Here is a 1,153,433-nt window from a genome sequence, read left to right as displayed (position 1 = left end):
GGGTAAAAAATGAACAGTTTTTATAATACTGAGTCTTTTTTCCCCTGTGTCCACACCATTCTGGACATTTAAGCAACGTTAAAAGGCCTACTACTCACAATTTATATGAATGAGAGTGAAACAACAAGAGGGAGTTAACTCTCAGAGACTACACAGGGTAAATGAGGAACTTGAGCAAAAACAGATTAAATGGCAGTGCCACTCTCAAACAGCCATTTATAGTCCATCATCCCAATACAGCAAGGGAGGAAATAAAAGTTTTTACTGACTAGCCACAAGAGCCATTGCAATTTCCAAAACCAAGAGAGAAGGAAAAAAGAGACCCCAAGAATTTACATGAGACCAGTTGCACTTCAAATAAACCTAAACTAAACAAAAATAATCATAATCATGTACACAGTCCATAACATTTTGACTTGCATGTTGTTTCCTAAGCCGTGCAGCCTGTTAAACAAATTTAGACACAGCTGTTGTAACATATTCAAGATCATTATCGTGTTCGTGATCATCATCACGTAATAGATTATTTATCCAAGGACAAACAAAGCTGGTTAAACCATATCACCCTTTGTTTCTCAGATAACTTACAAAGCAGAATATAGCGGGTTAGATCCACTTGCCCTGACTTTCCCACACACCCACTACTCCTAACGAGTTTTATTAAGAGCGCAGTCCAAACCTGATATTGCAAACAGTCCTGCAGGAGTGTTGCAAACATGTTGTAAATCATTTTTGTTCCTCCACTAGAGCTGGCTAGAGCTAGATCTGTGCCAGGAATGGTTACATTTGCACTGACCCAGGCAGGCTGGGCACAGGGGATGGGAGAGAGCTTTCCAGGAGTGGGGAGGCATGTTTTGGGGCAGGAAGAGGGTGGAATGGGGGGCAGAGAATCCAGAATCCAGCCCAGGGGGTTGGACCGGCCACAGCAGTGCAGGCCAAATCCTAATCGGCACTCCATAGGAGTGGCTGGAGTTCTACATTGGGTAAGGGGAAAAATATCCCCTTATTCCAAGTTGCCGCCCTCCAGTTTCCTCCTAACCTGCGCTGGATGAAGCGCAGGCCACTCAGCCTGCCTGTTTCAGTGCAAGTTAGGATTGACCTGCCCTTCTTTCATATAGCACCATGGTGTTCAGAAACTGGAGTCTTAGGGCCCAACCCTATACAGTGCGCACTGGCTCACCACCGGCATGCACTGCTGCAAAAGTGCCATAAGGCACATTTGCAGGCCCTAGCACCGGTGGAGTGCTGGTGCTAGCCCGCTGGCCAGCACTGGGCAAGCACCGATGCTCCGCCACCTCGATGGACGTGCAGACTGCCGGGTAGCAGAGAGGTAGGTGGGGGAGTGGGGGGAGGTGGGAGGAGGTGTTCTGGGGTGGTGGGAGGTAGGCGGAGAATGGGGAGGATGCGTGCTGGGGGAGGGAGTGGGGCAGGAGGGAGGTGGGACTTTTGGAGCTTTGCTCCACCAGATCCTGAGACTCCGTTTTGGGCCACTGGCCTGACAGAGGCTCTAAATTCAACCAGAGGCCATTGGGTTGATGTAGAATTGAGTTGACCCATTGTGGGGCTACTCAGTTTATCCAAGGGAAGGGGATGAAAGTCCTCTTTTCCCAAGGAGTCGCTGGCACTGCCCGTGACATTTGCAAGATGCAGCGGCAGCCCTGGGTGCCAGGAGAGCAGAATTGGGATGCCTGATTACAAACCTATACATACTTACCTGAGAGCCAGGTCCATTAATGGGACTTACTTTTGAGTAAACATGCCTAGGATTGCACTGCCAGTGAGGTAAATGCATTCCCTAGCCTGTAACCAGGACGGGATACCAGAAAAGGGGGAAATTTGAGCTTACCTGTGAATTCCCCTTCTTGGTGGACTCCATGGTGGGTTCAGTCAGCCAAAGGTGGGTAGCTCCTCATCCCAGGCAGGCAGGTCAAGTGAAAACTTCCTGTGGCAAGCAGCGCCCCCTGGCTTCTCAGACTGACCTCGCCTGGCAAAAAGCAGGTCGAGTTTTTTGCTGCTCTGGGCAGCTTCCCTGCCTAGTGCCTCCTTTTGCCCTTCTGGCCATTTTTCTTTGGACCCTTTGGCACCCCTTTTTTGGGGAACATCTGCTCCCCACCTCTTCTGATGGCTGCTCAGCCTCCCTGTGTCCTCTTAGGCTCCTGGGGTCTGCGCCCCGTCGGAGCAGGTTGCAGTGACATTTTGGCTGCCTGGGGAGCGTGTGGCAGCTTGGCTGCACTCCTAACTGCTGCTTGTGGGGGCAGGAGAGGGGTTGCAGCCCTAGCCGGACAGCTTTAGGGCCTCCCACCAGAGAACTCTGGTTTTCACTTCCACTCTATGAAGTTCACAAATCACTGAACAATTTAAGTTGTTAACACTAATACTACAGGTCCAGCCTATTTATACACGGATTTTTTATACACGGATTTAACTCAACACGAATGGCCCCTGCAAATGAGAAAGAATGTGCTGATCCCTGGAGAAGGGGAAAAATGCATCCCTTTAAAATCAGCTTTAAAAACTGAACAGTCCTTTAACAATAGCCTCCTTAATAGGGGGGGGCAGCAGGCTGACAATCCATCAATCCTTCTCTCTCCTTCAGACCCCTCCCTTCCTCCCAGCACATGAAAGAAAGGTGATCATTTTGCATTGGTGAAGGGAGGGGTTGAGTGAAGAGCTGATGGATTGTCTTCTTAATGATGCTTATCTTACATCAGGAAGATCAGCAAGGCTGTTTTTAAATCACCTGAGCAAAGAAACTTTGTTTTTTCAATTGATTTGCTATAGTGAACCCACATGAATAATTAGTCTCAACCTGTAACTTGTTCTAGTTTTTTGGTCTCCACAATTCTCCGATTTATTCTACACAGTACTTCAGTTTGAATTCCATATGACCAAAATTCAAAAAGTCAAAGATTGTTTATTGTATTAGCTAATAGCCATCACAATAAGATAAAACATGTAAATCCAAAAATACATCAAAGATACAAACAATGATAAAATGATAAAATTAGGTCAAAATCAAGCACAAAAGGCACCCACACCCATCATATTAAGGAATCTCCTTTACAATCTACCGCTATTTCCCCCAGGTAGTTGGCACGAATAGTTCTGGCAGCTTTGGCAAACAGTGCCACGCTATTGGTGACCGATGGGTCATAATCGGAAAGTAACCAATACAATTCCGTAAGTGTGTTCTCCCCTTGAAGGGTAGCCAAAATAGGCTCCAAAAATCTTACCCTAGGATTTTGATAAAGCTGACAATGAAGCAGGTAATGTACAATATCTTCAATCTGTCCTGCTCCGCAAATACAAAGCCTCAAATGCCTGGGAATGGACATATATCTGCCATCTAGAACTGCAGTTGGCATGGTTTGAAAACGCAGTTCAGTGAACGCCTTTCTCAAGGAGGCAAAGGTAAGTGAATATAAATATTGCACTCTTGAGTGACTTGGTTTCAGGAAACAGTACAACTGGGAGAAATTTGAAGATCTTACTATATCTAAATCCTGATCATTATCCAGTTTAAACATCCATTCCCTTAGCATTTGTTTTATTTCAGAAAAGGCAAAAATGTCAGTAGAAAGAGCTTTAGATTTTAGGAGCATTTGCACCTGAGTGGCCCAGCCTCCTCTTCTCCACTGCTCAGCCAAACAGAGTTTAGGAAGACGATTTTCCGACATGTCCAGGACTCTCTTGTAATAAGAAATTATAGCTATGGCAGCCCTGGCCTTAATAGATACCATACCTGTCTCCATTCTAAGAAAAGCTGCCGGAGTAGATGGTGGAACAGCTAAAATGTGCCTCAAAAATTTATTTTGAGCAACTTTGGGAATATATATGTTGTTCTGTTTAATACCCCAGATCTCTATACCATATAACATTTGGGAAATTACTCTCCCCAAGAAAACCTTTAAAGCTGGAATTACCAAGTTGCCTCCTCTAGAATGGAAAAATTTTAATAAGGCATAACTTGATTTTTGTGCTAATGTTTTAACATTCTGAAGTTAGAATTTCCAGCTGTTTCTTTCGTCGAATAATACACCCAAATATTTAAAGGCAGGAACTTGTTCAATCTTGCGATCACCCAAAGTCCAACTAAATTTTGGAGAACGCTTGGCAAAAACCACTATTTTGGATTTGGCGTAATTCACCTTCAATTGCTCCGAATCACTGAAATCTTGCAGCTTATTTAGGATTCTCTTAAGCCCTTTCCTATTCAAAGATAATAAAACAATGTCATCTGCATAAATGAGGGTTGCAATCTTATGATTTCCAATTGAGGGGGGGAAATGATCTACATGAGTTTATAACCAAAATTTAAAACATTTAAAGTTATCATCTCCAATAAATATTTGTACATAAAGACTCAATTTTCTAAAACAGGCTGTCATTCTCAGCTACAACCAACAATTTAAAATATGTCACATTATTCTGCATTTGATCAATGGTACACCCATATAAACCATAGTTGCAGATGTAGATGTCACTGCTGACAGGGCTCTCAAAAACTTGCTTTAAATTGGTTCCAAAGACATCATCAAAAAGGACCACATATCTATGCGCAATAACATTTATGCACAAAAGTTCATGCATATTTGTGCAAAACTTCAAAAACTTTCTAGGCCAACAAATTGTTTCACAGCTTTAGATTTCTCAAATCTAAGAATAAAACCCAGCCGTCCCCAGAATACATTTCTTGTTTGGCATATCGCAAGCCCAACTCAATGCTTTACAATCTGTTAGGTATACAAGATGTTTTCCAGATTGTACAGTTAAACTGATTTACCACTGGAAAGTGAAGCAGTTAGCACCAATTTTAATTATCTTATATTGTTTCGTTTCTACTCTGTATCTCCCTAAAGTAGAAAACCATTTAAACATTCATTTTCACTGTACCTACTCTGGTGAATTAATGTGTTTCAGACTTGACAATACAGATAAAATGATAGTGCTCAGGATCTATTCTATTTATCCTGAGAGTAATGAAACCATTTAACAAGAAATTGAAAAAAAAAATCTCGACAGGCAGCATAAAACACTATTGTGTTTTCTTCATACCTATCTTCTATCAATTATACATTTTGGAGGTTTTCTACAATTTTTCTTCCTCTGGTTTTTCTTCCTCTAGGACCTCTGGTTTACTTCTTGTCAGGGAGGTCTTAGAAATTGTCCCTGAGCCGGAAGGCACTGGCAGCTCCTGTTTTGTTTACAACTACGTGTGGATTACAGTGGATTGTTATTTCAAATCTTGAAACGCAGAGGCCATGGGGAAAAAGAGGAGACAGAGAAACCATTCAGAACATGGTAACTCTCCCCGCAAGTCCTCAAAACAGAGACGCCTGGATGCAACATGTGAGTGAGCCTAATTTTATCTCCTCTAATAAGTTTGCTGTCCTTGATGTCCAAGACACTGCCATGGAGTCAGAAGGGGGAGACCAGCAGCTCCCCTCCTCCCAGCTGGGAGATATCTATGACTCACAGTCACCACATTTCCCCTCTCTACAGGACAAGCTCTTGCTACAGGAAGAGAGTGCTACTAGTAATCAGTGGCTCATTACAGCTTACAACACTCAGAAGCTGGGAAAGGAAAGCCTAAAAGGAAGAGCCTAGCATCTAGCAGCAGCTCCCAGGCTCAATCACCGGTTCCCAAGCCTCCACCCAAGGTACCAGTAAATTTACCATCACAGAAGACCACCTTCAGACCCCAAGATGACCTGCATGGGTCTCTGAACAGACAGATTAAAACTGGAACTGCTGTATCCTTGGAGCCAATTGCATCAGTAGACCAAAATGGCCTTCTCTGCAAAGCATGTGCACCTTTGGACATCAGCAGTGCACACACAGAAATAGACTGCCCAGTGGAGACAATGCCTGCCACTCCTAGGTGCCCTGTGAGGATTACAAACTCATCCACAGAGGTACAGGATGAGTTGCCTGCCTCAGACACTGTGTGTGTTAGGAATCATCTGCGGAATCCTGTGTTCAGCTCAGAAGAGATCTCAGACACTTGGTGGGCCGCTGTGAGATACAGGAAGCTGGACTAGATGGGCCTATGGCCTGATCCAGTGGGGCTGTTATTATGTTCTTATGTGATATCACTCAGTGTTTGCCTAAAGCTTCTTCACAAGCTACAATGCCTCCTCAGAATACTAGTCCTCACAGCGGTGATACAAGCTCCCAGGTCATGGACCTGCTGCTCCAGCTGGATATAGACGAGGACACGCTAACCAGGGAGGCTCTGGAGGCATACAGGGTTCTCCCTCGACAAAAGCAATTACAGATAGTCAAAAAAATTGAGATGGTTTGGCAGGAATTAACGGACATTATATTGACCCAATGTTCTTCTGCGTCTTTGAAGAGTTCATCTCTACGAGACCCTCAATCATCTCTAGAAGCAGACTCCCTTCAGAAGTTGCCCATTCAAACTGAGATCCACCAGGAGCCTCCAGGTGGAGGAAATTTGCCTCCCTCCCTTCTCAAGAAGATGAGACTGTGGAAGGAGCTATAAATGCCTTCAAGAGCTTTCCAAGGATGGAACAAGTAAACATATTAAAATGCCTGGATAAAGTTAGAGCAGAACTTATTAGTCCTAATGAGGAAGCTTGACTGGCAGAATGCATCCTTTGGTTCTTCCAGAGCAAGCTTTGGGTCATCAATCTGAATCAGAAACTACTTCACCAGGGAACATGTTATTAATTAAAGAGATTCTGTGCTATCCACGGAGGCAAACTTAGCCTCATCTAGCTATGTGTCTCATGCCCCCCTAGAAATTGAGAACCCACCCATGAATGAAGATTAACTGATCAACCCTTCTCCTGATTTGGTCTCTCCCTTTTTGAGAATCCTTTCCTGGAATATTGCAGGATGGAGGAGCAAGGAAAATGACTGATTTTTTAAGTTATCTTAGAACCGTTGATGTAATTAAGTTGCAAGAGACATGGGTCCAGGGCCAATTGCATCTTAACAGATATAAAGCTTTTTTGCTCCCTGCTATTAAACCTAATTCTAGTGGGCACCCATCAGCAGGCTTAGCCATACTGGTGGCAGAGCATCTTAAACCCTGCTCCCTAGCCACAACTTCAGGATGTTGTAAGGTGCAAGCTTTAATGAGGTGCAAGCTTATCCTGTGAAGCTATTGATTTATTATGTATTAATGTCTATATCCCCCCTTTACTTAACAGTTCTCAGAGATCCCAGCTCTGGAGTGAGCTCTTGACTGGTATAGATGACCTCAAGAGCAACCATCCTCTAGCTGAAGTTGTTTTGCTGGGTGACCTGAATTCTAGGGTTGGAAACTCTAATCAAATCTATTCTAGAGCATGGATGGTGGATGAAGAAGATTCTTTCCCCTCATTTTGTACGTTAGATAGATGGTCAAAGGATTCTCATTACAATGCTAATGACTTGGCCCTTGCAAGATTTTCCGTTATTTCTAATCTGCTCTGGCTTAATGGGTTAAAGGAGTATCCCAGTGCTGGTGAATTTACATACATGTCCCCTCGTGGCTCAAGCGTCGTAGACTATGCTCTCGTGTCCATGTCTTTGAAACCACACATGAAAGAGTTTGACATTGGGGATCTTACCATTAGTGATCACTTCCCTCTAACCCTGGTACTTGATCTACACTCAGGGAGAACACCAGCACACCCAAGGGTTGAAGTAAACACAGAGAGTAGTGGCAAAATCATGGTGAACAACACCCTTTCTTTAAATTTCCATCAGTTAATTAGGGAGTCAACAAGTATAGATTTATTATCAGCCATTTTGAAGGAGTGTGACCCCTTTGCCCAAATCCAGTCATTTGAAAGCCTAATTGATCACATCCTTAGGACCCTGGGTTCCAACCCTAAGCAGAGCACTATACATGGTGTGTCCGATAAAAAGGACTGGTTTGATAAAGAATGCAGAGACCTCAAGGCATTGATCAGAGCAACTTATTTGGCCTTCAGAAAGTCTAACGCTCCATGTGAGGCAGTTAAATATTTTTCCTACAAAAAATAATTTCATGCCTTACTGTTAGATAAAAAGCAGAAGTATACCCATGCTCAATGGATCAAGTTGTTGCAAGCGATACAGCAAAAAAAAAAACACAATTTTGGGCCGTGGTATCAGGCTCTCTTAGCTCCAAAATGTATGACCCAGTTGTAATCTCTTCTTCTATGTGGATTAAACATTTTTCAGAATTATTTTTTGATAAGAGCAAATCCCCAGATACCCGACCTGACTTTACTTCTTCTGATCTAACTATCTGGTCCCCTGTGATGCCCATGGAGATTATACAGATAATAGATCAATTGAAATCAGGGAAAGCTGCCGGACCAGATCAAATACCACCTGAACTCTTAAAATGTGATCCTGAGTGGTGGGCTCACTTGCTTGCACCCTTCTTCACAATGATCAATAGAACTGGATTAGTTCCCAAAGACTGGGTCTCAGCAACAATCATCCCAGTTTTTAAAAAGGGCGACCCTAACCTCCCTGTGAATTACTGGCCTATCAGCTTGCTCTCTGTAATAGGCAAAATTTATGCAAAATACCTAAGTAATAAGCTTTTTACCTGAATCAACTCTAAGGATATCCTAGGTCCTGAGCAATCAGGATTTTGTCAGGGCAAATCAACAATGGATAACTGTTTAATTTTATCTCACCTAGTCCATAAACAGATTAAGAAAGCCAAGGCAAGACTCTACGTGGCTTTTCTTGATCTAAGAGTTGTGTTTGATTCCATTGATAGAGATCTTCTTTGGTCTAAATTAGCCAGCATGGGGACTGATAAAATACTATTGATGTTAATTAAGATCTTATACTCCAACACATCATGTAAAGTCAGATATACCAGGAGTGGTAGCCTCACACACCCCATTGCTATAAACTAAGGAGTTAAGCAGGGATGCATTCTGGCTCCCATGCTATTTAACCTATTCCTGAATGATTTAGCCCCCACATCCATTGAAGACAGTGGATGGTCATTGCCCAATACTTGGGTCCTGTCTAGTGCTGCTATTAATATAATAATAATAATAATATACAGTATTTATATACCGCCTTTCTTGGTCTTTATTCAAGACTTTATTCAAGGCGGTTTACACAGGCAGGCTTATTAAATCCACGCAGGGATTTTTACAAATTGAAAGAAGGTTCTCTCTTTCAAGAACCACCACATTCAAGATGTTACACTCCGATCTGGTTTAACATTCTGGCCTCCATCCTCCCACGCTCCGAGCAGATGGAACAGCTCAGCTGCAGCTTGCCGGCTGCTTCAAGGTCGCACGGTGCCGGTGGCCTCGAACTGGCGACCTTGTGGATGTTAATCTTCAGGCAAATGGAGGCTCTACCCTCTAGACCAGACCTCCTGCCCTATTACTCCTATTACCCTATTACTCCTATTACCCTATTACTCCTATTACCTCCTGCTCCTATTACTGTATGCGGATGATGCGGCTCTTATTTCTCAAACAAGAATTGCTTAAAACGTCTACTTAATAAATCTATAGAGTATTTTACATACAACAAGTTACAGATTAACTACTCTAAATCTAAAATCATGGTTTGCCAACGATTGGAAACCATTTAAATGGTCATTTATGGGCAACAAAATGGAACAGGTAAAGACATTCAGATATTTAGGCATTAATTTCCACTACAAGCACTCGTGGGTTTTTCATTGTAATGCAGTCCTAAATGCATCAAAAATCTCATCCCTTGCAATTTCCTGGGTTTTTGTTAGCCAAGGTAACAGATATGTCCCAGCTGCTTTAGAGGTATTCAAGGCTAAGGTACTTTCGCAAGTTCTTTATGGCTGTCCAATCTGGCATAAGGCCTTGAACTCATTCAACTGAGAGCATACAGGCCTCTTCCTGTGGAGGATCTTGGATTTTCCCAGATGCGTTCCATACTCTGCTATGTGTCTTGAAGTGTGTTGAGGTCTGAACCTGGGAAATCACTCAAGTCCTGTGCACAGGAGGGAATGTAACAAACGCTGTGGTGAACAGTCAGTTTGTAGCAACAGGGAGCAGCTGTTCCTGATTGCTGACTCTGTGCAGCTGATTGTGGGTGTGCCTTGTGCCTATACCAAGGCCGAAGACAAACACTCCTCTTTTTGGGGGTGAGTGAGGGTGAGCGTGTAGGGTGGTGAGTGTTAAGGAATAGGAATCAGGATGCCGTATATGTGTGTTGCTGTATGACTGACCAGTGTTGCTGTAAATATCCTTGTATATAATATATCTTGGTGATGGAACCTAACTCTCGTGTCAAGTGCCTCTTTGCCTTCTGAGAGATTGCCTTGGACATCAGCCTCGAGTTTCTGTTGTGCTGCCGTTTGATTTTGCTCTGCTGGAGACTCCTACACACACCCAAACCTCCCTCAACAAAGTGGGTTTTATCAGACTCAAAACGTTGGCTTGGTTGAGATCAGTAAAATTTTGGCTTCCAATCCTCTTCAATGCTGCCCCGTATGGGCTAATGTACCAGCTTCTGGCTGATCCAGTACTACCTGTGGAGGTTGCAGATACACTCACCAACCTTAAATCAATAGGACTAGACACAGCAAGCCTGGGTATGATTGGTTTAAGCAAAGCCTACAGGACTATCAAGGAAAGGCTGCTTGATATTGAGCGTCAAAAGCTATTCTGTGTGGCTAACACCATTTGCTCCCCTCTCCATCTGCACATCCCAGTCAGTTTTGGGAAGCCAGCTTCTTTATCATCTGCAGTGCCCGCAGGCTTGCAGAGCATTCTCCCTTGCAAGATGCAATGCATTTCCATCAGCTCTGCTAGTAGGCAGGTTTAGTGGCATTCCCTACTCAGAAAGATGTACCTGTGACAGGAATTGTGTGGAGACATTGCAACATATTTTTTATTGCCCACTGCATGACACCATCCGTAAGAACTATCTGGGTCCACTGCTGAACAAAATGCAGGGTTGGGAGGATTCATTTAAATTACAAACTCTTCTTTCTATAGAGGAAACTGACTCTCTTGACAAGGTTGCCAACTTTGTTTCTGGGATACTGGCAGGATGGAATTCTGGGTCTTCTGCTATATTATGGTGAATGGGGGGAGGGGATATTGAATGATTATGATTGTTTTATTTTATTGTTTTTGTTTTTTTGGTTTTTGTGTTTGTGCATGTGTTCTGGATGTTTGTTGTTCTGTATTTCCTTTATCCATGCCAATTAAGGTCTTATGTATGTATGTAGATTTTGGAATTGGTTTATGAAATTAAAGGCAGCAATCCTCTACACCTGGGAATAAGTTCCATTGAACTCCAAAACACTGAGTAAACATGACTAGGATAAGATGCATGATATATAGAACAAAAGGCAGTTTCATTATCTATTTAGGGCCCAATCCCATCCAACTTTCCAGTGCCAATGCAGCCGCAATACAGCCCTGAGGTAAGGGAACAAATATTTCCTCACCTCAAGAAGGCCTCCATGACTGACCCCCACCTCGGGATGCAGCACACACCCTGTTGGCATGGCTTAATTGGTGCTGGAAAGTTGGATAGGATTAACCTATTGGTGTGGGGCAGGGAGACCTACATTAGCTAAGTTTTTGGATGCCAGTGATCTTAGAGAGTCCAACTAGAAAGTAGGATTTAGTTATTGAACCTTGAGTTAGAATGTTACTCACACAGACTCGCTAACCACTCAGAAATGTGAACAATCTATAAAGCAATTTGTCTCCACAATAGCTTTTTCCTATTAAAAAAAATTATCAACACAAAAAAATGCTTTACTGCAATGTGAAAACATCTCACCATGGCCTGCTACCATGCTCTAGATCAGCTATTTTAAGCTACAAGGTACACAGAGAGACAAGTCCATATTCCCAGCAACTTAATTCAGCATGCTTCACATAAATCAGAATCAGTTCATCAGCCTTTAAGAAAAATTAATACCAACATAAACTTACCTCCCTCCCTTACATATACATGAGAGATTCCCTTAACACCCATAAACACACCCTTCCTTATCATTCTAAAAACTATTCCATGACAGCATAAACTCAAACGAAGAAAATATAGTGAAACCACTGCAGAATTTTTTCTCCTTTTTTGGTGTGGAGACTATTCATGAGGATGCTCCAGGACAAATTGTTAAATCTATTATAAGTAGGTATTTATATAGCACCAAAGTGCCCCGAGGAACTTGCATAGTTCTCTGCACCCCCCACACCCATTACCTTCATTTCATTTGCGCAAAGCAATAACATGTCTTGCTTTAACTAAACCTATAAGCAGAAAGCATATAGCAAGACAAGCAGGCAGGCAAGCTGCAGGTTAGACTAAGAGCAAACATTAACTTCCTACTTCCTGTTAATGATCACTTAGTCTCCACTCTGTACCCTGTCCAGCAGACTGCCAAGATTGTCTTGGTCTTGGTGTGATGTTGAATGGGCAAAGTGCAGCTCAGGATTTCATGGCCACCAGAATACTCTCTCAGGTTATAGTAGCCCTAACCCACATGACAGTTTTAGACCTAGTTTTAGACCTAGTAACATATTAGACCTAGTTTTCACTGCTGGGCAGGAGGATGGTGATCTGGCTATGGAGGGGATGAACATCACTTCTTTGTCATGATCACTTCCTGATAGAGGATGCTCTAGTTGCTACTCCTTTCCTCTGCCGAAGCAGATAGAATGATATGGTTCACCCCCAAGGGCTGATGGATATTGAAGGTTTTTTGTGGGATGCCTCAGGGTTGCACTCTGTCGCCTATGCTATTCAACATTACATGAAACCACTAGGGGAGACCAAGAGATTTAGAGAAGGGTGTCATCGGCATGCTGATGATACTCAGCTCGATCTCTTCATCAGATGCCAGGGAGGCTGTTGAGGACCTGGAGCACTGCCTACAGGTAGTTGGGATCTGGATAAGGGCTAATAAACTGAAAATTAAATTCAGACAAGATGGAGGTCCTTGGTTCAGAAATCTACAATGCAGGTATTAGACTATTCACCTGTTCTGGATGGAGTTACACTCCCTCTGAAGGAACAGTGCACAGCCTGAAGGTCCTTCTAGATCCACAGCTCCTCTTGGATGTCCAGGGTGACAGCTGTGGCCAGGAGGGCCTTTGCCCAGCTTTGGCCTATGCACTGGCTGCAGTCATACCCGAGTCAGTCAGATCTGGCAGAGGCAAAATTCAAACCAGGGAAGTCTTAATTCACAGTTCAGTCCTGTAGCTGTTATGCTACACTGAGAATCCCACTGAAATGTGTGGTATGCCAAGAGATAGTGAACTAGGATCCAACCATTTGTCTGAAATCTGTCCTAACATTCCCATCAACTGGCAAAATGTCAGGGGAAAAAACCAAGAAAATCCCCATACCACTCTAAAAACTTCATCAAGAGCATTCTCTCACAAGAATATGGTAGTTGCCTAATAGACTATTTCACAGACTTTGGAAGTGCTGATAAACAAAATCTGTGTGATGTAGATTGACAAACATTTAAATATAGCAAACAAGAAAGGAGATTTTGCAAGTTGTTCTTGATAGTTTTCCTCTAGCAGCATTTTAAAATTGTTCAGACAATAAACAAGGAAGACAAGGCATCACCAAGGCGATGCCTGCATCACCTCTAAGTTCTGAACCACCAAGTCCAGTGATTTCTCCTCAAACAGCCATCACACAACTATTTATTTTCAAAGGTCCTTGGTTTACTCATAAGAGATGCTGGGACAACGGCAGCATCCCTCATGTGCTTCCACTGGAAACTGTTTCAAGAAGGAAAGTTGGACTAGCTCATTTCCAGTATTGGATTATATGAAGCCACCATATACTGAATCAGTCTATTGGTTCATCTAGTGCTGTATTGATTATCCACCCACAGAGGCAGCTCTTCTCTCAGGTCTCAAACTAGAGATCTTTTTCCAAATCTGCAACTTAAAACACACAAGGTTTTTGAAGCATGTGCTCTAATGCTGAGCTGTTACTTCTGAGTAAATTGGCTTAGATTGCAAGCACCTTCTCTTGTACTACACAACTATTCAACACATTTAGAAACCTCTGAGATTCAAGCTTACAATCACATTCCAGACTTGAGCTAAATGGGAGTATATTGTAAGGCACTGGAGTTTGCATTGGCATAAAAGCACATGTTTTTTTAAATCACATACCTGGATATTGGGCACTGCCCTGCTGCTCAAATAACTTTCTAAAATAAATGTGAGTTCTTATTTGCCAAAGCAATTACAGTACAGCTTTAAATGTCATGTGACTAAGTTTCAGTCTATTGAAACAACACTTAAAACTTTTATTGTCCAATACCATTATACACCTCTAACTTGCTGTTTGCACAGCTTCGAAGCAGAACCTGCCAGCATCAAACGCTATGTGGATTCTTAATACTACATATTAGAACATCATGTTTTCTAGTCCATCTTCCATAAACTTCTTGTAGAGGGCCATAAACTTTGCCACAAATGCCTCCAGGTGATAAATGGCCTTGCTGCCCAGCTGTAGTCGATGCTCATAGAAAGCTGCCATCTGTGCAACCTCCCCTTTCAGTTGCCCATCACAGTTGTTCAGAAGTTCAGAGAGGAGGCCCTAAAATTAGTAACATACAGCAGTATTTAACAATCAGAGATTTGTGTTTTTTTTCTTGAAATATCACCTTCTAGAATCCTACAGATAACAGATGCACCAGCCAACTCAACACCACAATCTGAAAATTTGTCAATTTAGATGATTATTAGTAATTAGCACTTGTAGATGTGTGTGCCAAGTACTTATCTTGATGCAGTCCTACTAAGAACCACATAATATAAGTATCATCCCATACTGCAGTTGGAGACGCAAGGCTGTGGTCAAGGTCATCTATTGAATTCATGTCACAGATGAGATTGAAAGTCCCAGTTTGCTACTCAATCTCTTATCCAGCAGCTCTGCTATAGTTGTCACATAGAAGCAACTGAATTTTAACAAGATATACAGTATATACTTAGACTTTTTTCAGATAAGATCACCACAATGCAGAATAATCAAGGCCTTCATTTTTATGAATTGCTTTAAGATCACAATGAGCCAAAGGGAACAAAGAAACCTAACAGGGCCATAAAATTTGGGATATTATGCAAATAAACAAGGAGACAGATTTTTGTCTTACAGGATAAGACAGGAAAAAAGGCAGCATTATTTAATCTTGTTAACAAATGCATACACACTGCTTAACATTTTTCTTAACTCCCCTAAACTCCTAGACATGTAAAAACTATAACATTCAGATAATCTCAGTTGTAGCTTCAGACTTCTTTCTAAGGGGATCACGTATTCAGCTGACAGGGCAAGCTTATGCTTGCCTTTTCCACATTTTCTCTTTAACTGCCCCCCTTTTCTGGGTCATAGGCAGTACAGCAGAGAATTATACACACACACACCCCCTCATCTATTGCACTGATCAATGTACTACAGCTGTCAGTGCAATTCAGTATCCTTTTGGTTGGTGTTTCTTTCCTAGGAGCCTTTCCTTGGTCATTTTAAAGCACATCATGCTCATCAATGGATGCATGGTGGAAGGAACATGGTGTGTGCTTTATGATCTCCATGGGATGGTTCCCAAGAAAGAAGAACACCTTCCAAAGAGATGCAAAACGTAGAATAGTTTAGACCTGTTTCTCTGCTCAGACCTTCATTCTTGTATCCACATAGCACTCTAGAGATGGAACAGTTTCTGGAAACGATTGTTTGCAAATGCAGATATGTCAAACACTAAGCATGGTTCACAAAACTCAGTTTAAACCACAGTTTTAGATTCTGGTCTGTGAACCAAGCACAAAAAATGGTTTGTTAATTCAGACACATTGGGGTCTAATTCAGTGTTTCAACCGGTGGTATGGGTACCACCAGTAGTACTTGAGGTGGTGTCTGGTGTTACTCGTAGGACCCTTGAACACCTGCTGCCCAGCAGCAAGACCAGGAATGCAACACAACGAACAGCAGTAGGAGGCTAAGCTCAGGGGTCTGAGCTCAGAAGCATGCTTTTCCGTGCTTGAAAAGCCCTCCCATCCACCCTGAGCCTCTTACTGGTGTTGGTCATGTCACATCTGGCCTCCCAACTCAAAAGTAACTGACAATGATATCACCAGTTACTTCTGGTGGTACTTCAAACAGATGGACCATTTGAAGTGGTATGGTGGAGCACAAATGTTGAGAAACACTGGTCTAAACCATAAAAATCCAAAATATCCTAAAAGAGTTTAGGATGCTTACTGGTGAAAAAGCACAAAAATGAACTTAAAACATATAAAATATGAAAATATAAAATGTGTAAAATATAACTCTTCCCCCCCAAGTCTCGTGCAATCTAATCTTAGCCACAGTCAGTAACCAGTGAAGAACCATGACATCAGTTACCTTTATTATAATCTCTGGAGGAATGCAATGAGTTAGGAGTTCATAAAGTCGCCCACGAACTTCAAGTAGCCTATTAAAATGAAATTCATTAAAGTGTCAGTGCACTGTAATATAAGTTTAAGATCCTTTTCATACAAAAGTTTTAACTTCAGTCACCAGAGTAGTGCTTTTAAAAAAATAGTAATCATTAACAGTGGGGTTTTTTATAATTGTAATTTTTATAAACAGATATTAATTAAAAAGTGGCAACAGTTATTCATTCTAGATGTGACCCTGAATGCAGGTTGTCCCTGCATTGCCAATTACTACAATAAAACAGAACCAGGAAGGACCAGAGCAAAATGCAGCACACTGTAGTGATAGAGAACATTCCCACAGCATTTCTGATCCCACACAATTCTTAACAGAAAACATAACTCGGTTGCAAGTCAAGGGAAGCATTTTTTTTTCCTATTAAAAATACTGTAGCAGGGCTGGAAGCCACCTCCAACTTTCCAAAGTTTGGGTCCATTTCATCATTCTTGCCCTACTTATTACAACAAACAACATCCAGGAGGACATTCACATCTACTTTGACTGTATGATAATTTCAACTAAACTGTGTCAGAGAATTCAAGTCCTGGAACACTAAGCTCAACTTGTACATGCTTTTCCCTATGTTTTCTTTCTTTCTTTCTTTCTTTCTCTTTTTAGTTATAAGGTTAAAGTGCTATTTTTTGAAAATGCTAACTTCCACAAAATTGTCAGAACTAGAGTGCCTCATGATGTTCAGCATCACTGAATCATTTTCAGGTATGCTTTTTAGATATATGCAGTAGAATCACCAGTGAATACATTCATCCTTAATATCTCTATTGTTCATTTTGCTCTTCCTTAACTAAACTGGTTTGTAAGATGCTAAGCATTTACATATCAACAATAATTATGTATTGGCAACCTTCAGTCTCGAAAGACTATGGTATCGCGCTCTGAAAGGTGGTTCTGGCACAGCGTCTAGTGTGACTGAAAAGGCCAATCCGGGAGTGACAATCCCTTCCACACTGGGAGCAAGTGCAGTCTGTCCCTGGTCTGTCTCCCTGGCTATGGGCCTTCCTTCTTTGCCTCTTTGCCTCAGACTGTTGGCAAAGTGTCTCTTCAAACTGGGAGAGGCCATGCTGCACAGCCTGCCTCCAAGCAGGTCGCTAAGAGGCCAGGGTTTCCCACTTGTTGAGGTCCATCCCTAAGGCCTTGAGATCCCTCTTGCAGATGTCCTTGTATCGCAGCTGTGGTCTACCTGTAGGGCGCTTTCCTACAAGCAAGCTGCCTCCGAGCAGCTCCTGCCTCCAAGCAGGCCGCTCAGAGGCCAGGGTTTTCCAACAATAATTAGGGAAAACAGAATGCAGCTACAGCATACTGGTGGAAGGAATACAAACAGGTAAGACAGATAATTAAGCTGCCTTCTACAAAATTAAACCTTTAACAGTGCAATCCAATGCATTTCAACTAAAAAGTAAGCTCCGCTGAGTTCAAAGGAACTTACTCTCAGGTGAGTGTATATAGAATTGCAGCCAGCCACGGACCTCTGCAGCCCAGGGCAAAGCTCTGCAATGATGGCCCTGTGGGCTATCGCCGCCCCCCCCATGCAGAAATCCGCCCCTCCCTACTCACCAGAGGCTCACAGAGCCTCACACGACCTCCTCCCACACTGGGAGCAAACCGGAAGCACAGTTTCCACCCCCATTGGGAGCCTCAGAGAGGCTTCCGTGGGGTCCTACTGGCCGGTGCCTGGGGCATTTGCCCAAGGAAGGTCTATGGCAGGCAAGCAACTGATTGCAGCCTAGGTTACAATAATCCATGCAGTTCTAAACTTGACAACTTAATTTCAACCAGTGCCAGAAACATGTTCTCTGCTTTCTAAATTATTTTCTGATTTTTATTATTATCATTATTAATAAACTTTATTTATATGCCACCCTTCTCCCCAAAGAGACCCAGGGTGGTTCACAACATATTAAAAACAGATTAAAAACATAATTTAACCACAAATAAAAACAGATTAAAAACACATTAACATATACCCATAAAAACCATAGTCAGATAAAAAGTCAGATAAAAAGAGCAAAACGTAGCAAATCAGAGGAATCAGGCCTGTAAAAATACTAAAAAGATACAGAAAAGATGTTTAAAAAGGCCATGCACTCAGAAGGCTTCTTTAAACAAAAATGTCTTCAGGCCTTGCCGAAAAGTCTCAAGAGGGAGCCATTCTTAAGTCAAGGGGAAGGGAGTTCCATAATGTTGGTGCCATTACTGAGAAGGCCCTATTTCTTGCAGCCGCCCCACGTACCTCCATAGGCGGCGGCACTTGTAAAAAGGCCTTCTCTGATGTCCTAAGAGGACGAGCCGGATTGTACGGAAGTAGGCGATCTCTGAGATACCCTGGCCCAGAGCAGTATAGGGCTTTAAAGGTCAAAACCAGCACCTTGAATTGGGCCCGGAAACGAATGGGCAGCCAATGCAGCCCCCGGAGAAGCGGGCTGACAGAGTCAAACCGCCTAGCTCCAGTGACCACACGGGCCGCCGCATTCTGCACTAATTGCAGTTTCTGAACCATCTTTAGGGGCAGCCCCACATAAAGCGCGTTACAATAATCTAACCTCGATGTCACCGTGGCCAGGTCTGCCCGATCCAAGTACGGCCGCAGGTGGCGCACCAGCCGAAGCTGAGCAAAGGCCCCCCTAGCCACAGCCGCTACCTGGGAATCCAGGAGCAGTTGCGAATCCAGGTGGACCCCCAAGCTGCGGACCTGCTCCTTCAGAGGGAGTGCAACCCCATTCAGAGCAAGCCGATAGTCCAGTACCTGCATTGAGGATTTCCGAACCAGGAGAGCCTCTGTCTTATCCGGATTTAATTTCAGCTTATTAGCCCCCATCCAGATCCTCACTGTTTCCAGACAGCGCTCCAGGCCCTCAACCGGCACCCTGAAGTCTGGAGGAAAGGAGAGATAGAGCTGGGTGTCATCAGCATATTGATGACACCCCACTCCAAACCCCCGGATGAACTCTCCCAGCGGTTTCATGTAGATATTAAATAGCATGGGGGACAGAATTGAACCCTGTGGCACCCCGCACCTCAAAGGCCAGGGTGTCGAACAGGCATCCCCCAGCACCACCATCTGGGACCGACCCTCCAAGTAGGAGTGGAACCACCGCAAAACAGTGCCTCCAACTCCCAACTCGGCCAATTGGCCCAGAAGGATACCATGGTCGATGGTATCGAACGCCGCTGAGAGGTCCAGCAGGACCAACAGGGACACACTCCCCCTGTCCAGTCCCCGGCGTAGGTCATCCACCAAGGCGACCAAGGCAGTTTCCGTCCCAAAGCCCGGCCTGAAACCAGATTGAAAAGGATCCAGATAATCCGTTTCATTCAAGACCCTCTGGAGTTGGGCCGCCACCACCCGCTCAATTACCTTGCCCAGAAACGGGATGTTGGAGACTGGCCGGTAGTTATCCAACACTGTGGAATCCAGGGAGGGCTTCTTCAGGAGGGGGCGAACCACCGCCCGTTTCAAAGCGAGTGGCAACGTCCCCTCCATCAAGGAAGAATTAACCACCCTCCCCGTCCACTCAGCCAGTCCACCCCGGGCAGCTCTTATTAGCCAAGCTGGGCAAGGGTCAAACAGGCAGGCAGACGTCCTCACACTCCAAAGGAGTCTGTCCACATCCTCAGGCTGTGCAAGCTGAAAAGAATCCCACAACACTGGACAAGCAGTTGCCAAGGGGACATCATCAGACATTGTCAATGTGGCATCCAAGTTGCGACGAATACGATCGATTTTATCTGCAAAGTGTTGCGCAAACCCGTCACAGCAGCTGACCGTGCATTCCTCCTGGTCCACTAGAGGGGCCTGATGAAGGAGGCCCCGCACCACAAGGAACAGCTCTGCTGGACGGTTGTCAGCAGACGCAATGGTAGCAGAGAAGAACGATCTCTTCGCTGCTACCACCGCCACGGAGTAGGCTCTATAATGAGCTCTACTCCGTGTCCGATCGGATTCATCGCGAGTTTTCTGCCACCGTCGCTCTAGACGTCTGCCCTGCCGCTTCATCATTCGCAGCTCCTCAGTAAACCAAGGAGCCGCTCCGAGTCTGCAACGTGGCAGAGGTCGCTCCGGAGCAATCTCATCCACTGCCCTGGTCATTTCCCCATTCCAGAGGTCAACCAGGGCCTCAGATGAGGCGCCAGTCTTGGCAGTGGGAAAATCCCCCAGAGCCCTCAGGAAACCTACAGGATCCATTAGCCTCTGGGGGCGGACCATAGAAAACGGCCCCCCGCCTCTGCGGAGGAAGGAAGTCGCAACAAGCCTAAACCTTACCAGGAAGTGATCTATTTTTAAAGATAGTAATTTTGTTTATTGTTTTCTATAGATATCCAGCTTCCAATCAGTTAACTGTATTAGACAGAGACACAACTAATTTATTTATATCATGAGTCTCTGAACTTTTCGGCTGAAGGGCTGCATCAAATATCTCTCAGTGTCGAGGGCCGGGGAAAAAAAATTAAATATAAAATTTAAATAAATACATTAGCTATGGAACTTAGATGCATGAACGATGGGCTCAAATGCCCAGGATTTCTCCAAGCACCAACACAGCCCAGAAGTGTAATCACACACTTAAAAAGACCCCCATTTCCCCACCCCATGAGCACAACTCTGATTGTGCTTGGTCAACTGGGCCAGAGGCTCTCAGGGAATCAGAGGCTGGCCATGGGCCAGACAGAGGCTCTTCATGGGCCGCATCTGGCCCCCGGGCTGGGGTTTGGAGAACCCTGATTTAAATTATCACATTCCACCTCATTCAATTCAGTACTTCAGAAATTTCCGGTAGTAAAACAAGATAAGGTTCATCCCTAAAATTTGCCAGCTGAGAAACATCTGGAATGCCATCTATCTCCTAGGGTGGCATCTTGAGGCACATGCTGAAATGAGCCCCCCCCCCCAAGAACGGAAGAAATTATTATATTATTAACAGTATTTATATACTGCTTTTCAACAGAAAGTTCACAGAGTGGTTTACAGAGAAAAATCAAATAACCAATGGCTCCCTGTCCCAAGAGGGCTCACAATCTAACAAGATCCAAAAGAGCACCAGCAGACAGCCACTAGAAAAGACATTGCTGGGGTGAAGAGGGCCAGTTACTCTCCCTCTGCTAAATAAAAGAGGAGCACCCACTCAAAAAAGTGCCTCTTACCCAGTTAGCAGGGGTCTACTTGTGTACACTCCATTCACGGAATGCACATTAGTGAACAGAAGCATTACTCAGGATGCTAGTTCTAAAATATGAGTTGTTTTAGAATGGCTCAGAACTAGTAGCCCCAATTGGCCGACCAAAGCTGATAGCACTGTGATTTGATTTCCCCCAATAACATTTTCCACTCTAACTAAAACAGTTGGTCAATAGTGGCATATGCAGTTTTCCAGACAAGGCTATAATGGTGCCAGGTTTCTCTAGCACATCTTGCTCAACTGCAAGAAGTCCTAGAATGCTTGTTGGACTGCTTTAAAACACAAGAAATCAACCACAAGCTGCAACAGCTTAACCCCTGCTAACTGGTTAAGAGGCACTTTTTCAAGTGGGTGCTTCTCTTTTATTTAGTAGGGGAAGAGTAACTGGCCCACCTCAGCCCAGCAATGTCTTTTCTAGTGGCTGTCTGCTGATGTTGCATCTTTTTAGATGGTGAGCCCTTTTGGGACAGGGAGCCATTAATTACATGATTTTTTTCTGTAAAACACTTTGTGAACTTTCTGTTGAAAAGCGGTATATAAATACTGTTAATAATAACAACAGTCAGTGGCAACTCTTAGCTAGCATGACTTATGTCTTGCTGGCAAAACAGGCATGCCCCTGTATCTGTGGGGGTTCTGTTCTGGAACCCCACATGGTTAAGTGAAAATGCAGATATGGGCAAAAGCACCCCCACACTCCAGAGGTGAGTGGAGTTCCCTTCGCCTCTGAAGGGGGCACACATTGAGGGCCCCGCAGACCCGATCTGCCAATACAGCCCCCCCCCCATATCTTTCAGGTCTTTCAGAGATTTCTTTATCTTGTATTCTGCACATCAATACAAGTATTTTCTCTAAATAAGCATAACTGATTCTGAGTGTCCTTTGAGATTACCTGATTGTGCAGGTGCCAGAACTCACTCCAGGTTATCACACTACATAGGGAAAATTTCTTATACTTTACTTACACCAACCAGTCGTCCACTGTGAGAGAAGGATCTGTGTTACTTAGGGCTCAGTCCTATCCAACTTTCCAGCAGTGATTTAGCCATGCCAATGTTATGATATATGCCCCAGGCCTATAGTGAATTTACAGGTTGGATAGGGCAAGGCTAGGCCCTGATGTCTTGGCCTGCATACATGCAGTGTAGCCCAGGTGCATCATGGGATTGGCTGATGCAACAGGGCACAGCAGGGATGATGCAATACCCTGCCATAAGACAATGAGTCATAGTCACCAGATCGTAGCCCGCCTCTCATTGGCCGGTGCCAATATATACTGCAGCTTGTGCAAGCTGCTGTGTGGGAGATGTTATGTGGAGTGTCTGCGGGAAGCTACGTCGGTGGAGTTGGTGATCTGAGAGTTGAGAAAAGTGCTATCTTTGCTGCTTGCTTGCTGAGCTGCCTTTGCACTGTACATATTGTATATATCTTCAAGTAAAGGACATCTGGTGGTGGAGCACTGCCGTGTCTGTGCCTCGTTATTTACTGGGAGTATCTGCCTGACCTTGAGTCTCTGGAGCTGTGGTGTCGACTGCGTACTTCAACAGGTGCACTGCATCCTCTGGTGGAGGGGGGCAGTCACTAAAGACTCCTCAAGGTAAGGGAATGTTTATTCCCATACCTCAGAGCAGCATCAGCACTGGAAAGTTGGATAGGATTGGGCCCTTAGTCTGTTACTTTAATTCTATGACTCTGGTCTGCAGCTCAGTTGTAACCATATGGATTTGAAAGGGAGTCCACTCATATGATTTTCTTCCAAGTAAAAATGCTTCATACTGAAGTAATCAGCAGTGCACAGAGCAACTCCTTTAGAAGACAGCATAGTTTTACCCCTTTGCTATCATGCTGCCTCAGTAATCAGTCAGTTTATTTTATTTAAAAGATTTTTACTCCCCTTTCCTTTGCTGAAGCAAATGCCCAAGTCGGAGGCTGTTCATGTTGTTCAAGCTGAAGTATTCAATTGACTCTTCCTATCCAGTTCCCTGAATACATTGCTCATTTTGCACTTACAGAAATTAGTCTGTGTGCCAGGCAACTGGAGAAGAAGTTGCTGCCAAATGTTTCCAAGGCTTGTCATTCAGCAACTTCTCTAGCACAAGAACAAGCCGAGGCCAGGTGACAAAGAAGCAGGGTGCCCTTCTAATGGGGCCACTTCAGGGCTGCTGCAAGTAGGACTGAGTTCTATCAAACAAACATGCCCACCTTTTGCTCTTCCTGGGTCCACTCAGGCTTGCGCCAATGAAGTAGCTGGCACATATCCAAGCTGACCCAGCAGGACAGGGAAGGCTTAGTTTCAGGCAAGGGAACAAATGTTCCCTTACCCAGAGGAGACTGCCAGAACAGCCCTCCCCACCCCCACAGGATGCAGTGCAGGTTCAAGTGGCATGGCTACATCAGCAGGTGGAATTTAGGTAAGATTGAGGATTGGGCTGTATTGGGTGGGGAATTTAGGTAAGATTGGACTAAGTCTGCAATTCAAACCTGGAATAAGCCCCACAGAAAACAGTGGGATTTTGGAGTAAACATGCACAGGATGATGCTATTACATAAATTATTCCTATGAACACTGAAAGATAATACAGAGATTCATCCTGTTCATCAGGAAGGCTGACCTGAGGGGTTGGCACAATACTGTGGCCATCTGGCAGCACTTTTTTCAGTCTGAGATTTTGATTAACTGGTATGCTTAAAAAATAGCAATTAATTTGTCTCAAAGCAGTTAGTGGCATTTTATCAACATAAATGTTTGCTAAAGTTCCCAAGTGCCTAAACACTGGAATTAAAATATGTTTTCCCAACTCTGGATGTTAATGGTTGCTATCTAAAGATATGTTGCTATCCAAAAATCTACAGTACTTTCAGTCATGACAGCGGCTTGCACTTGTCCAATGCTCTGTTCTTCCATCTCACAATATTTACCTTCCGAACTGGCAAGACCTGATCAAACCGGAACTCACAAGCTGATATGCAAACTCTGTTTTACAGGGATAGCGCTGCTACTGTACAAGGCAAACAGATGAGTACTTGCAGGAAGCCGATAGGCAAGAGGAAAAGTTTCCTTGCATCTCTTAGTTTTTCTGATATCATCCATGGAACTCATCCTAGGCAGTCACTTATTTTTCTTATGCTTATAGCCACATAATAAAATATACCTACAAAGTAGGGAGCCCATGTTTAAAATACCACATTTCCTCATCACTGGAGCTAGATTTTTTACAGTTGCAACTATAACAGAAATTTTAATGAGATTAGCAGCAGACTATGTGACCAACTATCATCTGTTCACAGCAGTAAGGATTAAATGCTACAAATTCACCATGACATGCTGTCATTTCAATTCTGCCAATGCATTGTATCTAAAGCCAGACCAATGTTTGGCAGCTGTAATGATATTAGGGGAATGAATTAGTGCCAACACCACTGCATTTTGTAGTAAAATGGGGAAAAAATATATACCACTGCATAAACAAACAAGCTGGCCTCATCAGTCGAGGTGGACATTTCTAATTGCACTGAGCTAGTAAGTTTGTTATACAATAGGTTGCGACAATGCCAAAAGCCTTAGGAATATCATAGTAACTACTAATGGGAGCTGTAAATATCCCAATGAGTCATTTTACCCACTACATTCCACACAAAATGTCCTTCTTACAAAACACCAAGAGCGTTACCTAGCTCCACTATATGGAAAGAATTTTAGCCCATCCTCTCAACAAAGTGGAAATGGGAGGAGGGGAGAGAATACACACAAATATTCCATATGGCCATAAAAATTATGAGTGATGTTGCTCCCTGGAGATGCTGCTCCCTGGAGAGTTTCATAAGCAGCCACCTCCACCCACCTCCAAAGTGCATAGGGGTATAGCAAAAATCATGGGAACAAAAATTTATTAAAAATATTCATATACTGCTTTTTTAAAAAAAAGGAGTTCACAAATACAGCAAAAATAAAAGAAACAGATCGCTCTGTATCCCCAAAGAGCTCCTAATCTAAAGAGACACACCAGCAATAGCCAGCCACTGGAGAAGATGCCATGCCAAGATGGGCAGTTGCTCTCCCTCACTAAATATAAAAGGACACTACTTTAAAGGTGCCTCTTTACCCAGTTAACAGAGATTCTGATCATACAGTGCAGAAATCTTGCAAAATAACTTCAGAAGAAACTATTCCGTTTTCTTGTGCCTGAAAAAGTTACAGCACTTGCCCTAGAAAATAAGATTTGTGCTTCCAAATTTAACAAAGTGAGTTTGTTAAATGTTACAGTCTGCAGTCTCTGTGTTTCTAGCTGCAATACTGTGGAATGGTGCAAGACTCCTGTGTGTAGTAAGCAGGTTCTTATTCTGCAAGTTTTGTTCTGTGTGCGTACACCTGCAGTATTCTTCTCCAGGAAACTTTAAAAAAATCTGGTCAGATACTTACAACATATTATTTCAAAAGAATTACACGTTAATAGGAAATCCAAGTTAGACCACATTTTCTACTTATCAAGAATAATTTCATTGTCTCAAATCTAATTCAACCATCTCCGAACAGGCCTGAAATCGAATTCCTGAAAACACAGTCTAGACACTCTGACCAACACAATATTTAAATCTGGTATTGCCTTTGTGACGTTAGAAAAATAAGTGCCATATTTTGGGTCTGTTTTATTTTTATCATTTTAGATGTGATTTTTTTAAATGTCATCGGCCACAACAGGAAAGGCAGAATATAAATGTTTTAAAATAAAATATTTTGCAACATAACATTTACCAGTTTTAGCCCAAACACAATCACCTACCTCTGAGGACTCTGCTGACTGACAATGGCATTTGCAGTCTCTCTCAGGTATACCTCCCAGTCAGTTTCAGAAATATCTTGATCAGGAGTAAATGGAAATCTGCAAGACAATCAGTATGTTCTCAGAAGTTGCCAAGAGCAAGTTGTTTAACAACACTATATCCTGTATCAATTTTGACTTCCTGACTTACTGCTGCACTCTGCAAGCCTCACACATGAGAAGGGCCTTCCGGAGGTTCCGACCAGACTTTTCAGCAATTCTCCTTGCCAGTTCTTGTGGAAGAGTCAGACCCTCCTTTCTGCAAACACTGGACAATACACTGCAGATCTAGATGTTCAACAGGACAATGAATAATTTGGCACAATGACAAGGCAAGCTTTTGACAGTTCCCTCCAAAGTGCGACAGTTTATTTTTCAAAGATTTGAAAATCTACACCAGTCAGAATCAGCTGTAGCGTTAGCTATGGGGTATATGTACTAAAGGACAGCAGTTGGAAAAGGCACACAAGGAGCTGATTTACAGGTAATAGCTGAAGAATTAGCTTCCAGTCACCTGCCCCCTCTCCTCTGCCTCCCACACCCCCATCTGCCTTGGACTACCAGCCCTGACTACCACGCATGAGGTAGCAGCAACATGATTTACCCCGGTGTGCTCTTTTGTTTAAAACATACAGAAGGAACTGACCATAGGGACTGGGAGGGTGCCACAGCTTAATGACAGAACATAATTTCTATGTATAAGATCACAAGTACAATCTCTGACATCTCAAATTAAACCAATCAGATGAGTTCTCTGTCTAAGACTCTGGAGCCAGTCAAAGAAGACAGTGGTGGACTAGATGGGGATGGTATGGTTCAGTAAAAGGCAGTAATATGTTCATTATATTTTGGTTTATTTCAGCTTTTTTTTCTCTTTTCCTGTCAAACCAAAGGGAGACAAGAAAAACCACCTAATATGCAGCTGACATGCCAGTGTTCTGTATTTCAGAATCCACTTTCACTTCTAACGAGCTAGGGAGTCCTGCAGATGCTTGTGCAGGGCTCCCCGCACCCCAGGACAGCTGCTGCAGGGACTGGTGAGTGCATTCCAGTCCCTGCAGCCCCGTTAGCAACATGATCCTAGGGATTGCGTCACTGCCTCCTCCCTGCCCCTGCTGCCCCCCCACCCCCGCAAGGACTTACAGTGGTGGAAACTCTCCAAGAGAGTTTGAAAACACTGGCCTAACTCCTTATCCCTCTTCTGCAGCTATTATTTCTTGCCACTGGTGCCCAGGTAACTTCTTATTACCATAAACTTCCCATCCCTTACTAGTCCTTGCTAAACAAATTCCCTAGAATTCACATGTCTGAAGAAAAACTGTACACAGTAAATGAGCACAAAGGAAAATGGTGAGTGCACAGAACATAAACAGTGATTATTTGAATATGCACAAAATAAACCAGGGAAAATACTGAACAAATGAACATGAAGATACTGATTGATCTTCAATCAAGGATTAAACTCACTGCAAGACAGCATTATGCATTTTATATAGTAAGACTGCGCACTGTTTAAGCTGTGCACTGGACCATTATTTTGCCTCTGCCTAAACTTACATCTTCAATACTGGGGGCAGGAATTCGCACTGCAAGGCACCTACTTCTGATAGGTGCAATGACTTTTGATGTGGAATTACAACACAGAATTAGTCTACAGGTGGCCATATACTTCTCCATGGTTCGACGCAATGCATGCTGTGCATCTTTTGTAAGCTTGTCCACCTCTGTCAACAGCACCACTAAAAACAAAACAAGCAGAAAGACAGTCACCATTTATGACATTATAATGTAGCTTTTGCTATAAGCTGAATATAGTAGAGTAGGATTAGTACTTCTGGCTCTTTCTCCAAAGGCCCTTTCACACACATACCCATTGGCACAAGAGTTGCTTCCTTACAATGTGATACTGCGCTGGTAACAATTAAATGTATCTTTCCCAAGTGACTGAGATTCCCCTGAGAGGGAAAGTACCAGCTGAATGGATAAAAACCGGTGTAGTTGGCCTTACCCATGCTGTTAGAATATATTCACATATATCTTCCCTAGCAGTATAGAACTGCAGGACAAGAAAATAGTTTCCACAGTGTGCTGGATATTTCAAATATTTGTTTCATATATAGTTCAGTTTCTTAAAACAGTAAAATAAATTCATGTTTGATAAGAAAGTCTTGCATATATTTCAATTTCTGCCTTCATTTCTGATTTCAAAGAGACAGGAAAAACTTATTTTCTCTAGACTGTTAGATTTTGCATTTCTAAACAGAAAAGAAAATGTTAGAGAATGTAAACGTGAAACAAAAAATAATCTCCATTCAAAATACTGAAACATTTTTCTCCAGGTTTATAATTCATGTACAGACCTTTAAAATCTCGCTGGGTGCTTGTTTCAAGTTGCTGTGATTGTGCTACTGTCTTCAGTAATTCTTGAATTACCACTCGGTCACTGTTTCCTGCATCACTTAGGGGGAAAAAAAAGTACAGAGAATTTATTATAAGACTTTTAGCCCAAATGCAGAAATACTAATTCAAGACAAGTCCTCATGAGTTCAGTGGGGTTTACTCCCATTCAAATGTATATAAGACTGCACCCTTGTTTACAAGTTTCTTTACAGGGCTATCCCAGTGAATAGGCATTGGTTCCAAAGGAGAACCAATGCATATGTGAAATTCCCACATAAGCGAGGGCTCCTTATTAATTTCTATGAATATTCATTCATTACAAGGAACTTTAATTTACAACGGAATATGCATACAACTAAACATAAGAGATAACACCTTAATGCACACATCAAAATTTCCTTCAATTACAAGCCTTGAGAATATTATCTATGTAAGATAACTTTTATACTTAAAGTGGGCCCTTATTATCCATGGGGGTTCTGTTCCCTAGTGGATAACAACAATCTTGATATACAGTGGGCCCTCGATATCCATGGGGGTCATGATCCATGACCCATTGCAGATACCAAATTCCATGTATAATGAAATCCACGGGGTGGGGGAGGTAGCAAACAGGAAGTGCCTTTTAGAAGCAGCTGCGAGGCCTTTTGCAGTGCTTCCATTCACATCTGGGAGGTCTTCTGAGGCCTTCCAGCCCAGGCTCAGCATTCGTAGATATTCAAATTCGTGAATGCCAAGGTCACAAATAAGGAGGGCCCACTGTTACATTTGCAAGATGTTTGTAAAGCACGTTTGTGCCTCTGTGGGAGGAAGCTGCATCTGCGCATCTAGATGCACCAATGCACAGAGGCTGACATAAGCTTCCGTGGCGGCTTCCCCGCAGCCGCTTGTGTTGCGCTGACACAAGTGGCAAAGGTAGGTGTGGGGGGAGGAGGGAAGGGGGTGTTTCTGGGCAGGGGGAGGGTGGGCGATAGGCGGCCCTGGGGGTGGGCACACAGGGAGCCGGAGGTGGGGCTGGGACCCAGCAGTTATGCCGGATCCCAACCCCTGTCCCCATGGAAAACAGAGCGGCTTTAAGCCGCTCCGCTCTCCTCAGACTTGCACTACCTCCAGAGGTGGTGCAGGTCCGAGGAGACCCATTGAGGCCAGCAGCCCTTACCTAGAGGTAAGAGGAAGAGTTTCCCCTTGCCTCTGGCTGAGCCACTGCCGCCAATGGAGCTGCATTGGATGCAGCGCAAGCCTCCTGACTTGCCTGCTCCAGCACAGGTTTGGATTGTGCCCTAAATTTGATTACTTCAGCAACTAAATTTGATCAGTTGCCCCAAAATTAGGACATTATAATGTTACAATATCATAATTTAATGTTTCATATAAATTAATTAGGGAACTTTAGATTACTAAGGGCACAATCCTAACCCAATTTCCAGCACCAACATAAAGGCAATGCAGTTCCAAGATAAGGGAACAAACATTTCCTTATTTTGAGGAGGCCTCCATGAGTGCTCTCTAACTGTAGGATGCAACACACGTCACACCGGCACCGCTATGCCAGGGTTAGAAAGTTGGTTAGGATTTGGGCCTAAAGCATGCATTTTTCAAATACAGTCTGCAAAAACTTGTTATAAAAACTTGCTATATTATTTTATCATTTCTATTTTTTCAAAAAGAGCTTCTTTGCTAGATGAAAGATTCCTCTGAGAAACATTTTGGTTTCTTAAAAAACAAAGATAGCATCCTAATTACTGCTGGAAGAACCTGACACTGGAAATGCTAAAGCTGAAGTTATGTACAGAATCACATAATTTTTGAGGTCTATATTTATACAAATAAGTCTTGTCATTAAGAAATTATTGCAAACGTACCTTGGATTAACTTCAAGATGATAGTTGCTTGCAATAGTGCTAATTTCAATCTTCTTTTTAGAAGGTGCCTAAAAATACAATACACAATAAAATTTCAGAAATAAATGCTACAGATAGTTATCTGACATCACTGGACACTCCTACAAGCAGAAGGACAAACTGTACATACTGCTGAGGGAGATGTAGTAATTAAATGACTTGATGGCGCTCAAGCTACTGTGCACCAGGCAAACAGTTATATAAAGAGAAGCAGCACAAATTTAGTACGTGTGTAGGAAAATAAGTATCAGAGGTTCAAAGTTACCAAATACAAGTAATGTACTTAGGATGTGATCCTGTACACACATACCTGGAAGTATGTCCTCTAAACTCAAACTCCGTGGTTCTCAAACTTTTTAGCACTGGGACCCACCTAAAAATTGTTCCACTTTATTAGCTGTTCAAACCTCTGTCTATAAAGGTGATTGGGCAGCAGTGTTCCCTCCCGGTAGGTTGTTTAACCCTTGATGTTATAGCCTAATCAGTTTTCCAAACCACCAAAAACTGTTTTATGACCCACTGGTGGGCTATGGACCAACAGTTTGGGAGCTGTTGAACTACCTGAAATAGAAGTCAGATTGGGGGAAGGTACATGAAGACTAAAAAAGGCTCTGTTTCAAACCCTGGAGAGCTGCTTTCAGTGTAGACAGTACTGACCTAGATTTTAAAAAATTTATTTTCATACATGTGCTTCCTGCCCTTTCCTATACTACAAAGGAAACTCAAAGGCGGCTCACAACTCATTCAAATTCAATAAAACATCAAGATCAAATCTAATACAGTACTTCAACAGATTAAACTAATCAGTCAAAAACAAAATAGATCAATGAATAAAAAATACTGCAGAGCCAGAAAAACAATCCATTAAAAAAATCAATGAAAAGCTAGGTCAAATAAAGCTGTCTTGACTCTTCCCCTCCCCTCAAAACATCAGAAACAAAGGGACAGATCTAACTGCCACTGAAAGGCAATTCCAGACACCAGGCATCACTATTTCTTATTAAGGGGACTTCCTTAACTGTCCCAGCAAATGCTCATACCACTGAACTGATCAATACAATAGTGCAGTGGTTCTCAAACTCGCAGGGAGTTTAAGGACCGCAGTAAGTCCTTGCAGAGGAGCAGGGAATACAGTGACGTGATCCCCAGGATCATGTCGCTAAGGGGGATGCAGGGACTGGCATGCACTTACCAGTCCCTGTTTCAGCCTCCCCCTTCCTTCGCACCATGGCATGCTCCTTTTCCTTGTGTGGATTTTCTCTTCTCATTTCTACTTAGAAATCGTATTATGAGTTTAGTTGGGTGAATGATAGCTGAATATATTGCATTTTATTATCAATTCCCATCCCAGTTAATGTATCATCATCTGTTCTTGCTTGTGCACCTTTACCCTCCCCTCCCTCCTTTACATCAGTCTAATGAGTTGTGCCTTCAGCCACTGCACTTGGTCCCTGTACACAACAGAATTCTCCTGTGTGCACATGTTCTATGCATCTGAAAAGCATGCCTAGTAACAGAAAGCTCCTTTTAAGTAGATTCAAGTGCATATTAACACTTCTATCAAGTTACATCTGGGAGATGAGAAAGCAGTAGTACTTGGTAAATGAGGCACACAAAGATAAATGAGGCTCATGACTAACTGCTGGCTTAAGCTTGAACCAGCAGAAAATTTGAAGTACCAGACTAAATTATGTTCAATCACATTGCTGAAAGGAGGTATGCCTTTTCTATTGATTTATGAAATAGATATCCTGCTGTGCAAATGTCTACAAACTAATCAAGTTGCTAATACTTGGTAGAAGTCAGCAACCAATTAAATGAATACATAAAGAGTGGCCACAAGATTCCTGTGCATGAGATTGTGCAGATTTGTAACTGAAGCCATTTAAGGCTGAAATCCTATGCACACTTTCCTAGGAGTAAGCCCCATTGAACACAATGGGACTTATTTCTGAGTAGTCATGCATAGGATTGTGCCCTAAGCCTGCACAGGGACTATGTGGCCACCCTGCAGATTAAAAATTATGCATCTGAAATGACACTGCTTTTACTGCATTATAGTGACATTAACAGTCATACTCAGAGTTATTTTCTAACTATCAAGTTTTTTTTTAGAGACAGATTTTTACCGTTATATTTTGATGTTCAATCCTCAGCTTCTCTACCCCAGAGCCATACAATTCTCTCAGCAGACACATTATTCTGGTCTTTTTTCCAGCTCCTGAAGGTCCATAAACTAACAGATGAGGAAAGTCACCACACTGAACCTGTGAACAGAACACAGCAAAGCTAAATTGAAACAATGGCTCCTTTGTGGTTATAATTCATATATACAAAAATACAGACAAATGGGAAAAAACATCCATCTTGGTAGATAGCTCTTCATAACCAATTACAATGCTGCAATTTCCTTCCTTTTGTATGAAATTGATATTTAAACAGACATAGACAAACAGTGGTTGTTTCAAAACAACAGCAAGGTTCTGAAGCAGTGATAGTAGCTTTGTTGAATTTGACTAAAGCTGATAAGTCATACGCTACAAGTGTGGTGACTTAGGCATCCTTTCTTCAAATAAAACTCACTCCTTAGCTTCCATTCACTACACATCATGGCGAAGACATTATCATGGCCACTGATCACCATTAGTCAACTGAAACTATCAGTCTCACAGGTTAACTGAAAAGGATGCTTCAGAATTAACTTATCTACCCTGACATAAACTGAACATGAATTTGCATCTCTCAGGCTTGGGCCACAGTGTCATGCTTAGTTTAATCTGAGGTTAATAGTGTTTGAATTTCAGAACCAGGTCTGTCTTGGATCTCAAGTACTTAGAGTTTGACATCTGTGTTAGATGAATTACTTTAAACCCACAGCTACATCATCTTGTGCATAATTTCACAACACAGCAGTCACGTATTTCACAGTACAAGTGCACAGATTGTTCCTATTTTATTTTAAGCCTGACAAACTGTTTTACACAGTGGCATGAAGTCAAGTGTAAACAGACATTACCCTGGGACATATCACCTTTTATAAACAAGACTTCAACTTGAGCAATACCATCTAGGGTCAGAGAAATAAGATCTGGGAGGAGGAAACAGATCACCAGTGGCTGTCTACATCAACAAAAGATGATGGGGCTTCAGCCTGCCTAACAGTCATGTCCTCTAAATAGATGGTTCATTTCAGAATCCCTAGTGGAAGAGGAGGGAGAGGTTAATCTTGAGAAGGAAAACATATTCCCTGTGTTTAGCCAAACCACTTTTTATTATTTAACATATCATCTGATAATCAAATCAAACAAACCAGGTCAGTATTTACCAGATATAGAGAGAATTATGCCGTTTGTTTTTAAAGGCCATGCCTTTGATGTTCTGTAATACAAAGTAAAGTACTGTACATTAAAACAAGTGACTTCCAAGTATGGATAATTGCTCACCTCTGTGCTCCTGATCTTCATTTACAGCCCAACCCTGTCTAAAATGTGCACTGGCGGAAAACATTCTGCCAGCACAGGCTGCCATAAAAGAAGCTTTAAAGTGCTATGTGGCAGCACAAGCTTCCTGCACCTTCTTGCACATGCTGGCAGATTGACAGAGACCCACCAGGTAACCCATGCAGGGGTTGGGATGGGACAGAGGTTGAACAGGGCAGGGAGGTGGGTAGATCAGGCCAGGGAGAAGGGCAGGATCAGCAGGGGCAGTGCATATTGAATCCCAACCCCCTTCCCAGGCTGGATCCACCAGCATGGATCAACTTGTATTTGCAATATCACTGGTACAGGTCCAAGTTGGCTCATAGCAGCTGAACTGGATCCCAAAAGAATGACATATCAAGGTTCAAACCAATCCCACAACCATGCAATGTGCCCTGGAACCTTGTGCTTTCACCAGTCATTGCTATTATAAATTATCACTGGACTTTTTATAACCTTTTTGGTCTCATACACAACAGGAGAATTTCAAACAGCACGTGCAGTTTTTATTTCATTTCAGTTATTTCCTATTTTTGTGAATTGCAATGAATGTATGACAAAAGTGAAACTTAAAAGAAAAATGTTAAATTTCTATCACAGGAAAAATGCTCACGTTTTTGAAATTTGAAAACTCTCTAAAAAGAGCAATGAGACAGTCAAACAATATCTATTGCACCCAATTAGAAAAAAATAGTATTGTTTTTATTGGCCCATTAGTAGCCAGGGCTAAACTCAAAAACTATAAAAGTGTTCTCATCTAATTATATAAACATGTAACAAGGCAAACATTTTTCTTAGTTCTGGGAGTATCTCACACTCCCTGGGCCTCCTTCACACTACACCCTAGAGCAGTGGTTCCCAAACTGTGGGTCGGGACCCACTGGTAGGCTGCAACATGATTTTTGGTGAGTCACCAAATGATAATGAAAGATCAGATAACTGCCTCAATCCCTGAGGCTACTCAAAAATCAGATACTGTAGCTGCTAACTACCCTACAAAAAGTTCAGCTCCTTCAGTTTGTAAGCATGTGTAAATATAGGGAGATACATGTTTAAGAGTCTTCTGCTTATTATTATGAACAAACATTTCTTTCTATATCTTTTTTAAAAGTTTGGCAAACCTAGGTATCTCCCAATAGTGTCATTTTAAAAAGTGGGTCTCAGTGCTAAAAAGTTTGGGAACCACTGCCCTAGAGTTGTTCCCAGAGGTTCCCAAACATTTTAGCATTCTGACCCACCTAAAAAATGGCTCACTTTACCAGCATCTCAACTCTCTGTGGCTATAAAGATGATTGGGCAGCAGTGGTCCTCCCAAGTAGATTGTTTATCCCTTTATGTTTGGAATTGTTTAACCCTTGATGCACACCCTGTCAGTTTCACAAACCACCAAAACTTGGGTTGTGACCCCACTGGTGGGGGCATGAACCCATAGTTTAAGAACCACTGCCCTAGAGGTGGAAGGCCCCAAGGCTAAGAACTCACTTCAGAAAGGTTCTCTCTGTGTAGCTCAAATTGTGTGAAATGGGTTCTTAGCCTACTTTTAAAACCAGGAGGTTGCATAAAAGCATCATGGCTTGTAATCCATGATGGACTTTTCCTCCATAAATCTGTCCAGTCCCCTTTCAAGGCATCCAGACCAGGTGCCATCACCACATACTGTGGCAAGGAATTCCACAGACCAATTACTCCTAGTGCAGAGAAGCTGGTGCCCCCCTAAACCCATTGCCACAAGATTCTTTTATGCTCACTCTTGTGTTGACAGGATTAAGTGCTGAGAAAGCGAAAGTGCTTGGGGAAAGGATGTGCACTCTGCACATGCTCTGAGGTCCTTAGAATATGCTTCAAAAAGGGACACGCACTCTGCACACACTCAGAAGGCCCTCAGAGGGCGCTTGGGAAAGGGACACACACTCTGCACACGCTCAGAGGCCCTTCGCCCCTTATCACTGCGAAGAGCCGAGGACTCGGCGCCCTCCCTCACCAGGTTGCGCAGCTGCGCGGCCTGCTCTCGGTGATAGTCCACTCTGCCGAGCGAGCAGGGCCGGTACTTGTCCACCCAGAGGCTCATGGCCGCGGCGGCAGCTCCGGCTCTGAGGGACCGAGGGCGGCGCAAGCTCGAAAACTCCCGCCCAGAACGAACAGGCTCGGCCAGTGAAAGGAGCCAACCGCGCATGCACTAACTCTTCGCGCTCGCCTGTGCCATTTCACTTCCACCAGGTGGAGTCGGCTTCAGCCCCCCCTAACTTCCGCTTGCTACGGTGGCCGCCTTGGGATCAACTTAACGGAAAACCGCGCCAACTAAAGAAGGAGGTGGATGATACAAAAGAAATCAATCTCCGCTGTACACGCTGGGTCGATGTATCGACGCGCCGCTGGGCTGCCTGTACTAGGTATTGTCTCTCTATGCAGCAGGTGGCAGCCACGAGTGATGCTGGAGCCGCCTGGGCGTGGCAGAGGCAACTTTCCTGGGGTCGGCTGGAGGCACCTGCAGCAGGTCTTAGTGCAACCCTTCCTCGTTAACCTAGGAGCAAGCCCCATTGGCTATGATGGGATTTGCTTCTGAGTAGGCTGCAGCCTTCTCCCCATTTACCTAGGAGCAAGCACCCTTGGCCGTAATGGGATTTACTTCTGAGTAGGCTGCAGCCCTCTCCCCATTTACCTAGGAGCAAGCCCCATTGGCCGTAATGGGATTCACTTCTCTGAGTAGGCTGCAGCCCTCTCTCCATTTACCTAGGCATAAGCCCCATTGGCCGTAATGGGATTTACTTCTGAGTACGCTTCAGCCTTTTCCACATTTACCTAGGAGTCAGCCCCATTGGCCGTAATGGGATTTACTTCTGAGTAGGCTGCAGCCATCTCCACATTTGCATAGGAGTAAGCCCCATTGGCCATAATGGGGTTTACTTCTGTCTAAGGTAGACATGTATAGGCTTGGGCTTTTATCAGATCTCTTTGCATGGTTGTAACAGTACAAGAGCATGTCCCTCCACCACAAAGGAAAAAATCCCACAACTCTGATAGGCTGCTGTATATCTGGGAATCTCTCATGTTATTACTGATTATAGAATGGGCGTAGAGGGTAGGAATAAAATGCCAGTTTCTCCATACAGCATCAACTGGGGACATCAACTGTAAGGGACATCAGCTGTAAGGTCTCCTCATTATGCTAAGAATTGAGGCTTTGTTTACATGTTGGCATCCTTCAGTCTCGGAAGACTATGGTATTGCGCTCTGAATGGTGGTTCTGGAACAGAGTGTCCTCTCCAGTGCACAAAGCCTGGGTAAAGTAGATATGGAGGATAGACTGTTTCCCATGCAGCAAATCCCCCCTCTCCACGTCGCTGAAATGGTTCAATGGAAAGGCAGAAGCCAATACGGTTGGTTCGAGCGGCATCACAGGAGTTGCCAGAACGTGACTGTGTTCAGCCATGAACTGCCTCAGGGACTCTGGCTCCAGATTTTGCCTCGAGGTTGACTCCTGAAGCTTTTTCCATAACTGGATGTAGCCACAAGGCAGTGGAGGTTTGGGATCAGAGGTTTCCTTCTCTCAGATGAGCTGCCTTCCCAGGCTAATGAGCCCCATCTACCCGGTGGCTGTTTAGTTACTGTCAAGGTAAATAGACACCCATAGAGGGAGGGTCCAGGATAGCAGTTTTCAACCTGTGAATCTGATGTACAGTAAGCTTTAAGGAGTGAGTGACCTCCTTGAGTGTAGCAGACTTGCCCAGTAAAGATACAAAAGACTGTGCTATCAGCAGCTTTCTGCTATAACAAATTTGTCAGTCTTTAAGGTACCACAAGACACTTGGTTAATGCTATTCTCCATGAATTTGTCTAATCTTTTTTAAAGCCATCTGTGGCAGTGGCGATTACACCAGCCTCCCTAGGCTGCAATTTCCATATAAGAACATAAGAAGAGCCCTGCTGGATCAGGCCAAAGGCCCATCTAGTCCAGCTTCCTGTGTCTCACAGTGGCCCACCAAATGCTTCAGGGAGCACACAAGTCAGCAGACACAACCTGCATCCTGGTGCCCTCCCCTGCATCTGGCAATCAGAGGCAACCTGCCTCTAAAACCAAGAGCTTGCACATACCTTCTATGACTTGTAACCTATGATGAACTTTATGGTGTGTGTGTGTGTGTGTGTGTGAGTGTGTGTGTGTGTGTGAGAGAGAGAGAGAGAGAGAGAGAGATAACTCCTTCTGTCTGTTGAGAACATACTGCTCATCAGTTTTGTTGAGTCATTTTCTTGGCTTTATCTTTCTGTATTTAATTAAAAAAATTAAATAACATTTAATTGATTCTAAATTCGAGTATGGCAGAGAGGGAAAAGTCAATCTTTGTTCACTTTGCCACACCATTTGTAATTTAATAAATCTCTTGTTGTATCTTCTCCCCCAGTCACCTTTTATTGTTACTAAAAACCCAGTCGCTACCATTTCCTCATAATGATGTTGTTCTTTTGGTGGCCCTTTTCTGGACTTTTCCAGTGCTGTGATAATTTTTTTGAACTGGGATGACCAGAACTATGCACTACATTCCACTTGCAGTGACATCATAGATTTATAATATACCTAGCTCTCAAACACTGTACTGTATTGTTCACAACAGGACAAACATAATGAATGGGATGTTTGTCACTAAACACAGTAAGTGAAATTCAAGAGAAATACATTACTATAGACAGCATGATTTACACAACTTTCCCTGCCCTACCCCACCCCCACAATTTACCTAACAGTCAGTTAAAAGGCAGACAACTGAGTAACTAAAAACTGTTTCATGAGTCGACAGTGCTAATATTAAATCCCTGTAGTAATTCATTCTATTCAATAATGTTATACATATTTATATATATTTATCTTGCTACATATTGATAACTTAGCAGAAGCTACTAAAGATTGTGGCAAACATGGGGTTATTTTGCCTCTAATCAGCACATTTAATATAGGTTTCTTTTTGAGGAAACTGAAGGTAGTTGAAACTAATGTACAAAACATTAACTAAAAAACCCTCCCCCCTCATTGTTAAAAGGCCATCTTTAATATTGTCATTGCCTTGGGCATGTCACTCTCTCTTAACCTAATCTATTTTCACAGGGCTATTGTGAGGATAAACTAATGCTCATTGGAGAAAAGGCATAAAGCAAACATAATAAGCAAACAATACCAGCTGGAGTATTGTCTTAAGGGAGTCAAACTATTCAATACCCACTACATGTCCTCTGCCAGATCCTCCATGAGTACACCTTGGTGTGTTTTACTTAGAAAATCTCTGTTGTCCAGGGATTTGGTTGAGCAAATATTGGTGTAGCAAAATTGGCAGTACTTGATGGTTTGCTGTGTCAGCTGTCACTCTGGTTTACATCATCTGGTTTCCCCTTATGATGGCTGTATAGCTGCAAGTGAATTTCTTTGTGCCCCACCAGAGGCCAGACTACTAATTACTAGGGAAAATAGACCATGTTAACCAACAGATGGTTCTAGTGTTGACAGGCTGATGTCACCCCAATGAAATGTGACAGTAAAAAGAGCAACATTGACTGCATGAGACAGACCCATATTCTGATATATCAGGCTCCGAAATCACAGCCAGTGAAGTTGAGACCTGCTCTTTCACTGTATTGGGACTACTTTTGGAACTACTTTGAGAAGCACCTTCTCTTGTTGATTTACAAAACTGCAGCGAAGACCAAGTCGGGGGTTAAGCCAATAAGAGAAGGAGCCACATATGTAGCATGAACCAACTGCCTAGAAGCACATACTTTAAACAAGATTGTATTTTTTGACCAAGAGGGCAGACTGGAATGGGAGTGTGAATCAAGTGAGAAGGCCTGAGGAAAGAAGGAAAATGTGACTCAAGTTTAAACTTGAGATTTGAATTCAAGATTTGGTCAAATGGGGAATACAGTATATGCTTGGCTGGCGAGAAGAGTAGATTAGTTACAAGCACACAGGGTGACCAGATACAATGGAGGACAGAGTGCCTAACCCTAACCCTAACCCTAACCCTAACCATTATACAGAAGAGGGAATTTTGGCAGGTGCAACTCAACATGGAAGGGTTTAAAAAGCTGCACCTGCCAAAATTCCCTCTTCTATAGAATGGTTAAAGGTATAGGCACTCTGTCCTCCATTGTATCTGGTCACCCCACAAGCATGTGAGAGGTAGGAAGGATGTAAGACAAAGCTGGATGTGGGGGACTAAGGGTCCAATCCTATCCAACTTTCCAACATCGGTGCAACCGCAATGCAGCCCTGACGTATCAGCACTGGAAAACTGGATAGGATTGGGCCCTAAAAGAGCTTGGCAGGAATAGGTGAAAAAGGTGAATGGCAGTATTCTGGGCCCTGGAACAGAGGGTTGCAAAACCAGAAACAAGACTAGAAAACTCTGATATAACATCAGCAACTGAGGGCACTGAGCTAATGGATAAAGGATCAAAGGAAACAGAAGATGGCCTCTGGTTGGCATGGGCTTATAGGGTCAGTCATTCCAAGCACAGCTTTTTGTGGAGCACAGCAGAGGGTGAGGAATTAAATCAAGGCAAGTTGGCTATGCCCTATTCAGTGTTCAGGAACTGCCTGCTTTCCTAACTCCAATGTTGTTGCCTTCAGCACAAATAAATCTAATAGAAAGAGGCACTGGCTGGAGAGGGGAGCCAAAGTGCAAGTGCTTGCTTTAGGGAAGTTGAGACTTGGGCAGATGGCCAAACTGAAAAGCAGAAGGAAACAAGAGATTCAAAACCTCCAAACAAGCTGACATCCTAAAAGTTGCACCCCATGAATACCACTTCAACAGGTAGACTGAGGAGGGTATAGGACAGGGGTGGCCAATCTTTCAACTTTAAGGCTCCTGGACCTTAAACAATTGCGTAGACCAACTCTTGCTGATCTACAGCCTGCAGGCCAGATCTGGTGTTTGGTGAGAGGCCCCCTCCCCACACCCCCGTGAGCAGCGCTTACCATTCTGTCACGATGCCACTTCGTTCTTCACCCAATCTGGGCACAGGGACATCTGGGCAGTAACATCTCACAGTGGCCACCAGATGTCCCAGAGCACACACAAAAGATATCTGTACCCAGTACTCCCTGCATATGGCATTCAGAGATAACATTTGTTCTCTTGCCCAGGGGTAAGCCTTTGCTGCCACAATCTGTCCACTAGGACCTGCACCAGCGATTTTGCTGGCGCAAGTCCAAGTGGACCCAGAAAGGGGGTTATTATTATTATTATTAACAGTATTTATATACTGCTCTTCAACTAAAAGTTCACAAAGCGGTTTACAGAGAAAAATCAAATAACTAAATGGCTCCCTGACCCAAAAGGGCTCACAATCTAAAAAGATGCAAATGAATACCAGCAGACAGCCACTAGAACAGAGTGCTGGGGTGAGGTGGGCCAGTTACTCTCCCCCTGCTAAAAAAAAGGAGCACCCACTTGAAAAAGTGCCCCTTACCCAATTAGCAGGGGTTTATCCTGCTAATTAGGATATCAGCAATGCTGTTGCAGCTGGACACTCTCCCCTTCTTGCCCTGGTTTCTGCCCCATTCCTCCTCCTCACCTCACTGTTCCTACTCCCCACACCCTGCTCTGATATGCCGGCATCAGGGCTTTGTGGGAAGCTCTGTAGTTACCACTTGCAACAGTAGCTCAGCTGCACAGAATATTGGGTTGCCTTTTGTAGCCTTTTGTGGCTGCTGTATGTGAGTTCCAGTGGCACAGCATGTCCATAGAATTGAGCCCTTTTTATATTACTTTATATTTCATCAGTATTAAACATTTGGTGAAGATGAACTGATATTTATTGATTCTAATAATTAGTAAAACCTAAAAGCTATATATACATTTTGTAAGACTACCAGAAGGCAAGGATTCATAGCTGTACAGTCATCATTGTATTAAATATTCTTTTTCGGCTGCATACTAATTATTTTAGCAGGCCTCTTCTTTTAAAGCCATAACATTTGCTTTTCATGTCTCTAACTTTTCCCTGGCGAAGTGATTACATTTTTGTTGGATCATCTGACATATAGAAGCTTTTGAATTTCTAAGGATTCTCTCAAGAGGCTTCTTCGTGAGAGATTCCATTTAAAACGGTAGTTTCATCTCAAGTTCAGCAGGAGTTTGAGAAAAGTTTGCTGTTTTTTTTCATGTAATAACACTTTCTTCTGCATGGGTGCTATTGGGGGTTTCATTCCTGCTTATATAAAAGATACAAGCAAATTTCATTTGACTTCAGTGGAACGGGGAGCTGGCCTTTGAAATCAAGATGCAATATTATGCAAATTGTGCTGCAATTTTGCTTTTAAGTTTAAAAACAGCAAAATTTTACACTTTCAAGGATGCATATTTTATACATTCAGCAATGAAATTATGATACATAAACATAAACTATTTTGCATATTTAATTTATATACAGGAGTTTGTTTATATTTTCTTTATTTTTACATTTCTAAAACTAGGATATAAGGCACGTCACTGCCAGTGCTCGAAACACAGCGCTACCGCTAAGGCCAGCATCAGTCGGCGCTGGGCTTCAGCACTGGGAGTACCCACTGCGCAAGCAGCCGGCAGTTTGGTGGGGGAAGGCAGGCCGCCGGAAGACGGGGTGGAGATAGCGGCATACTCTGGTGCCAAATCCTATGACTCTTCCCTGGCCGGAAAGCCCAACTATATATATATATCTCCAGCAGAGTCAATGCAACCCACCAGATTAAAACCAGCTAGTGAGCATGTGTGCTTGAAAGCATGAACAAATAAAAATGTCTTTGCCAGAACAATACCAGATGTAGCATTTTGCACAGCCTCCCTGGAGAGACATTCCAGAAGATGGGTGCCACAGCTGTTGCCAATGACCTCACTTTCCAAATGTGCAGGGTCTCTCTTAACCCCATCTTGGTTCTTTAGTTGACATTCTTGAGAAAACCAGGACTTTGCTCTAGAGAGGGGTTAAAGCACGGCACCCTCTAATCAAAACCATGCTAATGAAGTGCCGTTTTTCAGAAAGAAAACCTGTAGCACTACATGGAATTTGTGTGTCGCGTTCTTCGACTCGAGTCAAGCCGCACTGAATTTGTCCATCTCTGTTGAAGATACCATCCATTCACAAGAAAAAGTTCCACATATCTGAAAGGTTGCTTTATTTATTTATTTATTTATAAATTTATTTATAAATAAACTCCAAGAAGTTCAGGGTAGGGTACATGCTTCTTTCCCTCCTTTCATTCTCACAACAACCCTGTGAGGTCAGTGAGGTTGAGAGTGCATGGTCCAAGGACAAATCCAGCATGGTTTGAGTTGAGTCATGTGTCTCCACTCCCTTTAACTCAACTCAAAAATGAGGCCTAACAAGTGGACTTTCCAAGTCACCCCGAGCAATTGAGTCCTGAGCCTTTTGGTAAAAAAAGTCAACTGCAGCTCAGCAGGAAAAAAAAAAAAGAGCTGCTGGTGGTGCGTTTGTGTGTGTTGGAGATCTCTTTAAACACTATCTTGATGTCCCCGTACCATCTATAAACAAGGCAGGAGGGGGTGGGACAAACTGCATGAGAGTGGGGACAAAATGGCAAGAGGAAAGAGGGTCACGCGCAGCAGCTAAGAGGCTTACCCAATCCTTTGCTGCTCTGCTCAGAAGTTGTTCCATTGTGACAGGTCATTTAATGAGCCTGCTGGAGCCATGCTATTTCTCTTAGATGGCAAGGAACTGCCTCTCCCTCACCGCCTTCTCCCCTCACTTGTCTAGGGAAAGAAACCTTCAACCAAAGACCATCGGTTCCTTTAAAGATGGACAAGAGAGCCTACTGTCGCCTCCCCACCTCACCTCCTGCTCAATGCACAACCAAAACATTCACCCTCCTGCCTTCTGGCTGGAACTTCCCTGCTACTCGCTGGTCTGAATGATGAGGTCTTTCATGCTGCAAAAAAAAAGTAAGCAAGTACACCCAAACTTGAGTCTGCATGTGTGGGGGCTCATGGGCAGGAGGTCTGGCCTAGAGGGTAGAGCCTCCGTTAGCCCAAAGATAACATCAGAAGGTCGCCAGTTCGAGGACACCGGCAGCTCCCTGAATGGCTGAGAATGGCGAGACCTTGAAGCAGCTGACAAGCCCAGGTGAGTGATTCCACCTGCTCTTAGTGTGAGCAAGAAGCGTCTTGGTGCCCTCCACGTGAGAGATGGAGCTGCTTGTCAGCCTGCGTGGGAGAACTGGAGGCCAGAAGTAAGACCAAACCAGGAAGATCCATTCTGAAATGTTGTTGGTTCTTGAAAGAGAGAACCTCTGTGTTTGTAAAAATCCCCTTGAGGGATTTAGAAATGCCTGCCTATATAAACCGCCTTGAATAAAGTCAGAGGAGTAATCCGATGACCAGAAAGGCGGTATATAAATACCTAGCTGTTGTTGTTGTTGTTGTTTCCAAGTCAGTGGCCTCAGACTCAAGTTAGTGCCAGAATCATTGACACGGGTGACTCAAGTGTATGCAAGTCAGCAAAAACACGTGTTTTTGCAACTCTGACTGGAGTCACCTGACTCGAGTTCCCATCCCTGATCTTCAAATGCCTACAAGCCTTCACCAAACACACAGCTTGAAAAAGACTATTCATGTGGCACTTTGGACAGCTCTTCTGCCACAAAACTGAAACATGCAAGATTGATTCAGGATAGGGATAAGCAGACCTTCCTTGCCTGTCTTCCGTTTTGACCTTTTTGTGAGGTCATTTATGAATGCTCAAGTTCTTTTCTTTACGAGGACTTAGAGCCTTCTAGAGCAGGGGTCTCCAAACCCCAGCCCGGGGGCCAGATGCAGCCCGCAGCAAGCCTCTTTCCAGCCCACAGCCAACCACTCGTCCCCTGAAAGCCTCTGGCCCACTCAACTGAACATGGCCAGAAATGTGCTCTGATTGTGTCTGGAGGGTCTTCTGAGGGCCAGAGAGGTTGAATAAATGAGCCCATTCATTCTTTTATTCACTCATCTATGTTCCATCTCTAACTTATTTATTTAAATTTTATCTTTACATTTTTTTCCGGCCCTCCACACCACGCCAGATATTTGATGTGGCCCTCTGGCCAAAAAGTTTGGAAACCCCTGTTCTAGAGTACACACAAGAAGAATTTGAAAGAATGAACAAATTGGGGACAAACCCTACAGTCTCTTGTTAAGCACAAAAAACAAAAACAAAAAAAATCCACCCTTTGAGAAGAGGAAAGGATCACCAGTGATGGAATGGGACAGGAGAAGTGATTGCCGCCTCTTGCTAGGTACAGAAGAGGCTGTGCCTCTCCTTAACTGGAAATAATGCAATTTCCTGTTATGAAGTGTGGGATTGTAATTTCCTCTGCCTCAAAAAGGGTATCATCCAGAACATGGTAACAATCTATCCACCTACATCATATCAAGTTATGAAGTTGTAAATTAAAGGAAAAACAATGTTTGCATTAAGTGCAGCTTTTTGTGTTTGTTAAATTGGCCGGGCTGAGATAATTCACTTTGTCCTCTGTAGAGACATTTGCATTGCCAGAGCAAAGAAACTTCTTTCAGGTCTGATCTATGGCAGTTTAATACCGGAACCACAAACCAGACACCTTTTGCTCATCAACTTTCTGGAATCCTCAAATACATCCCCTGCTGTGTAGCTTTGGAACAGACACTGTTTCCCATTCCAGAGAAAGCTTCATAGTTCATTGGAGGAATATGGACTTCAGCTTCATTGCACACAATGAAGTAGCAATTTATAAAACAATGTGGGAACGGAGGGACATGCTGATATTGGCAATCCTAAAGCAAACTGAAACTCCAGAAGAAGTAGTAATACACAGTGTGAATAGATTGAAACTGACAAGGCTGTTTTCGTCGTACAACTGTTTTGATGGTCTCAGGAGGCTGTAGCAATGGATATTTAAGGAAAGGATTTTTGCAAGCCAGATGGACTCATGCTGCTGCAGAGCGCTTTGGGGAAAACAAAAAACAGGACTTTCAAAACCAAAAAAATAAACTGTACCAACCTTGGGAAACAAGTTGACTCTGTACTCTGCAGGGACATGCAGTGGCTGGGGAGGAAGGTGGGGCTGAGCTTCCCGCCGGAGTCCTTTGAAAAGCACTGTGTGTAGTGCCCAAGCACTCACAACCCATGGTGGCAGCACTTTTCGAAGAACTCCGGTGGGAGCCTCACCTGCCTCCCCACCCATCGCACATCCCTGGTACTCTGTCATCCAGGCCAAACACAATGGGAAGCCATGAGTTTCCCATTATACTGGAGCTGAGTTTTCCGCTTTCTGTTTCTCACTCACATTTTTGCATTTTCAAAAGTGTTCCAAAATGCATGTTAAAACAAATTTGGATAGAATGCTGGCAACGTGGTTACTATTTTCCTCACAGTATGTTTTATTGTAAGAACACTTCTGTTGAATCACCCACTTCCTTAAAAACAGCCTCCTTTTAAAGACCCATTACACAGAAATGACATGAATTCAAGGACAGAGTCAATTAACTGATATTAGTGGTCATGAGAATTAATTCAGAAATAGTGATGACACAAAATTCTTACAACTACCAGTAGCTTCCAATTTCTCTCTTCCCCCCTTGGTAAAAAATAATTTTTCTGCCTATTTGGCCATCCTCTGTTTTGACTCTTCCATTAATAAGTGTTGGGTATTCAAAACAGTGGCAGCTAGTGCCACCTAGGGCAGGCTTGGGGGATCTCTACTTCCTTCTGACTCTTGGTAGTAAGAGACTATCAATGTGCTCACAAGTCCAGCTACTTTTCTATATTGCCCTAGGAGGAATGCATGTGAGAAATGATCATACCTACTGAATCTAGTGGAGTATGAGGGTCAAGGGAGAAAGAGGGAACACGTAGTATTCAATTCACACACGTCACAGAATTTCCTCTGAACACTTGTCCCTGAGCAAATGCTCAACACCATAAAAGATTGTACACTCCTCTGAGGCCCTTCATACCCTTCAGAGGCTGACTCAAGTTGCGTGAAAACCTCCTAAATTCCATCTTTGGCTACTACAAGATACAGGCCATCAGAGAACATAAAACTTCCCTCTTATTTCTTCCTTTGCCTTCTTTAGCTTACCATGTGGCCTGCTGGAGAATCCTATAGAATTGAAAGCCTGTTGTTTGATACCTTGTTATCTTTTGGTTGGTCCTAAATAAAGGTATTGCTGTATTTTTGAATAGTGGATTTTTTATTTTTATTTTTACTAAGGTGCAGTCACTGTTCTTGCCTATGTAAGGTGCCAACACAGATAAGCCTCTGAAAGTTTACAATCTAAAACAGGCAATGGAGAAACAACAGAGAAATAGAGGAATAGGCAAGGATACAGTATATTAATACTATTAAATATACTTAACGCAAATTTAAAGTTTACAATTGCAGAGCTGTTGCTGGAGACAACATCATGATATCACTTCTGGGTTCTGCTTCTGAGGAGAAGGCACTGGTGGTGGCAGCCACCCTGCAATCTGGTTGTCCCCTACTCCTTCTCCTATGGAGGCTCAATGAGAACCTCCAAAGGAGAAGGAACGGGAACAGCGTTCCAAATTGCAGGACAGCTGAAACACAAGGAGGAGGCAGCCTTGTGATCTGGTACCCCCCTTCAAGTGGTGCCCAGGGCATGAGCTGTACTTGCATGTGATATGCCTCTGCATAATTGGGAATGAGAATCAGGAGGATAAGCCAAAGTCCAGGAGGAAAAAATGGCTTTTGAGGGAGAGACAGCACCACATGTATGTTCAGAGAGGCAGTGAATCCACCCATATGGGGCAACCAAGGGAATAGATAAATGATCCATTATTCAGGAATGGGTATTCATTCATTCATTTATCACCTGCTTTATCTCCCTAGTGGACATTCAAAGAGGCTGTTAATGAACTGAAATAACAAAAATACAGAGTTTATTGGGACTGCAGTGTTTACTGACATCCTAGTGGCACTGTTTTGGTCCTCTGAATATTAGTGCAACCATGTGGAGAGAACTTGTCTGTGCATAGGATTGGTTGAAGAGAAATGATGGAGCTGTCAGCATAAGATTTGACTTCAGCTGCACCAGTGTCCCTATGCAGCAGTTAGTGAGGAATGGGCTAACAGTGTCCTGCATTCATGTGAGCTATTTCCAGTACAACTGCAACCCAGCAGCAGCCAGTCCCCATCTCACCAATAGCAGGGGCCCCAAGACTCAATCAATGCCCCTGGCATGAGCAGTGCTGGGGAATTTTAGGACCGATCCAGAGTCACACCTCTGCTATTTTGTATTCCTGCTTGTTCCTCCTGAATAGTTTTTCCATTTGCTCCTGAAAGTTATTTTTTGGTTCTTGGGCTATCAAGGGACTATTCCAAACAGGAAATAGAAACAACAAGCCAGTAACAGTCTGATTTACCCTGTTTGCTGGTGTTGCAACATAACGCCGTAACAATATGAATAAATATTTTGTTTACTACAAAAACAGGTTTGAAGGGAAAATTAAAAACATCAGTGGTTTAAGATTTTGCCAGAAGGGTATGCAACTGAAATGCATTACAAACCAAGCCTCTTACAGAAAACCATGAAATGTACATACAAATGGGGCCTCTATCCGCAGATTTGGCAACCACAGATTTGTCACAGCGCAGGTACTGGACCCTTGCTGGAGAGCCTACCTGACCTCCAGGATATAGCCAGAAGGCACTTCCGGTCACATCTGGAAATCCTCTGATGGCCCACCTGTGGATTTCATTACTCACTGGTTTCGGGGGGAGGGGTGTTGGTCCAGGAATGGATCTCATGTGGATACTAAGGGCCAGCCTGTATTTAACTACATCCCTGTTCATAGATGGGGGAAGCAGAATATATCGCTCAATTGTTTCCCTTCTAAAAATCTGTTCTGCTTGTCCTTACTGGCTGTGTAATGTCCTGTTTCTTCATACTTTTTAACCCCCAACTTCCTCTTTAGGAAAATATTGGTAAAATTGAACCCAAGATACAGACATATATATCCTTGAGAGAGATGATCTTCATCACATTTGAACACAGGATGAACACCTTAATTTTCTTCTGCTTGGTTTTTCAAAGTAGGAAGGATCTGGGTTATCATGGAGAGGAAAGAGCATGTCATAATGTAAATTCGAATTTGACAAAGGGAGCCAAGGAACAAACATATACCAACCAGAGTTGTCCAAAACCAGGATAGTTCAGGATAGTGCTTGGACAGAAGAAGGAACCAAAGTTGGTAGCTGCATTAACACTTCTGGGATTTACTGTCAGTTGGGAACAATCTCCTAAAGTGGCTAATCCTCAAGGTAGGAAAACAGGAAGCAGCTAAAGCTGGAAGAATGAAGGAGCAGAACTCTAGGTGACTCCACTGATTTTTAATATGGAGAAAGTGAAAGTCAAATATCACAGCAAATTGGAAATGGGAGCTTGGCTAGAATTAACTTTTCATTTGAATGAGCCCTTCTTTTGCCTGTCCCCTTTTCACCTTGTTGGTCCCACAGGGAAGCAAGTTAAAAATGTTGCCTCAGATGGTGACTTTGTGGCTATTAAGGTTGGCAACAGAGTGGGAGGCAGAGATGGTGCAGATCTCACTAATTTTAATGGGTCACAAGCAGGAGACTTTCCCAGTAAATTGCACTCCATGTTAATTAGCAGGATAGAAGGTGCCAATTGGATTGTCTGCTTATGGGTCACCTCTGATTTTAGACTTTCAAGTTCAAATCTTGACCAAAGTGTTTCATCTTGACCAAGCCCAGTAGCATATGGGCAACCAGTGTAGACTGAGCTGTATGGCTGTAATGTGCTCCCTGCAAGCCATCCCTCTCAACGTTTGGGTAGCTGCACCTTGCACCAGTTAAACCTCATGAAATGTCAGATGCTTCAAATAGTGCAAAACGCAACTGCCCAAGTTGGATCCATTCATTGGAGAAAGAACAGCAGGAGGAATAAGATTATACAATTTCTTTTGCCTAGCAAATGGTCAGAAAACATAAAATGGCCAAGCCAGCCATTTTTGCCCATTCAGTTGCCAACCCGAGTTGCATGTGAATGATGCTGTCACTTGCATGGATCTCTCCATGCAATCTGCAAGCTCCAGAAGGATGCCAATTGCCAGGAAAGGACCCAAGCAATCTGGTTGCTTCATTGAAACATAATCCTCAGCCAAATTGGATGGAATCACAACAAAGTAGTGATACTTTAGAACACCCCAGGAACACCACAAAAACAACACATTTACTTAAAACTGTGATACTAGTCCAAACAGAATTTGCCAGCAGCTTAAAAAATTTGCTGACATCTGTCATATACTTTGCTCTGGTATTTTTTAAGTAATTGCCCTTTTCCCTTCTGTACAGGGTCTGACAAAAAGCAACTGACCACAAGGTGGCACAGTTCTCCTTGGACTGTGCTATTTCCCTTCAGTTCCTGCAAGCAAAAATTCTTGTCTGGTTACCTATTAATTTATAAAATGCACTTTCCTTCTTTGCACAGAAAGTATGATTTTGCTAATATGGTTCCATTTTTGCCTGAGGAGTGATGTGTTATACAGCATCAATTCTAGAACTCTTTATTCCAGTATGAATTCTGCAGAGCTAGAGTTTGATCTGACACTTATTAGTCCATAGTTGCAAACAATGATGCTTCAATCTCAAGCATATTTACCAGGAAAAAAATGGGTGAACTTCCTTCTGGGTAAAAGTGGTTAGGATCTAGATTTTCAATTATTAGACTTTTGGTACAGGTGTTTTTAAGAATTTAAGAACCCTCATTTTGTTACATTTCTCTTTTGTTCTGAATCATATCATGCTGAATACAAAAAAGATTCAAGTAAAACTTATTTATTCATTTAAATTTCATTCATTCATTTATTAAACAGGGGTTTTTTTGCCCGAAAAAATGTGTTAAATATACAATAGGCCCTCATACTGAAAAGTTTGGAGACCCCTGGCCTAGAGTACTGTAGTTATGCTAGGTTTGCTTAATTGACCTGACTGTGATAGCACTAGAACTGTGGGCACTTGGATTTCCAAAATCAAAGTCTGCTAGCTTTCTATGGGCTCAATCCTAACCAACTTTCCAGCACTGACATAACTGTGCCAATGTGGCCTACACTGCAACCTGCAGTGGGGAGGCAGTCAAGGGGGCCTCCTCAAGGCAGGGGCATGCTTGTTACCTTACCTTGGGGGTTGCATTGTGGCTAAGTCAGTTCTGGAAAGTTGGTTAGGATTGCACCCTATGTCAATTATGTTTGCATGCCACCTTTCCATCATGAAGGACAAGGCTTATTCTCATAATGCTGTGAGGGAAGTTAGACAAAAGCCCACAAACACTCCACACGTAGAGTCAAGGTCTGGCATAGACTAGGGATTGGACCAGCTAGTCTTACAAAGAAACTTGCATCTGTTGGCGCCACCTTCTGACCACCACATATTGGAACAAAGGTGGGAATCAGGTCTTTCTACATGCCTGTAAAAGTACATCAAAGTGTATGTTAACATGCACTCCCCATCTGGCATTCAGAAATAACCTACTCTAAAGCCTGGAGGCTGTGTATAGCCATTAGAACAATGGCTGCGTATAGCCATTAGAACATAAGAACAGCCCCACTGGATCAGGCCATAGGCCCATCTAGTCCAGCTTCCTGTATCTCACAGTGGCCCACCAAATGCCCCAGGGAACACACCAGATAACAAGAGACCTCATCCTGGTGCCCTCCCTTGCATTCGCATTCTGACATAGCCCATTTCTAAAATCAGGAGGTTGCACATACACATCATGGCTTGTAACCCGTAATGGTTTTTCCCTCCAGAAACTTGTCCAATCCTCTTTTAAAGGCATCCAGGCCAGATGCCGTCACTACATCCTGCGGCAAGGAGTTCCACAGACCAACCACACGCCGCCGAGTAAAGAAATATTTTCTTTTGTCTGTCCTAACTAATTATGGCTTGTAAAGTTTTGTGATTGAAAGGAAATAGTATTCATATTTATTTTCTCCCTTTATTTTCCCTTTATATCATTTACAGGTATACCCTCCATATTCAAGGGGAATCCCCTGCTCCCCTCATCCCTAGTGGGTCTTCTGAGTCCAGCAGAGGCCGTGTGCATCTGCCCGCAGCTTCTGCTGGGCTCAGAATGACTGTAAGAGGTGAAAAAAGTCAATTTTTTAATGGGGAAAATCCAGAAGTGACTTTTTATGCCTTTAAAAGGCATTATAAAGGCCAGGGAAACAGTTAACTGAAACCAAGGATACAAGATTCATGGATTTTGGACCCCCCTTTATCCATGGTTTCAGTTCCCATATTTGACAATAGCAGTGTTAAATAACATAAACATGCATAGCCTTTTTCCTGCTTTAAAGCTGCTATTTTCACAATGCATATATTAACAACTCAGGATCAGAAGAGTGGAAAGTGTAACTTCAGTCCACTCAGCAGCCCTTATGATGAAGCTGGCTACCCCCCCCCCCCATTGCCCTCCAACCTCAGCCCGCAAATCCACAGTTCCCTTTAATCCCTACAGGAGAGTACAGATAATCATCACAGATCCGTTTCCAGTTGTGGCTGAAAACAGGCAGATAATTAGTATAAATTGCTTAGAGAAGTATTAATTTTTAAAGAATGGTTGCTACTCAAACAAAATGTTTCTGAGTCAGGGAGAGAATGATGGAAGAGGGTTTTTTCTTTTCTTTTTTCAAGTGTTTAATTAAGTGGTCTCTAAACTCAATGAAGATCAATGTTTCTGAAACTTGGGATCAATTTTTCTTTTGAAACCACGATTCATCCTTAGTATAGAAGCTGGAGGAAACCATGACAATTTTCTCTAGGCTGCCTTTTAGGATCATTTCCTTTATTGCAATGTTTCTCAAACTGTGGGTTGGGACCCACTAGCTGAGTCACGAGCCAATTTCAGGTGGGTCCCCATTCATTTCAATATTTTATTTTTCATATATTCGACTTGATGCTCCCATGGCATGTGATTGCATTTGGGGAAATGTTACAGACCTGTACTTTTAACAAGCTACTATGTATATTCTTTTAACAATGATAGTCAATGGGACTTACTCCTGGGTAAGTGTGGGTAGGATTGCAGCCTAGCATTGTTAAAAAATTTTCCTGCTTGATGATGTGACTTCTGGTCATGACATCACTTCCAGTGGGTCCTGACAGATTCTCATTCTAAAAAGTGGGCACCAGTGCTAAATGCGTGAGAACCACTGCTTTATTGAATAGACAGAAAAACATTATGTCATGAGTTATCAGTCATGTGTCTTGTTTAAACCTGAGACTAGATACTTGGTAAAGAGTGGCCCCATATATAGGATGCTATTCAGTCAAGTTGCACACATATGAAACATGGACACAAATACCGTATAACTTTGTAACTGTTGGAGCCTGGGTAGATCTGAGTAGATCTGAAGAACCTCTAACTCTAGGGTCCTGGAATCAATGGTTTAAGGTAGACACTGATATACACAAGCAAAAGTTATTGCGCTATTCAACAGATAGGCAGAAGGCCTGACTCCTAGTATTCATACCAGACCTGGCCAATACTGAAGATTCAGACTGTCTGCTGTTTCTGGGGGCTGATGCTGTTTGTAGCCTGGGGAAAAGCAGAATAGAAATCTTTTTAAATAACTAAATAAAAATTTCTATCCCCTTATTGCCTGAAGTGGAGGTAGAGGCATACCAGGCTAGGGTTCAAAGTTGGGTCAAATGTACCTGGGAATATATTGTAAACAGGCATGCTTCCAATAGGAAGTGCCTCTTTTTCTTAAAATATATATAAAGGGAAGGGGATCCCTACTGGAATCACAGTGGTCAGTAACAGCACTTCCCCCAGGTGCTGTTTTCGCACCAAAAACTGTGCCCCAAAGTAGCTAGCCAATTTGGGGCAAATCACAACTTCAGAGGGAAAGATTTTCAACAGAAAAAAAAAAACAACAGCACAAAGGGAAAGAGGCACTTTTTCAAGTGGGTGCTCCTTTTTTAGCAGGGGGAGACTAATTGGCCCACCTCACCCCAGCACTGTCTGTTCTAGTGGCTGCCTGCTGGTATTCATTTCCATCTTTTTAGATTGTGAGCCCTTTTGGGACAGGGAGCCATTTACGTTATTTGATTTTTCTCTGTAAACCGCTTTGTGAACTTTTAGTTGAAAAGCGGTATATAATAATAATAATAATAATAATAATAATAATAATAATAATAATAATAATAATAATAATAGAGTTCACCTTCCTGTTGCCACATACTAGGGTCCCAGCAACAATCACTTCCCCAGTATGAGACTGTTGTTTAAGAAAAAGCGGTGGTTGGAAGCACACAACTTTATCATATATTCTCAAGAGCGTGCAATTCTATCTGAAGACTCAGAGGTTCTTGATTCAATATTTGGTGTCCCTGATAGGAACTGGCTTCTGGGATCCCAGAAGACTAAATGATGGTATTATAGTTTTTCTTTTGTTTTTTTGAATGACAAGTTTCAGTCATACATTCCCCTTTTAAAACTTACATGAGCCTTCTTTACTCCTCACTGCCAAAATCATTCCACCAACTTACCCTGCTTCTGTGATTGAAGAGCTGGTTTTACGAGTTGAACAACTCTTCAGTGTGGTGGAAACTGGCTTCATTTACAACATCTGTTCAGTCAACCAGACACACTCCATATTTCTACAGTCTGCAAAATCCTATTTTCCAGCTGTTTATTTGCCTGAATGTTGTATGCCATTCCCACTGTAAATCAAAGTCTGTCTGCCAGACTTATCAAAGCTTCCAGTCCCTGACTTCATCCTGTTAGTTAGGTAATGCAGACTCAGTTTCAGTGTCTTGTAAAATTCTTCAAGAGGAATTTCTTCCTGGCTGCCAGATCCTTCCATGAGGCTGCAGAGTGATTTGTGTCAACCCTTACCCAATTTTATGGTTCCAGAACTTAGTTTAATTTTCCTCCCTTGATCTACACAATAAGCAAGGCTAAGAATGAAGTCATCCTCTTCTATACTATGTACAAGCTTGGCCTGCCTCACTGTGGTCAACTCAGAATTGCCCAAGTCAAACTGTTTTTCTGTGAGACTACTTTGATTGGTAAAATGGTAAACCCAGGAATTTCAGAGACACTTTTTTCAACAAGAACATAAGAACAGCCCCACTGGATCAGGCCATAGGCCCATCTAGTCCAGCTTCCTGTATCTCACAGCGGCCCACCAAATGTCCCAGGGAGCACACCAGATAACAAGAGACCTGCATCCTGGTGCCCTCCCTTGCATTCGCATTCTGACATAGCCCATTTCTAAAATCAGGAGGTTGCACATACACATCATGGCTTGTAACCCATAATGGATTTTTCCTCCAGAAACTTGTTCAATCCCCTTTTAAAGGCGTCCAGGCCAGATGCCGTCACCACATCTTGTGGCAAGGAGTTCCACAGACCAACCACACGCTGAGTAAAGAAATATTTTCTTTTGTCTGTCCTGACTCTCCCAACACTCAATTTTAGTGAATGTCCCCTTATGTGAGAGTGTAAAGAGCATCTCTCCATCCACTTTATCCTTCCCATGCATAATTTTGTATGTCTCAATCATGTCCCCCCTCAGGCGTCTCTTTTCTATAATGAAGAGGCCCAAACGCCGTAGCCTTTCCTCATAAGGAATGTGCCCCAGCCCAGTAATCATCTTAGTCACTCTCATTGGCACCTTTTCCATTTCCACTATATCCTTTTTGAGATGTGGCGACCAGAACTGGACACAATACTCCAGGTGTGGCCTTACCATTGATTGGTATAACTGTTTCTCTCCAAACTGGCAGAATGGGCAGCAAAATGGCAGATGCACTTCAATGTCAGTAAGTGTAAGGTCATGCACATTGGGGCAAAAAATCAAAACTTCACATATAGGCTGATGGATTCTGAGCTGTCTGTGACAGATCAGATCTTGGGGTGGTGGTGGACAGGTCGATGAAAGTGTCGACCCAATGTGCGGCAGCAGTGAAGAAGGCCAATTCTATGCTTGGGATCATTAGAAAAGGTATTGAGAACAAAACGGCTAATATTATAATGTCGTACAAATCAATGGATGATGCAGCTGTCACCACCCATTCTGCCAAAGATCTTCAGCAGCTCATGAATTGTTTTAGCAAGGCCTGCCAAGACTTTGGACTGACAATCAGCCTGAAGAAAACACAGGTCATGGTTCAGGATGTGGACTCACCTCCCTGCATTACAATCTGCACATGAACTGGAGGTTGTCCGTGACTTTGTGTACCTTGGCTCAACGATCTCCGACACTCTTTCTCTCGATACCGAGCTAAACAAACGCATCAGTAAAGCAGCTACCACGTTTTCCAGACTCACAAAGAGAGTCTGGTCCAACAAGAAGCTGATGGAACGCTCCAAGATCCAGGTCTACATAGCTTGTATCTTGAGTACACTTCTGTACTGCAGTGAGTCATGGATTCTTTGCTGCCAACAGGAGAGGAAACTGAGCACTTTCTACATGCGCTGCCTCCGATGCATCCTCAGCATCACCTGGCAGGACAAAGTTCCGAACAACACAGTCCTGGAACGAGCTGGAATCCCTAGTATGTATGCACTGCTGAAACAGAGACGCCTGCGTTGGCTTGGTCATGTCGTGAGAATGGGCGATGGCCGGATCCCAAAGCGCCCTACAGGTAGACCACAGCTGTGATACAAAGATATCTGCAAGAAGGATCTGAAGGCCTTAGGAATGGACCTCAACAGGTGGGAAACCTTGACCTCTGAGCGTCCCACTTGGAGGCAGGCTGTGCAGCATGGCCTTTCCCAGTTTGAAGAGGCACTTGCCCAACAGACTGAGGCAAAGAGGCAAAGGAGGAAGGCCCATAGCCAGTGAGACACACCAGGGACAGACTACATTTGCTCCCAGTGTGGAAGGGATTATCACTCCCAAATTGGCCTTTTCAGCCACACTAGACGCTGTTCCAGAACCACCTTTCAGAGCACGATACCATAGTCTTCCGAGACTGAAGGATGCCAATGTAATGTGTGTTCCAGTATCACTGGACTTTTTGCTTCTCCTGGGGTCTTTGTTTTGTGAGAGGGTGTTCTTGATTCAGTTTTTAAGAGTGAACAAAGGAACATTATCTAAAGCAGTGTTTTTCAAACAGTGATACAGGTACCATCAGTGGTACTTGAAGTGGTGTCTGGTGGCACTTGCGGGACCCTGGACACCTGTCACCCAGCAGCCAGACCAGAAACACAACACAACAAACAGCAGTAGGAGACTTCAAAGCATGCTTTTCTGTGCTCAAAAAAAGCCCTCCCATCTACCCTGAGCCACTTAGACTGCAATCCAATGCACAGTCCCATTGAAGACAATGGGACTTACTTCTTAGTATACAAGCATTGGATTGCGCTCCTACTGGTATTTGTTGCATTGTATCTGGCCTCCCAACCCAGAAGTAATTTGCAATTATGTCATTGCCAGTTACTTCCAGTGGTACTTTGAATAGGTGAACCATGTGAAGTGGTATAGCGGAGGACAAATGTTGAAAAACACTGATCTAAAGTAAGTCTGAGACCGTCTTCACAAATCAGATCTAAGTTTACATTTTTAGACTTTACATGGACCTTTTTTTAGAAGTGTCATATCAATTATTTCCTTTAAATAAAATAATTTTTCTCCGTAATTACAATCCTGTGCCTGGGTTTCTTCCACCCTTGGCCTACCCACACTTGCTCTGCCTATATGATTCTAGAACTTTTGGCTGCCCCTTAGTTTTTCATAAGAGGGTCAGGAACTGATGTCTCTAGAGCCCAAACCCTAAGCGTGGGGAGGGAAGGATACACTTTACCTGGGCCCAGAGGTCTGAGGGGGGAGGAGACCAGGCTACAATCCCATTGCCAACTAAAAAAAAATTGAGCTTAAGTTGTAGACCAGGTGTGTCAAACATAAGGCACAGGGGCCGGATGCGCAAAAGCTTTTTATCTGGCCCTTGGTCTCTCCAAGCACCACCATCAGCTCCTGAGGTGTGCTAAGGTGTCACTGCTGAAAGGGCAGCCCACACGATAATTGGGCTCTCCCATATCATGAAATATGATCAAGATATTTCAACATATGGGTGATATTGCTTATTTTTTCTTCTGTCATTTGCAGCTAAAGATCTCATTAGTTGAGAAAAAAGTGCTTATTTCTGGTTTATGACCTGTTTAATGACATCACTTTCTGCCTAATGACATTACTTCCGGCCCTCAGGAGGCATCATGAATGTTATTTGGCCCGCCATGTGAAATGAGTTTGACATCCCTGTTGTAGTCAATTTATGGATATTTATGGAAGTATCTTTCCTTATTTATGTGCCTGTTGTCCAGATCTTACAAGCTTTGATAAAGCCAATCAAAAGCAGTGTGAAAAGAGAACAAGTAACATTCTGAACGGGAAATTGTTGGCCCAGAATATTGAGAGGCAGAGTGATTTATACTTCCTTGAGTGACATGCTCTATCAAGAAGTTACAGTCCCAGAGTTCCTTGTGGGGCAAGAACGGATAGAAGTCACATACCTATTTTATCTGTGAGGTGTGAGCTTGCAAGACCAGTGTTTCTGGTCTTGACTTGTCACCTGGGGGAAATAATTTGTGACTTTGCAATGAAAAAAGCCAGAACAAAAAAGTTATTTAAAAAACGTTTGCAACCACAATGGTCCATTAGAATAAAAAGTCAAAACATTGACATGATAAGACCCTTCTTGGGACCAGCAAAAAAGTTACAAAATAGCCAGTTTTGTAGGATTCTACTTCAGGCTGGGTATTATGTTAAACAAAAATAGCAAAAAAAAGGAAAAAAAAGAGCGTGAGGCATGAGTATGGTAGGAAAGCCCCAGTGGGATTTCAGAAATGTGGAAAACATAGTTTGAGAATTTTTTCTTTTTATTTTTTTAACACCTCATAAGACTGCATGTATGGGATGGGATTGTGATGTATGTGTGGCAGAGGGTCTGTGTTATATGTTTGCATTGGGCCCTGCCAAATTATGTTTGGGCCTTCCTGGAGCCTGGAATGTCCAGAGGGAGGTGACAACTCTACTGATGTTTTGTGTAGGTGTTTGGGATCCACTGAAGTCCAGAAAAGCACTGTGAAGTTGGGCAGGGGTTAATAAATAACTCTGCACCCCCATGTATATGTTGGCAACCTTCAGTCTCGAAAGACTATGGTATCGCGCTCTGAAAGGTGGTTCTGGCACAGCATCTAGTGCGGCTGAAAAGGCCAATTCGGGAAAAGGCCAATCCCTTCCACACTGGGAGCAAGTGCAGTCTGTCCCTGGTCTGTCTCCCTGGCTATGGGCCTTCCTTCTTTGCCTCTTTGCCTCAGACTGTTGGCCAAGTGCCTCTTCAAACTAGGAGAGGCCACGCTGCACAGCCTGCCTCCAAGCGGGCCGCTCAGAGGCCAGGGTTTCCCACTTGTTGAGGTCCACTCCTAAGGCCTTCAGATCCCTCTTGCAGATGTCCTTGTATCGCAGCTGTGGTCTACCTGTAGGGCGCTTTCCTTGCACGAGTTCTCCATAGAGGAGATCCTTGGGATCCGGCCATCATCCATTCTCACGACATGACCGAGCCAACGCAGGTGTCTGTTTCAGCTGTGACCAGACAGCAGTGTACACAAACCAGCAAGTTAGCAGACCTTGATTGTTGATTATTTATTGTTGAAACTGTTGATTACATTTCATAGTGTATCTCTAAAAACTAAGTGTGCACCTGTTTAAGAAGAAGACCCTTAACAAGGAGTTAGGAGAAATTCAGGGCTCATTAAAGCCAGATACATACACATTCCTCTTAAGGTATTTCAGACACAAGCCCCATTGATTAAAACAGCACTTATTTTTAAGAACCTTTGTTTAGGATTACAGGTTTAGACAAGGGCTTGACTGAGAACCTGAAGTTTTAAGAATAATCACAGAATCATTCATTGTAGTATCACCGCATATTGCTTTGCATTCTTAAGTGCCCACACAAAGAAAATCTATGAAACATTAACAAACAAAAGAATAATTAATACAAATCTTGTTTGCACTTTGCAGGACTACACTGACAGATCCAACTATACTTAGCAAAATGGAAAGTGTGGCACAAGCAACCTGCACATACTTGACTTGGATCAGCTGGCCTATTAAGGTCACCTACAGCCTAATCCAATGCTTCCCAGCACCTGGAGGAACAGTGGCGCCAGAATGGCAACTGCTGAAACCTGCGGGTACTGAAAGCCCCCTTCCCCTTTGTTTATCCCCTTCCCCGGAGTAAGGGCACAGGCCCCACAAGGGGCCTTTTCAAGTGTGAGCCGGCTATTTTGCCAGCGCAGACTTGAGAACCTCCATGTCAGACTTTTCGGCCGGTTCCCTTGCTGGTTCCTCCCCACACCTCAACTCCCCCCTCCCCTACCCCAGAACATTTCCCCCCTGCCCAGTGCTGGGCCCAGTGCCAGCACTTGTTATTCCAAGGATGCCATAAATGTACTTTATGGCATGTTTACCCTCTCCTGAAGCTCAGTGCCAGCGCTATGGGCCCAAAGGATTGGGCCCTTAATTTTTTAGTTGGTTTTAGATTTGAACTGGGTACTTTCCAGAATATATCTCATAGCCACTACCCTACACCAGTTCTCATATGCTTTCACATTTTCTCCATCTTATCCCACAAAGAACACAGCACCAATTAAATTTCTCCGACTCGGCTGTTACAAAACCATCAGAGTGTGGCTGGATTTGACTGTGTTCCTTTCTTCTGTTCTTCATATTTTATAGGCCTTGTGGGATGATGACTTACAGATCTGATTACAAATCTTTTCTAAATGAGAAGCAAGGAACATTTGCAGTTATTGTTGGAGTTCTTTATTTTGCACCACTATGCAGGTTTACAAAAGAAAATGGGGCAAGAAAGTAATTCCAGGAGATTAAACGATGTGCAATAAAGCTTCCAAAAGCTGTAATTGAAAGTGACAGAAACATTAGTTTTGAAACAAGTAGCATTTAATCACCCAGATTATACAGAAGCATTTTTTAAAATGTTTTCTTCAGTAGAATTTACATTTTAATCTGCTGAGGCAGCTAATCACTTTTGTTTGTCTTGTGCCAGGAGCCTGTCAGAATATGTGAAGGCAACAGCAGTGTGGGGAACCAGACTGATTTTCTGAAGACACCAAAGAGTGGCCTCCTTTGGCTCCTGCCTCTGCATTCACCACACTATAGGAATGAAAGTCACTTCATGCTGGCTAAGCTTGGCACAGAGTCATAAGATCATAAAAACTGCCCATTGCTGGATCAAGGCATGACCCGTCTCTAGCCATTGACTGTTTCCTCCAGGAGCCAACCATATACTTCTGAGAACCTAAGAGCACAATCCGAATGCTCCATTAGTGCTGGCCTACAAGGTCATGACCTTGCAGTAAAACACATTCACAACTACTTGTGAGCTGGCTAGGCTAGCACAAGAATGAGCACCAGCCTGCCGGTGCCAGATCCAGCACTTGGGAGCGTACACTTGCACCAGCCAAAGTAGGCCAGCACGGGGGAGAGGGTGGCAGGAGGGTGGAACAGGAGGGGCATTTTGAGACAGGGGAGGGTGTACCAGGAGGCGGATCAGGCTCAGGACAGGGGTGGGACCGGTCATGGCAGTGCAGGCTGTATCCTAACCCCTTTCCTAGGCCCAGCCTTACACATGCTGCCCAGATTTGCACCAGTGATTTTGCTGGTGCAGATCCAAATAGCCCCATAGGGGTGGCTGGGACGTTGCTTGGGGTAAGGGGTAAAATATCCCCTTATCCCAAGTTGCCATCCAGCCACCTCCTACCCTACACAGGATACAGTGCAGGCCACTCAGCCTGCTTGTTCCAGAGCAGGATAGGATCGGACTGCCCATGTGACAAGGCTTAATTTTTGTGACATAAAAATTCAATGCACAGGAAGCAAAAAGAGTGAAAGTTAAATTCAGAGGCAGTGGGCTCGGATCGAGGAAGCCTGTGTAGTGGAAGATCAGAAGATTATCAGGTGGATGATGTGGTGTTGACAGCGATTCCCATGTTTTGACAGCTGGTTGACAGCTCTGGGAAAGGCAGGGCTGGCTCCACAGCTGTAATCAATCAAGGCGAATGGAGACTCTGATGGACACCTGAGCTTCATTTGACCTTGACCGGACTTTGAATGGACATGGACTGAAGGGATGGCTCACCTGAGCCTAATATGGACTTAACAAGGGGACTGCAGGATAAAAGGCAGCTTCAGAAGGAGCAAAGCCCACAGTACCCTGACCCAGACCTACAGGACCCCAGACCTACGGAACAGGGACGGACCAGGACCTATGGGAGAAGAGGACTGCCAGGACCCTGCTGGAGGACTCTACCACAGAGGAAGGGACTCTGCTGCAGTGGACTGCTACAGGAAGGATTGGACTGCAGAAGACTGGACTGGACTGTGCTTTGGAGATTGGATTGGACTTGGACTTTGGACCTTTAGCCACTGAGTTAAGTGGAGTTTTGGGGAGAGAAAGCCTCTGGACAAGAGGGATTGCAGGGAACTGTTTGTAGCAATAAATTTGGTTAATTGCTATAGATAAGGAGTTCTGTGTTCATTCCTTTGCACACCAGAGCTGTTGTTTCTAGAGATAAGGACATGTTAATTAGCCAAAAAGTGGGCATTGGGAGATGGAACATTTTTTGGAACGGGACAGCTTGCTTGGTCCAAATCATGCCTTGACTGCCCAGTTCCCCTTTGTTAAGTCATTTTCTGTCAACCTAAGTTTTGTCACAAAGTTTATGCTGTGCTTTTGTACATGTTTATATTGACATGTTTCAAAAACCGGTACGTAAAAATAGAGAGAAGAAAACCAGAGCATGGAAGGAAAAATCATATGCTTGAGAAGAAAAAGCTGGAAACAAACTAAGGAAGGAGGAAATAAAACAGCATCCAAAGGTGAAATCTGATAAAAGAATAAAGGGGGGGGAGCAAAAGAAAAGAACCCTTCCCCAAATACAGTAGATTGTTCAAAAATGCATTTTTATTTAAATTATATTGCTATAGTACTTTGCATGTTTATTCCCCATTGCCTGGCTATGCAGTCAGGTTACACTGGCCACAGCGTTTGCACCAGTACGTGCTTTATAACCAAACGTCAAGGGTAATTCAGAATCTCGGTCACAAAGGACTTGTGCTGGCTGTGACAGATGTTCAGGGAAACCGTGTCCCATATGTGCTTCCCTAGTTTTCTTCTCATTGGTGTAATCGGGATGAAGAGGCTGCCTCTCTGGCAAACCAGCCTGTTATATGTGCCTGTGACAGGACGTATTATATGCAGGGAAATGAAACCTGCACGTCTGATGAGACCGTTTTGGTTTTAAGAAACAGCCTGGAGGTGTCGTCAGGTATGAAGTTTTCAAATGTTCTCACTGAATTTAATTAGCAGGCTTAGTTGTTGCTGACTCTTTGCTCTTTGGAGGATGTCTGCTTGTCAGATGAATGGAGATAAAAGTGCTTCAGCAAATAGCCTTTGCTACCTGTCTTGTTTGTGCTAATATTAATTGTATTAATGGACAAGAGGGGTGGTTCTCTCCTCTCTTTCCTTCCTTTGAATGAATGTAATTGGTCTGTATTGAAATGACTTCAGATTCTCCAGGCCATTGGAAAATATATGAAGAGCTGACAAGGCTGTGGGAGAATCCCAGAAGGAGGGGACAGGGAGTTCAACTTTTTAGCAAACGCCTGTCTGCTTTGCAGGCCTGTTTTTTTGTTGTAAGGGCAAATTTGGGTTGCAATCCTAACCACACTTTCCTGAGAGCAAGCCCCATTGAACAAAATAGGACTTACTTCTGAATAGACCTGGTTAGGCTTGTGCTCTTGGTCTCATTTGCTCCTGAATGAGGCAGGATTAGGGTAAATCCTGATTCTTTGACACTGAAGATGCGGAAGTATAGACCAATGTTTACTACCAGGTGTTGTTAAATATATACTATTTATATATTATCAAATAAATTTCTGTCCTGCCTCATCAAGGAACTTTTCAAGACACCTTACAAAACAGGCAAGTTAATAATGACTGGGGGAAATCAATGTGAGAAATTATACCTGAGCACAGTTAACGCTTGAGACAGGAAGTTCATAGGTTGTGGCAGGAAGAATTATCCATGTTGTTGAAAACATTTCAAAAGAATTCTGTGTTTGCTTCATTCCAACCTCACTTATATCTTTAGGTTCAGAGGTCAGAGTGCTTCTTGTTTTTGTGCAAGCTTTTAGATGGTAGTTTGAACCCTCATTCGTTTAGACCAGGGATGGGCAAACTTTCAACTTTAGGGAACCTGAACCTTTAACAGTTGTATAGAAAAGAGAATTTCAGCAGGTGCAGCTTGTCATCTCACAGATTTTCCTATTTTCCTCCTGGAGAAGGAAAATTCAGGCTGTTTCAGCCAGGAGTTTGACATAGTAGTCCATAATCAAGGTGACACTAGAGAGCAAAACAGGGGAGCTCCTCTAGTCACTCAGACCCTCTATTCTCCGTTCCACCTACTCCTCTGGGCCAATCTTCACAACTAAATTTGAGCCATATTTGCTACATTTTCTAGCTACATAGGAGCATAAAGACCTGCTGACTCACCTCAGTCTGGACAGCTTGTTTCTGGGGAGGCCATCTGCTCCATCCTTGCTGCCTTACGATTGTCCTTGGGTTCCCAGCTTGCCTGTGACATGTCATCCTTGCAGCCTGCCTTCCACCCATCTGCTTGCCCTCAGCCAGGATTCCTGATAATCAACAACAGATCTCATTTACAACTTGGATATCATTTGGCTAATCTTTCTATTTTGCAACTATAATCAAATTACAAAGATTATTTTTAATATACTATCTGCCTTTCATTCACGTGTTCCAAGGTGGCTGTGGAATGTGTTTCCCATGTTTGTTAATGGGCTATAGGCCCATTAGGCTATAGGCTATATTTTTGTACTAAGTTTCTCCCTAGATACTGTGGGAGAAATCATGTGGATAAAATGTGGCTTGTTTGGTTGTGCAAAATGACCTGGAGGTACACCAAAGAGTAGATGGGACCAGGAATTGAAGATCTGAGTGACCACGGGAGCACCCCTGCTTCCTAACTGACCCATACAACAAAATCAGGAGAAAGAGCCACCCTATCCCTTTACCTGCAACTGTTTTCACACACAGAACATGCAAGTGTCACACTGAAGGTTTAGTTTCTTTGGCTAGTACTATATGCTTCGAGGAAGGAAATAGGCTGATCATGCTTCTCACCTGGCCTGTGAATACGAAAGCTGATGGCATAGACAGAATCAATGAAGACATTGTTCAATCAATGGAGACATGGCTATTGGCCATGATGAGGTAGATGTAAACAATGAAGTTTAGCCTGGATGGTATAAAGACACGCAGAGCTTAGCCTTTAACTTGTTTCTAATATCATCTTGTGAAAGTAAGTGCCTCTGATCATTTGCAGAGTGATTTTCCGTTCTCACTGGGCAGATGAAAAACAGATGAGAGGCAAAATCCCTAGAGGTTATGAGGATGCCTTGTGAGGATCAAACTAGATGTGAGGCGCCCCTTCGTTTTGTTAAATGGCATCTTGGGGGGGGAGGGAAAAGGGACAGAACTGTGGTAAAGGTATGAAGAATTTTGGACTTTGCCTCTGCCACAGTTCTGATTCTACATACTACTGTACTTTAATTGAAAAAAAAATCCTTCTACAGTATTGGTGTTCAATGGAAAAATTTTCTCAATTAATGTAGCATGCTAGGGGTGCTCAGTCGAAATTGGAACTGTGGCCAAGTCACAGACTCTTACCCCACACTGTGATTTTGCCCCAGTTTGGCCCCAGCAGCATGCTATTTCTCAAAATGGAAGCACAAAACAAAGGGGCAGTTATGCATCCCAAATCATGTCTTGTTCGGCTCTTAATGAACCAGACTTGGAGGATACTTGGCAGAATGCTATGTCCTTCTATCATGACAAACCCAAACAGGAGCCCAAGAATAATGACTTCTATTTTGCAATCCACAACTTGTGCATGAGGGAACTCTAGGTCTACATATAGCTTACACTAGAATTCAAATTGCACTTCTCTGCATTTAACTGTTTATAAATAAGGCTGCAGCCATTAGAACAGTCATTCAAGCTACTCACCCATTGTTGTAACAGATTGAAAGAACAAGTTAAAACACGATGATGTATACTGCATCAGAGGAAGGTCAGAGACATCTCTTTTCAGATCTCATCAAGATGGTCCTGAATATAAAAAGAACATTGAAGTGGTTTAGTAGGGTGGTTGAAACGTTACTCCAATGTCATAATTACTTGCAATCTATTGCCATAACCCAAACTTGCTGGGGTTGTTTCACTGAAATGAGTGGCTCTATTCTGAAATAAATATATTTATGAGTTTCCACTCAGATCTGCTCTGAAGCAACTTCAGTTCTAATAGACAAGTACACAAGCAGAGAAGGATTTTCTGGAGGAAAAATCCATTACGGGGTACAAGCCATGATGTGTATGCGCAACCTCCTGATTTTAGAAATGGATTATGTCAGAATGCCAGATGCAAGGGAGGGCACCAGGATGCAGGTCTCTTGTTATCTGGTGTGCTCCTTGGGGCATTTGGTGGGCCGCTGTGAGATACAGGAAGCTGGACTAGATGGGCCTATGACCTGATCCAGTGGGGCTGTTCTTATGTTCTTATGTTAAGCCAGTTCTTAAACTGGCATCTAATTTTGGACTGCTGTCAGGATGTCAGGCCCCCTCGTATTAGAATCAGGTGGATAATGAGATCCGGATATCCAGCAGATAGACCTATATGCATTCTATATACATGGACCCTTGTGTGCAGAAATAGCACTTTTGAAGTTCAGAAGTCAGAGAGAGAGAGCGAGAGAGAGAGCGAGAGAGAGAGCGAGAGCTGTGCATTGGCTAAAGGCTGGAAGCAACTTAGGAGTGCAGAGCTCAAAGTGGAGATCTGATGTAAGGTATACAAGTTACAGAAGAACCAAAGGGGGCCTGCCCCCCTAGCTTTTCTGATTGCTCCAATACCGCTTTCAGAAGTGTATGATTTGGTGACAATTGGGCAGGTGGCATAGGATTTGTACATTTCATTAAGCCTCCCCCTACCTTTTCCTTTTTAATCTGACCACTGTGATAGCGGGCCTGTTGCCTTGATGGAGTACCTCTTTGCCATCATTTCAGCTCTTTGTTGCCCCTTGTAAATGAAGCAAATGCTGTACTACAAAAGTGCCACAAGTCTCAAGGGTTTTCTCATCCAGAAAAAACACCAAATGCTATCTCTGGAATGTCTCACCATGCAGGGAACTGAGCAGTGCAAACCAGTAATATCAAAAATGACAGCATTCATACAACCTGGTAGAGCTGGCTCCTTCCTTGCTGCTGACAGCTTTCACTGAGTCAACAGAAGCAGAAGGGAGGTTTTCTTTCAAATGTTGATACCCACAAGTTGGAATGTATACCCTATGGGATTCCAGCCCATTCTCAATATTGAGAAGCAAATCATATTTGATCTCCTGGATTTCCTTTACCTCCCTATCAATTATGTATCAGTATTTCAAAATTGAAACATTATTTCAGTAGTTTATCAAACATATGAAGTGCTACAGAAACTGACGCCAAGCAGTCTAGTTACAAAGCTAAGCTTTTAAGCAACCAAAATAATGTCATCTCCATTATAAGAGGGGGAGAAGGGAGTACAAGGGTGGTCTGTGAAACTTGTGCGGCCTATAGCATTTTTTATTCTTCTAAAATTCAACACTGAAATTGAGACTTTCATGCTAAATTGCTGTAGCCTACTATACCACTAATGAAACACAAAATGGCTTTCTGCCAGATGATGTGGTTTTTCAAATATTTGTCAGCTCACTCAATGTATTCCAAGTGGACAGAGCTGCTTTTTTTTGAACCAACAGCTCCTTACATCCCTGAGGCAATCTGTCTCCTGTTACGTTCTCAGTCTCCAAATCTCCTTGCCTCTGCAGGTGAGGGTGTTGAAAAATGCATAACACTATAGCCATGCTGACAGGTGCTGTAACCAAGGCTGTGCTTCCCCAACCACACATGAATTTCAGTCAGGAGAACATTAGGAAAGAATATATTGTTTGCCTAGACAGATGTGGTCCCAGAAGTGAAATCATCCTTCAGCACTGCAGAGATAAAGGCATAGCTATGGTATGGGAAGATGAATCTATGGAGTATGAGGGATGAACCCCTTTGAGAGGGAAGCAGGAAAGAGGAAAGCTCCCCAGTTGCTTAGGAAAATTGCTTTGTACATTGATATAGCGAAGAAAAATAAAACAGCACCTAACAGATCACACTTCTCAAGGAATCAGACATGCCTTTAGTTGCCCATTCCATTTTAGGTTAACAGCCAGGAACACTGGCCAAATCTGGAGTGCTCCATCCAAAGGCAATCATGCCTAGAATAAAACAAAGAGGGGAAATGTCAGTCATTAATATACTCCGAAGAACAATTCTTTTGTTTTTGTTTCAGAACTGGTTAATTCATGTACTTAGCAGAGGAATAAAATACACTGGGGGGAAGGAAGGGTTAAACTATCAAAACTTGAAGGCAATTGCTGTTTCCAGCCCTCAGTACATTGGGTTCCATTCTTATAATTCCCATTGGCTAAGAGTGGTGTTGGTGAATACCACAACACTACAAAATAATTATCTTATATAGGCACTTCAATGGCTCCCTCTGTTAGCCTGGACTGTGTGAAATCCTGTGGCCTACCAGACCCAGGCTTCATTCGTACTAATTCCTTAGAGTGTTGAACCTTTCCCCTCAGTGAAATCTGCAGGCAAGCAGTGCTGTGGTCAGGAATTATTTCTGTTTCTTCAAATATCAAGTAACTTTGGTTTAAGAGGTTTAGGGCAGTGTTTCTCAACTTGGTACTTGGGAGTGGTGTCCAATGGTACAAACAGGAACCCCCCCCCCAACCCTTGCCACCTGGCAGCAAGGCCAGCAACACAACCCATCAAGCAGTAGTAGGAGGCTTGGCTTGGCTCTGCGGGCAAGGATGCAGTGTGCACTTCTTGCACACTTGAAAAGCCCTCCCATCTGCCCTGAGCCTCTTACCAGTGCCTGTTGCATTGCATCTGGTCTCCCAATCTGGAAGAAACTGGCAATGACATCATTGCCAGTTACTTCCTAAGGTACTTCCAATAGGTGAACCATGCAAGGTGGTACAGCAGGGGACAAACTAAGAAACATTGGTGTAGGGCCCAATCCTATTAACCCTCTGTGCTTGCGCTGAGCTCCAGCACCAGCACTAGGTGTTGCAAATGTGCCAAAAGGCACATCCACGGCACCCAAAGAGGAGGAGCTGCCAGTGCTGGGCCAGTAGCAGTTGGCACTGAGCCTTAGAGTCACATGGAGGGCCAGCTGGTGCTCCTGCAGCACCGGCCGTCGGTATTTTGGGGGCAGGAGGAGGCAGGGAGTGGCAGAATGGGGTGGGGGAGGGTGGAGCAGGGGAGAACTGGCCCAGGAGGGGGATGGGACGGGCAGAGCTCTGCTCCCCAATATCTTATCCTCCATATCAGGCTGCAAAGCCTGATGCAGAGAGTCTCAAGTCTGTGCCAGCAAAATAGTTGGTGCAGACTTGAGAAGTCCAATTGCCAGGGACTTCCTGGGGGGAGAGATGAAAGTCAGAGAGCCACTGGAAATAGGATTGGGCTGTTACATCTCACCTTGGCAGCCTGGTACCTGTACAATTACAACCAACTAATAGGTTCGGTGCCCAGCTACCTGCCAAGCAGGATAACATGACTTGCTCTTTGTGCGGTTAGGTTCCTTCATAAAATGTCTCCTTCTGTACACTGTACATGTCAAACTGTTTTGCAGTCTCATTGACTAACCTATAACAAATGCATGCACTCAGGTTTTTGAGTTTCTAGACCACGTTCCATGCAAGCATGACCTCCCTGATGTTTTGCCCTCACCTGTGAAGGATGTTCTCAAAGGTAAAAAGAAAAAAAAATTAAAAGCTTGTAAAAGCTGCTAAAACTCACAGGACCTAAAATAAGCCCTAAAATAGAAGACTAAAACCCACAGAATGAAGGATACTAGGATCTAAAATAAACCCTAAGATAGAAGGCTAAAACCTACTAAATGAAGGTTAAAAGCATACTCCTACATCAGGGAGTCAAACTACCAGCCAGAGCTCCCAAGAAGGCAGAGATAATATAGGTGAATCCCTGCTCAGTTCATAGTACAGCCTTCAATCAAACACCTTAATCCTATGACAAACAGTTTGCAGATTGGAGCCTTAGAGAGTGCATGCATCTACTATGTACTAAACAGAAACATATTATATAAGGGCCAAACTACATGTTCCCTTAGACTTGGCAGTAATAGATGGGCTTAAAGCAATAAGGGCACAATCCTAACCCATTTTCCAACACTAAGGGCAATGCAGCTCCAAGGTAAGGGAACAAACATTCCCTTACTTTGAGGAGGCCTCCCTGAGTGCCACCCATCTACAGGATGCAGCACACGTCCCACTGGCACAGCTATGCCAGTGCTGGAAGGTGGGTTAGGATTTGGGCCTATGTGAACCAGAAGCAGTCCATTTACACCCCCCAAACAACTATGGGAAGAGTCAATTTAGTGCACAACGGGTAGGCAGAGCGGGGGTCATCATGTTTTCCTCCAACCCTTCCCAAAATAACTATTTGTCAAAACACAAGAAGCCAATCTAGCAATAGCATTTAAACAAAATGATGTTCCCTTATGTAAAAATCAAAGCACACATTGACACAAAGAGAAAAGTTATGATGGTTTTATGATTAGCAATATTAACAAATGTATCTTACAATGATGTCCTCTCAGAGTGAGGAGAAGATTCTTACATCTCTCAACCAGGTATTGTTATGCTCCATTCAGATGGGCATATAAGGGGACCCAACAGTACAACAACAGCAAAAAAGCCCACATTAAAAAAAAAAAAAACCTTACAAAATTCAGTATTTCTTAAAAATGGAAACAAAATATGCAGGATCGACTTGCGACAATTCTAAGCCATAAGCCTATCCTCATTGCTCACACACTGATATGGCTTTGTTCAGCATTCATCCCTGCTAAACAGAAAGCCTACTGTTGTTACAATATAGAAGATCAAACTTAATTGGGTATAAAACTGCACAATAATTAAATTGTCTGTAAATGTGGAGCATTCCAATTAAGCCTAACCAAATAATGCCTGGGACCTCAAGTAGCATAATACTGGTGCCATATGGTTGTCATTCTCTTTTTCTCATGACTGTCATTTTTCATCCTTGTCAGCTGCCCATGTGGACTTGCCAGATCATACTTCCACCCTAGTCAAACATTTCCAACAGCTGGTATAATGCTGTTACATTGACGTAGGGCTGGTTAAACACTTGATAACACTCCACATTTAGTATGCCCCTGTTCAAGGTAGAAAATGAGATATCATCAATGCGGCTTTTAGGCTTTGTATTTTGTAAATCAACATAAGAACATAAGAACATAAGAACAGCCCCACTGGATCAGGCCATAGGCCCATCTAGTCCAGCTTCCTGTATCTCACAGCGGCCCACCAAATGCCCCAGGGAGCACACCAGATAACAAGATACCTCATCCTGGTGCCCTCCCTTGCATTTGGCATTCTGACATAACCCATTTCTAAAATCAGGAGGTTGTGCATACACATCATGGCTTGTACCCCATAATGGATTTTTCCTCCAGAAACTTGTCCAATTCCCTTTTAAAGGCGTCTAGGCTAGACGCCAGCACCACATCCTGTGGCAAAGAGTTCCACAGACCGACCACACGCTGAGTAAAGAAATATTTTCTTTTGTCTCTCCTAACCCGCCCAACACTCAATTTTAGTGGATGTCCCCTGGTATTATGTGAGAGTGTAAAGAGCATCTCCCTATCCACTCTGTCCATCCCCTGCATAATTTTGTATGTCTCAATCATGTCCCCCCTCAGGCGTCTCTTTTCTAGGCTGAAGAGGCCCAAACGTCGCAGCCTTTCCTCATAAGGAAAGCGCCCCAGCCCCGTAATCATCTTAGTCGCTCTCTTTTGCACCTTTTCCATTTCCACTATGTCTTTTTTGAGATGCGGCGACCAGAACTGGACACAATACTCCAGGTGTGGCCTTACCATAGATTTGTACAACGGCATTATAATATCAGCCGTTTTGTTCTCAATACCCTTCCTAATGATCCCAAGCATAGAATTGGCCTTCTTCACTGCTGCCGCACACTGGGTCGACACTTTCATCGACCTGTCCACCACCATCCCAAGATCTCTCTCCTGATCTGTCACAGACAGCTCAGAACCCATCAGCCTATATCTAAAGTTTTGATTTTTTGCCCCAATGTGCATGACTTTACACTTACTGACATTGAAGCGCATCTGCCATTTTGCTGCCCATTCTGCCAGTCTGGAGAGATCTTTCTGGAGCTCCTCACAATCACTTCTGGTCTTCACCACTTGGAAAAGTTTGGTGTTGTCTGCAAACTTTGCCACTTCACTGCTCAACCCTGTCTCCAGGTCATTTATGAGGAGGTTGAAAAGCACTGGTCCCAGGACAGATCCTTGAGGCACACCGCTTTTCACCTCTCTCCATTGTGAAAATTGCCCATTGACACCCACTCTCTGCTTCCTGGCCTCCAACCAGTTCTCAATCCATGAGAGGACCTGTCCTCTAATTCCCTGACTGTGGAGTTTTTTCAATAGCCTTTGGTGAGGGACCGTGTCGAACGCCTTCTGAACGCCTTCTGAAACGCTAGCACTGATTCCTTGTCAGCTTTTTTAAATGTCCCATGTGACGATTCTGGAAGACCCAGAAGGGGGTCTTTAGAGCTATTTTTAGCCCAAGAGGCTTGGAAATGACACAGTTCCACACAAAGGTAGGAAACCTGATTTTCTTTCTTTTTTTTTAATTTAAAGACCTTTAAACTGGGACCTGGCATCTGTGTTGAGTCAAATCTGCAGATGCCAGCATTTGGTGTCCCACTTCTCTCTCTTTCCCTCCCTCCCTCCCTCAAGCACATTCTCAGTCTCACCTTCCTTGAAATACTCTCTCACTCACTCCCCGCCCCCTTCCCCTGGAAATAAATTTTAAAAACCTCACCTCTTTTTCACCCACTCAGAGCTAGAGAGAGCTCAGCAACATCTCAATAGCTGCCTCCCCTGGTGCTTCAGAGCAGGGGTCTCCAAACCCCGGCCCGGGGGCCAGATGTGGCCCACAGCGAGCCTCTATCCGCGGCCAGCCTCTTGAATGAAAGTCAGTCATGATTCCAGTGAATCAGCTGCTAGCTGCTTCCTTGTGTATTGTATTTTAATGTGTGTGCATGCACGCTTATCTCACTGAACATGCTGGAGAAGAAAGGAGCGGTGCAGAAAGGTTCACTTTTAACTTGTTAGGTCCTTGTTCTTTTTTTTTTTTTTAACTTGTTGGGTCTGGTGAGGCTCTGCCTCCCCTGACTGCATGTCCCTGATGCAATTGTATTTAGTATTTGACAGTATAGGGAGGTTATATGCAATGCTGCATATGTGGTGTGCAGACAGTTGTAACCACTGAGATTCTCTGTAGTTATAAATGCTTTTTGGAGCAGGCTGGCAAGCCTTGTCTCAATGTGCTGTACAGATAAATGTGGTAAGCATGGCAGGTGAGGCTAGGGCTATGGAGCATGTGTAGTGTTGCCAGGCATCCAGGATTAGCTGGGAATCTCCAGGAATCACCATCAGTTTCCAGGTGACTAGTGAAAACAATTTTTCTAGAAACGGTAAGGAACTGGAGTGATCTTGGAAGTGTCCACTTCTGAATGAACTTGGAATGAGTAGATAAAGTCAGAAATAGAAAGGAGTTTATTAACAGGCAGAAGAAAAAAAGCAATAAAAAGATCCGGTGTGCAACCAAAATGATTACTGGGCTGGGGCACCTTCCCTATGAGAAAAGGCTATAGTGTTTGGGCCTCTTCAGTCTCGAAAAGAGGCACCTGAGGGGGGACATGAATGATTGAGAAATACAAAATCATGCAGGGGATGGACAGAGTAGATAGAGAGATGCTCTTTTCCCTCTCACATAACACCAGAATCAGGGGACATCCACTAAAGTTGAGTGTTGGGAGAGTTAGGACAGACAGAAGAAAATATTTCTTTACCCAGCGTGTAATTAGTTTGTGGAACTCTTTGCCACAGGAAGAAGTGATGGCATCTTGCTTGGATGTCTTTAAGAGGGGATTGGACAAATTTCTGGAGGAAAAGTTCATGATGGGTTACAAGTCATAGTAGGTATGTGCAAGCTCTTAGTTTTTGAGGCAGGCTGCCTCTGATTGCCAGATGCAGGGGAGGGCACCAGGACGCAGATTGTGTCTGTTGTCTTGTGTGCTCCCTAGGGCATTTGGTGGGCCACTGTGAGATACAGGAAGCTGGACTAGATAGGCCTTTGGTCTGATCCAGCATGGCTCTTCTTATGTTCTTATATTAAAAGTGAACAAAGCAAGGCATGTCAAAAAATAAGCAAGTACAACAAAAAAAAGTGGGAGAGCGAGGGTATTAAAATGCAGATAACAAATAGAGCAAATTCTCCAGATGAATTAACTGAACACTATCCCTGTTCTAGTATATTCATACGGTTCCAAGGTCTGATCTATACACCCAGAGTGTAGCAAAAGGAATGGGTGTGCTTCTCCATAAAACTGTCACTGTTCTCCAACAAAGGGACAGTCAAAACACACAGACATCCTTGTGTGTCACCATAAAAAACAACAACTAAGGTTGGTGATGCCATGGTTGTAGCCAGTTGGAGGGTTTAGGATTACCCAGGCACCTTACAGTGTTTGTCTCTTGACCTGGCCAGCTGGGCTTGAATGCCAATCAACTGTTGCATGCCAATCCCAGCAGGAGGGCTGGCCAGAATCTGGGGAACCAGATGGGAAAAAAAGCAATCCACAAAATGACCTGTCTTCTCTGCCATGTGGCTCTGAATGTAATGGCACTGAATTCAAAATGGCTCTTGCAGCAGGATGTTTCAGCAACCTGATTTAGGAGGCTGAAGCCTCAGAGAAGCCTGAATGGTGGAGTAAGGGGTTTAGAAGGATCTAAAAATCAGAAAAAAATATGCAAAGGAAATGCGGAGATTTCACAACAAGGTTTGAGCCATTTGACAATTCAGCTAGATGTTGTGTGGAGGATGTAGATAAGATTATTTGCTCTGTACTAGAATAAAGTACATAAAAATTAGATAAAAGCCTGCACAATTATTCCTTGGTCCCCTCCCATAATGTGTTTTACTACATATGGAGATGCAGCGAGATGATGGAATATAAAAGACATCAGCAAAATAATGGGATGTACACATGACTGCAGATTTGTACATTTGTAGATTACTATGTTGCATTAACATTCCTCTCTTTTGTCAGAGCCTTGGAAATGGCTCCATGAGTGGATGAAATTAGATTTTAAAGTAGAACAAGATGCAATTAGTCACAGATGGCGCATTAGTCAAAGTTGACAAAATGGAGTCTGCATTGGGGGTGGGCAAATCTGACTTGCGTATGTGTGGAAGTTATGCAGGAATATTTTCTTTGCCATTAGCTAATAGGATTTACAGATTCCCTGTTTATTGTAATACTGCATTTTGCTTATTATAAACACGTTTTTCAGACTATTACAATTTATCATGTAACACCTATAATTGACAGTTATATCAAACTATGTTCCATGTTAAAGCATCTGGTTAAAAACCTGTGAGTCACTCCCTAAAGCGTTCTTCTCCTGTGTAAACCCTATATTTCACTGAGAATTGTGCAAGGCTAAGGGTCAACGGATAGCTACCAGGCTGTGCAACAATTCATTGCAATCCTAAACACATCTGCTTGGAATGAACACCTATTTATTTTATTCACTGGAAAGTCCCATAAAAATCATATACTTTAGCAAATGTGTCTAGTATTTAGGCATAATAATGCAGTTCTAATAAGGATGCTTTCTGAGTGATAGTAACCTGTAGTCTGTATATCAAAGCAAATGTGAATGGATTTAGGATGAGAGTGCCAGAAATTCTCTAATGGCCAAAAGATATATGATGTTAATCATTGGTCCTTGTGTGCTCATTTTTTTTTAAACTTCAGTGTGGGGGGAGGGAAGGGACTGCAGCAAGGATGGTTTTATTTAACCCTTTACCGTTGTGATCCTGATGAAGATTCTGATCCTTGTCTTGGGAGGAAATCTGCTTCCTTTGTAAGGCAAATCATAGCAGCAGGGAGGGAAGTATTTTGATTGGACTAGGCATGGTGGTGGTGGTGGGGGGGGTAAAGGGTTAAAAAAAGTGATGTCTTAATCCACATCTGGGTCTTCTGCAGTTACTATTTACTATTAAAGAAATGATTCACACAAGGCCAAAGGTATGATTAACATAATGTCTAAGTTAGCTCTTAAAAAAGCCATCTCATAGTTATTGATTTTTCAAATACACTCCAGTGGTAGATCATATCAACCAAGTGCGTGCAAATGATGGTAAGCAAAGACTTTAGGGCTAGGGTTCCCAACCCGTGGTCCGTGGACCACTGGTGGTCCACAGCGCCCTCCCAGGTGGTCCGCGACCTCTCTGGTGAAAAAAGAAAAAAAATGCCCTTCCAGAAAAAAAAGCCTCTGCAGCGCCGGCAGCCAATCAGAGTAGCTCAGAGCAGCTCAGAGCCAATCAGAGCATAGCCTTTCTCTGTCTCCTGCCTCCCTCCTCCACCTGCCTTCCCTCCTTGTCTGTGAGTGCCCAGACAAGCAAAAAAGTGAAGCGCAGGCACCTTTTAAGGTGCGCGTTTGTGCAGCCTCCTGGCTCAGCTGCATGCAGAGGAGAGGTGCCCTGCGGACACTGCCTCCAGCCTGCTGCCTCCATTCCTTGACCCTGTGCCTTAAGGTTTTTCACAACCTTAAGGCACAGCCTGGTTTTTCAGGAGTCAGATCAGGACTCCAGCCAACCTGGTAAGTCTGTTTGGCAGGCGGGGGCGGGGCGCAGGAGGAGGAGGAGGTGGGGGGGGCCTCCAACCAAAGTAGTCCACAGCTAGAGCATGACAGCAATTAGAACAGGAAGTGAAGAGAGGCTTTTTCCCCCCTAAAGACCTTGCAGTGCACACCAAAAGGATTTTTCTTCCTGAGACATGCAGCAGACATTCTGAGATGTCTCTCTGAGCTGGTGCTTCCTTCACACGTCTTTTCTCCTTCAGGACCGACCTGCCTAAATGGTTGAACACTTTCCTAAGGACCCTGGACTGACAAGTGGGGGGAGCAGGGCCAGGGCTGTGTAACAAAAGGAACTGTGGAAGGATGTGTATGCTTTTTGTTGGCTCATTTAACTACCTTGCATGACTTGCTATAATCCCCTTGTGCTTACCCTCTCCCTTTTTGAGGTGTTTTTCCACACTTAAAAGAGGCAAGGGCTGTGCATATTGTGGTCTGGTGTGGGGAAAAGAGACTGGATTGAATTGGGTGGGTGTGAAAACCTCTGAGTTGGGGGGGAATTATTATGTGTTCCGTGTATTCCGTGTAAACCCAAGACTTTCACAGCTAGTGAAACAAATGCAAGCACAACCATCACATTAATTATTAAATAATCTTCTTATGTATTACAAATTTAATTGTATTTTTTTGTGTGTGTGGGGGGGTTGCATGCGGTCCCCGCCATCTCAAAATTTTGCCTTAGTGGACCCTGAGCTCCTAAAGGTTGGGAACCACTGCTTTAGGGCTTTGTGTGCAAGCATGTATACCAGATACCCTATATTCTCTCTAACAGGAAATGGTAAAAGGAGGAGGGGAGTCATGTATCACTTATGCAGTACATTTTCTGCTTTGTAAAAATGTTGCAAACAACAGATAATGCAAACTAGTATATGAATTTGAAAAATAAATTTGTCTCATTTATATGCAACATTTCCAGGTTTGTATTTAATTTAGTTTAACTTTAATTTCTATCTATTAACTTATAAGGAATTAAAAATAATATAGGTAATATGAGGGATTTTTGAATGTCATGGGCAGAAAGTCCAGAGAGTTTGATGAAATGATGACTTCATGAAAGGAAAGTGAAGAATGAAAAATAGAGTGTCAACAACTTTTGGTCAGTAGAGTTTTCATTTGGCTGACACTTCTTGCCCCCACATTAATCTTGGGACACTTGTTGAAGAGAAAGAAGGAACACCCACTGATAACAATGTAAAACATTCCTGTGTATTTACTGAACATTTCCACTTGCTTGATCACTAGTTCATGCTTTAAGGATGAAGTCATTAATGTTGGGTAAGTGTAGAATTTATGGGGCGATTTGTACTATGGGGCAGTCCTGACATGCTTTTAGCAAATATTTTCAGATACCATAGACTGATACCACTTAGAATTTTAGCTTAGGGTTATAGTCAGGTTCTAGCTTGAATATACTGCATTAGAACTCCAACCTGATTGCCTGTGAGATTGCTGCAAGAAGGTTAACTAAACAAGTTGACTGCACAGTGCAAACATAAAAAGTAGGGATCATTTCATAGTGCTAGATTTTCAGGCTGCTAAGAATTTCTAGCAACATTTTTTCTCAGTTCAGCAGAGGCAAAGGTGTTAGGATGTGAGAGGATGCTTTCTGCCGCATCAAAGCAAAGCCCTGATACGGTTGTGTCCTTTAAAATTCTGTGTTCTGTGATGAGCAGACCAAAAGGTGATAGCTCAGGGCCAAACCAGGTGTGACAAGACAGAGGTACAAATGCATCTCTATCTCTTTCAACCTTTTGCAAACATCAGAAGGGTAATCCTGGATTGGAATTTGGCGAGACGGGGGGGGGGGCTTTTCACCCCAAGCCATTTTCCAAGTGAAAACGTCCTCCCTGAAGTTCTTATTTATCCCTTTAGAAAAGCATACATGTGCACCTAAGTTTTTCCTAATGTGGCACTTGTCATAATTGATGATGATGATGATGATGATGATGATGAACAACATTTGTATGGCTTTTCAACAGAAAAAAAGTTCACAAGGCACTTTACAGAGAAAACAAAATAAATAAATGGTCCCTTGTTGCGATACAAGGACATCTGCAAGAGGGATCTGAAGGCCTTAGGAGTGGACCTCAACAAGTGGGAAGCCCTGGCCTCTGAGCGGCCCGCTTGGAGGCAGGCTGTGCAGCATGGCCTTTCCCAGTTTGAAGAGACACTTGGCCAACAGTCTGAGGCTAAGAGGCAAAGAAGGAAGGCCCATAGCCAGGGAGACAGACCAGGGACAGACTGCACTTGCTCCCGTTGTGGAAGGGATTGTCACTCCCAAATTGGCCTTTTCAGCCACACTAGACGATGTTCCAAAACCACCTTTCAGAGCGCGATACCATAGTCTCTCGAGACTGAAGGTTGCCAACATAGGTGTCCCAAATGGACTCACAACCTAAAAACACACACAGAAAAAAGATGAAGTCCTAGCAAACATAAGATGAGCACCACTCGAAAAGGGCCTCTTTGCCCAGTTAGCCAGAGTATTAATAATATGTAATAATATTATAGTATAATCATATTAATAGTATTAATAATAAGATACTTCTCTCACACTGATAGAGGAATAACATAGTTTTAGAACTACATTGTGGACAATCGAAATACTGCAGTTTCTGGTCTGTAAGAAATTATTAGATAACTGGAATTCTAATATTTTGTGATTTCTTTTGAAAGTGGCAGCATTTCATTATTTATTTATTAGATCTGTATTCCGCCTTTCTCCCCGAAGGGCTCCCAAGGCGGCTAACAGTCAAGTTAAAATACAAGGAAACAAGGAAACAGATAAGCATTAAAAATACAAAACACTTAAAAACAATTAAAACAAGATAAAATACATAGCAGCAGATTAAAAGCACGCAGTAAAAGACATAATTTATAAATTTATAAAAACAGCCCTTATAGTGCCTCAAAGGCTTTCCTGAATAAAAAAGTCTTCAGGACCTGCCGGAACGTTAATAATGAGGAAGCTGCTGTCAATTCAAAGGGGAGGGAATTCTATAGTGCAGGTGCCACTGCCGAAAAGGCCCTGTTTCTGGCCGCCATTCCCTTCACCACTCTCAATGATGGCACAATCAACAGGGCCCCATCTGATGATCTTAGAGAACGGACCAGATTATACGGAAGAAGGTGGTCTCTCAAATACGCTGGTCCCAAGCCGTTTAGGGCTTTAAAGGTCATAACCAGTACCTTGAATTCAGCCCAGAAATGAATGGGCAGCCAGTGTAGCTGCCGGAGTAGTGGCGTGACAGAGTCAAACTGCCAACCCCCAGCAACTACCCGAGCCGCCGCATTGTGCACTAGTTGTAGCTTCTGGACCATCTTCAGGGGCAGCCCCACGTAGAGCGTGTTACAATAATCTAATCTTGATGTCACTGTGGCATGGACCACTGTGGCCAGATCCGCCCAAGACAGGTACGGCCGCAGCTGGTGCACTAGCTGAAGCTGGGCAAAGGCACCCCTGGCCACAGTCGACACCTGGACATCCAGGAGGAGCTGCAAGTCCAGGAGAACCCCCAAGCTGCGAACCTGCTCTTTCGGGGGGGGGGGGTGCAACGCCATTCAGAGCAGGGCGATAGTCCAGCACCCGCATCGTGGATTTCTGCACCAGGAGGACCTCTGTCTTGTCTGGATTTAATCTCAGCTTGTTCACCCTCATCCAGATCCCAACTGCCTCCAGGCAACACTCCAGGACAGAGACAGCCACCCTGGAGTCAGGTGGAAAGGAGAGATAGAGCTGAGTGTCATCTCTCAGCTGATAGCACCCAACTCCAAATCCCTGGATGACCACTCCCAGCGGTTTCATGTAGATGTTAAACAATATGGGGGACAATATAGAACCCTGTGGCACCTCATACCTCAAGAACCAGGGTGCTGAACAGGAGTCCCCCAATACCACCATCTGGGACCTGTCGGCCAAGAAGTACCGGAACCACTGCAAGTGCCCCCGCTCCCCACTTCACCAACCATCCCAGAAGGTCAGTGTGCAGTCAATGAATGGTCAATGGTGTTGAAAGCCGCTGAGAGGTCCAAAAGGACTAGCAAGGATGCACTCCCTCCATCCAGCCCTCGGCGTAGGTCATCCACCAAGGCGACCAAGGCCATCTCCATCCCGAAGCCAGGCCTGAAGCCAGATTGAAAGGGATCCAGCTAATCCGCTTCATCCAGGATCCTCTGGAGCTGAGACGCCACCACCTGCTCGATCACTTTGCCCAGAAATGGGAGGTTTGAGACTGGCTGATAATTATCCAACATAGAGGGGTCCAGAGAGGGCTTTTTCAGGAGGGGGTGAACCACTGCTTGCTTTAATGCCAGAGGCATCACCCCCTCCCTCAAAGATGAATTTACTATCCTTTCTGTCCACTTGGCCAGTCCCACCCGGGCAGATCTAACCAGCCATGCTGGGCACGGATCCAGCAGGCAGGTGGATGGCCTCACACTCCAAAGGATCCTGTCTACATCCTCAGGATCTACAAGCTGAAAAGAATCCCACAAAACAGGATTGACAGGTGCAACAGGGACATCACTAGACATTGTCAACATGAAGTCCAAGTCATGGCGAATCCGAGCGATTTTATCCACAGAGTGCCTGGCAAAGGTGTTACAGTGGACCTCCGTGTGGTCCTCCTGATCCACTGATGGGGTCTGATGGAGGAGACTCCGCACCACATGGAACAGTTCCGCTGGCCGGCTATGTGCGGACGCGATAGTGGCAGAGAAGAAGGAATGTTTCGCTGCCACTATCGCCACAGAGCAGGCCCTGTAGTGGGCCCTAGCCTGTGTCCAGTCGGATCTGTCACACGTCTTCCTCCACCATCACTCAAGATGCCTACTCTGCCGCTTCATCATTTGTAGCTCCTCAGTAAACCAAGGAGCCACTTTGACTCTGCTGGCTGGGAGGCACCGCTCAGGAGCAATCTCATCCACAGCCCTGGCCATCTCTGTGTTCCAGAGATCAACCAGAGCATCAGATGAGTCACTGGCCTTAGCAGCAGGAAAATCCCCTAGAGCCCTCAGGAAACCATTCGGATAGTCTATGGGGGCAAACCATACAATAAGGTCCTCCGCCTTTGCGGAGACAGGAGGCCGCAACAAGTCTAAACCTTACCAGGAAGTGATCTGTCCGTGCCAACAGAGTGATGTTGTCCTAAAACCCACTATAACAATGCACCTGCTCAGATTAAAAATTTGACACTAGAAAAGTCCATACGCACAGTTAAAAGCCAGAGATTTGGAGGGGGGGAGTGAGGAAAAGCCCTAGTCTGCAAGGTCCAGCAACCCACTCCCAAACCAATTCCCTTGTCCAATCCAGTCCTGATTGCAGTGCACCAAATCATTCCCCACCCCTCTCCCACAGAGATGCAATCATTAGCCTCTATTCAACCAGAATTAAATGAGGATTGGGTTTTGTTTGTTTGTTTGTTTGTTTTTGTTTTGCTTCATATTCTCAATACCAGTGATAAAGCAAATCTGGAACCTTTCAGTTGATATAGGTATTACAATGTTAGCCATAAGATCTCTTCTTAGTAGGTGCAGCAGCTCCATTAGAGATGAGACAAGCATACAGAGGCTAAGGGCACAAGTCTAACCAGGTCTACTCAGATGTATGTCCTATTTAGTTCAGTGGGGCTTACTCTCAGGAAAGTGTGGTTAGGATTGCAGCCTAAAGCAATGATCTAGATGTGATAGCCACCTACCATAGGCCAGTTTTTGTTCAGAAGAAGCTGCCTCATAGTGAGTCAACCCTTTGATCCACCTAGCCTTGTCTAATAACCCGATAATGTCTCTGAGGAAGAAGAGCTGTAGTTCAAAATGCATCCAGTATGGACATTCTCCTCGGAGCAAGTTGTAATAATACTCCTTGGATTTGGGAAGGGTGACAGACATCTTCGCTTCCATGGACAGTGCTCTTTTAGCTTATTTTCAAAAAGAAAAATCACCCTGATACACTAAGCAAGACTATTTAGCAGTAGTGGACCTGCCCTCATTGTGAGCTGCAGCAGGGCCCATGACATGCCAACCCCCCTCTCCAGCATGCCACCCCCTCTCCCCAGGATACTTCCACCTCCCCAGGTCCCTCACTGCTGTTTAGTTGTCAGTAGCAGGGGAGAAGCTGTAGTGTAACTCAAGAGCTGAGGGACCACTTTCCATGGAGAAGATTCTAAGTTCCGTGTCTGACATCAAGGCTCAGAACCATGATTTAAAGCTCCACTTCAAGTCAGCATATACACTACTGAGCTAGATGAACAAATGGTCAGGCTCCATAGAAGGCAGCCTCCATTTTGTGAACTCCCTCCTAAAAAAAGAAAAGTATGTTGCTTTGTGTTCTTCGTTATCCAACACTAGAACTAATATTTCCTGTTTGAATTCTTTTAAGCATTAAACAGATCATTCTCCCCACTATTTACCCTTGCTGCAAGACTCTTCCTTTATTGCTTGGAACAGGGTAGACACCCTTAGTACAGGTCCTGGGGGACAGTCCTGTGCTGGATGCCTCACTTTGCACTTTAGTCTCCATGGTACGTGTATATAAACATGCACATGCATGCCACACCCCCACAGGACTGGGAGCAGGGTGGGTGTGCTATACCCTCAGCACCGCTGAAGAAGCATTATATCCACTCTGCCCCTCTTTTCATTGCCTGAGAATGGTGAAAGATAGGGTGGTTGAGAACTCTCAGAATTCCCAACAGAGAGACAGTTCCTCCTAAGTTTGTCCAGAGTGCTTCCACCCCTTGCTCTTTGCATCTGCAAATGGGGTTTTCATCGCAGAGGTCTCTATTGGTAGTCCATGCACAGATGCAAAGGGCAGGAGAATACAGTGATGAACCACATTGCTCAGTCAATCATTTCACTTTGCTGCTGCCTTACATGAAAGCAATTATAGGGGGGACTTTAGGGGTCAGGTGGGCCTTTAGGGACTCATGGTCAGCACCTGACTTGGCCAACCTCTATGCTGCCTATAGCTTGTGGACAGAGTATTGTACTATTGAAACCATATTAGAACTACACCAGTGTTCTGATAAAAAATGTATACATTTGGAACTCACCTCCAAGGTTTATTTTAAATTAATATCCTTTTTCAAGTTATTAACTTTAACCTATTTAGGAAGACAATACTAACCACAAAGTAGGTCACTGGAAATAAATGCTCAGAGTTACAGATTATTCAGGTTATTCAACCAGACACATACAGTAAATGGTACAAAGATTAAATCTTGTGATTTCGTCTGAATAAGGATTTTAGAGTTTTGCGCACAGTATTATGACAAATGTGTTCTTCTGGGTACGTCAAGCTAATTCATTTAAATGGGAAGGTGCCTGCTCTTGAGTATTTGCTTTATGAAATGATGTGGTTTATAATGCAAAAGTTCTTGAATTGAAATTATGTGAAGTTTCATTTTAGGTATTTTCTTTTATTAGGCCTTCCAGATTTCTCATTTTCGGTAGGGTTGAAAAAGATCTTATACATCTTATAGTTCTGCTATTCAAATGGGTATTGTTTGCTTTTGGGAATATTATATACTGAAAATGAAGCTCCCAGATTTTCACAACCATTCCATTAAAAAGCCCCATTGAGGAAAGCCCCAGGTCCCTCAATGGGAGTTTTAAAGTCTGCGCCAGCTATTTTGCCAGTGCAGACTTGAGAGCATCCATGACGGACTTTGCAGCCTGACACAGAGGATAGGATATGGCGAAGCAGAACTCTGCCAGTCCCAACCCTCCTCCTGGGCCAGTTCCTCCTCCCTCCCCATTCTGCCCACTCCTGGCCTCCCAGAAAATACTCACCCCTGGCCTGTGCTGCAGGAGCACTGGCCAGCTGTCAACATGGCACTGAGACTCAGCACTGCCTGGTGCTGGCCCAGCACTGGTGGTCCTTCCTCGCCGGGTGCCCCAGACATGCCTTATGGCACATTTGCAACACCCAGCACCATTGCTAGAGCTCAGCACCTGTGCTAGGCCTAGTTAGGTTTAGGACCTGAATCTGAGAGAACTGAGTTTTGGTCCCATCTCTGCCATGGTGATAAGGAAGTACAAATGGAGCCTCAGTATCCACAAGGGATCTGTTCTTGAACCCCCAGCCACATCCACCTGTAGCCTCTGCGAGCTTCACAATGGACCTTACGGGTTTAAAAAAAAATGCTACTTCCGGTTTTCCTTAGGAAACCGGACGTGACATTTTTATGCTTTTTGAGGCATTCTGAGGTCGGAGAAGCCCCCAGGGGTCTTCAGAGGGTTTAGGTTGACCCACATCTGGCTCAATGCAGGTCCCCCGGACACATATTGAGCCAGATCTGCAGATATAAAATCTGCAAATAAACAGGCTCCATCTGTACGCATAGGGATGTAAATTTCTTTAACATCCTACCCAAAAGGATTGCTGTGAATACAAAGAGGTGCAAAGCATTTTGCCAATTAAAGAAGCTATATACACAGGTCTGCATTTATACATGGGCACTCATGTAGGTATGTCATGGGAGAATCCTGAAAAGTGGTGAAATCTGGTTGTGGTTGGGTAAAAACTAAAAACTTCCATTTGCTTCAGGCATCTAATTATCACCATTATCAGATGCTTCTGAATACTCAGAGCTGTACTTCACTTGCATTATCATGCCATTCTTACAATAACCCTGTAAGAGAGTTTGGAATTATTTTTATTCCCATACCATAAATGGGAGGGGGAATTAAATTGGGAGAAAGCAGTTTGCTTAAGGCTAGCACATGAATTCATGGCTGACGAAAGAATCTAGGTTCATAGGTCGACCTCCTTTGCATAGCATTACACCATCTCTTAACCAATGATTTTCTAGATGGGCTCAAAAGAAAAAAGGAATACATTCAACCAGGCAGTTCAAATTCAGAAATCCATCAGCCATTTTTGTCTTCTGCATCTGTTCAGATTTTGGTTGCTCCCACATCTGGGCACGGCACTTATGATTACCCCATTTCATACATACACAGATCAAAATACCTATTACAGAAATCTGTTTTGACTGACAAACGTGCAACAGGATTCTTGCCACTCGTCAGGTTGGGTCAGTACCTGAGATTACTCAGTCTCAAATCTCAAAGGAACACGTTTATTAATTTTGCCCCACTTCACTGTCAACACGGGATTAATGATTGTCAGATGTAAGTCTCTGATGTATGGAATATCCTTTCTGTGAATTCAGCATTGGGTATATGCATCAAAAAGGATGAAGGAGATCTTTCTTAGCAGTATGTTAAAACACACTTGGATAGTGTTACTAAACATGTTGCCAAGAGAAATGAAAGTATTGAAAGAGCTAGGCTGAGGTTTTGCAATAGGTATTTCTCTTTCCTCTATTGCTCTTCAGTCATGTTAATTGACAGAACATTTGATCATCACATTCAGCATAAACCAGATCATGTTTGGTGTTGAGCAGTTTTTCACCTACTAACAGTGCAAGCCTATGTTTGTTTACGCAAAAGTCCCATTGTGTTAGTGTGGCAAGATCCAGTGTTTAGAGTGTGAGTCCAGGACTAGTAAGACCTGGGTTCAAATATCCACTGAGTCATGAAACTTATTGCGTGACCTTGGGCCAGTCACTATCTCTTAGCATCACAAATCTCACACACTTGTGAGGATAAAAGGAGAGGGAGGAGCCCAGAACACTGTCCTGAACTTTTTGGAGGAAGAATAGGATAAAAATGAAATAAGAGTGCAATCCAAAACAGTTTTCTGATCAACTCAAAATGCTTCTATAGTTCACAAGTACACATCACACTGCTTAAAGCAAGCTACAATGAATGTACAATGAGACTCTGTACAGATCTGTGCACAAAGGATATGAGAGATGGAAGGAAAACTACAAAGGCAGCTAGAATAAAAGACCTTAAGAGCCCCATATTTATATTGGCAAGAGGATTTAAAGAATATACGTACATAGGAAGCAAATAGCTGGCCCAATGGCTGTATACAATGACTCTCTATTGCTCATAGCCTTGCAGTACTACCTTCCATCCACTCTCAATGCCACTATCAATCCACTATCAAAAAAGTGGGCTAGACCATCTGCAGGAAAATCTCTCTCTCTCTCTCTCTCTCTCTCTCTCCAGGCACGAGGCCAGCACTTGAAGGTTTCTAGCTTCCATAAAGAGGTGATATCATCATGTATGTGGCAAAACAAAAAGGACAGGCCTTATGACCAATTTTAGGTAAAATGTCTTGTTTTCCAACTATGAGGTCCAGCATGAAACCTCATTGGAGGTGAAAAGCATTTGGAGAAATCTGCCAACTCCTGATCATGTGGGAGAAGATTTTCATCACAGGAAAACATTTTTTTTAAAAAGACGCAACAATTCGTGAATACAGAGTATTCAATAAATACAGAGTGGCAATAAAAACTTCATTTGACAATAGCATGATTATTGAAATAGCATTTGTAATAATTAATTTTAAGACTAAATTGAATGACCTGGAGACAGGGTTGAGCAGTGAGGTGGCGAAGTTTGCAGACGACACCAAACTTTTCCGAGTGGTGAAGACCAGAAGTGATTGTGAGGAGCTCCAGAAGGATCTCTCCAGACTGGTAGAATGGGCAGCAAAATGGCAGATGCGCTTCAATGTCAGTAATTGTAAGGTCATGCACATTGGGGCAAAAAATCAAAACTTTACATATAGGCTGATGGGTTCTGAGCTATCTGTGACAGATCAGGAGAAAGATCTTGGGGTGGTGGTGGACAGGTCGATGAAAGTGTCGACCCAATGTGTGGCGGCAGAAAAGAAGGCCAATTCTGTGCTTGGGATCATTAGAAAAGGTATTGAGAACAAAACGGCTAATATTATAATGTCATAGTACAAATTAATGGTAAGGCCACACCTGGAGTATTGAGTCCAGTTCTGGTTGCTGCATCTCAAAAAAGACATAGCGGAAATGGAAAAGGTGCAAAAGAGAGTGACTAAGATAATTACTGGGCTGGGGCACCTTCCTTATGAGGAAAGGCTATGGTGTTTGGGGCCTCTTCAGCCTAGAAAAGTGGCGCCTGAGGGGGGACATGATTGAGACATACAAAATTATGCAGGGGATGGACAGAGTGGATAGAGAGATGCTCTTTACACTCTCACATAACACCAGAACCAGGGGACATCCACTAAAATTGGGAGAGTTAGAACAGACAAAAGAAAATATTTCTTTACTCAGTGTGTGGTTGGTCTGTGGAACTCCTTGCCACAGGATGTGGTGATGGCGTCTGGCCTGGACGCCTTTAAAAGGGGATTGGACAAGTTTCTGGAGGAAAAATCCATTACGGCTTACAAGCCATGATGTGCTTGTGCAACCTCCTGATTTTAGAAATGGGCTATGTCAGAATGCCAGGTGCAAGGGAGGGCACCAGAATGAGGTCTGGTGTGCTCCCTGGGGCATTTGGTGGGCCGCTGTGAGATACAGAAAGCTGGACTAGTTGGGCCTATGGCCTGATCCATAGGGTCCCTTTTAGGGAGAAGGGCGGGATACAAATAAAGTTTATTATTATAATTATTATTATCCAGTGGGGCTGTTCTTATGAATGACTCTAAATAATAAAATCAGTAAGGAAGGTTACATGAGCATTCCTCAACATGCATCCAACTCCCAACCTTCTATGGAACAGAACTCTTTCCCTACCAGAATATTCCTATTGCTTGCAATCTACTCAGATTGCTATCTTACATACATCACAGCAACATAAAAGACCTCTGTCTTCTTCCTATCAGCAAAAAGGAGTCCATGCCTAATAGATCAATCAGGCAGCAAGCACTATGGACTCCAGTCTATGGCTGCAATCCTATCCACACTTACCTGGTAGTAAGCCCCAATTACTAAAATAAGACTTATTTCTGAGTAGATAGTCATAGGAGTGGACTCTATGTCTCCTCCTTGAAATCTGGCTTGAGCCTTCATGTGGAATGCTAGCTTTCTAATGCAGAGAGCCTTACACACCCCAGAGTGTTTTCAAAAAGCCAAGGCTGTTCAGGAAGCTGCTGACATGTGGCAGCAGTTCAATTGCACAGAATGACAGGTAGCCTTTTGCAACCAGGGTAAAGCATGTTGCACCACTGAAACATGAGTTCTGACAGCACAATATGCCCGTAGGATTGGGGCCTAACTTTCTTAAATAGTACTTGGTTCAACATCAAACATATTAAATGGATTAAATATAAGCTAGAATCTCATGTTGCATGAAATTTTTCATTCTGTATGTTTTAGAACAGCTGTCAGAGGAGAACAGCTATTCCCCATTAGAAGGTTCTCATGATGACAAGCAGATTTTGCAGCATATTGAATTCATTTTCAATTAATGATAGACTGCACCTTGCTAAATTTCAAGGACAATGTAATTTCAGTAAACAGAATTATCTCCTCAGTCAAATCTGAAAGCAAGATTTTTCATCCCCTCATTCAGTGACACCCTAATGTCAGAACAAAGAGCTTCTGCTACACAGGTTCCATTTTTATCTGTCTATTGGCATGATGAGAGTTTTTTTTTTTTACTATTTTCCCCCTTTATATCACTAGGTACAAAAGAGCACTCTGAAAAGGCATGTTTTAGGCCATCCATCCAAAACCTGCATTAAATCTGAGGCAGATTCCAGGTGAAAATGCTGGCAAAGTGCATTGTAAGGTCCTGACACAGTGTGAAGAATCAGGTCACAACTGTATTTTTAGAAGTCCTTTATGTTTCTTTCAAACATATTTGTTCCATCTTTTGCTCTTCCCCTTTTTCTGCCTGCTCAGAATTATTTGGCCAGTGCTTGCAGAAGGCTGTTCTAGCCCGAGGGATTCTCACACATACTTCTGTTGACAGAGTTCCTGTGTAGCAAGCAAGTTGAAATGCCTTTTGTTAAAGATCTGTTCAGGGCTCTTTCTGTTCTGCCCCAGCACTTGGAAGATCTTTCAGCTGTTGAGTTCTTACTTACTGCATTCATGGAAAAATGGCATTTGGGGTTACAGAACAGGTAAAACTTTCTATAATAAATATATTTGTTCTATTAATATATATGTCTCTGCTCACGTTTATTTCATTAGTTGGTTTTTTTAAAGATTGTTTAAGTAATCAGAGGCCATGAAAGATACTACCTGTATAAAATAATGAATGGAAAGCTACTTGAAGGTAAAACATATTTGCTCAAAAATAATGTGAAATATAGTCTGTCCATTTTAACTTTTCACTTCAAGAACAGAGATTAAACAAATTTAACAAATTAAAATAATCCTTAATGCATGCAGTAATTAAAAATAAGTCCAGTGCAACTTAAATGTGCCAAATAATCAATATACATTGAGTCTGTTGTCAAAAATAACAATATCATTTTCTGTAATTTATTTTAAACATTTCTACTTACCATATTCGTGAAAAGAATTTATACTCCTCTCTTCTAAAGGAAAGTGTTTGAGGGTGGCTGTACTTGAAATGATACTTCTAACAGCAAATATTTGGCTTTTCTTTTAAAAAGAAATGAAGAACTTTAGAATCAGTGCTTTGCCAGAATTTCTCTTTAATTATTTATGACTAAATGTGCTGTTGACTTTAGATGTTTCAGAGCTTCATAGGCTATAACAGAAAGTTGACAAGTGCAAGGATATCAGGATATCCCCAACACATTTAATTTTTTTTTACGTTATATTACTTTATTAACATGAAGGCAGGCTGTAACTATTTCTTTTCACATTTTTTGTTCATTGCCTGTGTTAACTTTGGTGTGTGTTTTTACCTTTAAAGCTGCTTGAATTGCTCAGGAGGCATTCTCAGTTTGATAAGTCAGTCCAAAGTACACTGCTGAGAAAATCTAACTTTGGATGCCTTGCTGTCATCCAGATTGTGAAATAATATCCATTCTCTTATTTTCTTTCCTAGGCAGAATTCCCAGACATATGTTGCTCATGTTTATTTATTTTAAAAAAAATTAAAAGACACATATCCACACTAGTGTCTTCTGCAGTAAAAATTGTGCAGAACAATTGTGCTTGCAACATAATGTCCATTTTCCTCCTCTAAAATGATAGCTTCTATACATGACATTCTAAATGCCAGGGCCCCAGGGAGGGCCCATCCCTGCTGAATCTGTACATGCACTGGGCTCCTTTGCATTGATTCAAGCAGTCTCTGTTAACATGACTGGAGGCACCATTTTAATCCCCCATAACACTCTTGCCTTTGACATAGAGATGCTCTGGAGCAGTATTACATAAGGGGCAAGGCACTGTGGAGGAATTAAAATGGCACTGCTAGTTGGATCAGTGCTGCAAAGAGCATCACAGCCATTAATGCCATTGCCACCACCTGCCACCTTGTAACCCCACCAGGACCCAGTCTAAGACTTAATGAGGCACTGCCCATACACTTTCAATGATATCATCATTGGTATATGGGCTAGAAATGTGTTTTTTGAAAAAGTAGTCAAGAGATCCTCAAGAAACTGATTCAAATTTGCAGTATACATGCTGCCTTGTTTATCTTAAGAATGTTGTGTTTCTGGCAAAACAGATGGCACGATCCAGCTGCAAATTTGACATTTTAAATCTTAAGATTTTACCATTTTACCATTTCACTGGTTTAAGCATGGTAACTTTTCTAACACAGCAATTTGAATTTCAGGAACAACGAAATCCTGCAAATTGTTCATTCTTCCCCAGATATATAAATCCCAAGAAATAATGGAAGAATTCTCAAGAGAAGGAATTACGCTTTGCAAGACACTTAGAAATGAAATAGAGTGTAGCCTTATCTGATGGCTAAAATTTGCTGGAATGGAAGCTCAGGTTTTTTATAAGGGGGAGATATTACCTTATTCTACACATGTTAAAACTGAGGATTCATCTGAGACTTCAGAGAAGACAAACTATGAAACAAAAGAGGAAATCTTTTACCATTTTCATGGAAGTAGTTTTGGTTCTTCATTAATGTCTCACAGTGAGACATCCCTGGAATTTACCAAGGTTACTGGTAGGAATTCTGCTGATGAGCAGCTAGAAGAAAACCAGCTGGATGAAGAATTATTGTATTCCTCCAATTATTTTGCAATAGGCAATTCAACTCTGCTTCCTTCCCAAGTTCTTTGTAGACAAATCTCAGATAAGAAGCAATACAGAACTCAAGAATCTGTTCTCTTAAACCATAAAACAAACACTATCACTTATTCAGATTTAATTTTTTCGTCTTACCCAACTAAATTTGAGACTGGTGGGATGACAAACATAGAAGTGTCTTCATCAGAAGATCAAGAAGAGGACAATGAAAAAGACACTTTCACAGAGCTTCCAATGAGTGGGACAGTTTTGGAGAATCTACACAAAATGTACATTGCTCAAACAAAACAAGACAGATATGGCTACATCTCCCCTATCCTTAGTGGCAATGATCTGAATGAGAAGAAGCTGAAAGATGGCAACATGCACTTGCGGGTAAGATAAGATAGATGATTTCCTATCATAAATAGAAAAAAAATAATTAAATGGGATTTCATTTTGGGTATCGTGTATATGTGTCATATTTGTAAGTTGCCATAGACATGGAACAAAACAATAGGGAAGGTGTGTTGAGATAACATTTCAACATATTGCAGCTACTTAAGTGAAAACCAAGATCTCCATGCAGTCTGCTGAACTTTTTAACTAGTGTCCATGAGATGGGTGGGGGAAGGACCCTCATCTGAAAAACCCTGTCAGTGAGCTAAATGGAGCTAAAAGGTCTGACTCAATTTAAGAGACATTCATATGTTGTGACTGCAGTATCTACAGTGGTGTCTGGCCTAATGGCAGGTTTTAACATATAGTCCTTGTTATCCAGTTAGGTTTCTGGAAAACCTAGTGGATACTGAATTAGCAGATACTGAATCATTGAGCCTATGAGAAAAATGAAGTTAGGTTCCAGGGGACTCTTTTCATCATATACTATGTGAACTTTATGAACCTTAAGTTGAAGTCTATGGTGTTGGGTTATAGTGAGGGCTCATCTAGATCTCCAACATCTGAGGCTTCCTCCTTCATACTAGATATTCATCAGTGTGTTGAAGGTTGTGGATTTATCCAAACGGGCTATCCCTCAACTCATTGAAGGTTGCTGGTCCAACAATGAGGCTTCAGAGTTCAGTAGTGGGGAGGAGATTGCTTCACCTGTCTTTTTCCTCCACCTGTCTCTAGGCTCCTTCCCTGGGCTTGCCCCAGCCCCAGAGCAGCCCTCAGGTACCCTTCCAGGGACCTCTCATCATTGGCCTCTCATCATTGGCAGGGTTGTGAAGGGCACCCCAAGATGGTGCCCAAGGTGGGGCAAGTCTGGAACCGGACACAAATGTGTCCAACAATTCCCCATGGGCCAATACCAAAGCCCATTTGATGTGGCACCAGCACATTATTAGCGGATAACAAGAACAGAGTTGCAGATAATGAGAGGTAGGTGGCAATTCTGCCCCTCGCAGATAAGTGAATTCGCAGGTAGCAAATTTGCAGATATAGAGAACTGACTGTATATGGAATTGCTATAATTGCTGCAGAGAAGGAGAGCAAGAGGGTGAGCTTAAACTGTACCATTTTCCTGCGATGTTTTCCATTTAATTATGGCTTCAGTTTCTGTATTTCCATACAGTTTGTATGTATGGACAGCATGCCATACTATACCCCAGGTTACCATAATATACAAAACACTGTGTATCAGTGTTTCCCAAACTGTGAGCCGTGGCTCCCCGGGGCGCCATAGAAACGAGCCAAGGGAGCCATGGAAACCTCACAAAGAACCTGTTGCACTATACAATGTACAGTGGTGCCTCGCAAGACGAAATTAATTCGTTCCGCAAGTCGTTTCGTATTGCGAAAATTTCGTCTTGTGAAGCGCAGTTTCCCATAGGAATGCATTGAAATTTAATTAATGCGTTCCTATGGGCAAAAAAAGTCAGAACAAAGTCAAATTTGGTTTACAAAGTGTTTATTAAGTGCTCTTTAAAGGCATACATACTGTACAGAGGATTTCAAAAATTTCAAGCACAAAACTTCAACTTTTTAATTTTAAAAATTTGTCTTGCGAAGTACGGCCATAGAAAAATTCGTCTTGCGAAGCACGGCCATTGAAAATTCGTCTTGCGAGTCACCAGAAAAAATCACAAAAACGCTTTCATCTTGCGAGTTTTTCGGTGTGCGAGGCATTCGTCTTGCGAGGCACCACTGTATAGGATTGTAGCCATAATGGGAATCTGTGGTCAATGGCCCAGTAGGTTAAGGGAGCTGCCAGTCAAAAATGTTTGGGAACTACTGCTATAAATCCACCACATTCTTCTGAAAATTTTCCTTAACACTAGGCAAAGCACTATTTATTTACAGCGCAGTCCTGAGCTGCACTTGGGCTGGTGCAAGTCTCTTGCACCTCTTCATGAGTTGGCTAGGCCGGGAGGTGCACCACCCTGTGGAGGCTGGAATAAGCCTCTGCGCTGATGAAGACTCTGAGTCTTGTGTTGGCCGAGCTCAGCTGATGCAAGACTCTGGGTTGGGCGGGGAGGAGGCAGGATGGAGGTGTTCCAGGGTGGGGGGAGGGTGTGCGGCACCAGGGGCAGGGGAGTCGGGAGCGGGTGCTGGGACCCAGCAATTATGCTGGATCTCAACCCCTGTTCCTGGGGAGTTCGGAGCGGCTTCAAGCCACTCCACTCTCCTCGATCTTGTGCCACCTCAAGAGGTGGTGCAAGTCCAAAGAGACCCATAAGTGCAAGGGTGGCTTAACCAGAGGTAAGGGGAAAAGTTTCCTCTTACGTCTGGCTGAGCTGCTTTGGGCACCTATCCTGTGCTGGATACAGCGCAAGCTTCTTGGCTTGCCTGTTCCAGCGCAAGATAGGATTGTGCCCTTAAATATCCCAGCAGATAGTCACACATTATTTTCTGTATTAATAGAATACGTATTCATAGATTTATTTGTATTCATAGAAAATTTAAGATATAGGCATTTTCTTAAATGTAAGGCCAACTGTCATCTTGTCATATACAAGATGAGCAGGAGGTCTGGCCTAGAGGGTAGAGCCTCCGTTAGCCCGAAGATAACAACAGAAGGTCGCCAGTTCGAAGACACCGGCAGCTCCCTGAACGCTGAGAATGGCAAGACCTTGAAGCAACTGACAAGCCAAGCTGAGTGATTCCACCTGCTCTTGGTGTGAGCAAGAAGTGTCTTGGCTGCCCTCCATGTGAGAGATGGAGCTGCTTGTCAGCCTGCGTGGGAGAACTGGAGGCCAGAAGTGAGACCAAACCAGGAAGATCCATTCTGAAATGTTGTTGGTTCTTGAAAGAGAGAAGCTTTATGATTGTAAAAATCCCCTTGAAGGATTTAGAAATGCCTGCCTATGTAAACCGCCTTGAATAAAGTCAGAGGAGTAATCCGATGACCAGAAAGGCGGTATATAAATACCTAGTTATTAATTATTATTATTATTATATACCCTGTTAAACACCCAATAAAACTCTATTACAATGGCCACTTGCCAACCAGATTTTGTTTTAATGGCAACACATTCATAGGAGTTCATCTAAACAATAAACAAGAGTTATATTTATTGAATTTAATATATTGAAGGCCGTTGCTGTGGATAAAGCAAAAGGTCAGGAATGTTTTCATCCAACTCGTAGTTTAAAAAAAAATGCAATTTTTATAGACAAGCTTGTAGAATGACTTAATAAATCACTGACTATATCAGCGCATTACAGAATAGAGTGCAAAATATGGATGACAGCCAGCTTGGCTCTGATCCACAGCTCTGTGTGCTCCAACATCATCTTGATGTGTTACATCCACTATTATCATCTTACAATTTTAGTGAAGCAAAGTTCATATTTAATGGCTAAAGGGCTAAAAAGTGTGTTTGCATTTCAGATCAATAGGTCTTGCTTATGTATAACTGACTTTCAAGCCAAAGGCCACAACTCAGCCTTTGGCAGATGTGAAAGTCATAACCATGACTTTCACATCTGCCCTTTCATATAAATTCTTACTTTCAGGAACCCCTCCCCATGTCCCCAAACATATGTACTGTAGCAATTTTATCCTGAACAAAGGGCTCTTTGATTAAGTCTCCTAGTGTGAACCACAAGGAAGGCTCTGATGAGATTCACCTCTTAAGTGTCACTATCTCAGATTGTATATGGGAAATGGTGCATAATAGGAGAGTTCAACCAAAATCTCTGCTAACATTCAAATAAGGAGATTTGCCTGCAATGTAGCTCATGCAGAATTTTTGAAAGTGGATCCTGTGTTACTAACTCTTCAGTCACTGTGTTGAGGCTAGGAAATGCGTGGTATCAAAGCCACCAATATTCTATTCCCTATTCTGGCCCTGCATCACCTTCCTGGGTTCAGTTGGACTTGCACAGGTTAGGGTACAGCAGACCCATTCAGGCAGCAGAGGCTTACTCTGGGCTTACCCAAAAGAGGCTACCAGGACTGTCTCCCTGCAGAATTCAGTGCATGCTCCAGTGGTATGGCTACATTGGTGGTGGGGGTTTAAACAGGATTGGACTGTAAATCAGTGATTGTGCATTTAATCTAGGAAATACTATAATACTTTATTCAATTTATATCCTGGTTTTCTCCCAAATGAGCACCCAAAGAGGCTTACAAAATATTAAAATATAATTTAAAACATAGCATAAAATATACAAATTTGAAGTTTAAAAAGTATAAAAAATATAAGAACACTTAGAATGTATTTTAGAGTTCAAATGGACTTGGCAATTAACGCTTTCTGATGAGAAGTTCAACTGCGGTTACCGTTTGCAAATACTGTAACTAGGTTTATTTTCTCTTCTCAAGAGTTGGAAAAAAAGACTGCTGACTGAACAGCCCCAAAAGGCCAATGATACAGCATACAAAAGCACTGAGAATGAGAAATCCACATTAACTACATTGAAAATAAATTGAGTTGCTTTTCAACCTGGTTTGATTATTAGATAGTAAAAAATGACAGGAGGTAAGGATCATGGAAATAAATTATGTTGCACAATTTGTAGCCTCAAGGTGGAGTTAATAAGTAAAAACTCTATCCTTCGGAGAAATAGGCCTTAAACTATTCAACTGCTTTCTTCCTTTTACACCTTGAAATTAGAAAAAGCTTAAGCACATAAATGAAGTAGTTGAATAATTTCTTAGAATGCTTCCAATATGTAAAGCAGTTAAGTTTATTAGTTATTCAACAGAAAAGGATTTTTGCATTCAAATACTTAACCTAATGCAGGTCTGATGCTAAATAATGTTCTGTAGTTGAAGCCAATCCCGAATTGTCACTCCCGAATTGGCCATTTCAGCCACACTAGACACTGTTCCAGAACCACCATTCAGAGCGCGATACCATAGTCTTTCGAGACTGAAGGCTGCCAACAACTTGCGGCCACACAATAAGAGCCCAATCCTACCTAATTTCCCCTGTGCTGATAATAATAATAACTCAGTATTTATATACCGCTTTTCTGGTCATCGGTTTACTCCTCTGACTTTATTCAAGGCGGTTTACATAGGCAGGCATTTCTAAATACCTCAAAAAGATTTTACAATCATAAAGCTTCTCTCTTTCAAGAACCAACATTTCAGAATGGATCTTCCTGGTTTGGTCTCACTTCTGGCCTCCAGTTCTCCCACGCAGGCTGACAAGCAGCTCCATCTCTCACGTGGAGGGCACCAAGATGCTTCTTGCTCACACTAAGAGCAGGTGGAATCACTCAGCTGGGCTTGTCAGCTGCTTCAAGGTCTCGCCATTCTCAGCCGTTCAGGGAGCTGCCGGTGTCCTCGAACTGGCGACCTTCTGATGTTATCTTTGGGCTAATGGAGGCTCTAGACCAGACCTCCTGCCTGCATGGCTTGTGCTGCATCCCAAGGGAGAGTTTTGCAGCCTGGAAGTCTCTGCAAGGTAAGGGGACATTTGTCCTGGAGGAAGCCTCAGCTGCAGCAATTGGTAGATCCACACCAGCTTGGACCCATGCCAGCTAAATCCAAGTGCAAGTCCAAGTGAATCTATGTCAGAGGATTGGGCCCTGGAAGTACTGATCCCGCCAACTCCTGTCTTCCCTATAATTGTCTAATACAATTAATGGTATTATATGAAAATGAGTATTTGCAATAATAAAACTTTAATATTTTTTTTTTGTATCTGTAATGCCATAAGTAACACTGCTAGGGTACTGAAGTTTTTTCATCATATACAAAAATGAGGTTTTTTTCTCTCTGTTATTTTTACAGTTAAAATTGTGCAATGCTTTTTCAGAAGATGAAACAGTCTTGTTCAAAGGAACATGTCAAGTGTCTACCTTGATGTTTATTACTGACATACCAAGCATAAATTAGCACATTGAAAACAGGATGTCCCATGATATGGGGAACAAATAAATGCTCATTCATCAAATTCTATTGCACTAACACTCTTCTTGCTCCCTTTAATTAGCAAGCCAGCACATGTGGCCCAATATAGTGTTCCCAAAAGTTCATTAGCCGAGAACCACTTTTCATCTGAATAAAAACTGGAGGCAGGCTCATTAAAAGACAGCTTACTTTCAGAGTGTGTAAAGGTCCATACAGACATACATAGTTTTAGTGCTGAGCCTGTAGTGCAGGGCTTCTCAAACTGGGGTGTCATGACACCCCAGCCTGAGGGCCCTGGACTCTGCCCCCAGGATCATGTTGCTAAGGGGGCACAGGGACTGGCATGTATTCACCAGTCCCTGCAGTAGCCTCCCGGGGGTGGGGGGAGCCCTGCGTGAGCATCCGCAAAGCTCCCCAGCCTCCTAAAAGTAAAAATGCAGCGATCACGTTCCACTTCCAGTTTTGCGGAGGTGGAGTGTGATCGCTGAGCTTTCACTTCTAGAAGGCTGGGGAGCCCTGCGGACGCTCGCGCAGGTTCCCTGCACCCCCGGGAGGCTGCTGCAGGGACTGATGAGTACATCCTAGTCCCTGAAGCCCCCTTAGCAATGCAATCCTGGGGATTGCATCGCTGTCTCCCCTCACCCACGCAAGAACTTACTGTGGCTCAAATTCTGCTATAGAGTTTGAGAACCGCTGTTGTACTTCTCAGAGGAGTAACAAGGGCGGAGCCTGAAAAGGCATGTGCCCCAGGCACTATGCTAAAGGGGCACATTTTTTTTCCCTTTACCAGTGCCTTCTCCTCTGTGACTTCTGGGTTCACAGCAGCCACTTCACAATCTGGCCACTGCCCCTCTTCCTTTTAGTGTGGAAGCTCCCACTTGGAAGTGCCCCGTCAAGGGGGAGTCCCTGCAGGAGAAGGAACAGGGGCAGCAACCAGATTGCAAAGTGACTGCCACCAGTGCCTCCTTCTTCTCTAGGTGAACCTGGAAGTGACATCACAACATCATGATGACGTGACATTGTGATGCCACTGTCCTGGGACCATTAGATATGCCTCTGGTACCACTTGATAAACACACCTACCATGTTCCCCCCCCCCCAATGTAACTTGTAAGAAATGTTTACTTCCTGTTTTCAACTGAAGGGGCTGTGCACAGTGCTGGCTGGTCCTTCTGTCAATTAGGAATCCACCTCTTCCCTTTACTGGGCAGGTTTTAAAACACAAAAAAGTGGTTTTATGTTACACATACAAAAAAAGCACTGAACAAATGTGTAAGCTGGTAAGCAAAGGAACTTGAGTAACAGTACATATGAAGCAGGGTGCAGACAGGAGATGAGGAAGAGTATGTTCATGTTTAATGCATAGCATGTACATGAAGTGACCAAGGAGAAAAGGCAGGTCAATGCATGCCTTCCTAAATTATTCAAAGAGTCAGAATTACCACTACTACCAATGTACACTTCTGCATGTTACTGCTTATTATATAGCTCCAAAATGTAAAGGAGACAGGATCATAGGCAAAAATGCAGCAAACTGCACCTTCGGGCTTGGTACTTAGGATTCAAAAGTGCATTCTTATGTACTAAATTTATTTCTCATGGCACACTGACTTTTGGTACAGTAGTGTGCCTGGGTATGCAGGTTGATACAGACCAGTAGATACAGAACTTTGAGCTAGATTCTTGTGGTAGCTTGGTTAAGTACTTGCTTGGAGGCCTTCTGCTTTATGTCTCAAATACAAAGAGAAACACTTTACGAAGTACCATACAGATAAAAATCACAATATTAGCATTACAGATACTGTTTTAATCTTTACTGTGCAGATTCTGCAATAATCTCTTTTTTTTTTAGAAGGGTTATACAAACATACTCTTTGATTACATAATTCCCAAAGTGGCTTATATTAATTAATATCTCTCACTCACTCACAGCAGTCCTTAGTTCTGGGGCAGAGGCCATAGGTTCACTTACATTTGCTTCTCCAGGGCCCAGGAAACTGGCAGTTGGAACATAACAGAGTTCTTTCGGGCAGAAATTGGGAAAGCAAGCCACCTGCAGCAGGTCATCTTTCCCTGGCTCTAGCGAGGCTGGTTTTCTCCATGCCAAGCAATTTTTCAAGATGTTGCAGGGAGCAACCACTTGGATGACTTAGTCGCCTGGCTGACGGCAGAGGCCAGAGCCAGTTTTCCTTCTGTTCTGCAGTCCCTGACAACGGGCACTTTGCCAGACATTAATACAGTCAATGTAACACCATTTATCAAAACAAACACACTGTTAGATCAGTTGTTTTTATAAAACTGGGCACTTTGATAAATACCAAGTCAAGAGTTTACTGGATTTAAAAGGGAAATAGTGAGTCACTAAACAGGTCCTGATAGTTTCTGAATGAAACAGCACATGAAATCATCTGCTGAAAGTACTTTGAATCATTGAAAAAATCACATATTCAATGTTGCACAAAATATTTCATAATCCATGGCATGGATCAAACATTTACTCAGACTCCTAAGAAATTATTTTAGAAATTTTATGATAAAAAAACCCAAATAAAATCCAAAATGGGGCAAGACATTGTGGTGTAATTATTGAGTCACTTGCATCATCCCTACTGAACAGTTGTTGACATATTTAGATTTTCAGTTTTCAAACTTTCATCTCAGCACACTGATGAGGAGCTAAAATTGTCAAGACATACTGTCAGGGCTATTCCCCTGGTATTCCCAGGGCTATTCCCAGGGTATTCCCCTGGGGGCTGGGGATAAGAATAGGCCCTCAGTCTGGCTGTACTTGCCGTAAGAGGTGACTAAACAGCCACCGGGTAGATGGGACTCGTCAGCCTGGGAAGGCAGCTCATCTGAGAGAAGGAAAACTCTGATCCCAAACCTCCACTGCCTTGTGGCTACATCCAGTTATGGAAAAGGCTTCAGGAGTCAACCTCGAGGCAAAATCCGGAGCCGGAGTCCCTGAGGCAGTTCATGGCTGAACACAGTCACGTTCTGGCAACTCCTGCGACGCCGCTGGAACCAACCGTATTGGCCTCTGCCTTTCCATTGGACCATTTCAGCGACGTGGAGAGGGGGGGATTTGCTGCATGGGTAACAGCCTATCCTCCATACCTACTTTACCCAGGCTTCGCGCACTGGAGAGGACACTCTGTTCCAGAACCACCATTCAGAGCGTGACACCATAGTCTTCTGAAACTGAAGGATGCCAACAACTGTCAGGGCAGCAGGGGAGGATAGCCCTTGCTTTCCCTATAGCAGAATGGCACGGGAGCATAAGGAGACAGCACAAGAAGCAGGCGATCCCAAACAGAGCCAAAAAAAAAGCAGGTAAAAGGAGCAGGCAGAAGAGTAGTCAGTCAAATGGTCCAGAAGTCAGGGATACAGAGAGGCACAGTCACAATAAGCAGCCCAAGTCACAGAACAAACCAGCAGCACAACATGCAGAAACTCCACCACAGCAACCCACATTTGGTGTCTGTTCTTGCCCCCATAAATATCAGGAAGGTGCGGGAGGGGGAAGGGCATTGTGGGTACTTGGAAATTGGAAGAGTGATGTGTGAGTGAAACGGAAGGTGCGGGGGGAAGGGCATTGTGGGTACTTGGAAATTGGAAAGAGTGATGTGTGAGTGAAACGGAAGGTGTGGGGGGGAAGGGCATTGTGGGTACCTGGAAATTGGAAAGAGTGATGTGTGAGTGAAATGGAAGGTGCGGGGGGAAGGGCATTGTGGGTATCTGGAAATTGGAAAGAGTGATGTGTGAGTGATACGGAAGGTGCGGGAGGGGGAAGGGCATTGTGGGTACCTGGAAACTGGAAAGAGTGATGTGTGAGTGAAATGGAAGGTGCGGGGGGAAGGGCATTGTGGGTATCTGGAAATTGGAAAGAGTGATGTGTGAGTGATACGGAAGGTGCGGGAGGGGGAAGGGCATTGTGGGTACCTGGAAATTGGAAAGAGTGATGTGTGAGTGAAACGGAAGGTGCGGGAGGGGGAAGGGCATTGTGGGTACCTGGAAACTGGAAAGAGTGATGTGTGAGTGAAATGGAAGGTGCGGGGGGAAGGGCATTGTGGGTATCTGGAAATTGGAAAGAGTGATGTGTGAGTGATACGGAAGGTGCGGGGGGGAAGGGCATTGTGGGTACCTGGAAATTGGAAAGAGTGATGTGTGAGTGAAACGGAGGATCCGGGGCGGGAGGGGGGGAAGGCAGCTCGTCTAGGAGAAGAAAAACTCTGATCCCAAACCTCCACTGCCTTGTGGCTATATCCAGTTGTGGAAAAGGCTTCAGGAGTCAACCTCGAGGCAAAATCAGGAGCCGGAGTCCCTGAAGCAGTGGCTGAACACAGTCACATTCTGGCAACTCCTGCGACGCCGCTGGAACCAACCGTATTGGCTTCTGCCTTTCCATTGGACCATTCCAGCGACGTGGAGAGGGGGGATTTGCTACATGGGTAACAGCCTATCCTCCATGCCTTCTTTACCCAGGCTTCGCGCACTGGAGAGGACACTCCAACTTCGCCATACGGCGTTGGCACAACATGGGAAGCAGCAGTTTACCGGTTATAAGTCTTCGCTCAATTGGCGTAAAGCGTGACGCCAGGGGCTGCTTCCGACGGTGGGAGAGATCATTGCATCTCATTGGGCAGCTACCGCCCGCCTTAAGCTGGGCAGTCCCCAGTCAGTAAGGTGCTGCCTCGCCACGGTCCGTTAACCTCACGGGGTGCATGGGGTTTAGGGTGAAAACCGACAAGCGGATCGACAACTCTGCACCATGCAACAGAAAACAGAAAACTCCTGCCCTAAAGCTGAGCACCTGGAACATTAGGACAATGACACCTGGCTTCTCTGATGACCTGCAAGAAATAGACGACGCATGCAAAACAGCTGTCATCGACATGGAGCTGAGCAGACTGCAGATGGACATCGTCGCCCTTCAAGAGACTAGGCTGCCAGATTCCGGATCTGTCAAAGAGGGAAATTTCTCATTTTTCTGGCAGGGAAAACCACCAAACGAAACCAGGGAACATGGTGTTGGCTTTGCAGTCAGAAATTCCCTGCTGAAGTCCATCATCCCACCTACTGTGGGAAGTGAAAGAATTTTGTCCCTGCAGCTTCAGTCATCAGCAGGACCTGTCACTCTCATCAGTGCTTATGCACCGACTTTGTCATCTCCAGCAGAAGCCAAAGACAAATTCTATGATGACCTGGCCACCACTATCAAGAAGATCCCCGTAAAAGAGCCATTGTTCATCCTCGGCGATGTCAATGCTAGAGTTGGTGCTGATAACAGTTCGTGGCCCACTTGCTTAGGTCAGTTCGGCATTGGGAAGATGAACGAGAATGGCCAACACCTGCTAGAGTTTTGCCGTCATCATGGTCTCTGTGTCAGCAATACGTTCTTCAACACGAAGCCCCAACATAGAGTCTCTTGGAGACACCCAAGATCAAAGCACTGGCACCAGCTTGACCTGATTCTCACCAGACGCTCCAGCCTTCCCAGCACCAAGATCACACGCAGCTATCAGAGTGCTGCCTGTGACACTGACCACTCCCTGGTGTGCAGCAGAGTGAAACTGCAAACAAAGCAACTGTATCGAAGACCTCGCATTGATACCAGCAAGACCCGGGATCAGAGAAAAGTGGAGGAATTTGCACGAGCGCTTGAGGAATCTCTTCCAGGCCCGGTCGATGCAAACACATCCAACAGATGGGAACATTTCAAGAATGCCGTTTACAGCACCGCCTTGTCCATATTTGGCAAGAAGACCAACAAGACGGCAGACTGGTTTGAAGCCCACTCTGAGTTCACACCAGTCATTGAGGAAAAGAGGAGAGCTCAAGCAGCACACAAGGCCTGTCCCAGTGAGCACAACCTGCAGGTCCTCCGAGCTGCTCACAGCAAAGTCCAGCAGACTGCCAGGAGATGTGCTAACGACTACTGGCTTCAGCTCTGCTCCCAGATACAGGTAGCAGCTGACACAGGCAACATCAAGGGGATGTATGACGGTATCAAGCAGGCCCTAGGTCCAACACAGAAGAAAATTGCCCCTCTGAAGTCTGCCACAGGCGTGGTCATCCAGGATCGGGCGCAGCAGATGGAATGCTGGGTGCAGCACTACTCTGAGCTATATTCCAGAGAAAATGTAGTCACCGAAGAAGCGCTGAACAACATTGAGTGCCTGCCTTTGCTGGAGGAGCTTGATAGTGAACCAACCCTAGAAGAACTTCATGTGGCCCTGGATTCCCTTGCCTTTGGCAAGGCACCTGGAAAAGACAGCATCCCTGCTGAAGTCCTAAAGTGCTGCAAAGAGATCATTGCTACTGAGCTGCATGAAATCCTCTGTCTCTGCTGGAGAGAAGGTGGAGTACCTCAAGACATGAGGGATGCAAACATCATCACGCTGTACAAAAACAAAGGTGACAGGGGTGACTGCAACAACTACCGTGGCATCTCTCTCCTTAGCATTGTAGGAAAGTTGTTTGCCCGAGTTGCACTAAAGAGGCTCCAGGTACTTGCAGAGAGCATTTATCCAGAATCACAGTGCGGATTCCGAGCCAGCAGGTCCACCACTGATATGGTATTCTCCCTTAGACAACTGCAGGAGAAATGCAGGGAGCAACGACAGCCACTCTTTATAGCCTTTATAGATCTCACGAAGGCTTTCGACCTGGTCAGCAGGGACGGCCTCTTCAAGATTCTCCCCAAGATCGGATGTCCACCCAGGCTCCTCAGCATCATCAGATCCTTCCACAAGGACATGAAGGGCACTGTTGTCTTCGATGGCTCCACATCAGACCCCTTTGACATCCGAAGTGGCGTGAAGCAGGGCTGTGTTCTTGCATCAACCTTGTTTGGGATTTTCTTCGCTGTCCTGTTGAAGCAGGCCTTTGAAACTGCAACAGAAGGCATCTATCTCCGGACCAGATCAGATGGAAAGCTCTTCAACCTCTCCAGACTGAGAGCAAAGTCCAAAGTCCAGCTGAAATGTCTTCGTGACTTCCTCTTTGCCGACGATGCAGCTGTCACTACCCACTCTGCCAAAGATCTCCAGCAGCTCTTTTAACAAGGCCTGCCAAGATTTTGGACTGACGATCAGCCTAAAGAAAACACAGGTCATGGTTCAGCATGTGGACTCACCTCCCTGCATTACAATCTCTGCGCATGAACTGGAGGTTGTCCATGACTTTGTGTACCTTGGCTCAATGATCTCCGACACTCTTTCTCTCGATACTGAGCTAAACAAACTCATTGGTAAAGCAGCTACCACGTTTTCCAGACTCACAAAGAGAGTCTGGTCCAACAAGAAGCTGACAGAACATACCAAGATCCAGGTCTACAGAGCTTGCGTCCTGAGTACACTTCTGTACTGCAGCGAGTCATGGACTCTCCGCTCACAACAGGAGAGGAAACTGAACGCTTTCCAAATGCGCTGCCTCTGGCACATTCTTGGCATCACCTGGCAGGACAAAGTTCCTAACAACACAGTCCTGGAACGTGCTGGAATCCCTAGCATGTATGCACTGCTGAAACAGAGACGCCTGCGTTGGCTCGGTCATGTCGTGAGAATGGATGATGGCCGGATCCCAAAGGATCTCCTCTATGGAGAACTCGTGCAAGGAAAGCGCCCTACAGGTAGACCACAGCTGCGATACAAGGACATCTGCAAGAGGGATCTGAAGGCCTTAGGGATGGACCTCAACAAGTGGGAAACCCTGGCCTCTGAGCGGCCCGCTTGGAGGCAGGCTGTGCAGCATAGCCTTTCCCAGTTTGAAGAGACACTTTGCCAGCAGTCTGAGGCAAAGAGGCAAAGAAGAAAGGCCCATAGCCAGGGAGACAGACCAGGGACAGACTGCACTTGCTCCCGTTGTGGAAGGAATTGTCACTCCCGGATTGGCCTTTTCAGCCACATTAGACGCTGTGCCAGAACCACCTGTCAGAGCGCGATACCATAGTCCTCCTATGGCACACCTGCAGACCATTTGTGGCACACCAATGTACCAATGGTACGTTGGCTGAAAATCACTGCTTAGGTGATTTTCTCACTACTTATTATCTCAACCATGGCACAGAGCAGCCCCTTCCCACAAACCAAATAGCACATTCACTTCCACTGGGGTAGAATTCAACTAAGGAGAGTATATTATGTATAGGTTTGTCTTCTGTGTAGGTCAGTGAGCAGCATCCAGTTTGTTATTCCACCTGTTTACAGAGTAACACTGCAGCTCCAAGTGGCTTGTCCTATACTGTACTCTCATTGCTTAACGGTATTAGCAAATCTTAGAATAGACGCTGTGACTGCCACCTACTGGACAATTAACTCCATCACTATAAATCTTCCCTAGATATAAAAAGACATGCCTAGGATCATGTGGTTATCAGTGGTTCTCAAACTTTTAGCACTGGGACTCACTTCTTAGAATGAGAATCTTTCAGGACCCATTGGAAGTGATGTCATGACCGAAAGTGACATCATCAAGCAGGAAAATTTTTAACAATCGAAGGCTACAGTCCTACCCACACTTACCCAAGAGTAAGGGTAAGTCCAACTGAATCATTGTTAAAAGCATATACATAGTAGCCTGTTAAAAGTACAGATGTGTCACATTTCCCCAAAGCAGACACATATCAGTTTTCCTCCTGCTGAGTCTTAGTGAAGACATTTCCCTTGTGCACTAAGGACTATATAAAATAAGTCTCAAATACAGCACCTGAATATACTGCTTATGATGTAACTCCTCCTGCAGGCTGAGTTCTTTTCCCCCTCCCCACATGAGCATGGATCAATTTCACAGATAAACATAAACAAGTAGATTACCCATTATCCAGACATCTGAAATCTGGACTATTCCAAAATCCAGACTTTTTTGTCCAAGACTTGTTTTCTGTAGTGTGAACACTAGAAGGTCTTGTGCTCATTCCCACATACAGAGCAGATGCAGGCTGTAAGTTCTGTTCTCTACTCTGTGGTGTGCATCTGTATGGACACTGTTGAAAAATGACCAAGAGACCAGCAGCCCCCTCATGGGTAACAGTGAAAAGAGAAGAGAAAGCATTTCTCATTATATTTATGCATTTATTTCAAAATTCAGACAAATCCAAAATCCCATCCCAAGCAGTCTGGATAAGAGATACTGAATCTGTAATGCCTGCAACTTTCAAAAGGCAACACCTGAGTACTTCTGCTGGCAACACTGCTCCTGTTAAAGGAGAAAATACACCCCTGCATCAGGGAAAGTTTGCTGCCTTCATGCCTTTACATTTCCCAAAAACATCTGACTTGCTAGACTAAGGCTGCTATCCTATCCACAGTTACCTGGGAGTAAGCCCCATTTACCACACTTGGATTTACTTTTGAGTAGACATGCCTAGGATTAGGCTCTAAGGCTGCAATCCAATCCACAGCAGGGACATTTGGTGGGTGGGGAGGCTGGGGAGGCAGAGCCTACCCACTGGAGTCCTTCGAAAAGCACCATCATCCAAGCACCCACAACCCACATGCTCTCCTCCAACCCCCACACACCACTCCAATGTTTCATGTGTGGGTTGTGGGTGCTTGGGCACCTCACATGGTCATGGAAGTTTTCAAAGGACTCCAGTGGGGAGGCTCTGCCTCACCTGCCTCCCCACCCACTGCACATCCCTGATCCACAGTTACCTGGGAATAAGCCCCATTTATTACACTGGGACTTACTTCTGAGTAAGGACTGGGGTGTAAGGCAAGAATCCTATACACACTTACCAGGGAGTAAGCCCCATTGGACACATTGGGACTTACTTCTGAGTAGACATGCATAGAATTGGGCTCTAAGTGGGCATCTGATCTGATCCAGAAGGGGTGTTAGATTCTTAACTCCTGTTTTCAGCAATTCCCAACAAAAACTCTCACACAGCTCACAATTGTTTTACCTAACACTCCCACTGTTAGTTTATTTATTTATTGTTGGTATTATTATTATATTCCACCCCTTTCCACAAAATGACCGTGCTAGGGTGCAGCGGTGTGTGGTAGGTGGGGGGGGGGAGGTGAGGCAGAGCCACCCCACTGGAGCCCCTTTAAAAGCACTGCTTCTGTGCAAGGCACTAAAGCATCCACAACCCACATGTGGAGCATTAGCAGCGCTTGTAGGTTGGAGCAGAGTGCATGGATTGTGAGTGCTGGGGAACCTTACATAGTGGCAGTGCTTTTCCAAGGGCTCTGGTGAGGAGGCTCTGCCTCAAGAGTACATGGGTTGTGGGTGCTTGGGTGTCTCACACAGTGGCGGCGCTTTTCAAAGGACTCCGGTGGGTGGAGAGTCTCTGCCTCAAGAGCACATGGGTTGCGGGCGCTTGGGCACCTCACATGGCGGCAGTGGGGAGGCTCTGCCTCACCTGCCCCCCCCCCACCGCCATGTCTCTGCCAGGGTGGCTAATGAAACAGAGCAAAGAAATAGTATGTATTAAGTATACTAATTGTGTTCACTAGACTGAACTGCGCTTCATATACTGAACAGTACAGGAGGTCTCCTTCGACCTCCGAGCTCCTCCACACCTTGTTGGCAACCTTCAGTCTCGAAAGACTATGGTATCGCACTCTGAATGGTGGTTCTGGAACAGCGTCTAGTGTGGCTGAAAAGGCCAATTTGGGAGTGACAATCACTTCCACACTGAGAGCAAGTGTAGTGTGTCCCTGGTCTGTCTCCCTGGCTATGGGCCTTCCTTCTTTGCCTCTTTGCCTCACACTGTTGGCCAAGTGTCTCTTCAAACTGGGAAAGGCCATGCTGCACAGCCTGCCTCCAAGTGGGCCGCTCAGAGGCCAGGGTTTCCCACTTGTTGAGGTCCACTCCTAAGGCCTTCAAATCCCTCTTGCAGATGTTCTTGTATCGCAGCTGTGGTCTATCTGTAGGGTGCTTTCCTTGCACGAGTTCTCCATAGAAGAGATCCTTTGGGATCCGGCCATCATCCATTCTCACGACATGACCGAGCCAACGCAGGCGTCTGTTTCAGCAGTGCGTACATGCTAGGGATTCCAGCACGTTCCAGGACTGTGTTGTTTGGAACTTTGTCCTGCCAGGTGATGCCAAGAATGCGTCGGAGGCAGTGCATGTGAAAAGCGTTCAGTTTCCTCTCCTGTTGTGATCGAAGAGTCCAAGACTCGCTGTCACTACCCACTCTGCCAAAGATCTCCAGCAGCTCATGGATCGTTTTAACAAGGCCTGCCAAGATTTTGGACTGACCATCAGCCTGAAGAAAACACAGGTCATGGTTCAGGATGTGGACTCACCTCCCTGCATTGCAATCTCTGTGCATGAACTGGAGGTCGTCCATGACTTTGTGTACCTTGGCTCAACGATCTCCGACACTCTTTCTCTCGATACTGAGCTAAACAAACTCATTGGTAAAGCAGCTACCACGTTTTCCAGACTCACAAAGAGAGTCTGGTCCAACAAGAAGCTGACGGAACATACCAAGATCCAGGTCTACAGAGCTTGCGTCCTGAGTACACATTTGTACTAATCCTCCCCACTCCACATCAACAGCTCTAAGAGCCTTTCAGTCCACCCTGGAGAGTCACAGCCCCGTCTCCACCCCGTGTCCTTGACAAGAGCTCGCGCCTGTCCCGGCCCTTCTTTCGTTGGAAGCGCGCGCAGGCGGCAGAGGAGGAGGGAGGGCGTGATGCGGCCACGTCGGTCACCAGATGGCGCCGCAGCCTCATCAAGCTGGCAGAAACCTGGCGCGTACTACGTCAGAGAAATGCCCGCGAATTACTTGAATCCGTCCGCCCTGGGAGAACGAAGGAGGCGTGGTTAACGCCGAAGGGAGGGGGAAGAGCCGGCGGCGCAGGCGCAGAGCGAACGAAGCCCTGGATGAAAGGAGTTGCTCGTTCAGCGCTTTTCAAAGCACGCGGATCTCGTTTTCTGTGCGCGCGTCTCGCTGTCGCTCGTCCACGTGACCTGTGTTCAGCCCCTCCCCCTCCATTTTCTCATAGAGAAGGGCGCCTCGCTCGCTCTCCTCAGATGGCGGTGGGAGGGTCGAGCGGATGGATCTCATGCTTGCTCGCTCCTCCCGGCCTTGCGTGTTTTGTGGCACTAGAGGAAGTGCTCTTTCGAGTTGAAAACCTGAGAGGGAAGCCAGTGTTTACTCAGGAGTAAACCCTGCTGGCCTCACTGGGGTTTACTCCTGAGTAAATGTGTTCAGGGAAACCACCTCAGTGAACTGTAATGTTAATAAAATGGACGCTTCAGAGACTGTTTGCAAGTGATTAAAGGAGATCCAGGCCAACCCCCCTCACTTCACTGAGCCTGAAAAATATATTCCTGTCATGCTAATTTGTTCTATGTGTCAGGAGAGTCAGGACAGACAAAAGGAAACATATCTTTACCCAGCTTGTGATTAACCTGTGGAACTCCTTGCCACAGAATGTGGTGGTGATGGTATCTGGCCTGGATGCTATGGGATTGGGAGGCGGATGGAGGGGTGTTCCTGTCCCTCTCCCACAACACCAGAACCAAGTGACACCCACTAAAATGGAATAAAATTGAATACTAAAAAGTGAGGGTTAGGACAAAAGGAAATATTTCTTTATCCAGCATGTGTGGTTAATCTGTGGAACTCCTTGCTACAGCATATGGAGATAAGAGTGGATGCAGGGATGTTTCTCTTCCCTCTCACACACCAGAACCAGGATACAGACACTAAAATTGAGTGTCTGTGGAACTCCTCGCCACAGGATATGGCAATAGATAGAGCGGATAGAGGGATGTTCTCTTCCCTCTCACACAACACCAGAACCAGGACACAGACATTAAAATTGAGTGTCTGTGGAACTCCTTGCCACATGATATGGCAATAGATAGAGTGGATAGGGGGATGTTCTCTTCCCTCTCACACAACACCAGAACCAGGAGACATCTGCTAAATTGAGTGTCTGTGGACCTCCTTGGCACAGGATATGGTGATAGATTGAGTGGATAGAAGGATGTTCTTTTCTCTCTCACACAACACCAATACACCTAAGATTGAGTGTCTGTGAAACTCCTTGCCACAGGATGTGGTGATGGCATCTCGCCTGGGTGCCTTTAAAAGGGGATTAGACAGATTTCTGGAAGAAAAGTCCATCACGGCTTACAAGCAACCGTGCAACCTCCTTTTTTTTAGAAGTAGGCTACCTCAGAAGGCCAGGTGCAAGGGAGGACACCAGGATGCAGGTGTCTTGTTGTCTTGTGTGCTCCCTGAGGCATCTGGTGGGCCACTGTGAGATACAGGGTGTTGGACTAGATGGGCCTTTGGCCTGATCCTGCAGGGCTCTTATGTTCGCAAAGCAGGGGGAAAAAATCAGTATGGCCTGCTGTGATGCTGACCAGGAAAATTTCCCATTGATTCAGGTCCAGAGGTAGAGATAGGTAGTTGAAGTGTGTTTCTTCAGCCGTAAGAGGGTCCAAAACATGCTTTTCTGTACTCCAAAAAGCCCTCCTGTCTCCCCTGAGCCTTCTACTGGTATGTATTGTGTCACATCTGGCCTCCCACCCCAGAAGAAACTGACAATGATGTCATTGCCAGTTACTTCCAGTGATACTTGGGATAGGTGGACCATGGGAAGGGGTACAATGGAGGACAAACATTGAGAAACACTGCACTAGGGCTCACTGGCTTTTCTAGCCCCAGAAGTGTTTTGTTTTTTTTTAAATTTAAAAATATTTTGTCCTGCCTCCCTCCCAAAAGACCTTGGGCTGAAACAGTACAATTTAAAATATAATAGCCAAGCAATAAAAGGATTCAAATAATAATACAAGGAACACCATAAAACAGGCGAGAGAGCAGTAATCAATCAAAACACTTAACATACACTAATATACTTTGAAATAGCCAAACAAAATACATGGGTTTTCAGAAAGTGATGAAATAAAGGAAGAAAGCACAGAGAGCTTTTCTGAGGAGCAAGTTCCACAAGAAGGGGGCCACCACATCGAAAACTCTTCTGATTGTTTCCTCTGATCTTATGTCAGACACTTGCAGGATGCAGGAAAAGGTTTCCCCAGATGACAGGTGGATTCATATGGCAGAAGTAATTCCCTCATGTACCTAATTTAGAACTTTGAAGGCTATAACCATCACCTTGAATTGCACCTGGAAAATAAACTGGCAGCCAGAACCATAGGGTAACTGGAACACAATATTTTGCCTTGATTAACTATCTTGCAACTACATTCTGCACCAGCTGTAGGTTCTGGCTAGTCTTTATGGGCAACCCCATTTAGAGTGTGTTGTAGTAATCCAAATAAGAGATAAGGTGCAGACAGCCACAACAAGATCTAACTTGAGGAACAGACACAGCTGACATACCAATCAAAGCTGGGCAAAGGCCCCCTGGGCCATGGCCAGCATCTAGACATTGAAGCAGGGTTCAGGCATACTCCCAACCTGGGAGTGTGTTCTTTTAAGGCAGTGGTTCTCGAACTTTTCCAGCCCGGCTTCCCTGATCCTTGTGGCCATTGGCCACAGCTCCCCAGTACAACACCTCACCTCAGTTACCCCCAAAATGGGGATGAAGGTGTTATAATTATACACTAGAGACAAAAAAACAGCTGCCAGCACTCTGAGGCTGCAATCCTAGCAACACTTACCTGAGAGTAAGCCCCATTGAACAAAATGAGACTTACTTCTGACTAGGCCTGGTTAGGCTTGTGCCCTGAGTTTGTTAGCAGCACACCTGGAGGGTTTTGGAAAGGGAGGGGGGAAGTCATGAATTTGCTGGGGGACGGGAAGACTTTGTTTTGTGTGCATCTGCTAATTGCAAACTGATGCAAATAGAGACCCAGAGACTGTTTGGCTGCAATCCTAACCTCACTTTCCTGGGAGTAAGTCCCGTTGAGCACAATAGGACTTACTTTTGAGTAGACCTAGCTAGGATTGTGCCTTTTGTCTTACAACAGCAGCCAACATTTAGCAGCCAACAACAGTTAACCCCTGCTAACTGCTAAGAGGCACTTTTTAAAGTGGGTGCTCCTCTTTTATTTAGCAGGGGGAGAGTAACTGGCCTACCTCCCCCCAGCAGTGTCTTTTCTAGCAGCTATCTGCTGGTGTTGCATCTTTTTAGATTGTGAGCCCTTTTTGGACAGGGAGCCATTAGTTATTCAATTTTTCTCTGTAAACCACTTTGTGAACTTTTGTTGAAAAGTGGTATATAAATACTGTTAATAATAATAATAATAATAATAATAATAATAATAATAATAATAATAATAATAATAATAATAATAATAATAATATGGGAAGTACCCCCCCCCCCCCCAGGAGGCAGGAGGAAAAAGGGGAATGGCTGAAAAGGAATGAGGATTTTTATTTTTTAATCAGTTTTTGGAGACAAAGCCATCAGGAGTGGCTTTTTTTCTCTTTTTTAAAAGGGGAGGAAAAGGAGGAAGGTGAGGATCCTTGGTTAAGCTGACACAGACCCCAAGCCTATGTAGGTCTACATAGTAAGTTCCATTTGAGTCAATGGGGCTTACTCCCAGTGTGGACAGGATTGCAGCCACACAGAGCAAGATTCCAACTCACCTCCAAAGCAGATGGGGGCTGCTCACACACATACACCCCAACATGCAGATGCAACCCCTGTTCCCCCCAGGCAAGATGGAGTAATGCCAGCTGGGGCATTTGGACAACCCCCCAGAGCAGGCTGGGCTCCCTCCTTCCCAAGCAGAGGAAAGCACTGCTTGCCTCCCAGTTTGAAGCCTGCCAGGAGCTTGCCCTGTGCTTATGATATGCAGCATCTCCACTGCTGCCCAGCCAACCTTCTCTCCCATCTCCCCCCACCATGTTTCATACTGCCCCACCCAGCCAAAGAAAAGCAGCAAGTAGGGAGGCAGCAGGTGCAGCTGAGCAGAGAAGCACAGCTACTCTACTTGGTCCTGCAGCTATGGCCACCTTTCTCCTGGAGATGCCTCACGATGCCCCTGGCAGATAGCCATGTCTCCCCAGGAAGGTGGGACGCACAGATTGAATACCTCAGTTTTAAGGGGTATGTAACACTGCTAGAACAGCTGAACACACCATCTCTGAAGCAGCAGGTCTCCTAAGCAGGAAGGTTTTTATCTTGTCCAATCCTACAGCCCAGTCCTATGCATGTCTACTCAGAAATAAGTCCTATTGAGTTCAATAGGAAGTGTGTGTAGGATTGCAACCTTAATTTCACCTTATTTGCCACTAGTCCTTCTTTGACTCAGTCATGCTCAGCATGGTGTGTGTGCTGGATGCTTTATTGTTGAAAAAAGACATAAGAACACAATACATACAAAGTGTCTTTTGCCTCCTAAGAATACACACTAAGGGCACAATCCTAACCCACTTTCCAGCACTGATATAAGAGCATTAGAGCAATGCAACCTATGGTTAAGGGAACAAACATTGCCATACCTTGAGGAGGCCTCTGTGACTACCTCCCAATTGCAGGATATAGCACATACCCCACTTGCACAGATAAGCCAGTGCTGGAAAGTTGGTTAGGATTGTGCCCTAAAGATCACCTCTGCTTACGGTTGCCACTTTTCATCCTGACTAAAACCCTTTGCCTTTTTAACAGCTGCATAACAAGATGAACAGAACAGGTGCAACTCTGCATGCTTTCCTAAATTTGTGCTGGTCAAATGCCTGTTAAAGATCTAGACGAGGGATGTCAAACTTGTTTCATACAAAGGGCCAAAGTTGGCATTCATGGTGACATCATTAAGCAGATAATGGCCAGAAATAAGCATTTTGTTTTCATATAGAAACTCATTTGCTGCAAATGAGAGAAGAGAAAATGTGCAAATCTTGTTCATATTTTCAAGATATGAAAAAGCTCAATTATCACACTTGGGGGAACGCTATTATAATAGGGGGTGAATAAATTGCTTCTGTGGGGCACATTTGGCTCATGGGCCTTATGTCTGTCACCCCTGATCTATACTGAACCTCCATTAAAGTTTTAAGTATAATTCTAAATCAACTCCTTTACAGAATTAGACTGCTATATTTTGGGAACAAGAGCTATTTTAAGATCCCTGAAATATTAGTCCTTTGTTGCTCAATCCCTTGAATTGTGCAAAGCACCTTCAAAAGTGCTGTTCTGTTACGTTTAGCAGCATCAGAGCCCTCTCCCTATTCATCCCTACCAGCATAGCATCTTTTCTTGTGTCTTTTTATTTTGGAACAGGAAACTTTTTTCTTGTTTGTTTTGATAAGTGAATTGTTTTGTGAACTTCTTGCTGAAAAGTGTTATATAAATCATCTTGATACAGGTGGGACCTTGGAATCCACTGATATGACTCACCCCTGGTACCGAAGTCCACATTTAAATGCCTCATAACAAGGAAAAAAAGCACCAATTTCCTACCTTTGTGCTGTTAAACTTCACCAGTTGCAAGCGTCTCAGGATTAAAAATAGCTTTAAAGACCCAGGTTTCTTGCTCCTTCATTCTCACCCCAGAATGCATCAGTATTTATTCTGCATTCAGCCACTAGATGGAGTGAATAATGGAATCTAATGGAATGAAATTATTCCATTAGGAGCAATGGAGGAGCAAGAAAACTGGAAATGGGTCTTCAAAGCTATTTTTCCACTGATTTGGTATCCACTGATTTTTTTAAAATCCAGAACAGAATACCAGTGGATAACGAGGCACAACCTGTACCTTTTAAACCTGAGTAAAATAAAGGGGTAAAAAGACAATGGAAGGAAATCCCAAGCCAAGGTTCCACATCCATGCCCTCCAATAGTTCATAGATGAGTGTAGGGACATTGGTGTAATTGGAACATTTATTTTCATACCTTTCCACTGTTCCTTGTATGCATTTCCTCTACAATAAGTTGTTTGGTCTTCGCTTCTGAAGAAGATGTGTAAAGGTGAAACAAAAAGAGAGGATGGAAGATTCATGACAGGTTTCCTGCATTTAAAAAAAGTAAAAAGAAAGAAAGCAACTAGAGGAGATTGAAACAGAGCCAAAATGCATAAAAGAGCATTTTTCTTAATCCTGCCCTCCAGTGGTGTTTTCTCAATCTAAATTGTCCTGTCCATCCATTCCCCCCCCCATTTTTGTCTTGAGGGGAAAAATGTACAGATACCGTAACCCCTATCTCCACAAGCTGGTATGGCTGATCACAAAGCTCCCATCATTCAGATGCATCTTTAGTAGTGTGAATATATCCATTTCCTAAGAACGCTCAGCTGAATATTCAATCCCACAGTGAAGCTAATTCATATGGAATGGCTACGACTCAAACACATTCAGCAACATTTACTGTCTGGCTATGCACAGAGCATACATGTCAAAGGTAGTTTATTTTTATTTATATTCCAGTCTTACCATCAAATTTCTGAGTATACATGGTTTTCCCTTTATTCTCACAACAAGCTCAAGGCCACCCAGAAAGCTTCATGGCTGAGCAGGGATTTGAACCCAGGTCTTCCAACACTAACCACTAAACCACACCAGCTTCCAAATAAAGTAAGCAATGCATTGGCATTTTGTGTTCATACATGAGCATTTATATTAATGTGCACTAGATTCAAGATGCATTGCCTCACTCCTCTCTTATATATTTACTTTGTGGAGATTTAGCAGAAGAGACTGAAGCCCAAATCATTCTAGTGTATTTGGATGAATGTACACAACACAAGTTTTAAAAGGAATCTACATCTCAAACAACCAAACCTGAAATCAGGACAGAATTTTATTAGGGCTAAGAACCCGGAAACAGGAACCTTCTCTTGTAATTAAGGACTATTTAATAATATGTCTAGACTGATTTAGGAGTAAGTCCTACTAAATTCAGTGAGATTTATTTCTGAGTAAACATGCACTTGATGTGTGACTTGTGTGCTAAAAGTGAGTGACGGCCATCAAAAGGACATTTCAAAGTGGAACAGTGTAATATGAATATCCTAAATCCATTTGCTGTTCAAACCCTTTGAGAAGACAAGTTATTTCTGTCCCATTTGTAGTATTATATGAATACTGCCAAGGAACTTCTGGATTGAACAAGCTCAGACATCGGTTTAGTTGATGGAGATGTTTAGATGGCATATGAAATAAAAGCAATCAGTCATTTGAGGAGGGGTCAGAATTGGATAGATAGATGATGAGGTGGAATCAACAAATGAAGAAGATAAAGACGGGCAAACCCAAGATAATTCATGACCTCAAAGAGGAATAAGTGTCAAGACCGTTTTTCTGATTGTTTGGATGCCAACTTTGCAACATCTGTCAACAGCAGTGTCTTTGAAGACAACCTGATAATGAAATTCATTGTTGCCTGTCAGAATATTTGTTAGAGAAATGGCTCTTTGCTTCAGGCTATGTGAACAGAAGGAAATTAGAAGAAACTAAGCCTTGCAATATCCAGCATAATTTGGAAAACTTGCCTTAAAGTGATTTGCTTCCTTTAAAAAAAAAATTCCAAGACTGCAGAGTAAGTTGTGCCTATATAGATCTGTTTTGATTGTTCTCCTTGACAGCTTCCAAAGCCTTTCTGAGGGACAGTGATGGGAGGGGGAAGATGGGAAGATTTTCCTGGAAAGGAGGTTGTGTACCTTGACTATATTTATCTCTTCCAGCCATACTCTGTCTTTGCCTTTTCCTTTTTTTCTGTCATGATCAATAAATGCTCCCTTGTGCCTCTTTGTTGGACTAATATTTCTGATCTATTTCTGAATGTGTCTTTCCTTTTTGTCTCAAGAGACCTTTCCGTCTTCCCTTTGGAATCTCTTCTTTCTTTTCTGCCATCTGTCTGCTGTTTCTTTCCTAGTGCTGCCCCAATGTTTTGGATGATGCTCATGGTCATTTTCTAGTTTCCATATGTAGACACATCCAAGTGAATAGTGGTTGGCATAGCCATAATTCCTAACTCACCCAAGTCCCTCCCAACTTGGAACCAGAAGGAAAACCTAGTGCTTGATTTGGTGGCAGTCTCCAAGAGCAGCTGCCACACACAACTTAATAGTAACCAGGAGGAAAGATAGGGGCTTATTTGGGCAGCAAAGGGATTCTGATGCTATTTCACTTGCCACCAAGACAGCCACCCCAGACTTTTTCAGGCTGAAAGAAACTTCTGGGGCTCATTTGAGTGGCAAAGAGGCTATGAGCTCCACAGTTACTACTAAACAGTAATCTCTAGCCATTCTCTCAGCTTGGATCTGTGGGGGAGAGCTATATAGCCCATAGACAGTCCCCAGCCCCTTCCCACTTCCACTGGAGAGAGTGGGGTTCCTTTCTGGCATCATCTTTGCCATAAAGCAATGGGACGCTCACCCTGGTTTGGGTGGTGAGTGAGATTATGGATTTCATAATGGTGATAATGAACTAAGAGTGCAATCCAGAAGTGCCCATGGGCCTGCTCAAGTCCCTTAAAGCCGTAAAGTACGTTTATGCCTCCTTGGGAGTAAGCTATGTTGGCGCACAGAGGTTAGTCAGCACACGGAGGCTGAATCCAGCCTCTGTGGCAACTTACCCAGTGAGCCTTGCATTGGCCCAGCTGGGCTGACACAGGGCTCTGGGGTGGATGGGAGGGAGGCATTCCAGGGTGGGGGAGGGCGAGCAATGGGCGACCCTGGGGGCGGGCGGGTGCAGACTGGGAGGCAGAGCTGGGATCCGGCAGTTATGTCAGATCCTAACCCCTGTTCCTGGGGATATCGGAGCAGCTTCAAGCCACTCTGCTCTTCTCAAACTTGTGCCACCTCAGGAGGTGGCAAATGTCCGAGGAGACCCATGGGGCAAAGGCGACTTACCTGGAGGTAAGGGGGAAAGTTTCCCCTTGCTTCTGGCTGAGCCGCTTTGGGCCCCTATGCTGCACTGGAAACAGCACAAGCCTCTTGGCTTGCCTGTTCCAGCACAGGGTAGGATTGTGCCCTAAGTATGTTGCCTCCATGAAGTAAAGAGGTAGACCGATAATGAGGTTCAGTGGGAAAATGATCTGCACATACTTGCAATCAACAGAGCAAACATAAGGCTGGGTGGGATGAAGGAAGCTGGGCAACATAAAAGGCAGTCTGAGAAATAAAGAAGTTAGACAAACACCTGAGTAAGGCCTGTCATGAAACTCGATCCTGACAAGGTCACTGGTCCATGTGCCAATTACTGTACTGTATATAGACCTATGCTATAGACCTGACTCAGGTGTATCTGTTATTTTTTCCTACAACTTTTGCGATGCGACTGTAGCCAGGGATCAGACCTGAACTTCTTGTGTGTTGAAGCTCTATTGTTTCACTGAGCACTGAATACACATTCAGACTACATTACTGGGGTTTCTCTGTGCAAAGTGTGGGACAGAGGAGAGGAGGAAAGGGAGAATGTTATAGCTCGAGAGACTACAAAGACTGCATCTTAAGTCTAGGGTGGGAGACTCTAGTCCCTCTGCTTCCCCTTTTTTTCTGTCTAAGGTTGCTGCCACAGACTCAAAAAGTAGGCTTTACTTTACAGAAGTGTGACAACCACCACCCACCACAGCTCCATAATAATGCCAGGAAGCACTAACAGCCACCCACAGTGGCAGGGGCAATGGAACAATGACATAATTGCCCAGTGCCCGAGCCAGGGTAACACTGATGAGAGTGAGCCTGGTGACAGTTGAGAGGGAGATGCGTAAGCTAAGGCGCAACCAGCCTCAAAAAAGAGGGAGGAGAGGCAGAAGCTGGTGAGCTCCTCACTTCTTTACTCCGATACTTCCATCCCCTCCATGCTTGATGACACTTCATTTCAGGCTCCAGTGGTCATAGTCCATATTAGTGAGCCAGAAGTGACTTTATATAGGGCAGAAGGGGAAGCCTTTGGTGATGGGCTGCATGGATAAACAATCACACACCAAAACCTTGGGTCTTAGCAGTCATTTGTGATTGGGCCTCATAAGTTGGACTTTTCAGCCCTAATCTCATATCATAGCCTCTACAAGCTGGCACTACCCCCATGGGATGACCCCTGGGAAAAAGAGGAAGCCACAAGACACCACATCAACACCTCTGCAGTATGGGACTTCCCATTGAAATTCCCTTTCCTACTATGCTACTAGTCAGATCAGAGGGCAATGCCCTATGAGCATATTTTTGTAAAATTTTTGAATTTCTAATCCAAATATATTACCCTAGAATCAGAAACCACTGGTTATCCCAAAAAGGCTGAGCCATGAAACGGATATTGGAAGAATTTGCATTGTGAAATATGAAATGCATTGTGTCTGTGAAAAACAAAGTCATAGATCACTGACTGCAAACTTCTTAAACTTGTACTTTAAAACCTAACAGTATCCTATCTCAATCATACATACAAACAAAGCCTTGAGTGCTTGGGCTCCAGGAAGCTTAGTCCTACGAAGCCCAGGGAGTTGCCTTAAATTGTTTGTGACATGCACTGTCTTTCTTTATCTAGTTCACTCTTCCTAGTCATGTCTCAGTTAATTCAAGTCAAAGACAGTTTTGTATTGACTTGATAGATTGTCTTGTGTTCAGTATGCATATGAAGCTTGAATCTATCTATTCAAGCAAATGGGAATTTTGACTTGATTGATTTTCTTATATCTACTATACGACTAATCATAAATGCAATTGTTAAACTGAAGGTTTTTTACATTCTCCAGGAAGAGTCTTTTAATCTGATTCTCTGTTGAAGTTCCCAGTACCTCTGAATCTGAGAATAAAATTTCCCTCAGTTATGGTCAGAACTTGAGAGGACCAGAGGGAAAACTGCTGCAGGAGAGGAGGCTGCAGTACCAGGAGAGGGAAGGTAGAGGCTGCTGTGTGCAGAGACCTATAAAAGGGGCTGCACAAGCAAGGAGCGAAAGACCACCAGGGAAGAGCTGCTGTGAGGAGCCTTGGAGACCGAGCTCTACTGAGGAAGGGGACCACCAGGAAAGCTGACCAGAGAAGGAGCTGCAGGAAGGAGTGAGCTGGGAGAGACCAAGCTGCAGAGCGGAGCTAAAACCTGAGAGCTGAGGAGGGAGCTGCAGGAAGGAGCCCCTGGGAGAGCCTCTGAAGACCAGGGAACAAACATCCAGCTTTTGCCTCAAGTCCTGCTGCCTCCTGCCTGCCTAGTGCCTGCCTCAGGTCCTCACTCAATCGGGGAATTTGGAACAAGGCTGTTTTTATTTGGTTCAGGTTCCATTCCACATAACAAAAGCCTTAAACTTACGTTGGTTTCAGTGGTCTCTTTCGATCCTGCATAACACCTCCTACCCAAAAAGTAGTCAAATTCAATTACTTATGGAGCAAATACCAATCAAAACAAAATTTTAGTCCATGGTGGAGGAATGCTAGGACAGTGTGGGCGCAATCCTAACCCCTTATGTCAGTGCTTTCCAGCACTGGCATAGTGGTACCAATGGAACATGTGCTGTATCCTGCAGTTGGGTGTCACTCATGGACGCCTCCTCAAAGTAAGGATTGTTGATTGTTCCCTTACCTCAGAGCTGCATTGCCCTTATGTCAGTGCTGGAAAGCACTGGCATAAGGGGTTAGGATTGCACCCTCAATTGCATAAATGCCCAATGTAGAAGAAGCAAGATAACTCCAAGACTCGGGTATTGGATTATCTTCCTGCTCTGAATGGGGTTGTATTCCCTCTGAAGGAGCTTGGGGGTGATCATCAGTTTGGGGGTGATCCTGGCTCCACAGATCCTGGATCTGCAGATCCTGGATCCGCAGCTGGATTCCCAGGTAGCAGTGGTGGCCAGGGGAGCCTTTGCTCAGCTTTGCCTGATTCACCAGCTGCGACCATACCTGGCCACGGTGACCCATGCCCTAGTGACATCCAGATTAGATTACTGCAATGTGCTCTACTTGGGGCTGCCTCTGAAGATGGTCCGGAAACTAGAATTAGTGCAGAACGCGGCAGCCCGTGTGGTTGCTGGGGCTTGTCAGTTCGACTCAGTCACTGCGTCGACTCAGTCCACTCAGTCACTGCTCACTGCTTTGGTGGCTACACTGTCTGCCAGTTCGTTTCCGGGCTGAATTCAAAGTGCTAGTTTTGACTTTTAAAACCCCATACGGCTCGGGTCTAGGGTATTTGAGGGATCGCCTCCTTCCATACAATCCAACCCGTCCTCTCAGGTCATCAGAGGGGGCCTTTCTAACTGTGCCTCCACTAGCGGAGGTGAGGTGGATGGCGGCAATAAAGAGGGCCTTCTTGGTGGTGATTCCCCATCTGTGGAACTCCCTCCCCCTGGAATTGAGAGCAACTCCCTCTTTAGAGTCCTTTCAGCGGGGGCCTTAGACCTTTTTATTTAGGAAGGCCTTTTATGCTGACCAAAGGGCATGGCGCTTTTTGAATGTATTTTAATTTCGATTCAGGTTTTTATTGTGTTTTATTGTTTTTAATGTCTTTTATATATAATGTTTTTAATATGTTTTTAATTGTGAGCCGCCTTGAGTGTCCTTCATTGGATAGAAAGACAGGGTATAAATTTCTAAAATAAAGTAAAAATAAATAATCTAAACTGGGGCTAGACAGGAAGTTAAACAAAAATACCCTGTCCCCCAAAATTGCTTTTATATATGGCTGATCCAATCCCAAAGTATTTATTACAAATTGTCGTTGCAGTAGATGAGTGTACTGTCAGATGGCAAACCGTTCACCCCCCTTTCCTTATTCCATGTTATTCCTCACATCTAGCCCACACTTGCCTGTTTTGTGAAGCACTAAATCCTGTGCCAGCAATTGAAAAAGCTTCTTTCTGTATAGAATGTAATGCACTTTGGTTGCCCAGTACTGACTAAATTGAAGAAGTGGTGGGAGGATGTGACTGGAAGTGTTCTCTCATGCTCAGTCTGAGAACTAGTAAAATCAGAGCTCTCTCCTGATTCAAGAAATTTTAATTGAGTAATCATGTGCGTTTTAGGTGATAAAGAGATTAATTTAGCAATTTGCACAAAGTATTAGAATAAATGTAATCTAAGTTTGCATACTGGTAACAACAACAGTTCTGAAGAAGAAGCATTCTTGCTTCGGTTTTAGATGTTGCATGTACACATTTTGGCAAGCATCATTTTTAAAGAAGTATTGTATTTTATGTGAGAATGCCTTGGAAGATTATGCCAGCTATAGTGTTTATATGTGCTTTTGTTAAAAAGAGTTATTTAAAACTGCCCAGTTAATAGGGAATTTTTTTAATTAATTAAAAAAAACCATTGATCTAATAAATCATTAAATACTGCATCTATAATTAACAGCACAATCCTAACCAGGTCTACTCAGAAGTAAGTTCTATTTTGTTCAATGGGGCTTATTCTCAGGAAAGTGTGGTTAGGATTGCAGCCTAAAATGCTTAATACTGGTCCATAGGTTTGAGGTTCAGAAGAAACTGTGGTCTAGTACAGTGTTTCTCAAACTGCCAATTTCAGGTGGATCCCCATTCATTTCAATGTTTTAGTTTTAATATATTAGACTTGATGCTACCATGGTATGTGGCTGCATTTGGGGAAATGTGACAGACCTGTACTTTTAACAATCTACTATGTATATTCTTTTAACAATGATAGTCAATGGGACTTACTCCTGGGTGTGGATAGGATTGCAGCCTAGGATCATTAAAAATTTTCCTGATTGGTGATGTGACTTCCGGTCATGATATCACTTCCAGTGGGTCCTGACAGATTCTCATTCTGAAAAGTAGGTCCCGGTGCTAAACGTGTGAGAACCACTGGTCTAGTAAAAATAACCCTGTCATAATAACAAAATAACAGCCATTTAGGGGTTAGCCTAGGCAGTGTGGATTCTTGTAAACTTACTAAATCTTGAGTAGACAACAAATTGCTTCTATTTCCACCCAACCCTTAGGAATGAATCGCTGAATGCATGTGTGTTCATCTCATGCATGGATCTAACTGAGGGCAGATGGGAACACTTTCTATCTGCTACTCAATGATGAAGGTCTTCCAGTCTTGTTGGTCAGCTATAGTCAGAGTAGCCAAGCATGTGCCTCAAACATTCTGGAAGCACTTTCCTGAGAGAGTAGCTGGGAGGGGCACTAATAATGTTTTACAGTAAGAAGGAATGGAGCCCTCACGGCAGAGTATCAGGTTTTCTCCCCCCTCTCAACAACCCTTTAAAGTAAGGTAGACTGAAAAAGTGTGACAATTCCAGGGTTTCCATAAGCCTTGCTGTCTGTTTGAACCTGGGTCACCGCACTTCTTGTCCATCATTATAAACACTACATCACATGGCTTCTTTAGGGATATTGTCTTTCCTTCATGAATTCAGCTATTTCATTGAAGCTCATGGTGTTAGTCAGTGAATAGCAATTGCATGAGAAACAGGAGAGAATGAGGCATGGAACATTCTCAATAAACCTTTTAGTTCTGATCAGCTTCACAGATTGGGTAGCAGATTTTGGCCCTGATATCTGGCATGCATTGTTTTTTAAAGAATGGCACTAGTGCCTTTGATTTAGGGCACAGCAAATAGTTTCATGACTGGATGGTTAAGTATTTCTAAATAGCACTCACATTCCAACAATTATACTTGCTGAAGTCATTTGAACTGAAAAACAGAGAGCAATATTGACAAAACGCATGGATTGTGTGTCTCTTCCATAACCTCTGCCTCTATAGCTGAGATCACAAGGCTTTGAAATTCCAGCAGATTATGAGGCTGAGCAATAAAATCAACCCTGACTTCTTTGCATTTTATTATTATTTCACACATTTATACTCTATACCATTTTACATAGCTTCTCTCTCTCTTCTCACCCCCCCCCCCATAAGCTTCATGACTAAGTTGGGAGTTGAACCCAGGTTCAGCTTCGTGGTCCAAGTCGAACATGTGAATCACCACAGCACGCCAACTCTGTTATAAGGGTTTGTTCATTTCTGCCACATTCCTGCCATCGAAGTTTACATTTGTTAGCAGCTGTCATGCATATTGCAACATGATTTGCAGACTAAACATGGAAACAAATGGGTATTTTAAAGTATAGCTGTTGTGCTGCATAAGGTTATGCAAGTGAAATAAGAAACTTTTGAAAGGACGCAGAAAATTTTCTATCCCAGAGAAACAAATGTCATGCCTAGAATATATGTACTGTACATTTTGTGGGAAAGTGTGTGAGCCACTTAGCAGTTAGACTGTTGGAATTGGGGAAACCTTGGGCCAGCTACTATCTTCAAGCCTAACCTATAATATAGGGGGAAAGCTTTAACCCCTATACCACCAACCATGAGTGCAGTTCAGATCAGGCCTCTCACACATGTTAATGGCATAAGGAAAAGCAGTCATATCAAAACTGATGACATGACTTAGGACCCAATCCTGAGCTCCCTCTGTGCTGGCACTGGGTGCTGTAAATGTGCCATAAAGCATGTTTACGGCACCTGGGAAGTAGTGCGCACTGGTGCTAGGCCCACGGCAGGCCCAGTGCCAGCAGACGAAGGACATATCTCAAAATAACTGGCGCAGACTTGTGAAACCCCATTGCAGGGCTCAGGGCTTTCCCGAGGAAGGAGGAAGGGGAAGGAGAACCCCTGCTAATTGGGTAAGAGGCACTTTTTCAAGTGGGTGCTCCTTTTTTTAGCAGGGGGAGAGTAACTGGCCCACCTCCCCCCAGCAGTGTCTGTTCTAGTGGCTGTCTGCTGGTATTCATTTGCATCTTTTTAGATTGTGAGCCCTTTTGGGACAGGGAGCCATTTAGTTATTTGATTTTTCTCTGTAAACCGCTTTGTGAACTTTTAGTTGAAAAGCGGTATATAAATACTGTTAATAATAATAATAAAAGGAGACAAAAGCTTAGGGCTTTTCCCAGGAGACCTCTGGCAGCTGCTGCAGGACTGCAGGATGCAGTGCTAGCTGCTTTGGCTCTGTAGCACCAGGCAGCACTTCTGCCTTTAGGATTGGACTGTCAGCCCTTCTTCCACCTATGACATGTTCGCAAAGCCCAGGGTCAGCCCATCCATGAGGCCAACTGAAACTGCCAAATCAGGCAACAGATGAGTGGTGGGCACAGTTCTTTGTCCATCTCCTTGCCTCCACTCCTCCTCCTACGCCCTGGATTAGAACAGGACAGAGAGGAAGAGGAAATGTAGAGTGTTGAGCTAGAACATTGGTGAGTGGAAGGAGCAGAGTCTGGCATCTCATCAGGTAAGTGGGGCAGCAGTTGACATACCACCTCAGGCTGGACCACTCCTGGCCTCCCCATGGTCAGTTTTTTTTCTCTCTGCAGTGCTCCTAGATAGCAACCAGGGGATCTTTCCCGTGTTTTACATCTGTTGCTGCAGATAAGTGCACATAATGAGGTGCTTCCCTTCTGAACAGAGAGCAGATTATCTACTGCAGCAAAAATGGATACTCACAACTTCATGGTCATCATTGCAGGAATTATCATGAACTGGCTTTGTGCTTTTCCTGGTATAAGTTTTAGAACATGCAGCTGTTATCGGAGTAATTGGGAATGTGATCTTGTACAAGTTTCAGGGTATGTTCAGTTGTGTTGATGCCTGTCTAGTGCTTTTCATACTTTTTTTGTGCAATGAATGTGTCCTATCCTAATTTTCGAATCCTGCTGATTACGCCAATTTGTCCCGTCCAAATATCCCAACTCCCTTCTAATGCCCGCTTTTTGGCTAATTAGCACCCTCCTTTTCCAAGAAACAACAGCTGTGGTGTGCAAAGGAATGAACACAGAACTCCTTATCTATAGCAATTAACAAGAATTTATTGCTACAAACACAGACACTCCCTGCAAGTCCTCTTGTCCAGAGGCTTTCCCTCCCCAAAACTCCACTTAACTCAGTGGGTGAAGGTTTGACGCCTCCAGTCCAAGTCCACAGTTCAATCTCCAAAGCAGTCCAATCTTCCCAGTCCAATCTCCCCAGTAGCAGTCAAGTGCAGCAGAGTGTGTGTCCAGCAGAGTCTCAGCAGTCCCTTTATCTTCTCCAGAAGAGTGTCTCCTCCAGGAGGGTCCTGGCAGTCCTCTCCTCTGTGTGTCCTCCAGCAGAGTTCTGGCAGTCCCCTTCTCCCAGTGTGAGTCCATCCGGGTGTCCCTCTGGGTCAGAGTCGCGTTTCCCTCCGGGTCAGGGTCCTCCCTCTAGTCAGCGTCCCACTCTGGTCAGCCCTTTGCTCCTTCTGGAGCTGCCTTTTATCCTGCAGCCCCTTGTTAAGTCCAAATGCAGCTCAGCTGTGAGCTACCTCGTTAGCTCCGGTCCCATCAAGGTCAAATGAAGCTCAGGTGTCCAACCAGGTCTCCATTGGCCTTGATTAATTACAGCTGTGGAGCCAGCCCTGCCCTTCCCAGAGCTGTCAACCAGCTGTCAAAACGGAATCACTGTCAACACCACATCATCCACCTGATGATCTTCTGATCCTCCATTACAGAATGCACTTGGAAATAAGCTTCACCTGACCTGTGCCCATTCACTGTAAGGCCTGGAAAGACCATAACCAACTATATGCATGGAGAGCTCTCTCTGTGCAGTTGGGAATGCTGGAAAAGCAGGATTCTGAAACACAGAAGGATCTTCTACACATAATAGTTGTGTGGGGAGGCTTTTCAGAACTTATAATGAATACTTGTGCATTGGAGGTAGAACCCGCTATTGTGGTGATCCCAGTGCATGTTCACTATAAGTGTAAAGAACATGTGACAAAGACAATATGTGTTGGCTTGACATTATTGTTCCAATAACTTTCAGTACCATAAATAAGCAATATAAATGTATATGCTCCATGAGTTCATCCATCGAAATAATGCAGTTTGGGAGGCAGATCTGCCCAACCTAGTTTAGACTGTAAAAGAACTGTAGTCAATGTCAGAACCAACGTTAAAAGTGCTCCAGTTCTATTGGGAAAACTGTTATGCAATATGACTGGACAAATTCCTACCATGTGGTCACGTTATTCTCAAAGCGACTTCATAAGTGGTGTTTTTCCTCCAGGGAGATAATAACCACGTAGGAAAGGTGCCACGTATTAAACAGGCCTAAGTTTTATTGTTGCCCTGCATCACACACAATGCATTTTCTGTTACACGTCATATTGTGCAACCTCTACATTTATAAAATTTAGAGTTGTTGGCTTTTCTGCAGTTCAGCAGTAGTTTGCAGCAGCCCTTAAAAATATATGAGCTATTGAGGTTTATTCCAAATGCTGTTTTTGTGCCAAGTTTCCAATTAGCGACTGCCATTTTATTAACTAGACCCTATTCCGCTCCATCTTTTAGTATAATGAAAGCCATTTTTGCTCTCCTTACTTTAATACACAATTTAAAGCATTATTGAACTAGACAGGAACATCCTAATAGAGGGAATTGGTATGATTTTAAGTTCTGGTTTCTCTTTCATTAGCTTCTTGCTTAGGAATATCTACTTCATCTTCTTAAACAGAACATGGAGATAAAGCTATATATTGTAAAATACTTTGGAAGCAGTGTAGTTCCAAAGCTACAGTTTGACCGGGGGGGTTGTTCATGCATGGGGTTTAAATTGCTTCATGTTTAAATCTAACTGCCATGCTATTGTTATGCCTAGATTGCCTAGAATATATATTTGATATATATCCCACATTGACAACATTCATATATGTCCAAAGTAGTATGAGAGAAACTCAAAGTCTCCTTTTGGGGTCAAATCAGATATCCTGTTAATAGTGTGTCTGCTGCCAAAAGCAGCTACTGTGCCACTAGCTTGCCCTTCCTGTTTGCAGCATCTAGTAGAACTTATTTTTATATAGTGATTCACGATATTCCCATTTGTCTAGCACCACCCTGGTGGAGTTGGCCTTACATTTATTTATTTATATCCTGCCTTTCTCCCCAGGGACCCAAGGCAGCTTACAACAATAATTAAAAAGAAAACAAAAAAGAAAACACAATTAAAAACAAGATAAAAATACATTTGCACAGATCATCTTAAAAACAGCAATCAGACATGGCCACTGAGGAGGGTGAGAGGAGGGAAGTGTCCATCCCCCTGAACTAGGAGCAGGCATGTGGTGGTATCTTTATCTGTTGCCTTTCCTTTCTTCCCAAAGAGGAAAAGTCAGTCAAATATACAGAGTATCTAGATGTACAGTTTGTGTCAACAGAGCCATGATTATAGTTCAATCTTTAAAAATGGGTGAGCTCTCACTAAGATACATAGGCAATTGATCAACCAGAATATGATTTCTTGAAAAGGAATTTCACAAATCATAAAAAGTCTTTGAATTTATTCCAACTTTTTAACATGTATTTAATGGTGTGTGCCTGCTGTCATTTTATATACACAGGGTCCAATCCTATCCAACATTCCAGTGCCGGTGCAGCTCCAATGCAGCCCCGAGGCAAGGGAACAAATGTTCCCTTACCTTGTGAAGGCTTCCGTAACTACCCTGCCATCACAGGATGCAACGCACACCCCATTGGCACACCTACACCAGGACTGGAAAGTTGGATAGGATTTGGCCCACACTCAGTAAAGGAATATGAATGGTCAGGTTCTATGTTGTGTCTCACAAAGAAACTAGAACAACTGAATTTGGATATTGAAGAAGCTCTCAGTGTTGGCTCCTCTCCTTCTGGTACTCCTTATACAAAAAGGTGCAAAGAATTGGTAAGAGTGGTGTATATGCCTTTGTAGTATTCTGAAGAACAGTGGGAAGTATGAGACCAGTGTTTCTCAAACTGTGGATTGAGACCCACTCGGTGGGTCACAAGCCAATTTCAGGTGGGTCCCCATTCATTTCAGTATTTTATTTTTAATATATTAGACTTGATGCTACCATGCGATGTAACTGCATTTGGGGAAATGTGTCAGACCTGTACTTTTAACAAGCTACTATGTATAATCTTTTAACAATGATAGTAAATGGAATTTACTTGTAGATGGGATTGCAGCCTAGGAAAGTTAAAAATGTTCCTGCTTGATGATGTTACTTCTGATCATGACATCACTTTCAGTGGGTTCTGACAGACTCTCATTGTAAAAAGTGGGTCCTGGTGCTAAATGTGTGAGAACCACTGTCTTAGGCCGCAATCCTAACCAATTTTCCAGCACTGACATAAGGGCAATGCAGCTCTGAGGTAAGGGAATAAATACTGCCCTACCTTGAGGAGGCCTCTGTGACTGCCCCCCAACTGCATGATGCAGCACATGCCCCACTGGCACAGCTATGCCAGTGCTGGAAAGTTGGTTAGGATTGCGACCTTAGACAATTAGCAGAATCAAAAAGTCATTTTATCTCAAGCCATGTAAAAATGCATTTAAAAAGTCACTTCCACTCCACAACCAAGGTTGTGGTGGTGGTAGTGGTGGTGGGGGCAGAGGTGATGGCGGCACAATATGCTTGCATGGCCCTTTTCAAAGAATGATGAATCCCACAGCTTTCACAATCTAAAAATTGACACAAGAGAGATAGCAGAGAAGGGGAATGGAATGATGGCAGGGTAGACAGGATGAATATGTTATTGTTTCATGTACCCAGGGACTTAGCTGCTGTCTTATTATGAGGATAAGGCATTAGACAGAAAGCTTCCTAGAAAAAGTGTATTTGGGGGGGGAGGAACTGAAGGAAGTAAGGGCCCAATCCTAAATTCAGCCAGCGTCATAAACATGCCATAAGCTCAGGGTGCCATAAACATGCCATAAAACATGTTTATGGCACTGGGTGAGTAAGGAGCACTGGTGTTGGGCCCGCACCAGTCAGGTGCCTGGTTCAGTGCTGGCAGGAAGAGGACACGCTGCCACCAAGTGCAGCCTCTGGGGATGGGGGAGGGTGGAATGAGGAACCGGGGCAGGAACAGTGGGGCTCTGCTCTGCCTTATCCTGAAACCTGTATTGGGCCAGAAGGCCCAACACAGAGCCTCTCAAGTCTGCGCCAGCAAAATAACCAGCGCAGACTTGAGAAGCCCCATTGTGGGACTTGGGGTTTCCCCTGGGGTGAACAGGACAAAAGTCCCCTTCCCCCGAGGAGACCTCCAGCTGCTTCCCAGCATCCGTTGGTTTCAGTGGTAGCCACTTTGGTGGTGCTGCTCCAGTTGGCACTGGGAAGCTCAGGATTGGGCTGTAAGAGAGGAAGCATTGCAGATAGTCTCAGAACACAATTCTATGCATGTATACTCAGAAGTAAGTCCCACTGTGCTGCTCTTCCTCAGGTGTACATATGCACTTATGCCCTGTTGTCACCTCTCTTGCCATTTGTCCATCATCTCCATGGGCCCTTGGAATGCAAAAGCATTCTGGGAGGTAGTTCCAGGCAAAAGGGAGAGCAAAAGAAAAAAATCCTATACAGTATTTGAAACCCATCAAGACTGGTCTTTTGGATTCATGATAATCCAGAGAAACAGAGTAGGAATTTTTCATCCTTTGATTTATTTGCGTCAATTATGTACAACATATTATATCAATGTCTTCTCTTTGTAAGGGATTCAAATGGCTATAAGTCACTAACACAAAACAAAAAATGAAGCATTTTAAAAACCTTCTTGTTCAATGAATTAGGATTCCCATGCTTCTTATTTCATGTCTTGTTTAATTCCATTATTTGTCTCATTATTCAGGTGGGTCTCAGAAGAAACTGTAGTCCAAAATTGGGTTTGTAATAGAATTCAAAAGATGATGTTAAAATGTAACCTCATTTAATATATAAGGTCAAATTAAGAAAGCAAGCAAGAGGTTATTGCCTGTTTACCATTCAAATTTTTAGAATGTAAGTAGTTGGAATTTTAATTTGTTGCATGTGATTGTAAAGTAGGTATAAGAACAAACCATTCATGTCCAAAAGAGGTTTCAATTGTGTTTCTTTATGGCTTTATATATCTTTCTCCCTTCTATTGTTTCTTCCCTTTATTGTCTGTCTAAAATTAGATTGTGAACCTGATGGGAGGATCAGCATAAAGCCAGGGCCACTGGTGCTGCTCTGTTGTTCTGTGGTCCCCCTCCACATGGTTCAGCAGCTAGTGAGCCCTGTGCTGGCTGTGGCTGGCCATAGAACCTCCACCAGAGCTGATAGATGGGCAGATGGGGGGGGGGGGGTCTAAAGATGGTTGGAGACCAGCAGCCCAATCCCATGCATGTCTACTCAGAAGTAATTCTCATTAAAGTCAATGGGGCTTACTCCCAGGAAAGTATGGAAAGGATTGGGCTGCAGGTAGCCTACAGGGAGGTAAGAAAAAAAATGTTTTTTACCTCTCCTGGGCTGTCTGATCCCCTACCAACCTATAGCATGTAGCATGCACCCCGTTGCTGGTAATGCATGCCCTGGGCCCGGGGGGGGGGGGGGGATAGGATTTGTTTCCAGGGCTTCACTGAAAAAGTGAGCTTGAGAATTTGAATGAAGAGAGATAATCTGTTATCAATAGTTGTTATCAATTAAAACATTTATAGCCTTCCTTTCCGCTCCCTATCATGGTCAGTGTTATTGGTGTTATTCCTACTATCATGTTTCTGATTTTAAATTGTTGCAACAAGTCCTGGGTCTCCAAGACCGGGACCCATTTCTTTCCAAATAAAATTGCAGTAAGCCATGCAGTCCCTGGGAATGGTTGTGTGTGTTTGATTTTTTTTAAAAATGGCCATGGGTAGAGGTGTTTGAAAATGGTTTTATTTTTTCGCAGAGTTCCTGATTTGAAAGGCAGAAAGCGGTGTTGTTTATTTATATATTTATTTTATTTATACAGGTATTTATATACCGCCTTTCTTTGGTTGTCAGATTTCTCCTCAGACTTTTAATCCAAGGTGGTTTACATAGGCAGGCTGTTCTAAACCCCCATAGGGATTTTTACAATTGAATAGTTCTAGTCTTTCATAGAACTCCTCCTTCCAGCTGGAATCCTTCCCGGTCTGGCCTCTCTCTGGCCCTTGGCCTCCCACTTGACAGCAACTCCTCTCTGCCATCAAGGGTCAGCTCATCAGTATATCAGCGTGTCGTCAGTTCTCGGGTACTGCTGGTTGTTTCAAACTGGCAGCCTCAGATCTTCAGGCATACAAGGCGGCAGCTCTACCAACTGAGCCAGACCTCCTGGCTGTGTTTTAAAAACCTATGTGTTTTTATTGCAAGTTCTCATTTGAAGTTCTCATTTTTATTAATTTTAAACACTTTAAAAGTGTACTAGGTAGGTGGTATAGGTTATCTAGTGACAGCAGATGTAGCCACAGTAATATTTCTAACTGGAAAAGTAATCTATTTAGATTTCTGGAAAATATCTTAAACACCAAAATGAGGTATTTTGTGTTTTTATTTGGATATTTAAATCACAAAATGTAGTATTTGTGTTTTTAACGACAAATAAACAAAAAATACTCCTAACTGTGGGGCCAACTGACTTGGATTGGTTCTATGGTGCAAGGAAAGAGTTAAAGCCCCCTCTGCCTGCTGTGGTCCCAATCCAAATGTCCACACCTGGTAACTAGGTAAAAAGACAGCTTTAAAGTGATGATTCTGTTAAATTTAGCAGGGGAAGAACAGCTGCTAAATTCAACCCAGCATAGCATCTCTCACAGCAGCTGTTACCCTCCTTTCCAAACCCTCACAGGCAGCTTAAGATAACTAATAATAAAGAATAAAATAATAACTGATAACAGCAAACCAGTTACATAAAATGCAAATGAAGCAGTAACCTCTTTAATTTTTTTTTAAATTATATTAGACAAAAATCAAGCACACAGGCCCCAATCATACAGTAGGTGTATCATTTAGTTTAGCCCTACTTGCATTTCTTTTTATGCTGACTGCAAATGACAACATATTACAAGCTGGCCTTTTGTTCTTGCAGCATACTGATAAAGTGAAAACTGGTCTTCATAGAGATCATCAGCGAAAGGGTGTTGCTCAAAGTAAATGGGCAGCACTCTATGACTCGGATTGTTTGTTGAGTCCACAATCATCAACAGAACCGGAAACCAAAGTAAGTGCGCAAAATACAAATGTTTACTATTTCTTGCTGCAAATAGAGCCATCACCATCACACTGGAAAAAAGTGAATTAGAATGTCTTTGAATAGGCAAGAGAACCCCTACAAATTATTAAACATTAGGAATTTTCCAGGAGTAAGTTAGATACCTCTTAGATGCTGATTCTCTCATGCCAAGGAGCTAGACTAGCTGATCCTTGGGCTTACTTCCCTTTTATGTAGCAGGATCCAGTGTCGTCCAGTAAACAGTGACTGGAAGTAAATCTGGAAGCCTTAAGTCTGAATCTGATCTCAGACGTGTGGGAGGAGGAATGCAGATTGTAAATGACTTTTTACATATCCTTTTGTTTCCTTCTTTGAATATCTGTAAACAAGATTAACTCATTAGATTGAAAAAGAGTCTTTACAAATATAAACTTTATCTGAGAAAGCTTTCCAGATTGTATGATGCAACCTCAAGTGAAGACAAAACATCTGTTGCTCAGGATTACCATGACCCCAGATAACCTTAGTTTTCATTTGAAAAATGACATTGAAGCCTCTACCACAGTGTTTCTCAAACCATGGGTCGGGACCCATTAGGTGGGTTGTGAGCCAATTTCAGGTGGGTCCCCATTCATTTCAGTATTTTATTTTATATTAGATACTGCCATGGTATGTGACTGCATTTGGGGAAATGTTACAGACCTGTACTTTTAACAGGCTAATATGTATGTGCTTTTAACAATGATAGACAATGGAACTTACTCCTGGGTAAGTGTGGGTAGGATTACAACCTAGGATTGTTAAAAATTTCCTGCTTGATGATGTCACTTCCAGTCATGACATCACTTCTGGTGGGTCCTGACAGATTCTCATTCTAAAAAGTGTGTCCCGGTGCTAAAAATGTGAGAACCACTGCGAGTCTACCAGATGGAAAGGTTTCTTTTGAGATGAGATTGCCCATTTGGCCCCTTTTCTTCCAATCTTTGTACTTATTTTTGCCATATACCTTACTTTCTAGCCTTTTCCAGATGACAAATGTAGGGTATGTAGCAAGTCCTCATGAGCAAGGCAAAAGAGAATCATAGTGGCAAGGTTCACCCCTGCCCTCTGTATATTTCACTGGTTCCCAAACTGCGGGTCGGGACCCACCAGTGGGTCATGACAGGATTTTTGGTGGATTGCGAAACAGACAAGCTGATCACTGTCAAGGAAAATGAATTGAGCTCTATGGAAACCAAAAGGAGCAGCACATACATGTTTATTGGAAAGTAGGTGAACATACCTTGATCCATTTTGAAGGGTAGGCTGAGGGGGCAGTGGCGTCGCTAGGGGGTGCGGGGAGTGCGGGCCGCACCGGGTGACGCGCAAGAGGGGGGTGATGCGCACTGGGAGGGTGATGTGCTAAAATCGTGGTGGTTAGGAGTAATACCATCATGTTATATACTGTTAGATGTGGAATTTAGAGCGGAATGCAATGGAAAAAACAGGAGTGAAATATCTCCTTTCTATCAAAAGTTATTGGCAAAAAACTAGAAAACAAAAAATGCATGGAGCCCAATGGAAGAGAAACCAAGGGGTATCGTGCGTTCACTCGCGAGTAGGTGAACGTGCCTTAGTTCATCTGAAAGGGCAGGCTGACAGGAATCCAACAACACCAGAATGGTCCTGATCCAATGAATGTAGCCCCAAAAAAACACCCGAGAAGGAGGTCCCTCCCTCCAAGCTGGCGAATGTATTGAGCCCTATGGAAAAGCAAAACTAAGCCACATTTTCAGGTTTACTCACTAGTAAGCAAACGTGCCTTGGCTCCTGGGCAGGTCAGGCAAAGGGAAATGTGAGGCCCCCAGAATGGTCCGGATTTGATGCAACTGGAGCTCAACAAATGCTCCAGAAGGCAGCCCCCCCATAAAAAGAATGAAACAAGGCTTGACAATTTTTTTCTGTTTTAGGCCGCAGTCCTATCCACTTTCCTGGGAGTAAGCCCCACTGACTATAATGGGACTTACTTTTGAGTAGATAGGCATAGGATTGGGCTCTCAGACTTGCAAAGCTAGGGGGGTCCTAATAGTGATATGCTTGAAATATAAGAACTTAAATTGAACTGGGTACTGGGTAGGGGTGCAAATCTTACTGATTCTTTTTTTGGGGGGGGAAGGGGTGTTATTGCAGGCAGGCTACAGAGAAAATTCACTTGGTGGAACAGGGCTGGCTTTCCCTTATTGATTTTACTTTAATTTATTTATAATTATTTATTTTAATTTGCTTTATGATGGGTCCTAGATAAACTGTCATTCTAAGAAGTGGGTCCCAGTGCTAAAAGTCTGAGAACTGCTCCAATAAGGTGTTAGTAAGTTGACACTCTGGGGGGAGGTGACACCACTAGTGACCAAAATCACTAAAATCAGAGTTTGGAGGAATAATACCATCATGTTATTTATCAATCAATGTGTAATTTCATGCAGAATGCTATGAAACAAACTGCGTTGAAATATCTTTATTCTATCAAAAGGTACAGCCAAAAAACCAATGGGGGCGGGGCAATGGTAGATCACCTGCCCACCACCTAGAGTGTTGCCCCGCCCACTGCAGAGGGGTGACGCGCTGGCCTCCTGCACCGGGTGACGTGAACCCTAGTGACACCACTGCTGAGGGGAAAACCAGAATGGTCTTGATCCAATGAACGCAGGCCCCAACAAAATCTCCTGAAGGAAGTCTACCACCCCTCTCAAGCTGACAAGGAAAATGTATTAAGCCCTATGAAAAGTGAAACTGAGCCACACGTGCGTGTTTACTCATGAGTAGGTGAATGTACCTTGTCTCATTGAAGGCCAGGCAAAGGTAAGGCCGCCAGAATGGTCCCAACTGATGAATGTGGAGTTCAACAAACACTCTGGAAGGCAGCCCCTCCTACCATAGTCAAATGAATTAAAAAAGAAGCTTGAGTGGCTGGTAAAGTGAAACTTCTTTTTTTTGTTTTGTAAAGCTAGTTTTGTAAAGGGGCCAAATAGAGTGTCATTTCAGAAGTGCGTCCCAATGCTAAAATGTTTGGGACCACCGGTATTCAATTATAATTACATAACCCTACATGCATACAGTCTATGTGTACAGGGTTTGTCTGCAGTCAGAGAACCTACTTGTTGCAAGGTCCCTGATCTGTACAGTGTCTGTACAGTGCCTATGTACCTACAGTTTTTATGTACTATACTTAGGGTCTGTTCATGTGACCAACTGAATATGTATATGCTGAGTAATGAGTCTTGCCACCATGATCACAATTCTCTGGCACATTCCTCCCACACTTGTGCAATGTACCCAAACTGATTACATGAAACTTATCTCTGTGCCTTCTCCCATCAAGTATATACCTATATATCAATCTCCTTTCTTTTGTACGTACCGTATTTGTTTGCATTAGTTCTGCAGCTGTGTATATACAGCCTTTTAAAATTGTAATCATTTGAGTTACACCAGAGAGAGATGATGGACCTCTGATTTAAGGACTTCTAGTTCAAAGCACAAGGGCTTCTACTTCATAGGGCTAAGTCAGAATAGAAATACAACCCAGTGCTGGGGTAAAGCAAAATTCCCAGTCTAAAACCCATGTCAGAGAAGAGACTGTGAAAAATCTCTAACTTCTAGTATTATAAATAATAATTTATTTCAGCTATAAAGAAATCCTATAGAGAAAGAATGTATTACACATTTTTTTGAGAGTGAAGTGACACTAAATAATAAGTGGTTAAATTATTTTTCAGTCCTGAAAAGGCTCTAGAATATTACATTCCCAAGTTCTCCCTAGGGTCAGTTGTTGCACTAAAGCATTAATGATTAAATAAAAATGGTTTATTTAACTCTAGGAAGACTTAATGCCATCAAATGTTAACATAAATTTTCTAACCCTAGAGACCCATGAAATGTAATATGAAGGAAAAATTGAGCACCATATGGAAACCCTAAAATATTCAATATTTTGAAGAACTGTCAGAGAGAGAGAGAGAGAGAGAGAGAGAGAGAGAGAGAGAGAGAGAGAGAGAGAGAGATTGTACATCTTCCATATAATTAGAATGTCTTTGAAGTAGAGAAGGGAATTCAGATTCAGTTTTATTTTATGTAATCTCAGGCTTGCTTTGTGTACTGCAGAGGAAGACATTAGAGTGACAAGAAATTCTTGATTTCTGCAAAGTAGCCTCCATGCCAGAATATTGAAGTGCTTTGTTCAGATTGTCAGTGCCTGTTAATCACATTAACAATATTGGGCTATAGTCATCTGTGCATGAAAAGCAATATCACTTTCACTGAACCAGGCAAAACTTGCAGAGCTAAATGAGGACGCTACCTGCTCTCTAAAATGTCATGAGTGCTCTCAGATGAGAATGGGAATTAGAATACCAGTGATATAACTTCAACCTTAAACATACTTACGAAGCTGCCTTGTGCTTCTGACACCTGAGACAGCATACCAAATGCTGCCCCTCCTTACCTGATGATGTGCCAGCTTCTGCTCCTCCCACTCTCCAATGTCTTAGCTCAGCACTCTCCACATTTCCTTTGCTTCTCTGTCCCCCTCTCACTTTTGCAATCCAGGGAGTGCAAGGAAGAGGAGCAGTGCAGACACGAAGATAGACAGAGAAGAGCGCCCCCCAACTGCTGCCTGATGCAACAGCTTCAGTTGGCCTCATGGATGGGCTAACCCTGCTTCTGCTGAGTTAGTCCATTGGTCCATCTAGCTCAGTATTATTGACATTGACTGGCAGTTGCTGTCCAGGGTTTCAGACAGGAATTTTCAGTACCTCTCTAGTGGTACTGGGGATTGAACCTGGGACATTCTTCATGCACATGTACTCACTACTGAGCCAGGGAGCAATAAGACTACTTTTGAGTAAACAATGAAGAGAATTATGCTATAAGAATATGTTAGACACCATGGTAGCTGCTGCAGAGACATCGGGCAAAGTCCCGGGACTGTACCTGGGTACAAATCCTGACTTCGTCCATCGGTTGAACCAAGGTATCCCAGGCCGTTGAAGCGTGTAGGTAATGCCAAAAAGCCCACAAGTCCTGCACACTGATAGAATTTGCTGAGCATTAGGTAAACACCAAGTGCAATAGGTCCTTGTGATGTTCATTTTTGTTTAATGCCATCTTCTGTGAAGCAGCGTTTGCAGATCGTTCATCTAAAACAGGGGTGTCCAAAGTTTTTGGCAGGAGGGCCACATCATCTCTCTGACACTGTGTCAGGGTCCGGGCAAAAAAAAAAAAAAAGAATTAATTTACATTTCAAATTTGAATAAATTTACATAAGTTTACATAAATGAATATATTAAAGATGAATTTATATGACAAGGTCTTGCAATAGCTCAAGGCCTATAAAAGGCCTTGCAAAAAGCAAGGCTGGGCTTTCCTTTGCTGCCACTACTGCCTCACAGACGTGAAACAGTAAGTAGTGGAGGGAGCCCTCATCCCACAGCTCACGCAAGAGGTCAAACAGTCACCCTCATGCTGAGAGCAGTTGCGTCAGGCCAGTGTGGGCTCCAACAAATCCCCAGAGGGCCAGAGGCTCATTGGAGACTGGGGGCTCCCTGAGGGCCACATTGAGAGGCCTCAAGGGCCGCAAGTGGCCCCAGGGCCGGGGTTTGGGCACCCCTGATCTAAAATAATGTTTGTTTGTTTGTTTGTTTATGATGTTTATTTATTTATTTATTTATTTATTTATTTATTTGATCCTCCTGAAGAAGTGAGCACTCTGTGGGCTCTACCAGTAAATCATGAGTGATGCATCTGGGATACATGCAGTTGGTTATCCTGATTGCCCATCTGATGCAAGTTCAGTACATTCACTCTTCATTATATATTTAGCACGAGGATGCTTATTCAATCAATTGTTCTCCATTTTCTCCTCATGCGCTTTCAGGAGTATTATAAAAATGCTAAACTATTCTTGTGTATGTAGAGTTTGATATGTGATTCCAAGGTTATGTGACCTGCCTGAATAGCATCCTGTGAAATTAGGCTTTGGGTCTCATGAACCCTTCAGAAGATAGTGGTACTATTTCCAGAAGATAGATCATATTCTTCCAGTGAAGAAAGGATAAATGGCTTCAATTATCTTTGTGAAGTTCACCACCACTGGAGGCCTCAGAAGGCTTTCGGAGCACCTGTGGACAGAGTGCTGGGCTTCACCTGCCCCTGGAATGGCAGGAGCAACAAGGCAGGCGGCCGCAGTGATGCAGTGGGCTCAGTGGTGCAGCCCCCGCAGTATTCACAGGTGTGGCGCCTGGGGCTTTTGTCTCCCCAAGTCCCCCCAGGACTGCCACTTTTAAAAATCAATTGAAAATTAAATAACATGGAAGAAAAGTAAATGTTTATTATTGACATTACTATGCTGCCCTTCCTCCAAGGACCTAATGCCAGTGGTGTACATGTTTCCTTCTATCTTTTTGTCCTCACAACAACCCTGTGAGGTAGGCAAGGCTGAGAAAGAGTAACTGACCCAAAGTCACCCAGAAAGTTCTGTTTCTGAGTGGGGAATTGAATGCAAATCTTCCATTTCAAAGCCCAATGCCCAAATCACTACACCATCCTAACTCTCAATGAACACATTTTTGCTGAGACTTGGATCATGATATCATTGAAGATTATTTATATACGCACCTCTCAGTAAATAAAAGTCCAAACCTTTGATTCCTTGGTTTGCAGAAGTCCTTTAAAGGCCATGATTCCATCTAACCCTCAACTAACAATGGTCGTTTCATTAAACCCAAATTACTCTGAGATGTCTGCAGATACTGGAAGCTTTCTCGTATATTTTAGTGGTTGGGACAGAATTGCACAGGGCACTACTCTGACTGGATTTGCCAGATACCATTGCCCCAGGAAGCACACTTATTGTGGGAGGAAATTGTTGATTGCAGGTACTAATTTCACTACCTACAGTTGCTGGAGTGATTCTGGTAGTTAAAAACACAGGTAGATATCTATTGGTGATGGAAAACCAATGGAACCTCCATCTTCAGATGCTGTAAGCCACTGAGTGCCAGTTGCTGGGGGTGGTGCTGTTCCTTTCATGTCATGCTTGGTGGTCTTCTTAAGCATCTGGTTGGCTACTGTTGGAAACAGGAGGCTAGCGGGAATTTACTGGATCTCATAGCGGATCCAACAGTGATTTTCTTGCATTGTATTTTATGTATTAAGCAGTAATTTAGACCAGAAGCCATATAGGAAATCAGTAACATGTGCACAGGCCGTCTACTTCAATCATTACTGCAAGGCAGCACCAGCCGCTCCCAGGCACAAGTGTCGCAATCCAAACCGCAGTGTGCCACAGAGACCAAATGTGCCATGAAAAGATTACTGCACAGTAAATAGCTCCAATAACTCCAACTAGAAGTATCTGGGCAGCAAACAAAGTTCCCTTCTCTACAGCCAAAGAGCATCATTCAAGTATGCTATTTGTCATCTTTAGCTATGTAACTAGTCTGTTCCTTATATACACATTTGAGGAAGGCGTCTGCAAGTTGCTGCTGTATTAACAGCAGCAACTTGGATATGTCACTGGGCTCTTATCAAGTTGCCATGTCTGTTCTCTGGCAGTAACGGAGAAACCCTTACTTTACAAAGCAGTGCTGCCTGTTCAGATTCACCTTGTTAGGTAATCAAAGTGAAATGTCTCAGAATAAATATAAAGCATTCATCTGTTCTCTGCAAGAGGGTCAGTTTCAGAAGGTGGTGCTGGGGGGACTTCTGCTTGGTGCTATAATGTAGAGGCCCGCACAGTTCCATCTTGCCCTTCTATAGATGTTTAACATCTACATAAACACTGCTGCATGAGGTTATCTGGAGATTTGATATAAGGTGTCATTAATAGGTGGATGACACCCAACTTTATCTAACAGTCCCCAGCTGAGGAGACAGTACAGGTTCTGAACCAGTACTTTGAGTCGGTGAATGGCTGGGTGAAGGTTAACAAGCTAAAAGTAAATCTAGACAAGACAGATGTGCTGTTGGTTGGGGGACCTGTTGAGCTGGCATCAGCGTGTCAGCCTGTTCTTGGTGGAATTGCACTCCCCCTGAAGGATCAGGTGCATAGCACGAGAGTACTCTTGGACCTGACTTTGCTTCTAGATGTAAAGGTGGTGGCCATAGCCTGAAATGTCTTTCTCCAGCTTATTTAAAACCCTCTAATTCAGGGGTGCTCAATAGGTGGATCGCGATCTACCAGTAGATCGCGAGGCAAAATGAGTAGATCGCGGAGAGCTGACCCTCCCTTCAGGTGCCTCTGGGAGGAAACGCCAGGAGTAAGGCCCATTGTACTCAATGGGGCTTACTCCCAGGTAAGTGTGGCTAGGATTGCAGCCTCACAGCCTAATCCTAGGCATGTCTACTCAGGAGTAAGTCCTGTTATACTCAGTGGGGCTCAAGGTACATCAACATACATTGTACACCTAAATGTTATATGTTATGATGGCGCGAACATTGTAAAAAAAACTCTGGTAGATCTCCGGGCCTTGCTGGGTTTCAAAGTAGCTCTCGAGCCAAAAAAGTGTGAGCACCCCTGGTCTAATTCTTAGGATCAATGTGCCTCAAGGACTCTCTCCCTTCTCCTCCTCCTGTTAGTCTGTCCATCCTGTAAGATCTTCCAGGAAGACCCTCTTGTGGGTTCCACTACCTTCGGAATTATAGTTTACAGCAGTTCATGAGAGGTCATTCTCTGTGGTGGCCCCCACCTGTGCAACTTGCTGGAACTGGGATGGGTGCCTTTCTACTGTCATTTCCGTACCAGTGAAAGACCTGCCTGTTTCGGCAGGCATTGACTGATTTATGTTTCTTTTCTGGGGCTTTTTGTTTTCCTTTTTTCCTTTTGTTTCTAAGTTTTATACTGAATGTTTTAAATGATTGTTGTTATTGCTCCTGGTTGGTCTGTTTTAGTTCTTGGTTTGATGTGTGTTTTTTCAAAAGTCTGACTTAGTGTAAGCTGCCCTGAATCTTGTGAGAAGAGCAGAGCATAAATTTTTAAAATAAGATATAATTAGAATACACCATGTCAATTTGCAGGCTTGTGAACCTGTTGCATTGGATCCTGGCACACAGCCTGATACTGACACAAGTACGTGGCGCTTTGCATAGTTGTGAGTCCTTGTGTTGGCTCCCTTCCCCATTAGAATTTTCATGTCATGCATCTGGATGTAGAATTCAAGCGACACAGGACTGTGGTGTGGTATGATATACCCTGCAGTGCAACCTGGATAAGCTATTTGCATTTTGGTGCTTGTCATTTTGCCATTTCTTTGGCATCTCCCCACTGAGATATTTGCCAGAAGCTCTACTGTTAGCTTGGGAGGCTGCTACTGCTGTTTTTGCCTTACATGGAATAACAAAGGTCTTGCCAAAAAGAGGCTGCTGATGTTTCTCACTGGGTTGCAGGTTGAGAATTTACAGATGCTGTGCTCAGAAACTGGAAGAAGTCAGAGAAGGAATGGGTAGCGCTCACATCCCTTATACTTCATGTCCAAAACATGTTTTTGTCCAAATGGTGACAGTGTACGCCACGTGGATATTCAGCGCAACAAAATAACATGGGCATCATAATGGGCATTATCACAACATAATATGTTTGTGCCAGTGATGTGAAGACAGGGACAAGTAGAGATATTTGTAGAATAAATTGTGGGTGGGATGTTTAACCCTTCCTGTGCCTGATGGATCTCTATGCAAATACCACCTCCCAGGTTGTTTCACCACCACACCCAAAGGTTCCTTCTCCAATCTGAGAACCTAACTGGGAAACAGGGAAGCTAAGAATAAAAACACCCAGGGGAGAATTGAAGGGTTTAAGCATTCCTTCCTTCCTGCTAATTTCCCCCTTCAGTCTCCCCACACACCCCAACCCATGAGTGTGATGACACAAACACAAGTTTGAAAGCTCTGGGCTTGCTTCATACTGTGCAGTTCTGGCCTCTCGCTTTTTTTTGTATGCAGCAAATCTGCTGAGCTGTCAGAAGGGCAAGCTGGGGATCACTATAATTAAAAGGAGAAGCTAGCCACTAAGTAATTCATTATTCTTTTTTAAAAGGTTTAGGGCTCCATCTTATCCAACTTTTCAACTCATGCAACTGATGCAGGCTTGCCAAAGGGACATGTGCTGCATCCTGTGATGGGGGAACACTCACAGATGCCTCCTCAAGATAAGAGAACATTTGTTCCCTTACTTTGGGGCTTCATTGCAGCTGCAGTGATGTTGGAAATTTGGATCGGATTGGGGGGAATGTAGCAACTGTGGCAAGCACAGATTCAGCTGGAATTAATCCACACACTCACAGTGCAATCCTAATCTTGCTTTATGCCAACACAGTGGCATCAGCCTAGAGTGCCATAAAGCATGCTTGCAACAACTTGTGAGCAAACTGCGCTTGTGGAAGGCCTGCACCATCTCACCGATGCTGAATCCGAAGCTGTGGTTGCCAGAGCGGGAAAAAGCTGCTCCATTTATGGGCAGAGGGTTACTGGAAAGGGGACAGATCAGGCCCAGGAGAGGGTGGGACAGGCAAAGCAGGATTACACCAAATCTTATGCCCTCTTCCTAAACTTCTTCCCCGACACTTTTAGGACTTGTGCAAGCTATTTAGCTGGCGCAAATTTGAGTGGCCCCATTTGGCAGCCTGGGGCTTTACTTGGGGTAAGGGGACAAATGCCCCAACCAGCACTGGATATGGCATGGACCATGTGGCCCTTCTGTGCCGGCACTTTCTAGGATTGGCTGTCACTTCATCATAACATGGAAAACATAACACGATACATAATATAATGACATAGAGCACAATCCTATCCAACTTTCCAGCACTGGTGCAGCCACAATGCAGTCCCGAGGTAAGGGAACAAATGTTCCAATACCTCAAGGAGGCCTCTGTGACTGCCTCCCCACCACAGAATGTAGTGCACGCCCCATTGGCACAGCTGCACCGGCACTGGAAAATTGGATAGGATTGGGCCCATAATACCTAATATTGCTCAGCTTTTATGCAGCACTTTTTAGATGTCAAAAACTCTTCCCATATATTTAGAATCCTTAAAACATCCTTGTAAGGTAGGTCAATATTATATTGTAGATCAGTGGTTCCCAACATTTTTTCATTTGTGTACCCCTTGGCAGCCCATTTCCATAAGTTGTTCCCTTCATTAACCTCACAAGGCATTCTAATACAGACCTGCCTTTTCTGACATTATTCTTCAAGTACCCCAGACTTTGGACTGACAATCAGCCTGAAGAAAACACAGGTCATGGTTCAGGATGTGGACTCACCTCCCTGCATTGCAATCTCTGCACATGAGCTAGAGGTTGTCCATGACTTTGTGTACCTTGGCTCAGCAATCTCCAACACTCTTTCTCTGGATACTGAACTAAACAAACACATCGGTAAAGCAGCTACCACATTTTCCAGACTCATAAAGAGAGTCTGGTCCAACAAGAAGCTGACAGAACATACCAAGATCCAGGTCTACAGAGCTTGCGTCTTGAGTACACTTCAGTACTGCAGCGAGTCATGGACTCTTCGCTCACAACAGGAGAAGAAGCTGAACGCTTTCCACATGCGCTGCCTCCGACGCATCCTTGGTATCACCTGGCAGGACAAAGTTCCAAACAACACAGTCCTGGAACGAGCTGGAATCCTCAGCGTGTACGCACTGCTGAAACAGAGACGCCTGCGTTGGCTTGGCCATGTCGTGAGAATGGGCAATGGTCAGATCCCAAAGGATCTCCTCTATGGAGAACTTGTGCAGGGAAAGCGCTCTATGGTAGACCACAGCTGTGCTACAAGGACATCTGCAAGAGGGATCTGAAAGCCTTAGGAATGAACCTCAACAGATGGGAAACCTTGGCCTCTGAGCGTTCTGCTTGGAGGCAGGCTGTGCAGCATGGCCTCTCCCAGTTTGAAGAGACACTTGGCCAACAGACTGAGGCAAAGAGGCAAAGAAGGAAGGCCCATAGCCAGGGAGACAGACCAGGGACACACTATACTTGCTCCCAGTGTGGAAGGGATTGTCACTCCCGAATCAGCCTTTTCAGCCACACTAGATGCTGTGCTAGAACCACCATTCAGAGCGTGATACCATAGTCTTTCGAGACTGAAGGTTGCCAACAACCCCTGACAAGTACCTCTGGAGGTACACATACGCAGTGTGCGAATCACTGTTGTAGATGGTAGGAGAGAGCAAGACTGAGAGATAATTGGCTTGAGAGATAATGGCAATGGCAAAATAAAGCAAGGACATAAATAGATCTGGCTCTTTGCCACTGGGCTATACTCATAGCAGAAAAGCAGGCAAGAATTACAACTGTAGTGGTAAAGGAAACAGTTCACAACTCACTGAAATCAACAGCAAAACTCAGGAATTGATTCAGGCGAACTAGGTGGAACTTAAGCATTGTGTAAATCATAGTGTTTTCTTTGCACATAATAATACTGCTTATGATGGAATTTTATTTTTGACTAGGTGATGATAGGCACTCAAGTTCTTCAGAAAGATAAATGATGCAGCTCTTATTTGGTGTGGTCATTAAGTGAAAGCCAACATAACAGAGCACTAACAAGAAAGTTTACTGTCAGGTGAAACGAATGAAGACCATTGTCTCAGAGGATTTACAGTAAAGGCACTATTTATTTAAAATAGGTGGCATTTTTCTAAGTGCAGAAGCAGGATCAGTGTAAGAATTCAGCTTGTAATGCCACTTATGAATAGTGCAATAAACACTTCCCAGAGCCTCATTCTATTAGGGAAATTCTAAACCCTTATGCTAAGGGCCCAACCCTACCCCCATCAGTTCATAGCTGATGCAGGTCTGAGGCAACTTAGGACAGGGACAAGCCAGGAAGGGGGAATAGGATTTCAGCATGCACTGCTGCGTATGCACTTGACATTTTATTCCAATGCTCCTTTTACAGAGAGTGCCCCCATTGCAGCTAATTATACTCTGAACTCACTAAGGTGAGTGACCAACAGCCCAAACCTAACCAGCTTTTCAGCGCTGATACAGCTTTAACAAAGCTTTGCATGCTGCATTTGGGGAAGGGTGAAGTCAAAGTTCCCCTCAAGGTATGGGCACTGGAAATTTGATTAAGATTGGGCTGTTAGGCATATGAGATCTTAAGCTTCTGTTGGTGAGCTTCTTTTTTCCAGTTACAACAGGCACATGTGGCTGAGGGCATGGCCAACAACTTTTACTTGAACCTTGGAATTCAGGAGATGGCATCATTAGGAGCTGCCATCTTTAAGTCAGTGTATTGGATACATGTGATGCCTCTGGAGCATTCTCTCATTTCACCCTGGGAAAGATGCCAACCAGGTAATCAAGAATCCTGGTGCTTAATGTCCTGCTTTTGACCTGGCAATACTGCTCCGCAAATGTCTTCACTACAGGCACAACGCAAGGCAGAAATGTTTGGATGCATGCACCATTTAGCAGTCACTGCTATAGTCAAGAAATTACTCTGACAGCCAGGCAACCATTTGGAATAAGTGATTTTAGTAATGGCTACTAGTTTTACAGCCCAATCCTACCTTGCGTTGGAACAGGCAGGCTGGTGGGCCTGTGCTACATCTAGCACAAGTTTTGGTTTGTCTGAGACTCAGTCCAAGGCAAGGGAAAGTTGTCTCCTTAGCCTGGGGAGAGCCACAGCAGTCTCAATGGGCCTACTCAGATCTACCTAAATTGATGGTGCAAATCTGAACAGCCTGGGACTGCCCTGGGCCGCCCAGGAACGGGGCTAGGATTTGGTATATTGTGCAGAGGAAAGCAGAGGCATGTATTGTGCTGGCTGATGTGTTGTGCACAGTGATTGATTTGATCAGTTTGTTGCAGCAGTGAGACTCCAACTTCACTTAATTATTGGGAAACAATCTTGCAAGAAACCAGGGTTGGCGAATACATCCTATTAAAAAAGTGTTTCCTGTTAGAGGAATCCTGGTTCCTTGGTTAAAAAGCAGAGGTGCAAAACAGGGGGAAAACTCCCCTGTGAAAGCTGGGGAACCATATGAAATGAGCACACCAGTTAGTTTCCTGACCTGAGAGGGGCAAAGCCTCAGAGGAAAGTTCCCACACTGTTTGCTACAAGGGCTCCTGTGTTTCCTACAGTGTCAGAAAGTCTGCCAGAAGTTGAGTGGCAGTGCAGGAAAAGGGACTAGCATAGCTTCCAATATGACAAAAGCCCTGGATTGCAGAGAGTGTTCTTCTTTTGTTTGCTTCCTTGCCCTTGACAGGGTCTCCCTAGCTGGAAATGTGCTGGCCTGCCACAACCGAGGAAAATTGTGCATAGGTGTGACCAAGTTCAGTGCATTGGGACAACTAGCAGTGGCCTAGGGCGCAGACCTCAGGGGGCACAGTACTGACTGACCTTTGAGGAACACAGTCTTGAACTTGCATTCAGCCCAACTTTCCAATGGCATATTCAGTCAGTCCCATTTTATGGGCAAGTTTTTCTGTTGTCTCAGTCAGGGCCTTGGGTGCCACAGACTTTAGCATGAACCAAAGATGCATGACTTCATTATTAATTCCAGTTGAACAGGGACTTAGGTTCAGGAGCCAAAGGAAGTATGGTCAGGAAACAGAGCATTTGTGACTCATGGCATCTGAATGTGCATGGCGAGCCATTCTTGATAAGGTTCAGCCAAACCACACTGTTGACTTTGGAAGATTTGGATGGGAACTATAATCCTGATACCCCCCACCCCCCGTATTTTATTCACATCTTACTTTTGCAGTAACTTGGTTTTCTCATATAGTCATTTCTTTAAAATATTTAATCTGTCTTTGTTTATTTAAACAGTTGTTATTAGAACAAAGGGCTCTGTGGACTGCAGTGTTCCATAGAGAAGACAATTTGCATTTTCCAGAGATCATCTCCTGTTTTCTGCATGAAGGGGAAATTGCTGTTTTCTGCCAGGCAGACTTGCTTTGTAGTAATGTCTCCCTCTTGTTTGTGAGCTCAGATTTCTGTGTGTTGACCCTTGTGAGTCTTTGCAGTTCAGGACTCATGGCTCTGTTTCAAGCATCTGCTTTACAGGTTTAAAAATTACATTCATAAAATTAGCATGTCCCACTTTTGATTAATTTGGTATTCGTTTCTTCCTGTTCTTTCAACTTAAATACTCCCACTGATGCCACCCCTGATTATTCCCATGTTGCAGCTGAAGTGGAGAGGGAATGGCCACCTAGTGAGTAAATGGCAAAAGTGAGATTTGAACCAGGGAAGTCCCAATTCACAAATCAGCAGTGATGGGAACTCGAGTCACATGACTCGAGTCCGAATCGCAAAAACATGTGTGTTTCACTGACTCGTGTACACTCAAATCAGGCGTGTCACTCACTTGGGTACTAACTCGAGTTTGAGCCACTGACTCAGAAATAAGTCCCCAAGTGCACAGTCTGGACTCTGTGTCTGGGTGTGCTTGTTTACTTTTTCAGCACGTGAAACACCTCTTGGGGCCATAATTCAGAACGGGCAAGCAGCAGCAGGAAAGTTCCAGCCAGGAGGCAGGGAAGCATTAATGTTTTGCACTGAGTAGGATGCAGGGGAGGGAGAAAGGAGCAGGCTGTCTTGTCAATCTCTGAAGGAAAAGATTATCATTGGACGGAGGATGGATGGTCTTTTTTTTCTTCCTCTGGATGAGGGAGGGCAGAACGAGAAGCCGAAGGGATTCTTGCCTTCGGATTGACTGGAAAAGCTGAGGGATGGGGGAAAACGAGGAGGGAAAGCCAGGAAGCAGTTCCTCATGGCTCTGGCCATTGTTACCTGGGAGGAAGAAGCTGCTTCATTGAATGACAGGCAATGGAACTACTTCTGAGTAGAGCTGTAAAGGATTGGATTGTACTCTTAACGTAAGCTTCCCAGCTGCTGCTGTGTGACTCTTCTCCCGCTTGCCACTTCTGTCCCCTCCTGCTGTCCATCCCTTCCTCTCCTGCCTTGCTGAGCTCAGATACCTCCTAGTCCCTTTTGGTTCATGCCCTGGCATGCCTGACCCAAAAGACTCAAACTTGAGTCAAAATGACTCATGAATTTCAGAGGACGAGTCAGCAAATGGCATCCGCTAGAACTCATGCACAAGTCGAGATGTGGGGGACGGAGACTTGGGACTTGACTCAAATCATGCTGCAGTACCAAGTTCCCATCCCTGCAAATAAGTCTCTTAGCCTCTACACTAAACTTTAAAAACATTCCAATAAAGCTAGTTGTTTTTAACAGGCAGAAAATGGAAAGTCAACAGGCTTTCCATAGCACAGATCTTTAGGGCTATGATGGATTTTACAAAGGTTTTTATTTGTTGTGAAAACTGCTGTTTTGGGGGTTTCAAGTGTTCTCTAGATCACTACCCCCGCGAAAAAAATTTTTGTTCCAAAACAGATGCCTGCTATCTTTATTTATGCTACTTTTGAGAAACAAGAGTCTCACAAAAACAGTGACCAATAAATGGCATTCTTTGATACTCTATGTCCTATAGCAGTGTTTCTCAACCAGTGGTACAGGTGCCACCTGTGCTACTTGAGGTGGTATCAGGTGGTACACATGGGACCCCTGAACACCTACCACCAGGCAGCAAGACCAGCAATATGGCGTAACAAACAGCAGTCAGAGGCTTGGCTTGGCAGGCAGAGCTTCAAAGCATGATTTTCCACACTCAAAAAAGCCCTCCCATTTTGAGCCTCTTACTGGTGCTTGTCACACTGCATCTGGCCTCCCAACCCAGAAGTAACTGGCAATGACATCATCATCAGTTGGACCATGCAAAGTGATACAGTAGGGGACAAATATTGAGAAACGCTGTCCTATACTCCTCCAGCCTCTTCTTTGGTATCCTATTATCCCCAACAAATATTCTCTATGAGATTTTGCTGAAAGTGTATTTTTTCCTTTCTTGCCTCTTACACAATCTTGGAGTTGTGCCAGCTTGCAAACCATGCAGATAGCCATCATTCCTTTGGTCTGATCTCTTTTTTTAGTTTCCCTCAATTTTTGTGACCTTCTACCTTTAAAAGTCTTTAACTTCACCACAAACACATTCTTTATCTGCTATAAAAATTGATACGAGTTTTCTATGTTGACCTCTTATTACCTTATGCCACTTCTAATTTTCATCCTCAGGATACTTCAATGTATTTGCATAATTTATAGCCACATTTTTTAACAGAGTCCTTAATTAATTACCTAGTCTCAGCAATCATATAGTCACATCAAGTACCCACAGTCTTGTTAATTGTACATGGTTTTATTGTTCACCCTAATTGTCATTAATCACACAGTACCATATCATTTATCCACAACCTCCTTAATTACAGAGACCATCATTAATTGTACAAATTAGTAATAAATGCATAGACTGGTGTAATTCCACAAACCCTTGCAATTAGCTCATCATAAAAACTATCATAAAAAAATCATAAAAACATAACTAATCTTATGTGTATAATATGTCTTGATAAATGTAGATACCATTAACGTTAAAAATATAAAGAATAACTTAATTTTCCTGATTTTTGTTTGGTGCCTTTATCACAGCCCAGTCTATGCAGGGTTGGGCTGCCAGCCGTAGCAATTTATGACAGTGGGAAACACCCTCAGTCTTCTTTTTAAATACCATCTCTCCTACACCTAATTCCTCAGGCTCCATCTTTTTTTTAGGCAGCAGCACCATAAACATGGGGAAAAATAAAATTTGTTCACTCTATTTAGGGTGAATGATAGAATGATAGCAAGGAGGACCTGAAGTGCCAGTGAATCACCAGAAGCTTCAAACAGTCTCAGTTCAAGAAACTGCCACACTTGGGCCTTCTTGGGAAACAACAGCAACTTGTGGATGGATAAGCCTCTGCTTAAGTACTAGGAGGCCTACGAATCCTAGGCCACCCCTACCAATTTTTCTTGTTGCTCCTGTTCATTTCAGACATCTCCCTGAGAAGTACTGTTTCTCCAAACACAGCTGGAGCAGAAATGAACCCCCCTCCAACCTCTCAAAAGAAGCGTCTAGGTGTCTGATTATATTTTCTTATTCAATTGGTTTTGAACTGTTACCGTTTTGTGTATGTAAGGGTTCAGTTCCAATTCAGGTTCAAGGAATCCAAGATACTTAGTTTCAGTTGGGCTTTGGTTTCAGTTCACAGAAAGAAAAAAAATCTCTGGACCAGTTTTTGGGTTCAGATTCTGATCTAGTTTGACTCTCTGATTTGATGGAAGAAAGGGAGGAGGCACTATGCAGGTGTTCCAGGAAGTAGTTCCAAGTTTGTCGGTAAGGGAGAATGGACAAAATAATTTGAGGAAGCGGGAGGCTTTTGGGTGGCTCAGGGTAGCAGAGCTGAAGGAGTGAAGGACACAGGCAGGAAAATAACAGGAACTGAAAACTGAGAGGCATGCATAGTGCCATACCTGGCTGTAAGTACAATCGGATAGCCAAAAACCTAAGGAGATTACATAAAGGAAACTAGGCTAAATACCAATCACTTCCATTTTCAAATCAGACAAGGGTTTGGGTTCAGGTGAAGAGAAGTGTTGCTTGGACACTGAAGAGTGGTACAATTTTCAGGAAACAAACTGTAGAAGTAAACCAGCCATGAAAGTGACACAAAAGGTTGGCAGGAGAATAACAATAAGGGCACAATCCTAACCCCTTATGTCAGTGCTTTCCAGCACTGGCATAGCTGTGCCAATGGAACATGTGGTGCATTCTGCAGTTGGGTGTCACTCATGGAGGCCTCCTCAAAGTCAGGGAATGTTTGTTCCCTTACATCTGAGCTGCATTGCCCTTATGTCAGTGCTGGAAGGCACTGACATAAGGGGTTAGGATTGTGCCCTAAGTCTTTTTGCAAATCAAAGACATGTTCCCAACCCAAATCAGCCATTTTGGTTTGACTTTACAAACATCTACCTTTAACTCACCCTTGCACCGCATGACTAAATTCCACATTGAACAAATATAGAAAATCAATGTACAATATACAAAATCTGCTACAATATACATAGCAGAACGCGGATGGCACAGTGATGTTGGAGACTGTTAAAAGTGGAACACAGCAGGACAAGGAGAGGTGCAGGTTGCTTCTCTCATGCATCACTATCAGATTCCAACCTCAGGCTTGCATAAAGTCAATTGTCTTAATCAAAAAGAGAAGCCGGGAGCCAAATCCATGTACTGTAGCCAAGGTCATAATCTGGAGAAGCTGTCAAGGGAAATTAACTGAAGCAAAGCAAAGAGGAAGCTGTTGAGGACAGCAGACAGACAAGAACATGCAGGAGAAAAGAAGTGCATCAAGCCATATCTTTTCTCACCAGATAAATATCTGAAGCTAGAGAAACACGCAACAGTTTCAAGAAGTTGGGGACAATTTGTTAGCAGCATTGCTCCATGTAATTGGAATATTTGAGATTTTTTTTTTCCCCCAGTTCCACTGTAGGCATTTGTTGAACTGATTTATAGTTTCCAGCATAGTCCTTGCTGAATTAGGGGGCACCCAGTGGTTTTTCCCAGAAGTGATGCAAAGGGTAATTACAGACAATGAGCTCAGCCTGATGACTTGGAACATGCAGAGAATCCCTATTGGTAGCCCACCAATACGCTACGTATGAGAATGGCTTGCAGCAAAGATTTACAACACATGTGCTGTTATAGAGAAGACCAAACTACTGTATGGTAGAGTACCAATGAACTGGAAGGCTGTATTCAGACACAGTCTCATACTGAAAAATTATGTGTGGCTGCTGTAGGACCCTACTGGCTTGCATTCTGTGAAATCACTGCAACATACTTCCTCCCTGGATGGGGTGCTTACAAACACTTGTAAATACTTTAATAAGAATTTTCAGAAGAAAGTAATGTGGAGCATGAACAAATACACATATAAATGCTTTATGAGCAAAAATGAAATCGTATATATGGCTATCTTCACTCCTGCATAACAATATCTTTGGGAGCTACATGGCCCAATTGGAAACATTTTTTTACCCTGCACATGCCTGATCTTGTCTGATCTCAGAAGCTAAGCAGGGTCAGGCCTGGTTAGTACTTAGATGGGAGACTGCTTGGAAATACCAGATGCTGTAGGCTTATACCATAGTCTTTCGAGACTGAAGGTTGCCAACCAAGTTCACAGCTAAGGTCTGTAGAATCTTAGACATACTGTAGAAAGAAAATTTATTCTAAATTTTATATCTCTATAGTAGAATTGAAAGTAGTCCAGATGTGAGGTTAAAAAGTGCGTGTGAATTAATGGACCATATGGATCTATGCACATTTCATTTTAATATGAAATTGCATACATGCAAGCAATATAACTATAATTAATTAACATATTGTGTAATTCAAGTACAGTAAAAAATTTCAGAATACTGTATTGTATAAACAAATGCCACTGAATTTTTAAGAATTCAGTAAGAAAATTAAAATAGTAGCTGTTCTCTACAAAACTTGCAATGTGGTGTTAGATGTCCATCGCAATGTGTTATTGTGTGTATTTGACAAGACTAGATTACCCTAGCAGTTGGTCCAATTGCTAGGGGAGCAGTTGGGAACAGTTGGTCCAATTGGCTTAAAGCCAACCCTGTATCTAGTCACTCAGAATCATTTTCCTATTCTGAAAGATGATACTCCACTGACCATAATGAATTCCCTCTCTCCAGCACTGGAACTAACATGTACTGGCATTTAAAATGTTTTTTTTAAGGAAGCAGATTGCTTTTTCTTGCTGCATCAGTGTTATCCTACTTTACATTTGTCTGGCTATCCAGCTATCAAAGCTGGATTGGGGTGTTACAGCCCAATCCTATGCATGTCTACTCAGAAGTAAGTCTCATTAGCGTACATTGGGCTTACTCCCAGGAAAGTGTGCATAGGATTGGGCTGTCAGCCTCTTGAGAGTGAACTCTCCTACAATCAGATGCATCACTAGGGTTTTGTCACCCAGTGTGAGAGTCATTGTGTCACCCCCTTGGTGGACCTCCTCCCATACCAGACCATACAGAATAAATTACAGTATCATACGCACAACCTAAATGCAGTGGCATCACTAGGGTTGGTGTCACCCTATTATAGGGGGTGTCACCCCACTATTATATAACAGTACAGGTCACCCAACAAATCAGTAACCAACAAAAAAAAAACCAGTGGCCAACTTGATGGCACTCATACAACTGAATAAGAGTTCTAGTATTAGCTCCGATACATGGAAATGAGAGCTGACTTATATTAACATCTCATTTATTCCCTGCTGTGTCATAAAAACACCTCATTGGCTCTCAGAACAATCAGTCTTATTTGTCAGTTTTGAGTTTTAAAAATCCATTTTTAATTACATAAAGCAGTTGTGTTTTCCTTTTTTGGATATTGAGTCATAACTTTTGATGGAATAAAGATATTTAAACAAGGTTTGTTTCATTGCATTCTGCATGAAATTCCACATCAAATGATGTATAACATGATGGTATTATTCAAAAATATAAAAATGTCACAATTTTGGCTGGTAGTGTTGTCACCCCCCAAGTACGTTGGTGCGGCCCACACCCCCTGGGACCCTCTAGCAATGCCACTGCTTACAATGTTACACCTGTCTGCATTCCCTTGTTAGGTGACTGCTAAAGGACTGTGGCAGAGAGATTAAGCACTTTTTTCTGAAATATGGAAGAAAACAAAGATAACAGAATCCACACACAAGAGGACTGCCATTTTTCCCCACACTAGACCTTCTTCTATATATTGTACTGTTTCAACTGTTTCCTGTATTGCCAAAATTTAGGAAGTGAGGTATTTCTTAGCCTGTCAATGAAAAGATGGGGAAAAGCTTCACCTATTAAATTTCTCTAAGTTAAGAAGCTATATTGAAAATACAGGTGCCCTGTTTGGCAACTCAATCCACTGGTGACAGTCACAGTAGTGTTCAGTGCTTAATTGGTTTGCAGAAGGATACAGTGGGAAAATGTTTAGCATAGTAGCACAGTACATTTTGGGGCAGATTATGCTGGATGCTCATGACAGGTATCTTCATTTGGCACTGAGTGTGTGAGTCAAAGTGTAACAGAAACAACTGTTCTTGCATCTTAAGTGGGAAAGTGCCATCATCAGAAAGATAAAGGCTTGTTTACTTAAATAATCCCAAAAGTGCTCACCTGTCCATAATTTCTGTTTTCAGGTTTGTTCAGGTGGTGGGGGGTAGAAACCTGGTTGCGTATGTGTTTCAAACTATGCCTTACTGCCAGCCAGTCAATCTGCTGGTCTCTGACTATATTTAAGCATTGATTTAACCATTTATTAATGTATCTATTATTAATCTAACTCCTTATAAATGCTTTATCAAGGGCATTTTAGCAGCAAGTAAATCAGTAAATTAAGCAAGTTAATCAGTAAATTAAGCCCTTCTTACTAACTGCAGTGAAATGTGCCAGCTTTAGGAAGAACTTTTTTACAAGATGTCATTTTCTGATAGATGTCACCAAATGAAACTGAGGCCAAAATCCTAACCAACTTTTCAGCACTGGCATAACTGTGCCAATGGGACATGTGCTGCATCCTGCAGTTGGGTGGCATTCACAGAGGCCTCCTCAAAGTAAGGAAATGTTTGTTCTTTTACCTCTGAGCTTCATTGCCCTTATGTCGGTGCTGGAAAGTGGGTTGGGATTGCACCCTCAGTATAATAGTGACTTGGGTAAGCTTAAGACTTATACATTTCAGATGTAATGAATTCTCCAGATTTTATGGTTTTTAAAATGTATTTTCTACTAACTAAAATAAAACATTCTAAATTTTTCTTTTACAGATACAAACGTTATAAATTGTTATCGCTGCTAGACAACCATTCTTTTGTTAGACTTCTGGTTAATATGGTTGGTTGATGGTTCATCAGCAGGTTGGGAGATGACTTCCTGATAGATGTGAAATCTATGTGTTTTACAGAGCTTGGAGAATCACTCACTCGCAGCACAATCCTGACAGGCCCTTAGGCCGGCACAAGTCCCTTGCGCTGGCCCAGGAGGGTTGCAAACGTGTCGTGAGGCATGTTTGTGCATCCTCGTGAGTTGGCTAGGCCAGCGCGTGAAGGCGTGCCGGCCTGCAGAGGCTCACTTAAGCCTCTGCACTGACAGTCTCCGAGCCTTGCGTCAGCCAAGCTCTGCCGACAAAAGACTCTGGGGTGGACAGGGAGGAGGCAGGATGGAGGCGTTCCGGGGTGGGGTCAGGGTGGGCAGTGAGTGGCCCCAGGGGCGGGCAGGCGGGTGCAGAGTGGGAGATGGGGCTGGAACCCGTCAGTTATGCCAGATCCCAACCATATTTCCCGAGCAGCGCAGAGTGGCTTTGAGCCGCTTTGCTCTCCTTGGACTTGCGCCACCTCAGGTGGTGCAAGTCCGAGGAGACCCATTGGGACCACGGTGGCTTACCTGGAGACAAGGGGGAAAGTTTCCTCTTACCTCCAGCTGAGCCACTTCGGGCACCTATCCTGCACTGAATACAGTACAAGCCTCTCAGCTTGCCTATTCCAGAGCAAGACAGGATTGTGCTCTCACTTACACACATGCATATATGCAAGTACACAAAAGAAGATAAGGGAAATGGTGAACTGTCAGGTGTATGTGTGACCAAACAAGAGACAGAAAAAAGGCAGAGACAGTTGTGACTTGGCGGGTGATAACTTGACATTACTGTTTCTGGAGATCTGATCTGATGTGTTGTAGATCTGATGCCCTGTGCCTCTACTTATGCATTCCTATAGAGTTGGCCCATCCATGAGGCCAACTGAAGTGGTTGCCTCAGGCAGCACATTGGTGGGGGGCACTTATGTCTTTCCACCAATATCTGGACTGATAAAGGAAGACAGGGACAGAGAGGAAAATGTGGAGGGGAGGGGAATGCTAGGCTAGAACATTGGAAATGTCAGAGTTATGCAGATAAGGAAAGAATTCCAACCCTCCAGGTCACTGGTCCTCACAGTGAAGAAAAATGCAGACACAGTAGTTTCCACCACCAAGTCTATTTACATATATATACAGCAGTAAAAAAAATGTCCTCAGCAGTCTCTCAGCAATGCAGTTCAGATCAAATGGTACACAGCAGAGTGAAGAAGAAAAACCAGAAGCTATATTCTGGTCCTCCACCTTTACCTCTATACTTCATTAGCCAATCAGGTTTAATATTACATCATTGTATTGTATTTTATTGCATTAGCTTTTGATGACTCAGCATGACTTAGCACTTTCAGCTTGATTACAGACACCTGTTAGAAAGCAATTTATTCCCTGTTCTTGTTCAGGCCTGTAAATTCTGCTTCCATATCCTGACAGGAAAGTGGGAGGAGCAGAAACTGGCATCAAAAAAGAGGAGCAGCATTTCACATGCCGCATCCCTAGGCATCAGGAGGTCTTGGGCCAGCCCTGTTTTCCTGTACATTTGTAAAGAAAACTCATTTTACAAAGATGTCATAAGTCTCCTGTGCTCTCTCATCCAAAGGAAATAAGTCCCAGGTAGAATGATTGCCCCCGCAATGTCTACCCATTCCCACTGAAGAGTCTACCCATGTCTACCCACTGGAGAGTGCAGTGACAATGACACTGATTCAACAGCTCTCCCAGGAAGAAATCTAGCATTCTCCTGTTTATTCTACAGGCAGTCACCTGTTAAAGAAGACCATTAAAATATACTCCCAGTTGATCATGGCATTGCATACGCTAAATCATCCCACTTTTGTTACGCTGTTGGAAGCAATAAGGTTTTAAAATTCTGACACAAGCATCTGCTGTTGCCTTTGAGGCAGCTTTGACAGCCGACATATGTTTTAAAGTGAGATGCACTCCAATGGAATAAATCTTGGCATCAATTCCTCAGCCTCTTTCGATTAGCAGCGTTGCTAAAAATAGTACCAATATTTGAGGGCTGATGTTGTATGGTGTGCTACCACAATGTTTACAAAACTGTGTAATATTATGTATTCAAGAAGAGTTATACTTGAAGATAATGCTAGGCATCCAATTTGCATGTATTCTCAGTTGGCTTAATTCTGACCACTATTATTATTCAAATCATATCAGACCTTGTCTTTTATCGTTTTCCACCCCCCCCCGCCCCGTCTCATTTCCTTTTCCAAAGAAGTTCCTCTTCTCTTATAAAGAGGCTTGATGTTCAGTATTACTGAATATTAGCAGTCTGAAGTAGCTGCTTTGGTTAACTTTCTGTTATTGTAAGGGGCTGATTATAAACTTTGCATAGCTCTGCCTGGAATCTCTCTCAGACCTCCCCCTCATATATGCCTACCTGTCCACTAAGAATAGTAGATTTGACCCTATTTTGGTCCATTCAATAATAACAACAACAACAACAACAACAGGTATTTATATACCGCCTTTCTTGGTCTTTATTCAAGACTTTATTCAAGGCGGTTTACATAGGCAGGCTTTATTAAATCCCTATTAAATAGGGATTTTTACAATTTCAAAGAAGGTTCTTTCTTTCAAGAACAACTACATTCAAGGTGTTTCATTCCGATCTGGCTTCACATTCTGGCCTCCATCCTCCCAAGCTCAGAGCAGATGGAATTGCTCGGCTTCAGCTTGTCAGCTGCTCCAAGGTCACACGGTGCCGGTGGCCTCGAACTGGCGACCTTGTGGATGTTATCTTCAGGCAGACGGAGGCTCTACCCTCTAGACCAGACCTCCTGCCCACTACTTATACCACCTGAACCCCTTAGAGCAGTGGTTCTCAAACTTTGAGGGAGCTTTACTCCCTCAGTAAGTCTTTGTGGGGGAGGGGCTAGGGCAGCAACGCGATCCCCAGGATCGCGCTGCGAGGGGAGTGCTTGCGGCTTACTTTTAGAAGGCAGGGCTGCAGCAGGCTGCAGGAGGTGCGGGGAGCCCTGTGCAGCCCTGCACAGCGCTCCCCAAGGCTTGGAACTTTCACTGAAAACAGGTGCAAAGCACCTCCTGCAAAACAGAAGTGCTTTGCACCCACTTTCAGGAAAAGTTCCAAGCCTTGGGGAGTGCTGTGCAGGGCTGCAGAAGGGCTCCCCACACCTACTGCAGCCCTGCCTTCTAAAAGTAAGTCACAAGCACACACCCCTCACCTCCCCCAAATGGACACAATCCTACCTCTTCCCTTCCCCCGCCCCTTAAAGGGACAGGGGAACTTTTACACTAAAGGGTTGTGATCCACCAGTTTGAGAACCATTGCCTTAGAGGAAGGGGAGGATGATGTAATAAATAAATGCTGAAGGTTAGATTACTAATGTCCACTGTAGTGGTGAACCTTGTGCTTAACAAAACAGGCAATTTCAAAAAAAAAACAAAAAACAAAAAAGGCATTTCCCTTGCATATGTTATGCAGGCCTTTATTTGTCCATTTTTGGAATGTAATGGAAAGTTGAATAATAATGATCAGTTGTGTGTCTTGTTTTCCTTGTGTTCTCTTTTCATAATTTTTTTTTTCATAATTACTTTTGAAGAAATAAAAGCAGTATACTCAAAGAACACAGGCACAACATCAGAAATGCTCAGGATCACAGTTACAGAAGTGTGTGTTTTATGTTATCAGGTTATCCAAAGGTGACCATCTAGGAACTCCTTTTCTATTAACTTGCTTCAGATTTGTATTTGTATAGAACTTTTTTTGACCATATAAAGTGTTTCACATGTATTATCTTGATGTAATCCTTACAATGATGATGTAAGGTGAGTGCCCAATCCTATCCAACTTTCCAGTACCAATGCAGCCACAAATGCAGCTCTGAGGTATGGGAATCTTGGGAAACCTCAGTCCAAGGAGAGGGGCGTGTCCAAAACCAATCATTGAAATCCACACTGACCAGGCTATCTCTGTATACAGTGTACATTACATGCAATGCAAAACCTAAGATGCGGAATGGTTTTTCACAAAGTGCTTTCAGTCTGTTTCCTCTTTCGAAGCGATGCTATATCCATTTAGCTAAAATGAATGGTTCATGTTTTAAATTCACATAGAGCAGACCTGACTTGTAAAAGTGTGTGTGGGGAAGAGAAAATCTAATGTTCCCTCTGAAATTGTTTTTAAATTGCCTCTGTCACTTTTTAAATGCAAGGCTTGGCAAAATGAATAACCCTCAGAACCTTTGCTCCCTGGGGAAGAGTGAATGAATGGTTTTTATGGCCTTCTGCAATGCAGACAAACATATTTTTACCATTTATTTAAAATGAAGCCAAATGACCTTCCTGAGAAACATCCAATGACTCAACCATGGTATACATCAGTCTCCTCCTGCAGTGTTTCTATTCTAGGCTGGCACAGGGCTCCTCTGAATTGTTCAGTGAGATTATATGCTAAGAAGTGGTACATTTGAAAACAGACCGAAGACTTGCAAAACCCATTTGTCTCATCCTTATTACAAGGTTGATGATATTCACATGGGTGCTCGTTTTCATGACAAGATAACATGAAAGGAAGCAAAGAAAATTTATTACTGTGATTTTGCATCTTGTTTACCAAACTGTGAGGCAAATGTCTCCTCTTTACGGCCTTTATATGCTAATGCATCTAAATAGCAAATGTCAGCCTTTTTCTTGACATAACATAAACTTTGGATTATCTTCCTGTAGAAGAGGGAGAAGATTTTCAGTTATTTTTTTACCTCCACTCCTAGATATTTAATATTCATTTCCACAATGTTTTGTCCCATATTAAATACATTTTTTAAGGAAAGAGCTTTGTTGGGAAATTTACTTTGTCCTTGATTTTCAATATTCTACTAGTACATAATGAGGGTAATACTGACCACAGGCACCCGCAGAGTCTACTAATACACATGCAAACACACTTTCTTGGTTCAGGTTTATCTGGCCCAGGTTTAAGACCAAATTGGGAATTTAGGCACAGTAACCAGAGAGACCAATATACAAAGACACTGTGAATGGCTATTGTGGGACACTGACTGGGGAGCAGAGCGAACAGTCTCAGAGTGCAATGCTAGGATTGAGTGTTGGGAGAGTTAGAACAGACAAAAGAAAATATTTCTTTACTCAGCATGTGGTTGGTCTGTGGAACTCCTTGCCTGGACGCCTTTAAAAGGGGATTGGACAAGTTTCTGGAGGAAAAATCCATTACGGGGTACAAGCCATGATGTGTATGTGCAACCTCCTGATTTTAGAAATGGGCTATGTCAGAATGCCAGATGCAAGGGAGGGCACCAGAATGAGGTCTCTTGTTATCTGGTGTGCTCCCTGGGGCATTTGGTGGGCCGCTGTGAGATACAGGAAGCTGGACTAGATGGGCCTATGGCCTGATCCAGTGGGGCTGTTCTTATGTTCTTAGGATTGCAAATCCTTTGGCCTACCCGGTGTTGTCACAAACGTTTGCACCAACTTGAGAGGCCAGATGTGGTCTCCATGCTGACACGGAAAGGTGGGTTAGCACAGGCCTCCCTAGGCCAGCCTAGGGGTTTGGGGAGGGTGGCACAAAGGTGGAACTGGGGCATTCCAGGGTGGGGGAGGGTGGGCAGGCCAGTGGATGGATTGGGCCTGGGTGGGGGGTTGAATCCTAACCTGGCCTTACACCGGGCCGCACAGATCTGCACGACCAATTTAGGTGGCACAGATCTAAGTAGTATTATAGGAGCAGCTGCCGTGCAAAATGGGGTAAGGGGAATGAATTCCCCTTACTCTAAGTTGCGCTGCAATCCGGCCCAACCCTGCTCTGGATACAGTACAGCCCAGGCAGCCTGCCTGCTCCAGGGCAGGTTAGGATTGGGCTGTCCAAATGCCTCTAATTAGGCTTGCATAACCACAAGACTGAGTTTCCAAGTAATATGAGTTCTATGGAAAAGATACAAAAAACAAGGAAAAAGTCCATTTTACTTATAAGACCAGGTGTTTAGAGTTTTAATAGTTGTAGTTGGTAGATGATAATCTGTTGTTATCTGCACCACCTCAGACTAGTGATTCTTCCCAGATCTGAAAATAATAAGCTCAAATTACAAATTGTTTATAATGCCCAGATGTATTTTGAGGACAATTTCCTTGTCTTAAAATTCTTCCCCTGTTCATAATTTGATCCAAGAATGTTATAAATTTGTACGCTGGGCTTGAGTCTTCACAGTCACAACAGCCATTATTGGCACAAGCGTAGAGGAAGTTGATTGCTTTCCACCCATTATTCTTAATGAAATTTTGTTTTGTTTGATTGATCTTTAAAATATGGGAATGTAATTTATTAAACAATTTGTTGGCTTCAGTACAGTGTCTGATCTGGAAGTTTTTAAGTTTCAAAAATTTTTAAGTTTCAAAAAGATTTACGTTTGGTTGCTCAAGTGCAACCAAATCATGGCAGGAGTAGTTGGTCAGGTGGGCCAAGGTGAGTTTGCTCATCATAGCTTGCAGCAGGAGAGACCAGAAAGTACTGGGAGATGTTAGATTTGCTTATACTACTTAAAACATTAGCTACACAAGCCACTGTACTGCTGTCTTCCATGAAATCCATAATGCAATGCTGAACAAGTGATGATAAGATAGTATCCTTGGTCTGTATCTTGGATGAGTTGACTATCCCCTCCCAAGCAGTTATGCTTGCTGTTGTAGACTCCACTAGCTCAATCCAATGCATGTCTACTCAGAAGTGAGTTTTGTTTTCAACTGAACCCAGGTAAGGGTTGATAGGATTGCACCCCAAGACCCCTGGCAGACTGTTCGGCGTTTGTAGAAGCAAAGATAAGAATCATTTTGCTTTAAATGCCAACAAGGGAGATAAAATGGGATATCAATAAATAAACATTCCTATATTTTAACCTTTTATATTTAAATGAAATGTTATTGACAATGTCTATAGTTTAGACAATGTCCATAGTTCGGGCATAATTTATATATGCACATAACACACAATTCATAATATGTGCATAATGCTGCCTCATGGGGGGGGGTGGAGACTGTGGAGAAGCAGCCAGCCCACTTGCTGGCTCACAGTGGCTGGGGGGGGGAGGAGGACTGGTGGCAGGCAGGTGGGAGGAAGCCACGCCTGACTTACTGAGGCCCCAATCCTGTCCACAGTTCCCTGGGAGTAAGGCCCATTGACTCTAAAGGGACTTACTTCTGAGTAGACATGCCTAGCATGGAGCTCTCAGGCTCCCATCCCATCTACACTTCCCTGGAGTAAGGCCCATTGACTATAATGGAACTTACTCCAGAGTAAACATGCCTAGGATGGGGCTCTCAGGCTCACATCCTGTCCACACCTCCCTGGGAGTAAGCCCCACTGACTCTAAGGAGACATACTTCTGAGTAGACGTGCCTGGGATTGGCAGTCAGGGAGTTCATGCAGGAGGCGGCAGCAGCAGCAGCGACGCACCTCCTCCTCCTTCCCTCCCACTGCTGCAAGGGTGCAGCCCCACAGCCCGCGTTGCAGCCCCACAGAGGAAGCTCCCTCACCTTAGCGCTCACAAGCCTCGGTGGGGCGGTTGTTGGTTCTTGGTGGGGAGGCTGCGGCACCAGCACCAGCACTGAGGCAGCCCACCAAGATCTCCCCCAGCCCTGCCAAGGTCTGGGGCAAAGCAGAGCTGGCTCTTCTTGCGGGAACTTTCCCCACTCAGCTTCTGCATGCCATCACTGCCTCAACTGCCTTCCCAGCTCTGCCAAGGGCAGACGGCCTGCCCCACACCCCCTTTGCTTTCCCTTCCCCCCAAGTGAGGGCAGCCTAGGCGGGGCTTCCCCGACCCCCCTCCAAGGGGCTTCCCTGCTCGCTCCCAGCTGCTGGAGGCTGCTGGAGGGGGGCAGCAGTGTAGTCTGTTGCCGCATGCGCAACTTATACTTGGCTGCACGCGGCAATCACAGCGGATGTTGCCCCTCCAAGTCATGCGTGGGAGTTGTTGCCCCCCAGCCCCGGATGTTGCCCCTCCAGCAGCTGTAGCCCGGTGCATCTGCTACCCCCTGAACCCCCCAGCTACACTACTGCCTATATGTGTTAGTTTAAAAATTAGAATGTTTTGTCTGAACTGATTCAATTCTCTCCCCCCAAAAGGAATCTGCAAGGATTATTTTCTGCCCTTTAGAGGCATAAATGTTCACTCATGAGTAAACTGACAAATTTTGTCAAGGATGTGAGTGCATTAAGAATATTTGAAATATTTGCATCATAATTTTAAAATAGAAAATTGCAAGGCTAAAGGTAGTGGAGATTTTGACAAATGTCTGTTTTATATTTGTGAAAAAAACAAGGATTAAGTGAAGGAGTAGCTTACAATGCAGCTGTTGCACATTTCCAGAGGTGGCTGGAATGTCTGTTCCAGAGTCTTTTTCATTATGTGGAGCTAAAATTGAGGATTTGGTGGTAGAAGGGGTTTGAAATAAACATATATTAGAAAACATTTTATATGACAAGACCCTTACTGGAAGAAATTCAGTTGGAAGTTGGTAAACCTAGGAAGCAGAGTATAGGAAGAAATCTAAATGACAATAATAATTATTATGTATTCTGGCTTTTCTCCAAAGAGCCAAGTACATGAACAAGGTGTCCTACCCTGTTTCCCTCTTTGTCCTCACAGCAAAAGTATTGACTAACCCAAGATAATCCAGGGAGTTTCATGGCCAAGTAGAAAACTGGACCTGGAACTCTATAGAGCAGGGATGTCAAGCTTGTTTCATACAGAGGGCCAAAGTTAACATTCATGGTGGCTGTTGAGGGCCGGATGTGACATCATTAAGCCGAAAGTGACATCATTAAGCAGATGATGGCCAGAAATAAGCATGCTGTTCTCCCATAGAAACTCATTAGCTGCAAATTACAGAAGAGAAAATGTGCAAATTGTGTTTGTGTTTTCAATATATGAGAGAGTCCAATTATCAAGCTGTGGGAGCCAAATTATAACGAGGGTTGTATAAACTGCTTCCAGGGACCACATTTGGCCCACAGGCTTTATGTCTGACAGCTTTGCTACAGAGGAAACTTTTGGATTGTAAGATATGAGTATAAACCAAACTTTTGATAATGGCACTAGCCCAATCTTCTACCACTACACCACACTATTATGCTGCAGTCACAAAGCAAAAAGTTGCTACTGTTGTTCTCTCCTTAATCAGCTAAATTAGGAGTAATTAACCTGTTGTCAAAGGTGTCAACTTTCAGCAAGAAATAAAATTGAATTAACATATTCATGTTCATCTGGCTGCTGCTTGTTTTTAACAACAACTAGTAAAATTATGTATTGCGTATAACCCAGACTACTTCTTTCTGAGTATGGTTGGAAGCATCCACTTGTAAAATTCCTACAGCCGAGCTTTCAGCAAATGTTAAAAAACGTCATAGCTGCAGGTTATTGATCATATTTTTGTGGCTTGTGCCATGTTTCTGCTGATTCTGTTGGATATTTTTATAGAGGTAGGATACTAGTGCTTCCATGAATATATTTTGCTGCATTATTGATGCATTACCAAGCATTTTCATACATCACTTTTAATATTAGGTTTGTGTTGCTGTTTTTGAATGGCTGCAGCTGAGCTGCGCCTTTTGCTGTCCTGTCCTGTCCTGCAAAAATAATCTTAAACTATAATAGCCTGAGCAAGACAAGGCTGACACAACTGCCCTTACAATTGTACAGTAAATCTCCATTAGTATGGCAACTTTGGGACCTAGGCAGAACCTCATTATCAAGTATGCTGGACTATCAAGAAGTGCTATCTCTATTCACATGACTGCCTAGATCTAGCAATGCAATTGTTATGTACATGACTTCCAAGCCAGCAGAGTTCTAGGCTTGTCTACTCAGAAGTAAATCCTATTCAGTCAATAGACAGCCAATCCTAACTAAACCCTTTTACCAACACAGCTGTTCCAATGGAGAGAAAGTTGCATCCTGGGGGGCAGTTGAGGAGCTCTCCTTGAGGTAAGAGAACTTTAGTTCACTTTCCTTGGGGTAAGCCATCACTTCCCCAATGGGTCTTCTCAGATCTGTGCCAGCTATTTTGCTGGCATAGCACTGAGGAGGGGAAGGGGGAAGGAATGGGGACAGGGTCCTAGTGCAGGCCTGTGCAGGGACCCTCCCAAAAAATTAGTGTTTAGGAACTGCCAAGTTTTGGCAGAGTTTTTAGAACCTTGAACAAATTACACAAGATCACATCTACTACATTCTGTTACTGGAAGAACTACGTAACATAGCTAAACTCCATGCATGCAAGCTTTAGGGTGCAATCCTAACCCTTTATGTCAGTACTTTCCAGCACTGGTATAGCGGTGCCAATGGGACATGTGCTGCATCCTGCAGTTGGGTGTCACTCACGGAGGCCTCCTCAAAGTAAGGGAATGTTTGTTCCCTTACCTCACAGCTGCACTGCCCTTATGTCAGTGCTGGAAAGCATTGACATAAGGGGTTAGGATTGCACCCTTAGTCACTTCACCTGTGTTTGTCCACAGGATGAGAGTGGGCAGGAATCCTTTTACAACTGCACATCAAGTTCTTCATTAAAACTGTTTTCTTGTGGTGTGTTTATTATTGTCAATAAATCATCTCTAGGAGCTGCTGCTTTGTAGCCAAATATGAGCAATCCCAAAAATCTAAAATCTTTCTCTTGCTTTGAGCAACTCCATATTTTGAGAGGAAGCAAAACATTTTGCCAACTAAAAAGAAAATTCTTTCTTACAGATGCTATCTCAGAAGTTGAACCAAGAAAAAGCAGGTAGGACTATAGCATTTTTTTAAAATAGACATTCTAATGCTCACAAACTATTTTCATGGGTGCCTCTTGAGAAGGAATGTAAGAATGCATGAGATAAGAGTGTATAGTGGGCTTTTGAAATTGTGAGAATTGTGAGAATTATGATCCATGAGAATCTCTGATGTCAGTTGGAGTTCTACGTGAGGTCTTATTCTGGACATTTATGCTGGTTGTGGCTTCCCATCAACTACATGATCTTCAAATCATTCTATTTAGTTTTCCCCATTTTCCCCCCTCTAGTGTCTAGAAACTTGGTTGAGAACCTTATTCATTTCATTCGATTATGGGAAATTAACATTGCAATGTATATTTTTCTGATTATTCTTGGGTTATTGAAGTTAATTCTACAGACATGTCAATCAAATTAAGAATAAAAGTATGCATGGGAGAAGCTAACACTGTCAATGTGAAAAAGATACAAGACTGTAGCAGGAAACCAAGCAGAAAGCAAAGCCTGAGAAATGTCAAAGTGAGGGGAGGGGCCAGCCAGCAGCCGACTAGACATGTCTTTCTCGAGCTCTTGAAAGGCACTCTATTTTTCCCTAAAAACTGTGGATCCAAGCAGACCCGGGGATATTTGTCAGGAGAGACAAATTCCTCCATGTGATGACACGATTCCTGAGGAGATAAGCCCTGCCAGGGGGGCTTTCCCAGGAGATTTTGCTGTCTGGCAGCAATGGTGAAGAATTCATGCTGAATCAAGTTGAGGGCCCCAGCAGGGAAAGACGTTGAAAGACTTAAGTAAGTGTTATTCCATTTGTGTATGCCTGGCGTGGACTGAGTAATTGATTGCCTGATCTGGTTTTTTTTTGCCATGAGAAGAGGAGGGGGGAGGCTTCCCCCCCTCAGCTGTTTATCGGTGTGAGGAGAAATCATAGAAAAGATTTGCCAAGCTTGTTATGGATATATGAAAGTATAATTTCAGCATTATAACTTTGAATTTCAGTGGATTACAATTTAATTGTCCTTGGATAAAGTTTGTGCATTGGAGTGTTTATTGCCTTGGTTTGATACTATTGTTTGGGATTGCCAGAAAGAGCGATTGGATGTTTTGAGATTCTTGTGAACAGAGGAATGTGGTTGCCAAGCCTACAAATATAAATAAGATAAGAGAATGAAAACAAGAACACTGCATCAGTGACATCTAGAGACATCTAGTGGATTTAAAAAGACATTGGATTTCTGTCTATAAGTGGAGCAAGGAAGATAATATGCTGAGGCCATCTAGTGGTCTTAAAGAGCATTGCAAACAAAAGATATTTGAGTTTCAAAGGAAGGAAGAATGAAGATGCCAGGTAAGAAAGTCTGAAGTTTGCCAGCGTGGGAGATGGGATTTGAACAATTAGTACAAGAGGAAGCAGAAGGGAAAGACTGGAAACAGACTATGCAAGACAACATGGAAAAACTGTTGGCAATGGTACAGCAACAAATAAATCAATCTGCACAGACCCAACACAGCGTGGATGCTTTAACTAAATGATTAGATGAACTTAGTGGACACCTGATAGATGTGAAAATTACATCAGAAGATGACAAACAAGAGATGGAGAGATTGGGAAAAAAGATAAGAAAAGACCAAGCTAAAATATCAGAGATAGAAGAAAATCAGCATGACGCAGAGTATTGGCAAGGCAAGGTGTGGAGATGGGCGGGTGGACGCACCTATAATTAGATTCAAGATTTGGGGGAGACAAATAAGAAGATTTCTATATGGAACAGATGCCATTTGATAGACTATTGTTAGAAACAAAAGAAAAATATACTTTAAAAAATGTATATGTTTTTATTGGATTTTGAGATGCAAGAAGAAATAGTAAAACAATGCATGATAAAATGGGCACAAAATATAGGCCATAATATCATAATAAATCAATGGGAACAGATCTGGAAGCATAATATAAAACTTACTAGAGCAACACATTTTAAAAACCTGAATTATTTTGTTTAAAACTATTTTAGATGTTATAGATAAAGAAAAAGATGTGTATTTAGTTATTATGATTTTAATTGTAGTGAGGATTTTATATGTTAGATATTGGAAGGATTTTAAAATACCATTGAAAGATGAATTAATAGAGAAAATAATGAATGTGGTGGAAATGGATAGGTTTTTAGAAAATTTGGATCAACAACTAAAACCGACACAAATTGAGCAATGGAAATTATTTTATGATTGGTTGAAAATGAAGTTTTAGAAATATATGATAGGGCATTTAGTTGATTGTATTACATATATACTATGATATGATATAATAGATGAATGAAAAATGATATTAAGAGGTAAATTTAGAAGAGGAAATTGATTAAGTTATGTAATGATTTATTAGTTTTAGGGACATATGATAATGATATATTATTTCCTGCACCCCCTTTTTTGTGTAGTGAAGTTTGTTGTGTTTTTTTGTGTTATGTGTTATGTGTGTTAGTTTATTTTTGCTTTTGGAAAATGAAAAAAAAGAAATGTCAAAGTCATGTGCAACACAGGAGCATATGCTCCAACTGCCCCTATTTTCCATGGACAGTTTCAAAAAGGGCAAACTACACAATCCAATGCATGTCTACTCAGAAGTAAGCCCCACTGAATTCAGTGGGGCTTACTCCCAGGTAAGTGTGTATAGGTGTATTGCACCTTAACCTTATTTGTCCCTGTTTTTGGGGACTTATGGCTTATTAAGGTGCTATTAATTTGAGCTGATAGGGGTGGCATTCAGCAGGGTTCATCTTTCTCCATCCTTTCAGCTAACTCTAGCCTGTAGAGTGTGAGGAGGATTAAGTTAAACTAGACATACACACTATAGAATTTCCAACTTTTGTTTGCAAAATGACAGCTATGTATGAGGTGCCTCAAGTTGAGACTGGAGCAACAATTTGCCCCCCTTTGTGGCAATGTCCTCAAACTGCTGTTGTAAGAGCAAATCACTCTTTACACGGGCAGTTTTTCATGAGAAAACAGTACCAGTGATAGAAGGGTAAAATGGATCTCCCCAAATGTTCCAGAATCCCCTTGCCACATATCAGTCCTCTTGCCACACATAGTTCCCTTGCCACAGGTCAGAGTCCCCTTGCCACATAACTGATTTTTTTTTTTTTGGTGGCTAAAAAGCAGGCGCTTCTAGTTCCAAGCTTACCTCTGCAGCCTGCATTTGTGTGCATGTCTAGTTTGACTCTCAAGTGGTTCACAGCAGCCAGTTATGAGTGGAGCTTTGTGATTCTCAAAGCACTGCATATCCTTTATGTTCTGTGGTTCCTAGAAGTTGCATCCTTGAGGTTCATAACGGATGTGACACTAGAGGCACCATTAGTTCTGCAGCCGTTTCCTTTCTTTACAGCAACTATGCTTGGAATGCATTTTTTCAACCTCTTAACAAAAAAACTTTCTTATCTAAAAGGTGTAGAATATTGGCGAATATCCCAGGTGTGTTTCAAATTCCTGTCACAGATAGTCAATGGCATATCATCAGTGAAGAAAGATCACAAATTTTTTGATGTTGCAGTCAAAGAGAATTTTTACAGAACAACATAACTGGGATTGTCATAACTAACTCTTTTCAGCCTAGAAAAGAGACAATTGAGGGGGGACATGATTGAGACATACAAAATTATGCAGGGGATGGACAGAGTGGATAGGGAGATGCTCTTTACACTCTCACATAATACCAGAACCAGGGGACATCCACTAAAATTGAGTGTTGGGCGGGTTAGGACAGACAAAAGAAAATATTTCTTTACTCAGCGTGTGGTCGGTCTGTGGAACTCCTTGCCACAGGATGTGGTGATGGCGTCTAGCCTAGACACCTTTAAAAGGGGGTTGGACAAGTTTCTGGAGGAAAAATCCATTATGGGGTACAAGCCATGATGTGTATGCGCAACCTCCTGATTTTAGAAATGGGTTATGTCAGAATGCCAGATGCAAGGGAGGGCACCAGGATGAGGTCTCTTGTTATCTGGCGTGCTCCCTGGGGCATTTAGTGGGCCGCTGTGAGATACAGGAAGCTGGACTAGATGGGCCTATGGCCTGATCCAGTGGGGCTGTTCTTATGTTCTTATGTTCTTATGGGTTACATGCCAATAAGAACTTAGAGAATGTAGTGAACAGCTCAAGCCCAGTGTTGGAGACCTAAGAACCATGGGACAAAAGCTAAGCATATCTGTCTCGCGGGCATACTGCTAGACAAGATATTTCTAGAGTAAAATCTTAAAGGAGTATTACAGCCCAATCCTAAGCCAGGGCAGCTCCAGGAGCCAGCACACTGCCCTGGCAGCAGCTGTAGCAAATGTGCTATTAGACACATGGCCACTGTTGGTATGCTTGCAGAGCCAGCACAGCACTGGGCCTCAGCACCAGTCAGTGCTGGGACCTCAGTGCCAGGAAGACACACCACGCAGTTGGGTGTCACTCACAGAGGCCTTCTCAAACTAAGGGAATGTTTGTTCCCTTACCTCGGAGCTGCATTGTCCTTAGGTCAGTGCTGGAAAGTGGGTTAGGATTGCACCCTTAATTATTGAGTATAAGCCAGAAAAATGTCCAATAGTAACAGATATTATCCAGGGTGTTTGGCATTAATGTCAGGAAAAAAATTATGAGAAATATGATATTATCCATGTCAACTTTATAAAGAAAAGCTGTTCGGTATCAGAAAATACATCTGTAACAGGCATTTGCAGAAACCGCTGCAAAAGACATCACACAGCAGCAGAGAATCCAAGGCTTCAGCCCAGACTGACCAGGTCATTACAGCCACATGCCCCCATTTACAAAAAAAGCAGAGCTGTCTGTAAGCGATGAGATCATCTTCAGAGGCCAAAGCCTGAGAGTTCCCAAAGCACAGCAAAAGGACATGCCTTGGCGAGGACAGGAGGCACATCTGGACACTGAAACATGTAAAGGGAAAGCCAGAGATGCAATCTATGTGCCTTAGATGGATCTGCATAGTGAGCAGATGCTAAAAAGTGTAATATGTGCCAAAAATAACAGCCTGGGCACACACATGGATGAACAATGGCAAGTTAGAGGCATGATACAACATGGGGGTTGACATTGCTATATAGTCTGGCAAATGTTACCTGCTGGTCTTAGACGGTTATTCTCACAATCCTGAAATAGCCATGTTAGGGCCAAACAACACATTATGATAAATGTGTCATCTGTTCGCTGTGTGCTTTGGTTTTGGGATCACAGGGAGCAGCCTTATTTGAGTCAGAGCATTGGTCCATCTCAGGGACATGCAGTTGGTGGGGAGGCAAGTGAGGCAAAGCCTCCGAGTCCTTTGAAAAGCACCACTGCCATGTGAGGCATGTAAGCAAAGCGCATGGGTTGTGAGTGCTTGTGTGCCTCACGTGGCAGTGATGCTTTTCGAAGGACTCCAGTGGGGCAGCTCTGCCTCACCTGCCTCCCCACCCACCACACATCCCTGGTCCATCTCAGCCAGTTCTGTCAGCACAGACAGGCAGCAGCCCTCTAGGTTTGCAGACAGGAATTTTTCTCTGCCATACCTGGAGATGCCAGAGAGTGAACCTGGACTTTTTGCATGCAAAGCATGAGCTTTACCGCTGAACCAACAATTCTTGCTCACTTTCATTTTGGGGCTGGTGACAGAATAACATACAAGGCAAAACCATGCAGAAGAGATTGGGAGCTTTAATGGGGGAAAAGCTACAGCTGAAAACCCCTGACATAAAAAAACACCTTGCCATGGTATTATCCTTTCCTTGTGCCTGTTGGAGCCAGCAGTTGCCACTGGTCACAGTTGAGAGGGTGAATTTGGAGGAATGCTATTGGGTGAAAAGAAGAGGAGGAGGAAAACTGTGGAGTCCTTGGTTGTGGACAAAAATATGTCTGCTCTGTGCAACAGGGGATAGGAGGAAAGGGAAGAACTGGAGGGCAGGAAGATGGAGTGGTACCTAATCGCCCAGTCTCAGATACACAAAGAATATGGGCTTGGCCCGACCCCAGGGCTGAAGCTCCTGCAATGAGTCCCCACCTTGGTGCCCCAAATTACCCCTAAATGGTGCATTAGGCATTTTCAGTGGTACTGAGGTTTCAGGGTCAGGTGGGCACTCTGATGGGCCTGAACCTTGGCCAGTTCCCAACCAGGCCAACCTCTCACACCACCTCTGGCTGTACATAAAGGAACAGTTCATTCCTTTGGTTAATTCATTGTATCCAAGGACAACAAGGTTGATGTATGCCCGCATGATGCTCCCATTTCTCTGCAGAGGACCAGCTTTGAACTTGCTGGCTTAAACCTTGTGTTTTTTATGGCGCCTGGATTGTCATCTGCTAGCGTGTCTTCTGTTCCTAATTGCATTTTCCAGCCTTCCCAAGGGCAGCTATAACTAAGCTAAAAACAGATGAGAGAACCATTTTTGCAGCCAGTGTCAGAGTTGGTGTATGTGCTGGCAAAGATGCTGAACTAGCACCTTGGAGGATGCTGGGGCCTGGAAAATTGAGGTCTTAATTGGCAGTTCTGTGTTGCGCCACTTTTACTGTTCTGTCAACAAAATGTTACTGCTGTTAATCAAAAAGCACAGTCCTTGCCATAAACGTCCCAACTGTTATATTTTTTCCACATTAACTTTTATCTACTATATGTTATGGCCGTGTCTTTAGAATGCCAGCTCAATACTTACAAATGAAAAATATGCCTATATTTTTCTGAAGCAAGATTGCTTTCTCCGAATAATAATTTTTGATGTAGTCTTTAAATATTATCTTCAATTTTTTCTTAAATTATCTGTTGCATTGCAGCATTGGCTTCTTCTCTTATAGAATGCTCAAGAAAAAAGTATACATGAATTAACAACTTAAAAATAATACTTAAATACTGGCTATTTTTAGAAATTTCCAACATATAGGCTTCATTATTGTGATTTGATGATAACTGTCCAAACCTGTTTAAGAGCACAATCCTATCCTTCCCTGTCCCCCACTGGTGCAATCACATGTCAAAAAGAGGCACACTGTATCCAGCAGGGCGGGACGGATCAGGAGGCTTTGGAGGGAAAGGGGAATTATGTCCCTTTACCCCTCTGTAAGCTTCTCAATCCTCAATAGGTCTCCTTGGATCTGCCCCAGATCTGTAGCTGGCACAAGTCAAAGGGGTGGGGAGGTGTCACCTGGGCCCAGCCCTGGTGACCAGGGTTTCCTCAGGAGCAGGGGTCTCCTCATGGGTAGGGGCCTCCTTGGGGGTAAGGCACAAGTACTGCCAGGACTGGGCCCCCAGGCAGGGCATCTCCCCGGGAGTAGGGCACGGGGCCTCCTAGGAGCATCAAACAGCCCCGTGGCCAGAAAGGGTGGGGCCGGCTAAGCCAGGGACAGGGAGAGGGCACTCCTCCCCAGGCAGCAGCAGTGCTGGAGGGAAGGCCAGAGGGGGTAGCAACCCTGACCTTATTCGGATGGTCCAGGACCCGAAAGGGAATTTGACCGCCTCAGCCCTTGAGAGAGTGAGCTGGGACTGGGAGCTCCCAGATCCGGGACCTGCCTGGGCCCCTGGGGTGACCTCAGGAGAGGCTACAGACCCGATGACTCACAGCCAACTCTCCCCAACGGTGGCCTGAGGACATCTGGGCTGACCCTGGACACCAGTACTGCAGCTCCCGGGAACCCATATCCCAGGGTAGCAGGCACCAGCTGGAGAACTCTGCCTGGAACCTCAAGGGGGTCGGGAAGGGTCGGGGAACGATCTTATCGTACGCCGACGGCACGTGTCTATGTAAGCCAAAAGGGCCTGTGACGTAACAGGGCCCATGAATGTCAAATGGCTGACTCAAGTAAACCGTCTGTGCAAAACAGCCGTGTCTGTCTCCTGTCCTTCTCTTTGTCGACAACCGCCCATCATCAACAGGGTAAGCCCCCCACGTTCGGTCACACACCAGGGGGTGGGGCCTTCGCCCGCCATGGACATTACAGGAGGCTTACAAAAGTGGGGAAAGGATCCAGTGTGTGCCATTGCCCCTGGATCCACCCCCTCCTGCGACTGCCCCACCCCGCAGAACTTTAATGTATCTCTGTTGAAGTTCATTTTGATATGAACTGATTTATGGAGTGATTTATTCAGTGAGGCTGCTACAGGGTAAGCAGTTTGGGAATCCAGACCAGAATCTCCTTGTCCTCTTTTCTGAGGTTATCAGGATTAACAACCCAGTCCAGTCAGGTCACAAAGTTGGAAGCATAGTTCTCAAGGACCTCTACTACTTTCCTTTCCAAACCACCCACATTGTCTGTAAGGGGGAAATGCTTCCCTTTGTATACCTATTTTATTTGCATTTCATTGCGCTTTTAAAAATAAAGCAACATGTTGGCATGCTATTTCTGGCTGTCCAAAAGACCTTCCAGTATCAGAACACTTAAAATGTTTTATAAGAAAAGCTGCAGCTGTACAAAGCAATTCTGATTCCTCGGGGAAACCTATTATTGGTAAACTAGAATGGATGGAAATGTGATTGCGTGCTAGAAATGGATTTGCTTTCAATACATTGTTCCAAGAACATTGTCTGCTACTGATTTTATGCACGCATATGGTTTGTAAACAGTGCTCGGTGCATTTCAAGTCAAGAGTACTGCCAAGATGAGAAGGATCTACCCAGACTCCAAAGCCTTTTGGCCAGTGGGAGTGGTTGAATAACTCTATGGGTTTACTACGTAAGGGCTAATACTGGTATAACATAGTCGCAGAGCACAGTCTGAGGGCACACAATACAACAACCTTGCAGAGATTACACTGATTTCGGTCTGACCAGTACCTGGGTGGAAAACCGACTGGAAACTCCCTTTAAGCCTCCTTGAGTTCTATGATTAAGGAAAAGCAGGCTATAAATGTAGCTATAAAGGCTATAAAATGTAGCTATTTTATATAAAAGGCTATAAAATGCGTTGGCTCGGTCATGTCGTGAGAATGGATGATGGGCGGATCCCAAAGGATCTCCTCTATGGAGAACTTGTGCAAGGAAAGCCCCCTACAGGTAGACCACAGCTGCGATACAAGGACATCTGCAAGAGGGATCTGAAGGCCTTAGGAATGGACCTCAACAAGTGGGAAACCCTGGCCTCTGAGCGGCCCGCTTGGAGGCAGGCTGTGCAGCATGGCCTTTCCCAGTTTGAAGAGACACTTGGCCAACAGTTTGAGGCAAAGAGGCAAAGAAGGAAGGCCCATGGCCAGGGAGACAGACCAGGGACAGACTGCACTTGCTCCCAGTGTGGAAGGGATTGTCACTCCCGGATTGGCCTTTTCAGCCACACTAGACGCTGTGCCAGAACCACCTTTCAGAGCGCGATACCATAGTCTTTCGAGACTGAAGGTTGCCAATACAGCTGGAGTCACTCATCAATCATGACATTGTCCACTGATGATGCTCCACATTACCAGTGCAGGGAAAGCACCAATCAATGCTCAGTTGAATGTTGCCACCCAACTCAGGATATGAACTACAAAGTGTTAACCTTTGGTCTTGGATTAAGGAACTCAAGGAGAAGCTGGTGTCCTCTGTCTTGGTGAGAGAGGGACAGGGGAGAGGGTGGAAACCTCTGCCTCCATGAGAGGGGGACAAGGGAAAGGTGAGGACCTCTGGCTCTGGGGACAGGGGGCGAGAGTGTTCAATGAGAAGGGGTGTTGTATGTGGTAATAATTTAATAGTGAAGTGAGAGTGACTGAATGCCAAGTGGAGTGTGTGGTCAAGGTTGTGTGGTTTATGGGTCAACCCTGCCATATGTGTTTGACATCTCAAGGGAGTTGGGAGGTGTGAGTGCAGCCACTATTAAGAGTGAGTGGATTTTTTTTTAAATTTTGGGTTCCAAGTTTTATTGCATTTTATTGTTTTTTTAATTGTTTTATTTTTATACATATTTATATTTTTTATGATTTTTATGATTTCTTTTGTAAGCCACCATGAGTGCCCTTTACTGGGACAGAAAGGCGGGATATAAATACTATAAATAAATAAATATGTATCCTCCACACACAGTGCTCAACTACGCAGCCAAAAAGAGACCATAGCACCCTTCACACTGCAAAAGACAATGGCACAGGGGGCAAGAGGGCACCAATGAACACTTATAGCCATTAACTCTAGGACTCCCTGTAGATGGGAATTTGAAATCTCTGGATGTGTAAACTTAACCCATTTTTGCCCATCCTGCAGGTGTACACATTTGGTCCCTGTTGTGTATATGCAACGTTGGGCAGCCTGAAGTTTGCTACCTTCTTGCCAAGTGAACAGCCTGGGGACTGAATGGGACAGAGAAAGGAGGAGTGCCACCCCAGTCACAACACCCATCTCCATAACCCAGTTGGTAGGTCGAACCAAAAGCTAGGTTGAAATCCCAGTTGTAATCACTAGACCACACTGGCACTACACCTGAAGAAAAATGTCATTCTTTGGGACACTCCTCACCACCCAGTGTAGGGAGTTGCAACAGAACTAAAAGCCCAATCCTATGCATGTCTACTCAGAAGTAAGTCCCATTAGAGTCAATGGGGCTTGCTCCCAGGAAAGTGTGGATAGGATTGGGCTGTAAATGTCCAGTGACTGCTCTACCTTCTATACTCTGGATCTGATCCCACAAGGAAGAATGAGTATTTAGCCAGCAGGACCAATAGGTGGAGTAGCGTGTTTGATGTGCACCAGCAAGAGTAGCTCTGCTGCCAATTGCCTTCAGCAGTGTATGATGGGAGCCTGTTGCCACTGGACATCTGTGGCCATCTAGAACTCCTCCTTGCAACTTGCTACACTTTCTGCAACCCTGTGCCAGCAAGTACATGGTTTCCCCTTACTAGAGTGCAACGGGGTGGTTGAATACTCTGCACACCTGAAGGGTAGTCAGGGCAAGGATGGAGGTGATTTGGAAGTTTCCTTTTTTGGTATGAGCTCACCCTGCCTGGCTTGCTTGCATGATCTGCCTTGTTGTTGCCTTGTCTCAGTGGCATTAGTGAGCTCTCACTCTGCCGTCTCTGCCATGTACCAGGTGTTTTTAATGAGGAGTTGCCAACACCAATCTGCTGTTGGGAGGTGGGAGGGGAAAGGCGCTTAGTCTTGGATTTAGTCTTACTTGGCCCTTTTCCCCAGCTCCTAGCCTCCTGCCAAGTCCCCTATCTGGGGGGCCAGCTGTGAGATACTTCTGTTTCCACTCCAGTTCTCCTTCTGCAGCTTTCTGCTGTGCTGATTATTCCCCAAATTATATATATATATCATAATATATAGCACTGACTGAAAAGAGCCTGGAAACTGGCTATTAAAATAATATTGGAATTTGGGGAGGGAAATATGCACAGGCTGGAAAGTCACAGGAGAACTAGTGTTCTGGGTTGTGTGTTAATTCCAAAGCATCACAGCAGTTCATTTGCAAAAATTGTTCAAGGAAGCTGTAGCTCTCCACTGTTTACAGGATGCACTCTTTTCTTGCCAAGTGGTTGTTAAACAGCCCAAGATGTTTGTTAACATAGACATATTTATGTTTCTGGGAAAGGCAGTCAGGTTGCTTCTTACCTTACTGCAAAATCAAATGAAGTGCTAACAGCTTGCCAGTTTCAGCCATCCGGCTGAAATGCTAAACATAACTGCATGCAGCATATTTGCTGATGCACAGTAATGTGGTGTTTAGCAGAGCATCCAGAAGCTGGCAGAGGAGATGGTGCACTGCAGTTATACAACCAAGTCCCTAAGTGACCTTGTCCATTTCTAATATACACTCAGATGTGCCCTTGAAGGGCTACAGTGCACGAAATTGTGGTCTAACAAATCTCTGATTCTCCTTGATTTTCTTCCAGGCAAAACTGCAGTTAATCTGGGGAATAGCTTGAACAGACAAACTTGAGAAGCCTCTGCCCTATTAGTCCCCAACAACAGTGGTGTAGCTAGAGGGGGTGCAAAGCACCAAGTTTTGCAGGGAGCCTCACTGCAGCATGCAAGCAGCCCCTCCCCTCCCCTCCAAAGCCATTCTGGGTAAGGGGGGAGCAAAACAGAGATGAATGCCTCCATTCCCCAGTTCTGGGAGAAATAACTGCCCTTATTCTCAGCCAATACAATTTGAGCCTGGGGGAGCATAATCGATCTTCTCTCATTTCTGCAGCTATATCAATTCATGAATATTAGCTCCATCTACAGCAACATGCAGATGTTCCATGTCCAGTACAGTTACTCATGTTTATTAAGCACTTGGTGGGAAGCAGAGACTAATTAGCAATCAGGGCTGTCAAAGCACAACTGAGATGCAACATTAGAGAAGGGTTGGCTGTGCATACCAAATATACCATGTAGAAGCCAAGATCCTTTCTGATGCTGAAGGAACAGAGAAAGAAAAGCTTTCTGTATGAGAGTTGGCATGTGTATGTATCATATAGGCCTTATGTTATAGAAGAGGTTTTTTGAAATCATTGTTAGATGATCCATATTCTGTGAAAGTTAATAGAAGAAATAGGGCTGCTTCATGGTTGTAAACAATCACAGCAGCTAACCCAGCTGTTTCTGAATTCTCAAGGGTGTTCACATGGAAGGCTACAAAGTCTGAGGTTTCTATTTTAAAGCGCAAAAAAAAAAAAAGCAAGATGTTGCTGCTGCTTTGACAGCTGAGGCGATGCTAGAATTCACTGGCCGCAATTTTAATCCCAATTTAAAATGAAGTAATAAGTAACGTAGGCAGCCTTTTCAAGCCCACCTCCATAATGACCTTGGAATATCAGTGAAGATGTTGTAGGTGCAGGCTTCATTGGGTTACCAGGCCTGCACAACTTGTGACCCATCCAAAACACACAGAGAACGGTTGTGCCCTGCAGCACCTTTGTCTTTGTAATCCAAGGCAGGAGATAGCACAAACAGAAGGTGCTGATGAGCTCTGTTCCATTTACTGAGTCACACGGTAAGCACACCTGGATTAGGCAGAATAGGTAAACAGTTTAGTCTAGCATTTGATTGTCAAAATAACGTGGATGGCCTGAATCCAGGGAAAGTTAACAGGAATTCTGATTAGGCTTACAGCAGGTAGGAGACCAAAAGAAAGCACTGAGAGAGAAAGACAAAACAGCTGTATCAGTACATTTAAAGTAAGCATGAGTTGGAATCTCGTAACCAGGAGCCCAGCAGACCTATGGGGTCCAGTCAACTGGAAATGTTTTTGGAACCAATCCAGGATTCCCTGTTGTGTGGTGGGTTGGTGCCTGTTACCAAAAGCATGGGAGGTTGACATACCAAAGCCTAGGGTGGCCTTGGCTGTATTGTTCCTTTCCCCCATTCTTGTGGGAAGTGCACTGGAAGTGCAGTGATGTTGTCACTGCGCTTTGGCAAGAGAGAAGCTTCAGAAATAGGTGTTGCCTAGACTGTCCTGTAGACATCCTGGGTGTGAAGAGTTTCCTGTTTCAGTGAAATGGCCACCTATGCAAGCTGGATGGGTGAGTCCTTCTAATACTCTAATCCACTGGTTCCCACCCTGTGGTCTGTGAGACCCTGAAAAGTGGTCTGCGAGGTCTCAGGAAAAAAATAGCTTTTGATCACTTCCAGTGTCTCATCAGCAAACACTTGCTCACGAACTACCAAAGAGGGTGGAGAATGGACCACCCACAGGGCAGTCCATTCTTCATTCTCTCTGACAGTCCATGGAGGAGCACCTGGGTCACCAGAGAGCAGAGTGACCACTCACAGCCACATGTGGCCCACGATGATTGCAATTTTTGCCTCAGTGGTCCGCAGGGTTCTAAAGGTTTGGGAACCACTGTTCTAGTCGGCATAATGGAGGGTACAATCTACACAGTATTCACAACAGCGTGTATCTTCCCAGAGATTTTTCTGGTAAATGATCTCTATGCATGAGGTTGTAAGGGTGTAATAGTCAAATGTGGAACCCTGAGGAAGTTACAAAGTGTGATCATCAGCCTCGACTTCCCTCTGACTTTACACCTGCAGCTTGTTGAAGGCTGCACAGGCAATCAGCTCAGCCTTCAGGTAGTTACTTGAAAGAGCTTAATTTCTGTTTGTATATCCAGTACATTTTGATCTTCTATTGTAGAGGGGAATAAAGCGTTTTCTTTTCCATCAGCTTGGATTTTTCTTGCTCCCTCCGGAGCCAGTACTAAAACTCACATTGATTTTGATGGGGGAGCGTCACTCTGTTCTTCTGTGGGGATTTATACTGCATGGGTGTTCTGCTTTATAACCAAGATCCCTAGGCCCATCTTGAGGTTACTTGGTTTCTTAAATGATTCATCTTTTTGATGATGCCGAGAAACAGCTCCTGTTCTTTGGCAGAAAATAAACATACACTTTAGACACCCTCCTTCTTGCCTCCCTCCTGCCTTGTTCCTGAAAGTAATGCAAAAACAAACCCAAAAAAGTCAGTTGAGGATGTACATGTTTGGACTAGGAACTGAAGCAACTGATACTTCACAAGTTATTTTCATTGCTTCTGTGGAGGGGGTGGTGAGGGAGGAAGGGGAGAGAGGGGAGCAGATACTGTCGAGATTCCCAGATCTGTTTTTCCGTTAAGGGCTAGTCGGACTCTAGTGTGAGTCTTTCCTCTCTGCTTTTCCCACAGTTGGTAAGACTTAATCTGACAATGGAGGTAGTGTCAGCTCTCCAAAACTAATCAGGAGATATGTTCCTTTCGCCACTGCCATTGCTTATCGCCGACACCCTCTAACGTTTTCAACTGTGGTTAATTTACAGGCACAGAGAGCCAGAGGTTTTTCCCCTGCTATAACTCTACTGAGTTCAGTGGAATTGCACCAGGGTTGGACTCAGTTCAAGGAGACTGAGATGAGAAGCAGCAACATGCTACTTAAACAGTCAGGATCCATGTAGGTGTTGAATGAGAAAAGACCTCGAAGAGCTCAGGCGGGATTTACTTTGCAGATATCTGGATTGTGCTACAGCCCCAAGGCATTTGGGTTATTCTGCCTGTGCTGGGAATGGAGAGGTGTTGTCACCCTCCTGCTAGTTAGAACATCAATGCAAAATTCCGTGTGGCTAAGTTGCAGTGAACAAATGACACAACAATGATTTCTAGATTGACAGTTCAGGTGCCTTCATGACTTATGATTCAGGGTCACTCCACGTGGCACTTCACAGAGTACATAAGTTTAAAAAAAAAAAAAAGAGAGAGGTCTTTACTCCGAAGGAAAATGACAGAGAAAGGGAGAGGAATGGGCATATGTATTTATTAGTACTCCGATGCTGCTTCATTGGAAGGATGAGGATGGATCAAGAATACCTCTCAGTTTTAAATGCAGCACTTCAGATGATTGTTAATGTGATAAAGACAGTGGAAGAGAGCCAGTTCAATACTGAACACGCAGTCTGGACACTCTTTCATTCAATTTTACAGACACAGGAAACATAAATATTAGTTTTAAGGCTTATTATACAAAAGAACCTCCTAAGGCCCACCTAACCATATACTCGTATACTCCTTTGCACAGACATCCTACACTCATCAGCAATAAAAATATAGGTAGTGCCAAAAATGGGGTAGGGCATTTCTTAGTGCCCTACCTAGATAGTCTAGTACAGGGGTGTCAAACATAAGGCCCGGGAGCTGGATGCAGGCCACAGAAGCTTTTTATCTGGCCCTTAGGCTCTCAGCTGCTGAGCAGTGCTGAGGTCTTACTGCTGAAAGGGCAGCCCACATGAAAATCGGGCTCTCCCATATCTTGAAGGATTATCAAGATTTGTTTTCTCTTTTGTCATTTGCAATAAATGAATTCTTAAGTGAGAAAAAGTGGTGCATATTTTTGGTTACGACCAGTTAACTTCTTGCCTAATGACATCACTTCCGGCCCTCAGAAGGCATCATGAATGCTATTCTGTACATAAGAACAACCCCACTGGATCAGGCCATAGGCCCATCTAGTCCAGCTTCCTGTATCTCACAGCGACCCACCAAATGCCCCAGGGAGCACACCTGATAAACAAGAGACCTGCATCCTGGTGCCCTCCCTTGCATTTGCATTCTGACATAGCCCATTTCTAAAATCAGGAGGTTGTACATACACATCATGGCTTGTAACCCATAATGGATTTTTCCTCCAGAAACTTGTCCAATCCCCTTTTAAAGGCGTCCAGGCCAGATGCCATCACCACATCCTGTGGCAAGGAGTTCCACAGACTAACCACACACTGAGTAAAGAAATATTTTCTTTTGTCTGTTCTAACTCTCCCAACACTCAATTTTAGTGGATGTCCCCTGGTTCTGATGTTATGTGAGAGTTAAGTAAAGAGCATCTCTCTATCCACTCTGTCCATCCCCTGTATAATTTTGTATGTCTCAATCATGCCCCCCTCTCAGGCGCCTCTTTTCTAGGCTGAAGAGGCCCAAACGCCGTAGCCTTTCCACATAAGGAAGGTACCCCAGCCCAGTAATCATCTTAGTTGCTCTCTTTTGAACCTTTTCCATTTCCACTATGTCTTTTTTGAGATGCGGTGACCAGAACTGGACACAATACTCCAGGTGTGGCCTTACCATCAATTCGTACAACGGCATTATAATATTAGCCATTTTGTTCTCAATACCTTTTCTAATGATCCCAAGGCCAACAATTGGCCTTCTTCACTGCCGTCGCACATTGGGTCGACACTTTCATCGACCTGTCCACCACCACCCCAAGATTTCTCTCATAATCTGTCACAGGCAGCTCAGAACCCATCAGCCTACATGTAAATTTTTGATTTTTTGCCCCAATGTGCATGGCTTTACACTTACTGACATTGAAGCGCATCTGCCATTTTGCTGCCCATTCTGCCAGTCTGGAGAGATCCTTCTGGAGCTCCTCACAATCACTTCTGGTCTTCACCACTTGGAAAAGTTTGGTTTTGTCAACCCTGTCTCCAGGTCATTTATGAAGAGGTTGAAAATCACCGGTCCCAGGACAGATCCTTGGGGCACACCGCTTTTCACTTCTCTCCATTGTGAAAATTGCCCATTGACACCCACTCTGTTTCCTGGTCTTCAACCAGTTCTCAATCTATGAGAGGACCTGTCCTCTAATTCCCTGACTGTGGAGTTTTTTAGTAGCCTTTGGTGAGGGACCATGTCAAACGCCTTCTGAAAGTCCAGATATATAATGTCTATGGGTTCTCCCGCATCCACATGCCTGTTGACCTTTTCAAAGAATTCTATAAGGTTTGTGAGGCAAGACTTACCCTTACAGAAGCCATGCTGATTCTCCCTCAGCAAGGCCTGTTCATCTATGTGTTTTGAGATCCTATCTTTGATGAGGCATTCCACCATCTTACCCGGTATGGATGTTAGGCTGACCGGCCTATGGTTTCCTGGGTCCCCCCTCTTTCCCTTTTTAAAGGTAGGCGTGACATTTGCTATCCTCCAATTTTCTGGCACCGTGGCCGTTTTGAGGGACAAGTTGCATATTTTAGTCAAGAGATCAGCAACTTCATTCTTCAATTCCTTAATAACTCTTGGGTGGATGCCATCAGGGCCTGGTGACTTATTGATCTTTAATTTATCAATGAGGTCTGAAACATCTTCTCTTTTAACCTCTATCTGACTTAATTCCTTCGTCAGGAGGGGCCATTCGGGCAGCAGTATCTGCCCGAGGTTTTCTGCCGTGAAGACAGATGCAAAAAACTCATTTAATTTTTCTGCCATCTCTTAGTTTCCTTTTATCTCCCCTTTCCCTCCCTCACCATCCAGAGGGCATGTCCTCTGTATGAAATGAGTTTGACAGCCCTGGTCTAGTAGGTCATTGGGAGGCCAGGTCAGACTGTTTTGTGGTCGTCGTGGTCCCCGTTTTTTAAAGGGACTATATGCATTGCAGTTACCTTCTGTGGCCAAAACCCAAAATGACATCCCTGCTTGCCACTCACATCCAACTTGCTGACAGAACGTAATGCCCTCCGCCCCTCCAGAATTTTTCATCTGCGATTGAAAGAACATAGAATTGCATGCTCAGTGGCAATTGTACCATGATGCTAAGCATGCAGTGAGTCAGAGTGAAGTGTTCTCTGCTAACCCTTAAAAACTGAGACTGCATTTGTTATTGCTGACTTGTTAATATAACACAGACATTGACATTTCCTGGTTACTGTAAACAGTGAAATGCTTTTAAAGTTAATGGAATACAGGTGCTGTTGGACCTTACAAAACGTTCTCAGAGAAATAGGCTTTCCCCTCCCTCTCTCACTCTTTTAGTGAGAGAAAATTGCAGATCATCAAGGTTCACCCAGACCATCTGCTTTTCTCAGCAATGGCATGAAGAAGTGGTGCTGTCCATACTGTATCCTGTGTTCTCTTCCCATTTTCTCCCATTCATATTCCACTTCTGGAAAATGTATATTTATGAATAATATCATTGTGTTGTATATCACTGGAAAGGCAATATCATGCAGAATGTAATGAAACAAACCATGTTGAATTATCTATGTACTATCAAAGGTTATGGCCAGTTAACCAGAAAAAGAAAACACAACTGCCTTATGTTAAAATAAAGTGGATTTCCTTAACTCAAAACTGACCAATGATTGATTGTGGCTCTCGGAACTGATTGTTCCAAGAGCCAAAGAGGTGCTATGACACAGCAGGGAACCAATAAGGTGTTAGTTTGTGTCAGCTCTCATTCCCATGTATCAGAGCTAATATTAGAACTCTTATTCAGTTGTGTGTCATCGAGTTGGCCACTGGTTTTCTGTTGGTTAATGATTTGATGGGTGACCTGTACTGTTATATATTAAAACAAACAAAATTAATGGGGTGATGCTAGTGCATTTAGGCAGTGCCTATGATACTGTAATTTATTCTGTATAGTCTTGTACAGGAGGAGGTCCATCATGGGAGTGACACATTGAGTTTGGGTGATGCAAACCCTAGTGATGCCTCTATACTGTAGCCCAAGGAATAATGGGAGTATCAAGAACAGAATATGCAGAGACCAGAAGCAGAATCTCTGGATTTTGTTGGTGAGCCACCAAGCCTATTGCAGAGCATTGGTCATGTACAGTGGCTTACCAGGGGCTTGATAAACCACCATTTTTTATCTCCTGCTGTCTGGGACTGCAAGAATCAGGAATCCTACTGAAGGAATCAGTAAGTACTTATCAGGTCATAATACTGGGCTTATGGGCTGCATTCAGCTTTGTACGTCACAAACTGTGAAGGCTTGCTCTAGGGGTGTGCGGCACCCCATTCTCCAATGCCAGTCCTATTGCCCAGGATACCCACAGACAGAGAAATACATCAGACTTGCCGCAGTGACTTCATTTACGGGAAAGCTGTGTGTACCCAGATGAAGGGGAATGAATCTCCAAGTGGCCACTATGAGGAGGGGAATTTGGTTCTCGGCAAAACACACTGTCAGTTTGTACAATAGCAACTGCACACACAATAAAGTAATGAAAGCTGCAATTCAAAATTCTGACCCAGCCTCAGCTAAGTTATTGCAGTGTCTCCAATACAACGGATTTCACTCTTCCAGACAATTGCCTGATCACTGAAGGACATTTTGTCCACGCACTGCTGCCACCCTCAAGCTTTTATACACACTGTATGCAGCATACAAAACAGACACAGATAATTTTTTTTAACCAAGAGCATCATTTTTAAATCCCAGAAGGTTTAAAGGTACCTGTTTACTGCACTTACTGCTTTTTCTCATCCAGGAACTGTTCAGGATTGACAAGTGCAATCAGATTTCATAGATGACTTTGTTCCAAGAAGATTTCAATTTATCATGAAATGTCATGATTGTTTCCAATCTAGACCTGAACTCATTGAAAGTCATTGTGACTGTGAGGGAGACAGAGAGGCGCATATACCTTTGTACTGAACAAAGAGTTCCATACAATGCTATTGTTTCTTTTTTGAAAAAAGAATGGTTTAGGATCCAGGCAAAGAATTCTGGAAACAAACCAAGATAGCCGGTATTCTCCCAAAAGCATCAAGCTTAATTTCAAATTAATGATTTATATATTAAGATCTGTACTTCAAGTTCCATAAGATCTAATTACCTACTGATTAAGGGCCCAGTTCTAATGTGGGCCAGAACCGGTGATGGGTATTGCAAACGTGCTGTAAGGCATGTCCTTGACACCCAGAAAGGAATCTGTACTGGTGCCAGCCCAGGATCAGAGTGCTGAGCGTGGTAAGAACTCTGTGCAGTGGTGAGGGCCTTGGGGGCAGGGAGAGACGTTCCAAGGCAGTGGGAAGGAAGCCGGGGCAGGGAGAGGAACAAGTGCAGGAGGGGGTGGCTCTGCTGGGTCCTATCCTCCATGTCGGGCTCAAAGCCTGACCCGGAGGCTTTCGAGTCTGCACTGGCAAAATAGACAGCACAGACTTGAGAAGTCACATTGCAAGGCTTGGGGCTTCCCCAAGGAGACCTCTGGCAACCCCAGCAGTACTGCTGCATGCAACGGTAGCCATTTTGGATAGGGAATAGGATTGGTCTAACTGAACATTAATTTCATGTCCGTTTCACATTAAAGAAAAAAAATCAGAAGGCTCTTAACAAAGTGGGTTGCATCTTGAAACACTCTGCAAGATCCATACACTTAAAAAGTAATTTACAGGCACTTTAAGGACTAGTGTATTGTATAATTCAAATAATTCTATTTTGTGAAACCCCTCATTTGGTGTTACTTTCCATCAAATTGAATGGCAGTTTTGCTGCTGGCTAGAGTGGCAACCAATTCCAGGCTCCATAAGAGAAATGACAACATGACAAACCAATGCCTTTTTAATTGAGGCAAGAATACTACCCAGTGTCAATTAACCTAGCCATTAATTACAGTGGTGATGAAGGCACTAAAAAGCATGACATAATGAGAAGAACATGACATCTTTTGTGTCACTGTAGCAGCAAAACAGAGTTCACAGGGTTCTGTTCCCAAATGTTGCACAGATGGAGGGGTGACACAGGAAACATAGTCTTCGTTCCTGAATGTGCTTGATTAACAGCAAACAGAACCAATCCATTGAACTACCTGGTCCCTTTCAGGGGAAGTCTGATGTTTCTCTTTCTCTAGCATGCAAAATATTTTCGTTGCATTTGACACAAAGTAGAGCTACTACCACAAAATTCATTATGCAGGGGATGGAGAGAGTGGATAGAGAGATGCTCTTTACACTCTCACATAACACCAGAACCAGGGGACATCCACTAAAATTGAGTGCTGGGAGAGTTAGAACAGACAAAAGAAAATATTTCTTTACTCAGCTTGTGGTTGGTCTGTGAAACTCCTTGCCACAGGATGTGGTGATGGCATCTGGCCTGGATGCCTTTAAAAGGGGATTGGACAAGTTTCTGGAGGAAAAATCCATTATGGGTTACAAGCCATGATGTGCATGTGCAACCTCCTGATTTTAGAAATGGGCTATGTCAGAATGCCAGATGCAAGGGAGGGCACCAGGATGAGGTCTCTTGTTATCTGGTGTGCTCCTTGGGGCATTTGGTGGGCTGCTGTGAGATACAGGAATCTGGACTAGATGGGCCTATGGCCTGATCCAGTGGGGCTGTTCTTATGTTCTTATGCATACATTTGTGTAGTCTCTCGCCAGCAACTCCTACAATCCTGCGTCACTCTTTTAAACAAGCATAAGAAAGGATTTATTTCATCCATAAAGCAAAAAGGTTTTCTATTATTTTGTTTATTCCCCACCTTTCATAGTTGACTGTCCTGGCTTTAATGGTGAACAGATGCTAGAGAGAAAGTGAATGACAGCCCAGTCCTATTGTTTCCACCTCCACTTGTGCAGCTGCACAAAAAATGGGCGTGCTGTATCCAGCAAGGGGGGGGGAAGGATCGAGAAGCTTCAGCAGGGAAAAGGGATTTAAATTATTTAAATGCCGCCTTCCACTCTGCAATTGGTCTTCTTGGACCTACGCTAGCGATTTCACTCGTCAAATCTGAGGATAGAAAGGGGGCAGGAAGGCTGCAGAAAAGGGAAATAGGATCTGGCTTGTGCCATCACTGCTAGATCCACCCCCTCCCATAGCCTCCCCACCCCATATGCACTTCCTTAACCATCTTTGCCCCCTCCCTTACCCTTTCCCATCATCTTCCTTTTCCTCCCACCTTCCCCACCATCTTACTTGCCTCAGCTGGCCTCTACAGGTCTGGTGATGCACAATGGAAAGCTCAGGCCTTCCTGCCAGTGCACTGCTAGAAATGGCTTTATGGATGCTTTTCAGCAGCCTCTGCCAGTAGAATACACATCCTACTGGTGGCTGAAGCCCATAGGCTTGGGCTGTGAGTAGCCTAAAACAGGAGTGGCAAATGGGCAGTCTATGGGCAGTGTTTTCTTGAAATACTTCCCCCTTTTGGGAAATATTGCCAGAAATATGATCCCTGCTGACTGGGCAACAAGACACCTTTTTAAAGCGGCGGTTGTCTTATATTTAGAAAAGAGAGCAACTGTCCCTGTTTATCCCAGGATAGTGCCTTTTCCAGCAGATGCTTGCCGGTGTCTCTTTTCTCTCTTTTTTTAAATCTTTGACATTGTCTTTTCATTCCTTTTGATACATGAACAACTTTTAGACTTTTGTTGTTGTCAAAAAGCAATCTTGAAAGTACTCAATCATCAGTACTAATTTGACCAGATTCCCAAATCAATGACAGAACAGTGTGCCATGCATCCGTGCTTCTAGGTTTGTGTCTAGAGAGTGTGGAAGCCCTTACCATGTGACCTGCTCCAGTAACACTGGAAAATCAAGGTCAAATAGAAGGACTGCATACTAAAGGCTGAATGACGTGTTATGCGAAGCCTCTCGCTATGAGACGGGCTTTCTGCCTGCCTCTCTCTATGAGGCTGTTTTTTCTTTTCTTTTCACAAAAAGCAGCCATGCAGGGGCAGAGGAAGCGATGTGGACTGTGGTATATGAGAAGGGTTAACACATGTTCCCTGTTCCCTTTTCTTGCCAAACTCTCCCCTGAACTGGCTTTTTCCAGAAAGTGGTCACTTCACTTCCGCAGCACACCTGTAAACCTGTGGACCTGTGTACACCAATGTGCCACAGTACAGTGACTGAAAATCACTACTTCAGATGGTGGCTGGCAGGAAGGGGCAGGCTCCAGCAACCAACCACGCCCCCAGCCTAACGTGGCTCTTCCCAAGTAGGCTGCTGCTTCTGCTGGGCCAAGAACTAGCTGAAGCCATCACACCCTTGTCCTGCCCACTTCCCAGAGTATGGAAGGGGGTTACAGTGGCTGCAGCTTCTGTCAGGTCAAAAGCTGACTAACTCATGGCTTGGCTGCAGCAGCTGCCACAACCACGTCAGGTCCCTCTTGCTCTCTAGCTGTCACCCTTTCAGCTTCTTGCCTGCCACTCAGAGCCTGGAGAGCAAGTGTGACATGTATGTGCTAGCATATGCTGAAGTACCGGCCCCCTCCCCAAATGGGTTCCATGTGCTGGCTCAGGCACAGTGAGGGCCTGGGTCACTCCTGTCTTGTCAAATTGTCAGATTCAGGTAGACATCAAAACAGATTAACTTGGAATCTAAAACTCTATAAGAACTTCTCAAGCTGACACACATAACTTCCATGCTATGTGGATATCTTAGAGGGGAGGAAGGAGGTAGATTGAGACAAGAGGAGAACGAATGTCTCAGTCCTAATGCTTGTGGGTGCTATAGGTGGCATTTTATTGCTTTATTTTCCCCATAGGCTCCGTTTTCACTCAGTGATGGCTCCTGTTCTTACACACACCTTTGAAGTTCAATTCTTTGAAGTTCACCCACCTTCAGTCAACACTGTTCTTTGAGTCAGCTCTGCAGTCACAGGACACACGTTCCATGGGCTGGAAGGAGAAAATGCAGAACATTGTAGTATACATTGTGATGCTACGGTAAATGGACATAAAGCCATACTGAGCTTTTCTGGCACTTTCTGTGTGCATGGAATGATTGTCACTGGAAACAGCTTTATTTTTTAAATTTTAAAAATATTTATATTCCACTTTTCTCTTGATAAGACCCAAAGCAGCTGACATCTGCTGGAAAGTAGATATGCATTCTAGCCAAGGTAGGCTTTCCATTGTCACGACAGATGTGGGAATCCCAAAGGGGCTCTTGTAGAGAACAAGTAGAACAGCATCCTAGTGGCTGGTGGACTATTTCAGGGCTGGGGCAAGCAAGGAGCATTAATTTCAGTCTGGATATATTGAAACTTGATTGACAAGCAGAACATACTTGAGTGAGGGCACAATCCTGACCAACTTTCTAGCACGGGCGTAGCTGTGTAAGTGGGGCATATGCTACATCCTGCAATTGGGGGGCAGTCATGGAGGCCTCCTCAAGGTAAGGCAATGTTTATTCCCTTACCTCGGAGTTGCGTTGCCCTTATGTCAGTGCTGGAAAGTTGGTTAGGATTGCGGCCTGAGACTGCCAAGAGGTTGAAGATGGCCTCAGATCTGCCATATTGGCATAGACATCCTTGCAGGTTGACCAGACATCCTCTTTTTTCCAGAACACGTCCTCTTTTTTCCTTGTGTCCTGGAAAAGAAGTTATGTGTCCTCCTTTTCCCTGTGAGTGGGCAGCGCAGAGCCTTCTTGTATTTAATAAATTATATTAAATATATATTTAAATTTAATAATAAGTAATAGTGTTTAAATTAACCACATGAAATCAATATAGGAGTGTTTTTAGCTTCTAATTTGTCACGTGCTACATTTTTCTTGGATGTCCTACATTCTCAAGTGCCTTTTCCTCTTCTGAGGTTAGACACCTAGTCACTCTGCATCCATGCAGTTTATGCATGGCTTGGTCATAGGGTTGCCCTGTTGGCACTCTCTCTTTGTGCCCTTTCTGCTCTCTTGGCACTGCTGCTCTGAACTGCCAGTGCCTCCCAACTGCCATTCCTTCTTGTCCCTGCAATATTAAGGCAGGTTGATTTGGAAGTAGCAACCCAATCCTGTGCACACCTACTCAGAAGTCAGCCTCATTTTCAGTGGAGCTTACTTGCAGGAAAGCATGCACAGGACTGCAGCCTCAGGCTACAATCCTCTCCACACTTTCCTGGGAGTAAGTCCCATTGACTATAATGGAACTTACTTTTGGGTAGACATGCATAGGATGGAGCTCTCAAGCTACACTCCTATCCACACTTTCCTGGGAGTAAGATCCATTGACTATAGTGGGACTGACTTCTGTGTATACAGGGATAGGATTGGCCTCTCAGGCTACAATCCTATGCACACTTTCCTGGGAGTAAGCCCCAATGACTATAATGGGACTCACTTCGGAGTAGACGTGGATAGGAGTCCTGCCCAAAGTAGACCCACGGAGGTGAAGGGCCCTTGTTCCCAGGTACATGCCTGCAGCCCAATTCTAAGTGGTTGGCAACCTTCAGTCTCGAAAGACTATGGTATAAGCCTACAGCACCCAGTATTCCCACGCGGTCTCCCATCCAAGTACTAACCAGGCCTGACCCTGCTTAGCTTCCAAGATCAGACGAGATCGGGCATGTGCAGGGTAACAAGGAGCTTGGAAAGTAATAAGTGGGTCTACTCAAAAGTAAGCCCCATTACGTTCAATGGGTCTTGCTCCCAGGAAAGTGCATAGGACTGCAGCCTGGCACCCTTGCAGGGGAGGATGCTGGTGGCGCCCTCCCGGGCTGTCCCCAGCATCCCTCACCTGCCCGTGTCCGCCGCGCTGGAAGGAAGCCCCGGGCGGCGGGTGGTGCGCGGAGCCTTCCCGGGGGCGGAGAAGTGGCGGGGCGCGCCCGCCCACGGAGGGGACTCCGGCCGTGACCCTCTCCGGGGGGCGGCATCCACGAGGCGACCGGGGGCGGAGGGAGGAGGAGGGCCGGGGGAGGCCGCCCAGGAGCGCAGCGCCTCCGCACAGCTGCGCCTGGAGGCGGCGAGGCGGGCATGGAGGAGCCCCGCCACCCCCCAGGCGGCGGCTGCGGCTGCTGCCGGGCAGCGGCGGGGCTGCTCTAGACGCAGCGGCGAGAGCGGAGCCGGCGAGGATGAGCTGCCAGCGCCGCGCCGCCAAGCCCCAGCTCCTGCGGCGCTCCTTCAGCGAGCAGCTCCGGGACTCCACGGCCAAAGCCTGGGACCTGCTCTGGAAGAACGTCCGCGAGCGGCGGCTGGCAGGTCGGTCCCCGGGTGGGCGCCTGGGCAGTGGCGTAGCCGGAGGGGGGTAAGCACCCGGTTGGGCAGGGGGCCTCCCCGCGGCGTGCGAGCGAGAAGGGACCGGCAGGTCAGCCCCGGGGGGGGCGAGCTTAGGCAGCGGCGGAGCCAGAGGGGGGCAAAGCATCAAGTTGGGCAGGGGGTCTCCCCACGGGGTGCAAGCGGCCCCTCCCCTTCGGAGCCATTCCCGGCGGGAATGCCCCCTGCCCAACGATGCTTTGCCCCCCTCCGGCTACGCCACTGGCAGCAGGAACCCCGCAAGCTCGGCGGTGCCCGCCTGCTGCAGCGACGCCTTCTCCGCGTTTGCATTTCCCGCCTCTGGAGTTCGAACGGGAAACGTGCATTGGCTGCCTCGCGCCTGGCATCACCTGCAGGAGGGAGACCCCGCACTTCATGGGTTTGGGGCCCGCACGCCTGCCTGGGTTGCAGGGACCCGCATGTGGCATTGCCAGGGCAGGGTGGGGCGAAGCAGCTCCACTCAAGCAGCAGCGGATTTGTTTGATCTGCATAGGGGGGCACCGTGTGGGAGTTCGGCCACAGGCACCGACATCTGGCCAGTGTGGTCGCTAAAACTGCAGCGCTCTGTAGTGTGCATCAGGGACGTGTGGTGGGTGGGGAGGCAGGTGAGGCAGAGCCTCTCCACGGAGTCCTTCGAGAAGCGCTGCCACAACTGTGTGAAGCACCCACAACCTATGCACAGAGCTTTCCGGCTAGCGCTTTTTGAAGGACTCCAATGGGGAGGTTCTGCCTCACTTGCCTCCCCACCCACTGCACATCCCTAGTGTGCATTAGAGGCTCTAGCCACTTGGAAGGCAGTGCACTAGGAGCTTTGGGCAGTCAAGTGGATTGGGACACTGCCAAACTCATTGTGCACTAAAAGAGCTCTGTGTCAGCCCAATCCTAGGCATGTCTACTCAGAAGTAAGTCCCATTATAGTCAATGGGGCTTACTTCCAGGTAAGTGTGGATAGGACTGCAGCATTAATCTCAAGGGCAGGGTGCAGTTTTGTGCAGTTGTGCCAACTTACACTTGCCTGCATTGTTGTGTCTGTGGACCATGGCTAGAATTTCTGTGCGTCATATACATCTTCATCCCCAATTGCCTTTCCGTGAGTGTCTGTGTATTGAAATGAATGAACCCATTAAGCCTAATGTGCCTTAATGGGATTGTGTATTATAAGCAGGATGCCTATGTGCATTTTGATCCATTAATCCAAGTCTGGGAAGGTGTACAAGAAGAGTTTCTAAACGTTTTCCGAACCCCCCCCCTTTCTCTTAGAAGCTCTGGCTGAGTCATCACCTCCCCCATGGGTACAGAAACCAGTTTCGCTCTATGCACTCTGACTTCACAGCCATGCTCTTGTCAAGACCCCTGGCTGGCATCCATCTTTGTGTTGTCGCATAGTTTTACGAGCCAAGCTTCCTTGACCCTCAGTCTCCACTCTAGAAATCCAGCTGGGTATATACCCTGTGTACATTTAATATAGTGTGTGTTGCAGTTGCACAGTTGCACATCTAGCTTGAGCACACCATGGAGTTGTTTGCTTAGGAGCACTTTTGGGGCCACGACAATAGCATGGTGCAAATTCCTAAAAGAGTCTCTTTATGTCTGAAGCCTGCAGCCGGCCTCTTTCAATGTGTTTTTTGAAGCTATTTTTAAATACGTTGCTTCAGGTCATGGTCAGGCGTTGTGAACTTCCCACTATGCCAGCTCCTCAATTACTGACGTCTATTTTATCCTATTAGCAAAGCAGACTGTAGGAATAGAGGCAAATCCTGAAACGCAAGTCTTGTCCCCGCAGGGACAAAGCAGGCACAGCATGCTTCTTCCAGTTGTAGTGTTTGTCATGTAGCTGGTAACAGCTGGGCATGCCCCTGTTCACAGCACACTGTTCCTGCTTGGCACTTGGGCAAGTATACACTGCAGTTTCTTTCTGTACTAAACCAAAAGCAAGCCATAGGAAGACAATAAATGCCTTCTGTTTCTCATGCTCACTTGATTCATTGCTTTTTACTGCTAAGCAGGCTGTGCCAAATGCACAACTGTTGTCATACATGACCATTCCCTTTGATGATGTACTGTAGACCATGCCCTTAGATGATGTAGACCAAGAACTTGGTGGGAGGGGAAAGAGTCCAGTGCTGTACCAGAATTTTGGGACATGCAGACTTGACCTTCTAATCCTTTCCAGAAGCACAAGCAGAAGTGCTCTTTCCCATTAAAAGCACATGTTTTAGAGCTGTGATTTTCAACCACTGTGCCACGGCACATTTTCATACCACGAATAGTCCACAGGTGTGCCACAGAAGTTTGGAGGAATGTAATTTATTAGGACCATTGGAGGATGTGAGTCCCCCGCCGCCAGAATGGGTGTGCCTTGCCAATTGTAAAAAAAAAAACTGATGGTGTGCCTTGACAATTTTAACACCTTGTCAGTGTGACATGAGATGAAAAAGGTTGGAAATTGTTTCTCTAGAGAAACAGCAGCTGAAATCTTGTTCCCCTTGTGGCCAACGGAGCCATTGCCATAGATCTAAGATCTCACTGTTCCATTCATGTACTAAGATTATATCAGACAATAAGTGGCTGTGTTAGGGGGTTGTGGGCAGTCGCAAGAAGAGAAACAAACTTCTCCTTGTTTTCTCATTCCGCCCTGTGGTGGATGCTTCTAGTGGCCCTTTCTGTGTGTTGACTGGACTAGGGCACCGAATTAATAAAATACATTATCTGCATCCACATGTACACACTGAATCAAAAGAGAGACATATTGTCACCACTTGAGCTGACGATGTGTTAGAGTTGAGGAGAATGTGTCCCATGAGCTAACTAGATGACTGCACTCTTTGGGGCCAAACTACACAACAAATGTGTAATGTGGCTATGTGTATTTTGCTTTTGTGGGGTAAATATTATATAGGAGGACCACAAAATGAGGCAAAACTGCTGTGAAGGTTGGGGATTTTAGGTCATCATAATTCAAACCCTGATCACGCCCCCCCCCCCACAATTTTTAATGGGGAAAAGTTGAAAACCAGCACAAAACGGTACTGAACTGATCAGACAGTACAGAAGGATGCCGTAGTCAATGGTATCCAAACCTGACTGGCAGCCCAGTCCTATGCATGTCTACTCAGAAGTACATCTCATTAAAGTCAATGGGGCTTACTCCCAGGATAAGGTGGATAGGATTGGGCTGTAAAGGTCTGACAAGACTCACTACCTTATCCAGATCCCCATGCAGATCATATTCACTAGTCGAGTTCGAGAACCGTTATTGGCATTAAATGCAGATCATATTAAAAGAGTTTCTGTCTCAAAACTGGGCTCAACTCCATATGAAAACGGATCCAGATCTTCTAAGATCATGTGGAGTTGGATCACTACCACACCTTACCCCAAAAGGGGAGATCAGAAGCCTGATAGGTATCAAGATAGATGAATCCAAAGATAGATTTTTGACCTATAGTCAACCCACTCCTTCCATTAATCTTTATGGTACGCATTTTAATTTAAAACCACTTTCTGCATGGTTTTCAGTAACCCAGATTGAAACAATTGCTGATATCAATTGGCTGGCAATCTTCAGTCTTGAAAGACTATGGCATAAGCCTACAGCACCCAGTATTCCCAGGCGGTCTCCCATCCAAGTACTAACCAGGCCTGACCCTGCTTAGCTTCCCAGATCAGACAAGATCGCGCATGTGCAGGGTAACAGTTAGGCCTCAGGAAGTTTGCTTAGAAGTCCTGTATAGTTACAAGTTGAGTTGTAAGTCTACAGTATTTGCTAACCAGATCACCACCTTGGCTGTGGCTGATGCATATAAAAGGATGCCTGTGTAGTGGCCTGTGGAGGCTGCAGTGGTAGTGAAAAGCAAATACAGAAAAACATTTTAATTGTTTAGTATAATTGTATAAAGTATAATTGTTCTTATACTTGATTATTTGTTTATTCTTAGGGCCCAATCCTATCCAACGTTTCAGTGCTGATGCAACCATGCCAGTGGGGCACACACTGCATTGGGGGGGGGGGGAAGCAGTCACAGAGATCCCTTCAAGCTAAGGGAAAGCTTGTTTCTTTAGCTTCGGATGGAATTGCAGTTGCACTGGCACTGGAATGTTGGATAGGATTGGGCCCTTGATCATATAAGTGGAATCACTTTTGATATATAATGCAACAAGTTTTTATTAAATGCCAACAGGTCATTAATACTTTGCATAGTTGCCAACTCCTGCCCAATAAATTGCAATTCTTGACTGATCAATATTTGTTAAAATATGGTCAATTTCTTGAATTTTTAGATCAATAATAATGGAGTAAGAGCTATTGGCAAAAGTGATTGAAATACTGATGCCCACACCAAACATGGTGATCTAATTCAGTCAACTCTGTTGTAATAGACTGATGATCTTGTGAGAAGATGTTCTTTGATGATTTACAGCCCAATCCTGTGGTCGGCGGCACGGAGCCATGCCGCTGACCACAGTTGCAAACGTGCCGTAAGACGCATTTATGGAGCTCACTGCCGGGCTCCTGCCGGTGCTAGCCCAGCGCCAGCCGGTGCTCGGCTAGTGCGGGGCAGTTGCCCAACTTCTGCAGCTTGGCAGTCTCCTGGACCGCAGAGCTGCAGAACGGGAGGCGGGGGTGTGGATGGGGGCAGGGAGGAGGCATTCTGGTGAGGGGGGAGGCTGGCGGGGGGTGGAGAGAGGGTGGAGAGAGGTGTGCCAGGGGGAAGGCGGGAGGCGTGTCGGGGGAGGGAGGGAGGAGGATCCGCAGAGCTCTGCTCTGCAGGATTCAAGGCTTTCATGCAGGACTGCGCGCCCTACACAAGCGCCTTTTGTTGGTGGTACAGTGAGTAGCCCCATTGGGGGGTTGCTTACCTTATTCAGGGAAGGGGATGAATGTCCCTGTCTCCCGAGGTGCTTCCCGCGGTAGCACAGGAGGCGCAGAATTCGGTGGCAGCCGTTCTTGGTGCCGCCGCGCCTGGGCGCTCCAGGTAGCTCAGGATTGGACTGTTATTTGATAAAATTGGTTTAAAATCCGTAATTTTATATGATAGCATAACTGAAACCAGTGATAGAAGAAGAGGTACAAATACAAAAAAATGCTTTGTTGTACCTAAATAGCTTTCATCTGTTTGTGACTTGCATCCTTTTCACTCTTGTATTCTTTAATTTTTTTACAACAGTACTTAAATATGTTTTTATTGACTGGCATGCTATCAGCTGTTTATCCTTCATAAGAAAAGAGTCAAATTAGATGAACAGCTGCCTGCCATTTTTTTTTAAACTTGCTCTCTGCCACCCGAGATCCTTGAGTGACAGTGAAACCGCCAACACCCATTGTAAACCTTTCCTTAGCAGTATTTTTTTTTAATGGAATGACTTAAAGAAGCTGTTGTGTTTTTATGTTCTCCTTGTAAGCAGTCTTGTTTCGGCCTTGTGGAAGGCTTTTGTCCATTCTTTTACGGTTTGATATCTGCACATTTGTGTATAGGCATCTGTTCTGGAAAAATGTATAGCAGCTGTAATGTGAAGATATCATCAAGGGTATCAGCTGGCCCCAGTTATATTGGTTGTTGGAAACATGACTAATAATCTTTTGGCAAATGTACTGAAAAAGCGTGGTCTGTGGGACTGTTATAGCACAATCCTAGGCAGGTCTACTCAGCAGTAAGCCCCATTGAGGGCAAATGGGCTTACTCCTGACAAAGCATGTATAGGATTGTGGCCTTAGTGAAGCAAACATGGAAGTGGTATAAATGTGTTCATTAGATCATGTAAATTACAACTTTCAGTGATGGGAGACTAGTGGAGTTAATTAGAAAACAAAATGGCACCCTGTGATAAAGATGGCAATCCTATACACCAGTGTTTCTGAAACTGTGGGTTGGGACCCACTAGGTGAGTCGCGAGCCAATTTCAAGTGGGTCCCCATGCATTTCAATATTTTATTTTTAATTGGTTAGACTTGATGCTACCATGGCATGTGACTGCATTGGGGGAATGTTACAGATCTGTACTTTTAACATGCTACTCTGTATATGCTTTTTACAATGATAGTCAATGCGACTTATTCCTAGGTAAGTGTGGGTAGGATTGCAGGATTGTTAAAAATTTTTCCTGTGTGATGATGTCACTTCTGGTTATGACAACACTAGTCCTGACGGATTCTCATTCTAAGAAAAGGGTCCTGGAGCTAAAAGTGTGAGAACCACTCCCATACACTGTTACCTGGGAGTAAGTCCCATTGAACTCAGTGGGACTTACTTCTGGTAGACATGTATAGGACTGTGTAATAAGTTATGACATGTTTGATTTTGCCTAAGACATACCAAATATTGATTGTGTGGTATCAAATGAAAGGTACTGTTAGCACAAAGTGCAATATCATATCAGAAATTGATTTTGGTACAATAAATCTAAAAAAATATGTATTATTGCTTTCCAATCATACTGTATCCCACTGACCATTAGACTTCTTTTTCTTCAGTTGCTGACAAAGTTAAATTTTTTGGTTTTTTGTTGTTGTACAGAATGCTTCATAACTCAGTTTTAAAGTAATTCTACATGCATAACTGTCTTTCTCAATATTCTGCCATTATAAAATCTGAACATTCCATTCACCAAAATCAAAACAGTTTGGTCACTACAATATTAGGCATGGAGAATCTGCCTTGTGAGGAGTATACAGTGACAAAATTTCAGAAGAATCTGACATAATTATAGCAGTTTTTACATTTTGCCTTGAATCAGATACTGTTTGCATCAGATTTTTTTTTTTTCTTTCCCCCAAAACTCATTCATATATTTTATGTTTCTCCTTCTGGCAGTCATATGTCAAAAATCCTAAGTTACCACAAGACTGCCTCTCCATTGGTCTGGTGAAAACTTGCTGCACACTTTAAACCTGCTGCATACTTTGAACCTGCTATGTACTTTATGAGAAGTTAAGTTCCCATTTTAAATCACTTAACAGACCAATCCTATCCTGTGCTGGAACAGGCAGGCCAACTGCCTGCACTGTATCCAGTGCAGGGCAAGAGATGGCTACCATAGCAAGGAGATTTATTTCCCCTTATTCCATGTAGCTTGGCATTCACCCCAATGGGGATACTCAGATCTGTCCCAGGAATTTTGGTGCAGATCTAGGCAGTCTGGTGTAATGCTGGGCTGTTCAGGAGGGGGTTAGGATATGGCCTAGATCACCTAGGCCGGTCCTATCTGTCTCCCGGGCCTAGTTCGTCCACCAGTCCACCCTCATTCCCCCCACCCCTAAACACCCTGTTCCGCTCTCCAACCACCCTTTCCAACCCCCTCTGCTGGCCACCCTCAGCCAGCGCAAACTTATTCTTCACTGGTCTGGATCCAGTGCCAGGAAGCCGGTGTATGTCCCTGTGCTGGCCTCCCTGGCTCACAAAGAGGTGCAAACGTGCCTTATGGCACATTTGCAACACTCTTGGGCTGGCACAAGGGGCTTGCACCAGGCTTGGATTGTGCCCTAATTTAACTAACAGTGGAATCCTAACTTTGACTTGGGCCAGTGCAGGTCCCCTGTGCCGGTTCCCAAGTGTCACAAACGTGTCATAGAGCACGTTTGCCCAAAAGCAGGTCACGTCAGCATGAGGCCGTGTGCTGGGCTGCCACAGCCAGATCCCGGCCAAGCAAAGTAGGTTTGCACTGGGCGGTGCAGAGGATGGGAGAGTGACTGGAGGGCGTTCTAGGGATGGAGAGGAGACATTTTTGGGCAAGGGGAGGGCAGAATGGGGGAGGATCAGGTCTGGGAAGGGGGTGGAATCGGCGGTTGCAGCGCACACCATATCCTAACCCCCACTTCTGGGCCTGGCAGCCTTACACGGGCTGCTTAGATCTGAGTAGTCTTGTAGGACAGGCTGGTAATGGGGTAATGGGTAAAATATCCCCTTACCCTGAGGTGACCTCCAACAACTTCCCAACCTGTGTTGGATCCACCGCAGGCCTTGCAAGCTGGTTGTATCAGTGTACAGTGGCATCACTAGGGTTCGCGTCACCCAGTGTGGGATGCCAGCACATCACCCCTCCCATGCAGTGGGTGGGGCAACACCCCAGGTGGTAGGCGTGGTGATGTACCATCACTCCGTCCCCACTGGTTTTTTGGCTATACCTTTTGATAGAACAAAGATAGAACACATTCTGCATGAAATGACGCATTGATTGATATATAACATGATGGTATTATTGCTCCAAACTGTGATTTTAGTGATTTTGGTCACTAGTGGTGTCTCTCTCTCACACACACACACTCACACACACACCCCGGGTGTCAACTTACTAACACCTTATTGCAGCAGTTCTCAAACCTTTAGCACTGGGACCCAGTTTTTAGAATGACTGTCTGTCCAAGACCCACCAGAAGTGATGCCATGGTGGAAGTAACATCATCAGGCAAATTAAAATAAATAAGTATAAATAATTAAAGTAAAATAAATAATTAAATAAGCAAAGCCAGCCTTGTTCCACCAAGTGAATTTCCTCTGTAGCCTGCCTGCAATAGCACCCCCACTCCAAAACCAGAAAGGTTTTCAGCCCTAACCAGTGCCCAGTTCAATTGAAGAACTTCTGTTTAAACCAGATCACTGTCAGGATCCACCTGGCTTTGCAAGATTCAAAAAAGTTCACCTTATCAGTTGAAGCCTGTTTTGATCCTTTTGGGGGGGGGGGGGGAGAGTGCCTTCTGGAGCACTTGTTTAGCTGCAGGTGCATAGGATCAGGACCATTCTGGTAGCTTTGCACTCTCCTTCACCTGATCTTCCACACCAGCCAAGGCACAGCTGTTTACTCCCGAGTAAACGCGACCATGAGACTTAGTTTTGCTTCCCATAGGGCTCAATACATTCATCTGCTTGGAGGGAGGTACTTCCTTGTCAGGTGTTTTTGGGGGCTACATTCATTGGATCAGGACCATTCTGGTGTCATTGGATTCCTCTCAGCCTGCCCTTTCCGACAAACTAAGGCAGGTTTGTCTATTCGCGAGTAAACGTGTGATACGACTCACTTTTACTTTCCATAGGGATACATGCATTTTTTGTTCTCCAGTTTTTTGGCCATAACGTTTGATAGAAAGGAGATATTTCACTCTGGTTTTTTGCATTGCAATTTGCTCGAAATTCTGCATCCAACGATATATAATATGATGGGGTTACTCCTAACCACTGCTATTTTAGCGTGTCACCCCCCAAGTGCGCATCACCCCCCGTGCAAGTCACCTCATGCGACCTGCACCCTCTGCTCCCCCCTGGCAACGCCACTGTCAATGTAGGTTAGAATTGGGCTGTCCAGGTACTAATTTGCATCTTGGTCTGTTTGACAGATTGAGGTTGTCATGGTGAAATAGGCTTCCAAAACCAGCACTTCCCATTGCATCCTGGCACTGCCCCATATCAAAAAGTCTGGACCTTCTCATCTATTCATTCACAAATTGCTAATCCAAATTCCTTGCATGTTTCATAGATGTAGTTTTACCAATTACAGTACAATTTTGGCATACCATTTACAATTGCTCCTTTAACTAGGTCATCTGCTGCTCTGCTACACCTGATGAAACCAGCCACATCACTCTCTTCCATGAGAGTCTTGCTGGGCCATGCTTCAGAGATTCCCATCAGCTTACCCTTGGCCATATAGTGATGTGTGTGTTCACCTGAGCTTCTGTCTGGCAAGTGCTATAATTAATACGTTTTAAAACCAGTTGATGATAGATTCATAGCAACAATAAAACTGATAGTATATCACCTTCTGTCCTTCAGTCCAGAAGACTGAACAGAATAAGAAAGATGAAGAGTTAATATTGGACATGATGAGCTTCATGCACTTTTTTAATTTGACTAGAGAGAGAGAGAGAATTTTCTCCTATGTATTTGACAGGTCTAATGCTTTGGAGGGGCTGTAGAATACCTATAAATGCCATGCTAATAAGATGAAAAACTCAGAAATTACAAGCCTCAGAATAGCTGCTCCCAATTAAATTAAAACCTTATATTACTGTGCGCTTAATAAAAAGTTGTCTCTATATGGTAACCTTGTGTTTGGGGAAGATCCAAGAAAAGAACTTAGTGCCTTTTCTAAGCTTTGAAAACTGAACTTGATTTTTAATATTGCCTGGAATTCTGCTGTGATTCTGATTGCTTGATAAAGCATGAAAAGCCGAGGTGGTGAAAGCAAAGGAACACGAGCACAGGAATGAGCATTATGAATTTCTTTGGCTTCAAGATGCTCTGCAGTAAGTTGGGCTCTATTTAGTCGTAATAGGGTTAGGTTCCTAGAGTTCCTTGGACTCTGCATCTTGTCATCTCTATCTTCTCCTCCCACAATGGAAGCTTCACTTCCATGGGGTTGCAAAGCTTCTGGCCATAGCAGCTGAAATGAGGGAAATGCTTTCTTGGGCTTATTTTTCTCTCTTTGGTTGGCTCAAATGATGTATCAAATACCAAAAGAATGAAGGGGGGATTCTTCCAAGTAATAGAATTACTATGCAAGCCTATGCATATCTACCCAGAAGTAAGTCTTGTTGAATTCTATGAGACATGGCAACACCCAGCCAAGTGGCAGAATTCAGTGGGATTTACTTCCAAGTAAGCATGCATAGGATTCCACCCTTTAAAGAATACTCCTTTAGAGCACAGTCCTGTACATGTCAACTCAGAAGGAAGTCCCATTACATTCAGTGGGGCTAACTCCCAAGTAAGCGTACATAGGAGTGCAGCTTTAGTTTGATGCATTTGTGACTGACTGTTATTGTATTTCCTTTGGTTTCTGTCTAAATTAGTTATTGTTATGAAATCTGTATCTTCATGAAGACTTTGCTGTAAATGCAAACCAAACAGATGAACTCAAGTGAAATATTGGCAAAACCATTCAAATTTATGTTCAGTGAATATTTCACAGTAGAGCCCCCTTTCAAAAGGGAACGTGGGAGCTGTGTACCAAAACTTTGCTATTTCTCATCAAGAACTTTGTGTACATACCCTCCTACATACCATACTCAATTATATCCACATGTTTCCAGGAAGCAAACCAAAGATGTTATGAGCTGTTTTTCCCTTGTTACGCTGGGGAATTAGAACTACTCACTCTGATTAACTTCAATGGGAGTTTAATGTGTGAATTCCCCATCACACCAGTGCGAAAAAGAAACCCTCTTTGTCAAAGAGATCTTCTGAAAGAGTCTCATTATGCAGTCCTGGGTGTTTCTGGGAAGAAAATGATTCCTTGTGATTAGTCCTTTCATGAGGATAACTGGAGAATTTCTGTGGGAGGTTCAGTCCCATCAAAGTGGTCCCAATTGCCAAAAGGTCAGTGATTAATAACATGCCGCAGATACTTATGTACATGACGCGATGAGCTCTTTTTCTTAAATAATGCAGTGAAAGAAAAAATTTGTACTCATTTCTTGAATTTACATTCCAAGGAAGATAGCGAAAAAACGGAGGAGAGTTACAGGGGAGGCAAAGAAGACTGTAATGGTTTGAAATGGCATACGGTGAGGCAAAAACCTGGGCAATGCAGGGCAGAAGGGAGGTTTGAGGCTGCAGAGGGAAGGCTGCAGAGTTTCAGCTTCTCAATGGTTGCTGTACACACAACCTTGAACTTCTTGGGACCCAACATGTCCGGTGCAGCCACACAGCTGTGTAAGTGGTACCACAAAAAATCTCCTGTTTTTGCTGCTTACCTGGAATGATCAAGCACCTAGTAGGCCACAAGACATCACTGGTATAAATTGTGCAGGCCTTTGTTATTGCTTGGCATCAGTTGTTTTTAACAATTCAGTATTTCAAATTGAAAGATGAATTGTGATGTGTATCAAGAAAACAATTCTAGATGTCAGAGCTGATAGGTAGTAAGGCAAGTTGGTAAGGGTTGTTCTGGAATTCCCATATCACCAGATCATTGAGCTACAGCTTCTCCAATGGCATTTTTAACAAATGTTGTGACTGTTCTTTTAGAACTGTTTCTTAGTTTGAGTAAGTAAATTATCTTTTCCTCTCCTTTTGTTCATTACTTTTTAAATCTCGGGTTTGGGGGCTACCTCACATTTTTAGGAGTTTAGTCAAAATACGCTGTGATAGTAGATTAAAAAATACGGATGCCTGGAGTAAGTTCAGTTAGCGATCAGTCCTAACCAACTTTCCCACACTGACATAGCTGTGCCAATGGGGCTTGTGCTGCATCCTGCTGTTGGCGGACAGTTATGGAGGCTTCCTCAAGGTAAGGCAATGTTTGTTCCCTACCTTGGAGCTGTATTACCCTTACCTTGGTGCTAGAAAGTAGTTTGGGATTGCGCCACTAGACCCATAAGATACTTGACTGAATTTTCCTGTAAGGTTTGCCTGTAATTGCCTGCTTATACTTCAGTTGGGCTCTTCCATAGCCCAAGCTATTCATATATTCCTGCTTGGTATTTTTCTTTTCACCTTGCATTATTTTCTTGTTTTAACTCTTCACTTGCCAATGGTCAGTTGAGCTCAGGCAGAGCTTCATACCAGGACTCCTGAACCACTTACAATATGTGGTCAAGGCTTTTGAGGATTCTCCATGGATTTGGGAGGGAGTCTTCCAAATACAGCCACTCTCTGTTTGGCTTTTGTGCTTGTCATGGCAGTGCAATCTCCATTTTTGGCCCTGGGCTGGAACAGATCTGGAAGAAGAATCAGCTGCAATATGGAGAATGGTAATACATACATTCCAAAGTTGCTGTAAAATCAGTATAAGAATAACAAATGTGAAATGTTTTTTACTATACCGAAGCTAGCTATTATTTCATTCATATCGATATGACTATGTTAATTGTGTCTTAGTGCATAGATCAGGGTTTCTCAAACTGTGGTTGGGACCCACTAGGTGAGTCGTGAGTCAATTTCAGGTGGGTCCCCATTCATTTCAGTATTTTATTTTTAATATATTAGACTTGATGTTACCATGGCATGTGACTACACTGGGGAAAAATTATTGATCTGTACTTTTAACAGGCTACTCTGTATATGCTTTTAAACAGTTATAGTAAATGGGACTTACTCCTGGGTAAGTGTGGGTAGGATTGCAGCCTAGGATTCTTCAACAATTTTCCTACTTTACTTCCCATGGATCATAACAGATTCTCATTCTAAAAAGTGGGTCCCAGTGCTAAAAGTTTGAGAACTACTGGCATAGATATTTGCCTTGGGGTCCTGTCCTATGGATCGCTGGAGCCCTCCCCTCCTCCCCAGGGGGCAGGGGTTCCTCCCAGGTGTCCCCACCATGCTGAGGAAAAAGATGTTGAGTTTGGAAGAGAGGCTGAGATAGGTGGTTTAATTGTGGTCAAGGATCTTACATTCACAAGGACTGCCCACGCTCACAGTCCTTAGGTTGTATAATGGCAATGTCTCAGCAGAGGGGTGATGCCCTACCCCAGAGTTGCATGCATACCACCCCATGGCTGGAGGGTCTCAGTGGTTGGCCTGATGCTGATGGCAGCCTCTTTACCCAGCTGGGGGAGCTCCCAACCGAGGGGGCCAGGAGCTCTGATGACTTGATGAGGCTCCTGCTCCTTCCAAGAGTGCCAGGAATCTTCTCCTCCTGGACCTATGGGCTGGGTACCTAGTTGAGGTTTCTCTGACCCCTTCAGAACTGGGTAAGGGCAGCAGGACAGGTGAGGTACCACTATCTCCTCCCCAAGCCTCTTCCCTAAGTAGCAGCAACCTCTTTCTACACCTGCTGGGCTTCTTATGAAGCCAGCAGCTGGCCCAACCAGCCCCACCCTTTCCGGCCATATGACTGACCTGAGATTTCAATCTCTAGCCCTACTCCCTGGGAGATCGCCTGTCTGGGGGCCAGATCCAGGCCATACTTGCTCCACTCCCCTACTCCTGAGGATCCGCTTACTCTTGAGGAGCCCCACGTCACTGGGACCGGGGCTGTGCCAGGCAACAGGCCCCCAAGGGAGCACACCTGTAGTTGGTTCCTGCCAAGTCACCCTTTCGTCTGCCTCCCTCAGCACTTTGGCTGCACAGTCACCAGTTCCCACTGGAGCAGTCAAATGACATATACACAGAACTCCCATATTCCACTGGGAATTGGTGGTTTGTACAGCAAACTTAAATACATGTACTTGGAAGCCTATTGATGTTAATAGAAAATACTTCTAAGCAAGATCTCAGACAGTGTTTTAGGAGGAAAAATAAGAGCACTAAGGAAAAATATCTCAGATATGTTTTTTCTTGTCATCTGGAAGCTAAATATAAGTTGGTGGGAATGTGTAGTGCAAGGGGATTGTGGCTGTGTGGTGTTGAGCAATGCTCATGATGTTTTCCAAACCATATTATTCCTTATTCAAAATAGCTTCATTTGTCTTTGATTCATAATTATGAAACAATTGCTCTTCACCACATGCTCAGGAGACAATAAGAAGCTCACAATTTTTGATTATTTTATGTTTGTGACTCTTATCTTAAGTTCTCTGTCTATACAGAATATGCTGGTGGGTTTGCTGATAGGCCAATGTATTGGAATTGAGGAAGACCTGGCAAGGAGGTAGATGTGGTGTCAGCAGTGGCCCCTTTAAGGGTAAGGCCTGGGCATCCAGCAGAGTTTGCTGCACAGCTGCAGCCACTTGAAGGCAATAGGGCCCTTAGGGATATAAGGAGCACCTGAGGCAGGAAGGGTTGGTGGGTTGTAAAAGGAATGCAGGTTGGAGAGGAGACTGACTGGGCTTATTGAATTTGGAATCTGACTGTGGACTGGGACTTTGATTTGGATACCCTGACTGATTTGACTGACTTACCTGGAACCTGACCTTGGACTGTAACTTGGCATATTGGCTCTGGACTCTGATTTGGCAACTCTCATTGATTGGACTAGTTTCCTTGGAATCTGTGGACTGGAACTGGACTCTGACTTTTGCTTGCTGCACTGGTGAGTTTCACAAGGGAAACTAAAGTCATGCACATTGGGGCAAAAAATCAAAACTTTAGATATAGGCTGATGGGTTCTGAGCTGTCTGTGACAGATCAGGAGAGAGATCTTGGGGTGGTGGTGGACAGGTCGATGAAAGTGTCGACCCAATGTGCGGCGGCAGTGAAGAAGGCCAATTCTATGCTTGGGATCATTAGGAAGGGTATTGAGAACAAAACGGCTAGTATTATAATGCCGTTGTACAAATCGATGGTAAGGCCACACCTGGAGTATTGTGTCCAGTTCTGGTCGCCGCATCTCAAAAAAGACATAGTGGAAATGGAAAAGGTGCAAAAGAGAGCGACTAAGATGATTACGGGGCTGGGGCACCTTCCTTATGAGGAAAGGCTACGGCGTTTGGGCCTCTTCAGCCTAGAAAAGAGACGCTTGAGGGGGGACATGATTGAGACATACAAAATTATGCAGGGGATGGACAGAGTGGATAGGGAGATGCTCTTTACACTCTCACATAATACCAGAACCAGGGGACATCCACTAAAATTGAGTGTTGGGCGGGTTAGGACAGACAAAAGAAAATATTTCTTTACTCAGCGTGTGGTCGGTCTGTGGAACTCCTTGCCACAGGATGTGGTGCTGGCGTCTAGCCTAGACGCCTTTAAAAGGGGATTGGACGAGTTTCTGGAGGAAAAATCCATTATGGGGTACAAGCCATGATGTGTATGCGCAACCTCCTGATTTTAGGAATGGGTTAAGTCAGAATGCCAGATGTAGGGGAGAGCACCAGGACGAGGTCTCTTGTTATCTGGTGTGCTCCCTGGGGCATTTGGTGGGCCGCTGTGAGATACAGGAAGCTGGACTAGATGGGCCTATGGCCTGATCCAGTGGGGCTGTTCTTATGTTCTTATGTTCTTAATCAGCCATAATTGGGCATGAGGCCCAGTGGATTGGGATTTGGCAGGAGAGCCCAGGACTTCTTCTTACCCTCAGCTGCTTTCAATATCATTACATAGGCCTACAAAATTGAGGGTCAGAAAAGTTTTTCCAAAACTTTATGGTGATTTGATATGAATTTGGGGTGTTGATTCCAAAAATGGCATCCATTTTGCCCTATCATGTCTAGTTTTGGAGATATAGCCTTATTAGTGAATGGTTCAAGCAGCTTCCTCGTGATGAAGCCATGGTGTGGTTGTGCCTGAAGCATGGTGTGCTTCCCCATGAGGAAGCTGCTTGAACTATTCACTAAAGAAGCTATGCCTTGTCTCCAAAACTAGACATGATGAGGCAAAACAGATGGAATCAGCACCCCAAATATACCCAGGAATAGGTATAACTTTTAAGGAAGCAAAATGTGTGTTGGCCTGTGTTATAGTTCTCTGTGTTTATTATCTCTTTAATTTACTGTTAGCTTTCTTTTATTTACAGTATTAAATCTATCCCAATGTGGTCAGGCAGCTAATTTTAAGCTTAAAAGTGTGAAAGTTTCTGTGATATGTGATACATAGGAAAGTTTTGCCATATCTGATTAGGTTTTGTTTTTTGCTTCCTCAAACAAATGTGAATACTAAGCCCCCTGAAGTAAATGACCCTTCAGAGCTACTTTCTGTCTAGATATCTGAAATTATATCATTGCACTTCTAAAATAGTGTGCATCTGACAGGAATTAAGACATGTCAGTTCTAAGACCCAGGCAACAACTCTTCCCTGAGCTCAAATTCCACTGCTCTGCATTTGGATTGATCAATGAATACAAGCTAGGTCCCTCCATTTTAAAGAATGCCCAAATTTAACAGAAGTATCTGCAAGAATAGAGGTAGCATTAGCGTCTCTCTTATAAGGTCTATGTAGATATGGCAGTTAAACCATGGTTGATCTCTCTTTGTCATGGTTAAGCATTACAGTATATCTGAATAACTAAACCAGGGGTGTCACATATAAGGCCCGCGGCCTGGATGTGGCCCCTGGAAGAAATGTATCCAACCCTTGTTATAATTGGCCTCTCCTAACATAATTGGGCTCTCTCATACCTTGAAATTATGAACAAGATTTGCACATTTTCTCTTCTATCATTTGAAGCTAATGAGTTTCTAGATGAGAACCAAGTGCTTATTTCTGGCCATCATCTGCTACATGATGTCACTTTCTGCTTAATGTTATCACTTCTGGCCCTCAACAGGTGCCATGAGTACTATTTGGCCCTTTACATGGAATGACTTTGACACCGCTGATCTAAACCATTGTCAAAGACTGTTTGCATACCAGGATATGAAATCATTTTTTGTGTAGTTTGACATCATGAATAACTTTAATTATGGTTCAGTGTTATAAACTGCATTGAGCAAGTCATAGTTTACAGCCCACTCCTGAGCTGCCCGGTGTGCAGGGCTGCAGTGGCGCTGAAAATGGTCCAGCATGTCTCAGGCAGCTGCCGCTGCCTCCTTTGGAGAAAGGGACTTTTGTTCCCTTCCCTGGGTAAAGTGAGTAGCCCTGCAGTGGGGCTACTCGATTCTGTGATGACCCTAGGGCCCAACACAGAGGCTCAGAATCCAGTGGAGCAAAGTTCCACTGGTCCCGCCTCCCTCCTGCCCTGTTCCCTCCCCTTGGCATGCATCCTCCCTGCCCTCTTCCAACCCTCCCCGCACCTCCCCCTGCCCTGGAATGCCTCCTCCTCACCTCCCTCCACGCCACCTCCTACCTCTCTGCTTCCCGGCAGTCCACGCAACCACCGAGTGGCGGAGCTCCAGTGCTCCACCGGCACTATCCCAGTGTCGACCAGTGCTGGGCAAGCACTGGCACTCCACCGGTGCTAGGGCCAGCAAACATGCCTTATGGCAGATTTGCGACAGTGCACGCTGGCGGTAAGCCGGTGCACACTCTTTAGGATTGGGCCCTGAGACCATTTCTTCATCTTCTCAGCCTATCTGCACATCTGATGACAAACAGATGTTGCCTGTTTCTCTCTGATCTTTCACTCTGAGCACAGAGTTATTAACAGTATTTATATACCGCTTTTCAACTAAAAGTTCACAAAGCGGTTTACAGAGAAAAATCAAATAACTAAATGGCTCCCTGTCCCAAAAGGGCTCACAATCTAAAAAGATGCCAAGGAAAAGATGCCAGCAGACAGCCACTAGAACAGACAGTGCTGGGGTGAGGTGGGCCAGTTACTCTCCCCCTGCTAAAAAAAGGAGCACCCACTTGAAAAAGTGCCTCTTACCCAATTAGCAGGGGTTATTTTACCCCTCATTAGTTTACCTCATTAAGCTAAACCATGGTTTCACTGTACATCTGGTATCATAGGAATATGGCAACATACCATGGTTACCACTACATGTCAAGGATACACTGTGCTGTATTGAGTAGGGCACTCGAGTATTTTGTATATATTAAGTTCCTTTACTAAAAATTTAATCTGATGTAAGAATGGAATTCTCTACATGTTTCCCATTACATGAACCATTCAGTGTTATTCATTGTGATATCTAATTTATATGACTGTAAACAAGCTGGGAAGGCAGCTCATCTGAGAGGAGGATAACTCTGATCCCAAACCTCCACTACCTTGTGGCTAAATCCAGTTATGGAAAAGGCTTCTGGAGTCAACCTCGAGGCAGAATCCGGAGCCGGAGTCCCTGAGGCAGTTCATGGCTGAACACAGTCACGTTCTGGCAACTCCTGCGACGCCACTGGAACCAACCGTATTGGCCTCTGCCTTTCCATTGGACCATTTCAGCGATGTGGAGAGGGGGGATTTGCTGCATGGAAAACAGTCTATCCTCCATATCTACTTTACCCAGGCTTCACGCATTGGAGAGGACACTCTGTTATGGAACCACCATTCAGAGCACGATACCATAGTCTTCCGAGACTGAAGGATGCCAACAACAAAAACGAGCATGTGATCATTTTATTCAAAGCAATGTATAAACATATATAAGCAAGGAACTGAATAAATATTGCTAGTTTCCCCGCACAGTTTTCATTCTGCTTTTCTGTGAGGAACAGAAGAGTGTTGAGTTATGCTTCCCTTTAGTTTTATTTTCCCCTGAGCTATTCTAAAAACAAAGTGAAACCAATTCTAGATTTATCAGGTTTATAACAAGACAAAAACATTTCCCTATAGGCCTGACATTGGTAGGAACACAGCTGAGTTGATAGATTAAGGGCCCAATTCTATCCAATATTCTGGCACTGATGCAGCTATCCCAACAGGCCATGTGCTGCATCCTGCAGTGGGGGGACAGTCATAAAGGCTTCCTTACAGTGAGGAAACATTTAGGAGCATTGCAGCTGCTAAAGCAATGGAAAGTTGGATAGGATTGAGCCCTAAAACAGATAGATTGACAGTTACCACTTTCTTTCACAAACGTCTTGCTGCATTCATTTCCATAGTGAGCTTGCTTTCTCAGATTATCATTTGGAGTTGGCTAAAAATCAAATGAGAGAATACACTATTTCACAACTGTATCGTGAATGGTGGAAGTGTTTGCTCAAAGCATAGAAAGGAATGCCCTGAACACTCAGTACAATCAAAATCAAGTACTGTACAATTTCTGTTATCAGAACACACTGCTGCAAAAATGCATAGTAGAGGAGATTTAACAGTTGAAAGAAATTAGAAGTAGTATCCTCCAAGGATCTGTACTGGGTCCAGTGCTTTTTAACTTGTTCATAAATTAACTTGAGTTAGGGATAAACAGTGAGGTGACCAAGTTTGCAAAAGAGACCAAATTATTCAGGGTGGTAAAAACCAAAACAGACTGTGAAGGACCTGTGAAGACTCCATAAGGACCTCTCCAAATTAGGTGAATGGACAACCAAATGGCAAATGTAAGTCAGTGTCAATAAGTGAAAAGTGATGCACATTATGTCAAAAAAATCCCAACTTCTTTTATACGCTAATGCAGTCTGAGCTGTTAGTGATGAACCAGGGAAGAGACCTTGGGATCATGGTAGATAGCCAAAGGAAAACGTTGACCTAGTGTGCACCAGCTGTGAAGAAGGCCATTTCTACACTAAGGCCATTAGGAAAGGGATGGGCAATAACAGCCCCCTGTTAAAGGCGGCACTTCTGCCGGATGCAGCCCCACAGCAGCCACCAGAGGTCTCCTTGGGGAAAGGAGACTTTCATCCCCTTCTCTGGGGGAAAGCCCCAAGCCCTTCAGCTGGGCTTCTCAAGTCTGCACCAGCTATTTTGCCAGCATGAACTTGAGAGACTCCGTGTCAGCTCTGCCAGTCCCACCCCCCTCCCGCCCTGGTTCCTCCCTCTGCCCCATTTTCCCCCTGCCCCTGAATGCTTCTCCCACTCCTGAGGGCCTCCCCACCGCCCAGAGCTCTTACCTAGCTCTGGGTGGTATCTGGCTGCACTGATGCTGACTCAGCCCAGGGGGTCACGGGCATGCCTTATAGCATGTTTGCGACACCCAGCGCTGGCTGTACGCTCATACCGCCAGTGATGAAGAGCTCAGGATTGGGCTCTAAGACAGCTAATATGCCCCTATACAAATTCATGGTGCAGCCACATTTGGAATACTGTGTACTGTTCTGGTTGTTGCATCTCAAGAAGAATATTATAGAGCTGGAACAGCACAAAAGAGAGCAACCAAAACGATCAGAGGGCTGCAGTGCTTTCTTTACAGGGGCTTTTAGTTTGGGAGAAAAATGTGGAAAGCATGATTGAGACTGATAAAATTATTCATGATGTGGGGACTTCGGACAGAGAGAATTTTTTTCTCCCTCCCTCACAATACTAGAACTAGGGATCATCCAATAAAACTCATTGGCTGGAGCTTTAGAACAGACAAAAGGAGCTACTTCTTCACGCAGCTCATAATTAGTCTCTGTGGAAATAGTGGCCACAGAACTTGGTGATGGCTGCTTGCTGGAATGGCTTTAAAAGGGAATTGAACAAATCCATGGAGAACAATTCTATCAGTGTGTACTAGTCATGATGGCTATGAATTCCCTCTGGGTACAGTGGCAGTGGGGCTCTGAATACCAGTGGCAGGGGACTAGTGGCGGGATAGAAAAGTCTGCTTTTCTGTCCTGCTTGTGGGTTTCCCTCGGGCAGCTGTTCAGCCACTGTGGGAAACAGGATGCTGGGCTCGAGAGCCTTTGGCCTGATTCACTGGGAAGCTGCTCTTATGTCCTTATGATGAGTCTTTAGATGTAACGAAATGAGTCGCTTCAGCAGCTGTTTTCTCTCTTCCCCTTCCTCTCTAACATCTAAAACTCTTTCAAACAACGTCTCTCTGACTTCTCCATCTGTAGAAATCGCTGCCCGAGCAACAGAAACAATTGTCCCAAGAACAACTTTTTTTATTCATCCACAGTTATTCAAACAGAACAAGACAGTTCAAATAAACAGAAGATTGTTCCGTTTGGAGCATTTCTGAAAGAGCATGAACAAGTGATGACAAGAGAATTGTTTTTTGATGGTAGAATTCATGTGCTTTTGCTGTGTACTTTATCTTACAATGTAATTGGATGTGCACTTCCACGTTTGTGGGGCCCTTTAATAAAGTTGTTTTTGATTTTAGAAATGGGCTATGTCAGAATGCCAGATGCAAGGGAGGGCACCAGGATGAGGTCTCTTGTTATCTGGTGTGTTCCCTGGGGCATTTGGTGGGCTGCTGTGAGATACAGGAAGCTGGACTAGATGGGCCTATGGCCTGATCCAGTGGGGCTTTTCTTATGTTGTTTTGCTCTCAGTTTTGTTACGATGCTGCCTATGTATAAAAAAGGGATGAGTTACCAGCCCTTTCCAGGTGTTCACAAGCACTGTACCCAGGTGTAACATCCACAGATGTGTGCCTGGAAGATCCATATCTAATCCAGTTTTGTTTTTGGTATTGTGTCTTCTGGTTCTTCTGGTATTGTGTCTTTTGGTATTTGTGTCTTATGGCAAACTCTTTAACCATGATGGTTTAACCATGAGGGGAGGAATTTCTGCACGCATCACTGTGAGAATGGAGCTTCTGGGTTCATGGACACAGTATAGCATCCCCAAATTATGAACACCTGAAAGGGGCTACAGAACATAAGAGAAAGCTCAGTTTGAGGGCAGTTAAGCTATTTCTGCCCAACGTTGCATATATGTAACAGGGATCAAATGTGTACACCTGTGGGCTGGGTAGAAATGGATTAATATCCTACATGTGATACTGGCTCAGTGAGATGTGGAGATCTGGAGTATGGGTCAGAATACATATTTATGCATACGTTATATATCTGTCCTTGGTAGATAGACCAACAGAGCATCAAGTCATCTTCTGTTGCTTGCCCCTGCAAAAGTCCTCATGTTTTTTAACCTACCACCCCACAGAATCATATACCTAGACAGGAACCTATATTCCCTCTGCTGCCATACCTTCCCTTAATCTTCATCAGTCTCCACTCCCTGTATGACCTGTCATATACGTACAAAGGTATTTTCACAGTGCAGGTTTGTCTGCCATAGTTTCATGGAGCAACTAAATAGAATTGGGCACATGAAAAGTGTACCTAAATTATTCACCTATGGCCAGATCTTATGAGGGCCTTGCGCTGCTGGAATAAGTGTTCTGGCAAACTGCAACATACCATTCAGCGCAGACACAGCAACATGCCAGCAGCCTGGAAAGGAGCCCTGGTGCTGGTAAGTCAGCACAGGGGGTGAGCAGGGCAGGAAGAGGGAAGAATGGGACAGGGAGGAGGGCAGATTGAGGCCAGGAAGGAGTGATATCGGTGGCAGCAGCTCCTCTGATATCCTATGCCCCTTCCCAGCCTGGACCTGCCTACTTGAGTCTACTCAGGCTTCCACCAGTTGCGTACCTGCCATAGACTTCTGCAGGGCAAAAGCCCCAGGCGCCAGCTGCTAGGACCTCGTGGAAGCCTCTCTGAGGCTCCCGGCTGGGGTGGAAACTGTGCTTCCGATTTCCTGGAAGCACAGTTTATAGCGTTGTGGGGAACTTCAGAGAGGCTTCCCCAATGTGGGTGGAGGTTGCATGAGGCTCTGTGAGCTTCTGGGGGGGGCAGATTTCTGTGAGGGGGGCTGTCACGGACCTTTGTCCCAGGCACAGGGCTGCGGAGGTCCACGGCTGACTTCCACCAGCTAAAACGCTGGCACAAGTCCAAGTAGACTCATTTAGGCAGCAGAGGCTTACCCCCCCCCCCCCCGGCAAGGGAACAAATGTTCCCTTACCCAAAGGAGACCCCCCCCTTACCCAAAGAAGACCTCTTACACAGCTTCACCCCGCAGGATGCAGCGCGCACTCTGGTGGAGTGGCTGTATCTGGAGGGGGGGCGTTTGATAGGATTTGGCTGCTAATGTTGTATACCTACATAGATTGTCTAGCAGCCAGTGTAGAATTGTTTATTCTACAAATCATGATCTGCTACTGTTTATAATGCCTTATTTTTATGTAGTTTATTGCATAATTTGTTTCTAAATTTTTGTACCTATTTGGAATAGGATACCACTGGAATTTTTTTATTTGCAAGGGAGGAATGCAACTTATAAATGACATGAATATGAATAACAAAGTCTTGTGACACCTTATAAATGAGCCTGCTTGTTATAACATGTAGGTCTGTGGATTAGAGACTGTGTCATCAGATGCTTGAAGAGCTAGCACACACATACACAAATAGGAAAAGAATTGTGAATCATGGGAGGCAAAAGGCAAGAATGCAATAAGTATGTATAGTCTGTAACCAGGATTTGTCAAAATTGCCTCTGGCATCTCATGGCCACTTGGCCCCAATACTGGCAGGATTTTCCCCTCTCTGTAACCATGTATTCTTTGTGACATTCTGCTGAGTTTTATTGTTTATGATGTTTTTGATGGTTTTTGTCATATTGAGGTTTGTTATTTTTATTTTTTTATTGGTTATGTCTAATGTTATCTGCTAGTTACTTTGGATTGAGTTAGACCAGAAAAAGCACACACGTTTTTAAAATAAAGGAATGTGTGTGGGTATTCTGGGTTGCTAACCCAGCATCTCCTCAGTCACTGATAAGGAAGGGAATGGCATCTACCAGATGAGCATTAAGAGTTTGACTGATTTTGGTCAAGCATCAAGTAGAATTTTCAAAATAAGGTAGATGGTACACTTCCCTACCTCGTGTGCCTCAGTCTTTCTAAATTAGGATTGGGCAGCTAGAAGTTTGGACAGGTTTTTATTTGCTCTTGAATTACAATGTGTAGTGTGGTTTGGAGAAAAAAGTACTGATTTAAATAGAAAGCAAGGGAAATATTGGATCTGTGATTGCTGAAAGGCTTAAGCAAAGCTTGAACTGGAACAACAATTTTGCTTCACTCATGTACTGAAGTAAATAACTTCAGAGTGCTGCTGTAACAGCAGAGCAAATGTTATCAAGCTAAGTAGTATGCAGTAATCCACATGTTGTAGTGTTTCATGGAAGCTAACAAATTCAGAGGGATTATTAAATGACTGGAACAAATTCCCTGTTAGGATAGATTTAAACATCTACATTTAGATTCTAGGTCACTACAGTGACACTAATGAAGATCTCCCACTCAGCTATAGTTCATGTTGATTTCTACTTAACAGCTTCTTGTAAGGGCTTTGAGCAATTATTTCTTTTCTGCAGAAAGACTCTTTGAGAGCATTTTGCTAAATGCCGGGCTGCCCAATCCTATCCCCAGTGGCTCCGCTGGGTGTAGTGCCACCAAAATGGCTGCTGCTGCATCCAGTGGCACTGCCAAGGCTGCCGGAGGTCTCTTTGGGGGAAGCCGCAGGCCCCCCAATGGGGCTTCTCAAGTTTGTGCTGGCTATTTTGCTGGTGCAGACTTGAGAGCCTCTGTGTTGGGCTTTGCAGTCCAACATGAAGGATAGGATATGGCGGAGCTGAGCTCCGCCGGTTCAACCTCCTCCTGTGCTGGTTCCCCCGTCCCGCCCTCCCTTGCCCCGTTCCACCCACTCCTTGCCTCCCCCATCCCAAAATACAATCAGCTGGTGCTGCAGGAGTGCCGGCTGGCTCTCCAGCTGTTGCTGAGGCTGAGTTCCAACTGGCGCTGGCCCAGCACCGGTGGCCCCTCCTCTCTGGGTGTAGCGAACGTACCTTATGACATGTTTGCAACACCTGCACCAGTACTGGAGCTCAGTGCCAGTGCTGAGAGTGCATGGGATTGGGCCCTTAGTTACATTGTATTGGGATAGGTCAGTCTATATCTAGGGGGAAAGCGAGCCAAATCAGTCTATATCTGTATCATCGCATTCTCTCAATGCGCAATGAACTTCTGCCAAAGCATTTCATTGAAACTTTGGAAAATAAGGAACACTAAGCTTCTGGCAATGATGTGAAGATGGCTGCTAGATGTTCACATATATTCAGTTTATAGTTTACTATGCATACTTGAAACAAAGCTACCTTTATTTTCATCATATATCTTATTGCTTTGTATAATGTTGTCATTATGTCATATCTATTTATGTCATATCTATCCACCTCCAATATGCCCTTCTTCACCCTCTCATGGACTATTAATACCAGCATGTTGATAAAAAAGGCACAAAAGCGGTTATATTTTCTGAGGAAGCTTGGGAGGTCAAATTTGTCTCATCAGCTGCTTGTGTCTTACTATCGTTGCACCATTGAGAGTGTCCTAACCTATGATATCTTGGTGTGGTACGGAAATTGCTCTGCAGGCGACAAAAAAAGCTCTGCAGAGAATTATTAAGATCGCGCAGCACATCATCAACCTTCATCTACCAGCTTTGGAGGACATCTATACATCTCACTGTCTGCAGAAGTCACATATTCTGAGAGACCCCTTCCATCCGGCTCATAAGTTCTTTGAACTGTTGCCTTCGGGTAGACGATAAGGAACGATTCCTGAACAGTTTTTATCCCACAGCCATAACTACGTTGAATAAGGCGATATAGTTGTTACCATGCTCCTGGGCATTATGGTCTGTTATACTGTTTTTATGTTATGATGCATGTTGTATAGAATGTGTGGGTGAGTGTGTAGAGTGTGATTTTTGGAATTGTAGTATATATTTATGCTTGTATCTCAAAGGTGCATAAATTTTGTTGTGCTGTAGCACAATGACAATAAAGTTACTACTATTACTACTACTACTAGGATGGGGCCTTGTTTAAGGCACTGTTTCCCAACCTGTGGTCTGTTGACTGCAGGTGGTCCATGAGGCCCTGTGAAGTGGTCTACGAGGTCTCAGAAAAAATAAGAGATTACTTTCTATCACTTCCAGCATCTCCCAAATGAGTGCTTGCCCACAGACCACGAGAGAGGACAGAGAGCAGACTCTGCAGCTGCAGTTGGCACTGAAGTGTCAGCTGCAGCAGAGAAGGAGGTCCCTTCTCTGCTTTCTCTGGTTGTCTGTGGGCAAGCACTCATTTGGGAGATGCTGGAAGTGATAGAAGGTGATCTCTTTTTATAAAAAAATCTAATAAATAAATCTCAAATTATTACAAATTTAATTTTATTTTTTGTGTGCAGGAGGGTGGGGGGGTTGCACATGGTCCATGGCGATTCCAATTTTTGCCTCAGCGGTCCGCGGGCTCCTAAAGGTTGGGAACCTCTGCATTAAGGTCATTTTTCCCCATAAAGGTCTAAATGAAATATGAGACACTATACTAGATTTGTGTTCTGTTGAGTAAATCTGGATTGCTTTTTATGATAAGTCTGTAGGCTGTGTGATAGGAAGCCAATGTCACTGTGGTAATTTCTTCCTCCTTTGTGTATATACAGATTCTGTGATGCCATACGGGCATGTTAGTACAAATCCCTTTTTCCAAAACAAAGCCTCTATGCCTCGTGACTGGTCAGATCATTAATGCATTTAATATCAGGAGAAATATTTTATAGCATCATTATCCTCTAAACCTGCAGTTCTTAAAATGCAGGCAGATAATCCCCTGATGTTAGAAATTGGGGAGGGGGGGTAGTGGATGCCTGATTTTGAAGGCTCCTTTGCTGATCTGAGGATTGTGTGTGGGTGACTTTGAGCTTGACTCTCATATGAAAAAAAATCCCCTTGCATGGCACTATTCATTTCACAAGCTCCTTGTTAGGCAATTTACATAGCAGCCGTCTTGTCTCTAAAACACATCTGTATCTCTCTTGCTTTCAAACCTTTGTTGGCTTTTGGAGTGCTTTATTATGCTATTTTTTCCTCTTATCTCTCCACTGGATTGAAATCCTCTGTGAAATCCTCTCCCATAATAAAACCCAAAATTCAGGAGAATCAAGATAGAAAAAAATACGTACTTCCAAGGACAACCATGTGAACAAATGGAAGCCTGCATTCACAATTGTGATTCGTGCTTCTGCACATTTTCTCTAAAGATCTCCACGTTGCTGTTCTCTCAAGCTCTGCAGAATATGATACTTGTCCACACTGGGGTATTCCGAAGTATCACTCAGTTTGGTCTCAGGTGCAAGCGGATAAATCATGTGGCTCCCACGTTCTTCTCTTCCAACAAACAATTTTCTGTGCTCTTGTGGGACAGTTGGAAATACCTCAACCTTTCTGTCTCTCATGCTGCTTTTCACCGCAGCTTCCACCTGCAGCCTCCTTGTGTCTTTTATAAGACCTTGTGCTGGCTGTGCCCATCCACTATATTGTCTCTGATTCACCCCTTCCAACTTTCCTACTTCCATTTCTTTCGGAAATTTTACTGACCTAGATCTGAACCACAGGCAGCCATCAAGCTGGAGCCGAGAAATCAGGAAAAGTCCAGTCCAGGAAAGGCCTTCATTGCCCAGACAAAATCCCAGCCTCAGCAGGAAGCCTTTTTAGCCCTTCCCGTTGCCTGTATGTACCCCAATACCCAAGAACTTTTTATTGCTTAGGAATTTGCTTCATCCTGAAAATCCTGGTTTCAGGCCAAACAGATTCAGACATCTGTGGGTTCCCAGCTGTATCTCCAGCAGCAACTGACAAACATGAATATTTGAATTTGTCAATGATGGTGCTGGAGAAGAGTCACCTCCCAGTCTAATCGTACTCCCAAGCCTCTTGGTAGGCACTTGAGTGTCCTCACCAAACTGGCTGGTTGTATCTATGTTCACATTCTCAGGGTCGGCCCATCCATGAGTCAACTGGAACTATCTCCTCAGGGAGATTGGCAGAGGGTGTCCACCTCTGTCAGTCCACTTGCATCCACTGTTCCTTCTCCACTTATCACTCCCTGGATTAGAAAAGGAAGCAAAGAATGGTGTGGAAGACAAAGTGTGGGGGAGAGGAGAGGAATGGACTGGATTGTCAGCATGGCACTCCTTTTGCTCTGTTTCTCTCATCTGAATGCAGGTGAGATGCAGCAGACACCACCATGGTGCTGGAGAGTTAGGTAGGATTGGGCCGTTAGGCTGCAATCCTGTGCATATGTTTCTGGGAGTAACAGCCCAATTCTAACCCACTTTCCAGTGCTGGTGCAGCCACAGTTAACAAATATTCCCTTACCTTTAGGAGGACTCTGTGACTGTGCCCTCCCTCCCCCGCAGGATGCATCAGAACTAGAAAGGTAGTAAGGATTGGACTGGAAAGGTAGTAAGGATTTCATTGAATACAGTGGGACTTATGTCTGAGTAGACATGTATAGGATCACGCTGAAAAACAATTCTTTTAAGTGTAGCCCTCTGAAATGCATGGTCTTTCAATCCTATATAATCTGAACTCATTTTCTAAGAGCTGCAACAATAACAAACAACTGTGAAGTAGTATTAAGAGAGCCACAGTGTGAGTCCCATAAATTATAGTCTAACAATAGCTTCCATATAAAAGCCAATGTCAGAATCATTTATTGTGTTACTTTGAGCATCAGTTGTTGTTGTTTTTCTTTTTAAGCCTAAACATGCAGTAGGAATTCCTTTAGAGTTTAATTTAACAATATGCTCCAACAATGCTGGTTGTAATTTATTACATGGGAGAGAGGAGACAAACCTTCTATTTGAGTTGCCAAATGCACTTTCCTTCACAAGGGTTTGTTGTGTCTTTAGCAGAGCTGTTACACTTCACACCCTATGAATGAACATCACAAGGGAAACAGTGAGACATGTTGATCCCAAAAGTCTGCAATCATCCAACCAGTGGTCCAGTACCACTGTCAGAAATGAATGGGACGTCTACCAGCTATCACTGGACCCAGGAGCCTTCTTAACTGCACATTAAATAGAGGAGAAGTAAATATAAAGTTTCTGTGAAGCCTTTGCAAAGAATGTGGAAATGCTTTGATCCTACCAGTGTTTTTACAAAAGTTAAGCAAAAGCAGAAGCCCAACCACATTTAAAACGATAAAGCAGTCTATTTAATATGCTCTGGGGCACTAATTAACTTTGTAATATAATCATGACAACTTGAACTAATGTAACATCTTTCATGCAATGGATCTGTGGCCCAAGGTGCTTTTTTTAAAGCTGTAATGAGATGGCATGGAATGAAAAATCTCAAGCAGTTGCAGGTGACTCCTTGTATTTATATTGCTTAGTGTTAAGGGTTTAAAATTAGCAGTGCTTTGCTTGGGCCAGCCGCAGCTTTTATAACAAGGGACAAAACAGTATCGCGTGAACTGTGGAATTCAGCCTTTGAACGTGTCACTTACCTATGTGAAGGAAGGTCATGCTGGCCATGTACAGTTTCATATTAATGTGTCATAATTTCTTAGTTATTTAGAAATTTAGAAATCAGTCTGAGTTATACTTGTTTTTCTTCTGCTGGTAGTTGTGGCAGCCACAAGGTCTGAATTCTTACCGAATTTGTCACAATCTTCATCTAGTAATCTAGGAATCTACATAACACTACCTGGATGGTTATGTAGGGCTGGCCCAAGGCCTCCTGACACCCAAGGTGGGCTGCTGAATGCTGCCCTCCCCTTCCCGATAATGTGTCACTCTATGCATCCCATTCTCCAATGTTCTAGCTCAGCATTTTTCTCCCCTCCACATTTCTTCTTTTTGTCTGTCTCCCTCTTCTTTTTCCAATGAAGGGAGTGGAAGAAGAAGGAGGCTCAGTGGAGGCATGTAGACAGACAAAATGAGTTGACCTCATAGATGGGCCAGTCCAGCACTTACAAAAGCGGTGTGTCCTCCACCTGCAATGCAGCTGATCACAGATTATATGTGAAAGACTATCCATTTTAGTGTACCCTGTGAACGTAGAATATTGACCATATGTCTGTTTGGATTCAGTGCAGTTTTTATCTCCAAGCATAATGCCATTGGGGGGTAATGTTTAAATGTGCCCAGAAATGGTTTACACAGTCCTATCTATGATTTCTAAATTCAAATTTGACCCAGTGGGAGCTATATACTGGCAGCTTCATTCATATAAGCAAGCAACTGACTAGTCAGTGCTTCATTATTTTAGAGACAGCAGCATTGTGGTTTTCATTTTCTAAAATTGATCTTGTGGTGAGTCACATGCGCTAGTTTGAACATAGAAGACATACTGAGTTTTCTAACATACATAGAAAACAAAATATAAGTCATACTGAGTCAGACCTTTGGCCCATCTGGCTCAATGTTGTCTACCCTATTTGACAGTCACTCTTTGGGGTTCTTTCCCAACTGCATCTTTAGATGTCAACGAACCTGGAACCATCTTCAGGCAAAGGATATGCTCTGTTATTGAACTACATCCCCATTTTCAACTTGATATTTCATAGAAATGTTGGTATATTTTTGGATATTAGTTGATAGTAACATGGTGCTAAATTCTTTCTGTTTTGCTTTTGTTTTCACTTTTTCAGTACAGTTCAGACAGTTTTGTGAGGGTTTACGCCTATGAAATATTTTTCTTCAACCCAAACCTATTCCCTACTGACCCAGGACATGCAGCGCTGCTTCTGAAGCATGTGCTGCATGCCTTGAGCTGGGGGGGGGGGAGCCTAGCAGCAGTAACTTAAAATGTTTTTTAGTTTTCTTTCTGTAGGTCGCTAATGTCCAGTAGGTCTGTTTTGCTCTTTTTGCCAGCTCTTTTTGCTGTCATGAGGAAACCCCTGTGGGTGGGTGCGAACCAGGAAGGGGGATAAGAACTCAGCATGCGTGGCTGCTACCAAGATATTTCCATCCATGAACCACCCCTGACCTAGTCCACTCCCCACCCCTACCCACCCACCCCCAATTCACCCCTGCTGCTGACCTGTCTGCTCTGGTAGAGGTTCAGCAGGCTGCTGCTGCCCATGTACAGCCTCTGGAAGCTTGCAGTGGCAACCACAGCCTGCTGAATAGTGGCGTGGCTTTCATGTCATTGGCCTATGACAGGGGTCTCTAAACTTTTTGGCCAAAAGGCTGCATCAAATATCTGGCAAAGTGTCAAGGGCCAGGAAAAAAAATTAAATATGAAATTTAAATAAATACATTAGAGATCGAACTTGAATGAATGAATGAATGAATGAATGAATGAATGAATGAATGAATGGACTCAAATATACAGGATTTCTCCAAACACCAACACAGCCAAAGAAATAAAGCACACACTTAAATGGATCCCCATTTCCCCAAACTATAAGCACAACTCCGGTTGTGTTTGGTGATCCGGACCAGAGGCTCTCAGGGGTTTAGAGGTTGGCTGTGGGCTGGATAGAGGCTCTCCATGGGCCGCAACCGGCCCCCGGGCCAGGGTTTGGAGACCCCTGGCCTAGAACTTACAGTGGCAGATCACAAACCCAAATAGGATCGGGCTATTTGTGAGACTTTGTTTGCAGCACAAAAGAAGGAATCACTTTGTAACTTATTTAGCCTCAAAATGCAATGGAAATATCACAGAGTTCATTACTGAGCGTAGTATGATATTTTGTAAAACTGGATTGCTTGAATTGGATTGCTTAGTGTGGGCAATAAATATTGCCAGGCCAAGAATGGAAGTATGAATGCACGTTGTTCAGGCATTAAGAAATTTAAATGCTAGTTAACTTTTCTTGTGTTCTTTTTTCTCATTGTGAATTGATTTTTTTTTTCTTTATTGCCACCATCTAGCACCGAAAGCCTTAAGAAAGACTCCAGCACAGGAATGGTTCATGGGTGACATAGGGAAGGTCCAGACTGGTGGTAGCTGCATAGTAGCTGGGAGCTTAAATGATTGTAAGACATTTCACAAGACCAAGTCACAATGGATCGTCCTGCAATTGTTTGGAAAAAGACATCTTACTAGGAGAGAGCAGTCACATGAATCCATCCTTTGTTATGTTGCTTCAAGGGATTATTCACCTTCTGTTTCACTTCTCCTGCTACTGTCAGTGCTGCTGAAGTTTCATTTCCTCTGCCATGGAGTAGTCATTCTGAATAACAGTTCTGAATCTCTTTGTATAGCAGTTTAAAACGAGCTCCAGAGTGATGGGGAGGAAATTCTCGTCCTGTTTGAAGAGAGAGAAAGACATTCTTATACCTGAGTCTCTGGGGGAGAGAGGGGAGAGGTTTTCCAAGCTTCTGCTCTCATAAGATAGTTGCAGCATGAAATATGTATTACTCTTAGGCAGTGAGTGTTTTTTTTTCTTTCCTTCTGTTCTCCTATCACAGCTCACCAATGCTTAGTCAGCTCTGAGGCACGTCAGTTGTATTTGCTTTCAACTTCTGCAGGGCTTGAATAGCCTTCACTTGCCTCTGAAGGCACTCTGTGTACTTTCACATTCTTTACTTTGACTGATTGGCCCTTTCCGATCATGTGAGGGGAGCTGGAATCCTGAATTGTAGCTTTTGGCACTCCTCTTTTTTGCTCTTTTAAAGCACTTGCTCTTTTCAGCTCCTTTGAGCTTCTTTGCCTCTCTTCTCTCACTTTCTTGGATTAGAGTCTAGAATCAGGAACTTCCACCCACCGAAAGGGGCAGAGATGTTTAGGCAGGTGCCCAGCACTTCAGGGTCAGGCTGCTACTGTGTGAACACCATGTCAGCGGAAGGCCAAGAGATGTGTTGGCGATTTGATCAGACTACACGTCGCTCTCCGTACAGGATAAGTAGGATTCTAGCACGACATCAGCTCCTGACTAAAATTCAACAAGGTGAGTCACTGACTGCTTTAGGCTCTTAATTACCTGCTAGCAAAAAAGAATGCTTTCGGGTCACCTTTAAACCGTTTGGCTTTTATCTCAGATTGTGCTGGTTACCTGGAATTAGTAATAACCTTTAAAAAAAGAAATTGAGTGACAGCATGCCATTCATCTGCCCTGTAGATATCAGTTTGCAAACACACAGCAATCCCGCAGTTCAGACTGGAAAGGTACTTGGCTGCCTGCTCATTTAACATAAACCTTCAAATTCCATGCATGCCAAGTTCGTCTTCGTCAGACATTGCTTGCATTGCATTGCATTGCTCCATGCATTATCCTGCTACATTAAATCAAATCTTCATCTGCTTTTAAAAATGGGTTAGAACACTGTTAATGAGCTCTTGTGCTAGGTGCTTGCTGAGGGGAATGGGAAAGGATGTATATGACAGAACTTCTCCCATATGGCCACAGAGTAATAGGTGGCCTTTATTGTTAACATTCATTCTTGTTCATAGTTGGTTTCCCCTCCACAACGTAAAGACTTCAGAGCAGGTAACAAAAATAGATAGGATCTTTTCCCCAAAGAGGAAAATAGATACGTAGGTCATATGTGTTATTTTGTGCAAGTTTATAGGACTTTGCAAGCACTCTCTGTGGGTGCCTTGATTTCTTTATTGTTTTTCTATAAAGTATGACTGAATGGATACAGGAATACTCTCCAAGCATACAGTTTGGCCTCTAAGTGTACTTTAAAATGAAATGATCTTTGGAATTTCCATGCAGAAAGATGATGTGCGTACAAGAGAAACCAGCAATATGAATTGTTAAGTGAAAAATAAAAAGAGAATGCATTGTAGTGTGTAGGAAAAAGAGAATGCACTGGTTTGTAGGAATCAGAAGACAATATTTCTGAATAGGATTCTGCTTCATTTCATTTCACCTGTATCACCTGCATTGGTGTTATTTGTGCTAATGGTCGGGTAAACCAATAGAAAAGCAATGTCAGAATTCTAGTCATGAGAATATATATAGTGCATAGTTTAATATGAGTTTCTGCTTACCTAGATAAGCTCTACCATAACTTTTAGCTCTGACATATGGAGCTCAATCCTCTGAATATTTATTCAGCAGTAAGCCCCACTGAATTCTGTGGGACATATTCTCAAATTCAAGGCCATAGGATTGCAGATCTGTATGATAGTTTCTATGCCCTGACTACTGAGCTCTGGCTGAAGGATGCAGTGATAGGATTCTATCGCATTTATAAAGGAACAAAGCATATTTCAACAACAAGCATTTGATGGATGAGATTATTTCCTTGGTAGTTAGGCAAACTGTTGTTGGCAGCCTAGTTTCAGGAACCAGTGATGTTTGGAGGATGATTGGAGGATGTTTGGAGGCTGTGGCTCTGATTTCAGGAAGGATATTATGTCATGCCATATATTGTACCTTGTGTACAATCTTGATTAAATGAAAAAGGCAAAGCTTTCCCTTTGGGTTTATTTAAAGCAAAGTTTAAATAAAGCTGTTTCGGAAGCTGTTTAAGTTTCAGAAGCTGTTCAAGTACAAATTTGCAGGTGACGGTGTTTATGGAAAACTTGGCCTCTAAAACTTCAAGAATATCCCTGAGGACAACACGATGAAGTTACATGATAATACAACTGGGTAATTGGGCTTTGGGTTTAAAAAACAACAGCCAGCCGTTATTTCTGGAGTGAGATATACGTATACGTATATATATTTAGCATCCAGACTGAGATGATGAAAGGAAAGAATTTCATTCCTTTTTGACAACCCAGCACCTTTCTGAATGATTCAGGAACCAAATGCTTAAGGTAATGTATTTTCTAGTGCTAGAGGAAGATAAGGCAATTGGATGAACCATAAGGATGTCAAATTGCCTTGGAGTCTGCACAAATGTACTGTGCGTATCATTAGATATATCTAAATTTCCTTACATTGCATAAAATGGCTCAATTTGGAAAACATTATCATGAATTTAATGTAAAATTTCTTTTTGAAAATATGCAGCATTTTTAAAAACTGTGAAACCTGTTTCCAGGCAAGGACTGTGACTTCTACAGACTCTGATTGTAAGCACACTGACATATGAGCTTTAATTAAACCAGGGCTGGGGGCAGACTATGTGAAAAAGCCACCTGGTAGAGACCACTTTGCATTCCTACCCATGGCAGCTGCCTCGAGCATGGCAAGCCATTTGTGTACAGTGGCTTACTGCCCAGTTCAGGCAATTTTCTTTATGGCACTGCAAATGTGTTTTTCTTGGAAGGTATATAGTGGCCTGTAGAAAATCCCCTGGTGCATGTGGTGAGCTGTTGTACACTAACAACTTGCTGTGTGGAGACAGACTTCACCAGGAACCTTAAACTGATGTTCATGTAATTGTCCCATGTGTACAAGTTTCCATTTTCCAGCACCGTGTTTGAGATTGGGAAATTGTTCTAGTGCGTAGCTTGTACATGGAAAGTGCCAGAATAACTGTCATTAGCTGATGAGTAACTTCCATAAAACCCAAAATAACACAGTGTTGGGTCAGTCTGTATATTTTAAAATGGTTAGTTATTTTTTTCTGTGCTTATTTGTGTAATAATGGGCCCCTATAGCACCCCTACCCTACCTACAAATAGTGTGCGCTCCTACTCCACAAAGCTGCTCTGCAATAACCCAACCACAGGAAAAGGCAAGCAGTGTGCATCTCATCCACTGTTTTAACACCTTGCATCACTGCAAACAGGCACACCTGCCTGGGAGGCTGTATTACAGTTGATAGCAGAGACACATCTGATATTCCTGAAGGGTCAGAAAGGGGGGTAGAGATGTGAGACAAAGGTGCAGCATCTGTGGATTGTGGTTTGATATTCTTTCTTTACCTGTGTGGGCTAAGGTAATTGTCCTTTCCCTGTTGGGGTGGTGAGGCAAATGTTCCAGTTGAGTGTATGTATGTGGAGACCTTCTGGGGCAGAACACTCGCAGTAAGAATTCTGAGGAGACAAGAGTTAACACAATACCGTGCCTTATATATTGTGAGGGACAGGAGGGATTGTTTGTGCAGAATGCTTCCTTTGTGAGCCAAGTGTCCTCTCACCATGATTCCCATCACCAAAGTTCCCCTTGGAGAGATCAGAGATGTTGCACATCTAAAAACGTAAAAGGAGCCCCGCGGCATCAGGCCAGTCTAGTCCAGTTTTCTGTATCTTACAGTGGTCCGCAGCCACGGACATCCGCACCCGGGGCAAAGCTCCGCAATGGCGCCCCCCGCAGGCTATCACCATGGCCCCCCATGCAGAAATCCGCCCTCCCTCACTCACCAGAGGCTCACAGAGCCTCGCGCAACCTCCAACTGCGTCAGGAAAACCTCTGTGAGGTTCCCCGATGCTTTAAACTGTGCTTCCGGAAAACTGGAAGTACAGTTTCCGCCCCTGTCGGGAGCCTCAGAGAGGCTTCCATGGGGTCCTAGTGGCTGGCGCCTGGGGCTATTGCCCCAGAGAAGTCTATGGGAGGTACCCAACTGGTGGTTCTTCAAATGCCTCAGGGAGCACACAAGATAGCAAGGTATCTGCATCCTGTTGCCACTCCCTTGCATCTGGCATTCTGAGGTAGCCTACTTCTAAAACCAGGAGCCTTCTTCTGAAACTGCCCTCCCCCCACCCCAAAAAGCCTTCTAAAACCAGGAGGTTGCACATACCCCTCACAGTTTGTAAGCTGTGATGGACTTTTCTTCCAGAAATCTGTCCAATCCCCTTTTAAAGGCATCTTAGCCAGATGCTTACTTACTGGGTAAAGAAATATTTGCTTTCTATTTCTACATTTCAGTGTTTCTCAAACTGTGGGTTGGGACCCACTAGGAGGGTCACGAGACAATTTCAGGTTGGTCCCCATTCATTTCAGTATTTTATTTTGAATATATTAGACTTGATGCTAGCATGAAATTACTGCATTTGGGCAAATGTTACAGACCTGTACTTTTAACAAGCTACAATGTATGTTCTTTTAACAATGATAGTAAATGGAACTTACTCCTGGGTAAGTGCAAGTAGGATTGCAGCCTAGGATTGTTAAAAATTTTCCTGCTTGATGATGTCACTTCCAGTCATGACATTATGTCCAGTGGGTCCTGGCATATTCTCATTCTAAAAAGTGGGTCCTGGGTCTAAAAGTGTGAGAACCTCTGCTATATTTTCTTTCAAATACTTTCTAAGATGTAGTGTCCCTGGCAGGAGCTTTAGTACTGTGGTTGGGATGCTCTAGTTGGCTGGCAAAAGTAGGTTGTAGCCTATGCTCCATAGTAGAAAAGTGATTGGGACAAGGGGTGACAGGAGGTGCAATTTTATGCTGTTTTTCCCTTCCCTAATGTTCCTTATGGGGAGGGTTTCTCCTACGTAGGCCAACTCTGTTGTTGGCGTGGTGTTTTCACACCCTCAGGGGGGTGTTCATTGTCTGAAGAGTGGTTTTGGCATCCCTGTTTTGGCCTCTCCACTGGTGGAGTTGTGCCAGTGTTCAAGTGATGGCCAACCAATGTCAGTGAGGCTTTATCCCAGTGTTGCACCAATGTCCGTCAGTGGGTAGACTTCTATACTAGTTGGCTGTTGGTGCACCAGTGTATATGAAGATACGCCAACAAATCTCATTGATAGGTTTGGGCCTCTAGTGCAATTGCAGTAAAAGTGAATTTTATCCAACAATTTGAGAACAAAACAGCAGCTTTACATAACATAGCAATCTTTTAAAAAAAAAAAAAATTTTCATGACACTGACGTGAAAAGGAAATCACAGTGGGTTTACTATGACTTTAATTCAGTAAAGCACTAAGTATGTCCTTTCATTCAAGGGTTCTCATATTTTGGAATAACGAACCTGCTCTTTTTCTCTTAGTGTACCTGTTCAAAGAAAGATAAGAGAGCTCCTTGGCTATTTCAGGCCTGGGGGATAGTAGATCAAAAACCAAGATAGACTATCAGCTATGCAGGCCCATGATCTGCTTTCACAACCCTATAAATCCAAACCAAATCATACGTCTTATTATGTGGTTGGGGCCAGCGTGTCTAGTTTTTCTAACCTCACCTATTACCCGACTAGCTACTAAAAATGGCATCCACTAATTAATGCCCCCTCTCCACTTTAACATGTAATGCATTTTAACATCATCATGTTCAACAGTTCCCATTCCCTACTCCCACTAGTTGAGCAGAGGTGGGGGACACACAAACTACGTGGAATTGTCATGCCACTGGATAAGTTATGGGGCAGAGAAAGAGAAATCGAGACGGAAGTGTTCTTGTGGGCCTGGTTGGCAACCTTCAGTCTCGAAGACTATGGAATAAGCCTACAGCACCCAGTATTCCCAGGCGGTCTCCCATCCAAGTACTAACCAGGCCTTCTTGTGGGGCACATGGCACAATGAGATGTTCCAGCACCAGGTGAGAAATGGCAGTTAAAGGACAGGAACAACACAAAACCTCTGTTTCTGGCTAACATGAATTTGTGGTACCCAAAGATATTTATTGCAGTAGTTTGTGGAGGTCATGCTGATGTCACAAAGCATTTCTGAGTTTCTGAAGATTTTCTAACTGATGATTAATAGTAAAGAATTTATTTTTTTATTTATTAGAGACCTAAAATCAGTCAGTGAGTTCAAAATTTAATGAGGAGGAAACAATTGTTTGTCCGCAAACTAAGGAAAAGAGGAAGACGTGACTGTGATAGGTAGTTTTCTATCTTATGCTAGTTATTCACTTCTGAGTAGCAAGAGTTATTTGCCTTCTGGAAGGGTAAACTGCCAAAAATTGAATCTCTGTGGTTGTTTGTTTTAAAATGAATAATGATCCTGCATAACTCTTCACCTTCCTCCCAAATGCTGCAGATTTAAAGGGTCAATAGTGCATAGTGAAGCTAATGAAACCCATCAGAAACTAGTCATTTTTTATTTGCATTGACATCCTGTCCTTTTTCTTATTGTCCCAGGGTCACTCACAATATTAGTAAAAGATAATAAAACAATCACTTGAAAACAGAGCTGATCCATTCTCAAGGAGCCCCAGTTTTCAGTGCTAGTAACAGTCTATAAGCCGGGTGAAACTAGTGAGTTTTTTGGGAGAGTAGGGACTTCATGCATCTCTTGGTAAAGCATTTTAAGCATAGCGGGCATCACAGAGAAGCCCCTTTCCTGAATTCAGACTAAGTGTATCTTAAAATATCCAAATATCTTAATGAATGGGTAGCTTAATATGGCAGCAGTTTGTCCTTAAGTATAGCTGTATAAGGGCCCAATTCTATCCAATTTTCCAGTGCCAGTGCAGCTGTGCCAATGGACCGAGCACTGGGTACGGGAACATTTGTTCCCTTACCTCGGGGCTGCATTGTGGCTGCACCAGTGTTGGAAAGTTGGATAGGATTGGGCCCTCAGGCTTTAAAAGTAAAAACCAGCACCTTGAAAAGAAAGAACCAGCACCTAGAAACCAATGGATAGCCCTGGTAGCTCTTGCAGGATGGGTGTCATGCTCTCTTCCTGCATGGTTTCATTTCGCTGTCTGGCCACAGCATTCTGCACCAGTTGCATTTTCTGGGTGTTCTTCTGGGGCGGACCCATGTAGAATGCATTGCAGTGATATAAACAAGTGGTGACCAAGGCATGAATCATTGTTGTCAGGTCTGCTTTATCCAGGAAGTATTGTAGCTACCCCACCAGATAAAGATGGACAGAGGCACTCCTGGTTCCCTCTGCCACCTGCCCCCATAAGAACAGGGCCAAATCCAGAAGCACCCCAAGCTATGTACCTGCTGTTTCAGCGTCAGTGCTGCTCCATCATGAACAGCTTAATCTCCCTTCCGAGACCAGCTCTCCTACTGACCAACAGGTCCTCTGTCCTGTCTGGATTGAGCTTCAACTTGTTCTTCCTCATCCGGCCCAGCACAACCTCCAGACTCCAGTTCAGAATTTCCACTAATTTTCTGGGATCCGTTGGAGGCCACTTCAAGGCAGACACGAGCCCCACTCGGCTGGTGGGCTGGTAATGCTGCGCCAGCTGAAGCAGGCCGACATGGGGGGCTTGGGAAGGCCAGGGGGAGGGTGGGAAGAAGGTGTTGCATGAAGGGGGAAGGACTGGCGGCAGGCGGGCCGTGGTCAAGTGGGAAGTGAGGCCAGGATCTGGCACAAGTTCCGGATCCTAACCCCAGTTCTAGGTGACCCAATGCAACTCTCTGCTGCTCTGATCTGCACCACCTCAGAGTAGTCCCATTGGGGCTGCTGCGGCATTACCTGGGATAAGAGGAATGCATTCCCCTTGCCCTGGGCTGAGCTGCAGGCAGCCCCAACCCCATGTTGGATACAGGGCAGGCCAACTGGCCTCCCCATTCCAGCGTGGGTTAGGATTGGGCTGTTAGTTGCTCCTAAGTGCCCCCTCTGGTTCACTGAAGTGCTTATGACTGCTTGCATATCAGTCTTCAAGAATCTGGTGAGGAGCCCATAGAAGCCCACCCTGACCAATTTGCATGTTTCTCAGATAAACATGCCAAGAACGTATGAAGAGTCCCGCCGGATCAGGCCAAAGGCCCATCTAGTCCAACTTCCTGTATCTCACAGTGGCCCACCAGATGCCTCAGGGAGTGCACAAGACAACTAAAGACCTGCATCCTGGTGCCCTCCCTTGCATCTGGCATTCAGAGATAGTCAACTTCGAGGAGGTTGCATATACCCATCATAGCTTGTAAATTGTGATGGATTTTTCCTCCATAAATCTCTCCAATCTCCTTTTAAAGATATCTAGATCAGATATAAATATAGATATAAAATTTATATTTTATATAGGAAAAGGAATATGTGGGGGAAAAGGGCTCTCACCTTTATAGCTGCTCAACAGGAATCCCCTTTAGTATTGCTTCTTCTGGTGTCACCACCCACAACGAACCTGTAAGAATAGTTCAGTCATATCCAAAAGAGCAGCATCTAATGGTAAGGGCACTCTCCTTTGTCTTCTCCCTGATAGGTACTTAACTTGTTATGTATATACTTAGCTAGTTGTTATGTATATTTTTCTCTATGTGGTTACTTTTTTAATTATGCATTTGGGATCAGGCAACTAATAGAAAAAGTACGTAAAATAAAATTCTAGGTTATAATTTTCATTATTTATACTTTAGGCATTGTAAATACCTTGGTTTGCTTTCAGAACTGTTTTGTTCTGGAATGAAAATAAAGTATTTATCTGCTTAATATTAAATGTAATCTTTATTTTCCCAAAGTTAATCTTTCATTGATTATTGCTCTGCATTTTTCTTCTATTATCTTTCCATTATTTTGTATTTTGATGAGGTTTGGAATTAACAAACAAGGTGTAACGTGATCTAGTGTATTTATTCAAACTGTATTGCAGGAATTACAGAGTTTTATTAATGATTACTCATGAAAGTAAATAAGGTGGTAACCGTCAAAAATTCATATGAGGTGACTCAGAAAATTATTACGCCTTTCAGAGTTCATAGAAATTGTGACTGTATCATTTGGTCTGTATCATTCCTCTAGCTCTTAGTGATCATCTGGGTAATGAATGGCTCAATTCACATACGGCGAACAGTAATGTCATGCATTGATGTTGAACAACTCTGCTTATTATACAGGGAGACTATAATTAGTGCCCCTTCCTGCTTTTTTGAATTTGCTGCCCCTTTGCACTTTTAAAGATCAGCACAAGAATGGGGGCTTCTGGGATCAATCTTGTGGTGCTAGCATTTTTTTTAATAGCTTGGGAAGAAGAAGGAATAGTCAGCAGCCTCCATTTGACCTTCCATATGCCATGCAGGCAGATGGCTATGCGCTGCTCCTCTAGCTTTGTCGCATCGGTATCATGAATGTACCCAGATAGTGAACGTGGTGCAAAGGACTCCTGGTTTTTGTGTAGACCCCAAATTTCCTTGTTTCCCCTTTTCTTCAAACTGATTTTATATGCTGTGTGCTTTCTCTGCCGGATTGGACTGTTGCGTTGAAGCATTTGCAACAGTGAAACAGAGTTCTGTTGTCTCAAAATGGCTCCCAGCAGCATGTGGAGCGCATCATTGGCAGCCATTTTTGGAGTGCTGCCGCAAGCGGCAGCAGCTCCATGCCCACTACTGCTAGAGCAGGTAAGACAGTGGTGGGGTGGGTGGGGTGGGTGGGGAGGGGGTAAAACTGGATGGGGAAGAGGGAGGAAGAGGGGTAGGGAAGCTACGGAAGGAGTTGTGTCCAGTGGTGATGGCACACACCAGATCCCGTGACTCCTTGTCGTAGCCTCCCTGTTGCTTCTTGCACTTGTGCCAGCAACAGGGCTGGTGCAGGTCTGAGAAGACCACTGTGAAGCAAAAGCCTTATGGAGGCATAAGGGAAAATCATTCCCCTATCCCCTTCTAAAGCCTCCCAATCTGCACCCTTCCCCCCCCCCCCCCATGAATATAGTGTGTTCTTTTTTGGCATCAGCAGGGGGGAAGGGTAGGATTGGGCTCTGAGACTATAAGCAGCTTTCTTTTCTTTTGTCACACCTTGCAACACAGTTTTTTTCCCCTCTTTTTGTTATTTTGTGGTTCCTTCTTTTGGTGATGTTTTTAGCAATTAGCATCTCAAACTCCTTCCTCTGCCTTATTGGGCATTTAATTCAACAGTGTTTATATGATTTTCCCTTTATTAGAGCAAGGCTCTAACAGCTTTTAAAAGGAAGACTTTTAAAGATTTCATTGCCTTTTCTGACCCTGTTGCTTAGGCATACATTCAGTTTGAGGTACATTTTATGAACAGTATTTTTGCATTGGCTTCATGCTGCCTAGAGGGACTGATCCTCCAAGCTGTATTTTTTTTAGTTAACTTTTTAACATGCTGATTCTATGCATGCTAACTAGAAAGGGGTCTTTGCTGCATTTAGTGGGATTTCCTCTGCATATGGGGTTGGAGGGCAGAAAGACACATTGTGTGAACTGTTTCATCATACCTTCCATATGTGTTTTTAGTTTCCTTAAAAGCAACCAAGGAGGAGTCCAAATTGGCCATGATATGGAGAGGAGAGAGGAGGTTTAACCCTTTCGTTCTGCCATGGCCCTGATCCAGATCAACCAGTGCTGCCTTTCCACATCTGCTCTTTGCCTGAAGAGGCTAGCTGCCATTGGCACCCCTTGCAACTTCAAACCTTTCATTGGGTTTTCCTGTTACCAACAGTGGTTTTCATTTTTTTTCTTTTTTTTTTTTAATGGGAGGAAAAACCAAGTTTAACATGCCTACATGGGGGAAAGCAAATTCATATTCAGGGATCCTCTATAATGTCCAGTGGCTGCTGCCAAAGCTGTGTGATTCAGTCAGGGACAGAAGAGAGCGGCATGGATGGAAGGTGCAACAGAAGGATTTATTTTGGTGATTTACCCACATTTTTAAAAAGGGAGTTAAAATGATGCCGAACTAAACTTGCTCATTTACTCTCTATGGCTAGAGAGAGAAAAAGCTATTGCTGACCTTTAACTCACAGTAGAGCCCTTAGTGTAGGCCACCATTGGGAAGAAACAAAATAAATTCATTCTCATGCATCACAGAGAGAGAGAGAGAGAGAGAGAGAGAGAGAGAGAGAGAGAGAGTATACACTCATACACACATTGAGTATGTTGTCAGTTTGGAGAACTGATGGGTCTTTGGCGAGGTTGTGGCAAGGTCCAAGGTTACTGTTCCATTTTTGTGAGGCTTAAAGAAGGAAGGAAGAGGGAACAGGGTGTTACCAATGCTGGCTGGTCCAGTGGTTCTTGGATGGCAGCTGGAGTGGAGGAGAAGATGCAGCATGAGTGGCTTTTCCAACACAGGTGACAGCAAGGCAGGATGGGGTGAGGGAAGAGTGGAGAACACAAGGTTCACATGCTCAGGATTTTATAGAATCCCCCCCCCAAATCTTATGGGATCCTTTTGAGAGAGAACTAATCAAGGAATCCTCCTTTGCTGGTTGAGGACCCTTGCTAAGTTCTGCCTTTGTCTTCCACACCCAGTTGCCTTTGTTTCTCACACCCATTTGAGGGTTTGGTGGTGTGTTAGATTTTAACACGGTATTGTATTGGCAACCTTCAGTCTCGAAAGACTATGGTATCGCGCTCTGAAAGGTGGTTTTGGCACAGCGTCTAGTGTGGCTGAAAAGGCCAATCCGGGAGTGACAATCCCTTCCACACCGGGAGCAAGTGTAGTCTGTCCCTGGTCTGTCTCCCTGGCTATGGGCCTTTCTTCTTTGCCTCTTTGCCTCAGACTGTTGGCCAAGTGTCTCTTCAAACTGGGAAAGGCCATGCTGCACAGCCTGCCTCCAAGCGGGCCGCTCAGAGGCCAGGGTTTCCCACTTGTTGAGGTCCATTCCTAAGGCCTTCAGATCCCTCTTGCAGATGTCCTTGTATCGCAGCTGTGGTCTACCTGTAGGGCGCTTTCCTTGCACGAGTTCTCCATAGAGGAGATCCTTTGGGATCCGCCCATCATCCATTCTCACGACATGACCGAGCCAACGCAGGCGTCTCTGTTTCAGCAATGCATACATGCTAGGGATTCCAGCACGTTCCAGGACTGTGTTGTTAGGAACTTTGTCCTGCCGGGTGATGCCGAGAATGCGCCGGAGGCAGCGCATGTGGAAAGCGTTCAGTTTCCTCTCCTGTTGTGAGCGAAGAGTCCGTGACTCGCTGCAGTACAGAAGTGTACTCAAGACGCAAGCTCTGTAGACCTGGATCTTGGTATGTTCTGTCAGCTTCTTGTTGGACCAGACTCTCTTTGTGAGTCTGGAAAACTTGGTAGCTGCTTTACCGATGCGTTTGTTTAGCTCAGTATAGAGAGAAAGAGTGTCGGAGATCGTTGAGCCAAGGTACACAAAGTCATGGACAACCTCCAGTTCATGCGCAGAGATTGTAATGCAGGGAGGTGAGTCCACACCCTGAACCATGATCTGTGTTTTCTTTAAGCTGATCATCAGTCCAAAATCTTGGCAGGCCTTGCTAAACAAGGATTGACAAGGACATTTGGAGTCTTTTGTGTTGTTAGCATGCAAGAGTCAAGGCTGTGCTTAACATAATGTGTAGTTGGCCCTCTGAATGCACAAGATGCTAGGCTAGTGGTTCCCAATCTGTGGGTTGGGACCCACTGGTTGGTCATGACCTGATTTTTGGTTGGTCGCCAAAGGGTGATGGAAAAATCAGATAAATAATTGCCTCAAGTCCTGAGGTTATTCAAAAATCAGATACTGTAGCTGCTAATTACCCTGCAAAGTGCTCAGCTCCTTCAGTTTGCAAGCATGTGTAAATATAGGGAGATAAATGTTTGAGGGTCTTTTTTCTGGTTCTTATTACTTATAAATAAATAAAATATTTATCTCTAGATCTTCTCTTTTTAAAGTCTGGTAAACCTAGATGGATCCAGATAGACTAGAGTGTCATTTTAAAGAGTGTGTCCTGGTGCTAAAAGGTTTGGGAACCACTGTGCTAGGCTTTGATTCAAGTGATCTTAAGTACTTTTGTTGATAAAGAGGTTCTGCTGAAAATAGTGGATTGGGATATTATTGAATTTTAGCCAGTCAATCCTAATAGTGGTATATGATCATGAGAATGCCAGAATATATTTGTTACAGGAGATAAAAGTAAATCAAAAGTAATCTCTCTCTTGTTGATTCTGCAGCCTGCTCCTTAGAGATAGAATCATTTCTCATGTCTAGGCATATTTACAACAGAGGACACTGAATCAAGATTGCAGGCAAATACCCTTATACAGATTTGACAATATTCAGATTGTTACTTTTTTTCTCTTTCAAATAACTTTTAGCCAACAATGTTTTGAAATTAATGAAAAAGGGGGAAAGCATGACTCCAGGATAAACTTTATCACACTCTTGTAAAGAGTATGTGTGACTCATAGCCCAATCCTAACCAACTTTCCAGTGCCAATGAGACTGCAATGCAGCCCTGAGGTTTTCCTTACCTTGAAGAAGCCTCCATGACTGCCCCCACCACTGCATAATGCAACATGTGCCATATTGGCGTGGCTACGTCAGTGCTGGAAAGTGGGTTAGGATTGGGCTGGCAGTCCAAAAGTGTGTTATGCTTTTTAATTGGGATCTGTTTACAGAATTGGTCTAGCTAATTCAGGTGCCTGGAAAAAATATGGCATGACATTTTGTATATGGATTGCTTAGGCCAGGGGTCCCCAAACCTCAGCCCAGGGGCCAGATGCGGCCCGCGGCCAGCCTCTATCCGGCCCGTGGCCAGCCTCTTGTCCCCTGAAAGCCTCTGTCCCACTTGGCCAAACATGATTGGAGCTGTGCTCTGGTTGTGTCTGGAGGGTGTTCTAAGGACCAGACAGGTTGAATGAATGAGCCCTTTCATTCACTTATTCACTCATCTAAGTTCCATCTCTAATTTATTTATATTAATTTTATATTAAAAAAAATTTTCTGGCCCTCTACACCGTGCCAGATATATGATGCGGCCCTCTGACCAAAAAGTTTGGAGACCCTTGGCTTAGGCCTATGACTGAATCTTGCTAGTTTATCCAAATGAAAAATAGGTCACATCATTATTGGTGGGCCAGTAACGGATGAACGTAACACTGCAGGTTCTCTATGACCTTGCTCCTTCCTGCCTATCTCCCTCCATTCTCATTGTTGGTTGGTTTGTTCTTCAAATACTGGTCTTATTAAACCTTCATCCACTTGTCGCTCTTATGTGCAGAACTCTCTCTAAACCTTAAACATTTGGATGACCTCTTTTCTATCTCGCATTAAGAAATGCGTAAAAGTATGTTTTCTCTCTTAATGTACAACTTGGCTTTTTTGTTTCTTTTCTATTCCAAGGTCAATTCTTGTCTTTTCTAAAGGCCAGGCCTCATAGTACAAGAAACACATGTTTGGACCTGTTCATTTCTTAAAGTTTTATTTTACTTTTTAATGTTTTCCTTAAAACAGTTCACGGGGGGCGGGGGTTAGGGGGCTTAAATACGTTACACCTGCCATGGTTTTGTACCACTTCTTGTCATTTCCAAATTACTTCAGTGGAAGCTGCTTTTTTCTTACAATTCTCCTTTTCCTTGGCGTAAAATATTAACACCCCCTCCCTTGCTTCAGTTTCATTGCACCCCAAAGACTATTGTAAGCAAAACTTTATTAAAAAAAAAAAAGACTGACCAAAGTACACACTTCTTGTAATGTGGTGTTTGTCCCTAACCTTTTCCTTATTTCAGTCTCTCCCAAATTGTGCAAAGTTTCTCATTTCCATCCAGCTCCCCTCTCCTTTTCCCTCATTCTTTTTAAAATTAGATTAGCAGAGGTTTTGAATAACCTTCATACTGTGTCAAGGGCATTGATCATCCAACCTGTAATTTATAGTTAATATTTTTATGTCCTGATTCTTTACATCTTTGCTAGAAAATGGGTCTCCCTGAGTCCAGTGGGATTTCCTCTGTATGTGGGAGGAGACAAAATACACATTACAGGTGGGGCCTCGGTATCCACCGGGGATCTGCTCTTGGACCTCCTACGGATACAAAAATTTGCAGATAAAGAAATCCGTGATTTTCTGTCCCTTAAGCTGAAGCCTTCAGGCTTCTGAAACCGGAGGACTTCAGAAGCCAGAGGGCTTCAGAGTGGCACCAAAGCGCAAATGGCCCCATAGTTGTGCATCACATGCTGAATATGTTGTTGATGTTGATGGTGACAATGACAATGACAGCATTATGACATTATTAATTCAATGCATTTTGGACATGATCCTGCAAAAGTTGAGCACTTTTATTTATTTATACACTGTTAACCTCCTGTTGAAACCTTATTGGCAACCCTACTGACCAAAGGCATCTCTTTCTTTTCTGTCTACATCTCAGCTTGTTGGCCTGTATCAGAACTTTCAAAGCATCCTTAGAATGTGATGCAAAGGGGCATGAAAATTGGTGTCATCAGCATATTGGTGGCAACACACCAAAATCTCAACCTGCCCCAGTGGTATCATGTAGATATGTAAACAGCACCTTTGCATTGCATTGATTTCAATAGGGAAAAGTTAAGCATGTGCTTCAATCTTTTGAAATCAACTGGACCTAAATGTACATAGCTTTGATTGGGATGCATTACATTTGTGGGCTTCCTAACATTGCAGAATCAGTGCAGCTATAAAACTCTCAACTGGGCTGCATTGATGAATGAGAAAGTGTATCCTTGTATCCTTGACAATTTTGAGTCATTGGAATTCACACTGGCAGATGACAGTCAAGCTATAATCTTACTTCTCCCTTTCAAAGCAATGACAAGGTTCTCCTTTTTTATATGGGAAGCAGGAATGGAGCCCTATACCTCTTATTTGGTAGCTTTTCAAATACACAGAACGCTCACATTATAGAATGACAGGGATGTCAAATGATGGCCTTCACAGAATATTTCCATCTGTATTTTTCTTCCTGATTGGCTTCCACATTCAGATCAGCTGCAAGCAGCTCATTAAACATATTAGCTTCCTTCCAGTGGCAGCTGGTGAACTTTGCAGCTGAGAGTCTGAAGTGTTAAAAAAAAAACTTTTCTTCCTCCTTATTCCACTATGATCTGTCTACATTGTTGTTAAGTCTTAACAGCCTGAGGCCTTGCTGGAACATATGTGTGGGTTGGTGTAGCTTTCTAGTTAAGAGTCTGAGTGGTGAGTCCGGAAGGCTGAGGTTTTGTTGGGTGGGAAAGGTGCTGAAAGGGAAACTCGCATTAAAACTCAATGCTTTTTGTTATTGTGGCTAGTAATATAATAATAATAATAATACAGGTATTTATATACCGCCTTTCATGGTCGTCAGATTTCTCCTCAGACTTTATTTCAAGCTGGTTTACACAGGCAGGCTATACTAAATCCCTATAGGGATTTTTACAATTGAAGAAGGTTCTGTCTTTCAAGAACTACAACATTTCAGATGGAACCTTTTATGATCTGGTATCACATTCTGGCCTCTAGTTTCCTCCCATGCAAGCTGACAATCCTTCCTAACTTGAAGGGCAGCCAAAGAGCAGATGGAAAAACTCGGCTTGACTTGTCAGCTGCTTCAAGGTCTCGCCATTCACATTGTTGGTGGCCTCGAACATTCAACCTTCAGCTGTTATCTTCAGGCAAACAGAGGCTCTACCCTCTAGACCAGACCTCCTGCCCAAAATATTTTTGCTGCACTATCAATAAGGCCAAGCCAAAAGTTTTTAGCGTAGAACTTTCAGCTCAGAGATGTGTGTGTGTGTGGGGGGGGGGGGGTTCAGCCCTGACTCATCATTTTCCTCCCATCTCTTCCTCTTTCACACCCACTAGCTGGCAGCTGCTGCTTTTCTTTCTCATAACCCATCTGAGCCACACTATGCCATGACAGTAATTGCTACCAATACACTTTTCAGAGGTCCCATTTCCCCATTCCTGAAACAGTAACTGAAATAGCTGCCCACTCTTTCTCAGCCATTGACTGCACCTGTTGGAGGGTGTGAGGGAGCGCATTTTGGTCCGACCATAATTTCACACATAGCAGAAGAAACCACAAAAGGTGAGCAGAGGACTTCTCCCGAAGTTGGTAGCAGAAAGTGAGCAGCTTTGGCATAACTCAGAATGATAATCACCCCACCTTTTTCCTCTTTGAAACATGGTGTTTGTGTACTAGGAGGCAAGTCCCAGCAGCTCAACTTGTCAGCAATTGGCTAGGGCGGTCTCTCACCCATGGATGGCAGCAAGGTGGAAGGCCATTGAGTCAGGCATTGAGTCACTGCGAGGATCAAAGGCGAGTCGGCAAAGGGAATTTTGAGGAGCCTCCAGGCTCAGAGAGAATGGTACACTCTGCTCAGTGCACTGCCTGTAGAAAGAAGATGTTTTGTCATGTGTAGCTATCTGCAGCCCTCATTCCCCCCCATACCCTATGTGATAGGAGACAGCCACGTGATTAACATAGTACTAAATAATATTGTAGGATGTTTGCAGTTAGAGCTTCATCTCTAAAGATGCAAAACAAGCTGTGTCTGGACCCTGGTAAGGTTTGATACTCCTCTCAAGCTCAAAAGAAACAATGCCTGTTCAAAAGTAGGCTGCTTTTTATAAGGTATGTGGAAGGAGGGAAAGGCTTCTAAAAATCCCATTAAATAGTAGCTGTTCAACAACTACTCATTTGCAACTTCAAAGACACTGTTTTTGCTTCCTTCAACTTTGTCTAGAAGGTAATTGGAGAAAATTGAAAAGTCAGAGCCTGGCAACAGGTGAGAAGCAACTGTCTGGTTTTGAGCTTTCGATGGTTATTTTAATGCTTATGAAGCCTACCCTAGGGCTATGGATAATTTAGAAAACATTTGAGGATGTTACATGGCTGGGTTTATTCACACCAAAAGCATTTGTATTGGCAGAGAGATGACCATAAATGGATGTTAGCTGGCTATATATGGAGTTATGGCCCACATTCATGCTGTAGCGATAGACCAGATATGTAGTCAAAGTAACCTTAATTTAAATGCAAACCAAAATTGAGAGCTTGTATGGTTCAGTGGTGAGAGTTTTGGGTTTGGAAATCAGAGGAACTGAAATGCATTTAATTCCGGGCTAAACGGGATGTGATGTGGGAGTTCCATGATTGGAATTCCCCCTGACTCCGTTTCAAAAGGCACCTGGAGGGGGGGGGGCGTCTGATTCAAATTGAGAGCCCCAATCCAAATCAGACACATATTCAAAGTTGCTATAAACCAGGAAGGGGAAATCTGCAGGCACAGAACTGTGCTTGTAAGCTGTCTGTCCCATGCCACCCTGCAACTAAAAGCAGCTGCAGTGGGCACATACGTTTGATTTAAGTATTCCCAAGTACCTCTCACTAATGGTCTGTTGCTTCCCCTAAACAGTGGTGCTTCACATTTTGAAGTATGATGTACGCTGTGTGAGTGAGAGAGAGAGATGATGAGACACATAGCCGAATGTATCTCAACAATGACCATTTTAGTTGATTTTGGATAAGCTTTTGATATCTCTTTTCCGTGCCAGATAGGAGTGCCACTTGAGTAAGGCAAATGGAACACCTTCTTCCGTTTTTCAGACCACACAGGATCATGCTTCAGAGTACATGCACACTGATTCTGCATACCAAGTGCCACCTCAAGCTCAAATCTGAATTGGTGCCTTCAAGTCTTGAAACCTGTGAAATATTAAAATAAAAAGAGCAAGTTCAAACATGAATCATGGCAACCAACCACCATGTTCCTAGAATTAAGTGGTGGAGTTTCTAGGTCAAAAATACATAGTTTTCATGTCAGCTTGTTCACCAGAGCCTCCCACTTTAAAGGATTGTTTTTGGAAATGAAGGCTTTGTTAAGAGGATAGAACCAGAGCACATACAAATGACCGTTGTACCTCACATCTGCACCTGATATGTGGTGAAATTCTTCTTACTACTTGAGAAGATGAGACAGGTCTTGTTCTGACAGAACTGTTCCCTTAAATCATGGGGGGTTCCCTTAAATCATGCGAGGAGCATGAGCGTGCCCATCTCTCCCCCTCCTATCCAGTGCTCCAGTGTCTAGTTGTTTGCTCCTCTCTCTGTGTGTACTCCCAGATTGATCCCAAAACAAATGAAGTATGGCTTCATTTGGCTGGCTTCATTAATGACCAAATCCCAACCATCAGGCAAACTGTGTGGTGGTGGTGGGAGAAACAAGCCCAGTTAGTTCTTGTTCATGCAGTTCATGCAACACACAGTGTTCTGTCTGTTTCAGAAAGAACGAAGTACTGTATTCATAAGATGTCCCATTCTGAAGCAAAGAAATTTCCTGTGACATTTTAAGTCTCTTTGTACGCAACCATTTTTAGATATCTGCCTTCAGTCATCTCTCTCTCTCTCTCTCTCTCTCTCTTTGTCTGCCTGCAGTGGGTTTTTATTTATTTATTTTTGGCTGAATTGTGTATTATGAGCTCCATTTGCAGTTCAATAATGGTAAAGTTATTTACATAAAGTCTTTTTTTACTTCAGATTGTCTAATAATTTTATGGTCAAGTCATCAGTGTACTCCTCTGGGGTAAGACAGAAAGGATTCTAGATGCTGAACTTGTATATATAGTTGTGCTGCTTTTAAAATGAAAATGATAGCCAGAGGTATTAATTATTTTGTGAAATGATCTTCCTCTTGTAGGAATAATAAGAGAGATGCTTCAAATTTCAAGGTAGTAGTGTGGTTCTTGCCATAAGCTGTGTTTTTCACTTGATGAGGAAGCAAGATTATTGCTATTTAAAATTGGGAGTATATTCTTTTACTGGCATATCTTGACATTTATTTGCATTCAAAGAGACCTTTCAGGATATGATTCAACATGTTACATTTGACCTGTTAAATATAGTAAGTATTTAATAAAATTATAGTGACCAGATCACATAAGATAAGACCCAAGGCTGAGCAGACATCAGGCATCAAAAGTCTTCTTTCTGAGATCAGAGTCCCATCCAGCAGCCACCACTAGTTGCAAAATAGTGGCTTTGGGAAGGACAGACTTTAAAATGGTGGATCAGGTGGTAGAACCAGTTACCAAATGGATGATGCAGGGCAAAGCCTATTACAAAGTAGGGGCATAGGGATGAAACCACCCACAGTCACCTGCTAGACACCCCAAGACACGCAATGGACCAGGGATTTTATTATTATTATTATTAACAGTATTTATATACCACTTTTCAACTAAAAGTTCACAAAGCAGTTTACAAAGAAAAATCAAATAACTCATGGCTCCCTGTCCCAAAAGGGCTCACAATCTAAAAAGATGCAAATGAATACCAGCAGACAGCCACTAGAACAGACAGTGCTGGGGTGAGGTGGGCCAGTTACTCTCCCCCTGCTAAAAAAAGGAGCACCCACTTGAAAAAGTGCCTCTTACCCAATTAGCAGGGGTTTACACATGATACATGATACATCCACTTTGCTGAAGTTAAGTAGATTTGAATCACATCAGTGTCTGTGGAGGAGATCACCCAAAGCCCCATGTACACTGCTCTGAGTTCCATTAAAGAAAGGCCAGATATAAATGAAAGCACATGAGCTTGAGGAACAAGGATTGGAGGAGGATGTGACCCTGCTAGGACACCTTATCACCAGACCATGGTTTGGCAATTAGCTGTGTGACATCTCAACAGAGCCAGAGTATGAGAGAGTTGTAAGTTGGCTGACAATGAAGCACCTTGGGATGCAGCTGCTGTCCTTGGGAATCTGAGGCAGGGAGTTGTGCTGTCTGCTTTAGGAGTGTCTTTTTGCTCCCCAAATGATCTGTTTTTTAAAAAGACTGATATTACACCGTGTCAGGTAAACGATAGCATCCCTGAAGCTGCCTTAAAGGCCAAGCCAGACCATTAGTCTGTCTAGTCCAAGGATGTCAAACATAAGGCCTGGATAAAGAGCTTCCATAGGCCACATCCAGCCTATGTGGAACATAGGGCCAAACACAGCCTGCAGAAGCTCTTTAACCTGCCCTTGGGCTCTCCCATCACCATCACCAGCTGCTCTCAGCTGCTGAGCTGTGCTGAGGTGTCTGCTGAAAGAGCATCACACATGATAATTGGGCTGTCCTATATCTTGAAAATATGATCATGATTTGCATATTTTCTTTTCTGTCATTTGCAGATAATGGGTTCCTAAGTAAGGAAGAAGTTTTTATTTCCTATCATAACCTGCTTAATGGCATCATTTCCTGCTTAAAGACTAGTCCTAAGCAGGCATCATGAATGTTGTTTGGCCTGTTGTATCAAACTAGTTTGACATCCCTGGGCTAGTTGATATGGTCTGTTCTGACAGGTATCAAGACTGCAAGGATTGAGATCAGGCTCTTTCCAGCCCCACTTTCTGCAGTACTTTTAAATGGAGATTTGAACCTGGGCCCTTGTGGAAATGTGGAAAATGTATGGAAAATACATACATTTTGGAAAATGTATGGAAAATGTGTGCTGTACCACTGAGCTGTAGCCCCTCTGTATAACTGCAGCACTGCTCTGTACTAAAAGAATATGTGGATTTCCAAGAATATGTATTAGAGTATTAAGGGGAAAGGGTTCATTTGGGGATGAATATAAACGATTCTAAAATTAGATAATTATCATACATTGTCCCATTTATCTATTTATTGAAGTGCTGCAAAATACTACCAACATAAACTTTGTCTCTGGGACTGTAGCCCAGTGAAATCTATCATATGCCGGCTTCTCCAAGCACAGTTTATTTTTACCGAAGGAATAGTTTTAAAGACATATTTTCAACAAGTGAACATAAACCCTTTAAAATAAGTCAGCAAACACTGCATGCCAAGAAAGTTATTCCTTATTGCTTAAGAAGCAGCTGGAACATTTTAACGAGTTTGAATTACCTTCAGAAAACAAAGTGCTTTGCCACTACATACACAGTGGTTAATATCAAACAGCTGTTGTATGCTGGCATATATTTTCAGTTCATATGTGGCTCAGCTGTTTTAAACCTTTACTGGAAAATGTAACATGTATTTACAATGGTTTTTGTTTCTCATTAGATACTTCTGTGCTGATGTAACATGTGCTGAATTTGATTTCTTTTTCCTTTGCACTCATGGTACATGCAAGAACAAAGAATACACTTGTAATTAACTCATAGAATGTTGTGAGTAATGGTTCTTCAGTGCCACATACATACCCGCAAGCATAGTAGCTGTTCTGGGGAAATTTTCCTAAAGATTTGGAATACTTGCTTTCAGAATACTGAATACCCTTGGGCAAATTTGGACATTGTTTAAACCAGTGGTTTTCAAACTTCTGGAGAACACTGTGTTCCTTCAGAAGCTTCTCAGAGTATCCGCAGTGAGAAGGGCAGCAGAAAACAGTTGTTCCTACCATTGGTCTTTCTTGCAGTGCACAGCCACAAGTGAGTGTTAGATACTTTCCCAATCCATACAGGGGAACAGCGAAGTTGTAAAGACCTGGGCTGATATTCTTCTTGAATTTAGGCCAAAACATGTTAATAGTGAAAAAACCCATGTCCTGGTTCCTATCTACATGGGGAGGGGGGGTGCGTATGTGCTATTTACTGAAGAAAAAGCAAGCATGTAAGCCTCTAGTAAGTATCGAATTTTGTCTTCTCTAGTCCCCTTATATGTATCCATAGGACAAGATGTAGTAAGCCAGTAGTAAGATACATAAGAACATAAGAACAGCCCCACTGGATCAGGCCATAGGCCCATCTAGTCCAGCTTCCTGTATCTCACAGCGGCCCACCAAATGCCCCAGGGAGCACACCAGATAACAAGAGACCTCATCCTGGTGCCCTCCCCTGCATCTGGCATTCTGACATAACCCATTCCTAAAATCAGGAGGTTGCGCATACACATCATGGCTTGTATCCCATAATGGATTTTTCCTCCAGAAACTTGTCCAATTTCCTTTTTAAAGGCGTCTAGGCTAGACGCCAGCACCACATCCTGTGGCAAGGAGTTCCACAGACCGACCACACGCTGAGTAAAGAAATATTTTCTTTTGTCTGTCCTATCCCGCCCAACACTCAATTTTAGTGGATGTCCCCTGGTTCTGGTATTATGTGAGAGTGTAAAAAGCATCTCCCTATCCACTCTGTCCATCCCCTGCATAATTTTGTATGTCTCAATCATGTCCCCCCTCAGGCGCCTCTTTTCTAGGCTGAAGAGGCCCAAACGCAGTAGCCTTTCCTCATAAGGAAGGTGCCCCAGCCCAGTAATCATCTTAGTCGCTCTCTTTTGCACCTTTTCCATTTCCACTATGTCTTTTTTGAGATGCGGCGACCAGAACTGGACACAATACTCCAGGTGTGGCCTTACCATCGATTTGTACAACGGCATTATAATATTAGCCGTTTTGTTCTCAATACCCTTCCTAATGATCCCAAGCATAGAATTGGCCTATCAGAGTGCTGCCTGTGACAGATGAATGGAAATGGACCTTGTGGATTTCCTGTTCTGAAGGATGAATTTTTTTTTTAATTGCTACTGTGGTAAATGGCTTGTACATACTCAGTTCTGCTTGGTGAGGAAAATTTTACCTTTTCTGTTCCCTCACCCCAAAATTAAAATGCCCTGTTTGCAGTTCCCACTACTACCATTAGGAATCCTTTGAGAAACTTTTTGTTAGGCTCACCTAAGATGCAATCCTATGCATGTTTACCCAGAAGTAAGTCCTACTCATTTCAGTGGAATGTCCTCTCTTATAAGTGTGCATAGAATTGCAGATTTAGACAATGGGAGTAAATTCCGTTGAATTCAGTGGGGCTTAGTTCTGAGTAGACATGCTGTTGCCAAGATTATTTGTAGCTCAATGGCCCCTGGGACAACCTCTGGTTTTCTTTCCCAATTTCCCTGGAGCAGAGATCATGCTTTGAAAAAAAAATTTAAGAATCATCAAAGCCTGTATTTTTTTTTCCTCTGAGATACAATTTACCCAGATACAAATACTGTACTCTGAACAGTACAGTGAGAGGTTGATATCCCCACAGAAAAGTGCAGGACCTCATCATATAATGACAGCTCATTCTTCTTTTTAAGGATTTAACATAAATGAAATTCATATCATCTTTGGCTCATGGGTCAACAACTTCATCAAATTCTTTAGCAGTGATGATGAACCTGCTTTAGTTTCCATTTTCTGAGCAGCTGGAGAACCTTGGCATAGTCTGATTCCAAAACAGATGCTTGTAAAAAAAGAATCAGTAAAACACATGGAAAAACTGTGCCATACTTATTTAATCAGATTTGATGCACAGCTTGATAGGAGTAGAACACACAATAAAATGTGGTAGAAACACGTTGTGCCTATGTTGTGAGTGCACCAGAAGCAACACACTCTGGTTGTTTTAACTCTAACTTGTCAAAACAACAATAGAACTCAAACCAGATCAGTAACTTTCAAGCAGGTGTGTGACAATCCAATGAACTGTTAAAGACTCGTATTTATTCTGTATATATTTGTTTGATGCATTTGCATCCCACTTCTCCAAAATTTGTCAGAGGCAACTTGCAAACAAAATATAAAATATAGTATAGGCTGTATAATAAAACTACGTAAAAGTCAAAACATAACAGCCCCAGATAAAAATTCAAAGTAACAAATCCAGTGAGTTCAAAAATGGCAGCAATAAAACACACAATATATATGAGTTACATGCAGTTGGATGTAACTTTCCCTGACTTAAAAAAATAAATAAATCCCAAAGTAGACTTGGGAGGTTGAGAGTTCAACTGAAAACATGCAGGCACAGGAGGGGTTCCTTAATCCTTTTCCTTCTGCCCTTTTTCTGCCACTTTTCTCCCACAGATGAGTTGGGGGAGTTGTTGTTTTTTTTAACTGAAAAACTACCAGAAGGGAAAAGGTTAAGTAGCCACTCCACTTCTGTGGTTGTTTGGGGTTTTAAAAAAAGTAGGATAAATTTCATGCAACTGTGTTCGAGCTCTCATTTAACTCCTGGGCAGCCCAATCCACTATAACTCCCTGTGTAGCCGTGCAGTGGCACCATTGTAGGGGAGCTGAACTCTGGAGACCTCTTTGGGGCAAGGGAACACTGCCCTGGGGTAAGCTCCTTATGGCCCAGTGGGTCTACTGAGACCTACACCAGTGATATCACTGGTGCAAGGGTATGGGCCAGTGAAGACAGATTGAGCCCAGATCGGGCTTTTATTCTGCAGATGCCACAGATGAACCTGCTCCCTTCCAGGTATGCATCAGCCCTCCTAGCCACCCCATTCCGTTCCCTGCTGCCTCACAGCATCTACCATGGCAGATTCACCCACCCCTTGCACAATCTTACTTGGGGCAGCAGGCATCCCGAGTCTGCTGCTGCACAGAACCAGCCACTCATAAGAACTTAAGAACATAAGAACAGCCCCACTGGATCAGGCCATAGGCCCATCTAGTCCAGCTTCCTGTATCTCACAGCGGCCCACCAAATGCCCCAGGGAGCACACCAGATAACAAGACACCTCATCCTGGTGCTCACTCACCACTTCCAGCAGCGGCCAGTTCAAATGCTCTGGCGTGTCACCTTTTACGACAGCCTGAAAGTGCCTAGCGCCACCAAAACACTTATTCTGGCCATGCTAGATGCTGTTAGTATTGGGTCCTTAGACTGAAATGCTATACGCATTTGTCTGAAAGTAAGCCTTATTGAACTCAATGGGGCTTGCTTCTGAGTAGACATGCCTTTGGATTGTGTGATCAATCAGACAGAAACAAAGCCAGAAGTAACTCTCTTCAGGCAAGCATTACAAGGACATTGTCCTTGGGGGAGAGGCAAGAACATGCCCACCAATCCCATCCCTATCTCAACATGCCTGCGGAGTCCCACCCACACATATGGCATTGATCTGCAATGGTAGATGCTGTAACTGAGGAGCTTCTTTCCCTAGGATCACCAGCCAGTAGTTGAGAATGAAGTTTTAATGTGGCTTCTGTCTCCACCTTATGACACTATGGCTTGGATGGTGATGGTGGACAAACTCAGTCCAGGCAGAGTTCTTACTACAGGTCTGATTCCTTACAGGATTTAACTGATTCAGCCAGATGAGTGCAGAACAAGAACTTCAGATTAGTTGAACTGAAAGAGTATAGTAGATGTCTTGATTGTCAGTGGTGGGGAAAAAGGGAAAGAAAAGGTTCTTTTGCAAATTAAATTCAAACATCTGCCTAGTGGCAACATGAAACAAACTGGTTAATTCTGACACCTTCATTCAGTTTTTATCTAGTGATGCCTCAGATGTGATCCAAATGCCTCTTTTGTGTGGAGCCCACCCTACTGGTCTGTGAAAGGGATTCCAGTTGGCTGGCTGTTCATGTAAGGACTAGTGTGATACCTGTGCTTTGCTACCAGTATTTAACTACTTTAAATTCATTTTGACTCCAATAAAACTTTTATTTCAATGAACAATTGAAATTTAGCACAACTACAACTTGTCAGGATTGCTGTGTTCATATCAAGACTCTGCTGCCCTGTGAACCTTGGGGTAGTTTTGTTGGTACTTGGCCACTGCAGTACAGAGCACTGCAGGATTACTCTGCCCATATTTCCTTGTCGCATCCTCTCCTTTTAGCTTTGGTGTATCTAGCACAGTGTTTGCCAGGAGCCTTCTTGGGGACAGGAAGAGGTGATGGATGTGAGAGGTGTGAGGCGCTGTAGGGCTAAAGGAGGGGTGGTGTGGTGTTCACTTTTTCAAGTTCACATGGCAGGTACGCATCAGAGGGAGAGGTGGAGCCAGGATTACACAGTCTTGAGCCAGTGCCTCTTCCTAACTCTCACTGGAGCACGGGGATAAGCAGAGCAAGGGCTGATGATAGCACAAGTTCTCAGGAGAAAGGCTTGTCAAAATCGTGGGGTAGCAGAACTTCACACTGAACCGGAAATACACTTCATTTTACTGTTCAGAGTAAAAACTGAAATGACTGTTAATTTACTGTTACCCTTACCTTTGCCATACCGACTTAAAAAGGGTTAAGTTAAAAGGACTGGCTTGGCCTCAGTTGCCAAGTGAAATCCTTGATATATGGTGATATATGGTGAAATCCTGAATTATGTTTTTAAGCATTTGTATGTGTAACCTTTGTAAGCAAACACCAAGTTGGTATCTCATCATAAGAACAGCCGCACTGGATCAGGCCATAGGTCCATCTTGTCCAGCTTCCTGTATCTCACAGTGGCCCACCAAATACCCCAGGGAGCACACCAGATAACAAGAGACCTCATCCTGGTGCCCTCGCTTGCATCTGGCATTCTGACATAGCCCATTTCTAAAATCAGGAGGTTGCGCATACACATCATGGCTTGTAACCCGTAATGGATTTTCCTCCAGAAACTTGTCCAATCCCCTTTTAAAGGCGTCCAGGCCAGACGCCATCACCACATCCTTTTGCTAGGAGTTCCACAGACCAACCACACGCTGAGTAAAGAAATATTTTCTTTTGTCTATTCTAACTCTCCCAACACTCAATTTTAATGAATGTCCCCTGGTTCTGGTGTTATGTGAGAGTGTAAAGAACATCTCTCTATCCACTCTGTCCATCCCCTGCATAATTTTGTATGTCTCAATCATGTCCCCCCTCAGGTGCCTCTTTTCTAGGCTGAAGAGGCCCAAATGCCGTAGCCTTTCCTCATAAGGAAGGTGCCCCAGCCCCGTAATCATCTTAGTCGCTCTCTTTTGCACCTTTTCCATTTCCACTAAGTCTTTTTTGAGATGCGGCAACCAGAACTGGACACAATACTCCAGGTGTGTCCTTACCATCGATTTGTACAACAGCATTATAATATTAGCCGATTTGTTCTCAATACCTTTTCTAATGATCCCAAGCATAGAATTGGCCTTCACTGCTGCCACGCATTGGGTCAACACTTTCATCGACCTGTCCACCACCACCCCAAGATCTCTCTCCTGATCGGTCACAGACAGCTCAGAACCTATCAGCCTATATCTAAAGTTTTGATTTTTTGCTCCAATGTGCATGACCTTACACTTACTGACATTGAAGTGCATCTGCCATTTTGCTGTCCAGTCTGCCTGGAGAGATCCTTCTGGAGCTCCTCACAATCACTTCTGGTCTTCACCACTCGGAAAAGTTTGGTGTCGTCTGCAAACTTAGCCACCTCACTGCTCAACCCTGTCTCCAGGTCATTTGTAAAGAGGTTGAAAAGCACATTGAAAACACATTTTACCCCTTAGGGGGTGAATTTCTAAAAATTCCTTCTTAGTGGGTCCTTGCATCATAGAAGGAATGTACTCATCGAATTTCATGTTTCTAGTTCTAGGGGTTTGAGCTGGACTTTGATGAGTCAGTCAGGACATTCATAGATAGATAGGTATGAAAATGAAAAAGTTGACCTTTGAAGCCAAAGTATTCGTAATGATGTGGCTGTATCAGAGAAACTCATTTAACATTAAAGGAAAAGTAAGTATATGGATTAGGAGGATCCATTGATGCAATGGGCCAGTAGCCCGCTCACATTTAAAGAAAACAAGAGAGCAATTATTATTTTATATAGCTCCATAAATGAACATGGTGCTTTACACAGAGTCAAAAGGCAGGTCCCAGGGGCCAAGCTAGACCAAATATGGGAGCATCTTAGTGTCAGTTGCATGCAATGTGTTTTTAATTGCAATGCAATGAGTGAGATCAGGTATGAATATGCAACAAAGCTCATGTTGCAAAACAAAACAGGTGTGTACTAGGTTCACTCAAATGCTCTCCTGATGCATTTGCTGCAGTGCAGTTGAATGCAGTAAATTGCCCAGAGGGCCTCCACATTCAGTATTGTGGGGTTGCTTCTAGCCATGTCAAAAAGCAATTTCACCAGGCTTCTCCTTAAGTCGGATTCTTCCTACCTCTGCTTGAGATATTTGCTGACCTTATCACTTTCTCCCTGAAGAGAAAAGCAACACTGATTTGGGGCCTGCTGTTTCCATCTGTCTAGGAAGATAGCTAGCTATAAATGGCATTTTGATGGGATGAGATGCTTAAACCTTTGCTTATCACGTTACACTCATGTTACGATTAGCAAATCCATCTGCCTTTTAAATCACAAAACCTACTTACACAATAATCACATCTGAATTTTCATTTTTATTACTTTAGCTTCTAGTTTCCCTTTTTTGTGACTTAGTAGCTTGCTTGTGACTTGCTGTATAGGGAGGTTAAACACTGACTGTATTATGTAACTTTGAATGCATTTTGTTGTGAGACAGTCATGAGGAAGTTGTAGTGAGTGTCCTTGATGTATATTTGGCTGTAAGGAGATTTTCAAAGATAACACAGCAGTTGGAACTCTCTAGCATTCTTGTACCATAAATGAACATCATTTACATGTTATAGGGAAGTTTTTTAAACTGAATCCAGACATGAAGGTTTGACATTTTCATTATAAATAAACCGATTTAAAGGAAAAACAGCTTAAGTCCCAGAGTGTGAAAATGCTATAATTCTGTATCTAGTGGGTTGCTGAAATCTTTCTGACAAAATCTAGCTGAATCGCACCCAGAGCTGGATCGCATTATTCACTTCAAGTGCAAATCTGCTTTAAAATACATTCCTTCTTCCTAAAGGCTGTTACTGCCATATCACTGAGGAAATGTGACAGATCTGTTAGGACCCTGTGTTAATGCGTTGTGTTGATTTGGAAAAGCATCAATGGCATGCTATTGCCAAAACTGCCTGTGCCAATCATCTCATTCCAGGGCATTCTCTAATAATCTCTTTTGCTGTGTGGATATTCATGTGTGAATATCCATCACCCACCTAATCAAGGTGAATTTAGCAACTTTCCTACCCATCTGCCAAGTGTCAGATCTTTGTTTAATGTCTCATATTGATCATGAAGAAAAGATACTAGAAGTTATTATTGTCTTGTCATTTTTAATTATGCCAGAGATGCTGTTTAATAAACAGTGATGTACATAATCAGCAGAGGAAAAGGAAAAGAATAAATGATACCAAGTTGTTGACTTTCGCCTGATTTGGGTGAGTGGCACTAGCTTTCACCTATAATAAGCACTGTTCCCAGAATGCATAATGGATTCAGCTGCAAGCCTAACTGGATATGCTTCTCCTTGCACGTTCATAATAGTCCACATCACATTACTGATGTAAAGAAGCTGTTCAGTAGCTGTTGTAAAAAATTATTTAGAGAGGTCATTGATTTTGTTTTGCTTCTTTTTACTGTGCTAATGGCCACAATGAAATTCAAATGCATCTTTTCTGTGCATTGAAGGGAAATAATTATGTAATATTTTAAAATAAAAAACTGATAGCCAATTGATTATATCACGGCTGGCTGAGAATTATGGCCCCCTATACCAAAGACACAGTACATGTGTATTCTCATTGGAAAAATAGCCAATTACTAATCCTGGGGAATTCAACAGAATTATGCCTTGCAGAGTTTTTGTATTCTTGGAAGTCTACTGTTGCTAAACCTGCATGTTAGTCATGTCTAAATCGCTATTGTTGCTGTCTGCCACTAAGGAAAAGAATCAAGTTTCACTTTTCCTTCTCTGTTAAACTGGCTTAACAGTCATTCCCTGGTTTAACTGGTTTAGGGCACAATTCTAACCAGGTCTACTCAGAAGTAAGTCCTATTTTGTTCAATGAGGCTTACTCTCAGGAAAGTGTGGTTAGGATTGCAGCCTTAACTGAATAAGGGCGCAATCCTAACCAGCAGTTATGCTGGCATAGGTGGCCCTAGAGGGTCGCAAACGTGCCATAAAGCACGTTTGCGCCTCCGTGAGCGGGAGCCGCGTCAGCGCATTCAGATGCGCCAACGTGCGGACAGAGGTAGAAGCCTCTGCTGTGGCTCCCGCACTGCCGCTATGCACTGCACCTATGCGTGAGCGTGCCGACACAAGCAGCAAAGGTAGGCGTGAGGAGGGGGTGGGAGGGGGCGTTACTGGGTGGGGGGAGGGCAGGGGAGGGCTGGCCCGGGGTTGGGCGCAAGGGGAGCCGGGGGCGGGGCTGGGACCCGGTGGTTATGCCGGATCCCAACCCCCGTCCCCAGGGCAAGCGAAGCAGCTTCAAGCTGCTCCGCTCTCCTTGGACTTGCAGCACCTCCAGAGGTGGTGCAGGTCCAAGGAGACCCATAGGGGCACGCAGCCCTTACCCTTACTCCTGACTTGCCTGCTCCAGCACGGGTTTGGATTGCGCCCTAAGCTGAATAAGCACCATTAGGATTGCTCTCCAAGTTAATGGGCAGCACAGTTCTAACTTGCACTGGCACAGGGAGGCCAGTGGGCCTGCACTGTATCCAGCGCAAGTTTGGGGCTGGCTGTGACTCAGCCAGGGGCAAGGGGAAACTTCTTCCCTTACCCTGGGGAAAGCCGCAATGGCCCCAATTGGTCTATTCGGATCTGTGCAACCTGATGAGGTGGTGCAGATCCAAGCAGCCCTGAGCCACTCCACACTGCCTGGGAACTGGGGTTAGGGTCTGGCATAACTGCCAGGTCCTGGCCCCGCCTCCCACTCCCTACCCGGCTGCGGGCCTGCCGAGTGCTTCCCTGGCTTGGGACTGGGCTGTTAGTCTGATCTAGCTTGTTCCACTTGTGTTCTGACCTCTGATTACAACTTACAAGAAGAACCCCTGCTCCACAATTCTTCTCATTTTGTGAAAATAAGGATCTGGGCTGGGGAGTGGAAATCCTGGAACAAATAGCTCTAGATTTATATTGATGTAGCCAAGAGCAGAATTTATTCTAGGGAATCTCTCCTGGGCGGAATGATGTACTGAGTTGGATATACTGAGAAAATTGGATCAGTGCATAATTTTCTGGTAAAATCTAAATTCTGTTTTGCTGGCTCAACTTCAGAATCAATAATTTCTGCATCGGTGCTACCCCCTCTCATAGGCATAAAGCATAAACTATTTGTATGTTTCAATTAAATTACCCGAGAAAATCTATAGCTCGAGGGCACTGGTTTATTACTAGTATCTAGCTCTATTTTCATTTACTAAATGACATTCTGAGAACTTTTGTTCTAAACACAGTCACCTCAGGGTATCTGCCAAATGCAACTCTGCATGATTCAATTATTGCAGAATGTCATTCTCTTCCCAGAATGTAGTGCTGAGAACATTAGCAAAAAGTGTAATCTTTCCCAGAGGTTTTTTACTTCACACATCAGAGTTTTTTTTTCTAGGAACAGTAAAAAGTGAAAGACATTTCAACTACTTGAATCATTATGCCTCTTTGCCTGTTTTTTGCTCCCTGTGTGTAACCTAAAATATATACTGTTTACTATATTCTAAAGCTTTTGTTCTGTTGTCTAGCTGAAATAGCGTTACCATTGACCAACAACACATTAAAAAAATCAAATTCACCGCAAGGCCTTAAAACTAAGCATACAGTACAGATTAAAAAAAAAAATTTTTTTTAAACTGTTCTGCTTTTTGTAGACTTCTTGGCCTGTAGTAGTCTTATGGCCCAATCCTAATGAGAGCCTGTGCTGGCAGAGCACACATTCCATCAGTGCATGGTCGCAAAAGCGCTGTAAAGCACTTTGCAACTGTTCAAGACCCAGGCACACCAGTGGGAAGGCCAGAGCCTTCTCACTGGTGCTGGCAAAGCGACAGGTCCACTGGAACAGGTACCCCCAGCGTAGGGATGGGGAGAGGATTGGATGGGGTGGGGCAGTGTGGAATAAGGTGGTGATGGGGGCAGAGAGGGTGGATCGGGCCCAGGAGTGGGGCAGGATCTGCAGTGTCAGTGTTCACTATATCCAGTTCTCTTTCCCAGGCCTGATCCCCCTGCATATTGCTGGCACAGGTCCAAGCTGACCCATTGCGGCTGCTGGGGCTTATCCAGGGGCACAAGGACAAATGTCCCCCTACCCCACAGAGACCTCCATCAGCCAAAAATTCCCTGCAAGATGCAGCGTCACCCCCATCAGCGCTGCTGCATTACCACATGAGGATTTAGGTAGGGTTAGGCTGTTAAATGCACTGTATGGATTAAAATAAATATCTGATCACCTATTTATGGCAAAATTTCAAAAGAAGAAGAAAGAGTCCTAAAAAATGTTCAAGTGAGAAAAAAATGGTCAGTTAGAACAAAGAAATCATGAATGGGAAACAAGAAGGTGCTGGTGCTGTTTCCCAGAATTCTTATACAAGAGTCTACATGCAGTTTTGCCCAATGCTAGCATAGGATGAACCATATAGGGATGCTTTCTGACATACTTCCCCTTATGTAAGTGAAAAATTGTCTTTTGCTATAAGTTCATTTTTTTTTTTGTCATGCAGTACTCCAGAGCTACTATAGGTGTAAATAACTCCCTCCATCAGTGATTTTCAACCTTTTTCATCTCATGGCACACTGACAAGGCACTAAAATGGTCAAGGCACACCACCAGGTTTTTGACAATTGACAAGGCACACCGTGGAAGATAACATTCTCCAGTGTCTCAGTTCGCCCTCCCCCCCAGCCTCTCGCCCATGGATGATACAGTTATTTGTCACTTTTATATTTCAATATTATTTGACTTGTTTGGATTAGTCATTTGCAGGAGCTATTTGTAGTCATTAATGCTCAACCAACTTTTGTAAAGTATTACTGTTAGAGGGGCTTGTTTTAACCTTCAGGAAGTTTTGCTTAATTATTTTCAAAATAATTATGTTCAAAACATTAATAAATATGTTCAAAACATAAACATAAATATGTTTATTTATATAAATAAATATAATTAATAATAAACAAATAAATATGTTCAAAACATTCCTGGACCAATTAGAAGGAAGTTAACATTTCTCCTGGAGTTGGTAACGAACTGTAAAAATTGAATAGCCTGTTCCCAGTGAAAGTGAACACAACCATTCAGAAATATCTCCAATAACAAAGCCACCCAATTCTTCTGACATTAGAAGCAAGAAAAAAATTCTGGACATGCAGGAGGATGCCAGTCCCACAGTTTGGAAGGCAATGTATTATTTTTCTTAGTTACATGTATATCCTGCCTTCCTCCCATGGAATTCAAGGCACAGGGTTCCCAGGTGTTCTATCCAGGCACTGACCTGACCCAGACATGCTTAGTTTCACCAAGAGGACTGCATCATGTGCCTTGAGGCCATGCCCTGAAACTATAGAGGAATTGTTGACCTGTCTTCGTAATTCTTTTTCAAACCCTTCTTGTTGGCCCATTATATAGCAGGTCACCTTCCTGACAATTCTGGCTGCCCTCAGCATTGCTAGAATGTTATGAAATCTAACAGCTCTGTTATTACTGATGACTGCAGAAGCCAAGATGTTTAACTCAATCACTGTAAGTTTATCTCTGTTTTGTCAGCCACTTTTTAACCGTTAATTTCTGTGATTGACTGCATCCTGCTGAGGATCCAGAGCTTAATTGAATACAGCCTGGCTGAATTGTTTTTCAGATCATTTAATCCATTAGCATTTCACAAAGAACGGCTTTGTTTAAAAACCAAAATGTACTGTCCATTAACTGAATTACTTGATAAATTGTATCATTTCGTTGGCTGAGGCATTCAAAAGCAGTCATTAGAAGAGAGGGAGCAAGACAACACCTTTGTGAGACTAATCAGCTTCAATAACAAGAGCTGGTCCAATAAAGGTATTGCTTTGTTTTCTCTGTGCTTCATGTGCCATTTGGATCAAAATGGCTTCTTCAGCCTTACATAACAAAATAAGATGCGACCTGGAATCTACTCTAAGCAAACTGAGGAAGGCTCAGTTTGGTTACATCGGTTTAAAAAAAACCAGAACATTCTGTTGTAGAACATAGCTAGCAGCTCTGTAATCACTGCTAGGTTAAGGGAATCTTTTCAGACGGGCAACCCTATTCTCAGCTGCTTTGGCACATGCAGGCCACGTAGCCTGTGCTGCATCCTGTGCAGCTTAGGAGACAGCTGGAGGTCACCTTAGGGTAAGGGGATACTTTTCCCCTTACCCTGGGAAAAACCCCAGCCACCACTGTGGGGCTTCTTGGATCAGTGCCAGCTATTTAACTGGCGCCAACCAGGAAGCCCATGTAGTACTGCCCAGGCCGGTGATGGGGGTTAGGATGCAGTGTGCACCAAACCACTCATCCCACTCCCCTACTGGGCCTGATCAGTCTCCCATTCTGCTTTCACCCTGCCCGAAAATGCCCCCTCCTCACCTCCAAAACTCCCTCCCGCCATCCTCTGCCACCCCTTTGTCAGGTGTGCAAATGATTGTAGATTTCTGCATGGGCATCGGTGGGGGTGACGTTACCAAGTGTGGAGCTCGTCAACCCAGACATCTGGCAGTGACGTGATTACATCATCACACAATATGTCACTTCTGGGTTGCAGAGCTTTCGCTGCCAGAGGGGAGGGGAAGCTGGCCATGGCACACCAGGTACATGTGCACATTGACTCCAGCTGTGGTGAGTGCCACTGGCTCTCCTGCCCACAATTCTTCAGCAACAACTGAGCCTCCTGCTGGCTGTGCTATGGCATTCTGAGGCTGGCACAGTCGGGGTGGGAGCAACACTGGCATACTGTTAGCACCCTCTTATGACTGGTAACTGGGATGGACCACACCCCATTGCTACGCCACTAGATTCGTGAAATGTGTATTACCTTCTCTCGATGACAAATCTCCTATGTTGCATGCAGTGTAGCTTGCTCAATGGATTCTCCCATTCATCTAGCACAGCACTTTTCAACCTTTTTCATCCCATAGCACACTGACAAAGCACTAAAACTGTCAAGACACCATCAAGTTTTTGACAATTGACAAGGCACACCATGCTGCTAGTGGAGGGCTCACTTCCCCATTGGCCCTACTAATAAATCGGCTTCCCCCAAATTCCTGTGGCACACCTGTGGACCACTTACAGCACACCAGTGTGCCATGGCACAGTGATTGAAAATGGTTGATTCTAGCAAGTTTTCCTGTAGAAGTAGCTGTTGCTGAAGGTTTCATTAACTTGTGTGAAATCTTTTTCACACTAGTCCAAGCATTACATGTTAGATTAGAGGTTCTGACACTGGGGTATCATACTGCCTCAGCTTGAGAAGCCCTGCTTCTGGTTCCTTAAGGGGCAGGGGAAGGCAGCAATTAAATCCCCAGGATTGCACAGCTGCCAGGGGTGGGGTGGGGGTTACTTACCTCCAACCAGCACAGGAATCATGGAGGTTCAGGGTTGCCCTCCGCAGGGCTCCCCACACCTCCAAACATCTAAAAAAAGAAAAAAGGGCACATCTGGTTTTCATAGCAAAACCAGAAGTGCCAACTTGGTTGTTATTTTTAGATATTTGGAGGCACAGAGTACCCTGCGGAGGGCTCCCTTGACCCCTCGGATTCCCCAGGACTCCTGCACGGGCTGCAGGTAAGTAAAAAAAAACCTTCCTCCTGGGGATCGTGTTGCTGCCTTAGCCCCTCCCTCCCATAACACTTACCCCAGGTCTCAAACTCTCAAGGAGTTTGAGAACCAAGGCATTAGATATTAGAGGGAGACACAGAGAGTACTCACACTGAAATATTTCTCAAAATCGGTTTTGGACCTTCCATAGACATCTGTGGGGCAAATGCCCCAGGCGCAAGCCTCTTGGACCCTGCGGAAGCCTCTCTGAGGCTCCCAACCAGGTCGGAAACTGCACTTCCAGTTTTCCAGAAGCCAGTTTATAGCGTCAAGGAACCTCAGAGAGGCTTCCCCGACATGGGCTCAGGTCGCATGAGGCTCCACAAGCCTTAGGTGAGGGGGGGGGAGATTTGTGCATGGGGGGCGGTGACAGCCCAAGGGAGTGCCATCGCAGATCTTGCCCCAGGTGCGGGGCTGTGGGGGATCTGCCATTGGTCGAAATGATGTCTAGCAGTGGTTCTCCAATGTTTTAGCACTGGGACCCACTTTTTAGAATGACAGTGTGTTAGGACCCACCAGAAGTGATGTCATTAATCTGGAAGTGATGTCATGGTCAGAAGTGACATCATCAAGCAGGGAAATTTTTGACAATCCAAGGCTGCAATCTTATCCAGATTAACCCAGGAATAAGCCCCATTGACTATCATTGTTAAGAGCATATACACAGTAGTCTATTAAAAGTACAGATCTGTAACATTTCCCCAAATGCAATCACAAAACATGGTAGCATCAAGTTTAATGTATTAAAAATAAAATATTGAAATGAATGGGAACCTACTGCTAGTGGGTCCCAAGGCACAGTTTGAGAAACACTGATGTATAGTTCAGCATTTATATGCTTGACTTGTTGCTTACATTTAGTAGTTTGCATTTGTGTCTTGTCAGGGATTTGTACATTGAAAACCTGCAGAACAGTGATATGTCTTCCTTTTAAAAGAAACATTAAAGTACTACTTATGAATATGCAGACTGGATTCTTGCAGAAGAAATCACAGTTGTTTGAAAAGGCAGTGAGATGGTCAATCAAGTCTTTTTACCCTAGGAAGGAGAGAAAGCATCTGCAAAAGCCTTACTTCCAGTGATTTGGAATAAAGGAAGCTTAAAGCAGGCAACATCTGCTGAAAATCCTGCAGGATTTTCTGTGTATATCAAAGCCCAGCCTTTAATAAGAGACAACGTCAGATTAGGAAGGGACAAGAAAAAAGCGTATAAAATGTTAAGAGGCATCAGCAAGACTGAGGTCACCTGAATGTTTCCGGTGTCTGCAGTTGGTTACTACCAGGTGTTTTTTTTTTTTTAACTACTACATTTTTCTGAAAGAATGGACATTTTGTCTGACATTCTGCCTGTTTCATCTTCTATACTGTTATCCCAGTTTGAAAAGGATATGTGTCACTGCATAAAGTGATTCACAGTTTGAGGATAGGAGTGGGCTGTAAGATAATGGCCATATGTGCCAGGGTGATTGGTTTAGTGGTAGGAAGAACACAGGAGACTAAAAGCCTTTGGGAAGGATATTCACACTCCTCAGCATATTTATACATTTTTCTAGTTTCCTTATATCAATATCTAGAAAAATGTGGTTGGAAAGATACACTATATGTAATGAATCTTGAGCCTAAAACTTGTTGTTTCAAAATTACTAGGGCACTTTCCCAACAGATAAACATTTGAAATTTGGTGCATATATACAATTAGAACCAGTTTAAGTGTTGATTAGTGTGGTGTAGTGGTTAGAGTGTCAGACTAGGAGATGTTGCATTTAGGTCAGTCAGGAAGTTCTCTGACAGTCCCATCTATTCTTCCCTGCCTATGCAGTGATGCAAAAATGGCTACGCTGCATCCTGAGGGGGTTGGTTGCCGAGGGAACATTCATTCCATTACCTGGGGGTAAGCCTCTGAAGTATGGACGGGTCTACTTGGATCTACATTAGCAAATTCACTGGTGCAGGTCCACATGGACAAGTGCTATGCGATCAGGTCCAGGAAGGTGGCTAGGATTGTCAGCTTCCACTGCCACCAAATTCACTTCCTTCCCAGACCTGATCCACCCATCCCCGTTGCCTCCACGTTCCACCTTCCTCCTGCCACTGTTACCACCTCATTCCGCCCTCCCTCACCCCCTTTCCACATGCTGTCCGAGTGACTTCACAACTGCCATAAGGCAGTTAGTACTGGTGCAACACTCGTGCTGGGCTGCCTATGAACTTCATTCAGTTGACCCATTCAGTCATGATGTTCTCTGGGTGACCCTAGGCTAATTGCCATCCCCCAATCTGACATACCTCACAGGGTTGTTGTGGTCATAGGGAGGGAAAGAACCATGCACCCCAACCTGACCTTCTTGGATGAAGGGCAGGATAGAAATGAAACAATACATTGTTCAGAGCACCATGATTGCTACAAAAGCCTGAATGCTGGACATTTTTGTGTCTAATGATCAAAACACAATATGAAATCTCTTTCATGACAGCAGATTGCATTCAGTAGAACTGGAAGCCAAACCACACCTCCAACAACAAGCAGGGCTGTAAGATTCCCCCACCCTTGCATATTTTCCAGTACAGTGGAATGCAAGCTGTGTTTATTTGGGCTTGGAGAGGAGAATATCAAACGGTTTAAGCCACTTCAATGGATACAAAGCTGAAATTTATAGCACATGAAGTCTAAGGCACCCTTATTACTAGAACAATCCGAACATAGAGTTCATATCACAAAAGACATAAAAACCTTCAGTCTCATGATAGCAACTGGTACCCTAACACAGAGCAAGCCAATGTGGCAAGCTTTTTGAGTTAATTCAATTGAACCAGCCTCAGAGTTGAGCATAAGTGGATTTGTAATGACATCCAGAAATGCAACAGAATACCTGAACCAAACCACATATGCAAAAGAGTGGAAGAGAAGGGAGTTGTCCCTTCTCGTATATGACCCTTCCTCCTATTATAGCAAAGGGATTTCCAGTGGTAGGCAGAAACATATCTACACTTACGGAACACAAGCTGTGTTTAATTGTTCCATTATACTGTACTCACTAGGGATGATATAAGAGCATTCAAGTTTTTATACCTTAATGCTTTTGGAGAACAGGAAATTTATGCAGGCATAGGCTTTCAACCCTTCCCAGTATTGTGAGTATATCAGTTGAAACTCTTTGTAGTACAGTTAGTACTAGTAATTGACCCATTTCACACTTAGAAAGGACATCAAGAGTGTTGTGTTAGTTTTATTTGTAAGTGATTAGATCTCCCTTCCTTCCAGGCTGCAAGTTGTCTTTGCATTTTGATTCAGAAAATCACTGTAAAACCTTATTGCAGGGGTGCCCAAACCCCGGCCCGGGGGCCACTTGCGGCCCTCGAGGTCTCTCAATGCGGCCCTCAGGGAGCCCCCAGTCTCGAATGAGCCTCTGGCCCTCCGGAGATTTGTTGAAGCCCGCACTGGCCCAACGCAACTGCTCTCAGTGTGAGGGCGACTGTTTGACCTCTTGTGTGAGCTGTAGGATGAGAGCTCCCTCCACTGCTTGCTCTTTCACATCTGTGATGCAGCAGCGGCAGCAAAGGAAAGGCCAGCCTTGCTTGGTGCAAGGCCTTTTATAGGCATTGAGCTATTGCAAGACCTTCATTCATTCATATAAGTTCATCTTTAATATATTCATTTATGTAAACTTATGTAAAATTATTCAAATTTTAAATGTAAATTAATTCTTTTTTTTCCCCGCCCCCCCCCCCCCGACACAGTGTCAGAGAGCTGATGTGGCCCTCCTGCCAAAATCTTTGGACACCCCTTCCTTATTGTATTAACTTTACAGGTTAGACTGAGAAAAGAGCCCTTTCCATACAAAAGGAATCCCACTCCATGTATTTGGGGGGAGGTGGCAGCCTCCTCCCACGACATACCTGTATTTGAACAATGTCGCCACCCAATTGGGTTCCTTACTCTTTCAGGGTAATTGGGTAGAGCACTGCCTACTTGCATATCCTCGTAAGTGCTTAGGCACAGAAACATGGGAAGCAGCCTTATACCCAGTCAGACCATTGATCCATCCAACTCACTACAGTCCGTAGAGAACAGCATTGACTCTCCAGAATTTCAGGCAGGATCTCAGAAGGAACACCACAGCAACAGAAAGTTTAACCCTCTACAAGCCAAAAAAAATTGGGCAGTTGCAGCAAACTCCACTCATTTCCTCTCCCTGCCTAAAAAGAATTCTTTCATCTAGGAGTTACCCAGGGATGGGAGAAGATCATGGAAACACCCTATGACTCATTGGTCAGATGACTAAAGGATACCTGTGTTGTTTTGAATTTCATTGTAAGCTGCCCTGGGGTGATTTTGGTTGAAGGGTAGGGTGTAAATATTTTTTTTTTTTTACTTACTTACTATATTTCTATCCTGCCTTTCTCCCTGAAGGCACCCAAGGCAACTTAAATACAAATAAAATATAAATCACAACACAAAAATTAATACAAAAATGAAAACATTGAAAACAATCACATCGTTACATTAATTACATTTAAAACAATCACAATTAAAAACATCTTAAAAAACAGTCAGACATTATACAATAAAAAGAGCATAAGCAGCAATTTAATAAAAGCCCAAGCCTGTAAAAAACAAGATGTTTAGAAGGCTGAAAACTCAGAAGCCTTATCTAAAAAGAAGTTTTCAGGCCTCGCTGGAACATTTCCAGGGAGGGAGCAGTTTGTAGATCAAGGGGGAAGGGATTCCATAATGTTGGTGCTGCTACAGAGAAGGCCTGATTTCTTGCTGCCACCCCATGCACCTCCCTGGGTGGCAGCACTCGTAAGAGGGCCTTCTCTGATGACCTAACACAGGGATCAGCAACCTGCAGCTCTAGAGCTGCATGCGGCTTTTTCAGCTGTCTGCTGCGGCTCCTCCCGGTGAAAGTGACAAAGGGGGTGACAGGAGGCACCTGTGTTGGGAGGGCAGGCTGCTTCCCTCCACCCCCTGAGCTCACTGCCCTCCTCTCCCTTCACCCCACCTGCCCAGCATTGGTTTCCCTTTTCAATTTTGCCCACTCTGCAGGCTTAAGGTCCCTGTTTTTCCCTCCCCAACTCTCCAGCAGGACGCCCTCCTCCTCAGCCATTGCGAGCCCTTGCAGCCCGCCTTTCCCTGAGCAGGTCCCCACTCAGTGCAAGGAGAGGCTTTTCCTCCACAGCTGAGGAGACATCCTGTGTGTCTACTCAGTAGTAAGCCCCATTACAGCGGATGAAGCTTACTCCCAGGAAAGGGTGCCTGGGATGGCAGCCTTGGAGCCTGCTCAAGGCCAAGCACAAGGACGGGTGAGTGGGAGCCTGCGCAGGTCTGTTCGAGAGCAAGCCCCAATGTAGTCCCTGGCCTACTCCCAGGAAGGTGTGGAGGGCTGTAGCCTCAGCCCCCTCCTATGCAGGTCTACTCACAAGTAGTCAGTGAGGCTTCCTCCCAGGAAAGTGTGGAGAGGACTGCAACCTGAGAGCTCCAACCAACTTGTCTGCTCAGAAGTCCCATTGTAGTCAATGGGGCTTACTCCCAGGATAGTGTGGAGAGGGTTACAGCCTGAGTGAGGGAGGGCAGGCAGGCAGGCAGGCAGGGCAGAAGCTGGCCTGTGGCTCCCCCCACCTCCCCCCCCCAGCTCTGGCTTCTTCTGTTCCCCACCTCTGGAGTCTGTGTCCTTTTTTCCTTCCAGCAGGGTGCCTCTGGAAGGTGGGGGGAGTTCCTTAGTATCCATGTAAGATAAGCAGATGTCATAACTGCCATATGTATTGGAATCCTGGAAGATCCGGTGAGGAGGTAGATGTGGTGTCAGCAGTGGCCCCTTTAAGGGTAAGGCCTGGGCATCCAGCAGAGTGTGCTGCACAGCTGCAGCCACTTGAAGGCAATAGGGCCCTCAGGGATATAAGGCAGGAGGGGGGGGGGTGTCAGTTGGAGAAGGAGTGCAGGTTGGAGAGGAGACTGACTTGCCTTATTGACTTTGACATGGATACTCTGACTGATTTGACTGACTGACTTTGGAATCTGACCTTGGACTGTGACTTGGCTTATTGACTTTGGACTCTGCCCTGGATACTCTGACTGACTTTGTGACTAATGGACTGCTGAAGACACTGGAGTTTGGTGTGTGGCTGCTGTGCCCAAGACCTGCTGAGGACCCAGGGTCTGCTGTAGTAGTGGGAGGCTGCTGGCAGGAGAGAGGACCTCTGCAGGTTGAACAGGCGAGCTACCCTGGAGGTGGGGTCCAGCAGGACTGCAGGGCAGAACCAGGGTCATTTGTTGGGGGAAAGAAGGGGAGCTAATTTGCTTAAAGTGGGCCTAATTCTCCAGGCAGAGAATGGCCTTGGAATCAAGCAAAACACCATAGAGGACCAGGTGTCTGAAAACACAGGACAAGAATGTATGACAAAACTAACTAAAAGCTACAAGAGGGGGCTACATCATAAAAATGGGACCTATAAGAGCATAAAGGTTAAAAAAAAACCTATATATGCAGTGTTATCTTCATTTTAGATGTCAAAAGGGTTTTGTGGCTCCTGAGGTTTTTTTCCTCTGGAAAACGGGTCCTAATGGCTCTTTGAGTGTTTAAGGTTGCTGACCCCTGACCTAACGGGATGAGCTGGACTATATGGAAGCAGGCGGTATATTAGATACCCTGGCCCCAAGCCAGGGTAAATATGAAAGCCAGCTAAAGCCAGGTAAATTCCCAAGCTTGGCAAACATGAAAATAATAAATAAAAATTCAGTATTATTGTACATATAAATCACAAGTGCAAGAATCTGTGTAGGTAGTAGTACTTTTGAGATGAATTTTCTCCCTCAAAAGTATCTGAATCATTCTTTGATTAATAGATCATGAGCCTGATTTAAATAAGCTATGAAATGATGAATCTTCAGATACATTGTTCAGTGGTGCCTGCCAAAAATGTATAAATTCTAACAATGACATGACTTCCTACCAGAGGGAACACCACCCAAAAATGAGATTGCCTTGAATGCACCCTGGCCATTATTGGATTGGAAACACTGTATATGTGTAATGTTGAATAGTGTCGCAATGGGAGAAGACAAATACAGTAAAACTGTTGTGTGATCACAAGAATTCCAAGGAAATTTGGTTCCAGGAAAGGCTGTTCAATGTAGTAAGAAATGTCAGCAGCTGCAACTGTACAATGCTTCAACATGTAAAGTGGAGGCATGTGTAAAGTCACACCACAGTGAAGAATCTTGGATCAAGTGAGGCCACCCGAGCATTGCCTAGGAACTCTGTTTGGAAGGGCTAGTTCTGAGTTGTTCAGCCAACATACCATTTCCTTAATAATAATGTGGTTGGTTTTTATAGGACTCAGGAAGAATTACATTATTTCCACCTCTCAGTGTTAACAGAAGAGGAATTAGGGAAGAATAATGAATAATAGGTGCAAACTTATATAAACTATTTTTTACGTTTTTTTCTTTCATCAAAGTATAAGAAAATCATTGCACATAAAAGCCCTTTACCATTCCTTATGTTTCATACTGCGGTCATCTTTTTTGTGGGGGGGACGGGGGAGGACATTTTAAGTTGGATACTGTGATTTCCAAGTAACAGCCCAATCCTATCCACACTTTCCTGGGAATAAGTCCCATTGACTCTAATGGGACTTACTTCTGAGTAGACATGCATAGGATTGGGCTGTAATATGTTGAGTTAGGCTGTAGTCTTCAGACCACTTCTTTAATGGAATAACTGGTTTGAAGGCTGTGAGCCTGACCCTGAGGTCCGCAGCGCGGCTCCACGCCGTGCATCTCAGTCGCAAAAGTGCCGTAAGGCACATTTGCGGGGCTTATCCACTGGAGCTCCGGCCAGCGCTGGACAAGCGCACAGCGGTCGCCTGGGTTCCACAGCTCCGCGGTCTCCCAGACCGCCAGGCTGCGGAATGGGAGGCGGAGTCATGGCCGGGGGCATGGGGGAGGTGTTCTGGGGAGAGGGGATGCGTGGCTGGGGGTATGGGGGAAGCATGTCGGGGGGAGGGAGAGAGGCTGATCTGCAGAGCCGAGCTTCGCAGGATCCAAGGTGCTCGAACAGGGCTGCTCACCCTACACGAGCGCCTTTACTTTAGCGGCGACCCAAACTTTCAAAAATGTGGAAGTCTAAAAGAAGATTTTAATAAACAGCAGCACTCGTATATCCAGCTGGCTGGATTGTTTCTCTAATGTTAGATTGCCAAATAAGTCTATAGGAATAGGCATTGCTGGTGGTGGGTTGCTGGGGCAAAACTTTGAACTTTGAACTGAGCCCCCCACAGCTCTGGATCATGCACTGGACACTTGTGCTGTGTGCTGTGAGCTAAAGGTGAAAGGTGAACTCAGGTGAGTGGGCCCTCTGATGGGTGTGAGCCCTCAACCAGTGTCCTAACTACCAAACCTCTGATACTACCCCAGGAATTGATATTTTAGATTGGATTGGAGCAAACTGGAATGTTGGGAACATTTTTACAATATGCATTGAAAAAAGACATAGAAGACAATTAAGTTGTTGAGATTGCTTCTATTCCAGTAGGGGAGAGAAGTATCTTTTGTGAGAAGCAATAGTAAGGATTTTTTACCTAGGCATTCCAATCCTATCCAACGCTGGGGCAGTGAGGTCGTTGGGCCCGTTCTGTATTCAGCATTGGATTTGAGCTGGCTGGAGGTCTCCAATAATGGCCAGGGTGCATTCAACAAAAAACATTTGTTCCCTTACCCTTTGTAGTGCACTAGCAACTGAATGTTCTGGCAACAATTCTGTGCCAAAATGCATGAATGTATTGACCATTGGGGGAAGGGGGAAAATGAGGCTGTAATTGGCCTGAAAGAGTTCAGCATATGGTGGTCTATGCAACCAACAGTTGGACAAACTAGCTAGCATAGTTTATTGATAATGAATTTATTCATAGAATCAAAGAAGTTCAGGCATGGAAGAGTCTGATTCACTTTATAACATTACTAGTCTTCTTTTTCTTTTCTTTCCAAAGCCTGCCAATTGTACAGCTTTAGACATCCATTTAAAGCTGGATCTAAACTAAATAGTTTAGTTTAGATAGACTTGCATAGAAATATGTTTGTGTACATAAAGAGAAATTTGATTGGTCTACATCAATATGAATAAATTCGGGTTTTTCTAGCCCCGTTCAATTATAAAGCCTGAGCCCCTGTAGCTGGGGAAGCAGCAGCATTCCAAATAACTGCACAAACCCCATTTTTGATGCAGTCCATGGCCACATCCCCCACTGTCCCCACCTTCAGCAGATTTGTCTGCAAAGGGCAGCATTGAACGCAGGGCCGGTTTCTTTCCTTGTTTTAGAACCTTGCTGGCCAGAACTGTAGAACACAGGAAGAAACTCTGCACAGGTTCAGCTCTTGCTTCTACTGACAAGCATGGACTGAATGTGGAGACAGGTGTTGACTGAGCCATAGAGTGTGTCAGGACAGGGTCACGTGTAGCCGGCATGCTCTTTCCCTACTACCCAGGCACAGTCCGAATGCCTGAACGGAGCTGTTTTTATAGCTGTGATTACAGCCTTCACCTGGCAATTACATACATAAGAACATAAGAACAGCCCCACTGGATCAGGCCATAGGCCCATCTTGTCCAGCTTCCTGTATCTCACAGCGGCCCACCAAATGCCCCAGGGAGCACACCAGATAACAAGAGATCTCATCCTGGTGCCCTCCCTTGCATCTGGCATTCTGACATAACCCATTTCTAAAATCAGGAGGTTGCGCATACACATCATGGCTTGTACCCCATAATGGATTTTTCCTCCAGAAACTTGTCCAATCCCCTTTTAAAGGCGTCTAGGGTAGATGCCATCACCACAACCTGTGGCAAGGAGTTCCACAGACCGACCACACTCTGAGTAAAGAAATATTTTCTTTTGTCTGTCCTAACCCGCCCAACACTCAATTTTAGTGGATGTCCCCTGGTTCTGGTATTATGTGAGAGTGTAAAGAGCATCTCCCTATCCACTCTGTCCATTCCCTGCATAATTTTGTATGTCTCAATCATGTCCCCCCTCAAGCGTCTCTTTTCTAGGCTGAAGAGGCCCAAACGCCGTAGCCTTTCCTCATAAGGAAGGTGCCCCAGCCCAGTAATCATCTTAGTCGCTCTCTTTTGCACCTTTTCCATTTCCACCACGTCTTTTTTGAGATGCGGCGACCAGAACTGGACACAATACTCCAGGTGTGGCCTTACCATCGATTTGTACAACGGCATTATAATATTAGCCGTTTTGTTCTCAATACCCTTCCTAATGATCCCAAGCATAGAATTGGCCTTCTTCACTGCCGCCGCACATTGGGTCGACACTTTCATCGACCTGTCCACCACCACCCCAAGATCTCTCTCCTGATCTGTCACAGACAGCTCAGAACCCATCAGCCTATATCTAAAGTTTTGATTTTTTGCCCCAATGTGCATGACTTTACACTTACTGACATTGAAGCGCATCTGCCATTTTGCTGCCCATTCTGCCAGTCTGGAGAGATCCTTCTGAAGCTCCTCACAATCACTTCTGGTCTTTACATAATATATCTTGTCAAACTTGATACAAACCTGATATATCATGTAAGCATATACAACCCTATCCAAGCAGGTTATTGCACATGTGTTATTTGCTGAATGAGGAATCACATGGAATCTGTGTAGAAAACTGTGTAGAAAACTGCCCATCTGTACCCCCACTTAAGGCACAATTCTATTCTCATTTGGCACAGTGCAATACAGCAGAACTGAAACGGCCGGCGCTGTACCCTACGGGGCCAGAGAAGTAGCTGGAGATCTCTTTAGGTAGGGGAATATAGGTTCCCTTACCTTGTGTAGAGCTCCAGTGGCCCCAGTGGGTCTACTTGGAGCTGCACCAGCTATTTTGCTGGCACAGAACTGAGGAGACCCATGTTGGGCTCCACAGCTTGGGAGGAGGATAGGATTTGACAGCAGCCTCTGTCACCATCCTCGCCTCCCTCCTGGACCTAAACTGCTCTTTGGCCCATCCTGTTTCACCCTCTCTCCGCTTTCCCATTGTTTTGGAATTCTTCCCATGGATGGGCAAGGAAACTTACCACTGTACACTCCTCTATGTCTCTCACCAACATGGACGCCCAGTACCTAGTGGCGCTGGCCTCTCCACTGGTGCTGCTCATCTGGCAGCAGCCACTATGTGCCTTATGGTACATCTGTGATGGCAGTTGCAGGGGCAATGTGCACACCGCCACCACTGCATAGGATTGCTGCCCAATATTCTAAATAACATTTTGTTTAGTTCCCTACCCGGCTGAACAGCTAATTGGCAACATTCAGGTTATGCTATCAACACTGTGCATGTGTAGATTTGCATCAAAGTAATGGGGTGGAGGGTTCCATAGTCACTTTCTTGCCTTGATTCCTGTCTTTGGTTCTTTTATTCTTTTCCAGTCTCCTTTGACTTTGGTGTAAGGCTCATTCAGCATGTGGATTAACCATCTGCTTCCTATAACCGAAAATACATATCCAATACTAATGAACACTTTCTGTGTGCTTGCATGCCTCTGAAATGTTTGGGGCAACTGGTTGTTGTTTTTTTTCATCTTGAACCGAAAAAGTTGTAACAGCTGTGGGATGCACAAGGACGGCCGTGCTCCTCTCTTGCTACGTTTGTGGCAGCAAACTTCTAAGAGCAAAGTCACTTTCCAAGCTGCCTAATTACTCTAAGCCTGTTAAGTGTAACTTCTGTGGCAACAGAAAAATAGCTTCCTGTAAAGATTTTTAATTGGATTACACAGTACCTGAACACCTGTGCTCATTCTCAGGCCACAAACTCCTGCTGTCAAGTGATGTTACGAAGTAGTAAAAGAGTAACAACCCAATCCTATGCATGTCTACTCAGAAGTCCCACTGAGTTCAATAGGACCTACTCTCAGCCTTAGGCTGCAGTCCTATACACACTTACCTGGGAGTAAGTCCCATTGAACCCAATAAGGGCTTACTTGTGAGCAGATATATATAGAACTGCACTGGAAAACTGTTAGATCTTGATAAACTAGCATAGCATCTTGCAACCAAATTTGTACAGGTTTACTTTGAAGCAAGCACAATTACAGTTAATCAGACTTACTACCAAGTAAGAATGAATTGGACTGCAGCTTTAGGGCCCAATTCACTTTAGGGTCCTATCCAATTTTCTAGTGCTGGTGCAGCTGTGCCAGTGGGGCATGCACTACATCTTGCAGTGGGGCAACAGTCACAGAAGCCTCCTTAAGGTCTGGAAACATTTGTTCCCTTACTATGGGGTTGCACTGTGTCTGCACCAGTGCTGGAAAATTGGATAGAACTGGACTCTTAGTCCATGTATCTTTGGCCATTCACATCAGCTGAGAAAGAAGAAACCCAAAATTTCTAGACTCCTTCACTATAGAATATATCCTAGAATGTTAAACTCTGTTTAGAAGAACCATTTCTAGAAAAAGAAAAATTGACTTTTAGCATTTGTATATGCTTTCTGTTACATGCTGTATTCCACAAAGGTTGTTTCATTGTTCATTGCACATTTTCCAACACATGGTATTTTCCAAGAGCGTTTAAAGCAATGTTTCTTGCTGTGTGCCATCTTGAAAGTGCATCATGGGTATTGAGTTGGCATAACATTTGTGTGAAGAAAGCCGAGGCGATGCCATGGCTGGTAAGCATGTTGTACACCTTCTGTAATGCCTTTTGAGTAACAAATCTTTGTGCTGCGTGGTACTTCATTTTCTTGGCACAATGGGAGGTGTGATAAGCCTTCTCGCACCAGCATAGTATTCCATCTGGCATGATCAAAAGCTCTGGCGTTGTTAAACTCATGCATCTCATAAGAACATAAGAACAGCCCCACTGGATGAGGCCATAGGCCCATCTAGCCCAGCTTCCTGTATCTCACAGCGGCCCACCAAATGCCCCAGGGGGCACACCAGATAACAAGAGACCTGCATCCTGGTGCCCTCCCTTGCATCTGGCATTCTGACAACGCCCAGTTCTAGAACGTATGCCTGTTTCAAATGTATGAGATGCACTGACTGTCATAAACTTACTTATAGTGGTGGTCCGGCTGCATAAAATGGTGGGTTGCATTGCGTGACTGCTGTAAAGCATGCTTTACATTTTTCAGTGGCACAGTGGGTCCATAAGATTGGGCTGTTAGGGTGCAATCCTAATCAGCTTTCCAGCACCAAGGTAAGGGAACAAACCTTCCCTTACCTTGAAGAGGCCTCTGTGACATGCCCCATTGGCACAGCTATGTCAGTGCTGTAACGTTGATTAGGATGTGGGCTTTAGTGTGCCATCCAATTAGTGATTATTTAAACTTTGTAGCCAGTTGAGTCAGATAGAAAGGTTTATGACTGGAACGCTCTTTATGTCGCTGCACCTCATCACAGTTTATGTATTTATCTAAGCCATAAGTAACAGCAAGTATAACATCTATAAATATAAAATGAATTTAAGGGTCAATAAACTGTAAACTGGGACGTAATAAAAACAATAATTTGTTGCATGTAAATACGGGATGAAGCATTTTCACAAGTTGAACGAAACTTACTTTTTGCCTAACACTCTAGGGATTCTAACACTCAAGGAAATAGCAGATTTGTGTAAAATTCAGTCTGCTTGCCCCCTGTGCTCCTTTTCATCAATAGCACATAGTTGTTTTTGTGCATGACCGACCATGAAGTATCCTTTCAAGAATGTTCTGTGACAAAGCAGCTCAGCTAGTGACTATGAAAGAAGAACTCTACTCCCTGTCAGGGGAACATCAGGACTTGGACAAGGAATCTCATAACCTAAGGGCGCAATCCTAACCCCTTATGTCAGTGCTTTCCAGCCAATGGGACATGTGCTGCATCTTGCACTTGGGTGTCACTCAAGTGCTGAAAAGCACTGACATAAGGGGTTAGGTTTGCACGCTAGGACTCTTCAGTTTTGCTCACAGACTAGAGCTCTTTTCAACCTGCAGTCATGGATAGCATCCACGATTACAGCAGGGAGACGAATGCACTGACAAGCCCCACCCCTGGCACCTACACATACTCTATAGGACAATGTTTGCGCAAGCAAATGCTGTATTGGGGAAGAGGTCCTCCCCATGACACTAAGTACCTAGTATTCCTCTTTGTGATTTCTCCCTGAATTTAGTGTTTGTCTATGCATATAAATGCTACAAGCATGGTGGGTGATGGAGGGGCTAAACAGTGCATCAAGGCAGCGATGGAGTTTGCCAGTGCACTTATGCTGTCCCCACCACAGATTCCTTCAGGAACACTTGAAGAAGGCTTGTGTGTGGTTAGGCATCCGAAGCCTCTTCAAGCTCAGAGGAGAATAGGGTACATTTCCTGCACAGCATGCATAGCACAGGTGGATTAGCCATTCCTGGTATGGCTAAGTGCCCTGCCTTCTGCCTTTGTCCTGATGTTCTGCTGGATGCTCTTCAAGCAGGAACTTCTTATTCATTCGGGCTCCAGCTGATGATGTCATGATGTTGTAGAGATGTCCAACATATAATCCCTAAGGCTTATGTGATGGAGATTCCCATGTGTAAAACACTGAATAAAAATCCTTTCTCATCTAATCCTTATTTCTTTAAATGATGTTGGGTTTGCTGAAATCTAGATAAATCATCTGCCTGTTAATACATAAACTGTAGGATTATTTCTTCCTCTCGACAGTTTGCTTTAATATTAAAAGAAATACAGTAATTGTTCTTTTATGGTATTTTTTGTTTTGCAAATCTTGGTTGAGAATGAATACAAGCTCTATGTGGCCTCTAGTGGGCAACTTGTGGAACTGCAGACATCTTTGTTTCACCTGCAATAATTTTCCAAATTGGCCTTCTGCTGTGGTTACAGATACTTCCCGTAGTCTTTACCTGATATAATTCTTAAATGAAAATAGGATAATCGTTGTTCATGTTTGCCCCGCATAATGATAAACATGTGACTTCTGGACTTGGACTTTATCCATGATTTATTCTTCATGCTGCAGTGTAGACCAATTCTGGGCTGCACCAAAGGAAAATAACCATCACTTCCATCAGTGGCATAGCTAGAAGGGGTGCAAAGCACTGAGTTTTGCAAGGAGCCTCACTGCGGCGTGCAAGCAGCCCTCCCCCTCCCCTTTGGAGCCATTTCTGAAACAGAAGCAAAAGTTTTGCTCCCACCACTGGGAATGGCTCCAAAGGAGAGGGGGAAGGGCTGCTTTCACGCCACAGTGAGGCTCCCTGCAAAACTTGGTGCTTTACACCCCCTCTAGCTATGCCACTGACTTCCACCATCAGCATCAACTGCTGTCTGTGGCAGGTATTGCTCTCCTTTCTGAAACTGGGAAGGAGGGCACAGATCTATGCAAAGGATTTAAACAGTCCTGGGGAAAGCTTGAAATACCATAATGAATACCTGCAGGTCACCACAGAATATGATATCTCAGGATATTTTCTTCTGCTGTAAAGGGGAGAAAATTTATGATAAAGGCACATGGTTGTGATGGATCTCACAATGGGAGATCCAGGGAGTAACATACTATCTCCAGCTCTCCAATACAATCAGGAGGCATTGCCATTGCCAACCCGCTCTTAATGATGAAGAAATAAGTGTTATGGGGTTGCTTTGTTCCAGTTTTTCTGGAACCCCCACAATCCATAGGTTCCAATGACTGGAGTGTCCTTCTAAACCAGTCATTTTTTTTACAATGTTTGATTTTCCTTATGTAATGTTGCGATGGCTGATATTGAAAGTTGGTTTTGGTCTTCAGTCTTTGAAATGCGGCGCTCCACTGTATCTGTCCTTTCCCCCAGTTCGCCAGTCTTAGCTTGAAGTGTACAAAACAAGGTTTTAATCAAGGAGACATTCTCTGCAAGAATTCTTCACAACTTATACTTATTTTCATTGGCCCAGTGACAGGTGGAAAGCATGGGTAAAGAGACAGAAGCCTCTAGAGATTTTTGGCTGCCATTATTGCATAAAAACCATGGGTTAGAGCAACCATTTTCAACCAGTGTGCCGCAGCACATTGGTGTGGCACAAATGGTCCACAGATGTACCGTGGGAAATTGGGAGAGGATCATTTATTAATATCCTTTGGTGATGTGGTGATGTGCCTTTGGTGATGTGAGGCCCCCACTGGTAGCACAGTGTGCCTTGTCAAAAAACTGATGGTGTGCCTTGAGCATTTTCAAGCCTTGTCAGTGTGCCATGAGATGAAAAAGGTTGAGAATCACTAAGTTAGAGGCTTATCCTGCTTTTATTTTCTTTAAAGCACTGAGGGTTGGGACCCACTAGGTGGGTTGCGAATCAATTTCAGGTGGGTCCCCATTCATTTCAATATTTTATTTTTAATAAATTAGACTTGATGCTACCATGATATGTGACTGCATTTGGGGACATTTTACAGACCTGTGCTTTTAACAAGCTACTATGTATATAACAGGTATTTTTATAACAGGTATTTATATACCGCCTTTCTTGGTCTTTATTCAAGACTTTATTCAAGGCGGTTTACATAGGCAGGCTTATTTAAATCCCTTATTAAATAGGGATTTTTACAATTGAAAGAAGGTTCTTTCTTTCAAGAACCACTACATTCAGGAGTTTCATTCCGATCTGGCTTCACATTCTGGCCTCCATCCTCCCACGCTCAGAGCAGATGGAATCGCTCGGCTTCAGCTTGTCAGCTGCTTCAAGGTCGCACGGTGCCGGCGGCCTCGAACTGGTGACCTTGTGGATGTTATCTTCAGGCAGATGGAGGCTCTACCCTCTAGACCAGACCTCCTGCCCATGTATAATCTTTTAACAAGGACAGTAAATGGAACTTACTTCTGGGTGTGAGTAGGATTGCAGCCTAGGATAACAGCCACTGATGTCACTGTTATCAAAATTTTATTTAAGAATGCACAAGAATTATATTTATGAATGCAGGAGAGAGAGAATTGTGTCCCAAAGAGCCACTTTACTACGCAGCTATTAACATTGCAGTAGCTCTGTCCTTTATTGCATCTGTCCTCCATTTCTCATGTTATTTCTAGAATAGTGGCATTTGCAATTTTAAAATATCACAGCGATATTGGCATGTAAGGAAACAACTTACAGCCAGTTCATAAGTTACCAGCAGTGTCCTGATGGCTCCCATGCTGCTCCTGGAACTGTCAGATGAGGGCAAATGATCTATTTACTTCCTACACTGGCATTGTCCTAGCCTAGATCTGGCAACACAGGCATGGCAAGTAATCGCACCACTGGGTGTTAAAATCAATGCCAGCAAATTTCATCACCCCTTTCGTGAAATGTATCATTGAGGAAACGCTAGAAAGTCACTAAGGAAGGAATAATGTCAGCTGCTATGCGCTGTGTGTGTGCCTTTATTTGAGGAAGGAATGTTTTTAGGTCATCACAGGGATGGGGAAAGAAAAGCAAATATTAATTCCCTAGCTGGTAAAAGGTCAAAGAGAGACCTTAATGCCACAAAAGCACTGCGACCTTTGTCTTTCTATAGTAAAACACACAGAGGTCATGTGCATACTGAAACACGCTCTGAAAGAATAAAGAAGTATTCGGTAGTTGTAAAACAAATGTCCTTCCATTTCTCCCCTTTGTTGGTAGGGGTTCAGAAATCATGCCATCATATCATCACACATATCATTTACAAATGAAATGAAAATTGACCATGTGTGCATTCGAAAGCAGGGTTATTTGACACATGTGCAATTTTTCCCCTCAAACATTTTTGTACAGCTACTTTTTCTATTGACATATATCAGAACTGAGGCATTAATCCTATAGCATATATCCTATGTGTTAATATGTTTTTATTTGTTTTAAATTATGTTTTTAATCTGTTTTAACCTGTTGTAAACCGCCTTGAGTCCCTTCAGGGAGAAAGGCGGGGTAAAAATAAAGTTGTTGTTGTTGTTATTAGCAACAAATCCAGTGTAGTAAATAAGGATCCTGAGAAGTGCTTACAGAATCTACATGTCCACTGCATCAATTTGTATTGAGACATACAAAATCATGCAGGGGATGGACAGAGTGGATAGAGAGGTGCTCTTTTCCCTTTCACATAGCACCAGAACCAGGGGACATCCACGAAAGTTGAGTGTTGGGAGAGTTAGAACAGACAAAAGAAAATATTTCTTTACCCAGAATGTAATTAGTTTGTGGAACTCCTTGCCACAGGATGTAGTGATGGCATCTTGCCTGGATGTCTTTAAAAGGGGATTGGACAAATTTCTGGAGGAGAAGTTCATTACGGGTTACAAGTCATAGAAAGTATGTGTAAGCTCTTGTGTAAGTATGTGTAAGACAAGCTGCCTCTGATTGCCAGATGCAGGGGAGGGCACCAGGACGCAGGTTGTGTCTGTTGTCTTGTGTGCTCCCTTAGGCATTTGGTGAGTCACTGTGAGATACAGGAAGCTGGACTAGATGGGCCCTTGGCCTGATCCAGCGGGACTCTTTTTATGTTCTTATGTCCTGGGATCGTCCTGTTTCATCGGCTGAGTAGTGATGTACCAATCCCACGATTGCACTGATTTGACTCAGAAGCTAAATTGAGCAAACTTGCAAAAAAAAAAGGGGGGGGGGAATAGCTATACAAGTCCAGACTGATTATCCATCGATTTGGGACCCATGGTTTTATCTAATCACCAGTTCTGAATTCACAGGTTCAGCTGGACATGGTCCCTCTGAACATGACTGGAGTTGTGCTCTGGTCACATCTGTGCACGGTCTTATTTTAAGCTGGAGCCCATTCCAAGCTCAAAGTCTGGTCACATCGCTGATGATATCTTGAAGAACATAATGTGAGACCTGAAAGCTTCTACACTCTAACATTTGAGTGCTTGAACAACAGCATCCCAGGTGTCAGGATTATTGCCATGAGCTAAGTTCTTAATTTGCCCTAATTATTAGTAATTAATTCTACCTGGAACTAATTACTCCCTAGTTCTGAACCAACGCTACAAGATACAGTCAGGTCAAGATTTTACATTTTTGCTCACCCCACTCATCATAGCAAGGTGGCCAATACCCTCTAGCAAGCACTCCTTCCACTTTGCTCTCAGCCTTAGTGAAGTGGGTGGGGCTCATCCCACAGATATGCAGTGATCTATGCCTTTCCCCTACTTCTAAGGTCGGAGGGAAGGCCAGGAGTGGTGTGATCACTGCATTACTGAGGTTTGTGCCCCTGGCACTCCTTGCAACTTGGAAGTTGAAAGGGGTGCTTGAGGGGCTTCCACTGCTTGGCTGCAATCCTTTTCTCACAGAAGATGGAGAGAGGCTTCCACGCTTGGCTGACATGCCCAGAGTATTTCAGTCAAGCAGTGGCTAACCACCTTCCTTTTTTTATGAAAAAAAGAGTCATGGAACTTCCTTGGGGGAGGTGGAGGTGCTCAGAGCACAGAAAGAAACACACAGTTCAGCCTTCTTGGGACTGTATGCCTTGAAAATAAAAGTGGAGGTGTGATATGTGATTAAAAAGTCATGTCGGGGGAAAAGTCATGATTAATTCTTATCTACCGCACTGCATGTTTGTTTGGTTGCTTACAGGGGAAACCATTAAGGTATGTGGTCTCCAATGTGCGTTCTGAAATAGCACAGTCTCAGGAAGGCTCTGAGTATGTAAATATGTCCTTAATGTGTGAAGTGGCCCTGAGGGTCCCTTCAAGATGCTCATGTTCTTGAACAATGGCTATTCAGTGAAGAGAAATGTAAGGAGTATTGCTGTAGGTTTTAACCCACTTTGATATTCTAAAGAAACTACATTCGGGGAAGTAAAAAAAGGAACCTGCTGAAAAGCATACCTGGAAAGCCAGTAATCATTAAGTCTTGTAGGTTTTTGCAAAAATAGTAAGACGTAAAATGTTTTTGGTTTGCTTCTAAAATTGAAATTTGCCTAGAACTGTCCCCCTTAATAGGTATTGTGCTGTTTTTTCTCTGTCATCAACTATTGCTGTGGATCAGGCACCACACCCCCTGGAGAAACATTACAGCTGCTGCACTGAAAACCTGCAGCTTGGGCTGCTTGAATAAGTGCCGCAGCAGGAGAACTTGATGGAGCATTAGTTTCTCCGAATCGCACTGCTCTCCGTCCATAAAACTGCAAGCTGTGTAATAGACAGTGTTTTCCATTAGGCCTCCTGGAAGGCAAGAAAGATTTTTGGATTGCTGTTGGGTCATGGAAAGACAACTAATCCCACGGTGCTGGCTTTCCTCTGTTTTCAGCTGCTAAATCATATGCTGAGAAGCAGAAGAATAAATCTTTAACAAGTCCATCAAGTGCAATTACATCTGCCTTGAGAAGGAGTTGAGAACATTTACCACTGCCACACAGGCTTGAGACAGAAGAAAAACACTGAATAAAAGATCTAGACTTTATTGCTTTTTCACAGCATTTAGTCTTGGGTGTCAATATTTAAGGCATGTTCCTATCGGCTTGAAAGTGCTTTCTGTACATTTAAGGTGCAGATGGTCCTCAAGATATGTACCATTCTAGTGATTTGTCCAGAATACTGAACGGCCATAAATCAAAAGAGCTGGCTTTGCAGCCCAACACTTTCACTCCTGCACAAAACCGCCACAACAGTCAAACTGTGCCTGCACAAAAGTGCTGATGCGGCCATCCATAACTCAGACATCTATAACTCAGATGTTCGTAAGTTGGGGACCCTGGGTAGTTACTTAATAGAAGGAAGTGGTGAAGACAAATTACATAAGCAATTGGCTGTCTTAAGTCAGGTCAAATTCAGTTAAAAAAGAAAGAAAAGTGCAGCTCCACAAGTCAAGAAAAGTCTGTCCATAGTACATAGTACTATTACCAGCATGGCCACATTTGCAGAATGTACTCTAGCCAGTTGCCACACAAGCTCCTTCCTGGATGTCTCAACAGGCAGCACCAAAGGAAACATGGCTCAAACTCACTGAAGAAGATCTAAGGAACCAGCATTTGACCATCAATGAAGCAAGAAACATTGTCGTCAATTGCAAAGAGTGGAAGAGTGTCAAGAACGACACATGAATTCCAGTGGCAACTACAACAGTGTATTGGCTGAGAGGACAACCTGCTCACCAAGCCGCAGCTAAGGACTAAAGAAGAAGAAGAGCAGCTTACATTCACATGCATCGGTCACATTGCTCTTCTTCCCTATTAAAAACAACTATAGTTGTAACTCAAAGATTGCCAAAAGGAAAAGCTCTATCCTCGAACCTTTCCCATAAACTGTACCATAATTATTTTTTGCATGAGCAACACGAAGCATATCAGCAAATCCTTTGAAACGAGCACTATTCCCTGACTCTAAAATAAAATATCAGTTGGCCCCACGAGGTTATGTACTAGCAGAAGTAGTGACAAGAGAAAAGCACTACAGAAAAGTCACTACAGCTCCATGCCATCCCCCTGGGCCATCCTCCTGTCAGTTGCACTGATTGCAAGTCATTGTTAAGCAAGAAATGTATGTGGTGTGAGGAAGACAGCATCATAGTTGGACGAAGCGCTTTGTGTGCTACAAGCAATACATTGATGATTAATAAATTGTTAGTTGGCAACCTTCAGTCTCGAAAGACTATGGTATCGCGCTCTGAAAGGTGGTTCTGGAACAGCGTCTAGTGTGGCTGAAAAGGCCGATTCGGGAGTGACAATCCCTTCCACACTGGGAGCAAGTGCAGTCTGTCCCTGGTCTGTCTCCCTGGCTATGGGCCTTCCTTCTTTGCCTCTTAGCCTCAGACTGTTGGCCAAGTGTCTCTTCAAACTGGGAAAGGCCATGTTGCACAGCCTGCCTCCAAGCGGGCCGCTCAGAGGCCAGGGTTTCCCACTTGTTGAGGTCCACTCCTAAGGCCTTCAGATCCCTCTTGCAGATGTCCTTGTATCGCAGCTGTGGTCTACCTGTAGGGCGCTTTCCTTGCACAAGTTCTCCATAGAGGAGATCCTTTGGGATCCGGCCATCATCCATTCTCACGACATGACCAAGCCAATGCAGGCGTCTCTGTTTCAGTAGTGCATACATGCTAGGGATTCCAGCACATTCCAGGACTGTGTTGTTTGAAACTTTGTCCTGCCAGGTGATGCCGAGAATACGTCGGAGGCAGCGCATGTGAAAAGCATTCAGTTTCCTCTCCTGTTGTGAGTGAAGAGTCCATGACTCGCTGCAGTACAGAAGTGTACTCAGGACGAAAGCTCTGTAGACCTGGATCTTGGTATGTTCCGTCAGCTTCTTGTTGGACCAGACTCTCTTTGTGAGTCTGGAAAACGTGGTAGCTGCTTTACCGATGCATTTGTTTAGCTTGGTATCGAGAGAAAGAGTGTCGGAGATCGTTGAGCCAAGGTACACAAAGTCATGGACAACCTCCAGTTCATGCGCAGAGATTGTAATGCAGGGAGGTGACTCCACATCCTGAACCATGACCTGTTCTTTTCTTCAGGCTGATTGTCAGTCCAAAATCTTGGCAGGCCTTGCTAAAACGATCCATGAGCTGCTGGAGATCTTTGGCAGAGTGGGTAGTGATAGCTGCATCGTCGGCAAAGAGGAAGTCACGCAGACATTTCAGGTGGACTTTGGACTTTGCTCTCAGTCTGGAGAGGTTGAAGAGCTTTCCATCTGATCTGGTCCGGAGATAGATGCCTTCTGTTGTAGTTCCAAAGGCCTGCTTCAGCAGGACAGCGAAGAAGATCCCAAACAAGGTTGGTGCAAGAACACAGCCCTGCTTCACGCCGCTTAAATTATTCAAGCAGTATCTTGGAGCCAAGCAAAGCTCTGTCTGGAAACTCTTTTTTTTTTCTTGAAAGTAATGGATTATACCAGTGGTTCCCAAACTTTATTTATTTATTTTATTTATTTATACAGGTATTCGTATACCGCTTTTCTTTGGTCGTCAGATTTCTCCTCAGACTGTAATCCAAGGTGGTTTACATAGGCAGGCTGTTCTAAACCCCCGTAGGGATTTTTACAATTGAATAGTTCTAGTCTTTCATAGAACTTCTCGTTCCAGCTGGATTCCTTCCTGTTCTGGCCTCTCTCTGGCCCTTGGCCTCCCATGCTCCACTTGACGGCAACTCCTCTCTGCCACCAAGGGTCAGCTCATCAGTATATCAGCGTGCCGTCAGTTCTTGGGTACTTCCGGTTGTTTTGAACTGGCAGCGTCAGATCTTTAGGCATACAAGGTGGCAGCTCTACCAACTGAAGCCAGACCTCCTGCCTGCCTTTATAGCACCAAGATTCACTTTCTGAAATGACGCACTGTCAGGACCCCCGTAGCTTTGTGAAATCTAAAACAGTTTCACTTTAGCAGCCACTCAAGCCTCTGTTTTCATCCATTTTACTATTGGGGGGTACACATTCATCATTTCAGAACCATTGTGATGACCTTGCATTCCCCTTCACCTGGCCTTTGATAAGAGCTACTTAAGAGTAAATGCACCCATGTGGCTCAGTTTTGCATTCCATAGGGCTCAATACATTTTCCTTGTCAGCTGGGAGGGAACTCCTTCTTCAGAGTTTTTGGAGGCCTGGTTCATCAGATCAGGAGCATTCTTATGGTGTTGCATTCCTCTTGGCCTGCCCTTTGAAGTGAACCAAGGCATGTTTGCCTACTCATGAATAAACACACACTTGTGGCTCAGTTTCACTTTCCATAGGGCTCAATGCATTTTCCTTGTCTGTTTCACAACCCACCAACAATCGGATCGTGACCCACTGGTGGGTCCTGACCCACAGTTTGGAAAACACTGCCTCAGAGAATTCCTGTTAAAGTAGATGGCCCTGGGCGAAGTGTAGAGTTGCCAGATACAAAGTGGGACATAGTGCATGTACCTTTAACCATTGTACAGAAAAGGGAATTTTGGCAGGTGCAGCTTTACAACCTTTCCATGTTGAGCTACACCTGTCAAAATTCCCTCTTCTATACAATGGTTAAAGGTATAGGCACTCTGTCCCACTTTGCTTCTAGTAACCTAGCTATGTGGACCAATGGGCTGACTCAAACCAATCCTGAGAGGGCCTTACACTGCTGTGTAAGGTCCTTTATGACTGTCGCAAAGTGTGACATGCCATACTGTGCGGCTTGGCCACTGCAAGTGGAGAGCAGACAGTCCATGCTCTAGCAGACAGAGAAGGAGCCCTGGCACTGGCAAGTCAGCACTTGAGGCATGAGGGTGGAAGGAACGAGGCAGTGAGGAGGGCAGATCAAGGCTGGGAAGGGGGTGCTAAAGGCAACAGAGCCGCCGCCAATATCCTATTCTCCCTCCCAGCCTCGATTTGACTTGCCAGGTCCACTTGGATTTGTACCAGCTGTATAGCTGACACAGGTCTGAGTAGACCCAGTGGAACAGTGAGAACTTATCCTGGGGCAAGGGAACAAGTGTTCCAGAGGAGGCCCAAGACTCCCCTGTGGGTTGCAACATGAACCCCGTAAGAAGTATTGGGCTGCCCATGCAGCTAGCCTTCTTTTCCCATCAGGTTGTCATGCAGAGCAATTTGGAAAAGAATCTGACTTGCTATCATGACAGTTTATTCATGATTTCCAGCAGCTCCCCATATACATTTGTCCAAAGGACATCAAGAAAAATAACAATCTCATTTGTTAGAAGATCAAGAAAGTGCCAGTTCAGAACCCTAACAGTCAGTCACTTTGGCACTGAGGGTATAACTTTCTTTCAGGAGAGCTGGGTAGAAAATTGTGCCATGAGGGTTGCTGTGTGTCCACATTAGGATAGGGAAGTGGTGCATTACATTGACCAAGTTCCTTGAAGGTTGCCCTCTCATGTCATTTCTTTTCAGCACTGTTGATTTGACTACATGGTACATTTGACTTTCATGTGCACCTCATTAAGATGAGTCATTGTTTAGTGAGTTTCAAATGAAGTTGAACCTTGTCATGGCATAATTGTCAATTGCATGATTTTCCCGAGCTGTACAGCTGGTGGTCAGAGAAATGGTTTACAGAAGATCCAGCTGTGAGTTTTCATTTCTTCAAGAGCAGGAGGCGGGACTAGAAACCAACCCCAAACCAGGCAGGCATTGATCAGACCAGAAATGATGTAGAACACAGTCCACAAACAGCCTCATGGAAGTATTAGCTGGCAGAGATAACCAAGAGGAAATGCTCAGTGGCAGAATGAAACCATCTGTCAGATTCTGAGCAGTCCTTTTCAATAAGCAGAAAATGAAGCAAGGAAGCTCTCTGGTTTCAAGGAACCCTGGCGCCTTAGGATATTTGTACACAAAGTAAGTTTACTTCTGAGTTTACATCTTCTAGTAATGTGTTTATTAGTACAATAGCTTGTGCCATTTGACACACTCCTCCATTTTGAGAAAGAGGAAGCCTGTGCTTATCATCTTAGTCATTTCTTACTTTAGAGGTTTTAAGTATACGTGAGTCTTGAGACTAAGCTTATCTTGGGGTTGCTTATTCAAACTGTTTGCAAATAAGCTGTCAGACTGCTGGCAGTCCATGGTGCGGGGTGGTTTTGATTCTCTTATTTAAGGGCCACCTTCTCACATGGTAAAGAACTATTTTGGAACTGCTTGTATTGTATGGATCAGAAGCATGGGTAGTATGAATGCCAAACAGGACAATACTGTTGTGGAGAGGCGGCATTCCAAACTGCATGAATGTAAGCTAAAGGGCATTAAGCTCTCTTGAGTAAGCTAGAAATGGTGTTGAATGCTTTCTTCTTTTATCCTGAAATTAATAGGGGAAAAGTACATATAACAAAAAATGTTCTAGTACCATAGATATATTTTATATATTGCACACACTCTCTCTCACTCTCTCTCGTTCTCGCACTTCATTTAGTAACAAATCCAAAAAAGAGGCAATCATGCAAATAATAACATTGTAAACGATCTCAAAATTCTACCTGTGTGTGTGTGTGTTCCAAAAACTCATCACTAGTATATGAATAGGAAAATCATCAATCTAGAATAGTAGCCAAAGTGTTTTATCTCAGCTGATCTTGCATTTACACAGTGCCAGCGTAAACCGAAGCTATGAAGTGAAAATTATTGTTATTATTATTATTAACAGTATTTATATACCGCTTTTCAACTAAAAGTTCACAAAGCGGTTTACAGAGGAAAAATAAAATAACTAATGGCTCCCTGTCCCAAAAGGGCTCACAATCTAAAAAGATGCAAAAAGAACACCAGCAGACAGCCACTCGAATAGACACTGCTGGGGTGAGGTGGGCCAGTTACTCTCCCCCTGCTAAATAAAAGAGGAGCACCCACTTGAAAAAGTGCCTCTTACCCAATTAGCAGGGGGCTCTAATTGAACTGCGTTCCACTTTATTCAAACATTCTTAGGGTGTGCAATCTACCTTTTTCTGCCTAATGGCTTGGGTTGGAAGTGATGATAGCATATGGAAGATGTATGGAACTTTGTCACTTTGTGGAAGAATCTAGAAATTAAGCTTGGCATCAGACAGTTCTAGTATAGTTTGTGCAGCAATGCCACTTTTGTCGCTATAGTTTTAACTTGTGCTGCTGTCTGCTTTCAGCCAAGTGGAAACGATAGCTGTAAACTCTTTTTTTTTTTAAAGGCAAAAAACAAAAACCCACACATTCAACATTATGGCCCAATATGGATGACAGAACATTGTAGCATGTGTGGGAAAATGGCTGCAGTCCAACGTCTGGAATCATTTATCTTCTGGTAGAGTTTGGAAGATGACTGTTTTATGCATTTTACAGAACTCCCTGCTGATTGATGTCATTTACTTTGGGGGATGGTGCTCTGTTATTGATGATGAGCAGTAGGTGGGGGGAGGGAGAGTCCCACACCATTGGTACTCTTTAACTATCTGACAGTAGTAGCCACATCAGTGGGAGTTAGAACTTGCCCAGATTCCTTTACGCCTTGTTCTTTTTAAGCTTTTGGCACATTCATGCAATTTGCCTATCTGTCACAGAGCTTTGTCTGATTGCTTATTAGCCACAAAATATATAATTACCCTTCTTTTTCATCTTGGGGAGCTGGTGAGCCAAAGGTCTGAGATTTCTCTTTGTCGTCTTTTCCGCTGAAAGGGGTTCGCTACAATTAGTAGTGATTTTAATGTTGAGTTGAGAGAGAAAGGAAAATGAAGGAAATGGTTGTGTACATGCAAGGTATATCATGTGCTGTGTCTCATCACAAAGGGTTGCAGGTCAGGGCTTTTGGCCTCCAGATGCCTTATACAGGTGGGACCTCGGAATCCACTGATTTGGTATCCACTGATTTGACTCACCATTGATACTGAGGTCCACCTTTAAATGCCTTATTACAAGGGGGGAAAGCACCAAAATTCCATTTCCTACCTTCACAGTGTTAAATAATTCTAATTTCAGTCCTTTAGATTCCATTATTCACCCCCAGCTAGTGTCTGAATACAGTATAGTGTGTATTCTAGCCATTTTGAATGTTTTTCAACTCATGGCACACTGACAAGGCACTAAAATTGTCAAGGCACAATACTAGTTTGTAATTACATTAAACTATGTTACAATTAATTTTAATTAACATAACTAATACAATTAGATCATTACATGACAATTAATGAAATTCACAAGAAGCTTGGAGAGGGAAGTGTACGTGGTTTCTGGAAAGGAGGAATAATGTTTTGAAGTAGGGTGATCAAACTGTTATCAGAAGTGTCAGAAAGTGTTCGCAAAGAGAGATCAGATTGAGCACATACTGGAGAAATGTGGGGTGAGGGGCAGTGAGGAGATGTGACTGAGGGCGCAATCCCAACCCCTTATGTCAGCACTTTCCAGCACTGACATAAGGGCAATGCAGCTCTGAGGTAAGGGAACAAACATTCCCTTACTTTGAGGAGGCCTCCATGAGAGACACCCAACTGCAGGATGCAGCACACATCCCATTGGCACCGCTATGCCAGTGCTGGAAAGCACTGACATAAGGGGTTAAGATTGCACCCTGAGACAAGTGCAGGATTCAGCTGGGGTGGGGAGAAAGAGCGAGAGACAATGCAAGTCAACCGATTCTGGACTTTGGGAGGTGGAGGAGGGGAGGGGCAGTAAGAGAAATGTTAAATGTAGTTACGAGATGGGGCAATTGTGTGTGCGGGAACGGGAGGGGGTGGGGTGGGGGAGAAGAGAAAAGAGAAGTGTCAATTGCCTGCTCATGTAAAAGAGTGCGACCAAGAACCCAAACTTCTGTATGTCTGTGCAGAAGTAAGCCCTATTATAGTCAATGGGACCTACTCCTAGGTAAGTGTGGATAGAATTGTGACCCAACACCCTTACTGTAAAAGCCAAAAAGTGCCTTATCAGTGAAGGCAATGCAGGGAGGGTCACTTTGGGGCATTGCAGGCAAGGAAAAGGGTCTCTCGGGGATCCTTTTCAACCAGCTGCTTTGCTGGCTCACTTGCTCACTTGCTGCATACCTGCTTCCCACCTTCTGTCTCGCTTGCTCACTCCCTCCATGGCTCCCGTCCACCGGACGTTCTTCCAAGAGCTCCTCCAGGCTTCTCTGGCTGGTTGTGCTCCAGCAACAGCAGGAGCTTCAAAGCCCCTTTGCAGGCTTCTTCCTTTTTTTTCCTACTACGTGAGGCTCCAAGTGGCCACTTCTCCTGCACATGCAGCTGTTGCCTATTCCTCTGGCCCTGTGGCACACCTGAGGCAGTCTTGCGGCGCACCAGTTAAAAATTGCTGGTCTATACCAATGCATTCTTGGGCGACAACAGAGGAACAAGAAACCTGGAAGTGGGTCTTTAAAGCTATTTTTCCACTGATTTGGTATCCACCAGTTTTTTTCCCCCCACTGGGGGTTCCTAAATGGAACGGAACTTCCAGTGGATAATGAAGCACACCCTGTATTCAGAATTCCAGGATTTTGTGGAGAGGCTATATCATCATGTCGCTCCCAACGATATGAAGCTCACAACGTTTGGCTGTTCTGCACATCCTCTATGAAGGGCTTAAGATTGCTGCACTTCCGTTAAGGCTTTTAAAAATTTGCTCTGGCCTTTCAGCTTTTGACAATTTTAGAGGCACATTAGTTCTACCTTAAGGGAGATGAAGGAACAAGGCTAGTGCCATTTGCTCTGTGTCCCTGTCAGCCTGCCTTTGAAAGTGCATACATTGAAATAATGTGTTTCCTTTTCATAGGCCTCTCATTTGACTGCCCCTGTTATACACTGAAGGTGATATTTTCTGTGCACCAGCTTTTTTTCTTGGAACCTAACTTTGACGTCACCAGAATCAGATTGCAGTATTTTCCAGAGATGAAAGAATAGGCTCTATGTGATACATGCGTGTGTGTGTTTTGCTAATTAAACTAGTTCCTCCTGTACTCAAAGACAAAAGACAAAAGGTTGAACTTTTCGGTTTTAACTGGAAGCCATCACATCAGAAAGCCACAAGACACTGCAGGGCATAAATAAGTTAGGAAAGCAGAAATGTAGGGGCAAGTAGAATAATGGTGAATAGTCCCTCAATCTTCCCCAGGTTATAGTTGATCAACTTTCTATATAGTACTACTTCTGTACGGTCCTGAAATAAACCACCCACCATCATAGTTTTGTAAGGTAAGTCTTTAATATTTCATTTTGCTGATGAGGAAATTGAGGCTAAGTGACTTGGTCTCTGCTGCTCAGTGAATCTGTGATGATTTTGATCCCAGGTATTCAGATTCTAGCACAGCGATTTTCAACCACTGTGCCATGGCACATTAGTGTGCTGCAAATGATCCACAAGTGTGCTGCAGAAGTTTGGGGGAGGGTCATTTATTAGTAGGGCCATTGGGGGATGTGAGTCTCCCCACCCCCACCAACAGTTTGGTTTGTCTTGTCAATAGTCAAAAAACTGATGGTGCGCCTTGACAATTTTAGCACTTTGTCAGTGTGCCATGAGATTGAAAGAGGTTGAAAATCGCTGTTCTAACATTTGAGCCACTAGACCACTCAACCATTTTTGGAAATAGCAATGATAAGAGTTCAAAATATTCTTCTGTTTTCAGTGTCAGAAAATAAGTTTTCAAGCTGATGATCCTTCAAGAAAATACTCTTGATCATGGTATGTTGTTCGCCTTTCATACATACCTGCTCTTGAAAGAGAAGCTATCATGATCATTACAGTTAAAACTAGTCTTCACTTAGCTACAACAAGCTCATGGCTACAGTTTTTTAATTCTAGGTTGCCAAATGGAAGAGGGCCAGTTTCGTGTTCCCCTCATTCTTTCAGATGCTAATTTAATTAAGGAGAGGGGAGATTTTCGTTTTAAGTAACGGGAGTGCAGTACTTTGCAGTACTTTGGTTGATCTATGCTTGCAGCAGAATCTCATGGGGGTTCTGTTGCAGGCCCCCCCCCCCCATGGATACAGAAACTATGGATGTAGAGGGTTTCTGTATGTATAGTGGCCTCCGAGAACCCATTACTGTACCTTTGTTTTCTTGTAGGAGCACTGGCAGCATGAGTGTTGCTCGTTTAACAATCTTTCTTAACTGTGGAGCTGAACATGTAGGCAACTAGCCTGCATGCTACAGAGAGACAAATAGGCAGCAAGATGAGAGGAGGGCGCCAGTGATTTTGCTAACACAGGTCCAAGAAGACCTCTCCACACCGTGGAGACTTACCCCGGGTAAGGGAACAAACATTTCCTTACCCAGAGAAGACCCTGAGTACTACGTTTGGTAGCATTACAATCATTATACATTAATGTTGTGTGCTGAATTCTGTGGTGGTGGTGGGAAGTCATGGAAGCCTCCTCAAGGTAAGGGAACATTTGTTAATAATAATAATAATAATAATAATACAGGTATTTATATACCGCCTTTCTTGGTCGTCAGATTTCTCCTCAGACTTTATTCAAGGCGGTTTACATAGGCAGGCTGATTAAATCCCCGTAGGGATTTTTACAATTGAAAGAAGGTTCTATCTTTCAAGAACCACAACAGTCCAGATGTTTCACTCTGATCTGGTTTCACATTCTGGCCTCCATTCTCCCACGCTCAGAGCAGATGGAATAACTCGGCCTTATCTCATTTGTTATCTCATTTGTTGCCTTATCTCAAGGCTGCATCAGTGCTGGATAGTTGGTTAGGGTTTGGCTGTTAGATTCCCATGCAGAATGATTCTTTCAAAGCAACATTCTTCAAGGAGTCCCTATTTCAATTATTGCTTGTCATTACGCAGCTATGTGAGGCATCCTAATGTTCTATTAATGATGATGAGTGTTTTACAATATATATTTCGTATTTGCACTATTCTATGGACACATTTTAAATATAAAATTATGAAAGTTCCAGTGATATACTGCATTATAAGGACATTGTCTTTTGTTGCTTTTTAAAAACTGTCGTTACAAGCAAAACACATGAATCTGATTGGAAAAAAAATTCTCACGTGAGAATTATCTAAACGTTGAATCGCTTCAGGTATGAAATACAGAACTGTAGCAAAGCCATCTCGTAAAGTGTGTTTATACAGGTCTTGGAGCTAAAAGTGCACAACCGTTTTTATAGTACTTTATTGTTCCCTTTAAATTGTAAAATTATTCCGTGAACGGAATGACCATTTTGAGCCTTCTTTCCATGTGTGATGCCCAACCATATGTACCCTTGAGATCATTTTGGCCAGTTGGTTGATTGTTGCAGTTTATACATTGATGAGATCTTAAATTGAGTTGGTGCCTCTGAATAGACATACTGTACCTATAGAATAGATATCTATAAGTGAACTCCATGAGCACTTCCTTCCATCTGTTAAACCCAGATTTCCAGCTGTAATCTCTCATGGGAATTCCACCAGGACCCGTCCTGTGGATGTCACATATTAACCAACTCTTACAGAAAAGTTAAATATGGATGAAAATGAAGTCCAAGGAAATGTTCCACTGTGGAAAGTAGTCTTTTTTTTACAGCAGGTCTGGAGAACAGTTGTTTGGAGCATTGCCTTTGCCCTACTTGCTTCTTGGAGAAATAATAAATCAGTCTACCTTTTTTTTTTTTTTACACATTTCCAAAATATTATTTTAAAAACCCAGATCAGTACCTTGTGGAAATATTTTGGCAATCTCTTTCAGTTGTCTCAGCCAGCAGCTGTTCACTGTAGTGCTTCTTTAAAAATCTTGGCAAAACTGTCCCATAGCTTTAGGAGATTTGTAAGTTACAGGTGAGATCAGCGAGACTAGCCTGTAAAATGCAGAATAAGTTCCCCAGTCCAGCTCTTACTCTAATGGGCTCACAGTAGCTATCATCTCTTAACCAGTTATGCTAGGATGATTTCAGTAAAATCTATTAGATCCTTATTTAAGAATCAAAGCCTTACGGCTGCTATCCAGAATTCAGTGTATTACTTAAACGTAATCTGCACATAAACTTGTGGTACTCATTTCAACCAGATTAAAAACAACTCTGTCCTATACATGTCTACTCAGAATTAAGTACCACTGAGTTCAATGGGTTTTACTCTTAGGTAATGTATATAGGATTGCAGTGCTAAATGCTACACATACCTTCCTGGGAGTAAGTCCAACTGAATTCAGTGATACATTTTTCTGGGTAGACATGCAACAGGATTGCACTGTAAATCAGTGTCAGCACAGGTATTCTGCAGTCAGTGGTTTGTGATTCAACAAGTTCATACTACAATCAAACCTGAGTTTTTTGTTATAGAACCAGCTACCATTGTTGACCCAATCCACATCAAGTTAATCACCTCTAAGTTCCACTGAAAGCTAAGGGACCAGGAATTAGTCACAACTAGTCCGTTCTGTTTTCTTTGACAGACCAGGGGTTTTGTATTTGTTTGTCACTTCAAATTATCCTTTTCAGCTCTGTGCACTAAGGTAGAAACACTGGCACAGGAACCCTGTGCAAACATTCATTCTGTGTCAAAATGAACAGATGAAGTGGGATGGGGGTTGTTTGTGTTGACCATGCCCTCCATGTGCCTGTGTTTGAGCTATCATCTGCCCAGGAGCCAACCTGTGTACGCCCAAGCACAAAAGGCCTCCTTGCTCACAGTCATCATTTTTGCAGGATATGTGTTGGAGAGAAAGAGTAAGAATTCTTCTCCCAGCCTGGGATCCCAAAAGCAGCTCCACGTTCTTATTGACACCCAGCTGAATTTTTGCCATCCTTCTATTTGACCTGCCTTTACCTCCCCCTGCCATATTATAAAACTGATTTTGAACCTTGCCGTAGTTTTCAAAATCAGTTGCCAGGTGGTGGCAAGAGAGAGAGAGAGCTCATCAAGTAACGCAAGACTGGAATCATCTTGACTAGACTTGATTAGCTGTACTGCCCTTTAGATCTTGGCCCCCTGCTTTTCTTAAAAGTAACAATATTTAAGCACTGACGTGCTTACATTGCTGGTAAGTCACAACTTCCATTGTCTCACAAGTGAATATCATTTCAAAGCTCACTTGCTCTGCTGAAACCCCACTGAAAGACAAACATTAATATTTATGTAAAGAGTTATTAATAAAAAAAATTTAGTGATTTAGGCCATGCTTCTGAGTGCACTTAAGGCTGACAAGCCCCAAAGCCTTACAGATCTTCATTTCCAGTAAGAAAAGCTACAACAGACAACCAAACCAAATGAGTTTTGTCTACAGTCCTATTAAAAACTCTAATATATACAAGGATCATCTTGAGAAAGTATGTGTGCTTTTTCCAGTAACGTTTGTCCTTGAAGTCATGCTGTGTTGCAAAAGTTCTTGAAGCATATGGGTATGTTTGTACTTGCTATGGAGGACAGTGCTTTCACAGGCAGCACTGGAAAGGGAACCAATAGTTATTGATCAGTCGAAATTTAACCTGCTTCAGCATTCCTACTCCTTATGTCCTTGCCTTGAAGAAATGGTTCCTTCTATTTAAGACTCTGCTATTCATTATTTTAATCCAGTTTAAAAATATGCCTAGTCTGGCTCACATTGACATAGCTAAAGACACACCTGATCTTGAGTATCTTGCCACATGGTCTTTCACTTGTACTAATCTCATAGTGAATCTCATCTACCACATAGATGATCCCCATTTAGATAACTTTCCTGTTCTTTTCTATACGTTGTTAAGCAAAGTCCAGTAGGGGCCACTCCGCTGAGGTTTCTCTCCATGAAGCATAAGCATCCCTACTAGAACTCTTCTCTGCTGCGCTTAGAAAAATAACACAGAATACAAGCACTCCGTGCTTAGGTTTGATTCATGCTGTATTCCTCTTTCACTTTTTTCAAAGGGAAAGGATTGCATAAACAGGCCTGTGTATATATGGAGCACTTGGGTCACACGTCACTCTGTATGTGCAGTGGAGAAACATGCATGTTCAGTCCTCACCATGTGGAGAAAGTCCTCAATTATGAGTGTGTGAACTAGCCCTGGGTTTTGCCCAAGTCTTCTACATTGCTTTTCATTTTCCCTCCCTCCCTCCCTCCCTCCTTTTCTTGCTTGCATGTCAAATGCCTGTGGACCTTTTTTTCTCCTCTTTATGCTGCCCTACTTGGCTATCAGCTGACAACTCCTATTCTGTCAACACAATAGATTGCAGTCCTGCCAATTCTTATTAAGAGAGACTCCAGATATTAGGGCTGGCGCTACTTTTGATGTTCGGTTACTTTTGTGGTTTGCAGTTTCATGTTTATTTAGCTTTCTAAATAACGTTGCTGGCAATTAGGGCACTGGTTAGTGTCGCAAACTGGTTTGCTTTGATCTACAAACACAAAACCGGTATTTGCAAGTTCGAAGCAAGCTACTTAGCTACACAGCTCAAGTCTCATGCAAGCCCATCAGCACCTTGCAACATAGCTGAGCATATCATATTATAAAGTCTGTAAGCATGTGCAGAGTGCCTTTCCCTCTCTGCAGGTAGCCCACACATATCTGAAATTCAGGTTACTGAGCATAATCTTGACTACTCTTGTTTACTTTCTGTTAAGCACCATAATCCATTTCACACACTCCAAATGCTGTAAAATAATGTTTAGTAATTTGAAACATTCCTAATAAAGCACTGTAAATACAGTGCTTTACAATTTATTCAGGAATTTATCCCACAGAAGCAGCACCTGCTGATACCCTCTTCCCTGCTCATCTAAGTAGCGGTAGGGCCCTAGCAAGCAGCCAAGGAGCAAAAACCAAAGCCTTCCCTGTTATTTCCTGGGCAGTGGCCATTTAATCCATTTCTGCCCTACGTTGCATATACGTAACAGGGATCAAATGTGTACACCTGTGGGCTGGGCAGAAATGGGTTAAGGCCAGGAAGAGCAGTTGCCTCTGTTTCCCTGAATGTCACCACAGAACATATGGGTGTTTCGATCAGGGCTGGGAAGACTTGAGGCTTCTACAATCCACCCTGTATTTGTACCAGAACCTCCAAAGTCCACTGACCAGAGCCTGATGCAAAATACAGTCAATTTTCACGATCCGCACACTCCGTTCCCACGAATTCACTGATCTGTGGGGAAAAGTCTAAATCATGTGGTGCTGCCTGTTCTTGGCTGTACTCAGCTGCTTGCTTTATTCATGGCCATTCCAAATCAGCCATCCTGAATCTGGTTTACAGTGACTGTTTTGAAGCTCTCTGCAGCCATTCTAAAGATAATCTTTGCATCTGCGGCCATTCTGAAGCTCTCCGCAGCCATCCACACCATTCTGAAGCTATTCACTGCTGGCATTCCTGACCAGGTTACCTACCACTCCCTCTAACTCAATTGATCCCATAGGATCAGTGGTTCAGTATATACTGATTCAGTATCTTCCTGGTTTTCCAGGAACCTAACTCCAGCAGATAGCAAGAATTTACTATGATATCTTAAGGAAAAGTAGTCATACTGTTAGGGTTAAGGAATGGAATGCCTCTGAGCATATGCTCAGTTCATACCAGTAGTTCAGTACCAGTTCAGTACCAGTAGTTTCAATACCAGTAGTGAGCTCACAATCCTCCTGGTTTTCTCCCAAACTCTTTTGTCTCATGGGATGGTTGGGGGGCGGGGGGAGTGCAGCTTTTTGTTGTTCCTCTTGTTAAACAACTGGGTCTTAGAAACCTTGCAGAACTGCTACAAATCACCCAGAGATCTACCACTGAATCATGGTTTATCTTCCTTCCCATCCCCATATTAGAGGCCCAGGGCAGCACCTGCATTACCACCATGGTGGTGACACCAAGGGGAAGGAGGATATAATAGATGAGAGGAAGAAAGATGGAACTAAAGGACACAAGCAAGAACAGTGAAAGGGCTTTACAAGTGGCCACAAAATAATACATCGTTTAACTGAAAGTCTGTTACCACAAGACTCGAAATTCCTCAGCATATGTTTTAAAACATATCTTTCTTGGAAATAGATTTAATCTCCATGTTTTAAAAGCAAAACACCAAACTGAATCACAAGTATTTCTGTAAGGGGACAAAGCCCACAGTCATTCCAGTGTATGTCTTGGCCATGGAATTGTGAATGAGAAATGTTTGGTATTTGATATTTTTGTGTGTGTGGACAGCATTAGGGGGAAAGGTTGTCTAAAGCAACTGTGAGCACTGGCAAGTAAAGGCAAAGGCCCCGTGACAAGACTGGTTTTAGCAAACTGTTTGTTCAGAAAACATAGCACCACATTGTGCTACAAAGTGTTTGGATTGAAACAGATCAACAACAACAACAACAACAACCTAGCCATAAGGTTGTGCACAACATCACAGCTCGTTTTTCATGCAGGTGTATTTGGGTCTTACTGAAGCAAACACTGTAATAAAACTTTCCTGGACGTGTAAGGATTCTCTTCTGTACAGTCTCCAAAAACCCTCTGATGGAGCTGGAAATGCTCTGGACAGGCTGGCTGAACCCATCACCTCAGGCAGCAGGCTGGAAGAGCTCACCTACCACTTCCTGCAGCCTACTGCCTACCCATTAAGGGGAATAATAAAAGCTTCTTCAAATATGTTAGAAGCAGGAAACCCGCCAGAGAAGCGGTTGGCCCTCTGGGTGGTGAGGGAGGGAAAGGGGAGATAAAAGGAGACTTAGAGATGGCAGAGAAATTAAATGAGTTCTTTGCATCTGTCTTCACAGCAGAAGACCTCGGGCAGATACCGCTGCCCGAATGACCCCTCCTGACCAAGGAATTAAGTCAGATAGAGGTTAAAAGAGAATGTTTCAGACCTCATTGATAAATTAAAGATCAATAAGTCACCAGGCCCTGATGGCATCCACCCAAGAGTTATTAAGGAATTGAAGAATGAAGTTGCAGATCTCTTGACTAAGATATGCAACTTGTCCCTCAAAACGGCCATGGTGCCAGAAGATTGGAGGATAGCAAATGTCATGCCGATCTTTAAAAAGGGAAAGAGGGGGGACCCGGGAAACTATAGGCTGGTCACCCTAACATCTATACCGGGTAAGATGGTGGAATGCCTCATCAAAGATAGAATCTCAAAACACATAGACGAACAGGCCTTGCTGAGGGAGAATCAGCATGGCTTCAGTAAGGGTAAGTCTTGCCTCACGAACCTTATAGAATTCTTTGAAAAGGTCAACAGGCATGTGGATGCGGGAGAACCTGTAGACATATCTGGACTTTCAGAAGGCGTTCCACACGGTCCCTCACCAAGGCTACTGAAAAAACTCCACAGTCAGGAAATTAGAGGACAGCTCCTCTCATGGATTGAGAACTGGTTGAAGGCCAGGAAACAGAGAGTGGGTGTCAATGGGCAATTTTCACAATGGAGAGAAGTGAAAAGTGATGTGCCCCAAGGATCTGTCCTGGGACTGGTGCTTTTCAGCCTCTTCATAAATGACCTGGAGACAGGGTTGTGCAGCGAGGTGGCAAAGTTTGCAGACAACACCAAACTCTTCCGAGTGGTGAAGACCAGAAGTGATTGTGAGGAGCTCCAGAAGGATCTCTCCAGACCGGCAGAATGGGCAGCAAAATGGCAGATGCGCTTCAATGTCAGTAAGTGTAAAGACATGCACATTGGGGCAAAAAATCAAAACTTCACATACAGGCTGATGGGTTCTGAGCTGTCTGTGACACATCAGGAGAGAGATCTTGGGGTGGTGGTGGACAGGTCGATGAAAGTGTCGACTCAATGTGCAGCGGCAGTTAAGAAGGCCAATTCTATGCTTGGGATCATTAGAAAAGGTATTGAGAACAAAACGGCTAATATTATAATACTGTTGTACAAATCGATGGTAAGGCCACACCTGGTGTATTGTGTCCAGTTCTGGTCGCCGCATCTCAAAAAAGACATAGTGGAAATGGAAAAGCTGCAAAAGAGAGCAACTAAAATGATTACAGGGCTGGGGCACCTTCCTTATGAGGAAAGGCTGCGGCGTTTGGGCCTCTTCAGCCTAGAAAAGAGGCGCCTCAGGGGGGACATGATTGAAACATACAAAATTATGCAGGGGATGGACAGAGTGGATAGGGAGATGCTCTTTACACTCTCACATAACACCAGAACCAGGGGACATCCACTAAAATTGAGTGTTGGGAGAGTTAGAACAGACAAAAGAAAATATTTCTTTTATACGGCGTGTGGTTGGTCTGTGGAACTCCTTACCACAGGATGTGGTGATGGCGTCTGGCCTGGAAGCCTTTAAAAGGGGATTGGACAAGTTTCTGGAGGAAAAATCCATTACGGGTTACAAGCCATGATGTGCATGTACAACCTCCTGATTTTAGAAATGGGTTATGTCAGAATGCCAGATGCAAGGGAGGGCACCAGGATGAGGTCTCTTGTTATCTGGTGTGCTCCCTGGGGCATTTGGTGGGCCGCTGTGAGATACAGGAAGCTGGACTAGATGGGCCTATGGCCTGATCCAGTGGGGCTGTTCTTATGTTCAGTAGCTCCACCTCCCTCCCTGCCCTCCAACGAGGAACACTGTCCCCCTCCCCACACCATTCTGTCCCCACTGCCATCAGACTCGCCTTTGCCAGTTCAGCAGCATGCCTCCTGCACTGTTACCAGTTGCAGCAATATGTGCAAAATGTCTGCCAGGGGCACACTGTACACACCACCAGAAACCATTTTATAACAGCTGGACTCTGTTCCACTGTTGTAAACCCCTGCAAGCACCAGCCAAATCCTGGATAGGTCTGGATAGGGTTGGGCCATGTCCATGATAAATACAGGAATAATTAGAGCATTTCCTTCTGCTCCAAGTTGTGTTTTAGTCAGGCCTGCATTTCTGCTCCCTTCTCCTTCTAAATGCTGGGACGGACCCAGAGTTATTGTTGAGACCTGAGAAATATAGAGAGTTCTTTCTCCAACAATTGCTTTAGTTCTCACATCAACACCCCACTGGTACCAGTCCTTGCCTGAAGCTTTTCTTGCCAATGGATCTTGATTCTCGCTCTTGGTCTCTTTCTTGCTATTGGAGAATCCCAGCCCTCTATGTCACATGCCTTCTCCCTGACTTTGGAATGATCAGGGTGTGCTTCTAGTGGGAATGCGTCAAGCACATTCATGTTTATTTGTATAATGAGAAGTTAGACCTCTGGCAGCTATTTGTCATTAAATGAGAGTTTTATTGCTTTTATGCACTGCTGAGGCAAGCAATCCATAGAAGCCTGACCCCTGTCATGCTTTTCTTGCATATCTACAAAGTATACAATTCTGTGGTCTTCTTTAAGACTGCAGGCAACTGTTCTGCTCTCAGGTCCACCTACTAGAGAAGAACAATCAGCCAAGATTCAGATCTGGGCTTGGTCTCTTATGCTGTGGATCTTCTACCTCACAGATTCCTAACTAGGTCTACTCAGAAGTAAGCCCTATTTTGTTCAATGGGGCTTACTATCAGGAAAGTGTGGTTAGGATTGCAGCCACAGGGCCCAATCCTAGTCAACTTTCCAGTTCCAGTACAGCCGCAGTGCAGTCTTGAAGAATGGGAACAAACATTCCCTAACTAGAGGAGGCCTCCATAATTGCCCCCTCACCTCAGGATGCAGAGCATAGCCCATTTGCACTACTGCTGGGAAATTGGATTTGGCCCACAGTCATCTACTCTGGCATAGGAAATGCTGTTTTAGAAAATAGACTGATTCCAGTAAATTTTAAAGATATTTGACCTAACTAATATTCTGTGGTTGTTAACTATAGTTTTTATTGTCTGTTTTATTGCTTGACTGTTTTGCCTTATAAAACTTTTTTTTTTCAACTGAGAAGGGCTCTAGTTTACCAGTAAAGCACCTGCTTTGCACATAGAGGATCTAGGGTTTAATCCCTGGCATCTCACCCCAGGACTGGCAGAGGCTCCTGCCCAAAACCCTAGAGCAGGGGTCTCCAAACATTTAGGCGGGGCCACATTGTATATCTGACATAGTGTCGAGGGCAGGAAAATAAATAAATAATAGCTACATGATGAAAGGATGTGCTGAGAGTTTGATTGAATACAAGAAGTGAGTGGGGGAGGGGAGCAGAGGGCAAGATTGAAGAGGGGGAAATGGATTTTGAAAAAGCATCAGGCATCAAGGAAATAACTTTTTTCTCTGCTTTCTCTGCTGTTTTCTGCTCTGTATAAATTTAACATAGACATTAACTTTATATTTACATGTATATTTATATTCCAGGTCTCCATCGATATATATCTCATTCAGCCATTAGAGGTGCTGAATGTAATGCAATGTAATGGAATAATTTCTTTCTTTCATGGCCACAATGTCTTTCATTGGGGGGGGGGAGGATTTGCATGAAATGAGGTTTAGCAAATCCAGATTCTACAGAAAATGTTGCTGCCCAGTGACCAGACAGTGACCAGCTGCCAACAGGAGAAAATTCAGTTGATAGAATGAATGGAAAGGAGAGTTCGTGAGAGGAAGGAGAAGAAATGGAAATCTGAAGATACAAAAAAATCCATGCCTTGGAAAAGTGCAGAATGTCATTCAAGCAGCAGATACTGTGCTAGACATATAAGCAAAAGCACTAGTAAAAACAAATGTGGAGCCAAACTCTAAGTCATTCGTCTGCTGTCTTATTCATTTTAAAACAAAAATGTCCAGTTTAGTGCTAATTGATGCAACAGAAAATCAGCCCTTACCAAGCAGCAAGTTCAGCATGGAGCAAAGTATCATTTTGGATGGTCCGGTCAATTTTTAGCCTGTGATTAATATGACTTCTGTTAGTGTGCTTGATGTTATTAGCCTCCATTTTCAAAGGCAAAACTCATTTTGCCAGCCAGAAAAACAGCTTAAGATTTATATGTATTTCTTTATCTATCGCCATGACAACAAGCAATACACATAAATACATGTTCCCTTTCCCTTACCATTTGTGGTTCAATCAACCTTAAAATGCTGGTAAATCCTTTGAAAGGAACCAACCATACTGCTTGTCATTCCTTGGTCTGCAAAACTGACATGCTGATCAAATGCTGCCAGATGGTGTTATATACACCCTGCTCTGGTGGATGACATCATTTATGCCCTGTCTAGCTGTAATTGGCCCAGCGTTGTGATCTTGGGATGACACGCAGGATGGTTTTTCAGTGAGTTAAAGATTCTCCCTATTCTATTGGTTCTACATGGTAAAGAATACCTGACTTGGCTGGAGCTGTGCCTGAGTCCAGTGTTCATATGATTGGAGCAATCTTGGTCACTTTGGGCCTGAACAAGGACTATTAGAAACTTTTCACATGGACATACTGGTGAACATTTTGGTTCTTGATGACTCTTGCCAACTTCCAAATGGAACAAAGTTTTCAGTCTAAACTGCAGGACAGGAGAAAGGAAGCCTAGCAGTCAACAGCGGTAGTTTTGGTTCAGTGTACTAGGTAAGAGGAATGTGCTGTATTTGGTTCAGTTCCAATTCCCTAATTTAGAGACTATTTATGAGAAATTTCAACATCTTGTTCAAGAAATTATTCCAGGAATGCTGATGAACCAAGTTTTTCTGGAACGAAATTACCTGTATTTCCCAATTCCATTATTGCCTGCAAGGAAATATGCCTGTTACCTATACACTCTCCCATGTCCACTGGCTCTAACCACCTTATAATAACATTAATGATCTTGCCACAGATCATTTCCTGGGGATTAACGGCCATTTGTAGGTTAATGGCCTGAGGCTGTACTTCAGGCTGTCAGGTCCTCCAAGTTGCTCATTAATCCTTAGATACACACCCTGCAGCAGCCAGAAGGAAGAGGCTACCACATAATGTCACATCTTTAAAAGGACATTTTGCGGAGAAATTCATTTTGTGGGAGCTGGGTGACAAGAAGAATGGCATACCCTGCTGTTGCCGCTACTGAAAAATAGCACAAGAAAACAGCTGCCGGCCCTCCACAAAACAGCAGGCGCTCCACAAAAATTTTCAGCCTCCTGAAAGTCAGCATCATAAGCTCAAGGTGCTTCTAAATCAGTACTGGGGTATTTACGTCCTTGATTTTTGTGTCCTGGTCAAATATGTCCATGTTATATATATTAAGCCTCTTATCCCAGCCCTAACCCTACCTTTGTGTTTTAAAAATTAAAAAGTACATCTAATATATTGAGATATATATTGGAACACAAATGACCAGAACACAAAAAGAAGGGACACAAATGTTCAACATGGCATTCTGGGGCCCAGAGAAACCAGTGGACTGGGTCATGGGCCTGGCACAACGTGGAAGCAGTCTCCAGTGGCTCCCAGTAATATTTTGCAGTGCAATAGCGAGCAATGGGTCACAACCCAGCATGTATGATGAGGTGGGTCAAGGCAGCACAAAGTTTGGGAACCGATTATATAACTTGTAATTGTAGTTTGCAGTTCATGTAGCTGTGTGTTAAAAATACTACTGTACGTCAGAATCTGACTTTTCAGGTCGACTCCACCATTGGAAAACCAGCCTTGCAGTGTTGTACAGCTTCAGAGTACAGGTGGGGCCTTGGTATCTGTGGGGGATCCATTCTTAGATCTCCCCCCCCCCAGATGCTGTGAATTTCACAGCTCTGATCACGTCTGGAGAGCTTTCTGAAGCCTGTAGAGACAGCGCACCCTTGTCCGCATGCTGCCTCTGCAGGCTTCAGAATGGCCTTTTCAGCGGAAAAAAATGCCTGAGGGAAACTAGAAGTGATGTTTTTATACCAAATAAGGCATTCTGAGGCCCAGGGAAGCCCCTGGAGGATCCAAATGTGACTCCATAGATGTTTACCGTGAAGACAGGGAAGCCAAGCTTAACAGCAATAACTAGCCAAGAGAACATAAGAACAGCACCACTGGATCAGGCCATAGGCCCATCTAGCCTAGCTTCCTGTATCTCCCACCAAATGCCCCAGAGAACACACCCGATAACAAGAGACCTGCATCCTGGTGCCCTCCCTTGCATCTGACATAGCCCATTTCTAAAATCAGGAGGTTGCACATACACATCATGGCTTGTAACCCATAATGAATTTTTCCTCCAGAAACTTGTCCAATCCCCTTTTGAAGGCATCCAGGCCAGATGCCGTCACTACATCCTGCGGCAAGGAGTTCCACAGACCAACCACACGCTGAGTAAAGAAATATTTTCTTTTGTCTGTCCTAACTCCCAACACTCAATTTTAGTGGATGTCCCCTGGTTCTGGTGTTATGTGAGAGTGTAAAGAGCATCTCTCTATCCACTTTATCCTTCCCATGCATAATTTTTTATGTCTCAATCATGTCCTTCCCCCCTCAGGCATCTCTTTTCTAGGCTGAAGAGGCCCAAATGCCGTAGCCTTTCCTGATAAGGAAGGGTTTCTTTTTGTCTGCTTCTTGTATGCAGTAGTGTACGTAGAGTGGTGCAAAATCCTAATGCAGGTCGGGAATGTGAATGTAAGCAGCCCCTCCCACTGCCTTTGGAGCCATTCAGGCAGCAATAGAAATGCGCAACTGTTACTGCATAAATGGCTCTGAGGGCATGTGGGAGAGGATGCTTACACTTGTGTTTGGGAGCCTGTACTACTATTACAGTTTTTCACAGCTCTAGCTGCGCTACTTGCTGTGTGTAACTTGAAAGGCTACTTCTATGTCTATTAAGCAAAGGGCCAAATTACATATTGAAGTATGCATGTTATTGGCCTTTGCATGCTTCCCCCCCCCCCCCAATATAGCAGCCACAGACGGTCCGGTCTGTATCGGGGCCATGATGGAAGAAAGGGGAAGTTTAAATCCTTTGTCTCCACTGCAGTCTGAATTCAGTTCCCCCCTCCCTACCTGTGGCTGCTGTGTGCTCTGAAAAGAGAGCTACCATTGAGGCCAGTATGGTATAGTAACCTATGCCAACAAAAGAGAGAGAGAGAGAGAGAGAGAGGTTTTTCTTCTGTTCTGCTGCTTATGCAAATATTGTTTAGTGTTACTTGCCCATTAGTGTGCACTTTATGTACATTTGCCTTTCACTGTATGACACAAATTAGTTGTCTCAGAACTGCAACTGTAGTTGGGAAATCTGTTTAATGAGGATGTATCCAAGGGAACCAATTTAATCCTAAGGATGCTTTTAAGAGGAATGATTGCAGCTTGATTAGAATGGTAGCTTTTCTCCGATGGGAGACCTTCATTAGATTTACTCTTGCTCACAATGCTTGTGTCTCAGTTCTGTTCAGATTTTTTGTGATTTCTTTTTACATTGTTATTGTTTTGTGGAACAATGCACAAAGGTTTATCCTGACCAGAAAGCATTAACCACCTTTCTGTTGTTAGACCAGAGTCTATACAGATCTCTGGGTTAGCAACTCTTATAGGTTTAAAGGAATATTCAAAGAAGGGGTGCTAATGGGTCGAATACATTGTTTGCAACCTCTTCTCACTTAGTACTTATGCTGCATTCCTAGAATATTCTGTTAATGCACGAAGAGGGACAGCATAAAGGAGTTACTACAGTCTGTGCTCCTGTAACACTTCTCCTCTTCCTGCCAATCACTTCTACCCAACATAAGAAAAGTATAAATGGTACAAAGGACCACTTCTCCCCATGCAAAACTGCCCATCCGCTGACATCACCTGGTGAGGCCCTCTTGCATGTGGCAGGGATGTGAGAAAGGACCTTTTCTGTGGTGGAACCATGTGGAACTTCCTGCCCCAGGAGATTAGACTACCCTCTTTCATCATTTTGTTGTCTGTTATCAGTGATGTGCAAATCCACCATGCCTAGGCTTGGGTTGAGTTCCAAAACCCCACCCCCTTTGACTTGACTCGTGCATGAGTCTGAATGGGTGGCTGCGGAGACTCATCCAGAGCCTTTTTGTGACTCTGACTCAAGTTCTCATTCCTGCCTATTACAGTCTTCTCTTCTGCTAAGCTCTTGTAGTTTAGTTCTCTTTACTGATTTTGGTTTACTGTCCGGTTCTGGGTTCTCTGATTTTGGATGTGAAGAGTCGTTTGTTTTATAATGTTATTTGTTTTATGTTTGACTTGCTAATACCTTGGAGAGTCATTTTTAGGAAGGTAAAGGAGGGACAGAAATGTTTTAAAATAATAAAATACAATGAATTGCCTCCCATCCCCTATATGAAATACAGGGCACAATCCTAACTGAATCTTCATCCAATGCAAGTCCCTTGCGCCAGCTCAGGAGTATTGGCAACATGTTGTAAAGCACATTCATACATTCCTTTCAAGTTGGCTGGGCCAGTGCAAGGTCATGCGCTGGCCCACAGAGGCTAGATCTGGCCTTCATGGTGCTGAAAAAGATAACGTTGCGCTAGCCAAGGGTGGCTGGCATGGGGGGTTGGGGAATGTGGGGGGGGGAAGATGAACAGGGGCAGTTTGAGGCAGGAGGAGGATGGGGCGGGGCAGGGCAGACCATGCCTGGGAGGGGGGTGGGACCAGCCTGAGTAGCCTAGGCTCCCCTCCCTACCAGCCCAGCATTATTCTGGGCTGCTCGGATCTGTGCTAGTGAAATCGCTGGTACAGATTTGAGTTGCCTCATTGGGTGGCTGCTGCGTGACACGGGGTAAGGGGAAATAAATTCCCTTACTCTGAGTTACTCGGCAACCACCTCCTACCCTGCACTGTATACAGCGCAGGCCAGTTGGCCTCCCTATTCCAGCACAGGTTAGGATTGGTCTGCCCATTGCCCTATGACACCTAACATGGAGAATTTGTCTGCCTGTGAGTCCCAAGTACAGAGGCTTCCCCACCTGCTATTTTCAAACCAACAAAAATATACGCTGTTTGAAAGGGTAGTCATCGTGTCATTTCAATTTGCAATAACAGATGTTTAAAAACTGCCATTTTATTGGACTCTTGCTGCTACTATTATGTTCCACAAAAGGCCTAAGGGCAGAGAGGAAGGCTGCTTTGGACGTTTTATTTATTCTAATCATTGTTGAGCTTTAGCACTAATTGCCGCCCTAGCAGGATATGAAATCATTTTAATGCGTTCTGTATTTGAAAATCTCATTATCGAGATTCAACAGAGCACACTCCATGCAGCATATTGAAATGGTGTGTGTGTTTAAATGTAACCTTTGAGATGTTTAAAGTGTGATTTTAAAACAACAATGCAAGTTATCATCCCAGAAATGGTTGTTGAGGTATCTATGCATTGGTATTGGCGCACTCTTGGGAAAGTTCTAATGAAATGAATGTGAGTTATCTTTGGAATCCTATCTCCTATACTATACTTGTTTTTAACTTCTGTGGAATCAGCAATCTCTGGTTGCTCAACAGCAAAAGCATAATCCTGTAGCAAGATAAATGGGTCAGAACCCCTTTGTTCAGTTATATTGACTTGTTAAAGAAGTCCTATCACCTCTCCTATCTCCTTTCACCAGTGCAGCTGGTGGTGCTGGGGGGAAGGTTTGCCCTCTACAGACCTTAGATACAGTGTAAGGGATTATCAATAGCATCATTTCATCTCCACCCTCCCCTTGTGTGAAGAGTTTTCCCCAATAGAGTGACAGCACACAACACAGGGAGCTTTTACCCAGAGCTAATTTTCATGGGATGGGGTTCGATCACAATGGGTCATTCCTGGCTGTTTCAGTTAAAATAACTTCAGTCTCCATCACTACTCCTCTGGCCAGCCCATCCATGAGGCCTAATGAAGCAATTGCCGAAGATAGCAGATTGCTGGGGGAGCACTCCCTTCTCCTTCCACAAAGGATTAGAAAAGGAAGAAGGGAGACAGAGAGGAAGAGGAAGTCTGGAGGGGAGGGGAGTGTTGAACTGGAATATTGGAGAGTGGGAGGGACAGGGGCTGGCACATCATCAGGTAAGGTGGTGCAGTATTTGGTATGTCACCTCAGGCGTCAGGAGGTCTTGGGCTGATGCTGTCCACCTCATCCATGTTTATTAACTGTGCTAGCAATCAACAGGGCAGTGTCTTATTTTTTCCAGCTCAAAATAAAACAGATTCTTTTCATACAGTCACTGGTTATAGTATATTATATTGTCAGTGACTGTATGACAGGTATAAGAATAATTGGGGACAGGTATGAGGATGTCTTGGAACTAAAAAATATTTAGTCTGAGAAAAGTCATAAAAAGGTTTTCGCCTCCCTTAGCAACAATTCATCATTATTTATTACTTATAGCTTGCCTATAACTGTAAGAAAGCTAAATGACATGGCCCTGCCAAGAACTTACAGTCAAATAAATCTTACAGTCTTACCCATCTAGCAACTACTCACATGGGTAGGCTTTATACTAAAATCTATTTGTGAACCATGCCAGAGATGTGTTGAATAAATTGTAGATGTCTGGGCAACATTTCTGCCTGGATTAAAAGTAGAGACCATGTAACCCTTCCCAAAATCGCAAGAGTGCTCACAGTGTAGTTCCTTGACAAAAGTTGGAATGTGAAAATGTTCCATCATGGATCTAGGTGTTGGAAGTTAAAGCATTGTTCTGTTCATTTGAGCCTGTACTGGACAAGAGACGTAACACATCTTGTCTTTCTGCCAAATATATAATGAAAACATTGTGCTTCAGTGGAGGTTTAATAGAGCTATTACCCTTTTACCACGCCGGTGTGTTGCAGTTAAGAGCTGCGTTTTTGTTCGACTGTCATTTTGTCATGTACGTCAAAGAACTAAATGAACTCACTACTTGAGAGGGAGGGAGGGGGGCTGTCATTTCAACCAATGTTGGCTTAGATGACATTAAATGACCTGACAGAGAATCCATGCAAGCTCTTCTAGAGAGCAAAACATTGTTCAGCTGACACTGGTTTATCTTGGTGATCATAGCAGTAAGTGCGCTTTCAGCAAGCATGTTGTTTCTCACCCCCCCTTACTGAAATTCACAAAATCATTGACTTGACTATTTAGTGGCACAAACAATTTGAAAAAATGAGCAACACCTGCATATGAGTTTTTAAAAAACCAACCAATCAAATAGTAATTTACTACAAAACTATGGAGAGAGAGCAGACTTTATCATGAGACCAAAGCTTGTCACACTTGTGGCAGTCTTTTATTTTCCATGCAAGTGACCTGCATTGTAGACTGTAGTTACCTGCGTTTTTTGCAACAGTTAACTAAAAATGCCAAATGTAAAAGAACTTCACAGTAATTTCCTCTGCTTTCTCTTACCCTTCAGAAATTGAAGCAAAGGGGGCCTGTGACTGGCTGAGAGCCGCCGGATTTCCACAGTATGCACAACTTTATGAAGGTACAATATCCAGATAGTGTGATATATCCAGAACTCATTTAATGGACTGTCATGGTCACCTTCTTGGGGAGGGGAACAATGGCAATGTCATAATATTTGCACTGTATAAGGGCAGTCATATCTCTCAAAGTATGACGAACAAAAACTGAGAATCAAAAGGGAAACGGTTCAAGAAATTATGTTGCATTACTGTAAGGAAGAAATTGGGTAACTTTGCTAGTGTTCACCTCATCATTGTTGTGTTTTTTTTAAGAGCTGTGTTGTGCAACAGGGGAGCAGTCTGCCTCTAAAGAGTTTTTACAAATAGCATTACACTTTTTTCAGAAATACAGGTATCCTCCACTTTCTGATGGTTTGTTTTTGGATGATCCGCTCTTTTCAGTTATATCTGGAAGTAATTCATTCAGCACATGCTCCATTCTTTCAACCTCACTCTGCTGTTCTAAAGGCTAAAATTGCCCTCCCCATGTTGATTTGCATATGACATGGTGATTCAAACTGTTTTGGGGTGTGTGTGTATGTGTGTGTGAGTGAGTGAGAGAGAGAGAGAGAGAGAGAGAGAGAGAGAGAGAGAGAGCCAACTTTAGCCCAGGATCTATTCTCATTCCGGAAAGTGTTAATGAGAGTCTATTTGCAGAAGTCTTTGTGTGACAGCAGGAATTTGCAAGATAAAAAAGGCATTTGCAATTTGCTAGTTAAAAAACCATTGGAAGCAACATTTGCCATGTACATGTACACTGTATTTCTATATTTAGGGAGGTGGGGGGGCCTGAGGAATGGGAGTGAGGAGGAGGAGAAGGAGCAGGCTCCCAAAGGCATTGCTGGCTGGCTGGCTGGCTGGCTGGGGGAGTTCCCCTGGGAGTGGGTTTCTCTGGATGCGATTTCCCTGGGAGTGCAGACTCCAGTTGACCAGGGAACACAGAGGAAGGGAGTTGGAGGCAGTGTGGCAGCAGGAGAGGGGAGAAACAATATGCTCAACCCCCAGCACTGGTACCCCCTCCCCAGTTGGCAGGTTTGGGCCCCCTGGATGTGCTCTTCTAATGCCTAGGGGTGGAGCAAGGCATCCAAGCAACCAGGTTTTTGCACCCCTTTTGGAGAGGGAAACAGGCAGCACCTCTGCTATCTTACTGCAAGCTGCCCACCTGGGGAGAAGTAATTCGAGAAGTTGCAGAACAGGCACCACCACAGCCAAGTACAGCAGGTGTAAACCCTGACTTTTCCTCCTCAGAGAGCAACAGCAGCTTTGTCCATGGGGAGCCCTCCCCCACCCCACACTTGGCCAGTTCCCCTATCTCCTCAGATTGCAATCCTATGCATGCTTACATTGGAGTAAGCCCCATTGACTATAATGGGACTTACTTCTGAGTAGACATGTCTAGAATGGGGCTGTTAGTCACACTGTGGCTGTGATGGACTTATCCAGAAATTTCTCCAATCCCCTTTTAAAGGCATCTAGTCTAGACAACATCATCACATCTTGGGGCAAGGAGTTCCACAGACTAATGGCAGAGTAGGCAGCTGTTGTTTTGTGGCTGCAGCCTACCTATAGGCTTGCTCACACGCTCTTAGCTCCAACCAAAGTAGTCCACAGCTAGAGCATGACAGCAATTAGAACAGGAAGTGAAGAGAGGCTTTTTTCCCCCCTAAAGACCTTGCAGTGCACACCAAAAGAACTTTTCTTCCTGAGACAAGCAGCAGCCATTCTGAGATGTCGCTCTGAGCTGGTGCTTCTCCTTCAGGACCGACCTGCCTAAATTGTGTTGAACACTTTCCTAAGGACTCTGGACTCACAAGTGGGGGGAGCAGGGCCAGGGCTGTGTAACAAAAGGAACTGTGGAGGGATGTATGTGCTTTTTGTTGGTTCATTTAACTACCTTGCATGACTTGTCTATAATCCCCTTATGCTTACCCTCTCCCTTTTTGAGGTGTTTCTTCTCACTTAAAAGAGGCAAGGGCTGTGCCTAATGTGGTCTGATGTGGGGGAAAAGAGACTGGATTGAATTGGGTGGGTGTGAAAACCTCTGAGTTGGGGGGGAATTATTATGTGTTCCATGTATTCCGTGTAAACCCAAGACTATCACAGCTAGTGAAGCAAATGCAAGCACAACCATCACATTAATTATTAAATAATCTTCTTATGTATTACAAATTTAATTGTATTTTTTGTGTGCAAGGGGCGGGTTGCATGTGGTCCCGCCGTCTCCAAATTTTGCCTTAGTGGTCCCTGAGCTCCTAAAGGTTGGGAACCACTGCCCTAACCCATCAAATGAGTGGGGGGGCGCCTGTATAACAAAATGGCACAGGCAAGGGAGGAGGTGGAGAGTTGTGACACGAATAACGTTACATATACTGTCCACTAGTGCCCTGTTCTCATGAATGTGTATGTAATGGGGGAGGGGATCATGCTGATTGATCCCCCCCCCCAACCTTTGCAAACTGAAGCAAGGGAGAGAATTGAACTTCTACACATACATAGCAGTATGCATTTAAATACTTCAAACAGGTTTCCCAGTTGTCTGGAAGATCTACCCATGTACTGCTGCATGCAGATAGAAACCTGATTTTCACCTTTTTCTCGACATGTGAAGATTAGGAAAGAGGCCAGCTGGTGTGATCCCACTTCCTCTACACCTAGAGTGAAAGTGTGGCACATCTGTGAAAAGAGGGCTGAAGCGGCCATAAGTGCCTGCTAAGGACTAAACAAGACTGGGATAATTAATAGTGTCAGTGTTATACTGCTCAAATTGTATCTTTTAGTGATCCTTGGAAGATTGAAAAATGAACTGTCTGATGTCTTATTGTATGCAGAATCTGACATGTTGCCTTCTGTTTGGCTGTCAGTTTTTACAACTCCATTTGAATTAGAAAAGAAAGTGATGTTATCAGAAATGATATTATTGCGTAGAATTCTACAGGGTGGCCATAAAATCCCCGTGCAGGCTTGGATGTCTTCAATCTGAAACTGCTTCAAACCCAAATTCACACCATCTCATGTGGTCACCCTGTAGTTGCCCCTTGTGGTGGTGCGTGAAATCTCAAGGCACATTCAGTGTTTCTTGAAGCACAATAAATGTTTCCCACTCTGCTAACAAGAGATTCTTTTCTTATAGATTCCCTGTTTCCTATTGATATTGCCGCCGTAAAGAAAGATCATGATTTTCTTGACAAGGAACTTGTAGAACCTCTTTGTAGGTAAAGTGATGTTCTCTTTTTTTGACAATATTATTTCATTACTCTTTATTGTCTATAGCACTTCACAACAGACAGACAACTTTGCTATATTTTTTAATATTACTTTATTTGTCATCTGTCCTGACAATAACCCTGTAAAGTACTCAATGAGGTAAAGGCCAAAACTACAAGCTGGTGGAGACAGAGATCTGGTAACCAGCATCTCTGGAAAGAGAGCAAAGCAACAAGGGAGATTTGGGATATATGAGTATTGGATGGGAAGAGGGTGTCTAACCCTTACATACCCATTTCCTTTAACATGCAATCATTTGTCTTCCACTCCCCCACTTTACCTCCAGCCAAGATGCCAGGTGCATATCTCTAGAATTATTGGTGAAATCAACTGGGAAACAGAAATGCACCAGGAAAAATGGTATATGGAAGAATAATTTAGGACCTTCTCCTCCCTGTCACTTCCCTGCTGAAAATCATGCCATTTTTTCCACCAAGCTGTTCAGCTACAACCAGGGACCCAGTCCTGTGAAGTTCTGATCAAAGAGATAGTAACTTACCCAAGGCCACCTAACAAAACTCATAGTTGGCCAGGAATTGGAACTTGGGTCTCCACATCCAACCCCAAACAATGGTCTCTTGTGTGGGAACTATCTTTTTCATGCAGAATTGCAGTTACTTACCTTGAACCCTTTAGATAAAGCTAGCTAAATGTCTATTTTAAGGACATTTAATTATATAATTAATAATTAAATTATATATATTAATAATTAAATTAATAATGAAGCCTGCAAAACTATTTGAGGATAATCTCATACTCATTTGACCTTGTCAGCTGGAGAGTTGCATGTGTAAGCAAATACCCTTTGCTTGATGTGACTTGTTCCTGTTCTCCAGCACCATAAGTAGCAGATTCATTGGGGCCAAAGTGCTGTTTAATGGACCCAGGGGGTTGGAATACTGATTATACAAGCTTCTGCCCAACTAGAATAAGGTTTCATTGGGTTTTGGGTATAGGTTTTGAATCTTCCTGGTCAAGATTCTTCAATAGAGGATTAAAGCTGAGAATTCTAAGTCTGTCATGGCACCTTGGCACTGAGTACAGAAACTGAGTACATAGAACGGTCAGACAGTTTTTGTCACCTCACATTTAAAGTTCACCTTGTACTAAAATCACCATGTGGCCAAAGCCATACTGGATTTTGTGAAACAGTTCTTGCAGGGTGTCAGAACTCTCTGATACTTAGACCCAGTGAGACTGCCTCCAAAGAGGACGAGGAGCAGAGTCCTGTGGTGGACTCCAGCATTTATGGGCATCCTGAGATTAAGTTTGCCTCAAAAAACAGCTAAAGGATAGCCCCCTAGAGGATACCCTGTCTGAAGGGGCTCTAAAAGCAGAGAACCCAGAGCCCCCTTGACAGGCCCCTTGAAGGCCCCAGACACAGCCACTATCTCATCTCGCTCTCTACCTCTCACCCCTGGTTCCTCAAGAGTGATGGTGATGGTGGACTTGGGCTGAAGCTCAGGTCCAGTGATGCAGTGCACATCGGACAACCTGAGGCCTACCATCCATCTGGCCTGCTTGGGAGTAAAAGGCAAACCTCATGTGGGCTGTGGACTCCTGAGGACGTATAGGAAGAAGCAAGGCCTTCAAGTTCACGATGAAGTCCACATTCTGTGACTGTTCAGCACTGGTGCAGCAACCCCCTGAAGAAACTCCTTACTTGGTTTTGTGGGTCCAGCTCCAACCTCTTTGTTAGTCCCCACCTTGGGACTGTTTCTGTCAGCCCCACCCCTCAGGGTGGCAGAGATAGATACAAGGGGATGGATTTTATTATTTTCCTGTTAAACAGATCCATCACAGCAGTCAAATGGGCAAGAGAGCTTCTCGGGAATCGTCGGGTCTTGACAGAAAGTAAACTTTGTGGTTGTAGAAGAAGAAGGTCTCCAACTGCTGTTTCTTACCCTGGCTGTAATCACTGCATATACCGTCTCTGACTCCAACATGCCCTTGGCTGGATTCCTTTGCAGCTGTTTCAATAACAGCTGCAGGCTACAGTCATCAGGAGTGGGATTCTAAGTCATTTTAGTTGTCACAATATAGCAGGAAAACAGGGCAAAAGGATACCTGGAATGCAGTCAAGTCAAGGAACTTTTGCTCTGCGATATTATCACATTCAGTATGTGTCATTTAATGTTACATTGCAAAGTGGAGAAAGTGTTATGAAGTTTTTGCCCTTGAACTTGACAGTTAGCTCTCTCCAAGGGCTTGATGCAGTAGTCCTGACCAACATGTAGCATCTTCTGGGTCTTTTGGCCATTACGTTCTCCCAAATAAAAATACATATCTGCCAAGAAAATAATTTTCAAATCAGTATACACAGGTAAGAACTGTGGCTGCTGTTGGCAAAAAAGTTAAAGCCTAGTAAGGACCAGAGCCTCCGACTTGTGTTGCATTTTGTATAATACATGAATGAAGCTGTATGTGTGTATTTTATACTTGGGAAACAACTTCCTGAATTCAAAATGTAATACATACAGCAGCGCTTCCTTACATTGATCAAACTGTCATTGACTGTTGTTTCTAGTCTTGGAATTATTCTTTGACTCTCATTCCAGTGACAGATGTAAGCAGATGGAGAACTCTGTCTTCTGACATTGGCACGTCAAGAGGGTGTGAGAAATCCAGGCAGGCTGTGTTTAATTGGACACTCTGGAGACATAAAGACAACCATTAATCCCTCATTTCATTTGGTACAATCTGTTTTAAAATGTTGGAAGAGCCCCAGAAAATGTGTTGTCATCTTTTTTGTTTCAAATATGAAGTGCTAAATCAGTAAGCTGGGTTTTACTCACTGGCTTCTTTAAAAGGTAACCCTGGATCTTGAAGAAAGGGTTACGTTTTACTGTAGATATGTAGATACTGTAGCAAAATGGAGACAAGAGCTGCTGTCATTTTTAAAGTATTTGATCTTGATGAGATCTGTTCACTTTGGATATCGATACAGCATTCCTTCAAAGCAAGGAGTTCTTCCACCCAGGATTTAGAGAAGTGAAGTTAGATATAGATTATAGTCGGTTTCTTAGAACGTTGAAGGTGGTGTGATCACCTTCATCAAGGAAATAAGACATCAAGGAAATAAGTGCATACTCCATTATCAGAAGGAAGGGGAGAAGAAGAAAGAAAAAGATATTATTGATTTATACTTCCCACATATTTATATACTTTCACATTCATTTGTATACAGGTATGCACCACTTAACAACGGGGATATGTTCTCCAATCCCCGTTGTTATGCAATTAGGTTGTTAAGTGAACATTCAGCCCAATCTAATGCCTTTTTTGTGTAAACAGACACTCCCTGCCAGAAACTAGCTGGCTGCACAGGCTACTGGAGATTGCCTCTTCTCTGCATTAATAGCCTCTTTGTTGTGTAAACAGACACTCTGCTACAGGCTATGGGAGACCTGTAGTAGTAGTTGGCAACCTTCAGTCTCGAAAGACTATGGTATCGCGCTCTGAAAGGTGGTTCTGGAACAGCGTCTAGTGTGGCTGAAAAGGCCGATTCGGGAGTGACAATCCCTTCCACACTGGGAGCAAGTGCAGTCTGTCCCTGGTCTGTCTCCCTGGCTATGGGCCTTCCTTCTTTGCCTCTTAGCCTCAGACTGTTGGCCAAGTGTCTCTTCAAACTGGGAAAGGCCATGTTGCACAGCCTGCCTCCAAGCGGGCCGCTCAGAGGCCAGGGTTTCCCACTTGTTGAGGTCCACTCCTAAGGCCTTCAGATCCCTCTTGCAGATGTCCTTGTATCGCAGCTGTGGTCTACCTGTAGGGCGTTTTCCTTGCACGAGTTCTCCATAGAGGAGATCCTTTGGGATCCGGCCATCATCCATTCTCACGACATGACCGAGCCAACGCAGGCGTCTCTGTTTCAGTAGTGCATACATGCTAGGGATTCCAGCACGTTCCAGGACTGTGTTGTTTGGAACTTTGTCCTGCCAGGTGATGCCGAGAATACGTCAGAGGCAGCGCATGTGGAAAGCATTCAGTTTCCTCTCCTGTTGTGGGAGACCTGACTGCCTCATTAAGAGCCTGTTTGTTGTGCTTTAACCATCATTGTATATGTGGTCATTGTTAAGCAGAAGCTTTAAGCAGTATTGTTAAGCAGAAGGTTCTTAAACTGCGGACACCTGTACTTTAATTGATGTGACCTGCCTTGAGGGCTCTTTGTAGGCCAAAAAGCAGGATAAAAATCTCCTAAATCAATGACCACCTCCAATAAACAGGGTTTTCACGTTTTTGACGTGTTTCAAAAAAAACATGCAAAACTTCTTTGACCAAGAATGACAGTGGGATAAAAGAAATACGCATTTCCCAAATGCTTCTGTTATGCCGCTTTCAACCTACCTAAAGTAACTGCTCCAGCCTGAGTTTAGATTAAGAGTAAAAATTTAAGAGTAAAGTAAAAATTAAGAGTAAAAATTCTAGCTGCACCAGAAGAAATAAGATCCAGGTCCCCTATTTCTTCATTTTGGCCATTATCAGTGTGGGTGGGAGGGTCCAATACAGATCAAGACCCCAGTGCTGGGGGAGTGTGGTTAGCCCTTTTCATCTGCACTGTTTTCCTGAAAACCACACTATCCTGAAGCTGTTTTTTGCCTTGGAAACATGCATGTAGAAAGATGGCAATTTTCATCAGGCAAAGAGAAAGGTTAACCCCTCCCCTTCTTCACTGCTACAGTCCCAATCCAGACATTCCTCCCATTCAGGGATAGGGACTAGGATTGTCCTATAACCTGCTCTAGTAAGCTCATTGTCTTGTTATGGCAATGAGCATACACTTCTCAAGTCATCAAAATAAATGCTGAGTGATCTGCAATACGGGGGAGGGAGGAGGTTCCTGCAATGAACTTGGTATATGGAATTAGCCTTGCATTTCCCACTGTCAGTCTACCTTTATATCTTATTTACCATTCCGCCCATGCGAAGGGAAGAGGACAAAGTCTGAGTTTCTAAATAACCAATTCAGCTGATTAGGGAGATGGTAATCTTTGGGTCTTGTTTTGCTTTTAGACGACTGAATACACTGAATAAGTGTGCCTCAATGAAACTTGATGTGAACTTCCAAAGGAAAAAAGTAAGTAAATACTAATTCAGAAGTGTGTTATTTTGTACCCAGATCTCCAGAAATCAGAGCTAGAATTTGTCTTATTCTTAGAGCTTCAAATTGCCCATAAAAAGTAGCTGAGGTTCACTTGATCTTCATAACCAGTTTGTATTTTCTTGTATGAATATAAATACAGGTCCAACCTTTTTATACATGGATTTTTTATACATAAATTTGATGCAACGCAAATGGCCACTGCAAATGAGAAGGAATGTTTTGTTCCCTGGAGAAGGGGAAAAATGCATCCCTTTAAAATCAGTTTAAAAAACTGCTTTTCTTACTGTTGTAGAGAGATAGTCATGCAAGTGATTACAGGTATAACCTAATTATCCAAGAATTTTTCACCGCTGGAAAAATCCATGGATTTTTCTATCTCAATTCTATGAGAAGGGCCCTTTAAATTAAAGGAAAACAGTTGTTTAACAAAAGCCTGTTAATGCAAGAGAGGGCAGCCAGCTGACAATCCATCAATCACTCTCTCTCCAGGCTTCACTTCAAGGCAAGCGACCCCTCCCTTCCCCCTGAGATAATAAAATGAAATGAAAGATAATAACTTTGCTCTGGGTGAAGGGAGGGGTTGCTAACTCAGAGTGAAGCCTTTCTAAGCGCCTGGAGAGACTGATTGATGGATTGTCTGCCTAATGTCTCTATTTTACATCACAAAGGTCAGCAAGGCTGTTTTTAAATCACCTAGCAAAGGGACATTGTTTTTTTAAATGGATTTGCTTTAATGAGATTTTTGCCATCCAGGTGAGTTCTGGGAATGAAACCCTCAGGAATAATGAGACTCACAGCCCAATCCTATCCACACTTTCCTGGGAGTAAGCCCCATTGACTCTAATGGGATTTACTTCTGAGTAAACATGCATAGGATCAGGCTGTCAAGCTGTAGTTGTTTGATGCCAGACAGTAATTGGATAGGATAGTAAGTAGCCATTCTCTTGCATCAATGGAAAAGGTGATGGACAGTTTTCCAGAATATAGCACAGACTTTGCACATGCAACATAATAGCACTGTGGTCCGCATAAATCTTTGATTTGTCATGGGGGTCCACCACAAGAGATTACAACCAACATCAGAGTGTAGCTGCTATCTCTCCACCCGCTCCTTCCTACCTGCTGCAGTTTTCAGTCTGGAGCTCTGACACTCTTGTATAACAGGAAATGAAAAGAAAAAGAGCTGATGATAAGAGAAACATTCTCAGGAGGCTTTTCAATGTGCTGGGCTTGCGCATTGCCCAACTAAACAGTATCTTTTCTCAGAGTATGGTCCAAGGCCTTGTGATTGCAGGACATGTTCCTCTGTCACACTGATTTTCAACCTTTTTCGTTTCACGGCACACTGGCAAGGCACTAAAATGCTCAAGGCACACCATCAATTTTTTGACAAGTGACAAGGCACATTGTGCTGTCAGTGGGGGGCTCACATCCCCCAAAGGCCCTACTAATAAATGACCCTCTCCCAAATTCCCACAGCACACCTGAGGACCATTCATGGCACACCAATGTGCCACAGCACAGTGGTTGAAAATGGCTGCTCTATCAGATGAAAAACCAATAACTTATTTCATATTTTGTGTAGGACTTATTAAAATAAAGCTTACTGTGTTTACAGCCTCCTTGTGTAACACAGGAATTATTTGAGGCTTAAGGGGTTTCAACAAGGAATGCAGAAAATGCTTTTGATATGGAGAATTTTGTAACAGAGCCAACAACATTTTATTTGCAAGGCACTCCTGTCCCAGGGGCACTTTCTGTTCACTGGTATGTAGTGCAGCTCATTGCCTTAAGAAATATTGTGTCTATCTGGTTCTCTGTCAAAATACTTGTGTCATTATTTTTTCAGTGGTGCTGCAGAAGTCATTGTCAGGCTAAGGCTGCCCTCCTAAACATCTTCAGGTGACGAGAGACAAAATACAAGATGGGTCAGAATGAACACATGCAGCTGCCTTACAAAGAGACAAAGAGACAGGTGCTCAGTACTGTCTAGCCCAGGGGTGTCCAAACTTTTTGATAGGAGGGCCACATAATCTCTCTGACACTGTGTTAGGGGCAGGGGGAAAAAAAGAATTGATTTACATTTCAAATTTGAATACATTTACATAAATGAATATATTAGGGATGGAACTTGTATGAATGAATGAAGGTTTTGCAATAGCTCAAGGCCTGTAAAAGGCCTTGCAAAAAGCAAAGCCAGCCTTTCCTTCACTGCCACTGCTGCATCTCAGACATGGAACAGCAAGCAATGGAGGGAGCCCTCGTTTCATAGCTCATGTGAGAGGTGGAACAGTTGCCCTCATGTTGAGAGCAGTTGCATTGGGCCAGCACGGGCTCCAGCAAGTCACTGGAGGGCCAGAGGCTCATTGGAAACTGGGGGCTCCCCACGGGCCAGATTGGGAGTCCCCAAGGGCCGCAAGTGGCCCCTGGGCTAGGGTTTGGGCACCCCTGGTCTAGCCTGATGGCAATAGCTCTTTCAGGTTTCAGGCAGCGGACTTTCCCAGCTTTACCTAAAGATGCCAGGGATTGACTCTTCAGCCTTTTGCACGCAAGCATGTGCTCTACTACATGAACACATCAGCTAACCAAGTACTGATTCTAGCCTGTCATAATTTTTCCTCCCTGTTTGCACACTTCTGACTTACCCTCTGGTGCCGCCTTATCCTTCTCCTTGTCTTTGGGCTAGGAAAAGTTGACAATGGGCGCAATCCTAACCCCTTACGTCAGTGCTTTCCAGCACTGGCATAGTGGTGCCAATGGGACATATGCTGCATCCTGCAGTTGGGTGGCACCCATGGAGGTCTCCTCAAAGTAGGGTAATGTTGACTTCCGACGGGCGGACTTCCCTCAAATGAGGAGGCTGGTTAGAAGGAGGTTGAAAGGGAAGGTAAAAAGAGTCCAATCTCTCCAGAGTAGATGGAGGCTGCTTAAAACAACAGTAATAGAGGCCCAGCAGAGGTGTATACCACAAAGAAAGAAGGGCTCCACTAAATCTAGGAGGGTGCCTGCATGGCTAACGAGCCAGGTTAGAGAGGCTGCAAAGGGCAAGGAAGCTTGCTTCCGTAAATGGAAGTCTTGCCCTAATGAGGAGAATAAAAAGGAACATAAATTGTGGCAAAAGAAATGTAAGAAGGTGATACGGGAGGCCAAGCGAGACTATGAGGAACGCATGGCCAGCAACATTAAGGGGAATAATAAAAGCTTCTTCAAATATGTTAGAAGCAGGAAACCCGCCGGAGAAGCAGTTGACCCTCTGGATGGTGAGGGAGGGAAAGGGGAGATAAAAGGAGACTTAGAGATGGCAGAGAAATTAAATGAGTTCTTGCATCTGTCTTCATGGCAGAAGACCTCGGGCAGATACCGCTGCCCAAACAGCCCCACCTGACCGAGGAATTAAGTCAGATAGAAGTTAAAAGAGAAGATGTTTCAGACCTCATTGATAAATTAAAGATCAATAAGTCATCAGGCCCTGATGGCATCCACCCAAGAGTTATTAAGGAATTGAAAAATGAAGTTGCACATCTCTTGACTAAGATATGCAACTTGTCCCTCAAAACGGCCACGGTGCCAGAAGATTGGAGGATAGCAAATGTCACGCCTATCTTTAAAAAGGGAAAGAGGGGGGACCCGGGAAACTATAGGCCAGTCAGCCTAACATCTATACCAGGTAAGATGGTGGAATGCCTCATCAAAGATAGGATCTCAAAACACATTGACGAACAGGCCTTGCTGAGGGAGAATCAGCATGGCTTCTGTAAGGGTAAGTCTTGCCTCGTGAACCTTATAGAATTCTTTGAAAAGGTCAACAGGCATGTGGATACGGGAGAACCTGTAGACATTATATATCTGGACTTTCAGAAGGCGTTTGACACAGTCCCTCACCAAAGGCCACTGAAAAAACTCCACAGTCAGGGAATTAGAGGACAAGTCCTCTCATGGATTGAGAACTAGATGAAGGCCAGGAAACAGAGAGTGGGTGTCAATGGGCAATTTTCACAATGGAGAGGTCAAAAGCGGTGTGCCCCAAGGATCTGTCCTGGGACCGGTGCTTTTCAACCTCTTCATACATGACCTGGAGACAGGGTTGAGCAGTGAGGTGGCAAAGTTTGCAGACGACACCAAATTCTTCCTAGTGGTGAAGACCAGAAGTGATTGTGAGGAGCTCCAGAAGGATCTCTCCAGACCGGCAGAATGGGCAGCAAAATGGCAGATGCGCTTCAATGTCAGTAAATGTAAAGTCATGCACATTGGGGCAAAAAATTCAAAACTTCACATATAGGCTGATGGGTTCTGAGCTGTCTGTGACAGATCAGGAGAGAGATCTTGGGGTGGTGGTGGTCGATGAAAGTGTCGACCCAGTGTGCGGCAGCAGTGAAGAAGGCCAATTCTATGCTTGGGATCATTAGGAAAAGTATTGAGAACAAAACGGCTAATATTATAATGCCGTTGTACAAATCGATGGTAAGGCCACACCTGGAGTATTGTGTCCAGTTCTGGTCGCCGCATCTCAAAAAAGACATAGTGGAAATGGAAAAGGTGCAAAAGAGAGCAACTAAGATGATTACGGGGCTGGGGCACCTTCCTTATGAGGAAAGGCTACGGCGTTTGGGCCTCTTCAGCCTAGAAAAGAGACGCCTGAGGGGGGACATGATTGAGACATACAAAATTATGCAGGGGATGGACAGAGTGGATAGAGAGATGCTCTTTACACTCTCACATAACACCAGAACCAGGGGACATCCACTAAAATTGAGTGTTGGGAGAGTTAGGACAGACAAAAGAAAATATTTCTTTACTCAGTGTGTGGTTGGTCTGTAGAACTCCTTGCCACAGGATGTGGTGATGGCGTCTGGCCTGAACACCTTTAAAAGGGGATTGGACAAGTTTCTGGAGGAAAAATCCATTATGGGTTACAAGCCATGATGTGCATGTACAACCTCCTGATTTTAGAAATGAGCTATGTCAGAATGCCAGATGCAAGGGAGGGCACCAGAATGAGGTCTCTTGTTATCTGGTGTGCTCTCTGGGGCATTTGGTGGGCCACTGTGAGATACAGGAAGCTGGACTAGATGGGCCTATGGCCTGATCCATTGGGGCTGTTCTTGTGTTCTTATGTTTGTTCTCTTACCTCAGAGCCGCATTGCCCTAATGTCACTGCTGGAAAGCACTGACATAAGGGGTTAGGATGGTGCCCAAAGTGTCCCACGCCTGGGTGTCTGAGAAGAGACAAGGTTGTACCACTTCCATTTCATGCACCCAGCTCCGAAATACTTCGTTAATTTTCCCTAACTGGAGGTAACAAGCATTGGCACAAAGGGAAATGCAAGACAATTGGTTAATCAACCAACATTTGATTAACCAATATACTTGTCTGATCATTCTGGTGTGGAATTGAGCTTGCAGTCTGACTGAAAAAAAGCCCTGAGCAGTCTTTTTATTTTGCATCAGTTTTCATCCTGACAAGATAATAAGTACCAATGAACTGGTGGAATTTATTTCTCAGTAAACAAACCTCTGTTTCTCCTCTCTCTTTGTTGCCTCCTCCTATAAGATTTTAAATTGTAAGTTCCTTGGGGCAGCAAACTTGCCTTTATTATCATCAAACCTTTATTGCTTAACCATAGGTCATTACATTAGGAAAGAAAAATAAAAATATAAAGTATATAAATTCTTTAGTATAGTGCCTTACAATAAAAAAAATATTTTTTTTTGTAAATACAATATTGTATTGTAAGGCCTTTATTAGGACCCGATCCTGAACACTGCATGCCGGTTTATCGCCGGTGCACACTGTCACAATTGTGCTGTAAGGCACATTTGCGAGCCCTTAGTGTGGGCGGAGCACTGGACCTAGCCCAGTGCGAGCCCATGCTGGGTCCATGTTCTGCCATCCAGCGGTTGCCCAGGCTGCCGAACAGCAAAGAGGTGAGTGGGGGTGTGAGGGGTGGTAAGGAGGAGGCATTGTGGGGCGGAGGGAGATGGGGGAGGGCCGAGAGAGGGCGGAAGGGGGAGGGAACAGGACGAAGGAGGATGGATCCTGAGCCCCATGACGGGCCGTGTGGCCTGACGTGGGACTCTCCGATTCTGCACTGGCTCAAAAGCTGCCGCAGAATCGAGTAGCTCCATTGTGAGGCTACTTCCCTTACCCGGGGGAAGGGGGCAAAAGGGGCTACCCGGCTGCGCATTGGATGTCATGGTCGCTATTTTTGCACAGTGGCAGCCTCGCACCCCAGGCAGGTCAGGACTGTGCTGCCCCTCAGTAAAATGCCATGCACATTCATGGCACTGCATAATTAATAATGCTTCTTATCCCTTCTGGAAGTTGCCAAATATGTAACCCCAGCGAATCAGGGATCAAGTAGTGGATAAAATGATGTCATATTGATGCTTAGCCAATCAGATTTTATATAATTGAGGGCAAATTAAACCAACTGGAAGGGGCAAATGAAGACAGTGTAACTGAATAGACTGACATTTAGCAAGGTGCACTAAGATATCAAGGAAAGAAGGCATTTTTCAACAGTCAAAATAACTGTGAGAAAGAAACGTTTCAACTCAGTTTTATGGAAATATATTTTTCTCCTATTTTCTTCCTTTACAAAGCCATGTAGAAAATACTACAGTACTATTTCCAGGTTGTTTTTTTTGTGTTTTTTTTTTGCCTTCTGCTGATCTCTGATTTTTCCATGGATCATTACAGAGGGGAACTCAATATCATAATTTGCTTGTGAATAATACATAATGGTGTATAATTTGCAGTTTCCTCTGAGGAAGAATGCAGATGTTCAAAACACATTGGGAAGTCTTAAAACTCCTTTTCACAAAATCATTTTGTTGTACCTGTTGGTTTTGTCCTTTGGTTGTTTTTCCTCTTAACATGTAGCCAGATCCTAAGAGATTAGCAAAATCTTGCAGTTTGTCTCTTGCAAAGGGTTCAGGCATCCCTAAAACCATCTATCCTTGCTGCAGTAGTTTGCCTGCACAACATTGCACTGTGGCTGATGAGACTGATGAGACCTTTGAAAGCAGGAATGAGGAACAATAAGAGAACTGTCTTCATCTCTGTTAATAAGCAGTCCTACACATGGCGGCACTGGCACTTCTGCTGCTTTTGGTACATATATTTCTATATAATCAAATGCTAACAACCACCCCGCCATTAAACCTCAATTACACTATATATTTGCACACCCAGATTCTCTTGCATTGTGCAGTAAACTTACCATTAGGTCATTATTTCTCAAACAGTGGATTGGGACCCACTTGGTGGATCATGATCCGAATTCTGGTGGGTCCTGCAAAGTCTCCAGTGAGAGCACCAGTGATGGAAAGTTCAGATAACTAATTGCATCAAGTCCTGAGGCTATTAAAAAAAAATCAGATAGCTACTAACTACCCTGCAAAGAGCTAAGCTCCTACAGTTTGCAAGCGTGCATAAATATAGGAAGATAAATGTTGGAGTATTTTTTTCTAGTGAGTTTTTTCAGTCCATCAATGACAGGTAGTGGGGGCAGGTGAAGGCTGGGTCACTTAACTGAGGGCGCAATCCACAAAACGAGTCTCTTGCGCCAGCCCAGGAGGGTCGCAAACATGCCGTAAAGCACGTTTGTGCCTCCTCAGGAGTAAGCCAGGCCAGAGCATGGAGGTGCGCTGGCCTGCAGACAGAAGCCTCCGCGCCAGCTTCCTTGGTGAGCCTTGCGTTGGCCCAGTTGGGCCAACACAAGGCTCTGAGGTGGGTGGGTAGGAGGTGGGAGGGGGCTGTTCCTGAGCGGGGGAGCAGGCAGTGGGCGGCCCCAGGGGAGCGGGAGGCGAGGCTGGGATCCAGCACTTATGCTGGATCCCAACCCCCATTCCTTGGGAGCTCAGAGCTCTGCTTACCTCGGACTTGTGCCACCTCAGGACTCGTGCCACCTTCTTGCACAAGTCCAATGAGCCCCATGGGGCCAGCGTTCCTTACCTGGAGGTAAGGGAAAAAGTTTCTCCTTACCTCTGGCTGAACCACTTTGGGCCCCTATCCTGCGCTGGGTACAGCGCAAGCCTCTTGGCTTGCCTGTTGCAGCACAGGGTAGGATTGCGCCCTAAGCCCCTCAAGCCTTGAGGCTGTTCATTAGGGCTGCCTCATTATGAGAAATGAATTGAGTTGTTTTTTTTTTTGGCAAATAAATAAAATATTGCTTGTAAATAAATAAATAAAAATATTGTTTCTTTCTAGATCACCTTTTTTTTTAAAGTCTCATAAAGCTAGGTGGGTCCCAATATGTTCATTTTAAAATGTGGGCCCTGGTGTTTAAGAGTTTGAGAACCACTGCCATAGGTTATTTAGTTAGAGACAAAGCCGCTGCTGCAACAACTGACTTCTGCAGCTGCAGGGTCATATCCCTCATGAAGAAAAAAGTGAGGAAAATCCATTAAAATGAAACTGCATTTGAGTGTTCTATTGGCATTCACATCTGCCTGAAGAAACAATGTTTTCAAGTCAGGTTTTGTTCTATTTTTATCGACCCCTAAATAAGCTAAGTATAGAAAACTCTCTGAACCTTAGTCTTGGGCAAACACTATCAGCCACTCTAAGTAAATGTGTCTGCTCATTCATAATGGATTAGGGGAGTATCAAGTGTGCATACATTTTTTTACTACTGTTGAGATCTGGCACACTGCAGAGATTAAAACAAAGGAAAAGGGTTGAGAAGTTGAGTGAGGAAAGGTGAATACTTATTAATTACATCTTTACCCTTCCAAAGTTCTCAAGGGAGCCTAAGTTGTTATCCCCTCCCCCCACCCCATTTAATCCTCTCACCCCTCAGGACTGAACCATAAGTCAGAGGGGAGCTGGGAACCAGGAATCATGCCAGGAATTCAGAGCCAAGGGACACACCAGAACATGCCAGAGTCAGGGAAGTAAATGCTTCTAAAGCAAAATGCCAGGCTAAACAAGAAGCCCTTTTATAGCCCATCCTGTCAAGAAGGGCCCAAGGGGCTAATCCAGACCCAAAAATATTTCATTATCCTTGGATGCTCTGCTCCTCAGTTATAGTGGTTTACCAAATGGGGCAGGTGCACACGAAGTCAAAGGCTGACTGTAGCCCTGGTAGCTCCTGACAACGACGACCCTGTAATGTAGGTTAGGCTAAGAGACAGTGACTGACCTAAGGCTAGCTTATAAACATTGTAAATTTGAACTTGGATTTCTTAGGGCGCAATCCTATCCTGAGGTGGAACAGGCAAGCTAGGAGGCTTGCGCTGAAGTAGCCAGAGGCAGCTCAACAAGTGGTAAGGGGAAACATTTCCCCTTACCTCTGGGTAAGGGCTGCTGGCCCATATGGATCTCCTCAGACTTGCGCCACCTCAAGAGATGGTGCAAGTTCAAGGAGAGTGGAGCAGCTTGAAGCCGCTCCGTTCTCTCTGGGAACGGGAGTTGGGATCAGGCATAACTGCGGGATCCCAGCCCTGCCTGCCCCTGGGGCTGACCACCGCCTGCCCTCCGTCCGTCTAGGAATGCCTCCCTTCCACCCCTTCTCCGCCTCCCCCCCTCACCTACCTTTCTTCCTTGCATCGGCCCAACCGGGCCGATACAACAAGCAAGGAGGAAGCCGGCATGGAGGCTTGCATCAGCCTCCGCAGGCTGGTGCTTCTTTGAGTGCCGGCCTGGCTTCCTTCTGAGGAGGTGCAAACATGTCTTACGGTATGTTTGTGACCCTCCCAAGCCGGCTCAAGGGACTTGGGTCAGCATAGGGCACAGTTAGGATTGCGCCCTGAGTCTATCTAGCAAACACTATCTAGCGATGAAAACATTCAGTAGAGGACAGGCTTAAGTAGCAGTGCATAATTCAAGCTACTCTGAAGACAATACCATAGAGGTGACTGGGCCCACCACTTTGTTGGCTAAGAACTGGGAAGCATTGCATCTGTTTCTCTCGGCCACCCTATCATCTCTGATCTATAATGGGTGTGTGAGCAAGCCATGGCAAGCCACAAATTCAAGCTAACTGTATTATCACTGCATATCTTAGTTCAACAAGTAACCCTAGATTATACTGAGAGAGCTCCTGAAATGTGGAATGAATTTCCTGCCCCCTTTAGCCAATGTTGAACAGTATCTTAAATCTTCCTTTCCAAAATATGTTTTCCGTATGTTTTCTTGCACACATATTGCATGCGTCTCTCATTGTTCAAACTCTCTGTGCACTATCGTTTATTGTTTGTTGTACATTTAAGAAGGAAGCTTGTGTTCTTGATTCAGTTGTTAGATTTTTAAAGATGCTGTTCCAGCCTACAAAATGCAAGTTTCAAGTTTAAATTATTGCCCTATTGAAATCTGAGAGATTTGATTACGCACAATTGGCCATCAAGTTGTAGTCACTTGCAGTCATCCCAGTCCAGCAAGGAAAGTCCACATGCATAAACTTGTGGTGTTTAAGCATATCTGGGTGTGTTTCTCCATCTGACTTGCTGGAAGCCTCGTTTGATGCAAATGTCAATGTGCAGCTATCTCTGGATCCATCAAAACTAATTGTACATATATGGATTGGGGCAGTAGTTCCCTAATAATAATAATACTGGTATTTATATACCACCTTTCTAGTTATTGGATTACTCCTCTGACTTTATTCAAGGCGGTTCAAATAGGCAGGCTATCTCAAAACCCCCGAGGGGATTTTTACAATAACAGAAAGTTTCTATCTTTCAAGAACCGCACAACATTTCAGATGGATCTTTCACAGTCTGGTATCACTTCTGGCCCCCAGTTGCCTCCCATGCTGGCTGACAAGCAGCTCCTTCATCTCTCACTTGAAAGGCAGCCGCTTCTCGCCATTCACAGAGCTGCCAGTGGCCTTGAACTGGCAACCTTCAGATGTTATCTTCAGGCTAACGCTCAGCCCTCTATACCAGACCTCCTGCCCCCAGACCTTCTGCCCAGGGCCTAGGAGAGGGGGTTAAAGGGAGTAATTTGTACCCAGGCCCAGGTTCAGAAAGGGGGCCCAGGAGCCAAAGGAGGGGGCCCAGAAATTTCCTAGGATCTTCCATTTTCCTATCTCACCTAGACTCACTGCTCATGTGGGATGCTGGGGGCACTACTGTGGGCACATGGCAGTGACTACTGCCACAAGCCAAACACACCAGGCCCAGGAATGCATACATCCCTTAACTGTGTCACATGTGGGAAGAAACTGATCTGCTACAGTTGCTCTTTGGCTTGTGGATTTTCTTCCCGTGAAGGAGTGGATAGGAGCTCAGGGACACAGCTGCAGGAGTACAGATGCTGCTGAAGTCGGTTTTGGGTGTACACAGGACACTTTCCACTCTAGTGTGAGTCTAAATACAGTGATAATAACCTCCTGCAATGATTTTATATATTTAAAAGATTTTAGAGAGACTTAGGAGTGTGTTTGGTTTTCCATATTACTGTATCTAGCTGCCAGTGTCGCATGGATGGGTAGAGCCAGGCTCCAAAAACTTTCTATCTGTCTTCACCTTTCCCCCACCCTGTTTTGACCTTCCCCCCATTCTGCTTGTCCCATCACCACCCTCCCCTGCTCTGTTTCACCCCTCCCCCTTTGCGAAGGGGCCCAAAAGAAACTTTGCACCCCCCGATAAAATTTCTCTCAGAGGCCCTGCTTCTGCCCGTGTGCTGCAGCGCCCTCAGATGTTGCGGTTAACTCTCAGGGAACTCACAGGGGCAGGGTGTCCCCGGCATCCTCATCTTCCCGTCTCTTGCACAATCCAAGATGGCAGTGCCCAGGATAGCCGGGAAGAAGAGGGTGATGCAAAAGAAGGCTGACTTCACCACAGTAAGTTTGGGAACTGCTGAGATTGGGACAGGACTAAAGACACTACGGAAGTTACGTACCCTAAAGTCTCAATATAGGACTTTCAACTTTCTCTTTGGCACTAACAGAAATATTATTCTAGTTTTTATATGTTTCTAATCGAGGGGCACATCACTAGAACATTCTGTTGATTAATTTTGTAGTAGATTACATGACATCATGGGATGGTGTCATCCAATGAGTATTAGTAGAGTAACACATTATAGTTAATTGCTTCATTTGTTTCACTTTATCCCCTCAGTGATTTTGTTTGGTAAGTGTCCATGAGGCTTTTGCTTAGGAGCCTCTCAGGCAAAAGAGTGCATTTCAGGTGGATCTATTGAGTGAGCTATGTTGAAGGATATTGACTTTGCAGTGAGTCAGATCTATTTATTTGTGCCTTTCAAAGACTATTGGAATTTCTGAAAGTGAGGAAAGGAAAGCTGCTGTCCATTATATGAAATGAGAACATTACCAACCATCCCATTTAGCTTTTACTGCAGCACCATTTTTTTTAGTCTATAAAGCTAGGAGAAAGGCATTCTTTTTTATCCAAGTGCTGTGTGCTGTTTTTCAGAGTGAAGACTCTGATGAAGAAGACCTTTGTGCCATCAGTAACAAATGGACTTTCCAAAGAACAAGCCGAAGATGGTCAAGAGTGGATGACATTGATACCTTAATCCATCAATCTGACAGACATGGGTCCTCGGGGGATATTAAAATGAAAATCACAACAAGCAGTGAAAGTGTTCTTACTGACCTGAGTGAGCCTGAAATCTCATCTATTCACAGTGAGAGTAGCGGGGGAAGTGACCACAGGAGTCAGTCTGGAGTCAGCGGCCTTGCTAGGGAGACATTTGACTGTGCAGGACAATACTGTATAGAAAGCACCCTCGCTCATGACTCCACTCCCATTGGTTGCACCCCTTCCCAGCCTTCAGAAGACTCTCTTAATCTTGGGAATGAAAAAACAACACGGACCAGAGCTAAAAACTTTCTAAAGCGCATGGAGACACTAAAAGGCAAAGGTGTGCATGGAAGATCGAAAGGCTCTGGAAGGACTAGTGGCTTAATCATAAGCAAACCTGTTCTTCAGCATGAGCCGAAAGCTTTAAAGGATATGCAGTGTGTGCAAATAGAGAATGGAGACCTCCAGAACATAGCAGCACACGACACCGTCAGACAAAGCTTTTCCTTCTCAGCTAAATCCAGCAGTGAGAGCAGCCCTTCAGAAATTAGCAGTAGTAGCGGAATAAGCACTCCTTGCTTAAAGGAACGCAAATACCATGAAGCGAATAAGCGGGGTGGCATGTACTTGGAGGACCTGGATGTCCTTGCAGGGGCAGCCCTGAGGCAAGTGATAGATCAGAATCGCAGAAATGAATTTTATTCCCAGGAAAACCTCGTTGTTCATATTCCCAAAGACCACAAACCTGGAACGTTTCCTAAGGCACTTTCCATTGAAAGTCTCTCTCCTACAGACAATAGCAACAGTGTGAACTGGAGGACAGGAAGTATTTCATTAAGCAAACAGAAGTGCTCAACACCCAGAGAGACCAGCCCCCTTGCCTCCTGCCCAAAGGAGAGCCGAGTGAGTATTTATGACAATGTTCCAGGTTCTCACTTATATGCCAGCACTGGTGACCTTCTGGACTTGGAAAGAGAAAACCTTTTCCCTCAACTGGATGACATTTTGCAGCACGTTAATGGGCTTCAAGAGTCTGTAGATGACTGGTCCAAAAATATCTTGCCAGAACTGAAAAGCAAGGATTTGTCCATTGGTGAATGTGGGTCCTTATCATTCCAGTCACCAGCTAAGGTTGTGTTAGACTTTGAACAGAACTCGGTATTCGATGGCCGGACAACACCTAGTGATGTGGACAGAGATGGGACATCTCTCAGTGAATCAGAAATGACAGGTGTAAGGGATAGAAGGGACTCAGGTGTTGGAGCATCTCTCACCAGGCCAAACAGGTTTGTAATTATTATAGCTGTTTTAATGAGTATGAAAATGCTACTACATGGAGATTCAAAGTATATTTTGCAAAAAAAAATTAGACACACACATGTGCCATATTATTCTCCCATGTATATAGGCTGTTAGTGAAATACGTCTGCTTCTATCATTTCTGAGTATAAACATTGGGATTCCCCCACATTAGAGCAATAATATGTTTGGCAGTAATGGAAAAATTAACAAAACAAATTAATGCCTACAATATGTGAGATGATACAGACTGTTTCATGACTGTCTGGTTGTCTCATTTCGAAATAAAATAAATAATTACTTTATTAGTATTATGATTCTGATGGTTCCCCTATCCCCTAGCTCACGTTGGAGGAAAGCTCCACGCTGTACTCACAGAACCACCCCGGTTGGGTTTCAGAGTCATCCCTCTCCGTATATATACAACAGTCTGCTGACTTCACCTAGAGAGCCTTTTCACGTTGCCTCAGGGCCCAGTCCTATCCAATTTTCCAGCACCGGTGCAGCCCCAATGCAGCCTTGAGACAAGGAAATAAGTGTTCCCATATCTTAAGGAGGCCTCTGCGCCTGCCTCCACACCACAAGATGCACTGCATGCCCCATTGGCTCAGCTGCACTGGCCCCAGAAAATTGGATAGAATTGGGCCCTCAGGCTGGACTATTGCATGTTGCCTCAGGCTGGATTAAATATGCCCAAGGAGATCTTACCCCAAGGAGTCGCACAGCCGTTCCTTACCTACACTGGATACCAGTTGGGCCACTCAGCCCAACTGCTCCAGTGCAGGTTAGGATTGGGCTGCCCAATACTGGCACTATGCTTTATCAGTGGGTTTTTATTGTGTAGGGCACAATCCTAACCTGTGCTGGAACAGGCGGGCCTACTGGAACAGGTGGGTTTGGTGCAGGCTAGGGTGCAACTTGGAGGAAGGGGATTTCCTCCTCCTTACCCCAAGAAACACCCCAGACAGGACTATGGGGCTATTCGCAATTTCCCGAGTAAAGATGCTAGATCCAGGGATGGGGGATGGAATCTGGCCTGAGCCGCTGTGGCTGGCCCCACCCCCTCTCAGGCCCAATCCACCCTCCCCAGCTCAGAAACGCTCCTCCCTACCTCTGTTCCTCCCTCCTGCTGCGCTCTCCACCCCCTATGCTGGTCTGTCTGGGCCAGCACAAACCTGCTGCTTCCAGGCATAGGGCTGTCTCTGCAAGACCAGCACACGTCCGTGCACAAGGCCATCCTACTCCCAAGTCACCACGAACATATGTTATGGCACGTTTGCGACAACTGGGAGCCAGCACTTGTGCTGGTTTGGGGGAGGGGTGTTGGATTGCACTGCCCCTTGTTGACATTAGTCTCTCAAATTGATTTGGATTTATACCAGGATGAATAACAGCAGAAGAACATCTTGTGTGCATGCGCAAGTAAATTGCACAGAGGCAGTTTATGAGCATCAAACCTGTTAATATAATCAGGCATTATTCAATTTTATTTTGTTTTGCTTTCTCTGTCTAAAGGCGATTACGTTGGCATAGTTTCCAGATCTCTCATCAACTAAGCAATGCCATAGGATCACTACAGATCAGCAGTCAGTCAGCTGCTCAGTTAAATCTGCTGCAAAAATTTTCCCTCCTTCGTCTTACTGCCATCATGGAAAAATATTCCATGTCAAACAAGCATGGCTGGACATGGTAAGTAGTTTATATAGTGTGTATATATTGCGAAGCTGTGGGAGCAGCTCTGTAATTTAAGACATCTTGATTTTCCTCAGCATTTTATCACTATAAAGCCTGAAGACTGTATTCATTGTAAAGTGAACACATGTTATCCTACCAGTATGAAATTTAGAAAAGAAAATCTACATGGTGAAGGACATCACCTGGCCAAATTTTAGGGAGAAAATCTGATAACTGTACTGTTTTAAATGTTTGCAAGGAGGTCTGAGGTTCAACTTTCAGACTTCAGCCATATATGTTTATAATTGTGGCAATTTGGATTATGTTAAAACATTAATGTAATATGTAATGTTACAGGGGTCCTATTGCACCAGTGAAAATCCATCCTGTATTTCTAAAGTTACAAGGTTTTGGATTTCCTATTTCAATCGATGAGCTTAGGGCATATTAAGCAACAAAAGTCATCTATTGATTCTGAGGGCAGGATGGGAGGGGAAGTGCTGGCAAAGAGTGCCAGCGACTGGTTCCTGCATTCCAAATGGCCACTTTAACACTAGTATGAGAACACCGAGTGAGCCTGCTGCTCGGATTTAGGAGAGCTTTTAAGCTGTTGTGCAGAATCTAGACCATCCCTTTTAAAGTGGCAGCAGCCACTTCAAAAGAAAGCAGTCCAAAGGGAAGAGTCTGCCCCTATGAAAGCAGGTAAGCATTCTACAGCTAGAATGACACCAGGCTCCTAGTGTCCCAACTTCAGTTTCATAGTTGCTCCCACCCTGCAAAAGTAGAGAATTAGAATGAAAGGTCAAGGCCACATGTGTGTGCAAGGAACCTACATTGTAAGCAAACACCCTATATGATGTGTTTACTGCTTACATGGCATGGATTTTAAGGTGGACATTTCAACTTCTATGCTTTTATGAGTGACTGTGAAATAGCCTAATCTTGTCTCTTAAAACAAAGCAGAGAATAAACTGCTTCTTCTAGATCTGAACCAACATACATCTTCCAGCTGAATACTTTATGACATTAGCTGCAATCTTAGTAGCCCATGTGAGAATTCTAAAATTATTACTCTAATTTTATAGCCAAAGGCATCTGAAGCAAAGTTGTTATTTCTTGGCCTATATTCAGAAAATAGGGAGGATAATTCACAAAGAGTGACTGAATGCATCACCAGGTATGCTTTCTCCGGTAATAGCAGCATTCTATGTTTAATAAATACTGGCATATTGCTTCTTAAGCAACATGTCTTCCATTTATAATGACTTTGTAATTAGTAAGTTGCATCATGTATCATTTCTTCTGCTGGAAAAGAATACCCAGAGATTAGTGCTAGGTATTAACCATGCTGAAAATATATGCTATGCTGTGGAAAGAGAAATACTGATGCAGTTAAATTAAGAGGAAGGAAAAAGGAAGCACCAAGGATAGGAGCAATAACAGGAGTGATGATAGCCCTTCCATGTTCACAGCAGATTATGGGAGTTCGGATATCAAAAACCTATGCTCTCCATACATGTTCAGCTTTGAGTTGAGAGCATAGGGCCTCTTCTCTCCCTGGCTCTCAGTGACTGCTTTGTCACTCTCCTATACCGCAAAGCCTTGTAGATCATATAGACCCAATGCGGTGACCCTTCTGGTCCTTATTCTAGGGGTACCATTTGGATTTTGCAGTAAGATCTGAAGGTTCACTCATGGAAATACTCAAGATTGAACTACAAACAAAAAAATGTATTCATGGGCATTTGTCATGGTTACTTTCTAACAGTAAAATAATGTAGCAATGCTATCATGCAGATTAAAGACTCACACCTTTATAAAAAATAAAGAGATGTGTGCCTTTGGTATACATGCCTAGTAGAGACCCATTTAATTGTTCATAATAGTAGTTTATCAGAGTAATGAACTGACCACATGATGAATGGAATCTGAGACACAAAGGGACCTTTTACGTGTTGCTTCACTTATCTCTTCCATTCTGCTTAAGGTCACAGTGGAGCCTGCAAATCCTTACTGAATGTCCATTAGCGGTGTGCATTCTGAAACCCATTTTGGAACACCATTTGTTTTTGTAATCTGCACTTGCATTCATTTTTAGACCATCTGGGTTTGTGCTGTTTGTTTTGCAATCTATTTCATAGAATCATGGAGTTGGAAGTGACTTCTGAAGGTTATCTCATCCAACCCCCTGCCTTTAGCAGGAATTTGGAATATTCTGATTCATTTTAGAATATCTGCATTTTTCTAAAGTTTGACATCTTTTAAAACATGACTTTCCTTGTTTTGTGGCCTCCTTTGTCAGCAGTATCAGAATTGCAGCTGTCCCCTGGTGTGTGCCATTCTGAATATTCACATGGCAGTGAAATAAGAATAGCCCCACTGGATCAGGCCATAGGCCCATCTAGTCCAGCTTCCTGTATCTCACAGTGGCCCACCAAATGCCCCAGGGAGCACACCAGATAACAAGAGACCTCATCCTGGTGCCTTCCCTTGCATCTGGCATTCTGACAGCCCATTTCTAAAATCAGGAGGTTGCCCATGCACATCATGGCTTGTAACCCATAATGGATTTTTCCTCCAGAAACTTGTCCAATCCCCTTTTAAAGGCATCCAGACCAGATGCCGTCACCACATCCTGTGGCAAGGAGTTCCACAGACCAACCACATGCTCAGTAAAGAAATATTTTCTTTTGTGTGTCCTAACTCTCCCAACACTCAATTTTAGTGGATGTCCCCTGGTTCTGGTGTTATGTGAGAGTGTAAAGAGCATCTCTCTATCCACTCTGTCCATCCCCTGCATAATTTTGTATGTCTCAATCACGTTCCCCCTCAGGCGCCTCTTTTCTAGGCTGAAGAGGCCCAAACGCCGTAGCCTTTCCTCATAAGGAAGGTGCCCCAGTCCCGTAATCATCTTAGTCGCTCTCTTTTGCACCTTTTCCATTTCCACTATGTCTTTTTTGAGATGCGGCGACCAGAACTGGACACAATACTCCAGGTGTGGCCTTACCATCGATTTGTACAATGGCATTATAATATTATGCAGCTCCTTTAGCCGTTTTGTTCTCAATACCTTTCCTAATGATCCCAAGCATAGAATTGGTCTTCTTCAGTGCTGCCGCACACTGGGTCGACACTTTCATCGACCTGTCCACCACCACCCCAAGATCTCTCTCCTGATCTGCCACAGACAGCTCAGAACCCATCAGCCTATATGTAAAGTTTTGATTTTTTGCTCCAATGTGCATGACTTTACACTTACTAACATTGAAGCGCATCTGCCATTTTGCTGCCCATTCTGCCGGTCTGGAGAGATCCTTCTGGAGCTCCTCACAATCACTTCTGGTCTTCACCACTCGGAAGAGTTTGGTGTCATCTGCAAACTTTGCTACCTCACTGCTCAACCCTGTCTCCAGGTCATTTATGAAGAGGTTGAAAAGCACCGGTCCCAGGACAGATTCCTGGGGCACACCGCTTTTCACTTCTCTCCATTGTGAAAATTGCCCATTGACACCCACTCTCTGTTTCCTGGCCTTCAACCAGTTCTCAATCCATGAGAGGACTTGTCCTCTAAGTCCCTGACTGTGGAGTTTTTTCAGTAGCCTTTGGTGAGGGACCATGTCGAACGCCTTCTGAGAGTCCAGATATATAATGTCCATGGGTTCTCCCGCATCCACATGCCTGTTGACCTTTTCAAAGAATTCTAAAGAATCCAGTGTCATACTGGAGCTATGTGGGTATTCAATATGGAACCCACCAGTTACAAATTGCAGCTGCTTCCAGAACAGGTAATGAAAATTAGGTAAAAGTAAGATGTTTATATATTAAATATGTGAGAACAAACCCTATTTGTACCCAGTCATTGCATATCACATTCATTGCAGAAAGCGTGGAAAGTGAGTATAACAGGTTCCATTCATTCCACGAATAAATGCAGAGTAGCCATGTACCTCCCACCTGCCAGTATAATTTTCTAGATCAGCCATTTTCAACCACTGTGCCACGGCACACTGGTGCGCCATGAATGGTCTGCAGGTGTGCCGCGGGAGTTTGGGGGAGGGTCATTTATTAGTAGAGCAACTGGGAGATGTGAGCTCCCCACCAACAGCATGGTGTGCCCTGTCAATTTTCAATAAACTAATGGTGTGCCTTGACAATTTTAGTACCTTGTCAATGTGCCGTGAGACAAAAAAGGTTGAAAATAACTGTTCTGGATGGTGATTTTCTTTCCACTTGAGCAGTCCCATATGCCTATCCCTGTTTCAAGTTAACCTTTTCTACCTCCACATCTTATTAAGAACACAATTGTCTCTAGTCTCATGCAGACAAAATCCTTTTGTGCTTCAACTCTGTTTAAGTGACGCTTCTCACAAAGGCACATATGTACTCCTTCTTTGCCCACAGTGATTTGCCAAAGATATTAAATCTCTAAATCGGAGCAGAACCCAGAGAATTTCCCCATCATCCATCCTTTGAGTTTCACCCACTATGATTTGGCATGTAATCTTCTCTCACTGTAATTCCATAAATGAATGCTAATGATAAATCATGCAATTTGAGATCACAGACGTAATGAGCCAAACTGAGGAAATTAACTCTACGTGCTTTCAAGTTTAATCTTCTGCCGTTATTTATTGCACTTCAAGTTGTCAGGCATTTTTGAAGGAATTGTTTTGGGTGAGCTGCTTGAAAGCTATGCTGTGTTCCTTGTGGAACACAGTGTGAGTATACGTTGGCCAGTGGCAATATATTGGTGGGAGCATACAAGTGTATCTCATTTGAAGTCTCTTAGAAATGAAACCTCTCTCTGCTGCAAGTTAAACCTTGCATTTTCCCATTCCTGCAGCTCCTTTTGCCAAACCTACCTGACTTCAGTCCTTGTGACCCACCAACCAAATGCAGTCTACCAGCTACATAGGATGCCCTAGCAGGCTCCACTAAAACACCTCTTATTGCTCCCTGCCTGGGACTTCAGAAATCACCATATAAGGCTGATGAGTAGCATTCGGCTTGGTCGATCACATGTACAGTCCTAGACAGTAAACCTAGACAGTAAACTCTGTAGGTAAGAACTGTCTAACACCTGTGGTGTTTGGAACACCTAGAATTCCTAATAGAAATTAGATATGTGCTAAATTCGGCTCCAGGCACATACCTAATTTCTTGCACACTGTGTTTTCCCATTAATCGGTCCCATTAATTTCAGGTCTGTGCCAAAGTTCATGAAGAGGATAAAAGTTCCAGACTACAAGGATAAGAATATCTTTGGTGTGCCTTTAATAGTCCATGTGCAGAGAACAGGGCAGCCCCTTCCACAGAGCATACAGCAAGCACTACGCTATTTACGCAACCATTGTCTGGATCAGGTAGGTTTTTCATTGGTTTTGGTCATAAATGTGTAAAATATCCATGGCAGCTTCATTCATAACTAAAATTTAAGCAATGGGTTTTTTTATTGCTTTGAGTTTTATTGTCTTGTTTTGCAGTGTCTACTATAGCTGCAGCACATAAAATGTAACACAAAAGCTGGAAAGCCTTACTTTATGAGCATTCCACTTTGCCAGCCACAGAAGTATGTCACTGTCAAACACTAAGCAGGTAGCAACTCTGCCAGCACTGAGCAATGGCTAGTGTGCAGTCCTTGCTAGGATGACTTGACGGGTTTAGGGATGTAAAATGTAGTATATGTTAGTGCACTGATACAGTTGCAATTTATCACTTATATAGCACATCTTATTGTCAGCCTATCATGAATATTTACAACATAAAAAAATTATTTTAAAAAACTTCTTATGCTCATCCTCACAAAAATCCCTGTGTACTGTTGTTCCCATTTTATGGATAAAAACTGAGGCTGAGTCAAGACCACAACTGATTCCTTGGCAGGACCAGCCCATTGGTGAGGCCAACTGAGGCAGTCACTTCAGACAGCAGATTTCTAGAGGCTAGCAATGAGTTAACCACAGTAATGATAGATTACTGATTCAGTTAACACCTCTCACCTGCTCAAAGTCTTATGGTGATAATTACAATCAATATATTTACATGACCAAATACAACTCCTTCTGTTTAATTACAGATTTGTTTGTGATTATCTATCTGGAGCTGTAAGTTTAGCTTTTTCCAAAAACACAAAAGAAGATAAAAGGTCAGACAAAGATCACTAAATAATAATGGAGATTAGTGATATCAGGGTGTAATACAGCTGGAGGTTTAATTCTGTGTTCATGAAATCTGATGCTTCTGATTCAAGTGTAGACGGTATCAAGGACTGCTTATGCAGATAGATGTTTTCTCAGTAAGAATCAAGTGGACAAAAATGACCTTTTGTCCAGCATACCATAGCATTTGACAATGCTTGAAGCTAGTGTTTTTCCCTCTGTTATTGTTGTTGTCTATTGAGAAAAACATTAAAACAGAATAGAGAGAGAATTGGATTCTGGTTTGGAATAAAAAAGGGGTGAGGTCAGGTCTTGTGCCATATGCTTGTATGCTAGTCATAGTCAGTAGAAATGGAATTCACAGTGGATAAGCAACATAAAGTCCATGCAGTGGCATAGCTAGAGAGGGTGCAAAGCACTAAGTTTTGCAGGGAGCCTCTTTGCAGAGTGCAAGGGGCCCCTCCCACTCCTGTTTGGAACCATTCCAAGCAGTGGCACCGAAGGAGGGGAGAGCCCTTGCACACTGCAGTGAGGCTCTCTATAAAATTTAGTGCTTTGCACCCCCTCTAGCTACACCACTGAGTCCATGGGCTGCATCCACTGTTTTCAAGACTTTTCCCTTTAAAATATCCCCCCATCCCAGCTTTTTACCTGGAACCACAAGCTTACGAGTGAATCTCAACAAAGCAGTTTGAAGGGTATTCTATAGTAGTAGTAGTAGTAGTAGTAGTAGTAGTAGTAGTAGTAGTAGTAGTAGTAGTCATAAAATAATTTCTATCCACTCTTCCTAGCAAAAAGTTATCCAAGGTGGCTAACAACAATAAAACATACCTATTTTATCATACATACGATAATCTGATAATAAAGGTGTGGGGATTCCTGGCACTCCAACTCCATGAAGAGAGGGGAGGCTGGGTTATTTTATCCTGGCATTCTGAGAGATCCACTGATACTTCATCAAAACCCCTTTCTTCATTGGAAGAGTATGTGCTGGGGGGAAGGACCAGTTATCCTCGTTTTCAGGTATTTGTTGAGTCTGGAACCTACCCTGATGCCTCAGTGTTAAGAGAGAGGGAAGATGGTTACCTGCTGCTACTCAAAAGGCATTGGGCCTTTTATTTCATTTTCTACTATAACTCCGTCTTTTAAACTCAGTGCTTGTTAATCTTCTACTTGCCATTACTCCATGCAATCGTTGGACAGACTATAAATGTGTGCTTGTTGCACAAAACAATATACAGTGCTTTTTGATGGCTTTTGCTTGTTGCAACTTTCATGTACATAGGGGTGACATTTTAAAGTTTCCATGTAAAGTTCAAGTCACAATTCAGCTCAATTAAGAATTTGTATCTAATAGGGAACTGGGATTATTGTGATTCTTACAATAAGTCTTGCACTTTACAGTTTTTTAAAAACCCTACAAAGCACAAGTCTGTCAGTATCATTGTGAGAAATGGCAGCCCTGAGTCTTACTTACAACTTTATTATACCTTTAACAAGACAGCATACATGTGAGGCAAAGAGTCCTCTAAAAATGGAAATGTGCCTGCTCTGTTCTTTTCATAGTGTATTTTTTTTCCTCACTACTTCATCCCTTCCAGTGCAAAACCAAATAAATTCCAAGTGATATAACACAACTCTGCTTGGGAATAAAAATGAAGCGTGTGTGCAGGAAGTTGCCTCACCTGGATTCCATTTAAGAGAACTGCTGTGCAAAGATACTAGATGGCTCATGTAAACAGTTCCTTACAGAAAAAAGTACATGATAAAAATATGTCTTTGAAACACTATGCTAATAATCCCTTGGATACCTCTGCTATTTGTCTAGAGACAACAGGAGAGAAAAGATCAGGAGGAGGTAGAAAAATTAATTTGAAAATTATGTCTTTTAAATCCAGCTATGATATCAGTTCTTGGCAACTGATACACTACTTAGGTAAAAATACAGTGGTGCCTCGCAAGACGAAATTAATTCGTTCCGCAAGTCGTTTCGTATTGCGAAAATTTCGTCTTGCGAAGCGCGGTTTCCCATAGGAATGCATTGAAATTTAATTAATGCGTTCCTGTGGGCAAAAAAGTCAGAACAAAGTCAAATTTGGTTTACAAAGTGTTTATTAAGTGCTCTTTAAAGGCATACATACTGTACAGAGGATTTCAAAAATTTCAAGCACAAAACTTCAACTTTTTAATTTTAAAAATTCGTCTTGCGAAGCACCAGAAAAAATCGCAAAAATGCTTTCGTCTTGCGAGTTTTTCAGTGTACAAGGCATTCGTCTTGCGAGGCACCACTGTAGTATTTTCTTACTAATTCTCAGTAGCTGAGATATAAAAGAATTGTGGGTCATATCCCAAGTTGAGGCCACAAGCAGTCCATGCCTTCCTGCCACCTGACTGCCCCACCCACTGCTGCCTTTCCTCACTTGCACTCACGCACACCCCTCCCATGGAGGCCAGCAGATGAACAAGTAGGCACACTTCTGTCCCCCCCTTCCCTTTACTTACAAAGCATGCGCTCTCTGCCTCCTCAGTCCATGTATTTTCTGTTTGAAATGCATGTGCACAGGGAATGCTGGGAATCCAGCATCCACAGCTCATGATCTTCATCTGACTCGCTCCCAGGAATCTGGAGACAATCAGAGTGCCCTATAGAGCAGAAGGCTTGAAAGGGCAGTGGACATGCAGGAGGGGGCCTGTCTATTTGCCGCCCTTCCAAGGGTGCTGCTCCAGAAGAACATTTCAGGTGGCCTCAAGGTTGGGCCACCCCCTTTTGAGGATATCGTTGGGTGAAACAGTAAGGTATACATTGAAGAAATAAATAAAATCAATAAACCCAAGCTGCATATTTATCATGTGTTCTCTGTAGCATTTAGTAATTGGTTAGATTTGTCATGTTCTTCTTTCCTGCATTAATTACAAACGTCCGCATAACTGAGTATGGGACATGTTTCAGGTGGGCCTTTTTCGGAAGTCAGGCGTGAAATCCCGAATACAAACCTTACGTCATATGAATGAAAGCTCCCCTGAAAATGTGAACTATGAAGACCAGTCAGCATATGATGTGGCAGATATGGTCAAGCAGTTTTTCAGGGACCTGCCTGAGCCTCTTCTCACTAGCAAGCTAGGAGAAACTTTCCTCCACATCTATCAGTGTAAGTACTGCAATTGGTTCGACATGATGGATTCTGGCCCTGAATTGAGTCTGATGTAGTTACTGAGTCCATGGCAGCAACATCAACAAAAAAGCTAAGGAGCTTTTTCTCACACAGTGTAAAATCGTTTCAAACACATGAAATCACTGGCTTTGATCTAAGAGGAAAAAAATTGGTGGGGATGGAATTCTGCTTTCACTTATTCTCCTTCGAAAACCTAAACTAAGGCCACAGTTAGATCTTCAGTTATCTTCTGTTTGGGGGGATGAGGGTGGATTGCTTCAAGCAGTATCAGTGCCAAGTTACTGGAAGCTCTGGAACAAAGCCCTGCACTGGGTCCCATAATGCTCCCTACCCACTCTCTGATGGTGCAGTGGGCATTGACATTAGAATTGAGAGTTCCTTGGGGTGAACCTGCACCTGACCTGACCAACATTGCCAGCTTTTGTTCCCCCTTCTTGTTCTTCCAAACTGCATTTAACTCAATCTGCCCTAGTTACCTGCCCTTTCCTCCAGCCCCAACCCTTTTAATCAAATCAATATCTGCCCCCCCACACGCTCTTTAAACTCAAACATAGTTTTAACATGGTTGCCCCACCTTTCTCCCACTAAAGGGAGCGACCTCAACTACAGATATTTTAATAACATCTAGCAATCAAATTGCATCAGTTTGTTTAAAAATAATAATAAAATTTTGTTAAAAACAAAGAGAAAGAGGTGATTTAGGAGTAACAGCTGAAAACAGTACGGCTTTCTTTTGAGTAAACATGGGTAGGGCCTGATTGTCAGTCCAGAGTCCTGAGAATGTCTGGCTGTAATTCAGTGCTTTAGGTTAGTTTAGATTAGCTAGGCATTAGTTCAGGCGCTGATATTATAGTATTAGGGCGCAAGCCTGGGAGGGTTGCAAATGTGCCATAAAGCACTTCTGCACCTCCTCAGGAGAAAGCCAGGCCAGTGCTCCAAGAAGCGCTGACCTGCAGAGGCTGACAGAAGCCTCCGCACCAGCTTCCCCCCAGCTCCTTGCATCAGCTCAGATGAGCCGAGGCAAGGACGAAAGGTAGGCATGGGAGGTGGGGAGGAGGAGGGAGAGAGGCATTCCTGGGCAGGGGCAGGGAGGGCGATGGGTGGCCCCGGGGGCAGGGAGGGAGCAGGAGGTGGGGCTGGAATCAAGCAGTTATGCTGGATCCCAACCCCTGTCCCTGGGGAAAACGGAGTGGCTTGAAGCCGCTCCTCTCTCCTTGGACTTGTGCCACCTCAGGAGGTGGCACAAGTTCAAGGAGACCCATAGGCACCAGCAGCCCTTACCCAGGGGTAAGGGGAAAGTTTCCCCTTGCCTCTGGCTAAGCCGCTGCTGGCCACAATCCTGTACCGGATACAGTGCAAGCCTCCTGGCTTGTCTGTTCCAGCGCAAGTTAGGATTACGCCCTTAATATTATAAATGCAAAAACTGAACAAATTAAACAACAAAAGGAGACTTTGAACTTGCCTCCTGGTCATATTAATTAGTAGTATTCTTTAGTTACTGGGCGCTGGGTCTTTGGATAGTTCTGTTAGTCACAAAGGATGTTTAGGAACTGATTTTAAAATCACCAATCTGTAGGAATTCCAGTACATATTTGTATTTATATAGAATACCTAAGGCATATGGAATATAGCAAATAATTTGAATTGACTTTGCTCTCACTCAGCCATTTTGCTCGTGAACACCAAGACTCTGGTTAAAAATAGATCTTTCAAGCCTGATCTACCCACATATCCTGTCTACCACACTCAGCTGCCCCTCAGCCTATAAGTCAGAGCCATAATATATTCAGTTCACCCTCTTTTCATCTGAAAGCTTAATACAATGCTTGACTGAGCACTGAGAAATGAAGAAAAGTTAAAGGCTTGTGGTAGAATATACCATAAAGCTGTTTCTCTTGTTCTGTCACTGGTTTAGTGGCTGATTTACACAGGGGAGCCTTCAATATTGGTGGCTTATGAAGTAATTTCATCAAGCAAAATATTTAAGGATCCCCATTTGTGCATTCATTAAACCTTTCCTCGACTCTGTACATAAGGACAAATTTCTCAGGCTTCCCTAATATTCCCTAAGCATTTCCCTAACAGTAATATGGAAGCCTCGTAGGACAGAGTGTCTAAGGTTAGGGCAGTGGTACTCAAACTTTTCCGGCCAGTGGCTCCCTTGACCCCCGTGGCTGTTGGCCATGACTCCCCATCATGTTGCTGAGGGCTGGAAGTGACATCATTAAACAGGAAGTGGCCAGAAATATTAACTATATTAAATATATATTAACTATATTAATATTAATTATATTAATCATATCATTAATTAAATGCAGATCTTAAAAATATATTATTAATACACAGCAATATACATGCTTTATTAATGATCGACTGCTGATCACTGTTGGAGAGAGGATGCTGGAGTAGGTAGATTTGGTCTGGTCCAGGAGGACTCATTTTTTAAAAATTTGTGAGCATACCAATAGAATTGTTTTGTCAAATGAACTTTGTAAACAACCAGCCTGACCAACATTACACACACACACCCCTGTAGACCCCAATCCAACAAGTCATTTCTCCCATTCTCCTTGGATAGGATTGAACACTTTATTAATTTAATGAAATTAAATTTTTCCAGCAGCTGGTGGGGAAAACAAAAATAGACCATGAAAATATATCAGAGCTGATAAGGGTTTGGTTAGGAAGCTGATTGTCTCCTATACTAGGAGATGCACAGCTCAAGCCTATGCATATCTATTCAGAAGTAAATCCCATTAGAGTCAATGGGGCTTACTCCCAGGAAAGTGTGGATAGGATTGGGCTGGCAATCACTTCATCAATGGCTGATAAGTATTCCCTTCAAATAGCAAGATTCATCACTTTAAAAATACAGCCTCTCCTCTTCAGTCAAACAACAAGATTAATAAATCACTTTAAAAACAGTACCCTTTTTCTGCTCCTGGCCAAGTAAAGTGTGTGCTTCTCTCTCCCCCCCCCCTTTGCCAACTGCATGGAAACAACTTTAAGACCCCTAGTGACCAGTAAAATAGGAAGCGTTTTATTTGGGGAGGGGGAGGAAAGCGGGAAGGTTTGGAGATTGAAAGGGGGGAGTGGAAGAGGGAGGGGGTTGAAAAGAGAGATTTCACTTTGATGAGAAGCTGGGATGATCCCAGGCTGGAAACTAGGAACCAACCAGACAAGAATCAGCGAGGGTTAAGGACTGCAAGCTGAGCATGCTCAGTACTTGCCAGATGGGGGTTGGAGTTGAAGAGCTTTGGAAACAACATGCAGTGAACACAGAAGGCGGCAGCCTCAGAGTGGAGGGAGAAGAGGGCGGGGCGGCAGCAGCCACTCTCGCAGCTGAGCAATTCCCGTTTCTTCTGCTTTAAAAAAAAGCACAGACGATGGGCAGAAGACGGGCTCCTATTCTGCCCAGGGGTGTGACTGTATTGCTGCAAGAGGACATCCCCCGCCTCCCCTTTGAGTTCTTGGCGCCTCCCTAAAGAGCCTCGCTGCACAGTTTGAATAACACGGGGTTAGGGCATTACACTCACAAAGGACAATGAGATCCCTGTTCTTTGAACAATTCACCAGTTCCTAAAGATTTAACAGTTGCAGTAAAACCGTCTAGGTGAATTCTGCAGGGATTAAAAGGGCTTATAAAAACCTTCTTACTCAGCCAGGTCTTTAGAGTCTGATCTGGTAGTGAATTTTGGGTCCCAGCCACTGACTTTCTGTTGAGTTGTACCATGTTTTGTATGTATATTTGATTTGCACAAATCTATCAGTTATTTAGAACATAAGAACAGCCGCACTGGATCAGGCCATAGGCCCATTTAGTCCAGCTTCCTGTGTCTTACAGCAGCCCACCAAATACATGATATGGTTTTTGTATGGTGTTTGTATGGTGCTTTGTATGGTGCTATGTTGTGAACAGCCTTGATAGCCCTGGCAGGCAGAAAGGACTACAAAGGGGAAGTAATTAAATAATATGATGTGTATTTCTTATAGTTTTGTCCCATCCTTTCTCCAAAGGCTTCAGGGGAAGTGCACAAGATGATCTCCCTCTCCTTTTGTCCTCACAACAATCCTGACGGGAAAGTTACAATGAAAGTCAGTGAATTGGCCTAGGGTCACCCAGTGAACTTTGTGGCTGTAGAAGCTTAAGGATGTCACTTCAGTAGGCACCATGAATACTAACTTTGGCTCTCCATACGAAATGAGTTTCATACCCCTGCTCTAATCACTACACAATGTTGACCCTTCCATAAATATAAAAAAAAGAGCATAACTTTCAGGACCATTGAATGCCCCAAACCTAGATCAGGAGGTTGTGTTCCCCCAGCCCAACACCAATGGTTTAACTTAACAACTGGAACCGAAATGCAGCATGTAGATGCTAGGCACCTGGTTTATAACACACCTGGCCAGTCCAAGAGCTTTGTACAGCTTTCCAACTGCAGGGGTTAATGTTGCACAGCCCTTTCTGTTCCTTTCTACACCTGAAGAGGGCTCTGAGAGCTATGTACACACACACTCATACACAGCCCATGATCACTCACTAGGCTAGGACCCAATCCTATTCAACTTTCCAGTGCTGGTACAGCCATGCCAATGGGGTGTGTGCTGCATTCTGCAGCAGGGAGGCAATCACAGAGGCCTCCTCAAGGTGAGGGAATATTTGTTCCCTTACCTTGGGGCTGCATTGTGGCTGCACTGGCTCTGGAAAGTTGGATAGGATTCAGCCCCTAGTCAGGCCTCAGTGGTAAGCAGGTGTCAGTTTTCAAAAGTACATACACAGAATGAACAGCAGTGTACAGAAAGCTCACAAGATAGGATCAAGAAAACATGCTGTCGCTGTGTTTGAAGAGTACTGTTTTCTTTCAGAAATAATTTGGGTTTAGATTACATACCTACAGCCTACAGCATTCTCTTTGGCATTTGTGGTCATCTTTATAAAGTTGGCCTGTTTCTCTTCAGATGTCCCCAAAGAACAGCGGCTTCAAGCGGTCCAGGCAGCCATCATGTTGATGTCAGATGAAAACAGGGAGGTACTACAGACCTTGTTGTGTTTCCTGAATGATGTCACCTCAGTGGAAGAGAACCAAATGACTCCCATGAATATAGCTGTCTGCCTGGCCCCTTCGCTATTTCACCTCAATATCATAAAGAAGGAAAGCTCTCCACGGTGAGTATTTGCTCATTCATTCCTTTTGCTTTTCCTAATCTAGTCTGGAGTTTAACAGTAAACAGCTTGATAGTTGGCTCAATGTGAAATGGTTTTGTGTTGGTTTTAGCATTCATTTGGGTCTCAGCTAGCAAATTAGCTGCCTTTTATTGCTGCCTCAAAACATTGGCATAGCTAATATAAAATTAGAAGTTTAATAAAGGCATAAGAGTGAGGGCTGGTTTGTACAGAACTTCCCCCACTTTGGAGAAACTCCTGAGCTGCCCTGAGCAATACAGGCACATAATTATGAACTGTTTCAGCCAATGACAATTCTCACAATTGCAGCACTATGTTTTTTTTCCCATTTGCTACAACAGTGGAAATTGCCATAAGATCTATCCTTGATCCTGCACGCACATATTACCTTTCTGTCTGTATCTATGTTCCTGGGTCCCCATTCATTCAAGGACAGATGGATGGGTTCGTATACAGGAGAAAATATGTGTATGTGCTTGCCTTTTCTTTTACTACTATGGTGAGAAATTTTTGATACGGTTGCAAGTATTGTATTGCTCCCAATTCAGCTTCATCATTTTTATACAAGTTAAAGCCCATAACATTAAATTACATTTTGCTAGGAAATACATAAAAGACACAAGTAAACGGTCTCCAATTTTGAATCCGTAATGTCTGAGCTAATGTATCATTATCAAAGCCCACCTCACCCCAGCCCACCTCACCCCAGCACTGTCTGTTCTAGTGGCTGTCTGCTGGTATTCCTTGGCATCTTTTTAGATTGTGAGCCCTTTTGGGACAGGGAGCCATTTAGTTATTTGATTTTTCTCTGTAAACCGCTTTGTGAACTGTTAGTTGAAAAGCGGTATATAAACACTGTTGATAATAATAATAATAATAATAATAATAATAATAATAATAAAAGCCAGTGTATAGTGGTTAGAGCACTGGGTTTGGATCAGGGAGACCAGCTCAAACAACACTTGGGATTGGGCTGTTAGTTTCAGCCTTTGGGTTGATGTGACTCTCTGGAAAAGTAAGTATTTTCATGGACATGTTGCACCAGCCATCAAGAAGGCCTTGTATAATACATGGTGCACACTTATTCAGCTTTACCACATTCTGTTGCTTTGCCTCGAGAATATTCAAGGTACATTTTCGTATGTACGTCATACAGTACATTTTCCTCAACAACAATAAAGGTCATTCCTCAGTTCTATAATATGATAAAAGTAGAGTACAAAGGATTTCCTCCCATTTGGTATGGAAAAGTTATAAGACTCACAACTTTTACTTTCATCTGAAAAAAGATTATCTTCCTTTATCTTACTTGAGACACTGAATTCATTTACAGAGTAATACAGAAGAAATACGCAACAGGGAAGCCAGATCAGAAGGATCTCAATGAAAACCTGGCAGCTACTCAGGGACTTGCACACATGATAACAGAATGTGATAAACTTTTTGAGGTGAGTGAAAGATTCAAATAGCATTATTCATGAAGGTCATCTTCATAAGAGGCCATACTTTGAAGAATTTAGCCTGTGTAGTTCTTCTGACTTTGACCTAAGAATAATAGTTCTTGGATTTAGCTAATTATTGAGTTGTTCCAGTGGAAGCTTCCCTGCCCCATTTCCTCCTAGCTGTTCTGTAGTGTTAGTTTTATTTATGTATTTATGCTGACATAGTTCACCATATTTCAAGGACTCAGGTTGTCAAAGAACTACTGGAGGAGTCAGATTGCAGTAAAGTTAGAATTAGAGTTGAACTCACACCATCTGTTCATTTTGGGTTTCACTTTTATTCAAATCTCCCAAAGTCTGGTTTTTAAGGCTTTTTCCGAACTGTGATTAATGTGGGAGTTGAACAAAATATTGAGTGAAGTAGATTAGCCAGTTAACAAAAGATTCTTCCCTCATCACGCATGCAAATGTTAGCATGCAAAATAAAGCTTATTAGCGCACAGAACTTCAGTTCTTCCATAGTTACAACATGAGAGGACAGTCCAAAGTGCACCTTGTTTGATACAAGTGCCATCAAAACCGGTGGCTGTAGGGTCCAACATACTTTCACACGAATTATGCTGTCCACAGCTGCATGTGTACGTCCAGTTACATGGAGGACATATCTTCTAATGACCCACCATGTTACTAGATTTTAACATTGCCACCAAGAAACTATATGGCTAAATGTGCATGGCTGAAATATTTCCATGCACATACATTCATGCACATAAATTCATGGAAATTGCCATTGGGAAGCTGGCAAATGTATCCAAGTACAGCAGTTCACACATTATGAGCTTAATGTGATTGCCTCCCTATGTATCATATGAAAGCACTGTGGGAACATATATACTACTACTGAAGTCACATGAGGGGGCAAAAAGCAAAGACAGAACTCTTAGATGAGGTGTGTGTGTGTACTAAAAGTGGTTGTCAGTATCTTAATTTCCATACCAGTGTCACTATAATCTCGCCAATCTCCTGTGCCTGTAGTGTCACTATAATGTTCTCCATAATTAACTCTGTCTGCCTTCTTGTTCCTGTTCTCTGAGAGCTAAACCTGATCTTTCCTATCCTCCCTGAATGCATGCTATATCTGATCCCGCCAAAGCTAGAAGCAGTGACTATACAGATTCAATAAAAATGTAATACTCAATTTTAATAACTAGATACCAATCACCTTGTTAAAATCAGGCAAAAGATAGCAGATGGCATATTATTTCCTAGGACGTATTTCCATACAAAATTTATAGAACATAATTTTGCTCAAATACCATCTTCCAAAGTAATTCTCTAATGCTGTACTTTTCATGCTGCCTTGGACATTTGCTTCAGCATAGGAAAGGAGGGATATAAATCTTTTAAATAAATAAATAACAGCCCAATCCTGAGCTTTCCAGCACCTGCTGCAGCAGCAGCGCCAAAACAGCTACCACTGTATCCAGCAGGTGCCGGGAAGCAGCCAGAAGTCTCCTCGGGGGGACGGGGAAGCTTCTCAAGTGGGGCTTCTCAAGTCTGCATCGGCTATTTTGCCAGCGCAGAGTTGAGAGACTGCATGTCTGGTCAGAAGGCCCAATATGGAGGTCAGGATTGGCGGAGCAGAGCTCCTCAGATCCCGCCCCAGTTCCTCCCTTCTCCCTGCCCTCATTCCGCCCTGCCTGCTCTCCTAGGGGCCGCACCCCTACCCAGTGGCCTCACTTACCCCCAGTGGCAGTGCATCCTCTTCTGACCAGCACTAGGCCTGGTGCCTGACTGGCACAAGACCAGCACTCCTTCTTCACCAGGTGCTCTAAATGTGCTTTACTGCACCCAGCACCAGCACTAGGGCTCAGCCCCAGCACTGGAAATTGTTAGGATTGGGCCCTAAATCCAGTGGCACTAGTGGATTTAGAAGCTCCAATCGTGGAATTTCACAGTGTGGCAGGTGAGTCTTGGCTCCATTGCCATGGTGAATACATGCCTGGCCTAGCCCAACTCTTCTGGAAATGGAGATGGCCTGGGAACAATGCCCCAGTGGGCAAGCTGTGACTGTCCAGCTACCTCACCTTTCAAAAGAGGTGTAGTTTGGAGAAGGAGGGTGCCGGACAAAACCCCAACATCAGAGCAAGCCACTCACTCCCATATACACAGCTGCCAACTCTGGTAGCAGTGGTGGTACTTGCAAAAGTGCTACCCACAAAAGTTGGTACTTTCAAAAGTGGTACTTGGAAATAAATACATAAATAAAAGCTTGAAAAGTTCTGCTCTAATGCATATGTCTTTCCCACCCCATATTTGAAGCAGATCCCACATGAGATGTTCACCCAGTCTCGAAACTCCTATGTGGAAGCTGAAGCGCATTCTCCAACTCTGGAAGAACTGGGCAAGCAAATGGATGAAGAAGGTGGAAACTATCACACCTACTTGGAAAGTCTTATGCAAAATCTCTGTAAAGAAGCTAAGGAGAAATTCAAAGGGTGGATCACTTCTTCTAGCACAGAACATACAGTTCTCTGCTACAAAAAGGTAACTTCTACAGCCAAAAAGCATCTAACCACTTCTGCATGATGATATCCTGTGGGGATACAGTCTTAATCACCAGCTTCACAGGGTATCTTTAGCCAAGGTTCAAAGAGCCACACATCCACTGGAGTTTTGAGGGACTGTCTTCCCCGCTAGATCATTTGCATGCTCCAAGAAATTATTATTATTATTTATTATTAACAGTATTTATATACCGCTTTTCAACTAAAAGTTCACAAAGCGGTTTACAGAGAAAAATCAAATAACTAAATGGCTCCCTGTCCCAAAAGGGCTCACAGTCTAAAAAGATGCAAATGAATACCAGCAGACAGCCACTAGAACAGACAGTGCTGGGGTGAGGTGGGCCAGTTACTCTCCCCCTGCTAAAAAAAGGAGCACCCACTTGAAAAAGTGCCTCTTACCCAATTAGCAGGGGTTTTGGTTAAAAAAATTGGTTTTGAAGATTGGGATACTTTCCAAAGTGGCATCAAAACGGTAATTGGCATAGCTGTCTATATGCACACAGTAGCACTTTAGGTGCATACACAGGCCTTTTTAATTCCTACCTCATATTCTGTACATCTAACACAGCATTTCCTTCCCGCCTTCTCCTTAATTAAGGTTGGAGATGGAAATCCACTAAGACTATGGAAGGCATCTGTTGAAGTCGAGGCTCCTCCATCTGTGGTACTGAACCGGGTGCTAAGAGAACGACATCTTTGGGATGAAGATTTCTTGCAGTGGAAAGTAATTGAAACCTTGGATAAGCAGACTGAGATCTACCAGTATGTCTTGAATAGTATGGCTCCCCATCCTACCAGAGACTTTTTGATCCTGAGGTAAATTAATGTAGTGACAGATGCAACAAACACTTTGGCTATTCTTATCTAGCTATATTCATATTTATGCTTCATTTATTTATTTATGCTTCACCTTTTGGCTTCATTATTCAGTTCTTTTTCCAAATGATTTAAAATTATGAATCTTGTAATCTGAGCAGTATTTGTGAAATGCTAACATAAAACAAATAAATATTGCTCACTTTCTTAGAGCAAATATGTGTTGTTTATCCAGAATATCACTTTCACCTCCTCTGAAGAATGGTGGTTGTTTCATGTTGTTTACAGCTCAATCCTATACATGTTTACTCAGAAGTAAGTCCTATTTTATTAAATGGGCTTACTCTCAGGTAAGTGTGTATAGGACTGCAGCCTAGGGAATTAAATGTTTTATCATACATTTATATGTTCACGGGAATGTTGTAATTGATGGATTGCCCTGGAAACACCACCACTGCCTAATACAACACAAGACAGGGTTTATAGATTATAATTGGGCCATGTTTATTCAGTAAATGCCAATCAACAAAGTATCTGTCAAAAAACCCTGCAGCAGTCCTAACTAACTCCCAAACACTCCTTCCCTCTTTAGTGCAGATACCTACCACAGAGGAGACAGCATGAAACTATTGGTTCCCCTTTGAGCTTTCTTACCCTGACTCAGAGCTGGGGACCATCTATCAACAATCTTCTCAATGGCAACCCTTAATGGGGTCAAAATGCTGAATTGTACTACCTCCTCTGAGCCAGAAAGCCTTTGAGGTCGACTTTGCAATCCAACCCAGCCAGTATCTCCAAACCAGATAGCCTCTAAAGATCAGTACGGATTCCCTCAAGGACCTCGGGCTGCACACCAAAAATTCCTACTCTTACTCCCTATTCTGCACTATACCTCCAGTTGTAGCTGATCTGCAAAATCACCACACTTTGGAAGCGGTTCAGGATAGGCAAACTGAGCCAAATGGAAAGCCTTTTCAAGCTAACAGTTGCCTAAAACCCTCCCCTTTTACATGAAGCACCCAATAGAGTGCTCCCAACTGTCCGCCCCGCTTCATGCACAGGAACTATAGGACAAAAATGTTTACTATATGTCACACACACATATTATCCCGAGTCAACTCAGGATAGCATTTAATGTATCTGATGAAATAAGTTTTAGTACACAAAAGTTTATAGTACAATAAATGTATGCGTTTTTAAATACTACAAGACTTGTTAAGGGTACATGCATTCTTTTTAAGAAAGTTCATCTCTAAGTAACTTTCTTTTTAAAATCCACGTTAACAGGACATGGAGAACAGACTTGTCTAAGGGGATGTGTGTATTAGTGGCTATCTCTGTAGAACACGAAGAAGCCCCTCTGATGGGAGGTGTGCGAGCAGTTGTTATGGACTCTCAGTATTTAATCGAGCCCTGTGGCTCTGGAAAATCTCGTCTGACGCACATCTGCAGGGTTGACCTCAAGTAAGTATTATGGATGCCAAAATGCTAGTATGCAGCATTTTGAACATTACTGAGCAAGTTTAGTTACTTCTATTAGGAAACATCTATGTAGTGTAGGGCCTGATCCAAGAAAGGGAACTAAGGGGATGTGCCTATTAGCAGCTGTCTCCATAGAACATGAAGAAGCCTCTCTAATGGGAGGTATACAAGCAATACTGAACTCCCAGTATTTGATTGAGCTCTGTGGCTCTGGAAAAGCTCACCTTTGGTTAATATAGGGCCCAATCCAAGAAAGATCTGCAAGTCTGGTTCCTCTACACATGCATGAGCTGCATGGAGCATACTGCCTGGTATCTGTACGCATGATTGTTGCAAGTAAGACTATACTCCAGCATCACTTTTCACTGCTATCAAAATTACCTTGGATTGATTCCTAAAGCTGTGTGCACCTCCCAAATGATTTGCGATTTGTATCCCGTTTCTGAGTACAGGTGGGGCCTATTTATGCATGCGAGTTCCGTTCCATGACTAAGGAAAAACGTGTTGTGCTAAATTGCATAGAGTTAAGCAAATATGCTGCAGCCTGACATTTGGGGATGGAAAGAAACAGACAGCCCAATTCTATCCAATTTTCCAGTGCCGGTACTGCAGTGCCTATGGGGGAAGCACTGCTTCCTGTGTTGGGGGTGCAGTCACAGAGGCCTCCTTAAGGTTTGGGAACATGACCCTGGAGCTGCATTGCGGTGCTGGAAAGTTGAATTGGATTGGGCTGTAAGGCACCTGTTCTCAATCGCCTCTGCCTCCCCTCCTCCGCTCCGTACTCAGCCCTCCTCGTTGCCAGCTGTCCCCGCTTCTTTCGCAGGTGGGATGCTGAGTTTCCAGTCCTATGCATTTCTGCTCAGAAGTAAGCCCCATTGTAGTCAATGGGGCTTACTCCCAGGAAAGTGTGGATCGGATTGTAGCCTGAGAGCCCAGTCCTATGCCTGCCTACTCAGAAGTAAGTCCCATTCTAGTCAGTGGGGCTTACTCCCAGGAAAGTGTGGATCAGATTGTACCCTAAATCTCCTGCTTTGGCTTGCTGGGAAGACTTGCTTGCTGGGCTGTTTTGTTTCCATAGGCTGGAGCACAGAGAGCCTATACCATCTCAGTCTGAAGGGGGGAAAATTGGGAAATACTCCCAGGGTTTTTTTAAAGTAATCCCCTCTGTTACTACTGCACCTGCCCGTGTGTGTGAGTGAGTGAGAGAGAGAGAGAGCTCCACCTTGCTGCATGTGTTCTGGCTACAGAGGTTTTCTCCCCCCCCCCTTCCCCTCTTCAGCCTCTTTGCTGCCTCAGGGGCTCCAGGAGTCTTACTGTTCCTTCGCAAGGGGAACCTCTTCCATGGCAGGACTATTTCCCTGCCTGTTTGAGGCAGAGCCTTTTTGCAGTGTTTTGGGCTGCCTTGAAAAGGAGCAAGACACCAGACAGCGCAGGGCAAAGGAGGCAAAGGTGTGTTCGACTTTCAGTTCCCCCCACCCGATTCGAGTTGAGACAAATCTGAAGATAAAAAATCCGTGCATAAATAGGTTGCTCCTGTAGATGTGGTTGATGAAGTCAGTCCCACACAAGTTGGTTGGACAAACAAGTGGTACATGGTCCAGAAAGAGAAAGTGTGACTGGAAAATACTAAGTCAGTTTCATAACCCTTAAAACAGCCTTAAAAATGTTCTGAATTCAACAACAGAGACACGGCTACTATTTTATAGCATTAAAAAGTACAGAAAATTCAACTCCTCTTACAAGTCTGAAGAATTCACAACATTCTGAGAGACTTCCCTGGAGTAAGTAATTTCAACAGAACACTACATCCTAGTAATACATATAACTGTGGCAACACAACGTGTATCTTGCACAGACAGTGCTGCAGTGGTACCCTATGACTGACAAGTGGGACAATTGCCTGCCAACAGCAACCCTAGGACAAACAGTAACTACAAACATTAAGTGTGCAGGATAGTGTGACTCACATACTACTTGTGACACAAGCATAACACTACAAGTTATGACATTGCATTGATATGCCATTGTTTATGTCTCACTTTTATTTGTCATGTTAAATACATGCTTTCAGACATTTATTTATTTGTTTTCCACTTTATATATGTTGGTTCCTCAAAGGAGTTCAGGACAGTGTACATGGTTCTTCCACCCCCCTTTAATCCCCACAACAACCCTGAAAGGAAGGTTAGGGTGAGAGAGAGTGACTGGCCCAAGGCCACTCAGAGTGCAGTCCACAGTGCTTGTTATGCCAGCACAGGCACCTGCACTGGCCTAGGAGTGTCATGAATATGCCGTAAAGCATATCCATGCCTCTTTTAGAGCAGGCTGGGCCAGCACAAGGATGTGTGCTTGCTCCCAGAGGCTGCATCCAGCCTCAGAGGGCGCAAGTTCTTGCTGGCCCAGGCAGTGCAGTATGGAGGGGGAGGTGGGAAAGGGTAGCGGGATGGCAGGACAGAGGCAGGGAGGGTGTGTTTCTGGATGGAGGAGGGTGATTTGGGATGGGGCAGGATCAGCTACAGCAGTGCAGGCTGAATCTTAGCCCCCATGCCAGGCCAGATCAGCCTTACACAGGCTGCTCAAATTTGCACCCATTAAATTGCTGTCACAGATCCGTAGAGCTCCATAGAGCTCCATAGAGCTAACTGGGATGTTGCTCTGGGCAAGGAGAAAAATATCCCCTTACCCTGAGTTGCCCTCCAGCTGGCACCTGCCTTGCGCTGGATCCAGCACAGGCCACTCGGCTTGGCTGTTCCAGCACAAGTTAGGATCGGGTTGTTAATAAGCTTTGTGGCTGATCAGACATTACAGAAAACACAAAGCCAACAACAGTGTGGAAATGAAAGGCCTTGTCGTTTGAATTTGTGAGAAGAGCAATTTAAAGAATTCATTCCCAGATTGAAGCGCAATCATCTAAATATTGTTCTCTGTCGGCTTTATGCCTCTCAGGAGAGAAAACATCGTTTTAATTCTGTGCAGATTAATTTTCAGAACATGCTTTCTGATCACTGCTGTAGATGTATCTGTTGGCACTGTGGGATTTCTGTAATGCTGACAAATTAGAGCATGAGATTTCTATTGGTTAGCATTCATGACATACCATTTGTAGGAAGTGGGGGTTGGAAACACTTTTACAGTAACTTTTCTCTTTCATTCTCCTTCAGAGGTCATTCATTAGAGTGGTACAATAAAAGCTTTGGACATCTGTGTTCGGTTGAAGTTGCCAGTATCAGAAATTCATTTCAACCTCTGATTGCTGAGGGACCAGAAACAAATATCTAAGAGATGAAGGCCCTGCATGAGTGGAGGTCCATGCACACACTACAGCCACTGGATTTCAACTTTCGTTTGTGCAATAGACAAGCAAGGATTGCTTGGAAGGGTCTGGTGTCATCTGGAGACACCATCCACATACCCTCATCTCCCTTATCTCTTAATTTCCTTCATACAGGAACTCTTTTCCAAGATATTCTTCAGGCTTTAAAAGTACACTATAGCCATTTGCTTATGTGTTGCAAAATTCTAGTATTTAAAAAGCTTCTGAGAAGCGTATTTTAAAGTGTAAATAAGAGGTGTGAATTTTGTATATACTTTGCTATGTATAATATCACCTACATATGTGTATATATATATCTATTATATGTTTTGTACATAAGCTAGTGCTTTCTATGGGATATTTCCTGCTTCTGTTTGGAACTATTTTCACTGTGTTAGGGCTCAGTACCACCCAGCTTTTGTCAAAAGCAATTACTATTATTGTAAAAACAACCTGTGTAATAGTTAACAACATGTGGAGTATTTGAGTTCTTCTAATATTTGCATAGACTGAGGCCCAATCCTATCCAATTTTCCAGCACCGGTGCAACCACAATGCAACCCCAAGGTAACACATATTCCAATACCTTAAGGATGCCTCTGTGACTGCTGCCCCACCACAAAATGCAGTGCATGCCCATTGACGCAGTTGCACTGGCACTGGAAAATTGGATAGGATTTGGCCCTGAACTGGCTTCCTTCCATGGCAGCTTAGCATGGTGGGAACCAGCTTCTGAGAGCTGCAGACTCACATTGTCTCCTCTTGCCCTCCTTTACACAAGGATTTGGCCCTGAACTGGCTTCCTTCCATGGCAGCTTAGCATGGTGGGAACCAGCTTCTGAGAGCTGCAGACTCACATTGTCTCCTCTTGCCCTCCTTTACACAAGGATTTGGCCCTGAACTGGCTTCCTTCCATGGCAGCTTAGCATGGTGGGAACCAGCTTCTGAGAGCTGCAGACTCACATTGTCTCCTCTTGCCCTCCTTTACACATGGTTTATTATCCTGATTTGCTAACTACAGTTAGAACAAACTTCAATTTCTTGAGGTTGGTTGTTACCTTGTAGAGGTTTGATTTATTCAATGTAAGCAGATTTAGATCTCCTCCTCTTGCAAGGGTGGAGAAGTGACCCCACAGCTCACAGAGGCTCATTCTCATTTTGCTATAGTTTAACATTACAACTGAACAGGGCAGTTGTAAAGAGGGGTACAGAAATGGGAACAGAGAAGGAACTGTTAAGGATTGAGGATAGTGTGGTCAAAAGTAAGGAACATCCAAATACCAGACTGACTAGATAAAGTGTTGACCTAGGGCCAGGGGTCTCCAAACTTTTTGGCCAGAGGGCCACATCAAATATCTGGTGTGGTGGGGAGGGCCAGAAAAAAATTTAAATATAAAATTTAAATAAATAAATTAGAGATGGAACTTAGATGAGTGGATAAATGAATGAATGGGCTCATTCATTCAACCTCTCTGGCCCTCAGAACACCCTCCAGCCACAATCAGAGCACAGTTCTGGTCACGTTCAATTGAGTAGGCCAGAGGCTTTCAGGGGACAAGAAGTTGGCCGTGGGCTGGAAAGAGGCTTGCTGCGGGCCACATCTGGCCCCCGGGCCGGGGTTTGAAGACCTCTGACCTAGGCCATTGTTGGTGAGTCATCATTTAGAATGGAGTACAGCTTCAGGAAACTTGTGATAAGTAAATGGAATAGAAAAGTTGAATGATCAGCTGAAAGCCTGATATTTCTTACATTCAGAATATTCTTAGACAGGTGTTTCTCAATTAGTGGTATTCATGCCATCAGTGGTACTTGAGGTAGCTTCCAGTGGTATTCATGGAACCCCCAGACCCCTTTGGCCTGGCAGCGAGCCCAGCAATGCAACATGACAAGCAGCAGTGGGAGGCTCTGCTCAGTGAGTAAAGCTCTAGCATGCACTTTGTGCACACTCATAAAAGCCCTCCCATGAGCCTCTTAATCCTAGCTAACTTTCCAGCATCAAGATAAGGGAGTAAACTTTCCCTTACCTTGAGGAGGCATCTGTGACTATCACCCAGTTACAGGATGCAGCACGTGCCCTATTGACACAGCTAGGTCAGTGCTGGAAAGTTGGTTAGCATTGGGGGCTTTGTTATGTTACAACATCAGTTGTACTTCCACTGTACTTCCACCAGTTACTTCCACTGGTACTCCCAATAGGTGGGCCATGCAAAGTGGTACAGCAGGTGACAAATGTTGAGAAACTTGGCCAAGACCAGAGACTTGCCATGCTGACAATTAAGTGCTTCAAATGGGGTGAACCAGTTGCACAGCCTTTGTACCGTAACAAAATGCAGCATTAAAACATGTTATGCAATACTAGCATTGAAGCAACAGTAAATGGTACAGACCTGTAAGCTGGCACAAACTGGGCTACTTATCTAAGAACACTTTACAGAAATTGCAAACCAAATATTGTTGCTAGTAATATTATCCATTATAGAAATAACAATCACCTTATAACAATATTAGAGGCTGCAGTCCAAAATAATTTCCTTTAGAATCCTGCGCAAAGACAAGCAAATATCCCCTCTGACTCAACCCTTAAATTGAGCTCATTGTACCATATCCATATGGTAGGGACTATATGTCTTATGGCCCAATCCTACCCTCAGCTGGCAAATAGCATGAGCAGTGCTGGCGCAGGCTCCTCTGCATATTATGGGCCGGCTGGGGACCATGTCACAACAAAGAAGTAAATAAATAAAATTTTTCTTACCTACTGCACTGAGCCATGGTCCCCAGTGGGTCTATCTGGATATGCACCAGCTCTCTGGCTGGCACAAGTGGGCCCAAGGGGGTGTATCGAGGCTGGAAAAGGAGCATAGGACAAAGGGGGAGTCAATATCCACCTCCTGTCATCCCCACCGCATGTCTCCAATTGGCCCCAATCCCCACTCAATCCTCCCTCCCTACAGCTCCCCCCCCCCGCCACAAAGAACTAGCACTGGTGGTGGCTGGGTGGTCCAGTGTCACATGCACAGTCACCAACCATTCACACCAATGGCACCATTGCACACACTGTCACTGTGGCTGCAGTGCCAGTACCCCAGGCCCTCTGTTGCTAGAACACAGTGGAAGGCTGGCATTGTATGAGGTCACGAGGCTGTAATCCTGTACACACTTACCTGGGAGTAAGCTACATTGAACATAACTAGGCTTACTTCTGTGTAAACATGCATAGGCTTGCACCATTTTTCCTTCTAAAAAAAACCCACCGTAATATTTTTATGGTTCATAAATTGTAAAAGTCTAATAAAAAGTAATTGCTGGGAAGATAGTGTCATGTTAAGGTTTTCCATAATCTCCTCTATGCAGGCCTGACATCTTGATCCTGAACACTTAGCTTGGAAGTAAATCCTTCCAAAGTCAGTAGGACTAAACTTCCAGATAACTGTGCTAAATAGCAGCCTTTTTCCAGAGATTGTTTTGTTCCTCACTAATAAGAACAGAATCAGTGCTGGTACTGAGCAGTAACAGCATTAAAGTTCACTGTACAGTACATATTCAGGGACTAATTATTTTCATAAAGGAAAGAATGCTTAAATCAGTGATGGTTTTTGAAGTAATTTATGGAGACAGGGTTTTTTTAAATAAAAAGGTAGCATAGAACAAAAATGCAGTTTATTCCTATTTTAGTTTTAAATGTACAGTGATTTTTATACAGCTTAGATTAAAATCAGATGCACCATGACTTTCTATTTATTATTGTACAAGTTTGTTTATTTGTTGTTTCAGTCCATTTCTTTAATTCATTCAAGATGTGCCATTGTTTTTTATTCAGTAGAGCAGAGTATATTTTCCTACGAGAACAAACTTATCTACTTTTCCTGGCAGAGCTCCTATACCTTTAATACGAGCAAGACAAGCAGAAAATTCAGCAAATGAAGCTTTTTTTCCCCAAGAACAGAGATGCAGTAATGGGCAAAATAACTGGGTTTTTTGCTTGTCATGCGGCTAATTGTTAAAAAGATGGGAACCTTGCCCAATAAAAGGGTGATGCTACAAGGTTTTCAATGATAGTGCAGAAACAGCTTCATGTGGAAGCCTCCCAGTTACTAGGGTATCCCCAGAATACATTTGCTCTTCTTTGTGATATCAGTGCTGTATATGGGATTGTGCCTGCACTAGTTCTAGAAAGCACTAAGAAGTAAGAAGGTTCCCTTTGCTCATTTCTAGGAAACGTCATCCTGGGGCTCAAGTGTATCTGGAAATACCACCCTCTGATCCAAAACTTTGTTGTCCCAATCCTCATGATTTCAAAATGCATTTTGACCTGTTCAGAATATTTATTATCTGCTCTTACATGTTCTAGGTTTGAGTTCTGGTGTTCATTAGCTGCCAGAGTTCAGTCCTTGCTCTTCTTATGTGGACATATTGGAGGTTTTCATATTGGCTGGTTCTTTCCACCTGTCCATATTGAATAAATGCAAAATAAGCTGGTTATCTGAAGAGTTCACTAAGATCCTATATCACATTTGAAAGGGTTCCATGGACTCTTCAACAATCTGAAGTTAATGAAAGGCTATGCTTGCATTCAACAAAAGCAGGCTTGTTCTTTTGGTTCTGTGAATTGGCCCTCAGTTTATGTAAAGCACCTGTATATAACAAGACAAAAAACAAAAGTACATATATGATGTCAGTTTCTCTCTTCCAGTCACAGAAATCTCAATGGTATACTCAGAAATGACTATACAAAGGGGATAGACTAGTGGCTAATTTGGGCAAAGGATCTATATACCTGACCATAAATGCTAGCAAAAAAATTGCTAGACTGCATAGGGATAGAAAGAAAAGTCATAATTTAGACATAAAAAACCTGGGTTCATAAACTGGTAGCAATTTTAGCATCCTTCCCAAACACATAGATGGCCTTTGTATGCCAAGATTGCCAATTACGCCATCATACAACATTAATTCAATACCAAATTCATCACACAATCATTTTCTTTCCTATAACATAACTCAGGGTCAAATCCTATCCAATTTTCCAGTGCTGGTGCAGTTGTGCCAACAGGGCATGTGCTGCATCCTGCAGTAGGGGGGGCAGTCATGGAGCCATCCCCAAGGTAAAGGAATGTTGGTTCCCTTTCCTCGGGGTTGCATTGCAGCTCCACCGGCATTTGAGGGGCCTCAGACTGGAAAAGAATATCACTGAGGAAACAATGCATCATTTTTTGCACCACAAAGAAAATATTTATCTGTACAAGCAAATTAACAGCAGTCACCTTCTGTTCTGTATAATTAGCCCATTTTTATGATGAACAGTGAAGAGGCCAGAAATTACTCATGTCTTTTCAACTAGAGAGTTAGTTGAATGGTTCCTTCACAGAGCATTCTGGTTTTGCTGCTATTGTTATTAAGCCTGACAACCTGATTGCAGAAGTGAACCATCACATTGTAGATTTTTGACCTGCAGAGGGCCTAACAGAAGGGAAAGAACCACGGGTGAGGATGGGCAGTGATCAGGGCGTCTTTGGGGAGAATATATTCCCTCATACATCTTTTGTGAATATAGTCGAAGTGAACCCAATCAATGATGAGGGAAACATGGTGGACCAGGGTTCAATTGATGCAGTGAAGCTCAGAATTTGGAGCTTTCAGCTCTTCTGTTTGTTTTGGCATTCCGTAGAGAAAGGGTTTGACCCCAATCAGGAGGATTTGGAGAATTATGGCCAAGTCTCATTTTGTCCCCCCATTTCCATCTGAGGATGTCACACATTAACATTTAGACATAGCAAAAGTCTAGTAGATGTGATTGTGACATCTAGTAACATTTTTCAGTGAAGTACTATGTTTTCTTTTTAAAAAAAGTATTAAACATCAGAAGAACAGCACAGTGTTTTCTTTAAGTTTTGTATCGCCATCAGCTGTTTTTAATGTTGTACTCATTATTAATACCTCATTTTTTTTACCTCACGTCTTGTTATCCATCAAACAATACCTGTAAATGTATAATTGGAAGCTAAATAAAGTAATGCGCTGAAGAGTTATTTATTCCAGTAGTAAGCTTTCTGTTTTAGACTGATCGTTCCCTAACTAGCTACTGCATCAATAAAAAAGAATTTATGTTGATTTGATGCATCTCTCTACCGGTATTGTAATTATTTGTTATGCTTACATTGCCTGCCCAGGTACAGAGCTCTGCCCACCTCGCCTCATGCCACTGTTTTCAGCACTGCATCAGGTGCTCGCGTTCTGCACAACCCCTACATGTTCACCCCGCTGCCCCCAGAAGCCGAAGTTTGGGGATCACTGCTCTAAGATGGTAATACCTCTTGTAATGCAGGAGAACCATTCTGGAAAGTTGAGCACTGTGTGAAACAGTGTTATAAGAGTGCAACAGTCCTGTGAGTCAGGAAATTGGTGCTGATCGGCCTTGCATTTCCCAAAATACACTACTCCCTATGGCTACAACAGCTGTCAGTCACAAAGAGCACTGTAACAAATCAGCGCTAAAAGAAGCAGCATTATGGGAACTGTTACTATATTTCCCTGAAGCTGTCTTTAAACAGAAAAGTATTGTATTGTCTCCTAAAAACAAGGAGTCTTGCAGACTGATCACCATACTCCACAGAGCCCTGCTCCAGTCCCCCACCCATTTCACCAAGACTCTTATCAACTCTTTAGAGCAAGGGTGCCCAAACCCTGGCTCAGGGGCCACTTGCGGCCCTCAGAGGTTCCCAATCTGGGCCTTGGGGAGCTTCCAGTTTCCAATGAGCCTCTGGTCTTCCAGAGACTTGCTAGAGCCCATGCTGGCCGATGCAACTTTTCTCAGCATGATGACGACTGTTCAACCTCTCACCTGAGCTGTAGGATGAGAGCTCCCTTCACTGCTTGCTGCTTCACACCTGTGACACAGCAGCAGCAGTGAAGGAAAGGCTAGCCTTGCTTTGTGCAAGGCCTTTTATAGGCCTTGAGCTACTGTAAGACCTTCATTCAGTCATATAAGTTCCATCTCTAATAAATTCATTTATGTAAATTTATTCAAATTTTAAATGTAAATTAATTCATTTTTTTCCTGGCCCCCGACTCAGTGTCAGAGAGATGATGTGGCCCTCCCACCAAAATGTTTGGACACCCCTGCTTTAGAGTCTACATTGTCAATTTATACCAAATATTAAGTACATTATTGAAAACAATACAGACTTTTTATACCACTCAGCAGGCTAAATCTAGATTGTAGATTGTCCTACATCTACTTACAAAACCCATAGCCTCTATGTAGGACTCTGCTGCAGCTCTGCAGAGCATTAGATCTTGTCAGTAGTATCAGTTCATTACACCTTCCCCACCAATGGCTTCCAGGTACAGCTGGGATGTGTGTGCACCAGTGCCCTTTGTTACATATCATTTTATGTTCATAATTCCAATATAAATCTATATATATTTCATTCCACACTTCCTCCTCTACCCAGTTGCAGTCAGCCATGCATCCATCAACACACACATGCATTGCAAAATTCCCAGGAACTCTTAGAAATGATAAAAGACAAACAAGAATAGTTTTAACAAAATGCAGAGTGCATTACTGAGCTTCTTTCTCTGCAGCTGGCCACGGACTGCGGGTCATTTTTTTTTTTAATCCTCCCTGTCGGAAAGTAGGTACAATACCACTTGCAAGGCACTGGGGATGGTGTATTGTCCAATCACCTTGCCATTTTCTTCTGCAGAGTAATCTAGATTGGGCAGAGTGCAAGGGCTACCAAAAGGCCAGTGTGACAGTGACGAGGGATTCGTAAACTCAGGGTATCCTACTCCTTCCCCAGTCATCAACCAGACTAGACAATGCAGCCTAAAATAACTGCAACTCTTTTGATTCCGGACTCAATGAAACCACCACCAGAAAAGGAATTTCATGCCTGCATCTTTTACACTTGCTGAATGCTGGAAGACAGAAGCAAAACTGGGACAAGTCTATTCCAGGGGAAAACGCTGAGCTTTAAATGCATGGTTATGGAAATCCCTTTACTGCAGTCTGGAGTGCAGTATAAGGAACTCTAGCCTGCCAGGAACCAGAGTACAATGGCACAAGCAGTTCGAAAATAATGGCCCGTATCATGGCAGCAGCTCCTCAGAGTCTTCAAGGAAAAAACCGTGGCAGAACAAAATTACTGCGGTATATTAATTCCTCCTAAGGCAGCATTTCTCTCAGCTCATGGAGTGTGGAACACATCATTTATACATGCTTCTTATGTAAAATTATTGAGACTGCAAAGCTCCTAGCTACTTATCCAGAAAATGATGCAGAAATTCCTTCACGCTTTAATAACCAAATGCTGCCCAGTTTTATTAGAGACACTCAATGGGTGAGGCTGCAGAGAAAGCAGCACAAGAAACAACAGCGGCAGCAGTCAAAAGCTATGGCTGCTATGCTTTGTGTGTACAATGTGTGTACCACTGCCAGAATGACCATTTCAGCCACACATCCCCAGTGAAACATTAAGCTAGCACCTATCATCATAGAAAATAAGACTGTAAACGGGTGCCTGGAATTAATATTCAGTGTTGTTTAGCCACACCAAACTTGGCCTCTTACCTTCTCAGCCAGTCTCATAAGAAATGTCCTGAAATGACAGGCCAAAAACACTGGCAAACCATGTGCTGAGATATCCTGTTTTGCAGCTGGTACGGCAACACGTCTAATCAAAGAGTACAACTCACATCAGATTCTAGACCTCCCTTAACCACAGACAGGAAACTGAAGAAAACTTTCCCCGGGGATGAAACATGTCCAAAGAAAGCTCATCTTGATTCTGTGCTGGAGCTTTTCAAGCTGAGGCTGGATGGTCACTTGTCAGAGATGCTGTAGTAGCTGCTGGCACTGAGCAGGGAGTCCCTGCCCAAAGGATAACCTCTGAAGGTTACTTCTAACTCTAACCATTTCAGTTCCTCTGTATGTCATGGCAACCACACGATCACCCCTGAACAAACTGAATGAAAGCTACTGTACATAGAGATGGTTATGTGGACTGGCCTGTGATATTATTTTCTGCCATCACTAATAGGTGCCAGGCGCACGAGTCCTGATCTGTCTGTGCAGATACGAAGGTAGATATTTCTGTGCTATATGCAAACGAATGCCAGATGCAAGGGAGGGCACCAGGATGAGGTCTCTTGTTATCTGGTGTGCTCCCTGGGGCATTTGGTGGGCCACTGTGAGATATAGGAAGCTGGACTAGATGGGCCTATGGCCTGATCCAGTGTGGCTGTTCTTATGTTCTTATGAATGCATGCACAGCTTCATGGTGAGACAGTTTCATTCCTTTCCTCTGTGGAAAGAAATGGGAAACTTTCAGAGTGAATGGATTGCAAAGGATACATTGATCATTCTATGCCTGGAAAAGCTCATTGCATCAAACACTAGGCCAAGCTTCTGCCCTCACCATGGATTTTCCAAATAATTCAAGTCAAGCTATAACATTTCCATCTGCTACACTCACACTTCTTAATGGCTTAGGTATAACGTCCTAAAAGTAAATAGGTGTAACATCCTAAAAACATCCTAAATGGCTTAAGTGTAACATCCTAAATGAACTTTTAGGATGTTACACCTATCTCCCTTTCAAACAGCTTATGTAAGTTGAGAGCACCTTAACAATACTGTATTTCCAGCAAGGTTTAAAAAAAAAAAAAAAAAGATGTATGGAAAGAAACATTCTCTACAACTGCTCTGCAACCATGATCGAAGCTCACAAAAGCCCAAGTCTAAACATTTTTTGGAACTGCCAAAAGATGCTAATTCTCTTGGAATGATGCCTTGAAAAAAAATAAAAGCATTTTAGTGAGCTCCCTAGTTGACAACATTTACAACAGGGAATTTGCAACAGGGAACCAGTTATTTCAGATGGTCACGCCTCTTATTCTGTTCCTCCCTCTCCTTATTTCTCCGTCTTTCATACAGACCCATTTTCTTTTCTTCAAAGGAACAAAAACGAAAAGGATAAGAAAAGTTAAGAGTGCCACTGGTGTAAAATTGGGCTATATCCCATCAGTTGAAGACCAGTAAATTAGACCAGCATTAAATGCTGGTCTACACCCAAGACATATGTGTATATATAAGGTTCACATGTTATTTTGTCCCTAGACCCATGCATTTATGGGCATGGGTACTTATACTGTACACATGTCCTAGCTTCCCCCCTCCCCCCACCTTCCCAGTTACTTTCTATAATTGTGCAGGAAAAGGCTGGTTTGGACAAACCACCCCACCAAGCAGTTAGAGTAAGTAACAAAGGAGAGAGGAGAGGGGTCAGGACATACACACAGCATAAGCATACACTTCTGTAAGCACATGGGGCTGGTTTGGGACTATGAAGTATCAGCAGAACCAGTCCAAAATGTTTTACAGAGGAGTTGCATTATATGCACATTTAACTTACATGAATTCAACTATAACATACATGAATTCAACTATATGTGCTCAGCCAAACAAAAAGTGTGTGTTCCAGAGTATACATGAATACAATGAGCGTATGCTCTGGTGTAAAACATGAGATGGGAGACATGAATCTGTACTAACCACCATCGCTATAACTTATTGTCATTTACCAATGTCATAGCCATCATATTACCATTATCATTATTGTAGGCTAGCAAGATTTTCAAGGGTAATTTTTGCTATTTGCAATTTTCACCTTACATGCTGACTTTAGAACCTAACCCGCACCAAGAGGCGATTCCCCTGTACTTTCGAATCTTACAGCATTTGAGAGCACTTTTACAATACTGTCTTTTTCAGCAATTTAGGACATCAAGTGCATGAATGCCATGTGGGTCAAGCAATCTCCACCTTAGCTTTCTGTTTTTAAAGCAAGAAAGGTAATGTCAGGTCACATACCCTGCAGAAATGTTACTGATTAACACATTAACCACCAACTTATGTTAGGATGAAAAGGTGTAACTGATACACTGAAGGGCTACAGAGAGATGCCTGCAACAAATGAGAAGTCACATTATATGAATATTTTATTCTTTACCTTTGTTGAATAAGAATGATTATTTCTGATAACAAAAACATGCAGGCACTAAAGAGTTTTTGAAGAGAACTCTTTTTGAAGGAGTGACCATAGATAGTTCTTCATTCTTAACCTAACAATTCTCTTGACATTTCAGACAAATTGTTACTTATTAATCCTAATTATTCATTCATAGGAAAATTTAAGACAACCTTAAAGGCCACACTGGGTAAAGGAGTTTGTGCTGTGCTGACATTCAGAGTCCAATTCACCCACTAGTTACATTAAGAATAGTTCAGGATATTTTCCTTTTAGCCAATCATGATGCTATTCCATCTATGGGATTCTACCAAGAAGAAGTTCATAGCTTACTCATTGGTGGGGGAAAAGATTGCATTAGAGAGACTAATCTCTCTAATGTCTGCTGCTTTTGCTGCTGCTTCTGTGTGACATGAAAATTACATATCTCGATTTCATATTTTGTTTAATAATTTTTTAAAAAACAAATTTATAACTTGTGAAATAACCTTAATACATGCCCACCAGTGAGTCAAATCCAACTTGTTGAGTATATAATTTCCAAAATGCCAAAAATTAAGGTAATCTTTAAAAAAAAAAAGCATTTGTCTGAATATAGATTTCTCTCATTTCAGCATAAAAAATGATTTTCACAATAGCAAGACCCCAAATCATAATGAAAACAGATTTTTACATCTGGAAAGTTCTTTCCATACTTATGCTTAGAGGTGTTTGTTTCCTGTGAGTAACATAGGATTATATCCTAAGAGTCTAGTCTCATCCAGCTTTCCAGGGATAATGCAGCCTCAATGCAGCCCAAGGTAAGCGAACGAATGAACTGGCCTCTGTGACTGCCTCCCCACTGCAGGATTCAGTGCACAACCCACCAGCACAGCTACATCAGCACTGGAAATTTCAATAGGATTGGGCATTAAGTCTTACTGAACACAGCGGGCTTACTTCTGAGTAAAATAAACAACACCATTTTCAAACTCCTCTACTTGTACTGTACAGATCCTTGTAGTGGTCAATACATTACAGTTTTTGTTCTGGTGATTAGTGACCCACATGTCTTACCTACAGTGAGTTTCTTTGGTCCTCTACAGTTCACAGTTTCCACCCCAAGTCTCTGCTGTGCATGATACAGAGAAGAGGGGAAAGCAGACACACAGGTGACTCATGTGCTATATTATCACTCCACAATCTATGAATCAGCTCTGAATGACAGGGATATCTTCAGTTTTAAGGCTCCAAAGGGCTTTAAGGACAAATACGATTTTCCATTACCACCCACAGTGGGTACATTAGAACTTCAATTAGAACTTCATTACTGAAAACAAGTAAATAATTTTGTTATTAAAGTTATTTTTCATTATTGTTATTGTGAAAACAAGATTGTGTAAACCATCACTAATGAGTTTCTTACTATCTAATGTAGCTTTATGCTATTTCAATAAAAGACAGGGAAGAAAAGAACTTCATTAGGAACAAAACATCTTTGGGGTTCAAGAAGTCATATTTTTCAGATTCTACCATTTGCTTTCAGACTAGAGAAGTAATCATTCCTGGTAGTGATGATGATGGCGATGATGATAATGAAGTTGATCATTCTTGTCATGATAATTCATTCCAGGGAAAGAAAACACAGGACCCTCCACATGTCCAACTGTGCAGATCACTACAGAAGCCCCATGTTCTGCCCGGCAGCATTGACCAGTGTAAAGCCAGCTGTTCCCTTGTGGGGTTGCTAACGTTCTAGACAGACTCTCCACACTGCAAACTCCTGTTACGTGAAAATCCCCTTTCTCCTTAGTTGTGATATCTGGTTATGTTACTAAAACATCATGCAGGCCACACTTCTCCCAGCACACTTTTCAAAAAAAACTCTGGCCAAGCCACAAGCTCATGGATTACACAGCCTCCACTTTCCTGTGGTCACTGTATTCATTGTATTGTTTTAAGAACTGTACGCAAAAATGTCTCCTAATCCAATCACTGTTTATGAAAACACATTATAGGAAGAAGTCTGGCATAGTAAATCATTGTTTGAGTGTCTCCTATTCATTGTATTGTTTTAACTCAATCACTGTTTAAGTACACTATGCAAATTTGAACTGCCTTCCTGGGTTACTGTATTTACTGTATTGTGTAAGTTCCCCCAGCTAGGAAGACAGTCAATTGATTCTATTGAATTTTGCTGATAATCCTTTCAATGTTTTATATATTCCAAGTACCCCACTGTGTGGTAGTAAGCAAGCACATCCAGGTCAGCTCTATCGCAAAAACCCTTTTTAAGAGAGGGATGCCCCACATGCTCTCTCTCTGCTCCCCCCCAAGGACCAACACATCTGTGTTGTGTCAGAGGGTCCTCTTCCCCGGACTCTCCCCCCCCCCATCCAATTGCTCTACAAGACAGGTAACTATCTCGCGTCTGGAACTCTTTCCCTTCTTTCAACCCCCTTTTTCTCCCCTTCTCTCCCCATCTTTAGTCAGCAACTGGGTTTGGCAAACCAGGGACCCCTAAAATCCTTCCCTACAACCTTCCCTTTTTCTAATTTCCTTGGATGCACCAAATACTCTCCACATGCAACCACCATGAAAGCTAGGTACACTGGATTCAAGCCCTAGAACCAAGACACATTTACTTACCATTTTTCCATGTGCATTATGTTTACCTTTGTGCTTTTGTAATAAAACTATAATCTTTTATTAAAAGTTACCTTTCTCCCAGACTCCTATTAAGCTAAAGGGAATTTCTCTGCATTACGCCGTCTTGTAATTCAGCCTGCGATCCTGAGGTTCCAAAAAGAGTAGTGTAATAATTCCCCCTAAACAAAACAGCCCTTTTGGTAACACTCCATGGCAGGCAATGATATCGGTTGTGCAGCCAGACCTCACTGATACCTGCTACTCTGTTCTGCAGTCTGCATACAACTTGCCTCGATCAAATAAGATGACTGGCAAAGCCATAAGTGTGTTTCACTTTCAGATGCTACCCTATAACAGATCACTATCACTTGATCACAGTTGTTGTTTCTCATTTAAAAGAGAGGGATCCTTTCTAACCCCAGGGTCCCCAGGTAGGACCCTGCAGGAGGGAGCTCCCTGCCACTTGAGCTGCAGTCCTGCATCATCCTCATACTCTAACTCCTCGGGCTCCAGACTCACACCACTATCGTCACAACCCTCCTGTTTTACTGCTGCCATGATGTATGAGGTAGGCAGTTGGGAAGGACAGGAAGGCAGCACAATGATAGCTACACAAGTGGCTCAGGCCACAGTGCAGCAGGTGCCAGCAACTGTGGAACTAGCATGTGTCTAGGTGGGTGGGATGCTGCAATAGGAGCCCTATGTCACATGCAAGCTCAATGACTGGCGTCCCCCCCAATGGCTCCCTTTGATTGGTCCATGTTTACTGGCTCCCAGCCAACACCAACTTAAAGACCAATTTTTCCACAGTTGGCTTTCTACAACTCTACCTGTAGAGACAATTTCCACGTTGTCAATTATTACTTTAGCCTGGTTAAAAATGGTTCCTATTGATCCTCCTTGACATTAAAGGATAGGTTGGGTTATAACTTAAAAAAGCAAGATGAGTAAATCAGAGAAGATAAACAGAATGCCAAAAACAGAGAGAAAACAGAACTCTGAAAAATAGGCCATTTTAAAAGCACAGTAATTTTGGTTCAACTTATAAAATTAGGAATTTAACACAACATATCATTGATGCACTTTGCAGATATATTCTCTATTGGCATATTCCATAAGAACCACCAACTTTCACCAAAAGCATTCTGGATAAAAATACACTTTTACTTATACATTTTGAAAGTTGTGCAGACTTATTAGATTTGCAGTTTTCTTTTTTAAGCCATTTCTGCCCAACATTGCGTATACACAACAGGGATCAAATGTGTATATCTGTGGGCTGGGCAAAAATGGGTTAATAAGCAATCATGTACATTTGGGAGGACAATAAAAACACATAATATACATTCTTGTTACATTGCATGTAGATTTGTTATTGTTGAAATATAAATTACATATAATTTATACATCAGCATTTATTGTACCATACAGTGCCATTAAAAATAATACCTTTTGCACATATATCCAGTAATTTTTATGAGAGTATTCTTCACAGAAAAGTGCAAATTTACAAATAAATGTGGATGGGAGGGCAGGAGCGAGGGAGAGAGAATATGTTAGTTGCAATTAATGGGGAATTTTACCTATATTAACATTGCAATAAGCCTCAACGCAGGGCTGTTCATGTTTTTCATTTGAAACTAGCAGAGAGACTTTAGCTAACCAGATTGTGGTTTCCAAACATTACCTTAAGTGCTGAAATCAGCCTAAGTTGACTTTGAAAGGGGGGCTTGCAACAAGGTGACAGGCAGTTTGGATGCTGGGAACAAAACCCTCATGGATACTAAGACTCAACCTGTGCATCCAGATTTCAGGTAAATGCCAATTCATTGCAATTGTATTGCAAGACCCAATTAACATTCTGAATATGCATGGAAAATTTGTCTAACTTCAACATGCCGCCATATGGAGACTCGGTAAACAAAGAAACAAAAATGCAACAATTAAATTTATTCTCCAAAAATGTGATAGGTAGGTAACCTACCTCGGTAGGTAGCTAATCTATAGGTAGCAAACTTATTTTAATTATTGTAACCATCAGATGAGTATACAGATGTGTGCATATGGATTTGCTCAGTGTCTGGGTAAGTATTAAAATATAGTCCTTAGTTTGTAAATATATTAATTCTTTTCTACATATATGTACACTTTATTGGAAAACATATTTGCAAAGAAAAGCCTATTTCACACACTTTTTATGCATATTTCAAAGAAACTTCGGGCACAATCCAGAGGCTGACACAATGCTCTGCGCCAACGGAGGCAGTGGGTCTTGTGTCGACCAAGCTCGGCCGATGCAAGACTCTGGAGTGGGCAGGAAGGACGCAGGGAGGAGGCGTTTCGGGGCGGGGAAGGCGGGTAGTGAGCAGCCCCGGGGCAGGTGGGTGGGGAGTAGGAGGTGGGGCTGGGACCTGGTAGTTATGCAGGATCCCAAGCCCCGTTCCCGGGAAGTTTGGAGCGGCTTCAAGCCGCTCTGCTCTCCTCAGACTAGTGCCAGGAGCCAGGGTGCCTTACACGAAGGTAAGGGGCTGAGCCACTTTGGGTACCTATCCTGCGCTGGATACAGCGTAAGCCTCTTGGCTTGCCTTTTCTAGCGCAGGATATGATTGCATTCTTATACAGTTAAAGATTACCATTATTTCAAAATATTCGTAATTAGTCCACACGCTTAGCCTTTAAAGCCTGTATACAGATAAAAACCTTGAAATGACATCTCTGCAGAACCGAACACAACTATATTTTCATAGCAAAATCCACCTGAAATTTTTGTTCAAGTTCCATTAAAATGTTACAAAAGTTGCACAGGAGACATGACACAAAAAAAGGGAGGCAGGGAGAAAGACATGGTGAAAATGCACAAGGTATTTGTGAGATGGAGAAAGGGTTATGCACACTTGCATGTCCTATGCTCATTTATCCTGCAAGCAATCCCACTGTATTCCATGGGGCCTACTCCCTAGTGTTGGGCAGCCCCATCCTAAAGCCGGCGGCACCACTGCATCCAGTGGCACCACCAAGGCAGCCAGAATTCTCCTCAGGCGAAAGGGTCTTTCATCCACTTCCCCCAGAGAAAGTCCTAAGCCCTGCAATGGGACTTCCCAAGCCTGCACCACAGATTCAAAAGTCTCCATGTCGGGGCTTCCATGTCAGAACTGGGAGAGGTGGAGCTCTGTTCTGCCGTATCCTGAACTCTGTGTTTGGCCAGAAAGCGAAAGTTCCCTTCCCCTGAGGAGACCTCCAGCTGCTTTGTAGTGCCTAGTGCAGGGGTGTCCAAACTTTTTGGCAGGACAGCCACATCATCTCCCTGTGTGTTAGGGTCTGGGGGGAAAAAGAATTAATCTACATTTCAAATTTGTATAAATTTACATAAATTTACATATTAGAGATGGAACTTATATCAATGAATGACGGTCTTGTGGTAGCTCAAGGCCTCTAAAAAGCCTTGCACAAAGCAAGGCCAGCCTTTCCTTTGCTACCACTGCTGCATCACAGACATGAAACAGCAAGCAGTGGAGGAACCCTCATCCCACAGCCCACGTGAGAGGGCAAACAGTCGCCCTCCCACTGAGAGAAGTTGCATTGGGATAGCAAGGGCTCCACAAGTCTCCAGACGGCTGGAGGCTCATTGGAGACTGGAGGCTCCCTGTAAATTGGGAATCCCTGAGGGCCACAAGTGGCCCCCAGGATGGGGTTTGGGCACCCCTGACCCAGTGGATACAGTGGTAGCTGCTTTGGCACTGCTGCTTCAGTGGGCGCTGGGAAGCTCAGGATTGGGCTACCCATAAGATTAATGAGTGTTAGAAGAAAAAGATCTAAGGTTGTATCAAAGGTTACTGGGGGAAAAATAGAATATTTGTATTTGTATATGCTATCAGTTATTTGGACCTCTCCAGAAAATACACTTTTGCTTGCTGTAAAGTTGTTTGTTGCTTACTATTTTACTTACTTTAATAGAATTGTCCATTCAATAAACTTCACACTGTCCTTTCCTCACTGATTAAAATTGACAATCTTTTAAAATTTACCAGTTTATGTGTGAGCCCAGCTCCACTTATCCCAGAAGCTGCTCTTACTACTTTCCTACAAAAATATAATCCTTTCAGGTAAAATGGAGTCAGGTCACAATCTATTTACACAGCATTAACATCATGCAGATAAAAGAAGGAACATAGCACTGTGGTGTCAATTTACACAAACAACTCAACCTCAGATCACCAAAACAGAAAGAGCAGAAAGACAAAATCTCATTTTAGCAACAATTCGGCTGGCAAACCCACTGTTTCTATTGGAAAACACAGTTTTAATCAGAGACAGCTTGATCATGAAATAATGTGAAGCTATAAGCAGCATAGCCTCGAATTGAGTGCTGCCTGCCTCCAAAATTCATCTTCATATTTTTACAGCCCAATCCTAATCCCTGCTACTCCATAGCATGCAGCCACGCCAACAGAGTTTGCACTGCATGATATGATGGGGGAGGGAGGAAGAAACCAGAAGGCCAATGAGTGACTCCATTGCAGTGCCTGGACAGTTCTGATATGCATGGAGAGCCACTAGCCATTTCTGATAGCAGCGCCATCACAGGCAACAGAAGTGCAATCTTTGTACCCTCACTGGGCCTTTTACAGTAGCAGGTCGGAAAATCTTCTATCACGCATTGCCCATAGGGCCAAAATTGTTTTGATTCTTTTCAGTTCGGAATAAGGGTATCGTTCTAATGTTACGCTTATAGTGTGAAAATGTATTTTAAAAATCACTGATTTAATTGTTGGTATAAACCAGAGCTGGAGAATCCCAGAGTGGACAAAACTTCATGTAATCCTGAGCTTTTTGCATAATCTAAGTTTATACCAAAAAAAGCATGTCTCTAAAGGCATGTTACATTCAATGGCCACTCTTCTCTCAGGACAAAAAGCTGCTGTAGGGGCCCCAAACTGGATTAAGTAACGGCGGGGTGGAAAGTCCCCATGCCATGGTTCCAAATGGAATTGGACCCTCCCACAGCTGCTGGGGGCCCAATCCTATCCAACTTTCCAGCACTGATGCAGCCACAATGCAGCCCCAAGGAAGAGAACAAACAGTCATTTACCTTAAAGAGCCTCTGTGACTGCCCCCCCACACACCACAGCATGTAGCTCATGCCCCGTTGGCACAGCTGTATCAGTGCTAGAAACTTGGATAGGATTGGGCCCCCGACTATAAAACAAACACACCAGCCCCAACAATGGGCTAGAGCTAAAAACACAGTGAGTGAATAACTTTGTGTTCTCATCAGAGAACTGGACTAGTTTTAATACTTCTGATAAAAGAAGACGGGTTTCTGAGGAGTGACAGATACCAGTATTTTGGCTCTAGTCACATGAGTAAAGCAGATCCAACTCCCCATTTCTACCAAAAGATGCCTCCAATGAGGCCAAGACTAGTATCTTCATACAGATTTTGGTGCACAATCTGAGCACAGCTGAGCACAATCTGCAGCAGCTGAGCACACAGAAGTATTCTTCTGCCAACAGCTCTCCTATGGTGGTTGAGTGCAATTATCTGGGAGTGGGACTAAGGTGTTTGACACTGCCAGCAAGACAAGAGCTCCTCAAACCAAAAGCACAAGCACAGAGGAACTGTACAAGCTCAATACACATTTTCATCTTCAGTGCTTGCAGCATTAGGCAGCATAAATAGTTCCATAGTGCAAGGGTAATTGAAGTGTGGTCTATAATCCGTCCCAACTGGCTGAAGAAACGCAAGTGAAAGGACAGCAGGCAAAGAACTACTTAGACCTTCGATTAATCCTCCTGGAGTTGTTTGCAATCAGAAATACAGTAACAACAAAAGAGAATAATATGAAAGCTATAAATGCAAGCAAAGATCTTCGGGGCTGGCGAGTGCCACATTCAGGACACAGCACCAGCTCTTCAGGGCAAAGCGGGTCAGAAGCTTCTGGGCCAGGGAAAGTGTTGTTGTCAATTATCTGCCTGTAATGCAGCATGGAGGGCTTTGGCTCATACTGGTTTGCAACATAACGATAAAAGCCATATGATCGTGATTCACTCCTGTCAGTGAAGGAATAGACAAAATAGCCACGGAGGTTGATATTATCCAAGGCATAGGCTGCAAAATGGGACACACACAAATGAGAGAGAGAGAAAGAAAAACAAAATGAGTTATAGACATGTTCCCTTTAACATCAGTCCTATACCTCACTGCAATCCTATGCACACTAACCTGGGACAAAGCCCCGCTGAACTCAGTGGAATGTTCTACTGAGCAAAAGATTGCATTATAGGGAACATAAAGGCGACCCTCTGACACTACTAGCTACCGGATTCTGTTGGATGAAGTGTATACATGCAACCAATATTATGTTATATGTGTCCTGGATAATTGTGTCCTGATCAAATGTGCCCTAGTGATTAGTATCCCCAGACATTTGTGTCTAGGATTTTTTTGTTTTAGTTTTTACCTCAGTCAGATGCATCCCCCTATAACTGGACAATGAACTATACCCAGGCAACAAACCCCATGGTATATTTTCTAAGCCTCTTATGCTAGCCCTATTCCTAACTCTACCTTTGCATTTTAAAAATAAAAAAAGTACATCTAATATATACATATATTGGGACACAAATGTCTGGGACAAAAAAAAATGGATGCAAATGTCCATTACAAAGATGCATTTGATTAGGACACAGTTGTCCTGTACGATGGTCATGTCATTGCATGCAACCATGCTGGACTTTTTTTTATCTTTCTTTCTTTTTTTTTTTGCTGCTGCTGTAATACCACTGAAAGCCCTTTGAAGTCTTAAGAGTAGATGGCAATGGGTACCTGAAAAATGCCCACACTGGCAGCAGAAACTGAGCTAGACATTTTACTCCTTTTGACTTGCCATTGTAATGGCTTCTTCAGCTTCAACTATTTTTCTCATCAGCTGCATTGTGAACCACCAAAAGCTAAATAAGCAATTAGAATGACAGGTCAAAAGTAATTTTTAAATGTCTTGGTAAAAAAATCAAGAAGGTAGCTGCACAATGAAGCTCCACTTGGGAGCTTCTTTTTACAAATATGCATTTTTTAATGCTAAAAAAACCAAATACAAATAATGAAACAAAAATAATTAAACAAACGTAACACAATATGAATTAAAAATTAAAGTGTACGCTAGTGGGTATCTAGGGCAGCGGACTGCAGAGAGCACTGGTGTCATAGCAACTGAAGATGACAGGACATTGGGTGCCTTCGATTGCCTCTGAACAGCAAGAGGTGATAAAAGAACAGAGGGTATTGATGCTAGTCTAGGGAATCCGAGTGGCAACAAGCAGAATCAACATCCTGCCAGGAATGAAGGCTGAGAAATCAAGGAGGGAGCAACAACAGCAGAGGGAAGCTATTGCAGAGGAAGGATGATGGAATTAAAGGAGGTACTGTCAGGACTCAATAACTGATGGTGCCAGGCATCATGCGCAAGGAGAGGACACTAGACCTGGAGACTGTAGGTAAGAACATGTACTGTAAGTGTGCTCCATTTTGATATTTTGCCTAAAGTGTCAAAATGAATTAGTCTATCCCAGAGAGGAAGCAGTTGTTCCCACTGCTGCCTTTGTGAAAACTGGATCTCCAATTAATTCACTGCTTGAAAACCACAATTATTATGATAGATCATGCACATCCTTCCAGAAGACCCATTTTAAGCAAGCTGGATGTTGAGGTACATAGACCTTCACAATGAACCCTTACCTTTTAAAGCTTCATTGATATAATTCTCTAGGTAGTATATTCTCAACTTGTCTTCAACTGCATTTGGGTCATCATCAATTCCGCTGGCTATGATGTAAATTGGTGCATCGCCATATTTATTCTTAACCCAATTGAGGATCTTGCGCAAGCCCCAAGGCACGACTGGAGTTCTTCTGGGTGATCTCAGCCAGGTGATATCATTTAGCCTTTGGACTTGGAGGTGGTAATCGTATGCCTTTGGGTTGTCATTTTCTGAATTCACAAGCACAGTAGTGTAGTGACTTAAGGCAAAAAAGTCAAACGTACCACGTATTTGCTTCTTTTCCTGCTCTGAGAAATAAGGCAATTGGAGATCATGTGAAACTAAAGTGCTTCTTTGGTGAAGCTGCTGTCTCGTCACATCTGGATAGTCACTCTTTCCAAATATAGGCTCAGCAAGCCTGCCAATGTCAAATTCCAAAACTCGTGCAGCGGCATTTTCATCATTTTTTAAAAAGGGGAAGGCTGGCTCAACCCAGTCAGCATGGAAGGCAATTGATATTTTACCTTTCTGAGTTTTCCTGAACTTTTTATCATACAAATGCCATCCTTCAGCATGAGCCATCAGTAGATTGCGCACTGCTTTGCGTGTCAACTTCTCCACCTCAGGTTCATTCATTGTGATCCAAAATTTGATGTGCTGGCCAAGTTTTTTAAAGCAGAGCCTAGCATACGCAACAAAGGCCTGCACAATCTGTGGGTTCTCCCATCCTCCATGTTGGGCTAAAGAAAGAGGAAGCCCTTCATTCTCAACCTTTGGTTGCCATAAAGCAACAACAGGAGTTATATTAACTCTGTTTAGTTCACTGACAAAACACTGATAGTAAAACAGGACAGTGTGGTTAACAAATGTCTCATTACCCAGAGGGAGAATCCAAGGCCATATCAGTGAAAAATGGAAGTGTGTGATGTGCATTTCCTGAAGTAAAGAAATCTGGAGCCGGATAGCAGCAAAATCAACACAGTGAGGCTTGCGTTTGGGAGCACCAACTCCATCAACTTTAATCAGCTTCTTGGTTTTATGTACATCCCATACATAAACATTAGGGTCGAGGAATTGGGTTTGAGTTGTATCTATCTAGAAAAGAAAGAGGGAGAGAAGAAGATTCAGTTTGTCACAAATGGGAAAACTCAAGCAGGTAAGCTAAACTTAGCTGCTACAAGAAACCAGTCATTATTATTTGATAATACTATATCAGGATAATCAAAAAATGTTTTTCTTTCCAAACTCTTCTTGCATATCTTAGGAGCCATCTCTATGTCATACCTATTGGCAGCATCCAATGCTAGCGATGGGTTTCTGGGGGCAGTAGGGACAAATCCTGCACTGACCAAAACAGTGGTTTTGCAATTATGCAGGGGATGGACAGAGTGGATAGAGAGATGCTCTTTACACTCTCACATAACACCAGAACCAGGGGACATCAACTAAAATTGAGTGTTGGGAGGGTTAGGACAGACAAAAGAAAATATTTCTTTACTCAGCGTGTGGTTGGTCTGTGGAACTCCTTGCCACAGGATGTGGTGATGGCTTCTGGCCTGGACACCTTTAAAAGGATATTGGACAAGTTTCTGGTGGAAAAATCCATTACGGGTTATAAGCCATGATGTGCATGTGCAACCTCCTGATTTTACAAATGGGCTATGTCAGAATGCCAGATGCAAGGGAGGGCACCAGGATGAGGTCTCTTGTTATCTGGTGTGCTCCCTGGGGCATTTGGTGGGCCGCTGTGAGATACAGGAAGCTGGACTTGATGGGCTTGTGGCCTGATCCAGTGGGGCTGTTCTCATGTTCTTATGTTAGTGCACTGGATGCTGCCACTGATACGGAAGGTTCAGTACCCAGGCAGGTGAACAAGTGACCAACCTGGCCAACATCTTCTGCCAACATAGCAGATACATAACATGTCAATTTCATGTGGCACATTTATACATGAAAAGAAGAACTCTCCTCCCAGTTACATACTATGTGGAAAATAATGAACTGTTTAAAGACAAGAAATTGATGTTGTAATATAGGAGGTCTCTGTGTAGCAGGTGAACTTCTTCAGATGCGTGGAGAGATTCTTGTTATTTTCCTGCTTATGCTATGCACATTAACCCCCCGCTTTTTCATTGTTTGCACCTGAGATGCTCCCTTTTGCTTCGTTTTGCTTCAACGTTACATACAAAATATGCATGCCAGTGAAGTCTAAGACCCCTCAAAGTAGGTTCTCATCTTGAATATGAGCTCTTAAGCTGTGTGAATTTGTAATGGAGCTGCTGTATTCAGCTGCAGTTCTTTCCAGACAAGTCATTGGTCTGAGTGTATATGGAGAGGAGAATAATTTTTAAAAGCTTGTCAAAAGGAAATTGCTTTGCTGGAGAATTATCCCTTGCAGAACAGAAAAATATGCATTTGGTTTGGCATGGGTAAGGTGGGATACAAATGTTTCAAATAAATAAATAAAAATACTGCAAGTATACTATGAGAAATGTTTTTACACCATGATGTATCCACACATCTTGCTATTTCAGTACTGCAGCACAAAATGTTTGAACACCCCTTTGAAGTGAAAACATGCAGGGGACGATGGCAGTAGTTTTAAAAGTGTCTTATACCAACCAGATCATAAACTTTGGTATGGGTCCCAGTCAAGGAAACAGCTCTATTGGGGCCAGGAAGATAGGAACTGCAGACTAATCTTGAGATATCGGTGCATCAAGTAAGATACCAGGTAAGGAAGATACAATGTTTAATGCATTTCAGGCCCAAGAAAGTTTCTCTCTTTTGGAAAATTAAGCTACAAAAAATTCCATCCATATGATCCATAAAGTGAATTTTAAAACGTAGCATCTTCATTATAGTTGAAGATACACTGCAGAACCAACAAACCAGAATCATATTTTCAAAGAATCCACTAGCTATTTAACTTATATAGGATGATGTGATTTTTAAAAAGGACACAACTCTCAAAGTCCAGTATGAATCTTGGCTTGAGTGGCTGCACATCCCACTCTGTCGCCATCACAAAACACCACATTCATTATTTGTATTTATCGTATCTGCATCTGTATTTATCGCATCACACAGTAGCTTAAGAAAAGAGAATGCAAGGCATCAAGAGACTTGTGTTTGATGTTAAAGTGGGGAAGGAAAGAAGGAAAGAGGCAACCAGGTAGTTAACTAGGTAACAGCATAGTCATGATATTTTCCTGACCATTTCATCTGTCCCTAGAAAGAATGTGGTGATTTATTTTAATCTGGTGGACTAGGTGAAGACTTTCTTTACTGTTTATTGGTCTTCAAAGGTTTTAGTTTTTACCAGTCAATTTTAATTGCTTTGCAGATGGTTGTGTTTTTATGTATTTGTAACTGTTATTGTCGGTTTGTAACTGCCAAAGGAAATTTTTATTTGAACGGTGACATCAAACTCTGCTTGTGGTGTCCAGTCTGAGCTTACAGTCCACTGGACAGATATTCAAGGAAAGGGCGAGGCACAAAGCCTGTCAACCTGACCCTCCCATGCACCCCAGGCACACACACACACGCACGCACGCACACACAAACAGCATTGTTTCACTTTCACCAGAAAGGAGTTGTCCCCCTCTCCAAACCATGGTAAAATGGGTGCCCTTGCTCACCCCACCTTCTGAGAGCCCCAAAGATCAGGTGTCCCTCAACACAGAATCCAGTTCCTAAAGATGTGATCTGGGAAGTCAACCCCAACTGCTTAGGACCCACAGTTGTTGTGGGTAGTGCTAATCCTGAGAAGCTGTCAGGGACGATGAGTGAGATAGCACTTGGCTCTGGGCAGACTAGAAAAGCAAAAAAATGAAAAAAGACACTCAAAACATGCAAACAGAATTAGAGGCAAAATGAACACCAAGTCTGAGGCAACTAGCTAGACATGAGGACTGCCACAAAAGATATTCAGATGCAGTTTCCTCATTCACCTCCAGAAGGAGCCAGAGGGGTAGTCACTAGTGGACAGTAAAGCCTTTGTTCTGTGTTTGAATGAAAATTTGCCAAAATTCAAATGAGCCAACTCCTTCTAAGAACCAACTCCTGGCCCCAGGTTCTACTGCTCCGATTGGTCACCAGAGAGGGGAAATCCTAAGACAGTTCTTTGGTTGGCCCTCTCTGCCAAGGTCAGGTTCCTTTGCACAAAGATGGGCAGGTGTCAGCCATACTTGCGCTTTCAATCCATATCATCTGCAGACATACAAGTGAAAGAGGTCAGGGTGATGAAGGTGCACAATCCTAGCCAGCACCATGTCACACAGGGAAAAAATGGGGGGGGGGGCTTTTCTATTAAAGTAATGGATCCCTCATTCACCACATCCATCAAATAAGGGGAACAGATGTACACATACACCCAGGACTCATATTACACTGAGAACATTCTGCATGCCACATCTCATACTGCATACCTTTCTACTGCCCAGAACACAATTTTTGAACTAACCTGAAGAGCAGTGGTATAGCTAGCAAGGGACAGTGTGGTAGGTTGCCCCAGGTGCCATCCTTGGGAACGGGATGACACCACCAGTGACCAATATTGTGGAAATCATGGTTTTTACCAATAATACCATCATGCTGTATATCACTCAATGTGTAATTTAATGCAGAATGTAATGAAACAAACCACATTGAAATATCTGCGTTCTATAAAACATTATAGCCAAATAGCCAGATAAAGAAAACACAACCAACTTATGTAACAAAGTGGATTTCCTTAACTCAAAACTGATTAATGAGTCTGAGTGTTCTGAGAGCTAACAAGGTGTTATCGTGACACAGCATGAAACCAATAAGATGTTATTATGAGTCAGCCCCTTCTCCATGTATCAGAGCTAATACTCAAACTACTATTCAGCTGTGTGAGTGTCATCAAGCTGGCCAGTTTTTTTGGTTGGTTACTGATTGTTTGGGTGACCTGTACTGTTCTATAGTAAAATAAATAAATAAAGTTAATGGGGGTGATACCACAGGTGACACTAATCCTAGTGATGCCACTGGTGGGAAGGTCGGGTGTTGTTGGTCACTGGCTTAGATGACTTTTACAGTGGATTCTAACCATTCATGGTGGACTATAGTCTATCAGTGGTAATTAACCCTGATGGCTACATTGAGCCTCCAGATCCAGGGACAGTATGTCTAAGTACTATGTGCAGTACTATGTGCAGGGAAGCAATAGCATGAGGGGCACTGACGTTTATCCATTGCTTGTGGGGAAATATTCACTGCATATATTTTATGGCCATTATTATTATTCATTTCATGTCATGACTATTACTATCTCTCAGCCTCACCTACCTCACAGGACAAGTAGAGGAACCATGCACACCACCCAAGTGCCTTAAAGCAGGGGTGGGTAAATTTTCAATTTTAAGGATCCTGGACCTGTAATGATTGTGTAGGAGAGAGAATTTCAGCAGGTGCAGCTTCTAATCTGTGAGACAAAAAGCTGCACCTGCTGAAATTCCCTCTTCTATACAACTATTAAAGATCAGGGATCCCTAAAGTTGAAAGTATGTCCACCCCTGCCTGAGAGGAAGGTGGTATAAACATGTAAACATATAAATAAATAAAATAAGTTTGTTGTATGGGGGGGGGCAAAAATTTATGGGCCCCAGGTATCAAATGACCTAGCTATGCAGAGTGATGTTTTGTCAGAAGTGCCTCACTGAACAACTATAAAATTGACTTGGCAATGAAACAGAGACAAATATATTATTTGCCTGCACTAAAGAAGATTAGATCTGTCTTTTTCCTTACCTGAAGAGAAATGTCAGTAACTCCCCAAGCAAAATTGCAGGGGAAAGTCCCTCCTAAAGGTTCATTTTCTGGCACTGCAGGAAAGCCATTGTCCTTTATCACCTTCTGGTAGAACAATGCTGAGGACTTCGCCATCAGTTTTTTATCCTGGCTGTGAAAGTCAACATAAAACAAACCTCGACGAATACTGTAGCCTCTGAGCCATTCAAAGCCATCCATGAGAGACCAAGCTGTGTAACCAATTACAGTAACTCCATCATATCGGATAGCTGAGAAAAGAAAAGAAAAAATAGAATTGCCTCATTTTCCTCAGTATGATAAATGGTTCAATTATGTGCAGTTTATTTGTGTTCCAGAAAAACACCATGAATTCAACATCTTGTTGAATGGGTTTCAAAAATGTGGTGCCAGTAGATGCCAAAGGAGATAGGGAAGTCACCATAGCCTGCTTCAAGCATTCACTTTTTCACTTTCCTGTTAAGAACAAACGCATGAAGGACTTGCCAAGAACAAACATGCTAGACCTGGGGTTCCAGTATGACAATCAGAGGAAGAAGTTCTCCCCACATCTGGCATTTGTTTTGGCAGACAAATGTTGAACAGGAGCAGAGTGGGAGTATGACTAGCAAAAACACATTACTGACACTTGGATGGATGTAGCACATATATTCTAGAGGAGCCCTTCTTGTATTCATTCTTCATGCAACAGCAAACACCTATATTCCCAATTCCTTCTTAATTTCTTAATAGGTAACTTGACCTTTACTTACCTGTTCTATATACAGGTCAACCCTTATTATCTGCAGACTTGGCACCTGTGGATTTCATAATCCATGGGTTCTGAACCTGTGTGGGAGGGCCCACCTGGACCCTCCAAAAGTGACCGGAGTTGTTCTCTGGTTGCCTCTGGAGAGTGTTCTGAGGCCTGCAGAGGCCACCCGCATCTGCCCACAGCCTCTGCTGGCCTCAGCCCTCAGAATGTCTTTTAAAGGCATATAAACATCAGGAAACCAGAAGTGGCTTTTTTTTTCTTCTTTTTTTTTGCCCTGAACGGTCATTCTGAGGTCTGCAGAGGCTGTGGGTGGGCAGGCATAGCCTCTGCAGGCCTCAGAACAACCTTCGGAGGTTTTCAGGAGCCCAAAATCCGTGGATTCAATTAGCCCCAGATTTTGGCATCCACGGCAGTTCCAGGAAAGCTGCCTGTGGCTTCTGAAGGCCTCAGAAAGGCTCCTAGATGCAACCCCAGAACTCCACCAGTCGCATCCAGGAGCTCAGGTCTGACCTTCCACTGCGGATTCGGAACCTGCAGTAAGTTGAATCCATGGGTTCCAAATCCACAGATAGAAAGGCCGGATCTTTAACAACAATGCCCACGCTAACTAGATATAGTTAGTAACAGTAACAATCCATAGACAATGTTAGCTGAACTACTTATGAACTTGTATCATACTGAGACAAACCACTGGCCTTACTCAGTACTGTTGGCTAGCAGCAGGTCTCCAGGGTTTCAAGTCTGGGGTCTTTCGTAGACTGGCCTTAAAATACCAGGAAGTGAATCTGAGATTATCTATTTGCAAAGCAGGTATACTCCCGCTGAGGAGCAGCCCATTCCCTAATAAATATTATAACCTCATTTATATATCATGAGCCCCTTTGGGACAGAGAAGCATTTTCTCACTCCTTTTGCTGTGTAAACTGCTTTGATAACTTCTTTGTTGAAAAGTGAAATAATAAGAGTTTATTTATTCTATTCAAATAGTTTTAGAATAAAAAATGACACAGCTAGAAAGTAAACTTTTCCCTTAGGGGGGAAAAATGTGTGACTTGAAAAAAGCAAGTTGCATCTACCAAAGCTGGAGTCCTTTTTCATATTCACATAAACTGAGACATATGTGACTGAAAAACAGTTTTGTAAAACTGCACTGAGAGCAGAAAAAGCACCAGAAACAGTTGTCTCCATTTCTTCACAACTGAAAATTAATATTTGCAGCCTGATAGGGCATCCAATAAGATCCCTCCCAGAAAACATGCACACTTGTTATATATTGTTATCTAGCAAATATTTACTCAGTTATCTGAAGCATTAAAACTAATTATTGAATATCTACTTCCTGAAGCAATTCACTGCACACACACACATCAAATGCATAAACGTCACAGAATTACATTAAGCATCAAACTTTTGGCTAGCACCTTTAGACAGCAGCTTTAAACCTATGAGACCTATTATCCACACCTGTAAGAAACCCCTTAGCACAGTGATCCTCACACATTTAGCACCGGGACCCACTTTTTGAATGAGAATCTGTCAGGACCCACCGGAAGTGATGTCATGACTGGAAGTCAGGAAAATTTATAACAATCCTAGGCTGCAATCCTACCCACACTTACCCAGGATTAGGTCCCATTTACTAACATTGTTAAAAGAATATACATAGTAGCTTGTTAAAAGTACAGGTCTGTCACATTTCCCCAAATACAGTCACATACCATGGGAGCATCAAGTCTATGACATTAAAAATAAAATACTGAAATGAATGGTGACCCACCTGAAATTGGCTCATGACCCACCTAGTGGGTCCCAACTCACAGTTTGAGAAACACTGTGGACTTAGCAAATACATTCCATTATTTTGGAACCTCACTCTGTAGTGGATACTTATGTTGCAGTACTCTCTGGATTCAGCTTTTGCAAAATTTATTTCAATAACATGATAAAGTTTCCCTTCTGCTGCATCAAGTTCACAATAACATAGAAGATGACATCAACCATCCTACCTTTTAAAGTGTCCGTAATTAAATATTTGAGATAATTCACGTATGTGAAGTCATCCGTTTTGATGTTACCGGAAACAAACCAGCTGCTTTCCACAATAAAGATCTGAGGTTTATTATATTCCTGGCTTATCCAGTAAAGAAGCTGACGTAGGCTTAGCAATTCTGGCTGCTGGAATTTCATGTCAGAATCCACAAGATGGAAACTCAGTGTGGCTCCAAAAGAAAGAGCAAAGAAATCGGCTGTCCCCCTGATAAACTTCTTCTCTGCTTCAGTGAATTCTGGCAGCATGGAGGAAAGATTCGTCTTCATGCTCTGGGGGTAGTCTCCATCAATAAATATAGGTTTAGCAAACCAACCCAGCACAAAGTCAAGAGATTTCTGGCATTCCTTGATATCACTTTTAATCATTTGTTGAGGTTTTATCCAGTGCGAACTTAAGGCAATGGACACTTGACCTTTTTGAGTTGGACGGAATTCGTCATTGTACAGATGCCAAACTTTGGCATGGGCCTATGAGAGAAAGAAAGAACCTAGTGAATTTTGTTTATTTTGTTTCCACTATATATTTATGTAGCATAGCCAAAAATTAATATGCCACCAGTGACAGTTCGCACGCAGGTTAACACCCATCCCTAGGACTCTGGGTAAATTGCAACAGTTTTACAAACAAAACACCCCATTCTTATAGATCTGTGAATTGCTATGAGCCACAATAGCTAAACTGAGCATTTGAATTTGTAAAGTGGTCATCATTCAGTAGAAGAGTACATATAAAGGTGTATACAGGTCATCCTAAATAAATCTCTGGTGTCTTCTGGCAGGGTTAGAGGAAAAAATGTGTCATAACTATAAGTCAGTGTACACAATAGGGATCTGACTCAGTAAAAGGCAGTTTTACATTACTATTTTATAACTCTGCAACACTTATCTGACTAGAAGCAGCCAGGCTACTATAAGACCCACTGTTTCATTCAATCAAGTTTTGGAGACACAAGCCAGACTGGCCTTTCGTAATCAAGCTCTGAATTATTGCTGTTTCATTTGAGACCAACATGAATTACAGTAGTCATATTAGCTTCAGGGCTAATCAATGCATATCTTCTAATCTTGTTCCTCTTCTAGTTTAGCCTCTTAAAATCATTTATCTATCATATCATAACGAGGAGTTCTATGAAAGACTAGAACTATTCAATTGTAAAAATCCCTACAGGGGTTTAGAACAGCCTGCCTATGTAAACCGCCTTGGATTAAAGTCTGAGGAGAAATCTGACAACCAAAGAAAGGCGGTATATAAATATCTGTATAAATAAATAAATAAATATCATACCTTGTATAATATATCATGTATACAATATATTCATCTAAATGCCCTATCTTATACATCTACAACTTCATTTTCAACCAAGCATAAAATGGTCTCCATTGCTCTATCTGCGTCAGTTTGCGCTGTTGATCCAAAATCTCTAAGTCTATCCATTTCAACCACAATCATTATTTTCTCTATTAATTCATCTTTTGTTGGAATTTTAATATCTTTCCAGTATCTAGCATATAAAATCCTTGCAGCAGTTAATATAATAACTAAATACACATCATTTTCTTTATCTATAATATCTAAGGTAATATTAAGCAAAAATAACTCTGGTTTCAGCGGTATCGTAAATCCAACAATCTCTTGTATTAGATTCCTTACCATTTTCCAATATACTTGCATTTTTTTGCATGTCCACCACATATGATAAAACATCCCTTCTTCACATTTACACTTCCAACAATTTTTTTATATGTTCCGATTCATTTTTACCGGTTTTACTGGTGTCATGTACCATCTATAAAACATTTTATATACATTTTCTTTAAAATTTTTTGCTTTAGTAAATTTTAGATTATATTTCCAAATCTGTTCCCATTGTTCTAATGTAATATTATGGTCTATATTTTGCGCCCATTTTAGCATACATTCTTTTACTGTTTCTTCATGCATCTCAAAATCCAATAGGAACATATACATTCTTTTGATATATTTTTCTTTTGTTTCTAAGAGTATTCTATCAAATGGCATCTGTTCTGAATAGAATCCTTCTTGTTTATCTTTCCCAAATTTTGAATCAAGTTGCAAGCGAGTCCACCAATCCATCTCCATGCCCTGTCTTAACAGTTCTTCTTTTGTCTTAAATTGCCCATCTTTCTTCAATAAACTTTCATATCTAAGCATTTTTGTTGTCTCTAGTAAATTCGGCTGGGTACATGCTTCTAGCAGCGCCACCCATCGGGAGATTTTGGTATACATCTGTCTTTGTATTTTAGCCCTGATCCATAATTAAGATTTCCTTAGTATATGATTATTGAATCGCTCATAGTAGTTTGCTTTTCCATACCAAACAAATGCATGCCATCCCCATTCAAGATCATGTTCCTCCAGTTTTACTATTCTTTGATCTTCTAATATAATCCACTCTTTAATCCATAGTAGCGCTGCGGCCTTATAATATAAAAACCAACCAGGAAGCCCCATGCCTTCTCTTAGTTTCACATCTTGCAAGGCCCTCATTTTAATTCTTGGTTTCTTTCCCGGCCAGATGAATTTTGAGATAATTTGATTAATTTCTTTAAATATATCTTACTTCAAAATTACATTGATTGTTTGGAAAAGACAGTTTATTTTAGGCAAAGCATTCATTTTCACTGTAGCAACTCTTCCCATCAACGAAAGTTGCAGTTCTTTCCATTCTGTTAAATCTCTTTTTATTTCTTCAAACAATTTCAAATAATTATCTTTCACTAATGTGCTTGTTTTCTTCGTTAATTGAATCCCTAAATATTTTTTTTTCTTCTTTGAAATTTGTAAATTCCACTAATTCCTGTATTTTCTTTATTTGCATATTCTTTATTAAGATTTTCGTTTTCTTGACATTTAGTTTCAGTCCCCTCACTTCAGTATATTCTCACAACACATCTAACAAATTTTTGGCAAATTCTAATGGTTCTTCTATAATCGCCATAAGGTCATCCGCAAATGCCTGGATTTTAAATTCTTCACCTCTTATTTTTAATCATTTAACCTCTTCTGTCTTTCTCACTTGATTCAAAAGTATTTCCATAATCTCTATAAATAGTAATAGAGAAAGTGGACATCCCTGTCTTGTTCCTTTTTCAATTTTTATCTCCTCTGAAAGCTCTCCATTTATTCTAATTCTAGCAGTTTGATTCTTATATATAGCTTTAATCACAGCAATAAACGAAGTTCCTGCATCCATCATTTCAAATTGTAAAAATATCAAATCCAGTTCACATTATCAAATGCTTTTTGAAAATCTATAAAAAAACATCGCCATTTGCTTATCAGGGTGCATTTCATAATATTCTAAAAAGTTCAATATCTTTCTCATATTATTTCTAATTTGTCTTCTTGGTAAGAACCCTGCTTGGTCTTGACGAATAATATTTATCAAAACCCAAATGTTTGGGTTTATCAAAAAGCCCAAAGACTACTGGTGGAGAATGTCTATCTTACCCCACAACAAGCAAGAGTTCACATTAATAAGTCCTGGGTCGACTTGGAATGATATATTGAAGATCTAATCTCTGATAATTCAGTAGATATGGTTCTCTTGGGGGGGGGATTTTAATGCTCGCACTGCTGCAAATGGCTGTCCCTTTAATAGGATGGCCAAGGGTCAAATGGCAATCCAGGGCAATGAACACAATTATTTATATCTTCCATGTCTTTCTAAAGCTAGCAAGGTAAATTTTGCTGATACTCAACTGCTTGCTATGGCTCAAAATCTCAACCTTCATATCTTAAATGGAGCCATGATAGGAGACTATTCCGGGGAATTTACTTTTATGGCAGGAGCAAGTTACAGTACCACTGATTATTTTTTTGTCTGCAACAGTTTGCTTCCAGAAGTCTCCAAGTGCAATAACCAAGTTCTTTCGTGTTAAAGGTGGCCATTATATTCTGGCAGCAATTAGATTATATCTTGCAAAGGCCTTGCCCCAACTTTTGTATGGAACAAGTCTTGGTCCCTCCTCTTCATCCTTTGTCTCACTTGAACGTGTCCAATCCAAATTTTTAAGATCTATATTTCAAGTGTCCAGCTATGTGTCTAATGCAAGCTTACGTCTTGAATCCGGCCTGTTAAAGGTCAAGGCCAGGATTGCCTTAGCATTCATTTATTTGTGGCTCAATCTAAATTTTAGCACCCAAGGCCTAACATCATAGGTTTTAATTGATATTTTTCAGTCTACCTGGCTCAAGGCGGTACACACGAAGCTGAGACACTTGGGGTTTTCACCAGAGATTGTTCTGGCAATGGATTTGATTCAGGCAAGAGTGACTATAAAACTGAAGGACATCGAACGACAAGAAGTTGTCAGCAGATCTCCAGATTTTCTTGCCTCTGACGACACAAAGTATATAGCTGCCCCGGCCACTTATCTTTCATTATTAGAGCTTCCTGGGCAGAGGAGAGCTTTCTTCCTAGCTAGGTGGAGAGCTCTTCCTTCGGCATTTGCTGAGGGCTGTTTCAGAAAGATCCCCATTCTGAAAGACAGTGTCCCTGTGGTTCAGGGGAGGTTGAGACACTTGAACATGTCATGTTCTGTTGCCCATTTTATCAGGGGATCCGAGATAAGTTTATTATTCCCCTGAACAGAAAATTCTTGGGCTTGTCACAAACAGAAATGGCCAAGAAACTTCTTTCAGGTGCTAATTCTCAGCTTTTAAGACCAACTGCAAGTTTTTTTGGCTGCTGCTTACAAAACCCGGATGGGCATTATTAATAATGAGAGGAAATTTTAATTGCTACTCCCTCTTATTTGTTTGTAATACTATGATGGCTATTTTATTGTGTTTTAATGTTGCATTTTAATGTTGAATGTATTTTAATGTTGAAATCTTAAATTCCGCCTGTTGTAGGGCAGTATTGTGTGTTTGTTTTTGCTGGTCTTTGACCGTAACAATAAATACCTACCTACCACTAACAGTCCAAGTTACATACACCTGCACATTTGGCTTAGGTCACCTCAGCAAGCAATTCCTCCAGAACCGATCTGGTGTCCTTGTTCCAGGCATGCAACTGATGTGAGTACAGAGTTGAGCCTCAGCAAGTGCGGTAACATCATCTTGCTCCTTACCTCCACCCCTCTTCCTCCTGTCATCTTTCTATCTGGCATTTCAGCAATATTCAACCGGCTGCACACAACGTTCTGGTTGTCCTTTCTTTTCCCAGCTACACAGTGCTGGTAGCTGCAAGCTACAGCATTTTGAAATTCACAACCTACTAATGGCAATTGCGCTTTTTAAAACTCCTGGTTGTAAAACTAAAGCCTGACCCAGGAAACTTTCTGTTCCTAAAAAGACTATATATTCCACAAGGAAAAACCAACAGTACCCCAAGTAGGAAAGAGAGATGTTCTACTTGCTGTGTTTGCCTCTCATAACAGTTTATAACAGGGGTCTTCAAACCCTGGCCCGGGGGCCAGATGTGGCCCACAGCGAGCCTCACCTGGCCCTCAGACAGCCTCTGATCCCCTGAGAGCCTCTGGCCCAGCTGACTAAACACAACCAGAGTTGTGCTTATGGGGTGGGGGAATGGGAGTCCATTTAAGTGTGTGCTTTATCTTTTGGACTGTGTTGGTGCTTGGAGAAATCCTGGACATTTGAGCCTATTCATTCATCTAAATTCCATTCATTCATCTAAATTCCATCTCTAATGTATTTATATAAATTTTATATTTAATTTCTTTCCCTTACCCTTGACACTGTGCCAGATATCTGATGCAGCCTTTCGGCTGAAAAGTTTAGAGACCCCTGGTTTATATGAACAAAGATGAAAAACTGAAATATGAACCTGTATCTTTGCATGGTGGGATGTGTGGTACATTGAATTGATTTCAGCTACTGCAGAGAAGAAAATCATGTATCACAAAACATGCCCACTAAAAGTAAAGTTTGTATAATTGATTTGAACTGAGTAGGCACATAAAATAAGTAACATTTAGTAACAGAAGCTCAGAATTAAATCAATCATGCCAAGTTATACATAATTATCCCTGTGATCACCATCACCTCATTCCATGTGGATGATTAATAGCTTTCTCACAGTTTGGCAAACACTACTTTTTCTTTTGCTACATTATGTCTATATCTGATATGGAAAGCAAACATGACCTACTGCTGCTGTATAGCACACAGCATAGAAAGTGTTTGTGAAGACTTGCCTACATAAGGATGGCCAATACTTACATGTGTTAACCCATTTTTGCCCAGCCCACAGAAGTACACGTTTGATCTGTTGAGTATACGTAACATTGAGCAGATATGGCTTAAGCTGGAATCAAATGAATACAAACCCCAAAATGTTTAAATGTTAAGCAATGTATTGGGTAAACTTTGGACAGAGTTTTGTACTGAGTTAACCTATCACACTTGTTAAAATATTACATTGACAATACTTCTGGATCTCTGTACCCTTAAAGGGCCAATTCAACTTTCTAGCGCAGATGTGCGAATGGGTTGTGCGCTGCATCCTGTGGAGCGGGAAGGTCATGGAGTTCTCCTCAAGAAAAGGGAACATTTGTTCCCTTACCTTGGGTCTGCATTGCATCTGCTTTATTGCTGGAAAGTTGGATAGGATTGGGCCCGAAGTCTCCCACTGCTTCCATCCTATCCCTGCTTCTTCTATCACTTCCTTGCATGACAAAATACTTAGCTCAGTCCAAAATACCTTTGCACACAACAGGATCGCAGTTCGATCCCTGGCATCGCCAGGTAGGACTGGACTCACTACTGTCTGAAGCCCTGGTCTGGACAGATAATGAAAATCAGAAGAAACCAATGGTCTGAGTCAGTAGAAGGTAGCGACATGTTAAAGTGGCAGTCTTGCAGCAATTGCACCCAGAATGAAAACCGTACCAGTATTCCTTCTTGCATTCCTAGGAGAAGTTCAGCCACATATATGCCTCTCTCAGCACTGCTTAACAGCTCTCCTGGTTCTTTGTAACTAGTAAAGTAAAGGCAGACTTTCCTGTGCGGTTCAGTTCTGCACAGGACGGGGATGGAACTGAGCATGGAGCAAGAGGGTGAGGAATGGCACACAGAAGCAGAAAACAAAAGAAACACAGCTAATCTAATTCTAACAGCACAACAATATGATTTCCAGTAATGTACAAACTCTCCGTAATTCAATTTGGAATTAGTTTACTATTTATTAACTTTTCTGGAGAATTTCTGGAAAAAACAAATACGTTTCCTAAGAGTTCTCTTCCAACTCAGAATGTCTGTACACATGTGCTGTTGGAGCTGTGTATGCGTGTGCATTATTGCAACATCTGCACCAGGACTTGCCCATCCATAAGGTCAACTGAGTAATAGCCTCAGGTAGCTGACTGGTGGGGGCACCCATCTCTGTCCTCCTACATGCTTTAGAGCTCCCTCTCCCTGGACTGGAATAAGAAAAGAGGAGTGGGAGTGAAGGGGAGAAGAGTGCTGACTAGAACACTGGAGAGTGGGAGGAGCAGAAGCTGTCATATCATAGGCCTACACAGGTGTCAGGAGGTTTTGGACTGGTCCTGACTTGCACCTCAAGAACTGGAGTTTGGTTTTACCTGACCTGCACTCACCACACAGAGTCAACCATAGCGCACAGCTGGACTGGAAATTTAAGCATATTGGCCCCCACTCCACTAAAATAACTAATGAATTTTAGATCTGGATGGAGAACAGCCCCTACAGAAAACATTAGAAAGAAACAGTCAAGATAACTGATTAGCCCAAAGAGAAGAGATATCAAACAACAATTTGTCCAGCCAAGTTTTATCAGAAACCTGCACCTACACAGTGGTTGGATTTGAGATTTACAAACTTTTAACAGTGACTAATGGGAGCTTTAATAAGAGTAAGGTGTTAAAGAACCTGTAATGTGCCTATGCTCCAACTGGTCAGCTTAACTACCAACAGCACGCATGAACACCTTCTTTTATATTCCAAGCCATGGAAAAATACCAGGGAGTAAAATGAAGCTTGATTCAGAAAACACCTAATCCCTACAACCTTGAACACATTTGTGTGCTGAACAAGATCATGACAAACTTAAAAATCTCTATATCTAAAACAACTTGCTCTTCTGTATTTCTTCTCTTTGACCCTGAGAGAAATGAGGTGACTTGAGGCCCTGGACAGATTTTAAAAAAGCTTTCTGCACTAAATCCATATCTTAAACGTTTTAACAGGAACAGCATTGTACTTTTAAAAAATAACTGCGCACTTCTATCTCAATGATCCACCGTTGTAGTGGCTCCTGTGCCAGCAAAAGATGTTGCAAAAGTGCCACAGGGTACATCACAACACCCAGCAAGTAAGCAGCGCCAGCAGAGCAGGCTGAATTGCCCTGCCAGTGCTCTATTCAGACCCAGGGCCACCAGCAGAGGCAGGTTTCAGACAAGTAGCACAAGGACTGGGAGAGGGTGGCTAGAGGGCAGTACAGAGACAGGGAGGGGGTATTTCTGGGGAGGGGGAAGGTGGAAGGGGGCAAACCAGGCCTGGGAGGGGGGCAGGATTAGCAGAGGCTAGATTAGTGGAAGCTGCTATCATTCAATGCAATTGATTGGTTGGAGAAGTAGGTGGCACTTCACACAGTACATAATTAGTCTGTCGAATTCACTGCCACAAGATGTGATGCTGACTACTATCTTAGATGGCTTTAAAAGCAGATTGGACAAATTCATGGATGACTATCCTTGTCTATTAGTTATGATGGCCATATGTTACCTCCAGGTTCAGAGGCTCTGTATAACTGTTGCAGAGGAGCAACCATAGAAGAGAGAATTCATTTCATGTTTGTGGGCTCCCAAGAAGCAAATATAGACCACTGTGAGAAACAGAATAATGGACCGGGTGGGCTTTGGCCTGTTCTGGCACAATAGTTATGCTTTTAACCCAAAAATAAAATTTACCACTACATAAATTATCAAAGTGAAAAAAAAAAACCTGTCCAAATTCAAACCCCAGTAAATAAATGCAATACCACTAACTTATTTTCCTGAAACTTGAACTTGCTGGATTACTTATTCAGATAATATTTAACTTATTTCCAGAAAGAAGTCATCCACATCCAAATAATTCTACTTCTGGCTCAATATGCGCAAGATGAATACAACACACAATAAAGAAAGGTATAATCATACATCATCATAGAAATGACCTGCAAAATTACTACTTTGTAATCATACAGAAGGAAGAATGTTGGAAAATGTATACAGTCACAATTATTTCAAAAATAAAAGTGGTCCTGAATGATAGGACGCTAAAATTGATGTTTTGATTCATGACCAACCATGAGAACAGTTTCATATTTTACAGGTGCTTCATTTCATATTCAAATGGATACAGTCAGCCCACATCTTATGTGCACTTTACTTGTACTTAGGAGCTTAGCAAAAAGAGAGAGAGAGAGAGAGAGAGAGAGAAACATCCCACCATTCCACTTACTAAATACATGCCTTGGAGTAAGCCTGAGATCAGAAAAGGGAGCTTCCATTCCCACCTGCCTTATAGCTGTTAAGCAGCAGTCACAGCACACATTTTTCAGATGTAAGGGATCAAGGTGATTTTGAGTACAGTATATGTGATTTTATATGCACTGTCTCTGAAATGTAACCCTCATGTAAGATGCAGGCAAACAATATATGAGAAACCATCGTTTTTATTGTAGTTTCATATTTATAGGCACAGAGTGCAGAAGCAAGCAAACAGGCGAGAAGAACTCTCAATGCAATATCGGTTCTGTCCCCAAACCAGTTTTCTGCCAGCCATATTCACACCGCTCCTACCACTAAGCTCCCCTTGCATACGCTCCCCATGCTCAGACTGGAGAAACCATGTTCATCAGTCTATCACCTTGCAGGCAACATAGCTCATGGCTAAAACAGGTCTGATGTGAGAGATCTGTGATGACAGCTCCCAAGGTCGTCTTCTTAACTTCACAGCAGCCACAGGAAGTTGCTAATGGGAAGCAGCATTGTAGAACCAAATGTTTAATGCACTTTCTCATGCACTATTTCCCAGACCTCACACAAACCCCGAAGCTGCTATTGGGCCATTTTCCTTGCTGTAGAAAAATACAAATGAGTACCTCCATTTTCTTCCAGTGGTATTAACAGCACCTTCAAGATTGGGGTAACTTAGATTGAGGAAAAGGCACAAGTGGAGCTGTTTCCCACTCCCAAAACACTCCCTCTCCCAAAACCATTTTCCCCAATAAATTATCAATCAACAAGGGATTGAGCTATTACAAACTAAGTCAAATTACACAGGGAATAGATGGGCTCAGTTTATAATAGCTCTGAGATTTGCAAACTAGGTACAACTCATTTCCAAGGCCTAAATTCCAAAACTTGTCTCCATCTCCAGATAAGCTTAGGAAAGACCTCTCTCTGCATCTGCTTAACGAAACAGCATGAGTCAAGACGTTATACAACATTCTAGCCATCAGAAAGTTTACAACTTAATGCAGCCCATCGTGCCAATTTTGGTAGACCAAAAATAAAAATTACTCAGATCTGCTTCCAGGTGAATGCTGAATACAGAATCTATACGGTAGGTGTCGTTAATGATCCAATGTCTGTACTGCTTGGATTACAATCAGCCTTTTTCCTTCACATTCTGTTACCAAGAGAGCGATTAGGTTAAGTGCTCTTCACCCTTACCCCAGCTGGCTTCTAAATAGAACTAATGGCTGAATCCTGTGCATGTCTACTAAGAAGTAAGTCCCTTTATAACCAACCAGGCTTACTCCCAGGTAAGCGTGGATAGGATTGCAACCATAGATATGCTTACCTGTAAATATTGTGATGGGACTATTCTCAAAAAACAAATACTCACACTATATTCTTTTTCAGCTGTGAGATGCTAGTTCAGTATGCTAGTTCAGTCACTCAAAGAACTATTGGGATCAACTAGTGTTACAGCTGCATTCCTTCAGGCAGGTAGAATGCCCATCTTGCTAAAAACAGTTATTCAGGAGTTATGCTCCTGAAAAGACACCTATGACTAGATAGGGATTATTTTTCTATTGTTCCTTCCTGGGCAAGGTGTGAGTGGGGTGGTTCCATTACCATTTGAAGCAGTCCTTGATGATATTCTCTGATCCACGTCAGTTCAGGTTCTGGCCATGGCACACAACCAAGACTTTGTGATCCATGCAGAAGCAGAGTTAGTATAGCATGCTCCGCAATGCACCATTAAAGCAGCACCTTTCCCTTGGTGTCAGAGTCATTCAGAGCAGTGATGGTAAGTTGCCACCACTGCACCAAAAGGCTCCAATGCCAAGGGGAAGGGGCTGCTTACACAACACATTGTGAAGTGTGCTGTGTTTACTGCGCCACTCCCCCCCAGCTCTCCTTCTGACTCCATGTACAACCTTTGTTTAGCAATTAAAGGAAAATACTTCCCTGTTGAATCTTCTGGACTTCCGAGAGACTTTTGTTATGGTGGATCATCTTGCTCAGTCACCAACAGGATTCAGCAAGGGGGAGAATATCAGCCTCGAGTCAGTTCTGCTCCTTCAAGAGTTCCAAAAGAGTTTTGGGATAATACTACTCAGCTCCCTTGAATCACCACAACAATGTACATGAATTGACATGCTACATCTACTAGGAAGAGATTGTACAGAGATTTGAAGTGAGGCGTCATCGATGTTCTAATGCCATCTGGCTCTATTTTTCCTTTAGATGTGAACTTGGAATGGCAGCATAGTTAAAGCTAAATAAACATCTTCATCTCTGCACATGTATGCCGTTTACATGGGAATAAGCATAAAGTTTTTTATTTGCCTGGTTGACAAACAAGTGCTAGCCCATTTGCCAGGCTGTGACTTGTACAGATTTCATAATTATAAGTTTTTTTAAAAATAGGTAAAAGATGTGCCACAGTTCATCTTCAATCCAAAAGGGTTTTTTCCTGTGAGTGGTCCCTGTAGGCAGCGCATTGCCTTCTTATAATAAATAAATTATGGGTAATTTAGTTTTAAAAGTAGTAATAAATAATATAGTGTTTAAATTAACCACACAAAATCAATATACAAGTGTTTTTAGCTTTTATTTTGTTGTGTCCTACATTTTTCTTGGACATCCTACATTTTGGGGTGCCTTGTCCTCTTTGGTGGTTATGACATCTGGTCAACCTGATTCCAATGAACAACAATGAACAGCTTTGAACAGCCAATCCATATATCAGAGAAGCAGTCAGCATGAAAAGCAACTTCTTGATGATCTATTCTAATTATATAATTTAGTTTGCAGTATCATCAGGTTATGATTTTCTTGCTGTCCTTTGTAAAGAAATAAGAATGCTTTCTTTGTCACCACTCTCTCTCCTAAAGAATCACTGTCACAAGTATGTGAACCAGTTTCAAGGGATAAGTACATCTTAATAGGGAAAAGGGTAAGTTTTCATTAAACAATTAATCAAAAACAATGTGCAGTGGTAGCAGCAGGAGCATTCCAAATGTTCACTTCGTAAAGATACCCAGTGGTATCAGTCCAATAAATATTTTAGGTTATACAGACTGAGGATGCAATTCTGGGTGTACTTATCCTACCCAACTTTCCAGTGCTGATGCAGCCATGCCAATGGATTGCACACTGCATCCTGCAATGGGAGGAGAGTCACAGAGGCCTCCTCTAGGTAAGGAAACATTTGTTTCCTTGCCTCAGGGCTGCCTTGTGGCTGCATTGGTGCTGGAAAGTTGGATAGGATTGGGCCCTTAGTCTTAATGAACTCAGAAAGACATGCATAGGACTGGGGTGTTGGTAATCAAATATACACATCAGAAAATTGTTTCCTGACTGGTATTCCTCTTGAATACAAAATCTGCAACAGTTGAAGAACTGAACAACTAATCTGTACATTGCTCAGTGCTCTACCCTACTATTTGGCTGCTACCGCCTCTGAAGCAGCGCCTATGATTTCTCTTTTTAAGGGGGGGTGTTTTACTGCCCTTGATCCAATATTTTTGTAATGCATTCATATATTACTACTACGGTTTTTCCTTTTTGTGAAACAGACCTCAATAATCTACTTATGCAAGTGCATGTGAATATATATAGGGCTGCAGCCTTAAGCCATTTCTGCCCAACATTGCATATATGTAACAGGGATCAAATGTGTATATACACAGGGATCAAACCAGTGGGTTGGGCAGAAATGGGACCAACACCCATGCATTGTATCTGAATGTACATATCTGTCATTTAGTCTCCGCTTTTAAAATAGGACTTTTCCTAACATACCTTTCCCATGTGTATATTTATCCACAACAAACTTTGTCCGATATATCCATGGTAGGCAATGCTCTTGCCTACCAAAGCTCATTTTTATTTACATTGCCCCATCAATGTGCATGGCACTTTTAAGACAAGTCCCGGACTAGAGGGTCTCACAATCTAAAACTGACACAAGGGAGGGAGAAACTGCAAGGAAAAAGGGTAAGAAAATATGATACAATGAAATGTGTTAGTCTTCAAAGGGGTTAGTCTTAATCCTAACTCACTTTCCAGCACCAACATAAGGGCAATGCAACTTCAAAGTAAGGGAACAAACACTGCCATACCTTGAGGAGGCCTCCGTGACTGACCCCAAACTGCAGGCTGCCACAGCTATGTCAGTGCTAGAAAGATGGTTAGGATTGCGCCCAAAGTGTGCCATGTATGGACAAGAGACTTCGGGCACAATCCTAACCAATTTTACAGCGCTGAGGTAAGGACAATGCAACTTCGAGGTAAGGGAACAAACATTGCTTTACCTTGAGGAGGCCTCTGTGATTGCCCCCCCCCCCCGATTTCAAGATGCAGCACAAGCCCCACAGCTATACTAGTGCTGGAAAGTTGGTTAGGATTGCGTCCTTAGAGCCCAATCCTATGCATGTCAACTCAGAAGTAAGTCCCAGGGGTAAGTCAATAGGGCTTACTCCCAGGAAAGTGTAGATAGGATCCTAGCCTTATAGTAGTAGTAGTAGTAGTAGTAGTAGTAGTAGTAGTAGTAGTAGTAGTAGTAACTTTATTGTCATTGTGCTACAGCACAATGAAATTTATGCACCTTTGAGATACAAGCATAAATATATACTACAGTTCCAACAATCACACTCTGCACACTCACCCACACATTCTATACAACATGCATCATAATATTAAAACAGTATAACAGACCATAATGCCCAGGAGCATGGTAACAACTATATCGCCTTATTCAACGTAATTACGACTGTGGGATAAAAACTGTTCAGGAATTGTGTGGTGCTGCTCTAATAGTTCTGTATCGTCCACCCGAAGGCGACAGTTCAAAGAACTTATGAGCCGGATGGAAGGGGTCTCTCAGAATACTATGTGACTTCTGCACACAGTGAGATGTATAGATGTCCTCCAAAGCTGGTAGATGAAGGTTGATGATGTGCTGCGCAATCTTAATAATTCTCTGCAGAGCTTTTTTGTTCCCTGCAGAGCAATTTCTGTACCACACCAAGATATCATAGGTTAGGACACTCTCAATGGTGCAACGATAGTAAGACACAAGCAGCTGCTGTGACAAATTTAACCTCCCAAGCTTCCTCAGAAAATATAACCGCTTTTGTGCCTTTTTTATCAACATGCTGGTGTTAATAGTCCACGAGAGGTCCTCTGTGATGTAAATACCTAGGAATTTGAAACTAGCAACCTTCTCCACCTCCTCACCATTTATGTACTGGTGTAATAATTTATGTATAATAGCCCAATCCTATCCAATTTTCCAGCACCAATGCAGCTGCAATGCAGTGTTGATGTAAGGGAACAAATGTTCCCCCACCTTGAGGAGGCCTCGGTGACAGCCCTCCCACTCACTACAGGATGCAGCATTTGCCCCTTTGGCACAGCTGCATCAGTGCTGGAGAGTTGGATAGGACTGGGCCCTAACACAGCTATTCTTCTGCAGTTCAACACTTCTAAAATTGTGAGCATGGGGCTATACATCCCAATCTGAATTTGGACCACAGGGGGGGGGGGGGAGATTAGATTAAAGCCATAGTTCTGCTGCACGGTAAACCCCAATCTGGAAGCTTTTTAAGGTCAATTAAAAAGACACACACGTAATTTACAAAACATGAACTTAAAGCAACTGGTTTGACCGTGAGATTCCAATCTGACAACTTCAGTACATATGTAGTGCTTCCTTACCTTTTACCCTCACTACAAAGTGTCAACATTTCTGCTTGAAAAAGAAAGGTAACACTAAAATACCCAACATCAAACAACGACAGCAAGATCAACCTAATTCAACTTCTCAGACCAAATATGCAGCAGCAACAAGTCAGGACATGACTTCCATGAGTACATTAATCCAGATGGGGATTATTACTCCAGTTATACTTTGCAATAAACTGCAAGCAGGACTCGGGAACGGGCAAGGAAGATGCTTGCTGACAAGGGCTACATTTAAATAAACTTTGTTAAATAAACTTTGATAAGGTAAGCAAACAAGCCACACTACACTGCACATACTATAGGAGCTACCAAATCAATTTGTTATTTAAAGTGTGGCGGCCGCACAGTATGAAGGTGTTTGTTCTGTGAAAGGTTTTGCAGTATTCTGAAAGAAAACTAACTTCAAGTTATTGCCTATGAAACTATTACATTTGACAACAAACTCACAACATTGCAGGGCTGGCTGGAAGAGACTTGAAGGTCCTCTAGACCCTTACACTTTATCCCTTACAGCAGAGGTGCCCAAAACCCAGGCCTGGGGCCACTTGTGGAGACCCCAGCCTCCCATGAGCCTCTGGCTCTCCAGAAACTTGCAACTGCTCTCAGTGGGAGGGTGACTGTTTGACCTCTCAAACAGCTGTGGGATGAGGGCTCCCTCCCCTTCTTACTGTTTCACATCTGTGATGCAGCAGCAAAGAAAAGGCCAGCCTTGCTTTGTGTAAGGCCTTTTATAGGCCTTGAGCTACTGCAAGACCTTCATTCATTCATTCAAGTTCCACCTCTAGTATATGTAAACTTATGTAAATTTATTCAAATTTTAAATGTAAATTAATTCTTTTTTTCCCTGGCCCCTGACACAGTGTCAGAGAGATTATTTGGCCCTTCTGCCAAAAACTTTGGACACCCCTGCCTTACAGATTTATTTGATCCTAATACCTCCTAAACATAGGATTTATTTGCATAACTGGATGGCCTGAAGATAGGGGAATGACACTCTGCACATATTTACCCGGCAACTGTCCTTTTTCAATGAGTCCCCAGCATTCTTATCACTGGTGTATGGGGTGGGGAATCAAATGCAAAAGAATTTCTCATGCATCTTAAGAATACTTTGAGGAGAAGGAGAAGAAGTAGTAACAGCAGTAGTACTTCAGACTATGCTTCTTTCCCTATGGACCTCTCGGGCAGTGGCATAGCTAGAGGGGGTGCAAATCACTAAGTTTTACAGGCCCCTCCCCCTCCCCTTCAGAGCCCTTCTGGACAGTGGAGCAAAACAGAGGCATTGCTCCACTGTCTGGTATGGCTCTGAAAGGGAGGGGCCACTTGCATGCTGTGTTCAGGTGCCTGCAAAACTTAGTGCTTTGCACCCCTTCTAGCTACTCCACTGCTCTCAGACAAGCTGTGCAATGCTTAGGTGTGTTCCCTACAGGCAGCAAGTCTCACAACATACTATACAGACCTACGTACTGCATCCTATTCAGAAGTCGGCCCCAAAGAAGCAAGTACTGCACAAGGTTATAGACCACCGGATGATTAAAGGCAGGCAGTACATAGGTCTGCAAAGTATGTTACCTGCAAGGATGATCAGCCAGAGGCGCCTGGGAAAATGGCTGGCACTGCCCATCCTCAGGGTGTCCCTGTCTGTCAAGGAGGCACAGCCCTCCCTCGCTGCCCATTCTCTGCACATCCTGAGCTTTCGCCAGAGGCACAAGCCTATCCAAATTTCCAGCACTGGTGTAACCACAACACATCCCCGAGGTTAGGGAACAAGCATTTCCATAGCTGGAGAAGACTTCTGTGACTGACTCCCCACCACAGGATGCACTGCATGTCCCATTAACATAAGAACATGAGCCCCGCTGGATCAGGCCAAAGGCCCATCTGGTCCAGCTTCCTGTATCTTACAGTGGCCCACCTCAGGGAGCACACAAGACAACAAGAGACCTGCATCCTGGTGCCCTCCATTGTACCTGGCATGTCATAAGAACATAAGAGCCCTGCTGCATCAAGCCAAAGGCCCACCTAATCCAGCTTCCTGTATCTCACCAGATGCGTCAGGGAACACACAAGGCAATAAGACACAACCTGCGTCCTTGTGCCCTCCCCTGCATCTGGCACTCTGAGGTAGCCTCCTTCTAAAACCAGGAGGTTGCACATACCCATCAGGACTTGCAACCTGTGATGGACTTATCTTTCAGAAATTAGTGCTCTGCACCCCCTCTAGCTACGCCACTGCAGTCTCAGGCAGGACAGGCAACAGGTTTGTCCAGTCCGGACAGATGCCATCACCACATCCGGTGGCAGGGAGTTCCACAGGCCAATCGCGCGCTGGGGAAAAGCGCTTTGGAGACGGCGCTGCTGCGCGCGAGCAGGGTGCCCCCGCCTCACCTGGAGAAGGTGGTGCGCCACGCGGTAGCCGGCCCGGCGCCCGCCCCGCACCCCGGGGGCCAGCCTGCCGGTGGCGTAGCCGTGCCAGGCGACGAGGTAGGGGCTGTCCATGGTGAGCCAGTGGCGCACGTGGGCGCCGAAGAGGCCGAAGCAGAGGCGGGCGTAGTCGCGGAAGAGCTCGCCCAGCGCCGGGTGCTGCCAGCCGCCGTAGAGCTCCTGCAGGCGCTGGGGCAGGTCGCGGTGGTAGAGGGTGACCACGGGCCGCACGCCGCGCTGCCGCAGCCCGGACAGCAGGCGCGCGTAGTAGCGCACGGCGGCCGGGTTGGCGGGCGCGGTGCCGTTGGGCAGCAGGCGCGCCCAGGCCAGCGAGAAGCGGTAGTGCGAGAGCCCCAGCCGGCCCACGGCCTCCAGGTCGCGCTCCGGCCGGCCGTAGCTGTCGGCGGCGCCCCGGCGGGGCGAGAGGGCGTCCCACACCGAGGGCCCCCCGCCGTCCTGGCCCCAGGCGCCCTCCACCTGCGGCGCCGCGCTGCCCGCGCCCCACAGGAAGCCCTCCGGGAAGGTGTCGTGCAGGAAGAGCTGGTCGTCCGGGTAGGGCAGGTGCTGGAAGCGGGACCAGGTGCCCGCGCCCTCCCCGGGCTCCCCCAGCAGCGGGCGGCAGGAGAGCGCCAGCAGCAGCAGCAGCAGCCCCGACGGGGCGGGGGGAGGCATGCCGCAGGCTGGCACTGGGCAGCAGCAGCAGCAGCGGGCGAGGGACTGAGTGTCTCCCCCGCCGAGCCAGCCCCCTTTATCCCCTGCGCGCCCTCCCCGCGGGCCCACCTAATCATTAGCCAGGATGGGGCGGGGGGGCTCCTTCCTCCTCCTCCTCTAGTATGTGAAGGAGGGAGGTCACTTGGGGGGGGAGCGAGCTTTGGAGTGACTTGATGGGAAGGGGGGAGAGAGGAGAGGCAGCCTGCGCTCCCCACACCCACCTCCTCCACTCTCACTGGGGTGAAATTGAGCACCTCCCTCGGGTGCTGGAAGTGGGAGGTGGGCAAAGGACAAGGATTTGTCTCCCTGCAGCGACTTTGGCTGTGGCTCACTCTTGATGAGACTGAGAGCCCAATCCTAGGCATGTCTACTCAGAAGTAAGTTCTATCATATTCAATGGGGCTTACTCCCAAGAAAGCGTGGATAGGATTGTAGCCAAAGGCATGGAGACTAATTTGACCAGTGGCCACTGCCTTGGATGGCTCAATGGAACCTCCATATTCAGATGCAGTATACCAGTCCCTGGGGTGGGGCAAGTGTGTGGGAGAGGGCTATTCTCTTTGGTTGTTTGTAAGTTTCCCAAAGAGATCTGGGTTTCCATGGGGAGGGGGGGGTTTACAGGCTGCTGGATTCGATGATCTGGATATAGATCACCTTATGATCTTCTTCTGAACATGCAGTGCTACTCAGATTCTCGTTTTGCATTGCTCAGTCACAGCCCAAACCTATGGATGTCTACTCAGAAGTAAGTCCCATTAGAGTCAATGGGCTTACTTCCAGGAAAGTGGGAATAGGATTGGGCTGTCCAAAAGCTTCAGTGCCTAGGGGTAGCATCTATTCAGCTATTCAGAGAATAATATCCTCTATTCAGCTCTTTCTCTCTCTGCACCCACTTCTGGCATCAGCTCAGACTTCAAGGAACTGCTCTCTAACTTTGTGCTTAAGATCATTCAACTTGTTACCCCATTTGATACATTCTTCTTCAGTCGACCCTCAATTTAATTAATGCCAGAACTCTGTTAAACCTAAATGCATTTATGGCAGAATGTATATGCAAAACACATGTGACTTATTTTTCAGTGAAACAGACAAAATCTTCTATTTCTTAAATACATTAAATCAAAGTCTATTAAATAGAGAGGTCACTGTGCCATTTTGCTCTACCCACAGAATGTTTTAAAAAGACACTTGTGAGGGGTGAGATAGCCTGCCCTTTCTTGCATTTGTAGGGATAAACTGCAGATTTTGATCTGAGAGTGTTTTCAAGTATGGTCCGGGGTGGCCCATCCTTGAGGCTGGGTGATGAGGGGAGCATCAATGGCAGATTGCAGGGTGGCTGGTTTGGGCTGCCCTTCACCCTGAGGCTGCTGCTGATTCCACCTCCCTCCAATCTGCCACAGATGCAGTCTGCATTGATCCATTTTCCACCTGCTAAAAGCAACCAGAAAATGGATAATCTGCTTCCTTACCTTGCTCCTGGTGTGGTTGCTTCAAACACAGAAGTGTGCGACTTCCAGTTTGACTTGGGACCATGTAAATGAAAGTCTTTCTTTTGCGCAGTCCCTTTAAAACAAACTGGAAGTCTTCCATTTGGAGAAACTATACCAGAAGCAAGGTGTAGGGCTTTTTGTGTGCCCAGACATGGCAGTGGCAGACCCAGGCTGGCATCAGGCAGCATTCCGTGTTGCACTGCCCCTGAATATAATACTCATTATTCAGTATTAACCCAGTTCTGCCTGGCCCACAGGTGTACACATTTGATCCCTGTTGCATATATGCAACATTGGGCAAAAATGGCTTAAGCATGAAGTACAAGGATGTGATATTGAAGATGGAGTTGCTGGTTTTGTGTACAGGTTCTAGACACAGCTTTTATTCTTGGAGAGTCTCTACCTGTCAGCATATGGTAGTAAGCAAGATGCACTGATGGTCTGACTTTGTTAAAGGCATCTTCATATGTAGGTTGGTACCCACATGTGTGTATATGTTTGTAGGCAGGCACCTACAAGCAATTTTCCATTTTGTTCTCAGAAGGTAGATGACAGCATCTGCATCCAGGGAAGGAGGGACATATCATGATATACCTGTAGTTCAAAATGCATTGCAAATTTCAACCAGAAAAAGGATATCACGCTGCATATCCAACATTTACCCATTTCATCACTTCCATTATTTGCTTGAGTGGTGTCCTCTTGGACTCCTTCAAGAGGACCAGTTACTGACTCTTAGCTCATTTAAATCAAAAAGTCCTTCTGAAAGCAGATTTCAAAGTGTTTAAGGTTATCAGGGTGCATATTTAAAATTCAAATATGAGAACTTGTACAAGAGAATGTGTAATACAATTTGCATAGGCAGTGAGGCCAATGGCGTACACAGATGTTCTCAGGAGATAAAAGTTATTATTTAACTAACAAGTGAAAGGATTACAATAATTTAGATTTATTTTTAGACAACAAACAGTTGCAGATGGAAAAAATGCAAGCGGTTGCTAATATTCAGAATATATCACCCAGGTTCAGTTTATTCTCAGTTTTTTCCTAACATCTAATGATCATAATAATATGATTTTAACTTACGTAATTATTCTGTTACTTTTCTGTCACTTAATGCTGACTTTTAGTAGCTACAGGCACATGCATTTTGGATGTACTATACTAAGTTTTTGGTATAAATTGGTATACTTTAATTCGGATATTTTTTAATTTTGATCTCCTTTTCATGTTCAGACTGGACAAAGTATAAGGTAGATTGTAGAACAGTAGCCAAGTATGCTGATTAAGACTGTGTAAGAAATGAAGGTTGCCAACACACCCTGTAAGAAATGTCTTGTTATGAATTTGCTTTGCCCTGCTGATTACTGCAAGGATGGACGTTCTCCTTATAAGAACATAAGAACATAAGAAGAGCCCTGCTGGATCAGGCCAAAGGGCCATCTAGTCCAGCTTCCTGTATCTCACAGTGGCCCACCAAATGCCCCAGGGAGCACACCAGATAACAAGAGACCTCATCCTGGTGCCCTCCCTTGCATCTGGCATTCTGACATAGCCCATTTCTAAAATCAGGAGGTTGCACATACACATCATGGCTTGTACCCCATAATGGATTCTTCCTCCAGAAACCTGTCCATAAGAACATAAGAACATAAGAACAGCCCCACTGGATCAGGCCATAGGCCCATCTAGTCCAGCTTCCTGTATCTCACAGTGGCCCACCAAATGCCCCAGGGAGCACACAAGACAACAGGCACAACCTGCGTTCTGGTGCCCTCCCCTGCATCTGGCAATCAGAGGCAGCCTGCCTCTAAAACCAAGAGCTTGCATATACCTACTATGACTTATAACCCGTAGTGAACTTCTCCTCCAGAATTTTGTCCAATTCCTGAAACTGATGCCTACTTAAGCATTCAGAATTTGTACCAGAAAAAAAGAAGTTAATATTTCTTGAATGGGCAATTCATCTGTAGGGCTGGAGTGTGAAATGAGTGCTTGGCAGATATGTGCTTGGCCAATCAAAAATGAAAGCTGATAGTTTTGAATTGGGAGAAGTGGAAGCTATAAATTGACAACCCCACGTTACTTTAGTCATGTCCCTGATCTCAAGTGACAACCAGAATTCGGATCCAGAAGAAGAGGAGCCAAACAGAACTCCTGGTGACTCCCCATTTCAAATACTGGCTGCTGAGGTTTTGGACAACAGCAAATGAGGATGTGACAGCAAGTTACCCAGGCAGTGAGGATCTCCAGGAACCTGAATCCAGACCCCCAAACTTATTCTTTCCTAAGGGGAAGCACATCAGGTAAGAGGTGACAAAGAGGTGATGGAGTACTACATTTCAGTTCCAGGTGCTGCCCCCTTTAAGAATCCGCACTCTGCAGCAGCAGCCTAGGAGTGGTGGTTAAGGTCTGGAGCTAGGACAAATTGCTCTTTCAGGTTCCTTCTGAGGCACTCTTACCATAGCACTGCACGCCATGCTGCAATAGTGCATCATACTTCATGAGTCCCTGTCTGGGGCTTGAACAGGCCAGGAATGCAGGGTGATCTGATGTAGAGAATCTGCTGCTTTGTAGCAGTGCCTGTTTCCCTTCACACCATCCTGGTTTCAGTCTGGAGGTTTGTCCAGAAGTCAGCACCAATGTAATTCAGAACAGTGCTCTCACACCTGTGCAAAAGCACAAGGCTGGGCAGAACGTGCCTGTGAGAAACAGCTGACACAGCTGTCTATAAGTCAAGGACTACCAGTATTTGTAAATAAAGCAAATGAGGGCACCTTAAGTGTCCAGCCATCCAAAGGAAACTAAATGCCCTGGAACTTCTCACTGCCGAGAAGAGTGGAGTGTATAACACTTGTGTTAGAAGTGAGATGGTGTTCTTTGGAGAGACATCCAGAAGCTGCTTTATATTGAATTATATCATTGGTTCAGTATTGACTACACTGTTTGGCAGCAGAAATCCTGAAAGAAATTAGAGTTGCAGAATTGGTGCAGTGATTTGCAGAAGTGGTTGAAGCCTCCACTGGTGACAGAACATCTTTGGTCAGTAGCTGCAAGGGTTCAAAGGTGATCCAGAAACCCAACAATGGAATACCTAAGTCAGGGATGGCTAAGAAGGTCACTGAGGTTGATGAGCAGCTGATGGGCTTTTGACTGAGCTGACTGTATTGAGACAGTCACAGAAGAGGCCATGAGAAAATTTTGCAAAGGCATTTTGGGGGGGGAATTAATTTATTTTTTCACATTTTTATACCGCCCTTCCTCCAAAGAGCTCAGGGTGGTGTGCACAGCTGCTCCCCTCTTTTTGTCCTCACAACAACCCTGTGAGGTAGGTGAGGCTGAGAGAAAGTGACTGGCCCAAGGTCATCCAGGAAGCTTCAAGGCTGGGAAGATTCAAACCTGATCTTCCAGGTCTACATTCATCTCCCAAACAGATACACCACCCTGGCTCTTAATTCCAGGAATTAATGGCAGCCAGATGTTTCTTTATGAGAAAAGTACAGAGTCTGAAAATGTAGTTTGCCAAATTTTTTTATGGTTTGGCTTCTGTGTTGAAAAATGACAGCTGTTCCCTCTCCACCCCCACCTCCCAAATCTGGAGCTGTGAAGAAAAAAACCTTTACAGAGTCCTTTATCCAGTGTATGAAAGCCTTAGCTAGTGGTATCAACCACATACCCCCTTAGGCAGGTCCCAAGAGTGAGAGAAATCCAAGAGGCTGTGAATTATGGGTGGACATGACTGGGGCTGGGTTTTTCCACAACATGCAACAGATTCAAATAAATTTAGAGGCCCAAAAAATGCTTGCAGTGAAGTCAGAAGACCTAGCAAAGGACTTCACTGAGAGACAATTTGAATGTTTATTCGATCACCACAGAAATGTGCCAAGTAGCAGGAATCCCTACAGATATGGTATCCTAGGCAGCCCCAGTACAAAGAGCACAACTCACTTAGCAACAAGTGTGCTGTCAGTGTAGCTCTGGAATTGAGTAATTTTAATTGCCTCCTTAAAGTAGATTATAATGACTACAAATCTTACAAATGGTTTTGGCTTATGGAATTTTGTGTATTTGGGATGGCGGGGAGGGGGGATGCAAACTTGTCTAGGTTAACCCATTTCTGCCCAACCCACAGATGTACACATTTGATCCCTATTGCATATATGCAATGTTGGGCAGAAATGGCTTAAGGAGATTCTGTGTTGCATTCATGACAGCAAAGGAGCTGAGAACCTGATGGGATAGTTACCTTTGTGAAACAAAGTGTGTAATTGAGGGTGAGACAATGGTGGAAGGGCAGACATTGCCTTTTCTCTTGCTGAGGTCAGCGGTTTGAGTAGGGAAAGTTTTTAATCTAGAGACATAAATTGTTACTGAGAAATTCCTTTGTACACATGTAAATAACTATGAATTGCCTTGTATATTTATAATTTTTCCTGTTAACTTTTTTCCAAGAAGAGCTGTATGGCAGTTGGAACACGTCTGGGGACCAGATGTTTGAGAGGAGGTGATGTTAATAACTTTTGGCTCAATCCTATTAGGGCTTCACACTGCATGAGTTAGCATTCCAGCAGCTTAAGGTCCTTTACAGCTGTTGCAAAACTCAACATGCCATTCCACATGGCCTGGCCAATGCCGCAAACAGCTGGATCTGCATCACCACATAGGAAGTTACATAGGATTGGGCTACCCATCCTGTCGATGCTTTGAATGAGTATGGATTTGTCTACAAGGGATGCCTGCTTGGAATGCAGGCTTTGACATCAGAATGGTTAGATTTGCTATGGATGGTGCCATGAATCAACAGCTCATCTGCAGGAGTTTTATATGTACAGAGTAGCAGGTTGACAGTTTTTGAATTTGTGGATAACAGACTGCTGAAGAATTTGACTGCAGTGCAAGTCTCCTCTCTCTGTCTAGGAATCTGTTATGAGGTAGTGAAGCTATTGGTTTGCAGCAATGCCTGTTGCTTTCAGTGTACTCCACTTGCACATTTGTAAATAAAGGAAATACAGTGGACTCCTGCTTTACGGCACTAATCAGGACACCTATTGTGAAAATATAATATGAACCCATTAATACACTGATTTTTGATCATTCATTCCAAGACCTTGGAAGCCATTCCATCTCAAATGACCTCCCGTACATGAAGCTGCAAACTCCAGCCCACCCCCTACCCCAAAGAGTAGCACAAAATTTTCCTCCTTTCTCACATCCCTTTCTTGCAACAGATCCAGGCATTCTCATCTTGCCCAGCTGCTACTGTTGCTACTGCTGCTGTTTTACTGGAGAGAAAACTGCAGTAAGCTCTTTCAGGTTATATGCTGGTTCACCATGCCACAAAATGCACTGGAGAGGAAAATTAGAGGTGCCACCTCAGTCCCTTCTTCCCTCCCACCTCAACCTAGCTAGAAGGTAGAGACACCAGCTGCTGCCACTCACTCAACTCTTCCCTCCTCAGCTCTTTCAGATGTTCACCATGGCTCTGCTGTAGCCACCCCAGAAAGGAGGCTCTCCTCCACCTCCACATTTTGGAGCACTGTCAGGTGAACAAAGGTGCAAGTAGCTCCTTCTACTTACCTGCTTACTAGTACAGCTGACCACCATTACTTGTTCCATCTCTCTTCTTGGTCACAGTGGTACATACTTATTATCGAGTGCACAACTTATATAATGAACCTTATTTTATTATGCAGAATCCACCATAAAGTGATTTATCATATACTGAACCAATCGTAAAGTGAGGATCCCCTGTATTGCAAGGACTGAACTCCCTTCCAATGGGAATACAAATATTTTTTCAAAAAGAAATAAAAATAATACTTAGCATTTATATAGACATGCCATTTCAAAGCATTTTCCATGCATTACTTGTGTTCCTTATGTGAAAAGGGGGCTGACAAAGGGGAGAAGTATAGAGGATAAAACAGATGTAGCACCTGTTTTGCCAGATTCCAAGGCCAAGCTCTGCCTAGAGAATTATGCCCAGTTTCAGCTAATTAGCTCCCCTTCTTTCCCCATAAATGACCCTGGTTCTGCCTTACAGCACTGCTGAACACCACCACCAGGGTAGCTCATCTGTTCCACCTGCAGAGGTCCTCCCCCTTCCTGCCAGCAGCTCTTCCCAACACTACAGCAGCACGTTGGTCCTCCACAGGTCTTGCACATGGCAGCCAAACACCACTCTCAGTGTCTCCAGCAGCCTCCAAAGTCCACTCACACAACAGTCCATCAGCAGTTCCAATAGTCCATTAGCTCCTCAGTCCATTAATCCAGCCTCACACATTCCTCCTACTACTAGCTGCCCCAAATTTGTCCTTCATCAGGTGCTTTTATGCCTGAAGGCCCGATTGCCTTCAGGTGGCTGCAGCTGCACAGCACACTCTCTACTGAATGCCCAGGCCTTACCCTTAAAGGGGCCACTGCTGACACCACATAATACCTCCTTGCCAGATCTTCCGCGATTCCAGTGCAGCACCTAGCCGTTGGCAATGGCCTTTGCTCTCCGCTTCACTCTTTTTATAGCCTGATTGGGATTTACTGGGATTGGAGTGGTTGTCTCTTTGCTGCCATCACCCAAGCAAGGGGTATCCAGACAGAAAGCAGCTGCCCTGGAAAACCCTCTGTCCCAGAGTAATAAAGAGTTTCTAAGTCCAGCAGGTCAAAAGCAAGCAAGAACATGGCAATCTGAGGGGGGAGTGGCAAACCCAAACTCCCCCAAGTGAACTTGAGGTAAAACAGTAAAAATACAAGATTTTTATTACAAGGATGAAAGAACAAGACAAAAAACGAAAGAGCTTTGCAAAGGGATCAGACAAGAAATGTATCAAAAACCAAGTGGATATGTTCCAAAGGAGGGCTAGATGGCAAAGGATTGGCACAGAGACTAAAAGGCAAGTAGCAAAACAAGTGTCCTTGATATATTTAATTGAACTTTGTGCCTGCTGTAGTTTACTATACTGTTCTTGGGTCTGATCTATATACCCATTATCTATATATTTATACACCATGCTGTTTAATAAAAGATGCATGAAGCAAGGCAGGTGCATTAAGCAGCATCTGTTTTTCAGTGTTGCATTGGGCAACACACAGAAGTGTCCTGCGCATGACTTTATAAAACCTAGAATTAATAATGTCATAGGTCCATCTGAAACCTACCAGGTTTATGGTAACCTGGGTGTCCCTACTTGCTTCTTGGCCTTGGTCAGGTGGACTGAGATGTCTAACTGCCAATTCCAGCAGGATTTGTTTCTACTTACCTGTGGACGATCCACTAAAGACATGAGACAACTACATTGGGATGACTGGGCCACTTTAGCTTTTACAGACATGCAGCAGGGAAACTCAAACCCCCTGTCAGTGCAGGCTCTAACCTGGGGGAGAAAGACTGCCCTCCAACATTCCTCCAGTTAGGTTGGGCTTGAAACTATTTGACTCCTGTGGTCTGAAACCAAAGGCAACCCATCATAGCCACCCTTAAAGAATCAAGGCAGTGGGATGGCATAGACCTCCCCAGAGCATATATGCAACACCACTGCCGATCCTAGCCAAGGGCTACAAAACCAGGGAACAAGCCTAACAGTTCTGGGCAAGCATCATGTGAGCAGTAGTGGTTTGCCTCTTGGCATTGCTGTGTCACAGTGGACACCAAAACGTACTCCTTACCTGTCCAGCCCACATTAAACCTGCCTAGGGGAAAACCCATTTAACACATTTCTACCCAGCCCACAGATATACACATTTAGTCCCTGTTGTGTATATACAACATTGGGCAGAAATGGCTTAAATCACACCCAGTATCATCAGTCCGGGTAGGCAAAAACTGCTAGTCTTTAGCCATTTGGTTAGCAGCAAAAAATTTCTGTCCAGCCCCCACAATGAGTGATCAGCTAATCTCAGATGAATAATTGGGACAGGAGGATAGGGCTGTTTCACAGGACATGACTGGCTTTGGAGCTTGTGCACTGGAGCCAGTACAGGTTGGCTGTCTCCTTGCATCCCAGCCCAGCCACTCAGCTCATGCCTCTTTTGCAGTGATGACATCTGGTCACCCTGCCTTTGCTCTGGAGAGGCAGCTTGGGGCCCAATCCTAACCAATTTTCCAGTGCCAGTGTAACCGTGCCCATGGGGTGTGTGCACTGCATCCTGTGGTGGAAAGGCATTCATAGAGGCCTCCTCAAGGTACAGGAACATTTGTTCCTTGAGGAGTTCCTTGAGACTGCATTGCAGTTGCACCAGTGTTGGAAAGTTGGATAGGATTGGGCCCTTAGCCTTTAAAACAGGGGTGCTCAAACTTTCAACTTTAGGGATGCTGGACCTTTAACAAGTGTATAGAAGAGAGAATTTCAGCAGGTGCAGCTTGTCATCTGTGGGATTACAAGTTGCACCTGCTGCAATTCTCTCTTCTATACACTTGTTAAAGGTCCAGCATCCCTAAAGTTGAAAGTTTGAGCACCCCTGCTTTAAAAGAATTGGTTGCTCTGGGCAGAAGAGGTGTAGTTTGGATCCATTAGTAAAACTAGCCTTGGGCAATGGCCATTTTGTGCATTCTCTGAACTTGGTAGATGGAAGTTGCTTGATCTCCTGACTCTCTGCTAATGTTGCCTCTTTATGGTGCTGGTGAGGAGTTGTTAAATGTTTGTGTTTTTTTTTTTCTTAAATGCTTACCTTTCTTAAATGCTTCCCCAGCCCAATCCTATGCATGCCTACTCAGAAGTGAGTTCAGTGGGACTTACTCCCATGTAAGTGGATTTAGGATTGCAGCCTTAAGCAGAGGCTTAATCAGAACAAAGAGAACAATGTTCCCTTACCTCAGGGCTACATTGCACCTGCTCTGGTGATGGAAATTTGGATAGGATTGGGCCCTCAGTTAGATCATGGTAGAGCTAGATCATTGCTAGATCATGGTATTGTCACAGTTATCAAACCAGCAATTATGTTCCTCTATTTTTGAAATGTTCTTTGGTTCTGTTTTATCTACTCCATTTTTGAAATGTTCAGCTGGCTTTTGTTCTATCAGAGGAGATTCTTGTAAGTGTCTTCTTGAAGGCTCCCTTAACTTCTTTATTTCTTAGGGTGTATATGATGGGGTTTAGAACTGGAGTCACAACATAAGAGAAATCATTTTGTCACTTCCTGGAGTGTAGCTGGATTTGGGTCTTAGGTAGGTGGATCCATTCTTGTTTTCTCCTGTTCACATACCTCTACCTTTAGCTTTGTGTTGTGTTGATGAATTGTTTGCTGTTTAGTAGATTGCCATCCTAGTTATTACTTATTTGGGACACATCTCCTTTAAACTGTGACAGTATTTCCCATCATGCTTCATGGCATCATATGTAAAAGACTCGGAGCAGTACATTGGATGTTTTCTAATGGAGCATTGTTTTTCAAAATGAGATAGTATCGAGAAGAGCACTTTGACTTTCGTGAAGATAAAGTAGGCTTCTAGGTCTGGCAGATCCTGAAGTTTCACAGGTTACTTCCATGAGGTAATCTGTCAGAGTTCACCGGATGCTAATATCAAGACATCTAATTCCAGGCAAAAGACATATTCTGTTTTGCTTTTAAATAAAGAACTGTAAATAAATTTGAAAAATTAACAGCCCAATCCTATCCCCCACCACACCATAGCATGTAGCCACATCAATGAAGGCTGTGCTACGTGGTATGGGTGAGGGGGGAACCAGAAAACAAAGTAGAGGTAAGTAAAAACTTTTTTACTTTCTTTCACGTAGGCCTCCTGGCAACCTATGGATTTCCTTGGACTCACACCAGCTCTGAGGAGAGGCAGGGGGCATTCTGGGATGGGCTTACATGGATAGGATCTGGTGTGCACAACTGCTGCTGGATTCATCCCCTCCCTGCCCTGAATTCCCCCTCGTTCTTTCCCTGGAAGTCTCCAACCTTCCTTCTCCCCACTCACAGCCCAACCCTGCCTCCAACTTATCAGCACAATGATGGCTGGGTGTTCCAGTGGTGTGCAGGGTCATAAGCCTGAATACACTTATAACCGGATTCTATGCACTGTTGGTGTGGCTACTGCGCCAATGTCCCAGGCTTTCCGCAGATGGAGTGCAAGTTCTGTCAGCAGAAGGCCTGGATACAATTAGGCCATAACTTTGAATATTTACTTTGCGTTATACATTGGATAACAATAATTTTGGTAACACTCTAACAGTTTCAAAGGCAACATTCAGGTTTTTACAGTAATTTGGTTGAGAAAACCCACATCTCAATAGATCCTTAATTTAAAAAAAAAAAAATTCCAATGAATTTCCCTTTTTGTGACATTTTAAGAGAGTTTTGTTATTTTGAGAAATTCACCAAAATGTGCTTTTATGGTAAAATGTTGTTTCAGCACTTTTTTCAGATATCTCAGACCTGGAAAATAAAATGGTCTTGGCTTCTGCTTAGAAAACGATGGGTATGGCTGCACCAGTTGGTTTTCGTGCCAATTGTTCTAGCAAATATTGTAAGTAGCTTGTGCGGAGTACGCACCATCTGATGTTTCATCCCAGTTTTACCACTACTAGCTTTTTTAGAGTGCTAAAGTTAGTACCTCATAAAGCAGGTACTAACTAACTTTAAACAGTGTCCCCTAACACTACGAATGGTCGCTGGGGCAAATATTTTGCCTATGCCCTTCATCCCATCCATTATCACAGCCACCTTCTCCCAGACTTATCAGGTTTCTTTTTTCTTTTTTTTAATTATCATTGTGCTCATGTTGATCTATTCACTAATGTCCACTCAACACCTCACTTCCATTCTTTTTCCCTCCTCTTTACCTTGTACCACCTTGAGTTATTTCCCAGTGCCACAGAGAAATCTGATAGGCCTCTCTTTCCTCCCTTTTAATTTTATTTGGGATAGTTCAGCACATTTAGTGGTGTTTGCAGAGGGCAAAGTTGGTACACATTAAAAAAAAACAACTTTATAGTCCAGTCTCAAAATGCAAAGTATAGCCCATTAATTGTGAGGAGCAACTGCACTTACGGTATGTTTGATGTATGTTTGATGTAAACATGCAAAGCAGACAACAAGAGGAAAAAAAGGTGAGAAATAAAAAGCTAAGAGCTGCCACAGAGCAGTGATGGCACAGATATACCCTGAACAAAATGATAGATATCAATCTCATCTTATAACAGGGTCCGTCCCCCCCCCAAAGATCAATTTGTTGAAAAATGTTGACCACTTTCTATAACACAGGCCAACACACATTTTGCTTCCTTAAACGTTACACCAATTCCTGGGTATATTTGGGGTGCCGATTCTCCTCTCCTACGTCCGTATCATTTCCTCTATCTTTAAGCTTCCTTCAGCAGAAGGAAAGAAGAAGGCCTTCTCCACTTGCTCCTCACATCTCATGGTGGTGATGTTGTTCTATGGGACTGCCCTATTCATGGCAGGGCCATGATCTAGTTGGGCAGAGGGAAGCCAGACAAGCAGTCCACAAAAGGACTATCCGTCCAGCCATGTGACCTCACTTTAGGGCTCTGAATGCAAAATCTGGGGAGCATGGCAACCACAGCAGGATGTCTCAGCAGCTGTTTTGGAGGCTGACTAATCACAGGAGCCTCAGCTGGGGAGGGGTTAAGAAGAATCCAAAAATAGATTGAAATAGACCTTACAACAGCAGTGGAAAGTAAGTAAAATGCTTTATAGTCCCAGTATTGCTTTGAAGAGGAGGTAAGACTGAGAGGGAGTAGCTTGCCTAAGATCAGCTAAGTGAGTTCTCACAGACGCAAGATCTGAACTGAGGACTTCCTAATTCATAGCTACCCACTGTGCTACACAAGCTCTCCCAGAGGGGAATTTTGTTAGAAGGGGAGGCATGGTTGTGCGTGAGGTGGGTCAGGTATCATTGAAATGTCTCCAAATGCTGCATGGTGCAATTTAGTTGTGAATTGGGCCTGAGGCATTTAAACGGGACAATTTAATATTTCGTGTGTTGGAGAAGAGAAATGTGAGCTTTAAGCGGTAGCATTTATTAAATGTAAATCACTTCAAAATACACAAAAACACTTCTCATAGGGCCAATGTTTGCATAAGAAATTCAAACAATTCTGGGAAAAGCAGAGCAGGGATAGGTCTATCAGATAAACATACAAAGCAAATAAATAGACCTTCTATATTTTGTACCAGATGTTCATTGTGATAAGTTCTAATGCACACACCATTACCAACTGACAGGCCAACCAACTCACTAATAATATTTGGGCTTGAATGTTTGTCATAGCATTATTCTCCATTAGCAATTTGGTGACAGTCAGATTTAGTTAAAGCAGATAGAACAATTCATCTGTATATGACCCTTTACTACTATAGTGTTGGCAACCTTCAGTCTTGAAAGACTATGGTATCGTGCTCTGAGCGGTGGTTCTGGAACAGTGTCTAGTGTGGCTGAAAAGGCCAATTCGGGAGTGACAATCCCACACTGGGAGCAAGTGCAGTCTGTCTCTGGTCTGTCTCCCTGGCTATGGGCCTTCCTTCTTTGCCTCTTAGCCTCAGACTGTTGGCCAAGTGTCTCTTCAAACTGGGAAAGGCCATGCTGCACAGCCTGCCTCCAAGCAGGCCGCTCAGAGGCCAGGGTTTCCCACTTGTTGAGGTCCACTCCTAAGGCCTTCAGATCCCTCTTGCAGATGTCCTTGTATCGCAGCTGTGGTCTACCTGTAGGGCGCTTACCTTGCGCGATTCTCCATAGAGGAGATCCTTTGGGATCCGACCATCATCCATTCTCACAACATGACCAAGCCAACGCAGGCGTCTCTGTTTCAGTAGTGCATACATGCTAGGGATTCCAGCACGTTCCAGGACTGTGTTGTTTGGAACTTTGTCCTGCCAGGTGATGCTGAGAATGCGTCGGAGGCAGCACATGTGGAAAGCGTTCAGTTTCCTCTCCTGTTGTGAGTGAAGAGTCCATGACTCGCTGCAGTACAGAAGTGTACTCAGGACGCAAGCTCTGTAGACCTGGATCTTGGTATGTTCCATCAGCTCGATCCTCAAGGCAAAATCAGGAGCCAGAGTCCCTGAAGCAGTTCGTGGCTGTACACAGTCACGCTCTGGCAGCTCTGGAAACTACTATAGTACTATTATGTCATGTATATATAATTTTAAAGATAACCACTACTACTACTACTACGATATCTCTCTGAGTACACATCACTGTCTTCTGCCAAAACTGCCTATACCCAAATAAATAACTTCATCTGGATATGGCCAAAAGCAGATTGGATGATGAAGTCAGTGGCATTGGCCTAACAGACACAGAGAAAGAGACTACAGCAGATACGTAAATATTCTCCAACCTGACCACATTTAACAAGTAAGAAGCATCTCCAAGCAATCAGGCAGTGAAGTCTATTAAATTGGAAAAACTGGTTCTTTTTTGCTTGTCAAGTTGTTCATGTGCCAAAAATATATGGTGGTGGTAAAAAGGCAGGATTCAAAAAATAGAACTTACTAACATAGGGCGCAATCCAAACCTGTGCTGGAGCAGGCAAGCCAGAAAGCTTGTGCTGCATCCAATGCAGGTTCATTGGGTGCAGCTGCTCAGCCAGAGGCAAGGGGAAGCTCTTCCCCTTAGCCATGGGTAAGGGCTGCGCATCTCCTCGGACCTGCGCCACCTCTGTAGGTGGCGCAAGTCCAAGGAGAGCGGAGCAGCTAGAAGTCACTCCGTTCTCTCCAGGGACGGGGGTTCGGATCCGTCATAACAGCCGGGTTCCAGTCCCACCCCCGGTTCCCCATGCGCCCGCTCCCTGGGCAGCCCATCACCTGCCCTCCCCCTGCCCAGAAACGCCCCTCCCTGCCCCCCCACACCTACCTTTGCCGCTTGTGTCAGTGTGAGCGCCCATAGACAGACAGACAATGGGCTAATGAAAATTTTATTGGGCTCGTAACTTGGTCTAAGGGCCCAGTCCTATCCAACTTTCCAGTGCTGGTTCAGCCGCAATGCAGCCCTCAGGATAGGGAAAAAATGTTCCCTTATCTGAGGCCTCCTTGACTGCTTCCCTTGTTGGCATGGCTGCACCAGTGCTGGAAAATTAGATAGGATTTGGCCCTAATTTGCAAAGTTTGGTTAAAGACTGATGTACTGAAACTAGACAGCAAGAAAGACATGAGGGGAAGGACACTCTGGCAGAAAATCAGTGCACTGGGAGATTCTGCCCCCTCCTTTCCAGAATGACCGCCACAGGAAGGGGAAGACCATGCCTTCCAAGAGAGCATGCAGTTGTAGCATGCCTCCTTCTCCTGCCAGAAAATCCCTGCTGCAACTGCCAGTTTCCCCCGGACTGCAAAAGTGAAAGGAAGGTCAGTCTGGCCTCTGTCACTGGCCAGAGAACTTAAGCCCACTGGGTAGTTGCACCACCTCCAATGAAGCAAGAATCACAGCAATAGAAGGTCAACCTGGCCCCAACTGACAACTCACCAACTCAACTCTTAACAACTCATCACTTTGTTCTGAGAAAACGCATTCCTGTTAATAACAGTATTTGGATAACTGTCTATCATGCTAGCCATTCGCACAAATAAAAGCCATCAAGTCACATTTATAGGTGACTATTCCTGCCAAGTGTCCCACTCCCCAAGTATTTCTTGAGCAATTGATCCTAAGATACAAGATGAGGAGGGAGATGAGTACCTTCTTCCAAACTCACATAGAAATAAATAAGTCAAAATGTCCTGTGATCTGATCCAGAAGGATATATAAACATCAGGGAGGAATTACTGATTAAGTTATACTCCAAATTAATGGGAAGTTTGGTTATATATGAGAACAACAGAATTGATGGCAAAATCAAGATTATATGCATCAGAGGAGCTAACTGACACTTGTAGTATACCAATATCAATATCTCTAAAGTAAATGTTTCCTGAAAGTGATTTAGGATTCATCATAAACAGCTCAGTAAAAATGCCAGTTCAATGTGTCCAAAGAAGCAAATAAGACACAAGGCTATAAAGTGTCCATGAAGGATAGAGAGGGAAAAGATTAAAGCAGGTCTGCATAAATTATTGTCAAAGCAAGGGCTTAGTACGATTCAAAAAAGGTGAACATCTGCAGTTTACATCTGCAATTATTAACAACTGATAACATGTTAAGGTAAATACCATCCGTCCTGAAAGTTAAGGGGATGAGTGGCAATAACCAGACAGGGCCAGAAAGAAATTAATGGCCCAATTCCATGTGGACCAGCCACCAGCAAATTGTTTGTTTCACTGACAGCGGCTGCCTTCCAGCAGTTGTAAACAACTCTCCAGCAGCATTCAGAGTTGTGTGCTGCAGAAATACCAGTGGGAAGTTCAAAGCCTCCTGTACCAGCCACAGGATCATCTGGGATCCTCTGAGGCATGTAGGACAATGGGGCTGGTAGGATGGGGTGGGGGAAGAACAAGGCAGTAATGGGGGACGGGAAGGGCAGATTGGGTCTGTGAAGGGGGTGGGTTTAGTGGCAGGAGCCCCACAGTGAATTTGTGCCAGGAAATTTGCCATAGACTCCTCTGCACTGAGGAGCCTTACCCCCAGTAAAGGAACAAAGGTTCCCTTACCCAGAGGAGACCTCTGTAACTGCCCTCCCCTGCAGGATACAGTGGTAGCTATGTTGGCTTCACTGCATTGGTGGAGGGGAGAATAGGATTGGGCTGTAAGAGGCAAAAATTTATCTTCATTATATAGCGCAGACCAGTGTTTCTCAAACAGTAGGTCAGGACCCACTAGGTGGGTCACGAGTGAATTTCAGGTGGATCCCCATTCATTTCAATATTTTATTTTTAATATATTTGACCTTATGCTACCATGGTATGTGATTGCATTTGGGGAAATGCTACAGACCTGTACTTTTAACAGGCTTCTATGTATAACCTTTTGACAATGATAGTGAATGGTACTCCTGGGTAGGTGAATGAATGAATCTTTTATTATGGTCACAGACCAGTACATAAAATATAAAACTGTGCACTTAAAAATATCAGTACACAAGGATAAAATATTAGTAGTAGTAGTAGTTGGCAACCTTCAGTCTCGAAAGACTATGGTATCGCGCTCTGAAAGGTGGTTCTGGAACAGCGTCTAGTGTGGCTGAAAAGGCCGATTCGGGAGTGACAATCCCTTCCACACTGGGATCAAGTGCAGTCTGTCCCTGGTCTGTCTCCCTGGCTATGGGCCTTCCTTCTTTGCCTCTTAGCCTCAGACTGTTGGCCAAGTGTCTCTTCAAACTGGGAAAGGCCATGTTGCACAGCCTGCCTCCAAGCGGGCTGCTCAGAGGCCAGGGTTTCCCACTTGTTGAGGTCCACTCCTAAGGCCTTCAGATCCCTCTTGCAGATGTCTTTGTATCGCAGCTGTGGTCTACCTGTAGGGCGCTTTCCTTGCACGAGTTCTCCATAGAGGAGATCCTTTGGGATCCGGCCATCATCCATTCTCACGACATGACCGAGCCAAAGCAGGCGTCTCTGTTTCAGTAGTGCATACATGCTAGGGATTCCAGCACGTTCCAGGACTGTGTTGTTTGGAACTTTGTCCTGCCAGGTGATGCCGAGAATACGTCGGAGGCAGCGCATGTGGAAAGCATTCAGTTTCCTCTCCTGTTGTGAATGAAGAGTCCATGACTCGCTGCAGTACAGAAGTGTACTCAGGATGCAAGCTCTGTAGACCTGGATCTTGGTATGTTCCGTCAGCTTCTTGTTGGACCAGACTCTCTTTGTGAGTCTGGAAAACGTGGTAGCTGCTTTACCGATGCGTTTGTTTAGCTCGGTATCGAGAGAAAGAGTGTCGGAAATCGTTGAGCCAAGGTACACAAAGTCATGGACAACCTCTACAATTAAAACATTGAGCTAGAACATTGAGCTAAATAATCTCTGTCTTCAAAAAGACCCAAACCCAGCACCCATTCTCAGAGGCAACTACCCATCGTAGGCAGCAACTCTACTGAATTCAGTCCACTTTCATTATCACTGTCCTGATGCGTATCACTGAAGCAAAGAATCTCGCAACATTAAAAGTAATACCTGGATTTGTGCCAGAAAGCAACAAGTTCATATATTGTTGTTGTGTATATCCCATATACACAATATCCCCATATGAGGGATTGTCACTCCCGAATCGGCCTTTTCAGCCACACTAGACACTGTTCCAGAACCACCTTTCAGAGCGCGATACCATAGTCTTTCGAGACTGAAGGTTGCCAACATGGTATATCCCATAAAATGGATCAGCAATGGTGTAATAAGGGTAGCACGAATGTCCCTGTAAAAAGAACAGTGAAAGAGCACATGTTCGGTGGTTTCTATATCTTCTGATCCACAGGGACGTAAATGTTGGGTCCTGGGTAAGTGTGAGTAGGATTGCAACCTAGGATTGTTACAAATTTTCCTGCTTGATGATGTCAGTTCCGGTGGGTCCTGACTCACATTTTAAAAAGTGGGTCCTGGTGCTAAATGTGTGAGAACCACTGGCATAGACAACTTAAGTACAGCACTAATTCTGGCTGTTGCAGTTCATAATATTTACCATGTTGGTAGGCGTGCTGTATACAGGATGTAGTCAGGTTGCATCAAGATTCAAACAGACACCAGACCTCTGCTCTGAAATATGCTGTTTTACTACAGTGGTCCCCAGACTGGTGGGTCGTAAACCACCAGGGAAACTGGAAGCAGGGCATTCCCCCTTAAGGGGAGTGGACCTGATGGCACTGCTGCAGAGATCACAATACTGCTGTCTCCAAGGGGCTGTTTTACTTATCCGGGAGGGGGGCAGTGCTTGCCTCCTACAGTGTCCTGGAGGCTCATAACCCCCTCTATTCTACTCTGCAGTTTGTTTGCAAAGCTCTTATGTCTGATAAGAACATAAGAACAGCCCCACTGGATCAGGCCATAGGCCCATCTAGTCCAGCTTCCTGTATCTCACAGCGGCCCACCAAATGCCCCAGGGAGCACACCAGATAACAAGAAACCTCATCCTGGTGCCCTCCCTTGCATCTGGCCTTCTGACATAACCCATTTCTAAAATCAGGAGGTTGCGCATACACATCATGGCTTGTACCCCGTAATGAATTTTTCCTCCAGAAACTTGTCCAATCCCCTTTTAAAGGCGTCTAGGCTAGACGCCAGCACCACATCCTGTGGCAAGGAGTTCCACAGACCGACCACACGCTGAGTAAAGAAATATTTTCTTTTGTCTGTCCTAACCTGCCCAACACTCAATTTTAGTGGATGTCCCCTGGTTCTGGTGTTATGTGACAGTGTAAAGAGCATCTCTCTATCCACTCTGTCCATCCCCTGCATAATTTTATATGTCTCAATCATTTCCCCCCTCAGGTGTCTCTTTTCTAGGCTGAAGAGGCCCAAACGCCGTAGGCTTTCCTCATAAGGAAGGTGCCCCAGCCCCGTAATCATCTTAGTCGCTCTCTTTTGCACCTTTTCCATTTCCACTATGTCTTTTTTGAGATGTGGCGACCAGAACTGGACACAATACTCCAGATGTGGCCTTACCATAGATTTCTACAACGGCATTATAATATTAGCCGTTTTGTTCTCAATACCCTTCCTAATGATCCCAAGCATAGAATTGGCCTTCTTCACTGCCGCCGCACATTGGGTCGACACTTTCATCGACCTGTCCACCACCATCCCAAGATCTCTCTCCTGATCTGTCACAGACAGCTCAGAACCCATCAGCCTATATGTGAAGTTTTGATTTTTTGCCCCAATGTGCATGACTTTACACTTACTGACATTGAAGCGCATCTGCCATTTTGCTGCCCATTCTGCCAGTCTGGAGAGATCCTTCTGGAGCTCCTCACAATCACTTCTGGTCTTTACCACTCGGAAAAGTTTGGTGTCATCTGCAAACTTTGCAACCTCACTGCTCAACCCTGTCTCCAGGTCATTTATGAAGAGGTTGAAAAGCACCGGTCCCAGGACAGATCCTTGGGGCAAACCGCTTTTCACCTCTCTCCATTGTGAAAATTGCCCATTGACACCCACTCTCTGCTTCCTGGCCTCCAACCAGTTCTCAATCCATGAGAGGACCTGTCCTCTAATTCCCTGACTGTGGAGTTTTTTCAGTAGCCTTTGGTGAGGGACTGTGTTGAACGCCTTCTGAAAATCCAGATATATAATGTCCACGGGTTCTCCCACATCCACATGCCTGTTGACCTTTTCAAAGAATTCTATAAGGTTCGTGAGGCAAGACTTACCCTTGCAGAAGCCATGCTGATTCTCCCTCAGCAAGGCTTGTTCGTCTATGTGTTTTGAGATCCTATCTTTGATGAGGCATTCCACCATCTTACCCGGTATGGATGTTAGACTGACTGGCCTATAGTTTCCTGGGTCCTCCCTCTTTCCCTTTTTAAAGATAGGCGTGACATTTGCTATCCTCCAATCTTCTGGCACCGTGGCCGTTTTGAGGGACAAGTTGCATACCTTAGTCAAGAGATCAGCAACTTCATTCTTCAATTCCTTAATAACTCTTGGGTGGATGCCATCAGGGCCCGGTGACTTATAGATCTTTAATCTCTCTGATCTAAAGCTACTTCCTGTTTTCCTGGAAAACCGGCCAGCACTGCCCCCCAGGTAAGTAAAAAAGCCCTTTGGCAGCAGCAGCAGCACTGTCATCTCTGCAGCACTGTTGCTGGCCCCCTCCCCACCCATGCAAACCCTTACCTGGCTCCCAAATCCCCTGTAGGAGTTTGGGAACCACTGTATTACTATATTTGGATGGCTGCCTTCTGTCCATGAGGAAATACTGCCTAGTTTACAATTATATATACAGTATACTACAGATCAGGTACTGCCTGGCAGACTAAGATAACGTGTCCATAAGAGGCTGCCTTATTCTGAGTTAGGCCAGTGGTCCTACTACTTCAGTATTGGCAACACAAACTCTTAGCAGATCTCCAGGGTTTCAAACAGGAGTCTTTTTCAGACCTATCTGGAGATTGAACATGGGCAGGCCCAGCCCAAGCCCCTCTGGGGTCTGAGACCCTGATCAGTTGCCCCCCCCATAATGCACTTTACATGCTCTGCAAGTTTTCACCTCCTCCCAGTTGCCCCCCCCCACTGTCGTCATCCCTCCAGAGTTAACAACTGAAGATACTGTCACATATTTACAGTTTATTTTTAAAACAGTTTTAACTGTTTCATAGTTACACTGTATGTATCGAATAATTGTATTCTATTAAGACATTTTACCATTATACCTGACTCTTAATGTTAATGAAATAACTGTGATTCACATTGCTTGTACCTATTGCGCATAGAACCTCAACAGAATATCATTTCTTAGAATCTGCATGAAGTCAAGGGTGGGGAAAAGCAGTGGAAAACTTTGAAAAAAAAAGGCAAGGAAATTGTTTTGCATGCAAAAGTGATGGGAAAACAGGGTGAGGATTTGTCAGGTAGGCAATTCTAAGGTAGGCACAAAATTCCTCTTTAGAAGTATCACTGCAGGCGTCTAATTAGATTGGTATATAAAAATTGGAACAGACGCATTTGATATGGTAACTCAGATTTGACAGGCTTACGGAATTAATGATATTAAAGAGCCTTTAAGAGTCTTTCACTGAATTAAGTAATGTACTAGAATAGAAATGAGGGTGCAGATTACTAAAATTAGGAGATCATCAAGACATGAGAAATAAGGAAAAAGACAGAAGAACAGATCAAAAACTCCAAGCCTAGCATTCGACTACTAGAACAATTTAGGGCCCAATCCAACTTTCCAGCTCCGGTGTAGCCACAATGCAGCCCTGTGGTAAGGAAACACATGTTCCCATACCTTGAGAAGGGCCCAGGGATTGCCCCTCAACCACAGGATGCAGCACTCACCCCACTGGCGCAACTGCACCAGCACTGGAAAACTGGATAGGATTGGGCCCTCAGTCAGCAATAAACTGACTATTATGAGCAATAAACTAACTGCTTGGTCAGTTTGTTGCTGCACAAGATACAAAGAGGGGGGAGTTTTTCCAAACTCTGGATGTGGCCTATGGGTTTGGAGAGCTCTGATTTACAGACACTGTGCAAGGAGGGATCAAGGTGAGATGGTAGCAAGTGTTCCATCTGCTCATGGAGTATAAGGAGATACTTAAACTTTCAACTCTACACAAGGAAGAAGCACTTTGCTATCCTCTCACCTTCTTTATGAGGAGTGTAAAGGGATGTGATCTCTTTAAACTTTAAACTCTGTGTGAGTTAATGAAGAAGGTACAGAAGTGAATGATGCACTTCCTGCTCACTTTTAGCAAGCAGGAAGTGTAACAGTGTGGCTCTATCCACAGCATACTGCATGGAGTTGATGGCACAGTCAGTTTGAAGAGTGACTGCCGCTCCCCTGTCACCCATGCTTGATGTGAGCCATATCATCTACTTCATGGCTGGGCCAGCTCTGCTTCCTGGTATGCTTGAATCAAAACCACTGAGAAGTTGCAGTGGGAACTAAGCCTAAGAGAATTCTAAAGTGGCAAACACTTCTTGCTAATCTTGGTGTATTTTCAGGAAGCAGGTTATTTTCAGGAGGGGAGGGAGAAAGAATGCAGGAAACAATGACATTTTAAGCTACAGTCCTATACACACTTACCTGGGAGTAAGTTCCATTAAATTCAGTTGGCTCACTACTGAATAAACATGCATAGTCTGCCAGAGACTATGGTTGAAGGCACTTCAGTGATGCATCATTGAATTGCAAACAGAATACATTGTGATTTCATGTCTTAGCTAGAGCACTGTAATTAATGAAACAGCTGTTGTCCCCTTACATCTTTTCTGAATGGCTGATGACAAAGGATTGGGGATTTGTGCTTTTTCTTCTGACTATGATATTTTGAGGAAGCAACACCTCAAAACTGCTCAAATTGAATAAGAACCAGTTTAAAGTAAGCTATTCCATCTGCGATCTGTTTCTGGAAAGCCACTGGATTTACAAAATTAGAATTTCCTCTCAAAATGCTTGGATGTGGTTTGGCAGTGAAGGAAACAATACATGGCAGTTGCTGGAGAGAATAAGGGCTGCTCTGCATTGGTGGAGGGATGTTGGCTTCAGCATTCTTTGATGAATGCACCACTAGCTGAGTCCATGTGTCAAGAACCAGAAGGCACCAGATAACACATGGGTATATAGAGGCTGTCCATGGGAAGTATTTATACTTGAATCCAGTGTGGTATTAGGAAGCAGATTAAAAACACACACTTTATTGGAGAGCCAATGCAAAAACCCCAAGAAGAAAAAGAAACAAGATTTGGTTAGCACATGTACGTCCCACATTTAGATGAGCTTGCTAGGAGAAGGTTTTGGAGTAAGCTAGATGGTTAGTGTCACATCTATACACAGATAATGGCTAATTAAATTTTTATTTTTCTTCTTCCTCAGATATCCAAGTGATGTCCCTGAATGTGTGCCTTATGGCAATGAGGAATGATAGCCAACAAACAGAAGCTCAGGTCAGTTAATATTGAAATGTTGATGGTGGGTAACCATGCTGATCCAGTATTTGTTATCTGTCCTGTTTTGGATGGAATTGTGCTCCTACTGAAGGAACCAGTTTGCAAGTTGGGGGCACTGCTGAACCTGACTTTGCAGTCTGATGCTCAGGTGGTGGTTGTGGCCAAGCGTGTTTTCCCCTCCAGCTACACCTGGTGGACCAATGGCCATACCTTTCTGGAGAGAGCAAAGATATATGTGTGACAAACTCCAGCTTGGACCACTGTAATATATTTGGAAACTGAACAATACAAAAACAGCTAAAGGTTCCTGATAGGGTTTGCTTTCTGACACGGTTCTGTTTCCATTCTAACCTTTAAAACCCAAAATTATCTGGGGCCATACCTCCTCCTATATAGCCCTTCCCCCAGATGCGCTTAGGTCAAAGGCAGCACTGCCTAGAATTCCTTCATTTATGGGGGCAGGGATGGGGAGCAATAAGATCTCAGGCCTTTTAAATGGTGGCAGCCACACTTTGGAACTCTCACCCCAGAAAAAGGGTGCTTGGCAGTTGTAGTAGACTTCCTGTTTGCTTCCTCCAACTAGCAAAGACCTTTCTCCTTTAAACCTTTGGGTGGCTAAGTGCTCTGCCTTCTGCTTTTAAAAAGATTTAAAGCTTTTAAAGCTAATATTTTAGCTGAGTAGTTGCTTTAGATATTTTAATTCCTATCATGCTAATCCAAAGGACTGCCAGTGATGCAGCTGGGACTGAATGCAGAGAGTCTTTTTAAAAAATAGTACTCTGCTGTTTGTAGGGAGGAAGCACACATATATCTAGATTGTTTTAAGAACTGTATTAATTTTATTATTTGTATTTTTTTGTAAGCCATTAGAGGTGCTCCGTGTGTGCTGAGCACTGCAGGAAAGGTGAATACAGTATGTAAAAACAAATTAAGAGATTGGGAGATTGTGGAGATTGGGCCACAGAGATGTGTGGGAGTAAAGGGTGGACACACAAAAGAGTAACAAGGCTGTTAGAGATTGCAGGTACCTTATCAGGTCTTTCCCATGCCCTGTTTCAAAGATCCCACAGTGGTATCAGTCATGTGCTGGTATCTGCCCCATTGCTATTAGTTACCTTTCTGCTTAAACACCTCACTCTAATGTCCTTTTGCTCCCTGCACAAACTAAAATAGGAGCATCTTATTATCTCTTCTGGGGGAGGAAGGGTGTTCCCTGTGTATTCCACATCTTACCTACAGTTTACTTTTCATGAGCAGTGAAAATGACCAAATAAATAGAAAGCTGTATGCTAGATCTTGGTATCAAAAGCATTTCACAGTTGCCATAAGTCCTGCAAATCCCTTCCCCCACCCAGTGCCATGCTTTGATTTCTGGATTGTGTTCATCCTCTGCAATCATTTAGAATCATCTTGCTGTAGTAGGAAATAACAAACTGGAAAGAAAATTGCATCAACTGCCCTGACAAATCTATATATTTAAGAAGTTCATTATTTAGCAGCAAGTGCAATCATTATCTTCCAGGGATGCTGTCATATAAAAAAATCTATAGCAAATTAGCAGTATCAAAAGCTTAATAGGGTTGCTAGGCAACAGCTTTGCATCATTCCCAGGCTGGCCTGCTCAAGTTCATTCCAGTATGACTTTGATTATTGCAACCTCTCTCAATCTTTGATTGCCCATTAACATTAAAAGCTGTAATTTGAGGTTGCCACCTGTCTGTGCCTGTCTAAAAACAGTTGAATGTCTTCATTCTTGACTGCACCATTGTTACCAGAATGTAGAGAAAAGAGACCACAAAGACACATGGATGAACTGTCACAACTTCAAGATTGTAGCTTAAGTGCAAGATAAAGGTGGCAAGCACACTCTATCCTCTTCTGGTACAAAGGCAGACAGTGGAGTGTTCGGGACTTTAAAGAGCACTGCTACACAGGCCATATACGTATGCAACAATTGTGGTTCTTCTATAAAATAAATGAAATAACATCCTTTTTTGAGCCAATATATTCAGGTTACTCTGAATTACAGAGAGACAAAGGGGTGTCACCACCCATACCTGCCAGTTTATTCTAGCTAAGAGCAGCCTCTTTTTTTCCCCAGAGCTGCAAGCAAATTAAGGATTTGGTCACAAAAGAAGAGCCCCACTGGATCAGGCCAAGGGCCCATCTAGTCCAGCTTCCTGCATCCCACAGTGGCCTGCCTGATGGCTCAGGAAGCACACAAGACAATAAGATACCTGTATCCTGTTACCAATCCCTTGTGTCTTGTATTCAGAGATACGCTACCTCTAATTCCTGGAGGTTACATATAGTCATCATGGATTGTTACCTGTGATAGACTTTTCCTCCATGAATCTGTCCTCTCTTAAACTAGGCTAGATGCCAACACAGCATCCTGTGGCAAGGAGTCACATAGAATAATTACTCAGTGGGCAAACAAATATTTTCTTTTGTCTGTTCTAACTCACCTGCTATTCAATGTTAGTGAATGCCCCTGGTTCTGGTGTTGTGTGAGAAGAAAAAAAAACTTCATTCTATCCACCCCATGTCTCACTCAGGTGTCATTTTTCTAGACCAGTAGTTCCCAAACTGTGGGTTGGAATCAACTGGTGGGTCTCAACCTGATTTTTGGCGAGTCACCAAAGGGTAATGGAAAGATCAGATAACTAATTGCCTCGAGCCCTGAAGCTATTCAGAAATCAGATACCATAGCTGCTAATGGAGCTGAGCTCCTTCAGTTTGCAAGCATTTGTAAATATAGGGAGATAAATGTTTGAGGGTCTTTCTGGTTTTTACTACATTTAAATGAATATTGTTTCTTTCTAGATCTGCTTTTTTAAAAAGTCTGGTAAACGTAAGTGGGTGAATAGAGTGTTATTTTAAAAAGTGGGTCCTGGTGCTAAAAAGTTTGGGAACCACTGAAGAGCTCCAAATGCCCTGAATTACAGAGTGACAAAGGGGTGTCACCACCCATACCTGCTAGTTTATCCTAGCTAAGAGCAGCCTCTTTTTCCCCCAGAGTCTTTCCTCATAACTGAGGTGCCCCAGCCCATGGGAAGTCACTTCTTCCAGGTGGTTCCCAAGGAATTGTCCCCGAGTCAAATCAGATGTTCAAAAATAGTGGAAGGGCAGAAATATTAGTTATAATCACTCCATGTGGAGCAGGGTATTTTCTAATCACAGCTGTAACTGAGTGGCTACTCGTGAGTAAGAGCAGAGTCCTACTCGTGAGTAAGAGCAGAGTCCTACTCGTGAGTAAGAGCCCAAGGGTCAGGCATTTAAATCAAAGTTGAAAGTTAGCTGCACCTAAGGTAGCACTTAATCGAAGGAAGGGAGGAGGATAAAGTGGAAAGCAGGTTTTTCTACTTGTTTAAATTAAACCTATACTTAACCCAGGTTAAACCTAATCTAAGTTAGAACATAACCTAAATAGGTCAGTAAATTGGGACACAGGATCTAGAGAGCAATAAATAATTAAACAAACCCAAATAAAAACTAGCTTGCGGTTACAAAAACAGTCCAGCCTAAGAGAACAGAACTAGGAGGGAAAGGACCTAGGAAGGGCCAATTCCCAACCCATTAAGAGCCCCAGTAGGCTAATCCAAGCAGTCCATTCAGGAACCTGCAGAGTAGGTCACGCCCATCAGCAGCCATTTGCCTTCCTGAGCTTTTGTAAACTCACCTGGGAAGGCCAGCCCCCTTTCAATCAGGAAGGAAGGAGGGGGGAGGAGCCAGCCAGGAGTATAAAGCTAGGCGGGCCATCGCGCGAGGCTCTCTGCAGACGCGTGTGGCCTCTGGGAACCAAGTGCCTCTGGGAACTAAGTGCCAGGTAAGGCACAAGAGTTTAGCATCTGGGCGAGGAGAAGGCAAGGAGACCTCTGAGTTTTGGAGAAGGAGAGGAGGAGGAGCAGGAGGAGGAGGTAAGTGTACTCATTCTAACGCTTTGTCTTTCTAACTCCCTGTCTTCTAACCTTAATCTTACCTTTAAAGCAACCTTAAATCAAAATTGAAAGTTAGCACCTAAGGGAGGTACATAGGGCTACTCGTGAGTAAGAGCAGAGTCCTACTCGTGAGTAAGAGCAGAGTCCTACTCGTGAGTAAGAGCCCAAGGGTCAGGCATTTAAATCAAAGTTGAAAGTTAGCTGCACCTAAGGTAGCACTTAATCGAAGGAAGGGAGGAGGATAAAGTGGAAAGCAGGTTTTTCTACTTGTTTAAATTAAACCTATACTTAACCCAGGTTAAACCTAATCTAAGTTAGAACATAACCTAAATAGGTCAGTAAATTGGGACACAGGATCTAGAGAGCAATAAATAATTAAACAAACCCAAATAAAAACTAGCTTGCGGTTACAAAAACAGTCCAGCCTAAGAGAACAGAACTAGGAGGGAAAGGACCTAGGAAGGGCCAATTCCCAACCCATTAAGAGCCCCAGTAGGCTAATCCAAGCAGTCCATTCAGGAGCCTGCAGAGTAGGTCACGCCCATCAGCAGCCATTTGCCTTCCTGAGCTTTTGTAAACTCACCTGGGAAGGCCAGCCCCCTTTCAATCAGGAAGGAAGGAGGGGGGAGGAGCCAGCCAGGAGTATAAAGCTAGGCGGGCCATCGCGCGAGGCTCTCTGCAGACGCGTGTGGCCTCTGGGAACCAAGTGCCTCTGGGAACTAAGTGCCAGGTAAGGCACAAGAGTTTAGCATCTGGGCGAGGAGAAGGCAAGGAGACCTCTGAGTTTTGGAGAAGGAGAGGAGGAGGAGCAGGAGGAGGAGGTAAGTGTACTCATTCTAACGCTTTGTCTTTCTAACTCCCTGTCTTCTAACCTTAATCTTACCTTTAAAGCAACCTTAAATCAAAATTGAAAGTTAGCACCTAAGGGAGGTACATAGGGCTACTCGTGAGTAAGAGCAGAGTCCTACTCGTGAGTAAGAGCAGAGTCCTACTCGTGAGTAAGAGCCCAAGGGTCAGGCATTTAAATCAAAGTTGAAAGTTAGCTGCACCTAAGGTAGCACTTAATCGAAGGAAGGGAGGAGGATAAAGTGGAAAGCAGGTTTTTCTACTTGTTTAAATTAAACCTATACTTAACCCAGGTTAAACCTAATCTAAGTTAGAACATAACCTAAATAGGTCAGTAAATTGGGACACAGGATCTAGAGAGCAATAAATAATTAAACAAACCCAAATAAAAACTAGCTTGCGGTTACAAAAACAGTCCAGCCTAAGAGAACAGAACTAGGAGGGAAAGGACCTAGGAAGGGCCAATTCCCAACCCATTAAGAGCCCCAGTAGGCTAATCCAAGCAGTCCATTCAGGAGCCTGCAGAGTAGGTCACGCCCATCAGCAGCCATTTGCCTTCCTGAGCTTTTGTAAACTCACCTGGGAAGGCCAGCCCCCTTTCAATCAGGAAGGAAGGAGGGGGGAGGAGCCAGCCAGGAGTATAAAGCTAGGCGGGCCATCGCGCGAGGCTCTCTGCAGACGCGTGTGGCCTCTGGGAACCAAGTGCCTCTGGGAACTAAGTGCCAGGTAAGGCACAAGAGTTTAGCATCTGGGCGAGGAGAAGGCAAGGAGACCTCTGAGTTTTGGAGAAGGAGAGGAGGAGGAGCAGGAGGAGGAGGTAAGTGTACTCATTCTAACGCTTTGTCTTTCTAACTCCCTGTCTTCTAACCTTAATCTTACCTTTAAAGCAACCTTAAATCAAAATTGAAAGTTAGCACCTAAGGGAGGTACATAGGGCTACTCGTGAGTAAGAGCAGAGTCCTACTCGTGAGTAAGAGCAGAGTCCTACTCGTGAGTAAGAGCCCAAGGGTCAGGCATTTAAATCAAAGTTGAAAGTTAGCTGCACCTAAGGTAGCACTTAATCGAAGGAAGGGAGGAGGATAAAGTGGAAAGCAGGTTTTTCTACTTGTTTAAATTAAACCTATACTTAACCCAGGTTAAACCTAATCTAAGTTAGAACATAACCTAAATAGGTCAGTAAATTGGGACACAGGATCTAGAGAGCAATAAATAATTAAACAAACCCAAATAAAAACTAGCTTGCGGTTACAAAAACAGTCCAGCCTAAGAGAACAGAACTAGGAGGGAAAGGACCTAGGAAGGGCCAATTCCCAACCCATTAAGAGCCCCAGTAGGCTAATCCAAGCAGTCCATTCAGGAGCCTGCAGAGTAGGTCACGCCCATCAGCAGCCATTTGCCTTCCTGAGCTTTTGTAAACTCACCTGGGAAGGCCAGCCCCCTTTCAATCAGGAAGGAAGGAGGGGGGAGGAGCCAGCCAGGAGTATAAAGCTAGGCGGGCCATCGCGCGAGGCTCTCTGCAGACGCGTGTGGCCTCTGGGAACCAAGTGCCTCTGGGAACTAAGTGCCAGGTAAGGCACAAGAGTTTAGCATCTGGGCGAGGAGAAGGCAAGGAGACCTCTGAGTTTTGGAGAAGGAGAGGAGGAGGAGCAGGAGGAGGAGGTAAGTGTACTCATTCTAACGCTTTGTCTTTCTAACTCCCTGTCTTCTAACCTTAATCTTACCTTTAAAGCAACCTTAAATCAAAATTGAAAGTTAGCACCTAAGGGAGGTACATAGGGCTACTCGTGAGTAAGAGCAGAGTCCTACTCGTGAGTAAGAGCAGAGTCCTACTCGTGAGTAAGAGCCCAAGGGTCAGGCATTTAAATCAAAGTTGAAAGTTAGCTGCACCTAAGGTAGCACTTAATCGAAGGAAGGGAGGAGGATAAAGTGGAAAGCAGGTTTTTCTACTTGTTTAAATTAAACCTATACTTAACCCAGGTTAAACCTAATCTAAGTTAGAACATAACCTAAATAGGTCAGTAAATTGGGACACAGGATCTAGAGAGCAATAAATAATTAAACAAACCCAAATAAAAACTAGCTTGCGGTTACAAAAACAGTCCAGCCTAAGAGAACAGAACTAGGAGGGAAAGGACCTAGGAAGGGCCAATTCCCAACCCATTAAGAGCCCCAGTAGGCTAATCCAAGCAGTCCATTCAGGAGCCTGCAGAGTAGGTCACGCCCATCAGCAGCCATTTGCCTTCCTGAGCTTTTGTAAACTCACCTGGGAAGGCCAGCCCCCTTTCAATCAGGAAGGAAGGAGGGGGGAGGAGCCAGCCAGGAGTATAAAGCTAGGCGGGCCATCGCGCGAGGCTCTCTGCAGACGCGTGTGGCCTCTGGGAACCAAGTGCCTCTGGGAACTAAGTGCCAGGTAAGGCACAAGAGTTTAGCATCTGGGCGAGGAGAAGGCAAGGAGACCTCTGAGTTTTGGAGAAGGAGAGGAGGAGGAGCAGGAGGAGGAGGTAAGTGTACTCATTCTAACGCTTTGTCTTTCTAACTCCCTGTCTTCTAACCTTAATCTTACCTTTAAAGCAACCTTAAATCAAAATTGAAAGTTAGCACCTAAGGGAGGTACATAGGGCTACTCGTGAGTAAGAGCAGAGTCCTACTCGTGAGTAAGAGCAGAGTCCTACTCGTGAGTAAGAGCCCAAGGGTCAGGCATTTAAATCAAAGTTGAAAGTTAGCTGCACCTAAGGTAGCACTTAATCGAAGGAAGGGAGGAGGATAAAGTGGAAAGCAGGTTTTTCTACTTGTTTAAATTAAACCTATACTTAACCCAGGTTAAACCTAATCTAAGTTAGAACATAACCTAAATAGGTCAGTAAATTGGGACACAGGATCTAGAGAGCAATAAATAATTAAACAAACCCAAATAAAAACTAGCTTGCGGTTACAAAAACAGTCCAGCCTAAGAGAACAGAACTAGGAGGGAAAGGACCTAGGAAGGGCCAATTCCCAACCCATTAAGAGCCCCAGTAGGCTAATCCAAGCAGTCCATTCAGGAGCCTGCAGAGTAGGTCACGCCCATCAGCAGCCATTTGCCTTCCTGAGCTTTTGTAAACTCACCTGGGAAGGCCAGCCCCCTTTCAATCAGGAAGGAAGGAGGGGGGAGGAGCCAGCCAGGAGTATAAAGCTAGGCGGGCCATCGCGCGAGGCTCTCTGCAGACGCGTGTGGCCTCTGGGAACCAAGTGCCTCTGGGAACTAAGTGCCAGGTAAGGCACAAGAGTTTAGCATCTGGGCGAGTTCGGCAGCAGGGCGAGGAGGCCAGGGCCCCATACACTGCCCTTCCTCTTCCCTTGAGAAGAGGGCTGCTATCCAGTGTACGGTTTTTAAAAGGACCCATAAATAAAACAACAACAACAAAAAAGCTATGCAGTCAGACAGCCAGCAGCAGGGTGGGGGCTATCCAGTGTTCTGCATCGAGTGCCACATGTATGATTATATGCCTCTTGGGCATAAGTCATGGGTGTGTCCTCGGTGCAAGGAGCTCCAGGCTCTCAGGGAACGCGTCCGCTCCCTTGAAGCCTTGGTGGCCGACCTGGAGAAGCGCAGGCAGCCAGAGGAGGACCGTGGGGAGACTTCCGGGGACGATCAGGCTTCGTCCCAACCTCAGGCGTGCAGCTCCTCGGCTGCCCGGGTGGGAAGTCTCGGGACTGGAGGACGTCATCCTGGAGAGGAGGGAAACAATCCCCTAGGGGGGATCCCTTCTCCAGGGGATGGGCCCGTATCCGAGCGCACTCGGGATACTCCTCGGTGGGAGGGGGGTCAGGGGCTTCTTGTAGTGGGGGATTCGATTATTAGAAACATAGAGAGGGGGGTTTGCGACGGATGTGAGGACCGCATGGTGACTTGCCTGCCTGGTGCGAAGGTTGCGGACATCACTTCTCGTCTAGACAGGCTAGTAGACAGTGCTGGGGGAGAGGTAGCGGCTGTGGTGCATGTCGGCACCAACGACGTGGGCAAGTGTAGCTGGGAGGTCCTGGAGGCCAAATTTAGGCTTTTAGGCAGGAAGCTGAAAGCCAGGACCTCAAAGGTAGCGTTCTCTGAAGTGCTACCTGTTCCACGCGCAGGGCCAGCTAGGCAGGCGGAGATCAGGGGTCTCAATGCGTGGATGAGACGGTGGTGTAGGGAGGAGGGGTTTAGATTCGTTAGGCACTGGGGAACGTTTTGGGACAAGCGGGGCCTGTACAAGAGGGACGGGCTCCATTTGAACCAGAATGGAACCAGACTGCTGGCGCATAACATTAAAAAGGTGGCAGAGCAGCTTTTAAACTGATCCCTGGGGGAAGGCCGACAGGAGCCGAGGGGCATCCGGTTCGGGACTCCTCATCCCTATGGGATGAGGATGGGGAGGTTAGAGAACAACAAGACAAAGGCAGGGTAGGAGAAGAAATTGGGAAAGGTAGGGTGATGGGATGTGATAAACGGTTTGGCACAGTGAGAGGATGCGGGGACAAAGGAGCGAATAAGCAGCCCATCCTGGGGCATTCCGTGTATAAATGCTTTTATGCGAATGCCCGAAGTCTACGAGCAAAGGTGGGAGAACTGGAATGTCTGGTGACAAGGGAAAATATTGACATAGTGGGCATAACGGAAACCTGGTGGAATGCGGAGAATCAGTGGGATACCGCAATCCCGGGCTATAAACTCTACAGGAGGGACAGGCAGGGGCGTGTTGGAGGAGGGGTGGCCCTTTATGTTAAGGAAGGGATAGAATCCAGCAAAGTAGAGATTGAAGGTGGGTCCGACTCCACCGTAGAATCTCTGTGGGTTAAATTACCAGGCTTGTGCAGCGATGTAATACTGGGGGTGTGCTATCGTCCTCCAGACCAGAAATCTGATGGGGACCTTGAAATGAGGAAACAGATCAGGGAGGTGACAAGGAAGGACAGGGTTGTAATCATGGGGGACTTCAATTATCCTCATATTGACTGGGTCAATTTGTGTTCTGGTCACGATAAGGAAACCGGATTTCTTGACGTGCTAAATGACTGTGGCTTAGATCAGCTAGTCAAGGAGCCCACCAGAGGACAGGTGACTCTGGATTTAATTTTGTGCGGTACGCAGGACCTGGTTAGAGATGTAAACGTTACTGAGCCATTGGGGAACAGTGATCATGCTGCGATCCGTTTTGACGTGCACGTTGGGGGAAGAATACCAGGCAAATCTCTAACAAAAACCCTTGACTTCCGACGGGCGGACTTCCCTCAAATGAGGAGGCTGGTTAGAAGGAGGTTGAAAGGGAGGGTAAAAAGAGTCCAGTCTCTCCAGAGTGCATGGAGGCTGTTTAAAACAACAGTAATAGAGGCCCAGCAGAGGTGTATACCGCAAAGAAAGAAGGGTTCCACTAAATCCAGGAGAGTGCCCGCATGGCTAACCAGCCAAGTTAGAGAGGCTGTGAAGGGCAAGGAAGCTTCCTTCCGTAAATGGAAGTCTTGCCCTAATGAAGAGAATAAAAAGGAACATAAACTGTGGCAAAAGAAATGTAAGAAGGTGATAGGGGAGGCCAAGCGAGACTATGAGGAACGCATGGCCGGCAACATTAAGGGGAATAATAAAAGCTTCTTCAAATATGTTAGAAGCAGGAAACCCGCCAGAGAAGCGGTTGGCCCTCTGGATGGTGAGGGAGGGAAAGGGGAGATAAAAGGAGACTTAGAGATGGCAGAGAAATTAAATGAGTTCTTTGCATCAGTCTTCACGGCAGAAGACCTCGGGCAGATACCGCTGCCCGAACGGCCCCTCCTAACCGAGGAGTTAAGTCAGATAGAGGTTAAAAGAGAAGATGTTTCAGACCTCATTGATAAATTAAAGATCAATAAGTCACCGGGCCCTGATGGCATACACCCAAGGGTTATTAAGGAATTGAAGAATGAAGTTGCAGATCTCTTGACTAAGGTATGCAACTTGTCCCTCAAAACGGCCACAGTACCAGAAGATTGGAGGATAGCAAATGTCACGCCTATTTTTAAAAAGGGAAAGAGGGGGGACCCGGGAAACTATAGGCCGGTCAGCCTAACATCCATACCGGGTAAGATGGTGGAATGCCTCATCAAAGATAGGATCTCAAAACACATAGACGAACAGGCCTTGCTGAGGGAGAGTCAGCATGGCTTCTGTAAGGGTAAGTCTTGCCTCACAAACCTTATAGAATTCTTTGAAAAGGTCAACAGGCATGTGGATGCGGGAGAACCCGTGGACATTATATATCTGGACTTTCAGAAGGCGTTTGACACGGTCCCTCACCAAAGGCTACTGAAAAAACTCCACAGTCAGGGAATTAGAGGACAGGTCCTCTCGTGGATTGAGAACTGGTTGGAGGCCAGGAAGCAGAGAGTGGGTGTCAATGGGCAATTTTCACAATGGAGAGAGGTGAAAAGCGGTGTGCCCCAAGGATCTGTCCTGGGACCGGTGCTTTTCAACCTCTTCATAAATGACCTGGAGACAGGGTTGAGCAGTGAAGTGGCTAAGTTTGCAGACGACACCAAACTTTTTCGAGTGGTAAAGACCAGAAGTGATTGTGAGGAGCTCCAGAAGGATCTCTCCAGACTGGCAGAATGGGCAGCAAAATGGCAGATGCGCTTCAATGTCAGTAAGTGTAAAGTCATGCACATTGGGGCAAAAAATCAAAACTTTAGATATAGGCTGATGGGTTCTGAGCTGTCTGTGACAGATCAGGAGAGAGATCTTGGGGTGGTGGTGGACAGGTCGATGAAAGTGTCGACCCAATGTGCGGCAGCAGTGAAGAAGGCCAATTCTATGCTTGGGATCATTAGGAAGGGTATTGAGAACAAAACGGCTAATATTATAATGCCGTTGTACAAATCGATGGTAAGGCCACACCTGGAGTATTGTGTCCAGTTCTGGTCGCCGCATCTCAAAAAAGACATAGTGGAAATGGAAAAGGTGCAAAAGAGAGCGACTAAGATGATTACGGGGCTGGGGCACCTTCCTTATGAGGAAAGGCTACGGCGTTTGGGCCTCTTCAGCCTAGAAAAGAGACGCTTGAGGGGGGACATGATTGAGACATACAAAATTATGCAGGGGATGGACAGAGTGGATAGGGAGATGCTCTTTACACTCTCACATAATACCAGAACCAGGGGACATCCACTAAAATTGAGTGTTGGGCGGGTTAGGACAGACAAAAGAAAATATTTCTTTACTCAGCGCGTGGTCAGTCTGTGGAACTCCTTGCCACAGGATGTGGTGCTGGCGTCTAGCCTAGACGCCTTTAAAAGGGGATTGGACGAGTTTCTGGAGGAAAAATCCATTATGGGGTACAAGCCATGATGTGTATGCGCAACCTCCTGATTTTAGGAATGGGTTAAGTCAGAATGCCAGATGTAGGGGAGAGCACCAGGACGAGGTCTCTTGTTATCTGGTGTGCTCCCTGGGGCATTTGGTGGGCCGCTGTGAGATACAGGAAGCTGGACTAGATGGGCCTATGGCCTGATCCAGTGGGGCTGTTCTTATGTTCTTATGTTCTTATGAGTGGAAATGCGCAGCAGATCTTCAGAAATTCTCCTTCAGCACAAGTGGTGATGTCGTTAGCAGGAGCACCCATGTGCTGCCTTTGAAACTTAGCCTAAGGAGCATAAGGTTTAACAGGAAGTAAACTGAGAAAATTGCCTAGGGGCATATGTTAATATTTAGACCATCATCTTTCCCACAAGCTACCTGAGACACACCATGCTTTTCATATAATATTAATGCTACAATTCTTTGTAAATACACCTGGGAGTAAGTCTTACTGAAAGCAGTGGGATTTACTTCTGCATAAATATTCTTAATGGGGCATGGCTATGGGGGGTGTCATTTAGAGATAGTCAAAATTTTCCACTACACCACTGATTCACAGAGAGCTCCATGATTCCCAGCTTCTAGAATTCACCCAGTCCCACAGCTGGCAGGATCTGTGCACCCTCACTTCATATGGCATGAGAACAGAGATGTTTGTAATTTACAGTTTGCCTCCTCCTCCTTAACAGCTGCTTGGTACTCTTGATGCTGTGTTCTATTTTTCTTCTTGTCCATGACAGCTTATGCTGAAATATGCCCAGCTAACTGAGCTAAGAGGCACCTTTTAAAGTAGTCATTCTCTTATATTTAACAGGGAAAGAGCAACTGTCCCTCTTTCTCCAAGCACAGTGTCCTTCCTGTGGCTGTTGCTAGTTTCTCACTTGTGACTTTTAAAAAATTTGTGAGTCCCTTTGTGGCAAGGAAACATTTTTATTATTTTCTTTTGCTACACAAACTGCTTTGCAAACTATTTTGTTGAAAATTGCTATATATTTTTAATAATTAAAAATGTGCTTCTTTAAGGCACCACAAAACTGTTATTTTTGCTGCTGCAGACTGACATGGACACGGCTACCCCTCTGGAAGTTACTGTATAAGCATCAGGGCTTAAGTTACGTCAGCAATAATTAGGTCTCTGCCACAAAATATGTTTTTAACAGCAGTTCATGAACATGTAAACTGTTAAGCTGATTAACACACCTGTGACCATGATTGGACCACTCTTCCTCACCATTTAGTAATTATATCCCCACACAGTCATACCTATGATATTTTATTCATATATTTTTAGAGGATCAAAATAAAGCATATAGCTGTTTTATTTTATTTACAAATTTATATCCCACTTTAGCTTCAAAGCAGTTTTATATAAATTTCTTATGTTTGTTGGTAGCTACAAGAATGGTGGTAGTAAAGGTATGGAATTCAGCCTTTGTGGCCAAAACTACAAAAGAAACTGTTGCTGTTTGGTGCTGCAAGAAAGGGAGGGCGTGCGCCACATGGGTCTGAATGAAAACCATTGGTGGTCCATTGGGGAGAAAGACCACAATACACTTAACCTTTCTGTATTATAATGAGAAGGTCTAGATAACATTTTAAAAGCAGATTCCAGGAACTGGAATTCCAGGCCAAACACCAGGCTTCAAGGCATCCAGCAGCATTTCTTAAGCATTTAAGTACCAGGGAGGATAGAGGACCCCTTGGACCTCTAGAGTAAATATAAATGTAAAGAGAGTAAATGACTGGCCCCCTCCTCTCTGTACCTCAATATCCTGGCATCCAGGGCAGTTATTCCAACCTGATCAAGGGCAGCAGAAATTTTGTTGACCCTAAATTTTCCCACAATGGGATTTCTACAAGCTGAGCTGCCCATGAGGCAAAATTGGCCTTTCTACTTCTCACCTTACATCAGAGGCCTCTTCAGCCTAGAAAAGAGACACCTGAGGGGGACATGATTGAGACATACAAAATTATGCACGGGAAGGATAAAGTGGATAGAGAGGTGCTCTTTACACTCTCGCATAACACAAGAACCAGGGGACATCCGCTAAAATTGAGTGTTGGGAGAGTTAGGACAGACAAAAGAAAATATTTCTTTACTCAGCATGTGGTTGGTCTGTGGAACTCCTTGCCGCAGGATGTGGTGACAGCATCTGGGCTGGATGCCTTTAAAAGGGGATTGGACAAGTTTCTGGAGGAAAACAAGCCATGATGTGTATGTGCAACCTCCTGATTTTAGAAATGGGCTATGTCAGATGCAAGAGAGGGCACCAGGATGCAGGTCTCTTGTTATCAGGTGTGCTGCTTGGGGCATTTGGTGGGCCGCTATGAGATACAGGAAGCTGGACTAGATGGGCCTATGGCCTGATCCAGTGGGGCTGTTCTTATGTTCTTAACAATACAACAAACAGTAGCAGAAGCAGCTGCCAAGATAGTACCTGGATATAAAACAAGACTGGTGCTCTTAATTGCTCTGAAATCCTATGAATAAAGGGTGCGTTTCAAAGCTTAGTAACATTTTAAGTAACCAATTGGCCCAATAAAAATATTTCATCTGTCCTATGTTTCTATATTAGCTTTAGACGTGCTTCAGACTGCATAGTTACTCTTCCTTGCAAGTGGTTCCTGATTTATGTAACTGCCAAGCAATGTGCTGGAGCAGAGTATCTATGGGAAAAATATGTGGAAATACATTATGTGTTTCAAATCTTGTTGAATTTTTAGTTCAAAATGAGGAAGATCGGCCTTGCCGCAACCTTTATAGCAGGCTATGTTATAAATCTACGATGTGTTTCCAACACTTGACTTCAATAGGTCAACTATGAAACTCTACTGGGGGTGTTTTATTTCAAGTCACTGTTTGCAATGGAGAAGTGAAGTTAAATGTTAATATAGGGGGAAGGGATGCAGGATTCCAGTAACCACTGAAGTTCAGTGAGGCCTGTGCATCACACATGTGACTTGTTTTCCTCCATATCGCTTTGGTTCACTGCCCATTACGTATGTGGAAGTTTACAAGTATGTAGTCTTCAAGTCAGTCGCTAGGAGTACTTTCCATAGTATTTCCCTTTAAAATCTTTCAGAACTTTTATTTTTAGCTTCCTTGCCCTTGTCACATGTTTGGAAGTGAGCATTTAGGAGTGGAGTCTGCTACTACCTATCACCCCACTTCAGGTAGGCAGGTCCTTGGACTTCTGAAGAGGGCTCCATTTCATCTGGATTCCCTTCAAACAACTGAAGCTAGATGAATGCAAAACTGCCATCTGAAAATAAACACAGTTACACTTCTTGTTATGCCCATTTACTATAATCATGCTTCTTAATTTTGGTAGGGTGTTCTCAGGTATTGAAAGCATTTTACAATATGCTTTTTGTAATGCCTACAACTTTGCTGTCTACAATGCTGTCTTTTTGTAATGCCTACAACAGCCCTGTAAGGTAGGTAGGTAGGTCAGTATTTTTATCCCTGTATTACACAGGGCTTCAGAAGAGGGGCTTGCATAAGGCCACCTGCTCATGGCAGAGGACAGAGTTTGAACCAGGTACTTCTTGGCTCTTAAGGGCAAAGCACACAATACTTTTAACCAGTGCTTTTTTTGTAAAAGAAAAGGTGCAGGAACTCACAACTTGTTAAGCTTTTTATTTATTTATTTATTTATTTATTAGCCATTTTTAATTGGAGAAATAAAATATTTTTTATGTGCTTCCCCCCTAAAGATGAACTTACTTCTGAGTAGACATGCATAGGATTGGGCTGTCAATCTCCACATCCCCTTCCCCTTAGCTACTTCTTCTACACACGGGGAAAAATACTGTACAGGTGCACTTGTAGCGTGTAGTATGTAGTGTGGCACTACTTCGAGGAGAGGAAACAGTGAATGGATTCCAAAAAATGGCTTACATGAGTTCCATGTAGTAAAATTACTCTAACCAACTGTAGGAGTAAGAATAAAAAAGGAATTCTTACATGAGAGAGGTCCTTAGGTACACATAGAAACAGCTACGTTTGCAATCAAGCGATTAAATATGGTCTAATTTAGGTATCAGAATACTCAGTGTCTTTGGGAAGGCGCTTGGCATGCAATTGTATGTTCTCTGCTGCCCTGAGCAGCTGCTGTGCATTCCTGGAGAGGAGCTAGCTGCAAACACTGGCTGGCAGAGGGCATGCTTGTGGGGGAAGGATGAGGAGGATCTCTGGCAAGGCTGGACAGCACATTGTACACACGTAGAATCCCTTTTCACCTGCCCTTAGCATGTGAAAACGGGTGCAGATATATATCTCTGCCAGGATTAAGAGCCCAATCCTAGGTATGTCTACTCTGAAGTAAGTCTCATTCTAGTCAATAGAACTTACTCCCAGGAAAGTGCCTAGGATTGCAGCCTAAGAGCCCAATCCTATGCATGTCTGCTCAGAAGTCCACTTTAGTGAATGGGGCTTACTGTGGATAGGATGGCAGCCTCAGGGCCCAATCCTGTGCCTGTCTCCTCAGTCCCATTAGAGGCAGTGGGGCTTCCTCCCAGGAAGGTGTGGAGAGGACTGCAGCCTCAGAGCCCCTCCTCTGCCTGTCTACTCAGGCTGCAAGGCTATGCACTCTTTCCCAGGAGCAAGCCCCATTGAGCACAATGAGACTTCTGAGTAGATACGTCTAGGCTCATACTGCAGATTGGCATGGGGCTGCACCAGCCAGCTTCCTTCCCCTCCTCCTCCGCCAAGCCAGTAACTGGGCGTTCCGTGGGTGCCGCAGCCTGTCTCCCTGGCTGGCTGTCTGTCCTCCTCCTTGGTGTCGGTGCATGTCCCCCGCGCCCTTCACCGGCTTGGAAGCTGCGCGGGGAAGCAGAGTGCGGGGGGGGAAGGGAGGCAGGCTGGGCTCAGGCGAGAGCTTGAAGATGGGGGCAGGAGGGGGTCGTTGTGCGGTCAGGTAAGGGCCAGGCGCCCACCCACCCTGCACCCCCCAGCACCCGCCCAGCGAATGCGTCTGTTTTGCTCCCCCCCTCCGAAGGGGAGGGGCCCCTGCAAAAAGGTGCCAGAACTCCGTCCCCCCGCGTTCCATTAGAAAAAAAAGCCCTGCTTTTAACTGCATGTGCTGGTTTGAGTTTGCTTTTTTCTGTAAAAGAAAAGATAGTACCAGGGGTCACCCAAATGGGGCAGAGTCACAATAAGGGGGCTTTACCAGTACCCTAGACAAATTCATGATAGGGAGGGTAATCTGATAAGATAACAGAACACTCACATTCAAAAGTATTGTGCCCTCTGAGCAGCAGATAGTGGGGACAATACTATCTGAGCAGATAAGCTGAATCAATAATTTCAGTCCATTTTTCCCTCAGGGTGTTTTGTTATTATTTTTTGTGTGTGTGCTTTTATACAAGCTGTAACAAGGTCTGACATGAAATTTGCTCAGGAACCTGTTTTCTGGACAACTAAGCAGACTTAATGCACAGGCCATGCAAGGTGTGAACCAAATATGTAATAGGGCTGTTTGACAGTTCTCTTGAAAGAAAAACAACAGCTGCTGGGTATCAGAACACAACTGAGGTTTGTTGGAAATAAAAGGAAGAGAACTGATGGCCAGAAGCACAGCACACCTTCCTGAAACACAACCCTGATGGTAAAAAGAGCACACACTTAGTACTGTAGTGGTCTGTTGGAGTAAGACCCTGATTGGTGATGGAGAGTCTGACCCTCATGCTTGAGCCCCAATGGCAAATGAGCAGATGGAGGGAGACCCCCAACAGCAGGGGGGGCTCTCCTTTTATTCTCGGTAGAATTTTTTAGCTGTATGACCATCCATTTGGCCAGATGTTTGGCTAGCCCTGTCACAATGGTCACTCTGTATTTTAGCAGAAAACACTGTTGTCTCAGGACAAGGCTTCACTCATTATACAATGAGAAACTCTTTCCTTATACAATTTAAAGATTTAAATATTTCACGATGCAAACAGATTGTAATGTTTTTGTGTCTTTTTCCCCATTGTTGTAATATTGTTCTTTATGTGGGGCAACTCTGAATCATCTGCTTTCAAAGGAATTTCAGATAAATGGGGCTCATTCATGCAGTTTGCAATATGCCCTTGGAATAATATGCTTTTTCTGCAGCTCTAGTTTGATGGATGTAGTTATCATTTTTCATAAGAAGAAACTCCGGTGTGTTTCATCTATATTCTTCTATAGAGGACTTTCTTTAGTCTTATGAATGAGTGTTACAAAATGAAGTCATGAGCCAATACAGTGTGTGTATATACAAAAACCTCAACAAGTACTGCAGTGTAAAAGGCTTTGGTTCCGTATAAAGTCTGCCTCCATACTGGGCCCATTGATTTTCAGCTGCTCAGGCCTACTCCTGTGCCTCAGTGATCCTCAGGAGGAGCTGCTCCCTAGTGGTCACAGGGAAGACCAAGGACAAGGCATTATGAGGCCTTGTACCATGTGGACATCATGCTGTTTTTGGTACTAGCCTTAGTATAATTTTATTGGGATAATCTTTTGTAAACTATTCTGAGATCCTCTGATGACTATAAAATGCAAAATAAAGGTTTTAAATGAATAAATACTAAACACACACATTTCCCCCCATTGGCTGGATCTAATGAAATTAGTGAAATCTAATGTACATAGGAAGGGAGGAGATCTATACTGTATTACTTTCAACAGGATGTACATCAAAATTGTGTATAGTTTTGGGCACCATATTTTGAGGACATTTATAAGATGGAGCAGGTTCCACTAAGATGATGAAACTTCTCAGCTGAAAACAAACTCCTATTGGGAATGGTTATAAGAGTTTGATATGTTTACCCTGGGGAAGAGAAAACTGACAGGAGATATTAGAAGGGCTGTCACACAGGAGAAGAATTTCTCTGGTTTCTGAGGGCAGAACCAATTGGTGGAAACGGTAGGGAAGAAGGTCTAGACATGAAGAAGGATTTAACTGTGAGAGCTGTCTCAACACTGGAACACTCTGCCTTATGCAGCAGCAGGCTCTCTCTCCTTGGAAGCCAAGGCCGGATAAACCTTGTTGCTGCAGATAAGGTCAATGTTGCTGTGGGCACCTGCAATGAAGTTGAACTAGATAACCTCCAAGATAATAATAATAATAATACAGGTATTTATATACTGGCTTTCTTGGTCATCAGATTTCTCCTCAGACTTTAATTCAAGGTGGTTTACATAGGCAGGCAATACTAAATCCCAATAGGGATTTTTACAATTGAAGAAGGTTCTGTCTTTCAAGAACCACAACATTTCAGATGGATCTTTTTATGATCTGGTATCGCATTCTGGCCTCCATTTTCCTCCCACACAGACTGACAGCAGCCAAAGAGCAGGTGGAATAACTCAGCATAACTCGGCTAGGCTTGTCAGCTGCTTCAAGGTCTCACCACTTAAGGTGCCAGTGGCCTCGAACTGGCGACCTTTGGATGTTATCTTCAGGCAAACGGAGGCTCTACCCTCTAGACCAGATGTCCTGCCCTCAGATTCCTTCCAACTTGTAACATTCTATGATTCCTATGTACATTCTGGTACAAGCATTAGGCATAAGTGCCTTTAGAAACCATGACTAGTTTTCAACCTCATTGATTTGGTAAAGTGAAGGCTTGAACAAAACACAAGGAATTGGTGAGGGTCTGTGCATTCCTAACTATAAAGCTTTAACAATCCTTGAATGTGAGTTGGCAACATTCATCTCTCACAGCAGAGTAATGAAAGGATGTCAATAAATGGTGAAAAGAGGAGACTGAACATTTGTGCAGGAGGTTGAAACAGGTGGGAGTGGGGCAGTAAAATATAAGGGGCTGGTGGAAAAGGTGCTAACATCTTACTTAGGAGTCCCACTAAAGTTTGTGAAAGGGGAGCAAACAATTGTTTTGAAGTAAATAATCTGAGAACTGTGTGCTAAGCATGCTGGATCAGGAAAGATTAAATGATTGCTAGAACAAGCTAAACAAACACTTTAAGAGCCAAAACATTAAAAACTGAATTTAATAAAAAAAAAGAAGAAAACAGAGCAAGCTCCAGAAAGAAAAAAATTTGGACTGGATACAGAAACAGGTAGAAAAATGAGGATTAATATTTAAAAGCTAATACTTTCAACCTCAAACAAACCTCACATTAATCATACCTCTGATTTGTGTGTTCTATCCCTTGCTCGCTCCACCCCCCCCTTTCCAACAGTTCTCTGGAGGGGCTCATTTTGTTAACTTCACAAAAGGCTTTGAAGAAATATGCCAACAGTTGCCAAGGAGAATTTTTAATTATTCTTGGTTTTAATATTTCAGATGTTTCAGCAATATATTTTCTGGAAACCACAGGGGAGGTTCTTTCCTGTTTTTTTAATTACTCAGATTTTGTGCTTGTAGGCTGCTGCTGTAGAACATACATAGAAAAAAATTGCATGTAGATTGCTTATGACCCTGATTTTGTTTTACTTTCATAGTGTTGAGGGACCTACCCAAAAGAGCCTAACTCTACAGCATAGGTAGTGCCTGCTGTGGTTGCTAGCCTGATTGGATGCACAGACATACACTCTGCTCATTAATTATAGTTTTTAAAAGGCTTCTGTTGAAAGCTGATGAAGAAACTTGGGAAAGTGTTTGCAGGATCAACAACTGTGGGCAAGTCTTAGAAACAATACACATCAATCTGGAGTGGTCTTGATTAGCCAAGTCAGAAATCAAGAACAAAAGAATTGAGGTCACAAGAGCATCAGACCAAAATAGATGGAACTATCCCAAGCAGAGGCTCGTGGCCAAGGACCGCAGGAAGAGCTGAAAAACATGTAGTAAAAAGGCACTAAATGTCCTGACTAACAGATACTTTGGAAGTACAGAAAATCAAGGACTTCTTGAGCCACAGAAGATGCTAAACTTGACTGCATGGCAAGCTACTGATCTGCTAGGAAGTTGTCGCCCCTCTCCCGCAAAATGAAAATATCATGTAGGGGCATATGTCGCAGTCAGGATGAGAATTGTAGCAGGGACAAAGTGCTGAAGTTCCCCTACTCTGGAAGCTATTTTGCACCATTTCAAGCCACCCCATGCAGTATTTACAAAATAAAACCAGAATTTCTCATATATCACATTCAGTGTAACATATAGTCTGGCCCAAAGAGTACACTGATTTTAGATTTCAGAAATATGGAATAAATGTCCTTTGGACTTAATGCTGCAACTGATGGAAAGAATAAGAAAATAATTCTTTAAAGAGGAGCTTCAGAGATTAATTTGACTGATAATATGGAAGCAGAAAAAAAATGCCTGTATTGGAGAAGAAATTGAGAAACCAGTATAGAGATTTAAAAGCATTTAAAATCTAATAATGTAGGAGAAATGAGGATTATTTAAATCATCAAATATATCCTTGGTTAATATAGAAAGATTGTGATATTTAGGAATTCAATTAGTGTCTATGGATACTGATCTCTGTGAGACTGATGAAGATTTAGATGGCCCCTCAGCCAGAGGATAGTTTTTAAACAACAGATATGCATTATTTAGATACACATGAGGATGAAACAGGAAAATATTGTATGTGAAAGGAAGAAGAGCAACATGGAGATCTTTGCTGTAGACAAGGGACATACTTTTGTTCCTAAAACTTACTTTTTTTTTTTTTAAAGTAAGGATAGATATTTACAGAACATGTAATCAACTATGGCCCAATCCTATCCAACCCCCTCTCTGCCACTGGTTGCACACCAAAAAGGTGTGCACTGGATCCTGGGGTGGGGCTGTTTTATTGGACAGCCTGCAGAAGGCTGCATGATAAGGTGCCTGAGCACCAATAGGTCTCCTTGGACGTACACCACCTATTTTGGTGGCATCTGAAGAGAGGAAAGGGGTGGGGAAGTTTGAAAAGGAGGGAATAAGAGTCAGCAAGTGCCATTGCTGCTGGATTTACCCCCTCCCATCTCCTCCCCATTCATGGTTCCTCCCCCCTCCCCATCCAGAAATGCCCCCAATCCTCTTACTACCTCCCTGCTTACTCCCATCACCAACTCACCTTGCTCTAGTGGCTGGCCTTGACGCTGATTGGCGTTGTGTTTGTTGTGTTTGCCAGCAATGTCAGCAAGCACACCATGTAATACACACCAGCATCCAGGCACTTCCACCTAAATCCTGGTGTTTCCATCAGTGGAACATGTGTTCTGTGAGCGGAAGCCAGCAAATAGGATTTGGTTCTTAAATTAAGAAGAAGTATAATGTGTTTATGGTAGAAATTCTAAGCTGGATTTCAAATAACAATCTACATCTACAAATACAGCAATACCTTGCACTTTTGTCTGGTTAGGGGCCAGAGCATGGATGAAATGTCAAAGCATAGTCTTTTATAGCTTGCAAATTAATTTTGGCCAGCAAAAAAGGTAAATAACTATATAACATGCAAATTCATGTGAAACAGAAATTTAAGAATATTGACAGGTGTTGTGGAAGGTTGGATGAAATCAGATGAACGAGGAAAGCATATGGATGAAATTTGAAATGTGGTTATAACTGAAAACAGCTGAAAGAGCAAAGCGAGGAAAGGCAAACAAATGAAAGTCAAGGTACAACTCTATGCCTCTTGGATACTAACTCTAAATGTCAGGTTCTTTGAAATATCATTGCTAGGGGATATAAATAAATTAGAACAGGGCTCCAATGAGCAGTGGCGTAACTGGGGGGGCTTCGGGGGCAAATGCACCACCAGCCTTGCTCCCCGCTGCCTGTTTATCTTTTTTTTTTTAAAAGAGAAAGAAGCTGGCAACCCCACCAGCTTCTTTCAGTTTATAAAAACCCTCCCCCTGTTGAAGGAGGGGCAGCAGGCAATTGCGCCTGGAGTGGCTGTGAGTTGCGGCCACCCTGGCCACAATTCAGCACTGTTCGGGGCCACCCACCCTCCTCTCCTTTATAGGAGGAGAGGAAAGGGGCAGCCTAGAGCAGCAGTGCGCTGAGAGTTGCAAGTCCTGGCACACTGCAACTCAAGGTCGCCCCCCTCCTCCTCTCCCATAAAGGTGGGGGAATGGCCCAGAACTGCAGTTAATTGTGGCTGAAGTGGCTGTAAGTTGTGATTCTGGGCTTCATCTTTCATCTCCAGGGGAGACAAGACGCAGCCCATAGTGGCATCTTACTAGGAGTGGCAGCCACTCCCAGTGTGATGTCACGCCTTTCAGGGCTGCATCCTTCCTCCCCCTTGGAAGAGAGGAAGCAGGCAGCCCAGGTTTAACCCAGTGCAATTCTGGAAGCAATTGACGTCACCACAATTACTTCTGGGTCAGGGGGCAGCAAACTGGGAAGTGGCCCCAGGTGGAGAAAAGACAAGGACTACCTCCATAAGAACAGGCCTACAAAATTGAGGGTCAGAAAAGTTTTTCCCAAACTTTATGGTGGTTTGATATGAATTTGGGGTACTGATTCCAAAAATGGCATCCATTTTGCCCTGTCACGTCTAGTTTTGGAGACATGGCATAGCCTCTTTAGTGAATGGTTCAAGCAGCTTCCTCATGAGGAAGTCTACACCATGGCTTCCTTATGAGGAAGCTGCTTGAACCATTCACTAATGAGGTTATTCTATATCTCCATAACTAGACATAATAGGGCAAAATGGATGCCATTTTTGGAATCAGCACCCCAAATATACCCAGGAATTGGTGTAATGTTTAAGGAAGCAAAATGTGTGTTGACCTGTGTAATCAGCCAAGAACATAAGAACAGCCCCACTGGATCAGGCCATAGGCCCATCTAGTCCAGCTTCCTGTATCTCACAGCGGCCCACCAAATGCCCCAAGGAGCACACCAGAAAACAAGAGACCTCATCCTGGTGCCCTCCCTTGCATCTGACATAGCCCATTTCTAAAATCAGGAGGTTTCACATACACATCATGGCTTGTAACCCGTAATGGATTTTTCCTCCAGAAACTTGTCCAATCCCCCTTTAAAGGCGTCCAGGCCAGATGCCATCACCACATTCTGTGGCAAGGAGTTCCACAGACCAACCACACGCTGAGTAAAGCAATATTTTCTTTTGTCTGCCCTAACTCTCCCAACACTCAATTTTAGTGGATGTCCCCCGGTTCAAGTTTTAGCTGATGCAATTTATGCCTATTTTGGAATTTGTATTCCACTTTTCATTCTTTGTGAGCTCCCTCAAGGTAGTTTACAACATAAAGCAACAATCAAAAATGTTAAAATACAATAAGAACCTTTGTCTCAGTACTTTGACTCATGCTGAATGTCAGGGTCCTGCAAGCCTTGGTAGCACCCCATACAGTCACAGCCTGATTAGACTTAGACTGTGAGCAGCACAGGTCTTCTTGAAGCCTGGGCAGCCAGCCAAATACTGCCTCCCTTATGCAATGATGTGTCAGCCTCCGATCCTCCCACTCTCCAATGTTCTAGCTCAGCACTCCCCTTCACATTTCTTCTTCTTCTCTGCCCTCTCCCTTTTTTCAGTCCAGGGAATGGAAGGAGAACAATGGAGGCAAGTACGTGGCCTCAAGGATGGGCCAGTTTGCCCTCTTTACCCCCATGGTGCAAAGGGGCTTTTGTTTGGCATAGTGGCATTAGAACAAAGAGCCAGGATTTCCCCTTGTTTCAATGCTGAGAATCTAATAACAGAGTTTAGGATTGGGCCATGATGCAGTGTTTTGCAAAGGAAGCTGACATCAGAATACCCGGAAAATTAATATACACCTTCTCCAGGGGTACGTTTCAATATGAAAAGCAATTCAGTGTAGCTCTGAGTGGAAGGCAGCCAGTGCAAACACACTTATAACTATCTCATCTCTCTCTGATGAAAGTCTACAATTGATTAGAACCTCAAAACCATAGCACAGGAAGATAATCTAGGTTAACCTTGATTTTAAAACAATATCTTAATTTGAGCTCAATAGACTCATTTAAGAGAAGGGTGTATAAAAAGGGGGGAGTGTTCAAAACTGGTCTTCTTAATTGGAACTCTAGTTACAAGTCTAATCGTGATGCTGCCTCTTCGCTTTCATTTATGTTATTGTATATTCCATTCTTAAGTTAAATGGTAAAGGAGAATTCTCCTTTTACCATCCCTACCTATATCACTACTACATTAATAAAACTATATATTCCTTAAATACAAAGGTTAGTACTGCTGGTTGAACTGCACCTGTAACATGGTTAGATGAGCTATATCTGAAGTTGTGTCCTAGTGCTGGTTACAGATGGGCACTATCAGTCCTGTTTTGCATGTAAGAACCTGGAACATTCCCTGAGCACCACATATGATGCAGGGGACCTGTAATGGGACCTACCAACTTTGCTTTTTTTTTTAGCCAATGAGTCAGCTCCAATTTTCATCAGTGCTGCAGTGCCAAGGAACAGGTGTTTAACCCTTTTACCCCATGCTATTTTCCGAATCTCAATCCCTCTGCCCTATTGAGCTGTTCAGTTTTGGGTAAGCAATTTAGGCTGCACTATTACACACTTTTTCCTGGGAATAAGCCCCACTGAACACAATAGGTCTTACTTCTGCATAGACATGCCTTGGATTGAGCTGTTAAGATGGGGGAAATTGCACAAAGAAAGGGTTAAACAGCTCCACTCCAGGCCACTTTCTGTTCAGAACTGGAGCACATTCCTCCCTCAGCTTTTAAAAAATGAAATGTAAATGTCTGGAGCTCCAGTTGCAGACCTCCAGCATCACAAGTGGTTTGGCCATAAGAAACATCCAAGGCTTTGGCTCAAGGCATTCTGCCAAGCACTAGTTAAGTGGCAAGGAATAGCAGAGCCACAGAATAGGCACAGATGGAAGTAGTAAAAAAAAAAAGTGTGCTAGAGCAATGTATTGTGTAAACTGAGTTCTTTTAGAAAGGAAACTGCTGCAACAAAGGTGATAGTACAAATTCTGGTACAAACATCTGTGTATGGGTGGTAGGGTTTATAAAAATTGATTCTGCTTTTCTCAGCACTATAAACTGTGTTTAAAGAACTTTTCCTTCTTGTCGAATGGGAGTTGTATCTCTGCACTCAGTCTCAAATCACAGGCTAGTACACTCTTATTTTGCAAAACCTTTAGAAAAATGTGACCCTAATTAAGTAGCTATATTTATATTTATATTATAAATATATTTATATTTATATATTTATATTTATATTTATAAGCTATATTTCTATTCCCCTGAGTGCTGGGGATAAGAATAGGCCCTCAGTTTGGCTGTACTTGTCGTAAGAGGCGACTGAACAGCCACCGGGTAGATGGGACTCGTTAGCCTGGGAAGGCAGCTCATCTGAGAGAAGGAAAGCTCTGAACCCAAACCTCCACTGCTTTGTGGCTACATCCAGTTATGGAAAAGGCTTCAGGAGTCAACCTCGAGGCAAAATCCAGAGCCGGAGTCCCTGAGGCAGTTCATGGCTGAACACAGTCACGTTCTGGCAACTCCTGCGATGTTGCTGGAACCAACCGTATTGGCTTCTGCCTTTCCATTGGACCATTTCAGCGACATGGAGAGGGGGGATTTGCTGCATGGGCAACAGTCTATCCTCCATATCTACTTTACCCAGGCTTCGCGCACTGGAGAGGACACTCTGTTCCAGAACACTATTCAGAGCACGATACCATAGTCTTCCGAGACTGAAGGATGCCAACAAGATTTACCACTGCATGACAAATAATTTCTCTGTCATCACTTTCCATTGAAATCCAGGTGTTGGTGATCAGCCAACTAGCCCCTTCAGAATGAAAAGTGCAAAAGGGGCATCAGTTTCAGATGGTGTTGATTCACACCTCTGGAAACTCAGTTTTGCCATCTGCAGTCTTGTAGAAGGGCAGTTAAGATTGGAACAGTAAGTCGGGCCAGACAATGATGAGCTATGAAAAACAGTCAAAAAGGATGACCATAAGAAAGCAGTGGTAGGTTTCAAGGCAGTTTGCCACCTTTTGTGGCTGGGCTACATGATCTAAGATGTGTGCCCCAAGACATTTTGCAGAGGATGCTGGATTATTTAAGGTTCTTTGAGATTCAAGAGTGAAGTCACAGTACTCTGCAACTTTGACTTGGATTCTGGGTCTGCCTCTCAGATCACAAACTATTTCCTCAGCACTTCTGACAAATATTGTTGTCCCCGAGCAACCTTGCAAAAACGGCAGTAGGATCCAAAGTATTTAAGGTATACAGCCTAAGTTTGATCACAGGTTTCTCATGCTTACAGTGGACATGCTGCCTCTTGACACTGTGATGGCTTGATCTAACGTCATCCAGATGCAATTACTCCTGTTAATTTAGGTAGCACTTTAAATTTCAGATGTGTTTGAGCCCTGAGTTTTTCTGTGATGTGAACCATTGCATTAGAAAATCATCGCTGCTGTGAATTTATTGTGAAATTTAACCTTAGAAAAAATGAAAAATAGCAGGAAGGTGAAAAAGAGAATACTCCTATTGAAGACAATGGCAATTTGTAGTAAATATTCTGAAATATCCTAAGCAGCCCTTCCCCACCTGCACTCATTGAGGTTTCAAAAGGGAAAGACGTATCTTTCTCCCTTTCTGTTCTCCAGTAATCTCTGGTTCTGCTGCATATTATAGCACTGGTTTGCAACCTTCAGTCTCAAAAGACTATGGTATATAAGCCTACAGCACCCGGTATTCCCAGGCGGTCTCCTATCCAAGTACTAACCAGGCCTGACCCTGCTTAGCTTCGGAGATCAGACAAGATTAGGCATGTGCAGGGTAACAGCTGAACCTGAGCATTAAAAAACCTCAATTAGAGGTGTGGCTGCCAGCCACATTATATTATTGCTATATATGCAGGGGGCGTTCCCATGAGCTCCAAACAGTGCAATTGTGGATGTTCAGTGGTAGAGCACCTGTTGTGCACACAAGGTTCCAGATTCAATCTAGAGCATCTACAGGTAGGATGGGGAAAGAACCCATTAGAAACCCTGGAGAACTGCTGCCAGTCATCATTAGCAATACTGACCCAGATAGGCTGCTGCTCTGACCAGCAGATTCATATACACAAAAGTACCTGTTCCAGACTGGTTGGAACACTCCAAATAGGGGTGAGATACCCTGCAATATACTATTGCGGGTCACCACTTGCCTGAAGAGCTGGCATCCCTACAGAGAAGTGTACATTCCTTTTTTGTTTTTATTTGCACATTTGTAACCCATTCTTCAACCCAATATGGTTTCCAATGTCATAATTAAACAATTTGTACATTAAAACATTGTAAAAAATTAAACAAGAGCTATGCCAAAGCAAATAAAAAAATATATCCTCACCTTGCCATGAAAGAGCATTAAGGTTGGCACTAAGTGAGTTTCTGGAGGAGAACATTCCAAAGAATGTACACTGCTACTGAAAAGGACATCTTGGGTCATCACTGGCCTTTCTTCTGAAGACAGAGACCCAAAGAAGGGACATGTTTCATATTGTTGGATCAGGGATCTTAAATTTGGAATAGGAGCAGAATCCAACGGATGAGCTGCCACATTAGCTGCCACTTTTAGTGGTGGCTGAAAAAAAATCACTCATTTGGGAGAAGGCTACAATCACTCCCTCCCCTTTGTTACTAGAGCAGGGGAAGCCTGGATTCAAGTTCCCTGAACCTTCAGACAAGTAACCAGCTTTAACAAAACTGATAGCAATTGCTGTGTACTGAGGAATGAGGACCTGGAAAATATATGCATGCACAGCAAACAGGCAACAATTGTGAGCATGTAATTCTAGATCAAGGCTATTGTGTGTATTATTATAAGCCATTCTGGGTGTTCTTTGGGAGGAGGAGGCTATATAGAAATACTAAACAAATTAACATGCACATTATGGAAAGCATTTGACATTCATGCAGAGATATAGTTAAAAAAAATAAGGAACGACCAGTCTTTGACAAAGAAACTGTGAAGGTGAAAGCCAGAACTATGTTCAATTTATCAAAAGTAATTTAAAGCATCAGCACTGAATATAAAATTAATGTTGCAATGATCTTAGAAAGATATTTGCAATTTGTTCTACCATCTGGGAAATAGAAACACGAGCAAGAAAACTGCTAAGTACTTTTCTTGGACTTGTAATTTTCACTTAAGTTCAAAGTATTTAATTACCATCCCTTTCATAGCATTGCAGCATTTGGTTTAAATTTTAAGTGCCAGCTTGAGTGTCTTACACCACTGAGTCCAGGCTTAACAGAAATGCGTTACCATAAACGAGAGAATAAATATAGCATGTTACATCTCCAGTTTAAAACTTATAAACATTTGCAAGCTGTTAGTCTTCCATTTGCCTGCTTTCTGAACTCGCAGTATGTGGATAATCTATTTAAGGGCAAACTGACAAAGAGCGATAGTGAAGGAGGCAAACTTAATAACCAAATTCTTGCCAGATGATAAATCCAAAAGGATTTTTTCAGGCTATGCACACCATGGCCTACACTCAAGCTTGCACTTCATAAGATAGGAGGGGGTGGGAGAGAATTAAGGATGAAGAGACAAGCACAGATAGGTGGTTTTCTTTTATATCTTTCAAAAATTGCCTCCGTGCAGTAGCATAAAGAGCATATAATTTGAAAGCTGAAATAAATTAATACACACCACATTTTTCAGCCACAGGAAATCAATGAACTACATTTATAATTTTTCCACTAGCTGTAATTTCTTCTCACCTTTACCATTAAGGCAGGCTTCAGTTGTGCATACAGTGCTGTATGTGTGTGAGAGTATCCAAAGATTATATTAAAGATGGGAAGAAATAGCAGCATGAATAGAGGCACACAGAATCTATTTCTACAGTGTGGATGTATCTGCCTGTCCCCCTCCCACCAAATGTAGTGTTCAAATTTAATTTTTGGCAGAATTTGGCATTATACTGACAAAAACTGGACTAATGGGATCTCTGAAGTAGCTGTCATTTAAAACTCCTCAGTTCAGTCTGTAAAAATGTCCTTGCCTGCTTCCATCAGCAGGGATGCTTAAATGGAAAAAGGCAATGAATCGACAATCACACATTTGTGATGAGTGCACGCAAACCAAGATTGAAAGAGGGTCTGCCAGTCTGCTTGTTAAACACATACCTGCTGCACACAGGCAAATTTGGATCCACAGAGCAGATTGTAACGCCCAGGGAGTTCTCTCAGGTCCAAGAGAAACTATTAGGCAAACTGGATTGAGCCAGCATAGGATGCTGTACCACTGACAGCTACAGCTCACCATTTAGTCTGGCTGGTGAGGTCAGTGTGATTCTGTACTTTGGTGCCTGCAAACCTAAATCCTGGGACTATTTACCTGTATCGAACTTGAGGCAGCTTCTTGACCACCAAATGGGTGCTTTATCAGACCTGGCCTTTTTTCCTCTCTGCTCATTAAATTTTTTCCTCAGCTCTCAGTGCAAAAGTTAATGCCACTACTATGTGGCAGAAATCCTGAGTGGAGCACAGGAACCAAAGGATCTTGTTCATGATGGGGCACATATGCAGGGAAGCAAGTGACTCTACAGAAATGCCCTTTCCAGCATTCTCATTGGAGGCTCCTTCCTCATTGCAGTCTCTCAGGTAACAAAGTTTCAGATTTATTCATTGAGAAACTAAGTGGTTACTTACCTTGACTCATGCCCAGAATGAATAGTTGCCTGTGGCAACTGACAAGGAAGATGGGGGGTCCTTCCATAAGTTCAGACAGGTGCATTTCAATTGCCCACTCAACAGGATGACTCAACAGCTTTTGCTGGCAGTAAAAATCATCTTGTTTTAGAGCTTTCAATCTACATTCGTGATACGGTCACTGAATAAGCCAAAGATCATTGTTTTAAAACTAAGCCTAAATGAATTTGCACATCTGATTCCTGTTGCCCTACCTGTCTCTCCTCTCTGTCAAAACTTAACTTGCAAGTTCCTTGGGTCAAAGACAGAAACACAGAAAGCTGCTTTCTACTGAAGCAGACTTTTTGCCCAGATAGAGCATGTGCAAAGCTCTAGGTTTTGCAGTGAACTTCACTGCAGCTTGCACATTGAAGCCATTCCAGGCTTCCCCTCCACATTGAAGCCATTCCAGGTAAGGGGGGAGCAAAACAGAGGCATACAAATGGCTCCGAAGGGGAGGGGGAGGGGAGGAACCCTTCACACACTGCAGTGTGGGTGCCTGAAAAATTTAGTGCTTTGCACCCCCTTTAGCTACGCCACAGCTTTTGTCCATCTTCCTCAGTATTGCTGAAGCAGACTCCAGGCAGTTCTCCAGGGACTGAATTTGGGCCTTCTGTATGCAAGCAGGTGCTGTTCCCCTGAGCTACAGTCCCCTCTCCCAAGATCTGTCTGTTACATACCATGTATGCTGATCATGCCTTGAGGAAACCATTAGATCATATGTATTATGATGATCGGCATCATAATTATACACCATTAAGAGATTTCACATAGGCCAAAGCAGTCAATGAATTTTATCCTATTGTCCAATTATTACAGTTAAAATATTTACTGCTTTTCAACAGAAATGTTCACAGAGCAATTCACATAATTTTTTTTTTTTTACATAAAATGTTAAAAAACGTAAAAAAAAGTTCCAAAGAAGGCCACCATCTTAAAAAGTTAAATAAAGTCATTGCCACATTAGGACAGATTTCCAAAAAAAGTTTCTGAAGGTCCGAAAGGACTTTTCACTGATGTACTAGAATGGTCCAAACTACAGCCAACACAGGAAATGAACCACTGTGGTTATAGATTAACAATGTAATTCTATATGTACAAGTAAATTCCATTGTATTCAATGGGACTTACATCCAAGAAAGTGTGTAGAGGATTGCACCCCAAGTTTTACTCATGGAGTAGGAGCTGCGTGGGGCTGTGATTTGAATTGGGAACACAGCACAGAGGTAGAGAGTATTTCACTCTTTCACTCCTCAGTTTCCCACTGAAAATACCCACCTCAAAGCAGCAACTTAAGCCAGACATGCCATTTGTATTTGCAAACTACACATGATCCACAGTTCTGAGCATTTTCCCCTATTGTGGGCTATTTTTTCTTACTAAAGGCAGTCTGGGAAGCTGCAATTTTGTATGAAAGACTAGTGGGGTGGGGGAAGGGCTTCTTACTCCTTCCCCCTTCTGCTGTTTTTGCCTTCAAAGGTATCCTGAGGCTGTTTCTCTCTCTGCAAGGGAAATATGGGTTATTGTATCCTATCCCGTTAGGAAAACATCTTGAGAGAATGGTGAATTGAGCAGAAAGTGAGCTGTTGTGGTGCAGTGGCCAAGAGAGTAAGCTACAAATCAGACCATACCATCACAATGTGACTTTACACAATCCACTCACTCAGCCTCAGTCCCCTAGCTGCAATAAGAAGGTAATAATTCTTCCTTTACAGATTTTCTGCAAGATAATACTGAAAAGTGCTTTGTGCACTATACAAGTGCCAAGTATTATTCCAAGGAAAACAGGTTAAGTATCCCATTCTCACCTCACAAACCTCAATCCTCTGCTCAAAGACTGTAACTTCTATAAAGTGCTCTGAATTTAAAAAAAAATCAAGGTAAGGATACACACAACTGCATGCCGCTTGTTTCAGCCCGTCTTCATTCTTCTTCTTCTCTCTCTCTCTCTCTCTCTCTCACACACACAATAGCTTCTTTTGTTTTACTAGTTGAAACAGATGATGCTTTGCTGATGTATCATCGCTGGAGAAAATCAATAACAACATCTTTACTTATCTGGCGTCCTTCACTGCAATATCTCAAGGCACAGCACAATGTTGAGCACAAACCTAATTAAATCATCGCTAGTGGGGAACAATTAAAATCTATTATCTGAAGCATTTTGTCTGGCATGGCTTAGTCACAATCATCACCTTGAAGACTGTAGGCAGCAGCGTGGCCAATACAATTAGCATACGTGATTGTGAAGCAGGAGAACAATTCTGCAAAGTTGCCATGACAGTGGCAGAGGGAAAGACAGAAGGTCAAAATGGTTGCCGTAAGATGATGTAGGTGCAGCAAGCACAAAAGGAAAGCCTCTGTAAATCTGGACAATGTACCTGCACAACAACCCCAGTGTTGAGCCCAAGTTCCTCATTTAGTATAATTTATAAAAACTGACATTTTAATGGAAAGTTTTTATTACATAAACCATAATTTGTACAATTATTAAACACCACAATTCTTCTATATGTCACTATACCCATCATTCGTAGTTTACAAAAAGTAAACCACTTAAGTAAAATAATCTGTTGACTGACAACTTTCTCCAACCCACACAATTTCTTTTATCATTTCTCCAATTTGTCATATTCCCCTGCAGCTATTTTGAAACTCTAGAGTTTGGGCACTCCTCAAAATTTACAACTACCTTCATCCTAGCTACACAAAATAAAATGACCATAAATTTAAAGTCACATGGCCTTGCCCAACAGAATAGTGTGGTTGTAACTGTACACTTGGGGGAAATTTAGGGACTGATTTTTAACAATGAAGGCAGGCATATCAACAGCCACTCTAGAGTATGCCCTCATTCCTGAGCCGTTCCCACGACAGCCCAGCAATGTTGTCTCATGAGGACGATATGAAGAATAGCTAGGCAAATGAAAAGTCTAACTGTTCAAAGGGATAATAAAGGAGAATTAGGTAACTTTAAACATTTTTTGTGTTCCAAAGAGAACACAGAAGATTGAGACTTGCTAAGATTTCAAAACATCCCATATACCTCTGGAAGTGTCAGGTTGCACAGGACCTATTTTATTTATAAGGCTATACATCTTATTGCTCTGGGACCATGCGAACCTGGCACAAAGCCCATTGGGAAGAAAACCAGTAATTTTTCCACTGAAGTCAGTGAATTTTACATCCAGGCTCCACATGAATGTCGCAATGCAAGAAAACAGCTGAGAAGAGTAGAAATTACTTTACAATCAAGTTTGCAATTAAATATTCAAACCAATTTAGGCAACCTTCAGTCTCGAAAGACTATGGTATCGCACTCTGAATGGTGGTTCTGGAAAATATTCAATATTCAAACACTTTTATTAAATTGAGTGTAACAATGTGAAGGGGCATTTTTTAATTTTCTGGTAATATAAAAATCAAACTTCATCATGACTGAAAATCCAGTTATTTGTTATCTTGCTGTGCGGTACACAGGACCTGGTTAGAGATGTAAATGTTACTGAGCCATTGGGGAACAGTGATCATGCTGCGATCCGTTTTGACATGCACGTTGGGGGAAGAATACCAGGCAAATCTCTAACAAAAACCCTTGACTTCCAACGGACAGACTTCCCTCAAATGAGGTGGCTGGTTAGAAGGAGGTTGAAAGGGAGGGTAAAAAGAGTCCAATCTCTCCAGAGTGCATGGAGGCTGCTTAAAACAACAGTAATAGAGGCCCAGCAGAGGTGTATACCGCAAAGAAAGAAGGGTTCCACTAAATCCAGGAGGGTGCCCGCATGGCTAACGAGCCAAGTTAGAGAGGCTGTGAAGGGCAAGGAAGCTTCCTTCCGTAAATGGAAGTCTTGCCCTAATGAGGAGAATAAAAAGGAACATAAACTGTGGCAAAAGAAATGTAAGAAGGTGATACGGGAGGCCAAGCGAGACTATGAGGAACGCATGGCCAGCAGCAAGGAGAATAATAAAAGCTTCTTCAATTATGTTAGAAGCAGGAAACCTGCCAGAGAAGCTGTTGGCCCTCTGGATGGTGAGGGAGGGAAAGGGGAGATAAAAGGAGACTTAGAGATGGCAGAGAAATTAAATGAGTTCTTTGCATCTGTCTTCACGGCAGAAGACCTCGGGCAGACACCGCTGCCCGAACGGCCCCTCCTGACCGAGGAGTTAAGTCAGATAGAGGTTAAAAGAGAAGATGTTTCAGACCTCATTGATAAATTAAAGATCAATAAGTCACCAGGCCCTGATGGTATCCACCCAAGAGTTATTAAGGAATTGAAGAATGAAGTTGCTGATCTCTTGACTAAGATATGCAACTTGTCCCTCAAAACGGCCACGGTGCCAGAAGATTGGAGGATAGCAAATGTCACGCCTATCTTTAAAAAGGGAAAGAGGGGGGACCTGGGAAACTATAGGCCAGTCAGCCTAACATCTATACCGGGTAAGATGGTGGAATGCCTCATCAAAGATAGGATCTCAAAACACATAGATGAACAGGCCTTGCTGAGGGAGAATCAGCATGGCTTCTGTAAGGGTAAGTCTTGCCTCACAAACCTTATAGAATTCTTTGAAAAGGTCAACAGGCATGTGGATGCGGGAGAACCTGTGGACATTATATACCTGGACTTTCAGAAGGCGTTTGACACGGTCCCTCACCAAAGGCTACTGAAAAAACTCCAGTCAGGGAATTAGAGGACAGGTCCTCTCATGGATTGAGAACTGGTTGGAGGCCAGGAAGCAGAGTGGGTGTCAATGGACAATTTTCACAATGGAGAGAGGTGAAAAGCGGTGTGCCCCAAGGATCTGTCCTGGGACCGGTGCTTTTCAACCTCTTCATAAATGACCTGGAGGCAGGGGTGAGCAGTGAGTTTGCAAAGTTTGCAGATGACACCAAACTTTTCCGAGTGGTGAAGACCAGAAGTGATTGTGAGGAGCTCCAGAAGGATCTCTCCAGACTGGCAGAATGGGCAGCAAAATGGCAGATGCGCTTCAATGTCAGTAAGTGTAAGGTCATGCACTTTGGGGCAAAAAATCAAAACTTTACATATAGGCTGATGGGTTCTGAGCTGTCTGTGACAGCTTGCAGGACCCTGACATTCAGCATGAGTCATCTAGTTACTACCAAAGTACTGAGACAAAGGTTCTTATTGTATTTTAACATTTTTGATTGTTGCTTTATGTTGTAAACTACCTTGAGGGAGCTCACAAAGAATGAAAAGTGGAATACAAATTCCAAAATAGGCATAAATTGCATCAGCTAAAACTTGAACCGGGGGACATCCACTAAAATTGAGTGTTGGGAGAGTTAGGGCAGACAAAAGAAAATATTGCTTTACTCAGCATGTGGTTGGTCTGTGGAACTCCTTGCCACAGGATGTGGTGATGGCATCTGGCCTGGATGCCTTTAAAAGGGGATTGGACAAGTTTCTGGAGGAAAAATCCATTACGGGGTACAAGCCATGATGTGTATGCGCAACCTCCTGATTTTAGAAATGGGCTATGTCAGAAGGCCAGATGCAAGGGAGGACACCAGGATGAGGTCTCTTGTTATCTGGTGTGCTCCCTGGGGCATTTGGTGGGCCGCCGTGAGATACAGGAAGCTGGACTAGATGGGCCTATGGCCTTATCCAGTGGGGCTGTTCTTATGTTCTTATGTAACACATGCAATTAGTGCCTTAAAATTTATGTTCACCCTTTGGAGCTAAACTGAAATGTTTTCAGATAGGATATTAACAAATACACATTTACTATGCACTTGCACATTTATGCAGGAAGAAAACAACAGCATTCACACACTTTAATATAATTGAAAACATAGAATCACAATTAGAATTTGATACCCATCAAAATCTCAGATGCTAACAATAAAACTTATTATGTTAGCACTCAAGATTACATCTGTGGTGAACAGGATCCTTTCATCCAAATTGGGAAGCCCCCATTTGTTGATAACACGGCTGAAACTTGCCTTAGCTTGTACAACCCTATTATGACCTCTGTAACAGGTTGCATGTTGACATTGATCCAATCCCTCTTTATAACTGTACAACTCTCCCTCTCTCCCTTAAGACTGGCATCTGAACAAAAAAGTCCTCCCTGCTCATGGAGCTAAATATGCTCATCTGCTAATTGCACACATCAAAACGGCTATTCAGGGGCCACCTGAAGATTGCTGGCAACCTTTTCCACCCTTCAGTGTTAGAACCATGCCTTCATTGCGTGCTATACATAGATATATTCTAGCATTCCCTGCATCACTTTAAAAAAAGAAAGTTCAGAGAGAGAAAAAATCTGGGGCTTGCAAGGTAGATTAGATGCTTACGCAGTTTTATTCAACAATGTTGTGTTTTGGAAGCTTCTAAGAGTGTCTCAAGAGTTCTTCATGAGAAACTTGTTTTTCAAGTGGTAACTTGAAATTCTTTCCTTACAAGTGTGCCCTGGTTCATTGCAAACCAGATTTATATACAAAGTTAAGGTTAAGGAATGCAATTCATTCTGCACACCCTTAACTGTGGAAGCAGCACAGTTGATATCAAGGGTACTTTTGCACTTCACCTGCCCCTTCTTTAAAAAGCAATGTGATTTCAGAGCTAAGATGATCCTCTCACTGTATATGAAAAGAAACTTTTAGCAATGCTCAAATAGTACTTTCAGTCACAAAAGACTCCTTTTCACAGTTCTAATTGCTGCACCTGCAGAAGTATAGAGTTGGAAAAGGTGCATACATCTCATTTCATTCCGTGCTGGAAAGTCTGTGGATATCTTAAAGAGGTGTCTTCGAATCAGTGAAGGGTTGGTTGTGGACAAATAAACTGAAATTAAATCCAGCAAGATAGAGGCCTTTTCTATTCGGGTTCAGCTGGGTCGGAGTTGGGAGTTGACCTGTTCTTTGCTTGTGTGAAGCATGAGCACCAGGAGTGACTGAAAGTCTCAGCTGCTTCACAAGGTATGTTCAGCAACTTCAGAGATTAGGGAAGTTACCGCTGTTGTAGCACAGATCAATTTTTAAATTTAATTGAAGAAACATTCTTGTTTCATAGATATATGACATGTACTTTCCCAACAGAGAGGAAAGTGCAGGGACTGTCACTGCAGGACCTGTTTTCTTGAGAGGAAAATATACAGGGCATCTATAGAGTTTTGTGATATTGCTTTCTTACACATATTGAGCATAGGGGAAAGGCAATCTCCCAGACAGATCGATAACACTATTGGTAGCTTTTCTGCTGTTTAAATACACACTCAAAGCAGCATGCACATTTTAAAGTACTAGCAAAAAAAAATTAATACATCACTAAAAACAACACACACGCACAATCAGCAATATGAAGGCCAATCCTATTAGCTGAAGGCCTCATCCAAGGTCCTAGGCCCAACAAAGGAGGGCTTTGCCAATCCCCTGAAGATTGTCCATCTGTAAAGCAGCATCAGTTCCTCCAAAAGCAGCCACTTGGAACTACACAAGGTTCCTTCTTCCTAACACAGACACAAACCCATTCTCTTTCACTGATTCTAATGCAACTTTCAACTGTTTCTTGAGCTTGTTCCGATTGGCCAGCACAAGCACTCCTTCTAATTTGGCTGATATCTTGCAAATTACCCAGCCAGTCAACTCTATTTTATCCAGTTTTGGGGAGATTTCATGGGTGTCAAATTATGCTGGGAGATTATCACACAGGCTGCCCTTTCAGCAGCGACATTTCTACAAAGGCATCAATTTGCAGCTTAGCAGCTGAGAGGTGCTTGGCAAAGTGACACCTTGGCAAAAGTGAACCTGTTGGGAAGCCTGCATGACAACTGAGCTCTCCTCGTGTCTCTGCAGCATCTCCCTCTCTCCCCCCCAACTTGGTCTGCCCCTTCCCTTGTAACATTCCTTGCCTTCTGAGGCCTCCTTCTGTTTCTCCCTCCCAAAAGGTCAGCAGAAGTGGAGCTGCTGAAGAGCTGGCGCAGGTTGAGCCCAGTTATAACGTGGGCTGAATAGGGAGCTTCTGGGGGACGTACCTGGCCCCCTGGTCTTGTGCTTGACACTCCTGCCCTAACCCAACACCATCTCAAAAAAACTTTCCTGATCCAAAATTTAAACAAGTTACCAAACACTAGTAAAGGTGGTGGCTTGCTGGTGGCCATGTATGAAGGGATTTCATAATCTGAGTATGTGCTGCAGGTCTATACACCCTTACTCAGGAGTGAGCTCACTGAACATAGTGGAACTCCCAAATTATAGGATTGTACTTCTTGTCCATGTCAAAGCTTCACTGCAGTTTGAAATAAGCAGAAACTTTACTCTCAGATTATGTTTTGGGGTTATTGGCTGTTGAAATTATATTCACTGCACAGGGTCCTCCCACCCCCCACATCTCCTCAACCTTTCTCTCTCTGAATAAACAAACTCAACCAAAATGAATTAGACAAGTACAGATGAGAGATAAATCGATGAAGCGTTTTGCTTTCAAAATCATCTTCTTGATTAGAAGTACTTCAGCCTGTACATGCTTGCTGTGCTCCTTCTGTTTTTGATTATAGTTCTGATAAGGTCTTTGTTTTTCTGCTTCCACAGCTCAGCAAAATATGTGCGTAGGTCATTGGCAATTTTGAAGAACACTAAAAGTGAAACTATATCCAATTTCCAAGTACATGCTTTTTCTGCTGTAGCAGCACTTCACAGTTGCTCAGGTTTTCCACCAAGTTTGGGGGATTCTTGGAGTTTAACAACATTACAGACTTAATGGGCGTAGTGAGATTTTCATGCTTTTAAACTGCTTTTAACCAGTGATGGGAACTCGAGTCAGGTGACTCGACTCCAAGTTGCAAAAACATGTGTTTTGCAGGCGTGCAAAAACACGCAAGGTTACACAACAGTATAAAAGCACATCCTTCTCATTCAGTTCCAGATGGAAATATGCACATAAAATTCAGGTAACTCATCTTCCCTTCACTCCCCTTATTGAAAACCTCTTTCAGGAGCCTCTCTTCTCACTTGTTTGCTCCTAGCCCTGGCAAGAATAATAAGAAAGCAAATCCTTCATCTTCAACTCATCTTCCCTTCAACCCCCGCCCCCCCAAACATGCAGGAGTGTGTTCTCACATGCTTGCTCAGTTTCCCAAATGCAAGGAAATTTAAGTGTTTAGGAATTTAAATGCAAGGAAATGAAAGTGTCAACCCAATGGGCGGCGGAAGTGAAGAGGGCTAATTCCATGCTTGGGATCATTAGGAAAGGCATTGAGAATAAAACAGCTAATATTGTAATGCCGCTGTACAAATTGATGGTAAGGTCACACCTGGAGTATTGCGTCCAGTTCTGGTTGCCACATCTCAAAAAGGATATAGTGGAGATGGAAAAGCTGCAAAAGAGAGCAACGAAAATGATTAATGGACTGGGGCACCTTCCCTATGAGGAAAGGCTACAGCGTTTGGGCCTGTTCAGTCTAGAAAAGAGGCGCCTGAGGGGGGACATGCTTGAGACAAACAAATCGTGCAGGGGATAGACAGAGTAGATAAAAAAGACGCTCTTTCCCCTTTCACATAATACTAGAACCAGGGGACTTCCACGAAAGTTGAGTGTTGGGAGGGTTAGGACAGAAGAAAATATTTCTTTACCCAGCATGTAATTAGTTTGTGGAACTCTTTGCCACAGATGCCTTTAAGAGGGAATTGGACAAATTTCTTGAGGAAAAGTTCATTACGGGTTGTAAGTCATAACAGGTATGTGCAAGCTCTTGGTTTTAGAGGCAGGCTGCCTCTGATTGTCAGATGCAGGGGAGGGCACCGGGATGCAGATTGTGTCTGTTGTCTTGTGTGCTCCCTTGGGCATTTGGTGGGCCACCGTGAGATACAGGAAGCTGGACTAGATGGGCCTTTGGCCTGATCCAGTGGAGCTCTTCTTATGTTCTTATTTGTTTTTGAAGAAAATCACAACCTGCACAACTTGGAGGAGGCTGCCTGATGCAGGGACATACTCAGCTCCCAGGCAAAAAGCTGGAGGGCACTCAAGCACACATGGTTCTCACTGCCTTCATTTCTTCTCCTGCGCCTGGCTGTGTGTCATGTGACTATCAGAGGATTCCTACATGTTGGGACCTAAGCTGGGTTGCTGGCAATAGCTCCTTGTAGGAGCTCATTGGAGGAGGCTGCCTGCAGGGAGGGGATGAGCTCTCAGGGGAAAAATGCAAAAACTGAGGACAGAAAAGGACTTTTTCTGGACTGCCGGACAGAAGGCTGAAATACCGGACATGTCTGGGAAAATACAGACGACTGAACACCAAACAGCAGCTCAAGTACCATTGGTTGAGAAACATGGTTCTAAACTCAAAGTATATTTTCTTCCCTTCAGAACCTTTGTATTATTCACAAGAGCATTGATATTTAAATTAATTAAAATTCATACAATCAACTAAGGCAACCATTCATTGTACATTTACAAAGGAGAGAATCTCATGAAATTTTAGTGGGATGCTTTCCTTTGTAAACATGCACAGGACTGGACTAGACTGTTCAACTTTATTTTCAGGTGACTGCCCTAACATCAACAAAATTTACATGCTACAGCAATGAAATACACATTGCTTTTTAAATAATTTAAAATGCTCTCAAGTGGTAAAAGCTAAGATTATGAAATGATTGCTTAAGGGAATGTGATCAATAAACATGCTGAAATGCACACACAGGGCAAAAAGTACCAAAGAAAAGGAATGCAATGCAAAAAGTGTTTTTCAATTGTTTAAACCAGATTTAACTAGGTAATAAAATGTATGTACATGAAGTGTTTATCATTTGACCAGCAATTTAAGCATCTAAAGTCCATGCTCCTAAAATAAATTACGCTTAAATCTAATTTATTTCAGTGAGACTCCACTTAAGAATGCATTTATGCTCACTAGTCTTAGCTGCTCAGATTATTCGCCAAGTTTAAAATCTTAAAATCAGAGAACATATTCATCAGTCCATTTATGTGCTATAGAAAGAATGCATGTGGGACAGCTAGGATCAAAGAGACACATAGCCTTAAATTCACTTGGACACTCATTGCCAAATCATTTTTTTCCCAACCTAAACTGCCTTGCAGGGTTGCTGCAAGGATACAGTGGGATAACCCTATAATTTGCACTCCTTGGTGAGAGTGGGAAACAGATATAAAAAATACCTTCCACGTAATGGCTTAATACAAATCAGAAAAGTCCAATCCCTATGAGTCAAGTACAAGTATTTCTCCATATCCCCGTAGATACAGGAAACTGTGGATACCAAGGAACCCCATCTGCATGGCCCTGCACCCCCCCTGCGTCCCCATACCCATTCACTTTGTTTATGTTTACAGGCGTGCGAACAATAATGTATCTTGCCTTACCCAGATGCTCTAAGCAGAAAGCGTATAGCAGTGACAATCAGGCAGGAAGCCTGCATGCTAGAAAGATGACTCAGTGAACAGGAAGCAGGAAGCCTGTAGTCTTTTGTGAAACGGGAGTAAAAGCACATTTGTAGTACAGTTGCTTCTAGGAGTGCATCCAAAATTTAGTTCATCTACATTTTTTTCCTTGCTTTTGCCGTTCTAAATTACCTGGTATTATCTCATGAAACTCATGAAAAATCTCATGAAAAATCTCATGAAAAATCGAGCAATTCCGACTCGTTATTTCAAATTTTGTTCAGAGCACTGGCCATGCACAATTTTCACTTTCTTCATGTCTTCCCTTCCCCATATTACCAATGTGCATTTGCCCATTGCTTCATTGTAGTGTTCTATCAATTTTTTTGTGTTTGGTTAACACTGAGATTTTATTTGTGGGCACTGATTAAAACATCAAACACAAGCACACTTAATGTTAACTGTATAACACATTTAGCACCAGGGCCCACTTTTTAGAATGAGAATCTGTCAGGAACCAATGGAAGTGATGTCATGACCAGAAGTCACATCATCAAGCAGGAAAATTTTTGACAATCCTAGGGTGCAATCCTGCTCACTTACCCAGGAGTAAGCCCCATTGTCTATCATTGTTAAAAGAATATATATAGTGGTTTCTTAAAAGTACAAGTCTGCAATATTTCCCCGAATGCAGTCACATAGTATGGTAGCATCAAATCTATTAAAAACAAAATATTGAAATGAATGGGGACCCACCTGAAATTGGCTCGCGACCCATCTAGTGAGTCTTGAACCACAGTTTGAGAAACACTGTTTGCATCCTGGCCATTAAACATAGTAGGAAACAATAACCGAGGAAGCACTCTAACAGGAAGTCCTTAGATCATTTACAGACATTATTTCTGCTGTCCCTGTTGAAGATGACCATGTTTATCCTACGTAGTCAAAATCATGCTCTCGCTCTCGCTCTCTCACTGTAAAATAGTGCATAAAATTAACTATTCAATATGATAAATGACTGAACACTACAAACAAGCACACCTTATTTTACAGAGAACTCCTTGACAGCATATTAGTGTACTATGTGTATGCCCTCAATATGATGCATAGCTAATTTGTCATGTAGTGCTAGCACATTAAAATGAAATATACTGTACACACAGAAGGAATCACTCAATTACCAGATTGTCTCAACTTGCTGTTCTGTCCCTGTGCCACACGTTTTGTATTGTGTAAGCTGAATTTGCTTTCCCCCCCAAATAGTCTCCTGAAGGAATGGGACACAGTGTTAAACAAGATCACAAAGACTATAAAACAATCTGAGCAGCTGCAAAGGAAACTTATTGAATTATTTAATTTCAAAACACCCAACTGTACACAAAAAAGAGCACTTTCTAGTTTCACTGCTCCCTCCATAGGAACTTTACCATTTGTTTTCTGTTTAAAAAAACAAACATTTTTTGTTTCAAACCATTACAAAATATTGTAACAAGCTGAATCAGCTAATCAGTCAAAATAGAAAGATTTTAACTACGTTTTACCTCCTGAAACTATATAGAAGTAGATAGTGTAGGTTCTTTCAGACATTAATTTATACCTACATTTTTCATCTGCAAATTCAAAGTGAACTAAAATAGTTAAATGGAACCTTCCAATTCAGCGACACTAAACTTCTACTGGACTCAGAGCACAAACTAATAGTGCGAGTCCAACTGTGTTCATGCCCTGCTTGTAAGCTTTCCAGAAGCAACTGGCTGATCAGTATTGCAACAGGTTCTAGACTATATGTTCCTTTGGTCTGACCAAAGCTCTTATTATGTTTTTAAACTTTCAGTCACTGAAGCACTCCTAGCACTGCAAGTAGGTCAAGAACTGCAATAAAAAAGGCTAGAGACTTCACAGAACCCAAGAAGCAGAGGGGTAAGAGACTTTTGGAGTATGGAAACTGACCCATACTGAAGATGGTAGGAAAGTACTAAAAGACATGAAAGGGGAAGTATCAAAGGAAGAATATAATCAAATTCCAAGGCTACAGGGTTTCTAGTCCATGTTTCAAACAACAGTGAGGATTTGGGCAAATAGTGTGCTATTTGGGCAAGTAGATTTGCTGTGCTTGCTAAGTAGTGTGGTTCCCACATTGGTTATACCAGGATGGTCCAACTTTGGACCATCAAGGGGCTGCATGACGCTTGTGTGAGCCCTGCCTGGGGTGCCACAGGCCAACCTAGAATTAGCAATGGCATGATGACATCACCGCCAATTACTTCTGCATTCTGAGCCTGCTGAGTGACTTCGGCAGTCTCAAAGCCGAGGCGGGTATGGTGGGACTTTTCAATTTCCCTGCCGCATCCTTCTTCTCCAAAGAAGAAGCCGCAACAGACTCGCAGGACCAAAATGCCTCCAGCACATCCCACTTCAATCCAGTTGGCAAAGCTGCTGCCTTCATGCTCATCAGCTGGAATAAAGTGGGACATCCTTCTCACAAGCCCCATTGTTCATCATCTGCTTGAGGGTGGGGAATGCTGGGCAAGGGAGCTCTAGCAAGGCTGAGTCATTGTCTGCTAGAGCAAGAGGCAATGCAGCAGTCCAGGAGGGAATGGGGGGCTGCACACTATCTGGGGGCCACCAACCCACACCTCGCAGGCCACATGTGGCTCACAGATCACGTGTTGGGTCATCCTGGGTTAGATACATGCATATCTGAATTGAAGAACATGAGCAAGGGAGAGGTAGAGGAGATGAAAATGTAGCAAATGGTTGATACCAAAAAGTCAGTGGGGAAATGCTGTAGATTTAGCGGATTCTGTTTGGAATCTTACTATAAAAATAGTGCAGACGTAGGCATGGTTTGCAACTGTGAACAAGTGCTACTTGTATTATAGGTGGATGACAACAGTCTCATCCATTTCCCAAAATCCAACAGCCCCATCACTGCAACTCTACAGTAGTCAGGGATCACACTTTTATTGACAATGCAATTCAGAATAGGTCACAGTAATATGTGACATTTTAATCCAGGGGTGTCCAAAGTTTTTGGCAGGAGGGCCACATTATCTCTCTGACACTGTGTCAGGGAGATAGGGAAAAAAAGAATTAATTTACATTTAAAATTTGAATAAATTTACATAACTTTACATAAATGAATATATTAAAGATGAACTTATATGAATGAATGAAGGTCTTGCAATAGCTCAAAGCCTATAAAAGGCCTTGCACAAATCAAGGCCGGCCTTTCCTTTGCTGCCACTACTACATCATAGATGTGAAACAGCAAGGAGTGGAGGGAGCCCTCATCCTACAGCTCACGAGAGGTCAAACAGTCACCCTCACGCTGAGAGCAGTTGTGTCAGGCCAGTGTGGGCTCCAGCAAGTGTCTGGAGGGCCAGAGGTTCATTGGAGACTGGGGGCTGCTTGAGGGCCGCATTGGGAATCCTCGAGGGCCACAAGTGGCCCCAGGGCCGGGGTTTGGGCACCCCTGTTTTCATCAATGTTTTTCTAGTATTCCCATCAGGACATGAAGTAACTTAAGCCTGCTCTCATATCAGTTTGATATCAAACATACAAGGACAAAATCACCATCGCAAATTAAAAGTTGCCAACTAAAATATTTTACTGACTTACAGTAAGAGACTTACCTATTCATATGCAGTAGGAAATCTGCATGGCAGTATTTGGAAGAGTGCTGCAGCCTCCACTGAAAGCAGCAAAGATGAAACAAAGTTTATAGCAATGATTTTCAACTCATGGCACACTGACAAGATGCTAAAATTTTCAAGGCACCCCATCAGTGTTTTGACAATGACAAGGCACACCATGCTGCTGGTGGGGGGATCACATCCCCCAATGTAACTATTAAGAAATGATATTCCCCCAAACTCTTATGGCACACTTGTGAACCATTTGTGGTACACCAATGTGCCATGGGACACTGGTTGAAAATAACTGGTTTATGGCCAACACGTTTTCATGATTAAACTGTGTTAAACTACAATTAAGAATTAAATGATAAGCATTTAAATAACTAAAAATTCCTGAATCATTTGAACACTCTTAACGCTTAGTGACAAATATGGGGGACCCCCATACCCACAGATCCCAATATCTGCAGACTGGATCCACCCCTGCCCCCTCCTGAAGCAAGGGGAGCAGAACTCCCCTCTCCTCCAGAGGGAGTCTTTCAGCAGAGGCCGAGGACATCAATCCCCGGCCTCTGCCAGGTTCAGCTGTATAGCTCAAATAATGTGACTTCTGGTTTCTCTGTGAAACCGGAAGTAACGTGTTTTGAGTTATACAGCTCAGTCTGAGACCGGCAGAGGCCTGGAATAGACGTCCTCACCCTCTGCTGAACTGTGACTCCTCTCTGGAAGCAAGGGGAGCAGAGCTTTCCTTGCCTCCAAAGGCGGGGGGCAGCTCCCAGGGATGGGTGTTCACCTGTACCTGCAGTTTCAGGTACCTGAGGGTGTTTCTAGAACAGAACCCCCGTGGATAAGGTGGCACGCTTTTACCGTATTGTAGTTTGCTACTTCATATTTGATTACAACACTCCTTACCCAGACTAAAAATTTCAACAGTATTGGACTGAAACGGGAAATTTGATTTTAAAAAAATCTAAAATTCTAGTTGTGCATAATACTGTACTATACAGTATCAGGACCAAGTTTTACAACTGAATTTACAGTATGAAAGAAGGTTTCTCTGTATACATGAAACCAGGATCATGTGCTAAACAATGGCCCAATGAAAAATGGTCTTTTTGTTTGCTGGCACAGGAAGTTTATGACTGGCAGAGCAGCAACATTAAACAGTCAACTAGGAGACAGGAAGATTTGATAATTGAATCATGGACTGACTGATCCCATCATCTGATCTCTGTAGATTCTCCCTTTTCTGAAACAGCTCAACTATATAAAGCTAACTTTATAGCTATGAAAAGCAACTTTTATGTTGTCTTCCTATGTCCTGGCTTTTATGAAGCTAATTTTGGAGACCTATTTAAGGATCACACTGGACAAGCCCCGTGCATCAAGTGATCCTTAAATTTCCTTGTTTCTGCTCATTCCCTTTAAACCACTGGTTCCAAAGCTGTGGTCCACAGGTGGACCAGACTCTGAGAATTGGTTAACAAGGTCTCAGGGAAAATAATCACCTTTGATCACTTCCAATATCTTGCCAAGCAAGCATTTCCTGATGGACCACCTGAGAGGGTAAAGAACGGACTGCCTGCAGCCTGCACTGAAGTGCCAGCTGCAGGCACTCCATTCTCCACCCTCTCTAGTAGTCTTTGGCGGAGTGCTCACTTGGGAGATTTTTCCATGGGCCACTAGAGGGTACAGACACTGAAGTCTGTGCCTATGGGCAGTTCACTCTCCATCCTCCCTGGTGGTCCATGGGGGAGTCCTCACTTGGGAGATGCTTTTCCAGAGACCGCCAGACAGGGCAGAGACTGCCGGTAGCTGGCATTGCTTATGGTCCACAACTACTCCAATTTTTGCCTCAATGATCCATGGGAACCACTGCTTTAAACACTGCTAACTCAATCTGAGCTAGTTTTGCAACCTGCACAAAGGTTCAGCAGGCCAATTCTGAATCTCAACTCTTGCATGATTGTAAATGCCCTAATCCTCAAATAATTCTTGTGGCAGCTCTGCACTATCTCTGAATTTTAGCATATTCTAACCTTGTCCTAGATGAACAGTTTTATACACTGCAAATAAAACCTCTTCTGTAACTAAGTGTACCTACTACTTTATAAGCCCAGATTTAATAGCCAAAAATAGATTTGTAACTACTTTCCTGTTGTCTTGCCAATTGGCATTTAAACTATTGCCAGGATACAATAACTATTTCTGTAAACCTTTAATATTCATCATCAGGTTTGTGTGGCTGTTGTTCAGTCATACAAGTAGTGAAGAGAAAGTATTATTCTAACATCAAAATGCATTTCTCTACGCTGATGCCTATTTAAGGAGTCTGTACCCTAATATAAAACAATGCCGAATGTATACACACGGGATACCAGAGTTTCTCTTCTCCTAGAACAGGGGTCTCTAAACTTTTCGGCCAAAGGGCCGCATCAAATATCTGGCACAGTGTAGAGGGCTGGAAAAGAAATTAAATATAAAATTTAAATTTAAATAAATACATTAGAGATGAAACTTAAATGAATGAATAAAGGAATGTCAAATGCCCAGGACTTCTCCAAGCACGAACACAGCCCAAGAAATAAAGCACACACTTAAATGGACCCCCATTCCCCCACCCCACAAGTACAACTCTGGTTGTGTTTGGTCAACTGGGCCAAAGGCTCTCAGGGGATCAGAGGCTGGCTGCGGGCTGCATTTGGCCCCCCGGGCTGGTGTTTGGAGACCCTTGTTCTAGAACAAGCAATGCTGGATGCCATCCATAGATTATAGCAGCACAGACCCACTGTAGAATGAAAAGCTCCCATAATTCTCAAACCATAATATGTATCTGACAAAAAACAAGTTTTTTCCTGCATTAAACTGCTTTGTTTCTACAGAGTCAACTTTAAGAACAAAAAAAGGCAGAAGGAGTCAGTTGTAAGAAGGCACTGAAACACTGTTCACATACTAAAGTGGGTTTGACAACACTCAGTGATGGGACTAGGGCTGGTAAGCTGCAACTATTAACATTCAGACAAATAATGGACATTGACAGAAAAATAGTAGAATACAGTATGGAGACAGCTACCTGGTGGTTCAAGCAACTCTGGGAATATTATGAATTTAGGCCAAAATAAGAGAACAGAAGGTTGAGCTAGAAATCTGCAACAAGTTCAGCACAGATGCCAAACATTAGTTTTAAGTGTTCTCTACAGTGTTCCAAGGTTGAGAGCTCACTGATTACATTTCCTTGCTTGCTGGAAGTCTGCTCTGATCACAACATTCCACTTATTGCAAAGCACTTTTTCAAAGATTAAGAAAAGCATATGAAATTATAGGTATGCATAGGGTTACCAGATACAATGGGAGACAGGGTGCCTATATCTTTAACCATTGTAGGGAGAGAATGGTTAATGTAGGGAGGGAAAAGGGAATTTTGGCAAGTGCAGCTCAACATGGAAGGGTTTTAAAAGCGGCACCTGCCAAAATTCTACACAGTGGTTAGAGGTATATACACTCTCCCACTTTGTAACCCTAAGTATGCACATCACTTGAACTTTCAAAAATGAAGAAAATATTAAATCACTGTAGAGTCTCCTAGTTGGATACAAATTATTCGGGCACGTGGCTGTATCTTCCAGGGCACCAAACAAATTTGAAATGGCAACAAAGCAAGGCAGACACAACCCAGAATTATGAATTCCAGAGGGTGAATGCAAGCAAACCAATCATGTAGCAAACACACGCCTCGATGAGCCACAATCACCCCCCCAATACATGATCTAGATCAGGGGTGCCCAAACCCTGGCCCTGGGGCCACATGCGGCCCTCGAGGCCTCTCAATGCGGCCCTCAGGGAGCCCCCAGTCTCCAATGAGTCTCTGGCCCTCTGGAGATTTGTTGGAGCCCTCACTGGCCCGATGCAACTGCTCTCAGCATGAGGACGACTGTTTGACCTCCAGCGTGAGCTGTGGGATTAGGGCTTCCTCCACTCCTTGCTGTTTCAGGTCTGTGATGCAGTAGCGGCAGCAAAGGAAAGGCCAGCCTTGCGTTGTGCAAAGCCTTTATAGGCCTTGAGCTATTTCAAGTCCTTAATTCATTCATATAAGTCAATTGTTAATATATTCATTTATGTAAAGTTATGTAAATTTATTCAAATTTAAATTTAAATTAATTCCTTTTTTCCCTGGCCCCCGACACAGTGTCAGAGAGATGATGTGGCCCTCCTGCCAAAAACTTTGGACACTCCTGATCTAGATCAGTGGTTCCCAAACTGGTGAATTATGACCCACCAGCCTGGGAAGCACTGGCCAATGCTCCATCAAGGGACAGGAAGGCGGAAGGGGAGCAACTTGATCCCCAGTATCTCACTACTGCTGGAACAGAAGGGGGAGTTTTACTTACCAGCAGGTTGCACTGGCCTCTGAGGAAGTGTGGGAACCCTGTGGAGCCCACTGCAGTGCTCCCAAGCCTTTCCAATCGCTATTTTTAGTATCGCTAAAATACCGGTATTAAAATACAGATACTAAATACCAGTGCCAAAATAGTTTGTATCCAACTAGGAGACATCAGTGATTGAATCGCTCCTGCAGCCCCACTCCCGCAAAGACTCAAGAAGTTCCCTCCTCCCATGGAGGACTTTGAGAATCACTGCTCTAGATAATTAGAAACCTAATTTCCATGGTTTAGTGCACCGTTTAGTGAGAGTTTCAGTATAGGAAATAACAAAGCCAACTAAGGAAGTAATAGTCACTAATAGTCCACAAGGTTGGGCTAGCATGGCTACCTACAGACCAGAGTCACCACCAAGAATCTGACAGCTTGTATGTTCCTTTCCAAGATCTTTGCCCAGTGTGGCTGTACTGGCCTTGTGAAGCTTTCCCACTGCACAAACTCAGCTGTTGCACAGATGTGTGTCCTGATATCTTAAGTGAGATCAGGCACGACAATTAAAATCAGAAATTAAGACATAGCAAGTCCAAGATAAACACTAGATGAGTCTTGCTGAGGGAAAAAGGGGGGAAAAGTGTTTGCTCTGCAGTGATGTCAGTTCTTTTCTAGGCCCCTTGATACGTTATTGCTGGACTCCTCTGTCCTCAGAATCTTCACTGGATTTGATGAATTCCGCATTCACATCTTTTATTATTTTCTGTTGCATCTGCAGCTGAACCCCCCTATCCTGATGCCAAATAAGATTGATTGTAAGAGAAAACAGGGGCAATACAGTCAGTGGGCATGCCAACAAACCACAATGACAACCCAGCCCAATCTCCAATGGTCCATATAGTCCTGTCATGGTCCTCTTTTCCACCAACTGTGAGGATGATGAAGCCTCTCGTTAATAAGCCTACCATTGACGGAAAATGTACATTCATTTTCCCTCCTTTCCTAACAATTTAGCATTTGGAATACAAAATTATTAAGAACTTTAGGAACTAAGTGAGACTCAAAACAGCTATAAACAATTTTGCTTTTTAAATACATATACACACACACACATAGGTCACAGTAAGTTTCTTGTTGCATTGCAGATAAAAAATATAAGTGGATTAGTAGGAGTGGCTAAGAACTGCAGCAAAGTAACTATAATCTCTTAAAAATTTCATGTGAACTTGTAACAGTGAGTTCAATTTGACTGTTTAATGTTATACAGTACATACTATAAACTGAACATAATTGAAGAGTACACTAACTGAATCTTAGCGTATGGTCTTTTTATACATTATTACTGTAGCTAGAGTATGCAGATCTCAAAGTGTTAGTACATAAGATATTCAATGTATGAGGAGAATAAATCTAAAAAGTTTGAACATCATTATGTCATCTGCACTTGTCTGCCCAATTACATTATAATTCAAGAAATAAAATAAGCATTAAACTGCAAAACTATAGATTAAATTTAAACATTAACATTTTGATTAACTGACGTGCACCAATATTAAGGGAAATATGATCAAACTACCTTCATGCAAATAAATCTTCAATACTCTCTGCAAGCAGTTTCAATCTCTGTTTCATACTTTGTATAAAATGGTTTTAAGATACATAGTCCATAAACGTTTTCAGTGCATTTTTGTCAGTGAAGGAAATTTGATACTAACTTTCTATTTTTCTCTTCTAAGATATAAAAACTTCAAATCCGCACTGCTAAACTTCAAAGTGAACCACTTTGGTTACTTGTGCGAGGGAAAAGCTTCTGGGTAAAGTCATCTGAGCCAACTTTAGATAATGTAGGCAGCTGTTGCCCCAAACAAGGGGCATAAAAATATAGAACAGCTGAGGAATAACAATTACTAGGTAAGAGTTACTAGAAAAGCACTTAAGCAGAACAGCTTGATCATCACAAAGTGTCTGACTTATCTATTGCCGCTGCTGAATAAGTAAAAAACAATACAAATTATATAATAAAAAGCTTAGAAAAAAGTTGAATTTCTTCTGAAAAATATACTTACAATCATGTTTTGAAACTATAATTCTGTCTCAAGCCCCTTCCAAGTATATATCCTCTCAAAATTATAACTTAAAAAGATGCCTTTGTTAATTTTATGACAATGTTCCATTCATTATTCAATGAGATAAAATAGTAATAAGTTAAAATTTGCTTCTCTTGCATTAACTGCCAGCAAGCAGGAGGAACAGAGAATGTCAAACTACAAAGTGTGCTTTGCTAGGCATAAACACTAACCTATACATTTTGGTTCAAAGACAGTTTGTAAAACTGCACACAGAACAATGCCTTAAGCAGTTTGTCTCTAGTTTTCATAATTATGCTCCAGAAACAAAGTTCAACAACTTTAAGTTAGCACATAAAGTGAAGCTCCATACAGATTCTGAATAACCTGACTGAAGTATTTTGCAGCCGATCCACGCAAATGAAAACATGTTACCTGTAAGTTGTCCCCACCCCCACCCGACCCAACCCCACCCAATACACTTTCTCTCTCACACACACACACACACACTCTCACACTCAGATCGGTTAACAAAAAAGAAAAAAGTACAATAAGCTCTTGGTAGAAGGTTCTTCTCATGAGGCAATGTAGCATATCCTACAGCCAGATAAGACTTCAAAAAAAATTACATCGCAATTTCATTACATTTTTTCATAAACATGCAGCTCACTGTGAAATACAAAACACTTGGCTCTGAAGAAAGAACAGCTTTATAAAGACAGACTGCATCAATAAAATTTTTTTTCTGATTAACTTTACATGGTAATAAAACCTGTTTTTTCACTAAAGTTCAGATATCAGGTTTCATATTATATTGTAATAATTTTCTCTCTGTGAACATAATGTTCAGGAGGGAATGTACACATTGACATACTAGACTATTAAAAATTCAGTTGCAGAATTTTATTGATACAGTAGATTAACAAAAATTTAGAAGGAAAATAAGAGAAAAGGATTTCATTACATTATTTAATAACACGTTTTAAAAATTAAAATATTAAATCTTTTTTAAATCCTCAATGCCACAAGAGGTCCAGGAGCCTGATAACAATACTGAGGTGTGTAAAATGAATCTTGTTCCACAAATCTGCATCTGGCTGTATTATCTTATCCCACATCATTCAAAAGTAATTTGGCACCTCTGAAAACAGGCGGGTGCCAATAGGTAAACACTGGATTAGATAAACAAAACAGACCACATCTCTTCTTTACTCTCTAACAAATAGTGTCAGAAGGAAGTGTCACTATTGTGTCAAGCTGATTATTTTTTTTCACAGTTAAATGCCAAGAGAAATAAAAATACAGACACTGACAGATATTGCTTGATATCCATTCTAAATTTTTTTTTTTGCCTTTTTCTGAAATCAACAAATCTAACAAACAGTCTGGCACTGTAAGGTTTAAAGCCGGAGTAAAAGCTATACAAGCACTTTAGAAGTCAGAAACATTAAAAAAGGATTATTTACAGGTTTCTTTAGTTCATGTGTCTATATAGCCAACGCACATTACACTTCACAAAAACCCACAGTTAATGATATTAACATGTGTGTGGCTTATACTTGTGACCTAGGAACTCCAAATGAAGGGCTGCAGATAACGACTGGTCTAACTTTCTTCAGCATCCCTGCTGTGAGCACCAATCACCTTCTTCTGCCTCAACGTTATATATAATAAAATAGTATTCTTCAAAGCTTTCACTTAAAAGCCTGAAAACATGGCTTATTCATCGCCTTTCCCTTTTGGAAGTCCTCCGGCGTACCTGTGAAAGGCATAAAAAAGTTACATTTAAGGGGATCCATATGCATTTCACTTACTGGATCAAGACCTGCTTTGAACATCACTAACTTGATGTGGATGAACATCACGAGCATCTTCTTGTCTTGGATTGCTTTCAATAGGTGATCCCAAGCACTTTTATATGAATAAATTCAACTACCCTCAAAAAGATAATAAGTAAAATGCAAAAAACCATGTGCCATTGATTTCAAAGGAGTTTAATGCTTAAGCAGAGCTCATTTTAACAGGACAAGTGCAAACTGGAATAAGATCAGCAGCTGAATGCTGATGTGGCTTTCATTGGTACAGGTGCCTGCATGGATATAAGATTGAGAATTGGTTCTCACATTAAACCCAGGTAACTTACACTTCCCCTCTCCTTGCTGCTGCAAAAATGAGGAATGGAACTGACTGATCTAACCCACAGAAACTCCACTAGTCTCATCTCACAGCAGAAGCAGGGACAAAGAAATGAGAGTGCTCTTTGCTTCTTTGCAATGAGTGAGGTGGCTCTTTGTTAGCTACTGAGCTCTAGGCCAGACAACAATGGAAAAAAAGCCCAAACATTTGGATTGTAACCCTTCAGGGGACAACCACTCTTTTCATTCTGTGTCCTGCACCATGTATATTAATGGAACAATTATCATTATCATGCAGCAAAATATATCATACACAAACATTTACTTACTCTGACAGTAGAAACTTCCTCTTCTTCCATTGCTACTTCTTGTGCAATATCCTGTACAGGGGAACTACTTTGAAATGCATCTATCTCTTCACTCGATTCATTTTCTTTACTGGCTGTTTGTTTTGACCGTCCAGGTCTTCTAAAAATCAAACACCACAAATGAAATGTTGACAAAGCAATTGTTTAAGCCAGTGTTTCTCAAACTGTGGGTTGGGACCCACTAGGTGCGTTGCGAGCCAATTTCAGGTGGGTCCCCATTCATTTCAATATTTTATTTTTAATATATTACACTTGACTACCATGGTATGTAACTGCATCTGGGGAAATGTTACAGCTCTATACTTTTAACTGGCTACTTATGTGCATGCTTTTAACAATGACAGTAAATGGAACTTACTCCTGGATAAGTGTGGGCAGAATTGCAGTCTAGGATTATTAAAAATTTTCCTGCTTGATGATGTCACTTCCAGCCATGACATCACTTCTGGTGGGTCCTGACAGATAAAAAAAGTGGGTCACGGTGCTAAATGCGTGAGAACCACTGGTTTAAGCAATTAGGATGGGGTCAGCTTGAAGAAACAAATGGGAGTAATTCTTTTTTGTGACCCTCAATGTCACAAATTCTAATTGGTCATGCCTTTTGCTGTGGTGAGGGGCTAACCCATCTGCATGGAATGCCCCTCCCCCACCAGGGAATAATCTTTTCCCATCAGGTCTTATATATCACTGTTGACATAAGTATTGCCAAGCAGCTTACAGTTTTGGTTCGATTTTCTGAGCAATATTGCATGTCCAAACAAATCTTTTTACTGCATTTAATGCACATAACATTTTACCCTTTTTTCTGCTGTATAGGTGGCGTTTTGGGTGGCCTTCCTCGTCTTTTCTGTGGTGTCGACTGGTTGGATTCAGGTGCACTTATTTCAGATGATTCAGACCTGTTTGAAAAAGCACCCAAGTTACACAGCAAATTTAAATCATTCTAGATGAAAGTTAGAAAGCCGTTCACAAAACAAGGAACCTACCTCTGTTGTGCTTTTCTTGGTGTCTTGTACTGTCGGCCTTTTGGCTTCTGTTCTATGTTTCCTGTTTGCCTTTCTTCTTCCTCTTCTTCTTCCTCTTCTTCCTCCTCCTCCTCTTCTTCCACCTCCTCCTCCTCTTCTTCCACAGGTTTAACTGGTACAGCTTTTTTCCTACCTCTTTTAGTAGTCTTTCCTGTTGGTTCTTCCTTTTGTGTGCTGCCAATGGCTGACTTTGGAGGCCGCCCTCTTCTCCCCTTCTTTGGTGGGCTATTTTGTTCATCCTCACTTTCTAATACATCTTCCTTTAGTCTCTTTTCCTCTGGCCACTGAGGTTCTTCAGACTCTGAAACAGCTGCCGCTCTCTTCCTCCCCCGCTGACTCCTAAGTTTTGGTTCTTGTCCCAGTTTGCTAAGGTCATCCATCCCCAACTTTTCTTCTGGGTCCGTAATAATTTTCTTCCGACTTCTGGGCTTTTCCAGATCTGACTAAGGAAGACAGAGAAGATTACTCCCTTCAAATATATCGAGACATTACTTATGAAAGACTCACTCCTAGTCAAAATGGACTGAGTCTCCCCCCCCCCTTTTTTAACCTTCAAAACTAGTGTTTTCAAGTTTTCCCAATGGTTAAATTACACAATGACTGTGCAGCAAACTAGGAAAAAGCAAATAAGTGGCCCTTTTAAACTCAAATGCATAACTCGCCCTGTTAAGATATTCATCTGAGAAAATGTGAAAGTCTCTTCACAATAACAATATTATAAGAATGCTTTATTTAATTCTTTAGAGGCAATAAAAAAGAAACATGGTAAAACCCCTCTAATACTTTCTAATACTTAACAAGACATAAGGAAGAAACAGAAGGGAGTTTCCCATCAAACTTGGGGTTTTTTATTTTAAAAAGATAGAAGATGTATGAAAAATAAAATGAGCAGAACATCTTGAAGCTCCATTCAAATAGCAGTAATGAGCTTGACTTACTTTCATACATGAACTAGTTTTTCCGGACGATTAATGCAATGAAAATTAGCCTGTTGTAGACCTAATTAGTAGAAATTTTTTCTATTTGAATTAATATTTATTAAGGTGCATTCAATTAATTACAATAAAAACATAAGAACAGCCCCACTGGATCAGGCCATAGGCCCATCTAGTCCAGCTTCCTGTATCTCACAGCGGCCCACCAAATGCCCCAGGGAGCACACCAGATAACAAGATAAATAATAAAACTCATCCTTACAATTTCAGAGTCATTCTTCTTTCCTGGCAAAGGAGAAGCCAGTGTATACTCTTCATTTTCACTGTGATCCATTTCAGTACTGTCAAGTCTATTGCAAGATAGAGATTTATCATTATAAACAGAAATCAACTACGTTGTTTCTAACTCTAGTTTCAATTTGTTCCAGGATAAGGTCTGAAGCAACAGTGTATGAAAAAAAATCAGTCTTGAAAACAAATCAATCTTAAACACACTTCATTAGTTCCCTTCATCATTACTTGCTATCATCAAAGACTAGCAGAATTACCATCAATTTGACAGGGAGTCCGTATATTTCAGGGACTAGGTAGGGGAGAAGGGGGGGACGGCATAGTGCACAGAAACAGATTGTACACTCCCAAGTTCCTAGAAACTGGCCAGCCACTGCCAGAGTAGTGGGCAGGTTGTGCTTCAATGCTATATTATCTTGCACTGGTTCACTTTATTTCTGCAGGAAGAAATGGAAGCCATTAACTTGAACGTAACTCTTTCTCTCACTCTTTACTTTCTCTCAAACCATTGATATAGGAGCTAAACGTGGCCCTGATGGTCCCTGATGATCCACATCTAGGATGAATGGAGAACTGCTATGCTTTAGCTTTCTATTTATTTTGTACCACAGAACTCAATGCGGAACACTGAGAATTGAGCCATATCCATGCCATAACTTCTGTTTCTTAGAGTTCATTTGCACCTACCTTTTAAAATTGACATTCATTTACTCCAGCAATAAAGTACTTCACTTCTGCACTGTACACACTGTCACTTGTGTAAGCAGTGTACACACTGTCAGCAACACGTAAGCTACTACTGCAGTTCTCTGCTTTGCTTTCCATCAATTGTACCCATCAATTTCTTCCCAGAAGTTGCTCTATTCCTTCTGAACTATTCTCCCCCTCTTTCAGTCATCCTAGGGGAAAACATGCAGGAAACACCTAACCACTGCTGGCCAGATGGAAATGACAGTGTGTGACAAATCCTCTGGTGCATACACAGTGTCTCTAAGAACCAACCATTCTTTACATCCTCAGCAGAAGTGCTGGTATAAAGCTATACCTCACGAGAAAGTGATCATGACCATGACGAGACAGTCACAGAAAAATTCCCCAGTCCCAGATTATCATCCTTCTACTCAGTCAAAAACACCAAGTCAACAGTGCTGGGCCAATGACATTTTGGCATAATCCCAAGGGTTTCACAAAAAGCATAAAGTTCTCAGTCACACCAGCCAAGATGGGCTTGTTGAAGACCACAAACCAATACAAAAGAATAAGTGTTTAATTGTTGATGTGATTAATTTTTTTGTTCTACACCCACCTCCCTTTGATTCGTCCAGGGGAGCTTGGATTTGAATTGCTGCTAGCATTACTTATAGTTTCCATTCGTGAAGATTTGGATTGAGATTGCTTGCCTGCTGATGAAAGTGGCTTATTAACTGCTCCAAGAACATTGGCTGCTTTGGGCTGGAAAAAAAAAGTTATCCATTGTAACATATTTAGAGTGATCAATATCTACAGTCTGAAGTAATAAATCGGTCTTTAAGCAAGATAAGCAACACACAGCATTCCTAAGACAGTTAGACAAAAGCTGCATTTTCTTCTCCGAAGGTCTCCGATATGATTTTTTTCCACTATCAATATCAGTCCAAAGTTTCATCCTTCCATTCAGTAGTTTAAGACCAAACTGGTGGGAATTTGAATCAATTACCAACATATAAAAACCATTTGTAGCAGAACGTAAAAAACTACTGATCTGTCAGATATTATAAAATGTTTACTAATGTTAATACAGATGTAGAATAGATATGCAGCTGAGTCTTACTTGTCCCAAAAGAAAGTACAGAGCATGCAAGCCATCATTGAAGGTTCTGACAATATTTTTTCTTGTTAACTAGAAGGGTTATCTAGAAATCCTCATCTTCACCAAGCGACTCCTTTTTCACATCTACACATGCAGATCACAACGGGATTGCTCCAAACATAAACACACTTGAAGAGTATGCCTCATTCAAAAGCTTGATAAAACCCTGCTGTGAACCATGGATGTTCCAAGTGGCTCTCATCTCATTTAAATGTGTTTACCATGTGCACTAGACCAGATGCATGTAGCACTAGCACACCAGTGGACAATCACCCAGCAAGACTCTGTTGGACTCAACTGAAGTACCATGTACGTTTAGTCATCCTTAGTAAGGATAGAAGGAAAGTATGTGAATGTGCCTGGATGAAAGGAGCGTGCAAATGCATGGCTGGTGAGAGTATAAGTGAAAGGGAAATATGTGCAGCCTTAAGCATACCTACTCAAAAGTAAGACCCAGAGAGAGGACTTACTTCCAGGTAAATGTGCACAAATTGTGGCTGTCCCTACTACTCACAGTGGACAGGTAGCTTGCCCTGCCCCTAACTCCTTCAACAGCAATTTTGCAAACAGTGCCCACCACCCCTTCTTAGAATTCCTAATATGTCCACAGGCTGCACAACATTGGGCAATCCTGACACAGAATAACGGATCAGGGCATTGACAGAGTGGAGAATAGCAACTGCACTGGGCAATAAGCTTTAGGGGGCAACAACCTTAGTTTGACACTAGTGGCCAAAATGGTGAAAATCTTGGTCTTTCTGAATAATACCATCATGTTATACCATTCGATGCAGACTTTAATGCAGAATACAATGAAACAAACTGCATCAAAATATCTCTATTCTATGAAAAGTTATAGCCAACTACCCAGAAAATAAAAGCACAGCTGCATTATGTTACAGAAACTGGATTTTCTTAACTCAGTAAGGTGTTAATATGAGACAGCTCTCATTTCCATGCATCATAAATACAGTTACCCCTGCTAACTCAGTAAAAAGGCATTTTTTCAAATGATGCTCTTCTTATACAGGGTGACCCCCCCCCCAAAAAAAAAACAGAACCCACAAATCTTTGAATAAAACTGTTAATTTTAATTTTTCTTCTTTTTTCTTTCAGAGTATACAAGTCGACTTTGTGCATGAAATATTGGAACAATAATCTTTCCCAATATGTCTTGGTCAACCAAGGAAGAGACATTTTGAAATTTACTGGACCTTTGTAGGATTTAATAAAATTTTTATGGGTTCTGTTTTTTTGGGGGGGTCACCCTGTATTTAGCAGAGAGAGAATAACTGTCACCCTTCACCCCAGTACAATGTCTCTAACCAATATGGGGCACACTTTTATTTACTTAAATTTGATTTTGTCATAGAGGGGGGCTACAAAATTTTCTTTGACCCTCGGTAGCATATGCCTTAGTTACATCACTGGCTGGGGGGGAGGCAGCATAAAAGTAGCAGTGAGTTGCTGGGGAAAGGAGGCAGATTTTCCCCCATTTTCACTTTTTTAAAAGTCCGAGCATGACGTCACTTCCGGGGCATCATTCTGAGTTTGGCACTGGGCTACACAATCATTAGCTACACCACTGAGAGTAGCCAAAGCCAGGGACTTCTGGAAGTCAGCCTGCTCTATGAAATTCAATTTGCCTACCATCTCAGTGAGTTCACAGAATAGTAGGGATCTGTACCTTTGGAATTTAATTAAAACAGTTTCCATGTGTAACACTGCAAATACCACTTCTAGGCTAGCGCAAAACATCTTGTTTAACTCCTGCCATGTGTTCTAGATCAATTATCATCTGAGATAGACTTGTAATCGTCATGAATCACAGGATACCCTGCTCCATCTTTAACAAATTATGACATCTTCCCAAAGAATCATTTTTTTCCTGAACACAAGCTCCAACTCAGTATGCTCAGTCAGTAAATCTGTTGGGGATCGAATGACCAATAAATTGTTCAGACTGTGAACTCATTAGGGAAGTACATTTGGCTGGATTCTGGTTCTTGTACATTTGGTACAAACTGGATTCTGTATGTTTTCTACAGGCCAAGATGAATTTATAGTGATTCAAACTAGATTTGATCTGTAACATTTTCATACAAAATGAAAACAGGGACAGCAATAGGTTGGGAGAAGGAGAAACATTCCCTTTAAGGAGAGAAGAAAGGAACATAAACATAAGTAGATCACCGAGCTGAACTTTTCTCTGTTCAATCTACCACTCCCACTGCAAAGAGAAAGCAACATCATCTAGAATGGGAAATTCTGCATTAATTTGAATGTAGGATTTCCCCAACTTTGTAAACACATAACTTGCTACAGTTGTGCATTTGTTATTTTATATGCATAGTAACAGGGCAGGAAGAGAGTGAAACCCTACTTTTGATCATACTGTATGTAGAGACTAAGGGGGAGATATAGAATCTGAACAGGACCTGAGCACCCTCACATTCTCCTACATATACAATCTATTTAAACTCAGTGTCACACATTGAAATATATATGCCTGCAAACCACATGCAGGTCTCTTTTTCTTCATTTTGATTTGTACTTTTTTTTTTTAAATAAAGCAAAACATTTTCTGAGGGCAAGGACATTGGCTATCACTTTCTCGAGCAAAATAAAAAAAAAGCCCACCTTTCCAGGAGTGAAAAATGACTTCATTTCTGGAGGGAGATAGTTTTTGGTATTACTGAAATTCTACAGTGGAAAAAAAAGAAACCAGTTAGAAGTTCCAAAAAACTTATACGGCAATATATTTTAAAGTCTAGATTTTTATTGTATTTTATTAATTGTATGGTTTTTTATTATTTTAGCCACCTTGGGACACTTAAAATTGAGAAAAGCAGGGTATAATTTTTTTGAAAAACTATGTCAGAACAATATTTGATAGCCAGATCATCATAATACAATAGTAAAATTGCTCCCATTTCCTTTCAATGAAAGGTTTTTTTATAACTATATATAGCTCACATAATGGGTAATTGCATTAGAACAATGGTGAGGGCAAGGTATTAACCAATTTTTGCGCAGCCCACAGGTGTACATATTTGGTCCCCGTTACATATATGCAATGGTGGGCAGAAATGGCTTAAAGACCCCTGCCCACTACAGTTTCCCTCTGGATTGGATATCTCTGCCACTTATCTAAAACAAAACATTTAGAGGGTCAGCACACAGTTATCGTAACGAATAGTTTGATCCTTATAAAGCTTATAGTAGTTTGTTACAATAAACTTGTTAATCTTAAAATGCCATACTCTATTTTTGCTACCATAAACTACACATTTTACTATTTTTGTTTTAAAATGTTCCTATTAAAAGTCCAATTCCAACACAATTTAATGAACAAAACCCTGAATACCTTATCAGGTTGAGTGAAGTATCGAGCAGGAAGCACAGGGTCTTTGGGGGATTCCAAACTATATGTTGTGCTCTTTGACATTATGATGTTCATTGCTATATCACACACTGTGTAAAGTTTCTGAAAGAGCAATTTTGTGCAGTGACAGAAGACATCCTAAATCACCACATAGCAACACTAGACAAAAATAGGGTTCCATATTCTCAGGTTAGAAATACATTCTGTGATACTAGCAATAGATACTAGAGATGGATATTCCAAAGCAGAGCAAAGACTTTCACTTGGTCAGTTATTCCAGAAATTATTTTTAAAAGAACATCTCCAATTAAATTAACAAAAGAACAAACACATCTGACTGCTCTACTTGTCTCGACAGTAATTCACAGTTCCATCTCAGAGATGCAATAAAGATCTCCACTAGACTGTCAATGCTGAATGCTTTATATATTTTATCTTTAGTCATGCTGTCCTTGCACATCTTCTCTACAACAACCTGGTTAACAAATGCTTTGAGATTAAAGGTTTGATATAAGAATCAGAGTACAAGGGTGCTACCATGTCTTCCTCTCCCTCACTTCTCTCAATCAACATGCAACTACCTCCAGCTAAGGTGCAAGCTGGTTAGTCTCTACTAACAGAGATGGAGGACGACAGATTGTTTATTCATAGCAACTGTTCAAATGCTCATCTGTGCAGATACACGACCTATTTCAACCATCTCCCTCTGGAGGTCTGGCTCTAACTGTTCCAATGCTACAATTTTAATTTGAGGGGAGTGGTCCTCAATGAAGACATTGGACATTCTACCGTGCAGTTTCCTCCCACTTGAGAGTTGGAGTAGTAAGCTCAAAACAGCTCCAGAAGTTGCCAAGATCAGCTCTGGTCAGGTGTAGAACATAATGGTGTTCTCAAAGAACTGCAAGTTTTAGATGAGCATCTTGTCCATCTGATTCCTCAACAAGCTACCAAAAATTCAACTGAGCTTATATGCTGCTGGCTGGTAATAGCACAAGCAGTAAAGAGAGGACAGTTGTCAACAAAATAATTCTTCAAGGTAATGAATTAGACTCAAAGATCTTAGGAGTCAAATATTTTATTAAGATCTAGCTCAGAGGAGTCAGGGGAGATTTTGGCAGGAGGGCCACATCATCTCTCTGACACTGTGTTGGGGGCTGGGGGGAAAATGAATTAATTTACATTTAAAATTTAAAATTTACATAAGAGTTTATTACAGATGGAACTTGTATGAATGACTGAAGGTCTTGCAATAGCTCAAGGTCTATATAAAAGGTCTTGCACAAAGCAAGGCCAGCCTTTCTTTTGCTGTCACTGCTGTATTGCAGATGTGAAACAGCAAGTAGTGAAGGAAGCCCTCATCCCACAGCTCAGGTGAGAGGTTGAACAGTCATCCTCACGCTGAGAACAGTTGCGTTGGGCCAGCACAGGCTCCAGCAAGTCTCCAGAGGGCCAAAGGCTCATTGGAGACTGGGGACTCTCTGAGGGTCGGATTGGGAGCCCCTGAGGGCTGCAAGTGGCCCCAGGCCAGGGTTTGAGCACCCCTGATCTAGCTGAAAAGGTTACCATGAAGTTATTCTGTCTCAGATGGAAGTTCAAATTATTTTCTTTGTGAAATAAACAGGTCCCAATAGTTGTTTGAGCAGTCAGAATGTTTGAAAAATTCTATAATCTCATAGCAGCTCAGTAACTTTATGCCAAAAACAAAAACAATCACAAAAATCTTTCCTATATTGGAAAAACCTAATGACTCCCTTTCTGGGCTTTACAACATTTATTTCGAGAGTTTAGGATAGGAAACCATTTTAACAATATAATTTAAGTGGACCCTCATTATCAATGGAGTTTCCAATCCTGGAATCCCCACAGATACTGAAATCTGCAGATTATCAAACCAGCTAATTAGAGCACTAAAACCCTCTGAACACAACTGGAGTTGTGCTCCAGTTGTGCCTGGAGGGTGTTCTTAGGGCCAAGGAGGTTGTGTGTAGTCTTCCTGATCCTCAGAATGCCTTCTACAGGCGTTTTAACACAACTTCTGGTTTCTTGGAAGAAACTGGAAGTGATGTTTTTATGCTCTTATAAGGCCCAGGGAAGCTGCGCAGGGCTTCCACGGGCCTCAGAATGCCATATAAGAGCATGAACATCATCTGCTTTCCTCCAAGAAACTTGAAGTCGCATTAAAACGCCTGTAGAAGGAATTTGAGGGCTTTGGAGGCCAAATGCAGCTTCCCTGGCCCCTCAGAACCCATGCATTCAGAACCTGTGGATAATCAAATCCGCGGGTACCAAATTCACAAATAAAAAGGGCTGACTTGTATTTTTTCTCATCCTAAACATTGAAGATAGCCTCCTAAAAGTCAAGAAATCTATTGTTTTATACATATTTCTAAATTTGAAATATTTTAATTTGACTTACTTCATTCATTTTTGGATCTTCCGGTCCTTGAGCATCTTTTGTTTGCTTAATGTTTTCCACCATTTTTCTGATAAATGCATGACTATTATTTTCATTTTTAGCCATCAATATTTCCAATATGAACCAAAGACATCTAAAAGAAAATGTCTTTCTTAAATATGTGCTTGTCAAGAAATCAGACAATATTCTCTGCAAAAGCATCTTACTTAACAATGGTTAAAAATAATTATGAACTATTTTTTTCAATTAATAGTCTGAAAATGGAGGCTTGAAGAAGTAATTTCTTTGCAGTTGTAATCCTATGCATGTTTATTACTAAAAAGTTCAGTCCATTAAGTTCAGTTTGATTTATTTCTTATGAAATATGCACAAGGTTGTAGCCTTAAGCAAAATATTTAAAACAATATAATCTACAAATCAGCATGTTAATGCAGTACATGTGAATTGTACAGTGTATTGATACATTTTTACAAGTCTTACTCTTTAATGTCCTTCAGTTGCTCAATATCTTGGACTTTGACATAATCTGGATCATGTGCCAAAAGATGGATAGTATATGGAACTACGTATTCTGGTAGAAGTGACAAAAGTTTCTCTGAAAGTGAAAAATTACAAAAGTAAATGGAAGCAGCAACATATAGATGTATTTTTATATTAGGAACAATGTGCTTTTTTTAAATAGAAAATGTACACTAGAATATGTAGAAATTTATATAAGAGTAGCCTGTTCGATCAGGCCAAAGGTCAATCTAAAGAATTTCTCTTTCCCACTAGCTACCTTGCCTCTGAGAAGCCCACAAGCAAGAAGGAAAGGCATACTGGTATTCAGAGGCATATTGCTGCTGAACCTGAGCGGTAATAGCTATCATGAATTTAAATTAAATGAAAAATAGGTCCACACTCTAAAACATATAATTCTGGCATTTTAAGGTACACTGATTTGATGGATAACTTCAGTAACTTCTATGGCACGGCAAGGTAGCAAAGACTTGAGCTACGAAAAAAGTTGTCCCCGGTCTGACTCTCACATTTGTCAAACACACAAACTGCTCCCTCTCAACCTCATCCCTTAACCTGCAATACAGGAGCAAAACTGATTTACCATAGAGCAAAGGTTCCCAAACTGGGACTTTGTGACACCCCAGCCAGGGAAGCTCTGCAGCTGCCCCCTTAAGGGCAGGGTGACAACAACTGCAGCAATGCGATTGGGATGACTGTGCTGCTGCTGGGGAAAGAATGGATTTTTCCAACTTACCTGAGGTCACTATGGCTCTCTGGAGAGTCTGCGAAGCCTGCACCCTGTTCTGCAGTTCTCACAACAGCTTCAAAGTACAGTAAAAAGGAAAAAAAGACACTTCCTGTTTTTGTTACAAAACTGGAAGTGGTTTACCCCCCCTTTTTTTACTACACTTTGAAGCTGCTGAGAAAATTGTAGAGGGAGTTGCAGGCTCCTCACATCCTCCAGAGAGCCATAGCAATCCCCAGGTAAGTTGTAAAAACATCTTCCCTCCCCAGCAGCAGCATGATCATCCTGATTGTGTTGCCACCCCCTCCCCTTCCTCTTCCTCTTCTCCCCCACAAACACGTACAGGTTCCCAAACTCTTCCTGAGAAGTTTGGGAACCTCTTCCATACAGACTTTTTACACGGATCAGAAGATACAAGATTAAATCTTAAGGAGTGCCTGCAGAAATAAGGTGGCATTTTGCACTGATCTGTATGCAGCTGTGCATGCAGAAAAATTGCACAGAAATGAATTTGTGTATGACATCTTGTACAACATATTGTACAAGCAAAAAGCCAAATCAGGATTGCATTTGGCTTTCTGTGTGCAAGAACCTTGTGCTATCCCCGTACATGAGCAGAAAAATAACTAAGGGCAAACTCCTAACCAACTTTCCAGCACCAAGGTAAGGGCAATGCAGCTCCAAGGTAAGGGAACAAACATTCCCTTACCTTGAGGAGGCCTCCATGACTACCACTCACTTGCAGGAAGCAGCACATGCCCCATTGGCACAGCTATGTCAGTGATGGAAAGTTGGTTAAGATTTGGGCCCAAGGATAAAATGAAAGGTATATGAAGTACTTCAAACCTGCAACAGCACTAGACACACTAAGACTTTTTCTATAATACAGGGGAGCGTCACTTAGCGATGTTCCAACCAGCGACAGCTCGCATATGGGATGGCTGCTACTGGTCCAAGTTCACCCCCACTCCCAGCCTCTGAAGCAAGGCTTGACATTATGAGAAGCCTCTGAAGGCAAGGGGAACTGTGCTCTCTTCACCTCCGGAGGATTTTCTGAGCCTCACAGAGGCAGCATGCACCAGCATGCTGTCTTTACGAGTCTCAAAATGCCCATTTTGGTCAAAAGCATGTGACTTAGTCACATGTTTTTGCCCAAAACAGGCATTCTGAGCCTCTGTGAGGCTTAGAAAAGCCTCTGGAGGCAAAGGGAGAACGACTTCCTTCACCTTCAGAAGCTTTGTATAACGTTAAGCCTTGCTTGGCGACTGGGGTGTTGGACCACATCCCTATCGATAAGCAATGCACTACTGTATATCACTTCTAACAGTTACTTAAAGTGTATATTATGAACACATCTTACAGAAAGGAAAGGCTGGGTACAAATATTGAAATTAAAATTCACTGTAGAGCCACAACTGTTTATTTTCTCTACAGACACAGTAACAGTGCATTGCTAAGCAATCTTACTCAAAGTTAGCCACATCTTACTCAAAGTTAACCACATTCAACGGCACATGTCCTAGCTAGCATGCTGAAGACTACAGCCTAAATTAGCTAGCACAACTACTTTCCAGAAGGAAATGTTAAGAAACATATAGAGGTTAAATGGGAAGAGAGAATTTTTTCTAAGCGGCGAAGTTCTATACTTAAAAAGTGACAAGAGGAGGTAGTCATCACATCTGATGACATTGTCTGAGCTAAAAATAGGTCAAGTGTTGCTCACATACCAAGGGGACAGACAGTTGGCTGGGAGAGAGAAAAGGAAAAGAGAAACATCCTGTAACCTGTGAGACAAGTTTACTTCAGATGTAAAGAAAATGGACATGCCTCAACACCCTTTTGTTCTTATTGACTGACAAAGTCTCAGTTCCTTAAAATCTACAGGCAAGAACAAGTCACCAAAAACACTCTTTCAGCATTAGGTCTTTTAGTAGCATACAGAAGCCCTAGCGGAACTCAAATCTCACCAGATAAACCCCTTTTAAGGTTCTCTTCTTAGGATCTGTGAAAGTTCTCTTCACAGGACCTGTGCAAGTAGTTGAAGGGTTAATAACAGCTCCTTCCTTTTAGAATAGGTATTTGAAGATACATTTTGGGGGGGGGGAGATTCCTCCCTCCAACTTGGTTATAATAGTCATGGCTGACATTTAGCAATCTGATGCAGCGCTTCTGAAGTGGCTGCTTCTGTATGCAGCCACTGCTGTCAAAGGCTTCCCAACCTGTAGGTTCTCTCTCCACTATAGCTTCCCTTTTAACCACCCTCCCTAGCAGATGTTTGCAGGGTAGATGTTTGCTTGTACACTGTTTAACCTCAGCTTAGTTCAGCTGACTGCCAATGCATAAACTCTACTCTAGTCAGCGACAGAACTGCTGCAATGTTATAAAGAAGAAGAGAAGCAAGAAATTGGGATGAGAAGCTGTAATAGAGACTAAAAGCAAAGCTTTACCAGGCTCAGTCCTAAAATGTGCTTTTAGCATTAGGGTCCAGTTCTGAACAATGAAATGAAGAAAAGTGTATTTCTGAACCTGGACAGAAAACATCCCTCACTGTTAACTCGCACAGTGGTTCTCAAAATTTTAGCAACGGGACCCAATTTTTAAGAATGACAATCTATCTGGGACCCACCGGGAGTGAGGTCATGTTCAGAAGTGATATCATCAAGCAAGTTAAAATAATTATAAATAATTGAATTAAAGTAAAACAAATAATTAAATAAAGGGGAATGAGATGGGGAAGCCAGCTCTGTTCCACCAAACGAACTTTCTCTGTAGCCAGCCTGCGATAACCCTCCCACAAAAAAAAAAATCAGTAGGATTTTCATCCCTACTGAACCCCAGCCCAATTCACCGCAGATACTCGCCTATAAGTCGACCCCACAGATAAGTTGAGGGCAGGCTTTGAGCCAACAATCATGGAATTTTCTATGACCCTTGGATAAGTTGGGGGTTAAACTTAAGGGGGTGTCTGACTATAGTTTTGTCTGATTTTACCTGAGGCCAGATCCTGAAAAATAACCTACCACTAATTGTTACCTAAGAACTGTAGTCTCTAATTTATTAAAAACATAATAAAAGATCATAAGATACATTTTTATTCTTTTTAAATTCTGGTCTTCACCACCTTTTTGTAAACACTATCAGAGTAAGTGCACTGTAAACAACATACCAGTAAAACAGTGGTTCCCAACCTGGTATTCATGTACTCCCAGGGACGCTCAACAGGACCTGTAGGAGTACGTGAAAAAAATGGAATGATGGCAAAAAAAGGCAGGTCCTGCTCCAGAATGCTTTGCAGGGCCAGCAAGGCAGGAAGGAAGGTAGCTAGTTGACTGTGAAAGCCCCACCAATAGCTAGTTTTTGGTCATCAATTCATGTATGCAACAGTGATTGAAAACCAGCACAGTAAAAAAGCTGAAACATAATACGGAAAGTCTGCACCTCGCTTTCAGATGGTCATCTCCCCGCACAAGTGGTGCCGCTATTTCTCCGCCTTATACTGCCAAAAGGGTGAAAGTGGCTTAACATCTTTTACTTTAAAGCCTTTAGCAACCACCCCATGGCCTCCTGCAGCCCCTGAAGAAATTATAGAGCTAGTCTCTCAAAGTAAACAAGGGAAAGCTCCTGGGTCAGACTTGGTATTGTTGGAGATCCTGAAAGTGGACCCGGAATGGTGGGCCCCTATTCTATCATTATTTACAGTGGTGGACCAAAAAGGTATAATACCAGCTGAATGGACAAATGCAACTATAGTGCCTATTTACAAAAAAGGCGACCATCGTGATCCCTCCAATTTTAGACCTATAAGCCTTTTACCAGTGGGGGGAAAACTTTATGCAAAACATCTTTTAAACAAGCTGCTATCCTGGATAGATTCCCCTGGGGGCTGGGGATAAGAATAGGCCCTCAGTTTGGCTGTACTTGTCATAAGAGGCGACTAAACAGCCACCGGGTAGATGGGACTCGTCAGCCTGGGAAGGCAGCTCATCTGAGAGAAGGAAAACTCTGATCCCAAACCTCCACTGCCTTGTGGCTACATCCAGTTATGGAAAAGGCTTCAGGAGTCAACCTCGAGGCAAAATCCGGAGCCGGAGTCCCTGAGGCAGTTCATGGCTGAACACAGTCACATTCTGGCAACTCCTGCGATGTTGCTGGAACCAACCGTATTGGCCTCTGCCTTTCCATTGGACCATTTCAGCGACGTGGAGAGGGGGGATTTGCTGCATGGGTAACAGCCTATCCTCCATGCCTACTTTATCCAGGCTTTGTGCACTGGAGAGGACACTCTGTTCCAGAACCACCATTCAGAGCGTGACACCATAGTCTTCCGAGACTGAAGGATGCCAACAACAATCCTGGATGGAAGATCTGGGCCTTCCAGGGTGGGATCAGATAGGATTTCGAAAAGGATCTTCACCAGTTGATCACTGTGCTGTTTTAGCTCATTTGACTGACAAGTACACAAGGCTAAAAAATCAAAAATTATATATTGCTTTTCTGGATCTTAAAGGAGCCTTTGTTCCATAACAGCGATCTATTAACAGAGTCAAACTAGTTAAACTGAATATAGACCCTAGACTTCTAACGCTTATTCAGAAACTTTATACAGGCACCACCTGCCAAATTAAATTTACACCTTCGGGGAAATTGACCCCCAAAATTCAGGTCGAAAGGGGAGTGAAACAGGGGTGCATTTTAGCACCCACTCTTTTAAATCCTTTTCTATAAGATTTTAGCCCCTTTTTGCTTTAGATAGATGGACATATTCCTAAACTTGGTTCAATGCATATTCCAGCATTGCTCTATGCGGATGATGCAGTGCTAGTTTCCTGTACGCCTATTGGACTTAAGCGACTTTTAAATAGAACATCTGACTATCTGAAATGTAACAAACTCAAATTAAACTCTCAGAAAATCAAAGTTGTGGTCTTTTCAAAATCATGGAGCCCAGGCACTTGGTCTATTGGAGGGGAGAAACTAGAACAGGTCAAAAGCTTTAAATATCTTGGAATTCACTTCCACTACAATCTTTGCTGGGGTACTCATCAAAAATTGGTTACAAACTTGGCCCGTGTCACTTTGCAGAGCACCAATCGATTCTTTTTAGTCAGGGCAATCGTTATATACCATCTGCTCTCAAGGTATTTAATGCCAAAGTATCGGCATAGCTCCTGTACGGGTGCCCAATCTGGATTAGCGCTATAAATCACACCCTTGAGAGTATCCAAGCTAAATTTTTGAGGGCTATTCTGGGTTTGCCTAAATCTGTACCATACTCTGCATTATGTTTGGAGACCCGACAATTGCTCTTAATATCAAGAGCATGGCTTTTAACCATACGCTATTGGCTCCAGTTACATTATAACGTGAAACCAGGCAGTCTCCTATCCAGAATGTTATCCGAGTCTGGTTCTTCTAAATGGTATAGCCAAATTAAATCGAAAATTGAATCAATTGGCTTTTCATTGGATTTTTTAAGTTTCTATCCATTCCCTGGAGTTTATCAAAGGGTAAAGCAAAGAATGCTAGACATTGAGGCACAAAACCTCTTTGAACTTGCTTCTAGAATTTGCTCCCTTAATTTCTCTTAATTTCTCTATCCTGCTTAAGTATGGGCAAATGGCTCCTTATCCGAGTATTCTGATCAACACTTCTGAACGTCGTGCAATCTCCTTGGCAAGATTCAATGTGTTTCCATCCAAGGTCACAGAAGGCAGATATAGGCAAATACCATATAAAGAACACCTCTGCCCTTGTAATTTGGGAAATGTTGAATCATACACATTCTTTTTTATTGTCCTCGGCACACTAGATCCCGCCACACTTACATGACTCCACATCTCGGCAAAATTAATGGACTTTTGGATGAGGCAAAACTGAAGTGTCTCTTAAATGACTGCTCACCAGATGTGCTAGAGGGAGTTTCTAAATTTTTACTTTTAGCTATTTCTAAGCCTTTTTAATGTAATTTGTCAAAAATATTGATATTTTATGTTGAACTGTAAATGTATTATTAGTAATTTAGTATCTTAACTCCGTTTTTGATAAACGGGATTAGGACTGATTATGTTTGCTTTTATGATTTCTTTATCTATGCCTAATAAAGGTTTATTCATTCATTCATTCATTCAATATGGAAAGTGATCAATCACCCAGAATTTCTCAGCACTTCTGGTGCAAAACAGTGCAAACGCAGAGTCTTCTGTTCTTCAAACAGATGAAAAGAGAAAACACTGTGATAAATACATGAAGTCTGGGCTTTCATAGAGAGGAGATGAGGGCTTGTATTATTAATTACAAACATTTTGCTAATATGAAGGGTACAATTTATGGAAATGGGCTGCCAAGAGATATGCCAGTGAAAAAGGCTGAACCATGAATCAAATCCACCTATAAGGTATCTGGTGTGTTAAGCGAGAAGCTCTACATACAACATACAACCTATAACACATAACTGGGAGTGTGCAATTCAATTCACAGCAGAGAGATACAGCTGCATATATTTGCAACCCTTTTTACTCAGAAGTAGACCCACTGCTTTCCATGGGTGTTATTCTTAAGTAATGGTGCACTGAATTGTAGCCTGGGAAGGAGGGTCCCATCCTGGTGTTTCAAAAAAACAGACCTGCTTTGCAAGCATTTGCCAAGCAGAACCAGGCTGCAGAAGGAAGGAGATTAAAAGGTTAACTTTGGCTGGAATTTCCCAGTTGCCATAGAAACTGTCTCTGCACTGCCTGCTGCCTGCCTGCCCCTTGAGAAATGAAACTGTTCAGAGTTGAAAGGCTCAGCCCTCTGATTGACCCAGAGATAAGGTGAAGTGAGAATTGGAGCTTGATTACTTGGCAAAAATTTCACCTACTATGCATGAGTATCTACAGTAAGTTCTTACATTTAAACCATATCACTATCAGGACTCACCTATCTTTAAAGGTGTAAAAAAGAAAAAAATCATCTTACCAGCTCAAGTCTCTGTTTTATTCTTTTTATGGGGGGGGGGGGCTGCCTTCTGAAGCATTTGTTGTACACCACTTTCATTAGATCGAGACCATTCTGGTGGCCTTGCATTCCTCTTTGCCTGACCAGCCCGCAAGCCAAAGCACTTGTGAGGAAATGCAAATCTGTGGTTTAGTTTCATTTTCCACAGAGCGCAATACATTTGTAAACTTGGAGGGAGGGAATTCCTTCTTGGGTGCTTTTGGGGGCTGCGTTCATCAGATTGGGACCATTCTGTTCTCAGATTCCTCTCAGCTTGCCCTTTCCAGTTGACTAAGGCAAGTTTGCCTGCTTGCAAAGAAACTCATGATGTGGCTCAGTTTCACTTTCCACAGGGCTCCTCCGTGCCTTTGCCTTCTCTGCTATCAGCTAAAGCTTCATGACCTACCAACCATCAGGTTGTGACCCACCAAGTGGGTCATGACCCACAGTTTAAGAAACGCTGATCTAGCACAAATAGCTCATGCACATCTGAAATTGAGAAGTGCAGTTTCCGGATAGACCCCTGGATGTTATAATTTCACAAAATTAAATGTTTTAAATTGCACAGAATATTTTGAGAGTAAAATGTCACAGAGAACCAAGAGACAGGATGGTTATGTGCTGTTTGTGAAGGAAGGTAAGGGAAGTTTAAAGCTCCTGTGTGCTTCTTTGGGGGTATTCATGACTTTGCATCATGATCATGAGAGGGGATTCAGTCAAAGAATGCCTCAGCACACATGCTGGTGGAGGACAAAAGGTTCATAAAATGGGGCAAATAAAACACTTCAAATAAACTGTACAAGCTTCTGATTATGGTCGTTGATTTCTTACCACTAACTGCTGCATGCTGCTTTAGATATTCCCTTCTCACATTTATGTTTTTCACTAAGCATTGTCGTGCATGTGCTCTTCTCTCTTTTACTGGGTCTTTTGCACACAATGCACAAATGGCCATATACTCCAGCGGTAGCCGTAGCCTTGATAGACCTTTGTGAAGTTTCTGAGCAAATGCTTGTCTAACCTGATAACATTCATCCTGGAAGAAAGAAAAGGCATTTTTTACAATCAGTACTTGCTCAGTAAATATCTAAGAAAAAAAATACATCCAGGGTATTTCAAAACATACATCACATTTGTAAAACGATGCATGTGTGTTGGGAAGATCACATCAGGCTTTAAGTTAATTGGCGCATGTAAGTGTATCTCAATGCCCAACTCCTTCCCCAAATGCCCTCCCCATTCCTATTTTCTTACATTAATTGCTAATGCACACAGCTGGTACTGTTCTAAAGTGATGATTTCATGATAGCAAGGCTCCTGTGCCAACTTCACAATAGCACTAGCAGCAGCTAGTCTCAGACGAGACATATCAGGTTTGCTGAAAAATAAGCAAAAGACGGGCCAATTAGTGTGAAATCATTAGACTGATTTGTGCAAGTCATATATGCCCTTTCCCACTGAATGTTTGTATCTAGCACTTTGCATCTACATGTGAGGTTTACAACACTGGATTAGGAAATATACGTGCACTGTGAAACAATGGAGTTAGCTGTTGGCTTTCTTAATATCAGCATCTGATTGGAGAGGTCTGTAAAATCCATACTCCTTATTGACCAAGCATGCACTGCTGGACACAATCAGCATTCTGTTCTGGATGCTATCACTGGATGAGCTAGAATGTGTTTTTTTCCCCCCCCAAAAGAGTCCTAGTTAAATACCTAATTTTTCCCTGTTCTGTCAGGTCACCATCACTGTGTAATATTGTTGTCAACAACCTCAGGGTAGATGTTCCTGATTTACTGTGGTTATTCTTCATTCCCAACAACCACCGAACCATCATCTTGATGGCCTGGATCTGAAATAATGTTCACAAATAAAAATAAATTATGTCTTTTATCATAGATTGATACAATATCTTTAGTATCTAGTCATGTAGCAGAAAAACTGGAAAAACCTTTATCAGAAAATGCAGAACCTCCTAATGGACCTGACTGAACCTTGTACTAAATTCCAAAATGTACACTTGCTATTCACTCTTTAAGGGAAGCTGGAAGTGGGCTCACAAGAAGATGTAGTTCTACCACTTTATAAAATAGTCCTCCCCACAGTTGTTCCACCAACACGTGGAGGAAACAGAGCAGAGTAGAAAGGTGCCGTTTCTGGTTCTTATCTTACAATTTCTAAGACCATGGCCATGTTATCCTACATGGACACACATCTGAAACAAGAATATATATCAATTAAGGACAACTAGGTAGCAGTGGCTTGTCTTTAACAGAGTAACAGGTGCCTTCCTCTTTCAACCCAGAGTCAGCATTAGCAAACAGCAATCACAACAGCGGGAGAGAAATCACTACAGGTGGAGCCTATTTATCCGCGTTAGTTCTGTTCCGTGACTCGGCGCGATTAACAAAAGACGCATTGTGCTAAATTCCATAGAGTTACGCAAATACACTGCAGCCTGACACTTCCAGATGGAAGGAAACTAAGGCAGCTGTTATCAATCCTCTCCCCTCCATACTCAGCCCACCCCGTTGCCAGCTGCTTCTTTCACATGGGATGCTGATCTTTAAAGAGTCCAGCCCTATGCGTTTCTACTCAGGAGTAAGCCCCATTGTAGTCAATGGGGCTTACTCCCAGGAAAGTGTGGAGAGGATTGTAGTCTAAATCTCATGCTTTGCTTAGTGGGAAGGCTTGCTTGTGTCCGTGATAGCCTGCACCATGGGGGGGGGGGGGAGTGTTGCTTGTGTCGGTGATTGCCTGCACCATCTCAATGGGGAGGGGGAATTTGGCAAACACTCCCTGGGTTTTTTAAAGCAATCCCCTCTGTTGCTACCACACCTGCCCATGAGTGAGTGAGTGCTCCACCTTGCTGCACGTGTTCTGGCTACAGAGATTTTCGGCCCCCCCTTCCTCTCTTCAGTCTCTTTGCTGGCTCAGGGGCTCCAGGAGTTCCTTTGCAAGGGGAACCTCTTCCAGGGCTCCAAGGCTATTTCCCTGCCTGGGCAAGGCAGAGCCTTTTTGCAGTGTTTAGGGCTGCCTAGAAATGGATCAAGATGCCAGCGCAGGGCAAAGGAGGCAAAGGTGTGTGTGACTTTCGGTTCCCCCACCCCATTCACATTGAGACAAATCCGCAGATTAAAAAAAAATCCGTGGATAAATAGGCTGCACCTGTATACAGAATGTTGTTTGGTAGCTATGCGCTAGCTTTGAAGAGAAGTTATATTGTCATATACAGCTGTCTTTTATTGAATCGGATCATTGGTCTATCTAGGTTAATATTGTCTACACCAGGGCTTTTCAGACTGGGGTGTCACGAAACCCCAGCCTGCGGGCCCTGGCCTCTGCCCCCTTAAGGGGCAGGGGCAGGGAGGAGGCAGTGGCGCGATCCCAAGGATCCCACTTCTGAAGCTGCGGGGAGCCCTGCAGAAGGTCACGCAGGGCTCCCCACACCCCCAGGAGGTTGCAGGAGCATTGGGTAAGTGCACTCAAGCCCCTGCAGCCCCCTGAGTGGTGCGATCCTAGGGAATGCGCCGCTGCCTTCCCCTACCCCCGCAAGAACTTAGAGCTGTTTTCAAACTTCCGGAGAGTTTGAAAACTGCTGATCTACACTGACTGCTGGCAAACCTCTAGGCTTTCAAGGCAGGGATCTTTCCAATTCTATATGAAGATGCTGAGGACTGAACCTGAAATCTGCATGCAAAGCAAATGCTCTTTGACTGAACTATGGGTGTTACCATCAGAACATCAAGGGCAACTACTATGTGGATAAAACTGACATCCTCAATTTATAACAACTGGAGGGGTCTGTTACCTTTAAATTTTGCTGCTGACTTCCCAGGGTTTGATCCCTGTCGATAAGTGACGCACAACTGTATATCATTTCTAACAGTCACATAAAGCATATGTAATGAAAACATTTTACGCTTATCGACAAGCATCTAACTTGCCAACAAGTAGCAGATATATTATTATTATTATTATTATTATTAAAAAATGCTAGAATAGATGGACCTTTGAGGGCTCTCATGTTTTTAGCACTTGCTTTAATGAGTATTTATTATTATTATTATTATTAACAATATTTATATACCGCTTTTCAACTAAAGTTCACAAAGTGGTTTACAGAGAAAAAAATCAAATAAGTAATGGCTCCCTGACCCAAAAGGGCTCACAATCTAAAAAGACGCAAAAGAACACCAGCAGACAGCCACTAGAAAAGATGCTGCTGGGGTGAGGGGGGCTAGTTACTCTCCCCCTGCTAAGAAGAGCACCCACTTGAAAGAGTGCCTCTTACCCAGTTAGCAGGGGTTAAAACTGTTCTTTACTCATCAATGGTTGCTAATAACCCAGAATAGCACTTACATATAACATCATCCCCTTTATCTTTATGTAGACTGACACCAAGGACAATTATCAATGGAAGATAAAGGTATCTTAGATACTTTCTGAGGTATTCGTCTTTTCCAACTCTTTCATATACTGGTTTCTACCCGCCAGTTTCCTATAGAGAAGCGGTTCCCAAACTGGTGGCTTGTGACCCACCAGGGGAAATGAAAGTGGGCCATTCCCCCTTAAGGGGAGTGGCCCCGAGCTCACTGCTGCAGTGGGAAGGCTTGCAGAAGGGCTGCAAGCCTCCAGGACCCTTCGGGGGACTTCACAACCCACCAGGTATGTTTAAATGTCCCCAGCTGGGACATTTAAACATTTACTACAAATTTTACCAGCTGTGCTTTCAGAAATAGACCCCCTCCTACAGAGAACTACCATCTGCCTGGGGAGAAGGAAAAGAGGAAAGAACTGTTTTTTAAACCAAATGTGAGCCACATTGAAGGACTCTTTGGAAGCTGAAAGGCAACATACAAATGTCTAAATAAACATTTAGATCAGCCAAGCAGAACTTAGGAAGCATCTCAAAAAGTTTCACAAATGGGTGAGACAGGGTCCATTATATAAGCAGCCATATAAAGACTGCTGATAGATCTTAATCACCCACCACAGAACACTCCTGTATACGACCAGGTCTCTCTCTCTCTCTCTCTCTCTCTCTCTCTCTCTCTCACTCACTCACACAGATATTTAGATATATCTTCTTCAGAAGCTGAAAATTAGATCCAAAAAAATGTTTGCAGAATCCACTGCCTTCAGTAATATTCCATTAATACAAATGTTTTCAGAACAAACAGATCAACCTGTAACCCTTGTATAATTCAAAACAAAAAGGTCAAGGCTGTTACAGAAGTATGTACACACTATGGCAAAATCACATTTATCACCTGTTTGAAGATTTAATGCCTTAGATGTCTGACTGTAAAATGTGTAATGCGTACAACTGGTCTCTTTAATATAGAAATCTGCCTTGCAAAGCAATTGTGAAGACAAATTAGAGAGAAGTTTGTCAGGTGCCACAAAAATTAATTATACTAAAAACGTATGCCAGTAACAGATTACTGTTGAGAACAGGAATTGAAAAGTAGTCATAAACTGATTACATATGATATTCATTACAACTATTTCAAACCTAAGTTCTGTCTACTGTATCAAACATTTCAAGAATGTGACTGCACAGTATACTGAGGTCAGAGATCAGACACAGAAATAAATGAGTCTGAAAATAAAAGGTAGTAGTTTAGTTCGGCAGAAATATTATTATTATTATTATTATTATTATTAACAGTATTTATATACCGCTTTTCAACTAACAGTTCACAAAGCGGTTTACAGAGAAAAATCAAATAACTAAATGGCTCCCTGTTCCAAAAGGGCTCACAATCTAAAAAGATGCAAATGAATACCAGCAGACAGCCACTAGAACAGACAGTGCTGGGGTGAGGTGGGCCAATTACTCTCCCCCTGCTAAAAAAAGGAGCACCCACTTGAAAAAGTGCCTCTTACCCAATATGCTACAGTCAAAATAACTACGTAAAATACTTTTTTTAAAAAAAAGCAATTCACCTTGACAAGTGTCTCAGGAGAAACTTCTTCATCTGGCACCCAAAGCTTAGTGGTCTTCTTTCCTGGCATCTAGATAAAATTTTATATTTTGTTAGTTCACAACTTTGACCACCCTGTGCCCTGAAATGCCTCTCTCCTGCCACCTCCCTGCACTCCCCATGTTCCTCCCAGACCCCTGCGCCAGTCGAGTTCAGCCAACGCAAACTTACCTTTCCCTAGGACTCATACTGGTGCATGGAGGCCGGTGCACGTCCTTGCGCTGGCCTCCCTCCTCTCCTGGTGGTGGGAAAATGCTTAACAGCACTTTCATAACACTGGTGGGCCGGCACAAGGGGCTGTGGAGCCTGATATCCTTTTTAGGATTGTGCCCTTAATCTGTTATCAGATTTAAAATTTGTTTTGCCTCATTTAATTTTAGGGAGCTGTGTGTAATATTCTTTCTGACTCTGGAAGGCCTATTTTGACAGAACCTGAACTGCAAAGCTACACTCACTTCATATAATGATATGAATATGAATATGAATATTTTAATATTATTATTATTATTATTATTATTTTATTTACCCTGTCACTGTCTTACTGCCAAAAAAGGTAAAAATTCTTACCCTGTCACTCATTAACAAATCTTTAACAATAAAGGTAGCCACCAAAGACTTCAACGGGGCGGCAAACTGATCAGGTGCCAACAAGGCTATGTGACCAATGGAAACCAGAGGTGTAATCAGATGTTCAAGGTTGCCTGGATCAAGACTCTTATGGAGTGGCTAAAATATAAAATACAGATCATGACTATAAATGAAAGTAAATGTTGAGTTCCATATACCTATACTAGCAGCCTACTACAGTAAATTAAAATTTCTTTCAGTTGTCCACAATAACTAAGAGATTTACTATTACAGTTCAAATATCTTGAGGAAACACATCTTAAGCAATTTAATACAATTCAGTTACGATATATGCTGGTTCCTTTCACTGAGCAATTCAGAATTATAACAACATCCTTGAAAAATACGACTGCATTGTAAGATAACAGTATCTTTTTTTTAAAAAAAAAAAGGTTTACCTCAAATATCTGTGCAAATTGTGTTTCTTTGCTGGAAAATATTGCATGAATACAGTGAATGGCGTACTTGGCCTGACGAGGTGGTCCTTTTTTAGCTTTGTGATGCAAAACTGGAAGCAAAGCTCTAAAAGTTTTTTAAAAATTAAAAACTTATTAATGTTTGCTATGAATATGTAACCATCATAAAACTAACAGTTTAAAAGGAAGAGAAAAATAAAGACAGTCTACAAATACACCATTTTATCCGCAGTACAAAAACCATAGCATTTCACTGAATGAAGATGGTGGCAATTATTACAACAACCCAGCAAGCCAAACGGTCCTCAACATGCAATTGCAGTTCTGAAGACAATGGGGGGGTCTCAATATTACAGGGTGGATCTCAATATGACAGACAGGCAAAGCACAAGTAACTTCAAATAAGATACCTCATCTCCTGCTACGCCTGGGCAATTAAAAACCAAGCATATGCACACACATAGAAGCATGTAATGGATGATTCCCATGGATATTCTCTCTAGTCACCATATGATAGAACAGGTATTGATTAGAAGCCTACTATGAAACAATATTGTTCCCTGATCATTCTCCTAAACATAGTGAATGAAATCATGTTTCATTGTCCTGCCAAACTTCTTTGCACAAATATTAGGTTTGAATAATATGTGGGCTCATAAAATTCAACATGCATCTGCCTCAACAGTGAGATCAATATTACAGATGAAATGTGGGAACCCATATATACAACCTATTCAAATATTACATCTAAAGTGGACTTAAAGGCAGGTCAGACACATCAGGTGGACATGGAGTGATGCAGTCTCTTTCTAAATGTTAAGCTGACAGCAGGCAAGGGCAGGACAGGATGGTATATACCAGTAGTTCTCAAACTTTTTGCACTGGTACCCACTTTTCAAAATGATAATTTGTCCAGGACCCACTGGAAGGGATGTCATTAACCTGGAAGTGGTGTCATGGCTGGAAGTGATATCAGACAGGAAGTGCTTTCTTGAGAATGCAGCAAGCAATGAAACTGCGCTATTTTCCCCTAGATAAGGGGATTATAAATAAATTAAAATTATATATATTAAATTGAAATAAAACAAATATGGGGAGATGACATGGGGAAGCCAGCCCTGTTCTACCAATTAAATTCTCTCTGTAGCCTACCTGCAATAACCTTAAATCCCCCCCCCCCAAAAGGAATTTGTAAGATTTTCAGCCCTACCCAATGTCCAGTTCAATTTAAGTTATTATATTTAAATCAGTTCACTGTGATTTGGGACAAGATCGATTTTAAATCCAACATGTTTTTTGTTTAGGTTAGATTGAGATTCAAAGCTTCCCTCTAAACACCACTAAAACCCCAAATTTTTGAGAAGAGAAAATGAGACTCAGCGGTGGGGGGGGGGGGGGAAGAGTCTAGAAAAGACAGAACCCTTTCCAATAACGTAGTGGTTTCCAAACCACCAGAATCCACTTTTTAAAATGGAAAACTATTAGGACCCACCCAGCTTTGAAAGAGAAAAAAAAAAAAGTTTCATTTTACCAGCTCTGTTTTTATCCTTTTTATGGGAGGGCAGAGCTGCCATCTGAAGCATTCTTTGAGTTCCACATTCATCCAATTCATTCAGCTTCAAGACCCATCAACAATCAGGTTGCAACCCATGGTTTGAGGAACCCTGCTATATACTATTCCTTGTAATCACTCTCTACACAGGACCACACACACAATGTTATAATACATCATGATCATGCTACTCACACCTATCTGCATGGCAAGGGAGCAAAAATGTTCCTTAGCTCAGTTTCACAATTGCCTGAACTTTCAAGTTTGTCCAATATTTCTAAAGTATGCTTTACGATGGAACTGCATAGCACACCAAAAATACAGATTTGCTTTGACTCACGATCTTATGTGTGTAAAATCCTCCTCAATTTTGCCTCCTGTGTTCTTGAAAATTTGCAGGGCAGCTTCAGCCACCTTTTCATCATCCATTTTCAGACATGCTAGGAGGGATTCAAATGTTTCAGCTGAATGGAATGAGATGGGGTGTGTAAACGAAAGCACCTGCAAGAGTGATAAGATACTTTTAAGATTACCGTATTTTTCGCTCCATAAGACGCACCTGACCATAAGACGCACCTAGTTTTTAGAGGAGGAAAACAGGAAAAAATATTCTGAACCAAATAGTGTAATAAAATATTTAATAAACTATAACAGAACAACATTTGAACCATGTAAAGTGAACAGCAGTCAACAGTGGCATTAAGAACCATTATCACTGTCATTAACAAATGGAGAGACTTAAAGGTTTGAGTACTCTAGTTTTCTGGAAACCCCAAGAACTCATCATCGCTAGAGTCAGAATTTATGAAGCTCACAAAAGCAGGTGCACACAAATAGGGGATCACATTATCTTTCTGCTACAATGATGTTCTGCCAAATTCCAATCTACTGGGCCTCGTGCCCGCTTAAGGCTGATCAGTCCCCCTTGTGCAACTCACCAGTGCAGCAAGCAAAAGTGAGTCCAGTTCCAGTCCACAGATGCCAAGTAAATCAGTCCCATCAATCAGAGTTGCCAAATCAGAGTCCAGAGCCAATAAGCCAAATTACAGTCCAAGGTCAGATTCCAGGTAGGTCAGTCAAATCCGTCAGGGTATCCAAGTCCAGTCACAATCCACAGTCAGATTCCAAATTCAATAAACCCAGTCAGTCTCCTCTCCTACCTCCAACCTGCACTCCTTCAAGACCCACAAACCCTTTCTGCCTCAGGTACTCCTTATATCCCTGAGGGCCCTATTGCCTTCCAGTGGCTGCAGCTGTGCAGCACACTCTGCTGGATGCCCAGGCCTTACCTTTAAAGGGCACACTGCTGACACCACATCTACCTCCTCACCAGTTCTTCCGTGATTCCAATACAAATGAACAAGTGGAAAGTCCAACCACAACTTGAATTCTCAAGACACAACAAACCTCTGGATTTATGGTGAGAACCGAGCCTTACCTGGGGCTTGTGCAATAAGCAAACACTGGCATTCTGACCAAGGAGACAGTTTTTTCTTTGTGATGGGGGGGGCTTACATTCAGATGCTGGATGAGGTGAGTGAAAGTGCCCCTCCCCTGCTGTGTGAGTGTGTGGGGGGGGGCAGAGCATCTGTGTGTGTAAGAGAAGGGGGCAGCCTGTGTGTGAGAGAGGGGGGGAAGTGTTTGTGTTGCAGAGAAGTTGTGATGCTCCAGGCTTGGGGGGGGGGGAGAGAGGCTGTGATGCTCCAGGCTTTGGGGGCGGGGGAGAGAGAGAGAGGCTGTGATGCTCCAGGCTTTGGGGGCGGGGGAGAGAGAGAGAGGCTGTGATGCTCCAGGCTGGGGGGGGGAGAGAGAAGCTGTGATGCTCCAGGCTTGGGGGGAGAGAGGATGTGATGCTCCAGGCTTGGGGGGGGCAGGGAGAGAGAGGCTTTCCTGGGAGTAAGCCCCCCTGACTCTAATGGGACTTACTTCAGAGTAGGCATGCACAGGATTGGGCAGTGAGACTGCAACCCAACCCATGCTTTCCTGGGAGTGAGCCCCAGTGACTCTGAGACTTACTTCTGAGTAGACACCCGGGCTTGGGCAGTGAGACTGCCACCCCACCCACGCTTTCCTGGGAGTGAGCCCCAGTGACTCTGAGACTTACTTCTGAGTAGACTCCCGGGCTTGGGCAGTGAGACTGCACCCCAACCCACGCTTTCCTGGGAGTGAGCCCCAGTGACTCTGAGACTTACTTCTGAGTAGACACGCGGGCTTGCGCAGCGAGACTGCCGCCCCACCCACGCAGAGCAGAGCGAGCGGGCAGGGGGCGGGGGCGGGCGGAGAAGTTTGTTGTTGTTTTTTATTTTTTTATTTTTATTTTTGCAGTATTTGCTCCATAAGACGCACACACTTTTCTCCCCACTTTTTGGGGGGGGAAAAGTGCGTCTTATGGAGCGAGAAATACGGTAGTTTTGTTCTAAACTCTTCTATTTTTCCATCCAAGTTATTATACTTTGCTGAGGGAAGTTCTTCAATAATCATTTTAGATACCATGACAGAGTGATAACAGAAATCCCCAGGAAGAAAAAATATCCACTACAAACCAAACTGTATTCAGTGGCAACACTCCAAATCATAACAGGAGCTCTCAACTGCTCAATTAAATGCACAGAATGCATGGCAAGAAACCTGAATGCAGGCCAGCAACTCTCAGTTATCAAGAATATCATTAGGCTATGCAGCACCTGCAACCTAAACACAGGCCCATAGGTAATATTTACATTTTTCTCTTGCTTTAGTACAAGTTGGCCAAAATAACAGCACAGGTTCTATTTTTCCTTGTGTCAGGATTGCAGCAGATAAGCTGATAGGCATGGTTTAGCTGATCACAGGATTAGAGTATTTCTAAATCATTCAAGCACAGGGAAAACTACTAGAAAACAAGTTACCTATTTGCTGTCCATTATTTTACAAACTGAAATAGATTACCATTAACACAAATGGCACGAAAAACACAACTGAACATGTATTCTGAGTCAGGAATGTTTATGCTGTTCTTATTGACATAGCTAAATATCACACTTTCTGTTGTGTTGCTCAAAACAATCTCTGTCTAGGCTGACAACATAATCTTTGTTTCATTCTGTTATTGTGTTCTTAAAATGTAACCAAATGCTCTGATCTTACATGGCTATCTATTTGAAATAACTTAATATGAACATTTACCAGCAATGAAGTCCTTCTATCAATGTAGCTGTCTTTATATTTTCTCTGCCTGAGCACTACAGGTCTGACTTCTTTCTCCACAGGTTGGAAACCTATGGATTTAACTCACCGCGGGTTCTGAACCCAAGGTGCAGGGCTGGACCTGAGCTCCCAGACACAATTGGAGGTGTTCTCAGGTGGCATCCACAAGGCTTTCTGAAGTCTGCAGAGGCCATATAAGGCCTCTATGGGCCTCAGAAAGGCCTCTGGAGGTGCCAGAAAGGTACATCCGGTTTTTATGTGCAAAGTCTCTCCAGACCTCAGAACACCCCCGCAGATTCGCTTATCCACGTGGGGTCCGGAAATGGATCAGCTGTAGATACCAAGGTGCAATATAACAATACAAAAGCGGAGTGCCCCAAGGATCTGTCCTGGGACTGGTGCTTTTCAACTTCTTCATAAATGACCTGGAGACAGGGTTGAGCAGTGAGGTGGCTAAGTTTGCAGACTACACCAAACTTTTCCAAGTGGTGAAGACCAGAAGTGATTGTGAGGAGCTCGAGAAGGATCTCTCCAAACTGGCAGAATGGGCAGCAAAATGGCAGATGAGTTTCAATGTAAGTAAGTGTAAAGTCATGCACATTGGGGCAAAAAATCAAAACTTCACATATAGGCTAATGGGTTTTGAGCTGTTTGTGACAGATTAGGAGAGAGATCTTGGGGGGGTGGACAGCTCGATGAAAGTGTCAGCCTAATGTGCGGTGGCAGTGAAGAAGGCCAATTCTATGCTTGGGATCATTAGAAAAGGTATTGAGAACAAAACGGCTAATATTATAATGCCGTTGTACAAATCTATTGTAAGGCCACCAGTGGAGTATTGTGTCCAGTACTGGTCGCCACATCTCAAAAAGGATATAGTGGAAATGGAAAAGGTGCAAAATAGAGTGACTAAGATGATTACGGGGCTGGGGCACCTTCCTTATGAGGAAAGGCTACGGCGTTTGGGCCTCTTCAGCCTAGAAAAGAGGCGCCTGAGGGGGGACATGATTGAGACATACAAAATTATGTATGGGAGGGATAAAGTGGATATAGAGATGCTCTTTACACTCTCACATAACACCAGAACCAGGGGGAAAATCACTAAAATTGAGTGTTGGGAGAATCAGAACAGACAAAAAGAAAATATTTCTTTACTCAGCGTGTGGTTGGTCTGTGGAACTCCTTGACACAGGATGTAGTGAAGGCATCTGGCTTGAATGACTTTAAAAGGGAATTGGACAAGTTTCTGGAGGAAAAATCCATTACAAGTTACAAGCCATGATGCGTATGTGCAACTTCCTGATTTTAGAAATGGGCTATGGCAGAATGCCAGAATGCAAGGGAGGGCACGAGGATGCAGGTCTCTTGTTATCTGGTGTGCTCCCTGGGGCATTTGGTGGGCCGCTGTGAGATACAGGAAGCTGGACTAGATGGGCCTATGGCCTGATCCAGTGGGGCTGTTCTTAGCGGTATTAAAAAACATTGCGAGCAAAAGGTTTTATTTGACTTTATAATTTTGTTATTGTTGATGAGTGATTAGAGGATTGATTGTTGATGTGATGTATAGATAACTGAAAGTGAAAGTGATTTGTTTGATAACAGATATTTGAGCTTTACAGGGAGGAACCATGAAGTAAAACAGTGAAAGTGTGAAGCTCGTCAGTGTCGGAGACGGGACGTGGAAAATTAATACAAGAGGAATCGAAAGGGAAAGACTGGAAACAGACTATGCAAGTTAATATGGAAAAACTTGGCATTGGTACAGCAACAAATAAACCAATCTGTACAGACCCAATCCAGCGTAGATACTTTAACTAAACAATTCGATCAACTTATACAGAGACAACGTTAATGGAAATTCAGATGGATAGTGCAGCTTGAGTGGTGAGGATGCAAAATATACCAGAAGAGAAAGGAGAAGATATGTCACGACGGATTGTCAGATAAATATCAGAATGGATTGATACACCAATGGAGGAAATATCTAAAGAACTGGATTCAGTGAGAAGAGTGGGCACTTTTTAACTGAGAAAACATGAATTACCAAGAGAAATTTATGTGAAATTCATCAGAACCTTTTACAGAGATAAATTACTGAAGGCCTCACAGGAAAAGGATAGGTTAGTGGATGATAATAAAGTCAAAATTTTGAGACATGTTCCATGGAGAGTGAGGAAAAAGAGAGAAAATAATGAATGTGGCGGAAATGGACAAACTTTCAGAAATTTTGGATCACCAATGAAAACCGACACAAATTGAACAATGGAAACCTTTTTATGCTTGGTTGAAAATGAAGTTTTAGAAATATACGATAGGGCATTTAGATGATTGTACTACATATATAACTTGATATATGATAGATGAATGATGAATGAAAAATGATATTAAGAGGTAAATTTAGAAGAGGAAATTGATTAAGATATGTAATGATTTATTAGTTTCAGTGATATATGCTATATGATTTCCTGCACCCCTTTTGTGTAGTGGTGTGTTGTTTTTTGTGTTGCGTAGTGTGTTTGTTTATATTTGTTTTTGAAAAATATTTAAAAAATTAAAAAAGCTACTGTACCTATTTTTTTCTTTTTTTGAAATTTATGAGAATAAGATTCTCATTAATTATTCTTCTTTATTATATCATGATGTTTATTGCTTTTGTCAAATCTAACAAATTTAAAATTGTATCACTGGTGCAAAGAGACAGCTGTTCAAAGTTGCAATAATGAGCTCATTACAGCATGTCAATGACAGGTAGCAGCAAATGAAAGAATTCATAACAGCTTCTAAAGACTGAATCACAGGAGTAGCAGTATGTAGCTTAAAAATGCAGCCATCTTTTTTTCAGGTGATTCACAAGTTTTCTCTTGATATGTGAACCTGCATATATACTCCCATAACGAGATTTAAATTGAAATAAGTTAATGGTTTTCATGGTACTTTTCATCTCAGCTGAAGTAATTTGTTATGCTTGACTAATTCCAGAATGATAAAGGGTTTGCAGTGTCAAATTTCTTTCAGTGTCAAATTATCTAGAATCTGAAGCATCTTAATACATCTTTTTCTTAATATCAGAAAAAAACAGAATCTGTCTTCACTAAATGCCAGGAGATGTTTACCTTAAGCAATTCAAGACCTGCCCTGATTGCCTGATCAGTAGGGACACCTTCATCTTCATCATCAGCAGTTCCATCTATAGATTTGTTCACTTGTTTAATAAGAGCACTAAAAAAAAAAGAAGAAGAAGAGCTCAGGTTAATGAGTGATCAGTAATTTCTTAAGCAATTCGTGGTCACTAGTTCTATGCACACTGTTGTCACCAACACATAATTAATCCATTTTTGCCCACTGGTCCCTGTTGCATATATGCAACATTGGGCAGAAACGGCTCAAACAAACACTGCACTAGAATCTGAACTGTCAGTTTCTGATCTCACCACATTAAGCTGCTATACATTACTATTTGTACATTTTTCACAGACTACTCACAAGTGAACATCCCAAACGGAAAATCAATGCACAGAACTATTTCTAGGTAAAATACTAAGTAAAATAAATTACTGCTTTAAATTATTTTAGGTTATGCTGATTCTAAGTTAATATTAATAGATTAAAGTACAACTGCATGTGAAAGATTGTATTTTTTAAAGTTTGTATAAATTAAGAATTTGTATATTTTTCAAGTGGGTGCTTCTCTTTTTAGCAGGGGTAGAGTAACTGGCCTGCCTCACCTCAGCAGTGTCTTTTCTAATGACTGTCTGCTGGTGTTCTTTTGCATCTTTTGGAATGTGAGCCCTTTTGGGACAGGCAGACATTAGTTATTTGATTTTTCTCTGCAAACCACTTTGTGAACTTTCTGTTGAAAAACAGTATATAAATGTTAATAATAATAATAATAATAATAATACCACTTTTTAAAAAAGTTAACAATGTGGTTTACAATGTGAAATAAATGTTCTCTGTCCCAAACATGCCAACAATCTAAAAAGATGCAAAAGAAACTCCAGCAAACAGCCACTAGAAAAGATGCTATTAGAACAGCTGGATACTTGCTCTTCCTCAGCTAAATATAAGCAGAGTATAAAAAGTGCCTTTTTGCCCTGTTAGCAGCAGCTTCATTAGCTCAATATTAAACATTGTGATCAATAAACTAAACATATGACTGCCTCAGCTGTCAGAGCTTTTTTAACCAGTTGCATCAACTTATAACATAAGCTACAGGAGAAGAGTGTGAACCCTTACCATGATTTCAACACGTTCTTAGAATAATATCTGCTCTTACTATTTTAGAAATGTTTACCTTAAATTAATTAAAAAGATATACCTGATGGATTCTGTATCAATGTGCACAGGGGCTATCCTTTCCAGAAGGAACTTTATCATTTCCAGGAATGGATTTGTAGGTTGCTTGGGATTGCCCAACTTCTTTGTAATTTCTCGCTGCAACATTGATTGCAAAAAAGTTAGAAGACAGACAATTCCATGATCAAAACCAGATATTTTAGTATCTTCCCTTACCACACATCCTTCAGCCTGTTTGCATGAACATGTTGGGCTAACAAGCATTTCCAACTGATGCCTTATTTTGTTATCATCTTCAAGAACTTGAGTGAATTTCTTCATGAAATCCTGAGCTTTGCCAGGATCTGGCAAATTTCCTTTAAAAAGTAAAATGATAAATTACATGGAACTCAGTATTTTATTTTATTTTTAATAACTACTGTATAATTTTTGTAAGGTTTAGCTTTAATAGCCAGCTTTCACTATTGCTAGCATTTTTCACACATACATCCCATCGAAGCTCAAGGGGAATCCCCATGCTGATGCTTAACAGTACAGATGCCACTACCAGGTATGGAAATGAATAGAGCACCCTTATGCTTTCAGAACTTCATCTGCCATCAACAACTAAAAGGAGATTCATGCACTGATGATAATAATTTCAGAATTGGTACATGAATAGTTGCCATGCCTTTCATTCTCTTCTACCAATGTCCTTTTCTCACTCCTATGCCCCATCATACAATGATTCCGTTTTGCATGTGGTTTTATGTATGTGCATCATTGATCATGCCCCATCAGTCACAGAGAGGGGGAGAAAGGAGACATAAAAGGAAATGAAAGCTGTAACAGACTTGCATAGCAGTCCGTACAAAGTCAGGAAATCAAAATACAGAAAACTAGCTAAACATACTGCCACTCTACAAACAAGACCAGATTATTCAAAACCCCTAAATCCAGGAAAAAATCTGGATAGGCAGAATTTATCCCCACTTCAAAATCTAGGGGTAAAACAAAAATCTAGGGGTAAAACAAACCAGCAGACAAAATAGTTAGTCATATAATCAATATGAAAAAAGATATTTGAAACCACTGTAATACTCCATAATAATTTGATAGGAAATCTTAGGCAATTTGAGCAAACAGTGATGTTTCCAAGCGTTCAGTACGAAGGGACTGCATAAATTGCATAACACGTTATGCAGATTTTTAAATAACCCCTGAAGCTCTTCTAAGCAGGCGATACCATATGAATCAGTCAAAATACAATATCAAACGTTAAAGCCCTCATCTGCATATGTGTTACGAAATGGCACTCTGCATGAAGAAAACATGTTTCTGCCTATATTAAAAAATATCACTCTATATCAAACTGATTGTATAATACAATGTTTCCTAGGCTCCCAGGGGAGAAAGTGTCACAGGTAGAAGCATCACTCCTAGCACTTACATATGGATCAAACTGTACAGAATTCATATTAGACATGATTATTTAACAATGCAATTCACAAATAGGATTACTTTTTAATGGAGTCTAAACCTTAAACATCCCCACTTTCAAACAATCACTATCTCTAAATTGATGCTTGGATTTCTAACATAGGTGGTCCAACACAAGGCCTACAGACAACACGTAGCCTGTGAGGCCCTATGGCCCTGAAAATCCAGCCACAGCCCCCTCCACCTGTTCCATCTTAAAACTCTTCAATCTCCCTGCTGCACCATTCCGGCTTCTGGAGAAGCCTGAACGGTGTGGCAAGGTGATTGAAAAGCCCTGCTGCACCCACCTCCATGTCCTCTCCTAACATTCTGAGTCTCCCAAATGGTTTCAGCAGGCTCAGAATGCAGAAGTAATTGGCAATGACATTGTCATGTTACTGTCAATTACTTCTGGGTTAGCACAGCCGGGGGTCATGCACAGCCGGGGGTCGGGTGACTTCTTTATATAACTTACTTTAGTTCAGTGGTTCCCAAACCTTTTAGAACTGGGACCCACCTGAAAAAAAAGCTTTACCAACCACTCAGGACTCTGTGGTTATAACGGTTATTTGGCTATGGCACTTCCCCCACCCCAAGTAGCAGAATGTTTAACCTTGATGCACATAATCTAATCTAATTGTCTAGTCTAGTCATAGGCTAACTGTTAGTTTCGTGACCCACCAAACGGGACCCACTGGTTGGCAACAATTTGGGAACCACTGCTCTAGTTTGTTTCAAAAAGCCATTACCTTAAAATTAGGAAGTCTTTATTACCCATAGTTCAATGCTAAACTATTAACCAGGAACCAAGTTAATGTTAAGATAGTAAATTTAAAAATATTAAAACTTACTTGTTATTACCATCACTTTTGAAAATATAGATTTGCTACTGGCATCTGTCTGAAAATTAAGAAAAAACACTTTTCAAGGCGAAGACCAGATGATATAAATTCACAGGCCTGGTCCAGGCATCACAACATAGAATTGTGATTTAATCATGGTAATTCACTAACCTCAAGTTCCTACACAAGAGTGCATTTTAAACTTTTGATCTTGGCTTAGCACAAACTAGGATTTGTCATGGCAGCCAAACCCAGCAAATCAGATTGTCCTAACTATGAACATGAATGATGCTTAAAACAAGCCAGAATTTGCCAACATCATGTCACAGCCAAACCCAGTTTGTTTTAAACCAAAAATCAAAATTTTAAAATGTTCTCTACTTTTGCGAAAGCCTGAGGGTCACAAATACTGTGAGGAACCATGATTACTTCTTATTACATACAATAGCTGAACTAGACAAATGTCAAATACACTGATTTATAATACACATATCTTTTCAATAATATAACATATCTTTTCAATAATAGACAAGACTGTTATAGAAGTAGACAAGAATATAGAAGGAGGATTGTCAGAGTACACAGGTTCTCTTTAAACATTTATTTAGTTTATATCACACCTTTCTCCCCAAAGGGTATCCAAGGCAGATTACAAGAGTATGGAATACATATTAAAAAACCATAAAGTACACAGTAATAAATACAAAAGTGTAGGTACACACGCGTGCACACACAATATTAAAACTGACCAGTGGCAACGTAGCAACTATAAAACCATCAGTTGATTATTAATAAAAAACACACAATGAAAACACCCATAGAACCAGCAGACATTCACCTCAAAACACCTTGCTGAGGTCAAAAGCCCTTTCGGAACAGAAAGGTTGTTAGGTCTCACTGGAAATGTTCTAGAGAAGGAGCAGTTCTTATAATTATTATATTATAATAATAATATATTATTATATTATATTATTATTATCAACAACAACAACAACAACAACAACAACAACTATTTTTACCCCGCCTTTCTCCCCGAAGGGACTTACAACATATTAAAAACATAATTTAAAAACAAATAAAAACATCATAAAAAACAGCAGTCAGAATAAAAACTAGGTAAAAAGAGCATAGAGCAGCAGCAAGTCATAAAAGAATCAGGCCTGTAAAAATATTAAAAGATGTTAAAAAGATGTTAAAAGGCCGAGAACTCAGAAGGCTTGTTTAAACAGAAGGGTCTTCAGGCCTCGCCAAAAGGTCTCAAGAGAGGGAGCCATTCTTAAGTCAAGGGGAAGGGTTTTCCATAGCGTTGGTGCCACTACTGAGAAGGCCCAATCCAAAGGGGAGGGACTTCCATAAAGTGACACTACTGAGAAGGTTGTATTTCCTAGCCGCTGCCACCCTAACTACTCTCAGATACTCTCAGGAGCATCCTCTCAGATGACCAGAAAGAATGGGCTGGATTATATGGGAGAAGGTGGTCTCTAAAATATGATGGTGCCAAGTTTACAAGTCTACCTATATCCTGAATTGAGTCCAGAACCGAACTGCCAGCCAGTGCAGCTGCAAAAGCAGCAGTATGAGAGTCAAACCACCAAGTTCCAGCAGCCACACAAGCTGCCACATTCTCCACTAATTACAGCTTCTGAACCATCTTCAAGGGCAGCCACGTGTAAAACGCATTACAATAGTCTAATCTTGATGTCACCATGGCATGGACCACCACAGTCAGATCTGACTGATGCAGGTATGGCTGCTGCTAGCACACCAACCAAAGCTGGATAAAAGCACCCCTGATCACAGCCAATACCTGGCCATCCTGGAGCAGCTGTGAATACAGGAGTATTCCAAGTTGCAGACCTGCTCCTTCAGAGGGAGTACAACTCTATTCAAAGTAGGGCAATAGTCCAGTACCTGCTGCATACTTTAGATTGCTGCATACTTGCTGCAATCTTAAATACATTTACTCACAAGAAGTCTCACTTTTGTACAAATAGAGGATAGAATTGAGCCCCCAGACATTATCTTTCAAGAACCAACAACATTTCAGAATGGATCTTCCTGGTTTGGTCTCACTTTGGCCTCCAGTTCTCCCACACAGGCTGACAAGCAGCTCCATCTCTCACATGGAGGGCAACCAAGACGCTTCTAGCTCACACCAAGAGCAGGTGGAATCACTCAGCTCGGCTTGTCAGCTGCTTCAAGGTCTCACCATTCTCAGCCATTTAGAGAGCTACTGGTGTCCTCGAACTGGCGACCTTCTGATGTTATCTTCGGGCTAAGGGAGGCTCTACCCTCTAGACCAGACCTCCTGCCCCTAATGAGTAATCTTTTGCTAAAGTCCTTTCATTTTATTGTGTTAAGTGAATAGGCTAAATGTTTCTTGAAACAATACGCATGTTGTTCTGTTTTATAACACACATTTTATTACTGCTTTATCATAAATTGAGTAGTAATACTGCACTATTAACAATAGGAAACAATTACAAAAAAGAAGAATGAAAACAATATACAAAGAAGGCCAGGAATCACCCCTCTGAGTAATGTCATTCAGTAACATCATGCTTTCCAATTTTAATTTAAAATAAGAATTTGTAGAATTAATATTTGCAAAATCACAATTTCATTTGGTTTAGTTCTATTTCAGTACACAATTAACAGGTGCCATCCCTCCAATATTATGCTATTTTCATTCTTCCATTTTCCTTCTTCTCTATAAACTGCTGTGATTTTAAACAAATTATTCTTTATATAAATATAAAGACAAGCTATCAATACAAACTCCTCATACAATATTAACCTCTATCTATTAGCAGGAAAAAATATCGACAGCATGTCAGAAAGGGGTAGAGTACTTCGTGCAATGTAAACAAAATTGAGAACACACAAAAATTAAATTTTGGTGATGCAACTAATATGAGACAGCTGCCAGGAATAATTTCATTTTTCAATTTCCCTATTTTCATATCTCAAAATGTAAAATCTGGTCAAACAGCCAGTGAGATACTCATTTATTCACTGTCCTGTGCCAACTGCAAAGATGTGGAGGTTAATGTTTGCAACCTCAGTTGTCAACAGTTCCGGATCACAGTCTAGCTAACCTACAATACATCTCAAACAATTCAGCAAGAATGAGTTCCCATCCTACATTTTGAATCTGTCAGTTTTCTGTGTAAAGTCTTCTGGAGGATTAAGCATAAATGAGGCAATTTTAATAAAAAAATTAAGCTCTCCTATTCCTCATTGGTAAAACCAGGCAGCGTAAGGTGCTGGTTACCTGTCAGAATTCTGCATAATCTATTTTAATAGGTATGACAAGGAATTGTGATCTGTGCATCTCATACTCCTCCATACTGCCCTTAATACAAATGACCATTTTGATACCATTAAGAGACTGAAGAATATCAAACATCCCTTGACATTTCTAGAATGCTCCAATAGTCCACTATTCAGTCACTCTATGGTATAGAGCAGGGGTGCCCAAACTCCGGCCCTGGGGCCACTTGCGGCCCTTCAGGACTCCCAATCCGGCCCCAAGGGGGCCCCCAGTCTCCAATGAGCCTCTGGAGACTTGCTGGAGCCCACACTGGCCTGATGCAACTGCTCTCAGCGTGGCGGCCAACTGTTCGACCTCTCATGTGAGCTGTGGGACGAGGGCTCCATCCATGCTTGCTGTTTCACGTCTGTGATGCAGCAGCAGCAGCAAAGGAAAGGCTGGTCTTGCTTTGTGCAAGGCCTTTTATAGGCCTTGAGCTATTGCAAGACCTTTATTCATTCATATAAGTTCCATCTCTAATATATTCATTTATGTAAATTTATTCAAATTTGAAAAGTAAATTAATTCTTTTCTTCCTGGCCCCTGACACAGTGTCAGATGGATGATGTGGCCCTCCTGCCAGAAAGTTTGGACACCCCTAGTATAGAGTAACTTTGTAAGAAGAAATTATTCCACATTCTCAGTTTTATTGGCCAAGAAAGTGTCCCAGAAGAAGTAGAACAATGGAACTAAAGCAACTCTTAACTCTAAAGCAGTAATTGTCAACCTTTTTCATCTCACTGCATACTGACAAGGCATTAATGTTGTCAAGGCACACTGCACTGCCGGTGGGTGGCTCACATCACATTTCCCTGCTAATTTATTAATAATAAAAAAATTATTACTACTACTACTACTGTATTTATATACAGGTTTTCAACAAAAGTTTACAAAGCAGTTTACAGAGAAAAATCAAATAACTAATAGCTCCCTGTCCCAAAATGACTCACAATCTAAAAGACACAAAATACCAGCAGACAGCCACTAGAAAAGACACTGATGAAGTGAAAAGGGTCAGTTACTCTTCCCCTGCTAAATAAAAGAGGAGCACCCACTTGAAAAAGTGCCTCTTACCCAATTACCATCTCCCAAACTCCTGTGCACACCTGTGGACCATTTGCAGCACACCAATGTGCAACAGCACACTGGTTGAAAGTCACTGTTCCAAAGACAAGGAGTGTTTTCCAACATGTTTAGTACAATCAGACATCATAACTCAATCCTCTGCTTGCATATAAAGGACCTGAAATGGGTCTCTTACCTCCACTGGAGTTATAGACATTTTTCTAAACCAAGAAAACCCAGAGCCACAAGAGGAAGCTTTGACAAGAAAAAAAAATGTGAAGAATTTCTGGAAAGTACTTCCAAGAAGATGCATGTTTACTTATGATCCAAGTTTGATCTGGAGGGTAGGGGAACAGACCCTGTGAAAGACACAGTCTAAATTTTTCCCCTAACTGGCCATATTCAGCCACCATGTAAGTCAATTTTGTTAACCTTTTCATTTGAAACCAAATTAATTTTATTTACGTGTTTCCAACTCTGATTTCAGAATTCCCTAGGTTACTAAACCTTCATACGAATATAAAAATTTGTTTATAAGGAAGATGCCTTTACAACAGATTAAAGAAAATTGTATAGTTTATTCTTTAGTTACAGATTATATAGATATTCTGTACCTTTTCAAAGGGGAGAATTTGTTTGGAGTGCTCAAATCAGTGTTTCTGCTTTCTGATTTCATGGGAAACTCTGCTTTAAGGAACAAGGATACTTTAAATTTACTGCCCAATCCTAAAGGTGGCACTGCCGCTGGGTGCAGCAGTGCTGAAATGGCTACTGCTGCACCAAGCAGCCCTGCAGCAGCTACTGGAGCTCTCCTTGGGGAAAGACCCAAGCTCTGCAATGGGGCTTCTCAAGTCTGCACCGGCTACTTTGCCAGTGCAGACTTGAGAGACTCCTTCTTCGGCCCAACACATAGTTCAGGATCCCTCCCGTCCAAATTTAACATTCTGTTTTCTATTAAGAACATAAGAACATAAGAACAGCCCCACTGGATCAGGCCATAGGCCCATCTAGTCCAGCTTCCTGTATCTCACAGCGGCCCACCAAATGCCCCAGGGAGCACACCAGATAACAAGAGACCTCATCCTGGTGCCCTCCCCTAACATTTTCAGTGTTAATGTTAGATAAATGTTTCAGAGAAAAGAACTGCTTCATCTCTATTGTTTTCCAGTTTTCCCAAAACTCATATTGCTGACACTAAAAACAATAAAACTTGACTGCAGCAGGTTGAAAATCTAAACTAACAAAATTTAAACAAAGAAATAAGCTTACTTTGGGCTGCTTGATTAAGTCAACCAAATCCTTTACTTGGTGGCGCAGCAGATTTTGACATTTCCACATTTCATTCAATGCCCTGAAATAAAATAGTAATAAATACTAGACAAAGAGCATTCATTGCAACTTGCTGAACTGTGTTGTGTGTTAAGAAACTCCTAGGAAATACTTAGCCTTAGATAAGTATCCAAATTAAATAAATCACTGGCAACCAGTAAGAACACTTGCCTAAGTATTAAAAAAACTAATCTCTAACTAGAAAAAAAAATCAGGAAGTTGTACAGTCAACAAGAACATTAGGTTGTTTCCTAAATTTAAATAGTTATGTCTAAGGAAAGTTGTCAAGGGTAACTAAATTTAGGATACAACACAACAGTTGTATAGAACTACTTCTCAAGATGACCAGTCATATCATTCCTTCATTTTAGAAAAAATGGTCTGGAACGAATGGCATCCAGCTCTGAAACACAATCATGGTTAATCTGAGTAAAACTACTTCAAAACTCAGAATTTGAAACCATGTTTTGAAGCAAACTATGCAAAATATGGTTACAAAGGAACCCAAGTTGAGTTACTTATTTAAATTATATGGCTGTTACATCCCAAATCTATCTTTAAAAGACCTCAAGGCGGATAACAAATCTGGATAAATACACAACAACAAACTGAATTTTTATTTCAATTATTTACATCTTGCCTCTCTCTCACGACATAAATGGATCACTCAAATGTTTCAAGAATTGCTGATGATTAACGTCAGCACACATGTAACTCTAAACCACAATAAACATCAAGGGAAGGGATAAGATTCACTCTGGAAAAGGGAAAAAGGACTGCAATTCAGGTGTGCTTCTTGATTTACAAACCACTGTTAACAGGGAGCCCACTTCCCATCCACTGTTCCTTCTAATGCAGTGGTTTTCAAACTGGGGCGTCGCAATGCCCCAGCCTGAAGGCCCTGGCCTCTGCCACCTTAAGGGCAGGGAGGAGGCAGCAACATGATCTCCAGAATCGCATCACTAACGGAGGGCGGAGGGACTCCGCCAGTCCCTGCAGCAGCTGTCCTTGGGTGCAGGGAGCCCTGCCCAAGTGTCTGCAGGGCTCCCCAGGCTTCTAAAAGTGAAAGTGGAGCGATCACACTCCACTTCTGATTTTGCGGAGGTGGAGCACGATTGCTCCACTTTCACTTTTGACAAACTGAGGAGCCCTGCAGAGGCTCACGCAGGACTCCCCGCACCCCAGGACAGCTGCTGCAGGGACTGATGAGTACATCCCAGTCCCTGAAGCTTCCTCCCCCCCCCCCGCCCCCACCAAGACTTACTGCGGTTCAAACTCTCCCTGAGTGTTTGAAAACCACTGGTCTAATGAGTCCATGCCAGTACATGGACCCCCTCAGTAGTTACATAGTGTCGTGACCTTGTTGCAATGTTACCTCTGGATATTTGGCAATGATGTCATCACCAAATGTCCGAGTTACAGAGCTCCATGCTGCTCATCTAGCAAGTGCGTGGCCACTCAGCTGTGTCCCCTCTAAGACCTGGTGTTTCAATGTGCGCAAAATGCACTTTTCTTCAACAGGAAGTACAATTAAAACAAAAATGGCTCTCTTCTGCATTTTTTGCCATTTCAGAAGCAGCAGTATGTGTCCCTAAAGCAGCGGGTACCGAACCCTGACCCACGGGCCAGATCTGGCGCCTGCTGCAATCCTTCCATGGTGTTTACCGTTCCACCAGGGAGCCTCCGCAAAACGAGAAGACTGTTTGCCCCTATTCTTCTCACCAGTCTGCCGCTTCTGGGTTCCGTCGCCCCAGCAGGTTTTTAATCCAGATTTCTGGGCAGACACAACTAGCTGGTACAAACATTGGAGGCAAATGGAAGAGCTTTGACGAGGCTCCCAGGTAGAACAGTAAGCACCACCCGCACCAGGGAAGCCTTTGCCGGTGCACAGTGGTTTCCACTTTGGAAACTACTGCCCTAAAGCATGGGTAAGTAGGTAACAGCCCACTCAGGAAATTCTCAGATCACCTGGTATGAGCCTGAAGCTTTATGCTTAGTGTTCATGAAACAGTCTGCTCAGAGATATTAAATAACTTCATGACAGGAATTATTAATTAAAATCTAATTAACGCTCAAGTATATGGTAGCAGCATGTCACCTACTGAATTCAACTATCGAATATGGTCAAATTTTGAGTCTCTCATGTGTATCAGAACTGAAAATACACAACAATAGTTAGTTGAGCAGGCATTTTAGATGCACTGTCAACCAGTTTGCAACCACAAAGAAAACAACTAAGTTTTCAGTTAGTTCCAGCCTGAACATATCTGTAATGTTTTTGAAAAAGCCCTAGAAAATTGTAGCAAACAATAAAAATATATATTTTTATATATAAAAAGGAAGAGGAAGAGAATGTTATGTAAAATATCCAAAGCATCATCCAATTTTTCTTCTTTTTATTTTATATTTTTGTAAAACTAACCACATAAAAAAGGGAGAAGAAATAACACTCGGAAGCATTCCATTAGTGATGCAGCTAAAAAATGGGGGCTGAAAAGAAACTGAGTGAAGGGACATTCTTACTGCCTTCAAGGCACCCAGTGTGCAAGGGGTTTTGCCACTCACAGGCAGGAATACAACACTCTACAAAATTCTAGAAGCAACCAAAGCACAAAACTCCACTATGTAAGGTTGTACAGAAACCACAAAAAAATTACAGGTCATGCCTCATTATCCACTGGGATTCTGTTCTGGAACCCCTAGTGGATACCAAATCAGTGGAAAAATAGCTTTAAAGAACTACTTCCAGGTTTCTTGCTCCTCTGTTGTCATCCCTGAATGCATTGGTATTAACACTATACCGCATTCAGCCACTAGATGGGGTGAATAATGGAATGAAATTATAATTACTGAGTTTAACAGTGCAAAGGTAGGAAATTGGACTTCGGTGCTTTTTTCCTTGTTACAAGGCATTTAAAGGTAGACCTGAGTATCAGTGGTGTGTCAAATCAGTGGATACCAAGGTCCCACCTGCACAACATAAGCAACTGCAGTCTTGTAGCCTTTTCTCAAGACATTGTCTTGAGATCTTGCTATGCTATAATACACCTGTTTCTCATGTTTGTTTGTTTTTGTTGTTGTTGTGGCTTAAGCTTATGATTAACATATTGACTTCAGATTCTCAAGTTGCCAAAAATCAGGAAAGCCAACCACAGTTTTAGCTGGAATTTATACAGTTAGACTTATAAAGTTCTGACATAAAGAGTGCATATGCGTGCGTTTCTAAGGATAAGAGATTTCATCATGGGTTGTATTCTAAGTTACAATTCCGTTTGCATGCACACAAGTGGTAGCACAAAGTTCTTGTGCACAGAAATCAGAATGGAATCCTGACTTTGCATTTGTGTTCTGCAATGTGTTATCTTGTGCAATGTACAACACACATAAAACTGTCAGCACCTCACTGTTGTGCAATTTCTTTTACATGCAGAAGAACACAAAATGCCACCTTATTTCTGCATCCATTGATCTAATATAAAGATGCAGATTACGCAAGTGTAAATTCTCCAACATTAAGAACTATATTAGCATTGAAAAATTTATATTCGCGTTACATTTATCAAATGAAACGTACTTAACAGCATTTGAATCCAGGGTTGCATAAAGGTAGTATAAGCATTTCATTCTCTCGTTTGTTTCCAAATTGTGTGGCACCATGTACTGAGCAAAGATCCGTTCAACCAGCAGCCTAAATAGAGGAAAATCAATAATAAGCTTCAGTTTTAAAACTAGCACAATTAACAAACTGAATACAAATTTATTGAAATGAGGTCATGATTAGATGCATACAAAACAGATTTACTAATTTTATCCTATACTGATTAAAAAGCATTAAACACGTTTATAAACAAAGGTAGCAAAACTAATCAGAAAAAGTTTAGAAAACTGAAAATGAATTACATTCCACTAACCCTATAAAAATAATAGTTATAAGTAGCTTAATGTTCCCCATCTTTTATGACAAACATTTACAGAATCTATCTTAAAACACAAAGTATTTTTAGGTATTCATTTGATTAAACAAACTATGTAGATTTAGAATAGGGGTATGATTATGGAAGACAATGCAGAGAGATCTCTCAGTCACGGCCAAGGATACGTGAATGTAAGTAGTTCTGTATTTTGAGGGCTCCTAGTCAAGATGTACAACTACAACACCCTCCTGGGCACATTACTGTATAACAGGGGTGTCAAACTCATTTCATACAGTGGACCGAATAGCATTCATGATGCCTGCTGAGGGCTGAAAGCGAGGTTAAAGAAGTGATGTCATGTAGCAAGTCATAACCAAGCACTTTTTTCTCACTTAGGAACTCATTACCTGCAAATGATGGAAGAGAAAATACACTAATCTTGATCATATTTTAAGATATAGGAAAGCCAATTATCATGTGACCTGCCCTTTCAACAATGACACCTCAGCACAGCTCAGCGACTGGTGCTTGGAGAGCCTAAGTTCCATGGGCCACATCCAGCTCCCAGCTCCCTTATGTTTGACACCCCTGGCATAACACGTTGTGTATTTTTCCCGGATTGCTGCCTGAGCCTTTTCTTCCTTCATTGTTATCAGGTACTTGGTGGTACTCAGGGCAAAAGCTAACCTACCGATCATCAATACTGTTTTGATAATATATATGCAGCAGCTTGTCCTTGATCCAAGCAATCTGTTTTGCAGCTTCTTTCCCAGCTTCTGATTGCAATGAATATTTCTTGTATATCTGTGCAAGTCCCATCATTGCTTCTTTTCTCACTCTCCACTAAAAACATACAAGTATTAAGTCTTAAAGAGATGTAATTTTTTTAAATATGCTGCTACAACATTCCAAATTATACCAGTGGTTCCCAAACTTTTCAGAGGCCCTAGAGGCCACTGCCTGATTTATAAATGTCAAGGAGAGTGGCTACAATGATAATTGGGCAGCAGTGCTCCCCCCACAGCAGCTTGTTTAACCCTTGATGCGCATAGCCTAATTGCCTTGTCAGTTTCGGGACAGAGTCACAACCAACTGGTGGATCCCAGACCCACAGTTTGAGAATCGCTGAAAGACACCATATTCAAGAGTTTGCTACCATAGGAATTCAAATATATAAAATAATTATCCAAAGAATGCAATAGTGTACTGAACTTTTTTTAAAAAACAGCTACATTTGACATTAATTATCTTGTCAAAAATAAAGATACAGAGACAAATCAATAAGTAACAACATACAATTTGATAAAGAATGCCTTCTCTACTTTTGCTACCGATGTGCTAAGGTTAGCTAGAAGGCTGCGGTCATTTTGGTAACAGACTGCAGGCATCAAAATCATAGTTCAGATTACCACAAACAACCCATGGTGAGCCTCAGACTCATACATTTTCCCTTGCCTTTTCTGCTTTTCCACATGCGAGAGAAAGTGAGTAAAATCTTTGATTTCGAGCCTAATCCTATCCAACTATGCAGTACCGATGCAACTGCAAAGCTGCTGCCTTTCCTTGAGGAGGCCTCCATGACTTCCTCCCTCCACCACAGGTGCAACATACACCCTACTGGCACAGCTGCATCAGCATTAGAAAGTTGGATAGGATTGGATCCGAAGTCAGGTTCTTACTACATATGAACACACAAAACTGTTTTTACTCTGATTTTAGTCAGAAAACGGCTTGTATTAACTAGAGAAAGACTAAAACCAGTCCCCTGAATTCATATGTAAAAACTGGTTTAGTCAAAAGTTAATGTAGAAGCTTTCCCTCTCCTCCTCCTAAGTGTTGAGGAGGAAGCATTTGGGCCCAAGGCTTACTGAAACACGTCATAGTACTAAAATCATGGTTTAGCATTATGTTGCAACTCAGAAAACATAGTTTGCAAGAGGTTCTCAAACGACATTTGGAAGCCAGTCTGCAAATATATTTGTGCTAACTGTAGCTTTCCATTACATAATTTTCCAGTCTCTGAATACCTGCTGCAGGGAAGCAACAGTGGAAGAGACATTTGTTTTCTTCTTCTGCCTGCGAACATCCCAGAGGCATCTGGTTAGCCTTTGCGGGAATCAGGATGCTAACTTGATAGCCTTTTGGACTGATACAGCAGGATTCTACTTATGTATGTCTAAATTCACAAACGACATTTATGACCCTTCCTCAGCCTCAGGTGTTGCTGCATCATGGAACTGGAATGAACTTCTGAAGCTGACTGCCAAGTAAACTGGAACAAAAAAAGCAGACAGCTTTAAACTATGGTTTGCCTGCTTTAACGGCACATTTGCAACCCTCCCAGGTTGTCGCAAGGGACTTGCACAGACCCAGGGTGCACTTAGGATTATGCCCTAAAACAGCCTTGTGTGAGAAAGAAGGCAGGACACAATACATATCTAAAACTTAGTAATATGTGAAGCAGCCCTAAGTTTTAGATATGTATTATTCTGCAAAATCTAGGATGCATGCATTCTTTGTAGCAATGATTTTGCAGAAAATTCATGTGTTGTGAATAAGTTTTTTGCTATATTCAAAAGAGGTCTGCAGATTTTTCGTGCTCTTTCATGATTATGTAATCCCATAATTTAGGAAATGCAGAAGGGGGTAGGTGTGGATATGGCTTGTGCTAAGCAGATAGTCACTGTGGATACATTGTGACTATTCTTGTGAGAGATTTTAACAGATAAATTTTTCACATGCTGAATAAGTTCCCCAGTCTCAGATTCATGATCAAGTAACATGCACAATTACTTACCCGTTTGTCGAGTGTTCGCTCTCTAACAAAGTTAAGTAGATGATCATTAACAAGCAAGAGATCTTTCTTGGCAGCTGTAACTATCGATACAATAACATCATGCCTAATGGCTTCTTCAGGGTCATGAGACCGCACTTTAAGATATTCTGTACAGAAAAGACACTGTAATTAAAAACTCATACAGGGAGCAATCCTAACCCTTTATGTCAGTGCTTTCCAGCACTGACATAAGGGCAATGCAGCTCTGAGGTAAGGGAACAAACATTCCCTTACTTTGAGGAGGCCTCCATGAGTGACACCCAACTGCAGGATGCAGCACAAGTCCCACTGGCACTGCTATGCCAGTGCTGAAAAGCACTGACATAAGAGGTTAGGATTGCGCCCACAGTTAGATTTAATATCCATCACCTAAACTGATACAGACTGCTGTTGGCACAATGGTCCTAGAAAATATGATACAGAAGCTTGTATAACAAAAATATATCACTCTATCAATTTCATACTTCATCTTAATATGCTAGTAGTTTGTTATAATCAAATATATTATGCACAAAACATTTCCAGTCATGAAAAAAGCCAATTTAATCATTCTGCAGGCAGTGTTCTTGTCCAACAGCAGTTGAGGGCCTGACACCTGATAAAGAGCTTTTCTGTCCTAATGACACTCCCCAGCACACAGAAAAGAAATAAAGCAAAGCACATTTTCACACTTTCCATCTCCATCAATCTTTTTGTTTATAGCACATAGTCTATAGTTTGTCACAGGCAGCCAATTGCCCTCAAGGGCCATGAGCCAGAAGATAGCGCACCCCAATATATGATGGAAAGCACCACATGAGAAAACAACATTTGGCTCGTGGTTTTTTATACATACATCCAAATCTGTTTTGAATTAATAATATGGTCAAAATCACAATGAAGTCAGTCTTAATCTAGCTTTGCAAAGTTAAGGACCACTCTTATCATTTTTTTTTAAGAGAGAGGTAAGTACTAGAATTAGCTTTAAAAACTCTTCCACCAACAAGACACAGTTTCAAATTGTTTTAAGCTGGAAGTAAACAGAAAATTATTTTGACGTTGATGCTCAAGCATCAACACATGCAAGCTCTTAAGAAATATCACTAAAATATCAAATCACACCTTTTAGTGGCAGAATGGGAAAGTTAAAGTTTTCAAACATGCACAAAGAACAGTGAAGAACATTCTTTTATTATATAATAGTAACCTGGCTTAAATATACTTTTTCATGCCTAACGTTCAATAAGTGAGCTACAAGTAACCCAGAAATATTTTTAATTACATATGTAAACAGATTAAAACATCTGTGATTTTGGAAAATATAAAATTATTGGGCTTGATCTCAAAGAATCCTTGGGATTAGTGTGCAATACTGTGTGGAGTGTGGGTGCAATGGAAAATCCCTGGAAAACAGGACACAAGCATCCTCTGTAAGTGGGACATCCTGCACCCGTGTTAATTGTAATAGAGTATAATACACTGGATGTCACTCACACTCTTATTTAAACATTATGGTCACATTACAACACGTGCCTTGGGGCTTCTGAGGCAGAACCAGGTAACAGGAAGCCATGCCACTCTATCACATGTAGAAGAGAGTACTAGGTTCTTTGTCAATGCACTGTTCCAACCATATGAAAACACACTATAACTTTTTGAAACCTCAACGGAGTAGCTTCATTCTAAAAAACAGAATGGGAACAATAGCTCTTCTGTAGATTTACTTATACCTGTTAAATCTTTTGCTAGATCTGGATGGTTCATAAGGCAATGACTTGCAAATTTCACACATTCAAGACGAATAGGTACATGGATGTCATTAAACCTGTTTTAAAACAAAAAACAGCACATTTACAACAACCATATTATCCCTAATTTCAATTATCATCAAGAGATTGTGTCTGTCTTTTAAAGATAAAAGGCCCAATAACATTATTAATAATGAGTTTATAATGAAGCTTACCAGCTCATTTTCTATTGATTTCATAGAATCTTTACACTTCCCTTAATAAGAAGTTCCTCTACTTAAAGACAGGTTAGGTTTCAAGGGTCTACCTGTGAGCTATTTTGCTCAAGTCCAATGCCCACTTGAATATTTACTTAATTATAGAACTCTGCATACAAAGTTACAGCAGGAGTCAAGGACACAGTTTCCCTTTATGAGTTTCTCAGGGCCCACTTCTTCTAGTTCAATTTCCCATGTTCCTTGAAAAGCTACTATGAAGAAAAAATTGCCCCCGAGATGTCATCCAATGCAGTACAGAAAGCTGTAGACTGAAGCAGAAATTCAGAGCACCATTGCTTCTGAGAACCATTTGGCATAGTCTCTGGGTACCTGCCCTCAAATACAAAGTGCTTATGAACAATGACTAACAGCCCAATCTTGAGCTGCTGGTGCGCGGGTTTGCAACGGCGTTGAAAACGGCTGCTGTAATGGAAGATCAGAAAATCATCAGGTGGATGATGTGATGTTGACAGCAATTCCCATGTTTTGACAGCTGGTTGACAGCTCTGGGAAGGGCAGGGCTGTAATCCACAGCTGTAATCAATCAAGGCCAATGGAGACCTGAGCTTCACTTGACCTTGATGGGACTTTGAATGGACATGGACTGAAAAGATGGCTCACCTGAGCCTAATTTGGACTTAACAAGGGGCTAACACAGTAGCTCACAGCTGAGCTGCATTTTGGATAATGGGACATCCAAGGAATAAAAGGCAGCTTCAGAAGGAACCCAAAGCTGCCTGACCCAGAACTACGGCATCAAGACCTATGGAACGGACATACCAGGAGAAGGGGACTGCCAGGACCCTGCTGGAGGTCTCTGACACAGAGGAAGTGACTCTGCTGCAGTGGGCTGCTACAGGAAGGATTGGACTGCAAAAGACTGGGCTGGACTGTGCTTTGGACACTGGACTGGAGGCTTTGGACCTTTACCCACTAAGTTAAGTTGAGTTTTGGGAAGGGAAAGCCTCTGGACAAGAGGACTTGCAGGGAATAAGTGTTTGTAGCAGGCTGTGTAGCATGGCCTTTCCCAGTTTGAAGAGACACTTTGCCAACAGTCTGAGGCTAAGAGGCAAAGAAGGAAGGCCCATAGCCAGGGAGACAGACCAGGGACAGACTGCACTTGCTCCCGGTGTGGAAGGGATTGTCACTCCCGGATTGGCCTTTTCAGCCACACTAGATGCTGTGCCAGAACCACCTTTCAGAGCGCGATACCATAGTCTTTCGAGACTGAAGGTTGCTAATACAGCAATAAATTTGGTTAATTGCTATAGATAAGAAGTTCTGTGTTCATTCCTTTGCACACCACAGCTGTTGTTTCTAGAGATAAGGATGTGTTAATTAGCCAAAAAGTGGGCATTAGAAGGAAGACGGGATATTTTGGACAGGATACATGCTCCAGGCAGCCTCCATCTCATCCTAGGGAGAAGGGGACTTTCGTCCCTTCCACTGAGTAAATCGAATAGCCCCGCAATGGGGCAACTCGATTCTACAATGACCCGAAGGCCGGTGTAGAATGAAGAGCTTCAGGTGGCCAGCCTGACATGGAGGCTCTGGATCCGGTGGAGTGAAGCTCCACCATTCCGCCTCGCTCTCTCCTCCAGCATGCCTCCTCCCTGCCTTCCCTCCTCCACCTCCTTTCCGCCTCCCCCCATGCCCCCACCTACCTCTCCTCTGCCCAGTGGTCCAGGTGACCGCTGAGCAGCAGAGTTTTAGCGTTCCACTGGTGCTAGCCAAACAGCAGCACTAGGGCCTGCAAATGTGCTTTACGACACGTGCACAGCAGAGGTGAGCCGGAGTGCGTTGAACAGCATTGGGCCTTAATTTACTGAGTATAAAAGTACACATCCGCAAACTTATGACACAGGAAAACAAGAAGTATAATTATTTTAACTAATTATTCCTCTAATAATTTCCAGCTATCTGGTCACTCATACTCCCCCAAATCATCATCATTTTATAATCAAGTATTTTGTGTTACACCATACAACAAATAAACTTTAAATGTTTAGCATTTTGCATGCAGTTTAATTTTAGTACATTGTAAATCATACAATACTAAATATGTTATAGCATGCGCCCCATCAAATAAATCACTTCGACTAGATGTAATCATGATAGTAAGAATATGTACTTTAACATTTCATTTGGACTAGGAACTCTGAGTAGCATCCAGACTAGCACTTTCACACCATCAGGGACTTCCTACTTCACATCCCCTTTGCAAGAGATGAACAATCCTTCTATTTGTAGAGGGAGCTGCTGAAGGCCAAAGCATTAGTCAGGAAAAAATGCAAGTGGTACACTTTTAGAGCACATCTCTTTCACAACAGTGTTTCTAACACCACGTTTATCTGTAACCTAATTAAAATTTTATGAGTTTGTTTTTACTGCTTATCTCTGAATGCTTTACATCCACTAAATAATAATGAAAACCAAAATATTCACTGAATCGATTAATACAATGCTTTGATAATTTTATGTTTGTGAAGTGATTCTGTTAGCAAAGAAAATAAGTGACACAAAATGCTGCCAACTCAACACTGGTTGGCAACCTTCAGTCTCAAAAGACTATGGTATAAGCCTACAGCACCCGGTATTCCCAGGCGGTCTCCCATCCAAGTACTAACCAGGCCTGACTCTGCTTAGCTTCCGAGATCAAGCATGTGAAGGGTAACTCAACATTAGACTAAATGATAAGGTGGCTCATAAGTATGAAACTACAGATGCACCTCTAGTTTTATCCATGTTAATTCAGAACAAGCTGTACACTAAGATGCACACATCTGTCCATATAAGGAAATGTTCTAAAATGCCAAAAATTATACATCATAAAGTTACACATTATTTAATCCCTATGGAAAAAGGAACTAAAACAATGTATACCTCCCCAAGTAACATTGCCAAAGGGGTTTGTTTTGAGATGCCAACTCTGAATCTTTTGCCCCAAACATTTTTGCTAGTAGCTTTACAACCTGCAGGCGTTCTTCATTGTCATTGCTCTGGAAAAGTAAATTTTAAAAAAATATATACATATATGTATAAATTGCAAAACACCAAATTTTAACACAAGACTAATTCTTAATGCCACTTTAAAAGCAAATACTTATCCACCAAAGCAGCAGCCCAGTTCAGATGTCATGCAAAACATGCTTGTTGGAGCTGATGGCAAATCTTGGCCTGATGCTCTCCCCTCCTCCCCTCTGCACACAAGAGGTGAAGCTTTTAGCTTCCAATTTAAAACAAAAAGGATCTGTCATGACATCTGAGCTCAACAAATCCCAGCTTACCATAAACCAGTGGTTCTCAAACTTTTTGGGAGTTTTACTCCCAAAGTAAGTCTTTGCGGGAAAGGGGCAAGGGCAGCAATGTGACCCACAGGATCACGTTGTTAAGGGGCAGGAGAGGGGTGCTTTTACTTACTGTGTGTTAGGGTAAGCTGCAGGAGGTGCAGGGAGCCCTGTGTAGCCTTTCACAGGGCTTCCAGAGGAATGGAATCTTCAAAAACAACAAGCACAAGACACCTCCTGGCTGCGTTTGCAAACCAGAAGTGGCTTGCATTTGCTATTTCTGAAGATTTCAAGCCTTGGGGAGTTCTGCAGAGGACAACTCCTGCTGCTTGCCCTAACACACAGTAAGTAAAAGCACCTCCCCTTGTCCCCCCCTTAGCAAAATGATCCTGGGGATCACATCGCTGCCTCCCCTCCTTAAAGGGATGGGTGAAGCGTTACACTAACTGGTGAGTCGTGACCCACCAGTTTGGGAACCACTGCTATAATTAAAGTTAATGAACAAGTCAGGATATACCCTGGGATGCTGGCTCTGATTGATTGCAACCCACATACGCAAAGAACAACATAAACATTATTTACAAGTAAGTGCCCTAGGCTGCTGCGAACTAGCAAGCAGACACAGGAGTGCGAAGGGGGGTATTCACCAGCCTTCCACTTGAAGCAGCAGGCTCCGTCACTCCATCACAAATAATTCAGTTCATAGTAGGCAGATGTTCTAGAATGCTGCAGGGAAATGGTTGCAGTGAGGAATGCTCATTGAAAAAACAGAGTTAAGGGCACTGCTATTTACTGAGAAAGAATTAATATTCTTGAAGGAATACAACTGTCCCCATGCAAGCAACAGCAGGGTGATGAATTTGACCCTCCTACAAATTCAACTTTGATGCCCCAATATAAAACTTACCTTAAGTTTGAATTCAAGCTGTGGCAAAACCGAGAGTAGAAGATGACTGTCAATATTATATAGCTCCAGAATTAAGTCAAACACATGTTCCGAGAGATCACTGATAGAAGTTTTTCCTAACATAAGCACTTGATTAAAGAACTGCAATATAAAATAAAAGATATCAATAGCAGAATACAAACAAATTCTCAGTCTCCTATGGCAATCATCTTAATTTATTCCAGATAAAGAGCACATAATACCAAGACTTTGGATGCAACCCTATACACATTTACCCTGGAATAAATCCTACTGTGAATTCAAAGGGGCTTACTTCTGAGTAGACATGCTTAGGATTGCACTGTTGGTATATAAAATAACCAGAAAACAAAGTTTAAAACCTGTAACCTAATTCTCTAGGCCACTGTCTGTTGAGTCAACAATTAGAAAAACCCATCCCAATTTTAACAATAGCATTTCAAATTCAGCTCTCTGTATTTGGGAGGGAAAAAAGCGTTCACCATTTGAAAACTGGTTTTCAGGGGAATACTGTCTCTTCCTATATTCCTGAACCTGGAAAGAGTTAAAGGCTCTGCAAACATCCAGAATGTGGCAATTCCATTCCCTAGGAAGAACAGCATTGAGGCAGAAAGAAGGAAAAATGATGTCCTCTAATCTATGAAACTTGGGAATTAAGTTTGGGAATGAAGGGTCAGTTCTTAGCACCACCCTATCACCACAGAAAATACACAGCATCCTATTTTATAGAGATGGCATTGATTTCAGAGACCCTCCTCACTAAAGCGATGCCCACTAGGAAGGCTTCTGTGTCCCCTGCCTTAGGGAGCACGTAGCCACGGCTTGAAAAGGAGGATGAAGGAAGGGAACCCTCCAAAGGAAAGGGTCTTCAAACCCAAATTAAGGATTTAAGAGAGAACCAAGTGAACTGGTAGATGGTTTAGTAAAGCTGCCCCCAGCAGAAACTTAGGGATACGGGGATAGAAAGGCAGTGTGTGCCAGTACTCATCACTGCCTCTCTGATGACTAGCTAGTCCAATAACTCTGAGGGTGGAATGGGGCAGAGCTAGAACTCCAGATCTCCATTGCCTGAAGGAGAAGAGCAATGGTACCGGCTGTTTTTGTTACCACACAGAATTGCCCCTTCCAGGTGTCAGCTGCTACACTGCTGGTGTGGCTGAAATGCCTGCAGTTTCTGGTACCCAAGCAGGGAGAGGGGACAGCCAAAGGCTAGAAGCCTCAGCTGCCCCAAACGGCTATATAGCCTTAATTCCCACAGGTGGAGGGGAAAGACTAATCAAAGGGGCCAAAGCCCAGCATGACAAGAGGGCACAGAAGTTGCTTCAATGCTACTCCAGAAAAGGCTCCCAAATCAAGGCTGCGAAAACTTCCTCATCAATTTCCCTACCTCAGATAGGGGAGGAAAGGAGAAAAAAGTATTACAGAGAAGGTCTGCTACTGCAAAATAAATGAGGCACAGCAGGAGCCAAGCAAAAACCCTGATACTTGCTAACCAGGCAAAGTCAGTCTGGGGAAGCAGGGGGACTATCGGTGTTCTTCAAATTATGTGACCATGCCTGATATCAAAATGCGTTTCCCACAAGCAAAGAACGAGCCACCCTGGAACCATTGGAGAATATTAAATTTGCAATCCAAAATTATTAGGTCTCATAATGTCTCTCTCACATACACACCACCACAGAGCAGATAAGCTATACACCTTGTTCAGTTCCACCTACAAAGTCACTTATATCCTCACTTACATTAGTAATGTATGGTTCAATAGCTTGGGCTGTCCTCTTCAATAAAGCTTTTGCCAAGTCATATGCTTGCTTGTTCAGGTTCTGAAACATATATTTCAGAGAGAAAATGCTTCAGGGTAAGCTTGCAAGTCAATCAACCCCCACCATTATCAAATGAAGCTCAGGAATTAACTTTCTTCAAAGTATTAAACTATAAGAGGAATATAACAACTGATTTAAAATGCATAGTGTTTCCATTTTTTTCAAATTCAAGTTATATAGCACATTCTTTTTTTACTCAACTTTAAAATAAAACCCGAATTTAATACTAACATGTTAAAGTCAACAGGTAAGCTCTCTAATTAAACGACTATTTTGCAAATATTGACTAAGGGCTACTTTGAGCTCTGCAGTATGCTCAGTTGTCAACTACCAACGATTTATTTCTGCCTCACTGAAAAGTACTATTCTGCCCAATAACTACTTTGCTTCAGCTAAGTCCTGAATACTTATAACCTGATTCTATAAATGTTTTCATTGAAGTCAGTCCCACTTTGTTGAATAGGATTTACTATCAAATAAATGAGTATGAAATTGTACCAGTTGCCTTCAAGTGTTCTTACACAGAAATAGAGTCCATTCAAAGAGCCAAAAAGTCTGTTTTTAATCTATAAGCAGATATAATCCCACAGTACATGAGGGCTACATGTCCATAGGTTTTGGATTGTTTGTGTAAAAGCTTGTGTAAAAGCTTTATTTAGTTGCAAATCAATACTCAGTTGTTACGGGAACTACTTAGCATATAGCTCATTCAAAAAACATGAATTCTGAAGGAACAAGATTTAAATCTGTCTTTTTCTTGGTGATTTAAATCAATCAACCCTGTTAAAAAATGAAGTCAGGTTAAACTCAGGCTTAAAATAATTGTTGAATAAGAAAGCACTAAGGATACAATCCAGTGTTTCCAAATATGAATGAGCACAAACTGATATTGCTCTATCTTCTAACTTTTGATAGCTGTTTGCATTCAGAACACTCAAAGCAGGTAACTGCATTTCCGCAACTAGGTAAAACCAACATGAATGTCACCAATGGAGCCAAGTAATAAAAACCCCAAAATGGACACTTGGGAAACAATGAAACTGCAAACACAGACATACGCAAAATGTCTGTATACTATAAAAAACAATACAGTATATTTACTAAGCAAGAAAACATTAGCTAAACAGCACAATTTGTCCTCCTACAACAAATTCAGAATAAAAATATTAATCCAGTTTATATATTTCAGGAGATATAAGAACAGATATGTTCTGTTCCCAAGACTAGAACCATATGCTTTTTCATGCTTGAGGGATAAACCAAAAACCAGCAACTGTTTTCCCTGGTTCATCTATTGACTTCATTTATATACTACTCTTCTGCCTTGACAAAAGCAGTTCACAATATTAAAACACACAGGTTATAAAGATTCAAAAAAGTCATGCTGTCTCAGACCCTTGATGGTGTTTCAGTTGTTGGTAACAAGAGCTCCAAAGACTGGTGACTATCTGATCAAATGAAACATGCCTACATAGGGTGCCCCACTTCCCCAGGCTCTACTGAAAAACCTTGGGCCCTGAGAGAAGGCAAGAAACCAGTCCTTGGAGCTCTTGAAACCAACACCTGAAACACCATCAAGAGTCTGAGATAACATTGCTTTCTAAATCTTCTGTAACCTGCATGCTTGCTTAAATATTGTAAACTGACTGCCTTTGCCAAAACAGAAAAGCAGTATTTAAATGAAGGTCAACAGATACTTTCAAAACAATGGATGGAAATTCATGGGACAGTACTGCGGCTCTGATTGTGAGAGATCTGTACTGCTAGAGATGTGGATAGTTATGTTAACTTTGCTAACAATAAAAGGATTAATAAATTTCACCTCAGTTAATGCTTTTCTATTATCAGGATTTTTACTTTACAACTCAGTGATTTAAAAAAAAAACCTTACAAAGAAAAATACCAAAACACATTAATGTGCGACTGTTCACATATACATTTTAGAATTAAATGTTCTGCTAAGGAGCATTCAATATTCAACTGCAAAAGACTCAACAACTGTACACTATTTAAAAATATTGAATAAGATGGCAAAAGGACAACAATCATGACTAAAGTGGCTATTTGGATACCGACTGAATGCAAGATATGAATCCTTCTAAATACTTCTAACACCTTTTCACATTACACTTTCACGAATGCTGTGGAAAAGTCTGAAGAGATTTTAATAGGCACCACTGATACCAGTTAACGACCTGAAACATCTGGAACCCAGCTCTATACAAACCACACCAGAAAGAGAGTCATGCTGATATTTATCCTTTTCTCTGCAAAACCACATTGTTCTTGGGCTTTCTTCCCTCTCTCCCAACCAATATACTCAGATCTTTCCTGCAGTGAACTACTAGCTATTTGAGAAGGGTAGAGAAGGAACACAAGTACATATGCACAGTCTCCTAGACTATAGTGTGCCTTATAGTGTGCTACACTAAACTCAGGGTATATAGGTACATATACATTTTGTCTCCCTTGCCTTAAAGGACTAATACCACTCAGAAATGAAAGGCTAGGATGGCACCACCAGTGGCATGAAAATCCAGGCCAACCCTATATCGAATTAGCTCAGTCTAGCCTTGAAGTACGAAGCTATGACTAAAGGTAGTTGCAATATCACTTTGCTATAAACACTACTACTGTTTATAGTAGTAGTATACCATATGTTATAAATGCTACTACTGTTCATATACTCTTAACATAAAGTAAAGAACTTAACAGCAAATATTAATATTTACCTTGTGTGCAGGCACCAGGTTAACTAAAACTGTATCCAAAAGTTCCTGGGACACTGTATCACCTTCACAAATGATAGAGCTCATCAGATCCACCATGTGCATATGAACCTTCTGATTATGACCATTGCTGAAATTAGAAGAACAGCTTTTCAGTTCAAAGACACAATATAATTTATTATGGTTGATCTACAAGGTGATTCTAGCAAAGTGGCATTTTTAACTAAGGTACTGTTATATAGTAATTAAACCAAACATTCTTTTAAAACTGCCACAATATTGCTTTGCCATTGGTGTTCTTCACCAATAATAGTGACATAAAGTCTCCCAGTAAAATCAATAAATTAGTAATGTATATTCTTTTCAACGTTAGTAGTTAGGTCAATGGTTTAAATCTGCAGTTCTCAAACTCACAGGGAGTTTGAGCACTGCACTAAGTCCTTGTGAGGGGGGGGCAGCGGGGATGGGGGAAGGCAGCAACGTGATCACCAGGATCGCATCGCTAAGGGGGCTGCAGGGACTGGCTTTTACTCACCAGCACCTACAGCAGCCTGTCGGGGGTGCAGGGAGCCCTGTGAAAGCGGCTGCTTAAAAAGAGAAAGCTCAGCAATCATGCTCCACTTCCAGTTTTGCGTAGGTGGAGCGCGATCACTGTGCTTTCACTTTTTAAGACCTGGGAAGCCCTGCAGACACTTGTGCAGGGCTCCCCACATCCTCAGTAGGCTGCTGCAGAGCCTGGTGAGTAAATGCCAGTACCTGCAGCCTCCTTAGCAACGGGATCCTGGGGATTGCGTCACTGCCTCCCCCCTGCCCCCACCCCTTATGGGGACAGAGGCCAGGATCCTCTGGCTGGGGAGTCACGACGCCCCAGTTTGAAAAGCCCTGGTGTAAATATATGGCACTGAAGAGAAAACAGAATAGTGAAAGAGGTGTGGAGCAAAGTCAATTAAAGTTGCACAACTTTGGGAAACGGTTTTAGCCAGCAGTTCTCAAACTTACCGTTGTCATGGCACCCTTCTTTCATTGTGTCCTCTTCTTCCCGGCTCTCCCAGGTGCTACCATCTTGGACTGCCTGGGACAGCTGGAAAGCAGAGGCCACCAGGGACATTGCATGGTACCCTGTGAGTTAGCTGTAGCACCCTCAGGTACTGCAGCACACAGTCCGGGAACCACTGGTCTTAGCTAATACTGAAGTGCCTATTCATTTGGGTCATGAGCAACCCAAAACAAACCAACAGAGATTAAGAGGTATGTGAACACTGCTCCATGTGTGCTCTATTGCACTAGGGATTATAACTGTAAGAGGCACTTAAATCAGAACATTTGAGACAATTACTTTAATGAACTATACCTCTATGTGCATGGTCAGGAAAAAAAATTTTGTTACCTTTTTATGTTTATGACTCCAAAAATTTATGACTCCATAAAGCTCTGATAATGATGCCTAAGAACCTGAAATTTTTTATTTGGACCCCAACAACACTGTAAATAATTTCATTGGTAAAAATACTCACTTAATTACCGAAAACAACGTTCTGTACAACTGTGTGAAAATTTCATTGCTATCTTCTAGTTCAAAGCATATGTTGTAAGACTTAACCCACGCAATGTTCTACATAAGAAAAGAGAATTGAAAAGATAGAGTAACTGAAACTTCAAACATTAATAAAACAATTATTGAATAACTGTCTCAGATGAAGTTGGTGATGTTTTCAATGACTTTATGAAATAGCAAGTCTATTAACTGTTTAAAACATGACAAATACTAACTGTAAATAGCTTAAACATACCTCCAGTAAATAAAAATATCTATTGAACTGTGGGCTTTTTGTGTCTTCTAATCCTTTCAGTTGTCTTGTTATGAACATAAATATATCCTAGGGAAAACAACAAACAATTTATTTCACATCACATGACACCGTAATATATCAGCTGGATAAGCATTCACTTAATGGAAAATCATTTTTCTACAGACTAGTATACTCATAACATATTTTAACTAACCTCTTGTTCTCACAATCAAAGTCTGAAGCACATAAAAAGACAGAAAATATTAGGACCATCAATCAGAAATCTGAAGCACCAATTTTAACTTAGGTATTTTGAAACAATATCAAGTTCTTAGTTTTCCCAGGCTCCAGCAGTACTAGTAGATAAAACTTCTGAACGTTTTTGAAAGATGTTATAAGCATTGTTCCTTTGTACTGCTCTAAAACTGCATATTTTCAGCCAAGTCAAAGCTACTTCATCTGTTAAGTTTTTAATGCAAACCTATACCAAATATACTAAAAATGTAACATTTACTAATTAAAAAACCCATATATGGGTATGCACTACAGCAGGGGTGTCCAAAGTTTTTGGTAGGAGGGTCACAGCATCTCTCTGACACTGTGTCGGGGGCTGGGGGAAAAAAAGAATTAATTTACATTTAAAATTTGAATAAATTTACATAAGTATACATAAATGAATACATTAAAGATGAACTTGTATGAATGAATGAAGGTCTTGCAATAGCTCAAGGCCTATAAAAGGCCTTGTACAAAGCAAGGCTGGCCTTTCCTTTGCTGCTGCTACTGCATCATAGATGTGAAACAGCAAGCAGTGGAAGAAGCCCTCATCCCACAGCTCACGCGAGAGGTCAAACAGTCGCCCTCATGCTGAGAGCAGTTGCGTCGGGCCAGTGCAGGCTCCAACAAATCTCTGGAGGGCCAGAAGCTCATTGGAGACTGGGGTCTCCCTGAGGGCCACATTGAGAGCCCTCGAGGGCTGCATGTGGCCCCAGGGCCAGGGTTTGGGCACCCCTGCACTACAGGAAGCTAAAGTTTGGCCAGTAGTGCTTTCCCAATATAGGAAGCATGTGTTTTCTAAATTACGAAATGGTCCACAGCTTCTCACAAAATGGTTACCATTTACTTTCAGGTACCAAGTTTCCGAACTCTGGCAGGGTGCTATAGCACTCAAGCAGAAACATACTGGTAGTCCCAGGACAGGTCCAGTCTTATTTCCTTCCATAACACCTCTATGCTTACCACAGGAAGACCACAATAGAGATCTTAACCCGCAGCTCATCATCCTCAATGGCCAGGCGTGGCCAACTGCAGTGCAGCACATCACATGCCACTTTTAACGTAGAGAATCTTGAATATGCCACTGCAACTTAATGTTGCTTTTCGCTAAATAGAGCCTCCAAATTCAGGGCAGTATATTTCTGATTCTCATAAGGTGCAGAGCAAGAATCATGGGACTACTGTTACCTATCTGGGGCTTTCCAAGGACACCTAGCTGACTGCTGATGAAGCCAGAAAGGCAGCCTGCATTAACCTTTAGTCCAGCCCAGCAGAACTCGTTCCAAGGTCCATATAATGTTCATTGCCCTACTGCACAGACCAGACCTCTGCTGCCCACCTTCTCATCCCCAAAGATGATCTCTGGGCTTTGCTGATCTCATTGACCATCTCTAAGCTGCACCGCTTGGCCCCCCCCCCACCTTCTACAGCCCACCCCCCTCCATTCAGTGCTCCACCAATACCTGCCTTCTTGAGTAAGCAAGTGACCAATCAGTCGGTGGCATGCAGCCCATGAGCATTTGCCCTATTGGCTTTTTCTCCTGGATATCATTCTTTTCCCACCTTTCGCTCCATTTTCCAACCAGAACAAATCAATCGAAGTAGGCATATTGGTTGCCCCAAGCGTGCCCATTGCAGCATTAGAAATTTTTTAGGGAAGGGAGGATTGTTGTGTAAGGAATAGCAAAGAAATCAAACACATTGTAAACTGTAAATACTTTTCGAAAATGTATGGCGACTTTGCATGTGCCTCTTACAAAGTGTCCGCATGTCACTAGTGGCACATGTGCCACGAATTGGCCAACCCTGGATTAGACTAAGGATCAATGCAGGATAAAGTACCCTGAGCTATGAAAAAAAAATGTTTACCTTGGGCCACTATCAAATTTTAAGTATTTGTTACCTAAAACGTTCATGCATCTGAAATTTTTTGAAAAGCAAATGTAGTACACTTCCAAACAAGTCAAGTATTAGAACTTGAGATCAGATACAGAGTCAAAAATAGCAGCACATGCACAAACACATCATTTCATAGAAGTACCCCTCAGTCTCAAAAAGGATCCAATGCTTTCTGAACTAATTTTCAGAAAAACAAATCTTGATCTAACAAACAGCTGTGTATTTATAAACAGGGAAGTACACAAATAAAATCAAAGCAGTACCATAATGAAAGCCACAGTAATGATGCCTGAAACCCACCTATTCAAATTTTAATTCCATTATGATAATTTGATAAAAACAATGGCAAGCTAGCAGGAGCTCTCAGTTCTTTATTCACTTCTAGTGTGCTCCTTGGTGATCAGTAGTCCAGCAACAAAATAGATCAAGAATTTTGCAGCATATAGCAGCCCTTTTTAAAAAAAAAAAAATCTTATTACATTGTATCTCATATTTCTTTGATTATTAAGGGCCTGTTAATACTATTTCTAAAGCTATTTTTAATTCTTATTAATTACCTCCCACAGAAGTAGCCCTGGGAGTCCCAAAATTTGTGTTCATGTAAATATGCATAATATATAGAGGTGTTTGTTTCCAGTGAGTAAGACAGGATTGTAGTCGAAATCTTACTTAACATAACAGGCTTACTTTTGAGTAAAATAACATTATTTTAAAACACCTCTTTTATTTATCATGGACATAACAGCAATTCCTACAATGATAGCAGCAGCAGGAAGATGTGCCACAGACATCATGGCTATTCTGCCACTGAAAGCATCCATAAGTGTTCAGTTCACAATTGCCATTTTGTCATCTTGCCACATACCCAAACCTAACTAGGATACTTGGCAAAGATAAAATACATTGTGTGAACAAACCCACAGAAAACAAATCACACCATCATTAATCTCTGCACACTATACAGAGTGAACATTCCTAATATGAGAAAAGGCTTAAACTTAAACATTTCCAGATGCAGCCACTAAGGGGCTCTCATTCTGCAATGCCATTTCTATACCCTTGGACACCCAACAGTCCCGAACAGACCCACACAGAGTAAAACCACTCAAAAGATGAAAGCAAGCATAAGTGAATAGTTAACAATAAGGGAGAAAATAAAGCATAACCAAGAACACACACGTGGGAGGAAGAGGAAAAGTAAAAACATACAGGGCGTTACATGAGGAAGAAAAGAGGTTAAGAAAGAGCAGGCAGATCAATTAGAAAGCAGCATTACGCAATTCCATTGCCTCTTAAGCCTCTAAATAGGCACATTTTAGGTTTAATATCATATTGTGTTGGGTGTCCAGAAGGATCCCAAATCCACATTCTTCAAGATGCTTGCAGAAGGCTGGTTCCAGCTTTGGCTCTGTGCTTCCCAAGGCCCCTAATATCAAAACTGAAACTGAAAGGTAAAAAGTACAAACACCTGAGAGATTTTACTGGAGACTTCTATGAACATCAAAAAACTTTATTCTGTTAGGACACTGAATATTTAAAAAGTTTAGGAAGCTCAACTATTGGGAAGAAACATTTCAAAATAATTTGCCTCAGAATAGTCAGACTAAGCCTGAGTACTGTAATGTGAGCATTGATCGAAGTGCTTTAGAAAAGCCATTTTTATTAAAGGTAGTTGCACTGAAGATGGCAAATATGAAAAATCTGGGGAAATGGACCTGCAAAAAGAGGTGTTGCCTAACATCTAAAAAGTAACACAGAACACTTTCAAATGCATTACACACAGTTTAATCTCTTATTTATAGCACACCATCAGTGTACATGGTACTTCACAAAATAACTTAATGAAAAGACAGATTTCTGCCTTTAAAAAGTGAAATGTGCATTTCAACAGAGACAAAGGGGAAAGGCATGGATAAAAAGTCATGAATATGTACAAGTACAGGGGGGGATCCTGTAACCATAGATTCACTTGTCCGCAGGCCCCCAACGCTGAGCTGAAGGGAGCTGAACTCACTTCGCTTCCAGGTGGTCCTCTGAGCCAGACAGTTTTTAAAAAAATGCTACTTCTAGTTTCTCAGTGAAACCAGAAATGACATTTTTAAAGCCTTATAAGGCAGTGGTTCTCACTCCTTTAGTATCGCGACCCACTTTTTAGAATGAGAATCTGTCAGAACCCACCGGAAGTGATATCATGACCAGAAGTGACATCATCAAGCAGGAAAATTTTTAACAATCCTAGAGTGCAATCCTACCCACACTTCCCCAGGAGTTAGTCCCATTTACTATCATTGTTAAAAGCATCTTCATAGTTGCCTGTTAAATGTACAGATCTGTGACGTTTCCCCAAATGCAGTCACTTACCAGGGTAGCATCAAGTGTAATATATTAAAAATAAAATATAGAAATGAATGAGGACCCACCTGAAATTAGCTAGTGGGTCCCAACACACAGTTTGAGCAATACTGTTATAAGGTATTAAGAGGCCTGGGGAATTATAAGGCATTAAAAAATGTCACTTCCGGTTTCATGGAGAAACCAGAGGTAGTGTGTTGTTTTTTTTAAAACTGTTGGGCTCAGAGGGCCCTATGGAGGGACCCTGAGTGGAGCTCTTCTTGCCTCCAGAGGAGGATGCGTTCATCAACACCTGTGGTTTTATGCAACTGTGGAAGGTTCCAGAATGGAACCCCCCACAGATAGAGTGGCACACTTGTATATCAGTTCATTGTTAGTAACATATCTAGGATAATCATTATTAAACAGAAAGCCACAATCCATTTACTTCAAATTAGTCAAGGTGTCTTTTTTAGCCTGTGGCATAGACTAAAACCTGAGGAAGTCTGACACTGGCAACAAGGTGAAAACTACTAATAGTTTTAATCCAAACCATAGATCAACAGAGGATAGTACATTCACCACTTACATAATAATCCCTTAGTCCAGTGGTTCTCAAACTTTTCCAGCTCGCACCTCCCCTGATCCTTGTAGCCATTGGCCACGGCTCCCCATTACAACACCTCATCTCAGTTACCCCCAAAATGGGGGTGAAGGTGTTATAATTATACACTAGAAACAAGGCTGCCAGCACTCTGAGGCTGCAATCCTAACCACACTTACCTGAGAGTAAGCCCCATTGAACAACATAGGACTTACTTCTGAGTAGACCTGGTTAGGATTGTGCCCTGAGTTTGTTAGCAGGACACCTGGAGGGTTTTGGAAAGAGGAGAGGAAGAGAAGTGATAAATTTGCTGGGGGAGGGGAAGACTTTGCTTTGTGTGCATCTGCTAATTGCAAACTGATGCAAACTGAGACCTAGAGACTGTTTGGCTAGAATCCTAACCCCACTTTCCTGGGAGTAAGTCCAATTGAATACAATAGGACTTACTTCTGAGTGGACCTAGCTAGGATTGTGCCTTTTGTCTTACAATAGCAGCCAACAGAGTACCCCCCCCCCCCAAAAAAAAGGAGGCAGGAGGAAAAAGGGGAATGGCTAAAAAGGAATGGGGATTTTTTATCTTTAATCAATTTTTGGAGACAAAGCCATCAAGAGTGGTTTTTTTTCTTTTTTGAAGGGGAAGGAAAAAGAAAGGTGAGGATCCTTCATTAAGCTGACACAGACCCCAAGCCTATGTCAGTCTACTCAAAAGTAAGCCCCATTTGAGTCAATGAGGCTTACTCCCAAGAAAGTGTGGAAAGGATCACACCCAGCAAGATTACAACTCACGCCAAAGTAGATGGGGGCTGCTCACACACACACACCCAACATGCATATGCCACCCCTGTTCCCCCCAGACAAGACGGAGGGATGCAGGCTGGGGCATTTGGACACCCCTCCACTAGCAGCAACCTGGCTCCTCCTTTCCCCAGCAGAGGAAAGCACTCCACTGCCTGTACTTACTTTAAAGCCTGCTAGGTGCGCACCCTGTGCTAATGAGATGCAACACCTCTGCACTCTTCTCTCCTCCAGCCTTGACCAATCCCAGGATGCCCAGGGTGAGGGGCACACTGGGAAATGTAGTCCTTGGAGCAATGTTGCACATGGAAAGCGCTCCATGATGGAGATGCAGCACCTCTGCCTGCCCAGCCAGCCTTCTCTCCCACCTCCCCCCACCATGTTTCACACGCCCTCCCAGCCTCAGGCTGCCCCACCCACAGATGCAAAAAAGCAGCAAGTCAGCAGGCAGCACACAGAGCAGAGCAGCCTCTCTCCCCGAGATGCCTGACGACACTCCTGGAGGCCAGCCACGCCTCACTAGGGAGGCGGGACGCACAGATTGAATACCTCAGCCTTAGTCAGTCCCTTAAAACCTGCTGCATGTAAAAAGGATCCAAGATGGTGGCGCCCAAATCTTGTAAGATTTTGCAAGATTCAAGATGGCAGCAACCAGGGAATAGTAGGAAAAGCCACCAGGGCATCCTGTATCACCCCTGTGAGTGTGCCATGACACTCTAAGACTTCACAACACACACTTTGGGAACTCCTAGACTATTCTTTTGAAAGAGAGGAACACAGAACACACCAGTTAAAAAAAATTAATAAGAGGTTAAGCAACTCAATGCAAAACTCAGCTCAGCAGCAGATTCAAATTAAGATTGAAGCTACACACTGACAGAAAAGTAGGGCAGAAACCTGAATTCACTCTAGGCCCTCAGTTCTTAAACTCCTCAAGAGCTTGAGAACCGAGGTAAGTGTGTGCAGAGGAGGGACTAAGGCTGCAATGCCAATACAAGAGTCCTGGGGGTCCAGGAAATCCTCCACAGGGCTCCCCATGCCTCAAAACTTCTAAAAACAACGAAAAGGGCATTTCCAGTTTTTGTCATGAAACCAAAGTGCTCATTTTTTGTTATTTTTAGATGTTTGGAGGCACGGGGAGCCCTGCGACGGACCCCCCCCCAGACCTAGACCGCCTAGACCTACAGGACTCCGGTGCTGGTTGCCAGTAAATTTTAAAAAACCCTCTAGTCCAGCCCCCAGCAGCAGCACAAACTCAGGGATCACATCACTGCCTTCCCCCTTTTCCTGCCCCTTAAGGGGTCTTCTCAGGCTGAGGCATCGCAATGCCCCAGTTTGAGAACCTCTGCTCTATTCTATCATCCTTCCCAAATAGATGTTATTGATATGAACCAATTTTCTGAAACCTGCTATCACCAGAACTGTGCAACACAGACACATAATTTATTGCATCTTCAAAACCTATCACAAAGAACAACATATGGAATGGTTTTGAGGAGGCAGAAATCACTGAAGACAGCAAACAGCCATATTGGGGAGAAGTGCTGAAATTGGATAGCACAGCTGAGAAAGACAAACTTTGCTAAAGGCAGAACTAAATATTTGCGAGTTGAGGTGAACAGCCAAAGTCCATGATGCGTAAAGCACATCTTTCCTATGCCTTAGGTGCTATTTTCACTAGAGTGGCACAGCTGCTCATCTTTTAAGGATTGCTACTTTAGAAACATAGGCAAAAAAAGTTCTACTACTTGTAATATCTACAGAACATACTATATGCTGTGTATTCAGTACACCTAGATGTATCCCAGCCCCAAGGGACATGACTGGCAGACTGTACAGTCTAGCATGGAAGTTTGGCACAGAGTACAAGTCTGGATGAAGACTGCTCAGTATAAAAGACAATTACAAGCATGGCCCAAAATGTTCACAACAAAGCCTGCATTCAAAACACCTTTTTGTACTGCACTTGCAGGAAACATAAGTTCTTCTAACAATAGCAAACCCTAGTCTTACTGCATGATGAGAGATCATAATGGTGTGGTTACATTAGTTATGATTAGGCTATAAAGCAAATTGCCCAGCTATTCCTTGCAACAGACTAGGGGGAAAAAAATCACCATATATACTCACCTATAGGTCGAAAAAAATGTATGCCTAAAAATGGAGCCTGAGATCCTAGGTTGACTTATACCCGGGTCAATGCAGTGGGGGGCGGGACCCTCTGGGAAGCTTATGGAAGCTCAGCAGCTGTCTGGTGAAGTGGGGGGGCCTGGAAATGGGCTGAGAAGCAGGTAGCAGGTGGAGAAAAAGCCATTTTAGCCTCTTCTTCAGACAGGAAGAGAAGTGAAGGCATTTCTGGGAACTGTAGTCTGTATGGGCTGCTGCTATGGAATGCAGCACATACTCTCACAAAGCCTCCCCACAATTCCCAGAAGCCCCTTTGTCTCCCTTCCAGTTTGGAAAAGAAGGGAAATGCCTCCTTCTTTTGCTGCTGCCTCTGAACATTCCTGGCAAGTCATTTGCAAAGAATTTCACACACACACACCCAAGTTTAGGAGTCTGGTTTTTAAAACCCCAGGATGGGATCCTCCTTTCCATCTGAAACAAGGTCCCAGGCTGCAATGCACCGTTACTTAAGAGTAACACCATGGAAAGCAGTGGGTCTGCTTCTGAGTAAATAGGGTTGCAACTGTGCGCAGCTCAGTCCTTGCAGCTTGTCTCCCTGCTGTGAACTGAACTGCACACTCCCAATTGCATGTTGCGTGTCATATGTAGAGTCCCTGGCTTAACGCACCAGGCACCTTAAAGAAGGATTTGACTAATGGTTCTACTGGTATGTTGTTTATAGGCACAACACTTACTCTGACAGTGTTTAAACAAATGTTGTGAAGACCAGAATTTTAAAAGTTAATGAACAAAAATGCACCTTATGATCTTTTATTGTATTTTTAATAAATTAGAAACTGTACAGTTTTTAGGTAACAATTACTGGAAGGTTACCTGGCCTCAGGTAAAATCAGACAAAATTATAGTCAGACCCCCCCTAAGTTTAACCCCCGACTTATCTGGGGGTCATAGAAAATTCCATGATTTGGACTCAAAACCTGCCTTCTGCTTATCTGTGAGATCGACTTATGGGTGAGTGTCTGCGGTGCAGCCACTGTCACTAAATAAATGTGTCCCTGTACATGCACAATGTAGCCACATCATACTGACTTTTCAAGCAATCTAGAAATAAACTCAACAAAATGACTGATTACCTTTTTGCCCTCAAAAGCGGACTACTAAAGATACAATTACTCTTACGTTCAAATAAGATGCTGATTTTTCACCTCACCACACACAAGTTTAGGGTCTGAAGACATATACAATGCAAACTTATTTTTTAGAAGTGTTGCCTGCAGACCATTCAACTACTGAACCATGTCAACAGCCCACTTAAAGAAGCAGTTATTATGTGTGCTGTCCTACTTTATGTGACCCAGTTCTCATCTTGGGACACTACCAAGCATCTAGTACTTGATACTATGGTTCAAAATAGGTCAAGGCACCCTGATCAGATTTTGGACAGTGTTGCTTTAGAGCAGGGGTGTCAAACCCGTTTCATACCAAGGGCCCAACAGCATTCATGGTGCCTGCTGAGAGCCAAAAGTGATGTCATTAGGTAGGAAATGGTGTCATTAATCAGGTCATAACCAAAAATAAACAATTTTTTTCACTTAGGAACTCACTAGCTGCAAATGACAGAAGAGAAAATACACAAATCTTGATCACATTTCACGTTATGGGAGAGCCCAATTTTCAAGTGGGTAGTCCTTATAGCAATAACACCTCAGCACTGCTCAGCAGCTGAGAGCCTGAGGGCTGGAAAAACTTCTGTGGGCCACATCCGGCCCCCGGGCCTTATGTTTGACACCCCTGCTTTAGAGGCACTAACATATTTCTACTTTGCTACTTTATGACAAAATTAATACATCATTTGAAATAAGTATTAGAAACATGGTGCCTTAGACCTGAACACATTGGTCTGCATTTAACTCTTTCACAGAAAAGACAGCTTCCATAAACAGAAACTCCTCTTGATAATGGGGTGAAAATTGCTTGCAGCACATTGCATAAAATGAGAATCAGATTATTGGCATTTACTTAAAGACAATCTATAGAGGAGCAGGGCTATGCCTTACAGCAACTTTCCTCTCTATATTGTTGCAATAATACATCAATAGAACCCAACTAACCTCACAGCAAGAGGTTTAAGAGCTTTTGAAAATATTATCTAATCCAAAAATTGTGTGGCAACAAAGTAGCATTATTTCACATCCAGATTCAGAGAAGATAGGACATACATACAATCTTACCTTAAGTTTATCTGGTGAAGTGTATGGTGCCTCAGGAGCATATATTCTAAAAATATCAGCAAGACAACATGCTACTAGCAAGCGTACATCTTTGTCAGGATGCTTGAGAAAAAAATCAGAAGCAAGATGTAAAGCAAGATTTAAATAAAGCTCCTTTTCTTCTTCCGAGTCCTGATCCATATCCATGAAGGTTTTTACAACCATCTGCCAAAGGAAAGTTCCAATGTAAGTAACATTCTATGAATAAACCAGTCAATATTAAAAACACATACACAAATCCAGAGAGGCAACCTTTACCTCTTAAATCATTTGTGCATATTTTGTCATTTTCCTGAAGAAAAAGCTTTTCTTTCTTACATCAAGAGAACAGAATATACTTGCACCAATACTAGTTTATAAATCAATTAATGTTTATATTTCACCTCTGAAATATAAGTATTGACACCCAAATGAACAAGGCAACGATACACAGTAGGAACAGGTTTGCATCCTCAAGAATTTACAGACAAAATTATTTTAATCAAGAAAACACAAGCTGCCTTATACTGAGTCAGACCAGTGGTCCATCTAGCTCAATATTGTCAACAACATCTATCAGCAGCTCTCCAAGTCGTTTTAGACAGAAATTTTTGTTTGCCCTATCTGTAGATTGAACCTAGGACCTTCTGCATACAAAGCAGGAGGTCTTCCACTGAGTTAGGGCCCCTCCCATTGGGTTTTTTGTTTTGTTTTGTGTTTGTTAAACTGAGACACAGCCTCCCTGTTTCCTCTGGCAGGAATCAAATCTCCTACCTCAGTACATGTAAACAGAAAACAACTGCCCAGGAGGATGCAGAGGTGTCATTCCATCACCCAACCCCAGGCACCAGCCAACCCAGCTATATGTGTATGTTCATTTTATTCTAATTTATGCTGTGTAATATCCGAGTGTGAGACACAGCAATTAGTCCTAGGTCACCCAATGAGCTTTTATGGCTGAACAGAAAACTTGAATCAGTATCTTTCTCATCTATGCATATTACTCTACCCACTCTACCACACTGGTACAATGCTCAGTCTACTCAGAATGTAATTTAAATATCCGTTTCACTGAGAACCTTGAGGATTTTCTCTTTTATTTAAAATGAACACAAATTATGCAAGTTTCTCCAGCTTTTATGCTTAAAATGCTTTGATCGATCTTCTGCAGTATGACAACAAGGCAACACCACATCTAGTGAAGGAAATATGAAAAAGCAGGTCATGATTCTCTTACACCTTACTTTTATTAGAGAGGTACAACAGTGCCTATATTACAGAAAAATGAAAAAACAGTCAAGCATTATAAGCCCTGCACATTCTCTATTGGTCATATAATCCAGACCCTCCATACAATCACATACCAAAATTCATAATGGAGTAACTAAGTCAGACTCTGTTTCCCTCCAAATTCTGTTGCAAATCCTTTGACAAATGAGGGAGATAAAACAGTTTAAAATACTATCCAGAATGTAAGCACTACCCTGATACTGGCAACTTTTTTTAATCAGAGATAATTTAAATTCTCTTTGAGTTTATGTTCCTGAAAGTGTTTACACAAATTTCCATTTTGAAAGATACATATTCTTTTCTTACTTTTAAGAAATACCACCAAGTAGTTTTTTGAATTATTCACATTTAAAGGCACTGTACTCAGTGAAGAACTGAAAGGGTAGATAATATTGAACATAGCCATGGGGGGGGGGGGGGTCGATGATGTCTGGAACCTTTTATTTGTACTCAAACATGGCTGCCACCTGCCATGCAAAGAGCAGCCCAGATATAAAACTCTTTTGTTCATAATATCAAACACAGTTTATTCAATCCTCCTGAAATTTGATGCTGACTAATTAGACATCATGACCTAACATCTCCTCAAATTTGGTCCTGATTTGGGGGGAAATGTGCAAGATATAACACAAATCCAACCACTCTCTTCTTAACAAAAATAAAACTGCTTGCCCAATTCTCCCAAAATTTGGTTCAGAGAAAGTATAGAGGGGCCCTTATCCGTGGGCTCGGCCTCTATGGATCTGATCATCTGTAGGTGTTGAACCAGTGTCTGGAAGACCTCAGAACACCTCCCGGATGTGACCAGAAGTTGCTGGCATGAACAGGAAATGACTTCCTGCTGTGTCCTGGAGGATTCTGAGGTCAGGAAGCCATGCATGACCTCTGGAGGGCTGCACATGATTCCCAGGTAAGTAACTGCAGCATTGCACTGGGTCCCTCCCCCCATATTTCATAATCCATGCAACACACTTTCTTGAGAGTAAATCCCTTTGAACTCAGTAGGACTTATGTCTGAGTAAACGTGTATATTGGACTAAATTCTGTTAAGGAATGGAAGAGATTCAACTCTTAATAATTAACCAGCCTGGAGAAGATAAAAGCACAGTATTTTACTATTACACCTCTCTATTTCAAAACCAGGGCCCTCTAGTTCAAAACCAAAATTGGGGAGGATCAATTAATTCTTGAGGGCCTCGAGAGAGAGCTGAATCATTGTTGTCTCTCCCCACTGAGAAGTAGTGAGGTTATTTCCTGAGTCAATAATAAGAAACAATGAATAATGTCTGAATTGGGAGGGGTATGCACACATTTACACAAGAGTAAGAGTAACCCCTGCTAACTGGGTAAGAGGCACTCTTTTAAGTGGGTGCTCCTCTTTTTAGCAGGGGGAGAGTAACTGGCCCACCTCAATCCAGCAGTGTCTGCTCTAGTGGCTGTCTGCTGGTGTTCTTTTGCATCTTTTTAGATTGTGAGTCCTTTTGGGACAGGGAGCCATTATTGATTTTTCTCTTTGTGAACTTTAGTTGAAAAGCGGTATACAAATACTACTACTACTACTAATACTTGTTGGCATCCTTCAGTCTCGGAAGACTATGGTGTCACGCTCTGAATGGTGGTTCTGGAACAGTGTCCTCTCCAGTGCGTGAAGCCTGGGTAAAGTAGGTATGGAGGATAGGCTGTTACCCATGCAGCAAATCCCCCCTCTCCACGTCGCTGAAATGGTCCAATGGAAAGGCAGAGGCCAATACGGTTGGTTCCAGCGGCGTCGCAGGAGTTGCCAGAACGTGACTGTGTTCAGCCACGAACTGCCTCAGGGACTCCGGCTCCGGATTTTGCCTCGAGGTTGACTCCTGAAGCCTTTTCCATAAGTCTCAGACTGTTTTGATGGCGCTAATTCCCCAGCTAAATGTGCATAGGATTACAGCATGTTCACTTGACAGTAATAAAGTAATCAAGGCTTACTTCTGAGGAAATACACCCAAGACTGCAATCAGTTTTCAATTCATTTCTGCCTGCCATACCACTGCTCAAAGGTAGAATACTTTTTGTCAGTAAAAGAATCTGCTAATAGATGCAATGTTCCCTCAGCAAACAAAAAAAACACACACAAACACTCACACAACTTTGGCAAGGTGGTGGAGACTATGACCTAGTTACTATGTGTCAAACTTCAGGAAGATTGAATGAAGGTTTCAAATTTTACATCTGATAGAATCTTAGGGCTTGTAAAGGCGAAATGCTGTTTTTCTGCCTGCCACATAGTTATCTGAAAAGAACAGAAATTTGTTCAGAAAAATTCAGCTACTTCAACAGAGAGTGAGGGTGGTATGTGTGATCTATTTTCTGATTGATTTGCCTTGGTATCATTCATTGTTTTGTGGCAAGTCTCACCTGCTTACATTGTCCACAGATTCTGAGTTAACATAAGAGGGCCCATCTAGGCCAACTTCCTGCTTATCACAATGGCCCCCAGAGACCTCAGGGAGCACACAAGACGACAAGATGTCAATATCCTGGTGCCAGTCCCTTCCATCTGGCATTCAGAGGTAGGCTCTTAACCTGCAATACTTTACCTCTATAAATCTGTCCATTCCCTTTTAAGGCATCTAGGTCAGGTACCACCCCCACAGTCTTTGGAAAAAAGTTCCACATATTCATTACAAACTGGGTAAAGTAATATTTCCTTTTATCCATTTGAACTCTCCAAACAGTCAATGTCAGAAGACGCTCCCTGGTTCTGGTGTTGTGAAAAAAGGAAGAGAACGCCCCTCTAGCCATCTATTTGAAAAATACGACTTTGCACACTTCCTCGAGTGGCACTCTAAACAGCAGCCAAAAAAACTGCTTGGACACTCCTATAGCAGATCTTTTCCTTTGTGCTTGTACAAAAGCCGTGTGCTTGTATGCATTTGGTCCTTTTCTAAAGTAGCCAAGATTCTTATTAGCATGCGTCAACTCACTGGGTAACTAAATCTCTGTCTTTACAAAGTGGTGGGAGAGAATAACCTCAGAGGACCTTTTGGAGGTAAGGGGAGCCCAGTTCCCTTGCCTCTACAGGGGGTGCACAGGGGGAACGGGGGGCCGCGACTCTGATCTGTGGTTAAGTGAAACCACGGATACAGGGTCTGTGGATATGGAGGGCTCCCTGTTGCCATACCTGGGAGGTTTTATGTGCTACACTCTTAAGCAGCTTGGTGGGTTTTCACATCTGATCACTCACAGACAGTATAGTGATTTGATTTTAAATCAGTACTATGGGGTTCTGCATCTTGGGCAGGAATTCCTCAGACAGCCCCCCTCTGTCTGGTCTTCTCCATCTGCGATGATAACAGCAGACAGACTTACTAGAGCCCTCCCCCCATTCAGCTGCTGATCCAGTGAAAAAAGAGCAAGAAGAGTCATGAGAGTCAACAACTAGACCCTATTTTCCTTAGCCTGTGGCCTCCTCCTGATACCATCCCACCCACCACCCTGCACAGAGAGGGCATGTATTAGAGATTTCAACTTTGTTCTTTTTTCCACTGAAAAAGCAGAATGATCATCATTGCATCCATCTCAAAACCTTAGGAAATTCAAATACAAAAAACTTCCATTTAATCAGGAAATGCTATGGGGCTGGCCATTTTCACTCATGGTCCAAAAAGCATGAGAAATTGGAAATTAAGGAGGTGACTTAAATCTTTTTGCCATGAAAGCAGTAAAGACTGTATGCAGTCTCAAATATTATGCTGGCTTGACAAATTAGGTTTCAAGCACCTGCACTCTGCCTTGGTCTTTCATTGAGACAGAAATTTAAGAGATTATCTTGCTAGAGATATACCTGATGAATACCACTGATGCAGCACTACAAGACACAGTGCTTACCCAAAATGTCACCTACTGCTATATTAAGGCGCCCACAGAGCACCTGTACCTCTGAACATTTAAAAACTTAGTAAGAAACATTCTAATCATATTTAACAGGCTGATCACAATATACTGCTGCTCCTTTACATTGTATAACTGAAAAAGTGATGGGAGAAATACGCAAAAAATAAACTATCATATTAGTAAAGTGTAATATTCACATGATTCTGAACTGCTCAAAATGAGTTTCCCAAATACAATAAGCTGCTTACTCACTTTTAACCGCCGCACCATCTCTTCTTTAGAAATTTTATCAGATATTTCTTTAACTCCTGGAGGATACGTAATTTTTCCATCATTGGCTCTTGTCTTTGAATGAGCCATGATGCCGTTTCAAAATCTAGGGGAGAAAATAATTGGAATTAGATAAGGCATTTGTCACACTGATATCTAACTTGTATCTAACAATGATATACAAGCTGTTGCACCTGAATTGTGTTGCCTCCATACATCCAAGATGCAATTTCACCACATCTGCTAGTAATCAGACAAGTTATCATTGAACAAATTACCTTCTCAGTATGAAAGCTACTTAGAACATACACATTTTACAACCAGATAGGTAGAATCTTCAGTGAGGTAGTGAGCCTTTGTTTGGGAAGTAGTACTTCAGACGGGGCTCATATAACTGAATTCACCTCCATTAAAAACAAAACAAACAAAAACACCTGCATGCAGGAAAATTAGCATATTAGAAAGGTTAGAACAGGGGTGTCAAAGATATGGCCCGCGGGCCAGATCCAGCCCACAGAGTCATTTCGGGCAGCCCCCCAGCCATGGGGGAGTTCTGGGGCTGCCTCACCCCCACTTGCTCCAACCGCGACCAGAGCTCTGTGGCTGGAGAGAGAGTTCCAAGGGCCAGAGCAGCCGCACACGGCATCCTCGGTCCTCCATCCGGCTGCAAGTGGCCTTGCCCGCAGCCAGAAGGGGTGACTGAGGGCTGGAGCACCTGCATGTGGCATCCCCAGCCCTCAGTCCTCCCCCCTTGGGGTGCAAGCAGGGCTCGCCCGCAGCCAAAGAGAGTTCCGAGGGTCGGGGATGCCACACATGGTGTACCCGGCCCTCGTTCCTCCCTCCAGGTGCAAACAGGGCTCGCCCATGGCCAGAAGGGGCAACTGAGGGCTGGAGCACCCATACGCGGCATCCCCGGCCCTCCTTCCGGGCGCAAGCAGGGCTTGCCCGCAGCCAGGGAGAGTTTTGAGGGCCAGAGCAATCACACGCAGCATCCCCGGCACGAGCAGGGGCGACTGAGGACTGGAGCACCCGCGCACAGCATCCCCAGCCTTCAGTCCTCCCTCCATTCGCGGCCAGAGTGGGTCTAGGAGCCGGAACCACTGTGCATGACATCCCCGGCCCTGGAACTCCCTCCGGCCCTGACTAGTAGCAGGTAGGTGGGGGCTGGGGGAGCGACCGAGAGGCTTGGCTGGCTAGAAAGCAGGGGGTCCTTTGTGGTAGAATGGGGTCTGAGGGGCAACTTGGAGGCTTGGCGGGCAGGGGATGCTTGGTGGCAGAATTGGGTCCGCGGTGGCTGGAGGTAGGGGATGCTTGATGGTAGAATGGGGTCTGCAGTGGGGGAGGCAGCAAAGTGAGGGGGAAAGCCTTCGCTTTTAAAAAGCAGGAAGTGACATTACTTCCTGTGTTTAGGTCACTTCTGGGTGCCACATGTGGAGTTTGGCCCTCAGCAGGTGCCATAAATCCAATGTGGCCCCCAGGATGAAATGTGTTTGACATCCCGGTGTACGCCATCTACAAGTAACATTCCAACTCTCCACATCATATCCCACAAGATGATCCCAAGGCATTTAGAACTATACAACAATTAGAATAAAAGTTTCCAATTTACAGGCATCCAATTTCTAAATGCCCAGGCTCTTCAGTGACTTGAGTTTTTTTCTCTTGCTGAGTCCTGCATGCCTGCATACAGTTCACAGTCCTGTTGCCAATCCTGACACACATTATGATATTCCAAAGATTTGGGAAATCTGATAGTTCTAGGTTTCAATTTAATCATTCCTTGTCATCTTTTGGGACACAAGCATAACAAACAAAGAGTGTATTAATTGCCCAATTAATTAATAAAATTATTAATTATACAAAACTAATGATTAGTAATTGCAAAAGTAGTTTTTACTTCAAGATTTTCACATTTCTCTTCAACCAATAACTGGGAATTCTCCAACTTTTTTTTTTAACAGATCACTACTACAATTTGGTCCAATATTTTCAATGCCACTGCAGAGTAAAAAAACTCTCTGAGAAAGGAAGATGGGATTATAAGTACATATATTTATAAATGTACTTTTATACATTTATAAGTGTCTTGGCATCCATTACAGTCGTGAAAGTGTTAATATGCAGGTGGAATATACAATTAACCACAGTCCTGAGATTCAATTTATTTTCAACATGGTTTTCAGAGCTTAGTTATTTACCCTATCATTTTAAAGCAACAAATTACTAGCAAACAGGAATTCAGTCACAATGTCTCCCTAAGAATAGAAACCTTAGTATAGCACTAATTTCCAACATAATACTTTGGAAAGTTTTCTATCCCATGGCACTACCATCTTGCCACACAAATTATGTTAAATTATAAGCATGGATAGCCCACCTTTCTATTTAAAAAACTGTCAAGTTCGCTAACAGTACAACAATCCTTAGAATGAAAATAAACCATGAAAATATAACAAAACAATACTATGTTTGCCCTGCACTTGCTGACTTGCATGTCTGAGGCTTGAGCTCCAATTAGAAAAATCTTTATGTTCCATGGTGCTTTATCAACAGGGTGACCAGATGTCCCAGTTTGCCTGGGACAGTCCTGGATTTTGCATATTGTCCGAACACCCCCTCTGACTTATTTTTTGTGCTGGAATTGAGGCCAAGGCACCAAATATTGCACCTGACTGGTACCTGGCTTAAAGTGGTGGAGCCCTGTTTTTGACCCAGAGCAGCAACACTTCCTTAGTCTTATGGCTTTCAGCCAGCTTTTCCAGTGCCTAGAGCAAGAGTCTCCAAACCCCAGTACAGAGGCCAGATGAGGCCCATGGTCAGCCTCTGGTCCCAATGGCCTCTGGTCCACTCCACCAAACACAACTGGAGCTGTGCTCGGACTATGTCTGGAAGGTGTTCTGAGGGCCAGGGAGGCTGCACAAGCCTTTTCAAATGCCTTTTAAAGGCCTAAAAAACATCACTTCCTGATTTTCCAAAAAAAAAACAGGCGTGACTTTTCATGCCGTCTGAAGGCCTTAGAGAGCTTTCTGGTGGTCAGAGAGGCCTCCCCGGCCCTCAGAACCTGCTCCAGGTGTTTCCTGTGATGTGCTGGTTCTGAGGTATTTAACTCCTGTATACTAAAGTAAGCTGCTTGGAAGGTGGTGCAATGGGGGCCCATTTGAGTGTGTGTTTCATTTCTGTGGTGTCTGTTGGTGCTGAGAGAAATCCTGGAAACTTTCCTGTGATGTGCTGGTTCTAAGATATTTCTTCCTGTACATTTAAGCCATTTCTGTCCAACACTGCATATATGCAACAGGAAATCAAATGTGTATACCTGCAGGTTGAGCAGAAATTGGTTAAGTAAGCTGCTTGTGGCCTGGGGGAATGGGAGTCCATTCAAGTGTGTACTTTATTTCTGTGGTATGTGTTGGTGCTTGGAGAAATCCCGGAATTTTGAGCCCATTTATTTATTCATCCATCCAAGTTCCATCTCTATTTAAATGTCATATTTAAAATTAATTTTTTTCTGGTCGTTGACACAATGCCAGATATTTGATATAGCCCTCTGGTCAAAAGGTTTGGAGACCCCTGGCCTAGAGCATGCCAGTGCGTTGTTTTAGTCCAGTGGTTCTAAACCTTGGGAACCCATGGACCACTGAGGCAAAAATTGGAATCGCCGTGGACCACATGCAATCCCCTACACACCAACACAGAAAAAATACAGTTAAATTTGTAATAATTAGAGAAGATTTATTATTTATAGAGATGACTTGTGGGTTGTTGCTTGTGTTGCCAGTACGTTCTCCACTCTTTCTGGTGGTCGCAGTCAATTCTCAGCCATTTTCTCTTTCCTCACCCCCATTTTCTTTTTTTCCCCATGCTACTCACTGTCATCAGCCCCTTCACATTTTTAAGATGGCAGTAAAGCCCAAGTATATACTTCTGTACAGACAATTTAAGTACTGCTAGTGTACCTCCTTGCACTATTGCACAGAAGCAAATGTCATTAATACAGTGTCTGATCACCACTAACAATTCACTAACCAGAAATTCCCTTCATGCAAGGAGTGGTGACTGCAGCCCACATGCAGAAATCCACATGGTAATGGGTATTTTCCACAGAAAAAGCACACATTAGAAAATAAAACTCATGTGGGTTTCATGCCACAGAACATCTAGGTATCTCTTCGTCACTTTTTGCACTCCCAATCCACGAGTTCAGATTTTTCCACATGGGTTTTTGGATGTATACTTACAATACCCACATGTTTCTTGATATATGTGAGTTTAGTAGTCAAGATGGCATCCTAGACCATTCTCCTGGGGAACGCTTCTGTACCATAGCTACTACTCTCACTGGTCCTAGCTTTAAAAGGTTGCTGCCTCCACCCCCTTGCTTCTGGAGAGTAGTAGGGAAAGGCACAAAAGTGGAACTAGTTTGAACTGCAGGTCTGAGAACTTCAGCCTTTACAGTTCATCTTCACCTTTGGCTCAAGAAGGAGGGAAGCAATATTTTGGTAACTGAAGCTACTCTCAGCAGGGAGTGCTTCCTTGCCACCCAAGGAGTCTTTTGTGGGCCAAGGAGGAACTCAGGGCATTTACTGACATTTGGCAGGAGGACATGGTCCAGGTAGCTCTTGCTAAAACATGGAGCACTTCCAATACATTTCAGAGAACCTGAAGGCTACCATTGGGACTTCAAGGCTAGCAGAAGCAAATTCAAGGAAAATTAGAGGGCCTACTAACTGGCCAAGAAGGGTGAAAGTCATTGTGGGCACACCAGAAAAACCATTCTATTCTTCAACATCCTGGACCTGCCCCTGCATTGACCATAGAGTGGCTATTTCCTGCCTCAGCAGCTCAGGGTTGGTGCAGTAGTGGAGCTACATTACCGAAATGAACACTTAGAAGTGAATAGCAATGAAGTGGTCTTTGACCTGCTCCCCACTGACCTGGACAAGTCTGCCTACCCACTGCCAGGACCATCCATGTTGGACAAGTTCTACAATGTCATGGTTGACGCATTCAGCCCCACTGCTCTTCACCGTCCAAACAGGTGTCAGAGGATACTGCTCTTCACCTTCCAAACAGGTGTCAGAGGATACAGACAAATGATCCCTATCCCTTCCAGAGAACAGTTTTGAGAGAAGGGGAGGTGGACAGTGGGGGATGGGTATTTAGCAAACACCACCAAAACCAACACTTTGTGCAGGAACTACACCATCAGTATTTGGAAATGTTCTTTCCTTTCTATAGGTCCAGCAACAGAGGCCCCAGATAACCACAATGAACATGATGTGGCATCTGAGGAACTGGCAGAAGCAGCACTGGCTGGAATACTTCTGGGACCTCCTCAGGTGAAACAGGAGATGAGTGAGAAGGTCACAGAGAGCTTGGACTATCTCCATGACACTGACTCCCAAGAGTGGGATGTGCAGATGGAGGGAGCAGCAGACGGCCAGGAGCTGGCCCTTGGCAAGACCTCTAGGCTAGAGACCCTTGACCTTCAAAAATCTCTGGAAATTCACCTTTAGGTTGGCAATGTGGAAAGCGCTCAGCAGTTGAGAGCCTTTATGGAGAGGCAAGCCATGCTAATGGAGGCCTACCAAGCAAGACTCAACTTTCCACAAGCCCAGAAGAGTAGAAGCAATATGAGGTCACACACAATTCTCCCCATTCTGCGCATAATACAGGTCCAGCCTAATTATTCACGGATTTTTTATACACGGATTTGACTCAACATGAATGGCCACTGCAAATGAGAAGGAATGTGCTGATCCCTGGAGAAGGGGAAAAATGCATCCCTTTAAAATCAGTTTAAAAAAACCGAACAGTCCTTTAACAATAGCCTCCTTAATGAGAGGGGAGGCAACTGGCTGAAAATCCATCAATCCTTCTCTCTCCAGTGGACCCCTCCCTTCCCCCTGAGCACTTTGCTCTGTCATCAAAAACACCTGCTCCCTCAAAAAACAAATACTCTTGACCAATACCTCAACGGGCATTGTATGTCCAAATCAGAGGCTGTTTTCACTGTCATTTACGGTGTTCTTGAAGGTACTGTCACAGAGATCTGTTTAGGAATGGAGGCAGAGAACAAAAAACCAGAAAAAGTCTTGCAAACTTAAAACCACTGCTCCAGTCACCAGACCAGGAGTTGCGCTACAACAACAGAGGCTGGTCAACCTGGTTGGTTATTCTGGGTAGCAAGCAAGTGAAGTTGGGTCATGCCCCATAGATTTCCAACACCAGCACACCAGCACACCAGTCACCGGGGAGAACATAACATGATCAGGTTTACAGAATTTGTCCAATGGGTGATTTGGGGAGATTGTTTTCCCTGGAAGTTTCCCTGGAAGCTCTAAAAAATAAAAGCTTAAAATAAATTGTGCAATTCTGAGGGGTGGGTACCGTTTCAACCCATCACCCATCTCAAGAAGGGTGGTTCTCTTTGCCTGCTAAAATTACCACCGCTTCATGTGTGAAGCACATGACCTGTTTGGATCACATGTGATCACAGACCTGTTTGGTTTCTGTTAGTCTTCATTAAGCCCACTCTGGTCATCCTGTCCTCTACATAGATTTTACAGACCTGAACAACATGCCTCATGAAATCTACCACTTTGTTAGTAAAGAACAGAATTTATCAAGAGTGCACAAAAGACCCCACTGGTGAAAATGACGGGAATGAAAAGATTCCAGCTCTGGACCCACTACTGCAAGGTTTGGAAATGGTGGAGAGCCTGAAGGGACACTACCCTAAGAAAGGCAAGTCATCACACCCATGTACCTCCAAGATGCAGAACAGATATGCCCCAAGTGGTTGTAGAGCTTGTTTTTCCATGCACACAAAGAAAATGTTATGAAAACCACATAATAATAAATAATAATAAAACTTTATTTTTATCCCGCCCTTCTCCCTAACGGGACCCATCTTCCAGATGCACCACTTTCTTTCCTTGGGTCATGTTCCCCATTGAAAAGTCCTCCACTTTTTTTTATGGCTTCTCGAAATCATAGTGTGGGTGAAGTGGGCAGAGGTAGAGGCATACTTTACTTGCTTGCCTCCACTGGATACAAATGGGAAGCTTCTCATTCAGGACCATGGATGGTTACCCTGGGAAACATCCGAATCAGTCCCAAACCAGAAACTTTCTGTTAGAAGCAGGGGTGGGAGTCAATTTTTTCAAAAGGGGTTTCCCTATGGGAGAACTCCACTTCCATAGTTGAAGAGCAAAAGTGCCAAATACATGGGAAAAACGATCCCCTGTGAAAGTCAGGGTAGGAAAACACAGTACAGTATACACCTGAACCAGGAAGTATCATGTCCTAAGAAGGGCAAAGCCTCAGAGGGAAACACTAGCCTCTTTTCAGCAAGCAGGTGCGGTTGGGATTTCCTCAGACCCAGAAAGTTTGCTGACAGATGATTGGCAGTGTGGGAGAAGGGACTGGCGCATCTTGCGCCATAAAAAAAACCCTGGACTGAGGTGAAGGTATGGGTATAAAACCCACAAAATTTATAGATGCATTTTCAAGTACATGGGCTCAACAGCACACCCACCCCCTTCCAATTTACTGCAGATTTGTCAGTGTTCATAAGCCCTTTAAAAAGGTTTTAATCTATTGAGACAAATTCAAACAATAAATAACTGAAAATAACAAGTGCGAATTGTATTTTTAAGTAATAACCCAGTAATATTAAGTAATGTCCCAGGAACCAATTGCTTCAGTTTGCAAATCGATCTATTTTTTGTATCTGCTTTGTTTCGTTATTTTTTCTGCACTGATCAATTCCCAGGAAAGTGAGGTAACAACTTTGAATCAGTTAATTCTCAGAGTAATCAGTTAATTCTCAGAGTCAGAAAGATGAAGAAGTTATTTTTCCTTCCATTTAACTTTTCCTTATCCTGAGGCTGTTATAAAGTAGTGTGTGATATAAATGCTAATTAGCTTTTTAAGGCAATTGCAACTTCTGCAGGAAATGCAGAGAAAATAGCCTGGAACTGCTTTTGCATGGAGTTTATTTCAGGGCTATGCAAGACTACAGCTGAGCCTCATTATCTGCCTGGATTCCATTCCAAGCACTCACTTGGATGGTAAAAAACTCACTATAGCAAATCAACTTTAAAAAAAGTTTCTTTGCTCAGGTGACTGACAAATAGCCTTGCTGACCTTTGGGATGTAAGTTAAGAGTCATTAAGAAGACAATTCATCAATCAGTCCTCCTCCAAGCTCTTAAAAAGAAAGGCACTTCACTCAGCCCCTCCCTTCACCAATGCAAAGTGATCACCTTTCTTTCCCTTTCCTGCTCAGGGGGAAGGGAGCAGTCCGTTGGAGAGAGAAGGATGGATGGATGGTCAGTCAGCTGCCCCCCCCTCTCATATTAAGGAGATTTTTGTTAAAGGACTGTTCAGTTTTTTAAACTGATTTTAAAGGGATGCACTTTTCCCCTTCTCCAGGGATCAGCACATTCCTTCTCATTTGCAGTGGCCATTCATGTTGAGTCAAATCCTTGTACAAAAAATCCATGCATAAATAGGCTGGACCTGTACTTAGGGCAGTGGTTCTCAAACTGGTGGGTCATGTCCCACCAGCTCATGTAAAGCTTCCCTGGTCCCTTTAGGGGAGGGGGAGGTGTAAGGACAGCAACACAATCCCCAGGATCAGGATCATATCGTTAAGGGAAGTGAAAGGGGTGCTTTTACTTATTGCAGGTTTCTTGCTACAGGTGCAAGAAGCCCTGTAGGGCTCCTCGAGGCTTAGAACTTTGAAAAGAAGAGCTCACAAAGCATTTCCTGTTTGCTATCACAACTAGGAAGCACTTTGCAATCAAAACTTACCTTGAAAGTAAAACTCCCAAAAGGTTTGAGAACCACTGATTTAAGGAAATGAAAAAGGCACTTTACTTATGCTCAGAGATATCCATTACAGTACTATACAACACTTTTTGCTAAGCCCTGCCAGTTAAAACAAGTTTTGGCATAAAGTTTAGTAAACTGTGGCTCAAAGAGAAAGGAGATGCAGCTCTTCCAAACTATAACTGTATCACAAATCAAGAATTAAAAACTGACCACGAAGCAGATCACTCAGGCGAACTCAACTACAGTTTGATACCGCAGATACTCGAGTATAAGCCCATCTCACAGATAAGTCGAGGGCAGGTTTTGAGTAGCATCATGGAATTTTCTATGACTCTCAGATAAGTTGGGGGTTAAATTTACGGGGATGTCTGACTATAATTTTGTCTGATTTTTCCCAACACCAGATCTTGAAAATAACCTACTAGTAATTGTTATCTAAGAACTGTACGGTCTCTATTTTATTAAAAATATAGTAAAAGATTAGAAGATACATTTTTATTTATTAACTTTTTAAATTTTTAAATTTAAATGATGCTTGTTTGATTTAAATGGAGTGTTGAGCCCTACCTTATGTGTGTTTCGGGAGCAGTGAAAAAGTTAACTTTGGCTGCAGCTTGCCTTGAGTGTGCTTGCCTGGAGATTAATTGCCCTGTGATGATCTCTGCGGCCAAGATGTGTCTGACCCCTTAGTGACCTCGCAGAGAAGGTGAGGAGATCAATAATAATAATAATAATAATAATAATAATAATAATAATAATAATAATAATAATAAATAAATAAATAAATAAATAAATAATAAAAAACAGCTTTATTTATATCCCGCCGTTCTCCCTAAAGGGACCCGGGGCAGATTATTTACACTAGATTTATTTGCAGAAATTTCTCGCTGTATAGGTGGCTATCTATGGTATATGCAGCACAGTATTAAGGAATTAAGCAATTAGAATATGTTCTAGAAAACATTTATTCATTTTATAGCTGGGAACACTTAGGCTGGTCCCCCCCAAAAATAGATGACTCCATTACAGAGAATTCAAACACACAAGTAGCATATTTCTCAAGAATGTTTGTCAAGTCACGCACTACAACTCAAGTCTCACATATGCATCATTTCATAAGATAATTAAGAACTGCACATTTTAAAGATGGGGAATACTGAGTGAGAGATTATTTGCCCATGCAACCAATGAATCCATAGCTGAGAATGCACGCATATCCAAAAGCCAGAAGGGGCAAGCAGAGAGAGAAAGAGAAGAAGAAAGATGTATCTACACATACAAAGAGGTGGTCTGAAGGTTTCCCAGGGGCAACAGAAAACAGGATGCAGGACCAGAAGGGCCTTTGGCTTTCTAGCAGGGCTCTTCTTAGGCTCTCAAAAAGGATCAGGGGTGAAAAGAAGGCACCAAAATATACACATGCCCACACTTAAAGCATGACAGAAAACTTCAAGAAATTTACCAATGCCATACCAGCAGAGATAGTCCCAGAAGGAGCATAGATCCACCCTCATCAGGTCCACACTACTACCACGCAACCACATTCAGCTGCCAAGTCTCTGCTGCTCAGATTTCAAGCAAGGAAAATTGAGCCAAGTGATGGGAAGTGGAAGAAGAAGACAATGGGAGACCAACCCTCACACCATCCTAAGTGTCTTGCCTTACAAAATTTGGCATAATGGAGATAACCTAGCTTTGTTCTTAAATTTTGCAAGATCCAAGATAGCAGGCCCAGAGCATCAGGTAGAAGAGACATCCCCAACATGCATCATTTTCAAACTATTTACACAAAAACTGAATCTCAATTCACTATTCTCTTTCCTAGTCACCCAATTTCAAAATAAGCTTTAATTTGCTGCATCCAACGTTTTATTGAAATGATTTGTCATGATTATCAACAGCCGCACATGGATTACTTATTGGTCCATATCCTGCCTCTATTTACTGATACTCCTAGTCTTCCATAATGTTCCTGGATCAAATCCCAGACTAAGAAATGCAACTTTATACCCTTTGGGTACTTTTGGACAAACAATGTGATTAATGAATAGTTATGTTCGCATTTTTACCACCTCTAATACCCAAATTCTCTGGTTCCATTCCTCTTGACTTCATTAATCCTGCGTATAAGTTAAAGTTCATGTAACTGAAGCCAGACGAGTTCTGCTTCTCCTGCCGCCAATGCTCTCTTGCTTTTCTAAGAAGACTAAAATTACTCTCACAGGAAGCAAAAAGTAAAGCAGAAAGGTATTAGCCCAACACATTAAGCTGAAAGGGGTGCAGGAGAAGAGGGGCTAACAGATGGATCTACCAATTCCATTGATGACCCTAACTTCTAGGTTATACCACAAATTTCTCTCTATAACTTACAAAATTCTGGAAACACGCCATGTTATTTTTCAACTTCATTTTAAACTATGAAAACCTAACCCCTCATACAGTACTTGACTCAAACTTTTACCTGTTCAGTTATTTTCTGTACCTTTTCCAGTTCTATATTACTTTTGAGATGGGGTGATCACTGCTACTCATGTTGTTGCAAACACAGCTGCAAAGATAAAGTAAGGCATTCTTTCTCTTTTCTTGATTTGTACAACTGGTCTAGACCTAACAGCATATTTGTGGTTACGGATTTTTTTCATGGGGGGGGAGGCAGGGAAGGAATTCTAGAAGCACATGCCATACTGTTGTCCAGTCACCAAATACATTTGGACTTGCATTATTCTGAATTAATTTGACATCGTCCACAGATATCCTTTAAAAAAACTGTTAACCTGTTATTTCAGTTTTAAGAACAGACGCATTAACACCATCAGGTCCAGGTGGATATTCTTTTTAATGTTTCAATTTGTTCTACAACTTCATCCTCTCCCACTCCTTTTTGATATACTTCTTCAAAAAGTATATAATCAATGGTTCAGGTATGGGTGACATTCCAAGATGTTTGCAACTAAACATGGTATAAAACAGGGGTGTCCAAAGTTTTTGGCAGACGGGCCACATCATCTATCTGACACTGTGTTGGAGACCAGGGGAAAAAAAGAATTAATTTACATTTAAAATTTGAATACATTAACATAAGTTTACATAAATGAATATGTTAAAGATTAACTTATATGAATGAATGAAGGTCTTGCGATAGCTCAAGGCCTATAAAAGGCCTTGCACAAAGCAAGGCTGGCCTTTCCATTGCTGTGAAACAGCAAGCAGTGGAGGGAACCCTCATCCCACAGCTCATGTGAGAGTTCAAACATGCTGAGTGCAGTTGTGTCAGGCCAGTGCGGACTCCAACAAATCTCTGGAGGGCCAGAGGCTCATTGGAGACTGGGGATTCCCTGAGGGCCGCATTGAGAGGCCTCAAGGGCTGCAAGTGGCCCCAGGGCCAGGGTTTGGGCACCCCTGGTATAAAAGATTAGTTTAGCATAACTACAACATCCCTGCCTTCCTTCAGTAGTATAGATGTCCCCACTAATCACAGGGGTTTCTTTCTGCTCCCCCACACAATGGGTGTGAGGAGTGTGGAAAATGGTGGATAAGTAAATAAGACACAGGGGAAGAGACACCTGTACTTTTATACCTCTAGCATCTAATGGTCCTACACCCTTTCTGGTAGGTTCCCCACTTCCAACATATTCATTTGGACCCTCTCTCAGCCTCTCCTACTTCATAGGGTTGTTGTGAGGACTAAAGGAGAGAAGGAGTTATGTACATCAACTTGAGCTCCTAGGATGAAGGGTCATACAGAAATGTGGAAAAAAGGATTAAATAAAATTTTAACCTAAGCAGTTTACTCCTCAAAAGGTTTCTTGGCTTACAATTGAATACTCTATTTGCTTTGCCAGATTTCTGCTCTTTGACTTCCAGTTTTTAAAACATTGTCTTCTATAGCCTCTTTAACTCTGCTGTTTAGGATCATTTTAAAGAAATCTCTTTCTAAATATAAAAAAAATTTTGCTGGATATTCTTGGCAATTTTCCCCTCAGTGCTGAAGCCACTATTTCACAAAAGTCTGACAAACATCTCACTTCAAATCCTGGATACTTAAGATTAAACTGTGACTCTTACCAGTTCCAATAATTGCCTAGTCAGTTTCAGTGTAGCTGAAATTAGTTGCTATTATTAATTTTCTACTTGGGACTGCCTCCACAATTTCTTTTTTCAAACTTCCACTATCAAACTTGCAGTCAATTTGCTTACATAGTTTCCTGCACTATACTACACTCTTGTTCTCAAATTTCTATCTAAAGCAATAGTTATTTACTAAATTTCTATCCCGCTTTATCTCCCTGGAGAGCATTCAAAGTGGCTTACAACACAAAATCAACATAAAAATTAAAAATCTACACAGCACAATAAAGGCAACATTAAAAATATCACATAAAAAATCAAAAATCATAAACTAGTTGCAATTAGTGACAAAGGGTGCAGACTCACAAAATCTAACAGCATAAAAAAGCCAGGATATCCAATATCTGACCTAGAAGGCTGATCTAAATAACAATGCCATTACGCTTTGCCAGAAACCTTCTAAGGAGGGGACAGTTAGTAAGCTGAGAGAGAGGAAATTCCATAAAGTTGGTGCCACTGCTGAGAAGGCCCTATTCCTTGCCAACGCCAATGCCCTTCCCACCTCCACAGGTGACAGTACCCACAAAAGAGTCTTCTTCAATGACTGGAAAGGATAAGCCAGATTGTACAGAAGTAGGTAGTCTCTCAGACATCCTGGCTCAAAGCCATATATGACTTTAAAGTTCAAAACCAGCACCTCGAAACGAATGGGCAGCCAATGCAGCCATCAGAGAAGCGGTCTGACAGAGTCAAACCACCTACATCTGGCAAGCACCCAGGTCCTGCAATCTGCACTAACTGCAGTTTCCAAACTGTCTTCAAGGTCAGCCCCATACAGAACGCATTACAGTAGTCTAACCTTGATGTCACCGTGGCATGGATCACAGTGGCCAAGTCTAAACAATGCATGTACATTCCAGGACTTCAACAGCAACCTTGGAATCTGTTTGAAAGGAGACACAGAGCTGGGTGTCATCAGCATACTGATTGCACCCCATTCCAAATACCCAGAAGACCTCTCCCAGTGGTTCATAAAGATGTTAAATAGCATGGAGGATTGGACTGAGCCCTGTGGCACCCCACACCTCAAGGGCCAGTCTGTTGAACAGGCTTTCCCCTCCATCACCATCTGGAATTTATTCACTAGGTTCTACTAGGAACGGAACCACCACAAAATGGTGCCCCAAACTCCCAACTTGGCCAATTGGTCCAGAAGGACACCATGATCTCTGGTGTCAAAAGCTGCTGAGAGAGGTCCAGCAGGATCAACACTCCCCCATCCAGTCTCCAACCAAGGATGTCTCTGTCCCAAAGCCTGGCATGAAGCCAGAATGAAAGAGATCCAGATGCTCTGCTTCATTCAAGAACCTCTGGAGCTTAGACCCCAGCACCTGCTTGACCACCTTGCCCAGAAATGGGAAGTTTGAGACTGGCCGGTAGTTGTCCAACACTGTGAAATCCAGAAATGGTGCCCAGGAGAGGGAATACCACCACCGCCACCCACTTCAAAGCTAATGGTAGCATCCTCCCCATCAAAGAGAAATTAACCACTGTTCTCTCACCAAGCCCCTCCCGTGCAGATCTAATAAGCCAGCTAGGCAAGGATCAAGGAGGCAGGCAGATGGCCTCACACTCCAAAGGAGTCCTCAAAAATCAGTTTAAAGTCTATATAGATAAAAGTTATCTTAACCCATTTCTGCCCAACGCTGCATATACGCAACAGGTATCAAATGTGTACACTTGTGGGCTGGGCAGAAATGGGATAAGCACTAGAATTCTGGTCCTACTCCTTCCACCAGGTACAGATGCAACTTCCTTTCTCCCCCCCCCCCCACATTTCTCAAATCTTAAATCCGAATCCTTCTGACACCATCACCATCAAACCATGTACTGTATCAAGATCTTGCTCCTTCACCTATCTCACCAATCCTGTTTGTAAAACAGATACCTATAGCATTTTCAAAAACCACTTCCTTTGAAGCACTAGACTTCAGTCTCTAGAACAGCAATCTAACTTTGGCTTCCCAAACCACTTGATTAAACTGTCCAGAGTCAATACTGGCCAATTACCATGACCATGGTTTCCTCCTCAGCTATCTTTAATCTATGCAACTATTTCATGATGCCTGCTATCTTCACATCAGACAGAAAGGTGCACATGAAGTCAAGTTACAATCAAAAAATCTGTCAATCACTGTCAATCACTGCATGAATCCCACCTTCAAATTATATCATAAGTGTACCCTGAAACCATAATAAACCAATAAAAAGAAACACAATAGATTACTTCTCAAGAAGAGAAATTACAAGGTATAGTTGCTCATCCAGATGCCTCCTTCAGAGGAGTTCTGAAGAACCTGTCAATGAAATAATGAATGCTCCTTAAAGTGCCTATTTCAATGTGTTCACCTCTAACATAGTGATATTTTTCATGTAAACATTTAAAATATACTATATGTTTGGACTGTAATATAAACAGTTTCTAATGATGAAACACTGAATGCTGTACTTCAAGAATAGAAACAAGTGTACAACAGAAGATATGACAAAATCATTAACCCATTAAACACCAATGCCTATAGAAAGAGAAATGTAAACTATTCAAATATGAGAGAGTTCAATGTTGGATAGCAAAACAGTCTGTTCATAAAACAACTTAATATATTCTTACGTGTTTCAGAAATGCAGGGATATTTTACTGCAGCTTAAATATGCTTCCAGCAGTAGAAAGCAAACACTTATCAGTATCAGGCAAAACGCTGATGAATTTTCTACAGGCATCATAAAGTATGCAAACATTTAGATACAGCAACAGATGTGTCCACCACATTGCCTAAAAATTATTACAAATGTAAACAAAGTTTCAACAACTTGCAGTGACTTAATCAGCTTATATATTAGTTATTCATCTCAAAGCATGAAAATGCAGGGCCAACTGCATTCTTACTTGGCACAGCCAGACAAAGTTATTTAACTTAAAGTGTAACATAGCATTCTGATCTTCTATTAACCTTCTTTAGGGCAGTTCACGCATACAGTGGCTCTTATGGTGCGGGAAACATGTATGAATTTAATTGTTCATTACTTGCACACTAACCTTGTAAATAAATCACAGGCAGCCAACTGTATTCCAAGCCCCCCATGCACCCACCATGCTCAAAGATGACCAGGGAGGGGGCTGTTATTTTGTTTCCTCCCAAATTCCGAGCTCAAAGTCTGAGAGGGATGAGAAAGCTACACTCAAAACCTCCATAGTGAGAATTTGGAGACTGAGCACAGGGTTCAAAGAAAGATCCTTGGCAGGCGCACACACAACAACCTTTGCTATAACATCTTTACCCACACACACAAATACCAGTAAGGAAGCACAAGAGGGAGATACACTACCAAGGGAGAGGGGAGGCAAGTGATCAATAAAAGAAGTTTGCTTCTTAGCGCAGGCAAAGAGACTATTAGCTCCTTATTGTGCACAAGCTTCTGCACAACTTGAAAAATGCAAAACATCTTGGAACTTTCCTAATTAAAAGATACTGAGATTTACAAAGTACTTTACATGTAACCCTACAATTCATCTCCAATTAAAATCCTGGGACATGCAACTGTGTGTTTCCTGAAGTCACAGATTTTACAACTAGTTGCCTATGAACATCAAGAACATTTAAATATCATTAGCCTCATTCAGACAAGTGGGAACAGGGTACACTAGATGTGTGGAGGGGGGTACAGGACAGTGATGATGACCCCATCACTGACCAACACACAAAAATCATGCCTTCAGCATAGAGTCTATACATGAAAATATTGCAAGGGCCCCAACTGTGTTGTAGAACTCATACACATGCAGCTTGTATGCACATAGGTACAATCCCTGTGTACAGATCAGGGGCAAGGCCTGCTACCATAATCCTACTCCCACACTCACAGCAGACCCTATTTGCAGCTTCCACTGCTCCATTATTCTTAATGCACCAGCAAACTCAACTTCTCATACATAATTTGAAAAATATGAGAACATAAAAGAAACAGCCTAAACAGAGAAGCAAATTCTATAGTGAACATATTAAGCTAGAAATGAGCAACATGAGCCTGTGATATACTTCGTGCCACTTGTCTTAGCTCCCTGCAGGAAAATGATTGCAAATCCCGCACAACTGTGAATTCCATTACAGTTTTATGGGTAGATGCATCCCTACAGGAACTGTGCTAGTGCAGCCTAATGTTTGAGGTACTGAAAACCACCTATTTATTTTCCTTGACTAACAATTAGTTGGGGGGGGGGGGAGAGAAAAGTATTTCATTTACATACAGGGTGAAATTCCAGACCTAGGTTCCTAAAACACAGAAAACTCTCTTCAAAAGTAAAGCTCATTTGAAAGCAAAATAATTACAAGTGTGATTTTTCCCCCACCCTGGAAAAAAGAAGAAAAAAATGCAAGAGGCCTGTTCTTTCCACATTTTAACCAAAGGCAAGCCAAATCACCAGGAGAAACCAGCACAATCTGAGTCTGTTATTTCAGAGGATGATCCAAACCCTAAAATCACCACCACCCACCCTGTTTCCCCCTTCTTCTGTGAGGGGGAGAGTCACCAACTTCCCCCAAAACACCTTGCTACAATTCCAAGAGTCAAAACCTATACAAGTATACTCAGAAATCAATCCCATTATAGTTAGTGGAGCTTACTCTGAAGTAAGTGTGGATAGGAGTGGAGCCTTAGAGCCCCATCCTATGCATGTCTACCCAGAAGTCAGTCCCATTATAGTAAGGGAGCTTACTGCCAAGAAAGAGTCAAAAGGATTGCAGCCTTACAGCCCAATCCTATGCATGTCTGTTCAGAATTAAGTCCCATTATAGTCAATGGGGTTTATTCCCAAGTAAATGTGGACAGGATTGCAGCCTTACTGCCCCATCCTGTGTATATCTACTCAGAATTAAGTCTTATTATAGTCAATGGGGCTTACTCCCAAGAAAGTGTGGGTGGGATTGCAGCCATCCCATGCAGGTCTACTCAGAAGTCAGTCCCATTACAGTGAATGGGGCTTACTCCCAGGAAAGTGTGGACGGGATTGCAACCTCAAGCAGAATGTGGAGGAGGAGGGGGGACACCCTGACTCAGGCACCTTTGGAGGGGATAGTCATTTCTCCCCCGGGCCCAGCCCAGGGCAGAGGAGCTGCGCTGCGGCCAGGGTGCTCGGGGGCCTAGGCCGGGCGCCAGCCAGTGCAGCGGAGGCGGCTGCCGTGCGGGGCGGGCGCGGAGGAAGCGGAGCCCGGGAGCGCCACATTCGAGGCAGGAGGGCTGCAGGGAGAGGGCGGGCGGGCGGGGCGGGAGCCTTGGGGCGCTCAGCAAGGTCACCCCACCCTCCGGGGAAAGGCGGCAAGTTCAACGGTGGGAGGCGGCTCGAGCTGCCGTCCTGCCACTTACCCGAGAGGGAGCCCGCTGACGGGAACGGGCTTCCTTCTGAGTAGACGCGCTGGGCTGCGCTGCGCTCGGCGGGCGCTTGAGGGTCCTCCCGCCGCCTCCGTCGCGCGCCCGCAGGAAGGCTGAGGAGGTGGCGCGAAGGGGCTTCGCCCTCCTTGCCTCGCTGGCGCTCCAGTGAGCGGTCCCGACCGGGCAGAGCCGAGCCCAGCCCCGTCCGCTCCGCTCCCTCCGGCCCGCCGCAGCCAATCGCCGCCCGCCCCTTCCGCAGCTCGCCGCCGTGTCGTGTCGTCGCCGCCCCCTCCTCCTCCTCCTCGGCTTCAAAATGGCGCCAACTGGTCTCCGCCGGCGGCGGCCGCGGCTCCTGCGAGAGGCCAGCGCGGGGCGGCGGCGACCCCTGCCGGCGGCGAGGGGAGTGGCGGGCGAGGGAGGGAGGGAGGGAGGGACAGCGGTCCTCTCTCCCCCCCCCCCTTCCCCGAGGCTGCTGCAAGCCGGCCTCTGCGGTGGGGCTGCGCGCTGGCTGGGCAGGTGACCGAGGCTAAGCAGCGGGGAACAGCCGCCCAAATTGAGTGTCTGCGGAACTCCTTGCCACTGGATGTGGGGTGGCGCCTGGCCGGGGTGCAGCGAGCAGGTGGAGGGGTGTTCTTTTCCCTCTAGCACAGCACCAGAATCAGAGGACAGTCAGTAAAATGTCTGTGGAACTCCTTGCCTCAGGATATGGTGATCGATTGGGTGGATAGAAGTATGTTCTTTCCCCTCTCACACAACGCCAGAACCAGAGGACAGCCACTAAAGTTGAATGTCTGCGGAACTCCTTGCCACAGGATATGGTGATACATAGACTGGATAGGGGGATGTTTTTTTCCCCTCTCACACAGCACCAGAACCAGTGGACAGCCACTAAAGTTGAGTGTTTGGAGAGTTAGGACAGAAAAGGAAATACTTTTTATCCAGCATGCGATTAGCCTGTGGAACTCCTTGCCGCTGGATGTGGTGATTGCATCTGGCCTGGATGCCTTGGGATGTAGAGAGTGGATAGAGAGATACTCTTTTTTCTCTCACACACTACCAGTACCAGGGGACATCCACTGAGACTGAGCGTTGGGAGAGTTAGGACAGACAAAAGAAAACATTTCTTTACCCAGCATATCATTAGTCTGTGGAACTCCTTGCCACAGGATGTGGGAACGGGATCTCGCTTGGATGCCTTAGGTTTGAGAGAGTGGATAGAGGGGTGTTCTTTTCCCTCTTATACAGCAGCAGAACCAGGGGACTGCCACTAAAGTTGAGTGTTTGGAGAGTTAGGACAGACAAAAAAAACATTTCTTTACCTAGTGTGTGGTTAGCCTGTGAAACTCCATGCCACTGGATGCGGGGATGGCATCTGCCTGGATGCCTTTAAAAGGGGACTGGACACATTTCTGGAGGAAAAGTCCATCAGGAGTTACAAGCCTTGATGGGTATGTGCAACCTCCTGGTTTTAGAAGTAGGCTGTCTTTGAATGTCAGATGTGAGGGAGGGCAACAGGATGCGGGTCTCTTATTATCTTGTGTGCTCCCTGAGGCATCTGGTGAGCCACTCTGAGATACAGGAAACTGGACTAGATGGGCCCTGGCATGATCCAGCAGGGCTCTTCTTATGTTTTTACCATGGGAAAAACTAGCTTGGTGGGCTGAACATGTAAAGTTGCTCCTCCTCCACTGCTAGATATAAGAGAATCACTACTTAAAATGTGTCTCTTAACCCTAATAGTCTTTTTGAAAAGAGTAGGATCAATGGAAAAGGAAACTTTGTTGACTCAGTAATTAATTGTAATGATATGTGTGATACAACAAAACACCTAGGTTGAATTATGTGACACAAACAATACTACCAGTCTGGGTACAAAATTAGAAAGCAATCTTCTGTCTCATTAAAATGAGTACATACTGCTCTGGGCATGAGTGAAATCATACCATAGTTAAGTTGAAAACTCAACACTCTGGGCAGATCTTGAAATAAGGTAACTACAATGCAGTATTAAAAAATCGGTCAAATTCATTCCAGTCTCTCTCTGTTTAGCAATCTGACCCATTAGAAAAGAATAAGGTTGCAATCCTATATACACTTACCTTGGAGTAAGTCCTATTGGATTCATTTGGGTTACTTCTGAGTAGACATGCATAGAAGTGTAACTGGAAAAATTGAAGGGTAATCTCATTGGCCTTGCATTTTTCTGGAGCATTTCCATAGTTTCTGCTATAGTTACTGCAATCCTACTATATTGTGAGTAAGCAAAAACTAAATAGCCATCTGTTGGGGATGTTGTAGTTGTGGACAGCCTGCATAACAGAGTTGGACTCTAACTCTTATTGTATTCCCCTTCCAACTCTATGATCCTACGAGTAACCACACTGAGGATCACAAATGAACATTCTTAAGAATAGATGATGTATAAGCAGAGTTATATACCTACTATGGAGGACTCTAACATTGGCTTACTTTGATCTGAAGTTTTTGAGCTAGGCTTCCAAACAAATAACTTTTACTTTTTGTCTTTAAGACTAGAAAACTGAGTGGAAGGAAACAGAACAGGTCTGCTTCTGTCTTTAGAGGCAGCTTGATCTACAGAAATCAAAACTTTTCATGATGTAGAAATAAGCATTATCACCTGCTAATATCTGCAAACGAAATGGCTGTTAAAGACACAAGAACTGGGAAAACTATTGGTATCTCTTCTTATCCTGATACAGACTTTTGAGCCATCTAGCTCAGTATTGATAACTCTGATTAACAACAGCTCTCCAGGATTTACAGCAGAGGAATTCCCCTGTCTTGCTCTTAAAGAGTCTTTAACAAGAGACTGAACCTAAAATTATATGCATGCAAAGTATCTATTAGTAAAGTAAATGTTACTCTGTTAGTAAGATTTATTTGTTTCCAAATCTCTGTGAACCTAAACATGTACTGCCCACTTGGGGCTGACTGCTGCCATCTGAGCTGTGCTCTTTATGGGTAATGTGTATGTCTGATGGAAGTGATACCACTGAAGTCTTTACTTAGTCTTTGCACAACAGTTAAGGCAAACTTACTCAAAAGTGCATTTGGAGGAGAATTGCAAAGGTTTAAAAACTTGCTTACCAAGTAGAATATAGCAAAAGGTTGACCAAACTAGTTCTCTAGTTAGCCACTTCAGTTGCTTCTATATGACCACTCAGTATGTGCTACTGTATTATTTCCTTGCAGTCAGTTCTCTTCATTTTATGTGGCAGCTCCCTCAAGGATGTACTGTATCTTAGCACGGCATTTCTCAAACTGTTGGTCACAACTTGATGCTCACTGTCACGCTGCAAAGCATTACTAGAGCCACCAGAGGCCACTTCCAGGTTACACTGGGCCAGAATACCTTGTAGAAGCGACCCAGAAGTCACGGAAGCAAACCAGAAGTCGCTTGGGTCGCTTCTGCAAGGCATTCTGGGGCCTGAGGAGGCCAATGGAGCACATCATGGGTCCAATGTGACCCAGAAGTGGCATTCAGTGGCTCCCAGTAATGCTTTGTGGCACAGAAGTGAACACTGGGTCACAATCCACTGTGGAAGTGGATCACAATGGTGCAAAATTTGAGAACTTCTGTCTTAGCATATTTGATATTACAGAATCTAGACATTCATGAAAGTGTAGTGCTATAATCCTGAGTCGATAAAATGGAATCCTAGGGCCCTTCCATGTAAAAAATAATAATTAAATACTATGTAAGTCTTCTGCAATTCCATGCTCTAGGTACTCCTCAACTATGATGAGATTTGAATGGACATATTTGAGGATATCTCCTCCTAAACACTGTGGGAAATTGATTCGTTTATTCTTATAGCTTTGGGGGTCACTCACTCCTACCTTTACTTGATGACCAAAGAAAACTGAAAGCCCATGCACATAAGATGCTAGGGTCAAAGTCACCTGGCAAAATACTGTTGTTTGTTCTAGTTTTGCTTTATGTCTATAAGTGCTTAGATCAGAAGTATTGTTTCCATTTCTAGAGATTAAAGCATGACAATACAATATTTTATGTATTTTCAAAATAAACCCGTTCTCGTTATTTACTGTATTTTTATCCCATTTTTCTCTCCATATCAACCAGTTCCCAATCCATGAGAGGACCTGTCTGCTTATTCCCTGACTGTGGAGTTTTCTCAACAGCTTTTAGTGAGGGACCGTATCAAACACCTTCTGGCATTTAGTGAATCTGAGGAGACCCAGTGGAGGCCAGGCAGCCTAAGTAAAAAAATGTTTGTTTTTTTAGCTGTTGGGGCTATGTAACATGTTACATGCTATGGACTGGCAAGGGATAACATTGGTCTGCCTGTCTGCTATGAAACCAAGTACTTTTTTTAACTTACAATTTTTTTTAAGCTTATGAATTTTCAGGGGCTTTTTTAAACACTGATTGTGGGCTGTTTATTCTCTGTCTCTTGATATAGATATAGATGATATAAATAGTAAGCATCACAAGAGGATCAATTCTCATTGATATTTGCAATAAAACTTTTTAAAAATCCAATCTAAATAATAACTTGGTCGTACATTTGTTGTCCTGGGAGCTAAACATGATAATATTTAAATGCCTTTTTTCCCTGACCTCACTGGGACAGGCCTTGTATGCTGCTTGAGCTCTCCTCTTTTCCTCAATGAATGGTGTCAACTCCTCAGAGTGGGCTTCAAACCAGTCTGCCGCCTTGTTGGTCTTCTTGCCGAATATGGACAAGGCGGTGTTGTAAACGGTATTCTTGAAATGTTCCCATCTGTTGGATGCGTTTGCGTCGGCCGGACCTGGAAGAGATTCCTCAAGCGCTTGTGCAAATTCCTCCACTTTTCTCTGATCCCGGGTCTTGCTGGTATCAATGCGAGGTCTTCCTTCCTTTTTCGTGTGATACAGTCGCTTTGTTTGCAGTTTCACTCTGCTGCACACCAGGGAGTGGTCAGTGTCGCAGGCAGCACCATGATAACTGCGTGTGATCTTGATGCTGGGAAGGCTGGAGCGTCTGGTGAGGATCAGGTCGAGCTGGTGCCAGTGCTTTGATCTTGGATGTCTCCAAGAGACTCTATGTTGGGGCTTTGTGTTGAAGAACGTGTTGCTGACACAGAGACCGTGATGACAGCAAAACTCTAGCAGGCGTTGGCCATTTTCGTTCATCCTCCCAGTGCCAAACTGACCTAAGCAAGTGGGCCATGAACTGTTATCAGCACCAACTCTAGCATTGAAATCACTGAGGATGAACAATGGCTCTTTTACAGGGATTTTCTTGATAGTGGTGGCCAGGTCATCATAGAATTTGTCTTTGGCTTCTGCTGGAGACGACAGAGTCGGTGCATAAGCACTGATGAGAGTGACAGGTCCTGCTGATGACTGGAGCTGCAGGGACAAAATTCTTTCACTTCCCACAGTAGGTGGGATGATGGATTTCAGCAGGGTATTTCTGACCGCAAAGCCAACGCCATGTTCCCTGATTTCGTTTGGTGGTTTTCCCTGCCAGAAAAATGAGAAATTTATCTCCTTGACAGATCTGGAATCTGGCAGCCTAGTCTCTTGAAGGGCGACGATGTCCATCTGCAGTCTGCTCAGCTCCATGTCAATGACAGCTGTTTTGTGTGCGTCGTCTATTTCTTGCAGGTCATCAGAGAAGCCAGGTGTCATTGTCCTTACGTTCCAGATGCCCAGCTTTAGGGCAGTAGTACTGCAGGTCCTCCGAACTGCTCGCAGCAAAGTCCAACAGACTGCCAGGAGATGTGCTAACGACTACTGGCTCCAGCTCTGTTCCGAGATACAGATAGCAGCTGACACGGGCAACATCAAGGGGATGTATGACGGTATCAAGCAGGCCCTAGGTCCAACACAGAGGAAAATTGCCCCTCTGAAGTCTGCCACAGGCGAGGACATCCAGGATCGGGCACAGCAGATGGAGCGCTGGGTGCAGCACTACTCTGAGCTATATTCCAGAGAAAATGTAGTCACCGAAGAAGCGCTGAACAACATTGAGTGCCTGCCTGTGCTGGAAGAGCTTGACAGTGAACCAACCCTAGAAGAACTTCACGTGGCCCTGGACTCCCTTGCCTTTGGCAAGGCACCTGGAAAAGACAGCATCCCTGCTGAAGTCCTAAAATGCTGCAAAGAGATCATCGTCACTGAGCTGCATGAAATCCTCTGTCTCTGCTGGAGAGAAGGTGGAGTACCTCAAGACGTGAGGGATGCAAACATCATCACACAAGAACAAAGGTGACAGGGGTGACTGCAACAACTACCGCGGCATCTCTCTCCTTAGCGTTGTAGGAAAGCTGTTTGCCCGAGTTGCACTAAAGAGGCTCCAGGTACTTGCAGAGAGCATCTATCCAGAATCGCAGTGTGGATTCCGAGCCAACAAGTCCACCACTGATATGGTATTCTCCCTTAGACAACTGCAGGAGAAATGCAGGGAACAACGACAGCCACTCTTTATAGCCTTCATAGATCTCACAAAGGCTTTCGACCTGGTCAGCAGAGATTCAAGATTCTCCCCAAGATCGGATGTCCACCCAGGCTCCTCAGCATCATCAGATCTTTCCACAAGGACATGAAGGGCACTGTTGTCTTCGATGGCTCCACATCAGACCCCTTTGACATCCGAAGCAGGGCTGTGTTCTTGCGCCAACCTTGTTTGGGATTTTCTTCACTGTCCTGCTGAAGCAGGCCTTTGGAACTGCAACAGAAGGCATCTATCTCCGGACCAGATCAGACGGAAAACTCTTCAACCTCTCCAGACTGAGAGCAAAATCCAAAGTCCAGCTGAAATGTCTGCATGACTTCCTCTTTGCCGACAATGCAGCTGTCACTACCCACTCTGCCAAAGATCTCCAGCAGCTCATGGATCGTTTTAGCAAGCCCTGCCAAGATTTTGGACTGACAATCAGCCTGAAGAAAACACAGGTCATGGTTCAGGATGTGGACTCACCTCCCTGCATTACAATCTCTACGCATGAACTGGAGGTTGTCCATGACTTTGTGTACCTTGGCTCAACGATCTCCGACACTCTTTCTCTCGATACCGAGCTAAACAAGTGCATCGGTAAAGCAGCTACCACGTTTTCCAGACTCACAAAGAGAGTCTGGTCCAACAAGAAGCTGACGGAACATACCAAGATCCAGGTCTACAGAGCTTGCGTCCTGAGTACACTTCTGTACTGCAGCAAGTCATGGACTCTTCGCTCACAACAGGCGAGGAAACTGAGCGCTTTCCACATGCGCTGCCTCCGACACATCCTCGGCATCACCTGGCAGGACAAAGTTCCAAACAACACAGTCCTGGAATGTGCTGGAATCCCTAGCATGTATTCACTGCTGAAACTGAGACGCCTGCATTGGCTCGGTCATGTCGTGAGAATGGATGATGGCCGGATCCCAAAGGATCTCCTCTATGGAGAACCCGTGCAAGGAAAGCGCCCTACAGGTAGACCACAGCTGTGATACAAGGACATCTGGAAGAGGGATCTGAAGGCCTTAGGGATGGACCTCAACAAGTGGGAAACCCTGGCCTCTGAGCGGCCTGCTTGGAGGCAGGCTGTGCAGCATGGCCTTTCCCAGTTTGAAGAGACACTTTGCCAACAGTCTGAGGCTAAGAGGCAAAGAAGGAAGGCCCACAGCCAGGGAGACAGACCAGGGACAGACTGCACTTGCTCCCAGTGTGGAAGGGATTGTCACTCCCGGATTGGCCTTTTCAGCCACACTAGAAGCTGTGCCAGAACCACCTTTCAGAGCGCGATACCATAGTCTTTCGAGACTGAAGGTTGCCAATACAATTTTTCCCTGACCACCTCCCTATGTTGACCAATTTCTCCAGTCCCTTGGGTGGTCAACTTAAAGAGGTTCTACTGTATTGTACATTTCTGTTTAAAATCAGAAGCTGATACAGTGCATATTTGTTTTAAAAGGAAATTTAACTCTTCTAAATAAGTCTCTGTTTTAACTGAGACTTGCTTCCATGTAACTATGCACAGAATCAGATGTTTAATCATGACTATTGTTTGGTGGATTGTGCCCTAATTTTCTTGTTTTCCTGCTGATTGCTGCTGTTAATGTAAGCTATGGGGATCCATCTTAGTTTCAGCTGGAGGTCTGCTTTGTTCTCTTAATTGTAGGTCAAAACTACTCACTCCTTTTAGATTCTCCCTTAGCAATACTTTCCACCAGCTTTGCAGATCTGAACTGTCACAGTGACTGGAGAAACTGCTGCATGTCATATCCAGCAGAGGGGGTATTTTAAAATTTACATTAATTGCTTCAACATTTTAAATTCACCTTATATTGAAAGGAGCCGCTTTGCAGTCTAATTACTGTGGCATTTTTGAAATTTCTACCTTGGTTGGATGAACAGAATATGTATACATGTTAAATTAGGTTAAAATATGTACAAAAATAAATAGAATTTTATTTGAAGTTAATATGTAAATTATACAAAACGTATACTAAATTTGCATGTGTTAAGGTTACTATATCACCTCTAGAATTTTAGAAGTTATTTAGAAGAATTTCTATGTAGAATTGTGCACTAGTGCACAATAAGTTCAATGTTTTTTGAACATTGCCATGTGGACGCTGATTAGGATATCAGAACTGCTTAATTTCAACAAGGACACTGCATCTTGTGCCATCGCACCATTGCTTTTATGCTATTTGTAACCTGTATTTGTATTCTAACAACAGCGATACAAAAAAAAAAAAAGATTTATGGTCAGCACTGTTGCCATTGACAGATAGGAATTCTTTCTCCCCAAATAGATGTTTCTTATCTCAGCTGGCCTCAGGGGAGGAGCCTTTCTACTACCAGGGCTTAGGGTCTGCAGCAGCCTCTCTCCCTGACTTCTTGGGCTCTGTTGGAAAGGGAAGAAGAAGCTCCTTGTGCATCATGAGCCACCCATTTTTTGCTGTCATGATGTGTAAAAGTGACAGTTGTGGGGGGAGAGAGAGGGCAGCATAGTAAGAGTTATGTCAGGGCTGCTGTGCACTAGGTGTCAGCAATTATGATATGAACTATGTGGCAAAGGGCTCGATCCTATCTAACTTTCCAATGGCAGTACAGTGTAGTGCAGCCCAGAGGAAAGGGAACAAACATTCTCTTGCTCTGAGGAGGCCTCCCTGACTGCCCCTCTACTGCAGGATGAAGCACAGCTGCATCAGCACTGGAAAATTGAATAGCATTTGGCCCTAAAAGGGCTGTTAAAAGGAGCAAGGATGCCTCCACATCTGCCATTGGCATGTAGTCAGATTTTTGCTATTGTCTGTCTTTCCTAAAGCATGTGTGCTGAAAAGATTGGTGAGTTCTGCTCTACCCATAGATAGAATATTCCCCCAAACCTTCAGGCTTTCTTCTCAAAGTATGATGTGTAGTATACATGAGCTGTTCTTGGTTGTATTTGAATTTAGGCATTAAAGTTAACAATTCACATTCCATAGTAAGGCTTATAACAGTTGACTAGGCTGAGCACTACAAAAATAATAGTCAATAATTCAAATACAGTTACTCTGCTACTCTTTGTTTATTCTTTTAAGATACAATATTGTTTTTGCAAAATCACATGTGGATGGTGAAAAAAAGAACAGTAACCGTTTACACAGCACAATCCTATTTGTGTCTACTCACACATAAGCACTATTGTGTTCAGTGGCGCTTACCAGTTCCCCCCCTCCCCCAGGAAATTGTGCATAGGATTGCAGCCACAATATGTTAGGTAGACAAAAATTGATGGATGGAGGTAGAGTGCTATCAGAGCACATGGTGCTTCATTAATTGCATAGCCTAAAAGACAAGCAACACAGTCCAAATGTTGACAATGGGGAAAGAACACAGCGAGGAGAGAGGCAGAGATAACAAGAGATTAATGCAAGCAAAGGGAGTTGCAGGTGCTTAAATGTTATTGCAGTTTGGCAGGAGGAGTGGGAGAGGTGAGAATTAAAAAAATGAGTTGTGAGGAGGGATTTGAAAGAATGGGGGATGGCATATTCAAACAGCAGGCCTGATGCTATTTTCCTGATATTACATTTAAAAATTGGCTGGGGCAATGAGATCTTATTCATTGCATTTTTATTCTGCCTTCCTTTAAGATTAGGGTGACATCAGTGCATGGTTTCTCTTTCCCCAGTCCACCATTCTGTCCTCACAGCAATGCTCTGAGGCAGATTATGCTGACGAAGTGTGGCTGGTTTAAGATTATGAAGTGAACTTTATGACTGAATGAGGATTTTGAACATGGGTCTTCCTGGTCTAAGGCTAACATTCTAACCACTGCATCCCACTTTACTGCACTGAAAAATTGGGGAGAGTTTTTCTCTGGCAGCAGTTAGATGAATAAAGTTCATTGGCCTTGGAAAAAGTGTCAACATCCTTTTCCCAATAAGTAAGTCTTAAAGTGTCACTTTATGTTCATTTCTTAAGCTTTTCCAATGCCAGTTGACACCATCAGTGGAACAGGGGGAAAATCACTTACCCAGGATCCAGACTGAAAAGTTACTGCAGTCAGGTTCCCAGTTCAGTTAACAACTGATACTTTTGTTAGTTGTACATTTATATATTTTATCCTGTCTCCCAATTTAACTCATTCATACATTAAATGCAGTGAGGGGTGATAGGGATACATAAAAGTACATACATAGAAATAAGATATGCGCCCTTCTCTCACGTTTACAAACTAAAAAGACAAAAATGCCCAAGGAACTGGGGATAGAGGCAAAAGGAGAAGGAAGTATTTGATAACACCAAAACAAAGTGGTGAGATGTAGACAGGTGCACATCCCATTGTGATCAACCTGATCTTCCCTTAATGGGAAGCTTTAGAAGCTACTTACATATCTACTAACTAGAGCATTTTGCCTCACAGAGGTTTCTAAAGATGCTTCTCTAATTTCAAAGTTAGTTTTAATGCAGTGTAATCTCCCACTCTGGGAATTGTTTAGATGTATCTCATAATAAGGTACTGTATTTGCTGCAGTTGTAGCCATTTCATTGGGGAAAAGGGTTTTATGGTTTTCACTGAGATAAAACTGGCATTATTAGTTGCAAAATATGGAAGCTCCTTTAATCAGGTGTATGGATATTAGAGAACTCCCAAAATGACATTAATCTGAAGCAGAAAGCTATTGTTATCACACCACAAAGCTCTTGAGGGTTTTTCATCTGCAGTTATTACCCCAAAATGAAAAGGCACAAACAGGGAAATAAAAGCTGTAATCCTGAAAACACTTATTAGGAAGTAAATCCTGTAGCACTGCCAGACTTTTGGGTAAACATGAATAGGATCAACCTGTATTTCTTTGTATTTCTTTTCTGTATTTCTTTGTACTGTCTTCTTTGTAAGAAGCTAAACTTGAAGTTTCATGGTTTAGCATGTTCAAATCGTAATGAATTGGAATGTGCATTATTTAAAGCAGTGGTTCTCAAACTTGTTAGCGGTGGACCCACTTTTTAGAATGATAATCTGTTGAAACCCACTGGAAGTGGTGTCATTAATCTGGAAGTGATGTCATGGCCAGAATTGACACCACCAAGCAAGAAAATTTTTTGACAATCCAAGGCTGCAATCCTATCCAAACTTACCCAGGAGTAAGCCCCATTGACTATCATTGTTAAAAGCTCATACAGAGTAGCCTATTAAAAGTACAGGTCTGTAATATTTTCTCAGATGCAGTCACATTCCATCAAGTCTAATATATTAAGAATAAAATAATGAAATGAATGGGGACCCACCTAGTGGGTCCTGACCCACAGTTTGAGAAACACTGATTTAAGGTCATGGTTCAGGATGTGGACTCACCTCCCTGCATTACAATCTCTGAGCATGAACTGGAGGTTGTCCATGACTTTGTGTACCTTGGCTCAACGATCTCCGACACTCATTCTCTCGATACCGAGCTAAACAAGCGCATCGGTAAAGCAGCTACCACGTTTTCCAGACTCACAAAGAGAGTCTGGTCCAACAAGAAGCTGACGGAACATACCAAGATCCAGGTCTACAGAGCTTGTGTCCTGAGTACACTTCTGTACTGCAGCGAGTCATGGACTCTCCGCTCACAACAGGAGAGGAAACTGAGCGCTTTCCACATGCGCTGCCTCCGACGCATCCTCGGCATCACCTGGCAGGACAAAGTTCCAAACAACACAGTCCTGGAACGTGCTGGAATCCCCAGCATGTATTCACTGCTGAAACAGAGACGCCTGCGTTGGCTTGGTCATGTCGTGAGAATGGATGATGGCCGGATCCCAAAGGATCTCCTCTATGGAGAACTCGTGCAAGGAAAGCGCCCTACAGGTAGACCACAGCTGCGATACAAGGACATCTGCAAGAGGGATCTGAAGGCCTTAGGGATGGACCTCAACAAGTGGGAAACCCTGGCCTCTGAGCGGCCCGCTTGGAGGCAGGCTGTGCAGCATGGCCTTTCCCAGTTTGAAGAGACACTTGGCCAACAGTCTGAGGCAAAGAGGCAAAGAAGGAAGGCCCATAGCCAGGGAGACAGACCAGGGACAGACTGCACTTGCTCCCAGTGTGGAAGGGATTGTCACTCCCGGATTGGCCTTTTCAGCCACACTAGACGCTGTGCCAGAACCACCTTTCAGAGCGCGATACCATAGTCTTTCGAGACTGAAGGTTGCCAATACTGATTTAAAGACAAATAATCAGGAGCCATAACATTCAACTTTCATGCCCTAAATCTTCAGCACTGATTCTGCTTTTAACTTACAAAAACTACCAGCATATTCATTTTGGATGCAAATGTTTAATGTAGAACAGTTGAGTGTTTTGTTTGCTTGGAGATGAGAAACAAACAACAGCTTAAATTCCAGGTGTGTGAAGACAAGTTCAGAAAGGCATTCTGCATATGAGCAGAGACAGTGTTTGGAGCCCAATCTTATGCAGGTCTACTCAGAAGTAAGTCCCATTATAGTCAGCGGGGACTCCTCCCAGGAAAGTGTGGACTGGACTGCAGCCTTAGAACCCAATGTCTACTCAGAAGTAAGTCCTATTATATTCAGTGGGGCTTCCTCCCAGGAAAGTGTGGACAGGACTGCAGCCTTAGTGTTGCTGAATACAGTTCAGAAAGCCACGGCCCTGGCAATGAAACTGCTCCTTGTGACACAAGCCAGTCAATTGAATTGCATTTAAAGGACTTCTTAGCTGAATGAACTCTTCGCCCTGTGAGTCTCGCCTTATGAATCCGCTAGGCATTGCGGGAGACGTAGTTCGTGGCTGAGCCAGAGAACTACAGTCCCCATACGACATCTGGAGTTCGCGCGTGCGTGCCGTGGCGAGAGCCCGCCATCTTCGTTCGGGGGTCGTTATGTTTTCCGTTCCGCGTGGGAGGACTGCGGTGGGGCCTGGCTGGCCCTAGGCCGTTGGAAGGCGAGTGCTCTGTTTGTCCCGTTGCCCAGGCTGGGTAGGAGGCCAGTCGGAGTGGCCTGCTGAGGAGAGCTCGGCAGAGGTCGAGTGGCAGGACCCGTGTGGGGAAGCGAGGGGAGTGCCGGGGCGCAGAAGAGGGCGCCACAAGGGCTGCCTTGGGGTCAGTGCCCCGCTGGGCTCCTCGCCGGCTGTGTCTTCAGGAGGCTGCAGGGAGCCTCCTTCCGGTTGTTAGATGGGGTGTGAGCCCCTCACACAAGGGCAAGCCTCAGATAGCCTCATGACTCCGGCTGCGGTCCTGTGCTTGCTTACCTAGGAGTAAGCTCCACTGACTATAATGGGGCTTACTTCTGAGTAGGCATGCATAGGATGGCTCTCAAAGGCTGCAGTGCTATCCACACTTTCCTGGGAGTAAGCTCCATTGACTGTAATGGGACTTACTTCTGAGTAGGCATGCATAGGATGGCTCTCAAAGGCTGCAGTGCTATCCACACTTTCCTGGGAGTAAGCTCCATTGACTATAATGGGAGTTCTGAGTTGAGAATTATAGAAAATATTTCTTTACCCAGCGTGTAATCAGTCTGTGGAACTTGCCCTAGGATGTGGTGCTGGCATCTGACCTGGATGCCTTTAAAAGGGGACTGGTCATATTTCTGGAGGAAAAGTCTGTCACTGGTTGCAAGCCATGATGTGTATATCCTGATTTCAAGCCACCTCAGAATGCCAGATGCAAGGGAGGGCACCAGAATGCAGGTCTCTTGTTGTCTGTGTGCTCCCTAAGAATATAATAACCCCGCTGGATCAGGCCATAGGCATATCTAGTCCAGCTTCCTATATCTCACAGTGGCCCACCAAATGCCTCAGGGAGCACACAAGACAACATGAGACCTGCATCCTGGTGCCATCCCTTGCATCTGGCATTCACACACACACTTCAGTACCTTTATTGGCATATTAAAAGTTTACAGAGAATAAATAGCGTAATAAAGTAGAACAGCTTTGGGAATGTTAACTTCAAACTTTGGCCTTAGAGACTACAGCTAAAAATTCCACCACCAGATTGGTAATAGGAGGGGAATAATCACTGAGAAGAATTGGGAAAGGATCAACAAGGGAAACGGGAAGAGAAGAAAGAAAAGAATCAAGTAAGTGGGACCTGAGGTTGTGATGAGCAGTGCACCGAAGAAGGATATGATCCAGAGTATCTGGTTCAACTGAACAAAATAGACATAATCTATTTGGACGAGGAGTTTTAGAGAATCTCCCTTGATGTAATGCAGATGGAAAGATATTCAGTCTCGCCAGCATAAAGACCCGTCTTTTACTAGGGTTGGTAAGTTGGGTAAAATAGTTCGCAGGACGGCCCAGAGAAGGAGACAAACCAAAAAAGAGAGGCATCTGGCATTCTGAGGTAACCCATTTCTAAAATCAGGAGGTTGCACATACATATCATGGCTTGTAACCCATGATAGACTTTTTCTCCAGAACTTTGTCCAATCCCCTTTTAAAGGCATCTAGGCCAGATGCCATCTGATGGACCACTATGACATACAGGAAGCTGGACTAGATGGGCCTTTGACCTGATTCAACTGGGCTCTTCTTATGTTCTTATGATGATGCTGAAGATTATTGTGGTTTGTTGGTTTCCTGGTGCTTTTAGTAGTTTTGGTAGTTTTTATTCTAGCAAATAGAAACTGTCATAACTAAAATGCAACAACACCTTAATGGAAAAATGTCTTTTTGTTGGTAAACTTGAAAAATGTTTACATTTTTCATAATACTTTCAGCAGATATTGTGCGTATATCTTCTTCATTATATCTTTAAATCTTGAAATGGGTGGGCTGCAGGTAGAAATTGAAGAAGGGTAATTTGTATTACACTGTAAACGTAATAATGTTGCTTTATTACTTTAAGATGTTCCATGCTGAGTGTAAGCCAAGATGCCATAAAAGTCAGCGTGCATGGGCAACTGAGCCATGTTCCAAAAAAATGAAATCAACAGATGAGCCTTATGGTAAATCCTATGATGGACTGCAAAATCTTTATGAAGAAATACATGTTAAAAAAAGCCACAGTGGGTTTATTCCTTTGTCTCTGTCTGAAGAAGAAGAAGAAGATGGAAAAGAGGCACAACAGGAAAATGGAATTGCAGAAGTCCTAGATCCATCTAAACAGGAATTCTCTGGTAAAGAAATAGTATCATCTGAGCCTTCAGATTCAGTATGCAATGCTGAGGTTATAGGAAACAGTCCTGTTCTTACCAACAATGCTGATGTAGTTGGTATGAGAGACAATAGTACATCAATCAGAAAACATAGGAATGAAGGAGAGACTGAAGTGTATAGCACAAGCAAAGCATTTATTGGACCCATTTATAAAGGTGAAGCTGATTGCCAACCTTATGGAAGGAAAAAGGCCCTTAGCAGCAACTCCCCAGAAGTGTTAGCTGGAAGACATACTAAGAAAAAAATGATGCCAAAACAGGCTGTACCCTGTGATGTATCAAAAATAGAAGATGAATTGTCCCAGTTCTATAGTGAAATTAATCAACTTGAATATGATGACCATTCAACGGATTTTCCCTTACAGGAGACTGAAGCAGACTCTCACAGTCATCTTGTGGAATATAATAAATTGAATCACATAGTTTGTGTAAGTCCTCAAGACTGGTCCCATAGCAGAACATCAGTTGGTGGTGGTGGTCAGTGTTTTTATAATAAATCAAGTGATCAGAGAACACACAGTGAACAATATCTCTACAGTGACCCAAAGGGTCCCAGACTTGACAACAGTCAGTGTTTTGACAATGGAAGAAAAGTGTGGGAAGGTGAACGATTACATAATAAACAAGCAGGTTCTAGATTCTGGAATGATTGTGTGCCTCAGTTTAAGTCAGGTTGGTCACAAACACATCCATTTATAATCCCTTACGGCCCACCAACTTCTCAGTTCACTCCTCATTTTGATTTTCAGAAACTTAATTCTCCATCACATCATTCGGATGCTTTCTATCCTTCCAATGTGGGCCCTTTTGAAAACACTCGTATTAATATGAGCACTACAGTGACTGATCAAAAGCATGAATATGCAAGTCATTTTGGAACTCCTAGTAGAGAGACCACTAGAAATGTCTATAATGTCCCTGATGGACAAATGGATATTGGTTTCTGTGAAACCAAGGCATGCTGGAAAGACCTTAAAACATCAAGCACTGTTTCTTGCCTGTTTCCAAACAGCAATTTATGTGAGTCACAAAAGTTCCTCATCATTTTAAGAGGTCTTCCAGGCTCAGGGAAGACAACATTGTCTCGGTAAGTAAATGCTGATTTAATTTTAAACATAAATTGTAGGCTTGTTTTATATTGTAGGTTATAGTGCAATATAACTACTGTATATTGCAATATAACTTTGACATTGTAATTTTCACTGGTGGGGAAGTAATCTTCAAACTGATAATTTATACTAAAACTAGTAACGTATTTTTAAAGTGACATTGTTGGGCACAATGTTATTTGCATAAGAAAACACAGTTTCCTCAATTCTTGGAACTCAAACTCAGTTTTGATGATTGCTGGTGAGTGTGTATGTTAAATTCAGAATATATTGGACCTTGTCTGAATGATCCTCACCTCATGGTAAGTTAATTAACATGCTATTTGAGTTGTTTTAGCTGTGTTATTACAATATTTCTTCCCAGTTCCACCTCATGAATTGACCTTAATTCCCTGGGAGAAAATCATTGTGCAGCAATGATTTAAGGCAGGACATATTTTCTGTTGACAATAGGAGGGTTGATAGTACTTAGATGTTTTGAGTAGTGGGTTTAAGTGTCTACTGATCTTACTGTCTTGGGCTGCAATCCTAACCACATTTTCCTGAAAGTAAGCCCCATTGAACAAAATAGGACTTACTTTTGAGTAGGCCTGGTTAGGATTGTGCCCTTTATTATGTAAGTTGTTGACTATAGTCCTTCCAACCCATAAAATAGCAATTATTGATAATGGGGTGTGATGGTGAAGTGGATGGGGGCTGTAAAGTATGTTTCCATGTGTATCTTTATTACCATGTGCTTATAAATGGAAAAACTTAAAAGTAGAGAGAGAGAGAGAGAGAGAGAGAGAGAGATGATGTATAACAAAACTTCATGAAGCTGCATGTGATTATTGTAGGGCTTGTAGATAAGTCTAGTTTTTGTTTGTTCATGAGCTCCTTTTATGAATTGGGTTGCTGCTTTTCTTGTTAATATTAAAAGTTGCAGTTTATCTATTATCGGGAGTCAAGCCTGAAACAACTTTAAATGTTTGTTTGCTATTTTAAGATTTTTATCTTGGCCTTTCTCTAAGGTGCTCAGGACCACATGATTCTCTTTCCCCATTTTATTTTCACAACAAGCTGGTAAGGGACTTTAGCAGAGTGACTGGTGCAAGGTCATCCGTTGAGCTATATCAGTGGTTCCCAAACTTCTCAGCTGGTGGCTCCCTTGACCTACTGGGCCATTGATCACAGCTCTCCATTAGGACTTCAATCCTATGTACTGTGTAGGGTGGTGGGCTTTTCGCAAGAATTCTGTGACTTCCTTAGCTGGTTTCTGGGGAGCCACAGCTCAGTTTTGGAACCACTGAGCAACACGGTTGAGTGAAGATTTGAACCTACCAAACCAAGACCAATAGTTTTGCTTTTTTCTTTGACAGTATTCTGCTTGGTCAGAGTCGTGATGGCATTGCATTCAGCACCGATGATTACTTTCGTCAGCAAGATGGATATTGGTCATATAATGTTGGTCAGCTTGGTGCTGCTCATGAGTGGAACCAGAAGAGAGGTTTGACTATAATAGATCTCTTGTGTGTCAAATTATGCTACAATGAAAAATACATGCTTGAAGCAGGAATATATTAATAGGAGAGTTTGTGGAAGAAATTTTATTAAGATGCGCTATGAAAATGTGCAATTGCTTATTGTTAATTTATTTTTTCTGTCAAGACAATTAATTTGTTGGATATAATACTGGTAAGGGCTCCTATATTTTCATCAGTTCTGTAGCTGAGAGAATTTAGACAGGTTTACTGTCATGCTTTATTGTGTTTCTGAAATGGTGGAAGAAGTTACATATGTTAAAATTTTATGTACTGCTGTGAAGCACATAAGTGCCATGTTCAGTTGTATTATGGCCAAGGACAGCCCAACTGGGACCACTGCCCAGTGCTGCCACTGCAATCCACCTTTCTTTTAGAAAAAGAAAAAAGGACCATTGCCTCTTCACCTTGCTCCTTCCTCATGTGGTTCCCTCCCCCCCCAAAAGGAAGTGTGGAACTGCCTGTTTTGTTTGAAGGGACTGAGTGAGGAAGTAGGGAAAGCCCTCTTTTCTCCTGTAGAATTTGAAGATTAATGGGACTGCATCCTTAAATGTTAGACTCTGCACAAGGAAGAAGCAGAGTAAAAAAGCAGATTAAAATTACTATTAGATTGCAGATCTTTTGGGTAAAGAGAACTGTGTGTTTATTTAGCTGTATAGACCAATTTGTGAACTACTGTGTATTGAAAAGCAGAATAAATATTCTCAATAATAATGTGATGTACTGCAGCGTACTGGAGGGAGGTGGTAGCAGACAGGATGAAGGTGCCCCAAATTTCCACTTCCCTGCCCTTGATGTGAACTGCATCAACCACTTCATGAATGGGCTAACCTCAATTCTTGCAACCCTAAACACATTAATATTGCTCAGTTGTGTACAAGAGCTGGCTTCTGTTTGGTGTCCTAACTCTGAATTCGCAAAAAAGATACTATATAATCGGAGATAAGCTTAGAGGTTTGCCATCTTGTCTTGTAGTGCCCTTCTGCTGATACCTCACAGGCCAGCAGTGCCTAAACTTACCATAGTCACAGCACCCTTCTTTCATGGCAACCTCTTCTTCCCTGCCCTCCCAGGAACCGTTATCTCGGATTATGTGAGATCTTGCATGATCCAAGATGGTGGTGCCCAGGAGAGCTAGGATGATGAATACTGCTATCTTGGACCACATGAGGGCTTACAGTTTGGGAACCACTGCCATAGGCTGTAACATATGTATCTAATTGTCTAACAGCCTATGTACTAATACAGGTGTGTCCCTGTATCTGTGGAGGTTCCGTTTTGGAACCCCCTGCATTTGAGTGAAACTGGAGATACAGGTGAATGCCTCCCCTCCACCCTCTGGAGCCAAGGGGAGCTCTGCTTCCTTCACCTTTGGAAGGTCCTCTGAGCCCAGCAGAGGTCGCTCATGTTTGTCCTTGGCCTCTGCCAGGCTCAGACGGAGCCCAACAGAGAAAAAAGTCACTTCCCTTTTCTTCTGTGAAACCAGAAGTGACATTTCTAATAAGGCATTAGAAGGACCCGGGAAGCCCCCTGAGCCTTATAAGGCTTTAAAAACGTCACTTTGGAAGTGACTTTTCACTGTTGGTCTCAGTCTGAGCCCGGCAGAGACTGTGGACAGACATGCGCGGCTTGTGCTGGGCTCACTCTTCAGAGGCAAGGGGAGCAGAGCTCCCCTTGTGTTTGGAGAAAGAGTGCGAGGGGACAGACCTGATGTGCAGATAAGTGAATCCACGGATATGAGAGTCCCTTGTTCTGATTTTGATCAATGGTAGAAGTTGTTGGGAGGTGGAGGAGTGCAGATTTTTGGTAATATATAAAAACTTACAAAACTGTAGGAAGACGGTTTCTGACCTTGTTCAATCTCATGAAATTTGAGTTCTGTCTAAGAGAGGGTTTGTATGATTAAGATCTCTGAAAAAAGTTATTATTCACTTGGGGGGGAAACTAGGTACTATTTATATAATGGAGATTGTACTATAATATTTATTACAGCAAAGCAAGCAATGGACCAGGGAAGATCCCCAATTATAATAGACAACACTAATACACAAGCCTGGGAAATGAAGCCTTATGTGGAAGCGGTAAATAAAGCAGCATATTTCTTTCAGAGACTCCTCTTATTGTATGATAGAGAGAGCTAGTTTGTTTGGAAATTAATGAATCATTCTTAATTTGTTTGCCATAAACTGTATTTTGAAGTATTTATCTTGACATTCAGTGTTTTAACTCTGGTAACTGTTAAACCTTTACACTGGGTCAAAAACCTCGCATTCAGTCTACTATAGTCATCAGAACAACCTATTTCCTATATTTTTCCAACAAAATCTATGATTACAAAGAGAATAGAGGTATAACCTAATTATCCATGGATTTTTTCCTGCAGTTTTCAGTGCCCTTTAAATTAAAGGAAAAAAGACCTTTAACAATATTTTTGTGTGGAAGAGGGCAGCTGGCAGACAATCCATCAATCATTCTGTTTCCAGACACTTAGAACAGCTTCACTTGGAGGCAAGTGACCCCTCCTTTCCCCTGAGCACATGAAAAAATCCTGAGTGGAAGTGATTATCACCTCCTGCATTCTTTCCTTGCACTGTAGCTCTCAGTGAAGGGAGGGGTTGCAGCCTCAGAGTGAAGCCTTTCTAAGCGCCTGGAGAGAGTCTGATTGTCTGCTTGATGCCCCTCTTATGCATTACAAAGGTCAGCAAGGCTGTTTTTAAATTGTTGAGCAAAGGGACATTGTTTTTTAAATGAATTTGCTTTAACACAAATTTTGCCATCCATAAGTTCTGGGAACCCTCCTGGATACTGGGACTCAACCCATAGTGACATACTACTTTTTCTTTTTACTTAGGCTCTAGAAAATGGCTACAAAGTGGAATTCCATGAACCAAACACATGGTGGAAGTTTGACTCTGAAGAATTAGAAAAGTAAGGCCCATTTTATTTTCCTGTTCAAAACAAAATACATGAAACTTCCTTTGAATGTTTCATTGATGCCATTGTTGTGCTGATGTTTGTAGTATTTGAAGAATTCCCCATAACGTGCTTATCCTTCACAGTACTCCACTAACTGCCACCCGTTTTTGTGGAGAGAACCACAAACTGTCAAAATCAGTACAGCAGTAACAGTAGCCACAAGTGACTAGGGCAGCGATTCCCAATCTGAGCTCTGATCTGCTGTCGGAGCTCACCTCTAAATTGTGCAATTACAAACCAGAAGTGAGCTCTGGTAGCCTATTGGAGCTTAGTGCAGCCGTGTGGAAGTTTGCAGAGGGGGCTGTAAGCCTCTGGGACCCTCCAGGATGTCTCAGGACGTCCCCAGGTATCGTAAAAGGCCCCTGGGTCCCTGTGGCTGTAGCAAACAGGCATTTGTAAAGGTTGTCTGGTGGCAGATGGGGGGTACTTGGTTTTTTTAATGAAAAGCAGCTACAGGTGGTTTCTGAGTTTGAGCAGAAGAATGGCAGTTTAGAGGATCTGTAGCATAATCCTTTCTGCTTAAAATTGCTACCCACAAATTGTCTTTCTGTGTAAAATCAGCTTCATCCTGACAACTTTTTTGAAGGAAACAACCTGAAAGTATTCTGACAGATTCTGAGTTGATCAAAAGATTTGAACTTTTCTTGTTTTTGTAGGCGGAACGAACATGGGGTCAGTCGTGAGAAGATTACTCAAATGCTGGAAAGATATGACTATCCAATCTCGATACCCATTGTCATGAATTCAGTGGTGCCTTTTTACAAAACTTCACAAAGGCCACAAAGAAGACAGAGGTGGGGAGGCTCTTCAGAATCTTGGAATACTTTCAGTGTATCAAATAGCCAATAACTCAGGGTACACTCAACCAAGGCCAATTTGTTGCTTCAAAAAACATCCAGGCTAGAATCCCATACAGAGTTCAGCACAACTAAGTCTATTGCAATTAATGGACTTGAGCCTGCTTAACTTGGTGTTGGATATTTTCTTTTGAGATTTAAGTAGTCTTTATGCAGACATTTTACCTCTTGTAGACTGTTTCTAAATAATATAAATAAGTGTTAAATAATGTAAAGTTGAATGTTAAATATTTTAAACATTTATATTTGTACTAAATTTAAGGAATTGTGATAATGTGGATACACCTTGTGAATAATTTTAACAAATGTTTTTGCTTACATAGAAACTGCTGAGCAGATTCTTTAAGAACTCTAAATAGAATATAATGTATTTTTAATCAGTATAGGTACCCTGAAGAATGCCTTTTTATATAGGTGTTGCATTTGCACCTTTACTGTGTTCCATTAAAATGTCAGTTCTAACAGAAAATGTTTATACCAGTTAATTTAGCTACATGTTCATCAAATTAAGTCCAGGAATAAATTACCACTCATTCTCTGGTCTCTGAGGTTTGTTGGTGCAAACTGTAAGTTCCAAAAGCATTAGTCAAGGCCCTACAATTGAAATGTGTGATTTCAACATTCAATATGTACTTGTATATGGAAGCTTAATAAGCTCAGTTAGGTTGCATTTTTAATACCAAGTTTTATATTGTTTGTTTATCCTTTCATGCCACTATGCTATTTGAAAGCTTTCCCTTTTTGGTCTGGTTATATGGTTTTGTCATGAAGAAGCAATAAGTCTCAAGTGTGTTTAAAAAAAAAAAAACACACCTGAAGAGAGAGTGTGCGTATGTGTATACATACATGTGCTTAGAGTGGACAATGATAGTAGTCACGTAAAACCACTTTGCATTGTTTTAGAATTGACTCTAGCCAGTTCAGCAGATGTTTGAAGCCAAGTTAGCATTGAACTTAATTGCAGTGTTAATTTTGCTTCATGCAGTGAAATTTTACTGGGTGTTTATGTCACTTTTATCTCTTGATTGCTGTGATCTCGGGTACTATTGTTTCAGCAATCCAATGTCAGAGTAATACATTATCTGGATTTTGAGTTTTATGGTTTTAGCTCACGGAAAATATCAATATTGGTGTGATTCAATACCATTTTGTAGTAGGTGAAGAGGTGGCTGTAGGGGGATTCTTGATGTCCGCTTTGACTCATCTTCAACCACATAGGTTCACTTTTTGAAATGGAATGTATGTATGAATGGTTTTTAAAAAAAAAGTTTTTCCAGATAAAGAAATGTGTTTTCACAACACTTACAACTTTTAGCTTTGTGTGTGTTGCAGAGACATGTAGCATCTGTAGATCACAAAAGAAAACAGCTTATTTCAACTTTCTATATTTTCTTTTTAGGGAGCATTTGCCCTTCCTTACTGTTATTTTGAGGTAGTTCTCTTAATCTTTTAGGCCCAGGGCAAAGTCTCCAAACCCCTGCCCACAGGCCAGATCTGGCATTACAAAAAAGCCATCCAGGTTTAGCACAGCACTTTCCATTCTGTGCTGCAGCTGCCTCTCTTTGCACCCAATCATCCCACAGCCTCACACCGGCCCCCGCTTCTGATGCCTGTCACCCAAGATTCCTCTGTACCTAAATTTCCTGGGGGCTGTGGCTGCCTGGCACAAGGCTGTGAGATGATCAGGCATGAAGAAAGGCAGCTGTGGCACAGAACAGAAAGCGCCATGCCCAGACTGATTTTTGTAACACAGTAGGACGAGGTTTGGAGACCACTGTTTCAGAGCCATGTCAACCTTGCATTGTTTCCATCTTTGGAAATGCAGTTTAATTCTAACAGCTGCATGTGGGCTTGCGCTTTCTCCTGGGCCTCAGTGACAATGGCAAAGAGAGAGGCAAGGCAGTTACTGAACTTGTCTGGAGGCCTATTCTCCTTATTCCAGGTGAGCCAACCAATTGCTAACTGGACTATATGTGAGTTGCATGAGTATATTTATGACACTTGATTTAATGTAATAACCTCTAATAATACTTCTCTAATAAATAACTTTTCATATGAAATCTGTGGAGAAGGGAAGAACATTAAGACTTCTGTAAAAGAAAATGCAGATGGGTTGTATGCCTTTAATGTGAAAAGCTTCACGTTGTATTAGGATTATATAAGTTACTCTGTAGAAATAACAGATTGGAAGCATTTTCTGTACAGGATTTTTAAGGTATGTCAGTAACCACATACCGGTATGTGGCACTACCTTGTGAGATTAAAGGAATATTGTAAAAAGTGATCAGCTTTGGAAATTTAACTTACACAGCCACTTACACAAAGCAATCCCATTTAAGTAACTGAGAGCATTTTAAAATGACAGCTTAGCAACTAGGTTGTTGACACCCAAAATGTTGAAGTGAAAATGTATATAGTACCTATTACTTCAAAATAGCTTTTTCTTCTCTTGCTGCTCATCAGCATAGAAAATGGTAGAAAAGTTTTATTGTGAGTACATTCCTTAAATATTTGGGTATTCCTTACTAGTAAGTATTTGTAAATTTTATTTGTAAAACTTGCCCATTGTGTACAGCAGAATCTCCTTGGCACTTTTACACTAGTGTCATGTACTGTAATTTAGTGACTATTTATAATGAAAACAAAAACTTGCTATGTCATGGTTTCTTTTGCACAAGTTCCATTGGAAATAGGTGATTGGTGAAGAACAGCACAGAAATGGCAAATGCATGCAATAAAATGCTTACATCTGCTCCTCTTAAAGAACACAGCAAGGAAGTTGTAAAATGAGTCAAGTTTCAGGAGGCTGAAGATCATGTGGTAATGTACAATGGTTTGGTTGTTATGTTTCCGGTCACTCTGCTCTTGTATTTTGAGCCCTGCACATTTACATGGGGTTACAGAAGAGAAGGTTCTGCTATATTGTTCCCAATACTTTATAGATGACATGTTGGCCTTGGCTTGGTGCAAAGACTTCTTTAAAAATCATCTTCTCTTGTAGGCTTTAAAAGTTAAAATACACACTGGCATGTGTGATCAGTGGATTTGTTACTCCCTTCTATGTACAGTATTTGACTGTTTTTGTATTTGAACAGCACTCTCCAGCAATTACATGCATGTGTGTAAGGGAGATCTCTGGATCTGTATTACTTTGTCTTATTTAGCGTATATTTGCAGATTTGCAAATGAGGACCTGTGCAGGGACCCATACCATGTATGGGTGTTCACTGTTAAGGAGCAGTTAAGGGCAACTTCTTGAACTTTTTTTATAATTAAAAGAATTTTAAGGCCCTAAATCTTTGTTTCCATTATTTCTTAATAAGTAGCAATATTAGCCACTGTAATGCACTTGTGTTTAGGTATTTTTCTAGACATTTCCTTCTTGGTTGAGTATTCAAGGTTTGTGCCAGCATAGCTTTCTATTTTGAGTGTGCTTTGAAGGTTTTTTTTATAAAGGTAAAGTGAGGAAAGAAAGCTGTATTCCTGACATAATTCGTACTTCTTAAAATTTTGAAATGAAATTTGGATAGTTATTGTTGTTCAGTGACTTTCTTGAGTCACTGAATGTTGTTCAGTGACTTGTGTTTTTAATGTGATATGATGAAATGTACATGTAAATACTTTTTATAGAAATTTTATTAAAACTAAATTTATGAATGATATGTTGCTGCTTAATTTATTTGCAAATTATTGCATTTTAATGTTTGTTTAGTAGTGAGATAGTAATAAATATTGCACCTTAACTTGTATACTAACATCAAGTTTAGTAACTTTAATATATTAAACTATATTTTTAAAAACACACATGTATACCCTCTCATCACTACATCAGTTTCTGTGTGTGTATAATAGCAATTGTAGAATGCTTCACTTTTTGTGACTTTCAAGTTACCCACTATTTCCCACTTGTGATTGGGATTTATTTATGACTTTGACAGTAGCTTCTTCAATTCTTTGGTATGATGCAGTTGGATCCTGCTGCACAGTTGGAGTTTTCTGCCAACTAAAAGTAGACATGATTTATCAAAAAAATTATCAAAAAATATGCATTTCCTCCTTGTAGCAGTCAAGGAGCTACATTGTTCCTAGTCAAGAGTGGAGATCTCCTTGTATTAGTATGGCTGTCTTCAAATGGCGGAGCAAGGTGTATGGGTAAAGAACTGACGGAAAAACAACACCTCATAGTTTAGATGATTTAATAGTTGTGGCAGAAGCGAGGAAGGATGGAAAACTGACTCTTTTAGGCAAAAGGGGATCAGCAGGCCTGCATTCCCGGTGCAGAAGAGATAAGCTGTGGGTGTAAGTATCAGTAGGCTTGCAAAGAGCTACTAGTTCATTGCTACAGAATATGCTTACAGCCCAATTCTATTCTCCACCCCCCCGCTGATGCAGCAATGCCAAAACTGCTACCATTGAATCCTGCGAGGGGGCCATTGCGGAGGTCTCCTCCGGGTAACGTAAGTCTCTGGTGTGTGGAGGGGTTTACGCAGACCTGCGCCAGTGAATTCACTGGCGCGTGTCCATATGGACCCATACTATGGAATCAGGTCTGGGAAGGGAGCTAGGATTTGGTGGTCATTGCTACCACCAAACCCACTCCCTTCTCAGGCCAAATTCCCCCAGCCGATTGCCTCCTTGTTCCACCTGCCCCCATCCCACCTCCCCTGCCAATGTATCTGCCTCAGCGAGTCCATACACATGTGACAGCTCACACAGTGAGCTGGCATACACATGAAGGTTCCGGCCTTTCTGCTGGTGCTCCAGCAGTACACACCTCCGTACACTGTCAAAGTGACTGTTATGACTACTGTATGATAGTTCACACTGGCGAAACATTTGTCCACTAGTGGGTCAGCACAGTAGAATTGGGTTGCCCATAAACTAAGCAATTTGTGGGGCTTTGTAAAAAGTAAAGAAGTTATTTTTTTCCAAGATGCCTAAAGACAAATTTTGATATTGGAGTTGATGTCTGCTTTAAATGTTGGGATGTTCTCTATTTCAATAAGTGTTGATAGCCATTGATTATAAGACAACAGTTTAGTTCCCCTAACTGTTGCCTTATATCTGCTTTAATGTAGCCATACTAAGCAAAGTACAAGTGAACATCGCTTAGCGATGTTTTGACCAGCGATGGCCATTGCCAGTTCCTGTTCCCCTTTCTCCCCAAAGTTTCTGAAGCTAAGGGGAGCTGTAGTCACATTCAGGGGCTTTTCTGAGCCCCACAGAGGCAGTGTGCATCTGTGTGCTGCCTCTGTGAGGCTGAGCATGGCTGAAACAGCTGAAAAGACACAACTTCTGGTTTCCTTGGGGAAACTGGAAGTGACTTTTTTTCACCTTACAAGGCATTTGGAAGCCTTGAGAGGATTCCACTGGCCTCCGTATGCCTTATAAGGTGAAAAAATGTCCCCAAGGAAACCAGAAGTTGTGTCTTTTCAGCCATTCTGAGCCTCTGCGGGGCTCAGAAAATCCTCCAGAGGTGACGAAAGCACAGCTCCCCTGGGCTTCAGAGGCTTTGTTTAACGTCGGGCACCACTTAACGATAGGGGTGCAGGAACACATCCCTATCGTTAAGCGACACATGACTAATTCTGTTCATCCTGGTGCTGAACTGTATTTTAATATGCTGATTGTAAATTCATTAAATAGCATACAGTGAACACTGTGAATCCATAGGTCCTGTATCTGCAGATTTAACCATCTGCAGATACAGTGGGTCCTCATGGGTGGTTTCAGAGGCTCCCCGCAATTACTTACCTGGAGCCTCTGAATACTTTTCCTGGGTTGCACCAAGCTAGCGACCCACTCTGTTGGCCTCCGCAGACCTTAGAATGGCCCACAGAAGACTCCTGAAGCTACTTCTGGACAAACTGGAAGTAGCTTCTGGAGGCTTCTACGGGCCATTCTGAGGCCCATAGAGGCCAACAGAGTGGGTTACTGGCCCGCAACAACCTAAGTTAGGCCTCAGAGGCTCCGAGTAAGCTTCAGGAGTGAACCACAGCATCTGCCGAATTCCATATCTACAGGGAGGGGTTTGGAACGAAATCTCCACAGATAAGGAAAGCCCACTGTATTAAATATAGTAATACATATATTTTGAACATCTACAACCCAACTTCTGGCTTGCTATCCTGCACAATAAACACAGATTACCATGGTCGTGAACTGTTACGTAAGTAATGCAAGCAACCACATCATAAAACTGAGGTACTGATCTTTTCCCATTTTAAGCTTGATGTGGGATAAACCATGTATACAATCATCAATAACATAATATTAGTTGCTTTGAGGGGGGAGGGTTCTTCATCTCTGCTTCCATACTCTGATGCCAGTATTTAGCTGTCTAGGAAAAGGTGCGATTGACTAAAAGGGAAGTTTCTAAGTACACCTCTAAATCTCTTTTCATAAACAGTAATTGCATGTGATACAAAGTTTTGTTTCTGGTTGAATCAGTGCTTTACCTACTGGCTTTAAGATGCATGGCACAAATAATGTTAACAACAACAAAATAAAAAGGCACACAACCTGTTGCTTCAGAGTAGCTTTTTCCTCTCCGGTTTCCTCATCAGGAATTATCATTTGCAAAAAGTATAGTTGCACAAGATCTGCAAAACTGTCTTTAGTGTTCTGGTTATTGAAATAGAAGAGCGTATATTTTTTTCTTACAACTAGGTATGCAAGGTTTTTCATAACATACAAATAAAACTTTAAATAGTCACTTGTAAAGGGGCGAAACTAAAATGTCATACAATTAAACTGGAAATGAGAGAGTTCACAGGCTTTCAAAATGGTTTGAAGCTTTTGGGGCTGATAGGTTATACATTATTTTTTATTGTATTTTCCCCCATTCTTTATTAGTGACAAGAAAAAAGTACAATCAATGGAGAAAAATGAGAAGGAAAGGGGGGAAGGAAAAATGTGTGTTACATGTTATTTTGTGCCCTCAAGCCTTTGGTCACTGGATACAATTTTGTTAAAACTTCAAAACAATTGACATGAGACCCACATGAGATGTATAGTGTAATTGGAATGGAATAAATACATTTTGGTACACTCTCAGTACTTGATAGAAACAAGAGCTACTATTTCGGATGTAATGTTGAATATTTATGGAACTATTTATAGTTTCAAATGAATGGCTATCATTTAATGTCTTTTTTTCAACTGACTAATGTGTGATTCAATTTGATTCAGTGTGATTCAAGAGGTATGGTGCTAGAAATCGGTTTGTGATAAATAATATTTTTGCATGGGTTTAGTACAGTTTCTCAAGCCATGAGTTGGGATCCACAAATAGGTTGCAACTTGATTGTGGGTGGGTCCTGAAACTTACAAGCTGGTAACTGACAAAGAAAATGTATTGAGCCCTATGGAAAGTGAAACTCAGCCACATGTACCTGTTTATTCATGAGTAGGTGACCCTTCCTCAGTTAACTTTGAAGGGCAGGCCGAGAGGAATGCAACGCCACCGCAATGATCCCAATCCAATGAATGCAGGTCCCCAAAAACACTTGAAAAAAAGGTTCCCCCCAAGTGACAAAGAAGATGTATTGAACCTTATGGAAAGTGAAACTGAGTCACATGCTTGTTTACTCATGGGTAGGCAAAGATGCCTCATCTCTTTTTGAAGGCCAGGCAAACAGGAACACAAGGCCACCAGAATAGTAACGATCTGATGAATGTAGAACTAAACAAATGCTCCAGAATGCACCCCACCTCCATAGTAAAAAGGATAAAAACAGAAGCTTGCACAATTGGTAAGGTAAAACTTTTTTTTAAAAAGTCACATAAAGCTAGATGTGTCCCAAAGGATTATGTTGAAAAATGGGTCCCAGTGCTAAAATGTTCAAGCCATGTTAACTCTGGCTTCGTTCTATGATTATATATACTTCATGTAATAGAAGCAAAACCTGTGACATTTGCCACAGCATTTCTGAGACAAATCAGCAAAGCAAATCAGCACCACAGTGTTACCAGAAAAACCTTTTGTGCTTCTGAAGAATTTAGGACACATTCTCAAAATCTCTTCGGTGCAGATTGGAAATAGTTGCACTTTAGCATGTTTTAAGCACATAGCTGCATGCAATAATCACTAGTAAAAAAATTGTGTAATACATTTGGGGCACAATCTAACTAAAGATAAACATGAGTGTAACTTATTAACTAAATTGGTGGAATTTTAAAAGTTCTTAACTTTGGTGATTGATCCAACTCCTTACTAAAACCCAAATAGCTCAGGAGAGATTGTGTAAGCACTTAAAGAACAGTTGATCAATCTAGTATTCTTTCCTCTCTTTCAATATGTGCTTATAGGTGAAATAGTTAATTATTGCAAGTATGCAATACTTAGTATTGTGGTTGCTCCAAAATACAGTGAAGGATCCTTGTGTCTGTATATAACATGACTATTTATTTTCCCAACTTCATTGTAGCTTCAGGACATCTGAATCCCATTGCCCTTTTCCCTGCACTTGGATTAGACATACCAGCACTCTTGCCTATTTACATTGAGCAACAAGGACAAGTTTTTTAACAAAAAATTTAAAGATTCAGGAACATGTTGACACACAAGTTATATTATCGGATATGCTAAAGCTGGACAGAATGTCAGTTGTTGTAGTTAGTAACTATAGACCAGCGTTTCTCGACCAGTGGTACTCATTTCACCAGTGTCACTTGAAGTGGTATCCAGTGGTACATGCAGGACCCCAGATACCTGCCACCTAGCAGCAAGACCAGCAACATAATGCAACAAGCTACAGTAGGAGGCTCAAGCTCAAGCAGGCAGAGCTCAAGCTTGTGCTTTTTTGCACACTTGAAAAAGCCCTCCCATCTGCCCTGAGCCTTTTACTGGTAGTTGTCATGTGACATCTGTCCTCCCAGTCTGGAAGTAACTAGCAATGACATCATTGCCATTGGAAGTTCTGGTGGAACTTCCAATAAGTAGATCATGCAAAGTGGTACAGTAGGGGGCAAACATTACGAATGCTGTTGTAGACTGATTACAAATAGGATTTTCTTACAAGTTAATAGTGCCATTTTCCACTTGGTCTGGTAAAGAATTGTTTTGTTGGTCCAAGGCAGGGGTGGGCCATTTGCAGCCCTCAGGGAGCCACCCAGTCTCCAATGAGTCTGGCCCATTGGAGACTGTTGGAGTCCAGGCTGGCGCACAACTGCTGGTCGTGACCACCAGATATGAGCTGTGGGCCAGGTTAGAGCAAGGCCTTTTATAGTCTCCATGTGTTTTCTGCTTTTCGCTGGGCATTATTTTAATACCCCCCCCCCCCGCATTGCCTCTGAACAACTTATGTCTCTGTGTTTCTGGCGTGGTCTGTATGTTTTCACTGCACAAGAGGTGTGTGGCAAACAGTTCATAGTTCTCATGTGGTTCTACATGCCTGTATTATAGTTCTTATGTGTATCATAATTAAGCTCAGTAAAATTCATTGGCTTTCCATCTCTAATACATTCATTTATATAAATTTATTCAAATTTGAAATGTTAATTCTCTCCCCACCCCCCGGCCCCTGACACAGTATAAGAGATAATGTGACTCTCCTGCCAAAATGTTTACCCACCCCTGGTCCAAGGGATGAAGGAGATTGGGGCCAAGTCTAATTGTGCAGCAGAATGAGATGGTAGGATAGACAGTGTCAAATACAAGTCGGGGGGGGGGGATAGCACATTTGAATGTTCCCCCATATAACATGGAATCCTTGAAAGCAAAAAATTATTATATTTGGAAGAAACATTTTGGCCCAGCTCTTTTTGTGCTGTGCTACTTTTTCAGGACTCTACCACCTCATTCTGTTGCATCTGTAAGCCAGATCTAAACAGATGAAATGATTCCCACTAACATAAACGTTCCTATTCTTAACAAGGGAATATTCGTTCTCCCATTCTTTCTAAATTATCTATATTGATCCAGTAAAAGATTGTACAATATCTGTTGGTTGTTCCATTTATGAAACACTGAGAAATTCTTGGGATAATTAAATGTGGCTACAAACAACATGAAAACTTCATGTGTTTTGTCTAAGATAATTAATGCCTTGTATACAAGAACACCATTATGCTCCATGCAAATTCAACTAAAATAACCAGTTTTTCTGGTTTGGGATCAAAATACGGTAGTTTCTCTATTTATTTAAAACCACTTATGCAATTTGAGTTTGTCTTCACACATAAGCTTGTGTTTGAAAGGCTGGGAAACTTCCTGTGAGTTTGCAAAGTTGGTTAAAGGCATTTTGGGGAACTAACTCAAATGCTCTCCCATAAACATCCTTGATCACAATTTTAAAATGCACATTAAGGAGGAGGAATGCTGTCTGTAACCAATCTTAATTACCATAGATACCTGAAATTTTTGCCAAGTAATCAAGCTCCAATTCTCACTTCCCCTTATCTCTGGATCAATCAGAGGGCAGAGCCTTTCAACTCTGAAAAGTTTGTTTCTCAGCTGAGCTGTTGCTCAGCTCAGGGAGGCACCTCATTAGTTGCTATAGTTACTTTCCAGGGACATTCCAGCCAAAATTAACCTTTTATTCTCCTTCCTTCTGCTGCAGCCTGGTTCTGCTTTGCATATGCTTGCAAATCAGGTCTGGTTTTTGAAACACCAGGATGGGACCCTCCTTCCCAGGCTACAATTCAGTGCATCATTACTTAAGAATAACACTCATGGAAAGCAGTGGGTCTACCTCTGAGTAAAAAGGGTTGCAAATATCTAATTTCTCTGCTGTGAATTGAATTGCACACTCTCAGTTATGGGTTGTATGTTGTATGTAGAGCTTCTGGCTTAACCCACCAGACATATTAAAGGTGTCTTTGATTCATGGTTCGCCTCATGTCCCCCTCATGTCCACCATGTTCGCCTCATGTCCACCATGTCCGCCATTCATGGTTCGCCTCATGTCCAAATCAAAGGTGGAATTGATTCATGGATCTCCTGCAGTGGTTCCCAACCTTTTTCACTTGCATATCCTTTGGCAGCCCATTTCCATAAATTGTGCCCTTCATATTAGCAAAATGTTTGTAATAATACAAGCCCTCATCTCCCCTCTATGAAAACCCAGACTTCATGTATTCATCACAGTGTTTTCTCTTTTTATCTGTTTGAGGAACAGAAGACTCTACCTTTGCACTGTTTTGCACCAGAAGTGTGCTGAGAAATTCTGGGTGATTGATCACTTTCCATATTATGTTTCAGCTTTTTTACTGTGCTGGTTTTCAATCACTGGTTCATACATGAATTGATGACCATAAAACTAGCTATTGGTGGGGCTTTCACAGTCAACTAGCTACCTCCCTTCCTGCCTTGCTGGTCCTTGCAAGGCATTCTGGAGCATGGCCTGCCTTTTTCTGCCATTCTTTTTCAAGTACCCCTAAAGGTCCTGTTGAGTGTCCCTGGGAGTACATGAATACCAGGTTGGGAACCACTGTTTTGCTGGTATGTCGTTTACAGTGCACTTACTCTGATAGTGTTTACAAAAAGGTGGTGAAGACCAGAATTTAAAAAATAATAAAAATGTATCTTATGATCTTTTACTACTACAGTTCTTAGGTAACAATTAGTGGTAGACTATTTTTCAGGATCTGGCCTCCGGTAAAATCAGACAAAACTATAGTGAGACACCCGCCTAAGTTTAACCCCCGACTTATCCGAGGGTCATAGAAAATTCCATGATTGTTGGCTCGAAGCCTGACCTCGGCTTATCTGTGGGGTCGACTTATAGGTGAGGGCATGTGCCCACACAGCGCTGTGTTCTTGCTGTTGAACTTCTTCAGTTGTAAAAGCAATGAGCAATGATCAGCATTGAAGCAGGATGGCCGTAGTTTGCACACTCCACAGTAACTGTAATGAGTACACTATTGCTGGAGGCTGAAGTAAATATGCACAGGCGTACACCTAAACTATATTCAGACTAATCTCCACATGTAAATCTTCTGAATGTGAGTTTTGCAGAGAGAGAGAGAGGGAGAGAGAGAGAGAGAGAGATATGATAGGAATTGTTACACTATTAGGCCCTTGGATATTAATCTGGAGTACTTGGAGAAGGTGGGTTTTAATCCATTTTTGCTTGGCCCACAGGCATACACATTTGGTCCCTGTTGCATTAATGCAACATTGGGCAGAAATAGCTTAAACAAAAAGTTGATTTAATTTCTCACTTTAAAATGGCAGCCAGCAATGGATTCAGGGGTTCAGAAGTCCCATCAGTGAGATGTTGGGGCAATTAAATGTAAGTTCAAGGTTGACATATTTCAGAGAAGGTACAATTAATTTATTCAAATATATAAAGGTAATAAATGTTTTTGACATTGGCAAGAGAGGTATAACCTTGGTGTAAATAACTGGATGGATTTATTACAAGAAGATGATAGATTTTATTATAATGGAGTTGTTAATGCAAAAATAGGTGTAAGGATATTACAAGCCTGTGTGGATGTGTGTTTTTAAATATGTAATTGGTATGTTTATGAAATATAGTGGACCCCTGCTTTTATGATGGTAATCAAATTCAGTGACACTGTTGTAGTGTGAATGTATTGTAATGTGAATGCAATAACATGTTGGTTTTTGGTAATTCTTACTAAGACCTCAGAAGTTGAAGTTTCTGCCATGGAATTAAGCTATTTTCCTCTCTAAACAATGATTTAAAAGGTGCCTATTTCACTCTCTTTGGGCCATGGTTATCGGTTTACACCAAGTTGTAATTATAAAATACAAGGCGGTATCCTTTCTTCCATACACAGAGCAATGGTGTTAAAAATGCTGCTATTGACTGAGATGCTACCAAACACTTGTATTCACACTGCTGATTGGTTTATCTTTCATGAGGTCCTATAGGCAGCAATTGTGAGCACATATAGTGAATAACATCATATAGTGAAACTTGTTTTACTGCAGAGAGTATATTGTAAATTGTTTGTAAAGTGAACCCATTGTAACGTGGTGGTCCACTGTAATTTAAAATGAAAAGAATAGACCATTTTGAAGTAAATGGACATAACTATTAAGGTAACATTAAATGAATAGTCTATTAGTATTGATTTTTTATGCTTTCAGGACTTTCATATTTATAGTTCATAGTTCTTTGTTCTACTTAGGGAAACAGTTATAAAGAAGAGGCACCGATTGCGCAAGATGAAACAGAGAAGGATACTAAAGAGAAACAGAGAAATGAAGTCTGCTGCTATTAAAGAAGTTGAAAACAAGTCTCATGATGATTTCACTCCAAGTGATGAGAATTTATCCCAGAGCGAAGGGGAAGATTCAGAAGTTGATGGAACAGCAGCATTTGTGACTGGGCATCTAAATGAGCCTAAAGAAGGTAGAGAGTTTGGCTCTGCAAGTGATAATCGTCTGAAAGATGAGTTGCAAAAAGGAAGTCTGATTTCTGAAATGGTGGATATACCAGCTTTAGACAGTTCACTGAACATTGATGTTCTTTCAGGGGATAGCAGATGTTCTCTGAGTTTGCTATCCATTCCAAATGAAAACATAACTGAACAGTCATGCAGTGATCACTTGTCTGTTGGAATAGCAAGTAACATTTTTATGAAAAACAAGAACAATATTTGGACACATAGCAATCAAAATTCTGCCCTGAAATTGGAGTATAATAGTAAAGAAACCTTTACTGTCTTCCCAAATATGGAAGGTAAAGCTACATTTGCCAGACCCTTTTCTGAATCTGGTGCAGAAAATAAGCTGTTAGGCAATGAGAAGGAAGGAACAATTTCTTGTGAGCATGAGACATCAAAGAATGAGAGAAATGCCAGAACTTTCTCTTCTTTTGAATTGGCTGACAAACAGGCCTGCACTAGTTTTGAGAAACATGAATCCTGGTTGGCTTGGCCTGAGGTCATCTATGATCAAAGATCCAAGAAGTTGTGGAGGCCTAAAAAAGTCTTCTCAGAGAGAACAACAGAATCAACTGATTATAAATCTGATAAAGAACCAAAGAGAGATAGTGATACAGATTTGGTATATGCTCATAATGCTGTACCATTAATGCTCACTGACAGTATCCATAAAATGTCATGCAGTGAAATAGATGACTTTTCCACAGAATCTGTAGCTAAAGCAACTGGTCCAAGTGATGTAAATATGCATCTAGGTGATACAAGTATGCATCCATCAAGAAAAAAAGAAAGATGTAAAAGAACTTTCAAGTTGGCCCCACAGTTTGATATACCAAGGCAGATTGCTGTTGGAATAGATAAGAAACTGCTTCAGGATGTAATTTTATTCATAGAACAAGAAGATTCTAAAAAAGAAAAGACTCTAAAAAAGAACAAGCAAGCCCTTGGCTACCATGGATGTCCAGGGCCTTCTGGTTATGATGCATCTCCTCTTGATATAAAACCTTTCCTATCTAATGATTCCAAACAACTTGCTGAAGAATCTACGGACTTGTCAAATAATGTACCTGCTTCTCCAATTCAGATCAATACTTCAGCTTCATGTAATGCTCCCTTGTCTACTGAGGGCCAAACAGTAACAGTTGATAAAACCAATCAATTGAACAAGATGGAAAAGTGGGGGAAGATCTCTTTGGATGTTCCAACTATTCAGCCAGATATTTTGCATTCAGTTAATGTAATTGCAGAATGCCTTGCAGATTCTGCTGCAGAAAACATTGAGCAGATGCAACAAATTAATGAAACCAAAACAAAAAAATATTCCCAAACTGATGGAGGTCAAGATTCTCCGAATACTAAATCTAGTTTTCTGAAACTTCCTTTGTCATTAGGATTTGCACTTCAACTAGTAGAACTTTTTGGTTCTCCAGGAGTCCCACTGGGTAATTATTACTGTTTTGAAAAAAGTTTTGAAATTCTACTCTTAGAATTTTCTTTAAAAAATTAAATTTAGGGGCGTACTACTTAGCATTTTTAAGTGCTTATCAGAGTTCAACTGCAGTTAGTATCTTCTCTTTTTGAATTTATAGCTTTGAGCTTAATTTTTTTCCTGGTTGAAATTTATTTTTATTGCATACTTTTGAATAACATTGTTTTTATCTAAGGAATTTAAAATCCAACTAGCTGTTCTGTAGTTAGAACTGCAAAAGTGTATCTTCCTCACCACTTAATATTAACTGTATACAGTATGAAAGCTTGCTGAAGGTTTAATCTTTTGGTTAAATCATTATCAGCTGAATACTGTATAATAATCTGTACTTAATTTACATTCTTATACATAGGCTTATTCAGGAAGGGGTGAAGGTCCATATTTGCTTAACTTCAGCAACACTGCAGGACTGAATTTTCCCAGATCTTTAGTGGACCCACAAGCTTATCATTTATAGTATTTACAGTATTGCTTTAAAATGTTTTGTTAATATCTAAATATGAACATGCAGTTCAAACTGCAGAGTCAGCCCACTGAGATGCCTGTTTCTGCAGAGTTGTGACCTATTGACAGACCTATTGATTAGGGTTCTTCATCAAGGTCTAGAGTTATAAGTCACAAAACCGTTACCTGCAACAGAATTGAACAGGAGGGATTTCTCCATCTTGGCTATGCCAGATACAATTAAGTGTTGCAAAAACAAGTTTGAAACCCTAGTAGTAGGCCATGTTTTTGCCTATTACACCTATGATTTAGCTATGGGTTCTCCTAGTAGTTTGTACTGGAAGATAACTAAAATTTTAGTGTCCTCCAGTATTGTAATTTAAAACTTTCACATTTATGATACACTAAATGTTTTCATTAATTTATTTCCTTCATCAAATAGGGAGTGAAGAGCCAAACTAGCCAAACAATACATCTTTTCAAGTTTTTGTTTCCCATTTCTGTTTACATTTCTGCTTGTGTAGGTTTGTGTAATTGAGGAGATGTAAATATTATAGAGATAAATTATGCTGCATTTCTGTTGTATATGGATCATCATACAAATGCTAGTTCTGCATTCAGTATCAAGAAGAGCAAAACCCTCTTTTTATTGTGGCAGGCCTGCCCTCCTCTTCGTAGCTGAATGCAATTATAAAATATCTGGGAGTCCATTCACATTCCCTGTATTCCAACCAATTCTCCTGACAATATTCTGCATACAAAATTATGCATACTCCATACAGTAGAGGATTTGGTTAACTCTTGCATCACCCATTACATCTATGTCCACAACTAAACTAAGGGCAAACCTCTCAGGTAGTAGCTTAACTGCAGTCAAATGATTGGCACACTTATTAAATTTAAATGGTAGCTGGCTGTCAGAATTGCATGTTCTGCACAACAAATAATCTGTTTGTGCAAAATTTTGTTTTGTAGACACTTTATTACCACATGATTATGTAGTTCCCCTTGATTGGGCAACATCAAAGGAGATTCATTTACAGTGGAAGACATCTGTGGAGGTATGAATGTTAGTTTTCTACTTGCCTTGCTGTGCAAACTGTATTTAATAGTTTATTTCATGGTAGTAGCTCTTATAGTCATTGGACAAAATACACTGATTGATGATAAAGGAATAGGCACTGTTTGGTCCTTCTATCAGGAGCAGTGTTCTCTTCAAAATAGATTAAGGTCGCAGTCCTAATCAGCTTTCCAGCACTGACGTAAGGGCAATGCAACTCCAAGCTAAGGGAGCAAACGTTGCCTTACCTAGAGGAGACCTCCATGACTGCCCCCCAACTGCAGGATGCAGCACATGCCTCCCTGTTACATCTATGCCAGTGCTGGAAAGTTGGTTAGGATTGTGCCCTAACATTCTCTAAGAAAGTCAAAGACTTTCTTAGACCTGTGACTGGAAGGAAATAAGGACACCAATTTTTCTTTTAATTTCATTTTAGAAGAAACAGAGCAAGAATCAATCAAAAGAAGACAATTTTCCTGGTGAGAGCAATCTCTTTTTAAATGAAGAAAAAATAAGTTCAGATATTGCTGAATTATCACCAACTGCAAAATCATCTTTGTGTAAATGGAATATTTTTTGATGTGGATTTATCAGTCTGGGTTTTGTATCTGCTGACCTGCTTGAAAGATAAGGGAAGTATTTTACTTTAACTGCTGTTTTGATATGGTGTATGAAATAGAAAGGCCTTCTAGCTTGTTCTGCTAATCTTGAAAAATGCTATTGATTCTCACCACTAAAGAAGTCATTTATATCTAAACAGAAAATAAACGTTCTCTGTGCAGGTTTTTGTAGCAATAATAGGGGAGGGGAGGAATGTTGCATGTTGATATTCTTGCTGTCCAGGGACGTTAGGAATGACCTTACCGGATGCATGTTCTGATATAAGTGATCCCCACCAGCTTTTCTTTCAAAGTATTGGGAGAGACTACCAGCAGTTTTATGAAATATACCTGCTATTGTAACATCTGTAGTGCATCAAGAAACCCCACTGATGGCCGCACTACTATTCTTTCAGATTATTTCTTTCAGGCTACAATGTGTGTGCTCATTCCACTTGGGCTATTATATCATCACAGTATTATTGGTTATCCTATCTTCCCCTCCAAACACATGTACATTTTTTAGACCAATTTGAGAGGATAAGAGCCTCAGTGCTGGGCCTCAGTGCTGGGAAAAGGACTCGATGCAACTGCTGGCAGGAAGTGGCACCACTGGGTGGTGGTGCGGCTTCTGGAGGCGAGGGGAGTGCAGGGGGAGGGCAGAAGTGGGCAGGGGAGGGGGCCAGAGACTGCAGCAGTCTCTGTCACTGTATCCTATGCTTTCTCATGGCCTGGGCAGCCTGCCCTGGCCTCCTCAGGTCTACACCCACTCAAAAGTGAGCGCAGATGCAAGAAAACCCATTGGTGCCACTGCAGCATTACCTGGTGCAAGGGAGCAAATGCTCCCTTAACCCAAGGAGACTCCTGGCACTAGCCTGGCACCCATAGGGTTCAGTAGTTGCCATTCTGGTGTCGCTGTAGCCCTGGGTGCTGGCAAGGATAGAATTGGGCTGCCAGTCTGAAGAATGCTTTGAGAATACTCAGAAAATGCATTAGGCTAACAAACCACAGCTCCACCAGCCCCAAAAGACATTTTTGCCTGATTGGGCAGCATAGGAGAACCCTAAAACAGTTGAATGGGGACAAAGGAGATATGTGGCAATGGCAACAGCACATAGTTGGCCAGTATTGCATGCATCAGTAGTCTTGAGTACCAACAGTGCTTTCCTACTCCTTGCAGGAGAAAACACAAGGTACAGCCTTACTTCAAGTTGCTTATGTTGTCTCTTTGTTTGTAGTTGGTGCAGCTTCCTTAGAAGATTCAAATAAAAATGGTCAAGAAGTCAAGTATCTTCAGAAGTAGTTCCATAAATACACATGGAAAAACACCGTTGCTTTGACAGATTGTTTTCTAGATATGATATACAAGAACCCACGATGGTATACCTGAGTTTTTGTCTAAAAATAAATACCAGCATCTTGTGCAGAAAGGTAGTAAATCTATAAATTAATTTTGTTCCCTTTGTATAGATTGATTCCTTGGTTATTTCTACATATTAATTCTTCATTTGAACATCCCCTAGATTGGTCCCCCTAGTTTGAAGATACAGCTGCTTCTCTGCTGATTCTATTTTTTGCTTTGGGTTAGGAATGAAATGGGAGTGCCACACAGCAAAAAACAGCCATTTGCTCTGTTCATGTACACATCATGCTTATTCACTTCCAACCAGATTTGATATTCCTAACCATCCATAGCACTTGTTTTTTTAAACCATGTATTTTGATTAACTTGAGAGCTGCTTTCTACATTGCAAAGCAATGTTGAAAGAGAATGTGCAAGACTTGCAGATCCTGTGATTTCCCAGACAATGCGATCACACATCCTTTTGTCCTGTAAGGACTGAATACACATCATGTGTCAAGTGTGCTCAGAGTTGCTATATCAAGCTATGTGGAACACCCATAGAATACTGCCCAATAAAAGTGAAAAGTGAGCTTTACTATTACCTGATTAACCATTAGTTGATTAATGTTACTTTTTAATATTAAGATGATGGCAGTGATAGAACTTCCTAGAAAACCCATACTTGTTTGGTAGTGCAATCTTATCCATGTCTACTCAGAAGTAAGCCCCCCTGGGTTCAGTGGGATTCCCAGATAAAAGTGAATAAGATTGCAGCCTGTGTTTCTCTTTAGCTCCTAAGTTGCTTCTCTCCAGGTAATTACTAACAATCCATAATTTAAGTGAAAATTACTTATTTGGTAAATCTTGCAACTGTTGCACTCACTGTGCCTGCTATAAAGACACATTCAGTATTCAAAAGGAAACTGTTCTCTGTGGAGAAGTGATTGCTAGTTGGGCAGGATGGCCAAAGAGTATTTAAAAATGTCCAGTAAGTGCAGAAGCCAGTTTTAGCCAATTATGAATGTTGTAATTGTGCACATCATAATCTGAGTGGATGGAACACCTGTAAAAGCATTTACATCAACAGGGTTAATGTTTCTGTCTGATAGAAAGTATTTAAATTTTGTTTTTCAGAATTTCCTCTAGCTTCACCATGGATGGACTTAATAGCCAGCTACAATAATTATAAACAACGGCAAGAAGAAATATATAATGCGAAGGTTATTGAATCCTGACCTGAGCCATACTATTGCTTTTCCATCCATGTAGCCTTTGAGTTTGGATTTGAAATAAAATAAAAGTTTGACTTTGTCATTTTTGCCTCAAAAACCAATCCGAAGTCCCTATTACTTCACCTGCTTTCTTTACAGAGGTGTGGTATAAAGAAACCTGAGAGATGAGCTGTTAATATGAAGACTGCTTTAAGTGACAAAGAAAACTAGGGAATGGGGCATGTACCTAAATGGAGTTTTCTAGCGTGATCTGATGCATATTTACTTGGCTTTGAACCCAGTGGGATTTTCTTCCATTTATTTTCTGGATTGCAACTTGAAGGGCAAGGCACATATCACATGCAATGAAGCCCCAACCTTTTAATCTATTTTTAATGCAAAGTGCTCACAAGAGGCTATGACCTTGAGTGAAGAGAATGATAGAGGTTGCTGTCTTTCACCACTTCCATGGGAGGATTAGAGAGGTACAGTCAGTTTTCTTTATATGCAAATTATATATTATTTGCTTATCTGTGCAAATTTGCTTATCTGTGAGGGGCAGAATTGCCACCTACCTTTCATTATATGTGACTCTTATTCTCATTATCTACTAATACTGTGTTGGTGCTGCATCAAATGGACATTGGTATTGGCCAGTGAAGAATCATTGGACACATTTGTGTCTGCTTCCAGACTTGCTCCACCATCTTGGGCACTATCTTAGGGACTCCAGATGAACCTTCACGATGATCCAAGGCCAATGATGAGAGGTCTCTGAAGGCTACCTGAGGGTTGCTCTGGGGCTGGGCCAAGCCAAGTGAAGGGGACAAGAGATGGGTGGTGGAGGAAGAGGACAGGTGAACAACCCCCTCCCCACTTGGAACCCTTGTTTGGCCAGCAACCTTCAACGAGCTGAAGGATAACCAGCACAGGGGAGGAAGCATCAGATGTTGGAGATGAGTCCTCACTACCAATCATCCCCATAGACCTAGTTAAGATTCAGGTTCATGTTGACAACCTTCAGTCTCAAAAGACTATGGTATCACACTCTGAATGGTGGTTCTGGCACAGCGTCTAGTGTGGCTGAAAAGGCCGATTTGGGAGTGACAATCCCTTCCACACTGGGAGCAAGTGTAGTGTGTCCCTGGTCTGTCTCCCTGGCTATGGGCCTTGCCTCTTTGCCTCAGTCTGTTGGTGAAGTGTCTCTTCAAACTGGAAAAGGCCATGCTGCACAGCCTGCCTCCAAGCAGAATGCTCAGAGGCCAAGGTTTCCCATCTGTTGAGGTTCATTCCTAAGGCTTTCAAATCCCTCTTGCAGATATCCTTGTAGTGCAGCTGTGGTCTACCCGTAGGGCGCTTTCCCTGCACAAGTTCTCCATAGAAGAGATCCTTTGGGATCCGACCATCACCCATTCTCATGACATGACCAAGCCAATGCAGGCGTCTCTGTTTTAGCACCATATACACGCTGGGGATTCCAGCTCGTTCCAGGACTCTGTTGTTTGGAACTTTGTCCTGCCTGGTGATACCGAGGATGCATCAAGAGACAGCGCATATGGAAAGCGTTCAGCTTCTTCTCCTGCTGTGTGCGAAGAGTCCATGACTCACTGCAGTACAGAAGTGTACTCAAGATGCAAGCTCTGTAGACCTGGATCTTGGTATGTTCTGTCAGCTTCTTGTTGGACCAGACTCTCTGTGAGTTTGGAAAATGTGGTAGCTGCTTCACCGATGTGTTTGTTTAGCTCGGTATCCAGAGAGAGAGTGTCGGAGATCGTTGAGCTAAGGTACACAAAGTCATGGACAACCTCCAGCTCATGCAAAGAGATTGCAATGCAGGGAAGTGAGTCCACATCCTGAACCACGACCTGTGTTTTCTTCAGGCTGATTGTCAGGTTCATAAAGGTCATAGATTGTATTGTGAAGATGGTCTACTAGAACCTAACCCCATTTTCCCCACAGACTCAATGATTCATTGTCCGATATCCACTAGATTTTCGAGAAACTTAGTCCTAACAGATAACAAGAACTGACTGTATATTAAACAGGTTGGTGGGGGATGCAGATAGTTTTCAAGTGAAGAAGTGACTGGTAGGGGTAGAATTAAGAACTCTGCTCCCCTTGTGGGTCTTCTCAAAACTGCAGAATTGTGAGGCTATTTTCCATGCTTTTTTAAAAAAAGTGGGGTAGGTTTTATTTGATTTTTTCCCTGAAGGCATCCAATGTGACTTGCAAAAATATAAATATACAGACAATTGAAATCAAGCTATAAAATCCAAAATGAATGAAAAAGCATATAAAATTAAAAATATAAAAACAGCCAATGGAAAACGGAACACATGAAATATAATTGATAACATAATAAAATCACCACTAAACCCGCAGACCCCAGGCACTAAGGCTAAGATCAGAAAAGCAATGTTTTTAGACTTCACCAGAAGGCTTCTAAGAAGAAGCTGTTACTAAACCAAAGGGGAGGGAATTCCATAGTGTAGATACCACTACATATGGTGAAGATCCTCTTCTGTAAGTGACTGCATATCTAAAAGGGCTGTCTCTGATGACCAGAGAGGATGACCTGGATGGCATGGGAAAAGGCAACCTCTCAAGTACACTGGCCCCAAGTCATAAGGGTCTTTAAAAGTCAAAACCAGCACCTTGAATTGGGCAGCCTGTGCAGCTGCCAAAGCAGGAGTCCGGCTGAGTCAAACTGCCAACTTCCAGCAACCATCCAGGCTGCCACATTGTGCACAAACTGCAGTTTTTGAACCATCTTCAAGGGCAGCCCCATGCAGAGCATGTTACAATAGTCTAATCCAGCACTTCTCAAACTGCAGGTTAGGACCCATTACAGGGGTCATGAGCCAATTTGAGGTGGGTGTTCATTCAATTCAATGTGTATTTTATTTCTAATAGATGATGCTACCATGGTATGTGACTGCGTTTGGGGAAATGTTACAGATCTGTACTTATAGCAGGCTACTATGTATATGCTTTTAATGATAGTCTTACTCTAGGGTGAGTGTAGATAGGATTACAGCCTTTGGGAAATTTGGGGAATTTTTAAAAAGCAGATCAGCAGTTGCTTGATGTTGTGGGGGGGGGGGGTAGGAATGTTCTTTATTTTAATTTTTAAACTTACTGTAAATTTTTACCTAAGCCATTTCTGCCCAACGTTGCATATACGCAACAGGGATCAAATGTGCACACCTACGCAGAAATGAATTATAGTTTATTTTGTCTTATAGGGGTGTTAAAAATGTTTCTGCTTGATGATGTAACTTCCAGCCATGAAATCACTTCCAGGTTCCTGACATCACTTCTGGTGGGTCCTGCCACACTGTTGTTCTAAAAGTGGGTCCTGGTGCTAAAAAAATTTGAGAATGCAGTTTTTTTGTTTTTTCAGAAACGTATGGCTATAACTACACCAGTCAAGATTGGCCCACAGTGAGCCAGATTGGCCCACGGTGATCTATGCCACAGTAAAATCAAGATTAGACCAGTGGTTTCCTCATCTTCCTGCCTTCCACTATAGAGGGGTGGCAGTAGTTTTCAAGATGAAGAAAACACTTTACAAATATAGATGCCACTAAACAGCTGTTGCTCTGAGCTGGGATTGACTATCCTCTTTTCTAATTTGTTTCATGGTTTTCTCTTACTATTGATACAGAAAGGAGACAGATTAAACAGTTATGTACATATATATGCCATATATCATAGGAGGGGAAGAAGGTCTTTATTGATGAAGTTAAAGTTGAAGCCCCGTACACTGACTTTTGGGGATTTTGTTAAATAAAAGTACCAGTTTTACACCTGTGCAGGCTATAAAGTGGGACTGGTGATGTTCTGGATGCTGGACCTTCCTTTTCAGAATCAATACAGGTATCCTACTGTCCAGCTTGCTCATCTGCCATCTGGCAAGCGGACCTTAGATGCTACAGGGGTGTGCAGAAGAAGGGGTAGAGTTGCAGCCCTGAACTGAACCAGTGGCGTAGCTGGAGGGGGGGTGCAAAGCACTAAGTTTTGCAGGGAGCCTCACCCCCTCCCCTTCAAATAGAGCCATTCCAGGCGGGAGTGGGGAGCAAAACAGAGGCCTCCCCTGGGAAGACGCTTGCATGAGTGGCGTAGCTGGAGGGGGTGCAGAGCACTAAGTTTTGCAAGGAGCCTCACCTCCCTCCTCCCCTTCGGAGTCGTTGCTCTCCGTCGCCTGGAATGGCTCGGAAGGGGGGAGGAGGCGTGAGGCTTTGCACCCCCTCCAGCTACGCCACTCATGCAAGCATCTTCCCGGAGAGGCGCAGGCGAAGGTCTGCCAGCGCAGCGCGCAGCAGTGCCACCTCCACAGAGGGGGGGAGGGAGCCCACGCCCCGCCCTGGGCGAGGGAGGGGGCAAGGAGGCCAGCCCCAATCACGGGACGCCAGCTGCTCTGTGAGCACGGCAGTTGCCGCCGCCGCCGCCGCCGCGGTGGGGCTGCTGCGATGGAGGACAGCCTGGTGCGCGCCTTCGGGGGCTTGAACCTCCAGCCAGGCGCCCAGAGCAGGGGCGCACCTCGGAGGCGCCGCTTCAGCAAAAGCCTCTACTTGCTCCGAGGCCTGCCCGGCTCTGGCAAAACTACCTTGGCCAGGTAAGCAACCTCCCTCTTGGCCCCCTCGCTCAGCCGCCCAGTCTGTCAGTGTCATGAAAGGAAGATACTTCCTGACCCAGCAAGTAATTGGCCTGGGGAACTCCCTGCCACAGGATGTGGTGATGGTATCAATGCCTTGAAAAGGGGATTGGACAGATTTCTGGAAGAAAAGTCCATCATGGGTTACAAGCCGCGATGGGTACGTGCAACCTCCTGGTTTTGGAAGGAGGCTACCTCCGAAGGCCAGGTGCAGGGGAGGGCACCGGTATGCAGGTCTCTTGTGGTCTTGTGTGCTCTCTCAGGTGGGCCGCTGTGAGATACAGGAAGCTGGACTAGATGGGACTTTGGCTTGACCGAACAGGGCTCTCATGTTCTTATGACATGCCAGGTGCAGGGGAGGACACCAGGATGCAGGTTGTCTTGTGTGGTTCCTGAGGTGGGGCACTGTGAGATACAGGAAACGACTAGTTGTTGAAAATAAAGGAACCCTGCTGGGGCAAAAAAAAATGGGCACCATTAATAGGAGACAGTGAAAAGAGAAGTCCTAAGCAGGTCAAGGTTGCAGGAAGGGAAGTTGCACAAGAGTGGGAGATAAGCTGGGAGAGGCAGTAGTTGCTGTGACTGCTGCTGACTTCTCGGTTCCAGCCTGTCAGAGGCATACTCTCCTTTTTTCCCCGAGCGATGCAGTTTTATTTTCTTGGTTTGTTGCAAGGCCTGACTTCTCCACTTCACTTCTGCTAATAGCACTGGAACTTAAATAGGGCCAAGTAATTAAATCCACAGAATTAAACTGACCTCAGACCTGTTCTTCTTGGCGCATCATCCCATCACTTTGCTATATTATTAACAGTATTATATCATGAATTTCATGAATATCATGAATTTCCCTGCCCTTATGGGCCTTTGCAGCTTGGTTTTTTTAGCCCATTAGAATGTGCACTGAGAAAAGCAGTCAGGATACTTTATAAGAGTCATCATTGCACTAGAGTCAAAACAAACATATTCTCTACTTTTGATGGATCCAGATTTCACGCTTGGTTGTCATTCTGAAATCACAGAGGTAGAAAAAAATTATCTGAGTTTCTCTTCCTCAAAACTATTCTGTTGTGTTGTTGTTTCCTTCCTGCTTCTTCGGGGGTGTGTGTGTGTGTGTGTGTGTGTGTGTGCTGTGGGTACTTGGCAGACCATATGCTTTGCATGCAGAAAGTCCCAGGTTCAACCTCTGGCATTGCTGGGGGAAAACCCCTGTCTGCAACTTTGCACTGCAGCTTACTGTCTTGACATAGATAAGACTGACAGACAGTGTTCTGGCTCAGTATAAGGCAGCTTGGTATGTTTACATTTGTAATACAAGGATTTGAATGTAGTCTCCAAATGAAGCTTGTACACTTCTTAGGCCAGGGTTGGGTACTTTGACACACCAAACTGTGTGCAGCCCACCAGTATGTATTGTGGCCTGTCAGGTGCAGGGTGGTCCCCCAGGCAAGTCACAAAACCAGGAAGCAGATGCATTGAGTCGTCTTGGACCCGCCTTACAAGGCTTTTGGGTTTGGTTTGGCTTAATGAGTTGCAAGTTGTGCAGGCTGCTTTAAATCCCAATCTTGTAAAATGAAATGTGACACCAGAGTTTGTCAGTCTTCTCAATAAAAGTAAGTTGAGTAGAACTGAAGCATAACAGTGCTTTACCTGCCACTTTTTGTATTCTAGTGCTGGGCCTATTCTGTTGCCTTTTTGAACAGCACACTTTCTAATTGGCAAGTAGATGATCAATCTCTGCGACTTTGTGCTTTTGGTGAATTTGCTTGGAGACAAATTATTATTGGCTCTTCCCAGATTTGCTTGTGGAAAACCAGACTCCTGTTTTGCATGTTGTGGTTGAACTGATTTTAGGAACAGCTATCTTTGCACAGTTCCTGGGTGGAGGAAGCATTACTTGCAACAAATGCATGGAGAGCAACACTGAGAATAATGTTTAAAAAACAAAATTTCTCTTAAAGAGCTCTTGTCTGGACTTACCCTAAACATTGGCTCCAGGAGTGACTCCAGAGGTGGGGCATATGCAGCAGACATAAGTTCTTTGCATTGCTGGCCATAACTAGAGTGACAGTGATGGAGGAGTGACCTGTCCACTGTCCTGGTAGCTTTGCCATCTGGGCCTTATTATGGATGCCCAGCTGGGACACTCACTGGAAACCAGACAGTAGGTGTGCAAGAGTCCTCCTTCATTGTTGCTGCTGAAACTAGTGTGCCTATGCTTTCCAAAGCAGGGCTGAGGGAAACTTGAAATCACAACCAGAAAGTGGTTTCCAATTGCTTTTTTTCAACATTCTAACACTCAGGGAGCCCTGTGGAGGGCTGTGCAGGGCTCCCCAAAACTCCTGGATGGTGCAGCAGCCCTCAGTAGGTAAAAGCAGTGTTTTGCCAAATTCCTGTTCTACGCTTTCCCTAAAGAACATATGCCCACTTTAAACTAATTAGTTCCCCCAGCTTAACCACAGCTAGCTCTGGCAGTATGGAAAAACAACCACTGAACCCCAGCACCAGCAAAAAAGGGTACTGCAGGGTACCTCTTCCCACTTCCTAAAGCTGCAGTCCTTTCAGGTACAGCAGCACCACTTCAGCTCTCCACCACTCAGCAATCTATTTGATTAGTCCATTAGTGTGTCACTTTGTTGTTTGTTCACCAGTCCTTGAATCAGATTGCCAGTTAATCAGTCCAAAAGTCCAGTAAATCATTAGTCCTTGGTTTATTAGCAGAGTTGTGGGTCAGTCCATGAGTTAAGTCAGTTAGCCAGAGAGTCAGTCCAATAAACAGAGCCATGAGTCAACAGGCCAGTTAACCAAAAAGTCAATCTGTTTGGCTAGTAAGTTTCCTCTACTCTCACTCCAACTACAATCCATGAACTCTCTATGCATATATAGATATAAGGGTGCTCCTTATATCCCTGAAGTCCTCAGTGCCTCTAGTGGCTGCAGCTGTGCAGCACACCTTCTGCTCAAAGCCCAGCCCTTAAACCTGTGTTCCCCGCATTCACCAGAGCAAAGGGCCACTGCTTATACCACATCATATCTCCTTGCAATATCTTCCACGATTCCAATACAGGCAGCCCCCTTTAGTGATGCAATCCTAAAGGGATCATGTCATTGCCTTCACCCCATCCCCTGCAAAGACTTATCTCAAGAGGTTTACACCCAAGAAGTTTGAGAAGCTCTCAGCTAGGGAATACAAATATTGTATATTAATGTGTGCATCACAGGGCTACATAATTTTCCCCATTGTCTTTAGAACTCATAATATATGTGTTTATAGAAAGTACACCTGTGGGAAGTTCGTTGTAGAGCTCTCTATATAACGGGAGCATGTTTCAGAAACTGTGCACTCTCAAAAAGAACAGCAACAAGAAGGACAGCTTTCAGAACACTTAGGATGCTGATGAAGAACAGCTTTCAGAATGCCACTTCAGGACTCCAGAAATCTATGCCCATCAAGAAACCCTATTCCTGCTATGGAGCTGCAAGGACAGGCAACACCACACAGTCCCTACTAGAGAAGGGATGCATATGTCTCAAGGTATGATCCCTAAACTACCTCCATCCTTCCCTATCTCAAATATTCTGAGATGTGCAGAACACTCAAATTCTTTTGCTTGTAGAGATTGTAGAATTCCTGTAATCTCAGTAGGTGATCACCATATCTCTCCAACAGAAGACACAGCAGAAGCTTACCATTTGTAGAAAGGGTTGTCAATGAATGTGGGTTGGGTCCAATCATGCAGAAAACAGAGTGGGGAAGGGACACAGCTACCATTGTAGGTATCCTTAGCTTCATGTGTTGCAGCTGCAACTGCTGTCTAAGATCTCATAAAATCTTGTTTTATCCAAACAGATGACTACACAACTGTGGACTTCAGGAGAGTGCAGAGTTGATCAGAAGCCTATAGAATGGAAGAACTCCTAGATGATAGCTGGTGAACACCAATGAGTACCATATTTCCTGGAACTGCCTGTTTAAGATGCTTTCTGGTCTTCATCAGCATTCCATTGCGTCTCTTGTTTCCCACCAGCAATTAGGCAGTCATCCAACCTGCACAGAGGCCATGCAGACCACAAATAGCAATCGAAGGAGAGAGTAACTAGGAAGTCAGCTGTCCATGTGTGGGGTTGTTACCATTTTGTTCTAGGAGGACTCCCGTGCCTTTACAGAATTTATGACAGATAGTAGTGTAACAGGGGTAGTGTTATTCAGCATGAAGGTACAGGACTGGGGCCAGCTGCGCCTGTGGTTTTTCTGTCATGCAGCTTTCTCAAGCACGGGAACCCTGCAGGAGCAAAAGGCTGGCAACTTCATTCCTGTGTAATGCTCTCAGAATTCATGCCACCATTTCTGCTGTTCAATAAAAGCGGTAACTCCTTCAGTTGTGGTTCTCTTGTGATTAGCAGCTGGGGATATCCCCACTATACTCCACCCTGCTCTTGTTACTCACTTCAGATGTTTCTGTGCTTTAGCAACATGGGAGAGGCCTGTAAATTCATCACTGCAGGCATCTTGTCAGTGGCCTTGCTGCTGGAGTGTGTGAGAATGCAATATCCTTCTGAGCCCTCTGCCCAGGTTCTCCCTCCCCGATACTGATGGTGTAATTATAAACCCAGCACTTGGGCTGAATGAAGTAGAGATTGCTAACCAATTATGAGAAAATAACCAATAGATTATGCTAATGAACGTGGGTGGGCCTGACTGGAAGAGATGAAAGGGGTTGAGCAGGCATCTTGGTATGAAGACAACAGCTACCTAAGCTATTTGTCAGTGTGCCTGTCACTGGCTATCAAAGATGCCAGGACGTGGCTTTTCCTGACCCTTTGCCCTGAAGTACTTCACCCATGCTCAGACCTTTCCACTGACAAGCAACATGGCTCCATACAGAACACAGTCTTCCTTTTATATGTGCCTGGGTCTGTATCAGCTGGTGAGGACAGTAGGGGATGTGTCACAGAAGACTACAAAGATCCCATCTTGGGATTGTCTGTTCCTGTGTGTTTGGAATCTTCATTTGTGAACTGGGTGATGACAAGTTCTGTTATTATTTAAAAAAAATTATCTACTGCTGTTTAACAACAAAAGTTCTAAACTGGTTTACTTAAAAGCATAAGACAGTATTCCTAGTCCTGTGGGTTCTAGCCTGCTGCTGTCTTTCCCATCCATAATTACTGTTGCCAGTTGCCCCTTCCAAAAGTTGGACTTTACTGTGTACAGGCTACATGTGTAGGGTGGGAGCTGAACCCTCATCTTGTTTTCTGTTAAACAGGCCTTTCCCACTGTGCTGTTGTGCAGTTCACAGTGTTGTCTCCTATGAGCTTGTTGTTACAGCTGCCTTTCGTCCTTATCTGTGTGACCACTCCTCTGTCTGTAAAACACTGGTTCCTCTCCCGAAAGCTAGCAGTGCAACCATGTTGTGTGCAGTGCTCTGGAAATCATCCAGTCCTTGTGTTGCCTAAATGTTGCCTTGTGCTGCTCATTAATGATGAATCTGATGGCAGTGTTAGCAGCAAGCAACACTTGGATTGATGGCAAAATTTCCAGGTGACTCCAACTTTTGTTGCTGTGGCTCTTCTGTCTGTGCTCACTGGCTCACAACTACATTAGGCTGGCTGTGACACAGTGGCATGAGCATGGCAGGACCATACAATCATTGATTATGTTGATCTGCATGCTAGAAGTCATGTCCAGACAGGCTTTCTCTTGAATGTTATTGTTATAATCTGCTGCCATTTTTCTATAACATAAAGTAGCAGATAATTGGGAGCAGGAGGTACTCTAGTTTGCTCTAGTTTTTCTTTTAATCATATATTAAAGTATTTTTAACCTAGGAGGCTACAGAGAATTTTTCCCATTAGTGTGGCTTTTCACCAGGGTGGAAAGAGACGTACAATTCTCTGTTGCTTTTATTATAGCTATTCATGATTGTGTGTTGTGCAGCGATAGCATTTATGACTTAAGTACTGTTGAATACTTTTATTCCAGTCATAAAACTGACCTTTGTGTGTTAGTATGATTTGGTCACAAGATTGCTTTTTGAAGTGTTGTTTTTGTAAGCTTTCATCAAAGACCACGCAATACGTTTTATAGAAGCACAAGGTCTTTCAACAGAAAACTAACTTGTCCTTAACCCTTTTCTCTAAATCAGTGAGTGGCAGGAACATTTAATGAAAGGCTGAAAAATCATGATATCTGTGACATGTGAATCATATGCACAAGCGTTTCCTATTACATTGCTGTTGGTTTGTTGACCAATAAAACATAAGCAGGAAGGCACCAGTTACTCATCTCTGCCAAAAAAAAAAAATCACTGCTGAATTTATAGCCCTGCATGGAATTAACACACACACGTAGACATGTGACAAGTAGTTGAACATGGATTATGGAAAGAAAGGAGTACTGTATATTGCCAATACTTTTTCATGTTTTACAGCATGTTCTTTACCAGTAACAGTAATGTTGGACTCATGAGCAAATTGACTTACGAACAGGCCCATGGAATCTAGTTTGTAAATTTGGACCTTCTGTATATGTTAGCTGGTAGCTTAAAGATAAACAAGCATGAAGGCCACAACTAGACTTAACATTTTGTCTCAGCTTGCTGGCCTCCCTCTTTATTGCTGATAACCCAAAGTGAGGCCTGCCGTTGCCACTGCCCAATGAGATAAGTAACTGAGAAACTGTGATAGTATGACAGCACAAACCTTTTTCTGGGTCACTGTTGCTAACTCACTATGCAAAGAAGATTTTGTTGTACCAAGGGGGATTGCAAATGATGACAGACTGAACTTTCCTAACTTCAAGTATGTACAATACTTCCAAGTCTTTCTTATATATTTAGCTGAAATTTACAGTGACAAAACATTAAGGGAAATGAATTATTTATGAATCAGCCTTTTGTCCTCTTACTTTTCTGCTTTTGGGGTTATGGACTCCAATATGCATAAAACATATAAGGTTTTCCCCTCTATCTTGTACCATTTTATACTCTGCGTTTTCTTACAGTAAAAGATGAGATCATTCTTGGTGGTTCTCTTTTCATTTGAGGATTTTATTAAAAGTGCATTGGGATCATTTAGGTTCCTGTTAAAGTGAATTAGAACAATTGCAAATGACACTCCTAGAGTACTGTGATCTGAGTGGTCCGATACTGTGAACGTGTTTATTTAACACAACATCCTATAGAAGGTTTTAAAATTCATACCTTAGGAGGTTTTGGGTAGAAGGAAAAATGCACAAGTTCTCAGAAGTCCTGGGGATTCCATAGGAACACCTGAGAAGTCATTACGGATTCAGATACAATCCTGTAGTAAAACATCATTCTTTAAAATGCATCCAATTGGAGGCCTGGTCAAGCACAACTGTTTTCTTTGAACTGACCTCATTTGAGTCTGCTTTACCATGTAAAGTGACTTTTGCAGGTGCATGGTTTAAAGCAGGGGTGGGCAAACATTTTGGCAGGAGGGCCACATCATCTCTCTGACACTGTGTCAGGGGTCAGGAGCCAGGGGAAAAAAGAATTAATTTACATTTCAGATTTGAATAAATTTACATAAATGAATACTTTGGAGACAGAACTGAAGCATAACAGTGCTTTACCTGCCACTTGCGTATTCCAGAGAAGGCACTTATATGAATGAATGAATTTTACTGAGCTTAACTATAATACACATGAGAACTATAATACAGGCATGTACAACCACATGAGAACTGTGAACTGTTTGCCATACACCTCTTGCATAGTGAAAACATACAGATCAAACCAGGCGCACATGAAGATGTAAGTTGGTCAGAGGCTTTGGGTGTGTGTGTGTTAAAATAATGCCCAGGGAAAAACAGAAAACACATGGAAACTATAAAAGGCCTTGCTTTAACTTGCGTCTGGTGGTTGCAGCCAGCAGCTGCGGGCCAGTGTGGGGCTCATTGGAGACGGGGGGGGGCTCCCTGTGGGCTGGATTGGATGTCCCCGAGGGCTGCAAATGGCCTGCGGGCCAGGGTCTGCTCACCTCTGATAAAGCATGGATCCTGGTATCTATGTCTTGTAAAAATGTGGAAGGTGGCCCTTGTCTTTACCAGGCAATCTTGACAGTGCACCCCCAAATTCTCTTTGAATTGTGACAGTTCAGAACAGATAATTGCATCCACAAATGTATGTTCATGGCTTAGTGATAGAGCTAGTGGTAGGACAGAAATGAGTTCCTGTCTAAATCCTTGGTGAGCTGCTGTCTATTAGTGTTGACAATATTAAGCTAGAAGATGGACTAATGGTGTGATTGTTTAAGCCAGGGCTTTTCAAACTGGGGCGTCAGTAGGGGCGGGGGTAGCCTGGAGGCAGGGAGGAGGCAGCGGCGCGATCCCCAGGATCGCGCCGCCCAGGGGGGCTGCAGGGGCTTGGGTGCACTTACCCAAGCCTCCTACAGCCCCCCCAGGCTGCGGGGAGCCCGGCACAACCTGCAGCAGGGCTCCCCGCAGCAGTGAAAGTAGATGCGGAGCAATTGCACTCCACTTCCACTTTCACTGCTGCGGGGAGCCTGGTTGCAGGTCGCGCCGGGCTCCCCGCAGCCTGGGGGGGGGGCTGTAGGAGGCTTGGGTAAGTGCATCCAAGCCCCTGCAGCCCCCCTGGGCGGCGCGATCCCCCTGCCACCGCTGCCTCCCCCCCGCCCACGCAAGTACTTGGTGACTCTCAAACTCTCCCAGAGAGTTTGAGAACCACTGGTTTAAGCTATTTCTGTCCAGCGTTGCATATACGCAACAGGGATAAAATGTGTATACCTATGGGTTGGGCAGAAATGTGTTAAAGCCACTTGCAGTTTTTCTATTAGTCCAAACTACTGTAGATACTCGCCTATAGGACGTGAAATTTTTGCCAAGTAATCAAGCTCCAATTCTCACTTCACCTTATCTCCGGGTCAATCAGAGGGCAAAGCCTTTCAACTCTGAAAAGTTTCCTTTCTCAAGGGCAGACAGGGCCAAGTTTCTCAGGCAGCAGGCAGGCACAGCTCCTCAGAAGCAATTTGTTAACCTTTTATTCTCCTTCCTTCTGCTGCAGCCTGGTTCTGCTTTGCAAATGCTTGCAAAGCAGGTCTGTTTTTTGAAACACCAGGATGAGAATCCTCCTTTCCATTTGAAGCAGGCTACAATTCAGTGCACCATTACTTAAGAGCAACACCCATGGAAAGCAGTGGGTCTACTTCTGAGTAAAAAGGGTTGCAAATACATGCAGTTGCATCTCTCTGCTGTGGATTGAATTGCACACTCCCAGTTATGTGTTATGGGTTGTATGTTGTATGTAGAGCTTCTGGCTTAATACACCAGACACCTTAAAGGTGGATTTGATTCATGGTTCAACCTTTTTCACTTGCATATCCTTTGGCAGCCCATTTCCATAAATTGTACCCTTCATATTAGCAAAATGTTTGTAATTAATAATACAAGTCCTCATCTCCTCTCTATGAAAGCCCATAATTCATGTATTTAGCACAATGTTTTCTCTTTTCATCTGTTTGAGGAACAGAAGACTCTGCCTTTGCACTGTTTTGCACCGGAAATGTGCTGAGAAATTCTGGGTGATTGATCACTTTCCATATTATGTTTCAGCTTTTTTACTGTGCTGGTTTTCAATCACTGGTTCATACATGAATCGATGACCAAAAACTAGCTATTGGTGGGGCTTTCACAGCCAACTAGTTACCTCACTTCCTGCCTTGCTGGTCCTTGCAAGGCATTCCTGTCTTGCAAGGCATTCTGGAGCATGACCTGCCTTTTTGTACCATTATTCCATTCTTTTTCAAGTACCCCTAAAGGTCCTGTTGAGTGTCCCTGGGAGTACATGAATACCAGGTTGGGAACCACTGTTTTACTGGTATGTTGTGTACAGTTCATGGCTGAACACAGTCATGTTCTGGCAACTCCTGCGACGCTGCTGGAACCAACCGTATTGGCTTCTGCTTTTCCATTGGACCATTCCAGTGACGTGGAGAGGGGGGGATTTGCTGCATGGGTAACAGTCTATCCTCCATATCTACTTTACCCAGGCTTCGCGCACTGGAGAGGACACTCTGTTCCAGAACCACTATTCAGAGCGCGATACCATAGTCTTCCAAGACTGAAGGATGCCAACATGATGTTTACAGTGCACTTACTCTGATAGTGCTTACAAAAAGGTGATGAAGACCAGAATTTAAAAAGAATAAAAATGTATCTTATGATCTTTTACTATGTTTTTAATAAATGAGACTACAGTTCTTAAGTAACAATTAGTGGTGGGTTATTTTTCAGGATCTGGCCTGGAGTGAAATCAGACAAAACTATAGTCAGACACTCCCCTAAGTTTAACCCTGACTTATCCGAGGGTCATAGAAAATTCCATGATTGTTGGCTCAAAGCCTACCCTCGACTTATCTGTGGAATTGACTTAGAGGCGGGTTTCTGCGGTAAATGTTTGCTTTTCCTTGTTTGTCCATCAGGCAACTGAAACGCCAATTTCCCAGTGCAGCGGTTTTTAGCACTGATGACTACTTCTTCACTGAAGATGGAACCTATGTGTTTGATCCTGATTTACTAGAGGAAGCACACAAGTGGAACCAGAAAAGAGGCAAGCAAATTCCTTCCTAATGTATGGTGCTTTACTTCCTAATGTATGGTACAGAGTATAGCTACTCTGTACGTTACTTTTTGTACACTACACCCTCTTGCCTGCCCTACCGTTGTTTGAGGTTCTGTTGGTGGGAATACACAACAAATTTTCTGTGACTGCACTTGGAGTTTGGTACTTCTTGCTGTGAGAGAATTGTCTAGCCTCTCGTCCGGTGGCATAGCTATAGGGGGTGCAAAGCACTAAGTTTTGCAGGGAGCCACACTGTGGTGTGCAAGCGCCCACCCTCCCTTCAGAGCCATTCTGGGCAGTAGGAGAAAAATTGAGGTGTATGCATTTTCATCTGTTTATACGGATTTTCTGTATTTTGCATTTTTAGGTATTGTTTTTAAGATGATGGGGTATTTTTTGCAAGTTTCCTTGGGCATTGCAAAATCAGAATAAATTCTAGAATAAATAAAATAAATACATGTCTCAGAATAAAAATAATAATAAAACACCTGTAGTGGCTCTCATCCCCACCTGTTGCCTTGGTGTTATTCATTTTATTGACAGGGCTTTCAAAGTTGAATAGAACAACCTGAAAGTATTATTAATGTGTGACAATAATGTGATAGAGATAACTCTGACATGCGTATCAATGAAGGGTACAAGCTTCTGATCTGTGTATGCAAGAGAACTCTGCATTATAACTGTTCCTTATGCAGTAATAACTATCCCTCTAATCAATTTATGTTGTTGCAGTTATTAGAATCCTAAAGGGCAATTGTATGCCCTGAAAATATAAAACCAGCATCCCTGTTGCCATTAAACAAATCATGATTTGTTTATGTGTTACATTTCTTACCTTGTGGTAGCTTCCTTGTGTGTTTTCTTGCCTATACCTTTATGGGCAGATACTAATTTTTTTTTTTTTTTGCATGACCATGGAAAATCTGATTCCTTATCTTAACATCTGTGATGCCTCCCAAATAACCTCCTGCCATCTACTAGAAGGATAGTAGACAATATGGGGCAGAAATAGGTGGGGAACAATCTCTTTAGGTTGCTCTTTCCCTGCCCCTCAAGGTTCTTGGGATTAATGTTATAAGTTCACTGTAAAGCCAAGGACATAAATGACCAACTGCAACACATGGGATAGATCTTGCCCCAAAGACAATTGTATGTAGCCAGCAGATGCGACATATTTTAATCACTGTATGTGGGTTTGCCCAACAACGTCCCAGGTAGAGAAGACAAAATTGCACAAAGAAGAACATTGTTTTTTAAACGTTTATGCAATAGTGTCCAGATTCTTATTGAACTGCTGTATGGAATTTTGTTTACAGTGCCCCACCTGTGACCAAGCATATACCTTCTATAACCGTTGCTCCGGCGGCTACACTGGCTGCTGGTTCTGTTCCGGGCCCAATTCAAGGTGCTGGTTTTGACTTTTAAAGCCCTTTACGGCTCGGGTCTGGGGTATATGAGGGACTGCCTCCTTCCCTACAATCCTGCCGTGTTCTTAGATCATCTCGGGGGACCCTTTTGCCGCCACTAAGAGATGTGAGAGGGGCGGCGGCCAGGAAGAGGGCCTTCTCGGTGGTGGCCCCCGAAATGTGGAATACCCTCCCCTTAGAACTGAGAACTGCTCCATCTTTGCTAACGTTTCGGCATGGACTGAAGACCTTTTTATTTCAAAAAGCTTTTAATTGTTGACAGGCTGGCTGGTGTTCTTGCTTCTTGCTTTTTATATGAAAATCCATGGGGTTTGTTTTTAGATTTTTTTAATTATTGTAAATTGTTTTTAATGATTGTTTTTTCATGTTGTACTTAAATTGTAAACTGCCTTGTGTGCCCGTTGGGCAAAAAGGCAGGGTATAAATTAATAAAATAATAATAATAATAATAAATAATAATAATAACTGCCAACCTATGAAGTTTACATACAGAAGCAGATCACTGGTCCATTTAGATCAGTATTGTCTACAGCAGGGATCTCCAAACCCTGGCCCGGAACATAAGAACAGCCCCACTGGATCAGGCCATAGGCCCATCTAGTCCAGCTTCCTGTATCTCACAGCGGCCCACCAAATGCCCCAGGGAGCACACCAGATAACAAGAGACCTCATCCTGGTGCCCTCCCTTGCATCTGGCATTCTGACATAACCCATTTCTAAAATCAGGAGGTTGCGCATACACATCATGGCTTGTACCCCGTAATGGATTTTTCCTCCAGAAACTTGTCCAATCCCCTTTTAAAGGCGTCTAGGCTAGACGCCAGCACCACATCCTGCGGCAAGGAGTTCCACAGACCGACCACACGCTGGGTAAAGAAATATTTTCTTTTGTCTGTCCTAACCCGCCCAACACTCAATTTTAGTGGATGTCCCCTGGTCCTGGTATTATGTGAGAGTGTAAAGAGCATCTCCCTATCCACTCTGTCCATCCCCTGCATAATTTTGTATGTCTCAATCATGTCCCCCCTCAGGCGTCTCTTTTCTAGGCTGAAGAGGCCCAAACGCCGTAGCCTTTCCTCATAAGGAAGGTGCCCCAGCCCCGTAATCATCTTAGTCGCTCTCTTTTGCACCTTTTCCATTTCCACTATGTCTTTTTTGAGATGCGGCGACCAGAACTGGACACAATACTCCAGGTGTGGCCTTACCATAGATTTGTACAACGGCATTATAATACTAGCTGTTTTGTTCTCAATACCTTTTCTAATGATCCCAAGCATAGAATTGGCCTTCTTCACTGCTGCTGCACATTGGGTCGACACTTTCATCGACCTGTCCACCACCACCCCAAGATTTCTCTTCTGATCTGTCACAGACAGCTCAGAACCCATCAGCCTATATCTAAAGTTTTGATTTTTTGCCCCAATGTGCATGACTTTACACTTACTGACATTGAAGCGCATCTGCCATTTTGCTGCCCATTCTGCCAGTCTGGAGAGATCCTTCTGGAGCTCCTCACAATCACTTCTGGTCTTCACCACTCGGAAAAGTTTGGTGTCATCTGCAAACTTAGCCACTTCACTGCTCAACCCTGTCTCCAGGTCATTTATGAAGAGGTTGAAAAGCACCGGTCCCAGGACAGATCCTTGCGGCACACCGCTTTTCACCTCTCTGCATTGTGAAAATTGCCCATTGACACCCACTCTCTGCTTCCTGGCCTCCAACCAGTTCTCAATCCACGAGAGGACCTGTCCTCTAATTCCCTGACTGTGGAGTTTTTTCAGTAGCCTTTGGTGAGGGACTGTGTCAAACGCTTCTGAAAGTCCAGATATATAATGTCCACGGGTTCTCCCACATCCACATGCCTGTTGACCTTTTCAAAGAATTCTATAAGGTTTGTGAGGCAAGACTTACCCTTACAGAAGCCATGCTGACTCTCCCTCAGCAAGGCCTGTTCGTCTATGTGTTTTGAGATCCTATCTTTGATGAGGCATTCCACCATCTTACCCAGTATGGATGTTAGGCTGACTGGCCTATAGTTTCCCTGGTCCCCCCCTTTCCCTTTTTAAAAATAGGCGTGACATTTGCTATCCTCCAATCTTCTGGCACCGTGGCCGTTTTGAGGGACAAGTTGCATACCTTAGTCAAGAGATCTGCAACTTCATTCTTCAATTCCTTAATAACTCTTGGGTGGATACTATCAGGGCCCGGTGACTTATTGATCTTTAATTTATCAATGAGGTCTGAAACATCTTCTCTTTTAACCTCTATCTGACTTAACTCCTCGGTCAGGAAGGGCCGTTCGGGCAGCGGTATCTGCCCGAGGTCTTCTGCCATGAAGACAGATGCAAAGAACTCATTTAATTTCTCTGCCATCTCTAAGTCTCCTTTTATCTCCCCTTTCCCTCCCTCACCATCCAGAGGGCCAACCGCTTCTCTGGCGGGTTTCCTGCTTCTAACATATTTGAAGAAGCTTTTATTATTCCCCTTAATGTTGCTGGCCATGCGTTCCTCATAGTCTCGCTTGGCCTCCTGTATCACCTTCTTACATTTCTTTTGCCACAGTTTATGTTCCTTTTTATTCTCCTCATTAGGGCAAGACTTCCATTTACGGAAGGAAGCTTCCTTGCCCTTCACAGCCTCTCTAACTTGGCTGGTTAGCCATGCGGGCACCCTCCAGGATTTAGTGGAACCCTTCTTTCTTTGTGGTATACACCTCTGCTGGGCCTCTATTACTGTTGTTTTAAGCAGCCTCCATGCACTCTGGAGAGATTGGACTCTTTTTACCTTCCCTTTCAACCTCCTTCTAACCAGCCTCCTCATTTGAGGGAAGTCTGCCCGTCGGAAGTCAAGGGTTTTTGTTAGAGATTTGCCTGGTATTCTTCCCCCAACGTGCATGTCAAAACGGATCGCAAGTCAATGATCACTGTTCCCCAATGGCTCAGTAACGTTTACATCTCTAACCAGGTCCTGCTTACCGCACAATATTAAATCCAGAGTCACCTGTCCTCTGGTGGGCTCCGTGACTAGCTGCTCTAAGCCACAGTCATTTAGCATGTCAAGAAATCAGGTTTCCTTATTGTGACCAGAACACAAATTGACCCAGTCAATATGAGGATAATTGAAGTCCCCCATGATTACAACCCTGTCCCTCCTTGTCACCTCCCTGATCTGTTTCCTCATTTCAAGGTCCCCATCCGATTTCTGGTCTGGAGGACAATAGCACGCCCCCAGTATTACATCGCTGCACAAGCCTGGTAATTTAACCCACAGAGATTCTACGGTGGAGTCGGACCCACCTTCAATTTCTACTTTGCTGGATTCTATCCCTTCCTTAACATAAACGGTCACCCCACCTCCAACACGCCCCTGCCTGTCCCTCCTGTAGAGTTTATAGCCTGGGATTGCGGTATCCCACTGATTCTCCGCATTCCACCAGGTTTCCGTTATGTCCACTATGTCAATGTTTTCCCTTGTCACCAGACGTTCCAGTTCTCCCACCTTTGCACGTAGACTTTGGGCATTCGCATAAAAGCATTTGTACACGGAATGCCCTAGGATGGGCTGCTTATTCGCTCCTTTGTCCCCGCATCCTCTCATTGTGCCAAACTGTCTATCACATCCCATCATGCTACCTTTCCCAATTTCTTCTCCTACTCTGCCTTTGTCTTGTTGTTTTCTAACCTCCCCATCCTCATCCCTTAGGGATGAGGAGTCCCGAACCGGATGCCCCTCGGCTCCTGTCGGCCTTTCCCCAGGGATCAGTTTAAAACCCTGGGGACATGATTGAGACATACATGGGGACATGATTGAGACATACAAAATTATGCAGGGAATGGACAGAGTGGATAGGGAGATGCTCGTTACACTCTCACATAATACCAGAACCAGGGGACATCCACTAAAATTGAGTGTTGGGCGGGTTAGGACAGACAAAAGAAAATATTTCTTTACCCAGCGTGTAGTCGGTCTGTGAAACTCCTTGCCGTAGGATGTGGTGCTGGCGTCTAGCCTAGACGTCTTTAAAAGGGGATTGGACAAGTTTCTGGAGGAAAAATCCATTACGGGGTACAAGCCATGATGTGTATGCGCAACCTCCTGATTTTAGAAATGGGTTATGTCAGAATGCCAGATGCAAGGGAGGGCACCAGGATGAGGTCTCTTGTTATCTGGTGTGCTCCCTGGGGCATTTGGTGGGCCGCTGTGAGATACAGGAAGCTGGACTAGATGGGCCTATGGCCTGATCCAGTGGGGCTGTTCTTATCTGCCCCTCCCCTAAAACTTTTACAGCCAGAGTGAAACATCTGTATCTTGTACCACTTCCCAGGAGGCCATCCATAGATCTGGTGGCTGGTTGGGAACTGGCCCTTCAGGCTATCCGTTTCCTGCAGCAGCTGTAATGTGGCATTTTATAAAAGACTAGGGTTGTGTGGCAAAATACACTTTTGGCTCCTGAACCACTAGCTAGAGATTAAAGTGACTCCAGAAGTTTGCTGCCCTGGCTTAGGAAAGTATAAACCTTCCTCAGCTTTTGGGTTATATAACAGCCTGAATTAATGTTATCCAGGGTCAAGGTCTCCATCCCTTTCCTGTTTCTAGTGGTTTATCCATGCCTGATTGTAACATGTATAAAAAGGAAGAAACTGAAACTAAAGCACTGCAAAAACATGGAAATAAATTCTTTCTCTTGAAAAATAACACCAGTTCACAATACTCACCAGTATTGTGAGTTACTTGTTAGCATTACGATGGATCCCCAGAGGGTTGATTTAGGATAGCTGTAAAGATACAGGAATAGTGTGTCCACCAATTGTCTGGTCTTTTAAAACAATTACATTATTATGTTACAGCACGTAAAGCAATGAAGAATGGGAAATCCCCAGTTATTATTGATAATACCAACATCCACGCTTGGGAAATGAAGCCATATGTGATAATGGTAGGGAATACTATTACCTTCTGTCATGCTTAATGTTTAGCCATTCACAGTTCTGAGAGGTGAACTGATAACCCTGTCCATAGCCATCAAGAAGAGCAGAAAAAGTGCCACGTTTAAAAATGTTCAGGTATCAGCTTCTACTGACATTCAGTTTTGGTCAAGTCTAGAATTAGGCCACACCCAGGTTGGTTTTGATCCAGTTAAAATTGAAGCTCCATTCCCTGCTGCACCAGCTTTCTGTTTTCACATGTTAGACGGCCCATCTTGGTAGAATTGTCTCCTCTGACTGTCGGTAGCTCAGTAAGGCAGGCTTTTTTTATCCCTGTTACCAAAGACACTTTAAACTGGTGATACCAGGGCCTGGATTTGCAAGCAAAGCACATTCTTCACCATTTATCTACAAGCAGTGTGTCCAGATACAATGAGGAACCCAGTGCTTACACCTTTAACAACTGTATAAAAGAGGGAATTTTGGCAGGTGCAGCTCAACATGGAAGGGTTTAAAAAGCTGCACCTGCCAAAATCCCTTCTTCTATGCAGTGGTTAAAGGTGTAGACACTCCATTTCATCTGGTCACCCTGTCTGTGGGTCATCTTTCAACCTATGATGAAAAACGCTGGCCCCTTCTTTAAAGGACTGTACAGGTGATTCTTACCTTCTAAAAGGAACACAGGCTTACACACTTTGAATAGACACTTTCAGGGAATAGAAATGTCTTCCCTCTAGAACAGGGATGGACAAACTTTCAACTTTAGGGATCCTAAATTGTATAGAGAAGGTAATTGTATAGAAAAGGGAATTTCAGATGACAAGCTGCACCTGCTGAAATCCTCTCTTCTACACAATTGTTAAAGGTTCAGGATCCCTAAAGTTGAAGGTTTGCCCACCCCTGCTGTAGAGCAGTGTTTCTCAAGGTTTGTCCTCCGTTGTACCACTTCACAGGGTCCACCTATTTGAAGTACCATCAGTAGTAACTGGCGATGACCTCAATGCCTGTTACTGCTGAGTTGGGAGGCCAGATGCAATGTGACATACACCAGTAAGAGACTCAGGGTGGACAGGAGGGCTTTACTGAGTGTGGAAAAGCATGCTTTGGAGCTCTTCCCACTGAACTGAGCCTCCTACCGCTGTTTGTTGTGTCATGTTCATGGTCTCGCTGCCAGGCAGCAGGGGTTCAGAGGTCCAGCAGGTACCACCAGACAGAGCCTGAAGTTCCATTGGTGGTACCCAGTTGAGAAACACTGCTCTTGCATGCACAGTGTGCTGGGAACCCAGCACTCCCATTGCATTTGGAAGACACATAGGCAGCCCAATGCTATGCAACTGCCTATATAGCAATGCTGCTATGCCAGTGGGGTGCGTGGTGTATCCTATTGGGTAATTTCAGGTCCTGGAGATCTCAGAGTAAGGAACTTTTGTTCCCTTGCTCTGGGGTACAAACACACCAGCCTGCTGGAGCTACTCGGACCTACATCAGTGATTTCGCTGGCACAAATCTATGTGGACCTGGGTTGAGAGATTGAAGCTGGGAAAGAGGATAGGGTAGCAGTGGCGCCACTGGTATTGCCCCTTTCCCAGTTTTGATCTGCCCTCCGCCATGCCATTCCATTGATCTGCCCTCTGCTCCGCCATTCCCCACATTTAGCGACATCACCGGAGCACTTGTTCCAGTGGTTCAAGGTCTGAATAGGATTGGGCCATTAAATACAATGCTCCAAACAATATTTGGAAGTGGTTTTGATATTCTGATAGGCTCTGATTGGACTGGTGGTTGGCAACCTTCAGTCTCGAAAGACTATGGTATAAGCCTACAGCACTCGGTATTCCCAGGCGGTCTCCCATCCAAGTACTAACCAGGCCTGACCCTGCTTAGCTTCCAAGATCAGACAAGATTGGGCATGTGCAGGGTAACAGTTGCTGATTGGACTGTACCTGTGATATCACTGAGGCTGATATATGATTCCTATCTTGGTGCCTGTACAATTTTTAATAGTTCCTTATAACTTGAAAATTCATGAATCTGAATGTAGAATTGCTAGTGTAATCTGCTAATTCCCCATTTCCCCCTATGTTTCACATAATCTAAGAGACCCATTAAAAATGTTGAAGCTATTTCAGCATCTATAGCTCACATAGCCTGTTGGTGCATGGCTAGCACCCACTATTTCTTTTCTAGAGAAGGAACATTTTCTGCTGCTCTGTCAGAGGTGGGTTCCTTGTTCAGAAACAGTGGCAACATTGTAAAAATTTGCCATTAACTAATTTGCCTCTATAACTAATGATTTGAAAGCCTATAAAATGAAAGCTAGTGTACTGAGAAAGAGACTGTGGGCTGCGCAGAATAACTCGGGACACTGCCAAATGCTGAGCTCAGCATATTGAGTTGTATCCTGTTTGGATGGAGATGTTCCATGGCCAGGAGGACAGGTAGTGGCATAGCTAAGAGGGAGCAGAGGGGGGGTACATTGCCCGGGTACCACTCCTTGAAGTGCCAACCCACACCCCTGAACCTGAGGCAAAAAAAAAGAGCAGCCTTCTGTGGCTTGGAGAGGCCACACATGGCCTCCCCATGCCTCAGACCTGACCCCCTTCTAACTGTGACCAGGTATGTGTGTTAAATTTGATTTTATAGGTTGGGGGGCGGGGTGTTAAAAATTTTTGTGCCCCTGAGCGCCAGATGCCTTAACTACATCACTGGGGACAAGGTGTGTGCTTTCACACAGAGTCCTTTCATAAACAGAAGGGGTCTTTGCATAAGCACAACTCTCCTTTAGCATATTGTAGCTGCTGTAAGAACTAATCAGCAGTCTTGCTAGAGTTTGAACCTAATTATCACTTCCAGGAAAGGGTCTTTGAAGCAGCTCTAGTGTGGTACAGGTACATATCTCATTAGTACCCTTTAACTAGTTTTCATTTTAAGACACCCACACCTTATGGGTAATTTGAACAGTTCAAGAAGATAGGAAATTCCCTTTTTTCCCCAGGAATGGAATTTTATAGTTGTGAATAGTTGTCATGATTCTGTAAGACAGAAATCTGTGACACAATTCTGTGCACATTTACATAGATTTAAATCCCATTGATCCATTTCTGCCCAGCCCACAGGTGTACACATTTGATCCCTGTTGCATATATGCAACATTGGGCAGAAATGTTACTTTCTTTTGAGTAAACATACATAGATTTAGGCTGCATGCAAGTTAAATTTTTTTTCCTGTGGTGGTAATGAAAGTGATACGGGAATTGTTACACAATAAGTAAACAAATATAAAAGATTGCTTTATCTTGTATTGTAATTACAAGTTGTGGGCTCTTTCATATTAGGCACTTGAAAACAGCTACGAAGTTATATTTAGAGAGCCAGATACACGCTGGAAATTCAATGTTGGAGAACTAGTAAGGTATGTTTTGTGCTGTAATTAATTATGTGGGGAGGGGGTTGTTTGAAAATGGCAAACACCTGCTGGGTGCAAAATCTAAGGGTTACTAAATTTTGCTAATTTTGTGTCTTTATGTATACCCTATCTCTAGTTGCACAGGGCACACTGCCATTGAAAACAGTAGGACAGTGGTTCTCGCACATTTAGCACCGAGACCCACTTTTTAGAATGAGAATCTGTCAGGACCCACTGGAAGTAATGTCGTGACGGAAGTGACGTCATCTAGCACGACCATTTTTAACTATCCTAGGCTGCTAACCTACCCACACTTACCCAGGAGTAAGTCCCATTCACTATCATTATTAAAATAATATACATAGTAGCTTGTTAAAAGTACAGGTCTGTAACATTTCCCCAAATGCAGAGACATACCATGGTAGCATCAAGTCTATTATATTAAAAATAAAGCATTGAAATGAATGAGAACCCAGCTGAAATTGGCTCACAACCCACCTAGTGGGTCCTGACCCATGGTTTGAGAAACACTGCAGTAGGATATGCACACTGGGTTCAAAATTGCAGCTTAGGACAACAATCTCTCAATAATACATTGCCTGTATTATATTTTACTAATTCAGATAAATGTTAAAACAAACCTATTATTTGAGAGATGGAATATGCATATTTGTAAACCTCTTTAAATCTTGAGTTTTTAAAGTTCCACATTCAAGCCATGGACACGGAAAATATTGTGTATAGGTTGTGTCCTAAGGAATGCATAGGAAAGGACTTTCCTCCATGAAAGTCCAATCAAGGGAAATGGGGAGCCCTACCCAGAACAGGACTATAATGAGCACAGAAGGATATTGCATTAAGGGGAGATTGGTAAAAATGCCTTTTCCAGCATGAATTAATACCTCCCATTCACAGAAGATAAGCTACAAGTCTGTTAATACAATAATATGAGAAATAAAGAGTTAACAATCCAAAGAAAGAATGATGATTTATATCAGGTGAAGCCCAAATCTAGCCAGCGCTGACACAACCAGGCTGCATGGTCTGTGCTGTATTCAGTGCAGGTTAGGAGGTGGCTGAAGGTCTCCTCAGAGTAAGGGGATATTCTGACCTCCTGCCACCCTCCCCAAGTCCCTGTGCTGCTTGGTGGTATATTTACTTTTGCCAGCAAAAGTACAGGATGTAACGCTGGCAGGATGGCACAGCTGACTCCCAAGTAGTCACAAATGTGCCTTACACTCACATAGACAAACTTATTAAATGGGCTGCCATGGAGATGGAAGGAGCAAATCACAAATATCAGATTCAGAACCTATGCTTTCCATATCTGCCAATGTCCAGTTAATATTGTTTGTGCACACAGTTGGAACTGCTTTCATGGAGAAATCCTTATTGTTGTAAATTCAACCTGAGAGCTAAACACATGTTCTTTCTGCTGCTGTTTTAACAAATTCTTTTCTAGACGGAACAACCATGGTGTCCCAAGAGAGAAGATACAACGTATGAAAGAGCAGTATGACCACAATGTCACTTTTCATACTGTACTTCATTCTGAAGAACCAGTCAGATATTTTAGCAGGTCCTATGGAGTTTGCAACACTGGAGATTTTTCTCATCCAGGTTCAACATTCCCCAACAGAAGAACTAACAGCAGCTCCACCAATGAAAGATCATTTAACAGAAGTGGTTTCCACAGGGTCTTTTAGAATTATCAACTTGATTAAGACTTTGTTTTATATTTTATCAATTTTGTATTTTAAACGTTTGTATTTTTCTACTGAACTAGAACACATTCCACACATACTTTTTAAGCCTAAAAAAAGAAAATCATTAGAAAGTCCATCTGAATCCGAACTACACTTGCAGGCAAAATTACTAAATCATCTGTATTCTTATCAATTCTCCCATAATTGCACTAATTACTTGTTGCAGTTTTAAACTCATCTGTTCTTTCAACTACTTCTGTACCAGGCCTTGTACATATGTAAGACAGAATGCTCCTGACAGAAGCATCACAATAATTCTTAGCAGTTCAATACTGTGATAATTGGGAAGTATTTTGACAAGCCACTTACTAATGGTAAACCACTAAGGTATGTGACAGGAGAACAGCCTCTACATGCATAATCAGGTTACCTAAGATTGTAGGCTCTCCCAGATGGTTGCTTCCTTCTAACTGGTGCAGGAAATTTTACGACAAAATAGTAATGAATTTGTATAGGATCTAGTCTTTAGATTCTTTATGAACAACAGCTTAGATCCTAAGAACCACAAATTAAGAGTTGCTAATGGAATGGGGCTTTCCTAGCCCTTCACTACAGCCCCTACTGCTTCTTGAAATCACTGGCATCCTGGGGGGGGGGCGCAAAACACTACGTTACTTCAGGCACCTGGCCACTGATATAAAGCGGCCCCTCCGCCTTGCCTTCAGAGCCAGTCGCGGCTGCAAAAGCAAAAGCCAGCAGCAAGGCACCTGAAGAAATGTGGTATTTTGCCCCCCCCCTTTCCAGGAACTCCCTTGCTGAGAATCGGGCTGTTGGACGTGATATGGAGTAGTGTGGGAGGCTGCAGATGGTAGAATGAATTGATAAAGGTGCAGACCTTTCTCTTGTGCAAGATGAAGTGCCTTTAGATCACGTATTAAAATTGTTCCTCATTGGACCAGCTTCTGTTCTACATTCCATTTAGACCCAATGCAGTTCTTTTCTGTGCTCTTATAGCATCTCTCAGGTTTGCTAGCTGCTTTGTTAGAGCCGCATGTATATTTCCTTTCTTGCTGAAACCAATCAAGAACCATTTGTTGCCACTGCTCACCTGAACTTTTTTACTACTGTACTAACACTTAGATCTTATTCATATGAACCCCCTCCTCCCCAATGATATTTTGCACTATATGAACTTCTCAGGCTAAAGTAGCAGCAAATCCTCATCAGTCTGTTTTTGAGCTTTCCGCTAATCAACATAAATTGTGTGGTCCTTCCACCCCGGCACAATCAAAATATGCCTCGATGATCCTGTTTGGCAGTAGCACAAAATGGGGTGGTGGGGAAACTCTTTGATATTTCTGAGTTTAACTGAAAATTAGCAATAGCATGAAATTAACTCTCACCTAGACCAGCGGTTCTCAAACTGTGGGTCCAGGACCCACCAGTGGTTTGTGATTCAATTTTTTATGGTTCAAAACTGATAGGGAAGAGTAGGCTATGTGCTTCAAGGGTTAAACAAGCAGCCACTTGGGGCGGGAACACTGCAGCCCAATCACCATTATGACCACAATCCTTGGCATTTATAAATCAGGTAGCAGCCACTTGGGCAGCAATTTTCAACCTTTTTCATCATGCTGCACACTGACAAGGCACTAAAATTGTTAAGGCACACCATGATCCTGCCGATTTGGGGGCTCACACCTTCAGCGACCCTACTAGTAAATGACCCTCCTGAAACTCCCGCAGCACACCTATGTGCCAGAGCACAGTGGTAAAAATTTTTTTGCCCTAGGGCTTCTAAAATGTTTGAAAGCCACTTAGACAATTTTTGTCCTTTTGTGTCCCCCCCCCCCCCCCGTATACTTCAACTGCTGCTCTATACATTTTCTTGCACCTTCTTCAGGGTTGAGAACTTCTTTGTAAACCTGTAAAGAACAATGTAAGGATGGCAATAAAGAGTAAATAAAAAGAATACTCTTTCCCATAATTCTGTAACTTTATATATTTTAAGCTGCTAGTTTTTAATTAATGTGAAAGAATTAATTTGTCTCTACATTCCTATAGCCAGATCATAAAATAAATTCATTCATGGTATAAGTTTGTATTGTAATGTTTTTAGCTTTGCATATTTGAAGGATTAACACAAACTGCGCTCTTTTCTCTATTTTTTTTCCTTTTAGGTCACTGTAATTATTGTACAAAAATAAACAGAATTAAATCAGAGTGACTATTTTTAGCTATACACTGGACTTCTGAAACAATACAGGCATGCATTAAAACCTAGGAAAAACATCATCATTCCACTCTTGTGTAGTTAGGCATTGTAAATTCAGTGAGAAAAATGAATTAGGGCATTTAACTCTGCATCAGATCATATTGTAAGGCTATAATTTAAAGTTTGTCACCTATATCTCAAGGCTTGTATGTGACTGGCAGCAGCACTCCCTCATTTCATGGTGTACAAATTACTTTTGAAATCTTTTTAAGTCATTTTTGCCCAACACTGCATATACATAACAGGGATCAAATGTGTATTCCTGTAGGCCAGGCAAAAATAGGGCTTGCCACATGGTAAGGGCTGCTGCTTGATATTAAAACCCCTATATATGTGAAATTTTTCTTCTGTTTTGTGTTGTGGAGAATAACGTTAATATTACTCATTTCTTAATATCTCCTATAATGAAACTCATGTCTTTGGGTGTATATATTTTGATTTTTGCTCTTTCAAAGAAAAATCAATAAAGAACTTTTTTTGTTTAAAGCAAAAATGGTATGCTGAACTAGGAGTGTATTTACTGGATTGTAGCCATTGTCTGCAACCCTTCCTCCAGTTGCACAGGGTCAATGCTGTTGCCAGCTAAGGGATTACTAAGTGCAGAACTATACCCTAAAATGATATAATGATCTATCTTTATGTCAGTGCTTTAGTAATCAATGGTAATCTTTTAACTTTAGTAATCATGCATATTTTGAGAAGTAAATATATTTAACTGTAAAATACTAGTTGCAATTCAGCATGATTACATACACTGTTGCTTCACTGGTTTATCAGACTTACTTATACATGTGTTTGTGCTGGATTGTGGTCACTGTATTCATATGTAGGTATTGTTTTCGTAATATTTACTGTCCATATTTTCTGATTGTTCAGAATGGTCTTCAGGAGAGATATTTTCTTCCATTTTCTAGCAGGCACATTGATAGATAACTGCAGTAAATCTAGAAAAAACCTTGTCCCTGGCTTGTTTCTTTACATCTTGAAGCAAAGGTTCCCAAACTTCTGCCTGCCACAACCCAGTTCATCCTTTATGGTGGATTGCGATCCCATGCTCAATGCTCTGCCACAAAATCTTTCTAGGAGCTCCCAGAGGTCGCTTCCAGGTTGTGCCAGCCCCTGACCCACTTCATTGGCTGCTGTGGGCTGAGAATGCCTCATGGAAGTGACTAGAAGCTACTTCCAGTTTACTTCCAGGGTGCTTCTGCAACTTCCAGTTGCTTCCACGAGGCATTCTGAAGCCTATGGTGGTTAATGGAGTGGGTACACATTTACATTGAACAGAACTGTTAAAAGTCAAGACATAATAAGCACATTGAGAGTTTAGGCATTTGTTGGAACAATGATTCATTGAATAAGAAAGTTGGATTACATGGGAAAAACCATGTGATATTTGAGCAAAAAAGTAAATTAAGCCAATAACTTCATTTAATGTTGTTGGTGAACTGGTACCAGACTTTTGAATAAAGTTGTGTATACCTGCAGCTCCATAGCATTTGAAGAGTTTGCAGAATCAACATCCAGTCTTATTGGGCTCTCTTAGTATTCTGTGCTTCAGAAGATATAAAATCTCTCCAACCTTTATTTTGAATTGAAATATGCACAATAGACAAACAGGTCTGTACAAATATTTACAGTGTCCAAAATGTTAAAAGGTCATCTAAATATTAAAACATGCAATAAATGTACAGAGGCACTTGCTAGTTCTTTGGTTTTCTTTGCCTTTGCAGCTTCTTCTGCACAGCTAATGAGTTGTTAACTTCATCTGTGTCTTTCTTGGGAGCATCAGCTCCCACGCTACTGTTCTGCATTATATTTTTTCTACTGGCAGATTGGGAAGAATCATTTCTCAGTAAAAGCCTGTCAGGTAGATCACTGCACCCAGTATATGTCATTTCATCAGTCAAACCACTCTCTTTGTCTTCTCGAAAGTTAGTCAAGAGGGCTTGTGTATTTATCATTGCTAGTTCCTCATCGGCAACAAAATTGTTCTCAAAAGGAAAACCAGTTTCTCTGGCTGTTTTTAGGACAGGCTTTTTAACAGATTGACAATATCGCCTTTCTAGTGTTCTTTCGCACTGGGCAGCAGAACTTCGAGGTGGCTGAAATGCCCTCTTCACCAATGGGGAAACAAGCGTACAGATTGGCTTCACTGGTGGAGGGGAAGGTACTTGACTGAGTAGTTCAATTGCCTTTCTCTTCTTATAATTCTTAGGAGTTTCTTGTAGTTCTTGGGTAAGTTTTGTTGAGCCTAGCAAAACCAGCGGCTTTGGATCTAACGTTCCAAGCGTCAGTGGGCTTGGATGCTTTAGCTCACTGCTACAAGTTGAAATCTAATAAAAAACAGAAAATGTTTAGCTAATGTCTAACTTCATAGTCCTTCAGTTGTTTCTTCACATTAAAGACAAATGAACTAAATATTATGTCATTCTTAGTGCCTGTCTGCTTATTTTAAAGACTTTCTTTCTAACTGCCCAGCAAACATTTTTAGCCATTTCCAGATAATTATATTGCTACCAATAAAATCATTTTCATGGTAAGCTACTCCAACTGCAATCGTAAAAACACTTTCTAGGAAGTAACTCACTGAACACTGTGGTTTTGACTTCTGAATAAACATTCATAGGATTGGACTGTTAATAAACTTACTGCATGTTTATTTCCTGCACCAGGTTTCCAAGGTGAAGGAAAGTGATCCAAGCCACATTCTTTGGTAAAGTTAAACACTTGAGGGCCATCTGCCTGAAGCAAATCCATCAGTCTCTGCTGCACATCTTTGCCAAAGCAGCTGTCATTCTACACAAAAAAGGAAAGCTTTATTTAAAAATAAATAATATGAATTTAAAAAACTTAAACATTAGCACTAAATGCAGAATGCTGTATCTTAAACCTTCTCATAACCAAGATAAGTATCAGTTGTCTTCAAAACCTAACAGTATGTTCAATGAGAAACAAATATAAATACTTGCTCAGCGGGCCATGTAAAATCAAGTCTAGCAGGGCCCAACGTCTTTTACTATGGAAATTAGCACAGCGCTGGTTCATATGAGAATAAAGAACCTCAAGCTCCAGAGAGGAAAAATAAGGAGCAGATGATTCTTGGGAGGGAGGAGCAAGGAGGAGACACATTGGCATGATTTGGCAAATGAGAAGATGATCGGCATTAGCCACTAGTACCTGGAGATGTGGTGACTGTTAAATATAGGGAGGAAAGGGCACGTGAGGACCATCAGTAGATGAACATTTGGCAGAGCTGTGTGAACACCACTATTCAATTTAAAATGTATGGTTTTACCTCTACAACATTTTTCAGTTCATTAAATGTTCCTTGGAGATGGCTTTCCTTTGGATTTGATGAGAAAGCAGAACGATCTCCTGCAAATAAGGTGGGGATGCATGATCTGAATTCGGGTCGCCATTGAAGGTTGGTTGCTGCGATCAATGCAGAAGGAATCACTATGTCTTCAATAGCAAGCAGCTTAAGATCTAAACTGATCTGGACTGCTATTAAATTATGGTTTTCATTGGACAGATACAGCAATGTAGAAAAACCTAGAACAGAAATTAGATGTATCGCTTAACTTCTTTTAAAAAATTAAATGTTGGTGCTAACATTTCAACTTTTACATTTTAACAGAGTCTGGAAGGACCTCTGCAACAATACACACATATTACCAATTGTATCATATTTATAATGCCGGACATCAAGGTCCCAGATTTTTCTCACGTTTTTTTCTTTAAAAAAATGTTCTCAACTTGTTTGATATAGGTTTCAGTGTGAGATTAGAAGTATAGATATCAAGGTATTAAATGTTGATTTCACTGCATTCCAGGTTACTTTTTAAAAGCGGTACTTGCTAACTGAAATGACTACAAAATTGATTTTTTTAAAATTCAGTCATAAGACTTGGAACTTAAACAAAACAGATTATGAATCTGAGCACTTGCTGTACCATACCTGTTCCTTTCCTGAGACAAACGACATACCCCACCAAATCCACTTCTGAACATGTAGGTTGGAAAGAGGGTTCCAACAATCTGCTGAATTGCAGAGGCTGCCTTGGCTTGTAAACATGTGTCAGGACCTCTTGAGAGACCTAAAGACATCAATTTTAAACACCTTAATAAAAATTACTTAAAACATTTGGATTTATTTCCATTTACAGGTCCATGGTACTTACTGGCAGCTGCAGATACTGAGTTTTCTTGGTAGCTGTTAGCTGTAAATTAGCAGTCTCTGACCTGTCTTTGGAGTGGGATGCAGTTAAGTGAAAGATTTTGTACCGACCTCCTTCCTTTAGAAGGGTACAGACATGTGATGATGGACGCCAGATATTCAACATGACTTCTAAAAATGTTAAAACAAATATATTAGTGTATATATATAGTATATATAACGTAACTGTATATATTAATATATAAATATATACACACACAATAAAAATGTAAAAAGAAATAACCATATATTACATTCTTCATCAGTAACGTCTTATCCTTTATAAAGTATGTCAAGTACAAATAAAAACCCATTGAGTGACTCAACATTCAGTTCATTTTAATAACTTTGGTATTTATGCTACAGTTACAGAAGTTTCACTAGGGACATATACCAAGTTCAGATGATCCTGATAAATACGATTTGATTTAAATGGATATTTAGGTTCTACTTCTACTAACCTTTGCGTCTTCCTTCTTTTCTGTAATCCATAATGCGCAGTTTCATTACAGGAATTACATCCCTTTTGCAGGGAGCATGTTCATCCTGCTCAGCAGATTCCACAGCTTTCCTGAATTCTGCTTCGATCTGCACTTGCCTTCTCTCATTTACCATCTGTCTATGGTTATTCAAGGCTTTTAATTGCTCCTTGCTGAAATAGCCCTGCAATCAGACCATTAATGCTGGAACAACATCACATGCTTTTAACAGCAAATATGCGGGAGGGGGGAACAACTAGAAATCCCTGTCCCATAATGTCCTTTTTTTTTTTTTAAACTAAAGCTTTTTTGAAATCTTTTTGGTTAAATCTAGTTTTCCTTCCACTGAAGGTAGAATCCCTGGGTTCTACCCATTATATATTGGCTCTGGAACATACTCTAAACCTAATAGTGTTATATCAAATTATGTACGCGCACAATTGCTTTCACAACCACTAAATTGTTACAAGCTGGTTCATATATTCAGACCATGAATGACACAAAAGTCACCTGTGCTTTTCTCTTTTCCACTGTAATGTTAAAAAACTTGCACCTCCCAAGGATGAGATCCAGGAGCTTCACAAACCCCACTGTTTCTTGTATGAATTGGTTCCTATATTTCTGTTTTGTATACCAATTAATATCATTTGGCCTTATTAAGAGTTCTGTTAGTTTCCATCATAATCTGATATGAAATATCACTATTTTGCTTTTCCATATCAGTTTGTTTCCAACATCCACATATCACCAGAGAGAACGATCAAGAGACTAACAGCCCAATCCTGAGCTGCCTGGGGCATGCAGCTGCAGCGGCGCCGAGAATGGCTGCTGCCGCATCCTGCGTGCCTCAGCCTGCCGCAGGTGGTGCTTTGGGAGAAGGGGACTTTTGTCCTCCTCTCCCGGGTAGGGGAAGCAGCCCTGCAATGGGGCTACTCACTTTACCGCTGACCGGAAGGAGCGGAGCTCCACGGGACCTGCCTTTCTCCCTCCCCTGGCACGCCTCCTGCCTCCTCGTCATGCCTACCCCCTCCCCGGAACTCCCCCCCGCCCCTTCCCCACCCCCGCTTACTACCGGGCTGTCACCCATGCTAGCCCAGCGCTGGCTGGTGCTAGGCTAGCACTGGGTGGGCGCCCGTCCTCCACTGTTCAGCAATATCACGGTGCTGCAGCTCGGCGGTAAGCCTCACAGACGTGCCTTATGGCATGTTTGCAACAGTGCACTCCGGCAAGGATTGGGCTCTTAAGAAACTGGATTCATCTTATGTTAATATTTATCTATATTTTCTTACCAAACTTTGATCTTCTTCCTTGCTCTAAATTCAGTTAACATTCGTCAAGTCAAGCATGCTTGGGGCAGGAGCAGGAGCAGGAGCAGTCATAATTAATAATGAGAGGTTCATATGTTGATTTAGGATACTAAAAGTAGTTGCTGTATTTCAACTGTGTTCTTACCTCCATGTAAGCTGGATCAGCAGCATTCAGAACTGCCTCATAAAGTTCTGCACCATCTTGAAGAGAACGAATTTGTTGCCTGGTTAATGTACGGGATCTCACAGGTCTTTTGCCTTCACCTATATTTTAAGAAATTTACTTAAATTTACAGGCCACTCCAGACAACAAAAGTAAAGCATTAAAGACAGTATTAAAAAAAATTACCACCCTCAGAATTCTGCTCAGGCTGAGACTTTAGCAAGCCTCTAAAAGGAAAATGCTCCCAATGAGAGGTGGCATATCACATACTGTATTTTTGTGTCTGCTCTATCTGAATCTGACACATAAGAGAGCACTTATCACAATGGGACCCAGAGGTGGCAACAACTTAGAAGGTCTGTCGAATCCAAGCCTCTTTATAATTCAAAACTAGCAGTTTGCATTGTTCCTGTAATTTATATCTTCCCTGTCATTTTAAAGACAAATTTATATGGCTAAGAGCCAGACCACAAGTGATAGGATGCAAGAGATCCATAAACTCATGTGCTGCAGTAATTTTTTTAAAAATGTAGTTGCCCCTCACCTTACATGCAGATGACTTGCACAAATTCAACTATAAGCACTCAGCAAAAGAAACAAAATCTCAGAAAAACTACAGTTTAAATAGATCAGGTGATTCCATCCACAATTTCCACTTAACTAAATGCATTTTCTCCCACCCTTCCTTGTGCCCAGCCACCTTGTATTATGCACCATTTCAATTAGGAAACAGGATAATACATTCTGCACCCACTGAAGCTTTCAATCTTCAATGGGAGCAAAACATGAAATATGAACAGACCACAGCTACATTTCAAATATTAACAATTCTGTGGTCTTAAATCAGAATGCTTCTGAAAGAAACATATAGCACTGAAACCTATACAACGAAACTTGGGTTTGCATGTTAACAGAAGAAAGTGTATTTTGGTGGACATCTAGCACTTTTTTTATGAACTTGTCTTTCCACTAATTAAGTAGCAAGGCCCCCTTGGACATTGCCTCAAATATTTTGTTCTGTACAGAATCACCTGTTGATTTCTTATGGAACGCACCAAGGCCAAAGCCTTAGGTTTTCATCACATAGCATGTTCTCTGCCATGTACTTCATGATCTTCTCTAAACCACTCAACTTGCACTGACAGGATCACTACAATATGCTACAAGGCTGATTTATTGACTCCAAATCCATTTAGACCTATCTGAGCCAACAATCCCTCTAGAGTGGATATTCGGCGTAAAACCAAACTGTAGAAGCACAAAAATCACATAAGAGATATCCTAAGAGTAAAAATAAATTCTTTGGAACCTGGTGCCTGTCCAGCAGCTATCAGTGGTATATAAGCATGTTTGGATGATGAGTCAAAAGAGTTAAAATTTGTTTAAAGAACACCAGACAGTAAACATAACCTACTCTGGCATTATCAGACAGTCTTAAAATCTTTGAGATCTTAAACCAATCTATTGAAAACAAACATGTTTGTGGAACTATATCCAAAGAACCCCAAAGACAGACAGGTGCTAGAGTACTGTCCTGCAAACGTTTTCCTACATGAGTTGCTCTGCAAGCAGAAGAACATTTTCATTTCAGTATTACTTCTCTTGTGTAGTGCTCTACTGCAAAAGGTAAAATAGCCCTCCCAAGTACATTTTGTGGTAAAAAGGACACCTCTGATGCCAACCCATTAAAAAATTATTGTATAAAGAAGTTTATAAAAGCCAATTGAGACTACATTCAGCAGACTAAACAACAATTAGTCTTGATACTTTACCTTCACTTTTTTCAAACTCAGCTTGTATTTTTGCAAGCAGCACCTCAAGCATTTTTTGGCGATTCTCAGCATGCTTTGCTGCTTCTCGTTCTTCAGCTCGGCAGTTACGAAACACATATGAACCCACTGACACTTTTTCCATCCACTGCAGTAAATATTCATGAAAAGTTAATAACTTTTAATGTGCTTCAGATGAAAATTAGTTGAAAGTTACCATAATATACACAAAATTCTTTACCTGTATCGGATAAATTCTCTGTATAATGATATCAATGCAACTAACGGTCCCACCATCACTAAAAAGGGATGACAAAGGCACACAAAAAGGTCGAGGATCCCAATGATATCCCAATTTGCTATACCATCGAGTGCGTCGAGTACTGTTAGCTGAAATCTAAGCAAAAACCTTAATAAGCTTCAGCAAGTAGTTGCTATAGAGCAGTCCAATAGCTTTATGTATTTTTACATGTAATAAAGGTAAATATTTTCCAAATGCTACCAGGACCAAAATTGTGGAACTGTAGAAGTGAAATAGATTCAGTGATTCGTGGCCGTTAATACCAGTTTTAGGCCCATAGCGCTGGTCTTTCAGAGGGTGCCACGATTCTGAGAAAGTATACCAAGGGATTCTTGCCAAGATCAAAAATTGCAGTCATAATGTACATGCTGTACGATTTTTAATTTTTATTTTTTAATACAGGGCCCTGCCTATAGGTTCACAATCTGAAAGACAAATACATAGAGATATAGGAGATGAAAACCAATAGAAATGTCAACTGCAAGAAAAAACAGACTGCTCCTAAAACACTCTACAAAGAAAAAGTAGTAACTGGAAATAGGTTTACTTAATTCAAGACTGCCTTAGAATTTTACCTTTAACATAAGGGATTCTGAGGTTTCCAGTGGACTGCTTGCATCCTGAGACCCCATAAGTTCTGCTCCATGTACAATGATCTTCTGACCCACTGCCAGCTTGTCTTTGCACAGTAGCGACTGAAGAGGAGGATCCAGGATGGCCCGAATCCCATACCAGCCATCTGTAACTTCAACTGCTGCTACTTTTTTCTGGCTTTCCTCAACAATGTTTTTATTGTCACAAATGTAAGACATGTTTGTACTTAATGATATGATTTTAGAAATGCACAATACGAGTGTTTTAGCAGCAATGTCATCTCTCTCAGTTATCCTTTTAATGGCTGATCGATGACTTCTGTCAACTTCCACATCATACCTTTCAAAAGGAAACATGCATAATGGCTTCACATGAGATGCAGGAGAAAGCAAACATTTTTAAAGATAGTTTCCTTTAAAAAAAACAACACCCAGTAGTGTTCAATTTTTAAAAGCACATCCCCTCATAAAGTTGTCTGCAGTTGTAGAAATAATTATAGTTTAAAAACGATGAACTATACCAACTTATTTAAAACAGAAGTGATACATTTTAGAGTCCCAAAATTAACCACACAGAAAGTCACAATCCCAAACTAAATCAATCTGTGCCGTACCTGTACTTTAGCTGAAGTAAAACTCTTTCTGGAGTCAAACATTTATTGGCAAATTCCTGTGGAAATGCAACTTCCATAGCTGCAAGTTTCCATATGATCCATCTATAATGGTTGTAGACCCAGGCTTTTGAAATTAGCTTTGGATCCACACCAGGTGTGTCACACAAAGCCCTGTGAAAAATTAATAAATATTCATTGATTTGTTATAAAAATATAACTTGCGTTTTCAGCAAAGATGCCACCTCCAATAGGATAAGCAAATGAGCATGTCTAAGGTGATAACATTAGGATAGGTATATAATTAAAATTTAGTTGAAAAAAACAACCTACATTTGTATAGCTTGAACACATATCCTATCTTGCTTAATTCCTAAATATTATATTTACAAAATACCTAAAATTTCTAAGCACTGTATAAAATATGACACAGACTCCACTCATAGTTTTATAATCTAAGGCTGTAAAGCTATACACTTACGCAAAAGTAAGTCCCATTGAACTCAACAGGACTTACTTCTGAGTAGATATGCACAGAATTGCACTGTAACACTAGCAAGGCAAGGTGGGAAAGATGGTCAATTGGGATAAATATCTTCAACGTCCTGAGTGTATCAATGCTATAGTTTACTCCAGGGGAGCCCAAAACAGACATATGTTGAACTATTTTTAGTAAAACAGTTCCTTTGAATTTTCTTTGTGTTTCATAAGAAAAGGTTTTGCATTTCAATATTAAACATTCTCTGACAGGATCAGGATGGTAGGAGCTATATATAGGTAATGGTGTCATATTGAAAAACCTCAACAACATACTGGTAGAATTCTTCTTTTCCAGCTTTTCCCTCATTTGTAGGAATAAGATAGCCTCCATCAGCCAGCAGTATTCCATATCTTTCTAGAAAATACTCCCGACTGAAAAACTCCTGGATTAAAAATTGAAAATCTTCTGCATTTCTGCTGTTAACTTTCATGCATTGCTTGGAAACACCCAAGGAATACAACTGCAAAGGTAAGAAACAGGTAGAATAATTTAAGGTTTGTTATAGCAGAGGCTTAGTACCTAAGCCAACCAGCTGCAGGCTCAACATCCGCAGATATTCAAATCTGCAGATGCCAAGCCTGTGGATAAGGAGGACCCACTGTATTTATATTTTTATACCTACCAGTCCCAGAGTCAGTTAACCAGCCCCTGATCGTCAATTGTTATATATGAGTATCCGTGGAATAATTAAATTGTGAATGTATTTAATTAGTTAATACTTTAAACCAGTGGTTCCCAAATGTTTTCAACTAGTCAACTCCCTTGACCCACTAGGTCAGTGGTTCCCAAACTGTGAGCCGTGGAAACTAGCCAGGGGAGCCACAGAATCTTCACGAAAAGCCCACCGCCATATACAATGTGTAGGATTGTAGCCCTAATGGGGAGCTGTGCCCAATGGCCCAGTAGGTCAAGGGAGCCACCAGTTGAAAAAGTTTGGAAACCACTGCAGTAGGCCATTGGCTGTGGCTCCCCATTAGGGCTACAATCTTATATATTGTAAAGGACAGCGGGTTATTTGCAAGGATTCAGCAGCTCCTCTGGCTGGTTTCTGTGGCTATCCAGGGAGCCACAGGTCACAGTTTCAGAACCACTGCCTTAAACTAATAAGATTCATACAAGATAGATACCTGTTCACTGGAGTAAGAACTAGGGTGTTTCTCTTCCACTGCGTCTTTAAGAGGAACACGACAAGCAGCAGCAGCCATTTTCATAAGATACAGACTGCCTGGTTGTGGACAAATTCTTTGCCTTTGTTTCTTTAGAATTCTAATGTCTTGTAAATTTCTGGCATGGTGAAGATTTGCTATTATTTTTGTTAGATCTGTCAAGAAAAATACTAATCAAATCCTAATGAATTTGCTGTAATTTAAAAAGGAAATTCCAAGATTGCCCAGAAAGTACATGCATTTTTAGAGGTTACCATGTTTAAAAATTAATGCGAGTATATTAGAACATTTTTATTATAAGAGTACACTTTCTAATAAATATTTCTAATAAATATTTCCTAGTAGATTGCCACTTATATACATATTGTTATTCTCAGGGAGGATACACAACCACTTTTCTTGAGTGTCTTGCTTCTTAGAAAACAGCCTGCCTCCTAGTGGATAGAGTGGAGAATAATCAATATCTCAACCACTCAATGGCAACAAATAAGCACACAGTATTTCATTTATATATCACCCTTCCTCCAAGAAGCTTAGGGTGCTATTCATCTCCTCTCCCTCGTTTTATCTTCACAGCAATCCTGAGGTAAGTTTGACTGAGATGACTGGCCCAAGGTCACCCAAGTGAGCTTCACATGGCTCAGAGGAAACTTGAACCTGGGTCTTTTTGGTTCAAGCCCAAACAAACTGGAAGCCAAAAACACTATTCTGTTATCATAATTTGCCTTTTACTAAACAACTGAAGAAACGGAGCTGCAGTTAGCTGTGCCTGCAGCTTTTCTGAGTGGCTCTCTGTGCAATCAGAGATGTGGAATCTGCACATGCACAGGCCAAATCATGTGGTGTGCATGATGCTCCTTTCTCTCAATTAACATTTTTTTGCTCTAAGCACCTCAGCCAAGGGCAAAGAAGAGAGTGCCTTATCATGTCCTTTAAATCTTGGAGTAGTCAATCCCTAACAAGTTCCATCTTGTCTCCTGTGCTTTTTAAGATGAGACCATTAGGAAATCTCATTTGGAAGTGTGCACTGTTGTCAATATGCTCAAGGTCATCTAACTCTAGCTTCCATTTTCATCAGATTCTACTACAGCCTGAATTCAAGCGTTGAAGTGAACACAGACTAACAAGCCAAGACCCAATCTAGACAGGACAGAGGTGTTGCTGATCAGTAGGAGAGCTGATCTGGGTTTGGGGGTACAGATTTTTTGGGGGTGGGTAACAGTTCTTTTGATGTCAGGACAAGATATTTTTGTTTATGTAAGGTGTATGCATCAATTTCAGTTTCCCTCTGCCAAGTATTTACACATACTGGTTTTCTCAGTTTGTTTTATTTCCTGAGATTTATAATTGCTGAATTGTTTTTGTTGTGTTAAATAGATGTTAAAATGTTGTGAGCTGCTTCAAGGACTTTTCCGGAAGCCAAAAGGTATATTATAAATTCCTTAATAAAACACACAAACATACCTTCATCTTTGTATTCAGAATCCACCAATGATATTTGTGTAGTAGAATCTTTTTCAAATAGTTCACTTTCTAATTTAGTGGTGGCTGTAGGAACCTTTAAAAGAGGGTTTAACTCTTCCTTTCCATCAATACTTTTGCTGACCAATAAGCCAGATTCTTTGCTGTTATCTATTTTATTCTCAGAAACACCTGACTTTGTTTTGAAAGGTGGCACAAAAACTTTTACAGGTCTCTTTTCTGTATGATGGTTTTCCTTCTTCTTGCTTTCCTCAGTTAAGGACTTCCTAAATGGAGTGAAGAAAGAATATTTTGAAATATATTGCTTAGAACACTCATATTAAGATTTACAACCTTTAAATCTTCTTCCCACTCTTTTGCAGAACTGAACAATTACCATAGATACTATAGAAGTAGCCTATAGTATGTGAAATTTTTGCTAAGTAATCAAGCTCCAGTTATCACTTTGCCTTATCTCTGGGTCAATCAGAGGGCAAAGCCTTTCAACTCTGAAACGTTTCCTTGGCCCAAGTTTCTCAAGCAGCAGGCAGGCATAGCTCCTTAGAAGCAATTTGTTAATCTTTTATTCTCCTTCCTTCTGCTGCAGCCTGGTTCTGCTTTGCAAATGCTTGCAAAACACGTCTGTTTTTTGAAATACCAGGATGGGAATCCTCCTTTCCATCTGAAGCAGGCTACAATTCAATGCACCCTTACTTAAGAATGGAAATTACACCCATGGAAAGCAGTGGGTCTACTTCGGTGTAAAAAGGGTTGCAAATATATGCAGATGCATCTCTCTGCTGTGGATTGAATTGCACACTCCCAGTTATGTGTTATGGGTTGTATGTTGTACGTAGAGTTTCTGGCTTAACACACCAGACACCTTAAAGGTGGATTTGATTCCTGGTGCTCCTGCAGTGGTTTCTAACCTTTTTCACTTGCATATCCCTTGGCAGCCCATTTCCATAAATTGTACTCTTCATATTAGCAAAATGTCTGTAATTAATAATACAAGCCCTCATCTCCTCTTTATGAAAGCCCAGACTTCATGTATTTATCACAGTGTTTTCTCTTTTTATCTGTTTGAAGAACAGAAGACTCTGCCTTTGCACTGTTTTGCACCAGAAGTGTGCTGAGAAATTCTGGGCGATTGATCACTGTCCATATTATATTTCAGCCTTTTTATCATGCTGGTTTTCAATCACTGGTTCATACATGAATTGATGACCAAAAACTAGCTATGGTGAGGCTTTCACAACCAACTAGCTACCTCCCTTCCTGCCTTGCTGGTCCTTGCAAGGCATTCCTGTCTTGCAAGGCATTCTGGAGCATGACCTGCCTTTTGGTACCATTATTCCATTCTTTTTCAAGTACCCCTAAAGGTCCTGTTGAGTGTCCCTGGGAGTACATGAATACCAGGTTGGGAACCACTGTTTTACCGGTATGTTGTTCACAGTGCACTTACTGCGACAGTGCTTACAAAAAGGTGATGAAGACCAGAATTTAAAAAGAATAAAAATGTATTATCTTATGATCTTTTACTATGTTTTTAATAAATTAGAGACTACAGTTCTTAGGTAACAATTAGTGGTGGGTTATTTTTCAGGCTAATTATTTTACTGGCCTCGAGTGAAATCAGACAAAACTATAGTCAGACACCCCCCTAAGTTTAACTCCTGACTTATCTGAGGGTCATAGAAAATTCCATGATCGTTAGCTCAAAACCTGCCCTTGACTTATCTGTGGGATCGACTTATGGGCGAGTATCTGCGGTGCATGTATTTTGGCGCAAACAAAATAATACACATTTAATAAACACTAACACAAATAACACTAATAAAATGGAGACTTCTTTATATTGCTGTTCTTTTATCTTGCACCTGCTCCTTAGGCAAACCTGAGTAGAGGGATGCCTCTGTATCCATGGGGCTTTCATTTTGGAATCCCCCAGGCTTAAGTGAAACCACAGATATGGGTGTCCCCTCCCACCCTCCAGAGCTAAGGGGAGTTCCACTTGGGTGGATGATTGGGAAAGTGATATTCTGTGGCATGAGATCCATGGGATAAAGAAACCCATATACTGCTGCCTAACACACGGTTATTCCATGGGAAATGCCCGTTGCCACTGGATTTCTGCATGTGTGGTTTGGGTTTAATTATGCACATGCATGCTTTTCTTACCTGAAAGGGTCACAAATTACAGGCTTTAAAGAGATATCGTAAGTAAACTTTCTTCTGTCATTCACTGTACCTGTAGAAAAACAAAAATTAGATCAAAACATATGTGCTAGGTCAGTGGTTCTCCAATTGGTGCATCACAACGTATCAGATCGTGTAAAGGTTTTCCCGTACCTTTAAGGGGTGGGTGAAGGGGAGAGGGCAGCAATGCAAGGTGCTTTTACTTACTTTCACTAATGTTGGGCTGCTGTGGGCTCCACAAGGTGGGGGGAGCCCTGCGCAGCCTTCTGCAGAGCTCCCCGAAGCTTGGAATATTGACACATGGGGAGGGCTGCGCAAGGCTCCCCACACCTCCTGGAGCCTGCAACAGCCCTACAATAGTAAAAGTAAGTAAAAGCACCCCTTTTCCCCCCTCAGTGACGCAATCCTGGGGATCACGCGTTGCCCTCATCCCTCTCCCACAAAGACTAACTTAGGGAGTAAATCTCCCTATAAGTTTGAGAACCACTGTTCTAGGTTCTTCAAGTAAGGATTAAAATTTCCCTGGCCAGCATCATATATCAGAAAAAAGCAACCAAATAGATTTGCCCTTGATTTAACAAACTAGAATAAGATATTTGTAAAAAAAATTTCAACTCAGTCACTTTAGATTCTTAGGTTTGAACTAATTAATGAAAAATAAGATTTACTAGATTGGTAGCTAAATAGACACGTATTTCCCACCTATACTGAAACAATGACTGTGAGAGTACAGGTTCTGATCTTGGAACACTGTTGCCTTCTCAAATGTGCTATGAGAAGTTGATACAAGGAAGGCAGAGTCCCTAATCAATTAGAAGTTGAGCAGGAGAGAATTCTCTCATTGCTACTGAACAAGCTGAATTGGCCCTGTTCTGCACATGCATATAGGTACAAGAACATTCTTTGGAAAAAAAAGGGGAGGGTTCATCAACAGTTTTTTTATTGCAGTAAGTCCACCCTATACCATATTCTCTTCTTCAACTATTTTTGGTCTCTCTATAAGAAGCTACAGTAACCCAATGACCACACTGAGCTTGCAACTACAATCTATACAAAACTATAAGTTTTCTTATAACTAAGATAATGTACCCACAAACACTTGAAATGTGAAATATAAAATATGTCATTGCCATATGTCCAGAGGATATGTATAGTATATGGCACAAAAATGAAGGTGAAACTACAGATATGGCACCACTGATTAATTTGTAACAACAAATTGGAGGAATATACACAAGAAAGATACAGTTACCATCTGGAGTGCTTTTCAAGACTTTGAATGATGAGTTGTTGAGCCTTTCTGAATTAACAAATTCAGGCAACAGTTTTCTTTTAATAGGAGGTTCTCCTAGAAACAAGCATTCAGCAATTGAAAATTTTTTCTTAATAAATACAAGGTCTGATCCTTTTCACACTTACTCAGAACAAAATCCCTAATTTAATGGGACTCTCAAGCAGGATGAGTAGGCTTGCAGCCTGATAGTGCCCAACTGCTGCAATGTATATATCTGTAAAATGATTATATTCATGATGGATTTAAGGGAGCCAAGTCGAGAAGGAGCTAAATAGCTTGAAGAGTCTACCTTTCTAAAGTGAAGAGTTCTCTTCATGAGTTATGTCTTCATAAGAGAACCTTCTTTTGAAAACATCAGTTTTACCTGTATTTTGAAATCAAATTATATAAAATATTTAACACACTAAGGGTCCAATCCTATCCAGCCCAGAAGCAGCAGCACTAATTGCTCACCGCTTTATCCTGTGTTGGATAAAAGGAGGCTGGAGATGTCCTTGGAGTAAGGGGATATTTGTCCTCTTATACCCAGTAAAGCCCCAGGCTGCTTAATGGGGCTTTTCAAGAATGTGCCAGTTAAATTTCTGGTGCAGACTTGAGAAGCCCTTCCCAGCCCAACACAGGGGATAGAATTCGGCAAAAGAGGACTCTGCTGGTCCGCCCCCTGTTCTGCCCTCTCCACCCTACCCCCACGCTGCTCAGTGTTCAGTGTTTCTCCACCAGCGGTCAGGACTCCTGCAGTGGTGCTGACAGGGTAGCAAAAGCCTACTCAGCACCACTTACCCAGGAGATGCACAAACGTGCTTTACAGCACATTTGCAACACCCACTGCTAGCACTGTGGTCACGGCGCTGACAGTAGGGCATTATTGGATTGGGCTGCCCAACTGCAATTCTATTCACATTTTTCTGGAAGTAAGTCCTACTGAATTCAATTAGACTTACTTCTGAGCAGACATAGTTAGAATTGTACTGTAAAGGCGTGCTCTGATGGGGGAGGCAAGGTAGTGGCCATGAAGTCAACAGTATACAAAAGGTATTATGGCCTTGGCTAGTATTTCTGAATCTGATTTCGGGGGAGGGAGATTACATATGATTACAATGATTCCTCAGTAAAAATTTTCAAATGAACCACTGTTCTCAAATAATGCTTCTGTAATAATTTAATAAACATTCTGAAATGCTCTTGATTATGCTAACCTGTAAGATTCTCCTGGTAGTGTGAGAATCATTTCAAAACTTCAATGGTTGCTTTAATGATTTCGTTGAATTTTTTACCAATAAATTATTGATCATAATTTATTGGAATGGAGGCACTAACAAAAGCCTCCCATTTCTCTAATGTATAATTCTTATGCCATGCATATATACACATTCTTGATCCTCAAATTATTTGTGATGTACACAAATTTGGATTGACAGCTATCAGCTTTTCAGAACCATTGAAAAATTTGAGAACATTTCATATTAAACGATCAACAACAAAAGATGTTCTGCAGTCCTAACGGCGGCTATTGCCGCTTTTCTAAATCCTATGTGTCCATCATAATATTAGTGGCAGGAATGGGGAACACACGTAGGGGTTGAGTTGAGGGTGTTTGCAGCCTTCACATCTGCTAATTCTCTTCTACCATTCCTACACATGACCGTAGCAAAGATCTAAAACTGGTAGTGAGCCCACCAGCTAAGTGAAATTCTGCATCTGAGTGCGGACAGGCATTTTCAAAATAGCTTGCTGAGTGTAGGATGTTTCCTGCAAATGCCCCTGCCTTCCATTCCCATTATCTTGACAGATCTTGATATGACTTGTTCAGTTCTAAGAGTATCTATCTTGTAGGAAATTAAAAATGACTGTCCTACCAAACAGATGCACACAATCAGGTGGCAAAAAATGCTCTTACCTAGCAGACACCTTCCAAATCTGTGTTCTTCCATTTGCCTTTTCCTAGTTCTTGCATTCAATTGAAAGTTACTAGTTTCTCCAGAAATCAAGTTGGATTTTTTTGTATTTTTCTGCACATCTTTATTGGTGAGATCATCATCTTGCATGAATGCTTTGGCACTTTCTGAAGCTTCTGTTTCCAAGTAATTGTCTCGAATTTGAGAGTAAGTAGGACAATTAAAATTCAGCTTTGCTTTGGTTATGGTATTGCATATTGCTGCACATTTTTTTTCACTTCTGCTTGGTTGGTTCATTTCTAAATGCTCTATTTCCTTTGCAGATGGTAAACTCTCTTTTAATTCTGCTGCTTGCTTGTATTTCTCAGTATGAGGCACACACATGGGTACCTTGATGCTCACTAGGTCCTTTTCAGTACAATTGCTTGATAGATAAACTGCATTGCATTTCTCTTTCCGTTTAGATTTTGACATGATTTTAGCTTCAGCTTCTGTAGTAGAAGGCTTTATAGGTGAAATGTCGTCTTGCCTTAAACCCTGTTTATCTACAGAACAATTAATTCTGATATCATCAAATTCTTTTATGAGCCCCATTGCTTTCTGGACAGACTTTTCAGAGATTTGCACTTGTTTTCCACTTGCTGTGCTAAAGCCACAAGGAATATTTGAATTTATCTCAAAATTTGCAGGTATCCTTGCTTGGGAAGGCAATTTATTTTTTTGAGAGGTAACTTTGTCCCTGACCGAAGAGCTGTCACAACCATAACTGCAATCTGATACTGAACTCTGATATTCAAATGAATCTTTTTCCATTTCAGAAAAAAGTAGTCTTGATTTCTTTAATGATTCTTCAGATATTTTTACAGGTTTACCACTTGCTGTGCTAAAAAATCCACACTTATCTGTAGAAAAATCTGCATTGAGCTTGTTAGAGATCCATGAATTAGAATGTTCAGTCTTCATTTGAAAACATGAACTTGACTCTGGTCCAAGATCCAAGGGCATGGGTTTAGTGTACTGTAATGTTTGCTCATCTCTGTCGCAGTATTCCCTGTTTCTGGGAAGCTGGGGTGCAACAGAATTTTCCACAGCAATGTTCTCTATACTTGAGCAGTTGGTAGAAACAGCACACTTCCCATAGCCTACAACATCAGAATAGCTTTTCAAAATGTCATGTTTCCTTGTTTCAGACTGGGATTCTGTATTTTGTTTTACTGGTTTACAGCAGTTGCTATGAAACAACTCTCTGGTCTTTGTTAATGCATCCTGAGAAACTACAACAGTTTTACCACTTGCTGTAGTAAATGCAACTGGCCTAGGTTTCAACAGCTTTGAAGCTGAGGCTTCTGATTGACCAGGTGAATTTTTTGGTAAGGCATTAGCATCTAATGATTTTATGTCACAATTTTGCATTGCACGACTGTCATTTTTCAAAATATCTTCAGAACTGCTAGAATTCTTTTCTGCATTAAATCTTTTTGATGACGCCTCTTGGGAAATGTAAATTAAATGATCTGAGACAGAGTTTCTCTCACTGCATGCATTATGTGATATACTCGTATTTCTAACCAGCAAGTTGTTAACATCTTGCTTTTCATAAATACCTGGCCTTTCAACATGAAAATGCTCCTCCTTATCAGAATCAATTAGTACCATTTTGGAAATGTCATTTTTGCTTGATTCACGTGTCAGATTGTTCTTTGCCAATGAGCCTTTATTTATAAAACATTCTTTCCCCCTTCCATTGTGAGATATTAAATCAGACTCTGATGCATTAGTCTTTAGTGAAAGATGTTTTATGGTTTCAGGATTCACAGTTTGCAAAGAATCTTCAAAGTCACTTTGAGGATTTAGAACTTCCCTCCAATGTCTTTCAGTCCCTTCTCCAAATTCTTCTCTTACTTTGGTAATTTTCTCATCCTTTTTCTCTTTTGTTGAAGCCTGGATGACACGTTTGTCAAGATTCCTGAAAGCATCCTCCTTTTCTGGGAAAATATTTTGTTCTGAAAGAAGGTGCTTTGCTTTAGCTAAGGATTCATCAGATACTGTAACTTGCTTACCACTAGCTGTATAAAACCCCATTGCACTGTTCTGATTTCGTTTTTGGATATCAGGGCATTCTTGATAGTTGATTTCATTTTGATTTAAGTCAATAGTCTTTTTCACAGAAGTGATAGCAACACCTGCCTTTTCACTGGAAGGTGAGGACATTTTATCCAATTCCTCCCTTAGACAAGAGCCAGTCAACAAATGGAGGATTTTACTCTTTTCCACAAATATGCTCCCGTCAGCACCAGTGTGAACACTCTGTAGTGAATAAGCACTACCTGAATTATTCGCTTTTTCTTGGTCTTGATTAGAATCAACATTTTCTTTTTCATCTTCATCATTTAAAGTAGAACTTTTTTCAGTTTTAGTAACTTCAGCTAAACATGTTAGATCAGACAAAGTTTCTTGCAAATTATACTGAGTTTCACCACGGTTTATAACGTGGTGCGAGAATAAAATGCTACGATTATTTTCAATGGATGACAGTTGACTTCCTGTCATATGAAGAGAATATTTTTGAACAATTTTTAGATTAACTTCCGTAGTTCTAGAAATATGAACAACATTGTTTTCATTAAAGTTTTTATCTTTTGCAATATTTTCTTTCACAAAGGTAATAGTATCATTTGCATTATTTTTCAACATATAGTCAGCATTTACTTCTTTGACTTTCTGATGCCCATCAATTCCTTTCATATGTCCAGGGTTATTCCAACAATAATTATTGCTTCTCTCTGATAAACCACTTTGAAAGTAAGTTTTGTGAAGGTCAAGCATTTCACCCATTTCACTTACTGCTTTTGGAGCTTTGCTAATGATCTCATCAGGAAGGTTTACCTTGGTGTTTACAATTGAACAACAGTCTCCCAGATCAGACAAGTGGGGTTGCAAAGGCACTGAAACACGAGGGACAAAATGCGCCTTTTTCCATTTTCCAATTAATGAATTAATTGATGTAACCTCTTTCCTGCTTTGTTTTTGTGCTTTAGATTCCACAGTTGTATCTATATGCTTACTAGGTGACAGATAACTGCCTTGTTGAACTTTTGTTCTGATGCACTCATCAAAATCACTATCTTTCCACACTTCAGAATTTATATCCAATTTACTTATTTCATTTTTATCAATGCTCCCAGGCACTTCTAAATTATTATTGTACAGCATAGTCCTTTGCTCTTTAAACTGTGTGAATTCAAATTGACTACCTGTTTCTTCCAATATATTAGAAAGCTCTGTTACTTCGGCTTCTTGACTTGCTGTTAAATTTTTAGGAACATTCTGAAAAAACAGATTGGCATATTCAGGAAAAACACTTTTTGCGTCATTGCATTTTCTGAAGTTCACCTGAAAATCAGAATCATGTGAAAAATTAGATGACTTTTTATTCAAGTTATTTATCACAACTGAAGAATTCTCAGCATTCTCTTGCACATTTGAAATATTTTGTATGCTTTTACTGGGAAAATCTTCAAGAAATTGGTCTTCTATGTCTTTGAACAGCAATTTGCCTTTTCTAATGTTGTTATTAGATACTGTTATCTGTTTATTAGATGCCGTTTTGAAACCATCAAAAATTTGGGTTTTGTTAGAACTTGCACTTTCTAACCATTTTAACTCATTATCCTCTACATTTTCTTTTAAGTCTGATGATACAGGTTGTGTTGAGTCTACATTTTTCTTCAATACACTAGGTGTTTTCTTTGTCAGACACCCAAGTTCAGCTATCTGAGTGCCACTTGCTGAAGAATGCTGTGTAGCTAATTCCAAAACTTCTTGATTATTTCCCATTTTCAGTTGACTTGCTTTTGGCAATGAAATGAAATTTGCAGGATTGGCACATTTACCACCACTGTCTTTATCTAAAATGTCCTTGTTATTAATGGCAAAGAATTTCTGTTCATGTGGCTCTTTTTCTTGATTAGCAGCTTTAAGATTGGAAAGCAGAACTGCCTCCTCTTTGTTTTCTGTCTGTGGAAATATTGACAGATCTGTAAAGTGACTTTCTGTGCTTGATTTATTAACATATAAAGATTCTTGCAAAGCATCAGGAAAAGAACAGTTTTTTTCAGATCCTACTTCCCGCTTCTCTTCTATGATGTGCTTTTTAGAGCTCAAAGTGTCTTCTGTTTGCCCTGTAAGAAAATGAACCACAACAGTTAGATGAATTAGCTGAAGCTAACACAATTAGCCGGAGTGACACCATTATTCAACAACATATCTTTCACTGCTCTCTTTTGAAACTGCTCAACTATAGTAATTTTTTTTTCCTAAATGTCTTGTTGCCAGGAGCTATACTGCTGCAAATACTTCCATTTTATACTCTAAAAATAGAATATTCTAAAAATATTCTAAAAATAGAATATACTCTATTCTGCTACTGGAAGAATATTTTCTTCTACATTTTTAAGGTTCCTGATAATTTAAACATTGCATGAACTCTCTGCTTTTGTATTTTTAAAAATAAAACAATAGAACTCTTGATGTGCATTCTATTACTGAGAAAATTGGTTTCCTCAACTGGATTTATCTAGTCCATTTTTTCCTTAAGATAAGCATGCTCAGCAAATTCACACATGAACTGTAGCCCTCTGCAATGCACCAACACATTCTCAAGAGTACCCCTAACCTTCAGGAGAAGCTGCAGGGGGCTCAAACTATAAAGGGTACAAGGAAGTGGAAAAGATCCTTTGTTTGAACCATTCCACTTGCGCAAATCTGGATCCAACCTAACTTGTGAACAAATATAAACATTGTACCTTCATTCCTGCTGGCAGTTCTTGAAACTTCATCACTGCAAGATTTAAAATCTGCGCAAGATGACACATGAAAAGCAGAAGGTCCATCTCTCTGTGTCATTCCTTCTTCCTGATGCAGTGGAGTATTATTTACTGCATAAATAAATTTCTTGGGTCGCCTTTTCAAATGTGAAAGTGAGCTCCTAGTTGGCAAGCCTGACCTTGCAAGATCCCCATCATCACTAGCAACTGGAATTGAAATATTATCTGTAGGTAGGCCAGAGGAAAATTTACAATTTTCTTTTGAGAATTTATTTATGAAATTGTGATGGGTTTCTGAGGCATCTGTAAAAGTTATGTTTTCACTTAAGAATGAACCAGTATCTGACACATTTTCAATAGAAGTCTCCTCATCCTTAAACACTTTCACTGGTGTTGAGCTCTTCTTCACAATTGCAACAGTAATTGGAGAGTTTTCAGGAGCTAGCAGTTTTTCTGAAGAACTGATGTTAATAAATTTGTTGGTTTTTATAAGATTTGATGTAATCATAATACATGACTCTGAAGGACTGGTAGGGGCACATACTTTGTCAGTAGACGATACCCCGTCTTCACAACTTTTCTCAACATGCAAAGTAGAAGATGAACCACTACAGCATGAGGACACTTTTTCCAGCTGTGTTATTTGAAGACCAGATAAGTCCAACTGAGACCATGGAGAAAGTAAAGAAGATGGTATTTCCTTCTCTATGTGTATATCATTCTGATTTTCTGAGCATGTTTGCATTATGCTACTGTGAATGATAGCTCTCTGCAGATTACACTTGCAATTATTCAACTCCCTTTCATATTCTGTTATACTAATCTCTTCAGAATTTTTAATTGCTTCCTCAGTTTCTTGAAGTTCATCATGTTCCACTTCATCAAAGATTTTTTTTTGACTTGGTTTGACAGTTTTTACTTTTCTTAGTAAAGCTTTGCCACTGGCGAGGCATACAGAAATACCACTATCTGTGCCAGTATCACGCATATCTTCGTCCTCTGGAGGCTTCTGGTTTACACTTGACTTACTGAGAAATCTGCTGACAGCAAAGGAACCATCTATTGGCTTTTCAAAACCTGTAAATAATTACAAAATGATCAGCATACGCAGCAAACTATTAAGAGGACTCCTCTAGATTTCATTTATATTATATATTACAATAGATGAAGCACTTCTAAACAGCGTCAATGCTTGACAAGCCAACACTAAATTAAAGCCGTTACCAAGCTAGCTCTATGAGATCAATAGTGCTTTGGACTTGCCAACCTGTCCCCAACCCCCTACCTCCAACAGCCCCTGTGATGCACAGCAATCGGTCTTTCAAACTATAGGGAATTTAAAAAGCAGTATGTAAGAGGACATGGGGTCAAGGGTTCAAAAAACAAAAAATTCCTCAAATCTAAACCCTGATGAGTCAAACACTGTCAATTTATAGATTCAAGCCTTTACTTAATTCAACAGAAAGAATCATGCTAATTACTGTGGTTCAGGAAAATAACTACATGGATAAAAGTGTCTTATGCTTTGAAAGATTACAAAAATTACAAAGCATTACAAAAATTATTTTAGATCACTATGCAAAGATTTGAGGAATGCATTGTTCGAGATCCAATAGATGTAAATAGCTAAGAACCAATGCTCACTGGGGATTTCGCTGTCAGGTTTTGTACATGAGTCTTCTATTCCTGATGTAGACTGTACACTCACACTATTCTTCACAGGGCTTCTACAATACTTGGAGAAAAGCCTATGCATGATCTAAAAACCAAAGTGTGGGAAATTTACAAGAATTACATATCAGACAAAACATATCAAGACAAATCCAAGATTGCCTACTTTGGCAGAGTCCTTCCTAAAGTAACTCACCGAAGTGATTCTTTCATCATGTGGCTTTGTTCCAGACACTGTATCATTTCCTCTAGCTTAAATTTCAAACAATATACATCATTAGTAAATATGCTGCCACATATTAGTACATATTCATGTGGGGAGCACCAGCTTTCCACTGGCACTAACCCAGTCACCTGCACCGCCAGGTAGCGTAGAGGTAGCTGTGGGTGTGGGGGGAGGAGGCATTCCGGGGTGGGAGGAGGGCAGGGAAGAGGTGTGGCGGGAGAGCGACCAGAGCAGGAGAACGGCAGGACTGGTGAAGCTCAGCTCCTCTGCATCCTGAGTTCCACAGAGCTGCCACAGAATTGAGTAGTTCCATTGCAGGGCTACTTCCTTTACTTGGGGGAAGGGGATGAATGTCCCCTTCTTCCGAGGAGGTGGAATCCTCCGCCCAGGGCCACTGGATGCCCTGACAGCCATTTTCGCCACACTCTCAGTTCCTGCAGCCCAGAGCTCCAGACAGCTCAGGTTTGGACCTCCCATTCCCCACAAAAGCATTTCATATAAGAAAACAAAAACGGAACTTATTTTTATTCTGACATAATTATCATTACCTATTATTACTGTTGGAGAAAGCGTTGGGGGCGTTGCTAATGAACTTGACCAAGACATCTCAGGATCCATTTCTGCTCCCAGGCTTTCAGAAATACATTTTTGTGTCTGAGCCTAAAATATATATATATATAAAATTAATATCAAGATCTGTGATTCTACTAGCTGAGATCTAAGGATAAAACAATTACCTCAAAAAGCTTGGGTGTACGCAGCAAACTTTCACTTAGTACTGAAAAATAACAAGCCAGACAATAAGTAATCTGTTAGCTCTTAGCATAAACATTACTATTACACTACTGTTACTAATACACTACTGTTAATACAGCAAAAAAAATAAATGGAATGTTAAATACATACCACACTTATTACTTGGTGGAGTTTTGCATCTTTTCCTTAAATCAGGGGGATTGAAAACAAAATTAAAAAATGGTTACTGGTGAATACATGAAATGCATTTTTGAAAATGTTACACACACACAACTATATCTTCAAGAAATATTACATTTTTGACTATATTCTGATAAGACAGAAGATTTTCAAATACACACCCCAATACAAACCAGATGCACCTTGATAAAACCTAGTGTATGATCTACAAGCACCTTATGCTATCACATCAAGCAACTGATGCTAAATAGAATGGACCTGAAGAGTCTCTTGGATGAGAGATTACTATAAACCCTATGTGAGCTGCTCTGAACTTTTTAAATGAATACTGGGACACAAATATAACATACCGAATTGTTATGAACTTGAGAATACGTTCAACAACAATAATTTAATCTTTAAAAGCATTCTGAGCTATGGAAATTCATCTTTACCAACATCTAAATTTCTCAAGAGGCAGAGAGCACAGAGATGAAAGGAAATTATTTTAATGCTGTTTATTTCTCCAGTGCTTTGCAATCCACAAACCTTTAGAATTTATAACAAAGTAAATCCTTTAAGTGAACACACTTAAATATATAGGCACTCTGTCATCACAGGAATTAGCATCAGGTTTGCAGAGGCACAATGCACCCGCTGATGGCCAGATTTTACATCAGCCGCTACAGACAGAAAAGTCAGCACAACTTATCTATTGGCCACATGTAGGGTACAGCTTTAAATGGTGGCAACACAATCAGTCAATTGTCCTACTACAGTCAACCCAGACTTATGAGAACTGGGTGATACATTTACTTCTAAAAATGCAGAAATAAAGTACCTTGCAAAAAGACAAGTGTTGAAAGGGGGACTGACTACTTCATCTGATTGATCTAACATTGTGTCAACAGAATCCATAGGGTGGTGACATCTGCCTGCAATAAAGGAAATAAACAGGAAAAAGAACAAAGTTCTGCACTACCTGTAATCCTACAGGCAGTTAAACTTATTGTGGCAAAGGCTCAGTCAGTGTTGTGTGACTTTTTCAGGGTTAATGGATTTGTGTTTGTTAAATAAATGTCATCAGGACTGCAATACAAAAACTATTCATGGGGTCAGGTCCAACAAACCATGAGAAGAATGAATAGAACCCTCTTATGAATTGGGTTCTCCTGCCTTTCCTCCTGATAAAGCTCTCCACAGCCCCTGAAAAATCTATTTTAAGAGCCAAAGAACCCTCAAGAACAGTGTGGCATGTTGAGTGTACCATTGTACAGTGTACCATTACAAATGGTAGCAGATAGAAAGATACCCCGCCTTGCACCCCTCAATCTCAGCCCTGCAGAAAGATCATGTGTTCAAGCAAATATATTTTAGAATTTGCTGGAAGACTGACTTCCAAACAAGGAAAAATTCCTCAGCCGGTGACTAACTTGATTCCCTATATAGCTTGCACAACAAAATTTCTCATTATTGCAATACATCCCTAAATCTTTACACTTCTGCATCATACTTGTAAAGCTTCTCACCTGCTTCTCCTTTGCTTTGACCCACTTCTTTCAGAGGAGAGACAAACAGTGGTAAGGTTTTATTCTGTTCTTTAAATATCATTGGAGTTGATGCTAATTGGTTATTTGTAGGCAGCTTCCCCTTTGGTGTTTTAAAAGTATTTTGATTCACACAGATAGTTGTATGTTCAAGGTCTTCTGGATTTCCAAAGTCATAAAGTGGAGCTTCTGAACTGAGTTCTTCAAACCAGTTGACACTTATTGGTCCTAGGTCTAAAGAAAGCAACATGTTATTCAGGATAGTATGCTCTCCATTATAAATGATGCGAGTAAGAAAATGTTACTGCAGAATGGCAATTTCACAATATAGCCTCAACAAAAATACATCAAATAGCATGAACATCAGTCTTGCATACAGCTGATCAGAAAAGGGACATCCTGAAACAGAAGGCAGTCAATACAGGGCTTGCTGCAATTTTCAAGTCTCACAGATTTGCAAAATGGTTTTTTTTAAAGAACTATGCTGTAAAAAAAAAAGTCCCCCAATCTCATTTGCCAGCACATTTTGCCTTCTGGGTTCCTGGATTCATGATTCTGTCACAGAAAAAAACCCATCAGTAGTGTGGGACACCCCAAGCCATGACAGAAAGCAGCCGATAACATTCTGTTGAGAGGGGGAAGGCAGGACCAGAGCCAACCTTTAAAGCTGAACTTCAGGGCAGAGGGAAGCAGAAAGGGAGTGATGGAAGGAAGGTTGAGGAGGAGGTTAGAAGAGAAGGAAGATGAACCAAAGGAACTAAAGGGAAATTGGAGAAAGAAAGGAGTAAAGAGTGTGGAGTGCAGGGACAGACTACTGGGAAGACCAGGACTGGCTAAAAAGAGACTCGGTAGAAGGAGAAATAGGCAAAGGCACAGCCAGGGGTGTTGAGCTACATACCCGAGCCATCTCCTGGCATATAGTAGGCCAGGTGGCAGTCTCCAAAGTACCACCAGTCTTGCCCTGCCAGACACCAGGGGGAGACTGTGTGCTAGCAGGTATTGTATATACCAGTGATTTTCAACCTTTTTCATCTCACAGCACACTGACAAGGCACTAAAATGGTCAAGGCACACCACCAGGTTTTTGACAATTGACAAGGCACACCATGCTGCCAGTGGGGGGCTAACATCTCCCATTGGCCCTATTAATAAATGACCTTCCCCAAAATTCCTGTGGTGCACTTGCGGCATACCAGTGTTCCACGGCACAATGGTTGAAAATGGCTGGTATTTACCCTGAAAACCTTATTCAGGGCTATTCCCAAGGGGGGAGCCTCCATCTGACTCCTGGTTTCAAGACTATCACTAGATTTTTCCCCCCAGTGATAACAAAATAAAAATACACAGCACTGCCTTCTGCACTTCTCATTTAAAAAAACCCAAAAAAAACCCTCAAAATCTGTGAAAAATAAAACCATTCTCTAACATCTCTACATATACGCTAACACCTCTATATGCATGTGGTACATCTGCTGACACTTTACCACCTATATAACTTATTTACCATATTTTTATTTTATTTTTGGTCTTCTGGAGGCCTTCTGAAGGCTGGGGAGGCTGTGTGTGGCCTCTCTGACATTTAGGAAGCCTTCTGAGGCCTCTGGAAGGCTGAAAATCAGTACTTCCAGTTTTAGGCCCAAAACCAGAAGTGGCAATTTTCAGCCTTCCAGAGGCCTTAGAAGGCCTCCTAAGGTTTGGGGAGGTCACATATGGCGTCCCTGGTTCCCAGAAGGTCCTCCAAACATGACCAGAGAAGAGCTCTGGTTCCTATCAGAGGACCTAGTGATTCAATCCACAGATTTGATTATCCGTGGATTTCGGCATACACAGTGGGTTTGGGAACAGATGAGGCACCACCTATATGTCTCAGACAGAGAGAACAAATATGAACAAGCCCTCTGAAATTATAACCATCCTTTTTGAACATTTGCCATTCTGATTAAACATTAGTTTAGATACTATAAATGGAGGGCATACTTAAACAGTTGTACTGAGACTATTAAGAAGCATCTCTTTTTCCAGATCATATAACCACCAGTTGGACAATATGAACATTCTTGCTTCACACAGCTGAGGAAGAAACCTTTTCTAAAGATTTATTTGACTGAGTTTTACACATCTAAATGGTACCTGATTCACTGCATCGTGCTTTGAAAACTTCAAAGAAAGATGGCTTCTCCAAAGATGTGTCCACATTCTTCTTATCCATAGCATTGCTGGAACTGTCAAGCAAACCTGTAAAATAATATTACTATGTTCTCAAAGTCAATTCTTTTATATTATCATATTTGATGTGTACTCCACTTCTCTATTCCTCTGCTTCAATTATCTGAGTTTGTGATTAACAACAGTTTCACAATACACAGAAATATTGTGATTTAAGGAGACAAAGATGAACCTGAACCAAGAAGACTAGGATTCAAATGTCAGTATAGCTACTCAATGAGTAAGACAGTCAAGTCTGAAATTCTGAAAGTCAATGCAAACATAATGTCAAATGCCTCATTTACAGTTAAGGGACTAGGAACAGGTCACAAGTTGTGAACTCCCACTCAGAGCTCAAAATATTGATTGATAGCCTAGTTCAGTCTTTCTCAAACTGTGGGCTGGGACCCACTAGGTGGGTCGTGAGCCAATTTCAGGTGGGTCCCCCTTCATTTCAATATTTTATTTTTAATATATTAGACTTGATGCTACCATAGCATGTGACTGCATTTGGGGAAATGTTACAGACCTGTACTTTTAACAGACTACTATGTACATGCTTTTAACAATGATAATAAATAGGACTTACTTCTGGGTAAGTGTAAGTAGGATTGCAGCCGAGGATTGTTAAAAATTTCCCTGCTCGGTGATGTCACTTCTGGTCATGACATCACTTCCGGTGGGTCCCGACAAGATTCTTTTTCCAAAAAGTGGGTCCCGATGCTAAATGTGTGAGAATCACTGGCCTAGTTTGTTCAGATTGCTTAAACCACAGTCTCCCAGTTCATCACTGGAAATTTTGGCTTACCAAATCAGGAAGCCTTGCATTAAGTCCCAAACCAAATGCGCAGCTATTCTGTTGGAAAACACATTTGAGTTTCAGTTCCCAAGGGATTTGCAACATTCACTGCAATGCAGCACTTGCTTCAAGGCAAAAGCCATACTAGTCCCTCCTCCAGTGTTTACCCTTCAGCAGACTTCCTGTTTCTGCATGTGTCCTAGCAGCACTTGCCAATCAAAAGGGGTGAGTGCTTCACGGGTTTGCCCTTCTGAGGGCTGTAAATGTCCTGCTCTTGCCTGGGACAGGAGGATTCACATGCCATTTGTTTTCTGTACCAGTATGTAAAGAACTGAAACATCTGTGCAAGGGCAAGCTGCTGGCCACTCTTTGTAGCCTTCAAGGAAGTGGGCATATGACAGTGCCCCAATGCATGCACTTTTCCACACACACACACACATAGACAAGCAAAGATATTTCAGTCTCATCCTCCCTTACCTTGTTTGCAATCCTGTACACACTTTACCAAGTATAAGTCTTATTGAACACAATGAGACTTACATCACATGATCATATTAGGATTATCTCAGCAATGAGAGTTGTCCTCCCTTGGTTGGAATGGAGAAGGGGAAGAGGAGGGGGCAGCCAAGAGAGAATGGAGAACAGGGGACAGGAAAGGTCTTGTTACCTCCTCCTCACTCAATTTCTCTGCCTGGGCTACCATTCTATACATGCTTTCCTGGCGAAACCTTAGCAGTTCCAAACACTCACGTGGATGGCAAAAAACGCACTATAGCAAATCAATTTTAAAAACAAAGTTTCTTTGCTCTGGTGATTTAAAAACAGCCTTGCTGACCTTTGTGATGTAAGATAAGAGTCATTAAGAAGACAATCCTTCAATCAGTTGTCCTCCAAGACCTTAGAAAGGTGCTTCACTCAGCCCCTCTCTTCACCAATGCAAAGTGATCACCTTTCTTTCACCTGCTCCAGGGGGAAGGGAGGGGTTGCCTGGAAAGAGAAGGATTGATGGATTGTCAGCCAGCTGCCCTCTCTCTCTCTAAGGAAGCTATTGTTAAAGGACTGTTCAGTTTTTTTAAACTGTTTTTAAAGGGATGCATTTTCCCCCTTCTCCAGGGATAAGCACATTCCTTCTCATTTGCAGGGGCCATTCGTGTTCAGTCAAATCTGTGTATAATAAGGCTGGACCTGTATATGCTTTTTAATTTCTTTCCATGTTTCCCACAAACGTCTTCAGAACTGACCACTGATTCAATTAAGAGCAACCTGAAATCTTATCCTCAAGCTAATTTTCCTATTGATGACCAGGGTACCTGCTCCTTGGAGATGAGTTTTTAATTAAATGCACATTTCTTATAATAGTTCTAAAGCAACACACCTGATCTGAGTAACCATGAGATATGGCAAAAGCTTCACCCCACATTATAAAAAAATCTTCATCTGTACTGAATAAACGTAACACTTTCTTTAGTGGGAATCACTGCTCATTATTATTTATATAGAACCAGCTTGCTCCTTGAATGTTAACAATTCTCAGTGGTTGCTGCTTAGAAGGCAGAAAGAGACTTTTTAGAACCTTAAAGGCATAAGCTTTAATGGACAAGATCCTGCTTCCTACCAGTGGCTACAATTCTATGTACACTTTCCTAGGAGTAAGCCCCAGTGAACACAGGATTTATTTTGGAGTAGAGGTGAACACAGGTCATGGTTCAGGATGTGGACTCACCTCCCTGCATTACAATCTCTGCACATGAACTGGAGGTTGTCCATGACTTTGTGTACCTTGGCTCAACGATCTCCGACACTCTTTCTCTCGATACCGAGTTAAACAAATGCATCGGTAAAGCAGCTACCACATTTTCCAGACTCACAAACAGAGTCTGGTCCAACAAGAAGCTGACGGAACATACCAAGATCCAGGTCTACAGAGCTTTCGTCCTGAGTACACTTCTGTACTGCAGCGAGTCATGGACTCTTTGCTCACAACAGGAGAGGAAACTGAACGCTTTCCAAATGCGCTGCCTCCGACGCATTCTCGGCATCACCTGGCAGGACAAAGTTCCAAACAACACAGTCCTGGAATGTAGCAGCACAAGATGCTGCTTTGGGAAACAACCAAGGCTTCTAGGGCCTTGTTGTTTGGTGGGAGTGCAGAGCACTGAAGGATGTCGCAGTTTGTATGCTGCTTGGGAAGCCCACAAGGCCTAGGGCCTGGTGGCTTGCTGGGAGTACAGAAAGCAGATGTACTGAAGAGTTAGTAGGAACTGAAATAGCAAAGAATCAGAGCAAGGATGAGGCAGCAGTCATAGATTCAAAGGGTATAATGCTGGCAGGAGAGCTCAAAGCAAAACGCTGGGAGATCAAGAGAGAATGCGCTCCTCCTGGCTAGCCCGCTCAGCCTTTATTGAATCGTAAAAACATGACACAATACTATTACAACATTAAGGGTTATTAAAGGTTAATAAGATTAGACTGGCTGCCTCTAGCTAGTTCTAGCTTAATCACAAACACATTCCTGAGATATGATTCTGTTGTTCACAGCACTGGGTTCAGAGTCATCACCAAGGCCAAGAATTTGCTCTTGCCACACAGGCGCAGAATGTGTACTGCTATTGCCACATTTGCCAAGGCTTCTCAAAACTTAGTGCTTGTGCATGTAAATACTACACTGGAACGTGCTGGAATCCCTAGCATGTATGCACTGCTGAAACAGAGATGCCTGCGTTGGCTCGGTCATGTCGTGAGAATGGATGATGGCCGGATCCCAAAGGATCTCCTCTATGGAGAACTCGTGCAAGGAAAGCGCCCTACAGGTAGACCACAGCTGCGATACAAGGACATCTGCAAGAGGGATCTGAAGGCCTTAGGAGTGGACCTCAACAAGTGGGAAACCCTGGCCTCTGAGCGGCCCGCTTGGAGGCAGGCTGTGCAGCATGGCCTTTCCTAGTTTGAAGAGACACTTGGCCAACAGACTTTGAGGCAAAGAGGCAAAGAAGGAAGGCCCATAGCCAGGGAGAAAGACCAGGGACAGACTGCACTTGCTCCCAGTGTGGAAGGGATTGTCACTCCTGAATTGGCCTTTTCAGCCACACTAGACGCTGTTCCAGAACCACTATTCAGAGCGCCCACAAGGTCCACATAGTCTTTCGAGACTGAAGGTTGCCAACAACAAGAGGTGCACAGGACCACACTCACAAGACTCTCTTTGCTTTTGCTGTTTGCTTTTGCTGTTATCAGCCTGAGGCTGCAATCCCATACATATTTATCTGGAAGTAAAACCTATGGAACGAAGTAGAACTCGTAGTTCTGAGTAGACATGCATAGGATTAGGCTCACAGTATCTCTTTTCAAGATAATAACCTGCTAACTGGGTAAGAAGCACTTTTTCCAAGTGGGTGCTTCTCTGCACGGGTAGAGTAACTGTCCCTCTTCACCCCAGCACAAGTGACTACTGTAGTGGTTGCTTGCTGGTGTTCTGCCTCTTTTTAGATTGTGAGCCCTTTTGGGACAGGGAGTCAGTTATTTGATTTTCTCTGTAAACAGCTTTGTGAACTTCTCCTTGAAAAGCAGTATTTAAATACTGTTGCTGTTATTATTATTAATAACAACGCAAGACTCTCTCTGCTTTTGCTGTATCAGCATGAGGCTGTGACCCCCTGCAGGTTTATCTGGAAGCAAAACCCATAGAACAGGGTGGGACTTACTTCTGAGTAAATACACACAGGTGTCTGCAGCAACTCACTCCCAGTCCAACAGGAAAGAAACTAAGAAGTTGAGTTCATTCCTTTCTTTCCCCCTCCAAGGAACAGTACTAAACATACCAAGAACTACTGGTAATTGCTGCTGAGCTTAGAGCAGGGGTCTTCAAACCCTGGCCCAGGGCCAGCCTCTTGTCCCCTGAAAACCCCAGCCCACTTTGCTGAACATGACTGAAACTGTGCTCTGGTTGCAGCTGGAGGGTGTTCTAAGGGCCAGAGAGGTTGAATGAATGAACCCATTCATTCATTTATTCACACATCTAATCTCCATCTCTAATTTATTTATATAAGTTTTATATTAAAATCCCCCCCCTCAAAACCATGTCTGATATTTGATGTAGCCCTCTGGCCAAAAAGTTTGGAGAGCCCTGGCTTAGAGCATGAGCCTAAGCGTGCTTATGCAGAAGTAAGCTCCACAGATTTCAGTGACACTTAGAGCCCAATGCTATGCATGTCTCCTCAGAAGTAAGTCCCTTTATAGACAATAGGGATTACTCCCAGAAAAGTGTGGATAGGAGTGCAGCCTGAGAGCCCCAGCCTATGCATGACTACTCAGAAGTAAGTCCCATTGAAATCAATGGGGCTTACTCCCAGGAAAGTGGGGACAGGCGTGCAGCCTCACTCCCTCCGCTCCCAGGCGCTCCCGCTCCCCTTCCGCCCTTCCCTCGGCTCCTGCCGCCCTCAGGACAGCAGCACCGCTTCCCCAGGGAGGGGGACTCGCCCAGGCACCCCCCGCCTCCTCCACTAACCAGCCTCCGTGTCGCCTCAGCAACGGCCCCACTTCCTCCAAATACAAACGCTGGCGCCAAATCTCGCCCGCGCATGCGCACACACCCGTTCTCCTCTCTCCTCCCTCTCCATGGGGAGTGAATCCATCGAGTTCTCATCTCAGCTTTCCTCCAGAGACCGGAAGATCGGCAGGCGTACAGAGCGCCTTGAAATGGTTCACGCCCCTTGCCAAGGGTTGTGGGGTTTGTAGTTCAGATAGGTAGATCTGATCTGAGGTTCATGCCCCTCGTCGCCTCAAAGGGCTGTGGGATATGTAGTCCTGCGAGTGGTTCTCAAAACTTTTGAGCCCAGGACCTACTTTTTAAAACAAGTTGGTGTGAAAATGGCCTCAAGTCTGGCTCAGTCTAAGTATCTGCGTGTACTGTATCGTTATGAACTGAACTCAAATCTTCAGAGCGCACTGAAGCCACAGTCCTATGCACACTTTCCTGAGAGTAAGCCCCATTGAAGACAATGGGACTTACTTCTGAGTAGACATGCCTAGGCTTGCACTGTTACTCATATGTAAGACTCCCTGAAAACTGAGCTCACTTCCAAATACTTCTACTAAGACACTGGAAAAGCCTATCAGCCTCAATCCTATCCACACTTTCCTGGGAGTAAGCCCCAATGACTTTAATGGGACTTACTTCTGAGTAGGCAGGCACAGGATTGGGCTGTAAGTCCAATGCAAAAAAATTGCATGCATTATTTATATAAAATAAATGAAGGCTGCAGAATTTGAGTGTATCTCAACCCTACACATGCTCAAGTGGTGTAACAAGAGGAAGTCAACCAGAAGCTAGTGGTGCTAGGGCCCAATTCTGTCCAATTTTCCAGTTGTGCCAATGTGGTGTGCACTGCATCTTGCAATTGGGGGACAGTCACAGAAGCCTCCTCTTGGTATAGGGACATTTGTAACCTTACTTCAGGGCTGAATTGCACTGATGCTGAAAAGTTGCATAGGATTGGGCCCCTAGATAAAATACTGTGGTTGCAATCCTACACACACTTACCTGGGAGTAAGCACCAAAGTGGGACTTACTTAAGACAGCTAAGAACAGCCCCACTGGATCAGGCCATAGGCCCATCTAGTCCAGCTTCCTGTATCTCACAGTGGCCCACCAAATGCCCCAGGGAGCACACCAGATAACAAGAGACCTCATCCTGGTGCATCTGGCATTCTGACATAACCCATTTCTAAAATCAGGAGGTTGCGCATACACATCATGGCTTGTACCCCATAATGCATTTTTCCTCCAGAAACTTGTCCAATCCCCTTTTAAAGACATCTAGGCTAGACGCCAGCACCACATCCTACGGCAAGGAGTTTCACAGACCGACCACACACTGGGTAAAGAAATATTTTCTTTTGTCTGTCCTAACCCGCCCAACACTCAATTTTAGTGGATGTCCCCTGGTTCTGGTATTATGTGAGAGTGTAAAGAGCATCTCCCTATCCACTCTGTCCATCCCCTGCATAATTTTGTATGTCTCAATCATGTCCCCCCTCAGGCGTCTCTTTTCTAGGCTGAAGAGGCCCAAACGTCGCAGCCTTTCCTCATAAGGAAGGTGCCCCAGCCCCATAATCATCTTAGTCGCTCTCTTTTGCACCTTTTCCATTTCCACTATGTCTTTTTTGAGATGCAGCGACCAGAACTGGACACAATACTCCAGGTGTGGCCTTACCATAGATTTGTACAACGGCATTATAATACTAGCTGTTTTGTTCTCAATACCCTTCCTAATGATCCCAAGCATAGAATTGGCCTTCTTCACTGCCGCCGCACATTGGGTCAACACTTTCATCGACCTGTCAACCACCACCCCAAGATCTCTCTCCTGATCTGTCACAGACAGCTCAGAACCCATCAGCCTATATCTAAAGTTTTGATTTTTTTGCCCCAATGTGCATGACTTTACACTTACTGACATTGAAGCGCATCTGCCATTTTGCTGCCCATTCTGCCAGTCTGGAGAGATCCTTCTGAAGCTCCTCACAATCACTTCTGGTCTTCACCACTCAGAAAAGTTTGGTGTCATCTGCAAACTTAGCCACTTCACTGCTCACCCCTGTCTCCAGGTCATTTATGAAGAGGTTGAAAAGCACCCGGTCCCAGGACAGATCCTTGGGGCACACCGCTTTTCACCTCTCTCCACTGTGAAAATTGCCCATTGACACCCACTCTCTGCTTCCTGGCCTCCAACCAGTTCTCAATCCACGAGAGGATTTCTGAGTAAACTTGTATAAAATTGTGTTGTATATAACATGAAACTCTCCAAAAGGTTGAGCCAAATAAACGGCTTTGACTTTTGAACCTCACAAATATTTAGGCAGGGCTTTCACATTTTTCATGGTGACATTTATTTTAGTAATTCTACTGCAAAAAATCAACATCCAACCACCCAATCTGCAACCCACTCAGGTTGCAATCTTATCCACACTTTCCTGGTAGTAAGCCTCATTGGACATAATGGGACTTACTTCTGAGTAGAGATGCATAGGATTGTGCTCTCAGTCCAAAAAGTATCCCTGTTGGGCGAGTTTTACTGAAAATGCTCCATTCTATGAATGTGTGTGATCTTACTTTGAACAATATCCACTACTTTGGTTGATAGTCAAGAGAGAAGTGAGTAAAATCCTGGTTCACACACCCCAGGCTGCTATTTTATACATGCTTGACTGGGAGTGCGTCCCACTGACCTGCATGGGGCTTAGGCTGCAATCCTATCCACACTTTCCTGGGAGTAAGCTCCACTGAACACAATGGGACTTACTTCTGAATAGACATGCATAGTAGACATAGCAATCCATAGATGGTTCAGCCTGCCTGCCACCCCTTAGACTTTAATTCTATCCACAATTCTATCTATCTATTACCTGGGGGTAATTCCTATTGACTATACTGGGACTTACTTCTGAGTAGACACACATAGGATTGGGTTCTTACTTCTGAGTGGCCAACCCGCAAAGGTTTATGCCAGCAAGTTTTGGAAACAGTGATGTGTAAGTCAGTTTCACTAATTAAGGCTGTAATCGTATCCACACTTTCCTGGGGAGTAAGTTCCATTATAGTCAATGACTATTGTCAATGACCATTGACTATAATGGGACTTACTTCTGAGTAGACATTCCTAGGATTGGGCTCTTACTTCTGAGTGGCCATGCACAGCTTTATTTGAAGTGTCAGTTTCACTAATTAGGGTTGCAATCTTATCCCTACTTTCCTGGGAGTAAGTTCCATTGACTATAATGAGATTTACTTCTGAGTAGACTTGCATAGCTCCGGGCTGCCAGGTTGGAATCCTATACCTACTTTCCTGGGAGTAAGTCCCATTGACCATAATGAGACTTACTTCTGAGTAGACTTGCATAGGCTTGGGCTGTGAGGCTGCCATCCTAGCCACACTTTCTTGGGAGTAAGTCCCATTCACTATAACGGGACTTACTTCTGAGTAGACTTGGACTGTGAGGTTGCCACCCTAGCCACACTTTCCTGGGAGTAAGTCCAATTGACTCTAGTGGGGCTTACTTCAGAGTAGACGCGCATAGGCTGGGGCTCCGAGGGTGATCGTGACTACCGCGGCCTGCAGTAATGAGCACCAATCAGGCACCCGGGGGATAAAAGGGGGCGCGGGGCGGCGGGCCCCGAGCCGGCCATGGAGCGCTGCGTCTACCCGCCCTACAGCGGCTACCAGGGCTTGGGGGGCGCCCTCACACCAGGCCCCCACGCGGCCCCTCGGCCGCCCTGCAAGCAGCCGAGCTGGAAGCAGAGCAAGAGCAGCGGCGGCGCCCTGAACCCCTACCGGGGGGTCTCTCCCGCGCCGCCCTCGCCCTCCGCGGACTGCCTGGACACCTACAAGCGGGCCCAGCTGAAGGCGCTGCTCTCGCAGGTCAGCCCGGGCCTCGCCCCGCGGCTCCGCAAGGCCAACACCCGCGAGGTGGGCGTGCAGGTGAACCCGCGGGTGGACGCCGCCGTGCAGTGCTCGCTGGGCGCCCGCCCGCTCCAGGCCGCGCGCCCCCCGAGCCCCTCCGGCCGCCGCGGGCGCGACCAGCCGCTGCCGGGCCCCTACTCGCCCGTCCCAGCCGCCCGCCGCCTCTGCGCCCTGCGCGAGGCGGCGGCGGAGCCCGAGGAGGAGGAGGAAGCGGCGGGGGACGGGCCGCCCGAGGACTGCGACGGGCAGCCCGGCCAGGCGCAGGGCGCGGCGGCCCCGAAGGGCGCCGGAGAAGGCAGAAGGACCGCGTTCCAGGTGAGCAGACCTCGCCCGCCGCCCCGAGCCTCCCCGTGTGAGCGGGGAGCCTGCGCGTGTCTCCTCAGAAGTAAGCCCCACGGGGCTCGCACCCGGGAAAGTGTGGACAGGCGCTGAGGCCAGCCCCGGAGCCTCTGGACTCCTCCTGGGGGTTGAGGGCAGGGCTCAGACCGCCCTCCCTTGCAGCTGCAGAGCCTGCACTGGCCCACCTGGTGCTTCAGGGGCACCCAAGACCACAAGGGACCTGCACCCTGCTGCTCTCCTTTGCACCTGGTCTTCGGGGGAGCCCCCTTCCAAGACCAGGAGGTTGCATGTGCCCATCATGGCTTGTAAACTGTGATGGACTTTAGGCTTCTGTCCAATCCCCTTTCGAAGGCACTGATGCCACCCCCACATCTTGTGGCAAGGAGTTCCACAGGCTAACCACACACTGGGTAAAGACATATTTCCTTTTGTTTGTTCTAACTTTCCTGACACTCGGTTGTAGCGCATGTCCCCAGTTCTGATGTTGTGTGAGGGGGGAAAAGAACATCTCTCTCACCACTGCACCAAAGAGCCTCAAACCCTATCCTTTGGCAAGGAGTTCCACAGGCTAATCACACGCTGGGTAAAGAAATATTTCCTTTTGTCTGTCCTAACCCTCCCAGTATTCAATTTTAGTGGGTGTCGCCTGGTTCTGGTGGGAGAGGGATAGGAACACCCCTCCATCCACTCTCTCCATCCCATAGCCTCCAGGCCAGACACCATCACCACCACATCCTGTGGCTAGGAGCTCCACAGGCTAATCGTGTGCTGGGTAAAGAAATACTTATTTCCTTTTGTCTGTCTCTCCTGATATTCAATTTTAGTGGGTGTCGCCTGGTTCTGGTGTTGTGGGAGAGGGAAAAGAACATATCTATTCATTCAGTCAATCCCTTGCATAGTTTTGTATGTGTCGGTCATTTCACCCGCTCCCCTGGCACCTTTTTTCTAGACTGAAGAGCCCCAAATGCTGTAGTCTTTCCTTGTAAGGGAGGTACCCTTTCCTTGCAAGCAAGGTGCCCCTTATGTTCCCACGTCTACCTGCCCTGGTGTTAACTACAGTAATACAGAAAAACCAAACACCACTCCTAAGTCTTGCTAAAATCTTGGCTGGTGCGCCAGCTGCGGCCATACTTGGATCGTGCAGACCTGGCCACGGTGATCCATGCCTCGGTGACATTGAGATTAGATTACTGTAATGTGCTGTATGTGGGGCTGCCCTTAAAGACGGTTCGGAAACTGCAACTAGTGCAGAATGCGGTGGCCCGTGTGGTTACTGGAGGTAGGCGGTTCGACTCTCAGTCCGCTTCTCCAGTGGCTGCATTGGCTGCCCATTCGTTTCCGGGCCCAATTCAAGGTGCTGGTATTGACCTTTAAAGTCCTATACTGCTCTGGACCAGGGTATCTTAGAGATCGCCTACTCCCGTACAATCCGGCTCGTCCTCTTAGGTCATCAGAGAAGGCCTTTTTACAAGTGCCTCCGCCTAGGGGGGTACGTGGGGCGGCTGCAAGAAATAGCCACTTCTCAGTAGTGGCACCAACATCATGGAACTCCCTTCCCCTTGACTTAAGAATGGCTCCCTCTCTTGAGACCTTTTGGCGAGGCCTGAAGACCCTTCTGTTTAAACAAGCCTTCTGAGTTCTCGGCCTTTTAACATCTTTTTAACATCTTTTAATATTTTTACAGGCCTGATTCTTTTATGACTTGCTGCTGCTCTATGCTCTTTTTACCTAGTTTTTATTCTGACTGCTGTTTTTTATGATGTGTTAATATGTTTTTATTTGTTTTTAAATTATGTTTTTAATATGTTGTAAGCCGCCTTGAGTCCCTTCAGGGAGAAAAGCGGGGTAAAAATAAAGTTATTATTTATTATTATTATTAGTGCTGGTTCTCTTGCAACAGACACATTATTCTTGCATTTTACTAATTGTGTCCTTCAGTGATTCTCTCCTAATTAATATGTCAATTGAACTCTTTACAGAATATTGCATGTCATTCCCACTTGGAAGGCAGGCTGCCAGTCCAATGATTGAAACCTCAAACAATGTACTGCCAACACTGTTGGTAGTATCATATGTTTGGTTCTGACTCTTCCAGTTCTAGTACAAATCTGGGCATTCAAAACCTTTGTATTTAGCTTAGTATTGTTCACCTTGAATGCAATCCCTATTTTTTAACAACTATAAACATTTTTCTAAGAACTTGGCCTTGGTAAGCATAACTTGCAAATGAAATTAAATCTTAACTGCAATTCATAAGAACATAAGAACATAAGAACAGCCCCACTGGATCAGGCCATAGGCCCATCTAGTCCAGCTTCCTGTATCTCACAGCGGCCCACCAAATGCCCCAGGGAGCACACCAGATAACAAGAGACCTCATCCTGGTGCTCTCCCCTACATCTGGCATTCTGACTTAACCCATTCCTAAAATCAGGAGGTTGCGCATACACATCATGGCTTGTACCCCATAATGGATTTTTCCTCCAGAAACTCATCCAATCCACTTTTAAAGGCGTCTAGGCTAGACGCCAGCACCACATCCTGTGGCAAGGAGTTCCACAGACTGACCACGCGCTGAGTAAAGAAATATTTTCTTTTGTCTGTCCTAACCCGCCCAACACTCAATTTTAGTGGATGTCCCCTGGTTCTGGTATTATGTGAGAGTGTAAAGAGCATCTCCCTATCCACTCTGTCCATCCCCTGCATAATTTTGTATGTCTCAATCATGTCCCCCCTCAAGCGTCTCTTTTCTAGGCTGAAGAGGCCCAAACGCCGTAGCCTTTCCTCATAAGGAAGGTGCCCCAGCCCCGTAATCAGCTTAGTCGCTCTCTTTTGCACCTTCTCCATTTCCACTATGTCTTTTTTGAGATGCGGCGACCAGAACTGGACACAATACTCCAGGTGTGGCCTTACCATCGATTTGTACAACGGCATTATAATATTAGCCGTTTTGTTCTCAATACCCTTCCTAATGATCCCAAGCATAGAATTGGCCTTCTTCACTGCCGCCGCACATTGGGTCGACACTTTCATCGACCTGTCCACCACCACCCCAAGATCTCTCTCCTGATCTGTCACAGACAGCTCAGAACCCATCAGCCTATATCTAAAGTTTTGATTTTTTGCCCCAATGTGCATGACTTTACACTTACCGACATTGAAGCGCATCTGCCATTTTGCTGCCCATTCTGCCAGTCTGGAGAGATCCTTCTGGAGCTCCTCACAATCACTTCTGGTCTTTACCACTCGGAAAAGTTTGGTGTCGTCTGCAAACTTAGCCACTTCACTGCTCAACCCTGTCTCCAGGTCATTTATGAAGAGGTTGAAAAGCACCGGTCCCAGGACAGATCCTTGGGGCACACCGCTTTTCACCTCTCTCCATTGTGAAAATTGCCCATTGACACCCACTCTCTGCTTCCTGGCCTCCAACCAGTTCTCAATCCACGAGAGGACCTGTCCTCTAATTCCCTGACTGTGGAGTTTTTTCAGTAGTCTTTGGTGAGGGACCGTGTCAAACGCCTTCTGAAAGTCCAGATATATAATGTCCACGGGTTCTCCCGCATCCACATGCCTGTTGACCTTTTCAAAGAATTCTATAAGGTTTGTGAGGCAAGACTTACCCTTACAGAAGCCATGCTGACTCTCCCTCAGCAAGGCCTGTTCGTCTATGTGTTTTGAGATCCTATCTTTGATGAGGCATTCCACCATCTTACCCGGTATGGATGTTAGGCTGACCGGCCTATAGTTTCCCGGGTCCCCCCTCTTTCCCTTTTTAAAAATAGGCGTGACATTTGCTATCCTCCAATCTTCTGGCACTATGGCCGTTTTGAGGGACAAGTTGCATACCTTAGTCAAGAGATCTGCAACTTCATTCTTCAATTCCTTAATAACCCTTGGGTGTATGCCATCAGGGCCCGGTGACTTATTGATCTTTAATTTATCAATGAGGTCTGAAACATCTTCTCTTTTAACCTCTATCTGACTTAACTCCTCGGTCAGGAGGGGCCGTTCGGGCAGCGGTATCTGCCCGAGGTCTTCTGCCGTGAAGACAGATGCAAAGAGCTCATTTAATTTCTCTGCCATCTCTAAGTCTCCTTTTATCTCCCCTTTCCCTCCCTCACCATCCAGAGGGCCAACCGCTTCATTGGCAGTACTTCCTGTTATGGGATAATTGCAGTGGTAGAACCATAATACATTAAACCAGTGGTTCCCAAAGTTTCGACTGCGGCTCCCTTGACCTAACTGGGCCACTGGCCGTGGTTCCTCATTAGGGCTATGATCCTGTACATTTCATAGGCAGGTTTTTTCATAAGGATTCCATGGCTCCCCTGACTGGCTTCTGTAGTTCCTCAGAGAGCCACAGCTCACAGTTTGGGAACCACTGCTTTAAACTACCTTGTCCTCTCAAGGGTCTTAAATCTGCTGGTATTTCAACGTGTAGCTTATATAGGGAGAAATACAGTTGGCTAATGCATTGGAGAGACACCAATCTGCATATGTAACAGATTTTTTATTTCATAGATATCTATCTGCTTTTTTACCTTGGTTCCTGAAGTAACTTCCTTTGAACAAACATAAACACACAAGTGTGCTCACCAGAAATATTATTTCAGTTGGAAAGTAAAGTTTTTTGCGCATGTCCCTGTTCACAGTCCAGTGGTAAATGTGCCATTCATTTTTAATCCACACTGGACCCATTTTTGGATTTTAGTGTGGCAACTGACCATTCAATATGGACAGATAATGAAGCAGTTGCCTGAGACAGCCACCTCATAATTTTATCTTAATTAGTGGGTTACCAAATAAAGCTTCAAGTCTTTAAGAAAAGCGTTCAAATGGTCGTGGAATTGGTTTGAGTACTATCAATAACTGTTTCTAAATCTGGGTCACAGTGAATTGAATAGCTAGTAGGCTATTAACTACTTCTGTTGCAGTTCCTGGAACAGAAATATGGCTACTTCCATTGCAATGACTGCAAGACCAGATGGGAAAGTGCATATGTGTGGTGCATTTCTGGAACTAATAAGGTATTTAAATCAAAACTTTATCTTCAGGGCATATTTTTACTATTGTGAAAGGGCCACTTTCACATGTGGCCCAGCATCAGGCTGTAAGTGACCAATAGTTTAAAAACTAAATGTGCTTCATAAAATGTGGGACTAGATACCTTAGCAGTGTCAGCTGTACACCAGGAGTAATGACCAGTCATCTCATGCTCAACTTTTAAACTGTTATCTACCTTGTGCTTATCATTATTGAGGGGGTTAGAGTCACAGTTGAAAAATAAGCATGGGAAAAATATACATGTGCTATGTAAATCAGGAGAGGTTTATGCTTTATGGAATAACATGTCAGCACTTAAGCTTTAATAGAACATAGTTGGGTTAGACTGAACCAATTAAGCTCCTAATTGTCTGGTCTTATACAGCATTGCATATATCTTTCTGCATAGCAGTTGGGCTGTATGTAGAATTCTGACAAATGAACAAACTTAGGGTTTACCAGATTCTTCTTTTGGTGGTAACAATCTGTTTTCTTTAGGTTTACTTTAAACAGCTCTGTCGAAAGTGCCAAAAGAGTTTCAATCCTTATAAAGTGGAAGCAATTCAGTGCCAGGTAAGCAGTACCTTCTCTAAGAAGTGTTAAGCATCTGAAAAACAGTTAGACTGTTCTATTTCACTAAAAGGCAGTATTGGTAAAACTTGCAAACTGGTGAAGTCTTAGCTGGTTGGCTCAGGAACTGGAGCATATGATCAGCTTCATGAAAAGAAACAGCTTAATTGGTGCTTTATGCTTTGTATCTCAGTTGTGGGTTCTAGAGGTTAATATTTGTAAAAAATGACTTGGTGAGTTGAAACTTAATCCAGGCAGGGTGGAGGTGTTGATGATCAGGACTCCTGAACCTGGAATGGAAGTTCAGCTTAGTGGGTTACCACTGGTTCTAAGAGGGAGCAGACGTGTAGCTTGGGTGTTCTAAGTCTAGCTCTGCTCTTAAAAACAAGTAAAGGCCAGCTGCAGCCCTTTCTTGAGAAAGCAGGTTTGGCCAGTAACCTGTACTTTTGATCACATTTTTATTATGCTATTGCAGTGTGCGCAATGTGGAACTGACCCCCAATGTGGACTGACCTCCGTGAGCCTCCCGTCCACTGCAGTGGGCTCTGATCTGCAGTCAAAACCCACTTCCAGTTTGTGGTCGGTGCTGCAGGGCTCAGAACTTCCAGAACCAGAAAGTGGGCTCTGACTGCAGATCGGAGCCTACTGCAGCAGAGGGGAGGCTCGTGGAGAGGACTGTGAGCCTCCAGGACCCTCTGGGAGGCTGCTTAGTCCCCCAGGTATGTTTAGATGAGCCTGAATTCCTGTGGTGCCACAATCACTGCAGCACTGTCAGGGCACCCATTTCCCCTTAAGGGGTAAGTGACCCTTTTAGGTTCCAATGGTGGATCATGATCCTCCATTTTGAGAATCACTGCTATGGAGACTACATTGGCTTACCATCCATTTCAAGGTACTGACAATCTCTTAAGGCCCTACATCAGTGGTTCCCAAACATTTTTGACTAGTGGCTCCCTTGAGCCATTGGCTGTGCATTCTATTAGGTCTACAGTCCTATACACTGTATATGGCAGCAGGTTTTTTGAGAGGATTCTATGGCTCCCCTGGCTGGTTTCCATGGTTCAGTTTGGGAACCACTGCCCAACATGGTCTGGAGCCTTGTTACCTCAAGGACCACCTTCTGTTTTATGAATCTACCTGTACATTCAGATTTTTAAGGAAGGCTCTGCTTTGTTGTCATAATACAAGGCTCAATGGATGACCATACAGGACAGGGCCTCTTTCATGATCCTCCCTCCCTCTCCTCAGATGGGGAATTCCTTACTGCAGGGAATGTGTGAGACCCTTGAACTGAGCAGTCCTTTTAGCTGCTGCTTGGGTATCTTTGTCCAAGTATTTTAAGTTAATGAACTTGGATTTACTGTGCCTTTGTTGCTTAGTCTTCATGCCTATGAAAAAATAGGCAAATATGTATTTGCATGGCAATTATTGAGGCTCAAAATGGCATTAGACAAAACTAGATAATTGTAGCAGTGTTGCCATCTGAGTTAAGAGTATCTCATAACTACTCTAGCTATAGTTTAGTCAAAGGCATGAAAATGGTTAAGATCATAGTAAGTATGCAGCAGGCCTTATTCTTGGTTTTCCCTCTATAAAACTGGCCATTTTTGGGCTATTTAGTCAAAATGGGTAAGGCATGCAACTCATTTTGAAGAGAGCCTGGTCAATTCAATGATGTATTTGGAACATAGTAATGGTATCTTCCTGTTTAGGAAGCACTTGGCTTACCCAGTACTACCTGGTATTTGCAACCCCTCTGTAAAAAAAAGAAAAGAAATTATGACCGAAATAACATTGAATATTGTAAGACAATTTGCCAGTGTGAAGAGTGCACAAATAAAGAATAACATGACTAATCATTCTCAAAAGAGGTCTTCATCAGTTTGCTAACAACTAAAGTGTCTTGTATCCCAAGATCTGTTCAAAGACTCGTTGCTCCTGCCCTCAGAAGAAAAGGCACATTGACCTCAAGAGGCCTCACCGTCAGGAGCTGTGTGGTCGCTGCAAAGGCAAAAGACTGTCGTGTGACAACACCTACAGCTTCAAATATATTGTCTAACCTGCTCTCCTGACTAACTTGTGCTGTTCTTGCACTTAGCACTATGCACTTTGTTACTTGTTTCATAACTTGGCTTTGACTTTAGGCTTCTGACCTGGCATTGGATAATGGATAAAGATTTTTGTAAGGTTAGGAAATGTTCTTTGTAATTTATCAGTATAACCCTTATATAATAAATTACATTCTAATTAACCTGTGCATTTCTTATGGTGATATAGGAGGCAAAAAAAAGGGGGCTAGGAGGATTTCTTCATAAACAGACCTAAACCATCTCCATCTGCACATCTCCTATAGCAGTGATTTTCAACCTTTTTTATCTCAAGACATGCTGACAAGGTACTAAAATTGTCAAGGCACACCAGTTTTTTGACAATTGACAAGGCATACCATGCTTTTGGTGAGGAGCTCACACCCCATTGGCCCTATTAACAAATGACCCTCCCCAAAACTCTTGTGGCACACCTGCAGACCATTTGTGGCACACCAGTTGAAAATGGCTATCCTATAGGAAAGACAGGCTTGCTGTCTTGCAAGAAACACAATGATCTTAAGAGTAGTGAATGAAGTTCACAATGAAGTTTGAATAAAATGTGAGCTGACCTACCTTACCATGTCACTGAAAATCATCCTCAAGCATACAAAACTAAAAGATCAATGCTTTCTAGTGAGATAATTAAATGGATAGTAGTTCTGATCTATGAACAGCAGTGACATAGCAGTTGGGGGGGTGGAAGCCAGGCAGCATGGATGTCTTGTGAGGCCCAGCCAAGAGGGCAGCTCTACTCTGAAGCTGAGAGAAGCATCTTGGGCCGAGTTGGCCAGGCTCAGAAGGAGCAGCTGAGGAAAGGCAACACTCCTCCCTGTGTCCTTGGCCAAGCCAGAACATGAAGGAGCTGCTACTTCTTTGCTCCACAGTGGCTGGGCTGTTGCAGAGCTTAGAGCAACTGCTTCTTCACTCTGCCACAGAGTTTGGAGCAGGACGAAGTGGCTGTTCTAAGTTCACAAGCCAAAAGTGCTGTAGATACTTGCCTACAAGATGAGAAATTTTTGCCAATAAATCAAGCTTAGATAATCACCTCACCTTATTTCCAGCTCAGGGTTTTACAAGCAACTCCTGAAGTTGTGGCATAGCAATGCAGAGATAGAGGACTGTTAATCTCCAAGGCAAACTTTGGAAAGCTGCAGCAAAAGTTAACCTTTTCACTGCTCTTGAGAATTTCATTGAATTGAAACCAGCTGCCTTCTCTGTTTACAGAGCCTGCTGCAGAGCTCCTTCTGTTTGCAAATGTTTATATTTTGCAGAGGTCTGTTTTTTAAACACCAGGCTGTCATCCTTGTTTCCATTTGAAACACAGTCCCAGGCTACAATTCTGTGCACCATTATTTAAGAATAACACCTATGGAAAGCAATGGGTCTTCTTCTGAGTAAATAGAACTGCAATTATGTGCAACTGCACTTACAGTAATTCCTTATTGCTGGTCTCTCTGCTGTGAATTGAATTGCACATTCCCAGTTTTGTGTTATAAGTTGTATGTTATATGTGGAACCTCTGGCTTAATACACCAGGCACCTTAAAGAAGGATTTGATTCATGGTTCTACTGCAATGGTTCCCAACTTTTTTCACTTGCATACCTCTTGGCAGCCCATTTCCATAAATTGTACCCCTCATATTAGCTAAATGTTTGCTATTAATATAAGCCCTCATCCTCTCCATATGAAAACCCATACTTCATGTATTTATCACAGTATTTTCTTTTTGTCTGTTTGAAGAACTGGAGATTATTCCTTTGTACTTTTTTGGACCAGAAGAAATTCTTGTTGGTTGATCCCTTTCCATATTAAGTTTCAGCTTTTTTTACTGTGCTGGTTTTCAATCACTGATTCATACATGATTTGATAACCAAAAACTAGCTGTTGGCTATACCTAAAACTAGCTATACCTCCCTTCCTGCCTTGCTGGCCCTGCAAGGCATTCTGGAGCACTACTTGCCTTTTTCTGCCATTTTTCAATTCTTTTTTCAAGCACCCCTAAAGGTCCTGTTGAGTGCCTCTGGGGGTACATGTACCCCAGGCTGGGAACCACTGTTCTACTGTTATGTTTACAGTACACTTACTCTGATAGTGTTTACAAAAAGGTTGTGAAGACCAGATTTTAAAAAGTTACAGAATAAAAATGCATTTTATGATCTTTTGCTACATTTTTAGTAAATTAAAGACTGTACAGTTCTTGGGTAACAATTACTTGTAGGTTATTTTTTCAGGATCTGGCCTCAGCTAAAATCAGACAAAACTATAGTCTTATACCCCCTTTAAGTTTAACCCATTATCTGAGGGTCATAGAAAATTCCAGGGCTCAAAAACCTGTTTTCAACTTCTCTGTGAGATGGATGGCAAGTATCTACGGTGGCCATTTTTTTGCTGCTGTGCCATGGCACACTGGTGTGCTGTGAATAGTTCCCAGCTGTGCTGTGGGAATTTGGGAGAGGGTCACTTATTAGTAGGCCCCCCATGTGAGCCCCCCATTGATAGCACAGTGTGCCTGTCAATTGTCAAAAAAGTGACGGTGGCCTTGACCATTTTTGTGCCTTGTCAGTGTGCCGTGAGATGAAAAAGGTTGAAAATCACTGATCTATGGTAGTGATGCAAACAAGTCTATGCTCCATGTTGATCAATGTAAGGATGTGGCTGGTGAACAGATTTAGCTCTTGGTGGAACTGAATACAACCAGATACTGTCAACTCTCAATTTAATGGACCTCCGATACACTTGAGAAACTTTTCTGCTTGTCACAAATTTTGTGCACGTATGTCTCCATTGATTTCAGTATGTTTGGTTTTAACAGACTTTTGGCACTGACCCCCCTTTCTCCTGTCAATCTGAGGGTTTGCTGTATTTGAGTACCAGCAGTTTTCACAGACAAAAAGTTGGCTTGCATATCTTCTGTCTGCCTTCTACATTATGCAAATATAGACACTCCTGCTGCACCCTATGAAGATAGTATTTTCCCTTGCTCTGACTGCATTTTACTGAGAGACAGAAGGAGAGGCATGCTGATGCTTCCATATAATGTATGCAACTATAGTTGCATACTGACAGTAAAGCAAGCATTGCTTTTATCTATACACAAAAATCTAGGTTTTTTCCCTGAATGTAATTGTAATTACATTGTACATGAATTGTACATTCATGGACACAGTAGGCTCTGAAATCAAGCTCACCTAATCTTTGCTTCAGTTATAGGGGAAGTTATTAGAACATTAATGCAGGTTTATGCCAATAAAGGTCTACTGAACTGAATTAATGCAGGTTTATTATAACAGTTTTGCTCTGAATATGCTTGAAGGGAGCTTATAAAGACTAGCCAACTCTCTGGTATAGGCTGCATCTCTGAACAGTTGAGTTTATATGAGCGATTTATATAAGGACCTAGTTTTGGCTTCAGTTAAGCATAATTACACAGGTGTGCTGAAACTGCCATTTTGTATTTCATACTGTTGAAAGTATAAGAATAAATGGCACCGATAGGAGTGGAGAAAAGGACAATTTTTCTCAGACTGCTTTAGTAGTCTTGCTGGCAGAGGTAGTGTAATAGTTGCATCACAGTAAGTTGTTGTAGCTATATGATGTGGTAAGCTAACACAGGCCTACAAAATTGAGGGTCAAAAGTTTTTCCCAAACTTTATGGTGGTTTGATATGAATTTGGGGTGCCGATTCCAAAAATGCCATCTGTTTTGCCCTATCATGTCTAGTTTTGGAGATATAGTATAGCCTCATTAGTGAATGGTTCAAGCAGCTTCCTCATGAGGAAGTTGCTTGAACCTTTCACTAGAGAGGCTATACTGTGTCTTGAAAACTAGACCTTATAGGGCAAAACAGATATCATTTTTGGAATCGGCCCCCCAAATATACCCGGGAGTTGGTGTAACGTTTAAGGAAGCAAAATGTGTGTTGGCCTGTGTAATTTGTCCCTAGCAAAGAAATTAGAACAGCCTAGCAAACATACTAGTATAGATGATGATGTAAAAGTCTGCTTTGAAGGATATTATAGAACCATCTGAGGAGCCTTGAATACAGTTGAGTTTGCATTTTTGGAACAGCACCATTTTTATTTGAATTCTTACTTACAAAACTTTCTTCCAAAGAATTGGAAGCCAGGGAATTTAGATAGGGTAGCATTCAAAAGCATGCCATCAAAAACAAAGCTCTCCAGTAAAGGTTGGGCTTCACCACTTCTGGCCAACTTTTAACAGGAGTGAAACAAGACAGCATGCATCACATTACCCTGCTACACTTGGCAGCACAGGGTACCAGTAACAAAAATAAACTGTGGCATGCCATACTGCTTCCTATAGTTCTGACCATAGTGGCACACTACAGTTAGGCAATCCTAACCACACTTTCATGAGAATAAGCCCCATTGAACAAAATAGGAGTAGTGAGAAAGTGAGTAGACCTGGTTAGGATTGTGTCCTAAGTGTATGACTTAGTTTAAAGAAGGAAAGAAGTCTTTTAACATTTCTTGATGGCTCTTAAGATTCTAGACTACCAAGATATTGAAAGATAGTTAAAAACAAAAGGAGCTGGTGAATATAATAGATATAAAGGGCATCTAAGTTATGCTATTACTGTACTAAAATAAGAAGGAAAGGAAGATTGACGTGACACATCCACATTTGGAAGGATGCTATGCTGTGACTTTTTTATTCACATCTGTATGTGGGTTGCTACAGCAGAGATGGCTCCTGTTTTTTCTAGGGGCTACTATAGTATGTGGGGGGGGAAGACTTATTTTTTGAAAAAAAATGTGATCAAATTCTATAATACTGCTGTAGTGTCAACGGTAAAAATCTCACTTATACTATTACATATTTACATACAGAATAAGCGGAGACTTGCACCTTGACCTGTTCCATATCAAACTATTTTTTTAACCATGTAGTTCAGTTTTGGAAGACTGGCAGGGGCCACACTTTGGTTGCCTTGGTTCTGTATATGCAGAAATATGCTATGAAGGTTATAGCTCAAAAGGGAGATATGATTAAGATGAATCAATTCATAGTGCAAGCAAGTAATTAAGCCAGTGAGCCATCATTGACTCAAGTGCACATACATTTATATTGGTTTGGTAAGTTAGCATTTACCTTAGTAATAACTTTGACATGAGGGACAAACGGCACCAAACTATACACATGTAGTGCTGAAAAAAGGTTGAAAGCCCACCCATGATCATGCAGGCTTTTACTATTCAACTGCCAATTGATAAGCTTTCAGCATGTGTAGAAAGGCTTATATCCCTGCACCTTCAGATTAGGAAGGACAGAAATGCACACTGTCCTATTGATCTATGCAGAGTCTTCTGAAGCTATGTTTGGATAGATCGGTGGGACAAATGAATGCAGATTTATATTGTCCTCAAAGCTTTCATCAAAGTAGCTGGCTTGGTGTGCCATACATAAGTGTGATTGCTCAATAATGGTTCCAAATCATCTGAAAAAGGGAAGATCAACCTTCTAAAAGGTCCTCCAGAGAAGTGCTTGTTTACAGTAACTCATTCCACACCAATAAGTAAATACAGTCATTTTTAATCTATATGTATATATATTATGACTTTTATAGTTTAGATGATCCTGCGCTGATCAAAATATCAACCAAAAGTTACTTCACAAAAATCTTAAATGTATTTACAGAGTGAATAAGTGATGTAGATAATGCCTGAATAAGTGTCTCACATGTGCAAAAGATTTGCATGCACTCATAGAACACTTGACAGCAGTAAGTGTAAGAAAGAAATGCAAGAAAAAGTTACATATATTACAAATAAAATTCCTTAAGAAATGGAAGATGAACTTGAGGTGTGCTTTATATACTATCCAGGATCCAGATGTATGTTAAATTTAAAAAAAAGCATGCAGGGCAGTTCAAAAGAATTTAAATTAGCAATGTGATGCTTTCCTACAAAACGGCAAGTTAAGCCAGACCAACCATAATATAAATATATTCATAAAAGCAACCCTCTAGTAAAAAGCAGCCAAAATCTTTTTTAAAAAAATCTCCCTTGTCCATTCATAGGTACTTTAGTCTTAATAACAGACCATTTGCAACACAATCCAGTACCTTCCAAGACAGTAGCCTAGCAACATCAGGAAATGTACTTCATAGCAGCTTGTTTTTGTTTTAAAGATACAGTAACAATATTTAAATTACAGTGTACATTTAAATGAAGTCTTTTACAACCTCTTTCCTACATCCAGGCTCTCAGCTTTCAATCCGACAGTCTTACAAGGTCCTGTCGCTAGCTTCATTCTGCCTATTCATTACTTGGTCAAAAAAAAAAAAGTACAATATTAAAAAAACAAAAACAATTCTCAAGTTAAGGAAAGATTGCACTTTTGCCAACTTAATATTATAGAAAGAAAATCTTGTTCAGTGTAGTAGTCTTTGGTATGTATGGAAATCACTTCTTCAGTAGTGAATTGCAGTTGCCCAGTGAAATGCATTGTGTGTGTGCAGCTCAAAGGATTCTATGTTACCTTTGTCCTTACAGTATTGCTACACGTTGAAAACTCTGCCCAGGTCCTCTTGGAAAAGTTTGTAAAGGTAACAAGACTGACTACAACTTGACCAAGTCTCTCTAAGGCTGAGAAGGCATTGAACCATCTCACCCCAGCATGGAAGCAATTCCAACTTGAATGAGAAAGCAGGCACGAAATGTTTGTCAGAGACTTGTGCCGGAAACACTGGCGTCTGGAAGAAAAGTATTGATGACACGATAGCTTTGAGCCCTGCGAATCATGTCCCGAATCTCTTTGTTCAGTTCCATCAGTTTGGTGCAGATTTCCGTCAGACTTTGGTTGGATCCCACCAGTGCATAAGTGCCAGATTGTCCCAGTGTTTGGTGCCGGAAATAAATATTCAGTAGCGTCTGGACCTCATCATCAGAACTGCTTCCAAAAATATCATTGGGCCATAGACTCCTGCAGTGAAGCAAAAGTATGAAGAACTCATTATTGATTTAATAGGCTTTATGCTATGCAGGGAACAGGTTTATTGTTTAAAAGATGAATCTCCCTCTACCCATGCTTGCATGTACAGTATACATGTGAAGGTCTTATTTTTGGTAACAGCCATAGATACCACACCACACCTTTGCCTTTTGGTTGCGTAGCCAATGTCTCTTACTTGAGATTACTCCTTTATACTAGTCTGGTATGTGCAGCAGTCATGAATTGCAAAGGGAAGGGTAGATTGGAACATATGTGGATTTTTTGTCCTAAAATAGAAAAATATTGGCATGAAATAATTGAATGGATGGGAACTTTGACTAATCAAAAAGTAATTGGGAATGAAACATTATTATTTTAATTATTCACTGGGGGAAATGAGAAATTGAATAATAAAGAGTTAATTGCAAATCTTATTGGACTGGCGAGGTATGAGATTGCAAGAAGCCGGAGAAATGCTCAAGAGCTTTCATTACAGAGATTTTTGAACAGGACTTGGCATAGTATTGATGAAAAAATTGACTAATGAGGCCAGAACGTATAGGGGAGAAATAGGGCATGGTCAATTTATGAAAATTTGGTGGCCATTGTTGATATATGGTACTGAGTTGAAGGACAAGGAAAATGATATAGGTGGTAATCTGGATTGGTGGTCTGTGATTTTTTAGGATGGAAATTGCTAAGAGAATAATGCAAAAAAAAAAAAAAGAGAGAGAGAAGAGCTTGAGTGTATGTGAACTGAGCTCTTTGTGTTTAGTAGTTTGTTTTTTTTCCCTCTTTGAGTTAACTTTTTGGTTGTGTTTATTTGGATAGAAAGCAATTGTCTGTACTTATTGGTGATTTTGTAATTTTTTATTCTGTTCCTTTTGTTCATCACATTCATGTATGTCAAATAAATAATAAAAAAGTATGTGTGGCAGTCATCATGCATACAATGTTCCTCTCCCACCACTAGCTTGGTATTGTATTTACGTAAATACAGGCACATCCACCCTTATTCCTGAACATCACTCATACAGGGATAACTATAGATAGAACAACCAGTGAAGGGGAGCACAGAGTTGGCAAGGTTTATGTGGCACCCTGTATCAGCTTATTATGTTACATATTATATCAGCACATCCCAAAGTGTGGGTCATGACCCACTGATGGGTTGAGAGCCCAAGCACCGTGGGTTGCAATCTGGGCCTTCCCACCTGCCCTTGAGGTAGTTTGGCTCCAAACAGGAGCCAGAAGCCTCTGTAAGCCACTTCTGGTTTGCTCCTGAAACCCCACAAGGAGTGTCATGCCCCACTGCAGAGGAGGAGGTGGGCTGTGGCACTGCAAAGCTTGGGAATCCTCGCACTATATCATGTCAGCAGGAGAAGCTGCTCCTGTGGGTTCCATTTCCCAATCAAGTGGAAAAAACCAAAGAAATCATATACAAAGAACTGCTTCTATGCAAGCCCTATAGAAATCAATATGTGATTATATTTGAAAAGGTGTTCTGCTTCACTTGTTAACTTCAATGGGGTATGCGCAATAGACATTCCTGGTAGACTGCAGTCCTAATCATAAGTACCTTTTATTAACTTATGAACCGGATGCCTCTGTTGCTAGAGTATGGACATATTCCTCCCATGAACACTACATCTCAGCATTAAAACTGTTTGACCTGAAACCCTTTAAGCCGAAGTCATCTGTTTCAGTAGCAGTACTCCCAAGTAGGTTTTCATAGTCACAATCTCTTCAACAATAAACAGCAATGTGACATGATGTATCAGCACCCTGGTTTGAACAATACCTGCATTCCCGTATTTGGTGTAGAGCTTTTCCAAGCTCATTGCTTTTCAGACACTCTAGCATGGACTGAATGGCTACTTCTGTAGAAGTGAACATGGGTTCAGAGGCACCACACTCTATAATCAGTGGTTCGGTAGCAATGGCAGCACTAGCATCCTTAAGGTTCTTCTTTAACTCACTCAACTCCTGTGACATATTCAGAAGCTGAGGAAAAGAGAATTATATTCATCAACACACCATTTCCTTCTTCTCCTTGACAGTTAACATGCAAAATCTGCCCAATTTCAAGGTTAGATTGATAATTTCTCTTTTCCCAACCTACTACCTGATTTTTAACAAGAGATAAAAGTTTTATGTGGAGCTTAACAGGAGAAAAAAGTTGTATGCAGAGCTTAATCTTGTTACTGTGTATTGAAATACATGTCTGGCTCTCCAGCTACCACAAACCTGATTTTGAAATGTGCTGAATGTGTTAGCTGGGGAAGCAAATTTGTTTGGTTCTTTCGGGACTCCACATGGATCTGTGATTGAGTACACCACCTCATGATGGAAGAAAAAGTACTGGCTATATGTGTGTACATTACACACAAAAATAAAGGTTTTGCCAATTACAGTGAAAATCATTTCACACCCATTAAAATATTTTCTGCTGTTTAAAGTCATGGAAGAACATTAATAATTTTTCTTCTTCACCTTTCTGCTTAGTATTTTCACAAGTAAATGGCATTCAAATTAAATGGATCTTCTTTAGCTAGTTTTTAAATTGCAACAGTGTATACATAAAAAAATACATTTGTTCTGTAACCTAAAATATTCTGTGGCGAATGTAGCAATAGTAAATTATAATGGTTGCACTGAATTTGCATGAAAATGAATTATAGAGTCAATTTCACTAGAGTCAAAAAGCTCCATCTTATTTGCTAGAGCATAAATCCTAGAACTGATTTACCAACAGCCTGATGCAAAACATCTTTATCTAAAAGTAAGTTCAGTGGGACTTGCTGCCTGGGTAAAGTATGCTTAGAATTTCAGCCAGTGTTTCAGAACAGTAATATTTTTTGTAACAGGTATTTCCTTCTATGTAAATTAACAAAAAATCCAATCATCACTATGCTATAGTTATTGAACACAGAATTTTTTTTTCTCTTAGGGTGATTGTTTATGCTCTGGAAAGTAGCAAAAGGCACAGCTACCCTCCTCCCCTCAAGCATAGTTGTGCCATTTCATGAATCCTTTAGTCTGTGTATTCCCCTTCTCCTGTGCTAGAGCATGCAGTCCAGCCTAAAACTTACCTGGCAACGGTGGGGACCTGGAGGCTGTGGATGGGGGCAGTGTCGGCTGCTGCTGATGGGGCAGGCATCAGCTATGCTTGGTGCCTTTGGCACTGGTGTAGCCCACTGAAGCTCCTGCAACAGCAGCACCTCTGGTGCTCCTTGCATCCTCATAACCAACACAGTCTGCCAGATCTTCAGCAGTAACTGTGCTGGGGTTGGGTGTGTGCCTGTGGCACCTGTGGAACCCATTGGGCTATGGTGGTGGCTTTGTTGCCAGCCAAAGAGTATGGCAGAGGGAGGGCCCTTTAAGTAGACATGGCCCCAGGCAGGACTACGGTAGGAAGAAAAGGCAGAGCAGGAAGAGAAACATGGGGGAGACAGGGAGGAGAGCTTCTTAATCCACAAGGAGGCCAATATTATGATGGCTGGTAGCCATGGAGGCCAAGGGCCAGACTGGCCCAAGAAGGAAATTCTCCTCGTGACTTGTGGAGGAGGCCTAGGTTGGTTGGAACTTCCTCCCTGTGGATGCTCTGATGGCTCTCTGGGGAGAAGGCTCTTCAGAGGCCTGCACTTACAGAATTTGAGGGCCAAAACTGAGGGGTAACAACAGGGCCCCTCCATTCCCTAAGACAGAGAAAGTGATACAGATTGGGGCAAGAAAGCTACGGCTTTGAGGGCCTTCAGTCTAGAAAGAAGGCATCTGAAGAGAGACATGATCAAGACATGTAAAATTATGCATGAGATGGACAGAGTGGATAAAAGGACATACTTTTCCCGCTTGCTCAATACCAGCACAAGGGGTCATCCACTAAAACTGACTGGAAGGAGAGTCAGAACGGACAAAAGGAAATATTTTTACCAAGTGCATAATTAATCTGTGGAACTCCTTGCCACAGGACATTGTGATGGCACCTGGCCTAGATACCTTTAAAAGGATATTAGACTTTGTGGCAAGATTTGTGGAGGAAAATCAATCACAGGTTACAAATAATTATGTATGCAACCTTTCGGTTTTAGAGGTCGCTTATCTCTGAATGCCAGATGTAAGGGAGTGGCAACAGGATATAGGTATTTTGTTTCATGAGTGTGCCCAGAGGCATCTGCTTGGCCACTGTGAGACATAGGAAGCTTGGCTACGTGGGCCCTTGGTCTGATCCTGCATGGCCCTTCTTATGTTCTTGTATATGCGAGGTCTATCATTGTACTGGTGCTGGATCAAATCTTGTGCAGATGTCATACTAAGGTTAACATGTGGTTGAAGCATGCTTTTTAGATTTCTTTTTATATGCAAGCAAATCCCCATCTGTCTACTGAGAAATCTGTATGTGGGTCAAGAAGCAACTGTTAGAACTGGATATGGAACAACTGATTGGTTTAAAATTGGGAAAGGAGCTCGACAAGGCTGTATATTGTCACCCTGCTTATTTAACCTAGATTCAGAGTGTATCATGCGAAAGGCTGGGCTGGATGAATCACAAGCTGAAATGAAGATCGCCGGGACAAATATCATTTACCTCAGATATGCAGACGATACTACTCTAATGGGAGAAAGTGAGAAGGAACTAAAGAACCTCTTGATGAGGGTGAAAGAGCAAATTGCAAAGTGTGGCTTGAAATTTAACATTAAAAAAACTAAGATCATGGCATCCGGGCCCATCACCTCATGGTAAATAAAAGGGGAAGAAATGGAAGCCGTGACAGAATTTATCTTCTTGAGCTCCAAGATCACTGCAGACAGAGATTGCAGCCATTAAATTAAAAGACGCTTGCTTCTTGGGAGAAAAGCTATGGTAAGCCTAAAACAACTTAATTAAAAGCCAAGACATCACCTTGTCAACAAAGGTCCATATAGTCAAAGCTATGGTTTTCCCAGTAGTAATGTATGGAGAATAGATGCTTTTGAATTATGCTATTGGAGAAGACTTTTGAGAGTCCCCTGGACTGCAAGGAGATCATATCAGTCAATCCTACAAGAAATCAAGCCTGACTGTTCACTGGAAGAACAGATATTGAAGCTGAAGCTTAAATATGTTGGTCATCTCCTGAGAAGGGAGAATTCTTCACAAAAGACCCTTGAAGGCAAGAGGAGAAGGGGATGGGGCAGAGGATGAGATGGTTAGATTGTGTCACCAAGGCAATGAACATAAATTTGGACAAACTCCGGAAGTCAGTGGTAGACAGGGACGCCTGGCAGGCTGGGGGCATGAAAGGTCAGACGCGACTTAAAGACTGAACAACAACAAACCCGTTCAAGACCAATATACTAACTATTCTTGTTCATTATCATACAGTTTACTGAAATACTGCTAAAAAGAACAAATGTGTTGAAGAACACAGATTCTTAGCACTTTCTTTCTTTGAAATCCCAAACCCATTTTCACTGAACCAAAGGAATGTTCTAAGCATTGTTAAATGATATCATTCTTGATCTTAAATAAACAGTTCTCATTTAAGACAAGTTAAATTGCTGAAAGGAACACAAACAAACAATGCACGCACACACAAAACACAAGAAAGCCATAGCAATTATTTCCGCAAAAGTCTTGGGTTTTGCAACATACCTCTGGCATTGTGCTAACTTCATGCACTTGTCCGATGAGTTTACAGTATGACTGAAAAAGCAACAGCAACTGGAAGTGCAGTTTATATAATCTCTGGCACAGTTCCAATTGCTAAAGAAATAAATTGTGGAAGGAAAATAATTAATAAAAAGCAGCATATTGGATATTACTTTTCTATAACCAATACAGTACTTTGGGTATAGAAATTGAGAATTGGGGGTTACAAAACAAAAACCAAATACTTCCTGTAAACTGGTCCTGTAAAGAGAATATCGCAAGTACAGTACAGCCCATCTCCAAGGCAACATCTTGCACATCTCCATTGGTACTGGTGATTGGTATGCAGCCACTCTGCTAAGAAACTGAGCTATGAAATCAGGAAGTCCCCAATTCAAATCTCACTTCTGCAATAAACTCATTGGTGGCACAATCCTACACATATTCACTCAATAGCAAGTCCCAGTGTGCTCAATGAAGCTTACTTCTAGGTAAATGAACACAGGATTGTAGCCTAACAGCCCAATCCTATTCCTGTCTCCTCCAGCAGGATGAGCACACGTCCTGTTGCAAATGTTCTGAAAGGCACATTGTGGCAATGCAGAGAATCTTGGCACTGGCAGGAAAACTGGTGCCAGCCTGACAGGGCCAGTCAAAGGCCAGCACCTGCCAGAGCAGGTTGAAGCTCCACTGACAAGCGGGAGGGAGGGGAGGGTGGAATGTGACTGGGGAAGCATTACAGGGTGTAAGAGAGCAGGGAGGGGTTGGATCAGGCCTGGGAGAAGGAGAAGCAAAGGAAGCCTCTGCCGTATCCTATTCCTCCACCAAGCCTCCCCCCCCAACATGGGTAGCTTGAATTTCTGCCAGCAATATCGCCGGTGTGGATCCAAGTAGCCACTTAGAGGATGCTGGGGCTTTACCTGGGGTAAGGGGACAAAAGTCCTCCCACCCCAAGAAGACCCTTCAGCAGCCTCTAGTCCTGTGCTAGATGCAGCAGAGGCTGCACAAGCTCCGCTGGTTCACAGTGAGGGTCATTCATTAGGATTGGGCTGCCCATGGCCCTCCATAAAACACTTTGTTTGCTTCAGCCCATGCCCACAACCTGACATATGGAGATAACAGTTATCTACATTGTAAAGGTCATAAGAGAATTCATGTGAACTACTTTGAACATCTGAAAGCAGTGTATGCTATACATTATATAAATGTTAGTATGCTTTGTAGAAGGATTAACAGACCAGCCCTGAGCTGCCCAGGGCTGCAGTGGTGCCAAAAATGGCTGCTGCTGCATCCAGCATGCTTCAGGCAGCCACCGATGGCTCCTTGGAAGAACGGGACTTTCATCCCCTTCCCTTGGGTAAAGTGAGTAGCCCCGCAATGGGGCACATTGTGGCAATGCAGAGAACCTTGGGACTGGCAGTAAGGCCAGCACCAGCCTGCCAGGGCCAGTCAGAGGCCAGCACCTGCCAGAGCAGGTAGGAGTTCCACTGCCCAGCGAGAGGTAGGAGAGGGTGGAATGCGACTGGGAAGGTATTACAGGGTGTAAGAGAGCATGTAGGAGTTCAATCAGGCCTGGGAGGGGGAGAAGCATAGGAAGCCTCTGCCATATCCCATTGCTATGTATAAGAACTACTTTGAATATCTGAAAGCAGTGTATGTTGTACACTGTATAAATGTTACAAATGCTTTGTGGAAAGATTAACAGCCTAATCCTGAGCTGGCGGAGAATCAAGAGCCTCCACATTGGGTGGTGAGCTTTGCTAAACCAGTCCCCGCCTACCTCCCGCCCCACTCTCTCCCCAGAACACCCCCCCTGCCCTCCCTCCACCTCCCCCACCCACTCCTTGCCTCCCCCCATGTCTCCACCTACCTCACCACTGGTTGGCAGTCCACGCAATCGCCGAGCGGCAGAGTTCTGGCACTCACCCGGCAGTAGTCCAGTGCCAAATGGCGGCACACTAGTGCTAGGGCTTGCAAGCGTGCCTTACGGCACATTTGTAACAGCACACGCCGGTGGTGAGCAGGCGCACTGAGCTCAGGATTGGGCTCTAATTCTTTTGTCTTATTATTTCATCTTTATTAATCTAATATCGCCACAATGAATTTTAATGTCACATTTTACCCCAAAATGAAGCCTGTCACTTTTACAGCCAAATGGCAACATTTAGTATTAAGAACCCAGAAGAGTTGTGCATTTGTTCCAAATGGACCACAACGTATAAGTATTTAAATACCAGATTTGGAGCTTCAGACCTATAGTTACTTCCATGGAGTCGCTATGTCTCCTTCACAAATTATAATTTAACTAAAATGAATGGACTCAGCTTATGGAAAATTATCTTTACAATTGCAATTATTTCTTCAATAAGTCAAAATAAATACATTTTATAAAGGATTATTATGATTCTAGAAATTTCTTTTAAAAATTCAGTTTCTGATCAGAAGGACCAGTTTACACATCTACACAATGGTTGGCTAGCTTTAAAACTGTTTTTAAAAATCCTTCATTCGCTATTGTGAGTACTCATTACATTTTCTTCATTCTGAAGCTTAAAAGGTTCTGTGTCATAGCCAATGCTTATTATGCAGATGGAATCTGACACAATCCATTCTGAGGGGGCAATCTGTGTGTTATCTGAAAGCAGTAGGAATGATTCCTTCTCGAACACTAAATAATTACTGAATTTTGCTGTTTTGTTACTTCAGACTAACACAGCTACCGTTGTAGATATACTGAATTTGTAACTGCTTCTTGCTCTTGCTAGCCCTGGGAAGGGATGTCAGCTGGATCTACATATGAAAGGCACATACAATGGTTTCATAGGAAATGGCTGGGCTTGCTGCAACATAAGAATACCTGGAGGAGGGTTGATGGGGAATAAGAAAGGATAGAAAAGGGCTCGCCACCCATGCCCACAGATGTGCACTTGGGAGATGGTCTGCATCTATAGTTGTTATAAACCAACCTGAACTCAGGTTTAATTCTCCATACATGAATAAAATTGCCTAATTAAGAACAAAATGAAACTATTAAAATTTAATTTAATATTTTCATTTTTTCATGAGGTATCATTGAACTGACTTGTTCTAATACCATTACTTTAGCACGGTACCTTCACAAGTTAAGAAACAGCCTTGACTGTTAAGCAAGACTGACTCACACTCAAATTAAATTTAAATAATTATAATTGTATGTGACAAGGTCAAAATGCATAATACAATAAGCTATATTGAAACTCCCCAGGGAACTGTGAAATAAAATGCAATCCAAACATTTATTACCATAATCATATATTGAATCAATAAGGGGAAAGAAAAGAAAAATGGGAAACATGCTAAGAGTTAAAATAGTGAACAAGGGTGTATTAGTCCATATTTTAATGGACAAAGAATATGAAAGAACTTTTAACTTACTGCAAGAGATTCCATTTGCTACACAGCAAGCATGGCACAGGAAAAAGGAAAGGAAAGAAAGTATAGTGTCAGTGTAATGCATGCAATTGGAAAAGCACAGCCATTTTTACGAATCTGTCAGCAGTATTAGCATGGCTTAACTTGCTAAGTGCTTCAGAATGTATCAACTGCACAACATGCATGGCACTTAAACAAAGGTTTGAATAAGCATGGCTCAAAAACAATCGCTGTATGATTCAGGTTTTGAACACAATGGTTCCCAACAGTGTGGTGTTACTATAAACATATAAGATTATTCCACCTTATAAATGGTTACTGAAGATCCTTAAAATGAAGATTTTTTTTGCAGGATTATTCTCATAAAGGTTGGTTGTGAGATTACAAATTGACTTCTGTATCCAACAGAACTAGGCAGTTATTAGTGATAGGAGGTCTATTTAAACCCCCTGGCTCTGATCCAGAGATGTCCTTACTCAGAAATAGGCTGTGTACCCACAGTGTCACAGGAGAAAGATATCATCAGCCAGACTCAGCTCTTCTCCACCAGCTGATGAGCTGACAGCATTCATACTCTGTCCAGTACTGTACTGGCCAAAATTTTAAGGTTTGTATGAAGAAGGGGTTAATCCTCAACAGATAATACACTCAAACCAATAAAAATCATCCAACAGCATATTGTCACGCACTGTCACAACGTATTCTTTAAGTTTTAATTTCAGAATTGGTTTACAACATGTTAAAAATCAGCTTAAGTGTAGCACTATGTGGTCCTCTCTTGAATTCATTCAATTTTCAAGAATCCAATATACTGTTCTGCTAAAACTGATATATTTGGATATAACTTTTCTTTTACTACTATTCTATCTTATTCTTTTATTACTGGGCTCTATACCCTAAGGATACAGTCTTTGTTTTATACTTTTGTGCATGTTGAGAAATACAAAACACATTTGAGTTAAAAAGCATTATGATAAGGCTTGAATACTACTGAGTTTAAAATTCATTGAATACATAATGTGTCCTCCTTTTGTCTTTCCTAAATCTACATCAGGAATTACAAAGGATTATCTTAAGTGCATCTTCTGTTTGTATGGAGGAAGTGAATAGTTCTCTTCCTTCTGCTGCCCTCCAAATATCTGTTCCCTACCCATAAGGAACAAATTTTTGGAAGTACTGTACTATTCAGGGTGCTACAAAGGGAAGGGGGAAATGGCAAAAATCCCTGCGCAGATAATGTGTCCATTAATAGAAGGGTAACCTAGGATGTAATCCAGTATGCTTATTCTAAAATATTAGTAATAATTGATACGCTATGTTAACAAATGCAATGGATCAAACCCATCATCTGCTTGCTTCTCGGCTGAAGTGATAGCCAGGATTTTTTCTTGTTTATGTATGCTGGACAAGGTTTCACTCAATCTTACCCTCTTCAATATGCACCTAATGTCAGATCTGAATACCTCTATCTCAGCATTTATCAGTTAGCCATATGTATACCACTGGTGGCATGCACAGGACCACCCCCCCCACACCTGCCGCCTGGCAGCAAGACCAGTGATATGACACAACAAACAGCAGTAGGAGGTCTGACTTGTCCAGAGCTCCTGCATGCACTTTTTGTATGCTCAAAAAAGCCCTCCTGTCTACCCTGAGCCTCTTACCAGTGTTTGTCACTTTGCGTCTGGCCTCTCAACCCTGAAGTAACTGGCAATGACATCACTGCCAGTTATTTCCAGTGGTATTTCCAACAGGTGGACTATGCAAAGTGGTACAGTAGTGGACAGATGTTGAGAAATGCTGCTCTATCTTACTCAGGACCTAGCTGTTTCCCTCGCTGAAAACCTGCATCAATAACTATGGCTGTTCCAACCCCAGCCTTTGTCAATTGTCATGTTGCACACCAATAAGACTGAAGAAAGAAAAGTAAATGCATTGCACTACATGATAAAATAATGAACATGTGTGCAACTACCCATCAAAAAGCCCTTCCCCTAAAGTATCAGTAACAGAAAACATAACTGAAAGGTGTTTAGAGTTATTTTATCAAGAGCACTACTTAGATGCAGTTGCAATTCAATCCAGAAAGTTGTGGCTTTGTATCAGAATAAAGTTATGTCTTCTTGGATCAGGTCTTGTTTGTGTATAAAATGCACTTTGAAGTACAGATCAAACCTGATTATCCTCAGGGGTTTGGGGAACCAAACTCCTGTGTTTGAGAAAACCCGCAGATGCCAAATCAGACCCGGAAATGACGATTTCAGTCATTACTGGTTCAAACCAAATCCATGTTAAAAAACCTGTCCTTTTAAAACAGTTTAAGTAAGTGTGGAAAAGAGAAAAAGGTTCCTCCATTTTTCATGGCAAGCTGGAGGGTTGCAGGGCAATCAATGGTGCTCCAGGAAGCCATTTCTTGGTAGCTCTGAGACCCCTCCCTTGGTTGGAGAATGCTCTGTCTCAGAATGTTCCCAGGGAAAGTCCAGAGAAAGCTTGCTGGCCTGCGATTGCTGCTGAAGGAAAGGAGAGAAGAGCAGTCATGCTTGGACTCCCTCCCTCCTTGCGAAAATCAGTTTCACCAGGTGTCTCCTGATGATCCATGGAAACAAGAACAGCCCAGAGGCGCTTGGCTTCAGCTTCCTCCATGTGGCAGCATAGTGCCACTCAGGGATGGGTCTTTAAAGCACCCACTGTGAGAGAAGAGTGAGGCAGAGACAAGCCAGATGGGGAGGGAACTGGTGCTTGTGAGGGTGGCTGGGAGGGAGGTGCTGTGGCTTCCCCATTCATTTCCTTCATGCTCACCTCCAGGTTGTCCGTTTCTACGGATCACCTGGTGAAACTGATTTCCACAAGGGGGGAAGGATGCCGAGCTTGACTGCTCTTCTCTCCTTTCCTTCAGCAGCAATTGTGGGCAATAGGCAGCTTTCCCACCGAGACCAGTGTGAACATTCTGAGACCAAGTGCTCTCCGACCAAGGCACCACCTGTTTGAATCAGCGACTGGCAACCAGTGAGTGAAAATAGGCTTAACAATGCACCAGCTGTCCTAAGAAGGGAGTTGGGATGCTGCTGTTGGTCATATTCATGGAAATGCTACCTGATCACAGATGCAACAGTAACAGTTCCCTGGAAATATTCCAACTGACTTTGGGCTAATTGGGCTCAAGAACCCTTAAACTGAGTGTGCAAACGTGTGCATTATGGGCAACCATACACATGACCCCTATTGCTTCTGGATTGACATGAAGCATTAGGAAGGATGCTGTATTGGAATCATGGAAGATCTGGCAAGGAAGTAGGATGTGGTGTCAGCAGTGGCCCCTTTAAGGGTGAAGGCCTGAGCATTCAGCAGGGAGTGTGCTGCACAGCTGCAGGCAACAAGGCCCTCAGGCATAAAAGCACCTGATGAAGGGAGAGTTTGGTATGGGTAGCAGAAGGAGGAAAGCTTGAGGAACAACAAACTGGAGACTGTATTAATGGAACACTGGCTGGACTTTGGAGACACTGAGGTTGGTGTTTAGCTGCCACACCCAAGACCTGCTGAGGACCAAGGAGCTGCTGAACTGACAGGAGGCTGCTGGCAGGAAAGAGGACCTTGGCAGATTAAACAGGTGAGCTACCCTGGTGGTGGGGTCCAGCAGGACTGCAAGGCAGAACTAGAGTCACTGTTGGGTAAAGAAGGTGGGCATAGGTTCTCCAGACAGAGCTTGGATTGGGAATCTGGCAAAACAGATGCTTGCATAGTTGCCAAGTCACCATACACAAAATTGCCTTCTCCCTTTCAGTTTAATGTTTTGTGGCCTCGGTGTGCATTAAGGGCGCAATCCTAACCTTTTCCGCCACTGACATAAGGGCAATGCAGCTCTGAAGTAAGGGAACAAACATTCCCTTACTTTGAGGAGGCCTCTGTGAGTGACACCCAACTGCAGGATGCAGCACATGTCCCATTGACACTGCTATGCCAGTGCTGGAAAGCACTGATAAGGGACTAGGATTGCACCCTAAGACAGATGGAAGTTACGCAGCAGAAACTACTGTAACTTAAAATGGTTGGAATTGTGAGAGCATCACCAGCATCTAATCCTCTCCCTAAAAAGTTTTGAGTGGTGTTGTTTAATAGAGGGCGGGGGGAAGAGGTGTTCTGACAACAGGGTTCAGTACTAGACAAGCCCATTAACCAATCTAGATGTTGACCAAGATTCAGAGTTACAAGTTGCTTTCAAATAATTAGGACATACAGTATTCCTCCTTATACTTAACAATCATTAAGTTCAACAACTGCAATTCATTTGGGGATATTCAATCACAAGTTATTTGTATAATTTTATTACTTAAGTAGTTGGACATAAAGCTTTGTACTGTCACATGTCATGCAGCTGATACAATCAGGCACCCTGCTAGCAAATATGAAACCAAACACCAAGAGAGGAGGCATTACTATGAAATGCTGAACTGCACTGACAGGTGTTTGTCAGAGCTCATTTGCATCATGATGTACATCTCAATTTTTTTGCATGCCCTGAAGGAAAGATGTCCCATAATTAGGCACCAAATTCAATTTGAAAAAGTAAAGAACAATGCAGAATTGGGTGTTCTCTGGAAATAAATTGAATGTTTTGTGGAAAAATACAGTTTTGAAATGTCTCGTAAATCAATCAGTCTTCGCCATTTGTCACAGGAAATTGCAATGAAAATTCAGCTTTGGACCATGAATATGTGGTGGGTTGAGTGGTTCCACAGGAACTCTGATTTGCGGCAACTGGTGTGTTCATGGATAAAGGGAGTTCAGGGCTTAAGACATACAAGGTCAAAGGAATATGCCACTAAATAAACCTTACTTTTTTTTAATGATTGAAGAACATACTGTCATGGACTGCCAGTAATTCAAATAATATAGTATCTTCATTTAAGGGCTTTGGGTCAGTCCAGACACATTTTCAAATTGTTTTCTGCTTACAGATAAGATATTTTATTTATGTCTAACAGTGCAATCCTAGGCATGTTTACTCAGAAATCACACTGTGTTCAATAATGCTTGCTCTCAGCCAAGTAGGATTGCCTTCTAGCGGCCTAACCCTATCAAGCTAGTGCTGGCCCTCCGCCAGTGCTGAGTGTTGCAAACATGCCATAAGGCACACCTGTGACACTCATGGTTGGGCCAGCACCAGCTCAGAACAAGCCTGCACTGAACCAGAGGTGGACAGAAGGCGGCTGCACGCCACTCAGAGCTCTGGGTGAGCACTGGACAGCAAAGCAGTAAGTCAGGGTGGAGGGGGAGGTGTTCCATCGTGGGGAAGGCAGGATGAGGAATGGGGAGGACTCCCCTCCTGGCCTGGGAAATCTGACAGGGTCTCTTCAATTCTGGACCCGCACAATAGCAGGGCCCAGATCTGAGGAGAACCATTGGGGCTGCCTGGCCGCTACACGGGGTAAGGGAACACAAGTTCCCTTACCCTGAGGACACCTGGTGCTGCTTCCCTGTCCCACTGGATGCAGTGGTTGCCATCTTGGTGCAGCTGCAGCCTTGGGCACTAGGAAGCATAGGATGGGGCTGCCTGTCATTAACCAATGTATAATTAGAGGAAGGCACATATATCCTGATCTTGGAATGTTAATCTATGTAGAAGTTGGCTTCTGTGCAGGGAGTCACTTGTTGAGCTGGTTCTCACCTGCCACAGAAAGCTGCAAGGGGATAAAAGCCTCTGTGCCCCACATTTGGGACTGCAAATGTGGTGATCTGTGTAGGGTTAGGTCTGCAGGTGTACATATCAGTTGGTTGCAAGTGCAATTTTAACAATACCAGTTGTCAACTTGTAAGTGTAATAATTCAGGATCTCCAGGCATAATATTGGGATTGTGAAGGGTTACTGCAACAACCTTTGGTAAGTTATGCACATGCAGATCCTTGCATGTGTCTCTTTAGAAAGACAAATAATTTATAGAATAGTAAACACTTAGCTTAATCAAAGTCATCTCATGGTATAATCAGGTATTCTACTACCTTCCTCTTTCAAGGAGAAGTAAATTGAAAAACAATTTTTAAAAATGCATTGCATTAATCAGTGTTCCTATTTCTCTACTTTTTAGTGAGGCAGTATATGTCCTCTCCACTTATAAGGAAATAGGAAAAATGTAGTCAATAATATTGCTAAATGTGGGTTTTAAAGCACCGCACAGGGTCAGTGCAACCAGGATCACTGCAGCCAAACTGCAAAACAGAAGATTGAAAGCATGATGCAAGAGACCATGCCTCGTACTAACTTTCCCTTGTTCCTGCATTTGGTCAAAACCAGAGGGAGGAGAACCAATGCAAAAGGAGAAGACAGATTATGCAAGAAAGCAAGGTAAACAAGAAAAACCAAACAGACAACAGATTTTAGAGTTATAGAAACCAACAGAACAGTAAAATTAAGACGTTAGAAGGGTAGTCATGGATGACAGGGAAATACACCAAAGGAAAAAGAAAGAAGGAAACTTAAGCAGAAAAGGGGGGGAAGAGAAGCCAACAACCTCAGAACATGCTACAAGAAAAAGATTGGATGTTGACATTGCATCACATTAAAGATAATGTACAGATCATGGAAAGAAGCCATCACATTTATCAGTTATTGTCTCATATACAGGGGGGCCACCATATCATTGTATCATGGATCAGGTCCAGAACCACCCACAGTGCACGCACCTACAAGCACCCTCTCTGGAAGCAAAGGGAACAGAGCTCCCTTTATCTCCGGAAGGGTCTCTGCGGACATCCGTCCCTGGCCTCTGCTGAGCTCTAAAGCTAAAAAAAATTGCAGTTTTTAGCATTAAAGTTCAGGCTGAGCTCAGCAGAGGCCAGGCTCAGATGTCCTCAGCTTCTGCTGAGCTCAGAGTTCCCACCAGAGGCACTCCCCTTGCCTCTGGAGGGGGGTGGCCCCCTGGGAATGGGCGTTCGCTTGTATCCTATCCGTAGTTTCAGGTATCCGCAGGGGTTTCAGAATGAAACCCCCACAGATAAGGGGGCATGTCTGTTTTCATTTTTCTTTCAGCCTGCCTCTCTATTAAAACAATTGCTGTGGATTTCAGTTCCAGACCATATGGAATAAGATGTTTGCATACTATTCTTCATCCAAACTACAGGCTTCTTTTTACACAGGTCAATCAAAAACTCCCACCATTGCTAACATTCTGTAACCATCACAGTAGTCTGTACTGGTTTCATACCACACTAGAAGCAAAAATACTTTAACATCAACTCTTAATCTGTGTCAAGGTCACTGAGCCCCAGCATCTGCTTACAATTCCAGGACTTATCCCTGGAATATACTGTATAACATAGGCATCAATTAAAATGTCTTGAACTGGTGTAGTGTGCCCAAGAAACAATGCAGAATTTTAGTTAATTACCTTAAAAAAAAAAACACAGATTAATACCAATCTCTTATTACCTTTTCCTCTGAGTCACCTGGCTGACAAGTAATAACACCATCTCTTGAACCTCCAGCAAACGTTGCCTTGCAGTTTGCCAGCCACTGTGTTTTAGAAAGAGAAAAAGAGGCATTAGCAGCATGGTTTTATCCATTATGACCTGCACTTCTTGGCCAGATCATGTTAACCAAAGCTCCCCAGTTCAAATTTTAATAATTTTTTTAAGTCTCTAGAATGTTTGCACCATATGAAAATTGGTGCATTTGTGTTTGAAATAATATATTATTGAATGAAAACTAATTAAAACATCAAGAGTGACTATTAAATCACATTCTGTTCATTTCTAGTTTTTGTCCCATCAGATATATAATCTGAAAACAGAAAGAATATACACAGATCCAACCTAAGTCCCCCCACACTGATGCAACTGTGCCAATAGAGTGTACGCTGTATCTGGGGGGGGGCAGTCCTGGTGGCCTTCTTGAGGACACGTTCCCTTACCCCGAGGCAAGCTTCTCACTGTCCCAATGGGTCTCTTTGCAGCAATTTTGCTGACACAAGTCTGAGGGGACTCAAGCCTGGGTGGAGGAGGATCAAGCCAGGAAAGGGGGATAGGATATCAGTGGCGCCACTGCCACTCATAACCACTTCTAGCCCAGAAACTCCCATTTCACCCACTATTCTGTTCCATCCACCACCTGCCCACACTACCAACTCACAGGCAGATAGTGGCCTCTAGACGGTATGCATGGCCACTACTCATTGCACTGGTGGCCTTGTTGTGCTTGCTGGTGGAATGACATTTCTGCAGCATCTTTTCACAGGTGGAATGTGCATTGTGCCAGCAGAAAGGGGGGATAGGATTGGGCTGACAGAAATGGAGTATTTCAAATAATCAAACCTAAATTGATTAAATGATTTTGTACTTTTTAAATTTATAACCTTGTTGCAGCTATAAGTGCATAACAAGACAAATAATGCTTACAGAAAGTGTTGCTTCTTTCCTGTTGTTATATGTGTCCAAATATTCTTGTAGTTCTAGGACACTGAATTTTAGTTTCTCAAGAAGTCCACAAGACAGAAGCTGAAATATTAAAACAGAGATCCAGCAGTGAGCATCATCTATCATAAACCTGTGTCCGTCCTGTACCACTTCAGATTTCAGGTGGTAGCTTGTTTGACAGAATGCCACTGCATACAAAAACAAAATTTCCACCCTAAAACGTAGATATTGGGGAGATCTGCTTTCCTCCTAACACTTTCTCTATGTGGGGACAGTAGCGTAGCTGGCAGGGTGTCATGAAAGGGGAGGGGAACTTCTAGTGACCACCCATTGATCCAGAGCAGTGATGCCTAGTGCCAAACACACTCTCCCTCCCATCTTCCACTCTTCTAATCAGTTCAGACATGCAGCTTGGTGGGACAAGTCTTGGTAGATCTAGTCTGCTGCCACCAGTCCAAGAAATCAGGTTCCCAGAGGGGTTCCCTGGGCAAAACTCCGCCCCAAGAATGCTATGTAGGGTTGTTAAAATGCTCTGATAGAAGTACCTGCAGAGTGGGGAGACTGACAAATCTACTGATCTTAGAAAGGCAGAGGCTTTAAACAAAAAGGTTTTAGTAACAGATGAGGAAAAAAAATGTAAACAGGTTTGTTTCTCACAGGTTAACGTCCCCTGAATGTGCTGGCTCTGCAGGGAAGCCTCACACACGCAGGCCCTGTTGGATTAGGCCAAGAGCCTGGATCCCAACATGGCCTAGCCTGAGCTGAGGGGACAAGAGCTCCTAACATCTGGAGGGGGAGGACAGACCAACAAACAGAACCTAATGCTCCTGGCTGATACCTGTACTTGGTCCCTATCTATGGGCCCAATCCTATCCAGTTTCAATGCAGCCCCATTGCACACCAGAGAGCAGGCTTGCCCTGTCAGAAGCGTGCAGAAGAGAGAGAGAGAGAAGATCTCCTCAGACTCAGTGATCTTTTCCCTGGCCCTGCCTCCCCAGCTTTCTAATGGGCTAGCTTCCTTTGAAACCTGAAGCACCTCAGAATTAAATTGGAGGGAAAATCCTCCACAGAAATCACAACTGTTTCATCCCCGGGGGTGGTGGCGGTGGTGGTCACAGGGATCACAGTACCCTGGGATCTTCCGGATCTGGATTTTTGGGAAATGGGAAGTGACGTCTTTAAGGCTTCCCTGGGCCTAAGAAGTCCTTAAACCGTCACTTCCAGTTTCCCGAAAAACCAGAATTGACCTTCTAAGGCCTCTCAAAGGCCTCAGTGTACCCGATAGACACAGCTCTGGTTGTGTTTAGAGGGGGCATGGGGGTGGCCTTGGAAGGTGTGCCCTGGGGTGGCACACCTTCCAGCTATGCCGCTGTGTGGGGTAATTTATTTTTTTTTGTTTGGTGCAGCACTTAGTTGAGGCCAGCCCAAGTTACCACTTCAGTGAGAACCATGTCTTTGAAAGACAGTTTGCTCGAACTATAGTGCTGGGCAGCCCAAATGCACATTCTGCCACCAATGGCTGCTGAAATGTAGTTGTAAAGTGTGCTCCGACAGTGTACCGAGTAGCACGCTGCCAGAGTGCCACAGCCTTCCCACACACGTCGCCGTATCACTGGTTGCCCACCAGGGCATGTAAGCTGCACCAATAGGTGGGAGGAAGGGAATAATATAATAATAATAAACTTTATTTATATCCCACCCTTCTCCCTGAAGGGACCCAGGGCAGCTTACAACAGATTAAAAACAGATTAAAAACATAATTTAACCGCAAATAAAAACATATGAAAACACATTAACAGATACCATAAAAACAGTAGTCAGATAAAAAGAGCAAAACGCAGCAAATCATAGAGGAATCAGGCCTGTAAAAATACTAAAAGATATAGAAAAGATGTTAAAAAAGGCCATGAACTCAGAAGGCTTGTTTAAACAAACAGGTCTTCAGGCCTCACCAAAAAGTCTCAAGAGAGGGAGCCATAAGAACATAAGAACAGCCCCACTGGATCAGGCCATAGGCCCATCTAGTCCAGCTTCCTGTATCTCACAGCGGCCCACCAAATGCCCCAGGGAGCACACCAGATAACAAGAGACCTCATCCTGGTGCCCTCCCTTGCATCTGGCATTCTGACATAACCCATTTCTAAAATCAGGAAGTTGCGCATACACATCATGGCTTGTACCCCGTAATGGATTTTTCCTCCAGAAACTTGTCCAATCCCCTTTTAAAGGCGTCTAGGCTAGACGCCAGCACCACATCCTGAGGCAAGGAGTTCCACAGACCAACCACATGCTGAGTAAAGAAATATTTTCTTTTGTCTGTCCTAACCCGCCAAACACTCAATTTTAGTGGATGTCCCCTGGTTCTGGTATTATGTGAGAGTGTAAAGAGCATCTCCCTATCCACTCTGTCCATCCCCTGCATAATTTTGTATGTCTCAATCATGTCCCCCCTTAGGCGTCTCTTTTCTAGGCTGAAGAGGCCCAAACGCCGTAGCCTTTCCTCATAAGGAAGGTGCCCCAGCCCCGTAATCATCTTAGTCGCTCTCTTTTGCACCTTTTCCATTTCCACTATGTCTTTTTTGAGACAAATCAAGGGGAAGGGAGTTCCCTTCTCAAATCAAGTGGAAGGGAGTTCCATAACGTTGGTGCCACTACTGAGAAGACCCTGTTTCTTGCCACCGCCCCACATACCTCCTTAGGTGGCGGCACTTGTAAAAAGGCCTTCTCTGATGACCTAAGAGGACGAGCCAGATTGTACGGAAGTAGGCGATCTCTGAGATACCCTGGCCCAGAGCAGTATAGGGCTTTAAAGGTCAAAACCAGCACCTTGAATTGGGCCCAGAAACGAATGGGCAGCCAATGCAGCCCCCGGAGAAGCGGGCTGACAGAGTCAAACCGCCTAGCTCCAGTGACCACACGGGCCGCCGCATTCTGCACTAATTGCAGTTTCCGAACCGTCTTCAGAGTCAGCTCCACATAAAGCGCGTTACAATAATCTAACCTCGATGTCATTGTGGCATGGATCACCGTGGCCAGGTCTGCACAATCCAAGTACGGCCGCAGCTGGCGCACCAGCCACAGCTGAGCAAAGGCCCCCCAGCCACAACCGCCACCTGGAAGGATAGGATTGGGGTGCAAATCCTGTGGATTTTAATGGCATTCTATCATTACTGACTTTTGCTGGATTGTGCCCAGTAGCTTTTACAGTTATCAATAAGCATTGCTCAGCACTCAGAAAAAACAGGCAGATGTTTACCTGAAATAACTGGATCAGGGCTTACACACAAAGAGACTTTTAGAATTTTGTTACATTGAGACTAAGGAATAGTATTGAAGTAAGGCAGTAGGTAAAAAGTTTTATCCTGAATCCAGGCAACATCACCCAAAACTTTCCTTTGCCTTGAGTCATACCACTTGTCTTACTGAGCCAGTTTTGAACAGCTTAAGTTTAATGAATGTTTATCTAATCTGTACAAAATTAGTTTAAAATGAGAGTATCCACTATGATTTACTTTCAAACCTATCTTCATTATGAGGACTAGACTTTTTTCTTTAAAATTAAAGCAGAGATTCTTAGGTGGCCGAGTTCTGCACCTATATTCCTGTTCAGTAGTTCTTTTTACATATTCATAAACTACCTATCTACATCAACAAAAACACTGAAGAATCCCAGGAGATGTGAGATCAGCCCTTTAAATATACATAAATCAGTAGGTCTCCCATTATGACTCATTTGTTGTTTCCTGAGGAGTTAACAGATATCAAGAAAAGGTGCAGCAGCTGACATGTCTTTAAGCATTTCTATGCATGGCACATTTCTTAAAAATTGATTGCTCATTTAAACATACTCACAGTTTCTGCATCTACAAAAAGGGTAGGGCACTCTGAACAGGAGGTCAGCATCTGTGAGGAACTCACAAACTTTGAGCCTATTCCTCTCAGATTGTCACCAAGGTAGCTGGCAGCATCACAAGTTAGAAAGCAGAATCTCTTCTGAATATTCTATGGAACAAAATTATGCTCATTGCATTTTCTGTTGAGCTTAAAGCACATTTTATTTTGTAGACAACACTACAGCACTTGCACTTTTCATATACAGCAACAGTGAGGGAAAATGCATCCATCCCAAGGGCATGCATGCATATGTTTACTTAACACTTAGAGATATTAAAACCTGTCATGCTTTGACTAGATATTGTTCAGTTCCTGTAAGCTGGGCAGTTCTTCCTCCTGCAGGCAGAATTACAAACCATTGCTAGAATACAATTGTCTTGTTTCCCTTGTATGTTTTTTCTTCCTTCCTTGTTAGCTGACCTGCATGCAGCATTGGATCATTTTTTTTTTTTGGCAACAACAACTTAACACAAGAATTCTCTGCCCATTTCAGGCATTGTTTTGTTACCACCCAACGTCAAGTGGCCTATCAAACAATGTAATGAGTGTTCCGATGCCAAGTTTATAGCATGGGAAACCATGAGAGAAGCTTCTGTGTGTTTGGTTTCCCCCTCTGGCCAGAACTGATTGGCATGGGTATCTCTGCTGTTTGAGAAGATTCCAAGACACTGAACTGCAGCTTGAAACTATTGCACACCAAGACCCTTGCTGCTTTTCTAGCTTGTTTAGCACTCCAAAGATTTCTCTGAACAGTTGTCTGCTGTAGATAATCTTGAAGTTACCTTTCAAAAGCTCTGTAGGAACCAAAACAGTTAACTTAGGCTTTCTGGAAATATATGGTATGATCCTCACCCTATCATCTCAAAAACTATTATGCAACTTGGCTTTTTTGGACTGTTGTCAGGACATGATAAAGGGCTGTTATCTGGGTGTAACAGTACCTCACATACCACAAAATAGCTAAAAGGAAGTAGAGTTTGCTCCATCATTAGACAATAAGGAAAAAAATATTTTCCTTTTCTAAAAAAAGTAACTAAAAAGCTACACTGAAGAGCATCAGGAAGAGCCTGTGGGTTGAAGAGGCATAAGTTATAGCAAGGAGCAACTCACATTTTTGCCCTTGCAATGAATTGATCAAGACACTAGGAGTATCTAAATGTATACCCTGTGGAACAGATACCAGGGCACTCCTTGTAAAGAAAGAAATGGGTAGAGGTTTCAGAGGGAGAGGTAAAGGGGGAAACCTGGGTGGTGGTCCCTGGGAAGGGGGGCCTTTACTTCTCCTCCTTAAAAAAAAGAATTAATTTACATTTCAAATTTGAATAAATTTACATAAATGAATATATTAGAGATGGAACTTATATGAATGAATGAAGGTCTTGCAATAGCTCAAGGCCTATAAAAGGCCTTGCACAATGCAAGGCCAGTCTTTCCTTTGCTGCTGCTGCTGCATCACAAATGTGACACAGCAAGCAGTGCCCTTGTCCCACAGCTCACGTGAGAGGTTGAACAGTTGGCTGTCACGCTGAGAGCAGTTGCATCGGGCCAGCGCGGGCTCCAGCAAGTCTCCAGAGGGCCAGAGGCTCACTGGAGACTGGGGGCTCCCTGAGGGCCGGATTGGGAGCCCTCGAGTGCAGCAAGTGGCCCCAGGGCCATGGTCTGGACACCCCAATCTAGAACTTAGGGTTTAGGATACTCTCTGTTCCCAAAATAAAAGTAATAGGGCTAGGGAACTAACCAGGACCTGGATGTAATGACAACTGCAAAGTTTAAGTAGGATCTTGAAATTTCACTAACCTATTATTCATATACAATTCCTAGAATTCCTTACCTTAAACAGGGAAGAGAACACATGAAAAGTATATACTGCACAGGAGCCATCTGAGTCACACATGAGCTGATTAATATGGCTACGCCAAGCTTCTTCTGCATCATCGCATGCAGCTGGTTGAAATGCAGCCAGAATAGCCGAAAAGAAGGGGGAAGGGGGAGGTGATACATTCCTATCACCTTCACCAAAACTGGAATGAAGTAAATCAAATAATTATAGGATAACAGGTTATATGTAAATTTGTGCTCATGCTTATACAATCTTAATATTTTTCTGATTTCATGATCCGATTTGACCCATCCCTTAAATTCAGGAATGTCATGCGACCGCAACTTTGTCTCCGCAATGAAAGAGTTTTGTACTCCATGTCCACTCAGTGTCACATGTAGGCATACCTGGCAAGTGCATATTGATCCAACAGTCGACAGTCTCCTTTTTCTTCAGCCTCTGTCATATCTAGGCTAAAACTATCACTGTATTCAAAAGCTGCTGGCAGTTCATTGGTGGAGCCAGAAAGATCATCCTCCTGTATGGAAGTATCTTCCTCTTCTTGGGCACCTTCAGTCTGGGGGGGGGGGGGAGGATTGAATTAAGCACCATTTTACCTACATTGTACTTAACAATACAACATATGTGTCAACAATACTGATAAAGCAAAAATATAGTGTGATCCACACCAAAATATCACTTAATGATATGGGATAAAGTTGCTTATACTGTATCTACAAAGTTATTTATAAGATAGTTTTCTATATAAAAATATACTCAAAGCAATGTACAGGTAAGCCAACCAACACTAAATACATCAGAATACAACAGTATGGGAAAGACCTAAAAAAAATAGCAGAATAGTAACATGAACATTGCTCAGAACAATCATAAATGTAATCTGTAAGAATAAACACCAACTGGAACAGCTTGAAAGCCAAGATTCTTTCTCTTTGTACGAGTGCTTCCATGCACCATTGTCTTCACTACAGTATGTTGGAGGCCATTTCCAAAGTTCCTTTGCATTCCAGATAATGCCTTCCAGGTGACAGGGGGTGTGTTTTCAGAAGGTAACCCAGGAAATTCCATTGTGAGTATGTGCTCACCATAAGGTCTTTTGACTCATTCTAATGTTTCTGACCAGCCTCAATGCCACACAACAATTCCTCATTTAAAGTAAAGCTCTGCCATCGATGAGTAAGAGTCTTCCCTTTATACATCTCAAATGAAAATATCAAAACGTGACCATGCAGCCTGACTATACTAGAACTATCAAGTTCTCTTAAAACAATTTACACTATTACTGCTACATAAAGCTCCTGTTTCAGTAATTCTTGTCCAAATGAAAGTTTCGTTTTCTTGTCCAAGGCACCACCCTTTTGCTTTTGTGGAATTCTGATCTAACTCCTTGAGTCAGCGTGATGTGCTTGCAACATGAAACATGATGGATTTTGATACTACACTCAGGTGACAACAGTCAGCATTCCCATATGAAGCAACTGAGAAAAGGGTCTACCACTAATAATTTCAGCTATAAAGTTTTGTTCATATATAAGAAGTAGATTTCTAAAAAGACATAACTTCAAAATATATGGTATTGCTTTTACCAACCTTTGATAACTGTGTCCAAGGCTAGTTTTGTTTAGGCAGCAATATGAAACATCTTTTTAATTTTTTGAAAACCAAAGTCTATTCTGGTATATGGCACTTTGTGTTCTAAAAGTAGATGAACCAGACCAGGACAGAGTCCAGTACAGGCATCTGCACAATAGAGCTCCCACATTTAGGAAAGAAATGGAATGCACGCTTACACCCACAAGGCAATTTTTGTACTGCTCTATTAAAGTTAGTGAAAGTGACATGCTGGTATTTTCAAAGCACTGTTGCTTGAGAAACATGCATTCTGCATGGCACTAATTATGGCTGGACATGCTGTATTAAACATTTGATCTGAAAACACTAAAGTCACCTTTCTTAAGAGAAAAACAACTGTATTCCAAATTTCTTCCTTCTATTTCATCAACATTCTTAAAGAAATCATTCACCTTTGAACTTTCAGACACCTGGAGATTGTTCATTTCAGGCAAAGAAGCATTGAAGCTAGATGTTCTTGAACCAAAAGAAGGTGGAGGCACTGACGTTGTTTCACATGGTGTGGAAAGGGAGTCGATGTGGTTTGTGTCCTCAGAAGGGGAAAGCGTCATGATCTGTTAAAAAGGAGTAATCTTTTAACCTTGTGCACAAGCTTCACTAAAATGAATAGGAACTACCCAAAAGTGCTCTGGCATGTCTGCCATTCATTTTCTTGCGTAGGAGAACTTGGCATTGATTATGCCCACTGTATGAAGTCATTCTTCTAGCCTCTAAATACTTTTACTGAAAATAGCATAATGTTTTCCACTGGTGATCGCTGGAAAGTTTAGGCTTGTAATTTTACTATTTGTCTCATAAGCCTTCTGTGTAGCTCTTAAACAGAAGACTGACTTAAATATTATAGAAGTTCTTGTTTCCTCCCTTGCTATGCTTTACTGAAAACAGAAGCTTTGTTTTCCAAATGTTGTATAATCAGATGTGATAAGAGTTCATAAATGTGCCACTTAATTGAACATGAATCTATAACGTCACTGAATAAAAGCAACACTTATCAGATCTGACATTTCCCATAGAGAAAACTTGTATCTAAATCTCTTTTACACATGCAAAACATGAAAAGAGAAAGCAGACAGTTAAGAATACTTACCTACACAAGTTCTACCACTTCCGATTTCATTTGACATTAGTTTGAATATAGGACATAGGGAATCTACATTGCTTTTTATATAACATAGCTACCAACAACCTATAATTTAACTACTTACTAGCTCTGATTGCTCCAGGATTTGGCTTGTTGTTAGGTCCTCCTCCTCTGATGATTCATCAGAGTCTTCATGGTTTATTTTGCTCAGGCTGGGTGTACTTCCTGAAAGCTGGCTTTCTTCCAGAAGCTGCATATCACACTTGTCCAGACTGTCAAGAGAACGCCTTCGTACTCCCCAGTTGAAATTGTCCATGCTTTCACCCTGCAATCACAGCATTGGTTTGTTTTCTCTGCCACTATACAACTATTCTTCCTCTGAAAATTCAACTTGGCAACATTTCAAAAGGTGGTAAGGATTTAAAGAAAGTGATACCTTCATTATTTATTATTTTCATACATAATTACCACGATCTGAAGCTCTATCAATTTGTAAAGAAACACCTAACAAAACTGACTGATGACTTCCCACGCCTAGCTGTGACCTTCACAATGACTAGGGTAAATTCTATTAACATCAATATGGCTTAGGGCCCAACAATAAATGTGTCTTTTGTCCTAATATGCTTCCATTTTATTTGGTAAGTAGTATCTGTGTTAGGCCCTCCTGAAGGTCAGGACCAAGGCACTGGATAGGGAGAATTTAACCCTACTCCTGTCACAGTCCGGATATGAGGGTCCAGTCTGTGCTATTTGCAAGTAAAAGGCATTCCCACAGGCAAATATCAACCTTGGGGGGTGGGGGGCGGGATTGGAAGTTCTAGACTATGAGAGGAAGGGAACAAAGGCCCCTATCTCCCATTATGGTCCCAATCTACAAGAGGCCAATCTGGCTTGTGACCCCCCCCCCCCCCACAAAAGACCCTGAAATTACCAATTTGTTTAATGTCACACAGTTTGGCCCTTACACTGAAAGCTAAAGACTCTATTTAAATATCTACCCATCAGTATTTATGATTCATGTCTGTTTGAAGTTATTGAAAGTTGTTTAAACAACTGTGAAAATGTTTTTCATCTAATTGCTTGTTGAATGCATTCTGTGTTTATGATAACAGCACAACTGCAAACCACAAGTAAAATATTTTAGGTTTTCTGTACTTACATACATAAACACAAAACTAAAAGTCAAGTTAGGGTAGATCTGAATGAGCTTTTGGTTTTGCATGCACAAGGCCAACTGTCAAATCAGCAAAGTCTGTAGTTTTAACTGTTTTTTCTTTATAGATTAGAAGTTATTTTTCTCAAGTACAATATGATTTTTCAAATGAACCAACACTTTAAATTTTGAAACAAAAACCATGCTCTAATTAAACATTTTTATACCTAGTCTCAGTAATTCTGATAGACATGCTTCATTCTATAAACGAAGCATGAATGTCTCCAGGACTGCCTTGACTGTTACAAATAAATGACATCAACGATCATTGCAACTAGAGCTGAAGCAAATGTACAGAGCTGAAACAAATTTTAATGCTATAATAGAGCTTGGGGGGGAAATAGTAAACAGACTAAGGGCGCAATCCTAACCCCTTATGTCAGTGCTTTCCAGCACTGACATAAGGGCAATGCAGCTCCAAGGTAAGGGAACAAACATTCCCTTACTTTGAGGAGGCCTCTGTGAGTGACACCCAACTGCAGGATGCAGCACACGTCCCAATGGCACAGCTATGCAAGTGCTGGAAAGCACTGACATAAGGGGTTAGGATTGTGCCCTAAGAGATTTCAATTAGTATGAATTCTGGCACACTCTCCTGACAGCTTTTGACAGGAGAAGCCTGAGTTCTGCCATACAAAACTGACAAATTGCCACAATCTCACATGTATGGAACCTCAGACAAGCAGTCTACACACTCGAGCAGAAGAGCAAACTCAAACAACATAGCAGCTCCTCTATGGTGAACTGGAAGATTTGGAACTGGCAACTTTCCAGTTCAAAAAAGCAGAGCTATAGTCAAGCATCTGTAGATCACTCAAGTGGGCAGATTTGCACAAGTAAGCTGGCAGTTTACTTTGAGACCTGACAAGGTTTGTTACTATCAGAAAGCAAATTTCCACAGGATTTGAAGCTGCTTCATCAAATTTTCATCTCATAATTTGTTATTCCAGAGTCTGCATTTTATTGTGTCAAACTGTCCTATGCATTTCTATGCAAGAGGAAGTCCCATTAAGTTCAATGGTACCTTCTCCCAGGTAAGGGTATATAGGATTTCAGCCTGTGTGTTTGTTTTGGTATTACTTACAACTGAGGAAAAACAGTTGTGATGAAAATCCATATATAGCTTATTGCTGAAAGTCTCTGTCCCACTTTCCTAGACTTTTCCATTATTATTTACCAAAGCAGGGGTGCCCAAACCCTGGCCCGGGGGCCACTTGTAGGCCTCGGGGGCTCCCAATCTGGCCTGTGAGGAGCCCCCAGTCTCCAATGAGCCTCTGGCCCTCCAGAGACTTGCTTCAGCCTGTGCTGGCCCGATGCAACTGCTCTCAGTGTGAGGACGACTGTTCGATCTCTCATCTGAGCTGTGGGACACGGACTCCCTCCACTACTTGCTGTTTCACAACTGTGATGCAGTAGTGGCAGCAAAGGAAAGGCTGCCGTGCTTTGTGCAAGGGCTTTTAGAGGCCCTGAGCTACTACAAGACCTTCATTCATTCATCTCTAAGTTTCATCTTTAATAAATTCATTTATGTAAATTTTAATGTAAATTAATTATTTTTTTCCTGGCCCCCGACAGTGTCAGAGAGATGATGTGGACCTCCTGCCGAAAGGTTTGGACACCCCTGTTCTAAAGTAACGGCACAGAGTGCCACATGGTTCTGGCTGCTTCTCTGTTTTATCCTATTCCTATTCCTTTTAAGCTTATGGCACAGGCATAAACATTTCGGATGGCAGAATCTCTTACACTACACCAGATTTCTGGGGTTCATGGATCTGATCAAGGACAAAATCCAGGAATCCCACCACAAATACTAATGTAGAAGTTAACATTTGAACCAGCTCTCAGTGTTTTTTAGAACTCCAAAACATTTCTAAAGCATAACATGAGGTGGGAACCTCTTCAAACATATACATATATGCACACACACACACTGGAAAAGACAGAGTATATCGCAGAGTACAAACAATGCATTACATCTACTAGCACATGTGAGTTCGAATAGCATCATCTTACCTGAAGCTCCTGAATAGCAGATATAACAAGTAGGAAACAAATAAAGAAAAGTATTTGTAAACATACTTGATTTAAACATACTCTTATACACATATGCCCTACAGTCTAACTTAATGCAATCCGTTTTATCAATTTATTCCTACTTTTAATTTTACCAAAGTTTCACAATAGTGGCTTTCACAGCTTAATTAGAATACTAAATCACTACATCTGGCAACCTTGTGGACAGTCTAAGCAGCAATTAATCTCTTTGCATAATATTAAGATGGAAAACAAACTGGAAAACTGTGCTTTAGCCTATGCTTCCTGTTTAATTCATGTATATACACAGGAAAACTAGATTTACCGAGTCACAGTATAAGTCTAAATTAAGTAACTGAAATTTAATTAGGTAACCTCTTTTATCAGGCCAGAAGTTGTTCCTATAGACTTATTTGTTTTAAAAGTTATTTGTTAAGGCATTTGAGGACAAAGAGGTTAGGCTCAATAACAGGAAGTACATTACACACTACATAATAATGCTGCCATTGTTAAAAATGAATGTGTTTTTCCATTATGGCCTCCTTACTTTTGAAGGTTTTATATTTTGAAGCAATCAACCTGACTGGGGCAAGCTGATTCTTGGATATATATGTTTTTAGCATGGGCCATGATTTTCCTAGTGCCTCAAAGAAGCACCCTTCCATGTGAAATCAGTGGTGGCATGATCACTTCAGAGAAATTGCCTCTTTCAAAAATTGCAGTGTTAAATCAGCCCTGAGTTTAACTTTTTGAAGGAAAGAAAGAAACCAGTAACTAGACAGTAATATCTATTTTCAAGAGAAAAATCAGAGCCTTATTTTTCCAATTATCCTTATCAGCTTGCAAAACATCCTCGTATAAAATACAAACAAAAACATCTTGTTGTGTACTTTGCCTCTCTCTGAGCTTCTGATAGATGACAGGTTCTGATACCTGGGAGGAGTGGGGATGTTTTTGGGAGGGGCCATAGCTCAATTTTAGTGCATATGCTTTGCATACACATATGCAAAGGTTCAATCCCCAGTAATCCTCAGGTTCAATCCTCAGAATCCTCAGGTTCAATCCCCAGTAATTCTAAGTAGGGCTGAAAAAGATCCCTGTCACTGCTAACTAGTGTAGATAATACTGAGTCAAATGGACCAATTGTTGGACTCAGTAAAAAGTTTTTTAAGGTCCCTATTCCTCCTGGGCTGCTGCTGCTGATCATGCTCTGATGGTAAACTGCACATAAAACAAAAGAGGGAAGCAAAACGCATGTAGTGCTGCCTCCTGGAATATTCTCATCACTCAGGGAACTGGGGACGACCTAATAGGATGGTCTTACTTTAATCTTTCCATTCTGCAGGCTGTAGAATTTAGGTCAGTGGTTCTCAGACTTTTTCAACTGGCAGCTAGCTCCCTTGACCTACTGGACCACTGGCAGGGGCTCCCCATTAGAGTTACAATCCTATACATTGTATAGGGTGGCACATTTTCTATGAGGATTCTGTGGCTTCCCTGGTTGGTTTCCATGGCTCCCCAGGGAGCCATGGCTCACAGTTTGGGAACCACTGATTTAGGCTATAGACATCTGGTATAATAAATTCAATTCAGACTGTCTTTTCCAGAAAGAAAAGACAGAAAGAAAGTCCACCAAAATTGGACTTTCAGTTCTTAGGTAAGAAAACAAGTTCAGTATTTTAATAGATGTACTGTACTGTTTGCACTAGATGAAAATGTGGTTCTTTGCCAGTTGATTATGCAAATTAATATTTAAAATAAATGCCCATTGTGAGAATACCTGGCTTAATCAAGATGGAAATCAATCAGCAAGTTATAACAGCACGATCATATTAAGAATATTTATATACTGCTTTTCAACAAAAAAAGTTCACAAAACTGTTTACAGGAAGCAGGCTGTGCTACTGGTTGGGTGGCAGTTCTTTAAGCAAATACCAAATCAATGCTCTTTTGCTAAGACTTACCTACCTTCTTCTAAAATCATCTGCTAGCACTGGAATTATTATAGTTGATGCACATGGATGTTATAGACCAGCCACCTTTCAGCAGTTACCCTGACTCATGTCCTTCACTCCCCTAACTGCCTGATATTCTTCACCTCCCAAGTGATTTATTATGACAAAGGCTTCTAGAACTGCTGAATAGTTCTTTGAAAGTTTTTCTACTCATTCTTTATGTGACTGCCTACCCAGAGGCTTTTGTAGCAATTTCTGTGTCACAGCTGGATCCCATAATCCATTATACTCACTAAGGTGCACAAATACTCAAAGCTTCATCCTGACAACACTTGGATCAGTTCTATTCCCACACTGACAATCAAGATGCAGTCCATAAGGGGGCCTACACAGAGTAAAATCATGTGGTGGTGTTCCTTCTCAGATTGTTCCACTTTAGATTCCAGGTGAACTGCATTTCTGAATATTTCCCTATGTTAAATAAGTCTCCTCTCTACACACAGAAATGACCACATCATTACAGTTATCAGATACAAAGAGGGACAGAGTGCCTGTACCTTTAACCATTGTATAGAAGAGGGAATTCTGGCAGGTGCTTCTGTGTTGAGCTGCACCTGCCAAAATTCCCTCATCTATACAATGGTTAAAGGTACAGGCACTCTGTCCTCTTTTGTATCTGGTAACCCTACACAACACGGAGAGGACTAGGCTATCCTGCAGACACATCTCCATCACTCAGGGTCCAATCCTATCCAACTTTCCAGCATTGATACAGCCACAATGCAGCCCCGAGCTAAGGGAACAAATGTTCCCTTACCCTGAGGAGGCCTCTATGACTGCTCACCACCACCACAAGATGCAGTGCACATTCCATTGGCACGGCTGCATCAGCCCTGGAAAGCTGGATAGAATTGGGCCCTCGGTGTCAAACCTATAAAGATACATAAAGAGCCAGTGTTAACCTTATTATTGGTCTATGTATCCACTATTGTCTCTTCTGACTGGTAGTAGTTTTCCCATCCTTGCTAACTTCTAACTGAGAATCCAGATTTTTTCTGGAACTTCATATGTAAAAGCATATGCATGTGTAGCTCAGTATGTGAACTATGATTTTCTTATGAAAAAGAGTACACAGCAAAAGAGCTTCTAAATGATGACTAGCAACACTATTTATGATGGAGAGTCTTGTTATTTTTTAAAGATAAATCACTTTTATATTTTGCAGACTGGAGTTCACTTTGCCAGATGCATTTCATGTTGCTTGTGAACATGTTCAGCTCCACACAGCACTCCTTTTTTGCAATGCTGACAAAACACAAGGTACATAACTTATTTTGATTTCTGTGGAATTTACTTTCAAGTTGGCATACTTATCACTGTGGCCTAAGCAGATATTACGCAGAATGACTCTCTTGACTTTGGCACTTATTGGTCTACATTTTAAATATCCAAGAACAGCTGATCCAAGTCCTACATTTTTTACATTGGCTGTCATTTCCTTATCTCAGTGGTTCTCGAACTTTGCCAGCTCACCTGATCCTCCCCTGATCCTTGTAGCCATTGGCCACAGCTCCCCATTACAACACCTCACCTCAGTTACGCCCAAAATGGGAATGAAGGTGTTATAATTATACACGAGAAACAAGGCTGCCAGCACTCTGAGGCTGCAATCCTAACCACACTTACCTGAGAGTAAGCCCCATTGAACAAAATAAGACTTACTTCTGAGTAGACATGGTTAGGATTGTGCCCTGAGTGTTAGCAGCACACCTGGAGGGTTTTGGAAAGGGGAGGGGGAGAGAAGTGATGAATTTGCTGGGGGAGGGGAAGACTTTGTTTTGTGTGTATCTGCTAATTGCAAACTGAGACCTAGAGACTGCTTGGCTGGAATCCTAATTCCACTTTCCTAGGAGTAAGTTCCATTGCACACAATAGGACTTGCTTCTGAGTAGATCTAGCTAGAATTGTGCCTTTTGTCTTACAACAGCAGCCAACAGAGTACCCCCCCCCAAAAGGAGGCAGGAGGAAAAAGAGGAATGGTTAAAAAGGAATGGGGAATTTTATTTTTAATCAATTTTTGGAGACAAAGTCATCATGAGTGTTTTTTTTTCTTTTTTGAAGGGGGAGGAAAAAGAGAAAGGTGAGGATCCTTCATTAAGCTGACACAGACCCCAAGCCTATGTAGGTCTACTCAGAAGTAAGCCCCATTTGAGTCAATGGGGCTTACTCCCAAGAAAGTGTGGAAAGGATTGCAGCCACACCCAGCAAGATTACAACTCACCCCAAAGTAGATGGGGGCTGCTCACACACACACACCCCCAATATGTAGATGCCACCCCAGGCAAGATGGAGGGATGCTGGCTGGGGCATCTGGACACTCCACCCCCCAATAGGAGCAGGCTGGCTCCTTCCTTCCCAAGCAGAGGAAAGCGCTGCGGTGCCTATACTTACTTTAAAGCCTGCCAGGAGTATGCCCTGTGCTAATGAGATGCAGCACCTCCGCACTCTTCTCTCCTCCAGCTTTGACCAATCCCAGGATGCCCAGGGCGACGGGCACACTGGGAAATGTAGTCCTTGTGGCGAGGTTGCACATGGAGAGAGCTCCATGATGAGATGCGGCACCTCTGCCTGCTTGCCCAGCCACCCTTCTCTCCCACCTCCCCCCCACCATGTTTCTCACGCCCTCCCAGCCTCACTTTGCCCCACCCACCTCGTTCACAGCTGCAGAAAAGCAGCAAGTCAGCACGAAGAGCAGAGCAGCCTCGCCTCTCTCCTAGAGATGCCTGGTGATGCCCCTGGAGGCTAGCCACGCCTCACTTAGGGAGGCAGGACGCACAGAGTGAATACCTCAGCCTTATCTGATTTCATTCAGAACCAGACTAGGTAACAGACAGTACAACAGCACCAGTCACTGGCCCCAAGGGGATCTCCTGCAGCCAGCTGCCCCTTTTTCACACTTTCCAATGAGATATCCTCTTGTTTATGCCAAGCAAAACTATTAAGAATCTGGGGTAGTTAGTTTTGGAAGACAGCGGAAAAAGCAAGTTAACACACCTGCCCTGTCAGTCTGATTGCCTCTCCCACAACAGATCCCAAGGTGGCCTGGGGCAAACTGGAGTGCAATTACTTGAGAGGAGGAAAAGAAAGGGGATAGCATCTGTAACAGTATGTGACATAAACATACCCTCACAGATGAATGTGCCCCTTCAAAACTGCTCTCACTTTACTTTCTGACCTTCTTCCTGCCTATTCATTGTCCTGTAAGGAACTAGGTGGGGAGTGCTACACAATATTCCAATGCCTAAATCTGAATCTTTTTACAGAGTAGAATAATAATTCCCAGAGGGAACAGATCAACATTACCAATAAAATGCTTTTTAAATAATGAAACAAAACAAAAACAAGAAGTCTCAGGCCCTTCAAGCATATGATGTAAGCTAGATAATATGGCCTTGCAGCAACAACTCAAATGAAAGATGAACTGACAGGTTTCTACCTGCCAAGACCTGAATACAGGCCCTTGGGCTTTTGTTTTTGTTGTAGAAGATCTGATGAAATATCTAACACGTAGAGCAGTGCAGAATGCATAGGGCTTTGAAGTACACACGGCTTTATGCTACACATACATACACAATTCTAAATATAGGTTTTGAAGGTCATTTATAAACTGATTATAAGACTGTTTGACATGTATGTGTGAAATTCAAAGCCTGTGTTCTTTCAATGGTTGGGCAATTCAGTAGTACTGAGTCTGTAAAAGTATTATATTCCATGCTAATGTATGGAAAACATATTATTTGTGTAGTTCATTAGAATGTTCAAATTCAGCCATTCAGTAATGACTCTGAAATGGGCACCAAATTATGTCTTTTTGGGTTTTTTTTTTGTTTTTTTTTTAAATTATGTCTTTTTGTTAAAGCAAATAAAGAAAAAAAGATGTATACTCCAAGTAAGGAAGGGTGTGGTAACCTGCCAGCATTAAGCTACTGCACTATGTAAACATTCAAAAATGTTCATTCCAAATGAAGTTTTCAGTTGCTTAGTTAAACCTCTGCTAAAATATAGAGAGAGCATTATTTGCTGTTGGTAAAGTATTAAAATATAGTTTAGTCTGAGGTAAGAGCAAAGTTCTTTCAAAGAGAATGTACTGTACCTCCCCGTCCTCCAGTTCCACATCCAGGAAATCAAAATCCCTAAAGACTCTGAACTGCTGCTCGCTGTTTGAATCGTCCATGTTCTCTTGCTCACGTGCTCCGTCCTCTGAGGCCACCAGGCTTGTTTGGTGCTCAGTCAGATCCAAATCTCCACATGAAGAAAAAATTACCTAAAATTCAAAAGGAATTTTCTTTTAAACACTATTCCCCTGTGGCTCTGTTAGAAGTCTAATGGGTCATTCAGAAGGCTGTATATTCAGTACACACCTAATTCCTTCAGTGGGTATTTTTAGAAAGTTCTTTTTTATTATTTATGTTGGACAGGTGCCTTCAGATTAAACTTGTACAAAGACACAACTCTGAGCTGCAGGAACACGTCCAAGCTGCCTCCTAATGGGTGCAGACTGATGCTGTCTTACTGTTTTTATGCATTTATGGAATATAAATGCAACTGTAAGAACAGCAAGCAAGATAATGAATCTACACTTTGCTGTAACACTTTTGTACCAAGTGAAAACAGGCAAATAATCTGCATTATATTTTAGGAGGGTGTTTTAAAGAAATATATACTTGAATTATACATCCAGGTAACAATCCTGTGCCCTCTTTTATGGGACTAAACTCATTGAGTACATGGAACTTCTGAATAAACACACCTATGACTGTACTATGATTATGCCTAGGATACTAAACAGCACAATTTTGAAGCACAAAGTAGAAGAAGTAGAAGAACCCCACAGAGTTCAGTAGGATTTCCTCCCAGTAAGTATGTATAGTATTGCTGTCTAAATGTGTTCTTGCACAGCTCTCATTCGCATCAATAGAGGACCAGGGCTTCACTGTAGAATCCCACCTAATTTATTCTCTGTTTATCATATTTTGGCCTCAAAGAGGTGAAATTCTGAGCTGCTAAGATGCTGGAGCACTATAATGGCTGGAGACAATCACAAGGTTGAAATAAACAATGTTTAGTAATTCTGGAAGAATTTAACCACACTTTAGTATTTCTCTTTGGAGAGAGGCTCTCCTGATAAGAGGCAGATGGAGACATTATTCTCTACGCTGCTTCAGTTACTTGCATTTAAACCAAGAAATAGCAAACATTGCTAATTATGGAAGAATCAGATATGCCAGCAAACAGAAGATTAAATTTAGAACTGAACATTTAAATAAATTATGCAGGAGCACTATTGGAAGAAATATGATACTTACGGAAGGGTTTTTGCTCAGACCAACTTCTTGACCACAAAGAGTGAGGACATGTACCAACTTCTCTTTTGTTCGTTTCTTTTAATTAAAAAGAGAGATTTTTAAACAAACATCTAGGAAAAATTGCTGAGTTTTCTGTATTAATCTACTAATTGTTTTAGCAATTAGGTAGGAATTTTACCTGAGAGTACTGAGGTCTCTTCCAGCTAACAGGAACCAAGACGTTGGAGTTAGATCCAGAAGACGTTGAAGAGGTGCTACGAGTGACAGGCATTATTCTGGGCTTCCCATCCCGGCCTGAAGAACTCTGTAGTTCATCATATCGTCTCCCAATAATTGGAGTCTTGAAAGAAAGATGTGAAGAATAAGGTAAAAATCATTGGTTTAAGTCTGAATCCATCTAGCCCCACAGCCATTTTGTACCATCTGTGGGAACAGGGCTAGTTAGAAGGCCTCTGGCTGAGCTGCTTTGGGCCCCTATTCTGCACTGGATACAGCACAAGCTTCTTGGCTTGTCTGTTCCAGAGCAGGGTAGGATTGTGCCCTATGAGGCAGAACTTCAGGTCCAAATCTCTGGTTGGCTAAGAGCCAAATTTAGTTTAAGGCACAAGCAAAGCTAAGTTTAAGGTATAAAAAAATCCTGCTGTGGGGAAGAATGAGCTGCTCTTTGCCATTTCATTATGGATGTCTGTTCACACGTGGTATGACTGTTGTACAGCAGGTAGAAGAAATACCCTTTGCTTCTGCACAGAAGTTGGAAAGATCCAGGTGAGCATTAGGGACAAGTAAGCTTAGGAGCTTACCTTTATTGTTTTGGCATTGTGGGTATAATTTATTTATTCTCTGAAATTCCTAAATGCCTTTCAAAGTAACATATAACCTTAATTAAATAAATAATTATATTACAGGCTTGTATCAGTGTGAGTGCAAAGGAACGGGATTCCTATAAGTCTGGTTTAGACCACTTAGAGCCCAATCCTATCCAACTTTCCATCACCAGTGCAGCCACAAAGCAGCCCCAAGGTAAGGGAACAAATGTTCCCATACCTTGAGAAGACCTCTGTGACTGCCTCCCTACCATAGGATGCAGTGCATGCCCCATTGGCATAGCTGCACAGGCACTGGAACACTGGATAGGATTGGGCCCTCAGAGCCTAATCCTGGGTTCGACATGCCGGCTTAGTGCCGGTGCACACCGTCACAAACGTGTCGTAAAGCATGTTTGTGAGGCCTAATGCTGGGTAAGCGCCCATGCTAGCCCAGCAATGGTCGGTGCTGGGTTAGCACTGGGCGGGCACCCTGCTTCCACCGCTTGACATTCGCATGGACTGCTGAGCTGCAGTAAGGTATTTGGGGCAGGGAGTAGGCGGGGAGGAGGCATTCCAGAAGGGGGGAGGCGGAGAGAGAGCAGTGAGGAGGTGTTCCGGGAAACAGTGTGGGGAGGGAGGGAGGCGGGTCCAGATTCACAGCATTTGTGCGGGGCTCAGTGCCCTACACGAAAACTCTTCCCTCACTGCCAACCTTTTGGCCTGCGGTGAATCGAGTAGTTCCATTGTGGAGCTACTTTCCTTCTCCTGAGGTGCTGCCCGCGGCTGCTGTGGGCGTGCTGGATGTGGCAGCAGCTGTTTTTGGTGCCACCGCAGCCCCATGCGACGGGAGCGCAGGATTGGGCTGCCCGTCTACTACTGTGAAGTGAACCCATGTCTTGAGGCCTAAGTCCCTGGAGTTTGTGGGGATCTCAGAGCTTGCAAGGGAGAACGCAACCCTGTTGTTAAAAGACACTATCTGTACTGCATTAGGGAGAAGTGTATCATGCAGATAAAGTCATGACTGCTCTATAATCTGAAGCCAGCTGAACGGACATGACTTCTCCCAAAAGAAACATGGTGTTAGTTCAGTGAAGCATTACTACCCTGTAACAGGGAATTTTTAGCACTTCAGAAACTACAGCTCTCAGCATTCTTGGGGTCAGCAGAGCTGGGAAGTTGTGACATTTAATCTGATTTAAATTTATTGTGCAGATACACATATACATATTGTGCCCTGCTTAGGTACAGGTTCCATTCTGGACATTTGCCAGGCCAGGAAGTCAGAACAGCATCATTGCTGAGGCACAAGGCAAAAGCTCAGTGCTTTTGCACAGTTGTAAAAGTGCAAGGCTGGACAGACTGCCTGTGCAAAAGCACAGGCACAACTGTCCATTAACTTGGGATGTTCTTAGGTCAGAAGTCCTAAAGTTGGAGCTTATCTGTACAAAGAACAAATTTCATAATAAATTGTTACATTAAAAACCTAGAAGGAGTCCTCCTAAAGACCCAATTGTGTTCTGGAATATGTGAAGGAGGAAAAATAGCTTACTTGGGCTTAAGATGGTGTAACTGTACATCAGATGAAGTTGACTGAGTAATATGGTTATATGAAATTATCTTACATGGAATTAAATCTTTGGTGCATCAAACAGCACCTGGATAGGGATAAGGCCTGGGAATCCTTATGCCTATGAAAAAGGTGGGATGTGAAATATAACATCACCACCACATAACCAGCCCAGTACAGTCTACTCTGAAAGACAGTGGCTCTTCCTGCTTGAAATTCTGCTGAAAGTAAAGGTGCTGGTCATAGTGCAATCTTATTGGTTGCACTTGGGACAAGAAAGGTAACAATTCTCCCACCCTGCTTATCTCACAGCAGATGGAAACACTGCAGCTGCCTCATGGAAGACAGTGTATAAAATGTTACACTAATCTGTAGGCTTTTCCATTTTGGATCAGCTTTCACAGGGACATTACAGACAATATGTGTTTCTTATGAGAAAAAAACAGTACCTCAGAAATATCAAAGTGAAACTCTAAGGTTTTTCCAGGCAGCTCCTTGGAAGCGTTGTTCCACACACGATGTATTTCCATTTTGGAAAGATCACTGTGCTGGTAGGAGGGTAAAACCAGGCTTGCAGAGCGTGAAACTACCAATTTCAGTATATTTAGTGCTTCTCGCCAGTGAATGCTCTGGAAACAAATGTTGACAAAAATGCATCAAATTATACGTATATAAAGTGAAAATAAAATTTATAACATGATTGAAGCCACTGCCTACAAATAAAATGGCTTACTATTAACTAATTACAATATAACATATTTGGGGCCCCACTAATGATACTAGTTTGACATATAATGTGTGTACGACAAAAAGTATATCTACAAGTCATAGTGAGAATTAAATTACAGTGTGTTATCAACCCATCAGGGCAAAAATGATTTGCCAGCTGAGTAAAGAGAAGTGAATCAGCTCTGCATTTTTTTGTTATGCTGCTATTTGGCATCCTGAAACATTGCCTTTTGTTAACAGTTCGTTATTGTCATGGCCTATTGTCCATCTAGACCAGTACTATCTATAGCAGTGGTCTTAAACCTTTTTCCATCCAAAGCCCAATGAATAAATAAAATATGAGACTGAGGACCCACTACTGATCCAGCCCCCCTCCGGGGACCCAATCTGCTCAACCCCTGCCCCATTTTCCCCTACCTCTTGTGTCCTAACAACAACCCTGTGAGACAGCAGCCTGAGCAGGGCCAGGCTGAGGAGTTGCAGGGCACAACAGCGAGAGGAGGCTGTGCAGGGTTATATCAAGAACTCAATACTGATAAGGCAGTACCATTATTGGACTGGATCCAGGCCCTCTCTTGCACAGGCTTTGAAAGGTTGCTGTGATCCCCCAAATGCGGTTTCACTACCCCATTGGGGTCTCGACCCACAAGTTGAAGAATACTGAACTAGAGTGTTGAGCACGATTTTCCAGTGTTTCAGGCAGGAGTCTTTCCCAGCTCTATCTGGAGATCCCAGGGATGGAGTTTAGAACCTTCTGCAAGCAAAGGATGAGCTGTACCACTGAGCTATGGCACCTTCCTATTATATTCAAACTGGCAAACTATGGTTTGTACTTATTTTGGGAACCAGGATTATGCACTTTGGTTGCTAGGCAAGCACAAACCATAGTCTCCTGGATCAGATGCAACAGTAAACTATGGTTTGTTGCAAATCACAAGCTAGCTAATCAATAGAGTACATGAAACAAAGAAGAGGTGAGCATATAAGAAGCTTGGGAACAAAATATGGTTCGGCATTGTGCATGAATCTACCCATTGTTTGGAGAACACTGAGAAAGTGGCAGAAACTGGAGTGCAGTGATTCTAGAGTGTTCATCTCCTGTGGAAAGCATTTTCTATCCCATCCCCCTTCTCTTAACTCCATTCAACTCTGCCAGCTATTCCTCGCAGAAAAATTCCAAGCCATTAAAAAACAAATCTTGAAAGTAGAATAAATTGTACAGAATTATTAATCCCAAACTGCTATGTAAATATTTAACACTTCTGAACAACCACTGATTTCTTATACCCCTCATGAGGCAATACTTACCTGCACATATTTTTCAATGATCTTTAACACTTCCATGTTAAACTGTTTTACAGGAATGCTTGACAGGTCCATATAACTAAGAAGACTATAGATTATCTGTAGAAGTGACTGTTGCATGCTGGGAAGTCCTTTTTCTAGTAGCTGTGAAAAAAAGGAAATAGAACAAAAAAAATCCAAAATACACATAATCTTTCTCAAATCAAGGAGCATCAATGTTGTTGCTAGCAAGTCTAGCAGCCCAATCCTAACCAACTTTCCATCAATGATGCAGCTGCAAAGCAGCCCCGAGGTAAGGAAACAAACATTGCCTCACCTTGAGGAGGTCTTGGCAACTGTCCCACCACCACAAAATGCAGTCCATGCACTGTTGGTATGGCTGCTTTGGAGTAGAAAAGTTGGTTAGGATTGGGCTAAAAGTGATTATGATTGTTGATTACAGCCCAGAAAGGATACAGGTTGTAACCTTGCACTTAAATTTTAGTGCACTTAGGGCGCAATCCTAACCCCTTATGTCAGTGCTTTCCAGTATTGCCTTTCCAGCACTGACGTAAGGGCAATGCAGCTCTGAGGTAAGGGAACAATCATTTCCTTACTTTGAGGAGGCCTGCGTGAGTGACACCCAACTGCAGGATGCAGCACGTCCCATTGGCACCGCTATGCCAGTGCTGGAAAGCACTGACATAAGGGGTTAGGATTGTGCCCTTAGCTATATTATACAAGCATGAGACTGTAGCATACTCAAGGTGAACAGTTCAATCAGCATTCTGCCATTAGAAGCCCTAACATTCTGAATGTAATAGCTCTAGAGTCTAAACCATTTGTTCAAACTGAAATTTGGTGTGCTGCATCTACTGCGCTGAGCACCAGAAATTTCAAGACAGATCCCTTGAGAAATATGTAGTGTTGTTGTCTGTGTGTATGTTTGGGGTGAAGCGGTTCATGGGGTGTATGAGAGGGAAATTTTTAAAAAGTCCCTAAGCAGTTCCAAGGAGCAGCATCTTTTCCCACCATGCAAAACAGGACAAAGGGTGTTCTAGCAGATAATTTGCTAGTGTCTTGAAGGTCAGAAAACAATAGCTATATGCAGCCTGATTCCTTTGTTAATAAATGCATTCTGACAAATGCATGTGCAAATTTAGCAGATTTAGAAGATTATTTAGAGGATTATATTTAACTCAGGGCAATTTAATACAATATAATCCTAAAATTCACTCATCCTGTACAGCATCCTAAATTCCATCACATTCACTTTGTTCTTGAGCAGAACTATCCCAAACTTTCTGTTCCTGTACAGTCACAGTTATATAATGTATGTATTTTTCTCTTAAATTCTAAATTAAGTTCCTAAGCTAAGGACCAGTTTTAGACTGGGATCATGAGATATTTCTTTAATACAGTACATATTTGGGAACACAATCTTGCCCTTAGTCCTTCAGAAAAGTAGAAAAGCACTGGTGAGTACAAACATACCTCAGCCAAATAAGTAACCATGTTCAGAGTAATGTCAGCAAATGCTTCATGAAGGTAACGGCAGACAACATTTAACCACGTTGCACAATCTCTTGTGTAGCTGTGCGTTTTATAAAGGGTCATGACGTGTGCAAGGTTTGACAACTTGGGATTCTTTTCTTCTAAACAGACCTAGCAATATATGAACCAACAGATATGTTAGGAGCAAACCACAAGTAATCCTGGGTCTTAATAAAATCCACACAGCACTAACACAGATGTTACCTGAGCAATCCTCTCTGCTATATCCTTGCAGAACTGATTTGGGTTGTCAAAGTGTTGAATTAAATGCGGCAAGAGGCATAACACATTCAATGGGAATCCTTGGGAATTCAAAGGAATAATTAAAAAGTAGACCTCTTAAAAGTCATTATGGACATTAAACTATATTGTATGCAATCATAATAAGTTAACCATAAAATATCAAAATGTTGTCAAGTCAACATGTGTCAAGCACATGAAAATCAGATACTTCAATGCTCAATTCTTTCCCTCCATTTCTAAATGCTATCTATGCAAATTTTCAAGATCAGGCTTTATTTCCAAATGCAAAATGTATTAATTACAATTGGTTAATACCAAAGGCACATTTATGCTTGGTAGGCCCCCAGTTCCATAACTACATATACTTTACATTTCCTACAATAGAAAAGGGATGCTAAACCATTTACTAACAACCATCAAGCAGAAGGGAATTCTCAGAAGGTATTTAGTAGAAGGGTGCTCTTTAAAAAGTATTAAGCATACAGGGGTGAAGTAATATATTATTTTTTCATATTTTTATACCACTCTACATCTGAGGTGCACTGATGGTTTGTAACTTCTACTTATTTCAATGGCGATTGTGTGGGTTTATGCAGTAGACATTGGGTTTAACTGGTTGGCTATAGGAAAGTATCTTTTGGCTGCTGTGAGAATCAAATGTGTAATAAGAATATAATGCACCCTGCTTGGGTTTGGGTTCTATTTCTGTCTCTATAGCACAGCTGACAGATGCTGATACCAGATCCTTAAGCAACATAAAAACAGCCCTGTTGGGTCAGGCCGTAGGCAGCTTCCTGTATCTCACGGTGGCCCACCAAATGCCATAGTCCTTTATTCCACTTGAAAAAAAATGTATTTATTCCACTTGAAAAAAATTTATGAAGTATTTTAATACAAGAAAAACGACACTATTATGCTTGGTCTCTAAATCAATTACAAAAATGTCTAGGCAAAACAACACATTACAGGCAATGCTTTACTGTTTTTGAAAATGGCAGCCCTGCAATTCGTTCTCCTCTTTCCCCACTAACAAGGGAGAAAATAAATTTAAATAGAAAACCCATTATTTAACACTGGTTGGCAACCTTCAGTCTTGAAAGACTATGGTATAAGCCTACAGCATCCGGTATTCCAAGGCGGTCTCCCATCCAAGTACTAACCAGGCCTAACCCTGCTTAGCTTCCAAGATCAGATAAGACCAGGGATGTGTAGGGTAACAACACTGCAATCCAAGTAAGATTGGGAGTAAGTCCTATTGGACATATTCCTGAGTAAACAGATAGTATTGCACTGTAAATCCATATTCTGAACAGAAAATTAGATTTACATTTTATTAAACAGAAAGTTGCCTTTTTATATATAGCTTATAACTAAGCATAAGTGCATGCAATTTCAGTTATGGCCTATTCCAAAGTATTTCCCTGCCACCCCTCCATCTATCATCTCCTGTTTTCTAGATTGTGAGCCACTTTGGGACAGAGAACTGTCTTTTCATTTCTTTGCTATGTAAACCACTTTGGGAACATTTTGTTTAAAAGTGGTACGTAAATATATGAATTAAATATATCCTGGGTATACCTATAGCTTGGGAGGAATCCACCATGGATACTCGTGACACTGGGGTCAACAAACTGAAGAGATGTAGTGTAAGGTCAGTAGTGGTAAGGGAAGTGAAACCTTTAAGGAGCAGCTGTTGAAGCCCTGAGAAATCTGTCCATTTCAACTGCCCTTGTAGCTTTTCTAACTTCTCTCTGTTTTCTACTTTATCCAGAGGCAAATGAACAAGTAGCTTATTCAGCAATCTTAGTGCCATTAGATATTCAAACTCAAAATCAGATTCCATCAGTGCCACAGAAACCCAAAAGATGGTAGCCAAGAGACTGGTTGGATTATTAATATTGTTTGGATCTGTGAGACTGTCTTTCAAAGAGGAGGAGCTCCTAGTTTTGGAGGAGAGTCCCTGCTGGGTGCAAGCCTGTATCCTGTCCAACGTGGCACTACGAGGAGGATCAGAAGATCTGTCCACATCACCAAACTTTTTTGGCACTGAAAAGCTCCTTTGATGTCTGCTGCGCTCAGCAGTAGTTGTATTTCCACTTGCAGCTCCTGGATTCACATTAAGCTGTCCTGTACTCTTCCGATTTGCGGTCAATTTTGAGTTTGATGTTAAATCTGGTGATGATGAGCTAAACAAACAAGCAAACAAAAAAACCTGATAAAGTCAAAAAATTTCATTGCACCTGTAACAAAAAACAAAAATGTCAACAAGTGAAAAGATGTATGAAAGTTAGGTTACTTTTCCACAGACTGTCTACATATTGTACACAATATGAAGTTCCATGAAGCTCCTGCATGCACACATGGGTAGGCTATAGGTGCAATTAGGAGCCAGAGCTGCACAAGATGTAAAAATAGGGAAACTTTGCTGAAAAAGTTCTCTTGGGCCCAGGATCAGTTCCAACCATGGATTGAAGTCTTCCAAACAGGTAAAGAGGAGGATGCTGTGTGGTAACGGGACTCCCATTATAAGGTCTTTCTCTCCTTAAGAAGGTCAGGCTTTTAAGCACCAACAAAGAAATATACTGCTACCATAAATAATGGACACCAAGTGGCACCTATTTTTAAATGTTGTTGCAGATCTGAAGCAGAGGTCAACAATAATTCCAAATTTCTTGTGCTGACTTCTGGTCAATTATTTTATCAAAGACTCTGTGCTTTGGGTAGTTCTGTGGTTTACTGGTGAGCAAAATACAAAATTTTGGTAGCGATTTTGAACCGTTTTGACATTTTTCCATTTCAGCAAGACTCTTTTGACCTATGATGCTTACATGACATCACTACTATCTTTTTCTTTCATCTTACAATCCATACAATTCTATCTACATTCATGCCATTTTTTTATATGTAAATAAGAGTTGACTGTGCAGCAAACTTAATTAATGTATGTGCTTTAGGATTGGCTTGTAGCAGGCTTTGAGTAAAATTACTAATGTCCCAACCTTCTTGTGCAGCTTAACTAGAAGAATTCTCATTAATTTGCTGAGACACATTTCCCTAAAGGAAAGTATAATTAAAAGGGAAAATCCTACCGAGATAAAACTGTCAAGAGATCACTGTTCTTCAGACAGTCATACAGATTATCCACAGTTGCCTCCAAGGTAAGAAGTGCTTCCATAACATACCCCTGCAAAAATACACAGACAGTTACCTATGTATTCACAGTAATACATCATTAACCATCAACATCATTAACCATCAGTAGGCACTACTGTACTACATCTTCCTATTTGAAGATGTTAATTGCAAATTTTATTATATATCCTTTGAAATTATCTGAGAAAGACAGAACATTTATGAATAACCGACAAAATATTCTGATGAGAAATAATAGACTTAAATAAATAAATGGACCAACTTTCAAATCACTTATTCAAAAGTTGCACAAGTGGTACAAATCAATGGCCCATGCCATCATTGCAATAATTGATGCAGCTGCTTTGTGTGTGTGGTGTTAGCTTTCGTTATCGTGAACAGGTTGTTGCATGAACAGAAGCTGCAATTTTGATAGTTTTTAGAAGATTCAGTGTGGCTTGGAAAATGGTGGCTTTGGTTTGTGGTAACCAACTCAGACAATGGTTGGAATATGGCCACATGATAGATTTATATAATAGCATTATAATACTTGCAATTTTATTGTCAGCCACTTTTCTAATAATTTCTAACCGTGATTTTGTCACTTCACACTAAATCTAACATACACACTTTTTACTGGGGAAAAATCAACTTCTATTTATTTGCAATGGAAGCTTTTTTCAAGGAAAAATAGCAGGGGAATAGGGCCAGAAGTGGGAGCAGAACTGTGGCAGGGCAAGCTGCCTTATCCCTTGCCATGGTTTCATTACACTTAATGCCTCCCAGTGTGAAACAGAAATGAAAAACACAACAGGTCATGATACGCATTTAGCACAATATGTAGTTGGCTCTTACCTGTCATGTTTGAATAGTCATCTGTCTTTTGAATACAATACACAGTGTACTTCTCTGAAAATTCTGAGTAATGCTAAACAAACACAGTGCAAGAGGTGCAAGGGTCACGCACGACCCTGAATTTAGTCTGCTTTCCTCCACAAGAGTATTTTTCATTCACTCTGTTTTCTCTACTGGGTATTCTATGCATCAGAAAGCCTAGTATCCTTGTAGCTATTTATTTGTTTAGCAAACTACTTAACTCTCTATGTTTTCTAATTATGGAACTGAACAGAGGTCAACAATGGAAGGTTTCAAGCCATCTACACGTGCTACTATCAGTTTCACAGGTGTGATGAAACTCTGTGTTTCCCCAAGTACTCCTGTTTCTTTCTTTATATTTTTTGTCTATTTCCCTGTGTTTGGGGCAGTTTTGGCTCCCCAGCAGCTTCTGTGGATTCAGCTGTATGAGCAGCCAGTTTGCATTCCTTGTCCTTTTATTTTGAAAAACACCATAAGCCACAAGGGGGAGAAAAGCCTCCCCCATTCAGCTATGTGTACAAACAAGGGGAGACAGGGAAGCAGGAAGAGAGTAGGCACACTATCCTCTAGGCACTACTGCCCTGGATCAGCCTACAGACGCTGAGAGCCCCTCCCTCTATCTTGACTATAGGTATTATAGAAACTCCTTTAGATCATAGGGTGAAACCCATTACTTTACCTGAGCACAAGAGGCATTGTTGCAAAGTGGGCAATTCAAGGTTATGGCTCTCCCAACAGCTCATAAACTATGAAACCCTTGATAGCTTTGCTTCAGAATCTGAATTTGTACTCCATGCATTATAAATAAAAGGGACTATCACTCTGTACTTGTGAGGCATGATTACAACATAATACTGTTCTTACTACTTCTTGTAAATTTCTGAGCGCAATGCCACACTCAAGTCAGAACTCATCTGCACTCATCATAACATTAAATCAAGATTCTTATATATATGCTTCTCGAAGAAATTCTGAAAGTAATAAGAATGCCACAATCTGCTTATATCACTGTAACCAAACAAGCTGCACTCAGTTGTAAATTATTTAGAATTTCAAAACAGTGTGAGGAACAGAGGACAACAGCATTCAGGTACCTGAATCTCTTCCCCATGTTCTCCTATAACTTCCACTAATCTTGAAAGGAGGTCAGACAATGCATGCGCAGACAGAGGCTGCTTTAGAGCCCGAAATATTTGGAAAGAACGGCCAGCATAATGCCTTGAGGAACTGGAAAGAGCTGTTTGCAAAGCAATCTCACTAAGATGTTGCTCCAAATGAAAACCTAATCAGGAAAAAAAAAATTCTAGATCAGTATTCATAGTTCTTTAGTGTGGGATCTGGCAAAGGATAATTTACAAATGATTTTTTTTTTAAACTAAAAAACTAGGGTAGCAGCAGCAACAGGCAGACCATGGCGAAGAAGCTACTGGATGCAGTTATTCTTGTAGAAGAGAAGCTCTTTTTATCACTGAGGTCAGCTAGAAACAATGAGCCAGGGTCAGAAGCCCAACCGTAGAGTTATTTTCTAACTTTGACCAAGATGCTTCCATCCTAACATAAAATGGAGGTGCTAGTAAACTAATTCAGTTACTGGTAGCTCTCACACTCTTACACACTCTTAATTTTCCGATTTTTTAAATAGTGTGATTTACAAATTAATACTTGAAGTGTGATTTGCACGGGCTCGTTTTTGAAATAGTGTGGTTCATCCTAGGTTTGGCACTTCAAAGACTCAGCAAGACAATTACACTCACTCCACCATCCTTTTTTGTTTCTAAGGTCCTGTCTCCTAAGCTTCTTCAGAATTTCTTGATCAGTGAGTCCCGTTTTGCTGCCTCTTTTCACCTGCTGGACCTACTGTTAGCTCACTTTCTGTTCACCTGCTAAGGGTTATGTCTCTAGGATGTCTCCCCTGGCCCCAATACAGTGCTCCACATGCTCATCTGCAAAGCATTTCTTGTTTGGCCTGGATGTAGCCCTTTACACTCACAGCTTCCTTCTCCCAACTGGGCATGCCTATAGCAGGGAAGCCAGCTTCTCATTGGTTCTCAAGGCAAAAGATGGGCAGTTCCAACACAAACAATGAAATTGCAGAGCAGATCAGTATGTCTTCTCTCAGTGGATGTTGAACTGAAGAGGAGTGAAGGCATACAAGCCCAAGATTTTAAACTTCGAAATACACAGTCATTAACAACCTCTTCCACATTCAAACTGTTCTTACTACTACTTGTAGTAAACAGTGGTAGACTTAATCTTAATACTGTCATTTGTTTACTTGTCAGTGATTCGTAAACTTCTAGTTGAAGCACACTTAGTACAAAGTTGTCTCCTCAGACCCTAGAAAAGAACCACACCACACCTGCTGAACTCAGGTGGGGGGAGGAGTGTGGCTGTGCAGAGTGTGAGAATTCTGTCTCAAAGGTGACTTTGATCACAATAGTAGCGGGCAAACTCCCCTAACCCAAACCTATGCCACTGTCTTCTATAAGTTCTCATTTAGATGCTTTTGATATATATGCAATTTTCCAGAAAGGTTACCCCTTCATAAATTGAGAACTGCCTGTATTAGGAATTACAGGGAAGGGCAAACATTGGATTCCAGATCCCCAGAGAAATGAGATCATCTGAAATGGGTCAGCACTGTAACTTCTATACTAGCTAAATGAATTATGTTAGAGATATGATAAGCTTGAAAATATTTATTTGCACCACCAGAAAATTAAGATACTGCAGACACTCACCTATAAGTTGATCTCACAGATAAGTCGAGGGCAGGTTTTGAGGCAAGAATCATGGAATTTTCTATGACCCTCAGATAAGTTGGGGTCATAAACTTGGAGGGAGGTGTCTGATTATAGTTTTGTCTGATTTTACCCTAGGCCAGATCCTGAAAAATAACCTACCAGTAATTGTTACCTAAGAACTGACAGTCTCTAATTTATTAAAAATATAGTAAAAGATCATAAGATTCATTTTTATTAATAAACTTTTAAATTCTGGTCTTCACCATCTTTTTGTAAACACTATCAAAGAGTGTTACAGTAGAGTGCAGAGTAGCTAGGGAGGTAGCTAGTTGACTGTGAAAGCCCCACCAATAGCTAATTTTTGGTGATCAATTCATGTATGAACCAGTGACTGAAGACCACCACAGGAAAAAAACTAAAACATAAAAAGTGATCTATCGCTCAGAATTTCTCAGGACACTTCTGATGCAAAACAGTGCAAAGGCAGAATCTTCTGCTCTTAAGCCAGAAGCTCTACATATAACATACAACTTAGAACCCAACTGGGAGTGTGCAATTCAATTCACAGCAGAGACAAGCAACAGCAAATGGCTGTGACCAAGTACAGTTGCACATAGCTGAAACCCTATTTACTCAGAAGCAGACCCATTGCTTTCCCTGGGTGTTATTCCTAAGTAGTGATGCTCTGAATTGTAGTTTGTGAGACATTTGATGGGAGTGTTTCCACTTTCAGGGAAGGTGCATCTTGCAGTTGCAACAAGCCCACCCTCACCTGGTCTGAGGGCTATTTCCTCCTCTTGATTTACAGCAGGATCAAGGCTGTCAGGGGGTTTCCTGGTCAGTTTCCCTGATTGCATGGCTTGTAAATAGGGGCAGAGAAAGAGGGACAGTGGGGAAGGGAGAAGAGAAAGGGGAGAAAACAGTACAACAGAGTGAAGGCTGGTGGAGGGAAGAGAGGGGCTGGGGCTGGGGCTGAAGGGCAGAGAGAAGCAGGCAGTGCAGGAGTGAGTGGGATGGGTGGCTGTGGGGGGCTCCCCTCCTCCCTCTTGCTCGGAAGAAGCAGATGCAGAGCTGTAGACTCTGCATGAAGAAGCAGCCCTCCCATTTCTCTCCCCATCTTCAAGCTACAATCTTTTCCTGGGAATAAGCCCCATTGACAATAATGGAACTTACTTCTGAGTAGGCATGCACAGGCTTGGGCTCAAAGGCTGCCATCCTATGTGCACTTTCCTGGGAGTAAGCCCCACTGACGACATGCACGGGATGCACTCCAGGCTCCTGCTCCCCTTTCCTGTCCTTGGGAAAATGAGCAGGGGTGGAGGAGGAAGTCAGAACCAAGGAGACCAGGCTCGGGGAGCCTGAGCAGGCAGGACTGCAATGCCCAGGAGCAGCAACAAGGAGGGAGGCAGGCGAGCCGAGCAGCTCCGTCAGGTTTCCCGCTCGAGGTGGGGGAGTGGGTGGCAGGTGACACAGCTGCTCCGCAGTGTGCCTGAAACAGCCCTGATCCCAAGTGGCTCCGCAGATAAGGCGAAGGGTAGATTCAGGAGCTATCAGTTGGGACAAATTTATCACCCTATATGCGAGTATCTACAGTACTTTTGACATTTTTTATATGAAAGAATGATCTAAAATCAAATTATAACAGTAAATCTACGTATTTTCATTACCACTCAGAGAGTTACAGCAGTTAATTCTCTGAAGAGATCGAGGAGAAAGCACTGGAACCTGACCAATGGAAGAGAATTTGTTAAAGTGGTTCCTTATGTGAAGGTCATGATAAAAGCTATTTATTCAATACCTGACTTGGAATCTTTAAAGACAGAAACAACATGGCGCAAGAAATTGGTAAGTTGCTCAGCACTCTTTGTATTCTGGTTCTTGGGAGTGATATCTTCATGGCACCAAAGTGGACCAAATGCCCTTAAAAGAAGAACATGAACATTAATTTCTTTTTAATATTGAAATTAAGGTAACTACTTTAAAAACTATACAATATAACTGCAGTACCCCCACCATGCATTAGGAAGAGAACATGGATACAAACTGAAAGTGGCGGACCTCCCCATGCCTATGCCCTATGGCAAAGGTCCATGATGGCACCCCCCCCATGGGCTGTCGCCGCCTCCCGCACAAAAATCCACCCCCCCTCCACTTACCTGAGGCTCATGAAGCCTGGCATGACCCACGCCTGTGTCGGTGGAACCCCTTGAGGCTTCCCCGATGTTATAAACTATGCTTCCAGGAAACAGGAAGCACAGATTCCGACCCTGTTGGGAGCCTCAGAGAGGCTTCCGTGGGGTTCTAGAGGCTCGTGACAGGAGCATTTGCCCCATCAGGCATAATGGGAGGTCCACAACTGCAAAATGATTCAATTCCATTAACTTTTCTGGGAGTATTTCTACTTACTTCATTTGAATATTGGGTTGTATAATTTCAAGCCCTGACACAAAGAACTACAGTAGAACCTCGTTAAGTTGTCCACCCAAGGGACTGGAGGAAATTGGTCAACATAGGGAGGTGGTCAACATAGGGGGGGGGAAAGGCATTTAAATATTATCATGTTTAGCTCCCAGGACAACAAATGCAAGGCCAAGTTATTTAGATTGAATTTTAAAAACTTTTATTGGAAATATCAATGAGAATTGATCCTCTTGTGATGCTTACTATTTATATCATCTATATCTATATCAAGAGACAGAGAATAAACAGCCCACAACCAGTGTTTAAAAAACCCCTGAAAATTCATAAGCATAAAAAAATAGTAAGTTAAAAAAAATACTTGGTTTCATAGCAGACAGGCAGACCAACGCTATCCCTTGCCAGCCCATAACATGTAGCATGTTACATAGCCCCAACAGGTAAAAAAACCCACTTTTCTACTTAGGCTACCAGGCCTCCACTGGGTCTCCTCAGATTCACTAAATGCCAGAAGGTGTTTGATATGGTCCCTCACTAAAAGCTGTTGAGAAAACTCCACAGTCAGGGAATAAGAGGACAGGTCCTCTCATGGATTGGGAACTGGTTGAGGACCAGGAAACAGAGAGTGGGTGTCAATGGGCAATTGATAAAAAAAGTGGAGAGAGGTGGAAAGTGGAGTGCCTCAAGGATTTGTCCTGGGACTGGTGCTTTTCAACATCTTCATAAATGACCTGGAAACAGGGATAAGAGGGAGGTGGACAAGTTTGTGGATGACACTAAACTTTTCTGAGTGGTGAAGACCAGAAGGGATTGTGAAGTGCTCCAGAAGGATCTCTCCAAACCGGGAGAATAGGCAGCAAAATAGCAGTTGTGTTTCAATATAAGTGTAAAGTAATGCACTGGTGATGGGAACCAAAGTGAAAGGACAGTGGCTTCACTATGCACAAGCAACCTCATGTCCCTCACAACTTGGTACATGTCCAGGTATAATTGGCAGCTGGCGCAGGTCTGTAGGCTATGTGCAGCGTGCCCACCTATAAAAACCCCTTCGCACACACGCTAGCAGGTGTAGGGGAGGGATTGTCACATGGCTTCTTGCTTTTCCAAGATGGGACAAACCAGACAAAACACAGGCCCACAGTATCGCGTTCAGTGGGCAACTTATGGAGGTAATTAATACTCTGTGCAATGGTCGAAGTGGTCAAGATACAACTTAAGGAGGTGGTCAATATAGAGAGGTTGGTCTCTCATAATGTATATGCAGTGTGGGTCCATACTGTGAAAATTAAGTCAACTTAAGGAGGTGGTCAATATAGAGAGGTGGTCAACTTTGGAGGTTCTAATGTATGTACGGATAACCATGAATTTATACAAAACAATTAATGTACAAATCCCCCAATTTCCCTCCATTTCTTTCTCTCTTATCTCAAAAGAGCTCCTTAAAGTCCTAATTCCCAATACAGATTTGAACTTTAGGATTGCTTCTGTTATGGACCAAAAATATGGTCTATTCAGTAGACTCTGTTTTGGGGATTAGGGCCCAATCCTATCCAAATTTCCAGCCCCGATGCAGGAGCAATGCAGCCATGAGGTAAGGGAACAAATGTTCCTTTACCTGGAGGAGGCAACCATGACTACACCTCCACCACAAGATACGTCCTGTTGGCACAGCTGCATCAGTGCTAGAAAACTGGATAAGACTGGGCCCTGAGCTCCTTCATCTCAGGAGACATCAATCTTGCTCGCCCCTCCACCTTGAACTGGCCTGAACCTCTACTGAGCATCCCTGCCTATATGACAAAGTTAATAAGTTAAGTAAGGAAGCTCAGGTGACCCCACCCTGGCCAAGGGGGCAGAATCCCAGCCTAAAATTCAGCACTGTAAAGTCACCCTGCTTTTTACTGACTTGTGTGAATACAACTGACTTGTGTGAATTTAAGTATATACGCTCCTGCCCCCTCTCCACCAGCGGAGAAAAACATCCATATAAATACTGCAGGCAATTCCACCTGCCATGCCACTTACTCTATTTTCTGGAATTAATCTATACACAATTTTGGCTTTACACACTGAGCTTGGAACATAGCCCTCACAGTAAGATACAGGCCAACTATATTTGTGATCGTTCACAAAACTACACTCCCTGCCAGATATCCTTGTTTCCAGAAGTCGGTCTCAACTTATTGTGCACTAAGCTTCCAGATCCTTTTGCCTGCTCCTTAATTCTCAGCTTCTCATTTCATACACTTCTTTGACCTAGGCTTACTTCAGGTCTCTGTGTGTCATCCCAAATTCTTTTCTATATGATTTTAGCTAAAGAAAGTAGAACAGATCTGCCAGCTTTAGTTAGTAATTAGAACTTAACGACTCACCACAATTACTAGCAAATATTTTAGATTTTCTTTGAATATCGTGGAAGTGTATTCTTCCATAGACTCTGCCATGAATAGATACTGAAACCCCTTTGCACCTGTTTTTAGGATTTTTACCTTGTGTATTTTGTTGGCTCCTACAAACAGCAGAAGAGAATTAGGAGTTTGTTTGAACCATAGGAAACCTACACTAGAATGTAGCTTTCATGTAACTATGAAACAAGTAATGTTTCAAAAGATATACAGCTGTACTTAAAAGAGCTATTTACATGTTCTTTGTTCTGTGTTAATTACCTGGTGGTCAGAAACTCAATTAATTTGTTTGCCTTTCCATCTGTCTCCACAGCCGAGTCTATGTCCTCTATCTCCTGGGTGATCTGTGGGAGATTTCCACTGCTCCCTCCAAGGCTGATACTGGAGGAGGTAGAGCTGGAGCTGAGGCCGGAGTCTGGCACAGGAGAAGACTGATACTCCCTCAGAAAGTCAAAACCACCTTGCAGCAGAAAAATGAAAGATAAATATGGAATGCACCACTGATATGTGAACTTTAATAGGAAGCATATGATGAATGTATCTTTCAAAGTTAGCTGCCAAATTCTCACAAGAGTATCATAACAGAAGAATTTGCTTAGTCAAGTCTGCACTATGAAAGAATGATAAAACAAAAAGTATACGCTTTAGACTAAGAGCCCACTCTTATCCAACTTTCCAGCACCAATGCAGCCAGAACGTAGCCCCAATATAAGGTAACATATGTTCCCTTTCCGTGAGGAGGCCTCCATGACTGTCATTATCACCACAGGATGCAGCACACACACACACACCCCAGTACAGCTACATCAGCACTGGAAAGTTGAATAGGTTTGGGTTCCAAGCGTCCAAATGTGCAGTTTGAAACTGTGTCCATTCTTATACTAATAGAAGTTAATCTACAAAATATGTAAAATGATGTATTTTAATAATTCATGTAGGGTCGCTGCCCTGGAGGGGCCTGCAGCAGGCTTGTTCCATCCCCAGGGAGGCCTCAGATAGGCTAAAGGGGGGAGGGAGTTCCAGCACCCTTGTCCTCCTCCCTAGCAAAACTAACAAACCTGGCCTAGGAGCTGTTTACCTCACAGCTCCCTGCTTCACACTGACCGCCTCTCATCCCTGGCCTCCCTGTTTTATGGAGCAAGCCTGCCCCCTTTGGCCCCTCCCCTTCCTCCAGGTGGGGCAAAAAAGGCCTTTCCTGTTTGTGGCTTGTTTCCTGCAATGTTCCTTGTTTGCCCTGCCAGCCCCTTCTGGCTGGTTGGGGTAAGCCAACCTGTTTTGCCCCCTTCAAGGGCAGGGAAGCCTCCTCACCCTGGGCATGGGGTGCCTGCTCCAGGGTAAGTCGGGGGTCAGGGCATCTGGGAGGGGCCCTGACAATTCATTTCAATAAGGCTTCTGTACTAATTTTCTACAAGCCCCAGTGAAATGAACTGAAATTGCACAGAAGCAGCATTTGGTGGATTTATCTCCTTTTATCTAGACTCCTCCCTCCCAATAATGTAGGGCACAAACTAAAGTACAACTACTTCTTCCACATGATAAGCTAAGTCTGAAAGACCCTTACACCAGTCTAGGACTGTCGCAAACGTGCCATAAGGCACGTTTGTGCCACCTTTGGAGTTGGGGAGGCCAGTGCAAAGATCTTGACTCTGAATGTTTTCTGTATACTTTTCTTGCTGTGGCCAGGTGGTTAGACAGCAGCCCTGGGAGAACTAGTCAGTCTGAATTCAAGGCCTACCTTTTCTTTTGCCTCTGCCACAGGTGTTTCTGATCAGCCATGCAAAAAGTGAGTGTGATGCTGCTGATAGCAAGTCTCCTGTCTATGCTGGAGTCTGCCTTGCCTGGCTCCTAGCTTGGGTCTCTGTGCAGTGGATTATTGGTACCCTGGCTTGTCTGAGTACTGCTGAGGCACTACTTGTGAGTCATTCCAGTCCTTCCTCAAGCAAAAGCGTTCTTTACAGCTGGTGGACTCCAGGACTCAAAACTATTGCCCTGGGGAGGATTGTGTGTCAATTTCATATGACCGCCTCTCCCAAGGAAGCTCCCCTTGGTCTGCTGCAGTCAAAAAAGTAATTCTTAGTGGTTTTTGCAAATGGCATAAGAGGACCTGAGTTCTGGGATTCCTAGCCATTTTCTGCTTTTGCATCCTTGTGTTACAGTAGCTCCTAAAATGAGAAGTGTTGTGGCATCCTTGTATTGTGTGGGTGGGTGAGTTGAATATAGAGGGCATCTTCCCATGGTTGCAGTGGCATCTGTCACTGTTTTATTTGTTCCTGGGGACTGTTGCCCTGGTGGTGGTCACTCACTGCACCTGTACCTGCTGCTGCCGCCCTCTGCTTGGTTCATTCTGGCAGCACTTCCCTGGCTGCCCAAATTGGGGCTGGGTAGGTTGCAGTGACAGACTTCTTGCAAGCCACCACTCCATGATTGGAAGGATGTTTCCATGAGTGCAGGCAAAGTTACTGGGAGGGCTGAGCTACCATGGAGGAGCTCAGCTTTTTGTTCCCCACTTTGTGCTGGACAGGCCTAGGATATGATAGCCATTGTACTGATGTAGCAGTGACGATGACACTACTTGGGCACAAGATTATACTATGAGTGTTTGAACTGGGTCCATGTTCTAGTTCTTGCACCACATTGCACTTTTTGGCAAAAAAGAGCCATTTCATAAAACGTGTGTGCTCTTTTCCATCTTTGTGTGTGGCATTAGAAGCATGACAAACAGTAAACTCTATAAAAAAACAAAAAGGAATTTTAAGGTGTGTGTATTACTTAGCTATAACAGCATGTGACCAAAGGAAAATATTTAAGTAATTTGAACATGAAGTATGTTAATCCACGTTTACATTATTTTGGTGTACAACAACAATGTATGAATGGGCTTAAAAGGTAATCCAACTTTGTCTATTTGCTACCTATTTAGATAGGTTTCCAGTGAAACATCTTAACAAACTATCCTGAACTCTGGAAGTCATTTTATTTACTTTCCATCAACATTCCTTTTCAGAGGTATTTAAAAAAAAAAAATCATGAAACTCATTAATCTTCATTTGTTTTGGCTGTGCACCAAAACAACTGGTTAGGGGAGGAGAGGAGTGAAAAATGTCAAATTAAATTTATGCTCTTTAGAGTTCACAAAGTTCAGTTTTCTTGGATCTGAGAGGTACTTTAACATACCATGAATTTTTCTTAATTGTTATTGAACAGCAGCTAAAATGAAAACTCATCATGTAACTTTGATTCTCAAAAATGTCACTTTTTATCCTCCAGAGGCAGTGAATATGCTTTTTAAAAAGTTACCGTCTCGCCTTAACTGAATGAATTTAAAGAGATTTGCACACTCCTGTGCAATTGTACTCCAGTTGTTCCATTGTAGATTACAACCTCCAAACAATTCTTTCATTATTAGTGCATTTACAGCCCAATCCTACCCAAAACCCCCTGCTGATGCAGCTGCACTAACACTGTGCACTACATCATGGGGGGGGGGGGAGTGCAGTTGGAGAGGTCTCCTCTGGGTAAGTGGACAAAATCTTCACTAAGACAACCATAGTTACACAATGTTCTTCGCCTTTCTAGTCTCTCTTCTTAAGAGATGACTCACTTGCACCTGCTTATGGTTTCATTGTTGATCAGGGTACCTGTAGGTTAATGTTAAACAAACTAGACCTGAACCAAACTGAAGTCACACATACACACAACCATGAAATAGTTTCAAATTTCACCATCCATCCTTTCCACTTTTCTTTTGCATATGTTAGTGTATGCCACCACCCCCATCAACATTAACACTTCCTCCTCTGCTGCCACTTATCTTCACAACTGCTGCCACTTCTTTTCACAACCGACTGGGTGAGATTCTGGGAGTGGAACCTTTTCATTCTGGGTATCCTCCCACTCAGTCAGTTAAAAAAAATCAATGAGACAGGAAAGGAAGTACCTGAGGCACTAGCTATTTTCCTGACCTCAACAGTGACTTCCTCCTTCTGCAATGCAACCACTACATTTGGAGAAGGAAGTAAGCTGCACCTCCATCTTCCTCTTACTTGCAATCCAGGATAGCAAATGTGACTGGGTGAAGCAGCCATCGGGCTGCTGGATGTGGAAAGCAGGTGTGGTGCACCCCTGCCAATTTGGCACTTCCCCCAGCCTGCCACTTGAAACAGCCCTTCGCCCAGCCTCACAGATGGGCAACCCTTGCTTGGGACCAGGAGTAAGCTAACAACCATGATTAGCAGTAACCATGTAATCTGTATGTCCTCACTGTGCCAATGACTGTGCTAGATGGAGGTAAGAAGTTTGATTCAAAATGAAAGAAAGATAAACCCTAATCTTCTTCATTACCTGTATAGAAATATTCAGGTAAATAGGTTGACTGCACTGTGAGGGTCTTGATTTCATTCACCTCTCTGGTTTGAAGAAGCACTGATGCAATGGCTTGAAAATTGCTATTACAAGATAGAGCAATCAAAAGATGGAGCAGTAGTTTTTTACTGTGCTCAAAGACTTCAGGGCGGTAATGGTCAAGACCTAAAGATAAGTGATAACAGCAATAACTGAATAAGAAGTATAAACAAGGTAACATTCCAGAAATAGCAAACAGACAGAACTCAAATTAGTGGCAGGCACTATCTTCCCCTTTTCTTCCTCCTGCAACAGACTTCTTTCTTTTATTCTTCTTTAATTTTGGGAGGGAAGAGGTCAGTGGAACAGACCCCTTCCTTCTACCACTGTAATACTGGACACAATGCAATACATTTAGGTGAGAATGCTAACAGGAAGTGGACAGCAGAGAAAGCAGACAATGCTAGACTCCCTGTTAGCATTCTCACTGTTGCTTCCTCTAGCGTTTCTCAAGTTAACAGTTACAAATTTAGGTTCTCACTGTTTGCTTCCTTTTCCCAGGTTCCAAAAGGAAGAAAAAGCTGCCTCTTTGCAAATGAAGAGAGGTGAGTCATGAGCGCAATGGGGGGAGGAGGAGTTTGAGAAACACAGATAAGTGAAACCGAGGATATGGGACCTGTGGATATGGGTGGATGCCTGTACATCAGCGTTTTTCAAACTCTCATGGAGAGTTTGCACCACTGTAAGTTCTTGCAGGGGCGGGGGGAGGCAGTGATGCTCAGGGGGGCTGAAAGTTAGAACTTTCACTTCTAACGAGCTGGGAAGCCCTGCAGATGCTCGCGCAGGGCTCCCTGCACCCCAAGGAGGCTGCTGGGAAAGAGGCCAGGGCCTTCAGGCTGGGGCGTCATGATGCCCCAGTTTGAAAACCACTGCTGTACATGTTTGTATTTGTAGACATTAACAACACTGGTATCTGATCAATGAACTACAGAATCTATGGCAACAAATTTGTATAACTTTGTTCCCTATCTAGTGCACTAACTATAATATATTGTTTCCATATAATAATCATAAAGCGACAGAGCAAAAGAAAAAATACACAGTACAAGAATGACATGTTGGATAAAGTATACAATAGTCAAAAGTCAATTATTTCTGGCAACAAAAATAATAAATGTAAAAGCTTCTAACTGCATGAGGATGAAAAAGACAAAGTTCTATCTGTATTGGGAACTTAATTTGAACTTCAGTTCTTGTTCAGTATTTCTTACCTAAGAAGAGAGCATGCAATAATAAGGGGAGATGGAGGGCCCAATCTTCTCTTACACTGTGATCTACCACCATCTCAGTCATGAAGATGACAGCAATATTGCACCTAATAGGGAAAAAAAAGATTAATCATTTCAAAAGCTGAAAGAAAAATGGGAAAAAAGCAGCCACATGTCATGTCAGAGACAAACAGAAATTCTGTATGCATTTTACAACACAGTACACAAAATGTTTGAATTACTGCAGTATACTTTATGCGGGCAACACATGAAAGGCTTCAGTGAAAAACGCAGCCACTAGAGTGCTGGAACATAAGAACATAAGAACAGCCCCACTGGATCAGGCCATAGGCCCATCTAGTCCAGCTTCCTGTATCTCACAGCGGCCCACCAAATGCCCCAGGGAGTACACCAGATAACAAGAGACCTCATCCTGGTGCCCTCCCTTGCATCTGGCATTCTGACATAATCCATTTCTAAAATCAGGAGGTTGCGCATACACATCATGGCTTGTACCCCATAATGGATTTTTCCTCCAGAAACTTGTCCAATCCCCTTTTAGAGGCGTCTAGGCTAGACGCCATCACCACATCCTGTGGCAAGGAGTTCCACAGACCGACCACACGCTGAGTAAAGAAATATTTCTTTTGTCTGTCCTAACCCGCTCAACACTCAATTTTAGTGGATGTCCCCTGGTTCTGGTATTATGTGAGAGTGTAAAGAGCATCTCCCTATCCACTCTGTGCATCCCCTGCATAATTTTGTATGTCTCAATCATGTCCCCCCTCAGGCGTCTCTTTTTTAGGCTGAAGAGGCCCAAACGCCGTAGCCTTTCCTCATAAGGAAGGTGCCCCAGCCCCGTAATCAACTTAGTCGCTCTCTTTTGCACCTTTTCCATTTCCACTATGTCTTTTTTGAGATGCGGCGACCAGAACTGGACACAATACTCCAGGTGTGGCCTTACCATAGATTTGTACAACGGCATTATAATACTAGCCGTTTTGTTCTCAATACCCTTCCTAATGATCCCAAGCATAGAATTGGCCTTCTTCACTGCCGCCGCACATTGGGTTGACACTTTCATCGACCTGTCCACCACCACCCCAAGATCTCTCTCCTAATCTGTCACAGACAGCTCAGAACCCATCAGCCTATATCTAAAGTTTTGATTTTTTGCCCCAACGTGCATGACCTTACACTTACTGACATTGAAGCGCATCTGCCATTTTGCTGCCCATTCTGCCAGTCTGGAGAGATCCTTCTGGAGCTCCTCACAATCACTTCTGGTCTTCACCACTCGGAAAAGTTTGGTGTCATCTGCAAACTTAGCCACTTCACTGCTCAACCCTGTCTCCAGGTCATTTATGAAGAGGTTGAAAAGCACCGGTCCCAGGACAGATCTTGGGAAAATGTTAACTTTTCAAGGACATTGCACTTCGTCCTTTTCAAGGACACTGCATTAGAGCCCAATCCTGAACGGTGCACTGTTGGCTTATCCTGTCGCAAAAGTGCTGTAGGGCACTGGGCTATGCCAGCATGCCCTGTCGTAAATGTGTCAGCTGGCATTGGGCTAGCGCCGGGCAAGTGCTGGAGCTCCACCACTCAGCAGTCACATGGACTGGGGAGGAAGCTGCTGTCCTAACACGGAGGCTCAAAATTCTACACAATCCCAAGGGTCAGCGTGGAATCAAGTAACCCCATTGCGGGGCTACTCAGCTTACCCAGGGAGGAGCCATCAACAGTGTCTGAGAAGTACACAGGACGCAGTGGCAGCCATTTTCGGCACCACTGCAGCCCTGGGCGCTAGGAGCTCAGGACTGGGCTGATAGTTGCAAGTTTGCTTTGGACACAATTCAAGTTGCTGGTTATGACCATTTAAAGTCCTGGAAGCCCATAACTCCCCATGTGAAAATGCAGTGGTGCCTGCTGCATCTCACTGGGACGTTTCAGCCTCTGAAGGCCTTCTTGGGGCAAGGGGACATTTGTGGGTCTACTTGGACATGCAGCAGCAATATTGGTGCAAGTCTGTGTGGATCTGTGAAGGTGGATCGAGCCCAGGAAGGTGTCTTGGATTCGGTGTGCACTGCTGCAGCTGAAACATCCCCCTGTCCTGATCTGCGTCTGTAGCTGCCCTGTTCCACACACCCTGCCTCCCTCCTACCCCCTATGTGTACTTACCTGGGCTGGCAGACATCCACAGTCTGCTGGCGCACGAAGCTGGTCACTTGCCAGTGGAGGCCAGCGCATACACTCCAGCTGGTCATCTTTTGCAACAGTTGGAAAGTGTCTAGTGCTGCTGGAATGTTCATTCTGGCAGTACTAGGCACCAACAGCATTGGGTCCTATGTGGTTTGGGGCCAAGGTACCTGAAGGGCCACCTTCCTCTGTATCAGTTTACTCAGTACGTGAGATCTTCCGAGGAGGTGAGTTCTGTAGCTCTTATCGCCCTGTTGGAAGTGCAGCATGGGGGGGGGGGGGATGTGTGAGAGGGCCTTCTCTGGAAGCAGTTCCGTCTCTGTGGAATTCAATTCACCTTGAGATGTTGTTTGTCTCCTCCTTGCCAAGGGAAAAATTCTCCAAATTTTTCAAGGAAGACTAAATATGTTTTTGCTACATCAAGCCTTCCTTCAGTGTCTTTGATTATTTCCATCTTCTTTATCTCTTTCCTGGTTTTTTTTTTTTTTTAGGTTTTGCTGCCTGATTTGTTTTGATACTTTTTGTTCATTTTTTCTTTTATACTTAGATTTTTATATATTGTACTATGTTCTAATTCTGCTGAAAGTCACCTTGAATCAACTGAAAAAAGGAGGGTTAAGAATTCTTCAAATAAAGATTTCTAACCATTCAATCCTATGCATGTCTACTGAAACATAGCTTCCGTTATGTTCAATGGGGCTTACTCCCAAGAGAGTATGTAAGGTAATTCTGAAAAAATAATCTCTTAACTTAATTAGCTTATCAAAGCCTGGTTTCAGATAGCATGCAATACAAAGCCCTAATCTTGCCTAATTTAAGTCACTCATCCTCTGATACCTCCTTTATGCTAAAATAATTCTATAAACAGAATAATAACAGAGACGGAAAAAAGAGCATCTTGTGGCACTTTAAAGACTGACAAATTTATTTGAGCATTAGCTTTCATGAACAACAGTCAACTTCACCAGATGCATCATCATCATCATCATAGATACAAGGCCACTCCTGTACAACACAGCCATGTAAAAGTCTTAAATGACTGGTAGCTGGCATCAGAGCCAGGCACAGTGAAAGCTGGGCAGTAAGCTTTGTAGTTCTACAGAGCTGTCAGTACCCAGAGATAGTAAAGATAATAAAAGGATCCCAGAGTGAATTATTCTTTGTCTGTATCCTGGAAGATGCAGATAATCTGAGGTAGTGGTCCTCAAACTTTGAGCACCAGGACCCACTTTTTAGAATGAGAATCTGTCAGGAGCCACTGGAAGTCGTAATGACCGGAAATGACATCATCAAGCAGGAACATTTTTAACAATCCTAGGCTGCAATCCTACCCCCACTTACCCAGGAGTAAGTTCCACTATCATTGTTCAAAGCATATACAAAGTAGCCTGTTAACAGTACAGATCTGTAACATTTCCCAGATGCAGTCAAACACCATGATAGCATCAAGTCTAATATAACAGAAATAAAATATTGAAATGAATGGGGATCCAAATGAAATTGGCTTGTGACCCCTATAGTGGGTCCTGACCCACAGTCTGAGAAACACAGATCTGAGGGCAGAGAAGTGCAGGTGCCACTAGCAAAAATGCAGAATACTCAGCTTGAGTCTCTCACAAGAAAAAAAGAAAAACTTGGGCAACTCCATGTTTGTTTTGCAACATTAGCATAGTGGCTGGACAGCCATTGGCAGGAGGGAATCAATGGATAGAAGGCTTAACTCCCTGCACACTCATTCTTCTCTGCAAATACCCCAGTCACCCACCCAGCTATTTTTAGTCCATTTTCTCCCACCCAGCTTCAAACTGAAAGAAAGTCAGCTTGGGGAAAAATGGCATGGAGGGGGCATTTGAAGTGAATAATTGATGGGTGTCAGAAGGGTTAAGCAACTCTCCCTCCTATTCTTCCCTGCATTCACATTACTTCAGCACATTTTATTTATTTATCAACATGTGAATTCAGGAAGATGGAATAGCTAAGGCAGCATGCAGATCTGCCTTGTACCAATAACCAGCATGCATAACCTTGCTAGGAAGCTTCTGGGCTAAATTTCTCCTTTCTCTAGCCCACATCAACGCTATCTTTGAGGGGAGGGGGAGCAAACAAGTTTATGACATGAAGTCATACACTTTCTTCTTTTAAAATGTCATTAATGTGACAGTAAGTCACGATGGTAACATTTAGCATTAAAATCAAAATTAAATTATGCCTGTCAGTGTAGATTATATAAGAAGATAATTCTAATATATTTAAAGGGACGCAGAATAAGGCAGGAACAACAGTACATTAGGTTGGGGGGAGCATGCCTACTATTCTGGTATTTTCATCTGCATGAATGTGCAGCCCCTTAATTTTTCCAATACAAATTGTTACCCAATAGCTTTTACTTCAATGCATGCAGAGAAATTCATGTGCACATGTATATGTGGGGCTGAGTGCCTGCTAGGAGGCCGTGGCTAAGGTCAATAGCTAGCTCTAGAACCGATCATCCTAGCTCTAGAACTGATGGCAAGAGGAACAGGCCAAGGGTAAGGTCAATCAGAGCAATCAAACCCTACCACCACCATGACCATCAGGTTGGCTCAAACAGAGCTTTGCTTGCTCCAAAATTCTAATTTTGGAGCATGTTTGACCTTGTGACAAAAGCCACCTCATAGGAGCCTCCTCACTTGGGAAAAATGAGTAAACAAAACAAAGAAGGCTCTCTAACTCTAGCTATCTTCACCAACCTCATGGTTAAACTCAATCAAGAAGGCATGTTAATGAGACAGAGACCTCCTAAACTAGCTACTGCATCCTCAGCCAAGAACCAAGACAAAAGGCAGCAACCAACAGGGACTTTCAACTAAAAAAGAAAAAGGTACCTTGATTAACTCACTCCACAAAAGATCCCATAGGAGCCTACCAGTTGTGTTGCCAGGCCTGGCAGCTTCCAGGGCCCCATTCTGCCCCCCTTCCCTATTCTAACCCCTCCCCACTTCCCTCCTGCCCCCTGCTTGATCCTACTTTTACGAGTGGGGCTCTGGATGGCCTTTTGCAATGGCCAAAAGCACACCCATCACCAATACTAGTGGCAGGAGAGGATAGGACTGAGTCATCAATTTGTTTAAATCTACTGGATATTATTTTAATAGACCATCACTTTAATATTCAGCTTACCTATGGAGTGGTCCTCGTGGTGTAATTGTTTCTGGGAGGTAGTCAACAAGTGGTGCCCAGCATCCTCCATTAAATGGCATTGGCAAAGGCTGTGGTTGTTTGGTTTCTACAATATTCAATAGCCAGCTTGTGTATGGAGAAACAGGATCATCTGCACAGTAACATATTGTAGCAATTTAACAGACAAGGAATTTAGTGGTATTCTCTCTCCAATTATTTTACTGTAGATAACACACATCAAATATATATAACATAGGTATGTTGCATTACATATGGCTCAAATCAGTACTGACCTAAAGCAAGACTTAATTCAGATAATGCACAAGAAGACTGACAGCACAATCTAATCTTGTGCTGGAACAGGCAGGCCAGGAGGCCTCCACTGTAACTAGCACAAGATTGGGGCTTGAAGTGGCTCAGTCGGAGGCAAGAGGAAACTCTTCCCCTTACTCCCAGGTAAACCACCACAGCCCCAATGGGTTTCCTCAGACTTGCACCACCTCCAGAGGTAGCATAAGTCCAAGGAGAGTGAAGTGGCTTGCAGTTGCTCCGTGCTACTCAGGGAACAGGGTTGGTATCTGACATAAGAGCCAAGTCCCAGCCCCACCTCCTGCCTGCCCCTGGGACCACCCACCCCCAGCCCTAGAACACCTCCTTCCCACCTCCTCCCTGCCCTCCCTAGAACCTTGCATTGGCGAAGCTTGGCTGACGTAACCCTCCCTACCCAAGTCAGCGTGGAGGTTGGATTCAGCCTCCATGGGCCGGCGCACATTCCTGCACACATTTGCGACCCTCCTGGGTTGGCGCAAGGCACCGGCCCTATTTAACACATGATGCTCAAATGTCTTTTATATTTTTAGCATCTAAGGGTCCAGATCACAAAACTTCCAGTGACTAAGAGCAAAAACCTCAGAAATTGGGCACAATCCAGCCAATTAAAGCTGGATTTTAAACTGGATTGTACAGTCCAGCCAATTAAATCCAAACGGGCAGAATCTAGTCAATTAAAGCTGGATTGAAAATCTAATTGATTGTAGTGGGAGAAATCCATGCATGTGCTTAAAGATACTTAGCTATAACTGGATCATGCCTATTATGATTGTTTATACTTATTGTTCACAAAATTTCACATAACCAAATGCCAAGTCATACTTTTGTCATCATCATAAGATCCTCCAGAGCTATTGCTGTATCTTGATTCCAATCGGTTATGTGCTCTGATCACATTGCTGAACCTTGAAAAAACACACAACAAAATCTTCTTTAAAGTCTTAATCTGGGTTCAATTTACACCTGTGTTAAATATTCCAGGAAGAAGATTATCCAAAGGTAGATTCAGACAAGCAATCCTTTCATTACAATGAGTGTTAGCACTCCAGCAAAACTAGGGGACCAGTACAGACACTGGTATTCCTTGGTCTTGCTTGTGCCCAGGACTTGCATATACTTGCTTTTGTATATTGTTGACATAGTAGTAGACAGATCTAGTCTCCAGAGCCAAGTCTGTACCCACTCTAGAATATTGTAATGATGATCAAGACCCAGATTGTGCCCCTTAGGACAATTATGGACCAATGTGTGATGCATTTCATGGCAACTGTACTTCAGCAAGCTTAAAAAAATCTAAATGGATAAAACTGTGACTGTAGTGAACTTTATAATACAGTACATTGGATCTAATTCAGATAATCTTATTATCACTGAGCAGTAACTGCAAATGTTATTGTTACAATTCAATAAAGTATTTAGTATGCTTAATTCTAATGAAGTCAATGAGTTTGAATGCACATCTCCATCCATATGATTTAAGTAAGGCACAGCACCTTAATTTTTTCCAAATTTTTTGTTTTAAATAAAAACATTTATTTAAAAAATAGTCATAAACATTTTATGTTATCTATTTAATACATGCATGTTTGTATAATCTTGTGCTTTACTACCTTGTAATATAACCTGAGACTGCAATTCCATGCACACTTATTTGGGAGCAAGTCTTACTGAACTCAGTGGGACTTACTTCTGAGTATATACGTATGGAGTTGGACTGTAAAGCTAACAAATGCTATGAAAAATTCCACAACTCTAGGTGTACATAATTATGTTTGATGAACTGCAGCATCAAGGGATTTTGCTGTCTCTGAAACAGCACACATTACCAAAAAACTTGGACAAGTTGCTTTATGATCTTTTGATTGGTCTTCACTAGCAGGTTCAAATAGAGAAGCAATGCAACATGGCAGTTTCCCCCTGTTTTTGCCTTCCTAAATTATCTCCTGCATGTTTTAGAGTTGAGAGGTTGGTAGGCCATGCACACACAATTTATTCAGATGCACCTGAAGACACAGGCAGGCAAAATCTGTATCAGAGAAAGATAAATATTGTTTGAATGTCTGTCCCAAGATTTTGAAAAAATCCAATTTAAACAATACTGGTAAACATTTTGTAAGGAAAGGAAAAATGATATTGCCTAGAATCAAAATTATTTATTATTTGGTTGTTTATGCAGTCTCTTCTGTTAAGAACTCCATCTGGATCAATCTATGTATCACACCAGCCTTATCTCTGTGGTATTCATCTGTTTAATCAGATATATGTCATGGAGAAATGAAGAGATGATTATCATTGAACTGTGCAAGCTTGCATTCAAAGGTAACATTTAGCAAAGCAGAGAAGAAAACACAAAAGCAGAGATAATATAAATGATATGCTTGTGTATTATATTTTCCTATCTGTTTTCATGAAACTGTTCTTAAAGTGGTATGCAATAAGCAGGACATTTTCTTTACAGAAACATCCTGTTCTCTGAAGTGTTCCAAGGGGTATTTTTATATCTGAGAAACATTCTCTCTTGGTAATGGGCAAAGATATATCACAAATGGGAGGATTTACCCAGCTTTTCAGATCAAGCCTGGAAAGCAGAATCCCTAAACCTAAACTAATTTTAGTTAGTTCATTGAGGACAAGTTTATCAATGGTTACTATAGTTATGATGAATATGTACTACATCCACCGGTCCCGCCTCCCTCCCTCCCTGCTCCCTCCCCCTGGCATGCCTCCCCCCGCCCTCCACCCCTCTCCCCAGAACGCCTTCTCCCTGCTTCCCCCAACCTCCGCTTTCCTTTCTGCTGCTCAGCGGTCTGTGCAACTGCCAAGCAATGGAGGCTGAGGTGTCCACCCAGTGCACACTGGTGGTAAGCCGGTGTGCAGAGCTCAGGATTCGGCTCTTAGACTAGTACTAAACAAGCCCTCATCACATCTCTGCTCCCCTCATCCTGTCCCCTATGCCCCACCTGTGCTGCCCTCTTGCCTGGTTGTGCTTCTCAGTGCCTGCCAGCAGTGGCATCCTGAGAACACAGCAAAAGAAGTTTCTGCCACTGCCTTCTATCACCAGGGACAGGCACCACTTGGTGCTTTTGGGTTTCTTGATGACAGCAGTCTTCAAGCGCCCCAGAAGTTCCTGTGGCACAAAGGCTAGCGTATGTTCCGCCCAGCCTTGGTTGTGGGCAGCTTTGGCCGCCTTGAAGAGTCCAGGGGCTGAATTGCGGTCAGTGGTTGTAGTGTTTTTCCTGGAGCGGCCTCACAACCTGCTGGCAGCAGTGGGATAGTCGGACCATGGACAGGCGGATCAACCATTTCTGGTTCATATTTGAGAGAGAGAGAGAGACAGAAAGATTTTGATTCAATAAAGTACTAACCGTTCATCTGTTTCTTTCACAATTCTGTTCTCTTCCATGTCAGGAAAACTATCTTGGCCAGCTACTACAGTATTACTGCTTGATGTGGTTCCTGTATGTGTAAAACAAAAAAACAAGAATACAGGTCCAACCTTGTTATACACTGATTTTTTATACATGGATTTCACTCAACTCAAATGGCACTGCAAATGAGAAGAAATGTGCTGATCCCTGGAGAAGAGGTAAAATGCATCCCTTTAAAATCACAGTTTAAAAAAATTGCTTTTCTTACTGTAGTAGAGAGACAGTCATGCAAGCAATTACAGGTATAACCTAATTACTCAGATTTTTCACTCCTGGAAAAATTCATGGATTTTTCTATCCCAATGCAATGAGAAGGGCCTTTTAAAGCTAACAATAGCCTTGGTAACTCAAGAGAGGGAAGCCGGCTGACAATCCATCAATCATTCTCTCTCCAGGCATGTAGAACCCTCTCCTCCCCCTGAGCACCTGAAAGAATGCAAGTCATTATCACCTCCTCCATTAGCTCCTGGAGAGAGAAAGATCATCTCTGTGTGCATTACAAAAGGTCAGCAAGGCTGTTTTTAAATCACCTAGCAAAAGGACTTTGTTTTTTTAATGGATATGCTTTAGTGCGATTTTTGCCATTCACATGAGTCCTGGGAAAGGAACCCTCCTGAATAATGAGACTCAACCTATACATATCAAATACTTACACAATATACTTTTGAAAGATTTTTCACTCCAACCAAGAAAAAAAATGGTTATCAAATTATGTTTAGAGCATTTTCTTACAACCAGGACCAACTATAAAAAAGATAGCCTTTATATGTGCAACAAACAGTCAACTCCACAAGTAGCCCATAGTCTGTCAGACTCACTTCACGCACTGCCTGTTGTGCGTGTTGCCCTTCATGAGGAAGACTGCAGTATAGGGCAGTACAATGGCAGCTCGGTTAGGAGGCTGGCTGAACCCCTCATTTCAGGTGGCAGGTTGAGGGAGGCTTCTAATTGATGGAGAATGCCTTGTACCTATGCCTGCCCACTAGCTTCCCTGACCATTGACTGCCTGTCAGCTTGAATCTCCTGCCCCATCTTCTTCTTGCATGCAAGAAGGTACAAGAGGAGCATGGAGAGTCTCATCTTCCTCCTATAGCTCTGCTGCCACTGTGATTTTTTCCCGAGTGCTTTCAGAGAAGTACTTGAGAAAAGAGCCACCACTGCTTCCACTGCCTCATTTTCTCCCAGTTGCTTCTTGTCAAGTGGTAGAGTGGAAAGAATCCTCCCCCAGGATTGTCTACACAAGTCACATTACAAAAAGTAGCAACTAAGAAGGATGTGGATGGTGAGGTATGTGCTGATGGAGACAACAGATTGGCAGTATTTATGGCACTGTTCCAGCTTGGACTTCCACTCGTACATGCTATTTCTTCACTCACTCTTCTTGCCCAACACTCACAAACTGAATCCTCTGAGTTCAAACCCTCTTGAAATTACTTTAGAGGGAAACTGAGTAACCAAGTTGAAAGACTTCTGAGTGTTGGTCACAGACATTGAGGCTTCAGCACAAGCCTCCAGTTTTTTTGAGCTGCTAGCTGCTGCAGCATCATGAAAGTTCTCAGGACTGTTCCTGACTGCCACCATGCTGCCTGCAATGATACTGTAGATGCAGGGATAAAAGAAGGGCTGAAGTCTCCTGAAGTCTCACCTCCAAAGTATTTGCGGAGAGGGAAGCACAGGGGAAGAGGAAGAAAATCCTCTAAGCCCTCCACCTTTATATGATTAACAGCCCAATCCTGGGCTACTGCAGCAGCATCCTGAACACAACCGGGCAGCTGCCAGCAGCTTCTCAGGGAAAGGGGACACTTGTCCTCTTCTCCCAGGTAAGGAAAGTAGCCCCTCAGTGGGGCTACTTGATCCTACAGCAACCCTTGTGTCGCTGTAGAATCAAGAGCCTCTGTGTTGGGTGGTGGACCTGACATGGAGGCTCAGGATCCAGTGGAGCAGAGCTCCACCCCCTCCCACCCTGCTCCCTCCCATTGGCATGCCTCCTCCCCACCCTCTCCCCACCCTTCCTCTCCCTGCCCCGGAACGCCTCCTCCTCCTCGCCTCACCCATGCCTCCACTCACCTCTCCACCACCCGGCAGTCTGCATGACTGCCGAGCTGTGGAGCACCGGTGATCCACAGGTGCTACCCCAGCACTGAGCCAGCACCGGCGCTGGACCGATGCTGAGGGCTGCGAATGTGCTTTACAGCACGCTTGCAACACTCACCGCCAGCAGAGCACTGGCGGTACAATCTCACGACTTGGCTCTAATTCACTACGTGTGGAGAAAAGGCGGCAAAGGAATAAAGAGCCTTTGATGCCTCCTCTTGTTCTTTATGCGATGCCTTGGAGGTTCCAGCTTGTTTTAATTATCTTTTTACTTAGAACTTTTTTTTCTTAGGTTTCAGCTGGGCTCTACCTGGAGATTGAACTTAGAGCACATGCTTTGCATGCAGAAGGTCCTACTTTGCATGCAGAAGGTCTTACAAGAAAGTGATGAGAGAGTGTTCACTTCTTACCAGAAGCAGCAGCTGAGGCCTTGTTGCTGGCAGTAAAGCGGTAGAATGGTGGATTATCACAATGCTGGACTATAGGGTTTACTGGATCAGTTTGCTGCAATTCAAACAGAAGCTCTTCCATCGTTTGAATGGTGTTGTTTCGACATAAGTAGATGGCAACTTTTTTTATCTGAAGAAGAAACAATATTTACTTGCCTCAACACAAAAGTAGTTTATAAATGAGCACAATATGATACTTATAATGAATATTTTTGAAGCTAAAGTGTAGTCTTTTCACAGCAGAGCTGTCATCCACTTATCTACTCTGCCCTAAAATCTGTTTATAAATAAGGTTCAAAAGAGGGAGGTGTACAGAAGGATTTGTCTACGGGACAACTAGATTTAGGAGTGATAACTGCATTATATTTGAAAAGACTCATACCAGACTCATACATACAATAACTTGTAGTAGAATTTTATTTTGCATAGATATTGTTTTGCTCAAACAATGCAAAATAGTTTTAGGAACCACTTACATAAGGTAAAAGGACAGTATCACTGCTAACTCCACACAAGCTTATCAAAAATTGCAGTGTTATTCTCAGGTTGTTGCTCCATTTTTCATTGTTAGCTAAAGCATTCCAGACATTCTCCATTTCAGGTCCAGGGACTTCATCTCCATACTGCAGAGAAACACAGACACTGAACTTGATAAAAAGAAATACAGTTTTTCCACAAACAAGACAAAAAAAATACTCAGAAAAAAACTGAAGAAATAATCTTTCATAAATGAGCTGCTTGTGTTGGATACCAAAGCTTGCACTATGAACCTATCACAGTTCAGACAACAGAATTATATACTGTAACCTGACCAATGAGCCCCAGTACCCAGTTCACTCCAAAGGCAGGATTCAATAACGGATCAGACCGAGTACAGGTTTATGCAAAAACTGAAGAATAATACTATTTACAAAAAGATGCACTGGAATTCCTATTTAATAGGTATGTATTTACACACTTACCTTAGCAGTCATATACATCAGATTGTTCAGCACCAATGATGTGGCTTCTGGAGAGCCCCAACCATTTCCTTTCAGTCCGCATGTGACAATTATTTCCCCATCTTTGTCCTTTATTTCATCCTCTGGGCTACTAGGACTTGAACCTGGGAGAAGAAGTCTGTTGTCTACAAGCTCAAGATTATGAAGCCATGGCAGTAGATAGGTAAGCATGATTTGGCGCCCATTTGGATGAGTTGTTGGGAATCGCTGACTTACTTCTAGAAAACAACAAAAGCAAAGGCTCATAGATTTAGAAGTTAGATTATGAGATATTTAATTCAACCATCTTCCCTATCAAGCATTTTTCTAGAAGGATTTTAAAAAGATGATTTCATACTTGCTTAATCCACATGTTAATTTATATTGGTAGAAGTATACTGAACATGTTACACTTCTATCAACCGACTTACAACTCACGCTCTCTTTCTTTATCTGATGACCTTAAGCCTGTAAAGGAAAAGAAATTCCCAAAATACAAAAGTACAGGTAAAATGTTTTAATGTGAATATAATTCAGGCTTAACGTCTTTGCTTGAAAAGCAATGAAGCTTAGCTCATAGCCAGTGAAAACTAAAGTACAGACAGAGCGTTTAGAAATAGGATTCAAAAATTATGTTCAGTATTCAGAAAGTACAGTACAATGAAATAACATTTACAGCTAACAGATGATAAGAAAAAGCAACATAACAAATCAATACAGGAAATCCAAAATCTTGGATTCTGACTAAGTGGACTCTCCATTCTGCTGCTCCTAATATATAGAAGGGTAAGAGAAGATGAACTGAGAGGCTTTCCCCAAGGCCTCTCAGTTCATCTTCTCTTGCCCTTCTATGTACTAGGCCTCTCAGGCCTTGTCCTATTTGCTAATTTGGGCAAATTGACTCTGGAGGGTAATGTTTATTTATTTAAAAAATTTATACCCCACCTTTCCTTTATCAAGGGAAATGCCCAAGGCAGCTATACTATATCACCTTTCTAGCACAAAAGTAAACCTCAGCTAAACTTATCAATGGAAAGTTGTACCTGAAAATAGAGGAAGTGTAAGCTCAGGATACATTCTTGCCAGTTCATATGACAGATGAGCTAGAGATACACTGTAAAGTGGCGGCAGTGGACCATGAGTCCCATAAAGAATGCTGCCAGGTCTTTGCTCAGCTACTTTCTTGGAATAAACAATGAGCTTGGCCTCCAAAATCTATAACAAAGAAGAAAAATTAAAAAGTGATATTGCAGATTTTCTACATTTTAATAATATTTTAAAAGGGCAGTATATCACAAAATTGAGTTTACAATATATTTTTCAAATGACAGAAGTTTAGCCTTTAGCTGAGGCCAGTACACACTCTCATTAAGGATACAAAAGGATTGTTTCCCATCTGTTTCCCTTCCTTCTCTCACTGTGATGCCTTTGGTATCAACCAGATCAGAAATGCCTTCTTTTCAATCAACCATCCCTTTGGCTTTCTTTCTCTTTTCTACTGCTTGTTCAATCTTGCCTTGCACATTTTTTTGCAAGGCTCCCCAGTACGGTCTACTAGTTATGTTCCTGTCCTAAATATATTGTATAAAACATAAATTTATTTCCCCCAATTCTCCCTGGTTCTTTCTTCAAGGCTAACTGCCCTCCTGCCTAAGTCTCAATATCTCATCACTACAGTTTTACAGATATGATTATTGTAAATTTGCATACTAGATGGTCAAAGAACAAAACAAACATGAAACACATTTGCTAAATGTATGAGGAAGCCAACTTCAGTAAAAGTGTTGTTATCCAGCGCACATGATGAACAAGAGTTGCTGGTTACCCAAATATACCAGTTAAACAAAGTTTTCACAAGACTGACACCCCCCCCCCCCCCAACTTGGGCCATGTTAGGTGAACAAACAAGGGAGCTGGGGAGCTTCCTTAACTGACTCTTCATTAAATAGCACACTTTATTAAGCAAAATCTTTGCCTACCACCTCAGGTAGGCAGAGACGCCAGTTAAACAAGTTTGCAGCTTAGCCAAGTGCCAGACAACACAACCTTTTCTGTGTACAGGTATTGGTTTTTCCAAACTGTTTTACAGGATTAACAAAATTATTTCATACATGCCTGCATGAGTTGCATAGAAATTTCATAAATCTCTCTGTTGGTGTCAGATGCTTTGAACAGGACTAAATTTAAAAGTGTCACTATATCAAAAGGGTAGTTCCTGAAAGAACAAACATATTTTTATGAACATTTTTGCTCCATAGGGATTCTATATTTATAAATCAAATATCTAGGCTGGTTTTCCACAGAAGCTGAGTTCAGGGCAGCACAGGATAATCAATAAAGCCAAAACATCAAATAAAACAATTGAGCCAACTATATCAAACATCATCAGTACAAACTCAGATTCATGCCCCCCAAATACAAATAGATATGACAACTCCTCTTCACAAAGGCAGATGTGAGAAGTGTCTATTCTTCAACTACACACAAAACAAGGGTTATTTATTAATGCAAATTATGCACACTAAAATTTATAAGCTGTAGGTTGCAATCTTATATTCACTTTCCTGGGAGTAAGCGCCATTGAAACACAATGAGACTTACTTCTGAGGAGATATGCCTAGGATTGCATTGTCAGTTGATATATAATTCAGCATCTAATTTCCTGGAATCTCAGAACACGTGGCCCTGCCTGTTGCCACTGTTAACTTAATCACATTTATTTTAGCACATAAATGATGAATCAGGTGGCAACTTCAGGCACTCAACTTTCAGTTTTACCCACTCCAAACATGGTGATGAAAAACAGGCAGAAATTTAAGGAATGTGAAGGCATTCCTTAACCCCTGAGGATATTGTTGAACATAAATGCAGGAAACTTCGTTTCTGTTTAATTTACTGCAATGCTACAATATGTTGCTATTAGTTATTTATTGTGATTAATGAAATTCCAGAGTGCATTTTAATATTTCTGTCTCACGGAAATGTTTCACAGGTGCCCCAACGCTCAGAGAAAAGCAGTTTTTATTATGGTTTTATGAAACAAGGGAAATCTGGGTTGCTTCCAGACTGGAGTCTTTTAGCACTACCCAGTGATTGTTTTTCCACTTTCAGGGACATCTGGAGTTGCAAGTTACTTTCTGTGCTTTGTAATGTGGTGCTTTCTTGTTTGTGTATGTATCGCACAAACAATCCATCCACATTAGTAGGTACAACATAATGAGTGGAGCAATATAGGACAGTAAAATTATCCCCTCTGCTTTCTTCCCTGTTTTCCCACCCCAGTGGTTTTTGTTCCTGGAGAGAGGGGGCCATTCATTAGATGAGGTGATCAGTGGTAGATTACATGGAGGCGAGAGGGCAGCAGGTTCAGGGTGCCCTTCACCCTAAGCCTGCTGCCCTCACTGCCCCCATACAGTCCTTCATGGGCTGGATAGCTGATCTCCTACAATGATCCACTTTCCAACCACTAAAAGCAAGTGGATCATCGACCTCCTTACTATGTTCTTCATGCAGTTTCTTCAGACATGGAAGTACAGGACTTTCAGTTTGATTTATAGGAACAAAAGGAACTCCTTCATTTGCATGGTCCCTTTAAATAAAATGTGGAAGTCCTGCATTTCTGCAACCAAAGAAGCCATGGAATGAGCATGGTAAGTGGCTGCTATTATTATCATCCTCATTTTGGCACAGTCATGTTGTTTTGGACTGGATTTTGTATATATTGAGCTATTGAGTACTTCCCAAGGACCTAGGATAAGCAGCTATTTTTTGTTTTTATATGCACTGTTCCTAGTAAGGCAACCTTCTGTAATTGACCGATGGTACTCATCCCAATGGTGTCCAAGTGCTTTTCCAGATATTTCAGGATAGCACCCAAGGCCCCTATGACAATTGGTATTACTCTTGCTTTCTTGTGCCTTTCAATTTCTATCTGAAGGTCTTTATACTTGTTGATTTTCTCCAGTTCCTTATCTTATATTCTACTGTCACCAGGTATTGCAATGTCTACTATTCAGACTGTCTTATCCTTCTTATCAATGATGGTTATGTCTGGTGTGTTGCGTGGCAGATGCTTGTCAGTTTGTATTCTAAAATTCCAGAGCACTTTGACTTCTTCATTCTCTACCACTTTTCAGTTTTGTGGTTCTACCAGTTGTTACTCACAGGCAGTTTATACTTTTTACACATGTTCCAATGAAATATTGTTGCAGCTTTGTCATGCCTTTCTTTGTAATCCATCTGCATAATTACAGCAGCAGTCTTGCAGCAGCTGACCAGGTGGTCCACCATTTCATCAGCACTTTACACAAGCAACATTTGCTGTCTGTGTTTTCTCAATTTTGGCTCTATATGCATTTGTTCTTCGTGTCTGGTCTTGGGCAGCCAAAATTAATTCCTCTGTCGCCTTTTCCAATCTACCTGTTCTTAGCCAGTGCCAGATTTGTTGTTGTCAGCATTTCCTGCAATGTCTTTTATATATTGGCCATGGAGCACTTTACTATGCCATTTTTCTTTCCTGATCTTCATTTGATTTTTTTATAAGCCAGCTTTGTTATTGTATCACCAGTTTCTAGATAAATATTTGTTTACCAGGTATTCTTTGGTCTTTTGATTTTTCAGCTTCTTTTCTTTCAACTCCTTCAGCTTGCTGGCATTATATCTTAGCATAGCAATTTTGCTCTCTAACCTGATCTTCCATTTTAGTGATGCATTATTTTGATGTTTTAGTTTTACAATTTTGCAGGCAAGTTCTTCTGTTATTACTGCAGCAGTGCTGTACATGAGTTGGTTTATTTCCTGCAGTGAACTAGTGCTTATGGTGGTTACTACAATTTTTGTGTTTACTATAGCTGGCAAGATGCCTCATTTCCACAAGTTTTAACACAGGCAATCTACTATTATTATCTTTTCCAATCTGCTCAGTTATTTTTACCTTCAGTTCTTGTTGGTTTTCAGTTAGGCTTTCAGTTAGGTTCTTAGTGGCTGTCTGCTGGTATTCCTTTGCATCTTTTTAGATTGTGAGCCCTTTTGGGACAGGGAGCCATTTAGTTATTTGATTTTTCTCTGTAAACCGCTTTGTGAACTTTTAGTTGAAAAGCGGTATATAAATACTGTTAATAATAATTAATTATTAATAAAAAATTAATTATTATTAATTATTATTAACAGTATTTATATACCGCTTTTCAACTAAAAGTTCACAAAGTGGTTTACAGAGAAAAATCAAATAACTAAATGGCTCCCTGTCCCAAAAGGGCTCACAATCTAAAAAGATGCAAAGGAATACCAGCAGACAGCCACTAGAACAGACAGTGCTGGGGTGAGGTGGGCCAGTTACTCTTCCCCTGCTAAAAAAAGGAGCACCCACTTGAAAAAGTGCCTCTTACCCAATTAGCAGGGGTAATAAAGGACACTGTTGCTCTTCCTGCTGAGGTGAAGGCAATGGAGAAGACACCAGGGAAAGATTGTTTGAAACTGAATACGCGATGGGGGCTTCCTCTACTGGCAGGAGGGCAGGAGGTCTGGTCTAGAGGGTAGAGCCTCTGTCTGCCTGAAGATAACATCCCCAAGGTCGCCAGTTCGAGGCCACCGGCACCGTGCAACCTTGGAGCAGCTGACTAGCTGAAGCCAAGCAATTCCATCTGCTCGGAGCGTGGGAGGATGGAGGCCAGAATGTGAAGTCAGATCGGAATGAAACACCTTGAATGTAGTGGTTCTTGAAAGAAAGAACCTTCTTTGAAATTGTAAAAATCCCTATTTAAATAGGGATTTAGATAAAGACTGCCTATGTAAACCGCCTTGAATAAAGTCTTAAATAAAGACCAAGAAAGGCAGTATATAAATACCTGTTATTATTATTATTATGTTATTACTGCCAACTTCTCCTGTGTTGCCTCCTCAACTATCTGAGCTGCTAAACCTAGCAGTTGTTCTGTTTCTGTGCTCTGGGCTATTCTCTGAAATTCTTCCAATTCAACATCAATGAACACTTTATTCCTTGTAATAAATCGGTGCTGATCAGCTAATGTCTGCTCTGTAAGTTCTAATGTCAGATGTTCTTCTTTCCAGATCTTATGCATTCTCTTCAAATAACCCCTTCTTGCTGGTCTCAATTCATAGTAGCAGAGCATAATTTTTTTATTTTTCATTTTGCTAACTTTCTACAATTATGCGAGGCTTATTATTCCATACCCCTACAGCTGCGGTTTCCAAACTCTCCAAGAGTTTGAAAACCGCAGTAAGTGCTTGCAGGGGAGGGGAGGAGAGGGGAGGGAGGGAGGCAGCGGGGGGAAGGCAGTGACGTGATCCCCAGGATCACTTCATTAAGGTGGGCTGCAGGGACTTGGATGCACTCACCAGTCCCTGCAGCAGCCATCCTGCGGTGTGGGGAGTCCTGCACGAGTGTCTGAAGGTCTCCTCAGCCTGTTAAAAGTGAAAGTGGAGCGATCGCACTCCCTCTCACCCCTTTCCCACTCACTCCAGAGCCTTGTGTCAGCCCAGCCGGGCTGACGCAAGACTCGAGGAGGAAGCCACCTCAGAGGCTGGATTCAGCCTCCGTGTGTCAGTGCACCTTCATGTGCCGACGCAGCTTACTCCTAAGGAGGCGCAAACATGCTTTATGACCCTCCTGCCCAACAAATTCTCAGGTTTGCGCCGTTAGTCTGACTTCTCAGCAGAGGCCTATCTGGTTTAGGTGGCCATGTCCAGCTTATCCCCCTACCTCACTGAAGCATGCAAGCCCCACCACTACAAAGTAGCGTCCCATGGGGGTTATTATTATTATTTTGCATAGAAGCAGTGGACTTGAGAAAAAATCTTGTTACACTTGGCGTGGTGTTTCATGTAACATGCCTGAAGTTTTCTGCCCTCAGGGGAAACTTCCTTCACCTTTTCTGGGATACATGCACCTCCAGGAAGTCTACCAAAGGATGTCTGATAGCACCAAAAGAGGGATTAGTGCAATTTTTGCCACAAATTAACCCCAGATAGGATTGAACATGTGGCTGAAAATCCCATATGAATTGAAAGATACAGCTGACACTCCGTACATTTATTTGTTTTCTATCTTTTAGAAAACACTTTTAGCATTAAGGCAATATTTCCATACATCAGTATCATTTTAAAAAAAATATATGCATCAAGTTGTGGCATGGTGAATATCACACCTAAGCCAGTTTTTTTTTTTTCTTCCAGAATGGCACAAAGACACAGAGGGTCTATTTTACAGGGAAAGCATATTAGGCTTCCTGTCTAAGAAAATGTTCATTCATTTCCACTTGCTCACTGAAGCTCCTCTTGAAAAGAATATTCAGTGTGAATATTCAGAAGCTATACTAACTAACAGCAAACATGCTTGCAGTTGTTACTTTTTGTTTAATCATTACATAAGGTAGAATTTAAGTCTATTCCTATCTGAAATTGTAGGGTTAGTTAATAAGTCTCTGTTATGCCTCACCAGTCCGCCTCCACCAAGCTCCTAGAATGTCCTACTTTAAGAACGATTAATACCTGCTTCCACACACAGTTGCAATGGCTTTGAAACAACCGGAAGCAAGCTGGTATGATCCAGTATAACATCGGTCTATAGCCCAGTTGAAGAGGTTCATTTGGTCAGGATTTAACTCCAGCAATAAGACAACAACTTCACAGCCAAGTTGATGAACCTATGCACAAAGGGAGAGAATGGTAGAGGGTTTTGTAGAAACATGTAGTATTTGCATCAAATAATTAAAAACAAACATCATACCAGCAGCCAAAGTCTATCAGATCCACCATTCCAATAATGGCCAGTCAGATGTTTCAGGGCACTCTGTTGCTCTGACCTAACATCTGACCTAATCAGAAATATTCCACATGTGAACATGGAGAATAATTTTAGCTGTTAAGGCTAAGAGCAAATGGCAGAATTACTTTCTAAGAATTTGCCTAATTTGGGGGGAGGGGGAGAAATCTAACCTAAATGGCTCTCACCATGACTGATAATGAACTATTTATTTATATACAGTAGAACAATATTTCATTTTTTTCTAACCTGAGCCTACTGCCAAATCCACTTGGAAAAGGTATACATTGCATGAAAAAACTATCACTGTTAGTATTCATACTGAAAGTAATAGCATTTTGGTGCTAAGACCTCCACCTTCTAAGACCTCCACCATGCAGTAAAATGTTATTTTCTATGAAATAGCTTACTAATGGAAATATAGAATGCATCACCCAGTGCCAAAACTTCCTGCAGTAGCAAATAAATGCTTGCATGGAATGTATAGCTGCTCTGCTAATACAATGGAACAGATAGTAATATTATTCTGGCCTGGGTGTTTCAAAGGTGTTTCACTGAAGCTGCAAGCAGCAACAAGATGTTCCAAGGAGAGTAATTACACAGGCCTACAAAATTGAGGGTCAGAAAAGTTTTTCCCAAACTTTATGGTGGTTTGATATGAATTTGGGGTGCTGATTCCAAAAATGGCATCCGTTTTGGCCTATCACGTCTAGTTTTGGAGATATATGAGCCATGGTGTAGGCTTCCTCATGAGGAAGCTGCTTGAATCATTCACTAAAGAGGCTATGCCATGTCTCCAAAACTAGACGTGATAGGGCAAAACAGATACCATTTTTGGAATCAGCACCCCAAATAAACCCAGCAATTGGTATAACGTTTAAGGAAGCAAAATGTATTTTGGCCTGTGTTATTTACAGATAGCCAAGCCTGCATAGCATGACACAATTCCACAATACAATTTGGACAGAATTTGAGGATGAGTGGCAGAGAATTTTCATGTTTCTTTTAACCCCATCTGTGCCTCTCATGATAGCAGGGAAAAGCACAGAATCACATGAGCCAAAACTGTCAGCAAAGCCTCCATAGGTAAGCCAAGGGTCTCAGTAGTCAGTCAGCTTTCTCCACTTTAACAACTCTGTGCCCTTCTGATCCTATTGGCTATGTATCTCAATTCTTCATGTTTTCCCCAAATGTTCTAAGACTGAACTTAGAAGCAAAATAAGATTTTTTTCAAGTTCACCTTATTTGCATATATAATTTCATAAGCATACAAACCATTACAACTATTTACACACAAAAAAAACCCACTTTATTGTGAGGACATTTTAAAAGAAGTTCAGGCACATTTAATGTGGCACGGATCCAGCATGCAAGGGAAAACAGAGATCTGTGTTAGTGGTCCCATCTTCAAGCTAGTACACTTTTCAGCCTTTGTCTGAAGAGCTGCCCGTTCACTTCAATTTGATTCACCAGAAACTATTCCAGTAAGCAAGAGGAGCTTTAACATTTGCATTTCAGAAAGACTGCAATCAGGTGGGTAGTATATGGGGTGGAAAAACTTCAAATAGAAAGGCAAATATACATTGAGATCATACTGTCCTTGACCTTTTTCATTTGCAGGACATTAAAATGCCTTGAGTATTTCTCTGCAGAATTATTTATAATGCAAACCTATGCATGGTTATTCAGACAGAAGCTCCACAGTGATCAATGGGGCTCACTCCCAGGTAAGTGTGTATAGGATGAAGCCAAAGCCATACAAAAGGTATGTATTTTAAAACAGTAAAATATAATACAGCTCCTTTCACTACTTCAAGAGTATAGTAATAACAGCTGCTTATCACTACAGCCTGCAGAACCATCATACAGATTTCACTAGCTTTGGGGTGGAACAATGGGTAACATTGCTTGCAACTGCATAGTGGCCTGCATTCAACAAATGCCACACTCAAGACAATTTTAAAAGTATGTATCAGGGTCAATTTACTCACCCGTAAATCTTGACAAGCTAGAATGTTGTCAAGCCATTTGTAGAGATACCCATCAGGGGAAAGACCCACATTATCAAATACAGGGCCACAGCACAGTACTGCTGACATTGCCTAGCAACAGAAAAAAAGAGGTTGATTATGAAAATGTAACTATGTTTATTTCATTGCTTATGTGTTTATTTTAATTTGCTGCCCACCACATCTAATAGGAGAGGAGTAAATTTAAATCACAACGTAACTTATCAAGCCGTGTAGGCATGGAAAGGCTGAAGGGGTTTCAAGGAGGTTATTATAGTGATGTTTGGATTGTTGATGTTGTTGATGAATTTTAGAAAAGAAAATTCTAAAAAATTTTAAGCTAAAAATACCACAATCATAGCTTAAACACAGCCAACAAATATCAGTCAGAAGAAAATAACTTCCGTTGCTTCCTAAGTCAGTTTATGGCCTGCCCTGCACCAGTCAATTCTCATTTTCTCTCATCACATCCCCACAACACAATTATACTTTCTGCTTCTCCATCCTGACAAAGCAGTCATACCCAGCATACTGTCAGTGTGAAAATGTTCATTAGTAGCCACAGAAATAGCAGTTTCCTGTTTGCATGGCAGCCCAAACTATCATCCAATAATTTTCAGGGAAAAATGGTTAATGAACAGATTTTGTTAAAAAAAATCCTGAAATTAGAAGAATGTATATTACATTAAATAGGCTGCTTAAAATTCAGCTTTTAATGCTAATCCTTGCCTCCCCATCACAAATAAAAACAAATACAAATACAAATAAATAAATAGTATCAGCAAATAAATATTGCACAAAAATTCATAATGCCACAATAAAAATAGATCAATGATTTTCAAACTGGGACTGTGACCCAGCAGTGGGCCATGACCCAATTTTTTGTGGTTCATGAAACTTACAGGGCAGATTAGGTTATGTGCATCAAGGGTTAAACAAACTGCTACTTGGGAGAAGCACTGCTACCAATCAGCCATACCCCTTGGCACTTATAAATCTGGCAGCAGCCTCTATGGTCTCTAAAAAGTTTGAGAACCACTAGAAAATTATTTTGGAAAAAGGAAGAAATACGTTATTTCTAAGAAAACAGAGTCCGTTATTTGTGCCCATCTTTTCAACTTTGAAATTTAAGAAGAGTTTAGTTAGCATTACCATTCAAAGAGTTCTGCAAAACCACAATGTAGGAAGCACAATGTACCTTTAAAGCACAATATTGGTATCTTGTAATCTGGTGGTTTCTATCACTGTAACGATCCAGTGGTGTAAACATGATACTGAAAGGTCCAGCCCATTGACTAAATAAGATGAACAGGTGGTGCCTCAAACTTTGCTGAGGGAAAAGAAATCTCCGGTGGTGTACTGAAGAAATATAACATTAGCTCTGTTAATTTGCTAACCAATGAAAAGCACAAGCACAATTCTCATATACTATTTTGTAGCCCTAGGATGACTCCTGACAGCATGCATGGACATATTTTGAGAGAATGCACTATCTAGGCCAGGGGTGCTCACACTTTTTTGGCTCGAGAGCTACTTTGAAACCCAGCAAGGCCCGGAGATCTACCAGAGTTTTTTTTACAATGTTCGCGCCATCATAACATATAACATTTATGTGTACAATGTATGTTGGTGTACCTTGAGCCCCACTGAGTATAACAGGACTTACTCCTGAGTAGACATGCCTAGGATTAGGCTGTGAGGCTGCAATCCTAGCCACACTTACCTGGGAGTAAGCCCCATTGAGTACAATGGGCCTTACTCCCGGCGTTTCCTCCCAGAGGCACCTGAAGGGTGGGGGGTCGGCACTCCGCGATCTACTCATTTTGCCTCGCGATCTACCAGTAGATCACGATCCACCTATTGAGCACCCCTGATCTAGGCAGTGCATTTCTATTTTATCCCAAGGAATATATAAAGACACAGAAACAGATGAAACTCCTAGAACCAAAATCAAGAAAGCTGAGCTTATGAGTCATTTGTACCAGAGTTTCTCAACTTGTATACAGGAATGACTCAAAAGCTTTTCCATGGCTTTTCCACCCTTACAGCAATTCTCTTTATGTGATAAGCCTGTATTCATGCTAAAAATCTACCCATGGTGGGGGATCATGATTGTGGCCCAATCTAACATTAATAAATTGGACTTTACATGTGCCTACAGGTACATATGCATGGAGTCCAACACAAGGAACAGCTACCTGCACAATCTGTACACTTCAATTTTGAGGTACACAGATTGCAGAGAACATAGGAAGCTGCCTTATCCTCAGTCAGACCTTTAGTCCATCTACCCTGGTATTGTTAATAATGACTAGCAGCAACTCTCCAGGGTTTCAGACACAAATTTTTCTTCTTCCCTACCTGGAGATGTCATAGATTGAACCTGGAATCTTCTGCATTTAAAGTATGTGTGCTACAGCCCACCATTAAATGAGGAGGTGCTTGTATAGTCCATAAGCACCTCCTCATTTAAGGGTGGGCCATAGCTCACCTTAAATGGAGAGAACATCTGAAATCCAGTGTGCAAATGCCAAGGGGGAGTGGGACAGCTGCACTATGAGGTATGAATCTGGGGTGATCAAAATCCCTCATAATGTACATGATAGGCTATGGACTTTGGGTTCTGAGTATCTCAATATCCTGGAATGAAAGCAACAATGAATCTAACAACTAAACTTACTTTGAAAAAACAGCTATTTTGTTATATATAAAAAAAAGCTCTATTAGTTACATTTGGAACAATAGAATTGTGTAATGAATGAAAAGGGAAAGTTCTTTCTTAATATTGAAAGAATTCCTTCCAAAGAATGTTGCCTCATGTTTCACATGCTATGCATGCACTGGAGCCTGTGCAGCAATCGGTACTGCTGGTTTAATGTCTTGTAGGCAATGAGATGGATCTAATACAAATTTTCAGTGAACATGGAAGAAGCCTTCGGATTGCCAGTGCTTACATGAGATGTTTTTTTATACTGTCTCAATAAATGGAAAATGTTCAATTTGCAAAGCAATCATTCAGCACAAAGGGCACGTAACCATAACTAAATTAAGCCTGTGCTACAAGAAAAATCATTGATCACTTGATGGAAGCTAGTTTTCTGGAGATGAAAGTCAACTGTTCAATTGCCAATTGGTAGCCACAAATCATCTATGTTGAAGTACTGGGATATATGACAATTCAGGACCACTTCACATTACAGAATTCTTACACCAAAATGTTAGGAATTAATGGGAAAATGTGTGTCGATGTAGAATATTATGTACAACAATACATGAGTTTTTCATTCTATGTGTACATGCCAAAATGCACACACCTACACTAGTCATATGCAACTACCTACATCCAAATTTCACTCTGATTTCACATTCTCATTCCTCAGTACTTCTCCGTTTCACAGTCCCAACCCTAATGTCCTATGTATTTCTTCTTTCCTCAGCCTACTGCCTTCTGAGATTCCTAGGGCACAATCCAAACCTGCGCTGAAGCAGGCAAGCCAGGAGGCTTGCGCTGCATCCAACGCAGGTTCGGTGGCAGCAGCGGCTCAGCCAGAGGCAAGGGGAAACTCTTCCCATTACCGCTGGGTAAGGCCTGCTGGCCACAATGTGTCTCCTCGGACCTGCGTCACCTCTGGAGGCAGCACAAGTTTGAGGACAGTGGAGCAGCTTGAAGCCACTCCATTCTCTGCGGGGATGGGCACTAGGATCCAGCAAAACTGCCGGCTCCCAGCCCCGCCTCCAGCTCCCCGCGCACCCGCCCGCCCCCGGGACCACCCATCGCCCGCCCTTCCCCCACCCAGAACTGCCTCGTTCCCTTCTCCTCCTCCCCACGCCTACCTTTGCTGCTTGTGTTGGCACAGGCGCGCCAGAAGCGGAGCACAAAAGCAGAAGCGGAGCATGATCACTCCGCTTTCCCTTCTGATGGGGCTGCAGGGACTGGGGTGCACCCTCCAGTCCCTGCAGTAGCCGTCCATGTGTGCGGAGAGCTCTGCACAAGCGCCTGCAGGGTGCCCCAGGTCAGGGGAAGGGAGAGTGGGGCGATTGTGCTCCGCTTCCGCTTTTGTGGAGGCAGAGCAGATTGCTCCACTCTCCCTTTCCCTGACCTGGGGCACCCTGCAGGCGCTCATGCAGGGCTCCCCACACTCAGTGACGGCTGCTGCAGGGACTGGAGGGTGCACCCCAGTCCCTGCAGCCTCCTGAGCGATGTGATCCTGGGGATCGTGTCGCTGCTTCCCCCTGCCCCTGCTGCCTCCCCCCCCCCCCACAAAGAGTTACTGCGGGTTTCAAACTCCTGGAAAGTTTGAAAACCGCAGCCTTAGCCAATAGCTATGTTGAGACACTTCTGTTAGCCTAGCCTCTCTGTGACATCTGACAACTCAGCCAATCAACACCAAAAGCTTCAATACTACTACTCCACAACCACATTCGTAGCCTATTACAAAAATATATGATGACTGACTGATCCTCAAAGGCTTTGTCCAGTTCCCTAGAAGGTTCCCCAAAGGCTTTATTTAATTCAGAGAGTTATTCTATTCCCTGACACTGACATTTCCCTGCCCACTCTTATGCATAAGGATGGCCGCTAAATTATTTAGAAGCTTGTATTTTTATTTGCATTGTGGTTCCGTAATTTACATAGATTATCATATCTCCATACCTGGCACACACTGAATCAGGTTGGCAATCATTGCACTAAAATGGGCTCTCATGTCCTTAAGAATTTCAACTTCCTTATCATTTTCAGCTTCTAATAACATGCGGGTCAAGTCAACGTACTCTAAGAACAAGGCTCCAAGTGCCAAGGTATCACGTTCCAAAGCTCCATTTGTACTGTGACAAAGAAAAGAGTATTTTACAGAACCATTCAGCTAGAATATCAAAATTAAGAATGTAAAAAGAAAGCACCTAGGTTATACATGTGAATAGTTCCAATTTTATTTTACTAAATTACTACCAAACAAATAATCGACACTGTTATGGGACAATGTTCCATTTGAAAAGCAATATCCTACCTATCACTTATTACACCAGCATCAGCAAGTAATTCAAAAATTCTCAGTAGCTGTAACCGCAGTAGATCTCGGCGCTCACGACGTTTCTTATTCTGTTTGGCAGAAAGAGAGGGATATATTTAAATCACATCAATTACACAGATACTGGTCTTAGCAATTAAATCTTATCAAGCCTGGACTTGAAATTAAAATTTTAAAAGATGATAAAAGCTTTGAACCCTTTCCCCTGTGATTAGCACACACTGAAAATGCTGTAGATGACAGACATTTTTTCTTATCAGAAAGAGTTCAAGGAAAGTAACACGGATAATTTAAGAAGGAAAAACATAGCTAGGATGCCTTTTGCATTGGTGGTCCAAGCTATATGTTCCACTTCCTTTACTCTGTAACACACCATCGCAATGGGCAAACACACAGTGGGGATGCTTGTGGCATAAATATACTTTACACATATGTATCTGCAAGAAGTTATTGTGTAATTCCACTAAGATCCATTTACTCTCCCTTTCTTGGCTTTTAGAGCTCTGTAAACAAGTACCTTGGAATTCTTATGATTTACTGCTTTGGCTCATTTTCTTGAATAAAATTTACTCAGGTGGAGAAGTAGCACTGCTTCATTAAAAAAATTTCAGAAATGAGATCTCTTCTCCCACACCTTGGTAGTGAAGTATACCTCCTTTTATGTAATAGGGAGTGAGACACTTCTTGATTTGTGTTAATTGGATTCAGACTATTTTATACTAATATTTATATAACATTATGTAATGAGCAGCCCAGTCCTAAACTACGTTGGCGCAGGGGGCCACAGTGTCTGCTGTATCCAGCACTGCTTTGGAGTAAGCTGGAGGTCTCCTTAGGGCAAGGGGATATTTTCCCCCTTATGCCGAGTAATGCCCCAGCCTGCCTTATGAAGCTACTCAGATCTGTGCCTGCTACAAAGCAGACGCAAGTCCAGGCTGCACCGTCAAACGCTGGCAGGCCTGGGACAGGGGTTAGGATATGGCGGAGGCCTGCTCTGTCAATCCTGACCCTCCCAGTCCTGATCTGCCCCATCAAATGCTATTCCACCCCCTCTCCAAGTCCTGAATACCCTCCCACCACCCTGTGCCACTCAAACATTTACCATTGCCAGTGGCTGGGGACCTGGATGAAGTTTGATGATTCTTATGTTCTTAAGCATCGGTGGGACAGTGCAGGCCTCCCTGTTGTGCTGCTTATTCTCTGGGTGTGCAAACATGCTTTACGGCATGTTTGCAACACCTTCCACCTTTGCAGAGACTGCTGTCCCAGCAGACAATTAGGATAGAATTGTGCTCTGAATAATACAGAATCCTTAATCCATTTGTTAATAATCTTGAAATAAATTTGATGTACTTTCATACACAAGATCCTTGCTAAATCTCAAATTAGTGACATGTTTTAATGTCTGCTTCTAACAATATATGTAACAATATCCAGTAACAATGTATGTGTTGCCTGTTAAACAAAAAAAGCTTAATAAAATCAACCAACCTCTGGTCTTCTCTCCAACGCTTCTTTCATTAGTGGGTGAAGTTCTTCCACTAATTCCCTAGATTACAAGAAAGTACTTTTGTGAAACAAACTCTGTCTTAAACAGCAGACTAAGGTTTTATTCTTTATAATAATAATGATGATTTTATTTATACATAGTCTGCAACTTTGGCTATCATGCAATGGCTCCAAAGAACACAAAGAGGTCTCCATAGAGGATGCTCAATTCTTATCATCAGAGAATTCACTATACATAAGGGTTGCTCAATCAGAGCACCACTGAACAGTGAAGTTAATGGGATGACCTTTGTTTCACTGCCTTTCAGAGCACTATGTAATTCTGGATTGCAGCTACAGTGTATATGAGTCTCAGGAACAAGATACTTGCATAGATACATGTTATTTTAAGTGATTATTAAGACTTCAGCTAGGCCCAGAGTTCTGTAAAGTGTCTTTACCTGTACAGGAAGACCCCTTAGCACATCATCAAGGTAAGTGGAATAGAGTTATACTGACAGGATATACAGGACAGATAGGGAATTCAAAGCCAGGAGCAATTTAAATACCACCTCACCCTTCAGTGACATATCTGAGACAGGTTTTCTTAGCGGAGATACAGAGAAAAGCTTGGAGCTCCATCAGCAAATGTAGCCATTTACAAATTCCAACTGAACATTGCCAGTGGGAAACCTGAAGCCTTGTCTTGTGCCTTTGGAGAATGCAGGTTAGATCTTTGTCAATCAAAGAGCAAGTCCACATAGATGTCCTCTCATGAGACTGAGTGTGATGCCCTCAAGGAAGGACATTGTGCACTGAACATACAGCACTTGACTTGATGTACTGACACTAGTAATAAATGTTGGCAAAGGCAAACCTGGTGCCCATGGAATCCAACACTGGAGTCAGAACATTTATCCCTGTTGCTGAGTATAAAAACTGTCAATCCTGAGTAGATCCCATGCATTCAGTTTCCTGAAAACTGAGCTGACTAGTAATCCTACCTAGGCTCTGCTCTGTTAGTATTACCCTAGTAGAATTGTTACGTACTATCCACAGATGAACTCTAGCCCTATACCAAGACAACAGGTTACTTGTTCAAACAGGCAAAAAAAAATACTGCAAAGGATCCCATGTTACTAAAATCTTGTACATGTGCATACATGCAATTTTTTTGCATCAGAACTGCATTGGGGTGTCTACTTATACTCTAATACAAACAACCATCTCATTGCACTGAAAGTCATTTCACAAGCAGATGTTGCATTGTTCTTTAGATTGCAGCCTTGAAATCCAAAACTGTGTGCAGGATGTAACCCTCTATGAATCACAACTGACACATTTCGCTTTCTGTAATCATTTGATACATATTTTAATAATATTTCAGACCGTACAAAATGGTTATGAACTATTAGCTAAAATATTTAGGCACCCAAAGCATAGCACTCATAGGAACTATAGTGATGGAAGACATCTTCTGCTTACAGTTCCCTCTTGTAATTCTCCATTCCCCCTGCAGCTCCCTCATGCTGCATATCAGGCTTTGTCTAGAGTCCCCTTACTCCCAGCAGTGGCTTTTCAGGAGGCTTAGGGACTTCAATAGCGAGGAGAATATGGGGAAAGTGGCTTCCATCAGTGTATCGTCCATGAGCACTACACTCTGGATGCTCCCCCTTTTTCTTTATAATAGCCATATAATAAAACAGTGTGATTTACTAATTACTATTTAATGACATATTAGGGATTCAACAGATGCTACATATATGCCTTCATATACTATTCTTACGGCCCAATCCTACCAAGGATGCACTGCATGCTATTATGGGGGTGATATGGGAACGATGGACAGCCTGCAGAAGGTAAGTAAAAATACTTTTACTGACTCCCACAATAGGAAGCCTATGGAGGGGGGGTCAGTAAAAAATATTTTTCTTATCTCCTGCAGGTTGTCCAATCACCCCCCCCCCCACCACAGCATGCAGGGTGTGCCCAGTTGGTACACCTGCATTCTATAACACAGCAAGGGATAGACTGGGCTATGAGTCTTGTTGGACCAACGCTAGCCATTATATTTTATGGCCCAGCTTTTGCACTATCATAGAGTACCTTGTGCAGCTGGAACACATATGGCCTTAGGCACTGAAAACATTTCTATGCCTCTTTTATATCTTTCTCTGAATCTCGACCAAGCAGCTCAGAACTGTTTTTGCACTCCATTGTGTCTCCTCAATATAATACATCTGCATTGTTAACATTTTTTCCACAGTGATACAAAGCAAATCTTACATGGCATGAATTTCTCATAGGTCAACTGTACAATACCTGAAGACAAGAGAATTTGTTCTTCCAAAACCTAATACAAGTGATTCAGTAATTTCTATGCTTTCAAGTCTCATCAAAGGCACAAGTTGTTTCAACAACACACCAACAGATGGGGTTCCTATAGTCTAAAAATAAAACCAGGGTAATGTTTAATCAATGCAGTGAAGAATTTAATGAATATAATTATTAAAGCAATATAAAAAGATACAATTACAAAGTATGCACTACTGGCATAAAGATTACTGATGAATTAAAAAACTACATATTATAAATCAGTATTAAATAACTTAATACAGGTCCAGCCTATTTATACACAGATTTTTTGTACATGGATTTGACTCAACACGAATGGCCCCTGCAAATGATAAGGAATGTGCTGATTACTGGAGAAGGGGAAAATGCATCCCTTTAAAAACAGTCCTTTAACAATAGCCTCCTTAATGAGAGAGAGAGAGAGAGGGCAGCTGGCTGACAATCCAACAATCCTTCTCTCTCCAGGCGACCCCTCCCTTCCCCCTGAGCACATGAAAGAAAGGTGATCCCTTTGCATTGGTGAAGGGAGGGGCTGAGTGTAAGCTCTCAGCTCTTTGTAAGCTCTTGGAGGACTGATTGATGGATTGTCTTGTTAATGACTCTTATCTTACATCACAAAGGTCAGTAAGGCTGTTTTTAAATCACAGGAGCAAATAAGCTTTGTTTTTTAAACTGATTTGCTATAGTGCAAAAGTGCTATAGTTTTTTTGCCATCCACGTGAGTGCTTAGAATGGAAACCACCAAATAATGAGGCTCAACCTATAGTCATTTAGAATTTTCTATATTAATGGATATCTATTTAGGCAATCTCCCATTCAGGGTAATTTACAGGGCTACACCTACTGAGCAGCAGCAGAAAAAACTGAATAATGTGCCTTTATCCCATTCTCTGCAATACTATTTTGTGTACTGTTTATGTTCATATGATTGTTGTGAGTGTAAATTTGTCACATGCCAAATGTACTATAAATCAGCGAGCTAGATCTTTATCATGAACAGTCTATCTTATGTTATCCCATGATATTCCAGGTGCACGATGTGTTACAAAACACAAGGCTTGACTATTATATTTTTTAAAAAGAAAAAACTATACGATTTTATTTTTTACACATACTCACACATTTTTAATATATATAAACTTTTATATACATACATATACATGACATTACCTTGTTATCATAACTAACTGTTCCATCAGGTGTTGTTGCCATGATCTCTGGAGTTGAAACACGCAGATGCCCAGGACTCATAATACTAGGTTTTGCTACTCCAAAGCAAAGAATAAGGTAATTTCTCCACAAAGTTACATAATGGTCTCCACTGCTTGCTGTACTGGTTTTCTTTGCATTCACAGGGCTGCTGGAAATATATATATGTATATATTTTTTAAAGGATCACAGTTTATTTTACAATTTTCAAAGAAGAAACATATTCCAATCCTATAGTGCACTTATGTTCACCACTGTAAGTGCTGCTATGGTGCAATAAAAAGTATCCCAGTCATGCACTTTGGGTCTGCTGGTGCAAATGGCTTGAGGCCCTGCACATGTGGCAGTAGCTCCTGGATGCTGCACTGGAGTAGGTAAGGTGGCAGAGAAGGCAGTTCAAGGAGGGAGCAGAAAGGACAAGCTGTGATTCGGGGCATGGATCTTGGTGGTAGGAGCATATGCTGGATCCTATTCCACTTTCCTGCCCTGGATCCTCCCCCAGGAGTCTCTTCAGACTTAACAGCAGCTAAAGAGTGGGCATAGGAGACCTGCTGATGGCTAGGTGGCCTATGGAGGGATAAGCAAAAATTATTTTTATTCACTTCTCCTCAGCTGCCTGAGCCCTCCCCCCCCCCCCACTACAGCATTGAGTGTGTGTTGTGTCAGCGGTGCTGCATGCTATGGGCTGGCAGGTGATAGGATTGGACCCTTAGTTTATATGAGGGTAGATACAATTTAACTGAAAAATGGTATCAACAATTAAAAATAGTACGATTTAGTACTATTGTTTCTATGGCTAAATGTGCATGAACAAGTCAACTTAAATTTTATAATTTTCATTACAAACTTGTGAAATATTTTATAAAATTCACATCAGGTTTGTACAGTTGTATACACACAGAGTTCTTTCTAACATTCCACTCAACACATGGAGATCCTGGACAAGGCCAGCAAGTAAGCCAATTATTGTGGTCTCGCTCCAGTACAAAAATTAATTGAGTGCATGAACTGGAGCCTTCCTACTGTCTACTTTACAGCTACTTAGGGAAGCCACAGCTGAGAAAAATGTTGGGCAGTCCAATCCTAATATGCCCCAGGGCAAGCATGCTGGTTGGCCTGCGCTGCATCCAGAGTAGGGCTGGATTCGGTTACAGCGCAACTCAGAGTAAGAGGAATTCATTCCCCTTACTCTGTATTGCGTGGCAGCCGCCCCTATGGGGCTACTCAGTTCTGCATCACCTAAAGAGGTGGTGCAGATCTGAGCAGCCGGTGTAAAGCCAAGCCACTCCAGAGTGCCTGGGAGAGGGGTTAGGATTCAGCCTAAGTGCTGGATTCTGGTTCCACCCCCCTCCTGGGTCCAGTCCTCCCATCGGGCCACCATTCAGCCAGCACAGCAAGGCTGAATTCGGCCTCTGGAAGCCAGAGCACATCTGTGTGCTGGCATCCCGAATCCTATAGTGCAACGGATTTCCAAGAGTGCTCCTGGATTGTGCACTTTAGCCCAAGTGCAAAACACTATACTTTGGCCCATGCTGCATTACAGAACAACAAATTCTCAGATATATGCAATTCTGATATTTTGATGAACTGCCAAATTCATCACAGAATAATGCAATTATAGAACAGATTTGACAATGCAAAAAAAACTTGACAATTTAGTAATAGTGAAATAATATGAGAACTTACTTTGGGTCAACCAAAGGCATTACCAGCTGTAGCCTAGTGAAAGCATAAGGCCAAGCATAGCTAAGAGCTGTAGGACAATGTTTTGGTAAGTTCTCTTGTCTAAGAAAACTGAAAAGGCAGAGAACCCAGGGATCTTTGACAGACTGTGCAAATATCCAGACATGGGATGGACTTTTAACATCATAATGGCTATTGACAAGGACTGCATTCCATTCTACCAGCCACTGCAAATCCACATTATGAGTTAATGGTAAAGTTGTCTGTGGAAAAAAATAAACAAAAAGAGGCAAACATCACTACCATCATATTATCTCAGAGGTCTGTATTTCATCAGCAGATGGGTGCGGACAACACCCCTGTACACCAACCATTCTCAGTAACAGTCTCTCCCACATCTCCTTTATCAGAATAGCTAGCTATTAATGTAAATTGTTAGGCAATGTATGATGGATATTTTAGGTTTTAGGCTTAATTTACCTTTTTCTTCTATGTTTTGCTGTTATTAAGGATAACTTTTTTGGCTTTATTTAACTCTGTCATCTGACATAGTAAGAGACTTAACTTTCCAGCAATGCTTTTCACTGGGTTGTTGTTTTTGCATGTATGCCAATAAAGGTTATTCTGATTTCCAAACTACCAAGGAACTTTAAAGCACTATCCTGTACCATAATTTTGTTTATCACCTCCAACACAAACTTCAAGACTGCCTCGGTTTTCTGAGGTGAACAATCATTTTAAGAGAAGCTTCTCCTTTATCTACTTGCAGGAGCAGCTACTTGCAGGAACTTGCTGCTGCTACTTCACCACCCATTCTACTAATTCTCTGACTACTAAAAAGGGAGAAGAACAAGGATAAGGAACAGGCAATAGATTTCTTTGCTCCACGCAGAGGTTGTGGTCAGCGGGGCAGAAAAGTAGATTAGCAGCACGTATCAGAGGGTAAGGGCAGAAATCAAGAGAAAGCTGGTTGGCAGCACGTTTTGTGCATCTGCAGGGGGAAAGTAAAAGATGGGGAAGCAGAGCTTTGTGGTACTGCCTGTATGAAAAGATGTTGCGTTCTACATACATCCACACCTGTTTCTTACAGGATGACCTGTAAGAGAACAGGCCTCTTGCACCTTTAATAATTGTGCAGAAGATGAAATTTCAGCTGTTCACATTCTTGTGTGACAAGCTGCTCCTATCAACATTTTCTCTTATTAACACAAATAGCCCTTCTTGTTTGCACTTGATCACCCAAAGTCAATCTATCTGATGAATGAATTAATACAGGACTGGAGTCACTGGCATTCCTGGAAGGGGGTCAAAAGGCAAGTTTTTTCAGGTTCAGGGATGCCTGTGTAAAGCGTTCCTCTCCCTTGGCTTCAGAGCCTGTCACAGCTTTGAAAGCATTTGCCTTTGCAGCTGCGACTAGCTCTGAAGGCAAGGGGGGAAGCGGCGCTTTACACGGGTGTTCCTGTGCCTGAAAAAAAACTTAATGTTTTGCCCCCCTCCAGTAACGCCAATGACTCCTGTACTGCAAAAGAAGAAAGTGACTGGAGTAGAATTTGCAATCTGTGTGAAAAGTATGGGTATGGCCATGAGAGAAAGATAATGTTTTCTTTTCCTGGGATACTTCTAGATATGCACTACAGTGCCCAAAATGTAGTCAAGTCAGCTGTGATCTTCACCTGTGAAATCAAATAATAGTAGTTCAGGGCTTTAATTCAATTCAGTATTTTAAACTCCAATCCTAAAGCAATCTTTCACAGGCACTTCTTTGGTCTTTCATTGAAAATGTCCAAGAGATTGGACAATTATTTGGATTGTAATTAGATTGGAGAATTAGATTGGAGAATGGTAAAGAATATATTATGATTGTTGGTTCCATCATAGTTTGGAAATTAGATTATTTTTATTTGATATTAATGAGTAATTGAATTAGCTGAGATAATAGAAAGTGAATATTTAGAAAATATATTATAGGGAATTAGGAAAATTTATTATATATGATATAAGAAAAATATAAATGAGTAGAAGAGTTAGAAGTAGATGGAAGAATTGTTTTATATGTTGTTATAGTTTGGTAACGAGATTATTTTGTTTTAATGTTAATGAGTAATTGAAGTTAGTTTACGTTTGACAGAAAGTGAATATTTGGAGAATATAGTATAGGGCATTAGGGAAAATTTATTATATATTATATAAATAAATGGATAAATTAATAAGAGCTAGAAGTAGATGAGTAGTAGATTAGGAGATATATGATTAATTAGTAATGGTATATGGTATTTAGCACTCTTAAATGTATGTTATATGTTTGTATGTCTGTGTGTGTCAATTAAAAATTAATTAATTAATTAATTAATTAATAAAAAACAAAAATGTCCAAGAGAAGGTAACATCTCAAAGCATTTTTCTCTAAAGCTTTGCTCAACCTTCCACCTATCTCATGCTAACATGATGTACACCATAAGATTGCAGTTTTGCAAGAAGTTCATACAGCTAAAGTTTCTTACATCTTGTCTCAGTTCCTCATACCTAGTCCACCTGGCCTTCTCTGGCTTCTGGCATGTCTCCTAAGAGGCCAATGGTCTCTCCATTCTAGAAACCTGTCACTGATCTCCTTGGTAACTGCCTCAGGATCCAAATTACTGGAGTCACTGGCATAAAGACTCTGGGTGGTCTGCTTAATAGGGACCCTTACCCTGAGGAGGCCTCCCAAGGTAGAAACTCCACCACAGAGTATATATTATATGTATATGTATCACTGTGTACAGCAGTGTTTCTCAAACTGTGGGTGCCCACTAGGCACGTCGCAAGCCAATTTCAGGTGGGTCCCCATTCATTTCAATATTTTATGTGAAATGTTACAGACCTGTACTTTTAACAAGCTACTGTGTATATTCTTTTAACAGTGATAGTCAATGGGACTTACTCCTGGGTAAGTGTGGGTAGGATTTCAGCCTAGGATTGTTAAAAATCCTGCTTGTTCATGTCACTTCTGGTCATTACATCACTTCCGGTGGGCCCTGAGAGATTCTCATTCTAAAAAGTGGGTCCCGGTGCTAAATGTGCGAGAACCACTGGTGTAGAGAATTAGTAGACTGGGCTAAAACTCATTTTTATAGTTTGGTGTCTACTATTTCCACTACAGATGGGAGACAGTCAAAACTGGATCACACTGATGTTTTACTCTCCATTTTGATATATTTCCTATGATGAATAAGGGAATCCAAAATGGACTAATGGATTAGAACATCTTGTTTTGATATATTTAACTGTATTTCTGTTATTTCTTACTTCTATAACTTTGTGCCAAAAATTGCCTTGTTTGTATATTCAGAATGAGTTTTATTTTTTGTTTCTTTGTTCATTTAATGCTAGGGCCAATTCATTGAATGCATGGAAGCAAGTTCCAGCTATACAACAAATCTAAATCTGGATGCATGCAGGTTTTTGAACGGGCCTGAAATGGGTAAGTTTTGAAAGGGCCACTTATATTGAAAATATTAACATAACTACAATTGCAGGCAAAAATGCAAAGTTGCAACAGTGGATTTGTGAAGACTATCTGTGCTCCATTGTGTAATAAAATCCAATGCCTGAAGCAATGGAAAATGTTTTTGGACATACCTATAATTTTTGTCTTTGTATTCCTGTAACTATTCTGAAAGTTGTGCACATTCTGTTTACCAAGTACATATGCACTATGAATGTCTTAAAGCTAGGGATAAATGTGAAGATACTTACCGAGTCAGAAACAGCAACATGAATGAAACTTTCCAGGATAGAAGAACTTAGCTGGTCCATGACATCAATCATAGGTTGATCATCATCCTGTATATGTGAATCAAATAATTACATTCAACAGCAAAGGACAAAAAGAGAGAGAGAGAGAGAGAGAGAATGATTTGCAATGTGAGATTAAACTAAACACACACATAGTGAAAACATGGATGAGTCAATTAATAAGATGATGCATTTCAGAAGATGATGTGCATGGTCAAAGCCTCTATTGTATTTTATTATTAACCTGTAAGTTAAAGTGCAGGCAGTGGTTCAACATGAAGCTAATTACTGGATATAGTTAAATGTTTGCAGAACAGAAGTGCCTATCAGGAAATTCCATATGACTTAAGACATCTTGTATCGAAGGGCTGAAAAACTAGTTTACTGTTTGGAAAAGCATTCCAATGGCATGAAGACAGACTATTTTGTTCTGCACTTAGCAGTGAAAGTGGAGCTACTAATGAGGCAGAAAATTCTTTACACTTTTTTATCTGACAAATAAGAATTAGTTAAGGTACCATGAAAAAGAAAATGTAATACAGTGAGGGCCCAATCCTGACCTCAGCCATTCTGCAGGGCGCAGCGGTGCTGACACAGCCTCCACTGCCTCCACTGGGCTAACCGGAAACCAAGGAGAGACGTAGAGGCAAGGAAATGAAATTCTTCTTTACCTTCTCTTATTTACCTACCAGGTTCCCAATGGGTCTACTTGGATCTGCGCTAGTTCTTTGGCTGGCACAAGTTTGAGTGGATCCAAAGGGCTATGTAGAGGCCAGGCAGGTGGCACAGCATATTGGCAGTGCCATTTCTGCCAATATCTGCCCCTACCCTCACCCAAAACGCTTCCCTGATTTCTGCCTGATGTTACCCTCACTATGCCAACTCACTTCTTTTGGTGGTGGCTGAGTGCTCTGGTGGTATGTGTGCACACAGTCACCAGACTTCCATGCTAGCTGCACCACTGTGCACACTATCACAGCAGCGGTGCCAAGCAAGTAGGCCTTCCACTGACAGAATATTTGTTTGGTCAGAAGAAGACACACATTAAAATTGCACTGTCAGAATTTTAAATATAAGTAAAATCAATGAAGGTAAAATGAAGGTAAAATCAAACTACAAATTTAAAAGTTTGAATGTTACATCTGTAACATTCAACTGGTAGTGGAAACTTAGAGTATGATAGTGGAGGAGCTACACAGTACCTGTAATATTTCATCTTACCTTGCAAAGGAAAATGGGGGTGGCAGCGGTGTTTTCATCAGGAAAATGTCACTGGGGCAAAGTATTAACTGCCACCTACCCCATGATTCCCTCACTAATCCTCCCCCCATGGCTATTAACTGAATTTTTTTTTGTTAATCTGCAAGAGATTTGATCACAGATCTCCCATCATCACATCCAGTTTGACCTTCAGCCTATTAACTATTATATCTTTAATTGCTTCTTTCAAAGCCCTTCCCAGAGATAAAGTGGGGTATACATTTGTAAATAAATTTGTAGATAATAATTGTCATGCAAATAAAAACTAAGGGTAAGTAATAGCCCAACCCTACAATAGTTTACCCAGAGACAATTTCCACTTGGAACTTATTTCTGAGGAAATGTACAAAACACAGCAGCCTCAAAGTACTTTCTTAGCATAAGTTAATGTGGCAAAATGAGTTTTCATTTTAAGACTACGTAAAGCTGAATTTAAGAAATGAGGGCATTTCATACCTCAGCTTGTCCCAAAGCATGAAATAGAGCACGAATCTCTCTGAGGATCAGAACTGCTAGTTTGCGTGTAGCAACTTGGAAACTACAAAGTAACACAAGCGCAAAACCTTCAACAGCATGTAGAACATTGGAATAAGAACTTCTCTCAGTTTGAGTCCTATGACTGGATCCATTTGGTAGTAGCTGAAATAGAATGTATTTCTTTATTTAAAAGTACAGGTGGAGCCTAGTTCCATTCCGTGACTCGGCATGATTAACAAAAAAATGCGTTGTGCTGAATTCCATAGAGTTACGCAAACATGCTGCAGCCTGACACTTCCGGATGGAAAGAAACTAAGGCAACTGTTATCAATCCCCTTCCCACCGCTCCATACTCAGCCCTCCTGTTGCCAGCTGTCCTGCTTCTTTCACAGCTGGAATGGTGAGCTTGCTTGGGAAGCCTCTTCCTCTGTGTCCCAGGTGGCCTCCCAACAGCGCTGCAGGTTCTCCTCCTCCTCTTCACTGCTGCCGCCCCTGCAGCCCTCCCTGGCCAACGCCATCATGAAAGCTGCTCTGCCCCAGAGCACCCTGGGACTTGTAGTCCAGCTGTTTGCTCACCCTCACCTGTCTCTCCAAGGCTTCCCAATGCTTGCTTGGGAAGGCTTGCTGGAGCAGGAGAGCCTGCATCATCTTGGGGTGGGGGGGGTGGGGTGGGGGTGGGAATTCGGCAAACACTCCCTGGGTTTTTTAAAACAATCCTCTCTCCTCCCCCTCCTGCCTCCCTCTCCTGAGCCCTCCCCGTTGCCAGCTGCCCGGTTTCTTTCACAGGTGGGATGCTGAACTTTTCAGAGTCCAGCCCTACGCATTTCTACTCAGAAGTAAGCCCCATTCCAGTCAATGGGGCTTACTCCCAGGAAAGTGTGGAGAGGATTGTAGGCTAAATCTCATGCTTTGCTTGGTGGTAATGCTTGCTTGTGTCGTGATTGCCTACACCATCTGGGGGAGGGGGGATTCGGCAAACACTCCCTGGGTTTTTTAAAGCAATCCCCTCTGTTGCTACCACACCTGCCCCTGTGTGTGTGTGTGTGTGTGAGTGAGAAAGAGAGAGCTCCACCTCACTGCACGTGTTCTGGTTACACAGGGTTTTCCGCCCCCCTCTTCTGCCTCGGCTGGATCAGGGGCTCCAGGAACGTTACTGTTCCTTCACAAGGGGAACCTCTTCCAGGGCTCCAGGGCTATTCCCTACCTGGGCGAGACGGAGCCTTTTTGCAGTGTTTTGGGCTGCTGGAGTGAGACGCCAGTGCAGGGCAAAGGAGACAAAGGTGTGTGTAACTACCCCACCCCATTTGCGTTGAGACAAATCAGCAGATAAAAAATCTGTGGATAAATAGGCTGCACCTGTATGTCCTGCCCTAACTCTCAAAGAGTTCAGAACAATCTGATAAAGAAAGGTACATATGTAGTTTGAAATATGAACAACCAAAAAAATCATCATCATCTAAAAACTTCATTGCCTACCTTGGCTTGGCTTTTATGCCTGTCTCCTAATGAAAGTTCGTAACAGAGATTCCCGAACTCCCAGTAGCTGAGACACAGTTTATTTTCAAATTGAAATAAGATATACATGCACACTCTCAAAGTAAACTTTTTCATATACTGTGGTATGGCTCCCTAAAAAAGCAGTTTTTAGAATGGAGATTGTAAAGGGACTTTTCCCCCTTCTCTAGGGATTGGCAGGGTCCTTCTAATTTGCAGCAAACATCAGGGTTGAGTCAAATCCAAAATCAGTGTATAAAAATGTTGGACCTGTACCAAGCTACTGCTCTTCCCGCCATTCCCACTCCGTAAAGACAACTATGTAAAACAATAAATGAGAATCAAGAGAGTGTGATTACATCTATTTTAAAATGAGTGTACTATTATATATATTCATGGTACAGCCCCACACACTTAGGCCATGATCTAGAGCTGGGTGTAGCATAGTAGTATCACTCCTGTAACAGCAAAAGTTTTCTGCTTACAGAACAGAAAGGCATGCATGTGCAGAAAGTAGATTAGGCTGTTGATGTTTACAAATGGGTCTCTGATCTTAAAAAGACATTTCCACGTTGTTGTACAATTAAGACAAAGCATGTTTGTCACTAGCTCAACTAAACACTTTATTTTTAAAGCCTGTTTGCCCATTAAGATAATAACACCTTGAACTTCCACCCTTGTCTAGGCATCTAAGTGTATATAATAATGGTTCTTGAGCAAGAACTGAAGAGGGAAGAGGGTAATAGTGTCTGAGAGGCAAATTATATAAATATGGCTGCAATCCTATTCACACTTTCCTGGGAGTAAGCCCCATTAATAGGACTTACTTCTGAGTAGACAGGCATATGATTGGGCTCTAAGGCTCAAATTAAACACACAACAAACTAGAAGAAAAGGTAGGTAAGTCTGCAATACTGTACACTATGGGGAAGGGAGTCCTATTCAACTCACTGGGACTTACTTCTGAGTAGACATACGAGGCCTCGTATATAGGCCTGCACTGTAATTGTTGTAAATTGTTATATCTCCATTTGGCAACTTACCTCTGGAGACCTGCCTTTTGCCAGTTCATTGACTTTTCCTGGAGTGTTTATTATAAGCTTCCACTGTGTAAGCAGCTGTAACAGCAGTTTCAACGATGTGTCCAAGAGACTCTGATGCGTATCATTCACTTCACGAAGCAGGAAGTTTGTAAAGCCAAAAAGAACATCCTCTCTCCAATCAACAAAATCGACTAGCAGGCCCTGAAGTGAATTTTGAGCAATGTGCCGAAGTTCATCATCCATATGAATAGATAGCCTGTGACAGATAAAGACATCTTTCATCATGGTGTAAATGACCAAAAGTACCTTTTCCTGATCAATCCAGAAGATTCAAGTCAAAATATTCATAAAATTTATTAATAAACTTTACTTCTACAATACTTAATAGAGACTAAGCATAAACTTTTTTTAAAGTTTTTTTAAACTAAAAATTCATGTGAAATACAAAAAAGAAATTCAATATTAAAAATTACTAAGAAAACAATTTGTACAGTGGTTAACAAACACAATTCTGCTTCTGTCCAAACGTAATTATTCTAGTTTGAGGGTTTGTTTGTTTTTTTACAGAAATAAAAGCTATAGACAGCATTTTTATTTAGTAATTTCATTACTACAGTGTAACTTCTAATGTATAAACATCAACAAGTAACATTTCTAAACCATTTATCAACAATAGTGCATGGCCTCTGCCACAAACGATCACAAGGGTGAAAGTATCCACTCTATTGTCTACAATGCTTAGCATCGCACTTGTCCTCAAACTAAAACAGCAATCTAAATTTTGGTTTATAGGTTTGAGGAAGAAAAGGAAGAAAATGGTGTTGTGCTGTGAGTCTTGTGCAGTGGAGAAGCAAGTTCACCATTGTTTCCTCTACCACAACCATTACTCTTAATGTGTACAGAGCGTTCCATGCAACTGTCTGACTCGATGGAGGCCAGGTTCACATAATTTTACCCTCCTTTACAAATTTGGAACAAATCACATAAACTGATCACTGTGCAATCATGCATTTGCTTCATTCATTAACATGAAAGCCTATCCCCATTGGGGGGAAGCTTACTGTCATGAGATGAGTACGTGAAGATGACACCACCACTCTGTCAACACATTCTGTCATCATAGCAACCTTGCTAATTTTCTTCAGCTAACTAAATTTAATGAGAGCTAAATCTGGCTACTGACAATCCCACCTCAGGTCCACTGACTTGTTTCCAGTAATATGATTCAAATACTATATGTTGTGGTCCGTACAAGTTTACAGATACAACCCAAGAAAGTTCAGTATGCATTTAATGGAAAAGCCAGCAAACCTGAATTTGTAATTTCCAGGAGAGGCAAGCAAATATGCACATAGAAGCATGTTGGATATTGAGGGCAATTAGGTATAAAAACTTCAATAATCTCCAACAAGATCATTGGTCTTGTCTCACTGAAAGGACTTATTTAGTTTGACAGATGATGACTTGGACAGAAGTGTCCAGAGAACAATAACCTGAATTGTCACAAAGGATTCATGGTGGCTATAAGTATCTTCCTCAAAAGTCAGGTTAATATCATCCAAGCTATGCAAAGGAAAAGGAAAATATTTGTTTCTTTGTAATTTAGCCCAAGTAGTGTGAAATCTCCCCTGGGAATGTGCAATAGATGGAGCCTGTTTGACATTTCACAGCTGTCTTGAATTTTCATCCGAATGCTTATATACAAATTCTTTCTGAGAACTGCCAAAACACAGTAAGCATGGTGTTTAACACTGAACTGTGTCTAGAATAATCTGTTTGCATAGATGCCCTTATCTTTGATGTGAGAAGAAAAATATTAGCAGGTCAACAGCAGAAGGGTCACTAGGAATGCAGTTTGTTCTTCACAGAAGTCTCATAATTTTTAAAGACTGTGTCCCCAAAATGCCCATTTAAATTTCTAGTTGTCCTTGATTAATTACCATCTTTATATAGTTTTGCCTAAGAAACAATTACACAAACAGGAGAACAACAACATTTTAGTTCCACTGAATTTAGTTCCAATTTAGTTCCAATTTTTAGTTCCACTGAATACGTTCTTTAGCGTTTATGCAATTTACCTTGATAGCAAGTCAATAAGCTCTAGTTTAGACATCCCATCAGGGAGGAGTCGTGGAATAGCAGCAACACATGTCCTGAAAAGATCAATTTTTGGCTTCCTCTCACCTCTGTTAATTAGAAAAAGAAATTATAGATCACTAGACATGAGGAAGAAATGTGTCAAGGACAGCAAATACCTCATGGATTTGAATGAGAAGATAAAACATATGGGAGCCCTGGGGATAGGAAGAGATATAAATATAGGGGTATACAAGTACATCTCACTACTCTAAAAGCTTATTGTCTATGCCTTACTGATATTCTTATACCACAGAACCAACTGCCAGATAACAACATAAATACACTTATTTATGAATTCACTTATCTCAAAACTGTTCAGGAAGGATCAAGAAAAAACAAACAAACCCTATGCTGCAATCTCTGAAAGAGGGGTTTCTAGATGCATAAGTCAAATTTTAGTAATGTAAAAAATGCTTCTGAAACCTAAAAATGGAAAATGACTAGATGCTTTGGGCAGTGTTCTCAGTTAAAACCATTTGAGGTTAGGGACAGTTTTTCCCCCAACAAATCTTGGGTTATCCGTCCTTCTATATTTGGGATATCAAAGGCTACCACAAATAGATAATTACAGATAGGATATTCAGTGGTATGAATGTATAAAATGCCCAACACCCAAAATAACAACCCTATATAGTGAGGCTTGGCTCACTTACTTGAGATACAGAGCTATTTACTTGACCAACACTTTTTCCGTTCCTGCTGTTGGTTGATAGTACACTGAGTTGTGGAGGATTCAGGCTGGTCTGAATTGCCTATGGTAGTGTTTCTCAAACTGTGGGTTGGGTCCCACTAGATGGGTTGCGAGCTAATTTCAGGTGGGTCCGCATTCAATTCAAAATTTTATTTTTAATATATTAGACTTGATGCTACCATGGTATGTGACTGCATTTGGGGAAACTTTACAGACCTGTACTTTTAACAAGCTACTATGTATATTCCTTTAACAATGATAGTAAATGGGACTTACTCCTGGGTAAGTGAACATAAGAACAACCCCACTGGATCAGGCCATAGGCCCATCTAGTCCAGCTTCCTGTATCTCACAGCGGCCCACCAAATACCCCAAGGAGCACACCAGATAACAAGAGACCTCATCCTGGTGCCCTCCCTTGCATCTGGCATTCTGACATAGCCCATTTCTAAAATCAGGAGGTTGCACCATCACATCATGGCTTGTACCCCATAATGGATTTTTCCTCCAGAAACTTGTCCAATCCCCTTTTAAAGGCGTCTAGGCTAGACGCCAGCACCACATCCTGTGGCAAGGAGTTCCACAGACCGACTACACGCTGAGTAAAGAAATATTTTCTTTTGTCTGTCCTAACCCGCCCAACACTCAATTTTAATGGATGTCCCCTGGTTCTGGTGTTATGTGAGAGTGTAAAGAGCATCTCTCTATCCACTCTGTCCATCCCCTGCATAATCCCGTCCATCCCCTGCATAAAGTATGGGTAGGACTGCAGCCTAGGATTGTTAAAAATCTTCCTGCTGGATGACGTCACTTCTGGTGGGTCCTGACAGATTCTCATTCTAAAAAGTGGGTCGCAATGCTAAATGTGTGAGAACCACTCGCCTGTGGGGACTGGGAACAGATAGGACCAAGGATTTGACTGACAAATATACAGTAGGTCCCTTCTAGCCTTATCATTTTTTGAAGATGGGTATCTTCTTCTTCTTCTTCTTCTTCTTATTATTATTATTATTATTATTAACAGTATTTATATACTGCTTTTCAACAAAAAGTTCACAAAGTGGTTTACAGAGAAAAACAAAAAAATCAAACAACGTACCTTCTGGTATGGTTTAAGCCTAGGAAATTCTACGAATGAAAGGGGCTATATAAGATAACCCCTGAACTCCAGTTTCTACCTTTATATTTCTCTGAAATGGTCACAAGTACATAGAAAGATTCACACTTCCAATAAAAAGGGTGGGAAAAGAGACTGAGAGCCCAAGCCTATCCAAATCTCCAGCATTGATGAAGCTACAATGCAACCCTGAGGTAAGAGAACAAACATTCCCCACTTTAAGCAGGCCTCCATGACTACCCCCTCATTGCAGGATGCAGTTCATGCCCCATTGGCACGGCTGCATCAGTATTGGAAAACTGGATAGGATTGGTCCCTGATTCAGAATCGTTCAACAGTAGAATAAGGAACAATTCATCTTGGGACTTGGGGCCTAATCTTAAATGCCCCCAGCACGTTTATGGCACCCGGTGAGTAGGGAGCACTGGGTCTGCGTCAGTTAGGCACCGAGCCCAGTACTGGCAGGAGGAGGACACATCACCAACGGGGGTAAGTGAAACTGCTGTGTGGTGGTGTGGCCTCTGGGGGGCAAGAGGAGGGTAGAACGAGGGCAGGGGGAGGAACTGGGGAGGAAAGGAGATAAAGGTGCTGGAGATAGTGGGCACAGACTTGAGAAGCCCAAATGCAAAAGTCCCTTCCCCCAAGGAGACTCCTAGTGACTTCCCAGCACCCACTGGATACAGTGGTAGCTGCTTAGGTGTCGTGGTTCCAGCAGGCACCGGGATGTTTAGGACTGAGCTGTTAGTTCCTATCCTCAAATCTGTTTCTTCAGCCACATATTCTCACCCTAATGGACAAAAGCATTTCTTTTCTAATGGACTAAGTGGCATGCTGAAGATACAGTATTTTAAATTTAAGAAATGGCAGGTATTGATGTCTGATGATGATGATGATGATGATGATGATGATGATAATACAGGTATTTCTATACCGCCTTTCTTGGTCCTCAGATTTCTCCTTAGACTTTATTCAAGGCGGTTTACATAGGCAGGCAAATTTAAATCCCCGTAGGGATTTTTTACAATTTGAAAGAAGGTTTCTATCTTTCAAGAAACCACAACATTCAGATGTTTCTTTCTTGATCTGGTCGCACATTCTGGCCTCCATCCTCCCAAGCTCAGAGCAGATGGAATAGCTCGGCTCAGCTTGTCAGCTGCTTCAAGGTCGCATGGTGTCGGTGGCCTCAAACTGGCGACCTTCGGATGTTATCTTCAGGCAAATGGAGGCTCAACCCTCTATGAAAGATGAAAACTTATAGGAAAACTAGTTTTCATGACAAGATACTGAGTGGTATATGTAATCTGATTCTGTATTAGAAATCTCATTCCATATAGGATTTCAACTTACTTTGAAAAGATCTTTGAGCAGAGAATTCTCTGCTGGGAATTTAGCAGCAGTCAAATCCTGTTGTAGTGCTTTGTAACACTAAGCAAAAAAATATTAAAGCCACACTAGATTGCATAACAGATGTTTCTAACAGCTGGGATTATTTTCATATCTGCCTCAGGGGGAAAAAAAGAGACTCCTGCTGCTTGACACTTAGAATTCCTTCCCACATTTATAAAGTAAAAAGTAGTAAGATCTGAAGGTTCATCAGCATGATTGTTTTTTAAGTCAAAGTACTATAGCTCTCTGGAAGGATTCAATGTACACTACAATTAGCATATTCATGTCACTTAATCTTGTGTGAACTTTCTTCCAGTAGTTTCTCTCTGGTTTAGTAGATTTGTCTCTAATCTCAGAGCACTAAATAATATAACACGTATATGTAACACCAAAAGTAAGTGATTTCCTGAAAATCAAATTTGCCCTTTGTGAGAAGGTGATATCAAGACCATACTATACACAGAGAAATCTTATTGGAATAATGCACTCAGTGTATAGTCTGGGTCTCTTTGGCACAGAGATTCCAGCAGAATGCCAGAGATTCTTAATCTGGGGTCCATGGACAGGCTCAGGAGGTCTGTGAACCAGGTACAAATAAAATTTGTGCATGCATTTTATATGCATTTTTGGGGGAAAGGATCCATAGCTTTCATTAGATTCTTAAACAGGTTCATGACCCAAAAAGGTTACAAACCACTGTTATAAGCAAATGCCTAACAGTCTCTCTTACTATGTTTGTGTATACAAGACCAGGACCTGCAGGTTTGAACAGAGAAAGTAGGCTTTTTTTAAAAAAAAACAAAACCTTTTACAAATTCATTTTATCATCATTCATCCAACACTCACGTGATCATATCCTCAGGTTCCTTGTTTAACATTTGTATGTTTGTAAGCATCATACAACGTCCAACTTCTTTATCAAGATGTCTCAGTATGTTGTCTACAGCTTTTCTTACTTGAGAATAATATAATGACATGCCTAGAAAAGCACATAGCAGATTAATACTGATTCACTGAAAACAAAAATGGTAATATTCAGAATTTTAAGACAATTTGCAGAAATGTTTATTCCATTTTAGTATAATATATACTACGAAAATCAAGAGTATATTCAATACTAAGAATATCAATATTAACTACATATAGTTCATATTCAGGGTTTATGGGACATATGTAGTTCAAGCTTATGATATTTAGAACAAAAATAATCTTTAACCTTCACGATTGCACAGAGAATATTATTTCAGAAAGTAACTAATAAACAACCACATTAAATACTTAAGCATGTCATGATTTCCACATACAGTGAGCCCACTGTATCTGCAGATTCCAGACAGCAGATTTCATTATCTGCAGGTCTCTGAACCCGTGGGTTGGACCCACATGGACCCTCCAGAAGCGACACAGCCTCTGGAGTGTGTTCTGAGGGCTGGAGAGGCTAAGCGTGGCCTTTAAGGCCTTAAAATGTCACTTCTGGTTTTTCTGAAAAAACAGAAGTGACTTTCTAGGCATCCCAAAGGCCTTAGAAGGCATTCTGTGGGTCAGGAAGGTTACGCATGGCCTCTCTGGCCCTTAGATCATCTTGAGAGAGGCAGCTCCCATTGCCTCCAGAGGATTACAGGCCCCCAAAACCTAAAGATTTCAACATTTGCAGGTTTCCTTATCTGCAGGGGATCCTGGAATGGAAACCCAGCATGTCCTTTCTTGTGCTTTTCGGAGCTAATGTAACTCCTGTGAACTAGTTGGTTTAATCCAAAAGTATAAATGGTCACTTTGTTGCTGGAGTGAATTTTGCTGGGGATGAAAGCATTGGTTGCTGAAAAGCAGAATAATTACTCTGGTCTGGTAACACCTTCAGCTGGCTCAGCAAAGAAGATAGAATTACACTCTATACTGTTTGGTTTTATGTAAAAATTTTACTTCATTAATCAGTTTAATTGGATGTCACAGGAAAGAGAATTTGCCCAACTTAAATCTCTGCATTCTCCTAAGCCCCAAAGAATGCACATTGGCATTACACTAACATGACTTTGAAACTTTAGAAGCACTTATCCTTGCAAGTGGTTGCAGATTCAATTCCCAACAGTCATACTGGGTTGGGTTTATGATCTGGTAAGGCCAATTTCTTCTCTCCCATAATAATTTCTAGATCAGGAAGTTTCAGAAAGCTTTATGAGAACAGCGTAATGAGAACAGAGAGTATTCAATTCAATCCACTACCTTTCTGGTAATTCTAGGGTGTGAACTACATACAGAAGAAGAGGAGGCACCTAACAGGAAATTGAGTAAAACCAAGCACACATACGAAACCACTTTTTAAATGGGGGGGGGGCATAAAAGTCTGCTATTTGCATTCCGTGTTTGTAGTGATCAAAAGTCACTAACAGCCCAATCTGATCCACTACCCTCCATCAATGCAGCAGCACCAAAATGCTGAATGCTGCATCCTATCGTGGGGGGCAGTCCAGGAGGTCACCTTTGGTTAAGTGAACATTTGTTCCCTTACCCAAGGATAAGCCTCTGCCATGGAGGGGGGGGGGAGAACTTACTCAACCCTGCAGTGGCTAAAGAGCTAGCACAGCTCCACATGGACCTGTGCCACAGGCTTGGGTCCAGAAAGGGGATTAGGATATCAGCAGCACCACTGATGCCACCTCCCCCTGGACCTGATCCACCCATCCCCCAACTGCTACTCAACCCCAACCCAGTTCACCCCACCCCGTCTTGTTCCACCCTCCTGCCATCCCGCCTGCCTACTTACCTTCTAAGGCAATTGGCAAGAGAAGCTCTGCAGCAGGTGGCAAGGCACTGGCCTTCCCACCAGTGAGATTGATAGCACGCTGATAGAGCACCTTTTGCAACTGGTGCTGACTGCTTTGTGGCAGCCAGTGCCAGTGGAAGACCTGGCAACAGCTGGTAGGTATCAGATTGGGCTGTAAGTTAACAACTCAGACTATTACCTGTTGTTTGTGAGGGTGAGAAGAAAGAGCTCTTTCTTATTCTAGTTATCTTTTCTTTGCCCTGAGGTTGAGTCATAGGAAATAGTGTGAAGTAAATTCTAATTAGCTGTTTGCATTTGCTGTATGAAGCTATAGCTGCCTTAAGACAAAACAGCCTAGAAAATTTTCTTGTATGAAGTTTGAAGGTTATGCAAGAAGGGAGTTAAAAGTGGGTGGCATGCCCTGGTCCAGGAAACTCTGTCTCAAATTAAAGTCAGTGGGATAGGGGTAAAGATATAAATGTTCTCCTGAAAGGTTTTGTTGTAAATAAGTGCAGATGGCACACACTGCCTTTGGTCATAATCTGAATTATCCAAGGCAGTAGTTGCCAAATGTACTGTGGTCATGGTGCTCTTCTTTTGCAGTAGCCTCACAGCACCATCTTGGATTGCACAAGATCTCGCATGAACCAAGATGCTGGGAAGAAGAGGCCACAAGGGACATCCTGTGGCAGCCCTGTGAGTTCGCCATGGAGCCCGAAAGCACTTCAGTGTACCATTTTGGAACCACTGATCTACGGTCTAAGATAAAAGTAATTTTTTTCTTCAAACCTGCTTACTAAATTAACATTTATTGGTGTACAGACTACTAACAATTTTTTGTAGGTTTGGAACTTCTGAGAATTTTGCAAGGCTGCAACTGGTTGTGACATGCATTACACTAACCTATCATTTTAGCTTCCTCCTCTGTAAGAGTTTTGCTCAAGTATGTTTTCTTCACTCGCAATGTATTTCCAGAAGGCAACACAGCTCCAGTAACAGGCATTGGTGGCTCCCCATCTTTCTGCTGTAAGCTGTCCGCAATGACTAAGAAAGCTCTCAGACCAATATTCATTCGCTATAAATTTGATTAAAAGCAACACAAAATCAACATGCAGTTTACACTTTAAAAGATGGCATTAAATTAGGCATTAAATTACTATTAGAATCTAATGAATATATTTTCACTCAAAATGTACAGGATTCAATTTCCCTACTCCTAATCAGTGAACTTTGGTATGATCTAGCAAGGCTGCTCATGAACTTTGAGTTACTTCTGTCTCTAGGGCAACTATGAGTTTAGCACTGATCAATGCTTAAGGGCGCAATCCTAAAAGTGCCCTTGGGATGGTGCAAGTCCCTTGTGCCAGTCCAGGAGGGTTGCAAATGTACTGTAAAGCACATTTGCGCCTCCTTGGGAGTTGGCTGGGCCGGCGCAGGAACGCACGCCGGCCCACGGAGGCTGAATCCAGCCTCCATACTAACTTAATGGGGGAGTCTTGCATTGGCCGAGCTCAGCTGATACAGGGCTCTGGGATGGGCGAGGATGAGGCAGGAGGGAGATGATCTGGGGTGGGGGGAGGGTGGGCAGAGGGCGGTCCCAGGGAGGATGGGTGTGGAGTGGGTGATGGGCTGGATTCGGCAGATATGCCAGATCCTAGCCCCCGTTCCCGAACAATGCAGAGCAGCTTCAAGCCGCTCCGCTCTCCTTGGACTTGTGCCACCTCCTGAGGTGGCACAAGTCCAAGGAGACCCATTGGGGCTGCGGTGGCTTACCCAGGGATAAGGGGAAGAGTTTCCCCTTTCCTCCAGTTGAGCCATTTTGGGGCCCTATCTTGCGCTGGATACAGCACAGGCCTCCTGGCCTGCCTGTTCCAGCACAAGACAGGATTGCGCTGTAATTAATTTAACAGCACCTGACCTACAGCTTCTATATTAAAAACATTTGGGTATTAGCACAGCCCTCAGAATCTTTCTTGTATTGGACATACATAGGTAGCTGGGATTGCAATGAGAATTTGAGATCAATGAGGGAAACATAATATGGGAAGGGGCTTATAAAAAAGAATGAGTGGGAGATGAAGGCCTATAGTTCAACCCTTCTCAGCTCAGTGCATGATCCAACTTGCATAGCTAACTGATCATTAGCAAACATTTCATAGAATCATCATACATTTCCAATGTTTGGTTCAACTACTTATTTTGAACTTTATTTTTGTTGATTACAATATTTATATAACAACTTTCTCAATAGACTCAAGGCAGTTTACATAGGTAGGTTGAACATAAATTCATTTTTCAATGAGATTTTTTACACACATGCAACCTTCTGAGAGTGGTGCAACTAACTGTGTGGCCTAGTCCCAGCTCTTCCTCCTACTTTTCTTTGTAATCCATGTGGTTGGCTTCTTGTATGAGATTTGAATTTGGAAACAGGGACAGGAAAAGGAAAGCGTAGAAATAAATCAGAAACTAGAAAGTGGGCAGATATGATGTTCAAGCCTCTGTGGCCAAGCAGAATGTATGAGCACCAGACGACAGTCATACTTGCACCCCTGCCCAAATAAAGCCACACTGTAAATTATAGATTGCAAACAAACAAGCATAGTGATACCATACCTCAGGATTTAAACAAAATGCTTTTGCCGGTTTTCCAACACAAAGAAAATCAAAAATAATTTCTTTCATTGCAAAATCCAAACGTTCCTAAAGTGAAAAATAAGAAGGGTAAGAATCTGTTGCACTTCAGCTATAAGCTCTTACAGCTACAGGAGCTGTACATCAATTGTGTTCTTAAATAACTCCAACTCATCTTAGCCGGAGGGGGGGGGCTTACTTAGGAAAATACTGTGGTAGATGATGCCATTTGGAAATAACCTCTACCTTTCAGCACAACAGGCTTTATTTACTTTCTGCCACAGAAGTAAGGTTCCCACCCCCACTGTAATTTCTTTACTTCTTAAGTAGAAGTGAATGGTTCCTACTGCTGAGAAAAGATCTGTTTAGAAGGTAGTGGACAATTTTGTCCCTTCCTCACTAATTTTCTTGATTATAGTCTTATACATTCCTTCAGAAGATAAAGGGAACCACATAAGCCAGGGGTGTCTAACATAAGGCCTGGGGGCCGGATGTGGTCCGCCGAAGTTTTTTATCTGGCCCTCAGGCTCTCAGCTGCTGAGCAGTGTTACTGCTGAAAGGGCAGCCCACATGAAAATTGGGCTCTCCCGTATCTTGAAATATGATCAATATTTGCGTATTTTCTCTTCTGTCATTTGCAGCTAATGAGTTCCTAAGTGAGAAAAAGTGCTTATTTTTGGTTATGACCTGCTTAATGACATCACTTCCTGCCTAATAACATCACTTTTGGCTCTCAGCAGGCATCATGAATGCTATTCGGCCCTTGGTATGAAATGAGCTTGACATCCCTGACATAAGCCATAGCCAAGCAGGCCCTGCAGGTAACATACTGCTCTGCATCTGGAGATTCAATGTAGCCATCATGGTTAGTAACCGCTGATAGATCTATAGTCCATCATTAACGTTCAGCATACACTTTTAAAGCCATCTAAGCCTGTGACTATCCAAACATTCAAACTTCTGATCCCCCACATTAACTTCCAATCGCTCCGCCTACTGAACAAGCTACGGGAACTCTGTGTGCAATGAAATACCGTAGATATTCGCCTATAGTATGTGAAATTTTTGCCAAGTAATCAAGCTCAAATTATCAAGTCGCCTTATCTCCGGATCAGTCAAAGGGCAGAGCCTTTCAACTCTGAAAAGTTTCGTTTCTCAAGTGGAAGACAGACAGGCACCAAGTTTTTCAAGCAGCAGGCAGGCACAACTCCTTAGAAGCAATTTGTTTCTACAGCAACTGTCCAGCCAAAGTTAACCTTTTATTCTCCTTCCTTCTGCTGCAGCCTGGTTCTGCTTTGCAAATGCTTGCAAAGCAGGTCTGTTTTTTGAAACACTAGGATGGGAATCCTCCATTCCATTTGAAGCAGGCTACAATTCAATGCACCCTTACTTAAGAATGGAAATTACACCCATGGAAAGCAGTGGGTCTACTTCTGAGTAAAAAGGGTTGCAAATATATGCAGCTGCATCTCTCTGCTGTGGATTGAATTGCACACTCCCAGTTATGTGTTATGGGTTGTATGTTGTACATAGAGCTTCTGGCTTAACACACAACACACCTTAAAGGTGGATTTGATTCATGGTTCTCCTGCAGTGGTTCCCAACCTTTTTCACTTGCATATCCCTTGGCAGCCCATTTCCATAAATTTTACCCTTCATATTAGCAAAATGTCTGTAATAATACAAGCCCTCATCTCCTCCTTATGAAAGCCCAGACTTCATGTATTTATCACAGTGTTTTCTCTTTTCATCTGTCTGAAGAACTGAAGACTCTGCCTTTGCACTGTTTTGCACCAGAAGTGTGCTGAGAAATTCTGGGTGATTTATCACTTTCCATATTATGTTTCAGCTTTTTTACTGTGCTGGTTTTCAATCACTGGTTCATACATGAATTGATGACCATAAAACTAGCTATTGGTGGGACTTTCACAGCCAACTAGCTACCTCCCTTCCTGCCTTGCTGGTCCTTGCAAGGCATTCTAGAGCACAGCTTGCCTTTTTCTGCCATTATTCCATTCTTTTTCAAGTACCCATAAAGGTCCTGTTGAGTGACCCTGGGAGTACATGAATACCAGGTTGGGAACCACTGCTTTACTGGTATGTCGTTTACAGTGCACTTACTCTGAGAGTGCTTACAAAAAGGTGATGAAGACCAGAATTTAAAAAGAATAAAAATGTATCTTATGATCTCTTACTATGTTTTTAATAAATTAGAGACTACAGTTCTTAGGTAACAATTAGTGGTGGGTTATTTTTCAGGATCTGGCCTCAAGTAAAATCAGACAAAACATAGTCAGACACCCCCCTAAGTTTAACCCCTGACTTATCAGAGGGTCATAGAAAATTTCATGATTGTTGGTTCAAAACCTGCCCTCGATTTATCTGTGGGATCGACTTATAGGCGAGTATCTGCGATGCTCTGCATGCAAGCAAAACCATGAAAACTTTTTTCTGCAATAATTATAAACTTTACATCGTCCGATTTTCACAGTTATTCCAACCCCCTCTTCCTAATCCCTGGCCCAATTCCCAGTAGAATTCACAACACACTTAATAATTCTCCGATCGCACCAGTAATCCTTCCACCCACAACCCCCCTATCCATCTCCCTCCTTCCAAAATAAGAAATTTTTGACCTTTATCCCCACTATTAGCCTCTCACAAGTCTCCCACTCCATGATCTCAGCTCCCCAACTAGGTTCTAGAGTCCACTTTAAAAGTCACCTTAGCCAGTAACCAACAACACAAAAACTTCTCACCAGTGGTTTGACTAGGGCTGGTGTCACCAGCTGTGGTAACTCATGCTATCATTCCCATTAACTTTATTTATTTATTTAACTATATAACAGTACAGGTCACTCAGCAACAAATCAGCGACAAACAAAAAACCAGTGGTCAACTGGATGACACTCAACAACTTAGGGCGCAATCCTAACCAACTTTCCAGCACTGACCTAGCTACAATGCAGCCCCAAGGTAAGGTAACAAACATGCCCTTACTTTGAGGAGGCCCCCTTGACTGCCTCTCCACTGCAGGATGCAGTGCATGCCACATTGGCACTGCTATGTCAGTGCTGGAAAGTTGGTTAGGATTGCACCCTTAATAGGAGGTCTAATATTAGTTCTGATGCATGAAAATGAGACCTGACTCATACTAACACCTCATTGGTTCCATGATGTGTCATAATGACATCTCATGATCTCTCAGAACAAGTACTTTCATTGTCAGTTTTGACTTAAGGAAATTCACTTTTTGTTATAGTGAATAACAAATATACGACAGCTGTGTTTTCCTGGTTATTTGGCTATAGCTTTTGATAGAACACAAATAATTCAACATAGTTTGTTTCATTACATTCTGCATTAAATCACCTATCAAATGATATACAACTTTATGGTTTCATTCATAAAAACCAAGTTTTCTACATTTTTGACCACTAGTGGTGTCACCCTGAGGATTTCAAGCAGTGTGGCCTGCCCCTGCTAGCTATGCCATTGGTGTGAGCTGCCTATGTGATAGGAGGGCAGACCAACTGGAAGACTAGTTTGTCCAGGAAGCCAACACTAAGCCTTTGTTTATATATGGAAAAGAAGAGTAATAATAATAATAATAATAAAACTTTATTTTTATCCCGCCCTTCTCCCTAACGGGACCCAGGGCGGCTAACAACATATTAAAAAACAATAGAATTTAAAAAACATTAATACAAACAGATAAAAACATTTAAAAACACACTACAGGGCCATAAAAACAGTAGTCAGATTAAAAGAGTAAAAGAGCAGATCACCGAGGAATCAAGCCTGTAAAACTAAAAGATGTATAAAAAGTTAAGAAGGCCAGAAATCAGAAGGCTTGTTTAAACAACAGTGTTTTCAGGCCTCGCCGAAAGCTCTCAAGAGAGGGAGCCATTCTCAAGTCAAGGGGAAGGGAGTTCCATAATGTTGGTATAAGAGTAGGTATAATGTGCAAATAATTTCTATTAACTTATCAGGAAGAAAACTGCCACTGCTTGAACCTGAAAAATATATTCCCTACCTGTGCTATGAACTGTATAATTTTCACAAAAATATTTAGAGGCATGTCTCGTGGTACCACACCACGGGAACCTTTCGGGAAAAGAGTCGTGATGATTGTTATAAGTCGACTGTAAAACAAAAAGGAAACATTGACACAAGTTCATTTCTAGCAAGGCATCCAAATGTCATTTTGTTTAAACACATACAAGTTTAAACACATATAAGTAGCTTGGAGACATCCCAGAAAAGAAACAGTGATGAAGGACAGCTATGGGAAGGCTTGCTTTTTTTTCCTCCCCAAATTAAAAAACACAGCAGCATTCTATCCATATTCCATTCAAGGACTGCCAAATGGAGGTTCACAGCATCCCTACATCAAGCATACAACATTTGCAACCTCTCTAAGCGTAATTAAGTAAGGGCACATACACCCTATAAATGTGTAAATCTTTTAAAGGTGCCAGATGTGCATTGCATGCTCATCAATCCCTGTACACACATATGATGCAAGTCTCAGTTGCAGGATAAAATATATGAATTTTATATACAGAGATAGAAATTCATTCCTCTCTATTCACCATATGCTGCTAATTTGTTCTGCTAATTGCTTGAGGAGGATGCTGTTCTGATCTTGAACTATCCAAGATACTTCATGCACCCCTCTCAAGGTGCAAACTCATATAAGTACAAAAGGACAAATTCAGTTTCCACAGACTTGACTGGAAAAGGCTCATATCACTGAAAGTTAGTACCAGGCAATGAGAAGGAAACTGAAATGAAAAATATGACAAGGAGTTCTGAGTTGGATGAGTCATGAATTACGTATCACTGCATAGTGCTGATGAGGAGAGGTGAATAAACTCACTCCCAGCTTGGTCAAGATAAACACTTAGATACAGGAGATGAAAGGAAGTTCCTGGAAGGACCTCATTTGTTCCTTCAGAGGCCCCACTGTGAGATCAATTCATTTAGTCACTGCTATTAGATATGAATGTTTTGTTGCAAGCTTCCAAAACTGTATTAGGGTGCAATCCTAACCCCTTATTTCAGTGCTTTCCAGCACTGGCATAGCAGTGCCAATGGGCTGTGTGGTGCATCCTACAGTTGGGTGTCACTCATGGAGTCCTGCTCAAAGTAAGGGAATGTTTGTTCCCTTACCTCAGAGCTACATTGCCCTTATGTCAGTGCTGGAAAGCAATGACATAAGGGGTTAGGATTGCGCCCTTAGTAATATAACTTTCTAAATAGTAGACCCCTCCAGACACAAACCAGTCCTGAGATTCTTCTTCCCAAGTAAATGCCTTTGTTCAACAGATGAACAAAATGAAGAAAATAATTACATAAAGACAACCTTTCATCTTGCAGTCCTATATCTTTCCCAAGTCTAGGTTACTTTACTAACGTTGTTTGACCACCTAGAAGAAACATCCCAACAATAATGAAACCTGGTTGCAGAACTTTACCTTTGGGTAGCTGTATTGCTTTCACATTTAATTCTAATCATGTAAACCCACAGTAGTCTGTAGAGCGATTCCAGTGCAACTCGAGCCATTTTGGGATCCTTGTTCTAAAACAACAAAACACACAAACATATAACAGCTTTAAAGCACATCATTTTCAACTCTTATTATTTAAATAGCGCCATCCATGTGCATAGTGCTTTCATGTCCTGAAGGCTCATAATCTAAAGAGACACAGGATTCCCACTGAATCTTCCTACAGGTCTATTGTTTGACTCTAAAACAGACAACGACCAGACATGATGGTCATTCAAACAGGCCTAGCACATGGTCGGCCATTCTGAGTACTTTAGAAAGCTATTTCCTACATTGCCATAACATCAAATATATCAAGAAGGAGCAAACAGAGATTCTTTCATCTGTATCTACCATTTTAATGTGCAATAAATGTTTATGGAACTCCCTCTCAACCTTCTGATTTAAACATCTCTGCTTATAAAAAAGAATTTTAGCAAACTGATGTCAGATCTACAGCTTATTTATGGGATAGCAAATGACTGAAAACGAGCAAGTTAGATATATTCCACATTTGGATTTTTATACATTGGAAGTAATGGTTCCTTAAAACACCTGCATTTCAGCGTTTCTTAGTTGGCAAGTCTAGAACACCTGAGGGATCACATAACTCGTGGACTTCAACTTGTCAAGAGCTGGGGTTAAACTTAACCCCCAGACTGAAACATGGCATGGGACCCACCTATAAGAGCTCAATGGACAAGGAGGATGGCCAAGTGAGAAGCTATGTGACAGCTACAGTGTTCTGTCTATTCTGTCCTTCCAGGCCAACTGGAACAGGAGAAAGGGGAGAACATGGCATGGCAACAGTGTTGATACAGTTGATTCAGCTAAGAGCAAGAAAAAGGAGGTGAGGGAAGGCAGTGCTATGACAGACGAGAACTGGCAGCTGAATGGAAAACTGAGGGGGCTGGATGAAGATGGGAAAACTCAGCTAAAGCAACCTCTTCAAAGTCTTTAATGGGATTTACCTAATCAAGGACCCCAAACTATATAAGTCTGAGCCTCGAAACAAAATGGTGACGGCATAACTGCCACAACGCACCTGAGGTTGAGCTGTGACCCACTTCACAGTTCTGACCCACCTGTTGAATATCTCTGACATAAATAAGCCACTAGCAGAGGCAGAATCCTGAACCTCAAGCCACTTTGCCCTTTAAGGACATGGACCCCTTTTGCAGCTGGGCAGCATTGCAACTTCTAATACCATTTCCAGACGTTTGAGGTTGCTAAGCTCTGTGCTGCATGGAGCTTGGCTGAGAGCTGTGTGGCCATTTGGCTCAGCACCTTAGAAGGAAAAATGCCCCTACCCACACTTCTCTTTTTCAATAAACGAGGCATTTCTATCAAACTCAGTGGTTACACATAGCAAAGAAGATATAAATTTTATGGGCAGATGATGTGTGTAAAAAGGGGAAGGCATAGTATGTGGGTGTGTGGGTATGGAGGGGTGAACACCTCATGACTCATGAGGCACTGAACTTCAGAAATCAGTAGGTTTAAACAACAGGCATAATTTCACCAATGCCTCATAGGATTAGCTGCACTGTTTTCTGCTTAGGTGTTAGGAATACAGGAGATAGTTGCCATTACCTGGCAACCCTATTTGTTGGTGGTTTAGCTACTCTTACATTGTAGCATAGATGGGTATTGTAATGCGCTCTATGTGGGGCTGCCCTTGAAGACAGTTCAGAAACTGCAACTAGTGCAGAATGCGGCGGCCCATGTGGTTACTGGAGGCAGCTGGTTTGACTCTGTCAGTTCGCTTCTCCAGCGGCTACATTGGTTGCCCATTCGTTTCCAGGCCCAATTCAAGGCGCTGGTTTTGACCTTTAAAGCCCTATACTGCTCTGGAACAGGGTATCTTAGATATCACCTACTTCTGTACAATCCGGCTCGTCCTCTTAGGTCATCAGAGAAGGCCTTTTTACAAGTGCCTCCGCCTAGGGAGGTACGTGGGGCGGCGGCTAGAAATAGGACCTTCTCAGTAGTGACACCAACGCTATGGAATTCCCTTCCCCTTTACTTAAGAATGGCTCCCTCTCTTGAGACTTTTCAGCGAGGCCTGAAGTCCCTTCTGTTTAAACAAGCCTTCTGAGTTCTTGGCCTTTTTAACATCTTTTCAACAGCTTTTAATTTTTTACAGGCCTGATTCTTTTATGACTTGCTGCTCTATGCTCTTTTTACCTTTTTACTACTTTTTATCTGACTACTGTTTTTATGATATGTGTTAATATGCTTTTATCTGTTTTTAAATTATGTTTTTAATCTGTTTTAACCTGTTGTAAGCCGCCTTGAGTCCCTTTGGGGAGAAAGGCAGGGTAAAAATAAAGTTATTAATTATTATTATTAATTATTATTATTATTATTTCCTCACTTGCATTTGGCTGTAGGTAGCTTAATCTCAGTGAATACTGAAGTCTGAATCAACCAAGCATTGGTTTACACTGACCTCAACTTGAATTTGAGGACTTGTGCCATGAGTCTGGAATCTAGTTCCTTGGTGTAACAAAAACTAAACTATATGACAGTAACAGTCATGTAAAAACTATTAACTCCTGCTGGCTTTTTTTTCTGAAGCCAGCAAAGCAAACTCAGGTCAAGGCACAATTTCTCTTTTTGGCACTTTGTGAATATCTCACACCACCAGAGCACTACACATACATATGTGTACATGTGTACACATATATATACATAAAGCCGATATCATGTAATTGCTTTTAAAAGGGGAGTTGTGAGAATACCTGGAATCCTTCTTAAAAAACTGAACAGTTTTTTAATTACTTGCTTCACATTTGGTATATCACAATTCTACAGACTAGAATGTCCAGTCAATATCTCTACGCTTTGGTAACATTAACTGAAATAGGGTGGGTAGGGTACAAGAGAAAGTAATACTCTCAATTAATGAAGTGAAATATTGGCAGGCTACAGCCAATTAACCAAAAGGTGGTGGAGCTTCAGCATTATGAACACTAGACTCTATTCAGTGCAGACAAGGACCAGGAAGCTCTTTTGAGTCCTCATGGCAGACTTTATGACATTTGTGTGTTTTTCAACATGATTGCAGCTGCAGTATCAATTAGATACAACCCAGAAGACCTGCCAGCAGCGTTAGAATCAAACCAGATGCAACATGCTGATCATTATCATGATGCAACATGTTGATCACGCTGTTTGGCCTTGCATGTCTGTGTTTTAACATGTAAATAGCAGCCATATGCCTCCTCAGTCTGGATTGAGGCCATAGTGACATCAATAGTTTAAGCCTCCCTTAGTCCACACTGTAATCCCACTCTGGATTTGGGAGCCCCCATGTCTGCTTTATACATTTTAAAAGCAAGCAAGCAAACATGCAGGGCCAAACAAGGGGAATATCTAGCTTTGTTCTTAACTTATAACATGACTGCATTCTGACAAATGGATCAACTAGGTTGTAGGATAATCTTCTTGTTTTGCTATTATGTGCAATTGCCTTTGATCAGTCAGCTCTCCAAGTAAATACATGTAATCCACAAAGCCCTACAGGTATGGAAAAGGTGGAGGTGCCGCTGCAGAATTTACTGGTAAGCTGAACCTAGTACACACTAAAACGCAAGCAGATAATCATTTTGATTCAAAATATCAGCATTAATAATACAATCTAAATACTGTTCAAGCTTCAAAAGGATAGTCCCATTAAAACGGTATATGCACAATGAAACAATTTAAACAACAAGCCTATTTTGTTAGCCTCAGGTTACTAAACAGGGCCAAACAGAATGCACTAAACCAGATTATACAGTGTCTGTTTGAAAAATACATAATTGTGATAAATGAATAAGGCTGTCATCTAATTGCCCCTTAACATTATTCTCCTTACCAGTCATACAATTATTTGACATTAAAAACCATACTTCAATTAGTGAAAATAGGAGGCTTATCCGTTCAAACAATACGTAAATATTTATGACACAGACTAGAAGAAAAAAACCCTCTTTTTCAGTCATCTAAGTTCTCAACAAAGACAGAACTAGTCCCAAAATAAATTTCCACTGAAACTTTGAGATCATCTAAAAAATCTGTATAGGTGTCTTTTACTTTTATAATCAGCTCCTAAACACAACATTCGACACCCACAGATTTCCATGGAACAATTCTAGATAAGAACAATTCATCCCAACCCTATGGATTGGCTTCTGCAGCAGTGACACACGCAGATCTTATGCCGCAGTACCTTAAATGCAACCCTATCCCTTCAAAGAAGAGCAGAACTAGCTGGTTCTGTCCTGCTCCCTGTGGAACCCTTACCCCCTGTCTTGTTCAGAGTTATTTCCAATGTTAACAGAAAAAAAATGCCAAGATTAAGTTGTGGTAACAACACCCTCCAATGCTGACAAGACAATATACAGCACATTCATGCTATGTATACTGTGTGCTAAGAAAGACATTTAAAAAGAAGGAGATATACTAACTTTGAGATTGGACAGGCAGTTGTTGAGGAAAATATGCCATCTGTTTAAAAAGAACTGCTTCTGACTGACACAAAGCAGACATGTTACCAGAGGATACAAAGCCTAAATAGGAGAAAAAGATGATACAGAATTATTTGAATGGCAACAAAAAGAGGAAGCTCATTTAGCATCAGATCCACAGTAAATATAGAGGCCCATCTCCCTTTTGTGCTACACTGTATGCACAAGCCAACATAAACACATTGCTCAATAACATAATTTAAAAGAAATGGTTATTTGAAGCTGTTATGAATTTTTATGATTACTCTTTGTAAATGTAAAATTACATTTTCATTAGAACAAATCAATTATCTCTATCTAGCATCATTCACAACACCTGAAGTGTCAGCCAACATTTTGCAACAGCAGAGAGACAGCTGGTCAGTGTAACATTCAAATGAGAACAGAAAGAAGTACCAAGTAACTGTATACATCTAACTAGTTGAATGTCAAGAATTCACAACCGCTTGTCAATTTTTTTTTCAAGTCCTAGCTGTGCTAAAAATCCATGTTCAAGGAGAAAATAGGGGCTAGAGGCAGAGCTGGTTGAACAATGTATTTAGACCAATTTCCTTATCTCACCTTCTATGCCACTTCAAAAATCCCTTCCTGTGATCAATTAACCAGAGCACACTTTCAGTGGACTTAGGTGAAGTAACCAATACATCTGACTCACAATGGAAGAAATGGCAAAATGTACTTTAAGTTGTTCAATTAACTCTCATTACTCTGAATGAGGCCGCTGAAATCATTCAATCGCCTTAATGATAGCAACTCAAATGAATAGGAGAAGCTTAGATTTATGTATTAAGAAGTAAGTCTAAATTCTTGTGCTTTCCTTATGGTGATGATTTCGTATTTCCCTGTTTATCTATATCAGGGGTGTCCAAACATTTTGGCAGGAGGGCCACATCATCTCTCTGACACTGTGTCAGGGGCTGGGAAAAAAAGAATTAATTTACATCTAAAATTTGAATAAATTTACATGATTGAATATATTAGAGGTGGAACTTATATAAAGGAATGAAGGTCTTGCATTAGCTCAAGGCCTATAAAAGGCCTTGCACAAAGCAAAACTGGTCTTTCCTTTGCTGCCGCTGCTGCATCACAAACCTGAAACAGCAAGCAGCGGAGGGAGCCCTCATCCCACAGCTCATGTGAGAGGGCAAACAGTCGCCCTTACGCTGAGAGCAGTTGCACTGGGCCAGCATGGGCTTCAGCAAGTCTCCAGAGGGCCAGAGACTCATTGGAGACTGGGGCTCCCCAAGGGCCTGATTGGGAGTCCCCGAGGGCCGCAAGTAGCCCCCGGGCCGGGGTTTGGGCACCCCTGATCTATATCTTTGCTCTTGCCTGCACCCTTCAATTTTTCCCTTGTCTCAAACTCCAAATGTTTTTGAAAACCATATTGTGGCAGCAGAATAAATTCTTCAAAGGAGGTAAATCTATAACAATGTACTCAGCTGCTTTTTAAATGTTATCCTAACACATTTACACCCATACAACTCTCTCCAACGTGAAATTGCACTAAACATACCTAGCAGTATAATCTCAGAAATATTCTCCCCCTTTTCCTCAATTTCAAGTATCATACATACATACAAGCTGGTCTTATAGACAATGTCATGATTCAGTGAAAGTTAGCATTTAAGAACCATAAATTTCAATGGGAAAACAAAGCATGTACTTAAATCTCTCCCATTAATGGGACTTAAAGCTGCTTAAATTCAGTGGCTCATTATGAACATCATTATTTGCTTCTGTAAGCGGGCAGTGCAAGTATTACAAAACCGAAATTCCTAATATTTGAAAAAGTTAGTATACTTTTACCTGAATGAAGAGACAACTTGACATATTCATTTATTACAGTATTTATATACTGCCTTTCTTGAGTCTCACAGACATAAGGCAATTTACACAGGCAGGCTGACCAAAAACCCAATTTTTTCCCCCAGTGGGTTAAAAAAATCAAATATCCATCAGCTTAGATATAATAAGACTAACATGTAGATAAGAATTGGTATTGCTGCCCAACTCAGAATACCTACAAAGAAAGGCATCTTTCCCTCCTCTTCCTGTATTGATGGTAAGAAAAGTAACTTTTTGTAAAGGTCATGACTTCAGAATGGATTAGCGGAGTCCACAATGTGGAATTTCTCTGACCCACTTGGAGAGGCAAAATGCTGGAGGCATCCTGCGTCAAAGTGACTCATATCTTAATTTAATTCAGCTCTACTACTGCTTCCCCAAAATATATTTCTATGCCACTGTTAATCGCACTAGAAAAAGTAGGATTCTACTTAGCAGACACGAAGGGGAGCCAACACTACTGTGTTAAAGAGGTCAACATACAGTGCTCTGTTTGTGAAGAGCACAGCTTAATCCATGAGAAATGAATGCCCAATGAATTAATCTATACTGACAAGTAAAAACACACCCTTCTCTCCGCTCAGTTACTGTGCTAATTGTTAGGACAGCAACAAATAATAGAAGTGAAAGTTCTATAAATTTTAAAAGTCTGAAACCAACAATATGGATAGTTTCAACATAAATATACAAACAGATCACACATGAGCTAAAACAAATTCAGGGTGTTTTTTTTAATTTGGTTTGTTTTAACATGTGTGAAAAGCTATGAGGTTCCACATCAAAAGCAATCTTTTACTATAAATGTACAATGCTACCTAGCACTAACTCAGACCACTGATACATCTAGGTCAATATAGTCTACAGTGATCAGCAGTGGATCTCCAGGGTTTCTGAAAGGAGTTTTTCCCAGCCCTATCTGGAGATGCTAGGGACTGAACCTAGGGTCTTCTGCATGCAGAGCATGTGCTTTCCCTCCAAGCTACAGCCCTTCACACACAGTGGGTGTGGAGTCAGATACAGAGAAATAACTTGGGAACCCTTCTGAGAGTGTTTGGAGAGAAACTTGCCTAAAGATATTTCTGACAAAGGTATTCAGCTTCAATATTACTAACCAGTGAGTGCTTCTTTCGTGAAGAGAGCTCAAGCGTTGTGTCATAGAGACTTTCAACAAAGTTCCTCAGACAAGGGACATTCACTTCATTTTTTACAGTCTGAAAAGAGATGTCAGATCAGCATAAAGTTCTACCTCAAGTTGGCATTTCTAATCCAACTTGAAAAGTCATGTAAACAAGGGTGAACTTACAGCAGCTACTGGAACAAGAATTTCAACAAACAGCCCTGCTAATGCATGCTTGATATCTTTGTCTTTAACTTCAAGGAAATAATGTGCACATTCCTGGAATTCAATGAAACAGAGAGGAAAGTTGCATATAATTGGTATAAATCTGCATTGTTAAAGCAGGCAGCAGTGTTTTTCTTTTTAAATACTCTAGCATTTTTCATTATTTCACAAATTAAGTCTAGTAAATTAATAAGAAACTACCAAGCAAAGCATACATGAGGTCAAACTTATGTACAGAACTGGAAAGAAGGACTTTTCTTGATCATATTTTAACAGTAAGCACTTCCCACTCTCTAGTTTTTGTTCACAGCCTGAATGTCCAAGAATGCAGTTCTTATATCACTGAAACTGACCACTAGAATCCCATTTACTGGAAAGCATACAAACTGTACCATTTCTTTAAAAAATACAGGCCATACCTAAAATAACCACATTACCTGCATAAACTGAAGAGAGGCCTCAAAATCCTCCACTGGATACATCTTAATACGAAAAAATTTCATGCCCATTATTAGACTGATAACGCTTTGAACCACATAAGGGCTCTGTTCTTTATGTCGCAGCTCTTTTAACTCTGCCATAAATTTTTTCTTCACAGCTGGAAATCTTAAAAAAAGAAAGTTAACAATGACTTTTCTTCCAAAGCATTATTATTTAAGGTAGCAAAATTAGTGATGAGTAGTTTAAAGAAGAAACAGAAATTTACAAAGAAATCCTACAATACTGGTGCATGATGGGATTGAAAAGCATGAAACAGTGATGACAGAAAAAGTCCCACTGGTTGCTGAACGGGCAAATGGAGCCACCAATACTCACACACACTGCATGGCTAGAAGGTCCTCTATGCCATTGCCAGATTCTAAATCATCTGGGAGACAACCTGATCTAAAGGGCTCCAGAACTCCCAGACACAACCCACTCAGAATGTGGCTCTGGTATATAAATAGAGCCACTTATCTGAGGCTACTTTTTTTTAGTAAAAAAGAAAAGCAAAACAAATAATGTAGCAGTACAGAACAAATAAAGGAATGAGAAAAATATATACTTCAAACATACTCTTTATTGCTTTATTTACAATGTTATAACAAATAAAACCACTGTAACTCATTTCTTGAGAAGACTGCACCATGACTGCAAATTATCTGTGTCATGTCAATACATGCACCTACCCACCCCCACACAAACACTCACCCAGTTCCCAACTCCTCTGTAGGAGTATGGGAACCACTGTCCTAGAATTTTCTGGGAGAAACCATGATAAGACTAGCATGAAATTTATTTCAGTCTATAGTTCAGGCATATCTGGAAAGAGTATCTGTTTCACTCACTGCCGAATCTAATCAGACATAGGAACTACTACATAAGAAAAGAAAGAAAAATGTATCTTTACTTCCCCCTCCATTCACAAATATTAGAAAATGGTGGTTGTTTTTTGGGGGGAAAAATCAGCTCTATAATGCACCAAATAAAATGAAATAGTCATGTATGGTATTAAAGGTCACGTTTGGGTTTGTTTGTGGAACTTCTTCACTTTCACCAAATTATTCAGATTACAAAAAGTCTCTCCATTCCTTTAGGCTATCCACAGATGGCATCAATGGAACAGCAAAAATGAAGCTCCCATAAGCCCATATCAAATTGACTCAAAATTGTTTAACAGGTACAGAAGCTCATTCTCTACCTTCTGTCATTCCATAGGTCATGCCAAGACACAGCTTGATATACAGAGTGCCCATGGGTAGAATGATTTATTTCTTTAATTTCTCTTTCAGGCAAAAAACACACAGAATATCCAAGCTTTCTGAGTGGAAACAGCAAAATATTTTATCCCATTATGCTGCTGATTAGAGGTACTTACTTTGCTTGTGCTAGCACTCCTATAACCTCAGCATACAGATCTGCAACAATGTGCATATTTCCAGTGTTAGGACCAAGGTACCTAGCAAAAGATAAATCAGATGTTGGAGAATATACAGGAGACTGAACTAGCACAAATAAGGAGCACAGGAAGGCTGCACTACACTTCACATGACCACAAATAATTAAGTACACTTATAAAGGGGTCATTCAAGAATGTCACAGACACATTCTTCTTGTACAGAGTACATTCTTCATTGTATCTCAACAAGAAAGAACTAATTCTACAAGATTTTAGACATGTGGACATCCCAAACTTCTCTTTCAACATGCTCTTCAAAAAGAAAACTTCCTCTACAATGAAAAAAGGTATGGTGGAAATTGGGTGGACCACAGGATTACAATTCCAGCTTAAACTGTTCTTTATCCACAGGATAGTCTTTATCCACAGGAAACTTCTGGGAACAATACTGTGAGTGGGTCTGCGGACCTCCAACACTGAGACTCTGATTAAACTACAACTCCTAGAAATAGTGGTTCCCAAACTGGTGGGTTGCAACCCACTGGGGAAACTGGAAGCAAGACATTTCCCCTTAAGGGGAGTGGCCCTGCTCCAACGTCAGTTGCTGCTACCAAGAAACTGTTTTATTTACCTGTGGGGCAGCACTTGCCTCCTGCAGGGTCTGTTCTCTCCGCAGCTGCTTTACAAAGTCATTATCTCCTGCCTAAAGTTACGTCTGGTTTTTGCAGAAAAACAGGAAGAAGCTTTAGATCGGAGATAAGGGCAGTGTAAAGCGGCTACAGAAGAGATCAGAGGGGGCTGTGAGCCTCCAGGACCCTACCCATGCACCTACCCACCCCCACACAAACACTCACCCAGTTCCCAACTCCTCTGTAGGAGTATGGGAACCACTGTCCTAGAATTTTCTGGGAGAAACCATGATAAGACTAGCATGAAATTTATTTCAGTCTATAGTTCAGGCATATCTGGAAAGAGTATCTGTTTCACTCACTCCAACAACCCTGGCATGTAATGCTATGAGAGAACACTGGTACGTTCTCTCATAGTAAGAAGAGAGACGACAGTGTGTTACAAGTTAAATCTACATAAATATTCATGCAGATACTGCAAAAATCTTTACGACTGTGCATGATAAAGAGCCTTACCCTTCTTTGTATTTAAAGTGCTTGAATGCCAAATTAATAACATCATGAACCAAACCATCTATTACAGGATGAAGCTGAATCTGAAAAACAAAACAAAAACATAACTGACTTGTCACAACTTCATCAGTAAGATTCAATGGGATAGAATGAGAGGGCTAAGTAGAAAATCCAAGCAGAAAAACCCCATGCCTTCTAAAAGTAAGTGAAATCCAGGTAAACCGACAGTTCCTGAAGAACCGATGTCTTTATATTTGAGCATATGACAATTTATTGAAATAGTGTACTCAATAAAAAAGACAGAAGCTAGGACAACTGATGCATATATATTTATTAATTTATGCAAGTTGCATTTGGCAAGTACAGGTGCAGCCTATTTATCCACGGATTTTCTATCTGTGGATTTGTCTCAACAAGAATGGGGTGGGGTACTGAAAGTCACACACACCTTTGCCTCCTTTGCCCTGCACTGGCATCTCACTCCATTTCCAGGCAGCCCAAAACACTGCAAAAAAGCCTCGCCTCGCCCAGACAGGGAATAGTCCTGGAGCCCTGGAAGAGGTTCCCCTTGCGAAGGAACAGTAACATTCCTGGAGCCCCTGAGCCAGCTGAGGCTGAAGAGGGGGGCAGAAAACCCTGTGTAACCAGAACATGTGCAGCGAGGTGGAGCTCTCTCTCTCTCTCTCTCTCTCTCTCTCTCACACACACACACACACACACACACACACACACACACACACACACACACACAGGGGCAGGTGTGGTAGTAACAGAAGGGATTGCTTTAAAAAACCTAGGGAGTGTTTGCCGAATTCCCCCCCCCCCCATGGTGCAGGCAACCATGACACAAGCAAGCCTTCCCACCAAGCAAAGCATGAGATTTAGCCTACAATCCTCTCAAAACAGGTGCCAGAAGGCTTTATAAGTTCCAGAATCGTACCCATGTTAGTTGGAGTGAGAAGAGAAACACTGCTCTTGCATTTCAGAGCGTAACTTGTTCATTGTGGCATGAACAATCTGTGTCATATTCACATCAAAAGTTTAACTTATTAGTCTGATGAAGTGTTTGTGCAGATGGAATTATGATGCTGTGGCTCTTTATGGGTACATTGAACATGAAACTCATTGGGTTGGACTGGCATTTGGTGATTATTGGACTTACTTCTGAGTAGACATGTGTACATTTGAACCATAAGGCTGCAATCCAATGCACACTTTCCTGGGAATATGCCCCACTGAAAATATTTAATCAGAATTGCAGCCACCAGATTTTACTATTTAATTAATGAGCAATTCTAAGCATACTTGCTTAGAAACAAAGTTCATGGAAGCAAAGACCATTGTTCTAGCAAGTCAACAAGTTTAGAAACTGGGTGTAAAATTTAATTAAACATTTTAAAATGACATACCTGTTTCAAAACCTCTATTAATACTAATGAAAAAATAAAATCAATAGCAAGATCTCTTCGTTCCATTAAATAGTCTCGTTGCTGTTCATCGCTGCAAAAATCAAACAAGGACAGGTAAATGTATCTTATGTTTTGCAGGTAGCAAGCTAAAACAAACAAGTAGTTTGATCTGCAAATTTGAAAAAACTAAAGCATAACTATGGCGCAAAAAGCAGCAGCACACCAAAAGTCTGTGCTAAGTAGACCAAATATGACATATCAGATGCTAAACACCATCCTTCCTTCATTTTATTTTTTATTCTGTTCTAAGTTAAGAGGCTCACAATCAGTGATGTGCAGTGAAGTGAATGACTGGGAAGGCACTTGCTGTGGCGCCACAAGGCATTATGTGACTACAGCCAAGGTAGCGAGAGCCAGCCTCCCCTGAGATGGAACAACTCAGAGACTGGGTGGAGAGTGTGCACAATCACAGGGGAGGTTGAGACTATTTTCATTGGAGTATGACAGGTGAGGCTCTGCTTGCCCTGACTGCACGCCCCTTCTCACAACATGGTCTGGCTGCAGTTTCCTCTAAAACTGCTTCAGGTTACCAGTTGGGTAATCTCACTGTGAGTAGCCACATGTTTCTACCTATCTTTCTTTAAAAAAAAAAATTAAAGAATCCTTAAAATTTTTTTTAATACAAAATCAAAAGTAGTACAGTAACCTCCTATAATGCTGCTTTCTTTAGCACTGATTTATTAAAATATGCTACGGCCACCGCTGGTACTACGGCCACCCTCTCCCCATTCCTCTGAAGCCGAGGAGAGCTCCCCTCGCCTCTGGAGGCTTTTCTGAGCCCTGCAGAGGCACTGCGCATCCACTTTGTTTAACATCAAGCCTCACTTGGCAACGAGGGTGCTGGCCTGGATCCCTGTTGTTAAGTGATGCACAACTGTATCCTTTAGTGCTGTTTTGCTGTTGGATTCAATATGTTATTATGAGAGATATTACAGTACAGAACATTTAAAATATTGGATTACCAAAAGTGAACATAGAAAAACATAATCTAATCAAAGATTGGAAAGGTTATGCACATATAAGCCACCACATTTCACTACAGGAAACAGTAGTACCAAATTAACATATATACGCATCAAACATATTTTGACACAAAACACTGAGCTGCTCTAACTTCCACTGCAGCAGCAGCAATTTTATAGGCACTTATAAGGCTCAGATACCTGTATCAATCATTAGAATGCACTCAGGAGAATACCTTTTGGATTTTGTGCTTGTTCTTGGCCTGTATTCATGAGATTCATCTTCTATGCCATTTTGCCTTTTATACCAATCAAACAAAGTACGCAGAATAGAAGGTAGACAATACTCTGAAAGTGAGCTCATTGAGCTTATTACCTGCATTAAAAAATACAACAAATAAATGTGTGTTCAGGTACTTTCTGTTAAAAATATACCATGACCTTTAGTGAATTGTCATATCAGTGCTAAATTCTGACATCCAGCTGTCTTCTTGTTGGTGTCTCCCATGAGGATAGCAAATGATAGTGTAAGTCAGTCATTTTCAACCACTGTGACAGGTGTGCCACAGGAATTTAGGGGGAGGTCATTTATTAATAGGGCCAATGGGAGATGAGAACTGGTGGCATGGTGTGTCTTGTTAGTTGTCAAAAACCTGGTGGTGTGCCTTGACCATTTTAGTGGCTTGTCAGTGTGCTGTGAGATATAAAAGGTTGAAAATCACTGGTGTAAGGAGTCACATGTTGTCTTGGGGCAGCAGCATGTGTCTACACTAAGGGGGGAATGACAAGAACATTTAGAACCTGATCGTATTGAGCCAGTGTCAGCCCTCCGTTGGCGCTAAGTGTCACAAACGTGCAGTAAGGCGTGCCTGTAACACTTACTGACAGCTCAGCACCAGCTCGCACTGAGCCAGCACCAGCCAGAAGCCAGTTGCACGCTGTCCAGAGTTCATCCCTTGCACTGGGCAGCAGAGAGGTGAGTGATAGCAGGGGAAGGTATTCCGGGGCAGGAGGAGGATTGACTGGCAGAGCTCTGCTCTGTCAAATCCAGACACCTGCATCAGGCCTCCCAGCCCGACACGGGGTCACCTTACTCTGCACTAGCTTAATAGCCAGTGCAGAGTCAAGTAGCCCCATTGGGAGGCCTGCTACCTTACCCAAGGGGACAAATGTATACAATGGTCCAGCAGCCATTGGATACAGTGGCAACCATTTTGGTGCCACTACTCCTCTGGGTGCTGAGCAGCTCAGGATTGGGCTGCCCATACTCCCTCTGTTCATTACATTCCACTTCTTCTCATAAACAGCATTGGCGAGATGGAACTCATGAAAGATATAGCTGTATCTCCTGCCATTTCCTTTTCTTCTTCAATATAATTAAGGGGTCCTACCAAATTGGATTGAAACTACCGTGCTGAGGAGAGAAAATGGTTTAGCTATAATGGCAACATGCAGGAACAGGTATTCATCAGTGTGGCAGGTGCTTTCCTACCTTTGTCAGTGTAGTGAAGGGGCCATTCTACAAGATACTATCATGAATTTACTAATTCTTGACTCTGTGCTGTTTTTTACCAAGGGAGCTGCACATCGTTCAAGATGAGTTTGCTACAAGCAAAAGACCAGCATATGGAGCTCTAACTATGGACTCCAAAATGACCAAGCAGTATGCCAAAAAGTAATGCAAACGAAACACACACATGCTGTATGTCCTCTGGTGTATTTACACAGGGTGTATTAGACATTGGGTGTCTTTAGCTTTTTAATCTTTCTGTCGTTGGTCTTAGAAGGCAGGAAGGAAGGGTGGAATTCACAGAGACTGGCTTTTAGTATACAGGAAGGGAGGAAAGTCTAGTCAGCAAGCTGGTTACTCAACTCCTCCATTTATTGGAATCAAAGCCAGTGGCGAGATGAATTCTAGCTCTGTGTTGCTGCTGAAGGGGAGTGTGCAGATGTACAAATGTGTCCTTGTTGCACAAAATGATCATGTTCTTCCATCTAAATGAACTACATAGTGTACAGCCTGAAGATACCAGGTCTACACAAGCACTGAGCTGTTTAAACACTCTCTTCCTAAGGTATTAAATGTAGCCTATGTAAATACTTTCTTTATGCTTATCTTGGCACAATTTGTAATAATAATCAACCAAAGCACACCTGTAGACTCCCCCACCCCATATACAATACTAAAAGGTGGATTATTAAGCTGTCAAAATTAAAATTAAACAGGAATATCATCAATAAACTCATCTGCACACTTAAGGGACAAATTAGACATGCCAATAGTAGCTATGTTTATGTTTACCCCATGTTGTTGGCAACCTTCAGTCTCGAAAGACTATAGTATCGCGCTCTGAATGGTGGTTCTGGAACAGCGTCTAGTGTGGCTGAAAAGGCCAATCCGGGAGTGACAATCCCTTCCACACTGGGAGCAAGTGCAGTCTGTCCCTGGTCTGTCCCCCTGGCTATGGGCCTTCCTTCTTTGCCTCTTTGCCTCAGACTGTTGGCCAAGTGTCTCTTCAAACTGGGAGAGGCCATGCTGCACAGCCTGCCTCCACGCGGGCCGCTCAGAGGCCAGGGTTTCCCAACTGTTGAGGTCCACTCCTAAGGCCTTCAGATCCCTCTTGCAGATGTCCTTGTATCGCAGCTGTGGTCTACCTGTAGGGCGCTTTCCTTGCACAAGTTCTCCATAGAGGAGATCCTTTGGGATCCGGCCATCATCCATTCTCACAACATGACCAAGCCAAAGCAGGCATCTATGTTTCAGCAGTGCATACATGCTAGGGAATCCAGCTTGTTCCAGGACTGTGTTGTTTGGAACTTTGTCCTGCCAGGTGATGCCAAGGATGCATCGGAGGCAGCGCATGTGGAAAGCGTTCAGTTTCCTCTCCTGTTGTGAGCGAAGAGTCCATGACTCGCTGCAGTACAGAAGTGTACTCAGGACGCAAGCTCTGTAGACCTGGATCTTGGTATGTTCCGTCAGCTTCTTGTTGGACCAGACTCTCTTTGTGAGTCTGGAAAACGTGGTAGCTGCTTTACTAATGCACTTGTTTAGCTCGGTATCGAGAGAAAGAGTGTCGGAGATCGATGAGCCAAGGTACACAAAGTCATGGACAACCTCCAGTTCATGCGCAGAGATTGTAATGCAGGGAGGTGAGTCCACATCCTGAACCATGACCTGTGTTTTCTTCAGGCTGATCGTCAGTCCAAAATCTTGGCAGGCCTTGCTGAAACGATCCATGAGCTGCTGAAGATCTTTGGCAGAGTGGGTAGTGACATCGTCGGCATCGTCGGCAAAGAGGAAGTCACGCAGACATTTCAGCTGGACTTTGGACTTTGCTCTCAGTCTGGAGAGGTTGAAGAGCTTTCCGTCTGATCTGGTCCAGAGATAGATGCCTTCTTTTGCAGTTCCAAAGGCCTGCTTCAGCAGGACAGCGAAGAAAATCCCAAACAAGGTTGGCACAAGAACAGAGCCCTGCTTGACTCCGCTTCGGATGTCAAAGGGGTCGGATGTGGAGCCATTGAAGACAACAGTGCCCTTCATGTCCTTGTGGAAAGATCTGATGATGCTGAGGAGCCTGGGTGGACATCCGATCTTGGGGAGAATCTTGAAGAGGCCGTCTCTGCTGACCATCGCTAACTGACCATCTCAGTCAGATCTGAGTCAGATCACTCATCTCTGACTGACCATATGTTTACCCCATTCACACATCAAATGGGTGACTTGAGTCCAATTTTCATACGCCAACAGGGTAAGGGAAGACGAACCCTTCAACCAGTGTCCAAAGCAACCAAGTTCAGAGAGGTAAGGGGGGGGGAAGAGGACAGCAAGACAGCTTCTTCCTATCTTCATGAGCCGATTCTCATGCAAATCTAACATAAAATTATAAGGTCAGTCCTGCTGAACTGAAGATTCATCTCGTTCAGCATTCTGTCTCCCATGGTGACCCATCAGATGCCTCCAGGAAGTCCAAAATCAGGGCTTGGAGGCAAGAACATCTCCTGTTGCTGCACTCCAGCAACAGGTATATACAATTGCATACTAATTCAAAACCTTGAAGTAGCATATAACCACCATGACAAGTAGCTATGGCCAGACCTATCCTCCAGGAATTTGTAGAACCATCTATGCTGGTGGCTACAACCACATCTTCTGGCAATGCCATAGTGATGCAGTGAAGAAGTTCTTCTTTTCTGAGATTAGTTTTTGTTTGTTTGGGGAAATACCCTTTTATTTTGTTTCTCCAGTGACTAGCAAGCTAACAATTCTTTCTGTTGACACAAATCAATCCATTGTTTGTGAAATAAGGTGGCTATGGCCTAAGAGATATTTTTAAAACAAAGTGTTAAATAAATGTTGCTTGTTAAAAAGAAATAAAATGCTATGTGCTGCTTTGGTTTTCAAAGCAAGTACGTCAGCTTCCCAGTTTCTAGATTTTAAGGAAACTTTGCCACACAAATTCTCATTAGGTAAAACAAACCCCAGATGTTACACTAAAGGCCCGAACCTATCCACCTTTCAGTGCCATTATAGCCACAATGTAGCCCTGCGATAAGGGAACAAGTGTTCTCTTACCTTGAAGAAGCCTCCATGACTGCCCCACCACTGCAGGATACAGCACATGCCCTATTAGCATAGCTGCACCAGCAGTGGAAAGTTGGATAGAATTGGGCCCCAGGTTACAGGACAGATGGCAATACAATTTAAGCCTGATATGAGAATGATTATCCTGAAACTTAGGATTGGGTTGGAAGCTTTACAGTATTGTGAAGGGCCACTGGTAAACATTTGCTCAAGCCTGTGGGCTCCTGGAAGTAGATGAAAGACTGCTAGTCTGGGCACAGCCCCTGGAGAAGGGAAAAGTCTCAAGCAGAAAATACTAAATCTGCTTTACTGGACACATTTCCCCCTTAGCTCCAAGTAGAATTTTATTATGCATATGCTCTGTACATCTCACAAGAAAGTTTAAAACTAAATAGAATAAAAATATAAGAATACAAATTCTTAGCTCAACTCAATACAGAATTAGACTTTAATTGTTTTTTCAAACATTCCTACCTCACCTATGCAATTTGAACTCAATTCATCACGCTACATTTTTATTGGATAAAGCTTTCCATGTTGCCAAGTACATTTTACGTTCAACTATGGAGCTACTACCCTTTGGGGTTTGACACTATTCAACATTGAAACTTGTGCTCACACATTGCTTTAAAGATAGCTTGATGTCTAAATGCTATTACGTCTTTGAGGTAAATGAAAGTTAACTAAAAATAAATCAAACTATAAAATGGACAATAGAAGTCCAATGAACAAAAGGGAGTCAAGGGAATTTATAAATGTCAGTTCTACTCAGGCACCACACTATTATCTGTGCACCTGAAGCAATCCTTGACAAATGTAAAGCATTTTGCGGGGTGTTTTTTTTTTAGCAGCGCACAGCGATTCTCTGGACTGCCACATAATGCAATGACATTTCTGTTAGAATAGACCTTTCAAGCAAATTTGGACTTGAAACACTAGCCCCTTGGAAGTCAGCATGGCAGTGGAGTTGGAAAGTACTGCTACTGGTGGTGCATTAGTTGAGACCAATTTAAGGACTTCAGGACAACTATAGATATTTTCTGCTTTGTAGCCATGTCAAACTTCAATTCCTAAATGTACTCTGTGCAGGGAATTCCTATCAACATTCTTCATTATGGGTACAAAACTCTGTGTGGTGTTCTTCCCTCAAGTCAATGAGATAGTAATTGTGCACATCTGAAGTGGGGACTTATTTCCTGCAATCACAACACTTAAACAAATAAACAAACCAAAAAGCAACCACTGAGCCATAATATGCATGCAGAAATAGAGATAAATCTACCCATAGCAAATAAAATGTGTTCAGAAGAGAAATGAGCAAAAAGGCTGCTAGCACGCCTCTATGGCGCGCTAGCAATGATTGCCATGCCTGCACCCCTATTCAGCCAGCAGCAGGGCTTTGCTGCCAGCTGATTGGCTGGCTGGCTGGCTGGCCTTAGAGGGCGGGACAACTGGGCTAGTTCTAGTGCGCAGGCGCTAGACTCAGCTCAGTCCGTTCCTGGAAGCGACCGGTGCGGACGCTTTTCCAGGAGCGGAGGAGAGGCTGCCCGACTACAGGGCTTGGAGCGCGGGGATCCACGCTGGCAAGCTCCCGTCCTTGAGCGGCAGTGGGTGGCCTCTCTGGGAGGGGTGAACTGCGCGCTCTGCACGTCGCTCCGGAAGCGGCGGACACAGTGCCCCGCAAGCAGCGACAGCGGGGGTGGGTTGGCCATTGTGCGCTCTGCCTGCCGCGCTCCGGGGAGCTGCGGGCTCGCGCACCCCGTGAGTGGCAGCTGCGGGGGGGGGCCTCCGTGGGTCCACGAGGGGTGGCTGATGCCCGTTGTGGGCAGCTAACCTGTGGACCTTGCCTGGGGGACCAGCTTGAGGGTGCAGTGCGGCGGCCATTGGGGGGTGCCTTGTGGCGCGGCACCATTTTGGGCAGCTCCCTTGTGGCGTGCTGCCATTTTGAGGCTCCTCCAACCTCCCAGCGGCCATTTTGAGGGCTAATAAAGCACACGGGTCGTCCTTCCACAGGGTTAGGTGGATCTCCAGCGAGCATCTGGCAAGCATGGTGCAGCAAGCCTACGGCGTGGACGGAGTGCTGCAGCCTTCTCTGCAGTGATCGTGCCCTTCTACAGGCAATTGTATCCTCCAGTTAAAACAAGAACACTGGGGGTGGTGGGCCCCTTATTGGATATTACTTGGGGGGTGTTAACATGGGGAAGAGGGTACAGAAGTTGGGCGGTAAGGCCGCCAAAAAACCAGTCCCGGTACTGCCCCCCTCCCCTCCCTCCTCATCGGATGATGAGGAGCAAATGGCGGAGTTGTGGCCTTTATGGCTCGCTATGATGCAAGACAAAAGAAGAAGGCTCTTCGGAAGGCGGGACGGGGGCTCAAGCTCCGGTACAGTTCCTGGGCCTCATAGGTCAGCCAGGAAAAGAAAAGGGGCCTCTCTCCCTCCCCAGCAGGTCTCTGCCCTAGACGATGAGCGGGTCACTGTCGAGGAGGGTGACACGCAGGAATGCAGCTCTCCTGATGTAGAGGTTGTTCATCCAATTAAGAGGACTCGGCTGCAGGCCTATAGCGTCAGCGGTGGCAAGGTGAGCCAGGGTGTGACTTTGCCCAGAATCTTGAGCTGGTGTGGGATGAGCAGGAGGGCCATCCTTGGGCCCCTAGCCGGGCTGCCCCAGATCAGCCCTGGTCTCCTTGGGGGCCTCCTTCTTTTTGGCAGGGTCATAGCTACCCGCAGTACCCTTGGGCCCTTGGTTGGGCATATCCCTACCCCAAATCTGTACCCAAGGCCCACAGAATACCCCCCCCCCTTATTGCCAATACCCTGCTACACCCGAACCTGATTTGGAAAAGCAGGATTTGGACTGGGGGGTTGATTCTCTGGGATTGGTGGAGGAGAAACCTAAGGTTTTGTATGGAATCATAACCATCCCTCTGGGTTCTCATCTTGCCTTGTCTGTCAAGGAGAAGATATGGCGAGGTGACTTTGTGGATATGTTCAGTCTCCTGCATATTGAGCCCGAGCCTACCCCCAAAGTGGGCGACCCTGTGCGTAACAAGGAAACCATTGGGCAGAGGAAAATAGACAAGAATTGGACCAATTCGCTGAACGGGTTCATTGTCTATTCTGGGGTCACTGTCCAGTTGCACCCGAAAAAGGCGGGGAAGCTGTTTGAATACCTGGACATCATTCATCGCTCATTTCGCGATCATGCTGGTGCGGCTTGGATGGCTTATGACCATCATTTTCACATCAGGGCCTCGCAGGACCCAGCTCCTGAGTGGACGGTACCCCAGTGGGAACTCTGGGTGCAGCTGGTTCTGCCTGCCAGGGTGATGCTGGGGGATAGGGCGGGCAGCAGGCATTTGGTTGCCTGTTCCAAACCCGAACAGCCTACAGCACCAGGTGGTGCACAGTGGATTCAAAACCCTGAACACCTGTGTTCAGTCAGATACACTTCTTTAGACGAGGCTGTTGCCCGCCTCAAGAGGTGTGGCCCTGGGGCTTTGATGGCCAAGGCAGATATTCAATCTGCCTTTAGACTACTTCCAGTGTACCCCCAGGATTTCTGTCAGTTGGGTTTTCAGTTTGAAGGGGGTTATTACATAGATAGGGCTTTGCCAATGGGGTATTCAATTTCCTGTTTGGTTTTTGAGGCGTTCAGTTCATTTTTTGAATAGATTGTGCGCTTCAGAACGGGGTTGCAATCCACTGCCCACTACCTTGATGATTTCCTTTTTATGGGGCCATCTGGGTCTGGTGATTGTGCCCGGCTCCTGGGTGATTTTGCTGCACTGTGTGGACAGCTGGGCGTCCCCCTGGCACATGATAAGACAGAGGGCCCCCTGAGTAAGCTCACCTTTTTAGGTATTGAGTTGGACTCGGTAATGCAGACCAGTCGCCTGCCAAGGGATAAATTAGACAAATTGACTGGGATGTTAACTAGTGCCCTAGGATCCCGTAAGTTAACGTTAAGGAAATTACAAAGTCTGGTGGGTCACCTTAATTTTGCCTGTAAGGTCATTGCCCCTGCGCAGGGCCTTTGTGCGTCGTTTATGCGATGCTATGGCAGGGCTTAGACGCCCGTCCCACAGACTTCGGGTGTCATTGGGTATGAGGAAGGATTTGAAACTGTGGCTGGAATTTTTGAAAGATTTCAACAGCATCTCATTTTGGAGACCTTTGCAGTTTATTGAAGCTGAGCTCCAGGTTCACTCAGATGCTGCGGAAGGTTTGGGATTTGGAGTGTTCTTTAGAGGACGCTGGTGTGCAGTTCCCTGGTCATAGGTTTGGGTTCAGGAGGAGATCACCAGGGACCTAACATTTTTAGAGCTCTTCCCGATTGTCGTGGCTGTCCACCTATGGGCTGGGGAGTTTGCCAACTCCTCAGTTCGTTTTTGGTGTGATAATCAGGCTGTGGTCCACATAATAAATATGCAGACCTCCAAATCCCCCCGGGTTATGAATTTGGTTAGAGTCTTTGTTAAGCAGTGCCTTGCTATTAACACTGTTTTCTCAGCCAGGCATGTACCTGGGATTGAAAATAGCATAGCCGATGCTCTCTCTCGATTTCAGGAAGAGCGCTTTCGGCAGCTAGCCACCGAGGCCAGTCAGGATCCCATGGCTGTGGGGACTTGGTATGATGAGGCCCAAGAAGCCATCTGGGCATCGCTGGCTTCATCTACCCGAGCCAGCTACTTGAGTAAGAGCTGTGAGTTTTGTAATTTCTGTAGGTTGGCTTCGGTGCCAGAACAGGGACCATTTGCGCCCCACACTCTTATGCAGTTCATTTTGGGACTGCATAATAGGGGGATATCTAGTAAATCTATGTCCATTTATCTGGCTGCCATTTCCTTTCAGTCACAGGCCTGGGGTATTCAGGATTTCACCAAGGAGTTTAGGGTGCAGAAAATGGTGGCTGGTTTTAGAAGGAAATTCCCTGCCAGCCCAGATAAGCGCCTACCTATTACCCCCACCATTTTGCACGGGCTGAGCATGGAGTTTAGTGCCATGTGTTCCTCAGCCTTTGAGTCTCTGCTGTTTCGGGCAGTGACTCTGGTAATGTTCTATGGGGCTTTTCGCCCAGCTGAGGTGTTGGTTAGGTCACAACTTGCCCCCACTGACAAGAGTCCTGCAGTGGAGTGACTGTGTTTTAAGGCCCGGGAGCTTGTCCCTCCACTTGTGGGTGTCCAAAACGGACCAGTCGGGGCTGAAACAGGCTCCGATGCGGCGCCTTATCTGTCATGGAACAGTACTGCCTCTTGGCTTCTGCAGGATCGGGTCCGCTGTTTCGCCATAGGGATCATTCCCCCCTCTCACTTTATCAGTTTCAGGCCATTTTTAAAAAGCGTTGGCTCAGTTGGGTCTGAGGCCTGAACTTTTTGGGCTTCAATCATTTAGAATTGGGGCGGCATCCGCTGCAACTCACATTGGTTTCTCCCCCCAGGGCATCAGGCGCATCGGCAGATGGCGCTCTGGTGCCTTTAAATACTATGTTCGGTAATGGAGGTGCCGTGCCGGCTCCATGTGCAGCGCCGTGTTGGCGTGATGTGTAGGGGCCGGGAAGGCTCCATGTGCAGCGCCATGTTGGCGTGTGCAGCGCCATGTTTGGCATGATGTGTAGGTACTGGGAAGGCTCCATGTGCAGCGCCATGTTGGCGTGATGTGTAGGTGCTGGGCCAGGTTACTGACCGTGACTGGCCGTTTGGGGTATTAGTAACAAGGTGGGAGGAATGTGTCATTCCTCTTTGATCTTGCTTTATTCTTAGTAGGTCAGTGAGCTTACCTCACGATGTGCTTCTTTTTCCAATAGGTCCGCGAGGGAGGTGCCCAGCCAGGGTCTTGATCTGTGGACACTCCATAGTTTTTTGGGCACAGAAGCACACCATGTCATCCAGTTTCGGCTCTCAGCTGGCACTGGGTGATGTGGCTCACACTGACTGGCTGGCCAAGAGGGCTATGTGTTGGGGTCAATTTTCCCCAGACTTTTTGGATTTCATTGCTATCAACCCCCTGCTGCAGGTAATCGTGGTCCACTTGGGCGAGAATGACTTGGGTCAGAGGACGGCCATGTCCTTGAGGCTCCAGGCCCACAGGGACTTTACTATGTTAGTTAGTCAGTTCCCCAGGATCACTATCCTGTGGTCTGACATGTTGCCTAGGAGGGTCTGGCGGTGGGTGCGCTGTGTTAAAAGAGTCGACGTGGCCCGCAAAAGGGTCAACGCTTACCTGGGCAGGGTTGTCACGGAGCTTGGGGGAGCAGCTATCCATCATCCCGGAATTTGTTTTGGGGATTCTGTTCTTTACCATGGCGATGGAGTACATCTTTCCCCTATCGGGTATGGGCTCTTTTTAACAGATTTGCAACAGGGCTTGAGACTCTTTTTGGGTGCAGGGAAGGCCAAGCACTAGGCTGACCTCCCCTTGTGGCGGTAGAAGTGCGGGGTGGGTAGGCAGAAGACCTTCTCGGTGTCCAATCTAAGTCAGCAAGGACAGGGGTGACCCAGAACCGCTCTCAAGATGCTTGACCGGCTCGGGGAGACAGGCTGGCTAGCCCCTTGTCTGAACTTGGGGGCCTTGCAGGGGTGACCTGAAGGCATAGCAGTTCGGCTGACTTACCCTTTTCGGGCGATGGTGAAAGGCGGGCTTAATAACAATTGAGCTACGCCTGGAGTCGGGTGGACGCCCTATGAGACTGGGGGACGTAGATGGCTAGGGCAGTTTCCCCCACTTAGAACCCCGCACTTGGGATGGGTATTGTTTACCCTGTTTTTGCCTTGTTGCTATCTGGTTGTAATTCAATAAAGTAGCCCATTTTAATCCCATACCTGTTGTCAGCTGTATTTATTTGGGGAATGCATGGTAAAGGTATTTCTCCACCAACGCTCTTCTTGAAGGGAGAAGCAGGAGTCTGTAACTGTCCATAAATTGTATGTGCAGTTGCAGAATTTCAACTGTGAGAATGCACTGAGAATTCTGTTCATCTCAGAAATAACTTACTTGATCAAACTGGGGATCTTCTCCACGTTGCAGAGATTTGCTCAGAGGCTTTTCCTAAAGCAAAATAATAAAAAAAAAATATTAAGGAACAACACTGTGCAATCTTTTTTCCATCCAGACAATGGAAAATCCTGTACTTTGAGAAAACGAGTACACTTGTATAGTACTATGGGCATTGACTTAAACAAATTCTGATACACTTATCAGGAAAAGGCAACCACAACAAGAAAAGCTGTCATCTATTGACCAAAAAAGTGTTCTGACAGAACATTCCTTTTACTTTAGTATGAATGTGTAGGGTAGCAAATAAGAAACTGAGCTGCAAATCAGGGCTTTCCCAGTTCAAATCAAACCTCTACATAACTCACTATGTGGCCTTAAGCCACTCACTTCTCATCCTCAGCACTCCAGCTAATACTAACAGAGCAATCCTATGCCTGTCTACTCAAAAGTAAGCCCCACCAAATTCAATGAGACTTCCCAGTCAGTGCGGGCAGCTGCCGTGCTGCCTGGGCAACCATCATTGCAAAAGTGCTGGAAGGCACTTCTGCACCAGCAGTATGGACATCGGGCCAGTGCTGAAACCAGTGCCACTCGGCACTGGGTATCAATGCCATGAAGACATTGCAGGCAAGTGGCTGGTATAAGTTGGGCCGCTGACCAGTGGGGATGCTTTTCAGGGGGGAGGGGGGAGGGAAGGCAGGGAGGGGGCACAACTAGGCGGAGAGTGGGCCAAAGGGAGGATTCGGCCTTGAAGGGGACAGAGATGGTGGCAGACTCTGCCATCGAATCCTATGCCCCTCCTGAGCTGGAGGCCTTACATGGGCCTCGGTTCTATGCTACCAAAATAGGTGGCACATCTCCGAGGAGACCCACTGGGGCCGCAACAGCATTACCTGGAGTAAGGGAACAAATGTTCTTTTGCCCTGAGGAGACTCTGGTGGCTGCCCCCGGCCCTCAGGATGCAGCAGTGGCATTTTGGCACTGCTGCTTCCCCTGGCAGCTCTGGGGCATAGGATTGGGATGCCCATGCCCAATCCTATCCAACTTTCCAGCACCAATATAGCCACAATGCAGCCCTGAGGGAATAAACATTCCCTTATGTTGATGAGGCCTCCATTATTGTCCCATCACAGAATGCAGCACACACCCTGTTGGTACAGCTGCATGGATATTGGAAAGTTGGATGCAACTGGGCCCTCACTATCAGTTAAGCATGAACTGCAGCCTTACTTACCTGACAGGGTTGCTTCAAGGATTACATTAAGATAATGCATGTGAAGTCTTTGCAAATTCAAAAAGCACTACACCAGTGATTTTCAAACTTTTAGGGAGCATTACTCCCTAAGTAAGTTGGCAGGGGAGTGGCAAGGGCAGGGATGTGATATCCAGGATCATGTCACTAAAGGGGGCAGGGGGTGCTTTTACTTACTTTGGGTGTCTGCAAGCAGCAGGGGGTGCTGGGAGCCCCACGCAGCCCTCTGCAGGGCTCCCTGTGTTAGAATGTTGAGAAACGGTGCGCGCAAACCACTTCCAGTTTGCAGGAGATGCTTTGTGCGTGCTGTTTCTCAACACTCAAAACACATGGGGAACCATGTGGAGGACTGTGTGGGGCTCCCCGCACCTCCTGCTTGCAGATACCCAAAGTAAGCTCTTAGTGATGCAATCCTGAGGATCACATCTTTAAAGGGACAGGGGAAGCTTTATACGAACTAGTGGGTCCCCACCCACCAGTTTGAGAACCACTGTACTATATAATTGCTAAGTTTTCTTATTATTTACTTTTCACATCTGAAAACATACAATATAGTTGGATCTAGATTATATTGTTCCCCATTAAGAGAAAATAGTGTCAAAACAACAGACCATACGATCTTAGAGAAGAATTCATGGGTTTATCATAGATGCTTCATAATGTTAGAAAATGAAAGCAAACGCCAGCATATTCAACTAACCATTAGACTTCTAAAGATTAGCCTAGAGTTTGTTGCTATTGTTTTTGCAAGAGTAGAATAAGACAAGCTACTCACTAGCACTTGTTCCTTGATTGTCTGTTGGATAACTTACAATGGCACAACAGCCCTGCTGGTAGGAGATGGAGGGCAACCCCACCTGTTCGTTTCACATTCAGATGCTTCTCTATCACTGATACAGTTCAATAAAAACTTTGACCACAACATACCTGTTGTCTCCTTATTAGCAGATAGGTATGCCTTTGTCCCATCCCAGTTGTTTCCTGCCTCAGGGTGGGAGACTGCAGAGGGCATGGCCTGCCTGCTCTCAGGGTCCATAACATCCTCACTCTATGACTCCTTGCTTTCCAAGGGAGGTACGCTTCTCAGTGGTCATGACCCCTGTTTTCTACTGCCACAGCCAAAGAGGCAGATAGTTGCAAGGGGCTGGAAGATTGGCATAATGGCAGGCATATCAGCAGGTGCCGGCAATGATGGAGTCGGTCATGGAGTGTCTAGCTCAGCAGGCCATTGCAGTAGGTGCCTGTGGCATGCCACAGATCCCCACAGCTGTGAGCAAGCCTGGTGCACCTGAGGTTCACTGAAAGTTTCCACAGATGATACAGATTTCTGCAGTGATTACATTATTGCCACATGCCTACGAAGCTGCGAAATGGTACCAGCCCTCAAAAGGGATTGCAAGGGAAGGAGAGAAAAAATGAGAGACAAGGGAAGCAAGCTGGGGGGAGACAAGAGAGCTATTGACCCCTGGGAAGAACCCTGGGGACATCGAACAGCCTGAAGTAGGCACCTCCCCCAGGGGCAGGTCCCAGGCAGGGGGATCAGGGGAACCACATTATAAGAGGGTGTCCCCAAAGGCTACAGCCAATGGAGAAAGAAGATCCAGGGTCCAAGCCATCTGCCTGGTCAACTGGAAACAGGTTCTCTGACCATTTCCCTGAACCCTATAGGGAGGCATAAAGCCTCCACCTGAGAGAGCATAAACACCAAGCTGAGGGACAGCTGCCAATGGAGGAAGGCTAACTAAAAGCTGAAGCAACCTGTATATTTATATTTTGCTTTCCAGTTAGAACACTGTTTAGCTATATTTAAAATGTAGAGACGGTGGGCTCAATCCTATCCAATTTTCCAGTGTGGGTGTAGCTATGCCAACGAGGCATGCAGTGTATCCTATGGTGGGTAGGCAGTCACAGGCGACTTCTCAAGGTATAGGAACACTTGTTCCTTTACCTTGGAGATGCATTGCAGTTGCACGGGTGCTGCAATTTGGATAGGATTGCGACCTGTATCTCGAGTCATCTGCCTATACCTGACAAAAATGTCCTTCCCTAAAACCAAAGACATGGACTTACCCATGCGATGAAGGGGTGGGCAGGGTGCATGTCATAGTGTTCTGCATCACATGTGAGCCCAACAACTGGCCCATGCAATACCCTCTCTGACAGTGCCATGTGCTACATCCTCCCAGATAGGCGTGCCTGTGTGTGGTGATGCAACATGCTAAATGCCTCATGGGATGGTCTTTGCCTGCCTCCTGCTGCACCTGAGTGGTTAGAGAGCAGCTTTGTGGAGTGGCCAGTGTGAGTTCTAGACCTCCCTCTCCATCTTCTTTTGTTTCTGCCATGAGTGTCTCTGGTCAGTCATAAACAAGGAAAGTGCCCTACGGGTTAAGACAAGCCCCTTGGCTGGGCTCAAATCTGTCTTGCCTGGCTCCCAGCCTACATCTTTATGCAGAGAGCTACAAGACCCCTGTTGTGCCCCAGTGATATTGAGGCTCCCTGTGTGATTTGTCTCAGTCCCTCCCCTGGCAAAAGAGTTGTTTCCTGCTATTGAACTCTCCCATAGGAACACTTGCCATGGAGAGACTTGTGCATTCATGGACACCCTCTTTCAAGGGGCTATCTTTCTACTGGGGTCATCACCCATATTTAAGAGAACTGCACTGGTGTACAGACCCCTTCTTCTGTGCAGCATGGCAAAGATTGTGCTGATCAACCATCAAACTGGCTGCCAAGGGGACAAGGGGAAGGAAATAGGAGAGAATCAACAATCAGTTGGACAGCCTAGTCTGTGCAGGACAAAGTGAGCATGTGTGCCAGATCTTGGCAGCAGAAACTTACAAAGAATACATGAAAATTATTTTATTTATAGTTGTATTGGTTTTAACAGTGTCACTGTATCCATCAAAACCCACAAAATCTGTAGATATCCTTCTTGTGCTCTCTCCACCTCACATTGGCAAATTTAGATACTGGTCGTCTGTTCTCCTACATCAGTGAAATAGAAAATGTAATAAGACACAGCTAGCATGAAAGTTTCATCTGCCCCAAGCTAAAATGTACCTTCTCAGCCTCTATAAGCTTCAGTTTTGCCCATCTATTCCAGAAACCGCAAAGAAAATTCAGTATGAAGGTTTTACTTCATTTCAGTCTCTCTGTCATTCATTTACACTTTATGCAAGGTCAACTAAAGCTTGCACAAATGGTAGGTTGAATACAGAGCCAAGAGCTACAACCACAGAAATCTGAATAAAGGGAGCATTTATTCATTTTAAGCAAACCACCACCATTTGGGCTGAAAAGTTGTTATATAAGAACCAAAGATGACTTAAACCCACATCTCATTTTGATAACAGAGTTACCTTAAAGTATCATTTGCCTATTCTGAACTCATTTTGCATCCTTATCAGCATGAATGTATGTAATGAAAGTTGGAGAAAAAATAGCTCTTATTCATTTCTCAACACAAATGTCTGTCTGAAATGGTCCTCAAGATTACCATCACTTGAACTATATCAGTTTGACTAAGGACAAAATCCATGACGGATACTTATCTTGGGTCTTGCTCCTTAAACCTCAAAAATGGAGATGAATCAGCCTATTCTTAGCAACACTATTGTCCATTTGGTTTTTACAACTTCTAATATTCAATCTAAATGTTATTGCCTTTCTTCTTTGGCCATGATCCATCAGCTCTAATGGAAGTGAAGTTCTAATGCTGACATGCAGCTCTGCATGAACAAGGGCTGCCTAATTCTTATTTTTAATATCCATACAATTCCACACATGTATGTTCACTGAATCCAAGAATATTACCATATATCTGAGTGTATGAGGAACCCCTACTTATACAGAGTCCCATGTAACTGCATTGACCTCTGAACGGCTTTGGATCATGGCCACTGTCTTTGGTGTTTTCTTCACTGGGCAACTCTTTTACATACAACTGTAATTTATAAGATTTGATGGTTGCTTTCCAAAACTGCAAGAAGCCACATCAAAAAGTATAACAACATCTAAATTTAAAATGGAATAAAAATTGAAATGAATTTAAAAAAACAATATATGACAAAGGGTGCAATCCTAACCCCTTAGGTCAGTGCTTTCCAGCACTGACATAAGAGCAATGCAGCTCTGAGGGAAGGGAACAAACATTGAGGAAGCCTCCATGAGTGACACCCAACTGCAGGATGCAGCACATGTCCCATGGGCACCACTATGCCAGTGCTGGAAAGTACTGGCATTAGGGGTTAAGATTGCTCCCAAAATAAGCTAAGGCTGGGCACAATAACAACAGCTGGGCACATTTTTTGTGAATTAAACAAAAGAGTTTTGCTAGGTGGCAAAAGGTATCCAATGTTGGAGCTGTGATCACATCCCTAGGAATTGGTGCCACATACTATAAAATGTGTTCAATAAAAAAATTTGGTCCCTTGTGCACCAGCAGATTTAAATTCATGATTAGGAAACTTGGTGAACAGAGCCATACTTACAGATTTCAGGGAACAGAAAGGTTTGTCCTGGAATCTGTAATATTAATCATAATTCTCCCTGCTTAACTCTGTTGCTTGCCATTTCTCCTCAACCATCCTATATTTTATGGACCAATGTTTACAATAATTTGACAGATAAATTACAGCACAGTCCTGAGCTGCCCGGGGCATGGGGCTGCAGTGGTGCCGAAAATGGCTGCCATTGCATCCTACATGCTCCAGGCAGCCACCGGCAGTTCCTCGGGAGAAGGGAACCTTCATCACCTTCCTCCAGGTAAAGCGAGTAGCCCCACAATGGAGGTACTCGATTCACCACCAACCAAAGACATGTTGGGCAGTGAGCCTGACATGAAGGTTTTGGTTTTGGAAGGTTTTGGACATGAAGGTCCTGCCTCCTTCCCTCCCTGCTCCCTCCCCTGTAACGCCTCCTCCCTGCCCTCTGCCCACCTCTCCCCTCCCCAGAATGCCTCCTCCCCCCACACCCCCCTGACCTCTCCGCTGCTCAGCAGTTTGTGTGACTGCTGAACAGTGGAGCTCTGGTGGCTTCCTGGCGGTAGCCCAGCACTGGGCTACCACCAGCGTTCGCCCATTGCTAGGGCCTGTAAACGTGCCTTACAGCACATTTGTGACAGTGTATGCTAGTGGTAAGCTAGTGCGTACTGTTCAGGATTCAGTGCTATTTTCCAGTGCTATCCAATTTTCCAGTGCTCAAGCAGTTGTGCCAGTGGGATGTGCGCTGCATCCTGTGATGGAGGGGCAGCCTGGGGCCTTCTCAAGGTATGGGAACATGTGTTCCCTTACCACGGGGCTGTATTGTGGCTACATCAGAGTTGGAAAGTTGGATGGGATTGGGCCCTTACCTGACTTCAAGTTGCATGACAAGACTACCAAGTTCACCCTGATGCAACATGTATCTAGATCTGCTCATGCCATGCCTCTGCCAAGTTAAAATTTACAATGAGTGCCTTAAAAATGATTGTGCAGCATCCTAATTTTACCAGCCTCTATACATGAAAATAACAGATAATTTACTATTTTCTAATTTAGTGCTACTTTTTCTTTTTCAGTTAAAAAAGAGCTTTGTAAAAGCAAGCACACTTCAAGCATTGTTGCTTCAAGCAAGTATATCTGATTGCATGAAAGACACTGCTCATTATAGGAGGTGGCGGCACATGGATTTTTACAACTATAAGTCTGCAGGCACAGTCCTGTGATTTTAATGATTGTTGTGCAATGCTACTAACTTTAGAAGACATAAAACAAGATAGTGATGAAACAGATAAGTTGTATAAGAAGCATAATCCTGAAAATGCTTCTGGTTGTTACATGGTAAATTGTTCTAGACACAAACAAAGTACTTAATTGGCAGGCTAAACAGAAAATGCAAGAATAAATAAAAATCAAAAGTCATGCACTTTCTCACTTCTGCTGGTAGGTCAGCAGAACATTAGGAAAGTAATATTAGTAAACATTTTCTCTCTGTGTTTACTGTGTAGATAATTCTTTAAGCATAGCCTCCGAGTTTTTAGCCAGAGCCAGCATTAGCCATTTCTAAAACTACTCACTGAGGGCCCAATCATATCCAATTTTCCAGCACCAGTGGGGCATGCACTGCATCCTGCGGTAGGCAGGCTGTCACAGATGTCTCCTCAAGGTATGGGAACATTTGTTCCCTTACCTCAAGGTTGCATTGCGGCTGCACAGGTGCTGAAAAGTTGGATAGGACTGGGTCCTAAGAGAACAGACATTATTGGATATGTATAAAGAGAAATTTGTTTATTTTCTGGTAACCTCATGCTCGAAATTAAGTATTTTAGACATCCAACCATGCTAAGTACTTCTCAGTTTCATCAGTTCAATGGGAGAACCCAACACTTTTGCTAAAACCAGTAAAAAATTAAAGTGATTGATTTTGGTTGGATTATACTCTTTACCATAATCAGCGTAAACCACGGTTAGGATTGTGCCATTAAATGTAGAATAGCCATAGTTAGACAGAATGAACCAGAGAAACCACAAACCTCAGTTTTTTACTTTGTTCATCTCCCATTTCCTCTTCCTCTAAGAATAAGGGGAGAAGCTTCCAATAGCAATTTGTGGAAAACCAAAATTTGCTAACTTGTGTGAACCTGGAAAACTACAGTTTGCACAAACCATAGTTTGTATGCAAACCAGGATTAAATGTTAGTTCAGAATCCTATATGTGGGCAAACAATAATCCTACACTTACATTAGATCTGTGGATAATGAATGCATGGTTGGTGGGGCAGGGAGAGCCACTCAGCCAACACATTCCTAGAGGACCACCCACATGAGTTCAGTGTTTGTCTACAGCAGAGGTCTCCAAACTATGGCTCAGGGCCATGATTGGCCTGCAAGGAGATTTTATCCATCCCACAGCAATGTGTTTTGTTTTGTTTTTGGTCAGAGCATTTGCTAGTTTTGGCATTTTCTAATTTTTGACATTTCTCAGTTTAAGCATGGCATTGTTTCTTTGTAATTGTTTCTCTGTTCCTTCATAATTGAAACATTTCTCTGTTATAAATCATATCATGCTGATTACAAAAAAGTATGTGTGATATTTGTTCATGTCTTGCAGCTCGCAAACATCTGAAGTTTATTATATGTGGCTCTCTTACATTAATCAAGTTTGACCACCCTTGCTATAGAAGTTAGTCTACCCCCATCATTGTCAGCTGGACCAGGTAAGTCATCTCTGCTACAATACAATTTAAATTCTATTTCAATTGTATTATCTCATTAGACCACCTAAAGTAAAACAGTCTGTAAATCAAAATAAATAACAAAAAAACCAATTAGAAGGGGAGCTGAAGTTCCCTTTTTAAACGATGTGATCCCTTGGGGAAAAAAGTCTTATATTGTTAACAAATTAAAACTTAAAGTTGTTTCCATCTATTCCTTAGACACCCACATATGGAATAGCTGCACCACCAGAATTAATGTGATCATGAAAAACTACAGACAGATAGATGGTAGAAAGATGGTAACTACTGTCTATATATCCTGCATGCTTTGTGAATAAACAGAGAAACTTAGAGTCCAATCCTGAGATCGGTGATCTAGCTTTCCGCTGGAGTACAGTGTCGCAAACGTGCCACAAGGCACATCTGCTAGGTGTACTGCCGGGCCAGCGCACGTGCTAGCCCAACACTGGCTGGGCTAGCACTGGACGGGTGCCTGTCCTTCGCTACTCAGTGATCTCACAGACCGCCGAGCCGTGGCATGGTAAGCGGGGTGGGGAGGAGGTTTTCCGGGGAGGGGGGCAGGCAGAAGGTAAAGAGAAGGCAGAGAAGCAGGAGGCCGAAAATGGGCGGGGCGGGAAGTGTGCCAGGGGAGGGAGGGAGGGAGACGGATCCCATGGAGCTCCACTCCACTGGATCCAAGGCGTTCATGTGGGGCTCGGCACCCTACACAAACGCCTTTGTGTAGAGTGCCGAGCCCCACATGAACGCCTTGTAACGCCTTTACCGTTACCATTACCTTTACCGTTGCTAGGCTGCTTCTCTTACCTGGGCGAAGAGGACGAAAGTCCCCTTCTCCTGAGGTGCCACCCGCAGCAGGGTGAGGCACGCAGGATGCAGTAGGAGCCATTCTCAGCGCCGTTGCAGCCGCGCGCCCTGGGCAGCTCAGGATTGGGTTGTTAGTCAGGCATCTTGCTTTGGGAATCCTTGGCCTAAAGCAATATTCAGGAGTATTTTTGGCAACCTCTCCCAAACCACAGGAATCTGACAACACTGATTAAACAAAATAAAAAAGTAAGATATAGAAATGAGACAAACTTTCCCCCAAGGAAAGGCTCTCATATAAGACTGGCCTAATGATAGAATTCTCTAGGGATTAATAGAAGCAGAAACATCCTTATACCAATCCCAGGCTTCATAGCCACAGTTTTCTGCAGGGTCCAACTAGTGGCCATAAGAAATTGAATGGGTAACAGCTCATGTAAATATCAGACATAAAGCAGAGCAAAGTGATTCCTATGTTTTCAAAACAAACTCAAAATCTGGCTTCTCAATTCTAAAATTATGATGGCCAAGTCAGCTGTTTTAAGTGAACACCGCGAGAAGGTATAAAATGCAGAAATGATGCTTTCAATTAGTACAACACATCCACACTACTAGACTTCAACAGATATGGTGAATTTAGACAGTGGAAAAGCCAGAAGGACACCAATACTCTGTTGGAGAAAAACTGTCATCAGCCATATTGTTCTTCAAATATCCTTGCTCCTAATGCAAAGCCTGCTTTCTCTCCTTAGAATGGTAATAAATTAATACTAATATTAAATATTAGTAATATTAGTATTATTGCTAATACTAATACTAAATATTAGTAATAATAGTTATATTATTACTAATATTAAATATTACTAATAATATAAGTGGCAACGATGGGGGGGAGACCAAGGGATGGAAAAGAAGATATGAACAGGGCAAAGTTGGGCTTAAAAGTTCTGCAAGCATTTGGGAACACTGATTTAGGTGTTACTTGAAGTAACATATTTATATACACACCCTAATAAAAGTATAATTTAACATAGCTGACACAAAAAAAGGTAGGAAAATACTTTAAAGTAGTTGGGTTGTCTAGTCTAGAAAAGGTATTCAGCATGAAAGTCATGATCTTGTCTCAACTCTTATTTCACACACACACACACACACACACACACACACACACACACACACACACACACACTTCATAGACTTTTGCAGTGACCACTAAAGCAAAGAAGGGAATTTTCACGTTAACTCAGAATCCAGAGACAGGCAGTGTGTTCCATGACTGGGTATGCACTGCGTGTGGAACGAGGTAACCGTAAGTATGCTGGTGGCATGATGACATAATCACATCTCAGCGAAACTTTCGGTCACAGAGCTTCTGCATTTTTTTTAAACACTCTGGATTCCAGGCCAGTCAGCACACATACTAGTCCCCTCCCCACCCACAACTCTGGACCTACACACACACCTTTTAGTCTAACTTTGTGACAGAAGGACTCATCCACTCTTTGTTTTGTTTGTTGTTAGTCATGTGGTCTTCTCCACTTTGGCACATCTTTAAAACTAAGTCAACTTGTGGCCAAAAAGTAGAGCAGGAAAAGAGCAGACAACGGTGACAGCTCAGCAACTTGTTTATTCTTTTATAGACACCAGTACATGGCAGTCACTCTGAGCTAGCCCCCCCCCCCCGCCTCAGTAACAGCTAGAGTTGGGGAGCCTTTTCACACACACCCCGCTCCTTGGGGGGGGGGGAGACTGGAATAAGAAAGCATCATGAGCTTTTCTGCTCCCCACTCAACACACATGCAGCCTCGACTCCTTTTTGGAAGCAGGCAATTATTTATTATGCCACTGGCTTGCACTCTTCTTTCTCTCTCTCTCTCACTCTGCCACTTCCATCTCAAGGAGTATAAGTGTGAACTATCATGAACTCAGAAGTAGGAATGACAAAGGAAATAGAAAAAGTAGAGGCATGAGGTGGTGAGGGAAAGAGGACATGCAATACACTGTTTCACGCCCTTTCAGCCAAACCAACTCCCCTCCCTCTCCAAGGCAGAGAAGAGCAAGACGGATTCAACCAACCTTTTTTCTTTGCCCAGCGCAGTCAGAAAGCAAAACACAGACAAGCCGATCCCCACTCTGTGCGACTCAGTGTCTACAATCACAGGTAGGTACAGTGTCTGTTCCATTCAAGGGCCAAAGCTCATCACCTCAAATGCGCACATGTTCTCTCTCTCCCCCTGCATTGTGCACACTCTCAATGTCCAGTTGTCCACATATCTCATTTTTCTTTTTGAAATTCTGTCTGTCTGCACAACTGTAGCCCACCAAGAGGCAACAAGACAGTTTCTCTCAGTATTCGCCAACAAAAGAGCTGCATTCCAAAAGCATACTCAAAGGGAACAGGTCAGGAAATAATTTCAAATCATTACAGGTCCAACCTTGATATATACAGATTTGACTCAACACGAATGGCCATTGCAAATGAGCAGGAATGTGCTGATCCCTGGAAAAGGGGAAAAATGCATCCCTTTAAAATCACAGTTTTAAAAACTGCTTTTCTTATACTCTTATAGAGAGACAGTCATGCAAGCGATTACAGGTATAATCTGATTATCCAAGGATTTTTTACCCATGGAAAAATTCATGGATTTTTCTGTCTCAATGCAATGAGAAGGGCCCTTTAAATTAAAGGACAACAGTTGTTTAACAACAGCCTGTTAATGCGAGAGAGGGCAATCAGAGAGTTGACAATCCATCAGTCATTCTCTAGGCTTCACTCCAAGGCAAGTGACCCCTCCCTTGCTGAGCACGTGAAGGAAAGATAATAACTTTGCTCCAGGTGAAGGGAGGGGCTGCTGGCTCAGAGTGAAGCCAATTTGTACTTTGGACACAGAAACCTAATTCAAAATCCTGTGTCATTATTTATAATAATAGTTGCTCATTGTTTAAAGAGATAGACATACAAGTAATTGCCCCTGTCATTCTAATCCCAACTCTCATCTTTCTGAATGACATTTTTTCTTATAATTTAGGTTCCTTTAGCAGCTATACTGCTTGAGTAGACTTTATAGGCTTCTCATTTTACACTCCTGAGGGCACAATCCTAACTAGGTCTACTCAGAAGTAAGTTCTATTTGTTCAATGGGGCTTACTCTCAGGAAAGCATGGTTAGGACTGCAACCTTAACGTTTTTGAATCCATACTGCAAAATATAGGGCTATAAACCAGTGGCAAAATGAGCTTATAAATGCATGTGCAGACACACTTCCAAAGAACTCACTATGCTACTTTTTACATTCTTTACAAGGCACTATTATGCAACAGTAACCCCCATAAAGATATTATCTGCAGCATCAACAAGCAGGAAAACAACCACAACAACTTTACTGCAAGGGATAGAAGAGGATAAACCTTCTGTACACATACTGGTCAGCTGACGCAGCTCTCACTCTCATATCTATATACCTTCTGTTTGAATAGCTCTCCAACTCACACTCCCACCCAAGTTTCAGTGGAAAAATACGAAGTATTACAAACAGTTTAGGAGCCCTGCAACTGTCCTGGGAAAGTGAGATGATGAAATGTTCAGGGTTGAGAAATGTTTTACTCTTCAGCAAAACAGGGTTTCATTTGTTTTCAAAGAACAAGATTGTGGAAGAAGAGCCTGCTAGCCTCTAGTCACATTAGAACACCCATTATACCTAGTTCCATGCCTGCAAATTATCACAAAATTCTCCCTTGCCTTCTAAGAGATTAGTAAATAAGCCCGTCTTGGACATTCCACATGGTCATTCTACAACTACAGGCAACAGGAAGTAGCACAACGGAAAAGCAACAGTACTGCTACCAGCTTGGACCTGACCTGTTAAAATGCTCATAAGCTCTCCTGGGACATACAACAAGACTGGGGTTCTTCCACTACTACACTATATATATTCTGCACTTGATGCCATGCCACAATCTCACAGTTGCAGAAACAATCCATGCAACTGCAGCTTAAAAAAATAATAGAAAAACCTTGTACAAGATGGCAGGAAATAAAGTCACTAAAGGATGTGTACAGATGTTTTATTCATGATATAGTCTGAGGCCTGGAACCCACATTCTTGTTTCTAGCCACTAGTCAGAGTGAGTGCTGGGGTATGCATGGTTTCCTATGCATACTAATGCATAATCCAATGCACACATATCCTAATGATAAAAGATCCCACATTCTTTGAATGAGCAGACATTCATCTGGTCTTGGACCCTTATTGTTAAAGCTTCTTTCAAGCTTGAAAATAGTTCTTACGATAAAATATATATTTTGTAAAAAAAATACTCCCAGATTCCTCAAAGCAGAGGGGTAGCCAGGTCATTTGACACCCAGGGCCCATAAATTTTTGACACCACCACTCATATACAACAAAATTATTTTCAGTAATAGTCATGATATGAAATGAATAATAATAATGGTCAGAAGATAAACACAGTGAACATTTCCCCACAAGCAGGGGATGAAAGTCAGTGCCCTCCCCTGCTGTTGCTCCCCTGCACGTGGTCCTCAGTGACATACTGTCCCTGCACATGGAGGTTCAATGTAGTCAACGTGGTTTATAAACATTGATATACCTATAGTACACCATGAATGGTTAGAATCTATTTTCAAAGTCATCTAAGCCAGTGACCAACAACATGCAAACTTCCCAACCCCTGCATTAACTTCCAACTCCTCCTCCTATTCAACTAGCTGCAGGAACTCTGGGTAACCTGAAAGATTTTGCATATTGGCAAAAACCATGAGAACATTTTTTCTGCTATGATAATAAACTTTACATTGTTAGACTTCTACAGTTATTTTAACTCTTTCCTTCTATTTCCAGGGGCCATTCCCATCAGAATTCACAATTCACTTAATAACTCCCCCAACAGTAATCCTTCTACACACTGCCTCCTACTCAAGTCCCTCCTTCCAACACACAAAACATTCTACCATCTCCCACTGTTAGCCCCATAGAAGCCTCACCCTCCCCACCAGGTTCTGGGGCCTACTTTAAAAGTCATCTAAACACGTGACCAACAACACCCAAATTTCCACATGTCATTCCCATTAACTTTACTTATTTGTTTTATGGTATAACAGTACAGGTCACCCAACAAATCAGTAACCAAAAAACCAGTGGCTAATGTGATGACATTAGCTGTGATTACACAACTGAATAGTTCTAGTATTAGCACTGACACAAGGAAATGAGATCTGACTCATACTAACACCTTGTTGGTTCTATGCTGTGTCATAATACTATTATTATTATTATTATTATTATTATTATTATTATTATTATTATTATTATTATTAACAGTATTTATATACCGCTTTTCAACTAAAAGTTCAATGAGGTAATACTACCTCATTGGTCTGAGAACAATCAGTCTCACTGGTCTGTTTTGACGTATGGCAGTTGTGTTTTTTTCTGGTTATCTGGCCATGCCTTTTGATAGAACACAGATAATTAAACACAGTGTGTTTAATTATATTCTGCATTGAATTACCTATTGATTGATATATAACATGATGATATTATTCATAAATACCAAGGTTTCCACAATTTTGACTACTAGTGCATGTAGGGGTGCATGTATGTACTTTATGGTTGCCATTGTTGTGGGTGATTGGGTGCTATCAGGATACTGATAGCATGGACTTTTTTAGCATGTAGCTCTGCTGTTTTCAAACTCTCAGGGAGTTTGAAAAGTGCAGTAAGTCCTTGCAGGGGAGAGGAGGGAGGCAGCAGGGATGGGGGGAAGGCAGCCCCCCCGCAGGGGCTGGGATGCACTCACCAGTCCCTGCAACAGCCTCCGGGGGTGTGGGGAGCCCTGCGCGAGCATCTGCAGGGCTCCCCAGCCTGCAGAAAGTGAAAGTGGAGAGATCATGCTCTACTTCTGGTTTTGTGGAGGCAGAGCACAATCACTCCGCTTTCACTTTCTGCAGGCTGGGGAGCCCTGCAGACACTCGCGCAGAGCTCCCTGCACCCCCAGGACAATGCAGCAGGAACTGGCAAGTAAATGTTAGTCCCTGCAGCCCCTGAGCAAAGCAATCCTGCCTTCTCCTTGCCGCTCCCGCCCCTTATGGGGGCAGAGGCCAGGGCCTTCAGGCTGGGGCATCCTGATGCCCCAGTTTGAAAACCACTGATGTAGCTGTTTGTGGAAGGAGGAAATGGGGAATTGGAGGTGTCACCATTAACAGGGTGATGGGCAATCAGAAGCATGGTAGTGGAAGGGGGGAAATGAGCTGTTATAGGAAAAAGCTCTATAAGGCTAGCTCTGAGGTATTCAATCTGTGCATCCGTGCTCCCTAAAGAGGCTAGCCCCCAGGAGTGTCATGCGGCATCTTAGGGAGAGAGGTGGCTATAGCCGCTCGGCTCAGCTCAGCTGCATGTGCTGCCTCCCTACTTGCTGCTTTTCTGCAGCTGTGAACAAGGTGGGTGGGGCAGTGTGAAGTGGGGAGGGCGTGTGAAATATGGTGGGGGGAGGTGGAGTAGCCTCCCCGCCAAACCAAGAGAAGGCTGGCTGGGTAGCTGCGGAGGTGCTGCATCTTCTCAGCAGAGGGCCCAAACTTAAAGGGGCCGTTGTTATTCGAACGCCTCTTCTGTAATGCCATCAGCATCTGTTGTAAAGGCACTTCATTGGCTCGCTGAATAGCAAGCTGCTGGAATGCTGGTGGGAAGGCCAGAGCTTTCCTGCCAGCAAATCTGCAGCTACCCATCAAGAAAGATAAAGTGGTGGGGGAGGCAAGAGGGGTGGGGGAGGGCAGAACAGGGGCAAGGGATGGTGACAGGGCAAGGGATGGGAAGATTGGGTCCAGGAAGGAGGCAGGTTCAATGGCAGTGGTGGCTGGCAAATTCGAACCCCTTCTGGGAACTGATCCTGTGTTGCGGGTCCATATGGACCTGCACTAGTTAGCACAGGTCTGAGGAGATTCCCTCACTCCCATGCCATGAAGGCTTATCCCCATTATAAGGGTATGATTGTTCCTTTACCCAGAGGAGATCTCCGTAACTCCCACCCACACACAGGATACAGCAGCAGCCATTTTGGTGCTGCTGCATTGGTGTGGGCAGGGGAGAATAGAATTGGGCTGTAAGTGAACAGCTCAATTTGTTTATTATATCTGTTTATTAGAAATTAGGTCACATATTTCTTTTAGGGAGTTCAAGGCAACATATGTAGTTTTGCAGACATTTTCCTGTCCAGGCAATCACCAGTCACAAACCTGGTTAGCTTCAACAAAGTCACATCATGTGCCTTCTAACCACACCCTGGATTCCAAGGTTTCAATACTGGAAAATGTCACTATCCTTTTAAATCAAGCACAATAAGCCTTGCAAAAACTATGACAAAGTAATTGCACTAGCTTTGATTAAAATGTAGAAGCTTTAATTTCTTTTTCACTCACCAAAGGTTCTGCCATGATGATGCGTATCTTGCGTTCAGCCTGAGTAGTAAAGTTAACAAACAAGCTTTTTAAGACATATTCCCCAGGTTTACTATCCGGGTCAACACTGATGGGCAACATGGTTGGAGGTCCCTTCTCCCGTTGGGTGCCAGAAACAGATGGGACTGGTGGTTTGATGTATCCGTTACCCACTGGAGATGCTGAAAATAGAAGAAGCAGTATATCCTTAATGTTATATTATATATCACATAATTATTAACTATTATTAGGACTATTCCAAGACACATTTATCAGTGGGACTTACTTAAGAGGAAACATAAGAACAGCCCCACTGGATCAGGCCATAGGCCCATCTAGTCCTGCTTCCTGTATCTCACAGCAGCCCACCAAATGCCCCAGGGAGCACACCAGATAACAACAGACCTCATCCTGGTGCCCCTCCTTGCATCTGGCATTCTGACAGAGCCCATTTCTAAAATCAGGAGGTTGCACATATTGCATCAAATTGGTTTGTAAAATAACTACTATTCAGGTAATAACTATGACAGTGCAAAAATAATGAGAACATTCTTTCCTTGTTGAACAAAATGTGAAATTTATATAATCAAAACGTTTTAAGAAATCCTACTAGCATGGACCAAGAGGCAAAGTAAACCAGGCTCAGCAGGTGGTGGAATTCAGAAGATCTTTAAATGTATTTATTTATTTAATAATTAGGTATTTATATACCGCCTTTCTGGTCATCGGATTACTCCTCTGACTTTATTCAAGGCGGTTTACATAGGTAGGCACTTCTAAATCCCTCAAGGGGATTTTTACAAACATAGAGGTTCTCTCTTTCAAGAACCAATAACATTTCAGAATGGATCTTCCTGGTTTGGTCTCACTTTGGCCTCCAGTTCTCCCACGCAGGCTGACAAGCAGCTCCATCTCTCACATGGAGGGCAGCCAAGACGCTTCTAGCTCACACCAAGAGCAGGTGGAATCACTCAGTTCGGCTTGTCAGCTGCTTCAAGGTCTCGCCATTCTCAGCCGTTCAGGGAGCTGTCCTCGAACTGGCGACCTTCTGATGTTATCTTCAAGCTAAGGGAGGCTCTACCCTCTAGACCAGACCTCCTGCCCAGACCAGACCTCCTGCCCTAAAATGACCTCCAGACCTAAAATGTAAATTTACTACATTTATATCCCGCCTTTCTCCCGGAAGGAACCCAAGGCAGCTTACAACAGTAAATAAAAGAATTCAAAAAGAGCCACGACAATTAAAACAAGTTAAAAACACATCACAGTATTACAAAAAGAAGGGGTGTTTTGGGGAATCACTTCAGTTTTGGAAGAACCCCAGGAAATTTGGAGAGACCAAAAAGGGGGGATTTTGCTGGAAGATATAGTAGAGGACCATGACATGTAGCACAACAGCACAACAGCAGACCACCCACAGAGATACGTTCTGAAAGGAAGATAAGGTCCTGATGAGGAACCCAGAAAACCTTCCACTGAGATTAAAATCCTACATAGATACTAATACTGAATATTAGGGTGGAAATTTTTCTTCCTTTACAAGATACAATCTAAACAGAAAATACACTGATATCTTGAACAGTATACAATACGAAGAAATGCCCATTTCTTTTTCTTTACAGCTTTCTGACTGAAATATGCTTCAAACATCCAACTATGACTGGATTTTGAAAGCAATTGATATTAATCAGAACTTGATGAGGTTATGTTCCAAAATTCTTCCGCTTAAGCAGAAGCAAACTACATTGGAGGACAGATTTTGCTTAACACATACTTTTTCAGGATTGTTATATTGTATACTTGGAAGTAAATTTATTGTTCCATACCATGCAGTAAACCCATTACTCTGTACCTAGTGGCCTACATTCATTTGTTATTATATAACAACCCTCTGTTAAGCTCAAAAAAAGGCAAACAAACAAAAACTTGCACATTTAAATTGGTCCACATTTTTACATACAAACACACAAAGAGCACACTCACATACACACAAAACCATCACAAGGTATCACTTAAGCATTAATAATGTGCCAATCAGTTCACAACTTGACATATTCAAATGAGCAATCAATAAAAAGATTATTGGGAGCCCTTGTTACGTATATAATTTAAGTAAAATTAATTGTATTTGTTTTGTATCTCCTGTCCTTTGAGATCAGCAAATCAATCAACTTCAATTCAATATGGAACATTTCTGGCCATGTCTACAGGCTATCCCAGGCTAGAGACAGAAATAATTGTTCCCCAGCATGAAAAGCAAAATATGGCCCCAATCTCAAGTATGGAAAACAGATAGAAGATCTCTCAAAACAGTCAATGAAAGGGGGAGGATCTCCAGAAATTTTCCAACCTGATGTGGTGCACAGTCAATCAGAAGCTATCCTACGACAAGGAATGTTATTTATATGCATATATAGGCATCATCCCCTCCCCATATCAGTGAATCAGGTACCTGTGGTTTCACTTATGTGAGGATCAGGGGGAACCCCCCACACCGGACCCTGCGCTCATTAATGTTGTTTTATTTGCTTATACTGGGGTGAAAATGTTCTTCCATTTACAGGTCGATATAAGCATGCAAGCTTACAGCGAACGTGCAGGCAAGCTGCAGGCCTCTTGAATGCTTGGGGAAAAAAAATTATGGAATGCTAACAGAAAGTAGGAAGGTAAGCTTCTGTGTTGGCTTACCTGTGATTCTGTGGGTAGCCATCTGGAGAGCAAGCTGATGACACAGCTGCTGTTTGCAGCAGCAGTTCCCAAATGGGTGCTGGCAGCACATTACAAGTGCTGCTGTATGTCCTTTTACAACAGTGGAATCTCTGTTCCACTGTTGTAAACCTCAGTTAGGATTGGGCCAATATTTTTGTACAGCGAGCCCTTGGAATCTGCAGGGGATCAGTTCAAGAACACCCTGTGGATACTGAAATCCGTGGATATGGGAATTCACGGGGAGCCGGTGTAGCACTACAGTTACTTACCCAGATGCTGCACTGGGCCCTCCAGAGGTCACACTGATCTCCTCGCGCCTCAGAACACCTCCTGGATGCAACTGGAAGCTGCCAGTACAAACTGGAAATGGCTTCCGGTTGTGTCTGGAAGACCTTCTGAGGCTCTCTGTGGTGCAGGTTTGGAATCTGTGGATGCTCTAATCTGCGGGTGCTGAGTCTGCATATAAGGAAGGCCCATAATATTTCCACAATATATGCTACCCCCTGCGTAGGGGTGTCAAACCTGTTCCATACAGTGGGTCGAACAGCATTCATGGCACCTGCTGTGGGCTAGAAGTGATGTAATTAAGCAGGAAGTTATACCATTAAGCAGATGATGAACAAAAATAATCATTCTTTTTGCTTAGGAACTCATTAGCTGCAAATGACAATTTGAAAGAGAAAATACATAAATCTTAATTTATTTGCAAGGTATGACAGCCCAGTTATCATGTGGGATGCCATTTCAGCAGTGACACCTCAAGTACAGTTCAGCAGCTGAGACTATATGATGGTGGTGGTGGGAGGGCCCAACTATAAAGCATGCTGAATAAAGAGCTTCTAAAGGTTGTATCCAGCCCGTGGGCCTTATGTTTGACACTCCTGCCCTAGGATATCATGAGGATTTTACAGGTGGGTCAGGACTACTCTGTCTATTGGAACTGGCATAGTGAAGCTCACACAGAACTTATTACATAACACAAAAATGACTTTTTAAAAATCTGAAAATTGGCTTCAACTGCAATTTCATCTAAAGAAATCTATGCAATCTCTTTAATGCACCTTCTGTTCTGACTTGCATCTTTACATACCCACAACCTAAAAAATTTGCCTAGGTATACGAGTTTTAAAACACATAAAAACTAAAGCACTATTAAAAATTCCACTGATGTTACGTATCAATAAAATCATTTTGATACAAAATGTCAAGAATAAAAATATACTACAAAGTCCCTGATGTAATGAAATTGCTGATTATTCTCTCTGTTCATACATGTTTTTACAAGGCCTGGATTCTTTGGTTTCCTATCATCTGAATATACTGATTAAAGAAAGTTTAAGATAAATGACCAACGCCAGCAGATCCCAGTTTGTTACATTTCCATCCCAAACATTTTCGTTAACCAAGGTTATAGAAAAGAAGCAATTTCTTTAGAATTCTTGGATAGTTGTGAAATAATTATAGAAGCATCAGTCTTACTCTTGCGCCTTTGCATCAGTAAGCTATTCAGGCAAAAAAAAGTCATATGTGTTAATACATCCTGGCCTGTAATTGATTTCCAGTTGTAACTCTGCCATTAAAAAAAAATTCTAATTAAATATACATTTAGGTACTTTACCATAATGCTACAATCTCTATAATAATGTAGAAATAAGATACAGTAATTAGCATACCTTACATTTTAAAAACCAAAAGTATAACTCATTATTTCCTCAACATTTCAGATGTATATTTAACTATAAAGATATTCCTTGAACACAAAAAGCCCAATAAACTAAGAAAAAAAAATCCCATGGTGACACCAAAACCTAACTAGTAAAACCTTAGTAAAACATAACTAGCATTCTTTAAAAAAAAAATTATTTTAGAAATGTAGCAAAAACAAATGCAACAATTTAAAATATTGACTGATGGAGTTTGTTTTATACCTACCAAGTCCCTTTATAAAGCTGATCACACTGGATCTTCTCCAACAGGCTAGTGAAATCTCCATGAGACTGAAAATACCTGAAAAGTTCCAAGGCTTAGAATCCTTTTGTTTCTAAAATGGAGGAAAAAGTGGGTTGTTTCATGATCTTGTTTGGGTCTTTCACTATAGGAGTTTTTTCTCCTCCAGATTCAGAACAAGTGTTTGTAGAGTTTTGTCTTTTGTTTTCAGGGGCTGAAGACTGCAGTAACTGAGCTAGAGCAGCTTTCCTGATCAGAACACACTTTCCATAACCAAAGGGGTAATTTTTAGCTTTGGTAGGATGATGACCTACAACTTGCAGTGGCTGTTGGTCTATATTTATCCACAAGCACATACTATACTGACAGATTAGCAAAACTACTTCAAGCACTCCAAGAACATGAGACTTGCTTGTATAGTTCAGGATAAACAACTCTAGAATACCAACAACATGCATTATCACACAGTGAAGCTGAAGGAAGCATTTAGAAGAGAAATGCTGAGATAACACAGAATTTGAGATAAAGCCTTTGTTTTGTAATCAAGGACTCTGATCACAAGTACAAACAGCTTGAATTCCTTGAGACAGAACTGACATGCTATCTTTTTTGGTGAAAAGCTACTCATCTGAAAGGAAAATTAGCAAGTCCAAAGTTGCAATCCTAAACATACTTACCTGGGTGCAAGCACCACTGAGGATTTAATACTGCAGCAGCCCAATTCTAACTGATGGATCTGCCAGCAGAATGTGCATTCACATTAGTAATGAGGCTGCTAGCATACATGGCTGGTGGCCATGTGTGCAGATGGAGGAGACACCCACCAGCAGTGCTTTGGCAGTGGGGGCAGGTGGTTGGAGGAACCAGGAAGTTTCTAGCAGGGGAGGTGCCAGGCAAGAGGCAGAACGGGGAGGGAGTGGATCCCAGCAGCACCAGCGCGCAGTTGGATCCTATCCTTGTTCCTGCTCCCCTACTCTCCTCAGAAAATGGTTGGCACAGATCCAAGGAGACATATCCAAGCAGCGGAGGCTTGCTCAAGGGTAAGGTAACTAAAGTTCTGTCACTGCCCCTCAGCATAGGATGCAGTGCATGTTCTGTTGGCATGGTTGCATTGGTGATACAGTTTAATTGTAAGTCTGCATTTCTAGATATATATGCTTGAAGGTAAGCTCCATTCCACTCCATAGATCTGAATAAAAATGCATAGGATAGGCTGGCATAAAATATACTGGAATTTCAATAAGTCAACTAATGGCAGTATTATTCAACTAATGAAAATGGTTTGTATTTAGTGATATGCATGGGATAATTGACTAGAACTTTAAAACACTGATCAGAAAAAGAAAAATTTTCTGACAACTATGTCTTCTTCAATTATCAAGCTATTTAAAAAAAGAAGAAGAAACAAATCTTTAAGCAGCAAGATGTATTTCCGGGTCATATTAATTTTGTGTATTAACCATGAATAAATGACTCCTGTTAAACAATTTCTGCCCAACGTTGCTTATATGAAACAGGGACCAAATGTGTACACCTGTGGGCCAGGCAGAAATGAGTTAAAACACCATTTTTAAAGTCTGACTTTGACATCTGAAGAACGCTGGGTAATTTCCAAGGGAAGTACAAGCCTGTGTATGGATTTTGTTCTTCTAAAATGCAGGATGCATTCACATCAGTTCTTTAATTGGTGCAGTTCATACCACATCCTAGGTGATGTCATGGTCCATCTACAGGCTGTCATTAAAGAAGCAGACTTCTCCCACAAGATTCCTTACAGCATCGAAACAGATATTCTGAGCATTTCCCCAAACAATACTACTGCTTGAACCAGCATACTACAGCCTCATGAGTAAGACAAACTGGGTAGGCACACCAACCTGTTCTTTCAAGTAACAAGAAGTCTGAAGCCCTCTCTGCCAACAGATCTGACTAATGTGAAGAATTTCAGCATGCTACTTTGATCCAGTGACCAGTTCTAAAAATACTTTAACATTTTATTTAATAAAACAGATTTCCAACCCCACTGCATCTTCTAAACACACACACACACACCCCAGAAGATGAATATATTTATAAAGCATCAAAACAACGCTGCTTGAAGTTTGAAACAGTTTGAAACTGCCTACTGTAATTCCAAACCAATTTTAATCAAGCATGATTAAAACACACATTCCATGGTTATTTGTCAAAAAAGGGGGGGCTATCTCAAAAGTTTAGTTAGTGATGACCAACGATGTTTGCGTATTTGTTTTTTGTGGGACTTAAGGCCTAATCTTATTTGTGCAGGCCACCAAATGCACCTGACCTGTTGCAAATGATCTGCCAGCAGTGCAAAGAGCCAAGCGTTACTGGCATGCCGGCAACAAGACAGGAGCAGCCCCTTGCATGGCAAGGATATATGAAGCACCTGTAACCAGGTAGGTCACGGGGCAGGTAGAACACAGTGGGTGCGGGCAGGGGTTTTGATGGAGGTGGGAGGGGCTAGCACCTGACAAAAGCTACTTGCTCCAGATGTTATCCCCTCCACCTGACATGCCCCATGTCTCTCCTCAGACTTGCACCAGCTACGGAGCTGTGCAGGTCCAAGGAGACCCAATGGCAATTGAGGGGCTTCTGGGGAGGTAAGGAAGAATATGTTCACTCACCTTTCTCAAGCCTCCCATTCCTTCCCGCAGGATGCAGCACAAGATTTTCTGGCATGGCTGCATTGGTGGGGGAGGGAAGGATATGATTGGGCTGTTAGTAATTAAACTCAGGATACAGCTCAAGGTTTTCAAAAAGTTCTAGCTTTGATGATGCATACAACTATAGCTGGGATGTTACATATGAACTCCAGGGCAATGTCAGAATGTATGCCTACATGGGCATATGACTGTCCAAAGAGCTCTAGAGCCCTCCACCAGGGACATGGTGACTCTAGATTGTCTTTAACTCAATGTACAAGTTGCCATGCATGAGAACATGACCATATGACAACATGATTCTAGTCTTTCAGGTTTGTTCCCTATGTACAGCAGACCCCTGAGAGCAAGTTGATTGGCTAAAGGGTGGGTATCACACAGGTACCTCCTCCTATCCCCCTCTCAATGGCCAACTGGGCTCTCCCTGGTCCTGCTGCTTTTTTTATAAGGGAAGCTGCTGGGCTGGGAGACATCAGAGGAGATGCCTATTCACCATCTAGTAAGCAGGTGAAGGGAGTGCGCAGAAAAAGAAAAGTTGTGTTACTCTGAGGTAGATCTGAGCTATTCAATCTGTGCATCGGGGCTCCCAAGGGAAGCCTGGCTAGCCCCCAGGGGTGTCACATCTTGGGGAGAGAGGTGGCCACCGCTGCTCAGCTCCACATGCTGCCTCCCTACTTGCTGCTTTTCTTCGGCTGTGAACAAGGTGGGTGGGGCAGTGTGAGGTGGGGAGGGCATGTGAAACATGGTGGGGGAGGTGGTGGAGCCTCCCTGCCAAACCAAGAGAAGGCTGGCTGGGCAGCTGCAGAGGTGCTGCATCTCATCAGCACAGGGCTCGCTCCTGGCAGGCTTCAAACTGGGAGAGAAGCCTGACCTAGAGAGAGCAGAGCAGCGCTTTCCTCCACTTGGGAAGGAAGGAGCCCAGCCTGCTCTTAGTGGGGGGAGGGTGTCCAAATGCCACAGCCTGCATTCTTCCATCTTGCCTGGGGGGAATAGGGGTGGCATCTGCATGTGTGTGATCATGCCCCCATCTACTGACTTGTAATCTTGCTCTGTGTGACTGCAATCCTTTCCACACTTCCTTGGGAGTAAGCCCCATTAACTCAAATGGGACTTACTTCTGAGTAGACCTACATAGTCTTGGTGTCTGTGTCAGCTTAACCAAGGATCTTCACCTTTCTCTTTTTCCTCCCCCTTCAAAAAAGAAAAAAAAAAGAGCCGCTCTTGATCAGTCAAGCTTTGTCTCCAAAAATTGATTAAAAAATAAAAATACCCATTCCTTTTCAGCCATCCCCCCTTTTTCCTCCTCCCTCCTTTTGGGGGAGGGGTACTTCCCATTTTGGCTGCTATTATAAGACAAAAGGCACAATCCTAGCTAGGTCTACTCAGAAGTAAATCCTATTGTGTTCAATGGCACTTACTCCCAGGAAAGTGAGGTTAGGATTGCAGCAAGTCTCTGGGTCTCAGTTTCACATCAGTTTGCAATTAGTAGATACACACAAAACAAAGTCTTCCCCTCCCCCAGCAAATTCATCACTTCTCCACCCCCTTTCCAAAACCCTCCAGGTGTGCTGCTAACACAATCCGAACCAGGTCTACTCAGAAGTAAGTTCTATTTTGTCCAATGGGGCTTACTTTCAGGTAAGTGTGGTTAGGATTGCAGCCTCAGAGTGCTGGCAGCTGTTTTTTTGTTTCTAGTGTATAGTTTTAACACCTTCATCCCCATTTTGGGGGTAACTGAGGTGAGGTGATGTAATGGGGAGCCGTGGACAATGGCCACAAGGATCAGGGGAGCCGCAGGTCGGACGAGAACCACTGAGGTAGATGATGGACAAAAGGAGGAGACAAATGAGGGGGACACACCGAAGGAAAGAGAATCAAAACTGGAGAGAAGGAAGTAGAGGGAGAAGGAAAGAAAAATAAAGGAAAGCTGCAGAGGAGAAGTGTGAGCTAGCTGGGGAAAACTGAGAACACATATGTACTTCATGCACCAAAGTGTCCGTAACAGGACAGTGCTCAGGATTCAGAGCAACCTAGTGTTGCCCCTGTCCCTGATTTGCAAGTCTTCTTAAACTCTTTACCATAGGAAGTTTTCTGAGAATACAATAGTTTGACCATTCCTGATGTATGTCACCAGAATATATTCTGAAGGAAAACAGGCATGCGGACTGAGTGTGCTTAACGGACTATGAAAAAGAAGAAAGAAATTAGTTCCACATGATGACCTGGTACAGAGTTCAGATACTATGAGCTACTAGTGTGCATGCTAAAGGAACTTCTGTAATGTAAGTTTACATATTGTGCTAAAGCAGCATTTCCTGCGTTGTGAGTCGCAGCCCCATGTGTTCTGTGCTGTGACACAATACTCCCTGTAGCTCAGCAATGCCTTATTGGGAGCTCCCAGAGAATATTTCTGGGTCTCACCAGGTCAACAGCCCACTCCATTGCTTTCTCAGAATGCCCCATGGAATTGATTTCTGGTTTACTGATGCAACTTCCAGTTCACTTATGATTGCTTCCACTGGGCAGTCTGGGGCTTGTAGGGACCAGTGAAGTGTGTTGCCAGTCTGGCATGACCTGAAAATGGCCTCCAGAAACTCCCAATAAGGCATTAAGGAGTTACAGGGAAAAATCACATCATGAACCCCTGCGGAAACAACGTGGATCACAGAACAAAAAAGTTTGGGAACCAATGTGCTAAATCAGGGGTGCTCACCCCTTTTTGGCTTGAGAGCTACTTTGAAACCCAGCAAGGCCCGGAGATCTACCAGAGTTTTTTTACAATGTTCGCGCCATCATAACATATAACATTTATGTGTACGATGTATGTTGGTGTACCTTGCATAACCCCATGAGCCAATATTGCACAACACAACGTAATTAACTATAAACATTTTTTGTAATTACTTGAGTTTACTTTGATGACTTGCACTGAAGTGAATCAGCCAAGGATGCATAGCCCAGACAGTAGCTGCTGACAGCCAGCTTCAAGCACACTTCCAAATGTTCATCAGTCATGGTGGACTTGGACTTGAAGATCTTCATGTAGGAAAAGGCTGACTCACATAAATAAGTGGAGCCCTTCCTCCCTCAGGTGCTCTTATATCCCTGAGGGCCCTATTGCCTTCAAGTGGCTGCAGCTGTGCAGCACACTCTGCTGGATGCCCAGGCCTTACCCTTAAAGGGGCCACTGCTGACACCACCGCCTACCTCCTCACCAGATCTTCCTTGATTCCAATACAAGTGGGGAGGGGGAGCAGATCTCTATACAGACCAGTGCAAAAACAAGGGAAAGGTGTGGGGGAGGGAATATCTCTATATAGACATCACAGCAAGACCAGTGCAAAACCCCTTGCACACAGAACCAACAGATGGAAGTGGGGGGGGGGGGCAGATCTCCATACATACCAGTGCAAAAACAGGGGAAAGGTAAGTCATCCCCAGGAGAGTCAACGGGGCTCACTTCCAGGGACGCGTGGACAGGAGAGAAGCCTGCCAGCGGCTCCTCTCCAGGTCTACTCACAAGTCACCCCAGTAGAGTCAACGGGGCTCACTCCCTGGGATGCATGGACAGGAGCTCACTCCCAGGGCGGGGCTCACTCCCAGGAATGCGTGGACAGGAGAGAAGCCTGTGATCGACTCATTTTGCCTGGCAATTGACTGGTAGATCGGGATCAACTTATTGAGCACCCCTGTGCTAAATCATTGTGCAAGATTAATTAAATCTAAATATGTTCTTCCACTTGTGCAAAAGTTTGCACAACTTCTTGCACTACCAGAAACTGAGATTTCAGAGAAGTATGTTAACTCTTGTGCAACCTCTTGTATGAGCACAGAAAAGTTCTAATGCTATTTTCTGTTTGCCCACGGTATTTTATTTACTCAACTTTTTGTAGACCATCAGCAAGTGTCCTGGAACCACCATTACAAAATTTTTAACAATGAAAAACAAAATTTGTGCCATAAACCAGGACACAGTTGAATGCACTTAAGCTTCACATCAGTGGGTCTCAAACATGCCTAGCTCTGTGGTCTAGATTGTGGTTTTGGTAAGTAGCTAGGAACTATACACTTAAGGAGTATGACGTAATGGCCCATGACATTCCCCCTAAGTAAGTGGAACTCAGTGTTTATACATATGGAATTCTTGAGATTGCTATAAACCAAGTACACCTTGCGCAAGGCCTGGCCAACAAGAGATTCTGAACAAAGTTGCAAGAAGGTTCAAGAACTATGTAGTACTAGATGATACACAAATCAGATGAATCTGGGAGGGTACATCATTAATTGCTATGGAAAATCCAGTATCTTGGCTTTTAGGTTTATTAAAAATTAATTTAATATGGCTAAAAATAACTGAAAAGCTCAAAATGAAGCTTACAAGACAGCTGGTGTGAAGGGAATCTTGCCAACAAATAGCAGCCGAGAACCTGATTCTATTTTTAATTCTATTTTAAACCATAAATGCAGAAAGTTTAAAATGATAATGTAAATGCCTTTCTCGCTCACCCAAAAGGCAACATTTTCAAAAATTAAATACATTTTTGTTTTTACTTTGCTGCATTACTGTATGAAAATATTGCTGTGCAAACAACAGTGCTAAATCCATTCACAACAGGATTAGTCAGTGTGAATTGGAAAAACTGAATAAAGGTGGGTGAATGAAAGACCAGTAGACAATCTGGTCCAGAGAATATCACTTTGTTGCTCAGATGTTTTAATCTGAGAGCGTTAACAATTCACAGGTGACGGATAGATCCCATTACATGCCCAGTATCTCTTGTTTCTTTCTTTTCTGGTTCTGTAACTGGCCAGAGACACAGGCTACCTAGTGAAATGAAGCATTCACTCACAGCCCAATCCTAAAGAAATTCCTCCATGCTGGTGCAGTGGCGCCAGCACAGTTTGTGCTAGAACCAGCAGGGGAATTTTGCAAGCTGGATATCTGCTTGTGGTAAAGGAACATTTGTCCCCATTTCCTGGAGAAAGCCTAGCCACGCAATGGGTCTACTCAGATCTGCACCTGCTAAATCACTGTCGCAAGAACAAGTTGATCCATGTTGACAGATCAGGCCCAGGAAGGTGAGCAGTATACGGCGTGTAGCAGCACCACCAATCCCGTCATCCTCAGACTCAAAATTAAAAGCAAACAATCCAAAAGCAGTTCATCCTAAAGCACTGCAGACAAAAGCTTAACAAAGAGGTGTTCATCTTTAATCTAACCAAGGAGCTTTTCCTAATCAGCTTGAAGGGAGGACTTCATTTTCGAGTGGTTTTTGACGTCTGTGTTCATCAGATCGGGACCGTTCTGGTGGTGGTGCATTCCTCTCAGCCTGCCCTTCAAAGTGGACTGAAGCACGGTCACCTACTCATGAGTAAACATGCATGTGCAGCTCAGTTTCATTTTCAAGAGAGCTTGATACATTTGCCTAGTCAGCTATCAGCTTGTCGGTTTGTTTCATGACCCACCAACAATCAGGTAGACACCCCACTGGTGGGAGCTGACCCACAGTTCAGAAACACTGCCATAAGCTGATGAGTCAAGTGAAATAACATTTCCTTTTGTCTGTTCTGAAACTACTACCAAACAACTTAATTGAGAAACTCAACTGCATTATGGCAAGGGGGGGGCTGTATTCGCAGGTTCCATATTTGTGGTTTCATTTAACTGTGGATGTGGGAGGGTTCCCCTTCCCCAGTCTTCCAGAGGCAAAATGAGCTTTGTTCCCCTTGCCTTTGGAGGCTCTTCTGAGCCCTGAAGAGGCTCTGCACATCTGCCCAGAATGGCTGTTTAGGTCACTTTTCCCCACCTTTTTTTTGGTCTAGATCAGGGGTGTCCAAAGTTCAAACTTTTTGACAGGAGGGCCACATCATCTCTCTGACACTGTGTCGGGGGCCGGGCACTGGCGTCACTAGGGGGGTGCAGACCGCACCGGGTGACACGCCGGGGGGAGACGCACCCTGGGGGAGGACGCGCTAACTTCACGGCATTAGGAGCTACCGTGTCATGCCATACACTGTTGGATGTGGAATGGCCAGTGGAGTGCAGTGCAAAAAACAGAACTGCAATAGCTCCTTTCATTCAAACGTTATGGCCAAAAAAATGGAAGGAAAAATGCATGGAGCCCTATGGAAAGTGAAAGTGAGCCGTAGCGCGAGTTTACTTGCGAGTAGGCATACCTGCCATAGTCTGACGGAAAGGGCAGGCTGAGAGGAATCCCTCTCCAATGAATGCAGCCCCCCAAAAACACCCAAGAAGCTCCCCCCTCCCAGCTGCGAGTCTGAGCCTGAAACGAAGCCAAGTGGTCGCGTTTACTCATAAGTAGGTGGACCTGCCTCAGTCAAGGCAGGCTGAGAGGACTCCAAAGTGGTCAGAATGGTCCTGATCCAATGAATGCAGCCCCCCAAAACATGGAGAAAGAGGTCCCCCCTCCCAGCTGCGAGTCTATGGAGCTCTATGGAAAGTGAAGCAGACTCACGTCACGTTTACTCAAGAGTAGGCAGACGTGCCTTGGTTGGTGGTCAGGCCAGTCAAAGGGGAATGTGAGGACACTGGAATGGTCCCGATCCATGGAGCTGGAGTGCAACAAATGCTCCAGAAGGCAGCCCCCAAATGCTCCAGAAGGCAGCCCCCCCCCCACTAAAAAGGACCAAAAAGAGGCTTCAACTGGTAAGGGGAAGTTTACTATTTTGCACTTGTAAAGCCAGGTGGGTCTTTATCTTGATGTGCCTGAAAAAGAAGAACTTTAAACTGGGCACTAGGGAGGGCTGGAAATCTCAACAATTCTTTTTGGGGGGTTGTTATTGCAGGCAGACTACAGAGTAAGCTCCATTGACCACTATGGGACTTACGTCAGAGTAGACATACATAGGATTGGGCTTACAGGCTGCAATCCTACCCACACTTTCCTGAGAGTAAGCCCCATTGACCACTATGGGACTTACTTCAAAGTAGATTCACTTGGTAGAACAGGACTGGCTCCCCCTTATGTAATTACTTTATTTTAATTTGCTTGATGATCTCACTTCTGGCCATGACATCACTTCCAATGGGTCCTGGACAGATTGTCATTCTAAAAAGTGGGTCCCAGAGCTACAAGTTTGAGAACTGCTGCAATAAGGTGTTAGTAAGTTGACACAGGGGTGTGTGTGTGTGTGTGTGTGTGTGTGTGTGTGTGTGTGTGTGTGTGTGTGTGAGTGAGTGAGTGAGTGAGTGAGTGAGTGAGACAGACAGACTACAAGTTTTCAAAATCACTAAAATCAGAGTTCGGAGGAATAAGACCATCATGTTATATATCAATGTGTAATTTCATGCAGAATGCAATGAAACAAACCACATTGAAATATCTGTGTTATAACAAAAGGTACAGCCAAAAAAACGGTGGGGGCGGGGCAATGGTACATCACCACGCCAACCTGGGGCATTGCCCCGCCCACTACATGGGGTGACATGCAGGCCTCCCACACCAGGTGACTCAAATCCTAGTGACACCACTGGGGCCGGGACAAAAGAATTAATTTACATTTCAAATTGGAATAAGTTTACATAAATTTACATGAATGAATTATATTAGAGATGGCGCTTATATGAATGAACGAAGGTCATTAAGCAACAGCTCAAAACCTTTAAAAAGACCTTGCATGATGCAAGGCCAGCCTTTCCTTTGCTGCCACTTCACAGATGTGCAACAGCAAGACAGACCTCAGCCTGCAGTTCGCGCGAGAGATAGTTGGCCTTCGCGCTGATAGCAGTCGCTTCAGGCCAGCATGGGCTCCAGCAAGTCTCCAGAGGGCCAAAGGCTCACTGAAGACTGGCAGCTCCCTGCAGACCAGATTGGAGGTCCCCGAGGGTCACAAATGGCCCCTGGGCCAGGATTTGGGCACCCCTGGTCTAGACTGCTAATATGATGCCTGCAAAGGCCACAGGTGGACACCTTCTGTGAGGTTCAGAACCACCACTGAAGGCAAGGAGAGTGTAGCTCTCTTCCCCTTCCGAGGGTGGTGGTTGGTATCTGCAGATGGTTCCCTGGTATCTGCAGATGGTTCCAGAATAGAACCCTTGCGGATGCCTTATGGTATTCCAAAAATAAAAAAGGAAGAAGTTTTCCTACCCTCTCTCTCCACATTTGTAATTTTGTAAACCTTGATCAACACCTCAACATTTTAGCCTTTTCTCTGAGAAAGAACTCCAGATGCACAACCATTTTATTGTTCTTTAAAAAAAAAAATTTTTATGGCCCAACCCTATGCCAACTAGCGCCAGCAGAATGGGCACCCGTGCTGTTGCATATGTGCCAAAAGGCACAACGCAGCAGCATGGAGGCCTGTGGTGACAGCATCAAGGCCTGCACCAGCCTTCCACCACCACTCAGAGGTCTGAACCTGCCAGAGAAGGTAGAGTCTCCACTGGGTGGTGGGGGGCAGAGGTAGGAGAGTGAAATGGGGTGGGGGAGGGGGCTGTTCAGGTCTGGGAGGCAGGTGAGAAAGGTGGCAGTGGCTACCTGTGCATCCTATCCCCTCTCCCAAGCTTGAAAACCTGACACAGGGCAGCCTGGATTTGTATTAGTAATATCACTGGTGCAGATCCAAGTAGCCCCACAGAGGCTGTTGGAGCTTTAACTGGGGTAAGGGAACAAATGTCCCCTTCCCCTGAAGAGACCTCCAGCAGCCTCTATTCCCAGATACAGCATAGGCTGCACCAGCTCTGCTGGATCACAGCACAAGCCTATTGTTAAGATTGGGATGTTAGATTCTTCCTAAACCAGGAGATACTAAGAATCTGAGAAAGACAAGATTTCTAGCATTCTGGTGTTTCAGGGCAATATTTCAATTTTATTTTTTTTAAGAATGTCAAACACCTCTGCCCATTCACTCTAAAAATCAAGTAAAATTTATGATACTGCAGACTAAAGTGAGCAGTTACTTTTTCCCCAGCTTGTACCCATCAATTGCGCATCCCATTCCAGCCACACCACCGTGTCCTAATATATAATATGCAATGCCAACTTTATTCCACAAACGTGAAAAGTTTCTACAGAGAAATGTGTGTCCTCAATGGGCTAGAATTTCAACGATTAGTCAACAATGAAGAAACATTTTAAAATTACACATCGTTAGTAATGTTTACTTAAACACAGAATTTTTTACATGAACAATGACGAAAATAAAATAGATACAACAATGTGAAATACTGTGTGAGTAAAACAACAAACTGGTATAATTCATTAATGATAAACATCACGTGTTGCTTGAGAACACTCGTAGCAGAACATCACTTTGCAAAAGAGACAATGACAAGCTATGTTGGCATAAAGGTTTATTATTCCTGGTATATGAGATCAGCATTATGGTGGATCTAAAAAAATAACTATCCATTTTGTATTGACTTCAACCAAAAGTAAACACAAAATTATATGAGGCAGGAATATGAAAACGCTGAATGCCTCTTTTTAGGTTAAGATATTTTATTAGTATCCCATTCTTCCTCCAAGAAAGTAAGTGGCACACACGCAACTCTCAGATGACTGCTGCAGATGCAATGATGATGTTTATTGCAGCTAAATGTGCCAGAAGAAAGCCCCTCCCCCCCATTGGTCTTCTTTGGGTCAAATTTCATCCCAAAACTCTTTACCAGGAGCCCCAAACTTTTAGCTGTCAAGGCCACATCACTCAGTCTTGTTCTTACAGTGGGCCAGAGTGGGTCAATAACAGAAAATATCTATAAATTTTCTCTAAAATAACTAAAAATGTTCACAATTCCTAACTCTACAAATTTTCACAAAAGGAGAAAAATATTTACATCTGTGAAACTGCTTGCTGTTTCTGTCTTTCTTTCTCAGCTAGGCTCTCAGAGCAACCCAGCCTAGAAACTGATTTACAGAACAACAGGAAGAAGGTGCATGGTGATGGGGGAGATCAGGAAAGGGTGGGAAAAACACATAATTGTAATGCCACTAGATTCAGTAGGCTGGTCAAAATGTGTTGCTGGGCTGGATGTGGCACACAGCTGTAGTTTGGAAACCTCTGCTTTACACAATAGTTAAATGTTACATTGGCATCAACATTAACCGCATTTAAAGTTAACCAGTGTTTGAAATCAGAGTTGGAACCTGCTTAGCAAACCCTAGTTAAGAGGTAACTCTTTACTATTTGCACTTTGTTGTTGAACAAAGTTGCAAAGTTGTCTGGGGAGGGAGCATGGACTTGATCTCTTAACCTTACTAAATGATGACACATAGACATCTATGCCAACTTTCAAAATGCTACTATTCAAAATGCACACGAACTTGGGCAGGAGGTCTGGTCTAGAGGGTAGAGCCTCCGTCTGCCTGAAGATAACATCCACAAGGTCGCCAGTTCGAGGCCACCAGCACTGTGCGACCTTGGAACAGCTGACAAGCTGAAGCCGAGCAATTCCATCTGCTCGGAGCGTGGGAGGATGGAAGCCAGAATGTGAAGCCAGATCGGAATGAAACACCTTGAATGTAGTAGTTCTTGAAAGAAAGAACCTTCTCTGAAATTGTAAAAATCCCTAAATAGGGATTTAGATAAAGCCTGCCTATGTAAACCGCCTTGAATAAAGTCTTGAATAAAGACCAAGAAAGGCGGTATATAAATACCTGTTATTATTATTATTATAATTTCCAATTAGAATTTAACAACACTGCCCTTATTTTTCAGTGAAGTTAAATAATGTTGCCCAATTTAGTGTCAGTGCTGATCCACCTGCCAGAACTTTTACATTCTACATAAGTCTTAGAAAGTGTGAATGAAGCATTCCTAACCTAAACATGCTTTCTGTGACAGATGAATACTAATTAACTGGATTTCATTTGTTTGGTTAGCACCACACAAAGAGGTCTCAAGCACTGCCACTCCATAAGTGATGTTTCTAACTGCCCAGTTTGTGAGCTTGCAATCAAATAAACTCTTGATCTTGTTGCTTTGTTCTTGAAATAACTGTAGATACAGTAACTAATCAATACTTTATTTCTTCATTTCTAATCTTTTTCTTCAGTTGAGGTCGAGGTAATGTACTTCTCCTCCTATCAGGAAAGAAGCTACAAAGATGTTACAAGACGGATGGATCTTGAATATTTATTGTGCTATTTTGATTCGTGTGGCTCACTTATGGCGCATCATTGCTCATGATTAAGACATTTTCCCAAACAAGTTATTTGACTGGTCTCTAGTTCAGCCCTGGAGCTGCCAGGCTCCAGATTCACCAGAATTAGTTCAGCAGCTATGGAACGTGAGCTAGCTTAGACATACAGAGTGCTGAACTGGACTGCTGGAACCTTTAAGTCAGGGGTACCCAAACCCCGGCCCGGGGGCCACTTGCAGCCCTCAAGGCCTCTCTATGTGGCCCTCAGGGAGCCCCTAGCCTCCAATGAGCCTCTGGCCCTCCAGAGATTTGTTGGAGCCCACACTGGCCCGATGCGACTGCTCTCAGCGTGAGGGCAACCGTTTGGCCTCTCGAGTGAGCTGTGGGATGAGGGCTCCCTCCATTGCCTATCCATTGTTTATCCTCATGTATAGGGAGTCTCCCTTTTTTCAGCCTAGTCGCTAGCAAATTCCCTTTCTGTGCAGCCAAAAGGCAACACCTGTAGGACTAAGATTTCCTTTCCCTGAAAAATCATTAATAAGTAAAAGGTAAGCTCTGAATTTCAGTCCAGGTATCCCTTTTCCTTGTTGTTTCCTTGTTGTTTCACGTCTGTGATGCAGCAGCAGCAGGAAAGGAAAGGCTAGCCTTGCTTTGTGCAAGGCCTTTTATAGGCCTTGAACTACTGCAAGACCTTCATTCATTCATATAAGTTCATCTTTAATATATTCATTAATGTAAATTTATTCAAATTTGAAATGTAAATTAATTCGGCCCCCGACATGGTGTCAGAGAGATGATGTGGCCCTCCTGCCAAAAACTTTGGACACCCCTGCTTTAAGTAATGTAACATTTTTAATCTCTGTTCTTACTCTTCAATTACATTTACACACTATGGACTGATCCGATGAGCAGGAAATCCTCCCTAACTTTTACTATTTTGTACATATATCACATTTTGTCAATTCTGGTTATTCAGCTCTTTCTTATTTTGGACTGTGTGGGCTGAAATTACCTTCTTTTTTGCTCACTGTAGCAATATTGTCACCTCTAAACAAATAGTTATTTCCAAATGAAAACTCATCATATTTTTTATATTTTCACCAATACTATGTTCCACCATCTTTCTGAACATCTGTAAACATCTTGCATGAAACATTGGAGGCAGAGGTTAATCAACTCACACAAGTGCAATAAATTATTGTACATATTAATGAGTATAGAAGAATGAGAAGAATAACTGCTGGAAGACCTCACTGAACCCAGAACCAACACAGGCCATGTGCAATCAGCAGGAAGTGGGGTAAGTGGAACATGCAGCCCAGACCAAAACATGCAGCTATTATTTCGGAAAACACATTCATGATTGCAAGTTTGCGTCCATGTGGGATTTGCAACCACATGTTCACTGGAATTCAGGACTTAATTCATGGCAAAAGCACAATCTTCCATCCCACTCCTTTCAGCTGGCTGCCCCCCCTTTCCAAAAGATAAAGTAATCACTTGGATCATCAGGCACCTGCGGTGAAGGACAACCAAAAAGCTGCAGGCTGTCTGCATCATCCAGGGCTTGGGACAATTCATCCAAAGCTGAAGATCCTGGAGCCTCTTCCTGCCAAATCTAGGTGATGGCCCTTAGTTTCTTGCTCCACAAAGAATTCCTTGGATTTACTGCAGGAATTACAGGGATGGAGGGTTATTTGTCTAGTACCAACTCTGAGGATTAGACGGTATATGTGCAGAGGCAGGACCATATGTGAAACAGCAGTGGAGACTCAAGGTGCCAGGAAAGCACCCCACACTTCTAGCAGGAAGAACAACATCTGACCACAGCAACCCATGGCTATATTTTGTAAAACATCTTGGGCTCCAAAGATGAAAGGCAGCCTACACAATTTAAAGATAAATAATACTAACATAATGCCCTTTCCTTGTAGAAGCTGCTGTTCCTCATCTAATCATTTCACATTTCTTTAGACATTTGTTTTTTGTCCAATTTCTACCTCTGTTCCACCAGTAAATTATTGTGGCAGAATTATTTGTTATAGCTATATTATTTAAAACTCATGAATTACATGAAGCATGTGTTCATGAAGCATGGGTTCATGAAGCATGGGTTCATTCACACCTCTTTACACTCTCACATAACACCAGAACCAGGGGACATCCACTAAAATTGAGTGTTGGGCGGGTTAGGACAGACAAAAGAAAATATTTCTTTACTCAGCATGTGGTCAGTCTGTGGAACTCCTTGCCACAGGATGTGGTGCTGGCGTCTAGCCTAGACGCCTTTAAAAGGTGATTGGACAAGTTTCTGGAGGAAAAATCCATTACGGGGTACAAGCCATGATGTGTATGCGCAACCTCCTGATTTTAGAAATGGGTTATGTCAGAATGCCAGATGCAAGGGAGGGCACCAGGATGAGGTCTCTTGTTATCTGGTGTGCTCCCTGGGGCATTTGGTGGGCCGCTGTGAGATACAGGAAGCTGGACTAGATGGGCCTATGGCCTGATCCAGTGGGGCTGTTCTTATGTTCTTATTAGAAAACCATGTACTATTCTTTGTGGCTGCTCTTTTGAAAAATTAATATAACAGTTATAAAATGGTTTTTCTACTTTAGAAGAGATGTAGCAGCAACCTTATTTGCATTTATTCCCAGCTTCAAAACACTCCTGTAATCAGAATAATCACAAATCACTGCTTGGTCATATAACCTTACAGATAATGTTTGTATTTCAGATCAAGCAGTTTACAAAAAATTGTTTAGCTGAATGTGTTAAGAATTAGTTCATATGATTAGTTCATCCATTAAAAAAAAAATCAAAATTTTCAGGTACAACTGCCTCAAGTTAAAAAGATTGTTTTTAAACAGTTCCATCAATGCAATCTACAAGCACTTCACTACTGAAGGGTTGGATAAATTAAAAACATCAGTTATTAGTCTGTGCCATTTCACAAATATGCATAACTATTTTATTTAAATACTCTCAAAACATTGTCAGCACTGAAAGATTGTTTTACTTTTAACCAATAGATTGTTAAATTAAATGTTAATTTAAATATATTTACTGTAAATATAATAGCTGCTACAATCAAGTTCCATTAGGTTTCCATTATTGGCCCATACAATGGCAATCAAGAGTTCATGGCAGCAGGGATACTGTCAAAATGTATTTTAAAATTCATGAATCATCATTACTATTTTGAAGATTTCCAGAAGTCCACATTTATTCATAATGCTTGGGTAAAGATGGCTGTGCTTAAAAATCTGGCCTTCCTTTTAAGACTCTTTAGTTCTCTCTGTCATATTCCATGGAAAAAACTCACAACTGATGCTTTCATGAAATCATATGAAGTACTTTGATCTAAAAACCTCATGCAAATTAACCTCTAGATTCAAGTTTTTTAAAAGTTTCTTCTAAGGTAATCATGACAGACATGCCAGAAAAGGCATAGCCTGTAGCACCTCAGGACATGTCAAAAAGTTATTGGGCCAAGAACAATTAATCTCTCAGCAAATGAAATGATACTGAACATTAGTAACAGTAAATATTTAGCAGGCACATCAATTGAACTGGAACATGAGGAATGCAAAGACAAATGCTGTAAGCAGCAGCCCTGGTGCTATGATGCAAAGGGAACAAGACATGAATCTGTATAATCCTGAATGTCTGGCAGGCATTTGCAAGGCTGCCCTTGATTTGTTCTACTCGCTGATCCTAGATTTTGGAGTTCATTCCCCAAAGAGATTCACCAAACCATTCACCTGACCATTTCCCAGAAGTTCTGCAAAACTTTTCTAATTCGGTTGGCTTTTAGCAATCAGAATGAAACTACAGTAACAGAGAGTCATTTTAGCTAGGAAATTATGGAGGTTTAGTTTGATATTTTAGGTCTTCGAATTTTAGAGTTTATTCTCAAGTTTTGATATAAATATGTTTTAACCAACTTCAAGCACATCAGGTAGGGCAGAACAAACACCTAATACAATTTATTTACATTCTACTTTTTCTTTCACAAAGAAACACTCAAGGTGACTAGCAAGAGAAATATAAAATGTGTATGTGTGTGTCAAAGTAGGCCAAGTTAGGCCTTGCTCTCATACTCTTTCCTTTTGCCAAGCAACAAAATATCTGGAGGCTTCTGAACTAATGGTAGGGTGTTGCCAAACATTTATATTCATGTTCACATAGTGTTGGATGTATACCAGGAGAGCATGATCCAGAACAGTCCTGTGTGATTTTGTTTGGGCTGATGCAATAGAAGCATTACATCCCACAGGTCTTTGCAAAAAAGTCAAACATTTGAAGCAACTTTCCCCTCCCTTCACTGGTTCATGAGAAGTCTTGCCTAGGAAAGTTCCATGACAAGATGCACACTACTGAGTCATCCTATTCAGACTTGCCAACAATACTACATTCTGGAAGCTACCTGCCTTTGATGCAAAGAAAACCATTTGTGACCACAAGCAGGTGCCTCCAGATTCCCTAGTCAACTTCATAGAAACTCAATCAAGAGCCTTGTGCTAATCAAGTCACAAGTCTCCTGAACCATGAAGAAATCTCCAACTACACTCTTCATAAGATACTTCACAATAGGCGACAACTACCTTCACAGGAGATGGGCAACAAAGGTGGTCAAGACATGAAAACGTAGACCAGGATGAGGTCACCCCACAAGATCCCCTTTGCAGTCCTATGGGAAATTTTCCTAATAAAAAGTTTGGCCATAGATTTCTTGTTAGTACACTCTCCCCCTCCATCTTCCATTGAGTTAAACTAGTTAATAGTGTATCAAGCACCCTGATTCCCTCTATCATCCAAGAACCCTCCATCATCCAAGAACCACTGTGCCAGGGGACACTGGGGACAGGTATCAGATAACTCTTTTCCATTCCAGGTTTTCTTCTCCCCTCTCTGCTCCCTTTCCCCTTGAATGCAACAAACAATAGCTCAGCACCCACTAAGCCTTCTTCTGAGAAGCCTTCCCCTGCGAAAGCACTCTAAGCTCCCTTGCCTTGCTTCTCTCCCTGAATGAAGGCTACTGCTTACTCTCCATGGATTTGCTAATCAAATCATTTTCTACCTTTTTACCATCCTCTGAATGGGGAGTTCGCTGTGTCTTGGTTAATTACAATCCCTTCGGCAACTCAAGCCTTATCCCAGAAGATACAGGTGGCTAACATTGGCCTATGGCACTCTGAATCACTGGCCCCAATACACTGTGCCCTGTGTGTAGTCAAACCGATGACATGTGCAATGTTTCTAACCCCTCCTCTTTTCATTTGGTGTGAATGTGTGAGAATCTAGGGCTCCTGATTCTGTCCTTTACCAGTAAGGGGAGAGACCTGCAAATTAGGCCCATAATGCATTGTTCAGCAAAGACTCTGAGGAACAAGAATCACAAGCAGAGTTCTTGGAGACCTGGCAAATCAATTAAGAATATTTGATGGCCTGACCCTATCCTTCCCGCCACACCAAAAAGGTGCACGCTTTATCCAGCAGGGGAGGGGTTGAACAGGAAGGGAGGGGGATTTAAATTCCTTTTCCCTTCTGTAAGCCTCCCATCCCACAATGGATCTCCTCAGAGATCTAATGGGTCTCAACAGTTCAGTGAGAAAGATACCATCACATCAAACACTACTGCACACATTTTCCTGAGAGTAAGCCCACTGAACACAAAGGGATTTGCTTCTGAACATATATTTATATTGAATTGTACTATCCTCAACAAGTGGGAAACCCTGGCCTCTGAACAGCCTGCTTGGAGGCAGGCTGTGCAGCATGGCCTTTCCCAGTTTGAAGAGACACTTGGCCAACAGTCTGAGGCAAAGAAGGAAGGCCCATAGCCAGGGAGACAGACCAGGGACAGACTGCACTTGCTCCCAGTGCGGAAGGGATTGTCACTCCCAAATTGGCCTTTTCAGCCACACTAGACGCTGTTCCAGAACCACCATTCAGAGCGTGATACAATAGTCTTTCGAGACTGAAGGTTGCCAACAGGAACTATCAAATTAATAATTTTACCATCCCAAACCATTTTGACAGCTTTTCCATCCAAAATACTTATGCCCTGACACTGTACCCAGTGTCAGATTAGATATTCTCTGTACCCAGGTTTATCAGATTAGATATTCTCTAAACCACTATTTAAAAAAGAGAAAAGGGGACAGTACATACTTAGGTTGCAATTCTAAACATATTTACTAGACAGTAAACCCCACTGAGCATACTAGGACTTCTTTCTACAAACAGGATGTTTGCATTTACAATTGCTTTTTTAAAAGAAAACACAGCAAATGAATATTAAATCAAACCAGTAAGCAAAGAAACTGCCTGCAAAGTGATGACCTATGAGAGGAAACGGTCAAATCTCTATTAGCAAAGTTACCCAGTTAAGAACATTGTAATGTGCAGTATCTTTCAAGTGGAAGATTCCACAGATCAAAACCATTAAGTAATCCTAATAACAACCTGACTCTCATGAAAAAGCAGGAGAGGAGGCCTGCATTATTACTGCAATAAATAACTTGGGAGAATAGAATCTCCCTAACATCAAAAAGGTTATGGAGATCTATTTAGGATAATGTAACAGTATTACAGCTACAGTCAAAAGCATTCCAAATATGGTAATAGAATTCAAATTTAGAAGTAAATCAAGGGTACAGAGTTGATGGATATATATATTAACAGACAAACCCTGGTTATACACATGTGTACAGTATCACGTGGTTGTGGGCAGAATACGAGTGTGCCAGCATGCCCTGCCCCTGTACTCCAAAGCCCAACCCTCCCAATGGAAAGTATCTTTCTGAACAAACACTGTCCACAAGGAAAGATCACTCCCATTATTATGAAGAGTGGAAGCACAGCATTTTTAATCACAGAGACAATTTCTCCTCATCAGGAATATTTTCGTCTTCAGACAAACTCTCTAGAAGATAGCAAGGCTTCAGAGCATGTCAGCACAGAGGCAGGACTGGTCATCGCACTCTCACTGTCCTGATCCTATGTTGCTGTAACATTTGCACCCCAGCTACTGAATAGGATTTATCTAAAAGGTTGTGTTTTTTTGGTTCATCCAAGACAGCACTGTAATTGCAGACAGTGGCAGGAGCTCTCTAGGGTTTTAGACAGGAAATTTTTTCTGCCCTTCCTTGAGATGTTGGGGATTGAACCAGGAACTTTCTGCATGAAAATTACGCATTCTGCAACCCAGCCTCTCTCCCAAATGCACATGGTCCCATAAATAAGCAGGCCCTCAATGTGTTCATTGGGTCAGACATACAGAAAGGGATTACACAATGGGTATCCAATTCAACCATGAGTTTGTATACTTGAGGAAAGATGGAGTCATACAAAGCCAAGCAGCTTCAAAAATGAAGACAATGGCATATACATCCCAATTATACCTCCATGCATTCTGAACACAGACCATCATCTCATTCAATATTATGCAGCCCCCATAAATTATGATTGGAAAAGAGCACAACATTTTCCATTTTCTTTTTATAATTATTTTATTTATTTATTACAGATTATTTATTACAACATTTTCCGTCTCCAGTTCTATCTCCTACATACACCTCTCATGATAGGAGATGGTCCACACAATCTCTAGTTCATAGTGTGCATGCACAGAATAGGAGTGAACAAGGAATACCACACCAAGGAGCCTGCAGAACAAACAACTCCTGGTTATTTATGCAAGTCACTTGTTATGGGGAACATTAAACACAGAGAAAAAAATTGCTAGAGTCTCTGGTCAACTTTGGGGGATGTTGAGGTCTGAACCCAGGAAATCACTCAGGTTCTGTGCACAGGAGGAAATGTGACAAGCACTATGTTTGAATAGCCTGTCTGTAGCATGTAGCAAACAGCAAGTAGCAGCTGTTACTGATTGCTAACTCTGTGCACCTGATTGTGGGCATGCCTTGTGCATAAAACAAGCCTGCAGACAAACGCTCAAGTGTGTGGGGAGACATAGGAATCGAGAAGTTGTATGTGTGTTGCTGTATGTTCGACCATATAATGGTAAATATCCTTTGTATATAATATACCTTGGTGATGGAAACCAGCTTTTCGTGTCGAGTGCTTCTTTGCAATTTACAAAGCCTCCTGAGGGACTACCTTGGACATTAGCCTCAAGTTTCTGCTGCGCTGCCGTTTGTTTTTCACTCTGCTAGAAATTCCTACTCCCTACCACAACAGGGGACACAACGACACATAATATATTCTGCCTTGAAGTTTTTAGATGGAAACCACAAAAGCCATTTTGGCAATATTGTGCCTCTAGGCGCCAGGCAGCCCAGTTCTAACTAAATCCCTGAGCAGTGATGCAAGCACAACTACTCTGTATCTGTATCCCACTCTGTATCCCACAGAGAACTTTCAGCTGCTGGAGGTCTCCTTGGAGTAAGGGGACATTTATCCCTTTGCCCCAGAGTAAGCTCCAGCAACTGCTATGGAGTGACTCAGACATCACTGGCACATGTTTACATTGCTCCATGAAGGCAGATTGGACCCAAAAAGGGATTAGGTGTATACCGCGCCCACCAATCCTGCTCCCTCCTGGATATGATCTGCCCTCACTCCACCCTGTCAATGTTGTTCACACTATGTAATTCTTATTAACATTATAATAAAATCACTTATATGACCTCAGGAATTCCTTGTGACGAATTAATCAGGTTCAGTTTGGGATATTCAAGTCCATCAGCACAGAAATGTCAAACTTATGAATGGTGATCCCTGAACTATACAGTTGAGTGGACCTAAAACTCTTATCTTCAGGGTTGGCTCATTCATGAGGCCAACTGAAGCAGTCACCTCAGTCAGCAGTTTGGTAGAAAACCTATCTCTGTCTGCTTACCTGCATCCACTGTACCCCTTCTTGCTTGTACTCAATAGATCAGGGTTGCCCAAACCCCGGCCCTGGGGCCACTTGCGGCCCTCGAGGCCTCTCAATGCGGCCCTCAGGGAGCCAGCCCCCAGTCTCCAAAGAGCCTCTGGCCCTCTGGAGATTTGTTGGAGCCCACACTGGCCACACAATGTGAGGGCAACTGTTTGACCTCTCGCATGAGATGTGGGATGAGGGCTCCCTCCACTGCTTGCTGTTTCACATCTGTGATGCAGTAGAGGCAGCAAAGGAAAGGCCAACATTGCTTTGTGCAAGGCCTTTTATAGGCCTTGAGCTATTGCAAGACCTTCATACATTCATATAAGTTCATCTTTAATATATTCATTTATGTAAACTTATGTAAATTTATTCAAATTTTAAACATAAATTAATTATTTTCTTCCCCAGCTCCTGACACAGTGTCAGAGATACGCTGTAGCCCTCCTGCCAAAAACTTTGGACACCCCTGCTATAGATTAAAAAGGAAGAGGGAGACAGAGAGGAAGAGGAAATGTGGAAGGGACAAGTGTGCTGAGCTAGAACACTGCAGCATTATAGAAGCAAAGTTTTGATACATCTCCAGGTGATGGAAGGGAGGGGTAAGCAGCATTTGGCATGCTACTAAGGTGTCAGGAGGTTTGGGGCCAGCCCTGATTTTATTGATTCAAACAGTTGATTAAACTGACCCTACATCAGTGTTTTCCAATCTGTGCGTCACAACCCACCAGTGGGTCTGATTGTTGATGGGTTGCGAAACTGACAAGCTGCTAGCCAAGAAGGAAAATGTCTTGAGCACTACGGAAAGTGAAACTGAGCTGCATGTACATGTTTACTTGCCAGTAGGCAAACACGCCTAGGTCCACTTAGATAGGAAGGCCAAGAGGAATAAAACGACACCAGAATGGTTCTGATCCAATGAACACGGAGTTCAACGAACACTCCACAAGGTGCTCCACCACAGTAAAAAGGATAAATAAAGAGGCTTGAGAGGCTGGTAAGGTGAAACTATTTTTTAAGGATGCAATCCTAAAGTGCACAGGAACAAGCAGGCTAACTGGTTTGCACTGAATCTAGAGCAAGGTAGGTATAGGCCGGGGTGCAACTCTGAATAAGGGGATTTTATTACCCTAACCCTGTATTGTGTGCCAGCCAGCCCTATGGGGCTACTCAGATCCACAGCGCAAATCCAAGCACCCCATGTAAGGCTGCTTGGCCAGGGGTTAGGATCCGGCCTGTGCTGAAGCTGTAGCCAGTCCTACCCTCCCTTATGGGCCCTATCTGCCTCCCAGGCCATGCTCCTCCTCCAGAGGGCAGGGATACCAGTATCCATGGATTCAGGTATCCATGGGGGTTCTGAAATGGAACCAGGGCATGCCTGTACCTGCATCGAAGATTTCCTAACCAGGAGGATTCTTTTCTGGATTCAATCTCAGACTACTGGCCCTTATCTAGACCACAACCATTTCCAGACAGCACTCTAGGACTTCCACAGCTTCCCCTGGATGAGATGGCAAGGAGAGAAAAGAGTTGGGCGTCATCAGCATATTGGCGACACCCCACTCTAAATCCCCAGATGACCTTCACCTGTAGTTTCATGTAGATGTTAAAAAGCATGGTAGATAGAATAGAACTCTGCTGCACCCCATCCTGTAAAGGCCAGTGTGCAATAATAGTTAATAATGATGTACTATAATAAATTGCTGTTGTGGCATAACAGACCACCTTGAACTGTACTGCAGGCCACAGTCTAAGAATCATTGTGCTACTGAATAGACTGCTGCCAGCCCTAAAAACATAATAATGGTTACTCAGAAACACACCATATGGAAAAGGTAACAGAATGTGTTCCAGGTGACTGACTAAGCTGGATGCCAGCCACACTGAGACAGTGAGCAAGATAACCGAGTAACAGTATCACATTTAAAAGGATCACAGATCAAAAGCATGATGCCAAAAGCTTTGCTTATACCTTTTTCAGGGACACACCGTATTTTATTTATTTATATCCATCCATCCCTCCCTCCTTTTCCCCAAAGGGACCAAAGCAATAAACTATGGCTACAACTCTGGAGATCACAGACAAGGGCCACTGTTCTCCTGCACTTTGCCCTCCCCATGCACTTAACCCAGGACACATTTGTAATGGAGGGCTCTTCGTAGCAACGGAGGGCTCTTTGTAGCAATCTGAAGCAAGCAATTAAAGCCAGGACGTAAAGAAATAACTTGAACAATGAAAGGAAAGTCAGAGGCTGCCTCAAAGAAAAGTTTCACCATGTCCAGCTTGACCTTGTTCCCCTCATTTTGCAATCAATGCAACAATAGCTATGCACCAAATTCAGGTAGGCAGTACTTTACAAACAGGTTGTCATTCAAGAATGAGTCAGGAAGTGACATCTACACTTTACTACAATCACCATATGAAATTCCTTTAAGAGGCTCTACCCCCTTAACAGGTGATAAACTACCAAACAGACTTGAGTTTTGACTACCAAATCTTAAAGATTTCCAGCAGGTATGTTAGGCAACAAGTTTCAATAAATAAAATTGGATTAACCAATTACACAGTTTCTTTCTGATAAGCTTAAGTGCAATGAAGAAAAATGCATTTGCCTGTGATGATACCACAGAGGACAGATCATAAGCCAACTTCATTTTTCTAGGGCACATAAAATTATGTTGAGAAATAGCTATGCATAACCTCACTTTGGGACCTTTGCAGTTCAGGAAAGCTGTACAACTTCTAAACATCTTTCTAAAGAAACTGATAGAATCTGATAAGCATGGTTTTATACATGTTTAATTCATAGCAATGAGAGATTTTCAATGAGGCTGTAAAACAAAGCACATTTACCGTAAATATTTTAAAAATGTTGACTTCATATTCTTTTTTTTTTTTTAAACAATAGAAACAAAACCCCATACAACTTAATTTTGTTCTGAAGTTACTGCAATTATACTGGGGGCACAATCCTAACCAGGTCTATTCAGAAGTAAGTCCTATTGTGTTCAATGGGACTTACTCCCAGGAAAGTAAGGTTAGGATTGCAGCCTGTATCTCATACTCTTTTAAGGCTGCAGTTCTATACACACTTACCTGGGAATTAGTTCCATTGACCACAATAGGATGTATTTTGGAGTAGGCATGCATAGGACTGTGCTGTAAATCAACTAACAGTAGCTCAGAACCACAAACACACATTAGTTCTTTAATGTTGTCCATACCATATATTCTAGAAGTAATGGATATAAGCATAATTTTGGATTAGGACACATTTTAAAAATGCTGCTAACATTATTCCCTGCCAACTGCATATTTATAGAATAAAAAAAATACTCAAAAAAGCCATATAGTCTTTTGTGGCTTGAACAAACTATAGTGTACATAGATGTCATTCACAGATGTGCCCTTGATACACCAGAGTTTTCTTAACTGATATCTCTAAATTCCCTTTTAAATATATAGTGAGATAATTGATATCTTAAAAATATCAGTCTTAAACCCAACATATGCTGGAGCTGTTTACAGGAACATGGGCAATAGACCCCATGTTCCATAGCCCAGCCAATTTCATTTCCAAACATTGTATAGTTTAGAAATTGGTGGTATCTGACACAGTTTGAGTTTGTCAACACATTTTAAAAATGAAATTTCACATTACTGAAAATAAGATATGACAATCTTGAGCAGCGGCTCGCCATCTTTTCTGGATCACAGACCTCTTTGATAATTTGATTAAGATTAAGGGTTCCCTCCCCAGAAAAAAAGCACACAAACACATATTCATAAAATTTGTTTTGTACCCATACACAGACTCCCTAAAGTCCATCCATGGTCAAGAACCCCTGGTCTAGAGATCACACTTCACATTATCAGCAAACAGTTCCAACTTTTGTAGATCTTTATTACATACCCCTGTTCCTGCCAATCAAAAACTAGAAGATACTAGACAGGACAATGGTGCATCAGCAGTACCAACCCCTGCAATAGTGGACAGCTTCAACCTCATTTGTTTACATTCTGCTCTCCCATTTAGAAGAGAAGCAGACTCCTTCAATGCCAATATACAGAAACAAGAAATAAACTATAAAAAGCAGGGAGGAGTTAAATGTTGAGCTGACAGTAACTCCTTTATTTTCCCTCTTTTATGCCCTGCCTGAATTTTACTAAACAAATATAAGCAAAAGCAAATATGATTTATATAATTCTACCTACATTGCATCACTGAGTAGACAAATAAAAAACATTCCAGGGCACTACCAAATAGCTGTCATAAGAGAGTCCTCTCAAAAATTATAAAATGAAATAAGACTGAACAAAATCATACAAATGCATCTAAGAGGTAAGGACTGGAATTGCCCTGCCCTACCCTATTTCAGAAAGAGATACAGGAAGCAGACTAATTTGAGAACTAAATCAAGTATAATCAAGCATAATCGCATTACCACCCTTCTGCTTAAGAACACCGTTTAAACCTTCAAGGTTTTAAATGTCTTTTTTTTTCTAAACACCGTAAAATTGGAATCCCCCCCCTTCAAAAACAAAAATGACTTTTGCTCAACTAACTGCCCAAAATGCAAGGTTGTGGCTACTACTCCTTGCTTACAGCAATACTATAGGATGCTGAAAACATAAACCATGAAAATAGAAACATTCACTCACTACTGCTCCAGGATTTCAGTAAATATTTAATACTGATTTCAAAGAATCCGGAATCCTGCTGGCTGGCCATGTCTGCTGCATACAAAGCGGCGTCTCTGAGCAGCTCTAGCGGCAGGTACTTTGCCGGAGAGATGTGACTGTCACCAGTTAGTGATGCAAACGGAGGGGGGTCAGGAGAGGAAATGAAGTCTCTGCAGAGCCTCTCCTTCCGCTCCTGAGAGGTGGTGGCAGCTGCTGCTGCTGCTGCTGCTCTCCTGTTCAGGGACAGGGATGAAAGGCACCGCAGGAGATGCTGGTCCCCTGCTCATCCTTCAGTGAGGATGCTTGTGGAGAGCATCATCTTTGGTCCCCCAGTCGCAGAGAGCATCCCTGGGGTCTTGTGTTGGTCCAGGGCAGCTACAGCCGCCTGCGAGGTTTGCACAGGCTTTCCTCGCATGCCCAGCAGTGCACAAACATCGTCCCCTTGCAGGGTGTCTGTCCGGGCCGGCCTCCAGCAGCTATGGGAATGAGAACGGCTCCAAGCAGTCCCGGAAACAGGCTCGCCGATCCACCAGTGCAGGCAGCTTCAGGACCCTCCCAGGGCTCTTGGATCAAGCTGCTGGGCTGGGGTGTTTTTTTTATACCGGCTCGTCAGCTGCTTCCCTCCCGTCTCTCCTCCAAGAACAACAACGCCTAATTCGGTGCAACTGCATCATGCTGCGGTAAAGCAAAAGCTGCACCCATCCAGCTCACTGGGTGTGCAGTGACGAGGTTCTCTCCCTCCCCCCCTTCTCAGATGCCTTACAGCCCCATCTTCCGCATGTCTACTCAGGAGTAAGCCCCACTGAGTTCAATGGGGCTTAATCCCAGGAAAGTGTGCAAAGGATTGCAGCCTTAGTTGTTTGGGTTCTTCTCACCCAGCACCAGACACAATCGCAGCTGATACCATTTTGGCTGGAGTCAGATTTAAAGAGGCAGGAGCCAGGGAAATAGCAGCTTCTTGCACATTGCTCCACTCACAGCCTGCTTAAACCACAAGGGTTTGAAACCTTCCTGAAATAAAGGGGGACGAGTGCCCTGATCCCTAAACACAAGCACTTAAAAGAAGCAACACAACCATCTGAGTACAACAGAACCACCTGAAATTGTTGTTAAGCATGGATTGGCTTCCTTCCTGCCATGTGTGAGATGTGTGCAATGATCTTTGCACCATATTATACAAGATTGCACATTTAGTGCACAGATGCTAAGCAGTATTTAAGGTAGCTTGCAGTGGGGTGCAAAGATGGCTGATCTTGTGCATGGTAGGTCAGGACAAGACTGGCTCATCCCAAGTAGAAAAGCCATATAAATTTGGGGGTGGGGTCAGGGCTGTTTAGAAAACAAACAGTAGAAGAACATGACATTCCAAGGAGTACAACAAGGCTGCTCCCTCCTGAGTGAACTTAGACCAGGCAAGTGATCCAGGAAAATCACAAAGTATGGAAAGGTTGAAAACTCAAAAACATGGGTAGAAAAATGCAAGGGATTAGGGGCCCACTTCTTAACAATGCACACCGACTCACTGCCGCAAACATGCCATAATGCTTGCAGGGGTTAGTGCTGGCCCAGCGCCGGAGCAGGCTTGGTGTGAGCCCACACTGGGCTGTGCCTGTCTGCGGCAAGTGGAGTGCTGAGCTCTGCCAGATCCACAGCCCTGCATCAGGCTCACTACTCTGTGCCAGCTAAATAGCCAGTGCAGAGTCAAATAGTCCCTTTGCAGGGACTGGGGGGGGGGAAATAATGACCCCTTCCTCCTAGGAGTCATCAGGAGCCACCCTCAGCTGCCTGAATGCCCCATTTTGGCACCACTGCAGACTTGTGTGCTGGGCAACTCAGGATTGGGTTGTAGGTCAGATATTGATCAGCACACAGCAAGAGAATAAAATGTTGGGTGGGTGGCAAAGGTTGGCATGGAGGTTAAAAGGCAAGTGATGAATAAAACAAAAGCCCTGATGCAATTAACTATGCACGCTACCATTAAGCTATCCTAATCAAACTGTTTCAGAATCCTAATCCAAAACAGGACCCAATCCTATCCAACTTTCCAACACTGATGTGGCCACAATGTAGCCCCAAGGTAAGAGAACAAACATTCCCTTACCTTGGGGAGGCCTCCATGACTGCCCCTTCCCACCATAGGATGCAACACACACCCTGTTAGTATAGTTGAAATGGCGCTGGAAACTTGGATAGGATTAGGCCCTTACACTTATATTTGTAGCTGTAGGCATGCCTTCCACAAAGCTACTTTCAATGACAGACCTGGGCAATACAACTAAGCATCCTTGTGGGTAACCTTCAAAAACCTAGGGTTGATGCTGTCATATGTCCACCTGACCAGATGGTTTATGACCACGAGTTTATAAAAATGTGTCCTGAAAGGATAAACCCACTTGTGGAACCAACCAGGAAGCTCAAGCAGCTGGTGAAGGAGTTGTGATGGCTAAAGGGGTAGATGCAGCAAAGGATGAGCAATACACAGGCACACTTCTCCACACAAACTTGCTTCCTCCCTAAACCAATCTTCTCTAGAAGCAGCAGCTATAAGGGTTTAGATGCATGCAGTTCTGTGTAATGTGTGTTTTGGCCTTTACTTGGATGTAAAAGTGGTTAGAGTTGAAGTGAAAACCTATGATATTAAACATGTTTACTTGGAAGTAAGTAATTTCCACTGAAATTAACAGGGCTTTTTGGAATTTACAGACAGCCAAGGCAAAACAACTATGGTTGCAATTCTATCCACATTTACATGGGAGTAAGTCATATTACCACCCATATTACATGGGAGTAAGTCATATTACAGGTAGATGGGACTCGTTAGCCTGGGAAGGCAGCTCATCTGAGAGAAGGAAAACTCTGATCCCAAACCTCCACTGCCTTGTGGCTACATCCACTTATGGAAAAGGCTTCAGGAGTCAACCTTGAGGCAAAATCCAGAGCCGGAGTCCCTGAGGCAGTTCATGGCTGAACGCAGTCACGTTCTGGCAACTCCTGTGACGCTGCTGGAACCAACCGTATTGGCCTCTACCTTTCCATTGGACCATTTCAGCAACGTGGAGAGGGGGGATTTGCTGCATGGGTAACAGTCCATCCTCCATACCTGCACTGGAGAGGACACTGTTCCAGAACCACCATTCAGAGCGTGATACCATAATCTTCTGAAACTGAAGGATGCCAACAACAACAAGTCATATTGACTACAATGGGACTTACTTTTGAGTAGACACACATAGGATAGGGTTTTTCCTTTCCTCAATTCTGATCTTATTACTGATAATTCAAATGGGGGCTTTTCTCCTCAACGTAAGTATATTTTAGACTAGTCAAGTCAGTAGGGCTGGAATTCTATATGTGTGTACCTGGGAGTAAGTCCCACTGAATACAGTGAAACTTACTTCTGAGTAAACACAAATAAGCATGAACTCTAGGACCCCCAGCATCAGCAACAAAGAAGTTATGTTCTGGTAGCACTCTTAGGGTGCAATCCTAACCTGTGCTGGAATAGGCAGGCCAGCTGGCCTGTGCTGTATACAGTGCAGGCTTGGTGCAGGCTGGGAAACAGCTTGGACTAAGGGGAATCATCAGTTCCCCTTACTCTGAACAATTCTCCAGGCAGCCCTATGGGGATTCAAGTAGAGCCGTGTAACACCAGGCTGCTTGGGAGAAGGTTAGGATCTGATTCAAGTGCTGGATTCTGGTCCCAACCTCTTGCCTGGGCCTGGTTCACCCACTGCCAGCTCTCCACCTGCCCTGGAATGCCCTTCCCATGCCCTCCCCAAACTGCTGACGCAAACATACCCTGTTCTGGCATAGCTCCAGCTCAGCACACATCTGTGCACCAGTCTCACCTCCTCCAGAGTTAGGGAAAATGTGATTTCCAGCACATTTGCAACAGCCAGAGCCAGCACCAGGGGGAAGGATTAGGATTGCGCTGTTAATGTACAGCCTGGTTACCAGTAACAAAAAAATGTTGTTACAGTAAACTGATGAACACAGTTTTAAAACCATTTACAGTATCTCATAACAGTAAGATAATGAGCAAGAATGCAAACTATGTTTAACAATTATTTATGAGAAAGACAGATATATGCCATTACCATGCCCTGAGGAATCCTTTCAGGGAATATGTATTTAGGCACAAGTTTTATAGACTTCTGAGTAAAGCATAGCTCTTTAGGTTGATATATCAGAACAATCTGACAAATGAGTAAGGATTTTGATAATCAGATCTGCTTTGAGACACTGCACATCCAAGGCAAAAGTACTACAGAGAAAAAACAGAACTGCACCAGAGATTGGAAATACACAATTTCACAATGCAATACAAAAATACACACATTCACATAACAAACCTATCATTTGGATCTGGCTATAGTGATTCATGCTACGGTGTCATTGAAGTTAGATTATTGTTATAGATATTAACATATTCTACATAGGGCTGCCCTTGAAGATGGTTGTGCACAGCATTACAACCACAATTAGACAAAAGTGCTGTTATAGTAAACCTTACATGTTTATGAGCCCAGTCCTATCCCCTGCCATGCTTTAACATGCGGTTGTACCAAAAAGTCTGTGCTGAATGCAATAGTGGTGGGGGGATGGGACCTGAAGGCAAATGGGAGGTAAGTAAAAAAAATTTACTTACCTTCACATAAGCTGACAGACTGCCAATGGGTGTCCTTGGACATATGCCAACCATTTTGGTGGTGTATGTCCAAGGAGAGAAAAGGGGCAGGAAGGTTTTGGAACGAGGATAAGAACCAGCATGTGCAACTGCTACCAGACCCACCCCTCCATTCTCCTCTCTCCCCACAAATCACTCTCCCCACTAGCTTACCTACACCAGAGCAGGTTGCTGGTAATGGCAGTGGGCTGCTGATGCCGCCACTGTAACAAGCTCCATGCATCGGCAGCCAATTTACAGTAGTGGTGCAATATCCTGCTACCATAAATCAGGTGATAGGATTGGGCTGTGTGGTCAGTGTGCTTAGGACTGCAGCCAACAACAGGATCTCAAACACCTACTTTTGCTGTCATGGCAGAAATAAACATATGTAGCATGGCAGCTAATAGCACATCAGGTGGGGCTGAGCCAGGCACCTGTAACACAAATACATGGCTGCTTCAGTGCTTGCTCCAGAGCCATTGCCAGTTCATAAGATGTAAGGTTGCAGTTGCCAGACCTGCTCTCAGCAGTGCCACACAAGCTCCTTATACAAATTGTTGCAATCTGTGCAGCAGCACCTATAGCTGCATTGTGTTCTCAGTCTGCAGTTCTTTAATTTGGCAGTACAAGCCAATGTGATGGTTCAGCAGATCTTAAGATAGATTTTTTTTTCTCTTAATACTTCAGTTTAAGGGAGCTGCAAGAGTTAGTACACTGAGTAGACAGTTGCTAGGTTAAATACAAAGTATGCTCTTAGGAACACTTGTAGAGCAGAGCAGAGAACCTTAACAAATACAGACAGTTCTGTTGAGTGTTATGTGTTTGTATGGGAATGCATACTCATTTCCCTCTTGTGGTTCAAACTGGTAGCTAAAACAGTCTTGTCATTCATTTCTAAAAATATTATTCCTTCAACCCAGCAGAATCCCCCTTCATATTGCATTCTCAATTATGGCATTTGATTCTCAAAATCAGTGGTTTCCAACCTTTAGGAGCCCGCAGACCACTGAGGTAAAAATCATTGTGGACCACATGCAACCTCCCCACCCCTGCACACAAGAAGTATAATCAAATTTGTAATCATTAGAGAAGATTAGAGATTATTTATAGAGAAGATTTGTGAGTTGCTACTTTTGTTGCCAGATGCAGCTGTGAGCAATTCTGTTCTCCGCCCTCTCTGGTGGTCTATGGGGGATTGCTTACTCAGCGAGACTCTGGAGGTGATCTTTTTTCCTGAGACCTCACAGACTGGCAGACCACCTATGTTTCATGGACCAGGGTTTAGGAACCAGTGTTCTAAATGAACACTTACGTTTTATTTTGTACTTGTAAAATTTGCAGAAAACCCTACCTAAGAACAACCTATTGCTTCTTGAGGACCAATGAAAGGTACTACAATTGAAAATAATCTTCTTGCTATCCTGTTCAGTGTCTTGCAAAATACTATTCACCAGGGACGGGCACTTGACTTGTGTTGAGTCACCCCAAAACACTGTTTTTGATTACCCAAGTCGACTTGGGTCATGGATGTCACTGATCCCAACTTGACTCGCGATTCAGGGCCAGTAATTCGAAAAAAGAGTTGGGACTCAAAATAACTAAAGTTCTGACTGTCTTTAGCATGTGTCTTGCTTACTTTTTTGTTGTTGTTCGCTGTTTCTGTGTCGTGCCTTGTGAGCGATCAGGAAGTTGGTCTTCAGACAGACTTGTTTCACAAAATGACTCTGATTTGGGACTCACAGGACTTGAAATTTTATGCAAGTCAAGTCATCATGGCCATGCATTAAAACCTGTGACTCAAGCAGAGGGGTCACTGACTCGTGACATGACTCAAGCTTACTGACTCGAGTATATCTCTGCTATTCACTAGCCAAGTGATCCTTTCAACAGGCCTCCAGTATGGTCAGTGGATTATTTTGCTGTGCCTTCTCATTCTCTCTTCTGTTCTTTTTGGCTCCTTGTTTTGCTTTAATGCAGTTGTTCACAAGCTTACAGCTGTTGCAATGCCCTCAGAACCCAGAAGTGATTGATGATGATACAAAATGCATCATGTGGTGACATCATCACCAAGTGGTGACATCACCACCAATCACTTCTGAGTTTGGAGGCCTAACACGAGCCTCCAAACAATGGTAAGAGGATTAGGGTGGGCTGGAGAGTTTTTTTTCAGCCTGCAGTTTTTGCACACAGCAGCTCTGCCCACCACACTGATTCTCCTGGTACTATCCGGAAGCTCAAGCCACTGTCTTGCTGCTGGGCAGTAGATGGTACTTGATGCCCCAGCAACTGTCTCACAACACCACAGGTGTCACAACACAGAGATTGGGAACCACTGTTTTAATGTTTCATGTTTTAATTTGGTTGTTATAAACCTTGATATCAGCAAACATAAGCATTTATTTTAAAAATGGAAAAGTGGAATATAGATATTTTTAGAAAGGAAGAATGCCCTAGTACAATAAAATCTTCTAAATTCTATTTCTAAAATCTGTTTGAACTACTGCATCAGTGTGGTTCAGTAGAAAAAAGCAGTACTCAAGTCCCAGCTCAATCAAGGGAGGATTCATGTCTCTTTCTCACACACACAAGTACATGTGCATGCAGATCATTTTAAATTTCACCACATGGCAGCCCCCAGGCCAGTCATTGGAAATGAGCCTTACTTGATCTCAGAATAATGACGGCCATATGTGTAATGTGCCCAGTATTTGCTCAGTGGCAAATTTGAAATAAAAAATGGTCACACTTTGAATAATTATTTAAAATCTGTTTTAAGCTGCAATTCTACATACATTTACCTGGAAATAAATCCCATTGAACTCAATGAGACTTCTGAAATGTAAGATGTGCTGTTAGCATTGTTGTTTTATTTTGCTAAAATTACTATTACTCATTGGCACAATGAGTTGATATTTGAAGGCTTCATTAGAATCTGGTAAACACATGAAGAAATGTGTTGTGTTTTTTTTTCAAATGTTCATCTTCAAAGAAAATAGTTTTTAACATTTGGCAAAAGGTTTCTATCTCTAATTTTGTGAGGAAGTTAAAACAACTCTAGCTGAACATCTACTTATTTTCTGATTTCTAAGGATGTCTACTATCCTCCCATCAAAATATTTACAAAAGAGCATATTTTTGCTTTCTCATGGCATCCAGCTGGCCTATACTAAATATAAGCACTTGCATAACGCTCAAACACTAACAAGGCAAGCCAAGCCAAGTATTAACCATGTGACCTGAACATTCAGTGTCCTGGCATTGTTGATTTGCATTTCAAGTGGCAATGTCACCTGAATTAACCGGGAGACGAGAACACAGCTAGAAAGGCATTCGTGCGCAAAGTCTCAGTGAAAAGAAACTCGGCTCTGCCACAGTCCAAAACCAAACTACAGACACTTGTTGCAGCTGTATGAAAAATCAAAACATACTTAAACTCTGAGCACTACTAATAAATGTTTTTAACATGTAAAAATTCAAGCTTGTATCACACTATTTTGCTTCACTTGTTTGTATGAAATGTGTTACTGTGCTGCCACCAAGTGGTATCACAAACCAATCAAAGCTTTAAAAAGTAGACTATGGATAAGCAGTTCACAGTAGTCTATGTGCAGGCCACAAATTGCATCAACATCAATGCAAAGTCATTGTCACTGCTACTTTTCTCTCACCATAACCAGCAATGTTCTTGTAGAAGCCTAGAAAGCAAAAGCTAACAACCAGGAAGGAATGTCTGCTTGTTGTCTATTAAACAAAGCTTTTAATTATTGTGATTATTTTTAATGGTTTTATGATTTATTTATTGTACTTTCGGTGTTTTATTTTTGTGGCTATTTTGTCCTTCTATTGTGAATTGCCTTGGATACCCCAGGGGGCTGAAAGGTGGGATCACCGGTGTCACTAGGGGATGCGAGCAACACCAGATGACACCCTTGGGGTGGGTGACACCACTACCAGCCAAAATTCTGAAGATCTTGGTTTTTTCGAATAATACCATCATGTTATATATCGTTCAATGGGTAATTTAATGCAAAATGCAATAAAACAAGCCATGCTGAAATATCATTATTCTATCAAAAGTTACAGCCAAATAACCAGAAAAGAAAAACACAACTGCCTTATGTAACAAAAAGTTGATTGAGTTGATTTCTTTAACTCAAAACAGACCAATGAGACTGAGAGTTCCACGAACCAAAGAGGTGTTGTTATGACACCTCAGGAACCAATAACTTATTAGTATGAGTCAGCTCTCATTTCCATGTATCAGGGCTAATACTAGAACTCTTATTCAGTTGTGTGATGTCATGAAGTTGATTACTGTTTTTTTTTTTTGGTTATGATTTGTTGGGCAACCTGTACTGTTATGTATTAAAATAAATAAATACAGTTAATGGGGGTACCACCAACCTTAGTGATATCACTACATTTAGACTATGCATATGATATTGTAATTTATTTTGTAGGTACGGCAGGAGGTCCATCATGGGGGTGGTGCAATTAACCCTTGTACCGGGTGATACAAACCCTAATGACACCGCTGGGTGTGATATAAATCATTTAATAAATTGCCAGAACTGACACAAAAAATTCCATTCAAAAGGAGCTTGACTCACATACCTTCATTTTTTGTATAATCAAATATAGGCAACTGCTAGGTAGCACAACAGCTGCACTTCTAATGGATTCTGCACATTTTTCAGGCTCATATTCCCTTGTAATACTGCTTGTTTCCAAAGTGCAAATCTAAAACCTAAGCTGCAACTATAACACTCTTAGTACAGTTTATTATCTAAAACATTTATCATCTGTCTTCCTGGTTTGGGATCAAATAAGCAGCAGTTCCAATTCAGGGCAGGGCTACAAGATTCTTTTCCTTTTGACTAGTAATGACATACACATTTTCACATTACATTATTTAGGGTGAATAGAGTTCTAAGTCTGATTCATCACAAACAAATGTATTATGAGCTTTTTAAAAAATGAATTCAAAATGCTACCAACTCAGAAATCGCTACATAGTGAAAATCTGCTCTTATGTTTACTAATCCGGCAAGTGCAGCCCGGACTAGTGTGAATGACAAGTTCACTTATTAGGGTGGAGATATTTAATCTAGATCAGGGATACCCAAATCCCGGTCTGGGGGCCACTTGTGGACTCGAAGACTCCCGCGGGTAGCCCCCAGTCTCCAATGAGCCTCTGGCCTTCTGGAGACTTTCTGGAGCCCATACTGGCCCAATGCAACTGCTCTCAGTGTGAGGCCGACTGTTCGACCTCTCACATGAGCTGTGGGACGAGGGCTCCCTCCACTGCTTGCTGTTTCACGTCTGTGATACAGTAGTGGCAGAGAAGGAAAGGCTCGTCTTGCTTTGGGTAAGGCCTTTTATAGGCCTTGAGCTATTGCAAGACCTTCTTTCATTCATATAAGTTCCATCTCTAATATATTCATATTATGTAAATGTATGTAAATTTATTCAAATTTGAAGTGTAAATTGACTTTTTTATTCCCGGCCCCCAACACAGTGTCAGAGAGATGATGTGGCCCTCCTGCCAAAAAGTCTGGCCACCCCTGATCTAGATTAATCATTATAAAACATGTTTGTCAATTAAAAGTTGCCTCCAAGACAGCAGATTTGTGAATTTTTCGTATTCAGGTCGAGCCTATTTTCCGTGGATTTTTCATTCATGGAACTGGCTCAGCGCGGGTACCCCAGACCCACATTGAGCCAGACATGGTTCAACCTGGACTCTCCGAATGTGAGGGGAGCTGTGGTCTTCTTGCCTCCGGAGGGTGTTCCGAGCTCCGGGGGGGGGGGCGTGGGGCAAAAACTAGAAGTGACATTTTAAGGCCTTTTCACAACCCCCACAAATAACGGAACCCCTGCAGATAATGAGGGTTCACCTGTATAACATTCTAAAAACTGCAAGTGGCAAGCACCACCTTAAAGAGGCACTTAAAGAGGCACCTTAAAGAGGCACTCCCTTAAGAGAAAGTGTAGATTTTTTTATTTTTAAATTTTTTTTAAGGCTGGGATATAGGAAGTTGTTAGGTATTCCCAAGGGCTTGGGCATGCATAAGGTAATTTTTTACTTTTTCCTGGCAAGTGGCAGATCTCTGTGCTTTATCACAAACTGTTGTTCATACTTTCCTTGATTATTTTTTCTCACATAAACCCCATACAGATATAGTCAATTGATCAATGATTATAATTAATCAACTAAGATTTCTTTAATTGGGTGGCAACATTTATATATGTGTTAAGCAATTTTAATATCTGCAACCATCAGAGATAGTAACCATTCTGAAAGTCTTTAATGTTTAGTCCTTGTTACTTCTGTGTTTCATCCGTTACAGGAAGTGATAAGAAAAAGAGCTAATCCTTTAAAATCTAATGTCTTAATTTCACATACCACTAATGTAAAACAAAAATGCCAAAAGCCAACAATGCAGATTGGGCACTATTATGTAATACTATTATTACTTAGCAATACATTACACAACATTATTGGGCAGTTGTTAAGCTGGAAATGAGATTGTAAACAAGACAGATTGCTGGTGTTGCCAATCACAACCTGTCTGGCCTGCAATTTTAAGTGAAGGCACAGATTATTTCTAACTCTGTATTTTAAAACTTTAAATCTATGCTAAAAAATAAAGGAAAATTAAAAACAAAACTTCCTTTCCAATTTGATTTTGTAGCAGTATGTGAATAATTATTTTGTCACTGTGCTACCTCTACCATCTTATCTAGGGAACTAATAGTCACATCCATACCACAATTAAATTGATATACCGGTGGAGCCTTGGTCCCTTGGAGGATCCGTTCTCAGACCTCCTATGGATACCAAAAACCGTGGATAAGGAAAGCTGAGGGCCTTATCAGAATGCCTTAAAATGCCTAAAAAGTCACTTCCAGTTTCCTGAGGGAAACCGGAACCAGAGCTTTTTCACACAAGAGGCCATTCTGAAGCCATGCTGCGGGCAGACATGCGCAACCTATGTGGGTTTTAGAAAGCCCTCCAGAGGCAACTGGAGCACAGTTCCAGTAGCTTTTGGAGTGCTCAAGTTGGGCCAAGACTGGCTCAACATAGTATCCATGTTGAGCCAGACCCATGGATATAAAATCTGCAGAAAAGTAGGCTCAACCTGTAGTAAGTGCGTTTAAACCTCTTTACAGCCCAATCCTGAGTTGTCCAGTGCCCAGAGAAGCAGCAGCACCACAATGGTTGCTGCTGCATCCTATGGGCTTCGGGCAGCTGTCAGCGTCTCCTCAGGGGAAATCTGTCTCCTTCTCCCAGGGAAAGTCCCATGCCCCAAAATGGGCCTACTCAAGTCTGCACCGGCTATCAATAGTATTTAGACTTAGAGCCCAATTCTATTTTCCTCCCCCCTGCCAGAACATAAAGGAGCATGCTGTATTAAGCAGGGAGAGGTCAAATCAGGAGGGTTTGGAGGGGAAGAGAGATTTAAATCCCCTTACTTCTCTGTGAGCCTCCCACTCTGCAATGGGTGTCTTTGGTCCTGCACCAACTCTTTAGCTGGCACAAATCCAAGAAGACAAGGGATTGGCCTGTATAGGATTGGGATGTTAGAATCACAGTGTAGGACTGTGTAGCACAGTGTAGCACTATAAGAAGCTGGGAGACACCCATGGGGAACATGGCAGATTGATAGGCTGATCTGGGAGCTCCCTGGAGCAGCCCACACCCAAGAGAATTCATGCTCCCTAGAATTAAAAGGGAGCATAGCAGCAACCCACAATCTTCATTTTTCACTCCTGTGTCAACTTTGGGCAGTGGAAGCTGCGTTGAAGTCAACACAGTGGAGTTCTTTTGAAGGGGTAAAAATCTCATCTCTTCATGACAGCAGGAAGATCCAGCCTCCCCAGACTTTATTTCACATTTCTAGGGCAACTGGTGAAGATAAGATTTACGACTTTTACACCGTGAGAACTTAACCTGACAAGCTGTATTTATAAGAACATAAGAACAGCCCCACTGGATCAGGCCATAGGCCCATCTAGTCCAGCTTCCTGTATCTCACAGTGGCCCACCAAATGCCTCAGGGAGCACACCAGATAACAAGAGACCTCATTCTGGTGCCCTCCCTTGCATCTGACATAGCCCATTTCTAAAATCTGGAGGTTGCACATACACATCATGGCTTGTAACCTGTAATGAATTTTCCTCCAGAAACTTGTCCAATCCCGTTTTAAAGGCATCCAGGCCAGATGCCACATCCTGCGGCAAGGAGTTCCACAGACCAACCACACACTGAGTAAAGAAATATTTTCTTTTGTCTGTCCTAACTCTCCCAACACTCAATTTTAGTGGATGTCCCCTGGTTCTGGTGTTATGTGAGAGTGTAAAGAGCATCTCTCTATCCACTCTATCCTTCCTGTGCATAATTTTGTATGTCTCAATCATGTCCCCCCTCAGGCACCTCTTTTCTAGGGTGAAGAGGCCCAAATGCCATAGACTTTCCTAATAAGGAAGGTGACCCAGCCCAGTAATCATCTAAGTTGCTCTCTTTCAGTCGCTTCTCTGTACTGAAAGAAATTCCTATTGCCATTGCTTCAAATTCCAGTTAAACACACAAACCCTGTCATATAAACTACTTGGCCAATGGCTCAGAATTGTATCACCTAAGGCAGAAAAGCAATACATGTTCATTCTAATTCATCCACTGGAAAAAGTTGTCAAATGCCCCTACTGAGTTACTTACACAGCTACTAGATAAATTTAACATTATAAGAATTACCATAATGGCTTGTCACTCCTAAATAGCACTTTAATTTGTGCAGCTATATGACAACATTACCCCAATTCATATGTTCATACATTTTCAAAATAATTACAGGGATAAAATACAGTGAACTTTAATAGCAAGCAACCTATTCCAGCATTAAGGCAACACAAATGCAGAAAGTATATTCTCACATACCTATCAACAGGGGTTTTTTTGTGATAGTTTTTCCAAAATTTCTTGATTAAAATAGCAAATTGTCGTGTTATGTGTTTTTATTCCAAGGGTGCATTTTAATAAATTATAACATTAAATTATAATTGCTTTAAAAATGTACTAGGTGGGTGATATATAGTGTCAGCAGATGCAGCTACAGTATTATTTCTTTTTTTTAAATAATTATTGTTTTTCCACAAACAAACAGATACCATTTTCCCACCATTCCTTGCTTTCCCTCTTTCAGTAAAATTCTAGGCTCTTTCAATAATACAACTTATTCTAATATAAATTATTCTACTAAATACATATCAAAACTCAAATTATAAACCAATCTACCAAATCACTTCTATATACTACATATCTTCCTCATCTGTAATTCCAATTCTATTTCATCAATATTGACCTATAAAATGCTAACCCATATATTCTCTTATCTCATAACAGATATTATATAACTACCAAACATGACAATTTCATTATCTTACGTATCAATTCACATCTTACATGTCATCTCTTAGCTTGACCTCTATATTCCCTTATCCCAATTCAAATATTATCTGACTACCAAACCATATCATTATCTTAGATGTCAGTACACATCTTGCATATTATCTCTAAACTTTAGCTTCCTATTTTACTATAACTTCTCATCTTTTCCCACTACTTCTTACTTTCCCTCCTTCAATAAAATTCTAATCTCTTTCATTAATACAACTTATTCTAAAACAAATTTTAAAACAAATCATGCTACAGTATTATTTCTAACTAGAAAAGTAATCCATTTTAAATTCACACACACACAACACACTCCTACGCATTAAGCACACCTCATGAATAGATTGGCTCGAATAGGCTGTCTCCCCCAACCTTAGAATTGCACTCTGAAGCAGATCGTGGACAGTTATGATCAACACTACAATAAGTTAATATTTTTATTTTTAGGCTGCATTTCCAGCAAAAAGTATTCCAAAAGCAGCATACAATACAAGATAAATGCATGACAAGAAAACACTTAATATAAAAAACAACACAAATATAGTCAACAAAGGGCCCAATCCTATCCAACTTTCCAGTACCAGTGCAGCAGCAATGCAGCCCCAGGGTAAGGGAACAAATGTTCCCATACCTTGAGGAGGCCTCTGAGACTGCCTCCCCACCACAGGATACAGTGCACACCCCATTGGCACAGCTGCACTGGCACTGGAAAATTGAACAGGATTTGGTCCAAAGTGAGCTGCAAAAACCAAAACATCAGCAAAGCAACAAGCCAAGCAAGGAAGAGGGGAGACAACTATTACAAAACACAAACCAATAAAATAAAATGGTTTTAAAACATTTTGAAAAGCATGTAAGAGAAGAGCCAGACAGAGAAAACTGTCTGAGAAAACTGCACAACCTGGGACATCCACTAAAAAGGCCCAGTCCCATGTCTCCAGTGGAGACACCTCAGACAATAGTAGGACATGGATCAAGGCCTCTGCTGATGATCTCAGTGGATGGGAATGCTTGTATAGCAGAAGACTCTCTTTAACTATCTTGGGTACCAATAGAGCAGGCTCTAAAATGCATGGAGAGTTTCTCAAAAGTATGAATTAGATTGGTAGGTAAAGTGGGAGATGACGGGGGAGGGGGAATGAAGGGAAAACATGCAATTATGGTATGAAATCTTCCAGGGAGAGTGCTGTAGTTAAGTGGTGGAGCACCAGCTTTGCATGCAGAAGGTCCCAGGTTCAATCTCTGGCACCTCCACGTAGGACTAGGAAAGACTCTGAAACCCTGGAGAGCTGCTGCCAGTCAATGCTGATAATACTGAGCTAGATGGACTAACAGTCTGGCTCAAAATAAGGTAGCTAAATGTATTCATATAAAATAATACAGCCTGATCTGGAACCCAGCCTAACTAATATACTTTCCTCAAGGTTAGACAATTATTCATGTATTTTTAAAAATCATTTAGCTGTGTTATCACATCTGTATCACAACTTCCCTTTTCACTTCAATAATCCACCTGCCATTAAATTTCGTGGTTGATTTTTTAAAGACAGTGTGGCAATTGTATTGCATAGACTAGTTTCTTGAGATAATAAAATGCTAATAGGCTTGGTCATGTCAAAGGAAAAACTTGGTGGACTTGAAAGGGAAGAGAACAGACCCTGTCTGTTCTACCCTGTCTCAGTAGATTGAAAGCACTGGTTGGGAAGATACTGGAGTCAAACCCACTGCCAAACCCCCAAGCTCCACCATATGTTCAAGGGTCCTATGTGCATGGAGCACTATGTTCATGAATCTGAATGCAGGTAGTCTTCTGAACATAACCTCCTTTTTTCAAGATATGGATTATGCATGTCCAGGTGTAGGCTCTGTGCACTAGATCCAAGGTACACTGAAGCAGGGGCAGGAGGCAAGTCTCTAATCCTACCTGTTAATTTCCACCCCAATGGACACCTGGACAGGGCTATAAGGGTAATGAAATAGAGCAAAGAAGAGCACAGAAACTTTGAAGACAAAGGAGGGACTTTTTATTTAAAACAAAAAAGGAAAGACAGGATGACAGACAGGGACAAACAAACAAAAATGCATTTAGAGTGTTGCAGACAGCACTGCCCTCAGGAAGAGCTGGTTCAGTCAGTAGGAAGTTTGGGAGAACTAAGGCACACCCAAGTCACAAGATCTACTGTACAAAAAGTGTAAGATTGACAAGCGTGTGACATACATGCATTTTCCTCGGTAGCAAAAGACTGTATTTCAGGAAACAGTGAAAAACAGCATCTGCTTAACTTCAACTGTTTAAACCAAAAATTCCACATAAGGATCTGCCACCATTTAACACATTTGGGAAGCAGTAGCTTTATTTTAATAAGCATGATAAAATAGGCCACAGCCTTTCTACTTAACCCACATGCATACTTTAACAGGATTCTAGAACTTTAGCAGATCTAGTTGTCATTTTTGCACCAGCAATGCATTTAATTAGTCTACAGAATAAACAGCTCTCCAAAGAATGTGGATTGTTTTCATATTTTTAAAATAGCCCCAATAAAAAAATCTCAGTTTTCCAATTACTTTTATCATAAGTCCCTTATTAGTTACCATCAATATAACAATTCACTACATTTTGGTTAATTGGAACACACTGTTATTCTTTTCCAATTCACATGAAGGTTATACTAAACTAGGGGTCTCCAAACCCTGGCCCGGTGGCCAGATGTGGCCTGCAGCGAGCCTCTATCCGGCCCACTGCCAGCCTCTTGTCCCCTGAAAGCCTCTGGCCCACTCGACTAAACATGACCAGGGCTGTGCTCTGATTGCATCTGGAGGGTGTTCTGAGGATTGGAGAGACTGAGTGAATAAGCCCACTCATTCATTTATTCAATCATCTAAGTTCCATCTCTAATTTATTTATTTAAATTTTATATTTACATTTTTTTCGGCCCTCAGCACTGCACCAGATATTTCATGCAGCCTCTGGCCAAAACGTTTGGAGACCCCTGTACTAAATCATACACAACAAACAATTCTAGCTCCAGTGCAGAGCAGGAATTCAAGGCATGCGTTTCAAAAATATTTGTATTAATTTTTGTGGTTAAGTAAAAAGTATCAACTCAGGCCAAATCCTAACCAACTTTCCAGCACCAATATAGCCTCAATGCAGCCCCTTGATAAGGGAACAAAAGTTCCCTTACCTTGAGGAGGCCTCCATGACTGCTCCCACCACCACCAGATACAGCAAATGCCCCATTGGCACAGGTGCATCAATGCTGGAAAATCAGACAAGACTGGGCCCTCAATACAGGAAGGGCTTCTACATCTTTCCTATAGAAGACTTTTAAGAGATATTATAATAATGTAAAACAGAAGTTGGATGTTCTTGTTGTACCACTCATAGTATACAAACATCCTGAACTCCTTTTTTAAAAAAAAGCTTTAAATGCCAAATATATATGAAGCAAAATGCTACTTTTCAATTGCATACAAACATTTTAAAAACAATACTAAAAGATTCTATTTATGCTAGTATAGTGTGTTACTGTATGCATTACAAATTTTGGACTTTGCACATATATCAATTTTTTTAAATTAAAGATCTTAAATTCAGTCTATCATTTCCAGAAACATGGAGAAACATTGTTAAGAATGTAGAGCAATGACTTTTTGACAATGTCCTACCTGGAAACAGAGAAGGTCTTTTCTTAGGGCGCCTTGGGTGGATAGGTTCTAAATTGCTAATATTTCTTTGATATTTTCCTTTAATGCCATTTTCCAGGAAGAGTTCTGATGGAAGACTACTCCGTCTTGATTTATAATAATTCCGGAATGAACTCAGTTTACTTCTAGTCCTAGAGTGCAGATTATTGTCATCTATTGCCATTGTAGCACACAGTTAGTAAAGCTGTGCTCAACATAAAGATTAAGTAAGAAATGTTTTTTTTTTTAAAAAAAGAATGAAAGCTGAGCTTCAAATCAATTAGAGGTTGGTTTTACTGATGGAAATAAACAGGCAAGAACCATTTTCTACGTTCCCATGCTTAGCCCAGTACTTGTTCGGTAAGTTTAGCAAGTGCATAGGCGTGGACAAAAACAGGTGTAGAATTACTAAAAAGCCCCACCTTTCAAAAGTCAAACAGCTCAAGGGAGGAGGTATAGAGAAATCATTAAAGCAAACAAAAAGTTTGTGGACGACTGGAAAGTTTTTGCAAACTTAGCTCCAACTGCAAAGTGTGAAAGCATAGTTTAAATGGACTACTGTCACTCCTGTTTCACTGTGCTGTTCAGTTCTCTGAAGATCCACAGAGAAACCAAATTAAGTAAATTGTTGCTACATTATGAAATTAACTTGTCCAGTTTCCTAAAGAAGAAACAAGTTTGAATGCCACAAGGATATGGCAAATTATTATCTGGTATTATTTGGTTACAAATAAGCATGTGATACTTTGTTGGTGCAAAAAAGATAGTGTCTGCTTTGAAACATAAAGCTGTTCTGACAGGAAACTGCACAAATGCTTCTGCAAATGAAGGCAAAAGCAAGTTGTGACAGAAAGCAAGCATGCAAGGCAGGGACACAACTGCATTTGAATACTCATGCTAAAACATCCAGTGTAATGTTTGCAAGATGGAGGGAAGCAATGCTGCAAATTCTAAATCCTACCGATAACAATGGGATGTAAGCAACCTAACTGTGAACAGGATTGCAGCTCTTTGAGTACTAGACTGTAATGCCCAGCTCTTACTCTAAAATGACTTTTATTGTCTCCCAACTGCATGTAAACTTTTCCCAGCTGTGAACAATACGGTTAAAATAACCTTACTATTCGATTGCCAAGCAAGATTAAATTACAGCGGGTTAACTGATATTAAAGTTCCATCAGACAGATACTGTCAAATATGTAGTACATATTCAATACTACATACTGTAAAGCAGTGGTTCCCAACCTGGGGTACATGTACCTCCAGGGGTATTTGCCCAGACCTTTAGGGGTACTTGAAAAAGAACTGAATAATGGCAGAAAAAGGCAGGTCTGTATTAGAATGCCTTGCAGGGGTGGCAAGGCAGGAAGGAAGTCAGCCAGCTGCTGTGAAAGCCTCAGCAACTGCTAGTTTCTGGTCATCAATTCATGTATTATCAGATATGGATCAGTAATTGAAAACATAAATTTGAAAGAACAGCAACTATATTAATTACAAAACATTTTGCAAATATGAGGGGTACAGTTTATGGAAAAGGGCTGCCAAGGGATATGCAAGTGAAAAGAACTTTGGAAACCACTGCTGTAAAGTAAAATGCTAGGTACAGAGTGAGGGCATAAATCTCTATTTTATTATATTGACAGTGCAATCCAAACCGACACTAGAGCTGGTACAGTGACTGCTGCACTGGTGCTAGGTGTCGCTAATACAGGTGGACCCTTGTTATCTGTGAGGGTTCCATTCCTGGACCTCTCGTGGATACCGAATTTCATGTGAAAACAAGATGCGTGGATTTCAGGCACCACCAACCTCCAAATACGACTGGAGCCTTGCTCCAGTTGCGTCCAGAGCTCTTCTGAGACCCGTGGAGGCCACGAACAAACCAGAAGTGCCTGGTTCGTTCAAAAACCAGAAGTGCCTTTTTAGGACTTCTGGAGGCCATTCTGAGACTCATGGAGGCTCTTTCCTTTTTTAAAGATTGGTGTGATGTTTGCTATCCTCCAATCTTCTGGCACCGTGGCCGTTTTAAGGGATATTTTAGTCAAAATATTCTTCAGTTCCTTAATAACTCTTGGGTGGATGCCATCAGGGCCCAGTGACTTATTGATCTTTAACTTATCAGTTAGGTCTGAAACATCTTCTCTTTTAACCTCTATCTGACTTAATTCCTTGGTCAGGAGGGGCCGTTCGGGCAGCGGTATCTTCCCAAGGTCTTCTGCTGTGAAGACAGATGCAAAGAACTCATTTAATTTCTCTGCCATCTCTAAATCTCCTTTTATCTTCCCTTTCCCTCCCTCACCATCCAGAGGGCCAACTGCTTCTCTGGCAGGTTTCCTGCTTCTAACATATTTGAAGAAGCTTTTATTATTCCCCTTAATGTTGCTGGCCTTGTGTTCCTCATAGTCTCTCTTGGCCTCCCGTATCACCTTCTTACATTTCTTTTGCCAAAGTTTATGTTCCTTTTTATTCTTCTCATTAGGGCAAGACTTCCATTTACGGAAGCAAGCTTCCTTGCCCTTTACAGCCTCTCTAACTTGGCTCGTTAGCCATGCGGGCACCCTCCTGGACTTAGTGGAGCCCTTCTTCCTTTGCAGTATACACTTCCTCTGGGCCACTATTACTGCTGTTTTAAGCAGCCTCCATGCACTCTGGAGAGACTGGGCTCTTTTTACCTTCTGCTTCAACCTCCTTCTAACCAGCCTCCTCATTTGAAGGAAGTCCGCTCATTGGAAGTCAAGGGTTTTTGTGAGAGATTTGCCTGGTATTCTTCCCCCGATGCGTATGTCGAAACGATCGCAGCATGATCACTGTTCCCCAATTGCTCAGTAACATTTACATCTCTAACCAGGTCCTGAGTACCGCACAATATTAAATCCAGTCACCTGTCCTCTGGTGTGCTCCATGACTAGCTGCTCTAAGGCACAGTCATTCAACATGTCAAGAAATCTGGTCTCCTTTTCTTGACCATAACACAAATTGATCCAGTCTATATGTGGATAATTGAAGTCCCCCATGATTACAACCCTGTCCCTCCTTGTCACCTCCCTGATCTGTTTCCTCATTTCAAGGTCCCCTTCAGGTTTCTGGTCTGGAGGACGATAGTACGCCCCCAGTATTACATCGTTCCTCAAGCCTGGTAATTTAACCCACAGAGATTCTATGGTGGAGTCTGACCCACCTTCAATCTCTACTTTGCTGGATTCTATCCCTTCCTTAATGTAAACTAAGTCTGTAAAATGTAATGTAAAAATGGGCAGGAGGGCTAGTCTAGAGGGTAGAGCCTCCGTTAGCCGGAAGATAAACCTCAGGAGGTCACCAGTTCAAGGACACTGGCAGCTCCCTGAATGGCTGAGAATGGCGAGACCTTGAAGCAGCTGACAAGCTGAACTGAGTGATTCCACCTGCTCTTGGTGTGAGCAAGAAGCGTCTTGGCTGCCCTCCATGTGGGAGATGGAGCTGCTTATCAGCCTGCATGGGAGAACTGGAGGCCAGAAGTGAGACCAAACCAGGAAGATCCATTCTGAAATGTTGTTGGTTCTTGAAAAAGAGAACCTCTATGTTTGCAAAAATCCCCTCGAGGGATTTAGAAATGCCTGCCTATGTAAACAGCCTTGAATAAAGTCAGAGTAATCCGATGACCAGAAAGGCAGCATATAAATACCTTGTTGTCGTTGTTATTATTATTATTATTATTAGTAGTAGTAGTAGTAGTAGTAGTAGTAGTATTGAATGGCCACCCCACCTCCAACATGCCCCACCCTGTCCCTCCTGTAGAGTTTATAGCCCCGGATTGCGGTATCCCACTGATTTTCCGCATTTCACCAGCTTTCCGTTATGCCCACTATGTCAATGTTTTCCCTAGTCACCAGACATTCCAGTTCTCCATTCTTTGCTCGGAGACTTTGGGCATTTGCATAAAAGCATTTGTACATGGAATGCCCCAGGATGGGCTGCTTATTAGCTCCTTTGTCCCCACATCCTCTCATTGTGCCAAACCGTCTATCACATCACCCCATTTCTTCTCCTACTCTGCCTTTACCTTGTTGTTCTCTAACCTCCCCATCCTCGTCCCAAAGGGATGAGGAGTCCCGAACCGGATGCCCCTCGACTCCTGTCGGCTTTCCCCCACATAGGGCTTTACGACAGCAGGACACAGTTCTACAATTGTAAAATGGCTGCTAATGGAGTGTTCTGTTGATGGCCATTTTGGGAGCACTGCTGCAACAGTACACCAAGTGCTTAACACCAAAAACAAGATGGGAAAGTTATGAGAGTGAGTAACATGTGTAGGACTTGCAATATTGCTGTAATCAACAAGGCTGGAGATTCCTGCTTGCTGGGAGACATCCAGCAAACATTTGAGAGCATAGGAAACAGGTCAGAGAGAAGAGGAAGTGGAAAGAAAGGAGAATTACGCAGGCATAGACAGAATTACAGAGCTATACTGCAGTCGTTATTCAAGTTTCAACTGTGTTAAAAAAGCTTGTTGAATCTTTGCCATGTCTGATTCATTTAACTGACAGAACTTGCCAAAGGGTATTTAAGAGTTTGTTCCACTACGCAAAAGAGATGATGAAGAGAAGAAGACTAGCATAATAATGAAACAGCACAGTCTTATAGTACATTACTTAGAAATTTATGTCCACAAGCATTTTGTTGAACTTTTAAACAGTGCAGTCTGACCTCCGGTTAACTAGAATTTTTTAACTTGGGCTACAGTGTAGCCGCTACACAAATGCCTACCTCTGCCTTGTGCAGCAGAGGCATCACTAGGGTTTGCATCACTGGGTGCAAGAGCTAATCGTGTCACAACCATGGACCTCGTCCCTGACCAGACCATACAGAATAAATTACAATATCATACGCACAATCGAAATGCAATGGCATCACTAGGGTTGGTGCAACCCTTCTTAACTTTATTTTAATATATAACAGTACAGGTCACTCAACAAATCAGTAAACAACAACAAAAAAAAACCAGTGGCCAACTTGATGACATTCACAGAACTGAATAAGAGTTCTAGTATTAGCTCTAATACATGGAAATAAGACCTGAGTCATACTAACACCTTTTTGCAGCAATTTTCAACTTTTTTATCTCATGGCACACTGAAAAGGCGCTAAAATTGTCAAGACACACCATCAGTTGTTTTACAATTGACAAGGCACACCACACTGCCCCCGCCTCCCTCTGCCCCCATCTCTTACGGGGAAAGAGGCCCTGGAAAGAGGCCAGGGCCTTCAGGCTGGGGCGTCATGACGCCCCAGTCTGAAAACCACTGATATGTAACAACAGAGTCAATGACTAGCAGAATGGGCAAGCACTATTCATAGCCACTGCAAGTTCTATTTCCTGTAGTTCTATATCTATGCTCTTGATTTATCTGATGGTGCATGAAGCCTCTGTGACAGCAGAAAGCACTTCTGCTATTACACAAAGTGGCAGCACTCCAGGACTGTTGCTGGAGCCACCTACACTCTCCAGAGCAGGTAAGACAGCAGTAGGAGCAGGGAGAGGACAAAATGGGGGTGGGGCGGATTGGGCAGGATGGGGAGTGAATTTGGTGGCATCTCCAGCCACTGAATCTTAATCCCCTTTCCAAACCCAATCAATCCCATAGTGTGGGTCCACACAGACATGCACCAGTTATTTAGCTAGTGCAGGACTGACTAGACCCCTTTCCCTGTGTTGTGGAAGCTTACCCTAGAAGGTAAGCCTCCGCAACGGCTCCCCTCACCACAGAATGCAGCAGTAGCCATTTTGGTGGTGCTGCTTCAATGGTGGGAGGGCAGGATAGGATTGGGCCATAAGACTTAATCCACTTATACTACTATAGTACCCCTGCACTACTGTTACTGCAAACTAAGCAATTTTGCAATACTATACCATACAACTGTGGAGAGACAGGTGGTTTGGATGTAACCATCAAATATGCGTTGTCTGACACATCTGAGTTTCATACCTATATGTTCCTGCCCCACTCCAGTTCCATCCCTAAGTTTCCCATTAAATTGCCATTACTTCTGAATCAAACAAGGAGCTGCAACCCACATACATGATCAAATATGTTTAGTTAAAAAAAGACTGTTATAAGAATATACTTTTCATGTCAGTCCCCACAACTCTGTCACATTACAGGATTAATAAAACTTAGCAATTCTAGGAAGATTTTGTTACCAGCAATCATTGCTGTTGTTGCTTGGCACTATGTTTATCTTATATACATTTACATATAATTGTCATACCTAACATATAATATTTCATGACCATTTGGCTCCACTACTTACACTTTTTAATCTATACCTGTCTGAGTGCGAAAGTGAGTGACACAAACTGACTAAAAACATCCTCCATCTAGTGAATGTTAGGTATTCTGCTAAAATGGAAACACTCTGAAAACACAGATTTACAGTACAACCCTCTGCATGTTTACACAGAAATAAGTCCCATTATGTTGAGTGAGACTTACTGCCAGGAAAACATGTACAAGATTGCAGCCTTACAGACCAACCCTATATTTGGTGGTGCAGCTGGGTGCAGCGGTGCCAAAATGGCTACCACTGTATCCAGCAGCACCACCAGGGCCACTGGAGGTCTCTTCTGGGGAAGTCCTAGGCCCCACAACAGGGCTTCTCAAGTCTGTGCCAGCTATTTTGCAGCCTGACATGGAGGAAAGAATATGTAAGAGCAGGGCTCTACCGGTTCCACCCCCTCCCGCCCCAGTTCCTGCACAGCTGCACAACTGTGCAATTTACAGGAAAAAGTGACAGTGAGCATTCTATTTTGAAAGGTAGAAGGCAAGTCAAAGAAAGGCAAGCAACAGAGATAGTGTTGCAGCAAGGGAAGTTGGGTAGGTGGGTGAGGCAATGCACAGAAGTTTAGGGGGTTCAGTTGGAGCAACCCTTCCAAAGTCAAAGTCCCTGGTAGGATTTACATCATCTAGGTCCCCTAGCCCTGACTCCTGTTCAAACCATACAGGCCTGTGTATTTTTTTTTTAAAGCCTGTTAAATCACTGACATGCTTAGATTGCGACATGGCCCACTCCTTGTTCTCAATTCACTTTTTAAAGATCCCTCTGTTAAACTATGCCAATATGTATGCAGACCACCTGTTGTTCATACTAATCATCAGACCCAATCACCATCACTGCAGACACAGCTTTCATGTATTTGTTCTGACCATGTATGTATTCTGACCACAAGTAGCAGTGTGGACTACTGATCTCAAGAAGCCATACTACAATTGCTCCTCCCCCTTAAAAAAAAATAGATCAACCATTGTGGTATCCTGCAAAACTCTGCACCTATCCTGGCAAAATGAAATTATGCAAAAAAATGCCTCGTGGCACAAATACACAATATCTTTCATCAGAAGAACACACACACACACACACACACACACACACACACACACAGAGTTAGTTATTTCCAGCATTTGGTATCTAGAATCATGCTTCCTTTCAACATAGAGATTCTCCTTATCTACATGGCTAATAGGCATTGGTAGGCCTAATCTCTAACCGAAAAGCCACTGATCGACTTTGCCTCCAACTTGAAAACAGAGTCACACATTCCTCTTCTGCACACAGAATACTGCAAGTTAAACTAGGATAACTCTAATCACAGTATTTCACTTCAGAGCCCTCTGAGACCTGAATAAATAATGCTTTCTCCACTGACACTAGAGCCTGAATCATATTTCAGTTTCTGTTGCTCAAAGAAACACAGTATACAGATTCTATCATTGGTCATTATTTTGGTTCATCTTGGCTGTGCTGTGCTGTATTTGAGTTAGTATTGCATATGCTTCTATTTGATCACCTGACTGTAACAACAGAAGCACAGCACAAGTTCTTGTATATACAACAGCATGAATATAAACAGATTAAAGAGTAAACCCTAAGATTTTGATATGATATGCATCATGAGTAGGCAACCTGTTCATATCTTTGATATGATATGCATCATGAGTAGGCGACCTTGCCTTAGTCCAGGGGTGTCCAAAGTTTTTGGCAGGAGGGCCACATCATCTCTCTGACACTGCGTCAGGGGCCGAGGGGGAAAAAAGAATTAATTTACTTTTAAAATTTGAATAATTTTACATAGGTTTACATAAATGAATATATTAAAGATGAACTTATATGAATGAATGAAGGTCTTCCAATAGCTCAAGGCCTATAAAAGGCTTTGCACAAAGCAAGGCCAGCCTTTCCTTCACTGCCACTGCTGCATCACAGACGTGAAACAACAAGCAGTGGAGGGAGCACTCATCCCACAGCTCACGCAAGAGGTCAAACAGTCGCCATCATGCTGAGAGCAGTTGCGTCGGGCCAGTGTGGGCTCCAACAAATCTCCGGAGGGCCAGAGGCTCATTGGAGACTGGGGGTTCCCTGAGGGCCACATTGAGAGGCCTCGAGGGCCGCAAGTGGCCCAGGGCCAGGGCACCCCTGCCTTAGTCCATTGGAAAGGGCAGGCTGAGAGGAATCCAACGACACTAGAATGGTCCTGATCCAATGAATGCAGCCCCAAAAACACCTGAAAAGGAAGTCCCTCTCACCAAGCAAATGTATTGAGCCCTATGGAAAGCAAAACTAAGCCTCACAGTCAGGTTTACTCATGAGTAAGCAAACATGCCTTGGCTGGTGGTCAGGTCAGGCAAAGGGGAATGTGAAGCCACCAGAATGGTCCTGATATGATGGAACCAGAGATAAACAAGTGCTCCAGAAGGCAGCCTCCCCCCACCCCAATAAAAAAGGATCAAAACAGAGGCTTCAGCTGATAAGGTGAACTTTTTTGAGACTTGCAAAGCCAGGTGGATCCTGACAGTGATCTGGTTTAAACATAAGTTCTTAAAGTGAACTGGGCACTGGGTAGGGCTGAAAATCTTACTCATTGGGGGGGGGGGGTATTGCAGGCATACTGCAGAGGAAATTCACTTGGTGGAACAGGGCTGGCTTCTGCTTATTGAATTATTTGTTTTACTTTAATTATTTATACTTATTTATTTTAATTTGCCTGATGATGTCACTTCCACCATGACATTACTTCTGGTGGGTCTTGGACAGATTGTCATTCTAAAAAGTGGGTCCCAATGCTAAAAGTTTGAGAACTGCTGCAATAAGGTGTTAGTAAGTTGACACCCTGGGGGGGGGGTGACACCACCAGTGACCAAAATCACTAAAATCATAATTTGGAAGAATAATACCATCATGTTATATATCAATCAATGTGTAATTTCATGCAGAATGTGTTCTATCTTTGTTCTATCAAAAGGTACAGCCAAAAAATGAGTGGGAGTGGAGTGATGGTACATCACCACGTCCACCACCTGGGGTGTTACCCCACCTACTGCATGGGGGGGCAACGCACTGGCATCTTGCACCGGGTGAAGCGAATCCTAGTGACGCCACTGTCACTGCTTCTTACCCCAGCCAGTCTCAGGATGGGAGGGGCCTTTCTTCTCTCAGGGTCCGCAGCATCCTCACTCTCTGACTCCTTAGGTTCCAGTGGGAGGGATGCTCCTCAGTGGTCATGAGCCCCCTATTTTCTGCTGCCACAGTAATTGAGGCAGACAACTGAAGGATAATAGGGAGGGCAGCATGTCATGCCAACAAGGTGCCAGCAATGATGCAAAAACATTAAGTACAGGTGGAGCCTGTTTATCTGTAGATTATACATCCGTGGATCTGGCTCAGTGCAAGTCCCCTGGATCAGCACTGAGCCAAACTTGGATCTACCTGAGCCCTCCAAAGGGGATGTGTACTGCCTCTCCAGGCTTCAGAAAGCTCTCTGGAGGGGAGCTAACCACTTTGGAGGGGTTAATTGGGTCAAAGATCGCAATTTTGAGTATCCATGAAATCTGGTATGGGGGGGGGGAGCGGATAAGAACAGGTAACCTGTATGTGTGGGCTGGCTAGAGGGGTGAAATGAAGTAAGTACCCTGTGTCAAATGCCAACCCAATGATTAGCCCATGCTTTGCTCTATCTGATATATCAGTGGTGGACTTCCTCAGCCCTGCACCTGGGGCAAAGGTCTACAATGGCGCTCCCCTTTGAGATCCCACCCCCCCCCCCGCACATGAATCCGCCCCCCCACTCACCAAGTCTCACCCACTCACAGTCTTAAACTGTGCTTTTGGGAAACCAGCAGGCTTCTACATGGTCCTAGAGAGGCGCAGAACTCCATGCCAGGGCATTTGAGCAACTGAGTTAATGGCAGGTCTGCTACTGTGATTTATCCATGTGTTACAGCCTCCCAGCCAGGTGTGACTGTTTGCAGTGATAATGGATGAAGTGCTGTCTCCCCCGCCTGTCTCCTGCTGTGGCAGAGTGGTGGAAGAGCAGCTTTGTGGAATGGCCAGTGTAGGTCCCGGATATGCATATCCCTCTTCTTTTGCCTAGCAATGTGTGTTTCTGGCCAGTCTTGGAAAAGGTGTTCTCTTCTTCTGTCCCTTTGCTACTTACGCCACAGTAGCTTCTGTAGGAGAGGGGTGCTATGGAGTTTGTGCATGTGTTTTGTCATTTCCCCATTGTTGTTGGGAATAACTGTTGCTGCAGTGGCGATTCCTAAGAGTGGGGGCATCACCCCAGTAGTGATCACTGATTGGCCCTGCAGTAACACATAATTCACTAGCGCATACAGCAACATGCTTCTCACATGCCACCCCAGCACACATGTAAAATCTTGTGGGTAAATCACATATACCACAGGTTCTCAAACTTTGAGGGAGCTTTACTCCCTCAGTAAATTCTTGCGGGGGAAGGGCTAGGGCAGCAATGCGATCACGTCGGTGAGGGAGGTGCTTTGCACTTACTTCAAGAAGGCACGACTGCAGCAGGCTGCAGGAGGTGTAGGCAGCCCTGCGCAGCGTTCCCCAAGACTTGGAACATTCGCTAAAAATGGGCACAAAGCATCTCCTGCAAAAGGGAAGTGCTTTGTGCCCGCTTTTAGCAAACGTTCCAAGCCTCGGGGAGCGCTCTACAGGGCTGCACAGGGCTACCCGCACCTCCTGCAGCCTGCTGCAGCCCTGCCTTCTTGAAGAAAGTGCAAAGCACCCCCCACCCCCCTTAGTGACGCAATCCTGGGGATCTCGTTGCTGCCTCCCTCCCCTTCCTCTGCCCCTTAAAGGGATGGGGGAAGCATTACATGAACTGGTGGGTCGCGACCCACCAGTTTGAGAACCATTGACATATACAACAGTTCCCCTTCCCCATGAAAAACATACACTGATGCAGCTAAATTGAGGGACAGTCATTTTTTAGGGTAGCTGGCTCCAACAGTTTCAATTTGCCAAACAGACTTGAGTTTCCAAATGATGCTCTCAGTTAAATGAATAATTTCAGCAGGGAACCTTGACATCTCACAGGTTATGTCCAAAGATTCAACCAGCCACTGGCTGAAAATTACTGGGATATTCCAATTTATTATCACTATGAACTCACGTGGACAGTTAAGAGATAGTGACTTGCTCAAGGCTTCCCATGAGGCTTGATGACTGAGTGGTTGGCTATTTGAACTCAGGTATCTCTGGGCAAGTTCATTACCCTATTCACTATCCATAATTTATCTATTTTACCATAAAGCAATGAGAGTTCTGAAAAAAAATGTTTCACAAACCAAGAACAATTTTTCAATTCTATTATCTACAGGCAAAGAGAAGCACTGTCAGAGCACATTTCAAAAGAACCTACCAGGAGGGGGGGAAATTTAACACTGTCAGAAGAATTAAAAACAAAACCATCTGCCTACTGGACAAAAAACACAAACAATATAAGAGAATGCAGACAAATAATTCTCAATTCCAGCAAAGTAACATTCCATACATCATTTTAGAATAAAATTGGTTATAGCTGAGCCTGATCTTACAGCTGAATGGGAACAGCAGTAAACACCACTGGCTGGCCAAAGGATGAACAGGTAGGCAGCCAAGCACTTGATTGCTAGCAGCTGGACTGAATGACTCAAGAAGTGCTTTTGTGTTCTTGCCACTTGAGAAGATGAGGTTGGAAATGTTTACAAATAAATGGGTGCCATGAAAAAATCCCCTTCCTATTGCTATTTGAAACCAGGCTTATCATAAGAGAGGAAATTTTTAATTTGTCTCTTCTTGGCCTACACTTAATGATGGGGTTTAAAATACAAAACCACAACCAAAGGGAATCCCTTCTGATGTTCAATTCCTGTTTAATTAAACTGGCAAGTGAATTAAGGTATTATTATTATTATTATTATTATTATTTTATTAATTTATATCCTGCCTTTTTGCCCCATGGGCACACAAGGCGGCTTACAACAATTAAAAATACAAAAATAGCAATTAAAAACAATAATTAAAACAGTTGCGCATAATTAAAAAATCTAAAACAAGCCCCGTGGATTCTAATATAAAAGAGCCAAAAGAGAAAGAAAGCCAGCCAGCCTGTCAGCAATTAAAAGCTTTTTGAAATAAAAAGGTCTTCAGTCCACGCTGAAATATTAACAAAGATGCATACACACTTAATAAAGAGGTATTTTGAATTGACATTTCTCAGATCAAAGCAATCAGACATGGTCTACAACAGAGAAAGTTCACAGCAAGAATTCATGCTTAGTGGATTTCAAATATTGATAAAAATGCTTTCTTCCTTTTTACAATGCATTCTGAACACTATGGAACATTTCCAACAGAAAACATTCAGTAGGCCCTTCTTTTCAACAGAACTGATATCGTAACACCTATGCAAACACTACATCCATTTTTCTAATTGGAATATCAAAGACAAGATCACAGAATCTTTTCCATCTTTGAAAGAATTTTGGAAACAGGAATTGTTTCCAATGAAACAGGAATTCATTGTTCCTGAATGAATAGGGCAGATAAAACGGCAGGGATGGGCAAATTCAGCACGGCTTGACTTAAGTTGAGTCTAGAGTCACCACCCCCCTTCAACACAACTCGAAAATGAGTCATAACGGGGGCACTTGCTGAGTCACCCTTCCAGGACTCTAAAGTTGAGTCATCCCCTTTAAAAAGTCCGCCATGGAAAAAAGAGGGGCTGGGATACCACAATCCCAGTTATAAACTCTATCAGAGGGACAGAGAGGCGCATGATGGTGGTGGGGTGGCCATCTATGTTAAAGAAGGGGTGGAATCCAGCAAAGTAGAGATTGAAGGCAGGTCAGACTCCACCACAGAATCGCTGTGGGTTAAATTACCAAGTTCAAGGGGCGATGTAATACTGGGGGCATGCTATCGTCCTCCAGGCCAGAAACCTTGAAATGAGGAGATAGATCAGGGAGGTGTCAAGGAGGGACAGGCTTGTAATAATGGGGGGCTTCAATTATCCTCACTTCAACTGGGTCAATTTGTGCTCTGGTCATGAAAGAGAGGCTGGATTTCTTGACATGCTAAATCACTATGCTTTAGAGCAACTAGTCATGGAGCCCACCAGAGGACAGGTGACCCTATGTGTGGTACTCAGGACCTGGTTAGAGATGTGAATGTTACTGAGCCATTGGGAAACAGTGACCAAGCTGTGATTAGTTTCACCATGCATGTTGGGGGAAGACTGCCAAACAAATCTGACACCCTTGATTTCTGAAGAGTGAACTTCCCTTAAACAAGGAGGCTAGTTAGGAAGAAATTGAAAGGGAAGGTAAAGAGGGTCCAATCTCTCCAGAGTGAGTGGAAACAGTTTAAAACAGTAATAGAGGCCCAGCAAAAGTGTGTACTGCAAAAGAGGAAGGGTTCAATTAAGTTTAGGAAGATGCTAGCATGGCTAGTGAGCCAAGTTAGATAGGCTGTTCAGGGCAAGGAAGCTTCCTTCCATAAATGGAAATCTTGCCCTAATGAGGAGAATAAAAAGGAACAAACTGTAGCAAAAGAAATATAAGAAGGTGACACGCCAAGAAAGACTTCGAGGAACGCATGGCCAGCAATATTAAGGGGATTAATAAACTTCTTCAAACGTGTTAGAAGTAAAAAACCTACCAGAGAAGCTGTTGGCCCGCTAGGCGGTGAGGGAGGGAAAGGGGAGATAAAAGGAGACTTGGAGATGGAAGAGAAATTAAATGAGTTCTTTGCATCTGTCTTCACAGCAGAAGACCTCGGGCAGATACTGCTGCCCGAACCGCCCCTCTTGACTAAGGAATTAAGTCAGATAGTAGTTAAAAGAGATTACAGACCTAATTGATAAATTAAATATCAATAAGTCACCAGGCCCAGATGGCATCCACCCAAGGGTTATTAAGGAACTGAAGAATGAAGTAGCCAATCTCTTGACTAAAATATCCCTTAAATTCCTTAAAACGGCCACGGTGCCAGAGGATTGGAGGATAGCAAATGTCACACCAATCTTTAAAAAAGGAAGGAGAGGGGACTCTGGAAACTATAGGCCAGTCAGCCTACCATCTGTTCCAGCTAAGATGGTGGAATGCCTCATCAAAGACAAAATCTTAAAACACAGAAATGAACAAGCCTTGCTGAGGGAGCATGGCTTCTGTAAGGGTAATTCTTGCCTCACAAACCTTTTAGAATTCTTTGGCATGTGGCATGTGGGTAATATCCACATGTTCCCCAGGCATGTGGATGCAGGGGAACCTGCGGATATTATACGAGTATATCTGGACTTTCAGAAGGCATTTGACACAGTCCCTCACCAAGGGCTGCTGAGGAAACTCCACAGTCAGGGAATCAGAGAGCAAGTTCTCTCCTGGATTAGGAACTGGTTGAGGACCAGGAGACAGAGAGTGGGTGTCAATGAGCAATTTTCACAATGGAGAGAAGTGAAAAGTGGAGTTCCCCAAGGATCTGTCTGGGACAGGTGCTTTTCAATCTGTTCATAAATGACCTGGAGACAGGGCTAAGCAGCGATGTGGCCAAGTTTGCGGATGACACCAAACTTTTCCAAGTGGTAAGACCAGAAGACACTGTGAAGAGCTCCAGAAGGATCTCTGCAATCTGGGAGACTGGGCAACAAAATGGCAGAAGCATTTCAATGTAAGTAAATGTAAAGTCATGCACACTAGGACAAAGAATCAAAACTTTACATATGGGCTAATGCAGTGTTTCTCAAACCGTCGGTCGGCACCCACTAGGTGGGTCGCGAGTCAGTTTCAGGTGGGTCCCCATTCCTTTCAATATTTCATTTTGAATGTATTAGACTTCATGCTACCATGGTATGTGACTGCATTTGGGGAAATGTCACAGATCTATACGTTTAACAGACTACTGTGAAGATGCTTTTCACAATGATAGTCAATGGGACTTATTCCTGGGTCAGTGTGGGTAGGATTGCAACCTAGGATTGTTAAAAATTTTCCTTGATGATGTCACTTCCGGTCATGACATCACTTCCGATGGGTCCTGACAGATTCTCATTCTAAAAAGTGGGTCCTGGTACTAAATCTGTGAGAACCATTGGGCTAATGGGTTCTCAGCTGTCTGTGATAGATCAGGAAAGAGATCTTGGGGTGCTTGTGGTCAGCTCAATGAAAGTGTTGACCCAGTGTGCTGTGGTGGTAAAGAAGGCTAATTCCATGCTTGGAATCATTAGAAAAGGTATTGAGAATAAGACAGCTAATATTATAATGCCATTGTACAAATCAAGTCAAGGGGCCCTTGACTCGAGTGTTTTTTCAGAGTCTTCCACACGCGCGACTCACAAGTCCACGAGTCAGCAAGAAATGCACATTTTTGTGATTCAAGTTTGAGTCACCTGACTTGAGTTCCCATCCCTGTAAAATGAAATGGGATATCTGCATATGCAGAGCTCAACACAATTATATAAGCCACAGTGCAGACTCAAGGAGGAGACCTCTGTGACTGTCCCCACTCAGGAAGCAATGCATGTCCTGCTGGCACAGCTACAGTTATGCTGGAAAGTTAGACAGGATTGGGCCCTGTGTGTTCAATTTCTGGAAGTGAAATAACATGCAATTAACAGCCTATGCAGTCGTGCCTCAGTATCCATGGGGGCTTCCATTCCCAGAACCCCTGCAGATACCAAAACCTGTGGATCAAATCCACGGGTCTTGGTGCATCAACTCTCTGAACGCAACTGGAGTAGAGCCTTAGTCACATCCAGAGGGTATTCTGAGGGCCGGGGAGGCCACCTGTGGCCTCCCTGGCCCTCAGCATGATTTCCAACGCCTCCAGCATGCCTTGGAACATCACTTCCAGTTTTTTGGTAAAACCTGAAGTGACGTTTAAAGGCCTCAGAAAGCTTTGGAGGGCCAGCTTGCATTTGAAGGGTACAGGTTGAGCCATGGTTGGCTCAGTGCAGGTTGGGAGACCAGTGTTGAGTCAGATACACAGATAAAAAAATCCGCTGATAATAAGGCTTGACTTGTACTTCAACAGATGTAGACAGCAAATCTCCATGTCAACACCATTGAATTTGTTGAACTGGGTGGCTGGGGAGGAGGAGAAAGAGGAGAAACTTGCAGGGGAAAGAGAATGAAAGGCAGACAGAAGTAGCACTGAATAATTTCCAGGCTCAAAACTAGTGTGTAATCTGCCTCTTTGAGAGCATTAGGTTTGAACCTTAGTTTTGCCTTGCTAACTTAAAAACCAAGACAAAGAGATGATTACCTAACAAAAACACAGGTTTCAGGCAGTCTTGCTGCCAGGTTTCAAGCCTGTAGGCAATTTCCTATAACTTTCCAACTGCCACAAATATGTGTTGCGCAGGCAAATTCTGCTCCCAGGAGCGTTTTTAAAATAATGCATTTCAGCAACATCTGCCAAATGAAACCAATTGTACCTTGTGGGGCTTAAATCTTGTGTTCAAACCTCAGAGAAATTTGCAAACCTTTATGTCATGACTTGTTTTTCTCTTTTTGATGTGATCTCTTTTATGACAGTTTGCAATTTACTTTTAGCAGCTAGGATGTGTTGTGAGTTCTGCTGTTAATGTGGTTAATCTGTGGCTTGCTTAGCATATACATGATAGTTGCTAGGTAATCACCATCCCCAGGGCTGCAGACATATCACTCCCTGAATGTCTGAGAAGTTTCCTGTCCCCAATATTACCAGACTCTGTCCCTAATAAACCAAATCTCTAATCCTGGAGACCTAGGGCCCAATCCTATCCAGCTTTCCAGTGCTGATACAGTTGTGCCAAAAGGGCATTGCTGCATCCTGCAGTAGGAGAGCAGTCAAGGAGGTCTTCCTCAAAGTAAGTGAGCATTTGTTAACTTACCTTGAGGCTGCATTGCAGTTGCATCAGCGCTGGAAAGTTCGATAGGATTGGGCCCCTATTTGGCTAATAGAAACCACACTCTTGCAGCTTCCTAAGCTTGCTGCCTTGTAGGCCTGATCACTCACTAGGCACATGATAAATCTTATACAGTACATAGCACTCTGACAACTACTCCACAATCCCTTTCCTTCCTCATTGAATCAACACCCTACACCAGTATTTCTCAAACTGTGGGTCGGGACCCACTAGGTGGGTCATGAGACAATTTCAGGTGGGTCCCCATTCATTTCAGTATTTTATTTTTAATATAAGAACATAAGAACAGCCCCACTGGATCAGGCCATAGGCCCAGCTAGTCCAGCTTCCTGTATCTCACAGCACCCCACCAAATGCCCCAAATATGCATATTAGACTTGATGCTACCATGGTATGTGACTGCATTTGGAGAAATGTTACAGGCCTGTACTTTTAACAAACTACTATGTATATTCTTTTAACAATGATAGTCAATGGGACTTACTCCTCGGTAAGCGTGGGTAGGATTGCAGCCTAGCATTGTTAAAACTCTTCCTGCTTGATGATGTCACTTCCAGTCATGACATTACTTCCGGTGTTCCTGACACAGTCTCATTCTAAAAAGTGGCTCCTAGTGCTAAATGTGTGAGAACCACTGCCCTTCACAATTATGTGACTATAGCAAACAGGTGGCAAGAAGCTCTTTCTGGTAGAGAGTCCATGCATACTCAGCAAAGGGAATTGGCCATGGATCCACCTCAGCCAGCACCACCTCAGCCACCTTGGCAACCATTCTTCTCAAATGATAAATCCTTCCTAGCAATTGTAAACTCATTATTTATCATAGGAATTCAAACTGTAACAGAAATCTGGGCTATATCTGAGCCAGAGTAAAACCACACCCAGGTCTGGAATAAGAGCTCCCAGTGCCAAGTGCTGCCCTATTTAACTTGGTGATGTGCCAGCCTCAGTCCCTCTCATTCTCTGGATTAGAAAAGAAAGGGGGGAGGGCAGAATGGAAGACAAACTGATACGTGTCAACGTGTGTCACCTTGACTCTCCAGCAGGAGAGCATGTGTGCAGGAGGGGAGAAACTCTTGCCCACCACCCTTTCCCTTCAAATTTCCTCTTCAATTCTGCCTCCTCTTCCTTTTCCAATGCAAAGAATGGGGGGGGGGGAGAAGCAGCAGTGGAAGTGGGCTGATAGGCTGATTAGAGTGGGCTGATGGTGGGCAATCTCTGCCAACCTGGTGCCTGAAGCAACCACCTCAGCTGATCTCATGAATAAGTCAGGCTTGGCCATATCTGAAGCTCCTCTTACAATGCACCATGATAGCATTTAATTAATTTATTTATTTAAATGATCCATATATCCCATTTTCCCTCCTAATAATTAGAGTGATCAAGGTGGCGAGTCAAGGAGGCATTGAGTTATGCAACACAGATGTGGCTTGCGCCCCCATGAGTGGGAAAACACAATTTAACTGTTTCTTTTCCTCATTAAGTTTCTCCCATGTTGTTTGACAATAATGGCTTGCTACTTTCTCCCTACATGTGGGGGGAAGGAGAGAAATCATGTAGGGAAAAGACTGAGGGCCCAATCCTATCCAACTTTCCAGCACCGGTGCAGCCACAATGCAGCCTGGACGTAAGGGAACAAATGTTTCCTAACATTGAGGAGTCCTCTATGACTGCCTCCCCACAAAAGGATGAGGCACACGCCCCATTGGCATAGCTGCACCAGCCCTGGAAAATTGGGTACAGTTTTCTGTACTGTAGTACTAAATACAGTACACGTAAGCTTGAAAAACATAATTGATTGTCCTCAAAATATTCATGAACTACTATACAAGATTTAGATACGTATACCTTATTCAAATGTTATGTCTGCATGTGGGTCTCTGGAAGAGTAGGCACACCCAGTGAATGGGGCAGAAAGGTTCACTCTTATTCCACCACAATGCATAAGTCCAGGTAAAGTAATGTCTGATCCAAGCTAGTCATAGTCATGACGCTCCTAACTGGGCAAAGCAACACTTTTAAAAATGGTGCTACTCTTATATCTGTGGTAAACTGTCCCTATTCAGCAAAGCATAGTATCTTTTCCAGTATCTGTTTGCTGGAGTTTCTTCTGCATGCTTTTCAGATTGTGAGCTTTTTTGAGAGATAGGAAACCTTTATTTAGCGATATAAACGGACTCTGCCCTTTTTATTTGAAAAACTTTATATATAACAATGCCAATTTTTAATTGGTGGTGGAACCACAATTATCAAGTTTTGCAATTTCTTAATAAAATCCATTATGGATAAATATTTGTTACGTTTTATAAAAAGGATTGACTGTAAAAACACAAGAAAAAATTATTTCTAAATCACTTGGCACTTTTTAGATCTGTTTTTATACACTGGGAGTGAAAATTCAAACCAAATTTAACTTCAGCGTTTGCTCAAGATTTATAGTTCTGTTCCTAAATGATCTAAAGGGGGGCAGCTCAGAGTTCAGAATAACCTAAGAGTAAAAACAGTGTCTGTTTCTGTCTAGGAACTCATTATTCAGGTGGAGATAAAATAATCCTCTTATTCTTACATTCTTAGGAAACTTGTTCAGGAACTGAAAGAATGCTTAAACCCAGTTTTGCCCAGCCCACAGGTGTACGCATTTGGTCCATGTTGTACATATGCAGCGTTGGGCAGAAATGGCTTAAATTTAAAAAATGAGAGGTCATGCTGTTCTGCTTTAGAGAACAGAACAAAACTCAGCTACATTGCTATCTTGAACACCTACTCTATGTCTTTGCTTTCGAAATATACAATGAAATTTAAATAATAGGCAGCCCAATCCTAAATTGTGTTGGTGCAGCCAGGCCATATGACCTGCATGGCATCCAATGCAGCTTAGGAGCCAGCTGGAGGTCTCCTTGGGAGTAAAAGGATATATTTTTCCCTTGGGTAAAGACCCAGTCAACCCATGGGGCTCTTTGGATCTGTGCCAGCTATTTAGCTGATGCAGATCCAGGAAGCCTGGTGTAACACTGGGCAGGCCAGGAGGAAGGTTAGGATATGGCGTGTGCTGTTGCCAGTGACCCTGCCCCCCTCCTGGGCCTGATCCTCCTCGAATTCTGCCCTCTCCCTGCCTCCAGACTGCCCTCCTACCACCCTCCCCATGCCACCTGGCATGAATTTATCTGTGCCAGCTGACGCAGGTTTGGAATCCTGTGCTACTGAGTTGGCAAGGGCCTTTGCGCTGACCCAGTCAGTTCCCAAGTAGATGCAAGTGCAAGTTGTACAGCACATTTGTGACGCTCTAAGCTGGCAAGAGGATGGTTGCATCAGCTCAGTGCTACTTTCAGATTGCGCCATAAGGCATATCAACACATTTGGTGAGTGATTTTGCATTTTTTTTCCTTTCTGACAAGCAAGCACTTTATTTAGACACTGCAATTTAAATAAGCAGGAATTAGCTGAAGCACGGATTTCATGTTGTTGTTTCATATACTTTAATTCTAATCCTAGCCACTACCATCCCACTACACCCCCAGTTGCTGCTGACTCCCTAAACTGAGACTGTGCCCCTTCCCCCTTACAATACTGACAGAAACACCAATCACCTGTGAGGAGGAAGATTTTGATGACAGCTTTTATTATTTTATTATGTTCATGAGTTGCTTTTAGTTTATTCCTATTGTGTTTATGTTTTAATATTTGTTGGTAGCTGTCTGGCAGCCACTACAAGAGTGAAAGAGAAAGGTTAGACATCTCTAAAATAAACAAATAATACACTCTTCCTACTTAAACAGAGAGAACTGCAAAAGTGCTGTGCAACAGTCTCAACTAAAGACTGCAATATTATGGAGCAAACATAGGAGAAAAATAAAGTTCAGTCATTAAAGCTGAACTTTTCCTACTTGCAATTTAGTTATCTTCCAGTCTGACCTACAGGAAATTTCTATCTTAACAAGAACCAGGTAAAAGTTTTATCCGATGGCTTGCATATGCAAGCTCAAACATCCTTGTGGCTAAAGCAAACAGAAATACATACAGTACCAGGATCCAGGCTCTAAGTAGTGAATTTGATCCTGAGAGGGCAGAACAAGTCAGGCCAGAGCCTGAAGAAACCGCAGAAGAGGAGCCCCCAGAAGCACCATTAGAAGCAGAGTACAGTGGTGCCTCACAAGACGAAATTAATTCGTTCTGCAAGTCGTTTCGTATTGCGAAAATTTCGTCTTGCGAAGCGCAGTTTCCCATAGGAATGCATTGAAATTTAATTAATGTGTTCCTATGGGCAAAAAAAGTCAGAACAAAGTCAAATTTGGTTTACAAAGTGTTTATTAAGTGCTCTTTAAAGGCATACATACTGTACAGAGGATTTCAAAAATTTCAAGCACAAAACTTCAACTTTTTAATTTTAAAAATTTGTCTTGCGAAGCACGGCCATAGAAAAATTTCTTCTTGCGAAGCATGGCATAGAAAAATTTGTCTTGCGAGTCACCAGGAAAAATCGCAAAAACGCTTTCGTCTTGCGAGTTTTTCGGTGTGCGAAGCATTTGTCTTGCGAGGCACCACTGTATACTGAAGAACCAGCCTATTCCATACCAGGAATCTCACAGACCCCATTGCCCGCACACCAGCAACAAGCTAGGCAGAACCCGAAAGAGCAAGATCAGTGTAAGATTCCAGACCAGAAGTACGCCCCCTTAACCCAAGTTAAACTCTTCAGGGCAGGTACACAGAGTCTGACTGTGGAGGGATTTAAGGCTTCAATACACCTCTGACCCATGCTCAGATGATGTCATAGGAGACTTTAATATAGAAAACACACACATTGTGCAGCTGTTATAACTGATTACAGCATGCCTGCTCTCCTAGGTTTCATTTTTCTACTGATGTTCCCTAGAACTACTTCCCTCCAGGTAGCTCTCATTCAGTACTTTTGCATCTACTATCACAAAGTTGACAGTCATGACTTATATGCAGTCTTGGTCGTGTTGCTCACTCCTCCTCCTCCACTCCAAAAGCACCCAATGCAAGTATGGGGCTATTTGGAAAACTAACAAGTCATCCATTTACAGGATGCTACATGTCAAGCAGTTGTTTGGTGGGATTTTAGTGCTTTGATTTGTTTTTATAATATAATTGGATTTGCCCCATCAATTCCATGAGCTAGTCAAGGATGAGAGTGACCTTTCTACGTACATCTTATTTGAGACCTTGTGCATGCCAGAGCAGTAAGTCTACAGTGAAACAAAGCATCCCACAAAACATAAAAGAGGGGGCATATGTATCCCAAAACAGACAACATAAACCAAACATTATTTGTTTTACATCAAGAGATTTTTTTTCCCATTGCTTGCAGTTATCACATAGGCACAGTATTACACATGCCTCTCTCCTCCAACATACCAATATTCATGATCTATATTTTCGGTTATTTTTTCCTCATAATCCTTACATCCTTACAATCCTTACCTCTTACATGAACAAGAGGCCATCTTACACAAACAAAAATGTATGCGTATTTAACCAGAAACCTTACCCTACGTTGTAAATATTTTACAAATATTTATGTAAAAATACATATTTTTAATTCAGTATTGAAATGCAGGCAATAAAACAGTTTAACAAATGCAGCTGAAACCATGAATCCACAAACAGGTTTAAATCTTACCTCAATCAACAAATTCAGCTTCTGTCCCTAGTCAGGTTAATGATGGGATGTGCTTTTTACAAACATGGTTGGCATAGTTTTGTAGATTAGCCAGAGCGGAGTTAATTGCCAGTGCTTCTTTGCTTGCTTCCTGGAGACGAAAGGTATTGTTTTGCATTTGTGAACCATCTGTACTACCTAGGGAAAATAACAGTATACTTGAACTTAGGTCATCTACACTACTGTGCAATATATTACTGCCAACTCTCAAAAGTAATCATCTAACATATAAAATACACACACATCTTTAAAAAAAAATTAAAATTGGTCCAAGAGGTTTCTCTATCTATGAATGTTTTAAAACTCAGAAATAACTTACAAGAAAATCATTTCACACAAAGTAACATTAGGACACAGTGGTTGCATACCATAATTTAGATGTTCTATACAACATTTTTTTGTTTTTATGTGTATATATACATGTGTATGCGTGAGCACAAAATAATAATGATTCCAAGTTTAATCACTACCCTTTTCAAAATAATGATGTTTTCAAGTTTGATCGGTATCCTTTTAAACAGCACAGCCAGGTACGTATATGTGCCAGGGGAATTAAAAGAATTTGGCATGAATACAGCATTATTATTTTATTAGACTGTATAGAGATATTTTACAAGTTCTTTTGCCACTGGCAATAGCAAATGTTACAAAATATACATTTGATGTAAGTAATAGATAAGACGCTGAACTACTTGTGTTCAGTACAGGTCCAACCTTGTTATACATGGATTTTTTATACACGATTTGACTCAACACGAATGGCCACTGCAAAAAAGAAGGAATGTGCTGATCCCTGGAGAAGAGGGGAAAAATCCATCCCTTTAAAAATCACAGTTTAAAAAAACTGCTTTTCTTACTGTTGTAGAAAGACAGTCATAAAGAGATCATTCCATTCTTCAGCTGAGCCAGGCAAAGGCAGGGGGTCCTTTGCATTTCTAATTGCTCTCTCTTTACAACAGTAAGAAAAGCTGTTTTTAAACCACAATTGTAAAGAGATGCACTTTTTAATTTTTTTAGACTACTTTTATTTAACACATTTTAGGTATCAGAGGGAATCCCAGAATCAAACCCCTGTGGATGTTGAGGCACGACCTTATTCCATTAGGAGCAACGGAGGGGCAAGAAACCTGGAAGACGGTCTTTAAGTCTATTTTTCCTCTTTTTTTATCCACTTTTTTTTTTATCCACTAGGGCAGTGGTTCTCACATATTTAGCACCGGGAACCACTTTATAGGATGAGAATCTGTCAGGACCCACCGGAAGTGATGTCATGACCGGAAGTGACATCATCAACAAGGAACATTTTTAACAATCCTAGGCTGCAATCCTACCCACACTTACCCAGGAGTAAGTCCCATTGACTGTCATTGTTAAAAGCATATACATAGTAGTTTGTTAAAAGTACAGGTCTGTAACATTTCCCCAAATGCAACCACAGACCATGGTAGCATCAAGTCTAATATATTAAAAAATAAACTACTGAAATGAAGGGGACCCACCTGAAATTGGCTCGCGACTCACCTAGTGGGTCCCGACCCACAGTTTGAGAAACACTGCACTAGGGGTTCCAGAATGGAACCCCAGTGGATAACAGGGGCAACCTGTATTATCAAATATCAAAATTATATCTCAAGAGTCAGAAAGCATTCTTCCCACAAAAAAACACTAACAGATCAGCCCTGAGAGAGGGAGGAGTGATCTGGCAACAGGTACTAGCTTTTGCCATTCCCCTGTGAATCCACAAAGGTTCATTTTTATCTCCCTCTTCATTTTTATTTCTCTTAGTTTAGAGCAGCAAAACTGATCAATACCTACAGGGGGGAAAAGGTCAAATCCAAAATCTTTTCACTATTGAACGGACTAGTATCATGATACAAAGCCTCCTAGGAAAATACCTATGCCACAACTTTGGGCAAGAGTGCTCTGAGAAGGGAGACATTGCAGCATTTTCGCCACCACCTGTTGTGTTTGTGATTGAGCTAGTTCTTGGTCCAGGTCAGAATTCTGAGTGCCCTGGAATGGTCACAAACTAGCAGTCCATCGCAGGGGAGACCACCACTGCCCTGCAGTAGGATTGGGCTGCATGACTGTAATCCTATCTTACTCCCAGAAACAAACACCTCTAAAACACCTCTACATCTTGTTAAAACCATTCTGCTTACCAAGTGTCATTTTCAAGAATTCCTGGCACTCTGCTATGCCACCACCATAATTTATTATACAGATCAGTTCCTATATGCCTTCCTTATTTTACAGGAACCTGACAACATAAGAGAAAAGTCCTAACTAGCAGGAATCTGGGTGGTGGGAATGGTAACATAGACCGTGCTAAAATTTCAAGGGCGCTTATAAAAATTAGATTAAAACCAATACAATCCCTACATTATCTAGCAGCAGTAAAAGCAATAATGAAAAGCACCAGCAGTTAAATACACATAATAAAAATAAAAGGCTGGACATATTAAGAGGTTTTAGACACATACTTCTAATGAGAGTACTGGTACTGAAGCAGCTGCAACTTTATGTCCTTATGACTTTCCATTCAATGACTGAGGAAGTGTGGGTTATGTTATTTAACAATGAAAAGGGCGCTCTGCACATGCTCAAAGGAACCAACTGGAATGATAATGAAGGGAAAAACTGCTCATTGCACAATCTCATCTGTTTTTTACTCAGAAGTAAGTTCCACTGTGTTCAATGGAGTACATTTCACTGAGCTCAATTGGATTTATATGCTCTGAGTTACAAAAGTACAGTAATACTTTTGTATGACAGGAGGTCTGGTCTAGAGGGTTGAGCCTCCATTTGCCTGAAGATAACATCCAAAGGTCGTCAGTTCGAAGCCACCGGCACCGTGCGACCTTGAAGCAGCTGACAAGCTGAGCCGAGCTATTCCATCTGCTCTGAGCATGGGAGGATGGAGGCCAGAATGTGTGACCAGATCAAGAAAGAAACATGTGAATGTTGTGGTTTCTTGAAAGATAGAAACCTTCTTTCAAATTGTAAAAATCCCTACGGGGATTTAATTTGCCTGCCTATGTAAACCGCCTTGAATAAAGTCTAAGGAGAAATCTGAGGACCAAGAAAGGTGGTATAGAAATACCTGTATTATTATTATTATTATTATTATTATTATTAATAGCCTTGCCAGATTTAAGAAGATAAGCCTTCAAAGGACAGGAAAAAGAATGTTATAGACAACTCCTTCTGCATTTATAATAATCTTCAAATCAATCTAAAATAATTTTCAAATTAATGTTGCAGTAATCCTGCACTCAGTAAAGATGTCACATATAGACAAAAAGAAAGCCTCAACAGAAATTAGTTTCAACCAAGTGGATCCTTTCCCTTTAAAATGTTGGTTAGAGGTGAGATTCTTTGAAAAAAGCAAAACCATGGATGTGCAGTACAACACACTTGGTTTCTTACCCAGTCATTAATATCTCAGTTTAGTCTGATAGGAGACCCTGAATGCAAACAAATGAACTGAACAAATGTGCTGTGTGCACTACTCTGGCACCATCTTCTGGCCTCTCTACAGTGACGTGTTGCATGTGTAAGGCTAAAATACTACATAGAATTGGGTTTGCCTAAGCTCATTTAAATCCATTGTTTTAGGTGTCCATAACTCTACGCAGAGTTGCACAATCCTTTTTTTTCTTATTTATTTATTTATTTTTAATTAACACACAGAGACATACAAACATATAACATACATTTAGGAGTGCTAAATACCATATACCATATACCATTACTCATTAATCATACTGTATCTCCTAATCTACTACTCATCTACTTCTGCCTCTTATTAGTTTATCCATTTATTTATATAATATATACTAAATTTTCCCTAATGCTCTGTACTATATTTTCTAAATTTTCACTTTCTATCAAACATAAACTTCAATTACTCATTAATATTAAAACAAAAAATCTAATTACCAAAGTATAACATATAAAACAATTCTTCCATCTACTTCTAATTCTTCTACTCATTTATATATTTCTTATATGAAATATAGATTTTTCCTAATTCCCTATAATATATTTTCTAAATATTCACTTTTTATCATCTCAACTAGTTCAATTGCTCATTAATATCAAATAATAATCTAATTTCCAAATTATAATAAAAACAATCTCTTATAATATGTTCTTTACCATTCTCCAATCTAATTCTCTAATCTGATTACATTTTTTTCTTTAACATAATAACCACCTATAAAACAATTCATCCACACGCTAACATTTCCTGCTATTTTTTCTAATTCATTCTAATTCATATATATCAATTTTGTATATATTTATTTTTAAGTAAATTTAAACCAGTTATTAACTAAATAAAATCCTCCAATTTTCTTTAACCCTCAGGTTTCTTTTTCTTTCTTTCTTTCCATTTTTTCTCCTGTTAATATCTTTAATAATTTATCTCCATAACAGAATCCAATAAGCCCACACTTTCTTGTATAAGGCATGTTCATTCTTCCAATTAACTGGGATATGTTTTCTTCTTCTTGTTCCAACAATTTTGTATTTTGTGCACCCATGTTACTCTGTCCATCTTCTCTATTTCAATCTCCATCAGCATCCCCTCTAGATCCTGTTGATTTTCCACTCTTCTAATTTCTGTATTCACTCTTCTGAAGATGATTTCATCCCTCACCATCATCTTTTCTGCTTTCTCCTTCTGTTTATCTTCTGTTTTCTTCACACCTTCCAATTGCTCCTTGCACACATCTATCTGTTGAGAGAGAGTCTTTAAACTGGCCTGAATCTGCAAGGACCAACTCAACTGCTGTCTCCTCATTGTGAGCAATTTTTGCAAATTTTTGAGGATCATTTGAGTCCAAATATCTGGAACAGGCTCCATCTTGCAATTTCTCTCAATCCACAAGATGTCCACAGTGTTTTATTCTCCTTACTTCCACCATGTTTTTTCAGTCAGACATACTTTGAATTTTTCTTACAGATAACAGTGTGATTAATGGAGAAAAACAAAACGAAAGAAACAGTCTCAAGGAGACAAAACTCTTTTAAGTCTAATAAAAATTATGTCCACAAGTAATTCTGGATTTTAGTCCACACACCAAATTATATTTATAATTATAATCCACGACCGATTTATTCCACTACAAAGATAAAGAGCACTTTCAACATCCTTAAAAAGTTTCTCATTAATGCCTTCAGTGTATCCAGGGCTTTTAGCCAAATCAGTCAATCAAAGCCAGGGACAATATTAACACATACTTATCTTAAATTTCCAACTTAAACTTTACGCTTCATGCTTTTTCTTCCATATGGTATCTTAGCACGGAGCCAGCAGCTTGATTGCAGACACTGTACTCCCCCAATACTGTCCCTGACGATTAGGTTAACCTAATCAGAGATGCACAATCCTTGATTGTCGCTAGAACCCAGTGGTTCTCACACTTTTAGCACCGGGACCCACTTTTTAGAATGGGAATCTGTCAGGACCCACCAAAAGTGATGCCATGACTGGAAGTGACATCATCAAGCAGGAATAGTTTTAGCAATCCTAGGCTGCAATCCTACCCATACTTACCCAGGAGTAAGTCCCATTTACTATCATATACACAATAGCCTGTTAAAAGAACAGATCTATAACATTTCCCCAGATGCATTCACATACTATGGTAGCATCAAGTCTAATATGTTAAAAATAAAATATTGAAATGAATGGGGACCCACCTGAAATTGGCTCACGACCCACCTAGTGGGTCCTGACCCACAGTTTGAGAAACACTGCACTAGACAATTCTTAGCATATCATAGGCAGGAGGTCTGGTCTAGAGGGTAGAGCCTCCATTTGCCTGAAGATTAACATCCACAAGGTCGGCAGTTCGAGGCCACCGGCACCGTGCGACCTTGAAGCAGCTGGCAAGCTGCAGCTGAGCTGTTCCATCTGCTCGGAGCGTGGGAGGATGGAGGCCAGAATGTTAAACCAGATCGGAGCGTAACATCTTGAATGTGGTGGTTCTTGAAAGAGAGAACCTTCTTTCAATTTGTGAAAATCCCTGCGTGGATTTAATAAGCCTGCCTGTGTAAACCGCCTTGAATAAAGTCTTGAATAAAGACCAAGAAAGGCGGTATATAAATACTGTATATTATTATTATTATTATTATCATCATACAGTGTTTGTGTTTTGCACACATCTGGATCAGTTCCTTTGTCAGTTCTGTTTTGGTCTTTATTTGCTCTGTACCACTTTGATGTTTTTAGTTAGGTGATAATTAAAATTGTCCTGGTCAACAAACTTTATATATATACAGCAGTCAAAATGAACTGTAATTATATGCAAATGCAGCTTGTTCTGCATATGTGAGCAGACTACACACATGGCCGAAACATAGTGAACATACTGGATATTTTACCAGTTTTGTCCTGTTTCCTTTCAAACTTCCAACAAACATTATTGTTGATCATCAGAACTGACACAATTCTCAACAATTTACTGTACAGGTTGGCTCGGAATTCACAGTGGTCCCATTCGCAGAACCCCCAAAGATGCCGAGATCCACAGATGTTGAAATCCATGGATTTGGGCCCCTTAAAACCTCAGAACTAATTTACCTACATCCCTTCTCTCCTCCTCCCCACGCTTTCCCTTTGTTCTGCCCCTTTTCCTTCTAAGGAATTCCATTCTTATCCTCTCTCCTCTTCTCTCCTTCTTCTAACAGCTTTCTTTAGGGTTTAACCACATGTAATTGTTAGTGGTAGGTTCCCCTTGCACAGATTTAATATTCCCAGTTCAAAACCCATTGTGAGCTCTTGGAGCGCTTTTCAGTAAAAGTCAGTGCATCTTCACCTTTGCTTCTGTTTTCCTCTCACTGCCAAATTACATAGATGGGCCATTAGCCAACACACTGGGTCCCTGTACACAACTGTTTTTTCACCTGTTGTTGGCAACCTTCAGTCTCGAAAGACTATGGTTATGCACTCTGAATGGTGGTTCTGGAACAGCGTCTAGTGTGGCTGAAAAGGCCAATTTGGGAGTGACAATCCCTTCCACACTGGGAGCAAGTGCAGTCTGTCCATGGTCTGTCTCCCTGGCTATGGGCCTTCCTTCTTTGCCTCTTTGCCTCAGACTGTTGGCCAAGTTTCTCTTCAAACTGGGAAAGGCCATGCTGCACAGCCTGCCTCCAAGCGGGCCGCTCAGAGGCCAGGGTTTCCCGCTTGTTGAAGTCCACTCCTAAGGCCTTCAGATCCCTCTTGCAGATGTCCTTGTATCGCAGCTGTGGTCTACCTGTAGGGCGCTTTCCTTGCACGAGTTCTCCATAGAGGAGATCCTTTGGGATCCGGCCATCATCCATTCTCACGACATGACCGAGCCAATGCAGGCGTCTCTGTTTCAGCAGTGCATACGTGCATTTTTCACCATGTGCACATGTAAAAAGCATGGCCAGTAACACTAAGTTTTATTGAGTTCAGTGGAACTTAACCCCAGGTAAGTGTGTATAGGATTGCAGTCCGAGTAGCCCGTACCACACCTGAACATCACTGAGACTAACAGAGGTTTGCTACTCTCCCAGATTAAACAAGATATCTGTATCTGAAAACGCTTATGGCTGCAATTCTGTACACATTTACCTGAGAGTAAGTTTCACAGAACTCAGTGGAGATTACATCTGAGTAGACATGCATAGGATTGTGCTGTAAACGTATATACTCACAGTGAATGTCAAACCATCTGTGAAGTCTGTATGGCAACTGATATGGCCACATTAATCAGAGATATTCTGAAGTTTTTCCCATTTTAGTTCAAACTGTACTACCCTTTATTAAAGGAGCTTGTGTTAAAAGCGCTGTCTCACTTGCCTATCCCTTTTGCTCCAGTGACAGCTCTATCCTTTATCTCAGCAGAAAACAGGCCATTCTACAAAAGACACAAGGTAGTACTTGTAATACAGACTATTATTTGAAGTGGACTGGAGTAAAGAGTAATTTTTCGGAGGCTCACAAGTTGTTACTAGCTACCCAACACTTAAAACCCGACTCAATATTTAAAAGATTTGAAAATCCTAATGTCTATGCAACAAATCAAAAACTCCCTTCTTCTCTCTACATTTTAGGCTGTAAAACTTTAGGTGTGTGCATACATGTAGAGCTTATTAAGAATACATTGTATGGTAGGAGGAGGTCTTTCATTAATGTGGCATGGAGTTAGTGAACATGTTACACAGGGAAAACTGACAGCCCAAACTTATGGGCACTGACTTCCAGATGCTTTGTAAGTGTAAGACGCTTTCCGGTTCCTCTCCAGTATGGGCTTACCACCTGGCAAGAGAACAAATGTTCCTTAAGAGAGGCCGAAACTCCTCTCCCATGCTGGCACCTCTGCATCACCGCACAGAGATTCAGCTGTTGGTCACAGTTCTCTCCCAAGCACCTCACGGCGTTTCATTCAATATGATGTTGCTACTAATAACTAATATTGCTCCTGCCTATAATTGTTATGTAAGCAAGTGGGTGTAGATAGTCCCTAAGGGTATCCAACATACAGACAACTGAACTCATGGACAGTTGTGTTGTACTTTTGTACAGGTGCAGTCTGTCTGCTCCAACATTTTTTGCATAGGTGCAATAGTGCTGGTTTGGAGATGGAGTGAGATGCTGGTTTGTGAGAGGAAGAAAGACACTGCATTTTGGAGACGAAGAAGTGGCAGGAAAGAAGAGCCAGTACAATACTTAATAGAACTGTACTCATGTTTCTCTCTGTGATAAACAGGTTAAAATCATGAACTTGGATCTAACTCCATTTTGTCAGCCTGCAGCCATTTTGCAGCTTCTGTGGGAACTCAGCTAGCTAGAAGGTTAAGAACCAACAATTCTTTATCTTGACTCGCACTATGGCTGGCTGAGAACCAAGGATAACAGGCTTAGCTCAAGGTCTTCCTAACTGGGAACTGGATGCAGTTGTGACTCACCAGTTGCAAGAGGTCAGAGTGATTGACTGACAGTAGTCTCAGGTGATTACATCATTCTCTAGAACACTATTTTCCAACCTGGGGGTCACAACCCCCAAGGGCAGGCATTCCCTACTTTCTTTTGGGACGCAACCCCCTTAAGGAAAGTAGCAACCTGACTGGGGATACATATTGCCATTTGAACAGCACTTCCAGGTTTCACTGCTGCTGCTACCACCAAACTCATGTAGGTTAAAAAGGGATTTTTTTTTTTACTTACATGTGTTTGGTGGCTGCGGCGGCAGCAAAATCCAGAAGTGTCACTCTAAATGGCACTACAAGTCCCCATTCTAATACCACTATATGTCCTTCTTAAGAGGGTAGCATCCCAAAAGAAGTTTGGAAACCACTGCTCTAGAAACTTCAGCTGAACCAAATCTCTGGTTGGCTGAGAGCTAATGTATAAAAAGACCTGTAGTTAGGAAGGGGTGGCCTGCTTGTCACCATTCTACCATGGATGTCTGTTTGTATCCGTGACGGCATGACAGGTAGAAGAGCTGGCCTTTGCTTACGCTCAGAAGTTGGAAAAATTCAAGTGAGAGGTTAAGTAAGCTTAGCTTTATTGTTTTAGCATTGGGTGTGCTTGTCTTTGTTCTCCAAAATACATAAATGCCTTTAAATGTACACATAACCATAATTCTGTTATTTAAATAAATCATTCTATTATTACAAGCTTTTGTTTGAGTACAAAGGAACTGGGATTCATCTAGGTCTGGCCACTCAGGCTACAATCCTATCCACACTTTCCTAGGAGAAAGTCCCATTGACTATAATGGAACTTACTTCTGAGTAGACATGCATAGAATTGAGCTCTCAGTCTACTATCATAGAGCAAACCAGAGTCTTAAGGCTTGAGTCCCTGGAGGTTGGGGGAGTTCAGTCTTACAAGAGCTGAGGAGTTAGCTTGCAGGACTTCAGCAACCCCTGGGCTAAAGGACTGGCTGTTTTAGCAGGGGTGGTGGTAGAAACTGGAGGGCACTTGCCCTGAGGACTTTTACACCCTTCTGTCAGTGTGTGTGGTCATTAACGGGTGCTTGTATGTAAGAACATTTATTCATCATTTAGCTTGATGGCCTGGGAACTTTACCCTGCTCATGGAGGTTTGAGGCCCTTGAGAGTGAAAGACACATAAGAAATAAATAGGAACATGCACTTCTGACTTACTGGGAGTGTTAAAGCAGTGAGCCAGGAGTATGTAAGATCAAGGAGTGCCCTGTGAGTAGGACTCCTACATGTAACACTCTCCAACCAATACAAATGCAAATTGTAACTTGTAGTTGCAGTTTACAACTTGCATTTTACAAATGCAGCCCTTCCATCTAGCTGTTCTAAAGCCTATTTTGTAAATTACACAACAAAAAAGTAGGGTTACCCTACTAGGGAATGAATTATTGTCTATTTTATATATAATTGTTTATAGAAATATTTGTATCCTTTTTTCAAGCACTACAGAGAGTTGCTCACAATTTTGTTTATATCATGAATAAGTACATAATGTTTTAACATAAGCACAGGCCAGAACCTAACTTCATCTTAAGTAGGAACTACCTGTGTCAAGCTAGGAGTATGTAAAGCTGGGGCCATATGTATCTTTAACTGCCTAGCAATTGCACAAGGAAACCACTGCTGTATATACATGATTTCCCCAGACTTGATCCAAGTCTGGGGCTGTTATTTGCAGCCCCAGTTAGACATTCTGATTAACTGTTCAGGATGAGGCACAGCCAACTGAGTTTATACTGACCTCTGCTTCCTGCTGAAAAGCTAATTAGAGCCCCTGCTGCTACTTGAACAGTCAGAGGGATAATTGTGTTGCATTAATGTTGTTTATATCTACATGTACAAGTATACATATACAAATCAATCAAAATGGCTTTGGTGAACTAGTCACAAGGTTTCCTTGTGTGCTGTCTAATGATTTAAAATGTATTTGAAGTAGGAATGAACATCAAAGAGAACAGCATATAAATCATTCCTAATCTTAGGTGCATATCAATTATTCAGTAGTTTAGCCCTTCTTGTGCTCTCTTATAGGCAGGTCACCATGACAACATCACACTTCACCCCTTATCTTAAATGTGAAATCTGTAAACCAATATCAGCTTCAACTGTTGCATTACTTGCTGTGGCACTATATTGCCATATCATCAATGAACAATTTTCATTATTTGAATTACTTTTCACTTAATTCACATTTGAATTATGTTTCCCCAAGTATATAGGGCTAGCAATTGTTTAAATGTTAGTGTGGATACAGCCTAAGGCTCCAATTCCATGTGCGCCACCCGTTGGCAGCATGCTTCCTGTGCTGATGCTGATTGCCATAGAGTAGTTAGCGCCAGTTGTAAAAGGTTCCTCAAGGTAAAGGGATGTTTGTTCCCTTACCTTGGGGCTGCATTGCAGCTGCACTGGAAAGTTGGATATGATTAAGCTGGGAATCAGGACTTTGCCAGGTCAAATTTTAGCTTTGCCATAAACTCACTAGATGGCCTTAAGCAAGCCATTTTCTCTAAGCCTCAGCTGCAATATAGGGATAATACACACCTTACTGGTGTGTTACAGGTTACAGGTTATAAGGATTAAAATCAAGATAATGTACATGAAGCATTTTGCATACTAACAAAAAAACACTATGCAGATGCCAAGTCTTAGTTTTTATATCCCCCCCCCCCCCAGGAAGAGGCAGTCACATACTAGAGTATTATAAAGTCAATCAAACTATTTGGTATAGTTATGAAAGAGTTTATTTGAATCTGGGCTCTCAGCATCTAACTCTAGAACTCATTTAAAGCCCAGCCTGAAATATATGAATTTGTAACAAAGAAAGCAACACTCACCAGGAGCAAAAAATGCATTACTGTCACACTGAGTGGCCACAGTCTGTCCTCAATACATCTAGGACTAGAAGTCAGAGATTCAGGTTCACAAAATGTGTCTTTCATGCAGACTTGAGCACTAATGCCTCTGTCTTCAGCAATTAAGCACTGTTACTGATCAGGTTGGTGTGACAAAGTGATCAGACGGAGTTTATAAGCAACCTTTTGGATAGTCAGGAACAAAAAATAACATTGTCTAGAAAAAACTTTTTGAATATCACAACATGCTTACAAAATTAATACAAAGAGCAAACATAATTTTAAACATTACCATTATGGATGAGAAATTGCAAAAATATAAGCAAAAGGCGGTAGTCTTATAGCTATAAATACCATTTTTGAGATCCTTTGTGTACAATTATAAAATATTACATGTATTGACTGAAAATTCCACAAGATTAGCAGCCTAACCCTATGGAAGGGCTGCACCAGGGGAACAGGTGTTCCGCTGGTGCATGATGTTGCAAAAACTCTGTAAAGCACTTTGCAACATTGATCTTAGCTGACAGGAACACCCGCTGAACCACGTAAGTCCATGTAAGTCCAGCACAGGGACAGGCAGGGGGGGATGCAAAAAGGGGCATAACAAGGTAAGGAGAGGGCAATGACAGGACAGGGATGGATGGGGCAGGATCAGGGACACTGGCATGCTATATCCTATCCCCCTTCCCGAGCCAAATCCACCTGTATGGATCAACTTGGACTTGTGCCAGATTTAGCTGGCACAGATCCAAGTTGATTGATTGTGGCTACTGGGGCTTACTCAGGGGCAAAGGGACACATGTCCCTTTACCCCCAGGAGACCTCCAACAGCCAAAATTCCCGTACAAGATGCAGCATAGCTTGTGCTGGTGCTGCTGCATTGCTGTGTGAAAATTCAGTTAGGTTTGACCTATAGGTGAATTAAACATGGATTAAATTATCCATACCAATTCCAATTGCCCTCTTTCCTAATATAATATATTTTCATAGCAATTCCACAGTTGTATTGTGTGGAATCTTCATCAGAAGAACTTTTGTAACATATTCTGGATATAACTTTATATGTATAGTAAAGCTGTTCAATATCATTTGTATTCCAAGTACTGACTGCCATCTAAAAAAAGAACACTTAAGGCATACACTCGGGTGAATAAATGGGAATAGTTGAATGACAATGTGAAAGGCACTATTGTACCCATACAATACATAGCTGCCTATCTGAAGTAGTATCAATTTATACTGTCTTGGCATCAGTGTAAAATTAACTGTGTGAGAGAAAGAGAACAAGGGTAACGTAGCCAGTTTCTAATGCATTAGTATAAGCATAATTCCGCTGTACCAAAAAAGTTTCAAAAACCTATCCCTCAGAAACAAACTTTGTATGTGATCTGAGAATATCTCACACAGGCTTCAGTGTCAATACAAACAGTACAACCACTTATACAGAGGTTGCTAAAAATTTTATCAGGAAGTTTCCTACTACACAATTGCCTTTTTTGTTTTTTTGTTTGTTTTTTGTTTTTTTAAGAACATGATAGGCTATATAAAGCCATACACTCTAATAACATGAGATAGAAGACCCTCTCATGTATTCATGTCAGCAAATCTCTTGTGAACATGGAGGGGGAGGGGAAGACAACAATTATTTAATTGCACATACCCTCTTACTACAAAAATATAGATAGCAATCCAGCAGTTAGCTAGCGTAGTGTAGTGGCTAAAAGCCTGATCGATGAATCAGAACTTTTCTGATCCCTACAATGAACTACTAGGTGGCCGACAAGCTTCACAGCTTTGACATAAGCTAGGCATAAACGGCACTGCTTGATAATTGGGCTCTTCCAGCATCTCAACTGCGTCTCCCTACCTCATCCCTCTTGGTCTGCCCCTTTCTCCGTAGCATTCCATCTGAGGCCTCCTCCTAGAGCAGGGGTGCTCAAACTTTCAACTTTAGGGATGCTGGACCTTTAACAAGTGTATAGAAGAGAGAATTTCAGCAGGTGTAGCTTGTCATCTGTGGGATGACAAGTTGCACCTGCTGCAATTCTCTCTTCTATACACTTGTTAAAGGTCCAGCATCCCTAAAGTTGAAAGTTTGAGCACCCCTGTCCTAGAGCCTTGGCAGAAGAGGTGCTGCTGAAGGGAGGTATTGGGAAAGTCAAATTATCATGTGGGCCAGATAAAGAGCTTCCAAGGAACCAGCCTGTGGGCCTTAGAATGACAACTCTGCTCTAATAGTATACAGCCACATTAAGTTAGTAGGATACTACAAAGAGTCTTCAGGTGCAATCCTAACCCCTGATGTCAATGCTTTCCAGCACTATCATAGCAGTGCCAATGGGACATGTGCCGCCTCGTGCAGTTGGGTGTCACTCACAGAGGCCTCCTCAAAGTAAGGAAATGTTTGTTCCCTTACCTCAGAGCTGCATTGTCCTTATGTCAGTGCTTTCCAGCACTGACATAAGGTGTTAGGATTGCGCCCTTCATCACTTAACACTTTTTGGAACAGGCAAGCAAGCCAATAATAAAATATTATTTTCTGAACATAATTGAACATAATAAAATAAGTATTATTATGAAGACTAAATCCTTACTTAGTGGGCAAATAGGCATCTTTTAAAATGGTGGATCTGAAAACTGGAAGTGACATTTTTAGGCTTTCTCTGGGCCAGAAAGGCCTTCTGAGGCCTCCAAAAGGTCTAACACCATCACTTCTTTTACCAAAAAACACTTCTTTTAGGCCTTTCGGAGGCCTCAGAAGGCCTTCTAAGGATTGGTAAAAGGGCCTGAAGAAACAAAAACGAACAAAAGAAAGGGAGGTGGGGAAACGGGGTCGCAGCAGTCCCCCTTTTGAAAACTGCAATCCTGGCCCCTGTGCCATCTGGGGCCAGGACCGCAAAATACCGCCCCCCAGGGCATTTGTCCCCCGATTCCCCCCCAGGTATGCCAGTGTTTCTTCTGTTTATTAGGGTGAGAGCTACTGTCCCTTTTCACCACAGCATGGCTTCTTTTTCAGTGGCTGTTGCTGGTGTTCTTTCTGCATCCTTTTCAGTTTCTGAGTGGTTTAAGGACAGGGAGCCATTTATTAAGTTAAGGCCCAATCCTATCCAATTTTCCAGTGCCGGTATAGCAGTGCCAATGGAGCATGCACTGCATCCTTTGGTGGGGGGGCAATCACAGAGGCCTCCTCAAGGTATGGGAACATTTATTCCCTTACCTCGGGGCTGCATTACAGCTACACCAGTGCTGGAAAGTTGAATAGGATTGGGCTCTTATTTTACTATGTAAACTGCTTTGTGAACTACTTTTGATTGAAAAGTGGCATATAAATATTCTTAAAAATAATAAACTGTTTCCTTTTAAGAAAGAACTGGCACCTAGAATTCTTCAATAAATCTCCAATACCTGGAGGAGCCAATTGCGGACTTATATAAAGTAGCTTACAAAATGTAATACTGAATTATTCAGTGAAGTGCAGAAAAACTGGTAATGCTGAACAGTCAAATTCTACTTCTATATATAGAAAGAGATGAAAACCAGCTGCCAATATTCTGTCCTAGTCCCTCAGCAGTCCATCACACTTGTGTGCCCAAGACACAGAACATGAACAGGTCTAACGCCCAGCTGAGTTGCATATCCAAGGCTATGCCTATTTTCTCTCTATAAATGAACAACTGCCATATAACTGCCATACATTTCCTATAAGGAAAAGTAACATGTTCCACCTTCCCTTCAGACCAGATAATGGGTGGCCCACCCTCAATGACAGGGGTGTAATGAAGAAAGAGTAGATATGAATGTGCAGAGAGCACATTGACCTGCATTGTTGCACACCTGGGTCATCATAACATACAAGCCATTCCTTTGCATATACTCTACACATTACAATGACGGGCACATCACTGTATTTCAGAAGAATGCATATGCAGATCAATGATGTCAAACTCATTTCATACAGATGGCCAAAATTAGCATTCATGGGCCAGTTGAGTGCCAGAAGTGACATCATTAAGCAAAAGATGACATCATTAAGCAGATGATGGCCAGAAATAAGCACTTTGTTCTCACTTAGAAATTCATTAGCTGCAAATGACAGAAGAGAAAATGTGCAAATCTTGTTAGAATTTTGAAGATATGAGACAGCCCAATTATCACTCTGGGAAAGCTGAATTATAATGGGGGGCAGATAAATTGCTTCCAGGGGCTGAATTCAGCCCGTGGGACTTATGTTTGACACCCCATTCTAGATTGCAAGCACATTATTTGTATGGCTTCTTTATAAGAGTGCTGAAAATCTTAACAATCTGCTTCAAGTTAAACTGGAAGAGTTTACTTCTTATGTATTTAGTCTTAAGACAAACAAGCATAATTATTAAAATTTGTTTTTGATTTTGTACAGAAATATGTGATTACTCAGGGAATGACTGAGACAGACCAAGACATTTGTTTGAAAATCATTCAGTGACATAAGGATTTTCAAATGGCAAGAAGTGCCCAAATGAGGTCATTCTAAAGGGTGTTTTGTGTCATTTCTTTCAGCAGTCATGCTTCAAAACACTGCTGGGTGCCACGTGCAAAATTCCAGAGTAATATGGCTATCCAACACATAATTACAACAGCTATAATTCAGAGATGGGTAGCTGATGTTGCTAAAAGATTATTTAAAATGCATCAAATAGAAATGGATGCAGTACACATGTACAAGGACCTAAAAAAAACATGCAGTTAAAGAGACAACTGACACAAGCTCTCCTTTTGCTATTTTCCAATATTCATTATTCTTTCTAACTAATAGTCTACAGCTCTACCAATAAAGTACAACTATTTGTCTTTGTGATTATGGATTTCATTTACCATATAATATATACAAAATCTTTAGCTTCAAACATAAGAACATAAGAACAGCCCCACTGGATCAGGCCATAGGCCCATCTAGTCCAGCTTCCTGTATCTCACAGTGGCCCACCAAATGCCCCAGGGAGCAAACCAGATAACAAGAGACCTCATCCTGGTGCCCTCCCTTGCATCTGGCATTCTGACATAACCCATTTCTAAAATCAGGAGGTTGTGCATACACATCATGGCTTGTACCCCATAATGGATTTTTCCTCCAGAAACTTGTCCAATCCCCTTTTAAAGGCATCTAGGCTAGACACCAGCACCACATCCTGTGGCAAGGAGTTCCACAGACCGACCACACGCTGAGTAAAGAAATATTTTCTTTTGTCTGTCCTAACCCGCCCAACACTCAATTTTAGTGGATGTCCTCTGGTTCTGGTATTATGTGAAAGTGTAAAGAGCATCTCCCTATCCACTCTGTCCATCCCCTGCATAATTTTGTATGTCTCAATCATGTCCCCCCTCAGGCGTCTCTTTTCTAGGCTGAAGAGGCCCAAATGCCGTAGCCTTTCCTCATAAGGAAGGTGCCCCAGCCCCATAATCATCTTAGTCGCTCTCTTTTGCACCTTTTCCATTTCCACTATGTCTTTTTTGAGATGCGGTGACCAGAACTGGACACAATACTCCAGGTGTGGCCTTACCATAGTTTTATATCATATAAGACTATAACATATAGTCTTATATCTGACATAAAAATTAAGCTGAAGACTATTATATCAGTTAAGAATTACAAGTACTTAAGAAGCTATTTCTACAAAATCTACCCACTGCAATTTAACGCATCACAATTCTAATATGAGAAATAATTTTGCAAACAATTTATACACAGACACTGTGTGTTATAAAGTCTGCCTGATCTTTCATCAATTAACAAACATATTACAACAGGCACATTGTGGGCGCAATCCAAAGTGCCATGTCGGCTGGCACAAGTCCCTTGTGCTGGCTGAAGATTGTCACAAAAGTGCCATAAAGCACTTTCATGCCACTCTCAGGGTAGATAGGCTGGTGCATGTGTGTACACTGGCCTCCCTGCATTGACGTGAGCCCCGGGGCCCGGTACATTTGCACTGGCTGAGCTTGGCCAGCGCAGAGGTCAAGGAGGAGCATGGGGAGGGCGAGGAGGAGGTAGGAGTGAGGTGTTTCAGGGCGGGGGGAGGGAGAGTGGCGGGCGGGCAGGCAGGAAGTGAGAGGCGGGGCCAGGATCTGTTACTTGCGCCAAATCCTAACCCCTTTTTGGGGCGGCCCAGGGCAGTCCTGGACTGCTCAGACTTGCGCCACCAATTTCGGTGGCGCAGATCCAAGTAGCCCCATGGGGGCTGCTGCAGCTCTCCCCAGGGCAAGGGGAATTATTTCCCCTTACCTCGGGCTGAGCCTCAGACAACCTGAAACTTGCACTGGATACAGCACAGGCTCTCCGGCCTGCCCGCAAGTTAGGATTGCGCTGTGTGTCTTTATTTAAAAGTTTTTTATCCTGTCTTTCCTCTGCCGGAACACTCTGTGCCTAAGAAATGGGTTTGAATAACTTCAAAACAACTTATTTAGCTACCCATAACTTATAAAGCTAAATATCATCACCACCACCATTTTGTAAATTAGTTCTTACTTTCCACTCATATATGCATTTAGAGTACAACAAAAAAGTTAGTCTTTGCTACTTGTACTTGTTCCACTGGAATCCTACCCCAGAAATGCAGCCCACAAAAATTTTGAAACTGGAGACTTGGAATCACTCTCATTCAGATCCAGTCACTTTTCATGTGATTTCCTACTTCACATCATCATCATACGTTACTATCATACATAGTAAAGTTTCAAAGCTTTTTGTTCATTACAAAGTATTCGGGGCAGTACATGGTATATTTGCTACACAAATGTCCACCGTCTGCCATAGTGGAAAATACCATACAAAACTAAATTCAAATATCAGTTCTGCCATAATTTTTGAAGATGGCTTTAGATAAGCCACTATTTTCTCTGTGTCAGCACCACCCTCTACATATAATATGGTAAATAAGAGCGTGTGCTGACTTCACAGGGTTGTTGTAAAGATTGCAACAACATAATTCACGTGTAATACTCTGATAAATGATAAGTATTATTACAGGTTGAGTATCCCTTACCGAACTGGTTGGGCCAAGAAGGTGCCTGAATTTTGGATTTGTTTGGATTTTGGAATACAGTAATTGCATAAATATGCTTCCTCTTGCTGTTTTCACTGTTACCCAATGTCTGTTGGCCTCTTTGACATTTTTGAACGATGTTTGTACAGGTACACACCTCAGAGCAGAGAACAGAACTTACAGCCTGCACTTGCACTATACCTGGAAATTAGCACAAGACCTTCTAGTGTTCACACTACAAAAAATAAGCCCTGGACAAAAAAGTCTAGATTTCAGAACAGTCTGAATATTTCAAAAGTCCAGATAAGGGATATTCTATCTGTATTAGTGACAGCAGGCAGGAAAATTCCCTCTAGCTTTTTCGCAGTTGCTTTCTGACCCGTCAGAACTGTAAAGATTGGTATTGCCCTACAATCCACAGGTTGTGGGTATGGTATGAAGTCAATGCCAGAGATAAACATTTCATTCTGCAAACAGAAGCTCCCAGATATGTGGATAATATCTAGTTCCCTAAATGAATATGCTGAAGGAGTGCCTACACTGAAAATCTATCCTATGTACAAGATGTGTCCAAGTCTGAATGAGTCCAGACTCAGGAGTGTGAATGGCCCTTTTTGTCTTCCTTTACTTTTCCTTCCTTTATTGTATTCCAATACTGCAATATTGTGAACTTCTTAATTTACTTGTAAAGAGTGTTGTGACACTTTAAAGACCAACAAATTTATTGTAGCATATATATAATCTATAAAGAATTCAAAACACACAGAAAATGCTGCTTTGTTCTACTACCGTTGGAAACAGTTTAATCACAAAATAAAAATTATAATTTTTGTTAAGACAATGAAAGCAAATGCTTTCATAATTCAAAATGTCATTACAATATTTCTCCCTATTTTACTCAAAGTTATTAGAGCTGCTATCATAAAACACATTTATATACACATAAAATCTCCCTGACATGAACAGTGCCTGAATACATGTAATTGACTAATTGTAAATATGGTTTTAGCCTAAAGGTATATCTGAAGGCACAATACAAAGTTAAGTTTGATCCTATTGTTTGATCCCATGAATAAAGTCTACACATCTCACATATCCTACCTAAAAGCTTCAAAGGGGCTCATGATGTACTTACTAATTGACTGCTCCTAATGGAATCAAAGGCTAGCATTACTCCCATCATCAGAGGAGTAATATAAATTGGTTTTAAGTAGCATCTCTTCTTCCAAATCATGCTTTTAATGGTTTGATATATAACAGCATTTAATCAATTGAGTTATAGGGTAAAGGAGAGTTAATAGTAAGGAGTTAATACTAAGAAGAGTAAGCACTCCGTGAAATACAACACATCAGATGTGTTACAAATCTAATAATTTTAATAAGCTAATTAACACAGTAATTTAGAGGGGAAAAACAACACATATAATAAAACAATTGCCCTGATCCAAAATACATTAACATGGAAATAAGTACTTCTTGGAGCAGAACTGTGACACATATATGCTATAAATAAAAGTTACAGAGACTTCAGTGTAACTTACTTCCAAATAAATACACAGTATTGAGAACCACAGCCTACACAGCAGTCTAGACAGAAAGCTTCAAAATGACCCTATTTAGTAATATGCATTAAAAATATTATTAGAAATGGCCCATGAGATCATTTCCCCTTTCAGTACTTAAATATGGATTAAACTATTTATAAAGATACATAAACACAGCGACCAAAAATAAGTTGGTTGGCACATGGTGCCTATAAGCAGGCAGGTTATTTCTTAAGATCTTACTTCAAACCAGAGAGGGCAGCAATCTCCACACATAAATCCATTAGCATCCAACTGGTCACTGAGGAAAAACAAACATTCTTGAGGAAAGGAGGAGAAGGAGTAGGATAGGTGCCCTAAATAGCTATAGAGACACTCCAGTTTCCTTCACAAGGAAGCCAGAAATGAGGGCAAGGGCTTCATGTCTCCAAATGAAAGGAGGATAAATGGCTTTTTGTTGAAAACTGACACGTCCTGGTCTCACAGGCGACCATGGTAGGGATCATATCAAAGGGGCAGTGAAAGATGAGAGACAATGAAGCGCGATGGGAGAGGGCAGGCTGGGCAGCTGATGGGGCAATAATCAATGCAGTGACAGGATTCTAAAGGCAGGGTGAGATTAGTCAATTACAGGGTAGTCATTTTCAAACACTGTGCCATGGCACACTGGTGTGCCGTGAATGGTCTGCAGGTGTGAGGCGGGAGTTGGGGGGGTGTCATTTATTAGTAGGGCTATTGGAGAATGTGAGCCCCCCCCCAACCACCATGGTGTGCCTTGTCAATTGTCAAAATACTGGTGGTGTGCCTTGACCACTTTAGTGCCTTGTCAGTGTGCCCTGAGTTGAAAAAGGTTGACAGTCACTGTTATAGGGAACCAAAGAGGGTAAGGCACAGGGATATGTGATGGGTGGGGAGACAGGTGAGGCACAGCCTCCCCACTGGAGTCCTTTGAAAAGTGTCACCACCACGTGAGGTGTTCAAGCACCAACAATCCACACACTCTGTGCGTGGGTTGTGGATGCTTGGGCGCACTTTTCGAAGGACTCTGGTGGGGAGGCTCTGCCTCAAGAGTGTGTGGGTGCTTGGGTGCCTCACACAGAGGTGGCTTTGAAGGATTCCAGAGAGGAGGCTCTGCCTCAAGAGCGCAAGGGTTGAGGGTGCTTGGGCACCTCACACAGCGGCTGTGCTTTTCAAAGGATTCTGGTGAGGAGGCTCTGCCTCACAGGGCGGCGGCAGTGCTTTTCAAAGGGCTCTACCTCACCCGCCAACCCACCCACCACATGCCCCTGCTGCAAGGAAAGGGGAGGGGGTGGAAGGGGTGGTCTTGGGGAGATGAAGGGAGAGGGATGCCGTGGCGAGGGGGGAGGGGGGAGAGAGAAGGAGGTGGGCTTCAACTCCATGAGGGAGGCTGGGGAGCCTGTGAGGAGAAAGACACACATAAATTAAAGTGTGGGGGGGCGGGGGGGAGAGAGGCTGAGACAAGGATGGGGGTTATCCCAACTCCAGGGTAAACTTTGGCGCGCGCGCGCGCGCGCACGCACACACGCGCACACACACAGCCCACAAGTGGTGTGGGGGAGGGGGATACATGACCTCCCCCTCCCCCTCAGGGCGCGGCTCCTCTCGCACACTCGCCTCGAGCCTCCTCACGGGGGAGCGACCCCTGCACGCCTCCCCAGACTCACCCTCCTGCTCCCACTGCCGCTGGTGGTGGTGGTGCTGCTGCTGCTGCTGCTGCTGGAGAGGAACAGGCAGCAGCGGAGCCGGCGGCCGGTCCTTGTCCCTCCCTCCTGTCAAGTGGAGCCCGTCCCCCGCCCTCCATCCCACCCTCTCCCTGCCGACGCTGCTGCGTTCACAAGGCCCGCCCTTCCCAGAGCGCGCCCGGCATCGGCGCTTCGCTCCTCTCCCCACACCTGCGGCCTGCTGCTGCCGCTTCAGGACCAGGGCGGTGGACAGGCGGGAGCAGGGCGGCTGCCTGACCTGCGCCTCCAGGCTCAGAAAGGGGGGGAAGGAGCCAGAGGTCAGGCCATAATAAAGTCCCACGCGCCCCACATTCCTCCCCATAACACTTATGAGGCGGGCAGTTCCAAAGTCCATAAGGGATGAAAGGAGGATGAAAAGGATGAGTAAGCAGAGGAGGGGAATGCATAAACTGGGTGGAGGGGTGTTCTTTTCCCTCTCACACAACACCTGAACCAGGGGACATCCGCCAAAATTGAGTGTCTGCGGAACTCCTTGCCACTGGATATGGCAATAGATAGAGTGGATATGGGGATGTTCTCTTCCGTCTCACACAACACCAGAACCAGGGGACATCTGCCAAAATTGAGTGTATGCGGAACTCCTTCCACAGGATATTATGACAGAATGGATAGAAGGATGTTCTTTTCCTTCTATCCTGAGGCATCTGATGGGCCACTGGGAGATGCAAGAGGCAACTAGGTGGTCCTTTGGCCTGATCCAGCAGGCCTCTTCTTATGTTCTTAAGGGCAAAGAGGATAGTTCCTTCTTCCTTAACAGTTAATTATTGTCGACATACCATTTATGTACAATGCATACACAGAAATCTATATAGCAAAAGATCCCAGCCCCTAAAGATCTCTGCCCCCAAAAGTTTGCCATCTAAATTTAGACTTGTATATGCACATGCGGCGCATGAGAATAGGTCTCATGGCCTAGAGAGAACAGATGTAATTTTTAGTATAATTGATCCCACCCTTCCTAGTATAAGGTGTTCAATACAGCATGAATGGGAGGAAAAGGTACAGTAGCATAACCACAGGGAGGGCGCAGCACTAAGTTTTGTAGGGCACCTCAACGCACCATGCAAGCAGCCCCTCCCCCTTGCCATTCCCCTTGCCAGCATTGAGAACAAAGCCAAGACTCTTCTCCACTGTATTCCTGCTGCTGGGGAATGGTAAAGGGGAGGGGCAGTTTGTATTAGTGAATGGTTCAAGCAGCTTCCTCCTGAGGAAGCTGCTTGAACCATTCACTAATGAGGCTATACTATATCTCCAAAACTAGATGTGATAGGGCAAAACAGATGCCATTTTTGGAATCGGCACCCCAAATACACCCAGGAATTGGTGTAACGTTTAAGGAAGCAAAATATGTGTTGGCCTGTGTGGGCCAGAAGGATATCATGGTTAATAGCATTTAATGTCACAGAGAGATCTAGCAGAAACAACAGGGATGCACTCCAGATATCTTGGACTCAAGTGGTTTAGGACTTTGAGGTGAATGGCCAGAATCTCGAAATAAACTGGGAAACAAACCAGGAAGCAAAGCAGCTCTTTCAAGATGAAAGTGGTTTATCACTCTGAATGGCTCCCAATAGTTTAGCCACAGCTTGTGTGCTAGCTGCTGCTTTCAAATACCTTTCAAAGGCAGCTCCATGCATAGCAAATTGCAAAAATCCAAATGTTACATAATTGAGGTCTGGGTAACAAGTTGTCCCAAGCACAGAGAAATGGTGCTTAGGCACTGTCTGTTAGCAGAGCCATCATGGTGTAGTGAAGAGACAATCCTAACTTGAGCTGGAACAGGCAGACAAGCTGGCGAACTCGCCTCCACCAGGGAAAGCCTCCAGCATGGGAAAGCCGGCACACGTCCTTGTGCCAGCTTCCCCAACTCAAATAGAGGTGCAGATGTGGGGACTTGTGCCAGCTGATTGAGTGCTCAGGATTGCACTCTGGGCTGTGAACCAGGATGGCCTTGATTTTCCTTTGCCATGCACTCATTAGGCAGCCTTAGGCAAACCTCTCAGCCCCAGCTGCAAAATGGGGATAATAATACTTACCTTACAGGGTTATTGTAAAGACAACATCTGTACATGCTTTGCACACTCTGAAAGCACTAAACAAATGCACAATATTATGTTAGCAAAACTGTACATTCTTCTCTCTCTTTGAAAGGAGCCTGACAAAGATGCACGGGCATTCTTCTGCTGTTGGTTTTAGCAGTTTCAGAAAAAAACCAATTTGGCAAAGAAGCCCGTTAACACTGCTGCCTTATGTAGTTTACAGATTTGTTGGACTATTGCCTACATTGTGTGCTGTGTATTTGCAAAACTAACCAAACAGGAAAGTTAGTATATTTGTACTAGCCGGTGAAGTTGCCAGTTTAGTTTCAAGTAATAAATACATATAAGCAAAATTTTGTAAACCTACTTCTCTATTTGCCACTTCCTGCAGGTTGTTAGGCAACCCCCCTGCTGATTGCTGTATTTTGTAGCAGATGCAGCTTTTCATGGGCAGGTAATGTAGTTCCGCTCTGTGGGGAGTTCCTCTCTTTGCAGCTTTTGTGGCAATATTTGTTCTGCACTATTTTGAATCAGCATATCTTTACTTCCTAGCTGGCATTATACAGGGTCTGTTTTTTCTTTTTAAATGAAAAATCTCTTTGACCAGAGACATTAGCTGGCTAAACGATGCAAATATATCTCTTGATTGTATTTTGTTTAGTATAAATTAATATTTCAACCTTCAGTACAGAGTACTTCCAGGATGGCTATCCATATTAAAACACCAGAACTTTTAAAAGATAAGAAGCTGAAAAACCGAAGATAAAATAGTAATATTAAATTGTAGCATCACCAGCATTAAAAAAAACCTGGAAAATTAAAAGATCTTTATGTGCCACTGAAATAACATAAAAATAGGAGACAAGTAAGTGTTTCTCCCTGGAAAGTATATTCCATAGGGATTTGGGATTGGGTGTCACCAATATGCAGATGATACCCAACTTTGGGTGCAATCCTAACCCCTTATGTCAGTGCTTTCCAGCACTGGCATGGCAGTACCAATGGGACACGTGCTGCATCCTGCAGTTAGGTGTCATTCACAAAGGCCTCCTCAAAGTAAGGGAATGTTTGTTCCCTTACTTTGGAACTTCATTGCCCTTATATCAGTGTTGGATTGTGCTCTTTGTTTCTCATTTCCATCATCAGCCAAGGAGGCCATGAAAATTCTGAATGACTGCTTGCCGTCTGGATTGATTGGATGAGAGCAAACTAGCTGAAATTAATTCCAGGCAAAACAGAAGTGCTATGGGTGAGATCTGTGGACCAGGAAGTGGACTTTCAGCCAGCCAGTCCTAGATGGGATTGTACTTCACTTGAAGGATCAGGTTCACAATTTGAGGGAATCCCTGGCCCTGGCCCTGAATATGAATGCCAATCTGATGGCTGTGACCCAGAGCCTCTTTAGCCATTTTAGACTGGTGTGCCAAAGCATCCTTTTTCTTTTTTTTAATTGTGCAGACCTGACTATGGTTATCCACGCTTTGGTGACATCTAAAGTGATGTTGTAGTGCACTCTACTTGGGGTAATCTCTAAAAACTGCTTGGAGACTACAGTTGGTACAGACCACAGCTACAAGTCTGCTGACTGGTACCAGGGGCCATGATCATGTCACACTGTACCCTTTGATAGAACGAAGATAGAACACATTCTGAATGAAATTTTGCATTGATTGATATAACATGATGGTATTATTCTTCCAAATTATAATTTTAGTGATTTTGGTCACTAGCGGTGTCACCACCACCAACCCCCCCCCCCGGTTGTCAACTTACTAACACCTTATTGCAACAGTTCACTGGGACCCAATTTTTAGAATGACAATCTGTCCAAGACCCACCAGAATTGATATGGTGGAAGTGACATCATCAGGCAAACTAAAATAAATCAGTATAAATAATTAAAGTAAAACAAATATTTCAATAAGCAGAAGCCAGCCCTGGTCCACCAAGTGAATTTCCTCTGTGGCATGTCTGCAATAACACCCCCCCCCCCCCAAATCAGTAAGGTTTTCAGCCCTACCCAGTGCCCAGTTCAATTTAAGAACTTCTGTTTAAGCCAGATCACTGTCAGGATCCACCTGGCTTTGCAAGTCTCAAAAAAGTTCACCTTGTCAGCTGAAGCCTCTTTTTTTATCCTTTTTAGTAGGGGGAAGCTACCTTCTGGAGCACTTGTTGAGCTCCAGTTCCATCGGATCAGGATCATTCTGGTGGCCTCACATTCCCCTTTGCCTGGCCTCACCACTAGCCAAGGCACGTTTGCTTACTCTTGAGTAAACACGACATGAGGCTTAGTTTCGCTTTCCATAGGGCTCAATACATTCATCTGCTTGGAGGGAGGGACTTCCTTTTCAGGTGTTTTTGGGGGCTGCATTCATTGGATCAGGACCATTCTGGTGTCGTTGGATTCCTCTCAGCCTGCCCTTTCCAACGGACTAAGGCAAGTTCACCTACTCATGAGTAAACGCACAATACAGTTCACGTTCACTTTCTATAGGAATGAATGCATTTTTTGTTCTCCAGCTTTTTGGCCTTAACTTTTGAAAGAAAGGAGATATTTCACTCTGGTTTTTTGCATTGTATTCTGCTCGAAATTTCACATCCAACGGTATATAACATGATGGGGTTACTCCTAACCACCATAATTTTACCGTGTCACCCCATGCGCATCACCGCCCAGTGCGCGTCATCTGGTGCAGCCCGCATCCCCCACACCCCCCCTAGCGATGCCACTGATTCTATGAGAGAAACTCATAGAACCCTTCCTTTCTCCAGATTTTCCCTTTATAGGGCTGTCCTCCTGGCTGCCAGCTCTTGCACTTTCCAAGCTTTTGCAGGCAGCTACAAATCACACCTCAGGCTGCTTCGATGTTATCCTTTTCTTGCCAGCTGACTCCTCCACATTCCTCCACACTCCTCCACAGATATTCTTCAGCAGCTTTGGTCTCCCATCCAAGGCAGCTCATCCTGCTTAGCTTTTTTCAGGCAAGGCAACTCTGGATCATCTTCCAGACAGCACCTCCTGCCCTCCTCCTGGCCACACCTCCTCTTTGTATTGTTTTATTGATGTTTATTTTTTTGTAAATTGCCTCCAGCTGCCCTTCTGGGCTTAGAAAGGTAGAAATGCTTTTATTAAATAAATAGTAAATAAACTTTGACAACAGCTCATTATCAGTAATGTACCTGCTTCTAGGAGTCCTTGATCAGCACTGCAAAGGTTTCAGTGGCTGGAAATTAGAAGTGGCCTAAGACAAGTTGGCACAAGTGGCAGAAAATCCATATGGTAGCCCTAGAAATATAATAATATGTTAATTAAGTATAATTCATGCAATACATTCAATACATACAACAATCATACATTATATTTAGGGATGCTCAGTGGAAAGAGGTGCTTTGCATGCAAAAGATCCCAGTTTCGGTCCCTGCATCTCTTAGTAGGGCTGGGAATGATCTGAAACTCTAGAGAACCTCTGCCAGTCAGTGTCAACAGTACTGACCATGATGGACAGTGATCTGATTCAGTATTCTGATTTTGTATTCAGATCTGATTCTGCTGTACTGAATCCAGTGAAACTAAAACATTTCTAACCGAACCTAATAAAATACACCATTTTATATTCTTTGTATTTTCCTTTCTTTTTTAATTATAATTTTTTTTAATTTTACAAATTACATAGCCATGCAAGCAAAAAAAAAAAGTCACAATGAAATCAGTACAGATAAAAAGAAGTACATTTCGCCCATCTTGTTACACCAAGTAAGAGCCCAATCCTATCCAATTTTCCAGTGCCAGTGCAACCATGCCAATGGGGCATGCACTGCATCTTCTGGTGGGGCAGCAGTCACAGAGGCCTCCTTAAGGTATGGAAACATTTGTTCCCTTACCTTGCGGCTGCATTGCGGTTGCAGCGGTGCTGGAAAGTTGGATAGGATTGGGCCCTCTACCAGCTATGCAAACCTATTGTATAAGGATAAAAAGATAACACATTATGGGCAAACCATCAGCAATTACATTTCTGATCATACCTCTGTGTGCCATAAGATAGTAATTATTTGTAATAACATTTTGGAGTTAGGAACAAGATTGGAAAAGTGAGAAAGGGATTGTGCTACAAAAAGCTGCAAATCTGTAAGTGAAAACAAACACAGGCAGCTGTCCTATACAAAACCACCTGGGAATAAATCCCTTTAAACTCAATGGAGCTTACTTCTGAGTAGACTAGAATTGCCCTGAAAATGTTTAATGAGAACAGAAGCACTTTCAGAAAATCAGTCAAGGAAAAAGGAACAAACCGCACAGGCTCTTAAGAACACTGCTCTCTAGGGCTGTGTTTTCAGAACATTGTGACATTTTGAAGAGATGCAGTTTATTATGTAACATTTTTAGAATCTGGTATCCTGCTTGGGTACACGAAATGTTTCTGCTATCACGCACAGCCATCTTTTTTTTTTCACAGGCAAGTGCATGTGTTCAGATCACCAAGGAGATACAGTAGTCTGCTAACATCTTCAAATGAGAGAGGAAAAGAGTTTCTTTATGTGTATATAACCCTTCGGCATTAATTATAATTGTGCAAACCCAGGTGTTTATCATGGATCAAGAGCTATTACTATATGAAAGAGACTGCCAGGGTTTTTTCACCAGCAAGACTGAAATTAGTTTCTGAAGTTTCTGCATCTATAGTGTGAATAAAAAACCTGCACTGGCTGGAATGTACACTTCTTGAAATCTGACTCTCTTCCACATTCTCTCCAAAGCTAACAGTGATCATGAGTGAAACATTCCACGTGAAAGAATATTCTTAAAATCACCTGTGAAAACACCCATATGCCTTTTATCACGCCAGGCAGATTCACTCACTTTAACCGCAACAGCACAAAGAGCAGCTTGCATCACAGCAGGTGTAGCAGAATCTTATGCCTGGCAAGTGTCCTATATTTCTATGGTACTACTGGGGAAAAATAGTCATCAACATCAATGAGAAATGCTGCTTTTCTAAAAACATTTCTTTACATGGTGCATCATTATGGAAGTGGCTACTGTGGTAGAGCCAGGAGCCCTGACATGAACTCTCTTGTTAATTTCTCTGTGATCTATTGCTTAGTGAACCTTCACAAACAACATTTTTTATCCTCCAGCTCCTTCACTGTTTTCCCATCATTCCATTCTGTGTCTGTTAGTAGTATCACAATGGAAGCAGCTAATACATCTCTCAAGGATCAATGTTCCATTCAGTTCCATTACGCCATGCTTAGCGCATTCAAAGCAACCTTATAAAACATGGGAATTAGAGATAAATGGACAGAAACAACAAACAGGAGGGAGAAAAGGAAAAGCTAACTACAATAAAAAGAGAGGATCTTGCTCCTTCCTTGAGTTCAGGCAGAGTGTCATTTGTCACTTGGAACACCAGCAGGCATAACAGAATATCACCAAAAGAATTATCCCACATCAAACTATGTTGCCTATGTTGCAAATAAATAAATAAACCTAGCTCATCAAGGACTAATATTTTAGCCCTATCCTTTTCTGGTTTTCTAGTTGCAGGCAGTTATTTAATGTAGAGGACAGTTGAAACTGTGATCACCCACTTGCAGTCTGAAATGGTACACTCCACTCTACTCACTGGCATATTTGGGGAGGGGGGTCAAGGGGACAAAATGCCCTGGGGTGCCACCTGGTGTGGGGCACCATCACAACCCCATTTCCCATTGTTTTTCTTTTTCCTTAAAGCCCCTTTAACGTCTGTAAGGCCTAAAAACTTCTGGTTTTCTCCAAAAACCAGATGTGAGGTTTTCAGGCCAGGGGGATGGCATTTTGCAGTCCTGGTGGCATTTCAACCACCTCATGATTCCATTCATTCTATGGCTTGACTCCACCTTTGATTCAGAGTTTGAGGGGGATATTGACAGGGAAATTATATGTGGTATTTGGAGCTTGGGTGTGGACCACAGCCAGCCCACTGGTTACATGGCCTGAATGTGTTATGTGGAGTGGTGTGTTGGACAAAGTGGTGACCTGATGAGAGCCCTCCTCTTCCAACCCGCTGCTGACAGAACCCACTGGTCAGCACTTTGATCCTTTTCCCACTTAGGCTGGGAGAGTGGCAGAGTTCCCTTTTCTTTCCAGCAGGGGTGCAGAGAGTGCAAGTAGGCAAGGGTGGTATCCAGAGCATCTTTCTCCTCTCTTTCCCACTGGTAAGACTAGAGGCTGCCATTGTTTCAAAGGGAAGGGGACTTCCCCCTCCCTCTCCTCCCCTCTCCCTATTAGTTGAGGGGGTCTGATGGGGGAAGGATGGCACTCCGGGAGGAAGAGTGGCATTTGCACCCTGCCTCACATGGCCCTTGGGTTCAGGCTGCGCCTGGCATGGACTACTAGAAAAACAAAGTCTTCAGGAATTTGGAAACCAGATGCTACAATGATGAGCTCCATCTTCTTACCTTTTACTACTATGTGTATTCATTATGAAATTATTTTGGAGAGATAAGGGTTTGTTCAGCTACAAAATGGTATAAGTAAACTCCTATTAAATGAGACACTGGTTAAAGAATGATCTTTTCCACTTGCTGACATTTACAGTAAATTTCTGAGACTGTTTGAGTTCAATCATTACTTTATATATTATATAGTTGCATTTTCTCACGTGACTTGCAAGGGTCCCTCTTGTCTTAGTGGCTGCACATTCCTCACACAACTAATAATTAATTGTACAGGTGATGTAAAAGATCCAGTTTGACACTTGCAGCTGCAAAATGACTGCTTTTGGGAAGCAGCTACATGAACAAATTGGACAATGTTGCCTGATAGCTGCATATGAGAAAGAAAGAATATTCAGATTTCAACAACTATTGATGTCATCGATCAGTGTAAGGCAGCACAACAGACCTATATATCATTTCTGGTTTGCAGCTTCTTTCCAGCAAGTGGTGAAGAGAACAAGTAGAGGCCATCTGGACTCCTGCTCTCTTGGAATGCATAATTAATTGACTCCAATCTATTTCCTGAAATAAATAAATTCTTCAAGAAATGTAATATCTTATTATCATCCATCTCAGTTAAATGCTGTTACGGATACAGTATTCTGAAAGGAGGATGGTTTGCCTTGCCCTACTTTTCATTATTGATATGGTGCCCCAAGGCACTCCATCTGTTTTCTAGTATGTCTCACAAGCAAATTTTTTTTTCTTGACTATAACGTGGGCAGCAAGGCTGGCTCTTCTTTAGTGAAGAGTTTGGTGTATTATTGATAAATTGCCTTAGGTCAGCATGCATATTATTAATAATCATTCTTTAGAAAGCATCTGTACAGCATGCTGTACAAAAATTAAAGTGAAATAGGTCCTGCATGTTGGCCTACCATCTAATCTAGGGGTCTCCAAACTTTTCGGTAGGAGGGCCACATCGTATATTGTACACATTTTCGTGGGCCAAAATAAATATCAGCGTTAAATAGGTCAGAGGCAAGCGCACACTGTCTCTGTCCAATCCATAGCAAAACCCAGTTTGTTATGATTTGTTTATGCATCTAGAAAAATGATGCAATTTCCTCACTATGATCATTTTATGGTATTGTTGCATAGTCAACATGTGGAAACCCAATTTGTTTTACTGGATGGTGTGAGGTTTACACTGAGTAATTATTGTTTGAGAGTCTTAAAGCATATGGCCTGGGTGACTTAAAATGAGGGTTAGCCAGAGTGACACCACTCTGGCCAAATGGAAAGGTGTGTGGCGGACAGAACTGCATGGGTTAACTCTCCAACTTTGTGGTTGGGGAAAAATATTTTAAGTTGCTGAGGGCCAGATAAAATCTTGCAACGGGCTGGACATGGCCCCTGGAGACCCCTGATCTAATCAAAAGCAAGATTTATTGGGGAGAAAGGGGATGGCTTGGCTGGAGGAAGCAGAAAAAACCACTCTCAAATGATGCATCTTAACAAAGGAGGCAATTGTAAACCAAAATGGAGTTGGGGAAAAAGGCATCCATACTTTTTCTTTATTTCCAAGGCACACAAAGGCTACAACACTTAGAAGAGCTACATGGTGCAATCCTATACATGTCTATTCAGAAATAGTGGGACATACAGAACTCAGTATGTCCCACTGAGTTCAATGACACTACTCCTGTTTGTGTGAATAGGCTTGCAGCCTAACTCCTGTTTTGGATCACATACCAAAAACGACACTTCTATACCCCCTCCTGCATGAACCTGCTTGCATGTGATAGTTGACACCTGAAACCCTGTTTCATGAAATAGAACCTGCAAAGGAAGGGGGGCGTTCTCAGTTGCAGTGTCCAGGTTCTCATGAGGCCCAGCTGGCCCCTTCACTACAAATATTTAAGAGACTAAAGGCCCAATCCTATCCAATTTTCCAGTGCTGGAGCAGCCATGCCAGTGGGGCATGCACTGCATCCTGTGGTGGGGAGGCAGTCACAGAGGTCTCCTCAAGGTATGGGAACATTTGTTCCCTTACCTCAGGACTGCATTTCGGTTGCATCAGTGCTGGAAAGTTGGATAGAATTGGGCCCAAAGGCTGCAATCCTATACAAACTCCAGTGGAATAAACTCCACTGAAAACAATGAGACTTACTTCTGAGTAGACATGCTCAGGCTTGTGTGGAAAGAGAGACATTTTTGTTTCATTTGGCCTTTTGTTAGTTGGATCATTGTTTCATATTGGTAATAATTGTGTGTTTACTCCATTTTGAATTTGTTTTAAAGTTTTTTATGATTTGTTTCTGATGTCATTGTCAGCCACCTTGATTATTCTTTTAATAGGATTGAAAGGTGGCACCGGTTTAATAAGTCCTTCAGTCAGGTAACTCATGTCAGCATGAAACACAGGTTAAGTTCAAGCACAGGGATAATCATGTGTGTTTCTGCCAGGTTTGCCATGACATCTAATGTTGGTTCATAGAAGGCACACTCACTCATAAGTGCAGGGACTGAGGGCCCAATCCTATCCAGTTTTCCAGTGCCGGTGCTGCTGTGCCTATGGGGTTTGCACTGCTTCCTGTGCTGGGGAGGCAGTCACAGAGGCCTCCTCAAGGTATGGGAACATACCTCGGGAATGCACTGTGGCTGCACCAGTGCTGGAAAGTTGGACAGGATTGGGCCTTGAGTTTCCTGGGATAAAGTAGCTAGCAATAAGAACTGTATTTATAGCTAGGTGCATTTAGGGAATTAATGTTTGTTTGTTTTTGTTTGTTTTTACTCTGAGCCAACCTAAAAACTTCACTAGTTTAAGTGAGGCAGTAGAGGTTTTATGTGCTTGCTCCTGAGTAGCTTTCCAGCTCCCTTAGCTGTGCATTACTATTTATTGTATCCAATTTGACTGAGCTTTTATTTTGTGGCCATCCAGCTACCCACTTCATTTTTCCATTTTGTTTAAATCTTATCTTTTGGATTTTTAATAGTTATCTTTTGACTCTTTGTTGTTGGGGTTCCCATCCACTAGCATAGTTTGAAGAAGCTTCATCCCACCATACTCACAGAACCATTAAGCCAAAGTTCAGAAGGCCTCTCTCTGGCCACCTACAAACATCCAGCTTATTTTGCCTGCTGGACCCTCCCTCATGGCCTTGGTGCTGGTTTGGTGGGAGTTGCATAGCACCTGCTTCCTCTACCTCACACAGGACCTCTTCCTGGGGCTACTGTCCCTCTGTAGAGCTGTAGGGCTGTAGAGTCCTCAGGTTTGCATCGTGTCATTGCAGCCTTGACACTGGCACTGATGGAGGTGTTTATACTGTAACCTTATACTGTATACTGGGCACACGCAACTCTATTCCCTTCCTCACTAAAACCCACCCCTCAGTATTTTTGTTGCTTCAAGCAATTGGAAAGCCAGCCTGAGAAGCCACAGGGGAGATGTAAACATTTGCCAGAAGTGCCTGGGATTCACTCAGCTGTGGCAGTGCTTGCAGTAGAATCTGTGTCAGCCTTGTCAATGTACTACTGCAGCAGTTCCCAAACTGTGGGTCAGGACCCAATTTTTGTGAGTCACAAAACTGACAAGGCAGATTAGGCTATAAGTATTAAGGGCTAAAACAAGCTGCTAGGGGGGGGCACTGCTCCCCACTCACCATTACAGCCATACCCCTTGGCATTCATAAATCAGGCAGCAGCCTAATTATGGTAGCAGCCTAATGGAAAGACATCTGAGATGCTATCCATAAGGAGGAGAAATAGGGGCACTCCAGATTTGTGTCCAGGCAGCTGAAGAGATCCCACTCGCTTGCCTCCATTAGAGAAGTAGTGTGGTTCATTAGAGAGGCAGAGAAACTAGCTCATTAGAGCAGCAGTGAAACTGACAAGGCAGATTAGGGTATGTATATCAAGGGTTAAACAAGCTGCTACTTTCAGCCACACTAGACGCTGTGCCAGAACCACCTTTCAGAGCGCGATACCATAGTCTTTCGAGACTGAAGGTTGCCAATACAATACTTAGGGGGAGCACTGCTGCCTAATCACCATTATAGCCACACCCCTTGGCATTCATAAATCAGATATTTAGGACTGCAACAGCCTTTAGGGTGGTCTGTCCCACTCCCCCACCCCCACCCCCATAGTAGAAAGGATAAGAGCAGAGGCTTGAGCAGCTGGTAAAGTGAAACACATTTTTAAAAGGCTCATAGCTAGGTGGGTCCTGAGAAAAAGTCACTTTTAAGAAGTGGGTCCTGGCGTAAACCTTTTAGAACCACTGTACCACTGGGTTGTGGGAGTGATCCTGACAGTGGGCTGGGTAACTGTGCAAAGGGGTTGCAAACTCCCTGGGGTGGCCTGGCAGGCACAAGCTTCGGGAGGCAGTGCTAGTTCCAGACATCTGCTTAGTCCATGTCCATGGGCAATGCAGTGGGCTGTAATGCCTAATCACTCACAGCCATTAGAGCAATTTGATTTTAATAAAAACCCCTGGGGTTCTGTGTCCGCCTGGGAGGGGATTTTTCCCAGATGGCCCAAATCTGCCAAGTCTCTTTAGCCTGGGATAGTGGCAGCAGATAGAACTACCAGTTCCCCTCCCCATTCAGCTGCTGACCTAGTAAAAGGGAAAGTGGAGAGCAGAAAGGAGTGCATGCATTCTAACCACTAGGAATTACTCCCCTTGGGCAGCCCACCTTCTCCTGGTACCTTCCCTGACACTCATTATGGCTTAGAAATGTCATATGCAAGCAAGGCACATCAATGGGCAGAAAGACCATTAATGTGATAAAATTAATTAACACACAGGCAGCCCAATCCTAACCTGTGCTGGCGCCATGGGGCCACATGGTCTCTGCTATATCCAGTACAGCTTAGGAGCAGACTGGAGGTCTCCTCAGGGTAAAGGAGACCTCCCCTTATTTTTTTTATACTCCTCAGGGTAAAGGAGACCTCCCCTATTTTTCCCCTTACCCTGAGTAATTTCCCAGCTTGCCCAATTGGACTACTCAGATCTGTGCCACCTATTTAGCTGGTGCAAGTTCAGGCAGTCCCTTGTAGGGCGTTCAGGACCAGGAGGGAGGATAGGATACAGTGGAGGCCTCCTCCACCACTCCCACCATGTTCCATCCTTTCCCCATATAGATACACCCCTCTCTGCCTCTGTTCTACTCTCCCACCCACCCCCACTGCCGTCTCACTCTTCTCTTACCTCTATTGGCAGTTGATCTTCTGGGTGCAGTGTCAGTGAGGTGGTGCAGGCCTCCCCACTGGTGCTGCTTATTCTCCAGGTGTTGCAATGTGTTTTATGACACACTTGGCTGGTGCAGCACCTGCTGCCCCAGCATCCCATTGGGTTTGGATTGCACTGTCAGTTGTTGAATCTTCCTTTAATGCAGGGGTGCCCAAACCAAAGCCCTGGGGCCACATGCAGCCCTCAAGGACTCCCAATCCAGCCCTTAGGGAGCCCCCAGTCTCCAATGAGCATCTGATCTTCTGGAGACTTGCTGGAGCCCATGCTGGCCCGAAACAACTGCTCTTAGCATGAGGGCAACTGTTCAACCTCTTGCCTGAGCTGTGGGACAAGGGCTCCCTCCACTGCCTCACATCTGTTTCACATCTGTGATGCAGCAGCAGCAGCAAAAGAAAGGCCGACCTTGCTTTGTGCAAGGCCTTTTATAGGCCTTGAGCTATTGCAAGACCTTCCTTCATTCATATAAGTTCCATTTCTAATATATTCATTTATGTAAATTTATTCAAATTCAAAATGTAAATTAATTCTTTTTCCCCTGGCTCCCAACACAGTGTCAGAGAGATGATGTGGCCCTCCTGCCAAAAAGTTTGGACACGCCCGCTTTCATGTAACAGACCTGGTGGGTTCACTGTAAATCAGGGATGGGCAAACCCTTGCCAGGGCACCATTTGCGGTCCTCGGGGATCCCCAATTTGGCCCACAGGGAGCTTCCAGTTTCCAACAAGACTCTGGTCCATCCAGGTCAATGCTGGCCCATGACTGTGCTTTATGTTGGAGGTATATGCTCGGGAGTTGTGTGCTCATGCTGGAGGTGTGTGCTCATGAGATATTTATTATAGTTCTCATGTGTATTATAAATAAGCCCAGTAAAATTCATTCATTCATATCATTTCCGTCTCTAATGATGTAAATTTATTCAAATTTGAAATGAAAATTAATTCTTTTTTTCCTGGCCCCTGACACAGTGTCAGAGAGATGATGTGGTCCTCCTGCCAAAATGTTTGCCCAACCCTGCTGTAAATGATTGATGGAGCCTGTGTTGTCTCTTTGCAGAGGAACATAAGTAGGAATAAAACACAGTTCTCTTAAAGTGCTTAGTCTTATGTAGGGGTTCTCTTAAAGTGCTTAGTCTTATGTAGAGGTTTTCTTTTTTTTAATTTTAAATATTTGGGAACTTTATATGATTTCAATAAAGGTATTAAAAAGTAACATAGTCCGTTGTCCCACTGTTAGAAATGACTAACACAATCGGATTTCCAGGATTACAGACTCACTTCTAGTAGGGCACAGTTCAAGCTTGGCCAAACAACTTCTGTGTCTTTCTTCCTGTGAACAACTACCCTAATATATAGCCATGTAGTAAGGTGGAAAAATATTTTCAGAGTACAGGTTTTGTCCTCCCTCCCACTCCAGGCCAAACACTGCTCTCCAAAGCATATCCCTCTGAAGACATTGCTGGGGGAAAGCATTAGCAGTCTCTGTGTTAGCACCTTTGAACTTCAGGGCAGTGAAATGAATAATGGAAATGTTCCATTGTTTTCTGCATGAGTATTGCACTGTAACTGTAATGTGAAACTGAAATGGTAATAGCAGCAGCTGTGGGTTTATTTTTACAGGAAAAGGAATAAGGAGATGGCAATGGAGATGGCAATTTCAGATTAGTCCCAAAAAGATGATTGTAACTCTAATCCAGTTAGATCAAATTCCCACAGCCTTGATGAGAAATCATTATTCAAAAATAAACTGTCCCTTGAATGGCCCTCAGTTGTAACCTTTGGTTTTGAACTCCAACTTTGAGATTCATTGAACCACGTTATTGAAGTAGCCAGTGACATAGCTAGAAGGGGTGCAAAGCACTAAGTTTTGCACATACCTGAATGTGCTGTGCAAGTGGTCCTTCGGAGTCATTCCAGGCAGTGGGAGCAAAATGGAGGGGAAGGAGCCGCTTGCATGGCACGTTCAGGTGCCTGCAAAATGTAGTACTTTGCACCCCCTCTAGCTATGCCACTGGAAGTAGCTAAGCCTTTTCTGTCATGTTAAAACCATCTTCCTGCAGTGGCTGTGTAGCAATCACTTTACTGATTTCCCCCCAAAAGGCTGGTTGTGAGTGTATAGAGAACGGGCTTTTAGGCATTGTGGATGAGCAGCAGAGAGATCACTAGGGAGGATGTGATAGTGCCTAAGGGGCAAAAAAAAGGGAAAAATACATTTAAAACACAATCTTTGTTTTTCCTTTGTGCAAAACAACAAAGTGACCAAGCTGTAGTATATCTTAAAAGCACAGCCTTGAGGCAAACTGCATTTCTTCAGAGCTATGATAATACAATATTGTCTTTCAAATAATAGAAACTTTTCTCCCCCAAGGTAAATAGTATGTGTGTGGAGGGGGTAGGGCGTTGGAAAGTAGATACAAAGCTGCCTGCGGGGCACCAGGAGATAGTCTATTGTCCAGAGGCAGATGACTCAGAGGCTACCTGACTTGGACTTTTACTTTCAGCACAATCATATCCTGTGACTGCTGCACTGACCTAGGGTGTCGCAAATGTGCTGTAAAGCACCTTGCAATAGCTGATGAGTAAGCAGTGCTTGTGGGAAGGCTTCCACTGCACTGAATCCAGACTGCATGCCCCCACGGAGCAGGTAAGCACCCACGGGGCAGCACAGGGCTGAGGGAGGGTGAGGAATGGATGTAACAGAGCAGGGGATGGTTTAGACAGGGAGGATCAGGTCCAGGAAGGGCTGGGATTGGCAGCACTGTCACACTCTGAATCCTATCCCCCCTCCCAAGGCTGAAAACCCAACACAGGGCTTCTCGGACTTGCGCTGACCATTTGATAGGCGCAGATTCGAGTAACTACATTGAGCAGGGTTGGGGCTATACATAGGGCAAGGGGACAAATGTCCCTTGCCCTGAGGAGACATCCAACCTGCTTATGCCCAATACTGGATATAGCATGAGCCAAGCAGCCCTGCTGCACCAGCGCTGGTTAGGACTGGGCTGCCAGTCCTCTTTGATCAGTGGGTGTATGTCTGTACCTGCCGTCCTTCCTTCTCCTCTTCTCTCCTTCTCCTCCTGATCTCCCAACATGCAAGACCTCTCTTCATCATCTCTGACCAGCCATATGGAGTCCACCATGCCAAGCTGTCTCACACATCCATGCAAAAGGAACAGCTCTAGGATTCCCTGATCCAAAGTTTAAGGCCTGCACAGCCAACAAGGATATACATGTTTGGAAATAATGAATAAAGTATTTCTTTCCTTTGAAACCTTTCCTCTCCCTCTGCTTCTGTTTTATTCTCAGCAGCAATCTAGTGGGGGTGGGGGGGTGGGGGGGTGGATGTGTTGCTTCAGGAAGAAAGTGTCTTCCACTTTAAATTTTTGCTTGATATAGATGCCTAGACACCTTTTTCCAGCAGAGGGAACATCCAGATTGGAACCATAGTGGGGGTAAAAAATTCCCTCATCCTGAGCCATAATCCTGATTTAGGACCCCTCCCCTGTCCCAGTGCATACTATTTACACACACTGTTTAAGCCATTCTCTGGTCACCTTTTGTATGTTTGATTAAGGTACCTATCCTATCAAACTTCCCAGTACTGATGCAGAATGGCTAATGGAGTGTGAACTGCATCCTGTGGTGAGGGGAGTCATGGAGGCCTGCTCAAGGTAAGGGAAGGTTTGTTCCTTTACCTACAGACTTCACTGTGGCTGCATCAATGCTGGAAAGTGGGTTAGATAATAAAAAAATAAGAACCATTCTCACAGCTAAGCCCTATACATATTTACTTGCAAGCAAGCCCCACTGTGTGTTCCAAGTAAGTGCATACAACTGCAGCCTCAGAATCATTTATGAAAACATCTTATATTGGTTGAACACATTTGTCTCTGTCAAGAGTGAATTCTGCTACTTGAAATTGCTGACCTTTCCATAGTGCCTCAACTGTGCTGGCCTCTGTGATAAACATAGAAGTGTTCAGATAGAAATCAGGAACTTGGCATGTGGCTCTTTGCATAGAGTGAATCATCACTAGCAAACAGAAGCAGAAATAATTTATATTCTTAGATAGCAATTGTTGTCAATACCTAGAATTTCCATTTGGAGAATTTTTATTAGAAGAAGAAGAATCCAGCAGATGGCATCAGTGAAATCTGTAAAGAAAAATAATAACAGGAAATTGTAACATCTTGGGGAACATAGTCCCTTACTTCTGATGTCTGGAGGGCAGTATTTTTTAATGAAACAAAACATACCAAAAAGGAGATTAGTTTATTTATTCATTTAAACAATTTATATCCTGCCTTTCTCTTTTACAATAAAAAGGCAGCTTACAACAATATAAAAATATAATAAAATCTATAAAATATAAAACTAAACAAACAAAAACAAAGAATACTTTTAAAAAGGAAACAGAAAAGACACAATTACAGAAAAACAAGCAACAGCCCAATCCTAAGCCCTGCAGTGCCAACACAGCTACCACTGTATCCCACAGGGGAGTTACGGTCTCTGGAGGCCTCCTGTGGTAAGCCCCAGCAGCCAGCAAGGGTCAACTAAGACCTGTGCCAACCCTATAGCTGGTGCAAGTCCACAATGATCTGTGCAAGTAGGTAAGACCCTAGAAGGGGGCTAGGATTCAGAGGGTACCCTCTAGGCCAGGGCCTAGGAGGGGGGTAAAGGGGGTAATTTGTACCCGGGCCCAGAGTCAAAAGGGGGGCCCAGGAGCCAAAGGAGGGGCCCAGAAATTTCCTGGGATCTGACATTTTCCTATCTACTTGTTGCCCGTACGGGATGCTGGGGACACTACTATGAGTGGGGATACTGGGGACACTACCAATGCCACATGGGTGGGTAGACCTGGTTTCCGAAGAGTTTTCCAGCTGTCTCTACCCTCCTCACCCTGCTTTGCCTCTCCCTGCCCCTATTCTGATCATCTATCACCACCCTCCCCCGCTCTGTTTCACACACACCCCTTTGCAAAGGGGCCCAAAAGAAACTTTGTACCCCCTGATAAAATTCCTCTCAGAGGCCCTGCTCTGGGCCTGATCAGCCCACCCATCTCCTCCCCATTCCACCCATCCCACTCTCCCTGGTCTGTTGGAGCATCCTCATTCTGTTGGAGCGTGAACCTGGTTGCTCACTGTTTGCGGCGGTGGCCAGATCACACAAGCTGGCATAGTCACATTTGCTACTGCCATAAAGCACATTATGCTGGCAGAATATGTATTTCACCAGCTTGATAAGACTGGGCCATTTGTATTACAAAACAAAAACATCCTGAGACTCCACAGGAAAGCCAACAAGGAGGGTTCTTTATTCAACAGGGAGAGAGTTCTATAACTGTGGCACTGCTGTAGAGAAGGCCCTCTTTCTGGTTGCTTCAAAGAGTCAAACTAGCTAGCTCCCATGACCGTCTGCATTTTGCATTAATTACAGTTTCTGAATGGTCTCCAAGGACAGCCCCGTATCTTTCATGTTACAGAAATAAAGTTTGATATCAGCAGTGTATGGACACTGTAGTCAGAAGTGATTGATTCAGGTATAGTTGCAACTGACACATCAGCCTAAGCTAGGCAAACCCCCCACCAAATGGTCACGTGGGCATCCAGGAGCAGCAAGGAATCCAAGTGGTCTCCCAAATTGTGAATGTGCTCCTGCTGTGGAGCACAACCCAATTTTGAACAGGTAGGTGGTCCAACACTCACATTACTTGTCTCTCGACTAAGAGGATCTCTGTTTTGTCCAAATTTATTTTCAACTTGTTCACCCTTACACAGGGCATAATCCTAAGCAGGTCTACTCAGAAGTAAGTCCTATTGTGTTCAATGGAGCTTACTTCCAGGAAAGTGAGGTTAGGATTGCAGCCACAGTCTCTAACTGATCTCAGGCACCATGCAAGGATTTCTATAGCTTACCCAGCATTCAATTTCTCCAATTTCCTGATACCCACAAGCCCCTCTTGCCCCTCCCCCTTGGAGAAGGAGCAGTGGTGAGACAAACGGGATGCAGGGGGAGGGGCAAGAGAGAGGTTTGTGGGTATCAGGAAATTGAAGAGGGAGCAGTGATGAGACAAACGGGTAGATGAGCCTCGTCAGCCTGGAAAGGCAGCTCATCTAAGAGAAGGAAAACTCTGATCTCAAACCTCCACTGCCTTGTGGCTACATCCAGTTGTGGAAAAGGCTTCAGGAGTCAACCTCGAGGCAAAATCAGGAGCCGGAGTCCCTGAGGCAGTTTGTGGCTGTACACAGTCATGCTCTGGCAACTCCTGCGACGCCGCTGGAACCCACCGTATTGGCTTCTGCCTTTCCATTGGATCATTCCAGCGACGTGGAGAGGGGGGATTTGCTGCATGGGTAACAGCCTATCCTCCATACCTTCGTTACCCAGGCTTCGTGCACTGGAGAGGACACTCCAACTTCGCCATACGGCGTCGGCACAACACGGGAAGCAGCAGTTACCGGTTATAAGTCTTCGCTCGATTGGCGTAGAGCATGACGCCAGGGGCTGCTTCCGACAGTGGGAGAGATCATTGCATCTCATTGGGCAGCTACTGCCTGCCTTAAGCTGGGCAGTCCCCAGCCAGTAAGGTGTTGCCTCGCCACGGTCCGTTAACCTCATGGGGTGCGTGGGGTTTAGGGTGAAAACCGACAAGTGGATCGACAACTCTGCACCATGCAATAAAAAACTGAAAACTCCTGCCCTAAAGCTGGGCACCTGGAACGTAAGGACAATGACACCTGGCTTCTCTGATGACCTGCAAGAAATAGACGACGCACGCAAAACAGCTGTCATCAACATGGAGCTGAGCAGACTGCAGATGGACATCGTCGCCCTTCAAGAGACTAGGCTGCCAGATTCCGGATCTGTCAAGGAGAGAAATTTCTCATTTTTCTGGCAGGGAAAACCACCAAACGAAATCAGGGAACATTGGCGTTGGCTTTGCGGTCAGAAATACCCTGCTGAAATCCATCATCCCACCTACTGTGGGAAGTGAAAGAATTTTGTCCCTGCAGCTCCAGTCATCAGCAGGACCTGTCACTCTCATCAGTGCTTATGCACCGACTCTGTCGTCTCCAGCTGAAGCCAAAGACAAATTCTATGATGACCTGGCCACCACTAACAAGAAGATCCCCGTAAAAGAGCCATTGTTCATCCTCGGCGATTTCAATGCTAGAGTTGGTGCTGATAACAGTTTGTGGCCCACTTGCTTAGGTCAGTTCGGCACTGGGAAGATGAACGAAAATGGCCAACGCCTGCTAGAGTTTTGCTGTCTTCATGGTCTCTGTGTCAGCAACACATTCTTCAACATGAAGCCCCAACATAGAGTCTCCTGGATACACCCAAGATCAAAGCACTGGCACCAGCTCGACCTGATTCTCACCAGACGCTCCAGCTTTCCCAGCATCAAGATCACGCGCAGCTATCAGGGTGCTGCTTGCGACACCGACCACTCGCTGGTGTGCAGCAGAGTGAAACTGCAAACAAAGTGACTGTATCACACGAAAAGGGAAGGAAGACCTCGCATTGATACGAGCAAGACCCGGGATCAGAGAAAAGTGGAGGAATTTGCACAAGCGCTTGAGGAATCTCTTCCAGGCCCGGTCGATGCAAACGCATCCAACAGATGGGAACATTTCAAGAATGCCGTTTACAACAACGCCTTGTCCATATTTGGAAAGAAGACCAACAAGACGGCAGACTGGTTTGAAGCCCACTCTGAGGAGTTGACACCAGTCATTGAGGAAAAGAGGAGAGCTCAAGCAGCATACAAGGCCTGTCCCAGTGAGCGCAACCTGCAGGTCCTCCGAGCTGCTTGAAGCAAAGTCCAGCAGACTGCCAGGAGATGTGCTAACGACTACTGGCTCCAGCTCTGTTCCGAGATACAGATAGCAGCTGACACGGGCAACATCAAGGGGATGTATGATGGTATCAAGCAGGCCCTAGGTCCAACACAGAAGAAAATTGCCCCTCTGAAGTCTGCCACAGGTGAGGTCATCCAGGATCGGACGCAGCAGATGGAACGCTGGGTGCAGCACTACTCTGAGCTATATTCCAGAGAAAATGTAGTCACCGAAGAAGCGCTGAACAACATTGAGTGCCTGCCTGTGCTGGAGAAGCTTGACAGTGAACCAACCCTAGAAGAACTTCATGTGGCCCTGGACTCCCTTGCCTTTGGCAAGGCACCTGGAAAAGACAGCATCCCTGCTGAAGTCCTAAAGTGCTGCAAAGAGATCATCATCACTGAGCTGCATGAAATCCTCTGTCTCTGCTGGAGAGAAGGTGGAGTACCTCAAGACATGAGGGATGCAAACATCATCACGCTGTACAAGAACAAAGGCGACAGGGGTGACTGCAATAACTACTGTGGCATCTCTCTCCTTAGCGTTGTAGGAAAGTTGTTTGCCCGAGTTGCACTAAAGAGGCTCCAGGTACTTGCAGAGAGCGTTTATCCAGAATCACAGTGCGGATTCCGAGCCAACAGGTCCACCACTGATATGGTATTCTCCCTTAGACAACTGCAGGAGAAATGCAGGGAACAGCGACAGCCACTCTTTATAGCCTTCATAGATCTCACGAAGGCCTTCGACCTGGTCAGCAGGGATGGCCTCTTCAAGATTCTCCCCAAGATCGGATGTCCACCCAGGCTCCTCAGCATCATCTGATCCTTCCACAAGGACACGAAGGGCAGGAGGTCTGGTCTAGAGGGTAGAGCCTCCGTCTGCCTGAAGATAACATCCACAAGGTCGCCAGTTCGAGGCCACCAGCACTGTGCGACCTTGGAGCAGCTGACAAGCTGAAGCCGAGCAATTCCATCTGCTCTGAGCGTGGGAGGATGGAGGCCAGAATGTGAAGCCAGATCGGAATGAAACACCTTGAATGTAGTCGTTCTTGAAAGAAAGAACCTTCTTTGAAATTGTAAAAATCCCTATTTAATAAGGGATTTAATAAAGCCTGCCTATGTAAACCGCCTTGAATAAAGTCTTGAATAAAGACCAAGAAAGGCGGTATATAAATACCTATTATTATTATTATTATTATTATTATTAATATTATTATTATTATTATTACTGTTGTCTTCGATGGCTCCACATCAGACCCCTTTGACATCCGAAGCGGCGTGAAGCAGGGCTGTGTTCTTGCACCAACCTTGTTTGGGATTTTCTTTGCTGTCCTGCTGAAGCATGCCTTTGGAACCGCAACAGAAGGCATCTATCTCCGGACCAGATCAGACCAAAAGCTCTTCAACCTCTCCAGACTGAGAGCAAAGTCCAAAGTCCAGCTGAAATGTCTGCGTGACTTCCTCTTTGCCGACGATGCAGCTGTCACTACCCACTCTGCCAAAGATCTCCAGCAGCTCATGGATTGTTTTAGCAAGGCCTGCCAAGATTTTGGACTGATGATCAGCCTGAAGAAAACACAGGTCATGGTTCAGGATGTGGACTCACCTCCCTGCGTTACAATCTCTGAGCATGAACTGGAGGTTGTCCATGACTTTGTGTACCTCGGCTCAACGATCTCTGACACTCTTTCTCTCGATACCGAACTAAACAAATGCATCGGTAAAGCAGCTACCACGTTTTCCAGACTCACAAAGAAAGTCTGGTCCAACAAGAAGCTGACGGAACATACCAAGATCCAGGTCTACAGAGCTTGCGTCCTGAGTACACTTCTGTACTGCAGCAAGTCATGGACTTCGCTCACAACAGGAGAGGAAACTGAACGCTTTCCACATGCGCTGCCTCCAACGCATTCTTGGCATCACCTGGCAGGACAAAGTTCCTAACAACACAGTCCTGGAACGTGCTGGAATCCCTAGCACGTATGCACTGCTGAAACAGAGACGCCTGCGTTGGCTCGGTCATGTTGTGAGAATGGATGATGGCCGGATCCCAAAGGATCTCCTCTATGGAGAACTCGTGCAAGGAAAGCGCCCTACAGGTAGACCACAGCTGCGATACAAGGACATCTGCAAGAGGGAACTGAAGGCCTTAGGAGTGGACCTCAACAAGTGGGAAACCCTGGCCTCTGAGCGGCCCGCTTGGAGGCAGGCTGTGCAGCATGGCCTTTCCCAGTTTGAAGAGACACTTGGCCAACAGTCTGAGGCAAAGAGGCCAAGAAGGAAGGCCCATAGCCAGGGAGACAGACCAGGGACAGACTGCACTTGCTCCCGTTGTGGAAGGGATTGTCACTCCCGAATTGGCCTTTTCAGCCACACTAGACGATGTTCCAAAACCACCTTTCAGAGCGCGATACCATAGTCTCTCGAGACTGAAGGTTGCCAACAACGAACCCAGCATTCAATGGAACATAGAGCTGGGCTTCATATGCATATTGTTGATTCCAAACCCCTGGCTGATCTCTCCCAGTTAAATAACATGGGAAACAGCATGGAGACAAGTTATACATTAAAGGCCAGGGTGAAGAACAGGAGTCCCCCAGTAGCACCTTCTAGAATCTTCTAGAAAACTGTGGATCTACTATAATACAGTGCCCCTTAGCCCCATCTGAGCCAGATGACCCAGGAGGACATCATGACTGATGAGGTCAAAAACTGCTGAGATGTCCAGCAAGTTCAACAGAGATGATCTCCTCCAGTCAGGTCCCCAGTGTAAATCATCCACTAGAGTGAACAAAGATATTTCCTTCCCAAAACTGGACTGAAGCCAGACTGAAAGTGGTATAGATAATCAGCCTCATTCAGTAAACCCTAGAGTTGAAACACCACCCACCCACTTCAATCACCTTACCCAGAAATGGGATGTTTGAGGCTGGTATTCTATAGTTATCCAATACAGTGGAATCCAAGGAAGGCTTCTTTAGAAGGAGGTGAAACACGGGCAGCTTCAGTACTGCTGGCAACATCCCCTCCCTCAAGGATGAATTAATCACCTTCCCCAGATAGCTCTAATAAGCTAGGATGGGCAAAGGCTAAGTAACAGGCCTCACACTCCAAAGAATCCTGTCCACATCTTCAGTTCAAGTAAAAGGATCCTCAATTATGATGAATGTTGGTAGGTTCACCCCTGTTGATGAAGTGAGATCTGACTCAGGAACAGTACTTGGGATTTTGTCTCCCTCCACCCCACCCCCCAATTCTGTTTGCCTTCCAGTTTTCATGTTCTAATTGTAATGTTATCCCTAAATAGAAATATATGCTCCCTTGGGGCTTGTGTTCTCAGCTATTACCAATTATACAATGATAGAACATCCCTACCCTTTCTTTTCTTCATTAATTTTTTAGATGATAAGCTTTTGCTTTTGTCGCCATTGATTCTATAGTTTATGCAATATACATCTGAGGTGGTTAAGGAATAATACTATTTTTATTTATTGTGAGTAGATGACAGTTCATTCATGGCAAGATCATATTCCTCCAGAGATAGGATGCTCTGCATTAAGCTGTTGGACATGTGCACAAGCCCACACTCTCACATTAAAAACTGCCTGTGCTACCCTCCAATATACAGAGAGGCTAGCAACCAGTATGGTTGTGACTGTAATGTGAATTGCAGAATTACACAATCTCCTCTCATACATGGAGCCAAAAGAATAGACCAACAAAACCAGAAGTGACCAAAACAATAGATAAGTGGGTATCACAATTCTTTAATAGACAATGCCAAAGTTTCATGCAGTAATACTTTGGATAGCATTGGGGAGCCATTCCCCTGAAGTCAAGTGCTGCATGGAACAGTTCTGTTGGAGAAATTGTTGATTCTAATAGACAGGAAACAGACACTGACTGGTCCAGAATACCCTGCTCTGATTGGACAGAAAGGCTACATCTTATATATACATATGTCAGGTCAGGATAATTCCATGCAGATTGAAGCCACTATAAGTCTGCACCAATATTCTGCTTCTATTAGTATCTGTTAAACAGAAACAGGTTCTACAACTAGTTTATGTTTCTCAAAAGTGGCCTACAGAGAAAGTAAAAGCTAGTTTATGGAGAGTATTTTCTATCCACTGTTAGTTATTAGCAGTGCCAGAGCAAAGTTGCTGCGGGCCCTGTGGGAAAGTCCTCCACTGGACCCGATGGCACTTCTCTGCCTGCCTCCTAATGGTGTATTGGGTGCTACCACTGCCACTGGTACTGAAGGTTCGTGGGTCAGTGCAGTCAGGTGGGTCCCCTGATGTATATGGACTGACCCCTGATGCCACCACCTGGTCAGCCAGGTAAGTACCAGAGGAAACTGCTTATAAGTATTTCACAGCGTATGACCTGAAGTAGCAGATTTGGGAAGAGATTGAGGGCCCAGTCCCATCCCCCATAAGAGGCTGATATATATCATACAGTGTTATTGGCGGAGCATGCACTTCATGCCATGGGAAGAGGCTGGGGCATGCACTTCATGCCATGGGAGGAGGCTGATGAAATGGCACAGGAGAAGTAAATCAAATTTTTCTTACTTCCCTCCCTGTAGGCCACCTGACTTCCAATAGGTCTCCTCAGGTCAATACCAGCAACTTTACTGGCATAAGACTGAGGAGACTTAGGTTGGAGAAAGTGGGATAGAATTTTGGTGTGATCTGCCACTACTGAGATCCTCCCATTTCCATCCTCCTAAAAGCCCCCAGCCTGCCCGCTCTCCACCTGGAACCACCCATGATTTGAAGAGTATATCTACTCTGGACTCTGATAAATTCCTTGTACAGTAAGTAGGTGATAGTGATAAGAGCTTTATTCAGGCTCTGCTGTACTATTGTAAACAGCAGTTGACAAAGAAGCCAAGGCATGGAGGAAAAATCTAAATTAGGTGAAAGACTATGTAGGTGTTTGATAAGGTGGAACAAGGTAGTAGAGAACATTATGTTAGATTGCTAGTTGCAAAGCCTTGAGAATTTGTCTATGAAATTAGTATGAAGACATCATAGCAAAATCAGGTTTTGGAGGGAAAAAATGCTTTGAACAAATCATATCTGAGAAATAAACAGAAAGCACTTTCTCTTCCCCATCATTATAGATTTTAAGGCCACAGGGGATTACGATCATAGTCTAACCTTTTCCATACTACTGAAAGAGCTACACACATCTGCCCTGCCTTTATTTATAGCTCAAATAGGTTTCAGTGAGTCAAGCCGTTGGTAGAGGTGTGATTTTTCAGTTTTATTTTTTTACAGATTTCATTTTTTGACAACAATGAAAAGAAATCAGTGTTATGTGTTTTTAATGATCTAAAGGCGGCGGCAGCTCACCACTACCAATTACAGCATGCCGGAGGGCAAGGCACTGAGGCAACCCCTCTCCCAGTATCTACATTTTGGTACAGAAGTGGCACAGGTAGTGGTTTTGTCATGCTCTAACTGCACAAGGGAACATGGGCACTCCACCCCTGTTACTACTCTACTTCCTATTTTCACTACATGGTTTGAATGGGAGCAGTACAGTACACATGGGAATGTACATTCCCAACCATTATCTCAAGCTGCACAAAGTGTTGCAGCTTGAGGGGGTGCAGAGGTAGCAGTCGCAGCGGGCAACAAGAGTTAGGGGGCAACAAGCTGAACTTGACACTAGTGGCAAAAATTGTGAAAATATTGGTATGTAAGAATAATACCATCATGTTATATATCAATGGAAAGCTAATGTAATGCAGAATGCAACAAAACAAACTACATTGGAATATCTGTATTCTATCAAAAGTTATGGCCAATTAACCAGAAAACAAAAACACAACTGCCTTAAGGAACAAAAAGTGGATTTACTTAACTCAGAACTGACTCATGAGACTGGTAGTTCTGAGAGCCAATGAGTTGTTATTATGATACAGCATGGAACCAATAATATGAGTCAGCTCTCATTTCCATGTATCATAATACAGCTACTCCGGGTAATTTATATTTAGCAGGAAGAGAATTAGCATCGCTCTTCACCCCAGCATAGTGTCTCTAACCAAGAAGGGGCACACTTTTTATCTATTTACTTAATTAAATTTGATTTTGTCATAGGGGGGGGGGGCTACAAAATTTTCTTTGATCCCAGGTAGAAGATAGATGCTTTAGTTATGCCATTATCTGGGCGAAGTGGCAGATCAAGTGGGTGGTGAGCTGCTGGGGGGAGGAGGTAGGTTCCCCCCTCCAATTTTCACTTTTTAAAATGCCGGGTGTGATGTCACTTCCGGTTGTGACATCACTTCTGGGGCATCATTTTGAAATCCGCACCGAGCTACACATTCATTAGCTATGCCACTGGCTGCACATACCTTTATTGTATCTGGACAGGAATCAAATGCTCTCGGTGGGATAATATTCTCAAAGGGTGTTCTTCTATAATAATAAAAGCCTTTATATACTTACAAAACTGTGAGTGTATCACATTTCAGAAAAGTTATGACCTTAATATGGTGGCTCTCAAAATCCCTAATAACAGCAATATAAAACACAGGTCTTGTTTAGTTCTTCTAGAGATAAATAAGGTTAACATTTATGGAGCTTGGTTGTCAAACATTTGCCATTACAAAGCTTGCCTCTTAGAACTGATACTGTGAACCAAAAGCTCTCACTAAACTCTGGCCAAAGTAACACCATTTTAACATCAGTTCTGACTCCTGTCCTAAAAATGATGTTAGCAAGAAGCCACCCCTGACCCAGCACCTGGCTCTCTAGTGACCTAGGGCACAATCCTAACCAAGTCTACTCAGAAGTAAGTTCTATTTTGTTCAATGGGGCTTTCTCTCAGGAGAGTGTGGTTAGGATTGCAGCCCTAGTCCTTGAAGATCAGATAGCTGGTCTGTCTTATCTTGCCAAAGCAACAACCAATAGGAGGGATAAATTGGCTGTTTGAGTGTGGCAGGGATGGAAATTTACTGGACTTTTGCCTGTTGAACATATTGCTTGAACTGAGTATAAAAAACTAGCTGCATCTAGCTACACTTGCGCATGTTCAGAGGCAACTGCTTTGCTTTGGTACCAGCAATAAACAAGCTGTTTCTGCTATACCTTCCCTCAGAATACTAAATTGGAATGTAGCACTCTGGGTAACGAACCTCACGCTGCCTTTGTGGGTTCAAAGGCTACAGAACCAAACAGCCACAGTGGCTCAAACCTGATCATAACTGTGAAATATGGGAAAGTTAACCTTTTCCCATCATGTCATCTTCTTACTCACAAGTTTCATTGTGGCCAGAGGGGCTTACTCTCAGGGAAGTGTTGCTATGGAGTCTATTGGGTGGCCTTGGGTCAGTCACAATGCCTCAGCCTAACCTCAAAGGGTTGATGTGACGATAAAAGGAGGAAGAGCCATGTATACCACCTTTTGAAGAAGAGTGGTATATAAGTGTTGAAAATAAATCTTTTCAAGGGAATCCATCAGCAAGAATGGTGAATTGTGGTCTCTGTGCTGGATAATTCACAAAACCTTTTCATCCCTCTGAAAGAGTTTGCAGAGAAAAATCAATACAAGCATTACAGTCCAGAGCCTTGTGTATGGTCTGATGTGTGCACACACATCTATACACATTGTTGCCTCTTCCAGTAAAATAAATAGGGTGGCCCCCATGCACATCAAGATGGCTAAGTCAAAAGTCCCCCAAATCAGTGGCAAATTGCTGCATAATGGACCATTATTAATGGTATTTCTGTTTTCACCGAAAGGCTACCAATTTGAAATAATGTCAATATGAATCTTATGAGAATGCTGAAGTGTGCCACAGTTTTCAGGAATTACTTACAACTAGCTGTTAAGAGGTATTTTAATCCACAATTTCCTAGGAAGATCTTCCAGCAAATTATTTAGACCTTCATAAAAATAAGACATTGCCATGAAAGGAAATGATGCATGGTTCATGACATGCTGTAGCAATCAAAAATATACAAAACATAAATGGCAAACACCATTTGAGGGAATATCCGCACTGCTAACTTAAATCGGTTTAACAACTATTCCCTCTTCTGTGGGGTAATTTGGCTCCCATAAAAGCAAACTTTAGTGATTGCTAACATAATGTTCTCAGTATCTTACCATATAGCTCTCAGGATGGGTGGGGGTAGAAAGTCATTACAGTTAAAATGGTAAAGTTTGGTAGCATAGATGTCCTCTGAGTAATACTGACCTTGAATAAAGATGCTCATTTCAGCACTCTAAGAATGAACTGTACAGTTAATCATATAAAAAGGTTTAAAACTATCCACTTTAAGGCTTGAAGCTTATGCACCCGTAATTGAGTGCAGAGGGATTTCTTTCTTAGTAAATGTGCACAGAATTGAGTTGTAAATATGGGAATAAAATTGATTTTATTCCTGGGTTACCATCTTGAAAGAAAAATTGGGGTTCATTCCCACATGTTAATATCTTGACTGTATTGTCTAACCCTGACACTGAACTGTTAAAATGCCATGAAAACATTAACTGAGGTGTAAGCAATCAGAACTGATATAGGTTTGTAGAAAAAGAGTCTCTCTCTGCAATAGCTGTTGCTGAGCTCCCAGTTTTTTTTACATATGGAATGATGATAGAGATCTGTTTAGAAACAGTTCAATCTCATCTAACAGTGCATGCATTTCATCAGTCTAGTCCAGGGGTGACAAACCTATCTGGCCACTTGATAATTGGGCTCTCCCAGCACAACCATGGCTCTCCCAGCACCTGCCAAGGCTGGAGGTGGGGGGGGGGGGGAGAGAGAGAGACAGAAGGAGGCTGCAGAAGGCAAGGAACACAACAGGGTAAAGGAAAACCAAGAGGGGTGAGAGAGGGAAACTGTGTCAAGGCAGGGAAGAGCCTCAGACTGCAATCCTAACCACACTTTCCTGAGAGTAAGCCCCACTGAACAAAATAGAACTTACTTCTGAGTAGACCTGGTTAGGATTGTGCCCTCATTATCATGCAGCCTACCCTTTCAGCAGCACTGCTTCTGCTGGGGAGTCACTTTGCAGAGCACCTCTCAGCTGTTGAGCTATGATGTGATGTCTTGACATAAGTGGTGCAGCTGAAATGGCAGCCCAAATGATAACAGTCTCCTTCCAAATATGATCAATATTTGCATATTTTCTCTTTTGTTGTTTACAGATAATGTTCCTATATGAGAACCAAGTGCTTATTTCTGGTCAACAGCTGCTTAATGACATCACTTCCTGCTTAATTATATCATTTCTGGCTCTCAGCAGGTGCCATGAATGCTACTGTATGAAATGAGTTTGACAACCCTGGTTGAAGGCACAGTCACCCAGTAGGGACATTTTTTTAAAGAGTTTTTTAAAGAGTTATAAGAAGAGGAACATGAGCATTTTTCCATTATGCATTTAAGTTTCCCTTCCAACAGAAGTGACTGGGAAGCACTTGCATCAGGATTAGGGCTTTCCAAAAAGACACAGGGTACAGGGCATAAGCACTGCAGAACACAAGATGGAAGAACAATGCTTGATGCATTGCTGTATCCAAATCCCTCTGAATATTTATGTTACTTTGGAAATGTGACTCCTTAGGATTCTTCTAAACCTACGAAGCACATTTGTCAGGAAGCAGATTCAGTGGAATTTGCTTCTGAATAGACAGATTTAGAACCAGGCTTTAGATTTCCTGGCTCTCTCTGAAACATTTACAGCACAATCCTATACATGTTTATTCAGAAGCAAGTCTCATTACACTAAATGGGGCTTATTCTCAGGTGAGTGCACATAGGATTGCACCCTCTGCCTCTTTTATAAATGCACTGTGGTTAACTGGCTGTTTTAACAAGTGCTTATCTTAGAACATTCAAAATGAATTTTCTTAATGCAATTATGTTGCAGAAATTTAGGAGGAATAAAGGAAAAATCAAGTATCGTGATGTAAGCCTCTCCATTTTCATATATCATATCTTTCATATATTTTGAACTACAGTAGAACCTCCAAAGTTGACCACCTCTCTATAATGACCACCTCCTTAAGTTGACCTAATTTTCACAGTGTGGACAGACAGTGCATATACACTATGGGAGACCAACCTCTATATATTGACCACCTCCATAAGTTGTATCTTGACCACTTCGACCATTGCACAGAGTATTAATTTACCCTCCATAAGTTGCCCACTGAACGCGATACTGTGGGCCTGTGTTTTGTCTGGTTTGGCCCATCTTGGAAAAGCAAGAAGCCACGTGACAGTCCCTCCCCTACACCTGCTAGCGCGGGTGCGAAAGGGTTTTTATAGGTGGGCACACTGCACATAGCCAACAGACCTGCGCCAGCTGCCAATTCTACCTGGACATGTACCAAGTTGTGAGGGACATGAGGTTCCTTGTGCATAGTGAAGCCACTGTCCTTTCACTTTTGTTCCCATCACCAGTGCATTACTTTACACTTATATTGAAACACAACTGCTATTTTGCTGCCTATTCTCCCGGTTTGGAGCGATCCTTCTGGAGCACTTCACAATCCCTTCTGGTCTTCACCACTCAGAAAAGTTTAGTGTCATCCACAAACTTGTCCACCTCCCTGCTTATCCCTGTTTCCAGGTCATTTATGAAGATGTTGAAAAGCACCAGTCCCAGGACAGATCCTTGAGGCACTCCACTTTCCACCTCTCTCCACTTTTTTTATCAATTGCCCATTGACACCCACTCTCTGTTTCCTGGTCCTCAACCACTTCCCATTCCATGAGAGGACCTGTCCTGTTATTCCCTGACTGTGGAGTTTTCTCAATAGCTTTTAGTGAGGGACTGTATCAAACACCTTCTGGCATTTAGTGAATCTGAGGAGACCCAGTGGAGGCCAGGCAGCCTAAGTAAAAAAGTGTTTTGGTTTTTTTTAGCTGTTGGGGCTATGTAACATGCTACATGTTATGGACTGGCAAGGGATAGCATTGGTCTGCCTGTCTGCTATGAAACCAAGTATTTTTTTTAACTTACAATTTTTTTTAAGCTTATGAATTTTCAGGGATTTTTAAAACACTGATTTGGGCTATTTATTCTCTGTCTCTTCATATAGATATAGATGATATAAATAGTAAGCATCACAAGAGGATCAATTCTCATTGATATTTGCAATAAAACTTTTTAAAAATCCAATCTAAATAATAACTTGGCCTTGCATTTGTTGTCTTGGGAGCTAAACATGATAATATTTAAATACCTTCCCCCCCCCCTATGTTTACCACCTCCCTATGTTGACCAATTTCCTCCAGTCCCTTGGGTGGTCAACTTAAAGAGGTTCTACTGTATTTGCAATGCTGTGTTATATTGGTGCCTTTAATTCCATTTAATCAAAGATGCCTAGAATTTTACAAGTATTATTAACTCCCTCCCTTGTGTTCAGGCAAGTAAATCCCTGTTGGCCCATGTATACAATTAGCAGAGATAGGCTTATTAAAATAAATTGTCAAGATGTCTTGGAGAGTAAATGTAACTTGCTGCTGTAAGAAGTGCTGCTGCATTGTGGGAAACAGAATATGTCTTGTTTTTCCAAGGCAATGTTAGTCTATAGCAGCAAGAACAACAAAGAGTCCTGTGGCATCTTTAAAAATTTTGATTTACAAAAGTTTACAACCCACTTCATCAGATAACCATGAAAACTTCTGCTGCAACACATCTGTTAGTTTCTAAAAGTGGGTGCCCTTTGGAGAGAAAAGTGGGGTCAAAATTGAATAAATAAATAATAAAATAAAAGTGCTACAAAACTTGTTTTTCTTAACTTTTGTATTTTAGCATAGTGCTGCATGTGAAGCACTATGTCAGAAGGAGGGGAAAGGCAGATGGGGAAACCAGGCAGGGAGAGGGGAGAACCAAGGGATGCCATGGGTGAGAAGGGTGGATCTGGCAGCAGTGGCTTCTACTGGATCCTTTCCCCATTTACAAACCCAACATACCTGCTTGCTCTCCTCAGACTTGCACGAGCAAAATGGCTGGTGCCGGTCTGTGCAGACGCATAGATGACAGGGCCGCATACCAGGAGGTAACTGAAAAATACCTCTTGTAGACTTTCAAATTGTCCCACATCATGCAGTGCATGAGCCGTTGATACAGCTGCATGCTATAATGTGGCTGGGGATTGGATTGGGCACATCTTTTACTGACAAATTCTACATAGTATGTAGTATGGTCGAAAGCAGAACTCTAAATAACAACAGTCTTCCTGGATCAAAGTAGCTCTTTAGCCCAGCAACCTGCTTCCAACACAGTGAGCAGCCAGAGGCTCCTGTAAATCCTGCAAGCAGAGCATGAAGGGCCCTGTTGCTGGCCTCTCAGATACTGGTACTCAGAGACATAACTGCTGTGTATACATCTTTCAGAAGCACTGCAAGACCTCTGAATTCACTCTGCTTTTTGCTAACTGCTTATACCAGCAAACAGATATGGTTTGGCTTATTTTAGCTGTTGGGAATTGATCACTTTTCTATATACATGTGAGCGATATATGTGGGAACCCAATCCTATGCATGTCTACTCAGAAGTAAACCCATTATAGTCAATGAGGCTAACTCAGAGGTAAGAGTTGATAGGATTGCAGCCTGAGCCTATTAATACTTGAGATTGATGTGCAAATGTGGATACTTGCCACAGGATGGCAGTGTTCCACATGACTAACCTGCAGAATGTTCCTCATTTCTAAATCTTAATCCCTGTTCTTTGTAATTCCCTTTTCATGTAGAAAGCAGAGGATTATATGTGCCTCTTCTTTTTGTAGGCATGTTTAAACAAAGTGAGAATTTATATGTGAAGGATACTTGATCCTGAAGGGCTATGACTATATCTGAAGGGCATTTGTTTTCCTCTTAGGTTTGAAAAGTAAATTTGTTCAGTAGAACCACAGGATATTCCCTCTGTCTTTTTGATGTATACTCACAGCAATTTCTTTTTTATCAGATGACTTTGTTTCTGAAGGTGATCAAATTTTCAGATGACACCCAACTATTCAGAGTAGTGATGAAGGGCTCCAAAAGGATTTCCTCAAATGGGGTGAATGACCAACCAAACAGTAAACGTGGTTCAATGCCATTATTTATTTTTCACATTTTTATACCATCCTTCCTTCAAGGAGCTCAGGACAGTGCACATGGTTCCTTCCTTCCTATGTATAAATTATACATGTTGGGGCAAAAATCACAACAACATACACATTGATGAGGTCTGAGCTGCTGGTGACAAATCAGGAAAGAGATCTTTGTTCTGTTCCACAGAACATGTGGATTGCACATGTCAATCCAGTGTGCAGTAGCAGTGAAGAATGCACATTCCATGCTAGGGATCATTAGGAAAGGGATCAAGAATACAACAGCTAACATTACCATGTCCCTATACACATCTAAGGTGCAGCCACATTTGGAATACAGTCGTGCACCACTTAATGACAGGGATACGGACCGGCATCCCTGTTATCAAGCAGGGCTTAATGCTATACGAAACCTCCGAAGGCAAGGGGAAGCTCCACTCCCCTTGCCTCTGGAGGCTTTTCAGAGACTCCCAGTGTGCATCTGTGTGCTACCTCTGCAAGGCTCAGAAAGCTGGAATTGCACAAGAGTCATGAGTTCTGGTTTCCTCAGGGAAACTAGAAATTGCATCTCTCACATGATGGGGCATTCTGATGGGGCACTCATAGAAGCAGTGCACAGATGCAATAAATGGACTTCCAAGAGACTTGGCAGGATCATACCCACAGTGTTTATTAAAGCACTATGTGATTCAAGGTTTTATATTTTTATTTCTCAATCAAGGCACGTACAATTTCACTAATTCTGTGCATCTGCTAAAAGCTTCATCTGGTAGACACTGACTCCTGTTGCATTTAAGAGACTTGGGGCATAATCCTAGCCAGGTATACTCAGAAGTAAGTTCTATTTTGTTCAGTGGGGCTTACTCTCAGGAAAGTGCAGTTAGGATTGCTGCCTTAAAATAATTAGTGAAGAAATGACTGATTAGTAGTTGTAGGAGACTGATTAGTGTGATTCTGGCAGACAGGGTTTACAGGGATTTCTTTTACAGAGTTATCCCTGCAATCCAAGTAAGGAGGGGTTACTATAACTCACAGCCCAATCCTGAGCTGCCTGGGGTGTGGGGCTGCAGCAGTGCAGAAAATGGCTGCTGCCGCATCCTGCACACTCCAGGCAGCCACTACTTCTTCTTAGGGGAAACTTTTGTCCCCTTCTCCTGGGTAAAGAGAATAGCCCTGCAATGGGCCTACTCAATTCACCACCAACCAAAAGGTTGGCAGTGAATCAAGAACCTCCATGTTGGGCGGTGAGCCCAGCCAGAGGCTCTGGATCTGGTAGAGCTTCACTCCACAGGTCCTGCCTCCCTCCCTCCCTCCCTCCCTCCCTGCTCCCTCCCCTGGAATGCCTCCTCCCGGCCTCCCACCACAACCCACTTACATCTCCGCTGCTCGGTGATTGCCGAACAGTGGAGCTCCAGTGGCCCCCCAGCAGTAGCCCAGTACCAGCCAGCACTGGGCTACCACTGGCCCTCGCCCAGCGGTAGTGCCCGCAAATGTGCCTTATGGCACGTTTGTGACAGTGCGCGCTGGCGGTAAGCTGGTGTGCACTGTTCAGGATTGGGCCCTCAATCTTCCACACAAGGGGCAAATCACATTCTTTTCCCTTTACAAGGGGAAGAGATTGTAAAGATTGTACAAGGGATACTAGATTGTGGACTAGTATGTGCCTACCTGCTCCATATTTGTTCCATTTAAATTCTAATATGCTATGTTTCAGAGATGTGTAAGCAGAGATGCAGTTGCCTAGCTTGGGTTGCAGGAACTTGAGAATCAGGGAAGAGAGAAAGATCAAGGTCTCAGTTCTTCCAGATGGCAACAACTGAATTGGATGAACTTGAGAGGGTGGAGACATGGCCAAGAATGCTGGAGATCCTGAGAAAATCAAAGAAGAGGGCAGCCCTGTACAGAAAACATAGAAATGAACTAAAGGAGTAATAAGGGGCAGCTGGAGGCATGCATAATAAGACTGTTGAACAAGAAGAAGGTAGGTAATAGGGAAAAAGGAGTGTTCTTTATTGGGAAATAAGTGCTGTGGACATGTAAAAATGTGGAAGCCCCAAAAGTCCAGGTACCTGGAAAAATAATTCCTTTTAAACTTCAGACTGAAAATGAACTATTTTTCTTTGACTTCTCTGCCAAAGAGAGGTAATTTCAGAGGGAACCATAATAAGACATCTCATTTAACTCTAAGATGCACCTGGGGCATCTCAGCAGAGCTACTTTAAAAACTTAAAGGCTTACTCTGCCAAAAAACAAATACATATTTTATTTGTAAGATAAAGTCCCATCTAAAAATCTCATTCAGAAAGGAGGTAAATATCAGTATCTCCAGAAAAGATGAACTAGAATTTTGGGAAGTGTTCGGAATGGAATTTTGAAGAAAAACTTCCCTACAGCACAGAAATAACACTCTCTATTGAAAGCACAGTACCACTTAACTAGAATGAAGGATGTGTGTGCCTGTGTGAAATTTCCACATAGGAATGTACAACTGGAGAAAGGCCATAACTCAGTGGGAGAATACATGCTTGGCACGCAGAAGATCCCAGGTTCAATTCCCTGCACTTCCAGATCGGACTAGGAAAGACTCAATTCCAAAGTCCTGGAGTAAAATTTGCAGAGACAAACCTGAACTAAATGAATAGTGTGACTCTTAATGAGACAGCTCTGTACTGTAAGATCTGTTAGAAAAGCCGAGGGATTAAAGCAGGCTCACATGCAGCACACTGACTTTTGTTAAGAACATTACTAGACAAAAAAAGCACTGCAGCCATTGTTACAAAGGCACAAGAGAAGAAGCTGAATGAGTGGCCCAGTAAAAATAGGAGAGAGTAAACTCACAAGTCTTTAAATAACCAAGAAACACCTCCTACTGGTGGAGGTCAACATTTCCACACATGCTGGACTACACTGGGTGAATCAGCTCACATGCTGTCACTGTTCCAACTCATCTGGCAGTTCAGGAGTACTGGTGGGCCATTGCTTGTTTAAAGCTAATACTTCAGAAAACTATTAATGATTCTTAGCAACTCCCAAATGATCCAGAATGTGCAGCTGAACAGCAGTGCTCCCTCTAAGCTGTGCAACTGCATGGTCACGCAGTTCAAAATGGAGCTCTGTGCAACTCAGTGCTCAGCTTTCCCAGAAGTCTGGTGATGATGACGTACAACCACTGACAGACACGGAGAGTCTGGAGACTCTACTGCACAACTATGCAGCCACAAAAGGGGTCTGCACAGCAGTGCGGATGCCTTAGAGCAGGGTTTCTCAAACTGTGCATCGTGACCCACTTGGTGGGTCGCGACCTGAGGTCAGGTGGGTCGCGGAAAGATGGATGCGGCCATCTTGGAAACTGGCAAATTAGGCAGGCAGCACCATCTTGGGAGCTGGAACTGTGTTTACCTAAGCATGTTCTGTATGTGTGACGCCATCTTGGAGGCTGGCAAAGAGGGCAGGCAGCCATCTTGGAAGTTAGAACTGCCTTTGCCTTAGCTTGCCTGTGTGTAAAAGCTCCTCCCAGGAGCAGGAGAGCGGCTTGCACAGGAGTGAGTGTGCCTTCAGGGAGCATTGCTGGATTATCTTGAGGTGGGCTGCAACCTCTCCCTGCAAATGGGGGGCATGTCTTTTGGTTTGTTTTGCCTTCTCTTTCACCACCTCCTTCCAGCTCAAGCTCTGCCCTGTGATCCAGCTCCCCTCTCCCCCCACTCCCATCCAGCCCAAGCTCTGCCCTTCCCACCCCCCTCCGGTAAGTTAAACCTCAGCAGATCCCTGAAGTGGGGAAGGTTAAAATAGGTTTAAATATGTGACAAGGTTTAAATAGGTTTTTTCTCCTTATACTTTGCTATTGGAAAATGGCTGAGAAATAATCCAATAAAAGCTAATAAAATACCATGAGATACTGTCCCTTTAATACAGTGAACAGGTGGGATGCTTGGTAGCAATGGGGGTGTGTGGTGAGAATTGAAACAAGCTTCTGAGCTGGACTATATTCTCCTGTCATTTGCAGTTTATGAACTACTAGGTGAGAACAGTGATGTCACTTCCTGCTTGATTATGTCACTTCTGGCCATGACATCACTTCCGGTTTGATGACTTCACTTCTAGTGGGTCCCGGACAGAATGTCATTCTGCAAAGTGGGTCCCGCTCTAAAAGGTGTGAGAACCACTGCCTTAGAGGGAACACTGCTGAATGGGCAACTTCATTCTTGCTACCAAGACCATGTCAGTACAGGTATGTGTCACTTTCTCTGACCCCCATTGTTATGCGATTAGGTCCTGAAGCAAACATTCAGCCCAATCTAGTGCCTTTGTTGTGTAAACAGACACTCCCTAGCAGACACTTGCAGGCTACTGGAGATCAGTTGTCTCTTCCTTATATTAAGAGCCTCTTTGTTGTGCTTTGACCACCATATGACAGAGCATATGACAAACCATATTCGGTCTGTCATTATGTGGTCCATCTTTAGGTGACACATGCCTGTAATCAGTCCTAAAGGGAAGTGCTGAGGTGTAAGACTCTAAAGTAGCCTATGCTCCTCTCTCCCTCTTTGACAGTTACTGGAGTTAGTGAGGGAAACATGTCTGGCAGATTTTGGTGTAAGACTCTAAAGTAGCCTATGCTCCTCTCTCCCTCTTTGACAGTACTGGAGTAGTGAGGGAAACAAAGGCAGCATGTCTGGCAGATTTTGAAAGAGAAAGAGTCTGGACTGCAAGCTAAAGAAGATGGCTCACCAAGAGTCAAGGCATATTTTGCCAACCGGAGACATAACCTGTTGTTGCTATCTCACATTACTCAAGTGCACTCAACTTCTGTATATTTGGAAGTAAAGCAAATATTGCAATTACAGTGTAAATCTCCAGTGCCCTCTCCTTCAAAGGAAGCCAGACCCCAGACAGTGATCAACCCCTGGAAGAACTTGCCCTGATCATGGAATAGGGCACAAGCACATAACCATATGCTCAACATATTCATTTGGGGCACAAGAAGAGCTGAACTGTCCTAAGCATGACAGTGTGCAGGCAACACAGATTTCTCTCAATCTTCACCTTGAATTTCGAGCTGAGTATGAGGCAATCACCACTGAGCTAAAAAAAACAAACTCTTACATGTGTAGTGCAGCAGCAGTGCCAACCCAACTATGCATGTCTAGCTAATACATGGAATTGTGGCCGAAGTGTTTTTTTTTTCCCCTCTTCTTGCTGCACCCACAGAGTAGAAGCTACTGAGCTGTGCATCACTGGCTTTTAATCAGGGTCAGCTGCATGTACCAGGGTTAGCTATGAGAGCTCTCATTTGCTATAAGAAAAAAGTTGTCCAGCACCTGCTTACTGCATAGAAACACTGCTTAATAGAGATGGACACTTCTGCTGAAAGGTAAGCCTGGGATGCAGGACATACCCATCCATGCATGTTGTGCGGGTTTTTCACTGGAAGCTAAATACAGAACCAAATTTCACAGATGGCTCACTTCTTTAACAAGCTAGCTCAGTCCCCAGGCACTAACACATCTGACCTTTGAAAATTCTGAACTAAAATTGTAGGTTTAAATTGAAGTTAATCTCTAGTGAAAACAATGAATTAGCTAGACACCAGATGACATCTGCATGGGATTAATCCATTTTTCACTTTATTATTTGCACAACTATGATACATAGTTGTGCAAATAATGAAATGAAAAATGAGTTAATATTTTATATTATGGCTTTGAACAGGAGACTTCTAGTGAGACAGCAGATTTGTCAAAAATTCTACAAACATCTGTACGCTGATTTATTTCAACAACATTTTTACTTCTTAGAACATGGTAAAAGTAAACCAACATGTAGATATACTTACAGTAGGGTTATGCTGCTTGAAACAAACAGAATGGGCTTTCAATATAAATGCATCCATGTTGATGTTCTGGGTACCAACAAGGATCAAGAAAAAACATTACACAGGTCTACCAAAAACAAAAAAACACAACTTTTTTTGTTGCCAAAGATACTTGAATGAATTTAGGATATTTTTGGGGTGCTGAATTCAAAAATGGCACTGGTTTTGCCCAATTGGCTCTAGTTTTGGGTGCATAGCGTAGCCACCTTATATGCCGAATCAAGCAGCTTCCTCCTGAAAAAGCGGATGCTTTGGCTTGTAAAGGTAGGACATAAGAAAAGCCCCACTGGATCAGACCAAAGGCCCATCTAGTCGAGGTTCATGTAGCCCACCAGATGCCTTGAGGAGCACACAAGACACCTGCATCCAATAACTATATAAACATAATGGCTGATAGTGGTTGATAAGCCAGTCTTCCAGGACTTTAATCTCTTCTTAAAAGCACTACATCAGTGGTCATCATCACATGTTGTGGGACCAAGTTAATTATGTGCAATGAAGTACTTTTTTTTGCTCATAAATTTCATTGGGTGATCCTGACTTTTAGTGTTATAGAAGGAGAAAAAATGAACTCCGTTCATGTTTTCTACATCATGCATAATTTTATAAGCCTCTTTCAAGTCTCCCCTCAGCTGTCTTTTTAATACCACTTTAAAAGCTCTATGCACATTTTGAGATCAAATACAAGAACATCTTAAGATAATTTGGTTCTATTAGTCGTTCTTATGTATCATAAGTCTGTAGATCTAAAAAGATGAACAATCTGACTATCATATATACTAGCAATTTTCTTATCATCCCATTATATTTGCTTCGATTTGTGTTTTTGGGGAAGTACAGTGGGATATTGATTTGGTCAAATGGCCATTACTTTACTTATAACATGTACATGAAAATGTAATGGGATTTCAGAAATCTTAGATACTGTAAGAACTTAATATTAATATCTAATATTCTTATTAAGGCACAATGACAATATTATTAAACTTAATACTACAGTATATAACTTTCGCATTCCATATATTCTTTAGCATTCCTGTAAGAAGTCTAAGGCCCAAATCCTATCCAATTTTCCAGGGCTGGTGCAGCTGTACCAATGGGGCATGCGCTGCATCCTGCAGTGGGGGGGGGGGGGGCAGTCACATAGGTCTCCTCAAGGTATGGGAACATTTGTTCCCTTACCATGGGACTGCATTGTGGCTGCACCGGAGCTAGGAAGTTGGATAGGATTGGGCCCTAAGTTGTCTCCTTATAGAACTTGTCAAAGATAGTTATTGCTCCATTGCAATTTCTTATACAAACAAAGTTTGACATTTCAGCTGCATTTTAAATAGTATATCAGATTGTCCAAGAAAGTGGAAGAGAACCCTAAGAATGTCATGTAAACATCTTGATGTCTCATATTTTATATTGCTTTCGCACTATATGTAAGTAGCAAACAATTTGCCTATGGACCAGAATGAAAACCTAACCTAATAGTACACATTACTGTGAAATTACTGAGATACGGAGGTCTCTGGAATCTTTCATGTGAGATTATTAAATCACTGTACCTTTTCAATGCACAACAGATATATCAACCCCCACATTATATATATTCAAAGGTGGTCATTTTTCATTCTCTTATTTATTATTATTATTTCTTATTTATTATTATTATTTCTCCCCAAAGGGACCATATTATTTCTGGAATAAAATGCAAAACTGTTTATTTTCTGGTGTGGGAAATACTATAACTCCAGCTGGAATTGGCAGCTAAACAGTCCAATCCTATCCCCCCCTCATTAGAGCCAATGCAGCCACACTGAGCACACTGCATCTACTGTTGGTGGGTGGGGGTGACCAGAAGGCCAGCCAGAGGTACTTTGCTTACCTTTGGGTGGGCCTTCTGGCAGACTATGGGTCTCCTTGGGCCCACACCAGATATGTAGCTGGTGTAAGGCCATGGAAACAAAGGAAGTGGGGTGACCTGAGAAAGGGGATAGGATACTAGCACAAGTTGCTGCAATCAGGAACAACCCACTCCCTCCCTCCCCAGAATTGCCCCCTGCCCCTCCCTTTCCCAAGCCTCCTCATCCTTGCCCACCACAAGCTCCCACCGCTCACTTAACCAGGGTCAGCACAGCCTGGGCTCTGTGCCAGCAAATGGCCCAGCAGTGGCATGGTGTTCGTGATGAAGTTCCACTGTTGTAGAAAGCCCATGGGACTGAGCCATTGTTTATAGATGGTAGAAGTGGTATTTGGCAGTTTTTACTGTGCATCTTGAAGGCTACATCTGCTCATATGAAAAGGAAAGTCCATGAAATCACTTAAATGCAAGATGGCTCATTTTCTAACCTTATTCATATAATATATTCAAAGTGAGTGAACACATGTAAGGGGAGCAAGATCTCAGCAATAGGTCCCACTCCAACTTACACACATCCAGTTGAATGTCAGCATGGAGTCTACTCAAATACAACTAGACACATTTTGCCTCACGATTGGGAAGGAACCCTGGAAAAATAGATTCCTGATCACTGAAATTCTTTTCAGACATTATTTGAAGACTGCATGAACGCACGTGGGAGGAGTGACATACTTGCAGCAGGCTCCTCCCTGACTCATGCACATTTATAAGACAGTGTATAGTCTGTACATGCAGCTGTGGGACTCTCTATTCATGTTCTAATTAGCAAGTATAGGTTGGAAGAAGAGCCTGTTGCCATGATGCCTTCCCCTCCTGCCATTGTGTTCATTTAGTCCTTGCATAATATTTGGAAAGGGCTGGGTAAAGAACCCTATGTGCCTACAGTTGTTTGTGTAAGGCTCAATGCAGATGTTTAACTAATTTTTTTTGTATAGGGCCTCCTACTCCAGAAGAGATGACTCTTACTGTTTATTGGAATCAGCCAAGTAGGCTTCTTTATTGTAGGCCAGAAGACAACTAAACTAGAAACTGAAAAGTAGAAAGAAAACTCCAAAGTTGGAGTTTAGCTCTAGCCCATAACAGAAGGCCCCCCTCAATGGCCTACCTTAATTGGCGAATCTTTGGTCTTCCATTGGCATGCGGTAGGCTGCTCCAGCCTCCCCACCAGCGGCATGCAGTCAGCGCATACTTTATAACTGTCCTAGTCACTGCTGGTGCCATACATGTTCCACCAGAGGCTGGTTAAGGTTTTTCTGCCCAACATTGCATATACGCAACAGCGACCAAATGTTATTGGAAACTTAAGGAAACCATGATCTTAAAACTAGATGAAACCAAATCATTTGCACATGCTAAAATGTCATTTTTACTCTTCAAGACATGCTAGGTTATTATTTTAATAAAGAGTCTTGTGGCACCTTATCAACAAATCAGTTCATTGTAGCATAAGCTTTCCTATACTATGGTTCACTTCAGATGCATAGATATTTTTAATGTGATTGTATTGTATTAACATGGTACAGCACGTTTACAAGATAATAATAGCAATACCTGATAGTAATACAATAGGTTTAGAGTTTCTGTTGGACTATGCTATGATTTCCCCCCCCCCCGGGTTACCTGAACGGCGGGTATTTCCTGATCATATAAAATCCCTTGCTTACAAGCATTATGAATGAATGCTAACAAAGAGGAATAGTTATTAGGACAGAAGCATGCGGTGCATGTCTTCTGATCAGTAACCCAATATTGCTTCAAACTTTTCTCCCATCTCTCCAGGTAGTAAAAGAGGAATAATAGTGTTTTGTTTTCTCTCAGCAATGGAAAATGAAGGTAGCCTTTACAAGGTCATTTCCTTTGGAGGAGAGACCAGTAAAGGCTTGTGCCGTCATTGTAAAAATCTCCAGAATCATGTGTCACCATAAAGACTAACCAATTTATTTCAGTACGACCTTCCATGGACCACAGTCTGCTTCAAACTATCAAGGAATGATAAGGAATGTGTGTTTCAGTGGTGCTGATTTACTTGGTACAGCTCTCACATTTTGGTACCTGCATCAGGAAAGTCTAGACCCAATAATTATACTAATTTTTCTGTGTCACATCACTGCAGCACAATATGCATACAAAACGGTGTCCCAGCATCTCTTACAATGTTGCAGAACTTGTTAGGGCACATCTGTCTGCTTCTGCATTGGCAGGTAGAAGTACATTTTCTAAACAAATAGTTTACCTCGGGTTTCATCCCCCCTTTTTTAATTCCAATGAATTCTTTAAAAATAAAGCTATTCATTTCTATATGCTCTTTGCTTTAATTTGATACTTCATTCATGTTGCCACAACCATGATCAGAGGCGTCACTGGGGCTTGCATCATCCGGAGTGAGAGCTCATTATGTCACCCCAATGATGGACCTTCTCCCATACCAGACCATACAGAACAAATTACAATATCACATGCACAGCCTAAATGCAGTGACATCACTAGGGTTGGTGTAACCCCAATAACATTATTTACTTATTCACCCCCACTGAGGGTGTCAACTAGTTTGGTCTGCACCTCCTAGTGATATCACTGACCATGGTAACTGCACTGTGCCCATTCTGGAACCTTGTGTTTGCTATAATGATAAAAATGTGGCTTCTGAATGTAGAAATATTTATAAATCTCAGAGAAAAGCATATTTTATGCATGGCATAATGGCAGGTGCCAGCCACATTTCTTTAATGGCATTTCTTTAATGGCATGTGCCAGCCACAATACCCATGGATGCAACTGTCTCAGACAAATTGTTAGTACCTCACCATGAAGTACTGCATATGCAAACAAACATACCTCATTTTATGTGTTAAATATCGAAGGGAATAGGAACCAGTGAGAAACCAAGTTATCCCCATGTCAGTCAGGAAGTCTACTAGACCCCAACAAGCTCATCTGTGTGAAGTCTGGATGGACGAGCAAATATCACCTTTCAAGATTTGAAGCCCGGGGTTCAGCAGGGAAGAAGAGAACTGGCACAACTGTGAGAATGAAGTGGAACATTATAAAGCCTCCTGCCTGTGCTGGTTGTAGACTGAAGGGCTGGCCCTGTAATGAGGCACTGGTGAACCATTTGCTTTGAGCAGCAGATTAGTGAGGTGACAACATTGACTGCCCTAGAACTGCAGCTGCACCTTGCCATCATCACTGTTCTTGGTCCCAATGGCCAGTTGTTCAGCACTAGTAATGGCACTGCCACTGTCCCACAGCTCATAAAACAAAAGCTAGAGTTTGCCATACGTGTGTGCTGGCTATTCAATGCAAGTGCCCAAAGTCAGCTGAGTGGTAGAGAACGGTGGCCAATATCTCTTGCTGTGGGCTACTGTGCAGTGTCCTTGTCTTTTGAACCTTAGCATTGGACAGTTCTGCCTTCTCCTCTCTTGCTCCCCAGACTTAGACTGAGTGAATAAGTAGAGGGTAGGCAGCAACATGTTCTGCAATGTAACTAAGAGCAAGATTCAATCCTCCCTCCTCTCAGGATCCTCAGCTAGGCTGGCAGCATCTCCCATCTCCTCTGGCTCCATGCAGTCTAGTCCCAGGTAACCTCCTCCAGTCAGCTGCACGCCCACACTTGGGCTCTCATGCAAACTTCCTCCATGTAGTCTTGCCTCCTCCTCCCTCCAGATCAGAAATATTTGCTTTTTGGTAAAGAAATATTTCCCTTTGCCTGTTCTAATTCTCCTACCAGTCAATTTTGGTGGATGTGCACTGGTTCTGGTGTTGCGTGAAAAGGAAAAGAACTTCCCTCTGTCCATCCCATACAATAATTTTATAAGTCTCACTCATGTCCTTCTTCAGGCAACTTCTTTCTAGACTGGAGAGCCCCAAATGTTGTAGCCTTTCCTCATAAGAGAGGTGCCCAACCCCACGTCATTTTGGTGGCTCGCTTCTGCACATTTTCCAGTTCCACTACATTCTTTTGACATGCGGTGACCACAACTGAACTCAATATTCCATATGTGGCCTTGCCATTGATTTGTACAATGGCATAATAGTATTGGCCATTTTATTATCAATCCCTTTTAAAATTATCCTGAGCATGGAATTGGCCTTCTTCACAGCTGCTGCACACTGGGTTGAACTTTCATGAGCTGTCCGCTACCACCCCAAGATTTCTCTCCTGACCTGTCACAGACAACTCAGAACCCATCTGCACATATGTGAGGTTTTATTTCTTGCCCCAATGTACATCACTTTACATTTACTTACACTGTGGTGCATCTGCCATTTTGCTGCCCATTTAAAGAGATCTGTTTGGAGCTCTTCACAAGGCCTTTACTGGACTTCACAATCCAGTAAAACTTAATGTCATCTACAAACTTGGCCACCTTGCTGCTTATCCACAACTCCCAGCTAGGATTCACTTGGCTAAAGAGCTCAAGTCCAATATATAAACTTTTAGAGCACAAGTGCAATAAATCAACTCCATTCACTTAGCTCAAGTGCAATAAATGCAGCATTAAAGATGTCAAATGAGCCAAGAAATAAGGGGAACTGCCTCTGTTTTCCTGAGGGGAGAGAGATATTTGCCTTTCAGGGACTGAATTTCTAACCAGATACTAAGGTAAGCTATCTAACCTGCATTTCTCTTTCTTTTTGACCTTTCCACTCACTCACTCTCACACACACACACACACACACACACACTCTCTCTCTCTCTCTCTCTCACACACACACACACACACACACACACACACACACACACACACACACACAAGTTAAATTGGGGCAGATGTGCCTTGACTCTACTCTGTGTGCATGTAAATCAGAGCACTTTGACACAGTGCTGCTACCCTTTCATCCTAATTCCCTGACCAGGTTTTAAGTGTTGCTGAATGTGGTAGAACTGCCACTGTGCTATAACTACAGCTCTATGTGAAAGCAAATATTCATTAAACATACTTAAGTTTTTTGTTTTTTTAAAGGATGCTGTTGTTATCAGTTTACTGCCAAATGCTGCTTTAGTGGCGAAACAGGCGGTTTCTTCTGTAAAATGTGGAAAGGTACAGAACGGACATCAAGGCATAGCCCATGAGATTGCTGCTTCTCTGCCAATCTCAGTGGTCCCACCGAATTTCCCCTAGAAGTTCTACTATACTTGAGATTGCATGTGTGCACATGCTTGTGTTTATATGCTCTCGTCATCATTCTACGTGCTATCAAAATATTACCATATCTAGCCTACCTAAGGGTGCAATCCTAACTCCTTATGTCAGTGCTTTCCAGCACTGACATAAGGGCAATGCAGCTCTGAGATAAGGGAACAAACATTCATTTACTTTAAGGAGGCCTCCGTCAGTGATATCCAACTGCAGGATGCAGCACATGTCCCATTGGCACAGCTATGCCATTGTGGAAAGCACTGACATAAGGGGTTAGGATTGTGCCCTAAGGGTTTCTCTCTCTTCAAATATCTACTTATTCTTTCTTTCCCTGCCCGGGATTAACCCTTATGCTTTAAGGACAAACCGATCTTTTTTTTCAGAAGGCAAGTTTAGACTGGCTTTGTAAAATACGAGGATCCACAATATTTTCTTTGACATTTCTTTACCAATACGATATTCAGTGCAGAAAAAACTGTATTATATATACCACACCAAAGACAAGAAATAAAGGACAAGGTGAAGCTACTGCTGTCTGAAACAGAAATTCTGTGTAATGAGATTTTGCCAAGAAGCACAGCAAAGAGTTTTACATACTATATACTAATATAGATTTAGCCAGAAACTTCTTGGACTTCACAGTAGATCCAAGTACAGCAGATTCATTTAAATCACACAACCTAAATCACTATGGGGCTGATCCATCCATGTGAGAATGAAGACATGCTTATAAGGACAGATCAGCATATGGCTCAATTCCTTGCCTCTCCCTTTCTGCCCAGATGTCATCACACAGCAGCATATCCTCTGTAATGATGTGTGTTTCTGACACAGTCGTCCAGCTGTCACACTCCTCCCCAGAGCAGCATCTGCAAGTGATTTCAAGCATCTTCACATGCAAACAGGTATAGCAGCATCTCATATATAGATGTGCCCAAATACACACAGCAGCATGTTGCAGGGTTGGGAACTTGAGCCAGTAACTGAGACTTGAGTTGTGAAAATGTGTGATTTTTGCTGACTCCTGAGCCACATGTGTGAAAGACTCTGAAAAAGACTTGAGCCAAGGCCCCCCTGGCTCAGCACTCATCCCCACACATGCTGACTCAAGTCTGCCTGTGTTGGGCGTGCTTGCTTACTGTTTTTGCGACATGAAAAGCCTTGTGGGGCCAGCATTCTAACTGGGCGAGCAACAGGGAGGTTACAGCCATGAGGCAGGGAAGGGTTAATGCTTCCTTTCCCAGTCAAGTGGAAAGCGGGAGGCAGGAGCGGGCTTTTTGCCATCTCTGATAGGAAGGGAGAAACCGATTATCACTGGATAAAGGATGGGCGTTCTCATATTATCTTTGGCTGGGGGAGGGCAGGAGGAGGAGCCAAGGGCTTTCTTGCCTTACGATTGGCTGCAGAAGCCCAGAGAGGAGGAGGGGAAAGTCAGGAGGATCGTAGTGATCACGCTTTCCACTATATGGCTGGCTGCTGTAATCTGAACTCTGTTGTTATTTGGGAGGGGGAAGCCTCATTGAATGACCAGCGGGCAGTGGGGACTACTTCTGAGTAGAGCTACCAAGGACTGGGTCATACTAGTAAGCCTCGCAGCTGCTGCTCATGAACCCTCCTCCCTCTTGCTGCTTCTGTCCCTGCTCTCTCACCGTCCCTCCCACCCTGTTTACTGATAGGAGGGAACATCAAGGGAGTGAGTAAAGAGAACTCCAACACACACACACACACACCCCCCCCGAAGGCAGCCCTGTTTTTTCCACAGCAGGCTTTTTAAAGGGGATGGGGCAACTCAACTCGAGTCCTATCAAGTCTCAGAGTCCTATCAGTGTCTCAGAAAGTGTCCCCATTATGACTAGTTTTCAAATTGAGTTGCAGGGGACAGTGACTCGGCGACTCAACTTGAGTCAAGCTGCACTGGGTTTTCCCATCCCTGGCATGTTGTATGCAAATATGCACAAGTGTGCACAGCTGTACATCACATGCAACAGCACTTCAGAAGCATATACAGACCCAGCTACAGCCTGTCATTTTTTTTCTGGGAATTCGACTTTGCCTGACGAATGTACGCTACAATAGTTAATCAATAGATTAAAATGGGAACTTTGATGCCACATAGTTTTAAGAATTACGCCCAAACAACAAAAGGGTAACTTGCAATATCCATGAATTTCTGTCATCAATTAAACTGCCAAAAGGAGAAATGTAAGATATATTTTGGGCAAGCACAATATGGCTACAAATTTCAGGTGACTCCTTCTTAATGAATGGAAAAGAAAACTTAATTTGCTATAATTAAACCATTCTTCATCAAAAGTTTCTGAAATGTTATGATCATACTCCTAGACTAGTGGTTCCCAAACTGTGAGCTGTGGCTCCCCAGAGAGCTACAGAAACCAGCCAAGGGAAATGGTGAATCCTCATAAAAAAAGAAAGCCACCACCCTATTCAATGTATTGGGTTGTAGCTCGAATGGGGAGCTGTCGTCAGTGGCCCAATAGGTCAAGGGAGCTGCCAGTCAAAAAAGTTTGGGAGTCACTGCCCTAGACTATCCATGCCAAATTTCATGCAGACAGAACTGTCAGTGGCATTGCTAGAGGGGTACAGGCTGCACCGGGTGACACGCAAGGGGGGTGGCACGCACTGGGGGGATGACGCACTAAAATTGTGGTTTTAAGAGCAACCCCCGTTATGCCATATACTGTTTGATGAGGAATGTCCAGTGGAATGCAATGCAAAAACCCAGAGTGAAATAGCTCCTTTCCTTCAAAAGTTATGGCCAAAAAACCAGAAACAAAAAAATGCATGGAGTCCTATGGAAAGTGAAACTGAGCCATATCGCGCGTTGACTTATGAGTAGGCAAACATGCCATAGTCTGTTGGAAAGGGCAGGCTGAGAGGAGTCCAACAACACCAGAACAGTCCCTCTCCAATGAATGCAGCCCCCAAAAACACCCAAAAAAGCTGGGAGGAGGTCCCTCCCTCCCAGCTGCGAATGTATTGAGTCCTATGGAAAGCCACACAGTTGCATTTGCTCGCGAGTAGGCAGATGTGCCTTGGCTTGTAATCAGTCCAGGCAAAGGGGAATGTGAGGACACTGGAATGGTCCTGATCCGATGGAGCTGGAGTGCAAGAAATGCTGCAGAAGACAGCCTCCCCCCCCCCTCCACTAAAAAGGACAAAAAAAAAGAGACTTGAACTGGTAAGAGGAAAGTTTTCTATTTTGAACTTGTAAAGCCAGGTGGGTCTTTATATGGATATACCTGAAATAGAATAAACTGGGCACTGGGAGGGCTGGAAATCTCACTGATTCTTTTGGGGGGGGCGTGTTATTGCAGGCAGACCACAGAGAAAATTCACTTGGTGGAACAGGGCTGGTTCCCCCTTATTTAATTATTTCTTTTATTTTGCTTGATGATGTCACTGCTGGCCATGGTGTCACTTCCCATGGGTCCTGGTCAGATTGTCATTCTAAAAAGTGGGTCCTGGTGCTAAAAGTTTGAGAACTGCTGCAATAAGGTGTTGGTAAGTTGACATGGGGTGTGTGTGTGTGTGTGACTCTACAAGTTTTCAAAATCACTAAAATCAGAGTTTGGAGGAATAAAACCATCATGTTATATATCAGTCAATGCATAATTTCATTCAGAATGCAATGAAACAAACCACATTGAAATATCTGTGTTCTATCAAAAGGTACAACCAAAAAAACCAGTGGGGGTAGGGTGATGGTACATCAAGGGTACTGCATGGGGTGATGCGCAGGCCTCCCGCACCAGGTGATGCGAATCCTAGTGATGCCACTGCAAACTGACTTGATTTCCGGAGTATAGAAAATTCACTTTTGTAAATGATAGAATGCTGGAAAAACAAACACCTTAATGACATTTTCATTGCCCTGGCTCTGTAATAAACTATCCGGTAGGAAAGAAATCATATAACCATACAAATATCTATGTACTGATATCTATGTACAAATGTACTAACTCACTTCCAATCATCTCAACTTAATCGCAAAGCATTTAAAAGTCTGCTTTGTTCCATGTGAATCTGCCCTGTCTTTAAGATCTCGTGTTATCAGGCATCAGTTGGCACCAAAATGGCTATTGCTGCATCCCATGGGGCTGTGAAGCAGTGCTGGGGCTACTCAAGGTCAGGGAACGTATGCTTCCTTATTCCGTGTAACAGCCAGGTGGCCCTGATGAGTCTTCTCAGATCTGCACCCGCAGACTTGAGGAGACCCATGTCAGGTCTCCTGGGCCAGGAGGGGAGTTAGGATGTGGCGGCAAGGCCTGTCACCGTCTCCAACACCCTCCTGCCCCGCTTCTTCCCCCTCCCCGTTTCCCCTGTCCTCCCCCTGCCCTGGAATGCCTCACCCCCATCCATCCTTACCTGTCTGCTGTCCAGTGCTTGCCTGGAGCTCCAGGCGGTAGTCCTCTGTCCTCCACCCTGCGCTGGCTCAGTGCAGGCTTGAACTGGGCCAGCTCCGGCACCCAACTGGCACAGATTATCACAGGCATGCCTTATGGCATATTTGTGACAGTGTGTGCTGGCACTGGGCTGGCACGAGCCCTTTAGGATCAAGCTCTGAGTTGGCAATCAGATAGAGAGGATTTTCAGTGGTGGCACTCTATTTATGAAATACTTTCCCCAGAGTTTGTAAGGCGTCAACATTAGTATCTTTAGGCATCAATTTCTTTCCTCCAAGGCTTTTAATCAAGCAAATCATATTTTTTGCTGGTTTTATCAGCTGCTTTTTATGTTATTGTTTTTATTTTATGTTATTGTTTATTGGATTTTTGCAAACCACTTTGCAATTCGAAACCACTTAATTGGAAAATTGGATACCAATATTTTAAATCCATTGTCAAACAAACATTGGCTTCTTATCATATCTTTCCTTTTAGAAATTCATAACACTTGACACAATAGAATTGCTAATATGAATTTATTTTCACATGAGATCATTATGAGCACTTTTAAAATTTTAACTAACGCTGCAGGACCCAGTTTGCAATATAATAAGTTATCACAATTCTCTGCATTCGGGAGATAATTGTGTGATCTTTGAGACAATGGGTGGCTATAACTTTCATGAAACTTAAAACAGATCCAAGTATCCATGGCCACTAGAGGGCAATAACATATCATATCTTTTTAACGGTCTCACTAGTATTATTCTAAACCCTAATGTGATCTTGAGAAAGTTAACCAATCATGCAGGTATCGACAGCTGTTCTATCCAAGTGCAATTGGTAAAATTTTGCAGTAACCATTATTATTTGCCTAGTGGTTCTGTGAGATATTAGCACAGTATAGCACACTCAAAATCCATAAATATTCTCTAACTACGACCTAACCACACAAGGACAGGCAAAAACCTAATGGGGTTTTACTAATGGGGAGCCTCAGTGAATGAAGAATTACATGAAAGACACATTCCAAAAACAGTCCAGACATGTTCCCTGTTGTCATTTATCCTCATTAAGAGCTGATGCTAAGTAGTGACTAAGAAATCCCTGATTCAGAGCTCAAGTCAGCCACAGATTCACAAGGTAGTCCTTATTCTCTTAGGCTGTAGTCCTAACCACACTTTCCTAAGCCCCACTGAACAAAATAGGACTTATTTCTGAGTAGACCTGGTTAGGATTGTGCCATTAGCCTCTGCTCCTCTCTGCAATATTGGAACAGTAATACTGGTTTGCTTTACAGAATATTATAAAGGTTGCTCAGATAAAGCATGACATGCAATACTTAGAGTCAAGATTTTTCCAGAGACTTCAGCCATTCTTGCCTGTGCTGTGCTTCATTATTTTTCCCTGCTATGAACGCTGGTCAAACAGATTTTTTTTTAATTGCTTTGAGAACCTGCAAAACCTGATGGACTAGAGACCACAACAGGAGAGGGAAAAATGAGCACACCACATGTTAAGCAACAATGGCTCTATCATATTACCTCAAAGTCTCTGAAAAGCTAGCTATGTTCGATGCAAGGAAGGGCACCAGGATGCAGGTCTCTTGTTATCTGGTGGGCTCCCTGGGGCATTTGGTGGGCCACTGTGAGATACAGGAAGCTGAACTAGATGGGCCTATGGCCTGATCCAGCGGGGCTCTTCTTATGTTCTATTATCTGTGCTGTACAGGTGCAGCCTATTTATCCATGGATTTTTTGTCTGCGGATTTGTCTCAAGGCGAATGGGATGGGAGTACTGAAAGTCACACACACCTTTGCCTCCTTTGCCCTGCTCTGGCGGCTCACTCCATTTCCAGGCAGCCTAAAACACTGCGAAAAGGCTCTGCCTCACCCAGGCAGGGAAATAGCCCTGGAGCCCTGAAAGAGGCTCCCCTTGCAAGGAACAGTAACATTCCTAGAGCCCCTGAGCCAGCAAAGAGGCTGAAGAGGGGAAGGGGGACAACAACAAACATCTCTGTAGCCAGAACACGTGCAGCAAGGTGGAGCTCTCTCTCACTCACTCACTCACTCACACACACACAGGGGCAGGTGTGGTAGCAACAGAGGGGATTGCTTTAAAAAAACCCAGTGAGTGTTTGCTGAATTCCCACCCTATGGTGCAGGCAATCACCGACACAAGCAAACCTTCCCAGTTAGCAAAGCATGTGATTTAGCCTACAATCCTCTCTACACTTTCCTGGGAGTAAGCCCCATTGACTGGAATGGGGCTTACTTCTGAGTAGAAACGCATAGGGCTGGACTCTTAAAAGTTCAGTGGGACAGCTGGCAACAGGGAGGGCGGAGTACGGAGGGGAGGGGATTGATAACGGCTGCCTTAGTTTCCTTCCATCCGGAAGTGTCAGGCTGCAGTGTATTTGCGTAACTCTATGGAATTTAGCACAATCCATTTTTTGTTAATCACGCAGAGTCACGGAATAGAACTAACATGAATAAATAGGCTGCACCTGTACTCAAACTCCTGGAAGTTTGGCTTTGGGCCAATATACAGTCTCCCTTCCAACAGGATGAGAATCACACTGATTCCTACTAGAGTGGTGACCTCAAAGAAACCTAGAGAGTAGCTGTGCATTGCACTGCCTTCTGTCTTATGCACTGATGTCTGCAGAAAAGCTGGCTCAGTGTCAGTAGCTCCCCATGCCACACATCATTCCTGCTTTTTGAGATATGAGATATCTTCGACCCTTCCTTTTGCTTTTTTCTGCATTGAAATAGCAGCAGTGATAGGAGACAACCTGCCACAGATTGCAAACCCTAATCTAGATGGATCAAATACTCATTGCCTCTGGGCAGAATTACAGAACTAGAAGGGGATACAAAGACATCTAACTCAGCACCTGCCCAAAGGCTGTGTTTCTCCCATGCTTGAATTTCTATGCATACTGAGCCTATACACATAAGTGGATCAACCCATGTCAACCAGATGATAGCAAGAGCAAATCTGCTAGAAGCAGACAGCAGGAGCAGATGAGGCTCAGCTGTGCCTGCAGCTATGTATAGCTTTAAATCATATAACCCAGCTGGCCTGAGCACCTTGGTGACTCTAAATGCTGCAACAGAAGTCAGGAAAAAAAATCCCACACTATGCAAATATCACTAGGTAATGTCAGACCCTGCACATGAAGTAAATTCATTTTCCTGCGTCTCTCAAAGTAGGCCCCTTGGGAAGCTAGAAGACGGTGTCTCTTTTCTTCATCTACCACCCAGCCCCCAGTCTCCTTACTATGTTCCTTCTTTCTTGGACTCAGTTTGTAAGAAATTCTTGTGTGCTGGATTAGATTTATTCAGGGCACAATCCAGAAAATAAGAATGATTTTCCCTTTCCTGATGTGCCACTAACCAAAGATTTCAAGCCAAGGCTTTCTTCTAAACAGGGTCCCCATCCAGATTAGTTCAAACACTGTGCTTAACTGGCCACTAAGACAGATTAAAATTTATTTGTTAAAAGATTCAGTGGAATGAGTTCAGTCCCTCATTGTGATTGTTTTAATATATAGTTATAGAGAACATCTGGGTCTTTAATGCTACTAACATTTTATGTAATTCTTTTAATTGGTGGACCCTACTGTTGTTTGTTTTTGTAAGCCCCATTTGTAAGCCCCATTTTGTAAGCCCCATTGACTATAAGGGGACTTACTTCTAAGTAGACATGCCTAGGCTTGGGCTCTCAGGCTAAAATCCTAGCCACACTTTCCTGCGAGTAAGCCCCATTGACTATAAGGGGACTTATTTCTGAGTAGACGTGCTTAGGATTTTGCTTTTGATCCATTATGGCAGCCACTTCCTGTTTGATGACATCACTTCTGGTGCTGGCATAACAAAGATGTCACTTCTTGCTTGATGATGTCACTTCCGGCCATAACATCACTTCCAGGTCAATGACCTCACTTCCAGTGGGTCCTGGACAGATTGTCATTTTAAAAAGTGGGTCCCATGCTTTAAAACCTGAGAACCACTGGTTTAAAAATAAATAAATAAATAAATAAATAAATAAAAGATTAACAAGTTGTGAGTTCCTACACTTTTTTTTTTTTTTACACAAAAAAAGCACTGAGTGAGACTATGAATCCTTGGCTGCTGAAAACAGTATTCTTTTGCTAAATTCATTGACCAGATATTCACTTTACATGTTGGAATTGTACCAACGGTATCAGCATCTGAATATACTACAACCTTGTACAGTACACACATTTCAGCAAGGAAGGATTTGATCAACATACCTTGAGCAACTTCAAAGAGAGCAAGGAGAATTGCATTCTCCAAGGACAATGTTAATCTCTTTGTTGGAGTATTTATTAATTGCACTGTTTCTCAGACTCCTGGAAAGAATATTGAATATTGCTCTTCTCAAATCTCAGTACAATAGATAATAATCTCTCTCTCTCTCTCTCTCTCTCTCTCTCTCTCATTCTGTTTTGAAATTGCATACAAAAGGTAAATAAGTGACACCATTAAAGTGTGAAGTTTTCAATTAACTAAAAAAAAATTATTGGAAAATAGATCTGGAAAACTACCACAAGTTTTTACTTTTACTGCTTTATTTATTATGATCTCATTTAGAAGAAAACAATCATGAGACATGTTTCCCCTTGTTGATGTTTAAGTCGAAGCCACAGTCCTATAAATCTGAATTTAAGTGTGTGTATACTGTGGAATTGGTTGATTAAAGCAGCAAACTAATTTCAGAAGTTTCATGTACTGTATATTAGGACTTAGGGTTTAAAATTATATCTTGGTACATGCTAAGTACTTGTTCATCAAAAAAATCACCCCTCACGCTTACTTGCTGGCATTCAAAAGTTTCTTGCCAATTTCGTTAAATTGAAAAATATATTTTAAAAAACTACCGTAGATACTCGCCTATAGTACCTGAAATTTTTGCCAAGTAAGTATGTAGTTTACAGTGCACTTACTCTGATAGTGTTTACAAAAAGGTGATGAAGACCAGAATTTTAAAAGAATAGAAATATATCTTATGACCTTTTACTATGTTTTCAATAAATTAGAGACTACAGTTCTTAGGTAACAATTAGTGGTGGGTTATTTTTCAGGATCTGGCCTTGAGTAAAATCAGACAAAACTATAGTCAGACACCCCCCCTAAGTTTAACCCCTGACTTATCTGAGGGTCATAGAAAATTCCATGATTGTTGGCTCAAAACCTGCCCTCGGCTTAACTGTGGGATCGACTTATAGGCGAGTGTCTGCAGTAAGTGCACAGATCACATTGATATAAATCACTGGAGGCACATGTGAATCATAAATATTAACTATTTCCTATCATACTAGAAAAGCCCTTTATAAACCATTGCTTACAATATCACCAAAGTAGTTTATTTGACCTACATTTGAAACAAACAAAAAAACCCCTAAACCACTTACCTTTGATTTCTAGCAGAGTAAAAAAGATTTACCAGAAAGAGAACTGCAGGCTAGCTGAGAAGAATGTGATAATGAGACAATTATTGTTTTCTGTTTATTTTCAGCTCTTTGAGTTTCTTTGTGCTCTTGAGCACCTTAGATGCAGATCTCATACAGCTAACGCCTGTGCAGTCTTAAGCATCACTGAGCGTGCTCTCAGACTGCTGTTTACAATTTAGAAGCACCAGAGAGATGATCTCTTGTCAGCGGGAAGGTTCTTGTGGGTGTTGATACAATATAAACAACATCACAAAGAAGCTTTATTAATGAAATCTGAAGATAGAGTTTTTTTGCTTTTTTGTTTCCGCTGCAATGAGCCTCACTGATGAGAAGGCATCTTACTGGTGGTCTGCCATATTTAAAGCCAGGATTACTTATTTCTACGTTTCACATTTTTACACCAGTCAGAGTGGTGTACAAGGTTCCTTCTCTCCTTTTGTCCTCACGACAACCCTGTGAGGTAAGTGAGATTGAGAGATCATGACTGGCCCAAGGTCACCCAGGAAGCTTCATAGCTGGGTGGGAATTTGAACCAGGATCTTCCAGGTCTAAATCTAACTCCTGAACCACTAAACCAGTGTTTCCCAAACTTTTTCAACAGGGTGCTCTCTTGACCTACTGGGCCATTGGCTGCAGCTCCCCAGTAGAGCTACAATCCTATACATTGTACAGGATGGCAGGTTTTTTGTGAGGATTCCACGGCTCCCCAGGGATCCACAGCTCACAGTTTGGGAACCACAGCGCTAAACCGGTCTGACTCTCTGCACAGCAGTGCATGTTAAAGTAAGCCACAATTCTGCATTCTATCTGAACTCCAGAAGAGTGGTTTACTCAAACACAACTCATGAGTTTAGACATAATGTGGAATTATGGCTAACTTCAAAATAAAAGTAAGATGTTTCCCTCTCTAGTCATCCGTGGAAGAGGAAAACAGGAAAGATGGGGGTCCACAAGGCTACACCTCTTCAGGGTGTTTAATTTTGTGCTGGAGTGTACCTTATGTATCTAATTCTTAAAATTTCTAGTCTGCTCTCTAGCAATATTTCCAAGACGGTTTACAAACATGCAACAAACATAATAATAAAATCACAAGATCATAAAATGCAAAATGTAATAATAATAATAATAATACAGTAATTAAAGCAATAGATTTCAAGCAGTGACTAAAACCACTTAAAAGTCCTGAATGTAAAGCATGTGGGTGCAGTTCGAACTGAGAAGCTGCAGTCTCTGACGGCTTACCTTCTGTGCCACCCACACCCTGGTTCTTCAACAAGTCAAGTGGATTCACAACCCATCCCCCTCATCATTGGTGTAGCTATGCCACCAGGCATGCATTGCATCCTGCAGAGAGGGGCAGTCCCGGAGGTCTTCTCTGGGTTAGGGAATATTTGTTCCCTTGGCTGGGGGTAAGCTCTCACTGCCTGAATGGGTCTGCTTGGACCTGCACCAGAAATTTTGCTAGTGTAACTCCAAATGGACTCAGAAAGGCAGATCGAGGCCGGGAAGAGGGATAGTATATCAGTGGTACCACTGCCTGGTACCCTTTCTGGTCTTGATCCACCCTCTCTCCCTAGCCTGGTCTTCACCCACCCCCACCTCCTGCCCACCCCCTGTGCTGACTTACCAGTGCCAGGCCTCAGCTGCTAGCGCACAGCTGCTGTGCACTATGTCATGTCATGGTTTGCATCAGCCGTAAAGCACACTGTACCACAGGAGCTCAAGTTCCAGCAGTGCAGCAACCTAATAGGCTTGGGCCCTAAAACAATGTGGAGCAATGGCATCCTGCAGGCTGCAGTGCTGGCCTGAACACTGTCAATTGACACTCCTGTCAGGCCCTATAAAACCCATGTTCACCAGCTAGGTGGCCCAGCCTCTGACCACCAGCCTTTCAACCACACCACCTACCTCTGCTTGAACAGTTCTTGATTCCTAATCAGTCTTGACAGTATCTTCTGTCCCTTGCTCTCAACCACCTATGCTGAACTTGACCGCCACCAGCATAGCCTCTCTCAGAGCTCCGCCAAGGCATGATGCAGGGAAAATCAAAAAATTTTTTGGCTACAAACACAACCTTACAGAGGCCACACAAGTCTTGCTGGAGAGAAAATTCCTCAAATGAGGTGTCACAACTGACAAGGCCTTGTCCCCATTTGGCACTCTCCCGATCTTAGACCTTAATGGAAGAAGGGCCTCAAAAGATGAAGGGCAGAAACAGGTTGATGTGAAAATGGGCATTTCTTCTATCAATGTAGTCCCATAATTTAAAGCAATACAGCTTTGTGAAGATAATATGACTAGTGAAGCAGGAAATAGTCGCAGATGCCTCAGGATCTGGGAAGAGTCCTCATAACTTGTACAACTCTCTGATGTACAATCAGCAGCAAAAGTTTGTGCACATATCTTTTTTAGTGCTGATGTTAAACTGCTATAAAAAATACAGCATAACTTCATCTCCATCTGGCAACTAGGTTTAAAATAAATTCCCTTGCGAATTCAAATGTTAGTTTCTCAATTAAACAGAAATGGAAATATTTTTGCTTATAGATCAGTTAAGAGGCAGAGAAGGATGTTTGTGCCACAGAAGATTGCAGACTGAGTACAAAAACTGTCATCTGCACAAATTTTCATAGCAAATAGCTGCCACTTTAAAGCCAGCAATATATTTTGTAACTGATAAAACTGTTACACATATTCCATGCAGTTCCTCTGTGGAAACTGTTGTGCATACCATCTGAAGTCCATTCATTACTCTGAAAAGTGGTTGCATGAGTGTCCAGGAGTGACAGGACCATTGCGTCCTGGACAACAGTGTCCTGGTCAAGTGTGCAGTGGTGGTCCTTGCCCTGGTACTAAAACTGGAAGTTCCTCTTTAAGGGCTCCGGGGGGGGGGGGGGATTTCTGACTTTGCCCTGGGTCAGAAGTGTCAGGCAGGAATTTAGGGCACAATCCTATCCAGGAGGCTTGCGTTGTATCCAGAGCAGGATAGTGGCCAGAAGCAGCTCAGCCAGAGGTAAGGGGAAACATTTCCCCTTACCTCTGGGTAAGGGCTGCTGGCCCCTATGAATCTCTTCGGATCTCCTCTTGAAGTGGCGCAAGTTCGAGGAGAGTGGAGCGGCTTGAAGCTGCTCTGTTTTCCCTGGGAATGGGGGTTGGGATCCAGCATAACCGCTGGATCCCCGCCTCCCAGTCCCACTCCACCCGTCCCCGGGGCCACCCCCACCCGCCCTCCCCCCACCCAGGAATGCCTCCTCCCGCCTCCCCCAAGCCTACCTTTTCCTCTTGCGTTGGCCCAGCTGGGCTGATGTAAGACTTGGCGGGGAAGCCACCACAGAGGCTGGATTCAGCCTCTGTGTGTCGGCTCATCTCCTTTCATTGATGCGGCTTCCTCCTGAGGAGGTGCAAACATGCCTTATAGGCTGGGTCAGGATTGTGCCCTTAGCCTTTTAATACCAGTGTCCAAATCTGACATGAAACTTTCACAGGAGTCAGAAAGAGTCAGCTCTTCTGCCCTGTCCAAAGGAAGGAATTGTACAGACCAACTCAAGGTTGGTGTCAGAAATTGGCTAGTTCATGCTCTAGCTGAGGGTTCAGGCCTCCCTGAGGACTGACCTGCCCAACCCCTGAAATTGTTGTACCCACCACAGACACCAGTGGCATGAATTTTGTCTCCTTTTTCTCCTGCCCAGTTTCTAAACAGTAGAAGAAGATGGTTCTTCTTTCTGCCACCACTATGGTCCACTAAGGCTGCTGCTTTCCTATGTTTCATCTACTGGTAATTTATGAGGACACTAACTGAGCTATTATGGGATGGGGGGAAGCAGCAGTCATAGTGGATCATAGGAAGGTCTGGACCCTCAGCTAGTGTCTGACCTGGCGACCACTTTATACTGCAATGAATGAAATACAGAGAGTATACACAATATTACCCCCACACCGCAATAAAGACACCAGACTTCGGCTTGGATGGAAAATGGGCCACTTTATTAAACTTCAACTGCAGCAGGGCAATAACACTGAACATCAATCGTGCGGGGCAATATGGGGGAAACGGTCCTAGCCGTCTGCCTCCCCCTACATTCTCATTGGGCGTACCACCTGGCTCGAGACCCCAGCCGTCAATCGCCAGCTTAGGTCTTTCAACGCCACCCCCAATGGGGGCAAGGCAGCCGGACTCTAGGATAGCCGGCTGAGCCTCCCCTTCCTGTCTGTCCAGGCCAGGGGTTCGCCTGCCTGCCTCCTGGAGCCGGTCAGGCATCATAGGAGCGGTTCAGACTTACCCCTCACCCTGCTGCCTTGGATAGACACCGAGCCAAGTCCCTACCTACCCAGCCCCGCACGTACCCTGCCATAGGGGAGGACAGCCTAGCGCTTGTCCTTCCCGCTCCCCACAAGGAAAAATCCTTCAAACCCTGCTGCAGGTCTGCCAAAAACAAATTGTTGCCGACCGGGGACAGATGCACCCCATCGCTGTGGAACAGGGCAGGATCCTTAAACCCAATTGCTGGGTGCCCAATAACTGCCCCGCCCTGCTCAACTACTACCCTCCCCAGGTAATCGTTAACTCTTTTCTGCATAACGTCTATCCTACGGACACTACGAGCGCCACGCCAGACTCGCCGCGGGAGAAGGTTGGACCAGAGGATAGCCATCCCCGGGAACCAGCTACGTAAAAGTGAGAACTCCCTACGGGCCTGAAGCCTCAAGGACATCGATGTCCTCTGGCCCAGGTCGTTCTCGCCTAGATGCACCACGATTACCTGAGGAGGGGGATGCCATTCCAGATAGTGCAGCAGCATAGGCATGAACTGGCCCCAGCGCATGCCCCGTCTGGCAACCCAGGTGACACTGGCAAGACCCCCCAGTCCCAACTGGGAGCCAAAGCTGCTGGACAAAGCTCTTTTCCGGGCCCAAAAGATAATCGAATGTCCGCAGATCAGGACCCTCACTGGAGTCGACCGACGGAGACCTGAAACAGAAAAGGCAACATGAACGATGTGTCAACACCCACAAAATGCCCTTAGGCAACACAACCAGGGACCCCCTCCGGACAGTTCCCACTACACGAAGGCTGGCCACGCCAGTCAACACGTCCCCCCACCACTGGGGGAACCCGTAGCTCGACTGCTCCGGCCTTTCCTGCCCCCACGGGCCTATCGCACATAATACCGAAAGGCACCAGAACGCCACCGGCCAATCCTTTGAATGGCCCCTGACGAGAAACCAAGCCTTGCCGCAGTGGACGCGGCACCAATCCGAAAGGAGTGCAGGCCGAAAAGACCAGGTGCAACTCCGAGCCTCTGCAAGGCAGCGTGAAACACTGCCTGGAACTGATACATAGTTAAAGGAAGGCATTCTCATGACGAAAGAGAGGGCCTGCCCCCTGTGGGGCCCCCCGCCGGTAGGCGACTACAGCCCGCACCGGGCAGATCTCGCCATTGGCCGCCTTCTGCAGATGGACCCACTGGCCTCTACCTCGTTGATCTGTCTTGGAATGCCTTAAAAACAAAGAAACACGATTAGGCCCCACCTGACAATCACCCCAACGGAGGGCCCTATCCCCAGGATTAAACTTAGAAACGGACAAAACCTCACTGGGGTGAAAAGCTCCAAAAAACAAAACTAGGCAACAAGCCTTAAACAAAACCGTCTCGTATGGAGACGTACAAAGTAACCCAAACTCGGCACAAAGGGCCTGCAGCATGACAGGAGTAACTGGTCTACGGGCATCAAAGGGTCTGGGACAGCTCCGCTTCAAACCCTCCAGCATCCTCCTGACTCGAAAATCTGCAGTATTGTCTACCCAACCCAAAGCCCTGGCCTGAAACGACAGGGCGGCCAGATAGACAGCAATGGAGCGAGCTGACAGGTCCCTATCCCTGAGAGCGATAACGAACCTCATCAGGTGTGCCACAGGCAGCGGCCACGCGTCCTCAAGACACTGCTGCCTGCGGAAAACCAAAAACTCTTGAATCTTCCTTGCATAACTAACCCTGGTGGCATCCGCCAGAGAAGCCCAGATCATGTCCTGGGCGGTGCTGAGCCAAGGCTCCACAGCCATAGGGGCATGGGCTCTGGGTCCGGCCGTGCCTCTGGAGCCAGCTGCCGGAAACGCTCCTCCTGGAAACGAGAGAGAGCGTCGGCAATGCTGTTGCACACTCCGGGCACGTGCCTTGCTGAAAAAAGAACATTAAGCGAAATGCACTGGAGAACAAAAGCTCTCACCAAGCGCATAACCCTAGGAGACTTAGAAGTCTGCGAATTAATGATCCTGACCACAGCCTGGTTATCACACAAGAAGCAGACAGTAGAATCAGCAAACTCCTCTGCCCACACATACACTGCCACTAAAATGGGAAAAAGCTCTAGGAACGTTAAATCCCGAGTTATGCCCTCCTGCACCCATCCACCAGGCCATCTGGCGGCGCACCACCGCCCCCTAAAATAAATTCCAAACCCATGGCCCCCTGCTGCGTCGGATTGCACCTGCAGCTCGGCTTCCACCAGAAACCGGGCTCTCCAAAACGACACCCCATTGAACTGGTCAAGGAACGTGAGCCATACAGCCATGTCCTCCTGGAGAGCTGCCGTGACCCTGACGCGGTGGGATGGCCTGTGCAGCCCCGCCATCACCGCACACATACGCCTCAAAAAGGCCCGACCTGGAGCCACTACCCAACAAGTGAAGTTGAGGTGCCCCACTAGCACCTGCAACTCCCTTAGGGTCAGTTTCTTGGCCTTATGGGCCTCCCAAAGCAAGCCAGACAGCTTGGCTAGCTTAGCCTCCGGGAGCCTACTACATTGATTGATAGTATCCAACTCTATCCCGAGGTAAGTCAACCTGGCTACAGGGCCCTTGGTCTTGTCATGTGCCAGGGGAACCCCCAACTGCTCGCACAGCGCCACAAACGACGCAAGCAGCATTTCGCATGTCCCAGAACCAGCAGGTCCCATAAATAAAAAATCATCAAGGTAATGAGCGGTGGTCACATGACCAGTCCGATATTGCACCGCCCACTCCAAGAAGGTGCTGAAACATTCGAAATGGGCACAAGATATCGCGCAACCCATCGGCAGCGCCCGATCAATGTAGTAGGCGCCCTCGAAGCAAAAGCCCAAGTGGCAGAAATCATCGGGATGGACTGGCAACAGGTGGAATGCTGACTCGATGTCCGCCTTTGCCATCAACGCCCCCACGCCACAGGACCTCAACCTCCCCACAGCCTGGTCCAGAGATGTGTACCTAACCGAGCATAGCTCGCTGGGGATACCATCATTGACTGAAGAACCCTCCGGGAATGACAAGTGATGAATCAACCGAAATTCCCCAAGAGCCTTCTTCGGAACCACCCCGAGAGGAGAGACCCGTAAATTGGGAATAGGCGGGGCTGCAAATGGCCCCACCACCCTGCCCAGTGCCAACTCCTTGCCAATCTTCTTCCTAACCACATGCTCCAACCCCTTAACAGAATGCAAATTCTTGGACAGCACAGGCTCGGCGGGCCGCACTGCGGGAATCCGAAACCCCTTTGAAAACCCCTCCACCAAACGACTGGCAGCAACTCTGTCCGGATAAACTCGCAACCATGAACACAACTGTGGTAACTTAATCAGCGTTGGCCCCCTTTCCATTGGGAGAATTGAATGGGGGTGCGCCACCCCGGTGGCCACGCCCAGCCGGCTGCCCGGGGGCCTGTCTTGGTCCGCCCAATTTAGAGCACGCGGACACAGGGTGCTTTGCACCACAGAGTCCGCAAGCGTGCAAGAAAGTGCAGTTATTTCTTCCGCACTTCCCTGAGGCTTTGTATTCAAAACATGTCCACGGGTTCTGAACCCACTGAGCACCGCTAGGTGCCTTGCTGGGATCTGGCTTGTTCCTCGCGATGAGGTGCCCGCTATCAGAACGGTCACCCCATGCGGGCCGGGATGGAAGGAATAACTGCGTCCACAATTCCCATTGTGGAACGCGCCAGTCCAGCGCAGGATCATGTGCCACGCGTAGTCTGAAATGGTGGTCATACGCCACCCAAGCCATCCCCGTGTAATCCCTAAACGCCCTGTGCACTATGTCCAAATATTTAAACAGTGCCTGGGCGCGATTGGGGTACATCTGAAGCACAACCGAGGCATAAATGACAAAGCCATTTAGCCAGTTGGCCCAGTTCTTATCAATCTTACGCCTCCTAACCGACTCCTGGTCCCTAATTGGCTCACCCACCTTCGGGACGGGCTCAGGCTCTATCTGCAGAAGGCTGAATATGTCCACGTACTCACCTCTCCAGATTTTATCTTTCACAGACAGAGCCAGATGCCCGCTGAGAGGAAGAGCGACATCCCCGTATGAGACCCGGGGGCGCTCACCTGGCTCCATACCGCCCCCCACCTGCATCCCTGAGGTGGCCAATGGGCCCATCAGCTGACCCCGAGGGGGAAAGCCCGGCACACCCTGACCGCCATGCGCCCAGGCGGGAAGTGGGGGAGCGCCGGCCCCAACAGCAGGTGCCGGAGCCGGAGCCCCCCCACCAAACATGCCCCGCTGCAAGGCACCCCATGGGTAATAAGAATTGGCGTTCCCCCACTGAGTCCATGGAAACCACCGAGGAGCGAGGGCCGCCGAAGGAACAGCAAAGCCCTCCCTCTCATCCCAGACAGACCCCACATTGGTGCCCAAGTCCTGTCCTGCCTCACCTGGAGCACCGCCTACTGGCTGCCCGCCGCTCGGAACAGCCTGCGAGGTGCCTGTAATCTCGACCTCCGGAGCGTGGGGCACCGGAGCAGGAGGCTCCGACTCGCTAACCTCTCCTGGTCCCCGCACACGCTTCCTGGAAGACAAAATCTCACTCAGCCTGGCACCACGCCCCTTTCTGGTTGATCTGCACAACGGGGTACCGACACCCGATACCCCGCCACCATCACCCATCCCCGCCTTCCTCAGGGCCTTCTCCTTCTCCCTAGCATCAAAACGAGCAAGCATAGCCCTGAGCTCATCAAACTCATCCTCCCCATTGGACGAAGAAGCCGGAGGGGAAGGAGGAGGGGGTGCAGGTCGCCTGGGGGCTTTTCCCCCCCGCTTTTGACTCTTTTTCCCCATGGTGAAAGACCCAAGAAAACCCCCCCCCCGTGTGCTAGAATTCACAGTAGGATACAGGTGCTATCAAGCACAACAGGGGAGGAGGTGCACTCCTAGATCCCCAAGAGCCCAGTAGCGTGCAGGAACCGCCTGCCCGCCATGCGGGGCGAAGAAACAGCGCTCCCTCGAATCGGCTCCTCCTCTGTCCAGGCGGCCGCTGCGCTGCTGCTGCTCCTGCGGGTCTGCTGCCCACTGCTCGCCGCTGCCCTGCCGCCGCAGGCACTGCCAAACCACCCGTCTGCTCGCCAGAAGGGGCGCGGAAGACGCTCCCTTGTCGCCCCCTTTGCTGCTCCTCGCCCTCCTTGCCGCCCACGCTACGTGCGGGGAAAGGAGGGAGAGGCCGCGCGCCACTCAGAGCTCCCTGCCGCCGACGCAACCACCCTCGTTGCTGGCCAGGAATGCTCTGAGACTGGCTGGGGCGTGCGCTCCGCGCCAAGGCTCTGGTCCCGCCTCCTCAACCGCCTCAACCACTTGCGGCTCAAGCCTCAGCCTCGGTGCACGAGGCGGGGCGGGGGCAATCTCCTGCTAGTGCCTGATTGGCGCTAACAGCCTTTATCAGTTAGAAAACACACTGCTTTAAGCATTTGGAAACATATTTAAACATCTTTCATTAAAAAAAGAAATCTAAGGAAGTCTTCATTTTGCAAATTTGCTCAATGTGAAATAATGTACATAAAAAAAGAGTTGTCATCCAATACATATATTTCAATGTCATTCCCTGGTGTGCCATGATGATTTAATTATCCCAATGCTGGAATTTTCTGCATCAGTACTATAGGGACTGCAAATCATTAATGTCAAACCACATTTTCCCTGTTGTAGTGATAAAACCGGTTGTCACTACTGCCCACTGGACCCTCTGATGGATGCCTGACCTGACTGACTACTTATACGCCCTCTCACAGCCATGTTCTTATCTTTTGAACAACTCTCTAATTCCCATTTCACCACACTGCAAATACGGAGACCTGAACAAGACTGTGTAGTGTTTTCTCAAAGCTTTGCAAGTTCCGTCCCCCTCCACTATATGTCCTGGTACGTAGAAAGAAGCCACAAAAATGGTCAGCTTAACAGCATCTCCCTAGTGTCAGACAATCCGCATATTTACTCACTCCATAAACATAAGTTTAACAGTGACTTTCAGGAAAGAGATATGGGCATTGTAGTTCTCATTAATCACTCTCATTAATCTCGTTAATCATTGCTGATGGTCCTGTAGGAAATCAGCCCTGCAGAAATATGTCAATGAATTAGGCAATTGGCTGTACAACATTCACAGCTGCTGGAGCAGCTTGATGGGTCATAATTATAGCAATGAATACAAATTCCAAAGTTATAGTAGTCCACAAAAGGCATCAATGCATTATAGATGGTGCTTTGTGAAAGCAAGCCAAATTCAAGCTTCAGAAGAGATACATCGCTATCGCTTTGATAACATCACTTGGAAATGGATGGCAGAGAATATCGGGAACCTCACTGATTTTAGACTTAATGAAGAAGTGAAATTAACAGTTGCCAAAACGAGTCTATCGACTAATTTTAGACATACCTGATAATGTGGAACTTATGGTGATTAGCTAACTGGCAAAGAGCTCATTAGTGCAGTTTACCTCCACAACACCAATATCTGTCAAGGTGAAGAGAAGGGGTGGAAAGGGGCTTTTCTTTGAGGAACACACACAAAAGAGAGCCAACACTGCAAGGCAGGAATGATGGCACCCCGAATCACATAAAATGCTACTGCCTACACCTCAGATTCTGCAGCAGCTCCTCCTCCAGTCTCCTTAGCTGAGCAATCATACCTGGGACAAGAAAGTGAAAAGCAAGTGGTGTTGGTGGGGTAGTTCAGGGAGTTGAGGCAAGGGTGCAATTTAGGGTGCAATCCTAACCAACTTTACAGCACTGGCATAGCTGTGCCAGTGGGGCATGTGCTGCATCCTGCAGTTGGGGGGCAGTCACGGAGGCCTCCTCAAGATCAAGGAATGTTTGTTCCCTTACCTCAGAGTTGCATTACCCTTATGTCAGTGCTGGAAAGTTGGTTAGGATTGTGGTCTTAGGGAAAGTTGCCTTCCCATCTAGGATCACATGTTATTATTGCTCAGCAGCACCAATATCCTGCGGTTGGGGGGGGGGGAGGATTATAGCTCAGAGGGAAAGCACATGAAAAATGTCCCATGAAAGCACATGAAAAATGTCCCTGGCATATCTAGGTAGGAATGGCAAGTGCCCCTGTCTGAAATCCTGGAAAGCAGCTGCCAGTCTGTGACAACAATACGCACCTAGTCCACAATCCTGTACATACTTATATAGGAAAAAGTTCCATTGAATTCAATGGGGCATACTTCTGAGTAGCCATGCATCACTGCTAGATAGATACATGGTCTGACTCAGAAGGAGGCAGCTCCAAAACGTCCAACTCTGGCAAACTGACCTGCTCTGCACACTTGGTGTAAATAGTTAGGGTACTTCCACCCTACAGCTCTGCTGAGGCATTGCTTTTCTGCACTTAGCAGGAAGTGGAATTAAAACCGAGGCTCCAACACATCAATATAGTGCTATATTAAACTAGCAATGTCTGTTTCCGTGGCCAAAATCCTTTTATGATGCCTACTCACAAGCACGTTCCATGAGGCAAAGGTTCCTGGCAACTTTAAAAATAGGGTTGCTTGTGGGTTCTGGCTGCTTTATTGCTTCCATTAACCTGGAGTTGGCAATTCATAATTAATACTGTAAATTTCCTATGTAATTCATTTTGTGTTTTAAAAAAGGGGGGGAGGAGACTGTTCTGTGGTGGGACTGGCCCATAGATGAGGCTGAAGGAGGCAGTTGCCTCAGGCAGCAGCTTTGACAGGGGTGCCCACTTCTGTTCACCAACCACCTGCACTGTCTCTCCTTTCTCTCCTCCCACTTTCTGGAACATGTAACCTTAAAAAAATGGCCATGCTTAAGTAGATAGCTTGTGGTGTGGTGGGGGGATGAAATTGCAGTGGGAGGGCAGGAAGGCTATAGTACAGTATTTAGCCATTGCAATGATTTTAATCCTGATTGCAGCCCTCTCCAACCACGTGCTGTATTTAATGGAGAAAAAGCTTTTGTTGGCTTTCAACTGATGCTTTTTGCCCAAAATAGTAGGGGGGGGGGGAGCTGGAACTGGAACCAAAAGGGAGGCAAAATATTCAAGGCTTTCTACCCTCTGTTGTAGTTTCATCCGGTTTCATTTCTTCTGCCACACAGTATGTACTAAAAAGAAACCCTCACAACATGGTTACGTTTTGCATTCAGATGTTTGCAAATTAACATCTAATTTGACAAGCTGCCAACTTCCAGGCCAAAAATATCTATCAAAGATTACTATAAACTTCAGTTACATTATGCAATATGTGTTATCTTTTCATGTTAGTTTTGGGATGTTCCTAATCCTCATGTAGATGTTCAGAACTGATTATACCAGAGTAAATGACAGGCAGCCAAATTGCTGCACTGGAACAGCCAGGCTGAGTGGCCTGTTTTGTATCCGTAATAAGATAGGTGCCGGCTGGAGGGCAACTTGGGAGAAGAGGAAATTTTTCCCCTTACCCCGAGCAACGTCCCAGCCCACCTTGTGGGGCTACTCAGATCCGGGCCAGTGATTTCACAAGCACAAATCCAAGCAGCGTGTGTAAGGCTGATCAGGCCTGGGACTGGAGTTAGGATTTGGCCTGCACTGCCATGGCCAATCCAGCCCCCTTTTCAGGCTTGACCCGCCTCCCAGACTGCTCCCTCATGCCCCCAAACACCCGCTACCTTCTTCCACCACCCATGCCAACCTGTCCAGGCTGGCACAAGCTTACCCCCTCCAAGGCTAAATGTGTCCTCTGAGAGCCAGTACACAATTTTGTGCCAACCCAGCCTGCTGTAAAGGAGCCATGAATGTGATTTATGGCACGTTTGCAGCACTCCCAGCTGGTGCACAGGGCCTGCACCAGCACAAGTGGGGCTGCAATCCTATATACACTTACCTGAGAGTAAGCCCCACTGAATGCAGTGTGACCAACTTCTGAGTAAAGATGTACAGGATTGGACTGTTTGGCTACTAAGTCAGAACTGTCTGCTAGGGAGTACTTGAACTGCAACAGCATCTGGAAAGGGCTTTGTCTGCTGCCTCTCTAAACTGCTGCCTCACAAAAACAGCCAAAGGGGATGGAAAGATGGGGCTTGATATACTAAAGGAAGGCCAGAGAACAAGTGAGGGCCTGACTGACTGTGAGAGAGGTGTAGAAAAATCTAGCTCTTTAATTTCTTAGAGAGACCATAGATTTCTAAGGCAAGCAGGACAACAGCCCTAGTGAATGAGTGGCTGGAAATGTTAATAGAGATAAGCACCATAAACCCTCAGGCAATTTCAAAAAATTATCTGATTTGCAAAGCGTACTAGGAACATGATGTGTTATTTACTCTTGTTGAAAAAAGGAGATGTTTCTCACCTGTCACATTGTGAATAACATTCTGCGTCCCATTTATCTCCAAGCCTCCCACTCTCTGGACATACTGGCTTATGCACTGGTCTTCTTGATTGCAAGCAGCATAGGTATAGTTTTGTTGAGCCTGAAGGTACAAATACACTACTATACTATGCAGCCCTGTGGATTTTGCAAAGCATGTGAAGAGCTCACAAACTCAGGAGAAGTTTTGTTGTTGTTTTTTTAAATCATGGCAGCGTTGAAGAGATATTAATGGGGATTTTAATATTGATGTGCATATAAATTCAACTCTGGCTACATTTCTGATGACAGTTTCTCAAGCAGAATTTGATGCTCTTCTGCAGTATTTCTTGCCCATCCCCCTCAGAGTAGTTTTAGAGGTGGGAAGGTGATAAAAATTGCTGAAAATTGCTAATGTGCTTGCATTCATATGTGGCCATTTGGAATGTGGCCAAACTTCAGAATATGACTTATTACGTTATGTGAAAATATTTTCAGCAATTCATTCAGTTTTCTGAACTATTCGTTTTATTTATGACTAACTTGCTATTGATATGCATGGGGAAAATGGGATCCAGGCGACTCAGATTTACTCTTTCTAGAACAATGCTCCTGGGAGACAGAAAATACAAAGCAGCTTTTGAGCTATAATGTTGTCAGATTTGTAAAATGAAGTTTTATCTCATTTATAGCAAGAACAAAATAACTCTTCCTCTCTTTTTTCAGTTTTGCTTCCAGGCATTCCATTTGTGTGTAACATGCATGCTAAATAGACACAATACCTATCTACAGACTACATATACAATACTGTACTTTGTTTTCACAAAACAATGCTGCAATGCCTCCCAGATACACATTTACTTCTGGATTGCCAGGCCATGGCTCTAACCAGGGGGCTTTTGCCAAGCTATGGTCGGTGTGATAGCTACGGCCAGATCTGATCTTACATCTCAGTTAGACTACTGTAACACACGCTACGTGGGGCTGCAACTGAAGTCAATACAGAAACTGCAATCAGTGCAAAATGCTGTGGCCTATGTGACTTTTGGGGTTTGGTAGTTTGACTCTGTCAGGCTGCTGCTTCAGTGACTGAACTCATTGCAATACGTATTACGCGTGCCCCCTGTAGCTACGTCACTAGTTCCAGGTTCAATCCTTGGCATCTCCAGGTAGGACAAGGAAAGACTCATGTCTGAAACCCTGGAGAGCTTATCTGTCAGAGAAGACTGAAATGGCACAGATAGACTAATGGCCTGATTAAGTATAAGGCAGCTGCATATGTCCATTTAGTTAGAAAATGCAGTGTGTCTTGTGGAGTGCTTTTGAAAAACAGATAGAGGTTTGCCATTGTATGCTTAGATAATGCACAAAAATAACATCCCTTGATGCTTCTGTCTATGTATGTCCAGATCAATTTAAAAGGACATTGTACAGTTGCAGGCAAATTCTTTGTGCAATTGCTATGTTTTGCAGAAACCAGTGTACTTTATTGTGCCACAATTTTCCATAGCAACATTTTGTAGTGGGCTTTGTAACAAACACAAACATCCTACTGCATACGAAACAGCTGTGCCATGCTGGGTCAGCAGAGCATGGGATTGAATGTCGGACCATCCGTGTTGCAAACCAAGTGTCCGATGATAACAAAAGAACAGGTACTCTGCCACTGCGCTATAACCCCTCCGTGGAGGAATGTATTCAGAAGAAATGCAATCATGTTCAAATAACTGCAGTGACTTTGCCATGCCTAAAATGAATGTGGGATCTGGGCCATACACAGTCCATAATGTGCTTGTTTACCCACAGGTAACGTGTTGACAAGAACACGGCATTAAAAACTGCAAATAAAAGAATGCTGGGAGAGATGTGATGGAAGCAGAGACATGGTGTACATTAAGAACAGGCCAAGACATTTATAATCTTCATATTGGAAAACAGCCTAGCAAAGATTTTGCAGAGCAGAAATGCAGGTGGCTCGAGGAAGGAAAACGTACCAATTTCATTAGACACAAAAGTTCTGTCAAGTTGACGGTATTTCTTTCCAGCTCATACAATTTGGGATTTTTAACAAGGCCTTCATAATAGGTAGGATTCATGAGTATTTTTTAACTTTCTTGTTAAAACATTTCTGTCAGATATTTTCTCATTATTAATGTCTACCGGAATATGCATGCAGGTCTCAGGTTCCGTACCATGCTCTGCTGGCCTTGCACAGTCTGGCCTGTTTTATTTGTATTGTGTACAAATGTAAGCAGGAATCTGCAGTTGGAGGTCCATGGCTCCAGTTTTAGAAAAGTCAGAGGCTGATCCCAAGACAGAGGCTGTGTACCCCTCCCCCAATTCTAGCACTAGGGAGAGCTGTTTTTTTCCCTCCTACCAGTATGCTCGGGTCATGTTCTTTTTTTCACATTCTACCAGGCTCGCCACATTAGCAATTTGAACTGCATGCTTGAGGCTAGAAAACATGGCACCTCCATTAATAATGTTACCACATTGCTCTGTTCTGATGAAACACCTGGGTGCAGCTATCTTGTACAGCTATCCAATTTCCCAGGACTAGTACAGCTATATCAATGGGGCGTGCACTCCAACCTGTGGTGGGGGAACAGTCCTCAATGTATGGGAGCATTTGTTCCCTTACCTCAGGGCTGCATTGTGACTGCACCAGAGCTGAAAAGCTGGATAGGATTGGGCCCTTAGGCAATGATTAAACGTCATGAAAACACCCTAAAGTACATTCAACACCATTTTAGTTCCGTTTTTTAAATGAATCATGCTAGAACAGTGTTTCTCAATGTTTGTTCTCTGTCGTACCACTTCACATGGTCCACCAATTCAAAGTACCACCAGAAGTAACTGGTGATGACATCATCACCAGTTACTCCTGAATTGGGAGGCCAGATGCAATGCAACAAACACCAGTAGGAGGTTTAGTGTGGACGGAAGGGCTTTTTTGAGCACAGAAAAGCAATGCTTTGGAGCTCTGCCCACTGGGCCAAGCCTCCTACTGCTGTTTTCGTGTGGTATTCCTGGTCTTGCTGCTGGATGGCAGGGGTCCAGGGGTCCCATGAGTACCATCAGACACTACCTCAAGCACCACTGTTGGTACCCATACCAATGGTTGACAAACACTGTGCTAGAAGCATGCTAGAGGCATGATAGAAATGCAACTTCCTCCTATTTTTTCTTAGAAAAATGGTCACAGCCAGAAGAAAGAAACTGGGGAAAAGAGTAGAAACTAGGGCTGGTGGACAATCTAGCCCACTATTCCAGTCTCTACAGCTCTCATTGCCCAAAGAAGGAGGCAGCTCAAGAGGAGAGGGAAGAACAGAGAGTTGTCTGTCTCTCAAAGTACAGGTGAACCCTCATTATCCACCATGGTTCCATTCCTGGACCCCTTGTGGATACGCTGATTTTGGGGTCCACTGACCTCCAAACGTGATTGGAGCCTTGCTCTGGTCATGTCTGTAGCTGTTCTGAGGCCCACGGAAGCTGCGCGCAGCCTCCACAGGCCTCAGAACAGCTAAGGACGGGACCAGAGCAAGGCTCCGATTGCTTCCGGAGGCTTCAGGTTGGGCCGAATGTGGCTCAATGGGGGTCCAGAGGACCCATGTTGAGCCAAATCTGTGGATCAAAAATCCATGGATAAGTAAGCACAACCTGTATAGTACCTAAGGAAAGGAGTGCATAACAGCCCTGAAGTGGGGGGGGGGGAGGGAAAAATGTCAGACGGAGAGCACAGGAATGGACTGGAGAGAGAGGAATGGGACTAAAGGGGGAGGGAAGCCAGTGTCAGGGGAAGGGGGGAAAGCCAGGGGGGAAGCTGGGGGAAAGAGTGGAGAGAGAAACTGGAGAGTGGGTGGGGAAGGAAGGAAGGAAGGAAAGCTGGATGGCAGAGGGGGGATAAGAAGAAAGGGAGAAAGACAGAGCATGCCAGTCAGGGAGAATAATGTATGAAAGGATTTATTATTAACAGTATTTATATACCGCTTTTCAACTAAAAGTTCACAAAGCGGTTTACAGAGAAAAATCAAACTAGTGGCTCCCTGTCCCAAAAGGGCTCACAATCTAAAAAGATGCAAAAGAACACCAGCAGGCAGTCACTAGAAAAGACACTGCTGGGGTGAGGTGGGCTAGTTACTCTCCCCCTGCTATAAAGAGGAGCACCCACTTGAAAGTGTGCCTCTTACCCAGTTAGCAGGGGTTATGAACACCTGAAAGTGTTGCAGATTCTAATGAGATAGGAAATTGCCTTCTACTGAGTCAGACCAGGGCTAGCCCATCCATGATGCACTGAGGTTTTCAAACTGGGGCGTCGTGAGGCCCCACCCTGATGTCCTCAGCCTTAAGGGGTGGGAGGAGGCAGAGACATGATCCTCAGGATTACACTACTGCCAGGTGCCAAGAGGGTTTTACTCACAGGGTGATGTAGCAGGGAACTCCTGGAGGCTGCTGTGTCTCCCTGTGAGTAAACTCTCCCTGGCCTCTGGTAGCAGTGGAATCCTGGGGATCACATCTCTGCCTTCACCCCTCCCCTGCCAAGACTTACCCCGGTTCTCAAGCTCCCAAGGAGTCTCACAACCACTGATGATGCAGGTTGAAAATTTCATCTTAAGCAGTGAATTAGGGGAGGCTGCGAGTGGGTGGTGAGTACCCTGTGCCCATTTGCCATCTCCCCAGCCTGTCACCTCCATGGAGTCCAACTGCTTTCATTGTCTTTTCATATGGTAGCACACAACAGAAGGATAGGGAGGGCAAAGCACTACTAGGAGTTATATCAAAGTGCTTGATTAGTGCTTATGTTTGACATTATTTTGATTATTTTTTCCTTTTTTCTTGAAGTGTCTATTAAGAAACTAGGACCTGGCAAGCAATAAAAAGAAAACAATGCAAGGAGTTGTTTTTTTAAAATAATAGCTTCTTTGTTGTTTTAGCAAGTTGTTAAACATAATAAAAGCTTGTTTGTTTTAGGGACAGCATTTACTTGAGGATGCACAAGAGTTTCATGCACTCAAGTTATTAAGAAGAGCCATTTATATGCACTTCTGACAGCTGAATTAGCTTTGGGGTAAAGATTTGTTCCCGTGTTTATATTTAGACCAAGTGGTACTGGCCATTTTATTTAATGCCAAATAACATTGAGTGTGTCGGTAATATGGCCCGAGGTGACGGCATGAAAGAGACCACTTGTGATGGTTAACAAGTGTTGCTTTGCTGTTCTCATAGATATTTTAACTGGGTCAAAGCTTCTGCAGTTCTCTAGAAATCAGGGTCCTCTTGACTTGACCTAGCTCTCATTAGATCTTAATATGTACTAAGAAGGTTGAAGAAGTTTTCTTGGGAATACTGCAATTTTGGCAAGAAAGCTAAAAACCTAACAAACTACACATTTTTGTGACTACTGATGAGCAACTAACTAAAGCCCCAAGCTTATCCAAATGCAGCCACAATGTAGCCCAATGCAACCCCAAGGTAATGAAACAAACATTCCCTTACCTTGAGGATGTTTCTCTTACACCTGCCCTTGCAGGATACAGCACATGCCCCACTGGCAAAGCTGCATCACTGCTAGAAAGTTGGATAGGATTGGGCCCTAGTAGTAATAAAGGTTCTATGTCAACATCAGCGTAGGAATGGGAAGCAGTTCTTACGAAGAATCCAAATTCTGTTTGCAAGCTTTCTGTCAACAACTGTGGTTTCTCTTGTGGAGTACAATAATTTCATCTCAGCTGAAACAGAGACGCCTGCGTTGGCTCGGTCATGTCGTGAGAATGGATGATGGCCGGATCCCAAAGGATCTCCTCTATGGAGAACTCGTGCAAGGAAAGCGCCCTACAGGTAGACCACAGCTGCAATACAAGGACATCTGCAAGAGGGATCTGAAGGCCTTAGGAGTGGACCTCAACAAGTGGGAAACCCTGGCCTCTGAGCGGCCCGCTTGGAGGCAGGCTGTGCAACATGGCCTTTCCCAGTTTGAAGAGACACTTGGCCAACAGTCTGAGGCTAAGAGGCAAAGAAGGAAGGCCCATAGCCAGGGAGACAGGCCAGGGACAGACTGCACTTGCTCCCAGTGTGGAAGGGATTGTCACTCCCAAATCGGCCTTTTCAGCCACACTAGACGCTGTTTCAGAACCACCTTTCAGAGCGCGATACCATAGTCTTTCGAGACTGAAGGTTGCCAACACAAAATATACAGGTGCAGCCTATTTATCCACAGATTTTTTATCTGCGGATTTGTCTCAACATGAATGGGGTAGGGGAACCCAAAGTCACACACACACACACCTCTGCCTCCTTTGCCCTGCACTGGTGTCTTGTTCCATTTCCAGGCAGCCCAAAACACTGCAAAAAGGCTCTGCCTCACCCAGGCAGGGAAATAGCCCTGGAAGAGGTTCCCCTTGCAAAGGAACAGTAACATTCCTGGAGCCCCTGAGCCAGCAAAGAGGCTGAAGAAGGGACCGAAAATCTCTGTAGCCAGAACATGTGCGGCAAGGTGGAACTCACACACAGGTGTGGTAGCAACAGAGGGGATTGCTTTAAAAAACCCAGGGAGTGTTTGCCAAACCCCCCCCCCCCATTGAGATGGTGCAGGCAATCACCTACACAAGCAAGCCTTCCCACCAAGTAAAGCATGCGATTTCACCTACAATCCTCTCCACACTTTCCTGGGAGTAAACCCCATTGACTACAATGGCACTTACTTCTAAGTAGAAACACATAGGGCTGGACTCTTAAAAGATCAGCATCCCATGTGAAAGAAGCCAGGCAGCTGGCAATGGGGAGGGCTGAGTACGGAGCAGAGGGGAGGGGATTGATAACAGCTGCCTTAGTTTCCTTCCATCCAGAAGTGTCAGGCTGCAGTGTATTTGCCTAACTCTATGGAATTTAGCACAATGCATTTTTTGTCAATCACGCTGAGTCACGGAAGAGAACTAACACGGATAAATAGGCTACACCTGTACTGTGAGCCAGTGAGGTGTAGGGTAGGGGATGTTAGACTGGGAAGAACTGGGTTCAAAACAATCCTTCACAGTCATAAAGCTTAATGGCCGATTGTGGGCCAGTCGGTCTCTGAGAGTTACTCTTTCTACCCAACTTACCGTAGATACTCACGTATAGTACGTGAAATTTTTGCCAAGTAATCAAGTTCCAATTCTCACTTCACCTTATCTCCGGGTCAATCAGAGGGCAGAGCCTTTCCACTCTGAACAGTTTCAGTTCTTGCTAAAGCAAGCTCATTTGTTTCTATAGCAGTGGTTTTCACCTGCTGTGCCATGGCTTGGGATCAGAGGAGGCAGGCAGCGGCTGCTTTGACTCTTAGGAGGTATGGGGGGGGAAGGAGCAGCCACTTTGCATCTCCTGCTATGAGCAAGAGGAAGGGTGCAACCTGATCCTCCTTTACCTGGGAGTAAGCCCTGTTGACTATTATGGGGCTTACTTCTGAGTAGACATGCCTAGGATTGGGTATCAAGTCCCTTGTCTGCCCTGCCTGCAGACTGGGCAACCAGAAAAGCCTGGAGGAGGTCTGGGCGGAGTGAGAAGGAGGTCTGGGTGGAGTGAGCCAGGGGCAGACAAGCCAGCAAGTCTGCTGAGGCTACCAGCCTAAGAATGGGTTGGTTGAAGTCCCTTTTCCTTGCCACAGTTGCCTGCAGCTCCCCAAATTGACCCTCCCCTTTGCCTTTCAGATTAGGGGCCACAATCCCATCCACACTTTCCTGGGAGTAAGCCCCATTGACTATAATGAGACTTACTTCTGAGTAGACATGCCCGAGCTGAGCTCTCAAGTTCCTCTCCTAGCCCCACTTTCCTGGGAGTAAGCCCCATTTACTGTAATGGGACTTACTTCTGAGTAGACATGCCTAGGAGTGGGCTTTTTTCCTGAAATACAGGAGCAGGCAATGGGGGTAGAATGTGAGGCAAATGATTCTGGACCTTTGGAAGATGTGGATCAGTGAGGGGAGGGACAGTAGGAGAGGTGCTAACTGAAATTATGAGATGGGGGAATGTGCCTGAGAGAGGGGGTGGGGTGGGGGAGAGGAGGAGAGAGAATAGCCAATTGCCTACTCCTGTATTTGGGGAAAAAGAGTGCAACCAAAAGCCCAGTCCTAGGCACGTCTACTCAGAAGTTAAGTCCCACAGGCACACCCCCCCAGTCTTTGGCTGCAATCCTAACCACACTTTCCTGAGAGTAAGCCCCAGTGAACAAAATAGGACTTACTTCTGAGTAGACCTGGTTAGGATTGTGCCCTTTGTCTTGTAATGATTTAATTGTATTAATTATATTAAATAATAATTGTAATATAGTAATTAAATGGAAGTAAAAAACTGGGAGTGTGCCTTGACAGTGTATTGTGAGCTGAAAAAGGTTGAAAATGGCTGTTCTATAGTAACTTTCCTGGGAAATTCCAGCCAAGATTAACCTTTTATTGTCCTCCGTTCCCTTTCGCTGCTGCTGCTGCTGCTGCTGCAACCTGGTTCCTTTTTGCAAATGCATTTGGCAGAAGTCTTTTTTTTTTAACACCAGGATGGGATCCTCCTTTCCATCAGAAATTCAATTCAGGCTACAATTCAATGCATCCTTACTTAAGAACACCACCCATGGAAAGCAGAGGGTCTACTTCTGAGTAAAAAGGTTTGCAAATATATGCAGCTGCATCTCTCTGCTGTGAATTGAATTGCACACTCCCAGTTATGGGTTGTATGTTATATGTAGAGCTTTTAGCTTAACACATTTTAAAGGTAGATTTGATTCCTGGTTCTCCTGCAGTGGTTCCCAACCTTTTTCACTTGCACATCCCTTGGCAGCCCATTTCCATAAATTGTACCCTTCATATTAGCAAAATGTTTATAATTAATAATACAAGCCCTCATCTCCTCTATATGGAAGCTCAGACTTCATGTATTCCACAGTGTTTTCTCTTTTTATCTGTTTGAAGAACAGAAGACTCTGCATTTGCACTGTTTGCACCAGAAGTGTGCTGAGAAATTCTGCCATTATTCCATGTATACATTTTTCAAGTACCCCTAAAGGTCCTGTTGAGTGTCCCTGGAGTACATGACTACCAGGTTAGGAACCACTGTTCTACTGGTATGTTGTTTACAATGCACTTACTCCAATAGTGTTTACAAAAAGGTGGTGAAAACCAAAATTTAAGAATAAAAATGTATCTTATAATCTTTTACTATGTTTTTAATAAATTAGAGACTACAGTTCTTAGGTAACAATTAGTGGTAAGCTATTTTTCAGGATCAGGTAAAATCAGACAAAACAATAGTCAGGCACCCCCCTAACTCACAACTTATCTGAAGGTCATAGAAAATTCCATGATTTTGGCTCAAAACCTGCCCTCGACTTATCTGTGGGGTCGACTTATAGGCGGTATCTCGCTGGGTAGTAGTGAGGAAAAAGAAAGTCGACCACATATATTTCCTTTCAGTGAAATTCCTTTAAGTGAATCCAGGAGCCCACATGCCTCAACAGGTTGGTTGGGCTGGTTAAATGCTGTCTGGAGTTGCGGGCGGGTGCCAGGCAGCAGAAATGTGAGTGGAGCAGGGGAGGGCAGCGGAAGGTGGGACGGGGGGGCAGAGACAGCGGCAGGCTCTGCTGCCATATCTTGACCCTCCTCCCAGCCCAGGAGACTTAATACAGGTCTCCTTGATTCTGCACCTGCTCAATAGCAGGCACAGATTCAAGGAGACCTATTGGGGTCTTACATTGGGTAAGGGTGCATAAGCTTACCCGAGGAGACCTATCACTGCTTCCCAGCCCCTCTGAATGCAGTGGTTGCCATTTTAGTGCCACTGCCGCCCTGGAAGGCATTGGATTAGGTCATCCCGTGTGTGTGCCCCCCCCCCCCCCGGGATCTCAATATTCAGTATTTGTTGGGGTTCCAGGAATGGATTCCCTGCGGATACCAAGGGCCAACCTGTACTTAGAGGTTTAAAAACAACCATATTAACATCATGGACTTTTCGACTTAAGAAAAATGGTAGATGGTGAGAAGACACATGACAGGACTCATTTAAAGTTTGTGCTGAGAACAAGTGCAGTTATTCAAGCATTGTTCTCAAAGTATATCAAGTATTTCTGCACATTTAGAAGCATTCTTTGTGCTGTATAAGAAAAATGTCTTTGAGTAAGAAAATCATAGTGCAACTGACTCAACATTTCTATTTTTATCTAATGACCTTTGAACATAGCCAAGAACAAAAAGAATTCCTCACTTTTTGCCACCTGAATTCACAGTAGAATGTTCAAAACTAATATTTGAAAAGGTACAGCCATATGTTCTGTGTATTACAGCATAGTGTTGGTTGCTATTCTCTCTGGAGTGATATTAGAAATCAAACTGGGGTAGTGTTCTGCCAAATTCCCAATGCCAAGCTCTGCCTGGAGAATTATGCCCACTTTAAGCAAGTTAGCTCCCCTTCTTTCCCCCAACAAGTGACCCTGGTTCTGCCCTGCTGGACCCTACCTCCAAGATAGCTCACCTGTTTAACCTGCAGAAGTCCACTCTCCTGCCAGCAGCCTCCCACCACTACAGCAGCCCCTTGGTCCTCAGCAGGTCTTGGGCACAGCAGCCACACACCAGTTTCTACAGCAGTCTCCAACATCCATTCACCAATTTCTCCAGTCTCTCCTCAAGCTTTTTCCTCCTTCTGCTACCCACAAACCCTTCCTGCCTCAGGTGCTCCTTAAATCCCTGAGGGCCCTATTAGCTTCAAGTGACTGCGGCTGTGCAGTACACTCTGTTGGATGCCCAGGCCTTACCCTTAAAGGATCCACTGCAGACACCACATTCTACCTCCTCGCCAGATCATCCGCTATTCCACTACAGGTAGTTGTAACTATTTTTCTCATAAAATTTGTGTAAGAATGTGGTTCAGTCATTTTAGAAGTGTTACTGACCCCCTATTTAAAAGCCATTGTTCTACATTAAATCATATCCAACTGGCTGTTTTTTTATTTTAATTAGCTGAATACTTAGAACACTTATGTTTCAAGGTAGCACTTACACAAAAGAGAAGGGTTTATCCATAAACTAATTAAAGAATTGTCTTTGAACCTGAATGAGAACATGAAAAGATTAGTTCAACAGAACACTGTCACCCAGTGCGCATGTTCTGTGGCAACATGAACATAGGGGCATTTGTTTTCTCAGTCATTCTGACCTCAGTGTCAAATCAGTGAATCACTTTTCTCACAGCTTCAGAGGCTAAAATGTTTCATAGACATCATTAGTTTCCAAGGTGATCTGATCTCACCAAAGAGTCATGGGAGATCAATCAGCTTTATACAGACATTAATGGCTTTCACACATTGATTATTTAAAATATTTCTATCCCATCGGTTTATAAAGTTATGTTCAAGGCAGCTTAAGATTTAAATGAAGATTGTCACTATAAAGAAATAAAAAAAACACATAAAAACAGCAGAAAACAGCAAACTAAAGTACTATACAACAGTGAACATAAGAACAGCCCCACTGGATCAGGCCATAGGCCCATCTAGTCCAGCTTCCTGTATCTCACAGCCGCCCACCAAATGCCCCAGGGAGCACACCAGATAACAAGAGACCTCATCCTGGTGCCCTCCCTTGCATTGGCATTCTGACATAGCCCATTTCTAATTGGCTCATTTCTAAGTGGCTCTCAAACGTTTTAGCATCAAGACCCACCTAAAAAAAGTTTCACTTTACCAGCCAGTCAAGACTCTGTGGCTGTAATGGTGATTGGACAGCAGTGCTCTCTGCAAGTAGCAGGTTGTTTGACACTCATCTACCCTGTCAGTTTTGCGAACCTCCAAAATTTGGATCATGACCCACAGTTTGAGAATTGCTGCTATAAGACAGTATAAGATCCTGTACTATAAAAGACCTAGGGCGCAATCCTAACAGGCAGTTATTCCGGCATAGGCATGTTATTCCGTATAACATATTCCGGCATAGGCAGTTATTCCGTAAAGCATGTTTGCGCCTCCGTGACTGGGAGCCGTGTCGGCGCATTCAGATGCGCCAAAGCACGGAGGCAGGCAGAAGCCTCCACAGTGGCTCCTGCGCTGCTGCTTTTGTCGGTGCTCTTGCGCCGATGCAAGCAGCAAAGGTAGGCATGGGGGGCGGGAGGGGGCGTTTCTGGGTGGGGGGAGGGCGGGCAGGCTCAGGAAGAAGATGCCCAATCAATAAACAACATCACAATAGGGTAAGCATTGCTACCATCTTCAAAGGACTCAGCAGCCCATTCAGGATCCTGAGGAATCACATGGGCTTCTGAGATGACAGAACAGTTCAAAACAAGTGAAAAATACCTTTTATTAACACAAGACTGTTGATGAACATCGTGAAAGTTTGGATGAAATCGGATGAAAGAAGAAAAAACATGGATGAAATTTGAAATGTGGTTACAATTGGAAACAGGTGAAAGAGCAAAGTGATAAAAGTCAAAGGAATGAAAGTCAAGGTTTTGCTATATAAAGTAACTTTCTGACATGTCCACCAAACATGTAATGAGTCTGCCTCTTTAATCCACATTTCAAACATTCTGTTCACTCTTTGTGATGTCAAGTATGACCCTATATAAGATTTTATATTGGGCTTCCTTAAAAAAAAACTTAGTATCAAGGCATGTTTAATATTTCTATGCATCATGTGCCCTCTGAAATCTCCTTAGCCAAATCTCTACCCCACTTGTTTATAAGATTCTCCTCTTTTCTGATATGATTAAATAATCTGATAAATACATGAAAGTAAACCTCTCTTATCCCCACCCCATCTTCCACCCCTACTTAGCGAAACTTCACACTGGGTTACATGCTTTAATTGCTGTAACTTTAGTTTGTTTAAAAGAAATGTCTAATTTGGAAATATTGAAAGGTGTGCTAGGTTTCTGTATCTGTGAACGCATCTTCTTGTGATAAAAAAACCTGTCGCCATAACAAGGTTTGGAATTTCTGAATGCAGTGGATCTGTTTTATCTGTGGACTCAGCTTCTGTAGATTTGAGCATCTGCTGATGTTGAGCCTGCATCCCAGAACACCTTCTGGACATTGCCAGAAGCCACTTCCAGTCATTTCCAGGAGGTTTTCTGGGCCTGAGGAAGGCCCAGGGAGCGGGTTGTTGGCCTTTCCCAGCCTCAGAATACCTCCCAGACTTGACCAGAAGTCACAGACCGGAAGTGGCTTCTGATGGAAGTGGAAATTGCTTCCGATTGTGTCTGGGAGGTCTTCTGAAGAGTCTGGAACCCTGTGCAAGTGTCTGCAGGGTGGAACTCCTTGCCACAGGATGTAGTGATGGCATCTGGCCTGGATGCCTTTAAAAGGGGATTGGACAAGTTTCTGGAGGAAAAATTCATTACAGGTTACAAGCCATGATGTGTATGTGCAACCTCCTGATTTTAGAAATGGGCTATGTCAGAATGCCAGATGCAAGGGAGGGTGCCAGAATGAGGTCTCTTGTTATCTGGTGTGCTCCCTGGAGCATTTGGTGGACCACTGTGAGATACTGGAAGCTGGACTTGATGGGCCTATGGCCTGATCCAGTGGGGCTGTTCTTATGTTCTCACTAGCTTGTCAAAAGTAAATTGGAGTGATTGTGCTCCACTTCCGCAAAACCAGAAATCTACGTACAGCCGCAAGAATAATCTGGACATGACATTCGAAGCAGAAGAACTCATCTTCTAGACAGTAAAAGATGAGTTTTCCTTCATTTTGTAGAGCTTTGGAAATAGTTTACATAAACAAACTCATAAATTTAATGAAAAAAAATGAATCAACAAAAATGTGGGGTTTTTTTGTGAACATGCAAAACTGAACCATATGGTAGTCAAGTTATGTACATATATTAACATTGCATTAAAATTAAAACATATTTTTAGAAGCAGTTTCATATGTTCACATACATTGTTGCAAATGAATCATTCTCTTTCCTCAGAGGTGTGCCACTGTTGCAGAGGTGATAGATCTACCAAGCTCTCATTCTGCCCAATGCTGAATGTCTATGAAAATTCCATTTTAATCCCAGCTACCCCAAGTTCCCCTCAGTTATACAGAGACAGCTTCGCTGATCCCCCCCCCTTTTCCTTTTGACTGTTCATTACCAGCTTATGTGGATGGGTCACACAATGCCGTGCAGATCCTCATTAACTAATGCTTCTGGACCAAGAAAGGGTTGCCACGGCAACAGCACATAGAATGCCACGTGAGGAAGTGCAAAGGTGAGGACAGACCCTGTGATCAGAACGAAGCGGTGAATAATGACAGAACATCAAGCTTTGACCAAAGGACAGACTGGATAGAAATAGAGCAAGATGGAACCCTTCTTTCATCAGATGGCAAGGCTGCACTAAAAGGGGAAGCAGATTTGGGGGAATGATTTAACAATGGCCTCAGCTCTCACCTAACAGTTGGGTGCAGTGAAGTTAACGATCATAGATCTCCCCTTAGCCTCCTGTTCTCCAGGCTAAACATACCAAGCTCTTTTAACCATTCCTCACAGGACTTGATTTCCAGACTCCTCACCATTTTCGTTGCCATCCTCTAAAGCTGCTCCAATAACATTTTTGCCTTTGTGCTGTCCCTGATAAACAGAAATGATGCAGTTTTATGAACATAGAAGGAATGGTGGTCACTTAATGTATGCAGAGCTCTTTCTCCTTCTGAAAACTAGGTTTTGAAAGTACACAGGCAAGATGAAGCCCTGATGACTGTGCCGTGTTCTGCCTTAGGCAAGAAGGCAGTGTCTCTAGGCTCCACACACCACTCTGTCTGGATAGAATCTAATGAATTCAGAATGCAGAGCACAAAGTTCCCTGACCCTCCCTTCTGATTTAATGGCCATTAGAAACACCAACTTGAAAATGAGCAGGTGTAAGTCTACCATAGGCTTGAAAGGCTTGTCTGGTAGCTGGAATAAGCCCAGCAATGGACAAACTCAGTGATGGAACTGAAGGTCCAATAAGTGGATGCAGGTTAGCTGTGAATGTGAACTCTTCCTAGGCAGAGGGTGTGAGAAAACAGATGCATTGAATATTTTTGGATAGAAGGCAAAGGAAATTGAACTCTCAGAGAGGAGCAGGGGTGGCCCAAGTAGATCTGCTGCCTGAAGAACACAAATCCAACACCTCTGCCAATGTGCACTTCATCACCGCCATTTATGTGGCATGTGAGGCAGTACTGTGGTTTCCTTTAAATCCAGTCAAGCCAAGCACTGTGCAGAAATCTGGCTATGATGTATGATATCATTGCTGTGCATCTGGAAACGCTGCTGAACTGTGTGCAGCTGGTGAAGGGTCTGTGCAGTAGCACAGAGGCCTCCCCGGCCAGGATGCAGGTCTCTTGTTATCTAGTGTGCTCCCTGGGGCATTTGGTGGGCTGCTGTGAGATATAGGAAGCTGGACTAGATGGGCCTATGGCCTGATCCAGTGGGGTTGTTCTTATGTTCTGGGTAAAATAAAGAACAGCTTTTCCAAACACCTCTAGCTATAAGCGTTCCCTTCTTTGCACTTTATAATAGGCTGCTAAATCCAGAAATATACATCAATATGTTCATATCACACATCTTGTGATAGAAAGAAATAAGAAAATGCATGAATGCATGCTAGGCAAGGCCATCCAGGAGGCCAACTGAAGTCTCAGATAGCAGATTGGTTGGGGGGCATCCTTCTCTGTCCACCTACTTGCCTCCACTGCCCTGCCTCCTCCTCCTCCCACCCCCTTGATTGAGTGGGACAGATAAGAGGAGGAAATGTGGAGGGGAGGAGAGTGCTGAGATCCCTCACTGAAGAGTGGGAGGACCACAGGCATTGGGTTAGTTAGGGGGAACAGAATTTGGCAAGCTGCCTCAGGTGTCAGGAGGTCTTGGGCCACCTCTGAATGCATGATTTGGAAGAGGATGCTGCACGGCATTTTTTGATCTCGGCAAATTCTTGACAATTCTTTGCACTGGAGTAACATTAGCTGATGTCAGAATAAGATCCTTTATCAAGACTCACAAGCTGTCTTGAACCTTGACACTGTCCCTTCTTAAAAATTAATCACTGTAAAAAAACAACAAAAAACTCTCTTTATTAAACTAAACAGAAAAGGAGCTAATTTTCAGCTGTTATGATCACCTTGACCATAGTAGCTGGCAAGCACGTAGAGCTTCCATGCTTGTTCTCTCCAATGTGAGTACTAACAGAAATCAAAACAGCCTCACTATTTGAGAAATGCTTCCAGCAAGCCAAATCTTGGCAAGTGCACATCATACCATCAGGACTTATGAGTCAGACTGCGCAGACCAAGGGAACCACAATTGGGTCATAACAGAACTAGAGGCATTGAGACTGCACTTGCTCGCTTGCATGATACCATGCAGACCTTCTGCTTATTCCACTCTCAGTTTTCCATTTGTGAATCTTTTCAGCTGTCTGTATTACATTTATCACTATGATATCCTCTTCCCTATAGCAATGATAATGAGTCGCACTCTATGCTTTTAGTCAGAAAGGTGCTGGGTCTTATTGACAAAAAGTGGCTCAATTACTACTGTGATAGATGTATTTTAGAATCTTCTGCATTTCGGAACTTTGCTACAAAATGGTCTCAATTTTCTCATGTTCAGTCACTTATGAGTGCTTCAGTGCCCTGTTTGACATTCATCGGTGATCTCTGAAAGTGTCTCAAGCCTGCACTGTGTTATTCTAGACCTGAAAATTGCACTTTTGTAGAGGGATTGTTTGAAAAACTCTTTTGGACAAAGAATTTTGTTTGGAAATCACATTAAATAGATTATGAATAGAAATAATTATGCCATTACCACACACATAAAGCTACAATTTCTAGCTTTAGTAGACAGCTTGATTAGCAAGTCTATGTGTGGAGAGAATTGAACAAAATTAATTAACAGTGCAATCCTAAGATTGTGCTGGGCTGATGCAAGTCCCTTGCACCGGCTTGGAAGGATCGCAAACGTGCTGTAAAGCATGTTTGCGCTGACTCCTGAGTCAGCCAGGCCACCGCAAGGATGTGCGCTGGCTCACGGAGGTTGCATCCAGCCTCTTCAGCGCCCAAACAGGGTTAGTTTGTGCCAGCCGAGCTCGGTCAGCGTGGGGAGGGCGAGGAGGAGGTGTTTCGAGGTGGGGGGACCTGTGGGTGGGTGGAGGGAGAGCAGGAATTGGGGCCAGGATCTGGCACTTATACTGGATTTGGATCCCATTCCCAGGTAACCCAGGGCAGCTCCAGGCTGCTCGGATCTGTGCCACCTCTTTAGCCGGCACAGATCTGAGTAGACCTATTGGGGCTGCAGCCACTCTCCCCAGGGTAAAGGGAAGCAATTCCCCTTGCCCTGGATAGAGCTGCTTTCAGCCCCAAACTTGCTCTGGATATGGGTCAGGCCTGCCAACCTCCCTGTTCCTGCTCAAGTTAGAAGTGCTGTAAAATGCATATTTTCTTTATGTTCCATCCTGTGCTTATAATGGTGTACCAAAGTCCATAATTTTTAAAACATGAAATAGAAACATAGTCGCACTGCACGCTCCAGTACGTGTCTGCTCAGAAGTAAATCCCATGTATTCAGTGGGACTTACTCCCTGGTAAAGTGTGTATAGGATTACAGCCTTAGTTTGAATGCCAAGGGCTTCACAAAAGAATAGTGATTAATATTGGATTAGATCCAAAATGGGCCTTTCACACACCAAAGGTGTATTCTGCTATTTTGCGTCTCAGAGAGTTGTATGAAAAATGTGAAACTAAATCCAAAGATGTTCTTCTACTGGCCCAATTTCTTTTGCAAATGAAAGCATGGGAACTGCTATAGATCTTATAGCACTAAGGGCCCAATCCTACCCAACTTTCCAGCACAGATGCAACTGCATTGCAGTCCCGAGGTAAATGAAAACTGCAGTCTTGCGTCAAGGAAGTATACATGAATTAGAGTTCATAAAATGTGTGAACATTTTTGTATTGACAGATATCCCCTGCTAACTGGACAAGAAACACTTTTTCAAGTGGTGTTCCTCTTATACAGGGGGAGAGTAACTGTCCCTTTCCACCAGAACAGTGTCTTTTCTAGCAGTAGTTTGCTGGTGTTCTTCTGCATCTTTTTAGATTGTGAGCCCTTTTGGGACAGGGAGACATTTAGGGCCCAATCCTAACAAGCATGTGCCAGCTCACTGATGGCACACACTCTCGCAAATGGGCCATAAGGCACTTTGCAGGCCCAAGCACCGGTGGAGTGCCAGTGCTAGCCCAGCACAGGCCGGTGCTAGGCTAGTGCTGGTGGAGCACTGGAGATCTGCCACTTGGTGGCTGCGCGGACTGCTGGGCAGTAGAGAGATAGATGGGGGGAGGTGGGGAGGAGGCATTCCGGGGCAGGGGGAGGTGGAGCAAGGGTGAGGATGAGGTGTGCTGGGGGGGAGGAAGTGTGGTGGGAGGGAGGTGGGACCAGTAGAGCTTTGCTCCACCAGATTCTGAGCCTCGCTCTCAATTCTATGCCGACCCTTGGGTCAGGTCATTGTAGAATTGAGTAGCCCCATTGTGTGGCTACTCACTTTACTTGGGGGGACAAAAATCCCCTTGTCCTGAGGAGGCGGTGGCAGCTGCCTGGGACGCGCTGGATGCAGTGGCAGCCATTTTTGGCACTGCTGCAGTGCCAAGCGCAGGGCAGCTCAAGATTGGGCTGCCTGTTATTTGACTTTGATCCCAATCCTATGCATGCCTACTCAGAAGTAAGTCCCATTGTAGTCAATGTGGCTTACTCCCAAGTGTGGATCAGATCGCAGCCTCAGTCTATAAACTGCTTTTGTGAACTTTTTGTTGAAAAGTGGTATATAAATACTGTTAATAATAATAAATATTTGAGGCACCCTGAATAGTATCAACAGGTTTCACCCATATCCATGTTCTTGTTGACCTTTTCAAAGAACTCTGAAGATTTGTGAGGCAAGACCTGCCCTTCTAGAAGCCATGCTAATTCTCTTTCAGCATGATTGTGGCTCTTTCCCTTCTCTCATACATTCAAACAAGCTTTTGAGATTTGTGGATATTGCCAGGTGAAAGTCAATACTTGTTTGCAACATTCACTAGTTCTTTGGGTGTGTGCCAACAAACTGTAATGCAGTTCCCCCAAACATAAGATTTGGAGCTGTTAAAATGCTGACTTTCAAGTAACACAGCCATTCTTAGTCTTGTCATGTTTTCCCATTTCAAATTTGTTATGTTTGCTGCTCTCTCTAAATTCATTTCCATTAAAAAAACGTGTTCACCACATGCCCTACCGTAGTTATTAGAAGCATTTTACATCATGCCTTATCACATATTGCTCTGGTTAACATTTAAGTGCTAAACTGTAAATGCAAGTATTTGGACAAATTTGCAAGTAAATGCAAGTACAGGACAAATTTGCTTATCAATAGTGAGAACCCACCAAAAAGTATGGAGGGAATTTGGAGTGCAAATGGGGGAAGAACATTTCTTTTGAGTTCTTGTTCATTTCTATTCCCAGGTGCCTCCCCCACTTGCACATGCAATCCAACCCTTTACTATCACTCTCCACCTCCCTTCCTCCCACCTACTTCATTGAGGCTGTTTAAAGAATGCAGCTGCCTGCTTACTTCAGAAGAAGAAGTAAGAGCAAACACTCCTCTTGCCTGGCATCACTCTGGAGATAGTGGACAAAGGAACCCAGATGGGTTCCATGGGCTGAAGCAAACCAAACTGTGATCAGGAGGTCTGGTCTAGAGCAGGGCTGTCCAAACTTTTTGGCAGGAGGGCCACATCATCTCTCTGACACTGTAGGGGGGGGGCCAGGAATAAAATTTGAATAAATTTACATAAACGAATATATTAGAGATGGAACTTACATGAATGAATGAAGGTCTTGCAATAGCTCAAGGCCTATAAAAGACCTGTCACAAAACAAGGCAGGTGTTTCCTTCACTGCTGCTACTGCATCACAGATGTCAAACAGCAAGCAGCCCTTGTTGCACAGCTCACATGAGAGGTCGAACAGCCACCCTCACGCTGAGAGCAGTTGTGTCGGGCCAGCATGGGCTCCAGCAAATCTCTGGAGGGCCAGAGGCTCATTGGAGACTGGGGGCTCCCCGCGGGCCGGATTGGGAGTCCCTGAGGGCCGCAAGTGGCCCCCGGGCCGGGGTTTGGGCACCCCTGGTCTAGAGGGTAGAGCCTCCATTTGCCTGAAGATAACATCCACAAGGTCGCCAGTTCAAGGCCACTAGCACCGTGCGAACTTGAAGCAGCTGACAAGCTGAGCCGAGCTATTTCCATCTGCTCTGAGCGTGGGAGGATGGAGGCCAGGATGGAGGCCAGATCAGAACAAAACATCTGAATTGTTGTGGCTCTTGAAAGATAGAGCCTTCTTTCAATTGTAAAAATCCCTACGGGAATTTAAATTAGCTTGCCTATGTAAACCACCTTGAATAAAGTCTTGAATAAAGACCAAGAAAGGCGGTATATAAATACCTGTATTATTATTATCATCATCATTCCTTGGCAAAATTAGGCAAGTGCATGCATGCATATTTTTGAACAGACTGCTCTACTCCCTTATTTTAGCTCCTAATTTTCCCACCACAGTATCTGCACATAGACATTTAAGGCTTACAAATATATATAGTGATTTTTGAAACAGAATGAGAAAGGAGAAATAGTTATTCCCCTTCTTATCTGCATTTTGCAAGGGGTGATGGCAGCAAGAGATGCTGCCATTGTTTCTTGCAAAAGAAAAGAAAAATACCGTAATCTCTTCTCAGTGGAGAACAGGGAGGAAAGGAGAAGCAGCTTCTTTCCCAAGAGAGCATGGCTGTTGCTAGAAGTGTTGAGTTGCTGACTGCATGGGGGTTGGTGGGAGGTCACATGCTGGTGGAGAGCATGCAAGTTCATTTAGGAAACCTGGTTTAAATGCAAACCAAAAGTGCAGCGAGGATGTTTAACCACTTACTTGATCATTTAAAACCAGGAATATACAAGACCCAATCAAAGTTTAAACATAAACACCACTTCAGCCTATTGAACTGAAGTCTTCTTGAGAAAATAGGTTTGAAACAGGACCGTTAAGAGCTCAGCAGGATGCATCTGTCTCCTGCCAATTTCTCATCTTTTGTCAGATGTTGAAAGCATCTTGTTGAACTAAAAGTTTCAGCAAGTGTACCACTGTAACTGATTTCTTTTTTCCCAAGTATTTATTCAATTTAGCAGACAGCATATTTCTTTTCAAATACTAAAATAAAAAGCAAGTTTAACTGTGTTTAAGCAGAGCCAGTGTGTCCATGTTCAGCCAGTGCTTTTATGCATATAAAGATAAAAGTAAATGTGTCAGTGCAATCCTATTCATGTTTACTCAGAAGTCCCACTGTGTTTAAGAGGACTTACTCCAGGAAAGTATTACAGGATTGCAGCCTATGTCAATGAGGGGTGAGAATAGGGGTTCTGAGGCTGAGCTTGGTGAACTGTTTGGGATCATGGTTGGCAACCTTCAGTCTCAAAAGACTATGGTATAAGCCTACTGCACCCAGTATTCCCAAGCGGTTCCCCATCCAAGTACTAACCAGGCCTGACCTTGCTTAGCTTCCAAGATCAGACAAGATCTGGCATGTGCAGGGTAACAGTTGCTGCTGAACTTTTAAACTAGTTTGGGATCATATACTGCTTGGAAGTGGCAGCCAGCCCACCCGCCCGCTGGGGTAACAGATCCCTGTATGAGTCTCCCGACTTCAGCTGGCTCCACTTGGAAAGAGAAAGGTGGGGAGTCTTGTACCTGGGCACGTTGTTGACATGTCACCAAATCCACTAGGCATCATCTCATCAAGATAAGCAGTGACTAGGTTGCCATAGCAGCAGGAGCCTTGCATTGTTCAGCAGGATGCAAATACTTTGCAAGATTCAGAGAAGAATGCTCTGCCAGCTCTGCCTGCTGGCTTGAGGAGATTGGGCAAGGAGAGGACCAAGGTGCCTGTTAACTGCCCGCCCCCTTTTAGTTCAAGCCCAAAGCCAACAAAGGATTTATTAGTTGGTAGTACAATGAGTTTGGGTGGGATGTAGGCACCTGAGGGGAGTCATGACTGAGACATACAAAATTATGCAGGGGATGGGTAGAGTGGATAGAGAGATGCTCTTTTCCTTCTCACATAACACCAGAACCAGGAGAGATCCACCTAGATACCTTTAAAATGGGAATGGACAAATTTCTGGGGGAAAAGCCCATCACGGCCATGATGTGTAACCCATGCATTTTAGAAGTGGGTTACCTCAGAATGCTGGATGCAAGGGATAGCACCAGGATGTAGGTCTCTTGTTGTTTTGTGTGCTCCCTGGGGCATTTGCTGGGCCACTGTGAGATACAGGAAGCTGGACTAGATGGGGCTATGGCCTGATCCAGCGGGACTATTCTTATGTTCTTAAGTGCAAGGTCAACACATCCAGGAATTTTAAATAACATTTTAATTCCATTTTAGGCTTACACAAATTTAAACAGTAACACTTAAACATTACATCTCACACAGTACAAAAACACAGATGATCTATCAGTAGAAATAACTGTAATTTAAGGCACTGAGAGAGGGAACAAAGAGAAAGCACATAAGATGCAGGCTCCTCAAATTCAAACACATATCTGTCAAGAAAGTGCTCACACACTGTAAAAGATTCAAGCGACATTCACAGGCATGTGAATACTGTTTCAGTAGATCCTGACAGATCCATTCCCATTTGGCCAATGGTAAGAACTGTTATTACTTTGGAACACAGTGCAATTCTATGCTATGGAAAACACTGTTTAAACATATATTAAAAAGAATGATGGCATATGGCTTGCAGAACCTTATTTGGTTACAATCCAGCAAGCAATATTAAAACTGCAGTTGCCCTAAATCACCATCAACTAAATATAGAATGTAATGACAGAGTCAATACAAACTCTTTACAAGGACTGCATCGAATTTTTGCCCATAAAATTTCCAGGGACAGAAGACGGAGTTCTAGGTGGTGGTGGAAGATCCCAAAAAAACCTTGCTAACTTTTTTGGTGTGTTGCTTGCTCCATGTTCCCAGCTTTCTCTTTTCCAACCCACAGCATCATTTTTCCCCCCAAAGAATTTCTGCCTGAGGTGACCATTCCAGCCAATCAAGGATCTTATAGGCATTATGGCATTCATTTTCTCACACATCCAGAGGTGGTTAAATGAATTATGAAGCCTAATCAGAGGCCAGTGTTTCCTGTGTTCACTATCAACGACAAAGCATTTTCAACCCATTTTGCAGTTTGCCTCAAACAACGACTGAAATGTGCCCTAGTGTGTGTTTCATGGGGTGTGTGTGTGTAAAGTTTTTCACAAAATATAACCCATCCCCCCTTACTGGTTCAAGCCCTGCTCATTACACATAAAAAGAAACCATACACAAAAAAGAAACAATTATTTCCAATATGTTACATTTTAAATGAACCATATAATTAATGTATTGAGTAATAAAAATGTGGGAGACGACCTGCAGTTTCAGAGGTACTCAACTAAATTTCAGTCTTGCATACACAACTCACAAGATGGGCACATAAAATAGATAAATGTCTAAATGACAAATTCCCAAGTTTTGTTTACAAACATTTGTTATCATAGTGTAACCAGGTTTTCTTAGTATCAGTGGTGACATCTTGTGGCCAATTTAGTAACACAAAACTCATTTTCAATTACAGATAAATGGTATTCATTAGGGGTACAAGCTGATATACAGAGAGAAGGGGATTACAAACAAGTTATCTGGTCTGATTCACATACAGGTCAGGCCAAGTCCCTTCTCTTTACAGAAAGCAGAGGTTCACAGAGATAAAGAACCACAAAATTCTTTGTAGTTCAAAGGAGTTCAACACACTTTACCATTAGAGCTAGTGGGGGAAAAAGACAAAGGAAAGATGGGGGGGGGGGGAAGAGAAGACTAAGAAATGCAGTTTACTATCAAAAGAAATCCTGGTATTTGGCAGGTGGTAGATAGTTACGCAGTACAATATATATAATCATTCATTCCCCCTTCCCCGACGGGGATAGTTACACCATGACCCAGTACTACTGTGGAAGCAATGCTTGCACATGGAGCATTCCCATAAGGCTCAAGCAAGTCCTGTTCCCCCTTGTCCCACTGCACATGCATACAGGAAGAATGGACATTGGCCTCATGGGGAAGTATGTATGCCTCCCATAAGCCTATCTAGCAAGTTTATTGTGTTCCAGAGGAGATGAACAGTCCTTACAGCATCTGATGGGAATCCTCTATAGGCAGGCGCTGTGCCCTTAGAGACAATGGACCATGCTCTTATGTGTTCTGTACAACATGGGTAACATGTAATTATAAATACAGCAACAAAATTCAGCAGATGCTCCAATGCTAAGCCTAAAGCAATATTTAAATGTTTAATGGGTTATAAATCCTCTCTGATATGTTTACTTTCATCTTCCAAATCTTCTAGGTTTGGTGCCAGAAGGCTGAAGTACACTTTCACTGGATCAACATTCCAATGTTTGTGAAATGATATTGGAACTTGATGAGAAAGATAGTCCTTTGGGTAATCCATTGGTCGAGCCTAAATGAAGTAAAAGAAGAACAAAAAAAAGATAGATGCTTCATAATAAAGTTTTTATTAAACTATTAGAACTGCTGATAGAAACAAAGTTGTTAAAACAATTTCAAGTATCATATGGCTTTGTGAAGATGTTCAAGTTCTACACTTGAAGGGGTTGTAAAGATCATGGGAGAAAATTAGGCTCTGTGTATGCAGGCTGTTGAATCAAAGTGAAGTCCAATGTTAAAGAAGTTGGGGGCTAGCATTTGCACATTGGTATTTATGCATCTAGGAAGCTATACTATGTTGGATGCCCACATAGAACAAACATAACTGCAGAATTATTTTATGTTAAGCAGAGTAGCATTGATTCAATTTACATAAATGAATTTTCAGGACCACAGTGTCATGTACCATGTACTATTTAATTTAATTTATTTATTTATTTATTTTAGAGAGTTGTATCCTGCCTTTCTATCCAATGAAGGACACTCAAGGTGGCTCACAATTAAAAACATAAAATATACATATACATATATAAAAGACATTAAAAACAATAAAACACAATAAAAACCTTGATCCCAAATTAAAATCCATTCAAAAAGTGTCATGCCCCCTGGTGTCAGCATAAAAGGCCTCCCTAAATAAAAAGGTCTTAAGCGCTCACCGAAAGGACTCTAAAGAGGGAGCTGTTCTCAATTCCAGGGGGAGGGAGTTCCACAAATGAGGAGCCACCACTGAGAAGGCCTGCTTTTTTGCCGCCATCCCCCTCACCTCCGCTAGTGGCGACACAGTTAGAAAGGCCCCCTCTGATGACCTGAGAGGACGGGTTGGACTGTATGGAAGGAGGCGATCCCTCAAATACCCTGGACCCGAGCCATATAGGGCTTTAAAAGTCAAAACTAGCACTTTGAATTCAGCCCGGAAACGAACTGGCAGCCAGTTGCCGCCAAAGCAGTGGCCTGACTGAGTCAAACCGATGAGCACCAGCAACCACACAGGCTGCCGCGTTCTGCACTTGTTGCAGTTTCCAGACCATCTTCAGAGGCAGCCCCACATAGAGTGTGTTGCAGTAATCTAATCTGGATGTCACTAGGGCATCGGTCACCGTGGCCAGGTCTGAGCGGCCCAGATATGGTCGCAGCTGGCAAATCAGCCGAAGCAGAGCAAAGGCTACTCTGGCCACTGCCACTACCTGGGAATCCAGGAGCATTTATACTATATTGTGAGGCCTCCCTGTGGGGGAGGGGAGGGCCCGCCCGGCCTTTCCGAGGGGAACCCCTCGTGGAGGCCTCAGACTCGTTCCCCACAAGAAGGGGGGGTTGCGTCACCTGGTTCCCCTTCTTTGGGTTGGCAGCATTCATTAGTCAGGAGCAGGGGCTGCTAGCAGCAGATCCTCCTGCCTGCTCTTCCAACTCCCAACTGCCTTGTCATCCCTGGCCTCCAGGTTTATGTAGGGCAGACCCCTCCCCTTTGGCCCCTCCCATTCCCTCACAGGGATGGTATAAAAAGGGCCTGTCTCTGGGCCTGCCCTTCCCTGGGCTTACCACAACTCCTCCCCTTTCTCTCTCTGTTTCCCTCCCGCCTCCTCTCACCTGGAGTTGCCAGGTACCAGCGGAGCACCCTGTCATTGTGGTCCTTGACCCAATGGATCTACTGGAGGGGCGTGTGATCTGTCACAAGGATGAAAAGATTAGCGGTCAGGTAATAGCGCCAGGCAGTAATGGCCCACTTCACGGCCAACGCTTCCTGTTCTATGGTAGCGTACCGCCGCTCGGCCGGTTGCAGCTTTTGACTGAGATATGCTACAGGTCGCTCTCCATCTGGATACTCCTGTGCCAGGACAGCACCCAGTCCTGTCGATGAGGCGTCGGCCTGTACGATAAAGGGCCAGCTAAAATCCAGGCTGTGTAGAACTGGGTCCCCAAGGAGGCCCTCTCGGAGGTCCTCAAAGGCCCGGTGGGCTCCAGCAGTCCATGGGATTGGGTTCCGCGCAGGTCCCTTTAGCAGGTCAGTCAGGGGGCTGGCACGGGAGGTAAAGTGGGGAATGAAACGGCTATAGTATCCGGCGAGTCCAAGAAATTGTCGCAGCTGCCTCCGTGTTCGGGGTGGAGGGTAGGTCTTCAAGGCATCCACCTTCTCGGGTTGGGGCACGAGCCGGCCTTGTCCCACTATGTGTCCCAGGAAATGGAGAGCTGTTGTTCCTAACAGGCTCTTCTTGGGGTTAGCCCGTAGCCCTGCTTCGTGTAGGGCTGCCAGGACCTGGTGGAGATGATCCAAGTGCTCCTCCCAGGTTTTGCTGAAGATCAGGATGTCATCGATGTATGCAACACAAAACGCCTCAACACACGGTCAACCAAACGTTGGAATGTCGCTGCCGCCCCATGAAGTCCGAAAGGCATGACTGTGAAATGAAAGAGCCCCTGGGGGGTGGCGAAGGCAGTCTTCTCCCGGTTTTGGTGTCAGAGAGGTACTTGCCAATATCCTTTTGTAAGGTCCAGGGAGGACAGGTACCGGGCTTCTCCTACTTGGTCCAACAGGACTTCTGTCCGTGGCATGGGGTACGCGTCAAATTTGGCCTTTTTATTCACCTCACGAAAATCAATGCAGAAACGGACAGTGCCGTCCGGTTTGGGTACCAGCACGATGGGGCTGCACCATTCACTGTGCGACGGTTCGATCATGCCAAGGTGCAACATGTCCTCCACTTCTTGATTCACCACCTCCCATCGTTTCCGCGGAAGCGGTCTCCAGGCAGTCCGGACCACCGCCCCTACCTCTGTCAGTATCTCATGCTGTATGACATGAGTCCGGCCTGGGGTCATGGAAAACCCCTCGGGGAGGGGAGTCTGAGCTTAGCATCCATCCCCTTCTGAGCCTCTGCCCGGCTCAGACTGACTATATAGCTCAAGTAACGCGACTTCCTGTTTCACAGAAACTAGAAGCAGCATTTTTAATGCCTTATAAGGCATTGAGAGGCCCGGGGTGCATGCAGGGGTGCACGTGCTGGGGGCCCCCCGGACCCGATCCACAGATAACTGAATCCATGGATACAGGATCCGCAGATATGGGACCCCCTGTAGCTTAAGCTACATTGCAGTCAGAAAATTTATTGTTGCTTTATTTGCTCTTTTCCATCTAGCCTTTTTGCAAGATCCACCATCAGCAACTCCATGGGATGTGGGGGGAGGGTTAGGAGTTGAGGGCTTTGAGTAACTTCCACCTCCATCTGCTGGTGTTAATGGTTATTGCTTCCAATTGATGAAAACTTTCCATTATGCATTCCAGTCAAGCTCAGTGATTGTGCATCAGCCTGCTTGTAGTTTTACTACCCACACTTCTTTCCCCTCATTTGTTAAATTTTCTTCTTTTGCACTTGTAATAAACTAGTTACAGTTTGGCTCATGGTTTACCTGGTCCATGTTCATAGGTTATTCAGTGGATTGTCATATCTCTTTATCCTACAGATTCTACAATGGGTTGATTTTTAATAAGAACCCCCGAGATTAAATGCTTTTCCAAAAGTACAATAACCCAGGCAGATTCCCTTCAGAAGACTTGGGGCCCAATCCTGAACTTAGCCAATGCTGGGGCTGAGCAGCAGCACTGGGTGCCATAGATGTGCTGTAAATTACGTTTACGGCATCTGGTGAGTAAGGAGTGCTGTTACTGGGCCCACGCCAGTCAGAAGATGCACTGCCACCAGGAATAAGTGCAACTGCTGGGCGGTGGTGCAGACTCTGGGGGATAGGTGAGAGCGTGGAACAAGGGGAGGAACTGGGGTGGGGGAGGAACAGGATAAGCAGAGCTCTGCTCTCCGGGGGAGGGGACCCCTTCCCCCAAGGAGACCTATGGCTGCTTCCTGGCGCCTGCTGGATACAGTGGTAGCAGCTTTGGCACTGCTGCTCCAGCAGGTGCCGGGAAGCTCAGGATTGGGCTCTAAGTAAGAAACTGTTCATTCAATTCTTTGTATTGCTTTTTAAGAGGGGCATTATTAAACTTTCTTGTTGAATAATTCAACCTTCCCTAATTAAAAGAAGGGGGGAGAGAGAGACGGGGAGAGAATGAAAGCACAAAAGTTAACAGTATTTCCAGTCCATATTTCCGCTCCCCATTCTTGCCACCTGATTTGGAAGAAAAGGAGAAATAAAGGAAAGAAGCAGGCAAAAAGTACAGTACGTATCTGATCCCAGAAATATTGTTCTGAAAAAACAAAACAAACTTTTGAAGCAGGCTACATCTGAGATGAGGGACAGAGAGGAGGAACAAACAAACAAACGGGGAAACAAAGTAGCCTGGCAAGGAAACACACACACACTCTCTTTCTCTCTCTCTCTTTGTTCTTTAGGAAGGTGCTGCCAGCTAAGGTGAGGAAGAATCAGTTGATGGGAATAAAGCAGGCAAGAAAACAAATGCAGCATGAGGAAAGTGCTGTCATGCTCACCTGCTCCAAGAAACTGCCTGGGGAGAAGGAGGATGCAGACAATGAAACAATCAGACATGTGTTCAGCAAGCATACACTGTCCCAGCAACCTCTCTCTCTCCAGTGCTGCTGCTTGTTCCTGCTGCTCTTCAGTTGACCCGCTCAAATATGCACAGAGTGCCAGAAGGGCAGGCAGGCAGGCAGGCAGTGAGGGCCACATAGTTCCTGCTACAGAAAAGCTGCTATTCAGGAGGAAAGGAGACTCTGCTACCTCAGTCAAGACACTGCTCCACATCAACAATTTCAACTTGCACCATCGTGAGGCTGGCTCTGTGCTACAGGCTACACAGTTAGAGCTGCCATGTAATAGGATTAGTAATTAGATGATTCTATCATCACCACCACCACATATCTTCACCACTAAGTATTGGCAACCTTCAGTCTCGAAAGACTATGGTATCGCGCTCTGAAAGGTGGTTCTGGCACAGCGTCTAGTGTGGCTGAAAAGGCCAATCCGGGAGTGACAATCCCTTCCACACCGGGAGCAAGTGCAGTCTGTCCCTGGTCTGTCTCCCTGGCTATGGGCCTTCCTTCTTTGCCTCTTTGCCTCAGACTGTTGGCAAAGTGTCTCTTCAAACTGGGAAAGGCCATGCTGCACAGCCTGCCTCCAAGCGGGCCGCTCAGAGGCCAGGGTTTCCCACTTGTTGAGGTCCATCCCTAAGGCCTTCAGATCCCTCTTGCAGATGTCCTTGTATCGCAGCTGTGGTCTACCTGTAGGGCGCTTTCCTTGCACGAGTTCTCCATAGAGGAGATCCTTTGGGATCCGGCCATCATCCATTCTCACGACATGACCAAGCCAACGCAGGCGTCTCTGTTTCAGCAGTGAATACATGCTAGGGATTCCAGCACGTTCCAGGACTGTGTTGTTTGGAACTTTGTCCTGCCAGGTGATGCCGAGGATGCGTCGGAGGCAGCGCATGTGGAAAGCGCTCAGTTTCCTCTCCTGTTGTGAGCGAAGAGTCCATGACTCGCTGCAGTACAGAAGTGTACTCAGGACGCAAGCTCTGTAGACCTGGATCTTGGTATGTTCCGTCAGCTTCTTGTTGGACCAGACTCTCTTTGTGAGTCTGGAAAACGTGGTAGCTGCTTTACCGATGCGCTTTTTTAGCTCGGTATCGAGAGAATGAGTGTCGGAGATCGTTGAGCCAAGGTACACAAAGTCATGGACAACCTCCAGTTCATGCTCAGAGATTGTAATGCAGGGAGGTGAGTCCACATCCTGAACCATGACCTGTGTTTTCTTCAGGCTGATTGTCAGTCCAAAATCTTGGCAGGCCTTGCTAAAATGATCCATGAGCTGCTGGAGATCTTTGGCAGAGTGGGTAGTGACAGCTGCATCATCGGCAAAGAGGAAGTCACGCAGACATTTCAGCTGGACTTTGGATTTTGCTCTCAGTCTGGAGAGGTTGAAGAGCTTTCCGTCTGATCTGGTCCGGAGATAGATGCCTTCTGTTGCAGTTCCAAAGGCCTGCTTCAGCAGGACAGCGAAGAAAATCCCAAACAAGGTTGGTGCAAGAACACAGCCCTGCTTCACTCCGCTTCAGATGTCAAAAGGGTCTGATGTGGAGCCATCGAAGACAACAGTGCCCTTCATGTCCTTGTGGAAAGATCTGATGATGCTGAGGAGCCTGGGTGGACATCCAATCTTGGGGAGAATCTTGAAGAGGCCGTCTCTGCTGACCAGGTCGAAAGCCTTTGTGAGATCTATGAAGGCTATAAAGAGTGGCTGTCGTTGTTCCCTGCATTTCTCCTGCAGTTGTCTAAGGGAGAATACCATATCAGTGGTGGACCTGTTGGCTCGGAATCCACACTGCGATTCTGGATAGATGCTCTCTGCAAGTACCTGGAGCCTCTTTAGTACAACTCGGGCAAACAGCTTTCCTACAACGCTAAGGAGAGAGATGCCGCGGTAGTTGTTGCAGTCACCCCTGTCACCTTTGTTCTTGTACAGCATGATGATGTTTGCATCCCTCATGTCTTGAGGTACTCCACCTTCTCTCCAGCAGAGACAGAGGACTTCATGCAGCTCAGTGACGATGATCACTTTGCAGCATTTTAGGACTTCAGCAGGGATGCTGTCTTTTCCAGGTGCCTTGCCAAAGGCAAGGGAGTCCAGGGCCACGTGAAGTTCTTCTAGGGTTGGTTCACTGTCAAGCTCTTCCAGCACAGGCAGGCACTCAATGTTGTTCAGTGCTTCTTCGGTGACTACATTTTCTCTGGAATATAGCTCAGAGTAGTGCTGCACCCAGTGTTCCATCTACCACTACAGGATTCCATCCTTTTCAAGTTTGCATTGGCATTGCTGAAAAATAATTTTCATCTATCTTCATTCTTGAGTTCTGCAAAATGAAATTCAAGTTCCAATTCTGTTCCAAAAGTTTTGATTGCCAAAACAGCTATGGTGCCAAATGATCCAATAAGAGACATTGCCACAACTAATCAAGCAAATGATACTTTTGCAGTAGAAGCATATGGTTGGGAAATGGAAATGGGGAGGGGGAGTGAGATATGCAGAGCCTACTGAGGATCAGGGAAATAGAATGAGACAATTAAAAACAATCCATTTATGAATGCCTTCTCAGAGTGACAATAGGATTTACTTTTCATTGTGCCCTTACTCAATGATGCACATTAGTGAAGTATTTAAGCAGAAGCAAACAAGTTTACATGCCATTATTGCCTCTAAATATTTAATTTTGCCTCTGCAAGTAGGTTTTATAGTAGAAGAATGAGGAGGGATTTAAAAAAAAGAAAAGAATTAATTATGCCTCAATAACACTTCAGCAGTTTAATCAGGCAATGTTTAAGAGGCACATTATTTTAAAGAGATTTCCCCCCTTATCTCTGGTTTTGTGTTCTGTGCTTTTGAAATGAAGATACTTAACTGAGTCCCAGAAAAGAAGAATTACTGGAACTAGCAAAAAATCAGTCGCTCCTGATTTTATTTTTTTGTTATTTTTATTAAAATGTTTCTATATCTGTTTCTGTCAAATGACAAATGCCATCCACACTATGCTCTTGAGACTGAAATCAGAATGCAGTTCTGCCTATGACCAGGATTTCTGAACTGAATATGATTTTATATATTTTAACTAGCATGCATTTGCATTCCTGTGGTTTTATGCCTAATTCTGTGCTGCTTATTCTTGTATTCTTAATATAAAGTGTTTAAATCTATTATTATTATATCTGATGTTCTAATGTTTTGCCCCATGAATCTTCTGAATCTTACATTATTGTTGGTATTTATGCATCTAGGAAGCTACAGAAGTGTGATCTTGAGAAAAAGTAGACAGCTTCTGAAATCAGTAGACAGACTTTACTAGCTAGAATAACCATTGGTGAAATGTTGGGTTTTGCCTATCTCACTACATGACCAACTAGTGGATTGATGGCAGTGAATGCCCCTGCCCCAGACTTAAGGCCCAACACTGACTCAGTTTCAGAATTAACCCTAGATCTGAGGGGGAATACTGCCAAATCAATTATATGCTCACTTCATCTAAGAATTAAAGAAGTACATCAATTCCATCAAATGCGTATCTTTTCGAAGGAATGACAAAGCTTAAACGGCATGAAGGTATGGCAGCTCCAATGGAATTGGCCTTCAAATGGGCCAAAACTATCCTTCAGAAGGAAGATTAGTTTTTAAATGATAAATGGATGTGGAAAGCTTATGTGCATATTACAAAGCTTCCCAAACATTTTAGCACTGGGACCCACTTTTTAAAATGAGAATTGATTATGACCCACATTGCTTTACTAGACCAAAAAAGTGATTGAGAAAAATATTTATTCATGATAATTAAATAATAATCAGAATCCTAAGCTCCTGCTAGAGACTTTACATATAATATGTGTGAGTAGTAATTTTGCTGGACTCTCAATGGAGTTCAAAGAATGTTTCCTCAAACCTTTACTGTCATTTCAGGGTACCCATAAGACTGAACTAGAAAGCAAGATGTGCAGTTAGGGCAGTATTTCTCAAACTGTGGGTTGAGACTCACTAGGTAGGCCACGAGCCAATTTCAGGTGGGTCCCCATTCATTTCAATATTTTATTTTTAATATATTAGACTTGATTCTACCGTGGTATGTGACTGCATTTGGGGAAATGTTACAGACCTGTACTTTAACAAGCTATTAGGTATATTCTTTTAACAATGATAGTCAATGGGACTTACTCCTGGGTAAGTGTGGGTAGGATTGCAGCCTAGGATTATTAAAAACTTTCCTGCTTGATGATATCACTTCCAGTCAGGACATCATTTCCGGTAGGTCCTGACAGATTCTCATTCTAGAAAGTGGGTCCCAGTGCTAAATGTGTGAGAACCACTGAGTTAGGGATTTCCAGGTCAGACAAGGTTGACATTGGGTTTGCAGTATAGCTACAGCACACCAATTTAGTAACTGGAGAAAACAGGAAAACCTGACATTTTAGTTTGGGGGTATGAAGCATGAGAGTGGACTCTCCGTCCAGGTTGTCTACTGCTGCAATTATCTTCTGCAAACTGCGCAGGGTGCTTGCAAAGTCTCCCATTCCCCCCAATGTTTCAGAAACTTTGCACAACCCCCAAAAATCAGCTTGCAACCCACTGGTGGGCTCCGACACAACGTTAGGGAAACATGCACTCTTTGCAAGCTTGCAACAAAGATAAAGTACTGAAATAGCATGCAATGGAAACTTTATCTGCATAAATCCAAAGTTATTCCTTGGTTACTTGAAAACCTATTGAAACATATTCATTCTTCATCACAGCTTCAGTACAGTTTGTAACAGCTCAGTTTCTCATACATTTATAAAACTTAGCTTGGCATTGCTTTTCTTTGCTTTCAAGAATGTGCTGATATACAGAGGTGTCCCTGGGGTGGGTGCCACCCAGTGCAGTGCTTACCTGGAGGAGCCTGGTGTTCTGGAAGTTCAGGGGTGACATAATGATGTAAACACATACCCCCACCTTCCATTCTATCACATTGCTTGTCATGTGAAAAGCCCACCACCGTCAGACTGCCTCTGTTCACCTATCTTCAGTCTGCTCCGGACCCAGTCACTTGATATTCTCGCCAGCAAGTAGCGAAAATATGATTGTCGGCAAGAGTACAAGGCGGCTGGGCCCGGAGTGGGACAAACATAACCAAACAGGCTCAGGTGGTGTGGTGTCACCCCCCCAAGGGTGACATTCAGTGCAGTCTGCACCCACTGCACCCTATTGACACCACTGCTGATATACTACATAATCTGCTTATCATATATCAATAAAGCATGTATTGGGAGAATTAAATGTGTTAGCTATATGCAGAAACTGAATATAACAGAAGTCAAAGTGGATATTTAATTTTTCTTCCTAATGTTTTTTGAAAAATATAGGAGCTAAATATTTTAAAACAGAAGTATTTTGATATCAGTATTCCAGGATGCAAAACAGAATTTAAAAGAAGGAACAATAAATACTTCAATGAAGCTAAACCCCTGTTAAATTATAGATTAGAAAAAGAGAAAACAGTTTTCATATGGAGATAAGATGCAAAATTTACTGTTGTTTTAAAACAAGATGCTATGACAGGCCATAATTGTAAAAACTAATATAATTTTGAAGAATTGAGGTATTAACATTCCTCAAATATAAATGCCCAGATAAATAAAATTAAAAAAAAATATTTGTTCTACTACCATTTCCTTCCTCTACTGCTATTCTGAAATGCTTTGCAACTTTTTTTTGCTAGTGACAACACTGTTTTTTTCATTCAACCATAATCAATTCAGGGCTTTTTAACATGGATATTGCTTGCCAAATAAAGTGCTAACACTTCATTAGAGAGTTTTGAATTATCATGTATGTTAGTCCCTGGCATGTACTAGAGTAGGTACTACATAGAAGTACATTACCTGGGTACATTACATAGAAGTAATAATGTTTTAGGAATACTCTACCATTTTTAACATAATGCTAATTAAAATATTTTAAGAAAAATGATCAGGCTCTTAAGGAATAACATGGGGAATACATTTTTATAATTAAAGGCTTTTTAACTGTATTGTAATCAAGTAGTTCTCAAGCTTTTTAGCAGAGGGACCAACTTTTTAAAATGACACTCTGTTAGGACCCACCAAGTTTTACAAGACTTTAAAATAAAAGGTGATCTAGAAAGAAATAATATTTTTATTTATTCATTTACAAGTAATATTTTTTAATTTATTTACCGTAGATATTTGCCTATAAGGTAATAAATTTCTGCCAATAAATGTAAATCTTCTCTGCGGGTCACTCAGGGGTCAGGGCTGCTCAGGCACATTGCTGCAGCCAGCAGAAGCCAAGTGAGAGTAAGAGGACAATGCAGAAATAATTAGCCTCCAGGGCAACAAGGCTGCAAACTGCAGCCAAAGTTAACCTTTTCACTCCTCCTGTGAAAAAAGTAAGCCAGGGATCAACACTTTCACATTAAATCAACCAAGCCTGGTTCTTTTTGGCAGGATGATACCCAGCCCTTCTGCATCCTCATTCCATTTTGCAAAAGTTTGGCAGAGGTCTGGTTTTAAAAACACCAGGGTGTAATCCTCATTTCCATTTGAAATAAAATCTGAGGCTACAATTCAGTGCACCATTACTTAATAATAACCCCCACGGAAAGCAATGGGGTCTACTTCTGAGTAAATAGAGTTGCAACTATGTGTAGTTGCGCTTGCTCATGTTCATTCCTTGTTACTTGTCTCTCCACTGTGAATTGAATTGCACACTCCCAGTTATGTGTTATAAGTTGTATGTTATACGGTAAGTCTCTAGCTTAAGACACAAGGCACCAAAGGAGGATTTGGTTAATGGTTCAACTGGTATGTTGTTTACAGTGCACTTACTCTGACAGTGTTTACAAAAAGGTTAAGACCAAAATTTAAGAAATTAATGAATAAAAATGTATCTTATGATCTTTTACTATATTTTTAAAACAGATTGTACAGTTCTTAGGTTACAATTACTGGTAGATTATTTTTCAGGATCTGGCTTGGTAAAATCAGACAAAATTATAGTCAGGCACTCTCCTAAGTTTAACCCCCCCCCCCCCCGATATCCGTGTCATAGAAAATTCCATGATTTTTGGCTCAAAACCTGCCCTTGACTTATCAACTTATACGTAAGTATCTACAGCAGCCAATTTCAACCTTTTTCAGCTCATGGCACACTGACAAGGCACTAAAGTTGTCAAGGCACACTATTAGTTTTTAATTACATTAGTATGTTACAATTAATTTAATTAATATAAATAAGGGCACAATCCTCACCAGGTCTTCTCAGAAGTAAGTCCTATTTTGTTCAATGGGGCTTACTCTCAGGAAAGTGTGGTTAGGATTGCAGCCTTAGATTATGACATGACAATGAAAGAAATTCCCGAGAAGCTTGGAGAGGGAGGTGTAAGTGGTTTCTGGAAAGGAAGAACAATGTTTTGAAGCAGGTCTGTTCAAACTGTTATCAGTTGATATGCTCTGATATGCCAGGAGGTGTTGGCAAAGAGAGATGAGACTGAGCATACTGGAGAAATGGGGAGGCGGTGGTGAGGAGCAGTGAGGAGATGTGGCTGAAACAAGTGCAGGATTCATTAGGGTGGGGGGAAAGAGAAAGAAAGAATGGGAGGCAACTGGTTTTGAACTTCAGAAGGTGGGGAAGAGGGAAGGGAGGAGCAGAAAAAGGGGTTAACTGCAATTATGATGGGGGGATGTGTGTGCAGGAGGGGAGGAGGTGGGGGGGAAGAAAAGCATCACTTGCCTGCTCATGTATTCAAGAGTGTGACCAAGCCTCTGTAAGTCTACTCAGAAGTAAGCCCCTTTATAGTCAATGGGGCTTACTCCTAGGTAAGTGTGGCTAGGATTGTGGCCCATCATCCTTCCTGCCAAAGCCTTGCCAGGGGAGGCAATGCAGGGAGGGTTACTTTGGGGCATTGCTGGCAAGGAAAAGGTTCTCTCCAGGATCCTTTCCAGCCAGCTGCTTCTGGCTCAGTCCTTGCTTCCACCTTCAGGCTCACTTGCCCTCACTCCCTCCCTCCTAGCTCTTGCTGCTCACCAGGAGCTCTTCCAGGCTCCTCTGGCTGCCTGCCCAATCAGCGTGCAGGGCAGGCACCAGCAACAGCAGGAGCGTCCAAGCCCCTGCGCAGCTGCCCCTTTTTCTCCTGCTGTTGCGTGAGGCTCCACGCAGCTGCTTCTCCCACCTGCGCGCTGCTGCTGCTGCCTGACTCCTTGGCCCCGCAGCACACCTGAGGCAGCCTCACGGTACACCAGTGTGCCGTGGCACAGCGGTTGAAAACCGCTGATCTACAGTATCAGAAAAAAATTCAATCCATTTCTTGTAATGAGGCAGCCCTAATGAATAGTCTCAAAGTTTGAGGGGTTTAGTTATGTGACCCAATCTTCACCTGTCCCCACTTGCTGTCACTGATGAATTTGGAAAAAAAACACACCAGAAAAAAGACACTCAAACACTCAAATTATCTCCCTATATTTACACAAGCTTACAAACTGCAGCAGCTCTGCTGTTTACAGGGCAGTTAGCAGCTAGCTGATTTTTGATTAGCCTCAGGGCTTGAGGCAATTAGTTATCTGATCTTGCCATCACTCGTGTTTTCATTGGAGGCTCTCCAGGACCCACCAGAAATCAGGTCCCGACCCACCAAGTGGGTCCTTATCCACAGTTTGAGAAAAGCTGTGCTAATCTGTTAGCTACCTTGAATATCATTCCATAAAAAGGAGAGTTATAAATCTTCAAAATAACTAACTATACTTTTCCATACTCACCTGATGAAAGAGAGGGCTGTGTGTTACTGAAAATCCTAAACCACTGAAACACATTCCAATCACCATATCATCAGGGGCATCACTGCTGTAACACTTGCATTTACTAGAAAATAATTTGCGGACTGCTTCTCTGCTGAAGACCATCCTAAAGTGACAAAGTCAACAAGAAGTATAAGATAGCTATTGTTTCAGTATGAGAAGCTCTAGATGATTAGCACAATCACAAATCTACAGCACTAAATACAAGCAATTTATTACTGCAGCAGGCATTTGGAGAAACTAAGAAAAACAGACGGGTCACACTGTCTGAAAGAATCAACAGGCTGTGAACACACCCCTTTTTCCCTCCCTTATCACAGATGGTATAATGTCAGATACAACTAGTTTTGTGCATTATGCTGCTTCTATATCAGTAGTATACAACTACTTTTGACATTCTGCACTTAGCCGTTGTAAAGGCATTGACAAGGTGTTTGGCCATGCTCCTTTTCTTAAATGCAGTCCAGTACTAAAGGACCAGGTCAATTAAAAAGGGTAGCCTGTTACATCCATGGGTCACTGTCAATACCTGAGATTTTAAAATGTCTAGACTATTGGTTCTCAAACTTTTTTGTCTACTGTTCCCTTTCCATTCCTCACAATGGTTTTGGAGAGCCTTAGGTCTCCAAGGAGCATGCACTGAGGTATAGAGCCTTATAATATTTTCATTTTGCCAAACTATAGTTCTCAGATGAGGTTCACTTCTGTCTCTACTAAGTTTTCTTAACAGAATGAGTCATGACATAACTCTTGATGACAGAGTTGAGAGGCTATTGTTTTCTTGCAATTTGTGTAATTATTTCACAACAGCCTATCTGAAACTTTCACCATGCCTGGATTCTCTTTACCCTGGAATTTTTCAAATTGTGCACCATGATTTTTCAAATTTTATCCATTCATGAAACAAAATGATGACAAATTAATAATTTGCAACAATAGGTTTCTTGATGAATGCACTCTAAAATGGTTTATTTCTTTATGGAATTCAGATTAAATGAATTACCCTCCTCCACCAGTGATGTAACTATAGCCTCCTGAATTCAATCCATAGCCATAACGTTCTCCAAGAATCACTGGCTCACTTGGGTCATAGCAACTGAGTAATTTCCGGAGTCTAAAAATACTAAAAAACAAAACAGCAATGGTAAAACAAATTTTATTTCTCGAAACAAATCCAAAACCCTTAAGCTGTCAGGCTAAGCAAAACACATGTAGTTTAATTGTTGACATTGATGATATAATTGTCAGAAAATGTGCATTTTAAATACATTATTAAAAAGAGGTAGTTAGATTGCATATGTGCTTTTTTAAGCAGACCCTTGATTTTGCTTCCAAGTATGATCTACATACATTTAAAAGTTTGCCTGCCACACCGTGTCTTTAACTCAAACACAGACCTATAGTTTTCCCCAGACTATTCCACACGGATGGAAAACGAATAATTTCAGAGTTTGAAAGGCAAAATATGAATCAGGTTTTAATCATTTTAATGCCTGTGTATATTACAGCAGCATCAGTTCAGTTTCAGGACACCACTGTCTTTATCAAACCACATGGGGATTCATGGGGTGACTTGCCAAGGGGGGGGGGCAAGGCCTGTCACAAAATAGCTTCTGAGAGGTACAAATACATGGGCAGTGCAATCCTATCTTGTGCTGGAACAGGTAGGCCCTTGCCCAAAATGGCTCAGCTGGAGGTAAGGGGAAACTCTTCCCCTTACCCCTGGGTAAGCCACCACAGCCCCAGTGGGTCTCCTTGCACCATCTCCGGAAGTGACCTATGTCCAAGGAAAGCGGAGCAGTTTGCAGCCACCCCACGCTGCTTGCGGAACAGGGTTGGGATCCAGCATAACTGCCAGGTCCCAGCCCCCGCCTCCCACTCCCCGCCCATTCAGCCCCCGAAACTGACCTCCGCCCGCACTCCCCCCCATCTTGGAACACCTCCCTCCCGCCCACCCCAGACCCTTGCGTTGGCTGAGCTTTGCTGACATGACCCTCCCCGTCAGAGTTGGTGCAGAGGCTGGATACAGCCTCTGCAGGCCGGAGCGGGTCCCTGTGCCGGCCCAGTCAACTCTTGAGGAGGTGCAGATGTGCTTTACAGCATGTTTGCAACCCTCCTGGGTCAGCGCAAGGGACTTGCACCGGCCCAAGGCACACTTAAGGTTGCCCCCTTAGGGCGCAATCCTAACCAACTTTCCAGCACTGACATAGCTGTGCCGATGTGGTGTGCACTGCATCCTGGAGTGGGGACGCAGTCAAGGGGGCCTCCTCAAGGTAAGGGCATGCAGTAAGGGACTGCATTGCGGCTAGGTCAATGCTGGAAAGTTGGTTAGGATTGCGCCCTTAATCGGTTAAAATGCTACAGGTATTTACTGATCTCGATCCGTCTTCAAATATTTGACTATTTACACAAAGTGAAAAAGAAGCTTATTTAGAAGTAAACTCTCTTCAGAAACCTTGGAGGTTATTTTAAAAAGAGGCTCAGATAAGATGCATTTGAAAATGCAAGAACAAGGCTTGATTTATAAGGCTTGGTGTTTTAAAATCAAGACAGAGACAATCTCTTTATTGGAAGTACCAAGGCCCAGAGAGAAAGTGGATTATAACAGCCTAGTCTCCACTGATCTTGGTTTAGATCTGTTTTTTCAACTGCCACTGAGTGCCATATTGGTGCCTAGTGTGACAGATTTCCAAATGATTTTGCTCCAATTAGCAGATCTGTCATAGCTGAGTAGGCAAAAATAGCATTTTCTCTCTCAAGCACAGAATAAATTATGTTCCAATGTAAGATTTTTGATAATGTTTCTGTCTTTGGCATTAGCTGATGCATCAAAACATATCAATGGATAAAACAAAGCTACTGCCTCCAGTACCTGTGCAGGCTGATGTGGATATCTGACGACAGAAAATGATTTGGAAAAGCACATTGCTGTCAGCACTAGCACAGAAAATTTTAAACCTGCTAACACAACTGCTCAGGGTTGTCTATCAGGCTAAGGTTGCTATCAGGTTATCTAAGAGGCTCAGGGGCAAGAGACACTCTCATAATAGCCTCAAGTGCAAAGAGATGGAGCTATCTGAAGAACTAATTAACTATTTAATTAATTAACTAACTAACTAACTAACTAAGGGGCAGCAATTACGGACGCTTTCACAAAAAGGAATTTCAAAGTAGTAAATAACTTTTTGAGATGCAGTGCTGAAAACATATAGGTTAGTACTGGGATCCTTATAGACGCCCTGGGTCCCTGTGGGGAGAAGGGCGGGATAAAAATAAAGTTTATTATTATTATTATTATTATTATTATAGCAGATTCAATGAGAATAGCCCTTTGAAATAGATTAAATAAACATTGTGGAGTCTTTTAGAAACAAGCGTATTTGCAATCTTTTTGTGCTATGATTTATAGCTATATGGCTATAGTTTTATCTTTTTGTGCTATGATTTATATTTGTGCTATAGACCATTACTTCCTTTATGAAGAATAAAATTATAGCTTGCAACATCTAATCTTCAATTTGGCACAAATCAGTTTAGGTTTTAAATGTGTGAGATGTATTCTGTTATTACTAACAACCTGATTTACAGCCCAATCCTGAGCTGCCCGAGGCGCCCAGCCTCGGCGGCACCAAGAACAGCTGCTGCCGGATCCTGTGTGCCCCAGGCTACCGCGGGAGGTACCTCAGAAGGGAATTTGATACCCTTCTCTCAGGTAAGGTAAGCAGCCCTGCAATGGGGCTACTCACTTTAGTAAAGGCACTCGTGGAGGGCACTGAGCCCTCCACGAGCGCCTTGGATCCTGCGGAGCTGAGCTCCGCAGACCCACTTCGCACCCACCCCGTTTGTCTGTAGACTGTTTCCGTGGTCATGTGGCTCTCATGACTAGATGCCTAAGCTCACAGAACACTGTTACCTTCCCACCGAGGTGGTATCTATTTATCTACTTGCATTTTTACATGCTTTTGAACTGCTAAGTTGGCAGGAGCTGGGACAAGCAACGAGAGCTCACCCCACTGTGCAATTCAAACTGCCAACCTTGCAGTCAACAGGCTCAACAGCTCAGTGGTTTAACCCACCACGCCACTGCATCTCTTAGAGAACAAAGTGCTTATTTCTGGTCATCACCTGTTTAAAGATGTCATTTCTGACTTAATGACGTCACTTCCCACCCTCAGCAGGTGCTATGAATGCTATTCAGACAACTACCGTATATGAAACAAGTTTGACAAGCTTGGTCTAATCCAACTGGCAGCAGTTCTCTAGTGTCTTTCCTAGCCAAGACCCACTGAATGGTGAGGAAAGAACCTATAATCTGGTGCATGGCATGCATGTGTTTTATCACTGAGCTACGGCCCCTTCCCATGTTGCTCTTTTTGAAGTGGTTTTGAACAGGTTTATTGCCTTGTCTTCAGAGACATAAGGCAGTTTCTTTGGCAGCAGTGCTGAGAAGGTTTGTAAATACATTTTTCATTGAAAGAGTGTTTCTCACATCAGCAATAAAATATATTGCCTTCTGCTATACAGCTGGACACAATCACTCACAGTTCTCTTTTAACAGTGAATGTGAATGCAGGAGCAAGGTCACCATCTTTCAAGTCACTGATCCAAATTTCTGGCACAATGAGTGTTTCATGTATGCAACTGTATAGTTAACTTAACATCTGAGATGCGTTTGCTCTAAATTACTTGGATTTCCTGTCTGTAAGGAAATATTACATTGGCTCATGAATTACCCGAATTTTTACAGTTCATGTTTCACTTGGGATCTCCATCTCTGCATGTTAGTTCTGCAACAGGAGCTTCCAAACAAGTTGACTTGTAGAGAAAAATATGATTTAACTTGCATTCAGTTGTGAAATTCCTACCTTATTAAAGTGTCGTCATCCACAATAACTAACCAGGGTATTGTAGAAGGACTATAATTTAAAAATTTTCCTAAAATGGCAAATGTCTTCGCACAATGACCTAGATATTTAAAAAAATACAAAAATAAGGAATCCAATATTTAAATTTACAGTGCTTGATTATAACAACCATACATGCTTTTTCAAACAACACATCAAATAGTATAAATTGTTCAGATTAGGGATTGATGAACCTCCCCAGTAGTCAGATTTGTAATTAATTTGCACCTCCTGGATTAACAACAGATGTCATCAGGCATGGACTGGGTGCTAGCTTTAGCCCGTCTCCCTCCGCCCCCCCCCCGGCATGCCACTGAGTCAATCATCCAAAAATGTGTCTGATCAATAGAGAGAGAACAGGTGATTTGAACACTTCTAGGTCATGGGCACAACCAATGACATTATCAGGTATGCCTGAAGCTGACTTCCTTGGATTAATTTTAGATGCCAGGTAATTTCAAGATGACATCTTGGAATTATTGGTTAACTACAACACCAGCAAAATATTTTTTTATCCTTCATTTATAATTTTAGTATGGATTAACAGAGACAAAACGGTGGGACACAATATTTACAACTGGAAAACAAAGAAGTGCTTAGACAAATTTTATTTTGAAGCTAACTCTTTTATCTCACGGAAAGGCAACTGTTTATTACACATATGTACAAGCCAGGAAATAAGCACTAGGATACATTTAAAGGTGTAATAGTCATGTGCTATACAGACTCAGAAATCTGAGGGGTTTTTGTTTGTTTGTTTTAAGTGCTCTATGGAGCACACTGAAAGACCTGCTGGTGCCTGGTGAAGCAAGGTCAGACTGGGGGTAACCAGGAGCTCCTCCCTTCTCAGTAAGACTTCTGTCACCTGACCTGCCTGCCTAAGAGGGAGAGGCTTCCCAGATGTACCACACTGACCCTGCCTGCAACTACTACAGAACAGACCTCATTACAACTTTCACATTTTTTACATTGCAGTAAATTATTATAGCATAAGTCACAGGACCATGATGCCTGCCACACCATGCTCCTGTAGGCAGTGTCAAAATTATGATCATCATGAACAATTACTATCCCAGAAAGTCCCATTGAATTCAACAGGACATTTTCAAGTAACTGTACACTGACTGCAGCAAAAAACTAAAAAAAAGGCATTTGTTCATTCTGAATAAACTGTCTAATGCAGCCATTTTCAAACACTGTGCAGTGGCACACTGGTGTGCCGCGAGTGGTCCGCAGGTGTGCCACAGGAATTTGGGGGAAGGTCATTTATTAATAGGGCCAATGGGAGATGTGAGCCTCCACTGGCAGCATGGTGTGCCTTGTCAATTGGTCAAAAACCTGGTGGTGTGCCTTGACCATTTTAGTCCCTTGTCAGTGTGCCATGAGATGAAAAATGCTGAAAATCACTAATGCTATCAACAGTGCCCTGAATATGTTAACGACCCAAGTGTATTTTTAAATCCCTTTAATTAGCTCAATATTAAGTAACAAGAAAAATTTATAATCACCATTTCTAACTCACTTGTTTTTAGAAATTACAAAGGATTTTTTTCTCCAAAAACAAACCATCATCACCTTAATAATTCTAGAGAACAGGTCATGTAATAAAGATACATGAAATATACAATCATCAGATCAGGAAGCTCTGATAATTCAGACTATATCCAAGGGAGTCATATGTTACCCATTTAAAATTACTGATGAGTATGCACAAAAAGTAGGAATTTCTTACCTGAGAATTCCAGTTCTGGGAAAGGAAGGATGGCATTCTGCCTGCGGCTTCTCCAGCTAGGTGGGTGCACTGCTACCTCAGGCCTCCCCACAGGGAGCAGAAAACCCTTGCGGGATCTTTTTGCATGGTTGTTGGGGTTGTTGGTTGTTGTTTGTTTGTAGTTACTCCTACAGTTGGCTAGGTACTGCCATAGTCAACCCTCACAGTGGACACGCCACAAATCAAGGGCCAGGCCACTGCTGAGGAGCAGGGGGGCATCAGGTCTTTTCCTGCTTGTCAAGTCTGGATTGGGAAGCAGCATGGGACGCCCCCAACGTGGGAGGAGTATCTGTTCATTGAGGTTCTGATCCTACTTTTCAGGAGGAGGGGCATCCCAGCAGTAGGAATGCCATCCTTCCTTTCCCAGAACTGGAATTCTCAGGCAAGAAATTCCTACTTTCTCTGGGAAGGAAGGGCTGGCATTCCTACTGCTGGGATATACCAGAGCCAACCAGAAGGGTGGGCCAGCAAGGGGTCGCTCACGGCCTCACCACCTGTTGCAACACCTTACATCCCATAGCGGTGTCCGATGAAGTGGCTATGGTTATCTGGTAGTGCTCGGCAAAGGTGTGGACTGAAGACCACGTTGCCGCCCTACAGGTTTCAATGAGGGATTTGTACCTGTTGAACTCCACAGTGTTCAGGAGGTGGCAGCGCTCCTGAGGAAGTGAGCCTTGATCCCTTCTGGGGGAACTTCCCCTCTGGCCTGGTAGGCCAGCCATATGCACGCTTTTAACCAGCGCGCTAGTGAACTGGCTGAGGCCTTGTGGCCTTGGTTGGAGCCCTGGTAGGTTACAAACGGGGACTCTGACTTCCTAAAGTCTCTAGTGCGCCTGGTGTAATAATGTAAGGCCCTACGCACGTCCAGAGTGTGCCATGCCTTCTCCCTGGGGTGCACCAGCTTGGGGCAGAAGGATGGGAGAATCAGTTCCTGAGCCCTGTGAAATAGGGAGTTGACCTTTGGGACAAAGGTCAGATCCAGGCGAAATACCACCTGGTCCTTACGGAAAATGCACAGCTTGGGGTTGATAGACAAGGCCCCAAGCTCCGAGATCCTCCTGGCTGAGATAATCGCCACTAGGAAGAGAACCTTGAAGGTGAGTTCCCTCATGGTATCTGAGGCCAGAGGCTTGAAGGGTGCCTGAGTGAAGGTCTCCAGAACCTTGTTCAGGTCCCAGCTAGGGAACCTGTGGACCGTCGGGGGGTTCAGCAGTGCCACCCCCCTTAGGAACCTGCGGACGTGAGGATGGGATGACAGGGATTCCCCTGAGCCTGCTCCCAGGATGCTGCCGAGGGCCGCCACCTGTCTCTTGAGTGTGTTGGTGGACAGACCCATGTCCAGACCCTCCTGCAGGAAGACCAAGACGTGCTTTACCCCAGCCATGACCACTCTGACCCCCCTAGCCTCCACCCATCTAATAAAGGTGTGCCAGGTGGACTGGTACACCTTCCTAGTGGAGGACTTACGTGAGGCCAGCAAAGTGGCGGTGACCCTGTCAGAATACCCCAGCCTGGCTAGCATGCTCCGCTCAACCTCCATGCTGTCAGATTGAAGAGGTGTGGCTGAGGATGTGCCATCGGGCCCTGGAACAGGAGGTCCTGATTTAGCGGGAATGTCCAATGGTTCTATGTTGACAGGCGTAGGAGCTCTGGGAACCACGGACGTCTGGGCCACCTGGGATCAGAATGACTTCGGCCCAGAGCAGCTTGATTCTGTTGAGGAGACGCTGGAGTAGCGGAACTGGTGGAAAGGCATACAGAAGACCCTTGAGGCCAGGGGCTGCTTAGAGTGTCTATGGCTTCTGCCCCCTCTTGTGGGACCCTTGCAAAGAATCTTTGGATCTGTGTGTTCTCTCTCGTGGCTAAGAGGTCCACGAGTGGAGTCCCGAATCTCTCTCTCATTAGGCTGAAGACCCGCGGGTTTAACTCCCACTCTGTCTCCAGGATCCGCCGCCTGCTTAGCCAATCCGCTGCAGCATTGTCCACTCTGGCCATGTGCTCCACCCGTATGGCTACGAGATGGGCTTCAGCCCAAGTGATGATGGCTGCAGCCTCTTTGTGGAGGGCCATGGATCATAGGCCTCCTTGTTTGTTCATGTAAGCCTTGGCGGTTATGTTGTCCGTTCTCACTAGAACTTGCTGGCCTTGGATCAGGTGGGCGAATTTGCCCAGCGCCAGATGGATGGCTCTGAGTTCCAGCAGGTTGATGTGCATGCGGGACTCCTCCCTGGGCAACTGCCCCCCTTGTGCGGGCTCCCCACCCCAGAAGGCTGGCATCCGTGGTGATCACTGTCCACTCCAGGTTGCAGAGTGGGGAACCCTCTGCCAGTTTGGAGTGGCTCCTCCACCACGCCAGCTCCTTCCTGATCTTGGGAGGGATGGAGGTCTTGTAGTGGATGTTGTTCTCTATCTCTTGCTGAAAGCACAGGAGGAATCTCTGGAGTGTCCTGGCATGGAAGCGTGCCCATGGTATAACATCCTGGCAAGACACCATCGTTCCCAACAGCCTGGCTAGCGTCAACACATCCTGTTGCTGTGTCATGAGCAGCATCACCAGAAGCTGCCACATCTTCTCGCGCCTCTCTGAGGACAGAGAGACCCTGTACTCAGTAGTGTCCAGTAGCAGGCCCAGGTGCACCAACTGGTGGCTTGGTTGCAGGCAGCTCTTCTCCCTGTTGATCACGAACCCCACTTTCTCGAGGGTGTCTACAGTGATCTGGATGTCCCTTAGGGCACGAGCCTTGGAGGGGACTCGGATCAGGATGTTGTCCAGGAAGGGGTACAGGAAAATCCCCTGGAGGTGCAAGTGAGCCACGAGGGCCACAAGGACATTCATGAACACATGTGGGGCTGAGGTCAGGCCGAAAGCAAGAACATGGAACTGTACATGGCATGATCCATAGCAGAAGCGCAGGAAGTGGTGATGGTCTGGTCGTATAGGAATATGCATATAAGCATCGGAGAGGTCCACAGAGCCCAGCACGCCCCCCTTCTCCAGCACTGCCACTATGGATCTCCAGGTCTCCATCTTGAAACGGAGCTTCCAGGGGAACGGGTTCAGCTACTTGAGGTCAAGGATCGATCTCGTGCTGCCGCTCTTCTTTGGGACCAGGAAGAAGATGGAGTAGACTCCCTTGCCCCTCTGTGCCGGCGGGACTGGCTCGACTGCTCTGATGTCCAGCAGGTGGCGAATAGCCGCTCGCATGCGCTGGTGCTTCTCCTGTACCTTATACCGTGGCACCGTCCAGAAGTAGTTCCCGGGCTTGGTCTTGAACTCCAAAGAGTAGCCCCTGGTCACTATCTCCAGCACCCAGGGGTCTGTGGTGATCTTGCTCCAATATGCCGCAAAGTGCTGGAAGCATCCTCCGATCTGGGGGCCCCCTGTCCGTGGTCCAGCGTCATGCGGAGTGGGTGGGCTTGGCGGCCCTGTGGAAAGAGGAAGAAGAATCTCCTTCCACAGGGGGGCGGGACTTAGGGAAGAATTTCGATTTGGCCCATCGGGGCTTGCGGGAGGCAGAGTCCCTGAAGGAGCCTCCAGGTCTGAATGCAGGGCGTTGTGAGAGAAAGGGCTGGCCTGGCCTTGCTGACTTGCCTCCTAGCCACTACATTTGCAGTCACTGCTCTAGCGCTAACTGCATGGCCTCCAGGGAAGCGTCTGCTGAGAAGGCTGCTGCTAGTGACAACTTCTTGAGGGTGTTACATGTGGGCCTAGACAGGGAATTGTCTGAGGTCATCAGGTCCTCTACCCAGGCCATAAGAGCTCTTGTCATAATGGAGGTGGTGGCTGATGCCCTAATGGTTAGGGCAGAGGCCTCAAAATCCCTCTTGAGAGTGCTCTCCACCTGTCAGTCGCAAGGGTCCCTGGGGACCCCCTCCCCCACTGAGGGCAGCACGGCTGAGGAAGGTAGTGCTGCCATCGGGGAGTCCACGCCCGGGACCTTCAGCTGCTCCATAACATCAGCTGGCAGACAATAGAGTTTGTCCACAGAGCATGGGGTACACTCACCTGGTGGGTGCCCCCCATTCAGCCTCCAGGGCCTGCCAAGGGGTCTGGGAAGGGAACCCAGCCTTGGTGGTGGCCTTCTGGGGACGGAGGAACTTGGAGCTGGGCCTGCAAGGCTCTGAAGCCTCACTTGCCTCGGTTTCCCCTTTGTCACCTAAGTCCAATATGCCTGCTGCCTTGGCCAATAGGCATGGGTACAGGTCCAAAGGGAAAAGCTTGTCCCTACTTTCCTCTGCGGCCCCTTCGTCCTCACCGGTGAGTTCCCCCTCCTCCCTGGAGTCCTCAGACGGGTCAGGGGTGACTGACTCCCAGGTGTCTGAGGAGGCTGCCCTGCTGAATTCCTTGGTCTGCTTGCAGCGTTTGGGCTTTTCTGATTTGCCCTTTTTACCCTTGGCCTTATGCCGCCTGCGTGGGGGGGGCTCCTTCTCAGGGTTGGTGGAATCGGAGCGGGATGAGGATGGGGGGCCGTTTATGCTTCCTCTTGCCCCCCTCGGTGGGCCTGGGGCTGCTGGCTTCCTCCAGGATCTGTCGCACCATGTCCTCAATTTGGGCCTGGGACAGCGCAAACATCCCCCCCGGACTGGCCCATACTGGCTTATGGTAGGGCCATGTCCCCCTGGGGTAACTGTGGTGCCAGGTGGGTCCTGGTACTCCTCCTGTCCTCCTTGGGGCTGTGGCCCCAGGCCCTGCAGGTTCCCGTCCTCTATGGGGGGGCCTCACAAAGCTGTAAGACTGGAAAAGATGGGGGGGTCAGCTCAGCCTGCCTGGGTGCTCACCCTTCCCCCCACACCATGCTTCCCCCTGCCTAGCTGGCCTGTCCCGCGGTGTAGGGCAGGTAGCCCACGTGGGAGGTGCTGCCTGGAGGGGGGGCCTTCGCCGCGACCCCCGGGGGGGTGCCTGCCCCGTGGTGATTCCGCTGTGAGGGGTGCAGTAGCGCCGCCCGCCGGGCGCACTGCCTGTTGGCGTTCCTGCTCCCCCCTGCGCTCGCCCACCGCTGCCAAGAAGGGGTGGCTGCACTGTCTGGAGGCTTACAGGGTCCACTGCTGCTGCTGCTGCTACTGAAGGTCTGCAGGGGGCCGTGCCGGATGAAAGGGGGAGCCCGCTGCCTGCCGCCTCCTCGCCACTCCGCTGCCACCTGGGGGAGTGACCGATGGGCACTTCGCCGCCCTGGTGAGCCCCCTGCAAGGCATAGCATCACTGGGGCCTGCAGAGCGCTCCGCCGCTGGGCTGCCTGGGCCTGAGTCCCTCCCGCAGGGAAGGGGGGAGGGCCCAAGATGGCGCCCACCACATGGCTCCGGTACTCCTGTTTGCTGCCCTGCCGGGAAGGCACCGCTGCCACTGCTGGTGATCTGCGGCTGGCTCCGTGTGGGGGAGGAGGTCGGAAGCCTCCCACACTGCCTCAACCCACCGTTCCTGCCCGCTTGCAGTGAGGGGGGAGGCAGCGCTGAGTCCCACCAGCAGGCAGGCTCTGGCTTGTTCAGAGCCTGGGAGTAGGGGGGGGGAAGTTCTACCCCCCTGCTCCAGGGAAGAAGGCCAAAGGAAAAATTAAAAAAAGAAAAATACTGATGTTGTGGTAGAGCACGAGAGAAGTCCGTCCTCGTTCCTAGAAGGTACGACTGGAACTGGGGAGCAGCATGGGACACCCCCAACATGGGAGGAGTATCCATTCATTGAGGTTCCAATCCTACCTTCCAGGAGGAGGGGCATCCCAGCAGTAGGAATGCCATCCTTCCTTCCCAGAGAATTACTTTTTAACTTTGCACAAAATTTCTGATTGAAGTGATATAAGCAGCTATTACTCCAGTACCATATTTAAAGACTTCACATGCCAACACCCTTAGTTGTCATCAACTGAGGTTCTTTGTTATGGATATAAAGATCAATCATAATTATTACGCCAATCTGATTTATCTCTCAGCTAGTAGGCTGGCAGAGGCAAAATGTATTGGTGGAACAAGTCTGAATTGTATTCGGGAAGGTAATGTTAAAAACAGTATTTTTTAGAAAAATATATTCTATATATCTAAACACATCTATCTGTGGTAGAAGTGAATAATGCTTGATTTGCGTAGGTCTATATTCTCCTAGACTACGTTGTGGAATAGGAAGGAGAGATACCATTGGAAAGTTGAGAAAGAGGGACAGTAACAGGTTGTGTTTGTGGAATCTGCAACTTCTTCCCTGAAAGAAAGCACCAGATAATACTTTTCCGTAAGGAACTGCAATAGGGAAAACCATAGACACACTAAGAATGCAGGCTTGTGTGCCTTTGCAAAATCACTTGTCAATACACAATTCTCTCTCTCTCTTCCCCCTTACTTACTTGCATGATTATATCTCCACTGACTGAACAACAATGAAAAAAAAAAATAAAGGTAGAGATCTGAGACAAGATAGCATTGAATTAGAAGGTAGAATTAAATAGGACTATTGGAAGGAGGAAGCAAGAATTAAAAGAAAGGCAGGTTGGGGTGGGATCATCTTGAGGACCAGAGGAGTAAAAGAATGCAGAGGCAATGAAAAGGAGTGGAAGAAGTGGTGTAGCTAGTGGTGTGCAGAGGTAGCAACTGTACTAGGCTGCAGGCTGCCTGGGGGCAACAGTCTGGCCTCCCACCTGTGCAATTGTGCACCCCCCAGATATCCACTCATGCCTCTTGCAAAAAGTGCCAGAAAAAAATTGTGTTCTTTGCAAGAGAGGCAGTGGGGATTGCAGTCTCTGGCTCCTTGGTCCCCTTGTTCCTGGGGCTTGGGGGCGAGCAGCAGGGGGGCTGTGGGTGGCGGTAGATTTTTTATTTTTGAATTTAAAAAACCACCAGTGCAACGTCGCACTCAGAAGTGATATCACTTCCAGGTGTGACGTGGGGGGATCATTTTTAACTTTGCACTAGGCTCCAGAGTGGATAGGTATGCCACTATAGAAGCAGTAGTAGAGGCATGTAGAAAAGGAGCAGGTGAGGCAAGCAAGGTCAAAGGAAAGACCAGGAATGAAGGATGGAGAAAGCAGGACACCTAAGAAAAAGATATTAGGGAAGGTAGACACTAAGGGAAAAGAAAGTAGGAACAAGTGACTAAGAAACAGAGCTAAAAAAACCACACATCTCTAAGCCTACTTTATGGACACACACACTCCCAGCTCTGGTGGACATATTCAGGTTTGATGTCAGTGAACAGGATGGTTGAATACCGACTGAGGCCCATGAACTTCATGGGCACCCAATGCTGACTGGAGTCCTCCCAAACCCAAATCTGCATACTAGATAAGTGAATTCTGATTACCCAGTGTCCTTAAATCTCCTTGCTTGGTTCTTTGTGTCATTCGAACTGGGTAGGTTGTGAAATCCAGAGAGAGAGGATGAGCATAGTGTATGAGAGAGAGAGGAGCAGCAGATAACTGGCCTGTGGACTTAAGTGGAGGAAAAGGGGCTTAGTTTTGTTTTGTTTTCTTAAGAGGTCCTTCCCACACTCTGCTTTGGGATGACAGCTTGTCTCTTTACTGCTTGTACTAGCTCTTTGCCCTGGAACAGGCAATGGTTGTTCAATCATTGTTGAACTTCCTTTCCACAGTCTCCAGACAGACACAACTAGAACTGCTACTGTTGGTGAGCAAGTGGTAGAAGAAGGTGAGTAGCAGTATCATGGGTGCCCCTGTGCTCACACTGTTGGGACTCATGATAGCGCAAGGGTAGCCGCAAAAGCAAATGGGAATAGGCTGAAATTATGAGTGTCTTTCTCCTATCCATTCACAGCTAGCAGGAGAGGTTACCATTGCTTCCAACTGAATTCCACCTAGTCACACAAAAAGGCTCTTGTCTTTGTGCCTTCTCCTCTCACTGTTACCTCTGTAGGGCCACAGAAAGTAATTCATTTCACTCAGTGACAGAGAGAGCCTGTTGCCATGGGGAGAAAGAAATGCTGTTGCTCATCTTCCTGGCTGCTGAATGTTGGAAAAGGGGTCTCAATCAACCAGAGTCATGTAGCAGAAGAACCTTTTTCTGACTGCTCCCCATGAATCCCCACTAGTCTGTTGTTAACAATAAAATAGGAGCAGAGGTAGTAAAAAGGTTCCCAACAAAACTACTTTACTTCCAATTCGCAAGCATGTACATCTCTGTTAGCTGTACAAGTCTTAGACTTGGAGGGAAACTGAGTTATTCCTTTTGCATGGGTGCACAAGACCACACGGCATGGTGGACTTCACGAGGCTAGTCACAGCTCATGGAGAGAGATTGAATTTGGGGAGATAAGGGAAAGAAGAGGAGGAATGAAGGAAGAAAGGTAGGGAAACACCTGCACAGATCAAAGAAGACAAGAGTAAAGGTCTAAGACAAGTAGCTTCTGAGTAATCTGCTGCCTGGACAACACACTGCCCCCTAGAGTCCTGCTGGTAGTAATGTACCTACTTTTCAACACGGAGCTCCATCCTTTCCTGCTGGGACTTATTCCATATGATACTGGCATCAAAAGGAAGAGCAGTAACTATTGTTACTACCAGGAAGTGGGGTTTAGGAGTCCAACTTTCACATTTGAGGGGCTACTGAGGGCATCTTGCTTGAAGGCCCCAATCTGAAGCCTGTAAAGTACATCTTATTTTCTGTATATTCTATTGTGAAAACACTATTATGGTGCAGAGTAATAGAAGTTTAACACTCCTTTAAAACTTACCTCTATCAGTATTCGGCACACCTAAATCAATAGTGGGAATTGAACTTTCTGCATAATCACTGTAGTATTCAATTAGAGCAGCCTCTCCTTCCCAGGTCTGTTTTACAATGGGTACTGCAAAATAAACAATCTGAAATGTAGGTGAAAATGGATTTTTTAAAGTATGTGAACTTGTGGTACTGACATGTTAAATTACAGCATTGTAATTTGCATTGCACAGTATTGTAAAATGCACTGTTGTAGATACAAACTCATTCAGCACATTGAACTCCTGCAAATAATGTGTAACCTGAGCTGGGCTACACTGATCAATCATCCATTTACACAAGCAGATCAGAAAAAGTAGGGCCAGCACTGGCCACCCTCCTAAACAATCAAAGATGTGATATCACCATAGAGTTTTCACTCTGGAAGGCTTACAACAAGATAAAAATATACATAGTAAAACATAAAAACAATACTGAAAAACCACAGTGGCCTAAATTTAGAAGATTAACACATAAAAGCATCAGTATATGAAAGTCTAGCAGGTCCCCAACTATCCTCAACTGGTCAAGTCCCCCCCCCCCTCACCATGGAAAGGTGTTTGAAATAAAAAAGTCTTGCATTCTGCTCGTGCACAAGGGATCTTTCCCCTGGTGTGAGTGAACAAAAGGCACACTCCTTTAATTCATGGAGGAAGCTCCTGACAGTGGAAACAAGAGTTGAGATGCTACCCATTAACACTCTGTATGGACCATATTCACGCCAGGATTAGGCACAATCCTATACATACAATTGAGGGCCTAAGAAAAGAGGGGTATACAAGAAATAAAGAAGAGATTTGGAGGCAATGCTGTATGTCTAGAACTAGATGTTATGGCACACATGTGGCAGCCACTGAAAGCAAAAAACCTGTATAATTTCTTCTTCTGTTCCCTGTAACATCTGATAATACAAAATGCATGACACATCACATTGCACAATTCCCTGACTGTGCTTCACTTCATTGGCTGCAAACTGTGATGGCTGGGAAACTCGTAATGCAATTATGTTGCACATTTTGCAATACTAGACATCATGAGGAAAAAGATGTGATGTGGGCTGCCTTTAGTAGTAGCTACCCTTGTGCTTTAATGTCTTGTTTTAGCCCTGATGGAATCTGCCCAATCCTCTTCCCTTTCAGAAGGATTCTAAGCGTGGCTGATGAAAAACAATGCTAAAGGCACTAGCTGTTCTGGTGAACATCTGTGAAGAGTATTCTTGGGAGAAGGTTGTTCAAGGTTTTGTCATTTTTAACATTTACTTTTTCAAGAGTATGACTAAGCATCTAAACTTGAAAGTAATAGGCAGATCCTTTCTAGAACATGTTTAATCTGAGCTTTCAAGGGAGTGATGAAGTAAAAACATAAAATTTCAAAAAATGTTTGTTTCCTGATGTACATTCCCACCTTAGACAATAAAAACTGTTTAAACCTTGTGGGGCCCAACACCTGGAAACCAAAATGGGTATTTTTGTGGGAAGGAGAGATTCTGGATCTATTAAAAGGACAGCAAATTTACTTTCTGAATTATCTGCCATCATATACAGGGGGCCAGCATTATCCGCAGGTTTGGAAGCTGCAAATTTGATCATCCACAGCTCCCAAGCCCTCTGAGCCTGACCAGCGCTCTGCTCCAGTCAGGTCCAGAGGCTTTCTGAAGCCCACAGAGGACGCACGCATCCGCCCACAGCCTCTGGGGGCGTCAGAATGAAAACTGGAAGTCATGTTTAAAGGTCTCTGAGCTTCAGAAAGTCTCCAGACCCAGCTAGTGCATAGCTTCAATCGGGCTTGGAATCAGCTGGAAAACTGCAGATTCAAACAACCTGCAGTTTTCTTTATTCGTGTTTTTCCTTATCTTCGAACAGACCCCCCCCCCCACCCCGGATAATAAGCGTCAACTATTGTCATTTGCAAAATAAAGTTAATAACGAAAGCAAGGTCTTATTTTAACTCTTATTTGAAGTAGAGAGAAAGCTGAAGGTTGATTGCTTTCAACATACAACCCAGTTGGAATAACGTACAGCCTACTGAAGTGATCACTGACATCCAAGGAATGCATGAAATACATGACAAATAGTATGTAAAGGAAATTTTTCAGTCAGCTACCATCAGTAAGAATGCCATGCAGTCTGAAGCTGCTCCTCAACCCTGGTTAAACTCTTGCTAAAATTCAACCTCTAATTATTACACAACTTAGTTCTAGAATATAATACTGTCCATGAAGACGTTTTAAATATACCTTCCCCTTTCTTCTCTGGCATCTCTAGGCCCCATATGGATGGATGAAAAAATAAAAAAAATGGTGATTAATGTAAAAGATAATTGCTTTCACACCTTCTTGTTCAATGCAGTGTGGACCAAAGCCCACTATTCTCAGACTTCTGAATAAAAATGGAATTCAAAAATGCACTGGGACAGTCTATAAAGTATTCTCCATTTTAAACACTTCATTAAACTGCATCTGATTCTGCTCCCATGTCACATTTTTCCCTGTTTTAATCAATATACCATTCCTCCTCTGTCACAAGTTTTCTATTCTCCACCATGATCAATGGTACTTTATGGATGGTCCCATAGAGTAAAGCAGAGAAGAATACTCTGAATACCAAACAGAATGATTGATATATACTCTTAAGTTCTCATTTTCTCAGTAGCAGAAACTGGGGCAGAGACCAGGCAGTCTGGCACAGAAAACAGCTTAACCTCAGAGAAATTGCAGTTCACACATTTCGTAGAGCAAAACGCTCAGAAAAATGTGCTCTAGTCACATACAAAAAGCTTCTCAATTCACCCCTTGGGAAACTTCCCACACTCTTTTTGATGCTGCCCTTCTTGCTTTTCCTCTGCTGCAACATGCAACTCAGTATCTCTTCAAATAATTAAAAGTGAAATAAAGCCCAAACTATTTTAAAGAACATTCTCATTTCCTTTAAATTGTACATTTAAAGTATGCTCTGCTCTGGGGCTTTCACTCTCTCTTTTTTTGGTAGTATTAGAAGCTAACTGCAGCACCACTCCCAGTTCTGCATCTAGCCAAAAGCTGAGAAATCTGCTAAAGATTCGGTTTTAACTGGAGAGGCCGCTAACAACCTGTTCTGAAAATCTGGTCTCTCCTGTACTTGTGCTAACATCCAGTTAGTTCCAGGTAGCAATCTGATGGAAGATTCTCAATTAAAAAAATAAATGACTACTGAATTGTGTTTGTTTTTTAAATTGTGAGCATTCCTCACTCTCATTCCTTACTGTGAGCATTCCTTTGGAGGTGTTCTGAGGACCATGAAGGTTCCCCCACCCCACACTCAGAAGGTCTTCTAGGGCAGGGGGTTGGCAACCTGTGGCTCTTTCAGCTGTCTGCTGCGGCTCCTCCCAGTGAAAGTGGCAAAGGGGGTAACAGGAGGCACCTGTGTTGGGAGGGCAGGCTGCTTCCCTCTGCCCCCTGAGCTCACTGCCCTCCTCTCCCTTCACCCCCACCTGCCCCACATTGGTTTCCCTTTTCAATTTTGCCTGCTCTGCAGGCTTCAGCTCCCTGTTTTTCCCTTCCCCAACTCTCCAGCAGGATGCCCTCCTCCTCAGCCATTGCGAGCCCTTGCAGGTCCCCACTCAGTGCAAGGAGAGGTTTTTCCTCCACAGCAGAGGAGACATCCTGTGTGTCTACTCAGTAGTAAGCCCCATCACAGCAGATGAAGCTTACTCCAAGGAAAGGGTGCCTGAGATGGCAGCCTTGGAGCCTGCTCCTATGCGTGTCTACTCAGTTGTAAGCCCCTTTACAGCAGATGAAGCTTACTCCCAGGAAAGGGTGCGTGGGATGGCAGCCTTGGAGCCTGCTCAAGGCCAAGCGCAAGGACGGGTGAGTGGGAGCCTGCGCAGGTCTGTTCGAGAGCAAGCCCCAATGTAGTCCCTGGCCTACTCCCAGGAAGGTGTGGAGGGCTGTAGCCTCAGCCCCCTCCTGTGCAGGTCTACTCACAAGTAAGCTGTAGTCAGTGGGGCTTCCTCCCAGGAAGGTGTGGAGGGCTGCAGCCTCAGCCCCCTCCTATGCAGGTCTACTCACTAGTAGTCAGTGAGGCTTCCTCCCAGGAAAGTGTGGAGAGGACTGCAACCTGAGAGCCCCAACCAACTTGACTGCTAAGAAGTCCCATTGTAGTCAATGGGGCTTATTCCCAGGATAGTGTGGAGAGGGTTGCAGCCTGAGTGAGGGAGGGCAGGCAGGCAGGCAGGGCAGAAGCTGGCCTGTGGCTCCCCTCCCCACCTCTGGCTTCTTCTCTTCCCCACCTCTGGAGTTTGTGTCCTTTTTTCCTTCCAGCAGGGTGCCTCTGGAAGGTGGGGGGAGTTCTTTAGTATCCATGTAAGATAAGCAGATGTTTTTCATAACAGACATATGTATTGGAATCCTGGAAGATCTGGTGAAGAGGTAGGCTGTGGTGTCAGCAGTGGCCCCTTTAAGGCCTGGGCATCCAGCAGAGTGTGCTGCACAGCTGCAGCCACTTGAAGGCAATAGGGCCCTCAGGGATATAAGGAGCACCTGAGGCAGGAAGGGGGGTGTGGATTGGAGAAGGAGTGCAGGTTGGAGGGGAGACTGACTTGCCTTATTGACTTGGATACTCTGATTTACTTTGGAATCTGACCTTGGACTCTGCCCTGGATACTCTGACTGACTTTGTGACTAATGGACTGCTGGAGACACTGGAGTTTGGTGTGTGGCTGCTGTGCCCAAGACCTGCTGAGGACCAAGGGTCTGCTGTAGTGGCAGGAGGCTGCTGGCAGGAGAGGACCTCTGCAGGTTGAACAGGTGAGCCACCCTGGAGGTGGGGTCCAGCAGGAGTGCAGGGCAGAACCAGGGTCATTTGTTGGGGGAAAGAAGGGGAGCTAATTTGCTTAAAGTGGGCATAATTCTCCAGGCAGAGAATGGCCTTGGAATCAGGCAAAACATAACATAAGAACAGCCCCACTGGATCAGGCCATAGGCCCATCTAGTCCAGCTTCCTGTATCTCACAGTGGCCCACCAATCTCACAGCGGCCCACCAGAGGCCATAGAGGACCAGGCGTCTGAAAACAGAGGACAACAATGTATGACAAAGCTAACTAAAAGCTACAAGAGGGGGCTACATTATAAAAATGGAACCTATAAGAGCATAAAGGTAAAAAAACTACATATGCAGTGTTATCTTCATTTTAGATGTCAAAAGGGTTTTGTGGCTCCTGAGGATTTTTCCCTCCGGAAAATGGGTCCAAATGGCTCTTTGAGTGTTTAAGGTTGCCGACCCCTGTTCCGGAGGCCCCTGTTTTGGCCCCTGTTTCTGAAGGCCAAAAATCACTATTTCCAGTTTTCAGCTGAAAACCAGAAGTCACAATTTTGGGCCTGCTGAAGGCTGGGGAGGCACCTCCGGCCTTCAGAAGGTTCTCTGGATGCGATCAGAGCAAGCTCCAGTTGTGTCTGGAGGATTTCAGGTGCCCAAATCCACAAACTTCAACATCTGTGGATTTTGGCATCCACAGGGGTTCCGAGGACAGAACCCCTACAGACAACAAGGGCCCATCTATACTTCCTTCAAGATTTTATACAGACTAATAAAACAAGTTTCAGAAATGATTGCATATTTTAAAAAACTTTTAATCTAGAACTTACTTCTTTCTCTATGGTATCTCCTGCATGTTTTTACAGCAACAAAGATATCTGTATTCTTCAAAGGATTTCCCTAAAAATAAAATGTCTACATCAAACAAGTTTACCACAAACAAGTGTACAATGCATGAATAAGTATTTGTAATCAAAAGCTCTCCAAATATAGCTCTATACTCTAGTCTACAAAAAAGCAGTTTAAGACAGTAGAACAAGATACATTTTCTATTTCTCAAATTTAAGTAATTAAAACCGAGTCAGTGTGGTCCAGCAGTGTTTTCCTCTACAATTCTAATGGTATTCTGACTGTCCATATATATTAGAGAACCATCTGAACAAGAATATGTAGCAACATGAATAATTATATTTATTCAAATATTAAGCACTGATTGTCAAGACCTGTCATGAAAAAGATATATTTCATAGACATATACATATATTTTGTAAAAATATTTCATATTATATTTCATAAAAAAGAGAACCATATTTCATGTGGTTCTATTTCTATCTCTGTGGGTTTTTCTCTCCATCTTGCATCTAGTTAGCAAAATGTTTGAGATACTTTGTCTTCTGAGCCTTAATTAGCATATCACTTCCTATGGCAGCAGTTCACAAACTCTCTGGGAGATTGGGAGCCACAGTAAGCCTTTGCGGGGGAAGAGGAAAATGCAGTGATTCGATCCCAAGGACTGCGTCGCTGCCAAGGGTGACAGGTGCTTCGTTTTACTCAGCAGCAGCCTACCAGGGGTACAGGGAGCCCCACAGAAGCCTCTGCAGCGCTCCCCAAGCTTTTGAAAATCAAAAAATAAAGATTGTGACCCACTTCTGGTTTTGTATGGAAGTGGTATGGCTCTTTGGATCTAAGCCTACAGCAGCTATCAATTTCTATAATGGTTCTTCATAGTTTTCAGAATTTGGCAGTCAACTTCTTAGCAGGGGATTTGGCCAAACATTGCTCTGGGATAAGCAGCATGCACACAATTAACAGCACAACCCTATGTGTGTCTACTTAGAAGTAATTCCTATTGAGTTCATTGGGACCTATTCCCCAGAAAAGTATGTACAGGAGTGCAGCCCAATACAGTTTTATAGTTTTCCATACACAGGACATTATTCATTTACACTCTTAATTTAAATTCTGAAAAATCAGATAAATTACAAATGCAAATTACTGGTAGGGATTTCCCTCTGTAAACTTTGATATGAATTCATTCAAACTTGGCATGATTCAAACTTAGGACTTCCAAACTTGCAGTATTACATACTGAGTTAGACTATATAAAAGTAGTCTCGAGTGCATTTTTAAACATATATTTAGTTTAAACGGGGAGCTTGCCAGATGCAGGGGAGTGGCAACATGATACAGGTGTCTTGTTTTGTGTGCTCCTTGAAGCATCTCATGGGCCACTGTGAGATACAGGAATTTCAACTGGGCCTCAAGCAGAGCTCTTATGTTAACGGGTCAGATGATACTCTCTCAACAGTTCTACCAATTTTTAATCAAGGTATATAATGAAATGTTTGTCCTGTTCACTTTTAAAATTTTCAGTACTTTCAATATGTAATAAACAAAGTTTCTCCACTTTTTAATGTTTATAGGCAAAAGGACCAGTGTAGCTGTGCCAATGGGACATGTGCTTCATCTTGCATTGGGGGGCAGTCAACAAGGCTTTTTCAAGGGAACATTTGTTTCCTTACCTCAAAGCTGCATTGCAGCAGTATCATTGCTGGAAAGTTGACTGGGCCCATAGTTTAGTAAAGGTTAGTTGCATTTTAGTTCTGCTGAAACCAACAGAATATTAGTCATGACTCATAACGACCAAGTCCTCTTGGTTCAGTTCAAAATTGGGCTCAGCAAACCACTTATTTTTCAAAAACAAATTTTAAACATTGGGAAATGGCTCATATTTTCAGAGTTCAGTTCAAGCTCAGATCTAGTTGTGGTCCTGGTTACACAACATGAAAAACAGACGGATCCAATGCTAAATCACAAAAAGTCCAACCGTTTCAAAAGCAAGGGACTACTTGCCATGTAACTGTGCGTCAGCTGCTGTGTATTAAAAAACTCCTATTGGGCATGTAAGAAATAAAGCTTACCATGTCACATGGGACTAAGCCCCACTGAACACAACAGGATCTACTTCTGAGTAGACATCTTTGGAGGAAGGGCGGTATAAAAATTGAATGAATGAATAAATAAAAAAATAAATTGTGGCTCTTCAGTTCCTGGCAAGGACCTCCAGATACAGACATTTATTTAAGAATAAATGATATTGGATATTATTCAATAGGTTACATATGTCCTAAAGATACATACTTCTACACTAAAATGCAGAGAGGAAAGAGATACAAGTTTCACCATCTGCACTGAAGGCAGTCTACACTGAACCAACATTTCATTAAATCTATATCACTGATAACATTTAGGTGACCATCCAATGACCCAGTACGGGCATGCAATAACAATGTGGAATCTTCATGTTAACCAAAAGTATACTTCTGTATAAGCTGCTGAGGAGGCAACCACAAAGGAAGACTATTTCTCTACATGTCACATGGGCAGGTTTCCACGTGGACATCAGATTATCATGGGAAACAGAATTCTGGACTTGATTGATGTTTCACATGTTTCCTGTAATCAAGCCAGACTCTTATCCACTTTGAGCTGGGACACTCACCCAAACCTGTGAGCTTCATCATTTGCAGTCTGTTCATCATATGCAGTCTGATCAATCCAAACAGCATTTGTTTTTTCTTACCAAGTTCAGTATCATAAGATTTGTAGCAAAGCAGGAGCAAATTCACAGGCTACAACAATAACCCTTTACAATAGACAAGATTTTTTTCCCTTTCTCTTTCTCCTGTAGCTCTTTCCAACTGTCTCCTCCAGTTTTTTTCAACACTCTGCATTAGCAGCTTCTTTTGCTTCCTGTTAATCCTGAGATAATAGACTTCACCTGTTTACGGCTAATTGGTGTTGGTTGCAACTCCACCCACACCAACTCAACTCACATTCTATCTCACAGACACAGGGGCATTCTAGATGTAGCCAGAGCAGTCAATTATATTTGCTGTTCTTGTATAAAATGGATGACTCTTATCTGAACATGAAAAAATGAGGGGGGGGGATAAAGGGACCTGAATTCACCCATCTCTGCCTCTCCATCCTCTCTCTCCATTCCCCCCTCCCCAGCAGCTTCCTCTTACGTAACTTCAATGACAGAAAAATGGAAGAAAAGTGCCTGAAATGTTGGAGTGTGGAAAGGCAAGGAAGAGTTCAACTCCTTTCATCTGCACACACCTTTGTATACTGAAATAAGACATAAACACACTATCAGTGAAAGGGGCAAACACGTATACAGAGAACCATGGCTGCCTGTTGAGTTTAGTCTAGCACAAATACAATCATGATAATATTGCAGCATAAACATAAGTTTCACATTACTTACTATGAAGAAGCAGAATTAATCTTCCAACCATCTTAAATGTATTCTAAACTGACTGCTTAAATTTGCCAATGTCTCTTACTAAAGAAAAAATATGTGAAAACACTTACACAGAGTGGAAGGACATTAGTGAATGCAGTGGCACAGTGAACAGCCTTAGGAGAATCTTCTGTACAAAACTCAGGCACTGGGGTGAGATGTGGTCCATTGCCTTCGTCCCATATGTATAATGCGATCTTTCAAAAGTAAATAATTAGCACTGAAATAATTTCATACTTTAAGATAGTGTTACATGATGTTATGTACAGCTATCATGGATCATATGAATTAAGACACAGAGCGGTTATTTACTCTATAAGAGTAATTTCAAAACTCTGAACCCAAGATTATGCTAACAATGTCATATGCAACTATGTACAACATTACCAGTAAACAACAGACTCTCCTCCCTTCAAAAGCACAGGTAATTGATTTGTAATCCACCTTTTCCCCCCCGAAAGGCACCCAAGATGGCTAACAACAATAATTGTTAACAATTGTTAACAATGGCTAACAATGAAAACATTAAATAAATTCCTAAAAGCACTCATTATTGGGCCTCAAAGGCTTTCCTAAATAAAAATGTCTTTAGGCCTTGCTGGAAGGTTAAGAGGAGCTGTTCTCAGCTCAAAGGGGAGAAAATTCCACAACACAGGCACCACCATCAAGAAGGTCCTGCAGGAGCAGCTGTAAGTCCAGGATAACCCCAAGCTGCGAACCTGCTCTTTCAGGGGGAGTGCAACCCCATGAAGAGTAGGGCAATACGCCAGCACCTGCATCATGGATTTCTGATCCAAGAGGACCTCTGGCTTGTCGGGATTTAGTTTCAGTTTGTTCACCCTCATCCAGATCCCAACTGCCTCCAGGCAGCGCTCCACCACTAACCCTCTTTAACCATGGGCAAATTTCCCTCAGATTGCCTCAAAATATTCTTTTTTCTTTAACTGTCCTTGAAAATACTTGAAAAAGCCCTGAGTTAATAGAGGGGAAAAAATGACAGACAAGGAGGCCTGAATTTCCTTCCAATTCGATTTGGAAGCCAGAGGAAATTACAAATCTCAAGTTCTCCAACAGGAAATAACAGGAAAAGATGTTGAGAGAAGGTTTGTCCTATCTCTAGAGAGACCTTTCTGTTAGCAACTGTTGCCTCCCCATTCTTAAAAAAAGTAAAGTTATTTATGCTTGGAAAGTAATGGGAAGGAGGAGGGACTGGCAGAAAGGGCTGCCAAGCAGCTGGAGTAGGAGTGAACGCCATTTTGAACTGGACCTGGATTTAGAGGTGTTGGTCTGGTTGAAAATGGGTGAGGCTTTTCAAATTCTCCCATTGTAAATTTGCACCCATCACCTGTTTATATCTAAATCTAACTATTGTGCATGATGCCTCATGAGACTGCACATATGTTCAGTGACCATTGTTTATACCTAAGTGACACAGAAGAAAACATAAATGGAAAATAAGTTTAGTTAAGGCTGCAGGAACAGATGGCTCTAAGGGTTGGTAAACGTTCATGCAGCTGCATAGACACGCCATCATTCCCCCCTGTAGCTACTTTTAATATTTGAACAACTCGTTTCTGTAGAGGTGAAAATCCATCAAATAGTAAATGCGTATTTTAAAATAACATTTATGACTATTGCAGCAGTGTGCTATAATGATAATGCTTCACAACGTTCAACTGTTAACTCAAAACTTGCATAAGAGGGTTGCAGTTCTAGTTTGCACCAGTGGAATATTTTAAGGATTGGGCTGCCTACTTTATATTTTTTATTGCCAAAGCTGCTGTCCCATGGGTGTCCAAGATAATTTTCACTCCCTAACACCAAAAGCCAGTTAAGGCTTTTCAAAGAACTCATAAAGTACACAGCTTGTTAACAGCAAAAAGTCAAGAGAAGTAGGCCATTTCAGGATTCTTGCTGAAAACTACGGTATTTAAACACACACGCACGCATGCACACAAAACCATGAAAGGATTAATCATAAAGAAATCCACAATAGACTCAGCATGTGTCATGAACAAGAAAAATTAATAAACTTGAAAGACAGGTTGTAACAGACTGCAGTAAAAAAAGAATTGTGGTCCATCTGGAAAGGCACAGCAGCATACTGAATGTAGTTGAGACAGGAATGAAATAATGACCTGAGGCATTGGAGGTTTTTTGGGTACAGGAACAAATCACAACTCCCCTCTCTTTCACAATAATGCAATACATTTGAATTTAGAATTGCAATAGTTATAAGAAAAGGATAACAATGGTAAACTTTAACATGCCATGTATATATGGTTACTAATAAATAAATTTGCAGTCCTCAAACAGATTTCCAGCTGTAACGGAAACATCCAGTCTGAGCACTGTTGAAGCATGTAAAGAAGGAAGACCGCTACACATCTGTGAGTTTTCCCATTTCAGACAAATATTACAGGCTAACAATGCAACTACCCTACCATGCAACCTCAGTCTTATGAAGATTACATTCCCATTCCACTGTGCTGGATGTTACATTTCAGAATGAATTTAGACTGCAATACTATACACACTTTTTTGGGAGTAAGTTCCATTGAAAACAATGGGATGTCTAAGTAGACTTACATAAGATTGTACAATTATGTTCTGAGTTTTAAGGGAGAAAAGCACAAATGTCCAATGTTAAAGACTTTTTTTAAGCCATAACATAAGTCTTTCAATAGATTTCCATAACAGTTGGAAGCATGTCTGCAATTACGATACATCTGTCGTTGAGTGGGTCCCTGTCCTTCTTGTTCTGATGCACTATTTGATTTACATTAGTGCAATGAAACGAAGGTAAAGTGATGCTAAATATAAAGGCTGGAACATTAAAACCACTAACTATCTTTTCTAAAGGTGCCCCACTGCAGAAGTGCACAGGGAAGCTTTTCCTCATGCTCCATGCAAACGTCACAGCTCCTGCAGAGCCTGAAATCAGTTTGCCAAACTACAAATGGTACAGAACTTAATTAGTTTCATCTAATACAACTCATTATACCATCTCCTAGTAAGGAGAAGCTGTGAGTCTTTCTTTCTCCCCATGCAGGATTTTTAATAGGACTGTAATGTTTGATACAACATTATATTGCTGATGTGATTATATGGATTCCCCTTTGAAACGCTCATGAATAAGGTATTATACCAAAATGAGTTATTGACTGGCATTCAGCTGAGGAGACAACATATGGTACATCAAGTATTTACAAACCCTTCATCCAGTACCAGCAATTACTCTACAGACTAATGAGTTACACGAATTCTGAAATACTGCACACACAAACTTTTACATGATATACAATATTTACGGATTCTCATTCTGACATTAGTGATCTGGATTTCAGAGGGAATACATAGCATAACTAAATTGTACTAGGAGACTTGGATTATGTCTCAGATTGACATCAATTTGATTTTTACTGGACTTTTGGTGCAAACAGGTGCTTCACTGAAATTATAACACTTCTGTACACGGGCATGCTTGAGTGTCTTACCTCATGTTTTATTTCCATTTCAACAAGAGGATAATACAGGCTAGGATACAAAGAATCACGCTGTTAGTTCCAAGAGTCCAAGGGAGCTTTGGATTTGGTTCTCCCAGGCAGCAGCCGTCCATTTTTCACATGGCACACTGCCTTTGAAACTGAGCTCAAATTCAAAAACCATTTGTGGTATGGGAGACAGCTGTTCCACAAAACAGTCCAAAGCACAACCCCTTGCATGGGCCTAAATAACTCTTTGGATCCCATCCCCAAATTTTCATTTTCAAATAAAAGCAACAGATCATACATAAATGATGTATGAACCATGGACCCAGGATAGGTAATAAGAAAACAAATTTCCCTGTGTAACCAAACAGGACTTACCTCATGTTTTAAATCTATTGTGAAGTCTGACTTTAGAGGTTCATCATATGTCAGCCTCTTTGCAAGCCTGTGCAGTAAAGATAACAAAAATAAAAGTACTCTGAGGGCGCCATCCTAACCAACTTTCCAGCACTGAGGTAAAGGCAATGCAGCTCCAAGGTAAAGGAGCAAACATTCCTTTACCTTGAGGAGACCTCCATGACTGCCTCCCCCAACTGCAGGATGCAGCACATGCCCCATTGGCACAGCTATGTCAGAGCTGGAAAGGTGGTTAGGATTTGGTCTTAAATATAACAACAGGGGCCTCCTGTTTAGATCAGGGGTCTCCAAACCCCAGCCCGGGGGCCAGATGCGGCCCACAGCAAGCCTCTTTCCAGCCTGCGGCCAACCTCTTATACCCTGAAAGCCTCTGGCCCACTCAACTGAACATGACCAGAACTGTGTCTGAAGGGTGTTCTGAGGGCCAGAGAGGTTGAATGAATGAGCCCATTCATTCATTTATTCACTTATCTAAGTTCCATCTCTAATTTATTAATTTAAATTTTATATTTAAATTTTTTTCCGGCCCTCCACACCAGATAATTGATGTGGCCCTCTGGCCAAAAAGTTTGGAGACCCCTGTTTTAGATGGATATATAATTTAACTGTTAAACCATGACTGAGTAGTTTAACGATTTTGTAACTACAGACTAGAAGGTAAAGTACAAGTTAGATGTGTGCCTCAGTGCATTTTAAAGGTATTATTATGCATTCAAAAACTGCAGATAGCCATCTTGGTTCATTCGGAAAAAAAAACAACTCTTTTCTGATTTACAGTATAGCCCTATTGATTGCTAGCGCTGGTGCAGATGCTGCTGTGCCAACAATAGCTGTCATAAAAGTGCTGTAAAACACTTTCTGATGATTCATATATAAGACTCACTAGTGGAAAGGTCTGTGCCATCCTGCTAGCACTGAATCACAACCCCTGGCCACAGCTGGTGATAAAAACACTGAGGGCGCAAACCTAACCCATTTTCCAGCACTGACATAAGGGCAATGCAGCTCCAAGGTAAGGAAACAAACATTCCCTTACTTTGAGGAGGCCTCCGTGAGTGTCACCCAACTGCAGGAAGCAGCACACGTCCCATTGGTACAGCTATGCCAGTAAAGTTGGCTAGGATTTGGGCCTGAGTGATGCAGGGGCCAGGGGAGAGTGGAATGGTGACTGTGTCTAGATGTACAACAGACTTCACTGTTCATTTGTCAGTTATTTCTTGCTTTTCACTGCTCTCATCTGCAACATTTAAATATTCACCATTTATGCACAAATATTTCTAAAAAATCACTAAATAATCCTGACAGGCATTTGGCTAGCATCTAAATTTGCCTGTAGACTAAAATCCAAAGTCATACTTGGATACCTATTTTCCAATACACACTTTTATGACGTTTTAACTGCTTTCTAATGTGTTTTACAATATCCTTTTGTAATAGTGCATGCAAGGAACAGAATGTTATATGTGTTGAGTTATTTAACTCTGCAAAGCTTATTTCTACCCCAGAGTCTCAAACACACACACACATGTTTGCACAGATACATGCAGAATGTTCAAAAGCCATTTCTGCCCAAAGCTGCATATATGCAACAGGGACTAAATGCATGCACCTGTGGTATGGGCAAAAATAGGTTAACATGAATATTTTACTTCTTCAAAGTATTTTACAAAGACCAACTGCTTAGTAAACAAGTTCAGAAAAGATCATAAAACTGGATTCTTACTTATTTACAAGTGGAATACTAAGTGCCCAGCCAGCAGCAAAATCTGGAAATTTAAAAACTTGAGGGTTTTCTGCAAAGGCGTAATGGTGAATAATTGTAGATTCATCATCATGCAATGGTTTTCCTAAAAAAAAATCCTGTGAAAGAAGAAAGATGCTGTTGTCTAATTTTAACAAATTATGTAAAACACCTTAAGACCAGAGAGACTTATCAGTTTGTCTTGTAATCTCCCATAAGGTCCACAGCACCTCAACACATGTACATTTTTGACAGAGACAAGGCTGGTTGCTTTGTCAGTCAGTATCATGCTGATTCCTCCTCAATTTGCAGACATCTCAGTAGTCAAACAACAGGTAGGTCTTTCACTTGTTGCTGTTGTATCATTAATTTTATATAAGACAGCAGAACAGTCAATAATATTGAGTCCGCCAGCACTTTTTTGCCGTATGGAAATAAGGCATGGTTAGTCTATTGTACCCTCTAGAAACAACATAACATAAGGCTCAGCTGGATCAGGCCAAAGGCCTCACTTCTCACAACAACTAAACAAATGTCCCTGAAAGGTCTACAAGCAGGGTATGAATTCTGAATGGTGGTTTCCAGCCGATTCTGGATGGGGTTGAGCTCCCCTTGAAGAGTCACAAATGCAGTTTGGAAACAGAGTCGCTTTGTGACGTTCCAACAAGCAATGGGCTGCATATGTGATGACCCTGTAGTGGCCTATCTAGTCCACGCTGGGTGTCCACTAGTGGCCCACAAGTTGCCTCTGAGAAGCCCACAAGAAGGAGATAGGCATACTCCTCTCCTCCTGTTGCTCTCTTGCAACTGGAGTGCAACTCACCATGGGAGCGTCCTACAGCCATGCCGTCCTCCTCATGGGGCACCAGATTCTGTATTCTCCAACCTTCCTTAGAGCTCACAGAGATTCGAAATACTCTTTCCTATTTCTATTGAGATAGTTCTTTCTATCTAAATTCCAATAAACAGTAAATGAGGAAAATATGTAATTTTCCAAATCTCTATTCTCTGAGATAATCTTTTTTTTAAAAAACTGCGTTATATTCCTGCTTCCCAAATATGGAGCATGAATAGTTTAATTTTGAACATCACTTACAGGATCAAGTATTGTGGTAATGCAAACTTTTACATTTTAGTTGAGCTTTCAACAATGTATCTGCAACATAATGTAGTTCTTTGACATCTTCACATATAATCCATCTTCATTAATTACACACAATTCTCAATGTGTTCTTTATTCTTACTCAGTTTGTAGGCATTAATCTGCTTAAAGTTGAAAGTTGTATGTTTCTTTACTTATGGCCAAACTACACATAGTTGGGCTTGCACGTTTTTTCATTTTTCACTTTAAACAGCAATCACATGGAAAGTCCCACTGGGATTGGAATTGCTACACAGGGAGTATGTTTTTTTAAACCCTATCTACCTGCACCATATTCTCAATAAAAACCATCTCCGCTAGTTGCTGTTAGTGCCTATTACCACCACCACCCCATCATGGTTATCGTAAAGTAAAAATAAACATGCAAGGTTCAAACCGTGCATTTAACGTTAACTTTAGTTTGCCCCATTGCAAAGCACCCTGTACGTTTCTAGCATGGTAGAAATGAAAAGTAATAACATCCACTTTTGTAAAATGCTTTTAAATTTGCTCCTCATTTTATTTCTTCAAAATGTACATAAGAATATAGGAAGAGCCCTGCTGGATCAAGCCAAGGGCCCATCTAGAGCAACGTCCTTTTCTTACAGTGGCCCACCAGATGCCTCTGGAAGAACACAAGACAAAAAGGTATCTGTATAATACTACAATCATAAATAATGAATGCATGTTTCATTTCACCTCAGATTTGTTATATCGCCTAAGTGTTTCCAGTAGCTTTACAATATGTATTCTTGTATCTTCTTCACAGAAAAAGATCCATGAGGAGTTTCTGCTGTAGGTAACAGAAAAGCTGACACACAGAAAACAAAAATTCAAGTTATTGAAAAAGATGGAAGGAAACAAGTTTAGGAAGAAATTAAGCATCTCAGAAGACATGTGAACTGATGTTTATCAGTAATAAATATACAATAGAGAGTCACAGAGATCAGGTATAATACAATCATCTGATTGAGCAGTCAAATTGGTCTTTAGCCCCTATGTAGGAAAAGTTACTCGTCTGATCATATATTTAAACATTTATATCCCACCTTTCCCATACCAAAGCAAATGCCCAAGGTGGCTTACAAAGTTCCACAATAAAATATACAATATATAAAAACAATAAATAAAGTCATTAATAAAAACAATAAAACCATGAGGGGGGGAATTGGACAACTATTTGGACTAGAAAGACAGCAATCCAGAGTAAACTGGATGTTGGATAGCAGAGGGACATTTGAAGGATAAGGTGTGGTATGGAAAACACATGTAGACAGGACACAAGATTTTGAAATCTTTGGCTCAGATTAATTCTATTCGCCAATAACTACAGTTTGAGACTAATTATTTGCGTGGGTTCCGTTCCAAGCACTCGTGTGGATTTAAAAAAACGCACTATAGCAAATCAATTTAAAAAACAGTTTCTTTGCTCCAGTGATTGAAAAACAGCCTTGCTGACCTTTTGATTCTAAGATAAGAGTCATTAAGAAGACAATTCATCAGCACTTCACTCAACCCCTCCCTTCACCAATGCAAAATGATCACCTTTCTTTCATGTGCTGGGGGAAGGGAGGGGTCTGCAGGAGAGAGGAGGATTGATGGATTGTTAGCCTGCTGCCCTCTCCCTCTCTCTCTCTCATTAAGGAGGTTGTTGTTAAAGGACTGTTCAGTTTTCAAACTGATTTTAAAGGGATGCTTTTTCCCCTTCTCCAGGGATCAGCACATTCTTTCTTATTTGCAGGAGCCATTCATGTTGAGTCAAATCCATGTATAAAAAATCTGTGTATAAATAGGCTGAACACTGCCTTACAGTAACATGTTGTACACTTACTCATGCATTACTGGCAGAATGGTCCATGCACCTTCATTCTTGCCCATCTGATGAAGAAGTAGGACTGTAGGCATCTCCTTAAGATAAATGTAAAATACTTATCTTACATTCTGTTAATATTAACACCAGAACATTTTCGTCTATAAATGACAGTCATCATGGTTTCAACTTTTTCCACAGTTGGTTTGCAATTATCTGTCTCTGAAGAACAGAGATACATAAATGTAATGTACCCACCAATTAGACAAAAAATCATCTAAATTACAACCCCGGTGTATTTTATTATAGCACATTTCTCACATTGCAAGTACAATAAAGGTAGGATTGCAATTCTTGGTCCACTCAAACAAAGCTGGCCAAACTTAAACTGCTTTTTTGACAACTCTATTGCTTTTGTCTAAAATGCACTGGTACCTGTAACACTGTACTGTCAAAAGAATGTGTTCAAAACCTAGTTAGGGCCCAATCCTATCCAACTTTCCAGCACCAGTGCTGCTGTAATGCAGCCCCAAAGTAAGGGAACGAATGTTCCCTTACCTTGCAGAGGCCTTCATGACTGTCCCTCCACCACAGGATGCAGTGCACGCCCCATTGGCATGGCTGCACTGACACTGGAAAATGTCGTGCCAATGGGGTGTGCACTGCATCCTGTGGTGAGGAGGCAGTCACAGAGGCCTCCTCAACATATGGGGACATTTGTTCCCTTGTCTCAGGGCTGCATTGCAACTGCACTGGTGCTGGAAAGTTGGATAGGATTGGGACTTTAGTGAGTAAAATGTAAGAGACAAGTTTAAGGTGACTTATTACATAACAACTGATAGTCCCAAATGACATATATCTGCAGTTTTAATGTCTGTTAAAATGGACAAGTTGCAGTTCTACCTGGAGTAAAAACTGCCAAAGTACTATCATTGCACATTTTACAAAGGCTATAACAATAACCTACAAATTAAACACGAACTATTAAACCACGAACTATTATGTATTGTTTAATGTTTGTGGAAAAAAAATAGTACTTCACACTTCAGGTACTATTAGGAGTTGTATGACCCTGAATATGCCTAACTTTCACATTCTCTCTCTCTCTCCACCCCCTTTTCAAAAATGCTTCTACTAAATAGACAATGGCATCTTGTTAAGAAACTTTAAATACTGTACAGGGTATGATGGTGCAGCTACCAACCACAGTGGAGGATAAGCACTAAGAGCCCCCCCCCCCCCTGTTATTTATGCACACATGTTTGGGTTTTTTTAGTTGAGTCTACAAAGCTAAAAAGATGCATAAAGAAGCAAAAGTGCTATTACAGTAACAGAGACAAAGAAAGCAGAGCGGTTTTCTTAAACAAAAAGAACAGTTGCAGAAAATTATTCGCATTCTGTTTCTCTTCCTGACTGACAAGAAACTACCTTTATTTTACTTTTAAAATTTATGATGAATGAAAACATTTTTTTTAATGTTGGGGAAAAAAAGGAATAGACTATCTAGACTATTTTTGCATTTTTTTGTCACTGATGAAAACATCACACGCTGAAAGTTATTTATGATATGAGGGAAATTTTAAATACATTTTTTTCTGCCTAAGCATATTAAACCTTTTCCAGTCAAACATTTTCAAATAAATTAAAAATATTAATACAGCTTAAGAATTTAAAAAGCATTTTTTTAAACAATAACTGAAGGCTTGAAGAAGTAATAGGATATTGTTGGGTCTAATACAACATGCCATTCAGAAAGTCACATTCTTATACTTTTAAGGGTGGAACTGTATGCTAGAAAAGATGGGACTGCCACCAAAAATAGCTTCAAGTTCCCCTATTTCCCTCCATAATTAGTTCAATTTGCTCATGTTCTGACATCATTACCATGCGCAATTCCCTGCCCCCACCACGTTGTGGTGTTGGCTGCTGCTAGCAGGAAACATACAGTACATTGTAATGATCAAGGTAAAGTGAGCTAGATATTACAGAGGGGAAACCAGTGGTGTACCAAGGGCTGGGCACAGGGTGGTATGCGCCTGCTATCAAATACACCACTTAGTGGCCAGTAGACCTGGCCTCCCTCAGGGATATCAAAGTGAAGGCCAGGTTCACCCTTTGCTTTGAATAGCCAGGAGCCCTAGCCTCTACAGGGGATCTTGAGACAGAAGCCAGGTCTACCCTTCACTTTCACTACTGTTAGTTTTGCTGATAAAAAAAGGTGTGAGGAAAGAAGAGAAACAAGCTCTCAGATATTTTGCAAAGAAAAGTTAAGCAATTTAGAAAACTAAGACAAGAAAAATATATGGTTTAAATCACAGTTCTTCAGACTCCAGCCGCAGGCCAGGTCTGGCACCCCGCCTTTCCCACCCCTGCTTGAACACCGCTTACTGTTCCGCAGGGGAGCCATCCTTCCCTGTGGGCCAAACCGCACTTTGGCCTGCCACTTCCTTGTTCCATTGCCCCAGCAGTCACTGCACCCTGATTTCTGGGCAGACGCAGCATGCTAGGGCGCAGTTTAGGGAAGATTTGCAGGATGTAAGGATGGCTCCCCAGCAGAATGGGAAGTATTGGTCACAGCACGGACAGCTTTCCTGTCAGACAGTGGTCTCCAGTTTGGAGACCGCTGCTTGAAGTGAAAGAGAAAAAATTCATTAGATTAATAAATTTAAAAAATCCAGAGTATAACATAGCCCATTTTTGTCAGTACCATTTGCTTCCATATAGGAGTAAAATTCATGACATCTCAATTCTACATATGCAATACTGAGGAAGAAACAAATATTAGATCTCAATGCTTTCAACACATTTTAAACTGGAGTATTTATTCCAATTATTTTATTTCATTAGCAGCTCTACCTATTGTGTACACTTCTGTCTCTCTTATAAAAATATCAACCATTTATATCACCAGAGCAGTTTTCCACTAGGCTCAAGGTAGAAAAAGAATCTATTTATAGCTATGGAGGCTTGCAAGCTATAGCTCCATGTCAAACATTTTCCTTCAAGTAGAGAAGGACGTGCTTCTTATCCTGGCAGCCTTTTAAGGGGAAAAAGAAAGGAGAGCTGCATGAGAAACTTTCAACAAATGCTATGATTTTCTTTGAAGGAACTGACTGGATCCTGGTCATTAAGAAGCCATTTCAAACATAGCTGTATGCCTCATTTATACAAGTTCAGAAATTGTTCCTCTCAATTTAGCTACTATGATAGTCAACCTTATTCAGATGGTGCCTCGGCACCCTCGAGTGTTCCATTCCTGGAACTTCTGCGGGTGCCAAAACGTGTGGATAAACAAATCAGTTGGTCAGGGCACCCAACCCTCCCAGAGCTGTGCTCCCACTGCATCCGGAGGGTGTCCTGGCGGCCAGGGAGGCCATGTGCGACCTCCCCAGAAGGCTTTCTAAGGCCTCCAGAAGGTCTTAAAACAACACTTTTGAGGTTTTTTGGATAAAACCAGAAATGACATTTTAAGGGCTTTAAAACATCACTTCTGGTTTTCCCTGAAAAACCGGAAGTGACATTTTAAGGGCTTTAAAACATCACTTCTGGTTTTCCCTGAAAAACCGGAAGTGACATTTTAAAGACTTCAGAAAGTCTTGGAATACATCCTGACAGTTGGGGAGGCCTCCCTGGCCCTCAGAACACCCTCTGGATGCAACCAGAGTGCATCTCTGGTCCCATTCGGAGAGTACATGTCCCTACTCAGTGCAAGTTGGGGGGCTCATGTTAAGTCAAATCCATGGATTAAAAATCCGCAGATGATGAGGTCTGATCTGTATGTTCTGTAATTTGATTTATTTGATTGTTTTTGCATTCCAAGATTTTCCTCCATGAGAAAATTTCTTACTATTCTGCAATGAAGCAGACATCTTTATTACATTTATACCATACTTTTCCACCAAAGAATTCAGAACATTTGAACTATGGCTCCCAGATATACACCCACTCAAACACTTTACATGGTCAGACATTCTCAACTTAAGCAGCAGAACTGCAACATGAGCCTTCAGAATATTATCTGGTCCTTTTGACAACTTAATGCCATGTTTCCTATCCATAGACTATATTCTATTTTATGAAAAAATGGAAATTGTTTTTTTTTTTTTTTTACCTTCTCAGGCTCAATCTCAGGCAGAGGTGGCGGACGGATGTCCACGGCCTCTGCTGGGCTCAGAGGACCCTCAAGGATGAGCCACTGCAGACCCAATGCACGGATAAGTGAGTCCGTGGATACAAAGCTTACCCTGTATGTATTGCCAAAATTGAATTATTTATAGCATTCAATTTCCTTTACAAACACAATTGTGAACATTTTTTTTCAGCCTCCCTTTTCTAACTTTTTAGCTGTTGTTTGTGAAATACAATATGAGTTACACTGAGGGCCTAAATAAACTTTCCACATAACTATATGGAACTGAGCCTCTATCATTACTTCTTTACTCAAAACCAAGGTCCTTTGAAAAATGTTTGTCAGAACACCAATACACCTATTTGTGTATGATGTGCCGTTTTACACTTAAAGCAGGGGTGAGCTATTTGTTCTGTTTGATTTGAAGTACACTATATTGATACAGGTTTCTGACTACACACTAACGATACCTAGAGGTAAGACTACAGGTCCAAAAAAAATTCTCTGCTATGATTTGCCTTGTGCTAATTACTTATCTCATCCTCTGTGTTTCTCACCTATAAAATACAAACATTGATTGGTTGCCTTTGAACATGTATTTGTGTAGCTCGGCTACTCAGTTTCAGAATTTTGTGTCAGAATCCATCAATAATAATTCAAAAGTAGTTGTATAGTACTTGTGCATGCAGATTATCTCAGTGAATAGTAGTTCCACCAAGAAGTTAACATGGGACAATGGGGCTAAACCACCAACTTGTTTAGGCGACAACATGCTCTGTTGTTTGAAAAGTGTTTCACTGTACAGTCAAGAGCAGAGACATTTCAAAATGTAAAATTAATACCTCACTGAAGCCCAAGAGGGAATACATTTTCAGTTGCTAGCACAGTAGTACAATTTATAGATAGCTCTTTCAACTGTTACTAAATGACATTGCAATTTGCACATTACTCTTATTTGCTACTGTGATAATTTAGCATTGTTTTTCAAGCCCATACTTCTTTAAAACGTTGGATTCATTTTGCCACAGTTTAAACAATACAATACTACTAATGTTGCAATGTTAACTCAGGAGCAGAACTAAGGGAGATAATAGTTCCCTTGCAATTTTCACAACACTGGGACATCTGTTCTAATGAATACAGAAGTTTGTTAAAACTGTATATCAAGTCTTGCAAATGAGATGGGGCTGTAAAATATGAAAACCTTGCATCTGTAGAAAATATAAGATTGTCAACTTTATGCTATATTCTGAGAGAGGGAGAATTCCATTAGAATATAATTTTCGTAATGGACTCTATAGTCACAAAAGCAGAAAGAGAATGCATTTAGTCCTTCCGAGTATACCCTAAATTTAAATGAACAGCATAATTGCAGGCAAACTGCCAAATCGTCTATATAGCCTGCAGCAAACAGCAAGTAATAAGTGAAATTTATAGCAATCTAATCATTTTATACTTACAGTCACTGGCTTTAATCCAATGATAGTATTCCAAAGGAACCTAAGAGAATTAGTCCAAGCCCCCAAAGTCAAAATGAGTTTTCATAAGCCTGGGGCAGCTAGCTGCATAGATCTCTTAGATAATTTCGCAATTTTACTATCTTGTTCTTTCAGAAGCTTTTCCAAAGAGAAAAATTAAAATGCGCATGTTCAAAGCATACATCACAAGTAAAATGGAATAAAGAGGTAAAGAGTCAGTTTTCAAATTTCACACAAATGCCTATTTCCACCCAATTTCCCTTTATCCTCATGTCAAAGTTAGCTGTATTTCTTAACTATTTTGATCTTTGAAAACCTTTAGCCAGTTTTTTTTAAAACATCAAGTAGAACAATGAATGATATAGAAAAAGGAACACAGTATTAGTGCATATGAATATTATTGAGTTGCAGTACTGACATACAGTATGTATGGCATACCAAAGGTTATGAGTAACAATCAAGTACAGACATCTCACCTCTACAGATACAGACAACATACAGAAGACACAGACTAGTACGTTCCAAAGCAATTGTAATGGCATGAGATGCAAGGCTAAGAAGCAAATCCATCCTATTACATTGCCTGTCAGTTTCAATTCTAACATAAAGGGCTACTATACCAATAAGACTGTGTAAAGACAGGACAGGATGTCTGGGGGCAGGAGGTCTGGTCTAGAGGGTAGAGCCTCCATTAGCCTGAAGATAACATCAGAAGGTCCTCAGTTCAAGGACACCGGCAGCTCCCTGAACGGCTGAGAATGGTGAGACCTTGAAGCAGCTGACAAGCCGAGTTGAGTGATTCCACCTGCTCTTGGTGTGAGCAAGAAGCATCTTGGCTGCCCTCCATGTGAGAGATGGAGCTGCTTGCCAGCCTGCGTGGCAGAACTGGAGGCCAGAAGTGAGACCAAACCAGGAAAATCCATTCTGAAATGTTGTTGGTTCTTGAAAGAGACAACCTTTATGATTGTAAAAATCCCCTTGAGGGATTTAGAAATGCCTGCCTATGTAAACCGCCTTGAATAAAATCAGAGGAGTAATCTGAATGACCAGAAAGGTGGTATATAAATACCTAGTTAAATATATCGGTGCCTATGGCTAATATTTCAGCAGTAATCCAGACTGATGTTCTACTTACTTATAAAATAAAAAAAATATTTTTCACATTTTTATACCGACTTTCCTCCAAGGAGTTCAGGGTGGTGTACACAGTACTTTCCCTCCTTTTGTCCTCACAACAACCTAGTGAAGCAGTTTAGGCTGAAAGATAGTGACTGGCCAAGATCACCCAGAAAGCATCATGGTTATGCCGGGATCTGAACCTGAATCTTCCAGGTCCAAGTTCAACACCATAATCACTATACCACCTTGGCTCTCTTTTATTTCCTAAAAATATATGTAGTATTCTATCCTGTGCTGATACTTGAAGTTTGCACCAAACGTAACAAAACCAACAATTAAAAACCACCATAAAGGATCAACACCAGCCAACAAAATTTAGCAGCCAAGTACAACACAACCAGCAAAACACAACTAGCAGGCATTACAAGGCCATAGGCATGATGAAAGAAGTTGAATTTTGCAATCCTATGCAAAATTATAAAGGAAGAAGTTGGATGAGCCTTACTAGGCAAGAAGTTGTGTCCATAGTCTTGGCAGAACTGCAAAGAACAGACTGGACCAGGTTTCTGTCAGCCTCATTTCTGTGAACAGAATCTGGAGCAAATCCTCCCCAGCTGAACTAAAAAGCTGAACAGTTTCATACAAAGGTAGATGGTCCTTCAAGTACCCAGAACCCAAGTCACTTAGGTCTTTACAGGTCAGGAAAAAGCCCCTTGATTGGTACCAGAAGTAAATTGGGAGCAGTGTGGCTCACACAACATTGGAGTAATGTGCCCTGCAAAATAAGTTCTCAATAGCAGCCTCATTCTGGCAAAAACTGCAGCTTCCCAACATGCTTTAAGGATAGCTGTACATAAAGCACAATGCAGTAATCAAGCCTTGAGGTAAACAAGACAGCCTCCATGAACATACAATGACACTAGAGATCATGATAGTGCATTGGTACAGCAGTTACTGTACCCACTTTTTAGCACAATAGTGCTGTCGTTCATTAAACTTAGGGACCCTGGTTCTTTTTTACTCATCTAAATATTGCCTCAACAACTTTTGCTACCCTACCAAGGCAAGGAAAAACATTCACATTAAAGGTGTTGCAAATTTAACAAATATATTCTACACAAATTTATATGAAAATGTGAATGTCGACTGAAAGTGCAGTTATTTAGCAGCAAAAAACCACATCTATAAAAACATGTCAAGACCCAAACTGCCACTTACAATCAATCCTATACAGTGTTTTCTTAGAAGTAAGATCCAGATTGTATTCAACGTGACTTTCTCCTAGGTAAGTGAGCACAGGATTTCAGCCTTGATTTGGGCCGTAAGGCACGTTTGCTCCTCCTCAGGGGGAAGCTGGGCCAGCGCTCCAAGAAGCGCTGGCCTGTGGAGGCTGATGGAAGCCTCCGCGTTGGCTTCCTCCCAACACCTTGAGTTGGCTTGGATGTGCCGACGCAAGGACAAAAAGTAGGCGGGGGAGGTGGGAGGGAGGTGTTCCTGGCTTGCCCAGGAAGGGCAAGGGAGGAGGGAGGGTGGGCTGTGGGCAGCCCCAGGGGCGGGCAAGCCTGGGATCCGGCAGTTATTCCAGGGGGAATGGAGCGGCTTCAATATATTTTAAGTTGTTCTATTTATGCAAATATTTGAACTACAGAATCTTGAGGCACAGCTTTTCCTTAGGCACATTTATCTTTAAAATCTCACACACATGGAATGTACAGTTTTTGCCCCACTTTCCTCCCTTTGCCCATGTTCCCTGCTGAAAGCAGCCTCTGTCTTGCTGCAGGCCCCAAATCTGGAAATATGAGGAACATGAGAAAAGGAAGGAAAGTTGGGCACACAAGGGTGAGCTTGTCTGGATTCAATTCAGCAAAAATGAATTGTGCACTTGTCACATGAAAACTGATTTGTGTCTCACGTTCCCTGGTTATAACTGGGGTAGGTGACCCGTGGTCACCAGCAATCAATTAGCCAGGTTTCCTGTGAATTTATGAAGAACTTCCCTGCTCAGAAATGGAGGCAAGGAAGCCAAAATGTTTGAAAGAGGTTCCCTTCAATTGAACCATGATTTCTTGGTCAAAGAACGCAACTGAACCACAAGAAAAAAACTTCAGGGTGGATGATGGCGCAATGAATCACATAATATGCCTGAACTAGGAAGTTCTCTGCACTCAGAAAGGCAAACCCTCAAGGGGAAATACCTAAAACTTGTGGCGGGCAAGTGCTTCTGAGATACATGCAGACATAGGAAGTCTGCCAAAAGATAACTGGCAATGTCAAAGGAGGGACTAACATGGCTTCTGCCACAAATAAACCCCTGGACTGGAGTGGTTACAAGTTCCACGTGGGTTGAAACCCATGGATGTGACTCATGAATGTATTTTCCCATAGAATAACTGCACATTTGATCTGGACCTAAGACTAGATCCAATCTCGGTATTGTTGTGATATAACACAGTTGACTTTCTGCCCATCTGTTCAAGATGTCTGAAAGCTGAGACAAGGAGAAAAAAGAAGCAGGTGACACTCTGAAGCACTTGATTCCTAGCTCCTACCGAAGGCATATGTATAGAGAAACAAGTGTACCCAACAGCCACATGTTCAACTTTCAATAGCCAGAATCTCACAAAGCTTCTGCTAACTTATAAACACCCCTTGACAGACAACCTAATTATTAGCTAAACCTTGTAAAATTCCAACAGGGAATTTTAAATTGCACTTTCAAATTTAAGTTATTGTTTTAAGTATATAACCTGGGGTTTTGAAAATATGGACTCATAATAGAAACTCATGATTTTGATCTGAAATCTTGAACTATGGCAACAGTTCAGCGGACTATGGCGTAGTCTTGAGACTATGGAACTGGTTCCCAAACGATCAGGAAACTCTCAGGTAGAGTTTGGGAATTTATAAGTGCTTCTGCTTGAGGGGACGGCACTGCCTCCAAGGACAAAAGGGGTTATTCCACTTACCTGGGGATTGATATGGCTCTCTGGAGAGTCCAGGGAGCCTGAGATCCCCTCTGCAGGCCTTCCTGCACCTCAAAACAGCAAAAAAAGAAAAAAGCTACACTTTATTTCAATGGATCTTGCGCAGGAGAATATTGCTGTGGATTGTATCATAAAGGGTATAATCCTTTGGGACTTTTGTATAAATGCAGCACCAGTCCAATTTATTTCAGTGCACCTTATTCATAAAACTTATCATTTTTAAAAGGGATATTCTGTTTCAGTAAGGCAGTACTTATCAGAGGAACAATGACTCATATTTTTCTGTCACCAAACTATACTGCGTATGCTAATTAACATCTCCAAATGGTAGCAGGAAAGACTACTACAGTGTTCTAACTATTACTTCACATCAAAATAAATATGAACACATTGTAGTAAAAAAATTATGTAGAAAAATTAACAATCCACTAGCAAAGCTGGTAAAAACTATGTATATAAGCACAATAAAACAAAGCTCATTAAGACAGATCATAAAATCTAATTTAAAGAAAACATTCACCTGTAACACATATTGCTATACGATGCTGCAATTGGACATCTCCCAGTACTTGTTTTAATGTTGCTATTGGTTATTTTATATCAATTTATTTCACTAGTATCCTGCTTTTCATTCAGATTGCTTAGAGTGGCATTTTAATCTCACAACAATATTGGCAGACAAGTTATTATAACTTGCCCAAAGCCATAACGTGACCTTCATAGCTGAACATCCAAACCATGCACTTCACCATATCCAAGCACTATATTTCAACCACTACAACACAATGACTTAATTACCTGTACTTATCTTTTTGCTACTAGAGGCAATTCACCACTGTCGTACCCATTACTTAAATAGCTTGACAAACTTTTTTCATTATAGGTTTGAGAAACAGGCAGCTGAATCCTTTTTCCTCAGTTTTATTTATTTATTTTTAATTAACACACACAAACATACAAACATATAACATACATTTAGGAGTGCTAAATACTATATACCATTACTCACTAATCATACCATATCACCTAATCTACTACTCATCTACTTCTGCCTCTTATTAGTTTATCCATTTATTTATATAATATATACTAAATTTTCCCTAATGCCCTGTACTATATTTTCTAAATTTTCACTTTCTATCAAACATAAACTTACTTCAATTACTCATTAATATTAAAACAAAATAATCAAATTACCAAAATATAACATATAAAACAATACTTCCATCTACTTCTAACTCTTCTACTCAGTTATATATTTCTTATATCAAATAAAATAGATTTTTCCCAATTCCCTATAATGTATTTTCTAAATATCCACTTTTTATCATTTAACACAGGGGTGTCCAAAGTTTTTGGCAGGAGGGCCACATCATCTCTCTGACACTGTGTCGGGGGCTGGGGAAAAAATTAATTTACATTTAAAATTTGAATAAATTTACATGTTTACATAAATGAATATATTAAAGATGAACTTGTATGAATGAATGAAGGTCTTGCAATAGCTCAAGGCCTATAAAAGGTCTTGCACAAAGCAAGGCTGGCCTTTCCCTTGCTGCTGCTACTGCATCACAGATGTGAAACAGGAAGCAATGGAGGGAGCCCTCATCCCACAGCTCACGTGAGAGGTCAAACAGTCGCCCTCATGCTGAAAGTAGTTGCGTCAGACCAATTACTGCTCCAGCAAGTCTCTGGAGGGCCAGAAGCTCATTGGAGACTGGGGGCTTCCTGAGGGCCACATTGCAAGTCCTCGAGGGCTGCAAGTGGCCCCAGGGCCTGGGTTTGAGCACCCCTGATTTAACATAATAACCACCTATAAAACAATTCATCCACACGCTAACATTTCCAGCTATTTTTTCTAATTCATTCTAATTCAAATATATCAATTTCGTATGTATTTGTTTTTTAAGTAAATTTAAACCAGTTATTAACTAAACAAAATCCTCCAATTTTCTTTAACCCTCAGGTTAACCCTCAGGTTTCTTTTTCTTTCTTTCTTTCTTTCCATTTTTTTCTCCTGTAATATCTTTAATAATTTATCTCCATAACAGAATCCAATTCTGTTCTGAAAGCCCACACTTTCTTGTATAAGGCATGTTCATTCTTCCAATTAACTGGGATATGTTTTCTTCTTGTTCCAACGGATTTTGTATTTTGTGTACCCATGCTACTCTGTCCATCTTCTCTATTTCAATCTCCATCACCGTCCCCTCTAGATCCTGTTGATTTTTCTACTAATTTCTGTATCCACTCTTCTGAAGATGATTTCATCCCTCACCATCATCTTTTCTGCTTTCTCATCTGTGTATCTTCTACTTGTTTCTTCACATCTTCCAATTGCTCCTTGCACACATCTACCTGTTGAGAGAGAGTCTTTAAACTGGCCTGAATCTGCAAGGACCAACTCAACTGCTGTCTTCTCATTGTGAGAAATTTTTCCAAATTTTTGAGGATCATCGGAGTCCAAATATCTGGAACAGGCTCTATCTTGCAATTTCTCTCTAATTCACAAGATGTCCACAGCGTATTATACTCCTTATTTCTACCACATGTTTTTTCAGTCAAGCATTCTTCAAATTTTTCTTACAGATAACAGTGTGGTTAATGGAGAAAAACAAAAGAAACAGTCTCAAGAAGACAAAACTCTTTCAAGTCTAATGAAAATTATGTCCACAAGCAACTCTGGATTTTAGTCCACACACCAAATTATATTTATAATTATAATCTACGACCGATTTATTCCACTACAAAGATAAAGAGCACTTTCAACATCCTTCAAAAGTTTCTCATTAACAACTTCAGTGTATCCAGGGCTTTTAGCCAAATCAGTCAATCAAAGCTGGGGACAATATTAACACATACTTATCTTAAATTTCCAACTTAAACTTCACGCTTCATGCTTTTTCTTCCATATGGTATCTTAGCATGGAGCCAGCAGCTTGATTGTAGACACTGCAATCCCCTAGTACTGTCCCTGAAGATTAGGTTTCCTAGAAGAAAGCCCCTCGCATTGGGCTTTCAAAATCTCAGATACCTGCACCGTGGAAAGATCTTATCTCTCCTGATAAAGATCTTCAGATCCTCTTCAGACCTGCAGTTTTTTGGGGGAAACAGACTCAGGAGCCCCTGGAGACATGTCTGTTCATCCACTGTTGGCTCCTCCTCATCTTCCAGCTGAATCCTGAGCTGCCCAGTGCCCAGGGCTGCAGCGGCACTAAAAATGGCTGCCACTGCATTCTGAGTGCAACCTCGCCAGCACCGGCAGCTCCTAGGGAGAAGGGGACTTTTGTCCCCTTCCCCCAGGTAAGGCGAGTAGCCCCGCATTGGGGTTACTCAAGACTACGGCGAACCAAGGGTCGGCATAGAATCAAGAGCCTCCGTGTTGGGCTGGTGGCCCAAAATGGAGGCTCAAGATCCAGTGGAGCTTTACTTCACTGGTCCTGCCTCCCTCCCACCCCCAGCACCCCTCCTCCCCCCCACGCCCCACCTACCGCTTCGCCACCCAGCAGTCCGCATGATCGCAAAGTGGAGGACCAGCATTGGTCCACGAGCACCAAGGGCCACAAATGTACCTTACAGCACATTTGTGACAGTACAGGTGTGCACCATTTAACAACAGGGATCAGGACCACAATCCTTATCGTCAAACGGCACTTGATGCAATCTGGACCCTTGGCAGGGAAGGGAATGCTCTGCTCCCCTCTCCTCCAGAGGGTCATCTGAGCTTCCCAGAGGCAGTGCATAGATGAACTCAGACTGAGGGAAATTACGTCTGTCATGCGACTTCTGGTTTCACAGAAGAAATCAGAAATTACGTGAGAGATGCAATTTTCCTCAGAGCACTGCAGAGGCAACATGCGGATGTGCGCTGCCTCTGGGGTGCTCAGACTTCCCTCGCTTTCTGAGGGTTGGGGTGTGCACCCCCCCGACAACCACGTGACCACATATGGTCCCTCGCTATGCGATCCCGGTATAAGCCGGAATGTAGCAAAGTGGCGCACACCTGTACACACTGGTAAACCAGTGCACACTGTATAGGATTGGGCCCTGACGACCCATAAAGTAGTATACCAGCATGTTAGATTTGGTAATGAATTAATGTCTAATGCTCACAGGTTGCCCATCTAAAGCCTACATATTCTGCATAGGGGTGGAGGTTAATGAGAGAAAAGTCTTGCTAAGATACTACTGAAGGCCATCTGCTTTCAATACAAAGCTAGACAGAAACACCTTATTTTAATCAATCCCCTAACCATTTTTAACACTGAATTTGCATTTTTCATGATACAGGCTTTTAATGAGCTTTCTACTGTTGTCCAAAGATAGTTTTCTTTTTCCCAGGGAGTTTAGATATGTTCTACATTAAATTCTAGTTTAGATATGTTCTACATTAAATTCTCCCCCTGGGGGCTGGGGCTAAGAATAGGCCCTCAGTTTGGCTGTACTTGTCGTAAGAGGCGACTAAACAGCCACCGGGTAGATGGGACTCGTCAGCCTAGGAAGGCAGCTCATCTAAGAGAAGGAAACTCTGACCTCAAACCTCCACTGCCTTGTGGCTACATCCAGTTCTGGAAAAGGCTTCAGGAGTCAACCTCGAGGCAAAATCAGGAGCCGGAGTCCCTTAGGCAGTTCATGGCTGAACACAGTCACGTTCTGGCAACTCCTGCGACGCCGCTGGAACCAACCGTATTGGCTTCTGCCTTTCCATTGGACCATTCCAGCGACGTGGAGAGGGGGGATTTGCTGCATGGGTAACAGCCTATCCTCCATACCTTCTTTACCCAGGCTTCGCGCACTGGAGAGGACACTCCAACTTCGCCATACGGCGTCGGCACAACACGGGAAGCAGCAGTTTACCGGTTATAAGTCTTTGCTCGATTGGCGTAGAGCATGACGCCAGGGGCTGCTTCCGACGGTGGGAGAGATCATTGCATCTCATTGGGCAGCTACCGCCCGCCTTAAGCTGGGCAGTCCCCAGCCAGTAAGGTGTTGCCTCGCCACGGTCCGTTAACCTCATGGGGTGCGTGGGGTTTAGGGTGAAAACCGACAAGCGGATCGACAACTCTGCACCATGCAACAGAAAACAGAAAACTACTGCCCTAAAGCTGGGCACCTGGAACGTTAGGACAATGACACCTGGCTTCTCTGATGACCTGCAAGAAATAGACGACGCACGCAAATCAGCTGTCATCGACATGGAGCTGAGCAGACTGCAGATGGACATCGTCGCCCTTCAAGAGACTAGGCTGCCAGATTCCGGATCTGTCAAGGAGAGAAATTTCTCATTTTTCTGGCAGGGAAAACCACCAAACGAAACCAGGGAACATGGCGTTGGCTTTGCGGTCAGAAATACCCTGCTGAAATCCATCATCCCACCTACTGTGGGAAGTGAAAGAATTTTGTCCCTGCAGCTCCAGTCATCAGCAGGACCTATCACTCTCATCAGTGCTTATGCACCGACTCTGTCGTCTCCAGCAGAAGCCAAAGACAAATTCTAAGATGACCTGGCCACCACTGTCAAGAAAATCCCTGTAAAAGAGCCATTGTTCATCCTCGGCGATTTCAATGCTAGAGTTGGTGCTGATAACAGTTCATGGCCCACTTGCTTAGGTCAGTTTGGCACTGGGAGGATGAACGAAAATGGCCAACGCCTGCTAGAGTTTTGCTGTCATCACGGTCTCTGTGTCAGCAACACGTTCTTCAACACAAAGCCCCAACATAGAGTCTCTTGGAGACATCCAAGATCAAAGCACTGGCACCAGCTCGACCTGATCCTCACCAGACGCTCCAGCCTTCCCAGCATCAAGATCACACGCAGTTATCATGGTGCTGCCTGCGACACTGACCACTCCCTGGTGTGCAGCAGAGTGAAACTGCAAACAAAGCGACTGTATCACACGAAAAAGGAAGGAAGACCTCGCATTGATACCAGCAAGACCCGGGATCAGAGAAAAGTGGAGGAATTTGCACAAGCGCTTGAGGAATCTCTTCCAGGCCCGGCCGACGCAAACGCATCCAACAGATGGGAACATTTCAAGAATACCGTTTACAACACCGCCTTGTCCATATTCGGCAAGAAGACCAACAAGGCGGCAGACTGGTTTGAAGCCCACTCTGAGGAGTTGACACCAGTCATTGAGGAAAAGAGGAGAGCTCAAGCAGCATACAAGGTCTGTCCCAGTGAGCGCAACCTGCAGGTCCTCCGAACTGCTCGCAGCAAAGTCCAACAGACTGCCAGGAGATGTGCTAACGACTACTGGCTCCAGCTCTGTTCCGAGATACAGATAGCAGCTGACACGGGCAACATCAAGGGGATGTATGATGGTATCAAGCAGGCCCTAGGTCCAACACAGAGGAAAATTGCCCCTCTGAAGTCTGCCACAGGCAAGGTCATCCAGGATCGGGCGCAGCAGATGGAACGCTGGGTGCAGCACTATTCTGAGCTATATTCCAGAGAAAATGTAGTCACTGAAGAAGCACTGAACAACATTGAGTGCCTGCCTGTGCTGGAAGAGCTTGAGAGTGAACCAACCCTAGAAGAACTTCACGTGGCCCTGGACTCCCTTGCCTTTGGCAAGGCACCTGGAAAAGACAGCATCCCTGCTGAAGTCCTAAAATGCTGCAAAGAGATCATCGTCACTGAGCTGCATGAAATCCTCAGTCTCTGCTGGAGAGAAGGTGGAGTACCTCAAGACATGAGGGATGCAAACATCATCACGCTGTACAAGAACAAAGGTGACAGGGGTGACTGCAACAACTACCGCGGCATCTCTCTCCTTAGCGTTGTAGGAAAGCTGTTTGCCCGAGTTGTACTAAAGAGGCTCCAGGTACTTGCAGAGAGCGTCTATCCAGAATCGCAGTGTGGATTCCGAGCCAACAGGTCCACCACTGATATGGTATTCTCCCTTAGACAACTGCAGGAGAAATGCAGGGAACAACGACAGCCACTCTTTATAGCCTTCATAGATCTCACAAAGGCTTTCGACCTGGTCAGCAGAGACGGCCTCTTCAAGATTCTCCCCAAGATTGGATGTCCACCCAGGCTCCTCAGCATCATCAGATCCTTCCACAAGGACATGAAGGGCACTGTTGTCTTCGATGGCTCCACATCAGACCCTTTTGACATCCGAAGCGGAGTGAAGCAGGGCTGTGTTCTTGCACCAACCTTGTTTGGGATTTTCTTCGCTGTCCTGCTGAAGCAGGCCTTTGGAACTGCAACAGAAGGCATCTATCTCCGGACCAGATCAGACGGAAAGCTCTTCAACCTCTCCAGACTGAGAGCAAAATCCAAAGTCCAGCTGAAATGTCTGCGTGACTTCCTCTTTGCCGACGATGCAGCTGTCACTACCCACTCTGCCAAAGATCTCCAGCAGCTCATGGATCGTTTTAGCAAGGCCTGCCAAGATTTTGGACTGACAATCAGCCTGAAGAAAACACAGGTCATGGTTCAGGATGTGGACTCACCTCCCTGCATTACAATCTCTGAGCATGAACTGGAGGTTGTCCATGACTTTGTGTACCTTGGCTCAACGATCTCCGACACTCATTCTCTCGATGCCGAGCTAAACAAGCGCATCGGTAAAGCAGCTACCACGTTTTCCAGACTCACAAAGAGAGTCTGGTCCAACAAGAAGCTGACGGAACATACCAAGATCCAGGTCTACAGAGCTTGCGTCCTGAGTACACTTCTGTACTGCAGCGAGTCATGGACTCTTCGCTCACAACAGGAGAGGAAACTGAGCGCTTTCCACATGCGCTGCCTCCGACGCATCCTCGGCATCACCTGGCAGGACAAAGTTCCAAACAACACAGTCCTGGAACGTGCTGGAATCCCTAGCATGTATTCACTGCTGAAACAGAGACGCCTGCGTTGGCTTGGTCATGTCGTGAGAATGGATGATGGCCGGATCCCAAAGGATCTCCTCTATGGAGAACTCGTGCAAGGAAAGCGCCCTACAGGTAGACCACAGCTGCGATACAAGGACATCTGCAAGAGGGATCTGAAGGCCTTAGGGATGGACCTCAACAAGTGGGAAACCCTGGCCTCTGAGCGGCCCGCTTGGAGGCAGGCTGTGCAGCATGGCCTTTCCCAGTTTGAAGAGACACTTTGCCAACAGTCTGAGGCTAAGAGGCAAAGAAGGAAGGCCCATAGCCAGGGAGACAGACCAGGGACAGACTGCACTTGCTCCCGGTGTGGAAGGGATTGTCACTCCCGGATTGGCCTTTTCAGCCACACTAGACGCTGTGCCAGAACCACCTTTCAGAGCGCGATACCATAGTCTTTCGAGACTGAAGGTTGCCAATACAATAATACATTAAATTCTGATTTACTTATTTCTGATCTTGTTCCAATGTTCATAATTTGCATTTACACCACACGGAATCACAGAGTTGGAGGTGGCCCTACAAGGCCATCGAGACTAAACCCCTGCTTGATGTACCTCATCATGATCATAACGAAAAACTCATCAATCATTCCACTTCACAGTCACTCAGTATGTAGAGACAACAACTCCTTTTGGAGTTCGTCCAGAATGTCAACATCTTAGATAACATGGTGTAATTTACAAGCCTATTTTACCATTAGTCCATTTCCCTCATCCCCTCCTGGGACCTTTTAAAAAAGTTTAGTGTTACATTAACTACATCCCAATCAGTGGCATTCCTGGCCACTGTCCCGCCCAGGGGACACACCCAGGGGTACTGCACCCACCTGGAGTCTCCCCCCAGTCTCCCCTGGCCCACCAAAGGCCTTGTAAGGCCTTCTGGAGGCTGAAAATCAACACTTGCAGTCTTCAGCCAAAAACAGCATGTGGCTTCCATAGCCCTCAAAATGCCTTTGGGTGCCAGTGCCCTCAGATTGGTGCACTGACTGAGTGCCATGGGGGGCCCTGATGGGGGGGAGTGGATGGTGGTGCAGCACCGCCCCCCAAGTCTGGCATCTAGGGCATTTGTACCCCTTGCCCCTCCTCAGGTATGTCATTGATTCCAATAATCTAGTAAGGAAGCTAGACTTCACTCCGAAGACTTGGCAGAAAAAAAATCCCACATGTTAATGGTGGTGAAGTCTGGTTGCAGCACGCTTTATGAACCAGAGGGCTGCATCTTGCAGCAACACCTTAGATATGAGGAAGGCCTGCTTGTATTGGAATGAACAAGAAGACAGCACAAGGTTTTAAAGGAGGCGTATTACATGGTCAGAGAGAAAAGTAAATTATTTTGGCAGCATGTTCTTAGACAGAGGAGAAAGGGCTGAGATGTGGCAGAAAAAAGTAAGAGAGGAAACACACACAGTAGTAAGGTGGGAGCGTGAATCCGAATTTTCTCTGAGTGGCTGAGAGGGACCATTTCTCTACAATGTTCTATGGGTACTAATGATATAACAGTGGTAGACTGCATGCGGTGATCAATATGAAGACATATAAGGAAAGAAAGGCTTTAGAGAAAACATGATACTTCAAACTTCAGAATATTGAGTTTGAGGTGATAAAGAGACATCGGAACAGAAAAATCAGATAGGCAATTTGGAGATGTTGGGATTAAAGGGAGTAGAGAGAAAGAGCCTGGTGTCATCAGCATACTGACATCACTGAAAGCCATGAAAGTTGATGATTTTATACACTGCTTAAGACACTTCCACTTACTGTCTTTACCAACTCCTCCAGCATACAACTAACTATTCTATTTTGACATGTTGTCTCTTTGTCAAATCTAAGTTTACATTTTACCCTACTTTAAAACAAACAGTAAACTAACAGTAAAACCCTACTTTAAAACCATCAGATCAAAAATGGAAAAGTGAGGCTGAGTGAGAAAACAGATGCAACTCACCGCCCTTAACACAAACAAGTTTTCAACCTTTTCAAAAAGAAAATCAATCTACAAGTTATCACTTACTGTGATAGAGGCATAACACTTATATGAAGTGCTGACAAGAGGAAGACAAACATCTGAAGGGATTGTTGTGAAGTTTCAAAATAATTTTTAGAAACATTTTTCTAGGAAGCTCAGACAGTCACACAAAGGACAAACAGATTGTTCCACTGACTGCAGGAAAGTACCAAGAAAGAAGTTGCAGAAACAACCTCAAAGGTAGTTTTTATGTAGATAATTTTGTATATTGCTTTTTACCCTCTTGTAGAAAGAATGATACAACCAGTAGGAACAGTTATTAGGAAATTCTGTATCAGAAGGAAATTCTGTATTACTGCAAGTTCTGTTAACACGAGTTTACAGTACTTAAACTGAATTTTTAGAATAATTTGCATAATAAGAACACAAAAGCTGTGTAGCAAAACAAAGCAATTATCTAAACAATATACGTAACACTGACATCTAGTGGTACCGTTAAGTTTGAAATCATTCATTTAGGTGAAATACTGAGCAAATGGTTGCACTAAAAAGAAGACCTCTACATTCTTATATCTTTTTCTAGGCTACTTGAGGATTCTCTGTTGATCTCCCCAACATTTCCATACTAATCTGTGGACCAAGGCCAATGTGCTACCTGCAAAGTTCAGACATTTGGGGCAGGTGAAGCCTCATATGAGCTGTTACTTCTATAGTTGCTACAAAGGGAATGGATCAAACAAGCCAAGAGAGTTTGAATGCAGTAATATTTGCTTAAATATTGCCTGGGGGAGGGGGGGCTAGCACAAGTGGCTATGATGGGCTGTCCCAATGCCAACAACACAGCCAGGAAGAGAACCATCCCATCTTCCGGTGAGGGTGCACATCACAGAAGCCGTGCCAGCTTGGGAGATGACAGGAGGCAGCAGGCAGAGCCCACCGACAAGTCCCGAGGCCAGCCAACGAGGGAGAGCCCATCCAAGCACTGGTGATCCTGGTCCCTGTGCTGCCTGGATCCAGAACCACAGAATGCCCCCTCACCAAGGAGAATGCCTCCACCCCATCGTGATGTTCAGGGAGCCTTCAGAACGCCTCTGGAGGGCCTTAAAACATCACTTCTGTTTTTTGGTTGAAAATTGGAAGTAAGGTTTAAAGGCCCTCTAAAGGACTCTGAACAGGGGTGAGAAAGGTGCTGCAACCCCTGCAGGCATGGCGACCTAGGGCACTTGTCCCCTTAACTCCCTCGCAGGTATGGCAGCGCATCCGAGCTACACCTCCATGCAGGGAGACCTATGGGGGGCCTTTTGGATGTGCTATATGTCATTTCACATATAGTTGCAGTTTCCAAGAATCTATCACATAACTATTGTATTCTAGAGCTTTAATTGAAATGTGAAGTTACATAAAAACATAAGCAACCAATTTACTACTATATCTATTCATACCTTTCCAAGAGCTGCAGCCTGTTTTAAAATGTTTTGTTTTAGGTCATCTGCTTTCTTTGCATGAAAAGAATTCCTTTGACTCTGGATAACAAACACTATTTCTTGTAGTTCTGTAAATAAAAACATAATTACTATTAAAGGGCACAAAAGCTAAGTGAATGTCTACACTACTGCAAATGACATATCTGAACATCTCAAGTATTCAAACAAGGATCCCTGGACAGTAACAGAAGTTATGGTGGAGAAAGTGAAAAGTGAGGAAAAGCTCAAAGAGTAGAATTGTCTCTTTTTGTCAAATTGTCAAATCCTTCAATTTGGTGGAATACATTAATTAGCTACAAAGATTATCATAAACTTTATGGTGCAAAAAGAGGATTTAATAAAACATAAACCACTGATATATTGTATATATCAAACTAGGATCAAAATTGTTTCTATACTAAGATTATGGCAATAGCTCTAAACTGTTTTCATTGGGTAGTCATTTCTGCAGATGATGCATCATGCCCGAGTACAAATAAATCTAAGGGTTCTATCCTGTGTACCATTTCCTGGAAGCAATGCCCAATGAACATAGTCAGACTTTCTTCTGAGTAAACATGCAAAGGACTGTGCTGTAAATTTGTCTCATACATACAAAAAACAGTCCACACCATGTTCCAATAATCTTAGTCCATTTGGGTGTTCAACTAAGCATATAGAACAGAAAATTAGAATTGTTTTTACAACGACCTATCTCCTTGTTGGTTCACAAATGCCCAAACACCAGTAGGTGTTCAAGTGCCCCACAGTTTGTAAATATGTTGAATAAATATGTTTGTAACTTTCTGGGTAAAAATATATATTGTGATATATTATTAATTGTACCAGCTGGCAGTTAGTTCTTGCCTTGCTGCACAATGGTCTTAACATAAATGCAACAGCAGATGCTACTATATAAGAGGTCATTTCATATCTGTATTGCTTGAGGAGTGCTCCATTTATTGGAAGAAAAGCTGAAATACAAATCATTTAAATAAATAAATTTTAACCTGACAAATGAATGAATGGTGCATGCCCATACCCACTCACACACACCAAAGCCTGCCTATGTAAACAGCCTTGAGTCTATGAGAAATACTGTACTGTAGTAAGTACTAAATAATAAATAGGCAGGGTAACCTGAGCATGAGATGCACATGAAAGGGGATGAAGGGCAGCCTCACTGTCACCTTATAATTACCAAACTGTTAAAACTGCCTGTTTTGTTGCTACTATTTTATTTCTGCTGTTTGTGTTTTTAATTTCTAAGTGTTTTTATGTTCGATTTTAATGTAAACTGGAAATGCAGAATATAAATTCATATAACAAATAAATCTAGCCACACTAATAAATCTAGACCAGTGGTTCTCACACATTTAGCACTGGGACCCACATTTTAGAATGAGAATACGTCAGGACCCACCACAAATGATGTCATAACCAGAAGTGACATCATCAGGCAGGAAAATTTTTAACAATCCTAGGCTACAATCCTACCCACACTTACCCAGGAGTAAGTCCTACTAACTATCATTGTTAAAAGCATATACATAGTAGCCTGTTGAAAGTACAGATGTGTAACATTTCCCCAAATGCAGTCACATATCATGGTAGCATCAAGTCTAATAGATTAAAAATGAAATTTTGAAATGAATGGGGACCCACCTGAAATTGGCTCACGAACCACTAGTGGGTCCTGACCCACAGTTTGAGAAACACTGATCTAGACATATTAAAAACTGCGTGAACAAAAAGGCTTTCTTACCCTTGCTTATTTGACTTGAGTTTCCACTTTTTTCAGAAGTCTGTATTAAGAAACACACAGTACATGACAACATAAACAGAGTAACTGCATACACATCATTAAAGCATCAAATCAAACACTACGGATTTTATAAAACACTATGAGCAGTCATAACTGGCATAAAAATAATATTCAACTTTTAAGGACAGAATAAAATCATCATCGTCATCCTTCAGCATTTATATGGCCCATTTTATGGGCTTAAAAAGTTTCATATATGTCATCTCAATAATCTTCACTAAAGCCCTGTAAAGAAGGCCTATATAATTATTCCCGTACTGCAGATGGGGGAGGGGAGGATGGAGATGAGAGACTAGCAGCTCACTTAATGACTACCTAAAGACTTTGTGGCCCTGTTCGCATTTTTACAGCACAAGCCCACATGTCTACACAGAATTACAGCACAAGCCCACACAGAATTAAGTCCCACTGTATTCAGTGGGGCTTACTTCCAGTAAAGTATGTCTATAGGACTACAGGTTTAAGGCCCAATCCTATTTGAATGCTGTGCTGACTTTGTAAGAGTGCTGGTGTGATATCCAACATATTTTAAGCCTATCCAGGCAACGCCCCACCAGTGCAAACCTGCCCAGTAACGCTGGCAGAGCCCTAACCAGCAACAGTGTCCATGGAAACCCTGAGATAGCAAGTAACAAAAGGAGCTGTGTCCTGACATCTGCAGAATGTCAGTGCAGTGTCCATTCATCAGCAGCATAATTAATGTCCAATCACTGCATCCACCCATACCAATGCCAGCAACCAGTGAAATGTCACTAAGGTGAACAGAGCAGGAGGTAGGAATAGGTACAGATTAAAGGAGCAGTCAATGCTAGGGGATGAATGGACTTCCTCTTGGAAGGAATGAGTATCTCAGCAACAGGCACCTATGCTAACCATGAGGAGGTGCCTCAAGGATACCACAATAATAATAATAATAATAATAATAATAATAATAATAATAATAATAATAATAATAATAATAATAAAACTTTATTTTTATCCCGCCCTTCTCCCAAAAAGGGACCCAGGGCGGCTAACAACATATAAAACAAATTAAAACACAATTTCACAGATAAAAACATATTAAAAAACACATTAGCAGAACCCATAAAAACAGTAGTCAGAAGAGTCAGAATAAAAGAGCATAAAACAGCAGTTCTTAGAGGAATCGGGCCTGTAAAAAAGCAACTAAAAGATATATAAAAGATGTTAAAAAGGCCAGAACGTCAGAAGGCTTGGTTAAACAACAAGGTCTTCAGGCCTCGCCGAAAGGACTCAAGAGAGGGAGCCATTCTCAAGTCAAGGGGAAGGGAGTTCCACAACGTTGGTGCCACTACTGAGAAGGCCCTATTTCTTGCCGCCGCCCCACGTACCTCCTTAGGCGGCGGCACTTGTAAAAAGGCCTTCTCTGATGACCTGAGAGGACGAGCCGGATTGTACGGGAGTAGGCGATCTCTAAGATAACCTGGCCCAGAGCAGTATAGGGTCTTAAAGGTCAAAACCAGCACCTTGAATTGGGCCCGGAAACGAATGGGCAGCCAATGTAGCCCCCGGAGAAGCGGGCTGACAGAGTCAAACCGCCTAGCTCCAGTGACCACACGGGCCGCCGCATTCTGCACTAATTGCAGAATGTTATTGTTATTGTTATTACACAACAATGTTGCACCAAATCCACAACCTACTGGAGCTACAGTGGCATTGGCAGAGAAAGGGCAAAAGACCTGCCAGGAACTTCTGCACCCAGGGTTCAAGTCCTCTTATCTCATCAATACAAACATATACATCCAAGGAATATCTTCTTGAGGGAATAGGAAAGGCTGAAAGACAGCTCCCTGAGAAGAGGGCAGCCATATGCAACAGTCACACAAAACTCTCTACAAGTCCCTTGGGGGACATTCACCACCTGGAGTGAAACTTCCTAGAAGGTACCTAGAGGGCTGGGAACCTCAGCAGTATGCAGGGTCCTGGTAGCTCACTGCAGGAAGATGCAGGCTGGGAGCCAAATGAGACAGGTTTAAGCCCAGCAAGGGGCATGCCCTAACCAGCAAGACACCCAGCTTTAGCATAGAACCAATACCTGCAAATCCACAAAGCTGTGTTCTAACCATTCAACCTCAGCAGGAGACCAGCAAAGACCACCTCATTCAATATTTAACTCCTTGCATCACTACAAAACGCACACCTGGCTGGGAGGTCGTAGCACACAGACCATTTAGAACAGGGGTGCCCAAACCCCGGCCCTCAAGGCCTCTCAATGCGGCCCTCAGGGAGCCCACAGTCTCCAATGAGACTCTGGCCCTCCGAAGATTTGTTGGAGCCCACACTGGCCCAACACAACTGCTCTCAGCATGAGTGTGACTGTTTGACCTCTCACGTGAGCTGTGGGATGAGGGCTCACTCCACTGCTTGCTGTTTCAAGTCTGTGATGCAGTAGCAGCAGCGAAGGAAAGGCCAGCCTTGCTTTGTGCAAGGCCTTTTATAGGCCCTGAGCTATTGCAAGACCTTCATTCATTCATATAAGTTCATCTTTAATATATTCATTTATGTAAACTTATGTAAATTTATTCAAATTTTAAACATAAATTAATTCTTTTTTTCCCTGGCCCACGACACAGTGTCAGAGAGGTGATGTGGCCCTCCTGCCAAAAACTTTGGACACCCCTGATTTAGAAGGAACACTGCATGGGCCAATAACTGAGCTGCCATATAACATCTTTACCAACGGAGTAATATGTGGAACTCCTTGCCACAGAATGTGGTGGAGGCATCTAGCCTAGATGTACTTAAAAGGGAATTGGACAGATTTCTGGAAGAAGAGTCCATCATAGGTTATTACTATACACTTTATGCCCTTTGTTTCAGGGGCCATCTGAAGAAAGTTAGGAACTGGCACACAACTCCTCCTTCACTCTGCCACACCCCTTCCATGTCTTCCCTATTTTGGCCTCTCTGTTGGTTGACTTGCACTGAGATCCAAGCTACGAGAACGTGGTGTTTTTCTGACATTGCGCCATCCATGGTGAGCCCGTCAGCAGGCAGAGTTCTATACCAGCAGGTCTATCATTGTTCAGCCATAAGTACACCAACATATCTCAAGGACAGGACTGGCCGTCAGTCACTCGTTTACACTATCTTTCAGCTTGAATGACGCTTATGTAATGCAAAACTAACTTTAACTTTTTAAAAGAGCTGCTGTTAAAAATTTAAGTAGAGATAGTTGCTTATTAGAGTGTTTTTTGAAAAAATATTTTAATAGTATTTAGTAGTAGTAGTAGTATATTTAGTAGTAAATATCACTTACTACAAATCAATTTGGATAAAATCCCCCCAAAGCCACAAAAAGATCAAGAATTAGATTCTAAATGATAGACTCTGCTGAAGAAGTGCCACATTCATATATGACCATTGCCAAATACTTTTAAGATATTAACTGTATTAATCTTAGGAAAAGCCTAAAATCTAAATTACATAGCAATAAATATGCAGAGGTTACTTCAGAAAAGAAAAAAAATCCAGTAATTCCATGGTATGTACATTTGTGTCAGAATTTAAACTTTGGCTTAAAAGCAAATAGTTCATAGTACCATCACCCAGGAAACCAAATTCTAAAAATACCTCAGTTGCTATTCAAATTGAAACAGTGTGTGCTTGCTGGGATTGCCAATAGGTTGCAGTGACTTAGGGCCCAATTCTATCCAACTTTCCAGCACTGATGCAGCTGCAATGCAGTCCCAAGGTAAGGGAACAAACATTCCCTTACCTTAAAGAGGCCTCCATGACTGTTCCCCCACCACAGACTGAAGAGTATGTCCCATTGGCATGGCTGCATTGGCACAGGAAAGCTGGATAGGATTGGGCCCTAAGTAACCATACTGAAAAGCAAAGGATGAAGTGTTGCTTCAATTCCAGTTATACGATTGGAAAGGCCCAATGAAGCAACTAGTCCAAACCCTTGCCCTAAGAAAGTCTGAAAATATCCCAAACCATGGCCTGTGGGTCAAATCCTGCTCAGCATCTCTCCTGCAGATGATAGCCAATGCAGATAACCACACTGCCTTTTCCTTTCACTTTCTCCCCCTCACCCACACTCCTTCCCTTTCCCCATCCCATATCATGGACTTATCGTAGCTCAGGATCATGGCGTCACTAGGGTTTGCATCACCCAGTACAAGAGGCTAGCATGTCACCCCAATGATGGACCTCCTCTCATGCAGTGGGCAGGGCAATGCTCTGGGCGGCGAGTGTAGTAATGCACCATTGCCCCACTCTTGCTGATTTTTTGGCCATAGCTTTTGACAGCCATGTTTGATGAAACATGGTTTGTTTCATTGCATCCTGCATAAAATTATCAAATGATATGTAACATGATGGTATTATTCAAAAATACCAAGATTTAAAGGTCCTTTCCAACTCAATAAGAGGGTGATTTTCAGCTTTTCAAAATACACTGGGGAGGAAGAGTGTGCTCCCTGCATGGCCTGGTACCAAATGGAATTCCTACTCCCCACTGACTATTTTTAAACCCCCCCCCCAAAAGTGTTTCCAGTTGGAGGCATGTTTGGAGAGCACTGTTATTCAACAGTTAGCCAGTACAACTGGCACATTTAGTCTGATCTTTAGTCTGTATGCTGGATTCTGGTCACTCTTTGTAACAATTCATGAAGTTCTTTATTTTAACTATCTCTCCAGCTCAATCCTTTACCACATTTTCTCCTTTGTTCATCCTCTCCCCCAACTCCCATTATCACCTCTTGTCAGCTGCACACGTATACTTTTTATTCGTTCCCAAGATGCATATGGAACATTCTGAATGCTTGGAATGTACTATATAAATGCTAACCATTATTATTTTCCTCTTCTGGTCTCTGTATCTTCAGCAGTGCCATGCCCTAGATCTGAAACTGGTTCTCCCCTATTGAATATGTCAAACCCTTCTACACTTTGTCAGCTCCTTGCTTCTCATTCAGTATTCTCTGCTGAATGTAGACTGCAAACCCTTTGGTTCATTTTTCTATTGTGCACAGCGCATAACTCATTGCTAGATAAATGGCATGACAATGATGGTGTTGGAAGAAACAGGAGTACTTCCTATTCTAGACAAGGTTACACTCCACCTAGAAGACTCAGCTTGCTCTGCTACTTTATTTTCAGATAGAGCAGGTGGCTGCCTTTACCAATTATGATTGGTAAGCTTGCTGCAATGTCTGAGCCAGACTGCCGCCTTTTTGAAAAGCACCCTACAGACTCCATTTAAAACTGCTACTTTCAAGCCTGGCAACTTTTCTAAGCACCCAATGCTATCCAATATTCCAGCACCAAAGCAGCCATAAAGCAGTTTTCAGGTAAGGGAATGAACTTGAGGGGGCCTTCATGCTGCCCCCCCCTTGCTGGATGCAGAGTATGCCTCATTGGCATGACTGCATCAGCACTGAAACATTGGATAGGACTGGGCCCTAAGAGACTTTTGCCAACCCATTAATAATGTCCCATTAATGCCAACCCATTAATAAGGAGGGACTTTGGGGTTGTCATGATACCTTACTGTGACACATATACAGCCAGCCCTTGTAATCCGTGGGTTTGGCACCGGCAGATTTGACACAACGCAGATGCCAACAGATGTGAGTGACAAATTCTTCTTATTTCTCTCCCCCTCCTGATTCTCTTATTTGAAAGGCTGCTCATTCTGTAACATGAGAATTGGTTAACAAAAGGGTGTGAAAACCCAGCTGGTTGATCAGAGACAGTATCAAACACTGATGAAAATCTAACCTAATACAAACAATAATTGTTAAGAACCCTTCTACAAAAGGAAAGGGCTTGGCAGATGTTTGTGGAAGAAGCTAGACAATTGTGGTCAATAAGTTTATCAAAACTCAAGGTTGTGTGAAAAGGGAAGCAGCAAAGGCCTGACAGGCTCCACCTCCCCACAAAGAATCAAACCAACACTGACTTTTCCAGTCCTCTAGACCAGGGGTGTCAAACATGAGGCCAGGGGGCCACATGCGGCCCCCGGAAGCTTTTTATCCGGCTCTCAGGCTCTCAGTTGCCGAGGTGTTACCACTGAAATGGCAACCAACATGAAAATTGGGCATTCCCAAATCTTGAAATAAGATCAAGATTTGCGTATTTTCTCTTCTGTTATTTGCAATTAATGAGTTTCTATATGAGAACAAGGTCTGATTTCTGGCCATTAGCTGCTTAATGATGTCACTTTCTGCTTAATGACATCACTTCCGGCTCTCAGCAGGAGCCCTGAATGCTAACTTCGGCCCTCTGTATGAAATCGGTTTGACACCCCTGCTCTAGACAAAGATCAAGTGAAATGTACAGAGGAGCCAGTCCCAGAAGACAAGCAATTCCAGCAAGAATTGCATCAGAGTTTAAAAGAAGAAACCCCCCAAAATTAAGGCAGAACTCTTCCATCATGTTCTTCCATCCTAAGCTGTGTAATCATCTCAGCACTGCAACAAACGATGGGCAGCCCAATCCTAACCCCACCCCAAGCTGATGCAGGCCTCCCTGAGCCAGCTCCAAGTGTTGCAAATTAAGAAAGGTTTGCACTTACTTGGGAGCTGGTTAGGCCAGCACAGAGGCCCATGCTGGCTTGGCCAGGTTGCATCCTAACCCTGCACTGGCCAGTACAGCTAAGTGTGCACCAGGTGGCATTGGGGGTGTGAAAGGGTGGCAGGAGGGCAATTTGGAGGCAGGAGGGGTGTTTTGGGTGGGGAGAGGGCAGAATGGGGGAGGATTGGGCATGGGAGAGGGCAGAATTGGCAGAGCAGGCCTCTGCCATATCCTAACCTCTCTCCTGGCCAGTCTGGCATTACACTGGGTTTCTTGGCTTTGCACCAGCTAAATAGCGATATGTGGCTGGTCAGAGTATGAAGGTAAGGCTCTGTCACATCAGTACTAACACACTTTATTTTGGCTATTAACTTCTGGATCCTATTCAAGATCTTAGTTCTTACCATTAAACATTGAATGGTGTCAGCACCCTTTGGGAACACCTCCTCCCATATGTACCTCCACGCTCATTAACATCACTGGGAGAAGCTTTGCTCCACATTTTATCATTTACTGTGATTAGACCAAAGAAGATGCAGAGCAGGCCTTGTCTACACACTGTGGAACTTCCTCCTACTGGGTGGCTGGCCTTGGGTCATTATTTAACTTCTGCTGGCACATTTAAAACTTTTTTTTCTTCTCAATGGCTTTTGTCAGATTCTGTTATCAGGTTATCAGGTTATTTCATTCTTGGAATTATCTACAGTAGTTTAATGTTTCCACATGATGATTTTTAAATAGGTCTGTATTTCATCTTAAGTATCTTTCTGTTGGAAAGGGGATTAATAGCTTTATAAATAAAATAAAAATGAGCACCAGTGGGATGGGTCTTGGGTGCCTTTAACATAAAAATATACTGATGTACTATATTGAAAAGAAATGGAAAAACACTCATTAGGCTATAACACTGGGATCTGACACACAGCATGAGAGCTTGCAAGAATTAAGCAGATTAAGGGCCCATTCTTATGTAATAGGAGATATATGTCTGCTGTCTTCCCACAGATCCACTACACACTGCTCCAGTAGTATTGAGAAGGAGGAGTTAACATAGAAGGAATTGGTGATGTGGGACTTCCAAACTCCTGAGAGCAACATTGACATGGAAACTGACCACATAATCAGCCTTCTCAAATGATAATCCTTTTCTACCATTATCAGAGCAGGGAGGAATAGATCCATGTACAAACAAGCCCTAAACAAGAGTTTACCTGTACGACAATGAATGCATATAACAGGAGTATATAGGAGCTCACAAATCAAATACATGGAATGCAACCCACCAGGGACAGCAACTGCAACAAGATCACCAGGCAACATGGCTTGTTCAGATTTTATGGACAAGCTGTGCTCCAGAGATGCTAGCAGTTTCCTGAAGGTGGAATACAGAATTTAGTACCTGTGGTAGCAGCTTGGTCGGGTCCCTCGCATCTTCAGCAGCAATATTTAAAGTCAAAGCTGGAGATCAGGAGGAAAAAAAAGTTATCCAACCTGTTCTCAATAAGATATTTTCAAATTTGACAAATCTATTTCTAAATAGAATTTTAAAAAGCAGTTTAGATAACGGTATCTTTTACAGGCATTCTACTCATTCAACAGTCTTATTCAACCATGAGACAATTCTGTTTCAGGAGTCATATCATTTACTGTACTCTCGATGATTTTACTCTCATGCATCTCTGAACAAAAAATCATTCTTTGATGTGGAGCCAATTTATTTTGGCTTCAAGTCAAAACAAATCCCATAAAAATAGCATCTGGCTACTCCAGCACTTCACTTTATTGAACAATGTGCTAACACATGGGAGACCTGAATTTCTTTTTATCTTTAGGTTAAAGCTTGCTGTTATAAGAGAAGACCTCCTTCAAATCTAGGCTGAGGTGTTCATGCTTCAAGTTTTCTTGCAACAGTGCCAAATATGAGGTCTTGTTAAACTTGGAGAGGGCTGCTATTCTTCCTGGCTGCAAATCACAAACAGCAGCACGACTACCATGAATGTGTAGAAATGATAATGAAAACCAAATTGTCATAGATAAATTTAGATGACTACAGCGGACCCACAGGTCCAGCACCCATGGATTTGACTCACCTTGGATGCTAGTGGATATCAGGGTTTACATTTAAAGCGCTTGAAAAACACACCAAAAAAACACATAATTGGGTCTCCTAGTTTTTACCACTGAGAGCCTAGTAGAAGAAAGGAACCTCTGTGTGACCCAGAAGTGAGTTTCCAATGATAAAAACTGTTCTATAGGCTGTCACATGGCACAGTTTGGTTGCAATATGGTAGGAGCCTTGATTTTGGGGTGTGCGTGCGTACGTGTGTGTGTGTGTTTCAAGCACTTTAAGTGTGGAAATGAACACACACACACACACACACACCCGCGGACCAAGGTCCGACTGTACAGGTAAAAATAACTAGTTAATACTATGTCAGATACTCTGAAAATGAGTCTGTCATCTAGCCAGAATTCAATCACATTGTGCAACATCCACCATCAGAAATATGGCTTGGTTTAGACTTCTATCTTCGGCACCATCAGAGATATGCAAAATAGCTGGTTGAAAAGGGTTTGTCCATTCAAGGATCTAGGAATGCCGCACTGGAAGATACCTGCTGGATGAAACATCTTATCATGTACCCCATTTCCAACAGCAGCCAGCCAGATGTCTACATGCAGACTTTCTGGAACTAACAGCCCTCCTCCACTTTTATGTCCCAAGCACCTGGTATTCAGAATCATACCACACTGTAACACATGACGGCTAAGTTTATTCATGATCATTTGGTAAGGAACTTATAGGTTAGTCATGTAAAAATAACAAAGAATCTTGTAGCACCTTAAAGACTAAACAAATTTCAGCAGAAGCTTTTGCAAACAGCAGTCCATGGGACACAATCAGAGATCACAGCTGTTTCAGGGGACAGTCTTCGAACTCCATTTCAGCTTGATCTTAAGCTTCTTTTTCAAAAGACTTTTGCTAAATTTTGCAGATATGGTAATTAGGTCAGGAATGCACAGGAGCAGATTTCTGCATGCCTTGGTAATGAAATGAAAGCAAGCAAGAAGAGATTCAGGGAGATGGCAACCCACCTCTTCCTCCAGTGCCACTGCTTTGAGAAAATAATCAGAGCAGCAGAGCTGAAAGAGGTAAAAGGGGATCACTGTGATTCTGTTCCAACAGCTCATTCCTGAAGCAAAATTGGATCAGGATTGTGCCCTTACCACTGCTGCCACCACCTCCTTACTCCACGACTGCTTCTTCTAAACCAGGGGTGGCCAACCTACAGCACACACGCCACTAGTGGCACACAGACACTTTCTAAGCTGCATGCACAAAGACCCCATATAGTATATAAATATTTTTTCCAAAAATAACAAAGAAAGCACTGCAACAGTTTACAGTTTGCTTGATTACATTGCTAATCCTTACACAGCACAAACCCAAGTTTCTAGCACTGCAATGGGTGCACTCAGGGTGCCAAACCTGCTTGATTTGCTGTGGTTGGAAAATGGGGGGAAAGGCAGGAAAAGTATGATGGACAGGACAGAAAGCCAATAGGGTGGACAGTAATGAGCTTCATTCTTCTAACTGGTGGGTCTCTCGCTTACCCAGGAAGGCCAGATTGGTGCAGTGCTGAACAAGCGAGGATCTGGCAGTAGAAAGTGTTGGGGGGCAAGTCTTATATGGACCTTGGAACACATCCTACAGGGTAGGACAAAATGTCTGTACAGGTAACCTTTGGGCCTCATCAGCAGTCAGTCAGGTGTCTTTGGAAATCCTCAAACAGGCAACAGCACTCCTGTGTTTCTTGCTCTGTAGCCTCTGGAGGAAGCAGTAGCCACCTGGAGGAAGATGCCACTTTACTGCATGTAAGACAGCCTTAGAAGGACTTCATTTGCACACTGGGATGACTCACAAAGCAACCAATGGTCCTGCAGCAGTTTGAAAGTTTGGATTTACAACCATAGGTTGTGCTATCAAGTACATTTCAAGTTGGCTGACCAACTACTCAGAGGATGCGGCCACCCAAGTTGCTAAGCTACTACCTAGGTCACTGTGCCTCTCAATTTTCAAGAAACATAGATTCTGGTTCATGGGGGAGGGGTATTACTCTTTAGTATTTCCGTTTTCTTTTCCTTAATATACTGAAGTCAACCTATACAGTGTCTGACACTGGGTACACGAATGCTGTGGTATCACCCAATCAAGTAATTTCCAGGTTGAGGGAAAGAGCTCAGACAAGTGGAAATCCCCTTCCAGCTTATGAACCTTCCAGCCCTTGGGTGACCTAAGATTACAAACAGATGACCAGCTCTGCTTCTGTCCTTCATTCAGTGAACTTCTGCTATTTTTCCAAGTATTGAATGCAATCTTGAATGATAGCATCCACAAGAAGAGTGTGGTGAATGGCAGGCAATACAGTTACATGAATTGAGGGGAAGGAGTTATCAATATTTATACTATCTTCAACAGCTGAAGACAAGAATAAGATTGTATGCATGGGACAGACTGCTGGTCTAATAAGAGTTTATGGATTGCTAACTTTGACAAGTAACAGCCCACTCCTGTTCCCACCAAGGTACAGCTTGCAGTCGCGACAAAAAGGAACACACTACAAGCTATGGTGGTGGGCAGTGACCTGAAGGCAAACCTGAAGTAAAAAACATTTTTTTAAACTTACCTCTGCATAAGCCTACAGGCTACCTATGGGTCTCCTCAGACCCATACCAGCCATTTTGCTGGTTAAGTCCAAATATAGCCAGGAGTGTTCTGAGGCATGGTTTTCAGGACAGAACCCTCATGCAAGTCACTCCTGCTGATATCCATCCCCTTCCTTCCCACAAACTCTCCCTGCCCCTCTTCCCCACACATATTCCACCCAGGGTCCACAGCAGTGGGTTTCTGATGTTGCTGCCATTTTGTGGCAGTGGTTCAAAATAATCCAGCAACAGTGCGCTACGCAGGCCATCGCTAGGTATTTTGTGATAGCTGAATATTCCTTCCACTATTGCAAATAACTCATACAACTGGACTGTGAGCCTAGGAATAAACTGCCTTGTGGAGAATGAACCACACAAATTCAGTTTTGGTGCCAGTTGAAAACCTTCTTGTTTCAGTTGGCCTTTCGTTCTTCATTGTGGTGCTGGTTTGAAGTTTCTACCTGCTAGTTTTGAACTGCTTTGGTATTAGTGGGTTTGTTTGTTTCCCCTGCATTTTCAGGGATTTTATGTTGTTTTTAAACTTTGTGCCATTGAATATCTCCCTTATGGGTCAAGAAAGCACAGGACACTTTTCAAACACAAGCAAAACCTTTTAAGTTTTGAATTCACTTACATTTTTATCATGTTAATATAGGAAACACTATACAGTGGTACCTCGCATAACGAATGCCCCGCGCAGCGAAAAACTCACAGAACGAAAGCGTTTTGCGAAGTTTGGTAACTCGCACAACGAATTTTTATGACCTGTGCTTCTCAAGACGAATTTTTGTTTTGTTTTGTTTTGGTTTGACTTAAGGGGGGATCTTCATGCCAGTTTATGATCCCGTTCATCCGTTCCGCGAGTCCTTTCATTATGCGAGTTTTTTGTTTTGCGAAGCGCGTTTTCCCATAGGAATGCATTGAAATTTAATTAATGCATTCCTATGGGCAAGAAAAGTCAGAACAAAGTCAAATTTGGTTTACAAAGTGTTTATTAAGTGCTCTTTAAAGGCATACATACTGTACAGAGGATTTCAAAAACGGGGGGTGCTGAGTGGGGAGCTTGAAGGCTGTAATCCTGTGCACACTTTCCTGGGAGTAAGCACAATGGGACTTACTTCTGAGGAGACACGCACAGGATTGTGCTCTAAGCTGGGGAGGACAGAGCAGCTGCACTCAATTGCTTGCTTTTGCCGTGATCATGGGGAGGAAAACAAGGAAGCACAATGGGACTTACTTCTGAGGAGACACGCACAGGACTGTGCTCTAAGCTGGGGAGGACAGAGCAGCTGCACTCAATTGCTTGCTTTTGCCATGATCATGGGGGGAAACGTGAAGGAAATGGGGCAGTGAGAGGGTGAATGAGCAATGGGGGGGATGCTAAGTGGATCATAAACTGACATGAAGATCCACCCCTTACTAGGGTGAAGGGGATCATAAACTGACTTACTAGGGTGAAGGGGATCATAAACTGACATGAAGATCCGCCCCTTACTAGGGTGAACGGGATCATAAAGTGACATGAAGATCTGCCCCTTACTAGGGTGAAGGGGATCATAAACTGACATGAAGATCCGCCCCTTACTAGGGTGAAGGGGATCATAAACTGACATGAAGATCTGCCCCTTACTAGGGTGAACGGGATCATAAACTGTCATGAAGATACTCCCCTTACTAGGGTGAACGGGATCATAAACTGGCATGAAGATCCCCCCCTTAAGTCAAAACAAAACAAACAAACAAAAAATTCGTCTTGCGAAGCACGGGTCATAAAAATTCGTTGTGCGAGTTACCAAACTTCGCAAAACGCTTTCGTTCTGCGAGTTTTTCGCTGCGCGGGGCATTCATTATGCGAGGTACCACTGTATTTTAAATCCATCAACTATGTCATTCCTTGAAATACAACTTTGTGAACTTTTGTTGAAAAGCAGTATATAAATACTGTTCATGAGAAGGAGAAGATTATTATTCTAGGGCTTCACTCTTAAATACACTTACTAGAAAAGCCCCATTAAAATAAATGGGACTTACTTTGTGGTAAATATATCTTGGAACTGAGCTACTAGTAGCAAATTGCACTTCACAATATAAATGCATTTCATATGCACACTGCAGTCCAATTCTCTATTTTTAGAATTGGAATTTCGAGGTCAACACCCAAATGAGAAATCTTCTATTTAACTAGAAAATAACATATTCCTTTGTAGAATTTATATGTAAGGTGCTATTCACAGATCTTGTATTTCATATGCAAGTGAGAGGCCACGTAAGAAAATGTGAAATAAAATATACTGCTTCAATAAAAAAATTGCTGCCTGACTCATCATAACTTTTAAATATACAGCACAGTGTCTACAGTTTATAAAATATTAATGCATGTGAACCCTGAAACAAACCAAGGATTACATGGCAAGCCTGACTAAGAGGCCAACTGTTTTATAACTCCAACAATACAGAAGAAATTCTATAAGGAATTATTTATAAATGTTTGAGAGAGAGAGAGAGAGAGAGAGAGAGAGAGAGAGAGAGAGAGAGAGAGAGAGAGAGTTTTGTATTGCCAAGAAGATGCAAAACTCCTTCCCCTTGTTTGATATAACCTTTCTGTCCCTCATGCCTCTTACTATAAATTCTGAGCAATTCTCATACTTGCGACTCCAGTGGTTAGAGTCACGAGTCCAACTATTTTATTTACCATATTTATACCTTGCCTTTCCTCATGCAGAGAGTGCCCAAGGCAGCTAACAAAATACATCATCTTCATAATAAAATAAAAAAACATTAACAGCCTCCAACGCATACTAGAACAGTAAACAATAAAACCATCAAAAGCAGAAATACAATAGAACAGCAATAAAATAGCAAAAGGTGACAATAAGTAGTAAGAGTAATAAAAGACAATAAAAGCAGCAGAAAGTGGTGCTCATAAAAGATGACATTAATAAAAAGTGGTAATAAGCAGGGGTAAAAACAATAACACACCAATAAGCAGGGGTAAAAACAATAACACACCATCATAGTAAACCTACCCATGTACAACATAAATGCCAACTGAAGTGAAAGCGTTTTTAGTTCCCTTTGGAACACTTCAAGGAAGGGGGCAGTTGCACGGGAGGGAGTCCCACAACTGTAGCATTGACACATAAAAGGCTCTACTGCCTGCCACCGCCCCATTGATTTCTAATTGGGGTGGCACACACAGAAGTCCCCTTTCTGAAGATCTCAACTGACATATACAGGAGGAGGGGGTCTCTTGAGTACCCTGGGTCTAACCCATAAAATGCTTTCAAGGACACAACTAGCACCTTGAATTAAGTTCAAAATGAACTGGCAGCAGCTGGAGCAGTGGTCTGATAGAATCAAACCAACAAACCCCAGTAGCCACATGGCCACTGCATTCTGCACTAATTACAGTTTCTGGAGGGACCATCTTACAGGGCACTCTCATACAGAGTACACTATAGTAATCTAAACGAGATGCCACCAAGGAACAGACCACTGCGGTCAAGTCTGACCAACTCACGGACAGCCACAGCTGGCACATCAGCCAGCCACCACCTGGGATCCAAGAGCTGCTGTGGATCCAGGAGGGCTCCCAACCTGCACACCTTTTCGTGCAAAGGGAGTGCTATCCCATTCAGAACAGGTTGATAGATCAGCATCTGCATTATGAATTTCTGGATCAAGAATCGTCTCGGTTTTGTCTGGATTTCATTTCAGTTTGTTAACTCCCACTAAGTTCTCAACTGCCTCCAGGTAACGCTGCAAGACTTTGATATCCCCTCTCCCCGTATTAGATGGAAAGGATAGAGCTAGGGATTATCAGCATAGTGATATCCCCCACTCCTAATTCCCAGATGACCCTTCCCAGTGGCTTTCAGGAGATATTAAAAATCATGGGAGATGATAGGCCCCGGCAGCACCCCACATACCAATGGCCAGGGTGCTGAAATGGCACCCCCCTCCAGCTTCTGGGACCTGTCGGCGAAGGAGCAAAACCACTGCAAAACAGCACTTCCAAGCCCCAACTCGGCCAGCAACCTCAGAAGGTTATGTGTTCAATGGTGTCAAAAGTTGCTAAGAGGTCCAGCAGGACCACCAGGAATGCACTCTCCATCTAGGTTCCAGAGAACATCATCCACCAGTGTGACCAGAGCTGTCTCTGTTCTGATGCCCAACTAAAAGGAATCCAGATAATGTGTTTCATCAAGGATCTTCTGGAACTGAGATGACACCACCTGCTCAACCACCTTGCCCAGGAAGGGGAGGTTTGAAACTGGTCAGAAATTATCCAGTACATTGGGAATTAGGGAGGGCTTCTTCAGAAGGGGGGGCACCACTGCCCTTTTCAATGCCACTGACAGCACTCCTATCCTTGACTGACATATTAACCACACTTCCCACCTATTCAGCCAGACCCCTCCCCCCACCCACCCAGCAGATCCTATAAAACCTCACTGGGCAATGGTCAAGCAGGAAATCAGATGGTCTCACACTATTTATTTATTATTATTCAAAACACCTCATGGCTTACCCCATTCCTTTCCTCTCCTAGCCCTACTTCCTAAATTATTCACTGTAGTGGAGAATCTTTCTAACTGTATAATGCAGAGCAACACAGGGGGGTATTACCTAAGTAACAGTAAAAATATCTTCAAATCATAATTTAATGATTTATACTGAAACTTCAAGCCCAGTATATACACATGTTTACTTCCATATCTGTGAAACTGAAATAGCTAAATATTTGAAATGGGGTTAAATTCACAATTATTATGTTTTGCCATAATAAGATATGAGATTACTATTGGTCTTTAAACTTAACAACTTGCATGCAGAGGACCTGCACTCTGCCAGGAAAGAAAAAATAAGTAGAAATCTATAAGCTGCCTTCTAGATTTTATCACACTCTTGAAAATACAATGGTGGGGGCAGGGGAGGTCTATAGCCTCAGATATAGCAGCTTTCCTGAATAACATTCACCAGCATAAAACTATTGATTACACTCTCTGTTCACCAATCCGGTGTAAGAGTATACTGAAGTGGTACCTTCAATGGTTTGTCCTTCAATTTTCCTTGGAGGTCTTTCAAGGTTTGATCCTGGACAGTGTTATAACTGTGACTAACGTAGGAGGCCTTGAATCTGAATACTGTACATGCTTGGGAAGCAGACTTGATAAACAATGAAAAGGGGTTTCTTACATCCCTGCTTTAGATTTTTATGGTAGAAATAATGTAGATTTTATCAGTTTCCTGACAAGTCTAGTTGGTTTGATCTAACACAGGACACAACAAGTAAATGTGTGTGCTCAGTGAGATATTCTCACTTTAATTAGCAAAGTATCAGCAATCATTCTACCAACACAGAAAATTAAGGTGAAGGTAAAAGAGAATTCTTAAAGTTGTGCTGCATTTTAACCTCTCTCCATTTTGTTCATATGATGTCTGTTTCCCCAGATAACAGAAATAGCAATAAGAATCAAAAGACGAGATCAGCCTTGCCAATTTTCACCCACTGCCTGATAACACTTCACGCTCACACAATTCCAGAAGAGTTTTTTCCATTTTTATGTTTAAGCTATTTTCAATGCAACAATTGGTATGGGAAATGCCACTGTGAGGTGAAAAGGAAAATGAAAACCCCTTTTCAATGTTCAATAAGAAAAAGCCATTTTTAAGTGTCATCTTGTAAATATCAGCAGAAGGCTATTATGAAGTCTGATCCTACAATAATAGAGGGAACCTGTTTTAAATATTGCCTTTAGAAACACTGTCACACCATTTTATTTCAGCTTTCTATTAAATGCTTGTTTTAAGACACTGTAAAGATAGGATTTATTTGCACTTATCATGAATCTCAAAGTTCCTTAGTAGAGATCTCCATAACATTCTCATTCAAATACTGACTACAGTACTTTGAAACCTGTTTTGCTTTAATAACACAGCTGCACTGTGTCCTTACTTAAACCATTCTCTAGCATATTTTCCAATTGTAGTATTCTTGAACTACTGATGCCCATAAAATCATTTTTTCTTGAGTTTTCTGTTCAGATACAAAACAGCTTAAGGTATGACACCAGACCAGCTAGATTGGTTGGTGTGGCTCATTCCTGCCCTTTTACGCACTGTGCAGTACCTGTCTATATTAAAGGAAAAACATTCATTCTCACCAACTATATACTGGGTTGCATACTGAAAAGCAATATATCACAGTACACCAAAAGGGAAAGTACTATATTGGAGTGATAAAAAACACATTGCAATAACATCACGCACAACACATTCTTCCTCTCCATCATATCCCATACTTAAAAAAAAAGGTGTCACCGTGAAATATGCAGCATTGTGTTGCAAGGGCTCCTTGCAGTCCTTGCCCAGAAACCCCTTTTGCTTGAACAAGTCACTCAACTGAATTATCCTTATTCAAATTGTACCACTCACAATTTCCTCTCTATAAGTTAAGAGGCAAGAGGCAAATGAATCCAGAAAGAACTATCAATGCTGTCAAACTCCAACAACTGATCGATGATGTCTGCATTAAAGTCTTCAATTCACTGGAGTTGCCCGGGGCCTTTTAAAACAAAGTGTGTTATACTGTGCTTCAAATGTAGCATGATTAAAATAGACAAACACAACTTTTTTTTAGGTGGCATTGTTTCATACATGCTCCTTTTCCAGAGGCAGGCCAATGAAAGGATGACAGAACAGGGTCACATGGACATGTGGCACTGTTTAAACTGTTCCAAAGGAAAGATTCTCAAGGATGCAAAAAGCATTGTGACACTGGTTACCAACACAAGTCACAACAACATAAACAGGGAAGCACATATATCAGCAAGGTCCTTGTGTTAATTAAAAGGAAGCTATGGAAATCTCAGGGAGGACTTGTATTATTTTGCTTTTTTGTTTGTTTTTATAATCCTATCCTTCCTTGGAACACATCTGACACTGTAAGAACAACAGCCATAGATGAAAGGCTTTAAACTGTGAGCAAACCTTTCAAGGCAAGCATGAGAATTGTGGGGAAAGCTCTTCCCTGTGAGCAGAGAGCAGGGTTCCTAACCGCCTACCATTATTTACAATGCACCAGAATTTTTTTTTTTTAGTATTACATACACTGATTCAATGCAATGGACACCTAAAAGCTATAAGGGGACTGCTCATCCTTATCAGAGCTACTCCAAAATACAACTGGGGTACAACTGAACCAGCAGCATGGGGTACAACTGAACAACTGAACCAGCATGGCTGATCCAATCCAAAAGCATGGCTGCTGTGGGAAAACTTTGCACTTCTTGGAGCCTTTTCCTGCTGTATGAATGCAATTTGGCAAAGTGCATTGTTTTATATTCATTATTTATTACAATAGTGGCACCATCTACACATATGGCACTTTATATAGAGTGAAAAGACAGGTCCTTGTCCTGAAAGTTCACAAGTTGTAACAAGCTCAGCTTTAACACCTTAAAAATGCACCAGGATGAGACACCTGATGATCATTTCTGGCAAGGACATTCCATAACTGTGGCATTACAATGGAGAAAGTCTTATCTTCAGCCCTTCCACACCTTGGTGTTGATTGTCAGAACTAGTGGCCTAATAGTAGCAACCACATTTTTATTTTTAAACTTTTAAAAAAAAAAAAAACTTTGCATGCCCTGCTCCTTCTTCTGGATTGTCTGGATATAGGGATATGCATAAACTCTTCAAATGCAGGGAAGCTTCTCTCAACCTGAGCAGGCACAATATGGCAAAAATTGAACATGCTGACCATAAAGAACATCTTCATTTGCAAAAACTTTTGCTCCCTACAAAGAATCAGGCTAATTGGAATGACAACACGTTTCTTCCAGATTTTTCATTTCCTTTCTGTTTCTTATAACTGGCAACTTGACTATTACGTGAACAAACATGGGAAATAGGATGGTTATACACAACCTCCTGGTTTTAGAAGTAGGCTACCTCAGAATGCCAGGTGCGAGGAAGTGGCACCAGGATGCAGGTATCTTCTTGTCTTGTGTACTCTCTGAGGCATCTGGTGGCCACTGTGAAATGCAGGAAGCTGGACTAGATGGACCTTTGTTCCAATCCTGCAGGGCTCTTCTTATGGTATTTATCATTTAATGAAGGCCCAATTCGATCAATCGGTCAAATATTAATTACTTTTTTAATCTACTAGAGCAGGAGTCTCCAAACCCTGGCCTGGGGACCAGATGCGACCCACGAAGACCCTATATCCACCCTGCGGCCAGCCTCTGATACCTTGAGAGCCTCTGGCCCAGCTGACCAAACACAACCAGAGTTGTGCTTGTGGGGTGGTGGAATGGGGGTCCATTTAAGTGTGTGTGCTTTATTTCTTGGGTTGCGTTGGTGCTTGGAGAAATCCTGGACATTTGAGCCCATTCATTCATTCATTTCAGTCATTCATCAAGTTCCATCTCTAATGTATTTAAATTTTATATTTAATTTTTTTCCGGCCCTTGACACCGTTGCAGGTATTTGATGTGGCCCTTGGACCAAAAAGTTTAGAGACCTCTGTTAGAGCCATCCCAAGCTGCAGGCCTGGGGCAACTCAGCCAGTGCAGGAATGCCCCATTATGGACACTGATTGGTCATGAAAGTGTGTGGCCGCCCCAGTTGCCCTACCCGAGGGATGGCTCTGTCACATACTTGTTACTAGATATCTGGTCATGAATTACTTCTTCTATGGTGCTATTACTAAAGTTCAGAATCTTTGATTCAAAGTCAGCCAGAGTAGTAATACAGCAAACTATTTTTTAAAAGAGAAGTTCTTTTATCAACTCTTTTGATTGATGCTATGCATAACTAGTTGCCTGTGACCTAGCCAACAAGATTTACTAGTGTTGATACAGAGTTGAAGGAATTAAGCTGCAGAAAATTATACATTCTGTCATGATAATCACATGACATTTAGAATTAATAGCACATGGAATTTCTGTGTCTTTTCACTTTACAATCCTGAACAAGGTGTGACCCTGAAACAGATGCAAGACTGCTATTTGCACAAGCAAGCTGCTGGGTCTTTGTGCTCAATGATTCTAAACAACTAATGGGTCAGAGATAGCACATGCTCAACCTAGCTCCATTTTTCCCAAGGCTTACAATGAACTTACTAGAGCAACCAATGAACTTATAAGAGTGCACAAAGGACACTTGCACTGAGACTTCTGAATTAAATATGCTGCCAGATAGCCTAGAGTAGGGGTGCCCAAACCCCGGCCCTGGGGCCACTTGCAGCCCTTGAGGACTCCCAATCCGGCCCTCAGGAAGCCTCCAGTCTCCAATGAGCCTCTGGCCCTCCGGAGACTTGCTGGAGCCCGCTGTGGCCTGATGCAACTGCTCTCAGCCAACTGTTCAACATCTTGCGTGAGCTGTGGGACGAGGGCTCCTCCACTGCTTGCTGTTTCAATTATCCTCATATTCACTGGTCAATTTGTGGTCTTCTCAATTTGTGTTCTGGTCATGAAAAGGAGACCGGATTCCTTGACATGCTAAATGACTGTGCCTTAGAGCAGCTAGTCATGGAGCCCACCAGAGGACAGGTGACTCTGGATTTAATATTGTATGGCACTCAGGACCTGGTTAGAGATATCAATGTTACGGAGCCATTGGGGAACAGTGATCAGGCTGCGATCCGTTTCGACATGCACATCGGGGGAAGAATACCGGGCAAATCTCTCACAAAAACCCTTGACTTCCGACAAGCGGACTTCCCTCAAATGAGGAAGCTGGTTAGAAGGAGGCTGAAAGGGAAGGTAAAAAGAGTCCAATCTCTCCAGAGTGCATGGAGGCTGCTTAAAACAACAGTAATAGAGGCCCAGCAGAGGTGTATACCACAAAGAAAGAAGGGCTCTACTAAATCCAGGAGGGTGCCTGCATGGCTAACGAGCCAGGTTAGAGAGGCTGCAAAGGGCAAGGAAGCTTGCTTCCGTAAATGGAAGTCTTGCCCTAATGAGGAGAATAAAAAGGAACATAAATGTAAGCAAAATGTGGCAAAAGAAATGTAAGCAAAATGTGGCAAAATAAATGTAAGAAGGTGATACGGGAGGCCAAGCGAGACTATGAGGAACGCATGGCCAGCAACATTAAGGGGAATAATAAAAGCTTCTTCAAATATGTTAGAAGCAGGAAACCCGCCAGAGAAGCGGTTGGCCCTCTGGATGGTGAGGAAGGAAAGGGGAGATAAAAGGAGACTTAGAAATGGCAGAGAAATTAAATGAGTTCTTTGCATCTATCTGTCTTCACGGCAGAAGACCTTGGGCAGATACCGCTGCCCGAACGGCCCCTCCTGACCAAGGAATTAAGTCAGATAGAGGTTGAAAGAGAAAATGTTTCAGACCTCATTGATATTAAAGATCAATAAGTCACCGGGCCCTGATGGCATCCACCCAAGAGTTATTAAGGAATTGAAGAATGAAGTTGCTGATCTCTTGACTAAAATATGCAACTTGTCCCTCAAAATGGCCAGGGTGCCAGAAGATTGGAGGATAGCAAATGTCACACCGATCTTTAAAAAGGGAAAGAGGGGGGACCCGGGAAACTATAGGCCGGTCAGCCTAACATCTATACCGGGTAAGATGGTGGAATGCCTCATCAAAGATAGGATCTCAAAACACATAGATGAACAGGCCTTGCTGAGGGAGAATCAGCATGGCTTCTGTAAGGGTAAGTCTTGCCTCACAAACCTTATAGAATTCTTTGAAAAGGTCAACAGGCATGTGGATGCGGGAGAACCCATAGACATTATATATCTGGACTTTCAGAAGGCGTTCGACATGGTCCCTCACCAAAGGCTACTGAAAAAACTCCACAGTCAGGGAATTAGAGGACAGGTCCTCTCATGGATTAAGAACTGGTTGGAGGCCAGGAAGCAGAGAGTGGGTGTCAATGGGCAATTTTCACAATGGAGAGAAGTGAAAAGCGGTGTGCCCCAAGGATCTGTCCTGGGACCGGTGCTTTTCAACCTCTTCATAAATGACCTGGAGACAGGGTTGAGCAGTGAGGTGGCTAAGTTTGCAGACGACACCAAACTTTTCAGAGTGGTGAAGACCAGAAGTGATTGTGAGGAGCTCCAGAAGGATCTCTCCAGACTGGCAGAATGGGCAGCAAAGTGGCAGATGCGCTTCAATGTCAGTAAGTGTAAGGTCATGTACACTGGGGCAAAAAATCAAAACTTCACATATAGGCTGATGGGTTCTGAGCTGTCTGTGACAGATCAGGAGAGAGATCTTGGGGGGGGGGTGGACAGGTCGATGAAAGTGTCGACCCAATGTGCGGCGGCAGTGAAGAAGGCCAATTCTATGCTTGGGATCATTAGGAAGGGTATTAAGAACAAAACAGCTAATATTATAATACCGTTGTACAAATCTATGGTAAGGCCACACCTGGAGTATTGTGTCCAGTTCTGGTCGCTGCATCTCAAAAAAGACATAGTGGAAATGGAAAAGGTGCAAAAGAGATCGACTAAGATTATTACTGGGCTGCGGCACCTTCCTTATGAGGAAAGGTTACAGCGTTTGGGCCTCCTCAGCCTAGAAAAGAGACGCCTGAGGGGGGACATGACTGAGACATACAAATTTATACAGGGGATGGACAAAGTGGATAGAGAGATGCTCTTTACACTTTCACATAACACCAGAACCAGAGGACATCCACTAAAATTGAGTGTTGGGAGAGTTAGGACAGACAAAAGAAAATATTTCTTTACTCAGCGTGTGGTTGGTCTGTGGAACTCCTTGCTATAGGATGTGGTGATGGCGTCTGGCCTGGATGCCTTTAAAAGGGGATTGGAGAAGTTTCTGGAGAAAAAAATACATTATAGGTTACAAGTCATGATGTGTTTGTGCAACCTCCTGATTTTAGAAATGGGCTATGTCAGAATGCCTGATGCAAGGGAGGGTACCAGGATGAGGTCTCTTGTTATCTGGTGTGCTCCCTGGGGCATTTGGTGGGCTGCTGTGAGATACAGGAAGCTGGACTAGATGGGCCTATGGCCTGATCCAGTAGGGCTGTTCTTATGTTTCACGTCTGTGATGTAGCAGCAGCAGTGAAGGAAAGGTTTTATAGGCCTTGAGCTATTGCAAGACCTTCACTCATTCATATAAGTTCCATCTGTAATATATTCATTTATGTAAATTTATTCAAATTTATTCCAACACAGAGTCAGAGAGATGAAGTGGCCCTCCTGCCACAAAGTTTGTGGCCACACCCCTGGCCTAGAGAAAGATCTTGACAGGTTTGAATGTAATTATGCAGAAGATGTAGAACAATATATCCCATTCCCATCAAAGGCCTTAATGACCATCCTATCTGGGGCAACATAGTGATTATGATATTGTGATCTAAGGAACATTGGGCATCATAACTAATTTCAGGGGGGAAAGCATTTTAATGAGAACTAAACATCCCATGCTTTCAAAAACAAAATCCAAAGTATTATTTTATTTTTTTAAAAGTGCTTCATTACATGAAATAGATAGGCAAGCTAACATATGCTCAAATCAGAGAACTCCAATTCTGACAACTCAGATCCTTTAATCACTTTCAGCAGCAGGGATTTAAGATGACACTCTTGAAAGCTTTAAACCAGTGTTTCCCAAATTTTTTTGATCGCAATCCTAAATACAATTTTTTTCTCTGTCTGGCAACCCATTTGGTATATATTTATCATAATAAAAACGTTCTGAAGTGTTCGGCGATGATCATTGCTGAGCGCTGGAGTGCCGAGAGGGAAGTTGCACAGGACTTCAATTCCAGCTGCGAGGCAACTCAGCTTTCAGGGAATGTTGCTTCCTGCATGACCCTCAGGAACCCTCATTTGGATCGTCATCCCTGGATTGGGAACCACTGCTTTAAGCATTACCCCAACCCATTTAGTTTTCCCCTATAAGTAGCTGCTATGCAGCAGTTAACATGTAAATCAGTAGCCTTCATCTTTTCAGACCCAGTAGGATCCACCACTAGTCCAAACACGCACTATAAGGTCTACTTCTTATTCTTGAATCATATGTATAAAACTCTTGATGCAACCCAGCTTAAAATAAGCTGAAGCAATACTGATCCACCTGTCAAAAACTAATGGTTTAAACAATTTAAGATGATGGGGCTTGACTGTATAGGGAGGCTAATCCACGAAATTGGTATATTTTTAAATTATTTATATCCTGCTTTTTTCCTTCTCCATTGGGAGGAGACCAAGAAAGTTTACAGCCTTTTTTCCATACCTATTAGTAGTACTCCCATCCCCAAGGGACTCACACTCTTAAAACAAAACAAAAAAAAAGTGTGGGGAATTAAATTATTAACAGTATTAATACTGTTAATTATTAATTAAAGAGTGCAAAAACATTCAAAATGGTGTTAAATATATAATTCTCCTTCTCCACATAAAAAGGACCCTTGGTGTTTCTGTGACCATAGTCAGGGGAAAGAAGCATAGTCCCTGCATGCCACCTGGAAGTTACCAATTCTGTGGGAAAGACACAAGCAATTGGTACCACCAAAATGCCTGGTAATTTAAATATTTAGGCTGCTCTTTTGTGCATCAATGCCTATAGAATAGGAAGCACAGCAGTGGCAGGTCCTTTCCCTTCCACACAACAGACCAGAACAATGAAGATGCGAATTCAAATTCCCCACTCAGTCACTAAATTCACAGGGTGATGGGACCCTGGAACAGTTGTATTCTCTCAGTCTAATATACTTAACAAGGTTGTGATGGAAAGGGAAATATAGATATGCTGCCTTGAGCTCCTTAGACTGGCAAGATATAAGCATACAATGACTAATTAAAAAGTTAGTTACTAAAAGCTCCCCACTGGAATAGGAAAACTGGAACATAAATATTTTAAATAAATGTTCGGGAGGAGCAGTTTAACATATGAAAAGGCCAATCTGAAAGCTAATCACAGAAAAGCAGCTCCAACATGGCTTTGAGTCACTTTTTCTTGGGCTCTTCTGTCCAGGTACATATTCAAGATCATGTAACACAGATTGACCACCTCTTTAAAAAAAAAAAAAAAAAGCTAAGTACACACAGCCCTGTAATCACTAGGTTGCCACACACAAACAGCACATCCCTCTAAACAGCAGATCACCATGTTCAGGATGAAAAAGAGTCCTTCTCCCCCCAACCCCTAGCCACCATCTTCCATTTGGAGCCCAGCGCTGCTTCTGAGAGGAGTTAAGAGCTCATTTCTATACTCAGAAGTAAGTTCCATTATAGTCAATGGAGCATACTTCCACATAAGTATGGCTAGGATTGCATCCTTAGGAAGATGGCAGCACAAGCCTGTGCATGTTTACTCAGAAGTGAGCTCCATTAAGTTCAATGAAGCTTACTCCTGGGTACTGCATATATTAGAATTGCAGTGCAAGTGCAACATAGGAACCCAGAATAGCTGTTTGTGGAGCAGAAAAGGGTGGTCTTATGTCCTGTGTTGCCTGCAGGAGTGGTCACCCACCCAGACCCCTTCTGTAAGGCAAAACAAAGAAAGGCTGCAATTCTATCCCCGCTTACTTGGGAGTAAGTCCCATTTACAGAGTAACCAGATTCCCTCTTTTCCCATGTCACATCCTCTTCTTTTAGCTTCATGTCCTGGAAAAAAACTTAAATGTCCTCCTTTTCCCTGTGAGCAGCCCCTGCAGGCAGCACATAACCTTCTTGTAATTGGTAATTTAATTATATGTAATACAGTTTTAAATCTAATAATATAGTGTTTCAATTAACCCCATTAAATCAATACACAAATGTTTTTAGTTTTTATTTTGTCATGTCCTACATTTTTCTTGAATGTCCTGCATTTTGGGGTGCCTTGTCCTCTTTGGTGGTTATGATCTTGCCCATTTACTATAATGGGACTTGCTCAGGGTGACTAGATGACCTTCTTTTTAGCCTAGTGTTCTGGAAGAGAATTTAAATATCCTCCTTTTTCCTGAATGGGCAGTGCATAGCCATCTTCCAATTAATAAATTATATGTAATATAGTTTAAAATTCAATAATAAGTAATATAATGTTTCGATTAATCCCAAAAATTGTCAATATACATGTGTTTTTAGCTTTTATTTTGTCACATCCTACATTTTTCTTTATGTTGTGGTGCCTAGTCCTCTTTGGCGGTTATGACATCTGGTCACCCTGCTGCTCATTGACTATAATGAGACTTGCATCTGAGCAGACATGCACAGGATTGGACTCACAGGGTGGGGTCCATCAGACACCCACAGCTGGTGAAGCGGGTCCTGCCTCCACAGCAGGGAAGTGCAGTGGGTAGGGAGACAGAGCCTCCCCACTGGAGTCCTTCAAAAAGCATGCGTGGGTTGTGGGTGCCTCACATGGCAGTGGTGCTTTCTGAAGGACTCCAGTGGGGAGGCTGCCTCACCGGCTTCAGGCTGCAATCCTATCCACATTTTCCTGGGAAAAAGCCCCATTAAACACAATGGGACTTACTTCTGAGTAGACACGCATAGGGTTATTATTATTATTAATAGAATTTATATACCGCTTTTCAACTAAAAGTTCACAAAGCGGTTTACAGAGAAAAATCTTATGCACACTTTCCTGGGAGCAAGCCGCACTGACTATAATGGGGCTTACTTCTGAGCAGACATGCATAGGAGGGAGCTCAGAGGCTGCAGCCCTGTCCACTTTCCTGGGAACAGCATGGGACTACTTCTGAGTAGACATGCCCAGGACTGGGCTCCAGTGCCGGCGACTTTCTCCCCTCACGAACTCAGACCAGCCCAGAGTTTGGGGGGAGGCGGAGGGCGGCTGTGGAGAGGCGGCTTCCCTTCCTCGCCTGCCCGTCCAAAAAACTTCCAGGAGGGGCACGCTCCCCCGCATCCGCTTCCCCTCGCGGGCGGGCGCGTCGCCGCCGCCGCCGCGGCTCCCCGACCGCTTCCCCCCGCCTGAGGCAAGGAGCGGTTCCCCGCGCGCCCGGCCGGCCCTACTCACCCGGGGAGCAGCTCCACAGGAGCAGGACGAGGCAGGCGCCTGCGGACGCCCTGAGGCAGCCTCGCCGCCCCTCCTCGCTCGGCATGTCGGCGGCCGTGAGGGCGAGAAGGGAGGACGCGCCGCGCCGCGACCGCTCTCCGCCGCCTTCTGAGGCGGCCTCGCTCAGGATAGTGTCGCCAGCAGCAGCCGGGAAGCCTCCGGAGAGGGAAGGAGGCGGCTGCGGCGCCACCTGGCGGCGAAACGGCCTCTGCGCGCAGGCAGGAGTCCCGCTGGAGTCGGCGCGCGCCCTTCCTCCCTCTTCCAGGCGCTGCTGTGCCCCCGCAGTGGGGCGGGAGTGGCGGGCGCGGAAAGGGAACTGCCCCACCGCCACAGGCGAGCCTTCAGCCTGTCCCGCTCACTCCAGTGGAGCCAGTTTCCGAGCAGGGCTGCAGTCCCACGCACACTTTTCTGGGAGTAAGCCCACTGACTGTAATGGGGCTTACTTCTAAGTAGACAGGCATAGGGTTGTGCCATAAGGCTACACTCCTATCCACACTTACCCGGGAGTAAGCCCCATTGGCTATAATGGGTATTACTTCTGGGTAGACATGCATAGGACTGTGCCGTAAGGCTACAATCCTATCCACACTTAGGGAGGAATAAGCCCCTTTGACTATAATGGGGCTTACTTCCAAGGAGACATACCTAGGATTGTGCCCTAAGGCTACATTTTCCTGGGAGAAAGCCCCATTGACTATAATGGGGCTTACTTCTAAGTAGACATGCATAGGATGGTGACCTAAGGCTACAATCCCCACACTTTCTTGGGAGTATGCCCCATTAGCTATAATGGAACTTGCTTCTAAGCAGACTTGCATAGGATTGTGCCCTAAGCCTACACTCTAATCCACACTTTC

General features: G+C 43.0%; 11 protein-coding genes, 1 long non-coding RNA gene and 1 pseudogene across 28 annotated transcripts; 5 read left to right on the top strand and 8 right to left on the bottom strand.

Annotated features, from left to right (window-relative positions):
* Window positions 1-2,894: 2,894 nt before the first annotated feature.
* Window positions 2,895-36,421, bottom strand: RFC3 (replication factor C subunit 3). Its single transcript, XM_066619754.1, has 9 exons — window positions 36,202-36,421; window positions 32,871-33,008; window positions 30,703-30,770; window positions 28,801-28,898; window positions 27,998-28,179; window positions 26,592-26,728; window positions 26,402-26,500; window positions 16,354-16,423; window positions 2,895-14,547 (listed from the first exon to the last, which is right to left on the bottom strand). Exons 1-9 carry the CDS (start codon window positions 36,391-36,393, stop codon window positions 14,356-14,358), a joined length of 1,176 nt encoding a protein of 391 aa, XP_066475851.1. The 5' UTR covers window positions 36,394-36,421; the 3' UTR covers window positions 2,895-14,355.
* A 24,619-nt stretch (window positions 36,422-61,040) lies between these two features.
* Window positions 61,041-115,938, bottom strand: LOC136645993 (uncharacterized). 5 transcript variants are annotated; one of them, XR_010794183.1, is made up of 7 exons: window positions 115,855-115,937; window positions 90,534-90,633; window positions 68,497-68,612; window positions 66,322-66,423; window positions 65,437-65,551; window positions 64,786-64,928; window positions 61,041-61,126 (listed from the first exon to the last, which is right to left on the bottom strand). It is a non-coding gene; the product is annotated as an uncharacterized lncRNA (long non-coding RNA). The 5 variants fall into 5 exon arrangements; XR_010794182.1 differs by having other exon boundaries at window positions 68,532-68,612; XR_010794185.1 differs by lacking the exon at window positions 90,534-90,633 and having other exon boundaries at window positions 68,532-68,612; window positions 115,855-115,938.
* Window positions 90,016-98,529, top strand: LOC136645992 (uncharacterized). Of its 2 annotated transcripts, none has more exons than XM_066622503.1 (3): window positions 90,016-90,146; window positions 91,787-92,592; window positions 98,387-98,529. In XM_066622503.1, exons 2-3 carry the CDS (start codon window positions 91,939-91,941, stop codon window positions 98,489-98,491), a joined length of 759 nt encoding a protein of 252 aa, XP_066478600.1. In that variant the 5' UTR covers window positions 90,016-90,146; window positions 91,787-91,938; the 3' UTR covers window positions 98,492-98,529. The 2 variants fall into 2 exon arrangements, with proteins under 2 accessions (XP_066478600.1, XP_066478599.1); XM_066622502.1 differs by lacking the exon at window positions 98,387-98,529 and adding an exon at window positions 95,157-95,669.
* Window positions 115,939-193,274: 77,336 nt separating the features above from the next.
* Window positions 193,275-193,393, bottom strand: LOC136646228 (5S ribosomal RNA; annotated as a pseudogene).
* Window positions 193,394-193,760: 367 nt separating this feature from the next.
* Window positions 193,761-365,215, top strand: STARD13 (StAR related lipid transfer domain containing 13). 4 transcript variants are annotated; one of them, XM_066622499.1, is made up of 14 exons: window positions 193,761-193,999; window positions 311,163-311,234; window positions 314,345-314,426; window positions 319,489-319,552; window positions 331,964-333,360; window positions 334,889-335,062; window positions 340,251-340,410; window positions 344,156-344,354; window positions 349,341-349,548; window positions 350,900-351,014; window positions 353,334-353,555; window positions 354,174-354,391; window positions 355,679-355,855; window positions 359,035-365,215. In XM_066622499.1, the coding sequence occupies exons 1-14, from the start codon at window positions 193,873-193,875 to the stop codon at window positions 359,150-359,152; spliced, it is 3,333 nt and encodes a 1,110-aa protein (XP_066478596.1). In that variant the 5' UTR covers window positions 193,761-193,872; the 3' UTR covers window positions 359,153-365,215. The 4 variants fall into 4 exon arrangements, with proteins under 4 accessions (XP_066478596.1, XP_066478595.1, XP_066478597.1 ...); XM_066622498.1 differs by lacking the exon at window positions 193,761-193,999 and adding an exon at window positions 226,643-226,919; XM_066622500.1 differs by lacking the exons at window positions 193,761-193,999; window positions 311,163-311,234 and having other exon boundaries at window positions 314,358-314,422.
* A 13,399-nt stretch (window positions 365,216-378,614) lies between these two features.
* On the bottom strand, window positions 378,615-407,493 carry KL (klotho). Its single transcript, XM_066621252.1, has 5 exons — window positions 406,786-407,493; window positions 389,160-389,670; window positions 386,382-386,650; window positions 380,582-381,698; window positions 378,615-378,955 (listed from the first exon to the last, which is right to left on the bottom strand). Exons 1-5 carry the CDS (start codon window positions 407,491-407,493, stop codon window positions 378,615-378,617), a joined length of 2,946 nt encoding a protein of 981 aa, XP_066477349.1.
* A 76,664-nt stretch (window positions 407,494-484,157) lies between these two features.
* PDS5B (PDS5 cohesin associated factor B) lies at window positions 484,158-581,846 on the bottom strand. The gene is made up of 35 exons (XM_066619848.1): window positions 581,621-581,846; window positions 563,280-563,403; window positions 557,847-558,050; window positions 547,584-547,670; window positions 547,308-547,405; window positions 545,797-545,923; window positions 542,984-543,064; window positions 541,224-541,364; window positions 539,913-540,028; window positions 536,755-536,849; window positions 535,007-535,152; window positions 532,901-533,052; window positions 531,870-531,983; window positions 528,236-528,317; window positions 522,598-522,646; window positions 520,505-520,644; window positions 520,311-520,426; window positions 519,106-519,211; window positions 513,150-513,310; window positions 511,240-511,363; window positions 510,782-510,940; window positions 510,177-510,245; window positions 505,940-506,076; window positions 505,476-505,599; window positions 505,053-505,257; window positions 496,484-496,598; window positions 496,004-496,136; window positions 493,570-493,689; window positions 492,843-492,905; window positions 489,660-489,805; window positions 488,325-488,412; window positions 487,089-487,570; window positions 486,900-487,001; window positions 486,064-486,202; window positions 484,158-485,358 (listed from the first exon to the last, which is right to left on the bottom strand). The coding sequence occupies exons 2-35, from the start codon at window positions 563,385-563,387 to the stop codon at window positions 485,323-485,325; spliced, it is 4,365 nt and encodes a 1,454-aa protein (XP_066475945.1). The 5' UTR covers window positions 563,388-563,403; window positions 581,621-581,846; the 3' UTR covers window positions 484,158-485,322.
* A 13,085-nt stretch (window positions 581,847-594,931) lies between these two features.
* On the top strand, window positions 594,932-623,321 carry LOC136644418 (NEDD4-binding protein 2-like 2). Of its 5 annotated transcripts, none has more exons than XM_066620287.1 (11): window positions 594,932-595,012; window positions 596,922-598,318; window positions 599,699-599,826; window positions 601,853-601,941; window positions 602,712-602,788; window positions 603,493-603,630; window positions 616,798-617,021; window positions 619,964-620,049; window positions 620,485-620,527; window positions 621,886-622,078; window positions 623,127-623,321. In XM_066620287.1, exons 2-10 carry the CDS (start codon window positions 596,922-596,924, stop codon window positions 621,948-621,950), a joined length of 2,247 nt encoding a protein of 748 aa, XP_066476384.1. In that variant the 5' UTR covers window positions 594,932-595,012; the 3' UTR covers window positions 621,951-622,078; window positions 623,127-623,321. The 5 variants fall into 5 exon arrangements, with proteins under 5 accessions (XP_066476384.1, XP_066476381.1, XP_066476383.1 ...); XM_066620284.1 differs by having other exon boundaries at window positions 616,798-618,497; XM_066620286.1 differs by lacking the exon at window positions 603,493-603,630 and having other exon boundaries at window positions 616,798-618,497.
* Window positions 623,322-627,602: 4,281 nt separating this feature from the next.
* On the top strand, window positions 627,603-653,903 carry N4BP2L1 (NEDD4 binding protein 2 like 1). Its single transcript, XM_066620547.1, has 5 exons — window positions 627,603-627,821; window positions 638,322-638,449; window positions 644,736-644,824; window positions 648,149-648,225; window positions 649,682-653,903. Exons 1-5 carry the CDS (start codon window positions 627,676-627,678, stop codon window positions 649,923-649,925), a joined length of 684 nt encoding a protein of 227 aa, XP_066476644.1. The 5' UTR covers window positions 627,603-627,675; the 3' UTR covers window positions 649,926-653,903.
* Window positions 652,946-687,003, bottom strand: BRCA2 (BRCA2 DNA repair associated). The gene is made up of 27 exons (XM_066621251.1): window positions 686,974-687,003; window positions 681,511-681,615; window positions 679,363-679,614; window positions 678,675-678,768; window positions 677,825-677,859; window positions 677,656-677,696; window positions 677,467-677,578; window positions 676,889-676,944; window positions 676,666-676,780; window positions 675,001-676,098; window positions 670,198-674,376; window positions 668,259-668,354; window positions 666,989-667,058; window positions 664,811-665,094; window positions 663,308-663,501; window positions 662,453-662,640; window positions 661,643-661,813; window positions 661,011-661,368; window positions 660,376-660,531; window positions 660,138-660,282; window positions 658,348-658,466; window positions 656,878-657,079; window positions 656,382-656,548; window positions 656,159-656,297; window positions 655,496-655,752; window positions 654,850-654,996; window positions 652,946-654,533 (listed from the first exon to the last, which is right to left on the bottom strand). Exons 2-27 carry the CDS (start codon window positions 681,587-681,589, stop codon window positions 653,901-653,903), a joined length of 9,387 nt encoding a protein of 3,128 aa, XP_066477348.1. The 5' UTR covers window positions 681,590-681,615; window positions 686,974-687,003; the 3' UTR covers window positions 652,946-653,900.
* Window positions 687,004-690,498: 3,495 nt separating this feature from the next.
* ZAR1L (zygote arrest 1 like) lies at window positions 690,499-706,768 on the top strand. Of its 2 annotated transcripts, none has more exons than XM_066620129.1 (4): window positions 690,499-691,158; window positions 696,117-696,209; window positions 696,724-696,798; window positions 698,711-699,035. In XM_066620129.1, exons 1-4 carry the CDS (start codon window positions 690,568-690,570, stop codon window positions 698,852-698,854), a joined length of 903 nt encoding a protein of 300 aa, XP_066476226.1. In that variant the 5' UTR covers window positions 690,499-690,567; the 3' UTR covers window positions 698,855-699,035. The 2 variants fall into 2 exon arrangements, with proteins under 2 accessions (XP_066476226.1, XP_066476227.1); XM_066620130.1 differs by lacking the exon at window positions 698,711-699,035 and adding an exon at window positions 705,402-706,768 and having other exon boundaries at window positions 690,500-691,158.
* On the bottom strand, window positions 704,424-960,502 carry FRY (FRY microtubule binding protein). 4 transcript variants are annotated; one of them, XM_066620128.1, is made up of 63 exons: window positions 960,468-960,502; window positions 938,335-938,511; window positions 865,626-865,825; window positions 848,922-848,975; window positions 837,585-837,724; window positions 836,327-836,417; window positions 834,921-835,000; window positions 833,755-833,835; window positions 832,334-832,502; window positions 831,858-831,950; window positions 831,667-831,765; window positions 828,650-828,751; window positions 824,124-824,227; window positions 822,680-822,788; window positions 818,626-818,712; window positions 816,913-817,084; window positions 814,095-814,227; window positions 809,994-810,101; window positions 807,916-808,171; window positions 805,358-805,540; window positions 803,603-803,689; window positions 799,871-800,130; window positions 798,146-798,335; window positions 796,943-797,067; window positions 794,624-794,681; window positions 793,112-793,203; window positions 792,757-792,929; window positions 789,301-789,461; window positions 788,085-788,195; window positions 785,820-785,974; window positions 780,426-780,525; window positions 779,354-779,525; window positions 778,293-778,549; window positions 777,807-777,953; window positions 777,292-777,460; window positions 774,725-774,815; window positions 772,182-772,264; window positions 771,030-771,180; window positions 765,678-765,781; window positions 764,407-764,592; window positions 760,327-760,525; window positions 757,041-757,162; window positions 753,593-753,780; window positions 751,580-751,674; window positions 750,069-750,676; window positions 748,452-748,549; window positions 748,188-748,358; window positions 746,718-746,858; window positions 745,130-745,309; window positions 742,486-742,647; window positions 742,308-742,382; window positions 741,095-741,265; window positions 731,861-732,061; window positions 731,048-731,209; window positions 729,410-729,579; window positions 729,015-729,204; window positions 727,142-727,291; window positions 723,272-723,370; window positions 722,307-722,390; window positions 714,887-714,904; window positions 711,476-711,586; window positions 707,642-707,844; window positions 704,424-705,831 (listed from the first exon to the last, which is right to left on the bottom strand). In XM_066620128.1, the coding sequence occupies exons 3-63, from the start codon at window positions 865,743-865,745 to the stop codon at window positions 705,573-705,575; spliced, it is 8,910 nt and encodes a 2,969-aa protein (XP_066476225.1). In that variant the 5' UTR covers window positions 865,746-865,825; window positions 938,335-938,511; window positions 960,468-960,502; the 3' UTR covers window positions 704,424-705,572. The 4 variants fall into 4 exon arrangements, with proteins under 4 accessions (XP_066476225.1, XP_066476222.1, XP_066476223.1 ...); XM_066620125.1 differs by lacking the exons at window positions 938,335-938,511; window positions 960,468-960,502 and adding an exon at window positions 897,638-897,710; XM_066620126.1 differs by lacking the exons at window positions 938,335-938,511; window positions 960,468-960,502 and adding an exon at window positions 870,285-870,563.
* A 93,468-nt stretch (window positions 960,503-1,053,970) lies between these two features.
* Window positions 1,053,971-1,152,702, bottom strand: B3GLCT (beta 3-glucosyltransferase). Its single transcript, XM_066620275.1, has 15 exons — window positions 1,152,538-1,152,702; window positions 1,133,259-1,133,317; window positions 1,125,254-1,125,293; window positions 1,123,468-1,123,577; window positions 1,102,485-1,102,561; window positions 1,101,353-1,101,464; window positions 1,099,495-1,099,631; window positions 1,097,733-1,097,799; window positions 1,093,935-1,094,060; window positions 1,090,385-1,090,454; window positions 1,084,738-1,084,851; window positions 1,074,263-1,074,362; window positions 1,070,401-1,070,520; window positions 1,069,359-1,069,503; window positions 1,053,971-1,056,118 (listed from the first exon to the last, which is right to left on the bottom strand). Exons 1-15 carry the CDS (start codon window positions 1,152,620-1,152,622, stop codon window positions 1,055,957-1,055,959), a joined length of 1,524 nt encoding a protein of 507 aa, XP_066476372.1. The 5' UTR covers window positions 1,152,623-1,152,702; the 3' UTR covers window positions 1,053,971-1,055,956.
* Window positions 1,152,703-1,153,433: the final 731 nt, after the last annotated feature.

This window comes from Tiliqua scincoides, chromosome 3, assembly GCF_035046505.1.
Source record: "Tiliqua scincoides isolate rTilSci1 chromosome 3, rTilSci1.hap2, whole genome shotgun sequence".
Taxonomy (NCBI): Eukaryota; Metazoa; Chordata; class Lepidosauria; order Squamata; family Scincidae; genus Tiliqua; species Tiliqua scincoides.
This window is presented reverse-complemented; position numbering and strand designations above follow the sequence as displayed.

Excerpts from the sequence above, each read along its gene's own strand:
- RFC3 (XM_066619754.1), bottom strand. The coding sequence starts at position 36,393 with ATGCGCGGTTGGCTCCTTTCACTGGCCGAGCCTGTTCGTTCTGGGCGG. Across the intron at positions 28,180-28,800 it reads CACCCAGCGAGATTTTAAAG|TGGTGCTGTTGACAGAGGTG; the intron begins GTCTGTACATGA and ends TTTTGTTTTTAG. Across the intron at positions 14,548-16,353 it reads CTCCAGAGATTATAATAAAG|GGCCTCCTCTCTGAACTTCT; the intron begins GTAACTGATGTC and ends TACTAATTTTAG.
- LOC136645992 (XM_066622502.1), top strand. The coding sequence starts at position 91,939 with ATGGAAGCTCAGGTTTTTTATAAGGGGGAGATATTACCTTATTCTACA. Across the intron at positions 92,593-95,156 it reads ATGGCAACATGCACTTGCGG|ATGAGCAGGAGGTCTGGCCT; the intron begins GTAAGATAAGAT and ends GTCATATACAAG.
- STARD13 (XM_066622498.1), top strand. The coding sequence starts at position 226,751 with ATGTTTAGGCAGGTGCCCAGCACTTCAGGGTCAGGCTGCTACTGTGTG. Across the intron at positions 311,235-314,344 it reads GTATGCACAACTTTATGAAG|ATTCCCTGTTTCCTATTGAT; the intron begins GTACAATATCCA and ends CTTTTCTTATAG. Across the intron at positions 344,355-349,340 it reads TTTCCTCCACATCTATCAGT|ATGTCCCCAAAGAACAGCGG; the intron begins GTAAGTACTGCA and ends GTTTCTCTTCAG.
- KL (XM_066621252.1), bottom strand. The coding sequence starts at position 407,493 with ATGCCTCCCCCCGCCCCGTCGGGGCTGCTGCTGCTGCTGCTGGCGCTC. Across the intron at positions 386,651-389,159 it reads AATTACGGACACTTTAAAAG|CTATCCGATATGATGGAGTT; the intron begins GTAGGATGGTTG and ends TTCTTTTCTCAG. Across the intron at positions 378,956-380,581 it reads TATCAATGAAGCTTTAAAAG|CCTATGCCTTGGATAATATC; the intron begins GTAAGGGTTCAT and ends CCCATTTTGCAG.
- PDS5B (XM_066619848.1), bottom strand. The coding sequence starts at position 563,387 with ATGGCTCATTCAAAGACAAGAGCCAATGATGGAAAAATTACGTATCCT. Across the intron at positions 510,941-511,239 it reads AATTTGCACAGATATTTGAG|CCACTCCATAAGAGTCTTGA; the intron begins GTAAACCTTTTT and ends TTTATATTTTAG. Across the intron at positions 493,690-496,003 it reads AAGATCCAAAAATGAATGAA|AAACTTTACACAGTGTGTGA; the intron begins GTAAGTCAAATT and ends TTGCTCTTTCAG.
- LOC136644418 (XM_066620284.1), top strand. The coding sequence starts at position 596,922 with ATGTTCCATGCTGAGTGTAAGCCAAGATGCCATAAAAGTCAGCGTGCA. Across the intron at positions 602,789-603,492 it reads GACTCTGAAGAATTAGAAAA|GCGGAACGAACATGGGGTCA; the intron begins GTAAGGCCCATT and ends TTGTTTTTGTAG. Across the intron at positions 603,631-616,797 it reads AGGCCACAAAGAAGACAGAG|GGAAACAGTTATAAAGAAGA; the intron begins GTGGGGAGGCTC and ends TGTTCTACTTAG.
- N4BP2L1 (XM_066620547.1), top strand. The coding sequence starts at position 627,676 with ATGGAGGACAGCCTGGTGCGCGCCTTCGGGGGCTTGAACCTCCAGCCA. Across the intron at positions 627,822-638,321 it reads GGCAAAACTACCTTGGCCAG|GCAACTGAAACGCCAATTTC; the intron begins GTAAGCAACCTC and ends TTTGTCCATCAG. Across the intron at positions 638,450-644,735 it reads CAAGTGGAACCAGAAAAGAG|CACGTAAAGCAATGAAGAAT; the intron begins GCAAGCAAATTC and ends ATTATGTTACAG.
- BRCA2 (XM_066621251.1), bottom strand. The coding sequence starts at position 681,589 with ATGGATAAGAAGAATGTGGACACATCTTTGGAGAAGCCATCTTTCTTT. Across the intron at positions 657,080-658,347 it reads CTGATCCAGCTTACATGGAG|GGCTATTTCAGCAAGGAGCA; the intron begins GTAAGAACACAG and ends GTCTGATTGCAG. Across the intron at positions 655,753-656,158 it reads TTGTCTCAGGAAAGGAACAG|GTTTTTCTACATTGCTGTAT; the intron begins GTATGGTACAGC and ends TTTCTGTTCTAG.
- ZAR1L (XM_066620129.1), top strand. The coding sequence starts at position 690,568 with ATGGAGCGCTGCGTCTACCCGCCCTACAGCGGCTACCAGGGCTTGGGG. Across the intron at positions 691,159-696,116 it reads GCAGAAGGACCGCGTTCCAG|TTCCTGGAACAGAAATATGG; the intron begins GTGAGCAGACCT and ends CTTCTGTTGCAG. Across the intron at positions 696,799-698,710 it reads TGGAAGCAATTCAGTGCCAG|ATCTGTTCAAAGACTCGTTG; the intron begins GTAAGCAGTACC and ends TTGTATCCCAAG.
- FRY (XM_066620125.1), bottom strand. The coding sequence starts at position 897,707 with ATGGCCAGCCAGCAGGATTCCGGATTCTTTGAAATCAGTATTAAATAT. Across the intron at positions 831,766-831,857 it reads TTCTTGTTCCAGTAGCTGCT|ACTGTAAAAAATGAAGTGAA; the intron begins GTAAGTTCACCC and ends ATCTCTTTTCAG. Across the intron at positions 746,859-748,187 it reads TGGTTACTTATTTGGCTGAG|CTACTAGAAAAAGGACTTCC; the intron begins GTATGTTTGTAC and ends TTTTTTTCACAG.
- B3GLCT (XM_066620275.1), bottom strand. The coding sequence starts at position 1,152,622 with ATGCCGAGCGAGGAGGGGCGGCGAGGCTGCCTCAGGGCGTCCGCAGGC. Across the intron at positions 1,125,294-1,133,258 it reads CGACCAAGCTGCTACCACAG|ACTTCTGAAAAAAGTGGAAA; the intron begins GTACTAAATTCT and ends TTCTTAATACAG. Across the intron at positions 1,097,800-1,099,494 it reads AGTATTCCACTTGTAAATAA|GCTTGCAAAGAGGCTGACAT; the intron begins GTAAGAATCCAG and ends TTTACTGCACAG.